The 1,153,433-nt window shown below is 41.2% G+C and overlaps 3 protein-coding genes, 1 non-coding gene and 1 pseudogene across 9 annotated transcripts; 3 read left to right on the top strand and 2 right to left on the bottom strand.

Annotated features, from left to right (window-relative positions):
- The first annotated feature begins 168,809 nt into the window (after positions 1-168,809).
- ELMO1 (engulfment and cell motility 1) lies at positions 168,810-747,382 on the top strand. 5 transcript variants are annotated; one of them, XM_007981596.3, is made up of 22 exons: positions 168,810-169,274; positions 275,492-275,642; positions 301,462-301,502; positions 302,504-302,576; positions 341,042-341,092; positions 352,833-353,002; positions 365,298-365,333; positions 376,473-376,572; positions 384,661-384,812; positions 386,975-387,053; positions 393,002-393,052; positions 396,243-396,365; positions 398,180-398,311; positions 471,491-471,595; positions 501,270-501,378; positions 586,852-586,988; positions 707,058-707,221; positions 714,382-714,494; positions 723,873-723,980; positions 731,609-731,691; positions 740,304-740,381; positions 745,983-747,382. In XM_007981596.3, the coding sequence occupies exons 2-22, from the start codon at positions 275,565-275,567 to the stop codon at positions 746,181-746,183; spliced, it is 2,184 nt and encodes a 727-aa protein (XP_007979787.1). In that variant the 5' UTR covers positions 168,810-169,274; positions 275,492-275,564; the 3' UTR covers positions 746,184-747,382. The 5 variants fall into 5 exon arrangements, with proteins under 5 accessions (XP_007979787.1, XP_007979786.1, XP_072865063.1 ...); XM_007981595.3 differs by having other exon boundaries at positions 169,270-169,459; XM_073008961.1 differs by lacking the exon at positions 168,810-169,274 and adding an exon at positions 275,005-275,205.
- LOC140709641 (small ribosomal subunit protein eS10-like) lies at positions 233,627-256,013 on the bottom strand (annotated as a pseudogene).
- LOC119620664 (small nucleolar RNA U13) lies at positions 441,151-441,252 on the top strand. The gene has a single exon (XR_005237208.1). It is a non-coding gene; the product is annotated as a small nucleolar RNA U13 (small nucleolar RNA).
- Positions 471,675-482,570, bottom strand: LOC140709642 (small ribosomal subunit protein eS17-like). Its single transcript, XM_073008963.1, has one exon. It carries the CDS (start codon positions 481,879-481,881, stop codon positions 481,450-481,452), a length of 432 nt encoding a protein of 143 aa, XP_072865064.1. The 5' UTR covers positions 481,882-482,570; the 3' UTR covers positions 471,675-481,449.
- A 133,358-nt stretch (positions 747,383-880,740) lies between the features above and the next one.
- Positions 880,741-1,108,877, top strand: AOAH (acyloxyacyl hydrolase). Of its 2 annotated transcripts, XM_073008965.1 has the most exons (22): positions 880,741-881,372; positions 915,277-915,372; positions 927,902-927,968; positions 942,463-942,562; positions 970,460-970,519; positions 975,841-975,911; positions 984,647-984,707; positions 986,121-986,191; positions 987,063-987,111; positions 989,545-989,593; positions 991,405-991,499; positions 1,013,460-1,013,551; positions 1,039,348-1,039,430; positions 1,066,876-1,066,912; positions 1,067,659-1,067,733; positions 1,075,861-1,076,033; positions 1,090,321-1,090,379; positions 1,090,458-1,090,517; positions 1,092,141-1,092,237; positions 1,100,403-1,100,479; positions 1,107,266-1,107,384; positions 1,108,497-1,108,877. In XM_073008965.1, exons 1-22 carry the CDS (start codon positions 881,246-881,248, stop codon positions 1,108,843-1,108,845), a joined length of 2,067 nt encoding a protein of 688 aa, XP_072865066.1. In that variant the 5' UTR covers positions 880,741-881,245; the 3' UTR covers positions 1,108,846-1,108,877. The 2 variants fall into 2 exon arrangements, with proteins under 2 accessions (XP_072865066.1, XP_072865065.1); XM_073008964.1 differs by lacking the exon at positions 1,107,266-1,107,384.
- The last annotated feature ends 44,556 nt before the right edge of the window (positions 1,108,878-1,153,433 follow it).

The following is a 1,153,433-nucleotide window of genomic DNA, read 5'->3' on the forward strand; positions in this document are numbered from 1 at the left end:
AAACACAATAAAATGAAACTAGGAACCAATAATGATAAGATAACAGGAGAATCTACAGACACTTGAAAAATAACAATTCATGTCCAAATAATTCATGGGTCAAAGAGAAAATCTCAAGGGAAATTTTTTATAATTTAAAAGAAAATAAAAATGCAACATATTAAAATGTGTTAGACAAAGCTAAGGCAGTTTTTAAATTAGTTTTCTCTTTGCTTATTACTTTGCTTTTGCAATCAGTATTAAGTTGTCATCAGTTTAAAATATTAGGTTATAAGATGTTATTTGCAAGCCTCATGGTAACTTCAAATTTAAAAACCTACATCATATACACAAAAAATAAAAAGCAAGAAACATACCACCAAAGAAAATAACCTTCACAAAAATGAAGGAAGGAAAGATGGAAGGAAGAAAAAAACCCACAAAGCAACCAGAAAACAAATAACAACAACAAAAAAGAAAACAAATAACAAAATGGTAGAGGTAAGTCCTTACTTATTAACAACATTGAATGTAAATGTACTAAGCTCTCCAATCAAAAGACATAGAGTGTCTGAAAGAATAAAATAATAAGATCCAACAATCTGTTGCCTACAACAAACTTCACCTATAAATACACACATAGACTGAAAATAAAGGGATGTAAAAAGGTATTCCATGCAAATGGAAACAAAAAAAAAAACAGTAGGAGTTTCAAAAGAACTATAAAAAAAGACAAAGAAAGTCATTATATAATGATAAAGGGTCAATGCAGCAAAAGGATATAACAATTATAAATATATAAGCACCCAACATTGGAGAACCCAAATATATAAAGCAAATATTATTAGAGCTAGAGAGAGATAGACCCCAATAAAATAATAGCTGGAGACTTAGGATGCCACTCTCAGCATTAGAGATATCTTCCAGGCAAAAATATCAGTACTATACACCAAAGAGATCTTTACAGAACATCTCTTGCAACAGCTACAGGATACACATTCTTCTTAGCGTATGGATCATACTCAAGGACAGACCATATGTTAGGATGCAAAACAAGTCTTAAAACATTTTAAAAAAAATGAAATCACATCCAGTATCATCTCTCACCACAATAGAATAAAACTAGAAATCAATAACCAGAGGGACTTTGGAAATTATACAATATGATCCTGAATGACCAGTGGGTCAATGAAGAAATTAAGAAAAAAACTGAAAAATTTCCTGAAGCAAATGAAAATAGAACCAAAACATACCAAAACCTATGGGATACAGCAAAAGCAGTACTAAGAGGAAAGTTTTCAGTGCCTACATCAAGAAGGTAGGAACATACCTTAACACAATAAAAACCAAATATACAACACACCCATAGCTATTATTACACTGAATAGGGAGAAACTGAAAGCCTTTCCTCTAAGATCGACCAAAAAACTGGAGAACTGATAAACAAATTCAGTAAAGTGGCAGGATACAAAATAAACATATAAAAACCAGTAGCATTTCTATACACCAACAGTGAACTATCTGAAAAATAAATTAAGAATGTAATCCCATTTACAACTGCTAGAAATAAAATACAATGCCTAGGAGTAAATTTAACCAAAGAAGTGATAGATCTCTACAATAAAAATTATAAAATATTGATGCAAGAAATTAGAGAAGACACAATAAAATGGAAAAATATTCCACATTTATGGATTGCAAGACTCAATATTGTTAAAATGTTCATGCTACCCTAAGAAATCTATAGAGTCAATGCAATCTCTATCAAAATGCCAATGGCATTCTTCACAGAAGTAGAAAAAAAATTCTAAAATTTATATGGAACCACAGAAGACCCAGAATAGCCACAGCAATACTAAGCAAAAAGAACAAAACTGGAGGAATTATATTACCTGACTTCAAATTATACTACAGAGTTATAGTAACCAAAACAGCAAGGTACTGGCATGAAAACCGACACATAGACCAATAGAACAGAATAGAAAACACAGAAAGAAACCCTTACATCTACAGTGAACTCATTTTTGACAAAGGTGCCAAGAACATGCATTAGGAAAAAAAGTCTCTTCAATAAATGGTGCTGGGAAGACTGGATATCCATATGCAGAAGAATGAAATAAGACCCCTGTCTCTCACCATGTTACAAAAAATCAAATCAAAATGTATTAAAGACTAATTCTAAGACCTCAAACTATGAAACCACTACAAGAAAACATCAGGGAAACTCTCCAGGACATTAGGCTAGGCAAAAAATTCTTGAGTATTACTCCACAAGCACAAGCAACTAAAGCAAAAATGGACAAATGAGATCACATCAAGATAAAAAAACTTCTGCACAGCAAAGGAAACAATCAACAGAGTGAAGAGACAACCCAAAGAATGGGAGAAAATATTTGCAAACTACCCATCTGAGAAGGGATTAGTAACCAGAATATATAGGGAGCTCAAACAACTCTACAGGGGAAAAAATCTAATCATCTGACTTAAAAATGGACAAAAGATCTGAATAGACATTTCTCAAAAGAAGACATACAAAAATGACAATCAGGCATACGAAAAAGTGCTCAATATCACTGATCACTAGAGAAATGCAAATCAAAACTACAATGAGATATCATCTCACCCCAGTTAAAATGGCTTATATCCAAAAGACAGGCAATAACAAATGCTGGCAAGGATGTGGAGGAAAGGGAACCCTCGTACATTGTTGGTGGGAATGTAATTTCACATAACCACTATGGAGATCAGCTTGGAGGTTCCCCAAAAACCTAAAAATAGAGCTATCATAAAATATCACAATCTTACTGATGGATATATACCCAAAAGAAAGAAAATTGGTGTATCAAAGAGATACCTGCACTCCCGTGTTTGCTGCAGCACAATTCACAATAACAAAAATTTGGAAGTAGCCTAAATGTCCATGAACAAATGAATGGATAAAGAAAATGTGATACACAAACACAATGGAGTACTATTCAGTCATAAAAGAAGAATGAGAGTCTGTTGTTTGTAACAACATCGATCGAACCGGAGGTCATGGTGCTAAGTGAAATAAGCAGGCACAGAAATACAAACATTGCATGTTCTCATTTATTTGTGGGATCTAAAAGTCAAAATAATTGAACTCTTAAAGACAAAGAATAGGATGGTCACCAGAAGCTGGGAAGGGGTTGGAAGGTAGGGGAGAGGTGAGGATAGTTAATGGGTACAAAAAAATTAGAAAGAATGAATAAGACCTAGTAATTGATAGCACAACAGGGTGACTATAGTCAATAATAATTGTACATTTTAAAATAACTAAAAGTGTACTATTGGATTGCTTGTAACATAAAGGATAAATGTTTGAGGACATGAATATCCCATGTTATATGATGTGATTATTGCTTACTGCATGCCCATATCAAAACAACTCATGTAATACTCCATAAATATATACACCTACTGTGTATACACCAATATTAAAAACTTTAAAAAATGGCAAACAGGTATATGAAAAGGTGCTCCACATCATTGATCACTATAGAAATGCAAATCAAAACTACAATGAGATATCATCTCACCCCAGTTAAAATGGCTTTTATCCAAAAGACAAGCAATAACAAATGCTGGCAAGGATATAGAGAAAAGAGAATCCTATTATGCTGCTGGTGGCAATGTATATTAGTACAGTCACTATGAGAACAGTTTGGTAGTTCCTAAAAAACTAAAAATAGAATTACCACATGATCCAGCAATCTCACTGCTAGATACATACCTCAAAGAAAGGAAATCAGTGTATCAAAGGGATATCTGCACTCCCATGTTTATTGCAGCACAATTCACAATAGCCAAGATTTGGAATCAACCTAAATGTCCATCAACAGATGGAGAAGGAGAGAAGTGAGAATGTTTAGTGGCTATAAAAGTATAGTTAGAACCAATAAGATCTAGCATTTGATAACACAACATAGTGACTACAGTCAACAATAATTTATTGTACATTATTAAATAACTAAAACAGCACAATTGGAATGTCTGTAAGAGAAATGATTAAGTGCTTGAGGTGAAGACTATCCCATTTATCCTGATGTGATTATCACACATTGTATGCCTGTATCAAAATAGCTCATGTACCCCATAAATATATACCCCTATTATGTACCAATGAAAAATTTTAAAATTTTTAAATTAAATACAATTTCTAATTGTTCAAATTAAAATAAAATATCTACTTGTATATCTAACAAAATATGTACAGATCTTATATGCTGGAAACTGTAAATACTAATGAAGGAAATCAAAGAATACTGAAATAATGGAGAGACCTTATGTGTTCATAGATCAGAAGATCCTACATAGCAAAGCTGTCAGTTCTTCCTAAATTAACATACAGGTGAAATTTGTGGACAAATGTTTACAGCATCTTTATGCATAATAACCCAAAATGAGAAACAACTCAATATCCTTCAACAAATGTGCAGTTAAGCAAATTGTGGTACTTTGTACAATGGAATATTACTCAACAATAAAAAGGAACAAACTATTGATCCACACAATGATATGAATAAATCTCCAGATAATTGTGCTGAGTGAAAAAATGCCAATGCCAAAAGATTATATACTGTATGAATTCATTTATATAATATCCTTGAAATCACAAAGTGTAGAAATGGAGAACAGATTCATTGTCGTCAGTGGCTAAGGAGGGAGTGAGGGTAGGAAGGAATTGGATATCACTATCAAACAAATCCCAGTTGTATTCACTTTCCCCGTAATGAGGGCATGTTTCTCTTTCATTCTAGTAAACTTATACAGAGTCATTTTCATACAAAGTATACACATTTTTTCAAAGTGCACTTATGCACAGCTAAACTGTGGAAAACAAACGGCACAGAAGTCTTTTATTGACAGACTTTCTTTCCAAGGCCCCACAGAATCACAGAATCATTTTTCTGATGATTTCAGTGCATTTAATATGATAAAGCACATTTTGCAATGAGATAACATGTTGCTAACGGGCTGAAAATTTTATAAGTGACATAAAAATTTAAGGAGCAATTATGATTATCCTTGCAGTCATCACTATTTTGACACTGTAGACACTTATGCACTATTTTGACATCGTACTTACTGAAGAAACATAACTATTATCTCTTCTCAAGACTCAGGAACAACTTAAGATCTTACCGTATTGTTATGTGCAAAGTGATTCAGGAAATTTTATTCCCATGTTGTTTTATTTTTCTTAATAGATATTTAATGTTTAGCCATTATTTTGAGACACCATTATTTTGACGAAACAAGCCATATTATATTATTAAAATATCGTGTTCTTAAGCTCTATTTAATTAGAATAAACCCATTCATTTTCTGACTAATTCAAGATAAAAAACGTGATGAAATTTGTTTCTAGAGCATTATCATTATGCTAAGAATTGTATTATAATACTGTTAAGAATAGTGATATAATGCCATCTACTTGTTACTTTGGAAAATAACTTACTGAAAAAAGTAACTGCTAAAAAAATTGCAACCCACAAAATTTTTCAAATATATTTTAAATTATTATATGTCAGAGATAAAATAACAACCACCAGGTATTTTTCTGCAATTTCTCAAATATTTTAAACGTCAAATCTTCAAAAGTCACAATTGCATTCATTTGTGTATTTAGAACACATGTTATTTTTTCAGTTGAAATTGTATTAGCACTGTCCCCAAATGCCCTAGCTGCTGTCACATACTTAAAAAGTACACTCCATGAATGTTTATACTTTAAGAAAGTATTAGTAGTTTTGATAGTGTAAATTATTTTAATGATGTACATTTTTGTGGTTTGTATAAGAAATGTAGTTAGGCTTAAACCCTAGAACTTTATAATAAACACAAAAGTATTTCTTTGCTTTTCTTTTAATAAGTAACCATGAAACTTTTCATTTAATCCTTCATTAAGCTACATTACCTAAGAGCATTTTACTTGGGCTACATGTTAGATTTGTAAAAACAAATGAGACACAATCTTTCCCTAATGAAGTTCCAAATTTAAAGTTTATTTCTAAATTTATAGCATAAAATGAATATATCATTTATAAGTACCATGTGCTAATCTATTGTGCAACTGGAGATACTAAATATACCATTTAAATTAAATGCATGGCATTTCTATATGTATTTTACTTCAGTTAGTCTAATAATATTTTAATAATAAGTAATAGTAAGCTAACTTACATAGTAAATGTGCCAAGCATTTGCATATAATTCATTTTGAAGTTTTTTTAACATTTTCTTTTTCAATATAGAATGATGAAATTCAAATATTACCTAAAGTTGCATTATAAAATATCAGAAAGAATAAAAAATTTTAAATACATTTACAATGTATTTAATTATGTGATAACTTATACCAACAAAATACGGTATATATTTGAAATTGATGGGTTATTTTAACAAAATTAATTCAAGATTAAGAAGAAAACATAAATAACATTAATACACCGGTAATCATAAAAAAATGTAGAAGTTAGGCAAGATACACTCTCAAAATGACAAAACACCCAGATATGTTTACAGCATGTTTTATTAAACCTAAAGAAAGACATATTTGTTGTTACCTAACCCGTTTCAAAACCAGAAGGAAAACATAGAAAGTTAACACCTTACTTACAGGAGGAGAGAAAAGCTATTGTATCTAATTCTGATGCCAAAATCAGCCAAGAAGAGCACAGTTATCACACCATCCCTATTCAGCACACACACACCTAGAAAGCAAGCTGATTAAAGAGTTTTAATGTCATATTTTTAGGTTAAATATCATAGTTTATTAAGAGAACAATACATTATGACCAGTAATGTTTTATTAAGGAATATAAGGATGGTTCAACATTTAGAATTCTATTTCTGTAGTCACTACATTCATAAATTACTAGATTAAGAAAAATATTATTGTTCTGATAGAGTCTTAAAAATTTTGACATATTCCTAATTTAAAACTCTCAGTAAACGAGGAATAAAAGGAAACTTCCTCAACTTAGAGGCACAAAGATGAAATGTTGGAGGCATTCACACCAAAGACGGGAAATACAAGGAAGCCAGTTATTATTGTTATTGTCACTAGCCAATGAAATGGGAAAATAGATCTTAGAAAAAGAAATATGATATATAAAAATTAAAAAGAAACTTTTAAAAGTTATTATTTTCACATGATATAAATGTGTTTCAAGAAAATTACCCGGAAAACTATTAGAATCAATAATTCTAATAAGGGAGTTACCCCCAAATGATACCTTTTTAATGTACATGCAACTGTCCAATTTTAAAGTAGAATCAAAACTGTGCCCATTCAAAATGGAGATAAAACTAAGACATCAAAAAAAATACCCAGAAATATTAAGACTTGAAAAGAATTGTACAAATATGCTGAAAAGTGATTTTCAGGTAAGAGAAAACCTGACATATCAGGATCCTGTATGTAAAGACATCAATTCTCATCAAATAATTTAATAAATTCAAAGCAATTCAAATTGAGCCCTCAATACTTTTCCCTTGGGACTTGACAAGCAGCTAAGGAATCCCATTTGAAAGAAAAGTGCAAAAATAGTCAAGACAACTTTTTTTAAACATATAGGAGCTTGCCCTACCAGGTATCAAACATTCTATAGAGTCACGTGAACCACTGTAGGTGGTATTGGTGCGTAAACAAAGAGATCATTGACTTCAAATAGACTGAAATCATGTACCCAAATATATATGCCAATTTAGTGTGTACTATAGGTAACCCTCTAGTCATATCTACCTACACGTTCTCCTTGGTTTTCACCTAGACACCAATGATTCCCATATTTGTATCTTCAACACTGTTTTCTTCAGTTGTTTTATATGTTTAATAGCAACTCAAATTTAAAATATCAAATGGAACTTTCAATTACCAGCCCCAGCAAATTAGTTCCTGACTCCACCTTCCTCACCTTAAGAAATGGCAATACTTTCTACCCAACTGCTTAAGACGGACATATAGGTATCATCTATGATTATCACTTTCCTGTCAACCTCTTTAAGCAAGGCTGGTTGACTCTACCTCCCAAATAAACCCTAAATCCAACTATCTTCATTGCTAGCAGCCTAACCTGAGCCACTGTTCCTCTGACCTGGACTCCTGTTAATAATTTTTCTCCTGCTTCCACTACAGCCCTCTACAATCTATTCTCCCATATCCAAGTGGTCTTCTCTGAGGAAAAAACAGAATCCATTCATTCGATATCACTATCCATTGTGCTTCTACTATGGGTCAGGCACTCTTCTAGGCAAAGATTTTTCTATTTTATTCTTTGCTGTAGTCTTTCTGTCTAAAAGAGTGCCTGGCCCCACCAACCAAAGTCTAGTGGTTGGTGCACCTAAAAAAATAAAAAATAAAATAAAAAATGAAATATATAATATGTTAGTGATAAATGTTATAAAGAAAATAAATAAAGCAGGGAATGGAAATAAGGTCTTTGGTTGGGTGAAAATTTAAACAAAGTAACCAGAGAAGTCCTTTCTAAGAAGACTTTTGAGGAGGAGAAGAAAAAGGGAGGAGGATGAAAAAGAGAATGTGTGAGCCATATTGATTCCTTGGGGGCAGGGAGGAGACAGTCCAAGCAACAGAAATAGGAAGTCCAAAGGCCCTGATATAGAACCATGCCTATTATATTCAAGGACAGTGAGGATACCAGAGAAGCTTAAACAGAATGAGGAAGATAAAACATGTATAGATTATGTCAGAGAGATAAGAGGGAAGGTGTGGTGTTGGGCAGTGCTATGGACTAAATGATTGCATCCCCCAAAATTTACCTGTTGAAGCTCTAAACACCAATGTAATGATATTTGAAGGTGGGACCCCATGATGGAACTAGTGTCCTTATAAGAGAGAAAATGAGACCAGAACTCTCTCTCCTCCATGTGAGGACTCAGCAAGAAGCTAGGAAGGAAGCCCTCACCAAGAATCAAATCTGTTGGCAATTTGATCTTGTTCTTGGACTTCCCAACCTCCAGAACTATGAGAAATAAATGCTGTTGTTTAAGCTACCCAGTCTATGGTATTCTGTTATAGTAACCTGAGAAGACTTAGACCAGCAGAGAGCAGATCATGTAGGGAGTATGTCATAATAAGAACTTTTCTTTTATTTTGAGTAAGATGGGAAGCATGGAGGGTTTTGAGCAGAAAAATTACATGATCTGACCATGGAAACTGTGATGATAGGATCACTGTGGCTGCTTTGCTGACTGAAGACAGGCAGAGTGGGAAATAGTAAGGAGATAATGGAAACAATACTGGTAGGAAATGATGATTGCTAAGCCCAGGTGGTGGCAGTGGAGATAAATAAGAAGTAATAGGTTCAGGAGAGAGATTTAAATATGAAGCAGAATTATGTGCTATCGGATCAGATGTAGAATGTGAGAGAAAGGGAAACATTAAGGACAGAGCCATGGTTTTTGGGTTAAATGATTAGAAGGACAGAAATTATTTTATTTATTTATTTATTTATTTATTTATTTATTTATTTATTAGACGGAATCTCACTCTGTCACCAGGCTGGACCTCAGTGGTTCAATCTTGGCTCATTGCAACCTCCGCCTCCTGGGTTCAAGCAATTCTCCTACCTCACCCCCCCAAGTAGCTGGGACTACAGGCTCATGCCACCACACTGGCTATTTTTTATGTATTTTTAGTAGAGGCGGGTTTTTGCCACGTTGGCCAGGATGGCCTAGATCTCTTGACCTGACCTCATGATTTACCCGCCTCAGCCTTCCAAACTGCTGGGATTACAGGCGTGAGCCACCACATCCAGCCCAGAAATGGTTTTAACTGAGATGAGAAAGACTGCAGGACAATCAGGTTTGAGGAAGAATCTTAGGAAATTTATTTCAAACATGTTTAAATATCCAGGTGGAGATGTTGGTTAGACAAATGGATATGTAAGTTTTGAGTTCAGGCTAGAGATAGAAATTTGGGAGCCACAAGTACAGAGATGATATTTAAAGTCATGACACTAGATGAGAGGAAGTTAATGAAGAAAAATAATATATCTAAGAACTGAGCTCCATGGAACTACAATATATAAACGTCAGGAAATGATATGGATGATTCAGAAAATAGATTGAGAAGGTACAGCCAGAAAGATAGAGAAAAACAAAATAAAATGTTGTATCCTGAAAGCCAGGTGAAGGAAATGTTTCAAGACAGCTTGATCAAATAGGCCAACTTCTGCTAATTGCTCTAATATTATGAGGATTAGTAAATGAATATTAGAGTTAACAATGGAAAGTTGTCATTGACTTTGATGAGAGCAGTTTTGGGTAAAATAATAAAGATAAAATCCTTCCTTGAGTGGAATCAGGAGAAAATGAGGATCAAAATGAAGCAACTAAATCTCACCCTCCACCCCCAGCACACACACACATACGGAGAGAGAAAACAACCACCACCACCACCAGAGCAAAAAAGACAAAATATATGAAACAATGACATTCAAGACACTTAGCATTAGACAACGAAGGATACTAATCTCTGAGAGATAGGAAATAAATGAGGTCAACTCTATGATTGCCCCAAAGTCCTGCCTTGGGAGAGTTTCTAAGCTATAGCCAAAGCAGTGGGAACCCAGGAGGAGCCCAGCAGATCCCTTGATTTGAGAGGAAGATAAGAATCCAATGAGAACAAGGTGGCTACAACACAGAGAACTGAGTACTGCAGAAGAGAGGGCTGAAGACGGACCTTGTTGAATTTTCATCTGAGTAGCAATCAGTCCATGAATGTGAGGAAACTATCAGAGGAAAATTACCAGAAAAGATTAGAGGAAACCCAGTAGTAACACACAGGGCCATAATAGTGACTGTACCTACCAGCCAAAGACTGGAAATCCACAGACTGGAAAAAGGACAATGCATAGAGTACTCAGAAGGATCTTGCCTCAGTAGTGGTGGAAAAATAAATTCATGAAATACCATTAAATACTTACAATAGAAAAGAAGAAAGGTTTCAAATCAATGACCTTAGTGTCTATCTTAAGAAACCAGGGAAAGAAGAGCAAATTAAATCTAAAGCAAGCAGATGAAAGAAAATAGTAAATATCAAAGTGGAAATCAACAAAATAGAAAACAAAACAACAACAACAACAACAAAAACTGAGAATATTAAGGAAACCAAAAGCTAATTCTTTGAAAAGATAAAATTGAAAAACGTATAGCCAGACTGACCAGGAAAAAAAGAGAGAAGGTAGAAATTTACCAACATCACAAACAAGAAGCGACATCACTACAGATTTTATATATATTTAAAGGATGATAAAAACTTTGTAGCAATAAATTTGGAAACTTAGATGACATGGACGAACTCTTTGAAAGATATGAACTGCCAAATTCATTCAAAATGAAATAGATGGGCTGAGTAGCCATATATTTATTGAGGAAATTTAATTTCTAGTTTTAAAATTTTAACTTGTCGTTTTGATAAGTTAAATTTATTTTATAATGTGAAAGTTGAATTTCTTCCCGTAAACTACAGTTTCTTAACTAATGAGTTCTACCAAATATTAAGGAGGAAATAATAACAATTCTACACAAACTATTCCAGAAAACCAAAGACGAGGCAATACTTCCTTCTCATTCTCTGAGGATTAAGACATTTAAGCAGGTGCTGCACTGATTTAAAATATTAAAAAATTGAAAAAGACAAAGGTATTAAAAGAAAAAAACTACACAGACACAGATAAAGGTAGATATATATCTTATGACCATAGATGCAAAAACTCTTAAAATTAGAAAATATAACAAGAATAATATATCACAGATCATAATAGTAATATGTGAAATATATTACATAGTATGATTATGTATTTTGGCACAATATATTGTTACATATAAAGTGAGAGACGTGTGACTCTTCCTTTCACTTAAACCTTTAGAGGCCTTTGTAGGGTTTCCTAACTGTCCTCATTTCAACGTTACTGTATCTCAGAAAATAGGAAGGCCTGAGGAGAGAGAGAGACATGAGGGAACCACTGGCTGGTGGAGCAGTCAGAACACACACATCATTTATCAACTCCAGCCTGGGGTATGGGAGTGAAATCCTGTCTCAAAAAACAACAAAATCTATTCTTTTTAAAGACATGTTGATAGGTAAAGATACCAAAGACTTATTATTGAAGATCAAAAGAGAAATTATTGAAGAGCAAAATCACAATGATATTTACATAGGACTTGGATCGTATTTATGTAAAATGTTAAAACCTCTGTGTATATACATGTTTGTGTACAAACTGTATGCTGATCTGCAGATAATTGTTTGCAGTCATATACAGTTCAATATTGGAGGTTGCAGGAGAAGAAATGGAGATCTGGGAGCTCAAAAGAGACTTTTCAGGTTTTCTCATGTACTTTTTTGCCTTACCTTCTTTTCAGTATTGTATCAGCAAAAGTAAATCAGTAAACAGTTGACCCAGACAATGTAGGCATTCTAGGCACTGACTCCCTGCACCATGGAAAATCCACATGTAACTTTGACTCCCTCAACATTTTACTAATAGCTTACTATTGACCAGAAGCCTAATCAGTACATGAACAGCCAATTAACACATATTTTGTAAGTTATATGCATTATATAATATATTCTTGTAATAAAGTAACCTAAGGAAAAGAAAATCTTATTAAGAACATCATTAGGAAGAGAAAATACATTTACAGTAGTGCATTATGTGTATCGGTCCTGTAAGTTTCCATCTTCTGCTTACAACATGAATCATCTGTTTGAAATAGCAAAATACCTGCAGCTGCAGACCTCAATCTCTGGTGCACACCAAGCGGTTGAAGTCATGACTTTTCTCTGCTTCTTGGGAGCACTTCCAGCATCACTAGTGGTACTTAGTATGGATGCCATGGTGTCATTCAAGGTTTACAGGATTGCACTAAACATGATGAAAACAAAATATGCAAGAACCTCAAGAGATCACGTTTTGCTGTGATACACAATTTACTTGAGAGATAAACCACTCATTTGGAGATGATTATCATCACACAGAGTGGATACTCACAACCCTGGAGCTCACCACAACAGCAACAGGAAGCAGCTAAAAAATTACTATAGAAGTACAAGATGCCGTACAGTTAATTTTATGCAGTTATAATTTAATACTGCATCTTTACATTTCTCTCAACTTCTATGCGCCATGCATCGTCTGTATTTGTATGTGTTTGTTTTGATAAATTTAAACTTCTTGTAACAGATTTCTGTATATTTTATGGTAGTAAATGATAAAATAGACTAGTGTCTACATATATTTTATACATTCGTGACATACCTACCATTTTCTTAATTTTTGGATATTTCTAGACTACAATGTTTATATGAAAGTCTTTTTCAAATTGTTGCAAATCTCCAAAAAGTTTTCCAATATATTGATTGAAAAAAAATCTGCATATAAGTGGACCTGTACAGTTCAAACCCGTTTTGTTAAAGGGCCAGTCATATATACTATATAAGTAGAGTTTAAAGAAAAAACAATAATAGCCTGTACCCACCCACCAACCAACTTAATCATTATAACCTGACTTCTCTGCGGGCTCTTTGTACTCTACTAAATCCATGTGTGGAAATTACCCTAGAGGCAAAGGGATACATGCACACTGCCAGGCAAGTGTGATGGCTGTTTTATATCACATTATATTATTTTCATTATCATTACCTTTTTTTCAAGGATGGGTTTGAACTATATGGAAAGTATGTGTATATGGTTTAATGTGAGTGCTCTATGATTCAACTTATTATTGAAATAAACAGCAGCAACAATATTATTCCTTTATATTCACATAGCCTCATTCACAATGTTATGGTCTCAGTTGTCTATTATGTGAATATGGGGAAAGCTACAATGAAAAAGCAGCACCAGGACCGGCCACCACTACAAGAAGGTTTAAAAAAAAGTGCTAATGTCATAAAAATGTGTGTTACTGCTATTTACATTTTGCTAAATGTAATATCTAGATATAAAAATATTACATTGCAAACTAAGTGGTGATATAGAAAACCAGAAAAGAAAAAAAATAGGGTAGCACTGCAGATTTCTCTAGACTTTAAAGAAAATACTCGCAGACTTACAGACTCAAAATTGGAAATGAGAATATGATATTAGTCAGGATATAGTAAGCCATATTAATGAAAAAGTGTTAGCACAGATTGAGAGGTCAGCATATCAAGCCTTCTCCAAGATGTGGTCGGCCTCATACAACATTGGATGTGCGGCGCCTGTGGGGTTGAAGAGCTTTGGCCACCTCTTCACCACCTCCAAACCCTGAAGCCCCGTAACAGGGTTGGGAGAGCCTGTGGTTGCAAGTAAATTCCAGAGCTATGATGCAGCCTGGCATCCCTTGGACTCACTCCACATAATCCCAACACATGGTCCCTCAGAATCCTCAGAAAATAGAAAAGGAGGTTCTGAAGTTACTAAGAGAAGAAAAGGGTGATTAAAGTGACAACAGATACTAGGAAGGTGGGCCTTGAAAGAATATCAAATTATGGTAGACATTTCCAAAATTTTGAATATTACAATCAATAACGAGTTTTTAAATAAACTTGTCCAAGATACCATCATTTCTAGAAGCCATGGAAGTGATTAACTGGAACTTGCAGAGATTCATGTATGAGTTTCATAGGAAATATTTCAGAAAGTTATGTAATTAAGGTTTTAAACAATCCTCCTCTTCTACAGACCAAGGACTGGCGAGCTAAATGGTTTGGAATTTCTAACTAATTTTGCTAATGTGGTACAGAATAATACAGAGTTTATTTGTGCTGAGTTGTTTATATTAACAGTAACAACAGTAAGAACTTTGCAGGGAGTGAGGGCAGAAAGTTTCATCTGTAGAACCAGTGCCATGTTGACAATTGGAATTACCTGGGATTCAGTAGTTCACTTTATCGGGATCACTAATATCCAGTATTGATTATCTGGAATTCAGTGGTTTCACAGCAGCCCTTTTCAAGGGTAGACTGCAGTCAAAGTTAATGTCCCAAACAGAAAGGCTTCAAAACACATTGAGATTTTTCATTTAGAAAATTATCCACCTGAGTGCAGTCTGTGTGTAAGGGTTACCTAGCCTTTACTATTATCATATTCTATAACAGGCACAGGCGAGAGCAACCATGTTGTGACCTGCAGTCCCCAGCTTATAGTGATGCAGTTTTTGTGCTAGACACAAGGATGATTTTATGCCGGTGCATGTAGGATCTTCAGGTGATAACTCCATCTGCGATCAGTGTCACAGTGCTCTTGGACACAAGCCCAAGGATTGTGATAAATCAGTGCTGTGGAGAAGGGCGGAGAACCCATATGGATACCCCCAGTCTGAGGCCATCTGCTGCTCAAAACTTTGCTTAAAATGGCAGAAAGTGAAGGCTGCTGGTGGGGAAATGAGACATAAAGAAAATATATTGTTTGGAGGGTGCTTCAGGGATTTCTCTCCCCAGGAAAATTAAAGTGAAGCCTTTTATTATGGTGTCCCTAAAAAGTCTGCTTTAAAATTGATAAACATCTATTCATCTATTTTCTGGGGCTATGGGTTTGGAAACTCTAAATTCTCCAAGGATTAGAGTGTATGTGATTTCGACTGTAAGTAAGAAACTGAGATAAATACCCAAATTCTATGTATACTACACACCTGTTTAAGAGAAAGTGAGAATGGGAATTTTAGATTATATGTTATGCTTAGTTGTTTATAAAGAAATCTATGACTGCTGATTTTCTGGGGCATATATATTTATCACTTATTATTTAGTGACAGGTGCTGGGTAATTTGATTAAATGCTCCTAAATCTTATGACACAGATGAGAAGTTATGTTCAGAGATATCAAAAAATTAAATACCGCTCTTTATATTTCATACAACTATTTGTATTTCTACCTTTGAAGCTAAGTAAACTTTCACAAGACGTGAAATTTCTAGGAAGTAAGGACACTTTCCCCATTTTGTAAACAAGGTTCAGTCAAAATTATGTGACTCCTATGTTGATTCTAACATAACTCTCAACATATTATGCCATGAAGAGAGAAGGGCTTCTGAAGTGCTACCAAAAATAAGCAGTGGAAAGAGTAGTAGCATTTACTCTATAGTGGATGATGAGATTGGAAGAAGGCCTTGAAGAGATGACCCTAATGGCCTTATGCAAAGCTTCAAACATGCACATCGGGGCATTGCTGCTTAAATTAAAATGTTTAATCAGTAACAAAGGACACATGGACATTCTCAGTATGTGAGGCCAGCATCCATTCTACACAGCTATGTACAGGCAGATCGCCAGATGCCTTGGTGCTTTTCATTTCTGAAAGTTACCATCAGCACCAAAGGCAATATTGACCCACAGCATCTATATGAAGCACTGGGATATCCACATGCCCTGCTTCCAGGTGGGCACAGTCCATCAGGTCATATTTTGATAACGATTATGGTGTTCTTTAAGTTTTATGGATATAATGTTAAAGGTTGTCATCCTACCCACTTCAAAAACACTATTCTCAGAGCTTCCAGTTCTATGTGGAAAGACTTATTTTGACTTTGAGAGTTCACTTTTGGAGTCTCTTTAGGGGTCACACAAACAATATCTATCTATACCATGTTTTAAAATGTGCACACTTGTGACATTATGATGATGTCACAAACCTGTATCTTTTTGTAGATTTAAGTCCAAGAAATGTTTGCAAGGCACACACAAACAAATCCTGATAATTTCAAAAATCTTCAGAAATCCCACTCCGGGCTGCTGAAGGTGAAATTTCACCCAGGCTATAATTTTCCCATACTGCACTCCAGGGCCAGTGGAGAGCCTTCTACTTTACCAAACCTGTTCTGAAATTCCCCAGCATATCAAGGGCAACCTCATGAATAAAGAGCACTGCTCAGCGAGAACCTGACGCACAGTGGAAGTGAATGTGGTACTGAGATTTATGAAGTTTGGCATTTAAAAGAAACTTCCATGGACCTCTTTAGTGATCTTCATGACCACACCTAAGCCATAAGCAAGAGGCTTCCAGCTTTCCCAGATGTATGAGACTCTACGCCAGAAAACACAAATGCCCTGAGGATTATCACCCTGCAGGGGATTTGCTTGAATCCGCAGCAGATGTAATAGAAGCCCACAGGAGACAGATTGCCAAGCCATTTTTTATTTCACGGGGTTATAAGGTTGCCCAACAGTTAAATCTTTCCAACATCGCCTTAGTGAAGATACATGTAGAGCCTGACCACTTCCTGTTGTCTCTTTCTTATGCTATGTCCTGGTGCCAATTCATAAATGACTATACCTCTATGATTTGTTGGAAGGGTGATTTTTTTGGAATCACTTGCCTAATAGAGAAGAGGGCTAAAACTGTCATTGCCTACTTTAATTCAACATTCATTCACAATGAAGTATAATTTACTTGATTGCTTGAATTAATATGTTTAATCAGTAACAAGGAATTCCTTTATTTTAGTAACACAGAACAGAGACTGGAACCATCCTGGAGCTGATAAGCTGGCTGAATTGAGTAGGGGATTTGTTCCTCAGGTATATATTGCAGAGACTACCTCTAGGGACCTCGATCCATCAGGGCTAATGTTCTTCCCTGTCTCAGAAGCATTACACAGAAAGCTAGAACAGTACCAAAATCAATGTCGATGTCTTAAGGAACTCATGCTTGTTTACTTCCTCAAAAAGGCAGGTAAATATAAAGACATTTTTAAAAGAGCAGTCTGTTGTTTGAACAATTGAGACAGACCATGTGAAAAAACATCAGTGAGCTGTCTACAACAAACATAGTTTGATGGCTTTAAGACACTTTCTTACTGCTGAGATTACAGTAGTCTCTGACAACACCCCTTTTCGAAAAACTGAATAAGCCCTCTAAGCTGGGAAGGATGGAGCTGCCTGTGTGAGTGTGTGCAGTGTACTTGTGAATGTTCAGAGCAACAGAGCCCATGATAACAACAAATTAAAAATAAAATCCTGTGAAGTATGACATCTCTGAGTCTCAGCCTCCTTAATATGGTTCAAAATGTATTTTGCAGGCTAAGGGAAATTGTGCCATCATAAGAAAAAGTCATGGTTCTTTTTCAAAATGCTTGGGACTAATTACAGGTAACACTGGCCCCACAGATGTCCACGAACCAAGCACTTTTTTTTTCTGTAACCTTGTGTGATGCTGCCATAGTCTACAAGGGTACCTGTGCTGATTGTATTCATTTGATGGGGCTGCCATAGTAAATTACCATGAAGTGGATGGCTCAAAAGAGCAGAAATTGATTCTCTTGCATTTCTGGAGGCCCTGAGTCTGAAATCAAGGTGCCAAGAGGAATTCCATAGCCCCTAAGAGAGAACCCTTCCTTGACTCTTCCGACTTTTGGTTGCTCCAGGCATTCCTTGGTTCCTTGGTTCCTAATCTTAATCTTCATAACAATAGAATAATCCATAATTCTAATCTTCATTTTTTTAAAGACCTTCTCTATGTATCTTCTCCTTCTGTCTCTCATAAGGACACCATCACTGAATTGAAGAGCCAACCCAAACTAGGATGATCTCATCTCAAGATCTTTACCTTAATTACATCTGCAAAAGACTCATTTCAAATAAGATCACATTCTGAGATTCTGTGTGAGCGTATCTTTTGGTGGCCACAATTCAACCCACTGCAGTAGAGCTAAACACAGCTGCATGAACACAAGCTGCACAACTGCTTATGCCTCCCTGGAGGCTCATGACTGTTGTTCCTTTGAGACGATGTTATAAGTACATTCTCACAGGGAACTGCTACTGTATATTCCTGAATCCATGTGGCAGAGTCACGTCTTGCTATGTGGTGGGAAGCCCAAAACTTTTGGAATTACTTCTGCAAATATCCTGACAGGGAAAAAGCATGTTTTCGGGTATATTTGATGATCTAGTTTTTGCAGTCCTTGAGATTGCCCTCAATGTTCTAAAGGGAAACATCCCCCAGATAGTACACTGATTTCAGATTTTGAAAATAATGCAGGAATGACCAAAGATTTGAGTAGTACTACAGCCCCCTTAAAACCACAAAATGTCCATGGGGCAAGAGGAAGGTTTTTTGCATCCCAAAGCTTAGCCCACCTTTGCTTTCAACCCTTGACCGTCAGTGATGAAGGGTCCAGAGAAGTTGTGTTTAGCGAAAAACTAAAGAATATACCTGCTGATGAAAATATGGTCACCACCATTACCCATATCATACGGATAGGAGCATTTAAAAAGCCTTAAATACTCTGAGTGTCTGAAAAAAACTTTTAAGAAAAGATACGAGTCTGTACTTCAACAAAGCTCTATGTTTCACACCACAGTGAACAAGAAAAGGAGACTACACCTTTTTTTGAACTGAGAGATCCATCAACCAACTTTTACCTAACCCAGCATAAATCAACCATATAAAAAAATGCTGCTTCTGAACAAGATGAAGAAAAAGAGAGCTGCTTCTGAACAAGATGAAGCAGGTATAGAGGTTAATGTATGGCCAGAAGGGCCATTAGAATGCAATAGAAAGCACAAAGCTGCTACCCCTGACAACAGGGACTTGGTCTGTTTGCCAAACAGTTGAGCACAGCTAAGCAACACCCTTAAGGGTGGGAGATATTTATGAGACTCTTATCAGAACTAAACTTTCTATTTGATATCTTGAGGAAACATGCTCAGAGATATCAGCTGGAGCAGATGAAAGAAATCACCAGGCAACAGTCTTCTCAGCAAAAATGCCCAGTACATGGGCTCCAAGAAAGTGAAAGATTATCCTGATATAGGTATATCAGAACTAAATATTTCGAAGAAAAAAAAAACATGACTTGCTTTGTAAAAAAAAAAAAAAAATAGAGTTTTCTTAAAAATAAGGGTTTTATAAGCATTCTGCTTGCCCTCCTTAAAAGGGAAAAATAAGAGGTGACAAAGGGCAGGGGAGAGAAAAAGGAGAATCTAAGCCTCAGGGCAGGGTGGTAAAGTGGGTGATATTGGGCTGATCACAGCAAGTGCTCTGGGGCTGGGCTCATGATGGACATAACAGCAGAGGTCATAAACTTTTTCTGTTGAAAACAAGATAGTAAATAGTTCAGGTTTTGCAAGGCCAGATAGTCTCTGTTGCACTACTCAATTTTGACATTGCAGAATGAAAGCAGTCATCAATCACACATAAACACAGAGCTGTGGCAGTGTCCCAGTAAAACTTTATTTACAAAAACCAGATATGGCCCATCCATATTCACATAGAGAATGGATAATAAATATCATTCATGGAGTAAAAAAAAAAATCAGAAACAGATTCTATATTATCAATTACAGCAATTTTTACTGTGCATATTCACAGATGGCCAAACACTTCACGGTCCATCTGTTGGTAAGCAGTGAATGGAGACAACATTTAAAATGTTGCCCCATATCTGGATGTTTCAGTTATATGGCAGTAAAATGTAACTCTCCATGTTTATATGCAGTGGAATAATGTATTCCATCTCTGAGTGACATCTATGACAGCATCCAAAATACTACAGGTGACCATGTTAACACTGTCGGCAAAGCTCTGGCGAACCAGTATCTGCCCGCAGTTCCTCATACTAGACAGAGAGCAGTGTTCTGGGAAGAGGAGACTGGACTACTCAGCGGCTGGTCTAATGGCAAAATGTGTGATCTTGGCTTTACTCTTCGTGGTTCTCAGAGAGCACTTGTTCCTCTCTGTGTTATTCCCTAGCCTACAAGGGAGTCACCTCCTGATTAAGTTCCTGGGTTCCCCACCCACATCCAGAGGCCCTAAGTCAATACCATAATCTTTAAAGTCAGGAGAATTTTTATAATAATCCCCACCAATGGTGCCATTATCCATGGATAACAGAACCCAGCACGAGTTATGTTAGCAACTGCCTTTGGAATGGATTTTCCTGTTACATCCTTGCCTTCCCTGAGACACGCTGAACACTTTCCTACCTTCCCAGTCCACCAGGTACACAGCATTGGCTGGGAACAGAACTCCAGCAAGACCGCAACGTACTGCAAGCACCACCAGGGTCTCTCAGCAAACAGGGAAGCTGAAACGATGTACAGTTCATAGAGTTTATGGGTAACATCTATACTACTTAGCAGTACTACGTAGTCAGTGTGAAGGTTCAAAAAGTGGAAATATCTACCTCTAGCAGTGAAATATGAATGTTTCTTAATGTCCTCATTTCCTCCTTGCTTTGCTATGTATTTCTGGTTACCAGCAGTATCTTTGTAAAATTTACCTTCTTGTCTATCAGTAGGCTTTTACTGCATAACAAGCTTCCTAAAACTTAATGGCTTTTAAACAACATTGATTATTGTCATGATTGGGTTAGTCCTTTGAATGGTTCAACTGGCTTGGGCTAGCTTGGCTCATTATTGCAGTCAGCCAGTGGCTCAGTGAGGACTGGATGGTCAAGGATGATCTCATACGCTGATGGCTGGCAGGCTGGTTGCTCCAGGGGACCTCATTGGAACAACGGCTGGGACCACTGGAGTCTTTCTCCACATGGCCTTTCATCCACTAGAGGCCCAGGCATGGCTGTTCACACAGTGGTCAGAGATGGCAAATCTAATGTGCCAGCATTTTCTTCAAAGCTTACTTGATTTCCAGTGCTAATGTCCTATTGGCCAAAACAAGTCCCATGTCAAAGGCCAGAGTCAGTGAGTGTGAGGATGCAGGAGACATTACAAAATTGGGAACCACTTCTGCAACAATTTACTCCCCCTGGAAGATATGCGAGGGTGAATGCTCACTGCAGTTGATTTGAGTGCAAGTTTCATGAAGACCCTCATGATTTGGCTGGTCTTACTGATGGTAGTGACATGATACTGATGGTAGTGACATGAGTGTAGGTCAGGGTTATACAACTTCCTTGTACATGTCAGCTTGTCACCCTTTTCTGTGAACGGAAAACAAGAGCAGTTTTTAGCCTCAGGTCATCATGATTTTGGAGAACATAAAATTCAAATGTTTTCCAATCATAACTATATGAGTTGTATCTTTTAAAGTTCCAAATCCAACTTGGTATTTTTGAACTTCAATGTACAAATGTCATTTGCACAAATCTTATTAAAATTTACTTTTTTAAAAAAATTAAATAAAACCTGTTGCTATGGACGGAATTGTGCCATCCTAAAATTCCTAAGTTGAATCCCTAATCTGCAATGTGATGGTGTTTGGAGAAAAGTAGATGGTAATTGGAGTCTTTGGGATCTAATTAGGTTTAGGTGAGGTCATGAGGGTGGGGCTCTTATCATGGGATTAGTGGCCTTATAACAAGAGACACCAGAGAGACTCCATCTATGCTATTTTGTTATGACAGCCTGAGCTGAGTGGAATAATTTGCTCATCTTGAGGTCTCCTCTCTTCCTCTTTTGGTGTCCACTATGAAGTCTGAAAAAGTTAACTTGTTCACTTTTGGATTTTTTCTCTTCTGAGGCATAAATATCCTAAGTTTCATCAGGATTCTTGAAACCCACCCCTTTATTTTCTATTTCTTTCTTTTCTATATTTTTAATGTGTGTGACTTTTTAAGTATGCACCAACACATCTTCCCAGAATTATTTTTAATGCTTTTAGTGACCTCAAAACCTTTTCTTTAAAAAGGCATTACCTTCTACAGGCAAGAATAATTTACTGTACATTGCAAAAAAACTAAAATCGTATAATTGGATTGTCTATAACACAAGGTAAATGCTTGAGGTGATGGATACTCTGTTTTTTACCCTGATGTGATTATTATGTGTTGCATGTCTGTGTCAAAGTACCTCATGCACCCCATAAATATATACAAAATATATACACCTACCATGTACCCACAAAAATTTAAAATTTAAAAAAATAAACCAAATAAGTAAAAAATAAAAAGAAATGACCTTAAGGTAACCAATTTGTCTCGGTTTGCCTAGAACTTTTCTAATATTAGCACAGAAATCCCTACATGTGAGGACACCCCTAGGTAGCCAGCAAGCAGGGAAGGCTGGTCACCCTGCACGCCCTTCAAAGCAAGCCTCCAAATGAGTCCCACACATATTTACTGTTCCATGAATATCTGTGAATCCAAAATTCTATTTAGAAAGTGACATTTTTTTTCTTTCTATTAAATAGTTCATCTTTCTCAAAATGCAACTCTCAATAATACATGTTGGTCCTGCTCAGCCTTTATTGTGATGCTGCTGCTGCTGAAAGGATGGTTGCTTACCAGCTATGGTGAGAAGTGTGAAAAGTGAGGCTCTCGCCATGTCATAGCTCCTGGCTCGTGTGTTGTTGGTGACGAGATGTGCCTCAGCCAGGACATACCTCATCGGTGGCATGGCATGATTTCCAGCCATCCGATGCTGCATTGTAAATATGTGGATATGCAGAGGATTAAATCTCATACGGCTAGGACACTGGTAGACTCCACATCTGTAAGTACACTCTGTAACAGGACCAAAGTGTCCTTGATGATTACATAACAGTGACCCCAGCAGGCTTTAGAGGCACCACAGGGTGGGGTCAGAACAAAGTTTAGTATGAGTTCAGTTTATAGTTTAGCTTAATTTTATCTACACCAATGCACTCATTCACATTTTGTACCAAATTTTTGTTCCCCATTCTTGTGCCCTTGTTTGAACTAACATGTTCAGGGAGTATGTATCATGTTCTGGGATGCTGTAGGCAGGAGTCAGCACACTTTTTCTATAAATAACAAAATAGTGAGTATTTTAGGCTTTCTGGGCCATATGAGCTCTGTTACAACTATTGAACTCTGCCATTGTAAAGCCAAAGCAGACACAGGCAATACATAATGAATGGGTATGATTGTGTTCCAATAAAACTTTATTTATAAAAACAGGCAGTAGCCAAAATTGTGCCTGTGGGCTGTAGCTTGCCAACTTGTAGTCTAGTGAAGCAATTGTAGTCAGATGCAGAGTTCTGAAACAAACAAATGTTAAAGTATTTTTGGGGATTGTAATAGAGAATCCAGTTTTATCCACTAGACTGCTAAAGGTTTCAAATCATTGTGATCTTGATCTAATTGTTCAACTTTGGGGGCCACTCCAGAAATTTCACTAACACATTACCACACTTCTTGACCAGGGGCTTTTGGGAGCGTTGAGTGCAGATCTTCTGAAGCTCATCTGGGTTAAAAAACAAAAGCCTCTCTGTACTCTTCGAGTATATAAACTGAGCAGAGCCCACATTAAAATCTTTTGCCAGGCTGGTGCAGTGGCTCATGCCTGTAATCCCAGTGCTTTGGAAGACCATGATAGAAGGATCACTTGACGCCAGGAATTCAAAACTCCATCTCTACAAAAAATTTTTTTAGTTAGCTAGGTGTGTTAGTCCATTTCATGTTACTATAAGGGAATAACTGAGGCTAGGTAATTTATAAAGAAAAGAGGTGTCTCTGATTCTGCTGGCTGGACAAGAAGCACGATGCTGGCATCGGTTCAGCTTCTGGTGAGGACTTGGAGAGCTTTTACTCATGGCAAAAGGCAAGGGAAGCTGGTGTGTCACATGGTGGCAGAGGGAGCAGAGAGAGGAGAAGGTTGTGGGCTCTTTTAAACAACCAGCTCTCATGTGAACTAACAGAACGAGAACTCACTTATTACCATGAGGACAGCACAATGCCACTGGTAAGGGATCTGCTCCCATGACCCAAACACTGCCCACTAGGCCCACCTCCAACACTGGGGATCACATTTCAACGTAAGATTTGAAGGGGACAAGCATTCAAACTGTATCACCGGGAGTAGTGGTGTGAGCCTATAGTCCTAGCTACTTGGGAGGCTGAGGTAGGAGGATTCCTTGAGCCCTGGAATTTGAGGTTGAAGTGAGTCATGATCACACCACCACGCATTCCAGCCTAGGCAACAGAGTGAGACCTTGTCTCTTAAAAATGTATATATTTAGCCAGAATAAACATCTCATCTGAATGTTGCTCTAACACTTTTCAAATTTTGCCTTTAACTTAAAGCTTCTCATTTCTTCAACTGGTACATAGTGGGCCTTGCCAGTTGTTCTCATGTCTGGTGTCATGCATAAAAATGTCCCAAGCCTCTTAGGAATTTGCCTCAATAACATCTAGGGACCTGGGAGGGTTGACTAGCAGGCTGAGTGTTTGTAGTCAATCATAAAATCTTGAAGGCCACTTGATATGGTTTGACCATGTCCCCACCCAAATCTCATCTTAAATTGTAGCTCCCAAAATTCCCACATGTTGTAGGAGGAACCCAGCAGAAAATAATTGAATCATGGGGGTGCTTTTCCCCATACTGTTCTCATGGTAGTGAACAAGTCTCATAAGATCTGTTGATTTTACAAGAGGTTTCCCCTTTTGATTGGCTCTGATTCTCTCTTGCCCGCCGCCATGTAAGACATGCCTTTTGCTTTGCTTTCCACCATGATTGTAAGGCTTCCCTGACCACTTGGAACTGTGAGTCCATTAAATCTCTTTTTCTTTATAAATTACCCAGTCTCAGGTATGTCTTTATCACCAGCATGAAAACGGACTAATATACCACTTAAACTCACCCATTTTAAGTGTCAAGGTCTTGGCAAATCATTCAACAATCTCTACCTTAACTGAATCATTGTGAACAAAATGGACTCATTATATAAAGGCTTTTTACAACTCACACTTTTAGAAATGTTGAAATCTAGTCTCTGCTCAATTTCTCATCCCTTTCCTCAAAATGTTACAGAATAAAAGAAACCTCCATTTTGGCTGCCAGTGGCTCCCGCAAAATAATAAATTTCTTTTAATAGTCACTTCCTTTTAACATGTGCCACAGTTGTGTTAGGAAACTTTATAATAAAAATAAGCATCTTTAGTCACATAAGTTAACTCTAGGGGAAAAGCACCTATTTATCACATGAAGGAAGGTTTTTTTCAGAGAAGACCCATCTTGGGGACATGTCCAGACAAGCTCCAGTGCAGTTGCTTTCGGCAGGTTGCTCCCTGGGGAAGTATACTCTACCACAGCTCTGCCGTAATGATCTTGCAGAATGCTCCCATAACATCTGCCAAAACATCAAACTGAGCTGTGAAATTGTTGCAAACTCCTGTACGAGTTTGTCTATAAACAGTCCAGATTTGCTATCATTAAATTAACAGCTTCCCTAGTAAAACACAACATCTGTATCAGCCCCAGCAGAGCAGGTATTTTGAGTTTGTCTTCTCCTCCTCACTAGGTGCCAGGTAAAGCAGTTCTGAGCCCCAGATTATATGGCCATCCACCAGAAGGTAGAAATGACCTGCTCAACCATGGTGAGCAGGGGATGGTGGAGGCTGATGGTCCATTCACACTGTCAAACATACGTAGTTTCTTACTTTCTTTGTCAGCCATAAAACCTTAGCATAGAAAAGGAAATGACATGAAATAAAATGAATTCCTACAAAAAGTTAAGCCAATCCTATTAATACATAAAACCCACCTCAACTGGAGTTTCCTGCACATCAGCTTTACTGATGACAACAAAGTCCCAGATAATAATTTGTTGCACAGTCAGGAGCCAACCTCTTGAAACCATATCAGCCTACTTTTCCTTCTGCAGTGAATTCTGGGAGACTTTTCCTTTCTATCTCTTAGACCGGTAACTCATCTTTACCCAAGCCAACTTCCCTATCTAATCTACCTGTTGTTTGCTTTTAATTGACCAGAATTCTGTCTCATTCTTGATGAGTTATGAGCCCTCTTTTGTTAATATTTTCTGTTGCATCCCCCATTAACTCCGCTTCCTCACATAGTTCTTGTGTTTTCATAATATTGGTGACTGTTTACATTAGTAGTTTTCTGAAAATTTTTGGAGATTTTGGACTGTATGCTGCTATTTTAAGTTGACAGTTTAGTTGACCACAAGTGTACTTTCATTATCCAAAGAGAATTCCTATTCACCTGTGTGTAACAAGAAATCCTGACTATGGACTGTGGTGTTTGCTGAGAGGAGGGGCCAGGCAGAGATGAGGCTGGGTGAAGTACAGGTGGCCACATGAAGAGGGAAGGGTTCTTTCTCCAATCTTCCTGTCCACCAAATATTTTTCTAGGAGTCTCTATCAGAACTTTCTCTGCAGGAATTTATGCCCTGGCTTTAAGCTAGAGGCAAAAGTGCCACTTCCTCCAACTTAAAGCAGAAGTTTCAAGAGGTTATTTAATCTTGTTATTGTAAAAGGAAATTAAATCTTGGGACCCCAAACGCATTAAGCCAAAGGGAAAAGTCAGGCTGGGAACTGGGTCAAGCAAACCTGCCTCCCCCTTTTTTGTTCCTAAACAAAATGGCTACAAGATGAAAAGCTACACATCTCCCCCCTATTTTGCCCACAAGGAAATTCTTGGTGAGCTGCAAGATCTTTTAAGATGTTTCTGTGAATATTTCACCATGGCAATGCAAATTGATAGCTTATCTTTATAGGCAAAGTAACCCAAGCCCATCACACACAAATGCTTATCTGATTGCTCCCCTGCCCAATTTTGTCTGTTATCTTATGTAAAATGCAGATTTCCTACAATTTTCCTCTGCCACATTTGTCTATGCCATTTTATGTAAAAGAAAAAATGCAGATTCACTGAGCCAGATAAAGGCATGAATAACGCTCTCTTACATGAAAATTGTGTACTTCTTAATATCCCTCCCTTACCCCCTTGAATTTGGAGCCGTCAAAATCATCTTTGGAGAAAGGCATAGACCTGTCTCCTGGGTGTGTCCTTAATTTTGGCAAATAAACCTCCTAAAATGATTTGAGACTTGGCTCATTTTTCTTTACTGACATTATCAAAAGACAACTCTTGGTAAAGACATATGGGTTTCATTTATCATTCTTTCTCTCTCTCCTCTGTGTCTCTTCCTCAGTCTCTCTTTACCTCTCTCTCTCTACACATTTATAACACATATATATACATTTTGATATTTATTCAATCCTTAAAATATTTTAAAGTATTATGATCAATTTTATAGATGAAGAGCATTAATTGAAGGTTAAGAACTTAACTCGATCTAATATGAAATAAGTAGGAAACTTTGTACTACACCTTATCTACTGTCATAGAAATAGACTTTAAAATGTATTTGTATCTATCTTTAAATGATTTGCCCCAACTAGACTTTGAATTCTATTGGTCAGGATAATGGTTTATTCATTTCTGTCACTGGTGCCCAACAGGTGCCTACCAGGCTTCCAGAAGGTAGGTAAAGTTTAACACAGAGTGCGTGCCATGAGCATTGTCCTCATTTCTGCTCAGAACCAATTAATCATCATGGCTGTAGCCCTGTAGATTAGTGCCTTGATGATAGGGCCAGAGAACAAGACACCCATGGAGACCTTGATGTCCAGCAAGAGAGGGTAGAAGCCCAGTGGATAATTGTGCAGGAGAGCAGTAGTACCTGGCCCAGACTGATAATGATTGTGAAAACAAATGGGATACCTCGGGGAGCTCCCTCAGGATTATTGTAGGGTGCTGCAGAAAGTGAACTTCACATAAGACAATCAGCTCCCTAAAACTTGAGAATTTACTTATTTCTAACTTTTAAGTTCAGGGGTACATGTGCAGGATGTGCAGGTTTGTGACACAGGTAGATGAGTGCCATGGTGGCTTGCTGCACTGATCATCCCATCCATTAGCTATTCTTCCTGATGCTCTCCTTCCTCCCAACCCCCACCCTCCTACAGGCCCCAGTGTGTGTTGTTCCCCATCATGTACCCCTGTGTTCTCATCATTCAGCTCCCATAAGTAAGAACATGTAGTATTTTATTTTCTATGCCTGTATTAGTTTGCTGAGGATACTGGCTTCCAGCTCCATCCATGTCCCGGAAAAGGACATGATCTTATTCCTTCTCAGGGCTGCATAGCATTCCATCATGTAAATGTACCACATTTTCTTTATCCAGTCTATCATGGATGAGCATTTAGGTTGATTCCATGTCTTTGCTATTGTGAAGTGCTATGATAAACATATATGTGCATGTTATCTTTATAACAGAATGATATATATTCCTTTGGGTGTATACCCAGTAAGGAGATTGCTGGGTCAAATGGTATTTCTGCCTCTAGGTCTTTAAGGAATTGCCACACTGTCTTCCACAATGGTTGAACTAATTTACACTCCCACATACAAAAAAGCATTCCTTCTTTCCCACAACCTGACTAGCATCTGTTGTTTTTTGACTTTTTAATAACTGCCATTCTGACTGGTGTGAGATGGTATCTCACTGTAGTTTTGATTTACATTTGTCTAATGATTAGTGATGTTGAGCTTTTTTCATATGTTTGTTGGCCATATATATGTCTTCTTTTAAGAAGTGTTTGTTCATGTCTTTTGCCCACTTATTTTTTATTATGCTTTATGTTCTAGGGTACACGTGCACAACGTGCAAGTTTGTTACATATATATACATGTGCCATATAGGTGTGCTGCACCCGTTAACTCGTCATTTACATTAGGTATATCTCCTAATGCTATTCCTCCCCCCCGTCACCCCACAACAGGCCCCGGTGTGTGATGTTCCCCTTCCTGTGTCCAAGTGATCTCATTGTTCAATTCCCACCTATGAGTGAGAACATGCGGTGTTTGGTTTTCTGTTCTTGAGATAGTTTGCTGAGAATGATGGTTTCCAGCTGCATCCATGTCCATACAAAGAACATGAACTCATCCTTTTTTATGGCTGCATAGTATTCCATGGTGTATATGTGCCACATTTTCTTAATCCAGTCTGTCATTGATGGACATTTGGGTTGGTTCCAAGTCTTTGCTATTGTGAATAGTGCTGCAATAAACACACGTGTGCATGTGTCTTTATAGCAGCATGATTTATAATCCTTTGGGTATATACCCAGTAATGGGATGGCTGTGTCAAATGGCATTTCTAGTTCTAGATCCTTGAGGAATCACCACACTGACTTCCACAATGGTTAAACTAGTTTACAGTCCCACCAACAGTGTAAAAGTTTTCCTATTTCTCCACATCCTCTCCAGCACCTGCTGTTTCCTGATTTTTTAATGATCCACATTCTAACTGGTGTGAGATGGTATCTCATTGTGGTTTTGATTTGCATTTCTCTGATGGCTAGTGATGATGAGCATTTTTTCATGTGTCTGTTGGCTGCATGAATGTCTTCTTTTGAGAAGTGTCTGTTCATATCCTTTGCCCACTTTTTGATGGGGTTATTTTTTTTTCTTGTAAATTTGTTTGAGTTCTTCGTAGGTCTTGGATATTAGCCCTTTGTCAGATGAGTAGATTGCAAAAATTTTCTCCCATTCTGTAGGTTGCCTGTTCACTCTGATGGTAGTTTATTTTGCTGTGCAGAAGCTCTTTAGTTTAATTAGATCTCACTTGTCAAGTTTGGCTTTTGTTGCCATTGCTTTTGGTGTTTTAGATATGAAGTCCTTGCCCATGCCTGTGTCCTGAATAATATTGCCTAGGTTTTCTACTAGGGTTTTTATGGTTTTAGGTCTAACATTTAAGTCTCTAATCCATCTTGAATTAATTTTTGTATAAGGTGTAAGGAAAGGATCCAGTTGCAGCTTTCTATTTATGGCTAGCCAGTTTTCCCAGCACCATTTATTAAATAGGGAATCCATTCCCCATTTCTAGTTTTTGTCAGGTTTGTCAAAGATCAGATGGTAGATGTGTGGTATTATTTCTGAGGTCTCTGTTCTGTTCCATTGGTCTATATCTCTGTTTTGGTATCAGTATCATGCTGTTTTGGTTACTATAGCCTTGTAGTATAGTTTCAAGTCAGGTAGCATGATGCCTCCAGCTTTGTTCTTTTGGCTTAGGATTGTCTTGGCAATGCGGGCTCTTTTTTGGTTCCATATGAACTTTAAAGTAGTTTTTTCCAATTCTGTGAAGAAAGTCATTGGTAGCTTGATGGGGATGGCATTGAATCTATAAATTACCTTGGGCAGTATGGCCATTTTCACGATATTGGTTCTTCCTATCCATGAGCATGGAATGTTCTTCCGTTTATTTGTGTTCTCTTTTATTTCATTGAGCATGATTTGGCTCTCTGTTTGTCTGTTATTGGTGTATAAGAATGCTTGTGGTTTTTGCACATTGATTTTGTATCCTGAGACTTTGCTGAAGTTGCTTAGCAGCTTAAGGAGATTTTGGGCTGAGGTGATGGGGTTATCTAGATATACAATCATGTCACCTGCAAACAAGGACAATTTCACTTCCTCTTTTCCTAACTGAATACCCTTTATTTCTTTCTCTTGCCTGATTGCCCTGGCCAGAACTTCCAACACTATGTTGAATAGGAGTGGTGAGAGAGTTTTGCCCACTTTTTAATGGGTTGTTTTTCTCTTGTAAATTTAAGTTCCTTATAGTTGTTGGATACTAGACCTTTGTCAGATGAATAGATTGCTAAATTTTTCTCCAATTTGGTAGGTTCCCTGTTCACTCTGATGATGGTTTCTTTTGCTGTGCAGAAGCTCTTTTGTTTAATTAGATCCCACTTTGTCAACTTTTGCTTTTGTTGCTATTGCTTTTGTCCCTTTTTTGCCATGAAATCTTTGCCTATGTCTATGTCCTAAATGATACTATCTAGATTTTCTTCTAGGTTTTCTATAGTTTTGGGATTTACATTTAAGTCTTTAATCCCTCTTGAGTTAATTTTTGTATAAGATGTAAGGAAGCGGTCTAGTTTCAACTTTCTTCATATGGCTAATTCTCCCAGCACCATTTATTAAATAGGGAAACCTTTCCCCATTGCTTGGTGATGTCAGGTTTGTTGAAGATGAGATGGTTGCGGGTGTGTGGTCTTATTTCTAGGTTCTCTGTTCTTTTCCATTGATCTGTGTGTGTCTGTTCACATATTGGTCTATATGTCCATGGTACTGTGCCAGTACCATGTTGTTTAGGTTACTGCTGCCTTGTAGTATAGTTTGAAGTTGGGTAGTGTGATGCCTCCAGCTTTGTTCTTTTTGTTTAGGATTGTCTTGGCTATTTGGGCTCTATTTTGGTTCCGTATCAATTTTACATAGGTTTTTTAAAATTCTGTGAAGAACTTCAGTGATAGTTTAATGGGAGTAGCACTGAATCTATAATTTGCTTTCAGTAGTATGGCCATTTTCATGATACTGATTCTTCCTGTTAGCGTGGAATGTTTTTCCATTTGATTATGTCATCTCTGACTTCTTTGAGCAGCGGTTTGTAGTTCTCCTTGAAAAGGGCCTTTACTTCCCTCGTTAGCTGTATTCCTAGGCATTTTATTCCCTTTTATGGCCTTTTATGGCAATTGTGAATGGGAGTTCATTCATGATTTGCCTCTCAGCTTGCCAGATGAGAGTACCTAGAAATAAAACCACACACCTACAACTACCTGATCTTCGACAAACCTGACAAAAATATAGAGAACCAGGGAAAAAGGTAGCCAAGAAGAGTTCTCCTTGCATAAAGCAAGGTGTAAAGACTACTCTTGCAAAGGAATCCAACTTTAATTGGATAAGACTGGAGCAATGTATGGCCCAAGGTGTTGTCAAAAACAATATAGTAATCAGCCAGCAATAGCCTACCAGTTAGGTGTGATATCAGCCTGTAGCTTAATTGGGTGTTCAGGGAAAGAGATAGTCCAAGAGAACTGGACCATGTATAGTCATCTCTGGGAAGAGAGGTCAGAGAAACTGTGTACATGCCCAAGGCTGTGCCCTCTGAGAAGTGACATCTCATGACCCTTGTGTGCCTCTTTGTGAAGCCCTATTTAGCAATTCCAGGGAAGTAAAAAACCTTGCAACTTCCTTCTCCACTAACCCAGGACTAAAAATGGACAGGTTGACCTCAGTATTTACAAATTCATAATTTTGATAGCAGTAGATATGGAGAAAGACCTATTTCCTGGGTCTCTGCTGTATAGCCTTCTTCAGGCTTATCGTACTCAGTGAACATTCAGTGCTGTGTGCAGCTCCATCACCCTTTTGTGTGTTTACATGTCTCTTTCTATGAAAAAAAGGGTTGCGTTGGTGGCACATCCACTATTCTTTTCAGTTTGTTGAATTTGAATTGTGAAACATCTTTGACCAATGGGTGTCTCTGTGATGAAGGAGGTTCAAGAGGCTGTGCTTTCCAAATGATATTCTATAGTAGTGTTTAATTTCTTGCAGCTCCATCTAGTTACTGCATTTGAAGCATGGCATTAATTGGTATTTGCCCTGTTATTTGACCTAAAGTTGAAGGGTATAGAGTTTTTAACCTGATCTGTAGAGCAGAGAGATTGAAAGCACAACTCTTGTTCAGTACCCATACTGGCTTGCTGTCTGGGTATCTGGCCCCTTTCCATAAACATTTCTTTTGAGTTCATGTAGTTCTTTAATAGAAAGCTGCTATTGTTTATATTGTCATTTGTGAAGGAAGTTGGAGAGTCACAGCTTTGCCGTGACAGGTTTTGCCCGAGGCTTTGATACCTGTCACCCAGGGTATCTTAAAAGCAAGTTGTTCTCCCATCACTCTCTTTTCCCTCTTCCCTGCCATTCCTTTTACAATGCTATGAAAAAAGTTCTGCTTCTTAGATGAATGGGTACTTTCTATTTTGTTTCTAAATGAGCAATTTTGAGGATTAAATGGGAAGATACACTTGCTTCCCTTTTGCGCCTATCTGGAATGTACATTCTGGCAGAAGGGAGTCCTTATGTTTAGTTTCAAAATATATTACTTTTCTGGATTTCTTTCTTAACCTTTTCTGACTTTGGGTCCATTTTCTTTTCATTGCCTCATTTTCCAGGAAGCTCTATTCTTGAAGAGCCATGGCAAGACATATTAAAATTCCAATAGAAAACACTAAAAGGAAAGTCTGTAGAATCATTAGTGACTAAATACTGGCAACCTATTTTCTCAATCTTCCTCCATGTTGTGTTCTTTGTATTCTCAAGATGATAATATATTATGTATCTGAATTCCTGAAAAATTGGAAATCTTTAAGACATATGTATATAAAACATATACTATGTTGGTGCAATAATGGCAATTAAAAATATGAAGAAAAAATTCCATTTATAATAGCATCAAAAAGAATAAAATACTTAACAATAACTTCAACAAAAGAAATGCAAACCTTGCACTGCAAGTTTTTGCAGTATAAAACATCACTGCAAATTACAAAATTAGAAAACTATAAAACATCATTGAAATAAAGTAGAAAACCCTAAATAAATGGAAAAACATTTAATTTGCTCGTGGATCAGAGACTTAATATTTTTAAGATGCCAATACTCCCAAACTGATCCACCAATTCAATAAAACCTTTATCAAAATTCCAACTGGCTTTATTATGGAAATTGAAAAGCTCATTCTAAAATTTATATGGAAATTCAAGTGACCTAGAATAGTCAAAACTACCTTGAAAAGGAGAAAGCTGTAGGACTCAATTTTTCTAATTTCAAAACTCACTATAAAGCTAGACAATATGGTACTGGTATAAGGATAGATATATAGACCAATGAATTCAGAATTGAGAATCTAGAATTAAACTCTTACACTTACTGTCAATTGATTTTTGAAAAGTGTGTGAAGACCATGCAGTGGGAATACAACAGTCTTTGCAAAACATGTTAACAAGACAATTAGATATACACATGCAACAGAAGGAATGTGGACCCCTACCTCACACCATATGCAAAAACATCAACTCAGAATGAAACAAAGATCAAAATGTAGGAGCTAAAACTATTAAACTTGTGGAAGGAAGCGTAAGTACACATATTTGTGCCCTTGGATTAGGCAACAGTTTCTTAAATATGACACCAAAACACACAAACAAAAAGATAAATTGGACTTTATCAAAGTCAAAAACGTGTGTGTGTCAAAAGCCACTATCAAGAAAGTGAAAAGACAACCCACGGAATTGGATCTGATAAGGGCTTGCTATCCAAAATATATAAAGAGTTGTATGCCTCAATAATAAATAGACAACTCAATTAAAAATAGGCAGAGTTTGAATATAATTTCTCCAAAGAAAATGGCCAGTAACACATGAAAAGATGTTCAATATCATTAATTAAAGAAATATACATCAAAACCACAATAGTTATCTCACACCCACTAAATTGGCCATAATCAAAAAAGGAAAGAAGATGAAAAGAAGGAAGGATATAAGTACTAGCAAGGATGTGGAGAAATTGGAACCTTCATACATTGCTGATGGGAATGTAAAATGTTGCAGCCGCTATGGAAACCTCTTTAGCAGCTCCTCAAAATTTAAACATCAAGTGTCCATACAATCCAGAAATGCCTCTCCTAGGTATATACCCAAGAGAACTAAAAACCATATTTTCACACAAGCAGGTGTCCCCATGAATGTATATAGCAGCATTATTCCTAATAGCAAAAACTGGATATAACCCACATATCCATCAACTGATAAATGGATTAAACAAAATGTGAACTATCCATACAATAGCCATAAAAAGGAGTGAAGTACTGATAACAGTCTACAACATGGATGAGACTTCTAAACACTGTGGTAAATGAAAAGAACTAGACACAAAAGGTCACATATATGATTCCATTTATATGAAATGTCCAGTATAAGTAAAACCCTGGTGGATTAGTGATTGCCAGTGGTTGAAAGAAGAGGTAATTAGGACTGACTGTGAATCGATATGAGGCTTCTTTTTGGAGTGATGGAAATATTCTGGAATTAGATAAGGATAATAGAGGCACAATATTGTGAATATGCTAAAATCCACTTGTAAAATCTAAAATAATGAGTATCACATTTTGTGAAAAAAAAATTTTTTTAATTCTTCAGAAGCTTGGGTTAGGGAAAACCTTTTTAGATATAACACCAAAGGCACGACAGACTAAGAAAATAGATACATTTGAGTTCATCAAAAATTTCTTTTGGTGTATAATAAAAATGTTTTAAAATTAGCTTGTGGTGATGGCTGCATTCCTCTGTAAATATACTAAAAACTACTGAATTTTATGGTATATGAATTGTATCTCAGTAAAGCTATTAAAACCAAAAGCACTATGGGAACTGTGCTGCAGAGAACGGATGCAGGCAGCCAGAGTGGAGGTGCTGAGCCCAGTTTCCAGGCAATCCCACTCATGTGAGTGAAAGATGCTAAGTGGCTGGACTGGGCTTGCATTGGAGGTGGACAGATGTGACTAGATTCAAGAGATAGGTGGTGGGAGAAATCTGCAAAAATGTGAAAAGAAACATGAGGATAAATAAGAGTCAGAAATTAACATGGTATTGGAATAATGTACTCTAATGAGCTCTTCAGAGAATAACTGCCAAATAAATCTAAATAAATAATGAGAATCTGCGCCTTGACAAAGATGTAAAATTATTCTTCAGTGAGTGTTCTGCATGAAAGGCAACATCTTTCTTGATTGCACTTGGCGACTTCCCAGAAATTCTCATTTAATTGTTTTATTGTAAAGCTGGAAGTCTTGCTCTATCTACTAACACCTCCTTCCCTGAATTAAAGTTTTTGGCATGACTTAGTGGGGAAGAACAGCACAAGTACTCAGGATTCTTAATAAAAAATCAGAAAGCCATTTATTTCAGAATAGATATTTAAGCCTATTATGTTGTTAACTTAAAGGATTCAATAAATGGAGATCTAAATTTTTAAGCAATTTTTTTACCTCACATCTTCAGGGTCTACAACAGTTAACAAGAAAGAAACAGATTGGATAAGTCTTCATTGTCTGTAAATATGAGTTATTTCTCAAGATGCTAAAGCAAAGGGACTAAATCTGCTGATGCTCATCCAATCATTTAAATAAATAAATAAGTAATGATATATTTGACTTTTAGCCTTACATCTTATACTTCAGGTGTGAGCTTTAGTTCTATCGCAAAATTCATCATTTTAAATTTATTACCTTCCTTTTAATTATTTATTTCTTTACACAACGTATTAACTTCATTTCTGATCCTGAAATTATCTAATTTGAAACTCATTTTATCAAATACCATTTTAACATCTGATTTAGTGTGTGTGTGCAGAATTAGACAGCCCAGAGGGAAAATGCTGTGCTGAGCCGACAACCAAAACATTATTTAAAAAAACATGCTATACTTTCAGATGCAGTTGATACGAATTATTAAAAAACTTAGTTGACTGTGGTTGTCCCTGGGTTTCATATTCACTGGAGTCAAAGCCCGTGTTCTAATTGTCTTGCTATTGTTGGGCAGTGCTTTGTTTTGTTTTCTCTTCACAGCTCTGCTAAATAGGAGATGAATTCCATCTGAATATCAAAATTAATGTATTATTACATTTATCACTCATGCCACAGCATTAGGATGTAAGAATTTTTTCACGTGATAAGCTCTGCAAAGTGTTTATGGAAATTTCAGGATGCAAAAATCAGATATCTTTAGGAAAGATAGCTTTTTTGTTCCAACTAGAATTTAATATAGCTTACAAAATATAAAATAACATAGCAAATTAAATTCTAGTTAAGGAAAATCAGGGAAAGGAGTTGATTAATGAAGTTAAGGAAAGAAAATGAGTAGGTCCATACAGAAAGCCTGCTATGGAAATGTTTTTAAATCAAGCACATGATGCAGTACAGCAATATGTATCCATTTAAGTAGACTTCAAATATAACCAAGCAACTGTGACAGGCTGTTACACTGACTGGAGTAAGACTCCTCCTATATTCCGATAATAACCCATAGGCTTAAATCACACTACATATCTTTCCTTAACAACCAAATTATGTTAGAGGGGAAAGAGAACAGTAACAGTTATTTTGTGCTTATGACAGGGCTTGGTCCTAGCTTTATAAATTGATTTCAGGCAGTTAGGACACCAAAAACTCCCAAGTGTTTTTTCTCAATGGTAGTATCAGTAATAGTAATAGCAACGCAATTAACTCCAAAGATGCCAAGCCAAATTATTACAAGTAAAAAATAAGACAGTTATATAGCAAAGAGCTAAGATAGTAGTGCAAACAGGCAAAGATGAAAATGTTAATAATTACCCACAAATATTACAAACAGCAGGCACTCTACCAAAGTTACTTTGGAAAAAGGTAATAGCAAAATTTCTTTGGAAAAGAAACATTGGATGAAGCTCCATGAACTCAGTGGGTCAATATTTTCAGTTATTTGGTCTTAGAGCAGCAAGTATTACAAAACATGTAAGCTACAATGTAAGCTATAAACACAGGACCCATAGGTGAATGGGTATTTATTTAGGTAGACAGAAGCCACTATTTCTTGAGTACTTACTATGCATCAGCCATTGTATCTGGTGCTATGCCTAATTTACTCATTACAATAGAACTATTTTCCTTATTTTTAAAATGTTTAAATAGTGAGGTTTATTATTGTTCCAAGGTCAAATATGGGCAGCATTTCAACCCAGGCTTGTCTGTCTCTAAATCATGTGTTGTTAACAAATTATTACATCATGCTCTGTCTTATTAACGGTTATAAAGGAAATGTTTACTGAGTGCCAATGTGTTTACTCTTTGATTACATGTTATGTATTTCAAATACATGATCTCATTTGAGCTAGGTATTATTTTATATGTAAGATTCAGAAAGGACAAATACTGAATAGTTTTATGACCACCAAATCCTTGGGATCTTTCATTGATCTTCCAAATGCAATCATTTGAAAAATAATGTCTTCATTCGTAGAAGTATAATAATGCATAGGAAAAACGAGAAATATCTTTTTCTGTTTTAAAACTTTTAGATGAGACAACTCAATTACAAATAATTCAATGGCCTGCAAGGTCTGTAGACAGGGGTAAAGCCAAAATTATAGCTCCTGGGTCTGAGTCATGCTGTTTCTCTGGAATGCTCTTTACCTGAGAAGGCTATAGCCTTTGTTATTCCACTGCCCACCAAGCTTTTGTGACTTAACCCTGGCTTTTCTCCTCTGCTGGTCTTTAGGGAGACCAGGAAGCCGATGCTTGGTGGAAATAGCGCCTCTGTTGTAATATATCAAGAGACCATGATGGGTCTGTTGGCAGTTCGTTTTTTCTCTAGGGGTGTGTGTGTGGGGTGTGGGGGGGTGGGTGGTGTTTTCATAAAAGACACTTTGGTGGAGATAATGGGCAGTTTAACTTCAGTTTTAAAATAAGCTTGTTTTTCAGCTTCTAACGTCAAAGATTCTCCAAAGATGTGGAAATCTAATAAAAATCCATGATAAAAGACTTACATAAGCAGAATTTGTGCTACACATCCATGTGAGACCCCAAGGAGAAAAGAGAAGTGCTTTGCAAAGCAGAATCTAGAGAAAATTCAGCTTCCTTCTGAACCTATATATGCTGTGAGAACACAAAGACCTGCTCCCTGACTGGCCTTGGCAGAGGAGAACCATGATTCATTCTTATTACCATGACAGTGGGTAACATGGGTTGTCACGGGGGACAAAGCAAGGCTGGTCTCCTATACTGAACTCTAATGGCCAATATGAATGAGGAGGACAAAACAGCTGAGGACGTTTACATCATCCCTGTTCCTATGTGCTTTAGTAAAAATAGCACAGACTTCACTAGGTGATCTGAGCTCCTTACCTTTCTTGATCAATATGATGATTTAAAAAATTAATAACGGCCGGGGGCGGTGGCTCAAGCCTGTAATCCCAGCACTTTGGGAGGCCGAGACGGGTGGATCACGAGGTCAAGAGATCGAGACCATCCTGGCTAACACGGTGAAACCCCGTCTCTACTAAAAAAATACAAAAAACTAGCCGGGCGAGGTGGTGGGCACCTGTAGTCCCAGCTACTCGGGAGGCTGAGGCAGGAGAATGGCGTAAACCCGGGAGGTGGAGCTTGCAGTGAGCTGAGATCCGGCCACTGCACTCCAGCCTGGGCAACACAGCGAGACTCTGCCTCAAAAAAAAAAAAAAAAAAAATTAATAGCAATGATAATGACCTCACAGGACTGTTGGAAAGATTTCTTTTTAAACCTTGTGTCTGTATTATATGTAAATATAATATATATACTACAGCATATATACTGTACATATAGATGTAATATATATACATATATAAAGCACTTAGCACAGTATTCATGCATTCAGGCATGCATTCATTTAAGCGCACAATATAAATACTGGTTTCCTAGAGATTTTTTTGTTCTGCCCTCCTTATCTCAACCTGATTTAAATATGTTTGATATGTTTCAATTCATTACAGTTATTGGTGGTTCAGTTATCCCATTTTTTGAGACAAATGGGAGCCAATTTAAGTTGGTTCTTGAGTCCTTTTGATATGACTTCAATGTGATTTTCAATTCTTTCCTAACTTTCAGGATTGAGGTTTCAGGCTTCTTTTGTACATTTGCTGCCACAGACCTGGAATCAGCCATTTCTCCAAAGATCCCTGCTTTCATTAAAGTTGGGATTTAGAGACTACAGTCCAGACACTTGGGATGGTCATCTGTTCTGAGTCAGTAGTTTTTCTAGAACTTTTCAGTGGAAAAACTTAGAAAATATGTAAGGTTTTGTTTTGTTTTTGTTACTGTTCTATGAGACAGAGTTTTGCTCTTGTTGCCCAGGCTGGAGTGCAACGGCACGATCTCGGCTCACTGCAACCTTCCCCCTTAGGTTCACGCGATTCTCCCACCTCGGCCTCCCAAGTAGCTGGGATTACAGGCATGCACCACTACGCCCAGCTAATTTTGTATTTTTAGTAGAGATGGGGTTTCTCCATGTTGGTCAGGCCGGTCTTGAACTCCCAACCTCAGCTGATCCACCAGCCTTGGCCTCCCAAAGTGCTGGGATTACAGGCATGGGTCACTGCACCCAGCCAAAAAGATTTAAGTTTTTAAAGAGAAAATGCATTTGATATTTATAAAATTTACACTATTTATCATTCAAATTTAAGACAGGTTTTGATGTAAAGTCTTTGATTTTATGTTTGTATCTCTTCCATCTTACACTGAAAATATTGAACTCTAACAGCATTAATATAATTAACATCATTAATTATATTAATGATGGTTTTCTATGTTCTAATACGTGTAGGTAGGCATACACACACCTACGTATCCATGTTGGTTTAGAACAATTTTAATAATATTATAAACACTATGATTACTAAAAACTGTTTAAGATTACTTTGTTCTTTTTGTCTTTAGGATATATTCTAGAAGGAGTATACTATCAAATAATTGTGTTTTAAAATCACTTGAAATAACTATTCTCTTTGTTAAAACAACCAACTCAATACAGAGGCAGGTTCTTTCATGTCATTTTGACTTTTATTATTTAGATTTAATTTTGTTTATAATTATGTAAAGAATGTACATTTTTCCAGTGCCAAATCTACTATATAAGATGTATGCTAAGAAGTCTACCTTTTGCATTCATGATTTCCACTCTGTGTTCTCCTTCTCCCTAAAGATAATCATTCATGTTAGCTTTATCATTTTCATGTTGTTTTTGTTTCTTATTTTGAGACAGGGTCTCACGCTGTCACCCAGACTGGAGTGCAGTGGCACAATCACAGCTCACTGCAGCCTTAACCCCTCGGGCTCAGGTGATCCTCCCACCTCAGCCTCCCTGGTAGCTGGGAATACAGGCATTCGCCGCCATACCTGGCTAATTTTTGTATTTTTTGTAGAGACAGGGCTTCTCCATGTTGCCCAGGCTGGTCTCTAACTCCTGGACTCAACTGAACCACCCGCTGCGGCCTCCCAGAGTGCTGGAATTAAAGGTGTGAGCCACCACACCTGGTCTTTTCCATTGGTTTTTGAATATAAACAAATGTGGATGGATGTATTTTGCACCTTCCCCTGTCTCAGATAGAAGGCAGCATAGTTTACACACTTCTCTCTGGTATGCCTTTTCCATCTATGAAACTACCCTAGCCACGTTTTCTAGTGCCGATGGTGATCTTTGGTATCTTCTTCATGCCGCACAGTCCTCCGTCGTGCAGATCTTCTACGCCTTATTCTATTATTACACATTTGGCTAGTTTAATCTTTTGCTATTACAAATAGTATTGCAATAAATAATCTAAGGCGTACATATTTTCATATTTTTGCTAGTTTTTTAAAATAATTACCAAAAGTGGGACAGCTGAGTTAAAAGTAAATGCATGTGTAATTTTGCTATCTACAACCAATAGGGAATGAGAATGTTGGTTTCTCTCAGTCTGGCCAACAATATTACTTTCAAATTTTGCATTTTTGCCAATCTAATATGTGAAAAATATCTTGGTGAAATTTTAACTTGTATGTCTCTTACTCTAAGTGAAGTTATCTTTTCTCACACTTATGGGCTATTTGCAGTTTTTCCTTTTTCTTCTAAAAGTTTATTGAAAATTTTTATTTATATTTGTAGAAGCTCTTTATATATGAAGTGATATAAGTGGCACTATTTTTTCCCATTGGTCATTTTTCTTTTTAGTTTACTTGCCATGTAAAAGTTGCTTTTGGATTTTGAGTAATAAGCAGGAAACTATTCCACGCTCCTGGTGTATAAAGAAATTCATTCACATTTTTGTCTAGTATTTATATATTTTATTTTTCCAATTTAAATTACTAATTTATTTGGAACTTAATGCTAGTACACAGTTGGCAGAGATACCAATTTTTTTCTCTTTCTAAACAGCTATCTAGTTATCCTTACATCATTTTTTTAAAAGTCCATCTCCCACAAAAATTAAAAAATAAAAACGTATTTGCTTAAAAACAGTAAGAAAAAACAGAATAAAATTTCAGTAATACTAAAAGATTCTTCTTTTTTTTTTTTTTTTTTTTTTTTTTTGAGATGGGGGTCTCACTTTCTTGCCCAGGCTAGAGTACAGTGGTGTGATCTCAGCTCACTGCAACCTCCACCTGCTGGGTTCCAGGGATCCTCCCACCTCAGCCTCCCAGTAGCTGGGAACACAGGTGCAAGCCACCACACCTGGCTAATTTTTTGTATTTTTGGTAGAGACACCATTTTGTCATGTCGCCCAGGCTGGTCTCAAACTCCTGAGTTCAAGCGATCTGCTTGCCTCAGCCTCCTAAATTGCTGGGATTACAGGTGTGAGCCACCATGCCCAGGCCTAAAAAAATTAAAAGTCCATCTTGCTCATCCTTTTCATCATCTTCCACATACTTTCCCTTCCATTTTCAAAACAATTACCTCTAAAACACATTCAGTGGAGTGTCCTCAGAGTCCAGGTAGGATCTAGCATTCGTGTGTGTGTTGACTGAAGACTACCCAGTGTTAGGAGTCAGAACCTAACACAGGGAGGTAGACATTCACATGTTTGCAAACCCAGGCATGAAATGTAAGAGCCAAAGCAGAGTGAGAGGCATTTATGCAGAAGGTAGGCCTGGAGTGCAGAGTCAAAGCCCAAGCAAGGAAAAGAGGATATCCATCTGGGGGAAAACCCTAGCATGCCTGTCACAGCCCAAATAGCATAATGAAGCTATCTATGTGGGGGAGCAGGCATGGCAAGAGTGCTGTGAGATTGGTTATATTCAGAGGAATTGATCAAATAGGTAAATATATGAAGGATTTTTTGGAGAAGGAAGTACAATACAGAACAAAGGAACAAAAAAATGGACCCTCTACGCTAAAAACAATAAAATGTTGCAGACATAAATTAAAGAAGACAAATTATTTCAAAAATAGACAATGTTAATATATTGAAAAACTCAATATTGTTAAGATGTGAATCCTTCCCAAAGTGATTAATGGAACCAATGTTATCCTGTTCAAAATTCCAGCATTTTGGTAGAAATTAACAAATTGATTTTAATATTTAAAGGAAATATAAAAAGCTGGAAGAGCCAAAACAATCTTAAAAAAAGAAGAAGAAAGTTAGAGGACTTCAGTTATCTGATTTTAAATTTTATTGTAAAATTATAAAATTATTAATAGACTGTGCTATGGCATAAGGATAGAAAGACTCATGGATCAGGTCTTCTTTAGTTTCTCTCCGTAGTATTTTGTTTTCAGTGTGGAGGTTTTACATGTTATTTGTAAGTATATTAAATTGTTTATTGTATTATAAATGGTACTGGTTTTTACATTTGATTTTCCAACTGTTGGTTGCTAGTACACAGAAATAAATTAATTCTGTAGATTGACTTTTTATCCTGTGAGCTTCCAGAGTTCTTGTAGATTCATTTAGAATTGCCAACATAGACAATCATGCCATCTAAGAATAAAACTAGTTTAACTATTTCTTTCTTCTATATGACTTTTGTTTTATTTGTATGCCTTACTATACTAGCTAGGACTTCCAGTACCATATTAAATAGAAGTAGTGAGAGTGGATAACTTTGCCTTGTTTCTGAATTTAGGGAAAAAACATTCAATCCTGAACCATTAATTATGTTACCTGTAGTTTTTGTAGATTCCAATAATCAGACTGAAAAAGCTTCCTTCTAGGTCTAATTAGTTGAGAGGTATTGTCATAAACAGACAAATATTTAATGCTTTCTCTTTATGTATTGACATGGTCATATGGTTTCTCTCCTTTATTCTGTTAAGATGATGAATCATATTGATTGATTTTCAAATGTTAAACCAACTTCACATTCCTGGGATAAAAATCACTTGGTTATAATGAACTATCCTTTTTCTATATTTCTGCATTTGATTTTGTAATATTTTTGTTAGGAATTTTTCCATCTATGTTCATGACAGTTACTAGTCTGTAATTTTCCTGTCTTTTACTTTTTTTTTTTTTTTTTTTTTTTTTTTTTTTTTGAGACGGAGTCTCACTCTGTTGCCTGACCTGGAGTGCAGTGGCATGATTTTGACTTACTGCAACCTCTGCCTCCCGGGTTCAAGTGATTCTCCTGCCTCAGCCTCCCAAGTAGCTGGGATTACAGGCATATGCCACCACATCCAGCTAATTTTTTTAATGTTTAGTAGAGATGGGGTTTCACCATGTTGGCCAGGCTGGTCTTAAACTTCTGGCCTCATGTGATCAGCCCACCTCGGCCTTCCAAATTGCTGGGATTTCATTATGTTTTCTTATCACTTTTTTGATCCCTGTGGATTCTGTGTTAATGTTCCTCTTTCCTTCCCAATGTCAGTAAACTGTGCCTTCTCTATTGTCTTTATCAGTCTTGCCAAAAATTTATAATTAGTAGTTTTCAAAAACTACCTTTTGGGATTATGACATTTTTTTTTTTTAAGACAGGGTCTCACTCTGTTGTCCAGGCTGGAGTGCAGAGGTGCTATCTCATCTCACTGCAGCCTCAACCCCCCTGGGCTTATGCAGTCCTCCCACGTCAGCCTTTCTAGTAGATGGTCAGTTCCTGCTTTTATCTTTATTTTGGTCATCGCTGGGTATTTCCAAATTTAGCAGACACATTTCAGTGCCCCCAAGTGTTAGAGTGACCTAGTCATGCATGGAGGTGAATCACTTAGGAAATGAACTAAGATTTGTTGAGAGTGACTGCTTTGCAATAGAAACTATTTAGCTAACCATTAGAGATCTTTCACTTTAGCAAAGAAAGCAAAAGAAACCTTTTAATCAATACAGACAGTAACCCTAATATTATTTGATACAACTTACGTTATACTGGTAAGCCTAAATGTACTAAATTTTTGAGTTCAACAACCTGGATTGTAAAAAACCTATTATCTTTATGGTTTACTACATAATTACTTGCTATGGCCAAAATCTTTTCAAAGAAACTTTGGGCTATTAATGAAAATTTAAAAATCATAGACTTAAACCTTAATTGAGAAACAAAAGTGGTTTATAACTATACATTTATGTCACTGTTAATTAGTTCATCAGTTATTCAGCTAATGTAATAGAATTTTTCCCTAGGAAGCTGAAATAAAGCTGGTGATGCATTTCACAATTGATGATATCTCTGAATTCAAAAAGTGGTAAGTATTTTTCAGAGAAATGGTACTCTGTGTTTGTGTTCATGAGTACAGTGGTTTTTAAATATTTCCTGATTTGTTTTTCCTGGCTGTGAATCATTTTGATTCCTCATATCTTGGCCAATACAAAAGGCTTGGTTTGAGAAGGGAGGGGGCCTGATGTAAGCAAATCTCAGTAAAATGAAAAAAAAAAAAAAAGTATGTACTCTGGTCTCTGGAATAGAAGGAAAAAGAAAGTGAAAGAAAGAAAGGAAAGCAGATCCTGACCTCCTCTCTCTGGTCTAAAGTCCTAGAGTGGGTTAGTACAGTGGAAAACCTCACTTCCTGTTGGGTGCTCTGGAGAAGTCCACCTGACAGGATGCCCTGCCCTGAACGGTGGTGGCTTCATCCTAGTAAGGGGGCAGCCCTGCCAGTTTGCAGGAGGGAGGGATGACTGTTTCCAGTACCCCTGTCCCTCTAGTAGTTTATCAGAACTGTTTCCAGTACCCCTGTCCCTCCAGTAGTTTATTCTGTTAGTAGGTGCCAAAGCCAAGACACCAGTCTGGGCAGTCTAAATCTAGAAGCTGAACACGGAGCTACCAAACTGTGTACAGGTGGAATCCAGGTTGGAGAGAATGCCTGCTCTTTCCAAAGTGTAACAAGCGTTCTTCCAACCACTAATGCTATTGTCTCCCCATATGAGTGTAAAGTGCCTCCAAGCAGAGACAGACTTTTGGAGAGGCTTTCGTTTTGCCATCCAGCAATGTGCAGGTAAGCCTGTATCAAGAGAAAGATGCATAGCCTTAGATGAATTCATTATGTTACAGTAGGTAAGCTGACATGAGCAGGGCAGAAGACTGCCCTCCTCCCCGCCCCGCACCAGGAACGTCAGGAGACCATCAGGTGATGGTCAGGCAATTATTAAGCTGTCTCTCTAAAACAATAGTTGCAGCCGGCACAGGGAACAGCGCCATCCCAACAGACAGAAAAAACCTGAAACTGGTGATCAGCAACTTCCTAATAAGATCTCAGAAGTTGGGTGAGTGGGCTCAAGCATGCGCACTAAGAGACAAAAGCTGGCATTTTTTTAAAAAAACGCCTCAAGGGAGCATGCGTACAACTCCAGCAAACACACTGCACATGCAGCCCCTCTCCAGCACTGGCAGGCCACTGCGCATGCGGACAGCCCATCCCAAGGGAAGAACCAGGAAAGAAGCAACATAAGACCCCAGAAGTATGCCAACATATAAAACCCTAAGTCAAAGCTCAAACTGTGCCCTTGATCTTTCACGTTGCCCACTGGGCCCTCTTCTAAGTGTACTTTACTTTCGTTCCTGCTCTAGGAACTTTTTAATAAACTTTCAGTCCTTCTCTAAAACTTGCCTTGGTCTCTCACTCTGCCTTATGCCTCTCAGTGGAATTCTTTCTTCTGAGGAGGCAAGAATTGAATGAGGTTGGTGCAGACCCATACAGATTCACCACCACTCACATACTTTGGTGCTGCCTGACTCAGATACATTCCCTAAGCGCTAACAACTATGTGAGAGGGAAATAAAATCACAGGACCCCAAACTCACTATGCTAAAGGGAAAGTTAAGCTTGGGAGGTGAGTCACGCAAAAAATGCCTGCCTTTTGTTCCCAGACAGCAGTACCTTCACGTGCTTTCTTTATCTCATATAAAATGTAGATCTACTGAGCAGGATATGAATGCAGAATTGGCTATTTCCCCGTTCCTTTCTTTTCACATATAAAATGTAGATTCACTGAGTACTAATCCGAGCCTCAAAAGAATATGACCACTTGCCTCCTTGCCTACTCGCCCCCATTTTTTTTCTTTCTTCTTTCCTTTTCTTCTTTTTCTTTTTCTTTCTTCTTTCTTTTTCAGAAAAAGAAAAGAAATATTGCTATTTAAATATTGAAGTTCTCAAAACCCTCTTTGGAAGAAGCACAGGACACAGATTCTACCGTGACTTATGTTTCTTTTTCCTGGGTGTGTCCTCAACCTTGGCAAAATAAACCTCTTATCAATTGAGACCTGCCTTGGTCACTTTTGGTGTACAGTTACAAAGTAAGGATGAAAATATACAGCTTAAAATTCTAAGGAAGAAGTTTGAAAATCAAGAAAACAAACAAGAAAAGCAGGAGAGAACTAATAAAGATAAAAGTAGAACATTTTAATTAATTAGAAAAGAAAAAAATTGCAAGCAATGAATACATTTCAGTTCTTTCAAAATGTCAGTCATCAAAGCAAATCTCTGAAATTCAGATCAACATCAAAATAAAGAAAACATGAATAGGAAACATCTGGAATGAGAAAGATAATATAACTACAAATGCCACAGGGTTTTTTGTTTGTTTGTTTTAAGCTCTGGGGAATGTTATGTATAATTTATAAGTCAAAGTTCTGAAAATTTCATTGATAGTGATGACCTTTTAGGAAAAATGAGTAACCAAATTAAAACAAGAAGAGCAAAAAAAGTCTGAATTGAGCAATGATCATGGAAGAAAAAGATAAAAGCTATCAAGCACAAGAGCTGCTGGCCCCAAGTAAGCCATTCCCCAAGTCTGTTTGTTCAGATATTAAAGAAAAGACAATAAAATCACCTTTGCAAAAATTTTAACAGTGGGAAAATTATGGTAGTAAAAGAGATTTGATCTAAGGCCACCTCCATTTGCCTTTAGCCGTCAAACTTACCTGACGTATTCGCAGGCTTGGGCCAAGCTAACTTTGGGAGACATTTAGTTGATAGTTTAAATCATAGTAGCCCTTCCTCAAAGCTCAATCACCTTTTTAAATCTAAGCAAAGGCCACCAGGCTAGAAGGATGAGAGGAGCCCAAATTCTGCTAAGGTGTAGACATAAACAATTACAAGCCATTATTCTGAAAGTCACAAGATAGGCAACTTTCCCAATTACTCCTGCAGATAACATCACTATTACAGAACCTAAGATTGGCCTTTTGAGGGATCTTTTCAGATGTTTTCTATGTCTGATGACCAGTGGCTCCACCTGGACCCACCCATGGTTCCTGTGGCACCACCCAGCATTGACCCAGCACACAGGAGGGCCATTTCCCATACCCCTGTGATTATACAACCAACCAATCAGCAGCAAGCACCCATTGCCTGTCCAGCTCCTCTCTTTCCCCAAACTATCCTTGAAAATCCTAGCTTCCAAATTTTCAAGGAAGCTGATTTGAACAATAATAAAACTCTGGTCTCTCATTTAGCTGGCTCTTGGTGTGGGCAACTTTATTACAATTCCCCTGGCTTGATAAATCGGCTCTACCTGTACAGTGGGCAAGAAAAACCCATTGGATGGTTACAATTATTGCTTAGCTATTTAGATTCTTTTTGAGCTTATAAACAAATATAAAGCTTCCTTATTTATATTAGAAAGGTAGCATAATCCCCATACCAATTCTAACAGAATAACACACAGATGACAAAAAAATTGCAGGTTGATTTATAAACAGTAATACACAAATCCTAATTAAAATAGAAAATCTAATTCAAAATCATAAATTTCAGAAATTCAATTATTGTTAGAATTTCTAGTAATATTATTAGATGAACATTTCTCAAATATCCAATGGAATCTACAGTTATAGAATAAGTAAAAGGGAAAGAGCTGAGTTGAACAAAGTCAAGGAAATGTCTTGACTCTAAGCCTCCTCAGTACCTATAATTTGTCCAATGTTCCTTTTGCTAAAACATTTTGGAAGGCCAGAGACAAGCTAACTAAGAGCCAATATAAAATTTCACAATGATGGACCAGACATTCTTGCTAAAGTCAAAAAAAGAGAAAAATAAGTCAGCATACTTATTTAAGAATGGTCATAAATTCTCAGTGGGGTACTGACATGAGAAAAGAAATAACACACTACTATGGGAAGGAAAAAAGACAATATAAGTTTATAATGACAAGTTATCAGGAAAATAACTCAGAAAAAGTCAATCGGTAAATGTTAAAATAATAAGAAAGTTCAATAAGCTAATCAGCAAAGAATCAAAAGTATAGCAACAAAAAATCAACTAATAGAAAGACGGGCATGGTGGCACATAACTACAGTCCCAGGTACTTGGGAGGCTGAGGCAGGAGGATCACTTGAGGCCAGGAGTTTGAGGATACAGTGAGCTATGATCATGCCACTGCATTCCAGCCTGGGTAACATTAGTGAGATCTAGTCATAAATAAATAAATAAATAAATGTTAGGAAATATTTGGAAGAAATTATCCCTATTTAATAAGCACAAAATATAGGCATTGCATAGGAAAAAGGTAAAAGAAGTATCCTGGACCTATGTGAACAAAGTGATACAACTTCATTGAAGGACATAAGTGAAAATTTGGACAACTGAGCAACAATACAAATCTGACAAAATGAATACCAAGTTATCTAAAGACAGGTAATTAAAAAAAAGCAAGTAACTTTTTGGAAAAAAAAACAATCAGGGGACATGGCATGGCGGAGACTTGGTATGTAAGCTACTTGAGATTAAAAGCTAGAGTGTGGTATCTGAATAATGCAGGACACAGAGATTAACGACACATATTGGAAGGCTCTGTAACATCCTCTGGCATCCAAGAAAATTCATTCATTATAAAAGTGATTTATCTGATGCAAATTAAAACTACAATGAGATATCATCTCACTCCAGTTAAAATGGCTTAGATTTTAAAAAAAAAAAAAAGAGCCAGACAATAACAAACGTTGGTAAGCATATGGAGAAAAGGAAATACTTGAACACTATTGGTGAGAATGTAAATTAGTACAATCACTATGTAGAACAGTTTTGGAGGTTCCTCGAAACACTAAAAATAGAGCTACCACATGATCCAGCAATCCCACAGCTGGGTACACCCAAAAGAAAAGAAATCAGTGTATCAAAGGCCTATCTATACTTCCATGTTTATTGCAGCCCTGTTTACAACAGCCAAAATTTGGAATCAACGTAAGTGTCCATCAACAGATGAAGAGATAAAGAAAATATGGTACATATACACAACAGAATACTATTTAGCCATAAAAAAATGAATGAGATCCTGTCATTTGCAACAACATGCATAGAACTGGAGCTCATGAGGTTAAGCGAAGTAAGCCAGATACAGAAAGACAAACATCACATGTTCTCACTTATTTGTGGGATCTAAAAATCATGGAGATAGAGAGAACAATGGTTACCAAAGGTTGGAAAGGGCAGTGAAAGGGTATGGGGAGGTGTGGATCATTAATAGGTATACAAAAAAAATAGTTCCAAAGAATGAATGAGACCTAGTATTCGACAGCACAATAGGGTGACTGTAGTCAATAATAATTTAACTGTACATTTTTAAACAACTAAAAGAGTATAATTGGATTGTAACACAAAGGATAAGTGCTTGAGGGGATGGATATGCCATTTTACATGATGGATTTTTATGCATTGCATGCCTGTATCAAAATATCTCATGTACCCCATAAATATATACACCTACTGTATACCCACAAAAATTAAAATAAAAAAATTTTGAGAGAGAGAAAAGAGTGATTTATCTCTTAAAATAAATTTGGCAGCATGAAACAGAAAATCCAGTGATAAGAAATGTACCAAATAGGAGTTTATGTTTCTCACAAATAAGGGTCGGTACCTGCAGTGGCTACTCCAGAAAGCCACGTAAGGTCGGACCTCTCTAGCCTCCTGCCCCGCCATTTTTATCAGGTGGGTTTGCCCTTATGGTGGAAAGATGGTTACCTAACCTACAAGATTCACCTCATATTCCAGGAACAAAGACGAAAAAAGAGACAGTAATACTTAACAGTGCATCCACCAGCTCAGGAAATATTAGCTTTGACAGTTCTGCTTTCTGGGTCATGCAGCCAGCTGCAAAGACATATGGGCTCATTGCTCCCAACAATCGGGTTCCATGAGTAAAAAGGAATGGGAAATGGTTATTGGATAATATTACAGAACCAGCCATGAATGTATGTCAAATAAAAGATGAAAGGCTGCATTCTTTAACATGAAGGATTGGGACACTTGGCTAGCCATTTGGGGGAGAGGAGACTATTAGAACTCTATTTCATGTATTACATGAACTAAATTTCATGTGGATCAAAAAATGTAACAACTGAAAACAGAAATGGTACAATTACCAGGATCAATCACAGGTTAGTATCCACATGATCACACAGCGGGTGATGCCTTTCTATGACAAACGCTATCAGCAGAATTCATGAAGGGAAGGTTCAATAGATCCCATTATGAAAATGTTGAAAACTTTTTAGCAATAACTTTTATAATTTAATTTTATTTACAATAAAATGCCATTAATGAATACAATCCAACAACGAACTATTTACTAACAAAAATACATTCATTATATATGAAAAGGAAAATATCCTCAATGTAAGATTTGGTAAGAAAATAATTCATAAAAAATGGCAAAGATCATCAATACAGTTTGCAAGAGAAAAGAAAATTAACCAACAGATACATGAAAATGTGTTTAATTTCATTATTTAGTAAAGGAATGCAAATTGGCAACAATGAACTACCATGTTGTACCTATAAAACCCTGATGATACTCAGTGGTTAAGGTGGTCAGGACACGGACCAGAAGAAATGGTGAAACTGCCTGTCGGTGGGCAATATAACAGCAGACGTATCAAAATCTTTAAATATTTTAAATGCCACTGCTAATGTTTTATTCTATGAAAATCTTTAGAGACTGTGAAAAGTTTAGCTATGAAACTTTTATGACCATATTGTATTTGGAATGAAAATTTGGAGAAGCATAAATGTTCACCATAGGAGGTTGGGTAAATAAATTTTGTTACACAGTATAACTTTATTTGGTCATTATTAATTAGACTATGCTGAAATTTTATTGTCAGAGAAATACTCTCCTGGTATATTTAATGGAACATATAGGTTTAAAAAAAACATTAAAAAGCGATTGACAAACAGAGATTGAGAATTAGACAGACAGAGACACACAGAGAAGACTGAGAAGGATATAGATTCAGAAGGATATATAAGCATTTATAAATGTGGCTATGTTATGGACACAGGGAGGGAAACAGCACATACTTGGGCCTGTTGGGTGGTGGGGGACAAGGGGAGGGAGAGCATTAAGACAAATAGCTAATGCATGCGGGGCTTAAAACCTAGATGACAGGTTGATAGGGTGCAGCAAACCACCATGGCACACATATATCTATGTAACAAATCTGCACGTTCCGCACTCATATCCTGGAACTTAAAGTAAAACAAACAAACAAAAAAATGTAGCCATGTAAAGAAAATTTTGGTGTGTTTCATTTTGTGTCTTAAATTATCTGTATTTTCTTTACCTTTATACAATGAATATACAATGTTTGTAATAACAAAAGGGAACAAAATGTATGATCCTAATCATGAATTACACCAAAATAACAATATTTACCCCTGGGTAAAAGCACTATGGGGTTCTCTTTTTTTTTTTTTTTTTTTTTTTTTTTAGGCTATTCTGTGTTTGCCTTCATGAACAGGTAAAACTTTTGTAATCGGAATTTTAAAATATTATTTTTTTAAATAAAAACAACACCAAGATGCTCTCTGTGGCCCTCATAATAGGGCCTAAAGTTTATTCAAATGTATGTAAGTTCATTCATTATCTGGCCTTTGCTCACCACACCTTCTCTACTACAGTCCAAGACTAGAATGAACTACTCTCAGGTCTCCAAACACACCAAAGCCTACTCTCCCCCGGGTACCAGCTCCTGACGACATGCCCTTCATTGATTTCTCACAACCCCTTCTGCTGGAAAACCCCCTCATCCTGCACCACAGAGCTAGGTGGGCCAGGTGCCCCAGGAATACCTACATCTTTGTGTGAATCCCAGCCTATTCTATTTTCTGCTTGCTTGCCTTTCTCATTCCCTCAACTCTAAGCTTCTTCAGGGCAGCACCTACTGGGTGGTCAACAGGTTCTGTCAATGGAGGTAATAAATGAGAAATAGCAAGAATGGGACCAGTCTCCCCTGTGCCTTGGATCTCATTTACTTTATCTCATTGAATCCCAACCAAGATCTCATGAAGTAGGTATTACTACCCCTCTTTCCCAGATAAGGAGACCAAAATCCAAAGAGTTAAGAATCTGGATCACCCTCAAACAGCCCCTAACGCATAGTCAGTGCTAATAATTATACAACTAACGACCATGTGTAGCCTGTGGCCATTTCTCTAAAGGCAAAATTAAATGAAGAACCAAGCTAATTACCTATAAGATTAAAACAAAAAGCACCTAGCTAGGAAAATGAGATGGGAAGTGGAAATAGGAACAGGATGTTTATTTTACTTTTTCTTTTTTTGTCCTGATTCTTTTTGGATAGTTACACAGAGTGACTGAATTCATCTGCATTAAAACCCCTTGAGAATTTTTATAGGTTGAACCAAGGCAGAATAATGAAGTGAACCCTTCTAGGCAGGAAGGCAAAAGCAGACTTAAAAGATGATTCCTCTGTGTTACTTGGCCTTTATAGAATAAGCCGTGATGAGCTCCTCGAAAATGCATTATTGATGTGATGTAATAAGGCAGCCTTTCTTTTTCCTTTTCAAATAATGACTTATTTTATATTAACCATGCCATGAAACATTGCCACTAAAGGTTGTTTTTCAGCACAAGTGAATTGTATTTGATTTCATGCCTTGCCTTTTCCATCTATTGCAATAGCTCTCATGTTTTGTCAGTGAGGTTTTATTCATATCATTATTCGATTTCTCATTCAGCATGGATTCAATAGATTCAAGATATTTTTCTTTCCTCAATTACGCCTTTGTTCCCCTATTTTCAGTTTTCTTTGATTTCCAAGTGATTTCTGGTTAATTCATGCTTACCTTCATATTCCATTTATTTTATCTTCTTCTATAAGAAAATTCCTTAATTGTGCTACATTGAAAAAAATAGATATGTTTGCAAATAATTAGATATTTAGTTTTTTTAAAGGGCTGCCTGTTCCTAATGTCTTGAAAAATATTAAAATCCACAGCCCTGTTCTCTCATTATACATGCAAATTCCAATTGCATGCAAGGTTGTTATTGGAGTACCAGGACAAACAAACTCAAAATCCAAATAAAGGGACTTTATTTAGAATACCAACTAGATGGGGAATGTTAATTAGGATTTGATACAAAAATTATGAATCCAAATTACACATAATTAATGTTCTTCCCCAGCTACATTTGGTAATGATTTATTTCTATTTAGTATTCAGTTGGCATAACTTGTAAATGCATACTCATAAATGCATGTCCATTTTCTGTCTTTCTACAATGGAAAGTCTTCTGCGTGCCAGGCATCGTGCTAGATGCAGTCTCAATTTACATGGAGCTTGTGGCTTGTGGTCTAGGAGACAGACAATGAAATCGCACTAATGAATATATAAGTTCTTTAGGGTACTCAGATGAGTGCCCTAAATAAATGGAGCACAGTCCCAGAAGCTTCTCCAGGCTGGGCCAGCCAGTTGAGACCTCAGGATGAAACAGAGGTAACAAAGGCTTGCCCTCTGCACCTCTACCCGGAGGTTCACTCCCTGCAATTAGGCACATGCTCCTTTAAACCTTTAAACTGCAGTATCTGAAAATTCTGTTGGATTCCTGCCTTATCATACAGAGACATTTTCCCTACTAAATGCTTGAGCTGAAAAACTTGCTGGACCTGACCTGGCCTGAATTTTGAAATTCAGTGGCTTGTCCAGTTAGCAAGTCTTCTGCTTCTACTGTTGGCCGTAGCTGCCCACCTACTAAGTTTCATTTAAAATGTGTAGTTCAAAGTTTTCGGCTACCCACAGCCAGGTGAGACTGTGGGATAATGGCTGGGCAATGTGGAGTGTGGGCTCCTGCGGAGCCAGGGGCTTCAGCAGCAAGGAACAGGCGCTCCCTGGACAACCCTGTCCTGTTTCATCATTGTTCACAAATAAATTCCCTTTGGACCCACAACACATACATACACATACACACACACAGAGAGAGAGAGAGAGATTGAGACTTCACATAAGATGTGTATCCTTGGTTAGAAACATTAGGAAACAAGGGACAAAGCAAGGTCTTTGAGTCCACCTAGAAAACCTTAAAGCCAGAAAAGGAACTGAATGGGTAAAGGGAAGAATCGGCCTTTTGGCAAATGCACATGGTGAAGGCAAACCTTACACTTGGGAATGGTTGACTGGACCCAAGGTTCGGTGAGTTTGTATTTGCTGCTTGATGACTTCACATGGTTCACATGGGGTAAATATCATCTTACGGAATTACAGAAAAACACAATTCAGAACTTGTCCAAGGTCACCTGGCTTCTAAGTGGTAAAGCCTAAATTCAAACTCACTCACTCAGAGTTCATTTCATATCCTTATTTGGGAAGAAAGTGCTGAAATTAAAAAAATAAAAAATCCAGAGTTCATCTTGGGATGGCTAGAAAGCTCATGGAGAAGACCCTGGGTGGAGAAGGAAAGGTTCTATGTTCTGCTCATAGCAGAAACACCAAGATCAATCAGGACAAGTTATCCTCCTTTGGAGAGAACCAATTATTTCCAGGGTAAAAAAAAAAAAAAAGGCCTATATAATATTTTAATTTATTCAGTTCTTCAGTTGATAATCTTCTAGAATCCAGATGGAAGGGTGACACTTTTATGGTTTTTTTCCTTAGTCTGCTCCTTTGTTCTCCCATCCCTTGTCTAGTTTTTACCCTAATTTCTATAATAATATGAACTGTGTATTTAACAAATATTAGCTTATTATCTTGATTCTTGTTTCCTAGATGTTTATTGCGATCAATAAAAGTATAACATCAACTCTGTATTTGTGAAGCAAAATTCACGGGAATGTGTGGGAAAGAAACATGTAAATAGTCACTAGTTTCCAAGATACTTGCATAAGAAAAAAAAAAAAAAAGCATTCATTCTTACCACAATACTGCAAGTCTATATTATTCACACCATTTTACACAGAGATGAACAGAGACTTAAAATCAAGGTCATAAGCTCATGTGACCCACAGGGTACTTGCCATGAAGTTACCGCACTGTAATATCTAAGTCTACTACAATGGGGGAAAGGTGGTATTTAATGACGTTCCTCAGCAGTGTCACAAAATGACACAATTAGGGAAAAAATTCTAGATTTGAAGTTAATCTTCTCACTGCTATCACCAGAGGGTGCAGAACACTGATCCTGCAGGCAAACGCAGCCACCTGAACCACCACAAATGGCAGACAGTGGGAGGTGGTGCCGGGGACTGTGGCATGACAAGCCATTCTTGAGGTTACCCAGCAGCAGCTAAGGACTGTGAGAAGGATGAAAAGGCAGGATGGAGACATTGCTTCATAGTGTAAGGGACAAGAACAGAGAGCTGCAGAAAGATGTTGAGTCAGACCCCACTAGGATTAGATCTTTGACACCAGTCACAGAGTGAGGAGAGTCGGGACATTAATAGTAAAAGCCTCTTGCATATTATTTAGAACTCATCAAGTATGACCAGTTATTTCATCAAGGGTGTACATGGTTCTTCTTCTACTGACCACAGAAGAGTAAGGGCTGACTATATGGGTTAGTGCAAAAGTAATTGCAGTTTTTGCCATTAAAGTGGTGGCAAAAACCGCAATTACTTTTGTACCAACTTAATACAAACCTATCATCTTCCTAAGGTCCTAAAGCACCCATGCAGGTGTTGTTTTGTACCTCTTGCTGGGTGCTGAAGTAACAAAGATGCCAACAGATGACCACCAAGACAGGTACACCAACTGGGTACACAGACTGCAGCTAGTTGCTGGGGCAAGATTGGAGTGCTCTGCCTAATAGAAGAGGAATTTATTTTAATGCAAAGTGAAACGAGGAGAAAGGAGCCAGTGGATTCTGTGGGGAAAGAAAAACAAAACTCATGTCTGGGGACCACACTGCCAGAAAGTGACTTTAAAGAATGGAAATGCCCAATTGAAGATTTTAAAGTTATTTTCTGTGGAATGTCTGATGAAAACACCCCGCTCTGCCCTCAAAGGACTCTTCAGTAAAGTCTGCATTGTTTCCCAGTGTTTTCCATTAATGGATTCTTAGCAGAGAATCAACCAAGTGCTGAGCTGGGCACCTGGGTTGGTGCTGGGCAAAGATGGCTGCAGGAGCCTGGCGAGATGGGACAGCTGGCACAGGCGAGGCCTCCCAGTTGGGCGCACCATTCACTGTGCTTAGAGCAGAGATTCTGACAGAAGTGGTGGGAAGAGAAGAAAAAGAAACAAAAAGAGAGGATGAAGGCGGAAAAAAGAGAAGGAGGAGGGGAGGAAGAAGCAAGCAGCACAAGGTTGTTTTTGGATGTGCAGAATTCTCTTTGGATGTGCAGAGCTCCATAATTGAAACCAAGTGTCAAAGCCCTGCATTTTCTGCTAAAGTGTAAGCGTACAACAAAATCCCCATTTCTAAAAGTGAGCCCACTGTATGAACTCAGTCCATGCTGAATTCAGAAAGCAGAGGAAGCTTGAATGGTTCCCATGACACAGTGAAAACAGCCAAACTGTCAGAAGGGCTTTCCAAGCCTTCCACCAAACAGCTCCAGGCTATTGGTCTAGCCTTAGGTCCCACTTCCAGGAGCAGCTCTAGTCTGCAGCATTTCATGCTGCAGGCTGTCTCCCTCTGGACATCCCTGTTGTCTCCCTTCTTCACCTACCTAAGTCTTTTGCATTCCTCAAGTTCCTGCTTGCATTATATGCCATCCCTCCCCACCTATCAGGAGAGGTTCTCAATTTCCTTCCCAATCTCCTCACTCCGTATGTCTGTTGTCTAGGTCATCTTAAGCCACCTATGCATCCATTTACAGACTCAGCACAGTGAGGGGACCTAATTGGTTTCCAATAAATATAGATTGCCTTGAAGTTAAAGATGTTGTGTGTCTAACAGCATTTGCAGTGAAGCTAAATAATTTGGCTTAACAAAGTGTTCCCTCTAGAGGTTTCTCCAGGAAGATAGGGAAAATCAGATGGTAGTGATCTAACTCGGAATTCGGATGCAGCAAACCCAGCATGGCTGTCTTACAGGTTGCTCCTGTGACAGCAGGTGTCTGATTTAGAAGTTGCCTGCCCAAGCAGGTATGTGTTTCTGTTAGATCCAATTAGGAGGATGAAATGGTACCCAACAGACAAAAAGTCCCACTGACCACGTTCCATTCACCTACACTCGTATCTGTGCCTATGTGCCAGCCAGATCTAGTGTAACAGTAACCAGAGCAGCGAATTCTTGAGGCGAATCATGGGCTTGGGTGGGCACATTACAGGGGGCTTATTGGCTGCTCTGGGAGATGTGCATGCCAAGATGCCATTGGGGTTTCTAATTTCTTGGCCCAAGTCCTCATTGCATCAGCAGGAACCACAACTCCAGCGGACACCAGGGGACTGTCTGTGAGGCCCTTGTGTCAAGGCAGCAGATCTGATCTTCTGAACTCCAGGAGTGCAGTGCCTGTCTCTTCTTTAATGCTCTAATTAATTTAATGCCCTAATTATTAAATTAGGAGATTTAATGATTTAATAAATTAGGAGAGATTCTATCCTCTCGAGAAGGCCACATGGAGACAGAAAAGCAATGTGGTGAACAAAGTGTCCTGAAATTGGAATGTTGCCCATTTATTCCATGAGAACTTACATCCAAATGGAAATAAACATAACATTACAAAACGGTTTATGTCCTTTTTCTGATTTGCCTTTGCCAACATTATCCTTCAGAGACACATACTGCCCTTTTTAAAAGGCCCCTCTCAGATGGTGTCTGGACACAAACATCACTAACAGAAGAGCAGACGCTGCTGAGCAGCAGATCCTGCCCCTGCTTCAGCTGGCTTCTTCAAGTTGGCACCATTTGAATGTGAAGGAGGAAAAAATGGCACAGAGAGGAGCTGTATTAGACAGACAGGGAGAGGTAAAGGGAGACAGTGAGCCAGAAAGAAAGAAAAGGAAAGATAGAGGCAGGAAGGGAAGGAAATAAAGTCTGAGGCATAAGCAGAGACAGAATTATGTCCAGACATACAGAGCCTGGCAGAGCAGGCTGATGGACAGACAAACCGACCACCAGAGGTGGTCCAAGACAGCCTTCACCCCTTCACCCAAGCCATTTCCAGGGCTACTCTGGGCTAAACGGCATCCAAAACCATTTTCCCCAAAATACCACTCCCTCTGCTCCCCTGACACACTTCCTCCACTCTGTCCTCCCCTAAAACACATCAGTCCTCTACGACTCCAGCTACTCAGAAAGACCCAGTCTGGGATGACAGCAACAAGGAGATACTTCACAGACAGACAAGAGTAGGAAACAGACTCAAGAAAAGAGACAAGGGGAAAATGTCCTGGGGAGAAGAAAAGAGAGTGAGAAAGAGAAGACAAGATGATGCTGTGACAAGGTGGGCTGATATAATATGGCTCTGTGTCTCCACCCAAATCTCATGTTGAATTGTAATTCTCAGTGTTGGGGGAGGGACCTGGTGGGAGGTGATTGGATCTTGGGGGTGGATTTCCCCCATGCTGTTCTCATGATAGTGAGTTCTCACAAGATCTGATGGTTTAAAACTGTGTGACATGTCCCCCTCCCTTGCTTGCTCGCTCTCTCCTGCTGTCATGTGAAGAAGATCCTTGCTTCCCCTTTGCCTTCTGCCATGATTGAAAGTTTCCTGAGGCCTTCCAGTCATGCTACCTGTTAAGCCTATGGGACTGTGAGTCAATTAAACCTTCTTCTTCATAAATTACCCAGTCTCAGATAATTCTTTATAGCAATGTGAGGATGAACCAATACAGAAAACTGGTACCAGAATTGGTACCCAGAGTACCAAGAGGGCACTGCTATAAAGACAACTGAAAATGTGGAAGCAACTTTGGAACTGGGTAATGGGCAAAAGTTGCAACAGTTTGAAGGGTTCAGAAAAAGATAGGAAGAAATGGGAAAATTTGGAACTTTCTACAGACTTATTGAATGGTTTTGACCAAAGCCAACCTGAGGGAGTGGGGATGCGTACAGGGCTTCACTTGTACGGGGGTCCAGACTTCCCAGGAGGAGGAGTGGGAGCCTTTCTCTGTGCACCTTTGTAACTCTGGTGCCAGTTATCTGGAGATCTTTGAGTCCCCCAGCCTTTAGAGCTGACCCTTACTAATATTTAAATGATGGTGGCTTATATATATATACTTAAGTCTACAGTACGTGAGTGTCATGATATCCCACAACTCATGATATTCTGCCTCAATAAATAAGTAAATATACAAATAAAAAGTTAAAACACATATAAAGAAAAATAAAGTAAATATGGCAAATGTTAATTCTTGACTCTCTGTTGCGGGTATACAGGATGTCAGAAGGCTCTTCTTTTAACATTTCAGGATGTTCAAACTTTTCATTTATTAGAGAGGCTGGAATTGTTTTAAAAATAAAGTACGACAAAAAGGTGTCTCCAGCTTTGTTATGGTTTGGCTCTGTGTCCCCAGCTAAATCTCATCCTGCAGCTTCCATAATTCCCACGTGTTGTGGAAGGGACCCAGTGGGAGATGACTGAATCACGGGGACGGGTCTTTCCCATGCTGTTCTCCTGATAGTGAATGGGTCTCACGAGATCTCATGGTTTTAAAAACGGGAGTTTCTCTGCACAAGTTTGTGCAAACACAAGTTTGCACAAGTTTGCTCTTTGACGGCTGCCATCCACATAAGATGTGACCTGCTCCTCCTTGCCTTCTGCCATGATTGTGAGGCTTCCCCATCCACGTGGAACTGTAAGTCCCATTAAGCCTCTTTCTTTTGTAAATTGCCCAGTCTCGGGCATGTTTATCAGCAGAAAACAGACTAACACAAGCTTCTTTCCCAGACATGATGGAAAATATAGGGCCCACTCTTATTTCTCCCAGGCACTGCTTATGTAGAATCCACTGTATCACTTTCATCCTCCTGCTGAGTCTGCCACATTTTTCTCCTCATACTTGCTGGTGTTCCCTTCTCTCCAATCCACATTGACCCAAAGATGGAATATGGTCCCTTCTTCCTTGATTCTCACAAACCCCACCTTTACTATGGATTTGGAGGCAAGGACTGGGGGCAGGGCTTCTATTACAGAACATCAACAGACAGACAAAATGGAATATATTGAAATCAAAATTTAACTCAGTTTGCCTTTACAGTTTAAAATGATAGATATACTTTACTATCTTATACTTGTAGTATTATTTCTAATGAAGTGAGAAAACTGAAGGGCAGCCTTACCCGTTTTAGAGGTCCCCTGACCAGCCCTACCACCAGGAGGGGCAGATTCAGATATTTTTATGGGTCATCTCTTCTTAGGACCCAGCTCTGTCATGTTGCTCATCTGGTCCCCTTTCGTCCTTCACCCCCTCACTCCTCTGACCACAAACACTCTGAATTCAGCTTGATTTCTTATGCAGAGCCATTCGGTTTTCTCTATATTTTGCCCTCTGCTTCCAAATGATGTGGCTGCTTGTACAGTAGGAGGGGAGCTGCCCCCAACAGAGCCACGTATCTATTAATTCATTTGGTTAAGCAGAAAACAATTTGGCCCTAAGAGCAATTATGCTAGCAGAGGGAAGAAGCATTGATGAAGTGTTTGTTTTAAACAGCGATTTTTAAAATTCTTGCTGCTCTGAAACTGTGGCTTCACCAAAGAACCCTATTTAAAATGTGGCAACACTCAGTGGAAATTTGCATGGGAACTTTGGCTGCAAAGCCTGCCTCAGGAAAGCAGCCCTATTTAAAAAGAGCTATATGAATGCTACTGTCTTTGTGTTTTCCGGGGTCACTAGCCTAGGAGACCACAATTGAGAAAATGTAAAGAAGTCTACCCCCAGCTCATTTTCCCAACCTGGTTATCTACCCAACTATCATTTGTATTCTTGACTCAGCCCTCCCGCTGACAGCTCTATTCAGCCTCCTTGGCTTCTATTCAGTGTCTTTGGACCCAGATCTCAAATCCCCTTTGGGGCCTTTCTTTGCTCATTCCCACTTCAGGGTCCAGGACCTGTTCTGGATCTACTCTGTTCCTGGAATCTCTGCTTTCCATGCATTGTCTCCAGTGTTTGGCCTCCTGTGAACAGGACTCAATGACCTCTGTCCCTCATACCACTTTGCCACCCCAAATTCACACAGCCAGTGTGAAAACCTTCAGGAAAAGAAGCTTTCCCTGTCACTTCCTCCACAGTCCCAACTCTCCCAGAAGTTTCTTATCAGAGAGGCGAGTTCCAATTCTTCACTTTGGGGGAAGCCAGTGCTCTCTCTGCCTTGTTTCTGTAAGGTCCTCTGAACAGGTTACACCACGGTCGAGCCATTGTGACCCTTGTGACCCACAGGTACAGGCTTCCTGGAGTCACAAAGTCTGGAGCAACAAGAGAACCACTAAAGAAGAAGAAACAGCTAAGTCCTGCCTTAACTGATTAACTGACCTTGCAACATTCCACCATTGTGATATGTTCCTGCCCTACCCTAACTCATCAATTGACCTTGTGACCTCCCCCTACCTTGTGACTATGCACCTTGTGACATTCTTCCCCTGCCCAAAAAACTGCCCCTAACCGTAACTTTCCACTACCTACCCCAAACCTGTAAAACCAGTTTCACTCCCACCACCCTTCACTGACTCCTTTCTCGAACTCAGCCCACTTGCACCCAAGTGAATAAACAGCCTTGTTGCTCACACTTACCTTGTTCAGGCTGTCTCTTCAATTAGACACGTGCAGAACAATTTCTAGAACTTTGGATCATCAGAAAGAACCGTGGAAACATCACTGGTCTAAGACCAACCAGAGCCCTGCTGGTTCTGAGCAAGACAATCTTGGAGTCTTTTGTTTGCAATAAAATGGAAACTTCAGAACTATAATAAGAAATAGAGACTTATTCAAGGTTCTTTCTCCTATGCTCTATTAAAGGAAGTACCAAGAAATAGTTAAATAGCACCTGCAATCCTGGATTGAGGCTTCTTCAGCTACAGAGCCATCCAACTCCAGAGCTGCTAGAGCACTGATCAGAGCCACCAAAACTCCGTGAGTCACCAGAACAACTCACTCATACCAGGGCTGGGCACCCGTCTCTGCACTCTTATTATTTCATTCAGACCAAAAGTTATAGTCATAATCTTGTCTTATCAGATTTGGGACACTCTGGAACAAATGCCATCCTAATTTTGGTAGCAACATAAAAGCAAGTGAGCATGATTTATAAACAAAGGGCTTTTAGCCTAGGATTTGCAAAAGTTCTCCTTTGCTTTTATAATTTAGTCTATCAGAAGAGGGACATTTAGACCTTATTGTAACTTTCCAAAAATTCTGCAACTAAGAGTCACAGCCTGTTAATCCTACCTGCTTCCTTGGAGTCAGGGGGTCTCCTGTAACCACTACATGCCAGCAGGTGCTGTTCTAAGAAAAGCTGCCTTCTTTGAGGAGCTTCTTCCCCCACACCGTGCTCTCACATGTACATCCCTGTGGTCTCTCTCAGTGACTGGTGACCTCTTCCTCCTGGGCCAGAGTCCTTCCCCCAGAGTGGTATAATAAGCTCAGAAGAGGCAGCCCTTCCCTCTCCTAAGATTTGAAAACTTCAGAGTTCAGAACCACCAGCTTCCCCTGCGTCACAGGGCAAACCCCAAAATTAGGGTCAGCCCAGGAAGCCAAGTGGGTCCTTAGCTAAGTGCAGGAAAGAATTCAAGAGCAAGCCAACAGAGTAAAGTGAACACACATGTATTAAGAAAGTAATGCCATAAAAACGTGGCTACTCCATAGGCAGGGCGGCCTTGAGGGCTGCTAGTTGGCTATTTTTGTGATTTATTTCTTGATCATATGCTAAACAAAGTGCGCATTATTCACGAGTTTTCCAGGTAATTTCTTAGGGGTGGGGAGTGGGCCGCCAGGTTGCCATGGCATTTGTAAACCCTCCTGGCACTGGTGGGAGTGTCTTTTTGCATGCTAGTGTGTTATCATTAGCACATTATGAGCAGCAAGGGTAACCAGAGGCCACTTCTGTTGCCTTTTTGGTTTTGGTAGGTTTTGCTCAGCTTCTCTACTGCATCCTGTTTTATTGGAGGAGTCTTGTATCCTGTGTCTTAGGAAACCAGTGTCGCCAAACTCCTATCTCTCACCTGTGCCCACTGCATATCCGCAGCTTACCAGCAGGAGGAGATAATGAACATAACACAAACAACAGCAGGGGAGGTGAGTGACCGTGCAGGTGCCCAGGGTTTCAGCATGAGAAGTTCTCAGAAGAGCCCTGGGCACAGCCTTCCCCAGGTTCTGCTTTTAGGTTTTGTTTTTCTGTTCTGATGGTGGTGTTGACTTTCTAAACCACCCCGATCTTTCCAATAAATCTTTTCATGTTTAGATGGACCCAAGTTGGTTTTCTATTGCCTGGAACTCAAAGAATCCTAACAAACAAATGGCCCATAATTTATCATCATCATTCGAATAATTACTATGTGCCAGGTATCACATGAGACCTTGAGGAAATGTGTATAAATAGGATGGCCTCTGCCCTTAAGGCATTCAGAATCCAAAGGAAAGAGGCACAGGGTAGCACTCCTTTCCCTGAGTTCCCAGTTCCTGGACTTCCTACCTTGCATGCCAATGAGTTGTACACGGGACACTCCACCCCACTCTGTACCCTGGGGGCAGCGGCTGCCCTTTTTGCCCCTTAAATTCCCATTACCTATGGCAATCATAAAGACCCTATGAAGCCTTGTTATGGGAATAAGTGAAACGCAGTAATAACAGTAATGCTGCTTTATGGTTTTCAAAGCCCTTTCAGATAAATCATCTCAAATGTCAAGAATATGCAGTTTCAGGGATGTTTATAGCAGAAAGCTGAGGTTTTCTGGGCCTCAGAGCCAAATAAAAACAATGTTCAACTTCCTTCCTTTTCTTATCTAATCTTAATTTAGCTTTCTAAATAGGCTTTCTGCCTATGAAAAGAATGGGCTGACGGTGGGGAGCTGGGGAGCAGGAAGGGTGATAAAAGTACCTGGGTAACTTGGTCACGTTTTCTGAAAATCAAATGAATTGATTTCTGCTGAAGAGAAATGTCAGGGCCTCAGGTACCCAAAGGCCTGATCCTCTGTGAAAGAAAATACCATCCGGTGATCCCAGACTCACTACACCAAAGGGAAAGTTAAGCTTGGACAATAGAAGGCCACATATCTCCCCGATGGCCTCCTGCAGAAATTGCTCACAAGGAGATTCCCTGTGAGTCCCTAAATCTTTTAGGACAGCAGTCCCCAACCTTTTTGGCACCAGGGACCGGTTTCCTGGAAGACAATTTTTCCACGGATTGGGGCAAGGGAGAGGCATGGTTTTGGGATGAAACTGTTGCGCCTCAGATCATTAATCATTAGTTAGATTCTCATAAGGAGTGCATAATCTAGATCCCTCACATGTGCAGTTCACAACAGGGTCCGTGCTCCTGTGAGAATCTAATGCCGCCACTGATCTGCCAGGAGGTGAAGCTGAGGCGGTAATGCTCCCTGGCCCACCGCGCACCTCCCGCTGTGTGGCCCAGTTCCTAACAGGCCACTGAATGGTACCCATCCACGGACTCGAGGTTGGGCGCCCCTGCTTTAGTATATATATCGCCCCATAAACTAACCCTAAGACCAAATTCTGTTGAATTACTTTCTGATAATGTCAATTGCCGGTTTAATTCCACAGGACAAGGACAAGACCAGAAATCATACCTCTGTCTACCCTGAGATGAATGTATAACTGGTGTTTCCCTCTATTCCCTCTTTTCACATGCTTGCTTTAGTTTTTGTTTTTGTTTTTGGTTTTTTTGAGACAGTGTCTCGCTCTGTCACCCAGGCTGGAGTGCAGTGGTACAATCATAGTTTACCGCAGCCTTGATCTCCTGAGCTCAAGGGATCCTCCTGCCTCAGCCTAGTCAGCTGAGACTACAGCCTATACCACTGTGCCTAATTTTTTTTTTATTTTTTGATACTCAGGGTCTTGCCTTGTTGCCCAGACTGCTCTCAAACTCCTGGGCTTCAGTGATTCTCCCACCCGGGCCTCAAGGGCCTCAAGTGCTGGGATCACAGGTGTGAGCCACTGCACTGGACATTGACTTTATGTTGTGTGAAGTGTACGATTTACTGAGTGGAAGACGATGTATAATTGACTTTTACTCCAGCCCCTCTTTTCACATGTAAACTGTAGATATTGCTGAGCCTAATCAGAGCCTCCCAAAAATATAACCACCTGCCTCCTCTTCCTTTTTTCCTTTCCTGCTTATTCTTTCCCCTTTACTGATGTTCCCAAAACCCCCTTTGGAAAAAGCACAGGTCACAGATGCTCCTGTGACGTGTATTTTTTTCCAGGCACATCCTTAACCTTGGCTAAATAAACCTCTATCTATTGAGATCTGCATTAGTCACTTTTTGGTTAATACTTTCAAGAGTGAGCTGGCAACCAAAGTTCAGGAACTGCAAAGCCAAAGCCTCGTTCACTCAACTCATTCAATCCACAAGCTCTATTGCATGCCAATTTATACCAAGCACTATGGTAATGCTCATGACTGTACCCACTCTCATCAGGATTTTACCAGTGAGTACAGTGGTTCTTGAATGGACCTGGGCCCTGGAATCACCTAGACAGCTTTTAAAAATACTGATCCCTGGATCCCACACCCAGAGACTGATTTATTTAGTCTGAGATGTGACCTGGATAGCAGGAGTTTTTAAATGTACCCAGGCGACTCTAACGTGTGGCCCAGTGGTCTAGGAGAGGAAGATGAAAAAGCAGAGAATCACCAGAAAGGGTCTAAGCACCTGAGGCAATGAAATCATGTGGGGCTCTCAGAGCCCAGGATCTGGGTCCTCTGAAAGGCTCAGGAGCCCAGAGAAGGAACACCTCAGATGAGACCTGCCAGGTCCTGCCAAATGGCCAGGTGAAGATGTTGGGAAGATGGGAGAAGAAGAGTGTTCTGGGCAAATAGAATAGCCAGAAAATGCCAGAAGAAAGTGCCCTGAAGGGAGAGAGAGGCTGGTGTGTTAGCAAACAGAAAATGTCCCTACAGCAAAGGAGAGGCAGGAAGTGATCAACTGAGCTTGGAGAGGTGAAGAAAGATCAAAACACAAAAATTGAAGTTTTGAGATGCAATTCTGAAGACAGTGAGAAGGCATTAGAAGGTCTGCAGCAGGAGAATGAAAATGACCAGATGTGGGTAAACAGAGCACTCGCTGTCTTTCTCTCACACTCTTAGAGAATGACTAAGAATGACTCTTAGGCTCAAGCCTATAAGTAGAAAACAGCATGGAAACAGCATGGTTAATGCAGATAGGTGATTGTGTTAATGACGTATCATTTTACTTTTTAAAATCTCGTCTGTATCTAGTCATTGGGTTTGATATATTTATAACCCTCTTTTTCTCCCCAGGAGATCAAAGCAGCTGCATCATCTCATTAACCTTCACTCAGCATTCCTGGAGGAGATTGCCAGGTAAACAGTATTAGGGAAAATGTAAAACACTTAAGGTTTGAAAAACATTTGCCAAAAACTCAGTGTGATAAGCTGAGAAAAAGCCAAGTTCTGGGGCTGCTTTTTTCCCTGATTCTTAGGGTCCGATTTATCTGCAAGATGACAGTGTTAAGAAGAAGAGGTCAGTTTGGAGCATGTCTGCAGAGCAGGGCAGTGCCGAGTTTCAGGCTAAGCTGCACTTAGAAAAAAAATCAGAGAGAAACGAAATTGCTTTTTGCTCAAGGAAACTAACAATTTCAGTTCCAGGGAAAATAGTCAGTTCATGAACTGTGAGAGAAATGACTGCATTGGCTCCCAGAGGAAACAGGATCTTGCCAACTCTCCCACTGCTAATAAAAATTTTAGACTATTTTACATTTGCTCTCATGAGGGAGAGACTAGATATTGCTTATCTAAAGCTAAAACACTTTGAATTTGATTTGACCTGGTAGATTTTTGCTAACTCAGCAACTACACATTGAGACTGGCCCATTTATTCTGTTTTGAATCAGTCAACTGTGTTTCCCAATATACTGCCAACTCTTGTATGCCCAGAACTGATTTTCTGCTGCTCTTTCCTTAAGTTACCTCTTACCTGCTCACTTGAAAAAGGACGTTTAAGTTTACCTTTCATGTCCAGTGCTGAGCTCAGCCCACTGCCAGAGCTCAGACAAAAAGGTCAGAGCATGGATTACACCAGTGCTTCTCAAACTGTAATGTACTCCCAAATTACCTGGGGATCCTGTTAAAATGCACACTGGTAGGCCTGGGGATGGCCCCAGATTCTGTATTTCTACGGAACCCCCAGGTAATGCCAATGCTGCTGGTTCCAGGGCCATATGGTGTCTACCGGTTCTGAAGCCCTGAGACAATCCCTCCTCTTAAAACTCTCTCCCCCTCACCCCACTTCAATTTTCATTATCACGGAATCATCTGAGTCTTAAAAGACCTTTTGCCCTTCCAGTGTCTCCTTTGAAAAACACACTCCCTGGAGGATTAATATTTGATGCTCTCTCTCAGCTAACAGTATCAGAGATTAAGTTTCAGCTAGCTGAAATCCAGACCAAAACGGAGCAAGTCATGACTGTGGATGCTGAAGAGCAAAAGGAAGCAAAGAACACAGAAAAGACCTGGTGGTGACTTTATCCTCCCCAGTGAAAGAGAAACAAAAAATGAAGCCACTCAGAGGAGTTTCAAACCACAGCACATCACCTAGAAATGTCCTGTGCAGAGCTACAGCCTTGGCAATAAATCCCACTTCGGCCCCAGGACTGGAGGCAAATTAGGTCACATTTTGCATGTTTCCTAATCTGTAAAATGGAGATGACAATACACACCCCATTGCACCCCAAGTTATGGTGAGAATTAAAAATGAGACATTTAATCTTAGATATTGCCAAGCACTTGGTATGGTAGTTCTAATCATTACTCAAAATATAGTCAAAATGTAATTAACAATGCCTGTACGACTTACAAAATCAGATTAGCTGGAGTGTGGGGGTAAAGGGAATAGTTTATCACACAGTTCTCCAACCTCTTCTCTGTTATTTGCCTTTTTGTATCTTGTGCCCCATGATAGTTTTCCTCTGCTCCTTTCCTCCACATTTGATCCTAATTTACTTGTAGCATTTTCCCCTAGGGAAATGTCCTATTCAAGAATAAGGAAAGCATCAGGAGCTACCATGAATTCCTACTGGGATACCTTACTTAATTAAAAGACACGACTGTAAATCCATTACTTCACTTGCCCTTTACTAGCTGACCTTGGACAAATAATTTTCTCACACTTTTTTTTTTTCCTCTGTAAAATGGAAACAGCAGCAGCTATCTCACAGGGTCATTGTAGATGCTTTGACAGAGTATTGTATATGGCCCTTTGAATATTGTAAATTGGAGTCCTCTTCTGCCTCAGAATCCCCCCATCAATGTCCCTTTGCTCAACTGCATCAGATAGGCATTATCCTTAGGAGTAAACAGACCAAGCTAACAATGAATTCTAGCCTTATTTCTTCTTTTTCTTTTTCAAACTTGAAATGCTCACTCCTATTTTCTCAACTTTTCTCCAAACTGTAGCGGCCCAAAGAACTGTTATTGGAAAAGCTGTATCGAATATAATGTTTTTGAGCTGTTCTTTTTTAACAAGAGGTCTAAATGGGACAATTTCAAATTTCTAAGGAAGTCAGCATTTTAGCCACTCAGAGTTGGATGGGAACTGCTCTCAAGAAATTGAGGTATATAAAAAAGAATGAGATCCTGTCATTTACAACAGCTTAGATGGAATTGGAGAACATGATCTTAAGTGAAATAAGCTAAGCACAGAAAGACAAATGTCACATGTCCTCACTCATGGGCAGGAGCTAAGAGAAAAACATAAGTTGAATTCATAAAGAGTTGAATGATGGTTACCAGAGGCTGAAAAAGATAGCAGAGAGAAGATAAGGTGGGGGATGTTAATGGGTACAAAAATATAGTTAGACAGAATGAATAAGGTATAGTATTCAGTAGCACAACAGAGCAACTACAGTTAACAATAACTTATATATTGTAGAATAACTAAAAAAGTGGATAATATGGTTTGGCTGTGTCCCCAAGCAAATCTCATCTTGAATTACAGTTCTCATAATCCCTATGTCTCATGGGAGGGACCAGCGGGATATACCTGAATCACGAGGGCAGGTTTTTCCTGTAGTCTTCTCATGATAGTGAATAATTCTCACAAGTTCTGATGGTTTTATAAAAGGACAGTTCCCCTGCACACATTCTCTTGCCTGCCGCCATGTAAGACATGACTTTGTTCTTCCTTCACCTTCCGCCACGACTGTTGAGGCCTTGCCAGCCGTGTGGAACTGTAAATTAATTAAACCTCTTTCCTTTATAAATTACCCAGTATTGGATACATCTTTGTTAGCAGCATGAGAACAGACTAATAGAGTGAAACACAAAGAAATGGTAAAGACTTGAAGTGATAGACATTTCAATTACCCTGATTTGATCATTACCCACTGTATGCCTGTATCAGAACACCACATGTACCCCATAAATATATACAACTATTATTGCCCATAATTTAAAAATGTAAATGATTAAAAGAATTTATTAAAATATATATATTACTTTTATATTGTATAAAAGTAGTAATTACAATAGTTGTTAAAAAATAAATGGAGGTGTTAGGAACAATACTCTGACAGGATCACAGTAAGGTCTGGAGAGGAGTTCCTTCTTCCCCCTTTGGAACTCAAATCACTCAATCCAATAATCAAAAGCAAAATTGTCAACATATGTTTTGTTTTCCATCATATGATGTTCAATTTGGGCCATGAGGATATTTCTAAAATCCCATTTAATATAAACTTTGTTTCATATGAGCTAACAGATGGATCCTGAAAGCTATGAAACAGAATGGCTGTACAGCATGTCATAAGTCACACTGGTAGGTTGACAGGCTCCAGGTGTTTATGTGGCTTGGGAAGCTATTAAAAAATATGAAGAAAATCAGTTCAATATTAGGTGTTTTTAAAGTCAAAAAAATAATAATTTGAAAATCTATGGGCTGTTCATCTGATTTTTTTTTTTTTTTGACATGGGAAATGCAATGATAAAATACCACTTGAATAGGCAACCACCTTTCAATTATCTCATCTTCCCTGGGCCCCCAGTTTCCTTATCTATGAAATGAGGCTCGTTTTTGGTCAGAAGTGGCAGAGATTTCATTTTGGGTGCTATCTCTAACCCATGACAGTGGCTGCTGAGGCCTGGCCTGAGAGGTCTGAAGCTCTGTATCAGTCAGGGTTCTCCAGTGAAACAGAACCAATAGAACGTGTGTGTGTGTGTGATTTCTTATAAGGTATTGATTACAGTCTGAGAAGTTCCAGGATCTGCCATTTGCACTCTGGAGATCCAGGAAGTGCAGCACTGTGTTTTGAAGGCCTGAGAGCTGGAGAGCCAATAGTGTAGATTTCAGCCTGAGTCCAAAGGCCTGAGAACTAGGAGAAGGCAGTAGACTGATGTACAGCTCAAGCAGTCAGACAAAGAGAGGGTGAATCCAACCTTCCTTCACCCTCTTGTTCTATCCAAGCCCTCAATGAACTGGATGAGGCCCACCCACACTGGGAAGTCTGCTTTCCCCAGCATACCAATTCCAATGCTCATCAGACATCCGGGCATCCTGTGGCCCCATCAAGTTGACATAAAATTAACCATCATAGATAGGTTCTGTCTGAACTGGTGTCACAGTAGATAATTAATATCTGTTATGAGTCTAGGGCAGAGTCGGTTAGGGTTGTGCCAATCATTTGTAACACATGTGAATGAGACGGTCACTGATGTTCTTTGCTTTCTCCGTAGGTATTGAGTCTGATTTGCCTACCACAAGATGAAGGGCACACGTGGCGGAGGAGAAGCAGAAGATCGGATTCGGAAGCCCAAGAGTCATCTGGAGGTGCCCTAAGAGTGCAGCTTTGGATAACAGACATCCTGAAAGCTGGCTTGCCTGCCACTGAACACCACATGCAAATTCAAGCCCAGTGAATATGTGTGGTCTCAACTGAAACAAAAAAAAAAATGTTTTTTTAAGAAACAATACAGATTTAGGCCCTCACAATTCTCTCAGCAACTGTAATGGGTTGAATGGTGGTCCCCAACATTACATCCATTTCCTAACCCCTGGAACCTGTGACTGTGACCTTCTTTCAAAAAAGGGTCTTTGCAGAAGTAATGAAGAGATCAGATCATTCTGGGTTACCCAGGTAGGCACTGAATTTAATGACGAGTACCCTTGTGAGAGACAGAAGAGAAGACACATGAGGAAGAGGGACTGTGGCCACTGAGGCACGCTGGAGCCATGCAGGCCAGGGAGGTCAAGGCACACTGACATTCACCAGAAGCTGTCAGAGGCAAGAGGGTTCTCCCCTAGAGCATTAGGAGGGAGTGCGACCCTGCCAATAATCTTATCTTTCAACTCTGGCCTTAAGAACTGTTTTAAGCCACCAAGATGGAGGTAACTTTTATGGCTGCTGGAGAAAACTAACAAAGCAGCCTACAAAGGCAGTAGAGCAGCTCAAGCTTGGCCACAGGAGGAGTCAGGCCTCGTGCACAGGACATGGGTTCACATCCCCACCACCCTTCCCAGCTCCCCTGCTCTGCAGATCCCCTCCTTACACAGGATCCCCCAAGTAATCAGCCCCTGCCTGCCTTCCTTTGGGCTTTGCCCCTCATCTGTGCCATCTCCCCCCTCAGACAACCTCACCCAAGCTGCTCCTTGAGCCTACCTTGACCTCGGCCAAGTTCTCTAGTCCAATTCAGCTGCCACGCTAGTCAGTCACTAATCATAATCCTATTTGCACAGGATGCACATGGCCATGTTGGAGAGTCTGCCAAGCTATGCTCCCTCTCCTTTATTACCCAAGTGACAACTTGCAACTGCACACACAACCCTGCCAGCACTTGGCAGCTGAGGAACGGAGCAGGAGAGGCAGGGAGCATGCCAGCAAGTGAGTGCCCTGGAATAACGTCTGACAAAGAACCTTTCCTCTTCACACCACAGGGTGAATTTGGAATTGGTTAACAATCATTTATTGTGTGTGGTCCAATGCTAGAAGAAAGAATTTTGAATGTTCCCAACACAAAGAAACGATCGGTGTTTGAGCTGATGGATATGCTAATTATCAATTTGATCACTGCACATCACATGCATGTATGGAAATACTCTGTACCCCATAAGGATGTATAATTATTAGGTGTCAACTAAATACATAAAAAAGAAACTTTCCTCTCCCAACCGGCAACAAATAATGCACACAAAAGGGGTCATTTCTGAAATGTTATCTTTATAGCCTCAGAATTTCAACCCACAGGAAGAGCATTCACAGGAACAAGTGGTGCAAACCACTCACATCTTCAGATGCTGCTGCCCCGCTCTATCTTGTTCTAATAATGGATATTGCTTGCACACACCAAGGACATCTAAAATTCATCATATGGCAAACCATACCCCCCACCTTGAAACTGGTACATTTCCACCTTCACTGCTCATTTCATCCACAGCCATTTCTTTTACATTGAGACCTCACCTGGAAAAACAGAACAAGCTGTCTTGTAAGTTGGGTCTTCCCTACTGTCACAGAACACGGCAAGGGACTAAGGTGTCATCTGGCTCCTGTGTTATGATGAGAAATGTGAGGAAAAAAAAACTAGGCCAAAAATTCTGCTTGCTAGGTATTATGATATAATACTGTACATCACTAGAGTCTACTCTTAGCCATGTGTGTCAAGAGTAATAATGTAGACCAATACTAAACATCTGGGAGACACCAGTTTTTTGTTATAAGAAAGGATTAATTAGAGCTTCCTTGCATAATTAGAGTGGGAATCAACATATCAAGTCTAGGGCTTGCACATAGCAAGTCCTCAGTGAGTATCAGCCACTGGCAATCCTGTTGCTGTTATCGGGATTGCTGTTAAAACCACCCTCCCCAAAGATACGTAACGGTTTGTTTCCCTACATCTCCTACCCGCCTTCCACCATTCCCACTTGCCTCCATGTTTGCTTATCTAATGACGAAGGGAGGGATCAAGATGATAGAAGAAATGAAAGCAAAAACTTGGTTCCTGCCGGATCAGAGAAAGGGCCTTAGCTGTTCAAAAGACTAAAAGGTGCATTTGTCTATCAACCACTTCGCTTAACTCTGTTCCGTATTCTGCACACAAAGTCATTATAAGACACTTCTGCATCAGAAAGCACAGCAGCCTAACTGGCACTTATTTTGTCTCCAAAACCACCAGCCTACGTGTAAAATATGCATCACCCCAAGAAACCATCTTGTTTTGTGAATAATTGAACACATGACTACAGAATGACCCTGTCCAGACAGCCCATGCTGCCCTGATCCCTCCCCTGTAACTGGGAAGGTGCTGCCTGTTTTCTTCGGCCAAGCACAGAGGAGCCTTTCCGTTTCTGTTTCCTCCAGCCTTGATGTTTGCCCACCGAAAGCCAAGCCCTGTCCCACCTAGGGTCCTGGCTCCATGCAGTGCATTAAGCAAACCATGGTGCCTCCCACTGTTTCCCCTCAACCCTCAGCTCTGTCCCTTTATCTCAGCACCTGGATCCTCCCTTCAGCTCCCTGACTCCTTTCCTGACCTCTCCATGCAGCCATACCCTTCTGTTACCTGCACAGACCTAGCCCATAGCAAAAAACAAAAACAAAAAAAAAAAAACAGGTTGCAAACCTTGTGACCTTGTGTATGACATCCTTAGACAAACTTCAACCCTCTTGACTGGTCCATCAATTTCCCTTCATGCTATTGTAGTGGTAACCAGATCCTGGGTTGTATGTCTGCCTGGTCAGCTGGGCAATGCTTCCACTTTCCCTGCAATTTCATCACTCCAAAGTCGTCACTCATCCCCTTGACATAAGCCAATCTCTTAGAAATGCATCTGATGAACTAATCACACATGCACATAAATGGCTGAGAAAGCAAGGCTTTCCCCTGGACTGGTAGCAACTGGGGTGGGCATTCCCTCCTTCTAAGGGACATTCCTTGGGTTCTGCTGTTGGCCAAAACATTGGGACCACAACCTTTGTACCCTCCTAAAAATACATTATTTTAACTCAGGTCAGCCACTTAGTGTATTAGTTGGCTAGGGCTCCCATAACGAAGTATAACAAACTGGGTAGCTCAAACAGGAATGTATTTTCTCCCAGGGCCTGGAAGCTAGAAGTCTGCAATCAAGGTCTCAACAGAGTGGATTCATTCTGAGGGCTCTAAGGGACAATCTGTTCCATGCCCCCTCCCGGAGATTCTGGTAGCCTCAAGCATTCCTTGACTTGTAGATGATGCTCTCCCTGTCTTCACATTGTCTCCCTCTGTGCATGTCTGTTTCTGTGTCCAAATTTTCCTTTTAAGTAAGGACATCAGTTATATTGGATGAGGGTCAATGTAATGGCCTCATTCGAATTTAATCATCAGCAAAGGCCTTATTTCCAAAAAGGTCCCATTCACAGGTCCCAGGGGTGAGGACTCCAACATCGTTTGGGGAGCCACAATTCACCGGTAACACTTGGGTATACCATATTCTTATTTGGGTCAAGGATGCATTCCTCAAGACCCCCATAGAACTTAAAATTTTCATAATACAAAATTAATTTTTCTAAAGGTAAAACAATTGTGGAGGCACTACAATCTCAAAATGTATTTAATCAATTAGTTTATTCATTTATTTATTATTTTTGAGACGGAGTCTCGCTCTGTCGCCTAAGCAGGAGTGCAATGGCATGATCTTGGCTCACTGCAACCTCTGCCTCCCAGGTTCAAATGATTCTCCTGCCTCAGCCTCTCGAGAAGCTGGGATTATAGGCACCCACCACCACACCCAGCTAATTTTTGTATTTTTAGTAGACATGGGGTTTCATCATGTTGCCCAGGCTGGTCTGGAACTCCTGACCTCAAGTGATCGGCCCACCTCAGCCTCCCAAAGTGCTGAGATTACAGGCATAAGCCACCACGCCCGGCCTCAAAATGTATTTAATCCACAAACATGTAACATGTTCGCTTTTTAATATTTCTTTTTTTCTTTTCTCCATGTTTTCTCTAAGTTTCCCTTTGGGCACTCAAATTTATATAACCTCCACCACAAAGTGACTGATTTTTCAGCACAAGCCCAGGCAATATGGCTTAATGACAACTTAGAGGATACGTGATTCAAAAGTTTTAATTTTTAAGTAGCAATGAATATTAAAATGACAGTACAAAAATAACCAAAATCCCTTGCAGAAATTCTGGTTCATGTCAACATGAGAGTGATCCACAGCCACCAACAATGGAAGCCGCACGTTTCCATTCACCAGCTGAAGCGGCACTGTCATCTGGCAACTGCATGAACACAGCAGACAATTCCAGTGGGGGCCCTACTTTGAAACTGTAAATTATTTACACTTTTTTTAATTTGCAGAATTATTGAGTTTGTTTCACATTTACAGTGTGAACACAGCAGACAATTCTGATGGGTCCCCTGCTCTGAAATTGTGTAAATTATTTACACTTTTTTTAATGTGGAGAGTTACTGAGTTTTTTCCAAATGTGCATAGCCTAGTGAGACTTTGCTAATATTTTTAGGTCCCACTCTTTCAAATTCACATCGTTCAAAATTGCATTCAGTGCCACTGCGCTGTGTAACTTGCACTTTTCCTTCAGGAGGAAGAATCGCAGGGCAGAACTACCCAGAGGAAGCAAGGCAGCGCAGATGGCGGCTACATGTGTAGTCACAGAGGCCAGTCTTGTGTAGATGAGGATAAAAATGGGTTTTAGATATTTCTCTTATCCTTGGTCTTTATGTTGTTTATTATCTGGCCCTCTCTACCTAGCTCTGAAGGCTGATACAAGAAATAATACTTTCGTTGCATGTTCTTTTGTCCTCCCCTTCCCCCGGCTACCAAAATAGGCCTGTCATCTCTTGGTATAAAAACTCAGCTCCTAAAGCAAAATGACCTCAAGGCAACAGGAGGCAGGCAGTAAATACTCAGCAATGTGGTGTCGTGGTCACCCGGGAACCAAAAGCCCTGAGACTTGGCTTTCAGTCTTGGCTCTGCCACCAACCGGCTATACTTCCTGGAATAATTTGTTTAACTTCTCTGGGTTCCTACTCCTCCATAGTAAATGGCTTGTACATTTTTGCTAAATTGATGGAATGCCAAAGGCAACACACCATTGAGAACTGCTCGGCAATTCTCTCACAGAGAGAAGCATGGGTGATGTGATGAGGATCTCTGTCACAAGGCTTCTCATCTCCTCCCCACTAAACCCATGGTTTTCCTGAGTTTCCCAAGTAGTGCTGAGGCCTCCCATGCCCAGGAGAGCAAATAGGGCTGTTCCCACCAGTTTTGCCAGCTGTCTCATCCTCAAAGGCCTCAACACACCTCAGCTACCCCCGGTTTTACAGTGTATGTTCACTCCAACCCCAGCAGGGAAGCAAAGGCTACCTTGGATGCATTGCACTGATCCCTGACCTTGACAGTACAGCAGGTGTTGGACAGTCCCATCCTTGGGCTTCTGGATAGAAGGGCCCTACGTAGATACAGTATCTTCTGAACTAAAACAGGTGATTTGCTTCACAAGAGACCGGTGAGTTTTGAAAGTAAAATAATCTAAAAAATATAAAAATCAAATCACATTTAGCGAAGCCTCTAATTAATTGCTCTCATCAAAAAAGAACAAAATTGCATTCATCTACCTAAGAAAAGATTCATCTACCTAAGAAAATCCATAATGCGGCATATGGTTACACATTTCCCCCTTATTAGTGAGCAACAGGAATGCTCTCCTCCCTGACCTAAACCATCTCTACTGCTATTTCCACAGATGAGCCCCATTTCTTTTTTCCAAACTCCTTCCCTCTCTCTATAAAGGAAGACATCCCTCTTCAGCCTCATGAAAAAATAAACAAAAGAGAGGACACAGCTTGTCCTAAGTCTTTGGAATGTCAATGTAAAAACACGTTCCACTCTTGGAGCAAAGGCTTGTTATTTTCAACCTATCTTCAGCAAGGGTGCTCCACAAAAGAGTCTAGAGTTTTACCTTTTGGTTCCATGCTCAACATCTGAATGGGTTTGTTTATATGTTTGATTGCTGTTTGGGTTTTTTTTTTGTTTGTTTTTGTTTGTTTGTTTTATCTTATGAGTGTGATAGTAGAGTGAGAAAGGTATTAAATAGTTAACTCTTGCCTGCTCCCAACAATACTGACAGCAACTGGTGTCAATAGAAGACAGTGAAAAATGAGCTGGGATTTTAACATCTGTGAACCAGGTCTCCCTTAAATCTGACGTGAAAGTTGATGACAGGAAGTTGAAGTTAGTAAAACAGGGCCTTGCCTTTGCAAAGTATAGTGAGAACAAATAATTTGGAGAAATAAAAAGGTCTCCTAGGCATGAGCACCATTCTTCCCGTTTTCTTATGGAAATATTGCCCAGGAGAGAATTGATGAAGAGGTCAGAATACATAGTTATTTTAGAGCCATTTGGCAATTTTGTCTGTACTCAACCAAAAGGTCATTAGAATTGCAAACAGCTAATGTTGCATGCCAACTTGTTTGCAGGAGAAACCAATTATCACAAATGAAAGCCTCTTGTCTCAGATTGGTTTACTCCGACTGCTTTTAGAAAAAACAAAAAAGCAGATGATCCTCCTGCTCTGATTTTAACCGGCCTCCGCCCGACCCTTCTGGCAACAGAGACCTTAGGATCTTAAGCCAAATGGGCACCTACAAAGCAAAGCGCTGCCACCTCCCTGGGATCTGGCCTCCCACACTCCCAGCCTCTTGAACCCAATCAGTGCTTATGCGGAACCAAGTCTCTTCTAAATTGTTTTCTTTACTTAAAACAAATGACAGTGTTTGAAAATAACCAAGAGCTGCAGCACTAACTCTCAAGGTGAACTTGGCTGACTGAAGTGCATTTGTAGACTCTGACCTGCTTGCTAGAGTGACTGTTTACAGTCATTAGGAGACTCTGGAGAATTGAAGGTCTTTCTGTGGATTTCTTGATATTTTTGAATACTTAAAAATAGAGTGGTTTTTTTTTAACAGTATCATTTATAAACCATTTGGCTACCTTATGCTTCTTAATTTGCATATTTAAACTTCCATATAGTCGATCAGTATAGTAGAGGGATTAATGATTAATAATTTTAAGGAACCATAAAGTTTAGAATGTGCACTCGTTTAGAGAGGCAGCACAGCACAGTGGTTAACGCACAGACGCTGGAGCCACAATGCATTTGAACACTGGCTGTGTGACCTTGAACAAGTGACTTAACCTCTCTGAGCCTGTTTCCTCATCTGTAACATGGGCATGGTAATCATTCATAAATGATGTCCTTTAAATGATTTATAGATAATGCCCTTTAAAAAAACCTTTGTATTTCCTCACATGAGCTATGAAGACTATAACAGTGCTATATAGCTAATAGCTCATAGTATTTATAATTTTTCCAAGGCATAAATTTGAATCATGTGTTCTGTGAGAATGGCATGAAATAGCCTATCACCTGATTTGAGAAACTGGCTGTTGCAGGTTAGGAAGGAAAGGATGAATAAATTAATAATGCTGCTGGAATAGTTGGTGGTGCTTACGAGAAAAGAAAAAAAAACAGATTTCTATCTCAAGACATACAAAAAAATCTATTGTAGATAGAAATACTTAAATGCAAAAAACAAAACTTTAAATCTTTTGGAAGAAAACAAAAGAACACCATTATGGCCTCAGGATAGGAAAGAACGTATTTAAAAAGACAAAATAAGGCTGGGCATGGTGGCTCACACCTGTAATCCCAACACTTTGGGAGGCCACGTCTGGCAGATGGCCTAATCCCAGGAATTTCACACCAGCTTGGACAACATGGCGAAATCCTGTCTCTACAAAAAATTTGCCAGGTGTGGTGACATGCACCTGTAGTCCTTGCTACCCAGGAGGCTAAGGCAGGAGAATCCCCCAAGCCCAGGAAGTCAAGACTGCAGTGAGCCATAATTGTACCACTGCACTGCAGCCTGGGTGACGGAGTGAGACCCTGACTTCAAAAAAAAAAAAAGAGACAAAAAAAAAAAAAATGTGGTGGAGGGGAACTATTTTTAAAAGCTATAATATATTTAAAAACATTAAAATTAAGACCTGCTCACCAAGACATCATAAAAAGTTGAAAAGATAGGCACAACCTGGGAGAATATATTTGTAGAACATTTAACTGACAGAAGATTAATATCCAGAATAAAAGAATGTCAATGAATTGATAAGAAAAAAGCAAACAACCTAATAAAAAAAAAAATGAGCAAAACACCTGAATAGGTATTTCACAGGAGAGGAGACAGGAAAGCCATCAAATATATGAAAATATCCTGAATGTCATTACTAGACAAGGCAATGCAAGTTAAAATCACAACGAGATACCATCTCATAACCACCAACGTGATGAAATACCAAGCACAGCAGAAGGATAGAAAGCAATGATGAGGAACTAATGTGCTACAGGTACATAGGTGCAACCACTTTGTAGAACAATTGGGTATTGCAGAGAATTCAAAATGCTCTAACTTACAATCCAAAAAGTCCACTTCTAAGAGTGGATCTCAAACTTTGCTGTATATCACAGTTACCTGACATGTTTTTTAGAAATCCTGATCCTCAGGCTGTACCCAATTAAAAAAGAATCTCATAAGACCCATACATCGTAAGACCCATACATCAGTATTGTTTAAAACATCCAGACGATTCCAAGGTGAGCCAAGCTTTCTAGCCAGCAGCACCCTCTGGGCTGTGGCTTTTGACTGCTCTTCAGTACTGGCTGAAGTGGAGGAGACCCAGAATCAGCAGGACACCCAGTAGGCTGGGAGCCCACTGAACAAAATCCCATTCATGTTTCCCATCCACAACAGCCTAGGTGTAAGAAAGAGATCCTCTCCAACTCGGATATTTACCTCTTGTGCCACACAAACAAGGAAGTCCTCCAGCAGTCCTTTGGTCCAAGACACGGCCAGGTTTTCCTCCCCAAATACCAGTGGGGTACCTCCTCTCAAAGTGTACAAACTGAGAAGTCTCATTTTTGGGTTCTAGGGCTGGGGGCTGGGAGGTCAGACAGGACTACTGGAAGATGTACCATTAGTCAGAGGTCTAAACTGAATGGTTCCAGCCATTTGTAGCAGAAGGTCTCTTTTGCGACATCCATTTAGTAGCAGGGTAACTATTCTAGCCATGCAAGCCTACTCAGCAAATCAGAGCTTCCTCACTATTTTGTAACAGTTGACATAAAAATTTTTGATTAAATTTAAAATTGAGTTGCGTTAGCAAGGTATTTTCAATGTAACACTTGTCAGTGGAAAAAAGGAGCAATTTGATTCATTATCATTTTTGAATTCTTATTAGATGATTTTAAAATTTTTATTCCTTACCTTAAGAGCAATGGTTTTCATCAGTGGTGACTATCAAGAATTTAAAGAGATCATCATTTTAAATCTTGACCAGAAATTGCATGTAACCATTTCATGCATAAAGCCTGACTTTAAAAATCTATATATGTTCAAGGAGGAAAGCTTAAGTTTCTCTTTTTAAAAATGTTGGAAGATTCCATGTGGAAATTTCATACGAACTCATTTTTAATACAATTACGTAATATAAAAAAATTATTTTTGCACCAAGACCCATGGAGATGCCTCCAAACACCCTCCAGTTTACCCCTGTGTGTTGAACAAATGCTGTCATTTTCTATGTCTCTCATGATGGGTCAGGAAGTATGGCCGTAAAAAGAAACTTGTCATAAAACACGTGCAAAAACATTTATGGAAGCCTTGTTTGTAACAGCAAAATACACTAGAAACCACCCCCAAATTCATCACAATGGAATGAATAAATGGTGGTGTGCTTATTCAATGGAGTAGAATGCAGCAGGGGAAACAGTGAACTACAGGGACAGGTTAAACATGGAGGAATCTCAAAAGGTCATATTAGGCAAAGGAAAAAAGCAAGTCACTGAAGAAAACTATGAAAAGTTCAAAAAATAGGCAAATCAAATGACACATTTTTAAAAGAGGGGATTGATGATATTTTTAGGAGAAAATAAAGTCCCTAAATGTAGCCACTCCAGCAATGCCCCTCACACAATCCCATGTCCACTGTACCTCACCCACATTGGCCCATGGATCCGCTACCTCTTCAGGCTACATCCAGAAAAAAAGATGCTCTGAAGTGTCTCCAACTCACCTGGAGTTCCCTTCCCCAGGTCTAGGGCTCAGCTGAGGGATAAAGAAGATCCCTTCACTGCTCAGGTATCCACAGGGGTCTAAGGTTTTGCGTCCTTGAATATCCTTCTACCAACAAATCAGATTTGATTTCGTGTACTAGAGGCAAATCAAGCTCTCTCATCATCTTGAATTTTTCCTTACTCTTTAAAAACTCAAAAAAACCTCTTTTTCTGTCAAAAATCTTGGCTCTGGCTCTATTACCAGAAGTGTTCACAACAGTGGCGTCTATTCAGATACTCGACTAATTCTGAGCCCACCATCTCCCACAGCAATGAGCAACTCAATGAGAGGAAGGCCAAGGCAATAATATGTTAGGAAACATCTGCTGTTTCCTTGAAATTTTATCTCACCACAGAATTCATGGCACCACAGGAGCTTAGAGAATGGCTTTACAAATTTAGATAATGCTTTATTTACCTAATCCTTTGGGAAATCTGCAGAGGTATTTTTTATTCTCTGTAACAGATGTTCACTACCTGCAACTCCCACGCTGTTTAATTTAACAATGCTTGATGGAAATATTTTTACCACATATTATATACTTTCCTAATTTATTCAATATATCATCCAGAAGACAATGACTGTATTTGCAGAAGAAGATCACCTCGTTAAGAATATTAATTATTGGCTGGGCGCGGTGGCTCAAGCTGTAATCCCAGCACTTTGGGAGGCCGAGATGGGCGGATCACGAGGTCAGGAGATCGAGACCATCCTGGCTAACACGGTGAAACCCCGTCTCTACTAAAAACACACACAAAAAAAAGCTAGCCGGGCGAAGTGGCGGGCGCCTGTAGTCCCCGCTACTCGGGAGGCTGAGGCAGGAGAATGGCGGGAACCCGGGAGGCGGAGCTTGCAGTGAGCTGAGATCCGGCCACTGCACTCCAGCCCGGGCGACAGAGCAAGACTCCGTCTCAAAAAAATAAATAAATAAATAAATAAAGAAAGAATATTAATTATTGGCCAGGCAGGGTGGTTCACACCTGTAACGCCAGCACTTTGGGAGGCCGAGGTGGGTGGATCACGAGGTCAAGAGTTCGAGACCATACTGACCAACATGGTGAAACCCTGTGTCTACTAAAAATACAAAAAATTAGCTGATTAGCTGGATGTGCTGGCGCATGCCTGTAGTCCCAGCTACTCAGGAGGCTGAGGCTGGAGAATTGCTTGAACCCGGAAGGTGGAGGTTGCAGTGAGTTGAGATCACACCACTGCACCCCAGCCTGTCAACAGAGTGAGATTGCGTCTCAAAAAAAAAAAAGAAAAGAAAAGAAAAAAAAAGAATATCAATTATTATCTTATGCTTCCCAATAGCTCTGCAAACTATCATGGGTTAGGGAAATGGGCAGGACACCTTAGCTTTCACTCACCCTGGCTGGTCTGTTCTTCTGTGTCCTTCCTTACATCAGCTATAGCTCATGGCTGCTAGCTTGTGGTCAGCAGTAGATCTTCTGTTTACAACAAGGTGTTCATGCTTCTCCAGGCATGATCCTTGGGCCAGCAGCATCAGCATCGCCTAGGAACTTTTAGAAATATAGACTCTTTGACCATCCCCAGACCCACTGCAGGTGGATTAACATTCTTGGGCACAGAATAATTCCTAATGTAAGGTGAGCTAGGACACTTGTCCCTTGACGTAACTCTGAACTGATGTTGAGGCAAGAACTCAGTGAGGAAAAAAGAAAGTGGTCGGACAAAAAACAGTCTGAGACACAGGGGTTTTTTTTCTTTTTTTATAGATGGGGTCTCACTGTGCTACCCAGGTTAGTGTACAATGGTGAGATCATACCTCACTACAGCCTCCAACTCCTGGGCTCAACTGATCCTCCCACCTCAGCCTTTCAAGTAGCTACAACTACAGGTGTACACCATCGCATCCAGCTAATTTTTAATTTTTTGTAGAGTTGGAGGTCTCACTATGTTGCCAAGGCTAGTCCCGAACTTCTGGCCTCAAGTAATCTGCCTGCCCCGGCCTCCCAGATTGCTGGGATTACAGGCGTGAACCACCATGCCTGGCCCTGAGACACTTTTATATCTATAAATCTCATCAGCCCTGTTGCTACAGGAAGTCACTACAATCACAATTACAATAATGCACACACACTTTGTCCAGCACAACCCCCAGATTATAGTTTTGTTACTTACTTTTATCCTCTAACCATCCCCTGGTATTTATTCTGAATTAATTTCACTTGAATTACAACTTTCCCTGTGTTAGTAAAATGAGCATTGACTAGAGTGAGAAGGGCAAACAATGAAATCTGCTTTGGGCTCCCCTGACCCCTGCACAGAATGTATCACATGTTATGAAGCTAGACTGCCTGGGTTCAAGTCCTGGCTCTGCCTGTGTCACTGAATGACACTGTACAAGTTATTTCAACTCTCTGTTCCTCAGTTTCCTCATTTGTAATATATAATTGCACCTGCATCTCAAGGTGAGCTTAAGAATTATATAAATTTATGTATATGTGTACATATATACACACACACACACACACACATATATGTAGTGCCTAGAACCAAGGCTGGTAGCATTGCTATGGCAAATGCTCAACAGATCATCACTATATCATTATTATTATATTTTATTAGAAATCATTATTATACTTTTGTTATTATGCTGATTATCTAAACCCAGATAGGAGGCCTTGAACCACTCATATTTCTTTCTTAACTCATTTGTTTTTAGCAGTGAGACCTTGAGTAAATGTATTCACCATCTCTGAGCCTCAGTTTCCTAATCAGTAAAAAGAGGATAAGAATAGTACTTACCTCATAGTTGGCTAAAAGTACAATGAGAAAAGTTTTTGTAAAAGTACCTAGACCTGGTACATATGGGCCCTAAGCAAATGTTAGCTGCCTTCTCTCCTTTACCATGAAAGCAAACAGTCATTTCAACTAAGTAAGATGTGTTATTTTACATGTAATTCGCATTCAAGATGCCAGTCACATGTATCTTCTATTCACCCTGCAGGGCCCAGCTGAAATGCCCCCGGAAGTGATGTCTCCCCATTCTCCCTGGGGGCCTCACAACTCTATCCTGACTTCTCCTAAAGTACTTGGCTTACTGGGTCATAATGTGTCTTGCATGTGCATCTCCCAACTATGCTGTGCACCCCCTGGGGGCAGGTATCAGATTTTATTTCTATCTATGTCTTTATACCCCAGGCAGGGCCTGACAAAGAGCCAATAGTAAATACTTGTTGAATGGGTGGGTGGATGAATTGGTAGGTGTCAGGAACAAGGATGGATGAATGAACACCTAGGGAAGCTCCCTGGCCCTTTTTGCCATGGAAAGATTGAGAGACCTGGGACAGCTATTTTCTAAAACACAGTTGTGTTGGATGACTTGAACTACATCTTACTGGGTAAACAGTGCATTACTCCATTACACTGTGAATAACAAACCCTTTCCTCCTAGGTATACATACAGTCAGAAAACACAAACAAGTTCTGAGAATTTAGATAGCCTCAACTCCGTATCTGAGGAGTGTGTATATATTAGGGTTGTTTGAAGTTTATGCAAACCCTTTAGGATGGCATCCAAAGACCTCTCTGATCTGGCACCAGCCTTTCTCCCCTGTCTTGCTTCTCCTGTTCCTTCACTACCTCCTGAGAACAGAGCAGTCCATGAACACTTTCCAGATGCCCCCTCATAGTCAATTACCCCTTCTCTGCATTTCCTCAGAACATTGCACTATTTTTGTCTTTGCAGTATTATTTATCCATTTTATAGCTAAGGAAACTGAGGATTAGAGAGATTGATTTGCCCAAACTTACACAGCTAGCAAGTAGAAGAACCAGGATTTGAACCTAGACTAACTCCAGAGCAAATGCACTTGAACATTGTGCAAATAAAAGGGATGCTAACTAACTTTTGCAGTTATCTCAATATTACTCTGAAAATAAGTACTGATATGCTAGCGTAGTAAAAAGCATTAAGAAAAGTGATGAGTAATTGCCACAAATCATAACTCATGGTTATTCCATGATTATTCCAATCTCTTTTTGAGGTTACTCTCATAGGAGCATGATATATACAAATACATATATGCACAGATATATAGATATATAGATATGGATAGATATAGATGATATACATATCTACAGATATACATATGGAGATACAGAGAGTGTCAGTTTCAAATTTATATATAATCTATGTTACACCAGGCAGAGAGTAAAGGGTAAAGTTCAAACCAGGGTCAAATGAACAGAAATAATTATGCTTGCATTGGCTCTTTTTCCCACTTACTATTGCAGGACTTACAATTCCCTGCCAAGCCTCCCCAAGTCTGTTAATTTTATGGAATCCCTTGAGATGTCATGGGTATAAGACTGTGCTGGCAACAAACATGTGGCATTGAGCTTCTCTTCACCTGTGTTGTGGGCACCTTGGATAAGGCTTGCTAAGGCCACCTCAGCTGTCACTGGTGTGGCAGTGCTATATTTTCCCCAATTTATCATCTGATAGTCCAACTATAAAGCAAGAGAATGCTTGTCTTCTTTTATAGTTCCCTTAGGATGCTAAACTCCAAAGTCATTTTAGATTGCCCCCGTGTCCTGAAGGGGTAGCAAAACCAGTTCCTTTTGTTTCTACCTAGAGATCCAACAACTGGGCAGCTGACCAGTGCCCAGTATGGACCTTGAACCCCATCCTCCAGGGCCCCACCTTCTCCAGCACACACTGTCCTTCCAGTGCTTCAAGAAACAGACTCAAGGTTTGAATTTGACTTTGAAGCCTCCTGGATTTTGGTGTGCCCTGTAAATTGCTTAAGGTAATAACACCACCTTGCACTTCTATAGTTCTCTTCCAAATAAATAGCGCTTCCTTGTGCTTTATCTTATTATTATTAGTCACCAGCTATGGAGATAGGCAAGGCTGATATCATTAACTGCCCCCAGTTTGTAGATGAAGAAACACGGACAGGCATTAGGAAATACAGGGGAAAAAAAAGAAAAAAAAAACAAACATGATACCTAAAGAAAGGCCAGATTCTGTCTTTGTTTAGTATAGGCAGAGAAACCTAAGTAGCCACTCAAATCATGGTTCTCAATTTCAGTTACACAAAAGTCTCTTACCCAGTAGCTTGATTTAGACCAGATGTTCCTTTTCTAAGTTTAGGACAAAATGTGAAGAAATGCTTTCAAACACTATACTCCTGAGGCCTTTAGAGTGGATACGTGGAAGAAGGCTATGATGACACAACAGAATGAGATTACTGAGGGAAGTTTCAGGCAATGTTTAAAATGAGGATAGATTTTAACCTCTCCGGAATTGCTTAAGGACTTCCATAGACGGAAATAAATGATATGACTACAGGTGCTCCCCCAGAATCTTGTGATTTGGGGTTTTTGTGTGTCATCTACAATTCTCAGTGTGACCAAAAGGAATCTGGAGAAACATTTTCCCAAGAAGGTTCTGTTCTTAAATGAGGAGTAGATAGTTTATTTGATGACTTAACTTTAGGAAATTATCAGTTAAGCAAAATTAAACAGGTTTTGTTTTTTTTGTGTGTTTTGTTTCTGCAATATTCCTTAAGTTTTTGCCTTCAAGCAATTTGAACTTCTATGAAAAAGAAATAGCATTCTCTATTTCCTTAACTATTTTCCACAACGTTATTTTTCCAAGAGCATTTTGTAGGATGGAATTTCACAAAATACATTTGAAAAACTTTGGCCTCAACTCAATGTATAGGTTTTATTGTAGGGGAAAAAATAGTATTTGCTTTCAAAAGCAGCAGAAATAGAATACTTGAACAAGAGTTGAGAATAATTCTATCAGGTATTTGAGGTGTTTCAACAATTTTCTTGAAAATTTTATTGTGTAACAAAATGCAAAATCTCTTCTTCACTCCATAAGGAAAGGAAAGAAAGAGATGAGTATAAGTGAGCCAATGGGTTCCCAGAAGGCCACCTGAAGTTCATGAAAAAGATTAGAGACCCAGAACAGAAAGCAAAGGATGTGAAGAGAGCTGCACTGAACTGTAAAGGTGATGGGTTTCATCCAGGGTGGCCTCCGTTTCCAAAATCCCTAATTTCTCTAGTCTGGCCTTTTTACCCATAATCTTCCAAGACACACCTCTGTCCTCAGTCATGCTTCCTTTTGGCTCTGTCAAGGACTAAAGCATATCCTCTCCTAGACAAAACCTTGTGAAGAAGTGGCAGAGAATCTGCCCTTGGGTTTGCTGCAGCAGACCACGCAGGAGTTCAATTAGTCCCGATGTTCAAGCTCAAATTCCAACTCTTAGCCTTCATGGCTGCCTGTTAGGACAGCCTGAATTGACTAAAGCCATAAAGATCCAAGCAAGTTCACTAAACAATTAGAAGAAAACTTAAAGCAGTAAAACTCCCCATAAGCTTCCTTACAGAAATATATTTCTGGGACACCTTTTGTCCCATCAGTTGTTCCTCACTCCACTGGCTTCTACTTTTCCAGAAGCTTCTCTTCCAGCTGCCTTTCAGCATCCTGTAGAATGATGACTATCAACAGGAGAGACACTGCCTAATATCAACCATAGAAAGGCTCCCCAAGAGGCTAAGGAATACAGGCAGAGAACTGTATTTTCTTGATGTCTCTGTTCCTATGCAAAGAGAGGCTGTTGGAGAGAGGATTCACCCCTCCTAACAAAATTGCCATAACATCATTGTAAATGACTTCCCAGTGGCTACTGCTCAATGCACAGCACCCGCCGCCACCTGACACAGCCCAAATCCTAACACTTGGCAGCAGTCGTTTGTCTTACATGCATTATCTTATTTTCACAAGAAACTGGAGCTGCCAAAAGGCCCTGTGAAGAAACACAGCCTGGCAGATGCCACGACAGTCCCAGAGTACAAGGCCCTGGAAAGGGGACTGGCAAGCTGACACGCCTCCCCACATCCCAGCAGGCAGAAAGAAGGCGACAGACACAAACTGAGCTGCATGTTAATGTCTCCAAAGTTCAGAGAACAGAACATAGGAGACACAGAAGGAGAAATTAATATGAAAGAGTTTCAAAGTGAAGCAAAACATCTGTCATTACTTCAGCCACTGAGTAGATTTTCAGATTATTTAAAAGCAAAGGCAGCCTTATAAACAAAGTACAATTAAATAAAATACATTTTTAACTGAAAAAAAACAATCCTGGGGTATTTTAAATGCTTTATGTAATGGAAATATTTATTTTTAAATAGGAGGAAGGAAAATGGTTCGTTGGAGTCTTTTGAATGAAGGACCAGGAAAACATATTTTCACAGTAAATGGTAGCATCTTGCCCATGGACCCACCAGTCTCCACGGGTCCTTCAGGGAGCAGGTGAAATCACCCCAGGCCCAGTGCCCCTCTTTGGTTATGTCCTCTAAGCTGCCACCTTGCCAAAAGGAGCTGTTCAAAATGCAGGACTCTTCAAGTCCTCTCCTTACTTAAATGTAACAGTGGTTCCTTTCTTGCCCTCGAAGTACAATCTAAAATCATCAGCATGGCCTACCAGTCCCTCTATGACTGCCTGCTGCCTGTCCCTCTGTCCTCAGGCATCACCCACATGCTCCTATTCCACTACTCACTCTCAGACTTTCTTCATCCCCCAACCTTACACATGCTGGTTTTACTTCTCCTCTACTGAGTCAATTATGAGCCATTCTTCAAGATCCCGGCCACATTTATTCTTCTCAGTGCTTCCCTCATATCTCTAGGCAGCATTCCTTTCTCCCTTGCCTACACCCCAGAAGAGTCTGCATCCCTCTGTCACGAGGTTGTTATTTGGTATTTTGATGAGCTGTTAGAATGTTGGGGTCATGTTGAGATGGTAGGCTCAGGAGGCAGGTACTTTTCTTATTTCTCTTTGAATCTCTTTGATACCCTCTAAGCCAACATACCATCTGTTGGTCTAGAAAGATCTTTCTCTATTAAAATATGGAGAAACAAACAAATTAAAAACATGAGGTGATTCATAAAATATCTTGATGCTTATGGAAAAGGTAATGCTTTCTGAAAACTTAGATCATATTTCTAAAAATGGCTTTCAACAACAAAAGAAGGAAGGAAGGAAGGAGAAGGAAGAGAAGTAAGGAGGAAGAATGGAAGGAGAGGGAAGGAAAGAGGAGGCAAGATAAGGAAGGAGGGAAGGTGAATGAAAAGCAGGAGAAGGAGGAAGAAAGGAAGAGAAAAAGGAAGAAAAAATTTAGCATATATTGACTTGATGTCTTCAAAATGACATGGAGGGTATGACCTTAAAAAAACATGACCAGAGAACCATAAAGAGAGAAGAGGTGAAGATGAAAGAAGAGATGTAATAGGAACTTCTGGAACTGAAAAAAAAGGTAAAGAATTACAAAAGCGAAGAGCAAAATCACGACTGAGTTAGGGCAACAAAAAGTGATTTCTCATCATTCAGCCATACTTTCCATCCAGCACATCAGGTCCTGGCTGCTTCTTCCTACCCTATCTCTGCTACAGGAGTCCCACCAGGTCTCCTTAGTGCTCCCGAGTACGACACCTATGATTTCCAATCCCTACAGTCTAGAAGAATCTCAGCTGAGGGACTGGGCAACAAGAAGGGCACATAATCATCTTTCTTCGGCAGGTAACCTGTTGGATCTTGGTGACTGAATGCCAAAAAGCTGAAGAAAGTAAGCCATCAAAGAGAAAAGAAAACTAGAAAATAACAAAAACAGTAAAAATAAAAGCAAGAATTTATTTTCCTCATAAAATATACATTTTTCTTGTTTAAAGATTAAAAAAATACATGCTATGACAAACATTAGAAAATTTGAAAAATATTCTATAACCAATATGAAAACGATGTAGAAAAGTATCCCCAACTTATCACTGCTGAAATTATCATCTATATATTTGAAATAACTTTCCATGCTAATACATTAAAAATTACGTATCTACCATACACTCATACACATACCCTACATCAATTTAAGTCCCTGTTGCACGCATTCTATGAGAAATAAATCTAGATTCTCTAAGAGAGCACCCTAAAATGATAAAGGTGTATTACTTTCTCAGACCACAGACCATTGTTATCACCAGTGAGAGTCTGCCTGTCACTCCAGGGCCCCTTCCAGGTTGTGATACTAGACATTTGAAGGCAGTATCTTCAACATGTCTTCCAAGTTACCATGGAAAACGGAAGAACAGAGATCAACATGTGCTTCTATAAGCCAGGCCTCCAAGAGACTGCATCACTTTTGCTCATATTCCATTGACTCTATGTCAGTCACAGGGTCCTACATAATTGAAAACGAGTTAGGATATAAAACTTAGTTTTGTACCCAAAATAACAGGAAACATACAGGTATTAGTAAGCACTAACAATCTTTGAGATGTGTGGTAGTTTTAAAATATGTCCACAAAATCTCTGGTGGAATCTAATTCCCCTTCCCCTGAGTGTGGGCTCGAGGTTCTAACATGACTCAGTATGAATGAAGAGAGTATGCTGAAAGTGACACTGTGTGACTTCTGAGAATTGGTCAGGAAAGGTATTGCAGTTTCCTCTTTGCTCACTCTCCTTCTTTCTTGAAACACTAAAGGAATGCCAGCAGCTGCGCCATGAAGATACTCAAACAGCCCTATAGAGAAGTTGAGTGTGATGCGGAATTTAAGACCTCTATAGGCCGGGCATGGTGGGGTTCACACCTGTAATCCCAGCACTTTGGGAGGCTGAGGTGGGTGGATCACAAAGTCTCCTGACCACATGGCAAAACTCCATCTCCACTAAAAAAAAAAAAAAAAAAAATACAAATATTAGCTGTGTGTGGTGGCACACACCTATAATCCCAGCTACTTGGGAGGCTGAGGCAGGGAATTTGCTTGAACTCAGAAGGCAGAGGTTGCAGTGAGCGGAGATAGTGCCACTGCACTCCAGCCTGCGTGACAGAGTGAAACTCCATCTCAAAAAAAAAAAAAAAAAAACCCTGCCAATAGTCAATAACAGTGAGACAAACTGCCAACAGCCATGTAGGAGGGCTAGCTTGAAAATGTATCTTCCAGCCCCAGTTGAACCTTCAGATGACCACAGCCCCTTCAGATGACCATGGCCCCAGTCAACCATCATGACTGCAACCTTATGAGTGATCCAAGCCAGAAACATCCAGCCAAGCTGCTCTTGGATTCTGACGTACGAAACTGTGTAAAATAATATATATGTACTGTTTTGAGCCGTTAGGTTTTGGGATAATTTGTTATGCAGTAACAGATAATTAATGCAACAGAACACAAACAGCATAAGACTAGGTAAATATCACCTTATTGCTAACTGGGGCTTTGGGACCAGATCCCAATGTGGAAACCATAATGGAGTCTCTGTAACTGTCTTGCTTAAACTCAGTAGCCATGGGATTTAGAGACAAAGTCAGTAGAGGCACTTACTTACACATTTCCTTTACACCCAGACCCATATCCTAGCCTTCTATTACTGGCTTTCAAATGGCCAGGCAAGACCAGGCTAAAGAAAAACAGACCAAGGAAAAGCAAGGAAGAAAAGGGGAATCTGACTCTGACCAACAAGCCGCTGGAGGTAGCAGGAGGGCAAAAAGAAAAGCTTGCAGGGGAGGCAGCTTCTCACTCCTTTTAAGAAAGAAGTTCTAGGAGAAAGGAAAGAAAATTTGCAGACAGAGAAAAGCAAAAAGAAAAACTTTCCATTCTGACCTAGAATCCAAGCCTCCTCTCCTTGTTTCTCAAAATTCTCCACCTGCAAGTGACTGGACTCATTAAATATCTGTGTACTCAGATCCATTCACATTAGACTTCCTCTGACCTGGATGGGGTAGGTTAATGCAAAGCAGCATTATTCTCCCTGTGCTTCTTCCCTGGAGGCTAAATGGTGTTATTTCCTGGTGTCCTATGGCTATCTTTCTCTACTTTCTGATAAAAACGGCTCTAGCAGCCTGCTTTAATTCTCATTTCTAATAATAGCCTATATTCTCAAGTTCATTTTCACTTAATATCATACTCCACTCAAGTATGATACAGAATTACTCAAACAACCAACAGTGTTTCCAAATTGAGACCCTGCTAAGCTGGCTTTAATGGACAGGATATTTAGTACATTAATTGTTTATACACAGAGACTAACATTAATTGTGTGAGTTCATCAAAGTCTGAAGTTCTTAAATGATTTGTTTTCTTAATAAATTAAAACTCTCTTTTTATTGAATTCTTACTAATTATTTTCATCTCAACAGATAGCTCATATTATGCTCTGGGTGAATTATCAACAAATCCTGAATTCATGTAGCTGAAATTAAAGAAATATTTCACCAGTAATAGCTATTTGGCTATTGTCCAGTAGTCATTTACATTTATTCCTTGATTAAAAGACTAACTTGCCTGGTGGGCCATTCCTACATGGATGAATAGATAGATAGATAGATAGATAGATAGATAGATAGATAGATAGACAGATAGATGGACAGACAGATTAAGTTAGGGAGGGGGAGAGAGAGATAGAGAGGAGAGCAATTTGGGTGTGTAGAAACAAAAAGACCTGAAACACATAAGACAAAAAGTCATTACTGCTTGGCAGAAAACACATTAGGATTTGAGACCTGGTTCTATGCCCTGCTGACATTTATAACTTTTTTGCCCCAAGGAAGTAGCTGGAATCATTTTCCATGTCTGTTTCCAAGTCTGTAGTAGGGAACACCACCACCCCTGCTCTGCCAGTAGTGTTGAAATACTTAAATGTAAATGTCTTAGTCATTTCAGGTAGCTAAAATAGAATATTATAGACTGGGTGATTTCAATGACAAACATTCATTTCTCACAGTTCTGAAGACTGGGAAATCTAAGCTCAAGGTACCAGCAAATCCAGTGCCTGGTGAGGGTCTTCTTCCTGGTTTGCAGATGACTACCTTCTTACTGTATCTTCATATGGCAAAGACAGAGAGAGAGAGATAGAGAGGAGAGAAAGGAAGCAAGCTTTCTCATGCCTTTTCTTATGAGGGCATTAATTCCATCACAAGAGGTCCACCTTTATAACCCAATTGCCTCTCAAAGCATCCTATTTCCAAATACTGTCACACTGGGGATTAGAGTTTCAACATACGAATTGTGAGGAGAGGACACAATAGCATTAAATCTGTATTAGTCAAGGAACAAATAGGAGGGGAGAGAGAGAGAGAGAGAGAGAAGAAAGAATTGGCTCACACAATTGTGGAGACTGAAAATGCCCACCATCTGCAAGCTGGAGACCCAAGAAAGCCAGTAATGTAGTTGAGTATGAGTGTAAAGGCTGAGAACCAAGAGAGCTGATGGTGTAAGTCTAAGTCTCAGAGGAGTAGGAGACTGATGTCCCAGCTCAAGTGGTCAGGCAGCAGGGGCAAAATCTCTCTTCCTTGGCCCTTAGTTTTATTCAGGCCCTCAACAGATTGGATGATGCCCACCACATGCGCCATCTGCTTTACTTAGTCCAGCAATTCAAATGCTGATCTCAGCCAGAAACACACTCACAGACACACCCAGAAATCACATTTAGCCAAACATCTGGTCACCCCAACGATCCGTTCAAGTTGACCCCCTGGATCCAGTCAAGTTGACACAATAAAATTAACCACCATGGTAGGTGACAGAGTTCTGAGAGAACAATGAAGAGTGTAAGAAATCATGAAGATGGAAAGAAAATGCTTCACATGGCTATCACCTTCCATTCCTACCCCTTCACTTCCAAAATTACCTATGTTGCTCTGATGACAGTAGAGAAGGCTTCTCATGGCAATTCCAGGGTGTTTCATTCCCTTGAAGCCTCTCTGTCAGACACTGTGGGGAAACTGCATGGAAGATGAGCCAGGGGAATATTTGCATCAACTATTTTTTTATATCTATTATATGCCAAACATTTCGTCCTTGCCTACTTCAAACCTGTACTTCCAGAATGAACCCAAGCTCCCACTGAAATAAAGATAAACTATAAAAGTGACTTTCTTATCTCTGAGGACACAACAGCCAAGACCCAAACTGTGATTGGATATCCTACCACGCTTGGCCCCAGACTAAAACCACCGGTGGAATAAAACCATTCACTCCTCTTTCCTCCTCCCTCCTAGGATGTTGGCCTGATCTTTGCCCTCACTTTACAACTAAGAATTTTAATCATGGCACCCCAAGGCCTTACTCAAAGCCACTGAATTCTCATCATTTTACAAAGCCCACCCTGAACTGCTGAGACTAACACACAGTTATATTTTCACCTAGGATGCCCCTACTCCTACCTCGCCTAACACATGACCATCAAACAGAGCATGTTTCCTGCCCATATTTCCCATCACATATTCTGCTCACCTATGACATGGCATTTTGGTCAAAGCATCATTGAATGAATCAGAAGCTATGAGAGAGTTTCCACTTCACAAATAGTTTTCAGTGTGGGTGGCATTTTACCTTAGTGGATCTGTCAACTGCTTTTTCAGGCTCAGGAATCATGGCAACCTGTGCAGCACAGAACTCAAGAAAAAGTAGCCAAGAAACCCATTAATGTGACCAAAAAAAAAAAAAAACAAAAAACAAAAAAAACTTCAAATGTGTTTGGGCAGACAGAGGGTAAGGCAGATAGATATCTAACACTAATAAAGTGATTTATAGGCACCTGGGCATCCTTAGAGGCTAAGGCCCCAGAAATACTTGTATTGTCATTGCAACTGTTTGTATTGACAAAATTAGTTTTTCATTTGCCAACAAAAAATGTTCAAAGATGAGCTATAACTTAAATTAATTCGGTCTGGATTTATGAGGAGCTGGGGAAGAATTTCAGGAACATGTGGGTTTCTGTAACCTCTACACAGCTGATGAGCATGCTAGTCACTTTAAGATCCTTTCCCACAGCGCCAGAAAGACCTATGCTCTCCAGCTTAGGTCTTCAGTCTCATCAGGAAAACCTTCTAGCCAGTTATGGCCACTGTATACTGTATGTCTTCACTCAATGCCTTCCCTAGCAGTCACCAGAGATATGTTTATTAGAAGCTTCCCCAAAACTAGGCAGCTTGTAATAGATTCAGGGAGCCTGGCTTCTGCCAATGTCTGTCATGAGTTTATAAATCTTTATTGCCATTATCACTACTGTCACCATCGACGATAGATTAGGAAAAAACAGATCTGTTATCACACCAAATGGTGGACCCAAATAGTTTTGAGAGCCCTAGGAGGGTGAGTATGTCATATTTTAAGGTCAGAAGGAGAGTGAGGCTTTGGTCATTTTCTCATCCTAAGTAAGAACAAGTGCTGGGCTGTGACCCAGATTAATAACACTTACCTATAGTTAAAGACATGGCTTTGTGTCCTTGCAACTTTCTCCACCTCTATCCCTCTCTTCAAAACTGTGTGATGCGAATGTTGTTGATGTCTGTAGCAGACATCATGATGTACAAGGGGTCTTCAAAAGTTCGTTGGAAAAATATATTATGAAAAAATTATGCATGGATTTCAAAATTTTTTGCACCAAAATAAATTCATACTAACTTGTTATAAGATGTCTAAACAGGATATAGTTTGAGGCACTAAGAGCAAGACATCAGTTTGAAAAGAGTCCCATTGGAACGCCATGCATTCTGCTAAAATTGAAGTAAGAAAAAACATCAAGTTGATGATGAACATTGGGTGGAAGAATAGTGAAATCACTGACAACTTCTGAAAAGTTTATGAAGGCAATGTCCCAGGGAAATCATAAGTTTACAAATGAGTAACTTATTTTAAGAAGGGACAAGACAATGTCAAAGGTGAAGCTTACAAAAGCAGACCATCCACATCAATTTCAAGGAAAAAAATAATCTTGTTCGTGCCATGATTGAAGAGATCCAGTGATTAATAGAAGAAACAATAGCCAACACCATAAACATCTCTGTTGGTTCAGCTTACACAATTCTGACTGGAATATTAAAGCTTAGCAAACTTTCCATTCAATGTGCCCAGATCAGCTGCAGATGAGAATAGAACTTTTAATAGAAATTTTAGGCAAGTGAGATCAAGATCCTGAAGCATTTCTTCAAAGAATTGTAACAGGTGATGAAACATGGCATTACCAGTATAATTCTAAAGACAAAGCACAATCAAAGCAATGGCTACCAAGAAGGGGAAGTGGACCAGTCAAAGCAGAAGCCGACTGGTCAAGAGCAGAGGTTATGGCAATAAATTTTTTAAGATACTCAAGGCATTTTGCTTGTTGACTTTCTGGAAGGCCAAAGAATGACAACATCTGCTTATCATGAGAGTGTTTTGAGAAAGTTGGCCAAAGCTGTAGCAGAAAAACACCTGGGAAAGCTCCACCAGGGAGTCCTTCTCTACCACATCAATGCTCCTGGTTCATTCCTTTCGTCATCTAAGGAAAATTTTGCCAAGGTTTTGATGGAAAATCATTAAGCATCCACCTTACACTCCTGATTTTGCTCCTTCTGACTTCTTTGTCTCCTAATCTTAAGTAATCTTTACAGGGCACCCACTTTTCTTCAGTTAATGATGTAAAAAAGCCTACACTGACATGGCTAAACTCCCAGAACCCTCAGTTCTTTAGGGGTGGCTTCTGCCCATTGCTGCCATGACTGGTATCATCACTTACAAAAGTGTATTGAGCTGGATAAAGCTTATGTTGAGAAATAAAGTTTATATTTTGATTTTTTTCTTCTAATTTTATTTTTTTACACGCATTTTGAAGTCCCCTTCTACTCCCCAGATCTCCGTTCAGGAATGAAGGACTCACTTACCTGATTGTCCAGTGGGCTACTGATCAATGGCCCTCAGCTCTCAGTCCTCTTAGTGAATTACCTTGGCTGAAGTTGTTGTCTCGCCTAGGGCAACCTTTATCCAGTGACTGGCTCACATGGAGAAATAAGGACCCTTTTCCTCCATTTCAACTGAGGACCCCTCTGAAGAGTCATATCTGCTTCAAATATCCCTGTGGGGTAAGCTAGGGCCCTCCTTGAGACTGCATTGCTGCCAAATAAACTTCTCCCTCTGCCCACTCCTGCCTCCTTCCCTTCCCCCAACAGGCGTTGGTCCCAAAAACACTCCTAAAATACTTCCTGCCTACAAATCTCCTTCCTAGAGTCTGCTTCCATCCTGCAGCAATGTCCCACCCCACAGCCCCTCAGCCCTGCTCTGAGTTCCCTCACAGCTGCAATGGACAGTCTGTAGCATGCTAACGACTTCCAATCTCAAGTACCTGCTGCTCAAGTCTTCTCTCCCTGGGATTTTCTCAGTAGTTCAGGTTGTGGGTAGGTATGACCCAGGGAGGATGGGAGTTTGTGGATAAGCGCCCTAGCCTCTCTGTGCTTGGGTGGGGCAGTTCTGAGGCATATTCCACACAGCTTCCCAGGGAGCTCCTAGAGGGACAGTTCACAGTACCCTCACAACCATGCCCCTTTTGTTGGCTTCTCTCCTCTGTCTCATTTCTCCACTCCCTGCTTGTGCTGCCTGAATCACCTCCCACTAAGCCACCAGCACCCAAGTTCGTGCCTCAGGTTCTGCCTCTGGGTGACCTGAAAGAAACTAAGACATCCTTATTTATCTTTGTCTTTCTAATTGTGCTGGAAACTCACCTTCCTGGGGTGGGATCCCAGAGCGCATTTGCTGGAAGGAAGCCATGAATCAGGTGAGTAACAGCGTCCAAGAGATCAACCTTGTAAGAACGCCAAGGAAACATGCAGGGTCAGCCCCAGTGACGCTTGGCCAACTACTATGTATGTTATGATAAAACATTAAAAGTGGATAGACCTAAAATGCCTCTCCGGCTCCATTTTCGTGCACCCAGGAAATCCCCAAGGGCCATGAGGTGTGGGCATTCCGGGGGCTGAATGACAACAATGACTGCCTCCTACTGAACAGCACCTTGGCCACATGTTGGGAGAAACAAGGGGCTGATCTCACTCCTCCTTCCAGGCCAGTGAAACCATCTCCATTCTCACAAGATTGGAAACTGAGGCTCCAAAGGGTAAGATGCTTTCCTAGTCTCGCAGCCAACCAGCCCAAAGCCAGAATTCAAATCCAGACCGGATCACTTCCAAACCCCAAACCCTTGACCAGGCGGCAGGAGGCCTCGGAAGCACGTACATGCCCACAGATGGCTAACTCTGGGTGGTGTGGGGTCTGTGGTGTGAGGATGAACAACAAAGTGGGCTTTGTGCACTGCAAGGGACAGGAATGAGGCGCGATGTGAGGGAAAGGTTAGCAGATTCCCAAAGGCTCTAACAGCAGAAAATAGGTTGAGAAGGATAGAGAATGAGAGAAGAGATAAAAGAACCACATCATCATCAAGGTTAGCAGCAGCCCTTGAGGAATGTGCTTGGTGCTGCTGTACACAGGCTGGACCTGAGCTGTCCTGAGGAGGGGTGTGGGTTCAGTACTGTGCCATCTGCCTGTCACTGCTCAGTATTTATTGAGTGATCTTGCGCTAGAGACAAGGAAGTAAACACAAAAGGCAAAGGCCCTGCCCCCAGAAAGCACATGTACAAGTAGGGGGAAACTGGCAATAAATGCACTTATGTAGTATAAATGTCTGAGAGTAATGACAGCTATAAAAATATGACAACAGGGCTGCATTGGTAGAGAGCAGTGTGAGGGCCACCTTAGGTTCGGCAGTGGGGAAGGCTTCTCAGGAAGGTCACATTCCAAGAGCGAAAGGAGTGAGAGGCAAAGCATTTCAGCAGAGGGAATAGCCAGGACAAAGGTTTCTTGTGCAAGGCTCTCGGGAGCAGCAAACAGGCTGGCATCTAGGCACAGGGTAAGTTGGGGGAAAGCTGTGACAAATGATGTCCATCTCTGTCCCTTGAATGAAGACTTTTTTTTTTTAACCCCAAAGCATCCAAGTCTGGAAAAACTTAAAGCTCTCCCCAAGTTTTGCAAATTCTTGTGGATCTAGCATTCCCTGTGTCCTGTGGCTTTCAGCCTCTTTGTCCTCCTTTGCTGCACTGGTATCACCTGATGACAACCAAGAATCCACTTACCATAGCTTTCTACAAGGAACTAACCACAACTAGCAGTGTACAGTTATAATATTATCGTATTTATCACGACTGGGAGGTATGTGTGGAAAGAGGAATGGTGTCCAGCCCACAGCATTCTGCCTTCTCCCTCACGCTTTCTCCTCCTCTCTCCTTCTCTTCCTCTCTTCCTCATCCTCTTTCCCACACCCCTACCATGACAGTTCTCCTTCCATTACATATTCCTATGTCCTTCCTTTCTCTGACCCTGGAAACTACTTTTGACTTAAGTAGAAGTCTTCAAAGGCAGATCTCCCTAAGAAGGATTCTAGAACAACTACTTAGTTAATAAAATGTTCTCTATCTCATGACTCCTGCCTGGGCAGGTACATGGGTAACAGCCCTGAGGCCACAGGACTTGGACAGGAAGAACATCAACTCCCAACCTTCAGGATCAGCTTGCACACAAACCCGCACAAATATGTGCACATGTCTTCTAAAGAAAAAATTACATGGCCAAGTGCAGTAGCTCATACCTGTAATCCCAGCACTTTGGGAGGCCAAGGCGGGCAGATCACCTGAGGTCAGGAGTTTGAGACCAACCTAGCCAACATGGCAAAAATCATCTCCACCAAAAATACAAAAATTAGCCAGGCGTGCTGGTGGGGGCCTGTAATCCCAGCTACTCGGGAGGCTGAGGTGGGAGAATCACTTGAACTGGGGAGGCAAAGATTGCAGTGAGCCAAGATGATGCCACTGCACTCTAGCCTTGGCAACAGAGTGAGACTGTTGAACGAACGAACGAACGAACGAACGAAAGAAAGAAAGAAAGAAAGAGAGAGAGAGAGAGAGAGAGAGGGAGGGAGGGAGGGAGGGAGGGAGGAAGGAAAAGAAAAAATTACGTCAGCCACAAATGGAGAGGACCCAAGCACTGTGAAGCCTGTAGATTTCTGTCGGGTTTCCTAGGGAATGGTCTATGTTGCAGAGGTGTGGTGGTGTCCTTGGAACACCGACAGGCATTTAACAGAGCAGGCTCAGCCTGTCTGACCAATAAATACACACATTACTTTAATGCTGGACCTGCGGAGGGTATGTGTTTGGTGGGATGTTTCATTTTTATTTTATTTCTATTGTGTAACCTAGATTTAGTTGTAAGATAGGCCCCAGATAATTGTAAACATTCAAGAGCCTATGATATTTTTGCAACAACGTTTGTTTTCCTTTTCTCTATCCCGTCACCCTTTTACTTTGGAGGTGCAGTCATAATTATAATAACTACAATCTGTTGCATCCCTGATATACGCCAAGACATTTTCCCTAATCTTTATAAGAACAAAACAGTTAATACTATCATCAATTTACAGATGAGGAAACCGAGACTGAGAGAAGTTGCTTAAGGCCATGTAACTAAAACAGGAACACACCTGAATCCTTCTGAATTGAATTATTCCCATGGCCTGTCAAAGAGGAAGTCTTTGTCCTTTCTTGAGTCCCAGACTCTCTGCAGCTTTTGCAAAAACAACCATAGGACAGTTCTTCCATTGAACTTGTTCCTTGGTAAAACCAGGGTGATTAGGTCACCAGTGTGTGCTGAGTGCCTGCCGTGTGAGCCTCAATCCCAGGGTGAGCAGGTCACTAGTATGTGCTGAGGGTCTGTCATGTGAGTTTCAGTCCCTAGAAGGAACGTGCTGCAGCAGAACGGTGGGGGCCAAGAACTAAGAGATTGGGTTCCACTCCTCCAAAGCTTCATGTCTAATGAGCTTTTAATGATGACTCCTTGTGACTTTTTTAAGCTGGGAGAAGAATCCAGGAGCAGGAAAGACAATTTGCACCCCTCACACTTCTTACACCTTCCTCACCCCATCCTCTGGAGCTTACACAGAGGGCTAGTTGAATATTACTCTGTCCCAAATCTTCCTCACTGGAAGATATTCCTCCTAAATTTCTCCATCCCCCCATCTCTCACCACAAGTCAATCCAATATTGGAACTTTGTATTAAGAAAAGACATCAACAACAACAGTAGCATTCAATTACTGAGCCTTTGTGAGATTCCAATAAGATAAAGTGTGTGAAAGAGCTTTGTAAACTCTAAATCACTAGAAAAGCACCATGAGCAATTGTTGTGTGAAGCCCCAGTCAAGGACATCTGTGTTGCTGTTTCAGAATCCTCGCTGGATGTGGGCCTCACTTATAACTATTATCATTCCCAGCAGCAGCAGCAGCAGCATGAAATATTTGCTGAACTCTTTATGTAGAGCCAATCTCTATGCCTAGCACTCTCAAATCTAATGCTACCTCATTTAAGCAACCCCATGGAGCAGATATTATCATCTCCATTTTACAGAAGAGGATGTTAGGGATTTTGTCTTTAAATAAGTGGCTTTAGACGAAGGTCAGGTATATTGCTTGCTAGAGTTGGGTATTTGGAATGCTGTGTCAAGTAACTCTTTCTTGGTTTAACGATGCCCTTCAATGAGTTAGAAGAATAAGTAAGGAGAGGTGTCCTTTGGGAAACCACCAAATGTTTAATAGGGGCCCTTTGACTAAGTTCCCAAACCCTGGAGTCATTGATACAATCCCTAAATTCCCCTCATCATCAGGGGCAAGAGAAGTTCCTAAACAGGTTACTCTGAAAGGTCACTGACAGCCAATTCAGGTTCTGGAGGGAAAGAGAACCAGGCTGTGATTTCTGAGGGTATCAGGCCCAGGCTGGGGGCTCTAAGGCAAAAGCATCTTAAGTCACCCCTGGTGCATCAGGCTCTGTTTGCTCCCTCCCCAGGGCCTAACACACTTCTACTCTCTCCTTGTTCTCTGCCCTCACTCCTTTCTCCATCCCCCGTGTCTCTAACCACAAGTCAATCCAATATTGGAACTCTGTATTAAGAAAAGACATTAACAATAACAGTAGCATTCAATTACTGAGCCAGGTGATTTTCATGGATTTGGTTGTCAAATCCCCACACGTACCCGTGAAGCACTGTTATTATATCCACCTTCCAGATGAGAAAACTACAACATTTGGAGGAGACTTTGATAAGCAGATGGTGAAAGACAAGAGCTGGGGTGGGAACCCAACCAGTGGAATACTGCTGCTTTAGAGACGATTTCAGTGATTTTTAAAAAGATCATTGTATTCTGGAAAAGCCTAAGCATCTAGGAAGTTCACAGCTGAAAATGTGGCCATCGACGTGGCCAGAAAGTCAAGTCATTGTTCAGCCTAGATTGGATTATGAAGGGAACCAGTGGCAAGTCCTCACCCAAATAAAAATAAAAGTAAAAAAAAAAAAAAATAAGTAAAAACAAGAATTAGGGATGGAACTGAAAGCCAGAGCCCCAACATGTAAGTCCAGACCCGCTTTGACACTGTAACGAGAGCCACTGTGTGTGATGTGAGCATCTACTGCAGGAAACTGAGCTAGGTCTTTAGACCATCTCCTCCATGGAGGCTTCCAACACCTCTGAGAGGGAGGAGCTTGCTAGAGGCCAGTGAGAGGGCAAACTGGGTTCTAAGAGTTTTTCTGCAGGAGGCCAGATCTTGAGTTCTGAGCCACTTGCTGTGTGATTAAGAAGTCTGAGATAGAAAGTAGTTTGCAGCTGTTTAGGGGCCATGCTGATGGAGCTAAGGTTGGGAGCTCAGAATGAGGCTAAGCGAGCAAAGGATATAGGCTCCAGTCCAGAGGTGGGCCACTCACTAGCAGAGCATAAATAAGTGGGCATCACTTTGCCAGCTTTATAAGAACCCATGCAAACAGACCTCCATCCTCAGGAAGACCACTCCAGGTGGACATCTGACCAAAACCAACTAAAGACACCTCTTGACTTATATAACAAGGTAGTTCACACTATAATTATATAAATTACCTAGTCTTAGTAAACCAGAGTGGAAATATAAGAGTTATGCTTATAAATCTAATTTTAAATAAAAATGTTCTCTATAACTTGACTTTGATTCCTGTGAGCCAGTTTATTGTCATCTAAATGGATAAGAGTTGACTGCATTCTGAGAAATAACACCTTGAATATTTTAACACAAGTTTTTTGCTCTAATGGTTTATTCAGCCACTAAGCATTTATTAAGTCACTACAACTCAATCGTAAATGTCATAATAAGAAAGCATAATATTAAGTGGGTATAAAACTGTTAAATAAACAGCAAAATAAAGTCTTGTAGAAGCAGCAGATGGACTCTCTTAAGCCTAGCTGTTGTGTGGGAGGGGTATCTTGACAGTCTAGTGTGGTAAGCAACCCCAGTCAGGGTCCTTCAGAGACCAAGGCAGGGAAGTGACTCTTTCAAACAAGAACTTTTTCTCTTCCCACCAAAGTCTGTTAAAACTACCAAACTCCCCCAGTACTGCCAGAACCGACAGTGAGAAGGTCACTATGTTTGCTGTTTATTTAAACAGCTGGTAGATTTACAGAATGAGAAGGTCTCTCCAGCAATTGCACAGACTTGCCAAGAGCAAACAGGAACATCGGCAGCTAGAGCGTTAGAAATGCAGCACATGATGACTCTGTGACTTTAAGTGTGCACTCATAGTCCCCTCAGGGAAGGCAACTAAAGTAATTAGTCCAGATGCCAGGAGACCCCCATGGAGGGTTCTGTTGTGAGTGGGACCTAGAGATGAACCATGTGGCAGCGGGAGGTTCCACGAGCATTTCCCAGTACTCCACTAGGCTGGCAAGGAGGTAGCTGCTCAACAGTCCTGGCAGTACACCAGCATTAACTGGCTTTCTTTTTGTTGCTTGGTTGTTGGCTATACCTGTGCTTAGTAGAAGGAATACAGTGTGGTTTCCGTTTGTCTCAACTAATCCTTTTGCTGATTCTACCAATCACAGTTTAGAAGACGCTCAGGCACCTTTCAAGAAGCTTTACCTAAATGGAGTAGACCTGAGGGACAATTATTGTCCTAATCCCAGGGTCGCAAGGGGTAAACAGCTACCTTTATGTTGTAAGGTTTCAGGCAGGGGTGGGATAATGGCAGATACCTGGGGCTCAAGATCTTGGGGGTCAGGCATACTAAAGTTAACTGATAGGTGACCACTGCATGCATGAGATGAACGGTGAGCAAGGGCCATATTCTTAATCCCTGGAAAATTTCTTAAAGTTTTAAAAGATGAGAAACTGCACTGGAAGAAATTGGTTTGTAAGGACATAGATCCAATGAACCTCTGGAGCCCAAAAGGATAGAGTCAAACCAGGCTCCACCACATGCTAGTTGCAGGTCCTTGTGCAATTTACTTCTTCTGTGCTTATTCTGAGTCACAGCAAGTTTGTTTTTGGTTTGTTTTTGTTTGTTTTTGTTTTTTTGATAGTCACGCTCTGCCTCCCAGGCTGGAGTGCAATGGCTAAATCTTAGGGCTTACTGCAATCTCCGCCTCCTGGGTTCAAGCAACTCTCCTGCTTCAGCCTCCCGAGTAGCTGGGATTACAGGCATGCACCACCACGCTTGGCTAATTTTTTGTATTTTTTGTAGAGATGGGTTTTCACCATGTTGACCAAGCTGTTCTCGAACTCCTGGCCTCAAGTGATCCACCCACCTCGGCCTCCCATAGTGCTGGGATTACAGGCGTGAGCCACCGCATCCGGCCAAGTCACAGCATTTTAACAGGGAAGCACATTGCCGGGATTTGCTACAATGCTGCTCTCTCAATTTGTCACTTTGTTCTTGCTAACTCCTTCTCTCCTCCTTCATATGCTTGTCCCAAAACTCTTCCATACTCCTTCGTTCATCTTCTCTCATTGCTGCCTATATATTCTTATAGTATTTAATTATGAGTTTTAAAAATAAACATTTGATCACAAAATGATAAATACTGTATGATTCCTCTTACGTGAAGTACTTGGAGCATTCAAATACATACAGACAGAAAGCAAACCGGCTAGAAGGGTGGGAAGGGGGAGTTCGTGTTCAATGGATAGAGTTTCACTTTTGCAAGATGAAAAAACATTCTGAAGATGGTTGGTGGCGATGGTTTCCCAATAAGGTGAGTATACTTAATGTCACTGAATTGTATAGTTCAAAATGGCTAAAATGACGACTTTTAAGTCTATTTTGTCCCAATTTTAAAAAATAGAAAATTTACAAAGCATCACTTGACTCACCTGCATATTTACCTACAAGATTCACCAGAATAGAAGTATGTGTCACACCCGGATCACCCCAACACTGTCCTGTAGAAAAGAATTGAGGTGGACTAAAAGGACCACAATACCCAGCAGAGGGCAGAAGGGAGTCAAGGTGGCATTTTCCCCTAAATATTGTATTTGTGATCATTCTTTCTTCCTCTCATTTGCTGTCTTAGTTTAATGTTCTCTTTCAAAGTGTACGTCTTTCCAAGACAGCCATGTTAGAGAACAGAGGATAAATGATTCCCTCGCAGAGCAAGTTGGTTAAATCATTGCATAATTTAAATCACCACATAAAAATAATTGCTCCGTGGAGCTGGGTTTGTTGGTGGTAATAGAGTTTCAAACTAGGCTTTTTCGCTTTATTCTGGCTGTATATTATAGACCCAGATCATTTTGCAAAGTACTCCACAAATAATTGTATTGATGTTCCCGCAAAAGGATATTAAAAACCCTGCTAAGTCTCAGTGGAAACCCTATGGAAATACTATTGTAAAATTAATGGGATTCAGGTTTTAGGTGTTCTTCCTTCCAGCTGAACCATGTTGCCATGACCAAATGCTATGAAAGTGCTGCCGTTCGCATCGGCCTTAACTGATGAAATATCTATTTTTCCTTTAATTTTCTCTTTGTCTTGATTTCCTAGAGCATATTTGCAAGTTATCCTTGATGCACTATAATTATTTTGAGGAGACTGCTTTTTGGCTTAAAAGGATATTGCCGTTTTATTATTTTAGAACACCAAGGGAGTCATACTCAAGGAAGAGACGAGCATTTTAATGCTGGGCTTCCCTCTCGAAGGAAACCAAACTCTTCACCGATTGTTTTTTAACTTCTGGTTCAAATAGCCTAGGAGGTACAAGGGTAGCATGTGGATTCGCGTGGAAGGTTTTCTATAAGGCAATGAGCATTAGCTCTCTGTCTGTCTTCTCCCAGGGCTGCCACTCAGAATCGAGTTAAAACGGTGACAGCAGCAGCAGCAACAGTAATATCTGCCCAGGCAGTTCTGGTTCTTCCATTTACTCAAATAATTTGGATGCAGATGGCCTTTCTCCTTCATGCACTGAATATGATTTCAAGCCCCAACCATCCATTATTACTTCACCTGCCTTGAAACGGGAATTGTAAGCACTCTGATAAATGATTTGAAAGACTGTCTAATTTCCTCAAATATCCCTGTCTGCTGTTAACTTGCAATTTTATAACATATAAAATGTTCTGAAATTCCTGTGTGCTGCATAGTCCCGAGTTGACAGCACGTGCCCCCTTCATCAATGCTACAAAAATAAGGGGGAAGGGGACACTATTTTTCTCTTTCCTGGGCAGTGGAAGAATACTGCTCTCTGAGCCCTGCATGTGTGAACAATGAGTCTTTCCTATACGAATGATGGCGGAGCTCCTAGGAATACTCGTTAGGATAGGCTTGATTCATTTAATTTCTGTCTCCAAAAACACAGCCTCTTCCTTCCTAAGAATCCAGGTGAGGACAGTGGGGGTAGAGATAGAAAGATAGGAGGTCAAAAAAGAACAACTAAACAACGCAACAGCCTTGTGTTGTTTCAGTGTCTGAAAAGCCTGAGTTGCTGAACCCTGTGTTGTGCCTTACGTGACGTGACTATCTGTTGCAAGATAGGTGGACGCCCGCTCTAAGCTCCATTACCCTCTGTGCATGGTGATCCATTGATAATAAGCTTCAAGAAAGCCAGTTTTCATGTGGAGCTCACCACATTTAGGAGCTCTGTAAGAGTTACTTTCACAACCCTACAACCAGAATTTCCATGAGGAGAATCTAAACAAACTGTACAGACTAAATAAACATCATTTGGAGGAAGGGAAGTCTTCAATATGGAAATCACAGTGACACATACGTTGGCAGGGCTTGCATGCTGCAGTGGATTAAGACATAAACAACCTTCCTTGATAGAAAATTCCATACAGAAAATCGAATCCGGCTGTTGATTTTAGATCTCATAACAACAATGTGTCTCTGGACTGAGCAATAGAGCTGAGTAAGGCAGAGCAGGGATGCTGTGTTTATTCCATCTACATGGAGGAGAGGAAGAAAGAACTTGCCCGTGTGAAGCTCCATTGAGAAAGGCGGGGGCAGCTCCCCAGAGGCAAATTCCACTTGGCTCAGGCTCTCCGCAGGATTTGTTTCCGTGGGTCCTGCCTAAATTCATCTTAATGGAGACTATGCTCTTCAGCTTCTGAGGAGGGCTGTGGAAAAGAATCTATATCTGTGTGGAGTGTTCCCTATGTGCCTTGCACTATCTCTGTTAATTAAAAACAAAAACAAAGTATGGAAAATCAGGTAACAAGCACTGTCTCCAGATCCACACGTCAACGTATTTGTATGCTTGCTTCAGGTCTCTGAATTTGAATAAAAGACGCTAACTATCTCAGTTAAAAGTAAACCTCCTTTTGCTACCTGTCTCTGTCCCATTCTCCTTCCTTCCTCCTGCAGAGAAGCTACCATCCTGAATTTGGTGTGTATCATCTGTTGTGGATACTTTACCATGTCATCTCATTTAGTCCTTCTGACAACTACTTTGAAATGGATATTATGCCCATGTTATAGATTAGGAAATTGAGATGCAGGTAGATCAGTATTTGCCCAAGATCACATAGAGAGTAGGTAAAAGAGTCGAGGTCCACAGTCAGCTTTCTCTTATTCAAAACCTGGGACCTTTTCACTGCATCTTACATACAGAAGAGCTGGTCCTCTTCCTCATGGCACTGAAGACTTCAAATACTTTTCCCAGCCAAATCATTTCATCTCATTGTATCTTGACTTACAAGCTTTACTTTCTGATTATTTAATGGCAGCTCTCTTCTGAACCATTTTCAATTTTTTGCCCAGACATGGAAAGCTCAGCACGATCCTGACTGGAGAGGGATAAAATGGGAGAACTGCATGCCTTGCTGCATGCATTTGGGCATCCTATCTGTCTTTAAATATGCAAAGGTGCATGGTTGCCTCCCTGAGTACCAACAGTGCATACCATGCTCCGCTGCTCCTATGCCATTAGGGAGCTATCTGTAAAGTGGTTTCTTAAACTTCCCCATAAATATTTACATCTTGTTTTATAGCCATAACTCTCTGAAAAGGCTTTAGGAGAAAGGCAGAATGTAAGCAAAGTATAACTTAGATTCAACGGTGGCTGCAGTACAAATTGAAAAGCCACTTTTGCAAAGCAATTTAGAAATATATATCAAGGACAGTAAAACTATCCATAACAATTGACTTTAAGAACTACATTCTGAGAATCTATCCTAAGGAAGTAACCTAAATAGTGGGAAACACTGCCTTCAAAACCCTTCTCAGTTCTGATATTTATTATAGCAAAAACCTGGAATTAAACTAATGGTCTAACAAGTGTGTTAGCTATACTTTAGAAGGGCCCCTTGATTGAATCCTATATTGTCATTACGCTGGTAATTTGGATAAAAAGCAAGCTCACATCCTCTCTTTGCTAATTCACTATTAAATTTGGCAAGCTAGCTAATCGTTCTGAATTTCACGTTTTTCATTTGCAAAATGCAAAATGCTGATGTCTACTTTAAAGAGTCGAGAAAATTGAGTGAAGAAAATACGAGCGTAGAAAATTGAGTGAGAAAATATGAAACAGCTTATCCCAGTTACTAAAACCAGATAGTGATCTATAAATTACAGCAAATAGAATAAATATCTATGAAAAAGATACAGACATATTACAGTTACCAGGGAATATGTCAACAAAAGAGTCTAGATTCAGACATACAAAAATGAAAAGAATCTAATTTACGTTATGTATTTCTACCCACAATAAAAAAAAGTAAGAATCTGATTGGGGTAATAGCACTAAAACATTTTTCCCTATATAGTAAACAATCTTGCTGTAATTTTGTTAGGCAGATTTTATAATGTTTTTAAATAAAGCAATTTTTCTAAGCTGTTACTGTGTAAACTAGGACAAAGGAAAGACTTTTTCAATCCAAGAGAAAAACATTCTAGCATTGTCTAGATTCAGAGACTGTTGTAATGGTGGAAACAGCCCTGGACTCATAGCCCCAAGACCTCTGGTCAAGTCACAGGAGCAGCTTTCGGCTGCTGTGTTCTGCCACCCAAGGGACTGGGACCTAGTGGTCCTCAGTTTTCTCACCTGTAAAATGAGGATGGTAATAATGCCTAGCTCACAGATTTCTTACAAAGAACCGGATAAGATCCATGTAGGTTGAAAATTCATTTGGTTTATAAAGGCTCATTTATGTTAGATTAAGTCATTTTAAAAGTGTGATCTTATGGTGACTTTGTATTCACTTAAATCAATGGAAAGCATTGGTGATTAAACTTGAAAACTTGAAAAATATGTATATGGACTCATCTCCAGGGCCAAGCTGACATTCACCCTTGGTCACTCTAGTAGCTACAGCTTACGTCAATGCTGTTGTTTTAGAGACAAACCTGTTTTTAAAAACTGGAGTCAAGTAGGAGCCAGAGACCTTTCTGAAATAAAACAATAGCTACTTAAGGATGTCCTTGAGCATGGTGACCTTGCAAAATGCAATTATTATTATAGAACATTATGCTCTCAATACTTTGGCCTTCCTATTTTCACAGTTGAAACCAGAAATGTCAATTTATCCTAGAGTTTTTGGCATATTTGTGGACAGAAATTAGCTGACGGTTCATTTTTGGTCAGGTACTCTTCAGTTAGACATGACATTTATCTGCTAACTTAGAACAACATTTCCTCAGAAAGTTCCCTTCCCCCCTTGTTGCACAAGCACACACACAAAAAACTATCTTTTATAAAGAGTTTTCCCCAAACTTACAGCCTTACCGGGGGAAAAAGGTAAGCAATCAATCAATGCAGCTAGTAACTTCAAAACTGTTGTAATAAGGTCCAAGTGAATATAAACAGCAGAATAAAGTATTCTGTGCACAGAGCTTCTTTCATAATGTGCTTCTAAAAATTAAGCTTTTCATGTAGAAATTGTCAAATAACTAGCTGTGCTCATTTCTGAAGAGATAAATAGCGACAGGATTTCATTATGTTACAAATTTTCAAATGAATTGGTTAAAAATCCCATCTGGCTAGCAGCCCCTGACACATCCTCCTATTTCCCACTAAAATACACATACAGTTTTTTTTTTTTTTAAAACGAGTCATAATACAATTTGTTTTATTTAAAAAAAAAAAAAAAAAAAAAAAAGAATGCTTGCCAGAATCTGGGAGAAATTTTTCTATAACACTAACTCCAAAGTCAACCCATTGACAAAAACAATAGATGACTAATTGGTGCTTTCCTCCGAAAATAATAGAGGTTTCCATTCTAAAATACGAACAGATGTGCTTCCTCCTTTCCCAGCTTCAACCTCCTGATTCAGACTCTTCCATTCAGCCATTTTTCTAATGCTTGGATAGAGGTTTTTAAGACAAGCCGTGTACTGTTAGTCTTTTCCCAGGGTGCCTCTCCTTTCTCCATCTAGTCAGAAACTGCAACATCCAGAACAATGGCAGTTTATTGCATTCTGGGAGCCACCATCCACCAAAGAGCTAAAGACAAGAACAGAGGACCCACATAGGTAACAGGACAGCCTAGGGATTGCAGGTTTTTAATTTTCTCCATTCGCTCAGAGTATCAGGAATCTCAAGCCAGCAGAAATGCCCTGGATGAAAGTCCACTGAAGCTGAAGAAGTCTACCGTAAAACTGCATGAAATGTGAGGAAGAACTCATATAGCTACAAAATAGGGCCATGGGCATTGCACATACAGTGTTAACAGCCACCCCACCACACCACTTGTTTTTGTTTTGTTTTGTTTTGTTTTATTTTTGGAGACAGGGTAATCTTACTGTCACCTGGGAGGTTGGAGTGCAGTGGTACGATCTCAGCTCACTGCCTTCCTGGGCTCAAGCAATCCTCCCATCTCATCCTCCCAAGTAGCTGGGACTACTGGCGCTTGCCACTGCAAGCAACTAATATTTTTATTTTTTGTACAGACGAGGCCTTACTACATTGCCCAGGCTGGTCTCCAACTCCTGGGCTCAGGCAATCCTCCCACATTGACCTCCCAAAGTGCTGGGATTACGGGTATAAGCCACCAAGCCCAGACCACTTTTTATTTGAAGATTAAGTAGAACAAAAGGGTTGGGGTAGCTTATGAAAAAAATAATCCACATAAGGGAAAGGAAATATCTTGAATACTTGAAGAAGTAAAAGATTTCTGAAATGATTTACTGCAGAAATTAATAAACATCATTTCGACTACTCTGCCGTCATCACTAGAATGCTAGAATACTTCGGTTCAAATCTTGGTTGCTAGATGACCTTAGGCAAATTACTTAATCATACAGATCTTCCTTCTTCTACAAGTGAAAAATGCAGATAAAAATATATTCTCTTAGAAGATCGTATTAAGAATTATATGGTATCAGACAGGCGCGGTGGCTCACGCCTGTAATCCCAGCACTTTGGGAGACCGAAGTGGGTGGATCACCTAAGGTCAGGAGTTTGAGACCAGCCTGACCAACATAGAGAAACCTCGTCTCTACTAAAAATGCAAAATTAGCCGGTCGTGGTGGTGCACTCCTATAATCCCAGCTACTCAGGAGGCTGAGGCAGAAGAATTACTTGAACCCGGGAGGCGGAGGTTGCAGTGAACCAAGATTGTGCCATTGCACTCCAGCCTGGGCAACAAGAGTGAAACTCCATCTCAAAAAGGAAAAAAAAAGGTGGGGAAGAGGGTAGTAATGGTAGTAACAGGAGTGGTGGGGTGGTGATGGTGGCAATGTTTGCAGTGGCATGGGTGGATAACTAGACACCCAGTTTTATATGCATTCGTATGGTTAAAGAATATACCTGGGTTAACAGATAATGAATGGATTACTAAAATGCTCTCCAGTTTAGTGACAAAAATTGAAACAGTAATTTCAATTTCTATTGCCACCAAAAATGAGTGAGCCTGCATTTCAACAACCCAACATCCTCACAAATGGAGTAATTATGTTACTTAATGTAATGTACTTAAACAATGGGATTCTACTTTTATCTATAAAACTTAAATACAGATAAAACTTAAAAACTTTAATGTGTTTAAGTTTGAAGACAAAAGTAGAAGCCCATTGTTGTTTTAATCTACATCATCTCTTTAATCAGTACATGCTTACTGACTGTACTTTCTCCTCCATGAAACATCTTTTCATATCCTTAACCCATGTTTTCATTGGGTTTTTGTTCTTTTTCATTAATAACCATTCTAACATATTAAATCCAGCATCACTTTTTAATAGAGACTGAAAATATTTTCCTGAGTTTATCATTTGTCTTTTACTTTTTTGTTTATAGTTCTTTAAAAGCACAGAAGTTTTAACATTTTTTGACATCTAATGTCCTTTACCTTTTATATTTCATCTGGAATTTGTTTTTAAATAAGTACATGCCAAATTGTGACAAATATCCATCAAATTTTCAACTCTAGCCAATGCATTCTCTTCATCTCCATCCCAATTTGAAAGGCTTAATGTATCATATATATGTATAAGCACACACACATCACATAAATATACATACACACTCACATACAAATATACATACATGTGTTTGTTTTCACTCTTCTACTTATTCATTTTTCTGTGGTTTAAAAGTAAAAAAAGGTACTTATTGTGAGTGGATTACATAAATTACATTATTTCTAAACTAGCAAATCTTAGGAAACTCTACAACGTGGCAAATATGCATGAAAAAAATGTGTATTCAGGGAAGTGTGTGCCATAGACAGCAATGGGTAACAACCTCTTCATCCATCAAGCTGGAATTCAACACGTATGATAGTTTAGCCACACAATGGAGTTTTACACAACCATTAAGACTCATAAAGGTCCAGGGGCAGGAATTCAATGTAAAAAATAAATAAATAATAAAAATATTTAGTTGAAAATAGCAAAAAATAATTATGAAACTGTGTTTGACATTAATAAACGTCCATGAGATAGTTAACCTTAGAAGCAATTAAACATACTGTACTGCATTTTTCTTTAATGTGGTTTCAAGTTTAAGAACACAAAGACAACGTATATGAAATTATATGCACCAAATATATTCATAGTACATAGAATATATGTTAGTGGAATATTTAGTAGAATGAGCTATAAGTGGAAGAATAACTCCCCTCAAAATACTCTACAAGAGGACACAACAGCTTGACCGGAGGGAGTTCCAGGGTCAGAATGGGAGACAGTATTACTGTGGGAGAGGAATGGATGTGGCTGGGGGAGACCAAACCTTGTCACCAAGATAGAATCTCCTTAAGGGACAGTGCAAAGTCACAGAACAAAGGCTCAGAGAAGGTATTCTCAGGCAAGAGCAGAGCCCTGTGGATGTGGAAGTCAGGAACTCAGGGTTCCTATAAGAGGGCTACAAGAGTGTTCATGTCATGGACTCGGGAAATTCACACGAAAGGCTGTTTTCAATTCTTTCCCTCATATGTTGCAATTCCCTTTAATCCTTCTGACCCTTTAACCAACTTTGTGTCAGGTCACCACCTCCAATTCCCAACATAACCCATCAGTCTGCCATCAGGGACCTGTGAAGTGAGGGTCACAGCACCAGTGGATTCCAGGCCAGAATGGGAATGCAATGAAATGTCACCCACCGTGGCATAGAATAGATGCCACAGAGGAGCAGGGCTCAAGTGGAGGACTCAGGGGTGCATGGAAGACCATCTCCACCCCTCCCCAAATATGAACAGGAAAGGACGTCTCATGTCATGAGAGAAGGTGACACTTGATATTAGCGATGCTGAGACAAGCTGCGTATGGTTTGTATTTCTGGCTCTGCCACTTACGAGCTATGTGATATTAGTCAAGTTACCTAACCTTTCTGGGCCTCTGTTGTATCATCTATAAGTCAGGGATGAGAACAACACATTCCATAGAGCTGTTAAGAGGATAAAACATATTAATATTCATAGAACCTTAGCAGTGTCTAGAATTTGTAAACAATGAATGAGGCTGGATATGGTGGCTCACACCTGTAATCTCAACATTTTGGGAGGCCAAAGCAGGTGGATTGCTTAAGCCCAAGAGTTTTGAAACCAGCCTGAGCAACATAGTAAGACTCCGTCTCTACAAAAAAGTAGCTGAGTGTCATGGCATATGTTTGTAGTCCCAGCTACTTGGGAGCCTGGGAGTTAGAGACTGCACTCAGCCGAGACTGTGCCACTGCTCTCCAGCCTGGGCAACACAGTGAGACCCTGTCTCAAAATAAAAATAAGAAATAAATTTAAAACAATGAACGTGTTAGCTATTGTATTTATATAATTATAACTAAAAATTTTTGTATTATCTGAATCTTTTTAAAGAGCACATACCTGTACTAAAAACCAATTTATAAAAATATATATTTATCTTTATTAAGCACCTACTATGTTCTAGCTTTTGATTATACAATATTATGAACATACTAAATGCCACTGGATTCTTTACTTAAAAATAGCGATATTGGTAAAATACACACACATTACATAAAATTCACCACTTAAATCATTTTAAAATACAGAACTCGGTGACATTTAACACATTCACACTGTTGTGCAGTCTTCACCACTGTCTAGCTCCAGAACATTTTCATTGCCCCAAAAGGTAACCCTGTTTTAAGCATCGTTTCTCATTACTGTTTCCCTCAACTTCTGGTAACTGCTAGTCTGTTTTTTGTCCCTGTTTCCCTATTTTGGACATTGCATGTAAATTGAATTATACAATATGTGGCCTTTCATGTCTGACTTTCAAAATTTACTATCATTTTCTTCAGATTCATCCCGTCCATGTTGTAGCGTGTGTCCGTATTTTATTCTTTCTTATAACTGAATAATATTTCATCATACGGACATACATATTTTGTTAATCCCTTCATCTGTCCATGGATGTCTGTGTTGTTTCTACCTCCTGGCTGTTGTGAATAGAGCTTCTATGACCATGCATGTGCGTGTTATTTGTTTGAATAACTGTTTTCAATTCTTTGGGGTATACACATAGGAATGGAATTGCTGGGTCACATGGAAATTCTATGTTTAACCTATTAAGGATGCAAAGTATATTTTTAAGAAAATAATTGCATAATGATATGAGAGGCAATAGAGAGTAATGGAGCCACATAGCAAGGGTTCGAATCCTGGATTCATCACTTACTAGTTGCATCACCTTGGAAAACTTAAGTCCTCATTTTCCCATCTGTCAATTGGCAGTAATACTAACCCCTATCCCACCAAGTTGTTACAAAACTTAAGGGAATTAATAAATGTGGTACAACTGGAACAATGCACATGATGTTACTTATTTTGATTTAGTTCTGTTTGCATGCCTGAGTATAGACTATATACATAATTGTTTAAATCAAACAATTAAGACTGGTTGCCTTTGGGAATTAGATTTGAAAGATAAAAGACATAGCCCTGTCAGCCAGGCGTGGTGGCTCACGCCTGTAATCCCAGTACTTTGGGAGGCTGAGGCAGGCGGATCACTTGAGGACAGGAGTTCAAGACCAGCCTGGCCAACATGGTGAAACCTCCCCCCGTCTCTACTAAAAATACCAAACAATTAGCTGGGCATGGTGGCGGGCACCTGTAATCCCAGCTACTCAGGAGGCTGAGGCAGGAAAATCACTCAAACCCAGGAGGCGGAGGTTGCAGTGAGCCGAGATCACGCCATTGTAATCCAGCCTGGGCAACAAGAGTGGAACTCTGTCTCGAAAAAAAGAAAAAAAAAAAGACAGGGCCCCGACCTCTTTTTATTTTGTTTGTGCATTTCTCTCTGTAATGAGCACGTATTAGTCTTCACGGTATTTTGAATGAATGAGGTTTTCTTTTCAAGATGCAAAGTGACTCATTCAATGACTCAAAACCCTTCCGTGATCCTATAGCAGTGGTTCCCAAAGGCCTTCATGCTGGCTGGACATATAAAATCACTTAAAGAGCTTATGCAAAATACAGATCACCCTACTCATCATTTGGCCTTATTGAATGACAAGGTTTGGTTGATTCTAATGTGTCATGATGTTTGAGAACCAGAGTGTCTGCACTCTTTCCATGACCAGGTCTCTTCTCAGTGTCTTGCAGTTTCATCTTCCCCGCTTCCTTCCTAATAAAGCTTCCTGGCCAGGCGCGGTGGCTCACGCATGTAATCCCAGCACTCTGGGAGGCCGAGGCACGCAGATCACTTGAGGTCGGGAGTTTGAGACCAGCCTGACCAACATGCAAAAACCCCGTTTCTACTAAAAATACAAAAATTAGCCAGGCATGGTGGCACATGCCTATAATCCCAGCTACTTGAGAGGCTGAGGCAGGAGAATCGCTCGAACCCGGGAGGCAGAGGTTGCAGTGAGCCAAGATCACACCATTGTACTCCAGCCTGGGTAACAAGAGTGAAACTCTGTCTCAAAAAAAAAAAAAAGAAAGAAAGAAAAACTTCCCACCTATTACTTGACATGCTCTTCTATGCCTCAGGATGTGTCTTGCCTGGAATGCAAGCCCCGTTTAACTTCATTCTTTGAATTACTAATCCCTATTTATTCTTCAGTACTCAGTTCAAGCATTGTCTTCTCCGAGATCCACTATTACCAAATGAAGTATGTCCAACATATGAAATACTTAGTCTGTCCGAAAATGAAGTAAACTTCCTCTCTCTTGGTCTCCCAGAACATTCTTTAGCAGTAGCTTGAAAGCATCTTCTCCACATACACTGAAACTGTTTTATCCCATGTCTGTTTTTGCTCCCACCCGACCGAGGTCTTGAAGGCAGAGACCATGTGCTGTTTAGTGATTCTTAACTAAAGATTTCACCATGAAATGAATAGTTCAATTTTATAATAAATACCTAAGTGTATATATATGGGTATTTATACATATATAATTAGAAATGTATAATTCACAGTAAACTATGTAGTAAATTACAGGGCACAGAGAACACTGGCCCAGTTTTTCCAAATTCACATTTAATATATGCATGCAGATATTTGTGCGTGTGCATGGGAATACTTTTGAGATAATATAACCTCTTAAGTCAATGTTTCCTAAAGCCGGTTTCTAGAAACACTAGCGTCAGGAGCTCCTCAGGGAGAAGAAAGGATTTCACTGATAATGAAATTAAACACTCTACGATAGCCTACACTAAGAGCATTTCTGGTCGTGTTATTTGACCACAACACTATTTCAAATACATCTATGAGCATTCAGAGAAAGTAACGTTCCATGGACCCACAGTTTTAGAAATGCTGCATAATGTACTTAACCACTTCTTTTTCTGAAGTGACAGAGTGGTCACACTTATTTGTGGCATGGTGAGGAACGATTTCCATTGGAGTAGGCCACGCTCTTACTATGCTCTTACCACCACCAGAAACAAAAGACACTTTCCAAGTGGCAGTCTATTTCGGGACAATCTATTTTATCTTTTCCACCACTGAGAATTCCACTCTGCTTTCACAGGCAGTTCTTTCAACTGAATGAATCGTGTTTTCTCCTTTGGGGGCGTGTGTAAATGAATTGCTAACCGTTTTGAATAGCACCCATCTGTGACAACAGTCATGCTTATGGGTGGCAGTTAATTAAGACAACTTGGAATATGATGTCTTACAAATAAGAAAGGAAGAAAAGAGGACGGTCTTTTTTACAGGGTCATATTTATAATATATTTATTGTATGTATTTATAGTATATTTATTGCTTCTATTCTATTTTCTTAAGGTATAGTTTTGGGAGTGTGTATCAAAATGCACTCCTGATTTATAATGTTGCATGGGACAAGGACAGAACTTGGCTTCTCCTATTTTATTCCTGAAATCTTAGAACAGGAAACCCTACACTACCCATTTATGTTTGTGGCTTTGCATTCAGCATAAAATTAAATTTTCTCTGGCATCGTTTGTCAAGAATGCTTTTGAAGCAGTGATTTCCCTGAGTTCCTTATGTAAGCAGCCCATCTTTATTTTATTTTTTTGAGACGGAGTTTCACTCCATCGCCAGGCTGGAGTGCAGTGGCACGATCTCGGCTCACTGCAGCCTCTGCCTCCCGGGTTCCTGCGATTCTCCTGCCTCAACCTCCCTGGTAGCTAGGATTACAGCCATGCACCACCATGCCCAGCTAATTTTTGTATTTGTAGCAGAGATGGGGTTTCACCATGTTGGCCAGGCTGGTCTCGAACTCCTGAGCTTAGGAGATTCGCCCACCTTGGTCTCGCAAAGTGCTAGGATTACAGGCGTGAGTCACCACGCCCAGCCTGGTAGCCCACCTTTGAAACCACCAACATCACCCAACAAGTGTGACATCACCCAGCAAGTTATATCTAAGGATAAGGAAAAACGTGAAAGTTGAGAGTTTGAAAGCTGACCAATTTCAGAACCAACCATCTCTCTAACAAACATCTTATTACAAAAGCAGAGACTCAACTGTAAACTCTGGTAATAATTTAGAAGATTTAACACTCTGCCCTAAATCCCACAAAATAGGCATAACTAAATTATACACAAACCTATAGATGTGGCTGGGCAAGGTGACTCACACTTGTGATCCCACCACTTTGAGAGGCTGAGGCAGACAGATCACTTGAGTCCAGGAGTTCAAGACAAGCCTGGGCTGGTGAAACCCATCTCTACAAAAAAATACAAAAAAAAATTAGCCGTGAGTGGTGGTGTGTGCCTGTAGTCCCAGCTACTTGGGAGGCTGAAGCGGGAGGATCATTTGAGGCCATGAGGTCCAGGCTGCAGGGATCTATGATCGCACCACTGCACTCCAGCCTGAGCAACAGAGCAACACCCTGTCTCAAAACAAACAGGCTGGGCGCGGTCGTTCACCCCTGTAATGCCGGTGCTTTGGGAGGCTGAGGCGGGTGGATCACTTGAGGTCAGGAGTTCAAGACCGGCCTGAACAACATGGTGAAACCCCATCTCTACTAAAATACAAAAAAAAAAAAAAAAAAAAAATTAGCTGGGAATGGTGGCAGGTGCCTGTAATCTCAACCACTCGAGAGGCTGAGGTAGGAGAATCGCTTGAACCCAGGTGGTGGAGGTTGCAGTTACCGAAGATCGTGCCACTATAGTCCAGTCTGGGTAACAGAACAAGACTCCCTCTCAAACAGTAACAGTAATGGAAGAAACAAACTTAACATAGTAACTATACAAAGGTGCCCAATGTACTATAAAATATACGTGTATCATATCAAAAATGAAATGCCAGTCTAAATCTTTCTGAAAGTTTACCCTAAACAAAATACTTATTCCAGCAATAATTTTAAGTATGTTATTAAATATATTTTTGCTAAGGGCTTAAGATTTAATGATACCTTGGGGAAATTATAGCTCATTCACATCTCCTGGAAATGTTGGAAAAAAATCTGATTGCCAAATCTCCCTAGAGTCATGGAAACATTCAAAACATTCTTTGTTTTCAAAAGAACCTGCAATTACCCCTCTTCCCACTAGGTGGTATACTCAAGGCCAAGAAAGCTATCAAAGGGATGAATATGTTCTTTTTCAACAAGGTCAAAAGAAAGAAAAAAAGGATAATTTTTTAATGTAGTTTTTTTAAATTTATTTTTCCATTTCAATAGGTTTTAGGGGAACATGTGTTGTTTGGTTACGTAAGTTCTTTAGTGGTGATTTCTGAGATTTTGCTGCACCCATTGCCCAAGCAGTGTTCACCATACCTAATGTGTAGTTTTTTATTCCTCACCTCCTCTCCCACCCTTTCCCCCGAGTCCCCAAAGTCCATTGTGTCATTCTTACACCTTTGTGTCCTCGTAGTTTAGCTCCCACTTATGAGTGACAGTATACGATGTTTGGTTTTTCATTCCTGAGTTATTTCACTTAGAATAATAATCTCCAATCAAGAGGACAAATTTTAAGTTTGAAGAGGTGACTATCTTATATCTGAATTCCAAAGTGTTTGATAAAAAAACAGAGACATTAAGAGAGAGAAGGAAAGGACTGCTCAAACAGCCAGGGCCCTTCAAAGAGTGAGTCACCTACCACCAGAAATGACAATTAAAATTAGGCAAGGCCACCAGCCTCCAGCATTACTGTATCAGAGTGGTGGGGACAAAGTGGGGACCTCAATTTGCTTTTACAGCATGCACTTGGCTTGACTGTTATGCAAAATTCTGAGAACTAAATTTAGATTGCTCTCAATCTTTCTAGTAGTCAGAAACCACAATTGGTTCATAAGTTTGTGATGTTCTGAAACGTTTTTCTGCTTCTTATATAGCCTGTATCTTGAAGGTCAGGGATTATAGGTTTCACTGTAAAATCTCCAGATGAGATTTTGCTAGGTTACTATCTCTCCAAGAAAATTCAGAGTGGCAGATTCAACTCTATGTAACAGGATATTTGGAAAGTACGTTCAGCTTTGCAGAAGGGGAAAAATGCATTTTATAGAATATAATGAAAATGAATCTCTTCTGGAAAGAATGGATGATATTTACAATAGATATTCAAATGGTGAATCACATTGATCTTTTAATTACATTGATCTCTGGAGTTGAAAGAAACGTATTGCTTACTCCCTGTGGATATTTTCAAACTTTTTTTTTTTTAACCAAAGCAATTTATTTTGTTTTCCATAGTTTGAGACACAAACCATCTTCCTGAAGTTCAGCTAATTATTGCATAAGAATGTGTGTACGAATGTGCTTGTGTGTATACTGTAGGTACGTGTGTGTGCGTATGTGTGTGGTGTTCGCGCACACGCTCTCTAGGACCCTCTGAAATGAATTTTTGTTGTTTTAAACCAGTTTTTTGTAGAATCACAACTTTGCTTCTTTAAACTCACTTGTTTTAAAATATTTCAAGTGGACAATATTCTAAAATATATTTCCCACTACTCTTAATTTCAACTGAGAAAATGTAACCGTTTCATTACAACTTAGCACAATAAGTGTGAAAATGGATTCGTGGGTAGTGTTTGAAAGTGGCCGTGCCTTCAGGGTCTGCCGAGGTCCTAAAGACCTGTTTGTACCTAGAGTACATGAACCCAGGCAACTCTGCTCTGGGAATTGTTGCCTCTCCATAGTACGGTTTTCTCACTTTTCCCCCTTGCTTTCAATTGTTATTTTGTGTTGCTACCAACACACCAAGGCAGCAGGGAGGGCCCCTTCTATTTCTAACCTGCAGAGGCCTTGGAAGGATGAGAGTCGTGTTTTGTTAAGAACGTGCATAGCGCAAGTGGGAGAGCGGGGCCCGTTACGCAAGGGACTGCTCCATGACGACGGTGGTGCATACCGTGCCGTGTCTAGTCTGGCTGTTTTATTTTCTTGCTCTTCATTTTTCTCACAAAAGGTGAAACTGCATGTGTTTGAATCGTGGGTAGTTGAGCTGTTGTTTCAAATAAATCTTTCTAATCTATTTTTACTTGTGGCTAGAATCATAACATTTATAAAAAAGCTTTGTGTGGGCCCCTCAAGTTATATAAATCTTATGTATTTTATTTTTCATGTGCTAATAGCATAGTGTATTTTAATAAAAATGTCTAAATGTGCTTCAGGGCTTTCATTTATCAAAAAGCATACCTGCATTATTGCTTGTGTGTATATACAGATACATATAAACACATACATATATATATACACATACATGTTGAGTATGTGCTTATTATGAGGCACGATGACCAAGGGGAGCTCATTATTTTCCTTTGGGAAAAGACTTTATTTCAATCTGTTTTCCTTGAGTTATTTTTAACAATTATCTTTATCAAGGTCATTAAATGGAAAAAATGCTAACAAGAAGGCTAGTGATACTTTACAAAGGAACAGTACAGGAGAGCTGTAACTGCTCGTCTGTTCTCTCTTTGGTAAAGTTGTGGGAGTTGGTGAACAAAAGCAACAGTTTCCAAAAACAATGGCATTCTCTGTGACCTGCAGCACAGCTGGCAACCCTGGGTTCTCAAACATCTACGACCTACACTAAGTATTTCCTCCAGCCACGTCTAACCATGCCAACATCTCACACACATCGAAAGCATTGCTTTTTCCTTTTGGTTTTAAAAAACATTCCCTCCAATGAACAAAAACAGCCCTTAATATTTTTCATTGAAAAGTAGCTACAGTAGATTACAAGTGTTAAACCCGGGAAGGCCTGAGCTCATTTCTTGAGACTTCCATCTGGAATTACAAAATACTCACCAGCTGTAAACTCTACGCAGGTCTTCCAAGCATGGCGTAGTCCCTGGTACATGGTAGGCCCGCAGTAAACATTCCCAATGGACAGATGAACCAGTTACAAACTCACTTGTGGGTAAAGACTGAGTTTACCACACACAAGGACAAGTCAGATTGTGTCTAGAATTCGTGGGTTCTTGGTCTCACTGACTTTTAAGAATGATGCTACAGACCCTCGAAGTGAGTTTTACAGTTCTTAAAGATGGTTGTCCTCGGAATTTTTTCCTTCTGGTCGGTTCGTGGTCTCTGTGACCTCAGGAGTGAGGCTGCCAACCTTCGCAGTGAGTGGTACAGTTAATTAAGAGCGCCTTCAACATTGTTCATGCCTCTCAGGGAGGGTTCCTAGTCTCGCTGGCTTCAGGAGCGGACCTACAGACCTTCGCTGTGAGTGTTACAACTCATAAAGGCATCGCAGACTCACAGTCGACAGCAAAAAGATTTATTGCAAAGAACAAAACAACAACACTTACACACCTTGCAAAGAAGACCGAATCTGATTACCACCTCTGGCTCGCATGACCTGCTTTTATTCCCTTATTTGGCCCCACCCACATCCAGTTGATTGGTCTGCTTTACAGAGAGCTGATTGGTCAGCTTTACAGAGAGCTGATTGGCCCGTTTTGACAGAGTGCTGATTGGCACGTTTACATATCTTTAGCTAGATACAGAGTGCTGATTGCTGCGTTTACAATCCTGTAGCTAGACTCAAAAGTTCTCCAAGTCACCATCCTTCCCAGAAGCCCAGCCGGCTTCACCTATCGTTGGTACTGACACGGGATTTTGCGGGACCTAGCCCGGGCACTCCGTGAGCCCAGAGGGGGTTCTTCCCGGACATTCAAGGGGAAAAGAGGAGAAGTGAGAAAGAGATGGAGACCTGCTATCGTGGCCAACGATCCCGCAAAGAGGGAACGGCAGTCCACGCACTGGATTCAGACTCCCATCAAACCCAGCAGGCGCCCCCCGAGCCCTCACCCACCCAGAATCCGCGCTGTCCCGCGAGCGCCGCGCACAGCCCCTGCTCCCGCCGGCACCTCTCCCTCCGCACCTCCCGGCCAGCAGCGGGAGCCGACTCCGGCCTCGCCAGCCCCAGAGAGAGGTCCCCCACAGCTCAGTGGCCGGCTGAAGGGCTCCTCCAGTGGGGCCAGAGTGGACGCAGAGGCAGAGGAGGCACCGAGAGCTAGCGAGGGCTGCTAGAAAGTTGTCACCTCTCAAGATCATGATATAAAGGTGTTTTTATTTGTGTCCCCTACAGATTTCTTTAGTCTTGTTTTTTCTCCTACTTCTTGGAAAACACGTCACATTGTATGCGGAACACTATGCCTTCTCAAATCTTTTCTGAATTCATATTTTATCTTAATTGTAGAAAAAGTAAGGTAGGTTCTTTGTAGAAAAAAAAAAGGCACATGGAAGTATATTTTTTTAAATCCTCATAATCTCACTCCCCAGAAATAACAACTACTAAAATGTTGTGGTTTCTTTCCATTTTTTTCTATATTTTTGGCTTTAAATTATACCTGTGTTCACATATATAAATGCTATACATATAATTTCATATTTTGCTTTTTAAATTTGTTTCTTAAACGTACATGTCAATTAAAACTTCTTTTAAAAAAACATAATTTTAGGCCGAGCATGGTGGATCACGCCTGTAATCCCAGCACTTTGGGAGGTCGAGACAGGCAGATCACCTTAGGTCAGGAGTTCAAGACCAGCTTGGCCAACATGGGGAAACACCATCTCTACTACTGGGCTGGGCATGGTGGCGTGTACCTGTAATCCCAGCTACTTGGGAGGTTGAGGCTGACGCAGGAGAACTGCATGAACCTGGGAAGCAGAGGTTGCAGCATGCCAAGATAGCGCCATTGCACTACAGCTTGGGCGACAGGAGTGAAACGCTGTCTCAAAAACAAACATAATTTTAATAGCCATGCTGTGTTCCACTATCGATATGCCCAATAATCAATTACCTACTGTTGAACATTTACATCACTTGAAATGTATCTTTATGGCCATCTTTATATATAATATTTAAGCATATAATTGTTAGTGACTTTCTTGGAACAGTTTCCTAGAAATAGACTTGAATATTTTTAAGGCTTTTGATTAAGTATTGTCATGTCACCTTCTAGTGTTGCTACAGTTTGTGGATTAAGGTCTACCAGCATTGTTTGATAACTATAATAGCAGACAGCAGCTTTCTTTTTTCTTTTCTTTTCTTTTTTTTTTTTTTTTTTTTTTTTTTTTGATGTCTTATGGCCAGGCACCATGCTAAATGTTTTATTTGTGTTATCTCATTTAACTTTATTCATAACAATATGAAATAGGCATTCTTTATATTCGTTTTACAGATGATAAACTGAGGCAAGGACAGGTTATGTAATTTTCTCCCAAGGTTGTACAATCAAGTTGTAGATACATGATTTAACTCCAGAGCCCTGGTCCCCGCTGTACTGAAAGAATCTTTGTCTGCATTGAAAGGTTCAGTATATATCCAGTATTTTAAATTTTTGCTAATTTGATAGAAAAAAAGACTCTCATTTTTGTTTTTAAGTTTATTATTTTAATATTAACTCCTTTATGTGCTTTCCTGATATAATTATCAGCCAGTTGTGTTTCTTCTAATGTGAATCATCTGTTTCCATCATTTGCCGTTTAATAACTCTTATTATATAAACTTGTCAAACATTAAAAAATTTTACCCTTTGGGCCTATTGGTAGCTAAATATCATTCTTGTTTGGCATTTAATTGTATTTATGTTCTGAACACATGAAATCTCTTCATTTCTATGCAAATATATTGACATTTCTGTTTGAGTGTTTTCATGCTCTGAAAGTCATCCCATATCTAGAGATCAAATCAATATTAAATTTTCTGCTAAACACTGTCTTTCCCTGTGTTGATCAATCCACTTTACCCAGAAAGTCTTGCTGACAGCCATGGATTCCTTCAATTTGTCTTAGATGGCAGTGTTATCAAAGTGGAAACAAATATTTTCTAATATTTCTGGTACTCTAAAAACACAATTCATAGAAATTTCAAAGCAGCAACTTTGTCCTTCCCACAGCTAATAACAAAAAGGGAAAACAAAGGAAGCATAGTTATGCATTGCTAATGACAATTGGAACCACAGGACTGGATTTTGGTCCTGGGCATCTGATTTGGTGTCAGGAATACAAGTCCTTTCTTTCCAACACTGTCATTCACTGGGTTGCTTCTCAGAATAAGAATCCGAAAGAGTTACTCATGAAGTGTTACCTTTGAAATTTCAACTCTAAAAGGAAATGTTGCCAATCAGAGATATCTGCCTTCTGTGCTAGATTACAGCAGAATAGTCTATTTACAAAGCTCCACATTATCTTATTATCTGGCAACAAAACTTCCAACTGCCACAATTAGGGCTCTTTTCATTTTATCAAGGCTATTTGCTGATAATTCTCCATATAAAAGCTTTGCAATAAACCATGTGTTAAAAATTCTAATTTGCACCATCATAATTGGAGATGTAATATTCTGCTTTAAAAGAAGAAACATGTTTTAGGAAAACCTTCTCCATCCACTCTAAAATCTAAGTGTAAAATTATTTACATGCAATTTTCAGTGATTTATTCATTATTAACTAAAGTAGGACTGATGTTGGATTTTTTTTTTTTTTTTTGCTACTCATTACTAAACTACTCTTCAACTGCTAAAAAAAGAAAACCTACAATTATAAACAAGACATAAGCAACCCTGGTAACAGATCCACCTTTTATAACAAAAATTTTTCAAAAGCAATTAATGTTCCTTCACATGTAGTGTATGTTTGACTGATTGTTACAAGCAATTCCATTGGCCTCTGTTTATATTTTTGAGGAAATTAATGTCCAGGTAACTGTGGACCTAGGTGCATTAACTTTAGTCATATGAGCCTAGATTGTATGCATTTTAGACCTTAAAATCTTGTACTTGTTTTTGATCCAATTTTAGACTGTTTTATGATACAAGTAACTTATCAGCAGTTAATAATCTGCAAGTTATACAATTTATAATATAGGATATTGAGCAATTGTTATTTAAAAAATAACTGTAATAACAATAAAAATGGTTCTCAAAATATAATGAGTAGTCACTACCTACTTTTCATACCACAAGGATAGAAGATGTTTTTTGAGTCATCTGCACCAGCATTGAAAATACAACCAAGAAACTGAATGGAGTAACAATTACTTGACAGAATACTCTGATCAGAGATGATTATGCATAACAACAGCGAAAATTTACAAATGCTTACTATATGCATTAAAGTTCCTAATCAATTAACATTTATTTCTGTAGAAAGTAGAAAAGTTCCTCTTCAAAGTTCTGCTTGGTTTAAAATAAAATAACAGACACTGGGAATAATAGCTCCTTACTCTAAAGCCTCCTATCAATTATTAGTTCTTACATTTTAGCCCAATTAGTTGCTTTGGCTTACTCAGGCATGCCTGGACAGGCCCAGGCAAGTCTTAGCTCATAGCTTATGCCTCTTCCTTATTTGGAAATGTTATTGCTTCCTTAAACCTTTTGTAAGCAACTTCTTCTTCTTCTTTGTTCTCCCTTGCACTTAGCTATTTAGGAAAGTTTTAGGTTATTAGCAAATCACATATCAGTTTAAAACTGTGAGGTCCAGCTCCAGCCAATGGATACAGGACACAGCAGTAAGGATGACCAAAATGCATAAGGGATAAATATGTCTGCTTTTCCTTTGTTCAGGTGTGCTCTCACCATTGTTCCATCTGTGAGGGACACCTTTTCTGCAGAAAGTAAAGATTGCCTTGCTGAGAGATCATTTGTCTCCATGCTGATATTTCTTTGTGGCACCCATTATCTGTTTCTAACAATTTCTCATGTGCTATAGTTGTCCTTATATTATGGATAAGAAAATTGAGACTTAGAGCAGGAAAGTAACTTGTGGTCAACATTCTGGTCAGGGACAAGGCTGGAGATTAAACCAGACCTGTCTGAATTCAGGATCCAAGCTCTTAACTCTTACATTATAATAAATGTTGACCACACTTTTTTTTTTAATAAACCTAGGTACACAACTTTTAATAAAGCTGGCTCTTCCTTCATCCTAAGGTTCATTCAGACAACATAGTATTCAAAATATCTAGAGAACTGTATCTTACAAGAAGATACCAAGAGTGACCAGATGAACCAAGAACACCTATTAATTTTTTTTTTTTTTTTTTTTTTGAGACAGAATCTCACTCTGTTGCCAGGCTGGAGTGCAGTGGTGTGATTTTGGCTCACTGCAACCTCCGCCTCCCGGGTTCAACCGATTCTCCTGCCTCAGCCTCCTGAGTAGCTGGGACTACAGGCACGCGCCACCACGCCCAGGTAATTTTTTTTTTTTTTTTTTTTTTTTGTATTTTTAGTAGAGATATGGTTTCACCATGTTGGCCAGAATGGTCTCCATCTCTTGATCTCATGATGTGCCTGCCTCAGTCTCCCAAAGTGCTGGGATTACAGGCGTGCTACTGTGCCCGGCCAGAACACCTATTTTATGTTGCTAAGATTCTTTGTAGGTCCCTTATTTTTGCAAGCTCCCCTGTCTGAATAACTCACCACATTTTGCATAGTAGGAATGGAATCCAGCATGGTCTGGAATGACTTTAACTGGCACTGTGTATGTGTGTGTGTGTGTGTGTGTGTGTGTGTGTATGTGTAGCCCAAAGAGTCCATGTATGACTCATTTAAAACCATTCTTTAATCAACTAGTGGACCAGAACTCTGACTATTAGGTGTGCATCTGGCTTTCTGGTACTTATTCTTTCTGGTCATAAAAATGTTGCCAATGCCCTGATTGTGTTGATGTACTGTATTATATAAAATGTTACCATTGGGGAACACTGAGTGATGGAAACATGGAACCTCTCTGTACTATTTTTGAAATTTTTCATGAGACTATAATCATTTCAAAATAAAAGTTTTAAACTACCATCAAATTTCATTTTGCCCAGGAAATGAACTTCTGACTTTTGCAGTTAGTAATTTACAACCAATCAAGGTTCTTCTTGGGGAATTTGCTGTCAATTTGAAAAAGCACACCTGGGCTGTACGTGGTGGGTGGCACATGCCTGTAATCCCAACACTTTGGGAAGCTGAGTCAAGAGGATCATTTGAGCCAGGAGTTTAAGACCAGACTGGGCAACGTGATGAAATCCCATTTCTACAAAAAATAAAAAATAAAAATTTTAAATAAGCTGGGCATATTGGCACACAGCTGTTGTTCCAGCTACTTGGAAGGATGAGATGGGAGGATTACTTAAGCCTGAGAGGTTGAGGCTGCAGTGAGCCTGCAGTGAGCCATGTTGGCACCACTGCACTCCAACCTCACCAGCAGAGTGATACCTTGCCTCAAAAAAAAAAAAAAAAAAAGAATAGTGATTCCTCAAAGACCTAAAGACAGAAATACCATTCAACCAAGTAAACCCATTACTGGCCATGTATCCAAAGGAATAAAAATCATTCTGTTATAAAGACGCATGCATATGTATGATCATTGCAACACTATTCATAATAGCAAAAGACATGGAATCAACACAAATGCCCATCAGTGAAAGACTGGATAAAGAAAATGTGGTACATATACACCATGAAATACTATGCAGCTATAAAAAGAACAAGATCATCTCCTTTGCAGGGATGGAGCTGGAAGCCATTATCCTCAGCAAACTAATGAACTAATGCAGGAACAGAAAACCAAATACTGCATGTTCTCACAAGTGGGAGCCAAATGATGAGGCCACATGGACACACAGAGGGGAATCCCACATGATGGAACCTATTGGAGGGTGGGGCATGGGAGGAAGGAGAGGATCAGGAGAAATAACTAATGGGTACTAGGCTTAATACATGGGTGATGAAATGGTCTGTACAACAAACCCCTATGACACAAGTTTACCTGTGTAACAAACCTACACAGGCACCCCTGAACTTAAAAAAAAAGAAGCACTCATGTATGAGATAGGCACTATCCTGTGTAACAAACCCACACATGTACCCCTGAATTTAAAATAAAGATTTAAAAAAAAATTCATGTGTGAGATGGGCACTATTTGTTATTGTACAAGAAACACAGAACAACATCCATACATTTGTGACTTGCATCAGAGGGCCAACCACTTGCCTTCTTCCAGGTGTCTTATCTAAAGTCCAGGGTGACTCAGAAATCCTCATTAGAAACCAAAGTTAGACTGTTGAAGAAGAATCCCACATGCGTCTGGAGGCACGACTCCCCCTGAACAAGAGGAATTCACCAGGTAACAGGATGAGACCTTCAGCAAGCGGGAAGGACTTAGTTGTGCTCCCCATCACCCCACTGGCTCTACATAGTTAGTGATACCGTATGTATCACTGCCAAATTTGGACAGGGACAGATGATAGCAATGCTGCGTTCCAGGAAGGGAGCAGCAATAGACAGAAAAGCAAAGCAACCTTGTGCAGATGAGCAAGGCCCACCCAGAGCACGGCCCCTAGAGCACACAGGTGCCTTGTCTTCAGGCACAATGCTCCAGGAAGTCTTCACCTTGAGCAACTGGAAAAAGTCCCCGAAATAAGAGACTGATTGAAAACACTGGGGAAGGTAAAAAGGAAAAACAGTAATGATTTGTTCAGAAGGCACCTATATAAAATGCAATCTTTACTTTTTGTTTCCCCTCCAAGGGGATTGGAGGGGAACTCAAAGGACTCCATAGCTTTGCCTAGTTAATGAAGCTGATTGTGGAAGTTCATGGATCTCACTCCAGTTCATACAGACCAGAAATGCTGTGCCAATGTTTGTTCACAGTTAGTACTCAGAGGAACCTGTTAAAGTTCATATTAGGAGAAAGGCTGAAACTTTGAAAAGATAGAGCCATGCGCATAGCATGAATTTCAAGGTGGAAGAAGATCTGCTAACAGAATTTAGGAAGGAAAAAGGACAGGGCAGGGAATGCAAGGAACTCTCACACAAGCCATTTCATAGACTGCCCCAGAAGTGCCCATTCGTCGTCTGACATCAACCAACCCAAAACCCTGTTGGTCACTCTGGAAATAGATAGCTAAATAAGTCTACATTTTTTTCGTTTGTCATATGGTGAGTCAAAAAGGCAGAAGATTTATCTCATGCCTCTAAAGATCGTTTATAATGTGGCTAAGTGGCCCAGGATAAAACCACCACAATCAAGGTGATTCATGCAGGAAACCCATTCTGTTGAGATATAAATGAAAATCCACATTAAATTACAGTCTATTCTATGCATGGGAGAATTGCAGTGAGCCAGCTCAGTGGATTCCCAGGCCCATTGAAGGCTGAATACAATTGTTCTTCTAAAATGTTGAAATCAGACTCCTTCGAAGTGACAGTGCAGCCTCTAGTTCTGAGAGCAGGGGTGAGCAGCCAGTGGCCCTGCCAAGCAGGCATCTGGAACTATATTCCCAGATGGCAGCCAGCCTGGGGATCTATTCAATTACTGCAAGTTCCTTGCCAGGAGGTTTTCACCAGTTCCACTATTTATCAAGACAATTGGACCCAGTACAAAAACCACCTTTGCAAATTGCCATTAAAGGGCTATCTATGTGACTAAACTAGGGATGCTCCCTGCCTGTTGGCATTTTAACTCAGTGGTACAGTTACCATATTTTCTTCTGGCTTTTAATACCTGAAAAAGGTGTAATCTCCTCTCCTCACCTTCCCTTTTTGCCTCAAAGGTCTCAAGTATTAGGGAATGATGTAAGTACAGGAGCAGGTTCATTGAGCAGTGGCCCATGCTCTATTATTTTGCTCATGACCTGTTTTTTTGTGTGTGACATTAAAGTCCTTTCAGCTTCTCTCCCTTCCTCCAGCTGTCACCACATTTCTTGACTTTTTCTTCTGATATCTGTCAGTCTCCACTCTAGAAAACAAAGGTTGGGCTCCAGGCATTGGCAATGGCCAAGTGAAATGCTTTGTGAGCTCAAATCCTCACATCTTAGTGCTTTTCAGTGAGAAGTTGACTGATGTTGTATCCAAAGACCTCCAATTTTATTGTAAATTAACCAAAACTGTAGAAACCTCTGATTTGTATTTTCTTTTTCTCCAGTGGTTCCTTTCTTTGCATCAGTCTTCATTCATATATTGATGTTGCAACTTAAAATACAGAACAAACATAAAGAACAATATCTAATGCCACATGGAGCAAGCTGGTTGACAACCAGGAAATCTGAAAGGGAGGCAATCCATTAACTACATATACATCAGTTTGGCACTTGCCATAAATCATTGGCCCTCATCTGTTGTCTTTATGATAGCTGACAATGGGCATTGTGAGCCATTCTAAAGGGTGGTCTAAGCAGCATGTCCAGAACTGCAATAAAGGTAGGAATTCCATCCACAGTGGGTTTTGCAAAGGCACAACCTCATCAGAGTAAACCCCTTCCTTGAAAATAAGTAAAATCTGTTAACACATTACACTTTTATCAGAAGTGTTTGTGTCCTTGGAGGCAATGGTAAAAATTATCTTGTCTATTGACAAAACACCTGAAAACTGCATTTCTGTAAGAATCTTTGCCTTTCTTCAAAAATACCCCATGGCGTATGTTTATGCATAAAAGAGATGCACTGCAAACAGCAATGAAGAAGGCTTATTTTATGGCAAATGCAATCTGGTAGATTATAGAAAGAAGACCAATGTTGTCCAGTAGTACAAATCTTTGGTAAGCATGAACTCTGAATGCATCCTACTGTATTTTTCCTACAAAACTACTTCTTTTCTTAATAGAGTCCGTATTTTATTGTGTTGCCTTTTTAAAGACTAAGAGAAAAGATATGCTCCTGGTAACTGACTGCTTCTCATCAAACTGTATGGGGAGAATTAATTTAATGGAGAGTTTCTTTTTAGAAAGAAACTGTAAGAGAAGAGGACAACAATTGGGAGTTTCCACCAGGCAGACTGGTGTTTTATGTGCTAGAGAAGCAGCTGGAAATCTGAATGACAGTTTTGAAAGATGGATGATAAAGGAAAGGCCAGCAAAATTGAAATGGTGGGTGGGAGTGTGGAACAGGCCAGGGTAACATAGCAAAACTGAATCATCTCATCTGTATCAAAGCTTTTAAGAAATTTTTTCTTTTTGCATCAAACAGCTTGCTATTCTCTCTGGTGACTAACTGTCCCATGAACGCATAGATGATTTGCTTTTTTTTTTCCTTCCATCCCAATCAATTCTAATGACAATTTCAAACTTTTGGTTTCTACAGTAAAGGATGTTCCCATAAGACTTGAATTAAATTCTGAATGTGTGTCTTCTGCATATTATGGTTTTTGTTTTTGTTTTTAGTAAATGTTTGTTCATCACCTTAAAAACAATGTATTTATGAAACTAACAAAAACACTGTAGCTTGGAAAATTCCTTTGGCACAGACAGACAGGAGTGTTCAGTCACAAATGCTCCTGACTTAAAAGCTGAACCAAATAAAATTTGACAGCAAGGCGAAATATGTTATAGGCAAAGTGACATTTTATAATAATGGAATAATAAATGCAGAAGGGAAAAATGAACCAAGCCTGAAATATCATCTCAAATCCCATGGATACGAAAGGGAGGGGAATCTCAGCTAGACTTTTCCTGTTTTTATTACACTAATAATTATGTCTATGACTGAAGCACTCTTAAACTCAGAGAACTCCAGTATTTCTAATTACATCGTCACCTATCTCCAATCACTTATCTATATGAGATCCAGACGATGCCTTGGTAGCATGCTAAAGTGGATAGATGCAGAAAGAAAGTAGTGGAAAAATCACAGGACCACTTTATCAAGCACTTCAATTTGGAACCAAATCAAGCAATGTGTTAAATCATTCTGATGAACACAACCCAACCCCAAACAACCTACAACTTGACATTAAATCAGATTCCCAATGGAATTAATAAAGACCAAATCAGTTTACTTGCCTACCTTCATCTTCCAACCCCCTCCACTCAGCAACCAAAGTTAATTTAGGCCAGTTTCAGATAATAATCAGCAAGGGCCTGTCAATCACCCTTCTATTCCAGAGGACAACAATTGTAGAGAGGGTAAGAAGCACTGGATGTTTAGCTCTGGAAAAAGAGAACAAGCTAAGGCTTGTCTTAACACAATGGTTTGGATTAGAAAGAAATGACAGCCAGGTTTGCAAGGACAGAAGACTTGGTATGTGCATTCTCCTCAGTGCCAGAAGATATGCATTTGCCTCCTGCAAGTCCTGATAAAATGCTCTTTGGTTCATAGTGGACTCCTGACTGGGAAAAGCTCATCAGTCCTTATTTTTATCACCCGGAAACAGACATTTGCACAGAAGGATGGTCGTGGTATAATACAGAAGGAATAAACCAAGGCAACGAGGAACTCAAATCAGTAGATTAAAAAATGATTTAGATAGTACATTAATTGTTCATTTGCCAGATATTTATTGATACCTACTTTATTCAAGATAGTAAGTGAGGTTCTGGAGAACAATCAGAAATCTCATTTCTGGACATGCAGTTTCATTTGGTTTGAAGTGGGATGTAGAAACAGGCCTTTTTTTTTTTTTTTTTTTTTTTTTTTAACTCTTGAGATGAGCCTAAGGATCAACATGTTTGGAGCCCACTGATCTGAAACAGTGAACCTGAATTTCTGTGTTGCCTGGTAGATTCAGAGAGGGAGCAGTAGAGTGGAATTAGAGTTAATGCGTAGAGAATTGATAATAACTCCAGTCTCTGTGCCTGCAGGATGGCATCAACAAGGCATATTGCCAGGGCAAAGAACTTTTGAACCAAATACTATGTCACTGCTTAGAAGCTGAATGACCATCAGAAAGTCACTACACTCCACCAAAGGACAATTAACGCACCTTTCAGAATTGTTTAAATACTCAAAGGGGATCATAACAAGGCCTCTGCCCAAGGCTAGGTCCATTGTAACTGCTATGTTAGGCTCACCCTCCATCCTTCCTTCCTTTCACTTGGTGTGCTCTCCTTTTTTTCCCCTTTTACATTTAAAAATTGTTTTCATTCTCCACAGCCCACATTCTCCATGAAGGCTTCCCAACGCCCTCCACTCCCACCAGCAAGGCTCACTAACCTCCCTTCTCTGTCCCCCTTCGGCCCTCACATTCAGGATCACACAACCTGACACTTAATTGTTCTTCCATGACCACATGAGAATGGCTTTGCTTTTCCTGTCTGGATTCTTCCTGAGCACTCGGAGAATGTTTTCTTCCATAGAGGTGCAAAAGAATTAATGTTGGTTAGTCAGATTTCCTGTTGGGCTGCTGCCATAAAAGATGCCTAAAGAGGAGGGGAGCCTCCCTTTTCTGTGGGCATAATACAGAAGAGACCAGCCAACCCAACACTGCCACCGCCTATGGCAGGCATTAGTATTCTGAAAAAATCATCAGAATGCCAGTCTCCTTCCACCCCCACTCACTTATTTTGCTGGAAAAATGCAAAACCTGCAGTTTTCCATGAACCAGATCTCACTCTATGCACGGAGTGAATGCAGTGCCTGTGTTTAGCATCCCAATGTGATAATTATGCATTATGCTTACTCTGTAGCTAAATCTTACATTTTTATCCTAAAATACAAAGAAATGACTAAATACTCCAGGGTGTTATGTTGCCCTTCCTCTCTGTTACGATTTTTTCTTATTTTCCAGATTAATCCCTGCTGAAATGAGCCTGTGAAAATAACTTGAAAGGTGAATGATGAGAAGAGGTGAATTGCAGAGACATCCGTGCCAGCCAACACATGAGCATATGGGGAGAGGCCGCACTGTGTGTGTATGTGTGTGTGAATGCTGTGTGCCCGTGGAGAGAGCAGATTTTTTTTAATGGGGAACAAAAGCTGGGTTATGTAAGCAACACTGTTTGAAGCGGCATTTATAGCAAGAATGGAAACAAGATATGAATATTCATAACTAACATGGAAGAAGTGTTCATTGCAAGGAGGAAGTGGAGATAGGATTCTGAATATTGTTTAACCACAATATTATACAGGAGGCATTAGATACGTAGACCACATAATATATCACACAAACACAAAATTAACTAGCTTTACTGCCTACATTTTCCCTTCTTCAACACACCAATAGCCAGTTTATTAATATTTTCACATGTTATTTGGTCAATTTGTTTTAAACAAATGTGACTCTTTCAGTCTCTCAAGACCTAAAAATGAAAGAAGAAATGACAAAAATAAAAACAATATACAAAAATTAACTTCAAATGAATCAAAGACCTAAATGTAAAAGACAAGACTATGAATCTCTTACAAGAAAGCATAAAGGTAAATTTTTGTGACCTTGGATTTCGCAATGGATTCATAATCAATGACACCAAAAGCATAAGGAACATTAGAAAAATATAGATAAGTTGGACTTAATCAAAATTCTTTTGTGCTTCAAAGGACACTACCAAGAAAATGAAAACCCAGAGAATGGGAGAAAATATTTGAAAATAATTTATCTGATAAGGGCCTTGTATCTAGAATATATAAAGAACCCTTAAAACTCAGTAATAAAAAGAGATAAATAATCCAATTTAAAAATTCACAAAGGACCTATATAGGCATTTCCAAGAAAAGATATACAAATGGTCAGTGAGCACGTGAAAAGATGTTCAATATTATTAGTCATCACAAAAATGCAAATCAAAACTACAATGAGATACCACTTCACACCCACAAAAACAACCATAATAAAAAAGTCCGATAATAACAAGTGTTGGTGAGGATGTAGAGAGATTGAAATCTTCGTGCACTACTGGTGGGAATGTAAAATGGTACAGCCACTTTGGAAAACAGTCCAACAGTTCCTCAAATCGTTAAAATAGAATTAACATTTTACTCAGTCATTCCACTTCTAGGTATATACTCAAGAGAAGTGAAAACATATGACCACAGCAAAACTTATACACAAGTGTTCATAGCAGCATTATTTATAATAGCTAAAAGGTAGAAACCAAATATTCACCAACTGATGAATGGATAAACAAAACACATTCTATCCATACAATGGAATATTATAATACATTAAAAAATGAATGAAATACTGACACATGCTAAAACATGGATAAATCCTAAAAACGTTACGCCAAGTGAAAGAAGCCAGTCACCAAAGGTCACACATCATATGATTCCTTTCATGTAAAGGGTCCAGAATAGGCAAATCTGTAGAGATAGAAAGTAGATTAGTGGTTGCTTATGGCTGTGGAGGTTACAAGACTGTCATAGCTAAAGCATACGAGATTTTCCTTTGAGGTGATGAAAAATGTTCTAAAATTGACTGTGATGGTTGCATAACTCTGAACATACCAAGTTATTGAATTTTATACTTTAAAAGGGCAAATTGTGTTATGTGTACTATATCTCAATGAGCCTGTTGAAAATGAAAAAGGAAACTAGGAGAGAGGAAAAAAAAAAAAAAAGGAAGAAAGCAAACTCCAGGCTCTTGGACTCTGTTAGAAAACACAGACTATTGGCCGGGCGCGGTGGCTCAAGCCTGTAATCCCAGCACTTTGGGAGGCCGAGACGGGCGGATCACGAGGTCAGGAGATCGAGACCATCCTGGCTAACAAGGTGAAACCCCATCTCTACTAAAAAATACAAAAAACTAGCCGGGCGAGGTGGCGGGCGTCTGTAGTCCCAGCCACTCAGGAGGCGAAGGCAGGAGAATGGCGTGAACCCGGGAGGCGGAGCTTGCTGTGAGCCGAGATCCGGCCACTGCACTCCAGCCTGGGTGACAGAGCGAGACTCCGTCTCAAAAAAAAGAATTAAAAAAAAAAAAAAAAAAAACACAAATAATTTATCAATTGAAGTTCTATCAATGAAATCATCAATGAAATGAATGCTATGAAAGAATAAATCGAAAATGATCAAGTGAAACTCCTAGCTCAACCTCAAATCCAAACTTATTCAATCCATAGCCTGTTGGTCACACACATTTGTAAACTTTCTTAAAACATTAGATTTTTTTGCAATTTTTTTTAGCTTATCAGCTGTCATTAGTATTAGTATCTCTTATGTGTGGCCCAAGACAATTCTTCCAATGTGGCTCAGGGAAGCCAAAAGATTGAACATCCCTGCTTCCATTCCACAAGTCTCATTCACCATGATGTGACATATTAATGGTGAGTTTTACGTAAGTGAGATTTTCTTTTTCAGACTTTTTTTTATTGATACACAAAAAGCTGTATATATTTAATATGTACACCTTAATAAGTCTGAAGATAGATATAAGCCTAAGAAGCCATTGCCACAATTAACGCCATAATCATATCCCTCACCTCCAAAAGTTTCCTCCTACTCATTTATTTATTTTCTGATTGGTTGATTGTGATAAGAACACAACATAAGATCTACCTTCTTAGCCAATTTTTAAATACCACAATATTGTTAACTATAAGTGATGTGTTGCACAGTAGCTCTCTGAAACTTACTTATCTCAGATAGAAATTTGATCCTCTGTACATTTGCTTTGAAAACCAGAAGCCTGCCCAGTAAAGTTGATGGCAAATGGCAAACTAAGGAGTAGCATTTGTCACAGTAATCAATCTCTTCAGAGCTTAAATTGACAGTATTTTCTCTTCTGCACGAAGCCAAGAACACAGGTAGAATGATCTTCCAAAATTTAATTAGGCAATCAGCAGATCTTGAGAATGAGATCAAATGACCACATTTTAACGTTGGAATCAGGCATAGCAAGGACAAAGACTAGATCTATTTTAACATATTCACAGTATTTAGAAAATTAGCCCAGAATGAGTCCTAAACCAGTTGTTTTCACCCACTGTCCTGCAGGCTCCTGTGGGGAGCTCCAGTGTAAACACATAACAGATTTTCTGGCTCTTGGGGGGAAAAAATCTATTGCCTTAGGTCAGAGATAAACTTAGATTTTTTTTCATCATGTAGCATTAGATTATAGATTTCGACGTGTTGCAGTTCCTCCTCTCTGTTGCAACCAGTGAAGCTCCACTTCTACTTGATGTAAATGCAAAGTTTCTGCTTACAGAAGGAATTCTGTAGCTAAAAAAAACGTTGAAACCTGTACAACTAGACCACTTTAATTCACAGAGCATCCTAAGTTGTTCCAGTCTCACAAGAATTTCTGCAAAAAAAAAAAAAAAAAAAAAAAAAAAAAGAATTTAAAAATGAGTTGCAATAAAGGCCAAATTTTATCCACAGAGGAAACATCACCAATTCACAGGAGACCTGCTTCCTATAAAGAACTCCCCACCCCAATATTTCTGGAAGTTTCCTGGAAGTGTTTTGCATAAGCGCAAGGATAAATCACCATTTATTCATTCAAAAACATAGACTCTAAGTGGCACAACACAAGTGTCAGCTGGGCTTTGGGTAAGGATGTCCGGCTGTGTCCTCACCCTTGACCTTCACTGTTTTGTCAGCGAGATCTCCACCTCCAAGCATGAGGGAGAGGGCATCTTTCTAGTCACTTGTGACCAGTGATTGTTTAGAAAATGCCTTTACCCCTTTGCTAGAGGAAACATGATTCTCCCTAATTTTTCCAATGTTAACACAACAGATTTTCTGCCTCTTGGGGAAAAAATACTCTGTATTGCCTTAGGTCAGAGATAAAGTTAGATTTTTTTCATCATGTAGCATTAGATTATGGATTTCAAATTAATGACATTTCACCTGTTTGCAGAAGAAACAGGCTTTAAAAATCTGGCTTTCAAAATGAGCCATTGCTGGTTTCATATGGCATCTAAGTAGCAGTTTAGATGCTAGTGAAAACTGGTCTCTCCCAACTTTCCCCTGAAACACCCATGGAGACTCAGAGAACAATGAACCCTCAGACAGACTGCCCATCTAATGCCAGAGCATGTACAGCAGTTGCATTAACTCATGAGAGAAGTTCAAAATTTGTGAATCTGAAACCAAATTTGGTGGTACCAAGGCAACATTTTGTGATAGAAAAAGCTGCAACCCTCCTACCCTGCTTCATGGACCTAAGCCTCTTCCAGCCATAACTTGAACAGGTATTCCTCTGCCTTGCCCATTCTGGGCAACAAAGTGTTAGAGTAAACCAGCCTTTTCAGAAGGGACCTAGGTAGAAAAAACTGAATATTTAGATTTTTAATCCCTATATTTGTATGTTTGGCCATATGGCTTCTACATGTTTTTGGCCAATATTATCGTGAAAATTATCCTAAGTTTAAATTATAGCAGAAGGAACTCCATTTTGCTCACTGATGTGTGCCCAGTACCTAGAATAGTGTCTGACACATAGTAGACAATTAATATTCATTGTTTGGATGTTGTATATAATTAGTTTTTAAACATCAGTAGGGTTACATTTGACTTCTGGTCACATGTGCACCTTAATTTTTGAAGGAAACTTAGGCACAGAATTCTTTAATAATTGTCATATAAATAATTTCATTAAAAATTTTGTTACGAAATTCATAAAAAACTTAGAATAATAAAAGCAAGAATTTGTTGGGAGAGGGAATAGTGCATTTAATAAGAAAGAAATAAAAACAGTTTTTGTTGGTTGGTAACCTTCAGGATTCATCCCCTAGTCCTCTCCCGCCTCACCCAAACAAGTGCTAACAAGCTGGCTCATTTGCCAGGGCAGAGCTGCACACTGTCAATGCTGCTGACACTTTGAGGAAGAAGAAATAGTTACTTTTTAGAGCTATGCATTAATTTAAGCATTTGGGAAATTTCAATTTGTAAAAAAATAAAGAACTAAATGGGAACCCTCCAGTGATGGTTAATACTGAGTGTCAACTTGCTTGGATTGAAGGATGCAAAGTATTGATCCTGGGTGTGTCTGTGAGAGTGTTGCCAAAGGAAATTAACGTTTGAGTCAGTGGGCTGGGAAAGGCAGGCCTACCCTCTATCTGGGTGGGCACCATCTAATCAGCTGCTAGTGTGGCTAGAGTATAAAGCAGGCAGAAAAACGTGAAAAGACTAGACTGGCCTAGCCTCCCAGCCTACATCTTTCTCCTGTGCTGGATGCTTCCTGCCCTCGAACATCAGACTCCAAGTTCTTCAGTTTTGGGACTCAGACTGGCTCTCCTTGTTCGTCAGCTTGCAGACACCCTATTGTGGGACCTTGTGATCATGTGAGTTAATACTTTAAATAAACTCCCCTTTATATGTATCCTATTAGTTCTATCCCTCTAGAGAACTCTGACTAATACACCCCCCAAAATAATGTTTAATATCAGGATAGAAAGTATAGAGATTAAGATTTGGTAAACAGAACAGTGTGTGGAAAGATGGTGAGTTAAAACCTGGAAAAAAAACCAACTGTACAGTGCTGTGTGGCCAGCATACACTGGGTTCTCTACCTGGGAAAGGGGCTATTGCACTTCACACACCTATTACCACGTGTTTTCCTCTATCCAGAAAAGGTGGAGAATGCTCACTAACCTTCTGGTGCTGATTCTAAAGGAAATAACTTACTTATTTTAGGAAGGTGGTTGGAGGCTTAAACGTACATGGAGGCCTGGCATCATGCTTCATGCCTGTAATCCCAGAGCTTTAGGAGGCCAAGGAGGGAGAGGAGCTTGAGGCCAGGAGTTAGAGACCAGCCTGGGCAACAAAGCAAGACCCTGACTCTACAAAAAAAAGTAAAAATTAGCCAAGCGTGGTGGCGCACAACCTGTAGTCCCAGCTACTCGGGAGGCTGAGATAGGAGGATCACTTGAGCCCAGGAGGTTGAGGCCTCTGTGAGCTATGATTGTGCCACTGCACTCTAGCCTGGGTGACAGAGCAAGAGCCTGTCTCTAGAAAAAATAAAAATAAAAATAAGTGCACATGGAGTTAGAGGTAGCTCTGGGGACTTATCTTTCTCTTTTCTCCCTGCACCAACTCCCATTATTCTTATGTCTAAATTGCTTTATTCCTTCACTCTTGCAGCTCTGAAAGACAACCACAAAGAAGTAACCTAAAACAGGTTTAATTCCTCTACTTAAAAGCACTTGCCTAGGTCCAGCTTGCCAAATTAGTAAACCAATCATTTCATGCAGTGACTTCCATCCCAGCACAGACCTCCAGTTACCAGAAGACCAGGCTACCTACAAATTCCAAATCCAGAAAAAGGGTCTCATGTGAATGTGAGGAAACAGCTGCTATGGCCTGGGAACCATCTGCATCCTGGTCTTGGGGGTTTGCCCTCTCTGAGTGCTAAGAAAATTACTGGTGGAGAAGGAAGCATTCAGCTTTATTGTTGAGCATTAACTCATCACATGACAGAAAAGGGTGGCCTCAGACTGCTGATGGCAGCAGGGAAGTTATCTATCCTATGGTGAAAATCCAACCCTACCAAATCCACAATCCTACCGTGTCTTGATAGATGCTCTTATACCTCAATACAAGTTCAGAGCTTTGGAAAAATGAATTTTCTGAACATCATTTCATGGAGGAGAAAAAAATGACAGCAGGTTATTGTCCCCCAAAGTGGCTTTTCCTGATTTCCAAAAATAAAATACAAATAAAGATGTGAGAAGAAAGGGGAATATTCAACCACATCAAAAACTAAGTTTTTCTACCACCCTATTACTGGATTTTGGAAAGAATGTTCTCTAATTCTACAGTCGATGGGTTTGGATTGGAAAATGCAATCTGTGCCTTATCTAGGGGTGCTGGTTTGCCACGAAATGAGAAGAGCTTGCCTTCTTCTTGATCTGTTTACGCCTGATTGCCGAAACTCCAAATTTGGGGCTATATAGCTTTATCTTCCCCTGGGATGAATAGGCAAACAAAACAAAAACAGAAACAAAATATGTCCATGAAAAAAACTACTACCAGAGAGTAAAGAATGCCAAACATGATGCTGAAAACAGGAAAAACAAGCCTCCAAAATGGATTTCCTTCAGAAAGCAAAGAAAATTATTACAAACTGTCAACCTCAACAGGAGAGAAGAAACAGGAAAAATAGAGAATGAAAGATTCTAAGATGAGAGAGAGATGAATGAGATGAGAAAGGCATTTAAGAAAACCGAACATCTAACAGCAGAACTCAAAATAACAGCAATTAGGAGAAAAAATGAAAACTTCACAAAATCAAATCCATGATCAGAAAGACAACATTAAAAAAACTCTCAGGAACACACAGAGAAAGAGAATGAAGGAATGAAAATATGATAAGAAGTAAGATGATGAATGTTTAGGACAGAGATTCGAGAGTTCACTGAGTAATTATTTGGTGTTCCTAAGGAAGAAAATGGAAGAACCGATGAAGAATAAGAATGAGACATGAAGGTGGAATACTTTTCTAGACCAAAAAAATACTGAGGAATCCAACTCAATAAGTTACATCACATTCCTAGAAAAATTAAATTACATTCTGACAAATGCTTAATTTATAAGAACTGCAAAGAAAGAGAAAACCCAAGCCTATAAGTAGAAAAGTGGGTTACGTGCAAAGAAGAAAAAGTCAGGCAGATCTCAGTCATTTCTCTGTGACACTAAATAGTAAAAACAAAACATTGGCAGAGTTTTGGGGGAAAATTGTAACATAAGAATTTTATCACGTGTGAGAAGCTCTTCTTGCAGTGTGAAGTCAACATAAGCATAGTTCCAGATTTGTATTGATTCTGAAAATATATTAATCCTTTACATCTGTTTTAAAAGGTACCTTTGCCATCTAAATGAGAGAAAAGGTTAAATGAAAAACTCAACAGTATAAGTTTTATGGTGTCAAAAAGTCAGGCAGTAACAACTGATAACTATTAGTTTAAATAACTGTTTAAAATTTACTTAATGATATGAAAAGCAAATCTCAATTTTATATATAAAAAAGATACAGACTCTAAATGTGATTTAATGAAAATCTTAGTGGAAAACTTAAAATTATATTATGAAACCCAGGAATGAAATTGGTTATGATAGAGAAAAGGTTTTTAAATTTCACAGTTCTTTTTTTGTTTTGTTTTGTTTTGTTCTGAGACAGTTTCACTCTTGTAGCCCAGGCTGGAGTGCAATGGCGCAATCTTGGCTCACTGCAACCTCCAACTCCCGGGTTCAAGCGATTCTCTTGCCTCAGATTCCCAAGTAGCTGGGACTACAGGCCCACACCACCACACCCAGCTAATTTTTGTATTTTTAGTAGAGACAGGTTTTCACCATGTTGGCCAGGCTGGTCTGGAACTCCTGACCTCAGGTGATTCACCCACCTCGGCCTCCCAAAGTGCTGGGATTACAGGTGTGAGCCACTGCGCCCAGCCCCACAGTTCTTATAATAAGGTGGACTCAAAAAATTGCTCTCATTCTTGATTTTGATGTAAGACAATAACAATTTTTATTAAAAAATTTAAAGATAACAAAATAAAATACACTATATATGACTTTCAAATCAGTGAAGATGAATGCAAACACATCATCATATGATCTTACTTTTAGTTTTTAAAATGCCTATTAAAATTCTGTATGTAACATGTGAAACGTATTTTTTAAAATTTTCAATGTTTTCTAAAATAAGAGTATATTGATTTTAAGTACAAAAAAATTTTAAGAGATGTCGCTCAGGCATAAAGGGAAAAATATTGCATTGACATTTTCCAATCAATTGCCAGTGACTGACATTTGTTTTGCTGTCTGAAACTCACCATCAGAACTGTCCTGTGCAGGCTCAAATAACCCATGAGGAAATGGCTTTGTGTAAACTTGCAGTTGCAGTCTTTGAAAAATGTAATTGGTGTGGTCTTAAACAACTGTTTACACATTTACTGAGGTTACATAGAGGGTTCTTTTTTTGAATTCTAGAATGGCAATTGCTCCTGTGCCCATGTTTTTATTAGGTACGGGTTCTTAGAGGCTCGAGATTATTACTTTTTAATTTCCACTACCTAGTCCAGAGCCTAGGTATATGTTTGCTGAATTTAAGTGAAATGAATTGCTGTAAATAAGATTATTTTGCCAGAGGGTTGTTGCCATCAGCATGTTCATTCCCATTATTGGTCAAAAAGCATTAACATCACAGCCTCGTTTTAGTTGCCTCTTGAGCCATTTTAAACAATTCTTCCCTCTATATTTTTTTGACTTTATTCACACCTGCAAAGCCCAGGTGGTGCTTGTTACTATATATGCTGTTAATTACCCATAGCTTAAATAAGCCATACTTGTGAAGCTGCATTTTCTGCTCAAATTTAAAACTCTTTCTCCATCACCTGAGTTTATTTAGGTTCTGACTTTTCCGCTCAAGTTCTATGGATCTGCATTACTTTTAATTTCTTTGGAAAATTTGCTTAAGCAAACAGTTTAAACATGGCATGCTTTTCCCACACTTTCAGGCCTTTGCTCCCGCTGTTCACTTGGCCCAAGCATCCATTCCCCAGCATGTGTGTACTCATCTGAATGCAGCTGCTGCCTCCTCAGTGCAGCTTCTCCTTCATCTATGGCTTTCCATTGCGCATTGCACAGTCATTATGACAATGCTTATCAAGTAGGGCAGGACCTGTGTCTCCTTCATCTCCAGTCCCCTTGCTTAGAACACTACGACCCACATGCATTCAGTAAACCAGTATTTACCGAGAGCTGACTGTGGCCCTCTGCCAGACCTCCAGGATATAGAAATGAACAGGCAAACACAGTACTATCCTCATGGAGTTCCCAAGCTTACCTAATAAATAAGATAACAGTTTGGGTTTTAAAATATAAACTTTGTTATCTCACATGGTATTTAAAAAAAAAAATTTTGAGATGGGTCTCGTTCTGTCATCTAGGTTGGAGTGCAGTTGGCACAATCACAGATCACTGCAGCCTTGAACTCCTAGGCTCAAGCAATCCTCCCAACTCAGCTTTCAGAGTAGCTAGGGCTACTGCAGGCATGCACCACCATGCCAGGTGAACTTTTTTTACTTTTTGTGGAGACAGGATCTCGCCTTGCTGCCCAGACTGGTCACAAACTCCTTGTTTCAAGCAATCCTCCTGCCTTGGCCTCCAAGAATGCTAGGATTACAGACATGACCTCTGCACCCAGCATTAAGGTAACAGTTTCGACAGAGCAGTGGCCAAAATAAATGGAGTGGTATCTATGAGTTGTGGGAGGGTCTGCTTCAGATAGGGTGGTCAAGGTAGGGCTACTTCAGGAGAAGTTAGGCCAAGGTCTGAAGTACAAGAAGGAACCAGCCACGTGGAAAGCTAGGTAACTTTGCATCCCAGACAGAAAGAAGAGTGTGTGCGAAGGTCCTGAGGATGGCATGGGCTTTCTGTGTTCAAAGACAATAAACATAGTCAGTGTGGCTGGACCAGAGGGTGAGAGTCCTCAACAAGAGAGAAGAGTAGCATGAGCTAGTCAGTTATGCAGGGGACCCAGATAATGCGGCCCAGCAGTCAGTGGGGAGTTTTGTAGTAGGCAGGGAAGCCATTAGCCATAGGTTCCAATTTAAGGTTTTTAAATACGAACGTGACATGGCCTCATTTCTCTTTTTAAAAGATCACTGTGGAAGTGGATTGACATGAGATGTATTTTCCTTAGACAGTGGTGCCATTTACTAAAATGGGGAAGAAGGAGGAGCATGGGTGTATTCGTCTGTTTTCACAATGCTAATAAGGACATACCTAAGACTGGGTAATTTACAAAAGATAAGAAGTTTAATGGACTCTCAGTTCCACATGGCTTGGGAGACCTCACAATCATGGCAGAAGGTGAAGGAGAAGCAAAGGCACGTGTTACATGGCAGCAGGCAAGAAAACGTGTGGAGGGGAGCTGTCCTTTATAAACTGTCAGATCTCATGAGACTTACTATCAGAAGAATAGCATGGGAAAAACCTGCTCCTATGATTCAATTACCTCTTACCAGGTCCCTCCCATGACACATGGAGATTATGGGAGCTACAATTCAAGATCAGATTTGGGTGGGGACATAGCCAAACCATATCAATGGGCTTTGGAGATAGCTGAGTTCTGGACACCATATGTTTGAACATGGAAATCTCAAGTAGGCAGGTGGGTAAGCAAGCTTAAGTTTCATGGGAAATGTCTAGCTCAGAGATTTAATTTGGGTGATATTTGCATATATATGTATTTAAGATTATGAGAGAAGAACAGATCATTTAGAAAAGAATGGAATAGGACCCAGGCCACTTCCTGGGGCACTCAAACATTTGTAGGTGTGATAGAGGAAGGAAAACTGGCAAACGAGCCCAAGAAGGAGGGCCCAGTAAGGTGCGGAACTGTGACTTGGAAGAAAACAAAAGTAGAGTATTTTGGAAGGAGTAAACAACTCACTGAGTGGAATTCTGCTGGGAAGGTGAGCAAATCAGGGTGAAAGAGTTCTTCTGAGCTGGTCAATGGGAGGTTGTTGGTGGCCTTGTCAAAGCAGTTTCAATGCCATGGTGGAAGCAAAAGTAAGAGTGAATGGATTGCAGAGGGGGCTGGAGGTGAGGAAGGAAAGAAGAGGGAGTTGGCCCTGGAGAGAAATTTTGCTGCCTAGGAGGGTGGAGAAATAATTTCCTCCCCATATCCACAAGCTTTGCAAAATAGGTTTGTTTTTGCTTTGTTTTGTTTTGTTTTTTAGATGGAGTCTTTCTCTGTCGCCCAGGTTGGAGTTCAGTGGTGCGATCTTGGCTCACTGCAACCTCCACCTCCCAGATTCAAGTGATTCTCATGCCTCAGCCTCCCAAGTAGCTGGGACGACAGGCATGCGCCACCATGCGTGGCTAATTTTTGTTTTTTAGTAGAGATGGCGTTTCACCATGTAGGCCAGACTGGTCTTGAACTCCAGACCTCAGGTGATTCACCTGCTTTGACCTCCCAAAGTGCTGGTATTACAGGCATGAGCCACCATACCCAGCCAAAACACAGGTTTTGAACACACTGTAGAATTTCTTTTTCAAGTGCACTTAAAATTTACGAGGAATCAACTGACCAAATAGCAATACCTGTAATAAATGGTTTGAGTGTGGGAGAACCCTTCTGTTAATTACACTATTTTTTGTTAGTTTTTGTACTCTCCTACATAGCAAAATTAATAATGGCCAACATCCTGTGAGTAATTAAAATTTGCCAATCAAAATATACTATTTTAATACCATACTCAAAACTGCCTGTGATGCACGTACTCTGACTATTCGACTTTATATACAAGGATCCAAGTGTCAGAGAGTTAAGAGACAGTACAAGATAACAGAATAAGTACCACTTGTTACAGGCAGCATTGAGTCCCAAGTTCTGACTTCAGAGTCTGACATTCCTAACCTCTGAGAAGTAAGAGTTGGAGAAAAGAAAGGAAGTATGAATGACATAAGATAAACACTAGAATGTTTGCCATCCCCATCAAAGAAAAGTGGTCTTTCCCAATTCATTAATAATTTTAGTAACAAGATGAAACTCCTTGTTGAATAACCTTCAGCAGTAATTTAAATAATTCTGCTGGTAGTTGAGAAGAAATGAATGGAGGCAGTAGGTGTGATCTTTTTTTTTCTTTATGTGAGTGGGAAAGGAACTTAGGAAATGCCATCCACCTCCCACTAAATCTGGAATATTTAAGATGAAATGTTCTAAATATGAGTGTCTAAATATGCCTAAGACATTCATAAGGGAACTGTCTCAGTGGAAGTAGTCTATTAAGGTTTACTGAATTTATGACTATGTGCTTATGTCAATAGTTTCTAGGCAAATTTTTTTAAAAAGTAGATTTTCTAAACACTAGACTAACCAGAGCCCTGCACTTCATCAGCGTTGAAGGCAAGGTTCTAGGAGAAAAACTGAGTCTCGTCCTTTGCCTAAGAGATCACTAAATGTGTACACATCAGGAAAAGACAAAGAAACATGGAACACGAGTCCTCACAGAACAGAGGGACCACAAGACAGAACACTCTTGGTTTTCTGTACCAATAGCTGCTCTGCCCATTCTGAGAGCAAAGAGATACAACTCAGCTCTCTGGAGTGTTTCCGGCAGCCAGCCATTCGCTCATCTATGCATTTAGTCATCTTGAAAGTGATTTCAAGTTTTTGCAAAGTGCACAGCATTGCAAAAGAAGCAGTCCTAGCTCTTGGGTTTAAAAACTTCAAAAGGAAATGGTTTCCTTTGCTGATTTGCCAAGTCCCATAGGAGTGATAGACACTAAAACAGTAGGGTGAGAGAACTCAAAAGACAGAAGGGACATAATACGCAAGACTTCATATCAACAGCATAGCATAAATGGTTTCTAGTCTTTGAAATTTTAAGGCAGGTATGTGCCCACTGTTTAAATTACAAAGAAAATAAATAAATAATTCACTCAGAGAGCACTGGTATTCCTGGGTATACATATATACAGTTGAGACATAATACACAGACAAATTTCTCTTTTTTCATTCAGTATCTTGTGTTTTGTACCACATTATATAATTTCTCACGTTATTAAAAATTCTTCTTATATATAGACCATTTTTTTTCCCTAAATAGTAACTTTTAAAAACAAAAAATCAGCTCATTACAATGACTTTTTCTTTTCTTTTCTTTTTCCAGGAATAACTTTCTTCCATCTTTACCCTCCCTTTTGGCTACAGTCTTAACAAGAAGTGGCAGATGAACATCCGAGATGCAGAGAGACCCTAGGTTCCCAACATGTCCAGCCTCTGAGTCACAGAGGTCATATAAAAAAGTAAGAGAGAGAGAACTGTGAGAGATAGGCTGCCCTAAGAGTGGAAGGCTTTGAATGCTACACAGAGTTTGGAGTCATTTGCAGACAATGGGTAATAACCTTTAGCTTTAGTCATGAATAAATAGCTTATTGGGAATATTAGCCTGGTAATGTGCAGTAAGGATTAAAAAGAGAAAGGGAACAGAAACAGAAGGCATTTATGAGTTTATTGCTTTGGCGCATTTCCAGAGGACAATTCAGTGATATATACCAACATGTGCCACAGATTCATCGTTTGACTCAACTTCTTCACTCTTAGGAATTGTGTTTAAAGATGTATGTGCAAGGGTGTTCATTTTAAACAACAATATTTAAAATATTTATTTAAAATAGAGAAAACACTTTTAAATCAAATATCCAACAATAATTAATTCACTTATGTGACTGCAAAGGCATTTCCCCCAAATCCAATTAGTCATCTGATAGTTTTGAATTTTATTTTATTTTATTTTATTTTATTTTATTTTATTTTATTTTATTTTATTTTTGAGACACAGTCTCTCTCGCTTTCACCCAGGCGGGAGTGCAGTGGCGAGATCTCGGCTCACTGCAAACTCTGCCTCCCGGGTTCAGGTCATTCTCCTGCCTCAGCCTCCTGAGTAGCTGGGACTACAGGCGCCTACCGCCACGCACGGCTAATTTTTTGTATTTTCAGGAGAGATGGGGTTTTACCGTGTTAGGCAGAATGGTCTCGATCTCCTGACCTTGTGATCCACCTGCCTTGGCCACCCAAAGTGCTGGGATTACAGGTGTGAGCCACCGTGCCTGGCCAGTCTTTGAATTTAAGTTCTCAATAGTCCCCATAAAATCAAGTGCAGAGTTGTGGTATGGATTTTTGTCATAGCAGAACAATTGTGAGCTCTGGAGTGAAAAATCTGCTTTCAGTCCTAATCTGCCATTTGATAGGTGTCTGAATTTGGCAAGTCATTTGATATGGTTTGGCTGTGCCACCACACAAATCTCATCTTGAATTTCCATGTGTCATGGGAGGGACCTGGTGGGAGGCAATTGAATCATGGGGGCAGGTCTTTCCCGTGCTGTTCTAGTGATAGTGATAGTGATAGTGATAAAGTCTCATGAGATCTAATGGTTTTAAAAACGGGAGTCTCCCTGCACAAACTTCCTCTCTTCTCTCGTCCACCACTATGAGACACGCCTTTCACCCTCTGCCATGATTGTGAGGCCTCCCCAGCCATGTGGAACTGTAAGTCCAGTAAATCTCTTTCTTTTATAAATTGCCCAGTCTTGGGTATGTCTTTGTCAGCAGCATGACAACAGACTAATACACCACTTAACCTCTTTAATTTTGTTTCATCTGTAAAATAGGAATAATATGATATTTTTTGTTTGGTTATTGTGAAATTGAACAAAAATAAAAGGCCTTTCTTCACTTAATTTTTGCCTCACCAGATTAGGAATTTCAGATAAGGAATATCAGTACTTCAAATAGATTATTTACCTTAATGAAATAGGAACATACTCACAATCTACTGCCTAAGCTAAGATGCTAAAATGTTTTTTTTTTTTATAATTAGTCTCTTTGGAATAAACCATAGAACCGTTTTTCCCAATATTATAAAGCTTTCCAATTTTCATAAGTGCATATGCAAATTAAAGAGGATCTCACTTCAATTATGAGTACTTAAGATAACGTAATTATGTTATTCATGTGACCTACCTTGATCCATGGTGTATTTTCAAATTCATGGTGTATTTTCCAAAAAAGAAGGCCTAACTTCTTTAGTTTCATCTAAAACATTTTGCTATTTAACATTTTTGCCTTCAGGCAAAGAAATAGGGAATCTTATTTGCCCTTTACTGTCCTCATTCATGCCCTAAATATTAGACTCATTAGGGAAACAAATTCACATGCTTGGAAGCAAGTAACTACTGTGCTTGGTCATAAATGCTATTTTATTATCATGAGATTTAATGTTATTCCTCCAAATTTTATCCAAATATGTAGCAAAATTTTTTCTTTTTCTTTTTTTTCTATAAGATTTAAGGACCATTACAAGCCTAAAGACTCTAAATTGGCAATAGTAAAATTACTACACACTCCATCTTTTCCTTTCACATTTAATTCTCTCTCTCACTTATTTTCCTGTGAAGATAAAAAAACAGGTAAGGTCATGTTTGGGGACAAACAACATAAGGTGTTGACAATAAATTGCAAAAGTTGGGACATGGATCTTAAGATAAAGTTGGTGTTATGGTGGATCTTTGAGAGTTGAAAATACCCTTTCATCAATCTGAGACCTACATCTAAAAAATAGTGTACATAGAATTATAGATGAGCTCAATTTTTCTAGGTGTATATGTCTTCAGAGGGGTCAAGCTGGTGGATAAACTCAGTTGTGCTGACTCCTTGAGTGTGTATGGTGACCCAGGAGGGGCCCTTGGAAAATGTGGCTGTGATTCTTGGAGAGGTAATGAATAAGGGAAAAGCTGGAAGAGCTAAATGGCTCACAGTGTCTGATGATTGTGCCACATGCCTGGAAGAAAAGGTAACAGTGTTTCAAAAAAATTCCGAGTGGTCTCTGGAGGGTGCAACTGAGTGAGTGTTCTTCAGACTGAAAAAAGGCATTAAAAAAAAAAAGTTTAAGGTGGCATAATTTACGTACAATACAATACACCTTTTGAAAAATTAAACTTTTTTTGAGATAATTGTATATTCACATGCAGTTGTAAGAAATAAAACAGAAAGATTCTATGTACCATTTACTCAATTTCTCCCAACGGTAAAATAGTACAATATTGCAATATCACAACCATGATATCGACATTGACACAGTCAAGATAAAGAGCAGCTCTATAACAAGGTTCCCTCATGTAGCCTCTACATAGACACACACCCCCTTCCTCTCCCCACTTCCTCACTCTCACTCTCTCTGATGCCTGCCAACCACTAATCTGTTCTCCATTTCCATAATTTTTTTCATTTCAGGAATGCTATTTAAATGGAATCATATAGCATGTGATATTTTAGGGTAGAGCTTTTCATCCAGCATAATTCCTTGAAAATTAAGCAGTTGTAGCAACAGTTCATTCTTTTGTATTGCTGAGTAGTTTTTCATGGTAGGAATGCATCACAGTTTGCTTAAGCAGTCACCCACTGGTAGACAAAATATATGAATTTTAAGGTTACATTTTTGATGAGTTTTGACAAATTGATACACCCATGGAATCATCACCACAATCAATGAAAAGGACATTTACCCTAGGTAAATGAAAATGTATGTCCATGTACAAATGACGCAGGTGCTTGTAGCGGTTTAATTCATAATACCTAAAAATTTGAAACAATCCAAATGTCCAACCACAGGTAAATAAATATATAAACAAATTAATTATGATATGTCTACACGATACAATACTACCAGCAGTAAAAAGCAATGACCTTCTGATACACGCAACGTGGATTCATCTCAACAACATCACAGTGAAAAAAAGCAAGACATAAAAGAGCAATATGCTCTGTGCTTCCATTCATGTGGATTTCTGGAAAAGGTCAGACCTATTGTGTCAGAAAACACGTCAGTGATTGCTTAGGGCTGGGTGAGAGGAGGGGTGGAGGTATTGGCTGCAAAGGGGCACAATATTTTTTTGTAGCTTAAGAAAACGTTTTTGGGCTGGGTGCAGTGGTGTAATCCCAACCCTTTTTGGTAGGCCAAAATCAGGAGTTCGAGACCAGCCTGGCCAACATGGTGAAACCTCGTCTGTACTAACATTTCAAAAATTAGCCAGGCGTTGTGATAGGTCCTATAATCCCATCTACTTGGGAGGCTGAGGCACGAGAATCACTTGAACCTGGGAGGCAGAGGTTGCAGTAAGCCAAGATCATGCCATTGCACTCCAGCCTGGGTGACAGAGTGAGACCTTGTATTAAAAAAAGAAAGAAGGAAGGAAGGAAGGAAGGAAGGAAGGAAGGAAGGAAGGAAGGAAGAAAGGAAGGAAGGAAGGAAGGAAGGAACAAAGGAAGGAAGGAAGGAAGGAAGGAAGGAAGGAAGGAAGGAAGGAAGGAAGGAAGGAAGGAAGGAAGGAAGGAAGGAAAACATTTTTGAACTCTAAATTTGGGGAGATTCTGTTGCTTAGAATATAAGGGCCTTACTTTCTCAGAAAACAAGGAACTGGTGGGGAAAAAAAAATTGTTTATGGAGGATAGAAAACCTCTATAGAGGTTTAAGGAACCAAGGGATGGAAGACTAATGAAGCCCAAAAGTGAAAATAGAGGAAACTTAGAAGAAACCAATCAAAGCTTCAAACAGTAGAAAGCTGATTGGAGCAATATAACACCAGGGTCATGACCTATTTGATGTCAAGTATGTAATATGTGAATCCCTCCTTCCTGGTTTGTGATCTTTACACAGCTATGTGCACCATTACTCTTTGAGCTTGAGGGAGAACTTAGCCCAGGAAACACAGAAAGAAAGAGCACTGAGATGGCAGGAGAGGTCTTTGACAGGAAAATTCTCAACTATCTGATTCCACAAATTGGCAAGACACAAAATTACTTCTACTAGCAGAAAACAAAAAAGGAACAATTACCTTGTTTTTCTTTGGACACTTCTATGACAAAATACATTGTGACATTTTCCACTGTGTTTTCCACTGCTTGCAGCCCTCTCTATATCTCCAGAAAGTATTAGTGTTGATACAGTAAATGGCATGCTCTGGTAGAAAGAAGCTCTTTTAGCACAGTATGTATGCCCACATCCCTGCCATGCCTAAGGAGACAGTACTAACCTGAGTTATATAGAGAGAGACACTGGAGCAAAAACAGTGAAAGACGGTAGGACTGGAAACATTAGTTGAGTCTGAAAGAGAACAAAAGAAGATAAGTTCAAGCCAGCTGACAGTAAGACTGAACACCAATTCCAGGGGACCTGAAGGTAGGTGTGAAGTGAGATATGGCTACTGGAAGTCAGAAGTGGGGGAATATACTAAAGAAACTGGGAAGAAAGCGGGAAGAAAATTGCAGTTGGGGAGAGTTATCAGTAGATGCGAAAATTACTGGGTCAAATGTGGTTCTAGGATAGGATATTGGCACAATGTAAAGTATCCCTCTATAGATTGCTTATTATTTGTAAGTGAAAAATGTACCTTTTCACTGGAAAGCCTCGTTAGTGATGACAACGTTACTAAGTGTTTAAAGTTAGCACCATCATAGTGGACAGATTGACAAGGATGTGATTCATCTGATATTGATGTGATGCAATGTGAAGTCTCCATATCACCCATGAAGTGTTCTTGCCAAAAATGTTCAGCCTAAATCTCATGAAACCTACTTTTTATGGAAATGCAAAGGATAGCAGAATAATACAATAACACCATAGGAAAAACCAGACAAATCTAAAGTGTAAGATACTCTATAAGAGGCTACGCCTGGACCTCACAAATAATTAGTAATAGTGATTGTAATTCATTGATAGATAGAAAGAAAGGTAGTATTTTACCTCTTAATACTGTAAGGCATAGAAAGAGTTAATGAACAAGTTAGAACCTGGATGACTAAAGAAGAAACTCCAGACAGACTCTTACCCAATTGCTTAATGAGAAAAAAATCAGAGATTAAGACCAGTGCCTCAGCCAGGCAGTGGGGTTCATACCTGTAATCCCAGCACTTTGGGAGGCCAAGGTGGGAGGATTGCTTGAACCCAGGAGTTTGAGACTAGCCTGGATTTAGAGACCAACCCTGTCTCTCTCTATATAAAAAGAAATACAGAAATTGGTTGGACATGGTGGCATGCGCCTCTAGTCCTAGCAACTCAGGAGGCTGAGATGGGAGGATTGCTAGAGCCTGGGATGTTGAGGCTGCAATGAGCTGTGATCGTGCCACTGCACTCCAGCCTGAGTGACAGAGTGAGACTTTTTCTCAAAAACCAAAACAAAACAAAACAAAAAAACAAAAAAACAAAAAAAACAGAGACACAGTATGTAGCATTTATGAAATAGAAGTAAGCATAAGTTAACTAAACAAAGACTAAGTTTTTATTAAGCATAAGAATTCATTCATTTTCAACTCATCTTTTTGTGATCCTTAAAAAGTCTCACATAAGACAATCCTTCAGATATTCTTGTAGCTTACCCCTCCCCTCAAAACACGTGGTAGATCTCAACTTATTCCAGTGAACAAGATTCTGAGGCTCAGAGAGAGCACCTTACAGAAAAATCTGTTAATTCAATTTAATTGGCCCATGTATTCTGCCACTGTGGGCAAACCTCGAGTACCAGGTGTCTTTTGATGAAATAGCTCAGGACTGCTCCCTCGAATAAGCACAGTTTTGACTTCAATGTTTTATTAACAAAATTTTAAAATGTACAGAAAAGTTAAAAGAATACTTCAGAGAACGCCTGTGTACCCTCCTCTTAGGTTCAAGAATTGTTAACATTTTGCCAAATTTGATTTATATAGTTGTATTGGAAAATTCCCTTCCATAAGCATACTATAATTTTTATATCTAAGAAAGTAAGACTAATTCTATAATATCATATAATCTCCAATGAATATTTAAGTTTCTCCAACTGACATAACTAATGTATTTATAGGTTTCCCCCCGGAGTCAGGTTCTTATCAAGACTTATTCAATGCATTCTTTATGTGTGAATTGATGTCTTTCATCCCTTTACTCTGGATTTGTCTTTTCACTTCTGCTTATTGTCTTTTCTTTTAGAAATCTTCATGAAGTTGACATATTGAAAAATCCAGGTAAGCTGCACTGCCCGTAAGGAGAAGTCTTGGCTGCATGGAGGCACCAAGGCTTTGGTACCCACAGCAAGTGAGGCCCCCATAGCCACCTGTGGCTGAGAGTGAGCAGTGTCTACCCCCAACATGGAGGGTCTATCATGATGAGGCCCAGAACAAAGAGATTTATTTTGTTGTCACCTATAAACAGCCCAGTTCACTCCTATAATCACAGAGAGGGTGATAACCCCATAAAATTGACAGAGATTGGATCTCCAGTCAACTCAGCCAACTCAGAACCTCAGTGGATGCCAAGTTAGGTTCAAGTGATTTAGAAAATTAAGGGAGGTTTGCATTGAGGATGGTGGCCTGAGCATCTGTGTTTTCTCACTTACTTCCAGAAATCCCACTGAAGTAACAAAACAGACAGACAGAGGGGATCAATAGGAAACACAGGGAAAACAGAAAGGGAGGACCACAGTCCAGAGCTCTGAGGAATTTGTGTAGTTTAGAGAGCAAATGGGATCTTAGTGAGTGTCAACCCGAGTGGAGGGAGCTGTTACTTGGAAGAGACACAGAAGGTTGCTATAAAGGTGTAGGAGCAAATCTGTCCAGGAGACCCCATGCTGGCTTCAAGTTCAGAGCCTGCATGCATTGGGAACAAGAATGGACTGTGGAGCAATCATCAAGGACTGTGGTGACAGGAACAGGGTATGGAAAAGCTGGGCCAGTGGATTCCATCTATGTTTAGAAAGTGACCGGAAGCTGTTCTGTTTACCACTGATTAACAAATGGAGAGCTGCTATCTGCAGAGGTGGAAGATTTGCCTAGAAAAGGCTGGGGCTGCAAGTTTGTAATTGACATCCCCAAGACTGGGAGCAGTGAGCTGAGGGGATGAGAGCATGCCTGCCAGTTCTGTGTACGGACACCCTAAAGACAGAACTGCTGGTATCCCCTATCCACAGGGCTTACAGGTGGTCCTCACAGTCTGGGGAGAAGTCTGCTGGGGAAATCAAATTTCATAACAGCTGAAAGCAGCCACACATACGCCATCTGTGTTCACAGACATAAATATTAGGAATATAAACTAATGATTACTAAACTATCAGAAAAAAACATCAGTGCCTGAGTTAAGAATCAAGGCCAAGACAATCGTTAAAAAATCAGGAAACAACAGGTGCTGGAGAGGATGTGGAGAAATAAGAACACTTTTACACTGTTGGTGGGACTGTAAACTAGTTCAACCATTGTGGAAAACAGTGTGGCGATTCCTCAAGGATCTAGAACTAGAAATACCATTTGACCCAGCCATCCCATTACTGGGTATATACCCAAAGGATTATAAATCATGCTGCTATAAAGACACATGCACATGTATGTTTATTGCGGCACTATTCACAATAGCAAAGACTTGGAATCAACCCACGTGTCCATCAGTGACAGACTGGATTAAGAAAATGTGGCACATATACACCATGGAATACTATGCAGCCATAAAAAAGGATGAGTTTGTGTCCTTTGTAAGGACATGGATGCAGCTGGAAATCATCATTCTCAGCAAACTATCGCAAGAACAGAAAACCAAACACCGCATGTTCTCATTCATAGGTGGGAACTGAACAATGAGATCACTTGGACACAGGAAGGGGAACATCACACACCACGGCATATTGTGGTGAGGGGACAGTGGGGAGGGATAGCATTAAGAGATATACCTAATGTAAATGACGAGTTAATGGGTACAGCACACCAACATGGCACATGTATACATATGTAACAAACCTGCACGTTGTGCACATGTACCCTAGAACTTAAAGTATTAAAAAAAAAAAAAGAATCAAGGCCAAGAAACAGAAAAAAATGGACCCCAGCTTAACAGACAACTCAGGAAACAAAGAGAATTTTAAAAAGAAAACCCAATAACTTTTAATCAAAATGTCATCAGAGATGTGAGAAAATATGATGTCTTTAAAAGAGAAATGGGCTGCCATTAAAAAAAAGGAATAATTAGAAATACTAAGACACATGATGGCTGATGCTAAAAGAATTCAATATAAGGGTCAGAGGATAAAGTCAAAGACAACTTCCAGAACAACACTGAGCAAACAAAGGAAGAAAGGTAGGAGACAGCTGGGCACAGTGGCTCATTCCTATGATCCCAGCACTTTGGGAGGCCGAAGGGGGTGGATCACGAGGTCAGGAGATCTGAGACCATCCTTGCTAACACGGTGAAATCCCGTCACTACTAAAAATACAAAAAATTAGCTGGGCGTGGTGGCATGCGCCTGTAGTCCCAGTTACTCCGGAGGCTGAGGCAGGAGAATTGCTTGAACCTGGGAGGCAGAGGTTGCAGTGAACTGAGATCGAGCCACTGCACTCCAGCCTGGGCGACAGAGCAAGACTTCATCTCAAAAAAAAAAAAAGAAAGATAGGAGACAAAACGAGTTGATGCAGAAGGTCCAACACTGACTTACATAGAACTTCTAGGAAGGTGATTACAGAAAATAGGGTGAAAATTTTTTTAAAATGGGGAAAAATTCCTTAGGCTGAAGAGAGACAAGTCTTTAGATTGAAACTGCCTAAGTAGTGCCAATTGGGAAAAATGATAAAATATTCACACCCATCTCCATCCTGATAACAGTTCAGAATGGCAAGAATAAAGAGAAGATTCTAAATGCTTCTAGAAATGAGAACATATAGGCACATACACACACACACGAGGCATACCACAAAAGAAGATCACCTGGGTCTCAGATTTCTTATCAGCTTGAAGATAGGAACAATGTTTTTAATAATTCTGATGAAAAACATTTTGATATTTATGATCTGATAACTAAATAAACAATCAATCAAATGTAACTGCAAAACAAAGATGTTTACTGACATGCAGCTTCTCAGAAAAGTTTACTTTCCATTTACACTTTCTGGAAAAAATTACAAGATGCTTATGTACTTCAGAGGAGAAAGAAGTCTTTGAAAGCAGCTGACAATGTATTCAAGAAACAGTGGAAATGACCAGAGAATAATGAGAAGAAACCCTTGGCAAACAGCAGGAAAGTGGGCCAAACTGGGACAAAATCTGTTTTCCAAAACTTCTGGTGTCTTTTTTCCTTCCTCCCTTTCTTCCTTTTTCCTCTTCCTTTTTTCTTTCTTCCTTTTCCTAGTGTGGCTATGGAGTCTTCTTTTTATATCTTTTCTTTTGTGGGACTTGGTGCTAGAAGGGTAGATATGCATCGTGAGGACACTAGATTTCCACACTTAATATTACTTTTACATTGTGGATGTTTACTACATTTACATTCTGCTACCTTCTATCTGGACACTATAATTAAAGCTTATCTATAGATTTATTCTAAAAATTGAAAAACAGAATTTACAGCATTGTAATTATGCAACATTATTCATAGCAGAGCCAAAGAGCAAGACTGGACCTGAAGAAAAGGGGTATAATCCTTAGACATGGAGGATCATTTCAAGAGGAAAGTGGATTCCATTTTTTTCTCTCTCTTTTTTTTTTTTGAGATGGAGTTTTGCTCTTGTTGCCCAGGCTGGAGGGCATGATCTCGGCTCACTGCAACCTCTGCCTCCCCGATTCAAGCGATTCTCCTGCATCAGCCTCCTCAGTAGCTGGGATTACAGGCGCGTGCCACCATGCCCAGCTAATTTTTTTTTTGTATTTTTAGTAGAGACAGGGTTTCATCATGTTGGCCAGGCTGGTCTCAGACTCCTGACCTCAGGTGATCCACCCTCCTCGGCCTCCCAAAGTGCTGGGATTACAGGTGTGAGTCACCACGCCTGGCGGAAAGTGGATTTCATTTTTTACAACATAGAAGACTTCCATGTGTTTCACCAATTTAAAACTCCAATGAGAGCAAAACACAAAGAAAGGCATGGTATCTCCATAAAGTATATTGAATTATATCAAAATTTGGGGCAATCGAGAGAATGTCAAAAGAGAAAATCTATTTGATCTTGACCATTGATACATTCTTCCTCAAAGGTGACAGGTTTAATGATGTAGTACTAGATCAGAGACTGAGGAGATTAAAATGGAAGGAAACCATAGCCCCAAATCTTTTTCTTTTCTTTTCTTTTTCTTTTTTTTTTTTTTGAGATGGATTCTTGCTCTATCACCCAGGCTGGAGTACAGTGGTACCATCTTGGCTCACTGCAACTTCCATCTCCCAGGTTCAAGCGATTCTCCTGCCTCAGTCTCCCGAGTAGCTGGGATTAGAGGTGCGCGCCACCACACCTGGCTAATTTTTGTGTTTTTGGTAGAGACGGGGTTTCACCATGTTGGCCAGGCTGGTCTCGAACTCTTAACCTTAGGTGATCCACCTGCCTCGGCCTCCCAAAGTGCTGGGATTACAGGTGTGAGCCACCATGCCCAGCACCATAGCCCCAAATCTAAGCTGAAAATTACTACTACAACAGTAAAAGTCATTTGGTTCAAGTATGCTCTGAGTCTGGCATAAACACACCACAGACAGGAGAGTGTCCAAGGGCATTGATTAATTGTGGGACTGCTCTCTCTCTTCTCTGCCCCAACTATCACTTTTTGCGGAGGAGCTCACAGCCTTACCCTTCCTTCCCCATAGGGCAGTGAATGTGAGCAACTGGGTTGAAACGGAGGGGCTCCATGTATCCTCTCATCTCCTGGAGGGGGAGTGCTACCACACACTGGAAATAAACTACCAGCATCTCCACCTGGCAATCCATTTCTTCTTCTCCAGGATCACCAGTTGTAAGCTGCAGAAAATAGAAACAGCTGGCAGGCGAACGCAGAATCATATTAGTAAAGTTCAGCATGCAAACAAGGAGACATCCAACTTAAACTGAGTAACTATAACCTAGGAAAGTAGAGATAATAGAGTAAATTGAAAAAAAAAAAAAGAATTTGAAAGAAATACTAATATCCTCACAGCAATAAGAGAGGCTATTATATCCATAAAACAAGAGCAGGTAATGTCTTAGGTCAGGTTGTCCAGGACAAATACTCTGAGACTGAGGTTTGCTTACTGGAGGGTGACTTTGGAGAACCCTTGAGATCCACGCTCGAGAAAAACTGAGGTAAGCAGAACTGAGCAGAGGAAGAAGTTGAGATGCAATGTAGTCACAACAGAGGACCCAGCCAACTTCATGGGGAGCTCTGGAGTTGTATTCATGCATCAACCATCAGCTGTGTGATTGGATGATGGAGCACCTTAGTCCTGAACTGGGGCATGAGGGGGTGTGCCCACAGCGCCCACTAGAGGTAATTATTTAAAAGTGCCAATGAGAAAATTAAGACATTTAAATTATGATCATTAAAAATTTAAAAACCACTGAACTATGTAAATAGAAAGAATAGACAAAGCTAAAGACTGACTTAATGAATTGGAAGACAGAGCCAGAGGACTGTCCCAGAGGGCAGTACTAAGACTCATAAGGGATAGAAACAATAAGAGAAAAGTTAAGTGACATGAATGACAATATCAGAAGGCCCATGAGATAGAAAATTTATCAATAAAAAAACAGAATACTCTTATACAATCAAAGAAATAATAGAGAATTAGGAAAGAGAGGTAAGTAAACAAAAGTTATAAAAACTTTTCAGAGGAGGGAGTTAATAAATGCTGTCTGAAGTTGGTCAAACAAAATAGTACAAACAGTTAGAAGCATGGCATGAATTACCAAAAAATTCAAAAAAGAAAAAACTCAGTGTGTTGACCTCTAGGGACTAACTAGGACTGTGAATGTATATATTCATTATATTATCTATAAATTAATAAATATTTACTTACTAATAATATTTATTAATAATAGTAAATGGACATATATTTATTTAAAACATTTTGAAGACAAAGTAAAGAATATTGATACTTTCACCTGACTGTCATGCAATCTATTAATAACCATTACAAGTATATAGTGGTTAGCATTCATGTTGGCTCCATTTATTGAGTGTTCAGTATGTGCTAGGCACTGTCTGAAAGAAGTATCATTATCCCAACATCCATGTTTTATAGGCTTAGAGAAAAATAAGTGGCTACTAAGAAGTAGAGCTAGGATTTTCACATCTGTAGGCTTCAAAGCATGGACATTTAAATACTCTGTAAATTTTGCTCTCATGAGACTGTTGAGTCAATTCTCTTGTCAATATTTATTGTAATATTGGATGGATTCCTTGAGTTACTGATAAATACTCTTTCTTTGGCTATTGTTTATTGGACACTGGGTGGTAGACAATGGATATAGATCTAAGAAGTCTTGATAAATCTACCCAGAAAAACTCAAAACAGGAGAAGACATGTGGTTAATAGGTGACTTAGAAGTCCATGGAGATATTTTTTGTTTAAAAGTAAGGTGGAATTGCTGGAGCAGAGGGGTACTGGTGCAGACAATAAATTTTGCATTTTTGGGTGGATGTTCTTCACCAATGGACAGTAATATAGTGATTAAGAAATGGGAACACACTGGAGATGAACGCAAGGTAATGGTGTCACAGAAAGTCAAACAAGAGGGGAGTCATCCCTTTTCTATCTTGAGTCTGACCTTGACCTGGGAATAAATGTTGTAGGTGATATTGTTTTGGATACTAGGCTACAAGAAAGCTAAGCAAGTTTAGGTTTGGTTGAGCCAATGAAGGAAGATAAAAGCAAATTGCTAGTTTGAGAGCTTCCCCAACCAGGGTGAACATCAGTTCTATGTGCCCTCTACCGCCAACATAACTAACACTTGAATTTCTCTAGTTCTCCTCAGTTTCTCCATTAATGCATGACTTAGGCTCCCATCTCTGACCTCAATGCAATAATTCCCTATCTGTTGGTTATGAATTGAATGCTTGTTCTCCCCCAAAATTCTTATGTTGAAGTCCTACCACTAATGTGATGGTATGTGGAGATGGGGCTTTGAGAACTAATTAGGTTGAGATGAGGCCTTGAGTGTGGTGACCTCCTGCTGGGATTAGTGCCCTTATAAGAAGAGATACCTGAGAGCTTTCTCTTGCTCTTTCTGCCATGTAAGGATATAGTAAGAAGGCAGCAGTCTGCGGGCCAGGAAGTGAGCCCTCATCAGAAGCCGACCATGTCAGCACTCTGATCTCAGACTTCCAGCTTTCAGGAGTGTGAGAAAATAAATTTCTGTTGTTTAAGCCACCCAGTCCATGGAATTTTGTTATGGCAGAATGAGCAGACTAAGACACTATTCTTCCCACATGCATTTTTGTCTCCCCACTAATTCATTCACTATTTAGTAGGATGACCTTTAAAACAACAACTGACCACAACAATCAGTTGCTTAAAACATTTCAGTGGAAAACAAACCAAATCAAAACTTATTAGGCCTTTCCATCATCCTTAATACATCCAAATTCTGTAATATGACTCTCAAGGGCTTCCAAATTTTGGCTTTTGCCCATTGCTTTTAGATTTACTTTTGATACTTTCAGACTTGGGCCAAATAGACTTTTTAAGGTTCCTCCCACACTATGATTTCTCCAGGGGTGTCCAATTGTTTGGCTTCCCTCGGACACATTGGAAGAAGAAGAAGAATTGTCTTAGGCCACACATAAAATACACAAGCACAAATGGTGAGCTAAAAAAAATCACAAAACTCATCATGTTTTAAGAAAGTTCACAGTTTTGTGTTGGACTGCATTCAAAGTTGTCCTGGGCTGCATGCGGCCTGTGGGCCATGGGTGGGACAAGCTTGCTGTGAACCTTCATACAAAGTTAACTGTTTTTGCTTAGAAACCTTCCTCATTACCAACCCACTTCCTTTTGTCTTTTTGTCCTGGATAACACCTCCTCACTCACCCTTCAGGTTTCAAATCAACAGAACTTCCCCAGGAGGCTTTTCCTGACTTACAGATGATGTTAGCATCCCTGTCTCCATACAGTCCTGCAACGTTCTGTCCTTCTCCTAATATTATACTCCTCACTTGTTTTTAATGGCCATTTAAAATCTGCCTTCTGAGCTAGAATGGAAGTGCCAAAAGGGGGCAAGCCATGTTTCTCTCGTTCATGATTGTACTCTCCCTTTCTCCCTTTTAAACTTACACTTAAGGCATTCACTGCACGTTGAATTAATGAATGATCAAGTAAAGGAATGCCCTCTCACAGCAGCCCTCCGTGTCATTCTGCTTGTTCCAGGGCTGACCCTGTTGGCTGTAAATTGCAGGTGTCTGCCTGCTGCCCAGATCTCATTATCCCTGGTGTAGCGGCTTCCTGGAGCTGAGGCAACTCTCTCTGCCCCCAGAGCTGTTTGAAGACTGGAGGCAAACCAGCATGAGCCTGATTCTAACACAAGAAAAGGGAATAGATTTGTCAAACTGTAGATCAAGGAATTTGGTGCTGATTTGGAGCAGAAATTTGAAGCAAATTACTGAATGTATTATTAAATGCACAGGATCCATTTAGAATCCAATAAGTTTAAAAAATAAATTAGAAATTAATATTTATGAGCACTTAGGAAGGAGTTGATCAACGTGAGTCATCATTGATTAAAAATACAACAGGCCATTATTTCAGTTTGGGGTTTCACGGTGACACTTTGCATGTGACATTTTGATAGGGTCTCAATCCTCCTAGTTTGGAATTTTGTACACACAAGGAAAGATAAAGATATAGGAAACACAAGATCTAAGTATTTAAATCTGAGAAACTGCCCCAAATACCTCTCTGTCCATTAACAATGCAAAGCTTTCTTATAAAAACACGGTGGGGGAATGAAGCTTAGACTTGAGGCTTAAGTGATTTTGATTTTCCAGCCATCTGTCCCTACCCTGCCCTCTTTTCCTCTACTTATCCTGAAACTAAGATGGATGGTTCTACAGAGGAGATCCTGAATCCGTCTCCCTAACCACGTGAGATGTGGATGAGGCTGGCCTGTCTGCACAAAGGTATAGGCTCTGCCCAAGTGGGCTTACCAGAAGTGCAAGTGAGGGGATGCACTTGGATTCTGTTCCTTGCTATAAAATGGCCCTCCTCTCTGCTAAAACATGACCTAATGATTGAATGGTCCGAGCTGTGACCAGGAACTGAGAAGGGAAAGTGGTAACAGCTCTTTCTCACCATTATGGGTGGAGACTGACATGTGAAAAGAGGGAATGGATGTTGTTCTTTTATTTTTTGAGCCTGTTATTATGAATTGTCCATTGAAGAGCTGTTGTAGATAATAATAGCTAACATTCAGTGGGTGTTTCTATGTGTCAGGTCCTGTTCTAAGAATTTTTCACGAATTAACTCATTTAATCTTCACTCAACCCTATCTGGTAGGCACGGTTTCAATCTCATGAGTTAAGAGTAATGCAGCCAGTAAATGGTAATGGTGGGATTTATACACAACAACCAGGTCCAAAGATGGAGCCCACATACATGACACCACCACATATTCCACTCTATTGTATCCACTGCTGACCACCAGCAGAGCCCAGGGAGAAGGCGGGTTCCTCTAAGACACTTGACAACACTTCTAAGATGTCTTTATGAATAGAATAGAAAATTGAAGTTTGGCAATTGCACTGTTAAGCAGTTTATTAATAACCAGTGAACCGAAGAATGCTATCCTCCCAGCTTAGCGGAGGGAGCTCCTTAGTGGGATGTCATGTGGCATCTTAATATTTTTATGTAATCCGTGAATATGGGGAGACACTGGATGCCTGAATCCAATCCTAAGGGACTTAGAGAAAATGGATCAGGAACTTTGGTTCCAAAGATCAACTCCATGTTCACGTGCATGGCCTAAGCATAACACCGTAAAGAATTTCCAGTCTTCTCCATGTACTCCTATCAACATTGAGATGTATTTGAGGAAAAAAAAAAAGAGAGAGAGAGAAAAGATCTCAGGCTGTATTGTGTTTGCTAATGGTTAATTAGGTAATTAATCTATAAGACAACTACTTTTTTATTCTTTTTTTTTTTAAGGGTAGAGGCACATACCCTTCCAGGAGAAGATGGCTCAGATGAGAGAGACTTGAAGCCACATCACATGAAGAAGAGTCAGAGTAATTGAGGATGATTAATCCTCAAAAGAGAGTGTTTAGGTAAAATTTGAGGGCTATCTTCAAAGATCTGAAAGACCTCTTCATGGAGGAAAGATGTGAAGACCAAAGGTTACAGGGGAGTGGATTTGCATAATTGCTGTGCAAGGAGGGAATAATTATGACAGCTAATGTTTACTGAGTGCTCACCACGCATGCACTAAAGTTAAGGTCTTTATATGCCTTAGCTACAAGGTTGTAGATCGAATTCATGCTCATCACTACAAGTATCTCAGAGCATTGCTAGTAAAGGCTCCATTTATTGACTACTTATTAAATTACCTCATTTAATAGTTGTGCTATTGACTTTTGTTATTGTATCATCACTGTTTTATAGATGAGGAAATACAGAAGTTAAGTTGCTTTCCTGCAGTCCCCCTAGTTACTGGCTTTATAACCATCTGGACCCAGGCACTCTTGATACTAATACTGCCTCCCAGAGTCATGCGTGTAATAAGGAGTTAGATCAGAGCTGTTCATTAAAAATATAAGGTGAGTCACTAATGAGAGCCTATGTGTAGCCTTACATTTTCTAGTGGCCACATCAGAAAATGTAAAAAGAAACTGGTGAAATTAATTTTATGTATGCTTATATGTTAACCCAATACTTGATGAACCCAATGGACTTATTACATCAAACTATTCTCATGTATTGCAATAATGTAATCAACATAAAAATACTTAACAAGTTAGTTTACATTCATTTTAAAAATACTAAATTGTATGTCTGTTTCACAGTTACAGAACATCTCAGGGCTAGCCACATTTCAAGTGCTCAACAGCTGCCTGTGGCTCTTGAGGGCGAGGATCTTAAGAGGGAGCTTAGTTTTCCACCTTGATTCTGATGCCTCCCAGCCCCCAACTTATTTCCTCTGCCAATTAGAAGAAAATGCCTAACTGCCTTTGACTTTTCCGGTAGAGCCAATGTAGGTATTGCTGAATTGGGGGAGGACAGGTGTTTCGCCTGCAACCCTCTTCCCTCCTGCCAGCTAGGCTGGGAGTTAACGTTTTTGATTTCTGCTTTGAAAATGATTAAAGTAGGTTGCATGAATTAAGTAATTTATTCTAAATACCAAATTAGGGGTAGAACGTCTTGCCTTATGCAAAGTTATGCAAAATTAGGAAGTCCCTGGCTTAATTGGTTAGAAATACATGTTGTAGCTTCAATTGCAGGGTTAGTAAATACATAGATGTCCACTGAGAGGGAGGAAATGTTTTGTTATTTTTGCCACTCTGTCCAAGGGTAGAGGCACAGCGTCAAAACAAACACGTCTTAAAGTAGCGTTCAAACAGCCCACCGAAGTTTCTCCTTAATATCCGGAACCGGTTGCCAAAAATGAAAAAAAGATGTGAAAAGATTCTACTCGCTTTTGGCCTCCCGGAGGTGGCGCTATGAGGGTGACGGAGTTAATTAGTGCCTCCCAACGCCGTGTGTGAGCTCATCGAAGTCATGCTCTGCACACATATTATTTATAGCAGATTTGAGGCATGCATGGTGTTTGACATTTCTGTCTTTATAAGTAGGGGGACTTCAAAAAGTCGTGGGCATTCCCCTAGGCAAAGTGCAGTGGGCAGGGACCAGGGTGCGGGCGCGAGGCGAACGCGCAGACCACGAGTGTCCTGGCGCAGGTGCCAGGGGCGGCGGCTGCAACTCCGCAGCGTCCGCTCGGGAGGAGAGTTCGCGGCTGATCTCCGGATGCCTTGCAGATGCAAAATGTGTCTCTGGCCAGCAGGAGGAAGGAAGAGGAAGTGAGAGCAGCGGCAGCCGGCGGTGCAGCAGCCGGCCGACCCAGAGTGTAAGTGCGTGTGCTGGGGCGAGCGGGAGCGGGCGAGGATGGGCACAGGATAGAGGTAGAGCCACCCACTCTGCCGCGGCCCCACGCTGGGCGACAGAGCCTCCAGTTTCCCTTCAATGGTGGCAGGTCGCCGCAGCTCTGATCGCCGGGAACCCTTGCTGCTGCTGTCCTGCGACCCCAAGCAGGTTCGTAAAGTTTCCTGGGCTGGCGCCGCGCCCCGACTTCCTGACCTCGGCGCGGCAGGGGAGGGGGCCGGGACTGGGGCCGGGAGGAGGCGTCCTGCTCCGGGGGACTCCGGGAGCCGCGGAGACACTTTTGTTTCCTCCCTGGGGGCGCCGCGGCTCGGGCGGGGGTGGCCGCCGCGCTCGGCAGGGTGAAGGCTGTGGGTGCGTCGGGGCGCTCTGCAATTGGGGAAGTCTGAGCTCGGGGGATGGCGGGAGTGGGAGTGGGAGCGGAGGGAGGGGGCGCTGGAGGTGCGGCGCCCGGGGATGAAGCGCAGGGCCCGGGGCCCGGGGCCCGGGAGCCCGCCGAGACGTTTCGACCAGGGTCTGCGGGAGGGGGGCGCCGGAGGGTTGCGACGCTGGCGCGGGGTTGTTGGGGAAGGGGGATGTGGGGCTGGGACTTTGGAGTCAATATTCCTATAGAGCCAGAGAAGCGGCTGGCGGCTCGGACTCTGCGTCTTCTCCTGCACTCAGGGATGGGAGGGAATCCCCCGGCGAGTGCGCTCGTGGGAGGAGGCGGTGATGGGCCAGAGGGATGGGGGCCAGGAGGCCGGAGAGGGCGGTCTGGGCAGCCGGGAGCCCCGGAGGCTCTGGTTGTAAATACTCTCCTCCCAGGGACACACCAGGGTCTCCGCCGAGACCGGGAGAGGCGGCGAGGGGCTTTGTGGAGCTTCGTGGAAATCTCAGCTTCGGAGAGGGGATGCACCGGGCGCGCCTTCAGAGAAGGGGGCGGCGGCATGCCGGGGGCCCGGGAATCGGAGCGGAGAGTGGCGACCGCGATCGCATGAGTCTCTTTGAGGAAGAGGAAATACAAAACTCAGCTGTCCCGGGGGTGCGCGCGTGTGTTTGGGATTGGGAAGTCGGTGCTGTGCCGCGAGCGCGCGCGAGGTGGCGTGTGTGTGTGTGTGTGTGTGTGTGTGTGTGTGTGTGCGCGCGCGCGCGCGCGCGCGTATGTATGTGTGTGCGGTGTGTCATCGGTGTGTGTAAGTGTGTGTGTGGGGTGGGTGTTGTCGGTGTGGGGGGGTGTTGTCGGTGTCTGTGTGTAAGTGTTACCGCACAGCCAGGTACTACCCGCCCAGTGACCCTCTCCAGCCTAGGGGGCGATTTGAAGTTGGAGGCGGGACGGGACCTGTCTTGACCTAAAGGACCAGGCTCAGGCTTGGTCCCAGGTAGTGACCCAGCTCTGAGAGCCCCTGGACGGCCCCCGAGACCCAGTGAACGTATTTGGGATGCCCCTCGCGCTGGATCATGGGCTTCCCAACTGCGTTGGCCGTGAATGATTCGGGCCTAATTCGTTATGGTTAAGATTTCAGATAACCTAAGGCAGGGGTTGGGGCCTCCAGAGGCGGAGGCTCCCTGTTGGGCGCGGCCGGTGACTTGAGGATGAGGCTATGGAAGAATATCTGAGTGTTTCTTTTTTGCTTCTATAAAGGTAATTAATGACCTGTATTTACATACCACAACCCTGCGACCAACTTTGGGACACAGAGGGATATAATCCTTCTCAGAATCACTTTGAGATTGCAAAGACTGGTAGCAGCTGTTATTGTTGTCTCCTCTGGCCCCATATTATCTCTGGGTTCTCAGGTTCTCCTCTGGGTTCTCACATTATCTCACCTCCATGCCTACTTTCCAAGGTTGTTTCAAGGATTATTGTCCCCCGATTTATAGATCTGGGGGAAAATAATGGCAAGTTAGAAGGCCAGATCCCCTGCAGACACATCGCATACTTTTAATTTTTCTTATAGCTGACCTTTTGAAGCTTTACTCTTTACTGTTGTACATTTCCTATCTCTGGAAGGCTGTGGTTAAATGTGGATGCTGCCTTTTTTCTACTCTGTTTTGTTTGTTTGTTTTTATTAGGTTGGTAAATTGTGAGGAAATGACCTGGACTGCTGTGACTCTTGGGGAGGGGTTGTGTCAGGAGGGTACTGAACTGGAGAACAAGAAGTATGGTAGGTATCAGGGAGGGGCAGGCTGGGAGGCAGACCCGGCTGGGAGGCAGACCCGGATGGGAGTCTGGGGAAACTCAGGGCCTGGAGCAGTCATTGGGCAAGAAGATGGGCAGTTCTAGTGATGGCCATGCTTACTGTCCTTGGTAACTGCAGGCACCCTCACCGTCTCACATTCTTCTTTTTCACTGAGTTCTCTCCCTAGGACCTTTGCCCATGAAATTACAGGAGGAGCTTTTCTCCCACATGTCCAGATGACTGACTTCCCCTGCTTCCTTCAGGTGTTTGCCCAGCTGTCAGCTTATAGGGGGCCTTCCCTGGCTACACCATATAAAATAGCAGCCAGACACTCCCTGGGCCTCTTATGTTACTCAGTTTTTTGTCTTAGTACCTTTTACTCCCTGGCATTATACAGTCATTTGTGTATTTGAGTATTGTCTCTCTCCCTGTTAGAGCAGAAGTTCAATGAGGGTAGTGATTACCTTGTCTTGTTTACAGCTCCAGAACTTAGATGGATTCTTAGCATGACTTCAGTGCTCAATAAGTTTTTGTAGACTGACTAAAGGAGAGGTGGCTATATTGGGAGAGATCCAACAGGGAAATATACCAGGAAAATGTTGCAGCATTAGTGCAAGTGAGAAGCCCAGGTAATAGGCTTTTGTTTTTTTCCCCGTCCTTTCCCCCATGCCAAGCCACTCTTCTTTTAGACCCTGTTCTGCCTCGAGTAGACTCCTCCCTTTTTCAGCCTGAAAAAGGGAACAGAGGGGTGATTCCTTGAGAGATTAGACAACCAGTGCACTTAATAACACATAACCAGCTGGGTGTGGTGGCTCACGCCTGTAATCCCAGCACTTTGGGAGGCCGAGGCGGGTGGATGGAGATTGAGACCATCCTGGCTAACACAGTGAAACCCCGTCTCTACTAAACAAAATACAAAAAATTAGGCGGGCCTGGTGCTGGGTGCCTGTAGTCCCAGCTACTCGGGAGGCTGAGGCAGGAGAATGGTGTGAACCCTGGAGGTAGAGCTTGCGGTGAGCCCAGATCTTGCCACTGCACTCCAGCCTGGGCGACAGAGTGAGACTCTATCTCAAAAAAAAAAAAAAAACAAAAAAACAAAAATAAAAACCCCAAATAATCATTCCAGATCTGGTGTTCCATCACTTTTCTTGGAGAAGGTCTTTTAAAGAAGTCTGTGTTGCTTTAGCCTAGGAGGAAGGGCATTATTGTAAGGGGATTGAAGTCAGAGGCATCTACTGTATCCCATTCTGCTCTCCTAGGATATGGAGGTGAAGACAGGAGGCTGTAAGGGAGACTGTGTGGCAGATGCAGGGGAGATGAGAAATGCCTAGGAGAAGAAAAATGAAAGTGAGAAAACATGAAGGTCTTCTGCAGGTGCAGCTAAGTCTTGAACATTGACTAAATTACTGTATTGAAAAGAAGGTAATACTTGAGTGTTTCAAAGTAATTTATCCCCTTTGGGTGTTTGGTGTGAGTGGGTGGGGAGGGTGGGGAAAGGGCTTTGAAGTCTTTGCCAGAGGATGTGGCTGGGGGTGAGGCAAGGAGCTCACCTGATCACACACTTTGCTTACTTCATCATCTTGCCTAATGCTCAAGGGTTAAAGGTGATTGTTCCTATGGAGGTAACATTTCCCTTCTAGATCTAAGACAGTGGATACCATTAAGGTTTGTAGCTCAAACTGGTAAACACTTTTTGGTGCCTGAAACCGTCCAAGTAGATAATTTGGTTTATAAGACATTCTGTTGAATTTGGAAAATGTGGTGGATTAATAAACCTTCTCTGCATCACAAAGCCTGGAGTGTTTGCTACTAATTGTGCAACTCCAGTTCTGGTTCCTTCTAATCAACCAGAGAAATATTTTTTAAGCTTAGGGTTGTAACCCATGAGTGGATCATGGTATCACTTTAGTAGGCCAAGACCAGCAGTTTAAAACATGAAAGAGAAAAGTGGTGTGGAAAACAGAATTTCATAAAACAGACACCCAGTCTTCATGTCAAAGTATTGCTCAATGTGGGTAACGATTTTTAAAGTCTGTTTCAATAATTTTGGGGAAAACTACGTCTTTAACTAACTTGCCAGGGATTCTGATGAAGATGTTCTACAGGGCTATCCTTTTAAGAAATACTTAGCGATCTCCTATTAACAAAATACTGTTGGTTTAATCCCCCTGCAAGAGATGCTATTTCCAAATGTTGAACCAGATGCAGTTCTGTCAGCTGTTGACTTAACTTTTAAAAATGCTGCTATTTGTAGAACTTGCCAGTGTGCTAGGCCCTGATGCTGCCATCTTGGAGGAACTAGAAACTCAAGTGACATGCTTTTCACTTTAGTGATGCAGAGAGGCAGTAGCTCCCTTTGCAATAACTCTTTAACCTTGCTTAGAATAAAATCGACAGGATATCCCCTTTTCTCACCGAGTTTTAGTTTAGAACTTTTGAGGTCTTTGGAAATTTACTCTGCTCAACTTCTTTCACATTTTACATCTAGTGTTCCCCATATGAATGATTCTAATTACGAAGACAGTTGTAATCTCTTCTGGTGGCAGCCACACTGCTGGAATGCATGATTAGATGAAGCATTTTAGCTGACCTGGGCTTGGATTGGCTGTCGAAAGAAGAAAGTCAAAGACTGACAACTCAGCCTGGGCAACATAGCAACACCACATCTCTCAGAAAGTTAAAAAATTAACTGGGTACGATGGCATGCACCTGTAGTCCCAGCTACTTGATAGGCTGAGGCAAGAGAGTGGCTTGAGTCCAGGAGTCTGAGGCTGCAGTGAGCTGTGATCACACCACAGTGCTCCAGGTTGGGTGACAAAGAGTTAAGAGGTGGGTAACCCCATCTCTTAAAAATAAAAATAGTCTGAGAACTTCTTCACTGCCCACAATGAAAGGATCATGAAGGACAGTCATTCCACAGGGTGTGGCTCTCAGGACCATGTGTGTGGCCACGAAAGCCTTCCAGTATGCCAGCACAGCGTTTTTAGGTTCGGCAAAGCCAGCCTGCATGTACAATGCACACACTGGTTGCAATGCTCAGTTCCCTGGATAATTTGGGTTGTCTGAGTGTTAACAATTGGAACTTATCCATATTAGCCAGAACTAAAGCCTGCAAAGCCATATCGGGATTCCCGATGACATTAACTACTTGTGTGTTAGTGCTATGTTTTCTAACCTGTTGCAATATAAGTGCAGGTATGGTATGAGCAGGATTTGGTCACTGGCCTGAGGTGGGATGAACAGTTAAGTATCAGATAGGACTATGTGTGGGAGAAGAAATGCTAGCTCATCAAACAGAATTAACTACAGTAACAAACTGGCATAGTGCTGAGTCGAGAAATTAGTCACATGTATAAATAGAAGGAGATGATTCTCAGTGTTCCGGGCCCCCACAAACACCGATTTCCAGAATCTGAACAGATTTATTATTGGAACTTCAATTTTAGGAATTGAGGCTACAGTTTTGACTGCTTTAGTTATAACAGTTAAGGTAGGAAACAAAACTTTCATCAGTGGAAAACACTGGAAAGGCACAACTTGCTAGACTATAGGACTGCAATGTGTTCAGTGGGTTGTACTCTGCATAAGGAACGGTGGTTTAAGGGAATGATAATCAAGTAAGCCCTATAAAGCATTCTCTTGGTGGAGTTGGAGTCACAGGATCAATGCGACATGTTTCTCTGTGCCCTGACATAACCTTCCTCTGGGGATGCTGTTTTGGAAATGATGGGAAACAATCAGAATAGTATTGTTATCCTATTTTACAGATGTGGCTTGGAAGAATGAAATGTCACAAGGATACTTAGAGAGTGCATCTGAGCCTTAAACCCATTTTTTCTGACTCATTTTACTGTGTTGTTTCTTTCTGCTGCACCGTGATGTCTGCGCTGGTTAGTTCCTTCTTTTGTTGGTTCCCTGGATTTGCCAGCCTCTGAGGCCAGGATCCCATGTGGAGCTATGCTTCAGTGGCATCCCGAGAGGCTCTTCACTCCTGTATATCCTGCACACGGATGTGCCCTGGGTTGCCATGGTATCCAGGGATGTCTCTGCTGCCACTGAGTCCTAGTTCTTCAGAGTCAATCCCTCTCTTTAGGTATCTCATTCTAAAGTTGACCTTAATTTTGAGAGTCAATGGATTCTTCTCTCAGGGACAGTATGCCCATCAACCGACTTCATGATATTGAAGCATATGAGCCAGAATGCAATTTATTAATAAAAAATGAGAACAGTATTTGCCAAGAAGAATGGGCATCTATTCTTCAGCCAACATTATTCCTCTCTGGATGAGTCATGGTGAAGGCAAAAGCATGGAACCACCTGGGAAGGAACCAATTGGAAGAGAAATATACTTGACAGTGTTTTCTAGCTTATCATAACTTTTGCTAATTCTCTTGTTGATGGATTCATACTAACTAAGGAAACCAGAGACTGGAGTCCTTTGACTGGGATGGTTTCTCCTTTGGGCGAGGCTGAGGCTACTTGTACAGTTCTTTTTCTACTTGTAGGCTGTTGGCCATTTTACTAACCCATTATTTCAGGCAGTGTCAGCCTCAGTGCTGACATTGCGGGCTGGATGATCCCTTGTTGTAAGGGCTGTCATGTGTACTGTCAAATGTTTACTGTCTTCCCTGGTCGCTGTTCATTAATGCTAGTAGCATTACTCATTTGTGACAACCCCAGATGTCTCTAGGTATTGCAGATTGTCCTATCAACTCTCCTGTCCCCAAGCTGAGAACCGCTGCTTTGTCTTCCTGAGTTAGTGAGACCAGTTGTGTGTTATCAGATAGTCCAGACTTTCAACAGCAGTTAGAAGTGCCCTGCTTTTCTACTTACTGGTTATTCCTTAGAGTCTAAGGTGGTGTATCAACAAATGAGAGGGCTCACTCTTTATGTTCATTTCTTTCCTCCAGCTCTCCAAGTTTCCTTTCTAGCTCTCTTCCCTCCTATATTGCAATTGTTTCTCTAATCCAAATGTTTTTCAAGTTTCGTTTGCATGTATGTTTCTTCCTAGTACCTGTGACTGAAAAACACTGTAACTAGTGAGTTTTTGTCTCAGTTTCTTTTTTTTTTTTTTTTTTTTTTTGAGACGGAGTCTTGCTCTGTCGCCCAGGCTGGAGTGCAGTGGCCGGATCTCTGCTCACTGCAAGCTCCGCCTCCCGGGTTCACGCCATTCTCCTGCCTTCGCCTCCCGAGTAGCTGGGACTGCAGGCGCCCGCCACCGCGCCCGGCTAGTTTTTTGTATTTTTTTTAGTAGAGACGGGGTTTCACCGGGTTAGCCAGGATGGTCTCGATCTCCTGACCTCGTGATCCGCCCGTCTCGGCCTCCCAAAGTGCTGGGATTACAGGCTTGAGCCACCGCGCCCGGCCTGTCTCAGTTTCTTAACAAGGTTTTGAATTGTGACCACTGGTTACTGCCTTGACTTTACATAATGGCAATAAGATAAATGAAATAAGGAAGGTGGGTAGCAAAGCTCAGCTTGGCTTGTTCAGAGGCCTTTGTCACAAGACAAAGGAAATGTCTGTGTGGGAATGAGTTAAGTGAGCTCAGTGCCTCCTCCTTTGCTTGTCAAATCCACCTTGACTAGTTGGATAGTAACAGATATTGATATTCCATTCGTGTGACCAGGACATTGCAGCAGGTCAGGGAGAAGCCTTCAAGGTACTGCTTTATGTGAAGTCCTTTCCCACTTTGTCCATTAGATTTCTGTCCTAATCTTGCCACGTTAATTTTCTTATGTAATTATCTGTCAGCCTTTTATTTACCTTCTCTGCTTGGCTGCTATCGTAGTCCAGAATACCATCGAGTGGCTTAAGTGCCATAGAAATATTGCTGGGTTATAGACTAGCTATGACTCCCCAAGGCAGCTGCCGTCTTACAAGTCACCAGCCCTATAGCAACCCTCCACCCTTCCTTCCGCCTTTTGTGCCTTTTTTTTTCAGTTCAGAATTGCACTTAGAGCACCAGAGTTTTGTGCTGTGGGGTTCAGTGTCAGAGCTAGATGAGCTGTATTTTCCAGGCTGCTACACACAATTACCCTTAATTTTGAAGAGCAATCCATTTCAAAATAATTTTTTTTTCTGTTTTTGGCCTCTTTAGCCCAAATGCATAACCACAGCTGACTTTACCGTTGGCCCTCAGAAAGCATGTGGCTTGGGAGGTAGAGCTAGTGGAGGAGTTTGGTCAGATTGCTCATTTTTGGTCAAGTGAGGAGTGAATTCCAATAACACTCAGTCAGGCTGGTTTTTACTTGACTCCTGTCCACCCCCCAACTCGCCCCACCCCACAGATTCCTAGATTTTTTTTTGAGATAGAGTCTCGCTCTGTCGCCTAGGCTGGAGTGCAGTGGCACGATCTTGGCTTTCTGCAACCCCTGCCTCCTGCGTTCAAGCGATTCTCCTGCCTCAGCCTCCTGAGTAGCTGGGATTGCAGGTGCCCACCACCATGCCTGGCTAATTTTTGTATTTTTAATAGAGACAGGGTTTCACCATGTTGGTCAGGGTGGTCTCGAGCTCCTGACCTCGTGATCCGCCCACCTCTCCCTCCCAAAGTGCTGGGATTACAGGCGTGAGCTGCTGCACCCAGCCTCTTGTTTATTTATTTATTTTTGAGATAGAGTCTCCCTCTGTTGTCCAGGCTGGAGTGCAGTGGCATGGTCTCGGCTCACTGTAACCTCCACCTCCTGGGTTCAAGTGATTCTCCTGCCTCAGCCTCCTGAGTAGCTAGGACTACAGGTGCCCACTACCACGCCCGGCTAATTTCTGTATTTTTAGTAGAGATGGCGTTTCACTATATTGGCCAGGCTGGTCTCAAACTCCTGACCTTGTGATTGGCCTGCCTTGGCCTCCCAAAGTGTTGTGATTACAGACGTGAGCCACTGTGCCTGCCCCCTAGATTTCTTTATAGTGGACCTGTGCCTCACTTATTCCAATTGTGGACCACTCTGGGAAGTGACCACTACTCAAAAATTTTGGTTTGGGGAAATGGGACTGATTATTTGATATATTAAATAATAAATGTTCTGTACATATGTGTGTGTGAGAGAGAAAGACACACACATACACACGCCACACACACACCCATGCAGCTCTCCTAATAATAAAAGGCCTTTAGAAGCAAAGAAACAATTATATCAGCTGCTAAATCCTGTTTTCTCCAGTGCTGTCACTTTTATAGTAAGTCAGCACAAATCACATGAAATTAAACATTTTGTCAAGGAATGAATATGTTTCCATCATCTCTAGGCTTACTGCACTGCCAGGAAGCGACTTTGACTCATTAGAACTACTTTCTCAATTACTGTCCATTCTCCAGCTGAAGGTTTTTGAGAAACATTTGCTTGGGTTTATATGAGAGAAGCACAGTAAAGCTTTATTTTTTAATTGTAATATATTTTAAAAACAGATGTTGGGCTTATCCTTGAAACGTATATAAATATTTTCAAGCCAAACTATTGCTGGGCTTATAGCCCTGATCATAATGCTTCATTCAGTCATTCAGTCAGTCTACAGCCATTTTGCTTGCAATTTGTATGCTGTAGCCTGTGCACTCCATATGTGGAGAAGGGGTAGGGAGGGCTGTAACAGAGGCAGATCTGTTAAGAGACGGTCATAACAGTATGCTAAAGGTATGTTTACTGTGATTGCAGATCACAGAGGTAGGTGTTCACAAATGAAGTGACTTTTGAGAAAGATCTGGAAAGCTGAGTATTAAAAGAAAGAATATGATATGTCCAGGGAATATAGCAATCAGGGTGGTGGAGGACAGTCTGGAAGGGGCTTTACATCAGCAATCCCAGGAGCTGGGCATTTGGATTGAGCAGAAATGAAAGCCGAAGGGTTTTAGGCAAGGAAAAGATGCAGTGGGATTCCAGTGAGAGCAACCTGGAGGATAGATTAGATGATACAGCTGGAGGGAGGGGCAGAGGAAAGATGGGAGCTCCTGCTAGGCCTGCCTAAGTAAATACATGGTCTTGGTCAGATGAATAAATAAACAAAGCAGTGTGCTTGCTGTGCCAATGAAACTTGGAGACAGGTTGCCCAGCCCCCACCTTCCAGCCTGAGCCCCTCAGCGGGTGCCAGCCAGAGTCTGAGCAGAGGGAAAGGAGGGCAGGCCTGCACACACCGTGTTTGCCTATAGATATTGATGACAAAATTAAATAATTTGCTAACTGATTGGATTTGGGAAAAAGGAAAAGGAGTCTTTGTGGTTTAAAGTGACATAAGCACATACTTGTTAATGGAGGGTTCAGATCTCCTGTTGAGTACACAGCTGGGTGACTTCAGGTAAGTTAGTGACCTTCCTTGGCCTCGTTTTCACATCTTTCAAATATAGGTAATGTAAGTCCCTACCTCTTCGAGTAGCTGAGATGATTAAATGCAATCATGATTGTAAAGTAGCATACCCTAAAAGCATTGGGTTGGGTTTGCTATTATTATTAAGGTTATTATCACTGATTCAGTAGTTTCTATTCAGGTTCTTTATTAAACTATCTTGCTAAAATCATATAAAAACACGCATTTTGTGTTTAATTTTCTTCAAGTGACCTAGGTAACTCCTCCTAAAGTCTTGACTAGAATTAGTTTGCTTAATATGTCTTTTCTTCAAGAAAACAAGAAGAAAATTGGAGTTGGCAGGGAAAGAAGAGATGTTGGTCAAAGCCAGATAGAAAGTTTCAGTTAGACAGGAGGAATAAGTTCTGGTGATTTTATTACACAACATGGTGGCAATAGTTAATAATTATATATTGTATATTTCCAAACAGCTAAAAGAGGGGATTTTAAATGTTCCCACCACAAAGGAATGCTAAATATTTGAAGTGATAGATATGTTAATTTGCCTGATTTGATCATTCCTCAGGTATGCATGTATCAATACATCCAATCGTACCTCATGCATATGAATGATTACTATTTGTTAAATAAAAATGAAACTTAAACCAGTACAGGAGAAGTACCAACTGTTCAAATACAGACTTGGATGAGTTATGGTTGACTGTGAATTAAAATAACTGATGTAATGACTCAAGTTAGCAATTTAGGGTCCTCAAGTGAAAGCTCTACTAAATAGATATATGTTCAGTTCAATTTGAACTGACCTGAGATTTTACTGTTTTATTGTATCATTAATTTTTTTTTACTTTGGGGGGAGAGAATGGAGATGGCTCCACTGGAGCTCTTTCTCTTTTCTTGATTCCAGCTTTTGGGGCTGTTTGCATTTGTCCAAATGTGCACAGGGGCCCTGGGAGAAACCCCATGTCACTGGAGTAATAGTGAAGGAGCAATTGGCAGGACTTTCATTCAGTTGATCTGGGTTTCATATGATTATGTTACATGTGAAAGAGGGTCAATGGGTCCAATAGTGTTTTGGAAATGTCCCTTTTTGAATCATTAGGAACCTTCCACCAAGTAGGGGACTGCCGAAATGTTCATTGGCAGATGGGTGATTGTAAAGTGTTACGTTTTCTTCTTTAATCTGAGCCAGATGATCAAGCTGCCAACCAGATTAGAAATTATCCTGGGGATAATAGTGGAAAAATAAAAGAAGAATGTCTGTAGTCCCAAGTGTATAGACCCATTGTGGCCCCATTGTCCTAGCATATTCAATTACACCAGCTTTCACTTTCAAAGTACCCTGGATCGGACAATTCATTTTATGGCCACCTAAGTTGAAGCCACCTGCTTCCATTTCCAGTCATTCTCTCTGGCTATGGTCGGTTTGTTTGGGTGCTTTTTCCACTTATTGCTTCTTCAGGAAGGCAGCAACTAGCTTACAGGCACACCAGCTCATAAAGCAGTAGCTCATGTACCCATTAAACAGTCACTTAGTAACAGCTTTTAAGGAGTGGGTTGAAAAGAGAGAAACCTTAATCTAGACACTAAAATGCCCTGGATAGAAGTAGGGGTGTCAGACAGCCATGTGCCAAACAGAAACTGCTTCTCTAAATTAGTGCTTTGAAAATGATATCTTTTGGTCTTCACCTTGACTTCCATTATTATAGTCATGAAAATCACTTGTCTAATGACTGTATGCAAATCTTTATTGGACCTGACAAATACACAGTCTTCAGTGTGAAAAAATTCTGGTCACTTTCTTTTACCTAGGAGAGTGGTAAACATGGGTTATTCAGCAACTAGAGTGTCCACTGTGTAGCAACGCCTCTTTTCTATATATCAGGATTGTTGTGTACCTTGAAATAGAATCCAGTGGTAAATATATGTTTAAAGACCCATAAGAAGACTTAGGTAATGAAATACGATCTACAGTAACTCACTGGAGAGTTATGTTCATACCAAAATATCTAGCAGCTTAAAAGTGATTTCAAACATATACTCATTTTACAGATGAGGGAATTCAGGTGTCTGGGAAGCTGGCTGCCCAACTTCACATAGACTCAAAACCATACCCTCTTTTCTGCAGCATACCATATGGTACATACCCCTGCTGCCAAGTTTTCGTCACTTTTGCCTCGGTTGAACCTGTTACGCTGGATCATTATGTTGAGTTGAGCTACTTGGTGAAGGATGGTGAACAATTTGCTGCCTCAGGAGCACGTAAAAGAGTGCGATCGGGGCAGCAAACCATTACCCCAGCTGTGGCTGACTGCCTGAGGATGGTAGAGAGAAGAGCGCGTAATAGAGATTCCTTTATATACCCAGTGAGACAACCTCCCACAGTCACAAGCATTGTCATCTAATTATTGTCAACTGGTTTAGGGCCATGTTGAATCTTTTCAAATGTGTTGCTAACAATTCTAGCATGTGCAAGTGCGTAATGAAACAGTCTGAGACTCGGCGTCTGGACCTGGGAATGATAAGACGGGCAGATGAGGGTGTCTGAAAATACAAGAAGTTGTGAAAATTCTCGGATTTGTTTTTATCTCAACATATATCTTTAAGACAATTTTTCATGACTAGATCAAAGCAAGGCCCAGAGAAATGGCATAACAGTAGTTTTAATGTTGAGTTTCACCTTTTTGAAAGCCAGAAGTTGTATTAGGAATAGTTTGGTCCATTCATTAGAAGTGATAAGTGCTTTGAAGAGTATTGCATCATATGCAGGGGGAGGGAAACCACCATAGGACTTGGCTGGGGAGAGACTGCTGCCTTTACCTTTCAGGAAAGGGATCAGAGTATTTTAAATTCTTAATTGCTACTGTGTGCCTGAATTTGTTCCAGCATTTGATTCGGAAATACTCTTTATTTTTCTCCTTTTTCTTTTTCAAGGCTAGTCAAGTGAAGCAGTGGTAGTGGAGAAGGAACAAAGAAATCCGTAACTGGTTATGATCAATTAGTTGTAAACACCTCGGCACTTGGACCAAACGGAAATATTCATTTGTTAATTCACAGGTATTTATTGAGCACCTGCTGTGTACCGTGTGGTGTGCTAGGTGATACGTAAACAATGGTGAGCCTCCTTCCGAGAGAAAAATAGGCCTGTTGTTGATTTCAACAACAGCTGAGCTGCTTACACACTAGAGGAGGAAGTATGCATTGATCAAAGGATCACACGAATAAGTGTGATGTTTGAACTCTGCTAAGGGCTGTTGAAGGGGGAAGTTACTGATGCCGGGGGAGCCTACAACAGGGAGATTAATGTAGTCAGGGAGGTCAGGGAGGAGGGTGAAAGAATGTTACTGGGTACAGACAACTAGCACGTGAAGGCTGTGTAAAAGGCTGACCTTGATGTTGCAGGAACTGGGGAGCAGAGTGCCTGAGGCAGGGAGCACTCCAGCCGTGGATTAGACTGGAGAGGAGGGCTGATCGGGATCTTGGGGCTGAGCTTTTATCAAAAGGGCAAAGGGAAGTCCCTGAAGACTTTTACCCAAGGGAGTGACGCGATCAGATTTATGCTTTGAAAAGATCCTTCTGGCTTCAATGTGTAAATTTTACATCATTTAAAATTGGTCACAATGTGACTGTACAATCACTCCTGTTAGAATCTAACCATTTCTAAAAGAATCCATTTAGCCACTAGTATCTTCTTTAAATTTTAAACAGCAATTTAAAAGAGTGATTTAGCATGGGTAATGCAACCACTTAGGAATGATGAAGTACCTAGTTCTGTGGTTCTCAGACTTCAGAATGCTTAAGAATCACTGGGGACCCAGGAAACCACATTTTTAGCAGCCTCTCAGGTGATGCAAATGCACGTGGTCCCAGACTTCATTTTTCTCTTCTTTCAAGCGCATCATCCTAGAAAGTGGTGAGTAAAAAGAAATTATAAACCTCAAGGTACCACCTAATCAGGCAGCTAGAAGAGGATGGAACCTCCTTAGAACCTCCTATTGCCCAGGTTTGAACCTGGATCTGTTCTCCCAATCCTGGGGGAATTTTCTTCCAGTGCACCTGAAATGGATTCTAAATCCTTTGAGTTACTTTTTTCATTTATTTTCTAATCCTTTCATATGCAGCTGTTTTCTCAGATCTGTGGCTCACTCTCTGTGTGTCTCTGATATTTTACTTTTCATCTTTGTCGCTATTTAATAAAAATCTTGTTCCATAAGTCCCAGATGAGATTTGGGGGCAGGCAGGGGTTCTGAGGGGGTGGGTTAGCCTGGCCTGATGAGGAGGGGAGATGAGAAGCCCCTCTGTAGGTGTTACTTATTTTGCCCCCTGCAGCAGGAGACAGGGCATGTATAGGGGAGAGACTCGTTCATGACTGCCAAAATAGGGAATTGTTTTCGGAGACATAAAGACTCAGGGACACCAGGAGAATTCCCTTTTGGGGGGCTTTCCTTGAGGCACCCTGCTCTCTGGGTCTTCAAATACTACCCGTCTTCAAATACTGCTCAGAAGCGAGGGATAAGGTGGGCTCATGATTCTTCCCTTGCAAGTGAGCATAAGACCCCAGAATTCCTAATCAGGTGAAATCAGGTTGAAATGAATATTAAGGGGAAACACCAAGCAAAAGAGAAGTCATGCCAGAGGTGTCCGGCAGTTTGGTGGGCTGGGAGAGAGAGGCCCCTGGCTTCCTTTGTGAGTGAAGTGCCTGGATCACATGATATGAATGGATGGTCACCTCCTCTGGGAACCTTCCGTGACTTCTGGCATTTGCTCCTTGGACACATGAAGTGCTTCCCTGTGCTGGCATTGATCGTGCTGTTTCACACTCTATTTCATGTCCTTCTCCCTGAGTAGCCTGGAGGGCTCATGGCAGGTGTTCCTAGGCTGAGCCCGTAAGAAGTACTCAGTAAATGTATGTAGACAGAAGCACTATTTTTCATGCGTGTGAGCACTGCGTCCTTTTCACAGTCCTTTAAAATGGTTTCTTCATCTTTGAGTAAGGGCCCTGGGGATACTCTATTTAGGGATGTCTGGCATGTAACTCTCGCTGTCCCCAATTTTGCTGAAGACCCAAGGCCACTGATTGAGGAGCCTCTGGGTGTTGGAGAGGCACACGGCCGTGCAATACCCTAACCCTAGGAGGCAACAGTTACTGCCTTAGTGTCATTCCACTGTGCCCAAATCCACTCTAGATAAAATGAACATTACAGAAGAAGAAACCAACATTTTGTCATTGCATTACTCTCTGCAGAAGTATTCTTACTTGCTTGTCTACTTATAATTCTCTCCTAGTCACCCAAGAGCCTACAGGGCATAGACATTTGAAGACCATAACTGGAAAGAACATAGCAAAGATTTCTTGGCTTTTCATCCTTTCATCCACGGTTCAGCCAGTGTTGAATTTGAAGCGTCTGTTTCTTCCTTCCTCCCTCCCCAGTGCTTGTGGGTGACTAGGCATCTGTGATACACATTGGGGGCTGGGATTTTTACCACATGTGTGGTTACCCACATTTCATTTATTACATTCTGAGAGCACCGTGGCCTTGATAATTTACGTTTCTAGGCTATAATTGCATATTATTTTTCTAGCAGCTATCAGGGGTTTCAGCTAGCAATTGAAACTTGATAGTGTCTTGGCTCTTCATTGCTGGAACAATTTATCCTGATGTTCAAGTGCAGAGCTGAGCCCATTTCTTATAAGCCAAGTAGCACACACATGGTAAACCCCCAACTTAAGTGTTCTCAGTTCACTCTGGAAATGGAACATATTCAGGCCTTTGGAGCCGCATTCTCAGACCTTTTACATCCCCTTTCTCCTTCAGTACAATAACCAAACAACTCCTGGCTTCCCCAGTGTGGAGAACCTGGCAGTTGCTAAGCATGCCTATTCCAATTATGCATTCCAGAACTTAAGAAATGACCATAGGATGAGGTGTGGGACCCACTGGGTCCACTGTGAGGTGGACCTGAACTAAAACTTCATAGATCAGGCCAGATGCGGTGGCTTACACCTGTAATCCCAACACTTTGGGAGGCCAAGGTGGGCAAATCACCTGAGGTCATGAGTTCGAGACCAGCCTGACCAACATGGAGAAATCCCATCTCTACGAAAAATACAAAACTATCCAGGTGTGGTGGCGTATGCCTGTAATCCCAGATACTCGGAAGGCTGAGGCAGGAGAATTGCTTGAACCTGAGAGGCAGAGGCTGTGGTGAGCTGAGATTGCACCATTGCACCCCAGCCTGGGCAACAAGAGTGAAACTCCGTGTCAAAAACACCAAAAAACAAAAAACAAACAAAAAAACAAACAAAGAAACTTCATAGATCACCTGGCCTCCATAAGTCCCTACTAACTGAGGCCACAGTGATGTTTTGAGTATTCTGGAATCAGTGTTCATTCAGAGCCATTGTCCATTAGTTCCCAAAACGTCTGATTTTTCCTTTTTCCCCAATGTGCAGTTACCCTGGTAAAAGGTTGTACGTAGGTCTTGTTGGGGAAGGCTGGGAGAAAGATTAACGAATACACTTTTGGCAGTGTACCAGGGTCCTATTTCAAAGGGACCCAGTCTTCCTTTCATTCTAGTTGAGCCCGTGTAAACTCACTGTAAACTGACTCTCAAGTCTGAGGATTGGTTGAGGGACCATGACTGTTTTCATGATTCGGATTAGACTTTTGTTCACTTGACCTAGAACTTTTCCACTTATACACATCAAGTAGAAATTTAGTAGGTTTCTCATCTATTCCCACTTTTTGAAACACTATGATCATCCAGCCAACAGTCTAGCCCTGTGCAAGTTAGACTATTCTTTTTTTAATTATTATTATTATTATTTTTTAGAGACATGGTCTTGCTCTGTCACCCAGGCTGGAGTACAGTGGCATAGTCATAACTCACTGCAGCCTTGAACTCCTGGGCTCAGGCCATCCTCTCACCTCAGCCTCCTGAGTAACTAGGATGATAGACACGCACCACCATGCCCGGCTAATCTTTTTATTTTCTGTGGAGATGGGGTCTTGCTGTGTTGCCCATGCTGGTCTTAAACTCCTGGACTCAAGTTAGCCTCCTGCTTTGGCCCTCCCAAAGCACTGGAATTACTGGAATGAGCCACTGCACCTGGCCAAGGTACACTATTCTGATGGCTGTGTTGACCTTGCTGTCCATTAAGGTAACTATGCCACACTAGGAAGTGCTCAGTTAGGCTCTGCGCCTGTTCCGAGGCTTGCTCCCATTTGTTCCCTTAGACACTTCCCTGGGCTGCCTTGTGGGATCCAGACCCACACAGATCCAGGTTGAAATTAATCGCCACTCACTTGCTCTGTGACTTGGGGGAAATTTCTTAATTTCTCGTAGCTTCTGTTTCCTCTTGTATAGATGGAAATGATGCCAGTGTGTGGTTGTCAAGATAAAATGAAAAAATATAATCAACGAACAGCAGAGTTCTTTGGCCTCGGCCGGCACACAGTAGATGTGAGAGGAGGTATGAGTTTTGAACCTCTGCTCCAAAATTCTGTGGCCAGAGGCCGTCGCTGGTTGAAAGGGATGGAATTAGGAGTCACCGGTGAGCTCACAGAGCACACTGTTCCTGTCTGGCTTCTTGTACCCTTCAAGTTTGCTGACAATCTGAAACAGATGCTTGATTTCAGCTTTTGTAGAAAAAAGAATGTCATTTCATTTAAACAGGTTGTGTCTGCAAAAAAATGTCACAGCCTTTTCTGTCCTTTGCATTAAGACTTAAATTTCAAGTTTGCTGTGTTTTTCAGTACCGCAGTTTGATTTCTGGATTTTGGTTTTTTTGTCTGTTCAGAGAAAATGAGGTCTGGGAGAGGCGGCCTTTTTTATACTTCCCATAGCCTCTGAGGAGTGCCTCTTGTGAGCCCTATTTGTGGACTTCATTCATTAACTCATTCTTTGAGCACTTGAGGCCAGGAAATGATGATACATGTGGAGTGCCTTTGCCCTCTGCAGGGGAAGATGAGGTTGCAATGGGCACAGCTGTAATGCGTGGCTGATACTCTCATGCAGGCAGAAACCAGGTGGGGATGGCAGACGAGGCCTGTGTCCTGTTGGCCAAAGACGTGCTTCATGGAAAATGATGTTCCTGGTGGAGCACTTCGGGGACTGGTGGTCCAGACATTGAATTTGGAATCAAGAGGCCAGGGCCCTATTCTTGGGACTGACCCTGACTATCATCTGTGCTCTCCTTCAATGCCAAATTTTTCTCAGCTATTTATAAATGTAGAGGGAGGGTGCTAAATGTGATTGATGGATCCCAAACACAAATCTGTAGGTCAGTCAGCTGCATTCAGAATCATCTCAGCAGCTTGCAAAAACTAGAATCTGGGATCTCATCACCAGAAATTCTGATTCTGGAGTAATTTCCTAAAATCTCTATTTATACAAAGACTCTCTGCACCAGGTAATTGTAGTCTGAAGCCCCCTTAGGGATGCCCTGAATGTCTTCTATGTGCCTCTTCCCTCTAGTTCATTCCTCATCCTTCACATCCTAATGCCATCTTAAATGTCTCTCTCAGAAAACCTTCTTGGCCTCTAACTGAGCAGCCCTCCCTAGGGGATTATTAGTTTATGCCTCTGTGCAAGAAAGAAAAACAAAAACAAAATGCATCAGTTCATTCACTTCTCCCATCTCCCCTGCTGGCCTGAGAGCACCTGAACATAGTGATGGTACCGTAGCCAGTCATCGGTGCATCCTCTGTGCTCTGCCCACTGCCTGGCATGTAGAATATGCCCAGGAGGGGATTTTCAGAGCTGACCAGATGGGAGAGTGGTAAAACTGAAGATCAGCCCTTTTTCCCTGCCTGTTAGCACCTCTAGGAAAGATTTAAGAGATGTTTCAAACAAATCACTCCAACGTATTTGGGATTGCTCATTGTGATGCCTGATCTGTGCCAGCCTCTTCCTACCACATCTATGACTGTTACAGAGGTAACTATTCCATCTCTTAATTTGCAGCACCCAGAATGGATGTGGAATCACTGAAGGAGGTAAGCAGGGAAGAAGACAAGTTGGATCCTGACAGTTTAAACCCAGGTGTTTTGCAAATCCTTCCAAAATATCACTTGGCTTTTCCTCTCTATACCTCCTCCGTTGCCCAGTTGGAAAAAAACAAACAAACAAAAAAAAACCAAAAAAAACAAAAACAGCCCGCAGTACGTGTGCCCACATCCTCCTCTGGATGAAATAGAGTTGCACAGAGAAAAGGAAAGTTGATTTCCTAGTTATTCTCCCACACACAGAGTTCTGGGTGGCACCATCCCACACTATTTGCATCACTGAGCTACACACTCTGCCAAGACTGCATCTTAAATTTAAACACATTTTGATGAAAATAGAGAAAGGCTGAGGAAGAAAGGTTAACACTTCCCCATAAGAGGTGCGTAAGCACTATACATCGTATGTTTTTCTTCTGGCTCTTGGATTAAGGACAGAATGTTAATTAAAAAGTAAAAAGCTGATCTTCTGAGCAGCAATTAATTTCAGGATTGCTCTTTCATCTGTTGGGACTTTGCGTTTCTGAAGGTGTGGTGGAAAATATTTCCTAGGGGTCTTTCTAATACACATTTTCGTTTGATTGTTCTGATCTTTAGGCTACATGTTGACTTAAAAAAAAAAAGCCAATATTACAAAAAGAAATGTCATCACAAGGTTCTGGATTCTGATTGTCGCCTTGGTGACACAGATGAGATTGGCTCCAGGCATGTACACATTGGTTAGCTGGTTCTGCCCAATCCCTGTCAGGAGTCAAATGTTCCATTTCGTCAAGACTGCTAAGCAGCAACATAAACTGGATTCATTAGCTCGAGTTCTGAAAGCTCCTCTTAAAAGCTATTTTTGTATTCGTACTACTTTAATATTTAGGGACAGGCTGCACCATTTTCTAGGTGCCAAAAGTGATCACTCAGTTTTTTTTTATTAGGTACTATTTTAGATTTAAAAATATTTTATTTTTTTATGGACTGTCTTGTGCCTTTGACCTAGCTCTCTTTTCCCTGGGATGTGTGTCCTGAGAGGATAAGGTTTATGATATTAATAATACCTGCATTATTAATTCCTTTCAAATGAAACCAACTGTCTCTGTTCCCCTCCAACATGTGTGCGTGCACACACACACACACCCCCACACACAGACACACACACTGCCCCCACCAAGCATACATCCTTCATGTAATAAAAAGATAAAATGCCTTTGGGGGATCTATGGGGATAACTTATTTTTCTCCCCTATTGATCAGAATGCATGGAGGCCTGGGAAACTCTGCTGGAGTACCCAAAGCCTCCAAGCTGGGAGACTTGAGCACTATTGTCTTTATTGCTTCTTTTAGCAGGATTTTCCTGGGGATGGTGAATGTGCCATAAAGTGGGGCCCACAGGCCTCGCAGAAATGGAGGAGCATGCCATTCACAGAAGAAATGAGCTGTCAGCTCCCTTCTCCTCTTACTATAATTTGCTACAGCCTGGAAATGAATAAGTGACAGCTATTAAAAGGGCTTAGGAATAATTGCAGTTAAAAGCAAAAATAACGATATTATCCATTGCCACTTATGCTCACTTTTACTTTTGAAAAGGCTTAATGTTTGGGAGTCCATAAAATGTTTGCAGAATATCATCCTGAGTCATTTTGTTTATGACTAATCTAAAATATTTTTATAGGTTTTCAGCCATCCAATAGTGGTGTTGGTTTTGGTGGCCTCTGAAGCACAGTGATATTCCTATTGGAGTGATCTGTGACACGTTTCAGTGTTGGTCACTGCTGACCCAGACTGAGGTGACAGGAGTCTTCCGTGCAGAGCTGCAAGAGTTCTACAGCAGGTGTTTTTCCTGGAGGGAGAGCAATGACTTTTTGTGAATTTTAGTTTTAGAATTTGAAAAAGTCTTCGCCTGAAACGTATCTTTAAAAACATCTTCTCATATCTCAGCTAATGTAGCACATCACAGAGATGTCACTGTATTCTGGAAGTTGATGTCATTCTTTCTTTGGAAAGCCATCGAGTCATCTCCACACCTTCTGTGATCTCTGATGTTCAGATGTTTAGTTTAGCAACTAAATTTGAATCTAGTTTCTGAAGAAGACCCCTTTGTGGTCTGAACTACTGGATTGCCTTAGGAGGCTCAGGTTAGTGTTTGCGAAGGTTAGTTTGTGATTTTTTTTTTTTTTTCAGGAAAAAAAGATGTCGAATCTTTTTAGCAGAAGGATCTTGGATAAAAATCCTGAGTAAATGTTTCTCGGTGTATGGCAATGAAAATGAGTTAGGTATAATGCTGGCTTTTAAGAAGTATTTAAATAGTTTTTTATTCATTTTCATATGTCTTGGAAAAAGAATAACAAGTACATCAAACCTGTGATTTCCTAGATTTCCTTGTTTAGGATAAGACTAACATGCAATAATTGTAAGAGAAATACTGAGTAAAATAGGGCTGGGAAATGGTCTTTGAAGAACTAGAGTTTGGGAAACACTGTTGTAAACCAAAACCTGGATTTTGTCTGTGCCACTTCTGAGGCAAGACAAGGACTGACTTGCCAAAGTTTACCTGTTAGTGACCTTGAAACTGGAATCCAGATGAAATGCTGGTATGTTTGTGAATAGTAACAAGGAGAGTTGACCTTTCAGAGCGTCTCCTGTGAATGGTACTCAGTGATTTATATATGCTATCTCATTGAGTTCTCACTACAGGCCTTTTTTGAATTAATTACTACTAGTATTTTATTTTATAGCAAATACAAGATGGATGTGGTGGCTCACGCCTGTAACCCAGCACTTTGAGAGGCCAAGGAGGGCGGATCGCCTGAGGTCAGGAGACCAGCCTGGCCAACATGGTGAAACCCTGTCTCGTCTAAAAATAAAAAAATTAGCTGGGCTTGGTGGTGGGCACCAGTAATCCCAGCTACTTCAGAGGCTGAGGCAGGAGAATCGCTTGAGCCTGGGAAGCGGAGGTTGCAGTGACCCAAGATTGTGCCACTGTACTCCAACCTGGGTGACAGAATGAGACTCCATCTCAGCCAAAAAAAAAAAAAAAAAAGAGAGAGAGAGAGAAGACAACTCTAAGTTTAGAGAGGTTGAGTAACTTGCCCAGGGCCATAGAGCCAGAAAGAGCTGAGGTGAAGGAGGGACCACACCTCTGTCCATCTCAGCTCCCTGAGAATAGTTCACATCAAAGAAAATGTTGAAGAATGGATCCTTTTGTTGGTGCTAAACTGCTAGGCATGAGGGTCCAGAGCCTTGTTCTGGAGACTTGCAAATCATGATTTTTATAGCCTCATTGGAGAGAGGGACTCTGCCTAGGACATCCCCTGAGAAGTTCTCAGTATGTCAGCATATTACAGATGGAGAAGACTCAGTTATAAATCAGCTTTCTTCTGTAATATTGATGATTTTCTACAATGATGATTTTTAGCTACAGGTTCCCTTTTTCTCCAATAAAACCTGTAACATTTTGCAGAACCAGTACTCTGTGGAGCACCTATTTGGGGAAGCTAACATTTTAAACTCATTTTACACATGGGAAATCTGAGGTTTGGGATTACTTGGCTAAAGCCAAAACTAGCTGTTGGCAGAGCTTATGTCATTAATTAATTTTTTCATTCAACAGATAGACATGCAGTGCCTCCCATGTGCCAAGCATGCTGGGAATTGGTGGTATAGCATTGAACCAGTAGACAAGACACAGATAATAGGAGCCACATGTAAATAATTTTGGATAGCAATCATGATGGACTGAATGTTTGTGCCCACACCCCGACCCCTCCAAATTCTGATGTTGAAATCCTCATACCCAACATGATGGTATTAGAAAGTAGGGTCTTTGGAAGGGCCTTAGGTTCTGAAGGTGGAGCCCTCTGGCATTAGTGCCCTTATAAAAAGGACCCAAGAGAGCTCTCTGCTACTCTTTCTGCCGTGTGAGACATAATGGGAAGTTGGCAGTTCACAGCCCAGAAGAGTGCCCTCACCAGAACCCAACCCTGCCAGCACCCTGATCTCACATTTTCAGCCTCTAGAACTATGAGAAATAAATTTCTGTTGTTGATAAGCCACCTAGTCTATGGTACTTTGTTAGAGCATCCTGAATTGACTAAGAAAACCATAAATCTATGAAGACTGGAAACCCCAGCATTTCCTGGGTCTTCTCAAGGCAGAAGGCTTGCCTTTTTCATCTTTCATCTTTGGTTTCCCAGTTTCTAGTATGAGGCAGCAATAACACAGGCTCAATAAATATTCGTTGAATAAGCTGTTGATGGATTGGAATCTTTCCCATTCTATAACAAAATGGTTTATTATTCTTATTATTAAAAATAATAATAGGATAATTATTAGTTCTGGTGTGTATTATTCTTTGGGAAGTTTAAAACAAAATGTTCCGAGAGGTCCCCAGATTGAAATAGGTCTCTTCGTCAGCCTTGCTAAGAATCCCGGTTCTGAACAGCATTGACCTCGAATGCTCATTACAGGACAGATTATTTGTGACATGAGTCATGTTTGAAAATCATCTCTGTAGGTTTTTCAGCATTCCTAAATTGTGTCACTGGCTGGAATTTTCAGATCACAGCCATATTTTGATTACCAGGCTTTTGACCATTTTGCTAATGTGCCAGAATCTCTAAGGCCTAGCCCAATTGCTAATATTGATGAATTCTTGAGGCATATATAGTTTGTTCAGATGCAAAACGGATGGGACTCAGAATCTTATCAGCTCATACCCGTGGGTATGGGGCAATCCATCCATCTAGCAATTTTCTAAACTATGTAGCCTACTGTGAGATACTGAATCCCTGCCCATGAGCACTGAGAAGGACTCACGGAAGGATGATAGCTTTCTTGGCATTATTTGATTCTAGCATAAGAAAACTGGCTAATATTAGTACCGTAGGAGAAGTTTTTAGTCCACTGGACTGGAGGTTTGGAGCTGCCCAGGTGGTCAGTGCTGGCAGGAAAGGTAAAGAAGATCAAAGCATATGGCTTTTCTACTTGCCTATCTTTTTCTTGAAAGAATTTGTGGCTGACGAAGACTATTTTGCTCTGGCGGAAATGATGATCTGTTGGTGGCATGTCCTGGCCTCTTAGTTCTCTTTGTTGTCCTGGGAAGAGGGCAAGTGCCCCACTGGACCTTGATCTCTATTCCACAGGGGACTCCCTGCTTTAGAAAGACCCCTACCCATGAGGCCCAAGGATGCCCACCCAGCATAGCCCCCAGCAAGTACTGACACACACTTCATCCAGAGAGATCATTTAGTTTAAGGGAAGGGCATCATCACTTTCAGAGATGGGCATTTTAGTGATTAGAAATGTGGCTTCTCTGATAGAGGGCATTCATTTTTTTTAAAAAGAGAAAGGATAATGAATCGGACACTATCTGTCAAATTCTTTTTTAGGGTTCTTGTGGAAACTTAAGTTTTCCCAAGACAGTATGTCCCTGAGAAGACATTGATTTTGGTATGATCCATAAAGCCATGCAGAGTGAAATAAACTACTGGCACAAAAGGGACAAACACATATATAAAAAAAAATAGGAATCAGTGTTTCAAAAATGAAATACAGTAGAACACTGTGAGGGTTTTGTTTGTGTGTTTGTTTGTTTGTTTCTTTGAGACGGGGTCTGGCTCTGTCACCCAGGCTGGAGTGCAGTGGCACGATCTCAGCTCACTGCAACCTCTGCCTCCCAGGTTCAAGCAATTCTCCTGCCTCAGCCTCCCGGGTAGCTGGTATTACAGGCGCCCGCCACTGCACCTGGCTAATTTTTGTATTTTTAGTAGAGACGGGCTTTCGCTATGTTGACCAGGCTGGTCTCAAACTCCTGACCTCAGGTGATCCTCCCAGCTTGGCCTCCCAAAGTGCTGGGGTTACAGGTGTGAGCCACCGCGCCTGGCCAGCTGTGAATTTTATTTAGCCTCAGAAGTATCTTTAGACATTAGGTAAAGAGACACAGGCTTAATCATATCTGTAGTTTACTATAGGTTATAAGAGGAATATTTGATGAAATTATGACGTATGTTACTGAAGGGAAATGGTGCCATGTTTTTCCCTATATATTTTAGGGTGATAACCTGTAACATGGAAGACATGGGTGCCTCACTAAGAGCATGGCACCAGGAGCCTGAAGGAATGGGACCTGAATCCCATTTTCTTCGTTTACCAGATACGAAAATTTAAACAAATTAGTAATGCTTTTGAATCTCAATTCCCATCTGTAAAATGGGGGTAACAATACAGATCTCTAGAGTTTGCTGTGCAGACTTAACAGGCTTGACTCATGGGATGTGGCCAATAAATGGTAGCTTTTGTTATGAACTATAGGTAGAAAAGTATCTAAATGGTTTCCCCCAAGCCCAGAGAGTCTGAAATGGCCTTTGGAGGTATCTTCAGACATCATGACTTCATTTGGTGTGGCATCATGCTTGTCTGATTTTTAGATTTCCAAAGAAGTCTTGCAGTGCGTCACTACTGGAAAACGTTTTAGAGTTTACACAATCAGTAAATGAATTGTAAAACCATTTTTTTTTCTAAATAGGAAGGTAAGTGTTGCCCGCTTCATCTATCTACTTGTAGACCTGTTTAAGTGTTTTAAAATCCATCACAACATTTAAAATTATGAAAGCCATTTGCTTCATGACTAAACAAAATTCCCTGAAAGTCTTGTATATTCCTGCGACCAGCTGAATCCTCTAAGAGAAGCAGAAAAGCCACACGAGCTTCTCTATTAATGTTGCTGATGTGTTGTGACTTGTACCAGGTCCCTTAGGCCAAAGTGAAGCACAGATTTTTTGGGGGAAAAGAAAAGCTGATGAATTAAGCCAATAACTCCAACCTCTTGGCCAGAGAAATGTAAATTCTTTTTCTAAACTCACAGAAATAAGACTCTTCCAGGGCTAGAAAAGACTTTGATGAATAATGCAGGCTCATTTCCCCCATTGAATTTATTCCTCGATGCTATGCATATAATGGATAATCAATAAATATTGTTTGCATGCTTTGTGTAGCTGTTTCAAATTGGGATGAGGATGAGTCTGTGGTGTTGAAATAGAGGAAAGCTAATTTTCTTATCCTGGGATAGGCTTTAATCTTGTTAGCCAGATGTTCTAAGCATGAGAGCTAACCAGTCAGACGAGACCACAAATATCTCAGTTGCACAATGCAATTGGCTTGGAAACTGCATTCTTTAAAGGTCATCCTTTGTATGGGGACAGAGGCACCCCTTGTCTACATTTTGGGAAGATAGGTTGGCTTCCTGGTCCCATTCAGGTCAGAAACACCCCTGCCCGTCACTTTTGGCCCCAGCTCCTTGTGGTTAAGTCCCACTGCATTGTAAACTCCAAGCAGAGGGGCCAGTTTTGACCAATGAGAATGGTTAATGCTTCTGGCCAGCCCTCTTCTGCTGAAGTCCATAATGCATGGTTGTTTTTATCCCTGTCTGTTGGAAGAATATTCAGAAATCCATTGCAATCTCGTTTTGATAAAACCTTTAATTTTCCACCCCTTCCTTTTGCAACTTCATCCATTTGCTGCATATTCAGCCCCTAAGAATCCAGGAATGAATTGATGTGCTGGCTTCAAAACAGCCTGGCGTTTAGAAGTTTTGATTATATTCGAGAATCTCCAGGCTTGACTGTTCTTAGCTTTGATATCATGAGGGCTATCCTCACAGGGAAAGATTTATAGCATCTGGGGTGAGAACATTAATTGTGGCCCAAAGGAACATGTGATATTTTGATAAGGTGCTTGAGGAAGTTGTTGGATATAGAGCAGAATGTATTTCAGAAGGGTGCAAGCAATTTTGAGGCCTTCTGGCTGATCATTGCAAAACGGGTGAGCACTGGGAGATCACAAAATATGTGGTGGGCAAGGTAAAAAGAACGTCAAACTGGATGAAATAAGAAAACAGGGGGAAAAGCTATTTGAGAGGAAACTTGGCATATACTTAGTATTTGTGTCTGTTTTTCTCTTGAAATGGGCTGATGTGCTGGCAGAGGCTTCTGGCTGTTGTCAGAGATATGAACATCTGTGCTCCTTTGCAGAAAACTCAGGATTCTAAAGTGTTTGGTGGAAACTGTTTAACTCTGCCACTTGCTCCATCTCCTCATTAGGAAGAGCTTAGTCTGTACCGCTCAGAGTGTACTTTAAGAGGAAGATGTGGCTTAGGGTTCTGGGCTTCACTTTTACATACTGCGTGGCAGAAGCAGGTTTCCAGCAATGAAATCTGAGGCCATCAGATACAAGTGTGCACACTTGGTGTAGATCAGTATGCTTGCTTGAGTTGGAAGTAAGAATGAAAGATGCCAAATTAGTAAGGCAGTTGTGATACAGACATCCAAAGAGAGCCAGCAGGATGGACAGGTCTTTTGTGGCTAAGTTTTGGAAGGCTTTGCTTTAGTCACTGTAGTTAATTCTAAAAGCTGTTATAAATGACCCCAAAATATCAGTGACAATACAATGAGTGTAGTTTTTGATCACTTTAAAGTACATTTTCCTATTCCCCTAATTAACTCTGCTGTTCACCAAGTACTCTAACAAAGTGGAGTTACACAGGGCATCAATGTCTAGCCAGCATGCCACCTTCCTTTAGCCAGAACCTAATCCCAGCTGTGGCACATACAGGAAAGGCCAGGCAATGTAATTTAGCTCTGTGCTTGTGGAAAGTGTCACTGGTTTATTGAACACAGCCTCGAACGTTCTTCCTAGACAGTGATGGATCCATCCACGTTTTGTGGAGCCCACTTTATGAAAATAACACAAAATTGGGTACTAAAGTGAATGATTTATTTAGAATGAGAATGGGCAGGGCTCAGTCAAGTGAAAGGCTCTGAATATTACGGTTTCTTAGCTTCATGGTGATATATCTCTGCTCCTAATGGCCAAATATAAAATGTGTTTTTCCCCTTCTTACAACCTAATAAAACCACCTTTGCTAGGTGCCCCCATGGAGCACTTTGTGCCGTTGAAGTGTGCCAGGGCAGCTATTCTCACATTGCCCTTGGAGTGAACAGTGCTGCAACCTTGCTGGGAGGCAGTTTGGCTATCGGTACTGAGAGCACAAGACTCGTCCTGTGCTTTGACTCAGGGGCCTTACCTCTCAGCCTCTGAAAGCCCCCAGTGATTTATATTCGGTATGTGTAAATCATGAAAACATCCTCATTCTCCAAAGACAGGTAAATGGTTGAATTATATCACCATGCAATGGAATATTGCAGCAATTACAAATGATGATAAGATGTTTTGTGCAAGGGAAAATGCATATAAGTGAAAACAGCATGATGTGAAATAGTGTGAACTCAATCGTGTAAAAATAAGTAAACTAAAAAATACTGAAATAAATGATATGAAATGTTACCACTGGTCATCTCTGGATGATCCACATATGACCAAACTTTATTCATCTTTATAGTACTTACAGACGAGGCACACACAGGACCTGGCCTGAGGTACAATTATTTAAATAATGATAGTTCTGACCCTTCCACATAAATGGCAATATTGCAGGCTTAATTTGCCCTAACATTTTACTGTTTCCAAAGTGTTATCACATATTATCATATTAAATTTTACAACAGCCCTGAGAGGACAACAAAGAAAAAAAAACCCATACATTTCTAATAGAAAACAGATTAAACAAAACAAACCTATCCAACCACAAACAACCCATGAATATATTGACATTTCCCAATAGCATCTCCGCCTTCTTCCTCCTGTTCCCCTAATTTATTCTACTGTTCACCAAGGACTCTAACAAAGGTAAAAAATACTACTCTCTTCTCAATTAGCATAGTTTTCTATTTAGATTTTTAATTACAAATATTTTAAGAGTATTATTTTGGGTTTTCTCTGAGCTTGGAAACCTACCCTTATTCTACCAGAAAATGCTTTCTGCATTTCAGCTAAGGCATTTAGAAGTCCACATTGGGTCAGAGCCTGCCTGCATCCTGAGGGGCTGTTTCTGTTCTCCCTGCTACATCCTCCTCTGCGGGCTCAGCCCTGGGGGATAGGGGTGGGGTTGTTGGGTGAGTCTCTAGGATGCTGGGACCCAACCCTGGAGAGATCCCAGTCATGCTGGGTGCTCTTCTTCCCTCGACTTATGTTCCGTAGCTGCTTAGTCTTGTTACAAGTGCCTGAATCCTAGCCTCTGCAGCACCCTGAGAGCTGGGCACACGACTCTTACCATCCTCATCTTGCCTCACTGCCCCCTTCACTGCAGAAGCTGCAGTTTGCTCCCACGCTTAACCTAGTGACTGACACCTCCTTATAATACCTGCAAGATGACTTCTCTGATTCTGCCTGCCTGCACCTGTGTGTTTCTGGATTTTCCATCTCCACGCTTGGCCCTGCCTGAGACTTCTGCAGGTCAGCATCTGACTGGCAGATGCTAGCCAGGTTATCCGAGCTGACTCTGATGCATCCATGGTGTTGCTGTTCACCAGATACAGAGTTCCACTGGCACAGCACACTCTCTTCCCGCTCCTGAAGCTCTCTCTCCTTGCCAGAGGTCTTGCTTACCCCTGGGGCCTGGGCAGATCCAGTTCCAGATTCTGGAATCTCCCTACGGGCCTTACCTTATTGCAATGTACTGGGCCAGGCCACCAGGTACTGCCTTAGAAAATTTGTTTTGAAGTTGCTAACTGCTTGGAGTACTGTGGTGCTGCAGGCAGCTGTCAGGGGTAGAGGTATGGGGAGCAGAGATGCCTGAGCTGATCTAGAAAATACTTAGGGGTAGAATGCTCTAATGTGAAAATTAATTTTAAAAAACACACTGCTAAAGACAGTTCAAAATGTGCTGCACTTTCTATCTGTAGCAATCTTGAATCCAAAAAAAGAATGTGGAGGCCGGTCGCGGTGGCTCAAGCCTGTAATCCCAGCACATTGGGAGGCCGAGACGGGCGGATCACGAGGTCAGGAGATCGAGACCATCCTGGTTAACACGGTGAAACCCCGTCTCTACTAAAAAATGCAAAAAAGCTAGCTGGGCGAGGTGGCGGGCGCCTGTAGTCCCAGCTACTCGGGAGGCTGAGGCAGAATGGCGTAAACCCGGGAGGCGGAGCTTGTAGTGAGCTGAGATCCGGCCGCTGCACTCCAGCCTGGGCGACAGAGCGAGACTCCGTCTCAAAAACAAACAAACAAAAAAAAAGATTGTGGAATGAAAGTTTTGGTTTCTGTCTCTTGGCAGATAGGTCAGGTCAAGTGGACAGAAAATGGAGGCAGGAAAGAGTAGCTGGGGAGAGCCTGCAATGCCGATTTTGTTTGCTGGGGCTCCCTTAACATCTTTTGATGAACTGCATGGCTTAAAACCATACAGATTTGTTCTCTCACAGCTCTAGAAACTAGCAGTCCAAAATTAAGGAGTTGGCCTGAAGGTTCCAGGGGAGGCTCTTTCCTTGCCCCTTCCAGCTTCTGGTGGCCCCAGGTGGTCCTTGACTTGTGCAATATCACTACAGGCTGTGCCTCCGTCTTCATATGGCAGCCTCCTTGTGTGTCTGTCTTTGCATGACATTTTCCTCTTTTTCTTGAGACAGAGTCTTGCTTTGTTATCCAGACGGGAGTGCAATGGCGCCGTCTCCATTCACTGCAACCTCTGCCTCACAGGTTCAAGCAATTCTCCTGCCTCAGCCTCCCGAGTAACTGGGACTATGGGTGTGTGCCACCACACCCGGCTAATTTTTGCATTTTTTTTGGTAGACATCTTCCTCTTTTTATAAAGATACCGGTCCTAGTGGGTTAGCACCTGCCCAGATGACCTCATTTTAATTTGATTATATCTGCAGAGACCTATTTCCAAATAAGGTCACATTCACAGATAGCAGGAAAAGACTTCAACGTGTCTTTCTCAGGGGACACCTTTCCATGCATAACAGCTGCCTCTGGTCCAATCTTTCTATCCCCTCTTCAGCGGTGTGTCCACCAGCAAAACTTCTGTGCCTCAGTTTCCTTGACTGTAAAACGGTGCCCTCTTCTAGGATAGTTGAGAGAATTAAATGAAATCATGCTTGGCAGAGTATCCCGCTCACAGAAAGTGCTCAGTAGGGGTTTAGCGTTTATGGCTAGGCTTGCAGTCATTTGATTTCATAAGCTAGGTTTGTGGAGAAATTGAGGAAGTGAATGAGCCAAACACAAAAGTAAACACTGTTGATAGGACAGGTGGTTAACTCTTTCAGTGCCACAAAACACATTCTGACTCACCTGCACACAAATTTTGCTTACAAGGTTGTTGTCAGCACTCATTTTGCTCCAAGTATTTGCTTGATTAAAATCTCGTAGGCTACTCTTTGCAGCTGACCTATAACAGAAATACATGAACTAACTAGAGATACTTTCTTCGTTGGGCTTCCATCTAGAGCTAAGCTTTACTTAGGCTTTCAAATTGTAAGCAAATGCAAAGTAACTGTCTTGGGAAAATTCCAGAGAATCTAGGCCTTGAACTGTTCTAAGCAAATGTGCCCCTCCTTTTAGGGTGGAAATCTAAGAAATGGAGATTATGCATTGCCCAGTTCCAGGGGCACCATTCATACCGTGGTCTGTGCGTGTGCGTGGACAAACCTGCTCTTCTGGGTGAGGTGGCCATGGGTCCTTTATGGGGTTCAGTAAGTCCTGACAGTGGCATTGTCACTGTGTGACGCTTCTTATTCTCCTAGTTTAGTTATTCAATGAGAATGGGATTCCTGAGATTCTAAACCATAGTCCATAACTTTGGAAAATATATGTGTATATAAAATTTTTCATAAAATGAAAAACTGAGAGTGGACTGCAAGTCAAATTGCTGTTTTCTTCCCTGCTTCATCTTTGTGAACTTCGTTTTGTCAGTTTTCCTGACAGTTGACAAAAGTGGACAGTTTTGGTGGCATATCTGATTTAGGAAGTAAGTGCCACAATTTGAAAGCCTAAGTAAAGCTTAGCTTTAGATGGAAGCCCAGTAAAGGAATTATCTCTAGTTAGTTCATTTATTTCTGTTATAGGTCAGCTGCAAATCTGTACAGTTTTGAATTTGTGTGCTCATTTAATGATACCGATCATCTGAAATCCTGGTTTTTAAGATTGTAGATTTCATTATGGAATAAGTTTTTAACTTAATTTGTATATGGGTCAATCAATGTTTTGGGAATTCTGTTCTAAGACATGTTGAAGCTGTGCTGTAGTTATTGGGTTTATGAGTTGTTGGGGTATTATTTATTTTTAATGTACTCTGTTCTTTCCTCTTCCCAAAGCAAATAATCAAGAATTAATGTTTAACTTTAAGTTGGATCCACTCACTTTATATTGAGAGTTATTATTACTTTAATTCACATTTCTTTTCCCTGAAGCCCTGATATATCTTTGGGAAGATACATTTTTTCATGCATTAATTATTTTCCTTTTCAGTATCAATTGCAGGTATTACAATCACAGCAAGAAATATCTGTTGTACATTTATTATGTGTCAGGCACTGTATTGCCTGCTTTAGATGAATTATTATTACAATCATTTGATTTTTATATCCACGCTAGACTTTATATACTGTCTATCATAACTCACATTTTATAATAAGGACCTGAGACTGGGGAAATAAACTTGCCAAGTCGACACATGTAAAAGTGGAGGAGCCAAGAGTTGAACTCACATAGTCTCTGACTCTGGAACTATGCTCTTAAACCCTACACTCTTGATATTGAAGATATAGGGACATCTTTGCATTTGAGGACAGAAATGCACATATAGCCCAGAACTTTTCAGTGATTCCAAAGACCTCTGTATTTTTGTGTAACATAACTTTGGGGGCCACAGATTCACTTTGCTCAATCTATTTTGTTCAGGAGTACATGCATGCTAATTTGCTCAGGCAGCAGCTGAAAGCAGTGGGAGATATTCCAACAAGGCTCCAGATTGCAAGAGAAATTAGTGTGGATTTAAAAATTAACAGGCTTTGTATGCATGTAACTAAGAATCAACTTAATTGCCATGAAGATGAATACTATGGCCCCAAAGTATGTATGTCAGAAGGTAGAATATTACTTGGTTTTGTGTAATTAGTAATACCAAGGTCAAATCAACTTAGATAACCGGTTTAAACCGTTAAATAGCTTTTCTGGCTTTAGATATTTCCCAAGATTTTTAATGCATGCTATGTGCATTGCAGTCTACAGGAAAAAAAAAAAAAAAAAAAGGATTATTAGTGTTTTTGCAATGTTCCTGCCCAGTGTTTACTTGTTTATTTGATCTTGTCTTATTCCCACAGGGAAAGGTTCATTGTAATGCACCCAGGGATGTGCGGTACATTTTTCCAATGCAGCAGGTAGGATGACTTTGATGGTAAGGAACAGAAAATCGAATGCTCACTGGCTTAAACAATAAAAGCTTATATAATTGAAGAGATTAGAGGTATGGTGAGCTACAGAATTAGACTGATTCAGCCACTCTCTGGGTCATTTAGGGTTTCTTTTTTTTTTTCTGTCTCTGTCAAACAGGATTGGACTTTGGAGCTGGCCACAGGGCAGATTCACCCAACACACCCGCAGGGTGGAGATCAGAGAATGCCAGAACAAACATTAGGTAATTTTTAAGAAGAGTGACTTGGGGTATGTGTGCCCCAACAAGTATCCACCATAGCCAGTGACCTGGATATGCTTAATTTAGATTAATGAACTTATCCATCCTCTCTCTTCTCCACCTTGTAGGTGTTAATATTCTACATGTAATGGATAGGGGTTTTCCCCCTCAGATAGTTTTGGTGAATATTTCTGTAGTTGTCCCTCAGCATAGAAAGATTTCCCAGCAGGATACTAAGAGGTACTGTTTAGCATATTTCAGTTTCCCATTACCAATCCCATAGACCTGATAAGATGTGGATGTTGGCTGCTAACATCAAAGAATGTTTTCTAATTTTCTTAGTGGAAAATGAATGGAATGAATCATTCACTTAATATTATTTTGATATTAAATTAATTATATTAAAATATCATTATTTTGATATTAAAGTGGAGGTAAATGGACTGTCATATACCTTTTCACTTTGCTACTTCACAGTTTCCCTGTGTTCTTGGTGTGCTGAAGTGGCCTGGTACAGTGGCTCACATCTCTAATCCCAACACTCTGGGAGGCCGAGGCGGGCAGATCACTAGAGACCAGGAGTTCCAGACCAGACTAGGCAACATGACAAAACCCGGTCTCTACTAAAAATACACAAATTAACCAGACATGGCAGTGCACGCCTGTAATCCCTGTTATTCGTGAGGTGGAGGCACAAGAATCGCTTGGACCCAGGAGGCAGAGGTTGCAATAAGCTGAGATCACGCCACTGCACTCTAGCTTTGGCTACAGAGTGAGACTCTTTCTCCCACCCACCGCCCCCAGAAAAGGAAAGTGCTAAAGGGTGTATTCTTGAGTGACAGGCTGGAACTTTAGACGGCAAGAAAAAGAGAGCTAAGGGCATACTTTGTGTGTTACATGGACGCTCATTTTTGACCAAGGGGATTTCTTCTGAGAAGTGACAAGACAGTTTGGTTAATTTGGTGATTGTCCTGCTTGTCAGGTTGCACCAACTGATATTCTCTTCTTTTGTTCAGTAAATCAACCAAAGGCCGCTATGTGTAAGGTATTTTCTGTGGATTCAAAGTTGAACAAGACTTCCTTAGCCTTCCTGCTCTTTCAGTCTGATCAGGGAGATGAGACAGGCACACAAATAACCACAATACAAAGGACCAAGAGGAAAGCTAGGCTTGGAAAAAGGGCTGTTGGGTTTGGAGGAGGGAAGGAAAGATTCCTGGAGAGATGAAGAAAGTCCTTGTGTGCAAGGGGAAGGGAGAAGAGGGGGGATTTCAGACAGAGCAAGTATTAAGAATTTCGAGCCTAAATGTTGTGAAGCAGTTAAAATATAAAAAAATAAAAAAATAAATAAACAAATTGGTCCAGTTATGTCTCATATTAGTGACTTATTATTGTTTAACAAATCACCACAAAACTTAGTGGCTTGACTCAACAAGAATCATTTATTCTCTTTCATAATTTTCGTGGTTGAGGAACCCAGCAGCAGCTCAGCCAGGTGGTTCTGGCTAAGGGTCCCTTGTGAAGTGGCAGTCAGATGTCAGCTGGGGCTGCAGTCATCTGAAGGCTGGACTGGGGCTGGAGGACTTGTTCCAAGATGGTGTGCTCCTGTGACTGACAAGAGCTGCTGCTGGCTGTGGATGTCTCTTAGGGCTGCTTGAGTGTCCTTATGACATGGCGTCTGGCCTCCCCCAGAATGAAAGTTTCAGGCAGAGACAATCATGTGGCATCTTTTTTCTCTGACCTAGCCTTTGAAATCACATAGCATAGCTTCCCACATACTCTGCATGTTAGAGAAGAGTCACTAAGGTGGGTCTAGGGGCAGAGGATTCACCTTTTAAAGGGAGGAGCATCCAAGGATATGCACCCATGTTTTAAAACCAATACCGTTCTTGAAAAAAAAAATGACAAGCAAAAATGATAGTTGCATTAGTTTTTCTTTAGTTGTTGTGTCTGCACAGTGTTTAACTATATTAGTTGGCACATTGTAGTTTTTTGTTTGGTAAACTATGGTATATATAATGTCCTCATCTGTTAAACTAGTCATTTAAAGTAGAAACTGGCAATTTATTCAAGAGACATCTTACCACAGAAGCCTCTTATAGAAGACAGATAAAGTAGAAGTCAGGGGCTCAGGCTGAGGTGGTGGTGAAGGGGGTTGGCACAGCCTTTCCTCAGTGTCCAGGAGGACACCACTAACACCCTGGGTCCTCAGAATAGAACTCTCTAGAAACCATTTCATGGACCCATCCACTCCTTCCTGTGATTTTTTCTTTTGGGGTTCAGTTGTTCCTTTGAAGAAAGAACAAAAGGATTTCATGTTGTTTTGCAAAATATAGTTATAAGAATTATTTTCTGTATTATAAACACATAGTTTGAAAGATGATGTGTAGCACTGAATGATGGTTAGTACCATTTCTTCCAAAAACATTGTGTGTGTGTGTGTGTGTGTGTGCGCGTGTGCGCGCGTGCTTGTGGGCAGAGATAGGAAGCAGTTTAGAGTGAGGAAGGGACTTTAATTTGAACAGAATTTTCTCCTCTGTGGATCGTATTAGTTAAATATGTACTTGGACTGAACCATAACACTGTGTTTAAAGCAGTGAAAGACATGAGCCACCATTCTCAGCAATATCAAAGCTGAAGCCCTCCGTGACCATGTGATCTCACACCATCATGCCGTTCCTGCTGGAGTGGGAGGCAGAGTTCTGAGAAGTGGAGAATGTGAGTGCTTTTAAATTAAGTGTCTTTGATAATTACCAGAATAATGGAAAAAGTTTATGAACCAGATCAGGAAAAATATGCTCATTAGTCATATGAATATTAGTTTTCTCAACATAACAATACACTTCTGAGGTTCCCCCTTCTTCCTTCGCCCCGCACACACACAAAAAATGCCATTTGTGTAGACTGTATGGCCATTTCTGTAGAGTGTATGAAAAGAGACCCTCTAATACAATAGAGAAGTTGGAAAAGCTGAATACATTTTCTCTCTCTGACTTAGCACACATAAAGGGCAAGAGTCAGAAAATTAAATTTTATTTAAAGAATTTTGAGGATGAAAAGCACAACGATATTAATTTTTCTCCACTGTCACTTTCCACTTTCATCACTGCTACAATTTATTGTACCCACTTGTTCCTGGAAAAGAAAGAGCATAATAGCTTGTTACAGTGATTTCTTTTTAAAATAAAGTGTTGTAGGATGTTGAAAAGCTAGAAGAAACCAATGGCTAGTGGTAAATGAAAGAGAGGGAACTTTGTTTGCAAAGATGTGGACAGGGAATAATATTGCTCCTTGAATTTATCCACTAACAATCCAGTATTAATATCTGTGGGACTTCCCATTTAGAATATTGGTAAGGTAGAATTAGTTGCTACATCTCCATAATTATTTCTTAAAATGGTTTTCTGAGAACCAGGAAAATGTCACACTACTTCTTGTTCCTACTTCCTATTCTAGCTGTTTCAGGTTTTATTATGAAAATGTGTAAGTGGGAGTAAAAGCCAAGCTCTTACTTAACAGAGTGCCTGGTGTGCAGTAAACATTAATTCTCTTCCTCCTTCTCTATCCTTATGCCTTCTGCACTGACCCCAGGATCCAGCGAGGAAGGTGACAAAAAGTGTCACAGCAGATAGCTCATGAATTGCATCCTTTTCATTAGTTAGCTAAAAACTTTCCACTCCTGTCTTCTTCCCTTTGCAGTTTGTTTTGTTTTGTTTTGTTTTGTTTTTTTTCTCCAACAGGAAACCCACTGTTTTTTTGTTTCTCTACCAAAATGTGTCAGGTTGCCTTCCTTTAGGGCTAGGACAGCAGACTCTATGATGGGATCTAGTTTTTCTCATTGTATTAGTTTTCCCTTGTTTGAATGAAGAAAGCGATTATAAACCTGGATTACTGTTCATTTCATTTTCATCCATGTATGTCATTTATTCATTCATTTGTTCATTATAACATTTGTAGAAGACCCACTGTGTAGGGCTGTGTATATGTTAAGGGGTGGGAGGGACTAGAGCAGAAGGTTATTGGAACTGAGGCATCTGACCCTCTGTCCCTGCTTTTTAGTGGCTCACAGTCTGGGGTTGTGGGGAGGGTTGGAGAGAAAGACAGGAAGACAAGTAGATACATTTCAAATAAGTATTTACTGAACCCTTGCTGTGATCAAGGAACTGAGTCAAATTTTATGTGGATACCAGGTTTTACTAAACTTGTTTTTTTCTTTCAAGGAGATTATACTTTAGTAGAGGAGAGAAGACACATCTAATGTAGCAGAACTTCAGGGAGCTTTCTATGTGTCAGTCACCAAACTGCAATAGTACTGGGGAGTTCATTTATTTTCACGTCAATTACATAAAATAATCCTTCCTATGCAAAGAAGGTAGAGACTCTCTGAGCTAGAATAATTATAGCAGGAATTGTAGAGGAAGTTGGGAGCAAAATAGTCATAGTAGTTAAGGTTTCTGACTTGGGAGTCAGATATATCTGGTTTTGGATCCTGGCTTCGTTACTTAATAGCTGTGTGACTTTGGGGGAAGGAGGGAGATAATTACCTTTTCAAGATTCAGTTTTCCTGCTTGTAAATTGGGGATTATATTGATAATATTTACTGTGGTAGATTGTGTTTTCCAAAATGGTCATATCAGTATCTTTTATCATACATAATCTTACCATATCCCTGTGAAATTCCTGCCATCTAGCAATAGGATTTATGTTCCTCCATTTGATCTTGAGTGGAATGCTGTGACAGCTTTGACCAACAGAGCATAACAGAAGTGATACTATATGGCTTGCAAGGCTACATCATAAAAATGTTATTCACCTCCATCTTGCTCTGCAGTGTATCTCTTGGAACCCAGCCACCATGCTGGGAGGAAGCCCAAGCAGCCCATGGAGAGTCTCAAGTGGGAGGAATTGAGGCCTCTGGCCCACGGGCCTGGCTGAGTTCCCATCCAACAGTTAGCCTCAACTTTCCAGCCATATGAGTGACCATCTTACAAGTGAATCCCCGAGCAAGCCCCAGTTGAGTTGCCCTGGCTGACTGTGCATGGAGCATAGATAAACCATACCTACCCAACCCTGCCCAAATTGTAGTTTCATGGGAAAAATAAAGTGATTGTTGTTGTGTGAAGCCAATAAGTCTGGAGATGGTTTGTTATACAGCAGTATACAACCAGGACACTTGCCACATAAAGTTGCTAAGAGGAGTCAATGAAATGATACATGTAAATCAGCATAAAACTAGTGACCCATTAATGATAGCTCTCTTCATTATTATCACTAGTTAAGAGAAGTTATTTAATAGATGTCAGCATTCGTTCAAAGCAAGGTCACAACCTAAAAAGCTACCTATGAACTTTTGGCATCCAGTAGGTTTTAGGAAACTAATTGTGTTCACTTTTTTTTTGTTGTTCACTTGCAAAACCCTGCTGTGTGTCAGCTTCTGGATCACCTTTCTGCTGCTATTGTGCTGAGTTTGTTCTGAACTCTGTGTTCTCTGTTGTTTCAGAGTTTTACTTAGGCTTTCTGTGCCATGGCCCGATGTGTAAACAATGTTTAAACTTCCAGATTATTCTGTGAAAGTCATGCTCAAGGCTGTTATTTTATTTAAAAAACTTTTGTGTGTGTGTGGTAAAAAGCAACACAAAATTTACAACTTTACCATTTTAAGCATACAGTACAATAGCATTAACTATATACATATTCTTACACAACAGATCTCTAGAGCTTTTTCATTGTGAGTGACTGGAACTCTATACCCACTGATAAACAACCTCCCCTTTCCCTTCTCCCCAGCCCCTGGCAACTACCATTGTACTTTATGTTTCTAAGAGGTTGACTACTTTAAATAATCCCTATCAGTGTAATCATGCAGTATGGGTCTTTTTGTGGCTGACTTATCTCACTTAGTATCATGTCCTCAAAGTTCATCTGAGTTGTAGCACATGACAAGATCTCCTTCTGCTTTAGGCTGAATAATATTCCATTGTATGTATATTCCTACGGTTTCTTTATCCCTTCATCTATTAATTAACATTCAGGCTGCTTCTCCTTCCTGGCTATTGTGACTAATGCTGCAGTGTACACGGTAGTGCAAATGTCGCTCTGCTGTTCTTTTTTCCACTTCCTACCAATAGCAGAATCTCATTGAAATACATTGGAAAGACAGATAGTAGAGGCTTATCTGAGTTCTTTGCCATCTTTTTTCCAAGGTATCTTAGAGAGTGATACATAATCAGGTAGCCAGACTGCCCAGATTCTTCCTGGGGGTTTCGGCTTCATTATGTATATCTATTGTGTAACCGGATGTGATTAGAATTAAACCTCTGCCGGGCTTTCTATTACTTTCAGAGCAGTTTCACAAGCATTATTTTATTGAACCCTTGTTGCATGATAGCTATTTGTTTAGTGTGGGGAACACAAGGGTACAAATATGGTGTGGATATAAACTCCAATGTATATATTTGTTGTGGTATTCAATGTTCTTTACCAATGTAAAATTCACTTATAGACTTGACACAATTTTTTGAAATTACTATTTTTAAAATTAATGAATATTTTTAAAATTAATCAATTTTTTTCTAAGATAAATTTTAGGTTTATAGAAAAATTGGGCACAAAGTACAGAGTTTCCATATCCTCTCTTTCCCCAGCAGGGCTTCCCTTTTATTAACATTTGTTACAAGCAATGAGCCAATATCGATACATTATTATTCATTGAAGTTCATTGTTTACCTTAGGGTTTACTTTTTGTTTTTTACAGTTCTATGAGATTGAACGAACGCATAATGCCATTTATCCACCATTATCCTATCATACAGAAGAATTTTACTATCCTAAAAATCCCCTGCAGTCCACGAATGTATCCCACTCTCACTGCATGTTGCTGGCAACTACCGATGTTTTTATTGTCTCAATAGTTTTGCCTTTTCCAGAATGGCATATAGTTGGAATCAAACAATCTGTGGCCTTTTTAGACTGGCTTCCTTCACTTAGAAATAGCATTTAAGATTCATCAATGTTCTTTTTTTTTTTTTTTTTTGAGATGGAGTTTCCCTCTTTTGCCCAGGCTAGAGTGCAGTGGCCTAGTCTCAGCTCACTGCAACCTCCACCTTCTGGTTTCAAGTGATTCTCCTGCCTCAGCCTCCTGTGTAGCTGGGATTACAGGCATCCACCATCACGCCTGGCTAATTTTTGTGTTTTTAGTAGAGACAGGGTTTCAGCATGTTGGCCAGGCTGGTCTCGAACTCCTGACCTCGTGATCTCCCCACCTCAGCCTCCCAAAGTGCTGGTATTACAGGCATGAACCACCACGCCCACCCCTCATCCATGTTCTTTCATGGCATGATAATTCATTTCTTTTTATCTCTCAATACTGTATCATTGTGTGGATATACCATCGTTTATTCACTGATCTATTGAAGGACATCTTAGTTGCTTCTGAGTTTTGTCAAGTATAAGTTAGGCTACTGTAAACATGCATGTGCAGAATTTGTATAGACATAAGTTTTTTTAAACTCTATTATAAATTACCAAAGTGTTCTCCACACAGGCTATATTAATTTACACTCCCATTCAGCAGTGTATGTGATTCTGTTTACTACAAATTCTTACTGACAGTTAATACTTATGAATTCTTTCATCTTTACCCAATTGAAGAGTGAATGTGGGTATCTATCTTACTGTTATTTTAATTTATATTTCCTGATTATTAGTGAATCATCCCATTTTAATCTTGGAAGGAACTTTGAGATCTTCTAGTTAATGCTATATTTTAAAGATGCAAGAAACAAGACTAAGAGTATTTTCTTGGCTGCACATGGTGGCTCACGCCTGTAGTTCCAGCACTTTGGGAGGCCGAGGCAGGCAGATCACAAGGTCAGGAGTTCGAGACCATCCTGCCTAACATGGTGAAACTCTATCTCTGCTAAAAAAAAAATACAAAAAATTAGCCGGGCGTGATGGCGGAGGCGCCTGTAGTCTCAGCTGCTCGGGAGGCTGAGGCAGGTGAATGGTGTGAACCAGGAGGCGGGGCTTGCTGTGAGCTGAGATTGCGCCACTGCACTCCAGCCTGGGCAACACAGGGAGACTCCCTCTCAAAAAAAAAAAAAAAAAAAAAAAAAAAAAAAATTCTTACTTCTTCACTTTCATTTTTCTTTCCTAAGAATATGTTTGTAGTCTCACTGCTTTATGCCCCTCATTGTTATGGCTACTGAATTCAGTATCTCATCCAATGGAAATCTTTCACATTTGCCATGAGGGTGGAATATATACAAAGAGAGGGAAAAAAATGAAAGAGTAATACCGCGTATTTCTCCCTTGCACCAACTGCAGATTTCTCCCTTGCACCATCTTTATTTTCACTAACAAGAAGATTCTGTTTCCCAAACTAATTATATTTGACACAGGACCTGAACCAGTGTGGGTCCTCAAGCGTTCCCATGAATGACAGAATGAATCCTAAGATGCAAGGAGTGGGAGATGAGGTCCGCTTAACGGCTTGAAAATACCCCTAGATCCCAGTGGTATCTCAGCTCTGCAGCTTGAGCTTGACTTCCGATTCTGCCTGTAGCTGCGGTGGACTGGGAATTACTGATAAGGGAAGCAAGTGTTGACATTTTCCATAGTAGGATGGGTTCTCCAGGGAATTCTGACCCAGGCTTTCGTGGTCAGCTCTCTTGAGGCCAGGCTAGCTTTCGGGACCAGCAGAGTTGACCTCTGCGGCACGGCAGCCTATGCACTGTCCTCTGAGGCTAGCAAGTTCAAGACACTCTGGTTTCCCCTGGAAAGCCTTTGGAGTATTGCAGGAGGATTGGCTGGGCTGTGATCCAGCCAGTCTGTGTTTTAACTGCCGGGGAATGAATAAGCCTATCTTCCTGACTCCCTGTTTCCCATTAAGAAGCCCGACACTTGAGTCCCAGGAAGCATGCCACACATGACTTTAGTGCCCTGTGCACACACAAGTTTAATTGCTTTGTGATTGCCTAAAATGTGAAATGAAGGAACACATTGCCTGTAAGGATAGCATTTGCGATTCTGTGCATTTCATTTCATCACACATATTTGTGTCAGTTAAAGCAACATGGAAGTGTGTTTGCTCCTATCTTGATATTGTGTTTCTCTGTGATTCGGAAGAATAACTGCAGATAAGCAAGCTCTGGGTGTGACAGACATGGGGGCAGAGGTGAGACAAGGTGGAGGCTGGGGCGTGGGGAGGGAGTCGGAAACATTGGGCATTCCAGAAGGAGGGAACAATATATGCAAGGGCTGGGACCTGCAATAAAGCCTGACATTTCTGGAGGAATTCTTAGTTTTTTTTTTTTTCCCCATTGTTGTTGTTTTGGTCTTGAAGTATAAAAAGCACCCATGACTTATTCTTGGGAAAGATTCATTCAGATAAAATCCCATTGTCACTCAAAGTTATGCTTTCTCACACAACCATTTCAGTCCCCCAGTGCTGGTGGCCCACATTACCACTGCTTCATTGGTCTGGCCACAGTGAATTCTCTCCTGGAAGTGTTTGCTCAGCAAATGCCTTATTCCAGCCAATTTCAGAGCCCATAGTTCCGATGAACACTCCTGATCATGTGCTGTTTGCATTTTATTCAGAAAAAAATAAAAAATGGGGGGTAAAAAGAGGGGAAGGGATGTGAGCCAAGCAATAGCTGAATGTTTTTTAAGAACTAGATATTTTGTTTTTCATCAAGTAACAATTACCCAGTTGCAACCACAATCTATTTAGAACTAAAAATTTAAGCCAGCCTTCCAAGCCCCAAAGAAAACTATGGAAAAAAAAGATCCAGGAAACTTTTGGTACTGGGATGTAGTATCTCCTTTTCATGCTAAGTTTGCAAACCTTGCTGCATTGCCACAAGGAGGAGGAACATTTCAACACTGATTAGCATCTGGGCCTCACAGATGGGGTGTGTTTGTTTGAACAGTGTCTTGGTTATAGGAGAACCTTTATTGGAACAACCCGAAGGGCTCAGGGAATTTATTATATACTAGGTTGTTACTTCCATTAATATGGAGAAGCATCTAAAGGATACATTGTTTGTCAAATATATCAACATCAAAGGTTAAAAATAGTGTGGGACCTAGGGATGCACCAGAAAGCTGTGCCAATGGCGGGCATTGGCTGTGATAGGACCAGATGAGAAAGAGCATAAGATACCCATGGAAATCATGGTGCACAGTCACCTGCATGGGGCAGCATGCAGTGTGCATGGGATAGACCTGCTACATGGAGTGAAGGTGGAAAGGGGAGCCACCTAGACATTCAGAGATGGGTCTTGGTGGGATGGGAGAGGGCGTGGACCAGTGAGGATGGAAAGTGCTGGCCCAAACCTTCCCATGCATGTCTTAAAATGAATTTCTTTCTGGACTGATTGGAGAGAAAAAATGATTACAATGTTAGAGATTCTCTTTCCCACCCCTCATTTTCTCTTGCTTTTTTTCCCCATTAATATATTTTATTTTTTAGAAGTTATAGATTTACTGAAAAATTGACTAGGTAGCACAATGAGTTCCAATATACAGCTACTATCCACAGTTTTCCCTATTATCAACATCTTGCATTAGTGTGGTACATTTGTTATAATTAAGCTAGTATCCATTATTATGAATGAACAACAACAGTTCATTAAGGTTCACTCTGTGTGTTGGATGTTCTATGGGTTTTGATAGTTGCGTAATGGGCTGGGCATGGTGGCTCGTGCCTGTAATCTGAGCACTTTGGGAGGCTGAGGTAAGAGGATCACTTGAGGCCAGGAGTTCGTGACCAGCCTGGGAAACACAGTGAGACCCCCATCCCTACAAAAAATAAAAGAATAGCTGGGTGTGGTGATGTGTGACTGTAGTCCGAGCTATTCTGGAGGTTGAGGTGTAAGGATTGCTTGAGGCCAGGAGGTCAAGGCTACAGTGAGCTGTGATCGTGTCACTGCACTCCAGTCTGGGTGACAGAGTGAGACCTTGTCTAAAAAAAAATAAAAAATAAAAAACACAGTTGCACAATGTCATGTGTCTACTGTTACAACGTCATACGGAATAATTTCACTGCCTTAAAAATCCACGATGCTTCACCTATGCACCCCCCTACCATCCTCCTGGCCTCCAAACCCCCGGCAACCAGTGAGGTTTTTTTCAGAGATTGGGGGGGTTTCACTATGTTGCCCAGGCTGGTCTCAAACCCTTGGCTTCAAGTGATCCTCCTACCTCACCCTCCCAAAATGTTGGGATTACAGGTGTGAGCCACTGTGCCAGGCAAACCACTGAACTTTTGACTGTCCCTATAGTTTTGCCTTTTCTAGAATGTTATGTAATTGGAATCATATAGGTATGTAGCCTTTTCAGACTGGCTTCCTTCACTTAGAAATATACATTTAAAACGTGTCCATGTCTTTTTGTGGCCTAATAGCTCATTTAAAAAATTGCTGAGTAATATTCTATTGTGTATCTATACTACAGTTTATTCATTCATCTACGGAAGGACATCAGGGTTGCTTGCAAGTTTTGGCAAATAGGAAGAACAGTGCTGTAAACATTTGAGTGCAGGTTTTTGTGTGGACATACATTTTCAACTTGTTTGGGTAAATACCTAGAAGCATTATTGCCGGATTGTATGACAAGATTATGTTTAACTCTGTAAGAAGGTACCAAACTATCTTCGAAGGTGGTTACACCATTCCCCCTTGCTTTTTGATTTTCCATTGACTTTAGTTTGGGGACAGAAATTAAAGATAATATGTGGAAAAATGCAGGTACTACTTTTAAGGTGTAATACCCTAATTCCGAAATATCCAGAGAAGCGTGTTGTGCTAGGTGAGATAAAGACTAACAGTATTCTTCAGTATAAGGATATTAATTGTTTACTTAACCAGAAGTTAGGGATCAGATGGCTTCAGATTCATTAAATAGCTCAAGACTGTCCTCAAGGATCCACACTCTCTCCCTCTACTCTTCCATAAGTATGTTGGCTTTCTGTCTTCTGCTCATACTTCATGGTCTTAAGATGGTGGCTGTAGCACCAGGCAGCATGTCCCCAAACACTTAGGAAGAAAGAGGAAGGAGAAAGAGGAAGAGGAAGCTGTCCTTCCATTTTGTCCCTTTATCAGAAAAGTGAACACCCCCACCCCAATGAAAAACCCAGCAGATTTTCTCTGATGTTTTACTAACCCCAAATGGGTTCTGTAGTCACTCTAGCTGCATGGAGGCCAGGAAACACTAATTTGGAGTCTCTCTAATTTCTGCTATTGGTTTCTTCCTGTAATGATATTCTCACTCACAGCCTGGCCTCATCCATTTATCAAGCAGAATATTGCTGGAGCCACTTGTAACTTTTTGTCACTGTATGGGAGGGGAAATAGCTTCTTCCCACGCATCATCAGGTTCATGACTGAGGCCCCCATAACAAAAAACAGATTGACAATAGAAAAGGATTTGAGGTAAGTTTTATGTGCCACAGGAGCCTTCATAGGAAAGAAAGACCTGAAGAAGCAGGTAAACCTGTGTATTTTTATGCTTAGGTTTGGTGAAGAGTAGACAGTCTTAGAGATGTATGATTGGACAAAGGGGCTATCTATGATCTAATTGTAATGAACTGTGGGAAATTTAGCAAACCTGTTTGATCAGATTCTTCTTGTCATTTCTATGTCTTCAGCTCCTTTCCTTTGGGTATAGGGAAGGAGTCTCTCTCATATGGTTTGGCTGTATCCTCACCCAAATCTCATCTTGAATTGTAGTTCCTATAATCCCCACAGGTCGTGCGAGGGACCTGGTGGGAGGTAATTGAATCATGTGGGTGGTTACCCTCATGCTGTTCTCATGATAGTGAGTGTATTCTCACAAAATCTGATGGTTTTATAAGGGATTTTCCCCTGCTTTTACCTGAATTCTTCTCCTTCATGCCGCCTTGTGAAGAAGGACATGTTTGCTTCCCCTTCTGCCATGATGATAAGTTTCCTGAGGCCTCCCTAGCCATGCTGAACTGTAAGTCAATTAAACTTCTTTCCTTTATAAATTACCCAGTCTTGGGTATGTCGTTATAGCAGTGTGGGAACAGACTAATACACTCTCTCATGAGGCTCTTATGAAGTGCTTTAAAGAAAAGTCAGAAAATCCTTCCTCGGTTTTATGACCTGCTTTAGGAGAAAAGGGGTGACAGGAAGGTAAGAGTGACCTTCTTGCTTCTGTTGTTTTCTCAAATGCCAAGGTGCCATGTTTTGGGGTAGCAGGTCCTGAACCCATCACTTCAATGTTCTTATTTTGTCTGAATTATTCCATCACTTTCAAACTGTGTTTTATGGAGCCCCATATTTCTGACATGAGTGTAGGGGTCTCTGCAGGGAGAGTGAACGGAATTTGAGAGGGCAGGGCTCCAGCTTCCCTCTTCTTCCTAGACAGCATACCTTCATTTACTTAAGCTTCCCTCTTCTTCCTAGACAAGCATACCTTCATTTACTTAAGCTTCCTCCCAGGGTAGAGTTCCTAGGGGTTTCCTTTGAATTAAACTTCTGCAGCTAAAATTAAGGGTAAAAGCATTCAGTTAGGTGGATATCTCTTTCAATTCTAAGAGTCAGACTTTTGGACCAAGATGAGACAAGGCTATTAGTCTTGTCCTAAGTCCTTTGCAAAATCCCTAGGATTTTTTGCCTTGAAAACTTTACCAAATACCCATATTGTGCACAGGTTGGAAGAAAACTGTTTTGTCTTCTGTCCTAAAGAAAAAGGAATTTCTTTGCCATTTAAAAAGTGGCTTAAATCTTAGCTCTTCCTTGTCAAGTGGATGGTCTGGAGGGGGAAGATAAGAAGATGGCCATCAGTCTAAGTGTTATTCCTAAAAAGTAGAAGTTTTGATCTTTCCTGGTATCTCCAAATGGAATTTATCAAAGATTCTGCAGTAACTGAAAGGGGTGATCTGTATTCTCTTCCACTGTTTCCTAAATCTCTCACACGTTTATGTGAAATTTGTGGACTTTTCAGGTGGGCATTTAATATATGATATAGTATTAATCTGGGTTGGAAAATGTTCTAGGCTTTTAAAGTATATCTTAGTTAAAATGCTTTGTAATTTGCATATATGCCCTGAAGTAATTTTATAGAATAGAAAAATACATGAGAACAAAAACAGAAACTAGGTCTATGCTGAATTTGCTGTTGGGTGAAACTGACTTTTTTTTTTTTTTTTTTTTTTTAAATAACTCCAGTGGTTTCATGGTCCACACAGCACATTGTGATCTATGGACAGTGTACTGATGCAGATTCTGTCTGCCTGATCCTGGAAGGTACACTGGCTTTCCAGGCTTGTTGGTGCAGTATTTAAATAAATGAGCCCTGCTGTGTGTGAGAAAAAGGGCCTCTGTACTAACTGAGCATATGCTATCTGATGTTCTATATTTACATGTGTCATCTCATTTACAATGTATAACTCCCTCCAAAATAAGTGTTCTCCCATTTTGCTGTGGAAGACAGTGACACATCAAAGTTGTACCATATTAAATAGCTAGGAAGTGTCAAAGTTGGAGCTAAAGTCTCCCAGAAGCCTGTATATTTGTCACTAAATCAGTAACTCTGCTTCACTAAAATTAATTGGCATTCTTCACATAAATGCAGGGGGAAGGGAACTAGTAAATTTTGGAATGCATTTTTGTGCCAGATAATTTGCACATTTCAAATTGTTTAATCCTCACAACAACCCTGGGGGAAGGGGGTTTATGCCGTGTGTGAAGCGAGAACTATAGCATTACTCCCACTTCAGGTCACAGGAAATTGAGGATTGAAATTATAGAGGAAATGAGCCCTTGAAGAGCACGTAATCTCCCCTAAAGATGTAGCAGTAATGATACTGCAGATTACTTTAGGTGGTGGAACTTCTGGCCTCTTTATGAATTTGTAAAATTCCCACCAAAACAGAGTCACTCAGTGTATTCTGAATACTGGAGGCTGATGTCATGCATTATCCAAAAGCATGATGAATGTTTATTTACCCAAAGAATAAGATGAAAGGTTCTGATTTTCCTCCTTCTCCACATACTTGACAGCAGCTAGTGGGCAAATACTTGGCTTCCCTACCCTGTGTGTGCTGGGCTCTTGTTGGGCTGAGGTCGAGGAATAGCCTGTGCCTGGTGCAAAGCGGCTATGCCCAGGGCTTCCTGAGAGTGGGTTTATGCCCTGGCCCTGGTAGAATGCAAAATTGGTGATCCCTTCAGTGAGAACTCACTGGCAGAAAATCCTCACACAAAACCTAAAACTTAGATTGATCTGCAATAAAATTGTCCAGGAACCCACTGCCTCCACTCCAGTCCTGGGAGAGATTTGCTCCCATCTCTGTCTCCATTCTGCAAGAGTTTGTTGGATGTGGTCCCAGTCCTCATGGGCATTTCCTGGCAGAGGCTGGGCAGGCTATGACATCACGGCAGGGGGCAGATCAAGGAGGAGCCAGAACCTGGAACCCCTGTGCCTCTGGATCCAGGTGGCTCCTGGATAGGAAGGCAGAAACTCAGCAGGAGAGTGAGGATCGCCATTCGCCCAAGAGGCAGGATGTGGACTCTGACCAGAGGGCTCAGTGACAGGTACCAGGCAGGCATTGGCTTTTTGGGCTGGTACAGGTACATAAGCATACATATGGGATACTGCTGCATGCCCTACTAAGCTGTAATGTTCATGGAGCTGGGTTTGGCCTGCAGGAACAGGGTGCCTTGAAAGAAGCCTTCCTGTGCTTCTTGGGGGCGAAGGAGGGCCTCACATTGTAGACGCAGACCTGGCTCAGGAGTCTAGCAGGGGGCCGACTGAGTCTAGCAGAAGGGTCGAAGTGCTGCCCCAGCTGAAGTTATCCTTCTCTCCATTTTCCGAGAGGAATTAATCAGTGTCAGTGCAGCAGAAAACTTAGGATAAGATGATAGCAGCAGTACACACGAGCAGGGGGTGTCCTCCCATCCCACATTCTTCCTTGTCATTTCCTTAGGGAAGGAAACTTCAGCCCTTTAGTTTCCTTGCATAGAAAGGTTGACTTTTGTTTCAAGTGTCCAGGAATCTAACATCAGGAGGTAAATACAATCCTGGAAACAAAGCAGAAAGATAAACAAGGTTAGTGAATCCATCCCTTTCTGGTTCCTCCCTGAGTTGCCTTGTCTTTTTTTCTTGAATGGAGCAGTGAAGAGGGCTTCAGAAGAAAGACAATAATGATTAATTGACTGTTTACATTTCCATGAATATATGGATTGGGTTTTTGTCTGAAGGAAACTGATGTTTTTGAACATAGGAAGGGAAAATAAAAACCAAAAATAGTAACCTCCTTTCTTTCTAGGTGATGAGAATAGAGTACAAAAGCCCTTTACTGCTTTTTCATGTATTTATACAATAAAAAAAAAATAACCCCGGGGGCAGAAAAAGGTAGTACATCTTTACTAGCATCTATTATGTGTCAGGAAGGCCCTGTGCTAGAGCTCTGTGAGCTCATTTAATTCTCACAGCAGTCCTAATGAAATGTGTATTATTGGCCATCTTTTATTAAATTTAAATTTTAATTTTAAGTTCTGGGATACCTGTGCAGGATGTGCAGATTTGTTATATAGGTAAATATGTGTCATGGTGGTTTGCTGCACCTATCAACCCACCACCTAGATATTGAGCCCAGCTTGCATTAGCTATTTTTCCTAATGCTCTCATTAGCTGTTTTTGCTAATGCTCTCCCTCCCTGTATCCCACCTGCTGACAGGTATGTTGTTGTGTGTGTTGTTCTCCTCCCTGTGTCCATGTGTTCTCATTGTTCAGCTCCTGCTTATAAGTGAGAATATGCAGTATTTGGTTTTCTGTTCCTGTGTTAGTTTGCTGAATATATGGAGCTTCCAGCTCCATCCATGTTCCTGCAAAGGACATCATCTCATTCCTTCTTATGGCTGCATAGTATGGTGTATATGTACTACATTTTCTTTATCCAGTCTATCGTTGATGGGCATTTGGGTTGGTTCCATGCCTTTGCTATTGTGAATAGTGCTGGAGTGAACATATGCATGCATGTATTTTTGTAATAGAATGATTCATATTCCTTTGGGTATATACCCAGTAATGGGGTTGCTGGGTCAAATGGTATTTCTGGTTCTAGATCTTTGAGGAATCGTATTATCCATCTTGATGAGGAAAGTGAGGTGCATAGAGGTGATACTGCCCAAAAGGAAATCATGGGCAAACAGATCTGAGGGGTCCAGCTGCATCTTCACAGGCTTGCTGTCCATGACGCCTTTTGTGCATGGATGCTGCCCAATGGGGCTGTCTTACAGATGCCTTTTATGACTCATACGTTTACCCCATGTATTCCTCATAGAGTTGATCCAAAGATGGGCTTGAGCCTACTATCAATTTTCTGTCAAACCTTTGAGAACTAAATATTTCGCTTTTGAACATGAGATATTTTAAGTGTTGTTATTCAAAAGAGAAGAAAGGGAAATGACAAATAAATTAACAAAGTCTAATTTGAGAGATCATGAAAAAAGTGTTAATTTTTTTGTGGATCTTACGTTGTTTCTTGCCTTGATATATAAGTAAATTAAGTAAGGTTCAGTTAACTATATATTTTGCAGACATTCTAACCTGTTCATTACAGTTTACTACTGTGGTTGTCTGTATTCCAGTCAGTTTCTTTCTTTCTGAGAAAAGTTCCTTTCTTCAGTCTACCTCAGTCTCTCTTTGGGTTCAGCTACCAGGTAAACAGGTAGTCTTTTATAACATAATATAGTCATGTTTAATGTTCTTCTTTTTCTTACTCAGTGGAAGCACTTGATGCCACCAATTGTCCTCTTATTACTCCTTTGCCAATGTCCTATGGAATTTCATGTGTAGTAATTTCAGAATCACTAATTTCTGGCTAACACTTATTGAACTCCTGTGATATTGTTGTGTAAAGGAAAAATATATACATCTAACACTTGGAAATAGTCACATAGGCAAAAGTATAACTGCATGTCTCTTCAATGTCATACTGAATTATTGCCCCCACTCAAGATTATCCAATTCTTTAGGAGTAGGTGACTTTCTCTGCTATTGTTTAATTTACTATTTGCTATTGGTTAGGATATTGTACAATCCGTAAGGGTAAATGAATACCTATAGAAAATGGACAGTGATGCAAAGTGTTTCTGTGTGATAACAGTGTGAATGATTCTTGCCCATTAGAAAAGATAGCCCCAAAGTACCATTTTAACGTCCTGTAAAGCATTACTTAAGTTTTTAAAATCTACTTCAGCAATCTTATTTTATCATTTTTTTTTCTTTAAGGGACTATATTAGTGGCTCTGACATGCATTATACATTTTACTTTTTTCCTTTTTTGTTTTGTTTTGTAGAGACAGAGTCTCGCTATGTTGCCCAGGGGTCTTGAACTCCTGGACTCAAACAATCCTCCCATCTTGACCTCCCAGAGTAGTGGGATTACAGGCATGAGCTACTGTGCCAGGCTGCTTTATGCAATTTAATCTTCATGTAAATCCTCTTAGGTGAGCTTATCATTGTGTCTACTGTGCTTAGAAAGAAAGGAGGCTCAAAGGTGTTCAAGTGCCTGATACAGGATGGATGGCTTAGTAATTTGGAGCCACCAAGGGAGCAAAGGTTCATCTGAATAAGGTCCACTGTTGAATACACTTTGTGATGTCACCATGAAAACCCACATGATTCTCACCAAGGACTGCAATGATGAAGTGCAGCTGAGGATGACTCAATAAGGTGCACAAAAGAATGTAGATTAATAAAAGGAAGAAATAAGTAAAGGCAAAAAGGCTGAGACTGCCGACAAAAAACTATGATGCTATTGCATTTTTTTCTCACCATTAATCAGAAATAAAGTGTGCAAAATGTCTGTGCACTTGTTTTTATTCATTGTGGCACTACACAGATTTTACTTGGAAAGTCCCTGTCTCCTACCTCAACCCTGAATATTTGCTTACGGTGTGTATATAGAGAAGTGGTTTAAAATAAGAAGTAGCAGAGGTGCTTGCTTTAGATTAACGAAGCAAAACATACAAGATGTTGAGAGAAGAAGAGCCATAATTGCTTCTAGACTCTAGCCAAACCCTGGGTTTTCATCTTTCAACATGTAAATGTACAGTTTCTAAATTCAGCTTTTTATCACTCTGGGGTGTTTTCACTTTTTCTTAAGGATCTCATCAAGTTCTGAAAACAAAATTGGTTATAACTTACTTTCCTTAAAAGGAAATAAATGAAGTGTGTGCTATGAAATTAAGTCAACAATGGGCTGCCCTAATTCTAGAATTACTGGAAATGATTAGGGAAGCATACATGGCAGGTGGCAGTGAGAGAGGCAGGATGAGCAACTCTTTTTTTTTTTTTTTTTTTTTTGAGATGGATTTTCACTCTTGTTGCCCAGGCTGGAGTGCAATGGTATGATCTTGGCTCACCGCAACCTCCGCCTCCCAGGTTCAAGCGGTTCTCCTGCCTCAGCCTCCTGAGTAGCTGGGATTACAGGCATGCGCCACTACACCCGGCTAATTTTGTATTATTTTAGTAGAGACGGGGTTTCTCCATGTTGGTCAGGCTGGTCTCAAATTCCTGACCTCAAGTGAGCTGCCCGCCTCGGCCTCCCAAAGTGCTGGGATTACAGGCGTGAGCCACCACGCCTGGCCTGGGATGAGCAACTCTTAAAACACAGCTGTCTCTCTTTCTAGTACTGTAAAACTACGCCCAGCTATACTCATGATAATTACTGCAGGAGGTAACACTGGGAACTAAAATGTAATTAAAATACTCAGCCTGCCATGATATTCATCCATGACTGCAAACTTTGGCCTTGAAACATTCCAGTAATCAGACTCAGTGAAAATTTGCTGGGGTCTCAAGTTTAAGATATTGGGAAATGGGTTTTGTGTCTAGAAGTGCTGAGTTGCCAACACCTGCTCTTCTCATCTGCATCCTGATCAAAGGCACCCCCACTGCCATGCACTTAATCCAGAAGCCCCCCAGGCCCTCCTGATAACTCTCAGCCCTTCACTTCTCACATTCCTGCAAAATTCTGCAGATCTGGTGGTTCTATGGAATCTGGTCTCTGTTTCCTCCACACTGTTCCTGCCCTAGATGAACCCTCATCATCCTCTCTGCTCTGGAAGACACCTCCATTGTCTCCTCTTGTATATGTATATTCTTATGCACCTCGCTTCTCTTCTGTTCCCCAATTATTCTCCTTCTGCAGATGGGTTCCTTAGGTTGTTGTAAGAATGTGCATGATCTTGGCACTTGGCTTCCAAACCTTCAGAGATTCATGTTTCTTATCAGCCCAGGTGTAGGCTCTTGCTGAGTGTCTGAGGCCTGTCTGATCCAGCTCCTGTCTCCTTGTTCTCTAGTCTCCCTCCACCTGTCACTCAACTTAGCTCGCAGTCTGACTGAGGCCCTATTTACATCTTGTTTCAGGTTTTTGAACATGCCAGACCATGTTGAGCTGCTCCTTGGTGCTGGACTGCTTCCCCCTCCACGTGGTCAAGCATCTCCTTCTCACTGATGTCCTGTAGCTTTCTAGTAATAGTATTCTGTAAGAGACCATTCTCTCCTTTGGGGCAGGGCATTGTCCAACAAATAGTAGTGTCCCTGGGCCTAACAGGGAGAGGCTCCCCGTAAATATAAGTGGCATGAATGAATGAATGAGTTAAAAGAGGTATTTCTTGCGTCAAAAAGTTAAGGCAGCTTACCTCTACTTAGCCATGGAAAAATTGTGTGAGTAGGACTTAAGGTATTCTTCTATTTTCCACAAAGCATATCATCTCTCCTTTCCACCACTTTATCCTATCTAGGGGGCAGAGCAGGGAGCACTTATACCATAGAAGGCAGAAAAGTTACAGATCAAGATATGCCCAAGGCCCTTCTAATTCAGCCTCTCCTTGGAGTAGGTAGGCCAATCTTTATGGACTTGAGCATAAAAAAGGGGATCTCAGCATAAAAAAGCAAGCTGAGGAACAAATGAACGGTGATTTTGGTTTTTGGATAAACCAAAACCAGGCACCACTTGACAGCAGGCAAGGGAAGGGCTGCAGCTTCACCTTTCTGTGATATTCCCACCAAAAATGCATAACCTGAATCTAATCAGTAGCAGCACCAGGCAAATCCAAATTGAGGAACAAAATAACCAGTCCATAGTCTTCAAAAGGGTCAAGGTCAGAAAAATCAAGGGAAAACTGAGAGCACTTTAGAATGAAGAGACTGAAGAGACACAACAGCTTAAAGCAGTGTGGGATTCTGAACTGGATTTTCTTTTTTAAGTAATGTACTATAAAGTACTATTATTGGGACATTTGGTGAAATAATGTACTATAAAGTACATTATTGGGACATTTGGTGAACGAGGTCACAGGAGCAAATATTATTAAATGTTAATTTTCTGATTTGAAAGGTTGTGTGGTGGTAATATAGGAGAATGTCATTGTTTGTTGGAAATCTACACTAAGGTATTAGTGGGTGGTGAGCCATTGGGTTGGCAAGTTACTTTCAAGTGGTTCAGGAAGAAAGAAAAGTATTTATATTATAGCTTCAATTTTTTGTGAGTTGGAGATTGCTTCAAAATAAAAATTTTTTAAAAAGAAAAAAAATTAATGAACAAGCTTAGACTTTTCCCCGTGGACAAGTTGCCCAGGAAAGATGTTTCGTTTTATGTCCTGATGGAAATGTGCGCAGAAGTGACCTTGGTAGACCTTGGAAGACCTTGGAATGAGTTGGGGGTGGGGAGGTGGTGAAGCCAAGGGGCACAGCCAAGAGAACACCTGCATCCTTTCTCAGCAACCTTCAGGAGGTGGCCTTAAGTGCAGACAGGCTCAGAAGACAGCAGACTCCAGGGGAGCACAGTTACCTCCCAGGGCAGGTGCAACTAGCAGGTTTTTAGTGACTGGGAAGCAAGAGGCCAATTTGATGATTTACTGTAGGAAATGTCATCAAGACCACTGGTACTCAGACTAGCAGATTTCCTCCCTGTAGGCAGATGTCAAGGGAAGGAGTTGTAATCAGGAGAGTGTTTGGTAAATGTAGAATCACAGTGAGAAGAGCTAGCCAGTGTGATCAGAAAGTCCAGAGGCCTCCAGAGTCAGGACAGCTCCATCCCCCTGTTCTGTAGGGAGGCCTCACACCTGGCAGCAGATGTGGAACAGAGAGGCTAGAGTGGGGCCACCCTCCCTTGTATAGAGCTGGGGTAGCCTGGCAGTGCCAATTTGCTCAGATTTCATGGTTGGCCACCTCTGCTTCTGACTGATGTGCTCTTGCTTTAGATATGCGAATGGCCTCAGCTAGGTTGTTACCAAGTTCTGCCAACTGCAAAGCCCCATGGACTCTTGAATGACTTTGCAGATCTGAGATCTTGTGTTAATTCTTTCTGGATTGGTTTTATACGTTAACTGTCAGAGGCATATGCCACTTTATTCAGGTTCCTTAGAGCTTCTCCTTGCCACCCTGTACTTCCTCAGAGACCACTGGCCATGTGGGAACTTGAGTTACAGAGATGCTGACCTCTAGAGTAGCAGCTTCCCTCTTTCTGTTTTGTTTTGCTTTGTTTTGAAGTCTGGAGCCACATCAGAGGAAAGAAAGATTATTTAAAAAAAAATGTTTACCATCCTGGAATATTTTATTATCTCTAGAGTTCTTTAACTTCCCTGGGTTCAGACTTCCTTTTGAAATTTAGCCAGAATATCTATATTTCTCATTTGAGAACAGTGTGTCTCCCTGCTAGAAATTCAAGCTCTTCAATTTCTGGGTGCAAAGTCCATGCAGGGCCATCGCATGTGTGTGGAGATTACAATTCTCTTTCCACAACTGAATGCTGTCTTAGGGTGGGACACACACTTCCCCCACAGGCTTTGCTGCTCTTTCTTGCACAGGTGGCCACTTCTCCTCCTGCTGGCCTTCTGGGTACTTAGCCCTGGAACCTGTGGTCCCAAATGGTTCCTTGTATAAAAGCCATCTCTTCCCTGGTGAGCGTTACACGGGGGTTTGCCCAAATCTTGATGCTCTTGAGTAGCAGAGGCTGTTTCTGAAGAGATTCCTGAAATCAGAAACGTGGTATGCAAGTCGGCCCCCAGCTGGGGGTTCTGGATGGCTCGGTGGTTAGAGGCCCACCATGAAGGTGTGGGTCCTTCTATGAGTAACGAAGGCCCTGTGCATTTCCTGGAATAAACTCTGTTTTCTTCAAAGAATTTTTAGAGAGGAAGTACACATACAGACTGGTTCACACTGGTCCAACCTAAGAGTCCTCAACTTACTGTAATTTTATATTTTGTTTTATCTTTTATCATAATATTATAAGGCCTTGCACACAAACGCCTTTATAAATAACTACTTCTGGGCTGGGTGTGGTGGCTCGTGCCTGTAATCCCAGCACTTTGGGGTCCCGGGCTGGCAGATCACTTGAGGTCAAGAGTTCAAGACCGGCCTGGGCAACATGGTGAAACCCTGTCTCTACTAAAAATACAAAAATTAGCCAGGCATGTTGGCAGGCACCTGTAATTCCAGCTACTCAGGAGGCTGAGGCAGGAGAATCACTTGAATCCAGGAGGCGGAGGTTGCAGTGAGCTGAGATCAAGCCACTATGCTCCAGCCTGGACAACAGAGCAAGACTCCATCTCAAAAATAAAAAAGAAAGAAGTAAAGAAAGAGCTGTGGGGGAGGAAGGGAGGGAGTGAGGAAGGAATGAAGGAAGGAAGGAAGGAAGGAAGGAAAGAACGAAGGAAGGAAGGAAAGAAGGAAGGAAGGGACTACTTTCTCAGAATATGCCTGATTTGGGCTTGATTTGAACATTGAACCACTTCCCTCTATCACATATTCAGTTGGGGTTGGGAAACAGTGTCTACAGGGTCACCAGGTCAATTTGGTGTCCTGCCCTGGCCACCTGTGTGCCCTGGCAGTTGTCTATAACCAGATTGTCCTCTCATCTAAAAGTGCAAACTCCTGATAAGCTCATGGCCCTCAACACCTGGTAGGTAGAAGCAGTAGCATGAGAGCCAGGAGGTGGTGGTGGTGGTAGGTCCTAAGCTCCTATAAGTCTCAAAGAGCAGAGACTTGGTTTCCATTTGCAAAAAACCAAAACAAACCAATAAGTCCCATATGAACTCTGCCATTAGTCTTTGACATCTGTTTGATTTTTTTTACTGGATCAGGGATGGTGATGAGTCCTAAACTATGGGGACCATGAAAAGGATTAGGAATAGAATCACTGGAAACACATGCTATTCAAAACAGGTGGGGCCTGAGGTCTGCTTAGGAACCTGTAGCTTTTGCTTTTTATCTGTCCCTGGGCTTCTGGGAATCAGAAAAAAAAAAACAAAAAACAAAAAAGCAGAGTGTAATAAGAAATTTGCTCCTTGGGGCACCCTACTGACCTGTCTTTGTCAGTCAGATTCCCTGTTTGATGGGGGGAGTTCTGCCACCCTGCACTCTGCGAGACCTTCCCTTGCACAGTGAGTGCGGGCTTCATGTGAAACCGTTCATACTCCATGCAAGTGGCGCAAACCTGACAGCTGTGAAGGAATGCTTCTTGGGTTCCTGCTCAGTAAAGGGGCTGACTTTATGTTCACAGTGACAGCTGCAAAATACAGATTTAGGGTGGGGGCACTAGCTCTAAATTCCTGTTACCATTTGTGTTTTTAAAAAAGTCTGCATTTTTATGTCTACGGTGCAGCTTTTTTTTTTTTTTTTTTTTAATTTATTTATTATTATTAAACTTCAAGTTGTAGGGTACATGTGCACAACGTGCAGGTTTGCTACATATGTATACTTGTGCCATGTTGGTGTGCTGCACCCATCAACTCGTCATTTACATCAGGTATAACTCCCAATGCAATCCCTCCCCCCTCCCCCCTCCCCATGATAGGCCCCGGTGTGTGATGTTCCCCTTCCCGAGTCCAAGTGATCTCATTGTTCAGTTCCCACCTACGAGTGAGAACATGCGGTGTTTGGTTTTCTGTTCTTGTGATAGTTTGCTAGGAATGATGGTTTCCAGCTGCATCCATGTCCCTACAAAGGACACAAACTCATCCTTTTTTATGGCTGCATAGTATTCCATGGTGTATATGTGCCACATTTTCTTAATCCAATCTGTCACTGATGGACATTTGGGTTGATTCCAAGTCTTTGCTATTGTGAATAGTGCTGCAATAAACATACGTGTGCATGTGTCCTTATAGCAGCATAATTTAAAACCATGGCACGAGAACTACGGTGCAGCTTTACAACTTGCTGCTGTGATAGCCTATACACAGCCATTTCTTGTTCTTTTGATTTTTTAACCAAGTGATTTCTGGAACCAGAAGGTGACTTCTTGGGTGATGAAAGCACTAGGGAATCTGAATTTCAAGAGGTGGGATAGGGAAGGCTATGAGATTTTGGAAGTTGGGCAACATGGGAGAGACTGTGGGAAGCATGCCTTTCTGCTTATGGTGATTAATTTTTGTTTCAAAGAGCAGCTTTCCGTAATGAGGGTTGCATGTGCTGGAGAATTAGTAAGAATCTTGGGGGATGCCTGCGCTTCATTCTTTACGCATACCCCTAGGTGGAGGTGGAAGTATTTGGTTCCCCTATACTCTTGACAGACTCTTTCCTATGGTTAAAGGACAACTGAATTTCCCAGCAAAAGCTGGATATCAGGGTCTGGAGACTCCTATGTGTCCGTACTACCTGTGTCCAGGCTATTATTCCTGCCTCTTCATGCTCCACAAGGTGGCAGGATGCAAGGTTTGTCTTCCACCTGGACGGTTCCTGACTCTTGGAGACTCTCACATGCCTGAGATGTTTTAGCAGTGGACTGAAGTGTGTAGATTTCAGGTGACAACTTCATTGCTTCTGCTAGAGGAAATAGACATGTTGGTCTACATGCGCATCAGCATGATGGAGGGAAAAATGCTCAACGTTTTAAAATAGACTTTTAAAAACATTACTGAGACTGTTTAGTGCCTTAAAAAAATTCTTTTGAACGTTGACAGTCCTTTCCTCCATATATAAAGGAAAGGTTTTATGTGGCTGTTTTGCTTAATGTGGGCTGGTTTTATTTTGGACTCTTTGAAACCCAGCGTGAAGGCTAAAATTCTGCTCTGTGGAAAAGTAAAAATGAAAGGAACTGCCTGGTTTGGGTTGTGCCAAATTAAAGTGACAAGGTACAGATAACAGGGCACAGCCATGCCTGCAAATTAGTCCTCTCTAATTTGCTGCTGTGGAAAGTAATGCTTTGGTGTTGCATTGCTATTTCTTTCCTTGAATTACAGTTTAAAAAAGAAAGCCTAGTTTGCTCAAAAAAGAAAACTGGAAAAATGTAAGCCCTTCAATATTGAAACAGCCCATGGTTCCCTGTGTTCAGGGAATTGTTTGAGGAAGTTCTGCTTCAAAAACATGTAAATTATGTGGTTTTATTTTTAGAAGCCACACTTCTAAAATGTGTATTGGATTATTTTGTGTGCTACTTAAAGGTAACCCTTCCAAAGCTCTTGTTGACATGCAGAACATCTTTTGTGTGGGTCAGGTGATGGTGGTATTTGTATTTTAAAAACTTTTTTAGAGACATGGTCTCTCTCTATTGCCCAGGCTGGAGGGAAATGGCACAATTATAGCTCACTGTAACCTCTATCTCCTGGGCTCAAGAGATCCTCCTGCTCAGCCTCCCAAAGCACTGGGACTATAGGCATGAGCCATGCCCAGCTGGTGGCAGTCTTTTGTGTGTTTTTTTTTTTTTTGCACGTGATGTGCCTTGGCATCATGGAGTGAGTGCAGCATCTTTCTCCATGATGTTATTGGGATCCAGGAGGACATGTGGTTTTCCCAGTCAGTGTGCCCTGCTCCAAATTATAATACTCCTCTTCCCTGATTACAACTTCTCAGAAAGCTGAAATGTCATTCTTTGAAATGTGGTGGCACGTGATTATAATATTACCAAAAAAAAAAAAAATCAGATACATATGTTGTGTAATAAAAGTCAGGATTACTTATTACAACACCGTACCAATAAAAATGCAGTATTTCGGTCCTGGTAAGTCTTGTTTCGTTCTTAGTATCTGTGTATGTTAAGGGGAGACCTGTTGTCTCTGTATCAAGTTGTCTGCTCCTCTAGTGGTGAGCACTTTCACACTCATAGGAGACTTTCATTTATCTGTCTGGATAATAATGGCTCATTTTACACTCTGACTTTTAAGGCAGTGTTTCTCAAAGTGTGTTCCACAGATTGTTACTAGATGGTGATGTTTAAAGGGTTCCTTGCACTTTGGAAGGCCAAGGCTGGAGGATTGCTTGGGGAGACCAGTTTGGGCAACATAGGGAGATCCCATTTCTACAACAAAATGTAAAAAATTAGCCAGGCGTGGTGGCCATGTACCTGTAGTCCCAGCTACTCGGGAGGCTGAGGCGGGAGGAACTCTTGAGCCCAGGAGGTCAAGGCTGCAGTGAGCTGTGATTGTACCACTGCACTTCAGCCTGGGTGACAGAGTAAGGGCCTGTCTCAAGAAAAAATAAAGGGTCCCATGGTTGAATAAATTTTAGAGACACTAGGATAAATCAAGCCAAACATATTGATTTCCTGAAGGAGTTTTCCGAGCCTTTTCTATACAAAAGTACGCCATGACTTTTCAGGACAGCAAGTGGAATAGACATCTGGTTTCCCACAGGAGTAAGTTCCTAAGCGCCTGCTTGGGAAACACTGCCTCAAAGTTTGGCTCTATATGCCTGTCTGGTGTGAATCGTGTCTCCTACAAAAACGGTATATTCAAGTCCTAACCCCCCAGGCCCTTAGAATGTTTTGTTGTTTGGAAATAGGGTGGTTTTAGATGCAATTAGCTAAGATGAGATCATACTGGAGTAGGGTGGGCCCCTAATCCAATATGACTGGTCCTTATAAAAAGGGGACATTTAGAGATAGAAGCATATACAAGAAGAACACGGTGTGAAGATTGGAGTGTTGCTGCCATAAGCCAAGGAACTACCGGGAGCTAGGAGGGAGGCCTGGAACAGATGCTTCCCTAGTGCTTTCAGAGGGAGCAGGGCCCTGTTGACATCTTGGCCTTGTAACTTCTGGCCTCCATGACTGTGAGACAGTTTGTGATGCTTTGTTAAGGCAGCACTTGGAACTAATCCATTGGCACTCTTGGGTCGAGTTTAGTACCTCAGACTTCTTTTCAGGAGGGGCCAGAGCCATATCCCTTGTGCTAGAAGCTGCATACTCAAGTGCCTCTCTGGTTCTTTCTTTTCTATGGGTTTATTCTTTATGCTATTTGTGATGTTTTCACTGGGGCCCACCCTTACTTCCCATTGACCTGGAACAGAGGTTTCTTACTCTTGCTATATATTAAAGTCATTTGGGGAACAGGAACAAAACAAAACAAAACAAAAAAAAACTGTCTAAGCCTCGCCCCAGGGCAATTAATTGAACTCTCTGGGAGTGAAGATCAAGTATTTTATTAAAAACTCTCAGTCAATTACAATGTGCATGCGAGGCTAATAACCACTGAAGGAAGCAGACACTAGGCCGTGTGCAGGGACGGGCTGGGGGAGGAGGCTCCAACCAAAATTTGGCAGGGAATGGGAGGCTCTTTGTTGAAACCAAGAACACTCGGGCTGCGTGCCTGACTGACCTGAGTGTGGACTCTGGATCTCTACTTACCTGACCTGAGTGTGGACCATGCATCTCTACTAACCCGACCTGAGTGTGGACCCTGCATCTCTACTAACCCGACCTGAGTGTGGACCCTGCATCTCTACTTACCTGCTGGGACCAGGTACAAGTAGTTTAGCTGCTCTCTCCTGTGGCGTCCTGTTTTAACACTTAGGGATAATGACTCCCTAGGAAGGCTGTGGTGAGGGTCTCTGGGAGGCTGTGTATAAGGGCAGTGAGTCCAGGGCTGTAAGTACTATGGGGAGACAAACTGGGCTACCCCTCTCCAGCCCCTGCCCCCTTTTCTCAGTGGTCTCCCTCAGTAGGAACCGTCTACCTCTGTCACCTTCTGCCCATTTTCCAAACCTAGTCCTTGATTCCTGCCTCCAGCCCTCCCTCCCCAGCTACCTGCTCAGAACAATTGCAACATCCGATAGGCTTCCAAATCCAAGGCGACTTAAGTCTGCACACCGTTTCTTCACAAAGAAAACACATTTGTTGAGGAAGTATGCTGATTCCTCAAGGAACCAGCCCCAGGGCCAGGCATGAAATCACTGTGGCTTGCACCACTGTGGGTTGCAGGCACTTCCTTAAAGGTGAAGTCATTCTGGGTAAAAGGCAGGCAACTGATACACAGCATCTGAAAGACTGCCCTGGAGCTCTCCAGTTGAGGAGGGGCCTAGATCTTGGTGAAGTTTCTGGCTCCTGCCTGGATTACAGTCAGCTGTGGAGCACATAACACTAGGGACTTCCTGGGGAATTGGGCATCTCCGGAAGCTGGGCCTGGCACTGGTAGTTTCCAAAGTTCTCCAGGTGGTTCCTCAAAAGCTCTAGGGGCGGTTCTGCTTCTGTGAAGGCAGATTGGCCACCCCTTTGTATTTTGTGCATGTGCATGCATTTTGCCGTGTGGGAAGCTAGGTGCTCGCTCAGCTGTTCACTCAACAAATGCTTATTAGGTGACAATATCTACCAGACCCTCTTCTAGACATGGGATACAGTGGAAAACCAAACACTTGTGCTTGCATGAAGCTTCTTTTCTATTCAGGGATCCAGAAAATAAACAAGTAAACAAATGTCTGAGGTGATTTCAGACCCTGAGAAGTGCCATCAAGAAAATAAAACAAGGGAGTGGAGTGGGAAGGACAGGGAGCACCATTTTAGTTAGAAGCCAAGTCATTCTTCTCTAAGGACACTTGAATGGAAACTGGAGTGAAGAAAGGGAATGAGCCACAGGGCAGTTTGGGAAATGTTGTGGGCAGCTGAATAGCCCTGTGCTTGGCCTGCTGGGGAACAGCAGGGCCAATGTGGCTGGAGGGGAAGGGAAGATGGAATGAGGAACAGAAAAGGGGCCAGAGGCCAGACCACAGAGGCAGATGGGCCATAGCTAGGGCTTTGAATGTTTTTCTAAATGTGATAGGGAGCCTCCGAAGGTTTTGAGTAGGGCAGCCACATGACCTGACTTAGGTCTCAAATGGATCATTCTAGAACATCAACTACTGTGGGCAAGAGTAGAGTCGGAGAGATCAGCTAGAGGTGGACTTTTTAGCACTGTCCAGGGAGCAGCTAGGAGAGGTTTATGCATATGCGGCAGGTAAAATATTACAGCAAGGCTTCAAAGTAATTGCTAGGCAGTGTTTACTATTCTTAGAACTTCAGAGCAAAGTATGGAATATATACTTTTTGCATATTGTCAGATAATTCTGCATATTTTCAAATGTGATACAGTGTTATCTGAACATGGTCACAGGCTCAAATGAATTTGTGTGCATTTTTATTCATGTCTTTTGTTTGTGCAACCATTGCTAGTTTTATTACAGATTAGAATGAAAGAAGTAATTTTTTGAGGTCAGATTTCTGAGGCAGCCTCTCAAGTAGATCTAGAACTTACTGTTTTCTCGACAAATAAGCAAACTGGAAACTTCTAATTTTTCTTCTATCTAATTATTTTGCTCACTCTTGTTTATAAATGTTGTGCCTTTTCTAATGACTTGCACTTTTTATTGATTTCTATAACACCTCATTAATCTTGTTTGGGTCCAGGTAATTACATGTGCATATTATCATCTTAATTGTGTCATTTGTTTTCAGTCTGTGTTACTAAAAGAGGTAATAATCTGTATTATCAATGTAGATATGACTAAAATAGAATTCAACAGACTGTCTAAGCAACATATTTTGTACCATAAGTAAAATATAGAAGCCATCAAAACCTATATGTTTCGGCCTGTAATCCCAGCACTCTGGGAGGCTGAGGTGGCCAGATCACGAGGTCAGGAGATCAAGACCATCCTGGCTAACACGGTGAAACCTCATCTCTACTAAAAATACAAAAAATTAGCCAGGCGTGGTAGTGGACTCCTGTAGTCCCAGCTACTTGGGAGGCTGAGGCAGGAGAATGGTGTGAACCCAGGAGGCGGAGCTTGCAGTGAACCAAGATCGCGCCACTGCACTCCAGCCTGAGCAACAGAGTGAGACTCCGTCTCAAAAAACAGCAATAACAACAAAAAACCTGTATGTTTCGAAATTTACCTAAAACATGCATCCTTTTAAATGTTGCCTAAAATAATCTATGATTAGATTCTTTTCCCATAACACAGTTACAACATTAAAAGGAAATGTGCTAGAAATATTATACCCAATAATAAAAGGAATAATTAAATGGGCAGAAATTAAAGATGAATCCCCAAATAAAATTTCCAAAAATGTAACAAAATATGTAAGCAGTAGATACTTATATAAGCGTGCTCATTTATGAAATGTTTTAAAATTTTTTTGTCTCAAATGCCATGTAACATAAACGACAAATAAAATTTCATTACCTCACCAGGAAGATAACAATTTTAACCAAGTGGTCAAAATTACCGTCTCTATTAATGGGACAAACCAACTACATATGCCCTCTGATAAAACATCACTCTTGTGATAGGTCTGCCAAAAATGCATAACCTGACTCCCATTGTGAGGAGAGATGTTAGATAAACTTTTGTAGATTTTTTCTATACTCTTAAAAAATGTCAGAGTCATGAAAGTCAAAGAGTGAAGAACTATCCCAGACTAAAGGAGATTAAAGACAGAAAAACTCAATGCCCTAAGCAATCTTGGATTGGCTTTTAGACCAGGGAAGCAAATTCATTTTTCTTTTATAATAAAGAACATTACTGGGATAATTAATGAAATTTAAAGAGGGCCTGTAGATTATATAACAGTGTGTGTCAGGCCTCTGAGCCAAAGCTAAGCCATAGTATCCCCTGTGACCTGCACGTACACATCCAGATGGCCAGTTCCTGCCTTAACTGATGACATTACCTTGTGAAATTCCTTTTCCTGGCTCATCCTGGCTCAAAAGCTCCCCCATTGAGCACCTTGTGAGCACCCCACCCCTGCCCGCTGGAGAACAACCCCGTTTGACTGTAATTTTCCTTTAACTTCCCGAATCCTATAAAACGGCCCCACCCCTATCTCCCTTCTCTGACTCTCTTTTCAGACTCAGTCCACCTGCACCCAGGTGATTAAAAAGCTTTATTGCTCATACAAAGCCTGTTTGGTGGTCTCTTCACAGGGACATGCATGATAGTGTGTATCAATGTTAATTTCCTGATTTTGATCATTGTGCTGTGGTTATCTAAAAGGATGTTCTTGTTCTTTAGAAATATACATTGAAGTATGGAGGGGAAAAGTGGTATCACATCTGTTACTCATAATACAATTGAAGGGGAAGGAGAACTGTTGTCTTTACCCTCCTAGATTCTGGGTCTGGGGCCCTGCAAATTAGACTGACAAAAGACAGATTAACAAGAGATAGCAAACAGAAGTTTATTAGTACATGCAGCATGCATACACCTGGGAGAAACTCAGTGATGAGTATCTCTACAGAGTGGTTAGAACTTGGGCTTATCTAGTATCTTAACAAATAACAATAAATTTGCAGAGAAGTGATAAGACAAAGGGAAAGGGTTTTAGGCTTCCCAGGGTGGCAGACTATGGGAAGGTAAATACATGGGGAATACTAATGGCAGATAAGGGTTAATTTAGTAAGGTTTGTTTGTGCAGGTCCATCCTGATGCAATCTCATCTCAGGTGATAAGGTTGTTATCCCCTTCCTGGTATGGGATGGTGGGGACACCTTTACAAGAATTTATCTTCTGCTTTCAGGCAGATAGTGAGAGGGCCAAGAGCATGTCCTGTTTCTGCTTTTAAAAAAAATTACCTTCAGCTCAAAATAATTCTTATGCCAAAGTGGTGTATTTTTGAATGGTACACTCTGAACTCCTTCACGATTCAGAAAAAAATAATAATACAAGAAAAAGTGAGATAAAGTTACCGTGATAAAATGTTATTATTTGGGAAATATGGGTGAAGGGTATACTTTACTTTCATCTTGGAACTTTTATGTATGTCTGAAATTATTTTGAATGATCAGCTCTAAATTGGGCTTAGGAGAGAACATTTTATTTTCTCCAAAACTGCAGAACACCCTTTATCCTAGTGGTTTCCAAGTAGTAGGAAGGAAACTTTTCTTTTTTAAAGGTAAGGCAAGTATTTCTGAGATTGCCTTAAATGTATATAAAATAGCTAAAATATTTCAAAATTATCTTTTATCCAGAGAGTCTTGACATACCAGAAGAGCCAGTTAGAATGAAATGGACCAATAGGAAGTATTTTTCTAATGTATAGATTGCTGAATTCTTAAAGAAAGCTAATGTATAATTTTTTTTCTTTTTCTTTTTGGCTCCTTAAGAGTCAACTTGAAAACATATAATTCAAAATATTTTATTCCCACTGTTCATAAACTTGCAGAAGGATCCCAACCCTTGTTATTGAATGTGTTTTAGAAGAGGAAATGAACTTTTACTAAGAAATGAGAAATTCACTATAGAAGGGATTTTTGGAATGATGAGAGTGATCAATCCTGGAACCCTGTTGAAGACTCTCCATCCCTATGGACTGGGAAGAGGTGTGGACACTGGATTTCTCATGTTCTAGAGATAAATTTCCCTCAACATTGGTTTGTGGATGGTTCAAGCTTGAACTCTGAAAAATTTTATTTTTCCATAAGTTTACATTTACGTAACTTATCTTATGGTCTACATTCCATCATGAAACCACCCATTGTTATTGTCAGTACTCTGGGATTGCCTTGTGAATTGTCACTTACAAGGTAGTAGCCAGTTCCCAGTGGTTTTACTCTTCATTAATGCAGGGTTGTAGATTACTGACTACTTTGGTACAGAATTAAGTTCACTTCATGAAGTTCTGCTTCTCGAAGTTCTGCTTCTCGAACTCTGCCTTCGGTACTGGAACTTTGGTAAACCAGTAATCTAGGGGGTTTAAATAATTATGGTCACCCAGATTAGAGAAATGGTACTCTGAGAAAGGTTGGTTCTTTTTTTAGTAATAGTTGTCCTATGAATGACACGGACCATGAAGTTGGACATTATCTGGGATCTGTTCTCACTCTACAGCAGCTGGGTAATCTTAGACAAGCTATCTGTGCTATTGGCGGATTCTGTATTTGAGAATCCAGTTACTTGCTAGTATCTATTTGTAACCCCCAAATCAGTGCTTATGGCACTTTTGTGGTCATTTGTGGATGAGCAGAGCAATGAAAACTTTGAGTCGCCTGATGGGCATGTTTCTAGGCCTGTCTTCTTGTTTCATTTCTCATACTGTAAGCAAGTACTCTTTTTGTGGTCTATTTAATGCCACATTTTTCACATTTTTGTGCTTTCTGTTGGTGATTTAGCTGTTTAAAATGGCCCTAGGGTTGGTACTGGTGTGCTGTCTAACGTTCCTAAGCACAAGAAGGCCGTATGTGCCTTATGGAGGAAATACGAGTGTTAGATGAGCTTCATTCAGGCATGAGTCACTGTGCTGTTGTCCATGGGTTCGAAGTTAATAAATCAATAATATGTATCAAAGAAAGTGTCTTTAAATAGAAACACACATAAAATAAAGTTGCACATTGATTTGTTGACAACGATGCTGTGACATTACTCTCAGAGGGACCTAACTCCATATTTTCCTTCAGGAGCAATCATTTAATGTTGGCAAATTCAGTGTTTGTGGTGACTTCATAGAACACAACTACTTCTAATAGTGAGAATGGATTGTATTCAGTCTTTCTGACTCTCAGCTTCGAAAAGTAACATTGAGACATTATCAGTCATTATGCCAGGGCAACACATTTAAACAAGGGCTATGTCAAGCAAACTGGGTCATACGGTCATCCTATCCTGGGTAAAATGGATATGAAAATACCTCCTTTCAGTAGCATTCAGCAAATAATTGTCCATCCCCTATGGAGCCAGGTACTACATTGGAAAATGGGTATCAGTGGTAAACAAAACCAACATGTCCTCTTTCTACATGGTGTTTATAGTGTATTGGAATAGGAAGACACAAAATGAATAAGCATACAAATCATCATATTGACTGTCATTCAGAAAGTCACCAGGATAGCTAAATAGTAGAATGGAGAGCTTTATTAGTAATATGGGTTTGCAAGCCAGGAAGAGGAAGTCTGTACATAGACTGAAGGTGCTCTATCTTGGAAGAGGGGAAGGACAACTTGGATTTTATGCCTTACAGGATTCATATTACACAAGAGTCATGCATATTCAGTAGGTTTGGGGGAAAAGCTGTACTTATTTATGAGACGATCCAAGTACATGCACAATGGGTAAACATATATGCAACATACATCCCACGTTCACTTTGGGGCATAGTTTTAAAATTAAAATGAGTTGGAAAAGGCTCTTTACATCCAAAGGTGAACTATAGGACACAAAGGCAGTTTGTATGCATCCTCTATAAGCTGCTGAAACTGGCCTAAGGTCTGCAGTACCTTATCCAAAAAGAATGTTTGTGAGGCCCATCCTCTGTCCAATCAGAGTTGCAGTGGCCTGGGTTGTAAATTAGATTTAAGAGAAGTCTGATATCTCCATTTGTTACGAAGTTTAGAGCCATAGGAATTTGGAAATTTGCTATGCCAACTGGGTCCTGACACCTCAACACATAAAAAACTTTCTTTTCTTAACCTTAGAGTCCATCTTAGTTGATAAAGGGGTATCTATTTTGATCTCTCAGATCACAAGTTATAGATTATGACCAGTTCTATGAAGGATAACAATAAGCTGTTATTGACAAGAATAAGTATCGAATTGGGAAGTTGGAATGGTGAGGCATGGAAGGCCTCTTTGAAAAGATGAAATTTAAAGCAAGATGGGTAGATGAGCTTCATTTTACCAGAAGAAGAGCTTCCCAGGTGGAGAATGAGGCAGTCTAGAGCCCGACCCCTTCAAGGAAGACCTTAGTAGCTGAAAAGTAATGAACAAAAAGAATGTGATGCAAGATAAAGTCCTGTTAAGAATTCTAGGAGCAATGGGGATCCACTGAAGGATTCCGAGCAGGGAAGTAATAAGATATTTTACAGTTCTCTGGAGTGTATGGAATTGGAAGTGGAAGGAAGAGCAAGTGAATGCAAAGGACCAGTTAGGTGGCTAATGCAGGGGTCCAAGCAAAAGTGACGGTGGCAGTAGAGGTGAAAGGAGAAGATAGGTTTGGAAGAGATACTCACAAGGTCAGATCTGTTGGTTTTGAGTATGAATGTTTAAGATTTAAAAAAAAAAAAGATCAGGAATGATTTTCAGGTTGTTTGAACAGAGGTACCATTTTCTGAAAGGGGAAATGTTGAAGGAGAAGTAGATCATGGGGCACGGAGTCAAGAATATAGCAAATTAAAGTGCATTTACATAGAAGACCATCTGTAAATATTAGTTGTTTTTTTTTTTTTTTCATTTATACCCTGGCAGTAGGAATTTTTAAAAAGACATTTGTTCCTTTCATCTCCCTCTTTTTCTGGAGGGAGATTTGTAGATTTGTGTTTATCAGAGTCCAAATTTGGTAACCCCGGTTTCTATTTTCGTATCAGTTTTCTGGACATTCTTTTGCATGCATTAGGTGGAAAGTTGGTTAATACTCATCCCCTCAGTTCTGCCGCTCTCCACAAACTTCTGTGGTTTCCCTGGTGCAGGTTTCAGATCTGCTTCAGGATGCCAGGAAGAGAGAGAACGGGGAGCTTTATCTGCTCTAGATTATTGTACAGGCCACACAGTGCCCCAGCATTGGCCTTCTGAGGCTATAGCTTTTCAGTTCACTCCCAAGCTCAGCTGCTGTCCCAGGGCAGAGTTTCCATCCCAGCATGCTGGGACTGTAGAAACTTCAGTGGCAGCCATGCCATCAGCTGGACCAACCTATCCATAGGGACTTCCGGATTTTGTTTCTAAACTTGGGTTGGACTTCTGACTCCTCCGCCCATCTTTGGGAATTGCCTTGGGAAGAAAACTTTTCCTCTTAGGGTTGCACAGTCTGAGGGATGGGGGCTGTGCATTAACTGTCAGTAGACAGACTAAAAGGAGAAAAGACAAGGTTGATTTCCATATACTGAAGTACTCTTTGATGAGTGCTGCACAGACAGGTAAATTTATATACCAATTTAACAAATAAGAGTAGTGCAGAGCTTCACTGGGGAAGTATAGCAGGCCCTGTTGTGCTTTTTGATGCTTATGGCAACTGATTTTGTACTTCCTGGTGCCAAGGGGCTGGCTTCTCCCACATAGCAAACACCCTTGGAGGGGGTTCAATGGTGGCCGTAGGTTCTGCTTAAATTCAGAATGCTACTTTGGTGGGCTGTTCATCCCTTCAGACCCTAAATTTCCTTTCCTCTCAGAAGAATCCTGGCCCATCAGAGAGTCTAAATTGAATGCTGGGAGAAAAGGGCTCCTGGAAGTGTCTCCCATCCACATGCAAGTATATCTACCTTCTCCCCAGTGACCTGCTCTGTCTACCAAAGAGCATTGAGAGGGGTGACCCTCCTCTGGTCACAAAAAGGTGGTATTCCCCATTCTACCATCGTTGGTGGTACTGGCGCATTCCATTTACATAACTGTGTGAGGCCACCGTGTTGACTCATCCCTGAACCTGGAAGATCTGCCTCAAGTGACTTTTCACTTTGGCTACCCCGAGACACATGGCCTGGCAGCTTCACTTTCCTGAAACTAGGTAAGATATGCCACATCCTATGGATATAGAGATTTTTAACTACAGATGGTCCCTGACTTCAACTTAAGATTTTTGGGGGTTCAGTGGTACAAAAGCAATAAGCATTCAGTAGAAACCGTACTTCAAATTTTGAATTTTGATATTTTTCTAAGCTAGCAATATGAGGTATAATACTCTCCAAAACTTGCAATCAGCCATGAGATCACACAATTTTACCCCACTGTAGGCTAATGTAAGTGTTCTGAGCTCCTTTAAAGTAGACTAGGCTAAGCTATAATGAATGTCCTGGAGGTTAGGTATATTAAATGCATTTTTCACTTACGATCTTTTCAACTTCACAGGATATAACTCCACTGAAAGTCAAGGAGCATTGGTAATGGATAATTAAGGGATGCCGTGAGTTACCAGTTCACAGATTTCTTGCAATTTTTTAATCTCTGATAAATGAAAATGTTACACCCCAGTGGGTTCTTCTTGCCTGCTACACAGATAAAGCCAATACCTGAGATGGCAGTGTTGACATAGAGAATGAGTTTAGTTATCACAAGGCAGCCGAGCAGAAGGACAGGAGACATTTCTCAAATCTGCCTCTCTGAGAGCTTGGAGGAGAGCGTTTTTAAAGGACAGTTCGGTGGTCAAGAGGCTAGGGAATGAGTGCTGCTGATTGGTTGTAGATGAACTCATAGGAGTGTGGAAAACTGTCTTCATGCGCTGAGTCAGGTTCTGGGTGGGGGTTACAGTACTAATTGAATCAGCTCCTTGAGATGAGTCAGGTCCCTGAGGTGGCAGTCAGTTCACCAGAATGTAAAAAATCTGAAACATATGTCAAGACCAATCTTAGGTTTTACAATCGTGATGTTATGTATAAAAACAATTAGAGAAGTTACAAATCTTTTCACTTCTGGCAATATGACTCCTGAGCAGTAAGCAAGCTAGGGAACAATAACTGGTTATCACTTACCTATGCAGGTCTTAGCAGAATTCAGGCCCCTCCCATAGTTAGCCTTGTCTATGCCTAGGAATGAGGAAGGGCTGTTCAAAGCTAGATGGAGTCAGGTATGTCAGATTTCTTTCACTGTCATAGTGTTTTGCAAAGGTGGTTTAGAAAAATGTTTAAAAACAGTGGGCACTAGGTCAGGTCTGTGATCAAAGGTATAATTCTAAACCTTGCTAACTGAATTGGTTCATCGCTTCCTTCAAGGTCTGTAAGAATCAGTGTTTTTGTTTGTTTGTTTGTTTGTTCATTTTTTTAAAGTTTTTTTGACTGTAAGTTTATGCAATGCAAAATAACCCTCTCCAGTTTTACTGAGGTGGCTGACCATGTTCACAACCAAATCCTCCTCTAAACTGGAATTCAGTTGCTGATCCAGCCCAAGCCTCCGCTTTCTTTTTGGCACCAGGAGGCACAGCACTATGTCTGCAGGTATCTCTGTTGGCTCCCCCTCTTGTGAGTCTTGCAGGTTGCTCAGTCTCCAGACCTTTAGGCCGAGGCCTGCCAGTCTCTGGACGGCTGCGGCATAGAGTGGCAGGCACAGTCTCCAGGGGCAGACGAAGGTAATCACGGAGATACTGGATACCCTCATTGGTAAGGTACCAGTAGAAATGCCTCCAGGCAAAACTGTTCCTTCACGCAGCCTCGGGACTTGAGAGACTGCACGGCCTTCATGACCTGAAGATTGGGCACATTCTTGTCTGCCAGCTCCCGGTGCTTAGGCATGTGGACATCCTTCTTGGCCACCATGACTCCCTCCTTAAAAAGGAGTTCATAAATGGCAATCTGGTTCTTCTTAGGTATCAACATCTTGGTGGCTGTAGGGTCCGGGACCGGGGCTCGAATCATACGTGACTCCATCTTGCTTCGAACCTCATGAGCTAACAACTTTCCTTGCTATTCCTGGGCATAGACAAGGCTAACTATGGGAGGGGCCCGAATTCTGCTAAGACCTGCATAGGTGAGTGATGACCAGCTATTGTTCCGTAGCTTGTTTACTGCTCAGGAGTCATGTTGCCAGAATCAGGTTTTTAGTTAGGAACCATTTAATATTTGTTTACTAGATTATAAAAACAGAAATATTTTCTTTTTCTTTTTTCAGTTACCAAGTGTTTAGCAAGGGAAATGTAACCTGCTACAATATGATTATGCCTTCTCTTGAGCGCTGCATTGCTTCTAGGGAGAAGAAATATTAGAATAATCAGGAAGATCGAACAAAGAGCAAAAAAATTACTTTGTAAAGTTAAGAGATTTCTTTCTTTCTTTCTTTCTTTTTTTCTTTTTTTTTTTTTTTTTGACAGAGTCTTGCTCTGTCACCCAGGCTGGAGTGGAGTGGTATGATCTAAGCTCACTGTAACCTCCACCTCCCGGGTTCAAGCAATTCTCCGCCTCAGCTTCCCAAGTAGCTGGGATTACAGTCATGCACCAGCACATCTGGCTAATTTTTGTATTTTTAGTAGAGATGAGGTTTCACCACCTTGGCTACACCGGTCTTGAATTCCTGACCTCATGATCCACCCACCTCAGCCTCCCAAAGTACTGAGATTACAGGCGTGAGCCACTGCACCCAGCCAAGATTTTTATTTATTTATTTATTTATTTATTTATTTATTTATTTATTTATTTATTTTGAGACGGAGTCTTGCTCTGTCACCCAGGCTGGAGTGCAGTGGTGCAATCTTGGCTCACTGCAATCTCCGCCTCCCGGGTTCAAGCGATTCTCCTGCCTCAGCTTCCCGAGTAGCTGGGACTACAGGTGCGTGCCGCCACACCTGGCTAATTTTTTGTATTTTTAGTTCAGATGGAATTTCGCCGTATTAGCCAGGATGGTCTAGATCTCCTGACCTCGTGATCCACCCACCTCGGCCTCCCAAAGTGCTGGGATTACAGGCATGAGCCACCGCACCCGGTGCCAAGGAATTTTTTTAAACAACTAACTAATGTTCTTTTTTATCTGGCAAGCAGTAATGATGCATTGGATATAGCACATATAGGTTTTAGCAAGATTTCAAAAAAATTATTAGTTCTCGGACAACATGGAGAAATGAGAGCTGGATGCTAATATAGTTAGACATGATGGTTGCATAACAACAGCAAAGCCTCAGCCTCCCCTCTCCTTCTTTCCCTGTGAGTACTGAGGTGACCCTGAGCTAAGACTCATTGGCATACTGGTGTTAGGACCGCATTCATTCCGATGGATCATTGTGCATCCTGTATTGTTGTTAAATATTTTAACTATGCTCTCAGGGTGTAATAAACTAGAGCTCTTGGGAAAAGCAGACGGAAGCTGGGTCATGGCCACGTTAGCTCTTTGGGAACTTCATGCATCGTGCCTACACCCTACCTCTAGTTAAAATGAGAAACAACAATAAAACAAGTAAGAAAATCCAACACTGTCCTTTTCCCCCATAATGATGAATTCAGTACATCTTTAGAAATATGAAGTAACAAATTATGTTTTATTTTCTCATTGATTGGGTGCTCCTGCTTTGCTGGTGCCTTCAACATGAGCCTTTGTTGAGCTCAGAGTAGGCCTCCCTGAGGCAGCAGGGGAAGGAGAGAACTGAGAATTAAGGATTGGGTCTGTTTAGATTTTGAGCTTCCATTGGTAGTTGTGTTGGCTTAAAGTGAGTGCAAATTGTTTGCACAGCCATTAAGCGTTTATAATAATGTATTGAGTTGTTTAAAATAAAAACACTGCTAAAATTAAAAAATTAAAATAGCACCATAAACAAATAAGTCTTGGATTATTATTATTATTTTTTTTGAGATGGAGTCTCACTCTATCATCCAGGCTGGAGTGCAGTGGGATGATCTTGTCTCACCGCAACTCCCACCTCCTGGGTTCAAGCTATTCTCCTGCCTCAGCCTTCTAAGTAGCTGGGATTACAGGCATGTGCCACCACACCCAGCTAATTTTTTTTTATTATTTTTAGTAGAGACGGGGTTTCAACATGTTGGCCAGGCTGCTCTCAAACTCCCGACCTCAGGTAATCCGCCCCCCTCAAGCTCCCAAAGTGCTGGGATTACAGGCGTGAGCCACGCGCCCGGCCACCTTGTAATTCTTTTAATGGAAAAATAAAGCAAAATACTTAAGAGAGAGGGATTTACTACAAAAGTGTAAATTGATTAAACTACCACTTTTGCATGTTGGATTGGTGAAATGATTTGCTTTTCACTTTAGGGTAAGTGTGCCTTTCCCAGAACCGACCTCTGCTAGCGCCATCTTCAGTGTTACACCTGATTCCATCTCCTGCTGCATCATGAAATGCTGACTCTCAAGGCAGACAATGGACAGGATTTCAGACAGAACCATTTACCTGCCTGTGTGATGTTTCCCTGTAGGTGACACAGCATGGGTGCCACTTCTGTACTAGCTGTGGAAGTCTGGCTCTTCCCTTTAGTAGCCTTAGGATACAGGGCTGGTTCTGGCTTCATTTACCATCATTAAGAGCCTGTTTGACTGGAAGAGATGTTATCTCATGATAATTGTTCCCTTCTGCTCCTTGCCAGGTTGGAAAAATAGATAATGATGAAAAAGTGTGCTGAGAAGCACCAATTGCCAGATCCCCTAATGTGTGAGGGATTAATCTAGAAATATAGTGGAAAATTTCCTTTAAATATGTAAACTAGACTGAAGGGACTGGCAGAAAGTAGGGTGACAGTTGTTTATGAAATTATTGCATTTTTATTAGTTTGAAATACACTTGCATATGTTTCTGTTAGCCCTGGGGAAGAGAGAAAATTTTATTAATGTAATTCAAAGTTATAAACATCACTCATTGTTAAATTGCTGTAACTTTAAAAATGAGATGTGTAAGTTAGGAGGGATAACAATATAAATTCCTGGAAAATTTTGTTTTGACCTGCTTGACTTTGTGAACTTAGAAAATGATAATGATCATTTATTGAACATATATTATGTACCAGGGACTCATTGCAATCATTTAATCATCACAACAACCCTGTGAGTTATAGCATTATCATTCCCATTTTACAAATGGGGAAACTGAGGCCTGTCAAGCTTAACCGACTTACCCAGAATCACCCCCCGGCTGGTTAGTGATAGATCCAGGGTTCCATCCCAGGCCCTCTGACCTCAGAGGTTATGGTCTTCATTCTTCATATTTTAAATGCCTCAGTCACTTTACTTTTTTGGGTTAGTTTCCTTATTTTTAAAATGTGGGGGCAAGACTAGATTCTTTATAACATATTAGAATTTTGGAACTGTGCTATCTTTTTTTTTTAACTGAAACTGAGCAGAGGCGATGTTCATCACATACTCACTGCAAAAGGTCAAGAGAATGACTAAAGGGTAATTACCAGCAGTATTTGTAGCAATTTAAGTCATTTCAGGATTTTATCTTTGACAGTTATTAGTTATTAGTTTTAGTAACAGGGCACTGAGAGAAGGTATTTCTTAGTCTACATCTCAGTTGCTTCCTGATTTCTCTCTGAACCAACCTCCTCCAACCCCATCATCTCCCAGGAGCTGCTAAATAATCACACTGCAAGCAAAGGCAATCGGCTGCTCTTCGCAACTCATCAAGAGAGTGACTACTAAATGCAGGGGATGAGTGAGAAGAGGGAATTCAGGCAACGAATAAGAAACAGTTCACTAATTAGGAGAACCAGGAGAGACTGCTGTTATCCTGTGCTATTCAATCTAGAAGTTACTAAACTCTACCTTAATAGAAAACGTGCGCCTGACTTCTCTAGGAAAGAAAAGAAGCATTCATTAGCAGATCGTAGATTCCTCTACATTGCTTGGAGTTTCCAAAGACATAGCCAATTGAAATATCTGTCTGTACTTTCATATTTATTACTGAAGGAACCCCCCGTTTTGTTACCGTGCTTAAGTTTGGTGTTTCACATAAGTAAGTTTTCTATATAAATGAAAGCTAAAACTAAATGTTTCATAATAGATTATAATGAAATGTTAAACCTTTATTAAGTATACGATATAAGCAAATGATGCATTAGAGCATCTATGTATTGTTTAGTGAAGAATTGTAAGATGAATATCCATGTACTCATCATGCAGCCTAAGAAATATAATGCTAGCAGTACTTTTCAAGCCTGGATCCCATTCTCTTCCCTAACTCAAGTAAAGATTGCCCTGAATATTTTATTAGTAATTTCTTTGTTTTATTTTGGGGTTACATACATATTAATAATTTTTTTTGCAACTTTATAAAAGTGGAATGATTCTCTCTGAGTGTTTCAGTGGCTTGTTCAATATTAACGTTATGTTTCTGAGATTCAACTATGAGAATGTAGTTCACCCATGTAGATGTAGTTCATTTTTATTCTTCAGAGTGTATTCCATTTTATGAATATGGGACAGTTAATTTTTCTCAGGAGAGATAGACATTTATTTGAGTTGTTTCCATTTTCTTGCTATTAGGAGGATATTGTGAATATTTTTGTCCATCTCTCTTAGTGTAGATGAGCAAGAGTTTTTCCAGGATGTAGACCCAGGAGAGGAGATGCTGTGTTGAAGGCTACACACACCTAAAATTTTACTGGGCAATGCCAACTTGTTTCCGAAGTAGTTGTGCCAACTTTAATTCTCACCAGGAGTGCATGAAAGTTCCTGTTGCTCCACATACGTGCCAAAACTGGGGGGCTGTCAGATTATATACATTTTCTAGCCTTTTGGGTGTAAAATGGTGTCAGCATGGGGGTCTCCGCATTCCTCTGATTACTAATGAGGTTGACCATCTTTTTATAGGTTTATTGACCTTGTTTTTTCATGAAATGCCTGAATATGCGTTTTGGGTTGCTTGTCCTTTTCATATTGATTCATTGGAGTTCTTTATATATTTTGTGTACTAAATCTTTTTTCATTATAGATGTTACTGTAGAGGCAGGAAGGAGGTGATCCCTTTTCTCCCCATCACAAGAGTCACAGCCCACACCTTTATAACAAAATATAGATCAACATGAGAAAAACATAACAAACTCATTAATGTACTTAAACACTGGAGCCATACAAAACATATGAAAACTCAAGAAAGGACCAGATGGTTGATGCTTAAATATTCTTTTCACTGGGGAGAAGGAGGTGGAGAGCTGTAAATGAATGGGCCCAAAAAACTACACCAGTGGTTTGTAAATGATTCTCTCTGGACTCTGAATGGGACCTAAGGACAAATAGTAGCTGCAGACAAGTTACAGGAAGGTAAGGGCAGACCTGCATTGTGAACAAAGGTCTTATTATGCAGATAACAGTCTTCCAGGTCTTCCCTTGGAATTGCCCTCAGGAGAGCAGAGGCGGAGGCTGACTGGGCATGGTGTCCTGAGCGTAGAGACTTCTAGTCTCTTCTCTGGTGGTTAACGTTTCCTGGTTATTTAATGAGATTCCTAGGGAAGGGGTTTTGAGGCAATTGCATTTCTTTTAGAAGTTTTCTCAATCAGATAAGGGAAGTTACAGAGAGAACCAGTCCTGGTGCTCTGAATAGTAAGGAGGATCAGAGGGAGTAGGGGGAGGTCAGATGGAGACCTTGAGGCTGCTTCATTAGTTCAGCATGTCAAGGCACCATATTTCAGGGCATTTTCTGAGCCCCAATATTGAAGATATCTTCTTTCAATATGTGGTTTCTATTTTTTATTTTTAATTTTTTTTGATATGTTTTTTCTTATCAAACATTTTAATAAGCAGCAATTCTTAATTATATTGTAGATGAATTGGTCAGTCTCTTTTTTTTATGTCTTGGGCTATATATAGCTTGCTTAAGAAATCCTTCTTACCCGTTGGTTATTAGGTTATTCTTGTATCCTAAGATTTTCTGAGATGTCTGTTTTTCTTTTTCATTCAAATAGTTAATCTCTGGAATTGTTTTGTTTATGTACATTGTAAAGTAGAGGCTGATTTCATTTTGCCCCCTACATTGTCCCAATGCCACTTATTAAATACAGGTTGAGTATCCCTAATCTGAAAATCCAAAATCTGAAATGCTTCAAGATGCCAAGCTTTTTGAGTGCTGACATGACACTCAAAGGAAATATTCATGGAAGCATTTTAAATTTCAGATTTTTGGATTAGGGATGTTCAGCCAGCAGGTATAATGCAAATACTACAAAACCTGAAAGAATCTGAAATCTGAAACACTCCTGGTCCCAAGTGTTTCAGATAAGGGATTTTCATCCCTCCTGTCTCCCCCAGTCACTGGTCTGCGCTGTGACTTTTGGCACATATCAAGCTTCCACATGGGTGAAAGTCCTTCTCCAGACTATAAATGTTACATAACCTTGTTGAAATTTTTATAATATTGGGCTTTCTTAGTCTTAAACTTTGTATGTTTATCCATTTATTTTGGTGTTCTTTAATATTTTTCAATAACTTTTATTGCTTTATACAGAAATATCTTGTAAAATTTTGTTTCATATATTCCTAAGTGTTGCTGCAGCGGCCAAGAGGGAAAGCTTCTCCCCCTCATCTCCTGAAGGTTTGCTGAAAATATACTGACAAAAGGCCAACGAAAAGGACAGAAAGGCATACAATGTATTTAATGTGCACAATGCAAGAAATCACATAAGAATGATTTACCAATAGCCCAGTGTAGTCCAGATGCTTATATACTCTTCCATTTATGGGAGAGAGGAGATAGAGAATGGGTAAGTAAGTAATAAGTTCCCCTAAGCTCTGAGGGAGGTGTCAGGAAGGTGAGGGATGGAACTTCACTGTGAGCAAAGGTCATCTTATGCAGATAAAGCCTCCCAGGTAATCTATGAGAGCTGCCCTTAAGAGAATAGATGAAAAGCCTGTCCGGATGTGGTGATGACTTACAGTCTCTTCTCTTCTTTTCCTGGGTGGTTGATCTTTTTGGGCTATTTGATGAGATTCCTAAGGAGTGGGGTCTTAAGAAATTCCAAAAAGAGTCCCTCCCGGTGCTTTGGGAAAGAAGATCAGAGACAGGGAGGTGGAAGCAGGTCAGAGAGAAACCTTGGTTCTGAGGCTTATTTCTGAGGCTTTTCACTTTTCAAAGCACTTAGCATGCCAATGATCTGTGTTGTGAAGCATCATTTTCTGCACTCCAACACTATCTTCTTGTTTTATTATTATCATGAAATGTATATTTAAGAAATAGTTCTTTCTGATGCTTTGTTCCTGGTGTATAGAAATGCTAGTCACTTTAATATATTGATTTATACTCAGAAACCTTGATAAAGCCTTATTAATCCTAATAGTTTCTGAAGGCAATAATATTATCTGAATAATGAAAAATTTGCCACTCCCATTCTTAAAATGTTTAGAATGAGATCTCCAGTACAATATCGAGTAGAGGTAGTGATATTTGACTTCCTCGCCTTGTTTTTGATTTTAAAGGAAAAGCTTGATGGCTCACAGTTGAGCATGATGATTGCTATAGAGTTTCTGTAGACATCCTTTAGGAAGGAAGCTTTCTGCCATTCCTAATTTGCCTACTTTCCTAAGATGCTTTAAAAAATTATGATTGACTTGTGTATTGGTCCTGTTTGGCGGTAGCAGAAAGGAGTTACATTTATTGTCCATGATTGTTTTTGATGTCTGCAGTGGAAATTAGTGGGGAGGGAAAGGTAGGAGGAGGTAATATATGCTTGCTATATACTTATTTTCTGATTGCTTTATATGCTATAAAATAATTTCATACAAATTACTTCATTTGGGTTATTGTTTTCAGTGTCTTTTGTTTGTTTGTTTCTGGTAGGGACTTAGAGCATTCTGATTCCATAACTGTGGCTGGTCTTAGGCCCACCAGTTTTTCCTGCTATACATTGGTGATATTCAATTTGCACTATGCTTAACTAACCTATTCTTTCTTCCTTAATCTTCTCTAGTCTTCCATGTCACACATGTAGCGAGTTGTACCTGTAGCCTGTTATTTTTCACTGTACTCCTGAAGAATTTTCTTAAAGTGTCTAAGAAATCAGTGGTGTCCTTCCCATCTGATCCTTTTCTTCCTTCATTCACTTATTCACTCGCCAGATATTCATTGATAGCATACTATGTGACCACAGGTAAAATGGTGAAGAAAACATCCCTGCCCTCATAGAGTTGACTCTCCAGAGTGGAATCAGGACAATAAACACATAGGCCAGTGTGTAGCATTGCAAGGTAGTGATGCGGTGAGTGAAGGAGTGAGTGGGAGAGAGAAAGAGAGGGAGGGATGACTGGGAATGTGTGTGTGCCCATTTTACTGGCATTAGGTTACCTAGGAAAGGCTTCCCTGAGGAGATGACCTTTGGTCTGAGCCCCAGATACAGTGAGCAAGTCAGTTGCGGGAAGTTCAGGAACAGCAGATGAATGACAGTGTGGTGTGTCTAGGGAACTTGATGGAGTCAGGTATGGTCACAAGAGAGCAAGCCAGGAGAAACTGGTAGGGGACAGAGAAAGAGACAGAGGCCAGGAAATGCTGGACTTGCAAGATCCTGATTAGAGAGATTTTCCTTTTATTGATGTGCTGAAACTGTGTAAGTATATTTTAGAGGCACATAATATTTTTGTTTACTTTCTCAAAGAATTCATCAGTCTGTTATCTGATTTCTGGGAATAACAGTGCATCCTGGTCTTCACTCTTGTCTCAGAATCTCCAAACTCAGTGATTGATGGGAAGAAGCTTCTTGTTAATAGTCTTGAAATGAATACAGAATCTCTCTTTCTCCCTTAGAGGAGTTTGGAGAATGCTATTGCTGAAGTTGGCCTGGCTCACTGCACCACGTTGGGAAGTGATGCTACCAGGGGGAGATTACAGAGGAATAAGCCAGCACTGAGTTTCCTCTGTGGTAGAGGCTCATTGTGTGAGGACGGGAGATTCTCAGTCTGACTTCCTTCTCCAGGTAGAAACATCTAACTTAACCAAGTGTAAATGATTCATGTGTGACTGCAGAACTTTGTTTTGCTTGTGCTCCTCTTCTAAACTCTAGGTGTTGGGAGATTGGAATGGATCTCATTTTGAACTGGATCTTAACTTCTTTGCTTCAATCCCCCGTTGATAAAATGAGATTATAGAGCAGTATTTGCTGACCTTCCTCACAAAGACCCTATGTGTGATGAATTTTAATTTTAATTTTAATTTTTATTGTATGTAATGTAATTTAACTCTGAAGAAAAAAAATGCTGGATATTCTTTTGAGACCACCGAAAGGATATGGCGATAGTTTCTTCCTTTGTCTTGTAGAAGAATACATGCTATAGAAATCAAGGAGTAAAAATCAGGGCATTCTTTCTGAATTTTCTTTCTCATCTTTTAGCCCCTTTGAATATGATGTGATTTTAGAAACAACTTAGAATTTAGAAACAACTTCTAGGTCATTTTAATAAACTTGGGAACCTCGTTGGTGGAGAGGTCCCTGTAAGTGGTGAATGGAAGTGAAATCTTATCTTGGGCATTCATCTATCAGATATTTTCTTATCAATGTAGTGGCTGTACTCTCTAGTAGGTTCTACAGTTCATATTAGCCATTTTACATTTTCATACCTGTGAAGCTTAAAAACACTGCACACATTTGATACTACGACAATACAGGAGGGAGAATGGTGCTTATGATAATACTTTACTATGTCTTTGCCTTGAAAAAGTAAGTAGTGAGTTGGAAAAATTGTTTAAGTGACTGAGAGAAAGGAACCTACTATTCAGGAAAGAAGAATTTTAAGATTGTCTGCATTGATTAATGCATTGGTTAGTTCTTCAACTCCCCACTTTACCTCAGAAGCCACATTTTTTCCTGTGTTGTTTTCACCCTGGATTTGAGCTTCTATGACGGCTGAAATCAAAGTTTTGGTCATAAGAAAGAATGACTGAGATGAGTAGTTGGTGTTTGAGAGCTGGTGCTTCGCCCATGCTGGGTAGAAGAAGACTTCTTTTCTGCTTTCTCCAGCAGGAGAGCTTCCTCAGGTCCACTGTTGAGCAGGTGTTCTGCTGCCCATTCTGTCCTGCAGTGACTTTGGTGTTGGTCCACACCAACCAGAGGGAGCTTGGGTACAGGGTTGACTCTGTGGAGCTCGGAAGCTCCTGGGTCCACTCTTATCTTGGCCATCCTTCAGTAGGATCCCCTGCAGCCGGCTGGGGAATTGATCAGTGCTCAGCAAAACAACCTCTTTTATTTTCCGGTGTCCTTTTGAAAGACCCTTCACTCTGAAGTTTCACAGCCTTTGATTACTGCAAGAATTTAGGATCACATCATAGAATTTAAAACACAAAGTGGAAAGGTGGCCTGGTGTTAGAAGTTATTTCCGTAAGAGGGGACGGCTGTGTTTTCCATTTGGTGGGAACGGACAGGAAAACTACCGTCGTGTTCCCATTCTCGGCAGGCTCGGATGGAAACGTGTCGGGATGAGGAACTTTCCGTTTGATAAAAGCTAAAAAGCCCACTCACATTTCTAACCTTTCAAGTTATGACAGTCATTCACGACTGTCAAATATAATGGCATTTTGGACATCATCCAGGAATCGTTAACAGCTTCCAAGTGCCTTGACACAAAGAGTTTATGAAAACATTCTGAGCTTTGTTAAGAAGATGCTTCTGGCCCACCTTCAATAGGATTCGCTTTTTGTGTTATCTATCAATGGTGATAGAAAAGCCAATATCCTTAGCTGTCTGGCGCCTGAAAAACAGGATGTGTCCACAAAAGCACTCGAGTTTGCTCTCCTTCTTAAGCAAAATTTGCCGAATTTTAAGACGGTGAAATGAGAAGAAGAAGAAATTTGGTTTTGAGTTGAATTTTCCCTATCTTAATTACAGAAGGTAAATATTCTGGAAAAAAAAAAAATTAAGCCAGAATTAAAGCATTAAAGCATGCCTTCTAGAACCTACAACTCATTTTCCTATGTGTTAAAGGTTTTGAAAACAAGTGAAGAAGTCTCTTTCTCCCATTGGATGAACATTTAGGTATTTAGGTGAAAGCAAAAATGATCAAGTGTGAATCTCTCTTCAGGAGATCTCTAGTTTAAGAATAAATATGTTTCAATATTGTTGCTTGTTGTCTGAAACTGGGAACAATTTTAGTCATAGATTTCACATCATATTTGGCAGAATACATATTTGGCAGAATACACTCAACCATGAGAGGGTCCCCTGTGTCTCTCTGGAGTCTCATTTTATATTAATAAAGGCATAGATGAAAACTGCTTGTAGTCTTTGGTTCTGAGAGAAACCCTGATTGAGGATTGAAGTTTGGCCTGCTGAGAGCATGCCTTTGCCCCTATATTGACCCAGGGATGGGGTATGGTGGGGGGGTATTGTCTAACTTCTGTGGGGAGAGGACTCCTTTATATCAGAGAGGCCTAAGGACCTGGTAGAGTGTTAGTCAGAATTGAATGGAGAGAGGGATTCCGGAGGGATTTGCATTAGTCAAATGAAGAAGCATGGGTGAGAGTGGGTGGTGGTGGCTGTCGGGGGTTAGAGTCCTTCTAGGCCTAGAGCGTGATTTTCTACTGAACGCTTCCCTGACTTCTTCGATTTTTCTGGTTACTTGGTTTAATTTCTGTCCCCTGATTCTGAAGCCCTGGAGGTGTCTTCCTTCTCTTTCAACTCCTACCAATGTTTAGATCTTATGGTCACGTGATTTCTGAGAATTTAACTTCATAGCTCATCCTCTTGTCTTCTGACTCAAAGACAAGCACATTCAAGATTTATTTTCCCCCTTCTAGCAAAAAATGAAAGGAGAGAAGTGAAAGAAGGTAGGTGTGCTTTAGAGTGATTTCAAGTAGCTAGGGGTAGAAAGGAAAAATGGAGAGGAAGAGAGACTACCTTTCATGGTAGGAGCTTGGCGTGTTTGGGCAACTGAGAGAGGGCTGGAGCCACTGACGTGGGATGGGGATAGGAGAGAGGAATGGGGTGAGGGAGAGAGAGATGGATGGATGCCCAGGATGAGGTCAGGACAGATGGGCCCTGGTTAGATCACACAGGCCTTTGTGGGCCATGTTAAAGACTTTGGATTTGAGCTTGAGAGCAGTGGGGAGCCATTGAAGGGATTTAAACAGAGGAGGTGTTTGAAAGTCTTTGTGATTTCGACTTTGGAGGCTATGTGGAGAATAGATCTAAGGGCTCTTGCAAGAGCCCAGGTGGGAAATGTTAGTTTGGCCTAGGGAATGTTTGTGAGGGTTGAGTTGGTGGTAGACTGGACATGGAGGGGAGGGAGAAGGAGTGTAAAGAAGGACTCCTTGGTCTGGCACAAGCACCTAAAGTTGTCAGAGGGCCCTGAAGTCCTCAGAGGAGGCTAGTTCATGCTGTGGCAACAGCGGCTTCAACATTTCAGGCCACGGCAACAGAGTTTGCAGTCTTGCAAAATCTGCTATAAGTCCAAGTGACCCTCCAGAGCAGCTGTCCTCAAACTCAGTGATCTAGTCTGCCTTCCATATCAGTTCGGGTTCTACCAAATTCACTGTGACAAGGGAAGAGAGAACCTGGCTCTCCAGTGCCTCTGTCACTTCCACTCACATGTCTTTAGCCACAAGAGTCATGTATATGGCTGTGACCTTATCCTGCAAGAGGGCTAGAAGTGCAATTCCCTAGAGTGCCCAGAAGAGGGGAAGCAGGAAATCTGGTGTAAAGGTGTGCCACAGAGCCATTTTCTAATGTGAGGAATCTGAAGGAAAAATAGCTTCTGGAGGAAAGAGTTCAGTTTTTGATATGTTAAATTTGAGATGCTTGTGAGATACCCAAGTAGCTATGTCAAGTAGGCAGTTGGCTATTTGAGGGAGGGAGAGAGGGAGGAAGGAAGGAAGGAAGGAAGGAAGGAAGGAAGGAAGGAAGGAAGGAAGGACGGAAGGAAGGAAGGAAGGTAGGTTGGTTGGCTTGGGTTCAGGATATACGTTTAAAATGTATCTATGGTATTGGATGAGACTACCTAGAGACAACGTCTGAAGAAAGACAAGGACTCAAAAATGAGCCCTGTATTAGTCAGTCTAGGCTAAACTCTGCCGTGGATCCAAGCAATCTTAAAAGTCCTAGTGGCTTATCACAGGCTTTACCCATGCCAGATGTCCACTGGGGGACAGTGGGAGGCCCCATCATATTATAACTGTACCATCTGAGCAGAAACTTTGTGTTTTGTGTTCAATGTCTTATGCCCAATACCTGGAAGCATACCTGGCAGGAGGTAGTACCTGGCAATACCTGGCACAAGGATGTAATGGAGAAATTATATATATATATAATTTCTCCATTACATATATATATATATATATATATATATCATATACATTTTTATTGAGGTACAATAAAATCAATTTTCATTTAGTGATTTTGACCAATGTATGTAGTCATGTAACCATCACAACACAGTCAAAAAACAGACCATTTTAAAGCTTTATTTTATTTTTTATTTTCTTCATGCTACCTCGTATAAGAGAAATAGACCAGTTTCATCACCCTAAAAAGTTCCCTTGTGCCCCCTTGCAGACTCTGCTCCCACCTCACCCCTGGCAACCACTGATAGGCTTTCTTTTTGTGTGACTGGATCTCTGTCTCCCAGGCTGGAGTGTGGTGGTGCAACCTCTGCTCACTGCAACCTCCACCTCCTGGGCTCAAGAGGTCCTCCCACCTCAGCCTCCCAAGTAGGTGGGACTTACAGGTGTGTGCTACCACGCCTGGCTAATTTTTTTGTATTTTTTATAGAGACAGGGTTTCTCCATGTTGCCCAGGCTGGTTTCGAACTCCTGAGTTCAAGCCATCCGCCGGCCTTGGCCCCCCAAAGTGCTGGAATTACAGGCGTGAACCACTGTGCCCAGATGATATGCTTTCTATCAATATAATTTTGCCTTTTCTAGAATTTTCTAGAAATGGAATCATATAGTATGTGGTCTTTTATAACTGACTTCTTTTATTTAGCATAGAGATTGGTAAACATTTTCTATAAAGATTCAGATAGTAAATATTTTAGGCTTACAGGTGGTATGGTCTTTGTAGGATCTACCTACTCAGCTCTGCTGTTGGTAGTATGAAATATGTACTGAATGGGTGTAGCTTTGTTCCAATAAAACTTTGAGAGGGCTGGATTTGGCCCATAAACTAGAGTGTGCCAGTATCTGACTCAGCATAATTCACTCCGGATTTACTTCTATTGTTATGTGTATCAGGAGTTTATTCTTTTTTCTTGCTGAGTAGTCTTCCATTATATGGATGACGTTTTGTTTTTTCATCGATTGATGGACATTTGAGTTGTTTTGAGCTTTTGGCTTTTATGAATAAAGTTGTTATGAACATTCATACACCTGTCTTTGTTTTCATTTCTCTTAGGTAAATCCCTAAGAGTAGAATTGCTGTGTCATATGATAAATGTGTATTTAATATTATTAAAAATGGACTAAACCGTTTTTCAAAGTCTTACTATTTATCAGCAATGTATGAGAATTCTAGTTGTTCTAAGTTTTTATCATCATCATGAGTGTGTCCTGAAGTAAATACTTATTACTATTCAAATGTCAATGGATGTAAATGAGTCATTGAAAATATGTTGTGAATATTGTCCAGTGTCACTTGTATTTTAATGTGATTTTTAAAAAATGACTCTTATTCTATCTCATAGTTTTGCCATAAATTATTAAACTATTTTCTATTCTTTAATCTTAAGGTTTTTATAACATTTTCCTGAGAACAATGTAGACGCTACCTTTGTGGATGGCAGTTAATTCAGTGTTAGACTTACTGATAAGGGGGCAGAGCACAATTTCTCTTTACACGTTGCAGTTACTGAAAACCACACAGACCTTACTACTCAGTTGGGCTGAGTACTGGGTTGAAATCTTTGAAATGTGAGGAGCCTAATTTAATCCCACCTCTGAATAGGCAGCCACTTCATCTCCTCCTAGGGGTACCAAGGCCAACCCACAGGCAGATTCTAGATTTTTCTCCAAAAAGTTATGTATCTGTTGGAACCCTAGAGTTTTGTCTTTTAAGTGTGTGGCTGAACTAATTTTTACCTAGAAAAACTTTATGTAGATGTTTGAAATGTCAACCTTTTTTTTTTTTTAATCTCAGTTAAGTTTCATAAACTTTCACTTTAAGCCGTGTAACTTCCCAGTGAACTCTCTTGTACCTGAGTGAATTGATTTGCTATGTAGGTTCTTTGCCACAATAAGCTCATTAAATGCTGGGGTCTGTTACCAAAAAGTGATTCTTTCAGTTTTGAGTACTTGTTCTGAGGCTGTACTCTGACAGAGCAAGATGTCCATTAAGATTATTCCTTGTTAGTGGAAATAAAATCACGTTATCTGCTTATAAAAGAATCTCTCTGTTCTTTCTCTAAGGGGAGGGGGAGTGTATTCAACTCACACAAAATTTATCCATTCATGAAGTGAAAAGGTAAAAGCTTGTAGGTCACGAAGAGATCCCCGTTTTACCAGACCGGAAATTATGATCCGAGCCAGGGGGTATTTTTCCTGCAGAGCTGACTCTCAGAGGTAGTGTCAAATTGCAGCTTCTATCACAGCATCAAGAATGGAGTCTTTGTGGAGCCTGAAAATCTCAGGCCATAACTGATTCCTGTCCACAGAGTCAAAGTCAGAAGCAAGTTCACTGTGTCACAGTCAGTATTACACAAGTACAAGGTGGAAAGGTGTGACCATGATCACTAATGGAAAAGTGCATAAAGCCTTTGTCTTCCTTGTGAACCAGCTGGGATGTGACTTTCAGAGTCAGGGATAATGTTGGCTGGCTCTTACTCGGTGCCAGGCGCTGCTCTAAGCATTGTGCCTGTTAAGGTCCAAGGACGTTTAGGGTAACAGTTCAGAACACTGCGGATGGGCTAGATTGCTGACTAGCCAAATGAGTGACCGGTTTCCTCAGTGACTCCATCTACCCATGTTTAGGGTGGGGATTATGAGAGTGCCTTTGTCACAGGGCTGTTGTGAGGACTGAATGTGTTAATTTATATTAACTGTTTAATAGGGTACCTGGCATGGGGTAAGTTATATAGGTGTGTTGGCTATTACAGTTATTTTAGTACTCATCCTAAGAAACTGTTGACATAGGTGCTGTGGTTTTCTCCATTTTACAGTTGAGTAAACTGAGGCACAGAGAAGAATTTTCCCAAAGCCACAAGGCTAGGAGGTAGTGAAACTAGGATTAGAATACAGACAGTCAGAGTCCAGTCAGTGGCTGTTAACTGCTGTACTCTGCTGCCTTCCTGCTTATTAGGAGAAAATGACTGTGCATTTTTATATGTGATCTGCAGTAAAGCAGATAGTCCTGCAAGGAAGAAGTGAGTAGGAAGGTTGTATTTGGCACTGACGGCTTGGACTTTACCACTGGTTCCTCCAGATGAGTCTCTACACCCATTGCCTTGTTACTGGTCAACAAATTGGCCAAGAGTCCATCTTCTCTTTGGAGTAGTCCTATCTCAGAAATGACATCACCACCTATTCTGTTACAGAAGTCATAATCCTGGGTCATCAGTGACTCCAGCTTCTCCCTGTTTGTGTATTATCAGTTGTTTTGATTTTTAAATAGCTTATAAATCCATCACCTTTTCTGTCTCCACGACCACCCCAGCCCAAGTCACTGCCATCAGTTACTTTCTTACCAACTTACCCCTGTCATCCTTGCCCCATGCCAGTCTGTTCTTCATGCAGGCAAAGGTAAAATGCAGATCCGCTCAGCTTGTGGCCGGGCTTAACACATTACCTGCTTTTACATTCCAATACAGGTCTGTCTGCCTCCATAGCCTGTTCTCTTTTTTTTCCCATCTTTCCTCTATAAAGTTTGTAGGAGTTGACCTTGATTTGAAAGGTCGAGAAAAGTAAGATTCTTAGGTGTCCAGTGGAATCTGGTTTTCTTTAACCTTACTCATCAAATTCACACCTCAGATAATTGGGCCCCAGAATCTATACCCATTACCAGACTTGTCAGCAGAACTCAAGTGTTCCACATGGGTTTATAATATCTGGTATTTTTCTGGGCAAGGCAAAGTATATTGTAATAGTAAAATGATAAGATGCAAGATGGCCTTCTCTAATTTTTTTCACAATTGCCTTCGTCACTCTAGCTAGGGGTTTGTGTGTCGGTGTTTGTGTACTTGTTTATATTGTCATTAGTTTGGTTATGGCACAATAGAGTCCTTGTCAAAGCGGATATTAGCAAGTTGAGTTCCAAGTTTGCTAGAACTGAATGCAGATACAAAGCATTTGAAATTATCAGCATCCTGTTAATGGAGGCTAGAGGAGAAATCAAAGTAAATTTTCAAACTGAAATTAGCAAGCTGCCAACACAGGGTTGGAAGTTTCTCTATTTTCCTCTTATCAGCTTTTAATCTGATCATTTCCCAGGGAGTGCAGACAGGCTGTGGGGAAGCTCTCTGCCCAGGCTAACTTGAGGGGAAAATGAGCATGAAAAAAACAAGTTCTTCAGAATGTTATCCTTGGGATACCAGTGAGCAGATCAGCAACACTAGGATGTAATCAATAATACTGGCTTTCAGAATAGAACCACATACCACTTTCTCCCCAAATATGCACCATGGACTGCCATTTAACACCTCAGATCGTACTTATGTATGCATTTGAGCAGGAACAAGTCTTCTTGTTCTTAAGCATGGCCCACTGGCTCCACTGTCATCTTGATGTTTGTGTGAAAAGCTCTCACAGTGTGGCCGTATGGCCATGCTGATAGCATGTGCCCTGACTGTTTTATCTTAAATCAAACCACAACAAACTTGTGAGGGAGCTCAGATAAAAACTAGAAGGAAGAGATTTGTATCATAAAATCCAGGGAGTTTTCGCAGAGCCTCCTAAGGTGAAAGAGATGAGAAGGAAAAAAATCTATAGGTTCGTCTGTCTTACTAGTGAGGGTAGGGTTGTGGCTAATAACTAGAGAGGTAAAATATCTACCACCCTGAAAATGGGGGAAATTTGTTTTTTAACTGCATCTTTCCTGAGAAACATTTGAGGTTCTGCTATTTAGAGCCATGATAAGACAACCCTAGGAATGAAGCTGAGTAATCACTGTGTCTTAGTCTCCACTAAAACCACAAAGCTTCTGGGGGGCAGATGAGCTGAGGTCTCGCCAGCAAAGCTCATTAGGCCCCAGGTGGATCATGCCTACTATCAGTGTGTGATAGTGTGATGCCTGTGTTCAACCATCATATGGGCCACTGTTGACACTCCTGAAACCAAAGACAGGTTAGCAAGTGAAAAGCATAACACATTTATCTAATCAAAGTTTTATATGACATGAGAGCCTTCAGAAACAAAGACCAAAAGCCCCAGAAGTGAAGACCCAAAGCCCCAGAAACAAAGACCCAAAGCCTCATAACTATTCTTATGCTTAGGCTTGATATAGAATGGACAGCCATGTAGAACGATGATTGGACAAAGGGTGTGACGTAATGGCAGTATGACCGAGGAGGAACGTCAGCAAGGGCTGTTGGTTCAGATTCTTATTGGCCTTTCTGTGTAGCATTTCTTCCTCCTGGATATAGGGCAGGATCCCTCTGGAAAAAGGGTCTTGGGGGAGAAGGAAGAGAGTGACCTTCACAGGTTTCATGGTTTACTTTGGGGGAGAGAGGTTCTAGTTTCTATGACCTACCTTGTGGAAGAGGAATTTTTTCTTTGTATTTATTATTCTTTTATTAAGATAAGTTAATGCTTAAAGGAATTTTGTGAATTTGTCTTCCTATCCCTTGATCATTTTTCTTTGCTTTTCTTTTTTTTTTTTTAATTGTACTTTAAGTTCTGGAATACATGTGCAGAATGTGCAGGTTTGTTACATAGGTATACACATGCCATGGTGGTATGCTGCTCCCATCAACCCCTCATCTATGTTAGGTATTTATCCTAATGCCATCGCTCCCCTATCACACAGACCCTGGTGTGTGATGTTCCCCTCCCTGTGTCCATGTGTTCTCATTGTTCAACTCCGACTTATGAGTGAGAACATGCGGTGTTTGGTTTTCTGTTCCTGTGTTAGTTTGCTGAGAATAATGGTTTCCAGCTTCATCCATGTCCCTGCAAACAACATGAACTCATCCTTTGGAGAAATAGGAACACTTTTACACTGTTGGTGGGAGTGTAAATTAGTTCAACCACTGTGGAAGACAGTGTGGTGATTCATCAAGGATCTGGAGCCAGAAATACCATTTGACCCAGCGATCCCATTACTGGGTATATACCCAAAGGATTATAAATCAATCTACTATAAAGACACATGCACGTGTATGTTTATTGCAGCACTGTTCACAGTAAAAAAGACTTGGAACCAACCCAAATGCCCATCAATGATAGACTGGATTAAGAAAATGTGGCACATAGACACCACGGAATTTTGTTTTTTATGAGTTGCTTCAGGGGTGAAAGAGAGATGGGAGAAAGGAGAGCAGTAGAGGTCAGAGAGACCTTGGTTCTGGCACCTTCCAGTCTTCTTTAGTTCAGAGTACTCAGCATGTCAAAGCTCCATACTTTGGGGTACTGATTGTTTTCTAAGCCCCAACACTACCCTCTGAATATTTGCTGGGAGGATCAGACAGAAAAGGATAGATGTCATTCTGCAAGGCTAGAAGAACATACAGTTGGGGAAGTTGTGCAGTAATAGTGGAGCAGATCCCCCTCTGTGCAGAAGCTCCCCTGTAGGCCCTCTTAAAGCACTCAGCTGCCTCATAACTCAAGATGACATCCGGTTCTCCTTGGGGAGAAAGGATTTAGGACAAGTTGAGTCTCGGTCACCTTCATGTACTCAGAGAACTTTCCTAGAGGACTAGACCTGTGGTCAGGAGAGAAAATAGTTCTCTTATTTTCCATCAGGGCATCTGCTCAGGCAATTCTCTGTGACTTCCTGCCTTTGCAATGTAGGTCAATCCTTCCAGAATCTTACCCTAACTTTCCCCTCTCCGATTTCTGTCAACACAATCATTCACCTGGAATCTGTTGTACGCCCTCAAAACTTCAAATCTAAAAAACTCCCTGAACTTAAGGCGAAGTTATTATTTCCTTTCTAGTACCACAACTGTTTGTCCAATTCGGTTATGATGTTTACAGCAAAAGGAATTCTCATGCAGTGTGGCTTGTGTGTGTTTCACGAGACTGGACTACAGATGTGTTTCCTCAGTTTTATGTATCCAGCTACCCCATGTCTGGCAAATAATAATACCAGATCAGGCACTACTCTAATTGCTTTATAGATAATTTATTTTCATAATAATCCCATGAGAAAGGTACCACTGTCATTCCAGTTTCACAGATGAGGATACTGAGAGGCTCAGCATGTTGTATAACTTGTCCAGAGTCACAGCGTTTTCTATTTTGTTTTTTTTTTTGAGACGGAGTTTAGCTCTTGTTGCCCAGGCTGGAGTGCAATGGCACAATCTCAGCTTACCACAAGCTCTGCCTCCCAGGTTCAAGCGATTCTCCTGCCTCATCTTCCCGAGTAGCTGAGATTACAGGCATGTGCCACTATGCCTGGCTAATTTTGTATTTTTAGTAGAAACGGGGTTTCTCCATGTTGGTCAGGCTGGTCTCAAACTCCCGACCTCAGGTCATCTGCCCACCTCAGCCTCCCAAAGTGCTGGGATTATAGGTGTGAGCCACCGTGCCTGGCCTGAGTCACAGCGTTTTCAGTGTGAGTGAACCAGGATTAACACCCAGGCTAACAACTGACCCCAGAGACCTCATACAAGTCTGTGCTCTTCTGGGAATAAGGACCCCAGGCCAGGAGAAAAAGGCCAAGCCTAATGGTATTCCGTGTGAGGCAGCCATTTGGCATTGCATTATGCATCAGAATGACTAATTCTGTGTATGAGGGTTGTCAGGTGAAACCCAGTGGAGGCACAGCCCAGAGTTCTGCAGGGGCCCTCACTGATAATGTGATGCAATCAAATTTCTTAGGGGTAGCAGTTAGAGCTCTGCTGTTGCTGGAGAGAGGGCGGGAGAAAGAAGTTTCACATATTGTTTTTTGATCAGCAGGTTTGGAAACTTTGAATGTTTGGCTCACAGGATGGTGGAAATGCTCCAGCACTTCCTGTGGCCTCTAGTCTGGGTTCTGCGATAGGGAACTGAGCTCGAGCCTTGCCTCCTCCACTGGGGACTGTCTGCACACATCACCGAGTGACAGGGCTTGCTGGGAGGAAGGGAGCAGCCACTGGCATTACAACAGCTGAAAAGGAATTTGAAAAGCAAATATCCAGAAAACCAGAACAAGGGAGGAAGTGTGTGCATTAGTTTGCAAAATGATGAACTTTCCAGTTGAAATGCTGATTCCCAAAGTGCAAGAGAGCTTGGAGTGAAGGGAAGAGAGCTAGTGGCTCAGCTCAGGTCTCATCCTGTTTTTGAAAGATTTTTTCCAGGAGGAAAAGGAATCTGGAATAGACCCTGCTCTCACCTCTCAGCAGCTCCCTTTCTATTTCTGTCCAGTGGGAACAAATGAATAGCTGCTGCTTGAAGAAATGCCGGAAGGTTTTCTGTGCAAGGAATTCTGGATTTTAAAAATGCATCACTGGCTTGAGTAATCCTTCACATTTGTAATTTTAATCTCTGAATTTGGTTTTAAGGAAAGAGTGGTTCATTTGTTAATTCACTTGTCTGAAAAATATCGAGCTGCTCTTTACCATGCTGTCTGATCAGGTCTGGAGCAACAAAGATGAATAAGATATGAGGCCCACCCTCAGGGAACTCATATAAACAAATAAGATAAGGTGTGGAAAAGTGCTCTGGTAGGTCATTGTAAGCACCTAAGAAGACAGATTCAGGGCAGTTACTTCTAGCACGGGAGGCTGTGAGGTAAGGGAAATCTTTAATAGGAGCTGGCACGTGAGATAGGCATTGAAATCTAGGTGGGAATTTTTAAAGCAGACCCAAGGGAAGGAAAGGACATTGGAGGTAGAGAGAACATTATGAACAAACAGGGTGAAAGCGAGAGGTGAAGCTGGCTGGGCTTCTGGGTTGAGTGGGGACTTGGAGAACTTTTGTGTCTAGCTAAAGGATTGTAAATGCACCAATCAGCACTGTCAAAACGGACCAATCAGCTCTCTGTAAAACAGACCAATCAGGTCTCTGTAAAATGGACCAATCAGCAGGATGTGGGTGGGGCCAGATAAGGGAATAAAAGCAGGCCACGCTGCATTAGCAGCTGCAACTGGGGTGCCGGTTGCCTGTGTGGAGGTGTGGGTCTTTTGCTCATTACAGTAAATCTTGCCGCTGCTCCCTGTTTGGGTTCTCACTGCTTTTATAGGCTGTGATACTCACAGCGAAGGTCTGCAGCTTCACTCCTGAAGCCACCGAGACCACGGGAGGAAAGAAGGACTCCAGACGTGCCACCTTTAAGAGCTATAACAGTCACAGCAAAGGTCTGCAGCTTCACTCCCGAAGCCAGCGAGACCGCGAACCCACCAGTAGGAAGAAACTCCAGACACATCTGAACAGCTGAAGGAACAAACTCTGGAAATACCATCTTTAAGAACTATAACACTGACCGCGAGGGTGTGCGGCTTCATTTTTGAAGTCAGCGAGACCAAGAACCCACCAATTCTGGACACAGAGGACCTTGGCAGGCTCAGGAAATGGCAAGCCATTTATGAATTGGGAAGAGATACTGCAAACATTTGTCTCAAGTTCTCTAGTCCTTCACCCAGACCATAGTTAGCTGGAGGATTATCCTGATTTAGGCTGGGAGTTCCTTCTTCACGCAGTGCCACCAGCAGCCGCCGCAAATTGATCATTGACAGTCTTAAGGTAGAACCAGTTTTCCATGTCTGACTTACAAAGCCATTGCAAGTGCGTGGGGTTTGGGGAGCAGGGACTCGTTGGGTGGGGGAAGATGCACCGGTGGTACCTGGATGCAGGCTGTGAAAGGTTTATATCCTAGAGGTCCCAAGTCACCATCTACAGATTTAAAGCAGGAAATGAGATGTTCAAATGATTACAAATGCAAGTATTCTGTTTCTTTTACTATTTATCATTCTGTTGCTTTGCACGGTAGAAGCTGCAGTTAATAGAATTTTTACTGTTCTCTGTGAGTTGGAAAGAGTTACTCAAAAGAATTGGGCTACTTTCCTGGAGACAAGCCCGTAGATGCAGGTGATGATAATTCAATACTGGACTAATGGAAAGTTTTCTCTGCCACTTTCCATTACATTCCTGGCTAAGTCTATTCAGCGATTCTCTTTTTTTCTGAGCAGCCGAGGAGGCAAATGGTCTCCAAGTATGGCCTATGAGAAACCTGTGCCACAAGATATTTTATTAAAAAAAAAGTTTCCTGGACAGATACATTTGGGAAATATTGTAGATTACATATGGACATTTCACAGAACACGTGTTACATTAAAGTCCCTGAGAAGTCCTGCAGTAAAGGAAACTATTTCAAAAGAATGGCATAGAGCCCAGCTTATGCCTGCAATCCCAGTACTTTGGGAGACTGCAGCAAGAAGAATCGCTTAAGTTCAGGAGTTCAAGACCCGGTAACATAGTGAGACTTCATCTGTATTAAAAGAAAATGGCATAGTTGTTACAAACATGAGCTTATGAAATCAGACATGTAGATTACATTCTGGCTGGGTTCCATATGTGGATGTGCGACTTTGGGCAAGATACCTAATGTCTTTACATCTTGGTTTGCTTGTCTGTGAAACAGGCTGGTAATGGTACCTAATTCATAAAATTGTCTTGAAAAGTATATAGTACATGAACTAGTTATTAGATATTATTCCATGCAGTGTTTTCCAAGAATCTTCTTTTTGCATTGCATTTATAAATAACTCAGAGAAGCGGTGCTCTGTGGGAAATGCCAGAGTAAAACTAGTGCAGTCCATGTGTGACTTCTGGTAGCAGTCCCCCAGAGGAAAGGCAGAGCCTAGGTGCTGAGCGCTAGGTCACAGATGTGGACTTACAGCTATATGAAGCTCTAGAATTGGGGAGCAAAAGATCATTTCCTCTTGATTGCAAGTTTAGAGTGTGTAACTTCAGTCTGTTTTGCCTTCCAGTCATTTAATGACAAGTTTGGCACTCAGGGCAGTAAACAGATATGGTTAGGTTGATGTATTAGGAGTTTTTCCATTGTAAGTGACAGAAACTGAACTCAAGCTTACTTAGCATAATGAGGAATTCATTAGTTTGTCTATCTAGGAAGGATATTAGGGTAGTTCAGAGAACTGAAGGAAAAGTGAAGGAAAACTCGACAGAAACTGAACATAGCTAGGCGTCCTGTCCTTGTTCCCTTTTGAATATTTTCCTCTTGACTTGTCTTAGCTTCTCCTTGCCTCATTCTTTCCTGTTGCGGATGACTTTCCCCATAGAGCATGGCTGCAGCTTCAGCTTCATCCCCAGCAGAGCAAGAACTCCTGGCCTCCAGTGATCCCCCCGCCTCGTCCCCACAAGTGCTAGGATTACAGGCGCGAGCGACTGTGCCCAGCTAACAAATAAATTTATGAGATCCTTATTAAGGGTATTTATACTAGGTTGGATGACGTTTATTGTAAATTTGTTTTCAGATTGTTATTTGTGTTTAAATTTTTAAAATACATACTTCAACATATAAAAATTACACAGGGGTCACACTAATCCTCTCTGTTGTTCCACTTTTAGTATATATGCTGCTGAAGCGAGCACTGTCTCAATTTTTATGAAGGTTTTTGGAATTCAGAAGTTTTTAAGCTTCTTTGTATCAAATCATCAGGCTCTTCTTTGACGCATTCTGACTTTGGTGGTTTTATTAGATTGCTAGGGCTGCCATTAAAAAAGTACCACAGTCGTGGGGGCTTACCTTAACTTTCTCACTGTTGTGGAAGCTGAAAGTCAGAGATCAAGGTGTTACCAGTGTTGGTTCTTTTTGAGGGCTTTCTCCTTGGCTTACAGATGGCTGTCTTCTCCCTGTGTCCTCAGATGGTCTTCCCTCTGTACCTTCTGTGTTCAAATTTCTTCCTCTTATAAGGATAACAGACAGACACACTGTGTTAGGGCCTGGCCTGAAGACCTAATTTTACCTTACTACTTTCAGGGTCCTGTCTCCAAATACAGCCACATTCTGAGGTACTGGGGGTTGGGATTTGAACATACAAATTTTGAGGGGGGACACAATTCACCTTTAACAGTTCTCATACTAAAGAGGCGTCTATCGCCCTGAGAGGGTTTAAGGATTTGAAGGAAGTCATTTAAACTAACTAATATTTAGTATCTTCATTAATTTACTGCAAATAACACCTGTCAGTCAGGGCTGTGAAGAAGAGTGAGTAAAGTGTGTGTCTACGGTGCCCAGCCGCATGCCTGCTCTGGGCTCCTGCCCGCCACTCCTTCTGGCAGCTGTCCCCTAGCCTTCATGATGTCAATGCCAGACACTGGGAAAGCAAAGATTTTTCTCTGCAAGTTTCCATTATATTGCAAGCCAACCGTAGCTAATAGCACATTTCCCCACCTGTCAAGTGAATGGGCTGAATTGTTGCTAAGATTAGCATACATGGCTTTGGTCAACAGCGTATACAGAAAATGAAATATTGAGCCTCCACACGCGATTCCATTTTCTGTTTATTCTCTTTCTGCTGAGTGCTTGTATGTTCTGTTCTGAACACACCGTGTTCCCTCATTTCTGAAGCTGCAAACTTCCTCTTTGGCCCCGGGCTGTTTTCAGAATGGCCATCAAGTCCCTGATACAGGAACCTGAAATGACACCTGCACCATGTACCCATCCATCCAGACCCTCCAGTGTAGGGCAGGTTGGGGGACACGTGCCCACCACTGCTGCTCCCATGGGAAACAAAGACTGGCTTCAGCAAACCTGGACACTTGTAACATCCTGAATGTCAGCTGACAGCACCACTGGCTTCATGTATTCTTTGACCTAGACACCAAAGGTATTGAGAATTTCAGTCTGTTTGGCATAAGAAGGATGGTAGCACAAAGAAGAGAAGAGCAAAACTTTTACCCAAAGCCTGTTTCAGTGGCCCCTGCTGAGGTTCAGTGTACCATACAGGGCAATGTTGTCAAAAGTGAAGACTAGGCCGGGTGCGGTGGCTCACGCCTGTGATCCCAGTACTTTGGAAGGCCGAGGCAGGCGGATCACCTGAGGTCAGGAGTTCGAGACCAGCCTGGCCAACATGGTGAAACCCCGTCTCTACTAAAAATACAAAAATTAGCCAGGCAGGGTGGTGCCTGCTTGTAATCTCAACTACTCGGGAGGCTGAGGCCGGAGAATTGCTTGAACCCGGGGGGCAGAGGTTGCAGTGAGCTGAGATTGTGCCACTGCACTCCAGCCTGGGCGATAGAGTGAGACTTTGTCTTAAAAAAAAAAAAAAAAAAAAAAAAGTGAAGACTAGAGGGCTCTAGGAAGACAGCAGGGCCGAGAGGGAAGGCTGCTTTCAGTGGATGCGCCTCCTGAAGCCCTTTCCCTTTCTGCCTAACCTAATGCAAGAGGAAAATGTGGTTTATGTCTTTTTCTATCAGAGACAACTCAACATTAAAAATATGAACAGCTCCCTTCCCACTATCCCCATCATCATTATAAACCCATTATCCATCATCAGTGGATAATGACTGTTAGCGGGGCAGAGGACAGCTTTCCTGGGGAGGAAGGAAGGGGCTGAGGAGTGGAAGCAGATCGTTTCTCCAGCTGTTTGGTGTTTATCACCCATTGATCTGCCCTGGCCTCCACTGGCCCATCTGTTGGGCTTGTGAGTGCAGTGGGGGAGGGGACACACGGTTCACCAGGGCAAGTGTGTTCGTTTCCCCAACACACAGCTTCTGCAGGAATGGCCTTACAGGCTTAATTTTTTTCTCAGTAGGGTTCACTGTGCAACAGAAAGACTAGAAAGAGCATTAAAGGGTTCAAAGCCATTGCAGGCACCCAAAACTAAAACCAAATGGGAAACTCAGAAAAAACAAAAGTGATCAGATATTTGGTAGCTTTGTGGAACCCAAAGAATTAATTATGCTGTATGGAAAAACCTGTAGACATGTAACATCTTTAAGAGACTACAGCAAGAGGTGCGTTGAACTTCGGGCATAGAACAATGTGTAGAGAGATGAGCTTCTAGGCGGGAATCAAAGCGATTTCTCTCTGTTGTCTTCAAAATGCCACCCAAAGCTAGGGAGACATTTAGTAGAAGAGTGGGCTTGTTCATGGGTGATAGAGTCAGATGTTAACTGCTATGCAGACTTCAGTACCTAACTCTAGAAGAAGAAGTGATTCCTCTTTCTCATTTAATTCACTCAACTATAAACATGCCATTTAACGTGCATATCGAGGTGATAGAATCTTAGTATTAAACATGAAACAATTCCCATATTTTTGGAATGGAATAAAGTCAAGCCAGCAGGCCAGCAGGAACAGTTTAGCATTCTCCGCCCATTCTTTACCCACCTCCTGGGATTTGATAGTGACTTTGGAAGGCATAATGATTAGAATGTCTAGCCACCTGCCTAGACTTCCCTTTTGTTTCTCCCTTTAATGGTTCTTAAATTTTAGTTTGTATAAGCATTATTATACCTGGCTGTCTACACAACTTCTTGTAACTTGTATTTTACTGGGCAATTTAAGTAATACTAGGTTATCTACTTTGGTAATTTTGACAACACTAGGCTCAGTTGTACTGCTGGTAGCTCTAATGAGATGTTCATTGAGGAGGGGATGCATTCATACAACACCCATGTATTAAAATGCCTGCCTACTGCAGCCCTGAATCTGTAACTGTGAATGTGATGTGGACCTTGCCCTTAGAGTACTCCAGATGTAGTGGGGAGAAGTTGACAAAGGGTGTCTGGTAATCCCAGAGTTGTGCTGGGGGAAACATAGGACACTAGGATGCTCACTTTGTTGGCTGAAGATTTTAGAATGTATTTCCTTCTCAGTTATGTGTCACGAAGAGTTGGGCTTGTGTGTTGATCTTTCCTGGAGAGCCCGATGAGACCGTGTGCCTTGTGTCCATTTCAAGGATGGGGTGTGTTGCCTTGATCGTCGGTAATCCGCCTAGAGGATTTGCTAGCTTGCCACCTGTATTAGTCTGTTTGCATGCTGCTAATAAAGACATACCAGAGACTGGGTAATTTATAAAGAAAGGGGTTTAATGGACTCACAGTTTCATGTGGATGAAGGGGCGTCACAATCATGGCAGAAGGCTCTTACATGGTAGCAGACAAGAGAGAATGAGAACCAAGCGAGAGGGTGTTCGCCTTGTAAAACCATTAGATCTCGTGAGACTTATTCACTACCATAAGAACAGTATGGGGGAAACTTCCCCTGTAATTTAGTTACCTCCCACCCGGTCCCTTCTACAACACGTGAACATTTGTTGAGAGTGAGGGGAAGGGCCTGTTGACCTCTAGAGGGCAGAGGCCAGGGATGCTGCCAGCCATCTTGCAATGCTCAGGGCAGCTCCTACAGCAAGGAAGTATGGCCCCAGCTACTAATTGTGCCAGGAATGAGAAAGCCCAGGCTAGAACCTTTCTTCCCTAAATTTCATCAGAAGTAACACTGATTATATATAGAAGCCTTAGGTGCTGTTTCCTAGTGAAGATACAAATTTAAGAGGATAAGGTCTGCACTTCTGATGATAAAATGTGAACTAGATCATCCATTTTGCAATTGTGCACCTGGCTGTACCCTAGAGTAGCCTTGCTGTGTCCCCCTCCCTTTCCCTTGTGGTTTGTTAATGTTGGGGAAAACTGGTGAGGTCTAATTGGGCTTGGTTAAGTGAATTCCCAAGGGGAAGCCTCCTTGCTCCTTTGCTTTCTCAATGGCTGCTTTGTGTACAGCTCCCCTCTGACTCTCCACTGGAGCCAACGTTATTGTATTCTCACCTGTTCAACAGGTTTTTCCTGAACGGCCTTTGAGAAATAAATACTAGTTAAAGGATAGAAAAACAAGCGTGGTCTTTGATTCCTAAAAGGTTAGATGACCTCTTTTGCTGTAATTCTAGATGATTTTATGTACAGGTGGGGGCAAGGTGCTTAAAATGCATTCTTATTTTTATTATTTACTGTCTTAACCCCCAAGATGGTGTATGCTTTCTTTTGAATAGTGTTACCTAAAATTCACAGAGTGTCTCTGCACATTAGAGCCTGCTTTCTTAATTCTTATTCTAGGGTATGTAATTGAACTTGGATCTCGAATTGAAGTAATGTAGCACAGATATAATGCATTGTTCTTAGAGCTCTCAAGTATTCAAAGAGCATACAGACTATGGAGAGGAAGTTGGGAGTACAGATTGTTTGCTTGTATTTGCACATAGCAGACACTATAATTACTTAACAAGTCCCTATTGTTGAATATTGAATTGTTTTCAAGTTTCGAGAATTACAAACAAAACAGAAATTGGCATTGCTGTGGTTAATAATTATTTCTTGAGGATAACATTCTAGAAAATTGAAATTACTCAAAAAGGATGCAAAATTTTAAGGCTTTTCGTATAGTTTGCCAAAGGCCCTCTAGAAAGCTGTGCTGATTTATACTCTGAATAGGCGTGCAGGGACACACAGCTTCCTTCTTTAGTAGTCACAAACCAAGAGGTGTGGTGGAAGTTGTCCAGGGAGTCAGGAGTACGGTAAACTGAACCTACCAAGGATAACCCCACTGTTCTCTGAACACATTCTCTTCCTATTCTTGCCCTTCACTTCAGCAAGTACCCTGTTTCAGGAACATAACAGGGCATGCTCCTCCCTTGGGGCCTTTGCTCTTGCTGTTGTTTTGGCCTAGAAACTGATTTCTCCAGATGTCCGCAGGTCTCCCACCCTCACCTCTCAGATGTCTTTTTTTTTTTTTTTTTTTTTTTTTGAGACAGAGTCTCTGTCTGTTGCCCAAGCTCGTGTGCAGTGGTGCGATCTTGCCCCCCTGCAACCTCTGCCTTCCGGGTTCAAATGATTCTCTTGCCACAGTCTCCCGAGTAGCTGGGATTACAAGCACCACCACACCTGGCTAATTTTTGTATTTTTTAGTAGAGATGAGATTCCACCATGTTGGCCAGGCTGGTCTTGAACTCCTGACCACAAGTGATCCACCCGCCTCAGTCTCTCAAAGTGCTGAGATTACAGGCGTGAATCACCACATCTGGCCTCAGATGTCTTTACTCAGATGCTGCCTTCTCGGTGAAACTTTCCCTGATTTTCCTGTTTAAAATTGTATTCCTGCCCCTCCCACACTGGTAGAGGCACAGGCTTCAGTTTCCTTCCCTGCTTGATTTTTCTTCATATCCTTTGTTGCTAACTCCCAGATTTGCTGCTCTATATCCCCAGCACGGGGAATAGACCTGGCACTGAGCAGAGGCTCAATAATTATTTGTTGAATGAGTGACTAAACCAGTGCTTTGTAGATTTGCTCTTGCTGGTTACCACTGATTAGCTTCTCAGCAGGCTTCCCTAATCGTCTTTGGTCAAAGGAGTAGCAGTTTTGTTTTGGTTCATTTCCTTTACTTGTCAGCTGCACTGAAGTTAGTTATTTATGTAACTGCTGGTGGTGGTGAGGATTCCATTAACTCTGCTATCTCTGTTGTCTCAGTAATGTCCAGCTACTGCTGAGATCTGGGATAGTAACTGACAAGGCTTACTCTGGTCTGATAAAGGACCAAATGCACATGTTTAAGATCTTCATTACAGATACCAATTTCTCAAAAAAGACAAGAGAACCCGATAGAAAAGGGGCAGAGGTTTGGACTGTTCACAAAAAGGGAGCGTGTGTCTTTTCCTCTTTATGTTCAACCTCACAATAAGAGAAATAGAATTTAAAAATAGATTAAGATTTTATTTTTCAACCTGTCAGGTTTGCAAAAATTCATTCTGTTAGTGAAGCTGGGTATAAATAGGCCACATCATACAAGTCCAATGGAGAGAAATTTGGAAATGGCTATCAATATTAACTGCATCTGTGCTTTGACCCAGCAGTTTTACTTCTGTGAATCTATTGTAAGGATGTACCTGCATATGTGCAAAATTAGTTAGACATAAGTTTATGGATCATAGTTTGGTTTATGATAAGTAAACTTAAGAAATCACCCAATGGTCCACAGCAGGGGACTGTTTCATCAAATAGGACACATCCGCACAGTGAACTACTATGTAACTGTAAAAACAATCAGGATGCTCTCTTTGTACTAACATAGAAGGATTTAGAAAATATACTCAAAGAAACAAAAAGAATGCTCCCTTTTGGCCAGGCACGATGGCTCATGCCTGCAATCCCAGCACTTTGAGAGGCTTAGGAGGGCGGATCACCTGAGGTCAGTAGTTTGAGATCAGCCTGGCCAACATGGTGAAATGCTGTCTCTACTAAAAATACAAAAATCAGCCATGTGTGGTGGTGTGCACCTGTAATCCCAGCTACTTGGGAGACTGAGATGGGAGAATCGCTTGAATCTGGGAGCTGGAAGTTGTCTTGAGTCAAGATCATGCCCCTGTACTCCAGCCTGGGCAACAGAGGGAGACTGTCTCAAAAAAAAAAAAAAAAAAAAAAAAAAAAAATGCTGCCTTTTATATAAAGAAAGTAGAAATACAGTAATGTATTTTTACTTGAAGAAATTCTGGAGGGATACCTAATGACTTTGGATAACTGGAAGGATAAGGAGTGAAAGCAGATATTGGGCCGGCGGGTGACATTGGGAGAAGAGACTCTACACTACATCTTTGTACGCACAAACACACAAGTTTGTATCACACGATTGTTAAAAAAAACTAATTTTAAAAAGAAATGGGGCCAGGCCAGGTGGCTCACACCTGTAATCCCAGCACTTTGGGAGGCCGAGGTGGGCAGATCACCCAGAGTTCAAGACCAGCCTGGCCAACATGACAAAACTCTGTCTCTACTAAACATACAAAAATTAGCCAGGCATGGTGGTGGGCCCCTGTTATCCTAGCTACTCGGGAGGCTGAGGCAGGAGAATTGCTTGAATTTTGCAGTGGGCCAAAATTGTGCCACTGGGCAACAGAACCAGACTCTGTCTCAAAAAAAAAAAAAAAAAAAAAAAAAAAAAAAAAAAAAAAAGAAATGGGCTAGCCTGGGAAGAGGCCGCAGAGGATAATGGTTGCCTCTTTTGTGTAAGAAGCACAATTCATTCAAGTGAGAATTCAAAGTCTGTTCTGAATGCCATCCAATCCACATCTGTACATTTTCTGCCCCGCCCCCCCGCCCCACCGAAGGTGCATTGTGGGAACTGACCTTGGGGAGGGAGTATGAGTGTGCATGTGTGTGAGCTCTCAGGGTGTTTCTCCTTCATGATATCCTGGTTGCTATAGTGCGGAGATCTATTTGTGACACGCAGAAAACACTTTAAAGAAACACTGCTTCCTGACCATGACTTCCTGGGCAATCTGTCCTTCCGGAGACTGTTGAGCGCCAGACGTTTACATGCATGTCTGGACAGAGTGTGAGCCTGGCTCATTCAGACCCTGGGCACCATTCAGAGCAGAACTCAGTGGTAAGGAACAGCTTTCTTTCCACTGAAGATTCGCGCAAGCCGTGCCCTACAGGGCAGCGTCTCCTGGCGGCTTTGACTCAAGGGCGTTGGCACGGGCACCCCCATTTTTCTTCTTTCCTCAGGAGCCCATCGTACCGTTGGCTGTGCCCCTCACCTCCAGCACCCAGGCACCAAGGGGAGCCGTTTTTCATACCAAACCACCATGAAAACAGGAAGTGATGAAGCAGAATTCACCCTGCATCGGCACTGAGTGACTTCTCTTTCTTTTTCTGTCATTCCTCATTAGGTATAGACACGTGTGGCCGTTTACACTGTAGGATCCCCAGTCCCACTGGCTTTGAACATTTTGGGGGCTTACAATGCCGCCACCCGCGGACATCGTCAAGGTGGCCATAGAATGGCCGGGCGCCTACCCCAAACTCATGGAAATTGATCAGGTTAGTAACGTGACAGCCTTGGGTGTTTATTTTCAGTTTCCTTTCTATATGGGAATTTTCATAGACTTTGGATAGTTCGCTCTTCTCCCTTTCTTCCTCTAGCTGTGTTGAAAAATCTGTGCAGTAATAGTTGCAATGTAGCTTAATCTCTGTAGCACATATAATAGTGATGGATGGGGTTTTTATACTCTTCCAGCATCCACTTGGATTGTGTCAATGCAGGATGTGTGTCTGAAGCTGGGAAGGAGGTGGGAGGGACAAGTGGATCCGGCCCTGGGCAGTTGACACAGTGGAGGCTGCCCCATCCCTGCCTTGCCATGACACATGAATATGTGCAGATTGTTGGAACACAGGCAAGACAAAACTTAATTTTTAAAATCACTTTTTTCTTCATTTTTTGCAGAAGCAGCGAAATGCACTGATACTTTGTTACATTAATAGTTTTATAATGAAATTAGTATAGAGGGGTTCAGTCTTGGATTTCAGCCAATTGTAATTTTTATTTTTAGTGTAAAATTCACTATGTGTCTAGCATATTGTCTGCCATGAAGTAAATACTCAACAAATGTTTATTGAATTAAAAAATATCAAGAAGACTTATAAAAGTGGTTTGACCCATAAAGACATCCTTTAACTTGAGTCTTGAGAATTGTATGGTGTGATTCTCATGCACTATTTGATTATAGGTTATCTCAGAATGGTTCATTTTGTCCTCACTTTACTGTAGTCATTCAAGAGCAAATGATTTAAGAAATAAAAGGTTGAGACCTAATATATACTTATGGGTTTTATAATGTATATAATATAGGGTTCTAAATGGCTTTCTACATTTTCAAAATTATAATACCATGGCAACTCCAATCTTTATGTTCTCTATGCTATTTTACGATTATGATTTACAATATTTTTCCTGATCAGATTTTATTATCTGGCAGCAGATCAATGCAAGAGTTATATGGAATTGTGTGAATCCAAAGGAATCATTAAAATGAATTATACGGATCAGATGAGAATTAATTGAACTTAAACTTAAATGTAAGAAAGGGTAAATTTTTGGGATTTTTGTCAAAAAAGCTGTCATCAGACCATGCATCATTGTCATTTTAACTGCTGTCTGAGGTAGTTTTCTAGTGACTCAAGAAGCAACCTATACAAATAGAGAAGAGTAGAGATGCCTAATAGTTTCGGATACTTTTGAGTCAGGCAACAGATGCTTATCTGCTTTCATGTGTGGTTTGAGATGCTAGTTAAAATTTACCTTAAGAAAATGTTTGGAGATACTTGGTGCAGACTAAATGTAGTTTGGATTAGGTTTGGCCACAGCCTGAGAGACCGATGACTTCAATGAGATAGAAGTTGGTCTAACACATGTGTAGAGATCCTGAATGCCCTGCAGTGGCATGCACTCGGGCCCTCTGTCTTGTTGCATTGCCCTTCTCAGTCTGTGGGGCTTTGGATCACATGCTTGGGCATCACCTGAAAGCACATTAGAAATGCAGAATCTCTGGTCTTATTCCAGACCTCCTGACCGAGTCTGCATTTTAACAAGATCCCCAGGGTATCCCTGTGCATAGTTCAATCTGAGACTTGCTGAGCTAGATACCTGGTGCCCAAGCCCGGGTACTCATCAGAACTACCCAGGCGCTTACTCGAAATAACTGTTTTCAGTGGTCCCATCCCAAGAGACTCTAATTTAGTGGTTCTGGTAAACTATTTAATTTTGATTCTGCCATGGTCAGTGCAGTTTGAAAACCTCTGCTTTAAGAGAGCAGCTCTTAATAGACAGTCCTCCTTACCTGTGAGGTTAGTGTAGTGTTCTCTGCCTTTGGAGGTGTCCTTTGCTATGTGTGTGTTTTAATGTTTATATTTTAAATTATCTGTTTATTTTGGAATAATTTTAGATTGACAGAAAGCTACAAAGATTGTGTATGCTTACATTTATACCCTTTTTCCAGTTTCCCCTCAGGTTAACATCTTAATCTTGTTACGTTAGTCAAAACTAAGAAATTGACGTTGGTACATTATATTAACATAACTACCAACTTTATTTGGATTTCACCAGATTTTCCACTAACGTCCTTATTCTGTTTGAGGATCCATTCCAGGGATACCAATTGTCATGTTTCCTCAGTCTCCTTCCATTTTGGACAATTTCTCAGTCTTTGCTTGTTTTTCATGGCCTGATAACCTTGACAAGTACTTTTATGTTGATACAATTTTAAACACACAAAAATTGCAAGGATAGTACAAAGAACTCTGTACCTACTTTTCCAGAACCATTTGATGGAGCCTTGGAAGCACCATCCCCCTTCACCCCTGAACACTCAGTGTGTATGTCCTAATATTGTAACCATTCTCTTACATAATAATCACAGTACATTTCTAAAACCAGAAATAAATTGAATAGTGGTATAATGCTATCGTCAAATTCACAGTTTGTAATCCATATTCAAATTCCATCAGTTGTCCCAATAAGGTCCTCTATAGGGCCTTATTTTCTCTATGGTGTAATATCCCATCCAGGATCATGTAGTATGTTTATTGTCAGATCTCTTTGATCTCCATTGATCTCTAGAAATTTCTCAGTCTTTACCTTTTGTGACCTTGACGTTTTTGTAGAGTACAGGACAGCTGTTTTAGAAAAAGTCTTCAGTTTGGGGTTCTCTTACATATCCTACTGATCAGATTCGAGTTTTGTATTTTTGGCAGAAATGTAGAGAAATGATGTGTCCTTTTTGGCTCATCATATCAAGAGGTACATGATGTTGCATTATCTGATTCTTGGTGATTATTCTGATTTTACAGATGACAAGTGTAAACAATTGCTTAAATTGTAGGCCTCCTGTTAATCACATATGGAAACCTAGACAGACAGTTAGGAACCCAGACTCTTGCCCTGCAGTTGCCGGAATTACAGTGAGACTTATGGAAATGTTGCTGTCAGATGTTTCTTGATTGAGTCAGAAGTTGGCATGAGAATTAGAAGTCTGTTTTCACATGCAATGAAGAGTAGAAGAAATGACCATTACTTGGATTCTCTCCTTACCTGCTACCTTGTTCAGTAAAGATCACATAACCTGCTTCTCTCTCTCTCTCATAGCATGTTAGCTTCATTTAGAAAGCTCTTTGCTTCTTTTTAGCCTGGATAGCTGCTATTTCACTAAAAACCATTTCCAAAAGTTGGGTTAAGCACTGCTGCTCTATTGTCTCCCAAAAGTTTGGGTGCCCCTCCACTTACCACATTGTGTTGTGCTTGTCTATCAACTGAACCCAGTGGTCCTCAACCTTGAGTGTGTACAAGAAGCATCCAGTGAACTTATATAATATGCATATACCACCTTGTGCAAAATGCAGCCCCAGCCACAGAGATCGTGATTCTCTTGGCCAGGGACAGGGCCTTTCTTCTGCATCTGTGATAAGCACCAGATGAATCTAATCCAAGAGCTTCCACAGTTTGAGAAGCAGTCATTAGACTGGGAACTGCCTGTCTTTGAGTGTGGTTTCTCCTTTCCTGGTGAACAGTCCTTAAAATGAAAAGATACTTCATGAATGAATCACTGGGAGGAGGCGCTTCCTGAGTAGTGATTATCTTATCAGGTACTCAGTTCTGCTCAGCCACCCTCCATCAGTGCCTGGAGTTTTCAGAGGGACATCTGCCCATGATGGACTTGTTTCTCTTCTTTCTAAATATTTAGGAGAAAATTCTGTGTTTCCACTCAGCAGGAAAACCCCCCAGGAGCTTCTTACACATGGACTTTGCTGTATCACGGGAAGGTCTCAAAAGAATTACCAGCTCACTGGTTCCTGACTCCTGCTCTTGCCTTCACAATATATTGTTGAATTTCAAGCTTGGGGGGCCACTTGAGGCTGAGGATGTTTGTTGTCTGGATACATCAAGGCTCCTGCATCCACTGTTCTTGTTAACTTATGATGTCCTGAATAATGTATGTGTTTCTCGGTCAAGAGTCTGGAATCCCAAACACTTCGATAAGCAGCATCTAGTAAGAGGCAGTGTGGCAAAAGGGGCAAGTATAGGCTCCAAGGACATTTAAACCTGGATGCGAGCACTTGTTTTGGTTCCTTCAGCTGTTATAACAAAGTACCTTAAACTGGGCAATGTACGAACAACAGAAATTTATTGCTCGCAGTTCTGGAGGCTGGGAAGTCAAGATCAAGGCACAGTGGATGTGGTGTGTGATGAGGGCTTGTTCCTCATAGATGGTGCCTTGTATGTTTCCCCATAGGCAGAAGGGGCGAACAGGCTCTGTCAAGCATGGTTTTATACCACTACCATAGGGGCCAGGTTTCAAACAGGTGAATTTTGGGGAGACACAAACATTCAGACCATAGCAGTCCTGGAGCCCTGCTTTCTGTGAAAGTCTCAGCCTTGTTGAGCCTTAGTCTTTTTGGGATATTAATTTGCTACTTTGATGGTCCTTGTGAAGATTAAAGAAAACATGTGAAAAGAATGTAGCATGTTGCATAGTTTAGAGTGATTCCTTAATAAAGGCAGCCATTATTGCTGTTAGTTTAAGCAAATTCTCATTAGATTAGAAAATTAGGTACTCTGGTTTTCCTTTTCACCTGCAGTTCCATGTGAACAGTTGCCCTCTTTTCTCATTTTTTCTCTGACTAATTTTTTACATGTTTAGGAAGGAGATAAAATTAAAAGATAAGTGGGAGGCATCCTCTGGTAATAAAGAGGTGTCCTGACTGGACACATAGCCAGTTTGTGCTGTGGAATATTCACTGGCTCCCTAGTACTCTGTGATTTTTTTTCCATCTTGGCTACTCACCATTTCTGAGCAGCAGCTTTTCTGTTCCCTGCATAAAGTCTTCAAGCCTCCAGTATTTCCTGTCCCTGCCCTGCCCCCTCAGGCCTTGCTTTTCAAGGAAGACACAGACCAGAAAGCTACCACTTCTGTCTTTGCCTTAGAACTTCTCTGTCTGCATATTTGCATGGCACCACAGACTACCTGTTGCCTTTGTCTCATGCCTTCCTGTTTTGTTTTGCTGCTTCTACTACCAGCAGAGGAGGGAAGAGGTGGTCCCAGTTTGTTTCCAGTGCTTTCAGCTTATCCCAATCCCCAATGCTCCACATAGATTTTAGCCCATCCTTTCCACCTTACCTGGGCTTTGTCCCATCCATGTTCTCTTCTCTTGTTCTTTTCTTCTTCTCTGTCTTCAACAGTGAACTCTTCTGTTCTTACCTTGGAAAATCCTCCCCTTGACCTAGTAATTCTCTTTTGGTAGTATTTTATTCTATGTTTTTCCATTCGAAGCTTATTTGAATGTTTCCAGTATATGCCATCGATGTTGTTCCGTGCTTATTTTAATCTTTGCATGAACAACAGTTTACTTCTTTACAGGGCTCCCTTTTTTGGTGGCACCTCTGCCTTGGTTGTCCTCACCCTCTCGGTTACACTCGGCAAAGCTGCTCATTCTCATCTTCTTGAAACTCTCCCTCCCATCCTCTGGCTTCAGTGCCTGAGATTCTTCCTCCTTGTTTCATCCATCTGGGATTGTTTCCTTCCTGGTTCCTCTTCTTTCTAGATCAGTTCCAGCCTCAGTGCGAAGCCCTCTGGTCTGTGTGTTCACTGTCGAGACTTTTTGTCTTAGAGTCCATGTTCACTCATGATGTTAAAGTTTCACCTCATAACAGCAGTTTCACCGCATAACAGCAGTTCCCATCACCAGCGTGGCCTGCCAGCTAATCACTAGTTTCATTTCTTTGTTGGGTGGATATATGATTCCCCTCTCTAACTTCAGTTGTCTACAGAAGAGACAAATGGTTAGTGAAACTGCCCATATGTTAACCTGAAGAAAGGGGTCTCACAGGTGTTATCAACTTTTGGAGGTTATATCATGTAGAGGAGGGACTGTTAGATATGTTCTTTTTTTTTTTTTTTTCCTTGACGCAGGGTCTCACTGTGTCAACCAGGCTGGAGTACAATGGTTCAATCAGAACTCACTGCAACCTCTAATTCTGGGCTCAAGAGATCCTCCTGCCTCAGCCTCTTGAGTAGCTGGGATTACAGGTGTGCACCACCATGACTGGCTAATCTTTGTATTTTTAGTAGTAATGGGGTTTTGCCATGTTGCCCAGGCTGGCTTCGAACTCCTGGACTTAAACGATCCTCCCACCTCAGCCTCCCAAAGTGCTGGGATTACAGTCCATTAGCCACCAAACCCTGCCTAGATGTGTTCTTCATGGCCCAAGTGTAGGAACTCCGTCCTGTTTGTACTAGGAGAGAGATTCCACTTTTGCTCAAGAAAAGCCAACACGGGCCATCTCAGCAGGTGAGGGGATCCATCATCTCTACTAAGTGTGCATCAGAAAAATGCTTGGAGAAGAGGTTGTGAGCATATTCAGGCCCAAAAAGGGCGATGGGAAGAGATACATAGTTTTCAACCTTAGTTCTGCTTCTCAAATGGCTTGGGGCAGAGGGGTGGCTGCCGAGGGCTTCTGGGCACTCCTCACTCACTCCTGCTGCAGTACCTTGGTATTGTCCCATTTTCATTTGTGGATGATTTGGGGAAAGATTTTGTTTGAAAAAAGTTTATCAGTTTTAAAAAATAGACATGGATGATTCTTGAGCTTTCTGGTGTTCTGAGACTTTAGTCAGATTCTTTAGGGTGACTTTGTATCCTTCCATATATTTCATAAGCATTACCCCTGGGCCAAGGTAGTGTCTGCAGGCACTGTATGTGATTCCCAGGTACCCTTCCATTTTGTAGAAGCTGCTCCTTTAGACGCTTGTTCCCGCACATCCACAGTCTTTTTTCATCTCTTGCCGTTTCCTTCTAAAAGTATGCCACCTTTAATGCCCCCTGCCTTCTCCCAGCTCTCCACTGTTTTAAATCCTGGTTTTGCTAAGCACTGCAGAGAGCCTTCTTTGTACTCAAACGTTTTCTGATCACATTATAATGCAGTCTTTTCTCCAGCTTTCTAATTTCTTATACCATTTTCTTTGCCTGTAGCTTTTATTTGCAGTTAATACATTTCACACATAACGTAATTCACATTTTTCTTTTTTCGTGCTCACTTCTCTTTAAATAGATTATAAGCTCTTGGAGGTCATCCTGTGGCTTACATACATTTGTATCCTTTGGTTCATCACATTGATCTCCATTACTGTGTGTCTACAATAGGTTTTAATTCTGAACAGTGAAGATAAGAATAAAACACTGGTGGTCCTCAGTCTCCAAACAGAAAAATTGTAACATCTCCCCTACCCCAGTATATTGGGAGGGGTTAGTTCCCTAAAAGAAACACAGATGCATGTATTTTAGGTAAGTGCGATTGTCTGTAGTTTTTCAACTACCATATTTCTATTGCATATTTAAGATATAATTCCATATGCATAAATCTGATTTACACAAGACTTTGAAAATCTCACTGAGTAAAACCCTTTTGAGTTTTTGTACTTTACATGGAGTTTTGCTCATTAGTAGTAGTAATAATAATAGCGCCACACACTATGTGGCAGGCAGCAGAAGGCCTTGCATGTGGTATTTCATCACCTTACTACAGCCTTCAAGATCGACCTAGGCTCCCTACTTCATAATTATTCAAAGGTTCATTAACTTGCCCAAGATTACTCAGTTAGGAAGGTACTGATTTGAATCTAGCACTGTATGACACTAAAACCCAGGCAGTTTTTTGGTTTTATTCTTGTTGTTAAGGCAGAGTTTTGCTCTTACTGCCCCGGCTGGAGTTCTATGGTGCAATTCTGGCTCACTGCAACCTCCGTCTCCTGGGTTCAAGCAATTCTCCTGCCTCAGCCTCCTAAGTAGCTGGGATTACAGGTGCCCACCACCATGCCTAGCTAATTTTTGTATTTTTAGTAGAGTCACAGTTTCATCATGTTGGCCAGGCTTAGACATTGCCAAATGTCTCTTGGGCGGTGGACTGAGTCTCCTCCTGTTAAGAATGGACTAGGTCAGGGCCTCCTGAGCTTGCTTCTGTATCAGAATCACTTATGAAACATGTTGAAAATACACAGAAGATCATTGTGTAGTGATCCAAGGTTCAGGGATCCTTGTTTTTGTGAAGCTCCCCTGGTGATGTTCATCCTGTTGAAACTACATTTGAAAACATTGCTGTGAAGCCCTTGAAATTTCTCTCTCTCCCTACAGAAGCTACCTTTGGCTCCCGCAGTAACTTTTAGTGAGTCATTTAAAGGTAGTGCCTCAATTTCTCCATGAGGGAAATGGTGCTAAAAATTTTTAGTCTCTCCTTACTTTACAGAGAGTACAAACATAGCTGTAAGAGCTCATTTTGCTCCAGTTAAGAAAGGTGTAGGAAAGACTGTGTGGTACTGCACCGCTGCTTTCATACTGTCATAATAGGTGAAGAGATATTGGTAGAGGAATAGTCATCCTTTGTCTGATTTTTGCAACTTTTGGATTTGGTAATGTAACAGTTATTTCTTAAACTTCCTTTAAAATAAGGTGACTGGGGTACTTCCTTTTCTGGTTTTAGTGAGAGAGTCTATATAATAACCTCATAAAATCTTAAAAATTTGCCATGTTTTTGAAGAAAAACACAGCAAACATACCTCTCCCTTTAACTGAGCTGAGTTTAATTGAGCAAGAATGAACTCTTCCTTTCTCCTTTTCCTTCTGCAGATGAAATGCAGATTTTTAGTTTGCTCTGTAGGTGGTTGCTGGTAGGGTTCTCTTCTGTCCTACTTCCTTCCACAACACTGTCACTCAGAAGTTTGGGCAACTCAGAACACACCTATTAACTATGTTTTCTTAAGACTTCGTGACTAAGACCGCTGACATTTCTAGAACCTTTTGTGAATGTTACACTTTGTGCTTATTTTCCTGTTAGGTCAGCAGGTTAATTGTGGCAGAGTATCTAAATATGTGAATTTCAGTGTTGAGAAGGAACTCTGGGTACCCAGGAACATAAGAGCTTGTACTTCAGGAGTACGTAGACCAATATGCAGTGTGTCAAGAACTCCAAGGAAACAAGAGCAGCCTCCGGCAAATAAAATATGTGCTTTTCTAGTTTCTTGTTCCTAGCTTTCCATCAAATGCATTCATGGGTCAGTGACATCACCATCATGCTTGACTCCCACCCCCACATACTCCACAGCCCCTCAAATAGCAAGTCCTGTAGAATCAGCCTCCTAGGTGGGCTTGAGTCCATCCATCCTTTTTCCATCCTAGCTGCCACTGCTGTAGCTTATTTCCCCTAGGTGGCTTCAGTAGCATCACAGCTGGCTGCCAGGCCATGCTTCTTCCTTCCCCTTCAGTCCGTTCCCCTAGGCCTAACATTCTGTACTGGCTTCCATTGCACCTAGAATAGAATCCAGACGTCCTTGCTGTGGTTGGCAGGGCCCTGGGCTGCCTCCAGCTCTTGCCAGTGCACTGCCTTGCTTAGTGCCACTGTGGAGTTCCCCAACACCACCATCTGAGTTCTCATCATATGCAAACATTTTCTCCTTTCACAAACACAAATTTATTACCACTTCAAGTCTTTAAAAATGTGATTTTTCTCTTAACTAGAAATTACCCTCCTCAGTTCTCTGCGTGTCTAACACCTGTTTATTCTTCCATCCCAGATGAGGTGTAAGTTCCTTAGACCTTTCTCTAAGGCCTTTTCTGACTCTTCAGACTGGATGAGGGCGCTTGCTGTGTAGAACTTGCAACATCCCACAGGGCTCCACTTGTCAGCATTGTAATCACTGTGTGATGCTCTGCATGGGCCAAGTGTGTCCCCAGTGCCAGCAGAGGGCCTGCACGTGGTAAACTCATAAAGGAGTGTTTGTTGAGTAAAGGAAATAAGTGATATTGATACTTTTTCTGTCTATTGATACAGACAATAATATGTGAACAGGAATGGCTGTGGTGAAGACATTCCTTGCCTCGTTTGCACCACGTGTTCTAAATACATTATTACATTTTATAAATACTGACTTTAGGAAAATCTTTCTGTGTCTTTCCATCAAAGCCATCTGTAGTTAAAAGACAATCAGTGACTTTGAGACAAACCGTCTCAAAATGATGATGGATGAATCCTTACTCTGGGACAAGTTGGTGGTGATCTGTTTGGATTGATCAGCCTCATCATCTTGAGATGCTCATAATTTCCGGCTGTCATTTCTTCCTTGACCACCCTGACCTATATAAACAACCATCCATCTGCCTGTCTGCCTTGCTCATCTGCATGGCTCTTGTATCTCAAACTCAGCATATTCAAAACAGTCCTTGTTCCTCCCACCTCAAACCCATACAGTTTTGCTTTTCTTCATGTTTTCCTTTTCTTGGTGACAGATGTGAACTACACCCAGTTTGCTCAAGCTGACACCATGTGTCTTTTAGACTCTTTTTTTCTCCCTCATCTTTGTTATCCAATCAGTCATCACAGAAAACTTGTCTGCATTTTCTGGTCTTGGTCACATCTGCTGCTGCCACCCTCTCTGGACCTCTTCCTTCTGGTCAGTGTGGAGGAGTACAGAGAGCAGGAGAGAGCTTAACATCAGTGTGTGTTGAGTATCCTCAAAGACATCTCTTCAAAAGAGAGAGCATAATATTTACACAAACAGGAGATTACGAGGACAAAGCAAATGGGTATAAATTGTGAACAGGTGTACATGAGAAAGAGCCAACTAGATACCTTATAAGTGAAAAATGCAGTAGTCGCTGGTGGCACGGTGGCTCATGCCTATAATCCCAGCACTTTGGGAGGCTGAGGCGGGCAGATCACGAGGTCAGGAGATTGAGACCATCCTGGTTAACACGGTGAAACCAATCTCTACTAAAAATACAAAAAAAAAAAAAAAAAAAAAAAATTAGCCGGGCATGGTGGTGGGTGCCTGTAGTCCCAGCTACTCGGGAGGCTGAGGCAGGAGAATGGCATGAACCCAGGAGGCAGAGCTTGCAGTGAGCCGAGATCATGCCCCTGCACTCCAGCCTGGGCAACAGAGCGAGACTCTGTCTCAAAAAAAAAAAAAAAAAAAAAACCAGAAAAATGCAGTAGTCTTTCCCTTATCTGTGGGTTTGCTTTCCCCAACCAACTACAGTCTGAAATGTTAAATGGAAAATTCCAGAAGTAAACAACTCATAAGTTTTAAATTGTGCACTGTTCACAGTACTGTGATAAAATTTTGCACTATCCTGCTTTGTCCCTCCAGGACTTGCAGCACCCCTTTGTCCAGCGTATGCATGCTGTAGACACTTCCCATTTGTTAGTCACTTAGTAGCCATTTCAGTTATCAGATCAACTGTCATGGTATGGCAGCACTTGTGTCCAGGTGGCCCTTATTTTACTTAATAATGGCTTCAAAATGTAAGACTAGTGATTCTGGCATTTCAGATATACCCAAGAGAAGCTTCCTTTAAGTGAAAAGGTGAAAGGTCTAGATTTACTAGGGAAAGGAAAAAAAAAATCAGTTGCTAAGACATATGGTAAGAATGAATCTTCTATCTGTGAAATTGTGAGAAAGAAAAAGAATTCATGCTAGTTTTGCTTCAGACCTCAAACTGCAAAAGTTATGGCCACAGTGTATGATGAATGCTTAGTTAAGATCAAGAGGCATAAAATTTGGGGGTGGAAGGTATGAAGAGAAACATGTTCTGATTGATGGCAGTCAGGTTCAGTACTATCTGAGGTTTCAGGCATACACTGGAAGTCTTGGAACATATGCCCCTCAAATAAAAGAGGGACTACTGTATATGTTAATAAAATGTAAAAAGAAAAAAAAAACCCAACAGCAGAAAGATAAAACAATAAAACACAGAGTAAGTCTAGAGTGGATTCGGCTAAAGAGAGAATTGGTAAATTGAAGGTTGGAAATGAGGAATTCATTCAGAACATGGCTCAAAAGAGAAAGGAATGAAAAATATTAATACAAATGCTAAGCTGTATTGAAAAGAATAAATTAAGAAGCTATAATCTATGTCTAATTGGCAGTTCCACTAATAAGGAAATGAATGTTGGAGACAAAATATTTAAAGAGCTTCTGGCTAATATCATGCTTCTCTGGAATTAAAGGGAAATCTGACAGTGAGAAAGAACAGGGGCTCTGCATTTGGCCACTTGGGTCTGTGAGGCTCTCCCATCAGAAGCCATGTGGACTTAATACCCTGTCCAAGGGAGTAGAAAATGGAAGTTGTATAAGCAGGGGAGTGACATAGTTAGTTGTACTTTTAGAAGGTGCCAATTGGAGAATTGGTTTTTGGGGGCAAAATGGAAAATGAGAGGCTAGTTAGATTGCTCTTGCAGTAGCCCAATCAAGAAGCAACTATGCCATGAACTGGGATGGAGATAGGGAGATAGAAAGAAGTTAGGTATGTGTCCCATTGTGACATATGGAAAGATTAATTTGACAGAAAATTGATGATTGATTATGGGTGTGGGGTAAGGCAAAGTAAAGTGCTAAGGGCAGTTCTGAGATTTCTGGTATGAATAACTGGAAGGATCTTGGTGACATCTGCCAAGATAGAAAACATCTGTAGAGGACTGAGGACTGTGTAGGTGGATTAATGTTCCTCATGGACAACTTACAAAGGGGTACAGGAAATTGTTCAGGTGTCAGCATATCTCCTTTCGTATTTCCTTTGGGTTTGATACACTGGCCAGTTTTCCTGTTTAACTTCTCTCAACCCCAGTGCAATCCCTTATCATTTGAGAATGCACACCTGATTATGCTACTTCGCTGTCTAAAAACCCACATGGGTCCAAACCTTTAAGAGTTGTCATATTTCGGAATCAGTAAAAGAATTGTAAATATTCTCACCACAAAGAAAAGATAAATATTTGAGATGATGGGTATGCTAATTACTCTGATTTGATCATTCCACAATGTACACATGTATCACAATATTACTTTATACCCCATAAATATGCAGTGATTATTTGTCAATTATAACTAAAAACTAAAAGAGTTGTCTACGGGAATTAGGCATTTTTTCCCTCTATCTTGCCTTTTGAGCCACTGTCTCATCTTTCATTTGTGTGACATTGTCAGCTCCTCCGTATGCGAAGAGGTCATCCATTTCGCTCTGCCATTGCATTTGCCCAAATGCAAATTCAACCCAAAATGCCTTAGGCAGTCCAGATAGCACTGACTTGTACTTACTTCCCTGTACCCACAGGCAGAATAAAGAGGACAGCTTTGAGAGTCACCCCGGATTGCATTGGCAGGAAAGAAAACAAACAACAATATGAAGGAGAGAGGGTAGATGTAGTGTTGATTCCGAGTTTATATTCTGACAAACTAGAAGAAGATGAATAAAAGTTGAAAACTGGGAAAGACAGTTTTGGGGTAAGATTTGAGTTTGTGGTTTTGAAAGGATGTGCATTCAAGTTGAAATGGTCTGAGACAGAAAGGACTACAAAGAAGTAGGGGTTGGAGATGGTGATTTGGGCATCCAGAGTGAGCTTGAGCAGAGAGGCTCTTCTGGTTGGTATCAAATGTTCCAGTATTAATTTAGGATTTTATAATTTATGCATGAGGAAGGATCATCTACTATTCATATGGTGATGCTAAAACATTGCACTTCAAATAACATTTGTCCTGAACTTCCTATATGTCAGGAACCAAGGCACCCAGCTCCAGCACCCACTCCACAGGTGTTAGCTCTGAGCAGTTGGGCTTGTTTTTCATGGTTTTGAGGACTTGGTAGATTTGGGATGGAGTTAAAGGGTAAGGATTCTGGAATTGTACAGGTCTGGGTTCAAATTCTGACTCTGTCCCATGTGTTATGAGGCTTTCAGGAAGTTACATAACATCTCTTTTTTTTTTTTTTTTTTTTTTTTTGGAGGCAGAGCCTTCCTCTGTTGCCCAGAGCTGGAGTGCAGTGGCATAATCCTGGCTCACTGCAGCCTTGACCTTCTGGGTGCAAATGATCCTCCCACTTCAGCCTGCCAAGTAGCTGGGACAGTGGGCATGCATCACTATGCTTGGCTAATTTTTGTACTTTTTATAGAGATGGGGTTTCGCCATGTGGCCCAGGCTGGTCTCGAACTCTTGAGCTCAAGTGATCTGTGCACCTAGGCCTCCCGAAGTGTTGGGATTACAGACATGAACCACTGTGCCTGGCCAAATTACTTAACATTTTAAGATCCCTTATATGGTTTGCTCATTAGTGAAATACACTTAGTAATATTATCTGGTAGGGAGTGTATAGTAGTCACTCAAAAAACAGTAGCTGTTGCTACACTGTATCATAATTAGAAGGGGTGGCCAAGTGATCATAGTAAAAGAAGATAGTAAAGTCTGGGTTGATGTTATATTGAAGGTAGGGGTGGCGAAAGAGTGTGAAATTGTCATAATTGTTTGCATAGTTTAGACCCTTCCTGAAAAGCCTGTGTTACTATTCTTCAGTGCTGTGGGTTCTGCCTCAGATTGCCACCATTAACTTAATGGAACATTTTTTGAGACTCAGAAGCCACATACCGCCACTACCTGCTGGCGGATGTCTCATGTCCATTGCCACTCAAGAAAGGAGGATGAATTGCCATTAGTGCATCCACTCACAAACACACAGACCAACTAGTAGCATAGAGAGACAAAAAATACAAGAGAAAAAAAAAAACTAAATGAGAAACATGAACTAATTTCATACTTTTGTGGTCACTTGTTCCTTTCAGTGTTCTTTTGACCGCTGTCTTACTTTCAATCTCAGGTTCTTTGCCATTGATAAACCTTCATAATCCTGTGTGGAGATGGAGCCTGAACCCTACTTTGCCTTCAGGGCTTATTGGCTTTCTCATATCTACTCTCCTAGCCTGATAACATCCTATCCATTAGCGCTGACAGTCATTTCTGCTTATCCTACTGAATCTCTGTGAATTTTTATTTTTAAGCTATGCACATAAATATAGTTAACTTTCCAAAGGTGAACCTGACACACATAAATAAATTATTTCACATGGGTGAAGGTAAGCAGACCATAAGGCCTGATTTGATTCTCCGTGTGAATCATTCATTTCCACATGAAAGGGAACACTTGATTGCAAATGCATGGTGGAGTGCAGTGGCCTTCTATGGGTCTAGAGTCATCTAGAAGTACTTGGAAAAGACTGATATTAAGGAAATTTGAAGACAATATAGGGATTAGGACAGTGGTTGTTGTTGCTGTCAGAGATAAGGAAATTTGGGAAAAACATTGTTCTTGATATCTATGGCAATACTGATATGTAACAATATTCACTAAATTAATCAGGAACTAGGAGGAGAATCACAAAAGATTATGATTGATCTAAGTAGTCCTTTATGTTTGCATTGTTCATCTCTATAGTTCTGTCATTTTCTAAAGTTGCAGTTTCCCTTCTAATTGAAGGGAAATACAGTGTCTGCTGAGCAGAAGCATGTTAGGATATCTAAAGGAGAATGTAGGTCTGCTTGTCTTTAACCCATTAATACATTCGACATAATTGTTTCTGTCTTCATTTATCTTCATAGTTTAGTGATTTTTATGACACAAAGACTGTACTTTATCTTGGTAAAATCGAATACCTAATTTGTTTCATGAAGCTTGAAACAAGTCACTTTTGGTAAACCATTTAACCATTTTTTTGAAATAAATCATCATTTGTCAAGAAAAAGTTGGCAGAGCCTATCATCTTTCAATTTTTTTGTTTTTGTTTTTGTTTTGAGATGGAGTCTTGCTCCAGGCTGGAGTGCAGTGGCGTGATCTCGGCTCACTGCAGCCTCTGCCTCCCAGGTTCCAGTGATTTTCCTGCCTCAGCTCTCTGGGTAGCTGGGATTGCAGGCACACACCACCACGCCCAGCTAATTTTTGTATTTTTGGTAAAGATGTAGTTTCACCATGTTGGCCAGGCTGGTCTCGAACTCCTCACCTCAGGTAATCCACCTGCCTCGGCCTTCCAAAGTGCTAGGATTATAGGTGTGAGCCACTGTGCCCGGCCCATCTTTCAGTTTTTAAAATTAATGTGATCCATGGTTTTACGACTGTGAAGAGGTTGCTGTAAGCCCCCTGTGTCATTTTTGATAATTGCTTGAATCTTGTGTCTGTTATTCACACTGCAACTGTTGTCAGAATACTTGCTTTCCAAGAGCCAGGTGAATTTGCCTCAGAAAAGTGTGGCTTTGTCATTATTTTTCAGATTCATCAGGCTGTTATTAGGAAGATAGGGTATGGACACAACCTTTTCAGAACACATCCGATTCCTCCATGAAAAAGTAGATGGCTCAGAAGCATGGAGAGTGGTCATAGGATCATTGGAAGAAGAGTAAAACTGTTGTAAAGTGATTGGTGTCATTGACACAATGTCACGAGGTGCCTCTGGGAGCTGGATGGCTTATTGTACATTAAAGTTCCTTCAAGTCACATTGTATGCTTCATAGTCAACATGCTATCCTCTCTCAGTGGCGTCCTGACATTTGGAAGCTGGATTTCTTTTCTTCCTGGGCCAACATTACTAATAACTGCTGAGCAGAATGTGTTCAATGAATTTCTACCTATAAAAGCAAAGTAAAATCCCAAGTGCTGTGCTATACCACCTCAATCTGTTAGAATAAAGCATCTGTCAGGTTTTTTTTTTTCTTTTTTTTTTTGTGCACTGGAGAAATGCTTTTGAATAGTCTAGGACCAAAAACTTTAAGTGTTTGTGGAAAAGCATTTTGCAGTTAGAGGGCCATGAGGCTATCGCTGAACGGAAGGGTGGAGGAGCGGTGGGGACTGGGGACCGCTTCTGTCTTCCGCTTGCTATGATCCATCTTTAGCTGCTCCCCTGAGCCTCCATGGCACAAAAAAAGAGAAAGAAGCTAAAAGTCTGGAAACAGAAGATGGGTTTTTAATCAATGTTCATTAACTGCATGCCTTTCCAGGCCCAGCAGCCACGCACCTGGAAGGGGACAGTGTCCCGGAGGCAGTCTCTGCCGCCAAAGTAAGTGCCATGCAGGTGGCAAAACACAGGAAGATGAATTTAAGAATAACCAGCAGGATGCGGCAAGTGCCAAAGGCAGCATCGGGCTGGAGTCACCTTAAGGAAGAAGGAGGAATTGGATTTTCAGTTGTTTATTCACTCAATTTCTTTAACCAGCTTTTTTTTATGTATGTGTGAAGCATCCAAACGAGGGATGTAAGTAAATAAAAGAAACTATCTATAGATAACATTATGTAATGCCCTACTATGTACCAGGTACTGTTTCAAGGATTTTACACCATTATCTCAGTTTATCTTCATAACAGGAAGAGAAAACAGAAGTGTTGAGAGAAGTAACAAGCCCAAGTTCCAAAGCAGAAGCCGGGATTCAATTTCAATCCCAGGAAGTCCTCTAAAGTCTTTGATGGCCAGGTGTGGTGCTCACGCCTGTAATCCCAGCACTTTGGAAGGCCAAGGTTGCAGAATTGCTTGAGGCTAGGAGTTCAAGAACAGCCTGGGTAATATAGCGAGACCTTGTCTCTACAAAAAGTAAACCAGCCAGGTGTGGTGGTGCACACCTCTAGTCCCAGCTACTCAGGAGGCTAAGACAGGAGAATCCCTTAAGCCCAGGAGGTTGAGGCTACAGTGAGCCAAGATCATACCACTGCACTCCAGCCTTGGTGACAGAGTAAGACCCTGTCTCAAATAAATAAATAATAAAGTCATCCAAGAGCTCATAGTTGGGGGGAAGAGAGAGAAAAACACGTAGTCAATAAAAATTCGTCATTCTGAAAGCTTTTTTGGTGTCTATTCACTTGAAACTACCTCATGAACATTTTCCCCATATCATTAGAGACATTAGAAATGATAAACTTGATGGAAGCAGCCTTTTTTTTTTTTTTTTTTAAATTCTGGGTGATGCCCATTTTGAGGCAGGCAGAGGCCTGAGAAGTGGATGTCAGAGCTGAGAATGGCAGCCCACACTCCATAGTGGCTAAAACAGGTGTGTGGGCACATTGGCTGGGGGTGCTGCCAGCCTCAGCAGGCCGGTGTCAAGGCAGAAATGTGGGCAGTAACAGACTTTTGAGCTCTCCAAGGTGAGCTTTTGGGCTTAGTAAAGTCCCTAAGCCAGGTGCCTTGGCCAACAGACAGGAACAGGTGGCTGCACAGCCAGGGCCTGCCAGTGCTCATCAGAGGCGGGGCAGGGAGGGGCTCTGATGAGGGCTGACAGCTGGGGGGGTCTCCCAGGAAAGTGCCTCCAGGAAGGCTGGACTGGCCACCTCCTAAATAAACAGCCAGGGACTCCCCAGGTGGCTGGGTCTCCAGTGCCTTAAAGGAACATGTACTCTGAGTGAGAGAGTGATCATATTTTTTTACGAGATCAAAAAGAGGCAAAAGGAGAATTGTTTAGTAAGAAAGAAAGAAGTGTTAAATTTAAAAGGGTGGCAGGGCATCCTTGTGATCCATGGGTCCGCATAACGGGTTATGCAGGACTAAACCTAGAAGATGGCTCAGAGGGGAGACATGGATTTAGGAATTAGTGGTACTAGCATTATGTTACAGGCAAAGGAAAACGAATATAGAAAGGAAAGCAAAAGCCCAATACTCACTTTAAGGAATAGAGAGAGATATAGATTGAAAATCAGCTGGTAGAGAATTTGGCCAATTTCAATAATCTAGCTTTTTTTTTTTTCCTCCGCCTCCTGGGTCCAAGCAATTCTACCTCAGCCTCCCTAGTAGCTGGGATTACAGGTGCCTGCCACACCCAGCTAATTTTTGTAATTTAGTAGAGACAGTTTCACCGTGTTGCTCAGCCTGGTCTCAAAAGTCTTGATCTCAAGTGATCCACCCGGCTCCGCCTCCCAAAGTGCTAGGATTACAGGCATGAGCCATCGCGTCCAGCCTTAAATCTAACTTATTTTACAAAAATTGGCAATAAATCTTCCTGTGTAGGAAATTTGCTTTGTGGACTTACTCTCTTTAGTAAATTAAGTTAACGAAAGAACTCTTTTAGAGAAAGAATTAAGATAAAAAGAGAGGAATACACCCTTAATAAGAAAAACTACTCCTTGAGTGTAGCTGTTGACACATGGTACTTTACCAGTCAAATTCATATGGAAATGCATACTTCATCTAACAAATAACAATATTTTTGCAAACTTTAAAATTTCGCCAGAATATACTATAAAGTGAAGAAAGACTTTCATATGCTGCAAGATGACCTCACTGTTGGGAAGGGGAATGGGGAAAAGAATGTGGGGTCAGGGCCTCTGTGCTTATGGGCCTTAATCCCCGCACATAGAAATGTGGTAACTGCCTAATATTCCAGGTTATTCTGAAAAAATTCCTGCTCTTGTTTTTCAGCTCTCTGTTGAGTCTGAGAAGGCAGTTTTGATCATCCAAACAAAAAGCTTAAGAAATTTAGTGATGATTTGTATAAATTAGGGAAACATACTGAAGCAGTTAAAATAATTTGGCCTCAATATTCTAAAACCAATTTTTTTTCGAGACAGAGTCTGGCTGTGTCACCCAGGCTGGAGTGCAGTGGTACTATCTCGGCTCACTGCAACCTCTGCCTCCTGGGCTCAAGCAGTCCTCCCACCTCAGCCTCCCAAGTAGCTGTTACTATAGGCACATGTCACCATGCCTGGCTAATTTTTGTATTTTTGTAGTTTTGTACTTTTTTTTATTTTGGACAGAGTGTGTTACTCTTATCACCCAGGCTGGAGTGCATTGGTGCTGTCTTAGCTCACTGCAACCTCTGCCTCCCAGATTCAAGCGATTCTCCTGCCTCAGCTTCCTGAATAGATGGGATTACAGGCTCCTGCCACCATGCCCGGCTAATTTTTGTATTTTTAGTAGAGATGGGGTTTCACCATGTTGGCCAGGCTGGTCTCGAACTCCTGACCTCAGGTGATTCATCTGCCTCAGCCTCCCAAAGTGTTGGTATTACAGGCATGAGCCCCTGCATCCAGCCTTTAGTTTTTATATTTTTTGTAGAGATGAGGTTTTGCCATGTTGCCTAGGCTGGTCTCAAACTTCTGAGCTCAAGCTATCCACCTGCCTTGGCCTCCCAAAGTGCTGGGATAACAGGCATGAGCCACCATGCCCAGCCCAAATATTTTCCAATAGGGTACAGAAGTTAATTTTTAGGGCCAGGTGTCATGGCTCATGCCCGTAATCCCAGCACTTTGGAAGGCCAAGGCTGGCGGATCGTGAGGTCAGGAGTTCGAGACCAACCTGGCCAACATAGTAAAACCCCGTCTCTACTAAAAATACAAAAATTAGCCAGGCATGGTGGTATGCTCCTGTAGTCCCAGCTACTGGGGAGGCTGAGGCAGGAGAATAGCTTGAACTTGGGAGGTGAGGAGGTTACAGCGAGCCGAGATCATGCCACTACACACCAACCCGGGTGAGAATGTGAGACTCCATCTACCAAAAAAAAAAAGGAGTTACTTTTTAGTTCCTTTAGGGTATAGGGAGTTATAGGGAGAAGAATCAAGCAGGTTCATCATTTTGAACTGAATTAATTTTTCTCCTGGGGCTTTTCTTTCAATGAAATGAAAAGCAGATTATTCAGTGGGTCTACAGAAAGCTATTAATGTATTATTCATATCACTTTACTCCCAGGTCTTGGAGAATTGGACAGATAGACAGACATACCTTATGTAACTTTTTGGGCAAAAGTTAACTAAAAAGTCCATGAGGCAGGGCTGGCATTTGGCTTGCAATTTACTGGTCAGGCAATGAGTTCACATCAAACAGGGCTTTCTATAGGAAATGAGAAAAGCAGTGATACCAGGCTAGTGTTTTCAAGATACTTGGGGTGTCTTGGTCAGTCTTGTCTGCTTATGAGAGTATAAGGCTCGCCTCTTCGGTCATGCTTACGGAGGGTGACACTTGCTTGATTGGTATCTGATTTATCTGTTGAATTGCATTCTTTGTCAGCTGGTGCTCAGTGCTCTTCCAAGCCATGAATTGCCTAATTCCTACATGAATGACTCTGCACAGGGAGTAGTGACAGCTTTCGGTGTCTTAACAGCTTATGGCCAGCAGCTGCTCAGTCACCCAGCAGTGGTAGGAAATGGGAAATATGCTGGTTAATCCAGGCTATCATTAAAAATAGTTGGCTTGTTGTTGTTGTTTTTTAAAGGAAAGTTCGTGAATGTATAGATTTTTTTCATTTAGCAGAGGTGTATTGAGTCTCCTATTAGATCCTATTAATACCTACATACTGTGGTAACTAGTACTGAGGGGTGGGGAAGGCTACAGAGATGAATTAAGGGGCCTTGTTCTCAAGGGATGGGGAGATAAGATAGATATACAGTCCTCAGAAGTGAATCATTTAATCTGCTAAGTCCACAGAGGGAGTAATTACATCTCTTTAGGAAGATAAGGGGGCATCTGGTTAGAGGGGGTGGCTTTGACATAGACGTTAAATGGTAGGTAAGAGTTCCTTGTTAGAGTTGGAACAGAAAGAAGGAGAGGGCCATTTCAACAAAGCAAATGGCATGAGCGAAAGTGTGGAGATGGGATTTTTGTTTGTTTGTTTGTTTTTGGTGATTCACCATCAAGATCCAGAAGCATGGGGAACGTGTACAGAATAGTAGACTTACGGAGACCAGATTGTGGATGGCTTTGGGTGACAAGCTAAGGGACTGACTTTCTTTTTTTTTTGAGACAGAGTCTTGCTCTGTCGCCAGGCTGGAGTGCAGTGGCATGATCTCGGCTCACTGCAACCTCCACCTCCTGGATTCAAGTAATTCTCCTGCCTCAGGCTCCTGAGTAGCTGGTACTACAGGCATGTGCCACCACGTCCAGCTAATTTTATTTATTTATTTTTTTGTATTTTGGTAGAGACAGTTTCAGCATTTTTGGCCAGAATGGTCTCAATCTCTTGCCCTCATGATCTGCCCACCTCCGCCTCCCAAAGTGCTGGGATTACAGGCGTGAGCCACCGCTTCTAGCTGGGACTGACACTTTTATTGGAGCAAACGAGTGATATAAGCAAAGTTTGTAGGGCAAGTCTAATTTTGTGTATTTATAGTTGACATGGGGATTGGAGAAAAAGAAATTGGAGATGTGGAGACTTATCTGCAGGGACCTGGTGATGGGATCTTTAGAACAAAGGTGGTAGGAAAGGTCTGGAAAGATTAAAGGGAGAGAGGTTGTGGAAGTAATGATGAGACTTAGTGTCTTGCAAATGTGTATGTCACAGAATGTATTAAGGAAGAAAAAGAAGACAAGGACAAGTTGGCTAGAAATGTGCCTCAAAGAACTGCTGAAAGTAGGCAAGTTGAGTGTAGGAACTGATGGAAGATACGATTTGGGGTTGATTTTCTAGGGAAGCAGTTGATTGGAAATTCATGGCAAATAGTTATTAATGATGGGCTGGTACTCAGGAAAGGTGCTGGGTCAGAAGAAGCAGAATTAAGGGTGATGAGATTGGGGCATACACTCAAAGATCTATTTGATGGCAGGAGTTGGAATGAGGAGAGTCAGGAGTTCAGAAGAAGAGTTAGGCCGTGAGAAGCAATGCTGTGGACAACACAGAGGAAACATGTACATAACCTGTTAGCATCTTATATCTGAAGAGTGAAGACATAAAGGTTAACGAGACTCCTGGGCAGTAGTGGTGCCATAATGAGGGCAGAGAAGTCATGGCAGCATCGGGTGTGGGATCTGAGGGGTGTGTGCTACCATTGGGTAGATTGAGGGGTAGGGAATGTGAAAATGGTGATTTTTGTTTTCACTTTTAATAAGATCCCTGCAGGACAGTTAAAATGTTCCGTCTAAGAGACTGTCAAAGATTTGCAAGAAAGTGTTTGGGGCTACAACTGTAGACTTAGGACAGTTGAATAGAATGAGATCCATGAGGAACTGACTGACTAAATAAAAGCAGAAAAGATGAGAAAAAAAATCTGGAGTTAGAGAGCTACAGGTAAAAGAGCAACTCTGAAGGATTTCTTGGACTTCATTGAAGGATTAGTTGTATGTGTAGGAGAATGAAGAAAATATGGTGCTATATCATAGCTCTGGAAAGGGGGTTTCAAAAAGAAGAAAGTAGTAACAGTGTCAAATAAGGCAGACAGGAAAAGGAAGGCAAGAACGGTGAAAAGGTTATTGGAATTAATTTTTGGGTGGTGAGGCCTAACGTTTGATTGAGGTAGATGGAAGAATGGAGGGGCCCACCATTATGTAACACTCATTTTAATTGGCTAGGCTACCCTATGGGTGTTCACTCGACTATAATTCCTTTTCCTCTGTGGTTTACAGTTTTTCTTTCATCTTTCTCTATTAAGTCTCTAAGCTTTGTGCATCTGTGGTCTTTATTCCTTTCATATATCCAACTTCATTATGTTCTAGGTATAATAGTACCCTAGAGACCTCTGTCTTTTAAAACTCGATTCTCTATGAATCAGACCTGAATTGAAATCCAAGTAATTCCTCTAAGAGACTTCAGTCTCTAAGTCTAAATCCGGAAACAGTTGCTTTTGATGCCTTCCGCTACCTCAACAAAACCTTCTTGACCTGACTTTTTGTTTCAGTGTTATGTAAGACTAAAACCTGGCTCTGTCATTTGTGTTTCAGTTTTGAGGGTGCATGAAGTGAGATTTGGGGAGATTCTCTGATAAGTCATCACAAATTGATAGTGTAGAGGAATCTCTGGCAGCTGGAAGGGCAAAATTCTTGTCTAATGGAAAAAAGTTTTGTTTCTGGAGTTCCTTAGTCATTTGGTTGACAAAACACATTTGTTCATCAGCTCACAGCAAGAGCCATCAACAGTGGACAGCTTCTTGCAAAGGCCTAGGACTTGCATAACATGTAACTACAGTAGAACCCAATTGCCATTGTTATCTTATTCTAGAGGACAGATGCAGGATATAAGGAATACCCCCAACATCTTTCTACTCCTCAGTAATTCTAGGTTTCCCTTTCTCTCCAACTGTGTTTATTCATTTTTTAACTTTTGTGGATACATAGTAGGTATATGTATTTGTGGGGTACATGAAATGTTTTGACACAGGCATGCAATATATAATAATTATATTGTGGAAAATGGGGTATCTATCCCATCAAGCATTTATCCTTTGTGTTACAAACAATCCAGTTATACTCTTTTATTTTAAAATGTACAATTATATTATTGGCTATAGTCACCCTGTTGTGCTATCAAATACTAGGTCTTGTCATTCTTTATTTTTTTTGGAACTCATTAACCATCCCCACCTCTCCCACAAACCCTACCACTACCCTCCCCAGCTTCTGGTAACCATTCTTCTACTCTCTCTCTCCATGAATTCAATTGTTTTGATTTTTAGATCCCACAAATAAATGGAAACATGTGATGTTTGTCTTTCTGTGCCTGGCTTATTTCACTTAATATAATGGCTTCCAGTTCCATCCATGTTATTGCAAATGACAGGATCGCATTCTTTTTATGGCTGAATACTTCACTGTGTAAATGTACCACATTTTCTTTATCCATTCATCTGTTGATAGACTCTTAGATTGCTTTCAAATCTTGGCTATTGTGAATAGTGCTGCAACGAACACCTCCAACTGTGTTTATAGTTGTAGGCAAAGACACATTCTTTAGCACACATGGTAGTGAATGTGCTTATAGAGGATGGAGCTCCAGTGGGAGAGAGTTCATTGGAGGGACACTGCACACTGAACTGGGCCTTTAGCAGGGGTTAGGGAGGCCCTTGGAGAGGACTACGCAAATGGTGTTCAGAATTCACCAATAGGGCAGGCATAGTATCACGTCCAAGGGTGAGGATGCAAGGAGGAAATGGAGCCCTTTCAGGAGTCCTAATCCTTTTTTGAAGTCTTTTGCCCTTTGTATTAATTTAAAAATATAATTAATATAATTTAATTTTTGTAACAGCTTGAGGGGTTGGTAGAATCTATTTCCATTTTACAGATAAACTAACTGGGGTTCAGCAAATGAAGAAAATTGCAGGTTACTTAAACAGCAAACAGGGTGATAGAGCCTGGATTTGAACTGATCTCTTGGATTCAGAATCTCTTTGCAGATACCACATTTCCCTTCATATAGACAGGAGTAAAACTTGCTTATATGTAGACAGATTTTTTATGGTTGTATCTGAAAACCCAGACCATGTAGTGTACTTCTCTGATTTCTCATCCTCTCTTCCTCTCTTCCCCATTCATTTCTTGTCTGTGATTGTTTCTTTGGGTTGACATGATACTTGCCATCCTAGAGACAGGGTCTTGTTTGCATCCAAAACAGGAAGAGTTTCCACATCTCTAGGAGAGCTGGTGTGTCTCTCTGCTGCATTCCTTCTATCTGGGAGGCAGGCAGAGCACAAGTGTGGCTGTTAGGCGCAAGAGCACAGCTGTAGTCACCCGCCAGTTGACACCAGGGCACATGGTGTCATGGTCGCATTACTGGAGTGTATCTGGCTCAAGCTGCTGCATGATTGGCATTTATCGGGGCCATTGTCAGGGGAAGAATTCTATGTACTTTGTAAGAACCATTTCGTAACACTTCATAGTCCATTTGCCACATGTTCTCATAAAAATATCATCAATCCACGATTTTTGCATAAAGCCAAACTGCAGCTTGCCTGATTCATGTACTATTCCTGAGGGATTCTGGTTTTGACTTGGCCTCATGGGTTTCCGTTGTCTGTGAGATCTTTGAACAAAGCTATATTTTCACCCTAATTTCAATGTGGCTGGATTAAATATGATGCATGTTTTGTTCAACTAATAATGCTAAGTATAGAAACAAGGACCACAGCGGTAATAAATCATTAATACATTTGGTGGTAACAGCTGGTAGATTGTTACCTTGAGAAAAATAAGAGGCTTATTGACAACTAAGAATAGCGAATGTAAATTCTCTTTGCTTAGGTATCCTTTTATGAAGCTGCTTCTTTTTTTAAATTTAAAATGATGAAATGAAACTAACAAAGTATTTCCTTTTTTGTTATTTTGCAGAAAAAACCACTGTCTGCAATAATAAAGGAAGTCTGTGATGGGTAAGTGTTACTCAGGATTTATCTAAGGCATTCTAGTTGATAAATTGACAAGCAAATAATATATTTCCAGTAGGATAGTAAAATGTTATTCATAAGTCACCCACTGACTTGCTCAAAGTCACTAAGAATTACTCTGTAGGAGTATCACACCCTTTTCCACCAGAATTTACCATTAGTCCTCATAGAGCAGAAAGTGTGAAATGACTGTTATGTGCACAGTGGGGTTGGCTTTATTTATTTTAGGAAGTTGTGTTCCTTTTGTCCTACCCAGCAGGGAGTACTCTCAGGACTTTTGAGGGCACAGTACACACTTGATCTGGTATAAACTGAGAGGACCACTCAGGTCCTCATAGAGGATGAAAGAACTGAACAGACAAGGCAGTGGGTAATTGTACTGCCCCATGGGATCTCACAATGATATGACTTTCCTACTTTTTTGTGGCTGCTCTAAACAATGCAAAGGAAATGTATATATGGTGGGTGCATGAGTTTTTTTTTTTTTTTTTTTTTTTCTTTTAAACCAGAACTGTGAAAATAGTTGTGTTAACTGAAATTTGTGTAAGGCCTAGAGTACTTAATTGGAGTGTTTCAGTCTGTAACAACTATACTGATAGGGGATTGTAGAATACAGAGACAATTAAAATGTGCCGAATATCCAAAACTTAGATTGCATTTATTTTCTTTCTTTGCTTCAATCCCTTAAAATCAGTAGAATTGTAAAGATTTGTATTTAAATCTGCCACAGCAAGCCTTGAAGATGAAATGCTTAAAGGTGAGCAGCAGGCCTAGCATAAGGTCTAGGCAGTCCACACATGAAATGTTTGGTCTCAGGGTATGGAAGGTAGGCTAAAGTCATTTTGCTTTAGGAACTGCATTGTGGTATATGTTGGGATTGGTCCAGTTCCAATCACAGGGTGCTTAGTTCATCCAACACTAAAAAATTACACAAATGAAAATGGCCACTTTCATTTTTCTAATCAATATATGCTTGTATTTTTAAGGTGGTCTCTTCCCAACCATGAATATTATGCACTGCAGCATGCCGATAGTTCAAACTTCTATATCACAGAAAAGGTAGGTCAACCACATTATTTAATATGGGACACATGTTGAAGGAAAGTAAATCATGATGATGTTTCCTCTGTTCAGGACTAGACATGCTGGTCTAAATTTTACGTCTCTACTATCCATGAAAATAGGGTCTGTAAAGCAAATAACTGCTACTTTAGCATCCACAAGATGATATTTAGCAGCTCAAGAGTAAAGACCAAATATGTTTCGTGTCTTGTTCAGCAACTGCAGTTGCCTTCGAAGAGTGAATATGTTATCTCTTTCTTACTGCTTGGTTAAAGGATTTATTTGATACTTAATGACTTAGTTGGGTTTTTCTTTCTCAGATTTTGTTTTTCCAAAATACCCTCTAACCCTTGCTTAACATACATGAAATAATGATAAGAAACCTTTTCAAATGTGGCATTATGTATGTAGGCACTAAGAGTGTTCTATGAATCTTGGGAACCCAGCTCTCTTCTTGGGTGATTTGAACTCTTTTTAGCAAGATTAAAGGAGAAGGAGGGATTTGTGAAGACAGCAATGGCCCTGGGAGCAAGTAAAATTAATATGTACAAGATCCCTGATAGAGGAAGTGCACACTGGAATTTACTGAGTGCATACTGTGTGCCAGGAACTGAGCCACGCACATTACATCTGTTCACAGATTTCTTCCTTAAGACTAACCTGGGCTATAAAAATACTGGCTTTGGGTAACAGGTACGAAACTGAATCATTGAGGACAAATGGTTAGACTAATGCTTCATACTTGATTCTACAAGAAGCAAGTTTAGATTTTTGTGCTTCTTTGATTTTTGTCTTTTGGAATTTCCACAATAGTTTTGCATTCAACACTTTAGGCCGAGCTCACTGAAATGCATATGAAACAGTTTTGTCTTCATGAAACTGATCTTGTGGGGTCAGCAGGGAGGGAAGGAACACCCCTGTGAACAGCTGTCATTATAACAAGGTGGCCAGTGCTGAAACAGAAGTGAGTACAAAGCGCTCTTGAAGGAGGGAGAATCGGGTGGCCTCAGGCTTCAGTATATTGCAGGCTTTGTTTGTCCCAGTTAGTAGTCCCTAGAGTGACTGTAATTTTACCCATGAATCAGGTGGTGGTAGAAGGTGGAGGCAGTAACAAGGGTCCTACTTCCACTGATGAGTCCCTTGCTCTACCCCAAAGATGGAGGGAGGGATTCAGTTCAGCAGCAGAGAGGCCGCAAAGGCCTGAATGCGTCTCAGAAATTGTGTCGTTCTTCCCAGATGGACACTGGGAATTTTGTAACTGATGCTGTTTTCTTCTTCACGTTGATTGCTAGAAAGCTGAGAAAGGGGCCAGGTACGGTGGCTCACGTCTGTAATCCCAGAACTGTGGGAGGCCAAGGAGGGTAGATCACTTGAGGTCAGGAGTTCCAGATCAGCCTGGCCAACATGGTGAAACCCCGTCTCTACTAAAAATACAAAAATGAGCTGGGTATGGTGGTGGGTGCCTGTAATCCCAGCTATTCGGGAAGCTGAGGTGGGAGGATCGCTTGGACCTGGGAGGCGGAGGTTGCAGTGAGCTGAGATCATGCCACTGCACTCCAGCCTGAGCGACAGAGCGAGACTCCATCTTGAGAGAAAAAGAAAAAACAAAGCTGGGAGTTAACAAGTAAACTCAGTTTCCTGCCATGCCTTGTATTTATTAAGTTTACCTTTGATTCCTTTGACTTCTTCTGTATAAACATTTAGTTTCCTATCTTTATTTTCCCTTTGCTTCAGTTTCTTAATATTTTTCCTTTATTTTATACTGCATGTATATACTTTGCATGCTATTCTTTGTGAGATTAAAGAAGTTATGTAGAAATCCAAGTTAAATGACAGCAGTTAAAGGTATCACCATGGTTTCATTCATAGCAGTTACTGGGTAGTGAAATCAATTCAGTTAGTTACCAGAGCATTAAACACTGGAACGTAGTAGAGTAGATTAGGTCAGAGTATATCTCCTGTGTTGCTTGTAAAATACTTGTTTCTCCTACCCACATACATAATACATGCAGATTACACCGGTGATTTACCCTCGGTTGTGGTAAAAAAGCTGTTGAGTCATGAATAGTTCTGGCTCTGAGTAATCTGTGCTGGCAGATCGTCCCCAGTGACATCCTGTCTTCTGTCACCATTGTCTGGAGACCTCAGTGTAGTGAAGATCACTAAAGATGGGGTTCTTAGACTTCAGAGAGAATATAAGCATGGCACAGAGAACCTTAAAAAAAAAAAGTGGGGCTTTAGATCCCAACCCCAGAGACTCAGAGTGAGTGGGACTTGGATATGGCCTGGGAGTTTTCATTTTTAAAGCACCCTCTGGGCGGTCTGATGCTGAATACCTGGAACCACTGGGAGAAACAGCCCTGGGGCCTATTTTCTAGAGAACTGGAACCCATGTGTACAGGATATTACGCCTTCTGTCCAGAAGTTGAGCACAAAGTTCAATTTAGGAATGTAGGCTAGGCGCGTGGTTCACACCTGTAATCCCAGCACTTTGGGAGGCCAATGCGGGTGGGTCGCCTGAGGTCAGGAGTTCGAGACCAGCCTGACCAACATGTCAAAACCGCATCTCTACTAAAAATATAAAAGTTGACGAGTGTGGTGGCTCACGCCTATAATCCCAGCACTTCAGGAGGCCAAGGTGGGTAGATCATGAGGTCAAGAGATAGAGACTATCCTGGCTAACACTGTGAAACCCTGCCTCTACTAAAAATACAAAAAAATTACCTGGGTGTGATGGCACGTGCCTGTTGTCTCAGCTAATCAGGAGGCGAGGCAGGAGAATTGCTTGAACCCAGGAGGCAGAGGTTGCAGTCAGCTGAGATCGTACCACTGCACTCCATCCTCAGTGACAGCACGAGACTCCATCACCAAAAAAAAAAAAAAAAAAAGGCTGGGTGTGGTGGCACATGCCTGTAGTCCCACTCAGGAGGCTGAGGCAGGAGAATCACTTGAACCTGGGAGGTGGAGGTTGCGGTGAGCCAAGATTGCACCACTGCACTACAGCCTAGGTGACAGAGCAAGACTCCATCTTGAAAACAAAAACAACAACAACAAAAAAACAAAGTATGTAGGAATGTGTGTGTGTGCTGCCATTTCTTGGCATAATTTGAAAATTATTAACATCATATGATGGTTATACTTTTTTCCTAATTAAAATTCATGTATATGCAGAACATTCAAACTGTAGAGAAAGGGGGAAATTATTATTTTATGGTGTATCTTAGTTATTTTCTGGGAATCTTGTTTTGCCTGAGGACATTCTTGAAACTGAGTTTATAAAGGACTGGCCACCAAGTCTGTCATGTGGAGTTTTTCATCTTCAGTGGGCTGTAGCAGAGATTATTCTTTTATGAGGAGTTTAGGGAGTGAGAAGACTCATCTTCCCTATCATAGTTCTTTGTTTGTAAATACAATGTCATCGCTCTTCCTCATGCAGCTGTCACTGGGCACAGCTGTGGGTGTGCGTGTGTCACGGAGCTCCGCATGGACAGAGCAGGAGATGATGGTGACTCCTGGCTCCACAGGGTTGATCCTGGGCTGCCTTCAGTCTGCTGCTTAGGTCCATCTAGTTCCTTGCAAGTATTCCTAAAAATACAGACATTTTTTCCCATTTTAAAAATAATATACGTAGCATCATCTTGGTTACTTACAGCCCAGTGAGTTGTTAGGTAATATTTGCATCACCATGGTAACCGGTGACTCATTATTGAAACTCGTGCATGCTGTTAGTTACTGATTTTCCCTTATATATGAGATGGTCTCTGTCTTTTCGCTGAAGATGAAAATCACCTGTAGTTTCAGAAAAAAAGGTTCTCTAGCTGGCCAATCAATCCAATAGAAATAGAGGTTGATGGATGCTTGTGATTCTCTTCTAAGATCCTCCAGAAGGCACTTTCCCCGCTTTTCTCATGTTCTCCAAGCCCATTTTTGAAATAGTCTTCCCTTGCTTATTAGGCCATTAACTGAGGTTTTTTTGGTGCAGTGGGGGAAAATGTCATGTTAAGCAGCATTCAGCAGAAGCATCACTTGGAAATGCCTCAGAGAAAGTTAAGATTCAGTGATTCACAAGTTAAATTTCTGCTCCAGAAACTTGACTATTTCATGGTGATGTCCAGGAAAGAGAGAGAGAGAGAATAAAAAATGTTAAGTGAAGGGTATGTTTAAGTGGAATTTGTCTTTTGAATAAGAATTCTATTGAGACAGCACTAAGCATTGTTTGTTTATGACTGTCATCACAGTGCAATGATGCGGGTATTGGTATCTTCATTTTACAAGAAAAGTGAGACTGAGAGAGGTTACTCAACAACTTGTGTGGGTCGTACAGATCAGAAGTGGCCAAGCCGAGGCTTGGCCTCCGGTGGGCCTGATCCCAGAGCTCTCTATGTCTTCTCTGAGAAACCCTCTGTACCATTGCCTTAGCCCCAATTTGTTTATGATGCCCTTTCTTTGGGCATCACTGTCATCAAGCCAGTGATCCTAATGGTAACTGTCCCCAAAACAATAAATACAGGAAGTTACAGACTATGAACATTGGTTACCAGCTTCAGTCTGTGACTTCCTTATTCCCTCTGAGGGTAACTTGGAGGAAGTTGTAACAGGTAGTCTTCCACTTACTAGAGCTTCACAAAGTGCATTTATATTTGCCTTTGGTATGGATCGTATAACTGCCTAAGGCAGTGCGATTGCATGAATACCATTCTTTTTAGACAAACAGGAAAATTGTCTTGTCATCCCTAATCGTAAGCATGTATGGAGGTGAGTCCCCAGAAAGCATAGGGCACAGTGGAGGAAGCCATGAGGAGGTTGCGTTGTGTGCTTGTGGATAATTGAGGTTTTATTTTGATTACGGGATGATACTTACTTCCTGCCTATTGAGACCTACTCTAGCATGTATGAAGTATAGTGATGTATCACTTAATGTCTTATTTGGATAAATTCCTTATCTTGTAATCACAGAAATAAGCTAAGCCTCATTCAGGCCCTCTCTGCAAAGCTGGTCCCAGGCACCTTTGGTGAGGAAGTAGGGTTGTTTGGGGGGCACCCCCTTTTTTGTCTTTCCCACTTCCTAAGTGCCCTGGGTTCTCAGACAGCTCCCGAGCCTCCCAGAATCCCTGGCAGTCAGAATTGTGCACTCCTTTGGATTTGTGCATTTCATTCTGGTCAGGAGACGACTCTACTATTTTGCAGAATTCAGTTCAACTATCATGCTTCGGTAGATCCAACTGTAAGTAAGCAGAGTAATCCCAGTCTCCAGAAATGATTGAGACTTAGAGGTAAGCAAGGATGAAGGCCTGGGAGGGAATCAAAGGAGATGGACAGGGAGAAGACTGCAGTCCTGATTTCCAGCTCTGGTTTCTGTGCTTCCTGTCTTTGTATCCTTGTGAGAGACCTGCTGTGGCTTTTCGGTTCCCGCCCCTTTGCTTAAATCACTGTATGCTTGTCTTTGTTACTCTCAATCAAAGAACTTTCTCTAGGGCAGGCATTTTAATTTGAGCATACTCATGCCCAGAAAAGCTGTAAATTTCCTAAACCAGCCAAATACCCTATGCAACATTCCCTTTCTTGCTGCCTTTGGTGAAGGATTCTGTTTCATCAACAGAAGTCACTGTGGCTGCCTCAGCAAGACACACCAGCAACCCTGGGCTAGCTCCTCTTGGACCAGTCCATAGGCAGTAATGGGTGGAGAAAAACGTTTCTGCCTGATATGGTTTGGCTGTGTCCCCACCCAAATCTCATCTTGAATTGTAGCTCTCATAATCCCACGTATTGTGGGTGGGACCTGGTGGGAGATAATTGAATCATGGGGGAGATTTTCTCCATACTGTTCTTGTGATAGTGAGTAAGTCTCTCAAGAGCTGATGGCTCTAAAAGGGGAAACCCCTTTCTCTTGATTTTTCATTCTCTCTCTTGCCTGCTGCCATGTAAAACGTGCCTTTCACCTTCCACCATGATTGTGAGGCCTCCCCAGCCACATGGAACTGTGAGTCCATTAAACCTCTTTTCCTTTATAAATTACCCAGTCTCAGGTATGTCTTCATTAGCAGCATGAGAACGGACTATTACACTGCTTTTCCCTTTGGCCTGTCCCTTTATCTCTTCAGGGTTTCCTGACTCCAAGCAATTCTCCTGTGCTGTCTCTTCTTCCTGTTCTGAGACCCTGCTGCCTACTATCTCCTCTGTTAAACCCATGTGTTGCTACCCAGTTCTTTCCTTTTTGCCTGATGACCAAACGATTTCTGCTATGGATGCTGTGCGGATGCCCAAAGGCTGCTTGTATTCTTGTCCCCAGCCTTTGGCAACACTGGACTCTCCTAGACAGGCTACTTATCTGGACTCTCACTCATCATTTGGGCAGCCAGAGAGAAATGGCCATGGTGGGAGGAAAAATGCCACATGTGAACACACCCAATAGAGAAAACTAGAAGTGACTCCCCAGTGTGTACCAGGTACTGTGCTAAACCCTGGGGGTATCTCTAACCTTCCAGATTCTCACAGACAGCATAAATCTTTACCTGAAATTAATGAGTTACAGTGACAATGAGTGCCACAAAGGAGAAATGTGAGTGTCTGGGCCTAATTAAGCCTCGAGGAAGTGACATTTAGGCAGAGATCTAGGAAGAAAGGAGGGAGGATAAAGGGAACCTCTTAAAGTGGGCCAGATTCATGGTGTGCAGAGAAATAGTGATAAAGCCAGTGTAGGACCATCCAGATGTGTCTGGAAAGTTTTGCATATGCCCTGATTCTCAAGACTTTTTAAGGTCATCTTAAAGATCTTGAACTTCATCCTAAGATCATTGGGAAGCCTTGAGATGGTTTTCAGCTGGACTTGATGACAAATGATTGAATTGCAGACTCCCTTGTGATTACACTGAGTACACTCTGTTGGAAGAATCATCAACCTATGGCAGAAACAGTGAGAAAACTGTTGACTTGGAGAGGAAAAGAATGCATGGGTGTTTTTTTTTATTATTTATTTATTTATTTATTTATTTATATGAGACAGAGTCTTGCTCTGTCTGGCAGGCTGGAGTGCAGTGGTGCAATCTTGGCTCACTGTAACCTCCATTTCCCGGGCTCAAGCAATTATCCTGCCTCATCTTCCTGAGTAGCTGGGATTACAGGCACGTGCCACCATGCCTGGCTAATTTTTGTATTTTCAGTAGAGACAGGGTTTCACCATGTTGGCCAGGCTGGTCTTGAACTCCTGACCTCAGGTAATCCACCCGCCTCGGCCTCCCAAAGTGCTGGGATTACAGGTGTGAGCCACCACGCCTGGCTGCATGGGTGTTTTAAAATACGCATAGAGATTGACAACAAATGTTGAGTAGCACTTTGATTCCAAGGAAAACATAGAGCAAGACGATAGTCTTAAATGTCTGCCTTCAAAGAGTTTACTGTCTATTATCTTCTTGACAGCTTGGCTGAGGGTAGTAATGATATACTGCAGTTGAATAAAACTGCTCATTTTATTTATTTCCAAAGTGATATATTCTTGATAAATTTGTCTATTTACACAGCCTGATAAAATGTTAATATTCAGTTACCTGATGTATTCGTTCATGTCCTTTCTCATGCTGCTATAAGGACATACCTGAGACAGGGTAATTTATAAAGGAAAGAGGTTTAATTGACTCACAGTTCCACAGGGCTGGGTAGGCCTCAGGAAATTGACAATCACGGTGGAAGGGGAAGCTAACATGTCCTTCTTCACATGGCAGCAGCAAGGAGAAGTGCAAAGTGAAGCGGGGAAAGCCCCTTATAAAGCCATCAGATCTGTGAGAACAGAATGGAGGTAACCACCCCCATGATTCAGTTACCTCCCATTGGTATGTGGGGATTATGGGAACTATAGTTCAAGATGAGACCTGGGTGGAGATACAGCCAAAACATGTCACCTGACTAATTTATATCAAATTTTAACTTCTCCTTTGGACACCTAATTTAGGATTCAGACACTCCTAGCATAGGACTATAAGAAGGAGAAATGAATTTGCCTGGATTTGACAGTTAATGTGCTGCGATGAGAAAGATAATTAAGGTACAGTCCTTGTCTCCACAGAGTTTTCAATCTAGAGGAAGATTGGGCTGATAACAATTCCAGTCATTGGGGTTATTAAAAGGGGTCCTGCTTGAAAAGATTATTAGGAATGTGATTTTCAAGTCACTTAGGTTTATAATTTGACCATATGATTCTGTGTACCTTAAAAAATATTTTGACTAGGATATGAACTCCTCTACTATGTTTTTACATCATAATTGAGGTAAGATTTATACACCCTGGAATTTGCCCATGTAAAGTGTACAATACAATGGTTTTTAGTATATTCATAGACTTCTGCAGTGCTTTATTTTTTCGATAGCAAAGCTGTGATATTTCCACCTCCAGTATTTTCATCTTCCAAAGCAGTAACTCTCAGCCTTAAATGTAGATTTTGGCTCCAAATTTAGAGATTTGGATTCCGAAGCTCAAGGCTAAGGTTCAGGCATCTTTAACAAGTACAGCTGGTCCTAGTGCTAAGCTCACTTTCCAGTGGAAGTGTGAGCAGCCTCTGGATCTTTCTGCTATTCCTGCATGGGATGAAAAACCGTATTTTGAATTCATATTGGCTTGTAGGCACGGTCCCCATGCACTCCCTGAGCTGGGGGTGTCATTCTGATTGGTTTCCACTGTTGCCAACAGAGAATGAAGTCCAACCTCCTTTCTTAAGCCAGAGGTCAGGTGCATCACAAGTCAACATTTTCACTTTTATTCTTTCTCTTATTCCCTCAATTTTAGCCAAACTGCTGTAGTGTTCTCTAAATATATCTTGATTTGTCTCCTTTGTGTAGCTTTACTAACCTGGAATTCAGTTCTGTTTATCTCTCTCCCATTATTTCAGGTACTAGATTAGGTGCTGAGGATAAAGAGATGAAATGACATACTGCTTGCTTCGAGAGCTGAATCTTAGAAACACACACACACCTAGGGGCAATGTCATTTAAACGACTGCCATTTCAGGACAACAGTTCATCCTCTTCCTACCAATCCTAAATTGTTTGAGCTGGAAGAAACCTTGGCCTCTATAGCCCCATTTTTGGAGATTCGTCTCTTAATTCAGTCCTCTTATAAATCTCTACCCTTCCTCTCTGCTGCTAGAGGTATTGTTGTCTACTAGTTCTTTTTCTCTCAGGTGTCTGTATTAGCTGATCAGGACCTACATTGCTTTATTGTTGCCTTGAGCTGTTGTTTAACTATTTCTGTGCTGATTTATGTTTTCCTCTCAGCAAGATTCCAAGTACTTTACATAAAAAACTGTATGTTCCAGCTGTGTGTCTCACATGGTTCTGTGAATATAATATGTAGGTGTTGGAAGGTTATGGGTTTTATGTTACATAGTTTTCTTTGTAAGATAAAAGTACAATTAGTGCTTAATAAATTATGTATGATGTTGGTTAATTCAATTACCAGAAGATGCACATACACGTTAAGATTATTCACAGTGGAGAAATTGTAGGTGAATAAATGAATCTTAATGTTCCTCTTAGAGTCTTAAAATGGTGTTGAAAGTTTGGTTTGGCTTTCAGTCTGCAACAAATGATTAATTACCTTTTTCAAAGAAATACGTACATTCAGACACACACACAAACACACACACAAACAAAATCTGTACCGTGCTGGATATTGACCACAAATTCTTAAAAGATTCATGAGATTTCACAAAATGATATTCAGCAGGACATAAATTTACAAAACTCTCTTGTTCCCTCTCTACCAGGAATGACAAGGTAGAGAACCCATAGATAAATTGACTTGTATTCCCCCCCTCCAAAAAAAAACCAATTTGAAAAACCCATGGATTTAGAATATATGAGCTATTTATTTAGAATCCCCAATTTAGAATGAATGATCTATTTCAGAGAACTTGGTCAGCTCTCGGAATTTATCTCCAGTTTACAGCAATAGTGAGAGGGAGGGAAATAAGGAACAGAGACTCTCTGGTACCTTATAATATACAAATAAACTATCACTATGCAGATCAGCAAACAGTAATATAATTTCAAAGTATTACCAGTTTTGTTCTCATTATAGCAAATAACATCCTCTAAGAACCAAATGGTGTTTGTGAGAGATAATGTACTCAAAATCACGTTATTGTTCAATTTTGAGAAAGTGAATTTTACTTGATTTCACCCCAGGCTAGCATCCATTAATATTCAGGTGGCTCACCCATCTTCAGTTCTTCAGTTCAGGCAGTTAACTCTGTGGGAGCAGTGTCACAGAAGATAGAGAGAATTGTTGGCTTACATACATACAAAACTTTAGAGTTTCTGTGAAGGAAAACATGGGCACTGACTTAGAAACCTTGCTGATACTCTCTCCCCTACCCCCCACACACTTTTTCATTAAATAAAGGAAAAGTTTTGCACAGTCACACTCTACTGTGGTGACACATTTTTCATAACCAAGGAACAATTGAATGCAACTGTTTGCAGTCAGAATTCTCTATACATATGTGAAAACAAGCTGCTTAAAACAAAAGTTGGAGCAACAATTTTGGCAAACAGGAAAAACACTGAAATATGCCATCTTCTAGTTTGCTTTTTTTTTTTTTTTTTTTTTTTTTTTTTTGAGATGGAATCTCGCTCTGTCGCCCAGGCTGGAGTACAGTGGCTCGATCTCGGCTCACTGCAACCTCCACCTCCTGGGTTCGAGCGATTCTCCTGCCTTAGCCTCCTGAGTAGCTGGCATTACAGGTGCATGCCACCACGCCCAGCTAATGTTTTTATTTTTAGTAGAGACAGTGTTTCACCATGTTGGTCAGGCTGGTCTTGAACTCCTGACCTCAGGTGATCCACCCTCCTCGGCCTCCCAAGGTGCTGGAATTACAGGCGTGAGCCACCGCGCCTGGCCCGAGTGTTTTACTTTCTTCCTGTCCCCACCCCACTACATTTTAGGTTTCTCCAAGTCAGGAGGCCAGAAGATTATTAATAGTATTAACATCTACTTTAAGAACAAATTGGATATTTTCCAATTCAGTAGATACAGCAAGGTTGAGCCAAGGGCAGGGTGATGGCCATGGGTCATGCCTGGGCATTTGGTTTCTGGGATGTTGATTAGGAGAGAGAGGGAATGGTAGGTACTACTCTTAGACTCCCTCTGCCCTTTCATTTCAGTTTGTTTTGAGATGGAGTCTCACTCTGTTGCCCAGGCTGGAGTGCAGGGGTGTGATCTCAGCTCACTGCAACCTCCACCTCCCAGGTTCAAGAGATTGTCCTGCCTCAGCCTCCTGAGTAGCTGGGATTACAGGCAAGCAGTACCATGCTCGCAGTACCATGCAGTACCATGCAGTGCTATGCAGTACCATGCTTGTCTTATATATATATATTTATTTACTTATTTTTAGTAGAGACGGGATTTCACCATATTGGCTAGGCTGGTCTTGAACTCCTGACCTCTAGTGATCCACCCCCTCAGCCTCCCAAAGTGCTGAGATTACAGGCGTGAGCCACCGAGCCTGGCCTCCTCCACCCTTTCTCAATCCATTAATCACAACTTGTGAAAATCGAAGTGCATGTTTACACACACACACACACACACCCTCCTCAGATTGTCCTGACTTCCCCTAGGAGCTATCCAGCGCTGGCATTGGGCTTCAGCCAGCCATTCCTCTTTCCATCAACGTCACCCCTCTTTTGCCCTGGTGTCTTTGCTTATAGTGACTCAAACTACATTGGCAGTAGACTTTCTGAAGTTGTCTCTAAAAACATTTTTGGGTGGTTTTAGACTTTTCTAATTAGAGTTTGGGAACTGGATGGGAGCTATCATTTTAAATCATTTGGTATGTTTCCTCTAGAGAGGACTTGGAAGCATATATACTTATTTCAGGATGAAGAAAAAAGAAACCAGCCTAAGTTGAGTCACCTAAATGAGAGGGAGCTTGGAAGAGCAGGGCAGCGACCGCCACCAGCATTACTCAGATGTCGGTGGGTTTTATGACATGTTATTTAATGTTTACCACTGACTGTTGGATAGAGGCTATAACAAGATGATTACACAGGCAGCTAACTTTGTAGCTTAGGCTCCCTAGCTTATGCTTGGTAAGATGTGACTGCCTCTAGAATTGCAGGCAAAGACAAATGCCAGAGGTCATGATAATTCCATGTTCTCCAGTTCAGCTATTAAACTAATGAATAGATTGACTCAAGTACTGAAACATTTAACTGTGTAATGCTCAGCTGGAGAATGAGTGACACATGGGTTTCCTCCAGACAGACACTTCTTTACCAAAAGTGATCCTAAAAACACCAGAGCACTTTTTCTAAACAAAACTAACTATAGTGAAAAGCAAAAACCATTATTAGTAGAGAACGTTAGCTCCAAGAATGGCTCTGTGATTCTTATAATTTGTTTCCAGGCCAGAAACTTAATCGCAAATCTTCTAAGCACACTCCTGTTCATATTTTTTATACTTCTAAAATGTGATTTATTTTTGAACAGCAATCAGATTCTTTTTCTCAAAGTTTGGAAATACACATTGTATATATTTTTTTTGTGTTTGTGTGTCATGGGTAAATAAAATATCCATGAAAAAGTGGTGACCTTACTACTTGGAATACCTTTTTGTTGTTGTTTTTAGTCTGTTTTCTGTTTTTAAAATATTTGTTAGAACTCCTTCAGGATGATTTTATGACTACTGATGGTTGTGCTCCACAGATGGAAAAACATTTCATTACACTCTTTGCTCTACGAGGTCAGACACAAAGCTAGATTTCCTCCCTTTGGTTATCCCAGTGTCTAGCGCAGTACTCTATAAATATTTGTTTAATGGAATAATGAACACCTACTATGAAAATGAACTGGTGATCCAAGGGCAGGCATAGGGGTCAGGCATGAAAAAGACCAAAAAGAAAAGCAGAAATAGAAGAAAGGTAGAAAGTTAGACAGAAAGTCTGGGGAGAGATAAGAGGAAGGTGAACTTATCTCCACCCAGGAAAGGTAGTGTGCCTGCACCTCTTTTCTGGAGATGACACTCAGTGACATTAGGGTCCTGGGTTGCCCATTCTTTCCACTGTGATTAGAATTAAGTTACAATAATTTATTGTCTGATTGTTTCTTTCTGATCCCCATGGTTCTGGTTATCTATTGATGCATTAAAAAACAACCCAAATTTAGTAACAAAGCAAAAATTCATTCTCAGTAGAAATGATTAGTTACACTCACTGATTCTCCAGGCCAGGATTTGGACATGACATCTTTCCATCCTTATGATGGCTTGTCTCTTCTTGATGCCTGGAATCACAACTGGGAAGACATGAATAGCTGGGGACTAGAAGCATTTGGAAGTCTCTTCTTCACTCATGTCTGGCTTCTGGGCTTGGATGCCTCAAAGACTGGGCTCATTTGGGATAATAAACTGGAGTGCCCTACATATGTCCTTTCCATGCGGCTTGGGCTTCCCCACAGCATGGTGGCAGTGTTCTGAAAAGGAGTTCCAATAAGAGGGCACTTCCAGAGAGCAAGTGTTTTAAGAGAGCCAAGCAGAAGCTGCATGGCTCATGATGACCTAGCCTTAGAGGTTTGCAGGATCACTTCTGCTGTACTCTATTGCTCCAGGTAGTCACAAGCCTGCCCTGATCAGAGGGGATGAGACATAGCCCTGGTGCATGGCGCACACCTGTTGTCCCAGCTATGGAGACTGAGGTGTCTGCCGGCTGTGGTGAACTATGATTGTACCTGTGAATAGCCACTGCACTTCAGCCTGGGCAATATAGCTAGACTTTGTCTTTAAAAAAAAAAAGGGGGAGTGGAGGTGGGACGTAGACCCCCCCTTTCCATGAAAGGAGTGGCAAAGAACCTGGGGGCTTTTTAATTAAACCATCCATCATGTCTTTACATTTCTTTTTCAGGGAAAGTTGTCAGATAGGTATACTATTTTCCAGAAGTTACCCAAAGATGAAACTGTGTCTTTTGCTTTTGCAATTATTTAACTTTTTAAACCAAGAGGAAGAAACTAAAAGATAAAGTAAGAAAAACAGAAGAAAGTGTGCATCATACAAACACAGAGCAGCAAGAATGCGGCAATTTTCTCTGTTGATAAACGGTACAGATCTATTGCTTCTTTTAAGCGTGGGGAGGGGGAACAATAATCATGTAAACCAAGACATTTAGAGGAAATTGATTTGGCACTTTGATATTTACACCTTCTTTTGAGCACAATTTTGGGAGAAATTGGATTCACTGCCTTTACCATATCTGAAGATTAAAGTCAAAAAATAAAAGTGCTTTGTTGCCATCAACTGCACTTGTAAAGCAGTAACGAGTCTTTATTTTTCCAAGGCAGTCTTATACGTGGTGCTTTGACTGAGAGAAAGGGCTGGAGAGGGGTGGGTGGGTGGGTGAATTACGGCTCTTACGTGTCTCTGGGAATGGCGTAAGTTAAGGCAACCTTGGTCATCAAGCACAATTCATTTGCTTTGAACTCCTATGGGGCAGAAATACTACAAAACACAAACTTTAAAAGTGATTCATTGTGATCTTATCTGAGATTTTTCATTTCATTAGGAGATAAATAGGAGAGGATAACTTCCTCTTCCAATCGTGTTTTTTTCCCGATATATTTGTTCTCATTTATCATTTTTTTCTCTACTCCTTAATGCTTATTTTTCTTTCTCCTCTGGACCTTTTCCTTGTGATTATTTTTCCTTCCTTTCCTTCTCTCCATGCTTCATTCTTATTTTGCTCCCTCTCTTTCTCACTACCGTCTCCTTTATTGGGTTATTAGCCATCTTTTTAAAAACTTCCTAGTCTCTCTCCACCTACTTTTATTCCACCTTTTTGATGTTCAAATCCCCCCTCTTGCAGCTTTAGACTTGTCAACACTATAGTTAGGTTTAGATTTTTAGATGTTAAAAAATGAGCTGCCACTTTACTGATTTAATACAACTAGTGTAAAGCATTCTTTTTTCAGTGCCTGCTGCTCTGAAGCAAGCAGATACAAAATCTCAAGTATCTTTAAAAAACATTTATACAGATTAGGCATATTGAGACATATTAGAAGAAAAAAAGGTAAATTTTGAAAAAAGATCAGAATCCTATTAGAGAAAACCAGTGGCATTCTACTATATCTGCTTCAAACGTATTTAAGTCTAGAAGTATATTACAAGTGTGAAAAATATATATACATTGTTTCACAGCTCTAGACTTAATATATAGCAGCCATCATAACACAGTAGTTAATATACTCTGCCTACTTTATTATATAATGAGGATTAAACAAGGTAATGCCAGCAAGACAGTTTGCAAGGCGCTTAGCCCATAGTCATTCCTCAGTGAGTCATATTTCCTATTTATTTGTCAAACTTTCCTAATGGCTGAAAAGAATTGAACTCAATTCTTGAAGTCAGTTCTTTGTTTTTGGACTTTTAAATTGTTTATCTTCCTCTCTCTCTCTGTCTTTTTTTTTTTTTCCAAACAGTGCTAAAGGGGTCGCTCTTTAAAGTAAGTCTATATGTAATTCCTTAACTATTTCCTTATAAAAGATTGATAAAAGTTGAATGATGAGTCAAATAAATTGTGTCATCTAGGTATATGTGGCCATCATTTATGAAGGACCCCCTAGGTGCCAGGCACTTTCATGGGTTATTTCATTCAAACTTTTAGGATTCACAGTAGTCTTAGACATTTGAGAGTTTTAGGTCACATAGCTTCTGAATGCCAGAATTGGAACTGAAATAAGATCTTTTATATTATTGTGAAGAAAGTTCCATTTCAGCGGCGCTTCAGGAATTGCAGAAGGAGTTGACTTATACAACCTTTAAACATATTGTTTTGTGTGATTTAAACATGAAAAAAACAATCAACATAAACTCTGGTAATGGATAGGAGCACAGTGAAAGCAAGCTTCATTATTATTATAGCTGAAGCTGCCAGGCTAAGTTGATTTTGAGAGGGCCTCAATATAAAGCATTTCATTTCCTCCTTTCCCTGTGCATACATTTACACTTCTTACAAAGTGTGTCATTGACTGGGAAGATTGCTTTTATCTTAAATCAGGCATGAATCCACCCACTCAAGAAAAATCATCTCAGCAAGTTCTCTGCTGCTGCACCTGTGCCCTCGGCTCATGGAAGGTCAGGGATAGTTCAGGCCTATTGGCTTGGGAGCATGTCAGGTGTCTAATAAAAGTGAAAACCTAATTTTCCTCTTTTCTGTAAGTTTTGAGTACTTTTCCCCTGATTTCCAGTATTTATTCTAAGAACCAAAAGTTGAGATTAGATGTTATTTATACAAATTTACGTGATAAAATAAATATCCAAGTATCTGGAAAGATTCCTGAGATTTCAAGGTAAGCTCTTAAAAGCAGTTTCCAGCTAATGCTCTATGTTGACAGATAATGCCTTGTGTATGGTAAGTGGAATTCTGAGATGGCCCCAAAATTCCCACACCCTTAGTGGTACACACCCATCTAATCCCTGCCTCTTGAGTGTGATCTGGGCCTGTGAATAAGGGGGGCTATCACTTCTGTGATTGTGTCACAGTGTATGGCAACAAGGATTTTGTAGGTGTCATTAAGGTCTTTAAACCGGTGATTTGGGAGTAATCAAAAGGGAGAATATCTTGGTGGGCCTAACCTAATCAGATAGACTTTTAAAAGATGAAAGAAGATGAAGCATTAACGAGATGTCTTCCTGTTGGCCCCGAGAAATAGCAAACTGCCTTGTTGTGGAGAGGGGTACAGAGAAAGGCCCTAAGACCAACCTCTCAGAGCTGAGAGTGGTCCCTGGCCAACAGCTAGTGGGAAATAGAGGGAAGAGGGATCTTGGTTGTGTAATCACAACAAATGAGTTCTGCAACAACCTGAGTGAATGTGGAGGAGGGCTCTGAATTTCAGGTGAGGACCCAGCTGGCTGACACCTTGATTTCACCCCTCACAGACACCCGGCTAAAAGCTGCTAGACTCCTCATCCATAGAAATTGTGGAGATAAATTTATCTGTGCTGTTTTAAACTCCTAGGTTTATGATAATTTGTTATACAGCAATGGAAAACTGGCAAATACACGGTGGGAATATATTCACATTTCCTCCACATTAAGTAAGACAACAACACACAAAAGCACACTGAATGTGGAAACTTGCTATATTATTATAATGATCACTTATAAATCAGAGATTGAGTTTTTATGTTAATAAAAAAGCCTCATTATTCCTGCCTATTACTTTAATAAAATATACATTGACAAACCTAAGCTCAAAAAACATATTAATGTTGGTACAATATCTTTTTCTCTATTTGGGCTCTGAGGCATTATCTGAACTTTTTTTCCTCCTTCTAGAACAAAAGGGTTCCATTATTTGAAAACCACTGTCTTGACTAATAGGCGCTTTTTAAAAAGATTGCATTTTGGTTGTTGTAAGAATGTAACTGTTGGCAGGGAAAGGAAAAGCAAGATTGTGCAAGGCTAATTTATATTCAGTACATTGTTTCAAAGTGTATGTTTTTCTTTAATTGTTCTCTCATTATAAAGTAATGCATAGATGTAAGAAATCCAGCCATCCTTTCCGACAGACGAGTTTTGTGCCAGTGATACTGTTTTTTAAAATCAGAATTCATTTAAGTAGTAATTTTAAAACTTTTAAATCATACAATATTTCAAACATATCAAAAAACTACAAAAAATGATATAACTGACACTTGTACAGCCCACCGTCTGGATGTTGATAGATGTTAACATTTTGTCTACCGTTTTGCATCACCTTTAAAAACACTTCCAAGCATAGCTAAAACCTTACCCTATCATTTTTTCTGCCTCTCCTTCTATTCCTTTCTCCCCAGAGGTAAGTACTAGCCTGAAACTGATGTGTATCATTCTCATGAATGTTTTATAGGTTTTCTACATATGTATGTGTTTATGAATAATATCAAGAATTGTTTTATGTTTTAAAATTTAAAGCATTGATATCCTACTGTAGGTAACTTTTGCATTTAATTTTTTCACTCAGAGTAGTATTTTTTGAGACGAATTATGTATGTAATGTATTTGGGATGAATTTGTGATATCCCATGACATAAAACACAGTTGATTTATCCATTTTTTTAACCAATAATCAGTTGTTTCCTCAATTTTGGTATCACAAAGAATACTGTACTATGCATGTATTTATGTGGGACTGTTTAAAAGTTTCTGTAGAATAGAATGTAGAAAGCTTTTGGATTAGAGGAAACATCATTCCCACCTTTACTGCTTTTCAAAGTGGTTCTACTAGCTTGCAGTCCCACCCACAAGTTACCAGCTTTTCTATTCCCCTCACTCCTACCAGTGCTTGTTTGCATAGCCTGGCTAATGTTAGCCAACTGACAGGGGCACCATGGGACTTCTCCTGTATTTTTTTTTTTTTAAACAGAGTCTTGCTCTGTCACCCAGGCTGGAGTGCAGTGGCAGGATCTTGGCTCACTGAAACTTCCGCCTCCTGGGTTCAAGGGATTCTCCTGTCTGAGCCTCCTGAGTAGCTGGGATTATAGGTGCAAAGAAAGAGAAAACCCAAGGCTATGAATAGAAAAGTGAGTTATGTGGAAAGTAAACATCAGGCAGACCTCAAGATCTTGCAGTGTGAAGTCAACATAAACATACTTCCAGATTTGTATTGATTGTGAAAATATATTAATCTTTTACCTCTATTTTAAAAAGTATATGCCATCTGAATGAGAGAAAACATCAGATATCAAATTCAAGAGTGTAAGTTGTATGGTGTCAAAAAGTCAGGCAGTAGTAACTGATAACTCTTAGTTCAAAGAACTGTATAAAATTTACTTAATGACACCAAAAGCAAATCTCATCTTTATATATAAAGAAGATATAGACTACAGAAGTTATTTAATTAAAATCTTAGTGGAAAACTTAAAATTATACTGTGAAACCCAGGAATAAAATTTGTTATGCTAGAAAAAATGGTTTTTAAATTTAACAACTTTTTTTTATTTTTTGATACCGAGTTTCACTCTCGTAGCCCGGGCTGGAGTGCAGTGGCACGATCTCGGCTCACTGCACCCTCCGCCTCCGAGATTAAAGCTATTCTTCTGGCTCAGCCTCCCGAGTAGCTGAGACTACAGGCGCCTACCACCACGCCCTGCTTATTTTTGTATTTTTGGTAGAGATGGGGTTTCACCATGTTGGACAGGCTGGTCTCAAACTCCTGACCTCAGGTGACCCCCTCGGCCTTCCAAAGTGATGGGATTACAGGCATGAGCCACCACACCCGGCCTACATATCTTTAATTTGCATTTCTCAGCTGCTGAGGCTGAGCTTATTTTTCTGTGTTTACTATCTAGTCAGTTTTCCCTTCTATAAACTGCCTATACATTCTTTGTCCAATAGTGGGTTTGGAGTGTTTCACTGTCATGGATTTACAGGAGTTATTTATATGTTTTGGAAACAAATTCTTTTTCCTAAATTTCCACCCAGTCCATAGGTGTTTTAACTTTTCTGTTGTGTCTTTTGTCAAACAGAGGTTTGTAAGACCATTTTAATCTATCAGATTTGTCCTTTTTTTCCCCTTTGTTACCTGGGGTTTTTGCATTTTATTTAAAAGCACTTTCTCTGTATATTTTAAAGAGATACTCTTGTGTTTTCTTTCAAAAGTTAGAAAGTTTTGATTTTCATATAGGTCATCAATCTATTTTGAAAGTGTGTATAGGGTGGTATTATATGGAGATCTAATTTTATCTTTTTATGGAGACAGCCAGTTGTCTTACCACTGTGTATTGCATTATTTATTGTCTGTCTCCCACTTTCATGATTTGCATTGTCACTTCTGTCATTTGTCAAGGTTTTGTGAATACAGGGGTCTCTGTGGCTCTCTATTTTGTTCCATTACCATACAGCTTTGATAGCTTCCAACTGAGTAACAAGACTAGATTTCTAGTAGAATGAATCTCTGTGCTGTTTTCTTCCTCTTTCTCTTCTTCAGTGTCGTCATCTTCTTCTTGTTCTTCTTTTTCTCTTCCTCTTCTCCATCATCATCATCAAAATCACCCTGCTTCTTTTACTCCTCCATATGAATTTTAGTATATGCTTGTCAAATCCCATTAAAATTTGGATTAAAATTGAATTGAATTTATGGACTAATTTTGGGGGAAATTTGCTTTCTTTAAGATATTGACTATCCCATCTATGAAAACAACATATCGTTTTATTTATTAGAATATTCTTTAACATTTTCAATAAAGCTTAACCCTTTTTCCCCTTAAAATTTTTGTATGTATATTTAGTAAGATATATGCCTAGGTACCTCAGAATTTTGTACCCATCATAAATTGTACCTGTTTTAAGCACTTCCATTGTTTATAGCTATTTATGTACCTCTTGTTGAATAGTTTCTGTGCATAGTAAATTCTGTTGAACTTAATTAATTTCTGCAAATACACTGAGATGTATTTATCATGTTTTAAAGATTAACAAAATTAAGTATCGGAGATTACATAGTTTTAATATGATTGTATATGACTAGTGTACAGCCTGGATTTGAACTGAGTTTTATCTAAATCTTTACCTTTTTCTAAGAGCCTTTCCTTTTAAATGAGCTGATGTTTCTCTGACGTATGTTACCTTGTTTAGCAGGATTTTTTAAATCCTAAAAACCCAAAATCTCATTACAGAGCCTGCATGTGAAAGAGGCACTTAATTCACCCAGTGTGTCTCTTAATATCAATTAATTAATTCATCTGGATAGCCACATTCATGGCAGAGAGTAAGTCTATAAAATAAATGCTTTTTCTGGTCATTATCTTTGGATCAGCTCTTAAAGAAAACACCCATCCTAATTGAATTAGCGTGGCTTTCCTAATTGCTTACTGCCCTACTTGTGCTTAGGCCTGTGTTGTATTACTCCCTCCCAACAGCTCGGAGGCAAGGCCTAGAGCATAGTGTGGGTGGTCCAGGGCCAAAGGAGAAAAGCTAATGTGCTAAGGTAAGATGAAGACAAGTTTTTAATGCTTTTAGTATTTGAAGTGTTTAACTCTCTCCTCTGACACCTAGTATCCCTACTAACTCCTCCAAAAAAGCCTTAGATTTTAACTTCATCCCTGCCAAAAAAAAAAAAAAAAAAGAGAGAGAAAATAGGATAGAGGGAAAAAATCTCGAATACAATGCAAGGGCAGTTTCTCAGGTGTGTGCTGCTGGCTTGTTTGCTTCCAGCTCTCAGTCTAGATCCCATTTGTCTGGGGTTTCTTTCTGGCATCCTCTCTCCATCTCTTGCTAGGCCCTTCCTCTTAGGGCTGGAGCAGGTACATTTCTGGGAATGGTCCTGGACAGCTTTTTGAGCCTCAGAGCACAGTAGTTATAGATGCCTGGGCTGTTTATAACTTTGCTTCGGTGTTGAGGCTGCCTAGTGCTGTGGCGTCAGTGAACAGCTGATGGCAGATGGTTCATTTCTGTGCAGGATGTGTTGCAGACATGTGGATTGGTAGTGGAACCTGAGCAAATATATCTCAACTCTCTCTTTTAAAAAATGCTTAATAATAAGTGTGCTCATAGTAGGTATGAAATAAGGATTCACTGGTTGACTGAAGGCTATAGAATAGGGAAGGAAAGGAAGGATGGTTTGAAATTTATTTGCATTGTGAGAGAGGAGAAGGGATTGTTACCAGTGAGCTTTAGTTTATAGATATTTTCACTATTGTTCCAGACTGTTATAATTATAATATTCATTCCATTCAGTCAAAAAGCATTTGTTGTGCACATTTGATATACCAGGCACCATTCTAGGCATTGGTGATGAACAAAACATGGAGATGCCCATTCTTCTTGGGCATTTGTTCTTTAGGTTGTGGAAACTGACAGGAAAGGTTTAGAAAAAGAACAAGGCAGTTAATTTTAGATTGAGGTAAGTGTTATGAGGAAAATAGAGTAGGAGAGCCCCCAAAACAGACATGGGGGCAGAGTGTGATAGGTATTGCTCCTTTGGTTTAGTCTGCTGGCTTGGCCATAGAATATAGGTTCAAGAATGACCCAGAAATGTGACTTGCCTGAGTTCATGTTTATAAACAACCAGATTTCAAAAAAATAAGACTACATGTGGGTGGACATGGTTTCCAGAATTGAGGGCCTAAGGCACTTCATCCTCCAACCATATGAGTGTCAAGAAACAAACTTATACACTAAGGCAGTCATTTTGCCATGAAGATTTGTGCTAACCAAGGTTAATGTCTGGGTTCTCCCATCTTCTCATTGTGGTTGTGCCAGCTTGGGGCAATCTGCCTCACTCTGCAAGGCCCTGGTTGTCCATCTTTAGGCCTTGGCCAAGATTGCTTTAAGGCATCAAGAAAGGTCTCTTTAAAGAGGTGGCACAAGGCGGGGTGTGGTGACTCATGCCGGTAATCCCAGCACTTTGGGAGGATGAGGTGGGCAGATCACCTGAGGTGGAGAGTTCGAGACCAGCCTGACCAACATGGAGAAACCCCATCTCTATTAATAATACAAAAATTAGCTGGGCGTGGTGGTGCATACCTGTAATTCCAGCTACTTGGGAGGCTGAGGCAGGAGAATCGCTTGAACTCAGGAGGCGGAGGTTGCAGTGAGCTGAGATCATGCCATTGCACTCCAGCCTGGGGAACAAGAACGCAACTCCGTCTCAAAAAAAAAAAAAAAAAGAGGTGACACACTTTGGGAAGCCAAGGCTGGCAGATCACCTGAGGTCAGGAGTTTGAGACCCACCTGGCCAAAATGGTGAAACACTGTCTCTACTAAAAATACAAAAATTAGCCGTGTGTGGTGGTGTGCACCTGTAATCCGAGCTACTCAGGAGGCTGAAGCAGAAGAATTGCTTGACCCCAGGAGGCAGAGATTTCTGTGAGCTGAGATCGCACCACTGCATTCCAGCCTGGGCAACAGAGCGAGACTCTGTCTCAAACAAACAAACAGATGACATTTGAGCCAAGACTGGAGGATAACAGGGAGCCAGACCCCAGCATTCCAGGAAAAGGAACAGCTAGCACAGAAGTCCTGCAGCATGAAAGAGCTTGGTGTGTTAGAGAACAGAAGAACAGGATAGTGAGCTGGGAGTGAGAGGAGGTACCAGATAAATTGTAGATGTTGACTAGGGCTGCATCACAGTGTCTTCTAAACTATAGTAGGAATTTGGATCTCCTTCCAAGTACAATGAAAAGCTACTATTTTATCCTGGGGTTCATGAACTTGTGTAGGAGAAACATTACAATCGTATAAAAATGTAAACTTTTCATAGCTTGAACCACAAATGTCAGCAACAAGCCATGATAGGATAAGCAGTATCTGCACCTTTATTACCAACAGAAATTAAAGATACATCCATTTATTACTGTTATCACAGTTATCTCTCAATATCATTTATCATCTTATGCCTAATTAGAAATTATGGTAGTTATTAGACCTTACAATAGATCTTGTTATTTAATGCTTTAATACAGGGGTCAGCAACTATAGCCTGTGGACCACGTCCAAGCTGCCACCTGTTTTTGTACATAAAACTTACTGGAACACAGCCATACCCATTTATTTACATTTAACAGTTGCAACAGAGATGTTCTAGCCTGCAATGCTTAAAATGCTTACTGTCTGACTGGAAAAAGGTTGCTGATACGTGCATTGATAAAGCAGTATATATATTACTATGATACAATTTTTTTTTTTTTTTTGAGAAGGAGTCTCACTCTGTCGCTCACACTGGAGTGCAGTGGCGTGATCTTGGCTTACTGCAACCTCCGCCTCCCGAGTTCAAGCAATCCTTCTGTCTCAGCCTCTTGAATAGCTGGGACTATAGGCACATGCCACCACGCCTGGCTAATTTTTGTATTTTTAGCACAGACGGGATTTCACCATATTGGCCAGGCTGCTGTCAAACTCCTGACCTCGTGATCCACTCGCCTCCACCTCCCAAAGTGCTGGGATTACAGGCATGAACCACCGCGCCCGGCCTATGATACAATTTTAAAAATATTTGGATAACTGTTTGGTTTCTTTGCAAGCCTGTTTATTTTATTTTATGCATTTAAAAACATTATTCTGAAAAGAAGATCCATAGGCTTCACCAGAGTTCTCTAAGACATCCATGACTAGGAAAAAAAGAGAAAGAAAAAGAATTCCTGTATTTCACTGTCTTAGGCTGGGGATCCAAATGGGTGGACTTGTATTTATTTCCTCTGCCTGAGATTCTCTCCCTTCTCTCCCTCCTCCTTTGGCAGATTTTCCATTTCTTTTGGAGTGTGGTACTGAAGCTGTCTCCTTTTTATGAATAACATATTGGATCCTACACATTTACTGAATGAGCCAAGCAGAGGCTTTATTAGCACTGTTCAAAGTAATGCCCATAATAACACTGTGTAGTATGGATCTGACCGTCTTCATGTAGCACTGCGGAAAGGGAGGCCCCAAGACATTGTCTTGTCCATCATTCATTTACCCTGTATTCACTGAGCACCTATTGTGTGCCAGTGGCTGTGCCAAATTCCCAGGTGACAGAGCTGTTACTGGTGAAGCCAAGTTTTGGATCAGGCCCATCTGACACTAGTGTCTGGGTGGCTCATGCCACAGCAGGTTATGTTCAGGATGTCACGTGACACCCTGATGCCTCAAGCTTGGCCACTCCTCTATCCCTAGTGTTTCTAACCACATTGTTCCTTGGCTGTGAGCTGTAAAGGGTTTTATCTCATTCTCTCTCCACAGACCACTATTTGTATTGTTTTGCCTAGAACAGGCCGTGGAGTCAGTATTTTCCCAGCTGTAGTAGCATCTTCGGTGATCCCTGCTCATGCCACTGGAATGGCCCTTTAAAAATGTATTATTTATTTATTTACTTATTTTTTTGCAAGCACGAGTTTCTTTCCTATAAGTGCAGCTCTTTTTTCTTGTCTCTGTAGCACTCTGTGGCTTTCTGAGACCACAGGCTCTAACTTGCCCATTGCAACCCCTATTTAAGCATTTGCACATGGCATTTGATTGAGGGGTAAGTTAAAACTGCTGGCAGTGGGAGGGGCTGGCAGTCGGGTCTCTTATCTCAAGTGGATGGAAAAATAAGACTGTTCAACGTGGTTCGCTCAACTCATACAGGTCCCTTCTGTCCAAAACCAGGGAGATTGCTTCTCCCTTGGAAACATGGGCACTCCTCATTGGCTGGGTCGGGCTAATACCCACACTATTAGGCATTTTCCCTGCTTTTTTCCCCTTCTTTTCCATGTTGCAAGTGATGTTAATGTACATGGGATTATCCACCTGGTCACCAGTATTTTCTCAGTGCATGAACACACATTATAGTCTATATGTTTGATGCAGTTTTGCTATTTTGCATCCTGCTTTTGTCACCACAATAGAGTGTCCCAGGGTCCCATATTACTGAACATTCTTTCATAGCAGCACTTCGATGGCTACATGGTATATCTTTGGCCTGCCTTACCATAATTTACTTCAGGTTTTCTTTGTGTTAGGGGACATTTGCAAGACTTAGTATTTCAGCCAGCATCTAGTCAGGATACAGAAACCATACTGTTATTTAAACAGGGGATATTCCAATGTAAATCATTGACAGCTAGTAGAAGCTGGTTAGTTGTGAGTAAAAGAGAATTTCTATGGGTCCAGAAGAAGCAGTTGCAGAAAAGAAGCTATGGTCTCCAGTTTGAGGAAGAGTGGGTAATTGAGGAACTAAAGACCAAGAGCGGGCATTGCTCCTCCCCCAGGGTTCTTCAAAGAGGGCATGGTCACCACAGGGACGTCACGACCCACGGGTGGTACAGAGACTTGTCAGAGGAAAGCAACTGGCCAGCTGGCTGTGCGGCACTATAGATGCGTCTCTGTTGTCAGTAGCTTGGGTAGGCAGAGCTGCTTTGAAGCAGTCCCTGGAAGGGAGAGCAGAGCCCAGGTGCAGGAGGCTTGAGGACTTGCCCATGGAATAGTAATGGTGGATCCCAAAGGGAATGTGCTTTCCCCAGGCAGAATCACTCCAGTGCCCTCTATTGGTGAAGCGTCACATTGCCGCAGCTGGCAACCTGTCAGAAAGCACGGCCAAGAATGGTTTTGAGTTGAGAGACAATAAATGAATAACTGGAATATTTGGGCTTGCTTTTAGCCTTTTTTTCTGTAAACAGTGTTGTAGCAAACATCTTTCATAAAATGTTTATTGCATCTCTGATGTGTTGGTGGGGTAAATTCATAGAGTTTGAACATTTCAAAGGCCTTAGTCATATGTTACAAAATCCTGTTGACTCTACTGGGTGCTGTGTATGGGAGGAAAGGCATATAGCCTTGTTTTAGAACTTGTTCCTCCTTTACCTTTTGAATCTTGGCTTTGTCTGCTGGGTTGTTAACTCTTAGGCTGAGAGATGCTCAGAGCTGGCGATGCCAAGGTTGGAGCCTGCAGTCTGATGTAATAAGGGCCAAGCTCTGCCGTGGAGGGAGGGAGTAGTGTGTTACTGAAGTCCTCCCTCACCTTGCTCAGTCTACTGAACGCATTCCCCTCCCATTTCATTAGCTGCTTCAACAAATTCATTTCCCTAAAACATCCCCTTCATCCTATCAGTAGTCTCTCTCAAAAGCTGTAAATGTTTCCTCTTTGTTTATGGCAGTGCAAATGAAAGAGAAGAGGAGAGAACTGACCAGTGGCCCTGGGTCCCTTGCCTCCATTCTGTTGATGAGGGACTGAAGCAAAATGACATGCCCAAGGTCACATGGGAAGTGAGCTGGTCAGGCCCAACCAGGGCTTCCTTCCTCCCAGTCCTCTGCTTCTCGCAGTTGCCAGACCACTGTTGCTCCATCACTGGAGTTAGACCACCCTAACTCCTCATTGTTCTCCCAGCACAGCACCTGTCCTGCGAGAGGTTTTATTAATGCATATCACACTCCTTTAGTGCTCATACTATGCCCTTGCTGGGGCTGCCCCACTGTCTGAAATGCCAAGATGGCCCCCCTCAGCTGCTGTGCTCAAGGGGACTGCCTACACCTAACTTCAAGGCCAAGTCCAAGATTCACACCTACATAATTATATTCCATTACTGTTTAACAGATTAGAGTCAGTAATTCTCATCCTACAGTATTAGAGATGTGGACATGAACTGGATTCTACCCTGAGCTTTTAGTCCCAGCCTGGACACCAGGCAAAAGTAGGTATGTACTGGCTTCTATCATGTGAAAGTGACTAAGGAAGCAAGCAACTTCATGTCTTTGAACAGGGGTCTGCTTTTTTGTGTTTTTTTTTTGTAATCGTGGACATCTGGTAGTGCATGTTCCTTTAAAGCGAGTTTGTCATCTCCAGAAAAGCAGGTTGTTCTTTCTTTCTGTCTTCCACAAGTCCTTGGTTAAAACACTGAAGGGGACAGGCAGTCTCCTTCTGTCCTTTCCCTCAGGCTTGCCATGTCCTGACAGATTCCCTTGGCTCCTGGGAGCTGTCTACCCACCTCTGTCTGCTCCTTCTGACCCAGATCTTATTACAGATATAGAGAGAGCAAACCATTTATTGCAGAACAGGCCCTTCACCTTCATGTTCTGTGTTTACAGACCACAAATAGGTAGTTAATAGATACCTCTTAATACTTGTCTTGTTCTTTCTTTTTTCGGCTTTGGGAATTGGGTACAGTATATCTGGGTCCTGTGGAAAGCGAAATGATTGGAGAAAAAGACAACAGCTGAAAATGGAATTCTCACTTAGGAGCATGAAAAAAGAGTAGAAAAGAAGTCAAACCACAAATTCTTCAAATTAATGGGTGGGAACGAAGTGCTACCACTCTAATGGGGTGGCGGGGTTGCCGTTTCTGATGGTGAGCAGCCCCTGGAAGGCTGGAGCCTCAGTTATGGGGAATGGGCATTTACAGCAGCTGATGACTTTTTCTTCCTTATCCTTCTTCCTCATCCCCAACTCTTTGCCTTTTTTCCCGTGGTTTTTTTTTTTTTGTTGTTTTTTGTTTTTTGTTTTTTTTGGCGGGGGGTGGGTGGTGTCTGGATTTTATTTTAGGGTATTTCTAACATGCCTCCTTAACGTTCTAACATGCCTCCTTAACGGTCAGATCCGTAGTCCTGTCTGGAGACATTGCTCTGTAACTTAGCAACCAGCATATCATATATTGCCCTCAGTTGTTTCATTAGCCTGAAGATGTGAACATCAAAAAAATGGACACACAGTGGACAAAAGCGATCAGGCTTGCATGCAAAAACAGTCTCTGTGATGATTAAGAAATAGACCTGAACAACTGCATTATTTTAAAGTAACATATCCAAAGTAAGGGCCTCCTCACATCTGGAGAAAGAGACAGACACAGACAAGGATGGAGAGGGAGTGAGAAGAGATGGAGCCAGGGAAGATGCTGGAGCTTCCTGCCCTCCACAGGGCCTGAATGCAGGGGATCGGAAGCCTTCCTCCCTGTGGACCTCCTGTTGTCCTTGCTAAAAGACAGGAAGGAGAATAGAATTGGGATTTTTGAGTAGGCAAAATTCTTAATTTATCTGACTCAGTAGAAAGTTGGCATACTGAGAAAAACAGATTTCAGAGGGAAACATATGACAACAATGACATTTTTCTGTGCCATCTTATTACCCAATCTGCATGGAGGCTGAGTCGATGAACTAGTAAAGACACAAAGACATCCTATCGAGATGTCTGTGAATGGCAGGGGCTGGTACAGTCTGGAACTGCTGGGTATTGGTAAATATGACAGCAGGGCTTTGGCTGGCTTTCACTGGGCCACTTGTCATTCTCCTCATACATTGTGTTCAGTCAGGACATTTCCCTGCAGAAATGTTCTTTCTGCTGGTTTTCTCATTTTTGAGAAGCTGGCATGAGTTTTGTTTGCTTCAAACTTTATTATTTATTACCTCAAAATTCAGAATATTTATTCCAAATGTCATGTGTAGTCTTAACAAAAGTTTAGACTGTGGTGATTCTAAACTTCATTTTGCATCAGAGTTATTTGGGATCGTAGTGAAAATGCAGCTAACCAGGACCCTGATTCATGGGCTGTGGAAGAGAATCCCCAGAAATCTACATCCTAACACTCACCCATGGTGATTCTAAAACAGATGGTCTGAAGATCATAGGAGAAATGAAAGATTAAAGACTCATTTTCCAGGGAGGGCATGTGGCAATTTCTTGGCACTGTGAGTTGATAGATACATTCTTTGCTTTCATGGAATCCCTTTCCCTGTTTGTGGGGGGTATTGCCTCATTGTTTTTTTATTCTTTACACACTTTATTTATTTCCCATAAGTTATTGGGGTACAGGTGGTATTTGGTTACATGAGTAAGTTCTTTAGTGGTGATTTGTGAGATTTCAGTACATCTATCACCCGAGCAGTATACACTGCACCATATTTATAATCTTTTATCCCTCGCCCCCCTCCCGCTCTTCCCCCCAAGTCCCCACAGTCCATTGTATCATTCTTACGCCTTTGTGTCCTCATAGCTTTGCTCCCATATATCAGTAAGGACATACGACGTTTGGTTTTACATTCCTAATTTACTTCACTTAGAATAATAGTCTCCAGTCTCATCTAGGTTGCTGAAAATGCTGTTAACTCACTCCTTTTTATGGCTGTGTAGTATTCCATCTCATATATAGATGTGTATGTGTATGTGTGTGTGTATATATGTGTGTGTGTGTATATGTATGTGTGTGTGTATATATGTGTGTGTATGCATGTATATACACCACAGTTTCTTTATCTACTCGTTGATTGATGGGCATTTGGGTTGGTTCCACGATTTTGCTATTGTGAATTGTGCTGCTATAAATGTGCGTGTGCAAGTATCTGTTTTTGAATAATGACTTGTTTTCCTCAGGGTAGATACCCAGTAGTGGGATTGCTGGATCAAATGGTAGTTCTACTTCCATTTCTTTAAGGAATCTCCACACTGTTTTCCACAGTGATTATACTAGTTTACATTCCCACCAGAAGTGTAGAAGTGTTCCCTGTTTACCACATCCATGCCAATGTCTACTGTTTTTTTTTTTTTTTTTTTTTTGATTATGGCCATTCTTACAGGAGTAAGGTGGTATATAGCATTGTGGTTTTGATTTGCATTTCCCTGATCATTAGGGATGTTGAACATTTTTTTACATGTTTCTTGGCCATTTGTATATCCTTTTTTGAGAATTGTCTGTTATGTCCTTAGCTCACTTTTTGATGGGATTTTTTTCTTTTTCTTACTGATCTGTTTGAGTTCATTGTAGATTTTGGATATCAGTCCTTTTTCAAATGTATAGATTGTGAAGATTTTCTCCCACTCTGTGGGTTGTCTATTTACTCTGCTGACTGTTCCTTTTGCCATGCAAAAAGCTCTTTAGTTTATGTCCCAGGTATTTATCTTTGTTTTCATTGCATTTGCTTTTGGCTTCTTGGTCATGAAATCCTTGTCTAAGCCAATGTCTAAAAGGGTTCTTCCAATGTTGTCTTCTAGAATTTTTATAGTTTCAGGTCTTATGTTTAAGTCCTTAATTCATCTTGAGTTGATTTTTGTAAAAGGTGAGAGATGAGGATCCAGTTTCATTCTCCTACATATGGCTTGCCAATTATCCCATCATCATTTGTTGAAAAGGGTGTCCTCTCCCCACTTTATGTTTTTGTTTGCTTTGTTGAAGATCAGTTGGTTATAAGCATTTTGGTATAAGCCAAATGTCTATGTTCTCTATTCTGTTCCATTGGTCTATGTGCCTATTTTTATACCACTACCATGCTGTTTTGGTGACTATGGCCTTATAGTGTAGTTTGAAATCAGGTAGTGTGATGTCTCCAGGATTATGGCTGCCTCTGTTGAGCCATGCAGGTTGTCAGGGAAGTGGGGGAAGGCCAGCAGTGACAGACTTCACCCAGCTCCCACGCTAACTGAAGGGCCAGTCTCACTCCCACCGTACAAAGTTTGGCTACAGATTTCCTTCTCTCTGTGGAGTTATACCCGCTTCTCCACTGGCCACCCTCCCGTTGGATCCCTGTGGTGCCAGGCCGTAATGGCCTGCTAGGCGAGGCAGCGAGCTCCCAGGACCTTTCTGCTGCTTCCTCTACCTTGTATTTCCCTCCGCTCTCTAAACTGGCTCAGCTCCAGGTAAGGTCGGAAACTTCTCCGGCAAACAGACCTTCAGCTTCTTTAGTGGGGGTGTTTTCGGAGAGGAGGGTCTCCCTTTCCTACTTCACAGTTGGGGCACTCACAGTATTTGGGGTGTCTCCCGGGTATTACGGGAGCCAGTCTGCTTCCTTCAGAGGGCCTGTGGGTCCTCTCGGGATTACTGGTTTGTCCTCGCAGTCTATCTGGAGCTAAAATCCACAATGCGAACTTCGGCACGGCTGCACTATCTGGAGCTGCAATCTAGTCCTGCCTCCCGTCCGCCATGATGATCCCCTTCCCATTTGCCACTTTAAAGACTTAGAGCCAAGTCTCCCTATTCGGTTGCAATGCCCCAGTGAGGTACTTTTTTTTTTCTTGAGACAGTTTCACTCTTGCTGCCCAGGCTGGAGTGCAGTGGCGCGATCTCGACTCACTGCAACCTCCAGCTTCCAGTTTCAAGCGATTCTCCTGCCTCAGCCTCCTGAGTAGCTGGGATTACAGGCGCCCGTCACCACGCCCGGCTAATTTTTTTGTATTTTTATTAGAGACCGGGTTTCACCATGTTGCACAGGCTGCTTTTGAACTCCTGACCTCATGACCCACCCGCCTCGGCCTCCCAAAGTGCTGGGATTGCAGGCTTGAGCCACCGCGCCTGGCCCTTCACACACTTTCATATACCATTTGATGCGGTTTCTTTGGCCTGAGAAAAGTGACCTTGCCTCAGTTGAATGTTGCTTGGATTGACCCTGTCAAAAGATGGCTCCCAAGTGTCACCCATACCACTTGCTGATAAGACAGAGATGACCTTGTTGCTCACCTTGTTGAGGGAGAACATCAGCATGCAACACTTTGTCAGTGTCTCAGGCAGAGGTGAATTCGTCAGGACTGCACTAGAGATGCAGCACCAGTAGGAGATGTATTGGAACTGATTGCAAGGAATTACCTCGTGGGATTATGGGAGCTGGTTAGGAAAACGCGAAATCCACAGGGCAGGCTAGAATTCTGAGACACAGACTAAATCTGCTATCTACTGTCCACAGATAGAATTTGTTCCTTCAGGGAACCCTCAGCTCTGTTTTATTGTTAGTGTTTTGTTTTTTGTTTTGTTTTGTCTTGTTTTGAAGAGACAGGGTCTTGCTCTGTTGCCTACGTTGGAGTGCAGTAGTGGGATCATAGATCACTGCAGCCTTGACCTTCTGGGCTCAAGCAATCATCCCACCTCAGCCTCCCAATTAGCTGGGACCACAGGCATGAGCCACTATGCCAGGCTAAACAACTCTGTTTTTAAGGCCTTTCAATTTATTGAAGCAGGCCCATTGAGATTATCTAGGATAATCTCTCTTACTTGAAGTCAAGTGATTATAGACTTTCATCACATCTACAAAATACCTTACAGCAACATGTAGATTAGTATTCACATAACTGGGAACTGTATTCTAGTCAAGTTGACACATCAAAAAGGCCACCCAGTACCACACCACCCCAAGCCGTACCAAAAAAAGAAAAAAAAAGAAAAGGAAAAAAAAAGGGCTATCACAGAAAGTAAAGTCAGAATTTATTGAGAATTGGAAGTTTGGTTTAGTTGGGTCTTTCAAAGCATGTATGGGTCATGATACAACAGTTCAGATTGGTGGAAACTGCAGGTTTCGAGGCAAGGGATTCAAAGAATCTTAGAGGACAAACAGTTGATGTTTTTCATTTGAGTTTCTGGGTCTTTCAGAAAGTTCCTGTAATGAGCAGTCATGCCATCTGCCTAAGCAGGAGACTTCTGGAAGAATAAAGTTATGCCAGTGAAGACAGAGGAAGCATACAAAGTGCTGTTACTGCAGACATTGGAAGGTGTATATTCTCAGTGACCAGCTGAGTGTGGGGGTGAGGTAGACAGTTTCTGTTCTCAGCCCAGAGGCTCTGGATTCCTTTCTCATGAAGCAGCCACATGACCCTTGTTCCCAAAGCCTGAGCTTTGCAATTCTTCTCAGGAGAATATTTGTGGACAGATATGACTGCCATATTGCCCAGCTGGCTCCTCGAGAGAGATGACACGTTTGCTAACAGCAAATCAGAGCTGGAGCGCCACTCCTTACTCTTGCTCCTCCCTCTTTTTAAATGGTGGAAGATCAGTCTACCTTTCAAGTGTCCCGTCTTCCTTTTCTTCCTGCATCTCTGGCTCTAAGCAACCACACAGGACTTTTCTCTGTTCCATGAGGAGGTCTTGTCCTTTCGTGCCTCAGAGCTTTGAGATGTGCTGTTTCCACCTCTCTCCTGGGAAATCCTGCCTATGTGCAGAGGGCCATCTTGAATGTCATCTCCTCTAAAAACCTTTGCTGCACACCCTGTTCTTCCCCTCTCCTCGCATCACACCTATGTGCTGATGCAGCGCTGGTCACCCCCGGGTCTCTGCCATGGTACAGATACAGTTATTACATGTCAGTTTCTCTCACTGACCAATTCCCAGCAGACGGGAATTAGTCCTATTTAACTTTGTATCTGCCTTGATGCCTCATCTGTGCCTGGCATAGAGTAGTTTAGCCATTTATTCAACAGATAGTTTTTGAGTGCCGGCATGTGCCGGGTCATAGGTGTCCACTGTTCTGGATGGGAGTGATATACACATACTAAACTATCTGCTCTCTTGGAGGTGACATCTTAGGGGTGAGGGAGACAGCCAATGAACAAAAAAGATGAATAAGTAAAAGCACATAGACAGCACTTATTGATGCTTAGAGGGCTGCTCCCTCTGAAACAGACTGAGGGTTGAAAGGATAAAAAAAGTGGGTGAGAGATTCCCTGCCTCCAATACGAAGCATGCTTGTGAGACAGAATTCCTCCTTAGACATGCTGGTCAACTTACAGAAGAGGTATGCATTTGCTAATATTTGTTATCCTGCTGGGTAGATGTTTCTGTCCTTGGTGTAACGTAGATTGTATTATTATTATTATTTATTATTTACGTATAGGGTCTAGCTAAAAACAAATAATATAGCAGTGTGCTTTTTATGTATTATTTTTGTGCTTAATAATAAACAGTGAACTCTCTCCCTTTCTCTCTCTGTCTCTCTCATTTCTTTTTAGCATTTGCAATGTGCCAGGCACCGTTTTAAGGACTTTAAATGGGTTATCTCACTTGGTCCTCAGAATAACCTTAGGAAATAGGCAATATCCTCGTTTTCCATATGAGAAAGCCGGGGACATGAGAAAGCTGGGAGCATAAGGACAACCATGCCACCTGCACCAGGTTTTCCCGCTTGGAAGTGAAATGTGTGTCCAGTCTGGGTGGCCCCGTCACTTTTAAGCTGTGCACTATGCCTCCTGTGTGGGATTTATGGAGTCGGAACAATGACAAGCCTCTTCCTTTGTTAATGAAGTTTACATCTTAAGTTAGGCCTTTCGTACAAAGCCAAAGGTGTCATCAGCACATGGTGAAAAAGCTGTAATCCAGTTGACTTTCTGGATAGAATATGCAGTGGTCTATCATTGCCTTTGTTTCTGAGTTTGCTCTGCCTTTCTGCCAGGACCTTAAATTTTTAATGCATATTTTATTAGTTCTTCTACATATCTCCTTTTCATTTGAAGTACAAGACACTGATTTAAAAGCATGGGGGAAGGAAAGGAGAGAAGATAAATGTAATTGTTGACTGAGAAGGCACAGGCAGAAGGTGCTGCTGTCTCTGGGACAGCAGGAATTGCTCCCATTCTTGAGCCAGTTCGAGTCTAGATGCAGTGCCTGTGTCGGTTTCCTCTTGTTCTTATTCACCTCTAACAGTGCATTGTTCTTCCCACTTTTGGGAAGAGAACTTAGGTCTGAGGAATTAAGTCGCTTGTACTGAGTCCACTCAGCTGGTGGGAAGCAGAGCAGGAATTGAGCCCAGCTTTATCAGAGGATTTAATCATGCTTTGCTTTGAAACAAACAATCATCAAGACCCTTTCTGGAAAGCAGTCTTGCTTGGGTTCCAAAAAGGAAGCAGTGAACCTTGAAGGAGTGCCTGAGGGAGCCTAGAGGCCAATGAAGAACTTCTCCCAGCCCTCCTCCCACCCAGCACCCAGTATGTCGCCTTGGGTGTGGTGGGGAAGCCCTGGGACTCTGGGGAGCATTCCTTGGCACTTAGGAATCCAGTCTTGATTATTTGCTGTCGTGTATGTTGAGCGACTGATGAACTCTCCCCTCTGAGGGTAAATGCAAGGTCTGGGTCTTGCCTTTGTCAGGCACACAGAGCACAGCCTTTGTTGTCAGATTACCTGGGTTTGAGTCCTCTCATCCCCTCCATGATGTTGGGCAAATAGCTTATCCTCTCAGCAGCTTTGCTTTCTTATCTTTAACGTGGGCATAGAGGTGTAATGTTGGTTACATAAGCATGAGAAACAAAAACTCCCAGCCCAGTTCCTTTCAATAAATGTTAGTTTATTGCTTATGTTAGGAATGCCTCATCACAACTCCAAACTTCCATGATTATTAGAAAGATTATTTCTGGGCCAGGTGTAGTGGCTTACATCTATAATCCCAACACTTTGGGAGGCCGAGGTGGGCGGATCACAAGGTCAGGAGTTCGAGACCAGCTTGCCCAATATGGTGAAACCTCGTCTCTACTAAAAATACAAAAATTAGCCGAGCATGGTGGTGGGCACCTATAGTCACAGCTACTCGAGAGGCTGAGGCAGGAGAATCGCTTGAACATGGGAGGCGGAGGTTACAGTGAGCCGAGATTGTGCCACTACACTCCAGCCTAGATGACAGAGCAAGAGTCCTTCTGGGGAGAAAAAAAAAAAAAAAAAAGATTGTTTCTAAACCCTCCTGACATTTTTATACCCCTAGAGCCTTCTTCCCTTCCTGTTTGGAAAATTTGCTAAGAATAAATTAGACCTCTTTCCTCTTAGGAAGGGAACTGCCTTAAGCCTTATATGAACAGGTGTGCCTGACCCAAGGGTTCAATCAGCATGTCTGCTGGCTCACTCTGAGACTTGTTCTTCATAGTCACTAATACAAAGGAATTTTCATTCTCCATCTTATTTTCTCATGTTGTTTAGAGCTTGAGCAAAGAAAGGGTATGTTATGTATTCGGCTTCCTTAGAACTCTGTTGTTAGTATTTGCCATCTTCCTTTTCATTTCTCACAGAGTCAGAATTTTAGAGTTGAAAAGAGATTTTAAAAATGACTCGAATTCATTTCCCCATCTCCTATCTCAGCCTGCCTGCCAAGAGACATTCAGTACCATGCTTACATGCTTCCGGTAATGACGAGCTGGCTCTCTCCAGAGGTGACCCAGTGCATCAGGGGATGCTCTACACTGGGCTAAATTGCACACGTAGGGCCCGGATCTGGTGGTGTTGGGTTTTCGGGTCTGCCTGCACTTGGTGTGAAATGTTCAGATCTGCTTTTCTTTGGGAGGGAATTCTGGCCTGAAGGCTGCCCCCTTCTGGGTGGTTCTTTTAGAAAATTCATTGTCCAAAAAGTCATCAGAATTGGCTGAGGAAGCAAGCAATTTTATGTGTCTTTGGCATCTCATCAAGAAATTTCCTACCACTTCAGTGTGTCTACTGAGTCCTGAGCAGACTCCAGCTTGTGGCTTGATCTTATATTATGCAAGGTAGTGATCCTGAAGGCAGATTTATTAACCCCCAACTTCAGCATACCAGGTAGGGCATGCAACCATGGTGAGTCCTGGAAGGCCTCCTCCTGGAAATTGGGTGTGGTGTATACTCTACTGGAAGAAAATAAAACCACCAATGAAATTCTATCTTCAATGTCAAAGATGCTGTATTAATCTGTTCTTACGCTGCTATAAACAACTACCTGAGACTAGGTAATTTATAAAGAAAAGAGGGTTTAATTGACTCACAGTTCTGCATGGCTGGGGAGGCCTCAAAAAACTTACAAATATGGTAGAAAGGTAAGCAGGCACGTCTTACATGGCAGCGAGTGAGAGAGTGTGTGAAAGAAGCAAAGGGGAAAGAGCCCCTTATAAAACCATCAGATCTCGTGAGAACTCACTTACTCTCATGAGAACGGCATGAGGGAAACTGGCCCTGTGATCCGATCGCCTTCCCCCAGGTCCCTCTCTCAACACATGGGGATTATGATTGAAGAAGAGACTTTGGTGGGGACACAAAGCCAAACCACATCAGGTGCTAAGTGATAGCTTCATAACACTCACTTCAAATATACTTGCCACATGGAGGCAGGCTGATTGGAGAGCTGCTTATTTATGCTATTTATTCTTAACTTCAAGGCAACATGCAAAAGGAACCAGCAAATGTTAAGAAATGAAGCTCTTTAATAACCCTTTTAAAGAAACAGCTTTACTGAGACAGATGTCACAATGATCCACCTTTTAAAGGGGGTGTTTAGTGCATTCACAGTGTTGTGCAGCCATCACCAATCTAGTTCCAAAACATTTGCATCACCCCAGAAGAAAACACTGAACCCACCGAGCAGTCATTCCCATTGCTTCCCTCCCCTAGCCTTAGGCAACCATTTATCTTAATGCCTGATTCTATTGATTTGCCCATCCTGGACATTTCATGCAAACGCAGTTATGTAACATGAAGCCTTTGTGTCTGGCATCTTTCACTTAGTGTAATGTTTTCAAGGTTCATCCATGTTGTAGCATGTATTGGTACTTTATTCCTTTTATTAATTTTAAGACAAAGTTTCACTCTTGTTTTCTATGCTGGAGTGTAGTGGTGCAATCTCAGCTCACTGCAACCTCTGTCTCCTGGGTTCAAGCAATTCTCCTGTCTCAGCCTCCTGAGTAGCTGGGATTACAGGCACCCGCCACCATGCGTGGCTAATTTTTTTTTGTTTGTTTGTATTTTTAGTAGAGATGGGGTTTCATCGTGTTGGTCAAGCTGGTCTTGAACTCCTGACCTCAGGTGATCCACCTGCCTTGGCCTTCCAAAGTGCTGGGATTACAGGTGTGAGCCACCATGCCTTTTATTCCTTTTTTATGACTTATTAATTTTCTGTGGAATGGAAAGAACACATTTTGCTTATCCATTTATCGAGTAGTGGACTTATGTATTGTTTCTACTTTTTGGCTATTACAGATAATGTTTCTGTAAACATTAGTGCACAAATTCTTGTGTGGACACATGCTTTCAGTTCTATTGGGTAAATATGTAAGAGTATAATTGTAGGAGTCAGGAATTGTAGAAATGTAGGAGTCAGGTCATATGCCCTTAATAACCTTTAAAATTACTTTTTTTTGTTTGCTATACTTGGGACCCATATTCCTTTTCTTTGGGTTTATATTCACTTCCTTTGTACTGAATATTGTCAGATAGAAAGTTAACAGCCTTTCTAGAAATAATTAAAAATTATTCAAGTGAGAATAAACTGAATGCCTGTTTTATCTGCTAGATTATATTTGCCTTTGTTCTCTTCTTTACCAAGCTTTTACTTGAAGATTTACAAAGTTTTTTTATTTCTTTTCCAGAACCGCAATGAGATAAAAAATGGCACTATCCTTCGATTAACCAAATCTCCAGTAAGTCGATCTCAGCTTCTAACTTCCCAGTAAATTCTTTGCTCTGCGTTTCTGCTATATGTGAGATATTAATTTTTGAGGATGACTTTAGTGCAAAGCAAAAGGCTTCCAGAATGTCCTGACATGCAGATTCTGGATTAGCAGGAATGCTCCTCCATAGATTTCCCACTGCAGAGGAGGAAGACCTTACTCCAAGCGAAGGGCAAGCTTGTCTGACCTGTGGCCCAGGATAGCTTTGAATTCACAAATTCATAAACTGTCTTAAAACATCATGAGTTTTTTTGTATTTTATTTAGTTATTCAGCTATCGTTAGTGTATTTTATGTGTGGCCCAAGACATTCTTCTTCTTCTTGTGGCCCAAGGAAGTTAAAAGATTGGACACCTCTGCTTTAAGGTTTGAGTTTGGAGGTCATCTTAACAACTTCTGTGTTACAACTGGGATCACTCACCTGTACCAACTGGTTTTACCCACCTGCTCACACATGCACCTAATGCCATCTGAGCAAATTCAGACAACAAACAAACAAAACCAAAGTCGGTTATTTCCCTTTAAAGTCAGTGTGTGTGTGTGTGTTTGTGTGAAAGAGAGAGTTTAAGTACTTTGTAGCTTTAATGGGTTATTACAACAATTCATAAAAATAATTTACAAATGTTGGCCACTTCACTGTTCCATTGACAGCTGATTCTACATAAAGAACTTTAGAGTCTTCTGAATTAAAGCTGCTAAACAAGATGCTACAGTATATTTAGACTATTGTAGTCGATGATGTCTCTTTTCTTGATCTTTCCTACTTGCTTGGCGATACTTTAGGTAGTAACATTAGCATATTTAACTATGTTATTTTACAGTGCATTTCATTACTTTCTTAAAAAAATAATCTGCCCCAAATACACCACGTGTTACTATTTTCACTCTGCATATGTGATGAAAACTGTGTCTAACTATCATTTTCAGTTTCCACTGAAGCCATGTGGTAGGCTAAAAATAAATTTAAAAATTGGGAAAAGCATCTGGCTAAAATTAAGCTGTGGGTACTATAACTACCATAAATTCTTATTGTTGAAAATTACATTAGAGCGGCTTAGAAACTCCTAAACATTTTACCCAATAACATCCTGAACCTAAAAACAGTGATGAGCTCAGTGGAGTGAGTTGCTACAGTTGGCAGAACTGTCTTTGATGCCTGCTTTGCTACTTAATGGAAATTATAATCTTTACTCATTTTTCAGTGGCTACATGATGAGCTGAGGCATTTTTGTCTGACTTTGCATTGGTCTTCTTACTCAAGTCAGCATGAATGAATGTTAATTTGACCTTTAGACCATTGTTTTGTTTGGTTTTTGTAGTTTCTATTTATCCTGCTAAATGTAATCATCTGCTTGCTGGACAGAAAAAGTAGACCTTGCCTTTTATTTCCTTTTAGAGTCTAAAAGACAGGTTTTTAATCAAAGCCTTCTCTAAGGCAAAGGAGGAGTTAGTTTCATTTTTTTATTGCTGTGGATTCATGAACAAAATTTCCACAATCTAAGTCACTCCTTGAAAGAAGGCTGGATATGAGACAGGGTGAAGTTTTTCAGCATCCCAAAGGAAACTTAGGATGACTTGTCATCAGGGAGAATGGAATTTGTGTTCTTCAGAGAATGATCCTCACATTCCCAGCTCAGTGAATGGAAAGATGTGAAAGCCCATGTAAGAGGCACTATTAAAGATGGGAGCCCACCTGCAAGAGACTGGCTTACGGTTTCCAAAAAGCAGTGGTCCCCAAACCTGGATCAGCTGTGAAACTTTGAAAATGCTGATATCTGGTGCCTTAATAGAGAGGGTGGATTACAGTATTTGGGAATTGGCCCCAGGAATCTGCATTTTTAAGCAACCACGTTGTGTTGTGGCTGTGGCCACAGGGTCTAGAATTGGGAAGTTACTCTATAAGCAAGACATTTTCGATCTGTGAACTTTAAATAGGTTGTTTTTTATAATTTTGCATTTAGCTGAAAAATACAGGTTGCATATACGCGTTCATTTTTATATACACAATAAAAATATGTTTAAAAAAAAAAAAAAGAAACACCTATTAAGCTACCATAAAGAAGCCAGCAGATGGTGTTATGCTAGCTTTTGAAGTTCCTTCTGCCTCAGCTGAACTCTCCCTGAAGCCAGATAAGGACATCTCAACACCCACACGGATATACATACGCGCGCGCACACACAACACACACACTCCTGTTTTTGTGTAATGTGTAGCTATGCTGAGTTTTACCTCCACTCTGTCAAAGGTGGTCGTTTTGTTGATTGATGAATTTGTTTTCTGTCTCCATTTATCACAGAACAGTCCCTCTAGATTGTTCCTAGAGAATTAGGTCATTGATACTAGAGGATCTAAACAAACAACCTGCACTGTTTAATTTGTAATAGGCCTTGTACATGGCTGCTGCTTCTCCACTGCGTGGTACATCTTTAGATAGTCTCTCTAGTGGCCATGTTAAACAAGGGTATCTTTCTAGTGTGGTATGTTTATCCATCTCCTGTTACCATAAAAATATAGGCCGGGTGCGGTGGCACACACCTGTAATCCCAGTACTTTAGGCGGCCAAGGCGAGTGAATCACGAGGTCAAGAGTTCAAGACCAGCCTGGCCAAGATGGCGAAACCCCGTCACTACTAAAAATACAAAAATTAGCCGGGCATGGTGGTGGGTGCCTGTAATCCCAGCTACTCAGATGGCTGAGGCAGAGAATTGCTTGAACCCGGGAGGCAAGGGTTACAGTGAGCTGAGATCACGCCACTGCACTCCAGCCTGGGCGACAGAATAATATATATATATAGAGGGGGTGGGGAGAGAGAGAGAGAGAGGGAGAGAGCGAGAGAGAGCGAGAGAGAGAGAGACAGCGAGTGCGTGTGTGCGCCAGGAACACACCCAGAGAATGTGTGCAAATGTGTGTGACCTTTGGAGCAGTCAGGGTTTGGGGAACTTGTGAGTGCAGAGCTGAATAGTGTGTCCTACCTGCCATGATCATAATAGCTGTGGGCATGGAGTCTGAGGTCCTCTGTTGCATGCAGCATATTTTAAAATCAGCTTTGGCTATTGTTCGTAGCAGAAGAAGCTTGGCTTGCCAGACCATTGTTGTTACTTTTCTGAAATTTTTGTTTTAAGAGGTGCTTACGGTGACTATATTTGTAGTCTTGAAGTGGAGAGAAACTTCTAAATAGAATACAAAACACAGAAGCCATAAAGAAAAAGATCAGTAAATTTGACTACCAAAAAATTAAAACAACCCCACAAAAACTTTGTGTTTGGAAAGAATTCCAGAAGCATGTATGTATGTGTCTGTCTATCTATCTATCTATCTATCTGTCTATCTATCTATCTATGAAGAACTGCAGCCTCTCTTACAGATGAAAATCTACAGTCCTAGATAATCAAAGTGTGAGGGAAAGATGGTGTGGGGTCAGGATTTTGAAAATTTGAAGTAGAGTCTATTTGTGTGCCCTCTTTGGAGGGCAATTTAGTGGTATTCACCCAAGTTTAAAATACATATACCCTTGTCTTAACAGTACTGCTGCTGGGAATTTATATAATAAATAGACTCACAAAAGCACTGCAGGATGAACACACACACACACACACACACACACGCCCAAGCATGGCTATATGCATCATTGTTTTTAGTGATCAAAAACTGGGAACCTGTTATATGTCTATCAGTTGGACTAGGTAAGTGCTGTAGATAATTTTTATGTTGTGGAATACTGTGCAGTTATTAGTAAGAATGTGATACGTGCTGCCGAGGAGGTATCTCTAAAGCATGTTATAAACACAAAAGCAGGTTGCAGAACATCCTGTATAGAAGGATGCCTGTTATGTATGTGGAAAGGAAGTGTGTGTATATTCAGATAAAGGGATACAACGTTTCTCAAGGGATACCTACAAGAAACTTAACTTTGGGCTAACTTTATTTTTTTATTTGATAACTTCCAGTAGCACTCTGTGTGTGTGTGTGTGTGTGTGTGTATTATTATTTTTTTGAGATGGAGTCTTGCTCTGTGGCCCAGGCTGGAGTATAGTGGCACGATTGTGGCTCACTGAAACCTCCATCTCCTGGGTTCAAGTAATTCTCCTGCCTCAGCCTCCCAAGTAGCTGGGACTACAGGTGTGCGCCACCATGCCTGACTAATTTTTGTATTTTTAGTAGAGACAGGGTTTCCCCATGTTGGCAAGGCTGGTCTCGAACTCCTGACCTTAAGTTATCCGCCTGCCTCAGCCTCCCAAAGTGCTGGGATTACAGGCGTGAGCCACCGCGCCCGGCTGTACTCATATTATTTCTACCTCTCTTATTTGCTGGTATTATTTTTAATTAAAGAAAACACAAATATATATTTAAGGCCGTTATAGTACAAAAGAGGCGAATCATAATGTCCCATGCTAAAAACATGTCAGGATTGCAAACTATGAGATTTTTTGTGAACCCTATTATATGCGAACTGAATTATTGCCCATTATGCCTTCTTTTGGCCTGTGTGGACGTATTACAGAAAGCAGAACTGCTCATCAAGTCCCTAGTGTTGCTTTGTCAGCTGTAAGCATAATCTTCGCTTTCTGCTCTTTCTGGTTTAGGGAGCTGGTATCAGCGTTATCTAGGTCAGAGGGCCTGTCATAATGATTTTTGGGTTTTGTTCCTTCTGGCAATAAGAAAAATGGTATTATCTCAGTCATTGTGTAGATTCAGGTTATCAGAGATTCTTAATAAGCCCATTAATGCCTTTTTTTTGAAATTCCATTTTTCAATTCAGGTTTTCCATTTTTCTCTCCTGGTTTGAGAAACTAATAAAGGGTTGTAAAATGCCTTAAATTCTATTTCTTGCCATCGCTTTCGGCAGCCTGGCTCATGGGAGAAGAAGCCATTGGAGGCTGACGGGCAGAGGAGTCACAGGATGCCCAGGCTGCTGCCCAAGGACAGATTGCAACGGCGGCCAGGCACAGGGTCAGAGTTTCTTGCAGGTTCAGGAGATGCAGGGGGCTTGGGCTACATGCCTTGTAGGGAATTGGAGAGTTGGAAGGAGTGTTATGGAGGGCAAGCCCCAGAGCTTCAGGATGTGGTGCTCTTTGAGCTAGGATGTCCTGTTCCTCCCGGTGCTCTGGCAAAATTAACTGTGTGCTGTTTACTGGAATAGAAAGGTGGAGAGGATGAAAAGTTTGAGATGCTCATTATGTGTCCATGAGGATATGTCATCAACTAGGAAGCCTGGAGAGATGCAGATGTGCCAGCCACCCCCGTAGAAATGTCGTTTAAAGCTGTGGGCTGGAAGAAGTCACCATGGGGAAAGTAGAGGAGAGGGCTCAGCACAGACCCCTGGGGACACTCTAAGGTTTAGAGGAGGAGCCGAACAAGAAGCCAGGTGAGCCAAGTGTTTCAAGGAGGAGGGAGTATTTACGTGTGTTGGAGGCTGCCCAGGTAATAAGGAAGATGAGATGAGGGTGGTTCCTGGGCTGCCACCTAGAGGTATTAATAGCATCGTAGAGACACTCTCCATGCAGGGCTGGACAGGGGCGCCTCATAAGAGCGGGGAGAATAGGAGGTAGAATGGAGGCAACACTTTAGAGCTACTCCCTCTTCCAAAACTTTTGCTGAAAATGCAAGCAGAGAAATGAGGAAGTAGCTATAGGGAAATTGGGTCAATGGCTGTTTTTACCTTTCTGTTTATTTTTTTTAAAGATGGGAGATTTTGGAGACTTTTGCAGTTGGAAATGATCCACTGCAGAGAGAGAACTGATGATACAGAAGAAAGGGAGATAAATTTGAAGTAGAATAGTTGAGAAGGCCAGGGGAGAGGAGATCCAGAGCTGAGGGGAAGAGCTGACTTTTGGTAGGAAACAGGGTCCCTGCCACACAGCAGCTATTAGGAGGAAGCAGAGCTTGAGGGTAGAGATGCCAGCAGCTGGTGCTGTTAGAAGTAGGAAGATGAAGGAACTCCTGGCTGATTGCTTTGATTTCCTCAATGAAATGATCACCAATGGAGGGGAGGCAGCAGAAAGGCATAGAGGGGGTTTAAGGAGAGAAGAAAAGATGTGGAGGAGTTATTCTGAAAGGACGTAGCAAACATTCCAGGAAAATATTGGATTGCTGGGCAACATTGACCGTACATTTGAAGATATCTATTAAACTGTTGAACCTAAGGATGTTTTTAGACTACTCTTTAATTGGCATCGTGGATCCAGAGTTATGCTAGCAGTTTCTTGGGGATGATTTTAACTTGTATCTTCGGGAGAGAGATGTTAAATGCTTGACACGCACACACTACCAGTACCCTTTCCTGTGCCCACGGCTAATCCTTTATGAGCTGTTTCCTCCCTTGGAGTCTGGAGTCTGAGTTCCAGAACCCTTTCCTATCTGGGACATGAGGTAGCCACATCTAGCTGTTTCAATGGCCCAAAGTAAAACTTTTTTTCTATCCTTAGAACAATACCAGAAAATAAAACTTGCTGTCTGATACAGAGATCTATGTGACTATTAGATTCTTTTCATGTGTGCTGGTTGCTTGAAAAATCAGAACTAAGGCTCTCTTATTTTTTTAATAATGTTGACTCTTTCCTCCCAAATATAAAAATGGTGCAGATTCGTTATGGAAAATGCAAAAACTAAAGCTTCCTGCAAAGAAAACTGTTTAGAATATTACAATTCATAAATAAGCACAGGTCACATCTACTTGCTTTCTTTGATCATTTGTATGCAAATGCGTGAATACATATGTGTGCATACATGAATGTATATTCATTTATAGGTTCATATATAGATGCATTTAGACATTCATATATATATGTATTCATTTGTACATTCATTTAGTGAAATGTGTTTTGAACTCGTGGTAAATGCCACACTTCTATATGTTGGGTGACATTATATTCTAGCAGATACACACACTCCATAGCACATATTCCCACCTCCCGCAAACAATAAAATATGTTTGCATCCTGGCTATTTCTCTTAATATTGCCTCGTGAGGATGTTCTCACTATTTTACATTCTCTAAAAGTTCCACATGTAGTTCCATATAATATTTCATCCTATGACCATATCATGACTATTTCACCATTGTCCTATTGGTAAACACAATGGCTGCTCAATGTTTGGCTATGAATGCTGTTTTAAGGGCTCCAACTGTACTACACATTCATCTCAGATACTTACATGCATCCATTCAGGGAAGCACATCACCACCAGGGATTCCTTCAGCTCTGCATGCTCATGAACATCCTAGGCTACCTTGCCTGCCGCTTCCACACCCTCACTTCCCTCCACACCCCCTGGCCTGCAGACCCCAGACACATCAGTCCTCTCCTTTCTCTCCCTCCAGACAGACCAGGCTTGTTCCACCTGAATCAGGGTTTTGACACTAACCATTGATGCTGCCCAGAATATTCCACTCCCCAATGTGGTGGGGTCTTTCTTGTCAGTCAGATCTTTCCTTGGATGTCACTACCTTAGGTTGCTTGTCCCTGAAAACCACTCCATCTAAAGAAGCCATCAGTCACTCTCTAACGCAAACCCTCCACTTTAGGTTTTGCTATAAAACATCAATATTTGATTTTTTATTGTTAATTTTAAAAGTTACCCACCTGCCACATCAAGCTTGGGTGAGCCCCGGGAGGGTGAGAACCTTGGCTGTCTTATTTGTTGCTGTATCCCAAATGTGCAGAACAATGTCAAGCTTTTCAGAAGTATATGTTGAACCAGTGAATGAGGATCCTGAGGATTTTGAAGGGACATTCCTTTCCACTGGATAACTGGAAAGACTTGTCTGAGAAGAGGCTAAGCAAAATTATATACAGAGTGATCTGCAATAACTAATATCCAAAAACAAAATTTCCTTACAAAACTCTAATCTTTTAAGAACAAAACCTTTGATTCCCACTTTTTTTGTATAATAAAAGCTGTATTTCCAGATTATTTAGAAATTAGAGAAGATAAAAAGAAGGTATATCCGTGCCTGTTCTGGATTCAGTTGGAAAAACATTGCATTAAAAGGGTCCCACCAGTTTGACATAACATTTTGATTGGCGGTCACTTGTGGGACTCACCTCTGTGGGTCACCTTTTCCTGGCAGACTCTGTGATGAGGGTTACCGCCCAGCTGAGATGCAATTTGTCACACTGTGGGTGGAAGGGAACCTTAAACATGATCTCATCACAGTTCCTCGGTGTACCTACCAATGGGGAAAATGAGGCCAAGAGAAGTGAAGAGAGAAGTTCACTGTGGCTGCAGAGATAGCCAGTGAAAGAGATGTAAGTGGCCCTGCCTCTGACTCCTGGCTCATGGAACTTTCCATCATGGTCCCCTCACCTCCTGGCTTGCCACACTCCTCCCCTCCTCTTTAGTGACCGTATCTCCTCCAGTTGTTCACCTATGTCCTAAGATGAAGAGGGAAATTTACCCCAAAGCAAACACTGTGGGAACTGCACTTTTTGAAGAACGGCTGTCTCCTTAGATATGGGTACCAAGGGAAGGAGCAAGGCCTGCAGGGAGTTAAGAACAGCCCCATGCCAATAGAACACATCATTCTCAGGCGCTGGGCTGAGTGCAGGAGACGGGTGAATAGTTCTATAGGAACTTTCCAGGTCATTGAGTCTATGAGCTTTGTTGTAGTGTGGCAGTTTGGAGAAGGCTTTACTGCTATTATGGGAGTGACTCCTTGGCTAAGATCCCAGTAAGTTAGGATATTGCTTTGCTGTTCTTACATGTGACCATCTTGGTAAAATATTTTCAATTTCTGTAGCAGCAACCCATGAGCGGCTGTGGGATTTGGGAGGACTCCGCAGTCTTGACTCCTCTGCCTGGGACACTTGTCCTTTTCAGGTTTCCGTTCTCTCCTCACTTCTTTTATTTTAAAATTTATTTATTTATTTACTTTTAAGTAGGTAAGTATGAAGGCATGTAAATGAAGTAGGAAGAATAGGTATAATAAATTATATATTAATAAGAGTAGGTATAATAAATTCCATCTACTTAGCTTCCACATTACTGACTTTTTCTTTGTTTTCTTAGCAAAGGTTCTTCCTTAAAAGTGCACAGCTTTTAGAAGGGCAAGCACCTTTTCTTTAGGTACCGTAAACCAGGAGGGCCTCCTTGTGTTGCAGCTGGGGAAGATCAGGTGGTAGTTGAAAAACACAATCAGCTGGGCGGGGTGGCTCACACCTGTAATCCCAGCACTTTGGGAGGCCGAGGCAGGTGGATCACCTGAGGTCAGGAGTTCAAGACCAGCCTGGCCAACATGGTGAAACCCTGTGTCTACTAAAAATACAAAAATTAGCCAGGCATGGTGCAGGAACTTGTAATCCCAGCTACTCAGGAGGCTGAGACAGGAGAACCGCTTGAACCGGGAGGCAAAGGTTGCAGTGAGCCGAGATTGTGCCAGTGCACTGCAGCCTGGGTGACAGCAAGACTCCATCTCAAAAAAAAAGAAAAGAAAAGAAAAAAGAAAGAAAGAAAAACACCACAGAGCTGCTTATTCTATAATCACAGAGAGATGCAGCATCCTGAGTGACGTAGAGCAGTGGTCCTCAGTGTGTGATTCCCAGGCCAGCAGCAGCACCACCTAGGATCTGGTTAAACACACAATTTTTGGGACCCCACTCCAGGCCTTTAGAACCAGAAACTCTAGGGGTGGCCCATGGTCTGTGTTTTAAGAAGTCATCCAGGTGATTCTTACACAGGCAACAATTTGAGATCCACTGTTTACAGTGTGTTTTCTGGAGTCCAGCTGCCCAGGTTCTATTTTAACTTCAGCCTTGATAAGCTGTGTGACCTTGGGCAAGTAACCTAACTTCCCTGAACTTCAATTTCCTTTGTCAAAGACTATGATAGGACCTACCCGGTGGGACTATTGCGCAGATTAAATGAAGGTATTTAGAATAGTGGCTCATAAAAAGTGCTAGGTAACTGTTGGCCGTTTTTCATATTGGTATGAACTGCATCAAACACTATTAGTTAGCATTAATAATGACAATGAAATAATTTTTGGGTACTCATTATTGTCATAACCTAGATAGTAAATGCAAACATCCTTCTTGGAGAAAAAATACACTTTTCAAGGAATTTGAAATGATTTGCTTGGGTTAACTATTATATGTTCATGTGAATGCTGTATATATATTTGAAAATTTTGGAAAATACTATATCCCTGAACAATTTTAAGAAATAAATAATTCTCACCCAGCTCTCCACTCTCCCTTTTAGTATTTGAGTGATGTGTGGGTTATCTGTAGATCAGTGAATAGATAAGTAGGGAGGGCTCTTGTTTTCCTCCCTGCTCTTTTCCCTCTTTTATAATTTCTGATGCAAAGCATCTGTTTTTGGTTTTAATTAAATGGGAGACCTGAGCACATCTGTGACCAAGTGATGGGGGCATGGGTTCTATCCCTGTCTCGGGTCCTAAAGAATTGGATCAGTTCCCCTGTTGAATCCTTTTCTCTTCTTGAGGGCTGCTTCCAGGTGACAGTGGAGGGGGAGCTGGGCAAGGAGGGAGGGCTCTGTGGCTGTGGACCTTCTGGGGTGGAGTCCTTCTGCTCTTAGGACCTGTGTGGATTCCCTCCCCCATTCCAGGCAGGGTCTGTGGCCAGCACTGGTTTTGCCTTCAATACCTATGTGGTTCTCCTGCCTCCACTCTGCAACCTTAACCTGTGATAGTTCACAGGGGGTTCCTGAGAGAGTTGTAACCAGTGTCTGTTGAGGAGAGATACCTCATTAATGTGGTCAACACCCTATCTTCTCCCTCTCTAAAATATAACACGGTTTCAAAAGAGAAAGCAAGTACCTGAGAAAGAGAATATGATGATGGCATAGTGCTTCAACCACAGTGATTCTGAGTTAAATAAAACCACGACAGATACTCAGTTATCTGTATTAAGCAAAAACACAGGCAGAACATTTTATTCCTTTGTGTTTCTTACTGCCTGCCTCAACTGAAAGGTAGATATGAAAACCTCGACTGGATGAATAAGACATCTGGACTATAAATTATTACCCAGAAGTTCAGCTTCTCTAATATATTTCGATTCCTCTATGTTCTGCATGTAGAAGCCAAGTGTAAATGCCTCAAAAGTAATTCTAGGCATAGCTGTTAATTTGGTTTCCTAATTATTTAGTTTTAAATTCACACAAGTAGCCAATGCATGTGAAACACATGTTGTTGAAAATTGAAATTTACAAGCATGGTTGTGGAGTGCTGGAAGATTTGCAGTAACCTAGAAAGATCATTTGGGTGGCTAATGAAGCTTCCGAACACGTGTAGGCAGTTATTACTCACAGTATTGACTGAACAGGTGAGCATGCTGTATAAATTTGTGTAATTGCTTAACTGAGCAAATAGCTTTCAGTTGCTTTTACATAATTTTACTTAAAGGGTAAATACTTCCCCTTTCCTCCCTCCTTTCTGCCACATCCTGTTCAGTTTCTAGGGCTTTAATATTCTTGTACTCTTGCTCTTGGTCTTTTCCTCGAAATGAAAATCCCAACTCCTTTGAGAAGAACCCAAGTGTTTCCTGTCGTGAGATGAGCGGACCTCGCTCTGAAGGTGGAGTGTTTGGGTTGGAAGCCTTGAAGCCTGTCCTTGAGATGCCCACTCTGTAATATGCAGATAGTGTTGTGCTTTTGGCCTTTGTAGCTCTGTTTCTCATTGAAACATAAATCTGTTTTGCTGTTGTGGTTTCCTTTGTCAACACTCTTCCCTTTGCTTTTGCCCCGGAAGGCTCAGAACGCCCAGCAGCTCCATGAACGAATCCAGTCCTCGAGTATGGATGCCAAACTGGAAGCTCTGAAGGACTTGGCCAGCCTCTCCCGGGATGTCACATTTGCCCAGGAGTTTATAAACCTGGATGGCATCTCTCTCCTCACGCAGATGGTGGAGAGCGGCACTGAGTAAGCGTCTTTTTTCCTAACTTCCACGGCTGTCCTATGTGTCTCAGCGTTTTGAATATTATTACATTCCTTACACTTGCAAACTGTTCTAAAGATCAGAGCCTTGGTTAGACTCAGGAACAAAATAGTTTTTAAGATAGTGGCAAGGCAGTGGGTTTGTAATTTCAGTAGTTCTCCATCCTTTGCCCACCAACATCTAGTATCTGAGACAAAATAGAAATCCATCAAGTGCTAGAAATTTCAGATTTATGTGGAAAAGTATAATGTCATTATCTCAGAGGGCCTTGCCAACAATGAAATTATAACTCGACAAAACATTAATCCCTCATATTCCTTGCCTATCCCTAAGAAAAATTTTCCCTCTCTTAATCCATTAAAATATTAGATTACCTAATTATGTTTCTTTATTGACAGCTCAAGCTAGTTCAAGTTATGTTTCAAAGTATAAAACCAGGTCGAGATATCATCCCTGAAGTAATTTTAAAACTTAATACTTGAATGATTAAGTACTTGTCATTAATTACTTGAAATTAAATGCAGTCATCATGTATTAATGACCTACTGTGTGCATACAAAAGAGTTGAACATGGGAAAATTTTTTCATATGAGCCTTGCCTTCCAGAAATTGATGGTCTATTATATGGGCAGAATTCTATTGTGTATAATTCCTCCTGAGAGCCAGGAGTCTAGATGGCAGACCCATTATCTCTCTCTCTCTCTCTCTCTCTCTTTTTTTTATTTGAGATGGAGTCTTTGTCGCCCAGGCCGGAGTGCTGTGGTGCAATCTCTGTTCACTGCAACCTCCACCTCCTGGGTTCAAGTGATCCTCCCGCCTCAGCCTCCTTAGTAGCTGGGATTTCAGGCATGTGCCACCACACCCAGCTAAGGTTTTTTTTTTTGGGGGGGGGGGCGGCGGGGGGAGACGGAGTCTCACTCTGTAACCAAGCTGGAATGTAGTGGCACGATCTCGGTTCATTGCAAGCTCTGCCTCCTGGGTTCAAGCCATTCTCCTTCCTCAGACTCCCGAGTAGCTAGGACTACAGGTGTGTGCCACCACACCCAGCTGATTTTTGTATTTTTAGTAGAGATGGGATTTCACCATGTCCACCAGTATGGTCTCGATCTCTCGACCTGGTGGTCCACCCGCCTCAGCCTCCCAAGGTGTTGGGATTACAGGCGTGAGCCACCGCACCCGGCCTAATTTTTGTATTTTTAGTAGAGATGGAGTTTCATTCACCACGTTGGCCAGGCTGGTCTCGAACTCCTGACCTCAAATGATCCGTCTGCGTCTGCCTCCCAAAGTTCTGAGACTACAGGCATGTGACACCACACCCAGCTAGTTTTTGTGTTTTTAGTAGAGACAGGGTTTCACCGTGTCAGCCAGGATGGTCTCGATCTCTTGACCTCACGATCTGCCCGCCTCGGCCTCCCAAAGTATTGGGATTACAGGTGGGAGCCCCCATGCCCGGCCTAATTTTTGTATTTTTAGTAGAGACGGGGTTTCACCACGTTGGCCAGGCTGGTCTCAAACTCCTGACCTCAAATGATCTGCCTGCCTCTGCCTCCCAAAGTGCTGGGATTCCAGGCGTGAGCCACCGTGCCTGGCTGGAACCCATTATATCTCAAAGAGCCCCACAGAGGAGATGAGTGTGAACTGTCCTTGAGGGAGCTGGAGTTCCACCAGGAGGGAGGAAGGAATGTGCCTTCCTACTGGGGAGCTCCCCTTCTCAGCGAAGGCTTGGGTTCTCTGGTGTGAGTGTGGAGCATCAGGAACCAGGCAGAACTGATGCTGTGTGTGTGCCTTGTCAACATTCTTTTTCTCAGTGCTGTGGCCTTACTTTATGACACATCTTCACCTGCAGAACAGCCCAAAAGATTCACCATTCCTCAGACCTAGGATGGGGGACAGCAGTTCTGAATTCTCTCTCCATGCTGCACATGTATTATACAATGTGAGAGAATGTCAGTATTGAATGTATTTTATGTGAACTAAAGCCACAGAATGCCTTTCTTAAAAAAAGGAGTATCATGCTCATTAATATCTTAACTACAGTCGCGCACTGCATAAGAACATTTCGATCAGTGGTAGACCACAAATATAATGGTGGTCTCATGAGATTATAATGGAGCTGCGCTATACAGCTGTACCATTTTTTTATCTTTTATGCCATGGTTTTACTATACCTTTTCTCTGTTTGGATACACGAATATTTGCTGTTGTGTTACCATTGCCTGCACTACTCAGCATAGTAACATGCTGTACAGGTTTGCAGCCTAGAAGCAATAAGCTGTGCCACAAAGCCTAGGTGTGTCGTAGGCTATACCATGTGTGTTTATGTAAGTACACTCTATGATGTTCACACAACAAAATCACCTAATGATGCATTTCTTAGCATGTATCCCATTGTTAAGCAACACATGACTGTATTTATAATAATCAGTAAGCTGTCCCGGCTTGATACCTACAGCCCGGTTTCGAACAGATAAACAGAGCTTAAGGCCAGATGTTAGGTGAATTCTCTTTTGCATTTGTCTCTTACACTTTCCCATCACACTATGTTTGTGGGAAGGAGCGATCTCTCTCTGAGTCACCTTTGTGACCCCCTTCCTGTTTTAGCGTAAGTTCAAAGTTACGCTACTTTTGGGGATGGAGGAAGGAGGGACTGGAGTTGCAAGGCCTACTGCCATCCTTCTGCTGGTCCTGCATCTCACGCTCAGAGGTGGCTTATTTAATCCACAGCACATTTTTCACATCTTTTGCTAAGATTAAAAAGAAAAGAGTCATTTTTCTTATAAGAAATCCTGGCTTCTCTGTTAAACTTAGAGCAAGACTTCAATCAATTAACAGGAAATCTTTGGGATAGAAACCACACAAATTAAATAGGTCCTGCAATTTGGAAGGCATTTAGTCATGACTCCTGGGCAAGGTTCCAGCTGGAGAAGGTGGTGGTTTCCTAAGCAGGACCCATGGAAATTTTTGTAAACATTGAAGAAATGTTGCTAGAATTTTTCGCCTTACTTTTAGGAATAATGAGATTCAGAGATGACTTGCCTCCTCCTCATTATCCAAGGCTGGGCTTTTTTTTTTTTTTTTTTTTTTTTGTACACTTGATAAGTTCTTGGATACATGTGCAGAATGTGCAGGTTTGCTACATAGGTATCCACATGCCATGGTGGTTTGCTGTACCCATCAACCCGTCATCTGCATTAGGTCTTTCTCCTAATGTTATCCCTCCCCTAGCCTCTAACCGCTGACAGGCCCCAGTGTGTGATGTTCCCCTCCCTGTGTCTATGTGTTCTCATTGTTCAACTTCCACTTATGAGTGAGAACATATGGTGTTTGGTTTTCTGCTCTTGTGTTAGTTTGCTGATACTGATGTTTGCCAGCTTCATCCATGTCCCTGCAAAGTACATGATCTCATCCTTTTTTATGGCCGTATAGTATTCCGTGGTGTATATGTGCCACATTTTCTTTATCCAGTCTATCATTGATGGACATTTGGGTTGATTCCAAGTCTTTGCTGATATGAACAGTGCTGCAGTAAACATACGTGTGCATGTGTCTTTATAGTAGAATGATTTATAATCCTTTGTGTATATACCCAGTAATGGGATTGCTGGATCAAATGTTATTTCTGGTTCTAGATCTTTGAGGAATTGCCAGAGTGTCTTCCACAATGGTTGAACTAATTTACACTCCCACCAACAGTGTAAAAGCATTCCTATTTCTCCACATCCTCTCCAGCATCCGTTGTTTCCTGACTTTTTAATGATCACCATTCTAACTGGCATGAGATGGCATCTCATTGCGGTTTTGATTTGCATTTCTCTAATGACCAGTGGTGATGAACTTTTTTTCATATGTTTTTTGGCCACATAAATGTCTTCTTTTGAGAATTGTCTGTTCATATCCTTGACCCACTTTTTGGTAGGGTTGTTTGTTTTTTTCTTGTAAATTTGTTTAAGTTCCTTGTAGATTCTGGATATTAGCGCTTTGTCAGATGGATATATTGCAAAATTTTTCTCCCATTCTGTAAGTTGCCTTTTTACTGTGGTGATAATTTCCTTTGCTGTCCAGAAGCTCTTTAGTTTAATTAGATCCCATTTGTCTATTTTGGCTTTTGTTGCCACTGCTTTTGGTGTTTTAGTCATGAAGTCTTTGTGCATGCCTATGTCCTGAATGGTATTCCTAGGTTTTCTTCTAGGGTTTTTATGGTTTTAGGTCTTACGTTTAAGTCTTTACTCCATCTTGAGTTAATTTGTGTATAAGGTGTAAGGAAGGGGCCCAGTTTTAGTTTTCTGCATATGGCTAGCCAGTTTTCCCAGGGCCATTTATTAAATAGGGAATCCTTTCCCCATTGCTTGTTTTTGTCAGGTTTGTCAAAGATCAGATGGTTGTAGATGTGTGTGGCATTATTTCTGAGGCCTCTGTTCTGTTCCATTGGTCTGTATATCTGTTTTGGTACCAGTACTATGGTGTTCTGGTCACTGTAGCCTTGTGGTATAGTGTGAAGTCAGGTAGCGTAACGCTTAAGAATGTTCTTTGTGCTTAGGAATGTCTTGATTATATGGGCTCTTTCTTTGGTTCCGTGTAAAATTCGAAGTATTTTTTTCTAATTCTATGAAGAAAGTCAATGGTAGCTTGATGGGGATAGAATAGAATCTATAAATTACTTTGGGCAGTATGGCCATTTTCATTTGTTTGTGTCCTCTTTCCTTGAGCAGTGGTTTGTAGTTCTCCTTGAAGAGGTCCTTCACATCCCTTGTAAGTTGTATTCCTAGGTATTTTATTCTCTTTGAAGCAATTGTGAATGGGAGTTCACTCATGATTTGGCTCTCTGTTTGTCTGTTATTGGTGTATAGGAATGCTTGAGATTTTTGCACATTGATTTTGTATCCTGAGACTTTGCTGAAGTTCCTTATCAGCTTAAGGAGATTTTGCGCTGAGATGTTGGGGTTTTCTAATTTTGCAATCATATCATCTGCAAACAGACAATTTGACTTCTCTTCCTATTTGAATACCCTTTATTTCTTTCTCTTGCCTGATTGCCCTAGCCAGAACTTCCAATACTATGTTGAAATAGGAGTGGTGAGAGAGGGCATCCTTGTCTTGTGCCGGTTTTCAAAGGGAATGCTTCCGGATTTTGCTCATTCAGTATGATATTGGCTGTGGGTTTGTCAGAAATAGCCCTTATTATTTTGAGATGTTCATAAGTGAAGGAGAAATAAAATCCTTTGCAGGCAAGCAAATGGTGAGAGATTTTGCCACTACAGGGCTGGGCTTTTAAAAGGTCTCTCTCCAGCTGGTACTGGGTGGGGCCATGGAGCAAAGTCAGTAACAGAGGAACAATGAGGAAGTGTCATTTTGACAGAGCACGAGCACAGTGTTTAAAACCTGAGTTTAATTGTTCTATCCGTCATAGGGTTTTGAAATTTCATTCCTAATTTCTGCTTGAAACATAGATGTGAATGCGAATACAGCTGTGGGGAAACATGTTGTCCCAGCCTGAGCAACATAAGGGATATTGAGGAATGGACAGTGTTTCCAGAGACAAATATCAAAAAGATGGATATCAAAGCATTTCTCAGAAATTTTTATTTTATTTTATTTGAAAGAAGAAAAGTTGTATCCACAACTCTAAGTCCAATGTCATAAAAAATACTGCTCTTCTTTGGGTTTTAATAAAACACCACAGTCTTTGTCCATGCCTCTGTGCACACAGACAATGAGACAGCCTACTTCTGTGTCCTTCCACTGTTAGTCAGTCATCACTAGGGGCAGAAAAACAGGGGAAACATTTCCAAGAATGAAAGGGCAGGGTACTTACAGTTTCCTTCCCACTTGGCAATGTGATGGGAAAATTACGCTGCTGGAATATGAGTAAGCTGTAACACCACCCTGGGCAGGACAGTCAACTGCGAGCAAAAGTTAAATTCATGTATTTATGATGAACTTGGAAAGTTTCTTTTTTTTTTTTTTTGAGACGGAGTCTCGCTTTGTCGCTCAGGCTGGAGTGCAGTGGCGCGATCTCGGCTCACTGCAAGCTCCACCTCCTGGGTTCACGCCATTCTCCTGCCTCAGCCTCCCCAGTAACTGGGACTACAGGAGCCTGCCACCACACTCGGCTAATTTTGTGTATTTTTAGTAGAGATGGGGTTTACCGTGTTAACCAGGATGGTCTCTATCTCCTTACCTTGTGATCTGCCCACCTTGACCTCTCAAAGTGCTGGGATGGAAAGTTTTTTTAAATTAACTTTCTTTCCTTATGAAAAATTATTATCTGTCATTTGAAAAGTGTATAAATAAACAGAAGGAAAAAATAAGAATCATTTGTAGTGTGCCCTTCTACAGACAACAATTTTTAATATCTTGATGAATATCCTTTTTTATATATTTTAGATACACATGCACAGGCTTTATAAAAGTAGAATTATAATACTCATGTTTTTATAACCTGCTTTTTGTAGCTAACAATATTTCCATGTGACAAATATTATTCTCCCGTCATTTTTGTTGCCTGCATACTGTTTCATTTTTGCAGCTTTATAGCTTATTGTGTATAATTAATATACAATAATTTGAGGAATGTGCATAGTACGGTGAACTGTTTCCATATTGTAGGACATTTATATTGTCTTCAGGGTTTTTCTCTGAAATTTTATTTTATTTTATCTTACTTTTTTTTGAGTCAGAGTCTTGCTCTGTTGCCCAGGCTGGAGTGCAGTGGCAGAGTCATAGCTCACTGCAGCCTTGACCTCCAGGGCTTAAGCAGTCCTCCTGCCTCAGCCTCCTGAGTAGGTAGGGACTACAGGTGCCACCACACCTGGCTAATTTTTAAATATTTTTTATAGAGACAAGGTCTCTCTGTGTTGCCCAGGCTGGTGTTGAATTCCTGGTCTCAAGTAATTCTCCTGCCTTGGCCTCCCAAAGTGCTGGGATTATAGGTGTGAGCTACCGGGCCTGGCTTTCTGAATATTTTAAAATCAGCTTTTCTTTTAGCAAAATCTTTGTGGATATTTAATTTATTTTGTTGGAATAAAATTCCTGACTCAGAGAATATATACATTTTAAAGCTGTTTTAAAATAAGAATAGCCCAATAGCTTGCAGAAATGTTCTAATTTATACTTTACCATTCTTGTGGGAGTATGTCTATTTCCAATACTTTGGTCAATACTGGGCTGGCTTTCTGGTTTTCCTCAGAAAGATAGCAGTGGTGTTTGTGGAGTTCTAACTAATCTGGGGAATTTATAAGTGCTGTTTTATTTGTTTCGTTGAGGTCATTTCTCCAAAATCTGGCTGTAGTATTAGAAACATTGGAAGGAGTCCCATAGTTATTTTAGTGATATGTAAAGTTCTTACGTAATTGTCTTAAAAAGAAACATTAATTGTATAAATTATTAGTCCCCTCCGTACTGTGTCATACATATGACACAGATGGAAAAGTCTATTGCTGTGTGTATGGATGACATGTATATGAAAATTGTCATTGTTGCATTAATACAAGAACAGTCTTAAAACAGGTTCCCTCTGTCTCATATTAACCTTTCGCTGTTCAAATTCTTTTCATCTTGCCTGAACCAGAGCTGTTTTCATTTTCTGGGTGTTGTGAAAACTGAGGTATGACTTGAATTATACACTTTGCTTTGATGTTCCCTAGCACCCACACTTGAGATGGATTTGTATGTTTTATTCCTTTAGCAAAATGCATATTACTGAATGCTGTACCATACTCCTGACACTGGGTTAGGCATGTGAGGGGTAAGAGGAGGTGCATAGAGGATAACACAAAGATGTGTATGACAGTTTTCCATTATGTGTGACCTTTTCTGGAATTTTGCCTTCACACAAAAGATAAATGTCTTTTTTGAAACTTTGTTAACCTCCAAGGACACAGATGATCAGCTCTAACTTATGCCATTGACTCTGAGAACTTGGTGTCTCTTAGAAGCCTTGGCTGTTCTGGAAGTTCCAGTGCAGGCCAAAGTGATTCATCTACTCACTGCCTTGCAGCCAAGGCCAGCTGACACCATGCACGTTTTGCACTTTACCTCCTCGGAGACGACAGACCCAGCCAGAAAGAAGCTGCTCCTGTGGTCTCTGCAGTCAACCCCAGCTGTAAAGGCTGCCACATCTTCCCAGCGCTGTCTGCTGTTTTCCTGGAGCCTGCAGTGCACTCTGCATTGCTCAGGGAGCTCCAACTGAACAGCTCCTGAGGGCTCTGCCAGAAATTTGCATCACAAAGGCCAAAGAGGCCAACCTTCTTGGGCTTTGTCAGAGATTGTGTGGCAGAAAATTCCCTAAACAGGATCTGCCCCCTCCTCACTCCTTTTGCTTTCTCTGTGCCTCTTTGTCCTTCACTCTGGTAATGGAAATGAGAAGGGGTCACACAGTCCATTTGAAGAAGAGATTATCTTCTGCTGGCGGAAAAAAAAAAAGAAAAGATGCTATTCCTTGGGCTGAGTTGAGAGGTTTCTGGCCACTGTGAAACAGCAACCTTTCCAGAGTAATTTCTCTTCTAGTCACGTTTCTCTAAAAAAAATGGGTATACTAAGAGAAAGTGAGAGAGAGAGACAGACAGACAGACACACAAAATCCCACTTAAGGCAGTAGACAGACGTTGCAACAACAGTTTCTCTTCTCCTTATGCGTAATCAGAAGCCAAAGTGAGGGTGCAAATTTGAGGAGTAAGAAGCACTGTGACTCAGCACTGAGTTATGTCTGTGCTCTGGTCAGGGAGAGCTCTCCAAGGTCATGGATACTGGAGGAGGCGGAACTCGTATAAAAACCATAAGCATGCTCAGGCCCCAGGCCAGAAAGTTATTTTAAAACTTTACAGCGACCACTTTATATATTACACACACACACACACACACACACACAATTTTATTTCAAAACCTTTTTAAACTTAAAACTTGTGAGAACAAAGCAGAAAATCCCCACTTGCTCTTTTCCTGGAGACCCCATTTAAGTTTTACCCATTGTCCCAGCTCCGTCCTTTAATGGAAAGAATCTAGCTCCAGGTGGCACCTTGCACACAGGTGGCCCGTCTCCTCCTAGTCCCCTCTGATCTGGAATTGTTCTTCACTCACTCCTTTTCTTTCATGACTTTGGTGTTTTCAAATTATAGGTTAGCCATTTTATAGAATACCCTCTAATTTGGGTTTGTTAAAGGGTAATTTGTTAAAAGTAATTTTCATGGGAAAGTAAAATCATAACTCTCATACACATGTGAACATTGATTGTACAAATTGGGTAATTCTTGTCACACCCAACTAAGTCACAGTTGAGGAATGGAGGCAAAAAGCACATGGGCACACAGTGCACCTACTCCAAGAATTGAATTATCTGCAAGCCCAGCTGCTAAGGTGGCCTGATGTAACCCTAAGACCAGTTTAATCTAGTAGCTGCTAAAATGACCTGCTGTGACTCTAGGACTGGTTTTACCTACCACTGTCACTCACCAATCAGAGCTTAGCAGCTCTCAAAAATTCTTGTGCCTATAAACTTTCTTTCAAAACCATAGGTAACATTCCTATTTCTAATAAAAATCCCAACGTTTTCTTTGTTCCTCAGACATACCAAAGTCTACCGGTCTATGTGTATGCTTCAAATTGCAATTCTGTGATTCCCCAGTAAAATGTTTAATTTAGAGGTTTCCCTCTATATTACATTTTGATTTCAGATATACAAATAAATGTGTGTTAAAATAATTTATTTTACTCATATGGTATGGTGAAACCAGGCAGATATTGTAACTTTAAAGGAAAGGTCAAAAGAGCACAAATTTATATGAAGGAAAGGAATGTTGAGATGAATTGCAAATGGAGACAAAACTGGTTTTCCACCAGTGGAAAGGAAGTCAATTAAATCACTGCAAGACAGGATATATATATGTATATATACACACATCAGTTACCTATACATTACAAAGAGTTGTAAAATAACTCAAAGCCAACAGGCCTAGAATCTCATAGCCCAAAGAATATGTTGTAGGCACTGCTTAGTTTTTTACTGAAACACAGAATTTTGTTTTCTACACATTTTTCCAGTGTTCTCTCATCACAACAAACATTACAACAAAAATTTCCCTTCTCCTTATGGAGACCCATATTGTATGTCTTTGGCTGGAATACAACAGATGGTTGTGATTTTTTTTTTTCCCATTTTGTCTTGTTGATGGCACATGGTATCTCTTTGTTTTATTACTGGTGGTAACTTTGACTGCTTCATTAAGATAGCATCTTCCAGATGTCTCCACTGTAATACTTTCTCCCTCCCTTAGCAGCTAATTCATGAAAAGTTTGTAGGGAGACACAGTGAAACTATGTAAAGCCTCATTGCTCACCCCAATTTCACCCATCAGTTTTGGCATTGACATTTCTTATCTGAATTAATTATTGCTCTGATGATTTCCAAAGGGGAATTTTCGAATATTATTATTTCTTCTACATGTATTAGTTGGTTTTCTTTGGTAGTAAGAGCTCTGTTTTTTCCCTATGTATTTATTCACCTACATGTTTATCTCCCGTGGGGAGCTCATACTAGTTCCTGAGAGCCACTTTTGTACAATTCTGTTCCGCTCTGCGTTCGTTGATCTCATGTTGGTTCTTTAAGTTGGCCATAGTGAGAGTTGTTACACCGTGGAAATTGGAAAATAATATCAAGCAGATTTGTGTGTTTTTCCCCAGAGATCTGGTGTTTCAACATCAGCACATCACTCTGTAACAATGTGGACTCATTCATTCCTGTTTTATTCAGTGGGCTTAATCTATCACTATTATTATTGATTTTGATGCTCAACGTGTCCCTGATTTGGCCTGTGGGAGCTTTTCCAAGGTGACTTCTGTGTCCTTTTGACCTGTATTTCATTATGTTTTGAGCATTTCTTTACTTTCTGGCTCAACAAGATGTTCCAGAATTATCTAGATCTCCTTGCCCCACCCCCTAACATGAGCCACTTCCCCAAGGAGCACCAGTTCCTTTTAGTGGAGAGTAACCTCTGGCCCTAGCGTGCTGCCGACTTCTGCTCAGGCCTGCTTCCCCTTCTCCCCCTTTCACCCTTTCACCCTGCCCAGTTCCTTTTTGATGAAGGAAGGATGGGAAATAGTAAATACTTTTTAAAAGAAAGACAGGTAGAGGAGGGGGAGCAGAAGAGGAAGAAAAAGATCTCTTTATATACATTTTTAATCCTCCTCCCGCAAATTTTACCAGAGACTAAATTTAGTCTTCACCTGGTGACTTGAGTTTCTGAAGTGGGTACATTTTATGTGGTTGAGAATGTGAACATTTCTGAAGAGTAAAATCATTTGTCAGCCATGTCAGTCCCTACTCTGGATGTACCTCACATTACACTATTGCCACAGTGCAGAGCCCCAGCCCTCAAGCAGCTAGAAGGATAGTGAGATGTCCTGAGGCTTATAGCTGATGTGTCTTCAGGGCCTGTGGCCTGTAGATGCAGGCACTACCTATGCTGTTTGAGGAAGAGAAATCAGAAGTCAGAGAGACTTCCCAGAGGAGCCTAGAATGAGATGAGTTTGAGGGTGGGACTTAGTAAGTTAGGCAAAGAGGGGATGGATGTTTCATATGGAGGGAAGATCATACTTAAAGTCAGAGAGATTTGGCAGACTTGAGGAATGGGAGATGGTTTGGCCAGTTTAGAAACACTTATTTCTTCATATTCTTGAGCCTAGTTTAAAAACAACAACAACAACAACAATAATTACCCTTTCTTGTAGCCAGATTTGCCTATTCTAAGCCACCAGCCCAGAGTTCCAGTTTTGGAGTTCAATACTAGTGCAATGTCTTATTGCAAAGAGATTGATTGCAACGTCTTCCCGCAGAAGAAGCCACCTGAGGGAGAACAGAGCAAGTAAAATTAGTGGACATTCTACCAAGGAAAGATAATAAATTATTTCTTTATAGTCTAGTGCTTTTTGGCTCAATGTTTTTTCATTGAAAATTTATCAATTCCTATCCCTGTGTGTACCCCCCGCTCCATTGAACACAGACCCATTCTGATCTAAATGGACGATTCTGGATGCCTTTACTCATAAGCAAATGCAACTGGCTGATGACAGTAGTTTAATGCTGATCTTTTGATTGACTGTTTCTGATCATTAAAGAACACCAGTTGATTACTTTGAATGATGTCTTGAAATGGATAAAGTTCTTTTACTTCATGGTAGTTAAATCTGTCCTAAATCTAATCCTGAGTTTTCTTCAAGATATGTTTTTTATGTAAAAATCATTGTTTTTAAGTATGCTCCTCACATGGTTGTTTTTAAATTTTGCAGGCGATACCAGAAATTGCAGAAGATCATGAAGCCTTGGTAAGAATATATGATCCATGGATATTGATGATTTAACCCTTCCTGCTTTCCTGCATAATTGAACCCTGTCCTGTGACTGATTGTAGAACTATGCATCTAGTATTTTGAATAAGTGATTTCTTATTGTTTTTGTTTTCTGTTTGATGTTCTTTTATGAACAGCTTCTTCAAAAATGTGTTTTCCCCCTTTTTTTGCTTTGGAGTAGAAGGAGTATTTTATGTATATAACCACTAAGTGATGCTATAACCACAGAAAGATTGCTACCCTCCTTCTGGAGCAATGCTAAGCATAATTTTATGTATTACTTTAAACAAAACTTTCTTTTTTGTGGCCTGTGTGATGTTCAAAGTCAAAAGTCTTTGATTTTCTTCAATGGCTCAGAAAGAAAAAGGATTCACATTTTAAAAAGTATCCAGGATTGAAGGATGCAATGAAAATTATTTACTTTGAGTCTGAGACAGTGCTCAATCACCTACCTATGAAGTGAATTGGATAATTGTGTCTGAAGATAGGAAACTTCTTTCTTAGAGTTTTCCATTCTAAGTTTCTCTCTTAACCATTAAACAGGGTGAGTCCAAATATGGTCTAACAAACTCTTTGAAGTAAGCTGGACAGATTTTCATGGTGCCAAGCCATTAAGCAGATAATGTCAGTTTGAGAAGGAACACTGACCAGCATCTCAAAGGTGAACCTTATTTTGTAAGCTCTCAGAGAAAATCCTCATCACCTTCAATGTACTATAGTATTATGCTGGTCTCAAATCTTTCATCTTCTTCTACCCCTCACACACAGAAAAGTATGAGTTGCAGGAACTCTTCTGTTTATTAAATTCTAATAAAATAGAAAGCAATATTGAGCTTCTAGGGGAAAGCTTCTTAAATTTCATTTTGATATATTTAATACAGTAGAAGCACTTAATGGTAATGGCAGCAGAAGCCACTTTTTATGAGACTTTATCCTGGGCATTGTCTCAGTGTTTACACTCATTACTCCAAATCCACACTTATATTTAACATACAAGCTTGGTATTTCCTTGGTGCAGAAGTTAAAATCAGGTGGAGGAGCTGGGATTCAAACTTACTTTCTCCCCGTCTACTTAATAGAATTTGCAAATATGGAGGAATTTGGGGCCCTGAAGCCAAAATAATTTCTTTGAAATTTATTAGCCAGTAGTTTTAATCTTTTGGTGTGTAGATATGCTGGACAGTTTGTAGTTCATGATTTTTATTGATTAATCATAGACAGAAATCAATAGTCAAGGCTCTGGTTCTGATAATGGCAGAGTGGCACAATCAGACTAACACAGATAGCAGTTATGAAATCCAGACAAAATATGATAAACAAAACATCTAACACCAGCTGTATGAAGGCACTGGATAGCAACCCAAAACAGGCAGAAGGTAGAGGGAAGTTAACCCTTGAGAGACCAGATGGGGCTTTGATGGGATTTGTGTGTTTGAAGCTTTTTCCCTGAGAACACCTACTTATCCAGGCAGCATGGGGTGGCAGAGAGCCTCCGTCTTAGTAAGTTACTAAGAAGATATACTTTAGGACTGCAGAGCAGCTAATTAGAGGGAATCTATGAAAGAAGAGAAGCTCAGAGAGTGGGAGACTCCATATACACATATAAACCCTGTCCCAGTTCACTGCTGATCATTGAAGCGTGAATGCACACTTTAATGGTAAAAACAGCAACTGGAAACTAAAAGATTTGAGCAGAGACGTCAGCTGTCACTCACTGCAGAGTTTAGACTTTTACTTCCTGCTAGAACAAAAATCATCACTCTTCAGAGGAAAAAGACTGAATTCTGAATATTGACAGTGTTTTGTTCACAATGTCCAGTATATGATAAAAATTTACTAGGTATGTAAGGAAATAGGAAAAGATGACCTACAGTTAAGAAAAAATGTAGGTAGTAAAAACTGACACTGAGATGACCCAGACGTTGGAATTAGCAGATGAAGGTTTTTACAAAACTTTCATAAATATGAAAACTTTCATAAAAACTAAAGAAAAGTGTGAGTGTAATGAAGGCACAGATGGAGAGTCTTAATAGAGAAATTGAAACCATAAAAATAACCAGATGTCAGTTATAAAATTGAAAAGCACAGTAAAGTGAAAATTTTACTGTATGAGGTTGAAGATACCAGAAGAAGAGACAGTAGCCTTGGAGATATATCAGTGTAAGTTACCCAATCTGAAAAGTAGGTAAAATGAATAATGAGTTCTTGACCTGTGAGATAATAAGTGATCTGAAATACATTTAATTGGAGTCCCAAAAGGAGAGGAAAAAGAATGGGGAAGACAGATATTTGAGGAAATAATTACAGAAGAAAATAACGATGGAGATATATGAAGCAAGTTCTTCAGAGTGGTGAGACATGATACTAGATAGGTATTCAGATCTGTAGGAAAATATGAAGAACAACAGAAACAGTAAATATGTGGGTAATATAAAAAGACAAAATATAATTTTACTTTCCTTTAAATTTCTTTAAAAGGCTATAACTATATAAAGCAAAAATTATAATACTGTTTGGTAGGGTTTATGACATGTGTAGATGCAATATGTGTGACAATGAGAGCACAAAGGATGGAGGTATAAGAGAAACTACACTACAGCAAGCTTCCTAATGTGTAATCTTCCCTTTAAGTAGACATTAGTATATTAATGGTGCACATTGTAATCCACAGAGTCACAACTAAAAACAGTGTAAGGAAGCATAGGGCAAAATACAAAGGAGGAATTAAATCAGACTCCAAAAAAATTTTTTTATTAATTCAAAAGAAGGTAAGAAAAGAGAAGTAGAATAAAATATAGTTGAGACAAACAGAAAACGAATAAGTTGGTTGATTTCAATCTAATCATATCAATACATTACATGTAAATAGACTAAGCAGCCCAATGAAAAGGTTTAGATTGTCATATGAAATTTTTTAAAAAGCATGGCCCAGCTCTATGCTGTTTATAAGAGATCTACTATAAAGACAAGGGCACATGTACGTTGAAAATAAAAGGATGGAAAAACATATACCATGCAAATGCTAATAATAACAAAACAATGGTTTTATATCAGGAAAGATAAGACTTGGAAGCAATATATTATCAGAGTTAAAGAAAGGTAACTAGTAATAAAAATGGTCACCTCATTAAGATTTAATCCTCCTTTGTGTTTTAAATGTGTGTGCTCATTTAAAATTATTATACATGTATATAATAAGGTTTTAAAATACATGAAGTAAAAAAGGACTACTAAAGAGAAAAAGAGGCAAACCCATTAGCATAGCTGAAGGTTTTAAAACCAGTCTTTCCTAACTGGTATGAAAACTAGGCAAAATAATAAGGATATAGATGATTTGATCAACACTATCAAGGGTCTTGCCTTAATTGTCATTTATAAAGCATCAGACTCAACAACAGCAGAATAAGCATTATTTTCAAATGCACATGGAATGTTCACAAGATAGTCCATAGTAAGGCTGAAGAATGTTCAAATGATTAAAATTACGCAGATTATGTTCTTTGATCACAAGGAGATTAAATTAGAAGTCAGTAACAATAAAATAGCCGAAAAGCCTCAGATGTTTGGAAATTAGAAAACACTCTTTCATACTATCCAAGAGTCAAGGAATAACCCAGTTGAAATTATGAAATATTCAGTAATGAATTTCATTACTATTCAGTAATGAAAATACAATATACCCAAATTTGTGAATGCAGCTCAAGCTGTGTTTAGAGGGAAATTTTTAGCTTTATATCTATGTTGAAAAGGAAGGATGGTTTTTAAAAAAAATCAGTGGTCTAAGTTGCTACTTAAGAAGCTTTAAAAATGTGAAGTAAGTAGAAAAAAAAGAATAATAATACCAATCAATGAAATAGAAAAGAGACAAATAATAGAGAAAATTAAAGCCAAATATTTATTAGGAAAAAAAAAAAGAGAAATCCAGTGTCAACACCAGGGATAAAAGAGGGAATATCACTACAAATCATACTGACATTAAAAATAAAATAAAGGAATATTGCAAATAATTTTACGTTAATACATTTAACATTTTAGCACTTGGGGAGGCCAAGGCAGGTGGATCACTTGAGCCCAGCAGTTCAAGACCAGCCTGGGTAACGTGGCAAAAACCTATCTCTACAACAAAATTCAAAAATCAGCTGGGTGTGATGGCTTGTCCCTGTAGTCCCAGCTAATCGGTAGGCTGAGGGGGGATTGCTTGAGCTAGGGAGACGGAGGTTGCAGTGAGCCAAGATGATGCCACTGCATTTCAGCCTGGGCAACAGAGCGAGATTCTATCTTTAAAAAAAAAAAAAAAAAAGAAAGAAAATTTAGGATGAAATAGACAAATGCCATGGAAAACAGATTTACAAATGTGTTAGCCATGGAAATGCATGGCTTTGATTTCCTTTCAGGAAAGAACTTGCCAAGAAGGGTGCAATTAGCTGATAGTTTTCAGTTATCACACATTCCAGATTCATGGCATTCCAGATTCATGGCAGCTTTCAGTACTCTCCCAAGGCAGTCTTTAGTTATTGAACATGGTGGGGATACCAGAGCCTGGTCATTTCTACCCATTATGGGATTTCTCTAAGAGGCAGTGTTTGTTCTACAGCATCCCACTGAGTTGGCTAAGACATTTTCAGATCTGCATTTGCTTCCTCTTCCCCTTCCTTTCCCAGGCGTCAGATCTGTTTCATGGTCCCAAGGCTTTCTATACCCAATCCTGCTCTCTGCCTGCTTTGTCTTTCATGGGCATTGCCCAAACTCCCACTCAATCTCTGTTCTCATAGCTCAATCTCAGCATCTGCTTCCCAGAGGACTAAAACTGACACATCAAAACTGACTCGTGATGAAATAGAAAATTTGGACACCCATAGTTATTAAAAAATTGAAATTGGCCAGGCGCAGTGGCTCATGCCTGTAATTCCAGCACTTTGGGAGGCCAAGGCAGGTGGGTCACGAGGTCAGGGGTTCAAGACCAGCCTGGCCAAGATGGTGAAACCCTGTCTCTACTAAAAATACAAACAAATTACCCATGCGTGGTGGCAGGCATCTGTAATGCCAGCTACTTGAGAGGCTGAGGCAGAGAATTGCTTGAACCCGGGAGACAGAGGTTGCAGTGAGCCAATATCGTGCCACTGCACTCCAGCCTGGGCGACAGAGCGAGACTATCTCGGAAAAAAAATTGAAATCATTTCTCGAAAACTTTCATACAACAATAACTGGTTACACTGGTGAATTCTATATTATATGGTGTAGAAGAAATATCAAATCTAAACACATACTTTCAGAAAATAGAGGAGAGGGACCAGTTCTCATTATTTTATGATACCAGTATTACTCTGATACCAAAACCTGGCAAAGACAATACAGGAAATAAAAATTATAGACCAGATGCAAAAATCCCCAGAGGCATATTAATAAATATAATCAAGCAATATATTAAAGGGATAATACCTTGTGACCAATAAGGGCTTATCTCAGAAATAGTTTAACATTTGAAAATCAATCAAGCAGCTCAGCGTTTTATGAAATAAAGGAGAAAACCTAAAGAGAAAAATCATCTTAATGGAGAGAGAGCATTTCATAAAATCTAATGTCTATTAATAATAATTCTCAGCAAGTTAGGAATAGAGGGAACTTCCTCATCTTGATAAAGTCATCTACAAGAACCCCATCATACTTAATGTTGAAAGACTGAATGTTTTCTGCCCTACATAAGGCAAATATGTTTGTTTTCTGCAGTTCTGTTCAACCTTGTGTAGGAGTTCTTAGCTATTGCAATAAGTCAATAAACAAACTTAAAAGCGTAATATAAGAAAGGAAGATGTAAAACCATCTCTATTCATAGAAAACATGATTATTTAGAAAATTCTTAGGAATCTACAAAGAAACTGCTAGATATAATTGAATTTAGCAAGGTTTCAGGATACAATGTCAATATATAAAACTGAATGTATTTTTATATGTTAACAGCAACCATTGCAAATTAACATTTTAAATTTTTCACTTATAAAGTGTCAAAATCATAATTTATTTGTGGAAATAGATCTTAAGTTATTTTTAGGGATAAATTTATCGATAGTCATGCAATATCTATTTATTTGCTAAAAATAAATGAGAGAAAATAAAGAAGATCTAAACAAGTGGAGGGATAGATTTCATGGGTTGGAAGATACAATATTATTAGATGGCAGTTCTTTTCTGACATCCTTTGGCAGGGACACAGAGCCAAAGCATATCATCTTCAAACTATAGCTTCAGTGCTATATCAGTTATTTTTAAAAAGAATTGCAAGTCAATCCTAAAAACCAATGGTAATGCGTGGGACCTAGAATAGCCAAAATGATCAACAATAAAGTTGAAGAGTTTCGTTGACTGATTTCAATACTTACTATAAGGTTAGCTGTCAAGATGGTCTGATACTGGTATAAGGGGGTAAACAGATCAATGTAGTAGAATAGAGTCCAGAATCAACCTGCACTGAAATTTTTAACAAAGGAGCTAGAAGAATGTTTGCTGACATAAGTCATGCTTTCTGAAGGTAAGTCATGCTTTCTAAAGGATGACTTATAAATCCATACCTTTAAATGTGTATACATTTTACTTCCTCAAGGAGGAAAACAGATGGAAAACCTCAGAGGGCAGGGCAGAACTATGGCCATTAACCTCGACAATTAATGATCTGATGAATACAATTTGTTATAGCTTTAAAAGTGACCTTTATTTTCATCTTTTTTCAAATTCTGTATTGGGGCCGGGCATGGTGGCCCACGCCTGTAATCCCAGCACTTTGGGAGGCTGAGGCGGGCAGATTACCTGAGGTTAGGAGTTTGAGACTAGCCTGGACAACATGGCGAAACTCCATCTCTACTAAAAAAACAAAAATTAGCTGGGTGTGGTGGTGTGCACCTGTAATCTCAGCTACTTGGGAGGCTGAGGCAGGAGAATCGCTTCAATCTGGGAGGTGGAGGTTGCAAAGAGCTGAGATAGCACTATTGCACTCCAGCCTGGGCAAAAGAGTAAGACTGTGTCTCAAAAAAACTAAATAAATAAAAATAAAAAAAAAATTCTATTGGGCTTACCACTCTATGGAAACATTTGGAAGCACTATTCTTTTATAAAATTAGTAGCAGAAATTTACATGCTTGTTCTGAGATTGGCTGAATTTTGTTGGAATGAAGATGGTGTCTACTAAGTTGATGAGAAACATTTATTTGAATCATTCCAGCACACATGGTGTGTTGGCTGTGACAGTGGCTTTCCACCAGCATGTAAAATTTGCAGTTGACTTAATTTGTGGCTGTCAGTACTGCACAATCTTTAGCCTAACACTTACAAAATACAAATAATCCAAACAAATAAAAATGTTCCCGGATATGCCATGTGATTGCTTTTTATCCGTAATTCTTTTAGCCTTGACTCTCTGTACCCAGCACTGATTTCAGAGGCAGGACTTGCCCTCTGCTTTCCCTGTTTGGAGCCTGAATTACTCCTCTAGGAGTGGAAATAAACACCTATGTCAAGGTTCAGTAAGAGCTTTTATAGCCACCTCACTTGAAAGAGGTGATTGAATCCCTTGATTTGGAATGTAATAAAATTTTAGCATGGCCATCGTTTCTTTGCGACTGAGAGTTTGAAGTTGAATTTGGAAAAAGTTATTTCGTATGGGAACTTACTATGTCACCCAGCAACCAGTCCTAATGAATTATATATGTTATATACAGAATATGTATGTAATACAGAATATTATGTAATATGTATATATTATATACCTATGTGTATTTTACATAAATATTAGATACTAGTAATATGTAAAATAGATCCTATTATATATTCCTATCTGTCTCTCCCTATCTGTCATGTCATTAGAGAGACCAGGAGAACTATCCTTCCTCTGAGTACCTTGACTGGTGTATGCTGTGAAAAAGCTTTACTCTCACTTACCAATCATTCCCACTAATGGATACTTGAGAAGCACAGATAGCTCTATTTGCAGTCTCAGAAATGGTGCTCCACCTTCTTAACAGCCATAGAAATTGAAATCTTGACTCCCAAACAAGCGTGGGGATGTGGAAACCAAATGATACCCTTTTTCCTTCTCTTCAGCCTTTTTCCCCCAAAGTCCTTGCAGTCTGTTCTGTCTGAGGAGTCTGTAGACAGAGCTCTGGAGTGTATTTTTGGAACGATTGACTGTACCAGATGTTACTAAGATCATTTGGATTAGGGTTCTGTTGAGCAGGTAGCTAGGGAGCAGAGTCATGTTGCTTTCATGTATTAGAGGACATAAATATACTTTATCTTTTGCTTTTAAAGGAGCTACTAAAGACTAATGTCATCTAGTTTCCTTATCTTATCTGAGTGCTATCTAGCTAATGGGGGTGCAGAGAAGAGGTTTTTTGTTGTTGTTGTTAGTTTTCTTTTTTCTTCGAGACAGAGTCACTCTGTCGCCCAGGCTGGAGTGCAATGGCATGATCTTGGCTCACTGCAGCCTCCGCCTCCTGGGTTCAGCCTTCCAAGAAGAGTAGCTGGGACTACAGGTGCCTGCCACCATGACCGGCTAATTTTTGTATTTTTAGCGGAGACAGGGTTTCACCATGTTGGCCAGGCTGCTCTCGAACTCCTGACCTCAGGTGATCCGCCCGCCTCAGCCTCCCAGAGTGCTGGGATTACAGGCATGAGCCACGGCACCAGGCCAAGAGTTTGGTTCCATAGTGTGTGTGTTTCTCTGCCACTGCCTGTTCCATTGCCTGTGCTGCTGTTGATGTCACTGAGGCAGGTTTTTTGCCTTGTAGAGATGCTGTGAATGCTGTCCTCCCGTGGCGTGTATAGGGGATTTTTTTTTTTTTTAACATTTGAGGTCTTTTAGTATGCTGGGTATGACCAGATGTCCACTATTAGTTATCATTTGGTTCTTGTTTTTCCTCTTTTTAAGTAAATAAAATAAATGAGCTAATATTGCTTACTGCTAATGCTATATGTTACTATGTAATAAGGTTTTCACAGTAATACTAATGCCTACCCAGTCTGTTAATAAATCTTACTAATTGCTTTTATTTCCTAGCTCTTATTTTCCTGAGGCAATCTTTTTACTTTCTTTTCTGATTTTTTTTTGTTTTCCTTTTGCAGTCGGATATTTGGATTTTCATGTGACCCATTGTCTGTAGAAAGAGTCATTCTGGAATTTTTATTTAACCTTTCTCACTACTCTCTTCAGCTCAGTATCCCACCTGTCTTTGTAATGTTCTGTTCTGTTCTTCAAATAAGTTTGTGTTGTCTGGTTTGGAATTTCTTTTTGAGGCATGATCCTTTGATGCCACCTAGGGGGCACCTGTAAGATCAAGGTTGCCCTGTGCAGCTCTGAAAATCCAGAGGTATTAGCTGCTTTTCCATCTGGTCTGAATGGTTTGGCTTTCCTTGCATTGCTGTTTTTGCTTTCATTTTCTAGTTCTAAGAACAGAGAATGTTTAACACAAGGTGAAATATTTGAAAATCTTGTGCTTCATTTACCTTTTAAAAATTTCACTTTTGCATAGTGAGAATGTAGTAACACTCACACGCTACTTACTATTCACTGCACAGCATTTGGAGGCCTTTAAGCATGTTTGCTTGTTCTCATTTCTCCAGAAATCTGTGAGCTAGGTGTGACTACCACTGCCATCATCATCCCCATTTTTAATAAATGAGGAAACAGAAGCATGGGATGGTGCATAACTTGCCTACTTAGGTCTGGAGGGAGAACCCCTGTTGTCTGACTCCAGAAACTACCTGCTTAGCCGTTTTCGTTTAGCTGGTTGCATCCCCTCTGTTTTCCCTGGTCTCCGGCAGCTTTGGATCTTTGTCTTTCCCTGAGAACCACTTCCCCTTTTATAGGTTCCGTTTAGCATTACGTCTTCTGTGGTGGTGCAGAATTTCAAAGGTTGTTTTTGAGGCTGGGCCAAATAGAACAGTAGGAAGAAGGGAAATTGAGAAGCTGTTTCGAAAGAAATGTTACCTGTTTTCTATTCTACTAGTTGGAAATAAGTGGGAAGGTTCACTCTAAATATGTTAGGAGACTTTGTAGGGTATCAATAATGGTATGCATGAGCCTACAAATGAAAAATCTATATAACCAACTTTATTTTTTTAAAAATTGAGCCTAGGAATCAGTGCTGTTGTGTAATACATTGTGCAGATCTTGATTGGCATAATTCATTGTACTCAAAGAAAGAGTATTTATCATAAAGGTGTTAATATTTATGAAGATGATAATTTACAATAAAGGTGAATATCTGTAAAAGATTCTGTGCATCTAAGTCTCTACTAAAGTGTTGTTTTGAAAGCTCTAGAAACCAGGATATTGTCTAATAAGGGTCCTAGGTGGAACTCCATTTGCCTGAGGCTAATCTCTGGATTTTCAAACCACATATTAGACCCACCTTATGGCCTGCTGAATCTCAGCAAGTCTTTGTCAGCAAACCCATTATGTGGAGTGATTATCTCCATTGATATGCCAGAAAAGTTATTAACTAAAGACGAAATGCTGGCCAACATCAAAATGAGTATGTTTACTTGCATATATGTTTGTGTCTGTGTGTCCACACAGGGATGTATAGACCACTTAAAAAAAAAAGTACTAATTCTCTTAATAGAAGTATTTTTAATTTTCTCTTTTGATGTGTATGGGTAATAAAGGAAGCACATTGCCCTCCCTAAGCGACTCCAAATTTCATTAGCCAAGAAGCTTTTCTTTAAGTCATCATTTACTAAGTATCTATATGCTACATGCTTTATTAAGTAAGTAGCACTGTGGCTAAATAGATATCACCACTCAGTTTTTCAGCTGAAGAAATAGAGGCTCAGACAGGGTCAGTGAATTGCCCAGAACAACATAGCTCACCAGAGCAAGAGTTGGTGTGAGCCCAGGTCTGTTGGATGCTGAAGCCCTGGTTGACCTCAGCAAGGCCATCTGAGCCACTCATGTTAGTGTCATTTCTTATCACTCATGTTAGTGAGAAAGTCACCTGTGGTCCTGCTGTTTATCTCTTGATCTTTTAAAATTCTGCTTGTATTCACTTTCCCAGAACTTTCTTGCTTCTGTGTCTTTGCTCACCTTTCGGGTTCTTGACTCTTGTGCCTCCCTGTCTTTTTCAGCTTTGGAGACATGCTGTCCTTCACCCTGACGGCCTTCGTTGAGCTGATGGACCATGGCATAGTGTCGTGGGATACATTTTCGGTGGCATTCATTAAGAAGGTAAGGCGGACTCTGCCTCTTTAGGCTTTCCTTGCTGTCTTCTTTCATAGCTATCTTTCTCTGCTGTGAGGATATTTCATAATTGTCTTTCATTTAGTTCTTTTATATATGAAAATGGTTATGATTTTTTATAATATTATGTATGAGGGTATCAGGAAACCCAAATTCTATATAAAAATGATTGTAAGAGATTATAAGGGATTGCATGTACACAGCCATAGCTCAGGCCAAATCAGTGTGTCACACTGTTAATAACTGCACAAGTGTCTGTTGATTCCCCGTGTGTGACTCTGTTGGTTTCAAGTCCTAAACAGAGTTCCTACTATTGTCCTTCTTGAGCCTTTTATCCCCAGCCTGCTGTCCAGGGAAAAGGAAAGGGGCAAAGTATACCAATGATCTGCACACCTAGGTTTGAAGCAAGGATGTATGAAAAGGAGGGCTACCTGAATCCATGTGTCTTAAGCAGAATGAGTCTGTTTACTTGTAATCATGGTGCAATGAATATCTCAGACATCACCCAGTTCTACCAATTCTTCCTTTTGGAGGAAGCAAATGAAGATGGACCTGGTGCAGGGAGAGGGTGCAGAAAAGCCCCACCATTCCTTGCAATTGAAGTATAGCACATTTGCAACTCTGTTTCCATTCTTCTGACTAAAAATAAACAGTCTTGATCTTGTTACTCTCAAATGTAGATTAAATCATGGACAATTATCATTTATTGATTTATTTTTTCCTTTCTTTGTATTTGCGAAATGGTTTATAAATTCATTGGCATATCTCCTCCCTACCGTTGTATTAGTAATAAAGAGATGTTTGGAATTCATAACTTTATTTCATAAGTATCAGTTACTAGAAAGAGAATTTCAGTGAATCTGTGCAAGCCAGAAAATCAGAGCAAAATCCGGTAAGAGTCACTTGAAGTTTTTAAGCCTTTTATTTTAAACTAATGGTAGACTTAAAGAAAAGTTGCAATAAATTGGACTTTGGGAGGCCAACACAGGTGGATCATTTGAGGTCAGGAGTTCAAGACCAGCCTGGCCAACATGGTGAAACCTCGTTTCTATGAAAACTACAAAAATTAGCCAGGCATGGTGGCACTGTAATCTCAGCTACTGGGGAGGCTGAGGTAGGAGAATCACTTGAGCCTGGGAGGCAGAGGTTGCAGTGAGCCAACATTGTACCACCGCACTCCAGTCTGGTGACAGAGTGAGACCCTGTCTCAAAAAGAAAAAAAAAAGTTAGTACAGAATGTTCCTATAAGCCCTTCATCCAGCCTCCCCTAAAGTTAACATTTTGCATAATGACAGTACGGTTGTCAAAATTAAAAAATAAGCTGTGGTGCAATGCTGGCATTTGATTTCACCTGTTTTTCTATGAATGCCTTTCTCTGGTTAAGGATCTGATCCAAGATCCCACATTGAATTGGGTTGTCATGCCTCCTTAGTTTCCCCGAGTCTGTGACGGTCCCTCAGCTTTTTTGTTTGTCATTTGTGGCTTTGACATTTTTGAAAGGTACCAGTCAGTTATTTCGTAGAAAGTTCCTCAATTTGGATTTGTCTGATATTTCCCTCATGGTTCAATTAAAGAGGGTTATGCATTTTTGGCAAGAATGCTACAGAAGTTATGGTACATCCTTCTCAGTGCGTCCTTTCATGGGCACATGATGTCACTGTCCTCTGACTGGTGATGTTACCCTGGATTACATGGTTAGGTGACATCTGTTGGATCTCCCCACTGTAAATGTGCTGCTTTTTTTTTTTGGAAATTAATCATTATCTTAGGGGAGATGCTGCCTTGAATCAAAGGGCATGGGATGGCCCTAATCTGTTGAATGAGGGGGGTAGGATCAGAGGGCCCACAGATGTCATGCCTACACTTTGTTTTATGTTCATTTAAGACCAAAGCTGATGGAAACCCGGGGCCTTGTTGACACATCTCGGAATCAACTCTCTTTCGTTATGTAAATCCATAAAGCCAAAGGGGATGAGCAAAAGGAACCCTGTAGAAAATGCACAGAAAAGGAAGAGGCCCCTTTTTGCCTGTATTTGTCAGTGGTATGAATTGCTATAAAGGAAAGGAACTGTTAGAATTGCCCTTAAGAGTAATGCAAAAGCCGCAATTACCTTTGCACTAACCTAATAGCTAAAGAAGCCAAAGAAATCCCGATGTGTTATGAAGTACCTTCCTGCCACCTTTGGTGGTGGCAGGGAACGTAAGCATTAGATTATGAGAGGAGAAAATAAATTGCACTAGTTTGCCTCTCTAAGATCAGTTCTAGAGAAGCAGTTCCAAATCTGAAGATGTGGAAGTATCACTGATTTTTTAATACTTAACAAACATTTTAACATTTTGAATTTACAGCAGGCTTTCTTTTCTACCTCCAGAGTGCCTGGCTTGTCTGTTATGAGAGCCTCTTTTGCTATAGAATGTAACAACAATGTTGTACTGAATGTGAATTCCTTGAAATTATGTTCTGCTTTCACCAACATTAGCTCTTTTGATTACACACAGCAATCCTTTCCAGAACAGAACAGATAGTCTTGTTATTTCTGGTTAGGAGGCAGGGATGCAGTGGCTTGCCGAGGTTGAATGAGGTCACATAGTGAGTGGGCGTCCTTGGTCACATGGTCAGAGCGCTTCTCCTCATCATCATGCACCTGTGCTTTCCAAGTGGTAGAAGGCATAGTTCCCGGAGCCTCACTTAACCAGCCTGTCTTTTACATATTCCTCCATGACCTTACTGCTAGAGTTAAGTGATTTCTTCTGCTCTCTATTCCCCTGGGATCTCCTGAATGCCCCTGTTCCAGCACTTGTCACATTTCGGTGCATTTTTTGTTCGTTTGACAGTCTTTCCCAATAGAGTATTACCTCGGGAAGGCAGAAACACGGCTTTCTTCATGACTTTATCCTTGGGGCCTGGCACAGAGTAAGGTCTTAATACATTTCTGTGACATGAATGAATAAAATTTGCTTGGAAGCATTAAAAATACCCACAGAATTTGAAGAAGAGAAAGGAAAAAAGTGGTACCATATTTAAATATATTTTAAGTAAAATTTCAGTTTTGAGTGGAAAGGAATTAGAAAACTGTGTTTCTTGTGAGCAGTGGCCAGAGAGAATGGCAGTCATTTAGTTTTCTCACAACTTAAGAAAATATTTTTCATTCATTGAAATTAATTCAAAAATCATATTAAATGTAAGAAAGTAAAGACTGACAGTCTCGGTGGTTTAAATAAAAAAGTAAGTATTTTTAAAAAGCAACACATTTAATCTATTTCGTGTCCTCATTCCCAGTCATATTTTCTTTGCATTGCTCCTTAGAGATGTGTTACATGAATCTGAAAAATAGTCATCAAAAAATTACTTACTTTTCTGTAAGGTTAACTTTTTTATTCATTAGCTGGACCAAATTCAGCACTTTGACAACCCAGGAATTGTATGTAGGCAACTGTCTTTTAAATGGAGCTTTATCTCAACAAAAATCGACTAGGAAATGGGCTGACAAAAGATGCCTATCTCTGTGGTCTAGAGTTGGCTTCCTATTAATGCCAAATTCATACCACTTTGGAGAAATATTTTTTTTCCCTGCCAGCTTCTGTCTCCTTCTCTATTACTTTATCTGTTTTGTTATGTGTGAATCTAGATTCTGGTTTACAAATTTTGGCTGCAATAAATAGCATCATTTCATAAACAACTCTGAAACTTGGAATTCCTTGATACCAATATATAATGTTGTTGCTTTTTAAAGACTCGGCTACTTAGGGACAAAGTAAGAAAACATGGAGTAGAAAGAAAAGAAAAAAAAACTTTATATGTTATGAGTTGGTTTTTCCCTAGCCAATTATAATATCAGTGCCTTCTTTTCGAAGGAAGGTTTCGTATAAATGCTCCAGAAAACGTTAGCTGTGCAGGAGAACCTGGCTCACCCCACAAATGTTTTCAGCACCTGGACAAACATCCCACCATATTGATTTAGAGACCTGGTAATTTTTGCTTCTTAAAAATTTGTGAGATTTACAGGCTTCTACCTAGATAATTTTAAATACAGGAGTGGAGCTTCATGTTCGCCATGTTTTTTTTTTGTTTTGTTTTGCTTTTGAGACAGAGTCTCACTCTGTCACCCAGGCTGGAGTGCAGTGACGTGATCTCGGCTCACTGCAACCTCTACCTCCTGGGTTCACGCCATTCTCCTGCCTCAGCCTCCCGAGTAGCTGGGACTACAGGCGCCTGCCACCACGCTTGGCTATTTTTTTGTATTTTTAGTAGAAACGGGGTTTCACCATGTTAGCCAGGATGGTCTCAATCCCCTGACCTCGTGATCTACCCGCCTCAGCCTCCCAAAGTGCTGGGATTACAGGCGTGAGCCACTGTGCCGGCCTTCCATGGTTCTTTTAGTTTTTGATAACAGGAGAATTTTAAGATCTCATTCTAAGTGATTCTAAGAAGTATTTATTGGATTGTTGATTGATGCACTGTAATACCCCTTAGCTTCTTAAAAATTACATAAATATTTCTCTTTTATTTAGCTAAGATTTTCAAATGAATGAGCAGTACAAGGAGCTAGTGTATATAAAATTACTGCTGACTCCTCTTACTTACTACTTCCTTATGATACGGGCCTACTTTTGAGAAGCTGGACTGTGGCTGGCTTGGGTTGGCTCACTTGTGTCACCCAGAAGTGCAGTGATGGAGTTGGGATAAATTGAAAGGCAGAGGGAATCATTATTACTCTTCTGTGGGATAAAGGAAATGAAAATTTAAATAGACATGAATAACCTCTAGCTATACGAAGATCTGTAGTTTTCAAACTGGACATACAGACATTTGTCCATTAACTGATTTATACATTCAGTTATAAGGAGTTGGTCTCAAGTTCCCTGGAGGACGATAGTTATTACTTTCACTTGGATCAGCTCTGATGCCTTGGTTATTGATACTCATTCAGTGAAAGTATTAGGTCATTTGAATACCTGGCTAAAACCAGTGACAAATAAGACAAAAGAAAGAAGTTAAGTTTCAGAAAACTGTTAGCATGTACTTCAGACTTGTACATAGGACTCTAATGCATTGAGTGCCCCAGGTGTGTGACACAAAATGCTCATTACGGAACATGCTTTAGGATTGCTGAAATGGTTAGGTTCTTTATGTCAAGGAAGAAATGAATTACTAGAAAAATGAATTTTAAAGAATACTTTCATGAAAGTAAGGGATTCATTTCTTAGGAGAAAAATATGTGGAAATAACTAATGGAAATGGAATATGTATGTGGGATATAAATATGCCTAAATTAAAGCAAAGACAGCAGATTATTTTTACCACCATTGAGCAAGCCCACTGGGAGCAGGGAGGAGTTAATGATTCATAGAGAACTTTAAAACCCATTATGAGAAGGTGTACTTCCTATCAGAAAACACTTGAGAGTAGGCTGGGTGCCGTGGCTCACACCTGTAATCCCAGCACGTTGGGAGGCCGAGGCAGGTGGATCACTTAAGGTCAGGAGTTCGAGATCAGCCTGGTCAATCTGGTGAAACGCCGTCTCTACTAAAAATACAAAAAATAACTTGGTGTGGTGGTGCACACCTGTAATCCCAGCTACTCAAGAGGCTGAGGCGGGAGAATTGCTTGAACTGGAGAGGTGGAGGTTGCAGTGAACTGAGATCACACCACTGCACTCCAGCCTGGGCAACAGAGCAAGATTCCATCTCAAAAAGAAAGAAAGAAAGAAATAAAAAGAAGAAAACACTGAGAGTTCTGATTGAATATTTCAAGAAAGGAAATACTGTAAAAAGGATATTTATGGAAGTAGGGGAATAATTCAGGGGGTAAATTTCCATTTGATGGAAAACTTGAACATAAAAGAACGTGCAGAAGACTGTGTTTTAGTAACCCAGCAATGAGTTAGACCACTGGGCCAGTGTCATGTATATACTATGTATCAAAACGGAGACATGTCAGATGTATCCCAGAGATGTAAAATAGGGAGCTGGAAATATGAATCACTAATGATTATGGATTCTTAGAAAAGAGTGATAATTGGGAAGAGAGGAGTACGAAGACAATGAGATTGATATTCCCTCCATTTAATTTTTTGCTTTTTTGAAATATCCAAATGGTGGCATCCTTTTGGATGCCAAGAATAGGCCCTCAGTGTACTTCATGGTAAATGCCTTTTTATCTGTCCATAGTAGACTGTAAGGTCCTTGAAATTTGTTTGTTCTTTTCATCTTTGTATTTCCAGCTCTGTGGGACAGGGCAAGCCTATTGTATAGCACACAAGCAATGCATGTTACTGAAATGGATCAATTATTGATGAGTAAATATTGGCTGAATGAAAAGAGTGCATGAAGATGGAGGTGGAGGGTGCTTGACAATATCAGCAACAGCTTCTCAGGCAGAAGCCTCCATGCAGCCTTAAGGCACATCCAAATTTAATAAATAGAGACAAGCAGGGGAGCCGGGAATGAGGAGAAAATTAGTTGCAAGAAAATCTGAAGTATTGTCAATGAATTTCTTTATAAGTTCTTCAGTTTCCTAATACCAGTGCCAAGAATTATGCCGAGAGCATGAAAAATGGTTTGGTGGGGTAAGGGAGGAGTCAGAGAATTTATTCTCTGTTTAGAAGATATCTAAATTAAGCATTAAACCCTAAACACAGTGTAATAGTAATTGGATTTTTGTCAGAGAAAGATGGCCCTAGGGAAAGAAGGGTGGCCTTACTATGGTAGATTTGGTGGATTGGAGCAAACTGTGAGGAGTAAGTCAAGGGCTTGCCAAGGATAGTAAACATGTTGGAGAAGTTTATTAGCCATGAAAAGAGCTGAAGCAGTCTTTTGAGAACCTTAAAATTTCCATACTCTTCCTGAAGTTTGTATTTTAAAATAATAGCTTTTCAGAATGTAAAATCATAATGTCACCGCACTTCTTCACATTATTCATTTCCCACCTCTGAGATCCAGATGTAGCTGGGGTAGGCAGAGTGTTGCGATCTGCATATCCCACCCCTCCTTTCACCTGGACATCAGCGGACTAGGGACAATTCCGATGGTACCTGGGAATTGCCATGGTGCACTGTGCATTTATCATGTGCAAGGATGGAGAGGAGATGAGGCGAGTGGTCTCTGGGGCAGCAAAAAGGGAGAAATTAGTGTTGACGGGGAAACAGCAAGTGTTTACTTCTTGTGGAACCAAGTTATTTAGCTTTTAAGAAAGCAGTCATTATACTGATATAATAATGGCTTTTTATTGTGAGTTGTCAACAGACAGTAATAACTTTTAATGAGGCCTCTAAAATAAGACCTTTATGGTACCCATGTGTTTGGATTACTGTGATCCATTATTCTAACCTCTATTTTTTATTTTCCTCTTACAATGTGATTTATTATGTTTGGGGATTTAGTGATTAATTCCTTAGAGAATCTAATTTGGAGCTTAAACTAGTATTTTAACTTTTAGTACTGCTCATTTAAATGATTTCCTGTTTGCTAAATTTAGGAGAGATGAAAAGAACTTATTTTAACCATCAGAAATTGGAAGAAAGGGGTAACGAGTTTTTCATTTAAGAGAGTGGCCAGTGACTGAGAAGTTGCCAGTTGAATTGTGTTGACAAGTGAGATTTGTGAGAGTCCCCTAAGAATGCAACAAGAACATAATAAGCATATAAAAGCCATGGATTGTGTGGATGAGGGAGTAGCCTGGGAATGCAAGAGGAATGGCAATTAACATATGTTGAAATTACCGTCCCAGAGAAACACAGGCATCCTTACAATATATGTGTTGAAATTGTCTGCCCCTAAAAGATGAAACTCAGGAGAATAGTCCTGGGAAATACAGAAAGAATAATCTTTGGAAGTATGTCTTTTTGAAAAAATTTGCTTATCAGTGAATTATAGAGATGTGATAAATCATGCTTTGTGATGATATCATGAATAATCCCTGGATCGATGGGTTTCTTGCTATTTGCTGTAATTCCAGGTCATCCTCAGTGTCTGGTGTTTCTTAAATGAGTTCCCGATTTGCTTCATTTGTTCCCTTCTCCACGTCTCTGCTCTACTTACCACGAGCAGTCAATTGTGTCCCACTTGGATTTTCAGATAGCAAGTTTTGTGAACAAGTCAGCCATAGACATCTCGATCCTGCAGCGGTCCTTGGCCATTTTGGAGTCGATGGTGCTCAATAGCCATGACCTCTACCAGAAAGTGGCGCAGGAGATCACCATCGGCCAGCTCATTCCACACCTGCAAGGGTAAGCATGCTGAGATGCTCTGGGGAGGAGAAATGCTTCAGGAAGATGGCCACGGTGATGCACTGGGAAACATTTTGTGTTTTTATAGTTTGGTTAAATGTATAGAAAAAAATCTCAATTTGGCATATAACCAAACCATGTGTCACACTGGAATGGCATGGTTACTTTCCCTTGGCCCCTGTCCCGCACTGAACTCCAGACTGGTTCTTGGCACTGCCTGTCCCCACATCTGGCCCTTGGTAAGCTCTCAATTTTAATGCATATTGGTAGATATTGGCAGAGTTTTACTTTTAAGAAGGTAAAACAGGATGATTTGTTCTCTTAAGTTCTCTTTCCTAAACCATCTAAGTTAATGTTTTCTGTGATATAATGAGTATTTTCATAGTTAATTAGAAATGTAATGTTATGCCTTTTTGCTAGGAATTTTTAAAGGCAGGCTTCTTTCTTAGTTATGCTCAAGGTGATTCTAGTGAGTTGCTTCTTTTGTATTTTATAATAAAATAAAGGTTTTTTTTTTTTTTTTCTAGTAGCTTGAGCTATAAAATGGAAGTAAGATAGCTGCCTCTGCAGCCTGCAGTCTTTGAGGCATTTTTTCCCTTCTTTCCTCCCTTAGGTAACTAGGAAGGTTGTCTCTGATGATACCAACCTGAGGAGGACTCTATTGTACAGTGCTACTTTAGAAATTAAAGTATTTTGGGTTGCAGTGATAATAAACATTGTGAGCTCGCTCACACAGGAAAGGAGGTTATTGGAACAATACTGGGGTACCTTGTAGAATCCAGAAATGACATAAGTAGCTAAGCCTTGAGGAGGAGAGAAACCATAGCTTCCCTGGAGTCCTCAGCAGATGGCCTTTTCTCTAGAATTGTGGTTGGCACTACAATGACCCAACTCCCACTAACTCTTGCCCCTGGTCCAGTAGGTCGCAATTCTCAAGAGGAAACCCGATTGGCCCATTTGGGTTGGTGGTGCAGGGTGGGAATGGTTCTCTGAAATGTTAACTGTTGTGTTTATGATATAAACTACCAAAGTAGATTATATTAGATATATTTTTTCATTTGGAGGTGGGAGGATGATCAGCTTTAAAATTTAAGTCACAGAAGCTGAGGATTGTGGTGGCCTCAGTGATTGTGACCTCAGAATCATAATTCTTCAAAATGATGAGAATGTAGGTAGCTTCTCTAGAAATAAGACCAGTTTCACATTTCCTTTGAGTGTGAACTGTATTAATTTATGTACTGTGTCTTTTCTGTTAATCTCAAAGGCACATTACCAAAGTGAAGAGTTTATTATTCTCCAAGTACTGTGCTAAGGATTTTATATGCATAATCTCATTTTATCTTCACAGCAATCCCATGAAATAAGTGTGTCTAACCCCACGTTGTAGATGAGGTAACTGTGCCTTGGGGGATACCCATGAACTTGTCCAAGGTCTCAGCCAGCCTGTGATGAACTAGGCTTTGCACCCTATCCTGGCCTGGTTCTAAGCTCCACTTCTGTCTCGCTGGCCTGATAAGTTATTCCTAAATGTAGCTCATAAGTCACTCTTTGTTTATGCCTTGAGTCCTCCTTATTTACTGTTTACCACATGCCTTACATTAGAGCTTTGTTTCATTTATTATTTCTGGTGGCTTTCCAGTGAAAATGAGATTTATAAACAAACACCCATTCTTTTTGTTATTTAAATGTTTATATTTGGAAATAGAACTTTAGAATATGTAATAGAGCCACCCAATTAGCCCAAGAATGTAGAGACATCTGAAACTACTCCCTGATATATTTCTTGTATCAGAGAAAATTACACATATGTACACACACATATACATACATACATACATACAAACAACTATTACTAGTAGTACATCAATTACAACATCCCCTAGGTTTATGCTTTCAATCTGAATAAGAGAGAAAGCTTCCTGTATTTCTGGGCATTCTGCACTGACCAGTATACTGTGAGCTGGTAATACTAGTTGTATATTTACCGCCTTGTGATATTTGAAATGCATTCTCAGTGCTAAATGCATTTGCTAGACCCTACCTTTGTCTCTCACTTGTTTGTGGGAGAGGAGGCTGATTTTGAGGCTTTTCAGGGTTTGACCCAGGGCTAGTCTCTTCTAACTTTGTGTTCTGATTTTCTGAATTGTTCTGTATCTTTACAGGTCAGATCAAGAAATCCAAACCTATACTATTGCAGTGATTAATGCACTTTTCCTGAAGGCTCCTGATGACAGGAGGCAGGTAAGTTGCATTTCTTTAGTCTAACGGCTATATCAGGGCTAGGAACTTTGTGTGCGGAGAACACCCTCTCCTTCCATCCGGGGACTCACTGGGCCACTCTGCTGTCCTGGCCGCATGTGGACTCTCCACGGCAGCTATGTTCTGCTGCACAGCTGCCCGCTGGGGTCCTTTCCAAATCCAGGGGCAAGTGGGTAGAGACGGTAAGCCTTTGACTGATGAGGGATGCTAGGAGTGTTCCAGCAATAGAGCCTTTTCATGAAATAAAATGCAACCTGGAAGCCCAGATGTACAAAGGTGAAAACGTTGCTGCTGGGTGGAAGCGGAGTTAGGAGTCCCCGCGACCTCCTGTCGTTTCATGGGATGCTCACTAGGGTGAGGGAAGTGCAGTCCTCGTTTTCTGGATCAGGAAAGGGAGACCCTGAGAGGTGCCACGTTTTTCCCAGGGAGGGAGGCGATGGAAGGTGAGAGGACAGGAGGGATAATATGCAGATGGCTGCTCCTGGTGGAGATAACCGCATTCACATGTCAGAGGGGCTCCTTGCTTGGTGAGATTACTTATTTCTGTGTGTGGATGTGGCAGGGAAAATGGAGCCATCTCTTTCCTCTGTATATAAAAAAAAACCAGGCGCAGTGGCTCACACCTGTAGTCCCAGCCCTTTGGAAAGCCAAGGTAGGCAGATCATTTGAGGCCAGGAAGCTGAGACTAGCTTTGCAAAGAGATGCAAACATCTCTTTAGTAGAGATGGCAAAACCCCATCTCTACTAAATATACAAAAGTTAGCCGGCCTGTTTTACAGCCGTGATAGTACACACTGGTAATCCCAGCTACTCGGTAGGCTGAGGCAGGAGAATCACTTGAACCCGGGAGGCAGAGGTTGCAGTGAGCTGACATCGCACTACTGCACTCCAGCTTGGGCGACAGAGCGAGACTATCTTTAAAAAAAAAAAAAAAGAGGAAGGAACCCCTTAATGTACATAGATGGAACCTCTCATTTGATGGTGTCCTTTGTCTGTAGATCCTTTATTTCTTCACGAAGGAAAGGAGCATTACAGAGGGGACGTGAAAAAGTGGAATTTTGCCTTTTCTTAGAATGTAGCTCACACCTCAAAATCCATTCATGTTTTTTCAATCAATGTGTCCTGTAATATGTTACCCTGGTCACAGTTTCCTTCCTTAAAAAAAATGGGTGGAAATATGAGCTCTTGTCACCCACTTAGAAACTATGCTGAGGGTCTTGATGGCAGTTGCCAGTGAGTTCATTTAGAAGAAATTAGAAAGCGAACCTGCTACTGAATGCCATGACAAGAGTTTTTGGATTTTATTTTACTTTTTCATTGCCAAGGATTTTAAACCTCAGTGACTAAACATGACGGCTTCTGGTTTGTTTTCCATTTAGAATTTCTTACTCATCCCCAGGGGGGCTGTGTTTGCACAAGGAGTGGTGTCACTTAATAGTTTCCCGGACGTTTGAGTTGGTGTTCGCTGGAACTAGGTGGAGGTGCCTGCCCTCCACAAGCCTGTGGTGGGGGCGCTCTTACCCTGGCTGGATTTTTAGGAGGGGCTTTGCAGATCTGAGGTGAAATCATGGATAGGGCTGCTTCTGTGATATTTTAGTCTAAATACCAAACTCATGGTAACTCCCAAGCAGCCCGGAAGTTGTCTGGAAGCTCTCACTGTGTATATCCACAAGCTTGACGTGGGCATTGGAGGAACTGGGTCCTTCTGCTGGCCAGACCAGGGACTTCTGGCCCAGCCACATGGTAGCTGAGTGTAGTGTGTGGGGTCAGGAAGGCTGCATTCTGATCTCAACTCTTGGAAGTTTCCTTTCCTTTCTCCATCGGTGAAAGAAGAAGATGGATTAGAAGAGGTGAAAGTTCATGCCTACTCAAAAGGCCATTTCACTTGCATCTCTGAATCTAGACATGAATAAAATGCATACTGCATCTTATTTTATACCAAGCACTACTGTGCATTTGTTAAATTGGACTCTCATGACCATGGACAAATAGGGAATTTCAGGACATTGCTGATAATGGTAATATAATGGAACGTCAACATAAGAGTAGGTTTGGATTTTGTGAACCAAGTCTTTCTTTGAAAACTATGCAACATAAGACTGACAGGAAACAGTTTAGCTATATATTATTCTAATAAACTACCGCAAAGAGTAATAAACCACCTCAAAGTGTAGTCTAATAACCTTAAACCATTTAAGAAAAGATTCCAACTAAGAAAGACTGTATGTAATTCAGCAGAAATTTATGAAGTATTATATGACTCAATCAAGCTCTAAAAATAGCTACAAGGTATTTAATTGACTTGCCCATGGAAAAGTGATGTGGACTTCATAAACTATAAACTCTTGAAATTAAGAGTGTTATTAATCAAAGTAAAGGGAGTATCATGATTTTTAAATTAAAAAAAAATTCAGTAAGTAGCGAGATAGCTCTAAAAAGGGATTTCAGGTTCATAATGAAGAAAAGTTTGTTGGATATTATTTTCTGAAGGTCAGTAGAGGCCTGTAAAGCAGAAGACTGAGCTAACTGGTAATATCACGTAGGTTGCTGTGGATTTATATTAACAGCTGAGCGTGTACACCTTAGTCTGGGCTCTATGCTCTAAGTTTCAGCTGGTCTGAATTTGACGTTGGCATTGCTGGCATATGTTCTGAAAAATTAAAAGTTCTGAATTTTTGGCAAATAGAAAAATTGACCAAAGTCAGTCATCAATGATAGTATTATTGAGAGTCTGGCATGTGCCAGCCAGTGCTCAGTATTTTATATTACATTATTTCATTTTATTCTCATATTCAGAGAAAGCCACATTATTTCTGTTTTATAAGTAAGGAAATTGAGACTCAAAGGGAGTAAAGAACTTGACCAGGTTACTGAGCGGGTAAGAATCAGAGTTTGAGTCCCAACCTTATCCCTGCTTTTACCTGCAAAGCATCCCATCCAACGCCTGTCAAAGAGATGTCACTCACAGAATTCCCCTGTGTTTGCCAAGTAAACAGCTCTCCGAAGCCTGGATAACACCAAGCCCATTTTCTCACTCCAATTAGATTGAAATGTAATCTAAACATGTATTTACTGGATTTGCAGGAGCACTATTTGTTGTTTGTTTTTGTTGGTTTTGTTTTGTTTTACCTGTTTAAAGCCTTAGAACCATTGCTTTTTTTGGGGTGCCTGATTCTACTTCAGTCAAATACTTTTTTAAAATTTCATCTTCTTTTTTTGACTTGGGCCAGACACATTCATAGGACTCCATTATCTGGCTTTTCTTGGAATTTGGAATGCTTTTAAACACTTATACCCTATTTCTGCTGTTACTGAAAAAAATGCCCCCATGGTCAGAAGGACCTGTCCTATTTTTTCCTTTGCATCCGTGAAATAGGCCTTACTGAGAGACGCCTGTGCTGAGACCTAGGGCAAAGCTTCTTCCTCTGGAGAAGGGTTCCAGAGGGTCTAGGGTTTCCCCAGGGGTGGAGGCCTTGCTTTCCCATGCCTCCGGGATGTAGGAGATTCTCTGTTTCCTGGCACAAATGGAGGGAAGGGCTGTGCTAGTTTTGTCGGGGAGGGGGTTGCTGTTAGGTGGGCAAATGCATCTTTTTGTTTACAACTTGCACCATTATTCAGTTCACTATTTCAATGGCAAATACGTTGCTGAGATCCCTTCCAAATTTCTCTACAAATATTTATATACTTTGGATAAGCACTATTTAAAAAACTTGTTAGTTAAAAGATTTGGTAGAAAAATCAGAAAATACTAACTCAAAAGGAAGAAGTTTGAAAGATTCCTGTAATTATATTGCCAGAGGCAAAACCACTGCAATTATTTACAACGCTTGTGACTTTCATGGTGTTACTTCCCTGTTTGTTCTGTGCAAAAATTCTCCTAATACATCATTTTTTTCCCACCAAATGTGAGCATACTACATGCAGTGTAGTTTTTCTAAACTGCTTTTGAAACTAAACAATATTTTGTGGACATCTTTCCATGTCAGTATATCTGGATTCATATTTGTATCTATCTATATACTTTTACATAATTTTAATGCTATAAAATATTCCCCATGGATTCTCACATTTACTCCAACAATTCCTTACTATTAGACCAAGAAGTGGAGGCATGGATATTTCTATTTTCTCTTTGACCGAGCTGCTGTTCCTTAGGAGGATAGTGTGAAATATTTATTTGTTATTTTATCAAGCATTTATTGTCTTCTAGGTGTTAGACATTGTTCTTTGGGCTTGGAAAACAAAAAAGAAAAAGACAGTTTCTGCTCATGAGGGACCCACAGCTTATGCAGACGATAAACATTGTAAACAGATAATTATAATGGTTTCTTTAGTAGAAATTGGACATACATTGTCCCTTCTAACTTTAAATTTTATAAACTGATAGGCAAACATAGGAATAGAAATTTTTGTTTCTGTTTTTATTTATGAGCAATAATTTCATGTTTTAAAGGAAAGAAATTAAAACAGCTATAGGATCCTTTGAGGCTTTTATTTGACATCTGGCCTAGAAGAAACAAACAAACCACCACCAGTGGGCCTTTCAATGAAGACTGGGAAGAAAGCACTGCTTTCTATGCCTAGTGGAAGGGAAGGTTCCTTCTGGGTTACCATTTGACTTGTTTCTCAATGCGTCATTGCTCCTGCTTTCTTGTTTTCAAGAGCATGGAAGAAGACCTAGTATTGGATTTTGACTTGAGGGCCATCTAGCTTTTTTGTCACCTTACAGTATTTAAGCACTTTTCAATGCAGTGGGTCAGCAGGGGCATTCAAATAAAGTGGTCAACCTCTAACAGAGTCCTCTGAATTTCCATCCCTTCTTCTCTCCTGCTTGCTTTCCTTTCTGTGGTGGCGATGACGCCGTTAGGTTGATGTAGAGAGCAATGTTGACATCCTTGATTGTCCTCTGACTGTAAGTCACCCACGTTCCCTTTGTCAGCGTAAAGTGGGCCCTGCTCTCCCGTGCTGCTCCTGTCTACCCCTGCTTGTATGCCCCCCTCAGAAATCTCCCCCACCCCCATGTTCTTGGTTCTCTTTGCTTTCTGCAAATTTGTTTTCACCTTGGTAGAAATCATGGTTCTGTTTTTAAACCATAGCTTAGTTTCTTCTCTACTCAGTAAGAGTAGCAACACCAAAAACACCCCCTACCACAAAACAACAATCAAGTGTCTTCCTGAATATGAGCAGTATTTTTACTTTAAAATGTGTGCTCCAAGACTGTGCTTAATATGTTATTTTCCCTTAGTCTCTAATTGTCAATATTTATAAAAGGAGTCTGTGCATCATTTCCTTTAATAAAATCACCCTTGAATCCTCCATGCCACTCAGGAGATGCCAAGGCATGAAACACAACCTGTAGAAATCAGGCCTTGCAGAGCTCAGTGAGTATAGACTCTAGAGCTTTGCATCACTCAGATATTTGCCCTTCACTTAAACTCCACTCAGATCACTTATGTAGCCTGGTATATGTATTACTCACTCTTGGGTTTTGCACAGATTAAGATGAAATGACTTTTAGAAGATATACTGGAATCTCTTTGCTACAGGCATGTGTTGCCTAATAAAAGCTTTCTGCACATACGTAGTCTAATAAAAGATGATGAGGCTTTCTAATAGAGAACGCTTGCTTTGTTTGGAGTGCCTGATTTTTATTTAGCACCCACCTTTTTCTGGAAGGAAGGAATTCCTAAAGAAGAGAATTTTGCAGGTGCCAGATATATTTCCTTTGCTTTTGGACATGGCTTTTACATTCTAAATGGAACAGTCAAAAAAATAATTTGAAAACTGCTGCCTGTTTGAGTTCATTATTTCATACGAAATACTGCTGATATACAGTTACGAAGCACACCCCAGGATAAAGTCATTTTTGGCCATGTCGAAATGTAGCTTTCTAACCTAAGCCTTTGTGTGGGCGTGTTTTTCTTCCACAGGAGATGGCGAATATTTTGGCTCAGAAGCAATTGCGTTCCATCATTTTAACAGTGAGTACCTATGTGCTGTGACCTTTTTGTTGGGGGAGGAGTGGCCTGGTGCATGTATTAATCTCTTGGCTTCAATCTGTGGTTTGTTCTGTGACTTGCTTCTGTGGTGAAGCAGTAGGAACTCCAAAGAAGAAAAAAGTGAGCTTTTGGAGTTGGAATAAATAAAGTCTTTCCCACAGGAATTGCCTCATTGGATCGGAGGGAGGGATTTCTGGAACTGCCCTGGAGAGAGAGGAAGGCGGAAGGCATTCTGGCAGGAAGGATTGGATAGCTCTCTCAGTGGGGCAGGTTAGGGAAATCAGGGCTTAAAAGATTCACCCTGATGAGGTTTTGTTCTTTTAATGAGAAAGCTAGCTGTAAACATATCGGTACCAAGAGAAGTCCTGAGATGTTGAACATCAGTTTTGGGGCCCCGTGGCAAGAGAGAGGAAGGAAAGAAAGATAAAGATGGGAACCACTCATTCGCTGCAATGCAAAATGACCTTAAACATTGGTGGAAAAAAAAAGCCCTAACGTGTCGCCTTGTAAATGTTTAGAAATAAACCAAGTAACAAGATGTCCTGAGGCCTTACCCCCTATTTGACTTACCAGCTACTTGAAAGAAGCAGGTTGGTTGATTGCCCTGCTTACAAAAAAAAAAAAAAGGAAAAGAAAAGAAAGAAAAAGAAGAATTTCTTTTTGTGTGATTCCAAAGAGCAGTTCAGCAAGCTTACAGTTAAAAACACTTGGTCTTCAAATGCAGGTTTTAGCAGTATTCGGGTATGGTGAGGCCAACAGATCAGGAGGTGGCTGGCATTGAAAATAAAAGTTTGTTAATTATAGTTCCCCAAAGGAGGGGGCATGCCGTGCCACTGGGGGATTGTGGGGGCAGGGGAAGCTCCTGAGTCAGGAGGGAGGCAGGGAAAGCCGAGGGAGGCAGGGAAAGCCGAAGGAGATCTGAGCGAGAGCACTTACTGTGGTTTTTGAGGGAAGGGACAAGTGAGGCCAGGTAAGCTGGCTGAGCAGGTTTGGGATTGGCTAGTTTGAATAATTTCAGTGGGCTGTGGAGTTTATGGGCTGTCTCTAGTTGTCTAGTACCTGGCCCTGGGTGGTTAGGGCAGGAGAATAGTGGTCCTAAGAGTAGGAGCCAGAGCTTGTAGAGGAGTGGGGTGTGGTTGCCAAGGCTCTGGACTGGTTCATTTGCATATGAAAGGAGTCATTTATTAGCTCTAGGAATTGGCTAGATGTGGGAGGGGCAGTCTCTCCAGGGTCAGCAAGGTCCCAGATATCAAAATACCAAAAACAAGTGGCTTATACAGGCACACACACACACTATCCCCCCTCCCTCCCTGACCAATGCAAGTAAGCCATCAAAAATTAATGTTGAAAATAAATGTTCTAGATCCCAAAGCCAGTAGTAATGACTGCAATTTGTGACCAAGTTAGTTCGATTTTAAACTTCCTGGCTGTCAAGGATGACACGAAACATATGAGTGTAATTTTCATTGTTTGATAAAAAGAGGTCCCCCAGTTCTTTGGGAAAGATAAAACTTTTCCCTCTGGAACTGAAATCTGAAATGAATCTTCGGAGAGCATCTTAATACATCTAGGTCCAATTGTGGTTTTGGAAGTGCACAAGTATTCGTAATTGCTGTCCTTCTTTATATTGGCTCTCAATAAATGTAGAAGCTACAGCATCAATGTGTAGCTCAGTGTCTTCATATTACCTTGATATGGCACGCAGGGTTAGAATGCCCTGAGAAATGAGTGGCATTAATGACTGTGGCCACCCTGTCTCAAAAATCAACATCTCTTCTTTTATATGAGATGTTGATGGCTGAAGTTCGAGGTTGGTACTCTCCTGCAAGAACTTGGAGTGCAGTACTTTCGAGTTGCTAAGAAAAGAGATACCCACACACTTTGGATACTAAGTGTGTGCTATGAGTTAACATGCTATTCTGAAGATTGGAGGATAAGGGGTTTGACTTGCTCCTAACCATCCTGTTGTCTAACTTCCCTGCTTCCCATAATTTTGGTTCGGTGACTTGGTATTCTCTGATTTCTCCCTGTCCTCTTTCTTCTATTCCTCAATCTTCTTTCACCCCTCCTTTAATTGGCTATATCAGCATGGCACTAACAGCTAGGGTGTGGATTGCAGGTGGATGCCAGGTTGAGAGGCACCCAGGCAGCACTTTAAGGACCTAGACTTCCTCTAGTCCTGGAGGAAGATCATTTTTTTCTACAATGGGGAACTTTGTCATTTACTGAATAGCCACTTAGAAGTTGGTTTGCAGCAGTCTACCCAGGAGCAAGTACAGATTGCCAAGAGAATTGGTCTTCCAGATAGCAAGGCATGACTGGGGCTAACATTTGAAATAACTGATGTGATGGGTTGTTTCACCACATTGATCCATTGTTTGGCATTTTTAATGTACGGCCAGAATCTGTGTTGAAAAGGCTGTGTGTTAGTCCCAAATGCTGAATGTTCAGTTGGTGGCAGCTGTCCCATTTCTGGGCGGGGGTGAGGGGGTTGGGGGTGGGCCTATCCAGTCATCCTGTCCTGCCACTCCTTGTATGTTCTGTTTTCAGTTCTGGTTCTATGGGGAAGAGTCATTTTATCTTTCATTTAATTGTTAACAGTGAGTAAAGTAATTCACGAGCTTTTGCTGTCTGCTTTTGATGGTAGACATCCTTATGTAGCTTCCACAGTGGATTAAGACTTGATGGGTATTTTGCTTTTGTGTGTTCCTTATGAAACTTTTCCCCGTTTTGAAGTGGGCTCACCTGTCAGACAGTCCTAGGGTAAGATAATGGCAAGATTGCTTCCTATGGGTATGCACCATGGGTCTTTCTGCTGTATGTGACAGATGCTTCCATTGTAGAAATCCACAGTTGTCTTAGAGACACCCCCATTTCAAGCACATCTTCTCTTGACTTATATGGCTGCTGTCACCAGTCCTTTTCCAGCGCTTTTCCCCTTCCAGTCACGCCTGCCCACAGTAGGTTTTTTCCTGGACTCTGACCTGAAGATCAGGAACCTTCCTGGGCTCTGAAATGTAAAGGAAAGCTCTGAAATTCCCTGTGCCCTCGCCTACCTTCTCCATTCCTTGTACCTCCCAATGAAGACTGTGAGAGCCTACTTGAGGGTTAATTCTTGTTGTTTCCTTTTCTTTCTTTTTTAAAAAATTCCATTTGTGAACCATCTCCCTAGCATGTCATCCGAGCCCAGCGGGCCATCAACAATGAGATGGCGCACCAGCTGTATGTTCTGCAAGTGCTCACCTTTAACCTCCTGGAAGACAGGATGATGACCAAAATGGACCCCCAGGACCAGGTGAGTGCTCACTGGACAGCAGTTAAAGCATAGGATGGACAGAAAGTGTCATTAAAACTCTTTTTTTGAGGTACCCTGCAACTAGGGAGTTTCACAGTTTGAGATGATTGATGTCTTTTTTTATCCTCTCAGAACACAGGGGCATGGCTTCAAAATTAGGTGAATCCAGGATCAGAAAATATACCCAATGCATTCTTCCATTAGGCTCCAAACATGCATGTTCTACCTTTATTGAATAAGAAAGTTTGATGTCACGTGACCACAGACCTTAGCCCCTGGGCCCAAGTACGTTTAATGGTAGTAGCTTTCGAGTCGAGTTCCCAGACAACTAGGGCCTCTTGGTGACTCTATGTGGCATTGATTCTACGGGGTTGAGGCAGCAATTTTCATCCTCTAGAGATCAGTGCCAAGAGCAGGGTCCCAGATTAAACCTGATTTCTGGGCCAGCATTTCTGTTGGTTGGCTGTTGGCTGTAGCTCTCTGCTAGGTCTCTTGTTGTACATGAAAGGTTATATCTCCATTCAGAAGCCTTTGGAGACTTTTGCTGTGTGAGGGTAGAGTGAGAGGAAACAGCTGTGAGCCCTGCTGTAGCACATTTTCAGCTTAAACAGTGCTGCAGCTTTGGAAAGGAAAACACTCATTATTGGCACGTGAGGGCCTGATCTGTTGCAGATGTGAACTGCGTATGTGAAGTGTGTAGCCACCGCGGCACTTCATTCATGGAGCAAGGCCATGCAGTTAAGAATGATGGAGAGGCTTTGAGAGGCAGTGAATGTGCCCCACGTTTTTGGCAAGGTGTGGTCATCCCAGGGAGCGGAGACTGTCATCTTACCACTTCTAGTGACAGAGAGCAATGCATCTTAATACTGAATGACCCTCTTTGCTTGGAAACCCTTTTAAAAACGTATTTATATGTTTATTTTATAGTGGTGGGATATGTATAAGATAAAGTTTACTATTTTAACCATTCTTAAGTGTACAGTTTAGTGGCATTAAGTACATTCACATTGTTATGAAACTATCACCACCATCCACCTCCAGACCTCTTTTCATCTTGCAGAACTGAAGCTCTGTACCCATTAAACACTATCTCCCCATTCCCCTGTCCTCGTAGCCCCTGGTAACCACCATTCTACCTTCTGTCTATGAATTTGACTACTCCAGAGACCTCATATAATTGGAATCGGACAATATGCGTATTTCTGTGTCTGGTTTATTTCACTTAGCGTAGTATCTTCAAAGCTCATCCATATTGTAGCATCTGTTGGGAATGCCATCTTTCAAAGGCTGGATAGTATCCCATTGGATGTCCACGCCACATTTTGTTCATCCATTTACCCTTGGATGGACACTTGGGTTGTTTGCACCTTTGACCCTTTCTTTCTTTTTTGTCCTGTGTTTATTTCCATGAAGTAACTTAGTGGGGTGAGGCATTTTGGGTACCTCTTACTTTGTTCCCAACTGTACAGTATCCCCAGTTTCTCTAGCTTAGCTTTCTTCAATCACGACCCTTCCATCATATCTGGGCCTTTCAGTTAAGACTGCACTGGACCATCAATATTCATGCTCCAGATGACTACTTGGCTAAGAGGACCACTGTGGAATACAGCTAGGCCTGACCAGCAGGGAGACTGACAGGGGAAGACCGGTCTGCAAAGCTGTAACTTAGAACATTGGTTCTCTTTTATCTGTTTTTCTTTTGCCTGAATGCAGTGATTCATTTAGACCCCAGGGAAAGAGGGAGTATATGTAATGTCACACAATGAAAGCAGCTTTTTCCCCTCCCTTTTCTTTCTACTCCCTGATTCCTTCAGGCTCAGAGGGACATCATATTTGAACTTCGAAGAATTGCTTTTGATGCCGAGTCTGAACCTAATAACAGCAGTGGCAGCATGGAGAAACGCAAGTCCATGTACACGCGAGATTATAAGAAACTTGGCTTCATTGTAAGTAAGCTATCTCCAGTATGCGCTCTCCCTCCAGCCTCCCCGGGCCTGACCTCAGCCACATAACTGATGTCTCTTCCGAGCGTGTGGTCCTCTTGCGCTTTACAGAATAGTTTCCACATTTCCAGATGTTTAGCTGGTTTAAGCAGGATCACATGAAAATCTCTTCTGGCTTCAGAGAAATGGAATAACTTGCACAAGTGTGACTAATACTGAGTTTGTTTATTCAGTTCTGATTAAGTGTAACCAAGAGTAGTTCGGCCGGGATGCATCTCGACTTCATTAAATCTACTTCACAAGACGCTTAAGATTTGTGTTTGACTTAAATGAATGATGGCAGCTGTGGGATGGATCTTATTATTGGGTTAGTGAGTGGATTACTTACATACATCAATTTTATATCAAAGTCAAATTGAAAGTCTCCTGAAATTTAATCATGATGACATTAACACAATTTATGTTTGCTTAAAAGGCCTCTCTTGCTATGAATTTTAATAGGTTGTCTCCTAGATTTTTTTTTCAGTTTGCAAATCAGAACACAGCTTGTCCCAAATATAATCCATTGTTTTTATTTCTATTTGCATTATGTTCTTGATTTTATCCCCATGAAGTCTCTGAGTGACCTTAAGCTAATATCAAATTCTGCAGGTGTAAAATTGGATTTCCATTTTAATCCCCATCATAAATGGCATTACTGAGATTTTGGCTTCGGTGATTAGAAATCACCAGGCCTTATTTTATAGTTTCAAATACTCTTTCCTTGGAAAAAAAATATATGTGCTATATATATGTGTGTGTGTGTGTGTGTGTGTATAGTGTATATGTTTTATATATATGTATTTGTGCATATACGTATCCACAGACACACCCAAATATACGTATATACACACAATGTATATATCTGTATATATACACACTATTAATATTTATATGTAATTTGACAAATGGTATCGTGCTTTATGTGTTATTTGAGAAGCCTTGTCTTTCATGGGAATATTCTTTGAAAATGTTTTCATATGACTTAACATGTACTGTGTTTCATTATTGATTTGTTTTTCATTATTTAGATGTAATGCATTGTATTTAACCAAGGCCTTTTACTAAATGATTCAATGCTTTGAAATTACCATAAGTCTATAATTAATATCTTACAGCCCAGAATGTATGCACACCCATGCTCACATTACTAGGATAAATTTGTGGAACTGTACTTTGTATAAGATGTTTTCAAGGCTCTTGATACTGTCAAATTGCTTTCCAAACACAGAAAGTCATGCCCATTTTAACCAGCAGTGGGTCAGACTGATCATTTTTTTAACTCTCCAGTAGTGTCTCTTAAACTAAAAATGCCTAAAAACCTAAAAAACTAACACTCTTAACAAGTTATTGTTTTTATAGTGTTAGTTTTAATATGACATTTTAAATAAGAATACTTACTGAATATTCAGCTTTGCAGCTTGCCTTACAGAGGTATTCTGAAATTATTTTTATATCATCATATTTTATATTTCGACCTTGGCATTCCACTTTATATTTTAGTTGAATAAGTTTTTTAAATTTTTAGCAAAAAGTGTCATGACTGGTGGAGCGGGTGAGTTTCCTGTACTTGTGTGTGTATGACCAAAAGCTCCAGGGTGGCAGTGACCTTGCTGGCAGAGCCACTCTGCCAAAGCGATGGTCCAGGGAAGGTGGATGGGACTCACTTTCTGCCTCGCCCTCAATTCCTTCCAAGTTTTACTTTTATGTGGTAAGCAAGACGTATCGAGGTCACTTGGGAAGCTTTGCGAAATCGCGCAATCTCTCTTACCCTCAAGTCATATCAAAATTACCAAGGAAGAATCAGGGCATGTACATTTGGAAAATACTCTTAATTGATCCCTCTCCTGAAGGAGAGCCTGGCTCTAAGGTGCTCCTGTGACTGCAATTTTATCATCTTCCTCCTGCCAGTGCCTGGATTTCTTCTGAGCTATGTTGAAAGTCCAAAACCTGAATTCTTTCCACGTGCTGTCCCGGGGATGCACGTGTTTCCGTCCCAGTAGTGGTTTTCCTCGGGGGTAGTTGGATCCCAGAATGCACAGTATGGAGGGACTGAGGAGAGAGGGAGGCTGTGGGATGACCACATGGAGAAAATAGGATTACTGTAGAATCTGGGTCCCTGTGAGGGGTATCTGGAATGGGAGTGTGTGCTATGAAGCATCTCGTTTTTATTTTCAGGCCCTGTTCTTACGTGAGGTGACCAGGGTATTCCATGAGCCAAAATCGGAGTAAATTTTCTCAATGTAGCTCCATCTGTCTAAACATTCTTGTTAATTCCTTGTACAGTTTAGTCTTGGTGTATCTCTGTCTTAGTTTTCCCTGTCTGGGGAGTGTTCTGCTTCATGAGTACAGAATAATAGTTTTTTTATTTTTTTTATTTTTTATTTTAACAATGTTAATTGGAGGTGGTTTTAAGACCTTTAGCACTTATGAGGACTTGAAAAGTCATCCTAGAAAAAGCAAAGACCCTGCACAGAGAATAATCATAAGAGAGTGTTGGCTTTCTTTATTTTTCCATGGTTCTTTTTCAGTTTTGGATTTTAGTTCTTCCCCTGCAGCTTCTCCCAGGCCACAGTCTTGCATCAGAGCGTTGAGAAGTTGGAACGACTATTTAGTAATGATTTTGAATGCTGGAAATGATCCAACAACTTTTGACAAGCAGATATTTTCACTTTGAGTACCCAGTCAGCCAGAAATAGACAGGCCTCAGTAAACAGAACCGCATGGTCATTGCGCCACCTAGAGACGGTCTTGCGAAAACGCTGAAAGCTAGCTGATGATACCAGGGTCTGGCTCCAAAATCTCTAGATGCTGTAAGCAGTCCCATGCAGCATTCTCTCTGTACTTCCCAGAGAGGAATCATCTTGCCTGTTAAACTCCTTACTGAACTTTAAGGATTAATTTGAGGTTGGGATCATCTTTTGGATCACTTTGAAGAAAAGTTCAGTTCATAAGATGAAGACTGCTATTTCTCATTTTTCTGCTCTCAAGTAGGCAATGCCCAGGAAGCATCACATGACAAGGTTTTGGAGTTCACTGGGCCTAGATTTAATTTTAGCTTTCCTGCTTTTGAGCCATGGGCCAGTGGTTCAGTCATTTAACCTGTTTGGGCATGGATTTTCTCAGCTGTGAAACTGGGCAGCATCTTTTCCATTTTGAGGTTATGGGAGGGCCCCACAGGACCGTCTGCCCACGACTAGCACAGCAGCTGGAACCAAGATGCATACTCAGCCAGTGCTACTTCCCTTTCTTCCTTTTGGAGAGAACACATCATAGAAATCATCTGCAGTCTTTTAAGTTTTCCAAGTTAAAAGGGGCCATTGCTCCAACAAGGCAAGAAGAACAGTTTATTAAGGGATAATAAACCACAACACCTTTGAGGAGGTAGATGAGTGTCACATTCCTTCTCAGCACAACATCCCGGTGGAGCAGATTTTTCTGATAAAATAATTCTAAAGTCACAATCTAGGTGGCTGAGTGGCTTGTAAGGTTAGTCATAACACAGAAAAGGTGCTTCGTCATCTTTCTGAGAGCTCGTTTTGCTTTTTGTTTTTTAGGTACAGTTTTACTCTTGTCAGGCCCCCACCACCACGCCCAGCTAATTTTTTTAATTTTTAGTAGAGACAGGTTTCACCATGTTGGTCAGGCTGGTCTCAGACTCCTCACCTCAGGTGATCTGCCCATCTTGGCCTCTCAAAGTGCTAGGATACAAGCATGAGGCACTACCCCAGCCATCTTCTAAGATCTCTGTTACTGATTTCTCTGGTTTCAAAATGGACAAGCCTTTGTAGGTCCCTTGGTGGGAAGAGACAGAGTTGTCTGCGATAATGCTGTTCTTTTTTTCTGAGACAGAGACTCGCTCTGTCACCCAGGCTGGAGTGCAGTGGCAGTCTCTGCTTTCTGTAACCTCCACCTCCCAGGTTCAAGTGATTCTCCTGCCTCAGCATCCTGAATACCTGGGACTACAGGAGTGTGCCACCATGCCCAGCTAATTTTTGTATTTTTAGTAGAGACGAGGTTTCGCCATGTTGGCCAGGCTGCGTTCGAACTTCTGATCTCAGGTGAACCACCCACTTTGGACTCCCAAGGTGCTGAGATTACAGGTGTGAGCCACTGTGCCCCGCTGAGATAATGCTATTCTTAGTGGAACTTCTAAGAAAGGGCACATGGATTCCTGAGAGTAATGGAAGGCAGACGCTCACCTCTAGGATGACTTTATTTTGAGAACAGGGGAAATGCCATCTACAAACTTGTCTCTCTTGATTGTAGCCACCAAGACCTGTGCACTATGGCTTTCACACTCTGCAAAGTGTTGTGTTCATGGCTAGAGCCCTTTCAGAGTTTGTCTCTGGTTTGATTTCCAATTTGTAGCCTATTTGTGAATTTTTCCTTGTTCAGTCTAGTGGATGAGCGTGAAAAAGGAGATGTCTGTAGTTCATCTTTCTGATCCCTTCTGAATCAAAGCAGATATTAAAATCAGACAAGGCTTTTTTTCTTTCCCTAGCTGCTTTGTTTTCCTTTCCTTTATATTGACTGGGGAGAAAATAAGCTTTTTTTTTTTTTTTTTTTTTTTTAAATTGTTTCTAAACGATATAATGTGTTTTAACATGAAACATTTTACAAAAATTTTTCATAATATTTCAGGATCATCCTGGAGGGAAAAATGACTAAAATGTGAAGGTGGAAGACGTTATAGGTAACGGTAAAAACATTATTTCAGAATTAAGGTTCATGTTCAAATTTTTAAGAGGATTTTCTACCTTCTTGGGTGATAGAAAGTAATTACCTGTAGTTACACAAGTATAATTATACAAAATTACATATGCAGGGGTTGGTGTCGTCTTAATACAGTTTTTCACCAAATAGAGATGGCAGGGAATTAAATGAACTGCATATTTATATTTTTCTTTCTCTATCTCTGTCTCCATCCTAATACTAAGGAAGGAAGCATCTTTGTCTCAATGCTACTAGGTGTCAATAGTCATTGTGAGAGTAACATTGTGATTAAGCTTGGGCTATAGATTTGGGTTGCTGACATCGATTTCTGACTCTTCCACTCACAGGCCGAGTGACTTGGGCAAGGTACTTGATGTTTTCATGTCTCTTTTTTATTCTTTAAAATGAGGGGTAATAATTTTCTCTATCACTATGTGTGTTGTGTAGATTAAATTAGTAGATACTTGTAAGTTGTTCAGAGCAGTTCCTGCTACATAGTCTGTGAATCTAGATGCTATTATTATGATGTTATGATTGCTATTAATATTGGAACGGCACCCAGTGCTCTGACACCATGATGGATTGTGATGGCAGAATGTGAGAGTTGTAGGTTGTCCCAGGAGGGTAATGTGAATGCGTGGTGAAAGTAACAGTTAAAGGCGAAAGAACACTGGGTGCTTGGGAAACTGCAGGTCATTTATCATGGCCAGCGTTTATGTTGCAAACAGAGACAGAAGTAGAGTTGGCTTTAGGAGTGAGGGAAGAGTTATAGAAGAATTTTACATTCAAAGGGCTTTGCTATATACAATCAGTCCACATTATTCATGGATTCCATATTTGCAAATTTGCCCATTTGCTAAAATTTATTTGTAACACCCAAATCAATATTCAAAGTGCTTTTTTAGATCATTCTTGGACAAATGCATTGTGGCAAAAAAATTTGAGTTGCCCAACTCAGATGTTCCAGCTGAAGTCAAACAAGACAACAAGCCACCGCCCTGCCTTCCTGTTTCAGCTCTCATGCTTCAAACAGGTGTCCCTTTCCCAGTCTGTCTAGGCCACGTTTTTCTCACTTTTGTGCTTCCTGCTTTCTGATGGTAATTTCAGTTTCACATGGCCCTTAAATGTAGTGCTGAAGTGCTGTTTTAGTGTTTCGAAGTGTAAGAAGGCTGTGATGTGCCACGCAGAAAAAATACAAAAATATACGGGTTTGTTAAGCTTTGTTGAGGCAGTCTAGAACTGTTGGCTGAGCATTCAATGTTAATGAATCAACAACGTATACTAAATAGGGTGTCTTTAAACAGAAACACACATAAAACAAGTTTATATATTCACTGGTTGGCAAAAACGTTATGGTCAAAGGCTCGCAGAAACAATTCTATATTGTTCCTAGGAGCAATGGTTCAGTCGTTAACTTACTTGCAGCAATATTCTAGGACACAAATACTGCAAATAAGAAGAGTCTACTATACTGGGAAGTCCCCAGGGAGCTTTTGGGCAGAAGTAAACTATGGAGAGGAGAATCCCAGAGGCCCCCCATCTGTGATAAGTGGGGAGGAGAAAGTCTGCTCTTAAATGGTAATGAGAGGTGAAGCCAGCTGGGCTTCTGGGTCGAGTGAGAACTCTGTGTCTAGCTAAAGGATTGTAAACGCACCAATAAGCACTCTGTGTCTAGCTAAAGGTTTGTAAATGCACCAATCAGCACTCTGTGTCTAGCTAATTGGGTAGGGGACTTGGAGAACTTTTCTGTCTAGCTAAAGGATTGTAAGTGCAGCAGTCAGCACTCTGTGTCTAGCTAAAGGTTTGTAAATGCATCAATCAGCACTCTGTAAAACGGACCATCAGCATTCTGTAAAATGGACCAATCTGCTCTCTGTAAAGTGGATCAATTGGCATGATGTGGGTGGGGCCAAATAAAGGAATAAAAGCAGGCCACCTGAGCCAGAAGTGGCAGCCAGCTCGGGTCCCCTTCCATGCTGTGGAAGCTTTGTTCTTTCGCTCTTTGCAATAAATCTTACTGCTGCTCACTCTTTGGGTCCGCACCGCCTTTATGAGCTGTAACTCTCACTGCAAAGGTCTGCAGCTTCACTCCTGAAGTCAGCAAGACCATGAACCCACTGAGAGAAACGAACAACTCCGGACGTGCTGTCTTTATGAACTGTAACACTCACCGCCAAGGTCTGCAGCTTCACTCCTGAAATAAGCGAGACCACGAACCCACCAGAAGGAAGAAATTCTGGACACATCCAAACATTAGAAGGAATAAACTCCGGACACGCCATCTTTAAGAACTGTAACACTCACCGTGAGGGTCTGTGACTTCATTCTTGAAGTCAGTAAGACCAAGAACCCACCAATTCTGGACACATTTTGGTGACCACGGAGGAACCATCATCTATTGCCAAGCAGTGGCTTCATTCTTGAAGTCAGTGAGACCAAGATCCCAGCAATTCTGAACACATTTTGGTGACCCAGATGGGACCATCACCTATCGCCAAGTGGTGAGACTATTGCGTATCGCCAAGCGGTGAGTACCATCAGACCCCTTTCGCTTGCTATTCTGTCCTATTTTTCCTTAGAATTCGGGGGCTAAATATCGGGCACCTGTTGTCCAGTTAAAAGCAACTAACATGGCCACTGGACTAAAGACACAGCTGTCAGGCTTTCTGGGAAGGGGTTCTCTAGCAACCCCATGACTCTTTGGAGTTGGGAGTGTTGGTTTGCATGGAACCAGCTCCTGCTTCTCCTGTACTTCTGGGCTGAGCCAAGGGTGGACAGAGAGGAAAGCCATGCAGCTTCGGGATCCGAAAGCAAGTTGGTTGATCCTGCGGCCCTGAGCAGAACTCTCAAAGGCATGTCGCCCAAGCGAGACTCACCCATCTATCCTATCTATCCTGACCGTTGCCCCCTGGGTCCTAACACCTGCCAGACAAACTTCCTGTCACCTCTCTTCTCCGAGGCTAGTCCCGCATCTGAAAAACCACTGTCTCTGGTGCTTTTCTACTTTCTTGTATAAGAATGATTTCTAGTATAAACTCCAGGACTCAGTTACCTTCTTTAGGCACCCGGGCTCACCAGTCAGAAGGACATAATTTTTGCACAAATACCCGTTGTAGAGGGGGCTGTCTGGAATTTTAGGATCCCTCCTCAGACAAGCAGGCCTAACAGAAGCTATTCCTGAAGCTACGATATGGGGAGCCTCAGAAATTGTATCCTTCCTATTCATATAAGTGAGGACAAAAGGCATCACTCTTCTGACTCTGGAGAGCCCTTGCCTCCCTCAGGGTATGGCTGTCCACTTCATTTTGGGGGCATAACATCTTTATAGGACATGGGTAAGGTCCCAGTACTAACAGAGGAATGCTTAGGACTTTAACAGGTTTTCGAGAATGCGTTGGTAAGGGCCACTAAATGTGATTTTTCTCAGTCCTCTCTGTGGTCTAGGAGGACAGGCAAGGGTGCAGGTTTTTGAGAATGTGTTGGTAAGGGCCACTAAATCCGACTTTTGTTGGTCCTCCTTGTGGTCTGGGAGGAAAATTAGTGTTTCTGCTGCTGCGTTGGTGAGCGCAACTGTTCCAGTCAGCAGGGTCCAGGGACCATTGCGGGTTCTTGGGCAGGGGTTGTTTCTGCGGCTGCATCGGTGAGTGCAACTATTCCCATCAGCAGGGTCCAGGGACTGTTGAGGGTTCTTGGGCAGGGGGAGAAACAAAGCAAACCAAAACGCTGGCGATTTTGTCTTTCAGATGGGAAACACTCAGGCATCAACAGGCTTACCCTTGAAATGCATCCTAAGCCATTGGGACCAATTTGACCCACAAACCCTGAAAAAGAGGCGACTCATTTTTTTTCTGCACTATGGCCTGGCCCCAATATTCTCTCCCTGATGGGGAAAAATGGCCACCTGAGGGAAGTATAAATTACAGTAAGAAGGAAAAGTTAAATAATTTCTGCAAATCATTCAGTACTACTCAGTACCATGTTGGAATTCACAGGGAAAGTAACTTACTATGATTCAATTCATTTATTTTAAAGCCAGAAACTGCCTTAAAATGCCTGCTATACCAAAATACTGCATCCCTGAAACCTGATGAATTCTCAGAAAAATCATTCTAGATGAAGAGAACCCAGTCTACAGTGGACTTGCGTTGTATTTCAGCACTGATCCCAATGTGATTTTACCATAGGCTTTCATCACTAAGAATGTGGTGCAGTCTCTTGGAGTACAAGGACAGTATTAGTAAAAATCTAGAATACATTTGTGGGAATAGAAGAAATTAAATTTTGACATTCTCTTAATTTTTGTGGTATTCTCTTTTTGCAACAGGGCATCTCTGGAAAGCACAAGATAATGCAGGTTTTTGTCAATCGAATCACTTTTCCCTATATCCCATATTAATAACCGGGATAGTATTCTGAAACAAGCACTTTGCTTTCAAATACATTTTAGATATAACCCATAAACCTCAAAGTAAAAGGACAGTATATTTAAAAACACACATTTCCTGAAATCCTGTATGGTTATAGCTATATAGAATGCAGGAGGTCCCAGGGTGCTCTGCAGCGAAGCTCTGCGAGTCCTAGCCAGTCCACCAGCCCCAGTCAGCCCCTTTCCCCTGAGGGATGCTTGGGGGACATGGGTAAAGGGATTACCCGGGATAGTTCGGGCTGCATGAACTCACGCAGATGTGCCTGTTCCTCAGGGACCATATCTTATACTCTCTGCCTCCTTGACACTTGGATCAGATCAGAGACTCTCTTTTTCCTGTCTGAAATGCTGCAGACCCCAGTCGTAATAACTTCTGAGGCATCCCTGACCTCAACAAGCCAGGAAATTCCTTAGTGAACCAGAGCAGAAATAGCCACCAGGTGGCGCAAATACACAGCCAGCCCGCTGAACTCTGGCTGACCAACTGCTGGGACATTTCTGTTACATTGCAACCCTGCTTATAAGCCTGAAGGGTTTGAAGTTGCTTAAAGTTTAAAGGCCAAGACAGGGGTTCTCAGGTTCTCGGAGTCTCCTTAGAGGGCTCTAAAGCTTTCATCAGGGCCCAGCAGGAGCTAGAAGCATTCTTGGATGTGCAACTGGCCTCCCTATTAAATGGGATTTGCCTGATGCTCATGGCAGATGGGCTTTTTCCCAGTACCCAAGTCTCCCAACTCTCATTCCCAGTTATTTTTCCTTATTCTACCATGAAAGTATTTTAAGTAGGGTAGGCGACCTGTACAAGTAATTTTTGCTTTCTGCTTTAACATGGAAGTACAGGAAAGAATGCACTGGAAATGGAAAATCTCCATGAATATTGGCTGTAAAAACAATAATAATGTATTTGGGGGTTGAAAGTACTGTCACATAATTAAAGTATGTGACAGTAATAACATGAAGAGGGCAGGATAGTAAAGGGAGTTAAAGTGAACCAGCATTGGTGGGGAGTTATGCAAAGCTGTCTGGGGAAGTTTGATCTGACTCTTGACATGTGGTTCTCAGGTAAATAGAATCTTTTAGAATCATTTTTCAATTTTTTAAACAGTAGCTACCTCTGGAGCTGTATGTTTAGAGGTGCTGTTGAGATTTCTGTTTTAATGGTGGGGAGCGTTCGAGCCGCTTGAGCATTCTTTTCATCTCTAACTTTTCCTTCCTCACTCCTACAAATATTAAGGGGAATTTATTTTTATTTGCATTTTTTTTTAAATTGAGACAGGGTCTCACTTTGTCACCCAGGCTGGAGTGCAGTGGTGTAATCTTGGCTCACTTCCACCTCTGCCTCCTTGGCTCCAGCTGTCCTCCCACCTCAGCCTCCTGAGTAGCTGGGACCACAGGCGCTTACCACCAGGCCCAGCTATTTTTTTGTATTTTTGGTAGAGACAGCATTTCACCATGTTGCCCAGGCTGGTCTCAAACTCTTGAGCTCAAGCGACCCACCTGCCTTGGCCTCCCAAGGTGCTGGGATTACAGGTGTGAGCCATGGTGCCTGGCCATAAAGGAGAATTTTAAAAGGGAAGAGAAGCCAAAGTGGGCGGCCAATGGGTCAGGCAAAAACTGTCAGAGAGTTTCGTTGCACACTTCATTGATTGGCAGGTGGGCATCCTTTTCAGTGGCTCATTCGTTACAGGTGAAGAGAGGATTGCCAGCACCCTGCCCGTACATGTTCAGGGTTGCCTCTGTGCTGTGTTTCTTGGATGCTTTTGGTCAAATGACAGAGAGAATGGCATGCACTGTCTTCATGTTATATTTTATATGCAGAGACCATAGTTGTCTTAAAGTTGTAGCTGCTAGTTGGGTGCAGTGACTCACTCCTGTAATTCCAGCAGTTTGGGAGGCAGAGGAGGGAGGATCACTTGAGGCCAGGAGTTCAAGACCAGCCTGGGCAATTAAGTGAGACTCTGTCTCTACAAAACAAAAAAGTTTTTTTAATTAGCTTGGCATGGTGGCACGTGTCTATAGTCCCAGCTGCTTGGGAGGCTGAGGCAGGAGGATCCGTTGAGCCCAGAAGGTCAAGGCTGCAGCACGCTATGATTGCATCACTGAATTCCAGCCTGGGCAACAGAGCCCTGTCTGTCTGTAGGGGGATGAAAAACAAGTTGTAGCTGCACATGTAGTAAAGAAAAAGTTAGCTTTGGAAAACTCTCTTGAAAAACCGAAGAAGATGAGATTTATTTCCTGTCATTGAACCAAGCGAACCAAGCACATTAAGTCACGGGGCAGGGCCTCTGCACAATGGGCTCTTCTCAGATAACTCAAGGTCTCATGGGGCCATTTCCACTTCAGTGTAGCATCATCATACCTCCTAGGGGTGCAGAGAGATGGAGAAGTCTCTCTTAGAATACTTGCAGATCTTTCTTCTGTGACCCACCTTTGCCGTCAGCTGCATTGAGAAAGGACATCTGAACTGGTGCAGTGGGGCCCCTGGGGGCAGTCGTAACACAAGCTCTCTGTCACTGTCTCGGGTGAAGAGTCGGCCCATGTTTTGCCCTTGCTGCAGGGCATGTGCTGTTGCCACTATTTTCATCTGTTGACTTTCGTATGTGGTATGTTACTCCCTTCTTCCTACCCCGGCATGGGGAGGGAGCAGGGAGGAGTACTGATTGCTGGGAATAGTCTAATTTCAGAAGCACCTGTGACCTGTGGACTCCATCTGAAAAGGGGATGCATGAATAATTGGACTTTTAAAACTTTGGTTTGGTTTGGTTTGGTTTGGAGACAGGGTCTTGTTCTTTTGCCCAGGCTGGAGTGCAGTGGTGTCATCATGGCTCACTGCAACCTCCACCTTCCAAGGCTCAAGTGATCATCCCACCTCAGCCTCCCAAAATGCTGGGATTACAGGTGTGAGCCACCATGTTCAGCCTGTTTTCATATTTTTAAAGGAACTGTTTTAAGGGAAAACTTAGATGACCTATGATTCATTGGCATAATAATACTTGACCTTCGTTCTTCTTACTTTTTACGGTAATTAACTTTAACTCCAGACACAATTTCTCAGGGATGGTTATTGAACACCAGGTGAAGAGACAGGTTTCTTCCACTCCTGTTTTGCAACCTCCTTTCCTATTTAGCACGCATTGCTATGCCTTAGGAAGGACATTTGTGGGCGGTTAGGGTTGAATCTGTTCTCTGGCCACTAGGGGGTGCGCCTATCAAAGGCATGTGTGTGAGAAACTCCGCAGGCTGATGGTGCTTCGATAAAGAGCAGGTCTGATGTGTTCATGAGGTGGAGGACTTAGTGGGGGCTAAGTTCAGCAGGTTCAGAAGAATGCTTTTCCAGCCAGAATCTTCCTCCTTCCCCCTTGTAGCTCAAAATCTCCAATAACTCTGGCCCCTGGCTGTGGCAGAAGGAGACGCAACATATTAAACAGTGTCAATCCTTCGTCTCTGAGTGTATCGTGCAAACTTCCTTAGCATCCTTTCTTTGCACATGGGGCTTTAGAGCAAAAGAGCACCATCCAGCAGGTGCAAGGGTGACACGCAGGGGACCAAGGGCGAGGAAACATCAGGGTCTCGTGATATATAAGCAAGTCAATTCTGTGTGAGGCTAATAAAACATAGCTTTTATGAGTGCAGCCTTTGGTGCCAGACTGCCTGGTTTTGCATCCCAGCTTCATTGCTCATTAGCTGTGTGACACTGGACAATTTACCTAACTTTCCTTGCCTCATTAGTAAGTTGGATCTAGTAGTATCTCCCACCCAGGCTTGTTATGGACATTAATGAGTTAATTGATGTTAAGTTCTGAGAAGCCTTGGCATGGAGCCAATTTTAGTAAGTTTTTTGCAGTTGATGATTGTCATTTGGATCTGATGGTGGAAATGAGTCTGCAGAATGCATCTACACCCCAGATGACTGGGGACATTCTTCAACGTGGCTTCAAAAACAGTTAATCCTGAGGAGGGGCATATCCCAAAGTCCACGAATTCTAGAGAATTTTCATGAGAGTGCTTAGCAGTGCAGGAGTTTTATACCCCTCAAAGAGCCTCTTTAGTGAAGGAAGAGGTGGATTTTTTTGCTCCGCATTTTTGCTACTCAGGAATTAGCATGTAGACGCATAGCCAAGGATGTCTTTATGGTGCCTGCTCTTGTGCAGATTTTCAAAAGCAGGTAAGGCTCAAAACCACAATATACTTTGAATCAATGTTACTGTCCACGACAGGAAACACTTTTCTATCCATGATACCCTTTGGAGAGTGCCTTGGACCTAGGCTAGGCACTGCTAGGACAGAGGACCACCAGAATCTGGCGGGGCTGAGTGGTGATGGGGTCCTGGTACCTGGGATGGGTAGTTATAGGCATCCAGCACCTCTTCCTCCAATGATTTTCTGTAGGTGCCTGTACTCGTGACTTTGCCTCTAGTAGGATCATATCAAAGCACCCCTGAGAATCACGCTGGTTATTCTGGGGTACGGGCAAGAGAGGGAAGGAATGACCAGTTAAGAGTCCCATGATCCAGTTACCTGCCTCCCATTGACCCTGCTTTTGATGGCCATCGAACAGCTCCACGTGAAGCTAGCATGCCTTCTATGTTTATCCTTTCTCCTGAGACAGTGTGCTGTTGTGATACTTTTTATTTTGTTTTCTGTTTTTCCAAGTGGTGACTTTGTCACAGTGTCCTTCCTACCTCTGAATTCAGTGCGATGTGACCTCGGGAGAGGAGATGTGAGCACGATGTCCAGACTCGGACATGTCTGTTTCACGTCTGCCAGGAAGTAATTTTATGCTGGGAGCCGGCTTCATGGCGTGGGATTCTAATTCTGGGGATGGCATTTTGTATGTGTAGGAAGACTGTCAAAACCTTTCCAATGGGAAGGGACAAGAACCAATTTGAGAATCACATGGTTACATAAGAACTGGCCCTGTGCGGGCATCTCTGCACACTTCCTGTACTTGTTCATTCTGAAGACGAGAGAAAGAGGAGCAGGAAGAATCTTCCATGAACTCTGCAAACCTACAAACTTTCCAATGAGAAGTGGTGCACACTCCCCCGATGGTGCTTGGGACAACATGGTTCAAAGGGTAAGGGGTATTTATTAACCCTTTGCTTTCTTGTTATTCCTGTCCCTCCTTTTTAAATGTTTACATTACCAAACTGGCTAGACTGCTGAGAATCTATCATTTTTAGGTGGCCTGCTAGGGTTTCCACTGGTCTTATCCCAGTAAATAACTGCAGAAAATAGCTGCAGCAGCCACACCCAGCAGCAGTAGCATCTAGGGGACTCTTTGGGACCTGAGCCAGAAAGTTCCCATATGCGGTATCTCATTCTGTCTCCACAAGACACAAGACACAAGGATTATTATGTCTATTTTAGAGATGAAGAAAAAGAGGCTTACAGCTTCAGAAGATTTGAAACCTGCCCACAATAGCTACAGTGTTTGAGCAGCACAAGGAGACATATGCAGACTTAATTTTTGTTTTCCAAGTTGTTTAGTCACAGGTGCAGACACTCACGGGAGCAAGGCAGTGACACAGACGAAAGTAGCAGATCTCAGTGAAGCTTTATTTCTAGCCTCCCGTGCCAGGGACACCCTCCACTCCCTTGAAGTCCTTGAGAAAGCCACCAAATGCTTGTCTCACTGTGGCCTTTCCAGACTCAGCATGGTATTCTCACTAATGAAGATCACACACCGGCCATCCACTTGCTGCTTCTTAAGGGAACCTGCACGGAGCATTGTCCTTCCTGGATCTCAAGCGAAACCCAGCAGGAGCAAGGCCATGCTTCTATCTGGGGGTTGAAAGCAAAATCATGCTTCCAGTTTTCCAGGGATGCTGTAAATCCTTCCCAAATTCTCACAGCAAGCAAGTGGCAGGGCCAGCATTTGGCCCCATTCACCCTGATGCCAGTCCTCCCCCACCTCAGCCTCGAGGCTGTGCTGTCTTGCTATTTAAGGAAAAGGGAACGTGTTGGCTACAAGGTTTCAGTCTCTCTTTACATTCAATTCAGGTAAATCCAGGAGGCCTTGTCTCCATTCTTGGCTTATTGAGCCTTTGCCTGCTTTCTTCTTGTTCATTTGTTGATGACCTTGCTGCATAGCCAGCGCAAAGCAGTGAGGGAAAGCAAGTGTTTTCATGACTGAGGTCCTGAGTGCTCATCTTCCTGTTTCATGATAGCGCAGAAATCGGCCTACATTTTTTGCCTTCTGTTGTTCATGGATGGAGCCTGAAGTTAGCAGTTTTGAATTTGGTTCTCTCCGTCCCCCCAGCCCTTTTATATATTTATCCGCGATGTCATATACTAAAGCTTTTGCTTATGTTTCTCGAAGGGTTCTCCCGCATTTCCACTGCAGCCTTCCGTGTCACTTATGAGCATTAGGGCAAAGGGAGAGGGCTGGAAAATGGGGACCAGGAAGAGGGAGGCCTCTGCCGTATAGCTTTTACAGTTCAGGGGCATCTGCTGGAGATGGTCCGTCTGGGACCAGGTCTGTTAGGAGATGAGCCATGCCAGCTTTTGCAGATAGGAAAGCTGTGGGAGGAGGCCCAGTTCTTCCTCACTTTGGGGAAGCATCACAGATTCCTGCAACTGCTGCTCACTGCAGGGAGCCCCGCCTCCAGCCAGCTGGGCGAGGCTGGGCATCCAAACAGGCATCCAAGGCGTGGGACAGGGGCCTGTGGATTTCCTCCATCTATCTGAGTGGCTCACTAAAGGATGGCATCCCATCGGTCACATGTAGGGCACCTTGATAGTAATGGATCATGCCATGGAACAGGGTCATGTTGGAGTTTAGACTAAAAATAAGAGACTAATGTGTTGATTCATTTGTTGGTACAACCAACATTTATGAGCATTTATGATATTTAAGGCAATGTGCGGACTCTAGTCACAAAGATGAATCAGGGAGAAGCCAAGACCTTCATGGAACTGATTGTTGAGTGAACTCCCTGTCACTCTGGACCTCGTGTGCTGTTCTCTCTCCTGGCACTCTCATCCCCTCTCCTCTACAATTCTCAGTTAAGAACTGAGTATGTTGCATTCTTAGACTAGACAGGGGGAGCCTGCTGGGAGCTCTCCCAGTCCAGGTCCTACCCCTGTTTCAGCACGTAGTTTGTACTTCCTTACTAACCTGATGTCCCACCAGAGGGATAGGACCTTGTCTACTTAGCACACCTTTGCATCTCTTGCACCCAGCACAGTTCCTGCCACTGGATAAGCATATGGTAAGTGTGTGTTGAATGAATGAATGGATGGTCAGTTAAGGATTCTACCATTCAAGAAGGGAGACACACGTTTACTTATAAGTAGAAGTTGATATATACTATGAGAATCATACAAATAGACTATAAAGTGTTTCTGAAATTCCAAAAAAGGATAAGGAGAATTTGTTTGAGGACTCCATGAGATTTTACAGTGGAGAGGACAGTGAAGATAAATCTTAAAAGAATAGGGAGCATTTGGACATGAGTGAGCTGTGGAGGAGGAGGAGCGTGGGTGACCATCAAGGAGTGGAAAGTGGAAGAATGTGAAATTTCCTTCAATTTCTGCTCCTTTGGGGCTGGGCCATAAAATATTATGTACTGTGGTGTTTGGATGATATTTGATAATTTGTAAGTTAGGAAATAATGCAGTTAAAGCTGAGGATTTCACTTTGGTGGTAGTAAAAAGATGGCAGGAAGGTGGAAGAGGCTGGAGGTGATATTGGCCGAAACTAGAAATAGAAAGGGAATAGAAAGGGAAAAAACAAATGTGAAAGAAAAGGTGTGGAGTACAGGGCTTGATAACAGATTGGATGTGGGGAGTGTTGCACAGCTTGTGTGGCCAGGAAGCTGGGGTGCTCTTTCTGCCTATAGGAGACACAGCTTTGGGAAGGGGCTGGCTTGTTCCATTTAGGATAAAGGACATTTGAATTACTGTCAGGACTTTGAGCTGGAGATATCTAGAAGACCAATGGAAATAAAAATAGCTAGCACAAGTTAACATTTGCTGGAGATTTACAGAAACCTGGCAAGTGTTTTGTTAGCCTAATTTAATGAAAGGGGATCTGGGAAACTATAGAACAGAGAATAAAGTGGCCAGGACATACCTCGAGTGTGTGACGCCTAGGACTCCCGCCTTCATGCATCAAGTACCGTGCTTGTTCTGGAGAATTTCTCCAGGAGAACCAGGGCTTTCCAGAGCATTCTGGATGAGAAGTGCCAATGAGATGTATTTAGAGGGACAAGTTGCTGAGGCAGCACCAGGTGAGATCATTTGCTGAAGCCTACAGTGGGTTCTTCTAAGTGTGTACTAGAGTCACGTGTTTATGTGTATGTACATGTATGTACGTGTGTGTGCACAAGTGTGTGTGCATGTGTGTGCTCATCTGCCAGCAGGAGAGAAAATGGTGATAAGAGAAAACTGGAAAGAGGATGGCCCATCACGCAGGGATTCTGATTTGTTTGTAAGAGCTGGAAAACACAATTGATACTCCTCCCGTAGCAGGCCATTGGTGCAGTCGTATTTTCGCCGTTTCCTAGTGACTAACACTGTATAGATAGTGCTGCCTTATTTTTAGTGCAGAGTATGAGTGTGCTGCGGAAGGCTGCCGGTTACCAAGGAGGCTGCGCCTCTAAGCTCCTTCAGGGAGCCCCCTGAGTAGTGACTCCAACCTCCGTGTCACTCTCTGATAACCCCTGGCAGAGAACATCATTAACCCGAGGGGTGACCGCTCTGTGCTGCCTTCCCTCCATCGCTACTTATATAATGGCTTTTTCTTCTTACTCAGTTTACATGTTAGAAAAAATTACCTCCGTCTTAAAGGAGAGTTCTGTGAAAACATTAGGCAGATCATAGAGAGCCAGGGGGCCTCGGTTGGATACAGTCGCTGTGCGGGTTGGGCAGTGTAGCCCGACCCGGTACAGGGGTTTTGAGTCAGCTTGGCCTCTTTGAACCTCCCCTCTCACCAAGAATCCAGAGGGGAAGTGGTCAAAGCACTCACAAAGTTCTCAGCATTTTTTGCTTTACAAAGTAATACAAACCCAGCGAAGGGGTAATTAATCAGGTTGAATTCTTCAAATCCCTCACAAAAATTTCATTTTTGGGTCTGGGTACACATCTGCAATGTTTTGTTTTGTATTTTGATTTCATGAACTTTTTCTTTCCACTCTTTAAAAAATGAATCTCCTATATATATAAAATATATATGTATCTATATATATGTGTGTGGTTTTTTTTTTGAGACTGAGTCTCGTTCTGTCACCTAGGCTGGAGAGCGGTAGTGCAATCTCGGCTCACTGCAACCTCTGCCTCCCAGGCTCAAGCTATCCTCCCACCTTAGCCTCCTGAGTGGCTGGGATTACAGGAGTACACCACCATGCCTGGCTAATTTTTATAGTTTTTGTAGAGATGGGGCTTCACCATGTTGCCCAGGCTGGTCTCGAACTCCTGACGTTAAGTGAGCTGTCCTCCTTGGCTTCCCAAATTGCGGGATTATGGGTGTGAACCACCGCATCCGGCCCAGTTTTTTTTTTTAGATGGAGTCTTGCTCTGTCGCCAGGCTGGGTTCAGTGGCACGATCTCGGCACTGCAGCCTCCTCCTCCTGGATTCAAGCGGTTCTCCTGCCTCAGTCTCCCGAATAGCTGGGACTACAGGTGCCCGCCACCACATCCAGCTAATTTTTGTATTTTTAGTAGAGATGGGATTTCACCATGTTGGCGAGGGTGGTCTCAATCCCTTGACTTCGTAATCCACCTGCATCGGCCTCCCAAAGTACTGGGATTACAGGCATGAGCCGCTGCACCTGGCCTGGGCCCACTTTTTACCAGTATTTCTTTCTGCTAATCCATGAGACACATCCCTATGGGGAAAACTTGGGAGAGGAGATTGTGAAAAACACACACAAGAAAACATTCATAGTCTCACCTTCCACAGGCAAACACTGCTACTGTTGGCATCTTTCTTCTTCTTCTGTGGACTCTGTCCTTTACACAGTGGAGACTGACCTCTATGTTTGATTTCCTAATATTTCCATGTGTCCTCAGTATACCTTGATAAACATCACGTGCAGAGGCCAGGTAAGTTTCTTTTTCTTTCTTTCTTTTTTTTGAGATGGAGTCTCCCTCTTTCGCCCAGGCTGTAGTGCACTGGTGTGATCTTGGCTCACTGCGACCTCCAACTCCCTGGTTCAAGCGATTCTCCTGCCTCAGCCTCTCAAGTAGCTGGGATTACAGGCTCGCGCTACCTTGCCCAGCTAATTTTTGTATTTTTAGTAGAGATGGGATGTCACCATGTTGGCCGGTATGGTCTTGATCTCCTGACCTTGTGATCCACCTGCCCTGGCCTCTCAAAGTGCTGGGATTACAGGTGTGAGCCACCGTGCCCAGCCAAGACCAGATAACATTTTATTAAGTGGTTGAACCAAAATTTATCTAAACATTCTCCTATATATTTACGATTTTTTTTTACGTTACAAAAAGGGGTTCCATGAACATATGCGAATAACTGTTCTTCCGCATTGAGGATTATTTCCTTAGAATGGATTGTTGGATTCTTGGGTCAAAATGTAAGAACATTTTTGGCACAATTATTTTTGATATTTATTTGTACCTTCTATCTTTAAGTACTTCTTCTTTCCATGAGGTGGATTTTTGTTTATATGTTTTTTAACTTCTTTGATTTAGTTGGTTTTTAAAAAACTATTCTAATTCTGAAAGCAGGATGGGCTTACCACAGAAATTCAGAAATGTAGGTAATCAAAATCATTGAGATAAAAATCAGCCGTATTTCTACATATGTAAATAAAACATTGTTATAGTTTTAATATTTATCTTTCCAGATATTTTCTGTGCTTGTATAAGAAAGTATGGTTTCATGAAAATATGATCATATAGGTTTTTGAAATATGTTTTCAAAATGAATTTTTAAAATAAAATTTCTGGCTGGGTGCGGTGGCTCATGCTTGTAATCCCAGCACTTTGGGAGGCCAACGTGGGCAGATCACCTGAGGTCAGGAGTTTGAGACCAGCCTGGCCAACATGGTGAAACCTCATCTCTATTAAAAATACAAAAGTTAGATGGGCATGATTGGCGGGGCACTTGTAATCGCAGCTACTCGAGAAGCTAAGGCAGGAGAATCACTTGAACCCTGGAGGGAAGGAGGTTGCAGTGAGCCAAAATCATGCTACTGCACTCCAGCGTGGGCGACAGAGTGAGACTCTGTCTCTAAATAAATAAATAAATAAATAAAATAACATTTGTATGTGAAAACCTAGAATAGGATAGTTTATGATGCCATCTTTGTATATGCTTAGCTTCATCTGATAGACCATAATGAAAGATTTTCTTCATGTTTTAGGTACAAAACTTTGATTAAAAAACATATCCCTGTAGAAAGCATGTTGAGACTTCTCTCCACATTAGTCTGGGATTATTGAATGATAATTATTACTATTAATATCCATGGAGATTAATATACATGCAACCTTCAGAACAAGTGAAACTTGTTGCCCTAAAGTAAAGCAATTTTTAGTAATTAGTAGTCTATCAGCATAATGTTCATTTTATGTCTTCCTAAACTTTTTATCACTTGCATTGTGGCTTATAAATATTGACCTTTTGATAAAGAGCCTTTGCTGCTGCTCTTTCATTCAGTATAAGAATTTCTGCTAAATACCATTTCTTCTTCTTCTTTTTTTTTTTTTTTTTGCTAGGGATAGAACAATAAAGTGTCTCTAGAAATCTGATGATTTGGCATGGTTTGTAGAGAGATTTGTAGTCCAGGATTGTTTAGCCACAGATTCTTCAGGATTTTCTAGAGGTTTACATTCTGGTGCATCCATAAAAACCAACTGATAATGTCATTTTTTAGATAAAAATGTAGGATGATAATATTTTATTCAGTGTTGTGACTTGGGACTGACATGGCTTTATAAATTATTGAATGATGTGGTGAATATGTACTTCATTTGTTCCACAAAAATCTGCTGCCATTTATTTTACTTTTTTTGTTTTTCAAGTTTTAGCAACAGTTTATTATGCAAAATTCCCTGAATTCTTCCCTGGAAATGTGTCTCTCATTCTTTTGGGAGATCATTGCTTAAGCTAGGTAACAATCGGATTTCACGGAGAGAGTTAGAGCTTATGTCTTTGAATAATCACAGTTACATTCCCATATGGCCCCAAGAGATTGGCCTTCTCTCCTTCCCAGAGGTCTCAGTGCTCATTATCTCTTTCCTTGGGTTCCCATGAACTCTCCTGTGTCTTTCTTCAGTTACATAGCATATGTTATATACACTCATTTTTCATTAGCTTCAGAGTTCAAGCAAATGTCATCTTTGCATAAGTCACTTGGATCTCCTTTGGAATGCCTTGCAGAAACCAGTGTTTCTCAAAAGGATTCTTTTCTTCCCTGTTCATGTTCACATTAGAATCTGCATCTGTTGATGGAGGCTGAAAGTCTGATGCTTCTAAGAATGTATGTTATGCTTGCACTGTGTGTCCATCATATATAGTTTTTTAATTCCTTTTGTCCCATGGCAGTGCAGTTTGAATCTCTTTCATGTACATAAACATTCAAACATCATGATTAGAAGTATGGTGTTCCATACACAACTACCAAATTCTTTTAAACAATTTCTTAATTTTGAATGTATATGTTGTTACCAGTTTAAAAATTATTATATACAGTGCCACAGCAAATAGACCTACAACTTAATCTCTAGTAGTGCAGGTCCTTGGTTAAGGATTGGGCATATTTTATAACGTAAATATAATTCAGCAGGAAAAGGACTAAAATAGTTATTGTCAGAAAATTCAATGAAAATCTCAGAAACACATGAGCTAAAGCTGCAGCAATGATTAAACTTGTCTCTTCTGCATATTCTCATAGAAGCTTCTCATGGAAGGCTCAGTCATGGGGTTGACTGTGGGGGACACATCCAAGCATTTCATACCCTAATCCCCAGCAAGATTTAGTGGTCCTTGGGTTGTATTTTTGAAGATTTCCATGCATATTACAAAATATTCCAGAACTGGTGACAATTTATACCCTTACCATTAGTCTTAGAAAGTGGCTGTTTCTAAGCCTTCCTAGGCTATTTCATAAATCTGAAGATTTTCTTTTTTCTTTACTAATTTTATGGTTTCAAAAAAAAAACTCTTAAGATGCCTTTTCTCTAAATCCCCGCAGCCACATTTCCTATCTTCCTATTATAGTCTTCTCTTGCTCTTAGTTATTGTTGTTGTTGTTGTTATTATTATTCTTTCAACCTTCCTCCAGTGGCCTGTGACTGTGTGTGTGTGTGTGCGCGTTTTAACATGAAGCACAGTCTGTATGCTAAGCACTAGCCCCTGCCTTTGAATAAATGACTGTAAGGTACAACTTCATTTAACCAAGGATAATGGAGTAATCCAGTTCTACAAAAATGTCTCATCAGTGTCATTTGGAACCTAAGGATTGGGGCTCTGTTTTCTGCAGCTCTTCCTGTTTAGTTTTGGGCAAATCATTATTTTTTTAACCTCAGCTAATTGATTTGCAAAGTGGTGATGGTGCTTTTAAACACCTCTCTTTAAAAAGTTATTAGAGATCAAGAAGACCTGGTGTGTGAAGTCTGTGATTTCTGAACCGCGGTAAAAGTGATTATGATTGCCATTGAAGACAAGATTTTGATGCCCCCCCCTTTTTTATAAAAACTCTGTGAATGGAGATTCTTGTCACAAGGTAATAGAAATGATTAGACAAAGAAGACCTACTGGCATTGACTAATTGGAGTCCTTCAGATTCCCTAGTTTGGGCTGGGATAGAAATTTCTAGAAATGGAATATTCAGGGAGTTCCCTTGAAGAATGACCTTGTGTTGTTATTTTCTTTTCACTGTGCTGTGTCAGTCACTGTGAATTCAAGTATTTAACAGTTTTTAGTCTACACAAAAATTAGCTAAGGCATTGTTTAATTGAAATAGTCAAATTATCACATTTCAGTGCACCTGTGGCCCCGTATTTACAGTAATACAGTTTACTACAGTCTACCTGCACAGTCCTTTTTCTTTACTATCAGAATTCATTTGGAGTAAATGACTGATAATAAAAAACTGGTTATAATAATGTCTATAGTAAACAAAGTTATTAAATGCAGTACACTAAATGCATAATATGTTATTAGAAGAATGGGGTGAATTGCAAAGTTTTATTTAAACACTTTTACAAAACTTGTAAAACTGAGAACATAACTCATATTTTAACAGTTTTATTGATGTGTAATTTATAGACCATGTGATTCACTCATTTAAAATGTACAGTTCAGTGCTTTTAGTATATTTACAGGGTTGTACAGCCATCACCAAAGTCTATTTTAGAGCTTTTTCATTATCCCAACAAGACCTATTAGCTGTCACCACAATCTGCTCATCCTCCCCAGCCCCAGGCAACCATTAGTCTATGCTCTCAATAGATTTGTCTATTCTGGATGCTTCATATAAGTGAAATAATACAATATGTAGTCTTTTGTTACTGGCTTCTTTCACTTAGCATGATGTTTTCAAGGTTCATCTATGTTGTCTCATGTATCCGTTCTTTGTTTCTTTTTATTGTCTGATTTTATTCTCTCATACACACACATCCCACATTTTATTTATCTGTTTATCAGTTGATGAGCATTTGGATTGTTTCTAGTTTTAGTTATGATGTCTAAAGCTGCTATGAACACTTGTGTACAAGTTTTTGTGTAGGTGTATGTTTGCATTTCTCTTTGTTCTATACTTAAAAGCACAATGATTGTATCACATACTGACTCTATATTTAACCATTTGAGGAAATGCCAGACTTTTCCAAAGTGCTTGCACCAATGTGTATGCTCACCAGTAGCTTATGAAGATTTCAATTTTTTCAGGTCCTCATCAACTCTTGTTATTATCTGACTTTTTGTTGATAGCCATCCTAATGAGAGGGAAGTGGTCTCTCATTGTGGTTTTGATTTGCATTTACCAGATGGCTAATAATATTTGAGCATCTTTTCTTGTGCTTATTGGTCATTTTTATAACTTCTTTGGAGAAATGTCTGTTCAAATCCTTTGCTTGTTTGTTAATTGGGCTGTTTATCTTTTAATCACTGAGTTGTAATAGTTCTGTATGTTCTAGATACAAGTCCTTTATCAGATATGACTTGCAAAAACTTTCTCACATTCTGTGGATTGCCTTGTCACTTTCTTGAGAGTGTCTTTTGAAGCATAAAAGTTTTTAAATTTGATTTTTATTTTGATACATACCTAGTTTGTTTTTTATTTTTATTGCTTATGCCTTTGGTTTCATAACTAAGAAATCATTGTTCCATTCAAGGCCATGAAGATGTATACCTACATTTTCTTCTAATAGTTTTATAATTTTCACCCTTATAGTTAGTTCTTTGATCCATTTTGAGTTAATTGTATATGGCGTAAGGAAGGGGTCTAACCTCATTTTTACATGTGGATATCTAGTTTTCCTAGCATCATTTGCTGAAAACTGTTCTCTCTTCATTGAATTTTCTTGGCACCCTCGTCAAAAATCAATTACCTATAAATGTGAAGGCTTATTTCTGGATTCTTAATCCTGTTCCATTGCTATATGTTTATTCTTATGTCAAGTCCACGCTGTCTTGATTATGGAAACTTTGTAGTAAGTTTTGAAATCAGAAAGTGTGTGTTCTCCAAATTTGTTCTTTTTCAAGATTATTTTGGCTAGTGAAGGTCTCTTGAATTTCCACATGAATTTTAGGATTGTCTTGTTAATTTCTACACAGAAGTCAGCTGAGTTATGATGGGGATTGTATTGAATCTGTAGATCAATTTGGGAGGAGCATTGCCATCCCAGCTTAACAATATAAAGCCTTCTAATTCATGAACATGGGGTGCCCATTGATTTTTTCAGGTCATCTTTAATTTCTTTCTACAGTGTTGTGTAGTAGTTTTCAGAGTATAAATTTTGTACTCTATCTTCTAAATTTATTTGTATTTCATTCTTTTGTATGCTATTATCAATACACCTATAGAAATGATCCCTAAGAAGTATACTTCAGATTGTCTGGATCAAAAATCTTGTCTGACTTGAGCCACGTAACCACCTTGGCACAATCAGTTGCATCCAGGGTTATGTGGTCCTTCCACATTATATATATGGTTTGTATATATATACAGTACTGTTTTTCCAAGAAAAGCTTGAATCTAGGGTGATATGAGTGGGTTTACCATGCCCACTATGACCCCCTGCCCAGAAAGTGGACCTTTACTTGGAACTCAGATATCACATAAATACTTATTTATTATTTTTCAGCTCTATTCGTTTACTTTAAGAAAACTGAAGTACAGTGTTATTTTAACAACTAGTAAATGGAAAGAATGAGTAATATTAAAGCTTTCATCTCTATAAATGATACTATTTAGACCTCCCTATTAAATATTCTGGGCTCAGTATCAAATTCTATTGTAATATCAGCGTAGAAGTGGTTTCTAATTTAAAACTCTAGCTAGCTGCTGCTCTGCTAAGAATAAAGATTGGCCACAAATTCAACATAATCTGTAGATTCTTTACCTTGAGGCTATCATATTTGATTCACAATAACTCTGCTCTTTAAGACAGTTTTTAATGACATGATGGGAGAGGAAATGCAAAATGTTTTACATTAGCCGATACTCTATTTGTCCATCTAGTTATAATAGACAGAATTGTTATAAATTATGAGTTCCTATTTAATAGATATGAAGATTAGTCAAATATGTAGAACAAGAGAAAAAAGGATAGCAATGAAGTAATTTGTGATGGACTGTGTTTTTTCTTTTGAGACAGGGTCTCACTTTTTTGTCCCGGCTGGCATGCTGTGGCATGATCATGGCTTACTGTAGACTCACCCTCCTGGGGTCAAGTGATCCTCCCAACTCAGCCTTCTGAGTAACATGCCACCACACCAGGGCTAATTTTTGTCTTTTCTCGGGGGTAGAGATAGGGTTTTGCTGTATTACCCAGGCCAATCTCAAACTCCCAGGCTCAAGCGATCTGCCCACCTCTGCCTTCCAAAGTGCTGGGATTATAGGTGTGAGCCACCATGCCGTGATGGACTTCATAAACATAGTAAAAGGTTTCAGCCAAAGCAGTTTGATTTAAATGGATATTTTAACCCTTGGCTTGCAATAATTTTGTCCTCTGGAAAGTATGGTTTTCCAGGCAACATATTCATTTTTGGCCTTGACCGTGTAGAGCAATTATAGGAGCCCATATCAACAAGTGTCTTCAGTTGTTGCATTAGTGCCTGGAACCAGACCACAAAGGTGGCCAGAGAGGGTACCCCTAAGCTGTATCTCCCAACATCTCTGACTCTGAACCACACATGCATAGAGCCTACTCAAAGCACCCTAGCTATGGACGGAAGATCTCACTAAGACCAGAGTTGTAGCCCTCGAAACAGTTTGCAGTTTGTGCACAGACAAAAGAACTATCTGCCAAAACAAAGGAAGCAACACTCATTGGAAAAAAAACAGAATCCAGAATTTTCACCACCTAACATTTATAGTATCTGGAAAAGAATCAAAAATTCCCAGATCATGGAGAATGAGGACAAAAGAAAATCAGCTCCAGCTCCCAGATGAACCAGATGTTGAAACTAACAGACAAAAGGTTAAAAATGACTGTAATAACTATCCCCAGTGAGAAAAACAAACCATGTTTTCAGTGAATGAGAATCTTAGCAGAGAACAGGTGTTGGTAGAGAAATGGAAATGGTAGGAAGCAACCAAATGGAAATTCTAGAAACAAAAAATAAAATATCTGAAGTTGTATGTAATAATATATAATAGATCTTTTATAAATGTTAGCTATTATTATATAAGGGTAAAGATAAGGTATTTTGCCTTTATTTTATTATACTTTTACCAGTGAAATAGAAGCAGATAGGACAATTCTGTCCACCTTTTCATCTTCTAAACCTTATTCTCTTTGGCCTTGAGAAAAAAAAAATAAGTCTGGAATGAAGTACTTAGTGAAGTCAGAAAGTTGAGGGAGTTGGGGGTCATAGACTATGACCCTTCCCTCTTTCCCGCTGCTTCTGTCCTGCTGTGAGCACATCTGTGCTGTTGTGCTTTATAGAGAAAATTCCAATTTACCTCCTTTTCGCTCCTTTGCTGGGTCCTGAGTAACAGGTCAGCTTCTAGGCCTTTCTTACCTCTTTCCCTGATAAAACTTGGATTGATGTGTAGTGTATGAACATATAAAGCTCTGGGGCCCTGGGTCCGTCCTCTTCTCCCCCTACCTCTTCCTCCTCATTGTCACATCCTTATTGTAAATGCTTTAGGGGCGGTTTATAAAAAATGACATTAATTACTGAAACAATATTATTTACCCAGTACACTGGCAGAATGTTTACTATTTACAGCTGGGTTTTATTTTTGTTTGATGTATTTAGTTGCTGTGAAAATGAACATGTTGCTCACTCTCGTTGAACCTGTTCTTCCTCCTCCTTCCTCCTTCTCCTTCTTCTTCTGTGCCAGATCGTCCTCCTCTTCAGCAGCTTCCCTTCCTTCATTAGGCCTTCTGGGCAGTTTTTAGGATGTCTGCTCCTAAACTTATATTTCTGTTTAAAATTGTTCCATAATAGTGTGTCAACACACCAATCACTTTGACTCCATGCAGGTTGGTCTCTGCATTTCAAACCTGTTTTCCGTGTGTTAGTCCTTTTTGACATTTTTATAGGGTTTCTCCAGAAAAAAAAAAAAAAAAGAGCATAGCAAAGTTATGAGCCGTCCTTATGGAGTGCCTGCCTAGAGGGAAAGAGGAACTAAACATTGTTTACCACATATGAGGGCCCCTCCACTGTGTTTGACACACTCTTCTCACAGCTAACTGGTGAAAGTGGTTTTATATCTAAAAATACTATACTGAGGTTGAGTAACCTGCCCGGAGTCTCACACAGGGTAAGAAGGGACACCAAAATTCAGTGATAATTGTATCATTCCTAAGCCTCTGGGCTTTTAAAATTTATTTACTCTAACCCATACTGCACCGCTCTAAGTAAAAGGTTAAGAGAACTCAGGAATGCAAATGCAAAAATGCCTGTCAAGGGAGAGAGAGAGAGAGGAGGAGGAGGAGCAGGAAGAAAGAGAGGGAGAGAGAGGAGGGGCAGGAAGAAAGAGAGAGAGAGGAGGGGGGAGGAAGAGAGAGAGAGAAGGGAGGAGAGAAAGGGGAGAGAGAGAGCGGGAGAGAAGGGAGGGAAGAAAGGAGAGAGAGCAAGAGCACTCGTGATCTATTTACCTTCCTATGTTATCATTTTTAGCCTTTTCCCACCTTTTATGTGCTGAGAGCTGTTCCGCTGCCATTTTCTCTCCCTGCCTCAAGAGTACATTTAAGTGCAAGTGAATGGGGTGGGATTGTGATTGTTACAGTGATTGCTTAGAATCTGCCCTACCATATCTGCCAGTGTATGAAACTCTGAAACTCTGCCAATGTTACCAAACTCTGAGAGGGTGTGAAGCGCTAGTCTTCACTGTACTGAGCTGATTACCTCATGTCGTCACCAGGGGGCAGCACCTTCCCATGCCTTTGGACTTAGGAGCCTGGGAGGGTGGGAAACTCACACCAAACCCCATCCGTTAGCTAGTCACCTCTTACCTTCCAAGCCTGATCATCCAAGTTTGGGCAAAATGGATGTAAACGTGTTTTTAATTTTTTTTTCTTATTTGAGAGGGAGGCAATTGGAGAGGGGAAATACAGCTTATATGTTGGCATACACATTTGAAATATCTGGTACTTTATAAGCAGGTATTTTATGTGTATTCTGTGTTTTCTCTGCAGAGAAAATAACTCTTTCCTTTACTAGGGATGCAGTGCTCAGCAGTGCCTGTTGCAACCGTAAGTTACACCATATTTTCTCAAAGAAACATGGTAGTAATCGGAGGTCACTGTTCAAAGTACTGACTTTAATTTGCTGACCTTCAATCAAACCTCAGTTTAGGCACTTACTAGCTGTGACCCTGGGCAAAATACTTAACCTCTCTGAGCATCACATACTCATCTGTGATGTGAGGGCTGCAATACATTCCTGCTTTCTTTTTTCGGCAAATATTTATTGAGAATTTCTTTACTTGTGGAATGTGGTATTATGTCCTGTGTATAATGGTCTTTATATGTATCTCCCAGTTCCATTTCATATAAGTTGGCCTCTTGTTTCTGTAACTAGGATTGCATTTCTGTCAAAAGTCTTGGCTTATACAGGGACACTCAAAGGCCATCCAGTCTAAAAATGCAAGACAGAGCTGCCTCAGGAAGTGCCCGATAATTTAATTAAAATGTGAAGAGTAGCCCACAGAGGGGCAGGTGTGGTGAACAGCCACCCTGCAGGGGTGAGGCGGGCATCCTCCTTCTCGGTGACTTAGCCTGGACCTGGGATGAGTAGAGGCTTGGAGTAGGTTCAGAGACGGTTCTCAGGACAAAAAGTTGGCCCCTGTTTCAGGGAGGCTGACTTGTGGCCACTGGGCATGCTAGGGTTTGCCATCTAACACTTTATGCCTGTCACTTGTCCCCATTTTGAGTCCAGGCAACTGTGGCCGCTGGAATTATGGAGAGTCTCTTGGGACTCTTCGTTATTATTTTTATATACTGAGGTGAAATTCACATAACCTAAAATTAAACATGTTAGACAGTTCATTTAGTACATTTATAATACTGCACAATCACCCTCTAGTTCCAAAAATCATTATTTTTTTAAGTTTCTATTTCGATGAGATTTTAAACTAGGAAAAAAATTACAAGAATGGTACAAGGAACTCTGCATAACCTTCAGCCAGATACATTCACTGTTTACGTTTTGCCTCATTTTCTCCCTGGGGTTCGCTTTCTATGTGTGTGTGTGTGTGCGCGCGCGCGTGTGTGTGTGTGCGTGTGCATATGTCTGTGTATACATACATTTTCCCCCCAAAAAACACTTTAGAGCCTGATGGAGACATTGTGCCGCTTTAGCATTAAATACTTTAGTAGGTATGTATTTCCTAATATGGCCCTATAGTGCAATTATAAAAACCTGAACATGTAACATTCATACAGTTCTATTATCTAATCCACAGTCATGACTCAAAATTCATCAAATTTTCTGTACACTTTTTCTTTCCTAGACCAGGATGCAGTCCCCATCCTGTGTGGATTTAGCTGTCTTCCTTTGTGCTCTCCTTTGATCTGGAATAGCGCTTTGCCTTTCTGTGTGTTCTTTGACCTTGACATTTCTGGGAGAGTACAGACCATGGTTTTGTGCATCATCTCTCTCAATTTGGATTTGGCTAATGCTTTTCATGATTAGATTCAAGTTCTTATATATCATCTCCCTCCTAAGGGAAAACAGGTCCTGATTTCTACATGCTAAACTTAGGAACATTGATTATCCTATTACCCCTACAAAAACCAGTGATGGCAGTTTTTAGCCTTACATTGTAAAGCTGTCCCAATTCTGTGGGCTATAGTGATATGAGGGCCAGTTTCCTGAAGACCGTGGAAAATCTGACGCTATTCTTTTAGTTTCGGGCATCATCGAATGGGAGGTTTATGGCTTCAAGACTGGAAGATGGTGATGCAGAAGCACATTGTGCAGCCGTTTGGGTTCAAATCATTCTTTCATATCGTTGACCAAATGGAATTTGCTATATGTGCATTCACTGTCAGATGCTGAGTGAGAAAATGACAATTTACAATGTACATTCTTAAGATAATTAAGTCAGTCTTCTATGGCATGGTGAAAAATTCCCCAGGCCGCCTGCTGGGCTCCTGCACACTTTGCCTGGAAGGATGAATCCTTTTCTTTACCTCGCTGTGTAACTTCCTCTGCCAAGCAAAAGCACCTTGCTACCTGGAGAATAAATTGACAATCTCAATTTTGATATGTTGCTGATTTCTTTTGTGTACATTATTACGAATTTACAGCTAATCTTAGCAGTAGATCCAAGGAAGTGATTATCTATCTTTCCACTGTTTTCTTTTATCCGTGTAGCCAGCCTTACCCAAGTCTTTGTTCCTCTTTCCCCATTCACATGTATTTGATAATTCAGCTTTTCCTAAAATATTTTGCCTTTTGTTTTTAAAGTTGAAAGAGCTATATGCAAGGCCGGGCGCGGTGGCTCACGTCTGTAATTCCAGCACTTTAGGAGGCCGAAGCAGGTGGATCACAAGGTCAGGAGGTCGAGACCAGCCTGGCCAATGTAGTGAAACCCCATTTGTACTAAAAATACAAAAAATTAGCCGGTCATGGTGGTGGACGCCTGTAATCCCAGATACTCAGGAGGCTGAGGCAGGAGAATCACTTGAACCCTTGAGGCGGAGGTTGCAGTGAGCCAAGATTGTGCCACTGCACTCCAGCCTGGGAGACAGTGGAAAAAAAAAAAAAAAGCTGTCTGCAAACATTCAGATTAAATTTGGATTACTTTTAAGCCACGTGAACAAAATTCCTCTTGCCAGTCTGTTCCTTGTAAGAAAAAAATATCTATTGCATTTTTTTCTTAAGCTATCTATTTGGAAATAATTTGGGGTTGACTGAACTGTTGGAACCATAGTACAGAGTGTTACCCCGTTCCCTTTACCTAGCTTCCAGCAATGCTAATATCATACACATTATGTCTTACATAAAGTACATTTATCAAAACCAAATATTAACAGTGTATAATCCTGTTAACCAAATAGCAGAGTGTTTCAGGATTTCACCAGGTTTTTGCCTGATGTCCTTTTTCTTTCCTCAGATTCCAGATAGCATTTAGTTGTCATAGCTTCGTTCAACCTGCGACAGCTTCTCAGTCTTTCCTTGTTTTTAATGGCCTTGATATTTCTTAGGAAGTCTGGTCATGTGTTTTATAGACTATTCTTCAATTTGGGTTTGTCTGATATTTCTCATGGTTAGAATGGGGTTATAGGTTTTTGGAGAGAAGCTTACAGAGGCAAAGTGCCTTTGCCACATCGTATGAGGAGGTACATCTCTCCTGACTTTTACAATTTTTATTCTCTTGTATTGTGTAGTTTCAAATATCTTTCTGTGGTGCTAATACTGTTTTTTTTTTTTAATTAAAAAAAATTTTTGAGACAGTGTCTGGCTCTGTTGCCCAGGCTGGAGTGCAGTGGTGTGATCTCAGCTTACTGCAAGCTCTGCCTCCTGGGCTCAAGTGATCCTCCCACCTCAGCCTCCTGAGTAGCTGGGACTACAGGCACCACCGTGCCTGGCTAATTTTTTCTTTATTTTTTCTTTTTTTGAAGAGATGGAGTTTTGGATTTTTTGTTTGTTTTTTGTTTTTGTTTTGAGACAGAGTGTTTCATTCTTGTTGCCCAGGCTGAAGTGCAATGGCGTGATCTCAGGTCACTGCAACCTCCGCCTCCTGGGTTTAAGTGATTCTCCTGCCTCTGCCTCCCGAGTAGCTGGGATTACAGGCATACACCACCACGCCCGGCTAATTTTTTGTATTTTTAGTAGAGACAGGGTTTCACCATAGCCAGGCTGGTCTTGAACTCCTCACCTCAGGTGATCCGCCCACCTCGGCCTCCCAGAGTGCTGAGATCACAGGTGTGAGCCACCGCACCCAGCCAGAGATGGGGGTTTTTCCGTGTTTTTCCCAGGCTGTTCTCGAACTTCTAGGCTCAAGCAATTATCCTACCTCCCAACGTGCTGGGATTATAGATGTGAGCACCACACCTGGCCTGTACTGCTTTTTAAAGTGGAATGATGTGGATCGGTTACTTGTTTTTTCATGCAAAATCCTTAGAACCTGCTTAAGTTATCTGTATAGTATGGGATATCCCCATCAAAGAATATCAACTCAGAACATTGCTTTCTCTACCCTAAGTACTTTCTTCAACTCCACTTGAAAAGCATGGGTATATCACTTTGTAAAATGTTATACACTGGAAGAAATAATGCAAGAGGAAAAGTGAGTGAGTGAGTGTATTCGTCAAGGTTCTTCAGAGAAACAGAACCAGTAAGATATATACACACACACACACAGAGAGAGGAAAGCCAGTGGAGAGCTGGAGATCAGAGAGCTGCTGGTACGGATTCCAGGCTGGTCTGAAGGCCTGAGAACCAGGAGGACCAGAGGCAGAAGATTGGTGTTCCAGCTCAGGCAGTCAGGTAGAGAGTGAATTCCATCTTCCTACACCTTATTTGAGCCCTCAGTGGACAGGATGGTGCCTTTCCACACTGGGGAACCATCTGCATGATTCAGTTCACCAATTCAAATGCTAATTGATACAGTTTGGCTGTGTCCTCACCCAAATCTCCTCGCGAATTGTAGCTCCCATAATCCCCATGTGTTATGGGAACAACCCAATGAAAGATAATTGAATCATGGGGGCAGTTTCCCCCATGCTGTTCTCGTGATAGTGAATAAGTCGTACGAGATCTGATGGTTTTGTAAGATGTTTCCCCTTTTGCTTGGTTCTCATTCTCTCCTTGCCTATTGCCATGTAAGATGTGCCTTTCACCTTCCGCCATGATTGTGAGGCCTCCCCAGCCATGTGGAACTGAGAGTCCATTAAACCTCTTTTTCTTTGTAAGTTACCCAGTCTCGGGTATGTCTTTATCAGCAGCATGAAAATGGACTAATATACTACTAATCTCTCACAGAAATAGTCACAGACACACCGAGATAATGCTTCACCAGCTATCTGGGTGTTCCTTGGCCCAGGCAAGTTGACATGTAAAATTAACCATCACAGGAAGTTCCCCAGTGCCTAACTCCCTCCTGAATCATGCATTGGCTGTCTTGAGTTTTGGGGGAGGGCATTTATTCGATTTGATGGATCTGTGGATATTTTAGAAAGCTGATTTCAATCTATAATGTAAGCCTCCCCTTCAAATACAAAGAAAAATATAGATACAGATTTTATCCAATTTCCTTTCACTTATGATCTCTCTAGGTCCCAGTATATACCACATAGTAAACAGTGAGTCAAGGAAAAGAAGGGCCAGAGTAATCCACAAACCTTAATCAATCCATGACCACCCAGCAGCTGCAGCAATCATTCTCTAGCTTTCTCTCATTAGGTACACACTAAATTAGAAATCTTTAAGTAGTGTTCTCTTGAACACAGAGTGATAGGAATGAAATGTGACACATAACAGAGTAAAACAAATACAAATAGTTTTAAAAACAAAGTCAGTCTTTAGAAGGAAGGTCACTTTTGCTTATTTCCTAAGATTTAATTCAAATTCTCAAAATACATTTTAAATTATCGTGCTGTAACTTGAATATCCCTAATTACTATGCTTCCAATTGGGGAAAACAAATAAATTTAATTAGCTCTGAAGTTTGAGAACTATTGAAAGAAGCACTATTCCCATGCCACTTCTTTGTACTTTCTTGTGCTCATGATGTTTTTAATTGCATTTTTTGTTTTGGGTGTGAATGTGTTTGGCAGCCATTGCCACAGAGTATTGTGTCTGGAATTGGTGGGTTCTTGGTCTCGGTGACTTAAGAATGAAACTGCAGACCCTCATGGTGAGTGTTACAGTTCTTAAAGATGGTGTGTCCGGAGTTTGTTCCTTCAGATGTTCAGATGTGTCTGGAGTTTCTTCCTTCTGGTGGGTTTGTGGTCTCGCTGACTTCAGGAGTGAAGCTGCAGACGTTTGCAGTGTTACAGCTCATAAAGGTGGCACAGACCCAAAGAGTGAGCAGCAGTGACCCCAAGCGGGTTGCTGCTACTAGCTCAGGTAGTCTGCTTTTATTCCCTAATCTGGCCCCACCCACATCCTGCTGATTAGTCCATTTTACAGATAGCTGATTGGTTTGTTTTGACAGGGTGCTGATTGGCGCATTTACAATCCTCTAGCTAGACATAAAAGTTCTCCAAGTCCCCACCAGACTCAGGAGCCCAGTTGGCTTTGCCAAGTGGCTCTCACGCTGGGGCCGCAGACAGAGGTGCCCACCAGTCCTGCACCCTGCGGCCGCACTTCTCAGCCCTTGGGCAGTCGACGGGACCAGGCACCACGGAGCAGGGGGCCGCACCTGTCTGGGAGGCTCGGGCCATGTGGGAGCCCATGTGGGGAGTGGGGGTGGGGTGGCTTGGGCATTGGGGGCTGCAGGTCCTGAGCCCTGCCCTGCAGGGAGGTGGCTGAGGCCCGACTAGAATTCGAGCACAGCCCCGCGGGCCAGCACTGCTGAGGGACCCGGCGTACCCTCCACAGCGGCTGGCCCAGGTGCTAAGCCTCTCAGGTCCGGGGCCAGTGGCGCTGGCCAGCCACTTGGAGTGCAGGCCCAGCGAGGCTGTGCCCACTCAGAACTCCCGCTGACCCTGGAGCACTGTGCAGCAGCCCCAGTTCTCCCCCACGCGTCTCCCTCCACACCTCCCTGCAAGCAAAGGGAGCCGACTCCGGCCTCAGCCAGCCCAGAGAGGGGCTCCTATAATGCAGGGTCAGGCTGAAGGGCTCCTCAAGTGTGGCCAGAGTGGACGACGAGGCTTGAGAAGGCACTGAGAGTGAGGGCTGCTAGCACTTTGTCACCTGTCAGTATCATGAGTTTTATAAGCCACTATGTTCAGAAACTTTTCTTGATAGGGCAGAGAAAGTAAAATCTCAGATTTGCTTTATCTGACAATCTTCTGCTAGAACATACTATGTTTAGCGTTCTCACTCTGAGTATCTATTTGGAAAAGTGGTCTTCTTTAATTCCTTGAAGCTCTTAATTTCATTTCCACTGGAAACTCTTCCTCCCACCTTTTACCTAGTTTGTAACAATGTCCATTTCTGCATGGGTCACTTTTCCCACTGGAAGATACATCTACAGACCTTCCTAAGCATTTTTAATGGCTACACCATATCCGTATTTTCTCATTGAGCTGTGTCTTCCATATTGGTCTATGCTAGTATTGTGTGACATTGATTGTATAGTCTTCTAAAAGCTGTAACTGTGTTTTCCTTTTCCCTTCTTTACTTGATCTTCTAACTTTCATTTACTGCAACCAATATCAGAATAAAAGTAATACAGAAATAAAAGAAAATTAGTTCCATGTTTCCATAACAGTGCATCTGTTATTTTTGTTTTCTGTTTCCTTCCAGTTTTTGGTCATTTTGTAAATGGTAAAATAATTGTAATAGGAGGGAAGAGAGTATTCTATGTTTTATTTGAAGTGTTATCTCACAAGCACTATTTCATATTGTTATACCACAATTACTTTTATGGCTGTTCATTCCATTGAGTTGATGCATTGTATATATTTTGATATTTTTAATTACTGGACATTCAGTGTTCTAGTATTTTTGCAAGGAATATTGTGCATTTTTATTCTTACAGCTTTCTCTTTCTTTTTCAGTTATCTCACTGCAATAGATCAAAGTATTTGGAGACTTTCATGGTGGTTAGGCTATATGTTCCTTTTTTTTGTTTTATTTGTGACTGTTTTTAGCACATTGTCATTTATAAGAAAGTGCTTTGTCAATGCATAGGGAGGAGGGGACAATAAGGAAGATGTCCTTTTCATGAAAGTATTGTTAGGATTCTGAGGAAGCTTTTCTAGGAAATGACTGAATAGTGAAAGTGTAACAGTCGATGAGTCTTTAGGGAGCTTGGGAAATTGTTGGGATGTTAAAGGCCATTCTGAAATTAATTTGTCTAGCCCATTGTAGGCTTTTCTGAAATTATCTCTAGTAAATGACAATATATTCTCAGTTATATCCAAAGACTATTGTAGAACCAGCCACGATCTCCTGTATATCATTCTAAACATCACTTGAAAGTTCTTTCTTACATCTAATCTGAATCCTATGCTGCTGTGAAAATCATTTTCAATTATTGCAGTTCAACTTGGTACTAAAAGTAACTATGTTCTTCTACACTGAGAACAGAGACACTGTCCATTCTAAAGTGATCATGAGTCGTTTTTGTTTTTTTTTTTGAGACAGAATCTCACTCTGTCACCCAGGCTGGAGTGCAGTGGTACAATCTCGGCTCACTGCAACCTCTGCCTCCTGGGTTCAAGTGATTCTGGTGCCTCGGCCTCCCGAGTAGCTGGGATAACAGGTGCGCACCATCACACCCAGCTAATTTTTGGTATGTTTAGTAGAGACGAGGTTTCACCATGTTTCCCAGGCTGGTCTTGAACTCCTGAGCTCAGGCAGTGTGCCTGCCTTGGCCCCCCGAAGTGCTGGGATTACAGGCGTGAGCCACAGTGCCCGGCCTGTTGAGTTTTGTGTTGGGCATGGGGAAGAGTGAAAGCCAGGTGTCCCCAGAGGGTTAAGAAACCTGTTGGAAGGTGACCCTCGGTATAACCCCATGGTGGGCCTCCCGTATCAACTGCTGTTTGGTTTTAGCTGTCCTAAAGGGAGGACTGACTCTGTGACCTGACAGTGCCTTCTGTGATGCGTTACTGTTGTCATGCCATTCCAACTGGACATTGAAAATTTGCAGACAAATGTAAAGAGATTTGGTAGTGACTAATTTGCATTGCACAAGGTGTTGATAGTAGTGAACAGCTTGCTCTGAAGCCTGTATTCAAAATTTGGAAGGAACAAACACTATGGATATGCTCATCTCACCACTACCCAACCTATTTTTCTTTCACTTCTTCGCTTTGTCACCTTATTATTCTGCTGATCTTTGTCTCTGCAGTGTTTTAAATGCTGTTTCTCTTTACTTTTCCCACCTTCCTTTTTTCCCCTCCCACTCCTTTTTTCTATATCACCTTTCTCTCTGCTCCCTCCAGTTCATCTTAGATTCCACTTCCCCTTTGATTTTTTACCATTTTTGACCCCTTTCCTCTTTTATTTGGGAAAATAGGCTTTAAATTTGGAGTGTGCTAAGAAAATGTCGCTTTATGCTAAAAAACTGCAGGATTCAGGGACTGTATTTGTGGTGTGGCTTATTGATAGAAGAGAGGCTATGGAAGCTAGTGCTTACAAGTTATTTAAGGGTGATGGCTCAGTGTCTCAGGTGGACATGATTATGTTGTGGGACAGCTGGGTTCCATTTTAGCCTGATATTGACTTCTCCTTGCCATGTAATTAACAGTGTACCAGCCACAGATCATAAAGTGAGTGCCGTTCAATGAATTACATCACATACTGGTGCCTGGAGTTTGTTGTACCCATGGGACCTAGTGGGCACAGGGCATGCCTGGATATCTAGCCAGGAGTGACATTTAAGCTCAATTGCTGGGTGCTGGATTACAAGAGCTCTGACAAGCATCCTCAGATAGCCGTTCGATACAGATGGCTGATGAGTTCTGAAGCTTCACACTGACATGTCCAGGAGCCCAGGGCTTTTTTTTAGGCGCAGTGTCCAGGACTCCTTTTTAGGCGCAGTGCCTGTGTCGACTGTTTAGAAATCATCAGAAAACATTTGAATATATCAGGTGAATCTTAGGGGGCTCAATTTTTGGTGATTAAACTAGACTCCTAAATAGAGTTCTCTAAACCCCAAACACAATGAACAGAGATTCATAGTGAAGTAGGTTTGCCTCCCGGAATGAGAGTTGCAGTGAATCCAGTCCTTTTCTTGGCTTTGGTGTTATGTAGTGATTAACAAAAATGTGAGATGACTGCTGGGCACCTTTATAGGAAAAAGGAAGGGGGAGGGTATTAAGCATAGAATGGATGCTCTCATTTGCTTGAGATGTGTAAAATAAGTTGGGGTAGAATAGGGAGGGGCACAAGACTAAAGATTTGAACCCCCCAATCATGGTTTCGTTTACTACGCTAAGGAATTTGATGAGGTAATTGGACAGAGTCAGGACAAAGAGAGAGCAAGGCTGAGTATCAATGATCTTCAGATAATCACTAAGGTATTATTCAGGACACAAGCCAGATGACGTTAGCTTCACCAGAAGATGGACTGATGTGGCCATGGATTCAGTTAGTAATTCTTGGAATTGCTGAGGCTTGGGGCAGCCACCACCATGTGGTTTATCTTTGTCTAACCTCACTAAAGCCGACTGATCAGGCACTATCTGTTTTGGGCTTTCAGGTTTGGGGTGGTGGTTCTCAGTGGAGCCTGAAGGGGAAAGAGAGGCCTTTTAAAAATAAAATATTTCTTTTCTCTTCTCTACATAAGTTTTGAGCTTAACAGGCTTTGATCAAGAAGGATTTCACGTTGGGTTTGTGTTTTGAATTACATCTGCTCAAGACGCTGCCGTGGGGCTGGAGGAGAAGGTCAGAGAGAGGGAAAACTTGGACTGTGCTGAAACCGCTTCAGGCTCACTTATTTAATTATTCACTCAGAAACAGCAGCGTGGACTAAGAGCTATCTGTGCTTTTGCAATGTAGCTTCACTACTTAATTTGAAATAAATTCCCTTATAATAGGTCCAATGTATAATCCAAGGCAGATTTGAAATAACATTCAAAGAGTTTTTGGCCATCCACTCTGTTGTTTCCTTCCATCAGTGGGGATCTCTGTGACATGGCTTGTGCTCCCTCAGTGGTCCTTTTTCTTGAAACCTCATAAGGTAACTTGGGGCCAGAAGATGGTGTAGCATGAACAAGAAGAGGTGGCCTGCAGTCCTAGGTGCTGGTCCATGCTGGCCAGGACAGAGAATACTGGATATCACACAGTCTCTAAATGTAATTTCAAAGAGTGCATCTCTAGAGTTAAATGAGTTTGCCTTAAATTCTGTATGGTTGCAGATGATGTAATCCTTTTATAAACATTTTATTAGGCAGGTTAAATTAAGATACAGGAAATGCCATTTCACATTGTGTTGAAGAGGAAAGTCAAGTCTTGTGAACGTTGTTTACTATAACGGAAGGTTCTTACATATCCATCTCAACTTAATTTTCTCATTGTTTCAGCATCCGAGTTCCCTGCTGCCTTCTACTCTTTGCACAGTAGAAAGTCAGTCTGTGAGCAGCTTGCTGAGATGAGTAAGAGCTGTCTGCTAGTGAAGGGAAATTTGGACTCAATGAAAATAGTCAATGGAAACCTCTGTTTGCTGTATCAAGCATGCAGTACTTATATGCGTGCATGGAACAAATTTTTTTTTCAGCTTCGGTGTTGTAACGAAGATGGCAATTTTCCTTCTCAGTGTAACACATAAATGCACTACTTGGTAACTGAGTAGTTGTCTTAATTCTATTTCTGGTATTGTTGGCAGTGTACTTGCCTAAGACAAGCCCTTTGACAACTAGCTATAGACTCTTAATATCCTAATCAAGGCTATTAGTACTTTCTGATAGCAGCTTAGCTCCTCCATTTACATCAAATCTTACCTTTTCTGCATTCAGCTGATGAAGTCTGTGAAAGAATAGGAATAATATAATAAGCTAGCTTTGGTGTTTTGGCCTTTTGGGTAAGAATGCAGGGAGGAAATGAAATGAGGGATGCCTTGAAATGTCTCACTTAGACTTTCTTATGTTCAGAGAAATATAGAGAGAACATTTCCTAGATACTGAGAGTAAATTTCTTTTCTTGAACCTATCTTAAATGCCTCAGAAGAGGACTTCAGTTTGAGATGACTTTTTTTTTTTTTTTTTTTTTTTTTTTAATGTAAGCACGGACAATTCTCTTTCCACCCTCAACCCTTTACAGAATTTCTGAGAACAGTGAATTTCAACGAAGGGGAGGAACAGAAATGAAGCTGACAAGAGAAGCCATCTAAAATTAAAACTCTCCATATGGAATTGCTTTTTCTTTTCCCCTAGAGCGTGTACTCACTCTAAGTCGTGGAAACTGAGCTCTGTCTTTGAAAATTTTCTTACAGTATAGTCATTGGAGGCTCTAATAAGGCCTAGATTCTATTATTGTCCAGCTTGTATCTTCTAAATGTCAAAACTATGTTCTTCCAAATGACAAGTTTTTATTTTAAAAATATTTTTACTAACTTTACTTATATATTGAGCAGATAATAGTACAAAATTCAAAAACAAAAGACCCAGCATGGTGAATATTGTTGGTTTTAGTCTTTGGATCGGATCTGATTGTGTTTAGAAGTTGATGGGGGGATAAGTAGCTCTCTAAGCTAGATTCTTTATTGCTTCCCATCAGTCTAAAATGTATTAGAAAAGAAAGTAAGGCCTGGTTGCAAAAGTAAACTAATGGATTATTTTTACTTAATGGCAAGTTTACCTAGAAACCAGATATTTAAATATTGCTACTGTTATCTATATTTGTATGTCCATATGTTATTACCCACGATGCCACTGATTGGTGGATACACATTTTATGTACAACTGAGAAAAAGAAACCTAGCCAGTTAAACTATTTCCCAGCACCTCCCATTATTTAAATGATCTTTTAGGAAGGAATTGAGTGTGTCTAATATATTTTAAAAATATATTTATTGAAAGAACTCCTCTGGACTTAATGATATGTAGGTATTTATCACTGAACACTCTTATAAACATATAAAAAATACAAGAAAAATACATCAGGTAACTTTTACTCGTGACACTTGTACACAAGAAAATATAAGTCTCCTGAATCACTTTCAACTCAACTCTTCAGTGTCTAAACTTTGCTACACGATTTGCCCTTTGTGCTATAAAGAATATTGGGGAAATAGTTTTAAAAGAATTTTTATTCTGGTTTATTTTGAATTAACACTTTCTACAAAGTTTCTGGAAAAAAGAAATTTTTAAAATGAAAGTTCAGCCAGGCATGGTGGCTCATACCTGTAATCCCACCACTTTGGGAAACCAAGGTGGGTAGAACACTTGCGGCCATGAGTTTGAGACTAGCCTATCCAACATGGTGAAACCGCATCTCTACTAAAAATACAAAAATTAACCCAGCGAGGTGGCACATGCCTGTAATACCAGCTACTTGGGAGGCTGAGGCACAAGAATCGCTTGAACCCAAGAGGCAGAGACGGCAGTGAACTGAGACAGCGCCACTGTACTCCTGCCTGGGTGACAGAATGAGACTGTGTCCAAAAAAAAAAAAAAAGGAAGGCAGAAAGAGAAAGAAGAAAGAAAAGAAAGAGAAAGGAAGGAAGGAAGAAAGGGTAAGTTAGTTCACTGATGCTGAGTTCTTAAGCTGTTTACCACCACAGTTTTGTCATGTTAACACAATTCTGACTGTTGTTGGGCTGGGAATGTAAAGGAACAGATCCTAGCACTTCCAACAACCATTTGGTGCCTAGGGTTAGTAACTGCTTTGGTATATCTCAGGGTTTTCATTACAGTTGCTGAGACCCATTCTGCTAATTCAATTCAATGCTGAATTTTTAAATATTCACACATGAAAGTTGCTTTGCAACTTCTGTCCATCTGACTGCAATTGAAAGATGCCATTCATTGTGAAATTGTACCCAAATTTAGAGTTGGTAATAGATGAAAAGAAATGTGGATCTGGGCTGGGCCAGACACGGTGGCTCATGCCTGTAATCCCAGCACTTTGGGAGGCCAAGGTGAGTGGATCACCTGACGTCAGGAGTTCAAGACCAGCCTGGCCAACATGGTGAAACCCTGTCTTTACTAAAAATACAAAAAAATTCGCCGGGCGTGATGGCATGCGCTTGTAATCCCAGCTACTCGGGAAGCTGAGGCAGGAGAATTGCTTGAACCCGGGAGGTAGAGGTTGTAGTGAGCCCAGATCGTGCCATTGCACTCCAGCCTGAGTGACAAGAGTGAGACTCTGTCTCAAAAAAAAAAAAGGAAAAAAACGTGCATTTTAGAGTTAATGAAAGATAATGATTAAATATAATTACTAGAATTTGTAATGTTTCAGATGAGACTTGTGGACTTTTACTGAGCTCATAAACCAAAATGCTAAAAGTAAAAGCTGTTCCTATTGGTTCCTAAGCGTGATGATTGGGTTTTCACATTCGTGTGTGACATGTGCCTCCCTCAAATCTTGTGATGATGTCATCACATGACCCATCTGGCGTGGGAAGAAAAGTGAAAAAGTAAAAAAAAAAAAAGAAAGCAAAAACTTGAGATTTTGAAATGTCTTAATTTCTTAGCGTGATTCTCCCCTTCCTTAGAATGCTCACAAATATTAACAATACATTTTTTTCCAAGACATCTAAAGTGACTCAATTTGAACATTTAAGTGGCAGGTTAAAAAAACTTTTTCCCCTAATAATTCAAATATTTGTTTTACTGTGAGAAATTCAGAAATCTGATTTAAGGATGACCTTCTTATTGAAAAGAGAAAAAGCAATGGAAAGATATCTGTATTTGTAACTGAAACTGGCTGAAATCGTAGCTGTATTCTCCTTTCTTTGAAATGTGTAGAATTATAGCCAATGGGTTAAGAAAAACTATTTAAAACTTGGAAATAAGGCAAAAAAGTAGAGGAGCATATCCTTTCAATGTCATATTGGAACATTTTTTAAATAAATAAACCTGACCAAGGATTATTTAACTATTCAGGAGAACTTCCTTATGTTTAACTTTTGTTTTTCACTCTTAATTGGAGTCTATAGACACTGGGAAGTTGTGTGTTACTGTATAGATTTTTGGCAATAGCTGTCTAGTGAAGGAAAGAACCCTGTTTTATGCATTTTAGGACATTAACCAGCTTTGCAGGTAACCTAGCAATTTTCTACTAACATTTTCAAAGGCTAGAAACACATTCTCCATCAGCCCTCTTTGGATCAGCCTTATTATCTTGATGGTTTCTTCATATATCTTGACATATATTTATTCTATATTTTTATGAGTCCTGTTTTAAACTTTTTTAAAAAAAATTCATTTTGTCGAGATTTAAACCTCTCAAGTGAAATAGTTACTATTCATCATTATGTTATGTATTTATAGGTTGACAGGTGCTCTTGGTAGTAGTTCATAGTGACCTGCAGAGATGAAAATGCCTGTTTATGAGGTTTAAAACTAGATTGCTGAACCTGTGCATGAGTTAGATTTCATTTAGGGACTCCCCTGTGATTAGCACATGATTCTCCTTGTGTGGATGGAAGTTTCAGGGGCCAAAGCTGGGCTTGTGCAAGGAATCTAGCCAGAGCATTTCAGAAGAGCCTGCGGATGCAGGGGTGCCCCATGAGGCAGCTGTTCATTTTGCTCCTCCAGCACCTGGTGTGGGGTTTTCTAAGCTCTCAACAATGTGTGTGGTGGTTTCCTGGAGTTACTATCCTTGTCTTTCAGGGGATTTGAGGAGATTCTTCTGTTTTCAGAGGCTTCAGAAACACATGGTTGGGTCTTCAGAATGATCTCTTCGGAATCAATTGAGTGTATCAGACATTAAATTTACTTGGTTCCAGTTTACCCCCACCCTGCACTTTTTCTTACCTCCCTCCCTCTTGCATTAATCCCATTTTTCTCCCTACTTTCCTTCCCTCCTCCCCTTTTATTCTGTTGACCTGTCTATTTACAAACTCTCCCTCACTTGAGATGGTGTGGAAGATGACATCACGCTTAACTGAGATATGTATTTATTTGATTACCTGAAGGCTTTCTATAATGTCTTAGTGGAAGCCTTTATGGTAAATGCCAATCAATGAAACACACACACATCAGGGAGTAGAAATTTCCTGTGTATTTGAATGTTGCACTGATCACCTTATCTAGTGTACCTAGCCATTTTCTTAAGGTAGTAATTAAAGTGTTTCAAACTTGAAGTAGTTTAGGGTCATGAATTTTGAATTGACAGAATACTCACAGTACAGTGCTGTATTTTCTTATGTAGTCAGTCAGCACTCAAAAGTCACGTAAGATGTTGCGAAAGTATAAATGAGTGGAAAACAAGAAAGGCTATTAAATTCTTTGCCAGAGAAATCTTCATAAATAGAACAAGTGACAATACAGGTAGGAGACTGAAAATGTCCATTCCTTAATTCACTGAGATAGAGAAGGTAGAATATCCCCACAATATTTTGGGGGACTTTTGCTACTTTAATTAGTTGTCTGATTATGTTGATAAAACCCTGGGGATGGAGGTATGTACAGTTCAACAGTCTCAGGAAGGAGGCTCCTTTAGTACAATGTTTACGGGATTCAAGATAAGTGTGGGCCCAGAATAGTGTCGGGAATCAGAATCCTGGAGCCAGTGAGAAAGCCAAACTTCACATGAATGACATCTGAAGTCTAGTAAGAGCTCAAGGTCAGTTGATGTCTTGAAGGGAACCAGGCGTGGCGTAAGAACCAGGATTTCTTCAAGAGGGAGCTTTAGAAGAATGTAGTGGAGAATGCTAATGCCACTCCTGACTGGAAGCTCATAGTTGACAGCTGCCACCTCGCCAGGGCCCACCTGGTTCTGGGTTCTGTTCAGAGCATTTTCTGGGCATCATGTCGTTTAACCCTCACACCAGGCCAGTGAGAGAGTAGTACCTCTGCAGTGTTATAGGGGAAGAAGTGGCTTTAGAGAGGTGAACTTTCTAAGAGTATCAACTGATACTGAAGATTGCATTGGAACCCAGGTTGGTCTCTCTCCACCTCTGTGCTGCCAATCATGACGTTGTGCTGCCCCCATATCTGCTCCTCCCACCTGTTGCAAGTAGCCAGCCTCTTACCTGGTGAAGACCATCAGGTCCGAAGGACCAGGCTCTTTTGCTCCTGCAGAAAGCCAGTTTGGGGTGGGACATCTGGACAGGCAGAAGTCACGTGACTGGTGGACACAGGATTCCCAGGCACCTGTTCTCTCAAGGGTGGGCTCTTCTGGGGACATTTGGGGGCTACTCATGATTCCTTTGAACTGTCGTTTGACTTAGTCCTTCCAACCTCCAACATACAGGGCCACTGAGAGAAGCTGTACCTATGGCAGCTTTAAACCGCCCTGCTCCTCTGCTGTTCTGACAGCGTGTGAAGCCAGCAAAAGCTTCTTCGCATCAGGTGTCAGTGGGGAAATAGGAGGAAAAAGGGGGAATAGGAAGGAAAATCATGCTATTTTGTAGACAGGGGAGGATTTCATAAAAATATGTTCAGAATGGTTTTACAAAGACTGTGCATATATGCTCCAGGTCTGTTCAGGAAAGATTCATTTGTGGAGGATTGAAATGTTCCATTAACATTTCTTATCTAAGAGAAGCAGAGGCATCTACTGAATTTCACAAAATTTAATATGAAAACTGATCTCCAAGGGTCACCTTTAATATTTTACTTCCTTCTTCATTGTTGAAAATATATTTCAGCTCTCTTTTACATACCAGCATACAGCAGAGGGAGAAGATAGCATAATCACTGCAAAAGTATTATCAAATGCAAGCACGCATTTGCATTTTTGGCAAACAACCACTTTTGATTTTACATTGTATTATTCCATAATATTTAAAGCACAAAGTCCTGAAACTATCAAACCTACTTGAGTTTGTGATAGTCAGATACTAGTTTCATTGTGCTTTTAATTAATAAAATGTAGATTTTCTAAATTAAAATTTTCATTATGAAATATTTTGACCATAAGGGAAAAACAGAATTAAATGGTATTCATATATGTACCTACCACTCAGATTATACAGATACTAACTTTTTGCTGTATTTTCTTCAAACGTGACTTTATGTTGTGACTATTAATAAAATGGCACATGACAGATGTAGTTGTTGTACAGTCCCCTTCACATCCTCTCTTCCTCTTTCTCCTTTCATGAGGCTGATGTATATTATTCCCCTGAATTTTTCTTTTTTTTTTTCCCAAGACAGAGTCTTGCTCTGTCACCCTGGCTGGAGTTCAGTGCCATGATCTTGGCTCACAGCAACCTCTGCCTCCCGGTTCAAGTGATTCTCTTGCCTCAGCCTCCCGAGTAGCTGGGACTATAGGTGCATGCCATCACGCCTGGCTAATTTTTGCATTTTAGTAGAGATGGAGTTTTGCCATGTTGGTCAGGCTGGTCTTGAACTCCTGACCTCAGGTGATCCACCCACCTCAGCCTCCCAAAGTGCTGTGATTACAGGCGTAAGCCACTGTGCCAGCCCCCTGTACATTTTTATGCTTTGACAACATGGTTGTGAAAATACTAAGTGAAAGTTTCTTCAGAGCTGTATTTTGAAGTAATATTCTCAATTTAGAGCCATAAGTCTATTATTTTATTATTATTATTATACTTTAAGTTGTAGGGTACATGTGCACAACATGCAGGATTGCTACATAAGTATACATGTACCATGTTGGTTTGCTGCACCCATCAACTCATCATTTACATTAGGCATTTCTCCTAATGCTATCCCTCCCCCAGCACCCCACCCCATGACAGCCCCAGTGTGTGATGTTCCCCTCCCTGTGTCCATGTGTTCTCATTGCTCAACTCCCACTTACGAGTGAGAACATGCGGTGTTTGGTTTTCTCTCCTTATGATATTTTGCTGAGAATGATGGTTTCCAGCTTCGTCCATGTCCCTGCAAAGGACATGAACTCATCCTTTTTTATGACTGCATAGTATTCCATGGTGTATATGTGCCACATTTTCTTTATCCAGTCTATTACTGATGGACATTTGGGTTGGTTCCAAGTCTTTGCTATTGTGAATAGTGCTGTGGTAAACATGTGTGTTCATGTGTTTTTAGAGTAGCATGACTTACAATCCTTTGGGTATATACCCAGTAATGGGATCACTGGGTCAAATGGTATTTCTATTTCTGGATCCCTGAGGAATGGCCACACTGTCTTCCACAATGGTTGAACTAATTTACATTCCCACCAACAGTGTAAAAGCATTCCTATTTCTCCACATCCTCTCCAGCATCTGTTGTTTCCTGACTTTTTAATGATGGCCATTCTAACAGGCATGAGATGGCATCTCATTGGGGTTTTGATTTGCATTTCTGTGATGACCAGTGATGACGAGCATTTTTTCGTATGTCTGTTGGCTGTATAAATGGCTTCTTTTGAGAAGTGTCTGTTTATATCCTTTGCCCACTTTTTGACGGGTTTGTTTTTTTCTCATAAATTTGTTTAAGGTCTTTGCTGATTCTGGATATTAGCCCTTTGTCAGAAGGATAGATGGCAAAATTTTTCTCCCATTCTGTAGATTGCCTGTTCACTCTGATGATAGTTACTTTTGCTGTGCAGAAGCTCTTTACTTTAATTAGGTTCCATTTGTCTATTTTGGCTTTTGTTGCCATTGCTTTTGGTGTTTCAGTCATGAAGTCTTTGCCCATGCCTATGTCCTGAGTGGTATTGCCTAGGTTTTCTTCTAGGGTTTGTATGGTGCTATGTCTTACATTTAAGTCGTTAATCCATCTTGAGTTAATTTTTGTATAAGATGTAAGGAAGGGATCCAGTTTCAGCTTTCTACATATGGCTAGCCAGTTTTCCCAGCACCATTTATTAAATAGGGAATCCTTTCCCTATTTCTTGTTTTTTTCAGGACTGTCAAAGATCAGATGGTTGTAGATGTGTGGTGTTATTTCTGAGGCCTCTGTTCTATTCCATTGGTCTGTATATCTGTTTTGGTAATAGTACCATGCTGTTTTGGTTACTGTAGCCTTGTAGTATAGTTTGAAATCAGGTAGCGTGATGCCTCCAGCTTTGTTCTGTTGCTTAGGATTGTCTTGGCTATGCAGGCTCTTTTTTGGTTCTGTATCAAATTTAAAGTAGTTTTTTCCAATTCTGTGAAGAAAGTCAGTGGTAGCTTGATGGGGATAGTACTGAATCTATAAAAATCTTTGGGCAGTATGGCCATTTTCACAATATTGATTCTTCCTATCCATGAGCATGGAATGTTTTTCCATTTGTTTGTGTCCTCTTTTATTTGGTTGAGCAGTAGTTTGTAGTTCTCCTTGAAGAGGTCCTTCACATCCCTTTAAGTTGGATTCCTAGGTATTTCATTCTCCTTGTAGTAATTATGAATGGGAGTTCATGATTTGGTTCTCTGTCTGTCCTTGGTACATAGCAATGCTTGTGATTTTTGCATATCGATTTTGTATCCTGAGACTTTGCTGAAGTTGCTCATCAGCTTAAGAAGATTTTGGGCTGAGATGATGGGGTTTTCTAAATACACAATCATGTCATCTGCAAACAGAGACAATTTGACTTCATCTTTTCTTAACTGAATAGACTTTCTTTCTTTCTCTTGCCTGATTGCCATGGCCAGAACTTTCAATACTGTGTTGAATAGGAGTGGTGAGAGAGTGCATCCTTGTCTTGTGCTGGTTTTCAAAGGGAATGCTTCCCATTTTTGCCCATTCAGTATGATATTGGCTGTGGGTTTGTCATAAATGGTTATTATTTTGAGATACATTCTGTCAATACCTAGTTTATTGAGAGTTTTTAGCATGAAAAGTTGTTGAATTTTGTCAAAGGCCTTTTCTGCATCTATTGAGATAATCGTGGTTTTTGTTGTTGGTTCTGTTTATGCGATGGATTGTGTTTATTGATTTGTGTATGTTGAACCAGCCTTGCATCCCAGGGATGAAGCAGACTTGCTCGTGGTGGATAAGCTTTTTGATGTGCTGCTGGATTCGTTTTGCCAGTATGTTATTGAGGATTTTCACATCGATGTTCATCAGGGATATTGGCCTAAAATTCTCTTTTTTTGTTGTGTCTCTGTGAGGCTTTGGTATCAGGATGATGCTGGCCTCATAAAATGAGTTAGGGAGGATTCCCTCTTTTTCTGTTGATTGGAATAGTTTCAGAAGAAATGGTACCAGCTTCCGTTTGTACCTCTGGTAGAATTTGGCTGTTAATCTTTCTGGTCCTGGACTTTTTTTGGTTGGTAGGCTGTTACTGCCTAAATTTCAGAACCTGTTATTGGTCTATTCAGAGATTCAACTTCTTCCTGGTTTAGTCTTGGGAGGGTGTATGTGTCCAGGAATTTATCCATTTCTTCTAGATATTCTAGTTTATTTGCATAGAAGTTTTTATAATGTTCTCTGATGGTAGTTTGTATTTCTGTGAGATCAGTGGTGATATCCCCTTTATCATTTTTTATTGCATCCACTTGATTTTTCTCTCTTTTCTTCTTTATTATTCTTGTTAGTGGTCTATTTTGTTGATCTTTTTAAAAAACCAGCTCTTGGATTAATTGAATTTTTTGAAGGAATTTTTGTGTCTCTATCTCCTTCAGTTCTGCTCTGATCTTAGTTATTTCTTGTCTTCTGCTAGCTTTTGAATTTGTTTGCTCTTGCTTCTCTAGTTCTTTTAATTGTGATGTTAGGATGTTGATTTTAGATCGTTCCTGCTTTGTCTTGTGGACATTTAGTGCTATACATTTTCCTCTACACACTGCTTTAAATGTGTCCCAGAGATTCTGGTACATTGTGTCTTTGTTATCATTGGTTTCAAAGAACATCTTTATTTCTACTTTGATTTCGTTATTTTTTATTTATTCATTTATTTTTGAGACGGAGTCTTGCTCTGTCACCCAGGCTGGAGTGCAGTGGCATGATCTTGGCTCACTGCAAGTTCCTCCTCCTGGGTTCATGCCATTCTCCTGCCTCAGCCTCCCAAGTAGCTGGGACTACAGGTGCCCACCACCACGCCAGGTTAATTTTTTGTATTTCTTTTTGTAGTAGAGACGGAGTTTCACTGTGTTAACCAGGATGGTCTTGATCTCCTTACCTTGTGATCCACTTGCCTCGGCCTCCCAAAGTGCTGGGATTACTTGGCGTGAGCCACTGCACTCGGCCTCAATTTATTATGTACCTAGTAGTCATTCAGGAGCAGGTTCAGTTTCCATATAGTTGTGCAGTTTTGAGTGAGTTTCTTAATCCTGAGTTCTAATTTGATTGCACTGTGGTGTGAGAGACAGTTTGTTTTGATTTCTGTTCTTTTACATTTGCTGAGGAGTGTTTTACTTCCAATTATGTGGTCAATTTTAGAATAAGTGTGATGTGGTGCCAAGAAGAATGTATATTCTGTTAATTTGGGGCAGAGAGTTCTGTAGATGTCTATTAGGTTCACTTGGTCCAGAGCTGAGTTCAAGTCCTGGATATCCTTGTTAATTTTCTGTCTCATTAAGCTGTCTAATATTGACAGTGGGGTGTTAAAGTCTCCTATTATTATTGTGTGGGAGTCTAAGTCTCTTTGTAGGTATCTAAGAACTTGCTTTATGAATCTGGGTGCTCCCGTATTGGGTGCATATATATTTAGGATAGTTAGCTCTTCTTGTTGAATTGATCCCTTTACCATTATGTAATGGCCTTCTTTGTCTCTTTTGATCTTTTTTGGTTTAAAGTCTGTTTTTATCAGAGATAAGGATTGCAACCCCTGCTTTCTTTTTGCTTTCCATTTGCTTGGTAGATCTTCCTCCATCCCTTTATTTTGAGTCTATATGCACATGAGATGGGTCTCCTGAATACAGCACACCAATGGGTCTTGAGTTTGTATCCAATTTGCCAGTCTGTGTCTTTTAATTGGGGCATTTAGCCCATTTACATTTAAGGTTAATATTGTTATGTGTGAATTTGATCCTGTGATTATGATGCTAGCTGGTTATTTCACCCATTAATTGATGCAGTTTCTTCCTAGCATCAATGGTCTTTATAATTTGACATGTTTTTGCAGTGGCTCATACCGGTTGTTCCTATCCATGTTTAGTGCTTCCTTCAGGAGCTCTTGTAAGGCAGGCCTGGTAGTGACACAATCTCTCAGCATTTGCTTGTCTATAAAGGATTTTATTTCTCCTTCACTTATGAAGCTTAATTTGGCTGGATATGACATTCTGGGTTGAAAATTCTTTTCTTTAAGAATGGTGAATATTGACCCCTACTCTCTTCTGGCTTGTAAGGTTTCTGCAGAAAGATCCACTGTTAGTCTGATGGGCTTCCCTTTGTGGGTAACCCAACCTTTCTCTCTGGCTGCCCTTAACATTTTTTCCTTTATTTCAACCTTGGTAAATCTGACAATTATGTGTCTTGGGGTTGCTCTTCTCAAGGACTATCTTTGTGGTGTTCTCTGTATTTCCTGAATTTGAATATTGGCCTGCATTGCTAGGTTGGGGAAGCCCTCCTGGATAATATCCTGAAGAGTGTTTTCTAACTTGTTTCCATTCTCCCCATCACTTTCAGGTACACCAATCAAACGTAGATGTGGTCTTTTCACATAGTCCCATATTTCTTGGAGGCTTTGTTTGTTCCTTTTCACTCTTTTTTCTCTGATCTTGTCTTCTTGCTTTTTTTCATTAATTTGATCTTCAATCACTGATATCCCTTCTTGCGCTTGATTGAATCAGCTATAGAAGCTTGTGTATGCTTCATGCAGTTCTCGTACTGTGGTTTTCAGCTCCATTAGGTCATGTAAGCTCTTCTCTACACTGATTGTTCTAGTTAGCTATTCACCTAACCTTTTTTCAGGGTTTTTGGCTTCCTTGTGATGGGTTAGAACATGCTCCTTTAGCTCGGAGAAGTTTGTTATTACCGACCTTCTGAAGCCTACTTCTGTCAGCTCATGAAACTCATTCTCCATCCAGTTTTGTTCCCCTGCTGTTGAGGAGCTGCAGTCCTTCGGAGGAGAAGATGTGCTCTGGTTTTTGAATTTTTAGCCTTTCTCTTCTGGTTTCTCCCCATCTTTCTGGTTTTATCTAACTTTGGTCTTTGATGTTGGTGACCTACAGATGGGGTTTTGGTGTGGATGTCCTTTTCGTTGATGTTGATGCTGTTCCTTTCTGTTTGTTAGTTTTCCTTCTAACAGACGGTTCCCTCAGCTGCAGGTCTGTTGCAGTTTGCTGGAGGTCCACTCCGTACCCTGTTTGCCTGGGTAACACCCGGAGGCTGCAGAACAGCAAATATTGCTGCCTGATCCTTCCTCTGGAAGCTTAGTCCCAGAGGGGCACCCGCCTGTATGAGTTGTCTGTCTGTCCCTACTGGGAGGTGTCTCCCAGTCAGGCTACTTGGGGGTCAGGGACCCACTTGAGGAGGCAGTCTGTTCGTTATTGGATCTTGAACGCTGTGCTAGGAGAACCACTGCTCTCTTCAGAGCTGTCTGGCAGAGACGTTTAAGTCTGCAGAAGCTGTCTGCTGCCTTTTGTTCAGATATACCCTGCCCCTAGAGGTGGAATCTAGAGAGGCAGTAGGCCTTGCTGAACTGCGGTGGGCTCTGCCCAGTTTGAGCTTCCCTGCTGCTTTGTTTACACTATGAGCATAGAACCACCTACTCAAGCCTCAGCAGTGGCAGATGCCCATCCCCCTGCCAACCTCCAGCAACCCAGGTTGATCTCAGACTGCTGCGCTAGCAGCCCAAGGCTCTGTGGGCGTGGGACCCACCGAGCCAGGCACGGGAGGGAATCTCCTGGTCTGCTGATTACGAAGACCATGGGAAAAGCCCAGTATTTTGGCAGGAGTGTACCATTCCTCTAGGTAGAGTCACTCACAGCTTCCCTTGGCTAGGAAAGGGAAATCCCTGGACCCCTTGTGCTTCCTGGATGAGGTGATGCCCCACCCTGCTTTGGCTTGCCCTCCATAGGTTACACCCACTATCCAATCAGTCCCAATGAGATGAACCAGGTACCTCAGTTGGAAATGTAGAAATCACCTGTATTCTGCGTGAGTATCACTGAGAGCTGTAGACCGGAGCTGTTCCTATTTGGCCATCTTGGAAGTGACCCATACGTCTATTCTTAAAGTCATTTTTCTGTGAAGTATAATTCCTGAAGTGTCCACTTGTTGGAGGAGGTTGAGGTTAGTATAATTACTATCAAAAAATAGACTTTCAGAAATTGGTTCCAGCTTTTCCTGCCCCTCATTACTTCTCTGAGGAGCCTGGTAGATCCTTCCCCACATGTGTCCCTTATAGGTGTCCACTCCGGCAGATACTGCTTGGAGACATATGCAGAGGACTACCATTCGTTTGGGTTTTGCCCCAACACAACCAGCTTATACACATTATACAAAAACTTGCTTTTTTATTTCTCAATTCATCATGGACATGCTCACATCTAAGTAGATGAACAATCTGGTGCTTTCTAATATATTTACATAGAAGTTTGTATCATAAATTCTGTTCCTTTCATTTTTTTCTTTTTTGAACTATAGCCTTTTCTCATTAACTTCACTAAATGAAGCTCCCTGTCTTGTTTGCAGCCTCCCTTCTTTCCAGTACTGTGTGTTAACCATCTCAGTGTATGCTTCCCACCATTTATAAATGCTTTTATGATCATGTGTATACATGTGCACACGCACGCACACACTCCTCCACACACATGCACACATAGGTATATTTGATCATTTCTGTACAAAAACGGGATCACACTTGGTACATTCTATGTACTAAGTGGCTGTTACTGTTGAGATTTGAAAAACATCAAAGAAAAAAAAAAAAAAAAAAAAAAAGCCCAAACAGCAAAATGTTTTTACAAAGAGAGAGCCTTGCTCAAGGTGCCAGAACATACCTGGGAGATCCAAACCTCTCACCCAGGTCTTCTCAGACAAAGTCACTTTCTCCGCACCCAACTTCAAATGAAGACCACTCCCACACAGCCCTGGCAGCTCAGGGCAGCGTTCGTGTGCCAGGCCTTCCCTACCTCTTCTGCGGGTTTGCAGGAGGATGGCCACCTGCTGCCATCCAGATTTCAGGCACAGCTTCCTCTGATATCCAAGGTCACATTAGTCTGTACCTGGAACCATGACTGTATGAGGTTCACAAGGACACCAAAGCTTTATTTTTTATTTTTTAACATAGTAGTTTTGACTCCATCTAATCTGTTTGCTAAGGTTAGGGGCAATGTGGCATTCACATGCTATTTACCTAACATTTCCAATACTCTCCTCCTCCCTCAAGGTTATTACTTCTCTTTTGGCGATGGACTCAAATCCTCATTCTCAAAAGCTTGTTCTCAGGGCTGGGAAAGGCACAGTTGCTCTGTTGGCAGGTGGGCAGATTTCCATGGGCTAAAACAAAACTAAAGCAGAAGTCACCGTATATCTGCTGCTCCTGACCCTTGATAGAGAAAGAGAGTGGAAAATTTCTCCTCAGTATTTGCTGGCTTTATCGTGGGGTGTCACACAATGCATTTGAAAAAAGTTAATTAAAAAATTTAATTTCAACACTGATTTTTAAACCAGAACTATGTCCATCTCTCTTGTCTTTTTATCCTCAGCTCCGGTTGATTCCTGCTGGAATTGTTTCCAATATGTTCTCCAGAAAACCATCTCCTTTCAGAAACTTTCAGGATCATGGGAGCCAATTACGTCTGTTTAGCTATTAGGTTGACTCATATGATTAACATTACATTTTTGTAGTTCAAAAATGGCCAGATATTGTCACTTCAGTGGTTCAACCCAATATGTTTACCCTGAATATTTACAGGTGGGAAGGCTTGGGAGCTAGAAGGCCCCATGGGGATTCTATTACCCAGTTCTCAAGGTTTACAGGGGACCACCTGGGGCCAGCCTAATTGCCCAGTTGATGATCAATTGATTCACCTGTGCTGAAGCCGTCTCATAGAATGCCCCTGAAATATGAAGTGTGGTGTGAACGGTCAGGCTCCAGGAGGTGCAGGCTTCAAGGATCACAATAAAGGCTGGGGATCCTTTAAAGCCCAGAGGGCTATTCCCTGGCAGGAAAGGAAAATTAGGCAAACACCCTGGAGAGGCTCAAGCCTGAGAGACCTCAGGACCTGAGATTGCCCCTGACTCTGAGGATTCAAATCAGACAGATCGTCTTCCTGGCCTCTTCTATCCACACCCGAGTTTCCCCACACTGTTTGAAATGCTGTGGGCAGAATGCAGGCCACTGGCCCTGACTGCAGAGGACTGACTTGGGCAGGTGGGCATGAGCCTTTCTGCCCAGCGTGAGTTCCTCTGGCACAGCTGGATGCTGACCTGCAGGGAGGTGCCTCAGTGAGTACTTGAGCAGGTTCCAGGATGAGAAGCCAAACTGCTTCTCATGTTCTCCTGCAGAATGAATTTATTTCCTTGTTAGAGAAGAGTGGACACACCCCTAGTCAAATGTAAGTGAAAATCAATACATCTTTATTAGAAAAAGTTAGAAAAATATGGACGGATAAAAAAAAAATTACCCATCTTCCCACCACTACAAATCATTATTACTGCTACTCTGGCAAATTTCCTTCCAGATTTTAATGCATTCAGAAAATACGTAATTATGCTAAGTCTTTGTCTTGATACTGCTGATCCATGTATACTTTATATAATAAGAATATATAGAAAATATTCTATATAAAATATACATTGACCAGGACTATATGCTACTATAGAGATTGTATACAAAATACAACTGGCTGCATTTTATATCCCTACCCTTTTCATTCATCCTAAGTAAATACTCTATGCACATAAATGTTGCATAGTGTTCCCTAGAGTCGATTTTCCATCATGTAGTTAACAAATTTTCCTTTTAGTGTAGTAAAGTACATGGACTCTGGACGGTTTGGTTCAAATCCCAACACACTGATTGTGTGAATGTGCGCAAGATGCTTAATCTCTCTTTGTCTCTGTCTGTTAAACTTTAAAATTGGTGTAAGAGTTGTATGTAGCCTGTTAAAGGAAAAAAAAAGAATTATGCATAACCTGTTGCAGAAAAGAAACCAAAGTCTTCAGACGTTGCCATTTATAAGAAGTACATTGAAGGGAGGTAAGCTATGTTACCAGCCATGGCTCAGATCCCTAGCATGTCAAAATTAGACGTCGTGTTTTATGTCTGAATATATATCAAAGGCCCTATTTGAGGTTTGTCTTTAAACAAAAGAGGAGAAGGGGCCCTAAGACACAAAGGTTGGGCATTGAGTCACTGTGATACTAGCTGTTAGGGGAATGGGGACCTTCTAGCCATGAGCTAAGGTTCCTGAAAACATTCCTTTCAACATAACATTTGCAGGACAGAGAATTTGTTGAGTGAAACATTTGGGAGTCTATAAAATCATTACAGTATTTATCCAGGGGAGCAAAACATTAAACATTTACAAAGGGGCCACTGTGTCATTCAGGGAGCAAAATATTAGCATTTCTTTGTTAAGATATTGAACTTTTGATTAAGGAGTTTTTCACTCTGTACAAGGACTGATTTTCTGATTAATTCATGGGTCGCTGGGAGGATCAAACACTTAGAACAAGAGTCTGCAAATGTTTCCTATAAAGGGCCAGGTAGTAAATATTTTAAGTTTTGTGAGCCATATGCAAGGCTCTGTCACAGCTTCTGGATGTCTCAGCTCCCTGGTGTGAAAGCAGCCACAGACAATATGCAAATCAATAAGTATGACTGAGTTCCAATATGACTTTTGTTGTGGACGCTGAAATTAGAATTTCATGTCATTTTCATATCAGAGATTTTTTTGTCTTTTGATTTAAAAAAAGCTATTTAAAAACATAAAAGAAAAAATATTTCAGACTCTCAACTGTACAAAAACCATTTGGCCCCTGGGCTGTAGTTGGCTAACCCCTGGCTTAGAGCAGTACTTGGCACTAGTGACTGCTATGTATGTGTTAGCCCCTACCCCCACGGTTACAGCTGTTGTTATCACCATCGTCACCATCTACATCCTTCTGCTATTGTAAATAAAGTACTGAAGAACATCTTCAGGGAGAAAGATTTTTATCCCTCCCCTGCTTTTGCAGTTACTAACTGTTTTGCAGCCCTATGCTAGGGCCAGACAGTGCTAGGCTCTGGAGAAATCTCTGCATCTCTTTGTCTTCCTGGGAGTCCATCTGTAGCAGCTGCAGCTTGATCAGCTCCTTGCTTCACCTTGGCAGAGAGGTTTCCCCTCCCATGCTGATGGTGGTTCCTCACCAGAGGCTGCCTGGAGAGCTGTGCTGGGCTCAAGGAGAATGGGCTTCGTGACGGATTATCAGGGCCCAGGAGTACTGTTTGCACATGTGCTGTGTTCTTTGTTGGACATCATAGCCTGTGCTCTCCCTGGGGATGAATGAAAAGGAGAGACAGAGATGCCCACTGTACATGACATGTATTTATCCCTTGTTTTAAGTGACAAGAGGTGGGAGAAAGGGGTTCACAAAAGGAGTGATACAAGGAGGAGCTGGGAGGTAAGGAAAGAAAGAATAGGGCACTGTTGCTAGAATGAGCCATGATATCTGGATTGTTCCAAATCCCCCATGTGCTCAACTGAGTAGAAAAGTTGCAGATATCTTTATAAACCTTGACAGCACTATTTCATTATTCATAAAGACTTTTTAAAAAATCGTAACCAGCTTCATTTTTAAAGGAAATTTGTCCCCAAAGCATTTTTTAATTGAGTTTTTATGGTAATTCTTTGTATTGACTGTTGAATCAACATACCAAATAAAATATGCTCCAGTGTTTTCTTTCATTCAGGAAGTCTCAGTTCTGCTTCTTCAAAATAATGAAGTGAGAGTCAATTCAGATTTTCATGAATTTACTTACCTGGCAGTACATGGCCTTTTCTAAGAGTAAATGTAAAAGAGTATTATTTTTTAACTAGGAAAGTTTGCCTTAAATCCAGAATCTTTGGTGTATGATCTTTCATTGTTTGTGCCTGCATAATTTATGAGGGTGTGTGTCTTGCTATATTATTAAGGCTTTTAATAACTCACTTCTGAAATAGAAGTTCCTCGAAGACAGGTACTATTTTTGTTTTAAACTCATCTTTGGATGAAATGTGTAATTTCTGTCTTGCACAGTGCCTTGCATAGTAGTGGATGTCCAAAATTGTGTGATGAGAAGAAGGAGCTCAGGGTTGCAAGCCATCTAGTGGTTATTTGCCTTTCCCTTCCCTAGACAGTGTCCCTGCTGTACATCCCGCCCTGACCACAGTATTGCTCAAGACAAAATCTTTTCTGCTATTCCTGTTTCTGTAGTGGCACAGAATACTATCAATACCCTTTCAGATGCCTGAAGACAGTGTTAGTCCAACCTACAGCTTCCATCTCAGTTAATCACCACACCTCACACACCTTTCTAATTTTCCCTGGGCTAACTAAGTAGTTTTTTTTTTTCCAACTTTTCTGACATGCCTGTCTGTTCTGACATTTCTGCTTTCTGGCCACTCTTGTGTGCACAATTTCTTATGTGTCAGGAACTGGGTTACATTGTGACCCCCAGATTGTGCATCATGTCCAGATATGACCTGGGCAGGGCCCAGTCCAGTGGAACCTCTTCTGTTCTTGTTGTGCCCCTATTAATAAAACCCAACATGGCAGAGCCTTCTGGTTGCCACATGAACTTGACTCCTCTTGGACTTGTTGCCAACTTCAATTCTTAGTTGATAATTTGAACAGTCATGGACTCTGCTTGGTTTCAGAACATTTTCAGGGAGGAGATTCCCTTAGTGACACTTGGAGGTGGTCTTAGAGCTTCTTTGAACCTGGGGTATCACACCAGGGGTACAGTTGTGGAGTTGCCCAGCCCAGAGAAACAGAGCCAAGGTTGGGGCCAGGAGGTAGCAGGTGGGTGAATGGAATGAGAGAGATGAGCGGAAGTGTTAAGGAGGTCAGGCAAAGAGAAGACGATATACATCAGAGAGGGAGGTACACTGGGGAATCCAGGGGGCTTAGAATCTATTGGCCTAGATCCCTAGCATCTTCCTGGGTGTTTCTTTCAGGAGACACCTTTGTGCCTCACCTTACAGAAATGATGAGGAGCTGGGATCTCATGAATTATTCATGAGCCAGATTTCCCTTAATCTGTACACATGTGCTTGAATTTCTAAAAATCTTTTTAAGGGACCTTATATTTCTCTGATTAAATTTCTTGTTGCTAATGGACCCCATATGCCTAGTCACCAAAGATCTTTTGAACCTAAAGGGGAAAAAAGCTACAGAATTGAAGTGGTGACTCTGCCACTTATTAGCCATTGTCTTTCCCAAGTTGCAAGTTCTGACCTCATCCATAGGATGAGAACCATAACAGGTACCTCGTCACTTGTTTTGATGGGTGGTCGGGAAGATAATTGGAATTTTGCATTTGGAGTGCCGGGTGTGAAGCCCATCAGTATCAGTGCCAACACCTTGTCGCAGTTATTTTTCTGCTCTCAGGGTATTCACCATGTCTCCCTCTTAGGTCAGTTTTGATAGACTGTCTTCCCTGTTTTCATCCAATCTATTGATTCTTATTAATAGATTCCTATTATATATGGGGAGGGATCAACAGCAGAATCTGAAGATTCCTAGAGGCTACTTGTAAGGATCTTTGGGACACTGGTCCATGTTGGGGGTTACAAAGTCAGAGGCCTTCAACAACCTCATTATACAAATGTGTAAGCAACCAGGTGAGGAGAGAGTGGTGGGGCCCATGTCAACTCAGAGAATGTATGTCCCATCTAAAACAGTCATTCGCTAAGAGTCACTGCCCAATCCAACACCTGGTACAGGGGGAGTCAAGGGCACCAGCTCCATGGGCTGCTATGAATAGCCCCCTAACCTGTGCTTGCATTTGGTTAATGTGGCTTTGGAGCAGTGGTTCTTATAGTATGGTCCAGAAGCCATCGGCAGCACCTAGGAACTTGTACGAATGCAAATTCTTGGGTCCACTCCAGACCTACTGAGTCAGCTCTGGAGGTAAGGCCCAGCAACCTGGGATTTCACAGGCCCTCTAGGAGATTCTGATGTTCTTGAGAATGATTTGGAAAGTGGTTCTCAACCTTGGAAGGATACTGGAATCAATGTTCTGGGGAGCTTTAAAAATCCAACCACCTGGCTCCCAACCACAGAGCTTCTCAATGAGCTGATTTGGACTAGAACCTGGACACCAGGAATTTTTTTTAAAGCTTCCCAGGGGATTTTCAGGTGCATCTAAGACAGAGAACTGCTGTTCTCAGGAGCTTATTGAAACACCCACATACTCATTTCTCCTGGGTGAAGAGGTGAGGAGAGGGAGGCATATATCGTTTGATGACCTCTCTTCCCCTTAGAGAATGTGACCTTGAACCACCAGCTCAAGAAATAGCCTCGAATAGGGCTTTTCATAGATTAAATGAATATTCACTCAATGTGACTTGTTTTAAAGGTTGCTTTTAATGCTATATTTGTTCAGCAAATGTAGGCACTCATATAACACAAATATTAACTCCTAAATCCTCAAAGGCTTTCCCCATGATATGCCATCTGGCAAGCATTATTATCATCATCTCTTTATTATCCATGCTAATAAAGGACTAGTGTGGCACTGGTAATTGAAAAACACGTATCATTTAAAAATCATTCAGGCTAGTACCAGTACTGTTTTCCAAGCCAGGAAGTATTCAAGAGTAGAAATATTGACTGATTACAGTTTGCTACTTCCCTGTGGAGGTGCTAATACATATTTTAGTGAGAAATTTGAGCCATTGGAGTGAGAAGCTTCTAATTTATAATTCCTGTTTCTGAATAAGGAGGTTTGTTTTATTGACGAGAGTCCTGAGCCCAGAGACAAGGAACAGCAAGTATATTTAAAATGCATGTGCCCGTGGGAACCAGTGGATTAAAGCATGGTATAATATAGAAGCTGCATGGGGATTTGAGGAATGGTGGATCTGGATTCTAGATCTCCTGATATTACCTGTGTCATTTGAGATGAACCATCCTCTCTACCAGTGGGTCTCAAAGAGTCCTCAACTAGCAACAGCTGTATCACCTGGCGATTTATTAAAGATGCAATTCTTGGGTCTTACCCCAGGCCTACTGGATCAGACTCGGGGTGGGGCCAGCAATCAGGGCTTTAACAAGCCCTCCAAGAAATTTGGATGCCTGCTCAAGTTTAAGCACTGCTACTCTCCACCAGGGGCTCAGATTTTTTGTCTATAAAATAAGAGTACCAGCCTAGATTATATTTAAGGTTTACTCTAGCTCTCCAATGGCCATGGTGTGTGGGCACAGGATAGGTTTAGAGATTTCCTGTCTTAGAGCTTATACCTTCCCTTGGATGTGTGATTGAAATCATTCGGCCGAAAAACTGACAGGCAGGCAACAGAAAAGAAACTGATTTCCAGGAACTGGATACTTAGACTAGATACCCAAATGGCACCTTGGGTGCTCACTACAAAATAACTCATCATATCTTCAGCTGGTTGGTACGACTTTCCCAACGTAAAAAACTCTGGTGTTTTGGAAAGGGAAGCAGCCATCTCCCTTTTCTCCAGGGGCTGAGAGCTGTCTGCTGTGATTCACAGAGCAGCATTTCAACGGGAACTAACAAATGGCATTTCAGAAGAATGTACCAGAGGTACACAGGCTTTGCAGTAAAACAAGGGAAAATTTCAAGCCATTTATCAAAGCTCCTGCAGCTTCCATTTCAAGACAGGTGGAAAAAAATAACATGGAACAAGAAAAGAAAATAAATCTGTATCCAGAGCATCTCATAAATAAGAAAGGAGTGGGGGAGTTGCTGGCCTTGCTGAGCTCTCAGAGTATTTTTGTCACAGTACAGAAAGCTTTTAAATGTTTTGGCGTGAAATTCTTTTCCTTTTCCTGTTATTAAAATTTGTGGTTGTAAAATTATTTCACTGGCTATTGAAACCAAAAAAAAAGAAAGCTGAGAAAATGATACCTGGAGTGAGAGAGAGAGAATGAGAACATAGTTCACTCTCTACCCCAAAATATTTTTTATTTTTATCTAAAATGTAGTGATGCTCCATAATTTAGGGTAAGTCATTGAAAATCAAAGGCAATTCTCTAATTGGCTTTTGTTCAGTAAGAGCCTATTTGCTATAGACAATTAGGGATGTGGTTTATTGAATATGAGAGAGACATGGGTCTGTTATAATGTCTGAGGGGGTGGAGAAATTATAACTTTTATTAAAAAGATAGACGAGTAGTGGTGGCTCACACCTGTAATTCCAGCACTTTGGGAGGCTGAGGCGGGTGGATTACCTGAGGTCAGGAGTTTGAGACCAGCCTGGCCAACACGAGGAAACCCTGTCTCTACAGAAGATACAAAACTTAACCAGGCATGGTGACGCATGCCTGTAATCCCAGCTGCTTGGGAGGCTGAGGCAGGACAATTGCTAGAACCCAGGGGGCAGAGGCTGCAGTGAGCCAAGATCATGCCATTGCACTCCAGCCTGGATGACAGAATGAGACTCCATCTCAAAAAAAAAAAAAAAAAAATCGACCAACTGCAGTGGCTCACTCCTGTAATCCTAGCACTTTGGGAGGCCAAGGCTGGCAGATCAGTTGAGGTCAGGAGTTCGAAATCAGCCTGGCCAGCATGGTGAAACCTCATCTCTACCAAAAATCCAAAAATTAGCCGGGCGTGGTGGCGGGCGCCTGTAATCCCAGCTACTCAGGAGGCTGAGGCAAGAGAATTGCTTGAACCTGGGAGGCAAAAGTTGCAGTGAGCCAAGATTCCACCACTGCACTCTGGCTTGGGCAACAGAGCAAGATTTGGTTGCAAAAAAAATAAAAATAAAAATAAATAAAAAGATGGATCTCAGGCCCACTCTGCCAGATGGAATAATGTTGATTGAAGAGAACCTGCATTGGACATCTTTGTGAAATTCCCAGCAATGTTAGGTTGTTGAGCAACCTGGTTAAAAGCCTGTGCTCTGAGTTAACAGTCTGGCTTTGCCACAACTGGCTCTGAAACTTTGGGCAAGCTACCCAGTTGTCAGTGCTTTGGCTTCCTTCTGGGGATAATGACAGTATCTACCTGGTGGGAGTTTTGTGAGGATTAAGAACACCGTGTGCAAGACACTTTGCGCATGCCTGGTGCATAGCAGGCATTCTTTTATTGAGACTATTTGCTAATTAGTCATATAGTTCTTTAAAGGAACCCTAAAACTCAATTACATTGTTTTTTAACTGTAAGGATTTTTTGAAAATAGCAAATGAATGCCTGCGGAGGGATGTGATTGATGAAAGAAGATTTGAAGGGCATATTGGGTGCAAAATTCAAAGAAGATTGATAACTCTTGAGCCATGGGATCTTCTCCTCCATCAGCTTCATTAACATAGCTTAGGGAATTGTTAGAATTAGATTCAGAGATACTAATTTTTTTCCACTAGATTTCCTTTTTTATGTATTTATTTTTGAAACTCATATAGCAACACTAGAAATAGGTCTGAACTAAATATCATGTGTTTCTCTTTTACATTTGGCTCCCCTCCTGTGTTGGCTGGCCTATGCTGCACAGTGACTAATATTGATTAGCCTACATTTTTCTTAAATACACTTTTCTCAGTCTATGTAAAGTCTAAATGCTAGCAGTACCAAAATAAATGCATTCAACTCTAAACTGGTGGTCAGAAAAAAAGTAGGAACGAAAGATGGTTGAGACATATTGTCCAGTGAAATCTTTCCCTGTGGTGCCACGGCCAGGTGTGAGGTCTGGGGCAAGCTTCCGAAATCATCTGAGTGGCAGTTTCCTCATCAGTAGAATTGGGATAAGAATAGCACCTACCAGGTGTGAGATTTAATACATGTAAAGTGCAAAATAGTGCTAACACCCAGAGTGTACTTAGCAAATGTTAACTTCTTAAATGCTACTTGTGTTCATGAGAATTCGAAGTATCAAAGTTAAAATAATCAATTTGTGTGTAATGGGTAGGAAGTTTTACTATTCTTTACTAAATAACTAAAAACATGACAAAATCTTTAATGGCAAGTTACTTTTTAGACTTAATCTCTGGTCATTTATTTCCAATTAAAACTGGACCCCACTGTATATGACATGCAGAATGGTTTTAATTTTTGTTGCAATCGTATTTATTTTGAGATGTATCATTCTTATCATTAGTAACAGTTCTCTGATATTTTAAAAACTTTCCAACATTGGAATAAATGAATCAGGATAAAACGCTGAAATAAAATACTCAAATCATTGCATTTATACAACCTCTAGTTGTAGACAGCGATGCTCTTTAAATTGTGGAACTGTGGCCAGTAGGCAGCACTACTCTCTCATAGTTTCAGATATTGCTTATTAACTTATAAACAAAATTTCAGATCAGCATGGGTAAGAGAGTTTAGATGTACTCTTGAATAATGTAGCAAAGTGTGGGTTGTTTGATCCTTGAACAAGTGAACAGAAAGGCCTTCCAGCACCAAAGTTAGAAAAAAAAATGCCTTTAACCAAAATTGCCCTGGAAAAACAGAGATTCATGCTGTTTATCCAAAATGAAAGTATGTAATTTCATACAAATTATCTCGATCATGAGGCAAAAGCAGTTTTCTTTCACACCTCTTTAACTTTTCGTTTTCATCTGTTTAACCTGGAAAAAAACAATCTTGTCTTAAATTATTTACCATTTAGATCTGAATTTTTAAACTTTCTTATTTTCAGTTTTTTTTTGTTTTTTGTTTTTTTTTTAATTTCAGTAAGTTTTCGGAGAACAGGTGATGTTTGGTTACATGAATAAGTTCTTTAGTGGTGATTTCTGAGATTTTGGTGCACCTGTCACCCAAGCAGTGTACACTGTACCCAATGTATAGTCTTTTATCTTTCACCAACCCCCATTCTTTCCCCCAGGTCCCCAAAGTCCAGTGTGTCATTCTTATGCCTTAGCTCCCACATGAGTGAGAACATACAATGTTTGGTTTTCCATTCCTGAGTTATTTCATTTAGATTAACAGTCTCCAATTCCATCCAGGTTGCTGTGAATGCCACTATTTCATTTTATTTTAAGGCTGAGTAATATTCCATGGTGTATATAAATATGCTACATTTTCTTTATCCACTCATTGATTAATGGGCATTTGAGCTGGTTCCATATTTTTGCAACTGCAAATTGTACTGCTGTATACATGCGTGTGCAAGTATCTTTTTCATATAATGACTTCTTTTCCTCTGGGTAGATACCTATTATTGGGATTGCTGGATCAAACAGTGGACCTACTTTTAGTTCTTTGAGGAACCTCTACACTGTTTTCTATAGTGGTTGTACTAGTTTACCTTCCACCAACAGTGTAAGAGTGTTCCCTTTTCACTGCATCTATGCCAACATCTATTATTTTTTGATTTCTTGATTATAGCCATTCTTATAGGAGTCAGGTCGTATTGCATTGTGGTTTTGATTTGCATTTCCCTGATCATTAGTGATGTTGAGCATTTTTTCCGTATGTTTGTTGTCCATTTGTATATCTTCTGTTGAGAATTGTCTATTCATGTCCTTAGCCCACTTTTTGGTGGGATTGTTTGTTCTTTTCTTGCTGATTTGTTTGAGTGCTTTGTAGATTCTGGATGTTAGTCCTTTGTCAGATGTATAGATTGTGAAGGTTTTCTCCCATTTGGTGGGTTGTCTGTTAACTCTGCTTTCTTTTTCTGTGCAGAAGCATTTTAGTTTAATTAAGTCCCATCTGTTTATCTTTGTTTTTGTGGCATTTGCTTTTGGATTCTTGGTCATTAAGTCTTTGCCTAAGCCAATGTCTAGAGGGGTTTTCCAGTGTCATCTTCTGTAATCTTTATGGTTTCAGGTCTTAGATTTAAGTATTTGATCCATCTTGAGTTGATTTTTGTGTAAATTGAGAGATGAGGATCCAGTTTCATTCTTCTACATGTGGCTTGCCAATTATCCCAGCACCATTTGTTGAATACAGTGTCCTTTTCCCACTTTTTTTTTGTTTGTTTGCTTTGTCAAACATCAGTTGGCTGTAAGTATTTGGCTTTATTTCTGTGTTCTCTATTCTGTTCCATTGATCTATGTGCCTATTTTTATACCAGTTCCATGCTGTTTTGGTGACTATCACCTTATAGTATAGGTGAAAGTCAGGTAATGTGATGCCTCCAGATTTGTTCTTTTTGCTTAGTCTTGCATTGGCTATGTGGGCTCTTTTTTGGTTCCATGTGAATTTTAAGATTGCTTTTTTCTAGTTCTGTGAAGAGCAGTGGTGCTATTTGGATAGGAATTGCACTGAATTTGTAGACTGCTTTTGACAGTATGGTCATTTTCACGATGTTGATTTTACCCATCCATGAGCATGGGATGCATTTCCATTTGTTAGTGTTGTCTATAATTTCTTTCAGCAGTGTTTCATAGTTTTCCTTGTAGAGGTCTTTCACCTCCCTGGTTAGGTATATTTTTAAGTATTTTAATTTTTCGCAGCTATTGTGAAAGAGGTTGAGTGATTTGATTTTCAGCTTGGTCGCTGTTGGTATATAGCAGAGCTACTGATTTGTGTACATTAATTTTGTATCCTGAAACTTTACTGAATTTATTTGCCAGTTCTAGGAGCTTATTGGATGAGTCTTTAGGGTTTTCTAGGTATACAATTGTATTATCAGCAAAAAGTGACAATTTGACTGCCCTTTATGTATTTCTCTTGTCTGGCTGCTCTGTCTAGGACTTCCAGTACTATGTTGAATAGTGGTGAAAATGGGCATTGTTGTCTTGTCCTAGTTCTGAGGGGGAATGCTTTCACCTTTTCCCCATTCAGTATAATGTTGATTGTGAGTTTGTCGTAAATGCCTTTTATTACCTTAAGGTATATCCCTTCTATACAGATTTTGCTGAGGGTTTTAATCATAAAGTGGTGTTGAATTCTGTCAAATGCTTTTCTGCATCTATTGAGATGATCATCTATTGAGATGATCATATGATTTCGTTTTTGATTCTATTTATGTGGTGTGTCACATTTATTGACTTACATATGTTAAACCATCCCAGCATCCCTGGTATGAAACCCACTTGATCATGGTGTATTATCTTTTTGATATGCTATTGGATTTGGTTCACTAGTATTTTATTGAGGATTTTCGCATCTCTGTTCATTAGGGATATTGGTCTATAGTTTTCTTTTTTTATGATGTCCTTCCCTGGCTTTTGGTATTAAGGTGATACTGGCTTCATAGAACGATTAAGGGAGGAATCCTTCTTTCTCTATCTGTTGGAATAGTGTCAATAGATTGGTATCAATCTTACTTGAATATCTGATAGAATTCAGCTGTGAATCCATCTGGTCCTGGACTTTTTTGTGTTAGAAATTTTCTTTGTTACCATTTCAATCTCACTGCCTGTTATTGGTCTGCTTGGAGATTTTATATCTTCCTGGTTTAATCTAGAAAAGTTGCATATTTCCAGGAATTTATCCATCTCTTCTAGGTTTTCTGGTTTATATGCATCAAGGTGTTCATAGAAGCCTTGAATAATCTTTTATATTTCTCTAGAATCAGTTGTAATATCTCCCGTTTTGTTTCCAATTTAGCTTATTTGAATCTTCTCTCTTCTTTTTTGGTTAATCTCACTAATAGTCTTTTTTTTTTATCTTTTTCCAGCATTTTGTTTCAGTTATGTTTTGTATTTTGTTGTTGTTGTTTGTTTGTTTCAATTTCATTTATTTCTGCTCTGATCTTCATTATTTCTTTTCTTCTGCTGAGTTTGGGTTTGGATTGTTCTTGTTTCTCCAGGTCCATGAGGTGTGACCTTAGATTGTCTGTGTGTGTTCTTTCAGACTTTTGATGTAGGCATTTAATACTATGAGCTTTCCTCTTAGCACCACCATTGCTGTATCCCAGAGGTTTTGATGGTTGTGTCACTATTATCATTCAGTTCAAATAATTTTTTAATTTCCATCTTGATTTCCCTGTTGACCCAGTGATCATTCAGGAGCAGGTTATTTAATTTCCATGTGTATGCATGGTTTTGTGGATTCCTGTTGGGGTTGATTTCCAATTTTATTCCACTGTGGTCTGAGAGAGTACTTGATATAATTTCAGTTTTCTTAAATTTACTGAGACTTGGGCCAGGCACAGTGGCTCATGCCTGTAATCCCAGCACTTTTGGAGGCCGAGGTGGGCGGATCACCTGAGGTCAGAAGTTCAGAACAGCCTGGTCAACATGGCAAAACCTCGTCTCTACTAAAAATACAAAAAGTAGCCGGGCGTGGTGGCATGCGACTGTAATCCCAGCTACTCGGGAGGCTGAGGCAGGAGAATTGCTTGAAACTGGGAGGTGGAGGTTGCAGTGAGTGAGATTGCGCCACTGCACTCCAGCCTGGTGACAGAGTGAGACTCTGTCTCAAAAAAAAAAAAAAAAAAAAAAAAAAAAAAGAAAAAAAATTTACTGAGACTTGTTTTGTGGCCTATCATATGATCTGTCTTGGAGAGCGTTCCATGTGCTGATGAATAGAATGTGTGTTCTGCAGTTATTGGGTAGAAGGTTCTATAAATATCCATTAAGTCTATTTGTTATAGGGTATAGTTTAAGTCCATTGTTTCTTTGTTGACGTTCTGTCTTGATGACCTTTCTAGTGCTGTCAGTGAGTATTAAAGTCCCCCACTATTATTGTGTTGCCGTCTATATCATTTCTTAGGTCTAGCAGTAATGGTTTTATAAATTTGGGAGATCCAGTGTTAGATGCATATATATTTAGTATTGTGATATTTCCCTGTTGGACTAGTCCTTTTAACATTATATAATATCCTTCTTTGTCTTTTTTAACTGCTGTTGCTTTAAAGTTTGTTTTGTCTGATGTAAGAATAGCTACTCCTGCTTGCTTTTGTTGTCCATTTTCATGGAATATCTTTTTCTACCCCTTTAACTTAAATTTATGTGAGTTCTTATGTGTTAGGTGAGTCTCTTTAAAGCAGCAGAAACTTGGTTCGTGAATTCTTATCCCTTCTGCCATTCTGTATCTTTTCAGTGAAGCATTGAGGCCATTTACATTCAGTGTTAGTATTGAGATGTGAGGTACTATTCTATTCATTGTGCTATTAGTTGCCTGAATACTTTGTGTTTTTCTTCATTGTGTTATCGTTATATACACAATATATATGTATTGTGAGATTTATGCTTTAAGGTCTTCTGAGATAGATGCTTTAAGGAGGTTCTATTTTGTTTGTTTTTTCGAGGATTTGTTTCAAGATTTAGAGCTCCTTTTAGCAGTTCTTATAGTGCTGATTTGGTAGTGGCGAATTCTCTCAGCATTTGTTTGTTTGGAAAAGACTGTATCTTTCCTTCACTTATGAAGCTTAGTTTCACTGGATACAAAATTCTTGGCTGATAATTGTTTTGTTGAAGGAGGCTAAAAATAGGACCTCAATCCCTTGTAGCTTGTAAGTTTTCTGCTGAGAAATCTGCTGTTAATTTGATAGGTTTTCCGTTATAGGTTACCTGATGCTTTTGCCTCATAGCTCTTCAGATTTTCTTTTGTCTTAACTTTAGATAACCTGTTAACTATGTGCCTAGGTGATAATATTTTTGTGATGAGTTTCCCAGGTGTTCTTTGAGCTCCTTGTATTTGGATGTCTAGATTTCTAGCAAGGCCAGGGAAGTTTTCCTCAATTACTGCCACAAATATGTTTTCCAAACTTTTAGATTTCTCTTTTTCCTTAGGAACACCAATTATTCTTAGGTTTGGATGTTTAACATAGTCCCATACTTCTTGGAGGCTTTGTTCATTTTTTAAATTATTTTTTCTTTGTCTTTGTCGGATTAGGTTAATTCAAAAGCCTTGTCTTTGAGCTTTGATGTTCTTTATTCTGCTCGTTCAATTCTATTGCTGTTACTTTGCAGTGAATTTTGCTTTTCTCTAACTGTGTCCTTGATTCCCAGAAGTTCTGATTGTTTTTTATTTATGCTATCTATTTCACTGAAGAATTTTTCTTTCCTGTATCCTGTATCCTGTTTTGTATTTCTTTAACTTGGACTCCACCTTTCTCTGCTCCCTCCTTGAGTAACTTAATAATCCACTTTCTGAATTCTTACTCTGGCAATTCGGATATTTTTGTCTTGGTTTGGATCCATTGCTGGTGAGCTGGTATAATCTTTTGTGGTATTAAAGAAGCTTGTTTTGTCATATTACCAGAATTGTTTTTCTGGTTCCCTCTCATTTGCGTAGACTAAGTCCCAGGGAAGATCTGGGACTCAAGGATTACTGTTCAAATTCTTTTGTCTTACAGAGTGCTCCCTTGATGTGGTGTTCTCCCCCTTCTCATAAGAATGTGGCTTCCTAAGAGCCAAACTGTAGTGATTGTTTTTGCTCTTCTAGGTCTAGCCACCCAACAGAGCTACCCAGCTCCATGCTGGTACTGGCACATGTCTGCAAAGAGTCCTGTGATATGATCGGTCTTCAGGTCTTGCAGCCATGGATAACTGCACCTGCTTCAGTGGAGTTAGTAGGGGAGTGAAGTGGTGTGGGTCCTTGGTTGTGTTTTTGTTTAGTGTGCTGGTTGCCTCCCAGGGAGCCTGCAGTGGTGATCCGTTCCTTCAAAGCGTCTGTGAATTATCTCAGCTTTCCTGGTATGTTCTTGCATTAGTTCTTGGAACAAAAGTTCATGATGTAAGTCTCCACATGCTGCTCTATCCTTCCGAGTGGAAGCTGCAACTAGTCTTGCCTCCTATCCACCCTCTTGGAAAAAATGGCAGATCTGCATTTTCAGAATAGTTCTTGGTCGTTGTTTTCAGTAATTAATGGTGAAGAGTAAATTGCTAATCTTAGTAAGAGTCTTGTGGTGTTTTTGCTGGGTGATCTCAAGTATATGGAGAGTTCAGATCAGCCAGGCCTTCTCCTCTTAGGCATATTTGTAACTATTTTTTATTTGGGTAAAATAATGGGGTACAAGTGTACTTTTGTTACATAGATATACTGCATAGTGGGGAGGTCAGGGCTTTTAGTGTACCCATCACCTACATAGTACATTGTACTCAGTAAGCAATTTCTTGTCATCCCACCAATTCCCAGCCGTCTGAGTTTGTGTTGTCTATCATTCCACACTCTATGCCCACATATGCACATCATTTAGCTCCCACTTCTATGTGAGAATATGTGACATTTGACTTCCTGTTTCTGAGTTATTTCACTTAAAATAATGGCTTCCAGTTCCATTCATGTTGCTACAAAAGATACGATTTCATTCTTTTTTAATGACTGAATAGTACCCCATTATATATATGTACCACATTTTCTTGATCCAGTCATCCATTGGTGGACACATAGGTGCATTCTATATCTTTGCTATTGTGAATAGTACTGCAATAAACATAAGAGTGCAGGTGATTTTTGGTATAATTCTTTCTTTCTTTCTTTCTTTCTTTCTTTCTTTCTTTCTTTCTTTCTTTCTTTCTTTCGTTCTTTCTCTCTCTCTCTCTCTCTCTTTCTCTCTTTCTCTCTTCTTTCTCTCTTTCTCTCTTTCTTTCTTAGATGGAGTCTTGCCCTGTTGCCCAGGCTGGAGTGCAATGGTGCAATCTGGACTCACTGCGACCTCCGCCTCCCAGGTTCAAGCAATTCTCCTGACTCTACCTCTTGAGTAGCTGGGATTACAGGCCCGTGCCACCATGCCTACCTAATTTGTTGAATCTTTAGGGGTTTCACCATGTTGACCAGGCTGGTCTCAAACTCCTGACCTCATGATCCACCCGCCTCAGCCTCCCAAAGTGGACTACAGGAGTGAGCCACCGTGACCAGCCAATGATTTCTTTTCCTTTGTGTAGATACCCAGTAGTGGAATTGCTGGATTGAATGGTAGTTCTATTTTTAGTTCTTGAGAAATCTCCATAGTGTTTTCCATAGTGGTTGCACTAATTTACATTCCCATCAACAGTATATAAGCATTTTCTTTTTTCCCTTTTCTTGCCATCTGTTATTCTTTGTCTTTTTACTAATAACCATTCTGACTGGTGTGAGATGGTATCTCATTGTTGTTTTCATTTGCATTTCTCCGATGATTACTGATGTTGAGCATTATATGCTTGTTGGCCATTTGTGTGTCTTCTTTTGAAAAATGTCTAATCATGTCTTTTGCCCACTTTTAAATTGGATTGTTTTTCATTTGCTGAGGTGTTTGAGTTCTGCATATCTGCAACTATTATTTCATCTTTGGGGTTCTGTGTGCTGTGTGTGGTGACCCTAAAGACCAGAGAGGAAGGTTCTCAGACTTCCTGAGAGCAGACAGATGGCAGGATGCTGTGGATATCTGAACTTTATCTGGTGCCTGTGCTCAGAGGCCTGTGGACTGTGTAAACCTGGACAGTTCACGAAGTCCATCAATGCATGCGGCTGTATTTAACCTCCCACATAAGGATGTGGAGTCAAGGTGTGAATAGGCCATAGTTTCCTTGGAGTCAGCTTCCGAATTAAATACCAGAGGTGTGGCTTTATCCCAGCTTTTTCTACCCAAATGCTGTTGGTTTCATTTTAGTGCAGCTACCAGAAATAATTTTTGCATCATTTTCTTTTTCTCACAATGTCACATGTCTAAGAATAATCCCATATTTGAATCTTTAGCTCGGTTTCCTAATCCCAGGTATAAATCTGGTTTTGCTATCCTGAGGAGCAGTAGAAAGAAGTCGCTGCATCCACCTCAGTAGGTTTACATGGAGATAGAAAATGTCATCATGTTTCATTATTTGGAGCTTGCCTTGTAGCACTTCACTCTTGAGGAGGGAAATTGGATCTCTGGTGGTTGGTGAAATCTGCTGAAGGATTCACCTTATCATGCATTTTGTTTTACTCACAGAATCATGTCAACCCTGCCATGGACTTCACGCAGACTCCACCTGGGATGTTGGCTCTGGACAACATGCTGTACTTTGCCAAGCACCACCAAGATGCTTACATCCGGGTAAGTATGAAGGCCCTTTTCAGATATTGTGTTTCCTACTCAATGTTAATTTCAAACGCACAAATACAGAGGGATTAGCTTTAGATGAGTGATCCCATGTTTTCTGGCTTTCTTAGTAAACTAAAAAAAAAAAAGTCACAATTGAGATCAATCAGGACTGAAATGGGGATTTTAACTTTTAATTATTTTCTTTTGATGGCGTTAAAAAATACAGTAGATACTGGAAAACCATTTCATATAGTCCAATATTGAATTATGACAAACACTCTTAAATAAGGAACAAAAATGAACTACCTACCAAAAACCTGCATGACTCCAAATTCAGTGGCTATTTAGTCTGATGCTGGAGGAACAATAAGATAAACAAAAACAAAGAAAAATGGGAGAGATGGGGAAGGCAGAGAAATGCCTTCTTACATTTCACATCAGACTAGTCAAATTTCAGTCACAAAGGTAGATTAATTTGTGGGTGTAGCAGAAAGAAGTGGGGGACTCTATTTTCTCTGTGAAATGGAAGATGCCACCTGCTGACTGGGCAGTGCTGGCATGGAGGAAACCAAGTATGAATGAATGGGAGCCTAAGGTGACAGTGGCAGAGAACACTCATCTATCAGGGCTACTCAGTTGGAGCCCTGGATTTGTGCTGACACCTCTCCCCTGTCCTCAAGGAGAAGAACCCAGACTCAGTCAAGATGAGGTAGATCCAAGATTGAGATCAGGGAAGGATATGAATAAATGGGGCAGGGGAATTGGTGAGTGGTTAAAATGATGACTAGATGTAAGCTTAGAAAGTATTTGATGAACAAGTCGCCTAAAGCAGGAAGAGTAAGGCTGAACTTAAAATGTAGTAAGAGCATGTCTATTAATCTCACATTCTCTGTTGGATTCTCTGTGGCACTGGCTCCCTGGAGACCTGGGTTGGAGGCCTGGCACTATCATCATCCAGTGATGTCAGTGTGGGCAGTTCCTTTGGTCTGGGCTCAAGTTTCCTCTGTAAACCAGAGACATGACGGTTCTTAGCTGGGACAGTAATTATTCCCCTAGAGAGCATTTGGCAATGTGTGGGCATGTTTCTTCAGTTGTCACCGTGCCTAGTGGTGTGCTACTGGCCAAAATCTGTAATCTCTGGGACCGTCTGTACAGTGAAAAACTGTACCACCCAGCAGTGACCTCCTTGAATAAGGCCATGCCAGATCACTAAGTTCGCTGTAGGCAATATATTTTAAATCTGTGTATTGTTCTATATATATGCATTTTGGGAAACTTTGACCTATTCTGGAATATTATTTGCAATCTGATTATACAGATAATTTTATTGTCATTTCTCTGAAAGGTTTGGGATCAGGTGTTTGGTCAGAAATACAGTCCCACGTAAGAAAATTGTTTTTCCATAAAACTTTGATTTGACTTACATGCAAATATATTTGTTGCACAGATGGTTTCTAAGAATGTAATCTGCTTTTGTAGTAAGTAAATTAATATTTTTGAAATACCATGTAGTATAGCCTTGGAGAGTTGAGCATGAAAAGTAGAAGCTGAGTAGAAATTGAATTTACCATTAACTGATTAATGTTCATGGATGAGTGTTTCTAAAATTGGAGCTTATTGATGCTGAATGTATTGTTAATTGCATAAGAAGCATATGTCTCATGAAAAGTAATTTAATGTTTTAAGTCTGTTTTCCTCAATGTGTTCTTTAAACATTGTAAGTGAAATGAATACCATGGCAGCCTGACAAAACTTTATATTTGATAAGGACTTAAAAGAAAAAACCTATTTGTAAAGAAAAGTGTGGCTTTTGGTCCACAGGCACTTTTCTTTATTGGTTAGACTTTCCTGTATCTCAGATGACTTTATTGGTTTCTCAGAAGTGTCCTTTCCCTAATTTTTTTCTGTGTCCCATTTGACTTTGGGGCATTTACTAGATAGAAAGCTAAGGCTATTTATGTGAATGCATGGGGTTAGTAGAGCATATATAAAGTCTGAAGATCTCTGCAAGGAAATTTTCAGGTGACTTTGAAAATAGATATCTCCATGATATCTATTATATATCATATAATATCTATTATATATCATATATAATATTATATATATTATATATATTATATATACCTATAGCAGTAGTGCTATAGGTAGTGGAAATAGTGATCTGGACAGCTAATTAAATTTTGATTTATGAGCTCAGTGGTCTTTTCTGAAACATTAAGATGGGCTCAATCTTTTCAGTTTACATTTTGATAAAAATCTGTTTTGAGGATGTATATCTTCTCTATGAATGTAGTTTTTCATTTGTTATTTATATCTTTCATTTGATAAATGCTTATTCTGTACCTGAATATTGCCTCACTATTCACTCTCTTTGCCAGTCAGTTTTATGGTTGAGATTTTAAATAACTGTAACTCACACACACAAACACACATGTATATATGCACAAATATTCCCTCGTTGCCCTTGTCACTCCCAGGTATCGTGGTCCCTCACCCACTTTCTAGCCGTGTGTTCCCAAGTTGTTTTTTGCCCTGTGTTAATCTTGCCTGCCACTCACTTTTCAGCCTCCTGCTACAAGACATTTCTCCATTGCTTTCTGGAAGCTGTCTTGCCAAATGCAGAGCGCTTTCCTCATCCTTTGTCTCACCGACCTTGCCCTTGACACCTGACACTCTCTAGTGACCAGGCCTCTGTTGCCCAGCGGCCAGTGATCTGTCTTGGCTCTGTTGCTGACAGTTGCTCTTAATCTCTCTGGTGGGTTTCTTCTCTGCCTGCCCATCAAATGCACAGGACCCATGACTCTGTCTCTGGACCTTTGCTTGTCTCAGTCCCTCAGGCTGCACATTCCCTGAGTAACCATCAAACACCCAGCTGTGAGCCAAAGGATGGGGATTCCTCTAGAAGACAAGTTGCTCATGGGTCCTGACATTGAGGAGTTCACTGTCTAGAGATCAAAAGTAGAGGTGATGGTGGGGTGTGGGGTGAAGAGACAAATACCAGGCAGTTTCCAAGTCACTTGGCGTGTGTCTTGATTGAGTATGCTGGGAACACAGAGGAAAGTCACCAACACAGATGTGGGGGTCAGGTCAGGAAAGCTTCCTGGAGGAAGTGACATCTAGGCTCAGAGCTGTTGAATAGTACTAGTTAACCTGGTGAAGGGAAGAGATGGAGAGTACTACCTCATGTGGAGGGAACCACGAGAGCAAAGGTATAACGGTGCATGCTTTGTTCAGGGAGCCACACTAGTATAGGATGGCCAAGGCAAGGACTGGCAAACGGAACATGGCTTGTGAGGCGAATGTGCTAGTTCAGTGGGGATGTCTTAAGCCATCCGAAGAGGTCTGTTGGACCTAAAGGCAGTGAAGAATTTCTGAAGTATTTTAAATCAAGATGAGAATGAAGTTTAGACAAATCACTATCCCACTAGAAAACCAATGTGAGAAATCAAGACCGGAAGCAAAAATAAAATGTGGGCAAAAATAAAAGAGAAATGGAGATAACTTGAACTAGGGGAGTGGGAGTGGCAATGAAATGAACAGTTTGAATGAGTTACTTTGGAACTAAAATCAACTTGACCTTCTCCAAGGAAGAGGGAGGTTTCTGCCTTGAGTGGGAGTAGACAGTGGCGTCATTAAGGAAATAGATAGTGCAGGTCTGTTGTGCAGGGGCAGGCATCTGGACCATCCATACTCTTACACGCATGTAGGACATCTGTCTAGGAGGACATATGCAGTAGGCAGTGAGATCTGGGTGGCTGAGCTCAGACCCATGTAGACATCACACTCTATATTCTAACTCCTTAAGCATTCTTATTCCCTCCAATTCATTCATCTATAGTGTCACAATATTATCTTAGTGGCTTCCTTGCTAATGTCTGGAACCTTCAAACCCATATTCTGTGCCAGTTGCTAGGATGATCTTCCTAACCAGAGTTCTGAGTGCTTCAGGGACCATACCTGGCCTGCAGCCTATCTCCGTGACTTTATCTCTTGCTACCGACTCTCCTTTCCCTCTTTCCATCCCCCATCCCCCCACTATAGTAGCCTTTGCCTATATAAATGATGGTAGGCCTCACTAGCCAGGCAAATCTCTACCACTGTGTCTTTGCTCCCATTCTTGCTTCTGCCTGAGTGCCTGTCCCACACCATGTGTCTGTTGGACAGTCCTCATGGCAAAGGCCATCTTCTGTCTGAAGAAGGCTTCCTGACCCTCTACCCAGATGACTCCATCCCCTCTCTTTGCACCGTGGACACACAATTTAAATCCTAGAACATTGTACAACCTTAAATGTATTTACTTTCGGTTTCCCTAATTGATTGTAAACGTCTTGTGAGCAGGCACCAAGGTTCATTTATATTCTAGCCCCTGACAGAGCCTAGCACATAGTGGCTTTTAATCATTTCTTATAATTCACATGAGTAAAGAGTTTCTTTAGTTCTGGTTTAAATGGTCTCTTGACCATGATAAATTCTTTTTTACCATTGGAGAATCATGGCCTTTGTTCCTCCTAACAGTAATAAAGGTATATTTTTGCTATGTGAATTTTGTGATGGGCAACCCGGTTTCTCATGTTGTATTTGAATAAAGTTTTGTAACTGTGTACTGACAAAAGCAGTGAATGTAACTGAATTACCCCACACTTGGACAGGCTCAGAACATGAGGAGGAATTGCAAATCTGAGTATCTTACTGTGCACCAAGTAAAATCTGGGGCATAGCATGATTTCAGACTCCCAAGTCTTATTTACGCTGGGTGTAATTGCTTTTACTTTTTCTAGAAATGCTTCACTCCCCAGCTCTCCCCACCAAGGGAATGGTACGAGGCTATCTCAGTAAGGAGACAAGTGGAGGGGAGGGTTCTTGGCTCATGCCTATGATCCTGCTGTCACTATTTTCAGAGACAAGATAATGGTACAGAGTTGAGTGTGTTGTAGATGTTTTGTTTTGCTTTTTTCTTACTCCCTGGAATGACAATTCTCAGTGTTTTGGAAGAAGGAAGCTTAGTGACTCCCTTGGAAACAAAATCTTTAGACTTAGAATGTATGGTTTTTTTGTTTGTTTGTTTGTTTGTTTTAAAGACACAGTCTTATTCTTTTGCCCAGGCTGTAGTGCAGTGGTGCATTTTCAGCTCACCATAGTCTCTGTGTCCTGGGTTCAAGTGATTCTCATGCTTCAGCCTCCCAAGTAGCTGGGGCTGCAGGCACGCACCACCACACCCAGCTAATTTTTGTAGTTTTAGTAGAGATGGGGTTTCGTCATGTTGGCCAGGCCTTGAACTCCTGACCTCAGATGATCTGCCCACCTTGGCCTCCCAAGTTGTTGGGATTACAAGTGTGAGTCACCGAGCCCAGCCCATGTTCTCGATGCATTTAATTATTCACTGGGAACTACTGAGAAACCCAGATTACCTGGTTTTAGTTTGACTGAAGACCTATGCTGGCCAATGTGGGAGCCAAGATTCAACCACAAAGCAGGAAGCAATGGCAAGGAAAACTAGGGCTCTCTCAAAGGTGGAACTGGAATAATAAGAAAAACTTAAGAAAAAGGCTGTGACTAGCAGATGGGGTGGTTTCAGGATGACGTAATTTTTCATGGTAATATTCACCTTCCCATTTGGCCAGAGCAAATGAATACCTAGTGTGGTTTTGGTAACATGCAAGACAGGCTGCATAGATGAGCTCAGTCTTCAAGTAATCCCTAGGAACAAGCATTGTTATCACCATTTTATAAATTCAGGAGCTGGGACTTAAAGAGGTGCAGAGAGTTCTGGTCTGTCAAATAGCCAGTCGACAAGTGGAATTTGAACTTACATATTCGGACTGCAAATCTCAGGCTCCTTACAGTTGTGTAGCCTTCTGTCTCTGGGCTTGGAGTATGATGAGGGCAATAGTGTTGTCCTTGGAATGGAGGGAAAGGGGACAGATTCAAAGAGAGAATGATTAGAAAACGTAGAAGGTCCACAGGACTATCAAACAATTCATCATATTCAGTTAAAGATCTTCTGAAATCTAGCATGGTCAGGAAGCCATTTCTAAAGATATTTGATTGACACCCAAAAGTTGCTATTTTAAGGAATAAGTGAGCCCAGAGAAGGTGTAAAGCTTTTCACATTTCAGAGATAGTCTTTAGTTTCAGAGTGATGATAGGAGAAGTAACATGCAGAAGTATTCGGATGCTCAGAAACTATTGTCAGTCATCTGAACCCTCTTGGCATCACAGTCAGACAGAAGCAAACTGCGCATTAATCCCAGGCTCTAAAAAAGTTAGATAAACATTTAACGTGCAACAATAAAATCCAAGTGCACGCAAATGAGATGTTTCTATTATTGCTTACATCTTTTTCAGAGGAAAAACTATACATAGAAAACAAACAGTCCATCTTCTTAGATGCTAAAAGTATCCAACTAAAAGAAGAAAAATCCTTTTAACATTCATTTTCATTCATTCATTCATTCATTGACTTTTTCATGAAATATTACCAAACATCCACCATACACCTGCATGGAGCCATGCGCAGTAGCTGTGGTGGTGAAGAAAGGCAGGATCTGATTGTGAAATACCTGAAATAGAAAACCAAGCAAGTGAAGGGAGTAGTTGTTTGTTTGTTTTTTTACTTGAGAGATTCCTTGTTTCCTTTGGGATTTTTAGATGTGACTTATACTGGGCACAACTCTCAAGTTATAAAAACATTGCTAGATACTTCTTTGCAGTTTTTTGCAATGTATTGAGGAGGTAAATATTTCATTATTTTGTAAGTTATTACACTGCTTATGTCAGAATCACTTAGGGCTTGCCCCCTTTCCCAGAGACCTAATTTTAAACAATGGCACTGCTTCTTAGAGAAGTATTCTGGTGGGCAGTCAGTGTGGAATAGAACACGCCTGACCCCTTTTCTCTGTTTGATTGGGCATGGTGCTATGTCATAAATAAAATATTTTCTTAATTAAACTGATACCCAACCAGTTGATAAAATCCTACCCAACAAAGCTGTTACCCAACTGAATTTGTATAATCTTGAGGTTTCCAGGAACAAATTTAAAAGTAAATCCTGGAAACTGTGCGTTCCTTGCATATCCGCAATTCTTTTTTCTTTTCTAGTTTTATCGAGATATAATTGCTATACCAAAAAAAAAAATCACATAATTAATATATACAATCCGGTGACAGTACCTTACAGTTCTTGCTTCAGCATCCCTCATAATTTATGATTAACATTTCATCTAGTTGGAAAATCTTTGCATACTGGCTGACTGTTATAGAAGATGATGAATTTCTTGAGAGGGGGGAAAATAGAAATGCCTTTAAAAATAAGATTAATCACAATGGTTTCACACAATTGCGAGAGCATATATATGTTTCTAATATTATACCAAATCAGAAGAGAAATATTTATAATGTATCAAGTAAGAAAGACTGTGAGTAAAGATGGCTGTTTCTACTGAGGAATTGTTTTCTCAAGATTGTTTCATTATAGCCACTTTTTTAAACAGATGAAGAATTTAAAGTATGTTTAGTTTACACTATTTTAAAACCTTTAAGGGGTTTTTCCTCCTCATGATGCGTACATAGTAAATCATACTTATAAAAAATGTTGGGAGAAGTAATGATTTAGATCCTAACTAATGGTTGACACAGGGAGGCCTGGATTTTTTGAGGCTGAAACCTCAAGAAAATGCTCTGAAATTATCTAGCGTGAGAAAAGCTACTATCTTTTGAGCCTTTACTATGTTCTGAGTACTTCACATACATTATTTGAAATTTCCCTTCAATGTTCCCAGACGTGGGAAGATAACGAAACCTTGTGCCCTTTCCTTCCAGTCTATAGATCTCTCTGTTCTTCTCTTCAAGGCCCACCTCAAGTTCAGAGTCATTTTGGGGAATCTCTTTTCAGCTTTTCCGGTCAGGGAGCATAAACATCAGTGATAACAGCAATCACATGTTTGGAGCTCACTAGAACAACTAAGCTGAGCATTTTCATTTATTTCTTGCAGCACCCCTCTGAGGTTGCCACTGTTACTGTTTCCATTTTACAGATGAGGAAACTGACACACAGAGAGGTTAAGTGGCTTGCCCAAAGTCACACGGCTAAGGTAGTACCAGAGCTGAAATTTAAATCCAGATAATATGTGTCCATTGCCCATACTGTGTGCTTTTGAGAGGCTTATAGATTCATATGGAGGTGGTAGCCACAGTTCAAATGAGTCCTATGGATGTGTTTTGCTTCACTGACCCAGTGTTTTTAAAAAGAAGAGAATTTGATTGCCTTTTGTCAGGGCTTACACTCCCTCCCCAATTAACTGAGAGCCCCAGACACCTTCTTGTATTATGGCTGAATGCTTCTTGCTTTCTAGTTATCTGCCTGGTACTTGAAGGCACTCGAGTTAGTGCCCGTTGATGCTGATAGTCTGTAAATGACATTTGTGAAGTTCTGAGCACACCGCCAGCACATAGAAGGTGCTTCAACCATTCGAGTTGATTGTTCCCATTCCTACTCCTTAAAGTAGTACTTGACTGATGTACAGTCTTCTGGGAGTTTCATATGTATTTGCTCGGTATTTATCTTTTCATCCTTGTAAACTCCCAGAAAGCAGGCATTTCATCTTTGGTTGGGTGTTTGTTCCCTGGCTGAGAATAAAGTACTTTAATCCCAACCTCCTGAGACTGAAGAAGAGGAAGAGGCATGTTTCCCAGTTTCTCCCGTTGTGAATTCTGAAGAAAAAAAGTCACAAGATTATATTACAAACAGACTGCACTGGACCAGGGCTCTGGGAGCTCTGCGTGTCATCAGCCCTCTGTACCAGGAGTCAGACCACAGAGTGGATCCCTCGCAGGACACACCAGTCTGCATTGAAGGGAACAGGAACCAAGTAGTCCCTGTGCATTAAGGCAGGGTGCTGGTGGAGGCGATGCCCAGACTTTAAAATAAACTGAGGGACTTTTAACATTTCAAGGGGTAAATTGGCAGTTCCCCAAGCGACATAATTACAGGGCAGTGTGTAATGTGCAATTAAACTTAACTATGAAGCAAATGATTGGAATAACACTTAGTGCACATCATTTTTTTGTTCCCATTGTGCTGACAGAGCCTCCCCTTCTCTCATCCCTGAAATGGCTTCAACAGCAATTGCTCTTCATTATTTTTTTTTAATAAAATTATATGTTGCCAATTAAACACACAATCCCATGTAAAGGAACATTTTTCATTTGAGTGACATTTTTCTTCTAGGTGATGTGGAGAAAGGATTCAGTTTAGAATAACAAGGACCCCAAAGGCACAGCCTTGCTGGGATGTTTGAAATGATTCTTTGTCTCATAATTCATTTAAGTACTTTTTTCCTGCCTTTAATTTTTGTTCTTTCTTTGACCAAGGTCCACAGCTTGGAGGCTTGTTTGTATATACAGGATTTTTAAATGTTTTAAAAATAGTGGCATTAATTTCGTTGATTGTGAATAACCAAGCTGTTACTGCCAAACAGTCGGGACCCCTTGAGAGTGTGAATATGTGATTAGATTTACTAATTGAGCTGGAAGGAAGAATTTCTGACTTCCAAAGCCAGTGATTTGAATGGAATACTTCAAGCATGAGGATGAGATCATTGTTAAATGTGGACTTGGTTTTATCTCAGAAGATCCCTTGTCCCAAGGAGGGAGGGCAGTGCCCACAAACCTCTGTTAGCTGACTGTAGCAGTGCCTATGTGGTGTGCTCACACCACCTGGGGTGCTCACCTGTGTTCTTGGGGTGCTGGATGAGGTGTCTGAAATCTGAAGCAGAGCTGAAAGGTGGTAGTTACCTCCTTGTCTCTCTTGGTACCAAGCTGAGCATTAAGTTCAGAATGCTTGCTTGTTTGTTTGCTGTTGTTCCAGGTTAACTGAAAATGCTACAGCATTGCAGAAAGATCCAAACAGCTCCACGTGGTGTTTTGAAATTTATCCCAACTGTAGGCTGAGAGACCCACAGGTTGGACAGTCTGTGAAAGCCCCAAAGTCTCAGCGTTTCCTTAGTGTCAGGACCTACTTTAGTGAACTCCGGGTCCAAGGCTGAGACCTCAGGAACATCATTATCTCTCCTTTTTTGTCTCTCTTCCTCCTGCAACTTGATGGAGATGCCCCTCCAGATCTGCTCCATCAGATGCGGGATGTAGCCTGCCCTCCTGTCGCGGAGCTTCTTGTCGGAGATAATGGTGATTTCTTTGCCCACATACTTGTTCCTGTGGAAGTCATTGCCCAGGCACGTGTAGTACTTTTCTAGGATGACCCAGGCTGCCTTTTCATGGTTTCTGATGCAAAAGCGACCCATCTTGGAGAGTCCTTAGTGAAATGGGTTTCAGACTTTTTTGCTTAGCTTTCTCCAAAGGGTTTTTGCTGTTATTGTTGTGTTGGTTTTTCTCTTAAAAAATTTTAAAACACAGTGGGACTTTAAAACAGTGATGGATTTGTTGAGAAAAAAATGAAACTAAGTTACGTACTGAACTGTATGCAGTTGACATACTGTAAACCCAAGTCCAGTGTGAATTGAAAGGTTAAAAACTTCAGAAGGCTCACATGTGCCTGACTCCCTCACTGAGGTCCCAGCCAAGACCTAGCTCACAGTAACTATTGTGGTTTCTCTATCTTAGATCCAGTTAGTATCTTTCCATTATTTCTCCAACCCAGTTCTCTAAATTCAGCCCACACTGTTCATTTTTATGTTTTGTTTAGCTAGTTAAATATTTATTGAGTACAGTACCTGCTCTGTGACAAGCCCTCTTTCTTTCTGCTGTAATTGACCAAGCTTCCACCTTTAAATGTGCATTTTCTACCTTAACTGTGCGAACCTCAGCAGCTGCTCTGCTGGGGGTTTGCTATTTCTTCTCCCTTTTCTGCTTTAATTGTTGTAATGCAAGAGTTCAAAGAACTGCAGCTCACTTCTTATTTCTTTGAAGGGGAAAGGTTCCTGGGAATCCTCTCTCTTCTGTTTTTCTCAAGTTAAGAGAATGCAGACCTCTCTGCTTTTTTAATTTTTTTTTTTTTGAGACGGAGTCTCGCTCTGTCGCCCAGGCTGGAGTGCAGTGGCCGGATCTCAGCTCACTGCAAGCTCCGCCTCCCGGGTTTACACCATTCTCCTGCCTCAGCCTCCCCAGTAGCTGGGACTACAGGCGCCCGCCACCTCGCCCGGCTAGTTTTTTGTATTTTTTAGTAGAGGCGGGGTTTCACCGGGTTAGCCAGGATGGTCTCGATCTCCTGACCTCGTGATCCGCCCGTCTCGGCCTCCCAAAGTGCTGGGATTACAGGCTTGAGCCACCGCGCCCGGCCGCTTTTTTAATTTTTTAATTAATAGACATTGTGTTTTAGAACAGTTTTAGGTTTATAGAAAAGTTGAGCAAAGGTAAGCGTTCTCTGTTACTAACATCTTGCATTAGAATGGCTCATTTGTTACAATTGATAAGCCAATATCTTGCAGTCTTGCTATAATTGTTTATTAGTTCCAATATTTTATGTATTAATTATTTGGAATTTTCTACATAGACAGTCATGTCCCCTGTGAACAAAGACAGTTTTGTTTCCTCCTTCCCAATCTGTATACCCTTTTATTTTTTTCTTGTCTTATTGCACTAGCTGGGACTGACAGTAAAATGTTACATAGAGGTGATAGGAGTGACCATCTTAGCCTTGATCCTGATCCTAGGGCAGAGTCAAGTTTCTCACCATTAAGTATGATGTCAGCCGTAAGTTTTATGTGGATGTTATTTATGTAGCTGAGGAACTGCTCTATTCTTAGTTTGCTGAGAGTTTTTATCATCAGTGAATGTTAGATTTTGTCAAATGCTTTTTCTGTGTCTATTGATACCATTATACAACTTTTCTTCTTTAGCCTGTTGATACAATGCTTTACATCAACTGATTTTTGAATGTTAAATGAGCTTTGCATACCTGGAACAAATCCTACTTGGTTGTGGTACATAATTCTCTTTATAGATTGTTGGATTCTATTTGATAATTTTGTGAAGGATATTTGCATTTATGTTAATGAGAGCTATATAGGTCTGTATTTTTTTTTTCTTTATGCCATTGGTTTTGGTATTAGGGTAATAATGGTTTTATAGAATTAGTTAAGAACTACTCCTTCTGCTTCTACCTTCTGGAACAGATTGTAGAGAATTGGTATCATTTTCTTGTTTAAATATTTTATAGAATTCACCAGTGAAACCTTCCAGGCCTGATACTTTCCATTTTGGAAGGTAATTAATTATTTATTCAATTCCTTTAATAGATATAGGTCTATTCAGATTGTCTATTTCTTCTTGTGTGGGTTCTTGTAGATTGTGCCTTTCAAGGAATTGGTCCATTTCATCTACGTTATCAGACTTTTGAGCATAGAGTTGTTCATAATATTCCTTTATTATATCCATGGGATCCATAAAGTTGACTCTTCTTTCATTTTTGATGCTAATAATTTGTCATTTTTCTTTTTGTCTTGTTGAGCCTGGCTAGAGATTTGTTGTTTTTATTGATCTTTTCAAAAAACTAGCTTTTGATTTTATTGATTTTTCTATATTGCTTTCCAGTTCTCGGTATCACTGATTTCTACTCCATTATTTTTTTTTAACTTTTCTTCAGCTTACTTTGATTTTTAATTTGTTCTTTTTTTTCTAGCTTTCTAAAATGGAAGCTTGGATGCTTGATTTTGTATGTTTTTCTTCATTGCTTGAATTCCCCATTCAATTGATATTTTGCTACAAATATCCTTCTAGCAATGGCTCTGCCTTCCACAGGGGTTCAGTGTGGCTAAACCTACTCAGGACTTTGCTATTTAAATGTTTCATGGCACTGAATATGGGTTGCCTTGGTAGGCCAACCCAGTGACTAAAGTCTCTGGCTCAGTGAGTTACTCTTTTATTCCATTAAGACCCAGTTACCAACAAACTAATGCCAGCAAATTCTGTTTACTTTCAATCCTATTGACTGTACTCTCAAAATCCTATTGACTCTGCTTTCCAGAAACCTACCTCCTTTCCCCACTTTTACCACCATTACAGTAATCTAGTACATCAGACCTCTCTCCTGTAATAGTGTAACAGCCTCTGATGGGTATTGCCTGCTCCCACCCTTGCTTATCTTTTCTGTCTTCAACACAGTAGCCAGAACGTTAAGATGCCATAGTGTTTCTTCCAGTATTGGTCAGATCACGTCACTCATTTGCCTACAACCTCCAGTGACTCCCATCTAACTCAGAGTAAACATTCAGCACCTTTGCCATAGCTCTCAAGGCTCTGCAGTGTTCTGGCTCTCCATCCTTATGTCCTTCTATCCTACTCCTTCCTCCCTCAACTCCACCCACAGAGACCCCCTTTGGATAAGTCAGCTAGGGCTGCCATAACAAAATATCACAGACTGGTTGGCTTAAACTACAGAACTTTGTCTTCTCACAGCTGTGAAGGCTGGAAGTCTAAGATCTAGCTGCTGGCAGGATTGGTGTCTCTGAGGCCTCCCTTCTTGGCTTGTAAATGGCTGCCTTCTTGCTACCTCTACACATGGCCATCCTTCTGTGCACTCACACCCTGTTGTCACTGCTTCTTATAAGAATACCTGTCACACCAGATTCTGACCCTACCCTGATGGCCTCATTTGATTTTAATTGCCTCTTTAAAGGCCCTACCTTCAGATATAGTCACATGCTCTACAGGGGGTTAGGGCTTCAACATGTGAATTTTGGAAGGGCACAATTCCATCCATAGCACCCTTGTTGGCCTTGAACATACCAGGTACCTCTGGCCTCTGGGCCTTTTACTTTTTGCTTTCTCTCCTAGGAATCTGTTTCTGGGTAGCCACGTGGCTCATTGCCTCACTTCCTTTAGTCTCTGAGCAGCTTTCTGTCACCTTCAGATATAAAGTACTGATTTCCTGCTCTTGCTCCCTGTCTACCTTACCTCCTTTATTTCTCTCAAAATTTAACATTTCTCACATGCTCTGTATTCACTGTTTTCTTTATTTCCTGTTCACCCTTACTAGCCAGCAAACCTCATAAAAGCACAGAGTATCCATGATGTTACTGAGCTACCCCAGTGCCCGGGGCAGTGCCAGGCACACAGAAGACACTCAGCACACATTTGTTAAATGAGTGCCTGGATCGAGTGAGTGGCAGGACTCCGCCCAGAGAGTTCTGGTGTTCCACCTTTTGGCAGGATTCACCCCATGGATGGAAACCACAGAAGTAGATCTCCATCTGGAACACGCTCTAACCTCTCTGGATGCAGCTGCCCTTCTGGCCTTTGTCCGTCCTGGAATGAAAACCAAATTAGAAACTATATCGGTATGCCCCAAAATGGCCTTGCCCCAGATATGCTGATGCTTGGGCTTGGGTGAGTCACTGCTGACTTCCCTTTTTGAACAGGATTCATGTGACCAGAGCCCAGCCAGTATTAGCAACCTGCCTACCAAATCAGAAGGGCAGTTTGGATTGGTATAATAAAATTTAGGTGGTAATGTTCCCAAATGTCCCTTTGTATTAGTTAAAAATAGCTTCCCCCTTAGGAACTATGCTGTACACCTGGTGCACCCAGTAGTGGTTGACATTGTCGGGTAATTTTATTTTTACATTGACCTTAATTTTATCAACTTTCTGCCTGCACTGGTAAAACCCAAGGTTCCAAAATTTGGCATATATCATAAATAATAGACAATATTTTTCTTCTATTTTATAAAGCAACTGAAACAATTTTAACAACACATATAACAACCCTAACAACTAACTTCTCTTTGGTTGGTTTATCAAATGCTGCTCTGTAACAGTGGTCCTGATATCTGGAGACTTTTCGAATCTAAGACCCTGGTTAATGTCATTCACACCTGTGTACAAACTTGCATTTGCCAAGATCAGGAAGGTCACCCTAACCAATCTTTCAGTACTTGACTGGTGATGCTCCTATGCCACAGGGCCCTTGCACATGCTTTTTCTGCTGACTGAGCTCCTGCTTTCTCCATGCCTTCCCCTCTTGCCCACTTATCCCCAGATTAATCCTGCAGGACCTTACCCTTCAGGCTCCTCTTTCATTAGTTTTGTTTCCATGTTACTCCCTTTATAATGCCTAGTTTGCAATTATATAATCATATGTTTTATTATTTGATTATTATCTCTCTCAAACATGAAATTTTTGAGCAGGAACCATCTCTTTTTGCCCTATGTCCTTACTTTCTGTCACCGGACCATCTAAATTAAATGAATGATGAAAGATAGGATGTGTTGAACCTCTGAACAGGGTTGTGTTCCTCTTTTTTCCCCCTCTAAAGTCCTTTATGGCCTTAAGTGATATGTGTCAGAAGATCAAAACTGAAGCATAACTTGGAAGGAAACTCTTTTTCCATGACCTGGTGGAACCATCAAATTGGGCAAACTTTGAGCCACATGGGATAAAGCCTTACAACAAGTTTCAGTTATGAAAGCCATGAAGATATGCATATGTTACATGAGCAGACATGAGTTCTCTATAAGCAAATGACTAAGAAGACCAACATTTAGTTAGTTTTCAACAGAAGGGTCAGTTCTGCTGATAGCTTGGCAGCTTAGGGCTCTACTCTGCATATGGTAGGAACAAAAAGAAAGCTAAACTGTATTGAGTAATGAATGTTTCCAGGCTATGGTTATGAACATTTTATATGCATTACCTTATTGAATTCTCACTATCATTGTGTGCATTTTGCAGATGAGAACACTGAGGCTCAGAGAGGTGAAGTAACTTGCCCATTGTTACAATAGATAGTAAATTGCAAATGGGGCCTTTGGACCCAGACAGCTCTGGTGGTGACTTTTTAATACTTTACATTGGATTTGGTAGTATGCTAATACATAAGTTTTTCTTAAAAAAAAAATTCTGATTAGTATTTTGCAGCATTTGCTGCTTTCTGTGGTATCAATACTCCTGCTGTGGCTGATTTCAAGCTCCCAGCAGTCTATGGCGTGCAAGCCTTTTGAAAGTGATGCAGCAGTTGGTTTGCCTGCTCTGGCACCAGCCGCTGGATGTTGATGGTGCCTTTGCCTTCTCAGGCATTATCCCATTTGCTCTTCTTAGCAATATGAGGGACTGTGGAATGGGTGAGGTTAACTTATATGTCTTGATCTTTTCAATGGGTGAGTCATGTGTCCAGTCCATAGTACCAAGTCATGGCCTGAGGTGAGAAGCACTCTCTTACTGACTCTTAGGGCAGGAGCCTGCAGAGAACACAGAGCTGAACCAAAAGCCCCAAGGAACCTACTGTCAGAATGGCTGAAGGACAAACAAAAGAGGATCTGGACAGGAAGAGAGAGGCCCACATGGTCCTGGGGCAGCTGATGCTGGTGGAATGTGGTGGCAAAGGGAGTAGAAGTAACTGACAGTCTTTTCTGAATTCAGAATTTTCTTAATTTTCTGAATTCATAAATATATATTTGATGTAGGAATTCTTCCCCAAAGAGCTTACCAAAAAATCCCCTACGCTTACCACCATACATACCCAGCCATGCAAGGGTGCAGCTGCTTGGAGGAGAGGAAATCCTGGGTTCTTTCATGATTAGGGAGTGGCTGTCCTGGTCCATAGCTGGGGAGAGCCACAGCACTGAGCTGATTGGGAGAGTCTGGGACCTCATAGCCCCTTTCTTCTTCCATCAGAGGAGACTATGGATTTTTCTTTCACATGGTAAGTCTAGATGAGCCGGTGAAATGATTTTAAAGGGAACTCCTCCATTGCTTTGGGAAGTATGAAATGACATCATTTTTAGATTATGGTTTATCAATACTTATATATATGTATTTTTTAAATTATAATTTAAGTTCTGGGATACATGTGTAGAACATGCAGGTTTGTTACATAGGTATACTTTAAGTGGCAAAAATGCTGAGACCTTTTGACTTAATGTTTGTTTTTAGAAATGTACTTAAATCATTTTGCAAATCAACATAAAAGTTGCTGTGTAAGGATGTTTGTCATTAGCTCCAGTCAGGTGCAGACATGAGGACCTCTGGGCAGAGGTAGGGGACCTGGAGACGAGGCTGAGAGTGAGGCTGGAGTTCCCCTGGGCACCTGTGCAGATATAAATACAGTCAGGCAGCTGGGCCTCTTCGCCTTGGCAGGCTTAAGCACATTGGATTTGTGTCCTTTTATTTCTTAAAAAAGGAAAGAATTCTGAAATGAAAAAAAAAGTAGCCTTTTGGCATGTAACATCTGCGAGATAATTGATCTCCCTGATATTTCAACACTGAGACTGTTCATCACGGAGGCTGCTTGGGAACCAAGAGCAGTCAACCTCTCTGTAATAGCCACTACATACCTCGTGTGGCAGGGGAGGACCTGGTTCATCCCAGAGGGCAATCTGGAGGCGGTCAAGGTTGCTTCCTGGCAAAACCACAAGCGTTCATTGCTGTGGCCTGCAACACTGTCTTCCCTTCTGAGTTCATATCATCAGAGGTCTTTGCCCATTGTTGAGGAATTAAGAGAAATGTCCCATGCATCTTGTTCTAAAGAAATATATTTGAGTCTCTTGCTTTCCACTTTTTACTTTTCACCTGAAAGCGTCCAAGAGTTAACTGAGAGGCAAACTAGTCTTCAGGTGTGGGGAAGACCGGGTGGGTGTTGAGGCCATGTTTCCAGCTGGAATGAGGGACTTGGAATCAGAACTGTTAACCAATATGCATGAAGGGAAAGGAAATCCTATTAGGGGGCATCATCACCTAGGAAACACGAGTCAGTTTCCTTTTCTGCACTCCAACATGGAATGCCGAGCCTCGAGGCCCCTTCGCAGATTGCCCCTTCTCTGTCCCCCACCCTCACATTCCCGGATCCCTGGGGCCTCGTTTGTGCAGGGGTGGGGTGGAGGGTGCAGAGTGGAGGCAGTGCGTGGGGTGTGTGGAAGGGAAGGGGACATTCTTTTGCTGTGGGAGTTGGCTCCCTCTTGTCTCATACATTTTCCTGCTGGTTCTCACTCACAACATTTACAGGAAGCATTTATAGCAAATACTTGCCAAGTGTTTTCCATAAACACACAACTAAGGACATTTTTCACACATTCCAATGTTCTGTAAATGTTTATTTTCACAATACACAAAGAAGGTTGAGTGTACGGTTTTCCTAAACAAGCCTTTGAAGTGTGGGCTTTGGCCCAGGGAGATTTGCTTCCGAGTTTTTTATCCACATGACCACATCATCCCTGGGGGCACACCAGGCACATGCTTCAATGCAGAGAGTCTCCAAGTGAGTTTTCTCCCCAGCTTGGATTCTCTGTGGGAATATGTGCCCTGACTGCTGAGTAGCCTCTGGGTTCTGAGCCTCCTCCTGATGAAGAGGAAAGTTAGAGGTTCTCAGTACGTCATGTAAGCCCTTGCTTCTGATTGGGAATATGGAGGACAGGGATGACTCACTTAAGATGCATTTGAACATATAGATGTAATAAGTTATGGAATCACTCATGCTAAAGCCAGGCAAGTTGGTATTCATGTAAGGGATGGAGAAGCTGACTGAACCCTCTGTGGGCACTGCCAGCCTCACCAGAGGCCAGAGTCGTGTCTCGTACTGTCCATGCACTTGTTGAGTAACTGCTTCATTACTGAGCACCTACTGTATGTGCAACTCTGCTGCAATGTCAGAGATTCACAAATGAGGAAGTGGTTCCCAACCTCAAGGGGTTGACTCTGTCGGGGAAGGTAAGACACCTACACTTTACCATAATTTGGGGGCATAAAATGGGAATTATTGTAAGAAAAATACAGATAAAAGGTTATCTCACTCGGGAGAAAACTCACTTGGAAACTCCCTGCAGTGAAGCATGTGCCTGGTGTGCCCCCAGGGACGATGTGGCCATGCGAATGAGAAAACTCAGAAGCAAATCTCCCTGGGACAAAGCCCACACTTCAAAGGCTTGTTTAGGAAAACTGTACATAAGGTTTTATTGCCTAAGGTTTTATGGAGAAAGTGACATCTGGATTGGGTCTGAAGGAGAGGGAAAATTGAGACAGGTGTGGGAGGGGCAGTGTCAGGGAGGGGTGTCGGGGAGGTAGTTTCACTAGGAGGGAGCCGCGTCCTGGCCTAGCGCGGTAGGAGAGCTGTACCAGAGGGAGATCTTCCTCCAGCAGGAATAGGCAATATTTATGATTCATATACAGAATGAGATGCAATGAGATGAACTCCATTTAAAAAGCTAATGTAATAGGAAGGAAAGATTTCCTTTTCACATGCTTTTTTAACCTCAAGTAAAACAACTTATGGCCCAATTTCTTAACCAGATTTCAGTCAATAATTTTTTTCATTGTAGCTAACTTGTCATGTGCATAATCAGAAAATTAACATTTTCTGTTTGATAATATGTTCCCAAAATGGCCAATTTATTATTTGTCCAGAAGGGGATAATAAGAAATAGTTCTTTCTCCTCACCTTTCTATCTTCTCAAGTCTATTCTCCCAAACCAGAGTGAATTTCTAAATCAATGTACTAAGTGAGAAAGTGCGGTGGGAGCTGACTTAGAGAAATTCATTTTACCACTAGCTTTCCTGGAATGTGTTTGTTTTGTAAAGCGAATTATATTCAAATATGTTTCAGACAATATATGTGGAGGGTAACTGTGCTTTAAGACAGCAGTAATTGTTCAGACAGTGGTGACAATTTCTCAGTAAGAAGTCAGGGTTGAGAAATGTCAAGCTTAATTTTTCATCCAACAGTGACTGACAGACAAAAGCCAAACATCTTGGTATCTTTGCACTCCGGTGAAGGAGATGCGAGGCATTTGTATTCAGTAATGTAATGTTGAGAGAGTCAAAACTCTGCCCTGTGATCTTGATTTATTGCTCATACTGCCCAAGATGCATAGGGGTTTCTCTGCCTTTATTCAGCATCCATTTTCCCGTTGTAATTAGTCTTTCTTGCATTCCACAGCTCACTTCTGGTGTGGAATGTTAAAAAGATGCCTTAGGAGAGAGTTTGACATCAGTTTCTTCTTCAAGGTTGAACTCAAGGCTCACCCTCTCCATGAAGCCCCCTGTCTGCCCATTGCATCTCATATGCACCTTCACTGCACAAAGTGATACTTCTTTGTGAAAAATGCAAACAATATAGAGGCACATAAAAGGAAGTGAAAATTGGCTTATCCTACCAATCCCATGTCCTTGTATCTTCCAAGTAGATTGCAGGACCCTCAAAATGGACTTTTGTTCATACATGTATTTTTAGTATCTAGCAAGTTGCTCAGCAATAATCAATGCTTAAAAATATTCATGGAATGAAGGAATTGGTCAAAGGGTAATACATTGTGAGGATGTTGGGAAAGACTAGGGCTAGAATTGAGTTGGTAGTTTGGGGAAGCAGTGCCTTGATTTTCAAATTATGGACTTTGAACTTGCAGCATCAGCATCATCTGGGAGCTTAGAAATGTGGGACCTCAGGTCCCAACCCACACCTCCTGAGTCAGAATCCACATTTTAACAAGATCTCCAGGTGATCTGTGAGTACTTTAAAGTTTGAGAAGTACTGGGATTGTATATGTCTGCAAAATAATTTAAAATGTGAACTTCAAAAAAAATTACAGTGAAGTGTGTGTGGTTTGCATTAAAGAGTATGCAGTAGAGGAGTTCTACCTCAAGGACACCACAGGACTTTGTATGAATGCCACACTTCGCTCCCCTCTGTATGACAGGGCACACCCAATGTCCTGCCCTTGGATGTCCTGTAGGACTGTCGTCCTGGGCCATTTCTGAGCCAACACCTATAGTGTCTTAGTCTTTTTTTGCTGTTATAACAAAATACCATAGACTGGGTAAGTTATAAACAATAGAAATTTATTTCTTATGGGTCTGGGAACTGGGAAGTTCAAGATTAAGGGATCAGCAGGCTTGTTGTCTGGTAAGGGCTGTGCTCTGTACTTCCAAGATGGTGCCTTGGTGCCACATCCTCTGGAGGAGAGGAGCATGATGTCTTTTCGTGGTAAAAGGGAGAGAGGGCAAGTGAGAGCCTCCTTTCAATCACAAGCCCTTTTATAAGGGTGCTAATTCCAGTCATGAGAGATAAGCCCTCATGACTTAATCACCTCCCAAAGGCCACACCCTTATTACTGTTGCACTGGGGATTTTCAACATGAACTTTGGAAGGGGCACCATCATTCAAACCATAGCAGTGTTCCTCCTAAACAGCACGCAACTTACTTAAGCTCTAACACATGGCTTCTTCATCTGTAAAATGCAGTCCCACTTCAATGGCTTGTGAGGACCAAATGAGCTAAACACTTGAGAGTTTGCACATGGTAATCATCTAATATGTCTTAACTCTTTTTTGTTAATTGAGATAAAATGCACATGCCATAACATTAACCATTTTAAAGTAAACTATTCAATGGCATTTAGTACATTCACAGTGTTGTGCAGTCACTACCTCTGTGTAGATCCAAAGACATCATCATCCCAGATCAATGGCTTGTGAGGACCAAATGAGCTAAACACTTGAGAGTTTGCACATGGTAATCATCTAATATATATTAACTCTTTTTTGTTTATTGAGATGAAATGCATATGCCATAACATTAACCATTTTAAAGTAAACTATTCAATGGCATTTAGTACATTCACAGTGTTGTGCAGTCACTACCTCTATGTAGATCCAAAGACATCATCATCCCAAAAATCAACCCCATACCTGCTAAGCAGTGGCTCCCCATTCTCACTTCTCAGCCCCTGGCAACCACTGTTCTGCCTTCTCTCTCTATGGATTTTTATTCTTATTAATGATTTTTTTATTAGTCACAGGAAAAACAAAACAAACCAGAACCAATCAGATTTATTTCTTTTTCTACTTTCATTGCTTTACATGTCTTTAAAAACAAAAGGTTTGCTAATGATGGAAATTGGGAGTGTAGATGTGACAGACCTTTAAGTCAGTGGTTCCCACAGTGTGGTCCCAAAATAGCAGATCTGTGTTACCTGGGAACTTGTTAGAAAGGCAGATTCATGAGTTCACCCCAGAATGTCTGATCAGAATTCTGGGGGTGGAGTCCAGCAATCTGCATTTTAATAAACTTTTAGAGGATTCTAATAGAAGTTCAAGTTAGAGAACCATTGCTTTAAATAAACCTGGAGTGAAGCCTACAGGTGCCCACTACACCTGTACCCATCCTTGGGCCCAGGAACACATGTACTGGCATAAAAGGGGAGATCTTCTTAGCCTAGCTTCTTTGGTGGGGGAGTCAGCTGGAGGATTGCCCCTGATATCTCCTGGCCTTTGAATAGTCAACAGAGCTCGGCTTCCCTCAGTAATGTTGTGCAGGCACAAACACAAGTCATTCTGCTATTGTTTAATCCTTTGGCCTCTTTGTGCTACCCAATGTGATGCTCAAAGGGAGGACCTTTCAGCAAAACGTGGCTGTGATTGCTCTGTGTGTTTCACACATCCTGCTTTTGTTGTACAGGGAGCATTTCTTTTTTGGTTGATTAATGTTCAATTTGAGGTCTATTATGAACCTCCAGGCTTTAATTACTATACCATTACCCAGTCAATTCCTTGCCATTTTATATTTATGGCCTTTATTATGCCTCTGTATGTGCAATTGCCTAATTTTATTCTGGAAGCATTTCACCTCATTAGCTCGGGTTTTATACCATTCCTCTCATTTGTCCAGATTATTATTTATCTTGATTCCCTGTGTGCCTTTCTTTTTTCTTTTCTTTTTTTTTTTTAACAGTCTGACCCATTATAATAATACATGCTTTTTCTCCTTTTCCTGGGATGCATTGTTATTTGGCTCTTAGAAATATTGCTTTAAGTTTTTTGTCCTTTTCCCTGGTGGTCAGTTATACTCACATTCTTAACTTGGTCATTTCCAATCTTCTGACAGCCCGTCTCAGCTGCCTGGCAGCACTGTCCAAAGGCCTGAGGCCTCTGCGACCTGGACAAACCATGGATGGCTGCCTCTCTCTAGATGACCAGTTAAGGCTCAGGAAAGGTGAGGGGATGGAGTTTTTAGTTAAGAGCATGCTGCTGAAAATAACTTTTAAATAGTCTCTTAAATCCTTTTCTAATTCTCTCTCCCTCAGTCCCCTCATTGTCTCAGAAAACTTTAGGACTTCGTTTACTGACTTACTTATTTTTGTGGGTTCCACCTCAGACCTTCTCAATCAAACCCTAGGGGAGCCTCCCAGCAGCCTGCATTCAATAAATTCTCCAGGTGATTCTGACACACATTAAAGACACACTTTTCTAAAGAGATGCTAAAAGAACTTGAGGAAACCCATCTAAGAAAGAAATATTATTTATTTCACCCAAGTCCTTACTTTATCACAAAAAGCAAGATTAATGACGGCTACAGCAACCATGTTTTGTTTTCTGTTGTGTTTTTTTCAACAGCTTTTCCCAAGAGCTATATGAATATTTCAGAAATGCAAAGAGTAATACCTTGGAACAAGAGCTTATGTAATTATTATTGTGATAGTAGTATCAGTTGTCTCCATCAAGTGTTCGAGGTGTTTCAGGCACTAAGGAAATCTTTATTTCCATTTTGTTTTCCCATTTAATCTTTACAACCCTTTATGGATACATATTCCTGTGCTCATTTTTATGGAGAAAACTGAAGTTAAGGGATATGTACAAAGTCACCAAGAAGTTGATTTTGTCTGTTAGAAACAGATCCAGGAAGTTTGCTTCTGTCCAGAGCCACAGTGCTGATCACTCCTTTGTGACTATGTGAAGGTCTTTCCTGCTCAAAGCTTTATTAGTGTAATATTTCACCCTTTCTGTATTCAATAGGAATTGGTAACCAAGAATATATGCTTTGGGGTTAGGCCACCTAAGCTTCCGTGCTGGATGTGTTTATTTCTGTGCTGTGTGACCTTGGACCAATGACACATCTCTTTGTCTCTGTTTCCTCATCTGTAAGGTGAGATGGCTTAGTATTTTGTCATTTGCTGGTACATGTGTGTAGAATGAGACAATCTGTACAAAGCCCTTCGAAGAAGGCCTGGGAGAGAAATGCTTTCTATAAATGTTAGCTGTTAGCTGTTTGTTGCCTTTTGCTGCCATCTTGACAGCATCCCTAAAGCCTTTTTTCTTTTGGGTTTATTTACTTCCAGGCCTCACTACCTTTCTAGGCAGATCTGGTGAACTAGCAGCCTGGGGTTCTGCTCTGTTCCATTTTGTTTGTCTGCTTGGCACACTTTCTATAATTTTAGTGTTCTTTCTCTGCTCGTTTAAAACCATCCTATTGGAGCTTGGACATGTTTGTTTAATTCTCTGGACTTGATTGAAATTCATTATCACAAGTAACCTCTTGTGCAGCCCCCTTGAGGCAACTCAGGGTTCTTTCTCATGCTGGTCTTCAGTTTTCTTGGCACCAATCATCATTAGCATTAGAACCAAGGGAGAATGTAGGAGAAGTGACTCCCCTGTGGCGCCCAAGTCTCCATAAGAGGAATCAAAACTGGGCTTACTCTTTGACCCTGGAATAGATCTGGGTCTTGGGATATGATCTAAGGACTAACACTATTCTGGGGAGTTGCCTAATACTATTCCTAAGGGGACACTGACCCTGTGTTGGAGTGTGGGGAGATCTCATTGATACTGATAAGGCTTCTTATTTATTTGTTGATTTAGCATAGGAGAAGATCTGCAGTGAGTCAGGAAACAGATTTGTGACATTGACAAGGATTCTCAGGACAATTGCCCTATGGTGGCTGGAACAGTTTAGTTTGAGGACTTTATTGCCAGAAACACCAGGTCATGCATTGACTTGTTTTGTGGGGTCCTTGTTCATTCTTCACACTATTACCCTGCATTCCTGTGGGAGAGCCCTGCCTAAACACCAGCACATGGGACTTTTTATCTTGCATTCTTCTTGTAAGCAGGTGAGGACCTACTTTTATCTCTCTCTCTGCCTCTCATGCTAAAACAACCAGAAGGCCTCTGGCTTACTTTCATGAGTCCCTAGAAGCCTGTCATCAGAGAGCCAGTGTCACTGCAGTCATGATTTTGGTTTAGCTGCTGGTAAAAGTGTTGCGTGAAGTATTGGCCATGGGCCATGCAGAAACAGGAAGAGGGAGCGCAATAAAGAGATAAGAACACGAACTCTCTGAAGACAGTTTTAGGGACTTTGCCTTTGTTGCGTGACTTGATAGCACAACAGTCCGATGAAGTGGGTTTTATATAAGGTGTTCGTATCTCACAAAGAGATGCAGCGCCTCGTGCAAGTTCATCCTAGTTGGCGGCACCTTTGTCCAAGGTCTCTACATTATTGGTGCTTCTCATAGCTGCTTTGTGTCCCCTGTCTTTGCAGACAGTACCACCTCACACACACTGTCCTTGGTGTGGCCTATGGGGAGGCCACTGTGCCTCACCTGACCCTAGGTTAGCATCAAAGTGACATGGAAAAGGTTCACAGTGGAAGAGAAGCCTCCACAGGTGACAGGGTGTGAAAGAAGCCCTCAAGCCCTCCAGGGCTGGCTGCAGGAGACACAGAATGAATTGGGCTCTCCCAATTCAAAAAGAGAGAACTTCAATAGAAAGTGGAAGAGAGATTGTGTCAGAGACGAGCAGGTGAATATAAATCAGCCATGTATGCTGAGGCAAGGAGGGCAAGAGAGCCAGAGAAGGGATTCATACTTGGGTGAGGCTGGCCTTGGACTCAACACTTCATGGTCGTGCCCAAGCCAAAGAGGTTCCTGATCTACACAATTGGAGAAGAGTGCCAAGAAACACAGAGCATTCAGAGGAAAGCCTGGAATTTATGGAAATAAAGTCTGTGGGGACACTGCAGCAGCTTTGGTCACTCACCATGAGGAATTGTCATCTTCAGGGGATAAATGAGATGACACAGAACCTTACAGCTTTGTCTAGAAGGAGCAGGGCTTTATAGACCACTTCAAGTAGATAGAAAAAATTGATCAAATTCCCCTTAGCCTCTTTAGACATGAAATCTACTAAGTTTCTTGGTATATATGTTAAGCCAATTTGTAAACTATAAGGAGACAGGAAGAGATTTGGTCATTGGAAACCTTAAAAATTGAACTCCAAGGCTGGGCACAGTGGCTCATGCCTGTAATCCCAGCGCTTCGGGAGGCCAAAGAGGGTGGATCACCTGAGGTCTGGAGTTCGAGACCAGGACGGCCAACATGGTGAAACCCTGTCTCTACTAAAAATACAAAAATTAATTGGGCGTGATGGCAGGCGCCTGTAATTCCAGCTACTTGGGAGGCTGAGGCAGGAGAATCGCTTGAAACTGGGAGGGGGAGTGGGGGGGGACGGAGGTGGCAGCGAGCCAAGATTGTGCACTCCAGCCTGGGCATCAAGAGTGACACTACATCTTCAAAAAAAAAAAAAAAAAAAAGGACTCCAGGGTTAAAAAGTCACCTCTACCTACCTTATCAATGGATGTACTTGTTGGAAGTCAATTGATAGAGACTATATAAACATACTCTGTAAACTATGAAGCATTTTATCAAATATAACTTCATATTGCACAGATATCCAGCTTTTTAAAATAAAACATGCAGAAAGAACTTATTTTGGTGTGTGATGAGTGGTAACAGCAGCTCTTAGTACTTCACTGTGATTTCTGTTCTAGCATATTTGCTCTTAAAACTGAAGAGTAAGGGGGAAAATAAAGATGAAAAATAAGCTTTGATATTTCCAAATAGAGCTTTTCAAAATGTCTCTGATGGACATGGTTAATATCAGAGTGTCGAAATTGAATGTAGATGTATCAATGTGTTAAATAAAAGCCATTGTCCAGCTTAAGAATTATCTCTCACTATAGTAGTGTCTAACTAGTAGCATTCATAATTACAATCTTTTTTACAGTATTTTTGTAAGAAAGTTGATCTCAAGAGTTACACACGTAGCTTTAAGTATTTGTGTCTGCCTTGACAACAGAAATCAGTCAAGAAAGTGGCAGGTTTATTTTTCTATACGTGGGTAAATGTGATAAGATGGATGGTGCATTAAAAAATAAAGAGCAGGGCTTCTCCAAGCTGATTTACATATTGATTACTTAAATTACTACTTAATTTAGCGCCTGGTAATAAACTGTGCCTTGGAAATGTTTCCCAAGCATTTATTGGCTGCAGTAATTCTACCTACAGTGTATGCAGATCACAGCCTCATTAAATATTAATGTGCTCATGAAATGTTAATAGAATGTTAATGTGAAATACAAGGGAATGTGCTCTCTGGGAGCCGATGAAAACTACCTGTCTTCTGTCTTTTCTTTATGTTCTGTCTTCTGGCTCTGTTTCTTTTTTTCAGTTCATTTCTCCCATCATCAGGAGCTTCGGATTAGCTCTCTAATCTGGCTGACTCAGAAAACATTTAGAAGGGAAATAAAATTCACTGATTAATGGAACTTAGTTGTTCTCCCCTCGTGCTTTCCAGAATGGGAATTTCTGGTTAGAACCAGAATGGGTTCCCTGAAAAGGAAAAGGGTGATTCAGGCTGAGTGAAGTGAAATTCTCTGTGCTTGGGCAGACTGAGTGCATATGTTTTGGGGAGGCCAGCCCACTGCCAGACTCACCTCAATGGGCTCTGACCTTCATCTCTATCTGGAATGTTCCTTCTCACATAGCTTGACATAGCAAGATCTTTCTCATTGCTTGATTCTCAATAGTCCGAGAACCTTCCTTGATCACCTGGTTTTCTAAACTCCCCTCCCCAAGTATTCCCTGTTACTCTCTGTCACTCAACAAGTTATTATTTTATTTTCATAGCACTTGCGATAAACTGTGTAACTACATCTTTTGTTTTTGTGTCCTTCAATTAGAATGAATGCTCAATGAGGTCAGGCCCTTGTCTATTTTATGGGGCTCAGCCATCTTCCTGGTAAATAATAGGTGCTCAATTAATACTGTTGACTACCTGAATAAAACACCTGTCCCTGCCACTGAAGAGTTCATAGTCTGTGGAGGTGACAGAATGAGTCACTGCACAGCATAATTGTAGATGCTACTGAGAGATGGTCATTCAAAGTGCTGTAGCTATTAAGGAAGTCCCAGAAAACTCTTACTGGGGATGAGTTTTGGAGAGTCAGCTTTAGACATGGATAACGTTTTGTAACTTGAGAGTTTTGTTATTTTGTTTTGCTTTCGTTCCATCTATGTGTAGAGTAATTTCCTTAGTTGAGAGTGATAGGAACATCTCAAATTAGCTTAAGAAAAGAGGATAATTTATTAGATGGACAAAAGGATTTTCAGAGGAGGGATTGAGCAACCAAAGGAGAAAGACAGGGAAGTAGCTGTGCTATAGGAACAGGGGACCAGTAGGAACAGGTGGAACCAGTCTCAAACACTTCTAGGTCTCTCGCTGCCTCTCCTCTCTGTTTTACTTTGCATTTTAGTTTTATTTTCCTTTTTTTCTAAGGGCCAACATCCGGGTAACTCCTAAACTCCTAAGTTCACACCCCAGGGGCACCGTCAGCATAGTTGAGCCAGTTTTCTTTCCTTTCCTTTCCTTTCCTTTCCTTTCCTTTCCTTTCCTTTCCTTTCCTTTCCTTTTCTTTTCTTTTCCTTTTCTTTTCTTTATTTTCTTTCTTTTCTCTTCTTTTCCTTCCTTCCCTTCCCTCCTTCCTTCCTTCCTTCCTTCCTTCCTTCCTTCCTTCCTTCCTTTCTTTCTTTCTTTCTTTCTTTCTTTCTTTCTTTCTTTCTTTCTTTCTTTCTTTCTTTCTTTCTTTCTTTCCTTCTTTCTTTTCTTTCTTTCTTTCTTTCTTTCTTTCCTTCCTTCCTTCCTTCCTTCCTTCCTTCCTTCCTTCCTTCCTTCCTTCCTTCCTTCCTTTCTTCCTTCCTTCCTTTCTTTTCTTTCTTTCTTTTCTTTCTTTCTTTTTCTTCCTTTCTTCCTTTCTTTTCTTCCCTTCTTCCCTTCTTCCCTTCCCTTCTTTTTTTTTTTTTTTTTTGTTGTTGTTGTTGTTTTTTGTTTCGAAGTGGAGTCTCACTCCATCATTCAGGCTGGAGTGCAGTGGCACTACCTCGGCTCACTGCAACCTCCACTTCCTGGGTTCAGGTGATTCTCCTGCCTCAGCCTGCCCTCTACCTGCAATTAAAGGCACCTGCTACCGCACCCAGATACTTTTGTTATTTTTAGTAGAGACGGAGTTTCGCCATGTTGGTCAGGCTCGTCTCCAACTCCTGACCTCCAATGATCCACCCGCCTCGGCCTCCCACAGGGCTGGGATTACAGGCATGAATCACCATACCTGGCCTCAGTTTTTCTTAGTATGAAGTCTCAGGAAAGGACTCTGATTGGTCCATCATGTCACATTTTCCAGGCATGATTTATTCAGCTGATGCCAGAGGGTGAAGATCTTGTAAGAATATGGACTTCCTTGGAAAATACCCTATTGAGGTTTGAGATTGAAGTCACAGAAGGAGTTACTATTCCCAAGAAAAGAGGATAGAAATGGGAGGACGAGAGAGTTGTTTGGTCACTGAAATAAAAAAGTCTTTATTGTACTATTCCAAAACGTTCTCCACAGGCTCCTCTGTGTAAATGGGAACCAACAAGCAAAATATCCTCTTACAGGGTTGAAGAGGGTTGTCAAAGATTTAGTGGGGGAAAATGAGACTTTTAGGTCCTATATACTTGGAGTACTATTTTGTCCTGGCCCCGAGAGTCTTCATTTGGGGATCTGAAGTGGATCTGTGTATTCACCTATTGGAATGAAGTTGATATTCTTAATGTTTTCTGCAATTGAATTGCCTTTCTAATCTGTTCCCTTTCCCATTACAGATTGTGCTTGAGAACAGTAGCCGAGAAGATAAGCATGAATGTCCCTTTGGCCGCAGTAGTATAGAGCTGACCAAGATGCTGTGTGAGATCTTGAAAGTGGGCGAGTTGCGTAAGTATACTTATTTCCCACATGGGTGTGAAGCCTGGCAGAGTCCCAGCTTCCAGGGTTGTGCCCCTACCTGTATGAAGAAATCCCAAGACGCTGACAGCTTCTTATGGTCATCACTGTGCATAGGTTGATTATTATTTGGCTCAGGTTTACAGTACATACTTTTGCATGTCTGCTCTGGAAGTAAATGTGATTAAAACCTATGGGAATGGAGAAATTTACAGATATTGTAGCTGAGTTTCAAATATCATGTAAATGAGTACATATTAAAACAGGCTTGCTTCTGTTGAGAAAAAAAAAAAACTATGGATTTCTTTTTTAAAATTCCAGTTTATAACCTACCAGTAGATCCTTTTCTTTCTTTCAAAGCAATTTTTCTCTATAAAGAAAAATTGAATACCTTAATGAAATTCTCTTGCTCCCAGTGTTTCTGTTGTTTGGAATACGTTCTCTAAGAAAGAAGAAATTATTAAAGAAAATAGGTAGCTGAAAATGAAAAATGTGGTCAGCAATATTTTTATTGCTCTTTTTCTTATATCACAAAATTTATGAGAGTATATACAGAAAAAGAAAGGATGAGAATTTTCTTGCCTTTCATTCATTGGCATAATTTGGCTTTAACCTATGAAGGTGGATATTATTTAACCTGTCCTCGTTATCATTGTTGACATTGAGTCTTCTTAAAGTGGTTTACTTCCATTCCATCCAACATTTAGAAGCCAACACACATATAAATCTTTCCTCACAGGCTTAATCACATGAGCACCAGAAAAGACTGTTTACAACAGAAAAATGTTGGGGGTGTTTGGTATTACTGTGAAAATATAAATATTCAGTTGCTTGCTTGAGAGCTTAAAATAATGGCCTGAAATGATTAATGGGAGGAATCTGATGATTACATTGGACAAAGAATTATGTTTATTTACAGTGTAGAACTGACTACAGGTGCTGCTGAAGTAAACTAGAAAATTTAATACTTAGTAAGGAAAAATACTAAGAAATTGAGCCTGCTTGGCCAAGTGGGAACCTTTATCATCTTCCAGTGAGGGCTCATGGGAGGAAGCAGCCGATGTTGACATGGAACATGAGCATTTTTGCATTGGAACAGTAGCAATGTAACCTGAGAGATCTCTGCATTCATCTACTCTGGTTTATAGCTCACCCAATGTGAACATTTCTGTTTACGTGGATCCTTGACTTGAGTTATCCTTCTCCCTAATTATACTTAACTCGCTGAGATTTCAGTCTGCAGTATCACTTACTGTTTACTCAGCTTAAGGATGTAAGTCCTAAATCAAACAAATACTGCTGAATTTCTCCATCTGATAACTGTGACTGTTTCATGTTTATCTCAATTTCATGGGAGAAACTGGTGAAAGCTGCTGGCTGGAAAGCATGTCTGGACCATCTAGTTAATTTTCAGGAACTGGAGTGAGTAGTGGTGTTCTACCAGATGGGTATTTCTGTGTCCAAGGTACTGCTCTGCACTACCCTTCATTGTCCCCTCCTTTCTGATGACACCCTTTAGCTGTTTATGCTCATCTTGATGGAAGCAGAAGGCATACTGTCTATGTGCCTTCACTCATGTTCTATGATGTGCCATGCCCAGGTATCTGCTCTTCTCCTTTGCCCAAGCGACATATGTCTGTCCTACTAAAAGTAAACAAAGAAGAGTGATCTGGTGTAGGAGGTGGAGACTGCTGGTAATAGAGGGGAACTGAGTTCAACTCTGCTACTTTAGGGCCTTGTGTCCCTGAGTGAATTACTCAGAAACCGCACTATGCTCCTACACCTCCAGGTTCTCTCCAGAGCAGGATGTCTAGAAATGGATTGGTAGTATTTGGGATGATGATTTGAGTAGTTGTGTTCATCTTCTGCCTGAAATTGCAGTGATCTCAGTGAGAGAAGCTCTTTGGGAACAGCTTGTATTCAGCATGGGGGAAATAGCTTGGAAGAGATGGCTGAATTCCAGAGCAGGTGCAGGCAGGGTAAACATGACCCTGACGTGGGCTGGCCTCTGGGTCACTGGGTCCCCATCCAGTGGGCAGAGGGGACCTCAACTGGCAAGAGTCTGGGCAGGTAGTCCTTCTAAGGTGAGTGTTCATTTTGTACTTGGGGATGGGGTGAGGACAGAATAGGGGATAGGGCTTGACCTCTGGCAGGTGCAGAGGGGCACCCTGGCCTTTTGAGTATCTGGTGGTCAATCCAGGAATCAGGACAGAACTCTGTGGGCTGAAATAACAGAGTGGAGATGAAGGCAAATACCTCGCGGGTCCCTGGAAGTGCCACAGATGCTCTTCCTGCACTGAAGACTGTTCCATCTCCCACCTTCTGGTGGAGAGAAGACTCCTGACATTCTGCCACGGCTCACTCAGGCCTGGTTTCTGCATCGAGACTGGGCTTGGACACCTGAGGCCTGGCATTGTCAAAGCAGTCTCTCTTCACCTAAGATGACAAACACATTTATTAATTTGTTCAATGAAATCTATCCAGTACTTAAAACATGCCACAGACTATGAGGGACACTGCAGGTACAAAGGAACCAGATGTGGTCCTTGTCCCTGAGGGAGTTCAGAAAACTTCGTACACACTTCAGAAAGTGGGAGAATGAGCTGGGACTGATATTTTTTCCTGTGAGTTTTGTCATTATGTTTTTTAACACGTGCCCATCATCTGTCCTGAAACATAATTTCCCCAATGTTGTAACAGTTGTAAGTTTAAGTTTTTAGTTTGACTTGTCGCTTGCCATCATCTGCAAAGCCCATTCTGGAAATTTGTCAAGGCTTACAAAAAACTCTCATGTTTCTGAAGCCTACATGCCAAAATGAGTTGTTTTCTGCTCATAAAATATTAAAAGACTGTTACATTCTGATTGAATGCTAGACATCAAATGATAAAACACCCTGTGGTAAGAGCAAAATTGCTTTTTAATTGATTGCTTTTTGCCCATTGCCATATTAAATAAGTTACTAATATGCAGAGCTAATCTGAATACACCCTTATGTTGAAAGAAATGCCTATTTTTCTTCTGAGGAAAAATTAGATTTACACACAAATCTATCTTCACTTGGCTTATATATGTCTGTTTTTCTCCATTCCTAAGTTCATGGTTCTGAGCACTTCTCAGGTTTGTGTTAATAATTAATCTTGAAGACTATGGTCACTTCTGTTCTATATAGAAGTGCTAAGACCAAAGAAATACTCAATTAAAACTCTAACTGTTGGAGAGAACGGATGTTTACAAAAGTAGAAAGATCCAATTTTCTAGAAAGGGTTTCTCTTTTGATTTTAATTTTTGGTCTCTTGAGGAAACCCACTTCTGAAATAACAATTATATTTTGGTGTCTAAAGCAAACATATTAATGTTCAATTAATTACTAATACCAAATATTTATGTACCATTTTCTAAGGTTGCTTTAAAAAAAAAAACAGCACTATTTCCTGCTTCCTAATTATTGACATTGCAAGAAGCAAATGTTACCTCTAATAGCATGGTCCAAAATAATGTCTATTCACATTCTCAGAGCACTTCAAGGTTATTCAGTTGAAGTCTGTAACACTCTCAGGAGTTAATCAAGAGCAATGGCATCTATGTTTATTAGTGAAGGGAAGACCTACTTACTTGCATAATGTCTGAGTTTACTGAGCTCAAACTGGAATTTAGGAAGCCAAAAAAAAAAAAAAAAAAAAAAAAACCAGAGAGAGAGAGACAGTGTAGAAAGAGGCAAGAAAGTAGAGTGATTGCCTTTGGGCATCTGAATGACCCATCTTGGTCACTGGCTTTATGCCTAGGGCATGTTTCTTCTCTGTTCTGAGCCTCTGGTTCCTTATTTATGAGATAAAGATAGTACATGCTGCGCACAGTTGGTTGGAGTCTTAAATGAGATAATGGATGTTGTCCTAGTTAGAAGATGGGTAATTTTGGGGCCAGATGTGGTGGCTCACACCTGTAATCCCAGCACTTTGGGAGGCCGAGGTGGGCGGATCATGAGGTCAGGAGATCGAGACTGTCCTGGCTAACATGGTGAAACCTGTCGCTACTGAAAATACAAAATTAGCCAGGTGTGGTGGCGAGTGACTGTAGTCCCAGCTACTTGGGAGGCTGAGGCAGGAGAATGGCATGAACCCAGGAGGCGGAGCTTGCAGTGAGCTGAGATTGTGCCACCGCACTCCAGCCTGGGCGACAGAGTGAGACTCCATCTCCAAAAAAAAAAAAAAAAAAGAAAAGAAAAAGAAAAAAAAAAAGAAGAAGAGAGCAAACTGAAAGTTTGGTGAGGTGAGGAGGGTGCTCTGGCGTAAGCGACAGCTGGATCTAGGGCCTGGAACAGTGTCCCTTGTTTCTTTATCTTCTATATATTGGTTAAATTTTTCTTTTTAACCTGCTTTTTTCGTGAGGCTCTTTTGTGAGCAAGACATATTTTCTCTTAGTTTCAATTTCAGAAATTACAAAGAGGAATACTTAGGGACCTGGACGTGGTCACATATCCCCATAGCCTGGCTGGGATAATTGGCAGCCCCGGTCAGAAGAACATGATTGAAGATTGTGAGATGATGTGGTTTGGCTGTGTCCCCACCCAAATCTCATCTTGAATTGCAGCTCCCATAATTCCCACATGTTATGGGAGGGACCCAGTGGGAGATAATTGAATCGTAGGGATGGTTTCCCCTGTACTGTTCTCATGGTAGTGAATAAGTCTCACGAGAGCTGATGGTTTTATAAGGGGAAACCCCTTTTGCTCCATTCTCATTCTCTCTTGCCTGCTGCCATGTAAGACTTGACTTTTGCCTTCCACCATGATTGTGATGCCTCCCCAGCCACGGGGCATTGTGAGTCCATTAAACCTCTTTTTCTTTATAAATTACCCAGTCTTGGGTATGTCTTTAGCAGCAGCATGAAAACAGACTATTTCAAGAAAGGAGCAAGTCTTCAAAAGAAGAGGTATATTTGTGTGTGCAGGGTCAGTGAGAGTGGAGGGGGCAGGGAGTGGTGCCCTTACAGAAGACAGGAGGCACGGCACAGATAAATACACATGCGCTTATTATCAATGTGAAGTCATTAAGAAGATGCCCAGCTTCTAGCTGTGGAAAAAGAAATGGTAGCTATTTTTTGTTGTTGTTATTAAAGCACTTGTCCTGAAAGAAATAATTGTTGGTTGGGCGTGGTGGCTCGTGCCTGTAATCCCAGCACTTTCAGAGGCTGGGGTGGGTGGATCACCTGAGGTCAGGAGTTCAAGACCAGCCTGGCCAACACGGTGAAACCCCGTCTCTACTAAAAATACAAAATTAGCCAGGCACGGTGGCACATGCCTGTATTCCCAGCTGCTCAGGAAGCTGAGGCAGGAGAATCACTGGAACCCGGGAGGCAGAGGGTGCAGTGAGCCGAGATTGCCCCATTTTACTCCAGCCTGCGTGAAAAGAATGAAACTCTGCCTCAAAAAAGTAAAAATATAAATAAATGAATAAATTGTTGATGAGTGGCTGGAATACTTGATTTCTGGTACAAATGGGTCAGTTATTCTCTTTTGAATAGGTAGAACCTTACCCAATTATATTCTGATGTCAGATAGAGCTAAGATATTTTTATTTCCTCACTCATTCGTTTATTCACTTAATAACTAGGGTTCCTCTATGAGTCAGGATCAGGTTCACTGCGGACATGGATTTAGAACCCATTCTCCATCCTCAGGCAGCTTACGCTAACTGGGGGGTCCTTTACATAAATAAATGATTATAAAACATTTTTCCATTTGTAACATTACATTTGAGTCACGTTCATGTCTCTGGGAGGCAATATTTGGTTCCTTCGGTTTGTGAAGAACTGGGTAGGGCTGGGGAAAGGAGAGTCTTGGAAGATGTGATAGAGAAGAAGCGATACCAGCGTGTGGGGTTAACAAAGACAAAGAGGTATCAGGCAGGCATGACTGTGTGGATGGTGGAGGCGGCTGTTGAAAATTCCAGGTAGCGAGAATTGGTGAGCTAGAAGATCTGGAGCTTCGAGGAATTCTAGTTCTGTGTAGTTAATGCAGAGGGTTTGAGGGAGGAAGCAAAGGGCAGAGGTGCTAGCAGAAGAAGCAGCTGTCAGATCACAAGTTATTTGCGATGCAGAGAGTTTTGACTTTACCTTACAGGTAGTGGAAACCAATAGAAGGATTTTAATAATGAAAAGAAATGTCCCAGTTTATGGACATAACACACTAGAATTAGATTATATTTTCTGGGTGTGACAGAACTTGTGAGCATGATGGTGTGCAGGCTCACCCCAGCCCTGGTCTAATAATGCAGCAGTTAGGACAATTTCAGCTACAAATAGTAGAAATTCCAACTCAAAATGTCCTGCCAGGAACATGTATTGCGTAAGTCCAGAGTTGTATAGATCCTAGAGCTGGTTAGCATACCTGTTTGGCGATGTCATTAGGGACCCAACTTATTTTCATGTTTCTCTTCTGTGTCTGGTAGCAAGATGATGGCTACCTTCACATATTCAGAAGAAGAAGAGGCCATCTCTTCCGGTGGATCTCTTCTAGGTGTGTAGAAGTGTTTTTGAAAGACTTTCAGCACACTTTCTCTCGTATTTTCTTGGCTGACACTGTGGCCTCTGACTGTGCCTCGCCCAGCCATGGACAGGGAATGAGACTGTCCAGAGGTTGGATTAGTCATTACCCATTACCCATTAGTATAAGATACTTCTCCTGAGAATGTTATGTGACCACAGGATGTTAGATATCTAAAGAAAACTGGAATTCTGTTAAGAGGGGAGAAATAATTACCTGAAACCCTTAATTCTGTCTCTTTACAGTCTTTTCTGCAGTGTCCTTACTGGTGCAGAAAACTGTAACAAATTGAAACCAGATTATAGCCCTCTGTCATTTTGTCTTTACTGAGAACTGGGGAAATGCACTAGTGTCTTTTGTAATGTAGCAATATCAAAGGTTGCAGAAAAATGGAAATTGAGGTTTGATTATAATACCTTTCTTCTTTCATCACTAAGATGCTAGGGCTCCACTACATTACTGTCGTTTTAGCAAATGGGTATTTCCACTTCCTCAGTTACACTTTTGTATAGGGGTTATTCTCAGGTGTATTTTGAAGGGCAGAATGGACATACATTTGTGATTGAAGGCTTGAAACAGTTTCGCCAAATTCACCTGTTTGACCATTTATAATTAGATTACAATTTAATAACTACTTCTCTGTTTTTTTTTTTTAAAAAAAAATCAAAACAAAACAGAAAGAAACCTACATCACACACTATGAAAACATTCACCATTTCCTTACTTTGTCTTTCCATGGCAATATTTATTATAACACACCAGTGGTGCCGAGCAGAGCACCTTGTATAATTCATCACCCAGACACCTCTGCTTTAGCAAGTAAAAATAACACAGATGAGCAACCTGAAGGACTGTTTGGAGTGCAGCAGCAATTAGAATAGACACTTGACTCTGGGACATTGGTGTTTTCGTACCTTGAGAAGTACCATCCATCACTTTCATTCTTGGGCAAAACATTCTATCTAAAGAAAACTCAAGAAAATTAGCTTTTAACAATTAAATCTCTTAAGGACCTTTTTTTTCCTTCCAAATATGAGCTTGTACTCTTGCTCTATGCAAAGTGGAATGCTCTCAGATCTTGATTCTGCGCTGAATTTTCACATTGTACTGTTATATTCTATTTCAACCTTAAGTTGAAAGTAAAACAAAACAATTGTTCTAAAGCCTAACTCTGACGTTAGGAAGTTGCAGATACTTTTGGTCCAAATTAAAATAATCATAGGAGAGAGCATAAAAGTCATTTGAAGGTGATTGTTTTAAATAATTATAAAACTAATAGTGGGATTTATAATAGCATTCTCGAAGGCAGGAGAACCTCATGTTAGATTGTGGCATTCAGAATCAGAAACCCGTGTGATAGGGATAGTTGATATGAGAGCTTTTGCCATGATGGTTAATCTTCATCTTGCCCCTTAGTATCCCCACCTGTAACTTGGGGATATCATCGTCATCAGTCATCATCAATCATCATCGTCATCATCATCATTCTCTTCTGAGAATCAGGTGAGGCAATGTAAGTTACAGTGCTTTGTTAACTGCAAAATGCCCTATTTGTGGAAGAAATAAATTATCTTGAATATGCACAAGCTTAGAGATACCAAGATGCATCTTGCAGCAAAGCCAACTGTTTCTGTGCATTTTGTGGGCATCCTAAGAATCTGAAGTTCTGTAGTGCTTTGTTTTTGTTTCAGAAGGCAGTACTTGGAGATACTTTTGAAATTGCAGTAAAATGTTCATCCCCATAGGAAGTGGTTGCAGAGAGCAACTAAACTTGGCAGTTTAAAAGGAGACTATACCAAGCACATCTCAATTATAAATGGATGAAAACAATATTTATCCTAGGCTTTTTAAGGACTTACTCCTTTTTACATTATTTCTGAAAAGATACATAGCTGGCCCCAGTCAGCATCCATTCCTGTTGTCTCTTAGAGGTCATGCCTAAGAGGTGAGCTTGGTAGATTTGCCCAAGCTGGTAATGAGAGATGCAGATCTGTTGAAAGGCACAGGCTTCCATTGTCTTCTTACGCCTTATAGAAACACTTCTGGTTCATCTCAAGTGTCAGGTTTGGGTGACCATTCTGATTCCTCACTTCACCCTCACTGTGGGAGGGCATTACAGCATCCTCAGAACTCCTGTAGCACTTTCTCTGTGTCTCTGTTATGCTTTCTACTGTTTATTAATACATACTCTTTTCTTTTTCTTTCATTCCTGGCCTCACTTCCCCTAAAAATTGGGGCGGTTTATAGGAAACTTTGAAGATAATAAAAAATAATGATACGTGGTAAAAACCAGGGCAAATAAAAAGTAAAATGGAAAAATGGATGATGAATGTTAGCAAAGTATGTGTTACAAAAGCCTTTGCATTTGCTGGCAGTGGACACTGAATTTGGCTCAAATATTCATTTGTCTCAGGGAAGCAAGAGGAGCTTGAAAATATGAAACAGGTCAGTGCTCCATATCACATGAATAAGCTCAATGTGAAAACCCAGATGCTAATTTCAATTTAAACCCAATAATGTTAAAATAGTATTTCATAATATTTAATACATTCATTAAAGATGATGGACTGGGACACATTCTTATCATTAAAGAAAAATCTGCCAGAAAGTGACAAGCTAGCATCATTCTTAAAATGAAGATCCCAAAACAGCTTTCCCATAAAAAACTGAGACTAAACTGGGATGCTATATGATGCTCATATTATTCACCATTACTATTTCTCCTTGATCTGGAAAACTTACAAACACATTAGAGGTAGAGTTCATCGATAGAAACAAATATTTTAAACTATAGGTAGTAAGATTTTCTATCCCTGAAGAAGCAAAGGATAAGCTAATGTGGTTTAGCTAGATAGTGAATAAACAAAACTTAGTAGATGTTCCATATGTCAGCAATAATTAATTACAAAATGGAAAAAAAAGATTATTTAACAGTAGCAATGAAAATGTAAACTACTCTGGAATAATCCCAATGGAAAACATCTTAGAAACTTAGGTGAAGAAAACTATATAAGACTTTACCAAAATATACAATAGACATTTCAAATAAATAGAGAAGAAAAGTATTTTCTTCCTGGTAAGAAAACAATGTGAAAAAGATGCAAGTTCCTCTACATTAGTGGACAGGCTCATATCGCATTCTACAGTACCACTGGGAATTAGGGTGAAAACTTCACAGAATGACTCTAGACTTCATTTGAAAGAACACGGACATGAGAATTGGTAAGGGAGAATTGATAAAGAATAGCAATAGAAAAATAATGTAAATAAAAATATATTTTTTAAACTCTTTTTTTTTTTGCAAGAAAGTTCAAAGAATTCCTTTTTTTTTTTTTTTTTTTCTTTTTTTTTTTTTTGAGACAGGGTCTCACTCTGTTGCCCAGGCTGGAGTGCAGTGGTGTGATCTTGGCTCACTGCAACCTCCACCTCCTGGGTTGAAGTGATTCTCTTGCCTCAGCCTCCCGAGTACCTGGGATTACAGGAATGCACCACCACACTGGGCTAATTTTTGAATTTTGGGTAGAGATGGGTTTTCGCCATGCTGGTGAGGCTGGTCTCGAACTCCTGACCTCAAGTGAGCCGCCTGCCTCAGCTTCCCAAAGTGCTGGGATTACAGGCATGAGCCGCTGCACCTGGCCCAAATAACTCATTCTTTTTTCACCCAGGTTCATCTATGGTTATGTTAATATTTTGCCACATACGTTTTATCATTCATCCTCTTTCTCTCTCCCTCTCGTCACACACACACACACACACACACACACACAGTCATGAATTGTTACAAAAATGTTTCTTTTAGCCAAAAAAAAAATTGTTTTAAAAAATATAACCTGAAGAAAATTTCAAAATAGAACTATTTTAAATCAGTTCTAACTCCGGCCTCTTGTCTCTGAAAGAGCAAAAGGTGCTGGAGCCCTGCCTGGCAGGAGGCTTGCCCGGGAAGGCTGTGGAGGAGGAACGGACTCCGCTGCCACAGAGCGAGGCTCCATCTGGAAGTGGTGTCCGGAGTCTGGCTGAGCACCTCTGCTTGCCGTTAGAGATCTGAGAGAGACTCACTGCTGCCGAGTTCTCCCCAAAGCAGGTCAACGGTGTTGCCGTCAGGGACCTTTCTTGAATGAAACTTACATCCATCTTCCCTTCTAGTCTTTTCCAATGCTGGTAGATGTCGTTTTCCTAAAATGCCAGTGCTTATATACATGAGGAAGTTTAAATTCAGGATGCAAGCATCTTATAGCAGGAGAAACATCATAAAACAAAATCACAAATGTAACAGGATTCCAATCAATGACGGAGGCAGTTTGCAGGATGACACCATCAAGTCTCATCAGTAAAATGAGTATCACAGTAACTAGTCTCATTCCAAAGGTGTAAAGTGCAAAAACCATCTTTCCCTCATTCCAGAGATGCCAATCTCTTCTAAATTTCAAGCTTGGACCCATGGGTTATGTTTTTTTCCAGAGTAGTAATCACTGTCATCAGCATTTCTTTTTTTTTTTTTTTTTTTTAATTTATTTATTATTATTAAACTTCAAGTTGTAGGGTACATGTGCACAACGTGCAGGTTTGCTACATATGTATACTTGTGCCATGTTGGTGTGCTGCACCCATCAACTCGTCATTTACATCAGGTATAACTCCCAATGCAATCCCTCCCCCCTCCCCCCTCCCCATGATAGGCCCCGGTGTGTGATGTTCCCCTTCCCGAGTCCAAGTGATCTCATTGTTCAGTTCCCGCCTATGAGTGAGAACATGTGGTGTTTGGTTTTCTGTTCTTGTGATAGTTTGCTGAGAATGATGGTTTCCAGCTGCATCCATGTCCCTACAAAGGACACAAACTCATCCTTTTTTATGGCTGCATAGTATTCCATGGTGTATATGTGCCACATTTTCTTAATCCAATCTGTCACTGATGGACATTTGGGTTGATTCCAAGTCTTTGCTATTGTGAATAGTGCTGCAATAAACATACGTGTGCATGTGTCTTTATAGCAGCGTAATTTATAATCCTTTGGGTATATACCTAGTAATGGGATGGCTGGGTCATATGGTACATCTAGTTCTAGATCCTTGAGGAATCGCCATACTGTTTTCCATAATGGTTGAACTAGTTTACAATCCCACCAACAGTGTAAAAGTGTTCCTATTTCTCCACATCCTCTCCAGCACCTGTTGTTTCCTGACTTTTTAATGATTGCCATTCTAACTGGTGTGAGATGGTATCTCATTGTGGTTTTGATTTGCATTTCTCTGATGGCCAGTGATGATGAGCATTTTTTCATGTGTCTGTTGGCTGTATGAATGTCTTCTTTTGCGAAATGTCTGTTCATATCCTTTGCCCACTTTTGGATGGGGTTGTTTGTTTTTTTCTTGTAAATTTGTTTGAGTTCTTTGTAGGTTCTGAATATTAGCCCTTTGTCAGATGAGTAGATTGCAAAAATTTTCTCCCATTCTGTAGGTTGCCTGTTCACTCTGATGGTAGTTTCTTTTGCTGTGCAGAAGCTCTTTAGTTTAATGAGATACCATTTGTCAATCTTGGCTTTTGCTGCCGTTGCTTTTGGTGTTTTAGACATGAAGTCTTTGCCCATGCCTATGTCCTGAATGGTACTACCTAGGTTTTCCTCTAGGATTTTTATGGTATTAGGTCTAACATTTAAGTCTCTAATCCATCTTGAATTAATTTTCGTATAAGGAGTAAGGAAAGGATCCAGTTTCAGCTTTCTACTTATGGCTAGCCAATTTTCCCAGCACCATTTGTTAAATAGGGAATCCTTTCCCCATTTCTTGTTTCTCTCAGGTTTGTCAAAGATCAGATGGCTGTAGATGTGTGGTATTATTTCTGAGGACTCTGTTCTGTTCCATTGGTCTATATTTCTGTTTTGGTACCAGTACCATGCTGTTTTGGTTACTGTAGCCTTGTAGTATAGTTTGAAGTCAGGTAGCGTGATGCCTCCAGCTTTGTTCTTTTGACTTAGGATTGTCTTGGAGATGCGGGCTCTTTTTTGGTTCCATATGAACTTTAAAGCAGTTTTTTCCAATTCTGTGAAGAAGCTCATTGGTAGCTTGATGGGGATGGCATTGAATCTATAAATTACCTTGGGCAGTATGGCCATTTTCACGATATTGATTCTTCCTATCCATGAGCATGGTATGTTCTTCCATTTGTTTGTGTCCTCTTTTATTTCACTGAGCAGTGGTTTGTAGTTCTCCTTGAAGAGGTCCTTTACATCCCTTGGAAGTTGGATTCCTAGGTATTTTATTCTCTTTGAAGCAATTGTGAATGGAAGTTCATTCCTGATTTGGCTCTCTGTTTGACTGTTACTGGTGTATAAGAATGCTTGTGATTTTTGCACATTAATTTTGTATCCTGAGAGTTTGCTGAAGTTGCTTATCAGCTTAAGGAGATTTTGGGCTGAGACAATGGGGTTTTCTAAATATACAATCATGTCGTCTGCAAACAGGGACAATTTGACTTCTTCTTTTCCTAACTGAATCCCCTTGATTTCTTTCTCTTGCCTGATTGCCCTAGCCAGAACTTCCAACACTATGTTGAATAGGAGTGGTGAGAGAGGGCATCCCTGTCTTGTGCCAGTTTTCAAAGGGAATTTTTCCAGTTTTTGCCCATTCAGTATGATATTGGCTGTGGGTTTGTCATAAATAGCTCTTATTATTTTGAGGTACGTTCCATCAATACCGAATTTATTGAGCGTTTTTAGCATGAAGGGCTGTTGAATTTTGTCAAAAGCCTTTTCTGCATCTATTGAGATAATGATGTGGTTCTTGTCTTTGGTTCTGTTTATATGCTGGATTATGTTTATTGATTTGCGAATGTTGAACCAGCCTTGCATCCCAGGGATGAAGCCCACTTGATCATGGTGGATAAGCTTTTTGATGTGCTGCTGAATCCGGTTTGCCAGTATTTTATTGAGGATTTTTGCATCGATGTTCATCAGGGATATTGGTCTAAAATTCTCTTTTTTTGTTGTGTCTCTGCCAGGCTTTGGTATCAGGATGATGTTGGCCTCATAAAATGAGTTAGGGAGGATTCCCTCTTTTTCTATTGATTGGAATAGTTTCAGAAGGAATGGTACCAGCTCCTCCTTGTACCTCTGGTAGAATTCAGCTGTGAATCCATCTGGTCCTGGACTTTTTTTGGTTGGTAGGCTATTAATTATTGCCTCAATTTCAGAGCCTACTATTGGTCTATTCAGGGATTCCACTTCTTCCTGGTTTAGTCTTGGAAGAGTGTAAGTGTCCAGGAAATTATCCATTTCTTCTAGATTTTCCAGTTTATTTGCGTAGAGGTGTTTATAGTATTCTCTGATGGTAGTTTGTATTTCTGTGGGGTCGGTGGTGATATCCCCTTTATCATTTTTAATTGCGTCGATTTGATTCTTCTCTCTTTTCTTCTTTATTAGTCTTGCTAGTGGTCTGTCAATTTTGTTGATCTTTTCAAAAAACCAACTCCTGGATTCATTGATTTTTTGGAGGGTTTTTGTGTCTCTATCTCCTTCAGTTCTGCTCTGATCTTAGTTATTTCTTGCCTTCTGCTAGCTTTCGAATGTGTTTGCTCTTGCTTCTCTAGTTCTTTTAATTGCGATGTTAGAGTGTCAATTTTAGATCTTTCCTGCTTTCTCTTGTGGGCATTTAGTGCTATAAATTTCCCTCTACACACTGCTTTAAATGTGTCCCAGAGATTCTGGTATGTTGTATCTTTGTTCTCATTGGTTTCAAAGAACATCTTTATTTCTGCCTTCATTTCGTTATGTACCCAGTAGTCATTCAGGAGCAGGTTGTTCAGTTTCCATGTAGTTGAGCGGTTTTGATTGAGTTTCTTAGTCCTGAGTTCTAATTTGATTGCACTGTGGTCTGAGAGACAGTTTGTTATAATTTCTGTTCTTGTACATTTGCTGAGGAGTGCTTTACTTCCAATTACGTGGTCAATTTTGGAGTAAGTACGATGTGGTGCTGAGAAGAATGTATATTCTGTTGATTTGGGGTGGAGAGTTCTATAGATGTCTATTAGGTCTGCTTGCTGCAGAGATGAGTTCAATTCCTGGATATCCTTGTTAACTTTCTGTCTCGTTGATCTGTCTAATGTTGACAGTGGAGTGTTGAAGTCTCCCATTATTATTGTATGGGAGTCTAAGTCTCTTTGTAAGTCTCTAAGGACTTGCTTTATGAATCTGGGTGCTCCTGTATTAGGTGCATATATATTTAGGATAGTTAGCTCTTCCTGTTGAATTGATCCCTTTACCATTATGTAATGGCCTTCTTTGTCTCTTTTGATCTTTGATGGTTTAAAGTCTGTTTTATCAGAGACTAGTATTGCAACCCCCGCTTTTTTTTGTTCTCCATTTGCTTGGTAAATCTTCCTCCATCCCTTTATTTTGAGCCTATGTATGTCTCTGCGTGTGAGATGGGTCTCCTGAATACAGCAGACTGATGGGTCTTGACTCTTTATCCAGTTTGCCAGTCTGTGTCTTTTAATTGGAGCATTTAGTCCATTTACATTTAAGGTTAATATTGTTATGTGTGAACTTGATCCTGCCATTATGATATTAACTGGTTATTTTGCTCATTAGTTGATGCAGTTTCTTCCTAGCCTTGATGGTCTTTACATTTTGGCATGTTTTTGCAATGGCTGGTACCGGTTGTTCCTTTCCATGTTTAGTGCTTCCTTCAGGGTCTCTTGTAAGGCAGGCCTAGTGGTGACAAAATCTCTAAGCATTTGCTTATCTGTAAAGGATTTTATTTCTCCTTCACTTATGAAACTTAGTTTGGCTGGATATAAAATTCTGGGTTTAAAATTCTTTTCTTTAAGAAGGTTGAATATTGGCCCCCACTCTCTTCTGGCTTGAAGAGTTTCTGCCGAGAGATCTGCTGTTAGTCTGATGGGCTTCCCTTTGTGGGTAACCCAACCTTTCTCTCTGGCTGCCCTTAAGATTTTTTCCTTCATTTCAACTTTGGTGAATCTGGCAATTATGTGTCTTGGAGTTGCTCTTCTCGAGGAGTATCTTTGTGGCGTTCTCTGTATTTCCTGGATTTGAATGTTGGCCTGCCCTACTAGGTTGGGGAAGTTCTCCTGGATGATATCCTGAAGAGTGTTTTCCAACTTGGTTCCATTTTCCCCCTCACTTTCAGGCACCCCAATCAGACGTAGATTTGGTCTTTTTACATAATCCCATACTTCTTGCAGGCTTTGTTCATTTCTTTTTCTTCTTTTTTCTTTTGGTTTCTCTTCTCGCTTCATTTCATTCATTTGATCCTCAATCGCTGACATTCTTTCTTCCAGTTGATCGAGTCGGTTACTGAAGCTTGTGCATTTGTCACGTATTTCTTGTGCCATGGTTTTCGTCTCTTTCATTTCGTTTGTGAGCTTCTCTGCATTAATTACTCTAACCATCAATTCTTCCACTTTTTTTTCCAAGATTTTTAGTTTCTTTGCACTGGGTACGTAATTCCTCCTTTAGCTCTGAGAAATTTGATGGACTGAAGCCGCCTTCTCTCATCTCGTCGAAGTCATTCTCCGTCCAGCTTTGATCCGTTGCTGGCGATGAGCTGCGCTCCTTTGCCGGGGGAGATGTGCTCTTATTTTTTGAATTTCCAGCTTTTCTGCCCTGCTTTTTCCCCATCTTTGTGGTTTTATCTGCCTCTGGTCTTTGATGATGGTGATGTACTGATGGGGTTTTGGTGTAGGTGTCCTTCCCGTTTGATAGTTTTCCTTCTAACAGTCAGGATCCTCAGCTGTAGGTTGTAGCTGTAGGAGATTGCTTGAGGTCCACTCCAGACCCTGTTTGCCTGGGTATCAGCAGCAGAGGCTGCAGAAGATAGTATATTTCTGAACAGCGAGTGTACCTGTCTGATTCTTGCTTTGGAAGCTTCCTCTCAGGGGTGTACTCCACCCTGTGAGGTGTGGGGTGTCAGACTGCCCCTAGTGGGGGATGTCTCCCGGTTAGGCTACTCAGGGGTCAGGGACCCACTTGAGCAGGGAGTCTGTCCCTTCTCAGATCTCAACCTCCGTATTGGGAGATCCACTGCTCTCTTCAAAGCTGTCAGACAGAGTCATTTGCGTCTGCAGAGCTGCTGCGTTTGTTATTGTTTACTGTGCCCTGTCCCCAGAGGTGGAGTCTACAGAGACAGGCAGGTTTCCTTGAGCTGCTGTGAGCTCCACCCAGTTCGAGCTTCCCAGCAGCTTTGTTTACCTACTTAAGCCTCAGCAATGGCGGGCGCCCCTCCCCCAGCCTCGCTGCTGCCTTGCCGGTAGATCACAGACTGCTGTGCTAGCAATGAGGGAGGCTCTGTGGGTGTGGGACCCTCCCGGCCAGGTGTGGGATATGATCTCCTGGTGTACCTGTTTGCTTAAAGCGCAGTATTGGGGTGGGAGTTACCTGATTTTCCAGGTGTTGTGTGTCTCAGTTCCCCTGGCTAGGAAAAGGGATTCCCTTCCCCCTTGCGCTTCCCAGGTGAGGCAATGCCTCGCCCTGCTTCAGCTCTCGCTGGTCGGGCTGCAGCAGCTGACCAGCACCGATCGTCTGGCACTCCCCAGTGAGATGAACCCAGTACCTCAGTTGAAAATGCAGAAATCACCGGTCTTCTGTGTCGCTCGCGCTGGGAGTTGGAGACTGGAGCTGTTCCTACTCGGCCATCTTGCTCCGCCCCCATTTTTTGTAGGATCGTGATGTACCAGTCCATACCCTCCAAAGTCCTCATAAGTTGTAAAAGTAGAATATTAGTATGGATGGCAGCATGAAATTGGAGGGAAAGTATAAGCAGAATGCTAGAAGTTTCTAATAGATAGTAAAATAAACTAACATCACTAAAAGAAAGTAAAACCACAGAAATTAGGATGTCAAACTGCACTGAAAAGGTAACGAAATGCTAACTGTAAAGTTTTCAAAACCAAAATATACATGAGTGAAACAAATGGAGGAAAAAAAAAAAAAAAAACAGAAGCATACCCAGAGCTAAAGTCTTTAACACACTTTTCGCAGACACTGTGGCTTCCCACAGTGTCAGTTTTTCCCTCAGGGAGTCTGCAGTGGTTAGGGGAGCAGCTGAGGACAGAAAGTTCTAGAATGCTTTTATTTCTCATGCTTCACCTGGGGCCTTTGGTTGTAAAGATTTACCTGGTGGTTGGAGTAGATTAGAAGGTCAGGGCTAATCAGGTCTCCCAACCTTGGGCACTTGAACTTCAATCAAAAACCACTTGCTGATTTTGGCTGGGCACGATGGCTCGCGCCTGTAATCCAACCACTTTGGGAGGCTGAGGTGGGCAGATCACATGAGGTCAGGAGTTTGAAACCAGCCTGGCCAACATACTGAAACCCCCGTCTCTACTAAAATACAAAAATTAACCAGTTATGCTTTTGGGAGCTTGTAACCCCAGCTACTTGGGAGGCTGAGGCTGGAGAATCGCCTGAACTTGTGAGGCAGAGGTTGGAGTGAGTCAACATCGTGCCACTGCACCCCAGCCGGGGCAACAGAGTGAGATTCCATCTCAAAAACAGAGAAAACATTTGCTTTTTAAAAAAGAGGGCGACCACTGCCTTTTATTGGATGCTTTCTATGTAACAGAGAATTCCCAGAGTCAATAATAAGCACATGTTACCTCTGTTAACCCCCTCAGCATCTCCATTTACAAATAAGGAACCTGAGATGAAGGGAGAGGTTAAGTAGACTGAGGTGATGCAGATATTAGATGGAGTGAATTATTGTGAGATTCTCCTGTGCTGTTTGCCCTTAACTATGGTGCAATACTATCACCCACTGCTTTCACTTTTTTTTGTAAATATTGTGTCTTCCTTACAGACTGTAAGCCCTTTGAGGACTAGACTCATAGTGAATTCATCTTCCATCTTAAATTCTAGCCCAGTGTTTTACATGTAGTCTGCATTTAATAAGTGTTTGTTGCATGAATAGAGTAGCTTTCTATTTGCTTCAGGGTCAGTTCCAAAAATATTCTTCAGACATTGCTAAATGTTTAATAAACTTTGCATTTTACCCTGAAACCTCTCAAACAGCATTCTTGTTTTCTTCTAAAATAAGTGAGAGTGAGTTATACTAAAGGGCTTCTCTTCATTCCTCTCCCTCCCCCTCCTCCACAGGGTAATTTGGTTGAGAAGGCCCACTGAGTCCAAATTTGAATTAGAAAATATCAACACTACAGTATGTTCCCCCAAGAGGAGAAAAAATGATCTATTTTCAATCTTGTGTTTCAGAACACACAGCTGTGTGACTTCCTAATTTATTATATCCCCAACTGCCTCCAGACAGCTCTCAGCTTGCTGCTTTTTTTCTACCCACTCCCGCTTATGGGAAATGAGTTCGACTTTAACCAGCACAGAGTTCAATCTCTGTTCTAGGCAGGACTCCAGCAAGGACTCCGAGAGGCCAGTAAACAGCACTTCTGCAGAGCTGCCTCCTCCTCAGCAGGTGCACCTATCCACCAGGACTTGATGGGAGCCAGGTCCTCTTGGATGGTGGCTGTCAGAAGCCAGATTATCAGGGGCAGCTCCAGCTGGCAGGTCTTTTGGCTGCCTGTCTCTCTGGAGTGAGCTCGCTCTCTTCCTCCCAGAGAGGCCTTTCTGACCTGTCTGCAGGGAGCAGGACACAGTTCTAGATCCCAGCAAACAAGCCCAATGTGGCTTCCCTTAATTTTGCTTCCCAAGGGTTTTGGCCACAAGAACAGATTGCAGCTGTGGCCTGAGCATCTTTAGAAGTGTGAATCACAGTTTTTTTTTCCCTGAAGAAGCTATTTTGAGCTTTATAATTGCATATTTCCATTTTTTTTTTTTTTTTATAGAGTGAGTAAGGAGAATGACTTGCATTTTTTTACATGGAAATCTGCTGGTTTCTTTGCTCTTCTGTCTTGTATAACTTAGTCCGGTGATTCCTGAACTTGGCTGTGTATCAGATTCACTTCGGGGAGCTTCTGTGAAATGCAAATTCCTGCAGGGGAATCCAGAAATCAGCAAGCTTAATAGACTCTGCAGTTGATTCCTAGGCAGCCCGACTGCCCCCTCCCAACTTTGGACTTATCCTTTCCTGGGAATTCAGATCATGGCTAAGTGGATATTACCGTGGGGTGGCAAGAGCCGGTCACAGTGCCTAAGAGAGATTAAGCATTAGAAGACCTAGATTCTAGTTCTGGCTTCACTACCAAGCAGCTCTAGACAAGCATCTCCTGTATGGCCCTCATGTTCCTAGGCGGGGAAGTGCTGGGATTGTCCAGGTGGCCACCAACTCAAAAGCTACTGTGGTACTCCTTGTTATGTAACCAATATGCTGACTGTAATCACCACATTAGTTTTACTTGAACTTTGTTGTCACCTGTTCTTGAGTGACATGTGTATAACCTGAATTGGCTATTCCATTCTGTACAAGAGAATTATGGAAATGCCCACAGGCCTTGTTATAAAGGGCTCCTGGGGAATAGGCAACCTCAAAGCATGGACCAAAGGATTTACCTCTCCCCTGCAGGTATGATGACTCTCAGCTTTTGGACAGACATTTAAGCAAAATGGGCTTTTCCATTTGTTTGTTTGTTTGTTTGAGACAGGGTCACCCAGGCTGGAGTGCAGTAACGCAGTCACAGCTCACTGCAACCTCTGCTTCCCAGGTTCAAGTGATCTTCCCATCTCAGCTTCCCAAGTAGCTGGAACCACAGACACATGCCACCACACCCAGCTAATTTTTGTATTTTTTTTTTTTGGTAGAGGCAAGGTTTCACCATGTTACCCAGGCTGGTCTCGAACTCCTGGACTCAAGCCCATTGCTTCGACCTCCCAAAGTGCTGGGATCACAGATGTGAACCACCGTGCCCGGCTGTGATATATGCCTTTCTCATTCTGCATGTTTTTCTACTTCGAAATATCAACCATCAGAATCTTTTTAGAGGAATTAAACATTAATTTTGCCAGAACAGATATAGGAAGTGGTAAAAAAAAAAAAAAAAAAAATCCCTCTGTTTTCATTATTTTCTGCCCAACTGATTTCTCCCCCTCTATTTTCCCACGTAAGCATCCTCTGGGCTAGGTTTGGTGGCCACTCTATAATGCCAGTGCAGCTTTTGTGGGCTGTGGCAGGTGCCTGGCCCATCTTTACATGGAAACAGCAGTGTTTAAATAAACCTGACACTTGGAGGAACAAATGAACCTAAATGCAAATGCTGTTAACATTTCTGCAAGTCATACCTATCCCCAAGAAGCATAGCTCTCATGTTTCTTTGTCTTTTATTGGCTATTTAATTGTTTGAGAAATTGCTTTTTGCCAGAGTCCCTAAGAATCCTACAAAAATGCACTAACTTATTTTCCCATCGACTTGCCTGGGTGAGAACTCATCCTGCTGCTTTTCTGTGTCATTGCCATCAGAAGAAACCTCAAATGTAAGGTCTCGCAGGATTCATTGTTTTCATCATTTTTTTTTTGTTTTGTTTTAGATCAAGAGTTTGCCTTAATGCATATTGTATTAGTCCATTTTCATGCTGCTGATAAAGACATACCTGAGACTGGTAATTTTTAAAGAAAAAGAGGTTTAATGGACTTACAGTTCCGCATGTCTGGGGAGACCTCACAATCATGGCAGAAGGCAAAAGGCACGTCTTACATGGCAGCAGGCAAAGAGGGAATGAGAGCCAAGTGAAAGGGGTTTATCTCATGAGACTTATTCACTACCATGAGAACAGTATGGGGGAAATCACTCCCATGATTCAGTTATCTCCCACTGGGTCCCTCCCACAACACATGGGAATTATGGAAGCTAAAATTCTATATGAGATTTGTGTGGGGATGCAGTCAAACCATATCACATATACTATACCAAATTCTCCTATGTGATTTTACTGTAAAAATGGACTAATATGCATATTAGTTTATATCCTGACTCTTTTAATGTATTAGAGACATCTTTCCTTTCAGAAAATATGTTCATTTGTAGTTCATTCAAACTTTTAATAATTGCATAGTATTCAATTTTATAGATAGGGTCATTTTGTGGATATGGATATAAATAGTCTTTCATTTTATGTAAGTATGTTTCCTATTGACAGGTATTTACATTGTTTGCAAATTTTTATTCTTATAAAGAGCACTGGGATGAACATTTGCTCAGTAAATACACTTAACATGTTAGCACTGGGGCTATAGCAGTGAAATAATCTGACTACTATGCGTTCCCTTAAAGAGATTATATTTTAGTTGGAGAAAGATAATAAACAGATAAAGAAGTATGTCATATGGTAAAAAATACAATGGAGAAAAATCGAGCAGAAAAGGGAGGACTCATGAGATTGCCTCATTGAGAAGGTGACATTGATCAAAATTATGAATGAAGTGAGGAAGTGGGCCAAGATGGTATCTGGACAAGAGTTTTCCAGAAAGAGGGAACAGCCAATATGAAGACCCTGAGGCATGAGTGTTCGCCATGAGAAAGTAAGAACACAGAGGCCAGTGGGGCTGAAGCAGAGAGAACCAGGGGAAGATAGTGTAAGAGTGGGGTAGTGGGTGGCCAGGCACAGTGGCTCACACCTGCAACTCCAGCACTTTGAGAGGCTGAGGGAGGTGGATCATGAGATCAGGAGTTCAAGACCAGCCTGGCCAATATAGTGAAACTCCATCTCTACTAAAAATACAAAAAAAATTTAGCCAGTCGTGGTGGCAGGTGCCTGTAGTCCCAGCTACGTAGGACACTGAGGCAGGAGAATGGCTTGAACTCGGGAGGCAGAGATTGCAGTGAGCCGAGATCATGCCCCTGCACTCCAGCCTGGGTGACACAGCGAGACTCTGTCTCAAAAAACAAAACAAAACAAAAAAAGGGATAGTGGGTGAGAGATTCTTCAGGCACCTGTAGGCCCTTATAACCAATTTGGCTTTTACTCTACGTAGAAAGAGAAGCCACTGGGCAGATTGAGCATACATGTAACATTATATGATTTATAATTTCAAAGAACTGTGTGGCTCATCTATTGAGATTAGACTGTGGGAGGTCAAATTAATACACTCCACTACAATAAGCAAGTTGAGAGATGATGGTGTCCTGAACCAGAGTGTTAGCAGTGGCAGTACTGTAAAAAGGTTGGATTCAGGATTTATGTTAAAGGTAGAGCCAACAGGATTTTCCTGGATGACTGGATGTGGAGTGGGGAATAAGAGGAGTGAAGGATGGATGACTAGAAGCAGGGAGTCATCACTGAAATTGATGGAGGGGCATAGAAGATTAGGGGTTCTGTTTTATTTGTGTTCGTTTTGAGATGTTGTTTAGACATCTAATTGGAGATGCTGATTTCAAAGTTGGATATATGTGTCTGGAGTTTAGGGGATAGTTTTGAATTGGAGATTTAACTTTGGGCATCACCAGTATATAGATAATAGTTAAAGCTATGAGACTGAATGAAAGCATCAAAGATGCCCTAGAATTGATCCCTAGAGCACCCAAAGATTTAGAGGCTGGGAAGAAGAGGAGGCTGGGGAAGGAATTGAGTGTGGGGCTCCAGGGGCATAGGAAGAAACTCAAGAGAAAGTTCAATTTAAGGTGAAGGAGAGATTGCAGTGTCATATGCTGCAGGTGGTGGGGTTAAATGAGGACTGATAACTGACCATTGATTTTAGTAAGGTGGAGGTCAGGGTGGCCTGAACAAGAATGATTTCATTGGAGCGGAGGAGAGAGCCCAACTAGATGAGTTAAGAGAAAGTAGGGGCAGAGGCATTGGGACGGTTAGTAGAAATGCATGCTGCTCCGTGTGGGCCGATGATGGCTGTGAGGAGATAGTGAAGAGGAGGCTTTTAGAAACTTTTACACAGTTTGACATCACCATAGCCTTCAATGAAGCCCATGATCGTTTTTCTGGTGATTAAATTTCATTATACTTTTTTTCAAGAGTGTCTGTTTCTAAACAACAAGTTAGAAATTGAAAACAAACTGGTTTTCACTGCAGATAGTTTGACAGGTGCTGATATAGATGACCATTTAAAGGGGCTTTGCTTCACAGTGATACAGAAAATAAGGTGGAAGCTGGAAGGGAAGTTATAGTCAAGTGTGATTTCTTTATCGGTGGGGGAAATAACAGCATGTTTATATGCTCCTGGGGAAGATTTGGTAGAGAGGGAAAATTTGATGAAGGAGACCTGTATCTCTGTCTTTACACACATCTTAATAATTTCCTTAGCCAAGTACCTACCAACAGATTCTGAATTAGTGCATACTTTTAGTATTTTTAAATTCACAGGTAATATGTGCTCAATGCTAAAAAATTTAAACATGCAGAGAAGCAGAACCAATAATTATATATTATCCTGCCACCAAGAGGGATTCATATATACCTTTCCACATTTTGGGGCATTCAAACAGGATTAGAGTATGTATTTTTTTAATATTCTATTATTTAATATATTGTAACTATCCACTATAACAAAAATGTAATTGTATCATTATTTAATGTCTGCTTAGTGTTTCATTGTATCTACTGTAATTAATTTGACTAGACTCTTATTGCAGGATATTTAAGGACATTTCTCTTTTTCATGAGAAATAGCAGTGTGATGAACATCCTTGTAATTCCATGTGATTATTTCCTGTAAATTAATTCTTAGAAGAAGTTCTGTGTCAAATGGTCTGAAATATTAAAGTTTTTTATTTATTTACCAAATTAACCCCTAGAAAAGCTGAAGCATTTGCACTTCACTGAGCAGTCATGTAGATGCAGATAAAAGGCAGTTTTTGAACTAATTAAAAAATTGGGGGTGGAGGAAGAAACCTAACTGAGATGGTGGGATTTGAGGTGATCCATATGTAGGAAGATATTAAGATAGATGGTAATAGATATAGACACGATAGAGACTTTTGGATTAGGCATGGTAGATTTATGCATATTTATGATAGAGATTTATAGGTAGAGATTTATCAGTAGGGATTTATGGATGCTCTTTCTTCATCTCCACTATAGCCATATTATTACTTTCGTGTGCCCTAGGTACTTTTGCCTTTATGGGTCCCTTCCTTCATAAAACAATATTAAAACTTACATTTTATGACTGCATTATTATAAAGATGGATATAATCCTGGTTGGATTCATTATTATTCTATTTATGTTTTCTTTCTGATTTAAATGAAATTAAAATATTTTCAGGGGCGTCTGAAAGCATCGCGGGCCTGCAGCACTGTGCCTGCCAGGCCTCCTGAGTAGGTCAGTCCCGATTCTGTTTCTCTGTACTTTTTATATTTTTGATAATGAATAGACATTACTTATAAAAAATAAAAGAGGAATATATCAAAGTAAATGTATAAATATTCATGCTTCCTAGGTAGGTTTCTTTCCCTCTACTCATGAAGGCAGGAGGCACATTCCCCTTTGCTCGTATGCTCCGGCTTATTTCTCCCTAACAGTGGGCTAGACTGGAAGACCTGGCTCCAACAATCAAGAAAAAGTGAAAATGCACTAGCTCCTCTCTCCACCTGTGGCTCCTCCTGACCCCTGGGTTACCATTCACCCCCTTGTTGGTGCCTGAAACTTGCTGCCATCTTCAGTCACTGCCTCACATCCACAGCCAGCCAGTGGCCACATCCTGTTAATTCAGTACCCATATTTCTTAAATCTCCTGATTTTTCTGCATATGCACTCCCATCACTCTAATTCAGATCACCATTGTATGGCCTGCATCCTTGCCTCCTCTAGTCCACCCCTGCTTCATCCGGCAACTGTGTGTTTTTTCCTACAGCATTGTCAGACCTGTCCAAAACCCCTCATTGGGCCACGATTCCTCTTAGGCTGAAGCCAAGACTTCTTTGCAACACCTCCATGCCACAGAAATCTCAGTGTGATGTGCCTCCTCTTCACCTTGGGCCATGACCCACACTGGGTCCTCATTCCAGAATGTCCTTTCCATCCCTGTGCTTGTGCAATTCAGACCCACTTCTCAGCCCCTCTCCCTGAGGGCACAGCTCCCTGAGATCTGGGCTTGATCCTGTCCTTCCCCCTGTTGAGGCACATCTCACACTGTATTGAATTGCATATTTTCATATATTTATTTGCAGCTTTTCTCCCTCCAGCTCCATCTGCCCCATAAATAGTATCAGTTCCATCCCAATTCTAGTATAAGATTGTCCTTTAATCCAACATGTATGTAAAGCTTGGAGAGGCTGCACGGTTTGGAGTGGGGCAGCTAGTGGCTACCATGCTGAACTGAACAGAAGACAGTTTTGTTAGAAAGTTAAATTCTTTGTTTCTAGGGGCACAATTGGGTCAGTAAATAATCCGTAAAACCTCCCAGTCAGCACAGGCAGTCACATGGGATGGTAGAAGACAATGGGAAGGGTCTTAGCCGCAGTGCCAGACACACAGCCTGTGCTCAGCAGATATTGCCTGTCACCATCATCCCGATGGAGGCAGCATTGGGAACCCGGCCGGCCAGGAGTTTGCCCTCCCGGGGCTGTCTGTGGTGGTGGATGGTGCACCCTGAGGATGATACCATCACTGGCAGGCAGTGGGAAGGAGGTGAGAAACCAGCAGATGGGTCCTGCTGCTACTAGATTCTCACCAATGGAACTCAAGATCTTTGTTCTCTTTATGTGGGATGGAGCCCCAGTTTCTTTGCTGCTCCTAGCCTTGAGGAGAAGTTAAAATCATAGCCAATAACACTTACTGAACTATTTTGACTGGCTAGAGGTTTGGGTTCTCAGGTGGTAAGGAAACAAATTTAAACAGCCAAACAAGATCAGTCTAACCTTCTGTCTGTTGACTGTGTTGTTTTTCTCTTAAAACACTGGTCATTGTGGCTGGTGAGATGGGCAGAAGAGACCGTTTCCTGAACCTTTATTCTTATTTCATCGGATCCCATGCCACGTGGTTGTCTGTATTTATGCTTAAGATAATAACATAATTTCTTTCATTTTTGACTATTTCTCTTTAGTCATGACCTTGAGTCCTTTGATTTCTAGCTTTGAGTAGTTCATGAGATGTGGTTGTGGAGGCTTTTTATCTCAAGAAATAGGAAAAAAAATAACTGGAAGGAGGCAGTCAAATGGATTACTCTCTTGAAGTAATTGCAAATAGTGACTCATCCGGGGTAACGAAATCACTTTACTGAATTTCGGATAGTGGTTTCAAAATGGAGTAAAATAATTTTTAGAGTGCTTCACAAGTAGCAAAGGGAAGTGTTTCATTAAATCAGTTTTACATTCATCTGCCTGTGTACCGGGATGCAGTACAAAATATGTTTCATACTGTAGGTCACAGCTGAAATAGTTTAAAAAGTTCTCCTCACCCCTGCCCCATTATAAGGCAGTTCACCTTGAAATTACTTACTCAATAGAGCATTGTCTGTTTTCACATTAATGTGTGCATTACACTTTTTTATTCAAATTCATTATTTTCTGTCAGGGTTTATCTTAAGGGACGAGTTGCCTGGCACGCGGTGATGCAAGGAAGGCTGATCATCATCTGTCGCCATCCGATTCCTGCCCACGGCCTTTCTGTTGGTGCCCCTTCTGGCTCTTTGTGATGTCCCCATAGCCCTAGGCTTCTCCCCCTCTTCGAAGGGCTTCTTGATAGATTAAAAAGTAAGAACGTGTGACATTTCCTACATGCACATAAGAAGAAGCCACAAGACATATCTTTTTTTTAAAAAAAAGGACAATGTCCATCCTTTTAGCTGCCAAATAGAACCTTGGTCTCATCCTCCTGGAGTTAGGCCTTAAAACAGCTTCTGTGTTTCTCATTTGTCTCAGTGTATTGCCAGTGTTTTATTGGAAAGATAATATTCCATTTAAAATATTTCCAAATGAAAACCATCAACTACTATCTATGTAAAAGCCCTGTATCTAAAACCCAGGCAGAAATGGCTGGCTAAATGTTACACACCTTTCATAGCTCCTGGACATCCTCACACATAATCCATGGAATGGGAATAAGTGCGGCATGAGAAAGCAATTTCAGGGTCCCAAATAAGAAGAAAATGATTGAATAGTCATTTATTCCCATTCAAGCCAAGGTCTGTGGAAAAACCCTTACTGCTTTGGGCCTTGAAAGTCTCTGTAATCTGGCTTCTGCCTGCTTTTTTGCCCTAACTTTCTAATGCAACTCAAAGGGAAACTAAACTCACGACCAAAATCAGCTTGCATTTTGCCCATTTGCAACTCCCTAAACAAGCTAAATCACCTCACTTCTGACTCCTCCTTGGTATGTTCTCTCCCTAGCTGCTTCTGGTCTAATATTAACCCCACATTCATAGCCGGGTTATTGCCACCACCACACAAAACTCTGGGGGCCCTGGATCCAGGCTAAGTATAATTCAGTGCACTTCTATGGGGCACCTACCGTGTTGCAAGCATGGTGCCCAGATAGGACAGCAAAGACAACAGGATTCTTGTCTTCATCCCCTCACCCTCCTGAGAACCCAGGCCACAGAGTTATTAGGCAAATACTTACTGTACGTCAGCTATGTCCGAGATCTCATTCCAGGCACTGGGAGTTTATTGATCTGATGAAGATAACTGAAAAGTGAATCGTGAATTATTTCTTATTTGTTTGTATTCTAACATCATTTTAAGCTACTGAGCAAAGAGTAGTTCTATAGAAACAAAACGGAGTATTAATAAAACTGTTTTACCCACAGTAATCCTTTGATTTCTACCACTATTTAGACAAGTGACATAGCATAGATTTTATTTCCAAATATTTTCTATTATATTTAAATTATGCTATATATTTATACCCTATATATGAATTTATGCATATATAAAACATATGAAAGTATATGAATAAGTGTATTTATGTATAAATATGCATAAATATATGGTATATTGATATATAAATATATTTATATAGTATACATATAAATATATTTATATAATTATGTATATTTGCATACTATATATTTATACTGTATATTTAATTATACTGTATTATAACTTTTGAGAGGATCAGTATTTTCATTTTTTAAAACAGTCACATAATTGTTCTTGAATTTTTTTCTGCCATTTCCCTACTCCTAAAATAATCACACAAAATCTACACTGTATAAGATATATAGAAATATATTTTAATATTATAAAATCAATACATTAGGTGCAGAGTGGCTCTTTCCTGTAATCTCAATACTTTGGGAGGCCAAAGCAGGAGGATCTCTTGAGGCCAGAAGACAAGTCTGGGCAACACAGCAAAACCCTGTCTCTACAAAAATTAAAATAAAATTACCTGGACATGCTGGTATGTGCCTGTAGTCCTAGCACAGACCCAGGAGTTCAAGGGTCACAGTGAACTATGGTATGTTTGTGAAGGATACAGTGCCACCATACTCTAGTCTGGGTGACACAGCAAGACCCTGTCTCTAAGGAAAAAAACAACAACAAGCACACACATGCACACACAAACAACAATAAAAACCAGATGCCTGTCTACTGTTGAAAATGTAGAAGTTTTAGAAAATGGGAATGATATTTAAATGAGAAAATTAAAGCCCCTTACTATTCTGCCACCCTGAGATAACAGCATAGGCATAGTGATGTGTTCCCTTTTAGCCTCTACTGTATCTATATTTGTATCCTCACCTTATCTGCATAAATACATATGTTTGCATATACATGTATATATAAGAAATATGGGGTCATACTGCCTCTGAAGTTCAGAATCCTGGTTTCTCTTTTCCTTCCCTCAAAATGATCATCAATAACTTTTTTCCATATCTTAAAATATCTTTCAAGGGCATATTGTTTAGTGACTAAATAGCATCCCATTGTGTGTATATATATATCATAAATTATGTACAAAAGATGTCTATTTCTATATATTTAGGTTGTTTCCAAATTTTTACTGTAAAAAACACCTCTGGCTAATACCAGAATTAATCCAAAGGATTCATTTTTAATCCTTTCCTTAGAACAAATTCCTAGAAGTGAAATTGCTAGTCAGTGGGCATGTGTGGTTACTAGAAAGATATTGCTAAACTGCCCTCTGAAAAGTTTCCTTTGATGTTTCTGGCCCCTTAGCCAGGGGTATGATAAAAAGAATAGCAACAATAAAACAAAACCAAGAAACCTCTTTGTCACCTTGAGAGTTCAGGATATTGTCTTATTCTTAGCTGTTTTATGAGAAAGGTTAAACATTTTTTGACATATGCATTGTCCATGTATATTTTGTGTGTCGAAATGGTTGATTCTGTTGTAATTGCATGTGAGTGGTACCCGCCTTATGTTTTATGAAGAAGAGAAACCAGTGGCACCCCCTCACTGCGGGCTCCTCCTTGTTAATGGTGACACATGTTATTAACAAAGGAACTATGAAGGTTGACTCTTTAAGTAATAGGTGGAATAGATGATTCCTCGTTTGGGATGCGTATGGAGTGGTGGTTTTACTTATGTAGTTTACTGCTTCAAAAATATTTAAAATAGAGGTGCTATATTGATTTGCATTCCGAGTTCATAAGAAGTTAAGTATTGAGGGGCCTGTGTCAGTGTGTTTTCACTCTGCTGATAAAGACATCCCGGAGACTGGGCAATTTACAAAAGAAAGAGGTTTAATGAACTTACAGTTCCACGTGGCAGTCACATCGTACGTGGATGGCAGCAGGCAAAGAGAGCTTGTGCAGGGAACTCCCATTTTTAAAACCAGATCTCATGAGACTTATTTACTATAATGAGAACAGCACAGGAAAGACCCACCCCCATGATTCAATTGCTTCCCACCAGGCTCCTCCCACGACACGTGGGAATTGTGGGGGTTACAAATCCAAAATGAGATGTTGGTGGGAATACACCCAAACCATATCAGGGCCCAAGCCCTATTTTCAGAGGAGACCCTTTTTTGGTGCGTCATGCACTTTTAACACTCTGGTTTTTGAATTGCCAAAAGTCTATAGAATACTTGGGTTAGTGTCTAATTTTTGTTATGTTTTAGATTCTTTTTGAGTTAATACTTTTAGATTTAAAAGAAAGAATGCTCGTCCTCATTCTCAAGAAGGACTTGTTTACTCTTGAACCTCAGCTCCCAGCTTAAGGGCTCTCCTGAACCTTTTTGAGTATACTAATATTATATATGTTGTGTGTGTGCGTGCGCGTGTGTGTGTGTGTGTGTATTTAAAGGCTGGATAATATTCCAGAGTAATGTCTGATCTAAGATCATGTTTGAAATGGGGGCATTAACAAAGTTAGTTTTGCCTGCAGGGAATTTTTCTTATTTTCATCTACTAGCAAGATACTGGGGGATGATCTTTTTAGCTAATGTTAGTTGAGAAAATATGGTAGCATGAGTTTTGTTTTTTTCAAGTTACACCAAATACAGGAAGATGTTACTAAATTGTATTGTCTTCCTTACTTGTTGAATGTACTGAAATCGTTTAGCTTAATTAAATATGAGGAGCGGGGAAGGTAGAGAGACTGCATGTGTACCACCACTGAGCTCTCTCTGGAGTTGAGCTCTCCTTAGGAGATTTGAATCAAAACATCCAAAATTGATTCTCTTCTTGAACAATAGTCCCACTCAAGACTCTGAAACACAGTTATGAAATCTCTTGCTAGTTTCTTTCTGAGAGCATGAGGCCAGTTTTGGGAAAAATACAATTATTTTTCCCCTAAGATTGTGGGCATGGTGAAGAGTATGAGGTTTGTATGTGTAGGGGTGGAGGTGGAAGGGATGAATGATTGATTTTCTTTCTTTTCTACCTACTATTCATGTAAATGGAATCCTACAATATGTAGCTTTTTGTGTCTCTCTTCTTCCACTCAATATATGGTTTTTGAGTCATTCAGGCTATTACATACTGGTTTAATGCCAGGTGAGATTCAGTTTTCTTTGTTCTCCTTTTAAGTCAGAGTTATTGAGGGATAATTTATACAGTAAAATTTACCCTTTTTTTAATGTACAGTTCTTTAGTTTTGGTAAATGTATACAGTCATGTAACCACCATCAAAATCAGGATACAGGCTATTTTCAGTTCTCCTAAAAGTTTTCTCTGGACAATGAGTTTTGCCTCTTTGACTAGTAGTTCTCAATTGGTGGAGGATAATCGGTGGGGGAATGTGGTGAAAGTAAATCTAGGCTCATTGACATAAATCTGCACTAATCTCATTGAGTTAACTATTAGGATGATGCACTGATTCCTCGATGAGAGTATGCCTCGCCTTTGTGAATTGTGTATAAAGGAATGTCCCAGAAGAGAAAATACATCACAGATGCTCCCCTTAATGGGATTACCCTCGTTTATTAATCCAGGTGTGGTTAGTTCCAAAGGGTGAGCCAGGACCCCTCCCTGACAACAGAGTAAAGCTGGTACCCATCATTCTGAAATCCATCACGGCATGTTTCACTAGAAGCCAGGGATGGCCAGACCAAACAAGAAAGCCTTGCTCAAGAACATGCGGGACCACAGATGAGAACAGGAGGCTGGAAACCCGTGTGTTTTCTGATCATCGTTTCCAATTTACAGCTATTATCCCAGGCTGATACTTAAATATGTGTTCTAAGTATAACACACACACACTCGGTTCACAAATTCCAATGGAAATCAAGAAAGGGTACGATATTTTTAGTGAACTAAATTGATAAAGAAGTACTTTTTATGGTCTTAGCCCTCTACTATAGATGAAAAGGAAATAAAGAATATAAGAGGATTGCATTTTCATATGAATTTTTCCCAACCTCTCATGTGTATTCTCATATCCTCTTCACGTCTGTTTAATCACACTCCCCAAGATGTGGAAGGCTTGCGAAGAGCCACAAAATGAAGAGACTTAAGCAGCATGGGCTTCTCTGCCATCCAGTGGTGCCAGGAACGTAGGGTGATGAGGTTATAAGAGGATGCAGTGGCAGTTTTCCCTCTTTTGCCTTCTTGGATTGCTATCTCCTTACCCCCTAGAGGAATATTTTCTATGTCTGATTGGATGAGGTGAAGAAAAGAAAATTGCATTTAAAGTTTTAGCCAGATGGGAGCCAGCTTAAGTTTCATTTGAATATAATTTTATTTTCTCCCCCTGTCACCCTCCTATGTTGAGTTGCCTCTGACAACTGATAAAATTCACATTTTCAAGCAAATCTAGGATTTAGATAAAAATATGCAGAGAGAGCACACAAATTAACTCATGTTCTCAAAGTTAAAAAGGGTGAAATTGGAGTAACTTCACATAAGAAAAATTTCAACTTATGCTGGTAAGATGGATCAAAATAGAATATAACAATATTTTAGTTATAAAATTCTTCCAATTCTTAATTTTTAAGTCAGTAGGAACATTTTAGCAAAGTTGATTACTAATTCTGAGACCCATTTTCTCATTAACTTTTAGGATAAAATCGGAGATCAGTTCCATTTGAAACGTTTCTTCCAAAGATTGAGCTAAAAGTGCTTGTTATGAAATAAATTATAAATTTGGGGCATGTTATGAGATGTGAGACTTTAGAAATTTTAGCACCTATTAGTCATTCACTTTCCTTTGCTACAGTGAGGCACAATTTGAGAATTTCTCTTCTAGGGAATTTCTTAATTTTCATGTTTGTAGCTGCTAGAACTTTTCTGCTTTTAGTAACTCTGGTTCTAGATTTCTTCCCCTGCCTCATAGATGAAGGGGTTGGGAAGTGATGGAGTGGAATTTGTTTTGACTTTATCAGACCAAGAATTAATTTACTAATTTGAGTGGTTTTCATCAAGAAACAGATTCTTTTCCTTCTAAATAGATCGCTTAGATCTATTTAGAGAGGTCTTAGGACCAGACTTGCAAGGTGTAGATAAAGCACATTTTTTAAATGTCTCTAGTTAGACTTACTGGGGAAGTGGGGAGGGGCTTACTGGCCAACCCTGGGAGTAAATGGTAACCGTTTATTGCAGCTCTTAGTGATTCAGAATGGGAGTGGAGCTGTTCCCACCACTGGCGGGCTCCCAGAGAGCAGCAGCTGCAATCTTAGAGGAATGAAGGAGTGTCCTACTGTCAGGATAGAACCCTGACTCTTACATGGAGAGATGAGGCATTTGGAGACATGTGACCAATCATTTCAAAATGAGGTCACTAACACTTTTATATTTTACTTGTAGAATTGTTACTTAAATTCAAACTGCTATTTTATAATTAGTTGGTATTAGCCACCTTTATATTTAAGATTTATAGCCTTCAATAATTTGGGGGAGCATCTCATGACCTAGGAGTCGGGCTCATTACTATGTAATGTTTGTTTGTGGGGCCCAGACCTCCTAAAGGGGATTTCTGTAGGAATCCCTCAAGCTATCTGTGCTTTAGTGAGCACCACTATCTCCGCTTTTGTAAACCAGCGTGAATACTCCTTAGTTTCATTATATCATTATATCGGGTAATGAACCAATCATAGTTCTCTCTACTCTCTCAGTTATTTAAGTCTGAGACATTGAATGTTAATTTCTGAGCTACCTGTATCTTAAATGTTTTGTTCTTTTATGAAATTGATTTTCTTATTTGTGTTTTACTGAGGCATATGCTAAAAGTCATCTGCCTTAACAGAGTGGGCCTCACAGGTATACTAGCAACTGCAATAAGAAGAGATGGGAGTATGTCCTGGGAATTAATGTTGACAATAAGTGTCATATACATTGGCCACTCTCAACTGTAACACTGTCACATCTTAGTGGTCACAAATATTCTATTACTAAGAATAGGTAAAGTGCCAAAGGTTACAGGTGATTTCCTAGAGTAAGTTCAAGAATGCCTCTTTAACGTCACTCTCACTTGCTAACATACTGTACTTTCCTGAGATAGGGAGACTGGGATAGAGTTTTGCCCAGACAGCTGGGAACTGCTTTACTGCACAACCCATCTTGTGTCACCACAGCTTTCATTTAGGGCCTGCCTGGGAAAGGGATGAGGCATGTGAAATTTCCCATGTGTCAAAGTGGAGCAGGTGACCCACAGTCAGTTCCACTGGAGAGCAGTAGACCTGTGCCCAGGCCATCTGTGCCTGCTATTACCTGTTGGTCTTCTCCATTCTCTTAGCCCAGTATTTGGTCTCTAATGTTCAGATGCAAATGTTCTGAGCACCTCCGTAATACTGAATTTTGGATTCTCATAACCCCAAGCAGAGTTCGAACTGTTTTATTTATGAGTGAGAATAGCCTGCCTAGAGTTTATATTTCAACTCATCTTTCTGAGATTTCTGAGTGACTCCAGTCCAAGAAGAGCCTTCAAGAACACATTTATTAGCCACATGACTTCATTTCCAAGAAGCTTTTTTTTTAACCTTTATGGTGTTAATAACACAAAAATTCTGTCTTTTCAGAAAAAAAATTATGAGTTTCAAGCTGTTCCAGACGAACAATTTCTATTTCTAGTTTGTTAATTTTGTAGTTCTAAAGTTAATAGAGATAACTTAGAAACAAAGTTGCTGTAATGTTTTAAACATCTGAAGCCATTTCTGAAATTGTCTCTCTCGACATCTTTTCCTTAAACAAGGCTCCGCTTCTTTTCCTGATGATGAAGCAGATAACTTAATAGAATCATTAGAAAAGGAAGTATAGGAAGAAAATAAATATTTGTACATAATACAATAATTAGAATATGAAGTATAGGAAGAAAATACTTTGCATTTCTGTCGCTTTTTGTTGCACATATGTTTAGATATTTTGTTCATTGCTGTACCCTACTGACCAACAGACCTGAAAAGTAGTGAGATTCTCAGCAGGTATGTGTGGACTGGATACTTTTTTTCATGTTGATTTCTCACTTTTCTTTTCAGTTGAGATGGTGCCATAGCACCATGTGATCAGAATGTTTACTCTCAAAGCATCACGTCTGTAGATGAATGCTTGGGTTGCCTGCCACCCTCAGTAATCAGTGGCATCTATAAATTTAAGACCTTTACCTAAAAATGAATGGATGAGTTTCTGGAGAATACATGGATCCTGAGTTTTATGAGATCTTCTTTAAATTCTGACAAAGTTTGTCTCATAAATTCAGTGTGGAAAAAAATATGTCCTGCCCCAGAAGCTGCCCAGATAATTTACTCCTAAGTCCTTTTGATGGGTATCACTGTCTAATCAGTCAAAACTCTTCTTGTGGGTTATCGTGACCCACTAGTTTTTCTTAGCTGGGTAATGCAAGTGGATTTCCAAGTATCAGAGCAGATCAAAACATAGTGCCCTCAGTTTCTGGATTTTTGAAATTAATTTTGCTTTACCCTAAAACTGATGCGAGCACTTGAGTTCAATGTTCTCTGTATCAATAGCTCTTTTATTTTATTTTTTAATTGGCAAATAATAATTGTACATATTCATGGGGAACACAGTGATGTTTTGATATATACTAGGTATAGTGGTCGAATCAGGATAATTAGCATATCCATCATCACAGTCATTTATCATTTCTTTGTATTGGAAACATTCGGTATCCTCCTTCCAACTATTTGAAACTATATATTAATACCACTGTCATCCTACAGTGGTATAGAACACTAGAACTCTTTGGGGCTCTTTGAGGCACAGAGGCCTACTGGCCTGTAGCTACAGTGCCTTCTTTGGAGAATGATCCCAGAAGGCCTGGGTACTGGGTACCAAGGGACGACCCAGTGGCCACAGCCAGGAAGGGGCCTGCATCTGTGCTTGGAGAACCACTTCATGCTGAGGAAGATTCAGTTTCGCCTCATTCTTGCCATTGCCCTCAAATGACTAAATACTAGATTCCGAGAAGTAAGGCTATACAACCAGGCGTAAGTGCTTGCATTAATGGACATGCCACACTCAGTGCCCTACAGTTTTGATTCTGCCTCTTCTTCACGTGGTTGTGACTTACCACCTGGCTGGCAAGTGTATTAGTCTGTTCTCATGCTGCTAATAAAGACATACCCGAGAGTGGGTCATTTATAAAGGAAAGAGGTTTAATTGACTCACAGTTCCACGTGACTGGGGAGGCCTCACAATCATGGCTGAAGGTGAATGAGGAACAAAGTCACGTCTTTCATGGCAGCAGGCAAGAGAGCTTGTGCAGGGGAACTCCCATTTATAAAACCATCAGATATTGTGAGACTTATTCACCACCATGAGAACAGTGTGAGGGAAGCTGCCCCATGATTCAGCTATCTCCACCTGGCCCTGCCCTTGACATGTGGGGATTATTACAGTTCAGAGTGAGATTTGGGTGGGGACACAGCCCAACCATATCAGTGAGTCGCAGATACAACTTTTCAAATTGTTTCTTTTTCCCAGATTGCCTGAATGTTGTTAAGGCAGGCAATGTCTCTATGGTGGTTTTGTTCCTCCAGTCTGCTAGCATGAGTGTTTTCATTTTCAAAATAGATACGTTCAGACAGAGAACCCAAAAAGAAAACCTATGCAGAGAAAATAAATTGGCACTTTTTTCCATGTGTGTTGGTGGTAAAGTTATGAGATGAGTTAAGATTGTCTCAAGAGAATTTGGAGTGGGAAGAACAGAGGTCCAGCATGCAAACCTATGCAAACCTAAACGTTCGTTTAAGGGCTCCTAGAGGAAGAGGAGGATGACCACATGAAGGAGTGACTTGAGGGGGAAGGGCAGAACCAGAAGACGTGGAGGCACCAGTGAATGCTGCGAAGAGTCAAGTTAGAAAGGGGCTGAATTCTTTCCTGGAGGACATTGGAGTCCTTAGCTAGCACAGTTCTCATGGAGGGATGGAAGGAGATGGAAGGCAGAGTAGATGTCAGGCCTGGGGTGATGGAGACACCTCTTTTCAAGATAGTAGCCACAGGTGGGTGCATGCCTATAATCCCAGCTACTTAGAAGGCTGATGTGGGAGCATCCCTTGAGCCCAGTTCAAGACCAGCCTGGGCAACATAGAAAGACCCCACCTCAGGGGAAAAAAGAAAAGGTAGCCATGAAGGGTAATGAAGAGATAGGGCAAAAGCTGTTTGGGGTGGGAGGTAGAGGTGTGTGTTAGAATCCTGGCTGGGTTTTCGTTTTGTTTTTGCTCATGGTGGTGGTTGGGAGTTTGTTTAAAGATGAAAGACACTCCAACATATATCACCGATGGACTAGAGCCAATTATTTTCAGCAAATTTGGTAGCCAGTCGTTAAACAGTGGGCAGCTTAGATTCGGCTATGGTGGGAATATTTACACCACAGAAACTGGCAAACACAACTAAGACCCCACCATCCCCACCAAAAGCTAGCTGTTAAACAGGTACCGCATACTGCTGAGCATATCTGAATACAGATAGATGGAATCCACTGTAGGAGAGACGTGCAGAAGAGAGAGGAGACACTGCTGGAGCCTAGTCTCTGCAGATGGGGAAGGAGATAGCATCTGAGTACTTATGGGGAGATTGGCTTTTAAAAGCAGGAAGGATTTTAATAGGAGGGAAAGTAAGAAGGATGAGAGAGGAGAGAGCCAAGATTCATAATAACAGTGATAATTGTCAAGACAAACATTTCTGAGTGCGTATTGTGTGCCAAACACTGTAATGCAGGCTTTGCCTATATTACTTCCTGTAACAGCTACACCACTGAGGCAGGTAGCATCCTTGTGTCTTCGTAGATGAGGAATCCAAGGCACAGAGGGGTGTAGTAGTTAGCCCAAGGCCCACTGACTGTCAAACCATGTAGCCAGGATTGGAACCTGATGATCTGATGCTCCAGCCCTCATACATAGTCCCCTGCAGTTTCTACTGCATCGCAGAGGATATGCAGATCCCAGGGCAGGAGCTCCCTGGGACATGAGCTCCCCACCAATTGTTCCATTTTCTCTATGAAGGATGCAACATCACCCTCCTAGCATGAGGGCAGTCAGTGAGCAAGGTTTAAAGATAGTAGAAAATGTACGAAATGATGCTGTGGAACATGTGAGAGCAGGCCGACTAGAGGAACACGAGAAAATGCCCAGGCAGTGTCAAGGGCCCCAGCTGATGGTTCAGATCCTGACTGCAGTGAGGCCATCTGGTGGCATTGTGTTCTTGCAGACACTTCCGCTGCTCCATGTAGGCCCAGAGGAAGAAGCCCATGGGGCTCCTCTATGGTTAGGAATATGCCAAGTGGATGCGGCAGAAGATCCAAGAATGAAAGAATTTAGGAATTTAGGGAATTTGGTAGAAACAGCATGATTATAATAATGGACCATGGAATCTGCATGGGAGAAAGAGGTTGTGGTGGCAGGAGGGGGCTGGTTGAACTTGCAGTTTTGACTAGGTTGAAGAACTACAGCAGTGTATTTACTACTTCAGGAGGTAGGAGAGGAGGCTGTCTTCAAAAACTTGAGTGTTGGAATGTGCTGATTCTGGTGATTATGCGTTTTCTCAATACTCTCAGCTCAAGGGTGACTGCAGAGGGAGATAGCGGAGGTGAATCGGAGGAAGGGTCATTGGAGATGAGGCCAAGGGTCATACAAGTGGATTTAAAAGCAGCCCGGGATGATGGTAGAAGCTGTGATGAAGAGAAAGACTGTGATCATGGCTTGAAAACACTTACTATTAAATAATATGCCATTTGACTTCTGTGTCTATTGCTGATACTATAGAGAATGTTTGCAGTTTAGTTCCAAAACTAATTTGTTGTATTCATTAGGGAAGGAAAGTGTATGCCTGTTTACAATTTTTTAAACTTTGTTTAGTACTGACTGTAGGACCTTTTGTTCATTTTTATTTTGAATATTTAGATGCCTTACTGAACCTGAAAATAAGTACCAGCATAGTAAAGAAATCTTAATTGGGTGAATTTTCACCAAGATTTAGCTAGTCACCAAAAGCTGCTTATTTATTTAAAATATAACCTACAGCCCTCCTCAGGTAATACAATCAGAGTTGGTCCAGGTGTAAGCACCATTTGAATGACAATCACATAAGACTTGAAGCTTTACCTTTCACTTCAGTTTCAGATTTCGGTCCCCTTTTCTCTGTTGGTCTTTCATTGAATCATAAGAGAACTGGCATTTACAAGTAGTAGTAAGGTACACCATGTGTATGGTGGCTTCTTTTCTTACCGGGAGGATTAAATAAGTTCACATCCTGGGCCTCCATGTGTAGGGAAGCTGTGTCTGTTATTCTCTCTCTGATGCCTCTGGAATGTCTAGGCTCCCACTCACTGGGCTGTCAGCTGGTCAGGTCATACCAGTTGAAGGAAATCTCTCTTTTCCTGAAGAGCAGCCTGCAGTGAGCTGCTCACGCAAGTGTCTTTTCCTCCGGACCTCATCTTGAGGAGAGCTTGCTACTCAGTTAGTACAAAGTTCGACCTAACTATGGTTTCCCTTGCTTAGGGGCAGTGTTTCCTCATGTTCTAAGTGGGATTAATTTTCATAACTTAATTTACCAGGTCCAGGAGGCAAGCTGCAGTTGCTATGGGAACGGTAACTGAATTTCCTGGCTTTTGTACGTTTAACACATCAACAGTGATGCTAAAGTGACATAAGTATTTATCCCTTTCCCCACTTTCATTTCCTTTTCCCTTTGTAGATGGATTATTGTTGGGGAAAGGAGAAAGAGGATTTAATTTCACAGCCCAGTTTATCTGATTAATGTGTCTTAATATACACTTGGCGAGTTATTTTCATGGTAGTTACATGTCTAAAGGATGCTCGTGTCTGAACTACTTCCCACCTTTGGTGCTGGTTTTGACAGGCTTTCTGACATCCCAGAGATCCATGTAAGAAATTTAGAGAGAAAAATGTTCATCCTCATAGTGTTTATTGAACTTAACATGGCTTTATGTACTTTGGTAAGCGAATTGCAAATTTAGAATGCGGGGCTCATTCTCATTTCTTCTTAATCACCATGAGTCATTCCTTCACTAACATTGAAGGGCCTATCAGGTTAGGTATCTATATACACATAGAGCGTGATTGTCAGAGAAATACTTGCATTGCATTTCCAGGCCACATAATCTTTAGCCTAACGTTTGCATATTAATGGATAATTGTAAAACATTATGTAAATTATACATGGTGGTGAATATATTATCAAATCAAATGGCCTTTAGGGGTAATTACAGGATGCTGCTGTGTCAACTAGGATGCTGCAGGTTGAATGCTGAACACTTCTCATAGAATGAAATATAACCCGGCCAGGGTTTATTTCTGTCCAAAGTCACGAGTTGCCTTTCAGTGTGACCCTCCATTTTTGTTAGATGAAGCACACTTGGGGCCACAGAATATTAGGAATGAAAAGGATAAAATCCTGAACGAACAATATTAAAATGTGGAAACCTTTTAGGTTGGCGATTAATCTAAATGTCTGAGTCATAGAGAAAACCCCATGAGTACTGATGCCATTCAGTGTATTTAATATAATTTGCTTATTGTTCTTTTTTTGTTTTTAAATAATCCATGCTCATTATAAAAGGCAGCAGGCAGCACAGTCTCCTTAAGGTACCCCATTGCTAAATGACTTGATTCTTTTATCGGCTGCTTACGTGTCCCCTCCTTGAAGACCACTGGCTGATTTATCACTCTTCTCCACTAGTCCACCTCAATGTCTGGTTTGTATATGGTGGCCACAAAAGCACTGTGGAAGGAAAAAAGGACAGGTGGGAGTGAGGGAGGAAAGAGGTTGGGTCAATAAGTGCTACCATAATGAGACTGAATTCTGGGCAACCCTAGTCACTTTGTTCCACTGTTCATTAGGCCTGCTGTATTCTTTGTTTCAATAAAGCTTCTCTCTAGAACATGTCTTTTTACATTAAGGAGATCTCTACTTTGTGGCTGTATTCAGTGCTTTGAAGGAAGGCTACCTCTGTGTAGAAACCGTTGGTTTTATACAGTAGGTCTGTACCTTTCAAATCCCTTGTACTTTCAAAATGAAAGAAAACTACCTATTCTATTCGGCTACAATTCCATGTAAAATGACCACCCCAGCCCCATCCCCATTAATCTGTTTCTGGTTCTCTGAGCACTCTGTTCTGTCAGTGACAAATGAAGGTAAAACAGTTTATGCCAAAGCAAACCTAAGGTTGTGACAGGTATCATCTTTGCAAAAGCGAAATATAAATGATAACCAAATTTGGCAAATTGAGAGTAGTCATTGACAGAAATAGTTATTCAGATGTGTACTTGGAAATCGGAATCTTCGTTTGGGAGCCTCTGTGGACAGAAACCTTCTGTGTCTCCCTCCTTCTCTCTCCCCTCTGTGCCTCCCTCCTCTCCAGCCCATCACCAAATTGGGCCAGAATCAGGTGTCTTGGGACATTACCCCAAAATTTTGACATATTAATTAATTTACTTAGTTTATAGTGTAAATCAAACTTTTAAAAAGCCAAAGATGTAATATTTCATGGGCAGTAAAACTCAAAGGAATTATTGACTAAAATTTTTATGTTTTCGTCACTTGGGTTTTTTGTTGTTTTTTTATTTTATCTATTTTTTGACTTTTAGGTTCAGAGGGTATATGTGCAGATTTGTTACATGGGTAAATAGCATTTCACTGGGACTTGGGGTACCAGTGTCACCCAGGTAATGGGCATAGTACCCGACAGTTAGATTTCAACCCTTGCCACCCTCTCTTCCCTCCTAGTAGTGTCTGTTATTCTCTTCTTTGTGTCCTTGTGTATCCAGTGTTTAGCTCCCACTTATAAGTGAGAACATGCAGTATTTAGTTTTCTGTTCCTGGGTTAATTCACTGAGGATGCTGGCCTCCAGCTGCATCCATGTTGCTGCAAAGGACATGATTTCATTCTTTTATATGACTGTGTAGTATTCCATGGGTGTATATGTTCAGCCAATTGTTTAAAATTCCGTACACCCATTTCCAACCGAAAAGAACTATGCCTCATTAAAAGACAATTCTTCACTTTCTCAGTGCCAACACTGGAATTACATGATTAAACTTTCACTTTGCCTTTTGCTGGTTCTGTGACACCTGACAAGTTACTTAATTTAAGTTCTCTTTATGAAAGCGTGGGTAATAATTCTTACCTCATGGGACTGTTATGAAGGTCAGTGTGATCACAGCTATGAAAGTCCCTAACAAAGGGCCTAATCCATAGTAGGTTCTCAATCCATGTATTTCCTTGCAGGTATCTTGTTTCCATCCTCTTCCTGTGGTGGTATCACAGAAACCTCTAAAAGTGATATTGTCAGAACTAAATGCCAACAGGTGGCCCATGTGTAGTTCTGCGCCTGCCCTTGGGCAAGTCATTTATTTATCATTCCTTTCCCTTTTCGCATTTCCAGCTCGGAGTGGTAATTTGGAGCCATTGGGATCTAATGAGAAAATGAAAGGCATTGTTACCATTATTGTTCTGGTGCCATGAGGTCTCTGGTGGGAACATTTGAGAGAGGAAGACAATAATAAAGAAAAAAGAAACCTCCCTAGAATTCAGCTGTGCTGTCTGGGGCCTCCTGCACATGACTTCAAAGCCACGTTTCCTTAAGTAGGCATTAAAGTCTGAATCTCCTTCCCAGCTAAAAATAATTTCAAATGATTAACATAGTAGTGAATCATTTTTGGCTCTGTGAGATATTATTGATGGCAGTTCATACTGAAAAGCAGTGAAACACAGAAATGGCTTCTGTCACACAATGAAAGAGGAAAAATATAACAATAGTCCATAAAATTGTTTCTACTACACTATACTAGAAGATTGACGCACGTAATATTAGTTTTCAGCAAGGATAAGTTATCTGATTTTTATGATGTTCCCATAAAAAGCTGATACATTGGCCCTAAACTTGCATTCCTGCCTTGAAATAATTTTAATCTTCCATTTTTGACAAGCACTGCAAAGGGTTGTGACTTGCTGGAACCCTGTTCCACAGAGCATCTGTCTGTAAAAGCCCCCACTGGAGTGATATTTTCCCTGGTGGATCAGAATTAGCTCCCCTGGGTTTATTTAAAATATTCATCAATATGGGGAATATATCGGAGTGAATATAAAAGAGCCATCTCAGGGTAGTTCACTGAGCACTGGAAAATATTCCAGCTTGAAACTCTCATCTGAGACTCTAACTACAGGGAGACCTTTCCTTGCCTCAGGTGGCCCGAGTGGGACATCGTGAGCCAATGGGATGCCTCATGTATGATGATATTGTGCCTAATGGGTATGCACCCTTCCCCAACATCCCCATTGATCATTTCTTGGGTGTCCCTATGAAAGGAAGAAACCCATGATGGGTTCCAGAAATCTCTGAGAAATCCTGTTTGGGGTATGGATGAAATCAGACTGCTAACTGTAGATTTTTGAAACATTTCACAATCTTTGAGGAATCCTTTAACCAAGTACTCTCAGATGAGGATATGGCCCATGTGGAATCAGGGACGGTTGGTTTCCTAGAAGTGTCTTCTAGGCTTCCCTGGTCCTGGGGTATCCCCAGGGCTTCCTGCATTGAGATTCTCTGGAGGAAAGGTCACATCACACTCTCACAGAAGGAATGGAGCCCTGATGGAACCTTCAGAAGGTATGCATTTACTCTCATGCAGACACAAAATCATTTCGCATCAGTACCTCCAGTCAGTCTGATAAAAGCCTGGACAGATTCCCTTCTTTTCCTCACTCTCTTCTCTGCCCACTTCTGGTTGGCGTGTCCCCCACCCCAGTGCAGCAGGAAGTGAAGGGACAGGGTAGGTGTGCCCTTGAGAGCAGGAGAGAGGTTGGTGCATGACCCCTTGCCTTTTAGGTTTTTTAAGTAAATTTTAAAATTTACATTGAAAATATAAGCTAGCTAAAAAACCTCTCCTACGAGAGTGGGATTTTTAAAATTGTGCACCTCTGTTGCTGTGACTTGAGTGAAACATACTAGAGAAGATGACTTAACATTTATATGAAACCAGCCCACAGAATCAGAAACACTGAGAAGGAGAAGGGACCTTAGCATTGATAAGAGTCCAAGGAACTCTAGACTGAAGACCTTGCTAGCCTGGAGTGGAGTTTTCACTGTTCAGTAGCCATATAATGTACACTGTGTGTGAGTGTACATGCATGCACTTACCTCTGTGAACACATGTGTATGCCTGTGTAGAGTTGCCCCTTGTCTTTTCTTTGTGGCACTGAAGGAATAACCTTTGTCTGTAACCAGGTCCTGCCATCTTCTTTAGGGTTGATAACCCCTTGCTCTTTATTAAATGGTAGTAATGGTATAAGAATTTTCAAATGGTGTTAGTTGACACAATAGGAAGTTGGTAATATTATGGCAATGCACAAATATAACAGAAAATGTTTTCTGGTCTGAAAGTAGAGATCATTAACTAACTGAACTACCAGTACTCACTCCCTTCTAAACTCAATTTTCAGAGGAAGCTTGGAAATGTGAAGGGAAGTGTTCTCACTAATCAACCCAAAGGTCGATTCATGGTGGGCATGTGCTTGTGTGTGTATGTGTACACATGCACACATCTGCGTTGAAAAGGACAGACTAATTTCTCCTCTACCAATGATGCTCTGAATTTGTTGGGCTAAGGTGGTGTTCCTGAGTTGGATAAAGCTTCTGTATCTTGGGGACATCTGAATGAAGGAGTAATGAAGGCCTTGTAAAGAACAAAGCTCATGAAAGAAGCTATTGTGTAGATTATTTCATGAGAACCTGATAGCTTAAGGAAAACTTGATGTCACTTCGAAATCATTTTCCCATTTTCTACCTAGAGTGACAGGTGGCAGGACACGTGTACCCCACAAAGGGCAGGCTGTGCCTTCTGGAGATCACTAAGGGAGTCAGCCTTCTAATACTTGATTCTCCTTAATCCTATAAAGTTAGACATACTCCTAAATGGTTCTTAACTTTTTTTTCAATACACATGACAACTGTGTACCACGATATCATTGATTTTAGCATGTTATATCAGAGTCAGGGTGTAAAGTCCAGCCCAAATGTATTAAAGGAAAAAATAAGGTAAAACCTGCCATTGGTAATATAATTTCCCACAAAATGATTAGAATTTACGTCTGTCTGGTTATATGTTTGTTTTCATTTATTTAACAATGTGTTAAGCACCCTTTTCCTCATCTTTTCTATATTATACCTAACCTACTAAAAATATAATACATATATTTTTGAGTACATATGTGTAGAACATTTCTTATAAGACTTTTTACAGTAATTATTTAATACTGAAGCCATCCTATGAAAAAGATACTGTCTTCATTTCCATTTGACAGATGAGAGAACCTATTCAGAGGTATAGTAACTGGCACAAGATGCCCCAGCTGAAAGGGAACCAAATAAGAGCCGGAACTCAGGACTCTGACTCCCAAGTCCCCCACTGGACTCCACTGTTCTTGCCCTGAGTATATCATTGTATTTCTCCTCCTGCCCTCTCCACCATCACATGCACACTCACACAAGGATGAAATAGGCTGTTTGGATGATAGACGTTGCCATCTGTTGGTGCCAGGGCACCTTTCCTCTTGGTGTTCAAAGGAACCCTGCCCTTGGTGCCTTTCAACCTGCTTTTCAAGTCGAATCTGTTTGCTTGGAAAGAACCAGAGGAAGAGTATGCTTCTTTAATTTTCCATGTCATCCTTTTCCTCTTCCAAAATTGATGGATGAAATAAACTCAGTTTGTGGTAGGGATATCCTGTCCAGTTTTCTGACAGTCACTGACACTGCATTCTAATGGAGCATGATCTGGTTTAAGCTTGTTCCTAGGAGCTCTGCTTGGTCTGAGCCAGGAGGTTACAGTAGGAATTCTAAAGGACGGTGCTCCAAGAATTATTTATCTCATTGTGAACTGACATGTGAAAAGCTGACCCTGCCTGGTGCCCCTGTCAAGAAAGTCACTTAAAAGAAACTGCAACTGTTGTTGCTTTTTAATCACTGCATTTCTTCACTCTTGGGTACACAACCTTGTAAAGAACTGGCTAGGGATCTATAGTCAATAAAATAGCTTGTGTTTATAAATCGCCTTTCCCCCAAAGTGTGAGAACGACTCAACAAATTTTACTAGAACTGAAATCTTCCTGAAATATTATTGAGGAAAGCCAGACCATTGTAAATTGTAAATTCTTTCTGGGTAGGATTCTGCCTTTACATTTCTTTTGTTCTTCCTAAAGCATCAAATGTTTCTGAATGTTTTGTGATTAATTGGTTCCTAATTAAGGTTAAGTTGAATGCTAAATCTTAATGAATTATATGGAGTAAAACATGAAAATTTAGGGCTGCCCTTTCAGCCGAGACTACAGGTAGGACATCTCCCTTAGAAAGATTGTGACTGCCCACTGTACCTGGATGGCGCAACTCCAGGGTGCATGGCTGACATGGACAGTGAGGATGATGGTGCCCCCTAGAATCAGTACCACTCAACTGGATGCAGTGGTCCGGTTGTGGGTACTGCAGGACCCAAGACTTAGCACAGATGTGGTGAGCATGTGTTGCCTAGAAGGTCTTTACCCTCAGAATTCAGGGAGGCAAAACCAATGAGAAATTTCCGCCCACAGGAGGCTAGAGCTAACATCCTCTTGAACATTGACTCACAAGCTGATTGGGGCAGGTCCTGCAAAAAGTGACCACATTTCATTGGTTCTTGGGAGGATATTTGGGCAGTTGAGTGTGGAAGGGGTTAGGTATCTTGACTACTACAACTTTGATTCTAGAATTACACACATACTTGAAAGTCTGAAGTTTGCATAATTATGGACCCAGGAGTCTTTGTTTATCTCCTGCTATAGTCTCATTTGCCAAAAGATGAAGAAATTGAGGTTCACAAAGGGAAATCAGCCTGCCCAAATACACAGGACTCCTAGGTTGTAGAGATAGCATTCACCCAAATCTTTAAAGCCTATGTTCTTCACAGTATATTCTGCTGCTTCTAGTTTGGACAGTATCTTTACTATAAATGTCTCAGCTCTTTGTTTCTTGTTATTTCTGTATCTGCATCCACTGGTCACAGAAGCCATGTGCACACATTCATTTTAATGTCCAGTGTTTATGTTGCAGGATGAGTCACAACTGCTTTTTGACATGGCTGACAGGGAAATGTGGATGTAGTGGGAAAGCTAAATGATAAGCTTCTTAGAAATCTGTTCCCTGGGTGATGGAATATGCTCAGTGCTGTTGTTTTTGAGCAGTAGCATTCCTGCTAGGACAAGAAATGCAATACATATGCTAATATGTGCATGAATGGTTGGAAAGATGTTTGAATCAAAGAAGCTTGTCTGTTTCACATTTACAGCCAATGGAAAATGAAATTTTTGTAGCAGGTTTTCAATGAAGTTGGGAGAGGTGCCAGAAACTGGAGATTGCTACATAGTAGTGCCATCCTCTGAATTACTGTAGGCATGCATGCTATCTACAAGGGGTTGGATAAAATGTCTGCCAACTTTGAAACCCAAAGATTCTCTAAAATACTACATGAATTAGATCTCTCATATACGTTGAGTGTAGTATGAATAAACACAAGTTCTTAAATTTACCTTGCATTGTGATTATACAAAATGCTGAAAAACTTCACATTTTTCTCAAGACTTCCTTAAAATATTTAATAAAACATTAGTACATTTCACCTGTTATTACTCACCCCAAAGCAAAATGGCCCCTTGAAACTTTGTGTACTTCTTTATGATAGCATATATCACCTTCTTCTTGCAGTGCCATTCTTATGCTCATAACCAATTTTCCATTCTTCCAAGATCTTTGAAAATACAGGCCATGTCTTACGCATCTTCTCATCTTCCTGGTAGGCCGTTGGGGCTGAGGGTGAATCTCATCATCACAGTCTTTAAAAGTAGATTCTGAAACTGTTGCCACTGACATTTTTTAATGGATTTTGGAAAAGACTAGGTTTTGATGATTAAAAGAGAAAGTAAAAAATACTTGGAGCCATTTTAGGTTTACTAAATTTAATTTCTACCAGAAATAACTTTTTATGTTATAAATATTAAATTACACAGGTATCCTAAATATAGTATCTAGGTTTTAGCTTAAGGACTTGTTTATAGGTTTCTGAGAATCATTTCCATGGAGGGAGCATGAGTCTATCCTTAGCTTTGTATTTTTTGAAGATTTGAATCCATAATCTGAATAAAGGAATGCAAATTATACTATCAGACTTTTCAGGATACCCCAAACCAAGAGGAGTACTTATTTCGTAATTAAAGATTTTTTGATGTTCTAGTAGACTGAAACCATGGGACAAATATCAAGATTTGTTTAACTTGATATAATTCTATACTTAAAGAATCAGTTGCACATTGCATACATGTAGAACTGAAGAGACTTTGATCAATAACCCGAGGTGAAAGGACTTGAGCATTTTTGTTGACAACCCTGTCAATCTAAGCCATTAAATGACTGCTAAGTAAAACCAGTGCAGTATCCATCTATACTCACAAGAATATAGTTTCCAGATCCAAGGAGGGAGTTAATAGTCCTATGATAAATATGCTTGCCTCAGATCATACCTGGAATATTAGGAATCATTCTGTGGCACAAGAGCACATCCGGAAGAAGGTAATGATGTCTGGAAGCAACAGTCGATGAAATGGGGTATGATTGGCCTTGAGTAGGGAAGTTTAAGAGGAAACATGTGAACTCTCTTCAAGTATTTCAATAATCATCGAGTGAAAAGATATTTGACTTACTGCATATAACTCTAGAAGATAAATCAGGAGCAATGTTTGGAACTGTTAGGAAACCAGACAGTAGTCTTTTGTTGTTGTTGTTGTTGTTGTTGGTGGTGGTGGTGGTGGTGGTGGTGGTGTGTGTGTGTGTGTGTGTGTGCGCTTGTGTTTTAACAAAATGAAAATGTTCTGCAAAGTTGTGGGGCACTTCTCTTGGTGTAACCAAAATTACATGGCAATCTTTCATGGGCGTTGCTATGATTGAAGTTAGAGTTTCCTTTTTGTCTTTTGATTTTTTGGCCATGTGCATATGTACTAACTTCTCACAAAATAAATTACCTAAAGAAAGACTTTTTTTTTAAATGTGTTTTGTCCATGTCTGGAAATGAATGCAGATTCTTAGAGGAATATTCTGACAAAAGTACTTTCAAGGATATAAAATCAGAGAACTGGATTCTTTCTGCCTGACACCCACCCAACCCCAGGACATCTGCTCAACATTCTGTAAATCACAGACGCTGCTATCAGGCTTTCTTTATGGAAGAGACAGATTGCATCATTAGGGAGCCTCAGACAAACAGGACCTGGGGGTTTGGTGCTCTCCTTGGTGCTGAACTGAGGCTGGGCCTTCAGGCTTCCTCCCAGGCTAAGTTGTCCCTAACCTTATCCCTACCCTGCAGCAATTCAGGTTGCACCTCTTGCCTGTTGATCTGATAATTCTGCTGCCTTTGCTAAATCCAACTGGTACTGTGACTACTTTGATTCCTCATTCACTGACCTCTCTCTCAAGAAAGATGGGTTATGCAAGAGGTTTAAGATTTGGATAAGGAACTGTGTAGCAGGTGAAACATCACATTCATAGATCTATATTAACTTATTAAACAATTGCATCTTCTGTAACTTCCAGAGTCATCCCATGGTATAGATTCATTGAATCTTAGTAGACTTAGATATGAAGGCAAATATTGGATATGGTGGGTTGCAGCCTGAAAAAGAGGGCCTTAAGGGTTCAATGAGAGCTCTGATAGAATAGATATAAAAGTTGGAATTTTTTATGTTTTTTATTTCTCTCATACATACAAAGCACTGTTCTTGATGACTGGAGATAGCAGTTCTTTAAACTAACATGACTTTGCATGAAATGAAATAGCAGTGAGTAAATGTTACCTAATGACAACAGGAAGAACTACTTTGATGGAATAACTTGACAACAAAAGCAGAGATTGGATGAACTTGGCCTGTCTAGAGTAGGCAGTCATATTCTCCTGATGAGAGGAGAACACTGCTGGGCTAGCAGGGAAAGGTGCTTCTGCTCTTCTGTGGGATCTCAACAGACAGAAATTCACTGGTGTGAGCCTTGCTCCCCAAGAACCCAGGCAACTGGGATTGAGCGAAGTGAAAGGATCTTGGAGATCTCAGAATTAAAAGGAAGAAAAAGAGATGCTAAAGGAAAAGAAAAACATGGATCATAAGGGAATGAAAGGTCTGAGAACCTCTGCTGTTTAATGACAGTTAGTTTTTATTAAAAACTTGCACAGAAGACAAACCATTTAAGGTTCATAAATTATATAGCCAGATTTTAATGGCAAAATTCCTTGAAGAAAGGATTCATTTAAAGTAGCTCACTAGTTGTAATTTATAGAACAGTGTTACACCCATTTATGTAGTTAGTAAATGCGTTCCAAGGTTCATGTGAATTTTGCAGAATGAGAAAAAAAAAACTTTAAGTATAAGGGTAAATAAAAACAAGGTTTCAGGAAATATAGCAAGTGAAACATTTAATCCTCAGAATTCATCAAGTGAGATTCTGTGATTAATATTTCATAGAAAGAACTTGGAAAGTGAAATAATTCATACTGTCTCATAATTTAAGCCAGTCTTTTAACATCTGGTCAAACTCAAGTTCAGATTTATTAGTCTTACAAAAATTATCCAAATTAGAAAGAGTCACTAAAGAAGCAGCCCATTTATTGAATAGTTTAAAACCTTTATTTCCTAAGTAAAATATTCTTCAGAGCTAAAGTGACCCAGTGTACATTTGCACAGCTCTTATTATCGTATCTCACCCAGCATGCATAAGAGGCCAAGTAGACACAGTTCAGTTTTTATCACTTCTCATTTCTTTTAGCACTGCAGTTCTTTCCAAAGTTTTGATGCTACTTATATCTATTCTGAAAGAAAACAATATCCAGTCATTTGTTTCACAGAATGGCTCAGAACAATTACTACGCATTTACCCAAAGAAGAAGGAAGCTGAACATGTCAAAGAAAGAATTTTTATGGGAAATACCACCATTTATGGCAGGGCATCCTGCCTGAAACCCTTAGAGTAAACCATGATGCCTTCCATATGTATTACCTTCTGTGGTTAAATTGTCTCCTTGGATGGTCATTAACCTTGGTTGGAGCAGACTAAATATTAGCAACAAATGTTTGACATGTCTTTCACTGAAGTGCAGATAAGGTTGTGATTTAAAAAAAAAAAAAAAAAAAAAAAAAACCTTTGAACTTGGCTTCTACATCTATGAAGTAGGGTTTTTTTTGTTTGTTTGTTTGTTTGTTTTTTGTAATTGTATGTATTTAAGGTGCACCACATGATGGTTTGAAATACATGTACATAGTGAAATGATTTCTACAGTCAAGCCAGTTTGGCTTATTTCACATAGTTGCCGTGTGTGTGTGTGTGTGTGTGTGTGTGTGTGTGTGTGTGTGTGTTAAGAGCACCTAAAATCTACCCTCTTAGCAAATTTCCAGCATACAGTACAATATTATTGACAATAGTCCCCATGCTGTTTTTTAGGTCCCCAGACTTGTGTGCACTGCCTTGCAGAGTTGTTGTAAGGCTTGTGCACCATAGCAGAGGAACAGTTAATTCTTGGTTTTCTTTCAAGGCTATGATTTGCACTATTAAGAAATAGAACTGGGGGCCAGGCATGGTGGCTCACGCCTGTAATCCCAGCACTTTGGGAGGCCAAGGAATCCCAACACTTTGGGAGGTCAGGGTGGGCAGATTACCTGAGCTCAGGAGTTCAAGGGCAGCCTGGAAAACATGGCAAAACCCCATCTCTACTAGAAATACAAAAAATTAGCTGGGTGTGGTGATGTGTTGTCTCAGCTACTTGGGAGACTGGGGCACCAGAATTGCTTGAGCCTGGGAGGCAGAGTTTGCAGTGAGCCAAGATTGCACCACTGCACTCTAACCTGGGCAACAGGGCAAGACTCTGTCTCAAAAAACAAACAAAAAAAGAGGCTGGGCGCGGTGGCTCACACCTGTAATCCAAGCACTTTCAGAGGCTGAGGCAGGCAGATCTCCTGAGGTCGGAAGTTCGAGACCAGCCTGACCAACAAGGAGAAACTCTGTCTCTATTAAAAATCCAAAAAAAAAAAAAAAAAAAAAAAAAAAAAAAAAAAAAAAAAAAAAAATTAGCCAGGCATGATAGCGCATGCCTGTAATCCCAGCTACTCGGAAGGTTGAGGCAGAATAATTGCTTGAACCTGGGAGTCGGAGGTTGTGGTGAGCTGAGATCGTGCCATTGCACTCCAGCCTGGGCAACAAGAGCAATGAGTTTTACAGCTCTCAAACACTGGGATATCATTTGCCTCTGGAAGTCTTCCACCTTCATAGGAAATCTGTGACGGACTCCTCTCCTCCTGAAGAAAACCTACAGAGAGCAGCTTTCTTTGAATCCCATGAACGAATATGACACAAAAAAGGCTTCTGACCTGAGCCTCTGGTTTATCTAGTTGTCCTAGAGAGATGGATACAGCAGGCTCCCAAGAAGCAGCCACATTTGGGACAGAGCAGCTCTGCACCTTTCACGTTTTTGCCCATGGTTTCCTTTGGAAGGGAAAAGCTGAAATACGAAAGGAGAAGAGAGCTGGGCGCATCACATAGTTTTAATTGGTTTCAAAGGGTCACCAAGCAGAATCCTTTCTGCAGCAGAATAGCCTTTCCTTGGGAGCTGATGTGGTCAGAGAAGAATCCCGGCCCAAGAGCTGAACCGGGGGCCCTTTGGGGGAAAGGGCCTGGGGAGTCCCAAAGCGGCACTGTCCCTGCTTAGGCTGCAGGCAGTGACCCTCTCCCCGCACGTGACTCAGAGCCAGCTGTGTCCTGAGTCCAAGGTGGTACATTAGGTGCTTAATGTTTATCCGTTAACAAGACAAACGTTGACAGGGTGGTCTCTCTTAAAACACGGTCTTCCCATTCCAGTGGGAAGACAGAAAAAACAACTTAAAAAGAAATTAAATAATTACAAATTCTACCAAATTATGAATCGAAAAGAAAGCAAGGGCTTGCTTTCCCAGTGGGTCTCCCTCACCACGTTACTTCCCCTAAACTCATTGGGAATAGCCATTTCCATTCCGTTTTCATGTCTGTGAAAGAGATAAAAAGCTGCCCATATCAAGAAATGTAATTCAAGCCCTTTCAGCAAATACAGGATATTCTGAGTCAACTGAACTTTAACTATCCAAACAGGTTACTGCAGGCACCTAGGCCCTGTTTTTAAGTCTTTCAAAGGACATTGGCTATGTGATTTTGAACTGAGGTAATACATAGGAAAACATCTTGAAAATGTTAAAGGAATCACTCTGACGATTGTCTCATGAAACGTGTTTAAATAAGTGTTCAGGCTAAGTCTTTCCATGAGAACGCTCAAATATACATTGTTTACTTGTTTGGTTTACTTGCCATGAATAAAATAAATGATGAATTTCTCATCCATGTTTTCGCTTTAGAGTTGCCTGTGGGTTGGATGGGGAACAGATCTCAAAACAGAGGCTTCCATACTCTAGTATCAAGGAGTCAGAGTCTTGTTCAGCATTTCAAGTCACAGAATAGTCATAATGATTATGCAAATGCACAGGAATCTTCTTTCATTTGCTGTCTTATGAAAGAATTGGAATCAGTTCTATAATGCAACTGGTTCCTTTATTTTTTATAATTTAAGGAAATTTATTTTGTAAGTATGTAATTGATAAAATAGATTTTTATGATAGATTTTAGTGTGATAGATTTTAGTGTTGGTTTTGTGCCCCAGGGCACATTTGGCAGTGTCTGGAGACATTTTTGGTTGTCACAACTTTGGGGGTGCTACTGGCATTCAGTGGGGAGAGGCCAGGGATGCTGCTAAATACCCTTCAATGCACAGGACAGCCTCCCTCTCAACAAAGAAATAACCAGCCCCAGACACTAATAGTACTGGTGTTGAGAAACCCTAGCTTAAATCAATACTGTTTTGTTATAAATTTCAAGATGTGAAGATTTAGTTCTACAAGGCAAACCAATGATTTATGATAAGAGTGGAATGATTTTTCAGATAAACCATGATTGTAAATATTTAAGGTACTGACATATTCTAATCAAAGAAAGCAGGGTTTTTTAAATTTTAAAATACCTTTTTTCAAAAAAAACTATCACAATTTTTTTTACTAGGAAGATTGAGAAAGAGAAAACTAGTCTGTACTGTATGAATTCTTTCCTGGAGATACTTACCTGATGGGCCCAACTGAATGCACAAATATCTCTTGCTGACAAAAAGATAACTTCATTTATGTACTAAAAATTATATACTTTATTTAGAGAAAAGCCTTTCCAATACATATACAGCCTGTTTAGCCACAATTCAGACACATTTGTAGTGACAAGCCATGGTTACGCTTTATGATATTTAACTAGAATAAGCCCAACAATCGAGTCAGGAAAAGAGGTGGTAACTGTGTTGCAGCCACATTTTCCTGATTCAAAAAGATCTGGAATGTTAATGTATTGATTCTATGGGGAGCAGGTGACACTGGAGTAGCGTCATTAGTCCACCCTTACATATCTCATGTGCTTGTAAGTCGAAATGAGCCCAGCCTTAACTGGGGCCAGGGTGTCATGTCTGTCCAGTTCTGAACCTGAACTCACTTTTGTGGTCAGCCCAACTGTCTTGCTTAGGTGTTTTAAAGCAAACACCAGCTATAGAGAGAGAAGGAAAGGCTGAGACAGGAAGGAACACCGATTAATGAACTATTTCTGATTTAATAAGCTATTCGTTAAATTAGCCTATAAAATGAAATGCCAGGTCATTTGCATTCAACAAACATGTATTATAGACAAAGTGCTATAGGGTGGGGACAGAAAGATAAGCCAGCCATAGATAGCCCTGTGCCTCTACACATTCATTTTGGTTCAGCTCTTTCTCTTTCTCCTTTGTAAGTTAAATAAGCAACAACAGCGACTACCTAAGACCAACTATGACATCTTTCTAAAAAGTATAATATTTGGAAAATTATCCTAAATCATAATTTTCTTATTGGTGAATCTGGCTTGTAAACATAGAAGGAAAATTTCTATTTCATTAGCAAGCACATAGTGAGTTGTTCCAGTGTCTCCCAGTGCCTTCCACAAGCTTGAAAAGGATTTGAAAACTCCTTTGTTCTTTGTACTGAAATCACTTAGCATTCCCAGGTTCCCTTAAAAAAAAATCAGAAGGTGAATTTGTGTTAGCTGTTATTTTGCTCCAGAAACTCCCTTGATCTTTCAAAGATGCCCCTTCTTGACCTAAGAAAATCTGATGCAAGATAGACATTGTGGCCTTCCCCTTGATCCCTCCATGAGTTTCAGAGAATTAAGGTTAACAGCAGACATTTGCTTCATTCTTTGATTTGTGTCATACTTTGATTTCTTTTTGTTTTGTTTTGTTTTCATCATCCTCATTCCCCTGTTTGATTCACCAATGATTGCAAAATATCAACATATAAAATGTAAACTGCTGGTCTAAAGGAAGAAATCATACTGGGGTCCTTTCTTTGGCCAACTCAAAGCCTGAAAAGTAGCCCCACGTGGGTCAGTTCCACACTGTTCTTTTACACGAAGGCCACTGGGCAGAGGCCTGGGCTTTTTTCCTCATTACTGAGGACTAATATCTTGGGATTCCTTATGAGAAAAGTGATACTTGATGTTTCTGGCAGCGTCATCTGAGATGTTCTGACTTGCTTATATGTGTAGAAAAGCAGTTTCTCTCTTTCAGAGGCCGACCCTGAGTTAGTCTATTGAAATTGTATATAATAATTACTGGATAGTTATACATATTCTATATAATTTTAAAAGGAGTCAAGAAAAATATTTGTTATAGGCAACAGTGAAAGATCAACTGACTCTTTCTTGGCTTATTTATATTCAGGAAGCAGGAAGATTGTGTGTAGGTAAAGGTGGACATGGTGATTATAAACTTAGGATTGATTTAGATTTTGGCAAGTTGTTTCTGTGGGCTTAATCCATTCAAGCCTGCCTCCCATGAGACAGCGTGGGCTCCAGGACCAGCTGGGTAGAGGAGCGGTCACGGGATTTGCAGGAAGCAGACAGCTCTGCGTACCTAGGAAGTCTATCCTTCGCCTCTCAGAGCCTATGAGATAGGGTTGATTCTAAACCTCACAGTGGTTGTTATCTAGATATGTGTGGTAAGCTGTGGGGAAATGCTTTGTTAACGCTGAAGTATTGCATGAAAGATACTTTCCATCATAGAAATATAGACTGTTTCATAATCCTAGACTATTTTAGGGAATCTAGGAAAAGGAAGATGTATTTAACTATTTTCCTTTTCTCTTAATTCCTTTGTGGAATGAGGCACTGCATAAATACATATTTTTTTAAAAGAAAACCTCTTCTTCCTCCCAAGTTCAAATAAGTGGTATTTTTACTTCCTCTCTACTAAAATTTAGTAGAGAAAAGAGGAAAGAGAAGTTGCTGCTGAGCAAAACAAGTGAGCAAAGGGAAAAAGGCATTTTTAGAAAGTTTTTGAACTATTGTGATTTGGGAGAAAAAGAGAAGTTTTTTTAAATAATAGTAACGTGCCATATAAGTTCCAGGCAGCAAGCAGATAATGCAAGTCCTCAGATTCTTATACCACTAAAAGACTTTTAGTGAAAGTTTGTTTTTTAGTCCAGTTCAAGAAAAACACAAGGAGAGCACACTGAGTTCGTATGTCCCCTGCACCATTTCTCCTGTGATTAACATCTTACAGTGGTGTATCATATTCATTACTATTAGTAATAGTAATGGTCACTAAAGTCCATACATTATTCGGATATTCTCAGTTTTTATCTAATGTCCTTTTCGTATTCCAGGATTCTACCCGCAATATCACATTGCATTTAGTCATTGATTGCTACTCCAGGTGGTCTGGATTCAGAATTTACTGGTAGTGTGTATCTGTGTATAAAACTAGTTACTCTTTCTAAGAGTCTCTATTGACCATGCTAGTAAAGCATTCATAGCTTCATACCAGCGTAGTAATATTACCTCCACCCCGGAGCTTAGCTGTATAGCCACTTTAAGCAAAACATGGGCAAAACCTAGCGTGGCAATTTAAAAAAAAAAAAAAAAATAGCCCACAGCAGCCACAGCAAATGACAGCACATGGCTGCTAACATTACTTCTCTAATTCTTACTTTATTAAAGAAGGGAAGAGTAGGGAAGGGGAGGACTTGAGGATGGAAGCAAAACAAACACCCGGGCTTGGATGTTACATTTGAGGTGCCTGTGAGACATGGGAATGCAGATAGTTGGAACCACGCATCTCGCTGCAGAAAGAGGGAGGAGCCAGGAGACTGGGTAAGAGTTCATCACCCAGAGAGTGAGAACAGGTGTTGGAGCAAAGACCAGCAGACTGAGCTCCAGGTTTGGACATTAAGAACAGGAGGGGGAAACAGTGAAGCAGGCACCCATCATAGGGAGAGCTGAGAGACAGTGCCGTCTACATGGGGAGGGGGTGATCACCACCTCAGACACCATGATGGGTGAGTGAGATGGTGATTTACCAGGCACCCCGGATATGGTAATGTGGAGATGGTGGGAAAGCCACAACTGCCTCGTTTTTAACTGAAGGCAATAATAGTGCAGACCTAGAATGTTGTGAGGATTTGTATATAACACATGTGAAGTGCTTAGTGCAGGAAGTGTGCAGTCACACTATTTTAATGGGATACGGTTTACAGATGACTTTCATGTAGGTTGGCTGCTGTGAGTCTTCCAGGTGATCTGAAAGAAAGGGGTGGCCATTACAATCGTTGTGCCCGCTAACTAGTAAGGACCCTCTCACCCTCTGGTTGGGACAGAGTTGTCAATTCATGCCTCATTGAGCATTTTCACACCTGGCCTGAGCATAGCCTTTTTGCTCTATTTTGTTTTGTACAAAAATAAAAACAAACCTGTTCATTGTAATTGTTTTTTAAAATGAGTGGGATGTAGAGCTTTTCCCTTATAAATAAACATCTCATGCTTCACCCTCATTGAGTCTGTCTGACGTGTATAAAAAAGATGACTTCATTATTTCAAGTCTTGGGGAATGGAGATGGCATCACCATTATAAAGAGAGAGGGGAACTCGGCTCATGAACCCGAGGACCCCAGAGTTCTTGATCTAAAGCAGGCAGCAAAGGATCCCTGAGTTCTTGATCTAAAGCAGGCAGCAAAGCCGGCCTTTGGCCCCAGTTCCTTGTGTGCTGGGCTCCCTGCTCTGTGTGACTGTCCTGCTGCCACAAGGTCCAAACTCTCGCTGGTCTCCATCCTGCCTGCACATTAGATTCACCAGGGACCTTTCAGATAATGTTCATGTTATGGCTCACACTCTGATTTTCTGATTTAATTCATCTGGGGTAGGCCCAGACATTAGTATATCATTGTAATGAAGTTTATTGAGATACAATTTACACGTAGTAGAATTTCCCCTTTTGAGTACAGTTCTCTGTGTTTTGACATGAGCACAGGCATCCAGTCATATGGCCAACTCCACAGTCAAGATCTGAACATTTGCATCACTCCAAAACCTCCTGTGTGCCCGCTTTGTCATCCTTTCCCCCAACGCCTGGCCCTGGCAGCCACTCCTCTGCTTTCTGGGGCACCACTAATTCTTAAATGCAGGTGATTTTAATATGCAACTGAATACAGCTGCCTGGCAGCCTTTAATAAGATGCTTGGGGCACAGGGATGAGAACTGCTGGGCTCAGTTAACACAGTACAGGATCATCCATCAGATGACCTTTGACTTAGGCTTTCTTACGGATTTTAGCTGAGAGAAGGCAGTTCTGTTGCCCACTCTTGCTGCTGTTGTTTCTTTGTTTAGTGGTAATTGGAAGGGAGAAGGGACTGGAGTGAGAGGAGGCTCCTGGCATTGTCTGGGGAGAGCAGGCCTCCTGAACCTGCCACAGGGAGCACTGTGAGGGCATCAGATATGTATGCAGCCATTTTTAGGTGACTAACACTGTTCCCAGCCATGTGGACACGATAATGAACTACATATACAGCTCAAATGGGGCTTGCTTCAAGTGCATGGAGATAGGCAAGGAACAAATACACCCATATGCAAAGAAGAAAATATGTATCAGAAAATGTGATGCACAGAACTGAATCCAAGTGATACTCTAGAGTGTGGGGGCTACTGTAGATTGAGTGGCCCAGGAGAGCTTCTCTGAAAAGGTTACATTTAAGCTGAGACTTGAATGTTTTGAAGAAAGCAGCCATGAGGAGTGAATGAATATTCCAGGCCAAAGGAACAGCCATTGCAAAGGCTTTACAGCTGAAAATAAGACTCATGGGCATTAGAACATAAAGAAAGATGTTCTCAGGATGTTGAGGATGTCTCAGATTTTGGAAGTGAATGTCTGGTCACTAGTGACACATTTATACTGTCTTCTGATACAGCCTGCATCTTTTGCATACATATATTCCCAGTCCCTACCTGGAATTCCAGCTGACCAGGCCCAAAGACATTCAGCTGTAACTGTGATGTCACTCACAGGGCAGTTGAGCAGCTCTGCTTTGGGCTGATGGGCTCCTGCCAATTAGCACAGGGAAGGAAGAAATCAGAATTCAACTAAGAGAAATCAGTGCCTACCAGCAGCAATAGAGTTAATATGGAAATATTTAATTCATTACTACATTGTGCCCCATATGAACTGGGTTTTAAAGCATGGCTCTGAATATTCCTTTACAGCGAAATGTAAAAATATGAAGCTCAAATTCCCAGTGCATATGTAACACTCTTTCTCTCTCTCTCTCTCTTTTTTTTTTTTTTTTTTTTAAGACAGCGTCTCACTCGAACAGCCAAGGCTGGATGGAGTGCAGTGGTGGGATGGTGTTTGTATTTTTTTGTAGAGACGGGGTTTCTCCATGTGCCCAGGCTGGTCTCAAATTATTGAGCTCAAGCAATTCACCTGCCTCAGACTCCCAAAGTGCTGGGATTACAGGTGTGAGCCACCATGCCCAACCTTGTAACTCTCTTTAACAAAATAGGGCTGTCAAGAATACACTAAAACAATTACATATATTGTGAAACATAAGTGATGAATCTCTTTACTTTTGCAAATATAATTAGTGACAAGTGTTTCATCAACATAGAAAATAAAATAAAATAAAGAAAACCTGTGTCTGCTTTGGTGCAACTCAGTGAACGAGAAATGGTGCCGTTGCAGGGCTCACAGCCGGTGTTCCTTGGGAGGTTGCTTTTCTGCCACGTTAACTCATGTGTTCTTGTTGGCAAGGTCACCACTGAGCACAGCTTGATCCTCTTATCTTCATTCTCCTTTCTTCTGCCAGTATTTCAGGGGCTGTGACTTCAATTTAAATTTATGCATTTATTTTACACGTATGTGATAAACTCATCCTTTTTGTCTCTGGTGATACTTTTCAAACAGTGTTTCCCCGCTTCCTTGCTCCCCACTTCCTCACTGTGGCTGAGAATTTCTGGGAGATGTTGGACTAGTGAAAAAAAAAATACAAAAACACTCACGACTGATTAACGTGTGTCTTTCCTTTGGCACATACAGACCACTGCTGCAATCCCAACTCAGGCCACAGTAGATCAGTGAGGTGGGCCAAGACCTTCCCATTTGAAATAGACCTTGTATATTTCAGAGTCCTCTAGTCTGTTCATGATGAATAAGGCTTTATGTTGTTCAGGTTATGGCTATAAAATGAGAAATGATCACAGTAATCTTTGTGTTATTCCTTTCCCCTAAGGACATTGTAGGGACAGCCAAGGTCAGTGCAACAGTGTAACCTGAGAGTCCTTTTTCCCTCTTTCCTTTCCTGTACGAAGTGTTGACATTACCTATCACATATGCCCCTCTTTTCTCTGATCTCAACTTCCTACTCCCACATAGCTTTTATTTATTTTATTTTTTTATTATACTTTTTTGAGACGGAGTCTCTGTTGCCCAGGCTGGAGTGCAGCAGCATGATCTTGGCTCACCGCAACCTCTGCCTCCTGGGTTCAAGCAATCCTTCTGCCTCTGCCTCCTGAGTAACTGGAGTTACAGGAATGTGCCACCATGCCCAGCTAATTTTTTTTGTATTTTTAGTAGGGACGGGGTTTTGCCATGTTGGATAGCCTGGTCTAAACTCCTGACCTCAGGTGATCTGCCCACCTTGGCCTCCCAAAGTGCTGGGATTACAGGAGTGAGCCACCACGCCCAGCCCCATATAACTTTTAGAATGCTAGAACGCTAATGATACAAGAATAAGGGAGGCACATCTGCTGCTTATACCCACCAGGATATAGCTGATGAGGCAGCTACATAATGCCCTGTTCCTCCTTCACCGATGGAGAAATACACTAACAGGCAGTAACATTGTGTGTGAAACATACACTACTTTAGGTTTGTGACTAGCTGTTTTTGTTCCACTATAAACAAAGCCGTATGCTGGGGAGGAATGGGGATTTGGCATCCACAGATTTCTGTGTGTCACATCACGCACATGCTGATAGCAGCTGGGTGCTATTATGTTTACATTTTTGCTGTTCCTGTATCAGTTAATGTTTTTGTCATAATGATGCTAAGTCCTTTACATGGGAGTTCAATTCTGTTGGTCTTGCATTGGAAGACCTGTTTTGCAAGAACTGTTTGTACAGTATTACAGCTACTTTTGTCCTTAACAAAGTCACCATGTAACCATTACCCCTGGGGGTAATAAGGAAAATGATCCCAAACTATTTGTTTGGCTTTATTTAGTTTTGTGCTTTGGGGATGGTTTTTGTCTGGTGGTAGGTGTCTAAGTTGAACATCTGTCTCTCTAAAACTACTGTCCAGTATATTAACCACTAGCCACAGGTAGCTATTTAAATTTGAATCAAGTAGAAATAAGTAAAATTTTAAAATTCAATTTAATTCCTTAGTCACACTAGCCCCATTTCAAGTGCTCAGTACACACACATGCACACACACACACACACACACATACACAAACATAAACATTTACATTATTACAGGAAAGCCTACTGAACAACATTGTAATATACTGTAATATAATGTAATGTTACATTACAGTACTGTCCAGTAGAACTTTCTGTGATAACATTTTAAAAATCTGAGTAAAATGTGAGAAGTTTACGTCTTTTGCACTTTTTAATTATTCTGGATCAGCACCTGTAATTTATCTTCAATCAACATGATGTTGCTCACGTAGAGAGAGATTAATTCATGTCAACAAATAAATAAAACCAACAATTTTATTTATATAAATAACCCGTGTGAATTGTAAGTATTGATTGTTGATAGGAAGAGGAATTAGACACAGGCTGAAATAGAGTCAACTAGCCTCAGACTAAAAAGGAAAATTTTCCCGTAAGGAGACGGTGCAGACTGCAACAGCTTCTGCTTTTCTGTTTCCATGAGGACAATGTTGATGGGTTTTTGTGCTCATACAGTACTTCCTTCTGATGGTGTAACTGTGAAAAGTCCAAACTGCCCTCAGCATTTCAGTTCCCCTCATTGTTGAGTCAGTATTAAGACAAACTGGAATGATAGATCTGTTCTCCAGTTTTGTGGGGAAAGAAACAAAGACACAGTTTGCTATGTGCCCTGCCCACCAGCAGGAGCCTACTACAAAAGAACCTGCCCTTGTATCTCCCCCTCCCCATGGCCTACAGTCAGTGACCAGGAGGCTTCTAGGAGTCAAAGCAGCTCCTATTATTATGGAAGGAATGTCAGCATTTTGAAACAAACAAAACCAGTTGACCTCAAACCATGGCATGTCATAATCTGTACATTCTGCCCATTGATAAGTATGTAATATAAAGAGCCATTCATTTTGTGAGCCTGTTTGCACCCATGTGGTTGTCCTTGCAAACTAAATCATTTTTTAAAAAAATGCAGCAGTGACTCATTTTCTAAACTTGATAAAACTTTTTCTAATTCTTTTAAGAAAAAGCCTCAATCTCAGAGTTCCCAAGTGCTACTGACTTAAGTGTGTCCTCCCTCCAAATGTGTATGTTGAAGTTCTAACTACCAATGTGAAGGTATTTGGAGATGGGGCCATTAGGAGGAAATTAGGTTTAGATGAGTTCACAAGGGTGGGGCCCTCATAATGGGATTAATGCCCTTATCAGAAGAGACATCAGGGAGCTTGCCATCTCTCTCTTTCTACCATGTGAGGAAATAGCAAGAACGCTTTCATCTGCAAGCAAAAGGAAGATGAAAGATCAAAAGCTGGAGAATTTAATGCCAGCAAAGGATGGTTTGATAATTTTAAAAGAAGTTTATCTTTAAAAGTGTCTAGCTAATAGGAGAAATAGCTTCTATCAACAAGAGGAAGCAGATGAGTTACAAACTGCCATTAAGAAAATCATTAAGGGGAAAGGATATCTGCCTGAACAGATTTTTAATGAAGACGAAAGTGCCCTATCTTGGGGAAATGGAAAATGCCACCAAGGACATTTATTGGTAAGGAAGAGAAGCAAGCACCAGGATTTAAGGATGCAAGGACTAGGTTAACTCTACTGGTTCTGGACAAATGCAGTTGGGTTTATGATCAGGGCTGCCTTTATCTATAAAGCTGCTCACTTCCAACCCTGAAGGAAGGAGATAAACACCAGCTTCCAGTCTTCTGGTTGTACAAGAAGGAGCTCTGGACAAAAAGAACCCTTTTTCTGGATTGGTTCCATGGATATTTGTCCCTGAAGTCAGGAAGTACCTTGCCAGTAAGGGACTGCTTTTTAAAGTTCTTTCCATATTGGACAATGCCCCTGTCACCCAGAACCCTGTAAGTTCAAAATCAAAGAAACTGAAATGATCTACTTGCCCCCAAACAACATCCCTAATTCAGCTTCTAGATCAGGGGGTCATAAGGACCATTAAGGCTTTTATCTGACTGACTTTATTATGAGAGTACAATATATAATACATATAACATGTAAAATATGTATTAATCAACTGTTTTTGCTATCTGCTAGGCATCTAGCCAACAGTGGGATATTAGTAAAGTTTTGGGGGAGTCAAAAGTTACACATAGATTTTTGACTATACAAAGGGTTGGTTCCCCTAACCTCCGTGTTGTTCAAAGGTCAACTGTACCACAGACAGAGTGGTTTAAACAACATAATTTTTTTAAAAATCATGATTATGGAGGCCAGAAGTCTGAGATCAAGGTGTTGGTTTCTTCCTGGGGCCTGTCTCCTTGGCTTGTAGATGACCATATTATCATGTGTCTTCAAATGGGCCTCCCTCTGTTCATGTCTGTATCCTAATATCCTCCTCTTATAAGGGCACCAGTCCTATTGGATTAGAGCCCACCCTGTTGTCATTTCAGCTTCACTCTTTAGAGACAGTTTCTCCAAATATAGTCGCATTCTTACTGGGGTTAGGACTTCAACATAGGAATTTGGGGGTGGGAGGGCACAATTTAACTCATGTTATATTACATGTTTTTTCCCTCTGATCTCTCAATTGTGTGAGGTTGTGAGGAATTAGAAATAATTCATCTCCTAAATGTATATCTAATTTGTACATGGGAATACAATTTACAGTACAATGCTCTATTTTTTTTTTTTTTTTTTTTTTGCACAGCACTGTCTCTCTTATCTTAAACCTAATTCAGAGAGTTACTAGCTAACTGTTCACGTCTTCCCTTTATCTTCTGCTGTCTTTATTCCGCACCCCTGAAGATTCTGAACCACCCACTCCTTTCTGCCTTGGGCAATGAATAGTCTTTCTCTTAGTGTCCTCTACATGTCCTCTTCACAGTTCTTTAGGGATCAGTTCTGATGATCTTGGTCTCTAGTATTCATGTCCCTCATCTCACATCATGGGACAGATTTGCCTTGCAATTTCTTTTCCAAATTCTGTATTCTTATCAGAAACATCTGTCATCAAAATATTGCATTTGCCTCATTTCATCAGATATTCAGTGTACCGGGACCCTTGTAGCCCTACTCCCTGGGAAGGGACATTCAGGCCTTGACATTGGAATGCCAGCTTGCTGGAACGTTATAATCTGGTGTCTATTTGGTTTTTGTTCTGTTTTGTTTTTTGTTTTTTTACACTAAACACATGGCCTAGACATTGGTTTTGCTTCATTTTCTCTCAACATTTATGATGATAAAGCTTTGTTTTCATAGAGCACTTATCTCCTGAAAAATTCACACTGCTGTGAACACGATCCAGCCTTGCAGTGTGCCTTGGAGGTAAGTAGGTGGCAAGTATTTTTATCTGCTTTTATTAAAGCAGAGGCAGAGCTCACTGCACAAGGATCCCCTGGAAGGGGGAGCAATTTGGACTTAGCCCGTCTGCGCTGCTCCTGCTCCGTTCATTTGGGCACCATAAACCCACCCCTGACAGAACTGCACACAGAAGTGTCTCCTTTGCAGGCAGACGTATATGCATGCATTTCAATGGCTTCCAGGAGACAGTGATTATGGAGTGTAGAGTCTGAATGTAAATGGAATTTGAAATGAGCCTGACTAGTAAATTATTCTGAAAGAAAAACACATTCAGAAATATGATTTTATCGCTTCTTGGCGTTTTGGCTAAGATGAAGTGTAGAAGTATGATTTAGATTCCACCCATCCTTAGGTGCAATTCAAATGCCAGTTTCTCTAAAAAATAAAGCCAACTCTTCCCCTGGACTCTCCAGACACTTGACCCGTCCTTATTTTGTGGTGTATAACTCACCGCACTTTATCTTGTTGCTCTCCTGGTCAGAGTCTATGCCAGATGGATCCATCTCTGTGGATAAGCACTCAGAAATGTTTTCTGAAGTGGAGTGAAAGGAACTAACCTCTGTTCTTTGTGACTGGCACAGAGCCCAACAGTTTCTTCATGAGCGTCTTGAGGCAACCAGAAGATTGTCATGGTTGGATTGTCCTCTCACTTTGCTTCACGCTCACTGCTTGACCACTGATTATTTTGGAGAATCTCTCTCTCCTTGGCCAAAGCTTTGGGTATTATAACCAAGACAGCATGATCTAACCAGCCATTTTATCAGCAGCGGCTCTGAGAGCCCAGTGTTGGGTGCCACCCCTGCAGAGGGACATTGTGAAGTATCTTTATGTCCTTCGAGCATCGCTTCTTCCCATCAACTGACTCGGTGGAGCAATAGCATCCAGTTACTGACCTTCCAGGAATAATGTGAGCATTGGATGTATTAGGCCTCTGAAGTATATCTGTGCTGCTCTGATAAAAGGTACTTTAAGTAGGGTTGCTTGTTAAAAATAAGTAATGCCAATACTCAGGCTGCCCCCTGTGTTTTCCTTTCCCTTGCTCCCTTAGATGTTTTTCAAAGGTGCCAATAAAGCCTGCAAAACATGGGTAATGAAAAGGAAGAGAGAGCAAGTTCTTTTTGTCATAAGCGTGAACTGTGAGTCATCTCTTCTGAGTCACCGTGAACATACAAAGGAAGCCAATCAGTAGGGGTGCACTCTAATAGGATGTTTCTCCAATGACTCACACAGGCCTGGAATGAGGAGCAGCCTGAATCAAGACAAACAAGTATATTTTTAAATCTGGAAGGGCGCGCTTCCTGGTGCAATATGATGATTAGTCCTACACACTTACATGCTTATTTTAGCCCAGGCACTGAAATGTGTGGGCATGGTCTCCACGGAGCCTTCTCCTGTGGTCATGTTTTGTTTTGCCAGTGGGGAAGGATGTTTAATGATTAACTGTCACTATCAAGAATATAATATTTCAGTGCAATATTTCAAATGTGAGGAGAAGAAGAGTTTTTGAGTGTTGTGACTTCAAGAATTTGGCTGCATTGGATAAGGCCTACTTCGCGTGTAAGCATGCATTCCACAAACATTTTTTGAGGCCCTTAGTACTGAATATATAAAGAGAGAGAAGGCATACTCCTAAGCCTCAAGGGTCTTCGAATTTCCACAGGGAGACATAAAAGCAAATAGAGCATTGGAAAATTGGCAGAGGGTGAGATGGAGACACTTAGAAGGTTCGACCTATAGAGAATGGGCGTAAAAGGATCCCTCGGAAGTGGGAACAACTGCTCTGAATTCTGAAAGACCTGCAGGAGTTACCACTGAGGAGTGGACTGAGATGAGGAAGGGTGATTAAGGCAGAGGGAAAAGCATGTATTAAATCTAGAAGTCTTCCAAACAGTTTATTTTATGTTTTTGGTTATTCTCTTATTTTCTCAAAATTTTGCAGTTGTTTTCTTCTTTTCCCCTGGCAAATGCATTCTGGAAACATTTTTTCAAGCTGTCCCAGAAACCATCTCATTCAGGGCGAGTCAGTTGTGAAGAGGTGTTACTTTATCTAAAGGATTTTAAGCAGAGGCTATAAATGTGGCTATAGTTAGGCTTTCACGAGCTCCTCATGGAAGACAGTGAGGGAAATGGTTCTGTCCCGAGGCTGGAAGACCATTGCAGCCTTTTGTCTTAATCCAGAAGAGCAGTGATGAGCACCTGAACCAAGGTCAGTGGCAGTGGGAAAGAAAAGGAGTAAATGTAATATATTTGTGAGATGGTGATTGAGAGAGGAGTCAAGGCTACCCTGGCCAACTGAGCGAAAATAGCTGAGATGGAGAACCTAGTAAGTTTGGATAAGCCATAAAGATTAGGAGTTAACGTTTTGTTAATTTTGACTTTGAGGTGGCTAAGAGACAGCTAAGATGGGCGTGTTCATTAAGGAGTTGTCTGGAGCTCAGGAAACTATCTTGGTTCAAAGTAGAGATTTGGCATCTATGAACGTAGAAGCTTCAGGACTAGCTTAGTCCTCCTTCGGCAAGAGTGAAGAGTGAGAAGAAAAGAATGGTGAGAAAAGAACTTTGGGCATAAGGAAAACAAACAAAAACATAAAACAAATCTGTGAAGGAGACAAGAAAGAGCAATGAGATTGGGAAGAACAACAATTATCTAAATATCTCTTCTCCAGTATTAGTGAGCTGATGCTTTTTTCCCCTGTGAGGTCCTAATGACTATCAAATAATTTTGAAGCCATTCATAAAGAACCCGCATGAATATATACACACTCGATAGATGTCTTTCTTACTAAGAACCATGTTGTCATATTGGGTATTTTATTGTACATTTTATTAACCATATAAGATGTCCTGGGTCACTTCTGTGTGTTGGAGAATAGAATAGTAAAAATGCTCTCTGGTTTTAGAGAATTGGCAGGTGTTTATAAAATGTAAGTTTCAGAATGCATTTGTCAGGGGAGAGAAAAAAACAGTTTCAAATATTAGTAACAAAATTGAATGACTAAGAAATAAAATATCTGCAAGGAATGGGAACAAAAATGCCTGAGAGTATCAACTCTTATTTCACATAGGAGGAAGTTCTGAACAATTTCATCAGTATTTTTCTTCCTTTAAAAGCATCTTATGTTTCGTCTCATCCTTAGGTTTTCATTAAGTTGTGTTCTTATCTAAAATAGTCTCTACTTAGTGAAGATTTTTAAAAAGAAGAGAGAGAAAGATGGCGGCCAAGAAGTTGGAGAGGAAAGTAGCCCTCACTGAATTTGGTTTAGGGCAAATTCTCCTGGAGGCAATGTCTGTGATTGGATTACAGTCACCTGAAAAGATTTGCAGGGATCTTATAGAACCTTCGGGGGTTGATTATCATTATAAGTCAGTAAGATTGTAGAAAAAAAGTAGCAGACATCCAGTATTACAAACAACTTAGGAGGAAACTAAGGTTTTAAAAAAGATCTTCACCCATTAATTTAAGACTCTAATTCTTCACAAACACAGATTTCTGAGGCAGAATCTATACGTGCCTCCATCCCAGTGGCCCAGGAATAAAAAAATAATGTTTTATTCATAGGAATACCAATTAGCTTACAATGATGTGGAGAATGAAAAAGTAGACTCCTTATACCAATAACAAGAGTTTAAACCTAATTTTATTAGGGCATTTTTATGGTGCAAATAATTTTATTAACTGCAAAACCAGATTCCCTTCCAGGATGTCTGTACATTCAAGACAGTGCAGTACATTCTGAGAGCACACCCTAGTGAGTATGCTGTGTTATACTCAAACTTATTTCCCAAAATACCACCAAAACACTAACATCTGTTGTGTTTGGTTGTTTTGGTTTGGTTTTGAGGCGCTTTCTGTGAAATAAAGAAATCCAGCTTATGTAATCTTTGTGGTTGTTTTTTCTTTTTTTAAAGAAATCAGTGTGTATGGAATTGTTTGTAATGAATCAAACTGATATAATTTGGCTGCTTACTGATGAGAGATTCTAAAATCTGAGACACCTGGGGTTATCTTTGATATGTATGTGATCAGTCAGGATCAAAGAGGCCTGTGGTCTTTTTATGTGAACTGTGGGTAAATTCACATCTCCTACTGCATAATGGCAGCAATTATGTATTTATTTAGCTTCTGGGCCAAGGAGACCTCTGAGTGCATTGGTTATACACAGATCTGGTTGAGATCACAACCTGTGAAAGCCGCTTGCCTCCTGCACGTACATCTGGCTCTGCCTCTCTCTGGCTGTGTGACTCGGGCAAGTCACTTAGCCTCTCTGTGCCTCATTTTTCTCACCTATGAAATGGGAATAAGACCCAAACCTGTCTTATAGGGGGTCATAGGAGAACTAAATAACTTGATAATTGTAAAATACTGAGAACAGTGGCTGTTATATATTAAGCACTATATAAATGCATGGCAAGAAATAAATTGGTCTGATTAGCTTGAATTTCTTAATCTTTCAGGATATTAGCCTTGTATTAAAGGAGATGCATTTGGTATCTTGTGTACTGAAATCAGAATTTACAGCCTGGGCAACACAGCAAGACTTTTTCTCTACAAAAAATAAAGAACTGGCTAGGTACAGTGGCACATGCTTACAGTCCTAGGTACTTGGGAGGCTGAAGCGGGAGGGTCACTTGAGCCCAGGAGTTCAAAGATGCAGTGAGCTGTGATCATGCCACTGCTCTCCATCCTAGCAAGACCACGAGACTTTCTCTCAAAAAAAGATTTTTTTTTTTAAAGAGCAAGATTTATAAAACCAATAAACAAATAAGTAGTCCTTGAAATGAAAAGTCTGTGAATTGTCTACTTTTCCTCCCAGTAATATTAAAACAGTAGCATTTCTATGGGAATACACGTTTGCCATGGATAAATTGGAAAATTCTGTGCTGTTTTATCAACTGTAAGGATTGCATGTCCAAAAATTAGATAGTTGACAAGATCAAGTCTCCATAAAAATGGAAGATCAGAGAAAAAAAGAAGTGGAATCAACTGTTTTTGAAAATCACGGCAAGTAAGCTTTCTAGAAAGTATTAACTTTCTGCTTTTTCCATGAAAGGAAATTCTTTTCCAGTGAGCAGCAAAGTACCAGGAATTCTGTACTAAAACTGTTGTTAAACCCTGGCTCTCCCTCTTGTTAGTTCTGTGAGTCTGGGCAAGCTCCTTCACTCCTCTGCCTCTGTTTTCTCATCTGTACAATGGAGATGATAATAGCTGCACTAACTTTGTGATATTGTTATGAAGATTAAATGAGAAAATACTTGTTTAAAACAAAAAACAAAACAAAACAAAAAAACAGTTCCCAGTGTATGGTCATTGCAATATTCTAAGATAAACAACTCACCTTTCTAGGCGGCTCTCCTAATTTGCTGAAGCAGATCCCCCAAGTGTCATGTTATTCAGATTATGTCCTTTTCAGGTTTTCCAGCCAGCCGTTACTGGTTTGATATTTAATGCTTTATCCTTTAGCATTCCCTTTTTTTGTAAATCTCAGTTAAGTGGCTGTGTGAAACTTGACCTTTTCCTAAATAGTTACCACAGTGCTTGAGGATATGCTTCTTGGGGTCTGGGGTTGCGTTCATGTGCTAAGAGCGCCTCTCTGTGTTCCACTCATGACCTTTCCCACACGAGTTTGGGGAGCAAAGAGCTATGGTCCTTGCCACACTCACTTGTTTAAGACACTGAACCAAACAGTATATAGGCAAAAATATTAAAAGATTTAACTCTATTTTTGTTTACTAGTATGCGTCTCTATCCTTTCAAATCTCACATTGACCAAAGCATGATTGTCAATGGATCATTCACTTAATATCCCCTGCATCTCCCTTAATGCCTTTGTCCAGGATTAATACATAGTTGACAATGTTATGCAGTCCTTGAGGCGATATGTTCATCCTGACAGAGGCTGAGATGAGCACTAAGCCCAGTACTCCCGCTCAAAGTAGGTCCCTGTAAATGGGGCAGGTGGTGCATGGTAAAGAGAATCCCCTTTCTGGGGACTACGTGTTGGCAATTGTACAGAGGAGGGCTATGTCTCTGTATTTTAAAAACATAATCAGATTTGCTTTTGTTTTCTGCTGAATTTGTGCAATGAGTTGGCTTCTTTGTGATGTTATTCATTGTTCTCTTTTAAGAGAACATCTACACTCAGATGTTCAGAAAGTTGGAGGAGAGAGGGAGGAAGAATGGGTCATTTTGAAGGATGGACTATTTTAAGGCACTGGGTAAAGCTTGTGGGGAGCCTTCCAGAGCGCTGTGTGTCTGTGCTGGCCCCACTGCAGGAGGGCTGTGATGTATGTTAGGGGATACTCCACGATCTGTGCATGAAGTGGAACATAATGAAAGCCACGTAGAAGAAAAGCATGTAGCTGGAGGCATGGGGAGGCAGGAAACCAAGGAAGGGAGTACAGTCACGTGTTTCTGGAAGGGTGACCATGTGAGAGCCATGAAGGGTGCAGACATGATGAAGTCAACCTCCCCACTTTCCCTAGGCTTCTAATCAGGAGTGGGAATCCAAATGGAAGGAGGAAACAAAAGACCTATGGAAGCATCAAGAAGTGGAACAGAGCTTTAGAAGTGAAGTACCATTAGCAGAGGTCTGGGCTTTGGAGGCCGACTCAGTGTGCTCCAAATAGAGGGAAAACCATGAGCTAAGCTTGTGGACATGCAATCAGGGGTGGTTTGTTTGATACAGAGGTACAAATTATGGTTGAATTTAGGGTGCATTCATAGATCAGAGAAAAGCAAGAAGTAGTGGAGTTGGCTCAAGTTTAGATGAGTGTTGAATGCCTTGCTAAAGCATTTGCATTTTTTCCCTAACACTACAGGTGATCACTACAAGGTAATGACTTTTGAAGGGGAGTCAGTTACTGAGCACCAAAGACAAGAAAGAACCTGTGCAATGAGCAATCCTTGGCATTTATCCTTAAATTCACATTTATCCAGTACAGAATTTCTTATTTTTAGCCCATTTGCCAGCTCCTTAGACCTGGCTAATGCTCTGAGCCCCAGATTAAGGTGTAATCTAAAGTCACACCATGGCTCTGCAAGACAGACACAGTTCTTAATGGGTCTTCAGTGAGGGACATCCCAACTGCTCATTAATCTGCCTGTATCCCAACACAATCCTCAGGTGCCCATCTCACATGGTTGGGCAGGCAATGACTTACATCCACAGTAAATTTGCCGTATGACAGTCTCTTAATGTGCCACTTCTCTGAATAATTTTCCTCATAAAGTTTTAACAAGAGTATGCAGAAATCACTTGAGTATATTTTCCTTTGCCCTGCCTTGAACTGTTTACCACACAACTAGAATTTTCCTCTTCATCTTCTGCTCTCCCTTCTTGTATTAGGGTTCTCCAGAGAAACAGAACAATAAAAAAAATAGATAGCTCATATTTTTTTATATATATATTATATATATATATTTGGAGAGACAGCAAAAGAGAGAATTCCTTATAAATCTCATGTATATATAGAATATATGTATTATATATGTATGTAAGTGTATATATATGAGATTTATTATGAGGAATAATCTCATATAATTATGGAGGCTGAGAAGTCCTACAATCTGCCATCTGAAAGCTGCAGACCCAGAAGAGCTGGTGGTGTAATTCAGTCCAAGTCCAACGGCTTGAGAACCAGGGGAACTGATCATGTAACTCCCAGTCCACAGACAGGGGAAAATGAGATGAGATGTCCCAGCTCAAGCAGAGAGGCAAGAAAAAGGGCTAAGTTCCTCTTTCCTCCACCTTTTTGTTCTATTCAGACTCTCAAGGGATTGGGTGTTACCCACCCACCTTGGGGAGAGTGATCTACTTCATTGAGTCCACTTATTCAGATGTTAATCTCTACTGGAAATACCCTCACAAACACACTCAGAAATAATGTTTAATCTGGGCACCCTTTGGCCCAGTCAGATTGATGCATAGAGTTACCCACATCTCTCTATGCTCCATCAACACCACTCCCAGAAAGTAAGTAAAATGTATTTAGCAAGATAAGTGTGTTTCATACTCAGTTTTGTGTTGCTAATTCACACCACAAACTTGATACTCCTCTCCAAAAATTTTTTTCGTTTTTTGCTGTTATTTTTTTCTCTTTGGGCCAAGAAAGAGCATTTCTTAGACCTAAAAGCAGCTCCAGAAATGATTATTTTGCCAACAGATGAAGGGTAAATGATCCAGGTTTTGTTTCTGTGCACGTCTTGATTGTTTTCAACTGGAGGACAAAGGAAAAGAGCAAACACAGAGACTATCAGCAAGACCATTTTTCAATTATAAGCAAATTCCCAGGGGCTACTTAGTATGCACTTACCAGAAATCTTAATTTGCTGGAATTTCTGCGTATTTCGCCTTTCAGTTCAACATCTCAGAAGATGACCTTGGGAATGCTGCTCTATAACTTTCTAGGAGATTAGGGTACTTTTCTAATGCGAAGCTAAGTAAATAAGATTTCACCACAAGTTAAACCTTAAAGCAAGGACTTTTTTGAAAAAAAAATCATATTTTTATTCTGCATAACATTTTATGACTAATATTTATGAAGTGCTTACCAAATGTCAGGTGCTGGACGAAGCATTTTATGGGAATCTTTCTACTATATCTTCAGTCAGTTCTACAAGGTATGAGTATTTGTTATTCTCATCATAGTAAAAGAGGCTGAGGGACATGAACAGACTTGGTTGGGATCACACAGTTAAGTGGCAGAGGGAGAATTCTAGCTGCAGTCCTACCTCCAGAATGACACTCCTAACCACTTTGTGCTAAGGTATTTACCTGGTTCATCACTCATCCTTAATATGCTGAAATATCAGTTCACTGGATTCTGGAATAACAAGAATCCTCAAATCACCTGAATTTTAATTTCATTAAACAGAGACCAATATAAGAGTAAAAAAAAGAGGTGGAAAGTTGTCACTTTTTCACACTCCTGTTTAAACCCCTTTAGTCGCTTCCCATTGCAGGTGGAATAAGTTCACCTCCCTAATGTGGTCTACAAAGCGTTGTGCGAACCAATGTCTGCTGGTTTCTTCAGCCTTGGCTTTTACCCATCTCTCCTTGCTCATGAGCTCAAGGTCACACAGATAATAAGTGGCAGAGCCAGGATCCAAACTCAGACAGACTGGCTCCAGGGCAATGCTCGTAACCACCTTGCTAGTTAGATGGATGGATGGACCGACTGATGGACTAATGTGCACATGAATTAATGGACAGAAGGAAGGGAAAAGGAGGGAGGGAGGGAGAAAGGAAGCACCCATAAATGGATGAAGGAAGGGAGGGAAGGAAAAAGAGAGGGAAATGATTTGAAAGAACCCTGCAACACTTCTTTAGAGTTCGTACACAACTAGTCAAGTTTATTATAGTTTTTGCATTGACATCTGCAGTACCCTTCAGTAAGACTGGGATCCCCATTCACGAAAGAAAATGCATGCATAAACCAGTGGCTCGTGCCTGTAATCCCAGAACTTTGAGAGGCTGAGGCAGGCAGATCACTTGAGGTCAGGAGTTCAAGACCAGCCTGGCCAACATGGTGAAACCCTGTCTCTATTAAAAAAAAAAAAAAAAATAGGCTTGGTGGCATGCACTTGAACCCAGGATGCAGAGGTTGCAGTGAGCCAGATAGTGCCACTGCACTCCAGCCTGGGTGACAGAGCAAGGCTCCATCTCCAAAACAAGAAAATGCATGCATATACTCATTTAGCCATCCAACAGATGAAATTAAACTAAAGTCCAGGTATGGAGAGGTACCCCCTGCCCAGCTTCAGAAGCTGATAGCAGTTAGGTGATTGGTCCAGGATGCCTGCATAAGCCAGTTATGTACTTTTTTACCCAGCCAGTAAACCTAGTTACATAAAATGTCAATCCCTATTTCTAGAGGTGATGGGCAGGATATACACAACACTCATTCTGAAAAGCCCACTGAAATCGTATGTATGAAATGTTACAGTTTTATCCTGTCTGCTGGATAGACAGGATATCTGCTCCTAGAGAGCTCATATTCCACCTTTTTAAGTTAACTTTTCATAAAAAGTGTAACTTACATAGAGGTGTTCAAATCCAAAGAGCAGACACAGCTCAATGAATTTTCAAACCACCAACTGCCCATGTAACTACTATCTAGATTAAGAAAAGGTATTAAACAACTCTCAGAGGCCCTCTTGGGCCATCCTGTCAGTCTCAGTTTCTTCTCACTTCCAAAAGAACAATACCCTGTTTCCATTATCATCAATGAATTTCGCCTGTTTTGACCTTTAAATAAATAGGATCATATCTTATGGTCTCTTTAGTGTGGGGCTCTTCTTGCTCCACATTATGTTTGTTTCAGTTCATTCATGTTATTGTGAAAGTTATTTGAATACATTCATATTGTGTGTAGCATTTTTAAAAATAATTTCTTTGTAGTAAGTATGCTGCTGTATGAATAAATCATAATTTATTTATCCAATCTGCTGGATGGACATTTAGATTGTTTCAAGTTTTTGGCTCTAACAAATAGTGCCTCTGTGAACATTCATATACATTTCTCTTGGAATGCATATGTATGCATTTCTGTCGGGTTTATATATTTGGCTAGTCTTGCTGTATTATAAAGTAAGAATATTTTAGCTTTAGTAAATACTGCTAAACTGTTTTACAAAGTGGTTGAACAATTTTACACTCCTATCAACAGTGGATTCCATTTGTTCCATATTCTTATCAACACTTACTGTTTTCCATCTTTTATTTTAGCCCTTATGGTGGACGTATGAAAGTAGCTCATTGTTGTTTAAAGCTGCATTTTTTTTTCTGTGACTTAAAAAGCTTAGCCCCTTTTCATGTATTCATTGGCCACATAGACATCCTATTTTGTGAAGTGCCCATTTACATTTTGCCCATTCTTCTACTGGGTTGTCTGTCTTTTTCTTAGTGACTTATAGCTTATAGGAGTGGTTATGTGTCATAGATACCAGTTCTTTAATAGATAATGTTAAAGTTTTTTCTGTATTCTAAATTTGCCATTTTTATTGTATATTTTGACAAGTTCTTGAGTTTAATATAATAGAATCAAACTGTTTTCTTATGATTAATGATATTTGTTTTGTTTAAGAAAATTTTGCCCACCTTAAAACCATGAATATATTCCTATGTTATATGAAAACAACTTTATTGTTTTTCCTTTCGCATTGAGATCTATAATTCATGCAGAATTGATCTTTGCAGATAGGGAGTCATAATTCATTTCTTCCAGTTGCATATACAACTGGCCCAGTTCAACAAATTGAAATTCCTTTCCACTGCAGTGTCATTTCTGTCATAAATCCAGTGACTGTATATATGGGTCTCTGGACTCCCTATTCTGTTCCATTGTTGTTTTTCCATCCATACACCAGTATTGCACTGTCTTCATTGCTGTCATTTTACAAGTCTTTATATTTGGTCCCAAAAATTTTTCAAATTTGGCATTTTAACTAGGTACGATAATAATTACTTTGTTATTAAAACTACTAACAATTGACATGTATCGAGTGCTAATTTTATCTCAGTTGATATATGAATCACTCTACATTTAATCTTAACAGCAACCTAAGATAGATGCCATTGGTTTTTCCTTTTTTTTTAAAATGGGGATATAGAGGCCTGGAGGAATTTTAAGGTGATCAAGGTCACATTGCTATTAAGTAGTGACATCAACATTTGCATGCAGGCCAACCTGGCTGCAGAAGCTCTGCTCTTTTATTAACACACACCGTGTGCCTGGGATGTGGCCTCTGATTACTTTTGCTGAATTGGCTGTCTTTTGGTGCTATGAGTCTGATTTTCAGCCTTAACACTAGTTGGTATTTTTTTTTCCTCTCTCCATGTCCTCAAAAAAAGGCCCAAGGGAAGGTGAACAATGAAGCATTGGATAAATTTCATACTATTTTTTAGTATAAATTTTATACTATTTTTAGGATGGCTGAGGATACAAAAGACTATCCAGAGTTCTATTAAACCAGACTTCAGGAGCTGAGAAGAGCTGTGAAAGTTTAAAGCCTCTGATCCCCTGTCCTGAAATAGCAGGGGTGGTAGCTTCTGTCTAGGCTGAACTCATAGGCAGTGAAGGAACTTCAAGTTCTTGACCCCACTCTCCTCTTTTCACCTCTCCCACCTACAAAAGGTTCTGAACTTTTAGCATCTCCCCACGCAGTACCACCTTCCAAAATCAAACCGTTAAGGAATACCAGGTTTAAAAATAGAAAACTCAAAGTTTTCTAAGTAGGGTAAGATTATTTTTATACAAAGGTATAAATATACATCTGCATCAGAGAATTCATAAATATATTATCCAGACTGACCATAGAACCACAAATAGTTCTACTGTAAGTTTCTGTGCTGTGGATCACCAGGCAGATTTTAATGACTGCTTTAGCAGTTTTTTTATGTTAAATGCCTTTGTGTGTGTATGATGTATTCCCTTTTTCCTGTAATTCATAATTTTACAACAAAATGTCCCTTGTGTTAGACCAGTGCGTGTGTCTTTTTCGAAGTGCACCATTTCCAAAGTCTGTTGCAATAGCTCATGAAGTCATGGTAAAAAATATTCATACTTGCCCAGTGCTTCCCAAATCTCTGTTATTTGTGAATGGGTTCAGAGTCTCTCTTAGCATCACTAAGGTCATAGAAAGGATAAACAGAGCTTTTCAGCATCTGAAAATGTGTATTTGTCTTTAGAAAATTTCTGTGAGAGCAAAAATGGTATGCATTTTCCTGTGATATTGTCATTCTATCATTAGTCAAGTAATTTCCTTATGAAATGGTCTGCATTAGGTACGATTAACAAGTTGAGAAAGTGTAAAAACAATTGACAATTTTCTTATGAAAGAAAGAATATATCCTTGCGCATCAAACATTTGCTAAACCTATCAAATACCACTCTAATGTCTTTACACTCTAAATTAAATGTATAGTCGTCCTGTCAATAAAGGAAATAGTAGTTTAGGAACTAAAGTTCAGTGCAGGCAGACTCTCTAAATTCTATAATTTTGGATGGGCTTTGGGGAGTTGAAGATACATTATCTAGTGTATATGTGTATGGAGACTGCTGTAATTTTGGACTTGGCAAGAGCCTTACAAATCAATTAGCCCAACTCATTTACAGGTAGGAAATCTGGAGCCCAGGGAGCTGCAGTGACCTTTGCAAGGTTGTGGTCAGCTCTAGAACCATTCCCTACACTCATTTTTCATTGCTTGTTTGCTACACTGCAGTAATCCTTGTACTCTGAGAGCCAGTGACAATACCTGCCTCACTACACGTTACCCAGTGCAAAATAGGAATACATCTACTTTTACAGGCAAAGTGGTACATAAGTGTACAGCATTCTTATTTTTATTTTTAAAAACATGTATGTTCAGGTTATAGCTGCTTTCAAAACTGGCTTGCTTATAAGTGAATGAGATGTCAGCAAATTAATAGAATCTGTTGTACCCTCAGTCCTGAAAATATCTTAATATTCCAGACTTAAAAAACCATTGTGTTGGATTTTTTAAATAAAGTAAAATCTCATTGTGTTAAAAATAGTGTCATTAAAACAATTTCGTTTTTAAACATCTTACTATTTTTGTCTCATTGAAAGTGTCTCACTAAATTTCATTTATAAAATATTGTCTGCTAATTTTTTTTCTCAGTAAGTGTTGTTTTCCTTTAAAAACAATAATAAACTTCACCCTTCCTGTTTTTATTTGTTTATTTAAACCTAAGAACTCTATTCTTAGACTTAGGCTGTCTCTGCAAGGTGACAAGCTCACGTGTATAAATGTGTAGCCTGGGAGAGGCTCCACTTGCTAAATGGTGAACATGGCCACCCCGTTGGCCCACAGTTGCACTGAGCTTGCTGTCTTAGTCACTGTTCCCATTTGATCCTCACAGCGAACTGATGAAGTTTGTATCCACATACACAAAAACCTTTTCACTGTTTCTTTTGTTACCAGTCAAGGACCAAGTTGTTCTTACTTTGTTGTTTGCCTGTATCTCCCTGCAAAGGAGGAGTCTTCAAGAATCTTAGAATGATGGCAGGCCAACCCCTTCATGTGGAGGTCAGAAACAGCAGTGCTGGAGATAGAATGCTGGATTTGATTTCTGGCACTGTCGTTGCTAGTTACTCATCTTCACAGCTTCTCAGTTTTCTCATCTGTGAAACAGGGATGATAATAATAGTACCTTTGTCATTATTATACATTCAGAGAGTTCAGACAGGAAAAGTCCTTAAAAGATTACCCCGCACATAGTTACCTCTTCATGTGAAATTTCAGCTTTGGAGTCTGAATACTTCAGTAGGTTTTTGACATAATCATCAAGAATGATTGGTTGACTCTACCCCCCCTTACCTACGGGACCCTAAAGGCCGTTCACCAGATTCCTCTTTCCTTCCTCATCTCCTAGAATTGTTGGAGTCTTTAAGAAGCTATATAATGTGCTGGAGATGATGATTAAAAATAGTAACTAATAGCCTCGATTTACTAAGCATATGCCATGTACTTGATTAAAAATAGTAACTAGCTGTGCATGGTGGCTCATGCCTGTAATCTCAGCACTTTGCAAGGTCAAGGCAGGCAGATCACCTGAGGTCAGGAGTTTGAGACCAGCCTGGCCAACATAGCGACACCCTGTCTCCACTAAAAACACAAAAATTAGCCGGGCATGGGGTCCTGCACCTGTAGTCCCAGCTGTTCGGGAGGAGACAAGAGAATCACTTGAACCCTGGAGGAAGAGGTTGCAGTGAGCCACGATTGCACCTTTGCACCCCAGCCTGGGCGACAGAGCAAGACTTCATCTCAAAAAGAAAAAAGTAACTAATAACCACCATTTACTAAACCTATGCCAGGTGCTTGATTAAAAATAGTAACTAGGCCAGGCACAGTGGTTCACACCTGTAATCCCAGCACTTTGGGAGGCCAAGGCGGGCAGATCACCTGAGGTCAGGAGTTCAAGACCCGCCTGACCAACAAGGAGAAACCCCGTCTCTACTAAAAATACAAAATTAGCCAGGTGTGGTGGGACATGCCTGTAATCCCAGCTACTCGGGAGGCTGAGGCAGGATAGTCGCTTGAACCTGGGAGGCAGAGGTCGCAGTGAGCCGAGATCACACCATTGCACTCCAGCCCGGGCAACAGGAGCAAAAGTCTGTCTCAAAAAAAAAAAAAAAAAAGTAACTAATAGCCACCGTTTACTAATCCTATGCCATGTGCTAGGCACTTTACTGCACACTTTATGTAAGTAATCTAACTTGGTGCTTACAAACTTTCTGTGGTTATGTATTTCACAGATGAGGAAACAGGTTCAGGGAGTGTTTATTTGTCTAAGGTTTTATGGCACGCTAGGGGGTATCACATTTAATTATTTGAATGCAAGTTTGTCTCGCTCTCACCGCTGTAGTATCCTGCCTCCTCATTCCTGTGTTTTCTCTGACCTCCAGTGATCTTGAGCATATGTTTTCTTATGCTATTGTCAATGTACTTGCTTGTGTTTTTTTTTTAATATTAGTAATTTCACATGGCTTAAACAAATTACATACCAACAAATTGTGTACAAAGAATTATGTACAAAAGAATTCCAATTCCAGTTTGCTGTGGTGATTCCACAGTGTCATCAGGAGCTCCTGCTAACTGTCTAGGGTATAGCCCTCATTTTTATGCTGACAAAATGGCTGCAGGAGCTCCAGTCATCACTCCTGTGTTCCAGACATGAAGAAGTTGAAGTGGGGAGGCAGAGACAAAAGGCCACAAGTCAACCAAGTCTTTCCCCTTTTAAAGGTCTTTCCTGGGAACTGTGCCCAACAGTTTTCACTTACCTGTTATTTGGGATTGGGTCATATGATGACTCTTAATCACAAGGGAGGCTGCAAATTGTACTTTTTTAGCTGGGCACATTGTTGTCATGAACAAAACTCAAGTTCTATTAACATGAAACCCAACTTGTGAGTTTCTTGAAATAAATCAAATGCATTCATCCAGTGTGACCTTTCCCCAGTGACTGAGTACCTGAGGAAACCTTGATATGTTACGGAAGCTGAGAAAGATAAAAATACCTTGAGGAAGAAAAAAGGGTTGGTTCAGCAGAAGCTAGGAACCATGTAGATGATTTCTTGGCTGCTCAACACAGTTGTCGAGAGTGCACCTTTGCCCAGACCCAGGAAAGGAGACGTAAGGTCCAGAAGGGGAGCGGAACCCTGGTGATTCCAACCTAACTCCACGTAAGCCACGAGTAGTAGGAGGAAAGCAGAGGAATCTCACACAGTAAATATACATAAGCATTCATAGATGAAGCTGCGCCTCTTGTAAGATTTTACTTCATAAATATTTTCTGTGGATAGAAAAACACTTGTTTCAGATTTGTGTTGGCGGAAGTGCATTGGAGGCAGGGTTAATTGAGACACAGAATGAGGAAAGCGAGTGAAGCAGAACAATGATGGGCTTTGGAGCCAACTCTACCTTGAATCCTAGCACCACTGCTTGCAAACTATGTGACCTTGGACAAGTCTCCAAGCCTTTCTAAATCTCCTATTTATAATCTTTTTTTTTTTTTTTAATACTTTAAGTTCTAGGGTACATGTGCATAACGTGCAGGTTTGTTACATATGTATACTTGTGCCATGTTGGTGTGCTGCACCCATCAACTCGTCAGCACCCATCAACTTGTCATTTACATCAGGTATAACTCCCAGTGCAATCCCTCCCCCCTACCCCTCCCCATGATAAAAGGAAGTTAGTAATATCTTCCTTTTGTGCCTGACATAATAAGTGACTATGAAGTCCGTCATCCAGTGCCTGGTGCGTGGCTGCTGGCCTTGGTACTGCTATCTCATGGCCGAGTGTTCTCAGTCAGCAGGTACTGGCTACGCACTTGCTGTGATCCACATTGGACTGCACGTCATGATCTGGGTTTATGTTGAAGGAGGAGTACGGGAGACCTAAGAGAGTGGGTGGAGGAATTAATTTTCAAAGCAGCAACCACAAAGAAATGCAGTGAGCTCTTGATGTCAAGTAAGGTAGGAAGTCTGCTGCTGGAGCAGCTGACTGTGGGTTTCAGATGCTCATTTGGGGCCGACTAAAAAAAGCTCATGATGGAAGGTGTTATTTATCCAAGTTTTACCTTTCTCATATATAAAATGAGGATGTCCATAAGGCCTACCTTCGAGGGTTGTTGCAAGAATAGTGCTTGTAGAACCGTTGGCATGTCATGTGTACCCAACAAATTGTTTAGTTAATTACTAATGATGTCACTTCCCTCCCTCTTTACCCAAGCAAGAGCAGGGCTTGCAAGTCTCAGTTTTGTCTGGCTATCTTAGCTCCACTCATCACATAAAAACTTTTACTAGGGCATAAAGTACACATATAATCACACTAGATCCAAAAATGAACTGTGATAATATGGATTAATAACAAGTTCTTAGATGGCAACAGTGTTTTAAGGTACAGCTGAAGATTTGTAAATTTCATTAGCTTTGGTGCTTATGAAAGTGAGACCGCTCATTGCCCAGGGCAGCAAACTGCACAGGCTGCCAGTGTTGATCTTCTGAGTTTCTTAAATAGCTTTGTGTCGCAGATCAGAACTTCACATTTACCATCTCTCTGCTAGACTCAGGCTGGGGTGGGATGACTTATATGTTCTTTCTTCTAACTGCTGAAATGTGAACAGGTTGGACTAGGAATTAGTGGGAAAAAAAATCACAGAAAAACTCACGTTCCTGGAAACAGTAGGCAGGTGCAATATTTATTGTCATCACCACCACTTCCCTCCATATTGATGTTAACTTTTATCCTGTCCAAAGTACTTTCCTTTCCCATCAGTTGACTTATTTGATCTGCTTTGAAGCCTAGGGAGAAGGCAGAGGCGATTTCATTTCCTCTGTTTTTTTTTTTTTTTTTTTTTTTTTTTTTTTTTTTTTTTGAGGTGGAGTTTTGCTTTTGTCGCCCAGGCTGGAATGCAGTGGTGTGATCTCGGTTCACTGCAACCTTCAGCTCCTGGATTCAAGCGATTCTCCTGTCTCAGCCTCCAGAGTAGCTGGGACTACAGGCGCATGTCACCATGCCCGGCTAATTTTTGTATTTTTAGTAGAGACAGGATTTCAGCATGTTGGCCACGCTGGTCTCTCAAACTCCTGACCTCAGATAATCCACCCCCCAGGCCTCCCAAAGTGCTGGGATTACAAGTGTGAGCCACTGTGCCCAGCCCTCCATTTTTTCATTAAGAAAATTGAGGCTTAGAAAGGTGAAGTGACTTGCTCCTGATTGGCCTGGGCTGCACTTGAACCCAAATCTTCTGTCCCCCAACCCCTGGACTCTTCCTGCAGGACTGTGCATTGCTCCTGGCCCATGCCCTTACTTTATTCGGAAGAAAACAGCATTACCATATCTTCAAATCAGGTTGTGCCCTTTGGAAGTGGTGAGCTGTGCAAATATGCACCATTTTGCTGTTGTTTTAAACTGTTGAGAAGTCTGAAATTCACTGTGTTCATGAAGGTTGAAGAGAGAAGAGGTTGGTGTGTAATAACTTGGTGGCCGGGTACCCTTGAGTGTGTTTCCATGAGGCTTGATCAGGGTTTGTTCACTGGGGGCCTGCTCTGTAGGATTCTAAGCAGATCCACTGCTCATCCACATGGCAGGCACCAGGGCTCTCCCCGAGAACAGAAGGTCTCTGCTGTAAGTCTGCTCCCACCCCTCCCTCCATCCTGTCCTGGACTTCCAGGGCCTGAAACCCCACCATTCTGAGCCTTGAGGATGAATTGACCTTAGAAGATATTCCAACAGCAAATGAAACACCTTATGTTCTCACTCGTAAGTGGGAGTTAAACAATGAGAACACATGGACACAGGGAGGGGAACAACGCACACCGGGGCTAGTTGGGGGTTGGGGGGCTAAGGGAGAGAGAGCATTAGGACAAATAGTGCATGCAGGGCTTAAAACCTACATGATGGGTTGATGCGCTGCTGTGTGAAAGCCTGAAAGTCATCCAGTCCTCATGCAAACCACCATGTTACATGTATACCTGTGTAACAAACCTGCACATTCTGTCCTTCTATTCTAGAACTTAAAGTAAAATTAAAAAAACAAAAGATTCCAAATAAAATAGAAAGACTTTCACTGTATGTAACAGCATATATATTTATTTTTTAAAAACCCTAGGGTATTGGTTTTGGGGGTCACAAACCCTAATTCCATGGGCTTCACAATATCCTCATCCATAGACATGAGTGGTAAGAAGAACTGTAAAGATCAAATGAGGTGTAATGTACAGAAGGGCTATAAAAATGTAAGCTTGACTGATGGGATGATGGGAGGGGCTGGGGCGCTGGTCTGAGGAGGAGGAGGAGGAGGAGAGTAGGGACCAGACCTAAAGTTCAGTGTTCAGAGCACTAGGTCTGACCCAAGGAAGCTCTCCAGTGGGGGCTTGAAGGCAATTTTGGCTGACTTTACAGTTTTGCCCAGGACTGGACCAGTTGCTGCCTTCAAAGCCATTTGGGTTGCTTTGACCTCCAGCCATCTGTGCCTGGAAATGTAAAACAAATGGTTAATGGCATCAGATGGTTAATGATCTCAAATGTCCCCTGCTTACTGCCATAAGAGAGAAAAGAGCCCCCTGGAGAAATAAACATGGATGCTATTTTCAAAGTTGCAATTAATCGTGTATTCAGGAAAACCCATCTTCTGTCAGTTATTCTGATAAGAAAGAGGAAATTGAGGGTGATGGAAGAGCTGTGCCTGAGAGGGCAGTTTGAATAATCTGTATCAGGTCAAGAAGGCAGATATAGGGCTCATAATCAACACAGCGGTTTTGGAGCAAAGCCAAGGGGGTCATGTCCTGGCATGGGTTAGGGACTGACTGTTGTAAGTCAAAATACGTGCCTAAGGCTAGGTCTGGCCATCTGACCTTAAGCTTCCAAGTTGTATGGGGACCATCCTTTGGTTGCTTTTTCAGAAATGCTTTTTCACCATTATTGCCTGAACCAAAGATACCTCCGCTTGTCTCCCTCTGGGGCACCTACCTGTGGTTATGTCCTCGCGTTTCACTGTTCTAAAACTTCTTCCCTTATTTTCCATGTTTCCTCCAGCTAGTGAGACCTGCAACGACTTCCACCCGATGTTCTTCACCCACGACAGATCCTTTGAGGAGTTTTTCTGCATCTGTATCCAACTCCTGAACAAGACATGGAAGGAAATGAGGGCAACTTCTGAAGACTTCAACAAGGTAATGTGGATCTCAGGTAGAGGCAGGGGATTTCCGTGACGCCAAAGGGGCCTGCTGCATGGTCCCTTGTCTATGTGCAGAAGGCATTTGGCAAGGTGGGGAAATGAGGAAGATTGCAATGACAGTTGCTTCAAGAGTGGAGAAAGACAAACGTCCCTGTGTAGACATGAATCTGTGTGCTGGGGATGGCCTCCTCCCTCTGGGGGTAAGCTTGGAGCAGCTTTGTTCCTTTTGTCTAAGTCGTAGCCACCAGCAGAGAGTTGTTCTTGAGATATATTATCAAGGAGAACATTTCCTTTCGAGCATTAGTTTGGGATGCCTTGTCAATATTGCAAGATCTGCCGGGGAAGAGGCCTTCCCTCCACCTGTCTAGGAGACTGGTACACAGCAAATGAGATCAGGAAGACTGCTCCACCTAGTCCAGTGGTTTCTTTGTGGATTATGGATGTGTTGTGATCATCGGCCCCGTGCTGTGTCAAAAGAATTTTTATTAAAATGAAAGATCTCTTTCAAAGAACTGAGTCATTAAGGTTATATGCAACATTTCTTGGTTTACAGTAAGCATTTGATCCTTTGAACTGAGATGTCCTTTGGTTTTCTATATCATAACGTCTCACTAGAGTGTGACTTTCACATTTCCATTTGTGTGTGAATAACGAGCAGAGGGAAGGGCATTGGCCAACTTAAAGAAAGCAGAAGCAGTATCCATGCTTTCATACAGAAGCAAAATCTTTGTCCTTAGATAAAGGCCTGATTAGCAATAATAACTAATGGCATATTGCAGCCTTTAGTACTTTTAATTTGCTGCTGTAGATGGCTCTGAATGCGGTTGGGTTTGTCACCCATGCCCACTCACCCAGCACTAAGGGCTGTGACTAAGAGTCGAAGGGTCTAGGCCTCAGTCATACTGTGGGGCTTTCATGGGCATGTGCTTGTTGCATAACGTGATATCTGAATTTCACCTGCACTTAATATACTTGTTGGTTATTGCTTCCCTGTCACCTTCTCCCTGGATATACATCTCATCCTTGTTTCCCACTATATTTCTGGTTTGTGGCATCTTGAACCAACACCAATTGAAAAGAAAGAAAATCAGGAAAAGGACCCCAAGCTTCAGTCAGGTCCTAATCTGACTTTCTTCCTCAGCACAGTGTTCTCACCTGCCACATCATCTCTGTCATCCCAACGATCTGTCCTTTGCATCTTGGTCATCGATTGAATTCGTTGAAATAGACCCCAGTAATGCCCTTCTGTGGAGAGCATTGGTCTAGAAGCTGCAATCCAGAGCCGTTGTGTGTCTGAGCAGCTATGCCGGAAGACAGGCACGTTTCAAGAAGGAAAGTGGAGAAAAGAAGCCCATTAATTTCCTTATGATTATAACCGCGGCCTCCTAAGTGTACTTCACTTGATTATGAGAGACTTTGCAATTCAGGTGCAAATCATCCCTGGGAAAGAGGGAAGGGGGAGCAGGGAGGCGTTTGTTCAATCAAACCAAAAAAAGAGAGTTAAATCAGTAGTCTTTGAAACTGGCTAAGGGACTAAGGCCACTTTGCCCTGGATCATTTCAGCTCTTTCATGTGCTGCTGTGTGAAAGCCATCCAGTCCTCAGCTTTGCGAGCTGGGGACACCTGTTCCTCCAGGAGAAGGAGACCTCACCAGCTGTTACGGATTTGGGCATCAGATGTCTGCTTTCTGAGAGATCTCATTTATCCTGCTTTTCCTGAATTATAGATTCTGCATTTTTGCAGAATAATATCTGCAAATAATAATGTTTCAGATATTATTGTTGTTGATCTAGGCACAGATAAGCTGTGTAGAAAATATTATGCAAGTTCTGCAGAGGACTGACTCTGGGGATGAGCATTCAGACTCTTAAATCCTGTAGAAGTTACAGTTTGTAACATGAAGCACCAAGAGTTCCTTGTTAGCAAAGGAAGCCAGAGGCCCTAGGCTGGAGGAGGTGGGCACAGCTGGTAGAGGGAGGTGACCATAGCTCTAGGGTCCCTGTGGCTTATGGCCATGTGGTCAGATTGGTGGCAGACATCCTGCCTGTTCAGGGCCCTGGCAGGAGACAGCAAACCCCCCAGAGTGTCACTCTGAAACTTTTATCATAATTAGCCTATATAGCTGTGAAATCTCTTCAGTAAGACCTAAGAGCCAGGTTTGGGGTGCAGTTTCTTACTGCAGCTCTAATGCCATCTTTTTGTGTTGTTTACAGATCATAGATTAATGCTGGGGGTCATACCTCTACTGCCAAGTAGGGATGACAGTTTATGGCTGAGGACAAACAGCTCCAGGCCTGAGAGCCAGAGGGTCCTGCCTCACATCCAGATAGCCATCAGGCAAGAGCAGATATCAGAGGAAAATCAGGGATGGGAAGGACAAGGAATTTTAATTTGCTACATTAAATACTTTTGTTGTGTTTGCTTTTTTTTTTTTTTTTTCCTTTTTCTCAGTACTATGCATGCCTTACTTATGTAACCAGAAAAATGTATCAGGTATTTACATTTTTATCATGTGTATATCACTTTTCTGTTGCTGATATAACAAATTACCACAAATTTAGTAGCTTAGACAATGCAAATTTATCTTACAGTTCATAGTTCAGAAGTCAACAATGGATTTCACTGGGCTAAAATCAAGGCAGCAGCAGAGCTGTTTCTTTCCAGAGGCTCTAGGAGAAAATTTGTTTCCTTGCTTTTTTCACTTTCTGGTGGTTACCTGCATTCCTTGGCTTATGTCCTTGTTGTCCATCTTCAAAGCCAGCAAGGACAGCTTGAGTCCTTCTCACATGCCATCCCATCACCCTGATCCCTCTTCTGCCTTGGTCTTCCAAACCTTTAAGGACCTTGTTAAAGGTTGGTCCTTTAAGGACCAACCAATTACATTGGTTGACCTGGATAATCCGGCATCATCTTCGCATCTTAAAGTTGGCTGATAATAACCTTAATTCTATCTGCAGCCCCAATCCCCTGTACGCAGAAGGTAACGTACTTGCAGGTTCTGAGGATCAGAACACAGGCACCAATGGGAAGCTGTTATTCTGCCTACTCCAGTGTGTATTTGATTTGCAGCTATATTAGATTTTTAGATGTGTAGATCAGTTTAAATTAATGAAACATGGACAGACGAGCCTTTCGTTTGTTTTTCTTCTTGCTGGTAGACATAATACCTGTCACAGAGTTCTGCTAGTGGCAACTCAGATACAGATATAATTATATCCCTTTTCTTTTATGGCCCTGTTCTGCCTCCACTAGCCTTTTTAAAAAGGAAGCCCCTGTGTGACAGCCTCTAGTTCATTTTGAAGACTGCCTTTCTGATTTTTTCCTGCTGCCCATCTATCAGCCACTGTTCTGCTTTACCTGATAATAAATTGGAGAAGAGAGAAGAGCTGAAAGTTAAATCAGTTCACTTTTCTTCTTGTTATTAACTTGGTAGCAGAGGAGATTGAATTTAGGAACAAATGTGGGTTGTGAATTACTGGTAGATTTAATGTTTTTTTTCTTATTCCCTGACTGTCCACATTCAAATTCAGAAATAGCTTTAAAAAGCCCATCATGAAACATAATTTCTTTTCAACTTTCTTGGACACCATCTCAGGCTCTTGCCACTGTAAACAGAGCGTGGAAGGTGGATTTATTTGTCAACCCTGCTCTGTGAGCAGGGCTTAGCTATCTGCCTTCTTTAGCTCCTCACTGGAGAAGCAGTGCCCCTCAATTTAAAATTTTGATTTGCCCAACAAACTACACTGGATTCTATCAGAGGCAGGAATAGCTGCTGCAGCCCGCCTTGCTTGGGACACCAGTTTATAGATATCGAGTGCTTGGTAGTTAATGCCACTGCTGGAAGAGGGTGTTTGGAAAAGCAGCTGTCGTCTGCTCTTCCGGGCTTGGGAAGCAGCAGATGGAATGTTTTTTATTTATATAAGAGAAGTAGAATTGGAGAGTGATTAAAATATTTATGCTTTGAAAAGTACTTTCTTTCAGTTTCTCAATATAGCACTCTGCAGAATAATCCATTGATTCAGGCCATTGAGTTTGTGTTCTATGTTTTTGTCTTTTATTACCAATATTTTAGAGCATGCATTATTCATTTTTATGGGCATTAGAGAAGAGCTAAACTGCAGCTGGATACCTCAGCACACAAGTAGCCCCATAATCATTTCATTGAAATCCTCATTTTTGAGCGGGGTAAGAAAGGGGACACAAGTAACTTGGATATTTTAGGTATGGGAATCTCATTTAAAGCATGTGTGGCTAACTACTCCACTGTAAAAAAAAAAAAAAAAAATCTAATGAGAGTGTACACTTTAAAATATATGTCTGTGTGTAGCACTGTTTCTCACCATTAACTGTACGTTAGAATCACCTGGGGGCTTTTGAAAACCCTGTTATCCCACTGGCCAACCGCACCACAGATTAATTAAATCATCGGAGGAGGAAAGCTATGAATGAGTATTTTCATTAAGGTAGATTTGACCATTAAAGGTGATTTATGTTAATAGACCCCCCATCATTGACATATGTGACACTTATCACAAGCTACTATAAATTTCGTGCATTGATGGAGTAGGATGCTTGTTGACCTGTGTGACCCAGATTTTCATCCTAAGTCTGCTATTCCAGAGCTCTGTCTGAGAATCTAAAAATAATAATAGTTTTTTTTTTGTTTGTTTGTTTTTTTTGAGACGGAGTCTCGCTCTGTCGCCCAGGCTGGAGTGCAGTGGCCGGATCTCTGCTCACTGCAAGCTCCGCCCCCCGGGTTCACGCCATTCTCCTGCCTCAGCCTCCCGAGTAGCTGGGACTACAGGCGCCCGCCACCTCGCCCGGCTAGTTTTTTGTATTTTTTTAGTAGAGACGGGGTTTCACCGGGTTAGCCAGGATGGTCTCGATCTCCTGACCTCGTGATCCGCCCGTCTCGGCCTCCCAAAGTGCTGGGATTACAGGCTTGAGCCACCGCGCCCGGCCATAATAATAGTTTTTAAAAGGATCTATCACCCTCTCTTTTGGTGGGGTGATAATAAATTGAAGTAATTAGTGTAAAAATGCTTTGAGGTTGCAGTGAGCCAAGATCGTGCCACTGTACTCCAGCCTGGGTGACAGAGAGAGACTCTGTCTGAAAAAAAAAAAAAAAAAAAGCCTCGAGGAACTAAAAATGGCATATGTAGTTGTGGAGTGTACTGAAAAAGGTAAAGCCTTTCTATGAAAAAAATGAGTAAATTGCTCTTTTCACAAACAGACATTTTTTGGCTATGTTAAAAAAAAAAAAAAAGTGAAACTATGAATTTCACACTAAATTCTGAACTGAATTAATAACCCATGTAACTGACAAAAGTAGGCTTTAAGCTGAAATTTTCATGGATTTTGGAAGTGTCTTCCTCCAGACAACTTTATTAAGTACCTTAGTTTCCTTGTGAAACACACGGTAGCAGTCTAAAAATCAGAAGGTCGCATGATTTTCATATATTTAATGGCTGATGAGAATTAAGTCCTCCCCAACAATTACTAGTTGCCCAGATCTCTTTGCTAATGATTGAGCCCTTTTAGAAACCATCAAAATATTTGTTCCTAGCATTGGTGTTACTTTAGACGCTATCAAAATTGACATTATAAGCCAAGATCAGATGATTGTGCCACACTTTCAGATTACCAAAATGGAAGAAACTAATTTGAAAAATGAAGTCACTCTAGAGTAAAAGCACTATTTTGAAACTTTATCCAGCAGCATAATAAACTAAGCGCACACAATAGAGCTTAGAATCTGAGGCTTGCAGATGAAAAACCACCCCTTAAAATAGCAGAGACTGTGCATAGGGAGAACCCAGGCCCGTTAAACAAAGCTGCAGCTGCCCCTGGCCAGGCTGTGAGCTTCATCTGAGTCAATGGGAGAAAATCTCAATTAGGAAGAATGGGAGAGCAGTACAGAAGGAAACATCCTGAGAAATCCCCTATGAAGATTATTCATAGGAAATAACCACCAGCTAGTCACATCTAGTGGATTATAGCATGGAATAGAAAAGGGATTGTGTTTAAAACCTTAAAGGCAGCTAACACATGAATAAAAAAGGGAAATGTGTTTGCTTCTCAAACTGTTTGCAGCTTACTGACTTTCTGTGCCTGCTTTTCAGGGGACAATTATATATTCAGGAGTCCCCTTACTAGGACAGTTCAACTTCATAGTGGTGCAGACGGCGCTCTGTTGGTTAGCTGAGCTGGCCTAGGGAATGAAAGGTGGTCTGTAACTCTCATCATGAATAAACATGAGTCTCCTCATTTGCATGAGGCAGGTGACTGTAAAATATCTTGGAGCAAGCTGTGAAAGGAAGCTTTGTGCATCCATGCCCAGGGGAAGCTGGGAGGACTCAGCGTTGTTTATCTTCATTAGAATTCCATCTAGTGCTGCTGTTATTGATCTGAACTGGGCCTGATGTGGCTAATAAAGTAGGTGTATGTTTTAATTGAAACATGAATATTTGAGTAGAGGAGAAGTCTTAAAGAGCCCTAATGTCGTACAATGAGGTTTTCCATTTTTCAACTGTCTAGGCCATTAACAAGCATTTTTTTTTCAAAAGGCTTCTGATGTTTCACAAAGGTCTTAGGCTTGCCACACAGGCAGTGGAACCTCCTCTAGAAGCAAATGCATTATATGAATACATTTAATTGTTATTTCTTTGACATTCCCTGTCGGATAGGTAGCAAAGAGTTTCATTTGTGTGTCTGCTTTTAAGCTATTCGCGTAAGATAGTGTTACCTGTTTCCATGCAGTTTGCCACTTTCTGTTGGACAGCGATCAAGACATGTCCTCTCCAGTCCTCATCAGTGTCAGTTATACTATCCAGAGACAGCAGAAAGACTGGGAAAGTGACTTTGGTGGCTTATGTTTTTCAATAAGTGTATGTTCAAATAGACCCCATTGTCATACATAAACAGATACGGATTAATGACAGGTAACATGACTCTGGCCAAGTCAGGGAAGCACTGTGGTATAGAGCAATATTTCTCATTCTCTTTTGCATTATCACCCCGCTAGAGAGTTTTTATAGGTATTTTTCCCCAATCACCCTCCCCCGAAATTGTAATGACAGATATATTGTATATCTCTTTGTGTATGTATGTATAACTGTGCCTTTTATATAAAAAGAGTAAGATTTACTCCTCCAAGAACCATTTTTGTGCCCTCCCTAAGAATGATGTCCCCACACCCTCATCAAGAATGCATGGTGCAAAGGCAAGAACCGAGGCTGAATTAGCTGGAGGATCTGGTGGCAGCCCCAGCTGACCCCTCACCAGCAATGTGACCTTGATCTTGTCCTTTAACCACCAAATCCCTTCTCACCTGTAAACTGGTAGTGGCAGTAGTAATAAATAATACTTCCCAGAGTCACTGGGGATTAAGCTGTCATTAGGTTTGCTTTGCAAATTGCCCTATACAAATAGGAGGTGCTCATCTCAACAGGCAAAACCTAAAGTGACAGTAATTTGCAGTTGGTCATGCAGTGTAATTGAGCTGCCTTGATTTCCCCAGATAGTTTGTTCAGATGTCCATAAATACAGATTGTTTTATACTTCTGTATGGGGGTGCATTGAACTTTAGTTTGGCCATAGAGGGGATTTTGACCACTGTGGTCACTCCTCCCCAGCCCACCCACAAACAAATATACTGCAGGTGAGGCAGGGGACTGGGGACAGTACATAAAAATGCCAAGGTCCTCCCTTCCAGCTGGATAACCTTGTGCAAGGGACTCGGTTCTGTCGGCTTCAGATTCCTCATGTGTGAGATAGGAATAGGAAATTACCCACAGCTAGGATGGCTGTGCACCCTGATGGCATCAGGCAGATAAACTGGCAAGCTCAGCACTGGCCTGGAGCCAACACCAGTCCACAGTAATGGAGAGCTGGGAGAAGACCGGGTGACACGGGATTCCAAATGCATCTGAAAAGGAAAAGGATGCTCATGGCAACACTGACCGCAAACATCTTCAGGAAAGGTGGACAAACTGCTCCCTCAAGTTTAGTGATTAACTTAGTAGTGACTCTTTTTTTGTTTTGGCTTTTTTTGGAGACAGAGTCTTGCTCTTGTCACCCAGGCTGGAGTGCCATGGCACAATCTCGGCTCACTGCATCCTCTGCATCCCAAATTCAAGTGATTCTCCTGCCTCAGCCTCCCGAGTAGCTGAGATTATAGGCTCCTGCCATGAGACCTGGTTAATTTTTGCAATTTTAGTACAGATGGGGTTTCACCATGTTGGCCAGGCTGGTCTTGAACTCCTGACCTCAGGTGATTCGCCTGCCTTGGCCTCCTGAAGTGCTGGGATTACAGGCGTGAGCCACTGTGCCCAGCCAGTAGTGACTTAACTTCCAACTGTGCTGCCGTGGTGGTCTCAGCTGCATGGGGTTCATGGCAGCTTTTATGAAGAACATAGAGAAGACCTCAGAGGGTGACCCATTTTCAGGGACTGTCCTGGGGTTGTGCACTGTACCCTGCATCTCCCAACCCTCTACCCCCTGAATTTACAGCCCTGGCAGCATCTCTTTATAAGGAAGGAGAATGCAAGGAATCTTGAGTCATCCAGGAAGAATTGGATTTTGTTGACTCTGTTCATATAATTTTCTTTTTGTCTTTTCTTTCTTTCTTTCCGTCCTCCCTCCCTCCCTCCCTTCCTTCCTTCTTTCTTTCTTTCTTTTTTGAGACAGAGCCTTCCTCTGTCACCAGGCTGGAGTGCAGTGACGCAATCTCGGCTCACCACAACCTCCAACTCCCTGGTTCAAGCGATTTTCTGCCTCAGCCTCCCAAGTAGCTGGGATTACAGGCACGCACCACCACGCCCAGCTAATTTTTATATTTTTAGTAGAGACAGGGTTTCACCTTGTTGGCCAGAATGGTCTCGGTATCCTGATCTCACGATCTGCCTGCCTCAGCCTCCCAAGGTGCTGGGATTACAGGCATGAGCCACTGCTCCCAGCCCATGTAATTTTCATAAAAATGGTTAAACTATTTAAAACCTGCTTAAATAAAGGTTGACTGCTGTCTTTAGCTGAAGACATTTTTAATATGTTTTGCTTTCTGGACATTTTCTATAACAGGAGCATTTATAAAAATGGTTTTGACCAAGAGTAAATCTCACAGTTTTGAATAAGCCTGACAGTAGTAAATATACTTCGTGGGTGTTCCTTTGTGTTCAAGATTTTGCATAAAGTGCTTTTCATTTCTGAAGTCTTTCTAGAGCCAGTGTATCTTTCTTTGCATGTGCTAACTTGAGATTTGCCAATTAGGAGGAGAAAATAATTGATTGGTTCTTCTGCTGGACAGTAGTGAGATTTATCAGTTCCTTGGTTCAATTTCTGACCATCCCTGTGCATGAGAATAATGATGACTTTAAGTTAACTGCTTTCCATAACTCTGTTCAGTGACTTCTGAAACTTCTTTCCTTTTTATTAATATACATTGGGGCTGTGTAGGAGTTGTTAACTGGTTTCTATGACCTGAATTCCAGATTCCATTGTGGCTTATATGAAAGGTTTGATAATGGCACAGAAACCATTTTATTAGTATATGTCCAATTAAAAGGAAATTACCTACATTTTAAGTAAGGCATGATGAGATTTAGGCATTTTAAATTAAAGGGCAGATAGGAAGCAGAGTTGGATAGCTAAGAAGGGTACCATTAGGTGGGAATCTCTCATGAAATACAGGTCCTCATTGATTTAAAAGAAAATATTTATCTCATAATTGCAATGTAAGTGATGTTACATGGGAGGTTGAGAGCACATTTCTAAAAAGAGATGAGTCTCCTAAGGCAGAACAGAAGAGCACGTAGGTGCTGTCATATAGGTGCCCCCCTGTTGCCAACTGAGGGTACCAGATGTTGTGATTAATGAAGTATTGAGGGCAACAAGGGGCCCTAGACAAGATAAACCAAGCAGTCGGAATGAGAGAGTGGGATTGGAAGCTATTTGCGAAGACTCCAAAACAAGAGCTAAAAAAGTTAGGAGATCCTAAGTGAGATTTCCAAATGTTTTCTGCAGAATACCAGATCTAGGTGCTTGGTAGTTAAAATATATATTTAATGACTAAATCATTAAACATGCATATTCAACTTCATATGCCTATTCAGCCTCTAATTTACATTGCTTATATTCTGTGCAAATTTTTCAGAACTGTGCTCTTTTATCTGAGCAACAGTGACTTATGGGTCAAGATTATCTGCCTTCATTTTTCAAAGTAGGAGCTAAACACTCATCTGCCTTGTTCAACCCACACACTGACCCTCCTGCTCTGTCACCAGTCATAGAGCCAAGTCATTGAGTCAAACAAGGCCGAAGTAAGGACAGAGGTTGAGAGTCCAGAAGAGGGTATCAAAGTAAGTCTACATTTGGCAGTGGTTCCCTCCCCTCCCCTTCCTTCCCTACCCTTCCCTTCCCTTCCTTCTTTCTTTCTTGTTTTTGAGACATTGTCTCATTATGTTGCCCATGCTCATCTCAAACTCCTCACCTCACACAATCCTCCAACCCCAGCCTCCCGAGTACCTGGGATTAAAGGTGTGAGCTACCACTCCCAGCATTCCAGCACCTTTTTGGCAATCATCATAGGGAGAAAAATTTATATTAAAACTTGAATTTGAGAGATGATAGTTCCAAACCGAATTTCTTCTTCTCCCCGCCTCCTTCTTCCCTTTATTTTCTGATTTCTATGTGTTTTTTTCCTATTCTGGTAAAGTTAAAAATAATGGATGCGCAGGCCAACTGTGTAGGAGGAGGTCGTTTAGGCAGGTAATCAGCTCAGATATCAGTCAGACCACTGTCTTCCTTAGGAAAGTGCTCAAGCCTGCAGCTATCACTTTTGGCAACAACTCACTCAGATGCCCCTGAGATGTCCCTCTTGCTGTGTCCCTAGGAATACCCATACCCTAGAACTCATCTCAGTGAACTGCAGTTGTCTGTCGGGCTTCCTAAGAGCAGAGTCTTGCTCTTTGTCTATTTTGAGTATCTAGCACCATGCCTGGGATCTAGAAGGTACTCAAAGTTGCTGTCTTACCACCATCATATATACAGCACAGCCACATCAGCATTCCACATCTTGGTTAATGGGGTCACTATCCAACTTACTCTTCAAACGCTATTCATTCTTGCAACAGATATTTATTTGTGTCTACAACACAGTGTTTGTGGTAGACACTGGGAATACAGATGTGAGCAAGACAGGATGGTTCCTGCTGTCGTAGAGCTGGCAATCTAGTAAGTTTCTACTTAGAAATTTATGGGCTAGTCCCTCTTTGTGAAACTGATTAGTGGCCAAAGTCAGTACAATCACCACATGGTCCTTTACGTTTTCATCATTGCCTCAGTTTCTGTCTTCCTCTTCTCTCACCCCAATGTGATAGATTGAATGGCTGGTCACAGTTCTTCACTGCTTCATGGTAGTAGAATACTTCCACATGCTTGCCATGACCTCATGATGGGTGAAGTGTATTTCCTCCACCCTTTGACCTTTGTCTTGGCCAAGTGAACTTGCTTGGGCCAGTGAGATGTGCATGGATGTGAAATGAGCAGGAGCTTGACTGTTGCTCAAGTGATTGAGCTGGGCTTTTGCACTTCTGCCATCATCATGAGAACTACATACCCCTGGTAGCTACTGCTCCTTTATTGTAGGTCCCAGAATGAGAAATATGGAGCACAGTTTTTCCAGTCAGCCCACAGAATTAGAGCTTGAAACAACCACCTCAGCTGATCTGTAGATCTGTGAATGTGAGAATAACTTCTTACCTGTTGGGGTTGTTTGTTACACAGCATTATTGGTGACAATAGCTGACTAAGACAGCAACTGTTACACCAACTTATCTCCCAGCTTGGAAACCTTTCCATCTTCCAAATCTCCTCCAACACAGATCTGACCGTACCATTCTTGGTTTTAAAACTTCAGTGGCTGTTCATTGCCTGACTCATTAAATTTTATGGCCTTAGCAAGATGTTCAGATTTATCTTTAATTCACCTAAAATACTTTTTCTGCTTTATCTCCATATCTTCCCCTGCACCTACCCTAGGCTCTACCTGAACTGCCCACCATTTCTTGTATGTGCAATTACATTTTCATATCTCATTCCCTCTACCAGAAACATCTTCCCCCATCTGCCTGTTGAAATTTTACTTATCCTTTAGGATTTTGCACAAGTGCCACCTTAGTGAGATAATTACCATCTCCCTTTTATTCAGAATGAATTTTTTTATGTCTGCTCCCACAGCATGGAGTTCAAATTTTTTTGGAGAATGTCTTCTAGCTCTGCAGTAGTTGTTTATTTTTAAATCTGTCTTCCCAAATAAAGTCAATATATCATTGGAAGCAAGAGCTAGATTTTATGTCTTAATATCCTCCAGGTACTTTTAAGTAGTATCTGCTCAAATACTTGGTATTCAGTGTTGAATTAATTAATGGCCAGAAGGCCGGGCGCGGTGGCTCACGCCTGTAATCCCAGCACTTTGGGAGGCCGAGGCGGGCGGATCACGAGGTCAGGAGATCGAGACCATCCTGGCTAACCCGGTGAAACCCCGTCTCTACTAAAAAAATACAAAAAACTAGCCGGGCGAGGTGGCGGGCGCCTGTAGTCCCAGCTACTCGGGAGGCTGAGGCAGGAGAATGGCGTGAACCCGGGAGGCGGAGCTTGCAGTGAGCAGAGATCCGGCCACTGCACTCCAGCCTGGGCGACAGAGCGAGACTCCGTCTCAAAAAAAAAAAAAAAAAAAAAAATTAATGGCCAGAAATGTTTAATTCAATGATCATTAAAAATGGTCCACCTGACCAATAAGCTAAATTCATATACACCATCTTAATATGGGGTGGCCACTGTTGTTCAACTCCTGAAGGCCATGGGTATTTTGGAATTCCACACAATAAAGAATTTTCTTGCCCCAAATGCCAACAGGCCTGATTGAGAAACACTTCTACACCCCTCCATCAGAATCTCTTCAGATGCTAATACTCTGAGGAAGTTATGAAATGATTTTGCCATCTGTTTCTTAATAAAAATGGCAGTTGTCATTTTTCTACGTATGTAGCTTTATACAAGGTGAATAGAAAGTTTCAAAGACATTGAACTTTTGCAAAAGAAACTGAATTGTTGTTTTTCCAAAAAGATTGCTTGGAACTCCTTGTTAAAAAACGTGTGTGTGTGTGTGTGTGTGTATGTATACACATATACATATATACACACATACATACATATATATATATCCCTCTGTTTCATTTTCATCTTCACTCATTTATTATATTGCTCTTAGACCTGCTTAACCCATGTACTCTGGCCATTCCAAGAGCACTGTTTTTCCCACTAGCCTTGTTTCCAGGCCAGTGGGAAAAATAACATCAGTAATGGTGCTTATTCTTTCCCAGAATGGCTGCCAAGAGATCTTCCAGTGCAAAGGACAAATGTGACTGTCAACCTTCAACCTTCCATCCCATGTAGGGGACGGGGGCTTACCCAAGCACGCCCAGGAAATGTGTGCTTGTGCAGCAGGAATGTTGAATCACATGTGTGAACACATCATGTCGTTCACAAAAATTATCTTTTGTATTTTACCTTTACCTCCTAAAGTTCTCTTAAATTGGGGGAAAAAATGCATCTCTCTTAGAATGTCATAAGAGTGGGAAGACCCAGTTCTTGCCTTAGTGAGTGTTTTAAGTGCTGGAGGCAATCAACTTCCCAGAACTTTTCTGGTCCTATTCTCCTTATTTCTCTTTCACATATTTGTTTGCATGGCTTGGCTGGATCCGAGGTGTATGGCATATGGCTTTTTGCCGCTTGAGCTGCCATAGAAGTAAATGTCATTGGCACATAATGCCAGATTTCCATTTTGTGAATCACAGAGCACGGGATTCTGTCCGAAAGCTCCCTGGCCACTATGTGTTCTTAAAGCACAAGTAGAAAAGGGTAAGACCCACGCGTCACACAGAGATGCTTTTCCTATTAAAATGCATTTATTGCCACAAAAAGTGTATATAAAATGGACGTATTTTTGCCCCAACGTGTGTTTGAAAAAGGTTATTGGCTTGCTTTATTGTGGTTTTGGCACTGGGCAAGCCTGGACATTTGCTTCCAAGCCTCAACTGAGCAGATGCTGGTTGGTCAGGGATTCAGATGGATAAAAATTTGCTTGTGCGTGTACCAGGAAAAAAAGGCTGTGAGTAAAAGATATCAATGTTTTTTGGATGCAGTTTACCAGAATATTTTATTCGTTATATTTTCAAGTTATAAAAGCTTTTAGGCTGATAATGGAGACCTGAAGCTGCCACAGATGCAGCCTCAGCCTTTGCTCCCCTGCATGACTGAGGAATCAAGAGAGGGATTTGCAGATTCACACACACACAAAGGTGACATGGAGCCATATGCAACTGCCAGTATTGGACTGTTTTTGTCCGACAAATACAGCAATTTCAAATGGCTCAACCAAAAATTGTTGTGCATTACATGGAATCAGCGGTACTTACCCATAAGTATTTACTGTTGATTCCTGACAGTCTTCTTCTGTGTTATTCATAGTACCTATTTCTCTTTCATGTTCTCTTATTCTGTGATCATTTAGCTCACCACAATAAGTTGTAGTAAAGTCTAACAGTCAGGAGCATTGGCCCTGGACCCAAAGAGTGGGGTTCACACCCTAGCTCCTTTGTTTACTTGCTGGGTGAGCTTGAGCAAGTTAATTGCCCTGCCCTGTATCCGAGTCTCTCTGTCTAGAGACGGATCATCATAGAGTTGTTCTGAGGGTTAAATGAACCAAGATTAGGTGGAACCTCATGAAATGGCCAATATTGGACCATTTCTGAATTACAAAATGTGTAGTTCTGTTCCACTCTTCTTAATAAATGAAAAGCATTTGGGGCCATCCCTGTGAGGGAAATGACACGAAGATCACACAGCACACACGGCGCTCCAGATGAGGCATTGGAGAGGCATGGATTCTAGTCCAGCTCTGCCTGTGACCTCCTGCGTGACCCGGGGCTTTTCTCCTATCCTGCACTCACCACCCTCCCTTCTAGACAAGGCTGTGGCCCCAGGGATGGCCTCCTTCTGTGCTTTGAATTCCATCCCCTCTCACCTCCTCTGGGGCTCTCTGTCCGTTATCACTTCTAATCTTTGCATCATTAGTCTCTTCCTCTCACACAGGGTCTTCTCACCAGAATATAAACAAACACAAATCTCTCACATTTTTAATAATAAATAAATGATTTTCTCAACCCCCTATTCACCTGTGCCCCTCCAGCTTGGTTTCTGAAGTCATTGCCTCAGTTTCCCAGCTCGCTTTTTCATGTATAATCCACTGTAGCCTGCCTTCTGCCCACACCGAGAATGTAACTGAGCAAAAGAAGAGAAATAGGACTCTAAAAAGCACTGAAATATAGTATCAGTCCTTGAAAACCTCTTTAGCCACAGAAGTCACTGATTTTGACAAAGAATGACCTCCGATGGACAGTTTTAAATCTCAATCTTGTTTGCCACCTCTGCAGCCCTTGACCCTGTGGACCACTCTCTCCTTAAAAAAATTTTTTTCCTGTGACTTTGGAAATGAACATACATGCAAGATAGATATAGATATACAGAGACAGATACAGATACAGACATATATATATATGTATATGCATACAATGCACCTAAGATATATATACAAATGGCACATTGAATATATATGGAAGAAATAAAATAACTGTTGTTGTTCCAGTTACTAGCAGTATTTTTAGAAAAAAAATTAAAGGGTAACTAAAAATATAACTGAGCTCAAGAGAAGAAATATGACTCCAAAGTGCATTAATATATATTTTGAATACTTGAAAACTTCTGTAGCCACAAAATACATGATTTGTAAGAGGCAAGTGGGAATTGAGAGGAGTCATTGAGTTTGTTCTAAATTTAAGACTGGAAAGAAGTCACATTGTTATGAATCCCCACTCTGATGAAGAAGATAGACATCAAAAAATTTATAAAAATACATCTTTTATCCCTTACACCTTCATGCTATTCGTATCCTCCCCCACCCCCATCTCTTGTCTTCAACCTAAAAATATACCCAAATCATTCCTGTCCTTAAACAGTATTTTCCAACCCTGTTCCTCTTTCAAGTTCTTACCCAATCTCTGTCCGTCTGTGCACTGCCAAATTTTCCAGGAGAGAATGGCATCTCCACTTTCCCACCTCCTCGCCTCGAGGTGGTCTGATGTTCACCGACCCCCACCTGCTGCAATTGCTTCATTTAGCTCAAGGACACCTTCTGATTGTTCTTGTTCATCCTCATCCCTGGCTCTGACACACTGGCTTGTGTTTCCTCCTGTGCTTCCTGGGATCCTCTCCATTCCTCATTCCCATGGCACTGACCCCTTTAGCACAGGCATTTCCTGAGGCCCTCCTCTTTTCCTCTCCTACCACCACCTCCTCCCCACCTTCAACCAGCATCAGAGGCAGACAGAATTCCACCCTTACCGTCTTCTGAGCTCCACCCCTGTGGATGGTCTGCAGACTCCTCAAACTCAGGATGTCCAAAACTAAACTCTCCATTCTCATGGCTTCCTTCCTGCTGCTGCGTCTGTGGGCTCTAACTCCAGGAGTGACATCACAGTCCACCCCGTATCTCGGACTTGAAATCCAGGAGTGATCTCTGGCTTCCCTACGTTTTCTCCCTAATAGGTCCCCAAGTCCTACTGATCCGCCACCGTATGAGAAGGGCCACCTGCCTTTTAATGCTGTAACTCTGCTTTTCTGCACCATTATCTCAGCCCTGGTCTCTGTGCAGGAACACATGCCAGCATGAAAAATCAATCGGCTTTTGTCAGGCCGTAAATACCACCAAAAGAAAATCTAAAGGTGTTGTTAAGAGAGAAAAAAACAAAATCATTTTCCTTCTCTCCTGGAAATAGCTTAATTTTTTTTTCTGGTCTTAAATCTTATTGCTCTCAAGAATCACTTTCTCCTGTCAGAGCTTAGCCACCCTGTGCCTTTCACTTATGGACTCAATTTGTTCTGTATCCTGCCTTCCTGCCACCATCGTCTCTTGTGTAGACGATGTGTTTGTCTTTTCATTGGTCTTCCTAAATCTGGACTTGACCCAAGCCTAAGTTCTCTTTCCCCTAGCTGCCAGAAACACCTTTCTAGGACATAGCTCTTCTCATAAGACGTCTGTCTTCGGAAACCTTTGGCTCTCTCTTCTTCCAGCAGGATAGCAAAACTCCACATTCTGTCCTAAACCATTCTTCCAAACAACATGCCTATTATGTCTAGCAGCACACCTCCTACTAACCCATCATTACTCATGCTGAGTGCCCAGCATGCCTTGCACTTCCCAGTATCTGTCCCTGACTGTGTTCCCTTAGCAAGGAGGAACATTCACTCTTTCTGGTGAAAATCTGTCTGTCCTTCAAGGTCCAACTCATGGGTCCTGCCGAGCCCCTCCATGGGGACAGGAGTAATTTTCCCTCTTAGGTTCACTTTTCTTCCCCTCTCCTGTAACACTTAACTTAGCCATACACTAAGTTTGGAAACTTATTTTAGCCAATTATCTTTGATTTAACTGGGTTCCCATTCATTCTCTGTCCCACCTCATGGCTATCTTGAGGCAATGCTGCAGAATTCCAAAGGCTTGAAAATCATGATCTTAGATTATGGGTATTATCTACACTCTCTCCTTCTTGTCTCTACCCCTAAGAATTAGGACTGATTCTTACTCACCTTTCTACCCCAGAGTGCCTATGAAGAAGAAAGAAAGAAATATATATGGGCTTAACAAATGTTACTTGAATTGAAGTTTTATCCTATTGTTGAAAAAAAAAAGCTAATAATGTCTATTTTTAAATCAGCTGATAAGGTCTTAAAAGGAAAAAGCACACCCTAGAACAAACTTTGCAACCTACAGAACAAACTGGGGGTCTTACGGACTCATTTTGGCATTGAATGGTGTTGTGTGGCTATGTCAGGAAAAAGAGTGATTCTTCGAGTGGCAATTTCTTTTAAGACCAAGACGAAAAAAATTAAGCTATTTCCAAAAGAGAAGGAAAAGGAATACTTTTTACTGTCTTAAAAACATCTTTGGATTTTCTTTTGGTGATATTTATTGTCTGACAAAAGCCAATTGATTTTTCATGCTGGCATGTGCTCCCGCACAGAGACAGGGCTGAGATGATGGCAAAGACTTCCCTTCCCAGACCACGCTGGGTTGAGGCTGGAGTCCTGGCTTCCAGCTGTTTGTGAGGTCAATTACACCCCTCTGCATGGGGAGAAGACCTGCACTTCCTTCTGCAAAACAGAAAGGAGGAATTGGCATTCATGACGATGCGAAAGGATGCCCTGCTACCACTTTGCTGGCAGAAATCTTGACATTTCCATAGAATTTTAAGAAACTGGTTGAGACAGGGTTCCTTTGGCTCATGATCCTTTGACTCAATGTTGGAAATTCACCAACATTGATTATCTCATTTGTAGAGCCATCCTGTATAGTACAGCTATTTAGAATTATAGTCATTCAAGGGGGGAAAAGCAAAGATGCGCATATAGATGTTCATTTCATTGTTACTTATGAGTGAGAAATTGAAAATAGCCCAACTATTCAACAGTGGGGATATGATAAATTAATTTATGGATACATTTATTTCTCTGTTAGAATTTTTTTACTCATTCAGAATGATATTCATGAATAGTATCTAAATATCAGAAATATGTTTTGTACTATATTAAATGGGAGTAGAGCAGCATGCAAAATTATATCTCAACTAATAAAACTGCAAACTAAAAAGGGTTGAATGATTTGTTTTTTTGTTTGTTTGTTCGTTTGTTTTTTTTTTTTTTGTTTTGTTTTGTTTTGTTTTGTTTTTGTTTTTTTTGATGGTGGTTGTTTTTTTGAGATGGAGTCTCACTCTCTCGCCCAGACTGGAGTGCAGTGGCGCAATCTCGGCTCACTGCAACCTCCGCCTCCAGGGTTCAAGCGCTTCTCCTGCCTCAGCCTCCTGAGTAACTGGGACTACAGGTGCATGCCAGCATGCCCAGCTAATTTTTGTACTTTTAGTAGAGACGGGGTTTCACAGTGTTGGCCAGGATGGTCTTGATCTCTTGACCTCGTGATCTGCCCACTTTGGTCTCCCAGAGTGCTGGGATTGCAGGCGTGAGCCACAGCACCCAGTCGGGTTAAATGATTTTAATGATGGCTTCTATGATGTTGGGTTATGGGTTTGAAAGAACCCTTTTTTTTTGCATAGTGTGATTAATTATATTTTTCTTTTACTATGTTTTTAATGTTCCTCATCTTCGCTACCTATCATGTATTACGATCTTTTTTTTAAAGAAACACTTTAAATTATGTGGGTGTAGAACTGGTACTAAGCTTCAGGTGTGGTCTGATCAGTGGTGTCAGTCTACGGGGAATTTCTTTATCTTGACATTCCATGTTATAAATTCAGACTAAGTTTGTTTATTCTTCCTTGAAATGGAGCATGGGTTTGGGCCAGCTTTGCCAGTCCAGCTAGTGCCCAGCATCTTAGCTTGAAGTTGATTGGTACTGAGATCAAAAGCCCTCTCAGGTTTGATTCAAGAAAGATTCATTAACTGGAAGGAAGTTCGAAGCAGATGTGACACACTTGAAAAAGTAAGCCACATTGCAGACAGAGCTGGACCCAGTATCTGGATTGCTTGTGAAATGAATTTCTGAAAGGGGTAGTGTTCAGCAGTGCTTCTCAGAGCACCCTAGTCCCTCTCAGACTGGGATTGCAGGAGTGGGAGGAGGAAGGAATGGGAGACAACAGGGGATGAGTCATTTTGATGTTTTCAGATATCCTCATCCCATGGCTGTACCTACAATGGTGGGTAGAATGACAGAAGTACTCAGAAGAAGGCTTGTATAACCTGTCTACATGTAAGGTTTGCAGTAGGATTTTGTCTTGTTGTCTAAGTTATCAGATATATCTAGAGATGGTGTTCCTGGTGTTGTATTAGTAAATCCAGCCTTAAAGGTTCCCAGTATTGGGGAGAGCTGTGAAAAGAGATTACTGTGCAATAGCCATAGCACATATATTGTATGGAAAGAATGCAAAGGAAAAATTACATAGAGGAAGAACTTTATTTAAGAGAGCATCGTAAGAATAGAAGCTCTCCAGGTGAGCAGAATAGAGTCTGCTTGCAAAAGATATTAAATATAATGAAATTCATGAACACAAAATGTAATAAATGGAACTTTATTATTTTCAAAATATTAAGGCTATATTCTTGGGTTCCCAAGACTTGAAGGAAACACAAGGCAACATGTTAAAGTGCACTATCTCAGGCACTTCCTAAATATTACTTGAATAAATGCACAGACTCCTCACTTCCCAACTGGGATTTTTTGAGTGTGAAATATGTTTTCTCAATGTGTGTTCGAACAGCTGAGAGGTCCAACACAATAGACTCTCACAAAACATAAGCAAGAGCACTTATTCAAGGTTCAATGTATGTGATTATTTGAAAGATTTGCTTCGTCATTCTCATGCTTTTCATTGTGTGGAGAGAATTGTAGGTAATGCATTTTGGAAACCATGTTCTATGTTTAGCTCAAGATGACTTGGTGGGGGCAGGGATACATTTTTGCATTGTATATACATGGATTGGTTATTATACTTCAGGGCCAATTTTTATTTTTATTATCAAATTAACTCCTTTCCACAATTAGTAGCTAAAAGTTGCAGGCAAGTACTGTACAATAAAATGGAATTGTATTTTTTTCTAAATTTATTTTCTCCACAAATTAGTTTATAGAGCTTATTCTTGGTGAAAATGGAGAATAGCCTGTCAAATATCATTTGCTTAGGGGTCATGGTTCACATTTCAAAGCTTCCTTTGATTGGAAGTATTCATAGAAAGAGAACAGTTTGAAGCGATCTGGCTCGTACATGCTGTTGCTATCGAAAGATGGATTTAAGAACAGCAATCCTGTTTTTGTGATGGCAGTGCTGGTTCGCTAAGACCAAGTACACCCTTAGTTAGTTTATTTAGAGAGGTTATGGGTTGTTGCTGATATTCATTGTGTGACTGGCTTCTGATAAAACCAACTTACTACCAAGAACCAAAGTTAAAACAACTGGGTTTAAACAGGACTCACCCTAGAATTTCATATGGTAACTTATTGGGCCTCGGGGTACCCTCCCTTTGTGGTTCCATATCTAGCCCTGTACAGACCTCTTGGATCCCCCTTTCAGCCTCTCTGCTTTGTCCACCCCCTTCAGAACATGATCTCCCTGGAACTGACTGCCTTTATCTCTAGTTTCATCTCCAATTTCTGCTACTACTTCCTTGCTTGCCTGGGTAAGCTGAGTTTGCTTGTGTTCTTGACCTTGTTGGTTTCTGTCTTATTCATCAGACCCTATATTCTTCCCTGCATCCCTGGTGCACCCTTTTCTGTTGTGGCATAATCCCTGTTGTCACAGGAGACCAGAATGCATAGGTTATCTGTGAACCTTTTCATTTGATAAAATACCTTTGCATCTGTGAGAAGAAAGAGCAGAAAAAGTAAGGACATCAAATGTTTAACCATTTGAGAAAACATGGTGAGCCATGGGTTTAATCTCTACACATTGTAATTAAATTAGTCCTGTAATGAGAATATCAGAAACTAGTTTTTTTCTTGAAAGGTAGAATTATTTGCATGTGAAATGGGTATGTTTTGGAATTAGAAGAAGTTTACTTATTCATTAGCTCTGAAAACCAAGGAGGATGTGATGAAGCTTTCCTTTTCCTATGGCAAAGAAGCTGTTTCTCATTTTGCACCATCTAAAGGATATCCTACCATTGGCCCAGTTGCTTTTTGTCACCATATTGCCAGTGGATGTGCTTGGCAAGACTGAGCTGACAATTTTGGCATTTTCATTTTTCCTTCTGGCTTGATTTTTCATCAGCCTGCAATTCTGGAATTCATTTCCATGGTATATTTGGAAAATTCAAATCGGCAAGTGATAAACTCAGAATTTCACCAACTATCCCTTTGAAGGCTTTCAGAATGATCAGAGATGCATCATTTTGGCCCTTGTTCTTCAGGCCCATGTTCTTCTGGGTCAGCCCATTCACTTATTAGGTCTGTGATGCCCCAGGAACTTCCAGACCTTGACTCTCCAATCCTGTGAATCCAAATCATGGTCACCTCTCTGAGCCTGGTGCTCTGGAAGAGGCAGGAAGAAATGCATGGGTTGGGGATCTGTTTATAGATGGGTATGCATTTTGTGGATCCTGGTGTTATTTCTTACTGTTTGTAGGTACCACTTACATGTTAGGCATTTTGTGGGTAATAAAAAGTAGCAAAGCCCAGGGAAATAAAATTCATATTAACGACTCATATTTTATAACTCAGCCTTAGGATGCTTGGGAACAATCCCACCTGCTCCAGCTGCTTGCCTGGGGAGCTGTGAGGCCACAATGGGGTGTGCTGCTCAAGGTGCTCCACAGATAGACACTTGAGTTTGAATCCTGAGTGCCCCACTTACTAGATGGCAACTGGAGACGTGTTATCTGAATGTCTTGGGCCTTCGTTTCTCCATTTGTAAATGGGGACTTTTATAGCAGAGGCCCATGGTAAGCACTGCATCTGCATTTTCTGTTACTCTCCTAAGCTTCCACAGATGTCCAGGCTTATCACAGAGAGCTCAGCATCCTGGGACCAAAAGATAAAGTGACAGTGTGGCAGGGTTTGCACATTCTGCTCAGGATCATCTCTCCATGAAAGTGAGGAAAAGAGATGCAGGTGCCTATGTATGGGAATGTTTCTATGGAATATTATTGATATCTCCCTTTGAGGATAAAAAGAGTTGTAAAAGGTCTCCTATGTTCAGTTGCAGTTTTGCATATGTTTTGGTTTTAAAAATGCACCATGTAAAATGATCAGAGATAACTCTACTGGTCAGCCCAACATCTAGAGAAATATCTCTCCAAAGTCTCTTGAATGAAATAAAGGTGTCTCACTGAGCCAGTAGTGGCTGTACCTCTGACCCATTGAGGAAGAGTCCCCACTTCTTACCTCACACCCTTGGGAGATACGGTCTGATGCAGTCTGCACTGAGCCTGTTGCTGTTATGGAAGCGATGTCAGTGTGTTTTGTGTGTGTGGGCTCATGCATGTGCACGTGTGTGTATGAGGGCGTTCCATAAGAGGGCTGAGATGTAGGTGGAAAAGCGCCTAGTGCATATACACCCTACCTGTTTGGAATTTTCATGAGGCTGTGTTTGACCCTGATGACCTCCCTCATAAGAATGAATTAATCAAACAAAAATGGGTTGCAGCATAGCCATGTCATAAACTGTAGAGACCATTACCATGACCTTCACTGCCAGCAAGGAACATGCATCCTGATGAAATGGATACTCAGTGGAAGCATCCAGTTTGGGAACAGGAGTTGGAAAATGAAAGGAATGGCTATAAGTGCCACCTCTCATAGGGCCCAGTAAATGGAATCCCTTTGTCTGCCTTTTAAAGACTCAATATAAAAGGTGCTCATTTCAGTTAGGACCTATAAGTGAACTAAGGAGAATTTGGACAGCCAGTTTAGAAATTATTCTATAACAGTCACTATATTTTTTTATTCAAAAATACAGGCATACCACCTAACATTCTTTTTTGATTTGTGGATTTATTTGAAAACTATTAAAAATGTATAAGAATTACATCAGATTTAGTAATAATACATTCAATAAATCATGTTTATGGAAAGGAATAAAATTTCATGAGGTTGAATCTGCCCCAAGACAATATGGGATAAATGGTACTGACAGTGCCTGCTCCAAGCAGAACAAAGGGTACAGGTTGTAACGTGTAAGCAAAATAAAAAGGGATTTCTTCTGACTTTTATTCAGATGCCCAGGGGTGATTCCCACCCCACCCTCTGAATTTTCTAAGTATCTGGTACTGTGATTCCCTTCTCCTTTCTGTGGATAGCACATAGTCAATCTGAATGTGTTCAGAAGCTGGATAATAGGCTACCTGTCATCCATGTGGAGCCCGTGGAGTACAAGTCCATTAGGTATATGCAGAATAGCTTCATGCCAGTTCTTAGGAGCTTGACAAACAGTCATCCAAATATCATGCTAACAAAATCTGGGTTTCCCTCTTTTTGAGGCTCACCAGCAGCTCTGTAAGCTTGTATATACTCTTTTCATCACAATCTAGAGTGGGAAAAAATCGCCAGAAAGGCCAGGTTAACTAAATAGAGCACCCAGCCTGTGATCTCCTTAACAAAACCACTGGACAAGATCCCATGGAAAAATTCTTTGGAAGTTTCCTCAAAGATGCTGCTATAGCTATTTTTTTGTGAAGCAGCCCCTCTAAAAATATTGATGAAGCTGCTTATTTTCTAGAACTAAAACCATGACTAGCTAGGTGAACGAAAGAGCTTTTACTTGCTAACTTTTGAATAGATGAGGGGGAGAAGGATTGAAGGCTAAAATCAAATTATCTGTTTACCTTGCAATTTTGTATTAAAAATGAGTTTTTCAGGATAAAAATTACCTTAAAAATCTTTATGACATTTCACGTAGTGTCAACAATAATAATACATAGTCTTCCTACCTTATTGCTGATGGATCTAATAGCATCTGTATTACCTCATGAACGTGGTCTTTACAAACTTGCACGCTCTCTCTTCATAAACCTCCTTACTAGGATAACTACCAAGCACCAGACTGTGCTGTCTACCCACCCTCCACTTTAACTTTGGATTATATGATACAACCAGAATTTGCAGTCATTCAAAAGAAGGATGATCTTACTCTCATGTAGATGGTCTTTTGTAATGGTTTGAAATAGTGAGACCCTCTGTCCCATTCTCCAAAAAAAATGCCTTTTTCCATTTTGTACGTGGAAGATTACTTTTGGGGTAGTCTTCTCCTCCTTTACGAAAACATCTCTTAGCAGTGATTCCTAAACTGTGGTGTGCGTAAGAAGCCCTGGAGTGCTTGGGAAAATATTCGTGACTCTACCCCCTGAAATTCTGGTTGGGGAGAGATGCACTTCCCCCCAGGAATCTGCATGTAATGAGAATTTCTAATGTAGGTGATCCTTGTGCATCACACTTAAAGAATCCAGAGCTCAAATCCTTTGATTCAAATCCTGGCTCTGCTACTTTTTTTGTTGTTGTCATTTCAGTCGAGTTGCTTAACCTCCCTTATGTCTCAATTTCCTCATTTGTATAAATAGTTGAATGACATCTCACAGGTCTTTTGGGAGGATTAAATTGGTTAATCTAGATAAAGTGCTTAGAATGCATGGGATTATTAACTGCTAGGTTAATTCCTGGATTATTAATTGCTGAATTATTAATTGCTGGATTAATTCCTGGATTATTAATTGCTCAGTAAATGTTAGCTAGATCAACCCAACAAATCAGGGATGTCTTGAAATAGATTGTTTCAATCAGGTTGGTATTCTGTTAATCTGTCATTCAGCTCAACTGAGGAATATCTTGGGTTATGTTGGTGCGTTAGGAGGGGCTAGGAGTCATTTAATGGAGCGCTGCAATGGGTTGTCATTGCTTGTAGAACAAGAACCAGACTCCTTAACTTGGTCTCCAAGCATCTGCTGGTCTGATCTTACACTGTCCTCCCGGTCATTCTCACTGTGATCCATTCACATTTGGCTTCTTTCAGGTTTCCAAAGATGCCATGTTGCCTCCTAGCTCACATGTGTTATTCCTTCTGTTTGGGTCACTCTTCCCCTCACTCTCAATTTATTAACTTTTACTCTTCCTTTAGATTGTGGCTTGATGTCACTTTCTCTGAAATGCTTTTCCTGATCTCACTAAGTGATTATTTGTGCTAAGAGAACACAGAGTTAGTAGCTCTGTTTTTATACCCCATATCACAATTATGCTTAATAAATTTTTGCCTCCTCTACTAGAGTCTGCAGGTTGTAAGGTAGAAACCTTGTCAGTTTGTCGTATCACTAGCACAAGTGCCTGGCATATAGATACTTGCTAAATATTTGTTGAGAAGATAATTAAATTTTGATTGAGGAAGACTTGGATGGAATGATGGTTTTGTCATAAACAGTGAGGATTTGGACACCCTTCAAGAGGATGGGATGGCAAAGGCTGGGTGTCCCCATGGCAGAGGAGACTAGGCAGGATGGGTTAGAGGAGATGTTCCAGAAAGCTGGTAGAGAAAACCTGAGCCATCCACCACCCTGAGGGTGAAAGTTGTCTGGGCAGAGCGGAGAAAGATTGACAGTGTTGGCAGTGGGTGCTGCACCTGGGTGAGACTTTCTTCCTACACTTAGTGGCATAAATCGACAAAATGGAAAAACCAGCATTCAGATTCTTGAAGGTGCAAATCCAACATCAAGACCAATGGGCGGCTGGGCATCGTGGCTCTTGCCTGTAATCCCAGCGCTTTGTGAGGCCAAGGTGGATGGATCACCTGAGGTCAGCAGTTTGAGACCAGCCTGGCCAACATGGTGAAACCCCATCTCTACTGAAAATACAAAAATTAGCCAGGCATGATGGCACATGCCTGTAATCCCAGCTACTCAGGAGACTGAGGTAGGAGAATCGCTTGAACCCGGGAGGAAGAGGTTGCAGTGAGCCGAGATCGCACCATTGCACTCCAGCAAGACTGTCAAACAACAGCAACAACAATAACACCAGTGGGGTATAGCTGAGCATTTGGAGTTGGATGGATATGGGGTTTATACTGAGCTTCATTTAGGAAGAAAGGAGGCTGAGGGCTACTGTTGCTGTTTGGACAGTGGATGTGTGGTAGATGGACAGTTCAGCTTGGCTTCAAGAATCAGAAACACACGAAGAGCAGGTCCCAGCCTCCTCAGAAGCCTCATCTGGGTCATTATGGGCTGAGGGTCCCAGGCTTGCAGAGACCTTTAAGGAAGTGAAGGTTCTCCTTGAGGTTGTTATGATGCCAAGGCAGATGACGATAGGGCAAAGTAATTCCTTTCTCTCTAACATAAGCCCAGATCAGTGCCTTCTGTGACACTTACCATTTTCCGTCAATCTCTGTGGAACTGAGGGCTTCCGCAGACCCCTGAGTGAGATTGCCACCTTATGATCCCCCTCCTGAGTCTGACCAGGATGTGTAGCCATTCACTGCTCAGTGGCGGCCCCTGCTGTTAAGGAGAGAGATGGCAGCACATTCAGAGTTGGTAACATTAATTCTAGTCATGCAACCCGGGGAATTTGGAGCAAGCAGGGGAGGAGTCTGAGGGGATGAAAATGGGCTGAGAAAATCCAGGGAGATCCCCAGTGTTCAGGGCGCCTTGGTGAGGTGCTAATGCAGAAAAGAGCTGGGTCTGAACATTCCGTACTTACAAAATCTTCCACAAGCCGCCAGTGTAATCACTTCATTCCAGAGGTTTGCTAGGAACCACCGCAGTGCCCTCTGAGGAATACCATTGAAAACTTTAACTTTTATTTGCGGAGCTCTCAGGGCTGTTAGGCAACAAATATTTTTAAAGATGTCCCTCTAATTCTCTAGGTTAAAAGTTGCAGTAATTTTAATTAGGGATGGAGGCTGTTTATGTTTGTTTACATCCTGGGTAGGAATTAGAGTATGGATCCTCCCAGTAGGACCCCTGCTGGGATGCACGCTGGAATGCTTGCATTCCTGGTTATGTGAGCACCCCTGGTGTGCATGCGTTGTGTGTACATGGCAAGGTATCGCGAGGTGGTTCTATGACATTTCTGGATAAAAACTGTATGTGAAGAGAAGGTAGGAGAAAGCAAACTCACAATCAAATAAAAGTAGAGAGGGGGAAGAGATGAGATTGCAGTTGATTATGGGTCTGGCAGCAGATGTTCTACACGAATCCAACTCGCTGCAGCCAGTCTGTTTCTATGGCAACAGAATCAGTAATTATTGAGCCCAGGCACTCCCCCCTTTCTCCCAACAAGGTGGAGGCTGATGAATATGAACTATCTCCAGCCCATCACCAGCTTTTTCTTTTTCTTCTTGTCCTTATTTGTTTTTTAGTTCTTTGCAAGAAAAAATGGGGGATATTGAGAAGTACCAAGAAGGGGAGCTATGTGTTTATTGACAAAAGAGCATAGGACACTAAAATAGAAACGAAGTTATTATTTTTCTCTTGTGATACTCTAAGAGAAAAGCTCTTCCTAGAAAAGCCGATGATCTCTGAAGATGCTAAATAAATGAGCAGGAGTTTCCCTGAAATGGAGGCGCCCTTTGATTGGCTGATCTTTCCTCGACTCCTGCCAATCGGAGCATCCCTGGGCTCCAGCTCCATAAACATAAGCAAAGCTACATGCTTATTCCTCTGGACTTGGAGTGTATACCATTCAAAGGTGTGCGGCGGGTCTCTGTTCACATGGCTCAACTGGAAACCTGTTTCATGAACAAGCTTACTCAGGAACCATCTGGTGGTATTCCAGCACATTGTTCTTCAGGGGGACGACTCTAAGTCGCTTTGTGGTGGCAGCAGCTTAGAATCAGTATTTGTGGTTGGGAAAGATGGACTTACGGGAGCTTGGTGAGTAAACCTCCGTCTGACACATCTGTCCACTGGTATTAGCAGCCTGAGCTAAATGTAGCTTTGTCCTATTGTCTGCCGAGAAAACTGAATTGGAACAAGCACATGGAAGAGCGGGCATTCAAGGGTTCCCATGATGTAGGAGACTCTGAATTCAAAAGACTGCATGCTTTGCTTTGGTCTGATCCGATTTGTAGTTGACTGTACATTATACTTGGACATTGGTTGTCTTATTAGGATTCGTGTAAGGAGCAGAGTTCTGCTTTATTTCCCTGGGTGTCGATGCATTTCAAAAGAAAATGCTTTTAAAGCTACATTAATAATAAGAGTCAACCCTGTGTATTGCTAGGAAGAGAGAAAAAGGTGCAGGCACGGAGCCCGGAGCTCCTTGAATGTATTGCTGGTGTTTGCATTGTGAAGAGAGATGTTATTACAATGGTCTGTCAAACACTTCTTCAGATCCCCAGCCACGGAACGAAGCAGCTCTTCTCTGTGTGCCACTGTTCTCTGCTTGGGAAATGTGTAACTGAGCTAGGTCATGTCCTTTCCTTCTTTTATGAAACCTGTCTCCAAACTGAAATGTGTTTTTTAATTAATTGCAAAGATAAATTGAAGTGCAGTTGGAAAGATTTTAGCAGTCAAAAAGCATGCTTCAAAATGACTCTATTTTGCATCCTTTCAAACCTCTGAAAAACCAGAGAGGGTTTGCAAAGTTATATTCAAGGATTGGCTCTCTGCCAGGAAAGGGATGCTCTGAGCTATTGCTCTGCTCCCTGGGGTTTAATTTTCTGACACTGGTGATGAAATTTTCAATTTTGTTGGGTAGAAACAGGAAGAACTATAAACAGGCAATGCAGGGGCAGCGTGGGGAATGAGAAACTCTTCGCCTGTAGGGACCCTTCTAGCTGCAAACTTAAAAATGTATGTGGCAAGATGTAATCCAAGCACAGAGCAGGATTCCAGACCAGCTATAATCATTCCGAACGGGGAGAGGAAAGGTATTGCCATTGGCTTGGGTGCAGAGAGTGGGGGATGAAGTTGGGGCTTCTATCTCTGCCTAAGATCTTTTCCCCTGTTTGTCTCCTGATTTTGAGGATTCATCACAGTTGCTTTTTTTAAAAAATGTGATTTCCTGTCTTATGTGCCTGAAAGTGTCATAGCACACTTGATGTCTTCTATTTACAGTCCACTTGACTTCAAATAATGGAGAGAGGAAAAGAGAATGAAGCATTATCATCTGGTTTATGAAGAAATGCACATGAAATAGTCAAACAAGAGAAATCTTATTGGTTTGTCCTTTTTAAAAAATGTCCTTTTGCAGAGGAGAATGTTGTGGGTCTTCACGTGGCTCTAGGATAGAATTTACTTTATCCTAAATGGGACCTGTGAGGAATGGTTAAAGAAACAAAAGAGTTAGGAAGCTTGCGCCTGTAGAAGACTCAAGGCAGGGTGAGGGCGACTGGGTGTCTGGGAGAGACCTTCTACTCTGTCTGTTAAAGAAGTAGGGCTGACGTTGCAGGAGAGGGAGAATTTCCTAACTGCAGGTGACAGTGCATCAGGGACACCTGGTCACTTGACAAGGTCAGTGACCTGTTTGTTAGCTGAAGGCCTTTCTAGAGATGTAGGCTGCTCTCTGATCCCACGAGGCTCCAGATGGCTGCATACATTGAGAATTCTGCCTGACTGGAAGAGCTTGTGTGCGTGTTAACTCTGCCTGCTGCACCACACTCCTCAGTACACCTCGATGCTCGGTTTTGAGGAAGTCTGGTTTCTAGAGGATGTGCATTAAGTGACAGTCAGCTCCTTAGAGTCAGTGTCCATTTTGCCTTGGCCCCTTCTCTCCCCCAATAGTGTCACTTTACATGAGTGAAGTGCTGGCACCTGTTGGTAAGAATGAGAGAAGAAACCAGCCTTTTATGGAAGCAGTAAAAAATGTTTATAAAAAAAATTCTAAACCAGTAGTTCTTAAGCTATTATTGGATCATGGAACTCTTTAAGAATGTGAAAGCTATGAACCTCCTCTCTGCCCACCCCCCCCCCCCAATGCATTCATGCATAAACACATAACACTTTGATTATCAGGCATTTTAGGGTAAAGCAAGATCCCTGTCCTGGGGTAGCCAAGAATGTATCATACCCTGAAGTTCATCATCTCCTTCTTTTCATATGGGTCCGCTAAATGCTGCAGCCCCATCTCAATCTGTCCTGACCATTTAATGTGTGCCAGGCACTGCTCAGTACATTTTATATGTAGATATAATAATACATTGAATCTTCCAGCAGCCCTAATAGGACTAATGTTTTTTGCCTGTTTTAGATGAGGAAATTTAGTTGCCAAAATATTAAGGACCTTGCCTGTGTTTATCCAGCTAGGAACTGACAAGTGCTTGGTGTTTCATGCATATCGATGTACTTGTTGCTACGTTCATATATGGAAGGAGAGTGAGTAGATAGGGGAAGATGGTTTCATCAACCTATCAGTCTGTCAAGTGGAGTCAGACCACAGGTAGTTGAATTAAACAGTCATCACAATAATTAAAGTCAAATTGAAAAGGCATTTTGGGGTGGTTGGGTGAATTATTAATAATACTATTTGAGAAGTTTGAGCTAAGAAAAAGCTCATCACAAAATGCCCCATTGGTTGCCCCTTTATGTTACGTGCGATGCCCCATCTCATTCCTGTAGCATTTTTACCTGGTATGATTTGGGTCAATTAACCTAGGAGATCAGTTCCTCCTGGGCCATCTGGGAGAGGTGACAGGTCACCAGTGTCCCATGGCTGCCCTTTGCTTGCATTTGCCAGGAATGATTTGCAGTGGTCAAAGCAATGGCGAGGGTGACGAACAACCAGGAACCACCAGGCAGCCAGTTTGGGGGTGCCTATGAACTGCAATGGCTGTAGGAATCACCAGGGCTACCATGCTTTCTCAAGACCTGTGAGCAGGGGAGGTGGGCCCAGCTCAGAAATAGAAACTGTGTTCCTCAGAGTTTGAGGGAGAATTGATGACTGCTAGGGCAATGTGGAGCTGGATGGGTGTGTGAATCCTCCACTCCCGATTCAGCCACTGCATCTCCCCTTGTATCTGTTTTATAAATGGATTCACAATGAAGATGTAACAATAAAAAATGAGAAGGAAGGGGTTAGGCTGCTAGAAGGAAGAAGAAAAGCTATTCATCTTATCAGGATGTCTTATCTGATATAAAAAAATAAGCAAGATTGCAATGCTAAGTGGAAAGGAATCTGTAGGGGTCATGGTAACAGGTTTTTACAACGTGGGTTCTTGGCTATGCTTGCTAGTATTATGCACTTTCTAGTATTATACTAGGTATGTAAATGTGTAGAAGACATTTTAACAAGTGTACAAAAAATGTACTACAGGGACAATATAGCAGATCTCATTTTACATCGATGCTGTCCAATGGAAATATGATGCAAGTTATGTATGTAATTTTAGTTTTTCTAGTAGTTCACCTGAAAAAAAGTTAAAAGAAACAGGCCAGTTAATTTTAATGATATGTATTATTTTACCCACTATGTCCAAATCATTATTTCAACTTTTCTACAAAACTACACATTTTCTACAAAACTATTTTTCTACAAAACTACAAAATTTCTACAAAACTATTAACAAAATATTTACATTGAATTTTTCATGTTAAGTCCTTGAAATATGACATGTGTTTTACATTTACAACACAACTCAATTTGGATACTGGATTTTCACAGGAAATCTGTATTTAGATCTCATAAAATTCATAGTTAAAAAAGTAGATTCATGTGCACAAGTTGTTCCAAACATACATCAAAGTTTTCCAATAAATGAATTGAGTATTGGTTTTTAAATTTAAATGAGCTAAAATTAAATAAAATTTACAATTCAGCGGCACAGTCACACTCACCACACTTACTCACCAAGGCTTCCCTAGCCACGTGTTTAGTGGCTACTCTACTGGATAGTGTGGCAGTAGGATCTCAGAACATTCCTCGCACACTAGGCCAGTAAATTCTCTCACTCCATCATCATGCCACGGCACCTCTATCTCTTTTACCTCCACAGGGTACCTGGACCACCTGCTCTGGTAACAGAGAAACAGAATGTTAGTATTCACAAACATATTAACTTTTGCTTTCACCATTGCTCATAGTGAACTCAAGATGGACAGCTGAATCTTAGTTTCTCCATTACACTGTTTGGCAAGGGGGGATTAAAATAGTATGCTGTTTCCTCTTGCAGAAAGTCAGTACTCATCCATCTGTGGCATTTCTTTCTTAATCCTTACTTATCTTGGCCCTGCTATTTACTGTGCTCTGTGGCCCCCTCTGTCAACTCAGTATGGAACGTGGGTTTAATTTGAATTATAAACAAACCATAACTGAGAAGGTAACTCTGTTACAAGCAGATAATTCTTCATGAAGACAAGTATAAATTCAGGCTAAGGAGTGATTTCATTGCTATCATCTCATTCAATTCTGCAAATTTTGTTGAGCGAGAAAATATGGACTAAATAATTCTTTCAGTTAATTTGGTCTTCAAATCCGTGCCTTCAATACCAGATATTATCCTATATCTTCACTCCCCAAAAGATTTATTTTAATGTAAAACTCACCATGAAAGAGTAATCAATCTCTTCAATAACTACATCAAAACCATCCTGCAAAGCCTTCCTAGAGGCAACTAGTCTTAGTCTTCTAATGATGTCCCCAATTGATGATTTCACCCAAATCAAATGGGTGAAATGAGTGAACTTTGGAAAAGTTTAAGAGGACTGAGCTTAGAGTGAGCTTTGGCCTTCATTTGGCCTCCATTTGCCAAAACTCACTCTAAGCTCAGTCCTCTTAAACTTTCCTTTAATAAAGAGCTCTATTAAGAATTCCACAAAACATTAAGAAAAAAAAAATCCATGTGGTTGAATACTATCTTTCCTATCAGGAATGCCTTCTGACCCAATGGTCCCCATTTCCTGCATTTTGGACAGAATTCCAAAGAATGCCTTGTGAATGTTGGTTGGAGTAAATTGTGTGGGTCCTTTACAACTTCTTTCTTTTGATAATATTACTTAACTTTTTGTAGTGAAGCAACACTGGTGGAACAAATAGATTAAACCATAGGCAGGGTTGAATATCAGGGCAAGATGAATTGCTTTGCATGTCTGCTGATTTTCAGCCAAGCCAAGGCTTAATACTCTCAGTCATGAGTGGAAATTAGTGATTTGGGATTTCAGTGAGTGCAGAGATGCTGGGAAGTAGCTGAACATCACATACGTAGAATTATCATTACAATAAGTATCTTTGGATTACCACAGGATTTGGAAGTCTGCTAATTTGCTAGCTCATTTCAAGCAATCTGTGATATTCTAGAAATAACGACTAGAAAAGTATTCATATGACAACGAGCAGTAATCTAGAATCCAAGGCTTTAGAGTGTGGTTTCTAGTTTAGCAACTAAGTTTTGCAAGTTATTTAACCTTTGTGATTCTCAGCAACTTTACATGGGTAAACTGAAGTTTAGACTTGGTGACTTCCTATGGCATATATGTATCAAACTTCTGAACTATCTATCCGTCTGTCTTCTGGCGCCCATGTTCCATTGAAAATAACAGTCTTTCCCGGTGTATCCAGATTGAGCTTCAGAATCCTTCTTAACACAGCACTTAGTCAACCACTAGTGAGATGCCAGAATTGTCTTACAGCTGAAACTGATTTTTCATCCCTCTCCTATGTCCTTGCTTCAGCTCAGGGCCTTGTGCAAGACTTTGAAAAGAAGCATACAGGGAATTATCATCAGTATGCAGGGTTTTGGTGATAAGGCAGACAGCTCTTTACTCATCCTCTTGCTCAGCTGTTCCGTGGAGGTGTTGCCATCTGACAAGGAGGGCTGCAGCCTTGCACTTTGGGAGCTCACTTCTCTTTTCCTTTGAGCTGTAAGTGATGAGAGACCTGTCAAGGAGAGCTGTTCACTGGCATCATTCCCAGACCTGGAAGTATAATGAAATAAAGTTTCTTTCCAACTTGGATGGAATTCTTGCAGCTGAACATTTAAGATAGCATCTGGGGAAGTTCTGACATCCACTTGCCTGGTTGGAAGGAAGCACCCATCAGCTAATGGAACTCAGGCCTTCACACTGGTAGCCCAAGTCAGGCTGCTCTGGGCAACTCAGTTCTAACTAGAATCTTCCAGGTCACAGGTCCCAGCAGGTGAGATGGAGCCCCCTCCTTGCCTAATGAGCCAGCAATTTGAAGTCTGCATTTCAGAAACTTTGTCATATACAAAGAGGGATATCAAAGCAGGAGCTGGTTTGAAAACCACCAACATTGGTACTGTCCCTAAACCTAGACTACTTCATGCTAAAGGTTCCAGGGCACTCTTTCTAGTACCATGAGGGTAGTAGCAGGGCCACACCTTTTAGCTCCAGAGAATGATGGCGGGATAAAAGCCACATCCTAGATTCCCTGAGCCAGGGTCAAATATCTGGGCAAAGCAGGCATAAGAAGCTTTGCAAAGACCACCTTATGAGCCATCCTTCTGTCGCCTCTAAAATTTTCTGAGAACTGGGTAGAGGGACTCCTTAATCTCTCTGAACCTTAGCTTCCTCATCTGTAGAAAGAGAAGTAGGTACGTTTCCCATGAGGCTGTTAACAAATGAAAATATGAATGATGTCTGTGTGAGTGATTACTAAATTAGAATATGTATGTGAGGAGAAAATAGTCTGATTCCATCCCTTGGGTAGAAGCCATTTATTTTTCACGTCTCACAGAATGTCTAGTTCTGCTCTTTTGCCATGGAAGGGTCTCTCTACTTTCAGATTATTCTCCTAGATAATCCTGAGACACCACTCCAACCCTGCTGGCATTGGAGGCCACCCAGAGGGAAAGGCACTACACTTAAAACCCAGGGCCTGAGTCAAGTTTCAGCATAGCCACCAAGTAAGATTTAGGTTTCACCATGTTGCCTCTCCAATCTTTAGTATTTTTTCTCCTGGATAAAATATAGATCTTATCAACTCTATCTGGTACATAGAAATGTTTAGAGAGCACATTTATTAATATATCCCATGTACTCTGTGGATTGTAAAATAAGATCTTACTATTATGCTTCAAATCTAGTATCTCCTAACTCAGCCTTGTTTATTAAGGAGGAATAATTGGAAACCTATTTCTAAGGTAGCAGAAGCTCCAGAATGTGGAGCTACAGCGATGTGTAGTTTCCTGGTTTTGGAAGCCAGTCAATATCAAATGATATTGTGCTTCTAGGGAGATGCCTGGCGGCATTCAAGAAGGCTGTGACCTGCCATAAATAATCGGTGGCTTTTACATTTGTAAGTCAAGATGTTTTTGGTCTCGGCGGATGGCCCATAAATCTTTCTAGGATAGCTGAGCTTTCGCCATCCTAGCCCAGCTCTTTCTTCTTCTTGAAGGCATAATGTTTGAGAAACGTGTACATTTTTGGTTCTTTCACATGCAGATTCCCAGTCACTTCTTGATGACTTTCTTCTCCACCCCTCCTCCACTCCCGCCAGCCATGCACTTCATACCTATGATGTATTCTGTCAAGAGAGGAGAAGGGGTGATTTCTTTCTCTGTCACATCTGGACATCTATTTGATATAAACCTATAGCATCCTAGATCTTGAAGTAACCTGAGTCATAGGATGTCAAATAGATTTCATCTGGTGACAACTTAGGCCCTCTGGTGTGGCTTGTTGGGGCTGTACATCTGGGCTCCATGAGCCAACAGGGAGTGAGGGGAGGAGGGTAGTAGCATGCAGTTACCTTATTACAGGTAAAGAAAGTGAGGTTCAGAGACTGTCATTGACTTGCTAATATCCACTGTTAACAAGAGACAGAGTTCACATTTTCTTGCTCAATTTATTCAACAACCAATGTTGGCTGAATGCCAGTCCTTTATCAGGTACTGTTCTAGGCCTTGGGATTCCCAGTTGTGAGTATATATGGATTAACCTGCATGGAGATTTATTTTTCAGGCAATCATTAGCCTCAACGTTGGAATTCCCCGGAATATGGAAGCTACAATAAGAAAAATTTTCAAGAAACCACATTTATTTATGTATTCACTAAGTCATCTGTGCATCCACCTATGCATTCATTTCCATGCCTGTTTACGTAAAGAAAAATTATCCACTTTCAAAAACTGGGCCTTTGTAAGAGTTGTTTGAAAACTACTTGAAAGTAATAGGTGAAAACAAATTGTCCAACAGCTATCTTTGCCTTCCGCCCTCCTTCCCCTCTAAACACCCAAGAGAAACTGAACTGTAAAAACAAATTCAAGAGTTATACACTATGCTAGTCTTACAAAGCAACCTACAAGTAGAAACCTGGGTGGACCAAATTTTTTCTACTTTATCAAAAGTTTCTGAACTGTTAGAACTGTTAAAAGAGAATTTGCACCTATGGTGATCTAGAACTGTTGCAGTTCCATGTGACTTGGGTAGAAGTATAAATGGCAATGGAGATGAAAGTCTCTTATCCCCAAATTTGAATACTCTAGGTAAATAGACAATAATCCTACCCACTGTGTGTGGTCATCTGTCTCTGTCTACCACTCTGACTCCCCATTACTTGCTTCAAGGCCAGACCAATCTCAGAAACACTTGCACTGATGGTTTTAAGAGCTGCACTCTCTGTGTGCCAGGCATTTTGCATATTCCTTTAGTGGGATTTCTTAAACCTTTTTTAAAATTTTCAGTGTAGTGATTATTTTAAAATTACCACATAGCATGCTCTGTCAAGCAACAAGTTTTATTGAAGAGTACATCCTCCTATGCTCAAAGGACAGAGGGCCAGACTCAGGGAGACTCCAATTCTCAGTCTCTGTCCTTTTCCTAACAGTTTCAGTAGCGTGTTAAAAGCGGCGTTAAAAGGCATTGTGTCCCCTTTTATAGATAAGGAAACAGACACAGAGAGAGTTAGCTTATTATCCGGTTAGTAAGTGGCAGAGTGAAGTTCAAATTCAAGTGTGTCTGATTCCCAAGCCCACGTTTTTACTGAGGTCAGGTGCCTCCATTTCAACACCAACTGTACATAGATCTATAGCTAATACACTGGAAAAGTAATCTTCAACCTGGGTGCTCATTCTTCTGAAGGGTGTGAAGACCTTTCAAGGGAAAGGAAGGCATGGATAATTAGCCTCACAATAATCCATTTTCAGATTCTCAGCTTCCATACATACATTAAAACTGATCATTTTGCAACCGCACCTGTGGCTTTCACACCAACTTTTCCCAACCGCTCTTCTCTCTCTCAATAAAAGAAAGCCCCCCGCTCACCTCCATCAGATCTTACTATGGTGTGTTGCCCAAAGTATATAAACCTTCTCTGAGAGCCAAACAAAAGGACTTGTGACCTATCTTTTAAATAAGGAACCATAAGTGGGTCCCTGTCACGTTAAGAGATGCATTCCCAATGGGATACTTCTCTTGGGTTTGGAAATTCTGTATCAAAATTGGTAATAAAGTCATGTTTAAATTAGTTTATATTAATAATAATTATGTTGTTAAGCTCAATCAAGAAGAAAAGTTTTATTAGAGCCTTCTGTTCATCGGAAGTATTTTTTAAGTTAGATTTTAGTGTGTATGTGTTTTTGTTTCAGAGAAGTATGATAGGATGATTAATAAAAGACTTTTAAGCATAAAATTCCATTATGATAAAATTCTGTATGAGTAGGATTGAGGTAGAGTGGGGAAAATGGGGAAATAAAATGGGAGTTTGGGTTCTAGGTCAGGCATTGGAGGATGATGGCCTGTGGCCTGCTGCCTGGACTTGTAAATACATTTTATTGGGACACATCTGTGCCCATTTTTCTGGTGTACTGTCTGTGGCTGCCTTCATACTGTAGTGGCACATTAAGTAGCTGTGACAGAGACTGCCTAGAAAGCCTAAAATATTTAGTATTGGGGCTTTTACATAAATCCTATTGACCACTATTCAAGGAGGAAAATAATGATTACGATTTCCAACTATTCGAGTAGAGATTATTCATGTATTTTTAAGTGAGTCATATGGATCTCAAATTACTATTGTATGTATATTCAACTATATATTTAAAAGATGGCATACAGTTTTATCTTTTTATTTTTGAGACAAGTGTCACTCTATTGCCCAGGCTGGAGTGCAGTGGCACGATCTCGTCTCACTGCAACCTCCGCCTCCCTGGTTCAAGCGATTTTCCTGCCTTAGCCTCCCAAGTAGCGGGGATTACAGGCATGCACCACCACGCCCGGCTGATTTTTCTATTTTTAGCAGAAACATGGTTTCACCATGTTGGTCAGGCTGGGCTGGAACTCCTGACCTCAGGTGATCCACCCGCCTCAGCCTCCCAAAGTGCTGGGAGCACTCCCAAGTGCTCACGTCTATAGACGTGAGCCACAGCACCCAGCCAGTTTTATCTTTTAAATGTCAATATTGTCGTACACTGAAAATGATATTCTTTGAAACTATTTCAACTTTGATGAAAATTTTCTGTTGTTTTGTTTTGTTTTTGAGACTCGCTCTCACCCAGGCTGGAGTACAGTGGTGTGATCTCAGCTCACTGCAACCGCTGCCTCCTGGGTTCAAGCAGTTCTCCTGCCTCAGCCACCCAAGTAGCTGGGATTACAGGCATGTGCCACCATGTGCTAAAATTAGCATGTGCTAATTTTTTTTTTTTTTTTTATTAGAGACGGAGTTTCACCATGTTGCTCAGGCTGGCCTCGAACTCCTGACGTCAAGTGATCTGCCTACCTTGGCCTCCCAAAGTGCTGAGATTACAGGTGTGAGCCACCACGCCTGGCCTGATGAAAAACTTCAACTGTTGACTTAAAAATGTCTGAGCGATACATACAGTTTTTAAAATAGGGAGTGGGGAAGTCACTGCCTTAGAAGACAGGATCACCAGTGTGGCTTCCATAGTTCAAGACCAAGACCATCCTAATGATGGGCCGGAGCTTGTTTCCTTCTCATGGGGCAAATTGAGGCCTATGTGGGCATCTCAGCCCTCACTCAGGCTATTGTTCTGCAACTTAGAGGGTAGCTGATAGAGACATAGGGCCCTAATGGGACAGTGTCAAAGCACAGTCCTCCTAAATGTCAGGCCTCAGTTATGCAGATCAGAAAAATTTTCCCTATACTAGCACTTCTAATTAGCCAGCTAGGGTAGAAAAAGAACAGTAGTCTCCCTCCAGGAAGCGGAGGGCTGGCTTTTTATCAGGATGTACCTGTAGGATGGATGGGAGCCTGCACCATGCTCTGGCTTCACCAATTAGGTTGTACCACTCAAGTGGACATTTAAGTCTGCTTAGAAACCTTGATGCGTGTTATAGATTGAAATATTTCCTCCTTAAAAATATATACTGGAGTCCTGGCCGGCCGTGGGTGGCTTACACCTGTAATCCCAGCACTTTGAGAGGCCGAGGTGGGTAGATCACCTGAGGTCAGGAGTTTGAGACCAGCCTGGTCAACATGTCAAAACCCCGTCTCTACTAAAAATACAAAAATTAGCCAGGCATGGTGGTGGGCACCTGTAATCCCAGCTGCTCAGGAGGCTGAGGCAGGAGAATCGCTTGAACCCAGGAGGTAGAGGTTGCAGTGAGCCGAGATCGCACCATTGTACTCCATCCAGCCTAGGCAAATATATTTATATATAGACATAGATATATAGATAAAGATTGAAGTCCTAACCTCAGAAAGTTCCCTTATTTTGAGATAGGGTCTTTACAGTGGTAATCAAGTTAAGATGAGGACATCTGATGGACCCTAATCCAGCATGACTAGTGTCCTTATAAAAAGGGAATATTGGATGCAGAGACAGACATGCATAGAAGGAAGATAATGTAAAGAGACACAGGGAGAAGATGGTCATCTACAAGCCAAGGAGAAAGGCCTGGAACAGAGCCCCTTACAGCCTTCAAGAGGAACCAACCCGGCTAAGGCAGACTTCCAGCCTCCAGAACTGTGAGACAATGAATTTCTGTTGTTTAAACCACCCAGTGTGCCATACTTCATCATGGCAGCCCTGGCAAACTGATAGAGTGCACTCAAAAGCACAGTTTCTTTTCATGGACTTTCCAAAGCCCAGGGACTTCTGTTTCTTTTAGCTGTGTTTTGCCACATGGAATGGGCCATCAGGATAGGAATTGTTATCTCCTTCCCCTAAGAGCAATTAAGGTCAAAGACTGGAGCCAGAGCTCTTGGGTTTAAATCCCATTAGCTGTGTGACCTCTGGCCCAAATGGTGTCTCTTATAAAATAGAATAATAATACCTACTTCTTAGATTACTTGGAGGACCAAGTGAATTAATAACATGTGAAACTCTTGGTGCTCGGCACATAATAAGTGCTCGACAATGAAACGTTCATTGCCATTGTTGGGGGGCCAGAAAGCAACCAGTGCCTAAGAGCACCCCAGATTCATGAATCACACAGCAAGAAAGCCCGCATGCTCCCCTGGAATTCTAGAAGTTTTATTTGTGAGATTACCTTACAAATGTTGGAGAGGTTTTAAAAAAATCTCTGCTTGTCTTTTCTCTTGTTTTATCCTGTCTTATTCTTGGAAAAGTTAATATTTGAGAATAGCTAGCATGCCCTATTAATCCTTTTTTTAAAAAAAGGATCCGCTCCGACACCAGTTGGCAGTTAGGTTTCATCAGTCACTCGAGATTATGGATTAACTCTCTGATCTTTTTACCCTTCGAGCTAATTAGCCTCTGGACAAATACCGCTAGTCACAGAGGCCAAGCACAGCTGACCAAACACATTTCAAAGAGTAAATTTAGTGAGTAAATAGCACCACGCTTAGATCTCTTGGTAATACTGCTTTTCTGAATCACTGGAATCTGGATGTTTCCTTCCCAGGGAGAGGTGGAAGTGTAATGTTTACAACCCTTCAAAGCAACAGAAAAAAATGTAACAAATTAAGTCAGCTACTTCTTCCCTTAACTCCTCCTGTTCCCCCATTTAAAATGATTTCTTTTCTTATGTCTTCAAATAACAAGCTCAGTTTGACTTTAAATGGCTTAAGTGTATCCTTTGGGACAGTTGTTTAATAGACCTCTCTCAAAGGGAGGCTTCCCTGGATGCCCAGCTGAAATGTAATTTTTCTCAGTTTAATTTAATTATCACCACCTGCCAAAACTTTCTCTCACCTCCACAAAGCACCTTGAACAGTTCATGCCTCACCTTGGTGGTAAGGCCTGTTAAGTACTTGTAGATAATTATCCTCTTAATGTTTGGTGAAACTCAGTATTTCTAGAACTTTCGTTTTTTGCTGAAGAAGACTTCTCCAGGTAGTGCTTTCCAATCTCCCTTCAAGTTGAAATGAGTCGTACACACAACTTCACCAGTGAGGCCTCCATACCTAGGTTTCCACAGTTGCAGGGAGAACATGTCCCAGGGGTGGCCCATCTCGTTGGCAATGGCAGTGAAGATGGTGTGTCCATCCTGATGTCCAGCTCTGTCGGGCACCAGGTAGCTGGAATGGCAAGGCTCCTGGCCTCTCCCCTGATATCTCCCTCATGTGAGCAGCCTTACACTCTGCATCCATGTTCTGAATGCCATGTTTCTTCCTAATCCCACAGTTCAGAGTTCTAGAGAAGCAGGAGTTTCAGATTGAGTGGCCAGCTCTGACGTTGCACAACCACATACCTAAGTAACTCAGGTTTTGGTTTTTGTTCTTGCATTCAGGAAAAGAGAAGACAGGAAACTATTGTGCTTTTATTTCAGAAGAGTGGTAAAAATGTGGTCGTTTTGTCACTTGTTACCAGTATTCAGTGATTCAACAAAACCTTTATCAAGTGAATACTAGGTGCCTAGTAATATGCCAGAGACATGGAAGGAATTCAAAAAGAATACAATCCAGCTTTTGCTCTCAGGGATCTTAGAAAACAGTGAAAAGCTTATAAGGTTGTAAGCAACATTAGCTAGTTAACCACAGAGGGGGAAGCCTCCAGTGGACTAAGTTACAGGCCACTGTTTTGTGGCTACCACATTTGGAAACAGCACACTCCACACTGGCATGGTTTTCCCAACCAGGTTATCATATCTGCTGCCCAGCCGCATCTGGATAAATTGTGTAATATGATTTTATTGTATAGAATGCAGTGCATCTGTGTGTGTTTGACGAAGGAAGATTACCAAGAAATAGTTCATGGAACAAAGAAGGTATTAGGACAGCATACAGCATATGATCCCTGGGGTGTATGTGTGTGTGTGTGTGTGTGTGTGTATGTGTATTAAGTGTATGAATGTATTTGTGTGTGTGTGTGCGCGCATGTGTATGTGTTTGCATGTATAAGGAAAGCCTGAAAAATGAATACAATGCTATCAAGAGTGGATAATGCTGGAGAATGAGACTGGAGAATCCAGACGAAGAGGTTTATTTTTAGTATAGTATTCTTCGGTACATATTTTTACTATTGGTATGTTTTGACTTTTATAATAATTTTATTTAACCATCAAAGTGGATTTTTGAACAACATAAATCTTGTTAAAATATTAATAAAATTTAAACCCCTTACAATAATATGAACAGGAAAGCGACTCAAGGGGTTCATAAAGGGAACATTTTACTCTTGACTTTAATTATTAAAGAAATATAACTTATTTAGAGTTTGTTTTGGAAATATTTAGAGCAGTGATTTTCATCCTTTGCTGGATATACTCAACGGTTGAGTCTTTTAAAAATTGAGACCCAGTCCCGGGATGATCCCAGACTTTCTAAGCCAGAATTTCAAGTGAGGCTTCAGCAAGTGTGTTTTTAAACAGCACACACACACACACACACACACACAACCCACACACTACACACATATACCACTAGCAGCTTCCTCAGTCAATCCTGATGTGCACCAACTTAAGGCGTAAAACTAGGGAAGTGATGAAAGTGAGGGGAAACAGTTGTGGCTGTAAACATACTGAGTTAAACTGCTTGTGAAATGACACAGATCTTAAATTGGGTTGAAAAACAATATACAATATCATGAATATTGAATTTACCACATATCATTATCACCCAAATATGAGAAAAAACTAGAAATGCAAGAAGAAATGAACAAAAATATAGCTGGACTGACGTTCATTACACTATTACTCTATTATGTTAAAATATAATATATAGAATACTTCAGTAATATAATTAACATATCAACTAATAGGTACGTATTGAATTGATACCTTTAAATATAGCTGTGATGGCATATCTTTACATTGTAACTGTATTATATTAAAATATAATATATAGAATACTTTAATAATATAATTAATGTGTCAACTAATAGGTAGGTACACACTGAATTGACACCCTCCACTGAGAGTAGGCCTTATTTTTCAGTATCCATGCAACTTTTTCAAAAATGCATCACTTACGTGGCTAAAGATCCTCAGTAAATTCTCAAAGGCTTTTAAATAACCACTGAACCAAAGAGGAAATCTAAACTACTACTAAAGATTAGAAAAATGATGACAGTGAGAACATCGCATGCCAAAACTTATGGGATATAGCCAAAGCTGCCCTCAAATAGTATATTTGTAGCCCCAAAATTACTATTTTAAAATTATGTATATAGAAAGAATAAAAACAAATGAACTCAAGATGTAACTCATGTTCAAAAATAACAACAAAAGCACCCAAAGAATACAAAAGGAAAGACAATAAAAGGCAATAAACTAGAAAATAAAAGAAATAATAGAATCAATAAGTGAATCTAAGAACTATTTCTATTAAGGCAATTACTTAATAGAAATAATTGACAGTTGACATTGACAGTCTATCAAACAAAATGACAAAACATAAGAATTAACAAAATTTAATTGAAAATGACGGAGACATGGAGCTGATTAAAATTTAATTAATGAATTTAATCGGTGGCAATATTCGTGTGCTTTACAAAACTCAATTAGTACACACAGACACGCATGCCTGCACAAACAAAATAACCATAGGCTACCTGTGAATAATATATTTGAGATAAAATATATACATTGCTAATAAAGCAAAGTGTCATACTTTGCCAGTTGAAGTATAGATTAGTACAGTCTTTCTGAAAGTGGCAATGTTTATTAAGAACTCAAAATTTTCTGTGATATTTATCCTTCTATTCCAAGACAAAGAGTTCATCCTAAGAAAATCAGAAGTGCAGAATAAATATTCTTTGATATTTTAAGAGACCTTAGGAAGACTCGTCATGGGAGTGAGCTGATGATATGAATGGTTGTGGGGAGAAGTAAAACCAATATTTCATCTAGAAAAAATAGCATGGAATTATAAACTTAAAAATAATTCTGGAAGACTCTACACCACAGTGCTAACACTCCTTATTGGAGTGTAAGGATTACAAGTGATTTTTAACTTCTTCCTTTCATTTTTATATTTCTTCCTAATATTATTCAATTAGAAGGTAGTATTTCTGTAATTCAATAATAAAATTACTGAAACAAAAATTTAATATAAAAATAATGGAAGGGTTATAGTAACAGGCAAAGCACATACAAAAATCATGCCTGCATAATATATCAAGACTGAGGATGCCACCAAATCCTAATGTTACCCGGTTAGTTTGTTCACTTTCCATTTCCCTGAAAGGGACATGAATGAGAGGTAGAGGGAGAAGATATTAGCTAGGATGTGTTCTCTTTCCAAAACCTGAATTCTTTTTTATTTCGTGTTTCCATCATTGGGTCTTTTATCATTAATCTCTAAGATGTCAGCTGTTCATCGCCAGGTGCCTGAATCCCTACCAGAAACTCCTTTCGGTGTTACCTATCCAGGGACATGAATTTCTCTTGCTCTTTCCTTTCTCTGTCCTTTCTGTCCCTGAATCTGAGCTTCTTTCTGGAAGTGGTCAGCAGCACCCTCCCTTTGCCAGAAGTGCAAAGTTTGGCCAACACTCCCCCTAGTGGCAATTTAAGAAACTCCTGAACTGACCAACCCAAAAGCCAAGGCCCAGCACTGATGCCACGCTGGGTTAACTGGGGCACTTGTTAATTAAAGACGTATCACTGGACCCTACCTCAGGAGTATGGCCCAGAAATACGTATCCTTTTTTTTTTTTTTTTTTTTTTTTTTTTTTTTTTTTTTTTTGAGACGGAGTCTCGCTCTGTCGCCCAGGCTGGAGCGCAGTGGCCGTATCTCAGCTCACTGCAAGCTCCACCTCTCGGGTTTACGCCATTCTCCTGCCTCAGCCTCCCGAGTAACTGGGACTACAGGCGCCCGCCACCTCGCCCGGCTAGTTTTTTGTATTTTTTAGTAGAGGCGGGGTTTCACCGTGTTAGCCAGGGTGGTCTCGATCTCTTGACCTCGTGATCCGCCCGTCTCGGCCTCCCAAAGTGCTGGGATTACAGGATTGAGCCACCGCACCCAGCCACATATTCTTTTTTAACAAGCATCTCAAGCATGGGTTGTTGTCCCATTTGTACCCTTCCTTTGTCATTTTTGTGGAATACATAGTGATTGGGATTCAGTGTTTTATAGAAAACGATTCCAATTTTTAGTACTGAATGTGAGAAAAAACATTCAAACTTCAAATTGATTGGCCTAGAGCATATAGTTCTATATATTTTAGAGAAGAGAGGCAATATAAGAGTGAATCTCTTGTAAACTTAGTATACATTACTAAAGAGAATAGAAACCAGAGACGTTTGTGATTAATGTCCTCCAGTGAACACTTGTGAAAAGACTAGCTGCTACTTTATTCTACCTGCAGCCATATCAGTGTATAAATTACAACCAAGCACGTTGTATCTTGGCACTGTTGCTTTCTTATTCTCCATTTCTATTTCTAAACATCCCCCATACCTGAAATGTGTTCTCCAGTGGCCAGCCAGCCTCTTTGGAGCAGCCTGCTGATTTAATCAACATGCTGCTTATCATGTTTTCCAGATGGTTAATGCATCTCTTAAATAAAACTGGCCCTAATTTGAACTGGTGTTTCTATTCTGGTCCTCTCTGAAGAATAATTTGTCTTATGGTCAAAGTTTCTTTTTCATTATTTCTCTCTGGGCTCTGGTGATGTCTTTTTACCACTTCTTTGTTCAAAACTGTCAAGTGGCACATTAATTCAATTCATTGATGCTAATCATCCATGGAGGAAAAAGAAGACAGTTCATATGAATATCAACACATTCCTCAAATCATTTATCACTCACATGTAAAGTTGTAGAGAACAGATTCGTCAGAATTATTGATTGAGAAAGGAAAGAGCCCTTTGTTGTGGATGGGTGTTTTCTCTTCATTGCTGCTTCTGCTTCGAGAAGGGGTGTCCTTGTCATGTGAAACAGCATTATTTGGGGAGCAGTAGATACAGGCCAAGTTTTTAGGAGTCTCACTTAAAAACCCACGGTCTTAATATTCATTGTTACACAAAGGATTCCAAATATAAATAACCTTCAAGCTGACCCATAGATTCAGGTCTGATTCCCATTTCACAAATGGTTTCCAAGGCATACAGTTAGGTCGTATAAAAGTGACATTAAACTCATGTTGGCAGAATGCCATTGTGGCGTGACTTCTGCAATAATGAATGGCTGAAAATAGGCAAGATAATGTAAGATTTGAATGGGGTTGCATCCTGAAAGGAAGGCAGCCAGAGGTCCTGAGAATTAAATGGAGGAGCTGCAGTAAAAATATGGCTCTATTACACCAAGCATTTTCCTCTTTTCCTTTCCATTACCTGTCTGAGATGATTTGGCAGAGTTTAAAAATAAATGAAGTGTATTCATTTTTCCTTCAGAGTTTTGCTTTGAAGGCATTTGGTAAGGGGAAAAAATGAAATATGAACACAGGCAGCATGGGGGATCAAGACATCAAAATGTAAGCATTATATCCAACATATATATCCTTGTGTGGGGAAGTATGCTTGCTTCCAATTAAGGTCACATCATACGGGCAGATGTGATGCTTCCAAGCAGTGTTAATGATCTGCTAGGTAATGCAGAGGAAATGATGTGTTTGGAATGGGTTTTTTTTTCCCATTTGTACCTTTCCACTGTCATCTTTATGGACTGCAACATGTAATGATTGGGATTAGGTTTTTTATAGAAACTTGATTTCAATTTTCAGTACTGACTAGAGACAGGATTCTTTTGCAGGCACATCAGTTACGTTGATCATTGTTTTTCACATTTTATTGTAGCTGCCAATCCTTATTATAAACAGAGTAGAAGCCTACATATAAAACCCACGAAAGGGCAACTCTGAGGGAAACCAGGTTGAGCATCTCGGCAATTCCCCTTACTAAGCCATTTTCTCCAGTGCCTCCCTCTCTTCTCCCATAGCCGAGTCCGAAAACAATCTTCTGGGAGAAAGAACAAGGTTTCTTCTGTATAACCTAGGGGAAAAGTGCCTTTAATTATTCATTCATCCTCTGCTGGAACAAATATTTATTCAGTGCCTATGATAAGCCAGGCCCTCCTTCTTCTAGACAATGGGTTGCAGCAGTGAGGAGGAAAGACCAGGAGACTGTCCTCAGGGAGGCAGCCGGGGAGGCAGCCAGGCCACCCCAGCCGTGATGCCATGAATACATTAAGAATGGGGAGAAACGGATCTTAGGGAGGGAACTCATGGGGAAAGGATGGATGGGTAAGGCCTGTGGAAGAAACCGAGATGCTGAGGAAGAGTGGCCACATCAAGAGCTTGGGAAAAAGTGTTTCAGACCAGGAAAGTTCCTGGAAGCCCAGAAACAGAGGTATTCAAGGAATGGGAAGATGGCCAGAGCCCATCCTGGATGTGGGATGCTGGGGTGATCGTGGTCAAGAGGTCAGAGGGAAGCAAGGCTGGTTGGAGAACATGTACTAGGCTGTGATGGAAACTCAGAATTTTTCATTTTAAGTTTGCTTTTAACTTTGGTTTGTTTATTATTAAACTTTTTATGACTAAGCTGTTTATATTTGTATTCCTTCGACTTCCAAAATGGCTTTGTGGTAACTCACGTATGCGTTGTGTATGCACAGGTTCATTTGGTTCATAAAAGCTCAAGACCATGTGGAGGAAGAAGGAAGGAAGTTAACTGTAGGGTACTGTAGATAGTGGGATTGAGAATTTAAAATGTAGTTCTGTGTTCCCCAAAGCCAGAGTAGAAAAAACAAAAAAAGAAAAGAATGGCTTACATAATTCTCATTAGTTAAAAAAGGAAGGCCCTTCATTCTTAAGGAAAGAAACATCTACTACTAAATTCTAAACCTAATGTACAGACTTAAGTTTCCAAATTACGATGGTTCCACTTAAGATTTTTAACTTTATGCTGGTGTGAGAGCAACACACATTCAGTGGAAACCATACTTTTAGTACCCATATAACCATTCTGGTTTCACTTTCACTATAGTATTTAATAAATTATGTGAAATATTTAACCCTTCATTATAAAATATACTGTATGTTAGAGGATTTTGCGTACCTGTAGGCTAATGTGGGTGTTCTGAGCATGTTTAAGGTAGGCTACACTAAGCTATGATGTTCAGCATTACGTGAATTTTCAACTTAAAATATTTTCCCCTTATGATGAGTTTATTGGGACATAATCTCATTATAAGTCAAGGAATATTTGTATTTCACTGAGTCTTATACAGTAATTCATCAATAATTCTCTTTATGAATATTAAATGCCAAATATACAAAAACTATTGGCACTCTAGGGAATGCAAGCTTTAATCAGACATAAATTCTGCTTTCCTGGGGCTTGTAATTTAATAGGATATGTAAAGAACCTACACAAATAACTATACTACAAGACAGCAGATACAAATACTGGTTTTCATAGGATCTAAAAGTAAGTTCTCTAATTGCTTTCTGTCAATTTCAGATGTCGCATTAAAGCACGACTCTGGGACAGTTCAGGGTGAGGGGAAAGAGTTAAAGTAACCAGTCAGGTTTATAGCTTTTCTGTAATCAAGGACTTAACACACAGTACCCAGGGGCAGGGCAAAAGGGCAGGGTTTTTTGTTTGTTTGTTTTTGTTTGTTTGTTTGTTTGTTTTGAGACGGGGAGTCTCGCTCTGTCGCCCAGGCTGGAGTGCAGTGGCACGATCTCGGCTCACTGCAAACTCCGCCTCCCGGGTTCACTAGCTGAGACTACAGGTGCCCGCCACCACACCCAGCTAATTTTTTTGTATTTTTAGTAGAGACAGGGAAAGGGCAGGTTTTATAAGATGTCCTTCAAAGTTGACTCTCTCGGGAGGCTGGGACACAGGTGTTCTGTGTAACTAATTGAAGACACATTGGATATAGACATATAGGTGACAAATCAACAGTTACGAAATTTCAGTGGTGCTTTTTGTTCCTATTAAGACATTTGTTTTATATAGAACTAATTCAAGCTTACAGGTGAAAATTAGAGAAAGTAGGCATCCTAAAAGGAAAAATGCCTCTTATCTATCCACCCAAAGAAAAACTGCAAGCATTTTGGTATTTATCTCTTAGACATTTTTCTGCGTATATGTGTATCACACTATCCCAACTGTTCTGTGGTCCCCTTTCTTTACCTCTTTTCACATCAAGACATGCAGTTCAAAGATGCCTTTATTTATTTATTTATTTAAGACAGAGTCGCTCACTGTCACCAGGCTGGAGTGCAGTGGTGCGATCTCAGCTCACTGCAACCTCTGCCTCCTCCAACCTCTGAATTCAAAAGATTCTCCTGCCTCAGCCTCCCGAATAGCTAGGAGTACAGGTGCACACCACCACGCCCAGCTAATTTTTGTATTTTTAGTGGAGACAGGGTTTCACTGTGTTGGCCAGGATGGTCTCGATGACCTCATGATCTGCCCACCTCAGCCTCCCAAAGTGCTGGGATTACAGGCGTGAGCCACCACACCTGGCTCAAAGATGCCATTATTAATTACTACATGACACTCAAGTGTGTAACTCTATCAGGATTTATTTAACCAGTCTTCTAGAGTTGACACATAGGTTGTTCTCAGTTGTACACTATTAGCAACAATACTGCGTGAACATTCTTTAAATATATCTTTTCTCACTTTTCCAATTTTCCGTAATACTTTTCTAGTAGTGGAGAGAACAGTGATTTGTGATTCTGCGTCTTACTGAGTCACACACATACCCAAAGCTTTTATGTAAGATCTTTGTTTATTGATGCTAACTGCAGACAATGCTAAGCTATCCTTTTTGCAGAAGGAGGACTTCAAAGCTCCTAAGGAGCTCATGAATTTTAGATTCTTCTTTGTTGTGCTTTTCTTCTGACCCCCACCCCACCCCCATTAATTCCCTTAGATGCTTAACTCAAGCCAGAGCATGGAAAGAGCTTTTAGCTCCTTCTGTTTACTCAACACCTACCACATCCAATTAGTCACCAAACTCTACATTCTGCCTCCTGAAAAATGCCCTGAATCTCATGCTTACCTTCTTCCCACATCATTCAGCTTTCCCTGATGTTTTTCTGTAGTGACCCAGGGTCACTACAGAACTTCTTCAGTGCTCTCCACTTCTTGGGTTTGGCTCCCACGCTAATCCTTCTTTCATACTTCATTTTCATGTCCATCTCATGATGCACTCCCTTGCCTCAAAGTTTTTAATGGCCCCAAATTGTTTTCTAGATACACTTCAAACTCCTCAGCTGGACATACCGGCCTTCATTTCCTGATCAAGTCACCGAGGCTGAGGCCTGAGAATCGGTATTCTTTAAACTTCCACTGTGATTTCAGTTCAAACAGCTTGGCTCTTTAGATATCCCCAAAATGGGCACTGTGGAAACTGGTCTGCTTGGAGCCGACACTAGGTCATGAGGCCAGTTATAGCTGGAAACTTCCCTAAGCTACAGCCAAAAATTTTCTAGCACAGTGTAGTTATTTTAGGAATAATTTAAAAAGCATTTCACCAAAGAGCAGCATGTTTGCAAGTATAGATTAAAAGATCATTTCCATTTAGGAAGTCTAATTTAATTAAGTAACACCATTTTTGAGGTATGAAGTCTTTTCTTGCTGAGTCAGGATTTTTTGCTTCTCTGTTAATGCAAAGCAGGTAGTTGAAATTGAACATTTGCTCTGGGATAATACTATTTACATGCCTGGCCACATTAAAGATCAGGGTAGAAAGTACTGTTCTGTGGGACAGAGGGGCAAGAGGGGTATTTTGTTTCAATCTTACTAGAGCACTATGTTAAACTGTTTTTTTTTCAAGTAGAATGTTTAAATTTTAGGTTCTTTATGAAAAAATACTTAAAAGCTGTTTAATGATTTGTGTTTCTTGTAGGCAACGCATTCATAAATATCAAACTATTAACAAAAAAAAAAAGATTTTTGAGCAGTTATATGTTTCCATTGAATTAACAGTAAAGTTTTCAGAAAAAGTACTTTGTGAAACTGAAAAGGATATTGCAATAATAGCATTTTATTTTTTATTTTATCTTTCACTAATCTTATAGTAGTTTAATGGATTAAAACTCTGTAATTTTCATACCATGTAATGTCAACTCCTAGTTTGGCTACTAATATTGTTAATATCACTTCTGAAAAATAGAGAGATTAGCTTTTAAAACAGCTTTGGTTGCTTTTCTTTCTCTTTTTTCCTCTAGTATGTAATTTCCACAAAGACTGTCTCTGTCTTATTCATACTGTGTCCCCATGCCTGGGTGATGGCAGGCCCAGGGTAAATACCTTCTGAGCTAAAGCCTGCATGATGAAGAATGGAATTTTGTGTAACAGGCCTCTCTGAGAAGGTACATGGGAAGGAGAAATGTGATCCTTGACCTAGAGGAAGCTTATAATAGTGGAAAATACTTTTTCCTAGCTTGTCTGAGTTTTCAAAGCATTGTGCTATTGATACGGCATCAATGACTGGAGGAACACCAGGGTCCTTGGTCTTGCGCCAGTTTAGATAAAACTACAAAGACACACGTGGGGTGGTTTTAAGGAGCAGAGAGTTTGTTAGGCAAGAAAGAGGAAAGGAAGAAGAAAACACTCCCCCGTACAGAGACAGAGGAAGGGGGATTTGAACAAAGGGAAGCCCCATGTGTGGCAGAAAAGTGGTTGCTTATATTGGGACGCTGGAGGAGGCGGTGTCTGGTTTGCATAGGGCCCAGTGGATTGGTTTGATTTGACCAGGTCTGTCATTTACGTAGCCTGTCATTTACGGAACACTGATCTTCATCGAAGTCTTATCTAGTTCAAGGGATCTCCAAGCTGCCTTTTTACAGTACTCTTTTCAGTTTGTTGAATGGTTATTTCTTAAAATAGAAGATGTAAGTATTCACAGTATAGATAGATGGGTGGATAATACTGTCCGTTCATAACAGTGTCATAGAAAAAGAATAAAGAAGGTTTAAGGGGTGAGAGAGTGGGGGGATGGGGGCTGCTTTTTCAGTCATGCTTGCTGAAGGTTGTTTCTCCAAGGAGGTAACCCTTGAGCTATGAAGAGAGAGCTACAGAACTACAGCCGGGGGAAGAGCATTTCAGAAAGAGAGAACAGGCTTTAAAGGGCTTGAGGTGGACAGCAAACTTGGTGTGTTTATTTAGAAAGCAAGGCAAAAAATAAAATAAAATAAAATAAAATAAAATAAAATAAAATAAAATAAAATAAAATAAAATAAAATAAAATTTTAAGAAGCCAGTCAGTCATTGTGCCTGGAGGGCAGTGAACAAGGAGAGGCCTGTGAGTGGACTCAGTCAGAGAGCTAGTGTTAGAGCAAAGGGAATTTCCTCTCCGCCCTCTGAAGTTTCCATAATTGAGTCTGCTGACATCAACTGACAGTAGACCAATTAACTGGAGAAAAGGCAAATAAAGTTATTACCTGTGTGGGGGCATCACAGGAAAGTGAGTACCCAATAGCTCAATGAAATTTAGAAATGCATGTCCCCTTCTCATTTGAAAGAGGGAACTGGGGGCTGTAGGCACATTTAGAGGAAAAGTAAATGGTTTTTAGGGGAGATGAATGGACAGGAGGAACAGACAATAGACTAAGACAAACTTCCTGTAGGCCGGTTGTGGATGTCAACTCTGGTCTTTCCTGGGAGTTAATCCTCCTTGTTTGATGAGATTATACGCTTTGGGAGGCCAAGGTGTACAGATCATTTGCAGTCAGGAGTTCAAGACCAGCCTGGCCAAAATGGTGAAACCCTATCTCTACTAAAAATACAAAACTTAGCCAGGCGTGGTCATACATGCCTGTAATCCCAGCTACTCGGGAGACTTAGGCAGGAGAATCGCTTGAACCCGGGAGGCAGAGGTTGCGGTGAGCCGAGATCACGCCACTGCACTCCAGCCTGGGCGACAGATTGAGTGAGACTCCATCTCAAAATATAAAAAATTAGAGAAAATTTTTTAAAAGAGATTACAGAGAGGGAGCTCAAGACAACTGCATTACTTCTAGAGGAAATTCCCTCAGTCAGACAAGGGAACTTCAGAGAAAGCCCCTCCCTTCACTTAGGAAGAGGCAGAGGGGTAAGAAATGGAGACAGGAGAGGGCCAAAGAGACCTGGTTTCTGAGGCTGCTTCTTTAGTTCAAAGTACGCAGATGTCAAAGAGCCATACTTTGGGGTATTATTTTATGAGCCTCACCATTAGCCAGGGGCCAGATTTTTCAGGGTCTTGAAAACCATGGTCAGGACTTTGGCTTTTATTTTGAGTGAGGCAGGGAACCACTGGAGAGTTTTGAGCACTGGAGTGACATGATCTGCCAGATTTTAAAAGACCACTGAGACTGCAGGGGAATGAGGGGACATGAGGCAGATGAGGAGGCCCCTGCTGCAGATCAGGCAAAGGCATATGTGGCATAGACTAAGGTGGAGGGGTTGGAGGTGATAAAGAGTGGGCATGCTCTGAATTTATTTGAAAGCTAGAGCTGACAGGATGCTCTGACTGAATGTGACAGATGGGCAGTGTGGTGGGAGAGACTGGATAAAGACAAGTAAGACTTTAGGTTTTGATGGCACCACTAATAGAGATGGGGAACAGATTCGGGCAAGCAAGTGCAAGAAAGAGTTGAGCTTGGACCTGTTGGCTCTGAGATGCTTGGATAGACACCCAAGTGCAGATATAGAGAAAGCAGTGGAATAGATGCATCTGAGTTCAAGGCAGAAATTGGGACTACAGATATAATTTGTAGTTGTTCACACATAGATGATACTAGTTCAGATCACCTAGGGAGTGAGTGAAGACAGGGAAGGGGTCCAAGGGCCAAACTCAGGTCATTCCAATAGAGTCAGGAAGATGAGAAAAACCTAGCAAGGGAGACTGAGGAAGTGATACTAGGAAGCAAGAAGTATGCAAACAACAAGTGTGGTGTTTTATAGTGCCAAGAGAAGAAAGGCTCTTTAGGAAGAGGCCATTATCAGCTGTTTCAAACTCTGTTGTAAAATGAAGATGGCAGGTGATCAGATTTGACCTCATGGAGGTCACTGGTGCCCCCAGTGAGAGCAGATTCAGCTCTGATTCACTGCCTGATTACAGGAGTTCTCTTATGATTGCTTTTAGTTTCTTAGTCAAATGAGGATCTAAGTTATCTGATGAAAAAGGAGGGAGGGAAGGACTCTGGAGGTTTGTGAATAGAGGAGAAGCTGTACATGGTTGTCTGAAGAGTGAATCAGCTAGAAAAATACAGTCAGATTTCAAACAGAACTAAGAACTCTCTTGTTAGTTCAGGTCATAAATTTAAAATGAGATCAGACAGCACCATTGTATGCTTTTCTGCAGCCTGTTCAGCTGTTCAGGTGGGTGGAGGAGGCAGATAATAGGATTTAAGCAAGGTTGGTTTTGCTAAGCAAATATGATAGAGAGAAGAGGTGCTGGGGATGTATTCATGAATATAAAAGGAGAGATTATAATTATAATGGAATAGAAGTTAGGTAATGAGGAAAGTGAAGCCATGAATGGGGTGATGGAAAAGGTGGCAATGTTAAAAGTCACAGTAGGATCAAAGAACTTTTGGAATGTGTTGCAAGTTGCAACTGATTGGAGCCAGCATTGTGGGTGGTAAGATAATTTACAAAGACAGTAGTGAGTTAAAGCAATGGGCAGCACAGCAGAGAAGGAGCTGTCTGCAAAGAGACAGGATCTGGAGGGAAGTTTTATAGGGTGGTGTTGGAGGGGCTACCTACAGATAAGTTTGTGTTGCTGGGGCTACATTCAAAGCAAGGTATTTGGGAACAGGATGTTGTGTCAGCAGGTTGTTGGTGGTTAGCCTTCTCTCAGAACAATTGTTCTCTCCACACCTGGGGCATCTTCCTTGCTGTTTACTTATCTAATCAGGACTCCACAGAATGGGCATACTAGAAAGAGTGAATTGGAAAGACAAGAGATGGTGCTTGTAAACTTAAGACTTCAGCAATGATTCTGTATTGTCAATGACAGCACTTAGGCTACAATCGCAGCAAAGGCTGCTTTAGGAGATTATAAAGGACAAGATCTTTGGGTTAAGGAGATTGTGGAACTGAGAAGCTAGATACTGGATAGATCATCTGTGAGGATATTGAAGTTACTAAGAATGATGATAAAGAGAAGGGTAAGAAAATTGTCCAGGAATTGTGGCATGACCAGGTGGAGAGTAAGTACCATAAACAGGGATAGTGGGTAGTATAATGTCAGGCACTTCAAGGGAACTGGGCAGGGGGTTAAGGAGTAAAAAGGATGGTGGTCTGGAAGCAGAAAGGAAGAGCAAGAGGCACACCTATCTGGCCGTCAAGACCAGCAATACCAAGGGTGTGGGACAAAAAACTTAGGAGGCTGCAAGAGAATAGCAGTTGCCTAGAGAGTCAGCTAGGTTTCTATCAGGGCAAGAAAGAGAAGCAGATACCTGAGAATTTACTGATGACAGACCCTGAGGTCTAAAAGGCACCTTGGAGAGGTTTGGTGATGGTAGAGAAGTAGGGAGATAGGAGCTTAAATTAGGGAGTAAGCAGAGCCTTTGACACAGTGGATCTGTGAAAACCTGTGTGTTATGGGATAAGCTGGATGGAGTCTTGGGCTCCTGCTCCTGACTGAGGTGCCCAGGAATAAGAGGTGTGACAGGGCTGCTTCCAGACAGGAGAATGGGATACTCAGCACTAAATGTAGCTAGTTGTTAGGACTAGTATTTATGGTGGGCAAGATTGGAGAAGGGAGAGTGAAAATTGCACCAGAAGCTCAGGGCACCATAAGGACTTTGTGGATAGATCATCTGTGAGGATATTGAAGTTACTAAGAATGATGATAAAGAGAAGGAAGAGTAAGAAAATCGTCAATGAATTATGGCATGACCAGGTGGACAGTAAGTTCCATAAAGAGGGATGGTGGGTAGTATAATGTCAGGCACCTCAGAGGAACTGGGCAGAGGGTTAGGGAGTAAAAAGGATGGTGGTCTGGAAGCAGAAAGGAGGAGCAGTGGTCCAGTAGGGGCTGCAGAGCTGCAAGGGCTTTGCCTCAATCCTGTTAAAGGCAACCTCAAGGTTTCCAGGAGCCATACCCCTTCATTTGCTCATTACTTTCTAGATTAGGAAATCACCACTTAGCAACTGGGGTCTTTGCCTGAATGCATTTCGGAATTACTAAGTTGGTTGAATGCTTCCACAAATACTGTTTTCATGGAGAGCACTTCATATTTACATTGGAAAAGAGCTGGTGCCATCCTCTCCACAGAAACAAGGCTGACAGCCCTTAAATAGCTTTGGCTATCTCTTGGGGAGATCACAGTTTGTGGGAAATCGACAACATTACCATGGAACATAACTTGGAAATGATATTTTTCTTTGCTCGCCACTGAGCATTTTGGACTTGGGAAACAGGCTACCAGAAGAGTAGTTATTGGGAAACGACAATCAACGCGCGCTTACCTTGGCTCATGATTTCTTGCCATTTTTTCCGGCATTGTAATCAAACCTGTAGGCTACTGATTATTTACTCATTAAGTTCCACTTTCTCACTCTTCCCATTTCAAAGTTGTCATTTAAAAAATTGCCCAATTGATGATTTTTATATAGGAACAACATATTTTTGATGAAAGTCTTTTTCACAACTGCTAAAAAGCTTTGTCACTATAAGCTGTCACAAGATGGCATCACTTGGTAGTCTTAAAGTCCAATTAGTTTTCTTGTACGCCTGGGTGCATTTTTGAGCTATAAAATAAAACTTGTTGAATAAAGTGACCTTTTTGTCATATGCGGTCTAGCCTATTTCAGAATTGTCCTTTACAAACATGTAACATGATGATTGATCGGATGGCATTTGGGTCTGAAATTACTTCTTGGATGTAGAAGAGAACAAGGCCTTGTTTTGAAAGTTTCTGACTTAATTATTTTATTTCAAAAAAGGAAAGAAGGCAAATGCAGAATTTGAAGGGAATTATAGATTCTGCCCTGACTAAGAGAAGGATAAGAAAATCATCAATGGATTGTGGCATGACCAAAAGGAGAATAAGTAACATAAGGAAGGCTGTAGTCCCATGGCAGGCACCTCAAAGGAACTGGGCAGGAGATTAGCAAGTGGAAAGGATAGTAGTCTGGAAGAAGAAAGCAGAAGCAAGAAGTATACCTATTCAGCCTCCAAGAAATATGTGTAGCCTTCGGGGCACCCTAGACAAGAAAAGGCTTTCAGAAAGGGAACAGATACTGCGATAAATAAATTTGAGATGTATACCTATTTTGCATCACACTGTGCTAAGAGATAGAGATCTAAACTAAAAGCATCGAATGGTCTAGCAGAGGAGAGAGACGTGGAATCCAGTAGCCCTGTTGAGTTAGCATTAGACTGAAACAGAGGAGTAAGAACAGTTTATCTTCTTGGGTGAGTAGGGAGCTGGGATCCTACAAAGAACAAGAATGGAGATATCTGAACTAGACTTTGAAGGATATCAAGAATTTACCACCCATTTTGGATAGGAATGGGCTAGAGGGTGTCAGGGAAGGAATTCAAAGATGAGGCAACAGCCTGAGTAAAGGATTAAGGGCACGAATAGGGTAGACTTTGGGACCCTGGGGAAGTAGCAACAGACAGAAAGAAGTGATTTGGATCCTTACATATGGAAAAGACTCTGTGAGTTTCCTGGCACCCAACCTTTGACAGATTTAGGATGAATAAAAAGATGTATGTGTCTTTCCAAGATGGTGCAGAGAACACATATTTACTTGATACTTATATACTCCAGGATATTCAGAAATCAGATTATTGTACTGAAATAATACAGAATTGGACCATTTTTCTATGACAAGTCTAAATAATTTATCTGGTGGGTGTTTTCATAAAGGAAGGTTTTACACCTGTTCAGTGTGTGGTTTTTCCAAGTACCTTTACTTCGGAATTTCTGCTTGAAAATAGATTCTGTATCTTTTGGCGAATGGGAGCCAAGGGGTATAGTGGTGAGTTTGAAGGGAGAGGAGATAGTGTAGAGAAACTGTAGTGTAGAAACAGATAGTACAGGAAAAGAAGATTTGAGCTGAGAGGAGGGTTTATTTACTAGTGTGACCAGTTAGGAGCTACTCGACCTTAGACTAAAGTCCCTTGACCTCCTGGAGTTTCATGGCTTCCACCATGTAGAGGGAGGTGATGAGCTATTCTGAGGCTCCTAAGATACTACGTGTGAGGCATTAGAGAACCCCTTTGTGTGCCATAAAACACTGTAGAAATGGGAGCTGGTAGTCCTCCTGATCTCTTGGTATACTTTGAGAATTTAGCTTTGTTACAACTTCAGGTTAAGGGATGAATGGCTCATTGAATGCTTCTCAAGCTTCTGGGATGCAGAAACATGTCTCACCAGGTATGCTTGTAAAAACATCAAATATTGGGAACCATCTCCAGAATTCCTAATTTAATGAGATTGGGACAGGGTTTAAGAATCTGCATTTTAAGCAGACATCTCATGAGTTGCGAGGAAGGAGGACCGAGGAGACCATTTTCTTGTAGAAACTGTCCTAAAAGATCTTAAAAGTTATGTGCATCCAGTAAAATCAGGCCAGAAGTTGCCCAGCCTATTAATAAAACCTTGGACTCACCTTCTGAGAGAAAATGCAAGCACCCCTTGCTAGGCTTCTGAAGGTCTTCTTTGACAGGCACCCCAGCTGAGATTGGCCTTGTTCTCCTGCACCAAATAAAGGAGGTGCTAGCATTTTTGAACTCCTGTGGTACACTTGGGGTGGAGGATTCAAGAACAGATTACCCTGCTTGCTGCTAGCAGGAACTCAAACCCACTGCATTCTCCCATCACATTGACCGTTCATTTGTCAGCAGTGCCCCTGGGTGGGAATCAGGCTAACAGCCTTCCAAAACCTCCCATTCTGTCCTTGCTTCCCCCACACCCCTGCCTCAAGGAACATCTGTGATGCATTGGAAGGTGACCCAAACATTTGGCCAGAACCCTAATTCTGATACTTCTGCTTCTGTGACCCCCATTAATTCCCTTACTTTGCAAGCCTCCAATTTCTCACCTGTGAATGAGCAAGGTGCACCTGGGTTGCAGCATTGCTGTGAAGATGAAGTGAGTGCTCCAAGCTCTGTGAGATCCTGCTGTGTGGGGTCTGCTGTCCAGATCATGAAGAACTCTTGCCCCTCAGGAACTTGTATGTAGATGCTCTTCTGAGCAACAAGTGAATTAGGAAATCCTGCCTAGGGATCAGAGCAAGGGTCCAAGTTGGAGGCATGGAGTTGAAAGTAAAAAAACAGCTTTTTAATTTTTACTAAAAGATAATTAGCTTCTGAATAAAGATAGTAATTTTGTATTGAAACATTTAATTCCCCTTCTTCCAAATTTCCTACTGAAATGACTAATACACACATGCACATGCACACGCACACGTGCACACACACACACTCAAAACATACCCCATATACTGTACCAGAGCTGGAGCAGGGAAGAGTGAAATCTACTCATTCATTCAGCAACATGCAAAACACACACACCTTTAAGTTGCCAGAATCTCAGTGGGTTCATTTTATGTGGCTAAGATTGTTACATGTTCAACAATAGAGGAACAGTTAAATAAATAAAAAACTGTGTTGTCCTTAAAGATGATGGTGTATAAGCATCATTTACATATAAAAATATTGTTACCTTAAAAAGATTAAAAAACAATATATACAATATTTATTGCAACCATGCTTAGAAAAACTTTTAAAAGGATATGCAGCAACATTTTTGACATTTTCTGTAAATGATAGGATTAGATCACCTTTTAAAATATTGCTTATCTATTCTGTCTAGTTTAATTACTTTGAATCTAACATACTTGTATGATAAACATATGTCCGACAGATAGTAATAATTGGGGCTTTTAGACTTCAGCTACAGACCTAAAAATATTTGCATAGCTAATTAGGGGCTCTTGTGTGATGTCCATCTAAATGTCAAGAGAGTAGTACCTTCAAGAGTAGTATGTCAAGAGAGGTGCGGGTAGATCACGAGGTCAGGACATTGAGACAATCCTGGCTAACTGTGAAACCCCGTCTCTACTGAAAATACAAAAAATTAGCCAGGCATGGTGGCGGGCACCTGTAGTCCCAGCTACTCGGGAGGCTGAGGCAGGAGAATGGCGTGAACCTGGGAGCTTGCCGTGAACCGAGATTGCGCCACTGCACTTTAGCCTGGGCGACAAGGCGAGACTATCAAAAAAAAAAGAGAGAGAGAGAGTAGTACCTTCCATTATTTGGCATGCTGACCTTATTATATTGAAATGTCTTGAGAGTCGTTCACTCTCCAGTGAGTCACCTAAGAAATGCTTTGGGAGTAACAAAGAGGTCTGTCTCCTCCAAGAGATGATACTGCTCTCTTCCTCCTCTGCTCTCTGCGTATTTTTTTTCCTTCCCAGGTATTCACACACCAGTAGAATTTCTCTTATGTAAGTGGACCTCTCTTGAGACTGTGATGGAAAAGAATGTATTCAGTTTTTTTCCCCTTTTTTGAAAAAGCATCATTACAATTCCCGCTCCCCATCCATTCATTTTCATAACCGAGTCTAGAGTGATTTCTTTTTTCTTTGAACTGTACTTGAATGTGTCCTGTCCCTTTCACAAGAGCCACTTTTACCTAGGAGCCTCAGAAGGTTAGAGTGATGATATGGAGGTGCTGCCTTATTAATCAAATGTTTGCTCTGTGCTGGGCATTAATCACTTAAACCTGCACAGCTGGATAAGATTCATTAGTGTCATCTTTCACTGTGCTCATCTCCCCGCCCCACTTGCTCTTGGAGGCATTCATTAAAATGCCACCAGTGCTTCCATCACCGGCTCCATCTCTCTCCCACCTCCTGTGGCCATAAGCTGTGTTTGGCCCCTGGGTACAAAGAAAGATCACTAAGAGGTTACCAAGCAGAACATTAAATTACAGGACCTCTGATGGCTTCTTTGACTGATTTCCTTTCAAATCTGCCTGGATCCTCTGGAAGCTTCTTCTCAGGATGCATGTTCCACACTGAGCCCAGTGGCTGCCCTTGGGAGTGGATGAAGGCCTCAGAGACACTGAGCATCTCTCTGGCGTGGGCTTGTGTGGGATGCACCTGTTCAGCAGTCATGCCCCTCCATCTGGGGACATCCTGCTGGTGCCAAGACCTTCCTCCCTGCTTCCTGCTTCCTCGCCAGATCCTTCTCTAGTCCACTTCCTAACTTCCACATAGAGGTCTTTGACTTCAGAGTCCCTTGCTTTGGCCTTTAAACCCCCTTTCATTTAATCATTCTTCAATAAACATCTGTTGAGTGCCTACTGTATGCCAGGCTCTGCAGCAGTCACTGGGGACATAATTCTGAGCCAGAAAAACATGGTTCTGACCTCATGGAAGTTTCTAGCAAAGAAGACACGTAAAAGAAAAACAGAAGAGTAAACAAAGCAACGTGGTCTCAAGTGTAAGAAGTGCTATGAAGTCAACAAAAAGAGACAGAGACAGAATCTACTAGGAGTGGGCACCATATTTTGAATAGCATGGCCAGAGAAGACTGTAGTCCTTGGACCAACACCATCAGCATTGCCTGAGAACCTGCTAGAAATGCAGATTCTCAGACCATATTTCAGACCCACTTCAGTCTGATTCATCAGAGACTCCCCCAGCGGTCTGTATTTAATGGGCCCTCCAGGTGGTTCTAGTGACCACCCTAGATTGAGAACCACTGATTTAGGCTATGCCTGCGTGATGGGAAGGAGGTAGGTATGTGAAGTGTGGAGGAAAGCACCTTCCAGGCTGAGGGTCCAGATGAGCAAAGACAGGAGAGAGCTTGGCTTTTTTGAGGAACTGAAACCAAGACCATTTTGGCCAAAGCCAAGTGTTGGTGATGTGGGCTGGGATTAAATCAGATAGGCTCTTGCAGACCAAAGTGAAGGGACAGGATTTTAATCTAGTTCAGAAGCCCTTGAAGCATCTTAAGCAATGCCTTGCACTGATCTGGACTCCCTTTCAAGATGATCTCTATTGTTGAGTCCAGAATAGATTGGAGTGGCTTAAGAATGGAAGTGGGAGACCAGAAAGGAGGCGGATGCACAGGTCCAGGAAGTAGATGGAGGTGGCCTGGAGCAAGGTGGCAACAGTAGGAATAAGGTAAGAAGGTACTTGTGAGATATGTTTTAGAAATAAGCTCAAAAAGACTTGTTGACTGATTAGGGGTGTGGGAAGGGGTAGTGGTGGAGAGGGGGAATCATGACTGACTTCCTGGTGTCTGGCTTCAGTAACTGAGTAGATGGATGGGTCGTTTACTGCTCCAGAGAGGCAAGAAGTGGACATGCCCTCTCAGCCTTCCTCTCAGACACTCTGTAACATGCTGGGTCTGAAATTCCACTGTAAACAGCTTCATGGAGTCCATCTTCAGCTTGTCTTCGTGGGCCAGTCCTCAGTTCAGGCCAGACCCCTGAGCCCTCATGGAGATCAAGGAGCCATTGCTTTGATCTCCATAAGGGCTCTGTCCCTCTAGCACAATGTCTTGTGTGCAGTGAACATTTGAGAAATACCTAAGTGACTCGGTCTGCAGGAAGAGCAGCATTCCTATCAGAAAAAATATTGAGTCAGTCCCCAGCCTTGATTAAAGATGTATAATTGTTACCTTCACCTTAGGAAGGAGAAAAAAGATAAATTGCCTGGTGCCATGAAACACAGACAGCCCAAGGGGTTGAACCAAAGACAGAAGCAGAAGATAGGAGTGGCCAGGGGCCCAGGAGAAAATAGGAGAAACCTGTGACTTGGTGGTGAGTGACCCTTTGCCCAGTCACCCACTGTGAAGAGTGAACTGCAGGAGGGAATAGGAAGGAAAACAGATCTTTTAACTCTGCTCATCTCCTGCAGAGAAGGTGGGCTGGTTACATAAAAAGCTACTGTGGGTTGCTCAGTTCCTGAGTCTTGCTCACAGGGCTGAAGGAAGCATCACCTCTGTCTCTCACAGATACTAATAATGAGCATGCCAGTCAGTCCAGCCAGTCAGGAGTTGTTTTCTCCAGCTGTCCCTCGCACCTTGTTGATGGTGGGTCTTGAATAGTACATTGTTTCTTGTTTTCTGTGTCTGTTTAGGATATACAGGGAGCTGTATCTTCTAGATTTAAATGCTGAAAAAAATGGTGAGTTAGATGGGGAGAATGGAAATGAGATGTATAGGAGCATGGGGCGAACATAGAACGAGGGAACTCCAACCTAAAGAGCCGTAACCTAAATCTGAGAAGCTAATTTTGCAGAACCAGCTTAGCCATGGGACTTTGGGGATTTGCTTTGAAAGATGTTTGCATTGTCTATGTGATTGGCATGAGGCCACACAGTAGTACTCAAATAGGAGGAGGGATTTTACAATGTCTGGAGATAGTTTTGTTTGTCACATCTGGGTGGGGTGGGAGGGGGGGCGCTGATATCTAGTGAGTACAGGCCAGAGATGCTCCTAAACATTCTACAATGAACAGGAGGGATTTGCCATGGGGATGAGAGGATTTGGCAACATCTGGAGATAGTTTTGTCACATCTGGGTTGGGGGTGGGGGGCCATTGAGACCTAGTGAATAGAGGCCAGAGATGCTGCTAAACATTCTACAATGCACAGGACTCCCACAACATAGAATTATCTGACCCAAATGTCAATAGTGCCAAGGTTGAAGAACCCTGGCCTAGACCGAGTGAAGAGGACAGAGCAAGAGAACCTGGTCTGATGTCTGCCACGGAGAGAGAGTGTGACCATGCACACTGAGAAGGGGGCTCTTCAGCTGGTCTGTCATCAGAGGAACCAGATGAGAACATTCCGTGAAGTTCCACCTGTCTTTTCAGCTCTTGTGTGAGTCTCCCTGAAAATCAACAGTTACTTATATCCTCCATTTGTGGGCAAGGCACAGGGCAAGGGGATGTGAGGGAAACAGTGGAATAAGAAGTGGTGTCCACCCTGCCGAGTTTCCAGTTCAGTGATAGGGTCTCCTATCACGCAAGGCAGATTGAAGTAAGTACCTCTACCATAGGGTGAAAAAGTGTTATGAGAGCTTTGAAGAGTGAGTGAGCAGGTCAGGCATGGTGGCTAATGCTTGTAATGCCAACACTTTGGGAGTCCAAGGCGGGTGGATCACCTGAGGTCAGGAGTTTGAGACCAGCCCGACCAACATGGTGAAACCCCTTCTCTACTAAAAATACAAAAATTAGCTGGGCGTAGTGGAGGGTGCCTATAATCCTAGCTACTTGGGAAGCTGAGGCAGTACAATTGCTTGAACCTGGGAGACAGAGGTTGCAGCGAGCCAAGATTGTACCATTGCACTCCAGCCTGAGTGACAGAGTGAGACTCCATTTCAAAAACAAAAAAAAAAATGGAGTGAGTGAGCAGTACCTTCTATACAGAGCATATCCTAGAGGCTCTGCTATATAGTGGGAACATGTTCGAAGCCCTTTTGCGTCTTGATATATATAGCATGGTGGTTAAGAGCATGGATTTAGGAACAGTGAGAACTGGGTTTGTATCCTAGCCCTCAGTTTCCTTCTTCGTAGGAAGGAGATAATTGTAGGGTTATAGTGTAAGAAAAAAATGAGATAATCTAAAATGGTTCAAATAGCACCTGGCACACAGTCAAGAGTTCAGTAAATGGTAGAGACTGTTGTGGTATGGAGGAAGTTACTGCTCTGTGGAGGGGTAAGAGCTGTGTGATTTTATACAGTTGGTTTAATTTTTCTGAACTTCAGTTTCCTCATCTGTAGAAGAGAGATGAAATGATGTGCTCTGTAGAACCTTTGTAAGGATAAAAGGACAATGTATGCCAAGTGCCTGGTGCATAGATGACATTCTAACTCAATGTGAAATCTTCTCCGTACTCCGGACTTTGGTTGAAGGAGTCTGGCGTCTTCTGCACACGATGATGTCAACTTGGGTCCCGCATGTTGCCTTAGTGTCCTTCACCCAACCCACCAGTGCAGGACACAGTGACCGTCCCCACCCACCCCCACCCCACCCACTGTCTACCCCTCTAAATGATTCGAAGAACCAAGTGTTTGTCCTCTCAAGTATTTATAAGCTTATCTAAGATAAATATTTTATATAAAATCAAGCACCTCTTGATCCTAGTTATGTTTTTCACCACTTACCTATTCAAACTACATTTATTGAGCATCGCCTGCATGCGAGGAACCGAGATAGGAGTTGGGGATAGTAAGTCAAAGAATACACAATAACTCACTTGACTGTGTCTACGATAGACAAGTGTTTGCCTAGCTTATGTCACTGGAACTCGACCTTCATTAATTTTGCCATATTATTCAATTAAATAAACCTGGGCTACATCCTGAAGGAGGACAGAGAGTCAGCTAGGAAAAGAATCCCCAGGGCCTACGTGGTTGTGGGGAGATGATGAGACATTCCAGGCAGAGGGAGTGGCCTCTTGGGTGGAGGCCAGAAGAGAGAAGGATGCTTCTAGGTCACTGGTCAGAGTGTGAGGAGGAAAGGTGCAAGAAATGCAGTGGGTGAGGTGAGGTCAGCTTAGGAAGGGCCTCGTATAAATTGCTGTGTAGTTCAGACTTTGACCCAAGATTATTGAAGACTACAGAAATATTTTAGGCTAAGGAAAGACATGATCAGATCTGTGCTTTGGAAAGAAAACTCTTTGGATTGAAAAGATTAGGAGACCAACGTCTGATCCAAGCTAGGAGATAAACACCTAATCAACATTGTGGCCCAGATTGGGAATGTGGTCAATAGATGTTTCAGATGTGGGATCAACAGGTTTGGGTGGTTGATACGATGTGATGGAGACTGAGCTGGAGAATGAGAAACCGGGGATGATTTATTGGATGATTTATTGGGGATGACCAATTGAGATAGAGAATGTGAGAATAAGAGCACACCAGGATTAGGGGAGAGAATAGCTCAGTGGATGAACTAGCTGTGAAGTGCTTTGGGCACATCCAGATGGAGATACTGTGCTGTTCAAAGCTAGAAAGTGAATTAATACAGAATCAAAATCAAATACCGCATGTTCACACTTATAAGTAGGAGCTAAACGTTGGGTACACAGGGACATAAGAGTGGAAACGGTAGACACTGGGGACTCCCAAAGCAGGGAGGGAACGGGGCAAGGTTTGAAAAACTACCTATTGGGTACTGTGCTCACTATTTGGGTGACAGGTTCTATAGAAGTCCCAACCTCAGCATTGTGCAGTATTTCCATGTAGCAAACCTGCATGTGTACCCCCAAATCTAAAATAATTTTTAAAAAATAAGATAAAATAAATTAACTATTAAAAAATAAATTAATGCATTGTGATTGTTTTTAAATTTTGCTGAAGAGCCTAAAGAGACAAGATGAGTGAGATGGGCTGGAGAAATTGGAGTGACAAGAATTAGATAAAATTGTTAAGTCATTTGAATAGATGATCTCACCGAGGAAGAAGGTGGGGAGTGAAAAGAGAAGAAGGGACTAGGACTGTGCATCTGCATTTAAGGGACAGGCAGGAGAAGATGAACTCCCAAAAGACTGAAGAGGATATTCAGAGAAGTAGAAGAGATTACTCTTTTCAGTGAAAAATGGAGGATCTTGATGATTTTAGAAGAAAGTGGGTTTTTAGGGAGAGCCCCCAACCCCTCATACTTCCCATAGATAACTATAGTCCTTTGGAAGGCATGGAGCAACACAAACACAGAGATGGTTGCAGAAAATGCCATTCCCATTTTAACCAGGGGTGGCTTTGAAGATTAAATTACAAAGAAGCAGTTGGGAGAATTCCAGTTTTGGGTCCTGACAACTCTTTGTCTTCATAGCATAGCAGGAGGGTCCAGTGGCCACTTGGACGACAGATGCACTTACCCTGTAACCATGAATACCACTCATTCTCTCACTTACTGGGAGGGGACTGTAGTCCTCATAGCTGCCCCCCAGTCTCCCTTCCTAGTGATGGAACTTTCTATTATTGACAGGGAAACAGCAGGCTAATGGCACAGATGAAATGTAAATTTTGACAGCCCCGACAGGTAAATATTGGCTTTGCACAAACAAGTTTCTATAAATAACCTGTCTGCTGTAGAAACTCCACAGATGGCAGCAGGGCTGCCCAAGTGTTGATTTTTCCCAGGGTGCTTGGTGCAGAAAAGCACAGCTGTCAGCTTTGCTGTTCCTATTCCCAGCTCAGGCTACCTCTGCTGTGCCTGCCGACTGTCCATATCCCATCTTCCTTTGGCAGGGAGAGGCAGGGACAGGTGGAGATCAGTCATTTCAATAATCTACCTCTGATGCCTTTCATTCCAGGATTCTGAAGGGGTTTCTTAAAAATGTCACTTCCTCGGGTTCTATAGTCCAAAGTGGGAATTTGTCTGATCTGGGGATGTGTTCGCCCCTTTTAATTAAAGTTGGTCCCGTTGAAAAGAAAATTGGATGGAGTGAGATACAGTCACTGTAGACTGTGTGCCATATGGCCCTGTTGCTAAAAATAGTACCTTCAAGGACTCTGGGCAGCATGTCAGGCTATTATGTTAGCAGGCGTGGACTCTGACTTAAGGGAAATGTGAGGGGTATGGAGCCACAGCGAGTCATCTCACTGGGGAAATTTGCCCGATTTAACCCCATCCTGGGAGCTAAGGGAAACACAGTGAGCCACCATTGGAAAAAACAGAGGCATTCTTATTTTTCAACTATGTGACTAAGAGCCCATAACTGTAATAAAGCCGATTGAGGTGATGGCATTCTAAATTATCATTCTAGGGATGCCCAGAAAGCTTCGTGCTAAGTTAAATGCCCGTCACTGAGGCTGGTCTCTGGTTTGGGGTATGCCTGTACCTCCCTCCTTCCCTCCCTGGTGTTTATATTCTGCTCCAGTTTCTTTCTTTGGGCTCATTGACTTAATGCATTTGTATTGTAAGCCCTTTCAAGACCCTTTGGGAAGAAGAAAAGAAAGAAACCATATAAAAGTGAGTCAGAGGATTCTGGAAGGTACCTAAGATAGCAGTAGTAACTTAAAAAATTTTGTATCCTACAAAGGCTTTGAGAAAATGTATGATAATAATGGACCTTGTGCAATTAAACAATCATAATTGAAAATTAGGAAGAAAACAATGTTGAGAACTGGAATAGGAAATCACCTGTGAATAATGAAGTAATGACGGTACCACACCCAAAGCAGAGTTATTGTGGTATTTTCTTTACCCTTATCCCCAGAGAGTAGAGCAAAGCTGCCGTGAGTCAGCAGGCATTGGAAAGGACAGCAAATACACTTGCCATTGCTCTGGGTTCACAGAGTGAATTCAGGACCCTTTATTCCCACTTCAAGGCAACCAGTCACTGCTAGCATAGGCTCCTTTGCTTTTCTGGTGGGGCAGCCCCTTCTAGCTCTAATTCTACATTAAGAAAGTGTACTAGTGTTTTAGGGCTTTGGGCCTTTTCTCCCAAATCTTGTCTCCATGTATGAGAGCCTATGTTTTCAGTAAGGGCTGGGAGCACTTCCCAGGCTGGGCTACATCCAGTCCATTGTGCTTCCCAAGTAGTTTCTATACCACCTGGCATCCAGCAGACAACAAATCAATGTTTGTGAAGCCCCATTGACTTCAAGGAGCCCTGGTCATCAGAGAATCTGATCTCCACATTGGGGAAGAGACCAGAGACATGCTTCATGAGTAAAATTACAGCTTGATATTCACCAGTAGAGCTTAGCAAGATGCTCAGCAGAGAAAATAATGAATCATCTTTGGCTCAGCCTGTGAGGATAGAAAATATTATATGGGAGGTCCCAGGAGTAGCGTGAAAATCATGTGGGCTTTGAAATCAAGCAGACTTCAGTTTGAATCGTGCACTTCTTCGAGTGAGCTGGTGGACTTCAGTCAAGTTTGAGTCTCTTTGAATCTCAACTTCCCCATTTTAAAAATACACACGATAATAATTGGATTCTCAGGATTGTCGTGTCCAAGAAGCAGTCTAATGTTAGGTGGCAAGCAGGGATTCTGGAGCCAGATTGCCGAGTTCAGATTCCTGCTCTGACATTTACTAGCTGAGTCATCTGCAGCAAATTACTTAGTCTTTCTATGTTCATGTCCTTATGTTTAAAATAGGGAAAGTTGCCATGAGGAATAGTTAATCTATGTAACATTCTAAGATCACTGTGAAGCACATAAGAACTGCATGTGTGCTTGTGACAATACCAGGTGGCACTGAGCAGAGATGCCCCACCTGTGGTACTCCCCACCTTCATCTTGCTCTCTTACTTTCCCTGTTCTTTTCTTGATCATTTTTATGTTTCCTGATCATTTTTTGAATGTGAAACCAGCCCCCATTGTTGTGATTTTCCTAAAGGATTGTGCAGACCCTGTCTAGTGTATATCCCCCCTCATAGCAGATGTTGGCACGATTTTCATGGAAAGCCAGGAAGGGAGCTCTCGAGGAAAAAGATGAATGTTGTTACTCAGAACTGGGGTTAAGGTTTCATTTCTTTTTTGTTATGAAAATATATTCTGCAATTGAAAACAAAAGTACAAAGTGTTCTGAAAACTAAAAGTAATATACATGTTTCTTGAGTAAGGAGTGAATGAACTATTCAGAGGCATATAATACACTTCACTTATTTGAGGCATTAAATATTCCAGTTATTCATTCATTCAAACTTTCTTACATAGCAGTTCAGTTGTACATGGTTCTATGCCAGGTTCTGGGGATAGAAATAGGAACAGGACAGTCCTTATCCCCCAAAACTCCAATCAAATTGTCTATGAATGAAATTGGTGATACAAGCAGTTGAACAAAGAACCGCTCATGACTGAGGATCTAAAATGCCGACAGAGAGCACAGAGACAAAGGGAGGCCGGTGGCCCTTGTGTTAGGATGAGTGTAGCAGCTTAGCTGAGGCAGAGCTTGCAGAAGATGGGGGAAAGGGAAGACTGGATTTATATAAACACCATGTTACTCTGAATTTTTTAAGCATAAAAGAAAAGGTATTGTTAACAGTCACAGAACTGCGTAACCATAGTAGATAAGTGATACCGAATGTATGCAGTAGAAGGACTTTAATGAATCTGTCACCTGCTCATTTGCATGTTCACCCACCTCGACCCGCTGCAGTGGCCAGTGTTGTCCCCAGTGTACAGATGCGGGAACTGGAGCTCAAAGGGAATGAGGCAGTAGCCCTCACCATGAGCACGTCTGAGGTAGGACCCTGGTTCCGCAGGTAGTCTGTGTCACACTGCACTGTCCCCCATACCAGCCTGCTGCGACCGTGATCTGAAGGTGGCTGGTCATGGTGATTTTTGCTGCATGAGAATTCTGGAAGCTCTCAGTGGTGTGCTGTCCGGACTGCCTTTTTCCTTCCAGATCCTTGGACATCTTTTCTTGTCTTTCATGGGAGCATCTTATCAGTTACTGGGAAAGGCCTTTCTGTACTATGTATTCATTTTCTTGGGAAGTGTTCATTATAAGTGTAGATTTTTTACAGAGCCTAAAAAATTTCCTGGCTGGGGTACTAAATCTAATTAGCATGCAAAGCCGTATATGATCTCGTGTTATCATTCCTTCAAGCCAAAACACAGTGAACCCACCATCAAAGCAAGTGCTTTCTTAAAAAAAGGTAAACCCTGCCATTTGTCCAGATTTATTCCCTCTCCATACACATCTATATTTTTTACGTGACTAAAGATAATCTGTTGTCTACACCAAAGAAAACGTCCTCTTCATTTCCCTCCTGAAATCCCCATCCATGTCATAAGCCTCCTCAGAGGGCGGCAGCACCCACCTGTCTCCTGAGACACAGAAAACGTTGCTTTTAAGCCTCACTACAATTTGAAGGTTGTCACTTGTAATTACTTTATATTTCTATTTTAAGCATTGTTGACATGCTCTGGTAAATCATTTTGTTTTTCTAGAATAGCTGAGGGGTCTTAGAAGTAAGTAATGTGCAGCTGCACTTCCTGATAGAAGAGGAAAGACGTTCTAGATATGGCAGAGAGGGGGATGCCTCCTTAGTAAGTCAGGATTGGATGCCTCCCAATTGCCTTTACTATTTTTTTGACCCATGTCCACCAGGTTGTGAACCAGCTACCTGGAGGTCTGGACTGACAGGGGAGTGCTTTGGACTATTGTACCTTAAAAAAAATTTGTCTGTGTATAGCCATTGGTGAAATGATGATTGTATAGTCCATTGGTTTTATGTAAATTACAAATTAATGTTAACCTCTACCTCTAAAACTCTTGCTCCCTGGAAATCATTCAGCACGAAGCTAAGGTGATGCTAGCTTACTAACACGATTTCAAAGCCAAGGCACCTGGGGCGGAGTGAGCAGAAAGACTTAGGAAACAGAATTCAAGTCCTGCCACTTCCCAGGTGTTTGATCTGAGGCAAGTTGATTTACATCTCTGAGCATAAGTTTGCTCATCTGTGAAACTACAGAAATGAGGCCCCCCTCTCAGGATGTTTTGTAGAGTGAATGCAGTGTCTTCCAAATGGAGAAGATGAGTTCAATCCTTTGAAAGTACATGTTTGGCCATTTACCCAGTACTGGTCACAAGACCGAAGCCATGGAACTTCTTCCTAGAGATCTAAATTATTAGGTTTGACATTCTATTCTAATGGCCCTTTAGCAATGCCATGCCAATTGCTCAAAGTGACAATTTCTAAAGGGAACTGAGAAATTAATAGGTGTCATGCTAGGAGATAAAAGGCCTCACATGACCAAATGTTTGTGATATGCTAGGTTTAAGAAATTGAACAGATTTAACATGTAGATGTTAATATGTTTGTAGATAAAAGATGGAGTTTCTCAAGATGTTACATCATAGAATCCTTTCCTTTATCTCATATTCCCTTTGTTTCTTCTGCCCCACCCGACGTATCATGGAACCTGTGTAACCCAGAGCTTACTCTGAAAAGCGTTGATCTAAGGAATTCCACAGTTAGTGTTCTCAGCTCTTGACACCTGTGCTACCAGAAAGACACATTGTCATAGACAATGCCAATACCAAACACTATATAAAAAGCAAATATGTGACTTCTGAATATACCTTATAGTAAGTGAAGGTGATTGGTTGAAGCACTAGGCTTTTATTCTACATGTTTTTTATTTAGCTGAAATTTCAGAAATCAATTTATTCTTTTAGAGCCAATCTGGATAAGAAGTGATGGAATATATCCAAAGAATATACTACATAATTGGAAACAAACTTGGAATTTTGTTTACATTGTTTAGGCATGTTTCATAAAATGCAGAGCTCAGAGCCAATGCTACCTCCTTCATGAACCTTCTCTAGATTTCCCAGCCTAGAAGTTGTCTTTTCCTTCTCCAAATCACTTATCACACTATCTGTGCCTCTCTTGTGCATTTATAACTTTCCTAACTATATAAATCTTCCTTTATAACTGTCTCTGTTAATGCTGGAGCTAATTGTGTGTGTGGCTTGTCTCTCCTGCTGATGAAGAAACTCTTGTTGTAGAGTCCCCCAGTGCCTAGCAGAGAGCCTGCACATGCTAGACACTCAAATGTTTGACTTGATGAGACTTTCTTGTATTTCCCTAAGATTGTTAATTTGTCATTATTATTGTTGCTAATCATTAGTTGTCAATTAACTAATATTTCATGAACATCTATGTGCTAGGCAATTTGCATTGATTACTGTACTCAATATTGTCAACAAAACTCTGAAGTAGATACATGCCCTCTCCAAAAAGAAACCGAGGCTTTAAGAATTCATAAAATATCTTGCCCAGTATCAGAACTAATATTCTAAACTACAATTGTATCTTGCCCAAGCCTGTGCTTTAAATCACTAAATTACCCTCTTAAGGGGTAAAGAATATACAAATACCTACAACCCAAAAGGGCAGCCTCAGAGGAGCCTTGGTAGTTCCCCATTCTCCTTAAGTCCCACTGTAGAAATAATCACCCCTAGGGAGGAAAGACTTGAATGCTACTACCCAATTGCTTTCTCACATTGTGAGTGTAGAAGGCTCTCCTTGGCCTATTCTAAGGTTGCTTTCACCAGATTTGCCCCAGTGTGACTGTAAGCCCTTGTTAAGCTTGGGTTAATTGCCAATTTAGGCAAGGTTCTCATTTAGAAAGTCCCTTCAGGGAAAGCAGCCTCAGAACTAGGAGATGGTTGTCTATTTACTCTTCACTCACCCAGCTGCTAATGGGGTTAAGGGGATGGCAACAACATATGCCACTCCAGATTCTTCCTGTTCACAAAGTCTTGATCATTTCCACACTCAAAATCCTGTCGATTGCCACCTGTGGGGTCAGGCAATAAAACCAACCAGTATTTATTGAGCACACGCCACATGTAAGGATAGGGTGAGTGTTATGAATTCATTCATACTGGTTTGCTTTTGCTAGGAGCATACAGTGTGGTGAAGAATGAAACAGGAGATTTGTTTTCTCACTGTGGGTCAGTTGCCACTCCATGCCTGCCTCAGACCAGCCACTTGGCCCCTCTGCTTCCCAGATCCCTCAGCAGTAAAAGCAGGAGAGTGGGCTTTCGCAATTCCTACTCTCTCCTTCTCGGCCTGGCTGAGAGTGGGGCATCCACCCCCCACAATCCCAGGGAAAGGGTTGATCTGCACTTCAAACATGGGGACCCTTGTCTACGTGTGGCATGGTCCAGAGCCACAGCAATGCTTCTCATGTGTTGTTCACCACTTCGTCTCTGAGAATATTTAAAAAATGCAGTTCTTGGTTAAGTGAGCTGGATCAAAACAGATATCCAAGTTGGAATAGGATCTACTCTGTGTAGACTTATTCTTGCAGGAGGTGAAACACACAGAGCCTGCAGGAAGAGTTCTATGAGTACTTGAGCCCCCAGCCTGTCTAGGTTAAGTCTACTATGAGTACTTGAGTCCCCAGCCTGACTAGGTTAAGTCTTCTATGAGTACTTAAGTTCCCAACCTGACTAGGTTAAGTCTTCCATGAGTACTTGAGCCCCCAGCCTGACTAGGTTAAGTCTTCTATGAGTACTTAAGTTCCCAACCTGACTAGGTTAAGTCTTCTATGAGTACTTGAGCCCCCAGCCTGACTAAGTTAAGTCTTCTATGAGTACTTGAGCCCCCAGCCTGACTAGGTTAAGTCTTCTATGAGTACTTAAGTTCCCAACCTGACTAGGTTAAGTCTTCTATGAGTACTTGAGCCCCCAGCCTGACTAAGTTAAGTCTTCTATGAGTACTTGAGCCCCCAGCCTGACTAGGTTAAGTCTTCTATGAGTACTTAAGTTCCCAACCTGACTAAGTTAAGTCTTCTATGAGTACTTGAGCCCCCAGCCTGACTAAGTCTTCTATGAGTACTTAAGCTCCCAACCTGACTAGGTTAAGTCTTCTATGAGTACTTGAGCCCCCAGCCTGACTGGGTTAAGTCTTCTATGAGTACTTGAGTCCCCAGCCTGACTAGGTTAAGTCTTCTGTGAGTACTTGAGCCCCCAGCCTGACTAGGTTAAGTCTTCTATGAATACTTGAGCCCCCAACCTGACTAGATGTCTTGGAGCAGTTCTTAGACTCTGTCTTCAGTAAGTGGCCAAGTCTTTGGCCTTTGTATGCTGTGGCTAGGAGATAAAAAACTCATGTCTTAGATGTGTCAGAATACAGTTATGTCCATAGTGCTTTAGGGGTTAGTCTCTATTTTTATTAGCTTAAACAATTATGCAGGTAAATACATGTTCATGTTTTTTTTAAATCAGCAATGTCTATAGCTTTGTTTTTAAGAGAGAGGGTGTTGCTATCACACAGGCTGGAGTGCAGTTGTACGATTATAGCTCACTGCAGCCTGGAACTCCCTGGCTCAAACAATCCTCCCACCTCAGCCTCCCAAGTACTGAGGACTGCAGGCATGCACCACCATGCCCAGCTAATCTTTGATGTTTAAATCAATTGAATTTTTAAAAAATTGACGTCACTGAACAAAATAGACAAAAAAATCTCTCTCATGGACCTTACATTGTAGGTAGCCATTGATGACAACTAAAATAGAGAAATAGGATTTTCCCATCCAAGAACACAGTATCCAAAATGAAGAAACTGTAGTAAAGGCCCTCTTAGCTCATGTAGCAGGAGTTAGCAGCTAATTAGTTAACTAAAAAATTGATGACAATGGTTATGGTTAATCATAATATGACATATGCATACCTTAAATATTTTATTTTAACATAAAACATACAAATGCATGTTAAATCACCCACTTTTTAATGTGAGACCCAAGCTTTTTCTTAAATTTGCAGATTGGAGTTTCTAATTACCATTCTTAGATAAACCATGCCAAAAAGACATAATCTGTGATTTCCAGTTTCAGTTTTCTTAAAGTGGAACGAGCTCTGAAGACACTTTTGAAGTAATCTAAGTACAATCTCTTCTAGTTTTTTGTGGTTGACCTGCCCACATGTGGTTCGACAGCAGGTTTGGCTTGGTTTCAGCAACTCGTTTTCATCCAGTCTTTCAAAGCATTCAACTTGAAGCTTTTTCTACTCATATTTCATCAGTGTATATAATATGCAATCAAATTACATAATTACAAGGACAAGTATAACTGGAAGAAAAGCATTTAGGAGACAAAGACCCCTAAATCTCACATCTCAGCTGGTAGGAGCAGAAACCCAGGGGCATTCCAGCATCTTGACTATGAGCTTGGAGTGTCAGCCTGGGCAACAGCCAGTATATTTTACAAAAAGGATGGAGGGTGTTTCTTAAACTGGCAAGTCTGTTATGGTGTTCATCTTTTAAGAGAACTCCTACTGTACTCCTGGATGTGACCATAAGCGGACATTATTTGCAGCTCCTAGAACAGTGTTTCTCAGCCTGAGTTCTGTGGCACCTGGCAGTTCCATGGGTGGCCTCAGGGGCCACCAGAGAGTGTTGCCAGCAAGTCTGAAACCCCCCAGCTTCCTGCAGCTGTGGGAGCTCCACTTTTGTTTTATACCTCTCACTGCTGCATTTAATTTTATTCAAATAGGAAGACAGAGCAAACCATTATTGTCTTTAAACAATAGATATTGTGGTGCTTTTAGAGAGGAAATCTTAGACCTTTAGCAGTAGCATACACTATTATCAATAGAGGACATCTGATAACAGTCTGAAATCTTTTCAAGAGACAAGTGATTTTAAATGTCTGGTTTACAGTTGATTTTCTTCCATTACGTGTTTCTGAATAGGCACTGTGTTCATTGCCTAGAGCTGCTGTAACAAAGTACCACCAATGAGGAGCCTTCAGACAACAGGAAGTTATGGTCTCGTAGTTTTGGAGGCTACGAGAAAGTTATGGTCTCCTACTTTTGGAGCATGGCTTACAGGGCCTTGCTCTGTCTGAAACCTGCAGGGGAATCTTTCCTCGCCTCTCACGGGTTTCTGTTGAATTGCTGGCCATCCTTGGCATTCCCTCACTTGCAGCTGCATCACTTCAGTCTCTGCCTTTGTTGTCACGTGGCCGCCTCCCTGTGTGACTGTCTTCATATTGCCATCTTCTTATAAGGACATCAGTTATACTGGACTGGGGCCAACTCTGCTCCAATATGACTGCATCGTAACTAATTACATCTGCAGTGGCACTGTTTCCAAATAGTGTCACATTCTGAGGTACTGGTTATGAGGACTTCAGCATATCTTTTGGGGGGAGCAAAATTAAACCCGTAACCGGTGCTAAAGATTTGTTTAATATAGTTCTTTTCCCTGCCCCTAGAAACTGCCAGAAATAAAACAAAATCTCCCAACATTTAAAATGCCAGTGATGTCCCTGTGCCTAAATAAAACTGAAGTAGATCCCTGGGAGAACCCCCTAACTGAGGTGAGGCAGTGGGGCCCAAAAAAGAAACTACAATAAAAGGAAATACCATATTTTCAGTGCTTACTCTATACTTAATCCTGTGTGAAGCACATTCTTTTTTGAATGTATCTTCCCTCAAATCCTAACAGATATCTTTAGCATTTCATATGCTTTCATTTGTAAGCAACAGAAAACCAAACATTAATGGTCTCTAAAAAGAAAATGGGCCAGGTTCAGTGGCTCACACCTGTAATCCCAACACTTTCGGAAGCCAAGAAGGGAAAATGGCTTCAGGCCAGGAGTTTGAGACCATCCCAGGTAACATAGACCCCATCTCTAAAAAAAAAATACAAAAATTAGGCATGATGGTGCACACCTGTAGTCCCAGCTACTTGGAAGACTGAGGCAGGAGGATCACTTCAGACTGGGAAGTGGAGGCTGCAGTGAGTCATGATTGCACCATGGCACTCCAGTCTGGGCAACAGAGTGAGACCCCCATCTCTAAAAAATAAAAATAAAAAATTGAGAGAAGAAAATGTATTGGCTCTTTAACTGGAAGCCAGACTAAGGTAGAATTCAGGGCCAGCATAATCCAGGGGCAGTAGCCCATTACCCCATGATTCCCTGGGCTCTTCCCTCCTCTGTGCGGCAGCTTTATTGCTCAGTGGCTAGTAAGGGGTGGCAGTTATGAGGGACATCTGCACACCACATCATCCCATGGAAGAGACAGGGCTATCTTCAGAACGTGATCCCAGAAGGATCGAAAATACTTACAGAAACACCGAGTCCACCCTCTGCTTGGGCCTTGGGGCTTGAATTTGTGCCCACTCCCTATTTCTGAACCAATTACTGTCCCAGTAAAAGGGGTTGCACTCAGACCAATCAGAGCTACCTCTGCAGGTGGGTGCAGAGGTCAGCATTCACTCAGGTGCTAGGGCTGCCTGGAGGGTGAGTGGATGCCTGAAAAAAACAGGGTTCTCTCAGGAAGGAGGAGGGGGCAATCTTAGGTAAGCAACCAACAGTATCCACTGCAGGAGGGCCAGGGTACAGATGAAATCACTTAGATTTAGGGAATCGCTCACTTCTTTCCAAAATCACACAGCTTGTGTTAGATGAACATTCAAGAACAAATGGCTTTGACTTTGTATAGCGCATACCACCACCTATTCTCTTACTGGAGGGGCCAGCCATTTTCCTGGGCTTTTTGGAATAGTAGTGTAGTCATAGCTTATTAGAAATGGCCTTCAAAACCCTCAGCTGTGCACCTTGTAGTAAGATCATCAATAGCCTCAAAATGCGTGTGCCCCTTTGAATGAAAATGCTGTTGTGGTGTCATTGAGTGTTTAGAGAGAATTCTGGGGGTGCCTGTGCTGGGAAAATGCCCTACCTGAATAGACAGCCTCAGTAGAACCGCTCATTAAATTGTTTGCCTCCTTTTGTGCCTTAAGGCACTTTGATCAAGATATCAGATAGGTTGCATCATCAGATAAGGATGTCAACAAAAAACAGAGCTGCTCTCCTCAACTTTGCAGTTAGGCCAGTAGAGTACTAGTACTTTTTTTTTTTAGAAGGGATAAGGCTGTATTAGTCCTTTACGTGTGGCTGATAATGATATATGCAAGACTGGGCAATTTACAAAAGAAAGAGGTTTAATGGACTCACAGTTCCACGTGGCTGGGGAGGCCTCACCATTATGGCAGAAGGTGAAAGGCACGTCTCACATGGCAGCAGATAAGAAGAGTAAGAGCCAAGCAAAAGGGGTTTCCCATTATAAAACCATCAGATCTCGTGAGACTTACTCACTGGCACGAGAACAGTATGAGGGGAACCACCCTCATTCAATTATCTCCCACTGGGTCCTTCCCACAGCACGAAGGAATTATGGGAGCTACAGTTCAAGATGGGGTTTGGGTGAGGACACAGCCAAACCATATCAAAGGCAATACCCAAACAGCCTCTCAGGAAAAACTTGCAGTGGTGGAGACCACGGTGGTCCTGATAATATTCTTCACAGTAATAGCAAATCTCCCAGATGGAAGAAAAATTTTCCTGTGTCCCTGGCATCTCACTCAAGTGACGAGAAATGAAGAACAAGCTTCCTCGGCTTAGACCTTGGGGACAACGTGGGTCCTTGGCTCTAACCTGGAATTGAACTCCTTCTGTGCATTTTTCTTTAGAATTTCTCTGGCCCTTGGCTATTTAAAGCTTTCTCTAGTGTCACCAGAGGAGGATTACAAAATCCAAGAGTTTTTCAAGGACATTTTCTTTAGTGAGCATCTGACTTCTTGTCAAGGAGAAAAAAACTATTTTGCCCATTATTAACCTTCATGCTAATTGTTTCTTTTTTCATCTCCTAATCATCAAAAGCACATGTTTTCATTTCCATTTCAATCATTTCAATTATTTGCATCCAAAGCAGAAACAATCCCAATGTTATTAACTTTTATAATGCCCAAAAGTACACAGCTGTGAGCCCTACCTAGCCATGCCTGAGGTTTCCTGTTTCCCTGGGAAGGCACCCTCAGCAGGTTTGGTCTCTGAGCTGTGTGCAGGGAGAAGGGATTAGAGTGTGGATGGTGCGAAACCCAGCGCTCCTCCCTCCGTGCAGAGCTGCCAAAGCAAAGGCACATATTGTCAGCCCTTGCCTCACTTTCCAGAGCCACTACCCAGGCCACTCTCTTCCTGAGCCTTTTAGGAAAGCGTTGCAGCAGCCTATCTGATTTTCTTGGTTGGGGGAAGGGCTGAGTTAAATTGGCCAGGCATGTGACTTGTCATCCACATTGCCCTAGTTCGCCAAAGTCCGCTTCTTACCCTCATGGCCCAATCTCTGCAAAAACTTACTCTCCCTTGCAAATTCCCTCCAAAACTGTGACTTACCCTCAACCCAGCCCTCTTTGCTTCATTCCCAGAGGGGTCTCTCCAACCCCACAAGCCACCCAAAGCTGCCAGGATCCTGCTGGGAGAGCCTACATTTCAGACCTTCCCATACCAAACCCTTTCTTCAAAACAAAACAAAACAAAAAAGGCTTAGAGGAAACTCAGTAAATAATTGCTGTACAGCAGAGCTGTTGTCATTCAGATGGGAGGGGCAACTTGAAGTCCTGCCCCTTGGCACTCCGGGGTGAGCGCTGCCTCTTTTGAACACTGAAGATCACAGACCTGAAGTCACAAGCCTGCAGCCATGAAGCCTCAGGCCTGCTGCCTGTCTGGCAGGTGCCTCAGTGCTACCTGCCTCTGCATTCTCCTCTCCAACTTCTGCCTGCTCCGCCAGATTCCCCAGAACTCCCTGAGTTGTCATGTGTCTGGAAGAATCCCACAGTGTTTCCCTTCATCCCACAGAGATGGAACCTCTTAGCAGGAGAGCGTTGCACACATCCTATTGCCCTGGTCCTAGACTTCTGTCTTCCCAGCGCCCCACACCTCTCACTCTAGGGCATCCAAGCACAGAGAGTATTTCACACAGAGCATTTAAAGTGTTTCTCATGCAATTGTGATTTCACAGCTCACTTCTCACCTTAGAGGCTTAGCAGGAACTACTATTCGTCTTCCCATACCAAGTTCCAAGGTAAGAGTGGAGATGTAAGCCCTTGTGGATCTTCAACTACAAAATGACCTGGACTTTTTAGAGAAAGCGACTAGTTCTTCCTATCTGGGGCACCTTGGACCAAATGGATTAATATCCTTTAAAATGCCATTGTACACTCTGTTCCTGTATCATTTTAGCTATAGAAAGTTGGTGACATTGTGAAGAGTCCTATCTAAGTAAACTTGGGGTACAGTGATTCCTCACCTGCAGCCTGGAGTCTCATAGTCTTCTCAAAGCACGGGTGAGTGGCATAAAGGTACTGTCTAGCCCCATGTGCTCTGAGCTGCTTTGAGCAGAAGTTAACTGGGCCAAAAGGACACCTCGTTGTCCCTCTGTCATGGCAGTGCGGGATTGTGATTAAGAATGGGACAGAAGTGATAGCTTCACATCTTTTCAAAGTCAGTCTCTACGCTGAGACTCTCTGAGCCCTGGCTGGAGCACCAGCCCTGGGAAGGCTTCCACCCACTGTCTCTGCAGCACCCCAGAGGATCTCAGACATGGACAGCAAGCATTTCCCACTCATCTGTTGCCTGAACAAACATCTAGGGAGCTCTTGCTGTCCCGGGCACTGAGCTTGGACACTCAGTGATGAATGGAGCACACAGAGGGTATTGCCAGCCTGACAGAGCAGGCTGAAGAGGTACAAGGAGCCCACATCTTGGAAACATCCAAGAGTCTAATGGATATTAGAGACACAGAAGAGTTAAATCAGATCTCATCTTTGCTCTGTGTCTGTCTCCTCTCTGATCCTCTCAGCCTGCTTTTTCTTCAGTTACAGAAGCATAAGACTCCATAGAACCTTCCAGCTTTGTTTCACTTAGTTCACTTAGTTTGTTTCGCTTCCTTTGCACTGTATTCTCCCTGCTGCCCTTGCCCCCACAAGAGTAAGCTACAGTCAATCCTTTTCTGAAGTACAAAGACTTCATTTAGCAGGGTTTGAATTCGGGACATTTTTTCATCCATACATTTCAAGATTCTTAATTAGAAGTAGATAGACTCCTAAATCTAACACGCTTTTTTTCTCCATTCATGAAACAGGAAGTGACAGAAGGGTATTTAGCACATTGCTTTCTCTTATCACTTATCACCCAATCCTGAATTGATTTTCATTTGTCTCCTAATCAGGGAACTCCTTGAGAGAGAGAAAAGAGAAAATGAATACTTTTTATGAAGGAGCCTGAGCCAGGTACTGTGTGGGAACCCTTCCCTGTGTGTGGACAGGAGCCTTCAATGGTGTCTAGTAGTTGCCTCTTCCCACAGCTATACTCAGTGTTCTGTGAATGAATGAATGAGGTTAACCCTCCAAAGAGCAGATCATCTTACACCTCAGCATGTGTTTTAGTATCTTCAATCTTTAAAGTCTTGTGTATAGTTTCTGGTTACCTGAAACAATATATTATGCTGAGCTTTCTGATTTTCTTACATATCCTTAAAGAGAGAAAGATATACACAAAAGATCCAGCACATAAAATTTGCTCAATTAGTTTAATACACACAGATGGTTATTAAGGGAAGTCTGTAGCTAGGGAATACCATTCTCCCTTTCGTGGAGGTAACTCCACGTGTGCCCAAGATTACACAGCTCAAGCATTGGATTTGTGTTCAGGTTGGATGTATTCAGGACCCACCATGTGCTGGGTGTGCCACTGGGAACTGGCCACGTGCTTATAATTTAATACTACAACAACTGCAGAGTATATATTAGTGTGGTGATTAGGGGGATGATGAAACTGAGGTCTGTTTTTTTGAGACAGAGTCTCACTGTGTCGCCAAACTGGAATGCAGTGATGCAATCTCGGCTCACTGCAACCTCTGCTCCCGGGTTCAAGAGATTCTCCTGCCTCAGCCTACCCGGTAGCTGAGATTAAAGGTGCCTGCCACCATGCCCAGCTGATTTTTGTATTTTTAGTAGAGACAGGGTTTCACCACATTTACCAGGCTGGTCTTGAACTCCTGACCTCAGGTGATCCATCCACCTCGGCTTCCCAAAGTGCTGGGATTACAGGCGTGAGCCACCATGCCTGGCCTGAAACTGAGGTCTTAAGAAGAGTTTTATTTAGGGCCACAAGTTTTTACACCACAGGACCCTATTCCAGTAGCATCCATTACAGCTTAAGCAGCCAGTACTGGTCCTGGGAGACTGACTCTCTGGGATACATCCCGAAAAGCTGCCTTAAGTGTTCTAAAGGAAGCACATTTTATTCCAAATTTGTATCCATCCTTTTCACTCTAGCATGGTGCCCAATAAGCATGATAGTGACCAAAGCTTTCATTTTATTAAATTCTGCATTATTTTAGAATACATTTCTTAACTATCAAATTGACAAAAATAGATCAAGTGCAATAGGAAAGGAAGAAACTGTTATCCATTCTGACCCCTTTCAAGGACTGATGGAGAAAGAGATAGGAGACTGAAGGTGCTCATGTTCTCACCTCAAAGGTGAGTCTGAAAAGATTCACTGAATTTTTCTGCATGCCCCCTTTGTGCAGAAAGAGGAAGCATGTCTTCCTTACCCTTGAAAACGTGCTTTGACCGTTTCTGCACTTGTCTTATTGGAAAACAGTTGCAATTGTGAGCGTGACATGTTTGGAATGATAGACTTTCTCACTAAGTGAAGGAAGCAGAGTCAAGTTTATTTTAAAAAATCAGTGAGATGGTTCTAAAAACACAGCATTAAAAAATGAGGTGCCTGAGCATGCTCTGTAGAAGATGATTTTATCCTATCTTAGCGGGTATTTCGATTATGACTACTCTTGTGAGGAGCAATGCCCCTGGAATACAGGAGTGAGTAACAGAGCACAGCCTATGACTTGGGAGGCTTCCCACTAAATGCAACTCAGAAAATTAAAACCATAAGTAATTTTTTTTTTTTTTTTGAGACAGAGTCTCGCTCTGTCGCCCAGGCTGGAGCGCAGTGGCCGGATCTCAGCTCACTGCAAGCTCCGCCTCCCGGGTTGACGCCATTCTCCTGCCTCAGCCTCCCAAGTAGCTGGGACTACAGGCGCCCACCACCTCGCCCGGCTAGTTTTTTGTATTTTTTAGTAGAGACGGGGTTTCACCAGGTTAGCCAGGGTGGTCTCGATCTCCTGACCTCGTGATCCGCCTGTCTCGGCCTCCCAAAGTGCTGGGATTACAAGCTTGAGCCACTGCGCCCGGCCAAGCATAAGTAATTTTAATGACAGCCTAAGAGAAATGAACCTTCAAAGGTTAGGAAATTGTAGTTTTCATTTGGGGGAATTGCATGGAGTTAGACTTCATACTCTTTTTATCTTAAAAAGGCACATCAAAAAATATTACAGTATATGAACATGGAATAAAATTCACTGAATCCGCCATTTGGAAGCAAGATACAGCTTTTGAATTAGCCTAACATTGGCTTGCTATTGATTTTATTAACATAACTACATTGGGCCCAAAAAGCCACCTAACCATTTCTAGACATGTCCAGAGGGCGTAAACATTCCCTGGCAAATAGTAGCTTGCCCATGGGCTGGAGAGACCCGCACATCAGGGTAGTCAGTTCGGTTGCATTTTATACAGGCAACGAGCTCATGGCTCTTCAGTCACTGGATGTGTTTCCCAGCTCTTTTTGATTTGGGTCGACCAGTGCTCCTCACAGTAGGGATGCTACCTAATGAGCAACGTAATCTCCAAACATAATTTAGGGCCTTGTGGAGATGCATTATTTCATTAGGCCACTTGGATCTCATGGAGCAGCAGACTATTCATTTTCTCAATTGCTCCCAAAGGGGTATGCAAAGCTGATGAACTTCTTTACTTATACTTTGGGAGTAACTCATTGACTGGACAAGCTCTGACTTGTTTCCAGGGGCCTCACTTGGGAGTGATGGTTTTCAAGTGCATTTGAAAGCCAATACAATAGATTTGACCATCATAGACTTGAATATATAATATTTTAGTATACATCGCCAGCTACTTTCACATTGTTCTGTTATAGTGACTCTAAGACATACTCTATAAAAGTCATCAGCTGCTTGACCCATTCATTGTTTATTTTTTCAACAAGTATTTTATGAGTGCTGACCATTCTGAACTGGGCCACAGTAAACACTGAGCTGGAGGACCATAAAGCGTGCTTAATAAAGGTTTGGAGAGTGGCATATTGCCCCATTAAGAAATATTTATATGATCATTTTAATCTCAACTTAAATAGAAAAATTTTCAATCTGCTGCCTTAATGTGTATTTACCGTGCCTTGATGTGCATTCCATCACATCTAATGCCTTGATGTGTATTTACCAATGCTTTGATGTGCACTCTGTCAGAAAACTCAGATTTGGGAGGCAGGAGACGGAACAGGGGAGTGACCCTAGGGAACTAAGAGGAGGTGGCAGCACTTGCACTTTCATGTGGAGCTTGACCCCACTTCTATGTGGATGAAAGAGTCAGTGCAGTGCTGATGGTGCAACCAGCCTCTGGACATCAGGAAGTAAGCCCGGCAGGAGTCCATACCCCAATCTGTAGCTGCCTAGACCAAGGTAACCCCGTTAGAGGCAGTACTGGAGAGTATGGGCTTTGGTTCTAGCAGAGTCTGCTACTTGCTAACCAGGTGCCCCGAGTAAAACTCTTAACCTCTCTCAACTGCCCTTTCTTAGTAACCCCCACTATTAGGGCAGATGCAGCCCGTAGCTCAGTGGCTGGCCAGATAAAACTTCCATAGGTGAAGGTTGCCCATGGCTAGTGAGGTCATGCTGCTACCAGTCCCTCCTGTCTTTCTGGTTCCCCATTGTGGGTGCACGTGCTGTGCAGCTCTTTGTCTGTCACATGCCACACTTTAGTACATTCTCACTATTCAGAAAAGCTCCCTTTCACACTTAATCTAGTGGAAGAAGATCCCTAGCTCCTCAGCAGGACCGTGTGGTTCCCTGAGGCCTCTCCCACAGCCCTGGTGGCTGGGATGACTGACTGCACTTTAGACCATAGGTAATAGTCACTGTCTGGCCTGGGAATGGGGCTGAGGGTTTACTCGGCCTGCTCCTTCAAGATGAGCATTATTAACCAGGCAGTGGGAACCAAACAGGGATGAAATAGGGGTCAGTGTTATCTCTCTATTGCAGGGTGTCACTGCCCCGATGCATTTCTTGTCAGTGCTTCTTGGAATAGAAGGAAAAAAAAATGATGGTGTAATATACTGTTCTTATCAGAGACTTCACTTTTCAAATACAAAATGCCATTTGTGTGTCACTGAGGCTGTTGTAATTGCCCTCTGCACCTGATTTATAGATGGTTCTTTTTGACTGGTTACGCTAAATGATTTGCTTAAAGTCTTATTGATTGGATGGGGAAGGGTAAGCGTTGCTGTTAAGGCCCTGTTGAGTCAGTGGGAAAGGAGGCAGAAGGAGATTTAGAATGTCTTAAAATAATCCTATTCTTGGATAGAAGTGCAGGTGGCAAGAGACAGCCAGCTTTCTGTTTTCTCATGCAGAGGGAAGATGCACTTATGAATCCTGACGTTAATCCTGAAGCCTCACTTGAATCAAAGGAGTTTATCTTCTTGGTTAACAAGTGACAGATAAATAAATAAATAAAACTTTTGAATCTTCTTTTTCTCTCCTTTGCCTTTTAGGATTTTCAGAGATTTACTATCACCCAAAGACAGTGCTAAACCACAAAGTGATAAATTTTGGATTTCTGAACAATCAGAGATTGACTGGCATGAATTATTAAGATTATCCCAAGGCTGGCTTCCAGAACTGTTGCAAGATCAATCACCTATTTACTGATATTTGAACTCCCAAATCTCTTCTCCTTGAGCCCATTACTGTAGTTAAAATGACAGTCCTTGGAAGTAACCAATTTATTTAAATATGTAAATAGCCCTTGGGCCCCTGTCGGTCATTCATACTCCAGTATGAACTAGTTCCTTCAAATTTAATACCTAGAGTGATGCTAAATGTATAGGGAGGGGTATGTGTTTTACCATAAACAAAATAGTGTGGGACTGTCTCCCAAAAGTAAGGCTGAGTATGGAACCACTGTGTGGTCCCCAGTTCTGGGCTGCCTTGTATACTGTAAGCTTTCAATTCTGCTACTCTGACTCTTCACAAGGGAAGATTATAGCTTACTCCTTGGTGTTAGTGTGAGAATCAGCCTAGGTAAACTCTAGAACTCTACTAGCACTAATTTAAACAAGGATTTCTATATGTGGGCTTGCTGTTGAGCAGCAGATTGTATATTCCATGGAATAAGTGTTCAAGATACTGTTAACAGGCATACACGTAAAAGTGTTCTGTCGCCCAACAAGTTCGAGAAGCATTAGGTTAAAGAAACAATCTTGATTTCGCTAGTTGTTTCTAAATCTCCAGTACTATATATCTTTTTTTTTTTTTTTTTTTTGAGACGGAGTCTCGCTCTGTCGCCCAGGCTGGAGTGCAGTGGCACAATCTCGGCTCACTGCAAGCTCCGCCTCCCGGGTTCACGCCATTCTCCTACCTCAGCCTCCCCTTGCATTCTTCCTTGTTCATTAAACTCATTTGTTAAGGAATGTCTCTTGAGGCAGGGATAGCATAGTGATTAAGGAATCTGGAGCCAGACAATCTAGGTTCTTGGTGTGGCCCCAGGCAAGTTGCCTCGGTTTTCTCGTCTGTAAAATGGGAATAATAGTATCTACTCCTAGGGTTGTTGAGACAATTCAATGAATGCAACCTTATAAAGCATTTTAAAATGTCCCTAATGCATGCTAAGTTCTCTAGAAGTGTTAGTCTTGTTATATTTTTTGAAACCAAAAGGCTGGGTATCTTTTTAAATGGTACTAATCACCAAGAGACAATTCCCATAGGAACTAATCTTATCAGGCTAATTATTGTTTGCTTTAAAAATAAGTTATGGGGATTTTAATTTTTCTCTAACATGTATGGAATTAGGAAAAAAAATTAATACAAAAAGCAGAACACATACTAAATTATGGGATTCTGTTGCATTAGAAATATAGAAAAATGTAACTCATGAATATCAAATAGGAATTGAAAGAGGCCTCTGAGCTTCAGCAATGAGTTACTAAATGGAAACACTGGAGTACCAGATCTTATGTTATTTGCAACTCTATATATTAAGAGCACACCTGAATGAATTGTCTCTTAGGGTTAGTGTAAGACACTAAGTAGCTGGATTTTCTTTCTGTCCTCTTCCTCCTCACACTAAGGGAAAAAGGAGGAGAGGGGAAGGTTTAGTCATATGGGTTTAAGTACAATTCTGAGTGGATCCCAAAGCTGGAAAAGTTAAAACCTGAGACTCCAACCTCAGTTGGAGGGGTCACCCCTCCCATGGGACTCTAGTGGGGGTCACACAAAGAACTGATTTGCCCTAACGCTGCTATACTGAAGAATGAAGAAAAAAAATGCCCCCCTAGGCTTAAAAATTCAAAGCCAAATTCTTCAGGAGGATGGAAGTTTAGTGAGGTCTGAGTCCTAACCTTGTCACTAACTATATGTGTGATCTTGAGTGAGTCACTCCAGGCCCAAGCCTTGTTCTTCACGTGTAAAACAAAGGGACTATCTGCAATTGTCCTGAGACTTATGAAGCAGAGTAGAGATGAGGGTGGACTCTCAGTCTGGAATTTAGAGTTCTTCCCTTCCTCCACCCCTTTGCCTTGGGCAGCTGGGATCTTCCTTATGTAACACGTTCAGGAAAAGGAGGGCAGGAAGGTAAAAATATTACCCCGCAGTTACAGCCAAGCTGGGACCGCACTGGGTTCTGGGGATGGAAGAATGAAGATGAAAGGGACTTGGAGGGAAATGGGAAGGAACAGAGCCCATGTAAAATCGAGATTGATTCTTCTGGACCTGGGCAGTCATCTGTAGTCAGTCCTCGGTGTCGCTGCTGGGTCTGTGGCTGAAAAAGAGGCTGAGGGGGTGGTGCTGGGGGATAGAAACATCCATCACCATTGCTCAGAGTATTTAAACTTCCAGAGATTGTCATTAAACAAATTTCTGCTGCAGCCTGGCAGCCCTCACAGACATTTGTTGGAAGAAAATTACAAGTAGGTGATTTGTCGGAGGTAATAGCCAGGCTGAACTCTGGATCCTTAATGGCATTTGGACCTTTTGCCTTTTTAAAAATTGCTTGTTAAAAAATTCATTTTCCAGCCTGTCTTTGCAATTAGAATTGGAGGGATCAGGGCAAAGTGAAAAGAAAAGGACGAGTTGCTGGGCTTTCAGGCCCTGCATTGGAGCCCAGGAAAATTGAAATGGGTTGGGGGCAATATAGGGACCCAAGGAATAATGGGACAGGAGAGACTCTGCTCATAAGGAAGAGAGGCTTTCCTGGAAGTACCTGGTCATTACCTGCCAGGAATAGCATCCTTTCATAAATTAAGGTCTTATCTTTTGTGCAGCAGCCAGCCCAGATAGGCCAAGGCCAGACACGGCACAGGGAAGATCTGAGGGGCTGGGAGCTATGTATAGATTGCAGGGCTGCTCTTCCCAGACTCTGGAAGCATTCAAGCACTCAGAGAGTCACGAAAAAAATGATCGCTCTGTTTGTTCCTTGAAGTATAAAAATGGTTTTATTTTTAGATTATAGTGTTTTTTAAAATCTACTGGCAGTTGTCTTCAGATGCAGCCTTGGGAAGTGGAATGGTGCAGGCAAGGGTGGGTGCAGGCAGAAACTTTACAAGGAGTCAAAGGCTTCTCAGCCGCAGCACAGCGGGCATCCTGGGCTGCATAATTCCCGGCTGGGGGCTGTCCTGTGCATTGTATGATGTATAGCAGCATCCCTGGCCTCTGCGCACTAGATGCCCGTGGCACCCCCGCCACCACTGGAGATAATCGGACATTGCCCTATGTTCCCACAGGGGGTAAAACTGTTCCAAGTTGAAATCACTTCTCTATCCTCAAAGTCATCAGCTTTTTTCCTCCATAGAATGCAAAGCGAGGGCAGAAAACACAACCTTTCCTACAGCTAGTGCATTGTTTTTCTTCAGTTTTCAGTTATTCCCCCAGACCACCGAGCTCTCTTGTGCCCACCTGCCTTCCAGTTGGCCAGTGCCACCCCCCCATGGGGGTGCTGTTCCCCTGCGTTCTCTGATGGCCTCCATCAGATGAAATGATTCTACATTCCTCCTCCCCCCCATAACATAATAAGTTTAGTGCACACTGTTCTTGTCATGAAATATTTGCATTATATTTACCAAATATATTTCCTTTAAGTAAAAGTTTGCCAATGTGCTGCTTCAGCAGGAGAAAACACATTTTTACTCAGTGTTTCCATTTGGCTTTGTTTATGTGTGTTTTTTAAAGGCAGCGCCAAGAGGACGTACTCGTCCTGAGGTCTCTGGGGTTCTATTTTTTTGTACAGCATTGGTTTTCTTTTACACTGTTCAGTATTTGGGGTTCCAGAATGAGAACAAGGAGATATGCTCTGCCAGCAGGAGGGCCCTCGCTGGGAAGCACCTACATATCATGTAGGCTGGTGGTGATGCATACTGAGTGGGCACAGCCTCCCTCCCATGGACTTGCAAACCTCCCGCACCCAGTTTCAGCACACCCCCGAAGAAGAATGAGAGGAGTTTCTCCTAGGAAAGGCAAGCTAAACCGTAAAGTCAAGGCCAAAGCTGTTGGGCAACAGTCGAAGATCTAAATGTTTTATAAGATCTAAATTTAGGCTTTGGAAGTGGAGTGTGGTTGAAATGAGTGGTATTTAGAAGAGCAGTTGTTCTAATACACAGTTCTCATGACCTCAGCACTCCTTGTTCACAACCCTTAGTGGCTCCTGCAGAATGAGTTCAGCCTCCTTGGCCTGGAGTGCAAGGCTCCTATAATTGCCCATAATTGCCTCATCACCGTCTTTCCTCCAGCGAAGCTTCCTCAATGTTTGTGTTCCACACATACAGAACCACTTTCAGTTTTCTCGATGTGCCAGGCTATTCCACAGCTTTGCCTGGAATGTCCCTCTCTTCTTCCCTTCTGCCTGGAAATTCCTACTCATCATTCATGACCTACCTCAAACATCTCTTTGGTGCTACTTTTCTGCCTAATATCTATAGTATATTATGGTTCTCATAATAGATTGGAATTATTTATGTTCCTTTCTGAATTTCCAATACGTGATACAAAGTAGAAATTCCCTGAATGTAATTGAATGGATTAAGGCATGATCCTTATCCCACAGAGGTAATTTAGGATGTGCCATTCTTGAGAAGATTTTTTTAAAATCAGTTACTGAAGTTCTAAATTCCAGAAAGTGCCTAGAAAATTCTACAGTCTTCACCCAGCCTCTTCCTCTGGGGAAGGCCTAGATAATCTTAAGCCCACACACCAGGCCCTCTGATCCTGTGGATCCAACCAATACAAGGGTTTTTATCATTATTTTCTTCCTTGTAGGTTTTCAATGGTCATAGCTTCCTTGGAACTGTTTTCTTAAACTGAAATTGAATTTCCTCTTGACCTTTACTCTCCTACCTGAAGATATAACGTTGACACAGACTGTTTGACTGCAAGATGTGAGTCCAGTTTCAGAAGAAATTTCACTCATTGTTGTGCTAACAAACCCATTAGTTCTATAAGATTGTGTTCTGTCCTATGAATTTGGTCTTTTTCCTCCTTTTCTTTAATTAATTAATTGGCATCTGAGGGATGCTAGAAAAGAAAAAATACCAAGGACCTCACAGTTCAGTGAGGTAGCTAACCCATCTAATAGTTCCCCTGCCCACAGAAGGGGCTTCCATGGATACAGGTACTAGAATTTGAGAGAGCCGATTGGAGGGAGTGGGAGCTTGTGGGAAAGTCTGGACCCAGCTTCCCAGATAAGGGACTGGGCTGTGACAGTGAGATCCCTAGAGACCAGTGGTGTGCCCATCCTCCATGACCACTTTGCTGGTGGTCGTTTCTACTCATCGTCACCTTTAAGACAGGAGGTGCATTGAGAGACTCTGAGCACTTTCCATAGGAAACATGCCATTAGAATGAACTTTTAGGCTAACACTCAGTCATTATTTAAAAAGCTGTCATGAAAGACGAATATGAAAGGGAGGTTCTTAGGCCTTGATCAGTGCTGGCATCTGAGTGTAGCATCCACATGGAAACACTTAGGATTGCCTGGAACTCAGCCACCATGCCCCTTTGATGCCCTCCCGGCAGCAGCAAGTTAATTGTTAAGTCATATTCATTTATAAGACGGAGCTTGTCATTTTTTTCTTTGTCTTACTTGTTTTCCTTCCTTTCCCTTCTCTGTCAAGTCATCTTTGGGAAGGTTTCTTAATTTGCAGAAAGAAAAGATCCCGCAATCCAAGAATAAAACTAATTATAATGACAAATTGGCCAAAATAAAAAAAATGACAAATAATCTGTGGGCTGAAATTTTCCCAAAAGCCAAGAATAAATAAAATGTCTTTTAAAGTGCCTGGTGGAGGAGGCTGATAAAAGAACTCAATTATCTGTTGGTTTTTTTTTTTTTTTTTTTTTTTTTGCAAGTCTGTGATATCTGACTTTAAAAGAGAAAAAAGTGATAAAATGTTTAAGAGTATAAAATAAAATAGAAGTTCATGAGCTTTTGTGAATTTTGAGGTTGAGAGAAAATATAGTCTTAGTAAAAGAGCTAATGAATCTGTGGGTTTGCTTTCAAAAATAGCATCATTCAGTCCGCTTCCTCTCCTCTTTGTTAACTTACTTCAGTTGCACAACTAGACACCTGACCACCTATTGATTTTATTAGAACTTTAAACTGGTTTACTGCAGACAGGTACCATACTTTGTTTCCCCCAGATTTGCTTCATTTCCTTAAGGGATTAGAAAAAAAACAAAATTAGCAAGGAGCAAATATTTAGAATTTCAAGAGTTTGATGGGGAATAGGGAAAGCTTCACAAGAAAAGAGATCTGACGGTGCCACACAGGCATACACAGAGGGATCTTACCACTCTTAGGTATTATTTGACTTTACCTGGGCACTGTCCAATCTTTAAAGCCCAGCAAATGCCCCAGATGAGATCCTTCCTTAGAGAACTTTCACAGGAGACATACAGCCTTGAAAGATAAAAGACTACCATAATTGAGGGGTTTGTGCAAGGAATCCTATCCTACCACTTTCTTCACTGAAGAGCATTTTGGGAGCTTTTCTGTGTGGAAAATGAGGAATTCTAGAGAATACATTATAGTTAGTAAATGCCTACAAGTATAACCACAATTTTACTTGACTCTTGAACCAGGTGCAAGAAAGAGAACCTCTTCTACCTGTCAAGGAGATCACAAACTAGGTGAGAAAGGAGTAGTAGTCATAACAATAACAATAATAATAACATCAACAATAATAAGAGTTGTCGTTTTGCTTGCTGCTGTGTTTCTGATGCCAGGACATAAATGTCTGCTCATGGGTTTCACAATTTTCACAAGATTTTGGATACTGTTTTTGTCCTCATCTTACAGTTGAAGCAACTAAGACCAAGAGAGGTTTAATAACTTGCCTATATCAGCTAGCTAGTAAGTGGCAGAGCCAGGTTCCAAAGGCAGAAGATTTGGTCCAGTGGGCCTGCCTGGTCTTGACCACAAGGCCACACTGCTTCTCAAGGACATTGTGTTGGTCCATTCAGACTACTGTCACAGCGTACCTTAGACTGGGTAATTTATAAACAACAAAAATTTGTTGCTCACAGTTCTGGAGGCTGGGAAGTCCAAAATCAAGGCACCAGCAAATGTGGTGCCTGGCAAAGCCTTACTTCCTGCTCCATAGATGATGCCTTCTTGCATCCTCCCATGGTGGAAGGGACTAATAAGCTCCCTTGGACGTCTTTTATAACTTCAATAATCCTGTTCATTACAGCAGAACCCTCATGACCTAATCCTCTCCCTTCAAAGCCTCCACCTCTTAATATTTTACTGCACTGGGGATTATATTTAAGCATATGAATTTGGCGGGGGGAGACACAAACATTCAGACCATAGATGAAGACCTTGACACTGCTCATAGAGACCTATAAAAAGAATTTGGGGTGCATAGAGAAGAGAGTGACTTGTGGGAGAGTTAAGAAGGACTATTCAAGCAAGATGGCATTTCAGGAGACACAAGGTGGTCAGTCTAACAGTAGAAGATGAAATCAGCAGTAGAAAACAACATGGAAAATTCTGTTCTTAAATTACCATGTTGGAGAGGGATTTAATATGCTATGTTTTATGCCAGATTTTTTTAAAAGCCTTTCATGCATAAAACTATAGTGATCTATTTAGATTCATTAAAATATGTGCACATATATATGCATGAATCTCATTATGTGGATATGTAAATTAATGTATTGGGTGAGAGATTATATTTTAGAATATAAACCAAAAACCATGTTGTGATTAACTTTAAAGAACCATCTAGTTTTGGACATTGTGGCAGTTGTTTTTAATATCCACAAATCAGCTGAATTAGGAAACAAACTATATGTTTGGACTTCATATTTAGAGCTATATGAGGTCAGTCTCTTCCTCCAGAGGCACTGCCAGATGATGGTTGCTTGCATGGGGCAACAGTCCAACAAAACAATTAATCCAAATCTCATTCAGAGATGAGAAGCAACTCATTTCATTCACTCATTCATTCAGTTTCACAAACTCATTGACTCTTTTATTCAACAAATATTTTTCAGGTAGTTCCTAAGCCCTATAGTTGGCTGTGGGGCCTGGCCAAGGGGCATGATAGCCAGAGTAGAAGAGGCAAGAGCTAGGTCTTGGTGGCCAGGCTGAAGGGATAAAGTGTGAGGTTGGCCCTTGCAGAAGAAAGTGATTGGACATCAGTCCAGACTAGAATACCCAGAGGAAAGAACCAAAGCATCCCTGATCCAGGCCACTGTTGATGTCAAAAGGGGTGGGGCTTTTGGCATCTCATAGGGAGTTCCCAGTCATGACACGTTATAGTTCTGAATGGTCCACATAATTAAGGCATTGATTAATTCCTTAAATGAATCAGGGGGAGGGAGATGGAAATGATTAGACAGGTTGTTTCAGTTGCAGTCACATTAGCAATGGGGTTCAGGAAGGGCTCCCATTCTGATGGGAGCTTTGGATTGCAGAAACTCTTCCCTCTGAGCCCAGCATCCATCACAGAGCTTGGAAATACCAACTGGAGTTTCATGAGCAATGGGGAATCAGAGCTTCTTTTAGGATACTTGATACTGGGTGTGCAGCAACACACTTGGATTGCCAGCAGCCTCCCTTCCACAGTTGCCAGGCCTACTCTGTTCTAGGCACTAAATGTACATTATTTAATTATCATAGCAACCCAACAAGGTTGATGCCATTATCCCATTTTATAGATGAAGAGACTTAGACCATAAGCGAGAGAACCAGGTTTCAAACCCAGAGTTCTCTGACCCCAAAGCCCACATTCTTCCTAGTTTACTGTGCTACTTCTCCTGTGCCAGTCTGAGCCTCAATCACTTGCCAGAGAGATTGGTTCAGGAATTTGTCAGGGATAGCCTGAAGTCTCAAAGTCTTCAGCCAGCATCTGAGCAGTGTTGGAAAAGGCTGAGACTCACACGATACTAAATGCTGTGGGAAATGTAATAGATATGAACGATTGTCCTAGTCACTATTAACCAAATGCTGGTTAACATGGAGCACATAGTGACATTCAACAGAGTTACATTCTCTGCCTTCTAGGATCTTGCAACCCAAGGTGCATATTTACTTGCTTGAGTATTGAGCTGTGAGAAGAAAAGTTGCTGTGTTTGTGCAAGTTATATTTATTATGGATGCTAAATTCCTGTAAGTTAGCTGAACCATCCCTAGAATAAAGTACTTTATTTTAGCCCAGGTGCCTACTGACTCACTGAATGAATGAATGAATGAATGAATGAATGAATGAATGAATTAAGGCATGCTTGCTTGCTCTTATAGATTAACTCGCTTGCTATGCTATGGGTAAACCAAAAGAAAAAAAAATATTTTTCCTTACCCCTTAAAGTGAGTCTACTTTGTTTTGTGGGAGGTAGCAATTTATAGACCTGTCTACACATTATTTTCTAAAACTCAAGTATTTTGGAAGAGCAGATGGGGTACCATACTGTATACACTAATCATATATTTTGAAATGTATTTCTTTTTGAGCAATTTGGTGACGCTTTATTTAGCAAAAGCCCTTGAAAGTTTCAAAAGCAACAATCCAAAGAACATGAGTGGATGAGAGCACAGTGGACAGACAGACCCTCCGACCCAAGGCTAACGCTTTTCAAAATGTACTGTGGACCCTGGCCCTGGCCCCTCTGCCTCCTGCCCCTAGAGATGATGATACACGTTGTCACTGGGGGAGGGAATGAGTGGATTGAGCCTGATTATCTGAATTCTTTGTAAATCCCCTGGGTGACTGTGATATGCACCCAGGGTGGAGAGCCAGCCTTCTACACTCATATCTGAGTGCTACTCTTCATACCTCATTCTCTTGAGACTCACATTTTCACTTATAAAATTATTAGAGAAACAAAGAAAGGGAAACTCCATCCCCTTTTACATTTTCTGAGAGCCACAGGGGGAGCAAATAGGTGTTGAGCACCTCCTACATTGCCAGAAGTTTGACTTATAGATCTGATTTAATCTGTACAAGAACTCAACAATGTTTAAAGAATTTATTGGCCCTCAGATATGGAGTTGAGTTATGCATACTACTCAGTGCGTAGCTTATTGTCACCCTAAGGCCATGCAAGACCCTCCTCTTATTTGGTTATTGTTCCTCTTCACCCCCATTCCCTACGCCCATTTCCTTCCTTCCACAGAGAACCACCTAATATGCTAGAACTAAAATGAACGTGTGTCTTTACAAAATATATATTATTTTGTGTGTGTGTTTGTTTTAATTTACATAAATGATAAATCTCCATAATATAAATAGACTGTATAGAAAGTAAGAATGCTTCTTTTTTCACTCAACATTATGTTTTCAGATATATCTATGTTGTTGTATAAACTTCCCACATTTGCATAGTATTTCATTGTCTGCATTTATTCCATTTTGTTTATATCTTCACTAGTTGATAGACACTCAGCTCCCTGCTGCCACAAAGAATTCTGCAGCTAACATCCTTATTTGTGACCCTTGGGGACCTGTGTGAGACTAATATCTGGCATATGTGTCCAGGAGTTGGATCCTGGGGTCCAGATATGATGTATGCCTCTTTAATTTCAGATTGTTTTACTTAATAGAAATGAATGAGAGTTCCCATCTCCTTACATCACCATTTGGTATGAACCACCTTTTGAATTTTCATCATTCTGATGTCTGAGAGTGACATTTAATTGTTTTAATTCTTATCCCTTGGATTACTAGTCAGTTTGAGCATCTTTTCACATACTTTTTACCCATTTGGATTTTTCCTTCTGCAAATTGCATCTTTATAGCCTTTATCCAATTCTCTATTTTTCTAATATTCTAGGTGTGTTAAGCCCTTGTCAGTTTCAGAGGTTAAACTAATTCACTCCGTTTATAATTTGATAATTTATCAATAATTTCTTTTTTGAACAAAAATCCTTACAATTTAATGTAGATAAATCCAACAATTTTCATCTGTGGTTAGTGATTTAAGTATCTTTTTTATGAAATAATTTTCCATTCAAGAGGATATCATTCCTGTTTTTGTGAATAAGGTAGTTATTTCTTATTCAGTATTATTGCTCAAGGTCACACTACTATCTAGCAGCAGGATTTGAAACTATTAATAATTACCTGTTAATAAATTAAATCATGTTATTCACATTTTAAAAGCAACCAAGTATTATTTGCGCTAAAAACATTTTCTGAGTTTTAATCAGAGATCTCAAAAAAATTGCATCCTGCAGCTTCTATCAGTCAGATTTCGCTGAATTTTCCTTTCTGCCCCTAAATTCTTGCAAAGTACCTCAAATTGCATTACAGCCAGGCTGGTTGAAATTACAGCTTTGGCCTTCATTAAGCTAATTACCACTTGTACCCAAATTGAGCCATTTCACTCCAATAACACTGTAAACCAGTCCTTCCTCTGTGATGTCTCTGCCTTGCCTAGGAAAATATGAAGCTGATGTCAGAATTTTCTGTCTCCTCAGAGCAGGAGGTTTCCAGCTATTTCTCTAAGGAGCTCTGGGATACAGCTTAACTGTTTGATAGGCAGTGTAAGAGGAACGAGGGTGGAAACTGGGGAACCAGAGGGAAGACTGGGCACAGGTCCCCTCCTGAGTTTACCCCACACAAGTGTTGCCTTACTGGTTTTGTACTTTAGGCACTATGTAAGTAAAATCCATTGGAAAAGGGATTGTACTGCTAAAAGGAATAGGGGAGCGTGGAAGCACTGTCTTAAAAAACTAGACTACTTAATATAAACTGATATATTTTCATCTCTCTGCTCATGTTACATTTATATATAGTGCTTTACATTTTGAAAAACACTGTTACATTATTTGAGTTTATAAAACCTGATAAGGTAGGCATATCTCAACCACTATGGCACACTTTCTCACAATTTAAGCTCCATATCACAGAGTCTGTCCCAGCAGGTAGCTGAAGGGCTGCATCTCAGGAGTGTAGCAGGGATTATCATCAACTTGGGTAGAAGCTGGACCTAGATGATCCCTAATCTCCCTGCTCGTGCAAAGATGTCAGGACTGGAAATGACGAGAGAGGAAAGTTAACACCAAAAGAATTACCTAAACTAAATCTCCTGCCTGTTGGAGGTAGGGACGATGAAATTCCCATGTTTATGGAACACCTGTTTTGATCTAGTCATCCAGGTGCCGCCTTCCACTGAATCCTTACAGCAACCCTGGGAGAGAGGTATTGCTGTATCCATTTTAAAGGTGACAAAACTGAACTTCATAAAAGTAAAGGGAAAAGCTTAGATTTGCTCCCTGAGCTCGCCAGCTCCCAAACCACTGTTTGTTCTTTCCACTCACTAGGATGACCCCGAATAAACACCACATCAGTTAGCCGCCCAGAACCTTATTTAGGCAGTGGCTGGGGAAGTTCTTTATAAGTCCTTCTGTCTCACATTGGGCATCACGTTGATACTTGCATCTTTTCCAGTGCTCACCTCCTGCCTGGGGGTCAAGCCGCATCATCTCTGATTTCTGGCTACATTCATCCTCCTTATTGATCAGGTCACTCGCTGTGACTCAGCTGTTAGCATCTCTCCTGCTTTGATATCTTGGATTGCCAACACAAACCCATGCTATTTTTACTTTGCCTCAGAAAGGGAGATTGGAAGATAGCAGTCCAGCCTTCTGGTTTACCAAGTTGTTGATTCTTCTTGGCTTTCTCCATTCATTCATGAATTCTTTCTGTACTTCAAGCCGAAAAGATGTGTATGGCTGGAAAGCCCTTCGTGGTGGATCCATCTCTGAAGCCTGAATGGGGGCTGAATGTGATGGCAGCTTTGGAGATCTTTGCTTTCTCTCTTCTGACTAGAATCCTTTACAGTATGAAATCACTCTTTCCCCTTCCTTAGATGAAAGAATAAACATATTGAAAAATGTGGCTGAGAAATTTTGTTTCAAATATGCATATATTATGAGCAGTGTTCTGAGCAAGATAGAAAAATTACCAAAAATAAATGCATGTGAGCTTAGCCTTTTATTAATAGGGCTGGTTGTTTAAGAAACCAGTTTGTTAGCACCAGGCACAGTGGCTTGAGCCTTGTAATCCCAGCTACTCAGGGGGTTGGGCAGAAAGATTGGCTCACTTGAAGCCACAAGTTCAAGACCAGCCTGGGCAACAGAACAAGACCCCATGTCTTAATTTTTTTATTTTTTTATTTTTTTATTTTTATTTTTTTATTTTATTTTATTTTATTTTAGTTAGCAGGATGTGGTGGTGCATGCCTGGATTGCGTCAACCCAGGAGTTCAAGCCTGCAGTTAGCTGATTATACCTCTGCACTCCAGTCTGGGCAACTCCATCTCTTAAAACAAACAATCAAACAAACAAAAAACTGCTTTGCTAAATGAAAGCTGTATGGGTTTCACAATTTGAATTTCTGAATTTCTGGAATCTTGCATTTTATACCAGAAGGCAGTTTACTCATGTGTGTCTGATCATTCTAATCCAATGGAGAGTTAAGAATGTACATTCATTTCGGCCGGGCGCAGCGGCTCACGCCTGTAATCCCAGCACTTTGGGAGGCTGAGGCGGGCAGATTACGAGGTCAGGAGTTCGAGACCATCCTGGCCAATATGGTGAAACCCCATCTCTACTAAAAATGCAAAAATTAGCTGGGTATGGTGGCCCACACCTGTAGTCTCAGCTGCTCGGGAGGCTGAGGCAGGAGAATCACTTGAACACAGGAGGCGAAGGTTGCAGTGAGCCGAGATCGGACTACTGCAGTCCAGCCTAGCAACAGAGTGAGACTCCATCTCAGAAAAAAAAAAAAAAAGTACATTCATTTCATATAGTACCTTACATTTTACAAAGTGCTTTCGTATGAATGATCTGTTTTACCTAATTACTCTATAGGGTAAATTTTATCATCTCTATTTCATATAAGCAAATTAAGTTGCAAAAAGCATTAAACTTTCTAATATAGTACTACTTTAAAAAGCAAAGGACATTTTGTTTGCAGTCACCTATGCCTAACACATACAAGTAATTTATTTCTTTAGCCACAGACAATACTAAGTTGATGAAGAAATAATACTATACTTTGGGAGAGCTGATTCGTATGAATCGTCATTCAGCTGACACTCAGGTCAATATCAAAGAGGCAGGATTCATGGAATTAAACAGGGCTTCATATCATCCGTGTGAAGCCAGGGCTCTTATTTGTGAGCTGCTTTCCTTACCCTCTCCTCTCAAGATAGCTTCCTGTACCTAGCTGCCACTAGCCAGTTTCAGTCAAAGCCCCAGAAACTTTCCGGAGGTAGAAAAATACACATGCATGTTCACAAAATACGGCACAATTTCAGTTTTGTTTGTAGGACTTTCAAGGAATAATCCTTGCTTTAAATGGGACATGGAGTTTTAAAACTCCAAACAAATCTCTGAGCTGCCAAGTCCTATATTGAGAGACTGTCAAAGATCCTACCCCACTGCTGTATGATTGGAGGACTCTAGGTAGGATCACAGGCTTTGTTATCAGCACAAGTCAGTAGATTAGCAAACAATTGCAGTACCCAGAAACTATAGCATAGGGACTCATTTTAACTCTTGTATACATCACTCAGAACCTTTTCCTCATGACCTTCTGCTTGGCCTGTTTCACAAACTTCTCTCCAAACTATCCTCCCAGGTGGGGCTAGCAGAACACATGTTCAGGCTTTGTTATTTATTGACTCGTGTGTGGCCTTTCTTGTCCCAATTCATTACATAAGGCAAAGATTCTACCGCAAGGACAGTAAGAATGTTGAACACACACTTGATCTTCCACTGTATCCTCAGCTTCAGTTGGTCAAACTCTGTGTTCAGAACTCAACTCACTTTTGCTCTCACAGAAATACAAACATTCTGCAATGTTCACCTCCAAATTTTGCCTCTTTCTACAAGCTGTATGTAATTTCCCGTGAAACAAACTTATTAAATACATTCTATTCCCCCATCTAACATTGCTGACATTCCTCTCCTCTAATACAATAGCCTTTCAGATCAACAGGGTCCCCAAACAGATACACAGATATATTAAAGTTTTCTGTCATTTAGTATTTATTGAGTACTTGCTACATACTAGGTTTCTCTCGAGGAACCCAGTGTAATGAATGTGGCCAATGTGAATTTATAAATTACATGCAGTGTAAGTAACATAGCAACAGACCCAAAATTTCATGTTGTGCGTGCTCCACCGTTCCTTATCTGATGGGGTGAGTCATTCACTTCTCGGCAATATCCCTCCGGAGCAGTGTGCTAAGTGCTTTGGAGATGGATCCTCAGATAAATCTTGACTTTGAGATACTTTCAGAGCTTCACAAAGATACACAAAATAAACTTTATAGTGGAGGTAGAAGTGATACATGCCATACATATACAGAAAAACAGAGGAAACTAATATTTATTGAGCACATATTGTGCACCAAAAATTCTTTTCAACACTTTCACTTACGTTATCTAATCTAATATTCCTAACTATGCTTGAGGCAGGTATTGTGTTCAGTTTACAGAGCAGGAAATTAAAGCTCAGAGCTGATAAATAACCTGCTGAAGAAATCATTGTTCCTAATACTCATGCTGTTTCCACTCTGTATCGCTGAAATGCCTTACGAAAGATATCAAAATAATAAAGTGAGGAAGAATATGACCCATTTAGTTTCAGTTTTCTCTCGACTTCATTGATCTTTTTCCTCCTTTCTACTACAGGTAAGTAGATACCTGAAACATCCTAAGGGGTTGGCCCTTAGCAACTTTAATGATTATGCATATTCTGGTAATTTCAAAAATAAATTCATTTGGATTTGGCCAAGCAACTCCCTCCTGTCTTTCTCCTATGATTTAGTACTCGTGTTGGAGATAATTAACCGTGCTGCCTTTCTAGGCTGACTTTCCATAGGTATGCTATCCTAAGCATGGGCATTCCTTAAGGAAACTTGGGCGTGGCAGCACCTTTTCTTGTAATCAGGGCCTCTCATACCCTTTTTAACATAACCACTGACAAACCCTCTATAGTATCCTTTCTTGGGTGGGAATTATTACAGCTCCAGTACATCTATTCAGTATATCAGAAGTTGCTGGATATACTCACTAAATGACCCAGATTTCATCTTTCTCACAATTTAACACTTTAAATAAATGCCAGCAAGCTTCACCGCGTTAGAAAATTACTATATGTCTGAAACAACTTGGATATCAATATTTGTCATGTAGCCTTCCTCGGTGTAACATCTAAAGCAATACTTATTTAGCTGACGTACGTTCTCTGCATAGTGTTTACCCAACAGTCATCACTTATGTTTGCTCATGAGGTGTTGGGGTGACGAGCCGAGCTGCTGTATTCTCAGCTGGGCCTGGAGCCTGCTTAGTTTGGCACTGATTAATGATGTGTGGAGAGCAGACAGTTTGCAGAGCCACCTTAAAAACCCAGTTAGCTAAAGATAAATAGCTGAAAGTTGGCTGATAGGAGTGAGGGAGGTGGGCTCTTGAGACAGGAGAGTCATTTTGAGAGATACCAGCATGACTTTTGGTGATCCTAACTAGGAGAAGGGACAGATTCTGCAATAGACAATATTTTGGTGTCTGGCTTCTTGGTAGACACCCTGGGATCAGGTCTAAGGCATGTTACAGATGTATTCACAAAACAGTATCGTTTCTGTGCTTTGAGTTTCACCATTTAGAAACCTGCTTAAAGAGCTTATCTTCTTCCCAATTATACCTTGAGACAAAATGCACTTTATTTATTTATTTATTTATTTATTTATTTATTTTTATTTTTTTTTTTTTTTGAGACAGAGTCTCCCTCTGTCGCCCAGGCTGGAGTGCAGTGGCCGGATCTCAGCTCACTGCAAGCTCCTCCTCCCGAGTTTACACCATTCTCCTGCCTCAGCCTCCCGAGTAGCTGGGACTACAGGCGCCCGCCACCACGCCCGGCTAGTTTTTTTGTGTATTTTTTTTTTTTAGTAGAGAGGGGGTTTCACCACGTTAGCCAGGATGGTCTCGATCTCCTGACCTCATGATCCGCCCGTCTCGGCCTCCCAAAGTGCTGGGATTACAGGCTTGAGCCACCGCGCCCGGCTGACAAAATGCACATTATACCAGTAAAGAATCATCAAATGTTCGTTTGGAAGCCCTTATGCCAAAAGAACAAGCATTTACAGCCTTGCTTTTTATTTCCCAAGTGTATTTTACACTGGAAAAGGTTTCAATATGGCCCCATATAGTATTTATTTTGCCTTATGTCCTTCCTATGTCTCGTTTTTCTTTCTCATTTCATTCACCTACTGTGTCATTGTGGTTTGGCATCCACTTCTTTTCTAAAATTGTATCTTTTGTATTTTTTATTCTTTAGGTGGGGCAGTGAGGAAAGGATGCATTGATCTTGAAGTTGTAGAGATAATGTCTCAGCCCTGCTTGGGGTGCCGTCCTTTTAGTGGCATGGCAAAACCAAACACAAAATATTTTTTATTGTCCTTTCCAGAATAGATCCCTTTCTCCATAGCACCCTGTGGGTGGTTGTTCCTGGCAGAGAACTCCTTTCTCTCTCATACTGTAAGTTCCTTTGGCAACTCCTGACCAGAGACAGTAGCAACATCGATTTCCTAAAGATAAATAACCCCTTGTTTAGAAGGCATTTTCTCACAAGCTTATTCAGAATACTCAAGTGAGAAGTTGTAAGGATGTCCAAGCCCATTTTGGGGGAAAAATACAGATAGGTGAAAGGATGTGCTGAAGGTTACACAGGAACAGTAGGACAAGAAAGATACAAAGCCAGGGAGGTGCCGGGTGTCCTCCTTACCTGATAATCTTTGACTGTACCACTTCATTCATCTGCTCTAAGATCTTGCATTTCCAGCCATCGTTTATATCTTGTCCTATCAAAGCTCATTGACCAACATTCTCTCTTTTAATCCTTGCCCTACAGTGCAGGGTCTGCACTGTACACTCCATTTGTTGGGAATCTGAGACCTAGAGAGGTTTAGGAATTTGCCCAAGGACACACAGATGGCAAGTGAGCAAGCCAAGGATTTGGAATCAGTTCTGCCTGATGCCAGTGCCTGTTGTTTTCCTTCCATATTTCACTAGAGCCAAACTGATCTTGAGCAGTTGCCTTTTCATTGACCTGCAAAGTTCTAACCACTCCCCTTACTCCACTTTTTAGATTGAGATTATACCCATCCTGCAGGACCCATCAGAGCCTGCTTTGTTCACTTAGTGTTTCCCAACCACCCTGAAATGGAAGTGGCCTTTCCTCCTGTGAATCACATGGCACTACAGCCTGTTCATTTGGCACCAGTGCCTGTAAAGCAGACAGCCTAGAGCAGGTAGGAATAGGCAGCTTTAGGTTCAAATCCCTGCTCTGGCACTATCTGGGGAATGATTTTGAGTAAGCCAATTAATTCTGTCTTGACAGATGCATCAACCTGACCTCTAAAGTCCAGCTTAGCCAACAACTCCAGGATTCTAAAGTTGTTATTATATTATTGCAAAGAATATTGAGTGTGAGTTGAGTCCTGTACTAATCTGTGCCTCCCTCACCCACACTTTCCTGCTGTCTATGCCCACCTCACCCCTAGTTTCCTGCTGTCTATGCAATGCGTTATGCAGAAGAAGGGGCAGTGGAGTATTGATGAGAGACACTTTTTGGTCTTCAGTTGTAACTCACTCCCATTTATTTGTTTGTTTATTCATTTGGTCATTCGTTCATTTATTTATTGCTGGCATTGAATTTTTCTGTTACTTCCCAAGATTTTTTCTGACATTTTCTGGAGGCCTCACCAGTACTTTGGGACAATATAGTCATAGGTTTGGAATTAAATCCTTGAAGAAAAGGACTTTCCATTTTTTAAAAAATAACCGAAGCAAGTAAGGAAAAGTCACTCTTACAATGTGAGATCTCAGAAGACAAAACTTAGGCAAATAACCCATAAATACTTTGTAACATTTTCAGCATTACAGTTTTTTCAGCATTTAATCAATCTTTGTATACCTGTACCTACAAGCCCATAGTTACCAACCCACACACACGAAAAAAGAATCAATTAATTTAAATAATCAGGTTCATGTCATGTTCAATGGTGCGTGTCCCCTTTTGCACCTAAAATCTTTGATCGCTTTTTAGCTTCTACAGTTCCTCGGGCATTCATTGTAGGAGATGGCAGTTCTGCCTACCCCATCAGCAGACACCATTTTGCAAAGCAGAAACCATCTTTGTCCCTTCTACCCCCAGCAAATTCCCTGACTCCCAGTTTTCACCTGTCAGATGTCCATGCTGATTCCAAGACTCCTTTATCACAATAATAACAGAAGTAAAATTCTCATGGTGGATGGATTTCATTTATAAGAAATACTTTTCTTGTTTACTTACTACTTGAGTGCTCACTTACTACTCACTAGGAGCTATGCATTACTCACTAATCTTTTCATCAACTTAGTGCAATAGCATTCATTAATCATAGGTTAAAGTTAAAAATGTCTTTGATTCAATTCTCACATTCTGAAGTCAACTTCAGCTCCATGTTTCCATTATAATAGTTTAAAGCATATGCTTTCTAATTACAGAACTTGGATTCAAGTCTCTCTTCTGTCATTTACCAGTATAAATGCCCTGAGACTTGGTTTCTGCAACTGAAAAAAAAAGGATAGTCCCTATTTGGTAGGATTCTTTTGACGATATAATGAGTTTAAAGACTCCAAGCTTAGAGCACTGTGCCCGTGCTTAGTAAACACCCAGGAAATGCTAATAGTCAGCATTCTGTTGCCTCTAGCAGATAGGAGGTGCTTTATATGCACCTGACTCACTTGATACTGTGCCTAATTAGGTGGGAGAAAGGGGGGTATTGAATTCATTTTCAATTTTTAAACATATGTTTTCTAATTCAAGGATGAGATGCATGGTGAGGCCCAACATAAGATGTATGCTCTTCTTAAATAAGAAGTTGAGAACTGCCATTACACTATGTAGTTTAAAAGTTATTTATTTTTGAAGCTGACTTTGATTGTGACTTTACAAGATGTATGCTGTTTTGTCCCTTCTTTCACATTATCTTTTAAAAAAAATAACAAAACATGGTATTGGCTTTGCTATATAACAAATTCTAATACAAATTATATCCTTTTGGAAATCATTTTGTTTTTAATAAACAAGTAGCAAGAACATTTTTGATTTATAAATAAACATTACTTCTAAAAAATCCCCAGTAATTTCACCCAAATTACAATTCTGAGAAAGTTCCTTACACATTGATTATAGTCAGAAATTTTTTTCTAGTTACAAAATCATTGAAATTTGAAAAGAAGGAAAAAGGTGGTTGTGCTCAACATCAGTAGGTCTGGAATTTGTTCACTATTTCAGTTATTCAACAAATATTCAACAGGCTCCTTCTGAGCTGAGTGCTTGGCACTGCTCTAGGACCCATAAGCATGTCCTCACGACAACCAGCACATCATTGTCAGAGGTGTTAGTATTGACTTCAGCAGCCAAGATGGGAAGGGATATAGAAATTCTGTTTAGCTATTGGATCAAATAACTTTCACAAGGACATAAAACTGAACACAAGTTCAGGCCCCGAAAAACACTTGGTTCAGTCCTCAAGGAAGTCTAGTTAGTAATTATTGGGACTTATAAGAAAATCTGATCGAAAGTTATTGACCCATTCTATGTGTTAGGTAAGATTAACTAGTGCCCACCAATATAGGAGATGGAGGATGGTGCCACTGTGAATGCCAAATTTAGTGGACTGGTGGTGGCTACTTGCAGACAGAGTCCAGGTTCAGCAGAAAAAAGAAGTGCCATGATAGATTAGTGATGTCTGCCATTGGCATGGGAGAGAGGAGTGGTGAGATATGTGCCACATAATTGTCTATTCTGTGTCCTCCAAAGGACTCATCAGTAAGGAAAGGGACTGCATTTGGGTGAGAGCATGGCAGACCCAGCAGATTTCTGGAAACCATTACAATAGCTGGCTTCACAGCTGTGAGAGGTAGAACAGAGGAGCAGAAAGGAAGAGGGATGGAGTGAAGAAACACAAGAACCTTTTCAGATCTAGCTTGGGCTCATTGACTTCACACGACTGAGGAACTGTCCAGGTTTTGCAGAGTCAGGGCACTCTGGGTTGTTTTAATTGTCTGAGTTTTGTAGCTGTGGTGGGTGACAAGTTCCCCTTTAAAGATAATAAATGGCTTGCAATTACTTTACTTTGGAAAGTGCTCTTCTGCCCCAGAACACTGTAATAACCAGTCATGGAAGAGAAAAGGTCTGGGGATTTATGAGGGTGTCCCAATTTTCAACCATTTGGGAGAAATACAGCAGGACATTGGTACAGCAGTGTATTAGTAAGAGTTAATCTATCATTGCTGCTCTCTCAACCCTCTTTTTCCCTCTGCTTAAAACGATCACAGGGATTCATCCCTGGCCTTCATGAAGACTTGCCAGAATTTTTTTTTTTTTTTTTGCACATAAGTCTAGAAATACAATCTAGTTGACCTTCAGTTTCTGTACCAAAAGGGACATTTTCCAAATATGAGGGATTTTAAAATTCAGTAGTCATAAAAATACAAATGAAGCATGGTCTCTTCCTTTAAAGGGCTCAAGGTCCTGCTGGGGAGATGAGTAGTGAATAAATAATTTCACTGCACTCTGAGATATATGGTTGTTAAAGCAATAGGGTAAGAATGGACATAGATTTCTAAGAGCAAAAAAAACAGTGGTGTGCATAATAGTCACTTTGTTTTCCTGCCCCTAAATTGTATTGATAATAGCACTTACTGAGATCTACTCTTATAGTTTGTTTACACACCAACTTTCTCCTAAGCGCCTTTTTTTTTTTTGAGGTCTTGCACTGTCACCCAGGCTGGAGTGCAGTGGTACCATCATAGTTCACTGCAGCCTCCAACTCTTGGGCTCAAACGATCCTCCCACCCCAGCCTCCTGAGTAGCAAGGATTACAGGCATGAGTCACTGTGCCCGGCCTTACCTAAGTGCTTTTGAGTTTCTCAGGGGTGGATACTGGTCTGGTTATTCTCTCTGCTCCCAGCACCTCCTCACCCAGCCATTAGCACATATTAATCTTGGTAAATGTTAGCTGAGCGAATACAGGCCTGAGTATACTTCTAATGCTTCTAACATAATACCAGGTATCAACAACTTATTAGAAAAAATGTAGACAATCAGAACATATTTATTCTTATAATATTTCATTAATAACTCAGCTGAATTTATTTGAAAACTAAAATGGTGTTTTCAATTTCTCAACAAAGAATGGGCCACTTAGAATGTGACACTGTTAGTTTGATCTGTGCTAAAAGGGTGAAAACATAACATTTTCTTGTATATATCACAGAATCTTGACGAGTAGGCTCTGAAGTTCAGCTTTGTGGCCACTTCCACTGCCTGGTCTGTCTGTTGAGGCAAGTTCATGAACAGTTTCATTTTGGTTGATTATACTCTCCTCGCAGGGTGACTTGCTGGAGTCGTCTTTGATTTCCTCTGAGTTCACCAGCCCTGCCTGATGGCAGATCAGAGCTGGTTTATGGGAACCAGACCTTGCTTTTCCTACCTCATTTCCCCTGTGGTCTTGCCTGAGCAGTCTGCTTAAGAAAAGCTTAACAAATCTCCTTTCCAGAGGGGCAGGTTGTCCCATTTCATTTGTCACTATTTAACAGCTTATGCAAAACATGCTGGTAGAGCTAAGTGTGTGGGGCTTATTCACAGGCATTGATGAGAGATCATCACAGTGACCACTGACCCCTTTTCAGGCCTTACCAATGAGTTGAGTGAAGAAGGGGCAGTGATTGAGTATCAGATTTGTTGGTAAACACCCTGAATGTTGAAAGGAATGCCTGTGGATATCATTTATTCATTAACAAAGACAGAAAGGATTTGCTAACCCTTCCTAGAATCTTGTGTTTTGGCATCATGATGGTGTAACTTGGAAAAGAAAAATCCATCTAGTCTCAGTTACTTCTTCAATGGAATTCCTCCCCTGATTTTGGGGAGCTCCCAGGGAAGTGAATCCACCATCCCCTCCCCACCAAGTACAGGCAAAACTTAGCTGCAAGAGAGCAGCACCCCAGGAGTTACTCCATGTAGTTTAGGAGACCTTCCATATGGGAGAGTCATTCCTTGTAACTTCAGAATGATTTGTAGAAGGCTTTGTTTTCACCCTATGTTTGGTGAAGTATGGACAAATTTGAACAGGCATTAGAAAAACCAACAGTAGCATGATTATTAAAAATTTCTAGCCATTTTCTCCCAATCCTGTTGGTGAAAGAGTTTTCCAGCCTTCTTTACAAGAAACCAACTCTATTTCTTTCTGCTTTTCCCCCACCCTGTCTCCTCGAGGTCACATGTTTTGAACTGACTTGCTTGACATGTTGTTTATTTAAAGCTGCGGATTAAATGCCACCCACTAATGTGATTTGCTTGGGCTTTGCCTGAGGCAGGCTCCATTAGACACTGGTGAAAATAGCTTCCTGTTGTCCAACCAGGTCCTTCGATTAGCTAACCAGCAAATTTAGCCCAAGTGCTGTATTTCAATTTGATTCTCTATTTAAATGGGGAATCAAATTGAATGAAATACAGCACTTGGGCTAAATTTAAATGGGGAAAAGCAGCTTTGTCACATGGCTGTTTGCCTCTTGATCTCTTGTCTCAAGAGCAGGCTGCAAAGAGAAAGTGGTGACCCCAAACTTCACCTTTTCTGTCTCCTCTTTTGCATCAGTTCCTTGCAGATGCTAAAGAAAGTGAGAAGGATGTTGCATACATAAACATTGTTCTTCAACTGAGCACTAATTGAGTTTAAGATGAATTTCTGGTTAATGTGTTTACCTATTTATTTTTACCAGTTATAAAGATGCCTTGAGCCTTAAATTAAAGTGCTTTCTCATGAGGTACATGGCAGTTATTCATGGCCTGTGTCTGAGTCTTAGGAGTGGGGCAACACCCAGTGAGCACCTGTGCCGAACTGCAGGGTAAGGCATTGCATAACAGGTTATTTAGGGGTCTAACACCAGGGCCCTTAACACTCCCATTTTGGATTATGACCAGATTCTCAGGATGCTTGAAGCTGCCTGAGCATCGCTATCCCTTGCCATCCATTCTTGTTTCATTAGAAGCTGCAAATCCAAGCAAGGCAGTAGCAGCACTGGGAGCAGCTCTCTTCCCAACTGCTTCAGTGCCATCTGTTTGGCTCTCGAGGCATATTTGAAAAGTCACCTTTTATACTTTCATCACAGCCTGTCCTCAGGTTCCCCGGGCACTGCCTGGACGCTGCCAGCTGCAAGCCTGCCTGCTCAGGGTGGGCACTCATTGCTGCCCAGCTCTGATGGAGATTCTGGGAACACTGACCGTCACTGCTGCCCAAGGAGGTATGAGCTACTTTGAAAGACATTGGCTGCCCTCGCTAAAGCAGGTCCCTACACAGTGCCTGATCCAGGTAGCCTGAGGCCCTCCACATGCCTCTCACTGAGGTAGCCCAGGGGGAGTGGTCTGGCCTCAGGTAGCAGGTGGTGTCTGAGGGACCCACCCAAGCAGGCTGAGAGCAGGCACAGTCCCCTGTCCACCAATCTGACCGTCCCCAATGAGAGTACCAATCCTATCCATGCTGTCAGGAGGAGTTGAAGACCAAGTTTTAGGAGAACTGTGGGCAGTAACACGCAGAGGACTCGGCTCTCTGGTTGGCATCTGTAAGTCACATTGGGCAGCACAGATGAAAGGGTACAGGCCCTTTCTCTCTTTTCCCTGGAAGTGCAGTCATTCCTCCTTCCTACCTTCTTATGCTTCTTGATTCAGACCAGTGTTCCTCCACCCCAGCTGCGTATGCACCTCCCCTGGAAAGCTTTGCAGAACATGACCCGTGTCCAGAACCCATTCCAGGGTCAGAATCTTGATGGATGAGGCCAGGCATAGACATCTCGTGAATTTTGTTACACAGTGAATGTTGAGAACCACTGGTTTTAGAGGTTGTTTCTTTCTGGTAGTCATTTAGTGAGCCCATTATTCATAAATTAAACAGATATTTTCTCAATCATTACTCTGTGACTGGACTGTGCAGGCTCTGGAGATGAGATAGTAATAAAGGAGGGCACAGGTCATTACATTATGGTACAGTCAGTGCTATGATGGGGCTGTGATGGGAGAATGGGGACAGGAACCCTGACTTTGGGGGAAGTGTGGCAGGTCAGGAAGAATGATCAAGGATGGTAACATCTAGGCCTAGGATTGACAAATGAGCAGGGGCTAGAAGGAAGATAGTAGTCATGGGTAGGAGGAAGGGCAGGAATGAAGGCACAGGAGTGAAGTTCAAGCACTGAAAGGATCCTAGTGAGACAAGATCGTGGGGTGCAAGGGCTCGGCCAGGTAAGGACGTCTCTACGAGATGGGAAAGTAGACGGCAATGCATTGGAGAGGCTGGCCTTCACCCAAGAGGAAATGCTGGGCCCCTGCAGGGTTTAAACAGGTGAATGACATGATCAGCTTTGCATTTTGGAAATCAGCTGGCTGGAGTGAGGAGGAGCTGGAAGGGGCAGAGTTGAAGTAAGAAGGTTGTTGGGTAAACCAGGAAGGGCAAGGGTCCAGGGAGAGGTCAGTGAGAATGACATGAAGTAGAAGAAACAGATATTCAAGAGGCAAAGTCAACATCCCACCACTCCTGAAAACTCTGATCCTCAGAGCAAAATTCCTGACTTTCATCAACATGCAGGTTCCCAAGCTCAAGAAGTTTCATTATTTTGATCACTGATACATCACTTGCCATCGCTTACCAAAGACACCCTCAGAGTTACATATGGTCACAAATCCAGGTATATGGCACCCAGAGAACAAGACTTGGGTTGTCAGTGGTTTGCATTCAAGAATAACTCAGGAAGAATAAAACTAATGGAGAAAGTTTCAGTCTGTTGTTGACCATTATTTTTCTCATAGCACTTAACTTCGTTTTTGATGTGATGCACCATAAGCTTCGTGTTGGTTGGGTTGTGAAATGCCATCCTAGAGAGGAAGACTTACAAGGACCTCACTGCCCACGTTAAGCACAGCACTGGCTTTGGCTCTAAATTAGGTCTCATCACCCCTTCAGACAGATGCTCACAGGACCTTAGAGCTCAGAGGGCCGTTAGAGACACACTGAAGAAACAGAGGCAGGAGAAGTTAATGACTTGCTGAGTTCTCTTATTACTGGATGCCAAGATTAGACCACACATCCTTTGTGAAATTCAGAGAAGCTTTTTTGCATTTATTAATGAACAAAGTGTTTCGAATTCATCTGGTATAATTGAGGACACATGATGAAATTGAGAGGAGCCAGAGGTTGCACACTTGCTGAGCTGTGATTTCAAAGCAGTTTCTCTTCATTTACATTAAGGCTGACCCCACAGGACCCTAGACGAGGAGGCCCTTCACCAGGGGACTGCAGTGGTGGAACCACAGTGAGAGGTGAGGCAGAAAAGAGCAAGGACAGGCCAGAGCATCTTCCGAGCCCTGAAACCATTCAGGCAAGAGTTGAGAATACTGTTTGATGAAAACACCTCTCTTTAATCTGTCGGAACCAATTCTGTTCAATTTGTCCTGAATATAATCTTGAACCACCCTGCATGTATTATAAAACACCCAGAGTCATCTTGTGAAGATTCGTAAGTTGTTTGCAAGCTGCAAGGAGATGATTTTTTTTGGATAAGATGTCTAGGACTGTGATTCAGAGGAAACGTCGTAACATATTGGGCACAATGCTCTACATCTCTTAATCCTAATTAAAGATTATTACCCCTACTTTATAGATAAGAAAACCAAGGTTCAGAGAAGTTGAGTGATTTGCCCAGCTTGTAAGTGACAGAACCAGACTTTGAAATGACTTATGCCTAACTATAAAGCCAGGTGTTGTTTTTATTTTACAGTAGGCATTGGCAAGCTACTGTTGCAGGCCAAATCCAGCCCACCACCTGTGTTTTGTAAAGTTTTATTAGAACACAGCCATGCCCATTCATTGACATATTGTCTGTCATTATATAAGTTGCCATGGTAGAGTTGAGTAATTGCAGCAGACACTATATGGCTCACAAAGACTAAGATACTACTATCTGCCCTTAACAGAAGTTTGCTAACCCCTGTCTAAGCCTGTCTTACCCCTGTCTAAGCTACTCTTTGAACACAGACAGCACCTTTATTTTCTCTCTCCTTCGTTTTAATATGCATGACACCACTCAGCAAAGTGTCCTGCATGCATGGCCTGGCCTAGGTACTCCACTCCCTGATCTGGCAAAACTATAAAGTAAAACTATTGTGAGTTTCCAGAAGCTGACCCAATTTTAAAGACCTCTATATGGAGGTAGGCCAAGGAGGGATCAATAATTGTCCCTACCAGGTAAGCCATCAGTTTGTACCCTCACTTCTCACACTTTTTCTGGGCAAGGCCATTTCTCCACATTGTACCCTTAGAGTGTACCCCCAAAGCGATCCCTGGCCTCTGGGAAATTATCCTTCCCACCCATAAGCACTTAGGGTCTTCTTCCCCCAGACCCCTCTGCAGGCAGAATCTTTCCAATTCTTTGGTTGTTGTGAGCCTTCAGTCCTTTTGTTGTGTGTAAGGAACATTCCTGGGAAGAAAAATGGTCCAGCAATAAAGTCTCCCCCACATGAGTCATTTTTAGCTAGACTGGGTTGGCATCTGTTTTTCCTAAGACAGCCTTTTCTCCACCGTGAAGATAAATCAATTTAATGGACACCACTGATTGGGGGTAAACTGTACTTTTTTTGTAAGTATTGACCACCCGTTAGTGGCAGTGCCCAGTAGCATAGACCATTGTACCTTCTCCAGAAACCCTTCACTTGGCTGTAGATCTATCGCCTTCCAGCTCTTTCCCTGGAAAGAAGCCCAAAATGACCTCTGGAGCCCTAAGACACCATCCCACGGCCACAGGCTTTGTTCTTTGGCTTTGTGAAAGTGTGCTTTATAAACCTTGTTGGCAGACTCATCAATCTGCTAAGGACTTATTTGTTGTGTCAATCTACAGATGAAAGGTGGGAGCCTAAAAGCCTCTGGCATTGCTCATACCAACCATATTACACTCTGGAATATATTGTATTAAGTAGTATGGGCCATCATACAAGTAAGAAATAGTTCCTGCCCTCCAGGGACTTACAATCTAGACAGCATGAAATGTACACCAATAACTAGCTTCACTGCTTGCTGGTGATATGACAAGACTCGCTGGAAGATGTAGATGCCATATGGAAGACTCAGAAGGGGTGCTGGATGTTTGCCAAAATCAGTGGTTCTCATACTTGAGCATGCATTAAAATCACCTAGAGAACTGTTAACATAGATTGCTGGGTGCCACTCTTAGCATTTCTGATTCAGTAAATCTGGGGTGGGCCCAGGAAGTTGCATTCCTACCAAGTTGTCAGCTGATGCATGTGTGGCCCAGGAATACCCTGTCCAAAATATTTTTACAGGAGAAGCTTCTTACATACGTAAATTCCTTCTGGGATTGTAAGGGAGCTGACATTGGTTGAGTGTCTAATATGTTCTCTTCAGTATATTAGGTACTTTGGCTATAATATTTTCTTTAGATTTCACAACGCTGTGAATTTCATATTATTACTAGCACTCTACAATGAGCAAACTAAGGCTTAGGAAGAGGAACTTACATTTGCTAGATATCCAGTATGTACCGTAAAGGATGTGGGGCATTATCCAGTTTACAACTGTTTGAATTCTAAATGATTAGTACTCCTAGTTTAGGAGTGGTAAAAAAAAAAAAAAATGAATAAAGATAGTAAAAATGAGTCTGAGAGAGATTGAGTGTCTTGAGGAAGGTCAAAGCCCCAGGAAACATGCATGCTGGATTCAAAATCACGTGTTGGGTTCTAAAGGCTGAGAAGCCATACTGCAGCTAGTACCTGTCTGTTTGCCAAAAGCTACTAATGTAGACTCCAAAAGCATGTTTTCTTCCATGCTTGAAGCATGTACGTCCTACCTCCTTGCCTTTGCTCATGCTGGTCCTTCTGCTTAGAATTCCCTTCTCCCTCTTCTTCACCTGAATAACTCCCATTCATCCTCCAAGCAAAATATTGTCTCAGCCATGGAGACTTCTGTAACATCCCCTCCTTACCCCAACTAGAGCAGAAATAATGACTTCTTTGTAAGCGTTCCAACATACTTTATATTATCAAATTCCTTCACAGACCCCCAAAGTCCTCTGGTGACATATCCTTAGTTACAGAAACAAAAAAAAAAAAAATCCAAATTTTTCATTTTAGCCATCAAAGCCATCCCCCATCTGACCCAGCTTGCTTTTCAACCACAGCTTGCAGCTCCACCTGATTTTTCCAACTAAACAAAACTGCCGAACACTCTTCCCAACCCACGGCTATGTTCTCCTTCCCCCTCCAAGACTTCACTCAGGCTGCTGCTGTCACCAAGAATGGCCCCTCCCCTGCACCTCAGCCTGTTTGCATGTGACCTTTCCACCAGCCCCAGCTAAAGTCCTGGTGCTATGCCCTCAGCCCTTTGGGAGGGCCTCCATAAGTGTTCGTGGAGTGAACACCTGACCCCTTGCTCCCCTGTGACATCACGTCTTCCCTTGGGTGAGGCAAGTATATGTCTTCCCACTGTCCCAGGCTGAGAGCTCATCCGGCGCAAGGCCTGCAGTGTCTCATCATTCCTTGCACTGAGTAGGTGCTCACAAAACATTTGTTGAAAAAAATGGATAAATGATGCTGGATGAAGCTTGTGGATTAAAGGCAGGATGGGAGAACTGATTGGATGAGGAGCACATGTAGACTCAGTAGGTCTTGTGATAAAACACAGGAGCACATTTACATGCCCAACAATGAGAGCAGGGACATAGGTGGACTTTGCCAGAATGCTTGATTCCATTTAGGAACCTCCTATGCGCGTACCTTTAACCCGGTCTTCCAAGGAGCCAAAAGGATTTCTCAATTTGAAGTACAAATGTCTTGTGGGACTCTCACTTTTTTTGTAATTTGTAACATTATTACAGAGAATATGGGCTAAGAAGACTCCAGAAACACACCACTGACAGGGTCCAGACATCGATTGAATGAGGGGGCAATACCAACAGCAAATGCAGATTCTAAGAGCGTACTTTCTTTGATGTCTGTGGCAAAGCACGTACTATAACTAAAAGCTTAATTCCATTGATTTTCTGATGCCTCCACAACACCGTCTGTGGGTTTTTCAAACAAATAGTAAAAGGTGTGATGTTTTCTAAGGAAGATAGAGTTAAGGATGGTGGTTGTGAATGTCTTGATTTGTGAATGTCTTGCACATGTGAAACATTAACAGAGACATAAAGCTATCAGTTGTAAACCTTGTAGCTAAATTGCAAAGGCGCAGAGGAAAGTTTGACTTATGTAACTCTTTTGTCTTCTTAAAAAAATTAATGATACCTTTCACTGAGATTATTTTCCTTGACATGCAGAGTGACCATAGAACTTCTCAGGGCTGGTGCCAACAAAACTGTGAAGTGAAGTAGGTGAAGCTAGTCTTTCACTCCACCAACCTCTGTCCTGTGCTTTATACCCACTGCTTACATCCCTTCCTCTGGGACCAGGTGCCTGCTTTTTCCTTCTCCCTATCAACCTAGTCTTAGGAAAAGTTCTATACTTTCTTCAAACTGAAGTATAAGTGATTTGGGGAAAATTCAAAGGATTATTCTATTTATGTATTCTTGCATCTAGCAAGGATCAAAGTCTTAAGCTAGAGGAATGGGGCTCTAGGAGTGGATTTTAAGCATAATCTATAAGTAGGAGTTAAAGAGTTCCCCACATTCCGTAAGGGATCATCATGATTTCCATGCGGAGGTGCACCCATGAGCCTGTAAATGCAGGCGATTTTTAAAAGTCACTTGTTGAATTAACTTGGCTATTTCTACTCAGCTTCCCTCTCCTACTCCTCCCTTTCCCTGGACAATCTCAGCCCCACAGCTGGTCCTCCTCTTGGACATCACTGTATGTATTTGTTGGGATTCTTTGGTTGCAAGTGACAGGAACAGTCAAGCCATCATCCAAGCCCTCTTCCAAAAAAAAAAAAAAAAAGCTCTTGTAACCAAACAACCAAATGCAGGACTTGAATTACCTTTACAGTTGAACAAGGCTTAACTATTAACACTCTCTCTCTCTCTCACACACACACACACACACACATATCTATTGTCTTCTGTGTGCTTCTACTGGCATTAGTCTCATTATCTTCCCCTTTCCTAAATATGAAGGGACATAGTCTTACAGTTCTCAATTTGGGGGAAAGAGAGCATGCTTCGGGTCTACCTCAAGACAGAAAAGTCTGAGGCAGAAAAGTCTGGGGAAGGATGCTGATTGGTCAGCTCAGGTCACGTGACCACTTTGGCTCATTGCTGTGTCTAGGCAGATGTGTAATCACCATTATCTCTGTGACATCCCCTTAAGAAACACATGACATGAGGGAATCACCTTCTTCATCTGTAAAAGGAGGGGAGTGGAGATCGCTCTAAAACTCTTAGCTTTAACCTGATTCTGTTTGAAAATCATATCTTCATTTTTGGTATTCTTATCACTATATCTTTGTCTCTCATCATGTCCAACCTCCCACAAGAAAGCCAGATATCATTGGCAAACAGTAATGATCTCCTTGGCTCAATTCTGAGTCTCTCTAAGTGGGCAAAGCAGCACCCCCTATGGTGCCCCTCACATGATACAGCAAAGCATTATAGCTCAACTTTGACCAAATTTAATCATTTTTGCCACATGATGTTAGACGGTCACAATTTCCAAATTTGTCAAGCACTCCAAATTTGGCATTTTGCCTAAGTTAAAAAAAAAAAAAAACAGATCTGGTGACAGATCAACTGGAAATTTGCCTGTATGACATTATGCTGGGGGCATGAAACAATGCTTATGCAACTAATTCCAATTCAGATGCAACCCAGGTTCAAAGCAGCTGATACACAGTGGTGTTCCAGATTATTCATTTATTTCCCTTCCCATGAAATGTCTTCAATGAAAAGCCTATCCACCTGCCAACAAAGTCCATCAGCCTGTCATCTCTATCGTTTCTGCACTTCTACTGTAATGATCCTTGGCCATGTCCACCTTTCTGAGACCATTAGTTCATAGAAGGCAAGAAATACATCATATGCGTATTTGTTCAACATCTAGTCTATGCCAAATCCATCCTCTTGGGTTGCTTGGGATCCTAGGATTCAACTACATATGTGTGATTTGGGGCAAGTCATCAATCCTTTCTCAGTCAGTTTCCTTTTCTTTTACATAGTGGTAATGGCACCTCCACTGTATTGGAGGGAGGATTAAATAAGGTGATAAAGAGCAAACTGCCTAGCACAGAATTCAACATATAGCAGGGGTGCATCTGTCGTTTGCCTTATTTTTAAGTTCCCAAATGACACGAAGAATGGTGGCATGGGTGGCAGCATAGTCGGGTGTTTACAATCCTGATATCCAATCCCAGCTCAGCCACTTAATGACCAATGGTATGATTTTGAAGTTTCTTAAGGTTTCAAAGCCTCAGTTTCTTCATATGTAAAGTGGAATTGATGGTAATATCTACCTCATAGATTTGAGTGGCTAAAGAAAGAAAACATAGATAAAGCACCTACCATAGCATCTGGCACATAGATTCCTATAAATGGTATCACTTGTTGCTATCATCTGTAATGGAGGGTGAAAAAAGCAGCAGCAAGATTCCACTCTGAGATGCTTCTGTGTTTTTTCTGGTCTTTTCCTGCTGTATGCATCCTGATAAAGATGAACCCACATTAATAGAGGCAGTGGTTAATTGCCTCCTTGTGGGCTAGCCCTGTCCTGAGGCAGAAAATTACCATATTCTTCTTTTTTCTTGAAGCTTCCAGTGGGATATGTCTGTTCTAATTTAATAAACCTCTTTTTTTAGCGCCTGGCTCAAAGAGGCAATACCACATGTACATTTCCAAATGCATAATTAGTATGAACACTCAGGCCCTAACTACATGGGGAAAGCAGTCTGGGAGAGCGGGGTGTGAGTATCTGTTCACATTCATTTGAAGCAGCGCCAACCAAACTTCCACAGTTAATTGTATCTCAGTGATTTTCTCCTGGAAGAAAATAATTACTATGCAGGGCTCTAGCTGCTGCTTGGCCTTCGTTCATTCCTGACTCTTGAGTTGGCATTGTTTACAATGTTGAGTCAGCAGCAGTCACATAATATGTCAAGCAAGTGGAGTCCACCTCCCACCCCGAGCTTCCCCACCCCACCAGTTCCCTGTTATCAGTCCATTTCCTTTCTTGTGTTCCGGCAATACAAGAGAAAATGAAAGATGGGCATGATGGAAGTTTACTCTTTTGGAAAAGCACACTCAAGGTTCATATTGAGCATGCATGCAGAGGGCACCAGGGAAGCAGGGAGCCCTTAACTCGGAAAGGCTTTCCTGAACGGGAAAGTTCAGCCCCCAGGAAAATGATGGTTTTCCTTTCATCTGCAGGTAATGCAGGTGGTGAAGGAGCAGGTTATGAGAGCACTTACAACCAAGCCTAGCTCCCTGGACCAGTTCAAGAGCAAACTGCAGAACCTGAGCTACACTGAGATCCTGAAAATCCGCCAGTCCGAGAGGATGAACCAGGAAGATTTCCAGTCCCGCCCGATTTTGTAAGTTACCCCGTATTGACCTCTGTCTCCCAAAAGACTCTAACCCACTATTTCTCGAATGATCGCCTATCACGAAGCTGGGCTGTGTCGTGAGCTCCTCAGGGAAGGTCAGCAGAAGACATTCCGAGGGATCTCTTATTTAATTAGGGGAGTCTCAGCAGCTCCTTGAGGAAGGGCTGGGCTGAGTGGAGTGGGCCAGGTGCTGGAAGAATGGATCTAAACCAGGAACTGGCCCCGTTAGTGACAAGTCTTCCAGGGATTTGTAGCTTAAAAGTTTGGACCTTTTCCAACACTTGGAACAATTTTTTTTCCCTTTGTCCAGTAAAACTATATTTCATGCGGGTGCCCTTTGAATAGCAAGACCTTCCGAGCCAGCCAGAGTGAGGCCCATCCATAGGTAAAGCAATATGAAAATGAAAGTAGCATGAGTCCAAATGAGTGGGAGTGAGAGCTTGAGAGGAAGAGAGTGAACTACCTCCTCTTTGCCCTGTTGGCACTGGTTGGCATCGCAGCATGCTATATGGCCTTCATGACTATGAACCTACAGTCCTACAGTGGGGAGGCAGCATGCCCCCCTTCACAGGACTTTGCAAGAAACGCCACTTGCAAGCATTGCAAAATTTCATGTATTCCAATCTTTAAAATGTTCTGAACTCACACATGAAGGGTATTTTGCTTGCTTCATCTTTTCTTAGAACTGCTCTGTTTCCCTTCCTTTGTCCTGTTCTAAGAGCTGGGTCAATTTTAAAGAGGAAAAAAATAGGGAAAGGCATATGTGTTTGATATTTATTCTCATTTTGTCCTCAGAAGACTGGACACAGCTTCTTCTGAGCTTTTGCATGAAGCCAACTTGTCACATAGTTTTAATTCTGAAGGCTGTACTCCCCTACCATGCACACATGCTCTCTTTCTGTTTCTGATTCTTTCCCTTTTTGTTTGTTGACCTCCAGTATTTGACACTTCTAATGCTTGGCAATTTGTAAAGCACCCTTCATGCTATTTCATTTCTTCACATCCCTGTGAGATGGGCAGGCCTTACTCCCATGCAAAGGCTAGGATAGGCAGGTCTTATTCCTATGCAAATGCTAGTCTGGAGGGGTGAGCACCATGCTAACAAGTGGAGGAGCCAGGACTGAGCCTCAAGTCTACTGGCCCCTCAGCTAATATTTTGTTTGCCCTGCCCAAGCTTCTTTGCAATGTGAGAGACTGAAATGAGGTTTAAAAAGTGCACATGTCTAAAAGGACAATAGCTAAGCAGTAACATCTGTGCATTTGTTTTCCAATCTTAAGAAGCACTGTTAGAAACTGTGGAGTAGAACCCTGCAGACTAGTTGGCATGAAGTCAGTCAGCTGGGGAGGGAAAATGCTTCCAAGGTGCTTTGGTTTCATCATTGCAAAACCTAAGTCATACCTGCATAAGCATCAGCTAGCCTTGACAAGAGGTACTGCTGGGGTTTTGCATTGGTCCTCAGCCAGAAGACGGTAACAGCTAGAAACACCAAGCAGGATGCACTTTGGATGAGTGACTGGCTCCTCAGAGATGCAGTTTCTCACCTGCAAAGAGGGACAATGGCTCCTTGCCCTATCCCAGGGCCTACAGTGTACTGGATTTCATAACATGTTTCAGCAGATGTATAAACATAGGACACTTTATTATGCTTTTGATAATAAATCTTAAAACCTGAAGGGAGACTTGCGGAATCACTTCCGTTAAAGGCAAGTGACTCTGAATTACATTTGATGAATTATGTTTGACCTTGACTTTTTTCAAGTTAAGAATGTTAACCTCATGGCAAGTGCAAACATTTTACTCCTACTTTGGCTTTATAGCTTCACTTCCTAAGACTTTGCCTGTGACATTCTGAAGTTTCTTTCCCCTTGTATTATAAGATGCTCTTATCTTTGAAACAATCCAAATATGAAGGGGATCTTCTGCATGGATGTAGCTTTTGCATCATCCCTCGGCCATGGACCGAGAAGTACCATGGCCCACTGGAGGCCTTGATATGTATAGCTGCAGCAAAGTCACAGAGAGTGGTTAGGAGCCACAGCATTTAAGCAGGAGGGCCAGGGACCAGTTTGATATTTACCCCAACCTCTGAAACCGGCAGAGGGTAGCTGCGGTATGTTTTGCCTATTAGAGTGATCTAGTAGACAGGAATTCATTATGGGGTTACATGAAGTCTAACTTCTGCCAAAATGGCTCACACAATAAACCCAAGTCACCTAAGAGAAAGGAATAGAGGAGTAGACCATGTATGCTTGTTTTCATTCATTTGTTCATTTCACAAACATATATTAAACAACTCCTACATGCCAGGCCCTGCCCAAGGTGCTGGAGGCAGGCAGAGACCCAGGGACACTTGGTCTCCTTCTGTCACCGGCTAGGATTAGGGGTGGCGGATTTACTATAGACTGGGCTCAGTGCTGAGTTACACGAAGAGCACAGAGGAGATGGATCTAACCCAAGCTTGAGGGTTAGGATATTGGGATTTTTGAGCTGAAAATCACCCTTAAGGCCATCCAGTTCAAGCTTTTCATTTTGCAGACAGGGACAGCAACTTGGCTGGGGCCTGACCACCAGTGGGGAATCCCACTGGCCATCAGGCTGCCTGCTGCCTCTGTGTATGCCACACACAGCATGGTGGCAAACCTCAGCTCCATGCAGACCACTTGAGCTGTTAATACACCCTGTTGTTATAAAATGGTTATGTTTCCTGAGAAGAAAAATGTAAACTCCATGTGAATAAATATTTTGGGGAATATATATTCAGTGGGTTGACGAAGCTCTGTTTTATTTCTTAGCTCTTGACTAATTGTTCCAAAGAGGAGGTATTTGTTATGTCTTATTTAGTGCAACTTTCCAAGGAAGATAAGTCCATCCACACAATTAATCGGAGTTAATGGTTATAAAGTTTGAATAGTCCAAAAATGGATCATTTAACACTATGTTGGAGAGGAAGGGGAGATGCAAGGACAAACATCAGTGAAAGCAGTGAAGCAAAATGTGTAAAACTTCAACCCAGTTTGCTATCAGACTGACCTGGGGTCATTTACAAATGTGGCTCTGTAAGCAAGTTATGTAATCCATTCTAAGCCTGCTTTCCTCATCTCAAAAAATGAAGATATCAGAAGTGTCAAAGTGTCTACATCATTGGATTGTCATAAGGATTTGACAAAGTAATGCATGAAAAGCACTTATCATATGCCCGGGCCTTAATATTCACTTGAAGAAATGTTCTGTCTTACTAGCCTGTAATCAGAATTTAACAAGTTGTGATACTGTTGATATGTAAATGATAAAACTGACACTGTGCGTGTATTTGTATTAATATATGCCTCTCCCTTGTCTTAGAAAGTACAACAGAAATCAGTGGGAAAGAAAAGCAAAAACAAACAAAGCCAGGAATAAAGCTGATGCCTACCCTGCAAACCTGCATCCTCGCTAAAGATGTACCACATGCTTCACTCAGAGCTTTCTCATAACCAATGCAAGGGAGACAGTCTGGTCAGTTATACAATGTTCAGCGTTCGGACAGCTGACAAATATCTAATGAGCACCTGCCACGTGCCAGACGCTATTCTATGTGTTGGCAATTCAGCAGTGAAGAGAACAGACCTATTTCTTGCCCCCACAGTGATTATATTTTAGTAGGGAGAAAAAAGGCAATACACACGGTGAATAAGATGATAGCGTGTTAAGAGGAGATACATGCAGTGGAGGCACAAAGCAAGATAAGGGAAATAGAGTGCAGTTTTAAATATGTTGGTTAGAGTAGCTCTCTCTAATTAGGATGGTGCCAATTGAGTACAGACTTGCAAGGGACTAAGGGAGCAGGCCATGTGGGTGTTTGGGAGAAGGGCATTCCAGGCAGAGAGAACCACCAGGGCAAAGGCCCTGAGGTTGGAGAAGTCTGGGTGTTTAGTGAATAAAGAGGAGGCCAGTGTGGCTGGAGCAAAATAACTGAGGCGGAGAGAGCAATGGAAGGTGAGGCCAGAAAGGTGCAGGGAGCTCCATTACACAAGGCCTTGTTGGGGAGCCATTGGAGGGTTTTGAGCAAAGGAATGATGTGATGTGACTTAGGTGTTTAAATAATCTCTCTAATACTGTATTGGAAATAGACTCTAAGAAAGCAAGTTTTTGGAAGCAGGGAAATCAATGAGAAAGTTATTTTAATAACCCAATCAAGAGGTGATGAGAAATGATTATAGGGTACTGAAAATGAGATCCATTTTGAAGAGAAGGGACAAAGATATTTCCTGATTGATTAGGAAATATCTAGGGATGTAAGAGAAAGAGAGAAGTCAAGGATGAACTCCTGGTTTTGGGCCTTAACAACTAAAGGACAGACCAAGTGGAGCAGGGGATCAGAAGTTCGGCTTTGGATATATGAAGCTACGAGATGTCCAATTAGACAGTCAGACAGCTGAGCTTGGGGTTCAGCAGAGAGATGGACAGTGGGTAGTTGCTCAGTAGGGCAGACCCCAAGTCAAAGAAGGAATCTCACCAGTCTAATGGTGCTGTCTGCCTTCTGTGTATGGCAGTGGCCTTACTGGACCTGAACTTGAAATTGTTTTCCAGAAACAGTGCTAGACTTTGAATTGCTCTTCACACACTCTTTAAATCCTCTCTCCTTTAATCTTCTTCCTTTTATTTATTGGCAAGGCCTTTGGATAGAATGAGAAAGATATTTATCAAAGCAAAGCTAGTAAACCCATAGCTCTGGCCTGATTGACCCCAAGCTCAGAATTTCAAAACCCAGTTGTAGCCCATGAGGTTATTACCTGGCTTACCCTAGAGGGCAGATATCAGCCACAGAAACATACTGTAGGGCTTACTTATGTTTTCTTAACGTGTGTGAATTCTACGGCTACTGAGTCCATTTGCCAGGAAAGAAGAAATTGCTTCGATAAAGAAAGAGCTGGTGGGCACCTCCTATGAGCCAGGTAGTGCAATAGAAGGAAAGAGCTATCTCGTTTCCTTCATTGCCTGGTCACATTTTGGAGTCCTTGTGGGCTTATAACAAAAAAAAAGTAATTCTTGTAGCAGCAGATTCTCTTATTCTGATAGTGCATCCTCACAATATGGTTCCATGATGAAATGTGTTGTGGCAGGCACCTCTGGGTCTTACACGAAAAAGTCATAAAGCATCAATTAAGATTACTCAGAATTCCTTCAATTGTTTCCTTGTCTTGGTCTTCATCACTGCATCCTCCGCTCCATTTTAATAACTCAACCCTGGCCTAGTGAAACTATTATTTAAATGTATATATCTATAACCTAAGAATTGGTGAAATTCCAAAACTTTTTCTCCCAGATTTTCTCCATCCTCTGGTACCATGTCTTTGTCTGCACCCGGTCACCTGGACTTGGAAGTTGGGAGCAGTGATTTATTGCTGTGTGCAATTCCCTGGCAGATACCAAATTTCTTTTCCACTCAGTGCAGGGTTCATCAAAGCTGCGATTTACTGAGTCCATTTTAGAAGAGCTAAGCGCTGATAATAAATAGTTTAGTGATCTGAAAGTCTGAAATGAGACCCTAAGAGACCTACACAGGGAAGACTTTACAAATGTCCCAAACTATTATTAGGACTGAATTTCCATATTATGCTTTATAGATGTTCAGTTGCAACAGTATCAAATGAGAGAATGTTTGAGGGCACTTAAGCCTCAAAAAAATGTGTTAATGGAGTACTAGAATGCCCTGTTAGATGGCCTTATCCTTTTATGTAACTTTTTTTCTTTTTTCTGATGAGTAAATCAAAGCAGTTTGCACAAGGAAAACCTAAGTCTGTGCCCATATTCTACACGTAACCTCCGTGAGTTGCTTCCCCTTCTGTAAGATGGGAATGATGAAATTAATACCTTCCCCAAAAGCTGTTATTTTCAGGAAGGAGGGAAGGAAGATTAAATGAGCTAAAACTGCATATTGCACTACCCGGCTCATAGTATGTGCCCAACAAGCATGAGTCCCTTTCTCACCTTGGAATGGAGCACCATGTGAGAACAGGTTGCTGGCAGTTCAGCGTCAGGGCTGGTCCAGAGTTAAGGTGGAAGCTGATGAATGTGTGAGCCTTGGCTACAGGGTAATATAGGCCTATGAACTGTTTGGCTTGAGGAAAGGAGAGAATGTCACCAAAGCAAATTCAGTTGTGCCTTACATTCCTGCTCAGTGCTTAATAAAGACTTGTACTCTGTCTCATTTGGGAGTCACAGCAGGAAAGATTCTTATTCCCATTTTATAGATGAAGAAACTGAGACTTAGATGAGCTACGTGAAATGCTAGTCATGGGGGCAGAGCCTAGACTGACGCTCTAGTCTTCTGACTTGTAGATCTATGTTCTGGCCAATGCTTCTTAGAACACTGCTATGAAGAATGGGCTCTGGGTCTCTCTGTCCAGCTTCAACTAGAATAGTTTTGACTTTACTAGACTCAAATGCTAAGGTGCTATGTAAAATTTCCTGTGATAAAAATTTCTGCTCTAAAAAAAAACTGAAAACCATTTCACTCTATCATGATATCTTTGCAGCATAATGGATCTCAAACTAAATTATATTGCATTAGCCTGAGACAAGATGCAAATAATCTTTCATTTATCCCATGATTATCTCAGTCTCTGTGGGCTAGAATCTGGGACAGTGTTGTCCCCATTTGTGAATGATGGAATTGGAAGCAAAAGTGGTGCTATGGTTTGCTCACTATACAGTGTTTGCTGTGGAATAGTAATCGTGTGGTTGCCTAATATGCCTGTTTAATCAGATCACAAATACAGTCTCAGAGTTTACCTGGTACAGGGGAAAAAAAGTTGACCAAGGATTGATTGTCTTAGCAGTGCTGAATGGATTTTTGTGTAAGTTTATATCTGTGCCTTTGTAAAATAAAAGAAGAAATTTCTCAGGACACTTAGCTCCGGAAAAACATCACTAAAGGGACTGGTGCTTTGTGGAATTCTGTAAATGTCCCAGAATCTATTGTGGTGTTGTACTTATGCCCCTGGCCACTGACTCTTAATAAACACTTCTCTAAAGCGCCAAGTTGGAGGTCTTAGATGGTCATGAAAAGATGCACTTGTTCTCCCCTGCCCATCTGCCCATGATGCCCACCAAGCCACACTCTGTTTCTCAAGGCATGCTGTGGAATGTGTTTTTCCTCTAACAGGGAACTAAAGGAGAAGATTCAGCCAGAAATCTTAGAGCTGATCAAACAGCAACGCCTGAACCGCCTCGTGGAAGGGACCTGCTTTAGGAAACTCAACGCCCGGCGGAGGCAAGGTATTGTTTCTGGGGACACTCCAAACTTGGACAGGGTAAACAGTGGCCTGCTCCCTGGAGCATCACAGGGGTGTGGTGTTAGTTTAAGGGTAGGCCATGCAGCATTGTACTCAGGACAGGAATAGCAGTCCAGGTCATTTCTGCTTCCCATGCACACCCGAAGAGCCACAGAAATGAAGAGCCATTCTTTGCCATTTAGTGCCACAAAACTGCTAGTGGTGGTGTCAACAATAGCTGGCATGTATATGAGCCTACCATGTGCCAGGTGCTTCTGAAACTCTAGTCTTCTGACTTCCAGATCTATGTTCTGGCCGATACCTATTATAATGCATTACTTTATCATGCATTTTATCCTCACCATAACCCTAGGAAGTAACTACTAGGATTATGCCCAGTTTACAGATTAGAAAATGGAGGCACTAAAGGGCTAAGAAACTGGCCCAAAGTCACAGAAGAGCAAGGATTCAAACTCCACAGCTCCAGGACCCTTCCTTTTAATGACTCCCCTTGGTGCAGGAGAGCTGGCACCCACTGTTGGGTTTGATCTTGAAGCTTTCAGCATGGATGGCCCTTATTGTCAAATCCCCCACACTGCTTCTCTTCTAGGACAGAATTATTTTATATGGGGATATAAGTAACAGTGAATTAAGATAGGGTAGCATCACTTACATAATTTCTCAAGGCAGATTTCTGAATTGTCTCTATAGACTCAACAGGTGGGAAACATGTCTAGCTGTTTCTTTCCTGGACAAGTAAAGCACCCTTGACTGTTTTCTTGCTCTCTTGACATGCTGCTGATCGCACAGCTAGAGTCTTCATACCACACACTCCTAGAAGCAAACAGCCAGAACATAAAACTGTAAAGTAAGATTTGGGAAGAGGCAAAGAGATTGAAGAAGAGGCAGGAGCAAGCACAGGCATTAGCAACTATACTAAGAACATCAGTTATGGCCCAGGAGAAACTTTGGCAGATATTTTGAAACCTGCTGGATGCCCTGCTCAGCCACAGAGCTCACCCACTAATGACAAAAATCATTTTGTGTTTGTCGGCTGAACTCATCCCCCAGCCATTTACTTTAACTGTCCTGTGCTGCATATTCAGTAAATTGGAAGTGTTTCTCATGTTACCATTAAACATCACATTGAGGAACTTCCGAAGGCAGAACTTCCTGGAGGAAGGAAAATGCAGTTTCTTCTCAGAGGATGAGAAGCTCTTAGAGTGAATTTCAGGCTGAGCCTCGGGAGAGGACAATGGGCAGAATAATAAGGGCTGAGTTACAGAGAAAGCCTCCTATTAGTGAGAGCAGTGGAAGAGGGAAGTCCTCCCTCCCATTCAGCCACTGAAGGATGAGTTCATGCCCTCTTCTCATCGCATTCCTTGCATCAGGTATCATGTCGGAGTAAATGGTGTTCCAAGAAGACCGCAGGGCTCAGTGGCAAGGACATAGCCCCAGAACCGGGCAATGTGGGTGCGGTCTTGCCTCTATACCTGTCCAGCTGTGTGACCTTGGGCAGTTTTCCCATCCAAAATGGGGATAGCAATGCCTGTCTTCTAGGGCTATCGTGAGGAAGAGAGGTGATTATGAATGTAGCAACAATAAACAACAAAAAAAGGGAGCTACTGTTGTTCTTTAAGATTGTGTAGGAAAAAAGCAGTGAGCCAGAGTGAGTGGACTTGGTGCTAGGCTTCTCAGTTCTTTAATGAACCATCTTTAGATGTCTTCTGATGTCTTTAGAAGGACACATGACCTCTCAAGGCCCCAAGTTGTCATCTGTAAAGTGGGAGGACAGGATTAGGGGATCCAGGAGCTCATTTAGTCAGAGAGCCGATTGTATGCCCTGATGTCTTTATTGCCTTTGGAAAAAAATCAATGTTTGGGATATACTGCCCCCATAAAGATGATTTATAAGATTTTTACTTACTTGACATTGGGCAAAGGACACAGAAGTTTGGGGATGGGAAATGGCAAATAGACACCCAATGCTTCTACTGCTGCCCAGCTAGAATCCCTCACAACCTAGCTCCTAGCACCAATTTAACCTTCTAGTCTACTGCGTCATGAGAATTCCCTGACTAGGTTCAAGTGGATGGGTTCTATCAGAGTAATCCTGTTTCTAGATGTATTAATTAACAGCGTTTTTGTTGTTGTTGTTGTTGTTTAAAAAATGTTAGTCCCGTATCTGTAAATTTTTCCAATTTTCTAATAATGAACTACCTCCTGAACAAAAAAAAATATTAGCATCTAGATTATAAATTTATGAGTTGAACTCCCTAGGGAGCATGACCATCTGTGTTTAATACAAAATCATCCTTCCGAGTGCAGAAAGGAAGGCTTTTTGGTATTTGGTAAATGGATTTGAAATCTGGTGACTGGTTCTGTGCTTAAAAATAGGGATTCAAAGCAGACTGTGCTGAAATTGGTTTCCTATCACCCCATCAAAACATTCCATTTAGATTTACACAGATTAATGAGAACATGACATTTTTAATCCCTTCAGAAAAGATGCACTTCTACATGAGACCTCAGACTGGGATGGACAACTGCCTGCCAGATGTCATCACAGGTTCAAGAGCAGACACTCCCAGTGCAGGAGCCAGCACCATACTCCCTTTAAACTTGTCTGACAATGAATAGGATACAGATGAGTGAATTTAAGTAGTTAACTTTATAAGGGAAAATATGAAAGAACTTACAGTTCCACAGAACTGGAAAGTGATGGAACAAATAGAGAGTACTCGACTATACCACATTTGGCTAGAAGATCCCTGAGTTGATACTTGGCGATCCTTCTGCCTGTCTCATGTGCAACTCTGCTACTGGAATAGTCAGATGCAGACATTTACAGATTGGGGTTTCTGGGAATTCTAACCACATTAGAACTGAGAGGTAATATTTCTCAAAAGACACAATCAGCTGGGCTGAAGTCCCTGCTCCCTACTCACTAGCTGGGTAGCCTCGGGCAATCTGCTCAATGTCTTTGTGCTTCTCTTTCTTCTTCTTTCAAATGGGGATGATGTTAGTTCCTCTATCAAATAGCCGTAAGGGGTAAGTAAAATTATACATATAGCACTTTGATGCTGGGCAGATTATCAAACATTCATTGATGATTTTAGCTCGTAGCGCCTCAGAATACAGAATTATTATTATTATTATTATTATTATTATTATTATTATTATTTGAGACAGAGTCTTGCTCTGTCACCCAGGCTGGAGTGCAATGGCATGATCTCGGCTCACTGCAACATCTGCCTCCTGGGTTCAAGCAATTCTACTGCCTCAGCCTCCCAAGTAGCTGGGATTACAGGCACCCACCACCATGCCTGAGTAATTTTTTGTATTTTTAGTAGAGATGGGGTTTCACCATGTTGGCCAGGCTGGTCTTGAACTCCTGACCTCAGATGATCCACTTGCCTCGCCTCCCAAAGTGCTGGGATTACAGGTGTGAGCCACTGCACCTGGCCAGAATATAGATTTCTAAACACAGGAGGTGGAGTGGCATTGGAGGCCACTAACCTGCATCACTCCACTCTCTCCCCAAGCTTATACTTACTGACCATGAAGTATAAGCCCTGGTCGCAGAATCCTTGGCATGGAAATTGCCTGACTTCTGTGTTCCCTGGACTCCTGCAGGAGAGATTTCAGATGAAACCCCAGAAGTTGTCTGTGTTAGGGACACTGTATTAGTCCATTCTCGCATTGCTATAAAGAAATGCCTAAGACTGGCTAATTTATAAAGAAAAGAGGTTTAATTGGTTCACAGTTCTGCAAGCTGTACAGGAAGCATCACAGCTTCTGCTTCTGGGGAGGCCTCAGGAAACTTCCAATCATAGTAGAAGGCAAGGGGTGAGCAAGGAACTTCACATGGCCACAGCAGGAGGAAGACAGGGAGAGGGGAGGTGCCACACACTTAAATAACCGGATCTCAAGAGGACTTGATCACTATACAGTACCAAGGGGAGGATGGTGCTAAAACATCCATGAGCACTCCGCCCCCATGATCCAGTCACCTCCCACCAGGACCCACCTCCAACACTGGGGATTACAATTCCACATGAGATTTGGTGAGGACACAGATCCAAATGATATCAGCCACTATTTGCTTCATGAGAATCTGTAGGCTCAAGAACTGCCCCCTACTTCTCTTGTATTTCAGAGATGAAGGTCTTTCAGAATCACTTGCATTGAATGGCCTTGGTAAGAGTCCAGGGCTAACACTGGAAATCATTTCAAGAAGTGATAACATGAAACCTCCTGCAGAGAACAGTGTCTGTTTCATTGACTGGCATTCCCTAAGTGCTGACATGACAGGCTTATCTTGGAACTCGGTGTTGGGCAAAATGCATGCCTACCACTCCTGCCAACAAGGCTGGTATATCTTACATTGCTCTGGAGGCCCCGTCAGAAGACCTAGAGCCAAGTGGTGCGTTCAGGCACGGTAACCACATTGCCCTGTTGTGGGGAGCAGGTCATTCCTTTCTTCATCCTTGGTTGAAATTTTATTTTAATATTTTGTTACAAAAAGGCAGGTATACATAAATACATATTTTCAAATTATGAAAAGCCAGTTCATTTTCAGGAAAAAAAGGCATTTCCCAATAGGTCAGAATAATGCATAATCATTGTTCCCAAAAGATGGAGGGGCAGTAGTGTGGACGAGAGGGACTACTATTGACTGGAAGAGCAGGAAAGTACAAATATGTTTTGAGAACCAATTCTGGAAGATGTAGGATCCATACTTTTTGTGTGTTTTACTCATATGACTATTATACTTATGAAGAACAGGGATTTCTGAGGTTTTTATAATTAGGCCAAGGCCCCGAAGCTAATAAGAATCAGAACCAGGTGTGTCACCCAGGTATGTGTGACTTCAAGGCATCTGTTAGACCAAATCATCTTGGAAAGTACCTGGGAACTCAGGTGTCATTTGCTGTGAGCAGCTGTGTCCAGGGAGGCAGAATTCAGAATCAAAACACAAATCTGTCCTTTTAAAGAAAGCTCAGTGAAGTGAGGAAGATTTGATGCCCTTCATCGGTATCGATAGTTGTTTCCCTTTTTTGCACCAACAAAAAAAATCTTAGATCTCATCACCCAAAAGATGACATTTCCCTTTAAACACGTTGCTGGGTCCCTCTTGTTTTGTGACTTGGAAAGGTTGGACCTTAGGCAGAAAGCTGACCTTGTTCTGAACACACAGAAGACTTGGCACATTTTAGGTTATCCTTGGGAAAATTCAGAATCCTCATGGAAGTGTTCTAAAGACATCTTTTACAAAAACCTGTTCTCCTCCCTAATATAGGACTCTTAGGGCCCCCGGGGTCAGCCCCCAGCTGCTGACAGCGGGCTCTGCACTCAAGACAAAGATGTGTCCTGATTCCACGGCAGTCTTGGGGCTTGGTTCTTGCTGTGCCCTGTGTCTCACTGAACTGGCTGGCATTTCACACCTAGCAGTGGTTGCTACTCTTCACCTTGCTGGGCTTTCCCAGAGACCTGGGGACCAGCCCCAAGCTTGTCTTCAGCCTGGATGATGAAAACAGACAGTGGGCTACACTATCTGATAGAACTACCTATGGCTGTTTAAGTTACTTAAAATGAAAGAAAATTTATAATTTGTTTTCTTAGTATTGGATAAAACAGATAATAGAGAATTTCCATCATTGCAGGAAATTCTGTTGGACGGCACTGCAAAAAATTACAGTTGACAGTGGTTATTAGCTCCATAGCAATCTATGTGACATTGGGAATAGCTTTAATCAGCCCTTCCCAGGCTCGTGAGCTGTGAAAGCAGCTTTTCCCTCTTATCCTTCACGCGCGCACACACACACACACACAAACACACACACACACACACACATACGATTGAACCACGAAATTCTCCCCATATTTTGTTTTGGGTTTGGAGACCAAGCCTGGCTATTAACATACTCTCATTACTCATTGACTGGAAGACCTCCATATTAACTCTTATTTTCACCTAAATGCTAGTAAACAATCTTTGATAATGTTCTCACTGCTTCCTGCTAATTGCTTTTAGTGATGCAACTCACTCTTTCATCGCCCAGAGGGATAAAGGAACGAGTAACATCATGCTGGGGTTTGAAAGGAAAATACACATTTTTCTTGCCATAAAAGAAACTGCAAATCAAGCTGCTGCTGGTGGCTGACACTGAAACTGTCTCACCCAACATGTCGACGCACTGTGCTGATGCTATCCTTGTAGCGGCTTTCCCTTCAGGACAGAAATACACAATGTCTAAGCCTTCCAAACCTTAGGACTCCAGTTTTACTGTGAGGAAGATACTGGCTGAGTAGCCTCCCATTTGATTATGAGTCAAGACAAGTTTCTCAGCCTTTTCAGCCCCTTTTTCCAATATTTTTCCATCCATCCAAGACTTTCTAATTGGTGGGGAGGAGTGGAACACATCACTTATATCTGTGATGTACCGATCTTTTTGCTTTTTATCATTTTAGTAGTAGACAGAAGAAAAGAAACTTGTATAGGATAAGAGAACAGAGGCAGGAGGAAAACCAGGACACGATGGTGTCATACAAGTCAAGGGAATTTAAGCTCTGGAAAGGAGGAAGGTCTGTCTGCTGTAGACCCTTTGGGTTTTCTTTAAACAAACATCAACTGCAACTTTGCAAGGAAGACGGCTGTTTTGCTTCTTGAAACTCTGATAAATAGCCACTGTTCTATAATCATTTCCGAATGTAAGAATGTGTTGCACAAGAGATTTCTGCATTCCTGTTTTTCTCCATAGGATAGCCAGAGTTACTGATTTGTCCCAGTTCCTACTTCCCAGACCTGGGAAACAACATCTTTCTCTCTTAGCTGCCATGAAGAACTGAGGGAGCTCCTTTTCCCTGAGCTCCTTGGCCTTGTCTTTCATGTCTGCCTTCCATTCTAAAGATGTTTCACTACACCGAGTAGAGTGCTGTGTGCATTGTAGACAGCCACGCAGCAAGTATTCATTGGATAAACAAATTTATCCTGAAAGTAGAGCAGCAAAATTTTTGAAATCTTACAAATCAATATATCTTACATGTGAATATTAAGCTGTGCAATTTACTCTACAATAATATATGTTTGTATTATACTGTGCACCAGATAAATTTCTTAATTCCTCTCCTCAAAGTCAATTGAGTGTCATAGATCTTGTTTGATTGTGACACATTGGCTTGGCTTCAAGTCCCACTGCTGACCCCTAGAGTTTACTTACCCCAGCTCAAGAAGTAAGGGATTCCTATAAAGCACAGGCTAAGATCTAACTGACAATAAGCCCAGCATGTCCAAGTACCACTTCTCACTGTCTTCCTTCCCAGCCTCTATCACCCTTTAGTTCCTCAGTTAGCCACACATATCACCTAGATGCAGCAAGGAAAGGAAAACTTTATGGCAGATTTCTCCAGCTGGCTTTCTGGTCATCACAGCCACGTAGGGCAGGGGAAAGAACCTGTGCGGAGAGGCAGCTGCCACAGGCCCCCAACAGCACTGTTGACGTTCGGAAAGCCATTGCCTCCTGCTCTGGAATTCACAATTCCTGTTGTGAGTTACAAGTCAAATTCCCAAAGTTGCTGTCCTCATAGAAAACCCATAAGTACACATTTGCCTAATTTAAATGTCTGTGAATTACTCAGAGTTTTCTCCCTTTCAAATGCTCTCCCAGCAAAATGACCCATGTTTGGTATATATATAGCATAATTTTGAAACTTAGCAATTTCAAATGTTTTCCTAGCTGTTAAATGACCTTTTTCCTGCTCAATTTTTTTCCACCAGAGTTCAGATTCCTTTAAATCTATGGATTGCTGTATTCTGACTATGCTTCGGAATTCTCAAACCCTATTTAAAGACAAGGAAGATAAGAATCACAGAGACGCTCTCCTTTTGTGGATCAAATTTGGGCATTTTCTTTGTTCATTGTGTGGCTTTTACTTCCATTCTTAAAACTTCTATTTCTATTAAAAGAATCATAATTAAACCATGGGTTTGCAGTGACAGCAATTTTAGAGAGAAAACCACTTTTCTTAAAATATAATGAAGAGCTTTTTAGTCAGAGTGGCTTCAAAACAAATTATATTTCAGGCACAATAATGAGGTAACTTGGCCAAGGCCTCAAAGGGTACCAACCGCACAGTGGTGCAAAGGGGCTTGTAGGTGACAGACACTTCTTGCCTTAGGCATTTTGATCAGGTCCCCTTGGGTCTTCATTTATCAGCTTAGCCTACACCAACTGTGCAACTTTTATGTGTCAGACACTGTGCCAAGAGATTGGGACATTGCAATTATGAAGACAGTGACTGTCAACAGAGAGACTGAGAGTCTTCCACACTGTCAGGGCTGGAGTCCTCTTCTCCTATCAGTATTGTTCACAATACACCCTCAAGGGCAAGTTGCTTACCTAGTGTCTGTAGCAGATAATGGGAAATACTAAGGTGTTAACATTAGGCTCCAATATTGCCAGTCCAAGCCAAACTGGTGGTGCAAAGGAGACTCTAGAACATCTCAGAGGATGGGGAGAGGCCCTTCAGCTGCAGGGATCAAAGGGGGCTTCCTGGAGGAGACAGCTGCACAAGCATTGCTGTCACAGTTCAAGTTCCTAATCTATAAAAAATGCTCTTTGCCTCTTTCTTCCTGCCTCATAGGCTTACTCAAAATTTCTTCTCACTTTTGAGAGACTGAGGCAGTAAAGTTGAGGAAGTTGTTTATAAGAATGACCGTAATCCCCTGGTCATGCCTATCCAGATAAGCAAATTCTGGGAATTGGAGAAGAGAATGATTGTGCAGGTCCCCATTCTGTAGCTAAATCCCTGAATTATTTAGATGAATTCCTCATGAATCCCACCACCGTGTGTATCACCAGTTTCCTAACAATTCGTTCATGATTAATGTGTGTGTGGTAGCCTCGGGTAGGGGTTTGTTGTATCAGCTAAAATATGGCCTTGGACACAACTGTCTCAACAGTCTGAAATTCTCAGAGAGGAAAGTGGAAGCAGAAACATTCTGAGAAATCTGTTTTTTTCTATATCCCCCTCCCTCTTTTGTCTGTAAATGAATACGGAGCAGTTCCCATGGTGGTTATCATTAGTGATAAAATACCCTCTGGAAACCACCACCTCCTAAAATCTATTGCTATTGAGCTTGAAGGGGTCGATGACTTTACTAATGGTTACCAAATGTATAGCAAGCAGGACAGGTGTTAAGTAAATATCAAACTCCAAAGGGAAGTTACTGTGCAGGGCCCTAGAATTCATCCTTCCTCAGGACTTAAAATCAGATGAACTGCTTGTTTCCTCCAGGCAAGAGTATTAAGAAATAACCAGGCTAGTATTTCTATAAACCAGAATCACTTACCTTGTAAACTTGTGTTTTTTCTCTCAGACAAGTTTTGGTATTGTCGGCTTTCGCCAAATCACAAAGTCCTGCATTACGGAGACTTAGAAGAGAGTCCTCAGGGAGAAGTGCCTCACGATTCCTTGCAGGACAAACGTAAGTAGCTCTCCTTGGCAGAGGCCTGAGTGTTGGTCCGTTGGTTGTTTCCTAATCACAATATATCATGCAGCGAAACTATCAGCCTAAGTAAGCCCTTTGAACACATCTCATCTAGTTGTAAGTCTTGGCCTGAGCCATCTCATCAAATACAAGACCTGGATGGACTTGGGGTTTGGAACTGAACAGGGGAGAATGTAAAATGGATGCAAAGGTATCTTCACTGAAAGACGTAAACCTGGGGTTCAAATGTCCATTTTTTACATTGTTTATCCAGGTGCTGTGTCAAGGAGCAAAACCAATACAAACCTGACTCTGTCAGTTGTCTTTTTCTAAAAACCCATAATAATTTCTTATTTTCATAATGTATATGCCTGACCCCTACAACATTTATTCTTTACAATTTTGTGTATCCCATAGTTATGACACAGAGTTAATGGCAGCTCCAAATATAGCTAGTTTCCCTCAAAGACACTGAAAATGATGATCAGTTACCTCTACTGTTTGCTAAATATTTCTCTTGTATATTTTTTGACTTTTTCTGTATGTTGTCTGTTTTAACATGCATGCTTTTGAAGAGACAGTCATGTGCAGGATTCTTTTAGCCCCACACGGAACCAGGTGCCAGGTTATTTTGACAGTGTTAGCCACACAAATTAAACAAGTATTATAGAAACACTGAAATACACAAGGGTGATAAATTAATTTGAGGAGAAATGAGATAAAATGAACGTAGCCTCAGAGGATATCCCAGGTAGAAAAATCCGAGAGGGAGAAAACATTCAGAGCACTTTTAAATAACCTTTAAAAGTCACCTTGGCCTTGCAGGATTCAGATAAGCGTGTCCCAGATAGAGTCCTTACCCAGAGTCTCACACCTTCTGTCCTGTCACGCCCAGACAGAGTCCTTACCCAGAGTCTCACACCTTCTGGCCTGTCACCCTGGGGCCCATGGAAGTCAAATCTGGATTGCCTTCCTTACAACTTACGGCCATTGAAGGCGAAAATAACCCAGGAGTGGGAAATTTCCTGACACATTCAGACTCTGCGCTGACATCTCAGGCAGACAGCCTGGAACATTCACTCTTCCTCCAGCTTAAAAATGGGACAGTCTGGTCTTTGTAGTGTCATTTAGTTCAGAAAACAATCTTGTTTTCTTTCATAGGAGAACTTTCTTCCCAGCCCACATTATTGGCTCCCTAAGTCAGGGTTTACAGAAGGAAATCTGAAATCCACTGCTGCAGAGAGCCTGGGACACTGTCTATGCCTCCCTGCTTTGGGGCAGGAGTTAGGGGTGTCCTGGGCCTCTACCTGTAAATGAGGATCCTCCCTTAGTTCAAGCCTTCCCCACCCCACCTTGGCCAAGCTATAGAGCAGTGATTCTCTAAACGTGGTCCCTGGAACATCAACAGCAGTATCACCTAGGAACTTCTTAGCAATGTACATTCTCAGACCCCATTCCCCAGCCTAGCTGAATCAGAAACTCAGTGGGTGGGGACCGGCCATCTCTGTTTTTACAGATGTTCCAGGTGGTTCCGACATGCACATTTTGAGAGCTATGATTCCCCAAACGTGGCTTTCACTAATAATTAAAAAAAGAAAAAAAAAGTTTAAGTAAATTAATAGTATATTGCTAACTTTTAACTTGGGCCAAAAAAAAAGGATATTAAAGAAATAAAATCTAAAGTTTAATATCACAACCCTTTCATGAAAGAAAGGACCCTCAATTACAAGAAAATAAAAAGTAAGAAGGACCTAATCTTAGATAAAAGACAGTCCCTTCTGCTAAACTAAATTAGCTCTCTGAAAAACTCACACCGGTGTCCTCATTTTTCTGCATTTGCTATTAACTGGTGAAAATCTCACTGGTGTGAACTCCCCTGTGAACTAGGAACTGACCAGAGCCCAGCGATGTGGAATCACTGCTCTGCAGTTGGAATCACCGCTCTGCAGTGGTTAAACAGAAAGAGTTAGAGGTTATTGTTGGTTGAAACAAACAGCAGCTCCCTAGGAGGTCCGGGCCCCACAGCCCCATTCTTAACCTGTCACAAGGGGAAAAGTGGTCAGGACAGAACAAACACAACCTGACTCCCCATATGGTCCAGTGAATCTGCTCTCCCACTAACAGGACATAGTGTTAAACAACAGGGATGTAATCACTTCTCAACCCAAAGATAGGCACTTGACTGACAGGTTTACCAGGTGTTAGCACAGCACCCCCATGCTAAATGGCCAGCTACCTAGGAAATTGGCAGCCACAGCAACAAAGCCTTGTGTAGGGGCAGTTCCTGGTCTTGCCCACAAGCTGATGTCCCCCAGTTCTGCTAAGACCCTCACTCCCAAGACTCCAGGGTGAAAATAACTAACCTGGAACCAGAGGTGCTGATGCCAGGGAGAGCCGGCTTGCCAGGGTGAGTGCAGGAGAGCAAGGCCACAGCTGCAAATCTCCACACAGCTTTTCACAGTGGCCACTGAGCAAGGCTGGTTCTTGAAGGGGTTGTGATAGCCCCTCCTGACCATGCCTCCAAAACTCTTAGCAATCGTTTTCCTCTGAAATGAAGTTCCAAAGAGCTGCTCCAAAAACAGTTTATCCATTGCATGATGAACTAAGATTGCATACTTGTACGCATCTATTTATCTGCACAAGTATTTATCCACACCTTGTGGCAGAGTGTGTGTGTGAGAGAGAAAGACAGAGTGTATGTGTGTACTAGTAAGATTGTATCCTTCTGCACGTATGTGCTAGAGAAATGGGGATACTCATGTAATGAGTTGAAATGAAGCAATACTGTGCCTGAGACCAAAAAAAAAAAAAAAAAAAAAAAAACGGCCTAGGAAGCTGAAGTTTCCTGCTGCAGGCCTGCCACCTTGGTTTGCATTTAATTCCAATTCTACATTCTGCCTAGAGCAAAATAGCCACCTTTTGGAACCCTTAAAAGTCAGAAACCCCATTCCACTGGAAAAATGAGTCGTGCCTTTAATTAATGTTCAGTGTCACTGCCCTTGCCATGTACCATTGCCCTCTCTTGAGACCAAGGCAGAGATCGTCTTGTGCCCCTTGAGTTAATCAGTGCTGAATACTGAGCTATTGATAAATCAAATAGTAAAATGGAGTTTTCTTAATACAGACAGTACACATGATTGAGGGTGCCTCTTCGGCTGTCTTCTCCAAAGCTTTAGGAAATCTTTCACTTTGTGTTGCTTTTCTTTGTCAGGAAACTTGGCCTTTGAAAATCGACATCTTCTTACATCCCCACCTTCCCCATATCCCTCCCAAGCTGACTTACAGGTTGCCATAGCCCCCAACAAACACAGGACCCCATTGCTTTGCAGCCATGCCCTGGGTTCCTCACTGCCTCCCTTTGAAAGAATCTAGGCCAGCATTCCTCGCTCCCACATCAGAGGGGGCAGGGAGGAAAGTGCTGGCTCACCCGCCCATGCGGAGATTAAGCCTGCTCCAGTGGATGCGGAGAGCGGCAACACAGGGAGGCACCGTAGGCAATTTGGGTCACCAAAGCACACAGAATAATTCAGGTCCCTCCATCTACAGAATTAACATTATCTGATTATTGATAATGGGAATAATTGCAAATGGCATTTATTGAGTGCTTACTATATACCAGGCCCTATGCTAAGGGCTTTACGTAAATTATTCTCAACAACCTAAAGAGGTAGATAATATTGTCCATATTTTACAGAAAGGAAACTGAGATACAGAAAGATTAAGTAACTTATTCAAAGTCATAAGATTAGTAAATAGTAACGCAAAGATCTGAATGTAACTGTCTAACTCCATGGCCCAGATTTTCACCCACTACTGTGTACTGCCTAGATTAAAAACCAACAGTGATCTCAGCTCCAGCATCAGGATTTAACTCTCAGAGCAACCATATGGGATAGATAATGTTAGAGTTACACATTGCAGACAAGGAAACTGAGGTTCTGAAAACTTAAGCCCAAAGTAGTAGAGGAGGTTAGTGGATGTAGAATTCAAACCCTGGCACTCTGATTCCAAAGGCACATCTCTCCCCACCATTCCATGTCATGTGGCTGATCTGCTAGGCCAAAGAGACCAGATTCTTCATGCAGCTATCCTGGGATCAGCCTGTACCTCCTCATATTTCTACCCACAGGAGCTTCTACTACGGAGCTGTGCACACAGCAAGAGCTCAAGCCTTCCTAGCTACTTCCTCTGAATGGTTTCTGCCTGAACTTGGATCTCAGTGATGAAAGCTGAAACTGTTTTCATCGTGGGTGGCCACATTTGCTTTTTCAGTAGTAGTTTTGTTTTAAATCACAATTAAACTTCCTTCCACGGGTATTAGCAATCAAAGAGTTTCCTGAACATCTGAAGTGATAACTACATTTAGGGCTGTGCTCAGCATGATTTAGGGGGCTGGCCCCTTACAAAGGGAGAAATCATGGCCTAACAAGGGAACATGGAGTGGAAGAAGAATCACTAAACCCAGCTCTTTTCCCCTGCTAGCCTAGCTCTGTGTCATTGCATAATTGATTTCCTCCCTTTAGGGTCAGTCTTCCCATCTGTAAAATAGGAGTGTCGAATTAAGATGGTCTCAACCCAGCTCAAACTATAAAAAGCATAGAAAGAAATGAGGCCATGCCCCAGGGGGTAAATGTGGTGGGAGGGTTCGTTCTTCACTGGTGACCCTGATTCTCACAGATCTGGACCCCCCTTCTTTATCTTGCTTCCACAAAAAAGGCCTCATCAAAATGCTAGCCTGGCTTTGAAGTCATCAAGAGCTCCCTGCGGTCTCCTTAGAGTGTAGATTCCGGAGATATGGGTCTGACTCTGTTTCTGCTCATGAGAATAGAGAGGCCAGCATTTGAGCCTTTCCAATGCCTAATCTTCTGGTGCATCTAGAGACAAACTATGCAAAAAGCAACCTTTAAAAGCTACACTGTATTTTTAGAACTTTTTGTTTTCCTTTTAGTCATAATCCTATGAATGATGTAGCAGCTGGTCTCTAGGACGAGGGACAATGCATGTTAAAAAATATACATGTACTTCCACAAAACCTAGTGAAAAAGTGACTCTTCTCCTTGGAAGCCTTTCTGTTAGAGATTCTGAAGACCACCCCCAGGACAGACTATGGTGTTACTCTTATCACATTCCATACGATGAGTTTTCAAAGCTAAGGGCTAACTTACCAATTGTAGACTGTGCACACTCTCTCTAGTTCATGGACCATGCTGTATATTATAACAAAAAAAACTTTCTACAAGGCACTTGTGACTCAAACTCTATTTGAATCTTGAGAACGTTTTTTAGAATGAGTTTGTTGACTATATCACATTCCCTTCAATGGTGGTTTTTCCATTGGAAAGTTAGCCAACTTCCCAGAGTATCCAAATATCCCTTCCTAGGGTAGGGATTAGGCAGCCAGATCAGCTACTGAGGGAAAGGAGGCCAGTTCTTGGTTATGAAAATGGATTTGAGGAGAACTGAAGTCAGTGTTCATGGTCAAAGGTGGGTTCAGGAATCACAGAGACCATCCACAGGAAGATGCCAACCCCAAGGGGGTCAGGCAAAGAGGCAGAAAAGGGATCTGAGATCAGTCAGGTGGGGCTATATTGCTACCATGTGCTGCAGGGATAAACAACCCCAAAATCTCCATGGCTTGCACAACAAAAAGTTACTTCTCACTCACGTTATACAACATACACAGGTTGGCAAAGGGCTGCTCCATATAGTCACTCAGGAACACAGACCAGTGTGCACCATGTCTTCCATCTTCTCACTTCCTGTTTATTTCCAGCCCTAAGAATTGCCCTCTGACTATCGTCACCTTGTCTTCCCTGCGCCTCCTCTGCTCATCCATCCATTCCCTGAGCCTCTCCTGTGCCATCTGGATGCAACAGGTCACTCCTTCAGTTTCTGCGGCAGGGGAAGACAGAATGGAGGGCCTCCACCTAGAAAAGTAGCATTTCCTTTCACATTTCATTGGCTAAAATTAATCACATGACCTGACTGCAAAGGTTGCTGGGAAGTGTAGCTTTCTATGTGTCCAGAAGGAAAGGAGAGACAGCTATTCATAACTACAAGTAATGTTTACCAGAAGGGTCCAGAATCAGGTTGCAAGATGTGGTGAGATATGGCAGGGGAACCTACAGAGATTCCTGGAGGATTCATCACAACCCCACTCTTCTTAGGGTTACAGAGAGGCCTAGGAGTGTCAACAGATATGGACAAAGTTCTTAGTAATTTTAGGGCACCTGGAAAATGTTAGCATTTGAGGCCTTCTTGTCTATTGTTTTATTATTCTAGGAGTGTCAACAGATATGGACCAAATTCTTAGCAATTTTAGGGTACCTGGAAAATGTTAGCTTTTGAGGCCTTCCTGTCTATTGTTTTAATATTCTAGGTATTCTATAATTTTATCCTTATCTCTTACCTTCACAACCCAGTTGCCCAATAAAAAGATGTGAGCTTTAACTATGAAATCTCTCATCATCTTCATCATTAAGAGAGTGTAAGGAATTGATTACTTGGCATTCCCACATATCCCAAATTCTACACACTAGCCAGTGTGCATACCTTGATTCATAAACCCATGTGGGGCTGGAGGGTAAGGGATTGGAGAGGGGCAGATGACTTTGCATTACTTTAAATTAAGGTTCCAAACCATCCTATTGCCTTCTTTCTTTCAGTTGATCTTTTTGTTTTTAATTTTTTATTTTCATTTCATTTTTTGTAGAGACAGGGTCTCCCTGTGTTGCCGAGGCTGGTCTCAATGTCCTGGCCTTAAGCAGTCCTCCTGCCTTAGCCCTTCAAAGTGCTAGAATTACAGGCATGATCCACTTACTGTTCCCAGCCTCTTTCACCTGATCTTAACAAAAGTTTTAAGTGCACAAACCCTTCCATATCTTTTCTTATCTTCCTCCAACTCCAGAGTAAGACATAAGATAACATCATTTTGTCTAACTGCATTATTTCCAGATTCCTGTATCAGAAAGGAATTCTCCCTTTGTTTAATTGAGTTTAGTTTTGTTGTCTGTAAAACAGGGATAATAAAACCTGCTTTACAGAATTAATGAGATGGCAGAGAAAGAGATTTTGGAGAGTGAGAGTTCAGAACTATTTAGAGTTGGATAAATTTTTTGAGGGAGGGCTGCTTTCTCTCATTATCCAAAAACTCAGAAACTAAATAGATGCAAATGCTATAGCAAGAGATACATATAAAGAGATATATGTAAAGCACTTGGCATTGCTCTTGTCACACAGGAGCCCTCCGTAATATCAGTATGAGTGTCACTGTTGTTACTACGGTCACTGTTATTTCTACTGCTGCTTCTAATGCCATCACTTCAAACAGTACTATGATGGGTGTTTTTTTATAGGTCTTTGTTTCACTGAACCAAATTCTGCTTACAAGCAAGTTCTTTCTCCCCAGGGATGCTTTTTACGAGAATATAAGATATATTTTAGTTTCTAGTCCTGGGACAGTACCTGGCTTCTCTTCCTCTTTTCCACAATCTTCTTTTCTCTTTTTGCAGTAGTTTCTGGGAATGACAACCACAGTAGCGGACCCAGTGCTTAGTGCTGCTTCTTTATTGACATCGAAGCTTTCACATGGTGTAGTTACTTGCATTTTCTTTTATGAATTGCAGTGCCGGTGGCAGATATCAAAGCCGTGGTGACGGGAAAGGACTGCCCTCATATGAAAGAGAAAGGTGCCCTTAAACAAAACAAGGTATGATTTCCAGATTATTGCAAATAACTCTGTTTGCCCAATGCAGTCAGCAACTGCAGCCAGCCCAGCCCTCCTTTATAGCAGTGTTTGTGTGTGTGCATGTGTTCCAACACACCTCTCTTACTCAGCTCTCCTGTTTCCTGTCCCGATTCCTTTTACATCTCTTACCCTCATTCTTTCTCTTCCTGATGACTTTTCTGATGCTCACCATCTCTTCCATTCTCTCACTTCCTGTCTACTTCCAACCCTGAGAATTGCCCTTACTATTGTCACTTTGTCCTCTCTTGAGCCCCCTCTGCTCATCCATCCATTCCCTGGGCCTCTCCTAACCTCCCCCATTTATGTTTATTTCTCCCTTCTCCAACTTCCACCCCAACATCTTTCATTTTCTCCTGCTGTAATCATGCTCTTAATATCCTCCCCGGGCTCTCAGCGAAGCCTAGGACAGGCAGAGAGCAGCTGACTCAAAGCATCTTAGAAAATTTTAAAGGCCTGATACCCTTCAGCATTGTGGAAAGTAGGCTGTGAAATATCTCCAACTCAGACTGAAGGAGAAAATTTTCCCAGAGGTGTGTATTAAGCCCTGCAATACCTTTCATACTGCAATACCTTTCACCATCCCCTCCTAGTTTACCAACCATTCCATTATCATTCCATTACAGAAGGCACAGGAGGGAACATTATTTGAAAAGATAGAAGAATTTCTTTTGCCCGCTGGAGAGGCCATCGGGAGCCAGTTCTTTGTTTATGCCTCTTAGAATCTTGTGATCTATACCATTAATGAACAAAAGTATCCAGATTATCTAGAGTACCCAGATAATCTGGTACCAAAAATGTCACATAGCGCAATAGATTGCATCTTTATTTCCAGTGTCAGTGTCTAAGAGGGACACTAAAATGATACACAATCTATTTACCAATCAGAGTTAAAATAAATAGTTTCCACTCTGTAATTTCTATTGTTATAAGACAAAGAGAATCCAGTTCTTTGCAGGATGGCCTTATCTATAGTTAAGGAAAACCAAAAGTGCTGTGAAAATACTGTTCAGGAAGGCAGAGGGCAGGGGATGCAGCTGAAGAGGCTGATTGTAAGATCTTTCCTTCTTCAGTTCTATAAGTATAACTCACCTCAACTCCATGGGAACTCCTACTTTGTTGAGCCCAGCACAGCACTGTCATGTAACGCATTTGATTGGCAAGCGTACTGATGGCAGGGTATGCCCAAGAGGCCAGGATCTGTGGCCTCTCTGTTACACAGCACCAACGGGGGTTTCCGTTTCTCTCTTCTCCATGCTGTGGGGAGACAGAGATTCTCTAGCTGAGCAGATTAGAGAAGCATCCTTAGCTTTAGCAGCAAATCTCCAGTTTTCATGGTTCGCCTCTTGTGGGGCAGACTTTCTTCAACACCAGCCAGGATTACTATATGCTGCCCATGTCAGGTATTCTCTCCACAATCTCGGAGAGCACTGGTTCTGCTTCAGCCGAGAAGGTCCCCACGTTTACATAACACTTGGGGCTGAGCTGGAAACAGTGTGGAGAAATTGGCAATAATAGAGGTCTGGGAGTCTGCAACCCAGAGAAGACCAGGAAGGGTGTACCTGGAAAAATAGCAACCTGCCAGAATTCAAATATGCTAAATAAAGACAGAGGGAATTATGTAAAATAGGTGTGGAGTGACTACCTGTTTCAGCCCCAACATGTAAAGAACTTGAGAGTTGTGCTCCCATCCTCACAAAAAGGAGAAGTGGGCCAGGCGCGGTGGCTTACTCCTGTAATCCCAGCACTTTGGGAGGCCGAGGTGGGCGGATCACGAGGTCAGGAGTTCGAGACCAACAGCCTGGCCAACATAGTGAAACCTCGTCTCTACTAAAAATACAAAAAAGTAGCCAGGCGTGGTGGCAGGCACCTGTAGTCCCAGCTACTTGGGAGGCTGAGGCAGAAGAATCGCTTGAACCCAGGAGGTGGAGGTTGCGGTGAGCCGAGATCACGTCACTGCACTCCAGCCTGGGCAACAAGAGTGAAACTCCGTCTCAAAACAAACAAACAAACAAACAAAAAAAAAGCAGCAGAACAAAGTGAAAATCAGCAAGTTTTCTTGGACCTATCCTAGAACTGAGGTTGAAGGCAAACCATCACCATGGAATGTGGAAAGTCAGATGTAATAATCCTTAACATGTCTGAACTTAACATGAAGATATCAAAATACGTGAGTTATGAAACTGATAGAGCAGAAAGGAGAAATAGAAAAATTCATTACTATTAATATATCGGAGACTTCAACAGCCCTCGGTCAGTAATCAATACACCAGGCAGGCAGAAAATCAAGAATATTGAAACCTGAGCAGCACCATAAATCAGCTTGATCTAATTGATATTAATAGAATAATCCACTCAGCAATGGCAGAATACACATCCTTCACAAGCTCAAAGGAAACATTCACCAAGATAGACCACATTTTGGATTGTAAAACATGTCTTAAAAAATTTAAAGAATAGTAGTTATACAAAGTATGTTCTCAGATCACAGTGGAATTAAACTAGAAATCAGTAGCAGAAAGACAGCTGGAAAATCCCCCAAATATTTAGAAATTTAGCAACACACTTCTAAATAACCCACAGTTCCAGGAAGAATTCCCAAGAGAAATTGCACAATGTTTCAAACTAAATAAAATGAAAATCCAGCTTACCAAAATGTGTGGGATGCAGCGAAGGCAGTGCTTAGAGGGAAATTTATAGCATTGAATGACTACATTAGAAAAGAAAAAATAACTAAAATCAATAAAGCTTCCACCTTAGGACACTAAGAAAGGAGAGCAATTTAAGCTTAAAGCAAGCAGAAAAAAAAAGAAATAATAAAATTTAGAGTAGAAATCAATGAAACTGAAATCAGTAGAGAAAATCAAAACCAAAAACTGGTACTTTGAAAAGATGAATAAAATTGATAAACTTTTAGCCTGGCCAACCAAGAAAAAAATGAGAGTCACCAATATAACAGATGTGGAAATGATTTCATTTGAACATGTGAGGTAGTATATTTGGCCTTCTTGTATCAGACTCCTCTCTACTTAAAGGAGACTAAAAAAGTAAAACCGAGTAAATGATGTTTTGCAACCTTTATTTTTCACGTATTGTCATGACACTCATAAAACATAGGATGGATGATGATGGATAGATGGATGATGGATGGACAGCTGGAGGATGATGGATGGATGGAGTATGCTACTGTAAACAGATAAGACTGCAAATAGAGGCTACTTCCTGGGACTCACTGGCCCATATTTCTAGCTACCCTGGGCCCTTCCAGTCTGACATGAGGGATGATACTAGCAGAATTTCAAGCAGCCTGGCCCTTTAATTGGCAAATATATGGAATTTACTTGTCTTGCGATGTTAATAGCATTCATATATACCATGTCATCAAGCAAAAATATCAAAAGGTAGAAGGAAAGCCACAATTTTACCTGCTAGACCCCCCAACCCACACCTCTTTCCCTGTACTCCAGAGGTGCCCCCCTGTCTACCTCTGAGATTTCTGGGTAGGAAAGGGGGACCTGCAGCCTAAAAGGAGAATCGACCAAAATGTGTTCATAAGAGGTCTGTCAGTGCACAGTGGATGGACGATAACCAAGGCAAATTGCTGGCTCTTTGGACAGTGTTTCCAGCTGTGGAACAGCTTTTGACATTTTGTACCATGAGACCCATGGTTAACTTAATGACCGAGCAAGGCAAACTGAGACATTGGCATCAGTAAAGGAGATAGTTCGTTAATGGCAGAGTGTTGGTAACTGATCATCCTCTCACCCACTCAGTCTCTGCTGATGTTCCCAGCAGGGCCCTGAGAACAGAAAGAAGAAAATTGGTCCTTTCCCTTGGGGTGTCTGCTGCAGAGGCATTTGTTCATGTAGTCAGTCATCCAGTCAGCCAGCATGGGAGTGCCTGAAATAGCATAGGATGTAAATGGGGTAGCCGAGGTCCTGTCTTTCTGGAGCTGAGAGTCTACTATGTTTAACAGAGGTCAGTGCAGCAGGCACATTTTTATGGAGACAAGAAATGCTGGGTTCTTCACACAAGGATCAGAAAATTTCTCATTGAGACTTGAAAAGAATTGCTATGAGTAGATGGAAATTCAGTTGGAAAGTTTAGATTTATAAGGATTAAGGATTCTAAAGTCAAACTCTATAAAAATAAGTTGGTTTGTGGCTGTGTGCTTTAAGGTGGGCATTCTTGGTACTTGTTTGACTGGATTGGGGGCTTTTAGTTCAACAGTCAACATGAAACCACCCGAGTGAAGATTCATTGATTCAGATAGGAGTATATTTGGTGTATGAGAGGCTTCCATCTTCCTATTTGCCAGAATTAAGCATTTGTTTTTCTAGTGTGGTGCTTAAACCTGAAATAAGAAGCATATTCTACTGAAGCTGATGTCCTTACATCAGTTTGAAAATGCTGATCTTAACCAGAAAGCCCTTTATTCACATTTACTTCATTCATCATCTGCTCATTCATTCAGTCAGCAATGTATTGAGCATCTCCTTTGTCCTAGGTGCCAGGAATCCAAAGATAAATATGACCTGGACTCTGGCCCTAGGTGTCCAGTAGATAAGATTTATATTTAAATATGCAATTACAATTCAATATGTTTATGCCAAAAAAAATTAAACACAGAGGGAACCTGGAAGAATTGAGAAAGGCCGATGCTGGAAATGGCATCTGATCTAGCTTTTGAAAAGGAATTGGCCAGGGAGAGAAGTGAGGAGAAGACTTTCCAAGAGGAGGAAACAGTCTGAAAAGGCACAAGGGCCTTTACTCATGTGAACAGCATCCTCTAATTGGGAAACACTGAATTCAGAGTATAGGATGGATGGGGATGAGGAGAACAATATGAGTTGGAGAACTCTTGGCCAGTTATGCTGCTAAGATAGATGGGGGCTGGAGAGTTATAACTACCTGAAGAAGGTAATCTCTGTTGTGTACTACATGAATGAGTGGTTTTTGCCTTCTAAAATAGAAACTCAAATTCATAGATATCTGGGCAGTAATACACTATAGCTCTGAAATCTACTGTTATTTCTGTGACCATAATTTAACACCCACACACATGCCAAGTTATATCCTGTGTCTTTTATCAAAAGGTTTTGCCTTCATGATGACCTAGATAAATAGAGAACCAGCGTAGTTAAGTGAATGCTAGCAAAATGGCCAAATGTGGTGAGTTGCCCTCAAACAACATAAGGATTGACAGCCAACACTGCACACTGAAAATGTGTTGCATAGAACTCTACTCTTGTCATCAATCAGTTCCTCATTTGACCCATGGAAGATGGCAGTCCCCAAACCCAGGAACCATTTTGCTGAGCATCCGCTGACACAGTGTGCCTTGTCATCTGTCCCAGGGCCAGAGTGTTGAGTACAAAGGTCAGGGGCCTCAGGGCATGGAAGGATGTTCGGTTTCCTCTGCCTCCACTTTCCCTAGAACTCAGGCTTCCTCCACATGACAAGGTGGCAAGCAGGCATCAGTGCAGCGGAGAATGGAGAGAAGCTGCTTCTAGATGTAATTTTTCACTGCATTAAAACCAGAGGAATAAAAGAGTTTCAGTCATGAGCAACAAAGCCCCTGAGCATTCAATGTCTAAGTGAGTGTTGTGGTGTGTGGAGGCAAGTAGGCCCTGAGGGGGACACAGATCAGTGACAGTCTACTCCTCCACCACCTGGCACCTTCTCCCTCATGGACGGTGTGGACAGGTGGCAGCTTCTGGAGTGTTAGCCTGAGAGGTGCCATTGCTCCTGGCTCTGCAGCCTCCCTGCTCCAAGTGCTGAAGAGCTGACCTTCACCAATGACTCAACAACAGCAAGCCAGAGACATCAATAAAACCCATTATAAGCGATAGCACCCTTTAACACAGACATGCAGCTCAGAGAATTAATTCCTCCCACCCCATCCCAGGCAGCTTTGGTGAAATTAAAGTGGGAATTGACATTCTCACGAATTTCCCATTTCCTGCCTGTGTTTATCAGGAATCTAGGTCATGACAGTTCCGATCATTCACGTCGTGAGTGGTATATGTCATAGAAGGGCAAAGCCCAAAGTTCGCATGCTCCCTCCTTTTCCTTCCTTCTCCATCCCCCTGCAGAAGAGAAAGCATCACAGCAGTAACCATGCTGACACTCCGGTCTCGAGTGACTTCAGCATCCTGTCGGGAGCACGTCTGGGCTGCGGTGCTGTTCACACCGGCTCTTGTCAGCCAGGGGTGATTGGCCATGTGATCTCCCTGAGCAGTCAGGCACTTGTCACCCAGGGTCAGCCCAAAGGGACCTGGATGAACTTTACCTTTTCCTGTTTACCTCCGAGGGCCCCCTCACGCCAGTGTAATATCCTGACTGGTTGTTCAGAAGCAAAGTTCACTCCCTCCTTTTTCTCCAGTCTCTCAAGTATGAGTCAGAGAGTTTGCCTAATAAATGACTCCAAGATTAGTGAAGAAATTGTCATTTTAATGAACATGCCAAATCTGAGAACAATTTTTATGAATTTTTGAAATTATAGCATAGCATTTTGTTGGAAAAACAGTTGTAAGAAGAGATAATGACCTATGACCTATCACTTTACCATAATTATTTTCATTTCCCATATTTCTTTCCAGTGTCTGTCCTTAGGTAGGAATTATTCATAATTGTGATCAGTGTGTACACGGTGTTCATGTCTCATGCTTTTCTCCACTTAACTTCGGCTCCCCATAATTATCTTACTGAATGATTGGCCAAATATATTTCCCTTGGTGGCTAATTTATAATATCTTTATTACCCAAAAGAGGGAGAGGTTAGTTTCTCATAATGTTCTTTCAGATAATAATATTTGGCTTTTGCTTTCTTTTGAATTTTTCTTTTGAAATTATCTCAGGCATAGCATCTCTGGTTCTTGATATGTATTTTCATACTGATTTTTTAAAGGATGATATGAATTTATAGTACTAATAGTCAGTCTGTGACTCTTTTAATTTATAAATTAAAAGTCCCAAGAGAGATGATTATGGAAACAGATGCTGTACTTAATGGCAAATTGTTTTTGTTTGCTTGTTTCAGCAAACTTCCTTTTTACATTATTGTCTTTACTGGGTAGGCCTGAGTCAGGGCCTAAAGAAGAAGAATAGAAAATGAGGAGAGCATTTTTGCAGAATAGCTCCCATTCCACGACTCAGCATTCTTTCCTTCCCTTGTTTCTATTTCTGTCAAGGTGAGGAGACCTTTTGAATGTGAGATGCTGGTAGGTCTATCCTCAGAACAAGTCCTGCCACCTCTCATTGAGGGACAGCTGGAGGTGAACCAGACACTGAGAACTCCACGAGAGCCAGAAATAGTTAGATGATGGACTGTGTCGGGAGAGGGATGCAGCCACTTTGGAATAATTCTTTAATCTGTCTGAAATTCTGAAATCTGTAGGCACTGACCTCATCTTTTTGCCTTTTATCTTTCTGGGGCATTTTTGCTGTGAGTCACAGGTGAAAGACAAACTCTCTAACAGATATCAAGGTAGAGAATGATGTGAAGAGATCTGGCTCCCTAAGAAAGAATGCTTTGTGCGCAATTACTGAGCAATATGGCTCGCAGATCACAGGAGGGTCGAGGGATGGTCATCCCTGGTGCCTAATAGAAGCACAGAGAAGGAAGGCATACTAGAGCCTCCATGCTGGAACAGTGTAGAGCATTGGTTTGGATACACTTGGCCCTTCCCCTGCAGACTAGGAGTCCTCAGGATGCTGAGATGAGCTGATGATTCTCATCTTCTGCTGACCACTCAGACCACTAGAATGATCGTGCTACCCAGTATTGGTACAGCATGTACAGTCTGAGAAGTGTGGTTTAATGTACATATTAGACATGACACTGAGTGCCTTGGCCATTGGTCATTCATCTGCAATGAAATGAAAATGTCACTTGGTCCCTGGACCTTTGGGGCCTGGCTAATTGTGTGTACTCCATAAGTGATCACCAGTGAGTGAGACCATGCTTCTTGATCATACCTTGGAGTCTCTGCTGGGTAAAACCTAAGCTTTGTGTAGCCTTTACTGTACAGTAGCTCAGAGGTCAAAGGACAGATGTAAAGATAATGGGTTCACCTAGAAGCCTCCTTACAGCTGGCATAGCGTCCACATTTTAGGGAATTCGTACCTCGGTGGGCCTCTCTGTCTGTCTTAGGATGATAGAAGGAAGGACAGTCCTTAATGCTGTTGATTGGGAGTTTACTGTTTTTTTGTGGCCTCTCTGGAAGGGAGATGCAAAGAAAGGAGAATAACACAGTTTTGGTGGCGGAGGCGGGGGCCGTCACCTTGGACACTCATTGAACCTCTCTAAGCCCCGCCTCATAAAGGGGATGAAAACACTTGCTACATGGGCTGCATGTGAATTAAATGAGATGGTACACAGACCGCCCTGAATGGAGAGAAGGAATCATGCTGTGAACCTTGAAGAACATGGTTCCTCCTTCCATCAGCCTCATTGCAGCTCTGCTTGTCTAGACAAGCTGGCCCTATTCCATGGTCAATGTGCAGCCATTTGCAACAGCAAAATGAAATGTGCCGATTTTCCTTAAGGTGCTGTTTTCTCTCATCTCTTGTAGGAGGTGCTTGAACTCGCTTTCTCCATCTTGTATGACTCAAACTGCCAACTGAACTTCATCGCTCCTGACAAGCATGAGGTAAGGGTCTCAGGGGGGATAATTTATGAGAGAATGTAATCTTTTCTTGAGAAAATATTAAAAAGAAAGAAATTTCGCTTAAGAAAAATAGACCTGCCTAAAAAAATGACGCACCAAGGGGCATCTTGCTGACTTGGAGTAGAATAGAAACCTCTTGATGAACTGCCCCTTGCAACAGATTCAACTTCTTAGTAGCCTGGTAAAGAAAAAGGGTGTAAAAGGCCTCAAATGCAGCAAAGGCATAGTTGTTAATCCAGAGAAAGAAGCGGCCCTGGTTACAGCTTTGGTTTTCATTGAATTTTTCGTTTTTGGTCTGGATTTTCCCAAGATAAACTGGTCTCTCTTCTTTAAAACATCTGAGGAAGTAGGTTTTCTACCAAATTTCTTTAAGCTATTTTAAGAGGTTTAGGGCTGTCTCTGCTGTTGGGATTTTATTTTCGAGATGCTTTTATTCCTTTCTGACATCTTGTTATATGTATAATTTGTTTCTCTTCTTGCAGCACGCTGTCAGCTATATTTAAAATATTTAGCATAAATCTAGGAAAATGCATTTGTAAGATAAAGTGGCAGTTATGGCTGATTTAACTTTCTTTTATAAACTGGAACCCAACATCATGCCTGAAACTTTTATTTTTAGATGATACCATTCAAATTTTTGTTTTGCATGTGGTTGCATAAACAGCTTTTAGAAAGGAAGAGAACATTTTAATAGAATCTGATTTTTGTTCCCCATTTCCCCTAGGACATTTAGCTCATTTAGAAGTTATTCAGTATCTGGTTTTCACTGGTTTGAAGCTTTTGAATAACATTGTATATCCCAAAGAGAGAGGAAAGATTAGACACAAATCCTGCATTTAGAATGGTGCTTAAATATAATTCTGTGTCACTTGACATTTAGTTTGCTGAAGGGTAAGACTTTGTCTTCATCTTTCTGAAAATAGATACTGTGTCCTACTGTTTCTGTTTTTAAATAAAATTGTGGTTCTACACAGGCCACCATATTCAAGATGTATAGAGCTGTATACAAAACTACTTAAAATAGTAGAACTTTGGATGTTATTTAAATCTATGCAAGGCTGTTTTCCCCAGTGTACATTAATTCCAGATCAAGATAAATGCTCTGGGACTGCCAGATTTTTATTCATATCTGCCACTTCTTATAGATACAATGAAGAGAAAAATGCCATATGCTTGTGAACACTTTTAATTACTTCAGACCACTTTCCTCTCTATTACCTCATTTTATTTCCATAATTGCAACATACAATAGAAAGTTCTATTACAGACATTCTCATTTATCAAATGAGCAGGGAGAGACCTCCCAGAACTGAATACCTTCAACAATAGAAAGGTTAATACAGTTGCCCTTGAACAGCATGGGGGTTATGGGCACTGACCCCCCACACAGTTGAAAATCTGCCCATAACTTTTTACTCCCCAAAAACTTAACTGTTGATAGCCCACTGTTGACCAGAAAGAAGACTTCCCCATAGCATAAGCAGTTGATTCACACACATTTTGTATGTTATGTGTATTATATACTGTATTCTTACCATAAGGTAAGCTAGGGAAAAGAAAATGTTAAGAAAATCATAAGGAAGAGAAAATATGTTTACTATTCATTAAGTGGAAGAGAATCATCATAAAGGTCTTCATCCTTGTTGTCTTCACATTGAGTAGGATGAGGAGAAGGAAGAGGACAGGTTGGTCTTGAGGTCTCAGGGGTGGCAGAGGCTAGAGAGGTGGAAGAGGTGGAAGGGGAAGCAGGAGAGACAGGCACACTTGGTGTAAGTTTTATTGAAAAAAAAAAAAAATCCATGTATAAGTGACCCACACAGTTAAAACCCATGTTGTTCAAGGGTCAACTATAAGTATAACGACCCTGGCTTACTCTCTGCCAGGCACCATTAATGCTTTATATGTATATTTCACCCCAGTTAACCCTCATATAACTCTGAAAGAATCCCCATTTACTAAAAGAGGGAAATGAGGCAAGAGAGCTTCAGAAACGTGTTCAGGGTCACACAAGTAGTAAGAGACGGAGCTGGGATTTAAACACCGGCAGCCTTGCTCCAGAAGCCCCTCACTTAACCCCTACACTGTGGAGCTAGGAAGAGAAGGAGCAGGCACTGAGCTCGCACATTCCTGGCAGGCCCATCACTCAGCTTCTGCAGTCACCAACTCATGGCCAATCTGGTTCATCTGTGCTCCCATCTACTCTTCCACCATCACCCATGATTATTTTGAAGCAAATCTGGATATCACTTTATGTATAAATATTCCTGTATGCATCTCCCAATAATAAAGACTCAATTTAAAATCTGTAACTGCAATACCCTGATCACAAATAAATTAATAATGTGGTATTTATTTATTAAACCATGTGCCGTCAGTTTTCAGATTTCGCTAATTGTCTCATTTGTGTGTTTTTTTCTTTCATACTTTGATCAAGTCAGAATGCAAATAAGATCCATGCGTAGCAGTTGGTTGACATGTTTCTTAGGTTTCTCTGAATCTACAGATTTCTCTTTCTCTGTCTCTCACAATCATGAGCATGTGCCTTTTTTCCTTGAAATTTATTTATTGGGGAAAAACAGGTCATTAAACCTGTAATGTTAATAGTCTAGACTGTGCTGATTATAAGTTTATGTATTAGCTTACTGTTGCTATTGTAACAAACTGCCACAAATTTAATGTTAAAGAACACAAATTTATTATCTTCCAATTCTGGACTTCAAAAGCCAAATGTGAGTATCCTGGGCTGAAATCAAGGTGTCAGCAGGGCTGTGTTCCTTTCTGGAGGCTCTAGGGAAGAATTTTCCCTTGTCTTTTTCACTCAAGAGTCCACCTGCACTCTTTGGCCTCCATCCATTGCAATGGCCGGTTGAACCTTTTTCATCACATCACTTCAGCCTCCTCTTCCATAGTCAGATCTGCCTCTTCCTCTCACTTCTCTGACTCTGACTCTTCTTCTGTTTCCTTCTCTCACTTTTAAGGACCTCTGGGATTACATTGGGCCTGCTTGGATAATCCAAGATCATCTCTCTATTTTAAGGTCAGCGGATAGCAACCTTAAGTCCCTTTTCCACAGAACCTGACATATTCTCAGGATCCAGGGAGTAGGATGTGGGTATCTTTGGAAGGCGGGTATTATTGTTCTCACCACAACCTGCAATATAATTCATATATTCATCTGTCCCCTGTATGTCCTATGAATTGTAGTTAAAGGATTAATCAAATTCAGGCTCCCTTTCTAAGCAGTAGCGGTGGTGTTTGTACTTTCATGGTGACTTCTTGCTCCCCTTTCTTGGATGTTAGCAGGTGCTGATGATTGTTGTCTGGATCCTTGGAACAATTAGAGGTTGCAAAAGGTTGATATCCTAATTTTATAATTCCTTCTTTATTTATTAAAGGGATAGAGAGAAACCGGCCTCATCAACTATTTGGTTATCCTAAAGTTATACAGTTTACATATGGTAGGCAGGATAAATACTTGATTCTCTTTACCAGTTTTCAAAATAATGTCTTTCAAAGAAGAACAGTGAGGCATTTGGGGTCAGGGGTTGAGTAGGAAATCATGCATTTAAACAGAATTATGTCTCAATATGTTGCAGTTACTGTCATTATTAGTTTCTAAGTTATCTGGTCTGGAATAAATAGGAACACCATTGGGTTGGCATCTGAGTCCTATTGGGAGGACCCCTTATGTCTTTGACAACTTTCTGGCATTCTGGTATGATGGCGTGCTCCAGGTTTATCTTTGTTTCCTGCCTTTTCTCTGTGGAGCCTTTATTACTTGTAGTGGGAAATGATATTTAGTGACCAGAATCTAAGCATGAGGTGTGTTTATGGTCATTGCACACCATGGTGCAATGGTTCTTGGTTGGTCATTATTTTATTTTTTAGCCCTTTTTGGGGACAGAGCTAGGAGGGTTTTTTTTTTAAGATAAACTACATAATGAATTGATACTGATAGTTCCAACTCAAATTCAGTATCAATACTACAGGGTTTTTATTTATTGGTCTATGTACTTTCAAATAAAATTTTCTGTGCCTGTTGTTTCTAAAAAGAAACGCACTGCAGAAATGGATGGTTAGACATGTTCAGAATCAGATCATGAGGACACTAATTCTTCCAGAAATCCCTTAACACGAAATTGATGTTTCGATGGGTTAAATGCTTTGGCTGAGATCACCTAACCACGGTAGAACGAAAGCCCTCCAAATCAACGCTGCCCTCCTCAAACACGGATCTCAGAATACACCCATTGTGCACCTCCTCAGCTTAAAAAGTAGGACCACCGATGTGCATCACGGAAGATTTCTATCACATCTGGAGATTTATATAGTGTTTTTCTGTATACTTTGGGTACCTTTATGTTGAGATCTGCTACCATGGAATACAGTCCAGATAACCACAGTGCCAAAGTAGGTTAAGGAGGGTCTGGAATTGCCACTTGACCTAGTGAGGCAGAAAAGTTGGGAATCTGAAGTGCATGGTAGAAGGAAGATCACTTGAACAAAATAGGAGAACAATTGCTGTTATAGAATCCTATACAGGACTGTTAGAAACCTAACTCGAGTGTGTGAGTGGAGCCCAGCATCCAGAATGCCAAGCAGCTTTCTGAGATGCAGCAGGGGTGCCTCTTTCACCAGGTGTCATGGTTCTCTGTCCAGGTCAGTACAGAACTCCAGCCTCTGGGAGGGAAGCTAACGAGAAAAGCAGGTCCTCAGACAAGGCACCGTTCCTCCTTCTCCCTCAGAGAGATCATAGTCTCCTGGAGAGACAAAAGGTTATGAGAGGAGAAGAATCAGACTCTTAGTTGGGGACTCCGAAGGTCTTTCCAAAACAGATAATGTCCCCAGGGATCAGGCCCCAGAGACCTGGTGAAAAGAAACCTTAGGAACTGAAGACAAAGGCTAAAGAGGTCCCCAGACAGGCAGCCAACCCTCCTCCCATTAAGATTGCCCAATAATTTTAACCATTTTGGCTGCCAGACACTGGGCAGCAGAAGGCTATTTCCTAGCCCTTTAGCTGAGAAACACCAAGGTGGGACTACTGTTGGCCATTGGCTCCAGGGTGGGACAGGGCTGTCACTGTGAATGCTAGGAGTCAGACAAGACAGGCCGAGATGAGCTACTAGACTAGGAGCCATGACTGGAGTCAGAAAGAAGCCAGCTTCACCTGACGTTGAGTCCAGGACTGGTAGATTCCACCAATACCTAAAAGTCATAGACTACCACATAGGTGTTACATTGCAAGTCATGGAGAAGTCCAGTCCTCAGCTGTTACGGACAGCCATTCTTTGCAGAGAAGAGCACAGGCACTGGAGTCAGATTGCTTGGGTTCAAATCCCACCCAGCCTATGTAATACTGAGTCACTTAACTTCTCCATACCTCAGTTCCTTCACCTATAAAACAGAGATGATAACAGAAGTATTGACTTTATATTGAGATGTTGTGAATATGAAATGACGAAGTAGGCAGAACACTTAGCGCAGAGCCTACTGAGTGATGAGTATTCACTGTTAGCTATTTTTACTATTAATACTTCTGCAATTGCCACGAGTAATGATCGCTGTTGCCTCCCTTCCTGCCAGTACTGTATCTGGACGGATGGACTGAATGCGCTACTCGGGAAGGACATGATGAGCGACCTGACGCGGAATGACCTGGACACCCTGCTTAGCATGGAAATCAAGCTCCGCCTACTGGACCTGGAAAACATCCAGATCCCTGATGCACCTCCGCCGATTCCCAAGGAGCCCAGCAACTATGACTTCGTCTATGACTGTAACTGAAGTGGCCGGGCCCAGACACGCCCCTTCCAAAACTGGAACACCTAGCTAACAGGAGAGAGGAATGAAAACACGCCCACGCCTTGGAACCCTCCTTTGGTAAAGGGAAGCTGTGGGTCCACACTCCCTTCAACATCACCTCTAACCCCGGCAACTTTCAGCCCCTAGCTGGCATCTTGCTCACCACCCTGATTCTGTTCCTCGGCTCCAGTGCTTCAGGTCACTTCCCATGGCTGCAGTCCACCGGTGGGACAAGAGCAAAGCCTACTGCTAGTAAGAAGGCCAAAGGACCCTTCCATCCTAGCCCCCCGCAGGCATGCCCTTCCTTCCCCGTGGCAGGAAAGCCAGCAGCCCCAGACTGCCCCAAAACTTGCCCACCAGACCAAGGGGGGTGCCCCACGGCCCCTGTCTGGAGGAAATGGCCCAGCTATTTGGTAAGAAGACCAAACCCCACATCCTCCTTTCCCCTCTCTCTAGAATCATCTCGTACCACCAGTTCCACTTGAATTGAGATCTGCGCTCAAATCTCCTCCCACCTCCCTCCCTGCTTTTGCCTTGCTCTGTTCCTCTTTGGTCCCAAGAGCAGCAGCCGCAGCCTCCTCGTGATCCTCCCTAGCATCAGTTTCCCGAACAGTCCACGGGTCCCACGCCCACTTTGCGTCTGCACTGTGATCGTGACAAATCTTCCCTCCTCACCAGCTAGTCTGGGGTTTCCTCTCCCTGCCCCAGGCCAGAACTGCCTTCTTCATTTCCACCCACACTCCCAGCCTTTTAGCTGAAAGCACAAATGGTGAAATCAGTAGTCTCGCTCCATCTCTAATAGACTAAACCTAAATGCCTCTAGGACAGGCTGTTGCTATCCAAGGGTTTGGTGTTACCTTCTCCTGGGAGGTCCTGCTGCAACATGAGTTCCACAGGATGGTCAAACTGTCAGACATCCAAGTTTACATCATTGTAATTATTACTGGTATTTACAATTTGCAAGAGTTTTGGGTTAGTGTTTTTTTTTTTTTTTTTTTTTGGCTTTGTTTTTGTACAAAAGAGTCTAACATTTTTTGCCAAACAGATATATATTTAATGAAAAGAAGAGATACATAAATGTGTGAATTTCCAGTTTTTTTTTAATTATTTTAATCCCAAACATCTTCCTGAAAATAACATTCCCTTAAACATGCTGTGGAATAAAATGGATTGTGATGATTTGGGGAGCTGGTGTTTTGATTTAGTAACTTAGGTTCTTGCTACTAAGTCATCAGCATCACCTAGGAGCTTGTTGGAGATGCCAGCTCTTCAGCTCTGCCCCAGACCTGCTGAATTGGGTGATGTGTATGTACATTGGTTTGAAAAACACTGCTGTGGGAAACCCTCCACCTTTACTAGGTCACCATAGGCTCAGAGCATCAGTGGAGAATGTTACTTCTAAGAAGACCATCTCTACTCACTGAGAAAATCAGACCCACTGTATGAAAATATCTATCCCTTTTACATTGTTGTCTCTTGACCATGACTTTCTCTTCTTTTTCTTTCTTACCATGATGTAATTTATAGAGTGGGTCAAATTAAACACATCGCAACTTTGAGGAAGTACATTTAGCAGTGAAAAGAATGCAAACCCACAGACCTGAAATAAATTAAGCCAGAACTAAATAAATCTACCTGTGGATTAATTATGGGTCAGAGCCCAGCAAAGGATGTTTCTTAGGTCATTTCCACTGGAGGCATTATCAGGATTGTAAACTTCCAGCCCTGGGAGGGATGTCAGAAGGGTCCAAGGTGCAGTATTAAGCGTGGTGCAGCACAAGCCACTCTGGCCTCACAGCACAAGCTGTGGAAGCATCCAGGTCATTGCTCTTTACCGTCATCAGGATGTGCAATTACAGATTGACCTGGGTTGAGATGATACGGTCCAGAGCACTGCATGCATTGCAGGAAAAAGTCCTTTGCAATCCAAAGCCATTCACAGGGGTTCCTTCTTCCCATCAGAGCACTCACACCTGAGTGTTGAGCTGTTAATTCGTTGATCATTAAGCTTCGATGTTATTAACATGTACTTGCTGTCAAGAGCATTTATTAATCTACCCATCATCATGATAAAACAGTAACTATTAGGTCAAAGAAAGCAAACAAAGTCATATTATTTTTTACTTACGGGTTACAAGATCCAATCCATGAAAAAGGGAATTTTCTGGACCAGGATCTCTGAGGTCCTGAGACTCTGGATTTAAGAAATGTATCTGTCCTGTGACCTTGGCTGGGAAGATCCAGCCCCTCTCTCTTCTGGCACTCCGGCTTTGGTGCATTTAATAGAAAGAAACCTTTTCAGGACTATAAAAGGCAGCGTTCTCCAGCTCCTCCCTAGACCATCCTTTGGACCTGTGAGATCTGAAGAGTATGCCATCTGTTTCCCTTCATTTTGTGACCATGTGGGGAAGGATTGTTGCCCATATTTGGCCACCTCACCTTCTCTCTCCAGGCTGCCCAAGGCTTTTTTCCCATGCAATAAGCCTACCGCCTCCAACTCATCTCCTGTTGCCTGCAGTTTCCTAAGCCTGGGCAATTCAGCCAAATCCAAGGCAGAAGTAAAGTAGGAAGACTGATGTCATGAAGTCCAAGTTGCGTTCTCCCATTCGCCTTGCTCAAAATAAAACTGATAATTTGAATCTGCTGATTTTTAAATTCCTATCTTATTCTTGTTCAGAACACATAGGAGGAAGGAGAATGAATTGGCCTCTCAAACCTCTGTGACAACATTTAAGGGCAGGGAAAGCTAATAGTAATTGCAAAAGAAAAAGTGCAAGGCTGAATATTTCCTGAGTCTAATTGCAAGTCCATTCTAAGCCATCCTTCAGTTATCAACTACAGCATGTCCTGTCCACCTGCTTTTACAGTGAACAAAGCAGTGGGTGTCCCCAGTGACATGCATACCTTTCATCCATTTTGTTTTAGTTATGAAAATACAATTAACACCTTTCATTTTAAGGGGAATGAAATATCCATTCAATAATCAAAAGTGTGCTTAGAGATAGGCCCTAGGAACTCAACAAGAACAAAATTTGTAAAATTAACATTTGTAAAAATGAGAACAAAATTTATCAAGTCAGGGAAATGACAAGCAACTTAGTCAAATATAAAACCAAAAAGTTGCAGCACAGTGTGGTAAATAGCATTATATAAATAGGTACAAGGTAGAATAGTAGAAAGGAAGTTGTGACCAACACTTTCCAAAATGGTATAAGGGAAAGCAAGAGAGGAGTAGAAACTTGAGTAAGATCTTGAAAAAGGGATGTTCACCATGTAAGAGAGAAACCTAAGTAGAACAAAGTGCGAACAAAGCATGGAGGCAGGCTGATCACGAACAACTCAATAATCTGTAGGTCATTCGATGTGGTTGCTGTGCAGGATGCTTATGAGAGAGCAAAGGGTGATAACACTGCAGAGGAAGAAAAGCACAAATCCTGAAAATCCTGACAGAGTTGGCAAGGATGTTTACTTGAGGGCAAAAGAGAGTGCATTAAGAGGTGTGATGTCAGATTTGCCATTCAGAAATATCGCAGATACAAAACAGCCTTGTTGGGGCAAACTTGAAGTGGGAGAAAACTGGAAGCAGAAATATTAGCAAGGAGATTTTTGAAATAATCCCAAGCCAGCATTATTTGAGCCTAGAATTTGGTAGTAGCAATAGAAATGGGGAGGAGGGTAAAGTTATTAAAGAGAAGCGAAGACCTCATTAGCATGGGGGTGAGAGAGAGAGAAGACTGCAGAGGACTCCTGAGTTCCTAGAATAGGTAAGAGGGCTGTGAGCAAAAATCAGGAAGAGAGGAGGAACAGTAATGAGATGAAATAATGAGATAGTGTGCATTTGGTGAACTTCTCCAAACAGATAATTTGAGGCAAATCATTTACTGTGTGCCTGTTACTCATTTATAATGGAAATGTTATTACTTGTGAGGATTATACGTGAGGTGGCTGAAAACTGTCACTGCTCAAAAGGAAGTCCCCTACCCTCCCCGTCCCTTCCCTTTCCTTCCTTTCCTCTGTTATCCACGGTGGTTTGAGGGAGGGATCTTTAGCATAGCTTAACTAGATGATATGCGATCAATCCCTCAAGATCCATGGGGGATTGGTTTCAGGAGCCTATGGATACCGAAACCCAGGATGCTCAAGTCCCTTATATAAAATGGCATCATATTTGCATATAACTTATGCATATCCTCCTATATATTTTATATCATCTCTAGATTGTTTATAATACCTAATACAATGTCAGTGTGACACAAATAGCTTATACTCTATCATTTTCAAAATTTAGAGTTTGTATTACGTTTTTTATTGTTTGTTTCCCCAAATATTTTCAGTCTCAGTTGGTTAAATCTAAGGATGCAGAACCTGTAGATATGCCGGACTGTTTTTCAACCAATTCAGTCTGTTTTATGGTAAAGAAAAATGAGAAAGAGAAAGGAAGGGTGGAAAATTTAAGAATTTTGATATACTTCTTGAATTAAGGATTGGAGGTAATGCAATAAAACCACAATTTAAAATAAATTCCAGTGGGGAGGTAAGAGTGTATGCTGTAAACGCATATAAAAAAATACCCTAACCACTTGAGGCATTAGAAAGAGGAAACTTTCATGGCTGGAGAACAGAGAGGAATATGGGAGAGAGAAGATAAGATAAGATGGGAAAAAAATGTAAAGAATCTTGACTGTCTTGCCAAGAAGTTGGAAATATATTCTTTATGTGATCAAGAACCACTGGCACATTTTACCTGGGTAAACGGCATGACCATATTTGCATTTTAAGATCACGACTGTCACACAGGCAGCAGCACAAAAGAGGAGTCGGGGAAGGGTGGGACTGGAGGCTGAATATGTGTCAAAAATGCTTCACTTTCAAAGAAGGCTGGGTGTATCAATCATTCAATCAATCAAATTACTGGAAGCAAATGGAATCCAACAGAGATTATATACAGGGTGCTGTAGAAGAGATGAAACTTGATCATTATTGCAAAAGATAGCAAAATAAAAGGCTATACAGTTAGCCCTTGAACAACATGGGGGTTAGGGGTATCAACCGCCGGCACAGTCAAATAATCCAAGTGGAACTTTTGACTTTCCAAAACGGTAACTACTAATAGCCTACCTTTGATCAGAAGATTTACCAATAATATAAACAATCAATACATATTTTGTACATTATATGTATCATATACTGTATTCTTAAAACTAGAGAAAAGAAAATGCTATTAAAATCATAAGATAAAATATATTTGCTATTTGTTAATATTAAGTTGAAGTGGATCATTAATAAGGTCTACATCCTCATCGTCTTCACATTGAGTAGGCTGAAGAGGAGGGGTTGGTCTTGCTGTCTCAGGGGTGATAGAGGCGAAAGGAAATCCACGTAAAAATGGACTTGCACAGTTCAAACCTGTGTTGATCAAGGGTCAACTGTATTTTCAAAGTTCGATATATAAATACAAAAATAGAAATAAGACCAAATCTTTCTCGGAATGGCTGAAAAGGCAAAATCTGGACAAATGCTGATTATAAGATATGTGCCTAAGACAAAATGACACACAATAATTGCAAATGCAGAGTTGACCAAGAAATACCAGCAAATGCAAAGTCCCAGTGCAATGAGTCGGGAGAGGAGGTGGTGGGGAAAGAGCAAATAAACATCAGGCAAAGTAAAATTGAAAATACAAAGACACGAAGAAGAAAGTTATTTTATAATACAGATGGTCCTCAACTCGCAACAGAGTTACATCCCAATAAACCTTTTGTAAGTAGAAAATATCTCAAGTCGAAAATGCATTTAATATACCTACCTACTGAACATCTGAGCTTAGCCTAGCCTACCTTAAATGTGCTGAAAACACATTAGCCTACTGGGCAAAATCAGCTAACACAAAGCCTATTTTTTAAGAAAGTGTTGCGTATCTCATATACTGCATATTGCAAGCCCAGGAGAAGATCAAAATTCAAAATTTGAAGTACATCCAAATTGCAACAGTTTCACACTATCACAAAGTTGAAAAATCTAGGTGAACCATTGTAAGTTGCAGACCCTCTGTACTCTTTTACGTTGATACTTTTTTTTTCATGTCTCTGTGTGCTAAATAAAATAGAATATTTTATTCATCAAGAATATCTACATGCTAAATAAAATCACCTTGAAATATATAAACCAATACTATTATATATAGAAGAGAAGTGATGAGCACCATTCCTTAGGTAGAGACTTCAAATAATGGCATATATATGATTAACTGAATTTGAAAGATGTTTTGGATCACTTCTCTACAAAAAGCTTAAAAAGCCAGACATGGTGGTGCATGCCTGTAGTCTTAGCTACTTAGCTGAGGCAGGAGGATTGCTTGAGCCCAGGAGTTCAAGCCTGCAGTGAACCATGATCGAGCGACTGCACTCCAGCCTGGGCAACAGAGTGAAACCCTGTGACCAAAAAAAAAGAAAAAGAGAAAAGAAATAAAAAATAAAGATGTTTGGATATACGTAGTCTACAAAAAATATACATAATATATCTTTGGAAAATGTTCCTCATATAGATGGCCACAAAGAAAATCTTTACACCATGAGACAGAATGTAAGTATAAAGGTTTCATAGCAATACCCAAAACATCCTCCCCCAAAAACAATTATTTCAAATGTGACTAAAATTTGAAAACAATAAAGATCATTTTAGATGATTTCTCTGATCTTCTATTACAAAAAGGGAAATCCACAGGTTTCAGTGATAAGGGAAGAACTGAAATCCAAAGCACTAAACTTGTGGCTGAGGCTGTGGCCTCCCCAGGGTGGTAGTTGTCTTGAGAGAGGTGTAAGTTCTAGTGTCCAGGTGGGGATTTAGAGAACAGGCCTCATTTGCATATTAATGAGGAAGAGAACTGATGTCTTCCCACAAAAGCCAGGATCTTAAGAGGGCTACACCCTCATTTGCGAGTTAGATGGTGGGGGAACCCTAACCATTGGCATAGGAAGCTAACATGAAATCTTCTCTGACTAGGCTGTGGGAGAAAAAAGACTCACAATCTATAATTAGTAAGAGTAAGATTAGACACCCTAAAACTTGACATAATAGAATAAAAACATGAAAAAGTGCCCACCTAGGCCTCCCAAAGTGCTGGGATTACAGGTGTGAGCCACCATGTCTGGCCTAAGATAAACGTATTTTAAATAGAATTGAAATCCCCAGAACAATAAAGAGATGACAAAAGCAATAAAACATGAAAAATATAGTCATTGGAAAAATGAACTCAGTGTTATGTTAAATATAAGTTAGACACAACTGAAGAGAGAATTAATGAGCTGAAAAACAGATCTGAGAAAATTACCCAAAAGGCAGTGCAAAGAATTGAGAAAAAAAATTGACTGTTAGGCAGCTTGAAGGTGAGAACTCTGACAGAAGTTCCAAAAGGAAAGAGCAGTTGGTGAAAATGCAGTATTTCAAGGAATAATGGCTGAAGATTTGCCAGTAAAACAAATCCTTAGATTTGGAAATATAAAAACTCCCAAGCAAGATAAATAAATATGCATTGATAAAAATCACAATGACACTGAAAAACACTGAAGACAGAGAAAATGTGAAATACCTAGAGGGAAAGACGATCACCTTCACAGGAAGTGTTAGACTAACAGGTATTACTCCTTCAGTAGCAACAATGGAAGAAGAGGGCTCTGAGTAATTTTTTTTTTTTTAAATATACTTTAAGTTCTGGGATACATGTGCAGGATGTGCAGGTTTGTGACGTAGGTATACACATGCCATGGTGGTTTGCTGCACCCATCAACCCATCATATACATTAGGTATTTCTCCTAATGCTATGCCTCCCCTAGCTCCCCACCCCCCCGATAGGCCCTAATGTGTAACGTTCCCCTCCCTGTGTCCATGTGTTCTCATAGTTCAACTTCCACTTATTATTGAGAACATGTGGTGTTTGATTTTCTGTTCCTGTGTTGGTTTGCTGAGAATTATGCTTTCCAGCTTCAACCACGTCCCTGCAAAGGACACAAACACATTCTTTCTTATGGCTGCATAGTATTCCATGGTGTATATGTGCCACATTTTCTTTATCCAGTCTATCATTTATGCGCATTTGGGTTGGTTCCAAGTCTTTGCTATTGTGAACAGTGCTGCAATAAACATACATGTGCATCTGTCTTTATAGTAGAATGATTTATAATCCTTTGGGTATATACCCAGTAATGGGATTGCTGGGTCAAATGCTTTTTCTGGTTCTAGATCCTTGAGGAATTGCTACACTGTCTTCCACAATGGTTGAACTAATTTACACTCCCACCAACTATGTAAAAGCGTTCCCATTTCTCCACATGCTCTCCAGCATCTGTTGTTTCCTGACTTTTTAATGATCGCCATTCTCACTGGCATGAGATGGTATTTGGCATGGTGGTTTTGATTTGCGTTTCTCTAATGACCAGTGATGATGAGCTTTTTTTCATGTTTGTTGGCCACATAAATGAAGTGTCTGTTCATAATCTTCTCCCACTTTTTGATGGAGTTGTTTGTTTCTTCTTGTAAATTTGTTTAAGTTCTTTGTAGATTCTGGATATTAGCCCTTTGTCTGATGGATAGACTGCAAAAATTTTCTCCCATTATGTAGGCTGCTTGTTCGCTCTGATGATAGTTTCTTTTGCTGTGCAGAAGCTCTTTAGTTTAATTAGATCCCATTTGTCAATTTTGGTTTTTGTTGCAATTGCTTTTGGTGTTTTAGTCATGAAGTCTTTGCCCATGCCTATGTCATGAATTGTATTGCCTAGGTTTTCTTCTAGGGTTTTTATGGTTTTAGGTCTTACACTTAAGTATTTAATCCATCTTGAGTTAATTTTTGTATAAGGTGTAAGGAAGGGGTCCAGTTTCAGTTTTCTGCATATGGCTAACCAGTTTTCCCAACATTATTTATTTATTAAACATTATTTATTTTCTCCATTGCTTGTTTTTGTTATGTTTGTCAAAGATCAGATGGTTGTAGATATGTGGCATTATTTCCGAGGCCTCTGTTCTATTGTTCCATTGGTCTATATATCTGTTTTGGTACTAGTACCATGCTCTTTTGGTTACTGTAGCCTTGTAGCATAGTTTGAAGTCAGGTGGTGTGATGCCTCCAGCTTTGTTCTTTTTGCTTAGGATTGTCTTGGCTATACGGGCTCTTTTTTGGTTTCATATGAAATTTAAAGTAGTTTTTTCTAATTCTGTGAAGAAAGTCAATGGTAGCTTGATGGGGATAGCATTGAATCTATAAATTACTTTGGGCAGTATGGCCATTTTCATGATATTGATTCTTCCTATCCACAAGCATGGAATGTTCTTCCATTTGTTTGTTTCCTCTTGTATTTCCTTGAGCAGTGGTTTGTAGTGCTCCTTGAAGAGGTCCTTCACATCCCTTGTACGTTGTATTCCTAGGTATTTTATTCTCTTTGTAGCAATTGTGAATGGGAGTTCACTCATGATTTGGCTCTATGTTTGCCTGAGTATTTTTATGTCACAGAGTGCATTGAAAGTTATGATGCCTGCACAACACACGAGGGTAAGCACATAAGGCTGCTCACCAGGAAGGGCCACAGTCCAAGCCCTGCCCTGACACCCTGACAACAAGACCATCAATTCTTCTGCATACCAGCGCCCAGTCAGCAGTGCATTGCAGTGAGGAGAGAGGTATACGCTGCAGCACCCGTGGAGAAGCTCTGGAATGGAGGGCTGATGATACGTTTTCATAGCATTGAGAGAAGATAATTTTAAGTAGAATTGTATTCCCAGTTAAACTGTCACTCAAGAATGGAAACAAAATAAAGACATTTCCAATAAGGTTAAAGGGAATTTGTCACTCACAGATGATCTCTAAGAGTAAGAGAAAGAAGGATAATTTTGAAAGCAAATCTAAACCAGAAATAGCTGTGTAAAAGACATAATGATGATAACTAATTTAAGGTGTATTAAGTTTTAACACACCTTTTAACTAATAATAACTAATTTAAGGTGTCTTAAAACTATGTGGGATTAAAATACAGAAAAATGTAACGTACAATGAAAGTCTATAACGTAACCTAAACTACTTTATCCTCCTTTCCGTTTTCAGAAGCTTAGAGATACTGATAATCTTTAGACTTTAAATCAACTCTACATGTTAAAATTGGGGAATAACTATTGAAAATATTAGAAACAAAATGTGTGACTTCTCTATCAACAGAAGAGGAAAAAGATAAAGAAAATTAAATTAATTCAATAATAAATAAGAAAAAATGAATGATTCGATGAAAAATGTGAAAAGGAAATAAACAGGCAATTAACAAAATATCAGTATAACTGACCAGGGGAGTAATTGAAAAAAATACCATCAAAAAAACTTGAAGGAATACACATTAAAATGATACATGTTTTTGGCCTATCAACTTGGCAAATTTTTGCATGATTAAAGATGATTTCTCTTAATGTATAAGTGGTATTAAAAAATCAACAAAAAACCACCAAAATAAATGTGGACTTAAAATAGTAAATAAATTATCTATGAATAAGCAAAGAAATCAATAAACAAAGAAAATGTTTAAGGTCACAAATAATATTAAAAGGCACATTAACATCGCAAGAGAAAATTTGAGAACATTTTTTAAATATTCAGTGATGGTGAAAGGGTAATAAAACAGTCTCTCACAAGCTCTCTGGAAAAAATTTGGTAATATATAGCCAAAGTTTTCAAAATATGACTGACTCTTGACTTTGCAATTTTACTCATCAAATGGAGCTGCTCTGTTTGTTTTGTTTATCTGTTTATTTGCTACACACCTATGTATGATTTTGTTTCATGAAAGGATTCCAGTGTTTAAAATAAAATTGTAAAACCTCAGACTAAAATAAACTATGAGACATCCATTTATACCGTGACATACATGACTAACATTCACAATCATGTGAAGTGGTCCATTGAAAGGAAAGATGTTAATAAGATGTTAACTGAAAAAAATAGCTCATAAAACTCTATGAAAATGCATATGGATTTTATTTTAGAATGTCAGTGTGTGTGTTGTATATATGCCTAGAAAAGCATTCAGAAGGATATACACAAATGTGGTTTTTTTTGTTTGTTTTTGTTTTGAAATAGAGTCTCACTCTGTCACCCTGGCTGGAGTGCAGTGGGGTGATCTCAGCCCACGGCAACCTCTGCCTCCAGGATTCAAGTGATTCTCCTGCCTCAGCCTCCCGAGTAGCTGGGATTACAGGCACCCACCACCACACCCAGCTAATTTTTGTATTTTTAGTAGAGATAGGGTTTCACCATGTTGGCCAGGCTGGTCTCGAACTCCTAACCTCAGGTGATCCTCCTGTCTCGGCCTCTCAAAGTACCGGGATTACAGGCATGAGCCATCATGCTCAGCCCTAATAATGTGTTTTTAGTAGTTTTCTCTGATTGACTAGAACTCTGGGAATTTATATTTTCTTGTTTGTGTAATAAAAGTCTATATTTCAGATTTTTGTAATGGGAGCATGTCTTGCATTTGAAATAAGAAAAGTTTATTTTGAATTTTTAAATTCAGTGTCAGCAGATTAAGGACCTGGACTAACTTTATCCACTCGATCCCCTACATTACCTTCTTGCCCACTGCACTCTAACTTCCTGCTTCATTCCAACCTCTACCAATACACCATGCTTCTATTTATCTACCACCTATTGTTGACACTCAATTTGCTTCCCTTGACCTCTGATCTCAGCTCTCCCATTTCTTCTCTCATCTCACTCCTTCTCTCACCAGGCCTTCCTGTAGTCTCATGGGCAGTGGTACCCCTACCCTCACTCCTACTCTGTCTGTCTCAGATTTTTGCAAAAGTTTCCAACAGCAATGAGGATACCTGCCTATTTGGATGATGCAATTTAATGGGTAAAATCACAGACTCTTAGGAGTCAGTAATCTGACCCACTGTCCAAGTATAGGAAGTCCATCCTCAAGCCAGCCTCTGCTGGAAAACTATAGAGCCAAAAACCCAACTACCCACCAAAATGTCCCCCTTTGAACACAGAATAATCTGAATATACACAAGAATATAAGAACATTCATTACATTTAGTGACTTCCATCTATGCACTCCTTAAGGCCATATGGATACATTCAATTTGACTTCTTCACAACAGCCTTTCAATATTTGAAAACAACTATTATGTCCCTTTTAGTTTTCCGTTTTTCTATTTCTTTTCAACCCTTCCTATGTGACATGGTTTGCAGCTTAGCTTCAATAGATAAATTTTAGTTCAGTGATGTTCCAGTTAAAATAGACCACTTGAAACCCATTAGTTTTCTAAATGTGTTTTGACAGTCCAGCAAACAAAAGGCTTTACTTAACTTGCAGAGTAGTTTTGCACATTTAAAGCTGAAGAACACAACCGTTTTAATTTTATTATGCCATTTCATTTTGTTTTTGGAATCAGGTAACAATGTTGCCCTAAAACTCTAAGAGATTGAGCAAGATCTGTTGATACCAAACATAGTTTTTAAGATGAGAGGCATAAAAAGTGAGACACTAAAAATTAATAATCTATGAGTGCTTTTCTAGCTAACTCTTCTGAGTGTTTGAGAGGAAGGAAGAAACAAAATGTGTGTGTGTGTGTGTGTGTGTGTGTGTGTGTGTGTGTGTGTGTGTGATAATTACTAATTGTTGAGGAAAGGCCTAATTTGGGGCCAATGTTAGAGTTCTTTAGTTGTTCAAATATATATATTGACTTTGAAGGCCTGTGTCAATTCCATATTCAACACTTGCTTGCTGTTTTGACTTCAGGTAAGTTATTTCCTGGTTGGTAAAACTTTGTACAATCTTTACTAACAATGGTTGAAGGATTATATTAAATCGTGTTTATACATTTCAACGAATAGTGTCTAGTATGTAGTGAATACTCAATAATTAGTGCCTAGTAAATACTTATTGCTAGACCTTTCTAGTGCCCAAAATCAAGCTCATGCCACTTGGAGGCCTCCCTTTGAGTTCTGGAATCAGATTACACTCATCCCTCCTCCCAAATGTGTTGTTGACCATGTGGATTTTACAATTAACTAAAATCCTCATACTTCCTTCTCATGAATTAACAGTGTCTCATTTTCCAAATCCCACTATCCAAATCTCACCCCCACCTTCCTATGTGGTGGTGCTAGGTGTTATGCAAATAGGCCCAATTCCAGATAGATATTACCTAGAAAACCAACATCTGTGGTTCAATCTGCAGGAGTAGAGCTAAAAATGGAAACTGAGTCAACATGCAGGAGTCAGGCAGAAGCAGCAAAAAATGGCACCAGGGTCAGGAGCTAAGGGGTATTCTATATGGCACCAGAAATAATGGCAAAGTCCCTGTGACGTGCCTTTATTGGACATCAGGCATGTGGTGCTCGTGTGGTTTTGGCTGCCACTGATACGAGTTAGCTGCTGTTGCCTGACAACCTGGTGCAAGGCATTGTGCTAAATACTCTCCTTGCATTTTATCATTTCTCTCTCTGAATACTCCCAGGAGGTTGGTATTACTACTTTACCTATAAAAAGTCAAAAGCTCAGAGCATTTAGGTTACTCCCCAAGGTCACACAGTAAGAAAGGGGTTAAGTCAGGGGCTGTTAGGCTTTTTCTGATTCCATGGGCTCTGCTGTCCTCAAAAGGACAGTTTGTGTTAGACTTTCACACGTTGATAATTGTGTTATTCACTTTTTTGATCCCAAGTTTGGGGCTTTCCATTTCTCTTTTGGATGGAGGAAACAGGCCACTACATTTTGCTAGTGGATGTTCTGGTCATAAGTTGTAAGAGAACTTCCTCTCTGTTCTCAGTATAACCCCCAAACTTGGATTTATCCTGGGTTCTCCCAACTTTCCTCTACCTGGTCCTTCTCTCTTCTATATTTGCTCTTAGTTAACTTCTCCTTGAGATCACGGTGGTCCTTGAAAGCTGCAAGGTAGTTCTTTGAGAGGGTTACATTCCAAAATATATGCTAGAAGTTATTCCGAAACATATGCCTTTCAGCACCATAGGGTCACTCCTTTGCGACAAGAAACATCCACAGTTCTTCCAATAAACAGCTTTCCAGCTTTCTCACATTACAGACCAGTAGCTCTTTGAAAAGTGAGAACATTCCTTCTCAAGACTGGATTTTGCATTTTTCTGTTTTCATTTGGAAAAGAGTGATATGCCATCATCACAAAATGCAAAGCAGAAGGGAGAGTAGGAGCCTGGGCGGGGTGGGGCTTGGCCTCAGCGGAGCCTGCTGTGGGCAATATTGCTGTGCTGGTACAGTTGCCAGCTGCATGCAGCTCTCTAGGAGCAGGTGCTCAAGGGTGACATCGCCTCTATGAAGAGGAAAGCAATGTCACATCCTCCTTCCCTGGCTTGAGGCCCTCTGTCTCTGGCACCTACTGCGAGTAGAGTGAGGAGAAATGAACAGTCATACATGCAATTTCGTTTGGCTCAAGTCATCTCAGCATCTGTAAAGCAAGAATACATCCATCACCAAATAAAGTCATTATCGAAGCAGCTGTTACCCAGACATGACTCTCAGCTGGGGAGGTGGGAGAGCAATTTATCTCTTAGCAGCAGCTTGCCAACATCTAACCTGTGATTTACAGAGGAGAAGAAATCCTCAGAATATAAAGTTCAGGCAGACATATATATCAAATGACTCTTCAATTCTTCTTTAAAAAATATCCATTGTTTTTTTAATATGTAAAATACTCAGAGAAAATTTAGAAAGTTCAAAAACAGCTACCCAGGGGAAAAAGTTATATCTATCAAGAAAATAACTATCATTAGTATTTAGTATATATTCCTTCCAGGCAAATAAAACCGAGAATATTCTGTATATTTATATATACTTGTATCACCAGTTGAATTGAATCAGCTGGGGAGAATGAATCTGTCATACACCTGCCCTCGAAGTAGCCAGGTTTCCTTGGGGTCTCCTCCAGTGATCCCATTCATCTTCTTCTGAAGCTTAGTATCTTGTTTCCTGTGACCATTCCTCCTGACCTCTGGAAAAGCCTCCTGGCAGGTCTAGCTGCTCTTGACTTCACACACAAGATATCTCTGTATGTTTCTCAATATTCAGCATTCATGGGTGAGAAGGACAGCAAAATTAAGTAAATCCTATATATCACATGGAGGAAAGCTGCAGGAAATACTTCGAGTCAGGCGCAAATGAGAAGATGCAGGATGCTAGCAGGCCGTTCACAGACCTCCACTTGAAGAACAAAGAACATAGAAATACTGGCCAAGTCAGGCTGGATTTAGATCTGCTTCCCTTATGCGAGTAATTGGAACTCACTGCAATTCCATTGGAGTACTTTTGCTCAGCCCTCTTTAAAAGCTCTTCAAACAAAAGGGAGATATACAAGGCATACTCCTTAGGGGAACCCATGAATGCTAATATATGTCATCCTCTAGGGCCGGGCATTATTGACATTTAGGGCCAGATAAGTCTGTTGTGGGGCTGTCCTGCATGTTGTGAGATGTTTAGCAGCATCCCTGGCCCCTCCCCACTAGATACCAGTAGAATCTGCCCCTCTCCTCCTATTTGTGACAACCAAAAATGGCTCTAGACATTGCCAAATGTCCCTTGGGGGCAAAATCACCCCAAGTTGAGAACCATTGAGCTACATACGCAATAATCCTACTTGCAAATCACAAGAAAATATTTAGTAACAGCATCCCTAGGGTCACTAGGGCTGAGAGCATCACAGCTTTCTGGGATTGGAGGGAGAAACAACATAAAAATGGATCCACATAGCTCATTTGTTTAAATCCTCTCAACAACATTCCAAAGCAGGCATTATCTCCTTCGTTTAACAGGTGAGAAAACTGAGTCTCAGAGAAGGTAAGTAACTTGCCCAAGATCACGTAGCAGGTAAACAGCAGAGCTCCTTCCTCTGCAATAGTGTATCTGGCCAGACAAGATACACGAAGATAAGATAGTGTTCCTGGATCTCAGGCAAGAAAATCTTAGAAATTCTAAATGTATAAATTCTAAATCAAAAGACCTAGAGCATGAGGAGATGGGCTTGAATGGAGGCCAACTTTAGTGACACCAAAACTGAGTAATTCCACAAAGATTTTACCCATTTCTAAATCCTCTGGTCTGTTTAGAATTACTTTGTCAGCAAAACCGTTGCTAGAGTATTTTGTGTACTGATTAGACCCTGCAATTAAGCCTCCTTTGATAAAGGCACGTTAAGACTAATTTTAAATCCTATTACCGTCAGCATGACATCCACTTGAGGCTGTTTTTCAAACAAGTGGCAGTGATTTGCCCAGGGATGTCAGTGTCAGAGTTCATTGCCAGAAGTCTCTGCAGTGGCATCTTCCTCTCCCACTCCTGTCATCCCCTCCAGACACTGTCTGTTCACAGCATGTTCAGCTCAAAGTGCCTTCATACAGGGAAAACCCCGGTGCATCTCTCAAGAGCCCAGACATGCCATGTGTCTAAGTGTTGGCCTGAATCACATAGCAACAGAAGATTGAGTGTCTAATCAGATTAGTGAGAGGAAAGGCTCTTGGGCCATGGCCTGCAGTCCCTTGACTTGAATTCTCCTGTATTAATAGAAGTCATAGGTGAATTGTGCAGTCCCTGCTTCATTGTGGAGGGATAAAAGAGAGAGATTGACAGAGATTATTAAAAAGCCTCTGGGCCCCAAAGCCTTCCATGGTCGCTCAGATCTCTTCTAGTCTTCCTTTGAATAAAACATATGCTCCAGGCACGGTAGCTCATGCCTGTAATCCCAGCACTTTGGGAGGCTGAGACGGGCAGATCATTTGAGGCCAGGAGTTCAAGACCAGCCTGGCCAATGTGGTGAAGCCCCATTTCTACTAAAAATACAAAAAATTAGCCAGGCTTGGTGGTGCGTGCCTGTAGTCCCAGCTACTTGAGAGGCTGAATCACTTGAACCTGGGAGGTGGAGGTTACAGTGAGCTGAGATCATGCCACTGCATTCCAATCTGGGTGACAGAGTGAGACTCCATCTCAAAATAAATAAATAAATAAATAAAATATATACTAAGCAAGATGGGAACTGTTAAAGCTGATCTCTCCAGACTTACTTCAACCAATGGAGGAGCCAGCCAGTCCATTTCCATTGCTTAAAATGACACCATGCCCAGAAAAGTCTGCTGAGTCATGCCAAGTGAGGCAGCACGGGGCAGGACCAGTGGTATGGAATTAATTCTAGAATTACTTCTGGACATCGACCTGGACCCAGTACTAACCATCCTTTTTCTGACTCAACAGTCCCAAGTGACTCTGAGGTTGCCTGCTTGATTGATTAAATTGATGGTGGAGACATTACAGGGCTAAATGAGCACAGGGTGGGCAGGGTCGGGGTGGAAGGAACAGATCCGGAGGGAGATGTTTGCGTTTATTTAGGACATAGGAGTACGAGCACCTGTGGGACATTCCAGGAAATATACCATGGGAGGAGGTGAGCTTTCTCTGCCACAACCCCACACTGACATGCCATTCTCCCCATTCACTTGAACCCACCAGGTCCCTGCTCCCTTATCTAGTCAGACTTCTAATTGAAAGGGGGACCTATAGGGAAATGGCAAGGCAGAGTCTTACAATAAGATTTTTTGGGGGGGTGGGAAATGAAGGGAGAAGAAGGAAGCTCCTGGTTTCTTTGCATTTGAGACCAACCCTTCAAATTCTGGAAGAGCAACTGGGCTGCAGCTTTGACCTCCAAGCTCAGTTACAAGGACCTCAGTTCTTGCCCCCGAAGGACCCCTGGGTATGGAAGTGTCCATTGCTCCACAAACAGCAACTTACTTATTTTCGTGTGCTTTTCTTTATTGATATTATTATTTTTAATAACTGTGATGGTTTGAGTGTTTGTGTCACTCCAAAATTCATGTTGAAACTTAATCTCCAGTGTAATACTATTAAGAGGTGGGGTCTTTAGGAGGTGATGAGGCCATAAAGACTCCTCCTTCATGAGTGGGATGAAGGCCTTTATAAAAGAGCCTTCACGGAACATTTGGCCACCTGAGAATGCAGCAAGAGGCGCTTATAAGACGCCTAATGCTGGTGCCTTGATCTTGCCTTGGATTTACCGGTCTTCAAAACTGTAAGCAATAAATTTCTGGTGTTTATAAATTACTCAGTCTAAGGTATTTTGTTATAACATCACAAACAGACTAAGACAATATCTCGACTTTAACATGCTTTTTTGTTGGGTCATTTTAGTGTTCCTTATCCTTTTGATTTTTGTTTCTTGCAATATTTTTTTGCCTTTTTAAAGTGTCTAGAAACTTTAGAGAGTATTTAACTGCTTGCCCGTTCAATCATTAACCTTCTGGGTTTTAGAGCCAGAGCTTCCTTTTTTATTATTTTTTTCATGCCTTCATCTTTGACATTCTAGCTTACATCATAGTATATAAATTTAGGTTTGTTTTGGTTTTCATTTTAGCTTTTGAGGTTCAGGTTTTGTTTTTAATTGTTTAAATTTTTATTTAAATCTTTCCTTTTATCTATTTGAATTTTTATTTTAATCATTTTATTGATTCATTCAAAAGAACTTTTTTTTTTTTTAACTTTAAATTCTGGGATACATATGCAGAATGTGCAGGTTTGTTACATAGGTATACATATGCCATGGTGGTTTGCTGCACTCACCAACCCTCATCTAGGTTTTAAGCCCCACATGCATTAGATATTTGTCCTAATGCTGTCCCTCCTCTTGCCCCTCATCCTCTGACAGGCCCTGGTGTGTGATGTTTCCCTCCCTGTGTCCATGTGTTCTCATTGTTCATCTCCCACTTATTATTGAGAACATGCGGTGTTTTGTTTTCTGTTCCTGTGTTTGATGAGAGTGATGACTTCCAGCTTCATCCATGTCCCTGCAAAGGACACGAATACATTCTTTTTTATGGCTGCAAAGTATTCCATGGTGTATATGTGCCACATTTTCTTTATCCAGTCTATCATTGATGGGCGTTTGGGTTGGTTCCAAGTCTTTGCTATTGTAAATAGTGCTGCAATAAACATACTTGTGCATGTGTTTTTATAGTAGAATGATTTATAATCCTTTGGTATATACCCAGTAATGGAATTGCTGGTATTTCTGGTTCTAGATCCTTGAGGAATTGCTACACTGTCTTTCACAATGGTTGAACTAATTTACACTCCCACAAATAGTGTAAAAGCGTTCCCATTTCTCCACATGCTCTCCAGCATCGGTTGTTTCCTGACTTTTTAATGATCACCATTCTCACTGGCATGAGATGGTATTTGGCATGGTGGTTTTGATTTGCATTTCTCTAATGACCAGTGATGATGAGCTTTTTTTCATATGTTTATTGGCCACATAAATGTCTTCTTTTGAGAAGTGTCTGTTCATATCCTTCTCCCACTTTTTGATGGCTTTTTTTTGTGTGTATGTAAATTTGTTTACATTCCTTTTAGATTCTGGATATTAGACCTTTGTCAGATGGGTAGATTGAAAAAATTTTCTCCCATTATGTAGGTTGCCTGTTCACTCTGATGATAGTTTCTTTTGCTGTGCAGAAGCTCTTTAGTTTGATTAGATCTCATTTGTCAATTTTGTTGCAATTGCTTTTGGTGTTTTAGTCATGAAGTCTTTGCCCATGCCTATGTCCCAAATGGTATTGCCTAAGGTTTCTTCTAGGGTTAAAAGAACTTTTTATTCTACGTTTTAAAAATTTCTATCCTTAAAATTTTATCCTGTCTCTCCCAATCAATGTCTTAATAACATTTTCTTTTTAATTTCTCTTTAATAAATTAATTCTTATTTTAAGTCTGTTATTTTTTCCCATTTATTTGTTGTTGCTGTTGTTCATGTTATATAAAAAGCTAGGCTTTTTCATGAAGGTTCTAGATATATTTCCCCAAATTCTCGCACTAACCAGAGATTAGATTTCTTTTCTCTTCTAGCTGTACACTTTCTCTCTGGATAGACCCAATAGATTTTTTCATATAGATTTTTAGAAATGAATTACAAAACAAAGTATATACACATACACACATTCACTCCTCTTACCTCATGAAACAAAATTTCTTCCTAGTCAATAATTCTTCCTCTGCAGATGGCATATTTGAAGGGCTGGAATAATGATGTGTCACTGCTTGACATTATAAAGAGGAAAGATGGGCTTATCTCTGCCTCCAAATAAGTCAAAGAACAATAGACAAGAGGGATTCCAATGGGCTATAGTCTTGTCCAGGGAGAATAGATGTCATGGGAGCAATGGAACAGGACATTAGACCAATTAATAGAGGTAATCTGAATGCTGAGTTAGGGTTGAGAGGAAAGAGCAGTTTGAGAGAGAGTTCTTGATCTCTACCATGTGCTGAAGGCACCATCCTAAATATAGACATTGCTTCCTTTCATCCTTATAATGACAACTCTGTGTGGAAGGTATTACCCCCATTTTACAGATTAGAAAACTGAGGCTTAGAGAGGTAAAAAATTTGTTCATGACCACATAGGTACTAACTGTTAGAACCAGGGGATGAACTAATGCTCTCTGGTTCTAAATTCTGTGCTCTAGATACTATCCTCCCCTTCCTCCCTGGGGCAAGATGAAAGAGGAAAAGATTGGAAAGCAAACAGCAGAACATGGAAAATGTTCTCCAAATACATAACCAGGGAATTTAAGAACTCTGAGGTAAAGAGGAGCTCTACTATATGTGTTTGCTGCATGGGAAATCTGGAGATGAATGTGAGGAAGAAGACCAGGACATTCACCATTGACCAGAGATAAGGCACACAAGGGAGAGAAGGGGATCACAGTAGGACTAGAAGTAGTAACAAACCTTGTCTGCTGGACTCATACCATTCAAGTGGGAAGTAGTCCCCGGCTGGTGGAGAGGTGTGCAGTTTCCTAGGGCTGTCATAACAAACTGCCACAAGCTGTATGGCTCAACTCAATATTCTCTCACAGTTGTGGACCTGAGAAGTCCAAAATCAAGGTGTCAGCAGGGCCATGATCTGCTTCCCAGCCCTTGGTCATGACAGGCATTCCTTGGTGTTCCGCGGCTTGTAGCTGCATGACTCCATCTCTGCCTCCATCATCACATGGCCACCCGCCCGCTGTGTGTGTCTTCACATGGTGTTCACCTCTCTGCTGTGTCTCTCTGTGTCTCTTCTCCTCTTCTTATAAGGACACCAGTCAGATTAATGGCATACCCTACTCCATTATTATCTTCTCTTAAATTCATGAATTACATTGACAACAGCCTTATTTCCAAATAAAGTCACATTCTGAGTTTCAGGAAGAACATGAATTTTGGGGAGCACTAGCCAACCCAGTGCATGGTAAAAAGCAAAGTAGCAAAACCTGGAAGAGCCTGAAAGACTCTATCACCAGAATCTCAACCTGGAATTCTCAAACTCGGCTGCACTATGGAATCGCCTAGACTGCTTTAACCAATCTTGCTGCCTGGTCCCACCTCTGGAGATTCTAATTTAATTGGTGGCAGTACAGCCAGGGCTTTGGAGTTTTCTAAAACTTCTTAGGTGATTCAAATGTGTAGCCAGGATTGAGAAGCACTGCATGGAAGCTGGTGTAGTTGAGAAGTCAGCCAGGCTCCAGTTCATAATGAGTCAGACAGTTGGGGTGGTTTTATCTCATAGCCCCTTAAATTCAGGAAGCTATTAGATTAGAGTGTGAGGAGCTCTGGACTTGGTCTTACACACAGGTTGAGGTTCAGCTCCCTTTTCATTAGTCATTTACCCTTTCTGAACCTCAGATTCTTCTCTAAAATGAAACAGTTGGACTAGATGTGATCTGAGTATCATTGGTGCTATTAAAAAACACTCTATATCACTTTATCACATTCATTATTTGGAAGTATTGGGCATCTGCTTAAATGGCTTCTTAACCTCAGTGACTTCTGCCAAAAAATAAGAATAAATCTTGGGTAAGCAGCCTACCAATTTATACACTGGGTAGAGGTAGAACCCATGTTCATTTTTTTAAACCACTATCTTCTTAGAACATGGCATAGTGTCTGGCACATAAGGAGCACTCACAATTAGCTGTTCACTGTCTGATTGGTGTCTGTATAAGGAACATTCCAAAGCAGGATAACCTACCCCAACTCCCACTCAGGTCTGTGGCCACGGTAGCAAATCCAATGCCAATAACTAACACTTGGTCTGACATTTTGAAAATAATAAGCTCTGGCTCCTCCTTTTGCCAGCTGAAAAGTGTGTAGAAGTTTAATCCTTCTTCCTGAACCTCAATCCTCCCATCTGTAAGATGGGAGTGATAATTCTTACCTAGTGAAGGAACAGTAAAGATTGTAGATTAGTAAATTTTGTAGCATGATGGTTGGCAATAAATACTGAATTATTTATGTATATGTACTGGCCCTATTATTGATATTTTAAAAAAAGAAAAGAAAAACCTCTTAGGGGTTATGAGGAGATTTACATCTAATTTCAGCCAGAGGACTACAGTATTGTTAAATAAAAAACAGGAAAGGGTCCCTTCTTAAGGTGTTACTGTTTAGTACTGTTAACATTTGGAATTGAAGTAAGTTACATCTATAGAAATGTTAGCCTTTGATAATGTTAGGCATTAACTTGTCACCAAACCTCACCTGTGACATAAAATATATGATGTAAAATATGTAACTATTTTTAAAGGTAGCTAATGGGATCAATAATATACTTTACAGCATTGTTCCTCATTAGTTGTCTATTTTTCTGCCATAAATTTCCATAAAATTAGTGGCTTAAAATAATAAACATTTATCATTTCACACAGTGTCTATGAGCCAGGAAATCAGGAGAGGCTGAGCTAGATAGTTCAGTCTGTGGATCCCTCATGAGATCTTGTTCAAGGTGTCAGCTGGGGCTGCAGTCATCTGAAGGCTGGACTGTGGATGGAGGACCTGCTCCCATGTGGCTCATCACATGGCTGGCATGCTGACACTGGTTCTTTGTGGGAGGCCCCAGTTCCTTGCCATGATGACCTCTCTGTAGGGCTCCTTGGGTGTCCTCAGGACACAGCAGCTGGCTTCCTCCAGAGGGGGTGACCCAAGAGAATCCAAGGTGAAAGTTTCAATGACATTGATGATCTAGTCACAGAAGTGGTACTTAATTGTGTCTGCAATATTCTGTTGGTTACTAAAGTCAACCATGTTTGATACAGGAAGAGAAGCACAGGGAATGAATCCTAGGAGATGGTGATTATTGGGGCTTATCTTGGTGCAGACCCCCTTCATCATTATCTTTCTTAAAAACATAAATTCCTGGGCCCCATCTGCATTTTTAGCAAGGCTCTTGAATAACTGCATGATCTACACTAAAGTTTGAGAAAAATTGCTTTATTGTACTTAGATATATCTACATATATACTTTTATATACATACAAAAACACTGAAGTTATAACTATTTGTTTTGGAGAGTGAGTTAGGGTGTCAGACTAAATGTCACTTTTAAAATAATAAGTATGTGCTACTTTTATAACAAGAGTTTTAATTAAGTGATTTTAAAAATGTTATTACACAATCCCTTTGGATTATTGGGATGACCGAGTCTCTTTGACTTTAAGATAGAAAGTAGAACAAGTTATAAGAACATAGCCTCTAAACACTGAGACTATCTCCTGCTACATTAAGACAGAAGTTAGAATTCCATGGAGTACCACTAAAGGAAACTCACCTGTTCTGGCCCTGCCCTATTCCTCTTCAACAAATTGGAAGCTAATCAAGGAGAGCCAAGGTGGCCCAGTTTCTCTGCCTTTCCCTGCCTCTCACTTAGCTTCTATACACATCTACAGGATAGAGATCAAACATTTTGGCAGAGAGAAACATTTTGGCAAAGAGTTCATTGGTGCGAGTGAATGAGGATGTCCTTGTTTTAACACTCCAACTGTTTTCATTGTCCTACTTTTAACATTTGTTACTCATGCCCCTTCTAGAGATGTTTCCAGATCAAAGCTCCCCAGCTGATTTTAATTGGTCAAGACTAAAAGCTAATCAGTCTTCTCTCCAGGGATTTTAGCCAAGGTCAGGCCCTGAGCAATTGGGGTAAGTATAGAAAGAAGAATGGACAGGAGAGGAGGAAAGGAATGAGACAGGAAATTCGCAATTCACATATCTGGTGGGGCACTTGGATTAGAGCCTTGGGTCTACCTGGCTTGGTATTCTAATATCCATTATGGACACTTCTCAGTTCTTCAGAAAGTGTGGGGGCAGGGCCTCCGTGCCCAGAATCTCTTGTGTGCTGCGAGTCTCTGCCTCCATCCCTCTTTGTGTTTATCATTTGGGCACTTTTGCTTCACTAGGACAACCCTGTGGTTAATGCTTTTTTTAAATTAATCCAGATGGCATTGCTAATTATCTCTTTAGGACAGAATCCTAGAAGTTGAATTACTAAATCAAAGAGTATGAATAATTTTGAGACCCCTGATTCATGCCCATTCATGAGGCAAGTGTTAGTTTTTCCTAATCAAATTATAAACAAGTGTTCTGTAACTGATATGTATTTATTGGCATATGAATAACAAATCATTGGAAATAGCAGGACTTTAAGCCCATTAATGTACATGAAGTTTTACTTCCTCCAATCCACTGGTATTGGTTGAAATGTTTGAAACTGTTTGCTTACTGGTAGTCCCCACGGCTTTCAAGGAGAATGTCAGACTCTATGTAAAATTTGAGGATTCCTGATCCAGGGTACCCAAACCAATGTGGAATGTATAGTTCAGATGATCCGGCCTCTGTCAGCTGACAAATCAATGAAAAAGGCCATGCATCTTGATGGTTGTGGAAATGTAGGCCTTTGCATACAATATATTAACACTAAGGAAGGTTTTTTATTTAATTGAACTTTAATTCCCACACCACAAGATTCATCCTTTGAAAGTGCATTCCAGTGGTTTTTAGCATATTCACAGAGTTGTGCAACCAACACCACTGTCTAATTCTAGAATATTTTCATCACTTCAAAAAGAAACCCTATATTCATAGTGGTCACTTTCCATTTCTCCCTCCCTCCAGTCCCTGGCAACCATGTCTGCTTTCTGAATTATTTTGCCTATTCTGGACATTTCATATAAATGGAACCACACAATATGTGGCCTTTTGTGACTGGCTTTTTTAACTTAGCACAGTGCTTTTAAGGTTCATCCACATAGTAGTAGATATCAGTACTTCACTCCTTTTTAACACTGGGTAACATTTAACTGTATAGATATGCCACATTTTGGTCATTCATTCGTCAGTGGAGAGCTTTCCATGTAAACTTTTAGGTATAAAATTCATTGAGAAAAGAATCTAATCATAATCGTACATTTGACAAATCCTCACCAAGTGAGTAACCAGTACACAGATCCAGAAACAAAGCATTACCAGCACCCCAAGAGCCCCTGGGGTCCTTTTCCAGTCCCTAATCACCCTCCAAGCATAACCTTTTAACTCTATAAATTAGCCTTGCCTGTTCTAACTAACTCCTTAGGTTAGTTTTGTCCGTTTTTGAAATTTTTACAAATGAAATCACACAGTATGGATTCTTTTCTCTTTGGTTTCTTTCACTCAACTTTATATTTTTCAGATTGATTCCTTTTGCTGCATATAGTTGTAGCTTTCTCAGTGCTGGATGGGTTTCCCTTGTGTGAACACATACCACAATTTAATCATCCATCCTACTATTTGGGTTTTTATTTTGGTTATTGCTACTTCTGCTGCTCTTAATTCTTGCACACATTCTTGGTGAATATAGGTACATGTTTCTGTTGACTATATATCTAGGAGTGCAAATGCTGGCTCCTAGTGTGTGCCAATATTCAGTGTTAACAGGTACTGCAGAATAGTTTCCCAAAATAATTATGTCAGGTTACATTCTCACCAGCAATGTGAGTTCCAATTGACTCATGTCCTTGCCAACACAGAGTATTGTCTGTCTTTGTCATTTTCGCCATCCTGGTGAATGTATACTAGTATCACCATTGTGGTTTGAAATTATTTCTCTGTTGACTATTGAATTTCAGAACCTTTTCATATAGCTAGTGACCATTTGGAAGACCAGGTTTTTGAGTGTCCATTCAATGGTTCCCCCATATTTCTATTGGATTATTTATCTGTTCCTAATTAAATTGTATAAATTCTTTATATTCTGAATTTGAATATTTTATTTGATATAGGTCTTATAAATATGTTCTATGCTGTGACCTACCTTTTCCACTCTTAATGGTGTCTTATGAAATAGTTATTAATTTTAATGTAGTCCAGTTTTCCTTTATGGCTAGTGAATTTTTTAAGAGATGGGCTCTTGCTATGTTTCCCAGGCTGGATTTAAAGGCCTGGGCTCGTTGAACCTCCAGCCTCAGCCTCTGGAAGTGCTGGGATTACACGTACATGCCACCAAGCTTGGCTAATTTAAAAAATATATTGTGTCTAAGAAACCTTTTTCTTCCCCAGGTCTTGAGATTGTGTTTTGACATTGAAATGCTTATTACTTCTCAAATTCATACTAAATAGTAAATGTATTTCTCTTATGGCCTCATCAAAAGGGATACTCAATGTATTAGAGATGTTCTGAATGGAAATAAGAACAAAGGAACAAATCATAGCATACAATTTATCAACACCTGGCAGAAAACTGCAGTCCTCTGTTAGCCTTTAAAGGAATCCAATCCAGGGTTATCTCAACTAGTGTTCCTTCCTGTATCTCTAATTCTTTCCAACTTGTATATCATACTCATTTGTGGCAGCAATTAGTTTGACTCATTAATCTGTGTCTTTTCATCTGTGTATAAACCATACTTCATGACCTATTAAGTCAGTTTGTAACTGGTCCAGACAGGAGTAAGGAACTTTCTGGTAAGAGCTGCTCAGCAATGTTCTGATACATTTATCTCCCCATCTGAACCCTTCTTGAAGATGCCAAGTGTTCTTTCAATTACCAATCTGGTGACACTTTGAGCATCATTATAATTTATGTTGGAGAGAGTCTAGGGGGCAGGGAAAAGAAATTAGCCAGATTTTCAGTGACATTGCACTGTCACATGAAACAGAAGGACTGTACACAGGCCAGCTTCTCTCCAAGGGTCACAATGCCTTCTCCAGATCACCCGATATGCACAGTATTGGTATCAAGCTAACAGTGATGACTGATTCTGACAATGTCACACTGCAAAATGCAAAACATTATCTTCCTCCAAATTAATTGATGCTAAACATAAGCAGAGTCACACAATCGGATTGTGTAAGAAGGAATGATTCACTGGGTGCTCAGAACAGCTGGCCAGTGCATCAGAGGGTGTCTCGTGCCCTTCAGAGCTCAGCACCTGCATTTCGTAGGAATGGGAGGCTCTGTTTAAGCAAGCTTCCTTAGGAAGCATAACAAGACTCACAAAATGGGGCTGACGGGAGAATTAGGACAGCAAGGGAATGAGAGACACAGACAAAATGGCATGTATCCACCCTGGTGAACTCCTTAATTCATTCACACAGCAGATGTGGGATATTGACTAGGACTGAAAATCATGGGATTGCTTCCTCAGAGGCTGGGTAAGAGTGTGGATTGAGGAAACACGACAAAATACATTTGATCTTGTCTCCAAAATATCCAATTCTCTCAAAGTTTGAGAGAAACCTGTAAAGAGAAAGCTAAGAGTATAAGAGTTGCTTGTTAAAAACTGCCAGGCGTGAAATTCAAGGATTCCCAAATATTATTCAGTAATAATCGTATTTATTTTCTAGCTTATACAACAATATTTCAATAAAATAATCTATGAGAATGTTTCCTATCGCTCTTCAGAAAGGGCCAGGGGTGTCTGGGGGGAGAGGAAACTAGAATTAGCCACCTGCTGAAGGGAAGGGCACTTACCTGGGCACCAACATCTTGGGAGCCTCTTAGGTGGGAGCCACGGGGTTCGGATGTGCTTTTTAAGGGAGGAGGTCCTCTCTGGTCCCCTTTGCCAGCTTAGGGGCTTGTTCTGGACTTTTTCTGCCTGGGCTTCCCTTCCTTGCCCCTTCCCACGGCCTGCTGTTTTCACCCTTCAATCTCAGCAAATGCCACTCTGCAGAGAGACCTTCCCTCCCACCCTATCAAGAGAAGTCGCCTCCCACTCCAGCCCTATAGCTAGTTACCCTCATTCAGGTCACCTGTTTATTTTTTCTGTGCATGTTGTCATAAAATGCAATTGCCGTTTAAAGTATTCATTTACTTTGCATGAAGCTTGTATGAGGTAGGGACTTTGCCACTGTTGCTCACTGCTATATTCCTAAAGCCTAAACCAGGAGCTGGTACTGCAGATGATCAAATGTTTGCGGAATAAAAGACTGACAATGACAAAAATGGGTTGAGAACTACCGACCAACATCCCAGAATTTAAGTGACATACTTTAATTGACTAAAGCATCAATAAATTACAAGTTCTGAAGATAGAGAGTCATTTCTGATAATAAATGTACAGACTTTCTCACGGTGAAGTTGGCGTGGTATATTAGTTATCTGTTGCTTTGTGGTAAATGCCAGTGAAACTCAGCAGGTAAAAATGATAATCATTTATTATCTTACAGTTTCCGAGGGTTCAGGGATCCAGGACTGGCCAAGCAAGGTGACTCCTGCTTAGGGTCTCAGATGACATTGCAGTCAAGCTGTCACTTGGAACTGCAGGATTCACTGAACGTGCAGGATCCACTTCTAAGCTCACTCTCATGGTTTCTGATAAAAGACATCAGTTCCTCCCCAAGCTGCCTGCCCATAGGGTGGTTTACAGAATGGCTTCCCCTGAGCCAGGTGATCCGAGACAGAGAGAACACAGACAAATGAGAGAGTGCCCCCAGACACAGGCTGCACCCTTCTTCAACCTAATCTCAGAAGTGACGTGTCATTACTTAGGCCATCTGCTATGGGTCACACAAAGCAACCAGGCACAACATTGAAGGGGGCTATACCAGGGTGCAGATACAGGGGGCAAGATCATTGGGTATCATCTGAGAGGCTGGCCACCCCATGTGGCCAAGAGAGGGCTCTCCATTCTGGTCTAGTCTGGTTCCCTCATCTCTCTGGCTACTCTAAGATCTGCTGATCATTAGGGTACATCCTATTCTATTCTTGCTCCAGGTTCATCTGTCTTGAGATGTCTGTTTTGAAGCAGGGTCCCTCATTCTCAGCTTGTGAGTGAACTCACTATTCACTTTAATTATACACATTTTCAGTGATACAGTGATTTTACTTCCCTCAAATATAACCTGCAAAACATTGGCCACTGATTACTTTTATCCTCAAGTGGCTTTTATTTATTAATTTGTTAAGTAATTAATTGGTTTATTTTTGGTAGCATGTTGCCTCTGTGCTCTAATTGAAGCCTCTTTATTCTGTAACATCAGTGTTGGTCCTGGGTTCAGCCTGCCCTGTGGAGTGGGGAGTGGAGTTCCTTCTATTCTCTTTGGTCTGGGCTGAAAGTGGCAGACCTTTCAGGAGAAACACGTGGTACTGTGAAATACCATATGTGGCCAGTTAAGCATTTGCCTTTCTGCAGCAGTCAGAGATATAATCATTTAACTAATGATTTCACGGATGGACACCACATTGTATGCAGAACAATAAATTCCAAAGTTGGTTCATTTGAAGAACTCCCTGGGCAGCTTCTGAAAAAAGCCCATTTCCTAGATATGATTCCAAAATATTTGGGTTCATTTTGTCAATCTTCACTTTCAAGCTCCTTTGGTGATTTTGATGATCAGAGAAGTTTGGAAACACTTGGGGTAGGCTAACAAACATAGGAAGTAGTAGAGAGGCATTAAAATGAAGACATATCAACGTTTCATATGTGCTAACACTTGTCCTGAAAGCAAATGAGATGCTGTCTATTTCTGTAACTTGCTTGGGCAAAGTCCTGAGAATGAATTCCCCGACCATATTGGCTTTCCCCCACTTTTTTAGCCCCCAAACTCCTAACGTACATGTTTTCTCTTTCTCAGTGGGTAGGGAGATGGGAAAATCTGACCCTTCCAAATCTCACAGAATGGATTCTTCAACTATAAAGGGAGTTTTTTACCAGAAGAAATGGGAAGAGAGAACAGGATAAACAAATACAGATGGACACCTGAGCATGCTGCCATGGAGAAATTGCCAACGGCTGGCATTATATATTCATCCATCCGTTCAGTTTGTGGCTTTTAGTAGTGCAGTCCAGCTTAGAAAGAGGAAAAGACAACAGGCTAAACTACCTCTTCAAGTCTCTTCTGAGAGGTAGATGATGCCAGACTTGAAAATATTGAACAGTGTCACACCCAATTTCTGCTCCTGGAGGAATGTCTAATGGTGCTGCAGAGAAAACATCTTGGTGCCTGTGTTTAAATACAATGAGGGATGATTTCAGCTCTAGCTTTAAGTCAGAAATGATTTTTCCCTCCAAAAAGAATTTTAAACTTGCGTACAGTACGCTAAGCACGCAGTCATCAGAGCTGAGAGTACAGGGCAGAACAGCCAGAACAGAGACTCATGGAACCTACACCCACAGCCAGTGCTGGCCAAGTACATTGGTGGCAAACAATGCCTATTCTAGAAATCAGTGGTAAACACTCAGAATAAACACGGTATTTGTAGAAAACACAACCAAGTACTAAGACTTTTTAACCAAGTTCTAACAAGGGTGAACAATTGGTCATCTCCTTTATAAGTCAAGAGAAATGTGTAACACCCAGGAAAAGAATACGCCAAGGATGGGTATAATACAGGAGTCCCCAGTCTCTGGGCTGCAGACTGGTACTGGCCCATGGCCTGTTAGGACCCTGGCCACACAGCAGGAGGTGAGTGGTGGGAGTGAGCATTAAAGCCTGAGCTCCGCCTCCTGTCAGACCAGCAAAGACATTAGATAAATTCTCTTAAGAGCGCGAACCCTATTGTGAACTGTGCATGCAAAGGATTTAGGTTGCGTGCTCTTTATGAGAATCTGACTAATGCCTGATGATCTGAGGTGGAACAGTTTCATGCCCCCACTCCACGTCCGTGGAAAAAAATTGTCTTCATGCCAAAAAGGTCGGAGACTGCTGCTGTAACACAATCTCAGAGAGAATAAGCCAGGGATTAACACCAGAGTTTATATCTAATTTTTTTTTCTTATTTATTGTATAAACGTATACGTATATGTTTTCTTTTCTTTCTTTTCTTTTTTTTTTCTGGAGACAGAGTTTTGCTCTTGTTGCCCAGGCTGGAGTGCAGTGGTACGATCTTGGCTCACTGCAACCTCCACCTCCCGAGTTCAAGCGATTCTCCTGCCTCAGCCTCCCGAGTAGTTGGGATTACAGGCATGTGCCACCACGCCTGGCTAATTTTGTATTTTTAGTAGAGAATGGGTTTCTCCATGTTGATCAGGCTGGTCTCGAACTCCCGACCTCAGGTGATCTGCCCACCTCGGCCTCCCAAAGTGCTGGGATTACAGGCGTGAGCCACCGCGTATGTTTTCATTAATCATTCAGGTCTAGATTTTCTCAGTGAGTCCTTTGGTTATCTCTATCCAGTCTAAGCCAAACTATTCCTCTGAGAATTGTGCCAGGTGGTTCTTAGTAGGCAAGGAGAGCTGAGATTCTAGGGTTAAAATCAGCTGTATACTTTCCCTTCCAGAATTCTATCTCAACAAAGCTCATTTATTTCTAGGAGGACACAACTGTCTCCAATGCTATGCTACCACACAAATCCTTCTAAAACAGTTGCTAATTTTTAATCAACCAAATTTATATGTTTTGAATACAAATTTTCTTTTTAAAAATATCAGATGGCATTTAAATATTTATTTCCTTCAGTGTTTCTTTCATTGATTTGTTCCAGAAACTGACAAGAACTTGTTGTTAATTATGTTTATAAGTTCTATAATGAATAATACATTGTTTTTGACAATGATAATTATATTTCTCTATTTATAGAAAATGAGTGCAAAGCAAAAAGAAAAAAAGTAGTCATTTCCATATCCTCAATTATTTCACCTAGCAATGCCTTCACATTCTAAAGAAGAGCTGTTTAGCTAGATTTTTAAAAACTTAATGTCTGCTTATGGTTTCCTTAATGAATTCCATTACTTTCAGTTGTCTCTTACCTTTTCTTGTAAGCATCACATTATTTACTCTCTTGCTGCTTACAAGCCAGTCTATATCCGAATATGTATGAATATGTATGAATATATCTCTCTTCATTTTGGCACACGTAAGAATAGGCATATCTTATTATGCCCATGAACACACATGCACATGTGTGCAGACATATGTACTCAGACACACATGACATCCTTATGTGATCCCATGCAGAAAGAATTTGTCTCCCCTAATCAAACTTGGAGTCCATACAGTACAATACATTAGCAGGGAAAAGTAGGTTATTGTTAGTTGATCTTCTCCAACTCCATATACCATACATTTTTAAAATTTGATTTTATTTTAATCGAACTTATACATGCATACTTATACAGTCAAATTGTTTTACCAGAATTATTACCAAAATCAAGCTGAACCAAAACAATGTCCTGCTCCCCACCTACAACCTCAAGTTTCCATTCCTAAAACGCTACCTTTGCAGCTTTTTAAACTATTGCTCTTGTTTTTCACCTGCATATCAATAAATAATATATGATTTTTAGCACTATTGTGATTTTCAGCATTAGGCAGCATAAAATGACTTCCCTCTATGGAAGATAAGGATTTAGCTCTTTTATACTCTTTGCCCCACCATTATCATCTCTCCTCTGTCTCTCTCACACACACACACATACAACATTTCTCTTCCCCTCAAACTCGTTATACTTATGTCAAATTTTTGATTAATTCAATATTTAATATTGATATTATTACTATACAAATATAAATGCTATTCTCAGTTGAGTCACATAAGATATGCACATCTATTTGTTTTCTGAGAAATTAATAACTGGACTATTTTTTAAACTGACTTAGTTTGATGGTTGATTTTATGTGTCATGTTGACAAGGCCATGGGTGCCCAGTTATGTGGTTAAACATTATTCTAGCCATTTCTGTGAGGGGTTTTCTGAATGAGATTAATATTTGAACCTGTAGTCTGAGTAAAGCAGAGTGCCCTTGCTGATGGGTTGGGCCTCATCCAATCCACTGAGGAAGTGAATAAAACAAAGGCTGAGAAAGGGAAAATTTTCTTTCTCTGTCTATCCTGGAGCTGGAACACTGGTCTTCTCTTGCCTTCAGACTTGAACTTGGACTGGAACTTACACCATCAGCTCTCCTGCTTCTCAGGCCTTTGGACTCAGTCTGGAACTCTACCATCAGCTCTCCTGGGTCTCTTGCTGAATACAGATCTTGGGACTTCTTAGCCTTTGTAACTGTGTGAGTCAATTCCTTATAATAAATCTCTTTATCTTTTCATCTTTCTCCTTTTCTCCCTTTCTTTTCCCTTTCCTTCCTCCCTCCTTCCTTCTTTCCTTCTCTCTCATCTATCATCTATCTATCTATCCATCTATCTGTTATCTGTCTATCTATCGATCGATCAATCATCTGTTTGACTATCTTTCTATCCATCATCTCTCTTATTGGTTCTGTTTTTCTGGAAAACCCAAATGAATACACTTAATTTCCTTTATATTTGCTCAGATTCTTCCCCAGTCTTCAAAATCTCCTCTCAATATTTTTGAACACATCAGGAGCAATATCGCTTTCATCTTCTCACAGATATTCTCCCAGAAGCCACTGAACTGGTTGCTCTCTATCTTCCATGCACAGTGGGCATCTAGGAACTTCCTTCACTATTATCCTAACTCTTTTCAATGTATCTCCTGTTTCTTGGATCCCATGGCTTCTGCTTTCTTGGTTTTTACCCTCATTTTGGATTTTTAAAATTGAGATAAAGATCACAAAACATAAAACTCACCACTTTAACAATTTTAAAGTGTACAAGGGGCTTTTAGTATATTCACAATGTTGTGCAAGCAACACCACCACCATCTAATTCCAGAATGTTTCATCATCCCCCCAAAAGAAACTCCTTACCAATTAAGCAATCACTCCACATTCCACTATTTCCCTAGCCTTGGGCAATCACTATCTAATTTCTGTTACTATGGATTTGCCTATTTAGGACATTTCATACAAATAGAATCATATAATACATGTCCTTTATGACTAGCTTTTTTAACATAATATTTCAAGCTTCATGCATGTTGTAGCATTTATCATTACTTCATTCTGTTTATGACTGACTCATATTCCATTGTATGAATGCACTAACTTTTTTTTTATCCATTCATCAGTTGATGGGGATTGGGTTGTTTCTACTTTGGGCTATGAGGAGTAATGCTACTCTAAAGGTAGCATTAGTGTACCTCTGTTTTTAGTTCTCTTGATAGATACCTAGGAGTGGAATTGAATTGCTAGGTCATATGGTAACTCCACATTTACCCTTTTGAGGAACTGCCAGACTTCCACAGCAGCTGCAGCATTTTGCATTCCTACCAGCAATACACAAAGGTTCAAATGTGTACATCCTCACAAAAATTTTTCCTTTTCTTCTCTTTATTATAGCCATCCTAGTGGAAGTGAAGTGGTAACTCATTGTAATTTTGATTTTCATTTCCCTAATGATTAATGATGCTGGGCACCTTTTCATGTGCTCCTTTGCCATTGTGTATCTTCTTTGAAGAAACATCTGTTCAAGTTCTTTGCCCACTTTTAATTGGGTTGCCGTCTTTTGTTTTTGAATTGCAAAATTGATTTAAATAGTCTATTATTAGACCCTTTGTCAAATAGAGGACTTGCAAATATTTTTTTCTAATTTGTGAATTGTCTTTTAACTTTATTGATAGTATTCTTTGGTGATGCAATTTTTTAAATTTTGATGAAGTCCAATTTACCTTTTTTTTTTTGTGCTTTTGACATTATGTTTTAAAAAGTTACCTATCCAAGATCACAAAGAATTACATCTACCTTTCCTTCTAAGAGTTTTGTAGTTTTAGCTCTTACATTAAGTCTTTTGTCAATTTCAAGTTAATGTTTTTTCATTCAAATATTTATTGAGCAGCTAAGGAGATACAAAGGTGATTTAAAACATGGTCAGAGGTGAGGCAAATGCATGAGTAATAGAAAGGAAAAGGCAAGGTTCATTGAATCACAGCAGTCAGAAGAAATTACTGATCTTTGTTTCAGCAATGTTTTGCAGTTTTAGTGTACAAGTCTTGCACTTCTTTGGTTAAATTTATTCCTAGGCATTCTTTCTGATGCTATTGTACGTGGAATTGTTTTCTTAATGTCATCTTTATATTGTTCATTGCTACTGTATAATAGAAGTATAATTGATTTTTGTATATTGATCTTGTATCCTATAAACTGTTTGTTTATTATTTATTTATTTATTTATTTATTTATTTATTTAGAGATGGAGTCTCACTCTTGTTGCCCAGGCTGGAGTGCGATGGCACGATCTCAGCTCACTCCAGCCTCCGCCTCCCAGGTTCGAGTGATTCTCCTGCCTCAGCCTCCTGAGTAGCTGGGATTATAGGCACCCACCACCATGCCCAACTAATTTTTGTATTTTTAGTAGAGATGGGGTTTCACTATGTTGGACAGGCTGGTCTTGAACTCCTGACCTCAGGTGATCTGCCCACCTCAGTCTCCCAAAGTGCTGGGATTACAGGCGTGAGCCACTGAGGCTTGCCATATCCTGTAGCCTTCATGAACTCTTTATGAGCACCAATATTTTGGGATTTTTTAATGGATTCTTTGGGTTTTTTTTTTTTTAATATAAGACCATGTCATCTGTGAACAGAAATAATTTTACTTCTTTCTTTCCAGTCTAGATGCCTTTTATTTCTTTTACTTGCTAATTGCCCTGGCTAGAACTTCTAACATAATGTTGAATAAAGGTGGCAAAAGTGGACATGCTTGTCTTGTTTCTGATCTTAGAAGAAAGTTTTCACTCTTGCATCATGCTGAATAATGTTATCTGTGGGTTCTTCACAGACAACTTTTGTCAGGTTGAGTAGTTTACTATTTTTTGGTTTGTTAGGTGTTTTTATTATGCAAGAATTTTGGATTTTGTCAAATGCTTTTTCTGCATGTATTGGAATGATCATGGCGGTTTTTCCCCCTTCATTCTATTAATACAGTGTACTACATTAATTGATTTTCCTGTGCTCAACCACCCTTGCATTTCTGGGACAATTCTTACTTAGTCATAGTTTATCATCTTTTTTATACAATTACAGATTTTGTCTCTAGTATTTTGTTAGGGATTCTGCACTTATATTCATAAAGAATATTGGTCTCTAATTTTACTTTTTCTTGTAATGGCTTTGTCTTTTGGTATCAGTGTAATACTGGCCCCATAGAATGAGCAAGGAAATGTTCCTCTCTCTTCTATATTTTGGTGTTAATTATTCTTTAAACATTTGGTAGAATTCACCAATGAGGCCATCTAATCTTGAACTTTTTTGTTGAAAGTATTTTTTTCTAATTGCTGATTCAATTGCTTTGCTTGTCTTAAGTCTGTTCAGATTTTATATTTCTTCTTGAGTCAGCTTTGGTGCTTCTAAGAATTTGTCCATTTCATCTACATTATCTAATTTGTTGGCATACAATTGTTCATAGCAGTCTCTTGAAATCTTTTTTAGTACTGTAAGGTTGGTAGTACTACTATCTAGAAAATACCTACTTTCTCTCCTGATTTTAGTAATTTCAGTCTTGTCTCTTTTTTCTTGGTAAATCTAGATAAAAGTTTGTCAATTTTGTTGCTCTTTCCAAAGAATCAATTTTTTTTGTTTCATTGATTTTTATCTATTGTTTTTCTATTTCTGATTTCATTAATTTGCACTCAAATCTTTATTATTTTCTTCCTTCTGCTTGCTTTTCTTTTTCTCTTCTTTAAGGAGTGATAAAGTTATGTTATTGATTTAAGATCTTTCTTAAGAAAGTTGTTCATAGAATTTCCATCTGAGCACTGTTTTTGCTGCATCTCATAAGTTATGATTTGTTTTATTTTTGCTTTTTATCTCAGAGTATTTTCTAAGTTCTACTGTGAGTTCTTTTTTGACCTATTATTTATTCAACTGTGTGCTTTTACATTTTCTACATCTTTGTGAGTTTTCCAAATTTTCTTTTGTTACTGATTTTTAATTTCACTCCATTGTGGTCAGAGAACATACTTCAATCTTTAAAAATTTATTGAATCTTGCTTTGTGGCCTAACATATGGACTATCCTGGAAAAATATTCCATACGCACTTGAGAAGAACGTGTATTTTGCTGTTGTTACGTAAAATTTTCTATAATGTGTGCTAGGCCTAGCTGGTTTATAGTGTTGTTTAGGTTTTCTGTTTTCTTGCTGATCTTCTATCTGGTTGTTCTATACACTATTGAAAGTGGGGTATACAGTTTTCCAACTATTATTTCTGAACTATTTCTTCCTTCAGTTCTGTTAGTTTTGTTTCATGTATTTTGAAGCTCTGTTGTTAGTATTGTTATATTTTCTTGATGGTTGGTCTTTCATTATCCTATAATGTCCTTATTTGTCTTTCATAACAATTTGTCCTAATGTGTGTTGAGTCTGATAGTAGATTAGCCACTTCAGTTCATTTTGGGATACTGTTTGCATGAAATATCTTTTTTCATCTTTTTGTTTGCAACCTATTTGTATCTTTGAATTGAAACTGAGTCTCTTATAGGCCTAATATAGTTGGGCCATGTTGTTTTTTTTTTAAAAATCAATTCTCCTAATTTCTGTGTTTTGATTGAAAAGTTGAACTCATTTCCATTTAATGTAGCTACTGATAAGAAAGGACTTACCTCTGCCATTTTGCTATTTGTTTTCTACATATCTTATGTCTTTCCATTCCTTAATTCCTCCATTACTGCTTCCATTACATCCATTGTGTATTGAATAGATATTTTAGTGTACTGTTTTAATTCTCTTGTTATTTATTTTACTATATATGTTTTAGTTATTTTCTTAATGGTTGCCCTAGTGATTATAATTAACATCTTAAGCTCTAACAATCTATTTTGTTAATTTTGGTAAGTTTACTTCTGTATACCTCCTCTCCCTTTGTGTTTTTGTTGTCACAAATTATATCCTCATCTCTTGAGTGCCCATAAATATGGTGTCTCTGTCAACTCAGGCTGCTGTAATAGAATGGCATGGACTAAATGCCTGAAGCAACAAAAATTCATTTCTTACTATTCTGGAGTTTGGGAGGCCCAGATTAAATTGCCAGCAGATTTGGTTCTTGGTGAGGGCCTCTTCCTGGTTTGAAGACAGCTGCCTTCTCCCTGTATCCTCACATGTTAGAAAGAAAGAGATCTTCTTATGAGAACACTAATGCCATGCTGAGGGCCAACACACCTGACATCATCAAAACCCAATTACCTCCCAAAGGCCCCACTTTTAATCATCATCATATTGGAAATCAGAACTTTAACACAGAAATTTTGGAGGAAGAAAAACATGTACTCTAGTAAATGTAGATTCATATTATTGTGTTTTAAATGAGATAGGAGAAAAAGAAGAGCTAAGAAATATAAAATTCATTAATACTTACTTATATATTTACATATGCAGCTATCTTACCAGTGTTTATTATTTCTTCATGTGATTCAAGTTATTGTCTACTGTTACTATCTAGAGTTCTTTCATTTCAACCTGAAGGACTACATTCAGCATTTCTTGTAAAGAAGGTCTACTGGCAACAAACTCTCTCAATTTTTGTTTATCTAGAAATGTCTGAGTTTTTCCTATTTCTAAAGGATAATTTTGCTGAATATAAAGTATGGCCTGCCATCAAAATTCACCTGAGCCTTGATGTCAAATGTTTTTAGTTAGAAGTCAGTCACATATGCAAGCAGTACCCATGTAGCTGACCCTAACTTACTTCTCAGTCTCCAGCCCTTCCAGAGATCAAACTGATACAACATGGCCCAAGGCCCTAGATATACAAAGACACTCTTCTCAGGCAGCGTATTCCAAGGGCTGAGAAATTTTCTCCCAACAGCTGGTCAAACACCAGTCCTGAAGACTTTTGGAATGTGTAGGATGTAAACAACCTAAGTCAACTAAGTCAGTGCTTAACTACATATATATTAACACATTTAATTTTTATAACAATCTTGTGAGATCTTCAATTGGTGCCCCAAGAAATGTTAAAAGATATTCCACAAAAAGAAATATTTAATGGTTATATAAGTACTGGAAATACTGTACACTATTATCAAATTTAATATTCATAATGTACATTAACATATTAAAGGCTCTGAGAAATCCTGCAGAAAAGAAACCTGTTTAATTTTGTTTAATCCAACTTTTCGTAAATATAGGTGTCTATGGACTCTATTTTCCAAGGAATGCCTATCAAAGTACGGTTTTCATTGAACATAGTTTGGTAACTGCCAAGATAGAGACAACCAGTTTTACATGGAACAATTGAGGTTTAGCAACTGACATCATAACATGCAACTAGTAAATGATAGTGCTGGACCTCAAATCCAGGTTTGATTCAAAGTCTTATTCTTTCCATCATTCCATACTGGTTCCCAAGGATACATTTTCTAAGCTTTTTGAGATAAGAAGATGCATTTTAAAAACTGAACTAAATTCATACATTGCCTTTCAGATTTTTTAATTACCCACCCTCTATATGTACATGAACATCGTGATCTCTCCTTACCTAGTGTCTCATATCTATTGCTTTATATGTTATGTTAGAATAGAGATGTTATCACTTGAGAGGAATCCTGTAGGCAAAGTACTTACCCCTTCATTCATTCATTCAATTTACTAAACATTCTTTGAGTATCCACTATGTCCCAGGCATTGTTCTAGGTACTGGGAATACGTAACTGAACAAATAGAACAAGATTCCACCTTTTTGGTTTCTAGTTAATGGAACAGAGATATAATGAACTAAAAACATAATAAATAAATATTTATTCTGTACATTACAAGGTGATATGAGCTGTAGAAAACAATAGAGCAACATAGGAGCAATCAAGAGTATAGAGTGGAAGAGGTGCAATTTAGAATAATGGGGTCATGGGAGACCTCTTTGAGAAGGTGACCTTTAAGCAAAAACTTGAAGGAGGTAAAACAGTTAGCCATGCAGATCTGTGGAGGAAGAGTATTCCAGGTTGAGGAAATGAGCATAGCAAAATCCCCTTGATAGTTGTCCCTGGCATGTTCAGGGTCAAGCAAGGAAATCACCATGTTTGGAGCAGGGTGAGAGGAGGGTAGTAGGAAACGACTCCTAAGAGGTAATGGGAGTAGGCATTGTGGGCAGGTTATACAGGACCATTGTGAGAACTTTGGCTTTTACTCTGAGTGGGATGGAGATACATTGGGGTCTTGACTAGAGGGATGACACCATTTGGCTATTGCTTTTAAGTGATATTTTTGCAATGTTACAAATAGAATAGTAAGAGTAGATGGCAAGGTAAGAAATAAGAGAAGAATTAGGAGGCTTTGGGAATAATCTAGGTGAGAGATAATGGCTTAGATCAAGGTGGTACCAGTAGAATCTGGATATATTTTGCAGGTACAGCCAAGAAAATTTCTGATGCATTGAATGAGAAATATGAGAGAAGATAGTAGTCAAAGATGGCTCCAAAATTTGTGGGCCACACAAGCAGAAGAAGAGAGCTGTCATCAGTTGAGATTATTAAAAATGGGAAAGGAATAGATTGGAGCAAGTAAGATAATGAGCTTAGTTGTGAATATGCTAGGTTTGAGAGGTCCATTAGACATCTAAGTAGAAATAACAAATAATTAGACAGAAATATAAGCCTATTGTTTAGAGAAAGGCTGAGGTTGGAGATACAAATGTGGAAGTGTCAGCATATAGATTTAAAGCCATGAGACTATGAGCTCCTACTAGATGGAGAAGAGAACACAACCAAAGACTTAGCCATGGAGTAATCAGTGTTAAGTTGTTGGAAAAAAGAGGAGAAACCAGCAGAAAGGCCAAGGAGGTTTAACAATTGAAATAAAATCCAAATAAAGAAACCAGGTTAAGGACAAGAAAGAGAAATTACCTGTCAAATGCTGCTATGTCAAGTCAGATTATGACTCATAGCTAACCAATAGTTTTAGCAGTATGGTGGTCACTGGCTGTCTCGACAAGAAGAGTTGCATTGGAATGGTGGTGAACACCTATACAGAACTCAATTCATTTATTCACATGACAAGTATTTAGTGTTACCAGTACCTAAAACCTATAGTTTGATGCCTTCTTAGATGCCACTCTTAGATTTAAGCTATGAAATCAACACCTAATTGATCCATGGGAGATATACAGAGGTAAGGTTAAAAAAAAAAAAAAAAAAAAAAAATGACTCCCTGGTCAACAAGGCTTGAAAATAACTTGTCAGAAAGTATCAAGAGATCCAAGGTAAGACTAAGCCTACTAGGATGAGAATGAGTTGACAAGGAAGTATAGAAAGGACTTCTCCAGTTAATGTCGGTTCTATCTGGGGAGTAGAGAGTCTTAGTAAGCATCAAGTATTCCTATACTTTTAACATTGATTCTCATTTAAGTCCATAAATTGATGTTTTTGGATCAATGCATTAGCCTTATGAATATGGTTAATGTGACTCAACTTCTGAGAAATGAAGCCACACTCATTGTCTGTGTTGATTAGATCAAGTTTCTGGGTCCTTAATGCTGAGAGCTGGGAAAAGAAACCCCTACTCCCTGATATTCCCCCTGTGGGGAGACAGCCTTCCAGACTGCCTCCAGGAGTAGCCCTCTTCATTGCCATCTGAATTGCTATCCCAAGAACTTTTTATGTGCAGACACTTTGTCATGAATTTAGGGTTTATAGGGAAGTAAAAGAACATTCCTGGGCTCAAGTGTTCACAGGTTCACCAGGGGCAATAATACGTGAAAAGTTAGTAGCTAGAGATAATTACAGAGCAGAAATGGCACATGGTAACATATCCAAGGGCCAAATGAAGGTGTATAGACAAAACTTTCTGCCAGCCCCTCTCCTTTGCACAGACTTCTCCTTGGGACAGAGCTGCTATTGCCAGTAGTTCAGTTCCTTTGGCTTTGAACAGAGTGAATATCACTTTCCAGACATTCCTGTTTCATGTGATGTAGAAAGAAGATGCAGTTAGTTTGGAAGCAAGACCTGTCTCCTAATTCTGTCTCTTGCATTTAATTGTGGCATGACATTTGGAAAGTCAATTAACCCCTCTTGGTTGCAGTTCTTGCTCTTGTAAAACCAGAATGAAAACCACTTTTCTTGTAGGGTTTGGTGAGGATTAGAGAAAAGGGATAGAAGAGCCTGGGAACATAGATGATAAAACATGAAAGATTGCTTTTATCAATCCTGATGCTTGGGCTAGTCTGTCAGATCATTTCCCTCTAAGCTAGTGTGTCACAGTCCATGGGCTTGCGGAATTAGCTGTGAGTTGAAGTTGAAACTTAATGCGATTCACTCAACCTTTACAAACCTCTGTTGGTTCTTCTGCAATGCATAGATTTTAAAACTCATTGGGCTCACTTAAAACTGAGCCACTGAAACAGTGTCAGAAAGTGGTCTAAAGTCAGGAATATAGTCAGGCGCAAATTCAAGGTCCCCTCATCTTATCCTACTCCCTGTCTCCACTGGGATCTGACCTGTCCAGATCACTGATGGAGATGATGAGGTTTGGTGAAAGCAGCTGAACATCAAACCCGATATCATTTTTCTTTTCATTTCTTATAAAAACAGTCATTTGATAGTAACTTTAGCTAAATCCATGCCTTTGCCTGTGTTCTGTAGTGGTGAATTACAATCGTAGAATCTTCATACCGTTTGCTAAGATGGTTGTTGGGAAAATAGCATGCCATTCTTGGGATGGGTGGAGCTTATCAAGGTGCTTCATATTCCATTTAAACCTCATAGCAACCTGGAAGGTGGGTACTGGTTTCCATGAGTTGTGACCCACCCACAGGTCACACAGCAGGTGCGTGCAGAGCCAGAACTAGGTCTCTGTTCAAATAACTCCCTAGGACACATCCAACCTTCACTCTCCTATGCTTTCTATCCCTATGAGCTCAATGCTACTCCCTTGTAAATCTCAATCAAGGTTACCCGCATTTCAACTCTCCCACTGGCCTGTGATTCTGCTATATTTTGTTTGGGTCCCTCACTCCCCAAAGTAGCACAGGCAGCCCCTTTAGTAACCAGGAATATGGTCAGGCAAAATATCAGCCTCTGATTGGGCCTGAAATAAGCTGACTGTAAGGGCCAAATGCTTTAATTTTGGAACATGAGCTAAATAAAAAAAAAAAAGATTCACCATTTGGGGAGGGTAGGAAGAGAGTCCATCCTGCTATGGTGATTTCTAATTAATCAGAGCAGTGTGGAGTCTGTGGGTTTGGCTCTGTAAATAGAAAGCAGATGCCACCATGGAGGCTGCCCAAATAAGAAAAATAGCAGAAATGACTTCAATCTGTGACAAGTTTAATGAAAAGGATTGGAAGAAATGATGTGTAAGTTTTTAAACATCTTATTATAATTAGTAGGAGGCATGTGTAGCCATAACACCTTATTCTTTTCAGAGAAAAGCGGCCTAAAATATGTTTCCAATAAAATTTCCCAGTCCCCTTATCAAAAGCAAGCAAACAAAAAAGATTTGGGGATGTAAATCATTATCGACTGGACTTTCAAAAGGAACCTATATTTACAAAGTGCAATCCTGTTCTCTCAAAAGCAAGATCACACATTCAGCGGGTCTAGCCTATGCCAGACACTTTACAACTGTAATCTTGTTGAATTCTCATAAAAACCCAGTGAGGGAATTGGTTTTTTTGTTTGTTTGTTTGTTTGTTGTTTTTCTAATTGCCTTCTTCTTGATGAAGAAACAGAGACATAGAGAGTGAAGCCCGTTGCTCTAGGTGCCACACCCGACCAGGGGAGGCACTGGGTGTGGACCAGATCAAACAGGAGAAGCTATGGTGTTGTTGCCTGGCGGTTTGTAGCATGACTTACCTGGGTCTAAATGCCAGCTCCGCCCTTACTAGCTACAATGCCTTGGGTGAGTTACTTAAACTCTTTGTGCCTCAGTTTCCTAGCTATAATTTAGGGGTATTATACAAACGGACAATGGCCAGACCATATATGACAATGGAGCTCCGATCCTCAATCTCTACAGCAGTTGGCCCAGAACAGTCAGGATGTGGGCAATGACTGCCAGCTTCCTTACTTTTTTGCCCTTCCTTCCAACCCAGAACCAACCAGAAAAAGCCAAAGCCACATATGCTCCCTTAACAAATCCCATAAGATGCCCCACTTCTAGCTAGCAACCTCTGCTTTGCCATGCCAACAGAGCATATCTGAAGCCTCCCTTTCTAAAGCTTTCCCACTTCCCTGCCTGCCTTTGAGTCACTGCCAAACACAAGAGGTGGGGGCTGACTCTCTCCTGTAAGTAAGCCCCGAAAAGCCTCTGTTTGTTCTCCTTTGAACTGTCTTAGTTTATTTCCACAGGGATAATAACAGTACCAACCTTGTAGGGTTGTCACGATGTAGTTAGTAATGCAGGTGAAGTGCTTAAAACAGAATTTGACATATTAAATGCTCCCAAACATAGTTATAATATTTAAAAATCAATTTCACAGTAGAAAGGCAGCTTCCGACACATGATTTGCACATGAGAAAGTTTAAGAACTACCATAGTGTGGGAATTGGAGCAGATATATAGTTGAGGCCTCCTATGGCCTATCCTAGGCAATATTGTTCAGTATTTAACTCCTTTCCCTCTCTAATTACCAAGACAAAGATATAAAACAATTAAGAAACCAGAAGGTAGACAGGACAAGCCCAGCTATATGCCCCCTTCCCTAGCTCCCTGCACCCACTATTTTAGCTGAGAGGAGCCAAAAGTGAGAGCAGTCACTGGGGCCCAGAGAAAGAGGCAACTCTCAGCCTATGAACACTTGGAAGTACAAAGAATGCAGTTCGTTCACCTCCTAATTATAGCTCTCATCCCTCTGAGTTGGAGAGGGAACCCTTCTTAGGGGCCTGTGGGCACTGCCAAATATGGAAATAAAGGAAAATCTTGAGTTCCTTCAAGGAAAATTCTAGGCACCTACCTAACTCTGAGATATAAATGAGCAACTTGATAAACAAGAAGGTAGTAATAGTTTTAAACAATAGCCATAGGGCTATTGTTTAATACTAGTTTTAAACAATACTAGTTTTAAACAATAGCATGGTGACTCACACCTGTAATCCCAGCATTTTGGGAGACCGAGGTGGGTGGATCCCTTGAGGTCAGGAGTTTGAGAGTAGCCTGGCCAACATGGTGAAACCCTGCTTCTACTAAAAATATAAAAATTAGCCAGGCATGGTGGCTCACACCTGTAATCCCAGCTACTTGGGAGGCTGAGGCAGGAGAATCGCCTGAACCTGGGTTCAGTGTTGCAGTGAGCTGAGATTGTACCACTGCACACCAGCCTGGGCGATGGTGGGACTCTGTCTCAAACAAACAAACAAACAAATAATAGCCAAGGAAGTTAGAGTGAGGAGATGTTTTGCTCCCTATAAAAAAACTAAGAATAGGATCTTAACATATGTCCCTGAGTTGTTTTCAGAAACCCAGACCCCCACCAAATGAATCTGCTGGCACACAGACTTCTGATAAGGGGGAACTGGGACTGAACTCTGACTGCTGTTCGCCTGTCAAAATTTCTTCCTGAGGGGCCTGGAGGAGATCAAACCCATGAGCCAAAGCTAGCATTCTTTTCTGCTGATCCCAAATTTTCAGACAAAGCTTCACCTCCTAAATCAAATCAGAAACTCTTTGAATCCACCTATGACCTGTACCCCTACCCACCTCAAGATGTCCTGCTTTTTCAGTCCAAACCAATACATAGCCTTTGTGTATTGATTTATGGCTTTGCCTGTAACCTCTGTCTCCCTACCTTTAAAAACCCTTCCTTGTCAGCCATTGAAGAGGTTGGGTCTTGGGCATGAGTTGCCCTGTAATTAATGCTTCACTTTCTCAAACTGCAATCCTGATGACAGTGTTTGGCTTTGCTGTGCCAGGCAAGCAGACCCCAGTTCAGTTCGGTAACAACTGCTGTCTTTGGAATGCATGTCCCCTATATTGGACTGAAATCACCATCGCTATTCATACTTGAGAAAGAAAGACTTCTGTCTCTAAGAGGAAGCAAACGAAGGAAAATCACCAGACACTTGACAAGATTCAGTACTTCAAAAGACAGAACTTTACACAAGGAATCAAAGAAAACATCTCCCTACACAACAGACTAACAACAACCAAATACAAACATTTCTGAAAAATATGTTTTCTGCATAACAGAATTTGAGAGAACATCATACCTTTGAAAGGCAATCAAAATGATGAGAGAAAAGATGACTTGAATATGAAAAACGTGGTTCGTGGATTATTAAATGCATGAGCTGATTCAGACAATGATGGTCAAAGACATCCCAGTGCTTTGTAAAGGGAGAGCTCAGACTGAAGTGATTACTATTGTTAGTGGTGATTGTCTTAATATCAGGGAAGAGGCTTTAAGGCAGTTCATCCAGACATTACCTGCCTCCAGATGTGATGCAGCAGGAAGCCCATGGTTCCGCCTCTGATTGAGCCTCACTAAAAAAGGTGAAACATAATCCAGTCAAATCTTTCAAGGTAACCATTTATAGAAAACCTGGGTGAAGAGAGAAGGAAGGACCAGTTAATTGACACCACCAGGATGCAAATACTGAGTACAGGACATTTTATAAGACAACTGACTGGTATAAAACAAAAAGGAAGGAGGGAAGAGGGCTGCCCTAGATTAGAAGGGACTTACGAGAAAAAATTACCAAATGGGAAGGGAAGAACTTGTTTGAATCTTAATTCAAACAAACCAAGGGAAAAAGACATTTTTAGAAATGTTCAGAGAATCTTGATTACACGATTGAATACTGTGTGATACCAAGGAATTTTTGTCAATTTTATTAGGTGTGATAGTGTATTCAAGAAAATGTCCATCTAATCTTAGACATGCATACGTCAAAGTCCAGGGATAAAGATGACATAATGTGGGCTGGGTGTGGTGGCTCATGCCTGTAATATCAGCATTTTGGGAGGCCAAGGTGGGAGGATCACTTGATTCCAGGAGCTCGAGACCAGCCTGGGACATGTAGTGAAACCCCATCTCTACAAAAATAAGAAAGTTAGTCAGGCGTGGTGGCACATGCCTATAGTCCCAGCTACTTGGGACGCCAAGGTGAGAGGATCACTTGAGCCCAGTAGGCAGAGGTTGCAATGAGCTGAGATTGCACCATTATACTTCAGTCTGGGTGACAGAGTGAGACTGTATCTCAAAACACACCTCACATACACACACACATAAATCACAAATGACATGATGGCTGGCATTGTTTTAAAATATCTCAACAAAAGGAAAAAAAGGAATAGACAAAGAAAATGTTGCAAATTCTTGATTATTACTGAATCTGGCTGCTGGTGATATGGAGGTGTTGTAGTTTTCTTTGTTTGATCTTGAGGTCTCCCTTTTTAGATGTGCTGTAAGCGCTAGCCCTGCCCTGACAGTCGTGAGTGCTTAGAGTATGTCTCTGGCAGGATACCTGTGGATGGCCTAATGCCTCAGTGTCCAACCCGTGACTCATGGGAAACTTGTTTATACCGGCAGATGCTTTTGTGGCTCTTGTCTGACCTCTGTCTGGCTGATTCCTTCCAAGAAAGTCATTCTCTAAGAGAGCCCTGATGGGGAATGAAGTTAGGTTCAGGTGTGTCAGTCAGTGGAGACACGAGATACAGGGAGGGCCACTCAACAAACCACAGGAAGTAACAGAAGCAGTGCATTACTTACAGATCCCAGAGAAAAGGGCAGCCGTCCTCACAGGGCCAATGGAGAGCTGGTAACATGCATTACCCAGGTGGGTTTCCTGTGGGAAGTCCAATTGATGGGGTTATAACTAGCTGGCCCCAGCTCTGTGGAGGCACACTGTAACTGAGAGGTGTCACTGTGGCACGTCTGTGCAGTCCCTGTGAGGTGTGGCAATCAGTGGGGTGAGTCAAGCAGGCATCTATATGTCCCATGGGGAAGTGGTCACCAGGAGGCAGTTGTATAAGGCAGATATCTAGATCAACCAGATTGAATAACTGGGAAGAGGTGCAGAACTGGACACTATGTTGAGGTTGACTAAGCCCTGCTTCTGGTATGATAAAGTCCAACTTATTTTCAAACATGGATGCTGAGGCAACATAAAATTATGGGAATTCACTTCAGGCGGTTTGTTGTGCTCTTCTATCTTTTGATTTTTTTTAAATGTTCATTTTTAACAATTACATAAGTTACAGTCAAATGGACGCCATGTTTATCTGATTCGTTACTCATAACAGGCAGCTATTGGAACAGAATTTTCTTTTTCTGAATCTTCCACTCAGTCTAAAAATCATCACACCTGGACTTTGCACCTTTAGATCTACACTGGAGCACGTGGTGGGTGCCGGGATGCTCTGTCTATATCCCCTCTTCAGGGTGGAGAAACTGTTTCCCCAGCATCCCAGTGGGTTGCCTACTGATGTCTAAAAGCTCAATCCCTTCCCAGGAACCGACCTTGGCCAAGGGGAGCTGCCCCTCCCCAGGGGCAGTTCACATCCATTTTCAAAGCTATATAGGATAAATAAAGGCCCCCTTGCCTCAACATGGAACAGCGCTGAAGGGCTCCAAAACCTCCCATAAGATGGCTGAGGTCTTTGTTGTGATTGCTTTGCCACTGAACTTGTCCTTCTGATCAAGCCTGCTGCCATTACTCCCCCAGGGGCGTTACTCTTTACAGCAGTGACCGATAAACGTCCTACACACAAATCTCTATCTCAGCTTCTGTTTCCCAGGAAACCCTAACCTAAGCTAGTGTGGAAATGCCTCCACTACCTAATGTTGAAGGAAAAAAGCAGGTTGTAAAACAGTATGAATAAAACGTTTCCACATAAATAATGGAAACAACAACAACAACAACAAAAGCATACATTTCTAGATGGGTATAAATACACAGAAAAAAAGATGGAGATATGTATCTTTTTACTTTGAGAAACGGAAATGAGTTGGGAAGATGTTAAGGGCAGTTTTCACTGTATTTTAATTGCTTCAACTTTTATCTAAAAGATGAATTAATCTGTTATTTATATTTTTCAAAATAAGTCAATTTTTTTTCCTTTTAGACATGCAATGAAAGCAACATTCTGCAAATGGAATACTACAGACACTTATGTGAGTCAATAAGAAGATGATATTATGTCTACTAAAATTCAGACAAAAAGGCTAAAGAAAGAAGTACATGTGAATACATTTAAAAAGATGAAAAGTAATGGCTGGGCGCAGAGGCTCACGCCTGTAATCCCAGCACTTTGAGAGGCCGAAGCTGATGGATTGCTTGAGTCCAGGAGCTTAAGACCAGACTGGGCAACATGGCAAAAGTCCCTCTCCATAGAAAAAAAAGAAAATAGCTGGGTGTGGTGGCACATGCCTGTAGTCGTGGCTACTTGGGAGGCTGAGGTGGGAGGATCACTTGAGCCTGGGGGGTGGTGGTTACAGTGAGCCAAGAATATGCCACTGCACTACAGCCTGGATGACAGAGTGAGACCTGTCTCAAAAAAAAAAGATGGAAAAGTAGATCCAGAGAATTATATATATGTATGTTTCATATGAAAGAGAAATTTCAGAAGCAGGGGAGAGCAAAGGAGAAGCAGCAATGATTAAACAAACCATAGAAGAAAAATTGCTTTGTTTCAAGCAATCTTCTGAACAAAAGGTTTCCAGGTACCAGGCAAAATATCCAGAAAGAAATGCAAACCTATGTGGTGGAATAAACTCAAGAGACATGGAAAAAATTTTACAGGCATTCAGGGATTAAAAATAAGTCTTCCAAATATAGAAACAATTTAGTAGGCACCAGACTTCTTGAAAAATACCAGATATCAAAAGTCAACAGAGAAGAACCGTGGCACTTGATGGGGAAATATCATGGCCTGGGGCTTCCATATCCAATAAAGTCATATTTAACATGCACAAGAACATCAGAAGGATGTCTCGTACATGCTAGGACAAAAAGTAGCGTGTTGGGACACTTATTCTTAGTAGAAATTACTTGTGGAAGTATTGATGGACAGTTGCTCCAAACCAAGAAGTTGAGTCTGGAGATTGGATAGGAAATTGATGGTGATGAACAATAAAACAAAAATTCAAAGGTTGGAATTACTCTAAATAATTGATATTAGTGTGAGTGAAACAATGCAAATGTCAAAAATAGTCCTTTAAAGTTAATGTTCATGACATTAAATTAACCAGATAGCCATTACTATTATTAATCTGGATGGAAAGTCCAGTGTCTATTGGTAAAACCCAAGGGGAGATGGTAGGCAGGAAGAGAAGAAGAAAGGAGAAAGCATGAGTCTGCTAACTCTCCTATAGTTTATGGAGGTATTCAAAAGAAATATATTGTCAGCCAAAGATTATCATTGGTAGACCAAAATTTAATTTCTAAAGAAACAGAAAAAAATAGGAAAATCTGGTCAATGTAATAAAATGTAAGAAAAAGGTGAAAAAAAGTTTAAAAGTACAAAATAAGATGATGAAAACAGGGTGAAAAAAGTTATTAAAGTGAATACGAATGTATTAAATAGAAGAATTAGAAATAAGAAATATTCAGCTTTAGTTGAATAAAAAAATTAATTAAATGTGCTTTTCCAGAGACTTGACTAAAATTAAGTAAGAAGGTTTAAAATGATGAGGTGAATACAGGCACACTGGGCAATAAAAGAATGTAGGGATGGCAATAGTAATATCAAATAAAGTTGAAATAAAGAGAGTTACTAAATGGCACAGAGGGCTGTTTTAAATTTTGAACAACATCTACAGTAAAGATACAACCGCCATGAACAATGACTGAGTCTATTCACCTAATCACATAGCATCAAAATATTGAAAAATATATTCAAAATAGGAGGAGACATTGACAAAAAAAAATGTATCCTACAGTCAACTTTATTATACTTGTCCCAAAAGAATAGCAGAGAAATTCACTAAGAATATAAAAATTAGTATAATTAGTGAGCTTGTATCTCTAGCTAGGTAGCTAGCTGTTGTTGATTACATTTATTACAACCATCCACTGTATATTTACAAAAAAATCAGTATCTTAAATTAAAAAGCGAATCTCAATAATTCCAAAAGAGACATTATATCAACCAGATTTTTCACCAAAATGCAATGCAACTGCAAACTAATTGCCAATTCTTTAAAAAAAAAAATCTACTGGCCGGGCGCGATGGCTCACACCTGTAATCCCAGCATTTTGGGAGGCCAAGGCAGGTGGATCACAAGGTCAGGAAATTGAGACCATCCTGGTTAACACAGTGAAACCCCGTCTCTACTAAAAAATTAGCCGGGTGTGGTGGCGGGCGCCTGTAGTCCCAGCTACTTGGGAGACTGAGGCAGGAGAATGTCGTCAACCTGGCAGGCGGAGCTTGCAGTGAGCCGAGATCGCGCCACTGCACTCCAGCCTGGGCCAACAGAGTGAGACTCCGTCTCAAAAAAAAAAAAAAAAAAAAATCTACTTAGAAACTGAAAAACACACAGCTAAGTAACACTGGAATCAAAGAAGAAATTAAAACTGCAATTAAGGATGATTCAGAAAGTGATCATAATGACTAGAATGAATCCACATTTTAATGGGCTATGGCCAAAACTGTATGAAAAACATTTCAAAAAGAATAAAAACACATGACCCATACTTTTACCAATATTGATGGACCCATTAATCATGAAAATGAATAATAAATGTATACGGCAAACTGAAATTCATAAATTAAAAACAGAACAGTTAACAACCAAAATAAGGTGATTCAATTTTGACAACGCTAACTAATAAAACAAAGGCGATAGAACACAAATATACAACATTAAGAGTAGAAAAGCACGTATTACTGCAGAAAAAGAAAAATATTACATTATTGGGGGGACATGAATGAGATAAAAATGAATATAAGTAGGCTACATTCTTGTAAGAAAAAAATCCTCAAATAAAAGAAGAGTTTCTTAAACAAGAGACACATCTAATAGCAAACAATCAGAAAGTTTTAAATGAAAGAGAAAGGGAGAGGTCTACCAAGTGAACATAAATACACAAAAAGTTTAGGGTGGCAAAATTGTCTGACAAGGTAGAATTTAGGGCAAGAGCATTAAAAAGAACAAAGAGGCTTATTTTTAGTGGATAGGAATATAATTCACAGTGAAAATATAGCAGTCACCCACCTTTACATGTCAAATAACATAGCCCTGGGCTCAAGTGATCTTCCAGCCTTAGCCCAGAAATAAACAAAAACAGAAAGGCAAGAAAAGCAAAGACCACAGTTGTGATATGCAGTAGAAAAACCCCTGGAAAACCTGTTTTAATGGGCTGGGGCTCTTTAGTATTGCCATGTGAAACACCATCATTCTCATTGGAAACAAATGGAATTAATATAATAAACCGGCAGTTTTTCCAAGCTCCACATTCCTTCCCAGGGAGACCATATAATGTTTGCAAGATTCCTCTGAGCACTCTCTCTGTGTTTGGAAATGATGCTTGCTTGCTGTTTAATGTTTCTATTAGGGAAAAAGAAAAACAAACAAAGATGGTCCCTTAGCATTTCAAATCTAATAGCATTGTGACTTGATGTAATCCTTGGGCACCCTAATTACACTCCAGCAGAAGTAATAAGAGAGGAGGTACCACCACCCACTGGGGACCAGCCACCTAGTAAAGCCCATCAACTTTGACTCCTTGTGACAAGGCAAACTTCTTGTGCTTCCCTTTTATTCGAGGAAACTAGACTGACATGGGAGTTTGAGATTGGACAGTAACAGAAAAAAAAAAAAATGTTATTGTTCTTCCTTAGCAGAGGAATGAAAGCAATCTGAGTAACATCTAAAGGTTGTTTATTCTTGTTTTGTGTTGGTTGGGCTATGTCTTTCAGGCCATCAAGTCTCCATCTCATGGCTTTTAGAAGATTCAAAGTCTAGCTCAGAGAAATAATCATCCCTACTTTTGGCAATGTTTAAAACCTGATGGAAGGTTTTATGCAGTTTTCTTATGAACCAGGAATTCAAACAAAAATAGTAAAAATTTAGAGGCTCTGAAACATATATTTGTTTTAATAAATAGATATAGAGCTGTTTACCCCACCAAAAAATACGTTTTTAAAAATTACCCCAAGATATTTATAAAACTTTGTCAAAATTGACTAAAAAGACATAAATTCAAGGATAGAAATTCTATAGGTCTCATTCTCTGGTTAATTCATTCATTCATTCATTCATTCAATATTTAATGAGAGCCTATTATTTGCCAAGCAATATGCTAGGTGCTGGTGATAGAGTCAGAATATATGAAAATTTTTAAAAATTACAGTAAACAGAAAAAAGCCCTCATGTTTTTGAGTCTGGAAAGAACTCAAAAACTATTTCTCCCTAAATAACTCTGGAATCAAAGAATAAATCAAAAGTGCAATTATAAGTTACTTAGACAATATTAATGATAATTATGCCACATTCTAGTGAAAATTGTACTTGGGGGAAATTCATAGCATTTAATACTTACATTATTAAAGAAGCAAGATTTAGAATAAAAAAATGTAGTGCTTCTGTTAAGTTTCTTTAGCTGCCAAAAAAAAAAAAAAAAAAAAAAACAACTAAAAAGCTGATTCTGGAATGTATTCAAAGGATTCTCCAGCCCTCCATGAGCTATCCATTGGGAGACTCCAATTTTTCCATTGGAATATGTCACAGAATCAAAGAGGAAAGAAAGGGAAGTCAGAACTAAACATTAGGAACTCATGGACCTTTCCTTCAAGATGCTGAAATTAGGATGCCGCAGTTACAACTGCCATCCATCCCTGAATGTCTCCACACCAGATTCAGCTTCCCAGGAGAGAATGTCTGACTGAATTATCTCAGGTGATCTATCCAAGGTGAGCCAGAATCCCATTGTTGGGGGCCCAGTGGAATCACAGGTGGCAGAGGAAAGAATAGTTTCCTAAAGAAGAGGATGCTGGACAGAAAAAAAAATGAGAAATGTCCATGGCACTAATCATTCAATTCCAGATGCTAGAAAAACATGACAAATTAAACCATAGGACAGTAAACACAAAGAATTAACAAACTAAAGTAGCTAATGTCCAGTAGAAACTCTTCCTACCACAATCAGGAGCAGTTAACTGAAAAATTCAAAGAAAGCCAGGAGTCATACAAATTAACATATGCTTTATTTGAACCGAAAACATAAACATGCAGTCATTCCTCAACCTTTTGTGGCAGTCTTTTCTTTACATGGGGCCCACTGATTGGAATGCACCATCATCTTTTTCACATAAACCATTCCTATAATGCATCTTCTATAACTGTTATTTTCCATTTCTTTAAAGTGAGAAGAGAAATAACCCCTTGAGAAGTAATATGAAAACTAAATCCCAGTGTCTTGAAGCTTTTCCCCATATGTTAGTCATTCATTCACTTATTTATTTTGAGATGGGGTCTCACTATATTGCCCAGTCTGGTCTCAAGCTCCTGAGTTCAAGTGATCTTCCATCCTTATCATCCTGGGTAGCTGGGATTACAGGTATGCACCTGGCTTCTTCCCTGATTCTGACAGTTGCCTCTTCCACATCTAACTAAACAGCCATATTTAAGCAATTTTTTAAAAAGTGAAGACTTTCCAAAATATTCAACCTAGGTTTCTAGGAAACAACTTTTTCTAAATTCATATTCATTGGTTAATATAATATGTAAGTAGATTATATAGTTGCAATAACATTCACAACTGGCATTAAACAGTTTTCAGATAATCCCACTGAGCTTGGGGAGAGAGGGAGAGGTACCTATGAAAAACTTAAGTCATGATTGTGAACATTTTAGATACATCAGGTCAGGTGGTACATTTTACAGTAAGTGAAAAAAATTGATAAATGCAGTGAGTCAGTGGATATTGGATTAAGAGAGCTTCTACTGTATTGATAAAACCACTACTCATTTCTCTTAATCCCTCCCACTCCCACACCCTGATTCTAAAGGGGACAAATCTGGAAATTTTACCTCCTATCTCCATTCCCTCAAAAAAGAAATAAATACATTAGGAATGAGAAAGAAACCATTAACTGCAGACATGGCATGTGATTAAAAACATGGCGAAAGAATTTAGATAAAGTGATATGCCAGTGAATTTCAAAATATGAATTAAATTGTTTTCTAGAAAAAATATAGATTCTAAGAAAAGGTAGAAAACTTGCATAGAACAGTAACCAGTAGAGAAACTGAAAAAACAAACAACAAGGTAATTGAACTACATCTATCCCAAAGTCCAGATAATTTTATAGGAAATTTCTTTTTTTTCTTTTTCTTTTCTTTTCTTTTTTTTTTTTTTTTTTGAGACAGAGTCTTGCTCTTGTCACCCACCCTGGAGTGCAGTGGTATGATCTCTGCTCACTGCAACCGCCACCTCCTGGGTTCAAGCAATTTTCCTGCCTCAGCCTCTCAAGCAGCTAGAATTACAGGCATGAGCCACCACGCCCAGCTAATTTTTTAATATTTTTAGTAGAAATGGGGTTTTACCATGTTGGCCAGACTGGTTTTGAATTCCTGACCTCAGGTGATCTGTCCACCTCAGCCTCCCAAACTGTTGGCATTACAGGTGTGAGCCACCGTGCCCGGCAATTTTGTAGGAAATTTCTATCAAATCTTCAAAATAAAGATAGTCTAGTTTTATTTAAATCATTTCAAAAAATAGAAAGAATTAAACTCTCTAAATTCTTTTTATAAGGAAAATATAATCTCTATACCAAAACCTGAGAAAAAATAATACCAAAAAAAAAAAGATCAATCTTAGGATTATAGGTATAAATATTGTTAATACAATATTAGCAAACTGAACCCAGCAGGGTCATAATAGAATAATATGCCATGAGCAAGCAAAATTAGCTGTGAAATGCAAGGATGGTTTAACAATAGAAAATCTCTCTGTAACCCACACATCAATTAGGGATTCCCTGTTTCTCAGGAATCTGGACTCCAGTCCTGAGTTATGGAGCAACATAAAGCAGTTCAACATAAATCCCAGGCCTTATTTCTTTGGGCTTCTGCCTCCTCACTGTCTCTCGCCAGCCATCTAGGGCCGGTCACATAACGAACTGTAAGCCTTTTCTTCTTTTCTTCTCCTTTTTCCACTTTTTCCACACACACAAAAAATCAATTTCCTTATTTATTTTTTGAATGTTCTAAAATTTATTTTACATGGTTACTTTACTAAAAATATAAACATATCACAAATGAGGAATCCTGTTGAGGGGTTTCTGATCCCACGGTGATGTTCTTCCTCCAACTTCATCACCTTCTAAGTCCGGTACTCTCCAGAGATGACCCTTCCTTCATCTGGAAAATGTAGTCCTGATTCCAGCTCCCACTTCCCCTCTGATTCCTTCTCACCTACTCATCCCCCATACCACTCTGGAATTTATCTGAAAAATATATTCTCATCAGAAATCATTAATGTAATTATCACATTAACAGAACGAAGGAGGGGGCAAAAACAAAATCACCCTATTAGATACCCAGAGGCATTTGATAAAATTCAGCTTTCATTCTTGAGTTTTAAAATAAAACAATCTTGTCAAAGATCATGAAGATTTATTTCTTAATATGATAAACAAATACCTAGATCAAATACTTGGCATTATGCTTAATAGTAAAACAGTAGAGCAAGTAATCAGGAATGAAACACAGGTGCCCATCATCACCTGCATCTATCAGGCAATCTTGTTCTGAGAGTGCTAAGATATGCAATTGAACGGAAAATTAAATAAGAACTATAACTATTAGAGGCACTTTACCACTATTTTCAGGAAATATAATTTCCTCTTTGGGAAATATATGAGAATTGCCTGAAAAAAATATTAGAACTCATAGGAGACTTCAGTAAGATAGTTACAAATAATAAAAAAGTTATATAGCCTCCCTACAAATCAACTACACCATCATTATATAACAAAAAAGCTACACAATAACCACACAAACAGAATTCTGAAGATTAATTTTAATCAGAAATGTGTTAGACTTTTCTGAAGAAACTAATTTTTTCCTAAGAGGCGTAAAAGAAGAAAAATAAATGGCAAGGCTGCCCATGTCGTGTTCTTAAAGAGGGAAACTTGTAAAGATTGCATAATTGTATTTCTACAACAAAGTAATATTTAAGTTAAAAATATGCAGTATGTACTTTTGTGCCATGCTTGTAAGAGCAGATGCACACGCATGCACACACACACACATGCACACACACACATGCATGCACACACACACACGCACACACACACACACCTGAAATTATATTCCTCCAAATCTCTAGTGTGATTACCCTAAATTGTGGCATTGTTGGCAATGTATCTATTTATTTAAAAATTCTTCACTATATTTTTATTTTTAGGTTTCAGGACAGGACTATAGTTTACTAATGAAAAAAAGATACATACATCATGGAGGGAAAAACTGAGTATTATTGAGTTATTCTAGATTTTCTCTTTTCATTAAAAATTAACTCAATGTAGCCTAGAGTTCCAGGTAAAGAGCTGGCATTGACTTCCTTTCTATATTTTTAATCTTTCTTTGGGCTATGTATTGCATAATTGTCCATCCGTTCATGATTTCTGAATTCAGTTATATTGCCTAACTTTGCCTCAATCTGCACTGGTTACTTGTGAGATAATGAAGGTAATAAAACATACAAACATGTGCTAAGCAATAGGGTAGCCTCTCTGGTAGTATCTTCCCATCTGCTGAGCCTGCCCCACCTTCATCTTGCAGCACTTGGTAGCAGCTGGGAAGCCTCAAAAACCTGGGAGTCAAGACTCATTTCAACTTGTGCTGAGATGTCACGTGCTCTTACAGCGGTAGAAATACCACTTAGTACAGATGTGTGCTTGGTGAAGGGGGCAGGCAAGCAGAAGGAGGGGATTCCACTGCCCTCAGTTTCCATTCTCACCTACAATAAGACAGGCTCTTGGAAATGCACACAGGCACACTCAGCTGAGTAAAGCCTTGCAGCTCAGAAGGAGCACCTGTGGCCTAATTCCCCACACCACAAAAAAGGTGCCCATGACTGTCCTGTGCAAAGTCCTGGCTGGGAAGCACAGATGTTCAGATCACAGTCACTGTGGACCAATGTGCAAAGTGCTTTGAGCATCAGACAGGCCGGGGGTCAAAGCTTGGCTCCATTGCCGGCTCTATTGCCCTCAGCAAGTCATTCAACCTCCCCTGATGGGCTAGGTCCTCACTTAATGTCATCAATAGGTTCTTGGAAACTGTGATTTTAAGTGAAACAGCATATAACAAAATCAATTTTAGCACAGCCTGAGTTAAACAGAAGTGAAGTTCCTATGGCATATTTCTGGTCACAAAAATATCCCCAAACTTCTTAAGGACTCAAAACACTTCTAATATTAAACATTGAAATGAATGTGAGTGAAACGGACATCTAAGAAAGGTTCATAAAAACAAGTAAGATAATTATTTAACCACATATTCCAGTTCAGAGTCTCAGGTGGCCGGAGCCTCTCCTGGCAGCTCAGGGCACCAAACAGGAACCAGCCACGGACAGGGTGCCATCCCATTGTGGGTGCGCTCACACACATCCACACTTAGACTGGGACAACAGAGACACGTCAAAGTACCTGACATGCACATCTTTGGGATGCAGGAGGAAACCTGAGGCCCTGGAGAAAATCCACGTAGGCACGGGGAGAATGTGTCAACTTCATATAGACATAGGCCCCGGCCAAGAATCAAATTTTGTTCTCATCAGTGTTATAACAAAATAATATTAAACAAAACCATTTTATTTGAGGCCTCTTGTACACTGATAAGCAAAACCAGATTTGCTCCTGGAGCTTAGGGTTCAGCACGATCCCGCTTGTGAGAATGGGGCTACCTCGTAGTGCTATTATGAGATTTCAGATGGGGTTAACATCTGCAAAGCATGAATGTGAACTACAGCAGGGGCTTCTCAATTGTTCTTTCTCTTCAACCCCCACCTCCACCTCCCTCATTGCCTCCCTTCCTTGCTCTTTTCATTCACTCTATTGTTTAGTAGCTCCTCCAAATGAACCAAGACAGAAGATGGGAAAAGACAGCAAGCCCAAATTAGTAAAGCTTTCTATGGCTAAGACTAAAGTACTGTGACACTGGGAGCTGAACAGTCTACTAAAAACTCAGCTAAGGAGTATCTGCAGAGTCTACCTGGACATAAACACCGCTGCCCATCTGTAGTCACGTCCAAAGGTTGACACATTATGTGTTTTTGTCTGGTTAAAAGTTAGCTTATCTGTAAAGTCACAAGCTAAAAAATAACCAAGTCATCTAAATGTTTGGGCAAACTCTAATGAGAATGGAGCCTTCCAGAGAGCTGTGTTTGTCTTTGTTTTCTCCTGGTGTTTGACTTTGACACTGACTTCTAATCTCAGATGTCATATTAAGAAGAATACACACTAGGTTTATTTCAAATGCATGATAGGTGAGCTGACTAATGAAACTTGGCTTATTTCCCTGTACAGATAGTTCTTTTCCTGCTGAGCAATAATAACAATATGTAATGCGGTTTATTGTTATTCAACGTACTCAGCACCTCTCACTCAAATAAAGGCAGGCTTCAAGGGCATTCATCTTTATGACAACCATGAAACATATCATATGTAAGATCCTGAGCTGTCTCAAAAGACCAAGCTGAACAATTTCTCCAGTAAAATGATCACTGGAGAAAAATCATTGAGAAGTGAAGAGAGACTTTTCACCTGTTGAGCTATAGGCTCTATGATGAGTTGTGCAGCTGATGACACTCTGCAAAATCACAGCCATAGTCATTCTAGAATTTGGAGTAAGAAGCGGGGTGGTGATACAATTCATGTTTTGCCATTGCAGACAGGGTTCCAGGGCATCTCCAGGGCTGCAGGCTTGGCCCCTCGGGGAGTCAGGAGTCTCTTGCTGGATGGGCCCATCCTCCTGTCCCACACCCAGAGATAATGAGCTTATAGGTCTGAAACTTGAAGACCTGAGTATCAAGCTTTTTAAACTCTCTGGGTGATCAGATGTACAGTCAGGGCTGAGAATCAGGGCTCCAGATCTCACTTTCTAAATGGGAAACCTACCTTGGCAGGACCCAGGCCTGGAGCTGTGGGATGCGGGAGGCCAGGCATTGGTAACCTGCCAGCTCTCCCACATGGTGGGGAAGGAGGATTGGCCTGAACCATTGTTACTACCACAGCAGGTGGGTCTTCACACAGCTGTCCAAATTCTATGGAGGATTTTCCACCAGATGGCGGGACCTCCAGGCAGAAGCCAGTCGAAAAGAAAGTATTTTCTCCTGATTATAGACCTTCTGTTCTCTGACAGGAGGCAGTGCTAATCGACCCCCCAAAAGATTCTTCCTGACTCTCCCATTATATAACCTATGTTCACTGTGTGCTTGGGCCAAATATCATTGAACTTTAAGCTGGAAATGATGATCTCTCTGGTGATTTTCAAAGTTTCCCCCCGCCCCCAACAACTCCCCCAATGCCCAAACCAAAGCCTGTGTGAAATTCTAATCTCCATGAAAGGTAAACACAGAGGTGCCGGGATGACACTGGCAAGCAGGAGCCCGAGGACTCTCTTTGGGCTTGGTCCCACAATGACAGCCCCTGAGGAATCCACTGAGAAACACAGATTGAAAACCATAGATCTGGTCCCATCATCTTCCAGGGTCTGAGAAGCTGCCTTGTCCAGGGGCATCTGCTAGTAAATAGAGTCACCTGGTCTAAACCCAGGTTCCCAACCTCAATAGCAGTTCTTGCTTAGCCAAAGGTCTCAGCTACATGGGTAAAAATGGGCTTCTCTGGAGTCTCCAGGAGACATCCAGAATGGAAGATAAAGAGCCTAGAGGCCTTGTCCTCAGGACTCCCAGAATGCTGACCTGTCCCCTCTCTGTCCCTAGCCACTTGTCCCAGCCAACATTATAAAACAGTACAGGGTACAGGAGGCTGGGCTTGGTGGCTGATGTCTGTAATCTCAGCACTTTGGGAGACCGAGGCTGGTATATCACCTGAGGTCGGGAGTTCAAAACCAACCTGGCCAACATGGTGAAACCCTGTTTCTACTAAAAATACAAAAATTAGCTGGGCATGGTCATGGACGCCTGTAATCCCAGTCACTTGGGAGGCTGAGGCAGGAGAATCACTTGAATCCGGGAAGTAGAGGTTGCAGTGAGCCGAGATCACGCTACTGTATTCCAGTCAGCGCGACAGAGCAAGATTCCATCTCAAATAAAAATAAAAATTAAAAATAAAGCAAAACAAACAAACAAAAAAACGGTACAGGATTGACCAGGAAGTTTTAAAGGGGAGGGAAGGGATGGGACCAACTCCCTAACTCACCTGAGCTCGTGCAGCTTCTCTATGACAGAGCGGGGTGTCTTCAACGGTTGACACCCACCTCCTTTTCCTGAATCCCCCTCCTCAGTATGGTCACCTTCATGCCTTCCCTGGGATCCACTGCCCTCTCCTGCAAGACTCAATCAGATTGCTTCTTCTCGGGTATTTCTTTGAACTCCCAACTGACCTCCCCGACTACCTTAAATGGCAATATTATTATTACTCCTAGAACTACTACTACTGCAGCTGCTGCTTTGACCACTGCCTTTACCCTGTGCAAAGCACTGTGCCAAGGCACCACATGCTTAACTTTCATGGTTCTCACCACCACCCTGGGTAACTGGGACCATTATTGGCTTCCTTGCCAAAGAAGGGACAGGTTTAGTGCTGGTATACATTTCCTATCACGGTTATAACAAATTACCTCTGATGTAATGTCTTAAGACACAAATTCATTAGTTTATAATTCTGGAGGTCAAAAGTCTGCAATGGAACTCACCAGACTAGAATCGAGCTATTGACAGGGCTGCATCCCTTTCTGGAGGCTCTATGGGGAGACTCTGTGTCTGTATCATTTCCAGCTTTCTAGAGGCGGCCCACATTGCTTGGCTTGTGACCCTTTCCATCTTGAAACCAGAAATGGTGGGTTGAGTCCTCACATCACATCACTCTAGTCCTCAATTCTATCTCCATCTCTCTCTTACAAGGAAATTTGGGATAACTTTGGGCCCACCTGGATAACCCGGGATACTCCCCCTACCTTAAGGTCAGCTGATTAGCAACCTTAATTTGATCTGCAATCAAAATTTCTCTCTGATATGTATGCAACATATTCACAGGTTCCAAGAATTAGAACATGGACATCTTTGATGGGGCAGGGCATTATTCTGCCTTGCTGTAGAGATATTATGTAATTTGGAGCTAATAAATGGAGTTTGCTGGATTTGAATCTTGGTCTTTTTGATTCCAAAGCCTCTTCGATGAACTCCAGTGCATACTGCTACCAGTAAAATTCTACCAACAACATCTCTTCCTAAGACCCTCTTCTGTGGCAGGCACCATCTTGGACACTGGTGGTTCATATATGAATAAGAATTAACCACGGCCCCAGACAATCTCACAAGCTTGTGGGGGGGAGAAGCTTGCAAATGTCAATAAATAACTATAATGGTAAGTGAGAAAGAAGTGTATGCAAACGCTGTGGGTGCACAGAGGAGTGAGTGATTAATTCCACAGGATTGGGAGGCAATGTGGGATGGGGTTGGAGAGGATATTTGAAGTAGATCTGAAGGATAATTAATTCACTAGGCAAGGGAGGCGGTGAAGGATGCTCCATGCACAGAGAATGCTGGAAGAAGCTAAGCCATGTAATTGGTTGGATGTTTGTGGGAAAATGAATTCATTTTGTTGTGGCCAGACAGAATGTCTGAGGTGAAAAGATGGGAACTGAGGTTGGAATGGGTTCTGATATTGAAGGGTCTTAGAGGCCATGCTCATGTTCATTGTGGAGAAAACTGTCCTCCATCAAAGGATTTTAAGAGAGAGAGGACCATGATCAAACCTCATTCTGGTAACATCTCAGAAGATAAATTTGTTGGCAGGTTGGAAGTGAGGGGGAAGAGGCTGAGGTCAACATCCAGGTGAAAGATCACAGGGGTCTGAGGAGGGCCATGACCATGGGAATGAAGAGCAAAAGGCAGATTGAGACTGTTCTGAGGTGAACTCAGTTGATATTTGTGGCTGTGTCATGGAAAAGGGTCATGGGGTGAGGGGCAGCAAGGGAAGTAGAATCAGGAATTCCCCACCGGCTCTCTAACTCAGGGCTACATGGTAGCCCCCTAAACTGAGGTAGAATTTCATCCAAGCCCACCCCATCATTCATTGCCAAGGATACTTGTAAACTCAGCATCACAGATTTCTGGAGGCAAAAGCTTATCTCTGGAGTTTGAACCTATTTACAAAATCATGCAGAAGAAATTGCTCACTGTTACCGATGTGATTCCAAATGCTGAAGTAAGATTGTGCGTGTGTGTGTATACGTGCCTGTGTGTGTCTTGGGAGAGGTGTCCTTTCTCTAAAGCAGCTCCTCACATCCCTGCCTGCAGAATGGGTTTCCCCTTTGCCCCACCACACAGGACCGCTGTGAGCAGAGATTCATCCTCCTGCCTCCTTTCCAAGCCACACCATTCCCTTCATCACTCCCTCCCACCCTGGCATCTCCCCAGTTCTCCAGGGGAAAGCTAGAACTACTATTCTAATGGCCAGTTTGGTCTTGTCAGGATCTGTTAAAAGAAACTAGGTCTTGGGTGTGTATGTGTTTGTGTGTATAGTTGGATGTATGCGCTTGTGTGTTTCTGCGTGGGTCTGTGCATGTGAATCTAAATGTGTGTCTGTGTTACAGTTGCCAGTTTGGCAAATAAAAATACAGGGTACACAATTTAATGTGAATTTCAGGTAAATTATTTCAGCAAATCATTCTTTTAGTATAAGTACGTCTATGTGTATTTATCCATGCCTATTTAGGGCTTATGTATACGAAAAAATTGCTCATTTTTTAACTGAAATTCACATGTATAACCCATGTGATTATGTGTGTGTGTTTTGTGTAAAAGCCTGTGTGGTTTTGTTTTTGCTCGTGTGCTTGGGTGTTTGTGTGTATCTAAGTGCATGTCTGTGTATATAGGTATGTGGTTTTCTGTGTTTATGTGGGTCTGGGTTATAGGAATCCTAACAAGAGATTTGCCCAAGTCATCTAGGCCTGGAGGAAAACGTTATTCTCAGTTTACCAAAGAAAAGGCAGATTTTTTTCTGCAATTAATTAATTGTGACTTTGAACAAATGACTGCAAAGTGAGAAGGCTGAACTAGACTCATTCATTTAGATATTTATTGATCATTCTAGGAGGAGAAAGTGCAAAGGCAAGTAATTCACAGAGGACTCATGGTCTATAGAAAGGACGTCAATACTACTGAGGAGGTTATGATGTAGTAAATGCCACCATAAACGTGTATGGCGACATCCCCACAACTGTGGCGATACCTTCCATTTCTTTGTGTCTGTGAAGCCAGCCCTGCAGTGAAGGCAGGCAGATATTTCAGTACGATGCTTTTATCACTTTGAATCTTTAAATTACGATTATTGGTAGAAGCATGCGTGCAGCTCTGATAAACACAGATCGCCCAGGCATCAGCTGCGGGAAGCACTGCTCCATCCATCAAATGTGTTTGTTTTCAATAGTAGCAGTGCTCATGGAAGCCAGGAAATGTCACTGGCTTCAGATGTCACTTAAACATCTGAAGCATTTCTCATCACCCTTCCTGTCACCGGTAGCAGCGTACCTTGCAGCGTTAGAGGGCTGCCTGCTTCCCCTGGGGGAATCTCAGCTCCCTTCAGAGTCCATGCCTGACGTTTATGCTTCTCCCTAACTTTGACACTGGTTTTGCTCATCCAATATTTTCAGGCTCTGTCTTTCAAAATAAAATTAGCTGGCTAAGTGAGATATTGGCCATTCTGGCTTGAAATCTGTCTCAAGCAAGCTTTCACACCCCGACAGAAAGCTGCCTTAATATAATAATTGAGAAATTATGTAGGAGTTTTTGAATCCGATGATATATGGTTAGAATACAGGCCAAGCTGTTATCACAAAGAGACCTCAGGGGTTCCAACAAGATAAGTTTGTTTTTCACTTACCTGGTAGTCTGAGCTCAAGCTGTCCTGGCTGCTGTGGCAATCCCAGAGGGACAAGGAGCCCAATTCCTTCTGGCTTGATGCTTAGCTGCCCTGCTCTCATCAGTACGGCCCATCCCAGCAAGCAGAAAGAGGGAGAGGGGAGGCAGCACAAATTCATTTCCTTTCAAAGGCAAGCCTGGGCATTGCATGCATCACCTCTGGGTACAGACACAGGTGAGGATGTGGCTGCACCAAGCTTCAAAAGAGGCTAGAATGTGGTCTTCCTCTGAACTGCCATGGGGCCTATTGCTATGGAGAAAAGAAGAGTGGGATGGGGGCAACTGGCAATCTCTGCTCAAAGAGCATTGGTATCAAAATATTCAAAAGTTCTCTGGACAAATAGCCCTCAGAATACACTTGTCTGTAGCTGGAGGTGCAAGAACAACCTTAACTGAGTGCTCACTGTGTTACAGACGATGTGAGAATCAGTCAGTGTCTTATATTATTTGATCCTAATAGGCAAAGTGCCTGAGGAGTGAAGTGACTTGCCCAATGGGCGCGTAGGTGCCACAGGAGGCACTTGGACCCAAGGTCTTTCCCACACACCACTCTGCCTCCTCTAATCTGCTGGTGATGGAATGACTCTCTTGGACATGTGCTGCGTTTTCAGGTGCCAACTCAGCATTACCACCAGCCCTGTCTAGGTCTCCTCTGCACTTCAGAAGCAAAGCAGAAACTACAATTCCCAGAATGCCATTCCCAGGAGGACCCATGTGCCAGCCCCACTGAGGCACCTAGCAGAGGCCTTTATCCTGCATTGGTGGCTTTATCCAGCCCCCAGCGCAGAGGGAGTTTCACAGCAGCTTTCCACAGGCTTCTGAGATCCCCTGGCTGTAGTGTTTCAGGCTGAGATCTTGGTAGGTGGCTTCTCGGCCCTTTGCACCCTGGGCTCTTCCTATAATACATAGGATCCCCCTACCTGGACCACTCAGACTGAACATCACAGACCCAGAAGGTAAGATCACGAGATAGTGCAGAGGTCTTTCTGTCTGGCAGAAAGAACACTCAAATTGAAACTGGGTGAACTGACATTCTTACCCACCAAGCTGGCCCTTGACCACATCACTTAAGTGGTATGAGCATCAACATTTTTCACTCATCAAATGTGAATAACAATATCTACAAAATTATGAGGGCCGGGCACAGTGGCTCACTCCTGTAAATTCCAGCACTTTGGAACATCAAGGCAGGCAGATCGCTCAAGCCCAGGAGCTTGAGATCGGCCTGGGCAACCTGGTGAAATCCCATCTCTACAAAAAAGAATACAAAAAATTAGCCGGGCATGAAGACATGCACTTGTAGTCCCACCTATTTGGGAGGCTGAAGTGGGAAGATCGCCTGAGCCCAGGAGGTCAAGGCTGCTGTGAGTTGTGATCAAGCCACTGCACTCCAGCCCCGGGAACAGAGTGAGACCTTGTCTCAAAAAAACAAAAACAAAAAATTCATTGGGAAGGTCACATGAGATACCATATTTAACAACAACTAGGACAACAAGAAAGTAGGGTGCTGCTGTTATTATTTTTGCTAATAATAATAGCCAAGCATTTTATAGGCATCATTGCATTCAATCCTAAAACAACTCTGGTTATACCATTTCTATGTTACAAATAGGAAAACTGAGAAACAGAGAACTGAATTAACTTGCAAATGATCACACAGCTAGTTCTTGACAGAGCCAGAAACTGAACCCGTTCTCTGTAGTTTCAGTGCTCACACTCTTAACCACTATGGATGTGTTTCCTGTTGGTAGACACGTTTCAACTAGCTTGTTTATTTTCACCTTCCTCCTCAGCAGCTTACCACAATTGCCAAGTATAAAGACTAGCAAGGAGAAGAAATGATGAGCAGCAAGATGTATGAAATAACCTCCTAATAATTTCAAGAACCCAACATAAAAGTGGTCTATCTGGCAGGGTGCCTCATCCCTGAGTAATTTCAAGAAAAAGCTCAAGGACAACTTACTCTCAACTTGGGGCACCTATGCCCTGCAGGAGACATTTGGAAATGTCTGCAAACATTGTCACAACTGGTGGGGTGGGCAGAGGGGTGCAAGGTGCTACTGATATCTAGTAGGTAAAGGTTCGAATGCCCCTACATAGCCTACAATGCACAGGACTATACCCCCCGCTCAACAAAGAATTATCTGGCCTAAAATGTCAATAGCATCACTGTTGAGAAAGCCTGCTTTAGAAGGTGTTATGGGATTTCCTGTGCCTAATATGGATCATGTGGGACATCTTCTGTGTTGTCCGATGTGATAGTCACTTGCCACCTGTGACTATTTAATTTTAAATAAATTAACATTAAATAAAACTAGAAATGTAATTCTTCAGTTGCACTAGCCACATTTTAAGTGCCCAATGGCCAACTGTGGCTAATGGCCACCATATTGGACAGCAGAGAGTCATGGAACATTTCCATCATCTCAGAAAGGTCTTTTGGCCAATACTACTGCAAGATCTTCTCCTGGTCTGAAACTGTATTAACTATCTCAAGCTGTATGTAGTTCCTTGCATGTTATAAAAAACCAGATATTAAACCGTGATTTTTTAAAACAGATAAAATAGGGCATATTTATTAAATCGTAAAAAATGGTCTTCTAAATTAGAATGCTTCGAATATAGTTGATGACATCTCCTCGTTAAGACACTGCTTTATTTGTTTATAGATCATTAAAACTGGGAAGAGGATGGGAACTTAAACCTAGAGTTGGCAAAGGCACTATCAATTGATGTTCAAGAAAAGGACTTGAGGGAGGCAGTTCTAAAATTGTAATCTAAACCAAAAGTTGTAGAATTTTTTAGTTTAAAATAGGATTTGCCTAATCTATTTTGGTTTTGAGTTGTATAATTCTTTTTAGGGGCCACAAATGTCTTGGAGAATCTGGTGAAATGTGCTGATCCACATCAACATGCAGATACACAGAGAGACCATTTTCTTTTCTTTTCTTTTCTTTTCTTTTCTTTTTTTGTTGTTGAGAGGAGATGGAATTTCACTCTATCTCCCAGGCTGGAGTAAAGTGGCACAATCTCGGCTCACTGCAACCCCCGCCTCCTGGGTTCAAGCGATTCTCCTACCTCAGCCTCCCGAGTAGCTGGGATTATAGGCACCTGCCACCATGCTCGGCTAATTTTTGTATTTGTAGTAGAGATGCGATTTCACCATGTTGGCCAGCCTGGTCTCGAATTCCTGACATCAGGTGATCCACCCGCTTCAACCTCCCAAAGTGCTAGGATTGCAGGCTTGAGCCACTGTGCCCGGACTACACAGACTATTTTCTATACAAGTTAATGTGATTCTTGGCTTCCTAAAGCCCCCTCTGTGTTCCAGTTGATCCCTAGACACTACCCTCACTTCACAGATAAGGTAATCGAGTGACTGAATGAATCAAGAGAAACGAGGAGTTAAGTGACTTGTCCACAGTTTCCACAGCAGCAGGACCTCAAGCAGAGGCAGATGCTCCAATTCTCAAGCCTTATCCATTCATTAAGAAATATTAGTTTATAAAGTAGTAAAGGAACTAATCTAGCATGTGCTATAAGATACACTTGTACTGTTTGAAATTCTTCTGCTTGCCTTCTATGACGGGAGAGGATGGGGCAGTACTTAAAAAGAAAAGGAAAGGCCTTCAAAGTTGCCAGAGGGTAGAATAGGGAACTACACACTCATTGTCCACTCCACAGACTGAGTTATGAAGCTCTGAACTAAGAACCGTGTTCTATGATTTCTGATCTAGAATTTTTTTTTTTTTTTTTTTTTTTTTTTTTTTTTTTTTTTTAGCAGAATGCCGCTTCTTTGATGATACTCCATTGCCTTTCTCCAGACACCACATTCTCGGTAATAATATGAACTCCTCACCTGATTCTATAGCCTCCATCTTTCTTATTAAGACTTCAAGAAGCGCAGTTTGTGAATTTGCCTTTGAATAGCTCATTAAGTTATTTGCTTTTGTTCCTGACTCCTGTCTCCTCTCCTGTATTCTGCCTCCTTATTTGTGCTTTTTCTTTAAAGCCAACAAAAAGCCTAGAAAACTCCCTTATGCAAAATTCCAAATTAAACTGTGCTTTTACCCGTACACTTAATTATAAGAAGTCGTGCCTGCTCTATACTTACGGCTTTTCACAATGTGCCATTATGTAGAACAGCAAGCAGAAGCAAAAAGTAGTGAACTTCATTGGCAGTCTAATCTGCACAGAGCTATTCCTATTGAAATGCTGTAAATAGAAATAATATTCAAGAAGAAAGAATCTGCCTCTAAGGCTGTGCCCAACAGATCTACTTACAAATCCCAAACAAAGCCTGTCGAGTCAAGTATACTTAGCCCAGTGTCTGGAACACAGCAATCCTTTCTAAAATATTTGTTGAGTGAATAAACTGATTATTTTCATTTTTCCTCTCACCATTCATTCTCTGCTCTCCACCTTCCTCTGCCCACTTCTGTCCCGACCCTTGGGGCTCCTTATTCAGCTCTCCTGCTGGGTGGCTTTGCACTGACTACAGGCCATTGGAGGTTGGAAGGTGGAAGGAGAGACACATGAGATTTCTCTTCCCATTTCCTCTCCTCCATGTTGCTCTGACATGGCTGTGCCCTCCACAGCTACAGCTTCCATGGGTGGCCCTGCATCCATGGCCCCACCTCTCATTGAGTTCCAGGAATATTATTTCCTCCTCTTTTCCCTTTAGGTTGAAGGAGTTCAGGAAACATTACCCTGAAATATGCTGCTTGGTGTGCTGGTTAGTTCCCACTGGGGGCACTTGGGGAACAGCAAGTATAGGGAAGGGCTTTCTCTGAACTTCCTTCAGAAGGAGTTCAGTTGTCATGACCTCCCTCCCTGGGGACCACAGGAGAGACTTGAGGTTGACACCGTGCTCAGACAGACTGTCATCGCTTCCTCTGAGGGCTGCTCAGAGACGACTCTTATTACCCGAGAGAGGTTTCGTCTGCAGAACAAGACACCCTCTACGCACCACACATTTCCTTCCTCACCCTCCCCTGCCCTGTGTGCTGCCAAGCCCCAGAAGCCCCACATCCCTATTCCTTCTGTAGCTCAGGAGGCTACACAGACTTCAATCATCTGACCCATCTTTCAGTCTCATATTTTGTGAAACTCCAGGCATATGTACATAATTAAAATGGTTTTTTTCTCCTGTTGATTGGCCTTATATCAATGTAATTCATAGCCCAGCCAAAGAACCTAGGACGGTAGAGGAAAGCCATTTATGGCTCCCCTACGGGGTCTAAGCCTGTTAACAGCTTCCTACGTTGCTAGGTCCTAGATGTCTTCACATCCTTTTGGTTCGTTCAACCCCACCTGCATCTCAATAAATCATCCATTCATTAAACTCTTTCATTGAACTAGATTAGTTAAATTTTGATTTTTGCCAGTATTCTGACTGATACCGTGAATAACTGAAATAGATATATAAATGAAAAGACTTGAAAACCGACTTTAAAGTAATTTTGAATATATTGTTTTTAACATTAAGGAACAAAGCCATAAACATAAAAATTATTTCTCAAAATAATAAAATCTCAATTATTAGTTTTACCTAAATATAAGTTGTAATATGTGAACGTATACATTTATTTTTATATTATATATGCCAGGGGCCAGGGGCAGGTAATATAATTGGGAAAATTGTTCCAAGTGTCAAGAAAAAAGCCACTACTAAGTGTCAAGAAAAAAAACACTACTAGGCACACTAATAAATGATGTCTGTCAATTAGCTCATATATATGCATTCTAGAGTAGAAGTTTGCTACATGCATATGTGTATATGTTTTGCAAAACAGTCTTCATCAGTCATAAAAGTGATAGATGTTTCCTGGTATATCATCTGGGGTCCAACTTCTCACAAAAGCAAAAACCTTTTTACACCATAACTATATAGTTTTAGGTAGGTGGGCCCCAAGGTGAGGAGTCAACATAGGTATGTTCTGCTTTCAAATTACAGGTAGAAGCCATTTAAAGATACCTCATAATCAAAAGAACTAGTCCTCAATCCAGAACCAAGACTTGAATTACTGGAGTTTAGAAGTGCTGAAAACTAGAGTTTGAGCCGGGCACGGTGGCTCACGCTTGTAATCCCAGCACTTTGGGAGGCCAAGGCGGGTGGATCACGAGGTCAGGAGTTTGAGACCAGCCTGGCCAACATAGTGAAACCCCGTCTCTACTAAAAATACAAAAAGTTAGCCAGGCATGGTGGTAGGCACCTGTAATCCCAGCTACTGAAGAGGCTGAGGCAGAAGAATCACTTGAATCCAGGAGTCAGAGGTTGCGGTAAGCCACGATCGTGCTATTGTGCTCCAGTCCAGGCGACAGTGCAAGACTCCATCAAAAAAAACAAAACAAAACAAAACAAAACAAAACAAAAACCAAAAAAAAAAAACAGAAAGGGAAAGAAAAAAAGCTGGAGTTCTCACCAGAGTTTGGGTGACAGAGGCTTGAGCCATTAGCCCAGTGCTGAATGAATGCTCTCTTTGCCATCTCACAGACACACTCTCCCTAGCATGCCAGCACATGCTAGTTTTTACCCTCGCTTTCTCTCATGATAATACATAACATCTTTCTTATTTTAAAAGTAAGAGATGTCCCGTCATAAATCATGCTGCTATAAAGACACATGCACACGTATGTTTATTGCGGCACTATTCACAATAGCAAAGACTTGGAATCAACCCAAATGTCCATCAGTGACAGACTGGATTAAGAAAATGTGGCACATATACACCATGGAATACTATGCAGCCATAAAAAAGGATGAGTTTATGTCCTTTGTAGGGACATGGATGCAGCTGGAAACCATCATTCTTAGCAAACTATCACAAGAACAGAAAACCAAACACCGCATGTTCTCACTCATAGGTGGGAACTGAACAATGAGATCACTTGGACTTGGGAAGGGGAGCATCACACACTGGGGCCTATCATGGGGAGGGGGGAGGGGGGAGGGATTGTGTTGGGAGTTATACCTGATGTAAATGACGAGTTGATGGGTGCTGACGAGTTGATGGGTGCAGCACACCAACATGGCACAAGTATACATATGTAACAAACCTGCAGGTTATGCACATGTACCCTAGAACTTAAAGTATAATAATAAAAAATAAATAAATAAATAAATAAATATAAATAAACAAAAGTAAGAGATGTCCAACATAGACAAATACTACAGAGTTAAAAATAAGTGAAAGAAAAATAAAACCTAAAACCACCCATCATCTTTCTATATTGAGATAACCAGTTCTAGCAGTTTGGTATCTCTCCTTGAATAGGCAAACGATTAATGGCAGACTAAGGGAAGAGATGATAAGTGGATATATCCCAGCAAGAACTTAATCAAGTGTACATATTTTATAACTTACTGTTTCACTTAACAATATGCTTTAATCCCTCTCCAGGTTATTGCCTGCCCTTCTACAGCATCATTTTTATAACCGAAAAATATTTTATTGTATGATTTTGTTATTTATTTACCCAATTCCCTATTGTTGTATTGTTGGAAATTTAGATTCTGTCCAATATTCTGCAATTTAAATGTTGCAGTAAAAGATATCTTTATAGTTGCTTGCTTTTCCAAAGGCAGGGTTATTGTAATTACCTAGATTTTTTTTAGTGCAATGGCAAAGAGCTTTGCTCATTCTGCTTACATCTAAGGGTATGGCTGTGATTATAGAAAAATACAATGGTCATAGTATCTACTGATCCTAAGGGATAAGGACCTGCATATTGAATCCAGAGCCTCTGCTGGAGCCCCAGTTCTCCTTCTACCCAAACCCTTTCCCCACATACTGCAATATCAGACTGATAATCTTGGATAATTAGTTAACATTTTATTCAATATTGCTTCTTCTTAAGGAATACTAAACAACAAAATGAGGGGAGGCATACATTCATTTCTAATTCTTTCACATACTCACACCTACACACTACATAAATGGCTTTTTAAGACACGTAATGCATTTCATAAAAATATATAAAAATGCATATGCATATGGATGTGTATCTGTACTGGATAGCTCATGCCATCTTCAATGTTCCTGTCCAAAAAATTCATAGGTCACTATGTGTTTGTTGGTTCAGATCCAGAGCTCAAATCCATCTTTGATCAGCAAAGACAGATTACTTCTGCTGCTCGTAAGGACAGAGTAAGATCCTACCAGACTGAGCCTCCTGGACATACAAATTGTAAGCTTTGGACATAATACAAGCAGCATCTTGAAGACATTTGAGAGTGAGAAGAGCAGGCAGACCCAGGAGTGGGGTGGTCCATGCTCAGAGGAGGGAAGTTATAGGGACAGCTTTTCACTTACACCCAAGTGTAGTCAGAGTGGCCTGCAGGGTGGCAGGGCATTGGTAGAAAAATATGAAAAATATCACAATCTCTCTGGCCTGCGGAAGGGAAAGCTGAATCCAGGGCCACCATGGCTGCTGGGAAGAGAAAGGGAATGTAGGAAGGGAAAGAGTCTGAGGGAGGATTTCCAACTTCTGTCTGCTCTCAGCTCTGGCTGACCCCTAAGCCACACAGGCAGAGTGTAGACTAAAAGCTCAAATGATCACAAAATATTTTAGTCAAGTCAAAAGCAACCACCCAAAATAAACAGTTTGCAGTTAAATTTTTTTTCCTAATTGAGGCTAAATAATGGAACATAGAATCTCCATTACTTTATATTCATAATGTCCAGGATACAATGGAAAATTATCCAAGTTACAAGTGAATAAAAAGATGGAACACATTTTCATGAGAGAAGAAATATCAACTGAGACCAACCCTGAAATTATTTATATATTGTAATCAGCAGACAAATGTTATGAAGCAGTTATTTATAATTATGCTCAGTGGTGAAAAAAATATGTTAGCAATGAACGACAAGATAGAAAGTCTAGGCACAGAAATAGAAAAGGTCAAAAGAATCAAATAAAAATTCTAGAACTGAAAAATATGATGTCTGAAATAAAAACTTCACTGGATGAGTTAACAGCAAAATGGAGAGTACAAAAGTTAGAGCAAATGTGCAGAAAAGAACATAGCCCATGTTGTGAAATCTGTCAGCCTCAGTTCCCTCTCAAGACAAAGCAACTTTTGTAAAAGTGATTTACCAAAATCTAAGTGTAGTTATTACTAAGATCTTGGCAAATATTGTAGTGCAAACTTGTTTCTATTCATTCTTCCTCAAGGGTATATTGCTTTTCCGTGTCTCTCTTCTTCCACAAATGAAGTTCCATTATCTCTAAAGTCCCCTTCTTTTTCTTGTATACATATTTAATTATGCCTGTCTTACTTGATAGTGAGGTCTGTGAGGGAGTGTGAAGGAAGAGAGAAAATCAGCATTTGAGTACCTGTGATGAAGCAAGCACTGCACTAGGAAATTCTCATCCTGTACGTCATTTGGGTGTGCAGGAAACAAGTCCAATTTGTGCAGGAACCAAGGCAGATTCAATGCTTGGTATATTGCCTGGTTTTGTAGCTTTTAGGCAAACACAACCTGCTTCTTTCTTCTTTCAAACTGATGCATTTTGTTGCAGGTATGCATATTTACATTTTCAAAATCATATGTTAACCAACTTGATACCAAAAGACAAAGTCTGAAATGAACAGGCTATTGATGTAATACAAAAGACACAGTGAAGTTGCTAAAGTGAAATTAGAATGTAGATGCCTACAAGCTCTCCAGGGAAATGCTGTAAACAACTCTATGGAATTCTGTGAGTTGAAAAATCAGATAAGAGGACCACCAGCAGAGGAACAAACGCAAGTCAGAGAGGGCTCATCATTAACATGATTTAGTGCAGAATCCACTTTGGGAGAAAACACTTGGGGGATAAAAGGAGGAATGAAAGGAAACCAATTGACATCATTCCAATGTATCTTTTTATGGCTATTAAGATAATTCTGGTTGTATCTGAAGGGAATTTATTACATTAATTAATACTCCAGCTCAACTCATATTGTAATCTTCGCTTGCGCTTAAATTTGCTAATCCCAGGAAATGTACTAACCCTTTAGGTTTGGTTTATGTTCTGCATCTAGTCCTGACTTCTCCAACCAAAGTAAACCCTTAGATCATCGATGGGCGTCACTGCCCTTGGTTTACTGTCTTTCACCTTTATGCTGGTGTTTGACCCCTTCTTGGTATTTTCTCTAAGTCTCTCAACTGAAGGCAGAAGTGCTGCTCTGTTTATGGCTCTGAGTCTGTGTCCTGTTGTTGAATTGATTTCCTCCCTTGGGCTTAGACTTTCATTCTCTCCCTCTTCCAAAGTACTTTTCTTCAGTAATTACTCCCTGCTCTCATTTTTCTCCAACCCTTCCCTCCACACTTCTCCCATTCTAATCTTCAATTCTCCCCATTCTGCCCAACACTCCTCACGCCAAGCTGACCAATGAGCTCCTATTGCCAAATGATGGATGGGTTTTCCGTTCTTATTTTGCTTGACTTATTTGACATTTAACAATTGAGCACATCCTCATTTTTAAAACCCTCTCTTACATTTGCTTCCACAAATTGCTGTCTCCTGGTTTTCCCCCTCTTGCTCCAAAGCACATTCTTAGTTTTTGGCATGGAGTACTTCTCCCCCATATCGCTGCCTTCCATATGTCTGTTCCACAGAGTTCCATCTCTGGGCCTTTGATCACTTGGTCCTCTCTCTTTAGGAAATCTCATTCGCTCTTAGCTTTCCAATGACAACTCACATGCCGGGCACTGTCACATCTGTATCCTCAGGGCAGACGATTCTCTTGAGCTCCAAAGAGTAAATCTAATTGCCTCCTTTTATTTCTCCTCTGCCCAAACTTATTTCTCCACTTATATTTGATATCTTGGTGAATGCCACCTCCATTCACTCTTTTGCTCAGAAATTTTAGAATCACCCATATTTCTTCTGTCTACCTTAATCCCCACACTAAGTCAATTATCAAGTCCTGTAGATTCCCGAAATAGTTCTCAATCTTATCTACTCCTTTCTGTCATTTCTTTTCCAGAGGCTGAATGACTGCAAAGTATTTCTTAGGTGGATTTCCTGCTTCTTAGTCTTGCCGTTTGTCCCACATACAGTCCCTGCTTGTTTGCTAGAATATGCATGTTTGAAATTAAGTTTGTCACCACTTAATGATGCTGTCCCATTAAGAGACAGATTCAGGAAAAAGTTAGATTCTGTTACATGGACATTGATTGTCCTCCTAATCCAGCCCTGCCTTCCTCTCATGCTGGGGCAGACTCTTTGTTGGCCCCATATCTAGTCCACTCTTGATTCTCTCTTGGCATTGTCCAGCTAACAACTGCATTTCCTATAAGGTAAAGTGTGGCCTTACATGATGAAGTTTGCACCTTACTTGCTTGGAAGAAAATTGCTTGCCCCAGACTTCTGCACTTTCTATGCCCTTAAGCTGGAACACAAATGGCCATGGCCCATCCCTACCTGCAAAGGTAGAGGAACAACATGGCTCCCGAACACCATCGTACAGCAAAGCTACCTGCCAACTTAGGCCTGCTGAATGGTTGCATGAGAGGGAAATAAAAAGCTATCTTATTTGGGTCACTGTATTTTGGGGTCTTTTAATACTCTGCTCCAGCCTTTGCCCTAAATAGTAAACCTGCTTTTTCATTATGCCTTTGTTGTTCTCTTCTCCAGTTGGACTTTATGTCCCATCCATACCAGACAAGTTGCATTCTCCAAATGCTGTGTACCTTCTTGCCCTTCGTGTTTATGCATGTGCTATTCCCTCTGCCTAGAGCGTGTTCCCATTTTTCTCTGCCTGAATAAATCCTATTCATGCCTTAAGACTCGCTGAGGCATCAACTTCCATTTGAATCATTTTCTAACATACCCCTCCACCAACAGCACACACATACACTCCTTTCTGCTCCCACAGCATCCTCACAAAGTCCTGTGATCACTGGTTTACCTATGTGTCTTCCCTTTGTGAGCATCTTGATGGCAAGAGCTATCTTTTATCTCTGACATACAGTTGGGGTTCAACAAATGTGTAACAAGTGAAGACTCAGAGAAGCTCTTGATGTTCCAAGTTTCCCTACAGGAAGTCTGTGTGTATCTGTGAATATGTGTATGAGTGTCTGGGGTGTAGCCATCTTAACTGAAGCACAAGCACCAGGAGCCTAAAGAGCCAGAGCTGCATGTGTAGCCAGCATCTTTAGAGAGTACTAAGTGGCCAAGCTGGGGTTAGGGGTTCAAATGCCAAGTCCAAGGATCAGGAACTAGACAGAAACTAGAAAGGGAAGGAGTAGGGTAACCAGGACAATTTTGTGGTAGGCAGAATAATGGCCCAGTACAGATGTCCATGTCCTAATCCTGGGAACCTTTGGACAAGTTAGGCTATGGGGCAAAGAACATTAATGGTGCAGATGGAATTAAGGTTACTAATCAGCTGACCTTAAAATAAAAAGATTATGCTGGGTTATCCCAGTAGCCCCAGTGCAATCACAAGGATTGCACTGTGACACAAGTGGAAGGTGGAGAAATAAACTTGGGCAGAAGATGAAGACAGAAGACGGAGAAGCAGAGAGAAGGCAGTGTGAAAAGGACTCAGCATGACATTGCTGGCTTTAATGATGGAAGGAGTGGAAGGAGGCCACAAGCCAACGAATGGGGCATCTTCTTGAAGCTAGAAAAGGTAAGGAAATGGATTCTTCCCAGCACCTCCAGAAATGGACATAGCTAACCTCTTAATGTTAGCCCAGTGAAATCCATTTTGGACTTCCGGCATCTGAACATAAGATAATAAATGTGTGTTTTCTAAGCCATGAGATTCACGATCATGTGGTGCAGCAGCAATAGGAAGCCACTGGCAGTATTATCAACTGAACACACTTGGAAAAGTTAGTGAATGTCCCTAAACCTCAGCCTACCCCTATAATATACAAATAAAAGTCACTCCCTGGTGGTGAGGATTAAAGTAGATCATTGATATAAAAAGGTTGGCAAAGTGTTTGACAAGTAATGAGTGTTCCATAAAGGGTTGTTATCCTTAGTAACAATATCGTCATCAGAATCATCATTACTGTTATTGTTTACTAATTTGCCTGGTACATCTGGGGTAGAGAGGAAGAAAGAGACAGACAAAGAGATAGAAAGTAAAATAATAAAAGCCTGCTTTGGAAACCTGCAGGCATATTTGGTTTTAGCGCTTTTGTAATGTGTCTTCTCAACTCACAGAGTGTCTTTCATTTCCTTTTGCTTTCTCTCTCTTGGTTTAGGTAGAAAGATCTATTTTAAATTTAGTCATTTCAAAGTCTCCTTGGCATCGCATAAATGTCGCACCATTAAATATATATTCAATGAGTGCTCAAGCAGGCTGACTTCCTCGCCAAGAAATGGAGCACTGGAGGTGGGCAGGTGAGGCACGACAGACACCACACCTGCCCGTAGACTCTGCTGTCCTTACCTACGAGGATTACATTTTCTGAGCTCCAAATGAGGATGTGTGGTCTGACAAGCATTTTTTCTCCTGCATTTTAATTTGTTTGTCTGAAAAGGCTGTCACAGACATTAAATTAAATCTCATGAAATTCAGTGAATAAGCTTTACTGTGAAGAGTAAAACTCATGCAAAAATTCAGGAAAAAAAAATATCAGTTTTTATAATATTTAAATTTGAATTGCTTGCCACCGTCTAGAGTGCAAGGTTTGGTTGACACAATGGTGGGCTTTTGCTTTGCTTTGCTTTGCATTTCTCTGGTCAGGTGGTCCCTTCTTCAACTCTTTTCCTCTGAGGCAAGCTTTCTCCATTCAAATCAGAACCCCACCTTCCCACTGAAGAAACAGGTATGTGATGCTGAGCTCGGCCAGTGATTAGTCCCACGAATGGCACACAATCCAAATGGCACAAATTTCCTACAGACAGATGAAAAACATGACTTTCTCTCCTCTTGAATAGCAAGTAGTGGAGATGCACGTAGAACCTGTTGCCTGCCACGCTTGCTACCACAAAAAGGAAATGCATCTGCAGGAAGTGAAGGAGGCCAGAAACCAGAAGGAAGCAGGGCTGAGAAATGGAGAGGAGAAAAAAAATCCTAATGACACTTTTGAGTCTTCAACCCCAGCTTCACCTGGCATCACTCACTGCCTCATCCTGCTCGGCACATGAGCTGATAAATCTTTTTTGAATGGGATTTCTATCACTTGAAATGGAAAAATGGAAAGAGCCCTGGCTAATACACAGAGTCATTGCAAAAATATTGTCAAAAGGAGACCTTGGAAGAAACAAGCCCAGAGGTGAGGAAAACAGGCACAGGAAGAGGGAAGAGTAGACAGAGCAGGCAGCACCCCAGGGTTAATGTTCCAGCTCTGCCCTTACCAACAGCAGGGCCATTAGTGATGCTGCAGCATTTTAGTCTGATGGTCTTCAGAGGGGAAGACTGTGCTCCTGCCGCCATACAGAACACGGGGAGCTGTGGGAGGCTCACCTGGGATAGTAAATGTGAGCACTCTTTGTATTAAAAATGTTAAGTGCTTACAGATGGCATTTATTACATGGAAAGCAGCACATTTTAAAAAGACTATGATGGAAACACAGACTAGAAATGAAAAGGTAGGATTTAAGTAGCTGAAATCTTAAGAGAGGACTATGGAAATCAGTTAATGATTAGATCTCCTTTAAAGAATCTAAAGGGCAGACTTTCTGCTGAATGTCAGTGGCTTGAGTAAAAATACATGCAAAATAAAACATGGAAAAACTAGAAAACAATTATGAGACTGTGTATCTGATAGGAATGGGAAGAGAGAAAAGAGAGGGAAACCAACATTTTGCAAGGTGTCTGCTATGTCTGAGACCCTGGGTATCATATGTACTATCTCACTTCATCCATGATGCAACACTACAAGAGTCAGGTATTACTGGCCTTATCGTATGTTTGAGGAAAGTAAGTCTCAGAGCTTACATTCAAGCTCCGGTCTTATGATTCTATAAGCAAATCACGAGACTACACCAATGCCCAGATAATACATTTGAAACTAGAGTTTGGGGGTTAGATGGAGATATGCTTAGTTTGCTTTCCAGATTATAAGAACCAATCAGTCAATAGTTTAAAGAAGGCTAGAGTTTACTTAAATAAAAAAATTTAGTTGTGAATGGTTTTCTGCTGGATTGAAAGTCTAGTGCTTTTAATAGCCCCTAAAAATGTGTTTATCTTTACCTCAGTGTCAAGAATTATGAAGGGTCTGGGAATTTACCCTACTTAGAAGCTAATAAGCTAGCCTGTTACTATTTTATCAATGTTAGTAGAAGACATAAGACTCCTGAGCCAGAGACAAAGGACTTATTACTCATAGCAAGAAGTAACCACAATTTCATGTTGGTTTGTATCTGTTGGTTCCCCATACCCACTCCCCAAAGTCCCATGAGAGTGACAGAGAGAGCCCGTGGGGTGCCTGAATATGCCATGGGTTGCATTACAGTAGGGGAGCACTGAAATTAGAGGATTCATTGCTTTTATTGTGAGTGGAAGCAAGCCTGTTCTTAGTCTGGGGTAAGATGTTGTCTTAGTCCATTTGTGTTCCTATAAAGAAATACCTGAGGCTGGGTAATTTATTTTTTTAAAAAATAGGTTTATCTGGCTCACAGTTCTTCAGCCTGTACAAGAAGGCTGGCACCAGCGTCTGCTTCTGGGGTGGGCCTCAGGAAGCTTCCATTCATGGTGGGAGGTAAAGGGGAGCCAGCATGTACAGAGATCATATGGTCAGAGAGGAAGCAAGTGGGGAGGCGGGTGCCATGCTCTTTGTAACAACCAGCTCACTCTTTTTAACAACCAGCTCATGGGGGAAGTTCCACAGGAACAAGAGCAAGAACTCACTCATTACCATGAGAATGCCCCCAAGTCATTTATGAGAGATCTGCCCTACGACCCCAAATACCTCCCACTAGGACCCACCTCCAGTATTGGGGATCAAATTTCAACATGAAGTTTGAAGGGGTAAACATCAAAACTACAGCAGATGCTCTCATTTCTCAAAATTTCCTGCTGTAAACACAGCTCTGAGAAATGGCCTAAGTAAGGAGTGGTCAGACCCTTGCATTGTTGACATGCCCAGTAGGAGTGCATAGGCAGGCTTGGGGCCATGGTGGACTGCCTCTCCCAGCACCGAGTCCTTCCTTTGGCAACACTGAGCTCTTGAGGCCTTCTTGTCCCCTTCAACTACAATTTCATTCCTTTGCTCTCTACTGGAACCATCCTTGCACAGATTTCTTATAGCTGTTTCTCTTTATATTTGCAGATATCTCTCACTTTATTCCCAAAGTTCTTAGAAACGCTTTCTTCATGCCTCCCCCACAGCACCAGCATGATACCTTTGTGATGTATTAACTTGGCTGGGCTGGACTATACCCCCAGAATTCCCTTTCTAGTATGTTTGCAGTCAAGGCAGGCTACAAAGCATATTCTTTCATGGACGAGGAGGACAGAAGGGAGGAAGCAGTTGTTTTTCTATGTTGTCCCAGTTCTGCAATCAAACACTGATCTAGATACTACTGTAAAGGGATTTTACAGATAGAAAATACCCAATCAGTTGACTTTAAGTTCATCAGAAGGGAGATTATTCAAAGCAGACCTGTATCAATCAATTGGAAGCCCTTTAAAAGAGGGCTTAGGTCTTTCCTGGGCTAGAGGCTGCACCCAGCTGCTGGCTCTGCAGGTGCCCTCCATTCCCCTTGGATCTTCCATCTTGACTGACTGCCTGGGGATAGCACTTCCACCTTGTGCATATGGGATTCCAGCCTGCTGGTGGTTCATCCTTCCTGTCTACCTGCCCTATGGACTCTGGGCTTGCCAAACCCATTCCCACAACGTGCAAGCCAATTTAATGTTTATAATGAACATGCATAATCAAAATACATACCCTATTGGATTTGCTTCTCTGATCGAATCCTGACCAATTCATGCTGAGACTTAAAGGAAACTGTTCATTTGATGAGACTGAGACCTTCCTGTCAATCCAACAATATTCTCAGTCTTCATTCTGCATGACCCCTCAATTAACATCTTCTCTTTAAATCACTTTTCCCTTGGAATTAGAAGTACCCTTCAGACTATCTTCCTAGCGACTCCTCCTTCCCTCTCTGTCTCTCTCTCCTTTTATGCTTCCTTTTCTATTTCTTTAATTTTTTTTTTAGACAGAGTCTCACTCTGTTGCCCAGGCTGGAGTGCAGTGGCATGATCTTGGCTCACTGCAGCCTCCATCTCTGCGTTCAAGCGATTCTCCTGCCTCAGCCTCCTGAGTAGCTGGGGCTACAGGTGTGTGCCACCATGCCTTGCTATTTTTTGTATTTTTAGTAGAGAAGCAGTTTCACCATGTTGGCCAGTATGGTCTCGATCTCCTGAACTCATGAGCTGCCCACCTCGGACTCCCAAAGTGCTGAGATTACAGGCATGAGTCACCGCGTCCAGTCTATTTCTTTAATTTTGGTTATGTCCCCAAGAGTATTATTGCCATGTATTATATCTCTTTCTCTTCTCATACAAATGCTTCGCCATCCTCCTAGTGTATACTTTTCATTTTTACCATCTTAGAGTCTCTTAGTGTAGCTCTTTCCCAGCCCAGTGAATTAAAAGTGCCTCAAAATGGATACAAGGCCCAAGGCTGTTTGAATCTTATGTTCCTCGTACCCTGGCGAAACTGCCTTCATCATCATCATCATCATCATCACTATTAGTTGAGCCTTGATAGGCACTACATACTATTTAAGGTGCTTTATGAACATTGTCTCGTTTAATCCTTACAACATCCTTATGAAGTAGACAGTATGATTCCCATTTTTCTCATGAGAAAACTGAGAATTGTGGAGACTATCTAACTTGCCTTAGGCCCCACAGCTAGTAGATGCCAAAGTTAGGATGTCTATACTTCACCTAAGCTCCAACCAACTGGCTATATTGCTTTTTTCAGAAGACATGAGCAGTAAGAACACAATCAGTGAAGGTCATTTAAATTCACAGGATCTAACCAAGCAAGGCAGAGCTGAACAGGTAGCTGCAGCTTAAAAGTTAACAGTAACCCTCAGGTGACTATTGAAACCACTGCAGCCATAGGTCTATCCTAGCCGGTATGATCACAAGTTTCTCTTGCCCTTGATTCCTGATGCAGCTTTGCAGAGTTTCTGGATACCTTTCTGTACCCTTAGACAAAGGACAGCCAAGTCTTTGCCTTGCTAAGCTGTTTGCCTCCAACAATGAACAACAGCCCTACTACCAAATCATACTGTTGCTTTGCTGATACTGTTTCACCACTGCTGACCCCATGACTTTGACACTATTGAAGCTCAATCACACTATGTCTGACAGGCACCGTATCTGACACATCCAATAGGCCAGGAGATTTGATGATTGTTTCTGCTAATGTCAAGTCAGTGCAGTGCTATTGCAGAATCATGGTGCTTAAAACATCCTGCAATAAGAGCAGTAAAAAATTGTTACAAATAGAGGGAAAAAATTGCCTTCTTCTCAAACAAGAATTTTTGGCAACTGTTTTTTCTTGGCTAAAGCCTGTAGGTTCTTGGCGTGGTGTTTATTTTATGGGCCAATCATCAAACCCTGATGTGGCTGTGAATAAAAATTATATAGAAATAAAGAACAAATTACAGATATGGCTATAAAAGCCTTGATTCCAAAAGAAATTTGCCACGATGGGAGAACATCTTGTCTGACTCTTCTCTTGGAAGAGTAGGAATAGGGTAATTACCTAGTAACTATTGAAACTTTTATCCTCTGCTTCTCTGAAGAAATTCTTGTTGATAAATTTACAGTTAATCATCTCCTTTATGTTACATTGATGGCTTCAGTTTGTTTAAACATTTATTTAGTTGGTTATGAACTTATTATAAAGTTGGTTTGACAAGTTCACTGCATCAATTACCCCAGCCAGTAGAGTAACCACCACTCCTTTCTTTGTCAGTTTGATGCCAAGAAGAATCCCAAAGTGGCAGAGAAGTAGGCTCAGCTCCCAGTTTAATTGAACACTGACTTTGTCTACTGGTAGAACATTCCTTCCTATGGCAGAAATCTTGAGATTCTTGGAATAACACCAAACATTACTGAAGCCACTCTCATGACACATGCTTGTGAAGGATTGTCATCAGGCCATTCCATTGATCTATCAAGCCATCTGCTTCTGGGTGACTGGAGAGAGTAGCGAATGTCAAAGGCAAGAGTCCATTACCACATCTTTGCCAGCAAATAAGAACCTTAGAAAGGTGGTAACATTTTGTGAGATACAATATCAAAGGACAAAGTATTTGTAGGTCTACAAATGAGAATGCTGGCAGAAGAATTCTGAGAAAGAAAGGCAAATGTGTATCTAGGATATGTATCTATTCCTGTGAGGATGAATCACTGCCCATTTCATGGAATGGGGCTTTGTTAGGGACTCAAAGTTGGCCTCTGCTGTTGGAACTCTGGGCAGTCAGTAGTGGCTGTAGCCAGATCAGTCCACTGATTTGTCCCTGTGGTCACTCTGTATGTCGGCTTATTGAACAAGCACCAATGTGGTCAAGAAAAGAGGCTGGCTGACAGCCACCTTTCCCACCTGTTTATTGAGAACTTTTGCCAATCAATAGCTGAGAACCAGGTGCCAAGAATGGATATTAATTTGCTGCCATAAAGATACCACATCCCAAACCTCAGCTGTGATTGCCATACCCACCTGATTAAGTCTGGGACAATCCATAATTATTCTCTAAGACCCATCTGGCTTGTGTACTGGCCAAAGAAAGACTAGTTAAATGGAGGTGTGATAGGAATAATCGGCATCTCCCAAGACTCCGATGGTGGTCTTTATATTTGCAGTTCCTTTAGAGATGCCATTTTGCTTTGGTTTTATTATTTTGGGGTTTCCACTTGGTTCCTCTTATGGACATATTCCTCATTCTGCATGGTAGGGAGCTAATGTGAGTCTGCCAGCCACTTGAGCATATTGGTTCTCACTATAGTTTTGGGGAGGAAAAAAAGGAATAAGAACTAGGTAAAAAGATATGCTTTTGCATGCAATGGATTACCAGTGTCTTATCCCTTTCACTCTCCTCCCAAGGTTATCTGTGCATTCCTCAAATATGGGCAACCCAATCACAGAATCTCATTTTGAGAGGCTGTACCCTGGGGCCACTACTCTCCATATTAATTACTATGTAAGTCAAGATTCTAGCAGAAAACAGAGAGTACATCCAAATGAGGTAATTGGAGAGTACAATAAAGGGACTTTTTACAAACGTATGGGAAGACTTAATGGAAACCAAGAAGAGGTAGGGAAGCACATGGTATTAGCAATGGTGGGGAGCATTAATTTGAACCCAAGGAGAGGGAACAGCTATTGGAACCTAGAAAGAGCTGTAACCTTCAGTGAGAATTATAACCACTGCTAATCTGTGGCCTAACAAGAAAGGAGCTTGATGGCAGAAGCTCTCTTTTGCTAGAATTAATACTCTGACCTCAATGTGCTACTAAAGTTCTACCAGTGTAATCCATTGGCTCAACCCAATGGGAAGCCAGAGGCCCAGAACAGGAGGGCTCATGGTGCAGCCTGTATAGACCATCATTCCAGGAGAATGGACCTGGAGGGGCTAGTGGAGGTGCTCCAGTACATCATTCCCACCAAGAGGTCCACCCATCCTGAGCATTCTAATATAATCAACATATTGCCAGGCCCCAGCACTCCCCATCCCCCTTATCCTGTTCTACTTTTCCACCATGGCACTCATCACCAGCAATATGCAATTTACCTATATTTATGTTATGATATGTTCTCCATCTCTCTGCTAGAGAGTAAATCCTCCTGGCATAGGCATCGTCACCTGTTTTACTCTCAGACATATCCAAATTACCTAGAACAGTGCCTGGTACAAATGAGCTGTTCAATAAAAATACACATTTATAGATGAAAATAATGAATTGTGGATAATATGAGAGACATAAGAGAATAATAAAAACCTAATTGCTGATTGCTAGTGATGAGTCTCTAATTTTCTAGATGCCTTAAGAGTTAGAAAAAGCCCAGGTATAGAAAGAGGAGAGGAAGAGGGAGGCATCAGGAGAGATTTAATTTATGTCAGCAAAGGAGAGAGAGACAGTGAAGACTTTGTTTGGTTTTTATGTCTAGTGAATCTCAAAAAAGTATCGTTGTATTACTTAACCTGAGGATTTTCTAAGGAAATCTGACCAACACTTGAAGTGGCTCACAGTCTAGTCAAGTTATCCTGAATACTCTCACCCCCACATTCTTGCCCTACCCACTTTGCTTAGTATCTCCTTCCCCTTCATTTAGCTCATAGTATTGCAGCGGAAGCATGGGGAAATGAATGGATCTGAAGTTAACTGGAAAGAACCTTCACTCCTTTAGCTTCCTATATCTCCTCCCCCTTCCCTAATGCATTTATGCCATTAAAAAAATAACATCAGTTAAAAAATAGCATCAGTTCAAAAAACAAAAAAAAATAGCCCAGGTGGGGCAAGCACCTTGGAGCAAGGTTGAGGGCACCTGCTGCTCTTGCTTGCCTGGCAGGCCTTTCTCCTTCATTTGGTGACAACACTACATTTTACCTGGGAGGTGTTTTGCACTGAATTGTACCTACAATGTATATATTGAAGCCCTAATCCTCAATGGGGCTATATTTGGAGATAGAGCCTTTAAAGAAGTAATTAGGGTAAAATGAGGTCATAAGGCTGGACTCCTAATCCAACATGATGAGTGTTCATGTAGGAAAAGGAAGAGCCCTAAGGATGTGCACACAGCAAGGAAAGACCATGTGAGGCCAGCAAGAAGGTGGCTGTCTGCAAATCAAAAGAGAGACCTCAAGAGAAAATCAACCTCCCAACACTTTGATCTTGGGCTTTCAGCCTCTAGAACTGTGAGAAAGTAAATGTCTGTTGAGAAAACACATGCCTTTTGAGAAAATAAATACCCATTAATAAAACAAATGTCTGTTGTTTAGGCCACTTAGACTATGTGCTATCAGTGTGTTTTGTGATACCAGTCCTAGCAGACTAAAACAGGGACATTAAACTTTCCCCATTAATCATAGCATGAGAAAATCAAATATGCCACTCTCCAGCTGAGACATCTCCAAGCCAAGCCCACCACTCTACCCACCTAGACCAATTCTCTTTCTCTGTCTGTCCACGGAATTTTAATTCCAGGAGAGATGGTGTAGCAGGTATTGCAATGGCACTGTCAAAAGTGACCATCCTCAAGTTCTTCCTCTTAAATCCACAGGAGATGTTCTTTTCCTGCACTTTAAAATTCTTTAAAAATTCTGGTTGGTAGCTTTTCCTCCAACTCAGTGAGCTCCCTGACTCCTGTGGTAATGTTTTCTTTCTTCCTTTTTTCTTTCTTTCTTTCTTCCTTTTTTCTTTCTCCTTTCAGAGTCCTTTAGAATACCAATAATAATTTACACGTGATTTTCAAGCAGGCTAAAACTGGAAAAGCATTCCTGCCAGAATCTAACTTCTCTCCAGGAATTAATTCCATTTTATGCTTTCATTCAAACTCAGTTTCCATAGATAGAGCATGGTTTGAGTGACGGATCTTGGAAGATGAGCCAGTATGTAAAAAGGAATACAGGAGGGAAACACATTGATCTGAATTAACCTTTTGGTTAAGCTGCCAGTAACTGCTGTGGAACAAGATAGGAGTAGGGCTTTAGAGACCAAAATACAGTTTGGGACAGACCAAACCATATTCCAGGTAATACAGACTAAGGCTTTCACCAGTTCTTTGATAGAATTAGTATCAACACTCTGTGGATGGTCTTTAGGGAATGTTGAATACATTGGCATCTAAGTTAACAGTATCATAACTGGTTATGATTTTCATTACTGGTTATGATCCAATAATTCAAAATCCACCCAGATAATGTAAGATCTCTATGTGTCCTATCTGACTACTGTTGTCAAAATTCTGGTGGAGAAAATCAGGCCGGCAGGATTGGCTATCCAAATGTAGTTTATTTCTGTCTCAGAGTGGTCCACCACTGGGGCTGGCTTCACAGGCAAGTGACCCCGGGCCAGCCTCAGAAGGGCCCCACACCTTGTCCAGTGCTGTGCCATAGCCATCCTGAAATTTCTATTTTTTCTTTGAGTTTGCGTTTTGTAAATGAAGTCCAGTGGGGCAATAGAGCATGGGCAATGAGCAGAACAGACCTTTATCTTGTGCATGGTCCTGGTCCTCACCACCCCATTTACTTTTTTTTTTTTTTTTGAGACAGAGTCTGGCTCTGTCGCCCAGGCTGGAGTGCAGTGGCCAGATCTCAGCTCACTGCAAGCTCCGCCTCCCGGGTTGCCATTCTTCTGTCTCAGCCTCCCGAGTAGCTGGGACTACAGGCGCCGGCCACCTCGCCCGGCTAGTTTTTTGTATTTTTTGGTAGAGACGGGGTTTCACCGCGTTAGCCAGGATGGTCTCGATCTCCTGGCCTCGTGATCCACCCGTCTCGGCCTCCCAAAGTGCTAGGATTACAGGCTTGAGCCACCGCGCCCAGCCCCCATTTACCTTTGAGAAGCACCATGAATATGGAATCCTGGTTGGCCCACATGCATTGGAGTTCAGCAGGAGTCAAAGGGAGTTCAAGGTCAGTGTGTTATGTCTACAATTGAGTGAGTGGGGAGCCTGGGCAGTCCTGAAGGCTGTGCTTTCTCTTCCAGCCAAAGCTTTCTTCACATGCAGAAAGGAGGTAGTGGTATCCTGAAAAACATGAATGACCAAGTAATCCTGCCATAGCCTTTCTTATTTTTGTTAGCTCCCTGTAGTTGCCAACCACGTACTGAAAATGATGGCATAGAAGGAAAGGGAAAGGTAGGCCATTTGATATCTTTCCTTTAAGTCCTTCCTTCCTCATCAGTAAGCCAAAGGCAGAGTGTATTGATAGAAGGTGTGCACATAAAGAAGTGAAATAAAGAGTGAGGGTTTTGTTTTTGTTCAGTATTTTCACTCTTTTGGAGAGAATAAACATTTATGAATGTATGAAATATGAAATAGGAATTGTGTGACTTTGGTGATTCCATATAAGAGTTAAGTGCTCTTATATTTGCATTTAAACCTTATAATTGCATTTTAAATTATATTGCACAATACTAATGTGAATGAGAAAATTCAAGCTAATAATTTAAGAGTTTAATTTTTCTTTCCTTAGAATAATATTAAACAAACAGATAACAAACATCACGACAAGGCCAGAGAGAAACCGCAGAAGAAAGAGAAATGAGATCTGTATTTTAGTTAGTACCCTGGATAGGATTTTTTCCTGTTATTTGAACTAGGGCTCCCACATTTTCATCTGACACTGAGCCCTGCGAATTATGAAGCCAGCCCTTCCCACAAGTGCATGAAGCATCAGTTCATGTGGCTTTGGGGCATTTTGGTTGCAGTATGATGGGGGCAGAAGTGGACATTGAGAAGGACTTGTATGAACATCATGAAGTGAGACACAGGGCATTAAAAAACAGTCTGGAAGGAAGGTGGTGGCTGTAGCTAGTTTTCTTTAGCGGCTCACTGTGTGCAGCCTGCAAGGAACAACAGAGACAGCATCCTTAAACAAGGGATGCTTTGTGTAAAGAGGCAGGTTCCTCCCTTTAAACTGCTCAGATAAGAACAATTTCAAGCTGAGAGTTGATGTTATAGAAAGGCTCTTTTCTCTTATAATCACTGATAACCTTCTGTCTATTACTTGAGTTCAATACTGGGATATATTTGTGCAGAAAAGCTGAGAGCTTGCTCTCAGAAAACCCAGGGAACAGTGTAATAGATCAATTGATTTGTCAAGCACAGGCAGACAGAAACAATTTCCTTGGCTAGACTTACTTAATGCAGATGGCTGGTTCCTTTACCTTATAATACACCTCACACTGGCCATGGATCATGTTCTCAGGAGGATGTCACTATTTCCCTGGAAGGCTCTAGACTCTTTTTCTAGGTATTTTGAAAGAAGAAATAAAACAGCACAGCAAGAGCCTGAGGAAGCCATTAGTGGGAGGTGGGTGTGCCTGGGAGAACAGTTAGGTTAGTAACATGCCTGCTGGTAGTCATGTTAAAACCAGTCCTGCCTCCATTTTCTGTGTCCAGTCACCAATAGTGTGCATGAAGCTCCTGGGGGGAAGGAAGACAAATAACTTGCCAACCGAATGCTAATTTTTGATACCTGGAATATCAGCTCCAAGTTTCTGTCTGATCGACAGCAATGGCAAGCTGTTCGGAAGCACAAGATGATGCTAAGCACTGTAGCTTAAGAACTTAACCAGGCTACAGCCTGATGACCCTACTCCACACTTCTTCTCCCCTGCACCCACTCTATGCCTTATCTTAATACTTTGAAGGCAGGGAAGAGAAAAGGAAAGACAGTTGCCCCCCACCACTCCCCTGGCCAGTATACAAATATTCATTGCACTCTTCACATTAAAATGCTCCAACCATGGCTAGACCTATACAAGAGAGATGGCTCGAGTGCTAGACTAAAGGCATTTAATTGGTAACTTCTCTGTTTTTGGAACACTCTGACAACCCTAAAGTGGCTTTTAATTCCCTGCTGACACCATAGCATTCTTCCCTTCATGCCTTTATTGATGCTGTTCCTTCTGTTGGGATGCCTTCCCTACTTCTTCACTGGCTGGTATTCATTGATCCCATTTCCTCTTCTTCTGGGCTACACAGGAAAGACTACATTTCCCAACCTCCTTTGCTATTGGTGTAGCCATGTGACTGAGTTCTAGCCTATAGGATGTGAGCAGAAGTGACGCAGGCCACTTCTAGGTTTGACCTATAAGAACCTCCTACACAAGATCTTCTTTACCTTCTACAGACTATAGCAGAGGACCACACCAACTCAGAGAGTCATGGAATAAGAGTGGTGGGGCCATAGGAAGGCAGTGGTCCAGGTTCTTTAATCACCACTTGGGAGAGCAACACCTGCTGATGATTAGGACCACCTATTTGGGACTCTACCCCAGTGAAAAATAAACTTTTATTATGTGTAGGAGTTATCTGTTTCAGCAGCCAGTGTTCCTATAACTAGCAGAACTGACTTTTAATAATATTGCCCCTCTTTCTAGGGATCATGACACAACTGTAACCCAGGTGTTTACTACTCAGAGTCCCCTCGCCAGCTGGAGGCTCCCTGTTCCTTAATATTTAATTTTAAAGGCTGGAATTCCCTTATACTCAGGGGACCTTTCAGAGCTCTCCCTCTCCCACCTCCATCCCCACTAATATCCCCTGGGGGGCTTCTGAAAGACATTTATCCTAGTCTTATCTTGCTCTGATATCACACGAGTTAGAAAGGGTATGATAGGGTTCTTGGTTGTTAGAGCAACATTGCCTTTTTTCTGTGTTGGAAGCAAGTCTTAGTTTGAATGGAAAGTGTGGTTTGTTGGGGCCGTCAGTGACTTGCTTATTCACTGGTAGACCCAATGCATTCTCTTTGTACTTGTTACCAGGGCAGCTCTGAAGAAATAACTGGGAAAGTTTTTTGGTTTTTTTGTGTTTTTTTCTTTTTTCTTACTGTTTTTCCTTAGTCCCTTAAGTTACAAGTACAGCTGCTTAAAGAAACTGTATGGCCTGAGATGGCGCCAGAGCTTCTTGACCCCTGATCAGACACCAGAGGGAACTAACACCCCCAAACTGGCACAAACAGGAATAGATGACCCCTAGTTGCCTTTGGGTCATGAACATATCATAATAATGTTAAAATTCCCTCCCCTAAAAGAAAATCTCTACCATTTTGTGTACATATGATGTATGAAGACATTTTTATACATTGAGTTTGTGTGTCTGGAGTCCCACCCTCCACATGCTAACATGTCTCTCCCTCCCTGTCCCCAGTCCTTCACAACCCCATGCCTCCTGTTGTTTAGGGAGAAGGTGCATTTATAGCAAGAGCTCACATTCTTCATTCTCTGGCCAGTGAATGAAACCTGACTGCCGTTTCCAGTTGGATATTCTTTCTTTGAGACCGACATCAACTTGGGAAAGAACTCAGTTTGTCGGTGGCATACTCACTTTGAGTCTTGCTGAACCTCCACACACCATGGAACCACTGTGTCCAGAATCGGTGGGTTCTTGGTCTCGCTAATTTCAAGAATGAAGCCGCGGACCCTCGTGGTGAGTGTTACAGTTCTTAAAGATGGTGTGTCCGGAGTTTATTCCTTCTGATGTTTGGACGTGTCCAGAGTTTTTTCCTTTTGGTGAGTTCATGGCCTCCCTGACTTTAGGAATGAAGCTGCAGACCTTTGCGGTGAGTGTAACAGTTCATAAAGGCGGCGCATCTGGAGTTGTTCATTCCTCCCGGTGGGTTCGTGGTCTTTATGGGCTTCAGGAGTGAAGCTGCAGACCTTCGTGGTGAGTGTTACAGTTCATAAAGGTGGCGCGTCTGGAGTTTTTCATTCCTCCCGGTGGGTTCGTGGTCTTACTGACTTCAGGAGTGAAGCTGCAGACCTTCACGGTGAGTGTTACAGCTCTTAAAGGCAGCACATCCAGAGTTGTTCGTTCTTCCTGGTGGGTTTGTGGTCTCTATGGCTTCAGGAGTGAAGCTGCAGACCTTCACGGTGAGTGTTACAGCTCATAAAGGCAGTGCAGACCAAAAGAGTGAGGAGCAGCAAGATTTATTGCAAAGAGCAAAAGAACAAAGTTTCCACAGGGTGGAAGGGGACCTGAGTGGGTTGCCTCTGCTGGATCGGGTAGCCTGCTTTTTTCCCTTATCTGACCCCACTCACATCCTGCGGATTGGTCCGTTTTACAGAGAGCTGATTGGTCCATTTTACAGAGTGCTGATTGGTCCATTTACAAACCTTTAGCTAGACACAGAGTGCTGATTGGTGCATTTACAATCCTTTAGCTAGACAGAAAAGTTCACCAAGTCCCCACCCAACCCAGAAGCCCAGCTGACTTCACCTCTCAATCCCCCCTCTAAACAGGACACCCCAACTGCTGTTGGGAATTTGGCCAATGACCACTCTAGCTACTTCCTGCCAGATAGAGGGGAGGAAGGGGTTCTGCAGTTGTAGTGTCCTCCAGAGGGGGACTCTTTAGGCCAGTGGAAGGGCCAGCAGGTCAGTCCAGGGGTCCTCGGTAGAAGTTGTTAGTTGAACTCATTTGGGGTTCCATTTGTAAGACCATCTGTAGCTTCATGCCTCGATTTTAGAGGAAACAAACTTGACAAGCAGGTTAAAAATATAGGGTCCAAAGACAAGTAACAGCAAGATGGCTGCCATGGGACCTAGAAAGGGGAGAAGCCATATTGCCCAACTCCAGAGGTTGGTATAAGAGTTTGAAAGGCATTGTCTGATTTCAGAAGCATTTTTCTGTAAATACTGGGTGGCTTCTCTTACTATCCCTGACTGTTTAGGACTCTGCACCTAAGAAGGTGCAGAGTCCTCCTTTTTCAGCAGTGAGGAGGTCTAGGTCTCGGTGGTTTTGGAGAGTCACTGCTGCCAAAGAGTCTATTTGGGATTGTACAGTAAGGATAGATTTCATTATTTCTTGTAAATTGTCTGAGAAATCCTTTGAGAGTGTGTGGTAGTAGGATAATGAAGTAGATAAACTGGCTATTCCAGTTCCTGTAGCAGTAGCCATTCCTAACCCTATAAGTAGGGGTATTACTTATATGGCTCTGCACTAAGGGACTTGAGCTTTGAGGGGTACTGATAAGTTCCAATTTCCTGGGGCAATGTTAATGCTGGGACTTGGAAAGACTAAGGTGCAGGTGCCTGTCCAGTTAGTGGGGAGGCAGATCTAGGTCAATGTTCTACATAAGAATATACCTTGGCTGGGTAGACAGAACTGGTTGTGTATGTTAAAAAGGTGTGTGAATTTGTTGTTTTCATTTTTCTATACTCTTAGAGCACTTGCTAAGGTAGCTCCAGTGAGCAGCTGGAAAGGGGTGTTGCAGGGACTGCTGCATTTCTTTACTAAGCCTTGAGCTTTTAAATGTTTAACAATATCCTGTAAACCTTTATGAGCTTCAGGCCTTAAGGGATATTGCCTTTGATAAGGAAAAGTGGTGGGGTATTTTAGCCTGATTTGGACTGGGCGGGCATTTTTTGCCCTGCCAAATTGTCCTTCCAATGCCTAGACTTTAGGGTTGATTTCCTCCTCAAGTAGGGGACAACAGATGGGTAACTTGTTCCCCCTATTCATGTAGATAATAGCTCCAGCTTTGGCTAATACATCCCTCCCTAATAAGGGTGTGGGACTTTCAGGCATAACAAGAAAGGCATGTGAAAAGAGCAAAGTCTCCCAATTACAACCGAGGAGGTGGGAGAAATACCTGGTTACAGGCTGTCCCAGGATTCCTCAGATGGTAACGGACCTTGATGACAGTCATCCAGGATAGGAGATTAATACTGAGAAGGCCGTGCCAGTGTCCAGAAGGAAGTCAATTTCCTGTCCCTCAATGGTTAAACGTACCCGGGGTCAGTGAGGGTGATGACATGAGCTGGCGCTTGCCCCAGGTACCATCAATCCTGTTGTTGGATCATCTGACTGGGGGCTTCCGACCCAGAGAACCTTTGTTCTCCGGGGCAGAGCACCTTCCAATGATTGCCTCAGCATAGCGGACATAGACGAGGGGATGGCTTGTTTCCATTGGACAATCTTTTTTAAAGTGTCCTTGTAAACCACACTGGTAACAAGCCCTATCGGGTGATTGGCCTGCTCCATTTTCTGTCCTTTCTGAACCACCAAGGTTTGTTTGTCTGAGGACCATGACTAAGGCTGTGGCCTTTCTCTGATCTCACTTTTCCTTTTGGACCTGTTCCTCTTGGTCCCTATTATAGAACACTGAGATTGCCAGGTTTAATAATGCCTCTAGATTTTGTTCAGGGCCCAGGGCTTGCTTTTGGAGCTTTCTCCTGATATCTGTGGCTGATTGGGTAATAAACTTATCTTTTAGAATCAATTGACCCTCAAGTGATTCAGGTGACAGGGGAGTATACTTTCTTAAGGCCTCCCATAGCCACTTGAGGAAGACAGAAGGATTTTCTTCCTTTCCTTGCGTTATGGTGGACATCATTGAATAATTCATGGGCTTTTTCCTAATTCTCCTTAGTCCTTTTAGAAAACAGGTCAACAGATGTTTGCGACTCCAGTCCCCATGATCTGAGTCAAGGTCTGAGTAGGGATCCCTACTGGGGATGGCTTGCTGACCGATAGGGAATTTGTCCCTTTCTTTGGCTGTCATTCTATCCTTTACTTGACTAAGATACCAAGTATCTCCAAACTCTCGGGCTGCAGCTAAAGCTGTGTTCTTCTAATTAAAGGCTAGGGTTTGATTTAACAATAGCATGATATCTCTCCAAGTGAGATCAAAGGTTTGCCCTAGACCCTGTAGGGACATCTATGTACCTATCAGAATCATCTGAATATTTCCCCAGGTCTGCCTTGATCTGCTTTAAATCACAGAGGGAGAAGGAGACATGTACCCGAATTGGGCCAAATTCCCCTCCCCCTACAACTTGAAGGGGACATAACTGATAACCCAGGGGGTTTGTGGTCCTTTGGAGATTTCCTTGCTTATTTCCTTCTGGGCAGGGGAGATTAGAAGAGGCTTATCATTAATCGGAAGGGGAGCTATAGGGAGGCTAGGCTATGGGGGTAAGCTGAAAGGTCCTCCTGTGGGATGGAAATTGCAAGCTTTGCATAGTTGTGTATTCTCCTTCAATGAAAAGAAAGCTTGGACATAAGGTATTTCACTCCATTTGCTTTTCCTCTTACAGAAAAGGTCAAGCTGCAGGATAGCATTGTAATTTACACTTTCATCAGGTGGCCATATTTCCCCATCAGAGAGAATACTGGGGCCAGGCCATAGTGCAGAAAAAAAAAGAGCCACCTCTTTTTCAGGGTTTGCGGGTCAAATTGGTCCCAATGGCTTAGGACGCATTTCAAGGGTGAGCCTGTTGATGCCTGAGTATTTCCCATCTGAAAGACAAAACCACCCACAGTTTTGGTTTGTTTTGTTTCTCCCCCTGCCCAATAACCCACAATGGTCCCTGGACCCTGCTGATCGGAATAGTTGTGCTCACCCATGCAGCAGCAGTAACACTAGTTTTCCTCCCAGACTGCAAGGAGAACTGAGGAAGATCAGATTTAGTGGCCCTTACAGACGCATTCTCGAAAACCTGCACCCTTGCCTGTCCTCCTAGACCACAAAGAGAACTGAGAAAAATCAGATTTAGTGGCCTTTGCCAACGCATTCTCAAGAAACTGTTAGAGTCCTAAGTATTCTCCTGTTAGTATTGGGACTTTACCTGTGTCCTATAAAGATGTGAAGCCCCAAAAATGAAGTGGAGGGCCATACCCTGAGGGAGGGAAGGGATCTCCAGGGTTAGAAGAGTGACACCTTTTGTCCTCACTTATATGAATAGGAAGGATACAATTTCTGAGGCTCCCCATATCCTAGCTTCAGGAATAGCTTTTGTTAGGCCTGCTTGTCTGAGGAGGGATCCTAAAGTTCCAGATAGTTCCCCCTACAATGGGGCTTTGGGCAAAAATTATGTCTTTCTGATTGGTGAGCCCAGGTGCCTAAAGAAGGGAATAGAGTCCTGGAGTATATACTAGAAATCATTCTTATAGGAGAAACTAGAAAAGTACCAGAGACAGGGAGTGGTTTTTAGAAGCGGGCCTAGCCTCAGAGAAGAGAGGCGGGAGAAAGTTTGTCTGACAGGCATTAGGACCCAGGAGGCAAGGGTCAGGGTAGATAGAATAGATGGGGGAGTCTTGCTTGGGCGACATGACTGTCAGAGTTCTGCTCATGGCGACATGGTCAATGAACTTCTTATTGGGATCCCAGAACTGAATGGCTTTCCAATCTGTCGACCCTTGACTCAGCCCAGAAGTACAGGAAAAGCAGAAGCTGGTTCCAGGCAAACCAACACTCCCAACTCCGAAGAGTTGGGGTTGTTAAAGAGCCCTTTCCCAGAAAGCCTGACACCCATGTCTTTAGTCTAGCAGCCATGCTAGTCACTTTTAACTGGCTGACAGGTGCCCGGTATTTAGCCCCCGGATTCTAAGGAAAAATAGGGCGGAATAGCAAGCGAAAGGGGTCCGATGGTACTCACTGCTTGGCAATAGGCAATAGTCTCACTTCTTGGCGATAGGCGATGGTCCCATCTCGGATCGCCAAAATGTGTCTGGAACTGGTGGTTTCTTGGTCTCGCTGACTTTAAGAATGAAGCCACAGACCCTCGTGGTGAGTGTTACAGTTCTTAAAGATGGTGTGTCCGGAGTTTGTTCCTTCTGATGTTCAGACGTGTCCAGAGTATTTTCCTTTAGGTGCGTTCGTGGTCTTGCTGACTTCAGGAGTGAAGCTGCAGACCTTCACGATGAGTGTTACAGCTCATAAAGGTGGTATGGACCCAAGAGTGAGCAGCAGCAAGATTTACTGAGAAAAGCAAAAGAACAAAGCTTCCACAGCATGGAAGGGGACCCAAGCGGGTTGCTGCTGCTGGCTTGGATGGTCTGCTTTCATTCCCTTATCTGGCCCCACCTACATCCTGCTGATTGGTCCATTTTACAGACAACTGATTGGTCTGTTTTACAGAGTGCTGATTGGTCCATTTACAAACCTTTAGCTAGACACAGAGTGCTGATTGGTGCATTTACAATCCTTTAGCTAGACAGAAAAGTTCTCCAAGTCCCCACCTGACCCAGAAGGCCAGCCGACTTCACCTCTCACCACCAGCATCCATCCTCTGCTGCTGGGGCATTGCAAATGCTCTATGGGAACGGGCAGCAAGGAGCAACCGACATGCATATTACGCCGCCTCCATGCTCCTGCGCATGCGCTGCTGCCCCATGGACTTCACTTACAGAACAGAGCTCAGTAATAATTCTAAGAGTGCATGAGCACAGCACTAAATCTTAAGTGGGGCTCTTTCAGCTTGGGGCCCTATGGAACCTCACAGGCTATGGGCCCGTGAAGCTGGCCTTGAAGAAGGACACTTCCCCTCCCACTTATCTCTCCAGCAGGCAGAACCTCTGAGTGGGGTCTGGGATAAAAGGACAGACCAGGAAGGAATTGATGAGGACTGTGTAAGATGTAAAATCTTCTTCTGACTCTTCTACTGAAATTGCCAGTCATGCTTGTGAGGTGGATTTTCCTCTGGGAATGTAATTAAGTGCTGAGTCATGCTTCAGGCCTGGTGGGAACAAAAATATAGCTAGAAGTTGGGGCACTGGTGTACAGGATACAGACTGCCTCTTGCCCTCTTCAGATTCTCTGTCTTCCCTAGCTCTTCTCACCTCTTCTTGTATTAAGCCTGTTCCCACCTCCCTTTGTCCTTCCTTCTTGCATTGCCTTTGGAAATGCAAAACATATCTTACTCTATTTGCAAAACAATTTGCTTTCTCCTTGAATTCCTCTGGTTGATCCTGCCTAGATAGGCCAAATTGTCCCATCAAGGTGATCTGCTTAACAAAACAAAAACAAAACAAATACACAAACAAAAATCTGGGTTTATTTCCTTAAGGAATTTGACTACCAGCATTTACGTGTTCTTTTCTCCTGGATTCTCTGCTAACAAACCTCCATGACATGGCTTAGGACCCTCAGAAAGCCTTTCCTGGCCCCCAGGTGGGTTTGGGAGTTCTTCCTTGGGTCTCCTTTAAAATCACGTGCGTATCTCACATACAAATGCATAGACATATACACATTGTCAAAGACAGACCCAGCCAGATGTTAGTTAAAGCAGTGAAAACAGATTTCATTAAGTAATTACTGACGGGAGGAGAAAGAGTTGAACCCATTGCGATTTGCATAGAGGTGACTGGGATTGCAAAAGGAGTGAGGGAGTAGGGAGGGGGTAAGCAGGGGCTCAGCAGAGTCAGAGAGGCAAAAAACTGTGAAGGGTTGGCCAGTGTCAATGCTTTTGGGCCAGCTGTGTTTGTGAGCTGACAAGTTAGGATTCTACCCACCTACTGAGACAGGGGACAGGGGCCCTAGCTTTCCTGATGATGACTTTTCACAGGAATGGCTTTCGGGTCCTTGCAAAGGACACTTCAGAGTCCCAGGAGATGCATATTCACAAATGTAAGCTCTTTGTTTTTATTTTTAAATAAATGCTATTGTGTATATTTAAGGTACACAACATGATGTTATGAGATACTATATGGTAACATGGTTACTACAGTGAAACAAAATAACGTTTGATCATCTCACACAGTTACTCATCAGTCCCCACCCCAGAGCAGTTATAATCTACTCATTCAGCAAAAAGTCTGAATACAATACACAGTTATTAACTATAGTTTTCATGTTGCACATGTAGAATGAGCAAGCCTAAGCCCTTCCTTGTAAATGCTCTAAGGAAAGAGGGTCAGGAACCAAACATTAGGTGTTGGCTTGAACAAATAGTAAATTATCCTGGCAGGTTTTCGCTTCCTCAGGCAGGCATTTAAGTAGGGGCTGGGGTCATCCTATGGACAGGGACGCTAGAAGCCAGGCTAGAGTTGGGTCATCTCTTAGTGCAGACATTTGTACTGAGTCATTATGTGCCAAGAGTTCTGCAGTTCTCAATACATACATAATCTTTTTCAATCAACTTCAAGAGATTCTCGTACCACAGCATAAGGCAGACCTGCCTAGAGAAAGCTCACTTTTCTAGACCATGTTCTAAGCCCCAAAGGGCGGTAGCAAAAAGAGAAAAAAAAAAACGGATCCAGTGCAAAATATTGTGCCCCCTAAAGACCTGATCTGGACTTCCTAATCCCACAGTCAGGAACCATGGAATTCATAAAATTTCTCCTTCCTCACCAGGCTGCCAGGAAGCTCAGGTTTAAGTGACTTAGTTAATCATTAACAACTAGGCTAGCTCTGGGGGTTAACAAATAGGTGTTCCATTTTTTTTCTACTGTTTTGGTCTTCTATTTTTATTTCTGTAACCTTGTTGTTTATATTTCCATGGGGATGAGGATGGAGAAGTGGGAAAAGAAACAAACTGAAAAACAGATACTTCGCTCATGCTGAAGTTCTGCCTCCAACGTTTTCATGAGCTGTGCGTGATATGGTGTGGAGTGTTATAAGCTTCATTAGTTCATTAAGAATTCCTGGGATGAGTATTTAGTGAGCATGCCCTTCACACAGAGCACAGCTGTCAGGGCACAGTCCACTGGGGGAAGGGAGGGCCTTAGTTTTCTACTACAGCATAACAAATTACCAGAAATGTAGCAGCTTACAACATACCTGTATTGTCTCACAGTTTCCACAAGTCTGGAATGCAAGCACCTCTTAGTGGGATTTCCTGCCTCGGGCCCTAAAAGGCTGGGATGGAGGTGTCAGCTGTGCTACATTTCTTCCTGGAGGCTCTGGGGGTGAGCCCCTTCTAAGTTCACTCAGGTTATCCACAGAGTTCATTGCCAAGGAGATGTGGGACTGAGTTCTGGGCTTTGCACTGTCAGTCAGAGGCTGCCCCTAGCAACTAGGGGCCACCCACAGTCTTTGCCACATGGACCCCCCGTTGTGGCTGCTTACTTCATTGAGCCGGCCAGGAGCACCTCTAGGATGGGTTTAACAGTGTGAGGGTGTCTTAAACTTAGAAGTGACATCTGCCACCTTTGCCATATTCTGTGGAATAGAAGGAAGTCCCAGGTCCTGTCCATACTTGAGGAGAAGTGATTACACCAAGGAGTATACAACAGGAGTCAAATATCACGGAGAATACTGGGCAACATGGCAAAACTCCATCTCTACAAAAAAAAAAAAAAAAAATTAGCTGGGTGTGGTGGCATGCACCTGTAGTCCCAGCTACTCAGGAGGCAGAGGTGGGAGAATCACCTAAGCCCAGGAGGCTGAGGCTGCTGCCACTACACTCCAGCAGCCTGGGCTACAGAGTGAGAACTTGTCCAAAAAAAAAAAAAAAGGAAAGAAAGAAAAGAAACGTCATTATCCCATGGGCAACAAAGATCACATCAGCTTAAAAGATCATGGAGGCTTTCAGGAGTGTGGTCCACCTGGCCTAGTATCTGTAGGCAGAAGAAAAATTGTTGAAAGAGAGTCTGGAAAGATGGGCTGGGACTGGATTTGCTGGGCGTTAAGTGCCAGGATTTTCAAATTTATCCCATAGGCCTGTGCTTCCAGAAATAGGCTAAGTGGCATTGTGCCAGTGGTTGATATTTGAACCAAGTGAGCACAGCTCTTCATGGAGCATTGATTTTACTAGAATCCTTTTCTGAGGAAAACATATTAATTTTTTATATTAGAGTAAGTATCATAGAGTAGAATGCAGAATTAAAATTTATTTCTCTTAAGATAAAATTCGAGACTTCAAATGATTTTCTCTCTGGCTCTGGTGGACATTTTTGAACAGAAAGACCCCTGAGTAGCTCCTGGCCAGAACAGCTGTCAGATATGGGGTGCAGGGCAAGGGCAGCCAGAGACATAAGACGGAAGGGGGGCACATGAGCTCTCAGCCAGCTGTGGGGTCAAGGAAGGCTTCCAAAGGGTTTCTAGGCTAAGCCAAGAGGTCCCTTACCAGTATGAGAAGGAGTGGCAAGTTTAAAATGAACAGCAGAAATCTTAGGGCACAAAGAAGGCCTGTGTGAAGTTTTCCCCCCCAGGATCAGGGCTATTTCCAAAGTGTCTTGTAGCTGTGGAGGGAAAGGGGACATTCTACCTGTCTTGCACTCTCCTTTGCATTTCAAAGAGGCAAGTATCTCAATATTTAGACCAGCAGTTGGCAAACTATGGCCCACGGGCCAAATCCAGCCCACTGCCTGTTTTTGTACAGCCTAGGAGCTAAGAATGGTTTTTACATTTTTATATGGTTGAAAAAAAATCAAAAGAAGAATAAGATTTTTCGACACAGGAAAATCATATGAAATTCAAATTCCAGTGTCCCTACATAAACTCGAATTGGAACACAGCCTGCTCACTCCTTTATGTATTGTCTGTGGCTGCTTACACACTACAATGGCAGAGTTGAGTAGTTGCAACAGAAAAGCCTAAAATATTTACTATCTGGCCCCTTGTGGAAAAAAGTTGGCCTGGTTAAGCCCTGCACAGCGGGGAGGTCCCCAGGGACACTAACCCTCTGCCAGTAAGCCCCACCCTCAGCCCATCTGCAATGGTGCCATCTACACCTGCATTTCCTAACCTGTGCTCCAAGACATGGGATTAGAAAAAAGAATAGAAAAGTCTCTATTGTCAAATAAATTAAGTCCTGTTTTTCTTAAAGGATAAAATGATTTTATTACTGCAAATGTTTTCAGCTCTTTATGCACTGTGACCATCCACATTGGAGATATGTATTTTGGCATCTGCCAAACTTATTTTACCACTCAACAAATTTTTAAAGAAATATTTATTATTATCTCAAAATCTGCCATGCAACACGATTTTATTTATTTTTTTTTTTTGATGGAGTTTTGCTCTTTTTGCCCAGGCTAGAGTGGAATGGCATGATCTCAGCTCACTGAAACCTCCACCGCCTGATTCCAAGTAATTCTCCTGCCTCAGCCTCCCAAGTAGCTGGGATTACAGGTGCGTGCCACCACGCTCAGCTAACTTTGTTTTTGTTTGTTTGTTTGTTTTGTTTTTTGTTTTAGTAGAGACAGGGTTTCACCAAGTTGGCTAGGCTGCTCTCAAACTCCTGATCTTGTGATCTGCCCACCTCGGCCTCCCAAAGTGCTGGGATTACAGGTGTGAGCCACGGCACCCAGCCACAACACAGTTTTATCAGTGCTACTCTAGAGCTTTACCAGATATCAGGAAATTGTCTCCTAATGTGGGGAAAAATAAATACTCCTTCTTAGTGAAGCACCCTTGGCTCACTCCATTGCCCAAGTTGGAGTGCATTGGCACCATCATGTCTTCCTGCAGCCTCAAAAGCCTGGAGTTGAGGAATCCTCCTACTTCAGCTTCCCGAGTAACTGGGACTACAGGTGTGTGCCACCATACCCAGCTATTCTTTTTTTGGTAGAGGCAGCGTCTCACTGTGGCCCAGGCTGGGTCCTGTTCATTTAGTGCCTCTTTGGTGATGGGAATTTGATGTCGCAATGGCTCATGCGGCCCCTTCCCTCACTGCAGGCCCACTCACTCTTTCACTCCCCTATCTGTCCCATTTCCCCCAACATTTCCCCGTCCCAGACATGGGAAGGCAGGAATTTTCAAGCCACCAGTTATAACCCAACAGTGGGTCACAGAATCAATTTAGAGGGTCAGAAACCAGCAATTTAAAAAAATTAAAATGTAATAGCCTATAAAATACCAGAGTGTATCTCAATAGTACTCGCTAAAATTTTTGTATGGGTTCTGGATCATGGCATGAAAATGTATTTCTTACTTTTGGTTATGGTCAAAAACATTTGAAAGCCAACGTGCTAAGATGCCAACAAAATACAAAAGCTTAGCAAAGCTTTGTAGGTAAGAGTTGTTCAGCAAAAGTGTTATGTCTGTCTCGCTGTTCATTCTTTTGTGTTTCATCCCAGTGTATGCATCTTAAATTGCAAACACAGGGACTCAAGGACCATGCCTTTTGATTGACCTCTGTATCTTCCACTCGTCACTGGCTGTGGGACTCCCTTCCCTCCAGAGGCTGCATAAATATTTGATGCTGATAATGAAGTGGAATTTACAGTTAATAGCATCAGTTCTCCAGCCTAAGTTTTCTATCCCACATCCCACTTCTGCGTGGTGTCCCAGAGTTTTCTCTACATACAACCTATTATGACCCTAGAAGCAGTGCTTTTCTTTTCTTCCACAGAAAATATACACACATGGCAACAACCTCTTCCTACACTGTAGCTTTCCAGCCTCAACTCCATCCTCTCTTGCCAGACAACCTCTGCTGCAGCCACTGTCTTCAGAAATCTTCCATGCCTCTGTATGCACGGTGGGTCCCTCTGCTTTATAGCTTCTCCCTCCAGCCTTTTCTCCTGCTGAAATCCCTTGTACTGGTAGAACCTGAGTCACAAAGACCTTCTCTCTACAAAGCCTTTTCCTATGGCCCAATACATAGAGTTAGTTGCATCCTTTGTCATGACCGTGCAGGACTTGGTGCCTGCATCTGTACAGCAACGATGACACTAAATTGTAAGCTGAGGGCAAGGACTGTGTTTTATTCATCTCGGAATCATCCATGCCTGGCATGGCAGGACACGAAGTATTCCCCATAGCATTTTAAGTGTGAATGAAAGAGAAGAGACAGTATAAAATATTAGAGAGTGCAAAGGTTTACTTATGAAAGAGACCATAGTACTGCCTCGCCCTACCTCCAACTCCTCCCGAGCACCCAGGACAAAGCTTGTTCAGCGTGTTGCCAAATCCTTCGACCTGTTCATGGGATGGATGAGTGGAGGTCAGCATGACTTCTAGGTATCTCAAGTGGAGAACTGGGCTGACCCTCCTGAGATTTATAGTTAGGACATTTCACAAACAAGGAAGGACTTTTAATTGCTTGTGGAGCTCTAATGTGATCCACAAGTCCAATATAGCGAGCAGTGGATGATTAATAACTTGTGGAATTAGCCCAAATGTGAGCTTTATAACAGCTGTGAATATTGGGAACTACAGAATTAAGAGGTTTTTTTTTTCCCTGAATTTCTGGCAAGCTTTTCTTTTTAGATCTCTCTCTTTCATACTCCCCTCTGTATCCATCCACCACCCCAACCTGAGAACCTCTTTGCCTTTGTTCACCCCCAGAGCTAGAACACCAGCACCAAACAGGATGGCCTGCAGCTCCCCAACCCTGCCTGGGTGTCAGCAGTGGTTTATTCCCCTGTTCATCAGAGCAGTGCTTTTCCCAGAGGTTGCCCAGTGCACCCGAGGCTGAATGAGAGTCCACAGTGAGCTTCTTTACCCCAGCCACAAAGAAGATGCTGAAGATTGAAAAGCGGTAAAAGCAACTTGTTGGATGCTAACAGGAAATCCATGAGAACTGTAGAAACACTTAGGGGGGTCGTATAAACCTCAGAGTAGAGGAGAAGAAATATGAACCCCAGAACTGTCCTGGCCCTCTGCCGGATATAAAAGGTACATCATTTGTAACCTTTACTGTCTTTGGGTTCCTAGGAGGCAGAAGTGAGATTATTAAAATTAATTGTGGGCTGGGTGCAGTGGCTCATGTCTGTAATACTGGCACTTTGGGAGGCCAAGGCGGGTGGATCACCTGAGGTCAGGAGTTCAAGACCAGCCTGGCCAATGTGGCGAAACGCTGTCTCTACTAAAAATACAAAAATTAGCCAGGCATGATGGCGGGTGCCTGTTGTCCCAGCTACTCAAGGAGGCTGAGGCAGGAGAATCGCTTGAATCTGGGAGACGGAGGTTGCAGTGAGCCGAGATCACGCCACTGTACTCTGACCTGGGTGACAGAGTGAGACTCCATCTCAAAAAAATTAATTAATTAAATTAAATTAATTGTGAGGCTGCCAGTACTAGGCACAGAGATCAAAAAGGTACCAAAGAGAAGATCATCATCTTCCTTGATGGAAGCCAACAATGAATTCATTTCAATTTTACTAAGCAATCCACTGTGCCAGGAACTGTACTAAGCTGTGAGGCTCTGACAGCTAAATACTGGTTGTTACAGGCACTTCAAAGACAGTAACTCTAATGCTTATCATTTTCCTTCCGAAACATGCTTCTACCTGATGACCATTTATTAATAATTCAAGACACTACTGCACCTTGCAGTCAAAGCCAGAGTTGGTGTTGCCTGCATCACCTTCTTGGATCCCACATCCCTTATCCAGTCAGCAAAACCTGAAGACTTCACCCCCTAGATATTTTAAAGTCCTACCCTCATCAGTAGCACCTCCTTGCTCCTTTGCATGAGCAGCCAGCCCTTAGGTGACCTAGCCTGTGCCTAACTCTCCAGCCTTGGCTCTCTCATGTCCTCCTACTCTGCACCCCATGCTTGGGGTTCTGCACTGGATCAGCAAACATAACCAGGAGGCCAATAACAAGCTGGGGACAGTATCTGTAGCATACATGAAATTCCAACAGTTAGCATATAACAAGCTACTACAGATCAATAAGAAAAACATAAGCAATTCAAAAAGGATGAAAGCTATAAATAGGCATTTAAAAAAGAAAAATATAAGAGATGGGAGGGAAATAAATATAAGAAAAAAGGCTCAACCTCGATAGTAACAAAAGAAATACAAATCAAAACAAGGGCATGACATTTTCTGCTTGTGTTAGTAAAATAAGGGAGGAATTAAGATCTCTCCTATGAGCTATGAAGTACAAATTGGCAAATAATTTCTCATGAGAAACATCGCTGTATGAAAAAAAAAAAGTCTTTAGAAAATCTGCATAACATTGACTAAGCAGTTCCACTGATATAAACTTATCCTAAGAAAATAAGTGGTGAATTGGGAAAATTTTTCAACTTGGAGATGTATAACAAAAATTAGCCGGGCGTGGTGGTGGATGCCTGTTGTCCCAGCTACTCAGGAAGGCTGTGGCAGGAGAATCACTTGAATCTGGGAGGATTTTAATGGTAAATTAATGGAAATAATCCAAAGTTCCAACATAAAGTGTTTGTTAAGTAAATTCTATACGATAAACTCTGCAGCTATTTAAAAGGGAAGTGTGGAAACATAATTGTTGACATGAGACAAGTGGTTATTGGTAAGTTTTAAGAGAAAACAGTTTATACAAATTTATGTACAGTATTTTATTTAAGCAATTTTTATATGCATAAAATGTCAGGAAGAGTACCTATCAAACTGTAAATAATGGTTATATCTAGAATAAACTTCCTGGTGAGGAAATTTTGGTGAATTCTATCTATATTTTTCTATCTTTGAACAATAAAATGATTTATGTTTATTACAAAAATTGGTTTAAAAAATGACTCAAACAAGATTGCCAAACTTAGAGCTATTATTCAATGCAAAGCCTTGAGCAATTTAATTTTTAAAATAAAGTCAACAGTTTAATCCAGAAGATATTCATTCATTTTCTAAGAATCAGGCATGGTTGTGTGCTGAAGTGAGCTGTTCTTAAATGGTAATTCACACAGTTGCTTAAGTAAATCTTGTCAAATTTCAATTTATGAAAATGTGCCTTGATCTATGAATTTTGATGATTATGCCAAAGCTATTTTGGTGTAGGTTGTTAGGCAATATAAATAAAATATAATTAAAAATAAAATGACACATTTACAGGAGTATACACATCTATCAAAACTCATCTAACTGCACATTTAAGATCTGTGCATTTTGCTGTATGTAATCATATCTCAAAAATGTGAAGGAAGATAAAAACATTTAAAAATCTTACTTTTTAATCTTAAATTTTTAATGAATCTCTAAGGCTACTGTATTGAATCAATTAAAAACCAAAACAGGCAGACCTCCACTTCTGACCATGATGGAGTTGTTGGTTTCAGACAGACCTTCCACTGAAAATAACTATAAAAGCTGGGTATAAAAACAAAACAAGAATAAGTACATCCATTTGAAGCCATCAGCAAGATACCAAGGAAGCTAAGTTTCCCCAAGAATCTGGAGTTTCAAAAGACAAAGTGAAGATCCTGTAGAAAAGAAAAACATATCAAGGTGAGCCAGACGTTCTGTGTTCAAATGTCTCTCAATGCATTTTCTGCCCCTAAGTTGTGCTGGCATCAGATTACATAAGAAGAGAGAAAGAAGAAAGCAGCTGCTGAGAAGATAGAATCTAAGTAGAAATTTTGATTTGGTGAAGTGCTACAGAGAAAAATAAATGAGTCGAGGATATGCAAAGGAGAAGCATAGCATTATTACCCTGCTTCATAGAATCCCTCATTGTTACGGTTTGAATGTTCCCTCCAAAACTCAAGTTGAAATTTCATTGCCATTTTGACAGAAGTAAGAGGTGGGACCTTTAAGAGGTGATTAGGGGCCAGGTGTGGTGGCTCACGCCTGTAATCCCAGCACTTTGGGAGACCAAGGCGGGCAGATCAACTGAGGTCAGGAGTTAGAGACTAGCCTGGCCAATATGATGAAACCCCGTGTCTACTAAAAATATAAAAATTAGCCAGGTGTGGTGGTGCCTGTGTGTAATCCCAGCTACTCAGGAGGCTGAAGCAGGAGAATCGGTTGAATCTGGGAGGTGGAGGATGCAGGGAGCTGTCATCTCACCACTGCACTCCAGCCTGGGTGACAGCAAGACTGTCTCAAAAAAAAAAAAAAAAAAAAAAAAAAAAAAAAAAAAAAAGGTGATTAGGTTATGAGGCTCCTCCCTTGTGAATGGATTAATGCCTAATGTCATTATTGTAGAAGTGGGTGAGTTTTCAGGAGTTCGGCCCCTTTTTCTTCTCTGTATCATGTGCTTGCTTGCCCTTTCACCCTTCCACCATGGGATAACGCACAGAGATCCTCGCTGGTTGCCGGCACTGTGCTTTTGGACTTCCTAGCCTCCAGAACAGTGAGACAAATAGATGTCTTCTCTTTATACGTTATCCAGTCTGAGGTATTCTGCTATAGCAACGGAAAACAGACTACGACACCCATGTTGTTTCAAAGTTATCTGTCTTTACTCTCACTGTATGTGAGCAGAGCTAAAATTAAATGCAAGTTTTCATCTAAGCTACAAAATCTTAGTGATATAAAGGATTCTGTTAATCTTTTAGTTCAGTTATTCCCAAACTCCACTGATTCATGGACCCTGCACGAGTCATCACCAAGTCCATGAGAGAGGCCTGGTGTAGCAAATGTTTAACAAGTGCTGCCTGATGATTCTTATTTTCAGGGAAGTTTGGAGTACAGTGATCTAGGGCAATGATTCTCAGAGAACTGGAGCTTGCATAGCAACATGAATATAAGTTGAGGTGCTTGTTAAAAAATAGAGATTCTTGAGCTTCACTCTGAGTGTCTCAGTTTGTAAATTACCAGAGGTGATTGTTGTGTGCAGGTAGGTGTTGACTCCAGGTTCAGCTCACCTCTCCCAGTCTCCATCCAGTGATTGTCCAGCCCACTCGTGACTATTTTCAGAGAGGGGACTTCCAGGCCCCTTTCCCTGCCCGTGGAGGTCACTACTTGAATATTATTGTAAACCTCTGTCAAATATTGTCTCCATAAATTTAGGAACGTGTATGCCTCTCACACCCAGTATTAAGACACAAGAATCAGACTTTTAAACTCAATTTGGTATGATATCATTCTAACAGAAGATTGTTCCCACTCATTTTGTCAGGAAAAAAATGCATTTTTGACTAATCTCTTGTGACAGCTATGTTTACAGGTCCTTTCAGGGGTGAATGGAATTTGTAGATCCGTCTGAAGACCACCATTTTGCTTCTCAAATACTCCAAGTGATAAGTGGTTGCTCTATTAGGAAAAAATCTTTTTTCCCTTCCAGAGAGGAGAATTAAAAGACATCCAGAGTCAACCTGACAGTGCAGAGCATGAGATCTAGCATTCATAAACACCTCCACAGTCTCACAGAGAAGAGGAGGGAAAGGCAGCTGTCAATAAGAACATGGACACATTTATTTGGCTCCCAAGGCACGTGTGCAATGTAAGATTTTAACTTTTCCCATGGATAGCTGGTGTTGATGAAGAGAAGAAACCTAACTCGAGTCAATAAAGTTCAGATCATAAACATCCACGAGTGTAAGGGAAAGCATGTACAATCATGATGCAATTCCCTTACACTCTGCTTCCACTGTTTGCTAATGAGCAATTTTTATTTCTCTGAGCCTCACTTTCCTCATCTGTAAGATGGGACTAGTCACACCTTCCTTACTGTCCAGAGTAAATGGGAGAGTAAATGAAAACTGCCTAGCCCATGCATGGCATTCAATCTACAGTAGATATATTTTAGTTGTTAATAATGTCCTTACCAGGTCATTTTCAGATGCTCCTGAGTTAGAGTCAATCAGGAATTTCTTTAATTGCTCCAAAAGGACACAGCATTGTCAGCTTCTTGGCTAATCCATATTAATGTGATAAATTGGTTCTGGCAAGTGGGCTTCTAGCTTGTCTTCCCTTGTGTCCCAGTCCTTGGTTTGCTTCCCATCTCTCCATGTTTTTGTAGGTACTCCAGAAGTGAGGTCCTATTGGTTCCTGCCCTCCCCCTGTCATCCCTATCCTTCTAGATGCTTAATTCCAGACCACAAGGCTGGACTCTGACTACCTGTTGTTGATGGTTCACTCTGCCCACCAGGGGACCTCAAGGGTTTCTGCATACCTTGTGTCACCCCTGAGAAGACAACAAACCAGTGACCAACACGTTCAGAGGGTGGAACTTCCCATGGAAGACAAAGTGTTGACTATTTTGCTTTCACAGAATATTTTTTGGGGAATCTCCTCTTTTGGTCCCCGGTCTTTTGAGATATCTCTTAGGTCATTCTCTCTTTATTGGGTTACTTCTCTTTATCCTCTCCCAAGCATGAGTGCAGAAAGTGGGCCCAGCATTTCCCCAAACTGGAGACATTCCCTTAAACCCAGAAAGGCTTCAAAGAACCAAGAAAAGGTACAGGAGAGAAAAGATACAGCGCATGAAACACACCAGCACCTAAAGTCAGGCTTCTTTAAAACTCCACTCCCTCAGGCTCTTCTTTGGACCCATAATCTGTGGCTCCTTGCTGCAGATCTAATAGCTCTCCTGGGAACACCCCTGACTCTGACTGCCTGCCTAGATTTATAACTGTTACTTGCTATAGGGGCTCCCTACCTTAACCACACACCTTCTGATGTCTATATACCACAGCTGGTCCTTCTAGCTTTGAAAGCTCCCAACACTAGCATTAGAGAGACAAATGTTGGTTTTGCCATATGTCCCAGCTATTACGAATAGCTTCTCACTAACATGAGAAGTTATGTGCTCACTTGCATCTGGCTCTGCTTATGATGGGGAAGAATTCAATGGGCTTAGAGGATGGAGTCTATAATTCTATTCCCCAAACCACTTTACTGGAGAATTCTAGGCTATTTAAAATGTCCACTGAATATTCTTGAAGACAGGGAGAAAAAGAAGAAGGAAAACCTTTATCTGCTCTGATTTTGCATCTTTGAGTCTGACTCACCCCTGCAATATACTAAAGTCAAGCAACAAAGGGAATCCTTTAACTAATCCCTTGAATCATCTGTTCTAACACCAACCAGCTCCTGACCTCAGTGGTGGACCCCATTCCCTGACCCTTATCTAGTGTATGAATGTGACTTCCTTAGTCACAGTGTCTAGCCTCCTCCAAGGACTTGGGTTTGGGCTACCTGTGGGTTCTTTCCCTGCTAGACCTTTCTATTTTTTAGCTTTAAAAACATTTTTCTAATTATGATGAAATATACATAACAGAAAATGTAACATTTTAGCCATTTTAAGTGTAGAGTTTAGTGGCATTAAGTACACTCACATTGTTGTGTAACCATAACCAACCTATCTCTAAAACATTTTCATCTTCCCCAAACTCCATATAACCATTAAGCAATAACTCTCTGTTCCCCCTTCCCCCCAAGCCCCTGGAAACCACCATTCTACTTTGTGTCTTTATGAATTTGAATGCTCTAAGTACTTCATGTTAGTGGAATCGTACACGATGCAGCCTTTTATGTCTGGCTGCTTTCACTTGGCATAATGTCATCAAGGTCCAGCCATGTTATAACAGATGTCAGCATTTTGTTCCTTCTTATAGCTGAATTATATTCCATTGTATGGATATGCCACATTTTGCTTTTTCATTCATGCATCAATGAACACTTGATTTGTTTGTACCTTTTGGTTAAGGTAAATAATGCTGCTATGAACATCGGTATATAAATATCTCTTCAAGATCTTGCTTTCAATTCTTTCAGTTCTGGTATATCCCAGAGTGGAATTACTAGATCACATGGTGATTCTGTTTTAATTTTTAGAAGTTCCACCATATTGTTTTCTGTAATAGCTGCACCATTTTACATTCCCACCAACAGTGCTCAAGGGTTCCAATCTCTCCACATGCTTGCCCACATCTGTTATTTTCTGTGTGTGTGTTCCTTTTCAATAGTGGCCATCCTAGTAAGTATGAGGTGGCATTTTACCGTCATTCTGCTGCGCTTCTTGACTAGCTCACCCACTGTCAGCCCTTCTTGACTACCCAGCCCCAGGAGGCAGCCTGCCATGCTAAAGTCTTGTCTGGACCTATAGCAGGAGGACGATAGTTCTTAGAACTCCTAATAGCTCCCTGGTACTGTCATTTGTTGAGCCAAATTGTTTCTTAAATCTAAGATATATAATATTTGACACACACAGTTAAGGCACAGACCTGTGAGGATGGAGTGATCAAACAAGATGACTTACTAAGTGTTAGATTTCTGTGAATGAGCACCATCTCCAATTCTCCGTTGCAAACTAAAGAAGTCGTCTCTCGGGAGGTTATGCAGCTGTAGGGCTCTTTATGTTACATGTAACATGTCAGTAGAATAACCATAACGATGGACTAGAACAATAGTGAGTAAATGAAAAAGGTAGACTGGCAGAGTGGGGTTCATGTTGGCGGAGGGATGACAGGGACTGAGAATTAAAACAGAAACCACAATTTTCAAAACACAAGCCTCACTTACAAAGCAGGCCAATTTCTCCCGACTACACCATAATGGGCATCACAGACAATCTAAGTTCAAACCTTGAAACACCAGCTCTTTCTGGCCCATTTGTTCCCAGATAAGACCATAGAGAAATTGAACTGTCAGTAACTCCACACAGACTTGTGAACCCCAAAGATAAGACCACTCACCTTTCTAGAAACTCTCCAGTTTACAGAATCTGATGAAATCTTGTCAACACCATCTTGTGACTAACTCCAGCCCCCAAAGCTTTATTGGGTGCCCTTTCCTTAATCCTCGTTTTGAGATGCCTCAAACTTCCCCACAGCGTGCAGTTTCCCATTAATCAGCCTAACTTTGTTGACTACAGGTGTGTTCCAGCTGGTTTTAGGCTACAGGACATTGAAGAACATTAAATTACATGCAATGCCTGAAGCTAGTTGTCTGCAACTTCATGACTCTGTAAACGATCAAAGCCTCTCTTTCTGGCCACCTCTCAATTTCCCCCCAGCTCTCACCTTCTCTGTCCTCTTCCTCCAAGCTCCTGAAATGCCACACTGGACACCCAGTACTCATACTTTTATTTATGCAGGCTTCTTACAAAAATGAATAATTAACATCATGAGAAAATTCTCAGGCTGGCCTGAGAATAAAGCAATCAAGACCACATTAAAATTATGTCTTTTTTTCCCAAGACTCATTAAGGAACTGTGAGAAAATCAGTACACCAACCTGTTGTGAAATCCCAGTGTAATGTTTAACTAATTTTCTGCCTTTGAGCAATATCCCCACCATTAGCTTTCTTTTTTCCTTACTGGCAGTTTTACTTAATTTCTTTAAGGTGACATAATGAAAGAGTGAAAAGAACATGTACCCTGGGTTCTACAGCCACCCCCTACAGCTCTACTTTCTGACTCATGGCCAGGAGAGTGCTGACTCTGTTTTTCCAAGTCCAAGGGGAGGTGGGTACCTCTTCTGTCCACCCCTATTGCTTTCCCAAATCATTCTCCCTTCCTTCTGGACTTTGCTTAATTTACTGGGAAGAGTGACTGATCCTTCCTGGCAGCCTAGGGTAGAGCCTAAACTCCTTATTCATACCTTCCCGCTTCTCTCCCATCCACATTGTTGTTTTGAAAGCAGTTTTGTTCCCTTGTCCTCCCTTGCTTCTGGTGGAATTGATGGGTGTACAGGAGGCAAACCAGTCCCTTCATGGCAAATTTCAACCGAGTCAGAGAGAAACTTGGCCCTGCAACGTGTAAGCTCAGGAGCTGTTGGTGGCCTTCCCAACCAAAAATGAGGCAAGACAGTCCAAAGCTAAAGGGAAGATGAAGTAGAGGCTCAGAGGCAAATAGAAAGGACACCCTTCCTGGGCTCTTTACTGTGTCCCCCGGTCCAGTCCTGTGCCTTCCCTAGGTCCTGCAGTCTCTGTTCTTGGAATCCATGAGCCTCTGCAGTGCCCCTCCACTGCATTTGCTCAAGTGGGCTCCCATGGCTTTCTGTAACTTACAAACAGAAGAGCCTGAGAAAGGCACCAGGCTTCTGTAGCTCAGTTTCATGACCCAGGAGAGCCTCACTCCCTATAAAAGGTGAGCGTCTTCCCTGGCCCCAGTAACTGCACCAACCCCCTTGGGAAGCCGTCCCTACTCCCTAAACTAAGCTAGCCTATCTTGGCTCTGTGCTTCCTGCCTCTCCTGTCAGGCTTCTGCCATGGCCCTTAGCCCTTCAGCCTGAGGCCACTCACGAGCCTAAGAGATCCCACTGGCAGGCAAGGACTGGGTCACAACCACTCCAGGCCCCTCCATCCTTATCATTGTTGCTACGTGTACTGGGGTACACACGCTGCCAGCTTGCTTGCTCAGGTTCATAAGAGGTTGCTTCTTTATTAGGAATTTTCCATTCTTCCTGTGCATAATGTGCAGGGCAGTTACACTTCAAACTCACCAGTTAGTAATATCTCTGTTTCTGTGGGTTGGAGTCTTCTTTTAGGGGTGTCCAGGCTGCTTGTGCATTAATGCTTGATCTTCCAGACCTCCCTACCCCTTCATTTTCAAGATGACCCCTGGGTGTGGGGAAATCGGGGAGTTCAGGGAAGTGAGGAGGAATGGACTCTAACTCTACTTATTTGATTCCTGTAGTCCTTTGGCATCCTGGAAAGGACTACACGTGGATGGCCCCTACACCATGCTGGCCTCTGGAGCTGAAATCTGTAGCTGGCACATTTGCAGTTGATCTCTGGGCTCCATCTCAGCGGCGTAGCCCTCCCCCCAGTTTTGGCCCCAATCAGGTCTTTGCTGCCACCCTGACCTGGGTACTCAGCCCTCCCCCCATAGGTATGGGATCTCTTTCCCTCTGGAATAGCAAACCTCATCAGCCACATCCTCAATAAATTCTGCTTCTTCTACAGACTGTGTATACGTCTTGGGAATGCTAACCCAGGCTCCCTGCCACATCTGCTGTACCACACTGTCTACTGTGCTGTAGACACCCCTCCCAGGGTCCCAAACTCCACAGTTTTTTTTTTTTTTTTTTGAGATGGAGTCTCGCTCTGTCGCCCAGGGCACCCCACCCTGGGTCCCAAACACCACACTTTTCACTGTGCTGCAGGCACCACTCTTAGGATCCCAAACGGGAAATCCCTCTGCTCCTGGCTACCCTCTCAATATTTCTAACACCTGGGAGCCTTGGTTTGGGGATGAAAGGTGGCGTCATATATCTCTGACTGTGTGTTCACCTGTCTCTGATCCTCTTCTCTCCCTCCACTTTGCTGCCTCAAAAGGGACATGCTTCCATCTCCCATTTTATTTGACCTGAAACCCTCTTAGGTCATTCCCTTCCCCTTACCTAGGCCAGTGCATCTTCAGACCTAGGAGCCCAAGGCAAAGCCTCTATGGAAGGAGTTATGTGCTGAATCCTCCAGTTTCAATCAACATGAAAGTTGCAGAACAATTAAGAGTAGGGACCGGCCAGGCACGGTGGCTCATGCCTGTAATCCCAGCACTTTGGGAGACCAAGGTGGGCAGATCACCTGAGGTCAGGAGTTAGAGACCAGCCTGACCAATATGATGAAACTCTGTCTCTACTAAAAATACAAAAATTAGCTGGGCGTGGTGGTGCGCATGTGTAATCCCAGCTACTCAGGAGGCTGAGGCAGGAGAATTGCTTGAACCCAGGAGACGGAGGTTGCAGTGAGCCGAGATCGTGCCATTGCACTCCAGCCTGGGCAACAAGAGTGAAACTCCATCTCAAAAAAAAAAAAAAAAGGTGTAGGGACCACCAAAAGTGAAAATATATTGATTTAACAGCCCCCAAATATACCTATTAAGCATATATTGAAAGCCTAGTATGTCTCTGGAGCTTTATGTATTTTATAGTTAATGAATATTATATTTTATATCATATTATATATTTTATATGTTATATTTTATGGCTGGCCAATCTAGCAGGTATCATTAGCATCATTTTGTAGATAAGGAAACTAAGACCAGACAAGTTAAACTGCAAGTGTGTGAAGGCAGGATTCAGATCTCAATATGTATAATTCCCAAGTTTTGCTCATCACAGCACACCATCTTCTGGGCGTCTGTTACCCTCATCCAGCCCTAGTTGCCATAGGGAACATGCTCTCCTAGTGTTAACTGAACAATCGAATGAGGAAAGAATGAGTGAGGGAATTTCCACCAAAAAACCCAAAGACTTCTTGGTATATCCAAAGGACAGTAGAGATAAATAAAAATTTCACTGTGATTTTTTTTTTTTTTTTTGTAAAAAGTGTTATTCTATTATGCTTTGCAGCTAACAATCAAAGCACTTTTGTGTAATATCTCATCTGGCCATTGTAAGGATCAAGTGAGGCAGAGGAAAGGGCAGATATTATAAAACCCAATTTACAATTGGAGAAACGGAGGTTCAGAATGCATCAAGATGCACACAGCAATACGACTGGTAAGTAATCTTCTAATTACCTCTCTCTTCACCTACGTATGACATGGCACTTTATCATTATTGAATTATTGATTGATGCAAAAAAACTTGTAAGATTTAGATCTATTAACACAGTGACAATCCCATTTATGTGGGGAATGCTTACCCAGAATGCCCAACAATGCTGAACACACACGAGAAAGGAAATGTATGTGAAATAAATAAAGCGTTTTGAGGGTCAAAATAGATGCCACAGTAAAACCCCGAGAGGTTCCTTAATAGGAGAGTCCCTTGAGCTTTCGTTCAAAACCTATTTTCTCTTTTTTTAAAAGTCAATTATAATTTCTTTGGTTTTTAGCCTTTAGCAGATTAAAGATAGCAAATGGGAGTAGGGAGGCATGCATGTTCTCCACAAGAAGACAGTGAGGGAGGAGACAGGAAGAATATAAAAAGCACGCACAAGAACTACAAAAGCATAACAATCTAGAGCCAGTCAGTGAAGAGAAACAACCACTTACACCTAAATGAACTCCAGCCTGTCCTCCCTTGCAGATATTGCAGAGGACAGAGCAAAAGTAGATTGGGAAATTTGATCTTGCTTCTACTTTAACCCTTTGTTCTTTTTGAATGGAATGGTTAAGAACTATATCAGTTTCCAATTACTGCTGTAACAAATTACAACAAACTTAGTATCTTCAAGAAACACAAACTTATTATCTTGTAGTTCTGGAGGTTAGAAACACAAAATGGGATCTGCAGGCTAAAATCAAAGCGTGGGCAGAGCTGTACTCCTTTTGGAGGCTCTGGGAGACAATCCGTCTCTTTGCCTTTCCAGCTTTCAGAGGCTGCCTTCATTCCCAGCACATACTCACTTCCTCTCATTGCTCCAACCCCTGTTTTCATGATCAGGTCTCCTACTCTTTCTCTGAGCTTTCTGCCTTATGATTATATAGATCCTTATGATTATATAGGGCCTATCCAGAGAGTCCAGGATAATCTCCCATTTCAATATCTGTACCATTCTAAACAGCTGCACAATCTCTTTGGTTATGTAAAGTACTATATTCACAGATTCCAGGATTAGGACATAAACATCTCTGGAGGGTGATTATACAGGCTACCACATTAACAAGTGAATTTCATAAACAAAGAATTTCATAACTAATGTCACCACTTTACTGTCTAGAATCACTGCTCCTCAGCAGGGGAAATGGAGGCAGCCCACACGGGTGAAAATCCACCTGTTCTTCTCTGAATGGCCAAGATGTGGTGGTCAGCAGATTTTGCAAAAGGCAAAAAGAGGAACACTTTTTATACAAAAAAGCTTATACAAAAAAGCTTATACAAAAGTGCATGTTCAAACATGTAAAGTGAATGTACAAGGGAACTTTGGTTTTCTTCTCACAAACTGGAAAGAAGAAATGAAAGCCAGTACATGGTATCTGGCTTGAAGAGAGGAAACCAGGCCTGGGCTGGGGTTTCCCACACATCATCTCATGCTAGCAGCCCAGCGCAGGGACTGATGTTCACTCCAATGACTTTGCTCAAGAGGAAGAGCTTGTATCATGATGCTAGTACAAAAACATCTGTCCCCAAGGTTTTCATGCAATATCTCAATCTAAGTGGCTAAAATTAAAGAGGAAAACGTCATTTCGCAGAATTTTCACATATGTGGAATTCAGAGTAAAAACTTGAGAAAAGTAAGAGCTTCCATACCAGGGGTCCTTGGGCCTGAGAACCATGAAAATAAACAAGTTAGTTTCAAGGGTCTATGATTTTTTTTAAATTCATGTGTAAATTTTAGTGTACTTGCATTAGCTGCTTTTTTTTTTTTTCTGGAAAGAGGATTCATAGCTTTCATCAGATTCTCAAAGGGGTCTGTGACACCATAAAATATAAGATTCTTTTTTGGATTATCTTGAGACAGGGTCTCACTGTCACCTAGGCTGGAGGGCAGTGGTGTGATTATGGCTCTCTGCAGCCTTGACCTCCCAGGCTCAAGCCATCCTTCCATCTCAGCCTTCTGAGTAGCTGGGACTTATGGGCACATGCCATCCCACACCTGGCTAATTTTTAAATTTTTTGTAGAGACAGGGTCTCCCTATGCTCCTTAGACTGGTTTCAAACTACTGGGCTCAAGCGATCCTCCCATCTCTGCCTCCCAAAGTGCTGGGATTACAGGCGTGAACCACTACACCCAGCCTGAGATTCTTTACATAAGGTGATCAATTAGGAACAGATAAAAAAGCCTCATGTCATTAATTTCCTGATACAAGAAGTTGTTTCCTTTTATCTATGGAATATGCTTAAAGTCAATATAGGGACCAGCACATATGCAAGCGCTAGAGCCCAGCCTCAGCTACTCCTCAAAGGGCACTGTAACACAAAGAAAAGCAACTTTCTACTTTACAGGAATAGTGGGTTTGTGAGTTTCCCAACAAAGGGCTTTGCATATGGATGCCAGCTCTGATCATGTGGGTGAATAATAACAGAAAGCAAAGCAATTTAACAACATTGAAATAAACTTATTTGCCTTATGGCATAAGTCAACAGTGAGGGCAGAAATCTTTATAAGTTTTCTTAATCTCCATGTCTACAACAGTGCCTGACTGTAGGTGATCAATAGTAGCTGATTAATAGACAAGCGTTGAATGAGTTCATTAATGAAGAGTTTTCTAGAACCCTGTGAAGACTGTGGATCCACTTAAAATAGGCTGACTTTATAATTTATTTTACCATTAATAAGAAATATGGCTGAGCACGGTGACCCATGCCTGTAATCCCAGCTACTAGGGAGGCTGAGGCAGGAGAATCATTTGAACCAGGAGGCGGAGGTTGCAGTGAGCCAATATCGTGCCACTGCACTCCAGCCTGGGTGACAGAGCAAGACTCCGTCTCAAAAAAAAAAAAAAAAAAAAAAAAAGCACTATTTCCTTATATTTACATTAAAAATTCATATATGAAAGAAAATGGAAAGGAAAGGCCACTACCTGATTATTTCCACTACCTGATTATTTCCATCCATAGTGTATAATTTAAGACCTATGACTCCATGGACATAGAAGACCTAAGTTTCAGAGCTGACAGTGACAGGATGAAAGTTTCTGTTTCTGTTGATTGAGAATGAACTATTTCCCTGCATGGTGAAATTCAAGCACATTATTCTTGGGTGCCATGCCCTTACTGTCTCGTTCTTGGCGTGGCCTGTATAAGCCTGCGTGAATCAGTTCTACATGCGCATCTTGAGGCAGCCCACCAAACAATAGGCTTTAAGTAGGTCAGTTTTAGAGTCTGAGCAATTTCTCAATCAAAGAGTGGAAGGAAAGCTTCTGAATCTGAAATTAAGATTTCTTATATCATGACTTGTAACCATGAGTTTTCTGACCACTCCAGGAGGGAACGCTCACAGGGTTTTTGAAGCAAGGTGCTTGCTGGTTGTTTTACCTGCTAGGTTTGCAGAGAGGCAACTTCATATGAGTCATGTTACAGGAAACACCTGGTTAGATGATCCCATTGTCTGTTGGCTTGAACTCTGGGAGAGCAGAGGCACTGGACAGGGCAGTGAGAAGGCGGTGGTTCTGGAGGAGCTAAACCACTTCTGAGTGTATTCCAGCAAAGCAGTGAATGCCAGGGTAATGGATGGTCTAGCAAATGGCCTACAAGAGTCTGGTTCCAGGAGAAGACCCAGGGATGAGGTCTGAAGGCAGTCACTCTGGGTCAGAGCAAACTGGGCAAGTGGAACAGGTGCTAGTGACTCTAGGTCATACCCAAGACACCAGCTAATTTTTTAGGCATTAATACAGGCATCACGAGCATTTACATTTTTTTCCAGGAGGCAGGAAGAGGCATTGAAATGATTCAAAATTCTGGTTCTATCCTCGAGTGACTTCAGGCTGGGGACATTCTAACTTAGATGTCCTCAGCTGCAAAGCCAACTGGACTCCAGCCGTGCAGACCAGTGAGGATGGAAATGATTGCAAAACCAAGATGGACGATGTTGAGATGGCCTCAACCCTGCTATTGAGATTGGCCCTTATGGAGGAGGATATTTGGTCCAGCATTCAGAGTCTAAAGGGTACAGAGAGTGAGAATTTATTGCAGGCAGATACCAATAACCCCGAAGGCCCAGTCCAGCAGGCAGGGCATACCTGAGATGCAGGCAACAGGTAACAGTGGGATGTGGTTTGACAGATTAGTGCCCCTCCCCAGTGAGATTTCCACAGCCATCTGTGGGATGGCGGACTGATGTCATTCTAGCTCCTTAGGAAGGGGCAAGAGCTCACTGGAGGTAGGGGCCTGGTGTGTAAGAGTACTGGGTGGGAATCAGATCAGTCAAGGACCAGGAGAGATTGGCAGGGGGCTAAAGGGTCAGGCCTAGAGACTGAGCCAGTAGGCAGCACAGAGGGCTCATGGCACCAGGGCTTACCCCAAGCACAAAGCCCTGAGATGGACTCGTCCCTAATTTCAGACCTCTCTAGCTGTGGATAGCTGACATATTTTCTTTCTCTGGGATAAATTAGATCAGGACCTGGGAGGATTACATTTTCTGGGAGAAGCCCTGGAATACAAGATTTGATATACTTAAAGGGAGCTCACATTCCCTTCAACCTGGAGCAACTCACCTGGGAATGTCTGAGTTGGCCTCAAAGTCTCAGGCAAATCCAGACCTGTCTAAGGAATGTGGAAGCTAAAACCAATTTCACCTGGACCTTTGCCCCATGGCAACATCCTTGCTCTATGAATTGCTGCCTACTTATATGGAAGTTGAAGAGAGAAGACATGTTTTAGCCAAACAAATAACACGAATGATTTTTATTATGGCATTAAATAATTATGTAGATATATTAGGGCAAAGTTATTTTATTGGATTGCATTTTGGCCTGTGCATCCTATTCAAAAACAATCTTTAAAAAAAAAATTTACATCCTCCTGCAAAACATTTATTCAATTAAGATGTGAATGACTAGTACCACAATGGTCCCTGGAAAGCAGGATATGGGAAACAAGGGCATTTGAGGGAATGTGGAAAGAAACAACAGAAAGGATTCTGGCTTTGAAATTAGTAACCAGGCTTTCATTCTGGGCTTTGACCCTGGCCAAGTCATCTCAAGCCCCTGGTCCTTGTTTTCTGTACTGTTCTGCCTGTGTTACCTGCTTGGAACCTGATTCAGGAGTCCTGGCCCCTTCCTTGACTTCTGGAGGTATGGGTGGAATCAAGATAGATGTCTCACTTGCCAGCTCTGGGGAGAGTCTATCAACCTCATGGTTGAGGGTAGATAATAGATTATCCCAAACCCTGCTCCAAGGTGTAAATGTTAACAAGATTCTACAATCTCAGTCCCCACTCCAGTTGTGATACGTTCGACAAGCCCCAGATAGATAACTTCACCTCCCTGCCCTCACTTTCCTTTCCCTGCCCCATCACGGTAACAACACACACCCCAAAACAAGTAATATTGGTATTAATAGGAGACCTGAAAAGTGCGAGCCAAAAAAATGTAACCTTTGCCCAATGTGAAGATCCTTGTTGTTGAAGGTTTCCTGTGTTTCTTTTCTGAGTCAGGGTTCATGTTCTTTTGGGACATGCAGCAATTACTCTGATCACTAGAAAAGCCCACTGCTTTTGGACTGATGTGACCCAAATTGAAGAACCCTAATGCTCCCCAAAGCATAAGCACCAAAGAAATAATGCAGGTCGGCCAAAGCCCTTGACAACCTGCATGAAGCCGACTGGCTGACCATACTCCAACCTCCAATCTCACACCCTGTTCTGATTATCAACTGTTACGTACAAATGACCCCAACATTTAGAGGCTTAGAACAATGACCATTTTATTGTCTTTTTTATTGATGGGCTCAGCTGAGCGATTCTTCTGCTTCAAGTAGTGTCAACTGTGAGACCTGGACTCAAAAAATACTTGAAACTTTATATAATAAAAGGGAACGCAAAATGGTAGAGTCACTTTTCTTTTCTTTTTTTAAGGGAACAGAGATTTATTATTATTATTATTATTTTTTGCTTCCGTTAAAGATATTGAGTTCGTTTCTTGTCTTGAATGTTACAAACAAGACAGAACTTTTGGTCCCATGAAATTCACAAATGTAATTACTTTTAAAAACTATACATTTTAGAAATATTGACTGGTGACCAACTTACACAGCTTTCATGGAAAACTGCCTTACTTCAATCCTTTCTCAGAGACTGCAGACAAATAATGAAAACAAGTTTGGGGCCAGGCATGGTGGCTCACACCTGTAATCCTGGCACTTTGGGAGGCCGAAGCGGGTGGATCACCTGAGGTCAGGAGTTCAAGACCAGCCTGGCCAATGTGGTGAAACCACATCTGTACTAAAAATACAAAAATTAGCTAGGCATGGTGGTGGGTGCCTGTAATCCCAGCTACTGGGGAGGCTGAGGCAGGAGAATCGCTTGAACCTGACAGGCAGAGGTTGCAGTGAGCCAAGATTGCACCATTGCACTCCAGCCTAGGCGACAAGAGCAAAACTCCATCTCAAAAGAAAAAAAAGAAAACAAGTTTGCATCTGCATAATTAGCAATTGACTTCATATTTACATTTCTATTTATTTGGACCAGTAACATCTCTTTAAAATAATGATATTTCCTAATTTCTTTTATTAAAATTTTATTTTAAGTTCTGGGATACATGTGCAGGATGTGCGGGTTTGTTACATGTATAAACGTGTGCCATGGTGGAGTCACTTTTAAAAGCACTCTTTGGGGCGTGAGTGGAAAAGAAAAATGAAGGCCAATTCAGACTGACCCTCTAGGCTTCAGTCCCTTAAGATACCAAGTACAAGTCCCAGTCCTACAGCCTCACTTCACTTTGCCAACTCTGCAATCTCCACTTATGGCAGTGTTCTCCTCCCACCTGAAATGAATTTCAAGGCTGGCAAGAAGTAATTCGTTCCAGCTAAGAGCAGTTTGGGCATCTCTGAGCTGTTGAACGAGGACCTGCTGCTGCAGGTGCAGAGACCAAGGACCCTCTGTGTCTTCTCTCTCTGGCAGGCGAACATCCGTCTGGCTGCCCCCTTCTCCGCTGCTCTTCAGAGCAGCTCTGACTTGAGGGCCTGAGCTCAGTTAGGTGACACCAGTGTTGCGCTTCTCCACTCCTCTGGCCTGGGTCAGGCCTGCAGTCTTTAGGGAAACGAACTTTGTCATCTTATTACAAAAAGCAGCACAAGAGGAGGAAATTGCAAGACTTCAGACTTTACAGCCTGACAACATAACACTCTCATTTCCTGTTTTCTCTCTGCCCAGTTTCGGGACTGCGTCTCAAATCCTAACCTGATGCTCTGCCCTCAGTACATTCTTTGCTGACCTGATTCCTCGGCATTTGCATGAGGGTTTAGTTCTGAGACCCAAATTTGCTGTCTTTAATGCACTTCCTTTACATAATGCTCCTGAGAACATTTTTAAAAATCCCCATCTATTTTACTGTACTGGCATAATATCTAACATTGCCTAATTTTTCTCTGTTTTGCTCACTTATCCCCCCATGAACATTTGAGTATCTGCCGTGAGTGAGCTACATAGTCTACAGTGATGGGGCTCAATAACCTGCTCTCCAGGAACCCACAGCCAATAGAGTAATCAGATGAGCACCCTAATGATGAAGTGCCTGGGGAGTGGGACAGACGGAGCAAACACAAGGGATAGGGAAGGCTTTTAAAAAGAGGAAGCCTTAAGGAAAAGGAGGCATTGTCCTGGAAGATAAGGAGAAGGAAGTCCCAGGCAGGTGAAAGCTCATGCGAAGGCACTGAGGCATGAACATCTGGGCGTGTCTGGGAGCATCCAGGTAACTCGGGGTGATCGTCCACAGGGCACGTGTGAATGATTAGAAACATGCCCAGAGAGAAGAGCAGGTTCCAGATGTTGAACAGCTCTGTGAATCCTTCTGAGTAATTTGCTCTGTATCTGGAGGGCAAGGGGGAGCTTTGACGGGTCATAAGCAATAGGATGATATGACTTACTGTGTTTTAGATTCAGATTAGTATTTTTCTTTAATTTTATTTTTTAATTGTGCTCCTGGGCCTTTCTTTTTCTCTAAAAGTCTGTATTATCTTAACGAAAAGTCATTTAAGCACATATTTATAGTGGCTATTTTCCCAAATCTATAAAAGGATATTCATCCCCTCTCCAACTTCCTCCCATCCCCCAACCCTTCCATTGAAAGCACTTGGCAGCTGTTTGGATGTAGATTTGGATTCAACATTTTGAGCTCTCGCTCTGGGCTGAGAACCAGGTCAAGCAATTTTATGATCTTCTCCCCTGTCCCCTTATTCTGTTTGTTCTCTAACTCCTGGTACAACGACATGGAATATCAGAAAGATAGACCTTTAGGCCTCATGCAGGAACTTCAAAGAAGCCAGTGATAAACTGGTCTGAGTTTACATTGTGCATCTGGGAGGCTGAGGGGTTGATTCCTCCTACCCATGCAGTAAAATAGTCACTGTCCGCTGCAGTACAGGTCAGTTCTCAGCATTGCCATTCGTTTAGCCACTTCATCTCTCATATCACTCAACCACGACCACCCTAGTTTGGCCATATCATTTAAGAGTCCCATACAGTGCAGTGTTCTGCATCCTACATCTGAACCATAAAGCTGTTTTTGGCACTTTGTTCATGTTTAACTTGAAGCTTACTGGATTTTACTTGGGCTTCATCCATGCACGTATCCCCAGAGGAGATTTAACTAACATTTTTTTTAATGTAGTGGCAAACCCCCAGTAAGGCAGGAGCCTGTCTGTTATTCACAATAGCCCTCCAACCACAGGTTAGCCTGACTCATCTGAGTCTCAGCTATTTTCTTGAGGATTTTTGTCAGTTCTTATTTTCATGAGCTCCCAAGGACAAAGATTGGAGGCAAAAGAGGGAACATCTATCTGCTCAGCATTCAAAGAAAACCCCACTGGGGAAAACAGGCAGAACTGTGTGCTGCTTCTCACCTTCCAAAAACTTATAATACATGGTGATCAAATATATTTAATTTAGACAAAACATTTATATATTTTATACATGGCATATATGGCGGACAATTAATTCCTAGTATCCCGTTTCCCTTTTTTATAACCCTGATTTTTTTGCTAAACACTTTGCCAACATCTTCCCTTGTAATGAGGAGTGGTCATATGGTGCTATTTCTCAGCATCCCTTGCAACTAAGCATGGCCAATAAAAGGTAAGCAAAGTGTCAGGGGAGACTTTTGGGGGAAGCTCCTATATGTGATGGTGTGAGTTCCTGGAACATAGACATGATGACTCAAGCTCTAGCAGTCATTTTAGACCTTTAGCTCATCTTAAGGATGCAAGTCAGCTCTAAGAGTGGGACAAGAAATTAGGAGTTTAGGTCCCTAAAGACATCATGGGACTGCCATACCAGTTCTGAACTGTCCACCTCTGGACTTTTTAAATCTAAAACTGAATGAATAAATACACTTCAAGCTTGTTTATGCTATATTTATTTTGTTTTATTCTGTTATGTGCATTCAAAATTAACTCTATACTTTGGAGGTCTAGGTAAAAGTAGTTTAATCCCACCCTGCCGCCAATTTATAGCATATGTGCATCTAAAGCCCTCCCCAAGACATTATACTTGCTAATCCCTGAGGTATATATTTGCATGGCCACTGCACCTATGCACTTGTTTCTACTTGTGTCTCCTTAGCCCTGTCATTCTCCAATCCAAACATCTCAGTTTCCTCATTGGTTTCCACAGAAATGCCATTCACAATCTGGGCAAAATATCATTTCTCCCATGCACAGCACAACAAACTTACAAATTTATGTAAGACCTTCCTATTAGCTCTGGTCTTGTTGCCACCCCACCTCCAAACACTTCTCTCAACGTTTCTTATTCTCTTTAGTCAAGAAGAATCTGGTGTCTCATCTGTCCCTGCTTCTCCCTTCTCTCTATCTGTTCTCCACTCTTATCCCCTTCCATGTGTCCAAATTCTTCCACCTTACATATAAAAAGTCATTCACTTGCCATGGCTCCTTTCCCCAAACCCCAAACTTTCTACCAGGTGCCCAGCAGACAAAAGAGCTTCTATTTAATGTACTTCATCATCTTTAGAAGAGAATTGTGATTATAAATGGCATATTTTTTCCAATGTATGTAATATTTCTGGAAATTGAATAAAAGTGTCACAAAACCTCCATTCTTTGTGGATATGAATATATCTCTAAAAATCTCCAGAATCTCAAGGCATATGAATGAGTGGGTGGGGAATGAATGGGGAGAGGGTAGGAAAGGAGTGTTGAAGAATAGATCCTGTTGTTGGCTGGGCCAGTTTGCAGTACTGGGACAACCACTGCTACATTATTAATGCCTCAAAGATCATTGGTGTATTTCCTGCAGCTCTTCCTGCTGGACGCTATCAACGTACCTCTTAGGAGATAGGTTCTCTCCCACTATATGATTACATCCCATGTTCCTCCCACCAGTGACAGTATCAATGGTTGGTCAATCCACTGGGCTTTTCTGAAGTCCTACTTTATATCTTTGTGCATGCATTGCTAAAACAAATTCATTTAAGTGTTCTGAGATAACATACAAAGGAAACCATATTAAAATTCCAATACCGATTTAGGTTGTGACATCAGGAGGATGACATAACAGAAGATCCCCCAGCATCACTCCCCCTACAAAAATATCACCAGAAATGATTTGAAGACAAGAACATCATTCTGAATATACAAGGATTCTGCAGGAAAAGCAGAGAAATCTTTTGGGCCAACAGAATCAAGAGTAGCTGAAACTGGTGAAATAAATTGTCATTTCAAACTGCAAACCCCTTCCCCAAACTGGCATAATGCACTCACAGGGGAGTTCCCTAGACTCACAGTTTCCAAGATGAGAGGAGGAAATTGAAGATGAATGTATGAGCTCCCCAGCAGTGTGGGAATCTTCACAGGAAGCACATTCTAGTCCTCTCCTATGGGAAACACTAGGAGTCCAGGAGGGCTGAGCCACCTGGCGTGAACTGGGGACAAAGAGCAAGGGGCTGATCACAGCGACAGGCACATGAATCATGGCAGCTAATCAGCACCCCAATCAGTGACACCATGTTGAAGAGACTGGCCAGCACCATGGCACCACAGGGGACATGATTCACAGGAAGGCCTGAATCCCTGGCAGGATTTTCCACAAAGCTCCAGTGCTTGCTGGAGCCTCTCCCTGGCTAGGAACAACTAAAAGGTCAGGATTAAGTTCTGGTGCTCACTTAAGTCTTCCCCAGACTAGGAAACAATGGCAAGACAGTAATATGGTTCCAGGGCAGCATTTAATATCCAGTGCTCACTAGAAGTTTTCACCTGACTTGGAAACAACAGGACAACAATTTAGTTCTGGAGCAGTGTTTAAGTTTTCGCATTTGTTATAAGTCTTCCCCAAACCAAAAATCAATGACGAAGCAATTAGTTAGTTCTAGTGTAGTGTTTTAGTTTCAGAGCTCATTATAAGTCCTCCCCAGAACAGGAAGCAACAACAGGCCAGTGTTTAAGTACCAATACTAAGAAGTGAAGGTCAACCCCGCCAAAGAATAACTGCAAAAACGGAAAGATATGACTGCATCCTCAAATGCACAGGCGTCAATGCAAAGATGCAAGGATTGTGAAAACTCAGGGGAATATGACACCAACAAAAGAAACCAATAAAGCTCCAGCAATGGACCGGGAAGCATTGAAGACCTATAAAAAGTCTGACGGATAGTTCAGAATAATGCTCTTAAAGAAGTTCAGAGAATCATAAAAATAAACAGGTAGAAACTAAAAATTTGGAAAACAATTCAGGGACAAAGTGAGACGTTTGACAAAGATATAGAAACAAGTTCAAAAAACTAAATAGAAATTCTAATAAAAAAAAACAACCAAAAAACCTCATTAGAACGCTTCAACAGTAGACTTGACCAAAGAGAGGAAAGAAATTAGAAGGCTTGAAGACAGAACCTATGAAATAACCCAATCAGAGTAGGAAAAAAGAAAGGAGTGAAGAAGCCTACGATAATTATGGGTCACCGTCATGTGAAGTAATCATGTGAAGTAATTTCTTTAAGTAGACTTAAGTAATTCCTGAGGCAGATGAGAGAGAGAAAGGCGTGGAATGCATATCTAAAGAAATAAGGCTGAAATTTTCCCAAATCCAGAGAAAAATAACAGCATCCAATTACAGGAAGCTCAGAGGTCATCACTTAAATTCAATCCAAAGAGGAATTCACAAAGGCACATTATAATCAAATTAACAAAAATCAAAGACAAAGAAAGAATACTCAAAGTAGCAAGAGAAAAGAAATATCTCATATTCAACAGAGTTCCAATATGGCTTTCAGCAGATTTCTCAGCAGAAACCACGCAGGCCAGGAGAAAATGGGATGCTATATTCAAAGTACTAAAAGAAGCCACCTGTCAACCAAGAACACTGTATCTTTTCTAACTACAATGGAATTTTTAGTTTTCTAAAAATCAATAGCCAAAGAGCATTGGAAAGTGTACAAATCCATGGAAAGTAAACAACATGTTCCTAAACAACAATTGGGTCAATGAATAAATTAAGATAGAAATTTTAAAATTCCTTGAGACAAATTAAAATAAAAACACAAAATACCAAAACCTATGGGACACAGCAAAATCAGTTCTAAGAGGGAAGTTTACAGCAATTCCTACATCAAAAAAGCATAAAGGTTTTGAATTAAAAACCTAACAATAAACCTCAAGGAACTAGAAAAGCAAGAACAAACCAAACCCCAAACTAGCAGAAAAAATAATAATAAAGTTAGAGCAGAAATAAACAAAATTGAAACCAAAAAATACAAAAGATCAATAAAACGAAAAGTTAGTTTTTTAAAAAAAAATAAGCAGAATTGACAAACCTTTAGCTAGACTCAGAAAACAAAGACCCAAATAAATAAAATTAAAGATGAAAAATGAGACACAACAACTGACATCACAGAAATACAAAGGGTTATTACAGACTATTTTGAACAACTCTGTGTGAATGAATTGGAAAACCTAGAAGAAATGGATACATTCTTGGGCACATACAGCCTACCAAAATTGAATCATGAAAAAAATAGAAAATCTGAACAGACCTATAATGGGTAACAAGATTAAAGCAGTAATGAAAAGTCTGCCATCAAAGAGTAGCCCAGAACCTGGCTTTAATGCTGAATTCTACCAAACATTTAAAAAAGAAATAATACCAACCCCACTCAAACTATTACAAAAGTTGAAGAGGAAGGCACACTTCCAAACTCATTCTATGAGACCAGCATGATACTAATTCTAAAACCAGTCAGGGACATAACCAAAAAAGAAAACTACAGGTCAATATCTCAGATGAGAATAAATGCAACAATCCTCAATAAAATACAAGCAAACCAAATTTAACAACACATTAAAAAGATCATTCACCATAATCAAGTGGGATTCATCATAAGGATGCAAGGATGGTTCAACACATGCAAAACAACAAATGTGATCTCTATCACATTAACAAAATCAAGAACAAAAATCATATGACCATTTCAACTGATGCTAAAAAAAAGAGCATGTGATAAAATTTCACATCTCTTCATGATTAAGAACTCTCAACAATCTGCTTTGAGGATATACCTCAAAATAATAAAAAGCATATATGACAGACCCACAGCTAATGTCACATTGAATGGACAAAGACTGAAAGGCTTTCCTCTAAAATTTGGAACAAGATAAAGTTGCCACTTTTACCACTTTTATTCAACACAGTACTGGAAGTCCTGAACAACAAATGAGTCAATGAAGAAATTAGAGCAATTAGGCAGGAGAAAGAAATAAACGGTATCTAGACTGGAAAGGAAAAAGTCAAATTAGATTTGTTCACAGATGACATAATCTCACATTTAGAAAAACCCGAAGACTCCATCAAAAAACTATTAGAACCAATAAATGAATTCAGTAAAAGTTGCAGGATACAAAATCAATATATAAAAATCAGTAGCACTTTTATACACCAAAACTGAACAATCTAGAAAAGAAATCAACAGAGCAATCCCATGTATAATAACTACAAAGAAATAAAATACCTAGAAATAAATTTAACCAAAGATTTAAAAAGATCTCTACAATAAAAACTATAAAACGCTGTTGCAAGAAATTGAAGAAGACACAACAAAAATGAAAAATATCTTGTGTTCATGGATTGGAAGAATTCATATTGTTAAGATGTTCATCACCCAATGTGATCTACAGATTCAATGCAATCTCTATCAAAGTACCAATGGCATTCTTCACAGAAATAGAAAGAACAACTCTAAAATTTGTGTGGAACCAAAAAAGAGTCTGAATAACCAAAGGAAAAGAAAATGTGGTACATATACACAATGGAATACCATCTGGCCATTAAAAAGAATGAAATCCTGTCATTTTCATCGACATGGATGAAACTGGAGGTTATTATATTAAGTGAAATAAGCCAGGCACAGGAAGACAAATACTGCATGTTCTCACTCATTTGTGGGAACTAAAGAAGGTGATCTCATGGAGGTAGAGAATAGAACGATAGATAACAGAGACTTGGAAGGGTGGGAAAGGGTGAATAAAGAGGTTGGTTAATGGCTACAAAAATACAGTTAGATGGAATAAGTCCTGGTGTTGAATAGCACAGTAGGGTGACTTTGGTTAACAACAATTCATTGTATATTTAAAAATAGCTAGAAAACAGAATTTTAAATGTTTCCAACACAAAGAAATGATACGTATTTGAGATGATGGATATCCTAATTACCCTAATTTGATCATTACACATTGTATGCACGTATTGGAATGTCACATGTACACCAGAAATATATAGTTATTATGTAGCCATTTTTTAAATCTTGATTTAAAGAACTTCCCCCCAAATTTCAATGCTACTTGAGAAGAATAATGTGAATTCATTGTCAGCTTCACATTCATCTAACATTTAATATTATGTTTTTAAATTCATGTTGTCTCTCTAATTCTCACAATTTTCCTAAATATTGACATTATATGCCCTATTTTATAGTAAAATAAACTGGCATTCTGAAAGGTAGAGCAGCTTACCCAGGGTACACAGCTACTAGGAGGGGAGCCCCTGATACAGGCCCCCTATCCTGAGTCCAGAGCTCTTTTAATGAGCTCCCATGCATCCTCAGCATGGGTTAATTTACTCTGTCCTTAGCAGAGAGCAGAACATAATAGAATGGGGCTAGTGTTAATAAGCTCTGACTGGGGAGGAGAGGAGCAGCAGAGGGCCTGGTTTTGGTAGATGGGAACTGAGGACTGCCATACACAGTCCTGGGTAGCCAGGAGTAACAGGGCAGCGTGGACCTGGGCCTTAGAGAGAGGAGAAAGCCTAAGACAAGATGCGTGTTGGTGACAGTGCCAGCTTTTACAGGATCTCCCATCACCTACCTCTTTTTTTTTTCCCCTGATTAAGGAACTTGCTGTGGATGAGGTGGTTGAGGCTAATGCGGTCAAAAAATATTCAGGAAACGTATTCATGCTGGACAAGCTAGACCAGACCACAGGTGCAACACTTGGGGATCACAAAGCCTTAGCCTCCTGCAGCACACGGGAAAGCAGTGGTTTGAATCAGAGTTGTTTGAGTGAAATCAGTAACAAAGTGCTTCAGGGAAGAAATCTCATTTTCAAGAGCAGATTTTGAGATGATTCAAAACTGGAACATCTGACAGTGGGAGGCTCCAGGAACATTCTCCAGGGCCTGACTAGTTGTTCTAAACCACAGGTAGGTCCAGGGCTTTTTGGCAAGCTATGAGAGATCCCAAGTCATTTGCACTCAGTACTCGATGAGCAAAGGCAGCCCTGTCGGGTGTAATGATACCGGCCAGTGTGAAGGATACCTGTGCAAATGGGAGGGTCCACTCCATCCTGGTGATGGAGAGGGATGTTTTGTTCAGTGGTCTGTGCGCATGTGCACTTTGTTCCAGCTTCTGTTGGAAAAATCACTTTCTGATTTCTGCGTTCTTCCTTTGATCTTGCCCAGTAAGAACTCACCCTCCAAGCATGAAAATTGCTTCCATTTATTGAAAACCTGTGTCAGGTATTACTATAGCATACTCCTACAAAGTAGATAGTCTCACCTCCCTTTTCCAGCTTAGGACTCTCACCTCTGGAAACAGGAAGGGGCTTGCTCAATACTGTACAGCTAAGTCAGTGATGTCCACTGTGACCAGCCCCGAAGCCTGAGCACACCAGAGAGTTTCAGAGCTGACCATCCCTGGGATGGTTGTGAATGGCACTGCCTGGTCCACATACATGCAATGAAGGGCATAAAACTTGTATTTCCTGCGTACCAAGAAATCCCTCTCACTCTGAGTTTCCAGACCTGCTCACAGCTATACATTGAGACCAGGAGAGCCTCAAGAGGCCCGAAGCCTGTGTCAAATGTTCTTCCAGAAGCCCTCAGGACAGTCCTCACCCATCTATGGATTAGACAAACTAGATCACGCACTCCTGGAGTGCTGCAGCACACCTGGAAGGTATTCAATAAATGCTCCCTTTTCCTGTCCTCGCCATTTCCCATGTGTGACATGTTGGCCTACAACTACCATGGGTGTCTTGGAATTCTCTTGAAGCTGGCCTGGGGTGCGGGTTTCATCACACTCCCGCTAGGGTCATAGCCAGATGCACTAAGCACTTACTTCTTGCCAGCCATGCTGCTTTGCAGTTTGGATACATCATCTATTTGAGTGCTTCCAGCAGTGCAATGGAGCAGGTATTACCATTATCCCAATAGAAATGAGCTCCTTGGGAGGCTGAGGTGGGAAGATCACTTGAACTGGGGAGGTCAACACTGTAGTGAGCTGTGATCACGACACTGCACTCCAGCCTGGATGAAAAAGCAAGACCCTGTCTCAAAAAACAAACAAACAAACAACAACAAAAAAAACAAGACACTGAAGGGGGGGAAGTTACATCACTGGTCTAATATATTACTCAGAATAAACAGTAGATATGAGATGTAAACATGAGTCTTTCCATCTTCACAATCTGAGTTCCTAATCAGTCCTTTATTTAGCCTCCCTTGGAAGTCTCTGGAATTTCTCTAGACCTCACCCCAGTGGTGGTCCTAGTGACCCCAGAGCTCCCCTTTGTCACAGAGTGAAGGACTGAAGAGCAGCACCTTCGACTCAGAGGAAGTCACAGGCCCATGGGTGACTCAAGACGCCCAGCGGTATCCTTGGTATCGGGCTGGGGGTGTAATTAGGGAAACACTCTGACTTGTGCTATCTCTGCTGCAGGTTTGGGAATCGTAGCCCCGTCGGTACTTGTAAGACTAATGACTGCACAAGAAATCTTCAAACCATAAAAATTGGTATTTCCTACATCCTGGAAAGGATGCTACTCCAAAACTTTACCTGCTACTCCAAATGCTATTTTTTTAATTGCTAACCATTTAGATAGCTTCTATAATATTTCAAAATTTGTAATAAGCTCCCTCAGAGCCTAAGCAGAGAGAAACAGAATCACAAGGCCTCCTACACTTATCTAGACTGTGGTACTTTGGCCCTGTCCTCTTATCTTGTCTGAAAATGGCATATGATTTTGTTGTATCTTATTTTAGAGCGAAGCATTTAGATTACATGTCTTTTAAATAGGATCTGGTTCCGATTTTTTTTTCCTCAGAAAGACAGTGTTCAGTTCTATTCGTCAGAGCAGAAAATCAGTCTCTTAACAAATCATCCACAGGTAGGAAATATAAACGCACTTCAAAATTCTGGAGAAAAAAAAGATGCATTGTGCACAGCCTAGCAACTATGAATTGATTAATTCTAACCCATGTCTTTTCTCATTAGATCTAAAATCCCACCATGCTAACTGCCCATTATTTTCCGCACTGCTTATTTTCTGCACACCAAATAAAAGGCCTTGACCCTTCAAGGAATAACCCAATTTCTCCAGAGGAAAGATATTATTTGACCAGAATATTCTTTAACAACAAAATAAGGATCACAACCTTACCATATAAAGCTCTTGAAAACAAGACTAAATAAATTCTGAATAAAACCAATTATAATTTCTACAATATGTGGGTGCTGCTGATCAAATTGTTAAAGGGTTGTGTGCTTGTGGCTTAGTTTTTTTTTCTTTTTTCTTCTCAGTTTTATCTTTAGCTTTGTTTGGTTTTGCAAGAATGAAAGGGGAAGGGCCTCCTAACCAACCCCACAGATCAGTTCCGGCCAGCCTTGAGGCTCACAGGGTTTATGGTCACTGACTTCATTGAGCCAGGGAGCACGGAAGTGCCGCCACTGTGCAACTTGGGTTTTCTTTATCCTGCAGTTTTTACCTCAGCAGAACTGCACACCAGAGACTCCCTCCAGCTCTTCGTGTGTGGCTCTCTCAAGAGCAAGCTGTGGGTCTGTGAGTGTTTATGTGTGCTTTTCTTCACTTCACACTTATTGAAAAGTGTGTATGTGAGAGGGTGGGGTGTGTGTGTCAAAGAGAGTGAAGAAGAGAAGGAGAGACAGATCAGTTGATTCTGCGGCCTCGGCTCCAGCATCCCTCAGTTGGGAGCTTCTGTAGCCAGGTGATCACTTGGAGTGCATAGCTCGGAGATGCAGTCCCCCTGGAAAATCCTTACGGTGGCACCTCTATTCTTGCTCCTGTCTCTTCAGTCCTCGGCCTCTCCAGCCTACGATGACCTGTCCAGGCCCAGCTACTCAAATGGGCACACCTGTGTAGGTATGTAAATAGATATTTTTGTATTTTTTATATAGACATAACAATGGGGTCCAATACTTTGCTTGCATAATAAATCACATATTTTATTACATCAAGAGTTGTAGGATTCCAAGTAAGGCAGCAATAACCTCACCGACATAGAGAAATGTAGACTCCAAGAGTAGACATTGACACTACATACATCTATGTGAATACAAAGCGTACTAGTTTAAATTGGGCATAAAACTCTTCCACCTCATTGGTGATTGGAATTTTTTCTTCTAGTATAGGTAAATATTATTTCAGGCTATTTTAACCTGAAATTTTCACTGCTTTTCATGGGCTTTGACTTCATACAGACACATCTGGGTTTGAATCACTGCCCGCCTCCTACTCTTCTCTCCCATTTCCTGCTGGCTGTGGAAACCTGCAGCAATGTACTTAACCCTCTCCCAGCTTCTGTGTCCTTATTGGTGAACTGAAGCTAATGAGACCCATCTCGTAGGGATACCATGAAAATTGTGACCATGCGTGTAAATCTGTGGCATGTGCACACGGTAAGGACTCAACCATCTTAGCTTCCTTCCGTCTCTCAGAGAATCCAGATATGGTGATCATCTGGAGACGATGAGCACTGATATGGTTTCTTGGCTTATCTGTTAATGAAGTGTTTTATTTCCAAGAGGTTTTTCTTGTTTGTTTTTTTGGATGAGAGTAGGAGGTAAGGTAAGATCTTTGCTATTCACATTGTAGCTCTCATAACATGGGAATCCTCATACCAGTGGTGGCATTTAGATGGTACAGTCCATGGAGCCACGTAGACTCAGAACTCTGAGTAGTAAGTAATTGTTCAACGAGCAGACCTCAAAATAGAATCCTAGCTTGAGAAGTCAGGAAAATAACTCTCAGATAAGTCTGGTGGCCACGTGCAGGAAACGGAAAATCTGGACACAGATTCTGACACTTAGGAATTGTCTCTGGAGACAATATGGAAATATATCTGAATTAGTCCTACTTCCTCAAAATCATGGCCTCAGGTCATTGTACATGTTAGGAGGTGCACCTCTACTTCCGAGGTTTTTTTTGTTTGTTTGTTTGTTTGAGATGGATTATTGCACTGTCACCTGGGCTGGAGTACAGTGGCACAGTCTCAGCTCACTGCAACCTCTGCCTCTCTGGTTCACGTGATTCTCCTGCATCAGCCTCCTGAGTAGCTGGGATTACAGGTGTGCATGACCATATCTGGCTAACTTTGGGTATTTTTAGTAGACATGGGGTTTCACTATGTTGGCCACACTGGTCTCGAACTCCTGACCTCGTGATCTGCCTGCCTCGGCCTCCCAAAGTGCTGGGATTACAGGCATAAGCCACTGTGCCCAGCCTCCAAAGTCTTGTTTTAGTTAAGACCCAGATTCCCCAAGACTTAATATTTTCCAGAGACTAAGAGGCAGAGGTGTGTGGTCCTTTGAACCATGCCTGGGAGATCATCCTCCCCCAGTTTTTGGTTTCCTTAAATAATTATTTACCACCTTTTCATTTTTCTCAAAACAAAACCCTACTGCCTATCAAATGGAAATACACTTGAGAAAAGCGCAGATGAAATCAGTTTTACTTCTGGGCTCATTGCAAACTAAATGTTTGAGTTTGGGCAAGTTGTCAGGGCTGAGATCCTTGGACCTTCACTTCAGTAAAATGGACAGGAGATACTCATTCCTTTATCTGCCCTGTTCCCAGTGAGGTCATAGAGGGTAAGAAGGAGGTGTTGGGGAGATTTCAGGATGGGGTTGCTCTGGTTTTCTATTGCTGCATCAAAAATTACAATAATAACCATTTTGTTGTATTATGATTTTATCGGTGAAAAATTTGTTCAAACACTGGCTGGTGATTCTTGTTCTCCATGCAGGAGTGACTGAGGTTAGGAGATGGTATTTGGATGGTGAATAGATGGATCTGGGACTGACAAAAACAGCTTCACTCACATATTTGGCACCTTGGGGGTGCTAGAGGCTAGAGGGTTGGCTCATCTGGAAGTGCCATCAGAGTGCCCATACATGGCTGTCCTGGGTAGTAGGCCTTCTTACTTGGCAGCTTAGGAATCCCAGAGAGAATTCCAAAAGATAGGAATTAGAAGCTGCCAATCTTTCAAGTTTGGGGTCTGGAAATGGGCACGGCATTACTTGCCGTCTTCCATTGCTCAAAGCATTCACAGGTTCCTCCACCCAGACTCCAACGGAGGGGGCGTAGACCCTTCATTTTGATGGAGAGAGTCAAGAAATGTGTGGTCATCTCTATTATCCACAGAGTTATACTTTGATTGCCCATACAAATTCTCGTGGCCCCAAGAGCTTTGAGACTCTGTTGCTGATTAGGTTTGAGGATGATTTAGCACCCATTTTCCCAGCAACTTACAACTTCTTCTGGCTAACTCTGCCTGGGTGACTTATTCACCTGTTGTCATAATAGCAAGAGGGGTGGGTGCAGGAGGAGTCCAGTCTTGTGATGAACATGTACTGAGCACTGCCTATGTGCTGAGACAGGGGCTGAAGCCAGACCAACTTGGTGCTTCACTGTTTGAAGTCGGCTTTTGAGGGAGATGGGATTAGAAATGTGTGTGCAGGGGAGTTTATTGAGAAGTGCTCTTGGCAAAAAGACCAGCAAGAGAGGAAGGCACTGGGGTTGGCAGGGAGAAGGCGGACTGTGCTGCAGCCATAAAAGAAGGCCTAGTGGATCCCACTGAGAGCTCTAGGACTAAAATAGCTCTTCACAGTTGTCCTGAAGTCGGTGCAGGTATTGGAATTTCCACATCAAACAGTCCCTGGATGTGACCTGACCCTAGGGGAGGGCTGTAATTTTGAGATATCTCCCATTGGTGGAGACAGTTCTGGCAAGGGATTCTAGTGCTGGCATAATCCTCCAGAACAAGGGCTCCAGAAGCTGGGGAGCAAGTGTCTCCTGAAAGGGGATCCTGGGGTGTACCTACTGAAAGGGTTGCATGTGGGAAGCATCTCAGGAAGCAGTGAGGTCCGCTGTCTTGCAGCTGGAGAGAAGAGGAAGAAGGGTGTGGAAGAGGGGAGAGAAAAGAAGGAACTGTTGATTGGAATTCTTCTAACTCTACATTTGTTGCCAACACCCTAACAACTTTCTGACAAAAAGCAGGATTATATGCCTTCAAACCTCCAACAGAAAGGCGGTCCCCCAAACATTTCCGTGCACTCACTCCTCACATGGCCACTGAATATGCAAGACCCTGCGCTCAGAGCCAGGGATACACAGACAAAGGAGAAGAAGGATTTTTAGAATGTCTGTCTTCAGGAAATTCACTGTCCAGTTTAGAGGAAAATGAGAACCTGGAGCCTTGTAGAGATTACAATACTTTAAAATGAATGTTGAACTTGGCCCTTAGTGCCCTTGATAATACCCTTTCTCTAGAACTCTTTCAACTGCAAATGCCAGAGCCAGCAGAGCACTATGAAATGCAGGGCAGAGGCTCACAGCTGGGAAGTGGGCTCTGCGGACTCTGCTCATAAAGCCACCTGGGGAAGGTGAAGTAATAGCCTCAGAAAGAGTGTTTAAAACTTTAAAATTTTAGGCCTTGTGTGGTGGCTTATGCCTGTAATCCCAGCACTTTGGGAGGCCGAGGTGGGCAGATCACGAGGTCAGGAGATTGAGACCAGCCTGGCCAATATGGTGAAAACCCATCTCTACCAAAAAAAAAAAAAAACCTATATATATATATATATATATATATATATATATATATATATAAATTAGCAGGACATGGTGGCGCATGCCTGTAGTCCCAGCTACTCAGGGGACTGAGGCAGAAGAATCGCTTGAACCTGAGAGGCAGAGGTTGCAGTGAGCTAAGATCGCACCACCACACTCCAGCCTGGCCAACAGAGAAAGACTCCGTCTCAAAAAAATAAAAAAGATCAAAAAAGAAACTTTAGAATTCTAGAAACACTTCTACCTGAATATTGCTAGTCAAAGAAGGAAGTTTTAGTTATCTCAAAGATTCCGTTGCATTCACCTGCTTGCTGAAAGACCCCAGGCCATAAAAACTTTTCTGAGCAAAAGGTGATTAGGCAGCTGGATTTCTGATCATCCCAACTGAGCAAGAATGATTCATCTTTTTTTTTTTTTTAAATAAGGACAAAGTCCTACTCTATCACCCAGGCTACAGTACAGTGGTACAATTATAGCACATTGCCGCCTCAACAGTCCAGGCTCTAGTGATTCCCTCACCTCAGCCTCCCCTGTAACTGGGACTACAGGTGCACACCACCATGCCTGCCTAATTGTTTTATTTTTATTTTTGTGGAGACAGAGTCTCATTATGTTGTCCAGGCTGGTCTCAAACTTCTGGGCCCAAGCAATCTGTCTTCCCCGGCCTCCCAAAATGCTGTGATTATAAGCATGAGCCACTCTGTCCAGCCCTCTTCATTTTTGTTAGTTGTCAGTTGTCTTTCAATTGCCATTCCAACATAAATTCTTACCTTGATCATAAAAGGATACCCTTGCCTTCATTTATAAGATCATGATAACATAAAATATTTATATCACCTTCTCAACACATGTAAGAAGTTCTTCCTTCCTATTTTTCATCAAGGTCAACTGAATTAGTTGGGTTTCATCCATTTTTATGAAGATTATTGTTGAGTAACCATATTTGTTTCTTACTCATAAAGTTTGTTTTGCTACTGGTTTCCCCAGTGCTTCTCCATGGGGCTAGTACCTTCCATCTTTTCTCTGACTTGAATGTGGACTAATTGGAATGATGCCTGGAGAAAGTCACTACAGGCAGGTGCTATTCAGTCACACAAATTACATTTGCAAGTTAATAATTACAATAATTGCCAACATTTACTGGACATTGTGTGACAAATTATCTTCCAAAAGGTTTACATTTATTAAGCCATTTAATCATGTAATGACCTTATGAAGTCTGTATTATCTTTATCCTCATTTGGTAAGTAAAAAAACAAAGACAGAAATAAGTAACTTGTTCAAGGTTACATAACTAGTTAAAATTTGGCTCATTCCTCACTTTAATTGTGATTATGTTATTGTAGACGTGATTAAATCAGGGTTATATATTTTTCCCATATTATTTCAAATAATAGCTTTATTGAGAAATATGATTCATGTATCATAAATTTACCCTTTTAAAGTGTAAAAGTGGCATTTAGTATATTCATGAGTTGTGCATTGATCACCAATATCTAATTCCAGAACACTTTATTGCTCCCCGCAAAAATCCAATTCTCTTAGCAGTCACTCCCCATTTCCTTTTCTCTATAGCCCCTGGAAATCACCTGTCTACTTCCTGTCTCTATGGGCATTTCACATAAATAGGATAATATAAAACATGGCCTTTTGCTACAGGTCTCTTTCACTTAGCATAATGTTTTCAACGTTCATTCATGTTGTAGCATGTATCAACCTTATTTCTTCTTATGGCTGAATAATATTCTATTGTATGGACCTACTTGGTTTTGTCACTTATTCATTGTTGATGGACATTTGAGTTGTTTTCACTTCCTGGTGATTATGTATAATTCTGCTATGAATATTCATGTACAAGATTTTGTGTGGACATGTGTTTTTATTTCTCTTGGATGTATACCTAGGAGTGGAATTTCTAGGGCATGTGGTAATTCCATCTTTAACATTTTGAGGAACTGCCAAACTGTTTTCCAAGAAGCTGCACCATTTTACATTTCTACCAGCGGTTTATGAAAGTTGTAATTTCTCCACCTTCTTCCCAACACTTAGTTATTTATCATTTTGCTATCGCCATCATAGTAGCTGTGGAGTGAGATCTCATTTTTTGTTTTAATTTGTATTTCCCAAATGATAGTGATGGAGCATCTTCTCATGTGCTTATTGGCCATTTGTATATCTTCTTTGAAAAGAATTTCTACTCAAATATTTTTCTCCTCTTTAAATTGGGTTTGTCTTTTTATTGTTGAATTGTAACAATTCTCCATATATTCTAGATACAAGTCTCTTTTGAAATATATGATTCACAAATATTTTCTCCCATTCTGTGTTTCCTTCCCCCACTTTCATAATGGTGTCCTTTCAAGAGCAAAATGTAGTAAGTTTGATGGAATTCAATGTATCTAATTTTTCTTTTGTCTCTTGTATTTTTGGTGTCATATCTAAGACCTGTATTTTAAAACTGTTGTTGCAGTTATTGACTTTCTCTTGTCATATGCTTGTTTCTATATCTTATTTCCCAGATACTGAGTTCCTCACCACCAATATAGCAACCAGGAGCGAAACTCCTGGGGTTGCAAGTAACAGGAATCAACTTAAATTAGGTTAAGCAAAAAAAAGGAAGAAAAAAAAAGAGGAAATTTGCTTGTGAGAATTCCAAGAGTGAATTTTAAAATCAAAAGGAGAAAACAGGCCTACAAATCAAGCTAGGAAACAAAAAATGTTGGCTGCCAGGATCCCAGAGAGTTCTCTCTCCTGGCGCGTTGCCGCTGCCTCCATCTCTATCCCTACAGACCAGCTGGTTTAATGCTCTCCACCCTTTGGCTGACTACTGGCTCCCACAAGCCCTGAGTTTGTATGTGGTAGTTCAGCCCACAGAGGTGGGTTCACCTTCTGGTTACCAATTCCAACTTCCCAGCAGACAGAATTTGAGCTAAGTCTTTAGTCCACTGAATAAGGGGCGGGTGGGAGTGGGGAGAGCTTGAAGTACGGAGATGGCTGCCAGGCTTATGGCAGGAGGTCTCACTGAAGCGGAGGTATTGTTGTGACTGGAGGGATACTCCAAAATGAGCCCTCACGGAAGTTACTGAGCTATTGAGCCTACATCCCCATCACAAACAACCCCAGTTCCCACAGTGGGGAACCAACGAGAAGATCTGAGGACGTGGCCATAAATGTATTCCCAAAGCAGATTGAAGCTGTGGAAAGCCCCAAGGTCCCCTTCCCCAGTGTATCATATTTGTTAGCACTGAACAGTATGTCCCATTTGAACACTAAGCAAATGCGGGGTCGACTATGCTTGAACAGGCTGTGCCTCTTTCTGCCACTTTTCAAATGTTGCAGAATCAATAATTAGACATGTTCATTTTTGCAAAACATTTCTTTACATGGCTGATTTAGGGGGAAAATAATCCTTGTGTTTCTAAGTCATTGACATTTAAATTAATTCACTGAATGTTGTTTTTTTTAAAGGCACTATTTGGTACTCAGGAAGCTTTTTAAAAGGTTAAGAAAAACCTGACTTTTTCCCTTACTCACATTTGGTTAAATATAAAGTGCCTTCAGTGTCAGGTTATAATCCCCTCTCCACACCCGCATACCACACACAGAGTGGTCCAAGATGACTTCATAGTTTGATTGATGAACAGACAGAGGTGGCCGCATAATTTCAAGCCAATGTGAGCAATAAAATAACAGTGTCACTGACAAGAATAGGAAGGATTTAGACAGAGCCAACAGAAGGCTGAAAATTTATTATCACAACATAGACACACAGAAATTTCACTCTATTTCTCTATAACTAAACGCTTGTTCATAAGACACTGTTTCTGTTGATAGCAGAAAACATTTCATCTTGCCATTTATGTTGTTAAATTTAGTCTTCTTTGGGTAACTTAGCTTTTCCTCTTCCTTCCCTCCTCTGTGAGGGTTGATCTAAGTTCTCCAGGAGGACTTACCCGTCACTCTGATGTTCACGGTTCTCAGCCTTTGGAGGTGGTCTCTGTCCTCAGCCCTAAGAGTGCCAGCAGTTGAAGCTTCAGGACTGGTGGGGTTCATGGTCTTGGCTCAGTCATGCAACCTGGACATTGGCCCTGCATCTGACCCACCACACGTTCCACCCTCACGGGCCAGGCAAATCCTTGAGGTCTAGCTGGACCATCCCTGTTCCCTGGACACAGCTACTGCCCTCTGCACGTGCCTCTTACCATGGTGGTTCCCATACACTCTCTCTTCTCCATAATCTCCTACCTTTATTTTAAAATTATCATTACATTTAACCCCAACTTTAGAATAAATGGTAGATTTCTGATCATCTGAATTTTTACCACCCGTCTGCCTCTCTGTTTCCCGGATTGCTGTGAGGTCGAAACCTGAAGAGAAAGACCACAAAGACACTCTGAGGAGGGCCTGTGACTTTAGGGAAAGGTGACACTGTGAGCAAAACCCAAAGAATATATGGTGACAGCACGCTGTGCTTCAGAAACAAAGGAAGTAATTTTTTTTTTGTAATGTATTAATACTGTGGGTAAAAATACAGAACATTTTAAAATTTGTTATGTTAAAGGGAAAAAAGAAGAAGTTGTAAAGCATTAAGCAGAGTAAAATCACCATTAAGTTATAATGTGCCCACTTCTCTACTGACGAGCTATTTTCCTAGATAGAATGAATGCCAAAATGTTCATAGTGATTATATGGCTATCTCTAAATGAAGACATTACTAGTGATTTACATTTTCTTCTCAGTGCTTTTCTGAATTTTCCACACTTTCTATAATGCGCTTGTGGAAGCAATAGTAAGGCATGGGGTTAAGAGCCGCAGAGCATGGGGCTCTCGGATTTGAATCCTGGTTCTGTCACTCCATACAAATGTGACGTTGGGGACATAGCTTCACCCTCAGCACCACCTCACTCCCCTCATCTGCAAAATGAGAATTACACAGGGTGATGCGAACAGCCTGTCACTTAGAACTGTGCTTGGTGCATAGCAAGGACACAAAAGGGTGTGATTATCTATTCTTTTGGAAATCAAGAAAGAAATGCATAGAAATTGTGCTCTAGAAGTCCTGAAATTAAACCTATTGTGAGGCAAAAAGTACTGAGTAACTGAATAATTTCATGCCAACCTGTATCTTAAGTAAATAGAACTTCTCAAATCTTGGGTGTTTCAAGGGCAGATTCATTTATAAAGCAAGATTTCACAGTGTATTAGCTTTCTATTGCTCTGTGATAAATTGCCACGCACTTATCAGCTTAAATCAACACAAATTTATTATCTCACAGTTTTTGCACATCAGAAGCCTAGACATAACATCACTGAGTTCCCTGCTCAGAGTTTTTTTTGACAAGGCTGAAGTCAAAATGTTGGCCAGGGCTTCAGTCTGATTTGACACTAAGGTCCTCTTGCAAGTTCACTGGTTGTTGGTAGAATACGGTTCCTTGCAGTTGCCGGACTGAAGTCCCATCTGCTTCTCAGCCATCGGCTAGGGATCACTCTCAATAACTAGAGTCTGCCTCTCTTCCTAGGGAGTGAGTAGCATAGCTATTTCTTTCTTTCAAAACCAGCTAGAGAAAACTCTACATTTAAAGGGCTCCCTGAATATGCCTGGCCCATCTAGGAAAATCTTGATTACCCCAAAATAAACTGATTGGAGTCCTTAATTACATATGAAGAATCCTTTTTGTCATTGCCATGTAACAGAATATAAGCGTGGAAGTGATAACCAGTCATTTTCACAGGTTCTGCCCTTATTCAGAGTAGGGAATTAAATGTGTTCACCAGGAGGCAGAAATATTATAATTCTACCTACCACACATAGAAATGCTTTTAAAAGATCAAAAAGAGCCTTCAAACTAAACACCCAGATAATATCACAAGGGAGAATTTATGTGACTTAGTTCCAAAGTGATTCACCAAATAGAAATGAATATATAATGGAAATCAATAGATGAAGATTAAGTTGCAGATTGAACAAGTTTTTTGGGATTTGGGGGGTTTTAGGAGTTTGGGTTTGTTTATGGCTTTTTGTTTTTTATATGCAAGTTTTTTCTCATGGATTTCACACTCTGGAAATCTGGAAAGAAAACATAATCACTCCAATGTCGTAACGTTTTGCTTATAAAACAGTTGTTCTTCAATGTTAGGAAAATGTTTGCCTGAATGTTGCTTTGGAAAAAAAAAAATTGTCTTTTAAAATGACCCCTGCAATTTAACAAAATGCAAATGTAATCAGAGAAGTCTACTTTGCCCTTTATTTTAGTTAACCTAAAACCCCTAGGCTCCTTCAGATAAAAATAAGTACAAAAGAGAATTCTGATGATGATCTCATGAAGGTGTTAGAAATTCCTCTGTGCAAAAGACTAAGTATGAAACTGGAAAAATTGTCACAAGCATTTCAGGGCACAGGAAATCATCAGTGGCATACAATGAATTGAGAAATATTTATTTTTGAAAAACTGCATGAACTTCAGTAAAAGCAATGATACTGTGGCCTCCTTGCCTGAGGCTGCTCTATCTACCCTGCCCTCAGCTTGGTTAGTGAGAACAGTAGTTTTATCATTGTGGAACTGGCTGCAAAAACCAGCAGGTTTACTGCTAATGGGACAGATGATTTCACTGAGATGTAAAGATCCATGGCTCTCCTGGCCAAAGGTGATGGAGGCCGTTGGGAATTAACAAGCAGAACCTACAGCTTTGCTAGCTCAAGGTTTGATCCCTGATGAAGCAACGGTGATCAGTCAGAAGTTTGCCTGGGAGATGCTGGAAACAATTTGGAGAAGAGCATCACGGAAGGGCTGAGATAAGCTCTCTACATATCCCTAGTTGATTGGGAAACCATGCATGTTTAGGGGGAGACCTAAAAGAGCCCAGCAGAAAGTGAAAGCCCAGGGGAACTTGAGAACTGGCTGCCACTTTGAATATATTCCCTAGCTCACATGTGGATTGATCAACAGATGGTGACTCTTTCTTTCACTTGAGCAGTTAGAGGCCTTTGTAGGGTTACTACACCTTACAAGCTTGAAGTGTTTCAGCACAAGTTGCTCGATGACTCTAAGCTATGTAGACACAGGTGTGATCCTTAGAAAACCAGACTAATAAATGAGCAGAGATGTCAGAAACTCCACACTCCAGGGCAAGCAGATCCACAGTTGAAGCCCGGAAAGTTACTAGAAAAGAAGAGACAACAACTCTCAGAAAAATGAGACAAAATCCAAAGTTGCTAAATGCATTATTTAAAACTTTCAGTTTCCAACAACAAAAAAAATTAGTAGACATGTAAAGAAACAGAAAATCGAGATCCATACTTAGGAAAAAAGCAGTCAATAGAAAGGGACTCTGAGTGAATTAGAAAGGGACTTCAAAGTGCTACTATGGGGATATCCACAGAATTAAAGACAACCATAGTGAAAGAATTAAAGGAAAATATTGTGACAGTGTTCAATGTTCAGCAAGTTGAAGACATTTCAATAGAGATATAAAATTATAATAAAGATCCAAATGGAAATTCTAGACTTAAAAATCAATAATTGAAATTTAAAATGTACTAGATGGGCTCAACAGAAGATTTGAGTTCAAAGAAGAATCAACGAACCTAAAAGCACATCAATACAAATTATCCCAACCAAAGAATAGAGAAAATAAAGCTTGAAGAAAAATGAGCAGAGCCTCAGAAACATGTAGTGTAATATCCAATATCTCAACATTTATAAAACGAGAGTTCCAAGAGAGGAAAGAGCAAAGGGAGGAGCAAAAAGTCTTTGAAAATGTAATGATTAACACCTTTTAAAAAATGAGGAAAAGGCCAGGTGCAGTGGCTCACACCTGCAATCCTAGCAATTTGAGAGGCCGAGGTGGAAGGATCACTTGAGTCCCAGAGTTCAAGACAAGCCTGGGCAACACAACAAGACTTCATCTTTACAAAAATAAAAATAAAAAATTAGCCCAGTGTGGTGATATGTAATCAGCTACATAGGCTGAGGTGGGAGGATCGCTTGAGCCTGGGAGACACAAACAGGCTCTCTCTGTTTAAAAAAAAGGAAGGAAAAGAAAAGAAAAACATTAGCCTACAGATCCAAGAATCTCAAGAAACTCCAAATACACAAAGAGAAGTAAATCTGGATACCTTATAGTCGAACTCAAACTTCTGAAAACCAAATACAACATAAAAATCTTGAAAGCACAGACAAAAAAATGACTTATCACTTACAGGAAAACAGAAATATGACCAACGGCTGAACTTTCATCAGAACTCTGTAGGCCAGACGGTAGTAAAATGATACGCAGCACTTCTTTTTATTGTGCTTCATTTTATTGCACTTTGCAGATACTGCATTTTTTACAAATTGGAGGTTTATGGCAACCCCTTGCCAAACAAGTCTATCAGCACCATTTTTCCAATAGCATGTGCTCACTTCATGTCTCTGTGTTACATTTTGGTAATTCTCAGAATATTTCAAACTTTTTCATTATTATTATATCTGTGCTGTGACTCTGTGTTCAGTGATCTTTGATGTTACTATTGTAATTGTTCTGAGGTGCCATGAACCACACCCATGTAAGACAGCAACTTTCATTGATAAACGTGTGTGTTCTGACTGTTCCACCAACCAGTTATTTCCCCATCTCTGCCCGTCTCCACTGCCCTCCCTATTCCCTGAGACACAACAATATTAACATTAGGCCAATTCGCAACCCTACAATGGCCTCTAACTGCCCAAGTAAAAGACAGAGTCACACATATCTCACTTTAAATCAAAAGCCAGAAATTATTATGCTTAGTGAGGAGGCATGTCAAAAGCCAAGATGGGCCTCATGTCAAACAATTAGCCAAGTATGCAAAAAAAAAAAAAAAAAAGATAAGAGAAAGTTATTGAAAAAAATTTAAAGCACTATTCCACTAAACACACCAATGATAAGAAAGTGAAACAGCCTTATCATTGATGTGGAGAAAACTTTTCATGGTCTAGATAGAATATCAAACCACCCATGATATTCCCCCAAGCCAAAGCCTAATCCAGAGCAAGACTCTAGCTCTCTTCAGTTCTATGAAGGCTAGGAGAGGTGAGGAAGCTGGAAACAAAAGTGTAAAACTAACAGAGGTTGGTTTATGAGGTTTAAGGAAAGGAGCTATCTCCATAACATAAAAGTGCAAGGTGAAGGAACACATGCTGATGTAGAAGCTACAGCAAGTTATCCAGAAAATTTAGCTAAGATCTTTGATGAAGGTGGCTATACTAAGCAAATGATTGTTAATGTAGACAAAATAGCCTTCTATTAGAAGACGTCATCTGTATGACTTTCATAGCTAGAGAGGAGACGTCAATACCCAGCTGCAAAGCTCCAAAGAACAAGCTGACTCTCTTGTCAGGGATTAATGCAGCTGGTGACTTTAAGTCGAAGCAAATGCTTGTTTACCGTAATGAAAATCCTAGGGCCCTTAGGAATTTTGCTAAATCTACTCTGCTTGTACTCTAGAAATGGAACAATAAAACTTGGATAATGGCAAATTTGTTTGTGCATGGTTTACTGTATATTTTGAGCTCACTATGGAGACCTACTGCTCAGAAAAAATATTTATTTCAAAATATTACTGCTCATTGACAATATACCTGGCCACCCAAGAGTGCTGATGAAGAGGTGCAAGGAGAAAAATGTTATTTCCATGTCTCTACCACAACATATATTCTGTAACTCATGAATCAAGAAGTCATTTTGAGTTTCAAGTCTTATTATTTAAGAAATACATTAGTTTAATTAGATCCTATGTGTTAGTTTTGGCTTTTGTTGCCATTGCTTTTGGTGTTTTCATCATGAAGCTTTTGCACATGCCTATGTCTTGAATAGTATTGCCTAGGTTTTCTTCTAGGGTTTTTATGGTTTTAGGTCTTATGTTTAAATCTTTAATCCATCTTGAATTAATTTTTGTATAAGGTGTAAGGAAGGCGTCCAGTTTCAGTTTTCTACATATGGCTAGCCAGTTTTCCCAACACTAGTTATTAAATAGGGAATCCTTTCCCCATTGCTTGTTTTTGTCAGGCTTGTCGAAAATCAGATAGTTATAGATGTGTGGTGTTATTTCTGAGGCCTCTGTTCTGTTCCATTGGTCTATATATCTGTTTTGGTACCAGTACCATGCTGTTTTGGTTACTGTAGCCTTTTGGTTACTGTAGCCCTATAGCCTTGTAGTATAGTTTGAAGTCAGGGAGCATGATGCCTCCAGCTTTGTTCTTTTTGCTTAGGATTGTCTTGGCTATACGGACTCTTTTTTGGTTCCATATGAAATTTAAAGTAGTTTTTTTCTAATTCTGTGAAGAAAGTCAATGGTAGCTTGAGGGGAATAGCATTGAATCTATAAATTATTTTGGGCAGTATGGCCATTTTCATGATACTGATTCTTCCTATCCATGAACATGGAATGTTTTTCCATTTGTTTGTGTCCTCTCTTATTTCCTTGAGCAATGGTTTGTATTTCTCCTTGAAGAGGTCCTTCACATCCCTTGTAAGTTGTATTCCTAGGTATTTTATTCTCTTTGTAGCAATTGTGAATGAGAGTTTGCTCATGATTTGGTTGTTATTGGTGTATCAGAATGCTTGTGATTTTTGCACATTGATTTTGTATCCTGAGTCTTTGCTGAAGTTGCTTATCAGTTTAAGGAGTTTTTGGGTTGAGACGTTGGGGTTTTCTAAATATACAATCATGTCATCTGCAAACAGAAATAATTTGACTTTCCCTCTTCCTGTTCGAGTACCTATTTCTCTTGCCTGATTGCAATGTCCAGAACTTCCAATACAATGTTGAAGAGGAGTGGTGAGACAGCGCATCCTTGTCTTGTGCCAGTTTTCAAAGGGAATGCTTCTAGCTTTTGCCCATTCAGTATGATATTAGTTGTGGGTTTGTCTTAAATAGATCTTATTATTTTGATATATGTTCCATCAATACCTAGTTTATTGACTGTTTTCAGCATGAAGGGGTGTTGAATTTTATTGAAGGCCTTTTCTGCATCTATTGAGATAATCATGTGGCTTTTGTCATTGGTTCTGTTTATGTGATGGATTATGATTAGTGATTTGCATATGTTGAACCAGCTGTGCATCCCAGGGATGAAGCTGACTTGATCATAGTGGATAAGCTTTTTAATGTGCTGCTGGATTCGGTTTGCCAGTATTTTATTGAGGATTTTCACATTGATGTTCATCAAGGGATATTGACCTGAAATTTTCTTTTTTTGTTGTGTCTCTGCCAGGTTTTGATATCAGGATGATGCTGGCCTCATAAAATGAGTTAGGGAGGAGTCACTCTTTTTCTATTGTTTGGAATAGTTTCAGAAGGAGTGGTACCAGCTCTTCCTCTTTGTACTTCTGGTAGAATTTGTTGTGAATCCATCTGGTCCTGGGCTTTTTTTTTGGTTGGTAGGCTTTAATTACTGCTTCAATTTCAGAACTTGTTATTGGTCTATTCAAGGATTTGACTTCTCCCTGGTTTAGTCTTGGGAGGGTACATGTGTTGAGGAATTTATCCATTTCTTCTAGATTTCCTAGTTTATTTGCATAGAGGTGTTTATAAACTAAAGAGCTTCTGCACAGCAAGAGAAACTGTCATCAGAGTGAAGAGGCAACCTACAGAATGGGAGAAAATTTTTGCAATCTATCCATCTAACAAAGGGCTAATATCCAGAATCTATGAGGAACTTAAACAAATGTACATAAAAGAAAACAAACAACCCCATCAAAAAGTGGCCAAAGGATATGAACAGACACTTTTCAAAAGAAGACATTAATGCGGCCAACAAACATGAAAAAAAAACCTCATCATCACTGCTCATTAGAGAAATGCAAATCAAAACCACAATGAGATACCATCTCACACCAGTTAGAATGGTGATAAAAACTCAGGAAACAATCGATGCTGGAGAACATCTGGAGAAATAGGAACACTTTTACACTGTTGGTGGGAGTGTAAATTAGTTCAGCCATTATGGAAGACAGTGTAGTGATTCCTCAAGGATCTAGAACTAGAAATACCATTTGACCCAGCAATCCCATTACTGGGTATATACCCAAAGGATTATAAATCATGCTACTATAAAGACACATGCACAAGTATGTTTATTGCAGCACTATTCACAATAGCAAAGACTTGGAACCAATGAGTTCATGTCCTTTACAGGGACATGGATGAAGCTGGAAACCCTCATTCTCAGCAAACTAACACAGGAACAGAAAACCAAACACCGCATGTTCTCACTCATAAGTGGGAGTTGAACGATGAGAACACATGGGCACAGGGAGAGGAACATCATACACCAGGGCCTGTAGGGGGGTGGGGGGCAAGGGGAAGGATAGAATTAGGAGAAATACCGAATGTAGATGACGAGTTGATGGGTGCAGAAAATCACCACGGCACACGTATACCTATGTAGCAAACCTGCACGTTCTGCATATGTATCCCAGAACTTAAAGTATAATTTTAAAAAAGAGAAAATAATACATTACATGAAGTTCATGAGGTTATAGCTGCCATAGGCACTTATTCCTCTGATGAATCTGGGAAAAGTAAATTGAAAACCTTCTGGAAAGGATTTACCATTTTAGATGCCATGAAGAACATTCATGGGAGGAGGTCAAAATATCAGCATTAAGAGGAGTTTGGCAAACGTTGATTCCAACCCTCAAGAATGATTTTGAGGGGTTTAAGACTTCAGTGACGAAACTGCAGATGTGATATAAATGGCAAGATAACTCGAATTAGAAGTGAAGTCTGAAGATGTGACTGAATTGCTGCAATCTCATGATAAAATCTGAATTGATGAGGAGTTGCTTCTTATGGCCGAACAAATAAAGAGGTTTCTTGAAGTGAAATCTACTCTGAAGAAGCTGTGAACATTGCTGAAATGATGACAAAGGATTTAGAATGTTTCATAAACTTAGTTGATAAAGCAGCAGCAGGGTTTTAGAGGACTGACTCCAATTTTGAAAAGTTCTATTGCAGTAAATGCTATCAAACAGCATTGCCTCCTACAGATAAATCTTCCATGAAAGGGAAAGTCAATCAATGTGGCAAACTTCATTGTCTTATTTTAAGAAATTGCCACAGCCAACCCAACCTTCGGCAACCACCACCCTGATCAGTCAACAACCATCAACATCAAGGCAAGACCCACCACCTGCAGAAAGATTATGACTTGCTGAAGGCTCAGATGATCTCTAACAATTGTTACTGGTAAAGTCTTTTTAAAATTAAGATATGTACATTGTTTTTAAGACACAATACTAGTGCACATTTAATAGACTACAGTATGGTAAAAACATAACTCTTATATGCACTAGGAAACCAAAATTTCATGTGACTATTGAGATATTTGCTTTATTGTGGTGGTCTGGAGCTGAATATCTCCAATATATACCCATACTTAAAATGCTGAGAGGAAGAAGAAGTTATCAACCAAGAGTTCTGAATCCAGTTAAAATGTTATTCAAAAATGAAGGTGAAATAAACACATTCCCAGATAAACCAAACTTAGAAGATTCATTGTTGGCAGACACGCCACGCAAGAAATGGTAAAAAAAAAAAAAATAAGCCCTTCAGACAGAAAGAAAATAACACCACATGGTAACTTGCATCCACAGGAAGGAATGAAAAGCACTAGGAATGTAAATATGTAGAGAAATATAAAATAATAGTATATATGTATATGCACATGCACACAAACACTTCTCTTCAAAATAAAAATTTGTTTAAAGTAATAATTATAAAACTATATTGCTGTATTTATAACTCTTATAGATATAAAATGTATGACAAAAATAGCCCAAATACAAGGTGAGTATGGAGCAATATTAGAGCAAAATTGTGAAATCTTACTACAATTAAATCAGTACTAACTTAAAATACATTATGGTAAGGTAAAGATGCATACTGTAATCTCATAACCACTGGAAATATGAACATCTAAATAAGAAATTACTTTAAAAAGTTACAAAAGGAAGTAAAATAGTGCAAAAAATACTTGCTTCCCACAAAAAAGATAGTAAACAAGGAAAGAAGAGCAAAAAAGCAACCCAAGATGTCCAGAAATAGCTGCCATATGAAAATGACATTATATGTGAATGAACTGCACACTTCAATCAAAGGACAAGATGAATAGACTAGATTTTAAAAGGTAACATCTAAGTATACTGTCTGCTAGAAACAACTTTTAGACTCAAACACACAATAGGTTGAAAATAAAAGGATGGAAAAACATATATCATAAAAACAGTAACTGTAAGAGAATAGGGATAAATATATTAGTACCAGAATAATGAACTTTAAGATGTAGAATAATCCTCAAAACAAAAAGGTATATTTCATAATGAAAAAGGGGCTATTATATCAAGAAAGAAATAATAATTATATTTATATGTAATTGTCAATATTAATTATGTATATGAACTTAATTTAAATGCCCCCAAATACTGAAAGATTTGAAAAGACAATGCAACCATAGAGTTGAAAATTTCAACACTCCTCTCTTCTTAATCTATAGAATTAAACAAAAAGAATGTAAAGATATAGAAGACCTGAATAACCCAAATAACTTGACCTATGTAACATCTACAGAACACTCCATTCAATGACAACAAAGCATTCATGGACCATTCTCCAGGACTGACCATGTGTTATGCAATAAAGTAATTATCAATTCTTTTTTTTTTTTTTTTTTTGGGACGGAGTCTCGCTCTGTCGCCCAGGTTGGAGTGCAGTGGGCGCCATCTTGGCTCACTGCAAGCTCCGCCTCCCCGGTTCACGCCATTCTCCTGCCTCAGCTTCCCCAGCAGCTGGGACTACAGGTGCACGCCGCCATACCTGGCTAATGTATTTTTAGTAGAGACAAGGTTTCATCGCATTAGACAGGATGGTCTCAATCTCCTGACCTTGTGATATGCCCACCTCGGCCTCCCAAAGTGTTGGGATTACAGGCGTGAGCCACTGTGCCCAGCCATCAATTCATTTTTAAAAATTGAAATCACATAAATATTTGTCAAATTAAATTAGAAATCAACAACAGAAAAAAGTTTGGAAATACCACAATAGGTGGAAGTAATACAATACCCCTTCTTAAAAAAATTTTTTTAAAGACTCTGACAATTCAACAAAATAGCCCTAAATAACTCCATTAAAAAGTGGACAAAGGACATGAATAGACATTTTTCAAAATAAGACATACAAATGGCCAACAAGCATATTTTAAAATGTTCAACATCACTAATCTTCAGAGAAATGCAAATTAAAACCACAATGAGATACCATCTTATGCCAGTTAGAATGGCTATTGTTAAAAAGTCAAAACAGAACAGATGTTGAAAGGATGTAGAAGAAAGGGAGGGCTTATACACTGTTGGTGGGAATGCAAATTAGTACAACCCCTGTGGAAAACACGGTGAAGACTTCTCGAAAAACTAAAAATAGAACTACCAGTCAATCCATCAATCCCACTACTGGGCATCTACCCAAAGGAAAAGAAATCATTGTATCGGAAGACACCTGCTCATATATCTATGTTTATTGCAGCACTATTTACAATAGCAAAGATATGGAATTAAGTGTTCATCAATGGATCATTGGATAAAGTATGGTGTGTATATATGTGTATAGTATACAATACAATGGATCATTGGATAAAGTATGGTGTGTATATATGTGTATAGTATACAATAAAATACTATTCAGCCATAAAAAAGAATGAAATCATGTCTTTTGCAACAACATGGATGGAACTGGAGGCCATTATCTTAAGTGAAACAACTCAGAAACAGAAAGTCAGATACTACACGTTCTCACATAAAAGCAGAAGCTAAATACTGTATACACATGAACATAGAGTGTGGAATAATTATGACTGGTGAAGTGAAGGAAGGGAAGGGAGTGAGGAAAGAGAAATTACTTAATGGGTACAATGTACACTATTTGGGTGATGGTTACACAAAAAGCCCAGACTTTACCACTACACAATATATCCATGTAATAAAACTGCACTTATCTTTTTTCTTTTTTCTTTTTTTTTTTTTTTTCTTTTTTTTTTTTTCTTTTTTTTTTTTTTTTTAATTTATTTATTATTATTAAACTTCAAGTTGTAGGGTACATGTGCACAACGTGCAGGTTTGCTACATATGTATACTTGTGCCATGTTGGTGTGCTGCACCCATCAACTCGTCATTTACATCAGGTATAACTCCCAATGCAATCCCTCCCCCCTCCCCCCTCCCCATGATAGGCCCCAGTGTGTGATGTTCCCCTTCCCGAGTCCAAGTGATCTCATTGTTCAGTTCCCACCTACGAGTGAGAACATGCGGTGTTTGGTTTTCTGTTCTTGTGATAGTTTGCTAAGAATGATGGAATGGATAGCGCATTGGACTTCTAAAACTGCACTTATACCCCTTACATGTAAACAAATCTTTTTTAAAAGAAAGATAAAAATGAGAAAAAGAAGAAATCAAAGGAAAATTAGAAAATAAATATAAATCCATGCATTTACAGCCAGTTCCATTTTTTGACAAAGACACCAGCAACATACAACTGGGAAAGAACAGTCTCTTCAATAAGTGGCATGGGAAAACTGAATATCCACGTACATAAGAATGAAACTAGACCCTTGTCTCGTATCATACACAAAAATCAAATCAAAATGGATTAAAACCTTAAATCTAAGACATGAAACTACAAAACTACTAGAAGAAAACATTGGGGGAGAACGCCAGGACATCGGTCTGAGCAAAGAATTTTTGTGTAAAGACTTCAAAAGCACAGGCAACAAAAAGAAAATTAGACAAATGAGATTATATCAAGCTAAAAGCTTTCTGCACAACAAAGAAACAATAAACAAAGTGAGGCCATAACCCACAGAATGGGAGAAAATATTTGCAAATTATCCATCTAACTGGAGATTAATAACAAGAATATATAAGGAGCTCAAATAGCTCAAGAGCAAACAAACAAACAAAAAACACCCAAATAATCCAATTTAAAAATGAGCAAATGGTTTGACTAGACATTTCTCAAAAAAGACATACACACATGGGCAACAAGTAGACGAAAAGCGTTCTCAACATCATTAATCATTAGAGAAATGTAAATCAAAACTACAATGAGATATGATGTTACCCCGGTTAAAAATACAGGGAATAATGCATGCTGGCAAGGATGTGGAGAAAGGGGAATCCTTGTTGGTGGGAATGTAAATTAATATAGCCACTGTGGAAAACACTAGGGAAGTTCCTCAAAAAACTGAAAATAGAACTACCATACAGTCCAGCAATTCCACCGCTGTATTTATATTGGAAAGAAAGAAAATCAATATATTGAAGCAGTATCTGCACTCCCATGTTTACTGCAGCACTATTTACAATAGCCAAAATATGAACTCAACCTCAGTGCCCATCAATGGATGAATAGATAAAGAAAATATGGTATGATACACAATGGAATATTATTCTGCCACAATAAAGAATGAAAGCCTGTCATTTGCAGCAACATGGATGCAACTGGAGGTTACTATATTAAGTAAAACAAGCCAAGCACAAAAAGACAAATATTGCATATTCTCACTCATGTATGTGGGATTAAAAAAATGGATCTCATAAAGACAGAGTAGCAGTGGTTAGCAGAGGCCAGGAAGAATAGGAGGAGGGGAGAGGTTTATTAATGGGTACAAATACATACCTAGATAGAAGAAATAATATCCCGTGTTCAATAGATTAGTACAGTGACCAGTGTTTACAATAACCTCTTGTGCATTTCAAAACAGTTAGAAGAGAATGATTCAAATGTCTCTAGCATAAAGAAATGACAAATTTTTAAGATGATAGATATCCCAATTACACTGATTTAATCTTTAAACATTATATGATTGTATTAATAATCACGGGTGCCATGAAAATATGTATATCTATTGAGTATCAATAAAAATAGTAAAATTATTTTAAAATCAGAAAATAGTTTGGCCTAAGTGAAAATGAGAACATAGTATATTAAAATCTATTGAATGCAGCTAAAGCAGTGCTTATGGAAAAATTTATAACTTTAAACACTGATATTAAAAAGAAAAATCTAAAATTAATAATACAAGTTTCCACCCCAAGAAGCCAGAAAACGAAGAATCGAAAGCCAAACTGAGTAGAAGGAAGGAAATAATAAAGATCAGAGCAGAAAATGATAAAATAAAAACAGGAATGCAATAGAGAGAATCGATGAAACCAAAATATAGTCCTTTTGAAATGATCAGTAAAACTGATAAACCTTTAGCTAGGTCATTTAAAAAGGAGAGATAAAGCTATGATCAAAATCAAGAATAAAACAAGAGGGGACATCATTGTAGACCCAAAGGAAATTAAAAGGATCATAAGGGAAGATCGTAAACAATTTTGTGCCAAGAAGGTAGAGGTAGAGTTTAGATAAAATACACGAATTCTGAAAGGAGACATGATTTAAGAAAAAATAGGAAATGCGTATAGACCTATACCAAGTAAAGAAATGGAATTCGTAATTAGAAATTGTATCTGTTTCCTAGGGATGCTATAAAAACGTTACCATAAATTAGGTGGCTGAAAATAACAAAAACTTATCCTCTTATACAATTCTGAAGGCTAGAAGTTTGCACTTAGGTGTCCACCTCTTTCTCCTAGCCTCTCATGGTTGCCAGCAATCCTTCACATTCCTTGGCTTACAGCTGCATAACTCCAGTTGTGCCCACATCATCCCCTGGCCATTTTCCCTCTGTGTGTCTGTCTTCATGTGGCATTCTCCTCTCTGCGTGTGGTTCTCTTTTCTTAGAAGAACACTGGTCATTTGGGATTAAGGACCACTCTATCCTAGTATTACTTCATCTTAACTAATACATCTGCAAGAACCCTATTTTATATAAAGCACATTCTGAAGTCCCAGGAAGGGCATGAATTTTAGGACACTATTCAACCAGGTACAGAAAATCCCAAGCCTAGATGGCTTCACTCGTAAACTCTATAAGGTACTTAAAATAGAAATAGTGCAATCCAACACAATTTCTTTCATAAAATAGAGGAGGAAGTAATACATTTCACTTCATTTTATGTTTTTCTGTCATGTAAATCCAGACAGAGACATCATAAGGAAAGAAAATAACAGAATTTTACAAACAGATGCAAAAACCCTTAACAAAATATTGACAAACTGAATCCAGCAACATGTAAAATAAATAATATACCATGACCAAGTAGAGTTTATCCTAAGAATGCATGCTTGTTTAACATCTGAAAAGCAATTAATGGAATGCACCAAATTAGTATAATAGAGGCCACAATTACATTGTCAGCCCAATGGAAGTAGGAAAATTATTTGAAAAAAATTTGTCACCCATTTATGTTAAAATCTCTCAACAAATTATGAAAGAAAAGGTGACTTCCTCAACCTGATAAAGGACATCTATGAAAACCGTACTTCTGACTTTTTGTATTAAATGATAGCAGACTGAATGCTTACCTCTTAAGATGAGGAGGAAGGTAGAAATGTCCATTCTCACCACTTCTAGTCAACACTGTATTGAAGATTCTATTCAGTTTAATAAAAAAAGAAAAATAATAAAGTCATACAGATTGGAAAGGAGTAAGTAAAACTGTATTTTCAGACAACATAATCCTAAATATGGAAATATCCTAAGGTATCCACAAAAAAAAACTACCAGAACTGATAAGCGAGTTTAACAGGATTCAAAATTGATATACAAAAATTCATATATATATATATTTTTATTTTATTTTATTTTATTTTATTTTATTTTATTTTATTTTATTTTTTTGGGAGATGTAGCCTCGCTCTGTAGTCCAGGCTGGAGTACAGTGGCATGATCTCGGCTCACTGCAACCTCCACCTCCTGGTCTTGGTTCAAGCAATTCTCCCGCCTCAGCCTCACGAATAGCTGGGATTACAGGCATGCACCACCATGCCCGGTTAATTTTTGTATTTTTAGTAGAGACAGGGTTTCACCATGTTGGCCAGGCTGCTCTTGAACTCCTGACCTCATGATCCACCCGCCTCGGCCTCCTAAAGTGCTGGGATTACAGGCGTGAGCCAACGCGCCCTGCTTGATTTTTTATTTATAATAGCACCAAACTTTTAAGAATTAAACTTAAGAAACAATCTTACTCACAATTAATAAAAATATTTAAGAATAAGTTTAACAGCAGAAATGCAATTACTCTACACTGAAAACTACAAAATATTGCTAAAAGAAATTAAGGCTTTATGGAAATGAAGAGATGTGTCATGTCAATAGATTGGAAGATTCAATAGTGTTAAGATGGCAGCACTCTCCAAATTGATCTATAGATTACACACAATTCTAATCAAAATCCTAATAGGATTTTTTGTAGAAATTGGAAAACTGATTCTCAAATTTATATAGAAATTAAAAGAAGCCAGAACAGCCACAATTTTGAAGAACGCTATTGGAGAATTTACACTACCTGATTTCAAAACTTACTGTAAGTATTATAGTAACTGATACAGTGTGGTACTGGTATGGGGACAGACATAGATAAATGATACAAAATAGGAAGCCCGGAAATAAACCGGTACATTTACAGGCAACTGATTTTCAACCAAGTTTCCCAGATAATTCAAAGGCAAGAGGGTAGTCTTTTAACAAATGGTTATGGAATAATGGGATATCTATATGCAAAAAAAGGATGAGGGAGAATTTAGATACTTATTTCAAATCACACACAACTGTGAACTCAAAATAGAATATAGACCTAAAGGTAAGAACTAAAACCATAAAACTTCTAAAAGAGGCCGGGCACGGTGGCTCATGCCTGTAATCCCAGCACTTTCGGAGGCCGAGGCGGGCGGATCACGAGGTCAGAAGATGAGACCATCCTGGCTAACATGGTGAAACCCCGTGTCTACTAAAAATACAAAAAATTAGCCAGGTGTGGTGGCGGGCACCTGTAGTCCCAGCTACTTGGGAGGCTGAGGCAGGAGAATGACATGAACCCACGAGGCAGGGCTTGCAGTGAGCCGAGATTGTGCCACTGCTCTCCAGCCTGGGTGACAGAGCGAGATTCCGTCTCAAAAACAAAAACAAAAAAAAAACAACTTCTAAAAAAAAAAAAAAAAAACCAACTTCTACAAGAAAATCTCCGTGACATTGGATGAAGCAAAGATTCTTAGCACGGTCCAAAAGGAGAAGTTGTTAAATTGTACTTTATCCAATTTAAACACTTTGCTCTCCGCAAAACATCATTAGAAAACCAAAAGATTAGCCACACACTTGGAAGCAATACTTGCAAATCCCATAGACGTTAGTATAGCAATGATTGTTTTAATTAATATGAGTGATAATTTTCAATTTGGAAGGATGCTGTTTTAATATATGTAGTGTGGCACTACATATATTTAATATGTGTAGTGTGGAAAACATAAATTTTAAAGTAAAATAGTTCTGAATTTGAATCACAGGTTAGCCCCTGCTGATCTGAAAGGATTCAAGTATATTGCTTAACCTTTCTGGGCCTCACATTTCTAAGGAAATCTGGAAAGAAGCAATCTCATGAGAATGTGGTAAAGATTAAATGAGATAGAATTTGTAAAAACGCCTAGTAGACAGCCTGAAACACAAAATGGTATTCTAGAAATTTTCATATTTCATGCTCCCAAAATGTATTAAGGTAGAAGGCAGCTATTAAAAAGCATATTTAATAGGTTATGTTTGATAAAATAGAATTTGCTTTTTTCTAATTATAAAAGAATGCTTGGTTTTCATATTTTGGATGAAGAAGAGTACTTTTAAAGAATAAAATCAATTGCAATTCCCAAATCCTGATGATCACTATTGATATTTTGATATATTTTCTTTCAAAATCGTACAGGTATACATTTGTGGGCTTTGGATCTTGTTCTCTTTTTTTGTTATATTTCTAAATTTGAACAGTTAGGCAGTCAACAAAACATTTGTGAAAATTTTGGCAGTAGTAAGCATTTGTTGTCAGCTGAAAACTTTCCACGTTAGCAAGTAGATTTGTGTATAAAGACAGAATAATATTGGGCAGAGTGTAAAATTATTTTTTTCTCTCTCTCTCTCTCCCCCTCTCTCCCTATCGATTTACCTACATATCCGTTCCATGCATCATCTGTCTATCCTCTTTGCAACCACTCATCCATCAATCTATCCATCCACTCATCCATTCGTTTTCCTATCATCTATCCATCCATTCTCTATATCTTTATATGTCTAACTATTGGTCTTAGAATGCAAATATTAAAGTGAGTTGAAAAATGAAGTTACGTTCTTCTGAAAGAAAAATTCGATTGATTAATTTCTTTAATAATAAAATATGGATTTGTCATTTCGGTTTATACAGAGTACATTTTTTATAAATTGAATGGAGGAAGTCTCAGCTCCAACATTTGACAAAAATGTATATAAAGCATACCTTAAAGTAAAGGAATTTTATTTAAAATGTAGTATAGACAAAAGTGTATTGAAAAGGACAATATTTTCATTATCCAATTATTTCTGAGTGTTTTTTGGTTTTTGGTTTTTGTTTGTTTGTTTGTTCATTTGTTTTGAGACGGAGTTTTGCTCTTGTCACCCAGGCTGGAGTGCAATCTCGGCTCACTGCAACCTCCACCTCCCGGGTTCAAGTGATTCTCCTGCCTTAGCCTCCCAAGTAGCTGGGATTACAGGTGCATGTCACTACCCCTGGCTAATTTTTTGTATTTTTAACAGGGACAGAGTTTTGCCATGTTGAGCAGGCTGGTCTCAAACTCCTGACATCAGGTGATCCACCTGCCTCAGCCTCCCAAAGTGCTGGGATTACAGGTGTAAGCCACCATGCTGGGCCCTGAGTGTATTAGGCTTTCATGGGATCTTGCTAAGTAAAACAGTAACTGCTATAAATTTTTTTTGCATATTCCCCCCGCAAAAAAAATGAGAAAGTAAAAGATGATTGATTTAGCATGTTTTTATAAGTCAGGTAGCGTCTAGTTCTTTGCTTTCAATAAAATGGAAGGGGAACTTAATGAAATTGTCAGTTTATAAATCATTTAAAATAATTTTCAACGATAGTTTACTCCAACATGTTTGGCATTTACCTCAGAAGAAGTTGAAAGAATTCTGTGACATTGCTATATCAAAAAGTCCTTCAATTCTGATCTATTTATTCAAGTAAACATGTTTCTCAGTACTTACATGTTTAACAATGAAAAAGAGGAACAAAAGTGATGCTGAACCTTGTCTTTTTACATGAATAAGTAGTATTTCTCAACAGACATAGGTACCAATTAAAAAGGCTCAATAATGTCATTAAGAGATGCAATTCCAATAACATTTTACCTTTATCATCTATAACAGTTTATCAAATTGGCAATCTATTGTTTAGAGAAGTTAATTTTACTAACAAAGAAAACTCAATCCAGACTCCAAACTTGAAGTATCACAGTAAATTAAAATTTTTATTTAAGTTTTATACATGTTTTTAGTATAGAGATCAATACTAATACTTTATTGATCAATAGTGTGATCAAAAAATAATTTCAACTATAAAAACACATTACATTTGGATAAAATTCTGTGGTTGAAGAAGAATTCAAGGAGGTGGGCTTTTCAATTCAAGAAGAGGAATTATCAATGCAAAATTAATCAGTGTGAAATAAGAGTTTGGTCATATATTTTTAAGTTGATAAGACTAGATAGGAATCACTATAGTATTTACATACCTTTGGATACACATAGAAGGTTACTCTAACAGTTCCACTGCAATGTTTACAATTGGTCCAAATTTATATCCTTTGTAACTAGATTGATATCCATTAATAATTTCTTGTTGTCCATTAAAATGTGTAAGTTCATAGTTTTTCAAGTTTATTTTAGAAGATACAGAGTTAAACACTGAAAACCATTCGTTCACAGTCTGCACACTAGACGCTACTTCTTGAAGCCTGTAGTCTGTAGTATGGCCTTCAAGGTGCTTCACAATCTAGCCCCTTCCTACCTCTCTCACTCTTCCTTTCTCACTGACTCTGAATTTTAGTCTTGGCCAACTCTTCTCTTTCTTACCTCCAATTCTTAAAAAACTCCAAACTTTTTCTCCTTTTTCTGATGAATGAGTTCCTCCTATCCCTTAAGACTCAGCTCCTCTGAGAGGCTATCAATGAGAGGTTACACCAGCGTGCCCCCAAAGTACTACCAGGTCCCTCTATCACAATACTTACGGGTTTCTCAGATTGTTTATTTATATATCAGTTTGCCCCACTGGCCTGTGACTTCTTTTATTCACACGTCTCTTCAAGCTTTTGGGCACATAGTAGGTGCTGAAAAGTACATGTTGAATGAATGACAGGACGAATGTGTCCTGACATCCTCACTCTCATTTTCTGATTATTCATTTTTAATAAATTTCTAAATCAGCTAACCCAGTTACCCTACATCTCTTAACACAGTCTGCTTATTTCTTCTCACTGCCTTGCTTGGGCTCTGCTCACTCATCGATGTCCTCAGCCTTTGTTTTCTCCACTAATTGCCCAAAACAGTGCCTCTCTGGTTGACAATGTTCTGGCAACGTTGGCAGCTTTGAACCCACTGAGCATTTTCTCATAAAAACAATGTTTCAAGTAGTAGTTAGGTTAGGCCATAGAGTGTAATCTACTCAAATGTAGTGAAAACACTAGTTGTCTGCAATAAAAGAAGATTCAACCCGATGAAAGTAAAAATGTTGTTGATAATGCAACATACTTTTCAAAGATGAGCTTCTGTGCCTTTGTTTTTTAAAGAGTTCGTGGAGAAGATGTGTCTTCCCTGTGGTGGCCTTAGTAGATGGGAGATGAACTAATTTTTGTTAAATGCCTGCTCCGTGCCAGGCACCATGTGCATTTTATGTGTGGTATCACGTAAGTCTCACGACACTTTTGCCAGATGTGCAGATAGCCTTTGCTGTATTACAAACCACCCCACACTTACACGACCATCATTTATGAGCCCAAGATTCTGTGAGGTGGGCACAGTTGGATAATTCTTCAGTTGGTCTCCTGGAGCTCACTCCTGAGCGGCGCTAAGCTGATAGATGATAAAATGGCGGGGGCAGGGTTATCTGGAATGATCTGGGTGATCTGTTGGCTGAAGCACCTCGGTTTTCCATCATGGGGCCTTTCCAGCAGGTTGACTCAGGCTCACAGCTGCAGTGTCAAAGAGGGCAAAAGTGGAAGTTGAAAAGCTTTTGGAGGACTCAGTTCCAATCTGACACACTGTCCCTTCCTTCACATACTGGTCAAAGAAAGTCACAAGGCCAGATTCAAAGGGCTGGGATATAGACACCATCACTTTATGGGAGGAAGTGCAAAAACTATGTGGCTGTTTCTAATATACCAAACAAGGAGCATTGTTATTCCATTCCGTGGGTGCCAAAATCCTTCCAAATGCACCAATTCATAAGTAATAGAAGCAGTATTTGAGCCCAGATCTCTCTAAATCCCCAGTTCTTCTACTCTGTACTATACCAGAGCACCTTAGGTAACCTTCCTTTTCCTCCTTTCCATTCTCTTTCTTTCTCCTCCTTTGCCTCTCTCTATCCATGTCCAAACTCTAAGAGGAGGAAGCAGAAGAAAGAAAGGGTGGGATGCAGTGAAATTCACACCAGAGTTATGTGCCACGCTCTCTGAGTAACTAGCATCTTAGGGAAACAAGGCCAGCAGTAAGACACATTTTAGGTGAATATTTTTACACCTTTCTTTCTTGTTTTCTTTTCACCAAATAGTGTGTTCAAGTCCCAATTTCTCCTGTTACTAGCTGTATACTTGGCAAGGTACTTACCCACTCAGCCTCCATGTGCTCATCTGTAAAATGAGAGTAATAATTCCTACATCTATGAGTTGTGAAGTTCGAATGAGATAATAATATATGCAAAAAACATTTTGAAAACTGTAGGGCACACACTAGCAATGCGATGAATTATTCATGCTTCTACTCGGGGTCAAAAAGGAAATATAGTCATGCTGACTGTGGTTCTGAAAACTGCCAGGTGCTTTCAAGGCTTTTCAGCGAAGTGTGGGTTTCAGACAAATGGGAAATCTAATAGACCGCTCTCTGCAGTTGGCTTCATTTCCAGCCAGCACAGATATGATTATAATTAGAGTTTCAAGAGTCTGTTTCACATCAAAAGGATTCCTTGGCCCAGTCTGCAGTCTACCTGAGGTATGTGGCCAGACGTGATCCCTGTGGCAGGTGTTTTTATTCAGGCCCATTTGCTTCTTTTCCTGTGCTACCAGGAGTGTCTGTTTCTATTATACTCATTATTTTCAGATACCAGGTGAGAAGAGACTTTCCATATGTGAGATTTCAGATGGTGACCACTGAGCAAAATGCATAGCTCTTGCCCCCTCTCCTCACTTCCTAAATGAAGAGCAACTCAGACAAATTCACTTTAACAGAGCCAGGCCTTTTATTAGAAGCCAGAGAATAGTCTGTAATGGTAGGAATTACTCTGCCCATGCATTTCTCCCAGGAAAAACATTCGTTAGCCTGTCAAGGAAGTGAAACCTCTTATTAGAAACTGTAAAAAAAGTCAGTTTCTCCATTTTTGCTGCTAAAGGATTCAGAACACATCTCACTGCACACCTGAAATTAACAATTCAACTGGAAGGAGAGGTGAGACCACTGGAGACAGGTGGAGATGGCTGAGTGAGCAGGACTCCAGATCAAAGCTCAGCCCAACCTGGGTGTTCATGATTTCAAACCCCATTATGGCCTTTTCTGCAGGGTGCTTTTGATCATCATAACTCTTCACTGGGCAAAGTGATGATAGCGGTAAGACTCACCCAGTGTTCAGAGACAGATTTTTTTTTTTTTTTTTTTTTTGCTTCTTTTTATCTAGCTAATGATTTTCCAATTTTAGCCAGCAGTTCTGAGAAGCCACAACTGTCATAAGAGTCCTTGATGGGATTTCTCTGAGTAAAATTCAGAAGAAAAGCCCACATGTGTAAGGACAAAGAAGCAGGTTGGTTTCAAGCTGCCCCATTCGCCTTGCATTTATCCTTCTAAGCCATGGATTAAAACAAATGCTAACGATGGAGTTGAATTTTCAGGGAGAGGAAACAGCATCCAAGGTTTATGATCACTGGGGTCATAGGAATGGAGACTCCTCAAGGACAGACTCCAAGGAAAGGACACCTTATGCCCTACGGTCACCCACTATTCCTGCTGCACCAAACTATTGTTGGTTTTCAATTCTTGCATCTCATCAAGTCTATTATGCCATTGATTGCAAGAATATTATTTTAGGTATTAATGAGAAAGAAAAGTTGCTGCTAATTGAAGTAAGAAACATATGGAGAAATATACCAGGATGTTTCAGGCCACCAAGTCTTGTTTCTCTCTTGGGACTGCCTCTTCTCTCACCTGCTCTTCTCCTACCTGTTATGGTCTCTCCAAAATCACATCTCCCGTAGCTTTTGACTGGTATTTACCATCCAGTTCATGTGATTTTTGGAAATTCATTGTGAGCTTCCTGTGAACAAAGATCATATTTTATTCATCTGGGGCCCATCAAAGCCATGGGAGGACACAGTGCTCCAGCATTTCTGCCCCTTCAACCACTTGAGGATGCAGCAGGAGGTGCCATCTATGAAGGAGAGAGCAAGCCCTCACCAGATACCAAATCAGCTGGTGCCTTGATTTTAAATTTCCCAGCCTCCAAAACTGTGAGAAATGAATTTCTATTATTAGAAATTACACAGTCTCAGGTATTTTGTTATAGCTGCGTGAACAGACTAACATACAACCCAGTCTCCATTGTATTCTTCCTTGATTGTGAGCAGCAGCACATCATGACCACATGCTACAGAAGCTGCTGTTTGGCTCTAGAGAGGGCACTGGCTGTTTCATGCCAGAATGAGGAGTGGAGCCACGTCCACAAGTGGAGACTGGAACAGAGAGGAAGTAACTTGGGTGAGATGACTGAGCTGGGAAGCAACTGAAGGTGCATCCATTAGCCCTTTGCTAGGGAGCCCCTAGCAACCAACCACTGTAATGCAACTCATGTGGCTCTTCGCTTGAGGCCAGGAGTTTGAGACCAGCCTGGCCAACACAGCAAGACCTCATCTCATATATATCTATATACACATACATATGTGTGTGTGTGTGTAAATATTATATTGTATTACATATGTAATATATATTATATTACATATATAAGATATATATGTAAAAAAAATTAAAAAATTAAAGTCTCTTGCCTTTATTCTCCGACCCAGGCACAGTGCCAAGAACTTAGAGTTAGAGATGATAAGACCCCATTCCTGCCCTCAAGGAACATATGGTCTAATTCTAAACTCTCAGAAATAAAGTTTCAGAAAGGTGGGTACCTTGTTCAAAGTCACACCATTTGTAAGTGGCTCAAGTTTATGTCAAAGCCTCTCTCTTTTCAGCTGCACCATACTGCATCCTCTTATCACATAGCAATATAATTACTTATCATTATTTTTTAGTTGTAGTTGTTAAAATTTATTTAGCTCCACCTTTCACCCATCTTAATAGGTGATTATCAGAGACATAAACCAGGGTGTAAAAGTACATTATTAATGCCAAAAATATTTACTTGTATTAAATGCATTGGATATATTCATAATAAAAGTGAAATTGGTTATCTCTGGGTGGGTTGAGTGATGTTTATTATCTTTTCTTATACTGTTCTGTATTTTGTAAAATTTAAAAAATAAGTTTGTATTGTGTTTATATTTTTTGAAAAGTTATTTTTAATAAAACAAATATATATGAAAGCGCAAGACCATAAAGTGCTGATAAGCATCAGCTACTAAATTAATTACAATGTAAGGAAATCCTCAAGTGCCATGCATTAGGTTAGAAACACAACCCATCAACCTTGATAGTTAATGGTGATCAATGCATCTCAAGTAGGTACTCTCAGAGCCCAGGAAGACCGTGGTAATCCAGATTTCACTGTTGCAGATGTGGTGAACCTTTCTCTCTGTCCAGAGACAGGGGACAGAACATGGAGACCAAAACACCATCAGACATTGCAGCATCTAGAAAGTAGAAGTCTCTCATTTCTTCATCAGCAATCTCTCATTTTATAGAAGATTTTACTTCTTTATGTATAGAAATGCCCAATTTTATTGTTCATATCCATTATCAGCCACCTTCCCTCAAGGAATCCTGCTGGGAATTTGGTTTAACTGATACCATGTGTGTAAATGTGGGTCTGTAGCTCCTTGTACAGATGGACAATCATGAGCCTACTGCTGGCCCAGGCTCCCTGGAACATCTTTTGTAGGACATAAACCTTCCTTTGCCTTCTTAGAAATGAACCTCTGCCAGCAAGTTTCCATTCTTCTTACTGCAATGGAATCTAACAATTTCTTCTCACGTACTGACTGATCTTTGACCAACCGCTTGTTTATAAGGGAACAAAAAGAGTCCCTTTTCTCTGGAAAAAAAGGTTTGGCTTTCCCCTGCTGCTCAGAAAATTAAGGCAAGTGATAGAATCTTCTAGGAATGTCAGCCTAGGAGCTCTAGGCATTCACACTTACCATATATCAAAGTAACAGAAGGAATATTTTCCTAACTTAATACAATTGTCCATCTAGACACTTATCATGTTCATGCATGCTTTCAAGTAGTATGCTTTGTAGCTGTGAGGTAAAATAATATTTTACAATGTGTTATGATTTCAAAGACACACTCAGTCTCACTTTTATCTCATTTAACCATCACAGCAGCCCTATGGGAAACATATTACCTGCTTTGCAAGGAGGAAACTGGGTTCAGAAAAGCCACATGGTGAGTTCAAGATTACTAAGTCAGGACTCAATCCCAGATCTTTCAACTTCAAATGCTAGGCAATTTCCATCGCTTTTCCAAAATTAAAAATTGTATCCTGGATTCCCCTCCTACCAAGTGAACGTGTAGGATGGGAATGATCCTATTCTGCAGCCATCTACTGCAGAAAGGAGAGAAAAGTGGGGGAAGAGAGAAGCTAATATCTGTTGAACTTCTGCTCCATGTGGGCTGTTTTCCTTGCACTAGCTCATGTAAACATCATCACTTTCTCTGTTTTGGAAAGGTTGGCCTTCTTAAGGACACACACACACACACACACACACACACACACCCTTTCCTTCTCCTGTCTCTCCAGTTCAGTTTTCTGTAGGACACTAATGACATGTTCTTGTCCTCCCTGGCAGGGTGTGTGCTGGTGGTGTCTGTGATTGAACAGCTCGCTCAAGTTCACAACTCGACGGTCCAGGCCTCGATGGAGAGACTTTGCAGCTACCTGCCTGGTAAATATGGGACGGGTCATGCTGCTGGGGGTCTGCTTGTCCTCTCACTCCTGAGTCATCATGACTGCCTTTACTTCCTGCCCATGCTGACAGAGAAGAATCTGATTATGCTACTTCTGTAGGTTGATATTCTTATGGGGCTCATAGAAATTAAAACAAACAAACAAAAATGATCTAGACAACTTCTCCCTGACATTCATTTTCCATCATGGCACAATGAAATTGCTGTGGACCCTTAGGGAATAAACTGTTGAATGGCCGCCACATTACTAATAATTTGCTTACCTACTGATCATTGCCTTAAGTACTAAGAAGTCAAAATAATGAATAAATAATTTTATGTTAACATGACCAACATTCACATTCCAAGATGTACACCTAGCCCTACCAACACAGAGCTTTGGGTTGGGAGAACAACTGATCTCAAAATTTCAAATGGGAAAATAATCTAGAACATTTCATTAATTTAAACTGGATCTCAATAAAGTACCTTATACACCCACCAAAGGAAGAAACTGATTGAGTTCAAGCAAGTTGCATATTTGTTTTTCAATATTAGTAGAAATAAAATATTAATCATATTTCCATTATAGAATACTGTTACTCGAACAGTCATAATGAATAAACTTTTTTGAGAGTCAAATTTTTATTCACTTAATGGGAACTAATTCATCTAGGGTGCCTACATTATTTTTTCTGTTAAGTCAGGTAGCTGGAATAATGGCAATTGTATCTTTGATTGACACAGTACGCTGTGCCAATAGCATCAAAGTCTTTTCAGAGAAGTTATTGCCTTTAGTCATAATATGCATTCACAGGCTAAAATGTTTAGAATTCAAAAACAAAGACTGGGAGAGGATAAGACACAAACACATGTATTTAGAATGTCCCAAATGGACCATTAATATTTTAACATATTCACATCATAATTACATCTTTCTTTTGTGAAGTTAAAACATGGCACCTATACTTGGAACACTTCAGCTTTCCCTTCCTCCAGTTCCATTCTCCCCTGCCCCACCTCCCTAGCAGGAACTCCTTCACGTGAACTTAATGGGTATCGTTCTTGTCAGATTTATATTTACACATTCACTTGTATGCATTCATGAATAATGTGTAATATTGTTCTGCCAGTAATTTTTTTGGTTTTTCTTTGTAAAAACAAGACAAAAGTAGAAAACCATGCGAAGCAAATGTGTAGCTTCATCGGTTACTGAACGATGAACGCCCTTGTAAACATAGTCTGGGTCAAGAAAGAACAAATCAATGGCGTCCTCTGAAGTCCCATTCACATGCCCCATCCCATCCTCCCCCTGCAAAAAGCTCAATGTGCTGATTTTTAAGGTAAAATTATTTTATTGCATTTCTTTATAGCTTTATCACTCAGTGGGCATCCCTAGATACCATAACCTTGCCCAATATTTAAAATTTTGATGCGTCTTTTGAGTTTATTTTAATCTGTAAGTTTCCTTTCCACCCCTTCCTTTTTCTTCTCACTTAGCTGTGGAATTTGACCTGTGGAGTTTCCCACAGTCTGGATGGTGTTGATTGCATTCCTGTAGTATAATTAAGTATGTTTCTCTATGCTCTGTATTTCCTGAAAATCGGCAGCTTGAACAGAGGTTTGATCCTATTCCAATCTGATTCCTTTGACAAGCCTACAAATGATATTGTTTTCTTTCATCAGGAAGCCGCCATAGGTGCTTTTATCTTTTATGTGTTTTCTTTTCTTTCTCCTTCTGTTTTTTTTTTTTTTTTTTTTTTTAGACAAAGTCTCAGTCTGTCGCCCAGGCTGGAGTGCTCACTGCAGCCTTGACCTCCTGCGTTCATGAGATCCTCCTGCTTCAGCTTCCCAAGGATCTGAGACTACAGGCATACACCATCACACCAGCTAATTTGAAATTTTTTTGGAGAGACAGGGTCTCTCTGTGTTGCCCAAGCTGGTCACTAACTCCTGGCCTCAAGTGATCTGTCCACCTTGGCCTCCCAAAGCGCTGAGATGACAGGTCCGTTGTGAGCCACTGTGCCAGGACTCTCTTTTGGTGATGGTCGCAATTGTCGATGTTCAATGATGAGATCTATTAATTCATTGGAATTTTAGAAACTGTGATATTCAAATCTATTATTTATTTCTTACTTATTAATTGACATATATTGGACACTTTCTCACATCATATTTTAGAGACATTTTTCCCACAGTACTTAGTGGAAAGGCATCTAGGAAAGGCAGGATAAATGTTTGATTCTTTTCTTGTATCAGTTTTCAAGGTAATGCATTGGTTTTCTGTTATCATCTCACAGCAAGCAATTAGTTTTTCCTTAAAATATCATGATAAACTTATGAACTTATGAACTTAAACATACTGATGGGTTTCAGTCAAGTGCAATTATTATCCTTATGAAGCTCAGATGATCCCATTGAGCTTTGACCAGTGGCACTTCCTTCAAGCTGACTCAAGTCTTTTGCACATGAGCCTCAGTCACCTTCAATAGTTTCCTCACTAACTGGTATGACAAAGTGTTCCAGCCGTATCTTGTACATATCAAGCCCGAGGCTTGAAATCAGTCATTTCTCTTAAAAGCCCTGGTTTCTTTTAGTGAGAAATAATGTTTCAAGACCGTAAACCAGATGCTTAGGAATGTTCATTATTGTTACTGAATTGGCCACTCTTTTTTTTTTTTTTTTTTTTTTTGAGACAGAGTCTTGCTCTGTTGCCCAGGCTGGAGTGCAGTGACTCGATCTTGGCTCACTGCAACCTCTGCCACCCTTGTTCAAGCGATTCTCCTGTCTCAGCCTCCCGGGTAGCTGGGATTACAGGCGCCTGCCACCACGCCTGGCTAATTTGAGCTGACCATTCTTTCTAGGCCTCTTCAGTGGACAGAAATAGGAAACCTATGTATATACATTTACGCATGTCAACTTTAAGATAAAATATCTGAATTCATACTGACACTTCAAATTCAAGTTCAGAACCACAAAATTTTTTTCTTAGAGTCTTCTGTATTGTATCTATATCTCCTTTCCACACAAAGTCCCAATTGTAAAGCACAAAGGGATTGATAGAATTTAAATCTCCAATCGTTACTCATTTACCTATCCTTCCTTGCACATAAAACAATCTCAGAATATCAATTCTAATGCTACCATCATTAATATATTTTCTAATTCTTATGAGCAGTTAAAATTTTTTTTTGCATCTGCCTTTCTCGTTTCTCTACCCTTTTTAATCATTGTCCTACATTATCTGAGCATATAACCACTGCATATAACGCCCGTTCCCTTTTCACCCTCATTTAGTCTTAGCTGCATCAGCACCTAATGATTAATGTTCACCACCAGCCCTTATATGACTTGTCTCTCTAGTTGAATTGTTGTCTAAAGTTCATTCCTCCAGAAGGGCTCATAGCAACAAGTATTACTTGCATTCTTGCATGTTGATAACAGGCTGTCTGTGCCCTTTATACATGAAAGTCAAGGCTTTTCTGTATATAAAACTCCTTGGCACATAATGTCTTTCCCGGAGCATCTTAAATACAGTATTCAAAAGCCTATTGATAATCTAATTTACCTTGTCCTTCCAAGTTATTTGCTGTTTATACTTTGAAGTTCAGAGGATTTTTTTCTATAAAATTTAGTCATCTAACTAGAAGATAACTTGGCCAGCTGCTGTGTATTGATGTTGTCAGCCATGCAGTGCGCTCTCTCGATGTGATTTCAAATACACATTTTCTGATTTTAGGAATGTTTTAGTGTTTGTTCGGTTTCCTTGATTTTGTTTCTTTCCTCTGGGATTTCTATCATCCACATTTTGAATCTTCTTTGCCTGTCTTTGCTATTTTGCCTATCTCTTGAATGTATTTTAATCCCTATTTTTTTATCTTAAAATTGTTTCTCCTCTCCACCTTCTATTTCACTCAAGACTTCGTCTACTGTTTTCACTTATTCTTGTATTCATTCTAGTTGAGATTTCACTTCTTTATTCTTTATTTCATGTTTTATTTTTTCCTGAGTTATTTTATTCCATATCTGAGTTTTTCTAATTCTTATTCTTGCTATTTTTTCATGTCTTATATCATTTTATTAATGCCTCTTGGCTCATTTTAAAATAATATGTTTAGAAATAATATGTTATGTTTTAATCCTTTTTTGGCATGACTTTCTGGCATGCTTTTACTATCTGCAGGGATGTTATTCTGTTCCTTAATCTTTTTCTTCTTATAATAACTTTGTATGGGAGTTGACCTAGATCCATTTCTGTTGCTCATTTTTATGTGAAATTAGTTTTCAAAAACCCTTAGAAAGAGACGTGGTTCAGGGTAGTTTTTCTAAATGCGCAGAGCTCCTTCTTCTGTTGTTTTGGGGTAGTGTTAAAAAAAAAATTGTGGCAGCTTGCTTTCTGAGATTTTCTGACTGTTTCCCTATTCACTTTCATCTGGACTTTCTCTATACCCAGCAATTTCTCCTCAGTGTGTGCCTTGCCCTGGAAGGGAACTCCAGTGGGTCCCTTGTGGGTGCCAGATGACTCTAGTCCCTAATTCTCTCTAGTCTTGAACTCCTTGCATTCACCAACTGTTGATTGCACAAAACCCCTCCCTGTCCAGCAGTTGTTCTCTAATTGGCCCACCATGCTTTCCACCCAATACCTGTCAGCTATCTGGGGATTCTCCTGTTCTCAGTTTTATCTGTCATCCATTGCTTCCCTCTACTTTCTCCCTTACAGAAGTTGATGGCCCATAGGTCTTGTGGTTGTAAAGTGGTTTATTCTCACCTAATTGCACATTGGGGTTCATGGATATACCCAGCCTTGTGGTAACTGCTTTCTGTGGGTTTTCGGTCTTGCTATTCAGGTACTCTTTTTTTTTTGGAGACAGAGTCTTGCTCTGTCACCTAGGCTGAGGTGCGGTGGCGCAATCTCGGCTCACTGCAACCTCTGCCTCCCGGGTTCAAGCGATTCTCCCGCCTCAGCCTCCTGAGTAGCTGGGATTATAGGCACCCATCACGACACCTGGCTAATTTTTGCATTTTTAGTAGACACGGGGCTTCGCCATGTTGGTCAGTCTGATCTTGAACTCCTGACCTCAGGTGATCTGCCCGCCTTGGCCTCCCAAAGTGCTGGGATTGCACTCCTTTTTTTTGTAGAGATTCAAAGAGATTTCAAAATTCTGCCGCCTCCACCACCATCTTTCCATACTCCTCCCATGCGAAGGCTTTAATTTGACGTCAATGGTCTACTGTATGCATTGCTCAGCAAGTTTTTGTTTTTCACACAACATGATTTTAAGATCTATACATGTTAAGGCATATAGGCCTAGGTCAAGCCTCTTAATTACTCTATACTTCGTTACCATATAAGTTCTGTATTTTATTTCTTTATTCCTGTTCAGCATTCACAATTTGTTATAAGCTTTACTTTGTATTTTCACATCTCTGAGTTACAGAGGAAGAAGAAAAATATTATTACCATTTTATGGAAGGAAAATGGTGAAGAGAAGTCACAGTTATCATTAAGCCTTGTTTTAACTGGTTGCCTTTCTGTGTGATAGACAACATTGGCAGGTATAACCTCGAGTTAGATGTTCTCTTTTTTGGCAAAGTTGCGTCATCCAAAGGTGAAAGACTGACTAAAAATCCTATTTCCTAGATTATTCCCTCTTCTTAATATACTAGCAAAATATAAAACAACCCAACACAGGATTGCTGGTGTTCAAGGTACCATCTTAGCTTCTTCTGACTTCGAACAGGAAATGTCAGAGCCTGATAAGATCAGGTGAGAGGCCGAAAGTCGGATTCTGGTGAAGTGGAAGCTGGTATTTCACCAAGGGAAACAAGGTCGATATTTTGGTTTTCAATGATGGGTTGCCTTTTCAATTGGAGCAATTTTAAAAGATTAGGAAGGTTGTTGGGGGTTATTTTCATTTTATCAATTCATGTTTTACCTCCAGCTGAAAATAGAACACTCAGTTCAGGTTAAAGGGCACCATGGGCAGTATTGCTTCCATTTTATGGATGAGAAAAACAGGACACAGAAACAGAATTGTTATGTGAGTTGTATGGGGTGGCAAAAATAGATGTTCTCCTAGCTGAGGATTTCTCCTGGAAGACGTACTAGGCCTGACCCACAGCGCCTACTGGGATCAAGTATTGCATTGCCTTCCGTCTGGTAGGCCAGGTGAATGGGGGATAGAAGGATATGAAATTAAGCACGTAAACACACAATTATTTTTAAATTATTTTTTAGTGAAGTATTACTTTCACCTCCAAAGCTTAAAAAAGTACAAAAATCAAAGCTTTAGCAGGGAAATCACGTAAGCACCATTCTTGAGAATAATCTCTTAGTAAATCATGTTGCCTTTCCCTGTGCCCTATAAGACAGTTTTTTTCTAATTGTGCAAAGCGTTTCCACCCTTCAGTTTCATCCACTGCTTTTGCCTTTGGCTCTCATTAGGAAGCACCTTGGAAGAATCTCAGAATTGTTAATGAAAAAATGATTAATGGAATCATTCTCACTAGTCAGGGGTCAACAGAATCATAAGCCCTGAGAGTCTTGCTATAACTTCACTTTCTTGGGTCACCTATGCAGAAATCCTATCTCCATAGAATGTAATTGTTAAAAGCTCATGTAGTCTTAAAGGAAGAAGGCACTTTGTGCCTACTTTGGAGATTCTGAAAGTCTGAATGCATCCTAGAATATGTACTTGTAAAATAGTGTGGTTGGCCAGGCGTGGTGGCTCATGCCTGCAATCCCAACACTTTAGGAGGCCAAGGCGGGCAGATCACAAGGTCAAGAGATTGCGACCATCCTGGCCAACATGGTGAAACCCTGTCTCTACTAAAAATACAAAAAGTAGCTGGGCATGGTGGCATACGCCTGTAGTCCTAGCTACTCAGGAGGCTGAGGCAGAAGAATAGCTTGAACCCTGGAGGTGGAGGTTGCAGTGAACTGAGATTGCACCACTGCACTCCAGCTTGGTGACAGATCAAGACTGGCTCAAAAAAAAAAAAAAAAAAAAATTGCGTGGTCACTTGGTCATACTGTGCTTCAAGTTTGTATATAATAATGTATACATATTATATGAAATAATGTGTACATATTATACATATAACAATGTATAACAATACCTGCTACACTTGAGATAGAATAAAATATCAAATAAAATATCCTAAGCACATTGAAATGTATACTACAAATAACAAGGCCTTTTGGAGTAAAATATTTTAATCTCAGTTGAACTACTTGCTATGTTTGTGATCTTAAGCTCTCTAAGTCTTAATGTTCTTGTCTACAGAATGAAGATAAAAATAATTACTCCTTCATAAGACTCTTATGAGAAAGAAAGTCATGGTAAACATGAAAGTAACTTACAAATTGGAATGTCCTACATTTTATTTACACATACATCTCTATACACCCAATGTATGATAACTACTTGATTGGTCTTATTTTAACCCTTTTTGCCCTTTGGAATAACCACATTTTCTTTTTTCCTATGCTGTTCCAAGTCTCTTTTAATCTGTAGAAATTAAATACTCTTGTATGTTCCTTGTCACAGGCAGAGTTTAACAGTATAATTTTTACTTTAGCTAGGTTACTGTCAATATGTAAATGCCAAATTTTTCTTCAGGTGTATCAGTAGCAATCAGGTTATCATGGCTGACTGGGGATAGCTGGCTCTTTCTGGAGATTTTGCATATTTCTGCTTCGTACCCTTCGGTGTTGATCTCAGAATTTAGCTCTCAGAGGGCATCTCATGTCCCACATCAGCCATTGCTCCAGGCGCCTCTCAAGCTAACAGTCACAGAAGACACTGTCAGAAACTGTTCAAATGGTCCTGCTCAGGGAGGGAGGAACCTACAGCCATTCGCTTTGACTTGAGCTAAACAGAATTCTAAGAGACACACACACACACACACACACACACACACACACACACACACACAGAGCTTATCTTACCAGAAAGAAGATGAATTTTCTCTGCCTTTCAGCCAGTATTAGAAGTTTATCAAAGAACACCCTAATGTCCGTTTTTAAATTGCTCTGCTCTAGGCTAAGCCAATTCTGCATTAGCACTACTTTTAACTTTTTTCCAAAGCTCCTTCACTTAATTTGGAATGTCTCTTACAGAAGTCCCCAAACTTAGCAGACACTATAGTGAAAGGGACCAAATCCTACACCCACATTTTTCAGATGAGGAAACGGAAGGAAGTCCAGAAAGGGGATGCAATTTCTCCCAGGCCAGAAGCCAGTGGGCTGGTACTGAATGAAATGCAGGTCTCTGAGAATGCTATGACATCAGAGCTTCTTGACCCTCTCCACAGTAGCACCCCTAAAAAGGAGCCCAAGGGAGAGGGAATCTGTTTTTAAACACTTTTGTTAAGCTACAATTCACATACTATACAGTTCACTCATTTAAAACGTACAATTTAGTGACTTTCAGTATAGTCATAGAGGTGCGTGTTAATCAATCACCACAATCAATTTTAGAACATTTTCGTTACACCAGAAAGAAACGACATGCCTTTTAGCATCCTCCAAACACCCACTCTTTCCAGCCTTAAGCAAACACTAATCTACTTTCTGTGTCTATGACTTTGCCTGTTTTGAGCATTTCATGTAAATGGAATCATACAATATCTGGTCTTGTGTGACTGATTTCTTTCCCTTAGCATAGTGTTTTAGAGATTCACTGTGTTGTGGCATGTATCATAACTTTATTACTTTTTATGGTTGAATAATATTCCATTGTATGGGTATACCACGTTTGTTTCTCTATTAGCTGATGGATATTTGAGCAGTTTGCATTTCTTGGCTGTTATGCAAAATACTGCTATAAATATTTGTGTACACGTTTCTGTGTGGACACATGTTTTTGGTTCTACCATATATATACACACACACATATATATATGGTGTATATACATACATATATATACACACATATATATACTGGATCACATAGTAACTCTATGTCAAACAGTCTGAGGAGCTGATAGGCTGGTTACAAACTGGCTGCACCAGTTTACATTCCCATCAGCATTGTACAAGCTTTCTGATTTCTCCACATCCTCACCAACACATATTATTCTCTCTTTTATTATAGCACATTATAGTGGATATGAAGTTGTATCTCATTTTGGCTTTGAATTGCATTTCCTTGGTAGCTAATGACATTGAGTATCTTTTCATGTGGCTTTTGGACATTGGTATATCTTCTTTGGAAAACCGTCTATTCAGATTCTTTGTACATATTTTAATTGGACTATTTGTCTTTTTACTATTGAGTTGTAATAGTCCTTTATATATTCTAGTACTGTGATAGGTCATTTGGTATATGATCGGCAAAATTTTCTCCCATTCTGTGGGTTGTCTTTTTACTTTCTTGTTGGTGTTCTATGAAGCACAAAACTTATTTTTATTTTAATGAAGTCAAGTTTGTCTGTTTATTTTTTTTTCTTCTTTTACTTGTGCTTTTGGTGTCACAGCTAAGAAAACATTGCCTAACCCAAAGTCACTAAGATTTATGCCAATGTTTTCTTGTAGGAATTTTACAGTTTTTGCTCTTACATTTAGGTCTTTGACCCATTTTGAGTTAATTTTTGTAGGTGGTATGAAGTAAGTGTCCAAATTCATTCTTTTGCCTGTGGCTATCCAGTTGTCCCAGCACCATTTGTTAAATTCCTCCAATGAAATGGTCTTTGCACTTTTGCTGAAAATCATTTGACTAAATGTTAGGGTTTGTTTCTGAACTATTGATTCTATTTCATTGATCCATATGTCTGTCTTTATGTTAATACCATGCTATCTTGATTACGGTAGCTGTCTAGCTTTGAAATTGGGAAATGTCAGTCCTCCAACTTTGTTCTTCTCTTTCAATATTGTTTTGGTGTTCTGAGTCACTTGACTTTTCGTATGAATGTTAGGATCTACTGCTCAGTTTCTGCAACGAAGTTAGCTAGGCTTTTCATAGAGATTGCATTGAATCTGTGGATCAGTTTGGGAAGAATTGCCTTCTTAGCAATATTAAGTTTGCTAATTCATGAATATGCAATGTCTTTCCATTTATTTAAGTCTCCCTTAACTTCTTTTAACATGTAGTTTTCAGAGTATATATTTTGCACTTTTTTTTGGTTAAGTTTGTTCCTAAGAATTTAGTTCTTTTTGATGCTACTGTAAATGGAATTGTTTTCCTTAATTTCAGTTTTTATTTGCTCACTTCTGCGATATAGAAATACAATTGGTTTTGCATATTGATCTTGTATCCTGCAACCTTATTGAACTTATTTGTTGGTTTTTATAGTTTTTAATAGATTCCTTAGGATTTTCTACATAGAAGATCATATCAGCTACAAGATAGTTTTACTTCTTTACTTTCCAATCTGAATGCTTTTTATTTCTTTTTCTTGCCTAATTCTCCTAGTTAGAACTTATAATGTTGAATAAAATTAGTGAATGCAGATATTCTTATATTTTCCTGATACTGAGGGGACAGTATTTAAACTTTCACCACTAAATATCATGTTAGTTGTCAGGTTTTTTGTAGATAACCTTTATTAAGTTGAGGACGTTCCCTTTTATTCCTAATAAAATCATGAAGCAGTGCTATATTTTGTCAAATATCTTCTGCCTATATTGGATAATCATATAGGTTTTTTTTTATGTTGTTGATATGGGAGTAATACATTAACTGATTTTCAGATGTTAAACCAATTTTGCATTCCTGGGATAAATCCCACCTGATCATGTTGTATAATTTCTGTATAGCTGGATCTTATTTGTTTGTATTTTGTTGAGGATCCTTGTGGTTATATTCATGAGAAGTTCGGGTCTACATTCTTTCGGAGGAAGGTTTCTGGTGTTAGTATCAGGGTAATATTAACTTCACAAATAAATTAAGAAATGGTCACTCTGCTTCCATTTTTTGGTAGAGTTCTTGATAAATTGTTATTAATTCTTTAACTTTTTGGTAGATTTGCCAGTGAATCCTATCTGGTGAAGCTGTCTGATCTTAGGCTTTCTTTTGTGGGAGGTTTTAAATTACTAATTCAATCTCTTTATTTGTTATATGTTTCTTAAAATTGTCTATTTATTCTTGAGTCCATTTGGGCATTATGTGTCTTTCTAAAAAATTTTTATTTTATCTAAGTTACCTAATTTATTGCCATGCACCTGTTCATAACATTCCCTTATAATCCTTTTTATTTCTGTAAGGTCACTCGTAATGTGAGGACACAGTTTTAATTGCCTACTTCAAGAGCATTATTTATTTATTTATTTATTTACTTATTTACTTATTTATTTGAGATGGGGTTTCACTCTTGTTGCCCAGGCTGGAGTGCAATGGTGCGATCTCGGCTCACTGCAACCTCCGCCTCCCGGGTTCAAGAGGTTCTCGTACCTCAGCCTCTCGAGTAGCTGAGATTACAAGCGCCAGCCACCATACCCAGCTAAATTTTTGTATTTTTAGGAGAGATAGGGTTTCACTATGTTGGCCAGGCTGGTCTCAAACTCCTGACCTCTGGCGATCCACCCCTCCCAAAGTGCTGGGATTACGGGCATGAGCCACTGCGCCCAGCCGAGCACAGTGTATTTAAAGTCTCATACTTTTTTATCTAAAAAGTCATATAATATATCTATATTAATACAAAAATAATATTTAACATTATTTAACATTAAGCAAAATTGAAGTACCAGGGAGCATTGCCATATTTATCTTGTTTCACCACTCCATCATCCAGCAAAGTCTGGGCCCCCTATGTGAGATGCATCATGACAAGATAGATTCTCCTCAATCAGGGTTTTCTATCTCTTTCTAGGACAACTGATCCATCCCTAACTCTGCTAAGATCCTCAGTTGAATTGCCAGGGCTCCACAATAGACTCACAAACTGGAGAAACAGGACCAACAGGTTTCATTGTGGGAAGGACGAACTCACAAAACATTCATGTGCTCTCATAGGAGGTGGGGGGAGATTATGTTGTTAGTAGGCGTATGTGTGTGGAGTATATCTGTGTCCTATGATGAAGGTGGCAGTGCAGGATCACCTGTAACTGTCATCTCCTTTTATCTCTGGGATAATAACAGCAAAAACTAAGGACCCCAAGTGAAGTATTTTCCTTCGAATAAACACCAGAAAAGACCATTTCTAACAGAGCTATGTTTCAGATTATTGACTTTAATGCAAGTCTCATTTCTTTCAACTTCAACAAATGAAGTCATAGCCGATATTCCCTGTAGAAAAAAAATAAAAAGAAAAAGAAAGAAAAGGAAAATCCAACATTTAACTGTGCTTTTAGAATAAATTGCTTATCTTTAACCTGGACGGTTAGGTGGCATTCACATAAATCTGAGATAGAAGTGATATTTAATGCATACAGTAGCTGTAAAGTTTCCTTCACATCCTTAAAATTTAATATACAAATTAATCATAAGTTAATCACTCAGCTTCAGTTCCTAGTAAAGATAATCATTATTAAGGTGTGTTAAATTCATTACAATAAAAATATATTCAATTTCCCTCTTTATTTTTTAGAAAAACTGTTCTTGAAAACCACCTGCTATTTAGTCATTGACAAGTTTGGATCAGACATCATAAAACTGTGAGTATGCCATGACACATAACTCTGATTCCATTGCTAGGACATGGGAAGAACAAGAAAACTGGGAGGTGGGAGGCCCTGTGTTCAGCTTGATGCGCTTACTGGACGGGGCTTGAGCTGTTATTCCAGCTCTTAGTAATAGTGGAAAACTGGAACCTGATTTGGATCCTTCGTCACTCTACGCAAGGCTCCCCTTGAATTACAGTGTGGCAACCTGTACTTGGGTGATTGAACCTTTCTCCTGAGCTCTCTCTGCCTCCCTGGGTTCCCAGGCCACATCTTCTCTTCCCACTTCGCTGGTTTCCTGGCTTCTCTCCACCTCCCTACTCCCAGCCTTCGCTCCTCGCATTATCACGGTCTGCTTTTTCTTTTACTGTTTTTCTTTTTTCCTTTTTTTTTTTTTTTTTTTTTCCTGAGACAGAGTCTTGCTCTGTAGCCCAGGCTGGAGTGCAGTAGTGTGATCTCGGCTCACCGCAACCTCCGCCTCCCAGGTTCAAGCAATTCTCCTGCCTCAGCCTCCTAAGAGGCTGGGATTACAGGCATGCGCCACCACACCCGTGTAATTTTTGTATTCTTAGTAGAGATGGGGTTTCACCATGTTGGCTAAGCTGGTCTCAAATTCTTGACCTCATGATCCAGCCACCTTGGCCGCTCAAAGTGCTGAGATTACAGGCATGAGCCACCACGCCCGGCTACTGTTTTTCTTTTTTTGAACTCAGGAAACTGAATCAAATAAACCCTATTTCTCAGTTCATGGCACTCTCTCACCAATGGTCCATACATAGCTGTCTTACACTTACTATATTCTTATTTAGTTACTTTGAATACTGAAATAAGCTCCCAAACCCACCACCCAAAACTAAGTCTAGGACCTTGACAATAACTTTCTTTGCCCCTGTGGTCCCTCCCCTTTATTCTCAGGCTTTTCCCACCCAAGTGAGCATCATCCTAAATTCCATGTTCATTCTTCTCCTGCTTTCTATAAAAAAAATTATGGAGGTTTTTCTATAGTTGTATTATATATAAAGTATACAAATATAAATCATTCATTATTATATAATACATATTATTATAAACATTTTATAATTTATTATACATAAATTATATGTTTAATTGCTTTCTGGTTTTAACTCTTGTGAACAGTGCTCTTAGGAACATTCTATTTTTTTTAACTTTAAGTTCTGGGATACATGTGATGAATGTGCAGGTTTGTTACATAGGTATACATGTGCCATGTGGTTTGCTGCACCTGTCAACCCGTCATCTGGGTTTTAAGCCCCACATTCATTAGGTATTTGTCCTAATGCTCTCCCTCCCATTTCCCGCACCCTCTAAAAGAGCCTGGTGTGTGATGTTCCCCTCCCTGTGTCCATGTGTTCGCGTTGTTCAACTCCCACTTATGAGTAAGAACATGCGGTGTTTGGTTTTCTGATCTTGTGATAGTTTGCTGAGAACGATGGTTTCCAGCTTCATCCATGTCCCTGCAAAGGACATGCACTCATCCTTTTTATGGCTGCATAGTATTCGATGGTGTATATGTGCCACATTTTCTTTATGCAGTCTATCATTGATGGGCATTTGGATTGGTTCCTAGGAACATTCTTACATGATTCCTCTTCAAGGGGCCATTAACCTTACAGCAGAGATGTTCAAAGGACAGCATTCCCCTCTACAACAGGTAGCCTAGAGTCACAAAATTTTAAAGACAGAAGGAACTTAAAATCATACAGGCAGGGAGGTCATCAGTGATCTGTCGTACTGTGCACCTGTCTCTCTTAATAGCGATCTCACTCTGCTATGGCAAACAATTTTTCATAACCTCTGGGCTGTATTTGGAAGGCAGGGACCCTTTATTCTTAGCTAGTGCCACTGTTATTGGCACTGCCTCCTAACTGGATTCCAGGCCTACAAACTTGCCCTTTGTCCTGCCGTTTCATAATCTACATTATAGCTAGACTAGTATGTTTTAATGCAAACCTAACTATGGTACTTCCTGAACGTAAAATTCTTCGAAGTCTTCACATCCTCTGCAGGACTCCTAGCCCCATACACAAGGCTCATCAGGAACTGGTTTCTGAGGGCATTTCCAGACTCACCCCTTGCCACTCCATAGCACACTACACTCCAAACCACTTGTAGTCTCTCCACACACCAGGAGGTTTCTGCCTCAGGATCTTTGCATGAGATGTTCACTCAGTTTGGCACATCCAAAAGCTCTACCCCCTACCTCTACCCCAAACAAATATTATGAACCCACTCCCACACACACAGGCAAACAGGCACACACACATACACAAACACACACACAAACACGTGCACACCCACAGACATGCACACATGCACACACACATACACACACAAGCACACTCATACAGACATGTACATTCATGAGCGTGCACACATTTTCCTAATACCCTGTGCAAACCCTTAACATGGTATTTACCACAGCTGTTTGTAATTGAATTATCCATTTACTTTTCTAAGTTGCTAACTAGATGGAAAACCTTTTGAGGGCTAGGACTACATTTTATTCATCTTTGCATCTATCTGCAGGTACTTAGCAAAATACTGACTATATGTTTATGAAAGTACAAAAGAAAGTAAGAAAAAGAGGTAGGAAGGGTTGGGGGGGGAAGGAGAGAGCTTTGTATCTCCAGGCGCAGGTGCAATACTTAAGCATAGAAAGTCTTCAATAAGTGTTTGTTGAAATAATAATTTTTTTAAAAAAAGTATGATTACAGATGAGCCATGACTAGACTGCTGTGAAGAAAGTTTTTTAAAAGTATGAAGACAGGAAAAAAAAAAAAAAAAAAAAAAAACAACCCTTTTTGTCTATTCGATGAATCTATTTATACACCTAGTAGGAGCCTAGATCAGGGAACCAGATTAGCAAACTGAAAAGTCCCAGAACTCAAAGAGGGCAGTACATGCAAGTGACCAAAAGGGAGTGCCAGAGAACAGCTCCCAAGAGCAGTGTGCTGGGAGTTACCGAGAAGTGGCCTGGGGCAATTCAGACACAACTAGATCTTCTGTACCTGGCTATAGAGTGGTGTGAGAACCAGTGAAGCACAAGGATCAGAGAAAGGACAGACACAGTACTCATCATTGCAGATGCAAACTGTACAGCATGTGAACTGTACAAGAGACAAGCGGGCATAGGTATGGAGAAAGAATGGGACTAGCGGGCCGGGCGCTGTGGCTCACGCCTGTAATCTCAGCACTTTGGGAGGCTGAGGAGAGCAGATCACGAGGTCAGGAGATCGAGACCACCCTGGCCAAAATGGTGAAACGCTGTCTCTACTAAAATACAAAATAAATAGCCGGGTGTGGTGGCGCGCGCCTGTAGTGCCAGCTACTCGGGAGCTTGAGGCAGAGGAATCGCTTGAACCCTGGAGACGCAGGTTGCAGTGAGCTGAGATGACTCCATTGCACTCCAGCCTGAATCACATTTTTCTTTCTAATAAAGAGACTAATTCTCGCTAGCATGAGGTGGGCCACTTTGGAAGAACCACAGATGTAATAAATGAATAAACGACAGATGTCTGATCCCCACTTCGTGGTTCTGTCCACCATGTGTTTTGTTTGTCCATAATTTCCCACTATGTGTATTAGTTGTGAGCTGATAGAAATTTTTCTTCATTGGGCATGTTCTTCATACAGCTTGTTTTAAGCCATCAGACACAGCTCGAGATTGACGTAGACCCTGAAAATGACAACCTCGTGATTTAGTTTTACTTGAATATCAGTCTTCCAATATTAAATGTAGTTTCTAACCCAAAGGGCATCCTTCCTCATTATTTCACACCACTCAGTTCTCAATAATTCATGGACTAATTATGCAGCAATTACATTTCCTTCCCACAGGCAGAGCCACAAGATGTTAAAAAAAAAAAAAAAAAGGTATACCTGAGAACTCAGGGTTTTCCCCAAGAACCTGAGTCATGCAGGGAGGAGCTGCTTCAGCGGGCAGCTCAATCCCAGCCAGTAACCACAGCTGGGTCCCCCTCTGTGTGGCCCAGACCGCCACTGCTCTCTCCATTCCTGCAGCAAGCCTGACTCTGGTCTCCGTCTGGCAGTGTTGCTTCCTGGTATCTATTTATGCTTCTCTCTAAATCACAAGTTCTGGTGTCCTAAGCCCAGGAGCTCTCTGAGATCAGGACAGGCATAAACTACTAACAGTTTTAAGAAAAAAATGCAACACAGAATTGATAACCATTATGGTATACCTTAAATGTAATTAATGGCTTTGGGAGAGGCATTAAAAATACAGGGCAGAGCCACTGCACTCTGTGACTCACGCCTGTAATCCCAGCACTTTGGGAGGCCGAGGCGGGTAGATCACTTGAGGTCAGGAGTTTGAGACCAGCCTAATCAACATGGTGAAACCCCATCTTTACTAAAACTGTAAAAATTAGCCAGGCATGGTGGCAGGTGCCTGTAATCTCAGCTACTCGGGAGGCTGAGGCAGAAGATTCACTTGAACCCAGGAGGTGGAGGCTGCAATGAGCCAAAATCATGCGGCTGCACTCCAGCCTGGACAACAGAGAGAGACTCCATTTAAAAAAAAGGGGGGGGGCAATATAATTCTGTTATTCACAAGATAATTACAAGATTTATAGAAATGATTAAATTCATAGTACACTATAAAGGATGTGACCTAGAAACAAGATAAAAGTATTAAGTTATATGAAGAAGATCTTTCAGTTCTTTTGGGGGATCTCTGTGACTACAATTTATATATAAAACCTCCTTTGAAAGTAATGTCACAGGTCTAAATATGAGCACTTTCATGTGAAAAAGGCTCTATTCCCCTAACCCCGCCGCAGGCTCTGTCATCCTTACTCCTCTTTAGATTTATGATGATAATGATGGTCATCATCATCGACTGTAATTCTACCATGATTCTAATTCAAGCAGTCAGTTAGCTGGCTATGCCAAAGTGTTAAAGCCCTCCCCTTCCTGCATGCTGCACTCCTACATACTTCTGTAGCTGTAAAGGTAGTAAAAGGAAGTAAATGAAAATGTGATAGGCTCAACATTATGAAGTTTGAAAGTCACTACTCTTCTAACAACAGGTTAAAAAGCTGAACAAACTGAAAAACCAACAATACTTCATAGATCTTTAAGAGAAGTAAGATCAGGGCTGGGGGTGGCGGCTCATGCCTGTAATCCCAACACTTTGGGGGCCAAGACGGGTGGATCACTTGAGGCCAGGAATTTAAGACCACTTTGGTCAACATAGTGAAACCCCATCTCTACTAAAAATACAAAAATTAGCTGGAGGTGGTGGTGCACCTCTCTAATCCCATCTACTCTAGAACCTGAGGCATGAGAATCGCTTGAACACAGGAGGCGAAGTTTACAGTGAGCGGAGATAACACCATTGCACTACAGCCTGGGTGACAGAGGGAGACTCTGTCTCCAAAAAAGGAAAGGAACAACAAAATAAGTAAGATTATTGGGCAAACTGCTGCCTCTAAAACTGGGGAGAAACAGGTGGATACAGAGAATCACAACTTTCCGGAGCAAAAGTTGCCACAGGAGCCAGTATTCAAGAAAGCTAATCTGTACTGTAATAGACAAATTGCTGGAGCTAGATGTAGACAAGTTTGTGTTAAAAATTCCAGGGGAATCAAGTCATAGGGGTGTGCCCACTCACTCTCTTGTGAGTTTTGCCTCCAGGAGTTCAACTAATTTCTCACAGTAGTTATTAGAAACACACACACACACACACACACACACTCTCATGTTTCTGATGGTAGGAGTGAGGGAGCAAGGGAGAAATGAAAAAGAGTAGAAAACAAAAATAAAAACAAAGAACAAGGGCAACAAATAAAAAACAGTAACAAATATGGTAGGTATTAACTGTATCAATAATCATTTTGACTGTTAATGGTTTAAATGTACCAACTAAGAAACAGAAATTTTCAGAGTGGATCAAAAAATTAGACTCAATTATTTGCTGTCTAACAAGAAACTCACTTTAAATATAAAGATAAATATAGAGTGAAAGGAGAGAAAGCTATACCATGCTAACATTAATCAAAAGAAAGAGTAGCCATATTAATTTGAAACAGAACATACTTCAGAGCAAGGAAAGTTATCAGGGATAAAGGGATAAAAGTTACATAATGATAAAGGGGTCAGTTCTCCAATAAGACAAAAATTCTTAATATGTATGCACCTAAAAAAAAGCATCAAAATATGTGAGGCAAAAACTGATGGAACTGCAAAGACAAATAGATGAATCCACTATTGTAGTTGGAGACTTCAACATCCCTCTCTCAGAAATGGACAGTTCCAGCCAACAGAAAATCAGTAAACACATGTAGTAATCTTCCCTTATCTGTGAGAAATATGTTCCAAGACCACCAGTGGATGCCTGAAACCGTGGATAAAAGTACTAAATCCTATGTATACTATGTTTTTTCCTATACAGCCATGTCTATGACAAAGTTTAATTTATAAATTAGGCACAGTACCCTTGTGCCTTGGGGCTGTTATCCAGTAAAATAAGGGTTACTTGAACATAAGCGCTGTGAGACAGTGACAATCAATCTGATAACTGAAAAGGCTACTGAGTGACTAACAAGTAGGTAGTGTATAGAGCGTGGGTATGCTGAACAAAGGGACAATTCACATACCAGGTGAGATGAAGTGGGATGGTGCAAGATTTCATCACCCTACTGAAAACAGCATGCAATTTAAAATGTATGAGTTGTTTCTTTCTGGAGTTTTTCGTTTAATACTTTTGGACTACAGCTGACCACAAATAACTGAAACCATGAAGATCAAAACTTCAGATAAGGGAAGACTACTGTAGTTGAACTCAACAACACTATCAATCAACCAGATGTGATTGACATCTAAGGACTGTTTAATCCAACAACAGCAGAATACACATTCTTCTCAAGTTCACATGAAACATTCACCCAGATACGTTACATTCTGAGACACAAAACACATTTTAATTTAAAAGAATGGAAATTATACAATGTCTGCTGTCAGACAACATTGGTATTAAACTAGAAATCAATAAAAGAAAGATAAGTAGAAATCACAAAATACATGGAGATTAAACACTTCTAAATAACATATGAACCTAAGAAGAAATCTCAAAAGAAATTTTAAGGTATTTTGAACTAAATAAAATTGAAAATGAAACTTATCAAAATTCGTGTGATGAAGTGAAAGCAGTGCTTAGAGAGAAATTTGTAGCATTGAATGACTATATTAGAAAAAAAGAAAAACCTAAAATGAGTCATCTAAGCTTCTACCTTAAGAAACTAGAAAAAGAAGAGCAAAGTAAATCCAAAATAAACAGAAGATAAATAAGAAAAATTTGAGCAGAAAACAAGGACATTGAACACAGGAAATCAATAGAGAAAATTAAAACAAAAGCTAGGTTTTTTGAAAATATCAATAACATTGATAAGCCTCTAGCCAGACCAACTAAGGAAAAGAGAGAAAACACAAACTACTGATATCAGAAATGAAAGAGAGGACATCACTACAAATTCCAAAGACATTAAAAAGATAATCAAGAAATATTATGAATAATTCTATGCCCACAAATTTGATAATCTAGGGGAAATGGGCCAATTACTTGAAAGACATAAACTGCCAAAACACACAAGAGGAAATAGACAATCTGAATAGGCCTATATCTATTAAAGAAATTGGATCAATATTTAATAATCTTCCAAAACAAAAAACATAGATTCACTGGTAGATTCTACCAAATATTTGGGGAAGAAAGTATACCAAATCTCTATAATCTATTTCAGAAGATAGAAGCTAAGAGAACACTTCCTAACTCATTCTATGAGGTCAGCATCATCCTAATACCAAAATTGGACAAAGACATTACAAGAAAAGAAAACTACAGACCAATATCTCTCATGAATATTGATTTAAAAATCCTCAGCAAAATGTTAGAAAATTAAATAAAAAATGTATAAAAAGAATTATACACTACAACTAGTGAGATTTATCTCAAATATACAAGACTGGTTCAACATTTAAAAATCAAATATTGTATCCATCATATCAACAGGCTCTAAAAGAAAAATCTCATGATTATATTAATAGACACAGAAAAAACATTTAACAAAATTCAATACTCATTTGTGATTTTAAAATAACTCTCAGTAAACTAGAAATAACTAGAGAGAAACTTTCTCAACTGGATAAAGAATATCTACAAAAAGACTACAATGAACATCATACTTCCTGCTGAGAACTAGAAGCTTTCCCACTAAGATGAGGAACAAGGCAAGGATGCTCCTCTTACCATTCTTTTCAACATTGTACTGAAAGTCCTAGCTAATCAATGAGAGGAAGAGGAAATAAAAAGTCTACTGATCAAGAAGAAAGAAATAAAACTAACTTTGTTCTCGGGTGACTTGACTGTCTATGTGGAGAATCCAAAAGAATCAGCAAAAAAAAAATTCTAGAACTAGTAAGCAATTATAGCAAGGTTGCAGGACACAAAGTTAATATACAAAGTGAATCACTTTCCTATATATCAACAATGAACAAGTGGAATTTGAAATTAAACACATGATACCATTTACATTATCACCTCTAGAAATAAAATCCTTATGTGTAAATCTAACAAAATATGTGCAAGATCTTTATGAGGAAAACTACAACACTTTATTGAAATAAATTAAATGACTAGATAAATGAAAAGATATTCCATGTTCATGAATAGAGGGAATCAGTATTGTCAAGATGTCAGTTCTTCCCAATTTGATCTGTAGTGATACTGTTTGGATGTTTGTCCCCTCCATATCTCATGTTGAAATGTGACTTCTCATGTTGGAGGTAGGGCCCAGTAGGAGGTATTAGATCATGGGGGCAGATTCCTCATGAAGGGTTTAGTGTCATCCCCTTGGTAACGAGATTTGGTTGTTTAAAAGAGTGTGGTACTTTCCCCTGCACTCTCTCACTCCTGCTCTCTTCATTCTTCATGTGATACTTCCCACTCGCCCTTTTCCTTCCACCATGATTGAAAGCTTCCTGAGGCCTCACTCGAAGGAGATGCTGGAGTCATGCTTGTACAGCCTGCAGAACAGTGAGCCAAGTAAACCTCTTTTCTTTATAAATTACCCAACCTCAAGTATTTGTTTATGGCAATGAAAAACAGCTTAACACATGTAGATTCAATGCAATCTCAATCTGAATCCCAGCAAATTATTTTATAGATATTGACACACTGATTCTAAAGTTTATATGGAGAGGCAAAAGATCAAGAATGGTCAACACAATATTGAAGGAGAGGAACAAAGTTGGAGGACTGATACTACTTGAACTCAGGCTTACTACAAAGCTATAGTAATCAAGACAGTGGGGTATTGGTGAAAGAATAGACCAATAATCAATGGAACAGAATAGAGAACCCAGAAATAGACCCACATAAATATAGGAAACTGACCTTTGACAAAGGAGCAAAGGCAATATGATTTTAAAAAAAGATAGTCATTTCAACAGATGGTGTTGGAACAAATGGACATCTACATGCAAAAAAATGAATACAGACACAGACCTTACATCCTTCACAAAAATGAACTCAAAATGGATCAGAGACATAAATTTAAAAAATAAAACTATAAAACTCCTAAAAGTGTAGGAGAAAATCTAGTTGACCTTGGGTTTTGTGATGACTTTTTACATCGTACAAATAAATAGACTCAGAGAAACTATTTGCAAAGTATATATTTAATAAACATCTGTTATCCAAAATACATATATAAAAAAACTCTTAAAACCCAACAATTACAAACAACTCAGTTTAAAAAAAATGAACCTAAAATTAAAGACCTTAAGTGACACCTCACTTAAAAAGATATACAGATAACAAATAAACTTATGAAAAGAAGCTCAACATTATATGCTGTTACAGGATTGCAAATTAAAACAATGAGATACCACTGTACACAGAATAGGTAAAAAAATTTTTAAAAACTGAAAAAATTGATAGTTTCTTATAAAACAAAATAGAGTCTCACCATACAAGCCAGGAAACATACCACTGGGTATTTACCCAATTGAGTGGAAAACTTATGTCCACACAAAAACTTGCACAAGAATATTTATAGTAGCATTATTCATAATCATCAAAGACTAAAAGCAGCCACAATGTCCAATCATATAAACAAATTGTGGTACAACCGTACAATGAAATATCATTCAGCAGCAAAAGGAAATGAGCTCTCACATCATACAAAGACATGGAGTAAACTTAAATGCATATTACTGAGTGAGAAGAACCAATCTGAAAAGGCTGCATACTGTATGATTCCAACTATGTGACATTCTGGAAAAGGCAAAACCATGGAGACTACAAAAATACCAGTGGTTATCAGGGGTTAGGATAGAGAGAGAGACAAATAGGCGTAAGACAGAGGATTTTTAGGGCAGTGGTAATCTAATCTGTATGATACTATAATGGTGAAGACCAGTCATTATGCATTTGTCCAAACCTGTAGAGTATACAACACCAAGAGTAAACCTTAAGGTGAACTAAACACTTTGGACGATAATAATGTGTCAGTGCAGGTTTATCAATTTTAAGAGATTACTGGTGGCAGATATTGATAATAGGGGAGCCTATGTATGTGTGGGGGTAGGAGGTCAATGGGACATCTCTGTACTTTCCTGTCAATCTCACTGTAAACCTAAAACTGCTCAAAAGAAAAAGTCTTTTTAAAAATGAAAAATGTGACTCTCTTGGCTTTATTTGCTGCTCTAGGAGAAAGAAAAGGTGGGAGTGGTTCCTATGAGTTTGCAGACTGCTTGAAGATTCAGCAAATGATGCTTAGTCTAGGCCTTCTGTCCCAAGGCTGAGCAAGAGTACACACACCATACTGCCACTTCTTATGCATCTTGCACATTCTAATGGTTTTAAATTTGTGTGAATTTATGGAGTTCAGCATTTTCTCTTTTCATCCAAAGGAGTACTTGTCACTTTATATCTTTTTGATGATGAATCTCTATCTTAGAGGACCTAGAGGGACACCACCTGTCCAGTTCCCCTCTTCTACTCCCCAGCTCAGAGATGGCCAGCCTCACTCTCTGAGTGGTCCACATCTCCACTCTCACATTCACGTTCGCTTGCTTGAAGTTGTGCCCTATTAGGGAGGGAAAAGAGAATAGGTCTTGTATATCACGTGATGAGTTGTCTGTGCTAGTCCTAGATTGCCACAGATGGGATACTGGCCTTAGGTTAAAAACAAAGATTAACCAGAGCCCTATTTATCACTCTCTTGAGTCCACTAACTACCAGATCCCCATAAAGACAGCAGTCATCAGTTAAATAAATAAACAATTAAGTTGAGAACAGATGTGTGAAAACAGCCATCCTTTCCTGATTTACTGACCCCTGGTAGACATTAGTTTGGTAATGGACTTTATCTGCAACAAGCAGCCTGCTTCACTGCTTAACAGGGATGGTGTCTTTGATAGTTTTAGTTGCAGTCTTACCCCCTGACTTCCCTTGAAGGGACCCTGGGGCTAAGCAGGTGACTTTCATGATGAACTCTGCATTTCCCTCTTAACTCAGGTGCTCACAAAAGGTTGACAAACCATTTTGCCAGCCACACTGTTTGCCACATTCAGCTGGAATGAAATTTGAGTGGCCATGGTTCCAGCCTGTTTTCATATGTTGGTTATCCTCAAAATATTTGGAGATTTCCAAGGTGGTCCCCCGCTTTCTGTGACGGGCTTCGATAAGGTACATTTTCATTAACACAGGGTAGTTCTTTCTACTGGAAGGTGCATGATAGAAATAAACGCTCAAGGCACCTCCCAGTGTTTGGAGGTGTAGTGGTCCCAAGATAAGATTTTTAGAGATTTTTAAGGATATTTTCATGTTTAGCAACCATTATAACTGCTGCTTACTCACAAAGTGAAAATCAAGAGTGTTTTTCTGTTCTGTTTTTTTTTTTTTTTTTTTTTTTTTTTTTTGCTTTTTATCATTCTAAATTCCATCTGTTATTCTGCATGCCCAGGTGTAAAATTCCTTTGGCAGAGCAGACAACCTAATTGAGTCTGGGAAATGGGCATCAGGGAAAGAAAGCAGAGAGGAGAGTGCAGGGAGCAAGCAGATTCAGTGACTCACATTCAGGCCAGGGATTAAAAGGGGCCATGCACTCCAGTGCTAACCCAGGGGTGCTCAAGGGCTGGCCCATGTGTGAGCTGCTGCTGCTTTCAATCACAAGATGAAAGGGAAAAAGGAGGAGGAGGCTCAGGGGGAGAAGAGAGGTGTTAGTCATTGCAGTGATTTTAGAGGTAGTTGCTATAATAGTTGGGTGGGGAGAGGTTGGAGTGGATTTATTATAAGAGCCTAGAGCACACAGATCATGGGACTGAAGGGCAGAAAAGTACCCAGGCCTCTGAAAGAGACTGAAAATAGAACCAGTAAATCAAAGGAACCCAGGGAGTGCGCTCTCCTCCAGCTGCCTTGCTGCACACCCTCTGGGTTCCACCCTCAGAACCCATCCTGTAGATTGGCTTTCCAGGTACTCAGTTCACATGGCAGGAAATTACGACAGCACCATCCCAGCTCACTCTAGCTTCTCTTATTCTGAGGGTAGCCCAGGGTGAAGCCAAACATTTTTAACACCGATTCCAAATGTTTGAAAGAATCAGATTGGTCCTGCTTGAAACAGTAGTTTAATGAGATCTAATCAGCTGGCTGGGAGCTATGACATATCAACACAGTTACCAGGAGCCCACCCCCAGGGGCAAAGGGAGACAGCGAAGTGGTCATGTGAGCTGGGAAGAAACCCAAAGAAAGAATCTTCTAGACTCCATCACTGTCCCTCCGCAGAATACAAAGATTGGTCTCTGGGTATTAACAACCTGTGTTGCTGGATTTTTTTGTTTTTGTTGTCTTGGTTTGACTTGTGGTTTGAATCAATAATTTGCTCGTAAAATGTAATAAGAGTTTATACTTGTTTGCATCATTCGAAAAATTATACTCATTTTTCTTGGTAAGAAGAGTTTTGGGAGTGGAAAAGAAAAAATGGACATGGAAAGTTTGTTTTAGCTCCATCTAATCTAGATGTAAACTAAATGTTTTAAGAGAATTATCCTTACACCATCCCCAGGGAGAGACACAAGTCAGTTACATTGTACTTTCTTCCATAAGAATAAGAAACATGCTGGGCCTGGTGCAGTGGCTCATGCCTATAATCCCAGCACTTTGGGAGGCCGAGGTGGGTGTATCACCTGAGGTCAAGAGTTCAAGACCAGCCTGACCAACACAGTGAAACCCTGTCTCTACTAAAAAATATAAAAAATAGCCAGGCATGGTGGTCACTTGAACCCAGGGGACAGAGGTTGCAGTGAGCCGAGATCACACCACTGCCCTCCAGCCTGGGTGACAGAGGGAGACTCCGTCTCAAAAAAACAAAAACAAACAAACAAAAAAACAAACAAAAAACTCTGTTCCTGAATAACTGGGGAGTCTGATTTGAGTAATAATAATGTCAAGGGTGTCCGTTGAAGAGACCACCAAACAGGCTTTGTGTGAGCAATAAAGCTGTTTATTCACCTGGGTGCCAATGGGCTGAGTCCGAAAAGAGAGTCAGCGAAGGGAGATGGGGAAGGGGTTGCTTTATAGGAGTTGTGTAAGTAATGGAAAATTACAGTAAAAGGTGGTTATCTATTGTTAGCAGAGGATGGGGTTGCAAGGTGCACGGTGGAGAGATCATAAGACTTATTGTCCAGAAGAAGAAAGTCACAAAGTCGATTGATCAATAAGATAGGGCAGGGACAAGTCACAATAATAAAATGTTGTAATTTTAATCAGTTAAGGCAAGAACTGGCTGTTGTACTTCTTTGTGGTTTTTCTTTGGCTGCTCCAGACTTCTTGGCTCCTGCAGGCCATCTGGACATATATGTGTAGGTCACAGGGGTTGTAATGGCTGAGCTTCGGCTCAGAGGTCTGACAAAACTCCGATCTCCCGCAAAAAAAAAAAAAAAAAAAAAAAAAAAGAAAACAAAAGAAATATGTTTATCAGGGAACAGAATAGATTATTTGGATTGTGCCTAAGAAAATAAGGTTAGGTGTTTAAGGCTATATCGTAAATGATTTTTCACTATAAGGTCACCATATCTTTCAAAGGCCCGAACTTCAAAATATTGTTTCCATCAAATTACATCCCCGTCCACTTTTTCTTTCCCAATTTTATGTGTGGCTTTGCCTGAAAAGAATCCCAGTGCTCGCGTGAGAGGCTGACTGGCAGCTCAGTGCTGTGCGTGCCCCCTCCTCGCCCTTAGGACCTCATTCTAAATGCAGGAGAGAGCAACGTGGCAGGAAATCATTACCATCCAGCAGCTCCCCGGGACTGGGCTCAAAGGCCACTCTGCAAGGAGTTGAGGGTATTAGAATCCATTCTGGGGATTTACCTTTCTTTGCAGTAGCTTCTATTTCTTAATGCCTGAGAGATCTGAATAGCCTTTGTTTTGCCCCATTTCCCTCCAGGCTTAGCGCAGATATGAATGCGGATGTGGTATGTCACACTCTGGAGTTTTGTAAACAGAACACTGGGCAACCATTGTGTCATCTCTACCCTCTTCCCAAGGTGAGTGTGTACTCACTCTGAACATCGGTTTCCAGTGACATACAAGGTCTTTGGAAATGTTAGAAAGGGAAGCTTAGCTTTTACTCACTCAGTGTTTTGGGGACAGGGAGGGAGAGACAAGATGACATTTTCAATTACCCCGCAAGAAATAATATTTCTGCGTTTCAGCCTAGATCCCTACTCCCATGCTACAAAGAATGTCTTTGCTGTTCAACCATTGTGGACTGTAATTTTGAACTGGGCTGCCAGTAGTTAGGAAATCTGAAAAAAGAGACGCAGAGGTTTAAATCCCTATCACTTAAAAATCAACCAAGTCACTCTCATAGAGAGACTAACTCATGCCAGGACTTTCCTACCATGAGCACTGAAAGCCCCACAACCTGAGAAATCCTGGGCAGTTGGTCACCCTACTCCGAGCTTTATCGCTCTTACTCATAAAATGGGTTATGATAAACTACCTCCCCCACTGGTTTATTTTGGGAAGTAGGTGAGCTAATGTGTAAAAAATGCTTAGCACAGTAACTGATACAGTTTTTAAAGTGTTAATAAAAATGATTGCTAACTAATCATTACTGATAACATTATTATTCAGTGATAGCTGTTCAGAGGACCCTGTGTGCATTATATCTTTTTGTGTAGCTTTTAGTTGGATTGCGGAGAGGAGGCTGCAAATGTTGACACTATTCCCTCCCCACACTCTGGATGAGAGGATAATATTGAATCCAGTTAGGCCACAGAATATGAATTTTCAGGAGCTCCCTGTAAAGAAAACTTCTATGCCTTCATTCTTGAATTGTAGTTTTTCTGGATATAACACAACAGGTTTCTATTTTAATTGTAATTTCCTTTTTATCCATGTTAAAATGAAGTCCATTTTAGTGTTTTGTAGCCTAACCAATGACTATGATTTTGCTGATGGACGGTATTAAATGTCATAAGCCTGTTTCATTGAGCAGGAAGAAAGAAATACAAATACCCAAGGAACGTGTGTATTTCATGCTTCCTCTGTTACCGACTAAGTGCCAATTACATTTCCCCCAATTCCACCTGAGGAGTTGCGGGCTCCACTGGTACCTAGAAGAGTTAGTTAACTTTAATTAAAAAAAAAAAACAAAAAACTTTTCATGTGTTCAAATAGCATGTGAATATTATATCATAATATAATATTTGCTGTTTGATATTGCAAGGAAGAAATGGGTCTCTGTGTAGAAATGCAAGTGATACAGTTTTTGTGATTTCCTTAAATAATAATGTCATATATACATTCCACCCACAGCTACACATAGTCGCAAAAAGTTCAACGTTAAACTGTCCCATTTAAAATGGCATTCTTTTTTTTTATACTCTCTAGAGTTTACATCTGAAATTTCACGTCCTTGTCTTCCCACCCTGACCCCCTTGTCAATTCCTAACTCTGTAACATTTCCACTACCTCTTTGGCTACAAGGGAATTGGAGGATTTCATGTGGGAACCTCTACCTTCTACCCCAGCTGGCATTCAGTGCTGCTGGGCAGCTTGCAACTGCTCCCTGGACAGCCCCCTTGACTTTCCTCTGACAGCTGTTCTAGGCCTTCACCCTCCGCCTTGGGTCCCTCTCTCCAGCCTACATCTCTGCAGATGACCCAGAAAAGAGGGATAATGAGTGTGTAAGTGGACAGCTTCCCTCTTCCGCCTCTGAGCTTCCCCTGAATGGCAGTCACTGACATTGACTGGGCATGCATTGTGGGCCCAGTGCTGGTGTAGGGGCTCACACTTGATCTTGTTTTGCTCCCAAGCAAGCCTAGGATGGAGGCGTCATTATGACTCCTTTTTACAGTGGAGGAAACTGAGGGTTAGAAAAGTTATGTGACTTCCTGTCAGTCACTTCCTGAGGAAAGAACAGAACTGGGTTCACACCCCCATTGTTCTACTCAGAGATTGGTTGAGCTCTAACTGTGGTGTCAATGTTTCAGAAACTCCCCTGGGGTGTCTTCTTACAACAGCCAGCTGAAATCCCACCACCAGAAACAACAGATGTCGAAATGTGTGCTTCCTTTTGATATTTCAAATAAATTATATTGTATTGATAATTTCTTTGAGAGTCATGATAGTGTATATACAATTTTATACCCTACTTTGTTCCCTTAACATTACATTTTGGGCACCCATTTTTCGGTAGTATATAGCAAAACTTTTTATCATTTTACAAATCACTCCTACATAACATGTATGAATGCTTAGGTGGAATTACCTACCTGTTAGGGACAAACCGCCCCCAAAAAAGCTTCTTGGTATTGCCAACACAACCCGTCCCCTGCCCCCCGCAAACCTCTTTGTGCCACCCCTCCCCTTCCCCCAAGGCTCTTTACATTTCTCAGCCCTTATCTAGGTGCCCTGGTAAAGCCAGCAGACTTCACCTATCAGGCCTTTCTGCAATAAAGCAAACCCCAATTACAAACCATCCAGACCACACAGGGGAAGGTCGCACAAAAAAAAGTAGTAAAAAACATAAACAAACTTTACCTACACCCTCTGGTACCATAAACGTCACAAGGTGATATGTGGCAGAGTTAACCAACAAACAACCCCAGGGTCTCTCCCCCATATAAGCCCCTCATTTTGTAAGCTCAGGACTGCCTCCTCTGTCTGTAGTAGAGCAGCCAGCAAGTTAAATAAAGGCTTGCCTAAGCTTGGGTCTCTCTCTCTCATCCTTTCTCTCAGCTGACCTTACATAACCTACTGAAGGCTGGTGAAGATACAGATGCAGACGTAGATAATGTTCAGCCCCCCAGAAGGAATTCTCTTGACTCTCCTAGTCAATAGTCCTCAGAGTAGCCACTATTCCGAAGTCAGTCGCCACCGGCTAGTTCATTTTTAGGAAACTATCCTTGAATATCGTATCAAAGGCCTCACGCGGCATGCGCTCCTTTGTGTCTGGCTTCTGCCTGTGAGCTTCATCCCATGTTGGGTGAACAGCATCATTTCATGTAGAATTCCCTCAACTGTCTTTGATGTAGCTTCTGCTCTAGCGTCCCAGTGAGTACAACCAAATGTGCTCTTTCCCTCTTTCTAATACATTTTCCACATTGATGCCACGAATGCCTTGCTGTAGGATAAATACGACTTTCCCACCGCAGCCCAACCATTTGCCTGGAAAGCAATTTCTCACTCTGTCCTTCCACTTGGTGGATTATCCCTCCCCATCGTTCATGGCTCAGCTTGTATGTCACTTCTTCAGGGAGGCGGGCCCTATTAGATAGCCCTCTTGTCATAGCTCCTGTATATTCCTTTCTTAAACTTGCTGCTTTACAAGGTATGTCCCTGTGTGACTTCCTGCCTGTCTCTCCCACTAGGCTCTGAATTCCAGGATGGTACATTCTGTCTTGTTCACCACTGTACACCCAGTGTCTAGGATGGTGCTTCACACATACCAAGGAAATGTGTATTGGCGCAATGAGTGGATGATGTGTCACTAGCTTCTCATTTGCATCCCTGATGGAAATTCTGACTTTCCTCATGTCAAGCCCTCCCTGATTTTTCCAGTGCATACATCTGATCCTGAACAGAGCTTGGGATCTCCACGTTATCTACACAACTAAGTACAAATTTTCACTTAGCTTTTCAGGGCCTTTGACTTGCCTTTCCCTCAGGTTGGTGAATCCTGTGCTGCAGCAAGTGACTGGCTCTCCCTTGAGCCATCCCCAACCCTCCCACCCTGCACCTTGGGTCTTCATCATTCCCTCTACCCAGACCACCTTTATCAACTCCATGTCATCTCTCAAGCTCATGTCAATGGTCACGTTCTCTGTAAAGTAATTCCTAACTGTTCCAACCAAATGTTAATTCTCCTTTGAACAATCATTGTAAAATAACTGTTCGAGCACTTACAATGTGCTAATATTGTTCTAAATGCTTATGTGTATTCATGCGTTTATTCTTATGGAGTAGGTATGGTTGTCCGCCCTTTATAGATGAGGAAGGTGTGGCAGAGACACATCAAGATACTAAAGCCTCACAGATTTCCTCACTAGGATGCGAGCACATGGGGGCGGGCAGGCCTATACCTTGCCTGTCTTTGTTCTCTCCACCATGCCAGGCACACACTTACTTGGTATATGGATGAAAATGAAAATAGCAGAAGCTGGTATTTATGGATGGCCTGCCAGCCGCTGCACTTGACTGACATGTGTGATCTCATTTAACAGTGCTCTTAGGTCTATATTTATTTTACAGTTAAGGAATTTTGAGAGTTGGAGAAATTAAGGAATTTCCCAGGCTATACAGCTAGTGAGGAACATGAGAGGATTCATCCCCAGATCTGTTTGTCTTAAAGCCCAAATTCTCATTCACTGTGCTCTCTGCCTCACTGAGACTCTGTGGGCATTGTCACTTTGAATGGAACCACTGCTCCTGGGCCAGCTAATTCCTCATAAGCAGGACTCTGCACCCTCCATGTCTGGCTTCGCACACATTTCAGACTGTAGTACAATACTAATAATGTGATGGAAGCCGTCTCCCCTATGATATGCATGCTGCAGGGATGGAGGGGATGGATGGGCCCCTCTGTATCAGGGAGCTCACAGCGCAGAAGCAAGCAGTGCAGGGCAACAGAGATTTGGCTTCAGTAGGGCCAAAAGTTAAAGGTGGAACCGCATTTGGAGCTCACGGTGAACCCCTATTCATCATCTACAGCCCACCTGAAATTCCAGGCCCACTTCTTGCCGGTCCCGTGGGCATGTCTCCCTACCACTATCTACTGTATGCTCAAAAAGGACAAACTTCATCCATAATTAATTAAAGTGAGAAAAATCTACAATGCCCCACTGGTACAAGAAGAAGAAGAAGAAAAAGGAGAGAGGAGAAAAAGAGGAAGAGAAGAGGGACGGGGAGGAAAGGAAAGGAAAAATAGCCGCAGGCCTCACTGCAAAGACCACTCAGGTGGTTTTGTGTTACCTATCTTGGGAGTTTATTTTTACCACTCCTCTCATTTGCACACAAAACAGTGCATTGATTGCTGCTGGGGTGTGTGTGTGTGTGTGTGTGTGTGCGCGCGCGCGCGCACTTGCATGCTCATGCACCTGGCTCTCCCTTGAGCCCTCCCCAACCCTCCCACAGTGTCCAAAACCATGATTCTGACACCACAGCTCACAAATTGAAAACTGAATACAGCTTATTCATGTGTACCCAGTGGCTCTTCAAAGCTCTCTTTTTTGGATCAGAGTGTTGCATTGCATGAGCCCTAGGTTGAGCCAGAAGCATCCTGGAGCCTCCTTAGCTTTAAGCCACTCCCGTTTGGGTCCCCAAACCTTGAGATCTCCAGGCAGACTTCATAGCTTTGAACTGACCCCTTTCCTAACCACAGCAGTGCTGGAGGAACATGCTGCATTTACCAACATCTCCAAGGCACACTCAAGACTTCAGCCACTTTGATCTACATTAAAAGAGAATCATATTCGGAATGTAAGCCTTGTGTGGAGAGAGGTTCTCCTTATTTCCCTGGGGCCTCCTGAACTGCTGGGTGGCGGGGAGACCTGCTGCCTTGGGAAAGCAACCCAGACTTTGAAACAGCTTTTCCCACAGTGAGTTGGGTTTCTACAAGAAGCAAAAGCTCTCTGATGCTGAGTGTGGGGGAGGGTGTGTATGCACAGGGAAACGTATTTCCCTGGAATCCAAACTACCAGGCAAGCAACATAAATGGGTTTGGCAATAAGTAAATTTGCACTCTTTATATGAGAAAGTGACACATGACAAATTCTGGTTCACCTAAGCAATAAACAAGCTGACCTCAGGAATTCCCTTTTATTTTTTAAACACTAGGTGTCAGATAAAACACCTGGCATCTCTTTTAGTAGGTGGTCTCAGGTGGTCATGTTTAGAAAAAGAATTAAAGATGGACAGGAAATTGGACACTTCCCGAGACTCTGTAATCACTAAATTTCATTCTGCACAATCCACAGAACCTGATGCTCATAATGCTGTCTTTAGCCCTAAGAGCTCACAACACACTGTCAGATGTGTTATTGTCTAGTCTCCCGCAAACTCCGTTATTTCTAATAAGAGTCTTTTGGTAATAATTTCAGATTTACAAAAAGTTGTAAGGATACTGCAAGAGAGTGTACTGTTCACCCAAGTTTAATTCCCCACAATGTGAACATCTTCCTATTACTTAGTCAAAAGTAAAGAAGTCAATATCACTACTGTGTATACCTTAGTAGCAACTCAAGCCCAGACTTTATTTGGATTGCACCCATTTCTCCTCTAATGTCCTCTTCTGTTCTAGGATCTAGTCCAGGACATGCATTGCATTTCTTTTTCATGTCTCCTTAGTGACCTCTGGTCTGTGACAGAGTCTTCATCTTTCCTTGTTTTTCATGACCCTGACAGTTTTCAGGGATACAGGTTAAGCACGTCGGTAAAATGTTCCTTGAATTGGGATTTGTTCATGTCTTCATCTTGGTTCAACAGTGTTATGGGTTTTTGGAAAGAACACCACAGAGGTGAAGCACCCTTCTCATCACGTCCTATCAGGGTTAAATGATGCCACATGGTATTGCTGGTGAGATCAACCTTCATCACTCGGTGAAAGGGTCATTTGCCAGACTTCCCAACTGCAAAGTCACTATTTTCCCCCTTTTCCTCTACTCTGTTCTTTAGAAGTGAGTCCCTAAGTCCAGCCTCCTACACTCAGTGAGGCCAGGGTGGACCAAGCCCCCGCTCCCAGAACATGGAATGTCTACATATATCTTTTGAAATTCTTCTATGTAAAAAACATGTCTCTCCTCCCTAATTTATTTAATTAGCCAATCATTTATTTATATTAGCACAGATTCATGTATATGTACTTTATACTTTGAGTTATAATTCAAATATACACTCTTTTATTGCACAAATGTATCCAGTTTTCCAGTTTTGCTACCATTGGAAGCTTAGGGTGGCTCCCGTGTCCTTTTGACACGCCTCTGTCCTATTTCTTTTTCTTCCATACTACTTTATGTTCTGGTACTACCAGATGATCCAGGCTCATCTTGTTTTCTTGTATTCTTCTGCCCCTGTCCTTGAGTCAGTATGTCCCTAAGGAGACCTGGTCCCTTTTGTTGGAGAATGATATTTGGAAACCAAGATCTGGGTGCTAGGTGTGCCCATTGCTACTGGGATGTCATTGCTTATTGGCCTTCTTAGGTCCTGGTCTTCTTTGTGGAGTGCTAAGTAAAGCATATGTGTGTACAACCCAAGTATACACAAATACTTACAATTGTTTCTGTGTCTGTATGTGTGTCTCTGTGTGTGTGTTTGTGGATATGAGCTCATACCGATATCTCTGATTTTAACCCAATATCACAGGGTCACACTCTATTTTATAGGTATAATTATCAAACATATTTTGCAGTTGAGGCTTAAAGCCTTTACTCAAGTCTCATAAGTAGTGAGTAGAATCTGAACTCACCCCAGGGCCCTGGACTTCAGACCTGTAGCTCTTCATATCAGCACTGCCTGTGTTTAGCATAGATTCTGGAGCACATTCAGAGTAGTCACTTCTCAGAGCCAGAGGGAAGTAAAGGCAGCTTTAGTTTTAGTTTTCATAAAATATCATAAACACCTTAATTTTCAAGAATCTTGCACAATATCCCAACTTTCTCAGTAACAATTAAACCACTGAGATGTTCGCTCACGTAGTCATGCCTCAAGAAACATTTCTTGAACCCTTACCATGTACCAATCCTACAGCCAGGTACCTAATAAGTTATCTCTTTTGACCATCCCAAGTCTGCAGGACAGATATGATTCTGTCATTTTATAAATAAGTCTACCGATACCTAGAAAACGGACAGACTTTCCTGAAGTTTCATACTTTCTACAGAATAATTGTTTTTCTTTTTATCAGCCAGGAAATATTTATGTAGAATGAATTACGTAGAACAGTATTCCAGCAAATGTGGCAGGCAATAGCAACGTAAATGGATATTCTAGCAGGAGAGGCAGGCTTACAGACAAACGGTGAGAAGAGACGAGTGCTCTCACACAGGGTGCCAGGAGGAATGGAAACCCCAGCAGATGAGGGCTAAGCTCGACCTGGGGGGAACAGGAGTGGAGGTGACTCCTTCAGGGTAGAGTAGAGTTTGGCCAGCACACTCTGCCTCGCCTGCATCAGCCCTTCGTGCTGGGCCCTTTACCTAGAACTCCCAGTTCCCTGCATGGCCAGCACCTTGTCCACTTACTGGTTTAAGTACCCCCTCTCCAGAAAGGCCCTCCCTGACCAACCTATCTGAAGAAGGTCCCCTTTCCCGCTCTCTCACAGCACTTTATTTATTTCTTTGATACCATCTGAACACAAGGACCACGTCTTTCTTGCTCATCATCTTATTCCTGGACTGGCATACTACCTGGCACATAGTAGGTGCTCTGTAAGATTTGTTGAGTAAAAAATAGGATGAGAAGGGCAGTCCTGAATGTGCCTTCCTTTCTCCCTCGTGAGGATGTATCTGCTCTCAGTGGACTATAGAGAGATCAAAGCATTCGGCTTCTTTGAGAATGTGAAGCAGTTTTCAGAAATAAACATGGGGCTCACCCCAGGGTGCCTGCTCTGGTATTCCTCCGTGGGGTTTTAGCATCTGCACTTGCATAACGCTTTTGACGAGCACTGAAGGGTGAGAACTGTTGTGCCGGAGGCTGGCGCAAGCCTGAAAGCTGTCATTGACAAGACTGAAAGCACTGTCCCTTCTCCTGCTTCTCACCTCCCACACATCCAAAACCATGGATCCCCACTTGCCCTCTAACTGCATCCTTTTCCCCAACCATTCCTTGATTTCTATCCCTTTTCTGATTGATTCATCAACTTAACCTCAGCTACTGGGTTTCCAGTCCCCAGTCCCCTAGGAATAAGGCCTCTTAGAAAGACAGAGGGAATTAAAGGTTTTAGACCCAAACTATTTGGAATTCATTCCTTTTCTATGGATTTTCTCAAAACAATGTGCTGACTAATTACAAAGGTGCACTGAAGTTATCTACACCCAAAGAAGAAAAGGAGAAGGCCTAGTAAGGCACTCAAGTCTCTCCCATTGTAAAAAAATAAATATAAAAACAAACCTCACAGAACACTCATTCCCCTCCAGCTTTCCAGAGAATTCAAATTTGTCTCCTACCTCTAACTGAGAGACGATTCAACATGATGTCGAAGAGCACAGATCCCAGTGCCAGCCCACCTGGACTTGAAGCTCAAAGCTTTACTAAGCTTCTATTGTACATGTACACATTAGGGGCTATAGAATAAAAGGCAATGACAATTGACATGAAATTGGACTAAGTACTTAGCATATATACACCATCTAAAATCCTCCCACACAATTATGAGGTTATTCCATTATCTTAACTTTACAGAGAAAAAAATCAAAATTCAAATTGTTGGTTGTAAAGTTGTATAATTGACAATGTTTTTAGAAGTTCCTCTTTAACCATCTGAGGAAATCATGAACAATGAAATAAGTGACAAGGGAACATAGCCTTCTAGACACAGAAAGTCAGCTTAAAATGGAGCAAAATATAGTGTCTAGAAATAAACCCCAATGCATTTGCGATTCTTGTTTTTGATGAAAATAGCATTTCTAATCAGTGCTAAAACACTGGATTCGTCAAAAAAATACAAAAAAGACTAGACATTTGAAAAAAATTTAAGCTAGATTCTTATCTATACCTTATAGCAAAATAAATCCCAAATGATTAAAGACTGAATCACTTTAAAAAAATGGAAGTATAAAACCCTGAGCAATTGTATTTGTAATTTGTGCTTGAAAAGTGACAAAGGGAAATATTAATACATCTAACTAGTAAAATCTTGCCCCCTTCACAAAGTCAGAAGACAAATGGCATACTGGGTAAATGTTTTGTAATATGCCACACAATGAATTATTTTCTCTTTGATTCAAAGAGCTCCTAAAAAAATCAAAAAGAAAAAAAAAAAGTAAGCAAAGGCCACAAACAAATGGTTTAGGGAAAAAGATCAAAGGACTGAAAATTTAGGAGAAAATGCTCACCCCTTCTTATAATTTAAAAAGTGAAAAATTAAAATGAGATTTTATCCCCTTCTTATGTATTTTGACTTCACAAAGCTCTTTGATGATTAGGCAATAAATTATCACAGAAGCAGAAAAGGCTTTCAATATCAGAGACCACAAAATTAAGTTGCTGTCTGCATATGTGAAGGCTTAAAACTCTAAGAAGGCCAGGCGCAGTGCCTCATGCCTGTAATCCCAGCACTTCAGGAGGTCGAGGCGGGAGGATTACCTGAGGTCAGGAGTTCAAGACCAGCCTGGCCAACGTGGTGAAACCACATCTCTACTAAAAATACAAAAATTAGCCAGGCGTGGTGGCGTGCACCTGTAGTACCAGCTACTTGGGAGGTTGAGACAGGATTGAACCCAGGAGGCGAAGGTTGCCGTGAACCAAGATCACACCACTGCACTCCAGCCTGGGTGACAGAACGAGACTCTGTCTCAAAAAAAAAAAAAGAGAGAGAGAGAGAACTCTAAGAGAACTGAGGATGACATTGGAACACTATATCTGGACTTGTGCTCTATTGTTCAATCTTTTCTCCAAGCATTTCACATGATCATGCCAGAGATTCACAGCTGTATTTTTGTTAACATCCATATTTGAAATCTTGTTAATTTGTCTACTTAAACTTGTATAAAGACTGATATGGGGGCTAGTAAACTCACAGAGGTGTTAAGACTCTTCAAAGAACAGCAAAAGTAATGCAAATGTTATGTTACTATTGACTTCTGATAAGTGGAAGAAATCAAATTGTTCCAAGGAAGGTATTTCTATGATATTTGAGATATGAACATTTTTCTTGCCTGCTTTTGAGAAATTCAGAAAATGACAACTCTCTCTCTCGAGAACATGCTTATTAATTCCCTCAGCTCAAGAAAAGCTAATGACACTAATGATTGGGAATGATTCTAAAAGATCCTTTGAGTTTTAAGGCTTTAATCACTGGTCTCCCAGCATCCACTCTTGGCCCTCATCTTCACTTAATTAATCACCCCTGTTAGAGCTCAGCTCGAAGGCATTCCCTCTAAGAAGTTTTCCCTGATGCCCAAAATTAAGCCAGTTCCTACATGACTCCTCTCCATTCTTCACACTCCAATTTTCCAGCACTTATTACAATTGTAATTCAATAATTGTAAAATTATTATTTAATGTCTACATCTTCTGTTAGGGTGTAAACTCCTTGAAAGCAGAGACAGTCTGGCTGTTTTATTCCTCAAACATAGTGCTAGTCCCTGAAATTTCCTCAGAGCCGAACAGAGTTCACTGCATGCATTGATTACTCAACAACTATTTGTTGAATGAGAAGTATGATAGAAAGAATAATCTCCCACCACCTCCCAAGTTCACATCCAAGCCCCCAGTAACTGTCTGTTACCTTAGACAGCAAAAGGAATTTTGGGGGTGTAATTTAGTTAAGGATTGTAGATGGGGAGATTGTCCTGGATTATCTGGGTGAGGCTGATGTGATCACAAGAATCCTTACAAGAGTCAAGCATTAGGATCAGAGCGAGAGAAAAAAATGTGACAACAGAGCCAGCCTTCAGAGCCATGAAGCCATCACTACTAAAGACTAGAAGAGGCAAGGAATGAGTTCTCCCTGGGAACCTACAAAAGGAACCAACTCTGTAGACACCTTGATTTTAGCCCTGAATTTCTGACCTCCAGAACTGTAAAAGAATATTCATGTTGTCTTCATCCACTAAGTTTAGGGTCATTAGTTACAGCAGTAGTAGGAAACTAATACAAATAATTAATGTGTTGTGTAACATAGAGTAAGACTGATCACACAACCTGAAGGCAAATAGAAAAAAAAGTAAAAGACTATGTAACAAAAGACCCTTACTACTGAACCATATCCACCATCTGATTAACCCAAAATTTGCCAGAAACCATCTGTGTAAAGAATAGGACAACATGCTATAAATAAAAATAGACCACAGAGCCCATACTGGAGAGCTTGTTTATGAGCCCAGATACTAGGGAAGAAACAGTCAAAATGGAACAATGGTATTAGTTGTGAAGCCTAGAACAATTCACTCAGCACTGGGTCTTGGATTTCTCATTTACAAAGTAGAGTTAAGAACTGTTATTTCCTATTTTGCAAAGTTAGTATAAAATTTAGAGATAAATGAAAAACCTTTAGAAACTTAGAGACCTATAGACTTTAAAAACTTAGAAACCTTTAGACTTTTAGACTTAGAAACTTAGAAGCTTAGAAAAGCCACACCAGGTGGCTATCTAAAAGCACCCACCCAATGACCAGGTGGCCATCTAAAGCACTCGCCCGATGTCCGTGTGGCTATCTAAAACACCCACCCAAATTCCTGGAATTCAAACAGAAGAACAAGTCCGGGAAATACCCCGCGCGGGTTCAAACCAGGTTCAAACCAACCAATTAAAGTAAGACATCTCGCTCAGGCCATAACCTGCTCCAATCATCTTGCGCCTCAAGCTTTGTAAAATTTTGTGGTTTTTTGCCTTTATAAACTGTCTGTAACAAGCATTCGGGGTCCTGTGGCCAACTTCGGACATAGGACCCTAGCGCGCTAGCAATAAATCTCTCCACTGTGACTTCCGTGTCGAGTGGTCTCTCGTGACGACCCCTGCCCAGGAAGGAATCTAAAAACTAGGTTCCTACATTTGGTGCGTTGGCCGGGAATGGGGGTCGCCCGAGGACCCTCGACCCCTCCGGTGGAGACACAATTGGCCCGGGCCACCGACTGCTGACGAACGGACTCTGTCAGGTACTTTCGTTTCACTCTGTGCTCTGTCTTGCCGGCTAGCTCTGAGGAGTACTCCGTCTGAATAATCAGGTGGGGAAGGGGGACAGACGTGTCCGGCACCTTCCCCCTTGCGCCCCAGGGGACGCCCTGGCGGTTGTCGGGAGGAAAGCTGACGACTCTGTTGGCCTCCTCAAATCGGTAGGCAGGTTGCCCCCTGCCGTCTGAATCTTTTGTAAACTTGTGGCGCCACTCTCGGGCCGCGAGGCTCCTCTGTGTTTGTTTGGTCACTGTGTTTATTGTTGTCATTTTGTCCTTGTGTGTGCGTGACTTTCTGGACGAAACTATAGGACAGACACTAACAACTCCTTTAGCCTTGACTTTGACCCACTTCCCTGACGTCCGGGCGCGAGCCCGCGATCTCTCCGTGGAAGTCCGTAAAGGACGATGGCAAACTTTCTGTTCGTCTGAATGGCCAACCCTCCAGGTTGGGTGGCCCCAGGACGGAACATTTGACCTCTCCATTATCTTACAGGTTAAAGCAAAAGTGATGAATCGTGGGCCGCAAGGACACCAGGACCAAGTGGCCTACATAATCACCTGGGAAGATTTGGTCCGAAACCCCCCTTCCTGGGTGAAACCCTTCTTTCATTCCCCCTCCCCGTCCCAATCTACCCTCCTTGCCGTGGAAGCCCCAAAGAATCAGACTTCAGATCCCCCTAAGCCAGTCCTCCCTGATGGAACTCAGCAAGACCTCCTCCTTTTCGATCCTCCGCCTCCTCCTCCTCCTCACAACCCCCTCCTGGGGCCTCCACCTTACGCTTCACCCTCGTCCCTTACCCTATCCCCAATCCCTCCCACTACTCCCTCAGCCCCTACTCTTTCTCCAGCCCCTTCATCGGTCCCTTCCTCGACCTCGCCTCCCTCTCCAACGCCGCCCAAATTAACCCCTAAAATGCCGCCACCGTCCCGTCCTCCCCGCTCGCTCCGTGCATCAGGGGGCCGGAAGCCCGCGCCGCGGCCAGCCCAGCCGCGCTCGCAGCCGCGTTCCCGGGGTTTGCGTGCCTCCGGCGGTAACCCGCGGGACGCCGTGGCGGCGTCCGCTGTCGCGCGGAAAGGCGAGGTCGAAAAGGTTGCGCGGGGGGTGGGGAAAAGAGGTCGCGCGCCCCTCCTCCCCGCCGCCGTTCCGCGCCGCCACCAACACCTCGTCTCCGCTTGCGGCAGACTGAAGACCCAGATGGCACTCCCACCTGGCAGTCTTCTCTTCTCCCCTTCGCACGGTCAACCGCGCAATCCAGTACTGGCCCTTTTCTGCCTCCGACCTCTACAATTGGAAAACTCACAACCCCCCCTTTACCCAAGACCCTCAGGCCTTAACCTCATTGATAGAATCCATTCTCCTCACCCACCAGCCTACCTGGGATGATTGTCAACAGCTTTTGCAGGTCCTTCTGACCACCGAAAAAAGGCAACAAGTCCTCCTGGAGGCCCGGAAAAATGTGCCGGGGCCAAGAGGCCTTCCAACCCAGCTCCCCAACGAAATAGACGAGGGATTTCCCCTCACCCGCCCGGACTAGGATTATGAGACAGCACCAGGTAGGGAGAGTCTCTAAATCTATCGCCAGGCTCTGTTGGCGGGTCTCAAGGGGGCAAGGAAACGCCCCACCAATTTGGCCAAGGTAAGGACCATAATTCAAGGAAAGGACGAAAACCCGGCAGCCTTTATGGAAAGACTTCTGGAAGGGTTCCGAATGTATACCCCATTTGATCCAGAGGCTCTAGAACATAAGGCTACCGTGGCCATGTCGTTCATAGACAAAGCAGCACCAGATATTAAAGGGAAACTCCAAAGATTAGATGGGATCCAGACCTATGGATTACAGAAATTAGTCAGAGAGGCAGAAAAAGTATATAATAAAAGAGAAACTCCCGAGGAAAGGGAAGCCAGACTAGCGAAAGAACAGGAGGAACGAGAGGATGGAAGAAATAAAAGAGAGATAAGTATTTAACAAAAATCCTGGCAGCAGTAGTAACAGAGAAAGGGCCAGGAAGAAAGGGAAAAAAAAACGGAGGCGGCCTAAGGTAAAAAAGACCAGTGTGCCTACCAGGCATCTACTTCAGGAGCTGAATGCCTTACAACTTGCTCAGCCCCTTAATTAAAAGATGCATTCTTTTGTTTACCCCTGGCCCCTTAAAGCCAGGAACTCTTTGCCTTTGAGTAGAAAGACCCTGAGAAAGGAATCTCAGGCCAATTGACCTGGACCCGACTTCCCCAAGGGTTCAAGAACTCTCCCACTCTCTTCGATGAGGCTCTCCACTAGGACCTAACCGACTTCCGGACCCAGCATCCAGAAGTGACCTTGCTCCAGTATGTAGATGACCTCCTCCTGGCGGCCCCCACAAAGGAAGCCTGCATGCAAGGTACTAGGCATCTACTCCAGGAACTGGGAGAAAAAAAATACCGGGCATCCGCCAAGAAGGCACAAATTTGTCAGACCAAGGTAACCTACCTGGGGTACATACTGAGTGAGGGGAAAAGGTGGCTCACCCCTGGGCACATAGAGACTGTGGCTCGCATTCCACTGCCCCGGAATCCCAGAGAGGTGCGTGAATTCCTGGGAACTGCTGGGTTCTGTCGCTTGTGGATACCCGGTTTCGCTGAACTGGCCGCCCCCCTTTATACCCTCACCAAGGGAAGCACCCCTTTTACCTGGCAGGAGGAACATCAATTGGCTTTTGAGACTCTAAAGAAAGCACTCCTCTCTGCCCCAGCCCTTAGGTTACCGGATACCTCAAAACCTTTCACCCTCTTCTTAGATGAGAGGCAAGGAATTGCAAAAGGAGTCTTAACCCAGAAATTAAGGCCCTGGAAGAGACCGGTAGCGTATCTGTCTAAAAAGCTAGATCCTGTAGCAGCCGGTTGGCCCCCGTGTCTCCGCATCATGGCAGCCACTGCCATGTTAGTCAAAGACACTGCTAAGTTAACCCTTAGGCAGCCATTGACTGTTATTACTCCACATGCTCTAGAGGCCATAGTGCGACAGCCCCCGGACCGGTGGATTACCAATGCACGCTTGACCCACTACCAGGCCCTCCTATTGGACACAAACCGCGTCCGGTTTGGCCCTCCGGTCACCCTGAACCCTGCAACGCTGCTGCCACCACCAGAAGACCAACTGAGCCCTCACGACTGTCGGCAGGTGTTGGCAGAAACCCACGGAACGCGGGAGAACCTCAAGGAGACAGAACTCCCAGACGCGGACCACACATGGTATACAGACGGCAGCAGCTATCTTGACTCAGGTACCCGGAGGGCGGGAGCGGCAGTGGTAGATAACCACACCACCATTTGGGCACAGTCACTGCCCCCTGGCACATCTGCACAAAAGGCTGAGCTAATAGCACTAACAAAGGCCCTAGAGCTGTCCAAGGGGAAAAAGACTAATATTTATACAGATAGCCGATATGCTTTTGCAACGGCTCATACCCATGGAAGTATTTATAAAAAAAGAGGTCTCCTAACATCAGAGAGGAAAGAAATCAAGAACAAAGCTGAAATAATTGCCTTATTAAAAGCCCTCTTCCTCCCACGAGAAGTAGCCATAATCCACTGTCCCGGACATCAGAAAGGACAGGATCCAGTTGCAGTGGGAAACAGACAGGCAGACCACGTGGCCAAGCAGGCAGCCATGGCAAAAGTACTAACCTTAGCCTCAGAACCCAACAAAACCGACCAGGATAAACACACCTACACCCCAGAAGACCAGGAAGAGGCAAGAGCCATAGGAGCTATAGAAAACAAGGACACCAAAAACTGGGAAAAAGAAGGGAAGACAGTCCTCCCACAAAGAGAAGCCGTGGCTATGATCCAGCAGATGCACGCCTGGACACACTTAGGTAGCCGAAAGTTAAAAATGTTGATTGAAAAAAACTGACTTTCTAATTCCTAAGGCAAGTACTCTGATAGAACAGGTGACTTCTGCCTGCAAGGTCTGTCAGCAGGTGAACGCTGGGGCTACTCGAGTGCCAGCAGGAATACGAACCCGTGGCAGCCGCCCGGGGGCTTATTGGGAGGTAGACTTCACTGAAGTAAAACCTCACTATGCTGGGTATAAGTACTTACTACTGTTTGTAGATACCTTTTCAGGATGGGTAGAAGCCTACCCCACCCGGCAAGAAACAGCACACATAGTAGCCAAGAAGATTCTGGAAAAAATCTTTCCTAGATTTGGACTTCCCAAGGTAATTAGGTCAGACTACGGGCCGGCCTTCATTTCCCAGGTAAGTCAGGGGCTAGCCAGGATACTGGGGATTAATTGGAAATTGCATTGTGCTTATAGACCCCAGAGCTTAGGACAGGTAAAAAGAATGAATAGAACAATAAAAGAGACCCTTACTAAATTGACCTTAGAGACTGGCTTAAAAGATTGGAGACGCCTCCTATCTCTAGCTCTTTTAAGAGCCCGGAATACGCCTAACCGCTTTGGGCTCACTCCATATGAAATCCTCTACGGAGGACCTCCCCCTTTGTCGACCCTACTTGACTCCTTTTCTCCCTCCAACTCTAAGACTGACCTGCAGGCCCGGCTAAAAGGACTACAAGCAGTACAGGCCCAAATCTGGGCCACCTTGGCAGAACTGTACCGGCCAGGACATTCGCAGACCAGCCACCCCTTCCAGGTGGGGGACTCCGTCTACGTTAGACGACACCGTTCTCAAGGACTGGAGCCTCGGTGGAAAGGACCCTACATTGTTCTCCTGACCACACCCACAGCCATAAAGGTTGACGGAATCGCCACTTGGATCCACGCATCCCACGCCAAGGCTGCTCCAGAGACGCCCGGACCACCTGAGACATGGAGACTCCGTCGCTCCGAGGACCCCCTCAAGATAAGACTCTCTCGTACCTAACCCTTTGCTTACTACTAGCCCTCCTTCCTCGCGTCGCTGACACCAAAAACCCCCACCAACCTTTTAACCTAACCTGGAGAGTAACTAATTTTAATACCCATGAAGTCCTATATGAGACTTCACAAATTGCCCCTGTGGGAACTTGGTTTCCTGACCTTTATCTCAACCTAGATAAAGTAGCAGGGGTAAATAACATGGAAGGGGGAGTATAGAGAAAACAGGCTAGAAAGGTGTCCATAAGCCGGAACGGGTTCTATGCCTGCCCCGGATTCCGGACAGGAAAAATGAAACAAACTTGCGGGGATATAACTTCCCTGTATTGTGCTAGCTGGACTTGTGTAACTACTAATGATGGAGAATGGAAATGGGCCACAACACCATGGTACATATCCATGTCCTTTGTTAAGCCCTGCACCAGAACCCGGTATTCGGCTGGTTGTAATCTGGTCTGCATCAAATTCAAAAAAGCAGCGAAATCTGATGGCCGCTGGATGTCAGGGTTAATATGGGGCCTATATTTACACCAAAAGCCACTGTTTGGGATCCCCATCCAAATTAGACTAGCAGTTAGCCCTGCCTCAGCTCCTGTCTCAATAGGGCTCTTACTTTGCCTTGAACCAGACCAGGCCAGAATCCACCTCCTCTTGTTGGCTGTGCCTAGCGACAGCCCCCCCTTATTATGAGGGCATTGCCTCCACTAATAATTTCACCAACTCCACTAATCCTACTGGATGTGCATGGGATCAGCATAAAAAGCTGACCCTGGCTGAAGTTTCTGGGTCAGGAATCTGTATAGGAAAGGTGCCCACTAGCCATCAGCATCTCTGTGACAAGACTCTGACAGTGCCTAGCTCCAATCACTATTTGGTCCCTTCTGGGACAGACTGGTGGGCTTGCAACACTGGACTCACTCCCTGTGTATCCACAGCAGCGTTTAACCGCAGCACAGACTACTGCGTGTTAGTACAGGTTGTTCCCCGAGTATACTATCACTCTGGAGACTCCTTTGACCTCCAGTATGAACAGAAAGCTTATAGTAGACCCAAAAGGGAACCTGTCTCACTCACCCTCGCTGTAATGCTAGGAGTGGGGGTAGCAGCTGGGGTTGGGACCGGAACAGCAGCTTTAGTACGTGGTAGCTACCATCTGCAACAACTTAGGGCAGCCATAGATGAGGACCTTAGAGCCATAGAACACTCTATTTCAAAACTTGAAGAATCTCTAACCTCTCTGTCTGAAGTTGTATTGCAAAACCGACAAGGACTAAAAATTGTCTTCTTAAAGGAAGGCGGGCTCTGTGCAGCCCTCAAAGAACAATGTTGCTTTTACGCAGACCATTCAGGAGTGGTTAAAGATTCTATGACAAAACTAAGAGAAAGATTAGACAAACGAAAAAAAAAAAAAAGAAAAAAAGTCTCAACAAAATTGGTTTAAAAGCTGGTACAGCCAGTCCCCTTAGTTCAGCACCTTAGTCTACACTATCTTAGGCCCCCTTATCCTACTCATGCTCATCCTGACTTTCGGGGCCGTGTATACTTAACCGCTTACTCGCCTTTATTAAAGATAAGTTAAACATTGTGCAGGCTATGGTCCTAACCCAACAGTACCAAGCCCTCAGGACAGAAGAGGAGGCTCAAGATTGAGCCTCTTGGTCACAAAAAGAGGAGGGAATGAAAAACCTTTAGAAACTTAGAGACCTATAGACTTTAAAAACTTAGAAACCTTTAGACTTTTAGACTTAGAAACTTAGAAGCTTAGAAAAGCCACACCAGGTGGCTATCTAAAAGCACCCACCCAATGACCAGGTGGCCATCTAAAGCACTCGCCCGATGTCCGTGTGGCTATCTAAAACACCCACCCAAATTCCTGGAATTCAAACAGAAGAACAAGTCCGGGAAATACCCCGCGCGGGTTCAAACCAGGTTCAAACCAACCAATTAAAGTAAGACATCTCGCTCAGGCCATAACCTGCTCCAATCATCTTGCGCCTCAAGCTTTGTAAAATTTTGTGGTTTTTTGCCTTTATAAACTGTCTGTAACAAGCATTCGGGGTCCTGTGGCCAACTTCGGACATAGGACCCTAGCGCGCTAGCAATAAATCTCTCCACTGTGACTTCCGTGTCGAGTGGTCTCTCGTGACGACCCCTGCCCAGGAAGGAATCTAAAAACTAGGTTCCTACATAAACTATGTACGATGTTTGGTATAGAACTTGAAGCATAGAAGAACCTCTGTGGTGTGAACACTAAGAACTCTACAGCAGAGTGGTATGTGATGGTAGAGGTAAAAACAATGAATAATAATGTCAGGAAAAGGAGTCGGTGGGAAAAATGCTGTTTAAAATAAGGCTTTTTAAAGAAAGGTATTGCCTGGAGAATAAGAAGCAATAGCAAGAGTGTGATTAAATACTTTGATGATACTAAAAGCTATACAATGCATAATTAGCCTAGAAGCAGGAAAGAAGAAAATTTAGCTAAGGGCAAAATATGTATGAAGAAGAGATATTCAATGATAAAAGGGGATGCATTTAAAAGTAATGGCTTTTTTCTTTTACTTTTACCCTTTTTTTTCACCCCTGGAAGAAGAAAATGACGTCAACAGACTTCATTTCTTGCATATAATTTAAAGTCATAAACGCCCATTGGAGCTGGAAAATGTCAGAACCTAAAAACCAAATTGGGCTTTGATAGAGCTAAATCTTGAGTGTTGGAAAATCGCCACTGTAGGATGCAGTAGAATGCAGATATAATAACAGACCTACAAATTCCACTCAAAGGCTAGACATGCCACTATTTGTTAAAAACCCATAAGCAGTGGAACTTCTTGCCTTTGTCTTCCTACTGAATAGAAATTGCCTTGAAGCCCTTTTCTGTACCTCTCTGTTGGTTCTTTCTGATCTACCTGTCTTAGTCAGGGCTGTTCTAACAAAGTACCCTAGACTGTGTGCCTTACAAACAACAGAAATGTATTTTCACAGTTCTGGAGGCTGGAAGTCCAAGATCACGGTGCCAACAGGGTCAGGTTCTGGCGAGGGACTTCTTCTTGGCTGCAGACCGCTTTGTTCTAACATGGAGGAAAGAGAGTTGGCTCTCTCTAGCCTGCTCTCATAAGGGCACTCCTCCCATCGTGAAGGCTCCAGCCTCATGACCTAATCACTACCCAAAGGCCCCACCTCTAAACACCATCATAGGGAGATTAAGGTTTCAACTCAAAAATTTGATTGGGGTGGAGGGCACAGACTCTGCCTCATGCTGTAATTATTTATGCACTTCCCTCCTCCAGTGGCCAGTAAAGTCCCTGGAGGATCTCATCTTTCAAATATTGCTCCATTTTAAAAATCAATTTCTACCAGTGAATTTGGGTGTGAGGAACAACCCATCCTAATAAACTTTTAGAAAAGATCTGGGGTAGATGAGCAGTCTCCCTCACCTCCCACCTCCCCCCTCATTCATGCATGCTCTTTGACAATAAAAAACGCCTGTTTCAAATCATAATTTTACTTCCCAGGGGCTTTCTCCTTTGTGAGAATCTGTCACTGCTGTCAAACGTGTGAAGTGAACAAAGGCACGTTTTGTACTTTTCAAATCTTCTGATGCTATAATTGATAACAGAGAACTTGATCACTCAAAATTGTTCACTGTAGAAACTCATGTCTAAAAACACTATTTTTCTTTCCTTTCTAAGTGTACCAGAATTCAATTCTTTAACATCACAGAACCTTAGAAAGCCCAGTTACTGAATGTGTCCTGTGCAATTCACTAATATGCTAAAAATGTCTCAGGACATTCTGTTGTGTCCCTGAGGATCCCCTGTTCGCTATCATCTTTGAATGTTTACCATTGTAGTTAATACAGCTGAATGGACTTTTGAATGTTTAGGAAATGCCCAATCTAAATGATATTTATTCCCACAAAGCGGCCCAAAACCTTGAATATAGGAATGCATGGTGTGTCTTTCTCAAGGTAGGAATTCATTCTCAGATTTCCCAAACTTTTATAAACTTAAAAAAAAAAAAAAGTTTCTTTTTTTAGCACACCTTTTAACATCTCCCAGAGTAGAGTGAAAAAGCATGGACTTTGTGCCAAGTGGGTCTGAAGTGGATCTGGACTGTGCCACTCATTGGCTCTGTGACTTTGGGGGAGTTATTTACCTACTGTAAGCCTCAGTTTACCACATCTATAAAAGAGGGAGAATAGCAACTACTTTCTAAACTGTTTTCTAATTACAGTGTTTACTGTCAATCTTCTCTCCTACATTGTAACAGCCTTGATGTCTCTTTCCCTACTATGTCCCCAGCATGTAATTCATGGCACAACATTGTATTAGTCCATTCTTGCACTGCTATAAAGAGATACTTGAAACTGGGTAATTTATAAAGAAAAGAGGTTTAATTGGCTCATAGTTCTGCAGGCTGGTACAAAAAGCATGGCTGGGGAGGCCTCAGGAAACTTACAATCATGGCAGAAGGCAAAGGGGAGGCAAGCACCTCTTACATGGCAAGAGCAGGAGGAAGAGAGAGCAAAGGGAGTGCTACACCCTTTTAAACAACCAGATCTCATGAGAACTCACCCACTATCATGAGAAGAGCAAGGGGGAAATCCACCCCCATGATTCAATCACCTCCTACCAGGCCGCTCCTCCAATATTGTGGGTTACAATTCGACATGAGATTTGGGCAGTGATACAAATCCAAACTATATCAAACATAAACACTAAGTAAATATTTGTAAAATAAATGAATAGAATGAACAACTGCACAACGTAATGACTGACTGGAAGAATACTTCTTTCTGCTTTCTTACCTGCCACCATGCTTGTACCTGGGTTGCACGAATTTCCACCCAGGTGCGTGGCTTTTTGACACCCAGAGCCAGTCCTCTCCCCCTCGGTATCTGACCTTTTGCATTAAACCGTCCTCACTCCATGGGAGCAACACTTGCCATTCCCCAAGCCCTGGTGAAACCTCATCGATCGTATTTTCTTGCTTATGTTAAAATTTCAGGCTTACTTCACTCTGGGAAAACAATGTTTCAGTGGTGGGAAAGGTGCTGGAGTCTAGAAACTAGAGTGCTAATCTCAGCTGTGCCTGCAGACTGGCCTGGTTAAATTGTGTCATTTCTTTGAGCCTCAGTTTTCTCATCTGTAAAACAGGAAGAGTAATACCTTCTTCTCAGGACAATTTTCAGGATTCTTGAAAAAAGCATATATTTCTGTAGGTTGATGTTGCAATTATTATACTCTTTCCAGTTGTGTATTGGTGACTACAAACCAAAATAAAAACACAAATTATTGTTAATACTAATGTCATACTTACTAATATGCAAGACACTATTTTAAGTACAATCTTGGTCAATCCTCACAATGCTATTATCTCCATTTTACAGATCAAGAAACTGAGGCTCAGAGTGCTTAAGAAACTTGCCCAAGGTCCTACAACTAGTAACTAATGAAGCCAGGGTTTGAACCCACAAACACTCTATGGTCCAAAATCATTTTAAATAGGAAATAGCAATAGAGACCAGTATTTAAAGTTTCTGCTTAAGACGGATGCTTTGCTCACATCCAAATGGTTAAATCAGACCACAGTACTTTCTTTCTTTTTCTTGGGCTCCCATGTGGCTTATGCCTGGCAGAGTACAAATCCTAACGGCACCACTTTGCCCAAAATACTGATGGTGATGAGCACTTGGCCCTTGCTCTTTCATCATCCAAATTGCTCTTAGCTCAAGGTCAAGAACAAAATCACCCTGGAGAGCAAGAGAAGTTGTATGAGTCTGTGGGGCTGTGACCACAAACTGGGTTGCTTAAACAACAGAAAGCAATTGTCTGACAGTTATGGAGGCTGAAGTTCAAGATCAAGAAATCAGTAGGGTTAGCTTCTGACATCTGTGAGAGAAAATCTGTTCTATGCCTTTTTCTCTTAGCTCTGCTGGTTTGCTGGAAATTTTTGATATTTCTTATAGAGAGCATTCTCCTGTATCTTCACATCATCTTCCCTCTATGTGTCTTTTTCTCTTCCTTTGCTTTTAACGGCAAAACCGCAGTTACTTTTGCATCAACTTAATAATTACACCTGCAATGACTCTTTTTCCAAATAAGGCCACATTCTCAGCTTCTGCAGGGTTATTATCTCAGATATGAATTTAGATGAGACAATTCAAAATCCAACCCATAATAGCAGTCAGTAGTCCCCAAGCCTCTCCTCTTGTCTGAAGACTTTGGGCTGGCTTTGGTTTGGGTAGACGCTTAAATCATTCTAGACAGAAGTGTTTTAGTGAGCCACCATGGCTGTATACTACTGTGTGTGTTGATGATCAAGGACTAAACAGAGACTGGGAAAGGGCTGTATTTTTCAAATTTTCTCATTCCTCTGTTCAGTCGATGTTACTTCTTCTAAGGTAGCATGGCAGGTGCAAAAGTAGGCAGTGCAGGGGGTCAGGGGGTTGCATAAAGGCAACTGTTACCATCCTCACCTACCTAGAGCTCGAGGTTTAGTGGGGGAATGTGAAATGTAAGCATGGGAGTGTATTATAATGTGGAATGTAAAGGAAACAGAAGAGGAAAGCGCAACCTGAGAACTAGGAAAGCTGATAAGGCTTCAGGAAGAAGCAACCCTTGTAATGAGCTTTCAAAGAAAATATCTGAAAAATACAGCCTTTTCTTAGTCTCTCTTTAGTCCTTTTCATTTTCATAATTTTGTGAATTTAAGTCAACAGGCACTTGTTGCCTACATGCCCTGGGCTCAATGTTATTGAAGATGTTAAGGGAAATCAAAAATTATAGCCCAGAGCCCCAAGCCCCTGCCCAGGAGCTCTCAGAGTCATTGGGGGAACAAGACATCAGTGCTGCAGCTGGAAAATTATCCAAAGAAGTAGGGGTGGCTTCTAGAATGGCAGTTTCCAGGTGAATTCCTGTGATGCCATTTTTGAAGGCCAGAAACTCCATTTTTGTTACCATCTGTCACACTGTAAATGAGAAAGCTGTGCATGAGTTTGGAAGACTGAAAGCTCTGGGCCTGATTCCCGGGCAGACCTCCCTCTAGTCTGCCCCTACCTGTGTGATCAGGTGAGGTACTTGACCTCTAGGTGGACTGTGCTGTAAAGTAGGGAGGGTGTATACTTTCTAGGGGTGAAGAGGGATTTGAGTAGGGGCTTAGCTCAAGCTGCAGGTCCCCTGAGAATCTTTCTCAACCCTTGAGGGTGATGTAAACCATCATCCTTTGCACCTGTGCCCCCTTGGCTCCTGTGCACAGCTATTCCGAGCCTGGAATCTCTGACTTACTCACCCTGCCCCACCGACTCAAGGCCATAATCTTCCTGCAGGCTCTTGTCTACCCCATGCAGCAGCTTCAAGTTGGCCAGGCTGGGGCCCTTCTCCAGCCTTGCGTGATGCCCAGAGCGGGAGCCAGTGGTGGCTTCTGGAGCTTCCCTCCAGTATTCGCTTTATTGTTGGGTAGAGTCAATTGCCATTTTCTGAATCTTAGGTAGAGTACATGCAAATGCAGTTGCAGGACAAGTTTGTCACCGTCACCACCAGGTTGCCATCCCTAAACATGTGGACAGCCTCTACCAAGGGGCAGTGGTGAGTGCCGCTGCGACAAAGGCTACAGACAACCCTGGGTCCGAGGGCACGCCTCCACGTCTTTGTTACACCTAAACTTGCACTCTACACACAGCCATTCTGTCTATGCTGGCTGAACCCCTGTTGCCCCAGCCTCAGGGGTGCTGGTAGGATTCTACCCTAGGGGCCCTTCCCTCACTCTCCATGTAGCCTTCACCTTTGAGTGTGATAAAAGCCTGACTGCTCCCTCTTTGCTTCAATTTGATGTTACCCAAACTGCATCTTACAGAAATGCTTCTAATTTTCTAGTTGTGGGTCCTACATTTCCCCAATTTCCAGCAGAAACCTAGATTTTCCTAGCAGTTATTGTGACTGGAATTTGGAAGTGGGTTCTGAGTAAACGGGTGAGTGTTGATGTCCATCTGGGATCAGGACTCTGTTCCCACTCTTGGGTGCTTTGACTCCCCTCCTTGACAAAAACCAGTGCATTTCCTTGCAGCCTCAGCCCTGGATCCCTGCTGCCACCCCTGTATGCACCAATATCGGGAACTCAGCTACATCCAGATGAACCTGCTCTAGACCTCCCGGGAGGACACACAAGCCACCCATCCCACCTGAGCACAGCCTCTGCTGCAGCACTTGCCACACCCTGTTTTCATAGCTTGTCATTACCTCCCAGTAAACACTGAGCCCCAGAGAACTGAGCTTGGTTAAAATCAGATTGGTTCTCTCAAAGGGATTCAGCCCTCTCTCTGCTTCATCTACTTCTGTTTACTGTACTTGCTCAAGGTCAGTCCCCTTGCCAGGGAGAAAGCTCTGGGAGGGAAGGGATGTCTATGTCATTCACTGTGGGGTTCACCGCGAGATCCCCAGGGCCTTCACTTGCATATCAGTGCACCAAGCACATCATTTTCTTCGACAAGAAACAAGACAACATGAATTGAGCTCTTTTTTGAAAGCATTTATTGCTGAAGTGGTATTCATTGTTTAAAAGTTAGAAAACCAGAAAAGGGCAAAAAGGAAAAAGTTATCACCCATCATTATTATAACATATTCCTTTGCAAGGTTTTTTCCTATGTGCATAAAATCTGGTAGCCTAGTTTCCTTGTTTAACGTAATATCACAACTATCTTCTTTTCCTTTTATTTCCATGTTTGCTGAGCACCTACTATGCATCAAGGACTGTGCGAGGCTCTGAAGATTTTAAAGTAGGCCTGAGAATGCAAAGGAATATTTCTGAGACAGAGAAGCAGGGGCACAGCTCTTTGCTGATAAAAGTAGCCACAAGGGGCAACATAAGAATAGTTTGCATGAAAATCTGTTGTCTGTTACACTGACTATGCCAGAGATTCTTAATTTATATAATAGGAGAATTTTAGGGTTTGCTAGAATTTTCAGAAAAGGCCAAAAGTGCATTTAATGAGGTCACTTTTTGAATGGGGCCATTCCCTAAGCAGCTTTTCTATTAAAGATGTCATGTTTCAAAAGTAAAGATTGGGATCAGCTCTTTTGGCCTGCTGCCAACTAATCCGAATGGATACTGGGTGCAGTTGGAGTACAGCCTGCAGATGCCCACTAGGTGGGACTATCACAGTGGCCCCATAACTGACGGATCACAAGGAGACCTGGGGGAGTCCAAGGAAGAGGCTGGGTGGTCAGAGCAAGAGTGGAGGACCCTCAGGGGCTTCGGGACACAGCTGTTCACCAACTGGCACACTAGCCTTTCAATATTTTAAGAAACATACACCGTAGCAGGGCATCCTGGCAACCAAACTCACCTAAAGAGCATGTTTTCCTCTTGAGTCATCAACACTCTCTTAGCAGCCAGCGGACAGAGCTTTCCAATTGTTGAGCAGATTACTTTAGGGCTGTACAGGTGGCAGGCCCAGGAGGGATTTGGCAGGGGCAGGATATGCACATTCAGTTGGTTTTGAAAGCTCTGGGAAGCAGTGCTGAGAGCAAACCCTCCTCCTCCCCACCCACCTCAGGGTTACTCTTCCCCAATCCCTCCACAAATAGGCCAACACAGTGTTCTTTGGAGTTTCACAACAATCATCACTGGTAGTAATGAGCTAACTCTTTATATCTGCAATGTGTGTACACTTGGAAGATGCACTTAGACACTCTCAAAATGGTTGAAAGAGGACAGGGAATCTCCAACCAGGGAAAGAGGAGGTAACAGAGATGAGGTGTTAGCTTGCACAGCAATGATCAGCCATTCTTCACTGCTAAAGCACAAGACATGCAAGTAGGCTATTGACAGTCTCCTGCTGGGGGCGTTTTAGACACCACGATAAGTTGCTTATGAAGATCAGCGTAGCAGAAGGGTCAGGAAGCAGAGGTTCAGATTGCCTCTCTGCCAGAACCTAGCTATGAGATCTATTAGCTTTTCCGCATCTCAGTTTCCTCATCTATGAAATGGTCGTATCTCGCAGGGCTGTTTGAAGAGTAAATAAGATAATGTTCCCAAAGTACTTAGTACTGCATCTGACACAAAGCAAAGTCCAAAATAAAAAGAGCTATTAACGTGAAATTGCCTTCTTGTGAATTATTTCATTACAAATTTATGGAGTGGTTCATTTATTGAAAACTTATGGACTTTAAATATCCTAATTTTAGGAAAGATGTAGGAAGAAACGATCAAACGTGAATTTTAATGTTGTCTAACTTTGCTTTTATAGGAGACATGGAAATTTACACTAGAGAAGGCAAGACGAATTGTCAAGAAGTCCCCAATTCTGGTAAGCACTGAGTGGGTAAAACGCCAGCCTTTTCCTTGGCATGCCATCTCTCACTGTCCCCGGCTTTCACATCCCAAAGGCAAGGACTACTCTGGATATAAGCCTGCGACATGCCATAGCTACGTGGGGATTGAAGTAGGAAAGTAAGCTGATTCCACTTGTGTTTCCTGCCTTCACACGACAGCATGGTTTTTCAGCCTCAGCACTGCTGACATCTGGGACAGGATAATCGTTTGTTGTGCAGGCTGTCCTGGGCTTTGTAGGGTGTTCAGCAGCAACCCTGGCCTCTACCTACTAGATGCCAGCAGCACCACCATCCACCCCTCCCCAGTCACAACAACCAAAAATGCCTCCCAGCATTGCTAAATGTCCCCTGGAAAGCAAAATCACCTGCATTTGAGAACTGCTGCTTTCCAGTAGACCATCTTGGAGGAGGCTGTATCCTCCTGCTCCTCCACTTTCTAAAAATGTGACCTTAAGCACGGTGCTCAACTTCACTGAGCCCCAGTTTTCTTGTCTGTAAGACAGGGATGATAATATTGTCCTCCAGTGTTGGCACTGATAGAGCTGAGAGTGCAGAGAGCATCTGGGATCTTGCCTAGGACTTACCAAGTCCTCAATAATTGTGAGTTAAAGTTATCACAATTTTTATTCATGCTTCCTTAATTTGTCCTCTGTGTAATAACACTCTGGTTCAACAGATAGAATGTTTATTTCAGATCAGTTCTCACAAGCTTACGTATTTGACTTAGGCTGTGGTTGCAAATCAGCCCCATTTGAAAAGGAAGCAGAAAAGTAGATCATTAAAGTACGACATTATCCTCAATGCCAAAGATACTGGCAGTAAGGAAGCATCCATCAGCAATGGGAGGGCATAGACCTCGTCCTTGGCTTCTCCCTGCTGGATAGCTCATCATTCACCTTGATACACTGCATTTGAGGTATTATTGATTTGGCAACATAAAAATAAAAGGGAGGAAAATCCCTCATGGTTAGGCTTGCCAGATTTCGCGAGTAAAAATATGGGATGCCCAGTGAAATTTGAATTTCAGATAAACAACGAATAGTGTTTTAGTATATCTAGTGTAATATTTTATCTGACAACCCTGCTCATGGAGGGCATATGGGTTTTGATGAACAAGGCCAATAAATACATGTTAAGTGACAGGCAATATGTAGGCATTTCTACATAATTGATTAATCAATCACAATGTCTGCATTGCCAATCATTATTTAATTCAGTGAATAATTAAGGGCCAACAGTAGCCCATTTAGCTAATTTGCTTAAGTTGTTGAATAAGATATTAAAAGACCACAGGAAACTCTTGACCACCCCCTTCAGAACTCTAAGCAGAAATGGAGACCAATACAATTGGTATTGTAGTCTTCTCAACACACCCCTAAAAACGTATTCTCCAGGCATTGTTTACTTCACTAGCAAAAACTGCCTTGGCATTAACTTCTAATTAGGATTTTACAATTTTTTACTTCTGTCACCAGAATTGCAAGCATAATTCACGGGGCAGGATTCCAATAATTACTTGTGAGAAGTGAAAAAAAAATTCTACTGAACAATTCAACAATAAAAATACTCTTCTGAAACCTCCATCAATTTATTTGCTCTCCAGATTACAGCTATCAAGGAAAAAATAAAAAGAAAATGAAAATAAGTGTCTCTGAAAAAACTGCTCAGAGAGTAATTCATTTCGCTGTGATGGCTGATGTAACTGCAGACCTGGCCGGGGCACAGAAAGCTGAACTCAGTAGGTTACATATCATTTCAGCACAGCCTATCAGTCGGTGAGAATTCAGACCTGAAAACAGTTATGCATTATTGAAGGAAATCGAACATTCCAGAGAAAGCCTGGATCTCAGTGAGGCCCTGAGAGGCTCCTAGAGGGAACTTTTCATGGATTTGGCAGAGCATTGAGCATCTAAGAGGACCTGAGTTATGGAATCACTTAATTCTCACTTCTACAAAGTAGATAGAGTATTTTTGTCATCGGTCCCATTTTACAGATGAGAATATTGAGTCTCAGGTAGGTTGAGTTATGTGCTCACCCCACATAGCTAGTAGGTGAGAAACCCCGCATTTAAATCCAGAGCTAGCTATCCCCACATTCAGTACCCTTTCTAGTAGTCCAGTAGCTTTCAACAAGGCCTCCTTAGTACTAAACTAAACTTTGTACTTAGTACTAAACTTTGGGGAGCACCATTCATATCACAGGCTATGTGGATGTTGGAATCCTACAGTGGACAACCTGTGCAACTATAAATGACAGCCCTGATCACAAACCCACCTGCTCAACAGAATCATCTGGGAAGCCTCTAAAAATCGCTGAGGTCCAAACCCCACCCCAGACCAATTAAATCCAGGTAATACAATACACGACAAGGGTTGAAAAGCACTTTGCGACACAGAAATTCAGTTTCAGCTTGGTTATGTACAGAAGAGTGATGACTCTCCCACTTTGAGCTTCCATTTACCCCATTCAGCCCATTTTTCTTTATTCAACCCCTGTTTGTTGTTCTGCATTCATTTGACATCCTTGTGCATGGAGAAGCTCAGGAAGCTGGTTAAACAGATTGCAAAGCAAAGATGCTGCATGACTCCTGTCCCCAGGGACAGCCCTGATTTGAGACTCTCATTTTAGATGGGATTAGACGCAGCCAGTTGCAATATTTTAAATATATTGCTGAGTTAATAACAGCCCACATTTTGTCTCTATCTAGCAAAGTTCAGAAAGGAGGAGTCTGCCAAATAGGCAAACAAGACTCATACAATGTTGCTCGGCGCCCATCTCAGTTCTCTTTGCAAGTAAATTGTAAAAGAAGAAGGGTGGTCTTTCCCATACTATGTAATGAAAAGACCAGATAATCAAAACCTCCGTCTAACCAGGAGGAGTTCTAGGGTCCCCTACATCATCTGCCACCCACTTCCTAACCCCAATTTCTACACAATGAATGGCAAAGACAGCTGTAGCCGTCAGGCTGAATTTTGTCAGCAGACAGCTGTGCAATTATATAGTTTTATTCTATTGCACCTTTTGTGTAGCAATTATAAAACTGTTCATATCAATTTGTAATATGTTGGTTATCATCAGTGTTAAAATCTAGATTGTTGTTAGGAGAATTAGATCAAGGCCTTCAGTCTAAACTGAATATTAAAAGAACCTCAAACATTCAAATGCAACCTGACTTTGGACTCTGGATCTCAGATAGGGTCTGTACTTCCAACGCGCCGTCAATGTTGTGGTAGAAACTTATGCTGATGCTTGTTTTGTAGTGTGTCCAGAATCCTGATCTCAGTCAGCTACTAAGTCTCTGGAGTCACCTTTCTAACCACCCCTTCTTCGCACCATCACCCTCCTCCACCCTGTTTCCCATCAGTGCTTCCCAATCAGTGGCAATATTGCCCCTTGCTCCCACCCTGGGGACATTTGGCAGTGTCTGGAGGCAGATTTGGCAACGTCTGGAGGCAGATTTGTGCAGCGGGTATCTGGGGGTCACAGGCCAGAGATGCTGCCCAGCATCTCATAGTGCACAGGGCAGCCCGCACAGCAAAGACCAAATTGTTATCGGCCCAACATGGCAATAGCGCCGAGGTTTGAAACCGTGAGATAGGGCCTTAGGGTCTCTTATCTCAAATGATCCTCTTCCAGGCCCTTCCCCCATGCCTAGAGACGTCTTTCCGAAACACAAATGTGATTCCTCTGCCTGACACCTCCGCGGCCTCCCCACAGTCCTCAGGGTATCATGTACTGCTGCATTCCAGGCCCCCATCCTGTCTCCTTCCTTCCACGGTTCCCCGCGTTCTGCCATTCCAACGCTCCTGCCAGGTGGGAATGTTTGGCGTTCCTCTAAGACACCAAGCTTTCTCATACCTCCACAGTGCTGCTCGGGCGCTCCCTCTGCCGCGAGCCAGGCTACTTCAGCTTTAGTGTGCATCCTGGGGACCTTGTTAAAATGCAGCTTCTGATTCTGTAGGTCTGCAGCCGGGTCCAAGACTCTGCATCTCTGAAAGCTCCCAGGTGGCATCAATGCTCCTCATCTGTGATCACACGTTGAGTGACAAGGACCTAGAGCAGTGGTTATCAAGCCTTAGTGGGCACCAGAATGACTTGGAGGGCTACAAAGACATAGGCTTCCAGGACCCACCCATGGTTTTTGATTCGGCAGGCCTGACATGGGGATGTGGAAGGCAAGGATGTGCATCTCTAGCAAGGCTGTGGCCCCGCACTGAGTCACAAAGCCTCAGGCCAGGCCGTCTCTCTTCCTCCCCACCTGCCTCTATCCTGCCTCACTGCAGAGTCATCTGCATCCTCTTCCAGGTTCCTAGAGACACCTGCTAGTGCCTTGGCCTCTGCAGACCCCACAGGGTGTGCCCAGGGCTGGGGCCTCCAGCCATGCCCTCCACTCGATGGTGAGCTGAGGACAAGGACAGCCTCTTTGTCTCCATGTCTTAGGTGGAGCTGGGCCACCAGTCAGGATTATTTCTCCTCCTAGAAAGCTGGGCAGGCATCTCAAAAATCCTTAAGTACCTCATTTATATTCTGAAATGGTTGCTGATTCTCTCTTGCCAGGGTCAAACACCGCCAATGCCCGTAACACTCCTCATAGCCATTCGAAGGACTCTGGGCTGGCAGGAATCCACTGTCTCTCTCCCTTCATTGATAAATGCTGGTGCCTAACTTTTCTACCCTGTTGTCTTCTCTTTCTTTAACTTGAGGAAAGCATTGTGGAAACTGCAATCTTTCTAAAAGCACTGTTTGGTAAAATGTCAGGGCTTTTAGTGTAGCCCACATCTGGAGCCTCATAGAAATCGCTGTCTAGAACCCCATGGCTCAAGAAGTGTAAGGAGCTTGGTCTGTGCACCTCTCTCCTCCGCGGGGGAAGGGACCTTCCTTCCTCCCAGACCCCAGATTGGTCTCTCCCTTTAGTTTTTATTTCCATAATGAGATGGAATTATTTTGTTGGAAAATGTTCTTTATTTTTAAAGCACCTGGGTAGAAGAATGCTGTTGCCGGACCCTCCTTGGACAAGGTGGAGAGTGAGGGTGGCTGGGAAGCTGGGAAGAGCTGGCTGGGAAAAGAGAAGGAGGGAAGGCTTCGGGCTGAGGAGACCGGTGGGCAAAGGCACAGGCAGTGGCATGGATATGGATTGTGGGGACACAAACAAGAGGTAAATTTAGAGAGGTGAAACGGGCTGGATTCTAGAGGAAGGAGGATCCAGAAACCTCAAGTTCAGAGGGGCCCTTAGAAGTTGGGGAACCACTCCTTAAACTAAACAACTCTCTTTTTATTGTCCTTTTGTCTCTCCAGAAATATTCTAGAAGTGGTTCTGACATTTGTTCACTCCCGGTTTTGGCCAAGATCTGCCAGAAAATTAAATTGTATGTATACAATTTCTACCTTCCTGAGCACTAGTGTGTAATAACATCTTTGCTTGTCCCCTTTTTCTAATGACTAAAATGATCTTCACACTTAAAAGGCATCCCTGAAGGTTAAAGTGTTTCTTTCTCAAAACATTGCACAGAAACCAGCAGACAAATGAGCTCTGAACAAAATCGTTTGGGAATTATACTGAATGCCAGCATCTTTGCATCTCAAAGCTGATCTGTCCTCCAGGCTAGAATGCAGCCCGCAGAGAGGCTCACTGCCGGCAAGTGCCTGCCAGCGAGGTGCCCACTGCACTATACCTGGAAACAGCCCCTCCCTGCCGTGTGAGCTACGGACGAGGGTGTGCAACTGGGCATGGAGAAGACTCTGAGCATCTTTAGTGCATGACATTCACAAGGCTAGACAGGGACTGTGTTTTCACAGAGCCCAAACTATTACGTTAAAAATCTGACTCCGATACATAGGAATATGACTGTGAGTGCAGAGACACTGTCCAGAATTCCCACACCCTCCTTCCATATTCCAGCTCCACTTTGAGTCTGGGGTTATGCTAGACATCATTGCTGTTCAAAACATTAAAGGGTGAAACAATGTCTTGAGAGGGCATTGGACTCAGAGGCAAAACAGCATGGGATCTACCTTTCACTAAGGCTACTTCTTCCTTTTTATTTTTATTTTTTATTTTTTTGAGATGGAGTGTCACTCTTGTTGCCCAGGCTGGAGTGCAATGGTGTGATCACGGCTCACTGCAACCTCCCCCTCCCTGGGTCAAGTGATTCTCCTGCTTCAGCCTCCCGAGTAGCTGGGATTACAGGTGCCCACCACCACACCCAGCTAATTTTTTGTATTTTTAATAGAGACGGGGTTTCACCACTTTGGCCAGGCTGGTCTTGAACTCCTGACCTTAAGTGATCCACCCACCTCAGCCTCCCAAAGTGCTGGGATTACAGGCATGAGCCACCAAGCCCATCCCACTAAGCTACTTCTCACATGACCACTGCTGCTTTGCTGCTGTCAGGTGCCAGGTGCTGAACTTCTGATATGTTTCCTCACTTAGTTCTCACAACAATAAAATTAGGTAAGGGTTATTATTATTCCCATTTCACAGAGAAAGCAACTGAGCCTTAAAGAAGTAACTTCTGCTGGGCCACTGAGGACCCAAGATACACCTCAAGGTGCACTTGATCTCCTGCGTTCTTTGTGAATATACATATTCTTGACTCCTTTGCAACTCTGCTTCTTGAGCTGACTTTGAGAACTTGGGCCACTTAATGTCTCTGAGCCTCAGCTTCCCCATATCTAAAATTACAGTGTAAACTAAATTCTGCCCATGTCTCAGAATCATCTTGAAATGTTTTAAAATCCAGATTCCTTTGCCCCAAACCTGGTGGGGGAGTGCTGTGTTTTCCTGGAAATTTTCCAGGGAATTCTTAGGCCATTAGACTCCACACTTAGACTCCTGGGTGTCCATGTCCACCCCAATGCTTGCCTTCTAGTACAGGTGCAAGACTGCCAATGCTACACATACAGGTGATGCTTTAATGACTCAGAATAATGTTCTTTAGCCGTGAGATATTTATTTACCTACAGCATCTGCCCCAGTCCCTGCTTCTTTTACTCTTCCTCTCCCGCAGGAGCTCCTATTAGTTTAGTCTGTGCTAGCCTAGCCTTGTGGATGACTGAGAACACACAGAGGTGAGAGTTAGGCTGCACACCTGGACTGAGAAGCTATAGCTTCCTATATCTGTGGTAACAAAACACCACAAACTGGGTAGCTTAGAACCACAGAAATTAATTCTCTCTCAGTTCTGGAGGTCAGAAGTCCAGAGTCAAAATGGCAGCAGGGCCATGCTCCTTCTAAGATTCTAGTTGGATCCTTTCTGTCTCTCCCTAGCTTCCGATGGTGGCTGTGAGGCCTTGGTATACCTTGCCTTGCAGCTGCATCACTCCAGTCTCTGCTTCATCTTCATATCTGGTCATCTTCCTTGGATGCCTGTCATTTCCTTTTGTAAGGACACCAGTCATGTTGGATGAGGGCCTGCCCTAATGCCCTCATCTTAAATTGATTACACTTGTAAAGACCCTGTTTCCAAATAACGTCACATTCGCAGATACCAGGGGTTAGGACTTCATCATGTTTTTTCATGAACACAACTCAACCCCTAACAAAGACACTTTTCCTCATTCTGCCATCCTTCATCTCATGAGCTTCATGAGTACTAAATCCACTGAACAGCTCTCATCTGTTGTCATAATATCCAGGGGCAGGAGGAGGCTGTGATTCAGACCCACATTTGGAGCCTCTTAGAGAGATCCAAGAGTTAAACAGTTAAAAACTCTTCCTGGTCAATCTGCTGGCTTAAGCCCCTGCAAGCCAGCTGTGCAAAGTGCCATTGCAGGTTCCAGAAATGCTAGCAACACCCCTTTTCATGACTGGGGATGAATGCAGAGAGCATCAGGACATGGGGAGTAGGGGGAAGATATCAGACATGAAAGAAGATGCTGGAAGGTTGAGATGCGGCCAGCTCCCCAGGCCCCCCATCATGTCATCATGCCTAGCTCCCATTAAATTGAGACCCCTACCCCCTCCTTGCTGAATGCATTATTGTATTTTCTGTGTTAGATGTGGGCCAGCAGGACCCAACAGGGTCAAAGTGACAACTCTTCCATTGAACCACCTTTGAAAAATTGAATTCAAGAGCATCAGTAGCCAGGGATTTTTCTTGGTCCAATTTGAAAGGGAAAATTATTCTTTTATGAAAAAGCAAAAACTGTGTTTTCCTTCTTTCTGAAAATCACTGTGTTTCAAGTGTCATATGCAGCCAGTCACAATTGGTTCAGTGCTTTATGACTTACAAAGCACGTACACGTATAAATGCAGTCTCATATATTCTTCAAAGTCATCTGTGGTTCAGTAATAATATTGATAACTAAAAGTTATCTGGTGCTGTCTAAGCACCAAAAACTTGTAAATCCAACTATTTAAGGTCAGTGCCATTATTTTCTCCTTTCTAAAGAGGTAAAATCATTTGTGCAAGGTCACAGATCCGGTAATGGACGAATCTGACCTTTGAATCCAACAGTTTGCTTTCCATTGACCCCCCCAACTCTTAGCCCTACGCTTTAGAGGAACGAGTAGGTTTTAAATGCCTGACCCACTAGCACGGAGTCCTCATGTGGTAGAGACAAGACCTGCATGTCTTCTGTGGCATAGTCCTTTGATAAAATTCCCCCAGGAGGAATGCCTTACCTGCCCAGTGCCTCTCCCTGCCCACCATCCCACTTGGTCTAATGCTTTCAAAATTCGTTTGAGGTGTCCCCACCCCAGGGACACGTTCCAGCACCCAGGCTACTTTCAGTCGCTTGCACAGCCCTCCTGGGTGCTCCTGGCTCCTCCTCGGTGCCACCAGCCCCCCAGTGCCTGCTCCGCCTCATCCCATTCTTCAATCCCTTCTTCCTTGCTGATCTCCTACACCACCCACAAGCTCCTGGGGAGCAGGGATCCCATTTCTTAGCAGGAGGAGCTCAGTGAAGAAATGAGGGAATACACGAAGGAAAAGCACCACTTTTCCAGGAAAACAAATGTGTAGCTATCAGGCTATGACCATGGCGTGATCAAGTTTTTCGTGTTCTGTTTTAATCAGGATACACAGTGCCTACACATTGTCTGTATTTTACTTCAACAGTGGTAAGTCAGGAGGATTCCCTTTTTTTAAAAATCTATTCTTTTTATTTAATGTCTATAAGCAGAAACCTCCCTATTATTTCACATAAATACATGCAAACCATCCTATCCCCTATTGACTGTGTTAATTCAACACTATTTTTTTTTCCTTTTTTAGCCTCCTCCTTCCCCATACCCTGCTCCTTCCACCCACTTCAGTCCCGCCCCCACCTCTAAGCCGAGCCACATCTATAGGCAGGTGTGCCCTTCTGTGGCTTCTCTGTTCTAATTTCATTGATAGAGACCTACATAATACATCCACCCACAGATGCAACCAACCTGCACCCAGCCCTCGAGAGCTACCTGAGACACATGTGAGGCAGGCACACATGGAGATTCATTCTCACCATTTTTCTTCTGTCGTAATGACCCAGGTTCATGAAATAGTTTTAGGGAGATTGAACTTGAATAGCTCAATACTGTGTCATTAATAACAATCAGCCGCAGTTATAATTGCTCCCTGGGTCAAGCCCACTCACCTAATATCTGGTGGCAGGCAGGTATAGAGCAGGGACAGTGAGCACCACCAGGCTGCATGGTCATTGAATAGAATGCCATGTGGCCAGAAATCTGAACATCCAAAGAGGGGCCATGGATTGGGATGGGGATGTCTCTAGATACCAAACCGTGATGACAGCAGACACCGGAGTCCTGCGGCCCCACCCGAGGAGCCATCCTTGCAATCAGGGTTCCTATTGCACGTAACAGTAAGAGCTCATGTGTTTTGTTTTGTTTTTTCGAGTGCTCTCCATATCTAGGAAATCGTTAATGATATTGATTCTATTTTACAAATAAGAAAACTGAGGCAAGAAGAGATTAAATGATTTGCATAAGGTCACCTGACAAGGAGACAGCAGAACTGGGATTCAAACCCAGAGAGTCTAATTTCAGAACCTGGAGCTATGTTGAAAGAATTCCCGTGGCTTTTCCTTCCCACTACACTGCCCTCAGTCCAATTGCTTGCCTTGAAAATGCTCTCACATCCTTTAGGTTTCACCGTAAGATCACTTCTTCCACTATATAGGGTTAGAAACGTTTTTTTCCTCTCTAGATGCACAACGCTCTTACAGCATTTTTCATCTAGGACTATAATTATCTTTTCATGCATTAATTTCCTCACCCATGTCAAGCTCCTAAAGTGCAGGAACTGTAGGACTGTGTCTTGTAGTCATCTCTGGTATCTAATATGATTCCCAGCACATAGCAGGGACTCCCAAAATGCCTGTGGAATGAAGGAATGAATGAATGAACATTTCAACATACAGCTAGATATTTCTAAGGATACACAAGGTATCAAGTTCAGATGCAATTTTACAGAAATAATTTGTAGTAAAAGTCAACAATGCCTTATCCAAAACCTTGGAGTTGTCAGGCACATTAGCTCATGCCTGTAATCTCAGCATTTTGGGAGACCGGAATGGGACGATCACTTAAGGTCAGGAGCTAAAGACCAGCCTGGGCAACAGAGCAAGACTCCATCTCTATAAAAACAAACACAAAAAAGAACAAACAAAAAGCCTTGGAGCAAGATATGATTTGAAATTCAGATTTTTTATATTCTAGTAAAGTAATAAATAGTACATATACCAGAACCCATCTGCTATCCCCGGCACCTCTTGATCAATCAGATTTATATTTCAGAGTGAAATATATGAATTTTCACACTAAGTATAACAAAGTTTACAAATTGCCCTGTATCAGTTCAGGTCAAGTTTTGCTACCAAATGAAGTTGTTGCTAAGTGGAAAATAATTTTGATTAGTGGGCTGTGAAGAAGGGATTGTGGAGATTATACAAGTTGCAATTTATGCTACTTTAAGTACCCAGTCTACCTACTCATGTCTGGAATGCATGGCTTTGGTCAGTCACTTGGAGCCTTTAAAGTAAGCAGACAAAGGTTAATAAATCAGCTTTCCATCCTAAAGACCACTCTTTGTTCATTCTTTCAAGGACAAACTCTCACCCCCAAGATAACAAAGGTGGGAGGGGATAGCTTTGGCGCATGCCCAAAAGAGACCTTTCCTCCTGCTCTTTTTTCTTTCTCAGGCTGAAAACATGGCTGTTTGGGTCTATGCCATTTCTGTCTCTCTCCCTCTCTCTCTGTCTCTGTCGATCTGTCTTTGTCTCTTGCTCTTGCTCTCTTTCTTTATCTTCCCTTTCTCAACTAGAAAAGTAAACGCTGTCCAAGAGGCCAAATACATACATGGGGAAAACTGCCTAGTCTCACAGAAAATGTGACCTTCAAAGCCTTTTCCAAAACTTTTCTTAGCAGTCACAACTGATGTTGGATGACTGCATGTCATTTGGTCCAAGCTTTATCCGGATTTCTTGATGGATAACTAAAGTGAGAGAAAACCATTCATAGCTCAGAGTAGACAAGGGATGGCGTGGATCTAGAAACCCTGGAGCATCAGAGCAGGAAGGATCCCAAGAATGATCTTGCCCTAGCTCCTCTCCTGCATGAGGGAAAGCAGCGTCACAGCCTCTGAGCCCACTCGGGAAGCTTCATTCCCCTCCGCTCCCACCATGGGAAAATCAAGGTGTGGGTGATCATGGGGGTGGAATTTGGCTACAGCCCACACCTGAATTGCTCCTGGATAAGCTTCCACCTTCCCCAGGGCTGGTTCTCACTCACTCTATAAGTGTGGATGTGTGGAGTCAGCAAGTAGAACCTTTCTAATTTCCTGCGGGTGGCTCTCTCTCTGGCCCTGTTCAACCCACCCCACCCCACCCCAAATGGAAGGGGAAGGTGAATTTCCTCTTTCGGACAGCAGGCGCTCATAATCACAGCTGCAAGCACTTTGTGAGAACCAATACCAGGGGCTTTTCATGTGGTTTCCCTTAATCCTCCCAATAAACCCTGGGAGGGAGCTGGCAGGAATCACATTTTACAGATTTTAAAATGAGGCTCAGGGAGGTTAAATAAACTTCTGAGAATTGCAGAGCTGCTGAGAAAGTGGTGGATGGAGCAGTGACTCCAACTGACACTGGAGTCTTTACTGAACCACCATGCTCAACTCAGTATCTGGCAAGAGCACATGAATTCAAAAGGATAATTCCTCTCGGGGACACTAAGAGGGAGCTTGCTGCCTTGTCCTTTCAGGGATCCAGCCTCCCCTGTCCCCCAGGGCAGGGATGTAGGAAGGACTAGTGATGTGACATCAGCTTGCAGCAACTCTTCATTGGGTCCACCAAGTGGCTATTGACTCCCCACACTCCCTACTTTTCCAGAGTACCCTAACCAGCACTCACTCATCCCAGGGCCCTCCTCTCAGTGGTCCAGTCAGGAAACAGAGCTGTGCAAGGAGGATTTAATATAAGCTACCAGTTTTAAAAAGACCTAAAAAGGCTGAAACAGTAAAAAGGGGAAGGCTGGGCCACCCAGCTATGAGGACTGCAGGAGGCAGCCAGTATCCCTAGGCGGACAGAAGAAGCAAAAGGGAGGAGCTGGTGTTCTCAGGCTTGGGAGGCCACTTGTTGTGGGGTTGCTGGGGGCAAAACAAGAGACCACATGGGCCAGTCCTGGAGCCATGGGTGCTGGGACCCTCGGGAGTGCCCACTGTGGCTAGAGCTGGAGTCACTGAAGGGAACATCCAGAGAGAGAAAGTCAGGGAAAACAACTTCTCTCCTCCTCCTGTTCTCTCTTCCCACCAGTGCCAGGTGCAGCTCCCAAGAGAACCTGGTAAATGTGTTTTGCAAAATTCCCAGCCCCAAAAGTATGGAGTAGAATACAGACTATAGAACCATAGAGGCTAATATAACCAGCACAGTGCCTTTCAGTGTTTGACCAAAGAGGCCTGCAAGCTGATCTTCTGTGCCATCCCAGAGTTCATAAGACAGGCTCCAGGCTGCCAGTTAGGCTCTGCATGGTCTCGGGTTGCATTTATTTGCCTTGAGGTTCTCAGAACTGTTGAGATGCTCTTTATTCAAAAGACCATTTAGTGATTCCTATAAAAGGTTGTGTTACTCACTGTAAATTCTCAGCTCCAAAGAAAGCCTCATCTTGCCATTAATGGTGGAGTGTGTCCAGGTTCTTGGCATCTTGAACAAAGAATTGGACGAAGCGCACGAAGCAAGGAAGGAATGAAGGGATTTATTGAAAATGAAAGTTCTCTCCACGGTGTACAAGTAGGCCTGAGAATAGGGGCTCAAAGACCCGGTTACAGAGTTTTTGTGAGTTTCAATATCCTCTATTTGGGGTACGCCCTATGTCAATGAAGAGGATGAAGTCAAGTTACAAAGTCATTTACGGCATTGCCCTATGGGGAGGCTATTTCCTATTATAGCTGAAGTGTGAATCGGACTTATGTTTCCTGCCTCCAGACCCTATTTTCCTGCCTCACTGCCATATGACTATATCATTCTGCTACTCTGTAAGTGATTTTCTAAACCCAAGGCAGTGTTTGGCATTTAGAAGCTGGGAAAAGCCTGGTAGTGAGGATTCCACAGGGGAAATCCTCCCTCATGGGATGTCCGTGACTTTGGCATCAATTTATTTAGTCATCACATCAGGGTCCTTGGTTTCCAAGACTCATGAATGGGAGTGAAAGTTGCCAGCTAATACCAGCTAAATGGTCAAGACTCTCAGGATAAGTGATTGAAAGGAGTAAAATTTTAAGAAAAGATTTCTATAACATAATGTGCAAAATGGCAAAAATTCAATTTGTAGTGCTGAGTTCATTCATTGACTGAACTCAAAGTGCAGTCTCGTATTTCCTGGGAATCTCAACATCAATACCCCTTGCCCTTTAAAATTTCATTTCAATTATTTCACTTCCTCGTATAGGCCAAGTTAATATCAGAGAGAAAACAGTTCTGTTGGGTAAAGAGCAGAGACTGGCAAAGTTTCGCTGGCTCTGTCTGATACCGCACAGACTCTGTTTAGAATGGCCCTCTGTGGCATAAACTCAACACAGCTGTATCAGAAAATGTCTCTCTATTTGTTTTCACCAACATTGTTACTTTTTTTCTTAGCTCACCGATTGTTTTGTTTTCTTTTTCCTAGAGCTATAGAACAGTCTGTGCCATTCAAAGACGTAGATTCAGACAAATACAGCGTTTTCCCGGTAAGTATTCTTAGGAATAACCAGATGTTCACTAACATCATATTGCTTCCTAAAAATTTATTTCCTTTAGTAAGACAGGACTGAATTTCATTTGAACGCATTATTAATTTGATGAACAACACATCATTTCACAATTTCTTTTCTTTTTTGAGACCAAGTCTCACTCTGTCCCCAGACTGGAGTGCAGTGGCGTGTTCTCTGCTCACTACAACCTCTGCCTCCTGGTTTCAAGTGCTTCTCGTGCCTCCAGAGTAGCTGGGATTACAGGCGCACACCACCACACCTCGGCAATTTTTGTATTTTTAGTAAAGTCAGAGTTTCATCATGTTGGCCAGGCTGGTCTCAAACTCCTGACTTCAAGCAATCCATCCACCTCAGCCTCCCAAAGTGCTGGGATTACAGGCATGAGCCACTGCACCCAACCCATTTCACATTTTTTAAGGATTTTGTATCGTTGTTATGATACACAAGGCATTGAAATAAATCTTAGGCCCAGACTGGTTTTGTTTCCATTTCCAGCTGGAATTCTCCATGAGGGCTATGGTTGCCTTGAAAGGTTTTGTGAATTATTTTGGAACTTCTTAAATCTACTTTAACTTACTTTTTAACGTGTGTGTGTGTGTGCGCGCGCATTTGATTCAGAACAGTTAAAATGTCAGGGTATTCTCTGTGAAACCAACAACAAAGTAACATGTCACAAAGTCCCAAAAGTTTGGGAAATCTCAGATATTCAACTTGAGAATGGAGGAAATAAAAATATTATCTGGCGTTATTATACCTCTTGATTCAAATCATTGAGGTCAAATATTTAAACCTGCATAATTATCCATTTGGGTAGAGACTTTTAAATTATCCAATGACATTAATCATTTGGCCAAATAAGCCAATTGTTTTACAGCCTGAGAGGACTGATAGTTAATAGAGGGTTTTTGGGAAGTTGGAAGGGTCTGCTGTTTCTAGAGGTGCTTGTAGACACGCATACGTGAGCAAACACATATACACAGAAACACAAGTGTGTACATGCACACACATCTACAATATGAATACACATAAACACACACATGCATGTACACGTGCCTCCATACATATACATTCACATTCACACAATGCACCTCCACACATGCACATACAAGCAAGCACTTAATGTCATACACACACACACACATACATTCACATATGCACACACATGCACACACCCTACCACCTGTTATTGGCCCTGGTATTATATTACCTGTCACTTCACACAGCATGTCTTATCATATTAATCTTAATTTTCTTAGTGCTCTTTAGTGATCCTAGGTTGAATTTGAATTAAAAACTGCGGATGTCAATGCCATTCAGCTCTGATTGACCTTCCTCATGGATAACATCAAAGCGGGCTGAACCCCTCCTGTGTGTGCTCTTCAATTTCAGACCCTGCGGGGCTATCACTGGCGGGGGAGAGACTGTAATGACAGCGATGAATCGGTGTACCCAGGTAGAAGGTAACTATTTCTGCTGGTTGCTGATTTTTTGAAATTATCTTCAGAAAATGAAACAGGAGGCACATTTCCTTCCCCCAGCCTAGGGGATTCCCACTTACAGAGAGAAGAGATTTTCGTGTTCTGATTGAAGTAAAGCTCAGTGAAAAAAGAACGACATTCATTCGTTCGTTTGTCCAAGAAATGCTTATCAGAGACCTACAATTTTCCAAGTACTTTGCATCATGCTGGGTGGTAAACAAAACAGAAATATGCCTCCTCTTCTGGAGCTTACAGTCAAATGGGAAAAACAATCATGTAAATGGATTATCTTATTGTAGACACTTATCCAGCCTTCTGTATCAGTTCTCCATGCAGAATTGGGCCCAGAAATAGTGACCTCTCCCTCTGGGAGTAAGGAGGAGCCTCTAATGAATGGAAAACATGTCATACATTAGCCCTGGGCTGAGGTTCAATTGCATCTCTGGTATCAAAAAATAGATATGCTAGCCCTCGCCTTTGTTGTGACTATAGTGTGAAAGCATTGAATAAACCAGTTATTTGGGCATTTAGGGGCACAATGGGATGCAGATCTGTTCATTATGTTCATCGGCACCGTTCCACAACAATGCGGTCCATGAATGTAGTCAATGATGAAAAAGACAGGATTTGGTCCAGAGCTTCTGACAAATACCCAAACCAAGGTTAAAGCAAGGAAGCTGAATGGAGGCTTCGATGTCACAACACACAATGGAATGTGACACTCTTCCATGAAGAATGCTGTTGCCTCGCCATGGCACTTAATGTAGCATTCATTCATTCATTCATTCATGAAACTGACATCCACTGAGAGACAAGCATATGTCAAAGACCAATGTTAATGTTTTTTTCTTAGGCCAGACAACTGGGATGTCCATCAGGATTCAAACTGTAATGGCATTTGGGTAAGCAACTAAATTCAGCTTGAACCCCATTCTCCTTTGTTCCTGCCTCCTGCAAGGTTCATCACATATTTGCTTTAGTTAGATCCAGGGAAGACTACGACAGCCTAAAGCAACTCTTTTCCTGCTGCTTAGAAGAGGGGTATAGAATCCTGATGATGCATGAAGAGTGTCAACGATGTCATGAGAGTTGAGTCTTTCTCAGTCATGGCCCCTTTAAGCCTTGCTTAAGGTCACCCACATCTAATCCCTTTATACTGTTTTGAACAGTGTGAAATTAAATGAAGAGTGATGTTAACAAAGTTTTACAGCAACCCACACAGCTGTTGGAGCAAACCACATGCTGTCCTTATTTTGTTGCAGCCATTTTTTTTTCTGTTTCATAAGCCTACCCAGGCAGAGCAGAAATTACTCAGTATTTACCCTACCACTCACACCTTGAGGCATTTAATGCTGGTGTCCTAGTTTCCTATGAATAATGGATTTGCAGCTCCCAGAAGAAAAGAGGAAAGCCAAACTAACACAGCAACAGCCTCAAGTTTGTGGGGTGTTAAGCTTACAAGATTTGAGGGTTCCTTATGAAAAAAAGAATATCTACTTAAAAATACAAAATCAAATAGGAAAATGAGTAATTTTTAAAACAATCATAGAAATCATAACAAATTCCTGGAGTCTCAGAAATTCAGTTCCCTTTCTTTTGAGATCTCGTTTCTGACTTACCGGAAGTGTTTACATGGAAACATGTCGTGATTGCAGCCTGGCCTCCACTCTCCACCTAGAATACGCTAATGCTCCCAGTTACTCCCAGCACTCACATGGGCAAGGGCTGTGATGGGTCCTGAAGCTTAAGATTCTCTAACTTCAAGATATTATGTTGGTGCAAAAGTAATTTCAGTTTTTGTAATTAATGGCAAAAATTGCAATTATTTTCACACCTACCTAAATAAATTGTCTAAATTGCCTGTAAATAGTTGCTTCATTTATCTGCTTCAGTGAAGAGGAAAAAGTTTCCGTAAATATTTTCCTCTCTCCGGGACACTCATAGTTCAGGTTTGCACTAACAGTCACCTACTGTGTGCTTTCCAGTCCCATTGCCTCCAAGATATGGAAAGCATGAGAGACGGCTGTGCCTCAGCCCACACCACCCACCCTATCCCCTAGTCACTCTGCCTCTTCATGGAGAAGAAGAAGTCATCTCCCCTAGAGCACAAGGTGACAAGATCTCCAAGTCAGCTCTTGCTCTGAAAAACCCAGGTTTAGTTGTCACGTTGGAGGACAAAGGGGACTAGTCAATGTGTGATGCCCTGTCTTCGTTCCATGGTCCCAGCCAGGTCTCAGATATGGTGTGCCACGCATATAAGGAGGAAGGCCAAGTGAGAGACTGTACTAGATCAATGGAAATCCACCATAAGCTCAGGGAGGCAAGATGCAGAGCTCATCACCAGTGATGGGAGAAGGACATATCACCTTCATACCTATCCCTTTCCACAGAGGAAACACCACTCACAGAATCACATCATAAACTCAGAGGGAGTCTTACAACCATGAAGTCCAACCTTGCCCAGACTGTGTCCTGGGGACCCCAGGGTTGAGTGTGATGTTAATAGGTTCTTTCATGTTTTAATGGGCGTGGGGAGCTCCCAAGACTGGAGAGTGAGCACGGTCTTATTAACACATTTCTGATCAGCAAGTGCTTTCATTTTGGAATACTATGAATAATCCTTCCAAGGACTAGCAGCTCCACAAACGGGTAGCTTTACCTTTAGGTTTTAGGATATGCCAACTGTGCCAATTCAGTCCCATTCACAGGCCCAGTGTTACTTCCAGGTTTCTTAATCTGGGCACTATTGATGTTTGGGTTGGATAATTCTTTGTTGTTGGAGCTGTCTTGCAAACTGTAGGATATTTAGCAGTATCCCTGACCTCTATCCACTAGATGCCAGTAGCACCCCCAGCGAAAAATGTCTCCAGACATTGCCAGTGTCCTCAGGGGGTAAAGGAATGTGCAAAATGGATCCCTTGAGAATTGCTTCTTTAGAAGCATCAATCTTAGGTACTGAAGATGTCAGGACACTTAGACCTCCAGCTCAGAGACTGTGGAATCCACCCAGACCCTGTGTCCCAGTCACTTAGTCGGCCCTCTATGCTCTGAGGGGTGAGACCCCTGGTCCAGGCATCTCTCCCAGAACCCTGCCTGACATCTCCTTGAATGAAATGGTACAGTGTCTGGCTCTCTCTTTAGTCCCACCCTCAGTTCCTCTCAAACGCGACTCACTCACACAGGGCGTTGCTATGTTGAAATAGGGGCTTAAGAGACTTTAAAGGGTTTTGTCTACTCATTTGCCTCTGTGCTTTTAAAGCCATTTAGGAGAGCTTAATATATGTATCTCATAAATTTAAAACCAAGCTGCTAATCGCATCATTTTTCTTTTAAAGGGTATTGATCCAAAAGATGGCATTCCATATGAGAAGAAATTCTGTGAAGGTAAGAATTGCGGATGTCAGTGTGGTTATAACAATAGAGTATTCTTTTCTAGTCTGAGTCAAACTGAAGTGAGCGGACCACCTAAGTCAGAACGTGCTCGATGCTAGGATTTACTCTATGCTGACCAACTTACATTTATTTTCATGACAGATCAGAAAAAATAAAGTATCTAAAAGGTTCAGAAAAGTAGGAAAGGGGTCAGAATCTTAAAAAAGCAAAACAATTTGTTTAATTGATGTTTTTACTTGAGGATTAGGTTGCAAAATGGATAAAAGAGCGATGGAAATCCAGCACTTTTCCAAATAAGATAATAAGCAGCAGTCATAACTGACATTTTTAATCTTTTGCATTTCCCTTTAATTACACTACAAGGTCAGACACCCAGACTTCTACTGATGGGATGAGTCTCTTTGTCCACTAGGCTAAAGATGTGTATTTGAATGTCTGAATGACTTGAGAGAGACTGCCAGGCTATAACCTATGAGGGCTTCCCAAAAATAGCTGGACAAAAGATCTGTGCTCTAAGTGCCCAGATGGCACAAACATCTGGGCCACCAGTTCCACTGGGGAAACCTCACCACCCCATACATGACTGAAAATATGCTCCTGGTGATGCCAACACTTGATGGTAACATCACTGTTTTATGTTTAGGCAATGCTTCTCTCCCCACTTTCACAATCACCTCATTCATTCATTCAACAGGTATTTTCTGAACAACGATTCCAATTCTAACCAACGGCTATACTTGGTTCTGAGTTTTCTTGGACAAAAAGTGTATAGTCTTTGCCTTCTATTAACTTAAAGCCTAATTGTCTTTAAGCCCTCAGAGGGCAGGAAGAGGAATAGAAAATGTAAAGGCTTATTACATATTTATGCAGTTTAGGAATATTTGTTGGATGAGTAAAGAATGAATGAACAACTAAACCAATGAATGAAATATATGCAGATCTAGGTGAAACCCTGGTGCAAAGCCTCTTAGATTCCCTACACCCTACTCTCCCTGTGCCCTCCACGATGTCCTGGGCCTCCTCAGTCCCCATTTGTGTGGTCAGATAGTGGTTTCCATGAAGCCCAGGCTGAGGAGTCACTGCAGTGAGGCTAGGCCATCCTCTTGCATGACTTGAGGAGTTTGGAAGTGGAAAAAGGAGGTGCCTCTCTCTGCCTCTGGGAGGCGTCAACTGAGTCAGGATTTTAAGGAATTTAGAAGAATGAGTTCACAGGTGAATGATTCATGTGGTTGGGCCTCAGAGTCAGATGAAGTGATTCTGAACCTCCAAACAAACAGGGCTGCATGCAGACCTTTCTATCTCCATCTCTCCATTAATCAGCCAGTATTGTCTATCCCGTGTTTTTGCCTGTATGGATTAAGGGCATAATATGCTTGAAAAATCACAATTTCTCCATAAGATCATTAACCCTTAAAGTGAATTGTAATGGACATCAATGTGTTTTCAAGAAAGCAGTTTCCAGAACCAAAATTTAGGGCATATTTTGGTTTCAGATAAAGCTTTGATACACTTATTCGTCCATCATTCACTCAAGATGTTGTACAGCAGTTTGTTTTATGCTAAGCTGGGAAACACACCTGCATCTCTACATCTTAGCTAGCAGCTCCAATGGCCTGGAAATCTCATTCGGCTCCAAAATGCTATGCCCCTCACTCTCAAACATGCAAAAAATAGTAATGCACTACTGTTAAAATGCTCGATGCCTGGAATATACACAAGGGTATCTGCTTTCGTAACTACCCAGTCTGGAGGCTCCAAACTACTCGAGTGCATAAATAATGTGAATAAATTGTGCTGCTTAGGTTCACAGCCCAGGGGAATCATTTTGCTGGGAGACTCAGCTGGGGCTCATTTTCACATCTCTCCTGAATGGATCACAGCGTCGCAGATGTCTTTGGTAAGTAATTTTGGTAGTAATCATTCCAGATGTGCTGGCCTTTGTTTTTGTTTCCCCTTGCTCTCTCTAAATGTGATGCCAACTCCACACAGGTGCAAATTTCCCTCTTTAGCAAAATCTGCCATGAAAGGCATATCCACAGTCATTTCAGTCCTAGACAAACGGCAAAAGGTTCCTTCTACTCACTTCCCCAGCCTCAGCCCAGCTGCTGCCAGGAACCCTGAAAGCAAGGTAGTGCGGAGTCAAGAAGGTGGAGAATGCACAGAAAGGACAAAGCCCACCGGGCCGGCTTCCCTGTGGAGGTCAGGATGAGGGATTCTGGGGCCTGTCCAGCTTGTTTTTCATCTGAGCAAGCAAGAAGCTCTGGGCAGAGCAGGCTGCTCGGCTCCTGATAGCCTCTACTGTGCTCCGTGGAAAGCGTCAGGGGACAGACAAGCTCGCCATCCATTCCCAAAGAGTGATGAGACTGTCTGGGAGGGTTTTTTAATTTAAAAAAAAAAAAAGAAGAAGAAGAAGAAGAGGGCCACAAGGCAAAATTGCAAACAATGACAGACTCAGAGAAGGCAAAGAAAAGGGAAGGAAACCAACATTTATTGACTCTATATCAGGCATCATGCACTATAAGAGAGATTTGCATGCATTACTCAGATGAACGACTCCTAAATATGGGGTAGACATATAATGGCAACTTTGTATATTACCAGTTCATCACCTGAGCACACACCTGCTGCATTATCAGGAGGGCCATTATCTTCCTCTCAAATTGTGCAAACACCTGGGGAGATTGTGTGGCAAAGGGTGGGAGCTGGAGGGTGCAGGGAAGGGCAGTCTGAATGCCACACACCCAAGCAGGGGGTACAGTGGTGTCAGATGAGTCACCTGCAGCTGGGGCTTCCTGTGGCCACAAGTTATCACAAGGAAATGTAACAAAACCTGTGCCTAGAGATAGCTACATACTTGGCAGGGCTCAGTGCAAAACAAAAGTACAGGTGCCCTCAGCAAAACTTGTTCAAAAGTTCCATTAAAGCTGCTAAAATATAAACACTTTTCTTTCTGTGGCAGTCTTCCTCAATATGTCATGGTATTTTCTTATTTACTATTTAATGTCATTCTAAAAAAATAATTAAATTTTTAAATTATTGGCATGAATGTTATGTTCATCGTCACATTATGCAATGCCAGTTTTACATGCCACTGTAACAGCACTGAACTCCTAGGCTGGTGGAATCACTAAAATTACACAATTCTTATGTAGTAGCTTGTCCCTGGAGGGTGCTTTGAGCTGCCCAGAAGACAGAAAAGGCAAGCCAGACTCGGGAAGGTTGGAAGGAGGAATAGAGGCTTCCCAGGAGCACAGGGTCACCAGACTGAACACTTCCTCAGGCCAGGAGATGCTTGGGGCAAGTACAGACCCTCCCAGGCACTGAGGCTTCCATCCTGAAACACTCAGGCCTAAGAGCTGCTGGGTTGCTCCTCCTGCCAGTGCTCCATAGGTCCCCAGGTAAGCCAGGAATCTCTCCTTCCCAGGGCCTGTCTCCCCAACCCACAGCAGTCAGGTGACTGACCCCTAAGAGTCTTCAAATCTCTGTGCAGGAACATGCTAATTTTTTGGATGGGTAATGAGTTTGCCTCCCCTGCCCACCAGATGCCAGCACTGCCGGCTGCGGCAGGTGACAGCTGCCACCATGCCCAACTCCAATCCTCCTCTTGCCTGTGCCCAGATTCCCAAAAGGACCAAAGGGCAACATTGGAACACAGGCCTCCCCCATTGACACCATATAGTTGCCACCTTGTTGGAGGGTGCAGCAGCTGCAGGGCAAGAAGGGGAAGACAGGCTGGGGTGTGAGTGGCCAGGAATCCATCTTGAGAGATGGCAGGAGGCAGGATCCAGAGTCGACCCCGTTTCCAATCCCCTCCCTCACACATACTCAGTTGGCCCATTGGACTTCACTCACATAACACAAATTCAAAAATAAGATTTTTAAGAAGTTCAAGATGGGGCAGCAGAGCATTAAACCCAGTGCAGGGCCCTTTCTAAGCAGAGGACCTCATGGGCCCCACTGTTGCACACACATAAAGCCCTGCCCGGGTCTGACACAGTGCACAGGGAACAGCAACTCGCAGCCTTTACTTCTGGATGGCCCTATCAAACAACACAATAAAAAATGTGAGGGCATTGCCACAACAGACTTGTCCTAAGAGCCACCCTGTCCGTTAGAGAAAGGGGTAGTGCCCCTGCCCTCGAGAAAGGGACATGGGCACAGTGGGGAAGCCCTGTCATATAGCGCTTCCCTCTTCCCTCTCCCAGAAAACTGAAACTGATCCAGAGAAATTAACCTGCAAAAACCGTCATTTTTTTTCTTTGACTTCCTCTTCCTAAAGAAATTGAATATGAACTCAAACACTCTCTGGTTGAACCTCTCCCAAGCCCCCACACTGGGCAAGCATAGACCTCCCTCTGTAAAGATGAGCAAGTGGGGAAACATCTGGATATATATAAAAACTGCTCAGGAACACAAATGAAGAGTGCTCTTTTGAAAAATGTTTATGGGAGGAAAGAGAGTGACATTTTGTAAAATGTTAAATTCAGGTTCTCAACAATAATTGAGAGGAAATTGCACACATGAAAAAGAAGAACTCGGAAATCAGGGAAGACTGCCTTGAGGTGAAACAACTATCTGATCTAAAAATGCAGCGGCAATACTGACTTGCAAGTTGGATGGTGCAGAAAACAGGAGAGCAAAGCGGTCAGGCAGCTGGGGAAATTCTGGGACTCAGGAGAAAGGCTAGATGTGAAAATCAAGAGGGAAAGAGGAGAGGTATGCAGGAACGGTCCTGGCAATTGAATAGAAACTGCAGAAAAAGAAAAGACATCAGGCAGAGAGGAAGCTGTGACTAAATAAGTAATGCAAGATAATTTTCTTGAGTTGGGGAAATCTGTCTTCAGCCCACAACCCCCACAGCGTGCCAGGCCAGGGTATAAAATAGACTCTGTGTTCCCTGCTTTTCCTTATTTATTCTGAGGATAAAGAAAACTCTTGGAATCATCCTGCCCAACAAACCAACAACCGGGGAGCATACTAGGAGGGAAAACCCATCTGGCACCAGACTTATCCCTCAACACTAAATTTCAGGAAACAGCGGAACAGCCTCTCTACAGAATTTTAAGAAGGAAAAATTGTATCGAAAGTGCTCTATACCAAGCTATTGTTCTCACATGAGGACTACAGAAGCTTATTCTCAGTCATTCAAAGACTTAGAAAACATACAAGACATATGCCTTCCCGGAAAAAAAATATTTTAAGAAATACTCCAGTCTCTCTAAGCATGATATTGCAAAAGGAAGCACACAAAAAAACTAGATATAATTACATACAATTTTCAAATGTGTACAAAGTCAAAAAGATTCACAAAATTAAAAGACAAATGTAAAGATAGAATACTTACAAAATATAAGGCAAGATTTAAATCCTCTAACAGAGTTTCTACATAGCAATAAGAAAAAAATCTAATTTTTAATGATCAAGAACATAACCAGTAAATATAAAAGTTTCATTTTAAGCAGTAAGAAACATAAATTAAGATAACAATGCAATTCATTTATCATTGTCAAACAAACAAAGGTAAAAGTGATAAAGACCCAGTTTTAGCAAAAATATGGTGAAACGGGCATGTTAATTCACCAAAAAGAGATGAAGTTACTAGAACTTCTCTGAAAGGCAATTTGGCAACATGTATAAGGCAACATTAAAATATTTGCGATTTTTAACTAAAAATTTCACATCTGCAAATTTCACATCTGTAATTTCACATCTGCAAATTTACTTTTAAAATGATCAATTATCTGCTCAAGAATATATGTACAGGAATATTCATCACAGAAGTATTTATTTATAAGAGCAAAACTGAGGAAAGAAACTAAAAATCAAAAAATAGGGGATGTAAAAATATACTACATTTGTACAATGAAATTTTGTGCAGCCAGTTAATAAACGTATTAATAGACATATTTATTGGCAAGAAATATGTTTATGATAATTGGTTAAGCAACAAAAGCAGGTTACAAAATAGTATGTATGAGCCAATTTTGTGAATATATGTGTGTCTGTGTGCAAACAAAAAAATAATTGGAAAGTTGTAGGTCTGCATGTTACCTACCACTGGCTATCTTTGGATGGTGGAATTATACGTAACTTCTTTTTTTTTCTCATTTTTCTTCATTGAATTTGTATGTACCAAATATTGTGAGTCAAGATTTTGGAGATTTGTTTGTTCTATTTGTTTTGGTTTTGTTTTAGGCAATAGCTAAGGAAACCAGTTAAGGAAAATCAATGCATTTTTTAAATTTAATCTTTGCAAAAGCCCTCTGAGGTAGGTGTTTCTACAACACAGCCTCACTTTACAGATTCTCAGAGAGGTTGAGTGGACTGCCCAAGGTCACACAACTAACAGGTGGTGGAATTACTGCCTGTCAGCATAATCCTGAACAAGCTGCTTAACCAGAGACTCTATAAATGATGATAGTAACAGTGTTAGGAAAGGCCATGTGCTTCAATGAGCTAAGGGCTATGAAAATGTTGCGGACCCGTATGTTGAATTCCAACCAGACAAAGTAGATTGACACCTGGCTCTGGCAGTGCAGTGGTGATCGTTAATGAGGCTGCCTGAAATCCTTGTACTTGTCCTCCCTGTTCCTGCACCTGGCCTCAGAGGCTGAGGAAAGGAGTGTCTCTCTTCATAACCTGGGGCCCACACTCTCCAGGAGGACAGTGGCTCACTCTGCAGTGTGCTGATTCTCCAGGAAAAAGAGGGGCCCACCCAGTAGACATTTTAAGAAAATCACTCCAGCAAGCCCAGCAGCTGGCCCTATCCTAGAGACTTAACAAGTAAAATTTAGATTGTAATAGTTTTCATCTGCTGTTTGCAGCAATGAACTGATTCAAGTGCTGTTGAGCAGCATTTGTTGGTATCGGTTTGGGTTACTCCCCACTCCCACGTTTTGGCAGTAAATTGTTTTGAGAAATGCTTATGAGAATAGGCTGATGAGAAACCCAAATCAGGCATAACCGATAATTGGAATTTACGAGTCTTATCAATATGGTAATAATGCTATGGGTAGGAGGAACACCACTACAGTTTTAGTGTCATGTTGTCACCTGTTTTAAGCCCCTGGTGTTCTGGGGTTATTAAAATCTCCCTAGATTAACATTCCTCTCCAAGCTAAAAAATTGGCCCAGCAACTCTCAGCTTGGTCACTTGGTAAGAATAGGAGACAGGACAAGAATAAGAGATCTATTTTGCTTAGGATGTTGATACTGAAAATGAAGCTTTATCCCCAAGTTATTGCCGAAATGATAACCACCAACCACTCCAAATCTCCAGTGACTTAAAACAATCATCATTTCTTCTCACCCGTGCATCCAGGGGTGGTCTGGGATCAGCAGTTTTCAACTGAGCTATGTTGGTCTTGGCGCAAAGCTTCAGGTTGGGCCCAGGTGTGTGCCACGTGTCTCTCATTTTTCTTGGCTGGGCAATCTATCCAGAGTGTCTGCTCGTCATGGTGATGTCAAAGTGCAAGAAGGCAATCTGTGCCCTGTCCACCATCAACCCAACAGCCAAAGCTGGTCACGTGACCACAATCAAGATAATGGGGAAGGAGGCATGACTGCCCAGAGTGGGAGAAGGAAGAGAGTAAATATGCTTTATTGTTTTTATCTAATTACATATGTTAAATATATGACTGAGAAAAATGTGAAAATACAGAAATTATTTGAAAATTGTTAAAATTCCTCCTTAATACTACCACCCAGAGAGAGTCACCTTAACATTTTAGAGTATCAGGCTTGTTTTGAAATATTCTTTTAATATCCTTTTTATTTTTTTTAAAAAAAGTTAAAATGCCAATAATAGAGCCAATTTTAAGAAGTAAAAAATAACCCCACCATCTTAAATTTTTCACAGTATTTTTGCATTCTTTCCAGCACTCCGCCCTCATGTGCATATATGTATATATGTGTATTATATATACACACATCATGCTGTACAAGAAGAGCAAGTTTGCAATTGGCAGTTCTCCTTTTATTCAATTCGTAGGTATCTTCCTCATTACGACTTTGTTTTTATACTCATTATATTTATTGCTGTTTCATAATGTCCTTTTCAGGGGCCATGCAATAATCTATTAAACCACTCACCTATAGCAGGATGTTAAACCGATTCTTTTTTAAATTTTATTTTATTTATTTATTTATTTTGCTATTATGGAACATTCTCCTTTAAAAAAAAAAAAAAACTTCCAATTTTTAAAACTATTATCTACAGAATCTCTTCATTTGTGCAAGGAGTCAGCCTAGGTAAGAATACCAGGCTTAGCCAATATCCATGAGGTGTGTTGAGCTCAGACACCTCGTGTTTCCATTGTCTGGTTTTTCAGGCTTGTGGCAAGTGTAAACAAAATATCAGTTCTAACTTGGGTAAAAATTCTAGAGTCACATCTCTCCAGGCCCAGCAGCACAGCACTGTTCATGTGTCCATTAATTCAATAAATGCTAGCCAGGTCTACTATGTGCCAAGCCCTGTGATGGGACTGATGACAACGGGGAAAAGGATGGAAATATCCCTGGTGCCCATAGAGCTTAAAACCCATGGGGCAATGCAGACGAGCAAGTGGCAGTTCTAGAGCCATCAGTGCTGTAGTGTGCACACGCTCCCCCGCAAACTGGAGGAAAGGCTGCCTGAAGGGAGAGACGCTGTATTTAAAGCAGAGGAACAGAGCTGGAGGTAGTTGGGTCCCAGCCAACGTAGGAAGGAGTGCCATAGCAGAGGAAAGAGCACAGGCAAAGGCTTGAAAGCAAGAGGGTCCAGCCTTCTGAGAAGGAGCTTGGTGCAGCTGAACTGAAGCTCATCCAGCACCAGGTGGGACAGTAAGACAAGAGCCTAGAGAAGTACATGGGAGGTGGATCTCAAAGGGCCTGGAGTTTATACTGAAGGCAAGCAGGAGCCTTTGAAGGGTTTTAAACTGAGAAAGGGGCAGATTTGAATTCTAGAACATTTACTCTGATTTCAGTGGGCAGTATGGAATTATTTGGTTGAAGGGGAGAGAGGGGAATCAGGCAGCAAGAGCAGCTAGGAAAATTCTAGTTGTAATTCTAGTGAAAGTGTGCTAAGCTAGAAAAGCACAGAGGGGAAGAAACAAGATGGACAAACTCAGAAGCTGTCTGGATTCAACGGTGGATGATGCACCCTTCCCATCCTGTATACTTCATGAGGGTTCCTCAACACATCACCCTACCCCAGCCAGATGGTTCACCGGGTTGGGGTTGACCTTGGGCTATCTCCTGGCATCCCTGCATTTGGGGGAGACTGCCTAGAGTTCATTGCCAATTGCAGGTCTTCCAACAGAGTCTCAGCCAGCCTTTGGAGACTACTAAAGAGCCATCCCTGCTAGGAAACTTCTGGTGCTTTTTGTCTCTTTGTACCAGACCCCCTACCGACCAGCTCCTAGTATTAATAGTTATGGTGAGAATATAATTTATTGTCCAAACTGGACACTTTGAGAGAAGAGGGATTACTACCATAATTATACCATGACAATAGGCATTAACCTGGACTGGCTCAGACAAGACTAGATGACTATGTCTGGCCACCCTACTGATGGCAGGAGAGCCACATGCCAAGCTGACTCCACAGTCATGACAGTGCCCAGTATAGAATCTCAAGCCCCTAACTTACATGTAGAATAATCTCAGACATTGACTCAAACAGACCAGGGTTCAAATCCTGGCTGAGCCACCTACATTCACTTCTTTACTCTGAGCTTTAGTTTCCTCATCTGTAAAGTGTAAATAATGATGGCTATCTTGTCAGAAATCATTTCTGTAACAGGATGTTAAAAATTGGACTATTTATTTCTACCAACATTTTAGCTAAGGCCTGAGACAATGTGGACAAATTATTCCCACCTTCCCACCATCATATTTCTTCCACGTGAAAGATGAGACCATGTCCACAGAACCGGCAAAGGAAGGGAGTAAAGCCAATTCCACAACCTGTCGCTTATCTCCAGAGTCAAAGGTCCAGAAGAGTTGAGGCTGGGAATGGCCAGTGTCAGAGGGACAGTGGGGCTCAGCTCTCCCTGTGGGGTAAGGTGGGTGTGCTTCCCCTGCACCGTAAAGATGCCGCTAAGAGAACTGGATGGGGTCTGCAGAGACTAAGCCCAAGAGGACTGGTGTTGGACACCCCCATGGGGAATGTAAGAGCAATGACCGAGACAACAGGACGGAAAGAGCATGGGCCCTGGACGAGGACATGAGCCCCAGGGAGAGCTAGCCTGGGTCACTAGACATCCTGCAGAGGATGGCCTGCAGGGACAAGGTGACTTCACAGGGCTTAACCTCCAGCAGAGCAGGGCTGAAGCAGCAAACTTAAGTGACTAGTGGGGTGCAGAGAATGCACTCACTCTACCATGGCAAGTTCAGTCACCCGTTCTCCACAGTGCCTCTCAAGAGCCCCACGACAGCCCTCATTGTAGAAAGTCAGCTTTGGATATCTGCCCGGCTAGAGGCAATCACATCTGACTGTACCTCTTCTCCCTCCACCGCAAGCCTCAGCCAGCAAGTGGAAGGAAAATCTAGCCAAGTCGACAAAGAAAGTGGACCACATTCCCAATGCTGAATACAGATGGCCAGTCTCAAGTCCAGGGTGGACAGGGAGCAAGAAGTTTTACTTAAAATTGTGAAGACTGAACATTTTTCTTTCCTGAAATGGAATTGAATATAACCAGAAGAGTATATGTTATCTGAGAATGAGCACATGCATAATTGGGCTGGTCTGGATTTTCTTCCAGGGCAAGGGATGAATTAGCACCACAGATGAGTGGGCAGTGGGAAAAAGGGAGGAGTTGTCTCATTGCACACTGTGGTCCTGCCTGTCTCATGTGCCAGCTAAAGACCTCAAACTCCAGCAGGAGTCTCCCTTGGGGTCTGATGATAGGAATGCATATTACAAATCAAGACCCTTCAGGGAGCCCAGACATGTTTCGTTCCATTCCTTTGCTGCACCGAGGACCTGATCATATTGTCTGGCAAGCGCAGTAAATGCTATAGAAAAACAAGTGGGCATTGTTTTATAATGGGCCCTTGTGCCTTCTATGAGGCTACTTGATACTTCTTTGCCTTTGTGTCTCCCTATAAGGCAGAAAGCACGTCTGTGTGTACATGACCCCATCCCAGCTGTATCCGCTGAAAAGGAATCCACTGTTGGCCATTCTCTGTGCAGCGGCCCTTCTCCTCTCCTGCTCTTGCCATCCTCTGCTTAAGTAGTGGGGCACCCGGGAGTCCTGTTTACAGCTAATTAGATTAGGAGTGTATTCATCTGGAAAGATATTTGTAGTTCAATAAAGACAGTATGAAGACTCTCTCTCATGGTTCCACAGACACAAAGGGTTCTGAGTCTCATTCCGACCTGTCTGCTCCCTTTCTCCTTAAACAACCTGAGCTTCTCTCTGAAATATCTAAACCTCAGTAGTCAGGTTCAAATCGACCTACTCAAACCACAAGAAAGACCTCAACTTAGAAAGATGTCAAAGGAAGACGAAGAGCAAATCCAAAAACACTTTCGTGCTGGTTTTATTTTTTTTCTTTTTTCCTTTCAAGGGAAAAAACAATCGCTGCTTGAGTTGTTTGTTGAAAAAGAAGAGGAGGTGGAAAGATCATTGAGGCCAGCAAGGGATGCTGCCCTCCTGCCTCTTCCCCCATCTGTTCAAAAATTATTTCCAAAATATTAAATGCTGCATTTCACTGAATCAGAATTGCATGATGGGCTGGGGGAGGGGGCGAGGAGAGAAAAGCGATTCTGGAATACAATTTCCCAAATGTTTATTTTGCTAGCTAAGGCTGTTGCCTATCCTATTATAAAATCTTCGCACGACCCCTGGCAGGCTGTTGTCTGTAGGGTAAGTAGACGCAGATTGAATTTCGTGCTGTGTCAAGGACAAAATGAATCCTTAATCTAGCTGCTGAAAATGCATATTCACTAGAGAGTAAAGTGGCTCCATCTCTCAAACTTATATGCACTTCATTTCTCCCGTTGAGATGATTTTGTATATCAGGTTTGGCTACTCTTTATTAACCCACAAACAGCACAGGCAGTATCGAAGTTCTCACCCTACTCTCACTCACTCGCCCTGCTTCCCGCTCTCTGGATTTATCACTGCACATAAAGCCTCCCTTAAGCACAGAGGAAGATTTTCATGATGCATACAAAATATGGAAATTCTATCTGAGTTACCTTCGTGTCGACTCCAGAAATATCTAAGCATTATAGTGCTTTCTTATTATATTTTAAGATGAAGAAAAGCTATTGTTTAGTAAAACTGGACAAAATTACATCTTCTGTTCCTCAGCCATCTTGCAGGCTAGCGGATTAAAGATGTTAGGTAATGAGGAGAGAAACCTCAATCCTAGTTACTTCTCATTGATTCTGTCAGAAAAAGAGAGTTGTGTTCACCATGGTGAATTCTGCTCTCCAGTAGCAATCAGGCCACAAGAGACAGAATGTTCTTCCGTTTCCTTTCCCTGTTCATGAACAGGCCAGACAGGCCGTTCCTGAATTCTGATCAACTCAACGCCCTTCTCTCCCTACTCAGGGTGAGAATTCGGGTGTCTCACCTGCCAGCCATGTAGCGTGCACTCCCAGGTTCATTGTTCTGAAAACATCCACCATCTTGGCCCTGCTGCCTTCTGAGAGAAGTAAAAAGCCAAAAACCAGTTGTTATGAAAACTACAAGAGGAAATTATTTTAAATTCCATATTTCTGAAAAGCATTTATAATTACTCAGCCCACATACCTGCTCTGCCAGTACATGAAATACTTCCATATCAGGAGGCAGTGTGAGTCCGTCAATGCCTGTGCTATCCAGCCTGCTGCTGCAACTAGAGGACAATCTCTTGCCCTCGGGTTAATTATGTCTGTCACCTGCTTCACTCTCCCCCACATTCCTTAGCCATTAAATGGAGCTCATGAAATTACTCATCACAGGGGAAACACCTAGAATCTCAAGTTCATTGGGATATGGAAAGAGAAAATTCCATCATTTAAAAATAATGTTGGGTGGTTGAAATTAATTGTCATACACTGTTCTTTCATTTTTTTTTTCAACTAATTCCTTCCATGCAATTCCTTAGGAGGAGTGAGAGTAGGCAGAGATTATCCAGCCCAGCTCTAATCAAACATCTAGGGGGTAAGACTAGATTCTACATGATTTCCTAGGGAAATCATACAGAATTTCCACTCAAGGAAATGGTTTGGAGTTTGGGCAGAGTGATGAGCTAAACCACAATTCCTGGAGGAATATAAGGAAGAGCATGCATGAAGTACAAAGTCCAAAGATTCCAGAGGCAGAAATTGAGGATAGCATCGCTAAGCCTGACTGCTAAAGAGCTCAAAGGAAAGCGGAGCAGAAAGCAGCAAAGAGGTCATGATCTCATGTTGGTAACATATATTTCAGAGCCAACAAGAATGAGTAGATGTATCAGCTCTTCTTAACAGGGCAGGATATGGGCTCAGCTGTGGTCACAGAGTCCCAGATTTGGTGACTTAAGAAGGAAGTGTTTCCTTTTATGTAGTAATCCAGAGGGAAGCGGTCCAGGGCTGGGGGAAAGTTAGATCATCCTCAACATGCAGCTTCCATCCTGGGGTCCGAGGTAGCTGCCCCTAATCCTGCCACCTGTCACCTGGAGGGAAGAAAAAAGACCAAGTGAAGGCGCATACATCCCTTGGGAGAAGTTGGCATGATGGTGGTAAATATCACTTCTTTCTCACACCCCATTGTCCAGAACTTAGTCATATGGCCACACCAGGCTGCAACAGAGACTAAGAATTGCAGTCCGTGGCTGGGCAGCCCTATGCCCAACTATCACTGTTCTATTATTAAAAACAGAGAAATAGATAAAGGTGGATAACTGGGGCTCTGGAGATGAAAAGCACCAGCTCAGCTTCAAAAAATGTAAAGTCTAGCTGGGAAGATAAATAAGCTCACAATAATTAACAATAATAATAATAATATAAAGCAAATATTACCATGTGCTTACCAAATACCAAGTATCCTATTTAGCATTATCTTATTTAATACTTGCAATGGTCTGAATGTTGGTGTCCCCCAAAATTCATATGTTGGAACTAATACCCACTGTTAGTATGACGAGGTGGGGCCAATGAGAAGGGATTAAGTCATCAGGTCTTCATCCTCATGGCTGGGATTGGTGCTCTTGTAAAAGAACTCTCTTGCCCCCATGTGAGAATGCAGCAACAAGGCACCATTTACGAAGCAGAGGCCTTCACCAGACCCAGATTTGCCAACACCTTGATCTTGAACTTCCCAGTCTCCAGAACTGTGAACAATAAATTTCTGTTGTTTATAAATTACACTATAAGGTATCTTGCTATAGCAGACTATGGACTGAGAAAATATAGCAGAATATGGACTATAGCAGGAAATGGACTAAGACAATACTGAAATGACTCTACTATTATATGTATTTTATAGATAAAGAAACTGAGACTTAGCAAGTTTAGCTAACTGACAAAAGGTTAAACATGGAGCCCAGATACAAACTGAGTCTGCTGGATCCTAGAGTAGAGGTCAGAAAACTATGGCTGTTGGGCCAGACGCTGCCCTCCCTGATTTTGTAAACTAAGTTTCACTGGAACACGGCGATGCCCATTCATTTACATATTGTCTATGACAACGGCAGAACTGAGCAATCACGACAGAGAGAAAGAGAAACCTCAGAGGTTGGACTCTTGGACCCGCAGAGGGTCAAAGAGGAAATGCTCTACTTTTTCCCTGAAAATGACTTATTTCACTGAAGTTGAATGTGCATCAAATAAGCATCGTACCAGACCAAACAGCCTGCAAACCTGAAATATTTACTGTCTAGTCCTTTATAGAAACAGTTTGCCAGCCCCTGCCCTAGTGCTAGAGGGTTAGGTGCAATCAGCTAGGCATGCACAAGCTACCATGAGACCTAGAAGAGGATGCCTAAGAGAGAAAGGCCAGGGCAGGCGAGGAAGACTCTGAGAGGAAGTCCAGATGTAGCCAACTCTTGGTTGTTGATTGGCAACTGAGCAGTCAAGACAGTGGAGCTAGAGGAAGAGCTTGTGGAGAGACCTGGAGGTCTGAGGGAGTAGGGGTAGGTTCAGGGGGACCCAGGTGTTGAAGGGGGTAGGAGAGGAGGGCTGTCAGGAGAGGTTGGGGACATGGAGATTCTTTGTGGTGGAGGATGACATTGAATAGCTACAGAAGCCTGCAGATTAGGGTTTCCCTATGTGGCCAGTCATTGCAGTCATGTAGGGCACTTATTCAAAATGAGATTCTAGGGCTCCACCACAAACCTACCCAATCAGGATCTATACTTCAAAGAAGCTCCCTATGAGACTCTGGGAAACACTACTGAAGATGTAGGAAGATAGTGAGGAAGCAGGGCCCCTGGCCAGAGGTTGCTGCAGTCACCCGGGGCCAGCAGATATGTATGCCCAGAGGGGTGGAATGGCAAAGTTTTATGACAGCCTGTTGGTATAAAGTGAAAGAGAGGAGAGAAAGAAAAAGAGATCATCATTTATGATCACAGTCATGGGGAACAAGAGCCCAGATCAGTCCTGGTGAGCAGGTGGCCCCAGTGAGGTCTTCTCCACTTTCCCCTCTGTAACTTGACCTTGGACTTCCGGTATCAAATTCCAGTTATTACCCCCAAAAAAGAAAAACTACCCACATCCCAGACAAATTGCAGTCTGGCTGTTTTAGAAATCACTAAACTTTTACAGAATCAAAGGTGTTAGAAGAGTCAGCTTCGAGGATGTGTACCTCTTCGTGCTCATTTCTGGCCCTTGGAGGAATTTTTTTTTTTTCTGTTTGTTTCAATGGCCTTAGAAAAGAATTGATTTGTGGTTATCTCTGTATATGAAGAGGATATTTTATACTCTTGTTTTCTTGCTTTTATGAATCTAAAAAAAGTTATTCAATCACCCTGGGGGGAAAAAAGAACAATGGAAGGAAGGGAATTCAGTAGAAAGAGTTTAACTGTACAATGCTTTCTCATTTGGTATGCGGCAGTGAGAGAAATGCATCCCTCGACTCATTCATTGAATAAATAAATCATAGGGTTAGAGCTTAAGTAATAAATAATAGAAAAGGAAAGGAAAGAAACTAAGAGGAGCTGACAAGGTAAAAATAAATAAATAAAAAGAGCTACATTCAAGCAAAATGATGAAACATGGAGTATTATTTGCCATTTTGTCCTCTTTGTATTTATGTGTCATATTTTGCTAGAATTTTTTATTTGATTGTTTATTCTCTGCCCCCATAAGCTTTTGGACTGGCAGAGGGTCGAAGAGGAAACACTCTACTTTTTCCCTGAAAATGACTTATTTCACTGAAGTTGAATGTACATCAAATAAGCATCATACCAGGTGCTGAGCAGTTATTGCTACTGGTTTGCTGGCGTGTAGTATATTTTAAGTCACTAAATTTGGGGGCTACCTGTTACATGAAAATGTATAACTGCAATGCTTGGTGTTTGTTGGTCTCCTTTGGACATGACATGATGAATTTAGCCCTGGGGTTTTGCATGCGGTGTTAGCAATGCTGGAACTATTTCCCCCTGGCCCCTCTGTGCTTGATTCTCTCTTCCTAGCCTTCCAGGACTCACACATTAGATAAGACTTCCTTCAAGATTCCTTTCTTGAAAGCCCCAGATGTGGGACAGATGTCCCTTCTATGTACTGATACAGTACTCTGGACTGCCCTTAATATGACTAACAACCAACTTTTATTGAGTTCTTACAAGTCTAAATGTCATGCATAGATTATCTTTTTAATTCTCTCAACCACCCAATGAGATAGGTACTATTATTAAGTTATTTTTATTGGTAATGAAACTGAAGCACAGAAGGGTTAAGGAAAGAGTTCTAGGTTACCCAGATGGGAAGTGTTTATTGTCTGTGCCTCTCTAGAACGATAAGTCCCATGAAGAAGGAGCCCACGGCTGCCTGGGATGATGTCCAACAGAGTGCCCAGCACAGTCTGGTGCCTGATGTTTCTCCCTCTCCCCTCCCCTTCCCCTTCCCCCTCTCTCCATCCCTCTTTTCCTCTGTGTGCCTCTGTGTGTGTAATGAATCATAGGGCCACAGGGACTTTCCCTCAATATGAGACTCATCTCACTGCAAGGGAGATTATATGGTTTACAAATCAAATGCACAGAGTTAAATTACTTTCTTGAAGTTGTCTATATTAAAGCCTTAGTTTATGAGAACTGTGCTACCTAATCTAGTTAAGCCTGAGATGACAGAGGCAGAAACCAGATGTATCCTCTCTCTATTCTCCCAGAACTTCATCTGCCAGGCCCCACTGGAAGACAGACCTCCAGAGCAGTGGTGTGTGCCATCTCCCTGGGGGCCTTTCCCCGGGATGTGTCAGGCCAGACAGGCCCCGGGTGCAGAAGAGTAGGGTGTGTGTGAGTTTCTGTGTAGGGTCACATATGGTTTCCGTATTTGTCCCCAAAATATTCATTCTGCACTCTTCATAAATTAGACACGGCCTCCATACAAGAGAAAGACAGAAGGAAAAGATGGCGGCAGCTCTCAAATCATCTGTGCACTTCAGAACTTTTTACCCAAAGCAGTATCTGGGAGACTACCCCCTAAACAGGCAACCAGGAAGCCTCATGTTCAAGGACTATCTAGCCCAGCTTGGCCCATTTTGTCATTTTATGGGATTTGGCAGCTTGGGGGCAAAGCAAGGAACAGATACAAGTGGGCTATGGGAAGCCTCTCCCTTTCTTGTTTCACCAGAACCTGAGCTCAAATCCCAGCCCTGCTATTTACCAGATCTATGACCTTGGCAAGTCATCCAGACCCACTCTGAGTTCAGACCAGAGCAGTCCTGGGCCCTGCGCTGCCCTGTATAAGGGATTCTTTTAACAACAGAAAACACAGAAGTCCTCCAGGGGCCTGAATCAACAAGGGAAGGTGCTCTTCATAAGAGGGGTCCTCCCAGAGACTCTCACTGGGTTAAGGGTTGGCCATTTAATTTGCTGCTGTTTGTCTGAGGTATGAGTACTTGTTCTTTATTACATGTTAGTATACATGTTAGTTGCTCTAAAGTGTTTGTAGAAGGGAGAGAGGGAGGAGAGGAGGGAGGAAGGCTGCCTCATAGAATTGTGTCATTGAATTGAACAATTTGTGCAAGTTTCCTGTCTCAGTGCCTGGCACATAAGGGGAACCCAGAATTAGTTCCCTTCCCCACTCTGGCTTAATGCAAGTTATCTAGGAAACAGCACATCCAAGCATCGTGAATAGGTAGACATTTATTTATAGAACAGATTCATGTAGCAGAGGCTACAGAAATGGGAGTCGGGCAGGAAAGTGTGTGTGAGGGCCAAGGAAGGCTCTGAAAGTTGCATAATGTGGTGTTCTCACAATAAAGGCACTAAGGTGATGGGAGGGGTGGGGACCTGAGCAGATGGGAGGCGGTGTGGTGGCACGGTGGGACTGAGAGGCAGAAAGCAGGAGGAACCCTGCTTACCTTCTGCAGGCGCCACTGCAGGATAGATAGAGGAGGAGCCGAGAAGCCAGCTAGCGGAACTGGGAGACCCATGGTCCCAACGCTAAGCAGGTAGCCCTTGTCTCTGATTCCCGGGCCTTGAAACTCTCCAGCATTATTAAAAATACCAACCCAAGAGCTATTTTCTTTTTTTGATAAAGTAACAATCCCCCATCTGCTTTGAGACTTTAATTCTGGGGAATGGATAAAACAATGCTTATTTAACTGGTGATGACATTTTTCATCTTTTTCCAACAGTGGTTACTTAGATTCCTCCACGTGACTTTGTACTGTTTGAAAATAATCAGTTCAGGTCTAATGCAGGCACATGTAATAGAAAAGGGAATATACTGTGCAGATTGTCCACAGCAGTGCAGGATGGAGAGAGCCCAAATGTAAACAGTGAAGGAAAGGCACTGAGGATACTGCCTGCTTTGCTGGAAGGCTGGCAGAATCAGATGAATGAGGGATTGGTGTCATTACTCTCTTTCTCCCACGCAACAAAGCTTTAAGAACATCAATTGCTTGCTGAAGTTAGGGCTTAAAATATTACCAAATTCAAATTATTGTGTTTACAAAATATCCATCAAAAATGGGAACCAGTGGGCTTTGTCAATGCATGGAAATACACACACACCTACCCACACACAGGGAAACGTTAAATGAAATATTACACAAAATAGTATACACGTGCCAACTATGCCATAAAAATAAATATCTATCATTGATAAAGGTCAGAGGAAATTTTGAAGCAATGCGGTAGTGATCTAACACTCGCTAGGTTGCTCATACTCTTTAAGTTTGGAAAAATTTTTCTTGGTAAATATTCAGTCTTTTTCACATATGTACATTTAAGGTACATTTAAAACGAGTTTCCTAAGAACATAAATGCTCAAGAGGAATAACCAGGAGTTGATGAGGAAAATCTTAATTTGCATTTTTCCTGCCTCAAATGCCTGAAATATCTTGGATATAATGTTGCATGAATAAAGCTTTTAGTGTTTAATGTGATAGGACTTAAACATTCTCTTTTTGCTAGGGTCTATAAAACATTTGCTATTAATAGTCACTGCTTTTCATTTTTATCTACCAAATTTACTAAGGAAAAAAAATATTCCAAGGCTTCTATTGGTCTGCTCAAACCTTTTATATTATCTGGCAAATAAATATCACTCCTCTTAAACCTGGGACAGTTCACTTGGAAAGGGACACTAGGTGGTCCGCCCTAAACATGATGCTTCACATAGTAGGGCTCTGACTTGTCAACCTGCTTCTGACTGTGTTTTGGTCTTCCCCACAGTCTTGCTGAAGTAAATAAGGTAATATTTCTATAGCCGTTGGAGATACTGAAACTGAAATACATCTTCCCCAAGTTTGCACACTAATGACAGTAAAACCTTGGCTTAACATCAGAAGTGAAGTCTAAAACATTCAACCAGGAAAGCACAGGCTTGCTATATTTTGAAGTTAATTGAATGACCAGGATAAACCTATGCAGCTGGTCTGCCTGGGCCTTCCAGGGCTCCCGCTGAGGAATGCAAACTTCCCCTGGCCACAGTTGTGATTCAGCACCAGCCACTGTCCACTCCAGCTGAAATCCTGATGGGGGTGATTCCAAGGCTGACTGCGGTTTCCGAGATATCAGCAAGGATTCCAGGAATCTCCCAGGTAGCTGAGCCCCATTTCTTCAGATTGATCCAGAGAGAACTGAGCTTGGAGAACGTTAGGAACATGGAGATCCCACTTCCCAAGACGGGATTGCCTGCCGTTTTCCCACCTACCCTACCCCTCCTCTCAACATCCCCTCTTCCACCACTGAAGACAAGAACTTCATCACCCACCCCTGACTGAGAATGAGGGCTACGGGGGTACAGAACCTATTTCCAGTGGTTTCAGAGCCAATCATGGAGTTTTCTTGATTTGTGTTTCTTCTTTGTATTTGTAGAGCTAGACATAGAAGACAGATCACCTGATTTCTAGAGCAAAGCCCTTTCTCTACTTTGCTGGCACACTTCAGAATTATTTACCCCTCCCTTAGTGTGCCAGGCTACAGAGGGTATCCCTATGCCTGCATAGTTCTTGTCTAACTCCTTCCTGTGAAAGGGAGAGCAGACCCACACAGAATCAGAAACCTAGTTCCTCATGCAGTTTCCCAAGTCTGGAGTTGCCATTGCACAGATGACAGACAAAAAGGTGAGGGAGTGGGGTGGAAAAGAACTGTATCATTCTTGTACATTTCAACGTGTTTTGCAGGTTACTGACTCAACACAGCTCATAAATTCTGCCTGCATCTCACAAGCCACTTGCTTACTCACTATCTCTGCTTAACGTATCTTGTGAGTTTCATCCATTCTATTTGTTTTTCTTGTCTTGTCTGGCGGAATTGAATACTCTCAAATCCTACAGTAAACACACATTGTAAGCAGAAAGATGTAGGGAAAAATAAGATAAAACACAGAGAAAATTTTTGCTTTATAGTGGCAGGAGAAATAGAAACCCAAACAGAGAATAACTGAGTCACAGTAACGGTGGAGTTTTGAGCAGAAAATGGTGGGTGCTGAATGCTAAGGGGTGACAAAGTACCGGTCACTGAGACTGCATGGTCCTCTGAGATTTACTGGGAGCTTTCTTTCCATGGGGTTGTTTCTGGTTCTTTAAAGAGGATAAATCATCATTAATACAAGTGCATCCCAGGACGCCATACTTCCTGACCATCTCCTCCCTCTTCCAGCCCCTACCGTGCTGGAAATCACACTTAGGATAAGAATAAGAATGGAGGTTTCATGGCATGTGTGGAAGGAGGAGGCAATTGAAGAAGGAGGAGCAGAGGAAGCTCAGAGACCCACAGAAAATATACAGGATATCACGGGATGACTGCTGCTTTTGAACACATTTGTTTGTTCTGGAATTATTTTGAAAGTAAACATAGTAAAGGGGTTCATGTCTTAGCCCTTTGAATAACAAAAGCAACAAGCATATTGTCCAATTCAAGCCACGTATTAGTTTCCTTGGCTGCCATATAAAAGTTCCACAAGCTGGGTGGCTGGAAGCACCATAAACGGATTGTCCCAGAATTGTGGAGGCTGGAAGTCTGAGATCAAGATGTCAGCAGGGTTAGTTCCTTCTTGGCAGTCTGTGAAAACATTTATTCCATGCCTCTCTTCCAGCTTCTGGTGACAGCTGGCAATCTTTGCCATTAACTGGATTGCAGAAGCATCATTCAAATCTTTGCCTCCACCGTTGCGTGGCCTTCCCCCCGTGTCTTCGTTTCTGTGTCTTCCTCCTGTTTTATAAGGACCAGTCGTAAGGGGCCCATCTTATTCCAGTATGACCTCTTCTTAACTAGTTACATCTGCAACAACTCCAGACAAAGTCGCATTCTGAGGTGGGAGGTGGGGTGAAGACTTCAACACATCTTTTTGAGAAACACAACTCAACCCGTAACAGTCCACAATTAAGAAATATAAATTTGCATTTTATTTATTTTGAGTTCTCATTCTCTATCTCTCTGAAAGTAGAAGGATTGAGTTTTTCCCAGTTTAAAGATTTGTGGTAGATTTCACATATAAACTGTTCTATGCACGACACAAACTGTTAACCCTGGTTATCTCACTAGAGTTATCTCTTAGGGGAAGGTGATGGGGGGCTTTCATTTCTGCATTATAAGTGATTATGTTTGCATTTCTAAAACAAACCCATGTACTACCTTGCAATAAGAAAGAACAATAAAGACATATTTTCAAGGGGTTAATGGCTTTTCTTTCCCTCACAGCCTCTAGCATCAGAGTCTCTTTAGGAGAGGGATCTTCATGGATGAGGAAAAAAGCAGGAGATCAGGGGCATGTGCCATTTGGAAAATTGTGCTAAAACTACAATTGCTTTGACGTGCTTGTCTTTAGATATACTTTAATTTATTTTAAATTTTGAAATAGCATTAAAGGAGGACTCAAGGTTTTCACGTTTACCCAAAGGGAACATGGATTTTCAATATTGAGAAATACAGAGGCTTCTTGCAGCCACTCACGGAGGCTTCCTGTCAGTGAAGGCAAAAAAGGAATATTGGGTTTTAAAGGTTTTATCCAAAGACAGATGCCCAGATAAAATACAAGATACTCGGTCAAATTTGAATTTAGGATAAACAACAAATTTTTCAAGTATAAGTATATTCCAACCATTGCATGAGACATACTAATCCAAAAAATTATTCCTTGTTTGCCTGAAATTCAAACTTAACTGGGCATCCTTTATTATTTATGTATGTATTTATCTATTTTTGAGACAGAGTCTTACTCTGTTGCCCAGGCTGGAGTACAGTGGTGTGATCATGGTTCACTGCAGCCTTGACATCCTGGGCTCAAGCAATCCTCCTGTCTCAACCCCCCATGAAGCTGGGACCACAGGCACATGCCATCATACCTAGCTAATTTGTTATTTTTTGTAGAAACCAATTTTACCTATGTTGCCCAGGCTGGTTTCAAACTCATGGGCTCAAGCAATCCTCCCAAAGTGCTGGGATTACTGGCACAAGCCACAGCACCTGTCTGGCACCCTTTATTTTTATTTGCTAAATCTGGCAGTCCTATTCCAAACATACCAATTTAGATACGCTTTTTCTAAAAATTAGACCACAGGAGAGATTAGTCCCAGAAGTCACTCATAAAAGGAACAATACGAGGTTGTAGCTCATCACATTTTTCTTTGCTGATTTTGCACAAGCCATAGAAATGTGGTTCAAATGAATCCTATTTTTGTCAACACTTTGTATCAGGAGTTCTTGACAAATTGTGCAGGAGTTGCAGGGGATCCGTGAGCCTCCTGAAATCACGGGCCAGGTTAAATACATGTGCATTTTTGTGGGGAAAGGAACCACAGTTAGATTCTCTAAAATGTCTGAGACCCCCAGGAAGGTCAGAGGGCACCACCTTAATGCCTTAAGGCTATAGCTTTGAACCCAGGGAAGGCATTTTTTCTGAGGGATTGGGCATTATTTTTCAGATTAATGACTTTTCAGATGATTGACTTTCTGATGGCCTACACTGCAAAATGGAGAAAATCTCAGAAAATGTAAGAGTGGGAAGTTCAGTCTGCTGAAGCATCCCTCCCAAGTGCTTGAGATGCCAAATGTCCTGCATGTTTCGCAAGAGCTGAGTAGAAGACAGGTCAAGGGTAGTGCTGATCATTGTGACTTCCCTGATGAAGCTGAAGGTTAGAGGCATCTGCCTTGAATACCAAAAGCCCTTAAAAAGAGAGATTGAGAGTGGGAGGCAGACAGACAGAGAGCGATGCTCAGGCCATGAATTTTCTTACTACCTTTAGGAAATAAATGACCATTTTGATAATTGCTCCTTTACTGTTTTCCTTAGAACTCTTTCATCAATCTACCAACAGCCCTTACCGATGAGCTCGACTGGCCCCAACTCTCTGGTGTTACAGGATTTCTGGACTCCACTGTTGGGTAAGGATCTTTGCATGCCCTCAGACATTTCAATACATCTGTGTAAAGAAAGAACAAGAGATGGGAGTTGCTCCCAAGATGTTGAAACGAGAATTATTAGGAACTGCTTCTAGAACATGAACTTGAATTCATCCACCATACAGTAGGATGTAATGCAAATTGCATTTTAGCAGTGCTGGCAAGAAAAGCATATTCCTGCTATGGGCAGAGTGGGGGTGGAGTTCCATAGTTTACTTCTGATGGAATATACTGAACACATCACTGAAATTTTCTGATTCAAGGAAAAACAAAGTTTACTTGATTATTTGTTCTCAGAAATTAGTATTTATAAAGATAATGGCTGAAGCTAATTGGCACTTTTCAAGGTCCTAGAATCATCCTGGCTTTAATGCCCCAGATTTGTAGAGACCAGGCCTGGTGAGTTTGAGTGACACACAAACCCAATTCACTACATATGCCTTGGTGTTAAGGCCTGAGGTCTGCTTCCCAGAGCCCACACTTGGCAGGGACACCTGTGATGCTGGTGAAACTTGGCAAGTGTCCCTAACATGGTAGAAAGTCACAGATATGAGTCTATGGCCATCCCACACTGAACACACCAGATCTTGTCTGATCTCTGGAAGGTAAGCAGGGCCTGGTTAGTATTTGAATGGTAGAATGTCACAGATATGAGAAGTAATTTCTCTCCAAACATCCCCTAAACATTTATGACAGTTAATAAGCACAAGGAAGATGGCAAATGAATGGCTTCCATGTGTAAAAAGAAGAAAGGGTAGAGCTTTGATTTTAGGTCTAAAGGCAGGACAGAACCAGCTAGAAAGCCCCTCTCTGACTCAGGCAACAACACCAGAAGGCTGGAAAGCACCATGAGATAAGCCATGAGAACTGTGAGGAGGGCAAGTGTACATGGGGCATGATTTACCCAAATCTGTAAGGAACAGGAACGCCCCCAAGGGACAGACATTAATTATTTTAACAAGCAATTATTCTGATGAACAAAGGACATCGCATGCCATGAATAATTTATTTGATGATTTTTACTCATCTGCTTTAAAAATATTTCTTAAACACTTACCACCTAACCAGGCACATATGTTATAGGTGTTCATTTAAAGGTAAATAAGGCTTGTCCCATCTTTGTAGTCAATTGCAATTAAGGCAGATGAGACAAGTGAACAAATAATGGTAATGCAAGGGAGATATAGCAATGACAGGTCTCCCACAGAGCCATGGGGCTCCGAGGAAAAAGAGTTCATGGAAGTGATCAACAGTCACTTCCTTTGGGGGGTAACGCACGGGAGACTGGGGTGATAAAAGGGGTATAGAAGAAATTAGGAAGATAACTGACCTTCAGGGAAACGTACCCATATTGACATAGAAATAACCTGTGAATACAGGGAAAGCCAAGGAGATGTGTTTTCCAGTGTAGTTACACCTTTTCAAACTTAATCATGTTTTTTTTAAAAGGCTAGTCTTTGTCATTAGTGTAAAAATACTAAAATACTTACTAATACAGATAGTAGGAAGTAACCTTTGAGAAGTAAGAAGTAACTATATGCCAAGCATTTACTGAGTGTTGTATAGATATTCTCTCATTTAACCTCCTTGTGAGGTAGGGGGTATTAGTTTCTGCATTTGTGGTTGAGAGATCCAAGAGCAAATAGACAGAACAAGAATCTTGACCAAGGTTGCTCAGCCAAGAGTGGTAGGGTCTGTTTTCACGGAACCTTATGTCATATCATAACAAAGACATGTTCTTGCCTCCCATAATTTGGGGAGCAAGAATGCTTCTAGCCCACAACTCCCAAACTTTGTGTTGTTTTTATTCTTTGCGTGGGAACATGGCTCACTCTAACCCTTGTCCTCTGTGTGAGAACATAGCTATGGGATGGAGAAATGACTAAGAACCAAAGAAGTCCTCCCCATGTGGAGGTGTGGCCTGCCCTGTTTCACTGACCCATCATATGCCTCCTTAGGGTCCCCATAAGCCCAGACATCTGGAACCTCCTGAGCCCCAGCCTCAGTCCCCTCTTCCCTCTGCTACAGCCTCTGTTGTCTTTACCTAGAACACATCCAGAGATAACCCAGCCAAAGCAGGTTTATGGAAGAGAGAACCTTGGTCATCCCTCGGATGTCAACATCAGAAAAGAAAAAAATAGATATGTTTAAGTGCCCTCCACCCAGTCTAGTCATCTCTCAATAAAAGTATCTGGAATTTTCTCTCAATCAAGGCTTTTATGACAATAACAAAAAGAATTAGTTATGTATGAACAATGAACAGTTTACTGTGCCTTTAATGAAAGCTTAAATTTTTACATATTGACTCTATAAACCTCAACTACCTTTTGGCCCCATGAAGTTGCCATAAAAGAAATACCAATCCAATATTTAAAATTAATTTCCAAGTAGTTTAAATCTTTACTGGAGTCACTCAAGGAATGAAAGAGGAATCCACTCACCATGCCCAGCAAACAGATAAAAATGTGTTTCCTCGTTTCTTTCCACTTACAGCTTGCACACACCAGTAGTTGCCCTGCATTTCCTAAATCTAAACTTCCCCGAAACTTGACCCACACTTAGCTCCTGCTCCCAGACTCTGTTCGGTTGTTCTTAGTTTCTGTTGGGAGATGAGAAGGAAAGCTCCCTCTTCCTTTCTGCATCTGTTCTGTCCTCCCACCAGGGATTTACTCCCTTATCAATGTAAAATCCCACTAGTTCTCCAATCTTGCAGAAGTTTCTACCCATCATCCTGATCAGTGCCCAGCAGGCAAACAGGATCTTCCATCAAGCATGTAATGGGGTAAGGGGAAGAGGAAAAGTTGAGAGTCTTCAGACATGAATGGTTTCTAACTCATAAGCATTATGCGGAGAAATTCTGACGCCATCTCACAAAGTAAGTGATCATCTAGGTATGGCTTATATGAAAATCATCTCTATCCTGATCTAGTCTTTATTGACCTAGTACCTTTTTGTATTCAGTTCTCTATTACTACTTACAAAAAATGCACAGTCTGCTGAAGCAACTTCCTTAGTGTTGACTCTAAGTCCTGCCCTTACCTGTTGTATTTCTGAGGCACACACTGTAGCTGGTTGTTCACCTCCCCTGCAGGAACTTTTCTTTCTTTGTGTTTGTGGGACCCCAAGCTCCCTGGCTGTTCCTCTCAGAATGCTCTTTTTGCCAGCTGTTTCTGTGTACTGTGCCTGTGTTCGCTGCCACTCAGCTGGAGTGAAGAAGAATATACCAACTCCTTTTGATGGAAAGGGAAATGCTCTGTTTGGAATCTGAGTTGCAATGGATTCCCCCATTAAGCAGAAACAGAGGCAGCATGACACTGCATGGGTAGGATCGCCATTCGCTATGTCCCTCCCAGCAGTAGTTACAGCTAAACTATCCATATACCATTGTATAAATTATGCCCGCAGATAATCTGTGCTAGGCCAATCTCCTTATTAAAGGAATAAAAAGTTATAAAGTATATAAAATGTCAAAGAGATTAGCATATGATGGAGGTCCTCGTCTTGTGGAATCAGGAAAATGAAAAGAATGTTGATCCAGAAGCAGCACTTCTGAGAGGTGTATACAGCTCCCGTGGGCATTTTGGGCACATGTCCCTTGAATCCAAATACTTATCCACAGAATTAGTGGATTTCTTTATTCAACTGGATCTCCAGAATGTGCTTGCTACCATCATGATCAGCCTCCTGCTATGGGTATCAACAGCGTTCTTGGAAAATGTACCTTGTGAAAGCATCAGGAGAGAAAATGGCTCCTTCCCTTTCATTCTTTGTTTATGCTCTTTGTCCTCTCAAAATTTATTATCCCCTTCATGAGACAACTTTAATTGAAATTATGTGCATGCATTAATGACAAACATAACCTCTTAGTTTTACAAACCTTTAGTTCTTTCAGTTGAGTTGATATTAACAAAACCTGTTTTCTTGACTCGGGCTTCAGAAAATTCAGTAAGTGATATCCCTTAAAAAAAAAAATTGGGATTTTTCTTCAGTGTGATTCAGGAAGGAATTGAGTAGGTCAAAAGCAGAAAAAAAAAACATCTGTGGGGGTTAAGAGCTTGGCAATAGAGCAGGATAACTGTAAATAGGAAGAAAAAAGTATTTTTAAAAGACTGAAAATAGCTACTGGGCATCTGAGGTGGGAAGATTACTGGAGGCCAGGAGTTTGAGATCAGCTTGAGCAACATAGCAAGACTTCATCTCTAAAAAAAAAGTTTGTTTAATTAGCCTGGCATGGTGGCATGTACTTATAGTCCTAGCTACTCAGGAGGCTGAGATGGGAAAATTGCTTGAGCCCGGGAGTTTGAGACTGCTGAGATTGCTGTGAGCTATGATCATGCCACTGTACTCCAACCCGGACAACAGAACCAGACCCTGTCTTTAAAAAAGTAAAAATAAAAAAGTAAAAAGAAATTAAAATTAAAAACAGTACTTCATGTTCAGATCACTTTCCAAAGCAATTCATATAACAGGAAAATCCTGCTTACATTAAAGAAACCAAAGATCTAATACCACATGTAGAAAGATGGGAAACAATACCAAAACGTTTACAAGAAGGAAGGACTTCTCATTTGAAAGCAGCATTTAAAATCCCAGAGTAGGCATGATAGAGTGAAAGGAAGTCTGTATTTTCAGTTATAAGGGTGCGCATTCTGTGTTATTCCAGGTGGAACATTTAGCATTCCTCAACCTCATTTATGTGCTCAAGTTGAGTTGGACTAGATGATCTCTGAAGTTCTCTCCCACGCTCACTGGGCATGGTTATTGGGCAACATGATGCTACTTCATGATGCTACTTGGTTTAGAAGTACTGAGGAAAATTGCTCAAGAGAGATGATCCTGCTTCTGCTACCCACTCCTTAACTAGTCTGTACCGTGAGACAAGACATGGCTAATTTTATGGGTCAGAGCCTGATGTTCTTGGAACAGTGTTTGGCCAAGGTATATAGCCTGTGGCATAGTGCAGTCTCATGCACAGTAAGCCCTGTGTTGTGTGATATTGAGTGCTTGACAGGCTGGTAAATAAACGTGGGACTCCATTATTGTCCTTTATGTTTACTATATCTCTCCAGAAAACCCAAAAGAGGAAAACAGGCATCTAAATCCTTAACAAAAATAGCCACCCTTACCCAACATATCTAAACTGAGCATTTCTGGTTGTTCATATCCCCTTGTTCTGAATGTGGGGCCAGGAGTCAGTCTAGTCAGTAGGGTTCTGCAGGCCAAGGATAAGGATGAAAAACAGGGCAACAATCAGAGCTTTTTCAAAAAAGTAAAAAGTTAAAATTCATCATAAACAGCAATGAAGGCCAAAATAACCAAAAGCAGCTACCAAAATTATCACACCAAGCTGGAGAAATAAGACTGAGATCTGTAGTTAGCAAAAATGAGTGCAAACCAGATGACATTTTCTAGATTAAATGTTGCTCCCTCTGCCTCCAGCTTAAATTTGGCATATTGAACCAAAGATGTAGCAAATGCTCAGACAAAGCCATTGTTATAAGTGGCACAATAATGCTCTTCAGGGGCATTTAAACACATCTTTAGTGAGAGATGTCCTGGAATCGAAACGTTAAAGGTTATCTACTCTCTCCTACCCAATAGATGTTATATGAGAGAATAATTTTGAAAAGCAGTGTGACAACACTGAACCAAGTCACTTGGGGCAGTAAAGCCAGATAATTGGAGAGTAGGGAATTGCAGCTAAAATTTGCTAACCTAATTTCATGTTTTGAAAAAGGACATGTAAGTACTAAACACTAATGGGCTTAACAACCTTATTAAATCCATTATTCGCAAATTACATGTGATATAATTGCAGATGATTAGCCCTGTTATAATTATACTTTGCAAAACAAATAATTAACCAGAGAGGTGGTCCTCTGAAGTTGGGTGAGGCTGACTGGAGTGGGATAGTGTCCATAGCAGCAGTTCTCCAAGTGTGGTCCATGGACCCCTGTGGGGTCGCTACGACCCTCTCAAGGGGTCCACAAGTAAAAAACTACTTTCACAGCAATACTAAAACAGTATTTGGCTTTTCACTATGTAGCCATTTGTACAGATGGTACAAAAGCAATGGTAGGTAGAACTGTTGACACATTAGCGTGAATCAAGTGCTGGCACCAAACTCTATTAGTAGTCACTGTGTTCTTCACCTCCACACACTCCCAGTTTAAAACGAGAGGGGGACATCCTCCCTTAAAAATGTCACATAGTACAAAGCAGAAAAAACATTATTAATTTTATTAAATTGATTTTTAAATAATTTAATCTGATGAAATATGAAATATGCATAAAACATTTGTATTGTATAATAAATTAACAAAGTATGATGGCTGTCTTGGGGAAAAGTACTTGTGTAGGCGAGATGAGAGCTGAGTTAACTTCTCATGGAACACCATTTTTGCTGAAAAATTACTTGATAACAAAGCATGGTTTTTCAGACTTGGATATATGGCAGATATTTTATCTAAAATGAATGAAATGAGCTTGTAGTTTCACGGAAAATAATTGACAGTATTGGTTGAAAATCATAAAATTTGAGCTTTCAAAGAAAATACTTGAATTTTGAAAAATTTCCATCTTCTAGTGTGAACTTGACAGTTTCCTAATAGTCTAAGACTCTTCTAATGTGATATGTAGCAATATTAACAAAAATGATTTTTTTTTGTATTATAGCATTAAATGTATCAACATTTGGAATATCTTGATAACTCAGGAACCAATATTTTCTAAATATTAGTGTATGATTTAGATAATACATTGATAAATTCATTAAAATTCATTAAAAGTGCAAGACAGACCAATGCATTTTAATGTAACAAGTGTAAAAGATCGTTGATATCATTTCAGATTCCACCTTGCAACTAATCAATCTTTAAGAAACTACTACTTGTCGAATTCTTGTGTAGAATCAAAGACAGCTATCCATAGTTACCTAAAAAGGATACTGAAGTGCTCCTCCCTTTTCCAACTACATGTGTACATAAAACCAGATTTTCTTTCCTTTTTTTTTTTTTTTTTTTTTTGAGACGGAGTCTCGCTCTATTGCCCAGGCTGGAGTGCAGTGGTGTGATTTCTGCTCTTTGCAACCTCTGCCTCCCAGGTTCAAGCGGTTCTCCTGTCTCAGCCTCCCGAGTAGCTGGGACTACAGACACACGCCGCCACACCCAGCTACGTTTTTGGATTTTAGTAGAGACAGGGTTTCACCATGTTGTCCAGGCTGGTCGCGAACTCCTGAGCTCAGGCAATCCACCCAGCTCGGCCTCCCAAAGTGCTGGGATTATAGGTGTGAGCCACTGAGCCCGGCCAAAACTAGATTTTCTTAATATACTCTCACCAAAACATCATAACAGACTGAATGCAGAAGCACATGACTCTAGCTGTCTTCTACTAAGCCAGACATTAAAGATATTTGCAAAAATGTAAAACAATGCCATCCTTGGAGAGTTTTGGAAAACATATTTGTTTTCAGAAAAAAAGTGACATGTTAACATGTTTATTATAATAATCTAAAATGAACTGATAATGAAATGTACACTTGAATTTCCCAATTTTAATACCTAATGTGATAAACATTGATAGCTTTAACTCACATAAGCAAAAGCTCTCTGAGGTCTTCAATAATTTTAAGAGTGTGAAGTGGTCCTGAGAGCAAAAGTTTGAGAGCTTTTGTTCTAAGGAGTAAGTATAAAAAGGAAACATAGCTGAAGACAGAGAGGCTAGGGGATGCTAGCATTTAGAGATCTGGGCAGAGAAGATTGAAAAGGAACAACCCTGAAAGTAGAAAGAAAACTGGAAGGGCTTAGAGTCCTGGAGGTCAAGGAAAGAAAGTGTGTCCAAATGAGAAGAGACCATCAGCCAAATGCTGGGGGAGGCAGAGGAAGATGAGAGCTGAGAGTGACCACTGGGTGTGCAAGACAGGGACCTGGAGAGACCTGGAACAGAAACATTTCAGTGGGGCGAAGCTGGAAGCCTGATTGGAGAGAATGGGTTCAGGAGGTGATGACGTCAGCATGGGTGAGCACGCACAACTTTTAATGGGTTTTGCTTCAGAGGAATGGGGCAATAGCAGCAAGGTAATAATAGATCCGGAAGACTTGTTAAAATGGAAAATCCTGCAGCATACTTGTATTGATAGGATGATCCAAAAGGCAGAGAAAGGGAATGAAGGAAAGAATGAGGTCTAGGGAAGGCAAGAAGGGATGGGACCCAGGCATAAGAAGGCACCATCCTTGGGCAAGAAGGACCATCTGTAGACATGGTGGATCCTGGTGGAGGGACTCTCCCTGCCATATGTTGACAAATCCCTTCACCTGCAATGACTTCCCCTTTTCCCTATTTATTTTTAAATTTTCATTATTAATTACTCAAAATATGAATATATTTTCATTTTACAAAAAATATTAATGTGTATAAAGTAAACGCCGAAGTCCCCACTTTTTGTCCCCAGTTTTACTCGCTTTATTAGAAGAAAGCCCTGTGATCAGTTTAGTGTGATTCCATCCAGGCCCTTTCTGTGTATTTTCATTTGTACGTGAAGAAATGAACACTTTGTTGGGATTTTTCCATAAAGGCTATCATATTGTACATAACATACTGTAAATCAGTGCTCCACTTTAACAATACTTCTTGGAGCTCTTTTCCTTCTTGTCCAATACTGCATAGTGTTTCATAGTATTGTTGTTTTTTTCTCCTACAGGTGGACATCCAACTTATATCCACAGTCTCATTATTCTTCAAAATGCTGCAATGAGCATTTTGTACTGACTCTTTGGAATATGTGTGAGGATTTCTTAAGAAAAAATTATTGGATCCAAATGTTTACATTTTTAATTTTAATAAGGCCTCCAAAAGGGCTATACCAATTTATATTCCCACAATTAGTATATGAGAATATTTGTTTTCCTACACCCTGGCCAGTAGTGGATATTGTTCATCTTCTTAATTTTTTCCACTGTAACATCATTGTATTGTTGTCCTCACTTGTAACCTCCTGATTACTAGTGAGTTTGAGCATCTTTTCAGGGGCATCACCCGTTGTCTCTGTCCTATCCTCTGTCTCTGTCCTAGACAGCATGTTGCCCTCTGCGCATGCTGCAGCACCTACCCCTCAGGGATCATCCCCCAGCCTCTCTGTCTTCAGCTATGTTTCTTTTTTATACCCCTCCAGACAGCCCCTTCATACTGACGCCCATCTAACTGGATGATTATTTTCTGAGATCCTATCATGTCCTACAATACCAATGTCACCTCACTTATAATACCCATTTACTAATTGTCTCATGCTCCACCTTCCCATGCCCAGACTCTGAGCATCCTGAGTGTGGGAATCAGGTGACTTCATTTTGTAGCCCTCTTACCTGGCACAGTACATGACACATGGCAGGCGCTCAATAAAAGAACTGCTAAACCAACTCATAGGGATATCAGTTTGCCCTTGTAGAGTGCTTTACACTCTGCAAACCTCCTTCACGTGCATTTTCTCAGATTGTCTAAATCAAGTAAGATTTGTTGGGATTAGCCTTTTGGGGGAAATAGTAAGGACAAAGGCAAAGGAGTATAACTGAATTAGGAACTGCATGATGTGATATGTAAAAATAAATCAGTGTAACTTAAACCCTTGGAATTCTAAGTGTGTCCTATAATAAATATTCTGTAAGAGATTAGCAAAATTAATTAAAATATTAAATCACACAATTAACATTAAAATATTAGCCATATGTAATCAACAAATAGGAGAAAATGAATTTAAAAGAAACATCAATTCAGTAGCCAAGTGGAACAAATGAAACAAAGAGGAGATTTGCTAAGAAGTGAATTTGGCTAATGATAAGTCAAACTTTGATGTGAATTTTTGCCCAGAATGATATAACTTTACAACCCAGATTAATCAAAGTAAATGAACACTCTACAAATTTCTCTAGTAGAATCATTGTAACAGACTGAACTTGAGACTTTTAGGCCACCTCAATGCTTAAATACAGATCACAGAGATAATTCATCAATATTCTTCATAAACTCTTCTATGAAATACGAGTTCCACAAGATGTTAAAGGGTACTAACACACATTTCTTAAAAGACGTGTTAAGTCAAACAAGTTTTGGAAATGTTGCTTTAAATAAAGCTAAACAAGTTTATTTGGTATAAGTCTTATTATAGCCTTCACTATGCCAAAAAGCATTGTATATTCTCAAAAAAGTATAAAACATTCAAAAATATATAAAACATTTCCTAAACTTATTTGACCACAGAACTATGTAGAATTCGTATGTGTGTTTTATGAGAAAAATTCAAAGAAACTGGTGATTCACAGAATATCCTTTGAGAAATGCTGTTTAGGTCATTAAAACCATCTGCTATGTCACAACTAACCTTTTCAGGTGTATAAGCATCCACAGCTTAAATGTCTCTATTTTATCACAGTTTGATATTTACCCTAATACAGTGGCTTAGAATCAGATCTGGGGGGGAGGGGCGGAGCAAGATGGCCGAATAGGAACAGCTCCAGTCTCCAATTCCCAGCACGAGCGACACAGAAGACCGGTGATTTCTGCATTTTCAACTGAGGTACTGGGTTCATCTCACTAGGGAGTGCCGGACAATCAGTGCTGGTCAGCTGCTGCAGCCCAACCAGCGAGAGGTGAAGCAGGGCGAGGCATCACCTCACCTGGGAAGCGCAAGGGGAAAGGGAATCCCTTTTCCTAGCCAGGAGAACTGAGACGCACAACACCTGGAAAATCGGGTAACTCCCACCCCAATACTGCGCTCTAAGCAAACAGGCACACCAGGAGATTTTATCCCACACCTGGCCGGGAGGGTCCCACGCCCACGGAGCCTCCCTCATTGCTAGCACAGCAGTCTGCGATCTAACTGCAAGGCAGCAGCGAGGCTGGGGAGGGGTGCCCGCCATTGCTGAGGCTTAAGTAGGTAAACAAAGCCGCTGGGAAGCTTGAATTGGGTGGAGCTCACAGCAGCTCAAGGAAACCTGCCTGTCTCTGTAGACTCCACCTCTGGGGACAGGGCACAGTAAACAACAACGAAAGCAGCAGAAACCTCTGCAGATGCAAACGACTCTGTCTGACAGCTTTGAAGAGAGCAGCGGATCTCCCAACACGGAGGTTGAGATCTGAGAAGGGACAGACTGCCTGCTCAAGTGGGTCCCTGAACCCTGAGTAGCCTAACTGGGAGACATCCCCCACTAGGGACAGTCTGACACCCCACACCTCACAGGGTGGAGTACACCCCTGAGAGGAAGCCTCCAAAGCAAGAATCAGACAAGTACACTTGCTGTTCAGCAATATTCTATCTTCTGCAGCCTCTGCTGCTGACACCCAGGCAAACAGGGTCTGGAGTGGACCTCAAGCAATCTCCAACAGACCTACAGCTGAGGGTCCTGACTGTTAGAAGGAAAACTATCAAACAGGAAGGACACCTACACCAAAACCCCATCAGTACGTCACCATCATCATCAAAGACCAGAGGCAGATAAAACCACAAACATGGGGAAAAAGCAGGGCAGAAAAGCTGGAAATTCAAAAAATAAGAGCACATCTCCCCCGGCAAAGGAGCGCAGCTCACCGCCAGCAATGGATCAAAGCTTGACGGAGAATGACTTTGACGAGATGACAGAAGAAGGCTTCAGTCCATCAAACTTCTCAGAGCTAAAGGAGGAATTACGTTCCCAGCACAAAGAAACTAAAAATCTTAAAAAAAAAAAAAAAAGTGGAAGAATTGATGGCTAGAGTAATTAATGCAGAGAAGGCCATAAACGAAATGAAAGAGATGAAAACCATGCACGAGAAATATGTGACAAATGCACAAGCTTCAGTAACCGACTCGATCAACTGGAAGAAAGAGTATCAGCGATTGAGGATCAAATGAATGAAATGAAGCGAGAAGAGAAACCAAAAGAAAAAAGAAGAAAAAGAAATGAACAAAGCCTGCAAGAAGTATGGGATCACGTAAAAAGACCAAATCTATGTCTGATTGGGGTGCCTGAAAGTGAGGGGGAAAATGGAACCAAGTTGGAAAACACTCTTCAAGATATCATCCAGGAGAACTTCCCCAACCTAGTAGGGCAGGCCAACATTCAAATCCAGGAAATACAGAGAATGCCACAAAGATACTCCTCGAGAAGAGCAACTCCAAGACACATAATTGCCAGATTCACCAAAGTTGAAATGAAGGAAAAAATTTTAAGGGCAGCCAGAGAGAAAGGTCGGGTTACCCACAAAGGGAAGCCCATCAGACTAACGGCAGATCTCTCGGCAGAAACTCTACAAGCCAGAAGAGAGTGGGGGCCGATATTCAACATTCTTAAAGAAAAGAATTTTAAACCCAGAATTTCATATCCAGCCAAACTAAGTTTCATAAGTGAAGGAGAAATAAAATCCTTTACAGATAAGCAAATGCTTAGAGATTTTGTCACCACTAGGCTTGCCTTACAAGAGACCCTGAAGGAAGCACTAAACATGGAAAGGAACAACCGGTACCAGCCATTGCAAAAACATACCAAAATGTAAAGACCATCGAGGCTAGGAAGAAACTGCATCAACTAATGAGCAAAATAACCAGTTAATATCATAATGGCAGGATCAAGTTCACACATAACAATATTAACCTTAAATGTAAATGGACTAAATGCTCCAATTAAAAGACACAGACTGGCAAACTGGATAAAGAGTCAAGACCCATCAGTCTGCTGTATTCAGGAGACTCATCTCACACGCAGAGACATACATAGGCTCAAAATAAAGGGATGGAGGAAGACTTACCAAGGAAATGGAGAACAAAAAAAAGCAGGGGTTGCGATACTAGTCTCTGATAAAACAGACTTTAAACCATCAAAGATCAAAAGAGACAAAGAAGGCCATTACATAATGGTAAAGGGATCAATTCAACAGGAAGAGATAACTATCCTAAATATATATGCACCCAATACAGGAGCACCCAGATTCATAAAGCAAGTCCTTAGAGACTTACAAAGAGACTTAGACTCCCATACAATAATAATGGGAGACTTTAACATTCCACTGTCAACATTAGACAGATCAACAAGACAGAAAGTTAACAAGGATATCCAGGAATTGAACTCATCTCTGCAGCAAGCAGACCTAATAGACATCTATAGAACTCTCCACCCCAAATCAACAGAATATACATTCTTCTCAGCACCACATTGCACTTATTCGAAAATTGACCACATAATTGGAAGTAAAGCACTCCTCAGCAAATGTACAAGAACAGAAATTATAACAAACTCTCTCTCAGACCACAGTGCAATCAAACTAGAACTCAGGACTAAGAAACTCAATCAAAACCGCTCAACTACATGGAAACTGAACAACCTGCTCCTGAATGACTACTGGGTACATAACGAAATGAAGGCAGAAATAAAGATGTTCTTTGAAACCAATGAAAACAAAGATACAACATACCAGAACCTCTGCGACACATTTAAAGCAGTGTGTAGAGGGAAATTTATAGCACTAAATGCCCACAAGAGAAAGCAGGAAAGATCTAAAATTGACACTCTAACATCACAATTAAAAGAACTAGAGAAGCAAGAGCAAACACATTCAAAAGCTAGCAGAAGGCAAGAAATAACCAAGATCAGAGCAGAACTGAAGGAGATAGAAACACAAAAAACCCTCCAAAAAATCAATGAATCCAGGAGTTGGTTTTTTGAAAAGATCAACAAAATTGACAGACCGCCAGGGGGACTAATAAAGAAGAAAAGAGAGAACAATCAAATAGACGCAATAAAAAATGATAAAGGGGATATCACCACCGACCCCACAGAAATACAAACTACCATCAGAGAATACTATAAACACCTCTACGCAAATAAACTAGAAAATCTAGAAGAAATGGATAATTTCCTAGACACTTACACTCTTCCAAGACTAAACCAGGAAGAAGTTGAATCCCTGAATAGACCAATAGCAGGCTCTGAAATTGAGGCAATAATTAATAGCCTACCAACCAAAAAAAGTCCAGGACCAGATGGATTCACAGCCGAATTCTACCAGAGGTACAAGGAGGAGCTGGTACCATTCCTTCTGAAACTATTCCAATCAATAGAAAAAGAGGGAATCCTCCCTAACTCATTTTATGAGGCCAACATCATCCTGATACCAAAGCCTGGCAGAGACACAACAAAAAAAGAGAATTTTAGACCAATATCCCTGATGAACATCGATGCAAAAATCCTCAATAAAATACTGGCAAACCAGATTCAGCAGCACATCAAAAAGCTTATCCACCATGATCAAGTGGGCTTCATCCCTGGGATGCAAGGCTGGTTCAACATTCGCAAATCAATAAACATAATCCAGCATATAAGCAGAACCAAAGACAAGAACCACATCATTATCTCAATAGATGCAGAAAAGGCTTTTGACAAAATTCAACAGCCCTTCATGCTAAAAACGCTCAATAAATTCGGTATTGATGGAACGTACCTCAAAATCATAAGAGCTATTTATGACAAACCCACAGCCAATATCATACTGAATGGGCAAAAACTGGAAAAATTCCCTTTGAAAACTGGCACAAGACAGGGATGCCCTCTCTCACCACTCCTATTCAACATAGTGTTGGAAGTTCTGGCTAGGGCAATCAGGCAAGAGAAAGAAATCAAGGGGATTCAGTTAGGAAAAGAAGAAGTGAAATTGTCCCTGTTTGCAGATGACGTGATTGTATATTTAGAAAACCCCATTGTCTCAGCCCAAAATCTCCTTAAGCTGATAAGCAACTTCAGCAAAGTCTCAAGGTACAAAATTAATGTGCAAAAATCACAAGCATTCTTATACACCAGTAACAGACAAACAGAGAGCCAAATCATGAATGAACTTCCATTCACAATTGCTTCAAAGAGAATAAAATACCTAGGAATCCAACTTACAAGGGATGTAAAGGACCTCTTCAAGGAGAACTACAAACCACTGCTCAGTGAAATCAAAGAGGACACAAACAAATGGAAGAACATACCATGCTCATGGATAGGAAGAATCAATATCATGAAAATGGCCATACTGCCCAAGGTTATTTATAGATTCAGTGCCATCCCCATCAAGCTACCAATGAGTTTCTTCACAGAATTGGAAAAAACTACTTTAAAGTTCATATGGAACCAAAAAAGAGCCCGCATCTCCAAGACAATCCTAAGTCAAAAGAACAAGGCTGGAGGCATCACGCTACCTGACTTCAAACTATACTACAAGGCTACAGTAACCAAAACAGCATGGTACTGGTACCAAAACAGAGATATAGACCAATGGAACAGAACAGAGTCCTCAGAAATAATACCACACATCTACAGCCATCTGATCTTTGACAAACCTGAGAGAAGCAAGAAATGGGGAAAGGATTCCCTATTTAATAAATGGTGCTGGGAAAATTGGCTAGCCATAAGTAGAAAGCTGAAACTGGATCCTTTCCTTACTCCTTATACGAAAATTAATTCAAGATGGATTAGAGACTTAAATGTTAGACCTAATACCATAAAAACCCTAGAGGAAAACCTAGGTAGTACCATTCAGGACATAGGCATGGGCAAAGACTTCATGTCTAAAACACCAAAAGCAATGGCAGCAAAAGCCAAAATTGACAAATGGGATCTAATTAAACTAAAAAGCTTCTGCACAGCAAAAGAAACTACCATCAGAGTGAACAGGCAACCTACAGAATGGGAGAAAATTTTTGCAATCTACTCATCTGACAAAGGGCTAATATCCAGAACCTACAAAGAACTCAAACAAATTTACAAGGAAAAAACAAACAACCCCATCAAAAAGTGGGCAAAGGATATGAACAGACATTTCTCAAAAGAAGACATTCATACAGCCAACAGACACATGAAAAAATGCTCATCATCACTTGCCATCAGAGAAATGCAAATCAAAACCACAATGAGATACCATCTCACACCAGTTAGAATGGTAATCATTAAAAAGTCAGGAAACAACAGGTGCTGGAGAGGATGTGGAGAAATAGGAACACTTTTGCACTGTTGGTGGGATTGTAAACTAGTTCAACCATTATGGAAAACAGTATGGCGATTCCTCAAGGATCTAGAACTAGATGTACCATATGACCCAGCCATCCCATTACTGAGTATATACCCAAAGGATTATAAATCATGCTGCTATAAAGACACATGCACACGTATGTTTATTGTGGCACTATTCACAATAGCAAAGACTTGGAATCAACCCAAATGTCCATCAGTGACAGACTGGATTAAGAAAATGTGGCACATATACACCATGGAATACTATGCAGCCATAAAAAAGGATGAGTTTGTGTCCTTTGTAGGGACATGGATGCAGCTGGAAACCATCATTCTTAGCAAACTATAGCAAGAACAGAAAACCAAACACTGCATGTTCTCACTCACAGGTGGGAACTGAACAATGAGATCACTTGGACTCGGGAAGGGGAACATCACACACTGGGGCCTATCATGGGGAGGGGGGAGGGGGGAGGGATTGCATTGGGAGTTATACCTGATGTAAATGACGAGTTGATGGATGCTGACGAGTTGATGGGTGCAGCACAGCAACATGGCACAAGTATACATATGTAACAAACCTGCACGTTATGCACATGTACCCTAGAACTTAAAGTATAATAATAATAAAAAATAAAAAAATAAAATTACAAATTCATTAAAAAAAAAAAAAAAAGGAAAAGGTGGAGGTTGCAGTGAGCCAAGATCTCACCACTGCACTCCAGCCTGGTGACAGAGAGAGACTTTGTCTCAAAAAACAAACAAACAAACAAACAAAATGTAAAACAGTTTAACTCATGAAGATAGATTAGGCCAGGCATGGTGGCTCATGCCTGTAATCCCAGAACTCTGGGAGGCCGAAGAGGGCAGTTCATGAGGTAAGAGATCAAGACCATCCTGGCCAACATGGTCAAACCCCGTCTCTACTAAAAATACAAAAATTAGCTGGGGGTGGTGGTGAGCACTTTTAATTCCAGCTACTCAGGGCGCAGAGACAGGAGAGTCACTTGAACCCGGGAGGCGGAGATTGCAGTGAGCCAAGATTGCACCACTGCACTCCAGCCTGGTGACAGAGTGAGACTCCATCTCAAAAAAAAAAAAAAGAAAAGAAAAAGTAAAACAATTTAACTCATGAAGATAGATTATAATTGATTGTAACAAGAGATAGGAAGAGGAGTTGGGGTGTGGGGAGAGGGAACAGTGAATAGGAATAAAAATACAGTTAGATATACTGAATAAGATCTATTGTTTTATAGCATACCTGAGTGACTACAGTAAATAATAATTTAATTTATTGTATGTCTAAAATAACTAAAATAGTACAATTGGATAGTTTGGAACACAAAGAAATGATAAATGCTTGAGATGATGAATAACTCATTTACCCTGATATTATTGTGCATTGTATACCTATATCAATATATCTCATGTACACCATAAATACGTGCAGCTACAATGTACCCACAAACATAAAAAATTAAAAAATTTTAAAAATATACTGAGGAGTGGGAAGATGGGAGGAATATCTACAAACACGTGGTAAAATGACCTGAAACTTTAGTAAGTTATTCTGGTCTAATTAATTATTCTATCTGTAACTTCTGACTTTCTGCTGGTTGTTTGTAGGTAACCATTATCTCATCACATTAAAATATATCCCATATATAGCTTTCCTCCAGCTTCACTGAACCTTTAGTTCAGAATATGTGACATTTTGAATTTTTTTTTCCTGAAAATATAGTGATATCTAATTTATCACTCTCAAAGTTATATTCATGGGCAGTATACACACACACACACACAACACGCACACACACTCATATTTAACTTTCTTCAATGGTACAAGCCAACTGGCCTTCACATATAATTGGAAACGGCAGTAAATTCATGTATAAAATCCCTGCATAGTGTTCGCAAGAATGATTTGGACAAGGAAATATTTCTTTCAAGGTAATTTTTAAATTTTGGCTCCAAAGCTATACATATATTTACAAAGATGGAATCGTACCTAATCTAACAAAGACCTGAATTCCAAGGTCCCAAGAAGAGGTAGAGAAATGTTCGTGAAGAGAATGGTAGAACTTTTTTCTGTCCCATATTTTGGTTCTTATTTTCTTTTCAGATAGCATTGAAAAACCAGGTCTAGTGTCAAAAGCAAATGTAGTATTTGGATGCAGTTTTTTTGTTTGTGTTGTTCATTTAGTAAAATACATATATGACTTGTTAGCATTTTCTGAATGATAATCTCTTCACTACATATAATATCATCTCTTATACTAGTAAAGGATTAGAATTGAAAATAAAAAGAGGCAGGAATTGAGGAAAATGGTTAAGAGTGGAGCTGGAGTTATTGGCTTTGTATTATGGAAGGAATACGGTGTGATTTAAATCCAGGAGATGGTTAAAATATAAGGATGAGGGTTTGAATATTTAATATGTTTGAATAAAGAGGTTATTATGAATGACGGTTTAGAAAAGAGGTGATCACCAAACAAGGTTATCACAGCTCTGTATCTAGTTTCCAGGAAAGTTGTTTGTACGTGAGAGTTGTTCAACAATTATTTATTGAATAAATAAAGAAATAATATTGTAAAAAAAAAAAAAAAAAGAATCAGATCTGGGGCTGGGAAAGGCCAGGATGGAGAAAGCTACAACTGCTTCAAGCTCAGAGAACAGGAAGGGAGGAAATCTCAGTGAGAGGTTAACCTAACAGGTAGGAAGCCTTGTCTGAGTCTAGTAGCTCATGAATTCTTGAACACAATGCCTATGAAGTCTATTTCCCTGTACTATTTTTCTGGTCCAAATTCAAAATTTATCATGCTGTCCTGCTAATCTTTTGTGAACTCCTAGGACCTCCTCTGTAGCCATCCTCACTTCTGCATAATTAGCCTATTGCCAGTTCTCTGAGTCCACGGTGAGTCATATTCTGTATGTTTATCACTCTCTGAGGCTGCATCTTAGTTGTTCTATGATGCAGTGAGTTAGGGGTTACACAGAACTCTGAGATGTGGCTAATATCAAAGGACTGAAAGGAATCTTAAAAGGTCTTCAATCTATCTCCCTGGCCCCATGCTGGCCTGACCTCCATCTGCATTAGAAAGAAAGTTATCCACCCTTTTCTTAAATTTTCCTAGCAGAAAAGGTCCCTGGATAAAGTCTTAAAGCCTGTCTAGTCTCTAAGTTACCTAATTTTATCCTAATTTACTCCCTGTCCTAACCCTTTACATCAAATGTTCCCAGGTATTTCTCATCAACCCTACTGCTGGAGCCTGTCTTTTGTGACTTATTCCCTAAGATTCAACTTAATGGAGCCTCATAATTTATACCCAAGCAAGTTGTGCCTCTGGACAGAGTCAGAAATTGCCTAACAGGAGGATCACCTGAGGTCAGGAGTTCGAAACCAGCCTGGCCAACATGGTGAAACCCTGTCTCTACTAAAAATACAAAAATTAGCCCGGCATGGTGGTGCACGCCTGTAATCCCAGATACTCAGGAGGCTGGGACAGGAGAATTGCTTGAACCCAGGAGGCGGAGGTTGCAGTGAATCGAGATTGCGCCACTGCACTCCAGCCTGGGTGACAGCGTGAGAATCTGTCTCAAAACAAACAAACAAACAAACAAACAAAAAACATTGACTAAGAAATTTCATCAGAATGTGCTTCATCAGTCTTGCTTGACTCGTATCACATCTGGTTTACCTCAGAGATCTCTGGCAGGCTACAAAGGCTTTGGAAGAACTCCATTTTTGCCTCTTTCCAAATAGGTTCTGCCTTGAATCAACATAGGAGGCAATCATTTATTCCATTTTAAATCAACCTCTTTAATTTGTCTACATTACTCTTGAGGCCCATTCTTGATATTACTGTTTTGTTCTCTGAAATGTGTTGGGAGAGGCATTAGGAAGCTCTCAGAGAAAGTGATTTTTTTTGTGTTCCCTGAGCCAATGTTGGGAAGAGTAACAGCCATTCTGTTTGAGTTTTACTCATTTTGAATTATGGTGCTGGAAATCAAAACCCAACCAGTGTGTTTTCACATGAAATGCCTGTACTGCCAGGCCCTCCAGTAGAAGGAGCTGGTGAAACTGGAAAGTTAACTTCCACACTTGTGCCCGGAGTTAAGGATTCAGTTCTGTAGGCATTGGACAAAGTGTGGAGAAAAGAAATTTTAAGTACCCCTCTTGTGCATCCCTCAACTTACAAGCCGAAAGCAGTCACCTCCTCCTAGCACATTGGACTAGATTTTGATATACGCAACAGAACAGAAAGAGAAAAATAAAAGATCACACTGAGACACTGGATTTTTGTGGAGAAAGGAGAGCAAGAGGAGGAGGATTTAAGACCAGAATGATCGTGATAGTTTAAACTCATTATGCATGGCGTCCTAGTAGCCTCAGCTTGTCCTATGACTACAAGCTCAAGACCCTGCATATATATAATTTTCTATAAAACTATCTTCTCAATTTGCAGACATATCAAAATATTATATTGATCTCACTATATACTCAGGATTTCTGAACACTCCTTGAGAAATGCAATTCCTAAAATGTGTAAGAGAGATTATAGATTTGGGATGGGGATGAAAGAAAGCAGTATCTTTTACTATGTGAAATACTTCCTAGTGCTTGGTACAAGACTTTCATCCCAAAATTCTAGATACTATTTCTAGTCAGAAATGTTAATAAAATGATCTCTTATTGGTAAAGATTTCTATATTCTTATAATGAAAGGTGCAACTAACTGTATCCATAATATTAATACCCACACTATTTACTCCTCATGAGCAGGACATGAGCAAAACAATATTTTGGTACACAAATTCCATTCTTAGAATGATCAAAAATACATTTGTGACTAAATAGGTAAGGATTACTTCCCCAAAGAAAAATGACTCCTCTTTATTGACCATAAAATTATTTTAGTATCAAACTCAGATCCAGTGCCCATTTCCCATCTGTTTTTCCAAAATATAATAAAATATTCAAGGCAGAGGGCATAAACGATGCAGTGTATAAGGTATCCATTTCAGGCTTTTGAGTAGGCTTTTGAGTAAGATAGCAGATTGAACACAAGCATTTACATCCCTCCCTTGAAAAGCCCTACTCTAACAACAGTAAATGAATTTGTCCATGAGGACAAAGAGAACAAGAAGAGCCAACAGCCACAAAACATTGGTAGCTAGAAATCAGACAGATGAGTGGTAACTGACTTAGTAGATTCAGGAGAGCTGCATCCTAAGCTGGTGGGAGGAAATGCCAAGAAGCAGCCCAGTTCACACTGCAGGAGCCCCAGAAGACTTGGGGATTCATTACATGTGGGAGTTCTAGTAATGCAGGTGAGGCTAAACCAGAAGTATTCGTTGGAAGATTGCTGAAGAGCAGTTAGCTCCTCAGACTCCTTCCAACTCCCCACAGGTGGTCAACTGCCCCTTCCTTACTCTGGAGTAAGACTAGAGCTTTGTTCTCTGGAAACACTAAAGCCAAGGGCCTCTGGACTGGAAGACACCAAACATAAATGAGGAGAGGAGTGTCCTACGAAAACGCATGAATGCTAAATGTTGAGGACCCTTCCCCACATGCCCTAGAGTGCTGCCAACCCAATCTGTACTCTCCTAGCTGCAGACTAGAAGACCCTTCCTTGTGGAATCTGAACATCCCAAGAGGAGAGTCCCACAGACGCTGACAGCAGGGTTCTCCAAAAAAGGCCCAGACAGCTCATCTTGCAGTGAGGGCTGCAGTCAACAAGCACAGCCAGGGGCCCAGTTTCCAATCAAAATCAATCAGCTTTTTGGCTGGCAACCAGTTTCAATATTTAAAAATAAGCCTATAACCCAGGATCATCACACATCTGAAAGAAACCTCAAACATGAAAGACAATACAAAAACAAAGGGGAAAAAAGCAACTTAGAGAAACAGAGACTATGTACTAAGGGAGATAAAACATTTTAGAAAGTTTAATAGCCTACATATTAAAATAACTGAAATTAATATATTCGAAAAGATAGAAGAATTCTATAGCAGAGAAGTGCTTCAAAAAAGGATAAAAGAAGATGTTACATTCATAAAACAATAACATTAAAATTAAAAAGATATCCAGAGAACCAATAAGGTCATTTGTAAAGTATTCTGGTAATAGCAGATGACATTCATAGAACGATTAAAAAATAAAGTTGAGGATATTATCCAAAAAATGGAGAAAAAGGACCATGACATGAAAATAGGACAGAGAAACAGGGAAAATTACAAGACCAGTTCAGATGACCCAATAGTTGTAGGAAAAAAGAAAAAGGAAGAAATCATCAATGAAATAATTTAAGGACATCTCTCAAAACTGAACATCATGAATTTCCAAGTTGAAAGGATTTATCAAAGGTCTAACACTGTGAGTAAAATCAGACACACACCATGCTTGCCATCATAACATTTCAGAACACTTGGAATGAAATACTACCATAGGCTTTCAAAAGATAAAGACACAGAATTGCTTCATACTTAACAACGCTGGGGAGGCTAAAAGCCAAAATCAGTCAATTCCTTCAGACTTGTGAGGGAAAAAAATCGTAACTGTGATGGTTAATACTGAGTGTCAACTTGATTGGATTGAAGTATACAAAGTATTGATCCTGGGTGTGTCTGTGAGGGTGTTGTCAAAGGAGATTAATATTTGAGTCAGTGGCCTGGGAAAGGGAGACCCAACCTTAATCTGGGTGGGAACAATCTAATCAGCGGCCAGCGTGGCTAGAATAGAAGCGGGCAGAAAAATGTGAAAAGAGAGACTGGCCAGGCCTCCCAGCCTACATCTTTCTCCCGTGCTGGATGCTTCCTGCCCTGGAACATCAGACTCCAGGTTCTTCAGTTTTGGAACTTGAACTGGTTCTCCTTGCTCCTCAGCCTACCTACAGCCTATTATGGGACTTGTGAGAGTGTGAGTTAATATATATATATTCCATTAGTTCTGTCCCTCTGGAGAACCCTGACTAATACCTAATACAGATTTATGTTATCGTTGTGTAACAAACTGCCCCAAACTTTTGTGGCTTAAAACAATAGTCATTTTATCATATCTCACAATTTCGGGGGTTCAGGAATTCAGGCAGAGCTTGGCTGGCCAATTATTCCTCTCTATATGACATTATGGTTACTTGATGACATCACCTAATGGCTGGGCTGGGCTGGAGGATCTAAGATGGCTTCACTCACATGATGTGCCTGGGAAGGGACAGCTGGGAAAGCTGAGTTCCGTTCAGCTATGTAGGGCCTTTTTTTTAAATAGGGTTTTTTTTTTGAAGCAGTTTTAGGCTTATGAAAAATTTGAGGTGATTGAAACATGGAGGCGGATTTCTCATGCATGGTTTAGCACCATCCCTGTTGGTACCGTCCTCAAGATAGTGAGTGAGTTCTCATGAAATCTTGTCATTTAAATGTGTGTAGCACATTTGCTTGCTCTCCTACTCCTCCTTTTTCCATGTGACATGCCTGTTCCCCTTTGACCTTCTGCCATGATTAGAAGCTTCCTGAGACCTCCCCAGAAACAGATGCTGCTAAGCTTCCTTTATACCCTGCAGAACCATAAGCCAACTAAACCTCTTTTCTTATAAATTACCCAGTCTCAAATATTCCTTTATAGCAATATTAGAATAGGCTAATACAATGATAAATACTTAGAAAATTAAGGAAAAAAAACAAAAGGCAGTTATTAACTCTACAGAAATAAAAAAGTTAGAAAGAAAATAGAAAGCAATTATTGATTAGTTGTCAATAGCTAAATCCTTTTCTAGAGTAGAAAGTGAACAGATAATGTTAAAGACTAACAATCAAGAAGTAGCCTTAAAACTATGTTACTTAGAGATGAGGAGAAAAATATCAAAAGACCCAGCCAATTAAGGCTGGAATTAGTTGTCTGTGGAAATGGAGAAATGGAGAGTGGAGGGAGGTGTGGGGTTGCTACTTATCATCACAAGTCTTATATACACACATAGGTAAGTTATTTGGTTCTATGAGACTCACCACCTCAAGTCTTTGTTGATTTTAGCTTCTCAATTAGGCTTCCTTTGGCCACTTTAATTTTCATTTCCTTTTTTCGTAGAATTTTAACTTTCTACATACTCTATCATTTGCTTTTTTATAATGTTTAGTTCTTTTATTTGTCTTTTCCTGTTGAAATATCAACAACACAGAAGCAGAGATCATGTATTTCAATTTTCCAGTATAACTCAGTGCCTAGAATAAAACTTGGAATGTAGCAGGTGCTCAATAAACATCTATTAAGTAAATTACTTTTTAAGCTCTGTGCATGGGTAGCTTTGATTTTAAAAAATAAGTACATTATTCACCTCAAAATTATACTACAAAGCAAAAATCTCACACTTAAAATATTGCTCAGGCATCATGGCCTTCTATTAAAAAACATTATCGTTGGTTTTCTCAGACTTCAAAAAAAGGACACTATTTTCTATGCATCCTGAAATACCCGAACACAATATATGCTTACCTTTCTGAAGCACTGAGACAGTTGCCAAGCACTGTAATACAATTAGTAAGATTTCATATAACACTTAATAATTGGTGATTGTATGTAAGGTTGTGAGATGTGAACTTATTATAATGAAAAGAAGATAAAATACATTTGAAGATTACTCAAATATTTTGAGCTAAGTTATTATTTTTTAGTTTACATCTGGTCTTGTTTTAAAGATTTTAGGAAGCCTATGAAAGTTTAGAGAACGTAACATTTAATTACTTTTAAACTAAATTTTGTTGCATTAATTAAACTACTTACATCTAAATTAAGCAAAAGAAAATGAAAAATCAAAGATGAGACAAAAGGGAGCCAAGAAAATGACTTAGAATATGTATAATTATAGCTTGATACTGGTGTCAAATTTGTCTGTAAGCTCTGTGTTTATTAGTATTAGATTCAAGGAACAGAGATTCAACATATATGAGTTTATTTCTCTCACACAGAAAGGTTTAGAAAATGTGCAGTCTGGAATTGATATGGGAGCTCAACTCCACCCAGTTCTCAGGAACTCCTTCCCGCTCACCCCTCTGCCTTCTCAATGTGGACCTTATTCCCATAGTTTAAGATGGCAGCATTCCTATTCTGGGCAAGAGACTGGAGAAAGGGTACAAAGAAGGAACGAGAATCACCATCCAATGGCTTCCTAAGAAGCATTACCAGAAATCACCACTGGATAGTTCTAATCCCATCTCATCTCACCCAGAACTTAGTGATGTGCCACTCCTAGCTGCAAGAGGAGCTGGAAAATGCAATCCTCATTCTGGACAGACATGGCTCTTGCTAAAAATTCTATTATAGTGCATGAAGGGAGAATAAAGCTGAAAGATAATAACAGTGTCAACCACAGCTTCATAGCAACCAAAAAAAAAAAAAAAAGAAAAGAAAGGAAACATGGTCAGGTTCAAAATAACAGAGTTGGTAAAGATGAGCAATTGCTCAAGAAATGTACAGCATCTCTTGGTAAAAAGTATTTGAAAGGGATGACTCTAGAGGTCTTTGTACAGAAGAAAAAGTTTTATGTCTTCAACAGTATTCTTACGACACCCATACAATTCAATTTCATAGAACTGCTTCTCATAACAACTGCCAATATTACATTCACAGTTCAGAGAAAACTTGTCAGCAGAGATTTGATTTTTTGAGTTCATTTTAACTGTATTTTTTAAAAAGCATGATGAAAACATGGTTTTTTTAAACTTCTTCATGTGACTATCCTGACCTTAAATATATACATATATATTTGTTTCAGGATTAAAGAAAAATCTATTTACCTTCGCTTATGGAAAAGAAACCACTGTAATCACAGGGACTACCAGAATATTTCAAGAAATGGTACGTAACTTTCCATTTAAGCCTTCATCAGTGTCCCTGTAGTGATTGATTTTATTTCATAAGTACCTCAAAAGCTGAGATTCGATAACAAGGATCACAGAATAAAATTAACAGTCTCCCTTCCAACACCATTGCCCTCTCTGAAAGAAGGGCCCTGTGCTTAGAGCCATTTACCCACAGCAAAGGAGAACAAAAACAACCTGCAGTCAAGGGATTGACCAAGAGAGCAGATCATTCGTCCAACAGCAAAGTGCTAGCAAGGCCAAGGCACAGGATGTCTGAGGCTCAGGAGGCAAGACCTAAATGCACAGTAGCAGAACAAGAGCTGAGCAAAACTAAGGTCATTGCAAAAGCTCTGCCCTCTCAGATGGTGCAAGGTCTCCCACGTTTCTGCTGGGGTTGGAGTTTTCAGTTTCACCTGTGTGGGTTTCAGCCTTCCACCTTGGACCTCGAGGTGGTCTATTGCCACAAGATTCTGATGAGACTTCTGATTAATAAGCCATGGCCTGGCTAACGCCTAATGAATTGCCAAGTAATGTTTTGTAACACCGTAATGCAGAGATGGCAAACAGTGTATGTGTTGCCGTTCTGTCTTCCTAAGCCTGGGAAAGATATTGCTAATCAGCCTTGGCACTCTTGTCTGCTACACTCTGATTCTGCCTCAGCAGTTCTTGAAACACAGCACGTCTGACAATCATCATCAACAAATTAGTCTTGGCACATGAAGTTAAACCTATTTGCCATCCCTGTGCTATCTCTAATTAACAAAAGATGTTGAGGAATTTTCCAAGCAGCAAGCGTTTAAACTAAATACGTGACCTACAAATAATGTATTTCTTATAACAAATATTCTATACAGAATAAATGCTCTCCTCTTCTAAGAACAATATAGATTTTTTTTAGTAATAAAATAAGTACTGCCATTAACTGAGCTCTTACCAAGTGCTAAGAACACTTTATGTTTATTTCTGTTAATCCTTTCAACAACAGACACTGTAAGGCAAGTATTATTACATTTCTTCAGTACTAAGATACTATTGATTGTAATAGCTCTAAGCAGTGTTGAGGGAGGGAAAAGGAAGGAAAAATTACAATGTACCCATTGATTGCAGCATTCAACTCAATACCAAATGTGTTAAGATATACTTCTCAGAATTGGGCATTAAAATAATATTCACACTGTCGCAGTTGGGGAAATGGAGGCATAGAGAAGCCAAGAACCTCTTCCCCAGCCACAAAGAGAGTAACTTATAGAGGAGACACTTCTACCCACATTGTCTCACTCCACTCAGATACCAACAAAGATAATACAGTCAATGGGCTATGATCCCAGATGATCTGCAGAAAGAGATCGGTCTCATCCCTCTACAAGTGAACACAACCAATAGTTAACGGACAGTTACAGTCAAATCTGGCCATGTGACTCATCACAGATACAAAGTGAACATTAGGCCTGTGGCTGCACTTTCTTTTTCCTTTAGTGAGATACTCAAACAGCCCCCAACACTGTCAAATACCCTCTGTCAATGAAGATTATAAAAAACAAAACACAAAAAACTCATCTGTGAGAAATGTTATGTAGTCCTAGAAAATGATGGCTAAAGGTCAAATATATTTTTATTTAGAAAGACAAAACACTGCCAAAAGAAAAATCAGGATATAAAATTGAATCATACAATTCAGTTTCTACCATATTTTTAAAAGGGAAAAAAGGTAGACTTAGGAAAGATTGGTAGAAAATATGGAAAATCGTTGTGTTTGATAAATTATGGGTGATTGCTTTCATTTTTTTCTGCTTTTCTGTTTCCTGATGATTTTATTTTTATATAGAAACAACCTTTAAAAAATTTTGACAGAAACTGAGTCTAAGGAGTAGCACATGGCTTGTCCAAGGTTCCATAGCCAAAGGTATGAGGTTAGAGCAGGACACTGAGCAATAGGATTCTGCCAGAAATGCAGGCTGCAAGCTGCTCTTTGTTATTTGTGACTCTAATCCAGCATTTCTCCTTCACAACACCCAGGTGTACAAAGTCAACATCACCTTTCTACCCACAATAAATGCAGCGATCTTTCATAAAATCATAAAGACCAGAGTAAGATAATCCAAAAAGTATACCTAGGACGATTGATGGTAAATGGCTGTCCTTCCGTGATCTGCTGTCTTGACAACATTCCTTTAAAATTCAGATCGCAAAGGCAAAACGGGGCACAGGAGACAGGAGGAGAACCTAATCATGTCAAAATGTGCTCAAAGGCTGTGACTTTTGTCAGACTTTTGTCTAATGAATAGATGCCGGGGAAGAGGGGATATTTTCTTCCTTTTCTTTGAATTTGCAGTCCTTAGAAATGCGTAAAATGTATACTTTGTCTAGTGTTCTTTGACTATCCTCGACTATTTTTCTAAGACTGTAATTCTAAAAAGATTTTTTGTAGTTTCTCAGTTACTCATTATTTAATGTTCTGGTTTTATTCTCCAGCCCCTCTTCCTATTTTCTCTTGTATTTCCTTGCTATGGACTTTCTTTTGATATCATGCAGCATGTAACCTGACTACCCACGCCATATTACTTCAATTATTCTCCAAGGTTTTTATTAGATATAGGAAAAGTCAGCTTTTCACATTCTGCATATTTATAGGGCTACACTGATTTTTCAGAACCAGCAAGAGAGAAAGGGGAAAAAGGGAAGAGTCGAATAGAATACTAAAGTGTTTCTAAAAAATTCAGTAGTAAGAATTAAAGAAACAGCTCCTATTTTCATCCTGATCCTTATGTAAGAGATCTCAAAAACATCTATACATAAGTCTATCATGAACCCCGGTCAGTGATTATAACACATTTTTTTATGTTTTTGAGACAGAGTCTCGCTCTGTCACCCAGGCTGGAGTGCAGTGGTGCAATCTCAGCTCACTGCAACCTCCACCTCTGGGGTTCAAGCTATCCCCCTACCTCAGCCTCCCAAGTAGCGGGGATTACAGGCACGCGCCATTATGCCCAGCTATTTTTTGTATTTTTTAGCAGAGACAGGGTTTCACCATGTTGGCCAGGCTGGTCTCAAACTCCTCACCTCAGGTAATCCACAAGCCTTGGCCTCCCAAAACGCTGGGATTACAGGCGTGAGCCACTGTGCCTGACCCTATAACGCATTTTAAAATGGAGAATGGGGAAGTCATCTTTAATCCAAGGAACGGTTCTCTGCTGCAGGGGTTAGGAATGGCAAGGGTCCTGCCAAGTCTTGTTCACAATCAACAGAGGAGGGGCTTGCAGTGGCTCTCAGAACTTCCTAGACACCAAAATGGCCCAAGGTGGGAGGCAGCCAGCACATAGAAGAGGGAAGGACACAAGAACTGCAGAGCTGGCTGGCTCCTCTGGTCCTTCTCTGAGATGGAAAATAGGGCCCCAAAAACAGAGAGCAGAGCCTTTCCTCTCCTGATTGCCTCATATAATTGTCTCTTTTCCTTGAAGTATAAAGTAGACTGGTTTTGAATTTGGGTCCGGGAATTGGTGTGTGGCTTGGGCTGATCACTGAATGTCTCTTGCCTGTTTCTGCGTCTGTAAAATGGGGATCACGGTTCAGTGAGCACAGTTGCCAAAGGTGACCCTGGATCTCATTCAGGGTTGCCCAAACAACAAACCAGCCTGAGTGGGCCATCTTCCCCATCCTCCTGGGGAGAGGCTGCACTCAAACTCAGTGGGATGAGGCAGTGCTGGAGATAGCTGCCTTCTCATCTTTTGCAAACCCAGCTTTTCCCCATTAAAGCCAGTTCTTTAAATTATGTCATGTGACATTGTGGAATTCATCACAAAACCCGGTGCCTGACTGACCAGATACGGCTTTCCTTGCACATAGGGATGGGAACGGTACATACCTGCACTTCAGGGGGCTGCTGAAGGCTAAATGAGAAACACAGGGCTTCATAAATGTCCAGCATTAGGGTACCACTGAAACAGTGTTGCTAATTGCACCTACCACCTGTATTATTATTTACTCAGTGGTTTTGAAAAAACATTTGCTTTTTCTTTCTTTTCTTTCCTTCTTTTCTTTCTTTCTTTTTTTTTTTTTTTTTTTTTTCTTTTTGAGACAGGGTGTCACTCTGTCACTCAGGCTAGAGCACAGTGGCATGGTCATAGCTCATCATAACCTCAAACACTTGGGTTCAAGTGATCCTCCCACCTTAGCCTCCCAAATCCTGGAAACATAGGCATTTACCACCACCCCTGATTATTTTTATGTTTTATTTATTTTTATTTATTTATTTATTTATTTTTTGGTAAGAAACAGGGACCTCACTATGTTGTCAAAGCTGGTCTTGAACTCGGGCTCAAGCAATCCTCTTGACTCAGCCTCCCTAAAAGCTGGGATTACAGGCATGAGCCACTATGCCTGGCCCAATCATTTTTTCAATGTCAAAAGATTTTTTGTCATTGTTAGTAATTTTATTTTTTTTTATTGCTGCATAATAGATGTACAGATCTTCAGGGTACCTGTGATCACTTGACACATTCATATAATCAAATCAGGGTAACTGGGATATCCCTCACCTAAATATTTATCTTTTCTGCATGCTAGGAACATTCTGATTATTCTCTTATAGCTATTTTGAAGTGTTCAATAGATTAATGTTAACTACAGTTGCCCTACTAGTCTATGGAACACCAGGTCCTATTTCTTCTATCTATCTGTATGTTTGCACCCATTAATCAACTTCAAAAAATTTTTAAGAGAAAGAAGTTGATTTGAAAAACATAAAAATAAATTCAAAAGCTACATGTTAATAATAAGAAAGCCTGTGGCTCCTGGAGTTAGAGGGCAGCAGAAGGGCTCTGGGATTGGATACCCAGATCCTAAGAGAGAGCAGCAGGTGGGAGGGTAGCTGGGGGCGGCTGGATTGGCCTTGAGTATCAGGCAGAAAGAAGGGGCTCCCTCTGCAAGGAAAAAGCTGGGCTAGGGACAGGAGTGCGAAGTGATGGAAACTAAGATTGACAGAAGTGAGCAGCAGCAGACGGACTCCTGAGAGGCAGGAGATGGTTGCAGCCTGGGGAGTGGGCTCAGGACTCCACTTGGGGAGGAACCAGGGTGTAAGGGCAGGAATTAACGGGGAGAGGAGACAGTGTGGAAGGCCAGGCAGCTAAAGAAGCCCTGAGGATGGTGGGCTAAGGATTGGAAGGGGCTGGGAAGCAGCCTTGGCTGATTGAGCTGGGAACTCTGGGACGTGCTGGGGGTGGAGGCTTAAGGTAGAGGAAAAGTAGATGAGGGGTTTCAGCCTCTCTCCAGCAAAAAATGCCCTCCCTTTGGGGGATACACCATCAGCAAATGACTCTGGCAGCACCCAGCTGAGGAGGCCATGGGTGCAAAAGTGGACCCTGAACTGCCTCCTACCCCTGTGCTGTATATTTCACTCTTCGAGACCTGGGCATTAATCCTGGGGGCCTCATTCTCAGCGAGGACTCAGTAAATACTAGACTTTATTCATCCCTCCCTGTCCTGTGTGATCTCGTGCCCCCATGCCCAGCAGAACGGGTCAGCCACTCCACCTGGCTCAGCAGGCCAGCCCTTTGTTCACGCCTCCGTTGTTGCACTTTCCTTGGTGTATGGTTCAGTAATTTGCTTTAAGACTGATGTCCAGTCGCATGGGGAACAGGAGCCACATGGGGCCAATATTAGCTCAGCCTCTATTTCGCATAGCAGGGACTTGTACATCTAACACACATTTTTTTTTAAACCTAAATAATTCGGGAGTCCCATTAAACCTTTGAGAAGAGCTAAAGCACAAATTGTAATTCAACTGAATCCAGCTTGCCAACTTAAAAACCTTAATAGTGGGCAAAGAACACAATTGACAAGATTATGTTTAATTTAAAATAAAATGTAAGGGGCGGAGCAAGATGGCCGAATAGGAACAGCTCCAGTCTCCAACTCCCAGCGCGAGCGACACAGAAGACCGGCGATTTCTGCATTTTCAACTGAGGTACTGGGTTCATCTCACTGGGGAGTGCCAGACGATCGGTGCTGGTCAGCTGCTGCAGCCCGACCAGCGAGAGCTGAAGCAGGGCGAGGCATTGCCTCACCTGGAAAGCGCAAGGGGGAAGGGAATCCCTTTTCCTAGCCAGGGGAACTGAGACACACAACACCTGGAAAATCGGGTAACTCCCACCCCAATACTGCGCTTTAAGCAGACAGGCACACCAGGAGATCATATCCCACACCTGGCCGGGAGTGTCCCACACCCACGGAGCCTCCCTCATTGCTAGCACAGCAGTCTGTGATCTACCGGCAAGGCAGCAGCGAGGCTGGGGGAGGGGCGCCCGCCATTGCTGAGACTTAAGTAGGTAAACAAAGCTCCTGGGAAGCTCGAACTGGGTGGAGCTCACAGCAGCTCAAGGAAACCTGCCTGTCTCTGTAGACTCCACCTCTGGGGACAGGGCACAGTAAATAATAACAAACGCAGCAGCTCTGCAGACGCAAACGACTCTGTCTGACAGCTTTGAAGAGAGCAGTGGATCTCCCAACACGGAGGTTGAGATCTGAGAAGGGACAGACTCCCTGCTCAAGTGGGTCCCTGACCCCTGAGTAGCCTAACTGGGAGACATCCCCCACTAGGGGCAGTCTGACACCCCACACCTCACAGGGTGGAGTACACCCCTGAGAGGAAGATTCCAAAGCAAGAATCAGACAGGTACACTCGCTGTTCAGAAATATTCTATCTTCTGCAGCCTCTGCTGCTGATACCCAGGCAAACAGGGTCTGGAGTGGACCTCAAGCAATCTCCTACAGCTACAACCTACAGCTGAGGATCCTGACTGTTAGAAGGAAAGCTATCAAACAGGAAGGACACCTACACCAAAACCCCATCAGTACATCACCATCATCAAAGACCAGAGGCAGATAAAACCACAAAGATGGGGAAAAAGCAGGGCAGAAAAGCTGGAAATTCAAAAAATAAGAGCGCATCTCCCCCTGCAAAGGAGCGCAGCTCATCGCCAGCAACGGATCAAAGCTGGACGGAGAATGACTTCGACGAGATGAGAGAAGAAGGCTTCAGTCCATCAAATTTCTCAGAGCTAAAGGAGGAATTACGTACCCAGCGCAAAGAAACTAAAAATCTTGAAAAAAAAGTGGAAGAATTGATGGCTAGAGTAATTAATGCAGAGAAGCTCACAAACGAAATGAAAGAGACGAAAACCATGACACGAGAAATACGTGACAAATGCACAAGCTTCAGTAACCGTCTCGACCAACTGGAAGAAAGAATGTCAGCGATGGAGGATCAAATGAATGAAATGAAGCGAGAAGAGAAACCAAAAGAAAAAAGAAGAAAAAGAAATGAACAAAGCCTGCAAGAAGTATGGGATTATGTAAAAAGACCAAATCTACGTCTGATTGGGGTGCCTGAAAGTGACGGGGAAAATGGAACCAAGTTGGAAAACACTCTTCAGGATATCATCCAGGAGAACTTCCCCAACCTAGTAGGGCAGGCCAACATTCAAATCCAGGAAATACAGAGAACGCCACAAAGATACTCCTCGAGAAGAGCAACTCCAAGACACATAATTGCCAGATTCACCAAAGTTGAAATGAAGGAAAAAATCTTAAGGGCAGCCAGAGAGAAAGGTCGGGTTACCCACAAAGGGAAGCCCATCAGACTAACAGCAGATCTCTCGGCAGAAACTCTTCAAGCCAGAAGAGAGTGGGGGCCAATATTCAACATTCTTAAAGAAAAGAATTTTAAACCCAGAATTTCATATCCAGCCAAACTAAGTTTCATAAGTGAAGGAGAAATAAAATCCTTTACAGATAAGCAAATGCTTAGAGATTTTGTCACCACTAGGCCTGCCTTACAAGAGACCCTGAAGGAAGCACTAAACATGGAAAGGAACAACCGGTACCAGCCATTGCAAAAACATGCCAAAATGTAAAGACCATCAAGGCTAGGAAGAAACTGCATCAACTAACGAGCAAAATAACCAGTTAATATCATCATGGCAGGATCAAGTTCACACATAACAATCTTAACCTTAAATGTAAATGGACTAAATGCTCCAATTAAAAGACACAGACTGGCAAACTGGATAAAGAGTCAAGACCCATCAGTCTGCTGTATTCAGGAGACCCATCTCACACGCAGAGACATACATAGGCTCAAAATAAAGGGATGGAGGAAGATTTACCAAGGAAATGGAGAACACAAAAAAGCGGGGGTTGCAATACTAGTCTCTGATAAAACAGACTTTAAACCATCAAAGATCAAAAGAGACAAAGAAGGCCATTACATAATGGTAAAGGGATCAATTCAACAGGAAGAGCTAACTATCCTAAATATATATGCACCCAATACAGGAGCACCCAGATTCATAAAGCAAGTCCTTAGAGACTTACAAAGAGACTTAGACTCCCATACAATAATAATGGGAGACTTCAACACTCCACTGTCAACATTAGACAGATCAACAAGACAGAAAGTTAACAAGGATATCCAGGAATTGAACTCATCTCTGCAGCAAGCAGACCTAATAGACATCTATAGAACTCTCCACCCCAAATCAACAGAATATACATTCTTCTCAGCACCACATCGTACTTACTCCAAAATTGACCACGTAATTGGAAGTAAAGCACTCCTCAGCAAATGTACAAGAACAGAAATTATAACAAACTGTCTTTCAGACCACAGTGCAATCAAATTAGAACTCAGGACTAAGAAAATCAATCAAAACCGCTCAACTACATGGAAACTGAACAACCTGCTCCTGAATGACTACTGGGTACATAACGAAATGAAGGCAGAAATAAAGATGTTCTTTGAAACCAATGAGAACAAAGATACAACATACCAGAATCTCTGGGACACATTTAAAGCAGTGTGTAGAGGGAAATTTATAGCACTAAATGCCCACAAGAGAAAGCAGGAAAGATCTAAAATTGACACTCTAACATCGCAATTAAAAGAACTAGAGAAGCAAGAGCAAACACATTCGAAAGCTAGCAGAAGGCAAGAAATAACTAAGATCAGAGCAGAACTGAAGGAGATAGAGACACAAAAAACCCTCCAAAAAATCAATGAATCCAGGAGTTGGTTTTTTGAAAAGATCAACAAAATTGACAGACCACTAGCAAGACTAATAAAGAAGAAAAGAGAGAAGAATCAAATCGACGCAATTAAAAATGTTAAAGGGGATATCACCACCGACCCCACAGAAATACAAACTACCATCAGAGAATACTATAAACACCTCTACGCAAATAAACTGGAAAATCTAGAAGAAATGGATAATTTCCTGGACACTTACACTCTTCCAAGACTAAACCAGGAAGAAGTTGAATCCCTGAATAGACCAATAGTAGGCTCTGAAATTGAGGCAATAATTAATAGCCTACCAACCAAAAAAAGTCCAGGACCAGATGGATTCACAGCTGAATTCTACCAGAGGTACAAGGAGGAGCTGGTACCATTCCTTCTGAAACTATTCCAATCAATAGAAAAAGAGGGAATCCTCCCTAACTCATTTTATGAGGCCAACATCATCCTGATACCAAAGCCTGGCAGAGACACAACAAAAAAAGAGAATTTTAGACCAATATCCCTGATGAACATCGATGCAAAAATCCTCAATAAAATACTGGCAAACCGGATTCAGCAGCACATCAAAAAGCTTATCCACCATGATCAAGTGGGCTTCATCCCTGGGATGCAAGGCTGGTTCAACATTCGCAAATCAATAAACATAATCCAGCATATAAACAGAACCAAAGACAAGAACCACATCATTATCTCAATAGATGCAGAAAAGGCTTTTGACAAAATTCAACAGCCCTTCATGCTAAAAACGCTCAATAAATTCGGTATTGATGGAACGTACCTCAAAATCATAAGAGCTATTTATGACAAACCCACAGCCAATATCATACTGAATGGGCAAAAACTGGAAAAATTCCCTTTGAAAACTGGCACAAGACAGGGATGCCCTCTCTCACCACTCCTATTCAACATAGTGTTGGAAGTTCTGGCTAGGGCAATCAGGCAAGAGAAAGAAATCAAGGGGATTCAGTTAGGAAAAGAAGAAGTCAAATTGTCCCTGTTTGCAGACGACATGATTGTATATTTAGAAAACCCCATTGTCTCAGCCCAAAATCTCCTTAAGCTGATCAGCAACTTCAGCAAAGTCTCAGGATACAAAATTAATGTGCAAAAATCACAAGCATTCTTATACACCAGTGACAGTCAAACAGAGAGCCAAATCAGGAATGAACTTCCATTCACAATTGCTTCAAAGAGAATAAAATACCTAGGAATCCAACTTACAAGGGATGTAAAGGACCTCTTCAAGGAGAACTACAAACCACTGCTCAGTGAAATCAAAGAGGACACAAACAAATGGAAGAACATACCATGCTCATGGATAGGAAGAATCAATATCGTGAAAATGGCCATACTGCCCAAGGTAATTTATAGATTCAATGCCATCCCCATCAAGCTACCAATGAGCTTCTTCACAGAATTGGAAAAAACTGCTTTAAAGTTCATATGGAACCAAAAAAGAGCCCGCATCTCCAAGACAATCCTAAGTCAAAAGAACAAAGCTGGAGGCATCACGCTACCTGACTTCAAACTATACTACAAGGCTACAGTAACCAAAACAGCATGGTACTGGTACCAAAACAGAGATATAGACCAATGGAACAGAACAGAGTCCTCAGAAATAATACCACACATCTACAGCCATCTGATCTTTGACAAACCTGAGAGAAACAAGAAATGGGGAAAGGATTCCCTATTTAATAAATGGTGCTGGGAAAACTGGCTAGCCATAAGTAGAAAGCTGAAACTGGATCCTTTCCTTACTCCTTATACGAAAATTAATTCAAGATGGATTAGAGACTTAAATGTTAGACCTAATACCATAAAAATCCTAGAGGAAAACCTAGGTAGTACCATTCAGGACATAGGCATGGGCAAAGACTTCATGTCTAAAACACCAAAAGCAACGGCAGCAAAAGCCAAAATTGACAAATGGGATCTCATCAAACTAAAGAGCTTCTGCACAGCAAAAGAAACTACCATCAGAGTGAGCAGGCAACCTACAGAATGGGAGAAAATTTTTGCAATCTACTCATCTGACAAAGGGCTAATATCCAGAACCTACAAAGAACTCAAACAAATTTACAAGAAAAAAACAAACAACCCCATCCAAAAGTGGGCAAAGGATATGAACAGACATTTCTCAAAAGAAGACATTCATACAGCCAACAGACACATGAAAAAATGCTCATCATCACTGGCCATCAGAGAAATGCAAATCAAAACCACAATGAGATACCATCTCACACCAGTTAGAATGGCGATCATTCAAAAGTCAGGAAACAACAGGTGCTGGAGAGGATGTGGAGAAATAGGAACACTTTTACACTGTTGGTGGGATTGTAAACTAGTTCAACCATTATGGAAAACAGTATGGCGATTCCTCAAGGATCTAGAACTAGATGTACCATATGACCCAGCCATCCCATTACTGGGTATATACCCAAAGGATTATAAATTATGCTGCTATAAGGACACATGCACACGTATGTTTATTGCAGCACTATTCACAATAGCAAAGACTTGGAATCAACCCAAATGTCCATCAGTGACAGATTGGATTAAGAAAATGTGGCACATATACACCATGGAATACTATGCAGCCATAAAAAAGGATGAGTTTGTGTCCTTTGTAGGGACATGGATGCAGCTGGAAACCATCATTCTTAGCAAACTATCACAAGAACAGAAAACCAAACACCGCATGTTCTCACTCGTAGGTGGGAACTGAACAATGAGATCACTTGGACTCGGGAAGGGGAACATCACACACCGGGGCCTATCATGGGGAGGGGGGAGGGGGGAGGGATTGCATTGGGAGTTATACCTGATGTAAATGACGAGTTGATGGGTGCAGCACACCAACATGGCACAAGTATACATATGTAGCAAACCTGCACGTTGTGCACATGTACCCTACAACTTGAAGTTTAATAATAATAAATTAATTAAAAGAAAAAAATAAAATAAAATAAAATAAAATAAAATAAAATAAAATAAAATAAAATAAAATGTAAGAACCACTACAAGATATTACCTCACACCAGTTAGAATGCTCACTATCAAAAAGGCAGAAGACAACAAACTTAGGATGTGGAGAAACTGGAACCCTTGTGCACTGTCGGTGGAAAGACAAAGTGGTATAGCTGCTATGGAAAACAGTATGGAGGTTCCTCCAAAATGACAAATTAAACTACCAGATGATCCAGCAGTCTCACGTCTGGGTATTTATCCAAAAGAATTGAGGATCTCAAAGAGATACGTGCACTCCTGTGTTCATGGAAGCATTCTTCGCGATAGCCAAGAGTTGGAAACAACCTAAATGTTCATCGACAGATGAACGGATCAAGAAAATGTGGTCTCTATATACACAGTGGAATACTATTCAGCCTTTAAAACAAAGGACACTCTGAACATGCAACAACACGGATGGATCTTAAGGACATTATGCTAAGTGAAATAAGCCAGTCACGGAAGGATGAATACTGGCCGATTCTGCTTACACGAGCCATCTAAGTCGTCAAACTCACAGAAGCAGAGAGTGGAATGGTGGTTGCCTGTGACTGGGGGAAAGGGAGGGAAATGGGGAGATGATGTTCAACTGGTTTAAAATGTCAATTATGCAAGATGAATAAATCCTAGGGATCTGCTGTGTAACGTTGTGCCTAGAGATGACAGTACTGTATTGTGCACTTAAAAATCCATTAAGAGAACAGTTCTCATGTTAAGTGTTCTTACCGCAATAAAACAAAAAAACAGATTAAAGACAAAAAATAAAATCAAGAGTAGAAGAAAAACAAATATTAAAGTGGTATAAAATATATTTTTAAGTAGGGGCTGGGCCCGGTGGCTCATGCCTGTAATCCCAGCACTTTGGGAGGCCGAGGTGGGTGGATCACTTGAGGTCAGGAGTTCGAGACCAGCCTGGCCAGCATGGTGAAACCTCATCTCTACTAAAAATACAAAAAAGTAGCCAGGCGTGGTGGCGGGAGCCTGTCATCCCAGCTACTCAGGAGGCTGAGGCAGGAGAATCACTTAAACCCAGGAGGTGGAGGTTGCAGTGAGCTGAGATCATGCCATTGCACTCCAGCCTGGGCAACAAGAGTAGAAACTCTATCTAAAAAATATATATATATATATATGTGTATGTCTGTGTGTGTGTGTAAATCTGGTAGTTTTATATATATACATATAAATCTGGTAGTTATATATATATATATATAAATCTGATAGATAGACATATACATATTTTTTTTTGTTTTTTAAGTAAATAAAAATCTGTAAGGCACATACTTCTAAAGTAAACAAGACTCATCTGCTTTTGAACACAAACCAATCCCAGGTCTGAATTTGCGTCGCGGCTGCCCATGGCCTGCAGAGAAGGCCCTGAGATGCACACAGGTACTCTTTACAGTTTCCAAACAAGACTTTCCTCGCTTGGAATATAATGTCTTTTTCACTGGCAGCCTTCCTCATTTTGTTTTAGCAAGTTTAGCAAAACCTTTGTATAAACACCTGTTTGGGTTTTTTTGTTTTCAGAAATTCAAAAGTGCGTAATGGCATGTTTTCCTGGGAGCAGTCTTCTATTCATACAGCGAGGGAACTCCTCTCTCTGTGCACCCACTTACAGGGAGGGCGGGGAGCAGAGGACTCACATGAAGTGTCTAGATATTTAAAAAAATAATAATTTGAGAATTTTAACACTTCATGGACGTGCCTGTGTTTACAGCCTCACCTGCCCCTCCTCCCACCCCCTTATGCAGACCACGTTTGGTCTGGAACCTAGTAGGCTGCCCCCCATTCCCAATCCACACTCTGAAAAAAACCTCATCTTGCTTGTTCCCTTCTTTGGGCTTTGGTTAAACCATCTGCAAAATGGGAGAGAATCTGGCAGACCTTGAGAAACTAGAAAAGGGGCACTATTCAGGCCAGTATATGCAATTCATATTCAGGTCAGGAAGGCTAAGGAGAGGGGAAAGAGAAGGGGAGAGGACAAGAGAAACATGGGCAGAGAAGGGGTGAAGAAAGAGTTTCTGAAGGGGATTGAGGAGGGAGGCCCTGGGGCAGAATCAGAGTGAAGGGAAACTCCAGAAGAGAGGGGAACTGGGTGTGCGTGGTGGATATGCTGTGAGCACACCTCGGTACTGCCTCTGGATGCCTGTTGGACTGTGTTTTCTCAACACAGCACTGCTCTGAGAATGAACCACAGGAGAAAGTAGGATGATGACTTAGGTGCCCAATGAGTCAGAAAGGCTTGCAAGAGTGAGGAACAGCTCCAGAGAGTTGTCCAGGCCCTGGCTGTTGAAAGACACCAAAATATTTCCCTGCAAAATGTGCCTCTTTGACATAAGGATTATTTTGAGCTAAAGGCCATTGAGAACCAGTAGATGCAAGGACAGTTATTTTATAAAGGAAATTTACATTTGCAAAAGTGTCTCCTGCTCCCTGTACCAAGAAGAGAAGGACTCTTAACACCTGTTATCAGTGGGGAAGGCACCTTACCCTTCAACTTAAATCTGCATAACAAACCTTACTAAACAACCCCTGTTTACCATATTTTTCCTCCTTACCTTCCCATAACTTGCCTCCCCAACTCAGAAGCCCGAATCCCCTTTCCTTTAGCCTAAGATGATATATATAAACCCAAGTTCTAACAGCCCCTTTGGGTTACACATCACTGGGTGCTCCCATGTATACACGTGCAATGCACATATTAATAAACTTCTATTTCTTTTCTCTTGGGAATCTGCCTTTGGCCACTCTAATGTACGGGACACCAGCTGCAAAGCCTAAGCTGGGTAAAGGAAAGGATATTTTTTTTCCTCCTCTACAGTGTCCAGCAGAAGGAGAGATGCTGCCTCTGGGAGATATCCTAACAAGAGTAGACATGAGGGAGCAGTCCATCCTCTGCTGACCTAAAGAAACCTGACAGAAAAAATTTGCTTCCTCAATAGGCAAGATAATTGTCAAAGGAACTTGCCCTGGGCTCAAAAACACCTTACTACAAGCCAGAAAGAACAGGTTGATGTCCTCACTGGCCCTAGACAGTTAATCATATGTTTTACCCACCAGTATTACCAGGAACCATTGTTCAGGGCCCAATTCTCCGGAGCCATCCATTAGCAGAATGTGTGAATTTAGCTGGAGAGTTGTTTGAGGTTGCTATTATTACTTTTACAGATTTTTGGTTAATACTAGGTATCTTCTCTAAGCTAGACACTCTGTTAAGTACTTTATATACTCCATCTTCATTTAATTCACAGAGCAACTCCATTTTACAGTTGAGGAAACTGAGGCTCACAAAGGTTAAGTAACTTGCCCAAGGTCCTTTAGCTTGTCAGGGGTATACCTTAAGCCTTGTCTGTCTCATACTAAAGGCCATGCTCTCAACTATGCTATACTGTCCACTATTTGGGTTCTGGCTTCTAAAATCGCTATTCTGCTGCCTCAGACAGTTAGCAGCAGGGAATCCATATGGGTCTGCAGCAACCTCAATTCTTGCCTCCTCAGAAGAAAGAATTTGATTGGGAGCATCGGGCAGACAGAGAGAACGAGGCACGTTTTAGAGCAGGAGTGAAAGTTTATTTAAAAGTTTTAGAGCAGTGGCCAGGCACGGTGGCTACGCCTGTAGTTCCAGCACTTTGAGAGGTCGAGGTGGGTGGATCACTTGAGATCAGGAGTTCAAGACCACACTGGCCAACAGGGTGAAGCCCCATCTGTACTAAAAAAATATAAAAAATTAGACAGGCATGGTGACGCTTGCCTGTAATCCCAGCTATTCGGGAGGCTTAGCAGGAGAATCGCTGGAACCTGGGAGGCAGAAGTTGCAGTGAGCCAAGATCGCTCCACTGCACTCCAGCCTGTGCAACAGAGCAAGACTCTGTCTGGGGGGAGAAAAAGAAAAAAAAAGTTCTGGAGCAGGAACAAAAGGAAGTAAAGTACACTTGGAAGAGGACCAAGCAGACGACATGAGACATTCAAGTGCGTAGTTTGACCTTTGACTTGGGATTTCATATGCTGGCATTCCGTGTGCAGAGTGGTCTGCCAGCACTTGAGAGGGGGCTCTGCACGGTGTGTTCACTGAAGTTACACGCATGCTCACATGAGGCACTTTTCCCTTACCAGTCAAGTGTTCCTGGAGGAAGGTCATATACCAGTTAAATGCCATCATTTTGCCTCTTAGTGCCCATGCTTGAGTCCACTCACCGGACTCCTGAGATCTTATGGGGAAGCTGCTGATCACCACTGTCAGGTGTTTTCTATCTACTGGGAGCTGGCTTTTCCCTGGTGCTGGCTGTGACCAATTATTCTTTTAGAGAAGTGGTCGCCTGACACTCCTGGGGGCAGGATGCCTCCCCAGCCCCACTCTTGTCTGACTAGCTACCTATTCTGACAAGACAGCAAACACCTGTCCTGGAGAACGATAAATGTCAGAATTAAATACCTGAACCCACAGAACCCAGCACTCTGCCAGTCCTCTTTATCAAAAGAGGCCTTCTTGAAAAGAGAGAGAGGCAAAAACAAATGAACAAACAAACAAACAAAAAGTTAAGGATGAAGAGACAAACTATACATAAGTGTTAATCCAGGCTTAGCTGAGTTCAGTTACACATATAAGGACTTATTTTTATAACACTGTCCCCACCCCGCCATGATCTCTACTATGGAACAAAGTAGGTTTTGTACCTTTAACTAGCTAACTGAGCTTCTGCTGTTGTATTCTTGCCAAAAATTGCATAACCTGAGTTTAATCATGAGGAAACATAATACAAACAAAAATTGAGGAACATTTTCCCAAAAAAAAGAGGCCAGTATTACTTAAAAGTGTCAAGGTCATGAAAGACAAAGAAAGACTAAGCAATCAGTTTAGATTAAAAGGACACTATGGAGATGTGATAGCTGAATATAGTATGTGATCCTAAATTAGATCCTAGCCCAGACACAGTCGTTAGTGGAACAGTTCGTGAAATTTAAATAAGGTCTATAGATTAGGCAATAGTATTATACCGGTGTGGATTTCTTGGTTGTCCTCATTGTTCTATAATTATTGAAGATGTTCACATTTGGCCAGGCACAGTGGCTCATGCCTGTAATCTCAACACTTTGGGAAGCCAAAGCAAGTAGGACTGCATGAGCTCAGGAGTTCAAGACAAGCGTGGGCATAGTGAGACCCCTCTCTACTAAAAATTAAAAAAAAAAAAAAAAATATTCAGCCAGGTGTGGTGGCACACACCTCTAGTCCCAGCTACTCAAGAGGCTAAGGTGGGAGGCTCACGTGAGCCCCAGAGGTAGAGGCTACAGTGAGCCGTGTTTGTGCCACTGCACCCCAACCTGAGCCACAAAGTGAGACCCTGTCTCAAAAAAAAAGATGTTTACATTTAGATAATCTGGGTGAAGGCATGTATAAATCCTTTGTTCCACTTTTGCAACTTTTTGAAATCATTTCAAAATGAAAATGTTGAAATAATTTTTTAAAAGCCACAGAAAAGAGTGTTGTAAAGAAGCAAAGAAGGCACCTTTGTCAAGCTCAAGCAGGCACTCAGTAAACATCTGGTGAGCCCAACTACTGGGTTGAGTATTTGGTTTCAACCCAAAACCTTGAGAGGATGATGACAAAAGTTATTTATAACAAAACAGTGAGGACATTTCTGTTTGCAGAGCCTTGACACAGTGTGGTGACAGCACCAGAGACAGATTCTGGTACCAATTTTTGAGACGCTTCGTCTAAAAAGGCAAATGCTTATAGATACACTCAATGCCTAGAGCATCAAAACCTGCTGTTTCTCCGAAGGACAAGATGCATCTCCAAGATAGAGTGTTTAATCACTAGAAACTTTTAAAAGAGAAAAAATTCAATGTGACATATCTCATATAGAGAGAAACAAATCACTCTTTGATGACTCACGTATTTATTATTTATTATTCCCATTTTTAATACTTTCAAGGTCTTGAAATTTAAAGTTTCATTAAACAATGGAGGCATTCTGATTCAAATGGGACTATTTCTTAGGACTTACTCATGCAGCTCTTCCTGGCTTATTGTTTCACGCAAACCATCTAGATAGGAGCAGGGCATGCATGACGGTGCCCGTAATGTGAAGAGTGTGTGCTTTTGATCCATCTGTTTTGTCAAGATTTTTATCCTGCACTGCTTGAAACAGCACAACTACAGAGGAAAAATTCAGAAGCAAATGCCTTACAAGTTTTTAATGTCATTGGCAATGGCTAGGACTCCTGAAGTCCTAGCGGGATGTCCTTTCAACAGATGTCTTTTGTTTAGGGCTTGAGATAAAGGACATCAGGGAAAGTTATCTGCTGCTTGTATTGATAGCTTGAGTGAGCTGTCATTTCTATCAGCTCCAAAGCAGCCCGGGATGAGCCTTTTACCTCTGGTATTCTCTTTCACTTTCCTTCTGCTCATTTTCCGCTTGACTTTGCCCCACCACTCCCCTCCTCTCTTTTCTCTCCAATATTGCAATAGGTGCTAGAAATAGAAAGATGAGAAAGACAAAGCCCCCGCCTTCAAGGAGATCATCACCAAATGGGAAACAAAGACCAAAAGGAAATCATTGTGCTTCTGGTGAAAGGGCAGTGAAATAAAGGCAAGTTGAGGCCTCTGGACGTAAGAAGCACTTAACTCTGTCTGTAGAAGTAGGGGAAGACTTTACATATAAGTTAAAATTTGAGCTGAGAGCCCTGAAGAAATAAATAGGAATTCAAAAAGGACAGGGAGATGGTGACTCAGAGCTGGGAGGCTCTGAGGGGTAAACATCTTTGAGGAAGAGGGAGAGAGAAGTTGGACATGGCTGAAAGATATTTGTGGGGCTATGTCAGGCTTTGAGGCTGGAGGCAGATCACAGCTACTGTGGAAAGGCTATTATTATACATCCTTTTAAAAATCTATGTTTTAGAGAATCGTTTAGCTGAAATTCAGAGCCACACTTGTGAATCTGAAGGCATTTACAGTAGTAGAAACACTATCAGAAACTGCCACGACAAACAATTGTTAAGTGCCTACTATTTTGAGCTCAAGGTCAATATAGTAGTCTCAATGTTTCTGCTTATTGCAAGCAAATATTTTGAGAGAAGAGAAAGAATTTAAATTTCTCATGATGGATTTTTTTAATGGATTGTACAAATCATTCTCCTGAAAATACCTCTAAATCATAAAAATAAAAGCAAAATCTACAATATTTAAAATTCTAATTCATGTTCAAAAATGTTAATAGATACATTTTAGGTCATAGTATGATACAGTATTTTTCAAGAACTTTTCATACTCTTTTTAACAGATTCTGGTTTCTGGTTTCAAGTACAATGGAGTAAACATATCCCACCCTGTCTCTCCTGCTGAAAATAGCTATAAAACCTGAACAGAGTGTATGGAATAGCTAGAGTACTCTGGAAAGTAAATAGCAGGACAAGTGAAGAAGAAAACCAGAATTAGGACCATCGCCAAATGAGCAATTAGATTAGCATTATGCTATCCTCTGGTGTCTTCCAACCTGGACTCAAGGCAGCCCAAAACCCAGAAGCAGCACAGAGAGGTCACTTCTAGAAGAAACCTAGTCCTCACTCTAGACATGGGAAAGTGGTCTCCTGGCAGTAACAGCAGAAATAGTGGGGACCTACAGTTGCCTAGAGTTCCAAGGGGGTTGGAGGGAGACTGCCTCTCCACTGGAATAGTTGTGGTCCCAGGAAGGTGGGGCAAACCCCCATTGCCTTTTTTTTGCGGGGGAGGGGGGCGGAGTTTCACTCTTGTTGCCCAGGCTGGAGTGCAGTGGCATGATCTCGGCTCATGCAACCTCTGCCTTCTGGTTTCAAGTGATTCTCCTGCCTCAGCTTCCTGAGTAGCTGGGATTACAGGCGCCTGCCACCACGCCCGGTTAATTTTTGTATTTTTAGTAGAGATGGAGTTTCACCATGTTGGCCAGGCTGGTCTCCAACTCCTGACTTCGTGATCCGCCTGCCTCGGCCTCCCAAAGTGCTGGGATTACAGGCGTGAGCTACTGCGTCTGACTTGGCTTTTTTCTTATTCTGTTCTCCCATCACTTGGGGTTACCATGAGTGAATTTTTAGGAAGAGCACAGCAGAGCAGAGCACTAAAGCCCCGACTTTCTGGCTACAGGACCAAATTGTGGAGTCCAGGGAACCAGAGAGTACTAGAGAGATCATGGGAAGGGAGGATCTTTGGAAAGCAACTCCGTAAAGGTGTTTCTGAATATGTATTTATGGAGGGATAACCAATGCTGGGATTATGTGAAACGTTTCTCTTCTTTCAATGCCCTGCACCCTATTTAAAAGAAACTCGATGAATCAGAGTTCAGACTTTGAAGGCCTGCATGGACCCTTTTCATCTCGTCACTGGAGACAGGTGGGCTCTCCATTTGGACCATCTTGACAAATACATAAAATGCTCCTATTCCAAAGTCAAACTTCTTTCATTTCATCAAACTATAATCGCAGGGATCAGAATATGGAATTCTTAAGGGTAAAGTGCCAGTTCTTGAAATGTTTGCCTTACTTTGCCACATCCCACAGGCTAGGAGTTATCTATCTTTTCTTGCTGCAGTCAGCATTTTCTCTAATGATAGCAGCATGGCAAGCAACTGGGGAGAAGTCTATGTACAGGGGAAGAGAAACAATAGAGACAGGGAAGGAGAGAGACACAAAATATTGATGAGTCTGGAAAAAGGATAACAGAAAAGAAAAAGGAAAGTAAGAAGAAAGTGTGACATGGGAATTACATAAACTAATTACATAATCTCAAAAAACAGGTTTCGAAAGGAAATAGAAATAGTGGAAGGCGCAAGAACTTCGGAACAAAGAGAATTCTAGGCTCCTAGTGTATAGAAAACAGACACTTGGGTAAAGAAGAACAGACAAGTCCTCACTCCTTAGGTGGCTGTTTGTGATTGCTTTGTAAAAATGTACCACGGCCAGTTGCCACTGGTCTCCCATCCTCGTCCTGAGTGACAAAGGGACCCAGGGATGTGGGCACAGGAGGGGATGCTCATGTGGTATGTCACAACAGGCTTTCGTTTTCATTTTTCCCAAGCTCTGTGGGTGCTCTGCACCTCAAATTCCCACCTGTACCCTAGATAATGAAGAAAATTATTGCTCTGACCTGGTCCTTTAATTACTTTTTTCCCCACTCATGGCTTGAACTTTCATTAGTTTTCATTTCTCATTAAGAGAAAAATAAAAGAATGAGAATTAAACATCTCCCGATCTATTATCTCACTGAAAATAAGAAGCTAAGAGTCACGGCACTGGAACTGAATGAAGGGCCCAGCCGATGCGTGTGCCAGCGCGAGATCCACACAGTGCATGGGGGCTGTGCTCCTTCTCTTCTGTCCTCTGGAGGACAACAGGGAGCACTCACTCCCAGAAAGACTGGAGCCCCTGTACTGAGGACTCAGTATTATGAGAGCTGGCACCTTCCCTGAGCAGAGATAATAGGCCTCAAATCACACTGGCTTTTCCTCTTTTTGAGCATTGGGGTTGGATTTTCACTAATCTCTTAAAATTGTTGTCTGGGCGTGGTGGCTCATGCCTGTAATCCTAGCACTTTGGGAGGCCAAGGCAGGTGAATAGCCTGAGGTTAGGAGCTCGGGACCAGCCTGGGAAACATGATGAAACCCCATCTCTACTAAAAATACAAAAATTAGCTTGGCATGGTGGTGGGTGCTGGTAATCCAAGCTACATGGGAGGCTGAGGCAGGAGAATACCTTGAACCTGGGAGGTGCAGGTTGCAGTGAGCCAAGACCACACCAATGCACTCTAGCCTGGGGAATAGAGTGAGACTCCATCTCAGAAAAAAAAAAAAAGAAAGAAAGAAAGGAAGAAAGGAAGAAAGGAAGAAAGGAAGGAAGAAAGAAAGAAAGAAAGAAAGAAAGAAAGAAAGAAAGAAAGAAAGAAAGAAAGAAAGAAAGAAAGAAAGAAAGAAAGAAATGTTCCCAGTGCCCAATTATGTGTCTACCCTCATAGATACTATTTGGAAGGTATTGAGGCTGTGTCCAGCTCATCTGTTAATCCCTGCTTTATGGCAGGCACATGCCAGTGCTCAAGAAATGGATGGAGTAGGTAAAGGAGCAAATGCACACTGAAATGGACTGATTACTCTGAATTTGTATGGCTATGTGCATTTTAATAATTCCTAGGCAGCATTCCTCTTGAGAAGTGAAACAAGAAAAGGATGCCCACTCTCACCACTCCTATTTAGCATAGTACTATAAGTCCTTGCCAGAGCAATCAGGCAAAAGAAAGATATAAAAAGCGTCCAAATAAGAAAAGGGGAAGTCAAACAATCTCTCTTCACTACAATGTGGTTCTATACCTAGAAAACCCTAAAGACTGTACTAAAAGGCTCCTGGAACTGATAAACAACTTTAGCAAAGTTTCAGGATACAAAATCAATGTACAAAAATCAGTGAAATGTCTATACTTCTATAACATTCAAGCTGAGAGCCAAATCAGGAAAATAATCCCATTTACAACATCCCAAGAAAATAAAATACCTGGGAATACATCTAACCAAGGAGGCCAAAGACCTTTACAAGGAGAACTAAAAAACGTTGCTGAAAGAAATCATGAATGACACAAGACAAATGGAGAAATATTCCATGCTCATGAATTGGAAGAATCAATATTGTTAAAATGGCCATACTGCCCAAAGCAATCTACAGATTCAATGCTATTCTTATCAAGCTACCAATATCATTTTTCACAAAATTAGAAAAAAACTATTCTAAAATTCATATGGAACCAGAAAAAAAGCCTGAATAGCCAAAGCAATACTAAGCAAAGAGAACAAAGCTAGAGGCTCACATTACCCAACTTCAAACTATACTATAAGGCTACAGTGACCAAAATGCATGGACTGGTACAAAAACAGACATGTAGACCAATGGAATAGAATAGAGAGCCCAGAAATAAGATGGCACACCTACAGCCATCTGATCATCAATGAAGTCAACAAAAATAGGCAATAGGGAAAGGACTCCCTGTTCAATAAATGATGCTGGGATAGCTGACAAGTCACAGGCAGAAGAATAAAATTGGACTCCTATCTTTCACCATATACAAAAATTACTCAAATGGATTAAAGAATTAAATGTAAGAGCTCAAGTATAAGAATCCTAAAAGAAAACCTAGAAAACACCATTCTAGACATTGGTCTTGGGAAAAAAATTATGACTAAGTCTTCAAAAGCAACTGCAACAAAAACAAAAATTGACAAGTGGGACCTAATTAAAGAGCTTCTGGACAGTAAAAGAAACCATCGACAGAGTAAACAGACAACCTACAAAATATTCACAAATGATGCATGCAACCAAAGTCTAATATCCAGAATCTATAAGGAATTTAAACAATTGAACAAGCAAAAACCAAATAACCCCATTTAAAAAAATGGGTTAAAGACATGGACAGATACTTCTCAAAAGAAGACATATAAGCAGCCAACAAGAATATGAAAAAGACTCAACATCACTAATCATCAGAGAAATGCAAATCAAAACCACAATGAAATACCATCTCACACCAGTCAGAATGGCTATGATTACAAAGTCAGAAAACAACAGATGCTGACAAGGCTGCAGAGAAAAGGGAATGTTTATACACTACTGTTGGGAATGTAAATTAGTTCACCTACTGTGGAAAGCAGTTGGAGATTTCCCAAAGAACTTTGAGAACTACCATTTGACCCAGCAATCCAATTACTGGGTGTATATCCAAAAGAAAATCAATTATTCTACCAAAAGGGCATATGTACCCATATGTTCATCACAACACTATTCACAATAGCAAAGACATGGAATCAACCTAGGTGCCCATAACAGTGGATTGAATAAGGAAAATGTGGTGTATATACACCATGGAATACTATGCAACCGTAAAAAGAACTAAATCATGTCATCGCCAGCAACATGGAGGCAGCTGGAGGCCATTATCCTAAGTGAATTAATGCAGAAACAGAAAACCAAATACCATATGTTCTCACTTACAAGTAGGAGATAAACAATGGATATTCATGGGCATAAAGATGGCAAGAACAGGCACAAAACTACTAGAGGTGGGGAGGGAAGGAGCGGGCAAAGGTTGAAAACGACAGTCAGAACGGCGATTATTAAAAAGTCAAGAAACAGATGCTGGCAAGCTTATGGAGAAATAGGAATGCTTATACCCTGTTGGTGGGAATGTAAATTAGTTCAACCATTGTGGAGGACAGTGTGGCGATTCCTCAAAGATTTAGAACCAGAAGTACCATTTGACCCATTATGGTTATATACCCAAGGGGATATAAATCATTCTGTTATAAAGATACATGCATGTGTGTGTTCATTGTAGCACTATTCATGGTAGCAAAGAGATGAAATCAACCCAAATACCCATTGATGATAGACTGGATAAAGAAAATGTGGTACACATACACCATGGAATACCACGCAACCATAAAAAGGAACGAGATCATGTTCTTTTCAGGGACATGGAGGGAGCTGGAAACCATCATCCTTAGCAAACTAACACGGGAACAGAAAACCAAACACCATATGTTCTCACTTGTAAGTGGCAGCTGAACAATGAGAACACATGGACACAGGAAGGGGAACAACACATGCTGCGGCCTGTCGGGGGAGTGCCAGGGTGGGGAGAGCATTAGGAGAAATAGCTAATGCATGCTGGGCTTAATACCTAGGTGATGGCTTGACAGGTGCGGCAAACCACCGTGGCACGTATTTACCTATGTAACAAACCTGCACATCCCGCACATGTATCCTGCAACTTAAAATAAAATAAAAAATAAAGAAAATTACCTATTGGGTCTGCTATGCTCAGTACCTGGGTGATGGGATCAATTGTCCCCCAAACCTCAGCATTACACAATATACCCAGGTAAGAAACCTGTACATGTACCCCTGAATCAAAAATAAAAGTTGAAATCAAAATAATAATAATGATTCCTTGCCTCACTACAAAAAAGAAAGAAGACGACATAGCCATTTCTGAAAAAAATTAAACGTAGTATTCCAATATAGCCCAGCACTTTCAGTTAGGTATACCATATGCCCAAAACACTTGAAAGCAGGGACTATCCATAGCAGCACTATTCACAGCAACCAAAAGGTGGAAATAACCCAAATGGCCATCAACGAATGAATGGATAAACAAAATGTGTTATGAATGAAGCTTGAGGACGTTATGCTGAGTAAAATAAACCAGACCCAAAAGGACAAGTATGACTTGAGCCATCTACATGAGGTGCCTAGAATAGTTAAATGCAAAAGGGCAGAAAGTAGAAGGGTGGTTATCAGGGGCTGGAGGGAGGAGTTAGTGGAAGTTATTCTTTATTGCATTTTGAGTTTTGGTTTGATGGAATGATGGAAAAGTTCTGGAGATGGGTGGTGATGATGGTTGCACAACAATGTAAATGAACTGAATGCCACTGAGTTGTACACTCAAGAGGGGTTAAAAGATGAAATGAGGCCAGATGCAGTGGCTCACGCCTGTAATCCCAGCACTTTGGGAGGCCAAGGCAGGCAGATCACTAGGTCAGGAGTTCGAGACCAGCCTGACCAACATGGTGAAACCTCATCTCTACTAAAAATACAAAAATTAGCCAAGCATGGTGGCACACACCTGTAATCCCAGCTACTCAAGAGGCTTAGGCAGGAGAATCGCTTGAACCCAGGAGGCGGAGGTTGCAGTGAGCCAAGATCACACCACTGCACTCCAGCCTGGGCAACAGAGCGAGATTCTGTCACAAAATAAATAAATAAATAAAATAAAGATGTATATTTTACCATAATAAAATGGACATAAAGCAATATTTATTTAATGTACTAACATTCCTGAATCAACCAAGAGAACATCAGTGCTGCCTGTACAGCTTGCCACTAGCTGTATGTGAAAAAGAGGCAATCATTGCATAGCTACACAGCTTCAGTGAGACACAGGCCAGCACACCCTTCATGGCTGCACACTGTCCTGTTTCCCACATGGAACTGGAAGAACATACCTGGGTCTGCGGTAAAATGCACTTATCCCCAAGCTTCCAAGGCTGGAAGTTATAGGAGAATCTTCCTACGGAAAGGGGCAACAGGATGGTGTTTCTCCAACTCATCCACTGAGTTGCACCACCCACCTGAGAAATACTTGCTTATTTCTAGCAGATCTGTCTCTTGGGAACAAAAAGACAGTACACTAGTTTGGGTTCACTCTTTCTCAACTACAGCCTAGAGGAGCACTGTCCACAGGAAGCCAGAGTTCAGCATGGCAGACGGAAGGGACTGGTTCGAACTGCAGTTCTTCAAATGAGTACCTGTGTGGCTTTGGGTAAGCCACTTAAGTGGGCCTCAGTTTCCTCATTTAAAAGTGGGAATACGACAGTACCTACCTCACACAATTGTACCACAACTTAAATGAGCTGTAAAAGTGTAACAGCACCTAGAGTAAAATAAGTATTCAACAAATATGATTTTCTGTTTTTTGAGGCAAGTCTCTCTCTGTCGCCCAGGCTGGAGTGCAGTGGCACGATCTCAGCTCACTGCAACCTCCACCAACCAGGTTCAAGCAGTTCTTCTGCCTCAGCCTCTAGAGTAGCTGGGATTACAGGGGCACGCCACCATGCCTGACTAATTTGTTTGTATTTGTAGTAGAGACGAGGTTTTGCCATGTTGGCCAGGCTGGTCTTGAACTGGTCTCGAACTCCTGACCTCAAGCGATCCACCTGCCTTGGCTTCCCAAAGTGCTGGGATTACAGGTGTGAGCCACCATGCCCGGTCTGGATTTTCATATAAGAGATATGTTACAGGTGGTAATGGGATGGGGCAGGATGGTCATGTATATCATTACAAGAGTTGAAATATATCAACTCTACAATCTGAACCTTGTGTTGGCCAGACAGCCTGCGGGAGCCTCGGGAGTGTGCAGGAATAATAGGAGGAGATTAAATGGGGCTCTCCAAGGAGGTGGGCAATTCTTGTAACATTCTTTGCATTTTCCTCTAATTCTTCAACTCATTCTTTAATATTTTTGGTAGTTTGTCTGTTTGGTAGTAGATATATACTTTTTTCTCACATCTACTAGAAGATTTACTCATGTATGCTTAGGAAATGTCTGAAGACCCATGAATCCAAAGAAATTTTGGTTTTGTAAATAAACAGAAAAGCCCTTAAGGAGAGTTCCAGGATTAAACACTACAGAAGCTGATTGGAAGCAAATTATTTCCATCAATGTGTTTGGTCAGAACAACCTTTGACCAAACAGTAATGCTGCTTTCATGAGTTCAGTCAATCAGACTCCCATACTGATAGTGTGAAATTGAACTCACTAACTTTAATTGTTTTCTTAATTTTAATTATTCAGGTGCATCTTCCCGAAACTTGAAAAAATTTATAGAAAGGTAAGTGGAAGATAAAAAGTTGTTTTTAATTTGGTTCCTCATTTTGAATAAGGAATGAAAACCCTGTTATTACCCCAAAATCATTTTTACTGAGCATAAATAGCTTGTTAGTCACTATCCAAACTCTAGGATATCACTCCTTGGGCCAGTGAGCATAGAAAGTGATTTGCATATGTCCTCAAAGAAGGGTGATAAAAATGCATACAAAGTTGGCAAAACTTAGGTCTGACAGACAAAAGGATGATGTCATATTCCTGCTTTATGAATGAGAAAACATTTTTTGTGCTTCTTTGGGGCTTGAAATTCAGAAACAAGGCTCGAGTTGTCCTGACTGGAAGCCTCAAGAAGGCTTTGCCTTTTCAAAGTTGACTATGGGTCCATGGCTGCCAGGATATCCTAAGAACATGGACATAAGTAACCCAATAACTCACCTGTGCTTATTGATGCAATTGCTGTGAAAGATGCCAAGAAGATAGTATTGTGTCTATTTACCCAGGACCTCAATCCATTCTTTTCAGTTTTATGCATTTATGTGGCCTTTCTCTAATAGGCAAGTGGGACAATGATTATAGAGAATAAATGGGAAGTGGGAATGGTGGTTGGCTGTACTAGAATGAAAGAAAAATTGCAAAAAGGTTGCCAAGAGGGTGGTCATACCAAGATTTTCAAAGGCCCAGCCTGTGTCACTGGCTACATAGCTAGGTTTCCAAGTATCTGACATTCAGATTCCATCTATGTCTTCTCAGCTTGTCTAGAAACAAGATGTTGGACTATCCCGCCATCGTTATATATGCCATGATTGGAAATGATGTCTGCAATGGGTGAGTTATTGAGAAAAAGTATTTTCAAGGTTCTTTGACTCTGGGCTCTTCCCCACCCTCTCCTCACCAACTCCACTCCATTATAGCAGCCTGCTGTTCACCTGAATTTCTCTATCTTAGAAGCATGGCTGGGCGCAGGGGCTCACACCTGTAATCCCAGCACTTTGGGAGGCCAAGGTGGGAAGATCACCTGAGGTCAGGAGTTTGAGACCAGCCTGGCCAACATGGTGAAACTGTCTCTACTAAAAATACAAAAATTAGCTGGGCGTGGTGGCGTGTGCCTATAATCCCAGCTACATGAGAGGCTGAGGCAGCAGAATCACTTGAACCCAGCAGACAGAGGTTGCCGTGAGCCGAGATCATGCCACTGTACTCCAGCCTGAGTGACGGAGCAAGACTCTATCTTAAAAAAAAAGCAAGTCCTAGACACATGTGAAATCAATGGTACCAATCTGTGATGCTGAAAGCTTCTTTTGAAAATATCTGCTCCATTAATTATCAACTCTGATGTAACAACAAATGGGTGCGTCCTGATCAGTTATATCACAAGAAATGTGCTACTACTGACTGAGAACCCAAGATTGGGAATTGTGATTTTTTAAATAAAATAAGGCAGAAGCACAGCTACCCCATAAGAACATCGATCTCACTCATATTCTGATCTACTTTACTTCCTCATGTGGAAGAGACAGCTTAGACACACAGACCTACAGCATTTGCAAAGGAACTGCGGATAACTCATGGCCAATCCTATTTATGCCCATGGCCCATAGCAAGAAGGTAATTTTGCTAAACTGCTGATATTGGTAGTGACTTCAAAATGGTGAATTCCTTAGTTCCTATATAACATTTGGGGTGGTTTCTCAAAATCTGCGTACACCCCTAAGAATATGATGCATGTATGAATGCCATCTGTCCTGTGATTATGGCCAAAAAAAAAAAAAATGATGAGACAGGATTTAGAGCAACTCCCCAGTAGCAATAGCCACCCACTCACTATTTTAGGAAACAGGAAAGTAAGGCCAAAAGAAGTTCATGATTTGCCTGAGGCAACAGGGTTGATTAATGGCAGAGCTGGACTCCACCCCAACTGTGCTAGAAGTGGGCCATCCTGCTCACTCCCCTGTTTGCTTTCCTGTATTTCACTTGCCACGCTTTCCAAGCCCGTGCTGAAAACAAAACTCAATAGTATTAAAGTGTGTTTGCCCACACAGATAAAATTCAGATGGCAAAGGAGATGCAGACATAATCAGTGAAGTGCGTTCAGGGGAGGAGATGCCATAATGATCCAGAGACTCTGATATGCCAGATGTCACCTTGGTGCCCTTAGGCTGGTTTGCTGCTGGCCCCAGAACCCCAAGTTGGCCAAGGCTACATGCTTGGCACCAAGGTCTGTGAAGAGCCACCTGGGACTTTCCAGTAAACAACAAACACCCTTTAAGGACTGCCATAAACCCAGAGGTACATCACTCTATATCATTCCATCCTCCCAGCAGCCCTAAGAGGCAAGGATGATTGTCCCATTTTACAGATGAGGAAACTGATTTGGCAAGGAAAGGAACTTGCCTGTTCTGGTATTGAGCGTCAAAACTGGGAGCCAAACCAGGTTATCTAACCAAATTCCATTCCCTGTCTATAGTTCACACTGTCTTATTTTCTCTTTGACTCACTCACTTTTTTAAGTATACGGTGAGCACCACGATGTGCCAAGCATTGTGCCAGGCTCTAGGATATGGATACAATGGCAGAGAAGCCACAGCCCCTGACATCAGGGAGCTAATGGAAGGAGAAACACCGTGCTTCAGGCTCTAGCTGCCATCATGAAACAGAACAAGGCTATGGTCAGATCAGTCATTGCTCCCCCAGCCCCCAGAGCATGTCCTTCCAGAGAGGAACAGAGAACAAACTGACTATACTGAATAAAGAACATGTGCAGAAAGAGACTCTGGCTCCAAAAGCCAAAATCCCTGAAACTGTACTTTTCCAGTAAAACCTGCTTACCCAGACCCCTCCAGCCCAGTCCTACTTTTCCTTTCCCAAAGAGCTAAAGGGCAGGCAGACATCAGCCAGAGACCTGTGTCAGCCTCTCCCCTGCTGGGGATCTGGGTAGAGAAGCAGCAAGCATTTGGGTGAAAGAACAGAGTTGGCAGTATGGGATGTCCCTGTGGTGCCCACTTTGTGATGTCCTGTGGAGGGGTTAAAAAAATAAAGACAGATGGCAACTATACCTCCCCATCTGCCAGAACGTCAAGGTGGAGTAGATTTCCCAAAATGAGCAAAGGGATTTTATAAAAAGCTCGAGCAGCAAGGAGTTACATAATAAGTCTGTCCTGGAACAAGTTTTAGGATATTTGCTTGACTTTTTTCTTTTCTTTTTCTATGACAATGCTAGCTCTTACTGAAGTAACACATTTATGTGCTTTTTTCTCGATTCTCTAAATTTATCTAGTTACTCAACAAATACTGGTTACATGAATGAGGGTCATGATTGAAAGATAGCTTTTAGCATCAGGAAGTCAAAAAGAAAGATCACTTAGAGAACCTGGCTTTCTCATTGTAACCAAGCTCAATTTGATTTAGGCTAACTCAGCTTCGTTTGCGCTTTTCCGATCACTGCCCTTGAGGGCTATGTAATGTGAATAATATGAAAGGAGAAACATTCCTGAAAACAAGGCAAATGTTGGGGAGCTACAGCAGCAGAACCTTGGGGTGACAGAGGCAGTAGTGGGAAACAGGAATGGCCTCAGAATGTCCAATCATAAAGGCCAGTGACAACCCTTCGCCAACATCCCAGTGCAGCATCCCTGAAATGAGCATGGTAATTGCTGGAAATTCCATAGAATTATACAAGCATCTAGCACTAGCCCCATAAATGGATATAGTTTCATTTGTTACAGTGGACAATCACAGGACAGATGGCATTCATACAAGCATCATATTCTTAGGAGTATACACAGAAAGCATAAATTATACACTTTCATCTTATGGAGAGAGCCAGGACCACCCACACAGGGTGTCTGTGCCTGTCTGCCCCCAGCTATTGTTTTTCTTCAATGCCAATGCTTCAGGTTATGCCCTGGGCAGTTGACCAGCACTGCATTAAGAGGAAGCCAGCCGAGGCACTGACAGGTCACAGGCCCCAAGGAGCCTAGACTAGTGAGAAACCATCCATGCTATTTATTCAGATGATAGAAAAGCCAGCAGGGAAGGGAATGGAAAGAGCTCCTGCTGCTCAGAGGAATGCTCTCTCCCAGACTCCTCAGTGAGAGACATGGGTAGCAAAGGGAATGATAAGGAGGTTCCAACCAGCCAGCATGTTCCAGGCCACGCCCACTTTTAAGGGACGTTTAATGTATCTCTATGCATGGGGTAATATGGGAGGCCTCATCCCATTCCCAGTCTGTATCAATGCCCCTTCTCCCCAGCTACTCAGGAGGCTAAAGTGGGAGGATAGCTTGAGCCCAGGAGTTCAACCCTGCAGTGAGCTATGATCATACCACCGCCCTCCAGCCTGGGTGATAGAGCAAGACGCTGTCTCTATTTAAAAAAAAAAAAAAAAAAAAGATATCTCTTCAAGGGGATTGGATGAGAGCCCAATAATGTGATTGCAACTGGCTGGCATGAAGAAAAGGGCTAACTCTCTTACCTGGGTGTTTCAAAAACACAAATGCTAGCTGTAAGTGAGGTGTGAGCTCTTGACCACTACAGTGATCTGGGCTTTAGCTGTGGCTCCAGGAAGCTGATTTTCTGCACATGCTGATCAGTTTCTTCCTTGAGAAGGGACACCTCTCTCTGGCACCAGCCAGGTGAAATCTGACTGGCTTACCTGCCAGGGTAATGAAATGATCAGGCTTATTTTGCCTGATCAGACACAATTCATTAGGGCAGGACAGGCTTCAGAGTCACCCTCAGGAGTGAGGCTGTTCATCTGTTCCAAGCCTGGCCATGTGTTCCTGACATGTGTGAGAGCATGTCAGTGAGCACAAATTTCTCTCTCATTATTTTCCCCAATGTGGCCACTGTGCCCCAGGCTGGTTTTCACATCTTCTTTGTTAGCTAAGCACTCTCGATCTCTCACCTATCCATCTGAGTGTCTGGGGTGAGCTCGCTGGTGTGTGAGAAGGGGCGCTGGGACCCTGGGGTGAGCAGACAAATCCGGGGTGGCAGGTGCCTGGGACATCTGGGTTGAAAAGGGTTAGACACCTTCAGCCCAGCCTATTCGTCCTTTGGCAGACACCAGAGAGACGAGACCTAGGAGATAGTTCTCAACCACTAGGGTTCTTTGGTCTCCAGGATACTAGCACAAAGTCTCCCCCAGACATCACCAGAGGAGAAAGAGTACACAGATCAAAATGGCATTGAAAACTTTTCAGGGAGCCGGGCGCGGTGGCTCATCCCTGTAATACCAGCACTTTGGATTACACCTGCTGAGGCAGGCAGATCACGAAGCCAAAAGATTGAAACCATCCTGGTCAACATGGTGAAACTCTGTATCTACTAAAAATAGAAAAATTAGCTGAGTGTAGTGGTGCGCACCTGTAGTCCCAGCTACTTGGGAGGCTGGGGCAGGAGAATCACTTGAACCTGGGAGGCAGAGGTTGCAGTGAGCCGAGATTGCGCCACTGCACTCCAGCCTGGGTGACAAAGTGAGACTCCATCTCAAAAAAAAAAAAAGAAAAGAAAAAAAAAAAGAAAAGAAAAGAAAAAAGAAAGGAAAACTTTTCAGGGACAGAAGTCAAAAGGCACCTTCTGTGACATCTGAAAGGGGTGATCGCCCCATGAGTCACATAGACTCCCTTGCCCTTACCTGAGCTAAGAGTTGGTTGATTTTGCTATGCAAATTAGAAGTAAATTCTATAGTTGTACAAGGTGGAACAAAGGTAACTGGAGAATGTTTCATTATGGAACCAAGGCTTCCATTTTTATTTCACTTAGCAACTAGCCATGTTGATTATGCTTGCTTAATTTGTGGGTGCCGTTTCATAAGTACAAATTAGCTCAGATTCTTCGTTTAGCATCAGGGTTGTGCTTCTAACCAAAAAAATAATTATTTAATGGGGATTTGGGAAGACTTTGTCCATCTTAACTCATCTTGCCCTTATGTAGTTGGAGAACATTAGCTCAGCATAATTGCTTTGTGCCAAAGCGTGGCTGTATCAGCAGAAAAAAAAAAAAAAAGTGTGGCAAGACAAAAGTGAATAGGCAGTGTGTGCCAGCTTTACCAATGACAGAAGAAAGGCTATAGATTCCCGACTTGCCTTTCATTTCACCCTTGCTGTCACACTTCAAACACACAGTGAATACAGAACCTGAGTACTTTGGGCAGGTTCTTCAGTGCTGCTTCTATGCATATAGGAATCAAGTCAAAGCCCCTCCCCATGCTTCTGCTCTAGTAGGTAGGCAACCTAGTCGCAAATTGCTGAAGCTGCTTTTTATCAGGCTCGGAAGATTTTTATTTTTAAAATAGTGTAATTTTTTCCTGACAATGGAAAACATGAATTTAGCATGCAGTTCTACACCCTGAGAGTTTGTAAAATTAGACACCTTTTTTTCTCCCCCCTTAGGAGACTCTAGCGATCCATTACATAGTTTAGAAGCACATACACCAACCACAACTGCCACCCTACTGGCTACCCCCACAGCACCAGAAGTATTGTTGTAGTCAGCAATACTTTTAGCCATCTTTCTATATTAATACATACAAATTACTTCTTTTTTTTTATTCAGGTGAAATTCATGTAATGTAAGACTAACCATTCTAAAGCAAAAATTCAGGGGCATTCCCAGTTCACAATGTTGTGCAACCAATGATATCTAGTTATTTGATTCTTCCTAACAGCTATATAGAGTTCTATTGCACAGGTATACCATAATTTATGTATTCAAGCTTCTGTCTTTTTCCAGTTACACACTACATCAAGCAGTATTGCAGTATTTGTATGCACATTTTTGTACATTTGTGGAAATGTTACTATAGGATAACTTCTTGAAAGTGAAATTCCAAGGTCAAAAGTTAAGCCAACTTCAAATTTGGATATATTTTGAAAAACTGACCTCCAAAAAGGCAGTGCCGATATTCATTTATGAACTCCTTTAAAAGTGAGAATTACGGATCCCTGGGGGCCCCTTTCTGTCCCCTCTTCCCATATCACTTATGCCCCGGGTCCAGCCTCTGAGTGATGGACTTATTTTATCTGGTTCACAATCTGTCTTAAGTTCCCTAGAGCTGCCATAACAAAGTACCAAAACTGGATGACTCAAAACGCAGACATGTATTTCATCACAGTTCTGGATGCTGAAAGTCCAAGATCAAGGTGTCCACGGGGCTATACTCCCTTTGAAAGCTCCAGGGAAAACTCCTTCCTTTTGTCTTTCCGCTTCTGGTGGCTCCCAGCGATCCTCAGCACTCTTTGACTCATGACAGCTGTAACCCCAGTGTCTGATTCTGTCTTCACAAGGCCTTCTTCCTGGTGTGTGTCTGTGTGTCCTCTCCTCTTCTTTTAAGGATTCAGTCATTGAATTTAAGGCCCACACTAATCCAACATGACCTCATCTTAACTAATGACAACCATAAAGACCCTATTTTCAAGTAATGTCACATTCTCAGGGACACTATTTTACCCACTATAGGATCACTGGGGAAACTGGAATTTTAAGTATGCAAAAGAGAAAGTAACACTGTAGCATTGTTCCATTTAGGGAAAAGACAGGCAGTTAGAGCCTAAAGAGTGGATGAAAACCCCAGAAAATTCTGTATTCTACTCCCGAGTTAATGCAGCTTAGGATACTAATCCAAATTTGATGTGTTCCTGAAGGTGTGTCCAAAAGTCAGTTGTACAAAGAAATGAACAGTAATAAACATATACTAATGCCAAAAATACTTTAGCACCATTTGCCTTTTTAACGTAGCTTTCTTAAATAATTTCAACATTTATTTTAGATTCGGGGGTACATGTGCCCATTCGTTGCACGGATATAGTGTATGATGCTGAGGTTTGGAGTACAAATGACCTCATCACCCAGGTGGTGAGCATAGCACCCAATTAAACATAACTTTAAATCAACCAATGGGTGCAATTTTAACATAACTTTAAATGATGTCTTTGCAGTATTTTGTACATTCCTTACTTCTTTTCCAAACCAAATGAAAATAAGTAAGTCAGCTTAAATTCAATAAATGTCTGATTGAGGGCAAAGATTCATCACTTTCAGCTCACTTAGGAGCTTCACCTCTGTCTGACATGCTTTGATTTTAGGACTGTGTCTCTCATAATTACTTTCAGCACTTTCTTTTTTTATTTTACTAACTTTTACGAAATAAGAAAATATAATTTAAAAAATCAAATACCCTCTAGAGAGCACAAGCACTACTATATAAAGACAACAATGCAGGCTGGAATTGATGGTTGGAAATGTTGTTGCAGGGTATAGCCTGGAATAGAAATCCATCAGGAAATGCATGCAAGTCCAAATCCAGTATAGAAACTGAAGAATAAAAAGCAAGCTATAGTGTGGACATATAACTTGGTCAATAAGATTCTGTTTCCTAGCTGTGATACATCTGAAAAGTTTTAAAGACCAAATTACAGACCTCAAAGTGTCAAATAAATCATAAGCAATACCAGACCCCTTTCATTTCAAACACTGTGTGAGTCAGGCCAGTGAGTTTATGCTACAGGAACAAAGGAACAAACGGCCCCTAAAATCTTAGTAGCATAAAGCAACAAATGTTTATGTCTCTCTCATACTACTTGTCCATCAGAGATCACCATGGGACTCTGTTCTGAGACTCAGATTGGTGAAGCAGCTATCTAGAACATTGCCTATACCCATGCAAAGAAAAAGAGCATTCTAGAAGGTGTCTCATCACCAAATATGACACGTTTGTCACATAGTCCATAGTCCGCTCAACCACAAGGAAGTCAGTAAGTACAGTCTATGTGCCAGAAAGGTGGAAATCCAGGAATATTTTGCAAATAGCTCCAATGACCACCACATTCTGTGTGTGTGTGTGTGTGTGTGTGTGTGTGTGTGTGTGTGTGTGTGATGCATCTTGTATTTGCGTGCAACTTGCATGCATCTATCCTTACAATCAACCAAGATATTTTCTATTTATTCCACCAACAGGAAGAGTGACCCAGTCCCAGCCATGACCACTCCTGAGAAACTCTACTCCAACGTCATGCAGACTCTGAAGCATCTAAATTCCCACCTGCCCGATGGCAGCCATGTTATTTTGTATGGCTTACCAGATGGAACTTTTCTCTGGGATAATTTGCACAACAGATATCATCCTCTCGGTATCAGTTTGAAGATTCTTTTACTCTTTAATAACGTCAATGTATATACAGTTCAATGTATATATGGTTCAAACCATATAGAAATGTGCCTAAAATGCCATCACGGAACATGGATCAGAGCTGATGAAGGCAAGAGCCCCCAGGTGCAGTATCTAAAGGTCATTATCCAGAGGTGAGCAGAATCAGATCCAAAGGCAGAAAGGGCAGAAGTAATTCACGAAGAATTAGGACACATTGAAAGGTAAGCGCTCAAACCAGGAAATTCCTCTAACAGAAGGTGAAATGTAAAATGAGCTGAGGAAGCCCAAACAGGAGACACACCCGTGAGTCAAAGACAGGGATTTCTCTGAACCTCAGTGGTAAGTGCCTCCTGGTGGCCTGTTAGAATTCTCTAGAGCATGGTCCTCCAGCCTGCTCGTTTCCTGCTTCTACACTCTCTTGGGGTCCTTAGCTCTGAAAGGCTTTAAAATGTTCCAGGAACTTTCTAATGGCAACTCAAATATTCTTGATACTGTACAAATAACATAAAAGTGCTAGTAATTCACATTAGGAAGGTGTGATCCTTAACCCTGTGAGATAGATGTTTTCATCAACCACAATCATTTCATTTTATAGATGAAAAAACCAATGCTCAGAAAGGTTAGGTAGCTTGCCAAATATCACAGAGTTCACTGAATATGTTGTAGCAGGGCTCTGCTTTCTGTATTTCAGAGGAGAACGTATTTAGTAAGTGCCAACTATGTGCCAGGCACTGTTCTAGGCACAGGGTAACCAGCAGAAAACACAATAGTCTTAAGTTCCTGCCCACAGAAAGCTTATATTACAGTGGGAGAATGACTCAAAAGTATGTCAGAAGGTGATAAGTGCCATAGGAAGAAAATTGAGCAAGGAAGAGGAGCAGGGAGCTGGCCTAAGTCTTCCCTGATGAGCATCTATAAGAAGAGGCCTGGGTACCCTCCTCTCAGCCCCATATTGACAGCACCTGCACCAATCTATCATGAAGAAGGGGCTATCCTTTCCCTGGTGTTACCCCACTCACCTCCTGAGCCCAACCCACTAAAAGGTGCTAGCAGTCCAAGCACCTTCTTAGGAGTCAGGTGAGAAATTCAAAGAAGACCTGAAACTCATTCCTTCACGCCCTCCTTAGAGGGGGCAGGTGGGGAGCAAGATTTCCCATTTCAGGCCATCAAGAGCCTTTTCTTGCATATACAACTTTGTATATCTTTCCAGTCTTCCCTTGTCCTCTTCCTGCAGTCCCTGTCTAAGACAGCCCCCCTACTTCTCCCTTAGGAAATTCTGCCTCTCCCCACCTGGGAAAAGAGTAAGGGTCCTTTAGCTAGCTCTCAAAGAGCTCTGGTCTCTTAATTGGAGGGACAACAGTGGTCACCCACATTCCAGATTCTCCACCAATAAGAATGAAACCATTTTCCTCTTGACTTACTCATGTATCACAAATATTATTATCCAAGCAAAATACTGTCCAGCCTCACCTAAGTAGAGCATATTCTTCCTGTTCATGCAACTTTGACCACGCCCCGTTAGAAATAACATAATCACACATGGAACTTCACTCCATTCTGGGCTGCTTTGCATGTATAAAGGACACCAACCTTGCATGCATAAAGGACACCAACCTGGGCTAAGAATGTCTCTTTGAAGCACGGGATATGAAAATTGTACATCTGCCCTCAACTGATTCTTTCAGATTTCCAAATGTCTCTCCGACACTAAGAAATGCTTTGGAAAGAGAAGCTGGGGGCAGGGAAGTTTGTTCCCAATTTACTCCATCTCAGTAATAGCAATTTGACTTCCATTTTTCTGATTTCAAATCCCGTTTTCTTTCCACGAACTCCGGTTACGCCACCTCCATAAATTCTTTCCGATATGCCATGCAATTCACTTGATTTATGAGACATATTTGATTTCATAAATATGAGATCAAATGTAAGAATGACTCCATGCAATTTGGAAAGGACTGGAGGAAGGAAAAATGTGTGTAAGAATATAAGAATGAGGCCAGGTACGGTGCCATGCCTGTAATCTTAGCAATTTGGGAGGCCAAGGCGGGTGGATCAACTGAGGTCAAGAGTTCAAGTCAAGCCTGGCCAACATAGTGAAACCTCGTCTCTTCTAAAAATACAAAAATTAGCAGGACATGGTGGCACACGCCTGTGATCCCAGTTACTCAGGAGACTGAAGCAGGAGAATCGCTTGAACCCAGGAGGTGGAGGTTGCAATGAGCCGAGATCGCACCATTGCACTCCATACTTGGTGACAAGAGTATAAAACCAACCAACCAACCAACCAACGAACAAAAACTCTGTCTTAAAAAAAAAGAATGGAGGACGGAGCAAGATGGCCGAATAGGAACAGCTCCAGTCTCCAACTCCCAGCGCGAGCGACACAGTAGACCGGCGATTTCTGCATTTTCAACTGAGGTACTGGGTTCATCTCACTGGGGAGTGCCAGACGATCGGTGCTGGTCAGCTGCTGCAGCCCGACCAGCGAGAGCTGAAGCAGGGCGAGGCATTGCCTCACCTGGAAAGCGCAAGGGGGAAGGGAATCGCTTTTCCTAGCCAGGGGAACTGAGACACACAACACCTGGAAAATCGGGTAACTCTCACCCCAATACTGCGCTTTAAGCAGACAGGCACACCAGGAGATCATATCCCACACCTGGCCGGGAGTGTCCCACACCCACGGAGCCTCCCTCATTGCTAGCACAGCAGTCTGTGATCTACCGGCAAGGCAGCAGCGAGGCTGGGGGAGGGGCGCCCGCCATTGCTGAGGCTTAAGTAGGTAAACAAAGCTGCTGGGAAGCTCGAACTGGGTGGAGCTCACAGCAGCTCAAGGAAACCTGCCTGTCTCTGTAGACTCCACCTCTGGGGACAGGGCACAGTAAATAATAACAAATGCAGCAGCTCTGCAGACGCAAATGACTCTGTCTGACAGCTTTGAAGAGAGCAGTGGATCTCCCAACACGGAGGTTGAGATCTGAGAAGGGACAGACTCCCTGCTCAAGTGGGTCCCTGACCCCTGAGTAGCCTAACTGGGAGACATCCCCCATTAGGGGCAGTCTGACACACCACACCTCACAGGGTGGAGTACACCCCTGAGAGGAAGATTCCAAAGCAAGAATCAGACAGGTACACTCGCTGTTCAGAAATATTCTATCTTCTGCAGCCTCTGCTGCTGATACCCAGGCAAACAGGGTCTGGAGTGGACCTCAAGCAATCTCCTACAGCTACAACCTACAGCTGAGGATCCTGACTGTTAGAAGGAAAGCTATCAAACAGGAAGGACACCTACACCAAAACCCCATCAGTACATCACCATCATCAAAGACCAGAGGCAGATAAAACCACAAAGATGGGGAAAAAGCAGGGCAGAAAAGCTGGAAATTCAAAAAATAAGAGCGCATCTCCCCCGGCAAAGGAGCGTAGCTCATCGCCAGCAACGGATCAAAGCTGGACGGAGAATGACTTCGACGAGATGAGAGAAGAAGGCTTCAGTCCATCAAATTTCTCAGAGCTAAAGGAGGAATTACGTACCCAGCGCAAAGAAACTAAAAATCTTGAAAAAAAAGTGGAAGAATTGATGGCTAGAGTAATTAATGCAGAGAAGCTCACAAATGAAATGAAAGAGACGAAAACCATGGCACGAGAAATATGTGACAAATGCACAAGCTTCAGTAACCGTCTCGATCAACTGGAAGAAAGAATGTCAGCGATGGAGGATCAAATGAATGAAATGAAGCGAGAAGAGAAACCAAAAGAAAAAAGAAGAAAAAGAAATGAACAAAGCCTGCAAGAAGTATGGGATTATGTAAAAAGACCAAATCTACGTCTGATTGGGGTGCCTGAAAGTGACGGGGAAAATGGAACCAAGTTGGAAAACACTCTTCAGGATATCATCCAGGAGAACTTCCCCAACCTAGTAGGGCAGGCCAACATTCAAATCCAGGAAATACAGAGAATGCCACAAAGATACTCCTCGAGAAGAGCAACTCCAAGACACATAATTGCCAGATTCACCAAAGTTGAAATGAAGGAAAAAATCTTAAGGGCAGCCAGAGAGAAAGGTCGGGTTACCCACAAAGGGAAGCCCATCAGACTAACAGCAGATCTCTCGGCAGAAACTCTTCAAGCCAGAAGAGAGTGGGGGCCAATATTCAACATTCTTAAAGAAAAGAATTTTAAACCCAGAATTTTATATCCAGCCAAACTAAGTTTCATAAGTGAAGGAGAAATAAAATCCTTTACAGATAAGCAAATGCTTAGAGATTTTGTCACCACTAGGCCTGCCTTACAAGAGACCCTGAAGGAAGCACTAAACATGGAAAGGAACAACCGGTACCAGCCATTGCAAAAACATGCCAAAATGTAAAGACCATCAAGGCTAGGAAGAAACTGCATCAACTAACGAGCAAAATAACCAGTTAATATCATCATGGCAGGATCAAGTTCACACATAACAATCTTAACCTTAAATGTAAATGGACTAAATGCTCCAATTAAAAGACACAGACTGGCAAACTGGATAAAGAGTCAAGACCCATCAGTCTGCTGTATTCAGGAGACCCATCTCACACGCAGAGACATACATAGGCTCAAAATAAAGGGATGGAGGAAGATTTACCAAGCAAATGGAGAACACAAAAAAGCGGGGGTTGCAATACTAGTCTCTGATAAAACAGACTTTAAACCATCAAAGATCAAAAGAGACAAAGAAGGCCATTACATAATGGTAAAGGGATCAATTCAACAGGAAGAGATAACTATCCTAAATATATATGTACCCAATACAGGAGCACCCAGATTCATAAAGCAAGTCCTTAGAGACTTACAAAGAGACTTAGACTCCCATACAATAATAATGGGAGACTTCAACACTCCACTGTCAACATTAGACAGATCAACGAGACAGAAAGTTAACAAGGATATCCAGGAATTGAACTCATCTCTGCAGCAAGCAGACCTAATAGACATCTATAGAACTCTCCACCCCAAATCAACAGAATATACATTCTTCTCAGCACCACATCGTACTTACTCCAAAATTGACCACGTAATCGGAAGTAAAGCACTCCTCAGCAAATGTACAAGAACAGAAATTATAACAAACTGTCTCTCAGACCACAGTGCAATCAAATTAGAACTCAGGACTAAGAAACTCAATCAAAACCACTCAACTACATGGAAACTGAACAACCTGCTCCTGAATGACTACTGGGTACATAACGAAATGAAGGCAGAAATAAAGATGTTCTTTGAAACCAATGAGAACAAAGATACAACATACCAGAATCTCTGGGACACATTTAAAGCAGTGTGTAGAGGGAAATTTATAGCACTAAATGCCCACAAGAGAAAGCAGGAAAGATCTAAAATTGACACTCTAACATCGCAATTAAAAGAACTAGAGAAGCAAGAGCAAACACATTCGAAAGCTAGCAGAAGGCAAGAAATAACTAAGATCAGAGCAGAACTGAAGGAGATAGAGACACAAAAAACCCTCCAAAAAATCAATGAATCCAGGAGTTGGTTTTTTGAAAAGATCAACAAAATTGACAGACCACTAGCAAGACTAATAAAGAAGAAAAGAGAGAAGAATCAAATCGACGCAATTAAAAATGATAAAGGGGATATCACCACCGACCCCACAGAAATACGAACTACCATCAGAGAATACTATAAACACCTCTACGCAAATAAACTGGAAAATCTAGAAGAAATGGATAATTTCCTGGACACTTACACTCTTCCAAGACTAAACCAGGAAGAAGTTGAATCCCTGAATAGACCAATAGTAGGCTCTGAAATTGAGGCAATAATTAATAGCCTACCAACCAAAAAAAGTCCAGGACCAGATGGATTCACAGCTGAATTCTACCAGAGGTACAAGGAGGAGCTGGTACCATTCCTTCTGAAACTATTCCAATCAATAGAAAAAGAGGGAATCCTCCCTAACTCATTTTATGAAGCCAACATCATCCTGATACCAAAGCCTGGCAGAGACACAACAAAAAAAGAGAATTTTAGACCAATATCCCTGATGAACATCGATGCAAAAATCCTCAATAAAATACTGGCAAACCGGATTCAGCAGCACATCAAAAAGCTTATCCACCATGATCAAGTGGGCTTCATCCCTGGGATGCAAGGCTGGTTCAACATTCGCAAATCAATAAACATAATCCAGCATATAAACAGAACCAAAGACAAGAACCACATCATTATCTCAATAGATGCAGAAAAGGCTTTTGACAAAATTCAACAGCCCTTCATGCTAAAAACGCTCAATAAATTTGGTATTGATGGAACGTACCTCAAAATAATAAGAGCTACTTATGACAAACCCACAGCCAATATCATACTGAATGGGCAAAAACTGGAAAAATTCCCTTTGAAAACTGGCACAAGACAGGGATGCCCTCTCTCACCACTCCTATTCAACATAGTGTTGGAAGTTCTGGCTAGGGCAATCAGGCAAGAGAAAGAAATCAAGGGGATTCAGTTAGGAAAAGCAGAAGTCAAATTGTCCCTGTTTGCAGACGACATGATTGTATATTTAGAAAACCCCATTGTCTCAGCCCAAAATCTCCTTAAGCTGATCAGCAACTTCAGCAAAGTCTCAGGATACAAAATTAATGTGCAAAAATCACAAGCATTCTTATACACCAGTGACAGTCAAACAGAGAGCCAAATCAGGAATGAACTTCCATTCACAATTGCTTCAAAGAGAATAAAATACCTAGGAATCCAACTTACAAGGGATGTAAAGGACCTCTTCAAGGAGAACTACAAACCACTGCTCAGTGAAATAAAAGAGGACACAAACAAATGGAAGAACATACCATGCTCATGGATAGGAAGAATCAATATCGTGAAAATGGCCATACTGCCCAAGGTAATTTATAGATTCAATGCCATCCCCATCAAGCTACCAATGAGCTTCTTCACAGAATTGGAAAAAACTGCTTTAAAGTTCATATGGAACCAAAAAAGAGCCCGCATCTCCAAGACAATCCTAAGTCAAAAGAACAAAGCTGGAGGCATCACGCTACCTGACTTCAAACTATACTACAAGGCTACAGTAACCAAAACAGCATGCTACTGGTACCAAAACAGAGATATAGACCAATGGAACAGAACAGAGTCCTCAGAAATAATACCACACATCTACAGCCATCTGATCTTTGACAAACCTGAGAGAAACAAGAAATGGGGAAAGGATTCCCTATTTAATAAATGGTGCTGGGAAAACTGGCTAGCCATAAGTAGAAAGCTGAAACTGGATCCTTTCCTTACTCCTTATACGAAAATTAATTCAAGATGGATTAGAGACTTAAATGTTAGACCTAATACCATAAAAATCCTAGAGGAAAACCTAGGTAGTACCATTCAGGACATAGGCATGGGCAAAGACTTCATGTCTAAAACACCAAAAGCAACAGCAGCAAAAGCCAAAATTGACAAATGGGATCTAATTAAACTAAAAAGCTTCTGCACAGCAAAAGAAACTACCATCAGAGTGAACAGGCAACCTACAGAATGGGAGAAAATTTTTGCAATCTACTCATCTGACAAAGGGCTAATATCCAGAACCTACAAAGAACTCAAACAAATTTACAAGAAAAAAACAAACAACCCCATCAAAAAGTGGGCAAAGGATATGAACAGACATTTCTCAAAAGAAGACATTCATACAGCCAACAGACACATGAAAAAATGCTCATCATCACTGGCCATCAGAGAAATGCAAATCAAAACCACAATGAGATACCATCTCACACCAGTTAGAATGGCGATCATTAAAAAGTCAGGAAACAACAGGTGCTGGAGAGGATGTGGAGAAATAGGAACACTTTTACACTGTTGGTGGGATTGTAAACTAGTTCAACCATTATGGAAAACAGTATGGCGATTCCTCAAGGATCTAGAACTAGATGTACCATATGACCCAGCCATCCCATTACTGGGTATATACCCAAAGGATTATAAATTATGCTGCTATAAGGACACATGCACACGTATGTTTATTGCAGCACTATTCACAATAGCAAAGACTTGGAATCAACCCAAATGTCCATCAGTGACAGACTGGATTAAGAAAATGTGGCACATATACACCATGGAATACTATGCAGCCATAAAAAAGGATGAGTTTGTGTCCTTTGTAGGGACATGGATGCAGCTGGAAACCATCATTCTTAGCAAACTATCACAAGAACAGAAAACCAAACACCGCATGTTCTCACTCGTAGGTGGGAACTGAACAATGAGATCACTTGGACTCGGGAAGGGGAACATCACACACCGGGGCCTATCATGGGGAGGGGGGAGGGGGGAGGGATTGCATTGGGAGTTATACCTGATGTAAATGACGAGTTGATGGGTGCAGCACACCAACATGGCACAAGTATACATATGTAGCAAACCTGCACGTTGTGCACATGTACCCTACAACTTGAAGTTTAATAATAATAAATAAAATAAATAAATAAATAAATAAATAAAAAAGTAAAAAAAAAAAAAAAAAAAAAAAGAATGTAAGAATGGTATGTAAGAATGACTCCATGCAATTTGAAAAGGACTGAGGGAAGAAAAAAGGATGATTGGGGGATTTGTCCACTTCTGTGGATTCTCTAGGCCAGTGGTTCTCAACTGGTGGCAACCCACTCACCCCCACTCTGCTTTTATCACATTTGGAGATAGAAGAGGGGTGCAACTAGGCTGGGTAAAGTGGCTCATGCCTGTAATCCCAGCACTTTGGGAGACCGAGGTGGGCGGATCACCTGAGGTCAGGAGTTCAAGGCCAGCCTGGCCAACATGGTGAAACCCTGTCTCTACTAAAAGTACAAAAAAATTAGCCGGGCATGGTGGCAGGCGCCTGTAATCTAAGCTATTTGGGAGACTGAGGCAAGAGAATCACTTGAACCCAGGAGGGGGAGGTTGTAGGGAGCTGAGATCACACCATTGTACTCTAGCCTGGGCAACAAGAGTGAAACTCAGTCTCAGAAGAAGAGGGGTGCAACTAGCATCTAGCAAATAGAGGCCAAGGGGTTTGCTAAACATCTACGATGCACGAGACAGCACCCCAAAATCAAGACAGTCATACAAGGTTGAGAGACTGCTCTAGACTTTGCCTTGTCCTTGTCAAGTGGACTCTTTCTGGCTGCTAATCACACCCTAGCTTGTCACAGCACAAAATGGGAAGAAGAAAAAGATAGAACAAGTTTGTTCTATAGAAACATCAGTAGTTTTGAAAAAAAAAATCCAATCAAGGAGAAAGCTGAAACCATCTAAAATTTGTTTGATGCTGATAAGTAATTATTCACATCCTAAATTATCTCTGCTGCCTGGTTGCCATGGGAAATAAATTATAAATTTCTCAACGAAGCATCAGAGTCCTTCCTAGAAAGGCTGGGGAAGTAGATGGCATTTGTCCAGCATCCCCAGGCCTCCTTTGACAGGACTCGTAACTCACACAAGATGATAGACTTCAAGAGGGGGCCACATTAGGAAGGTGTGATTCTGTTTTTTTCTTTCTTTATTTATTTATTTTTTTTGAGACGGAGTCTCGCTCTGTTGCCCAGGCTGGAATGCAGTGACCGGATCTCAGCTCACTGCAAGCTCTGCCTCCCGGGTTTACGCCATTCTCCTGCCTCAGCCTCCTGAGTAGCTGGGACTACAGGAGCCCGCCACCTCGCCCGGCTAGTTTTTTGTATTTTTTTTAGTAGAGGCGGGTTTTCACCGTGTTAGCCAGGATGGTCTCGATCTCCTGACTTCGTAATCCACCCGTCTCGGCCTCCCAAAGTGCTGGGATTACAGGCTTGAGCCACCGTGCCCGGCCTCTTTTTTTTTTTTTTTTTTTTTTTGAGACAAAGTCTCACTATGTCACCAAGGCTGGAGTGCAGTGGCGCAATCATAGCTCACTGCAACCTCCGCCTCCCAGCTTCAAGCAATTCTCCTGCCTCAGTCCCCGAGTAGCTGGGATTACAGGTGCCTGCCAACACACCGGGCTAATTTTTTGTACTTTTAGTAGAGATGGGATTTCACCATGTTGGCCAGGCTGGTCTCGATCTCCTGATCTCAGGTGATCCACCTGCCTCGGACTCCCAAAGTGCTAGGATTACAGGCATGAGCCACTGTGCCCAGCCGAGAAGGTGTGATTCTTAAAACGACCCTGTGAGATAGATGCTTTCATTAACCACAGTAATTTTATTTATTGCTCTTGTGCTGTCTCTCTTCTGCTCTCACCCCAAACCCCGTCTTTGGATGTTGAGTCAGCAGTGAAGCAGGGTTCATGCTGGGCCAGCCTCAGGGTTTGGTTGCTCTGCCTAGGCCACCATAGATCTCATCTTAGCCAGCAGCTGGACACTCAAGTCTGATTCCTGGGCACCACGTTAAGGGTTGTGCTAAAGGTGCTGCGCAAAGAAAAAAAGTAGGGGGGAAGGGGACGAGTTCCACTTATTTGGGCCTAGAAATGTGGTGACCATAGTGTTTAGACTTGACTTGGGCCACTTCTTAAAAATTAAGAAAGCGTTCAGGAAACAGAGGCCTGGTAGGAGACCCCCTGGTCAGTGACACAGTCTCTGCTGCCTCCTTTCCCCTCAGAAGGACAGGCAGGAACTCAGCCTGAGCCACCAGTGAAGGCAGGGTTAAATGCCACAGCACCACTCAGCAGGTCACAGGGGCCCAGAACAAGAGCAGGTGGCTGTCTTACTCCTGCCAGGGAGGAGGGGGTGACCAATCCCGCCTGGCATCCCTCCTTCTCAGCCGGGTTTGTGACTCACTACCCAGTCTGTCACTGGCTGCTGAGGGCTGGGGCATCCCACAGCCTCTCCTAGTCACTAAAATTCCTGGTGGGAGTTTATTGTCTTCGTGAGGAATTACCAGACAGCAAGCCTCACACCCTGGGATTCTACTGGCATGGGTCTTTCGAGAAAAGTCAAGCTTGGCCGGTCACAAGTCCTCTCAGCCATGGTCCGTAAGGAAGGCGATCATTCCAGAAATATCTCTGAGATTCCTATTCTGTGCTTTTGAGTAAAGATGACATAAGACGCAGTCTGTGTCCTCAAATGAGAGAGAAAAGACAGCTCCACTGAGGAACGCAGCACATGGACCCTGATAGCGAACGTGCCGAGTGCTCATGAGGACGGGCAAGTCACAGGCCTTCTGGGGCCATCCCAAAGGTTAGACGATAGGGAGGAAGCCAGGGACTCCTGGCTGCAAATTCATCTGCTAGTGGGCCTGCCTTGAAGAGCTTCTGCCACAAAACAGCAACTTCATCTTGCCCCAATTACTCTTAAACTTGAAACCAAATGCCTTTTTAAAATACCTTGGTGTTTCTATTTTATCATGCGCTTTTCCTCTGTCTGAATGAATGTGGTTTTAATACATTTACATGGCATTTCATGGAGATGTGACTGATCTTTGTTGGTTCTAGGTTTCTGTGGTACCTAAGATTTCAATTATGTTTCCAAAATTAAATAGTTACCAGAGACCCTGCCCTAAAGAAGTTACAGATTACGAAGACACAAGCCGACACTTAGCCAGCTGGAGAAGAACAGGCCTTTGATCTTCACACTGGGACAGCCCACTGGCTCCCCACAACACAGACACACACACCCACACAGAGACACACACACACGCAGATACACACATGCAGACACATACACACACACAGACACAGAAACACACAAAAACACAGAGAGACACAGACACAGAAACACACATACACAGACACACACGAAGACACACAGAGACACAGACACACAGACACACATGAAGACACACAGATACACATAGACAGAGCTCCTCGGCCCTTGGTGATTCGTGGCCACTGTGGGACAGTCCTCCTGGCCTGCCCCTGGGCTTTCTTGATCAGCTTTCCTATCCAGATGGACTTTCTAACCAGGGAGTCACAGACACAGCCTCTCTTCATGCACCCCATAGAGGTAGGATCAATAGGCCAAAATTACATTAAAGCAACAAAGATCAAAGCCAAAGCTTAAAAAGAAAGAGTGGGAGACCAACTGATGTTGCCAATAAAGCAAACAGTGTAAGAACCATTTCCCTCTTCCCTTCCTCGAAACCATAAGTCCATCGCAAGCACCCCTAGCCAATCTTCCACATGACCAGCCCCAGAGTCCCTACCCTCTAACAGGCAGAAACACCAGAGAGGAGGGACACTGACTCATTACAACTTTCCCAGGTTCTTCTAAATGCACCTAATGTGCCCTCATCCTGTTCAGCAGACCTAGCCACCCACACTGAGGATGTTCCCTTTCTCAATCACGTCCAGCTGGAGGTGGAGCCAGGAGACAGAGGGAAAGGGAGAGGGACTGAGGAGGTGCAGAAGGGGGGTACCCCTCAGGGTCTCATTGGGAACTGTGCTGGCCATCAGCAGAAGGACAGCAGGAGAGGGCGTCAGGCAGGATGGAGCAAAGCCAAGGCGGGCCTTCATCCCCAAGGAGGAGTCAACCATGAAGTTTCCAGTGTCACAGGAGCAGGACAAACTCCGGCCTCTCTGGATATCAGAGCAATCCAGGCCTGAAGGTGGGGAGGAGAGAGTGCACGGTCAGGCATGAGGTGCCACCTCCTATCAGGCTGCAGAGAGATGCTGCCCCTCAGGGGGAGGGGACACCCCAGGGCCCAGAAGGGTGGCAGGGCCCCAGCCAGGCTACATAAGTTTCACTATGAGGCCCCAGTTCCAACATAGAGACAAGATGGCACCAGGCACCAAGGCAAAAGCAGCCAGACACTGGGCCCTCACAGAAGGTGGGGAGACGGAAGGTCACAACTCAGTGGCAGCCCTCAAAGGGGAAGAACTAAGCCAGAAGAGCACGTGGAGAACCCAGGGTGGGGAGTGGAGAAGGAAAACGTCAGTCAGTGCAGCTGAGACACATTCAGGAAGGGAGCAAATGACAAAAAGTACACACACACAGACACACACACAATGGAACAAAGCCTCGGTGGGTAGAAGTAGGAACTTGGGGGAAAATGGGAGCTCAGTGTTGGACCCATAAAATGAAAGCAAGGACAAAAGCCGAGGGCTTGGGATTCATTTAAAATGTGAAGATACAGAAGCCTGTACGGAAGACAGACCTGGCGGGTCACTGTGACTTTAGTGGCCGTAATGAGCCTGTGGCTTTCCCGTCCTGGGACTCACTCAACCACACAGAGAGATAATAAATTTTTTCTCTATGACAAGAAAATTGAATCTATCTTCCAGTCTAACTAACCAGAGGTATAAGTGAAAAATAAGACTGTGTTCTATCACCTTCAATCTTTCTCTTCATTCTGAGATAGGTCCTATTATCTTCCTTTATGTGTTCAAGAGTGTGAGCAGTGTTAATGGATACAATGTCAGTCATTCACCCCCGAGCTTTGGGGAGCCCTGGATTTTGTGTGTCAGCCACAGCATGAAAGTCTAATTGCTTTGGGGGGAGTATATGCTGGAGATGGGGTGGAGCAGTGTTGGAAGAGAGAAGAAATCACCCCCACAGATTCTGGGACTATAGCTGATGTTCAGAAAAACTGGATGAACCCTCATCTGGTACTTTTCACTTTGTTATGTACCTCTGTAACCTGCACTAGAAAATAAGGGTGTCTACTAATTAGGGTCAAATAAGATATCCACTGGACAGCCCTTAATCCAGTGCCACAAAGGGAGACATGAGGTATTGCCTCCCCATCCCATGGGCCACCCGAGCATTTTGTACAGCTTTCAGCTCACCAACTGTAGGGAACTACGTGCTCAGAGCTTCAGATACTCAGAATGTCCTGCCAGGCCCTTGGCATGGCATAATTTGGTCAGACCTGTGCGTTCCATAAACCTCGAAAAGAGAATTAGGTCAACTGCCACTTCGAATGTTCCCTGTTTCCCATGCAGGGAGCGTTTCATACCACGGCCAGGAGAAAGTGCTGCTCTTAAAGGGCTTTATTCAAGGCATCCTGATTCATATCGAGCTGTAGGATACTTGGATTTCTTTTTCCTGAGTCCAGATGAGGCCAGTTCCCCCAGCCCCATCCTGGCCCATGTCCAGAGCTCTATATGGAAGTGAGCTCCTCAGGGCTCCTCCCCAACTCTGGGTCTGAATTTCTAGAGGCTCAGAAAGGAGGAAAGCACAGGCATTCTTCAAGAGCAATGCTGCATGAAAAATCAGGGGAATCCGCTGGAAATAGCGACCTTCTGCAAGGGAGGCAGGGAAGCCCCCGAGTGTCTCTAAATGCTGCTATTGCTGAGTGCCTGCAATCTACCAGACCGTTCTGTTTTCCAGGCCAGCTAAATAAAGACGTGACCTATGCGCACTTGTACTCCTTCCTGAACTGCCTCCAGGTGAGCACTCACTGGCTTGCTTCAAGGCCTGCTAACCCACCCTGTTCCTCTGTAATCAAAGTGTTTTCCTGCTCTCAGGTCAGCCCCTGCCACGGCTGGATGTCTTCCAACAAGACGTTGCGGACTCTCACTTCAGAGGTATGACTGTCACAGGCCTTTTGATACCATCTTTGATCATTCTTTCCATGTGTTTGCTGCAGAGTTTTCACTGGGGATGGGATCCTGGCAGGGGGATGGTCTCCAAGCTGGTGAATAACAAGATCAAACCTTCCAGGTGCTTGGGGAGCCAAGAGAACCTGGTACACCCTGTCTCCTTCTGTCTCACTCTGGGTCTGTCCTCTGCTGACTGTGTTTCTCAGCCACTGTCTCTCTCGTGTGTCCACATGTGTGCACAAACACCCCCCGTGTATGCGCGTGCGCGCACACACACAGACACACACCTTTTAAAGCTGGTCCTAGGCATAGTTGTGGATTTGGAGAGAGTTGGTTGAGTTTGGCCCCTATGCATGAAAGAAGTTCTCCCGAGGTAAATAAGAACCTTCCTCCCTTCTCTCAGGGAATCCATTGCTCAAAGAATATGGTTTGCACTTCTTTCATGGGTGGTGAATAATCTCTTTGTAAAACACTTATTGAGGCCGGACACAGTGGCTCACACCTGTAATCCCAGCAGTTTGGGAGGCTGAGGTGGGAGGATCACTTGAGGTCAGGAGTTTGAGACCAGCCTGATCAACATGATGAAATCCCATCTCTACTAAAAATACAAAAATTAGCCAGGTGTCATGGTGGGCACCTGTAGTCCCAGCTGCTCAGGAGGCTGAGGCATGAGAATCACTTGAACCCAGGAGGCGGAGGTTGCAGTGAGCCAAGATCGCGCCATTGCATTCCAGCCTGGGCGACAGAGCAAGACCCTGTCTCAAAAACAAAAATGAATGAACAAAAGACTTATTGAACATTTTTTACATAGAAAGCATATTTCAACTTTTTGAACTTGGAGAACACACACAAAAAAAGAAAAGTAACAAAGATCACCCAAAATTTCACCACCCAAAGTTAGTATATGTGTATGTCTTCCCATTACCACTTCCAGAGATCAATATATTTGGTTTTTTGCCTACATAGTATGAGAATATACATACTCTGTTATGCTTTCCAGTGTTCATAAATTGTTTCTCCACACCATAATATTGGAACCATTCTGAAGTTTATACATGTGAATATATTATGATTTATTTCATCCTTTGGTGTTGGACATTTAGATTGTTTCCAAATTTATACTATGATAAATAGCATTGTGATGAACAATCGTATATCTAAAGGTGTAAGTCTCTGTGTACATCTCTATTCCCTTGAGACAAATTCCTAGAAGAATTACTGGGTCAAAGGGTATGTCCGTGTTTAAGGATTTTATCCGTATTGCCAAATTGCTCTCTAGAAAAGTTAAGCTAATAACATTCTCATTCACCTACCCATGACAACATTCAATATCATGGTTATCTTACTTTTGCCAATCCCAAGGGTGGAAAAACTAGTATCACTAATTTACACTGATTCAATTCCTAAAGAATGTTAACATTTGTCTCACGTTCATTGGCCATTTGTATGTGACTAGAATTTAATGTGCAGAGCAGCTGTCTGCTGATGGCTTGGAGAAATGAAAGTAGAGTAGGATGGGGAAGATCGATTTCTTTGTTCTGCCTGAATTATGTCACTAAAGTCAAAATCTAGATTTCATGGAATTCTCCCTGTTTCCTCTCTCTTTAGAGAGCAGAGCAACTCTCCAACACACTGAAAAAAATTGCAGCCAGTGAGAAATTTACAAACTTCGATCTTTTCTACATGGATTTTGCCTTCCATGAAAGTAAGTAGCTTTGTTTGGGTGTTGACAGAAGATGAAAGCAGCAGCTAGTTTAGGGCCTGGGCAGCTGGTTTTATACTCCTTTTTATAAGCCAGCAGGCCACAGACTAGGCAGGGTTACTCCTGCCTATTCTGACACACTAATAGCTCTCAGTATTGAAAAAAGATAAAATGTGGGACTTTTTCTGAAAAGATTGGGCTCAGCATTACCTCTGTACTTCACCATCATTTTAGAATCCCTGATGCAATAGAGCCAGCGACTGGTTAGAAAGAGATTTGGGCTGGCAACCTACAGGTTAATGCACTCACTAACCTGTTCTTCCCAGGTTAAAAGCCCTGGTTACCTGATGGATGTGACAGAAATGAGGGATATGGTGGCACCTCTCACAGTGGGCCCTGAAATACCCAGGGACCCAAGAGCAGTGCAGATTCCCACACTCCATGTAGGATGAACTTAATCAGAACCTGTAAGGGAGGGACCAAAGAACTTGCCGGTGGCAAAGTGATCAACCCATGTCCCAACTTTCTGGAAAGACTGTTACTAAGTTTGTTTTTTAGCATTCTGTCCAAACACTGGAGTCACTGCTGAGGGGCCACACAAAAACAGGCATGATTACTATAGCTACTGATTTACCCTTTACATCTTGAGTCTGAAAAATTATTGCTTATTGACTGTAATCCTTCCTGATTCATTTTCATTGCTAAGCAATTTTTATACAAGAGCAAAGCCCCCTGTTGACTGCTAGATAAGATAATGGTAATGAAGGGTTTCACAGTGTAGGCGAAAGATGGAAGATTCCTCATCCAGAGTTTATCATCTCTGTCCCCCACCCGCAATGCCCCCATCCGTAGCATCTGGGTTGGAGCAGATGGCCATCATGAATTATCAACGATTACATTCGCTGACACATTTTGCATTGCAGACTCTAGTAGTTCAATTCCGAACATCCTTTCAACAAGACTGATCTCCCTTAACTAGATTTCCTGCCTAGGTGATACACATTTCTCTCATGGGGAGAGACATTTTGATAAATAACTCCTCATTAAAATGCAGAGTTGAAGACTCATTAATGAATTCCTGGTGTAAACAAATGCACCACCAAGTGATCTTTGATCATCATCAACCTTGAATATAGATAAAGTTATTAAAAATATAATAATGTCTAACACTCACATGGGACGTTTTTTACTTTCCAGAGTGATCTCTAGCTCTGTCATTTATTATCTCTGGGACTGTAGGCAATTCTCTGAATATTTTAAACTCCCTTTCCAGCCCTGGAAATGGGGATACCATATCTTCCTAACAAATCTCTGTGATGCTTGTATGAAGTAATGTGCCATCCTCCTAAATGTTATGCCTGTTACACAGAAAAGGTACCATTTCCTTACACCCTTGCTACTCAATGTATGCTTCTGGATAAGCAAAATCAACACCACCCAAGAGCTGGTTATAAATGCAGAATTCCAGGGCCCACTCCAGACCTACCTAATCAGAACCTGCATTCAAACACAATCCACAGGTCATTTCTATGCCCATTACAGTTTAGTAAATGGTTTGTGAGGCTGAGGTGGGAGGATCACTCAAGTCCAGGAGTTCAAGACCAGCCTGGGCAACACTGCGACACCCCATCTCTATGAAAAATTTTTTTTTAATTAGCCAGGCATGGTGGTGCATGCTTGTAGTCCCAGCTATTCTGGAGGCTGAGATGGGGGGATCACTTGAGCCTGGGTGGTTGAGGCTACAGTGAATTGTGATCACATCACTGAACTCCAGCCTGGTTGACAGAGACCTCATCTCTATAAAAATAAAAATAAAGTTTAATAAATGGAGCTCTATAATGCCTCAAGATTAAGAGCTGGGTCAGTCATCAGATTTGTAAGTCCTGTTATGTGCCCGGAGCTATGAAGGTGCTGGGAACATAATTGTCAACAAAACAGAAGAGTCCTTATCTCTGTGGAGGATATAGAGAGAAGAGCTTTATTCTTGTCTGTCCAGAATTCCACTGGTGAACTGACATGCTTGGAAGCAGAGCCTCATCAGTCCTTTCTTGTCCTCACAGCAATAATAAATGCAATGAAAAAGCAAAAAGCTGAATTAAGCTGAACTGAACATTCTATATCAACGTGGGAGAAGCCTCCTAGGCGTTTCTCCATGGGGGGCCTTCTTCATCTTCTCCTCAGGAAGTTAGTGGGTACTCCACTAGGGAAGGCATGTGAGAACAGTGGGACCACTGTGGGGCCCGCCCCCATGAACATCTGATACAGCACCTGCATTTGATGTCTAGGTGCCACTTTGTCCACCTCTGAAAGAGCTAGATTTTCTGTCTGGTTTTTGGGAATGGTGGTAGTGTCCTGACTTAAGCTCAGAGTCAGATACTGCAAAAGACATTTTTAACTTGAAATTTTAGCATTTTCCAAAGTAGCTGGAGGGATAATCCCCTCCAAGATCCATCTCCATGGGTGACCGCCCATGCCTGGGCAGCTCATCTTCCCAGAAACCCACCTCATGTGGGTACAATGTGTGGTTATAGAAAGAGCCCAGAATTTACAACTGTGTTCCTATTCCAGCTCATACACAGAATAGCTGGGTAGCCTCAAGTGAATTAAATAACCACCCAGCCTTTGTTTCCTTGTATGTAGGATAGAAATAACTAACCCATGTAAGGATTAAGTAAAACAAAACTTGTAAAGTTGTAAGGACTCAATAACTGCTAGTGGCCATCCCCCCGCCCCCACCATCGTCAGTGTGTATGAAGCAACTCCTTCACTCCTGATGTCCAACCCACCCCCCAGCTCCATTCATGCCTGTGAAGTACTTTGAGTTCCTTCGAGGAAGGTATGGTAGAAATGCATCTCATTACCAAGAAGAAAAGCAATCTTTTATCAGAAATTAAAATCCTACAGAGTTATTTATTACGTCTGCAGTCCTGATAGTCCCATGGAAATCTCTCCTCTCATTTTGGTACTGTATGTGATCTGACCATTGTGTTAAAAATATTCTCATTTTTCATGATACTGAAATTCACAATTTCACATCCTTGTGACAGAGCAAATTGCAGTTGAGGGTCCCTGTCTCTTGAAGATAGGCACAAGACCCGTTCATTTTCCACCCTGGCAGCCTCAGTCCAGCACTGAAAATTGATTGCTCATCTCCAAAGACTCTTTTTGTCTCTTGCTGACTCATTCTCCAACTGGTTATGAACTAAACAGAGGCAGCAACTTTTCCTCCCTTCAGGAAATGCCAACTTGAGCAGGTGATATTCTTTTTCTTTGTCTGCACCACACCTCCCCACAGAGGAAAGAAAATGCCACTTGGCTGACAAAGCCATTTTTACACTGACAGTTTAAATATATCTCCAGCTGCCCTCAGCTTCCCAGATAGCTCAATTGGAGTAAACCTGGCTCTTGCATCCCCTCACCATGAATACATTTGTGAAATCAGCCAATGACTTTATGGTGCTGACCAGAAAGCAGCCTTTTCTTTAAAATATCTGCTAGTGTTGCTGTTCATCAAACAGCTATCAAGTGTTTTATGAGTCTTCCTCCATTCTTTCTATTACATCTTTGGAAAGCTGGTCATTAGCAGTTTCTTTGATTTTACAAATAAACTATGTTAAAGAAGAAAAAAGCAAAACAAAATACATTATGCTCCAAATCTCCACAGATCATCCATGATCATTCAAGAAACTTAATCCAGGTCTTCTGAAGGACAAATAGGAATTCATTGGTCTATTTTAAGTTATGGTCCAAAGTAGAAAGGAAACTGACCAACTTACCATGTTATCTTTGATTGGACCTCCCACTCTAAAATCAATCAAGGAAAAAGTAAAGACCAGTGTCTGGTATTGCATTTCTCCCAAGAAAGCAGAATTCATCCTGAGATAAACAAAAAAAAGGATCTTTCCTTTGACATTGGCCATGATACAGATAAAATCCTAAATAAACACTTGCCTGTGAGTTACTGAAGCTCCCTTAAGTTTTACTGTCCTGATAGCTACATACATGTGATGACCCATAGCCCTCACAGGCATAATAATCATATGGGGAAAAAAATGATGCTTACCTCTATAAATAAACAGGGTGTAGTCTTAGTAAACTTGGAGCATTTTCTTTTAACACCTATTGTATTATTTTATATGGCAAGCAAGTTCTTCCAAAGGCTGGACTCCCTTGTAGTTGCCACCTAATGTAGAGAAGGGATGGGAGTTGACAGACAGGAATAATTTCCTAGCAGGGAGGAATGTGTTGTCATGGACATCATTTAGAATTGCTGGACTATGGTGATGATAAAAGGTGGACCTCTCCCACTGCTCCCAATCCTGTTCCTCCACAAAGCTTGGCAAGTAAATATCCCTTCTCTTTCTTTGTGCTTTTTTTCCTGAGTTTTCCTTTTATACTCCCCACAATCATGGGATTGCTCAAGTCTCCAAAGGAAGGAGAAGGGAATGGTCATCTTTTCTCATTTTGAAAACACAATATAGGTTGAATATCCTTATCCTGCATGCTTGGGACAAAAGGTGTTTCAGATTTTGGATTTTGGGGGATGTTTTAGGACTTTGGAATGTGTGCATTATATATACTTAGCAGTTGAGCATCCTACATACAAAATCCAAAGTTTTCCAATAGGCATTTCCTTTCAGCATCATGTTGATAGTCAAAAAGTTTTGAATTTTAGAGCATTTTGGATTTTGGCTTTTCGGATGTGAGATGCTCAATCTGCATCACTAATAATTGAATCATCTTGTTCCATGAAGACATCTATCAACACCTCTCTTTCTTTCTCTAAGGGCCATAGGTTTTAGTTTGGTAATTAGTAACTCACATAAAATGCAAATCAAAATGAAAATAGCCTAGAATTACTTTAAGCCTAGATGCCAAAATTGAATCACAGTCTAAGAAACTCCTGTGTAAGCAAATCTCACCTTTGTAATATCAGGCTCCTAGTAAACATTCTTCTCAAGGAACATGATCTTGTTTAAACTGTGTTTCCTTAACAGGTTCAAATTTGCTGTCTACTGTGGATTTTCCAGAGCTCCTGATCTCCATAATCCTTTTCTAGACTTTTTCTTAGCCATCTCAGGCATGGATTTTGATTCAATATGTCATTCAACTCTCTTTGCAAACATGGAGAGTCAAAAAGTATTTAAGAGGCTTCCTACCACCACTGCATCAGATGACACCAGGATAGTCCAGGTCAGGTCCTGGTTTGCTATGCATCTATTTATTACAAGAGGACTCTGCCTCCATGTCTTCTTCATCCAACTCTTCACAACTTTTTAGTAGATTCTGTCTGAATTCTTGATTGGGCTCAATTCCCATTGGCTTGCTCTTATTAGCACACCTGGGAATTTTTTAATAACTGTCTTGTCTCAGAATACTGTAATAAAATACCATGAATTGGGTGACTTATAAATAACAAAAAGTTATTTCTCACAGTTCTGGAGGCTAAAAGTTTAAAATCAGGATGCCAGCATGGTCAGGTTCTGGTGAGGGTCCCCTTCCATGTTGCTGACTGCCAACTTCTCATTGTATCCTCATATGGTTTAAAAAAAAAAAAAGAGTGAGAGAGCCCTCTGGGGTTCATTTTATTTTTATTTATTTTTGAGACGGAATCTCACACTGTCGCCCCGGCTGGAGTGCAGTGGCGCAATCTCGGCTCACTACAACCTCTTCCTCCCAGATTCGAGCAATTCTCCTGCCTCAGCCTCTCGAGTAGCTGGGATTACAGGCGCCCAACACCACACCCAGCTAATCTTTTGGTTTGTTTCTTTGTTTTTGGGTTTTCTTTTGTATTTTTAGCAGAGACGGGGTTTCACTATGTTGGCCAGGCTGGTCTTGAACGCCTGACCTCGTGATCAACCCGCCTCAGCCTCCCAAAGTGCTGGGATTACAGGCATGAGCCACCACACTTGGCTGGGTGTGAATTCATGGGCATGAACCCCATGATGGGGGCTCCATCTTCATGGAATAATTATCTATGCAATCATACTGTGGATTCGAGTTTCAACACAGGAATTTGAAAGGGACACAAATATTCAGTCCTTGCAACACACTGTTGGGATTTTCTTTCATTCTTTCTTTTCTTTCTTCTGTTAGCATCTGTATAGCATAAAGTGAAACCCAACTAAAAATAAAGGGAAAAGTGGGAGAAGGGACAAAATGTTCATTAAGAACTTTGGTGAAGCAAAAAGGAGCACAAGTAGAATGGAGATGATGTCATCTCTGAAGTCACGGAGGGGACGGGGAGGCTGACATTTCACCTGGCCTGGGTCTTTCTGCATCATTGCTGATTGTTGTTTGAGAGACTCCTGTGGGACTGCAAGGATAGACGAGACAAAGATCATAAAAGGACAAAGAGAACTGAGAGTGGTGATCCTGGCTCTGCGTTTGAAGAAATCTTTCCAGACGCCTGGTTCTCCATTAAGGGCAATCTGCTGGATGTTCAGATCAGGAATGGCAGGGAATGGGCTGGACAACATCCCTGAGCGGGCAGGGCCAGTATTGCAGCCAGCAGGGCAGTCTGGAACCCACAGGAGCTTCAGAGTGTCAAGTCCAGAGGGAAAGGTGGGGCAGCTAGAATTGAACCTCAAGAAGAAGGTTGGATTCCAAGGTCATGCACCCCCCCCACACCCAAAAAAAAGAAAAAACAGGCAAAACAGGCCAGGCAAGCTGAAGACTCAGCCAGGCAAGCTTCCCCAAAACTGTCCCTTTACAAGACACTATGGCCAAGGGCAAGAAAGATATTGTCGAAAGCTGCATGCTGGCTTGGCAGAACAAATAAACTTGCATGAGAGTGAGTGCTATTTAAGCATTGATGCAGCTCTGAGCTTCCTATTAGAAGAGCAGGTACCTTCCATTCCTTCAGAGAGAAGTGTTATTTACCAGCACGCCGCAACTTCTCCCTGGAGACTCTGTGTGGCGGACACCACATAACACAGTGGACGGTGTCCTCAATTTGAGTTTTCAAGAAATGCAAAGGCCACTTTTCAATAGCTGCTTCTTCTAACAGCCTCTAGTAAAACCCAGAAGCATAATACGAGGCTGTGGCTCAGGGGCAGTCTTTCTGCCAGAGAATAAGCTAACAGGGGCTAGCAATTCAGTGTATAGGACTCCAAACGATTAGTATGAATTTTTCCTGAGCTTTGAGAAGGGCAGCATTATCCTCAGCCCCTGGGGAATGGAGGTTGAGTAGTAAGTGGGGATACTATGCTGGGATATTAGGACTAACTGCAACAGTAGCCTTGTATTGACTCAGCCCTGGGAAGTCCAGCCCCTCTTGTCCAATCAAAGCCCCTGACAGAATTTCCATCCTTACTTTGGGATGAGAAGGGGAGAAACAGAGGGCACAGACCTATGTTCTTGAGTTTTCTGGGGAATGAAGAGTAAAGAACGGGAGGAATCTTAGTTGTGCCTGCCCCCATCACTGGATGCTGGGAAAGTGAGGGCGTAGCTTCGCCAGGAGCAGCTGGCTCAGATGCTGCTCTCTGGAGGCTTCCTAGGGATTTGAAGTTTCCTTGAGGAGTTCTTACTGACTGTATGATGGAATGATGTAGAGTTAATTGTGCTGCTGCCTTAGAGCAAAACTGACATTCTTGGTCTCTCACCCCTGTTGAAGGACAGTTTCATTGCTTTTCATCACTTTGGGGTTCATAATATTTTTTCTGCAGCCATACTCCCTCTAACTGTGGCGATGAGATAATTTTATGTAATTATATTCCTGACATACCGTATGATTTTTAAAGGCAAGTGCTTGACACATGCAGGCAGAGTCTGCAAATGGCAACCCATGGAAGGGGATGTTAACAAAATGTTTGATTTTCCCCTACTGTAATACCATCCTACCGCACCACCGAAAAGTGACATGTACTGAAATAGGTGTTGAATATTTAAGAGCTCACCTTTTCCTACTGCCTTCCCTGCTACACAAACCACATTCATCTAACATTCTCATGTATTCCCTTCCTGAGTTAGAAAAAGCACACACACACACAGTGGGAAGATTTTTTTATGTTCAGAAATCCCCCAGTGCAAGAGAGCAGCTCAGAGACAGCCGTGGCTGAGTCAACATGGGCCCGGGAGGGCATAGGCAGCTCTCACGTCCTTGTCCGTGGATGTTGGCCATTGCTTGTGCAAGTGTGTCTGTAACCCTCTCATTTTGTGTCCTGCAGTCATACAGGAGTGGCAGAAGAGAGGCGGACAGCCCTGGCAGCTCATCGAGCCCGTGGACGGATTCCACCCCAACGAGGTGAGTGCAGTCACATGGTGGCTGCAGAAGGTTATTGGATGGTTTGTTAGTTTTTATTTATGCTTACACATTCATGTGTTTATTTTTATCCTGTTTTGTTCCAGAAAGGATTTGAGGTAAGGTACATACACATATAAGATAGAAGATGTAATGAAAACAAAGTGAAATTTGGGACAATAGGAAAATAAAGTAGAAATTATACTTGGATTCCTGACTTAATTTCTATAATTCATAAAATATGTGCAGGGCAGTCCTGAGAAACTGCCAGAAGGGCAGCTCTGTGCAATGCTAAAAGGGGCATTAAGCCATGGCTTCCATAAGATAAGAAAAATAAATCGAGCACTCCAAAAAAAAAAAAAAAAAGAGGAAAATAACAAGGATTTTTTGGAAGTGAGACCCATGAGAAACGTATTCTATGGTCTTCCTAGAAAGGGTGCTGTATAGGAGGAGAACAATGTCCTTAGCGGTATCCTACAGTAAGAGCTGTTTCTATCGAGGATCCAAAGTACAGTTCTGTAAAGTAGCTCTCCTCTGGTCTCTTCACAAAGCAAGGGGAGCCAGAGGGTGGGACTCTGTCCCCTCCCGGCTCCACTCCCATCCCATTATTCTGGCTTCAACCAGAGAAGCTCTGCTTTTATCTGTTGTATGTCCTGGACTTGCTCACGACATTTCTTTATTAAGAAGAAGAAGAAAAAGAAGTGGGGGAGTTGTTCTGCCACTTGTAAAATGTAGAAAGCTGCTCCTCTATGGGGAGGGATGGGCCATTTACTCTCAGGCAATCCCTCATCACTAGAACCTTTCTGCTCCAGCAGTTAGGGAAGCATAGTGTGGCTACCAAAGGGTACAAACGTGAGGGGCATGCCTGAGGATGCTCCCTGGCTGGCCATCGAGACCCAGGCCACAAGAGGGCTGATTGTCCCCTCAGGAGCCTGAATGAAGGTAAACACAGCCTACCTTCCTCCAACTCTAGGCTCAACCAGTGCTCATGCCAGGGGTAAGAATCACCTCAAAAGGAACTAGAAGGGTGCCCACTCCCCAACAAATGAGTAAAAGTGGTGTCCCACAAATGCTGAGCAAATTTTGAAGTAAGTATTAAATGCCCACCTCACAGATTTAAATAGCCACAAAAAAAAAAAAAATCAGAATAATGCCCTCAGAATTTCTAACCTTCCTGTGTATCAATTGGATGAGTTGATCAAAGAAAATTATTGGTTAGATTCTGGTTAAATATCAGGGTCTATTCCCCAAAAAATGATGTCTTTGGTTTCAGAAGAGTTTGTGTATATCCCTTCCTTCTATTTTTTTTTTTTTTTTTTTTTTCGAGTCAGTGTTTCACTCTTGTTGCTTGGGCTGGAGTGCAATGGCGTGATCTCAGCTCACTGCAACCTCGGCTTCCTGGGTTCAAGCGATTCTCCTGCCTCAGCTTCCTGAGTAGCTGGGATTACAGGCGTGTGCCACCAAGCCTGGCTAATTTTGTATTTTTAGTAGAGACGGGACTTCTCCATGTTGGTCAGGCTGGTCTCGAACTACCAACCTCAGGTGAGCCACCCGCCTCAGTCTCTCAAGGTGCTGGGATTACAGGAGTGAGCCACTGCACCTAGCCCCCTTCTTTCTAGCAGTTATTAGGTAGCAATTCTTGTCATTCTCTGCACAGAGTAGCATCTTACCCTTCTGATTCTGTAGACAATGGGCATATGAAAAGATGGTCACATAGAGTATCAGGAACAAACTAAAAAGAAGAGGATCAAAGACAGCTTTGTTTTATCCCCCAGCATATATTTATCCCATCTATCAAATGACCATTCCGTCCCTGACTCTTAAAATGATTTTGAGGTTCAAGGTCTGTCAAATTGGGGCTCTATCTTGCACTCAAACAGTTTCACTATATCTGGTTATTGAAAACACAGTCAAAAGCTGAAAATCAATATGTGCCATAATCTTATGCTATTCCTGCAAGATTTGTTCACATACTGGTAGCCAGTGATAAAGTGGCCAAGAACAGATAGCCAGGCCTAAAGCCTGCCTATTTATCATGTATATTGAGCTGAAAAGTCCAGATTGGCAAAGTGCCATCCAAAACTATTTATTGAGTGACTACCCAGTGTCAAATGCAGTGAGAATTCAAAACTGAACAAGAAAACGCCCTGCCATTTAAAATTATAGTATAGAGTAGGAAAATGATGAGTAAACAGACAATTAAATATAGAGCAGTAAATGCCTCCAACTGTGCAAGTACAGAACACCACAGAGCATTATGGGGTAGGATGGGAGAGAGAGGTGTTCAAAAATGTTTTCAGGCCGGGTGGGGTGGCGCACGCCTGTAATCCCAGCACTTTGGGAACCCGAGGTGAGTGAATCACCTGAGGTCAGGAGTTCTAGACCAGCCTGACCAACATGGAGAAACCCCGTCTCTATTTAAAAATACAAAATTAGCCAGGCATGATGGCGCGCATGCCTGTAATCCCAGCTACTCAGGAGGCTGAGGCAGGAGAATTGCTTGAACCCAGGAAGCGGAGGTTGCAGTGAACCAAGATCGTGCCATTGCCCTCCAGCCTGGGCAACAAAAGCAAAACTCCATCTCAAAAAAAAAAAAAAAATGTTTTCAGAGGAGGTGATGTCAAAACTAAGACCATGAACTAGTAGAGTGAAGGGAAGCAAAGAGGGGTTGCAGGAAGTGTTTTGAGCAGAGGCAACTGCATGGACAAAGACCTGAATATGAAAGAAAGCATGGCATTTTGGAGGAAATAAAAGCGCTCGGTGCAGCTGGAGAGTATGACCGTGGAGTTGACAGAGGGAGAAATCTACTGCTTATTAAGGAACCAGATCATGGAAGATCTGTCTGGGGCTTGACCTTGGTCCTGAGGGAGATGGGGAGCCACTGGACGTTCTCAAGCAAGAAAGGAATAGCCCGACTTGTGATCTAAAAAGACGCCTGTAGTAGTGGCGTGGAGGGTGATTTGGTTAGGAACTAGTCCAGAGAGACGGAGACAAACGAAAGGAAAAGTTGTATTTTAAAAAGATTTTTTAAATGACCAAACACAGAGTCACAGGACAGCAAGGCAAGTTCTTATCAGAGATTTTACTCAAGGAATCAAAGTCAAGTGCATCCTGGAGTCAGTATAGATCCTGCCCACTCTCCTCCCACATTCTCCATAGCAGTCACAGGCCAATGTAAGGATGGCCCAGCATGATTCCAGATCATCAGGTGATTGAATAAAGCATCACGCTGTATTACAAGAAGCTAACTTGATGAACTGTGAAACCACTTCTGGCTTTACTGTCTTATGAATTGGATGTATTTATATACAACTTAACAAGAAAGTGGGCTCTGAAAGACATTCAACTACAAAGGAAAATACCTGGAAAAGAACCTCTGTTAACCAGAAGATCCTACTTAATCAGAGCACCCATTCCCTAGCATGCTTCTGGAATAGATATTATTCCACACACATGCTTAGTAGGGGAGCTGATGACCTCCTGGGCTGCCAAGGTTGTGTGAATTGGCAGAAGAAGGGTGTCTCCATCCTCCCATCCTGAGAACAAATGTTGGGGTGGAGGGTATATAATAAAAGTTTCCACTGGTAAAATGAATTAGCTTGCATCCATCTGATGGCATACCATGCACTGAATAACCCCATCTACTAAAAATACAAAAATTAGCCGGGCGTGGTGGTGCATGCCTATAGTCCCAGCTACTTAGGAGGCTGAGGCAGGAGAATTGCTTGAACTTGGGAGGCGGAGGTTGCAGTGAGCCAAGTTCACATCACTGCACTCCAACTTGGGCAACAGAGCGAGACTTCGTCTCAAAACAACAACAACAAACAAACAAAACAAAACAAAACAGATACACCTTTAGTGACACAGAAATATGTTTATAATGTAGAGCAAAGTAAATATGATAAGACTACAGATTATAGGAGCAATGACTCAACTATATGCATTTGTCAAATTCATGGCACTGTTTACCAAAGAGAGTTCATTTTACTGTGTCTAAATTCAACTTCAATAAGAGCAGATTACAAGATGATATTCAAGAGGAATCCTGTGTGTGTGTGTGTGTGTGTGTGTGTGTATGTGTGTGTGTATTCAGATATAAAATCAGGGCCAGGCGCATTGGATCACACCTGTAATCCAAGCACTTTGGGAGGCCGAGGCGGGCAGATCACTTGAGACTGGGAGTTCGAGACCAGCCTGGCCATCATGGTGAAACCTCGTCTCTACTATAAATACAAAAATTAGCCAGGCGTGGTGGCATGTGCCTGTAATCCCAGCTACCTGGGAGGCTGAGGCAGGAGAATCACTTGAACCTGGGTAGGCGGATGTTACAGTGAGCCGAGATCACACCACTACACTCCAGCATAGGCGACAGAGTGAGACTCCATCTCAAAAAAAAAAAAAAGATACAAAATCAGAAAGGCTCTACACCCCATGTTAACAGAGGCTGCCTCTATTTTAATTACAGATGAATTTTATTGTGTTTTATTCTTTTTGCTTAAGTGGGTTTTCAGCTTTTCTAGAATGAACAGGTTTTGCTTTAATATTTTAGACTATGAATAGAGAAGCATAAAAGAATATCTGTTGGGGAGGCTGAGGCAAGAGAATTGCTTGAACCTGGGAGGCGGAGCTTCCACTGAGCCGAGATCTGACCACTGCACTCCAGCCTGGGTGACAGAGCAAAATCTTGTCTCAAAACAAGAAAGAAAAAGAAAGAAAAAAAGAAAAGAAAAGAAAGAAGAAAGAAGGAAGAAGGAAGAAAGAGGAAAGAAAGAGGGAGGGAGGGAAGAAAGGAAGGAAGGGAGGAAGGAAGAAAGTAAGGAAGGAAGGAGAGAGAGAGAAAGAAGGAAGGAAAGAAAGAAAAGGAAAGGAAGGAAGGAAGGGAAGGAAAGGAAGGGAGAGAGAAAGAGAGAGAGAGAGAGAAAGAAACTAACTTGGATAAAGAGCGGAAAGGGTAGCTGTGCCCTGCTCTGTGCAGTGCCTCGTGGAAGTTATAACAGGAAATGGCGGTACGAGAAACCCACAGTAGGTGCTCAGTAAATATTTGTCAAAGGAATGAATGATTACAGTGGATCATTTTATCACAAGTCTCTAGTTTAGTGATAAGCATGCCAGTCTCATTTCAGCTCAATATTTTCTCAATGCCTGCTCATAAACATTTTATTCCTTATTAGGGTGACAACTAACGAATTGCGTTCAAACCAAACAGTTAGCAAATGCTCAGATCTGAGCTCTTTCATTTTCGTTTCCCTCTTCTTGCCCTCACCCTGTCTCCTGCCTTATTAACACAGAGAGGGAACTAAATGCCTTGATGCCACATGACTGTTAGAGAGACAGCTTAGGTGTATCAAGTTGAAAGCCAATAACATAAAAAAGAAGAACCAGTAATTTTCCACAGACCTGGCAGCAGCCTCCTTTGTTGAGAAATGGCAGGAAAACAGCCACAAGCCCAGGCCTCTGTCTTCAAAGGCCCTGATGCTTTGTGTGAGAGATGATCTGGCCCTCCCTGGGGCACTGGCCAGCTATGCAGGCAGCCTTTGCCATGCTCCTGCGTTTAAGTGCAAAGAAGTATATGTGGGGTGCATATGGTGTGCGGTTTTGCTGTGTGTGTGTGTGTAGTATCTGTGTGCTTTCTGTGGGGGTGTCTGGGGGTGAGGTATGTGTGGTGTTTGTGTGTGTGTGTGGTATGTAGGGTGCGTGTGTGATGTGGGTATAGGGGGTGTAGGGGGTGTGTGTGGTGTGTGTGGTGTGTGTGTGGTAAGGGTTGTGTATGTGATATGTGTATGTGGTGAGTGTGCATGTGGTGGTATCTGAGGTGTGTGGGGGGTGTGTGTAGGATGTGTGTGTGGATATGAGAGTATGTGTGGTGTGGAGTGTGTGGTGTGTGTGTGAGAGATGCGTGTGGTGTATCTGTGTGTGGTGTGCATGTGATGTATCTGTGTGGTGTGTGTATAGTGTGTATGTGGCATGTGGTGTATGGTGTGTGGGATGTGTGTGTGATGTATTTATGTGTGGTGTGGGGTTGTGAGGGGTGTGGTGTATGTATGTGTGGTGTGTAGTATGTGTAGTGTTTCTGTGTATGCTGTGTGGTGTGTGGGGTATGGGAGTGTGTGTGATGTATGTGTGTGTGGTGTGGGTTGTGAGGGGTGTGGTGTGCGTGGTGTGTGGGGTGTGTGTGTGGTGTTTCTGTATGTGGGGGGTGTATGATGTATGTGTGTGTGGTGTGGGATTGTGAGGAGTGTGGTGTGTGTGTGGTGTTTGTGGGGTGTGTGTGTGTGGTGTGGGGTTGTGAGGGGTGTGGTGTATGTGTGTATGGTGTCTGTGTGTTATGCTGTGGGGGAGACACTGCATGGACATGACCGAGATTATGCAGTGGGATGAGTGAAGTTTGTGTCCACCTTAGAAGGCTCAGAACACATTAAAATGCTGGAGACTTTATGCAGTGACTGAATCAGGCCTAGTTTTCTCTAACTACTAAAATCTCACACATAGTCAGACACAGAAAGGACTTTGGATCACTTTCTGTCACCCACTCAATGTCCAGATGAGAGGGCTGGGCCCAGAGAGGGAGTTGGCCCCGCTGCCTATTAGGAAGGGGACTGTGAGCTGCCCTGTGGGGAGAAGTCGGGGATATCCCTGAGCATCCTTCCCAAACAATGTATTCCCCTCTTGGAGGCCTTCAGCAATCATATTTCTCATTGCTCAGCATTGAAAACCACTGTTGAGATGGAGCCATCTGGAGTCCGCAGGCCTGGCCAGGTCCCATTTGCTAAATGAGGGCATTGTCTGCAGAGAAAGAGCGTCCTCCTCAAAGGCATGTTAATGACAAGCCAGACACTGGACAACCAAGAATGGACCCAGCTAACATCATGGGTAAAGGGAAACCTGACATGCGACAGCAGAACCAGAGAGCAAGTCTCAGGCTGGGAGAGCCAGGGTCGAGACTGCTGTGTATTAAGCTAAGGATTCCTCTCTGGAACTTCAGCCAGACTCCCTGTACTCACAGCCTGCCAGGATCCCCCCCAACCCATTCAGGGACCCAGCCAACCTCCACTCCCAAGCACCTGTAGTTCCCCAAACATGTCATTCTCTCCCACAGCTCTGAGCCTTTGCACATGCTGTGTCCTCTACCATTGCACTGTTTCCCCACATCATCTGTCTGCGGAACTCCTAGAAAATTCATCTCAGCCACCACCTTCTTCAGAGAGATCCCACCCCTTCCCCCACCAGACAGAAGTGACATGTCTTCCCTTTCCCATGTGTGCATCAGCCTCCCAGCCCTCCCTGTGGGCTTGGTGGTGTCATTTTGCATGTCTGGTTACCTTACTAGGCTGAGACTTTCTGGAAGGAAGAACATACCATGTTCACCTCTAAAACCCAAGCCTTAGGCCTGCAGTAAATGCTAGCTGTCCACAGATGAATAAAAAGTGAATTTCTGATAAAGTGAATTTTTAATCTATTACTGAAAAAACAAATTACATACACTTAGCAGCTTAACACAATACACACTTATGATCTCACAGTTTCTGTGGGTCACAGCTTAACTAGGTCCTCTGCTTAGGGTGTCACAAATGAAAATCAAAGCATGGTATCCAGGCCACGTTCTCATCTGGAGACTCATCTGGGGAAGAACTACTTTCAAACTCATTCGGGCTGTTGGCAGATTCATTCCCGTGAGTCTGCTGGACTGATGAGCCAGCTTCAGGCTGGATGGCAGCTGGATCACCCTCAGCTTCAGCCCAGAAAGGAGAGCCTCCGAAGTGAGTCACTAGCAAGGCCAAGCCTCACACAACATGACAGCATCGCTGAAGCAGCGTCTCCTCACCACGGCCACATTTCCTCCGTTAGAACCAAGTGATAGGCCCCACCACCAGCAAGGGATGGAGGTTATACAGAGACATGGGACTGGGAGTCACAGGGCCATCCTAGAGGCTGTCTCTGGCAGAAAGCACGTGGGAAATCTTGTTGGTAAGTGATCTGTCCTAATTTCCCTTTTCCTCCTCCTTTGGGTTCTCTCTCACAGGTGGCTTTGCTGTTGTTTGCGGATCGTTTCTGGGAGAAGGTGCAGCTCCAGTGGCCCCAAATCCTGGGAAAGAAGAATCCATTCAACCCCCAGATTAAACAGGTGTTTGGAGACCAAGGCGGGCACTGAGCCTCTCAGGAGCATGCACCCTTGGGGAGCACAGGGAGGCAGAGGCGTGGGTAAACTCATTCCACAAACCCTGTGGGGGCTGCTACGTCACAGGCCCAAAGGAGTCTCCTTCAGCAGCATCTTTGCAAAATGTCTTTCTCTCAGTGAAGAGCATATCTGGATGACCGTGCAATGCTGTGTGCTCCTGGGATCAGTAACCCTTCCATTGTTCCTGAAATAACCTTTAATAAAGTGCTTTGGGTGCCATTCCAAGCAAGAGAGTATCTGTGCCCTTTACAGCTAATTGTTCTAAACGGAGTTTCTAAAAACACTTAAGAAGTCCAGTGATGTTCAGCAATTTACCCAAGGTCTTGGCATGCCAGGGGACTGATCCTCCCTGTGTTGTTAACTTCTTAAAAATGGCCTGGCGAGCTGAGGCTCCGCCTATGCAGGCGGCTGGCCAGCTGCCAAGGACTCACACAAGGGGGCAGACCAGGCTTCATGAGGCCCCCTTGAAAAACATAACACAAGACTATAAATACAAAATTAGATATGAACTTAAATACACATTTAGAATGAGGAAAGAAATCACCACAAATTACAAATGTTTAAAAGTTGACAAGTACCATATAACCTCACAAAGTCCAGAAAAATGACAATACAATTTTTTTCCTTTAAAGTATTTTATTAGTTGATTAGCGGGTATAAATGTACAGTTAGATAAAAGAAATAAGGCCTAGTGTCTGATAGATCAGTAGGGTGACTATAGTTTACAAAATGCTATCGTACATTTCGTTTCAAATCGCTAGAAGGAAATAATTTGAAAGTTTCTAGTGTAAAGAAAAGACAAATATTTAAGGTGATAGATACCCAAAGTACACTTATTTAATCTGTACAGGAAGACTCCAGAGTAAAGGGAGGGTCCCCCGGCCTGACCACCTCCCTTCTCCCACCCTATATGGCTTTTCTGAACCTGTCACTTCCCACCCCTCTAAAAAAGACTGTTTAAATTATCTTAGACCTGACCACCCACAACCTTGGGGAATCACCAAACATCTAACCAGTTCCATCCTCTGAATGGGCTCAGGCAGGAAAACAAAGGTACCCAAATCCTGAGCTCTGACCTTACTCTGAGGCACAGCATCAAGGAATTGAGAGGTAGAAGAGGATGGTGACCTCATCTCACTTTTTCAGAAAACACAAATACTGCAAATAAATACTACATGGAAATTAATACTAAATACCACTATTGCCTCCAAAACTTGAGTCTGAGGTCAGGCCTTCTCCCCTGGATCAGGGGCCCGGGCAAGGCTCATTCACTTCTGCCTGCATTTTCTATGCTCCAGACACGTTCCTTCTTTGAGATTTGACCGAGTCTTTCTCTCTGGCTTGAGAATGCTCTGTCCCTGTGCTTTATGTACTTCTTATAATAGCTCTTACACTGGTGCCCCTTGAGCTACTGTCTTCAGCCTCAAGTTTTCCAGAATGATGGTGTCTGAGAATTGTCCACTGAGAGGCACCTGAAGGGCTTTCCTGGGTTGACATGCAGCCCTCCGCATCTCCCCATTCTTGGAGGGGTTGTGGAAAAAAGCACCAAAACCTGAACTGCAGGCTCCATAAGATCGGTACCTGGTTGGTCACGTGTACTCCTGTGTCCAGCCCCCAACACAATGCCTGACCACTGCAGATGCACAACAAATAGCACTGAATGAGTAAATGAATGAGAAGTTAGTGTTGCTCTCCAGGTCACACTGTTATTTCTTGCTATTTAAAAGCAAAATCAGCAGCCTCTTTTTTGACACATTTGAATTAGACCCATTGAATCACGCTCCTTGCTCATCACGGTGAGAAGAGTGAGAAAGAAAAGCCATCAGAGGTGCCTTCTTCCCTGGGCACACTTGGTGAGGGGACTTGGGGCTCCTGTGTCATCTTCATCTAAACACCCCAAAACTCTATTATAATTTCTCTCTCCCAGCCGAGCACTGTGACTCACACCTATAATTCCAGCACTTCGGCAGACGGAGGTGGGAGGGTCACTTGAGCTCAGGAGTTCAAGATCAGCCTGGGCAACATGGTGAAACCCTGTCTCTACAAAAAGTACAAAAATTAGCTGGGTGTGGTGGCACACGCCTGTGGTCCTAGCTGCTTGGGAAGATCACTTGAGCCCAGCAGGAAGTCGGGGCTGCAGTGAGCCCAGACCGCACCGCTGCACTCCAGCCTGGGGAATAGAATGAGACCTTGTCTCAAAAAAAAAAAGAAAAAGAAAAAGAAAAAAAAAGAAAGAGATACTCTCTCTTGTTATCAGAGGAGAGACCAGGCTTGCCCTTCGCTATTGAAATGGAGGTCACCATTTGCCGCATGAGTAATTACCAAAATGTCTATTTCCACCCACAGTTGGCATTTTTCATTTCGTGCTGAGCCTTTTGGGTTCAGGCCCTGGTGACAAAAATAAAGTCAGCTCCCCAGAAGAAGCAGATCAGCTAAAAAAATCTCTATATGGGACTTGTATTGATAAACAATGTGGCCGGACCTGAATCTCCCCAGAATCTGCACCAGCTTCCCTATCCCTCCCTGCTCTCTGTCACTGATTTAATCCCACTAGAGAAAATATTCTTAACTAGGGTCCTTACGGATCCCCAGAATTAATAGTGCCTGTAAACTTGAATGGGGAAAAAAATAAGTCTTCACTGTCTTCTAAATGCAAATGCTAAAATTTAGCATTTCCTTTCATAATGAATGTAGGTAACAAAACACAGCTGAATTAGTCTTTGTCACAAATACTTTCACATCACATTGCAGTTGTTGCAGATACTGTTGCTTCTTATTTTTCGTAACAGTTATGTTCTATAAAGTTGCCATGAACACTGAATTAGCACGTGCTGAAGCATTGTCCTTAGGGGAAGCACAAGGCTAGGTTCCTGTGAGCCTGCAGTCGGAACATTTTCACCAGTCAGTCAACACATAACTTGGTTTTCCATGTGGTTTTTGTTGAAAAGACACCATATTTAATATACAGTGGATTCATTAACATTGACCTCACAGGCAACAGCACTGTAACTCCTGCCTGCAAAGAGCTCATCTACCACTGGGGTGATTTTCTCTGTGCAGCGCGTTACAGCCTTCTGTGGCACATCACTTAGCAGCACTCAATAGAACTTCAGCACTGCCCTTCATGGCCAGCAACATCACCGGGAAAAAGCATAAAATGCCAAAAATGTGGCACTAAGTGTACTGCAAAGAAGACACAGGTTTGCAGTATGAGAGCTGAAACAAGAAGGCAAAACTTAACCAGGCACAGTGGCTCTTGCCTGTCATCCCAGCACTTTGAGAGGCCGAGGCAGGTGGATCACCTGGAGGTCAGGAGTTCGAGACCAGCCTGGCCAACATGGGGAAACACCGTCTCTACTAAAAATACAAAAAATTAGCTGAGCGTGGTGGTGTGCGCCTATAATCCCAGCTACCCTGGAGACTGAGGCAGGAGAATCACTTGAACCTGGGAGGCGGAGGTTGCAGTGCGCCGAGGTCATGCCATTGCATGCCAGCCTGGACGACAAGAGCAAAATTCTGTCTCAAAAAAAAAAAAAAAAAAAAGGCAAAACTTCACCTTGCCAACCAATCTCATCTGGGGAACATGCTAGTTGGGCAACCCAAATTTGCCATTGCTCTGTGCATGGGCACAGATGACTGCAAAGGTGCCACAAATACACATTAATGTTAAAAATAAATTTTAGAAAGAGGCGAATTCACAAATATGTGATCAGTGAACCATGAGGATCAAGTATATCTTACACTTTAAAACATCAATACTTTAAAACAACTGTACTTACTAGAACCAACTTTTTATCTTGTTATTTAACACATCCCAAAAAAAGCACATATATTTATATATGCTCATTTTTTAATATCTCAAAATATTCTTTGATATTTTATTTTAATAGAATTGGTATTCTTTGTAATCCTACGTGTTTTATTTTTTTGCACTTAAAAATGTTATTCTGGCTGGGCATAGTGGCTCACGCCTGTAATCCCAGCACTTTGGGAGGCTAAGGTGGAAAAGCTGCTTGAGCTCAGGAGTTCCAGACCAGCCTGAGTATCACAGTGAGACCCCCGTCTTTACCAAAAGTCAAAACGATTAGTTGGGTATAGTGGCACATGCCTGTGGTCTCAGCTACTTAGGAGGCTAAGGCAGGAGGATGGCTTAAGCCTAGAAGTTCAAGGCTGCAGTGAGCCGTGATCTTGCCACGGCACTGCAGCCTGTTGACAGAGCAAGACCTTGTCTAAAATAAAATAAAATGAAAATGTTATTCTGAGAAGGGATCCTCAGGCTTCCCCAACCTGCCATGGGGCTCCATGGCACAAAAAAGTTGTATGCTCTGAGGGGGTGGTGCTTTGAGAAGGAAGAACTCCAAAGTCTAAAAAGTTTGGATGCACAGCGTAATTTATTTGCTTCCTGGAAAGTCACAGGGTGGAAGTTCTACAGTAAAAACAGTCTGGGCCGGGCACAGTGGCTCACCCCTGTAATCCCAGCACTTTGGGAGGCTGAGGCAGGCAGATCACGAGGTCAGGAGATCGAGACCATCCTAGCCAACATGGTGAAACCCTGTCTCTACTAAAAATACAAAAATTAACTGGGTGTGGTGGTGCGCACCTGTAATCCCAGCTACTCCAGAGGCTGAGGGAGGAGAATCGCTTGAACCCGGGAAGTGGAGATAGCAGTGAGCCGAGATCGCATCACTGCACTCCAGCCTGGGCGACAGAGTGAGACTTCGTCTTAAAAAAAAAAAAAAAGTCTGCTCAACTCATCATTTACCCAACATTTTGACCTGAGCTTTTTGTTCTCATGATACTTATTAACACCCTGTGGCGTCTGGTTCTTCAGAAGCGCCTTGGAAGATGCTGTGTAGAGAAATCAGCCTCTGTCTCACACACTCCCTGGCAGTGTCAAGAAAGGGATTTCCCAGGCATTTTAAGACCAGAATTCCCAACCTCTCATCTTTGGTGTGAGGCAGAATGTCTTTGGAACCCCTTTCATTGCAACAACAGCTCTCCTAGTAGAACCAAAAGTGACAAAGACAGCAACTCTCCTGGGCCCCGAGATGCACGGTGCACATTCACTGTGCTGTATGGATTTCCTGATGGATGGATGCATCAATATGCTATCAACATGTCAGTTTCTGATTAAATCTGAGTACAGAACCTGTGTTTGCCTGGCGGGATGAACTCCCCTAATCTGATTTGGCAGAGGCTGTAGCATAAATATTCATACAAGATAAGTCTCTTTTAATCTGGGCCTTTGCTTAGGGTAAAGGGGAATGGGAGAGGTTGCTTTTAAAGCCTGTTTTCTGGGTCACTTCTTAAAACTGCAGTATCAAAATGAATGGTCTCATCATCATGAATCTGTCGTTAAGGAGGATTACACTTTGAAGCTCTTGGATGGACGGAAAGGCAGAGGAGAAATAAAGAGCACACGTTGAGGCTTGCTAAGGATTTCTTTGGGTATTGTGCTCCTGGCTGGCTGCTTTGTTTATAATTAATTACATGGAGCATTTATAGGAAGCCTTCCAGCCTCAGAGCACTAATGTAACTCACAGGTTCACAAAGCTCCAGCCAATAAACCTCAGCAGAAAGATGGCTGAGAGGATGCACCAAGGGCTTCCATGACCTGTCCAGGCTCAAGGCAGCTTCATACCCCAGAAACTTTCAGTATCACCTGAGGACTCTGCCCTCCAAGATGCGTACTTTGCACAGGCTCAGAAAAGCCCCCAGCTGTTAATATTATTACAGTGACTTTCTGCAAATATCAGCTGCAGCCAGGAGGTTGAGTGAGGCTGTAGGGAAGCAAAGGACTCTTCAGGGACAGGTAGAGACTCCAGGCTCACATAAGTCTCATGGAAAGAACACAATCCTGTTCAGCTGCCTCCTGGAGCTGGGGACACATGGAAACACAATCGGTGGGAATTCATGAAGCAACAGGCCTTGGAAGCCTTAAGCTCCTGGTGCCTCAGTTACCTCCTCCTTAAAATGGGAGCAATAGTACCGTTTTCCAGCACTGTTGTGAGCATTGACAAGAGCTAATGCTTACAGAGGGGTAAGTGGCAAGTACAGTGCATACATGATCCCACTTAACCCTTCCAGCAACCACATGTGGCAGGTCTGCTATGATTCCCTACTTTTACAGACAGGAGGCCAAGAACAATTACGTAACTTGCCTGAGACTGCACAGCTAATACATGGAGTCAGGTGCCCTGCATGGTGGCTCATGCCTGCAATCCCAGCACTTTGGGAGGGCAAGGCAGGAGGATCGCTTGAGCCCAAGAGTTTGAGACCAGCCTGGAAAACATGGTGAGGGCCCTGCACAAAAATAAAAAGTCAGTCAAGCATGGTGGTACGCACCTATATTCTCAGCTACTCAGGAGACTGAGGCTGAGGCAGGAGGATCGCTTGAGCCCAGTTCAACGACCGAACCACTGCAATCCAGCCTGAGCAACAGAGTGAGATCCTGTCTCAATAATAATAATGTGATGAGTTATGAAGTTGAAGGCAAGCCGTTTGGCTCCAGGGTCCTTGCCCCTAGCTGCTAGGCTATCCTGCATTTATTAAGAAGATGACATTTGTAAAACATGCTGAGTGGTGAATCAACAGTGGCTCTTAGCATCATTATAACCAGGATGTGATCTGACCACCACATGTGCTAGAGTCAGCTTTGCCTGCAGCCTAAACTCCAAACTGGTCACCTGCAGAGTCCATGTCTCTCCAGGCTCTCTCTCCCGCCCATTTCTTCTTTGATCCTGCATCCCAGTCACAGGAAGCTTGTCATTACAAAACACGGGCAGTAGGTAAGTCTCCAAAGCTGATTGCCAACAATGGCTGCCCTCCCGCATGTGCCTGCTTCTCCTCCAATGAGAGGCGGCATCTATTCCCAGCCCTTGAAGCTGGACTGGCCCAGAGAAGGAAATGCAAGTGAGACTGCCACACCCAAGCCTTGCCCTTAGGAGGTGAAGCTGCCCTCTGCACCCTTGTAGATCTCACAGCCACCATGTTGAAACGGCTACATTGTCTGGGGTATATACCCTGGCATTTGTTGTCTCTCCCTGAGAAGGAATTCAAGACATGAACACATGTGGGTGGGTTAAGGAGTGGAAAGTTTAATAGAAGAAAGGAGACAGGAGAGCAGCTCTCTAAGAGAGAGAGAGAGAGAAAGGAAGGCATCCGAAAAGCAGGGAGGCAGCAGACTGCAGCAGATTTTATAAGCAGGCTGGAGAAGGCTGTGTCTGATTTACTTAGGGCTCACAGATTGGTTCTATCAGGTATGATGTTTATATAGTGTGGAAGGCTGGTCACCCCACCTTCATTGTATTAGGCAAATGGACTTTTTAGTTGATCAGCGCCATCTTGTCTCCTCTTTACTGTACACGTGGCTGACAAAGAGAAGGGAAGATGGAGCCACCATCTTGAACAAGTCTAGTCCCCAGTTCCTGCCAGCATTCACCCATGCAAGCTCCCAGCTTGCTTGTCTATGTCTGCAGTTAGACTTTACAGGCTGCTCTTTGTTATAAAATGATTTGGCACTGCTTTTCATTAAAGAGAAAAGACTTACCAAGGACTCCCATACCCTAACTATCTGCCTAAGTGATTTTTTTCTTAACTCCTTTATCAATGTGGGGAAGTCCAGGCTACACTCCTGCAAGAGAAACCCTGGGGGATGACACACCACGTGAAGGAGAAAGGCTGCATGGAAAAAAACTGAGGTACCGCAGCCCACAGTGAGGCCTCAAAAGTGTGAATGAGCATTTTGGACCTTCCAGTTGAGCTCGAGCCCAGCCAACCCATAGAACCATGGGATATAATGCACTCTTCCTCTTTCAAGCCTCTACGTTTCCGAGGGGATTTTTATGCAGTGACAGTGAACTGAAGAAAAGGCTCACCCTCTCACAGCTCCATGCTTTTCCATAGGCTGTTTCCTCTGGGAAACTGGAACACTCCTCCTTCTTCAAAATCCAGCTCCTGCATGGTTGTTATAGAGGGAAACATACCGACACACTCCTAGTCTATTGGAGGGCCTAAGTGTCTTTAGGGTTAGGTTCAACTGCTTATGGGTACAATCCAGAGTAATAATGGGTTTTTCTTTAAAAAAAAAAAAAAAAAAAAAAAAAAAAAAGGTTATTTTTTTCACATAAAGGACTCCCATTGGTGGGTGGTGCAGGGCTCAGACAGGACTCCATGTTGCCACGGACTCCTTCTGAGAGGTGAAGCCAGCTGGGCTTCTGGGTTAGGTGGGGACTTGGAGAACTTTTCTGTCTAGCTAAAGGTTTGTAAACACACCAATCAGCACTCTGTGTCAAGCTAAAGCTTTGTAAATGCACCAGTCAGCATCCTGTAAAAATGCACCAATCAGCTCTCTGTGTCTGGCTAAAGGATTGTACACACACCAATCAGCACTCTGTAAAATGGACCAATCAGCACTCTGTAAAATGGACCAATCAGCAGGATGTGGGTGGGGCTAAATAAGGGAATAAAAGCTGGCCACCCAAGCCAGCAGCAGCAACACGGTGGGGTACCCTTCCATGCTGTGGAGAGGTTGTTCTTTTGTTCTTGAAAACAAATCTTGCTGCTGCTCACTTTTTGGGTCCACACTACCTTTATGAGCTGTAACACTCACTGTGGAGGTCTGAGGCTTCACTCCTGAAGTCAGTGAGACCAAGAATCCACTGGAAAGAACCAATTCCAGACACAACTTCTCTTTGCTGCTGCCACCTTCAGCATATAACTTCTATTTTGTGATTCAAGACAGCCTCCCGAGCAACACCACCAGGACTGCATTTGAGCAAGCAGGAAGAGGGAAGAAGAGAGGAAGGCCACTCTTTCTTCCTTGAGGATGCAACTTCCACTTGCAGCCCAGGAGGCCCAGCTCAGTCCCATGGCCATGCAGCTTTAAAGAAAGCTAAAAATGTTTGTCTAGCCAAGCAGGTAACTGAAAATAGGCAGTTTTATTACCAGAAGAGAAGGGAGGATAGATATAGGAGGACAAGTAGCAATCTCTACAGGTGTAAATTAGAACCTTCTGGATACCAATTTGGCAATAAGTGGAACCGACCTGTCAGCTACCTCTATCCCTTGCTACTCAAAATGTGGTCATCAGACCAGCCTCACCTGGAAGTTTGTTAAAAATGCAAAATAGCGAGACTGCCTACTACTGAATCATAATTTGCATTTAAACAATATCCTTCGGTGATTTGTTTGCATGTTAAAGTTGGAGAAGCACTGATCTAGACAGTGGTTTCCAATTGTGGCTGTACATTGCTATAACCTGGGAACTTTCAAAACTCTCCTGATGCCTGGGTCACACCCAAAGAGCATTTAATTTAATTGGCCTGGGTGAAATCCTAGGCATCTGTGGTTCCAAATTGCTCCCCGGGATGATTCTTTGTGCAGACAAAGTGTCAAACCACTGCTCTGGACTATTTGGGGGAAAGGAATTGTCTCACAATTACTCCTGAGTCAGACCCAAACTGCACTTTCTTGTGTTCCTTGCTAGAAATCCACTTTAGCTTTCTTCTACTTTATTTCTTTCAGGAGTGAAGTGGCACAATCACAGCACACTGCAGCCTCAACCCCTGTCCCACAACCCCTGGCTCAAGTAATCCTCCTGCTTCAGCCTCCCAAGTAACGGGGACTACAGGCATACACCACCACCTCCAGCTAACTTTTCTTTACAGCTGTGTAGAGACTGGTTCTCTTTATGTTGCCCAGGATGGTGTCTAACTCCTGGGCTCAATCGATCTTCCAGCCTCGGCCTCCCAAAATGCTGGGAATACAGGGTGAGCCACCACATTTGTCCTCTTCTGCTTTCTTGACCGTATCTTATCCCAATTTCTTCTTGTTGGCTGTGCCAGTGCATACTTAATGATGGTTTGGGAATAATGCAGAAAGTTGTCCTGCAGCACAGAGAAGCAGATGACCTAAAACTGGAAGTCAGACACACGTCCTTGCCTTTTAGTGCCCCACCCTGGGATTTTCCACTGGGCCCCTCCTCTGCAGCTAAACCCACCACACTGCTCATTGCTCCTCCTCTCCCTCCACTCCTCCCTTAAAGCCCTAAGGGAGGTACTCCTTGAAACTTACCTGTTCTTTATCATTGTGCAGAGTAAATTATTTCTTTTCTCATTATGTTGTTCCTCTGAGGGCTGTCTTTCCACATTAAATGATTCATTAGTAGGCGCAAGGAGGGGTTGCCGAAAACTCTGCTCTGGAGGGAAAGTATGCCACTCCCTTGGGAGACACAGCAATTATGGCAAATGGTGTTTTAAATAATAATAAAATAATTCCTCTTTAACATTATGCATTTCAAACTATTTTAGAATTCACACCTGACTCAGGACCCAGAAACCATTTTTTGTTTGTTGTTTGTTTATTTGTTTTTTGTTTATTTGTTTGTTTCAAGATGGGTTCCCACTCTATCGCCCAGGCTGTAGTGCAGTGGTGAGATCTTGGCTCACTCCAACTTCCACTTCCCAGGCTCAAGTGATTCTCCAGCCTCAGCCTCCTGAGTAGCTGAGACTACAGGTGCAAACCACCAATGCCCACCTAATTTTTGTATCTTTTGTAGAGATGGGGTTTCACCATGTTGCCCAGGCTTGTCTCAAACTCCTGAGCTAACAGCGGTCCACCCGCCTCAGCCTCCCAAAGTGCTGGGATTACAAGCCTGAGTCACTGCGCCCAGCCCAGAAACCATGTAAATATTGATAAATTGACTTCTTAAAAGTAAAAGTTTTTGTACGGTGAAAACATACCGTAAGCAGAGTCAAAAGACAAGTGGCAAAATGGGGGGACACACACCCCATTTCACAGATGAAGAGCTAATCTCCCCGGGACATGAAGAGTTCTTAAAAAGCAAGAAGGAAAAAGCTAACAATTCAGTTTTTAAATTGGCAGAAGGTATGAATGGCTAAAGTTAAGAGAAAGTAGAATCAAAGGCACCTTACACATAAAAAATATAAAAATCTGTTTAACTTCACTTATAATTAGATAAACGTAATTTAAAATTACACTGAGAGGTTTCTGTTTTCTGATCCAGCATGTAGTGAGTTTGAAAGTTGTCACTCCATCCTAACAAGAAAAAGGCTGGATGGGTTGAAAATCAACAACCCTTCTTAGATCTGCCAGAGATCTGAAGTCACAAGGCAAACCATTTCCCAAGCATTGGAGAGAGGCAGATGCGGAGAATTCCAACTCACTGAAGCAGAAACCCAGAAGCAGAAACATCCAATGGAAGTGGGGGGCAGGGGTGTTTCATTTTGTTTTGTTTTTGTAGAGACGGAGCCCCACTATGTTGCCCAGGCTGGTCTTGAACTCCTAGCCTCAAACGATCCTCCCTCCTCAGCTGGGATGTCAGGCATGCTGGGATGACAGGTGTGAGCCACCATGCCTGGCTTTCAACAAAAAAGTGCAAGGCGCACTAACAGGCAAAAACAGTTTGAAAAGACAGAGCAAGCATCAGTGCACACTCAGATATGACAGGGATGTTGGAGCTATTACCCTAGGCTTTTAAAATAACTATGACCAGTATGTTAAGGGCTCTAATGGACAACATGTAAGAACAGATGGATAAGTGGATATCCATATGCAGAAGACCTCAATCTACAAAACTACTAAAAGAAAACAGTGAAGAAACTCTCCAGGACATTGATCTGGGAAAGATTTCTTGAGGAATACTCCACAAGCACAGGCAACCAAAGCAAAAACAGACAAATGAGATCACATCTAGTTAAAAAGTTTCTGCATAGCAAAGGAAACAACAGACTAGGCACAGTGGCTCGCAACTGTAATCTCAGCACTTTGGGAGGCCAAAGTGGGCAGATCACCTGAGGTCAGGAGTTCAAGACCAGCCTGGCCAATATGGTGAAACCCTGTCTCTATTAAAAATACAAAAATTAGCCAGATGTGGCGGTATGCACCTGTAATTCCAGCTATTCAGGTGGCTGAGGCCTGAGAATCGCTTGAACCCAGGAGGCAGAGGTGGCAGTAAGTCAAGATTATGCCACTACCCTCCAGCCTGGGTAATGGAGTAAGACTCTTATCTCAAAAAAAATAATAATAATAAAATTTAAAAATGAGACAACCCACAGTATGGGAGAAAATATTTGCAAATTATCCATCTGACAAGTGATTAATAACCAGAATATATAAGGAGCTCAAACAACTCTACAGGAAAAAATTCTAATACTCCAACTTAAATATGGGCAAAAGATCTGAACAGACATTTTTCCAGAGAAGACATACAGATGGCAAACAGACATCTGAAAAAGTGCTCAACATCACAGATCAAAGAAATGCAAATCAAAACTACAGATATCATCTCACCTCAGTTAAAATGACTTATATCCAAAAGCAATAACAAATGTTGGTGAGGATGTGGAAAAAAGGGAATCCTCGTCCGCTGTTGGGGGGAATGTAAATTAGTACGACCACTGTGGAGAACAGTTTGGAGGTTCCTCATGAAGCTAAAAGTAGGGCTATCATGTGATCCAGCAAGTCACTGCTAAGTATATACCCCCAAAAAAGGAAATCAATATATCAAAGCAATATCTGCACTCCCACGTTTTTTGCAGCACTATTCATTCATAACAACCAAGATTTGGAAGCAACATAAGTGTCTATCAACAGATGAATGGATAAAGAAAATGTGGTACATATACACAATGGAGCACTATTCAGCCATAAAAGGAACAAGATGCCGCCACTTGTCACAACATAAATGGAACTGGAGGTCTTTATGTTAAGTGAAATAAGCCAGGCACAGAAAGACAAATGTCACATGTTCTCATTCATTTGCAGGAACTAAAAATTAAAACAATTGAATTCATGAAGATAGAGAGTAGAATGATGGTTACCAGAGCCTAGACCCAGTAGAGGGGAGGAAGTGGGGATGACTAATGGGTACAAAAAAAATAGTTAGATAGAAGAAATAAGATCTAGTATTTGGGGCGAGGCGCAGTGGCTTATGCCTATAATTCCAGCACTTTGAGAGGCCAAGGTGGGTGTTATCGCTTGAGGTTAGAAGTTCGAGACCAGCCTGGGCAACATGGCAAAACCCCATCTCTACTAAAAATACAAAAATTATCTGAGCATGCTAGTGCATGCCTGTAATCGCAGCTACTCAGGAGCCTGAGACAGGAGAATCACTTGAACGTGTGAGGCAAAAGTTGCAGTGAGCCAAGATCGCACCACCACACTCCAGCCTAGGTGACAGAGCAAGACTCTATCTCAAAAAAAAAAAAAAAATCTAGTATTTGGTAGCACAACAGAGAGTCTACAGTCAACAGCAATTTATTATATATTTTTAAATAACTAAAAGAGTATAATTGGAATGTTTATAATGCAAAGAAATAATAAATGCTTGAGGTGATGGATACCCATTTACCCTGATGTGATGATTACGCATTGTATGCCTGTATCGAAATTTCTCATGTACCCCATAAATATATATTCTTACTATATACCCATTAAAAAATAAAAATTAAAAAAAACAGATGGGCAATGTAATCAAGGAGATAGAAATTCTAAGAAAGAATCAGAAAGACATGCTAGAAATAAAAAACATGTAATAGAAAGGATATATATAAAAATAAATATACCTACTATATACCTGCTAAAAAATAAAGATTAAATAAAAGAGCAGATGGGCAATGTAATCAAGGAGATACAAAATTCTAAGAAAGAATCAAAGAGATGCTAGAAATAAAAACCATGTAACAGAAAGGAAGAATGCCTTTGATGGACTCATTAGTAGACTAGACACATCTGAGGAAAGAATGTCTGAGCTTGAGGATATGTCAATAGAAACTTCCCAAACTGAAAAGAGAAAGGGGGGAAAAACCTGGAACAGAATATCCAAGAACTGTAGATAAACTACAGTGGGAATACAAAGAGAAGAAAAAGAGTAAGGAACAGAAGAAATATTTGAAGCAAAAATGACTACAGGTATTCCCAAATTAATGTCAGACACCAAACCACAGATCCAAGAAGCTCAGAGAACACCAAGGAGGGATAAATGTGTCAAAAAATCTACACTTAGGCATATCATACTCAAACTGAAGAAAATGAAACATAAAGAAAATATCTAGGCTTTGGGCGATAATGATGTGTCAATGTAGGTTCATCGATTGTAGCAAATAATGTACCACTCCTCTGGGGAAGAAAGTTGATAGTGGAGGAGGCCATGGGGGGCGGGAGGCGGAAAAAAGGCTGCAATAGTACACTGCAGTAGAGGCGGGGGAAAAGGAAAAAAAAAAAAAAAAAAAAAAAGCCCAGCCATGGGAATTTAGGCTATGTGCAGGTGTCATCCAATTCTTGTTAACCTTCAGGGTAGAATTTTATTTGGAGGACTAAATTTTATCCATGGCTGCCTATACAATCCAGAATTTCTATGCTTCTAAAAAATAACTTATCTAATAAAAATAAGATTATATTCTGATAAAAGATGTAATTTTTATATACTGCAGCCCAGACAATTGGAAAGTGTATTTTCTTTAAAATTTCACTTAAAATGATATCATAAGGCACTAAATACTTTGGAGTAAACTGACAAAAGACGTGTAAGACCTCTGTATTGAAAACTGGCTGCGTGCTCTGGCTTACGCCTGTAATCCCAGCACTTTGGGTGGCCAAGGCAAGCGGATCACCTGAGTTCAGGAGTTTGAGACCAGCCTGGCCAACATAGTGAAACCCTATCTCTACTAAAAACACAAAAATTAACTGGGTCTGGTGGCAGGCGCTTGTAATCCCCGCTACTCAGGAGGGTGAGGCAGGAGAATTGCTTGAACCAGGGAGGCAGAGGTTGCAGTGAGCCAAGATTGTGCCACCGCACTCCAGCCTGAACGACAGAGGGAGACCCTGTCTCAAAAAAAAAAAAGAAAAGAAAAGAAAAGAAAAGAAAACAATATATTGCTGAAAGAAAGTTTAAGAGACCTAAATAAATGGATGTATCTATATTAATACCATATTCATAAATTTAAATGTTCAGTGTTGTCAATTCTACTAAAATTGATCTATAGATTAAATATAATCCTAAATATAATCCCAGAGGCTTTTTTTTAAATTGAAGCTGATTCTAAAATATACAGAGAACTACAAAGAACCTAAGCTAGCCAAAGCAATTTTGGGGGGAAAAAAGAAAGAAAATATAGAGATGTTTCACTACCTGACTTAAAATGTATAACATAATTCTAATAGTCAAGACTGTGTTACTGACATCAAGACACACAACTAACTCAATGGAAGCAGAATAGGGTGCCCAGAAACACACCTCATTTATATGTTTTTTTGATTTTTTTACAAAGGTGCCAAAGAAACCAAGGGAAAAGAAAAGTGTTTTCAATGAATGCTATTGGAACAACCAAATATTTTCAGTGAATATTTACCTCTGTAACATATCTTATGTAAAAATTAATCTAAGATAGATAATAGAATTAAATGTAAAAGCCAAAACTAAAAAGCTGCTAGAAGAAAACACATATTCCCAATTTAGGGCTAGGCAGGAGTTTCCTAGACAAGACAAAAAAACAATAACCAAAAATGAAAAAGAACTTGATAAATTCATTTTTAGAAAGAATTAATATTATTCTGTCAAATTAGACAAAATTTCAAACTTTTGCTCATTCAAAGGCACCACAGAGTGGGAGAAAATATTCACAAAACATAGGTCTGACAATGACTCCAGAATATTTAAGGAACTCCTACAACTCAATAATAAAGAGGCAATCTGTGTTTTTAATGAGTAAAGTTTTGAACATACACATCACAAAGGAAGATGTAAGAGTGGCCAAAAAACACATAAAACAGTGTTTAACAATCTTAATCATCAGGTAAATGCAATGTAAAATCACAGAGATCCCCTGAATACCCACCAGTATGGCCAAAAATAAAAAGATCGAGAGCAGCAAGTGTTGGCAAGGATGTAGAACAACTGAAACTCTCATACAGAAGCCCTTTTGAAAAGCTTCTTATAAAACTAATCATGCACTACCCTATGACCCAGCAAGCTCTCTCCTAAATATCAACTATTGCTTGTCTACAGAAAGACTTGTACAATAATGCCCATAACAGCTTCATTCATAAAAGCTAAAACTTAGAAACTGTCCAGTTGTCCATCAATATAGATAAACACATGAAATACTACTCAGCAATATAAAATCAACTACTGATATGCACAACATAAATGAGTCTCAAAATTATGCTGAATGTATATATGTTGAATATATAAATGCATATATATATGAGATTCTAGAACAGGTAAAACTAATCTACGATGCAAAAGATCAGAAAAGTGTTTTGGGGATAGGAGAGCTGGAGATTGACTGGGAAACAACATGAAATAATTTTCTGGAATAATCTATTTTGATAAAGGTTTGAGTTACATAAATACACGCACTTATCAAAACTCATGGAATGAAACACATATGGTCTGTGCATATCATTGGGTATAAATATTATGGACAGATGGAAGGCTGGGTGTGTGAACGCATGAGTATGTGTATCTACTATCTACCTTCATAAAAATTAGCCAAGGGGGACTTTTAAAAGCACCTTAAGAATGACTTATTGGTATATGTAGTTCTATAGATGAATAATTTTTCTAACAAATCTTGAAAGTCTATAAAATGTTTAGTCCATTAAAATGTTACAAAGTTTATCGTGTCCTGCAATATTTTTACAGGTATATAAAAGAGCTCTCATCCATGCTTTTGCTAAGTTACTGATTTCATTACAAGAAAGAAACAACAGGGAAGAAAAGATTGTATGCCCCTAAACTATAGACTATAAATAGGGTTATAATTTGGCACAGAGAAAGAAATAAGGGAAAGGAGAAAAAGGATAATTAGGATGCAAAAAGGAACATGGTTTATGAATTACCTTGAAAGCACAAATTTAAAATATAACTATTGTATACCCCTAAACTTTAGACTATAAATAGGGTTATAATTTGGCACAGGAAAAGAAATAAGGGAAAGGAGAAAAAGGATAATTAGGATGAAGAAAAGGAACATGGTTTATGAATTGCCTCGAAAGCACAATTTTAAAATATAATTCCTTCCCATCCTGAGACAATGCACAGAATAAAGCCAATAGTTCCTCCCTGGCCTACTGACAATTTGGTTAAGCCAAGTGACTTCTGATGTCCCCATTCAAAGGAGCAGAAGTTCAAGCTAGTGCACAATGTGCAAAAGGAAGTGAGAGACATTAATGAGTTGTTGGATCATTTTGCAGACAACATCAAGGTTGACTAGCTGTGTAGACCAAATGTACTGCAGGAGTCTCCAGCCACTGGAAAATCTGACGTTTGCAGAGTTGACTGTTTTGTTCTCCAGCACTGCAACCCTGCTCCCTCTCCAAGCCAGTCTGCTGCTCTGCAAAGGTGCAAGTGAGAGCCTTTCCCTCCATCCATCAGAGAGCAAATTGTTCACTATGCAACCATATTCTTTCTCATGGATGCCAAAGAAAATAAAAAATAGTGCAGACTATAGGCAAAAAGCCAAACATAGGCAAGGAACTTGAAGTTTTAGCATTTTACTAATTTAGTAAAGTGGAAACTGATACAACATTAAGCCTGTTTAGAGCTAGGCCATAGTTTGAGTGTTGGTTCTGCTATGGAACCTTAGGAAAGCTACTTCACCACTCTAACCCTCAGGCTCCTCACATCGTATATCCTTATATTTAACACAGGACTTCTATGAGGACTAGATGAAACAACACATAAAGCACCTAATACAAGTCCACATTACCTTATTCACATTCCCCAAATCCAAAAAGCTCTGACAACCAAAGATTTGTTTCACAGCTCAATTTGGAGGCACAACTTGACCTGCCATGACATGAGCCCATTTAGGTTTTATTTATCCCACTTAATATGAACATTTATGTTTCCTTGAAGAAAAATTAATGGGTTGATTATAGGGAGTTACCCTAGACCCTTCCAGAGCATTCTGTAATATATAGCATATGTATAATATTAGCTCTACATAGTCAAAACATTCTGAATGCCAAAGCACATCTGGTCCAAAGAATTTCAGATAAGGAACTGTGAACCAGAGGACATCCTCATTTGATTATTAATTTATAAACCCCCTATTCCCAGTTAATTGAGCACCAAGACCTTCTATGTATGCTTTCAATTTATGATAAAAGAGCTTATGTGAACGTTTATGGTTGTTTTGAGTAAATTCTATGATATCAGTGAGTTCAGGGTCATCTTCCAAAAGAGAAGCAGAGTTTCTGGGCAAAGCATTCTGCTACTTCTAGACAGAGCTTGAGTCTCAAGGCACAAAGCTTAAGGAGGAAAAGTTATAACCTCTCTTGTTCAGGAAACACCACTGAACAAATGAATGGAGTCAAGTGAAAGGAAACAAGGGATGGCCATACCACAGGAGCCTGCTCAACTCCATCAGGAGCCTGGAAAAGATACTGAGGAGCACTGAGCGATTTGCCCTCTGCCTTCCAGGGTATGTGCAAACTGCTGACTCCAGGAAGCACTCCAGGAGCTATTCTGTTGGTGCAAAAGTAATTGTGATTTAATAATTAGTGCAGTTAGGAGTGCAGCTTCAGAGCAAGTTTTCACACTACCTGGTTGGTCAGCAATGAAGCAGATGGCAAGCACATGGAAATTTGGAAAGATCTAAATTGTAGAAACTGGTTTTGGGCAAAGACTTCATGGCTAAAACACCAAAAGCAACGACAACAAAAGACAAAATTGACAAATGGGATCTAATTAAACTAAAGAGCTTCTGGACAGCAAAAGAAACTATCATCAGATTGAATAGGGAGAAAATTTTCACAATCTATCTATCTGACAAAGGGCTAATATCCAGAGTCTACAAAGAACTTAAACAAATTTACAAGAAAAAAAAAACAACCCCATCAAAAAGTGGGCAAAGGATATGAACAGACACTTCTCAAAAGAAGACATTTATGCAGCCAACAAACATATGAAAAGAAGTTCATCATCACTGGTCATTAGAGAAATGCAATTCAAAACCACAATGAGATACCATCTCATGCCAGTTAGAATGGCGATCATTAAAAAGTCAGGAGACAACAGATGCTGGAGAGGATATGGGGAAATAGGAAAGCTTTTACACTGTTGGTAGGAATGTAAATTAGTTCAACTGTTGTAGAAGACAGTGTGGTGATTCCTTAAGGATCTAGAACCAGAAATACCATTTGACCCAACAATCTTATTACTGGGTATATACCAAAGTATTATAAATCATTCTACTATAAAGACACATGCAACTATGTTTATTGCAGCACTATTCACAATAGCAAAGACTTGGAACCAATGATTTCATGTCCTTTGCAGGGACATGGATGAAGCTGGAAACCCTCATTCTCAGCAAACTAACACAGGAACAGAAAACCAAACACCACATGTTCTCACTCATAAGTGAGAGTTGAACAATGAGAACACATGGACACAGGGAGGGGAACATCACACACCGGAGCCTGTTAAGGGTTGGAGGGCTAGTGGAGGGATAGCATTAGGAGAAATACCTAATGAAGATGAGGGGTTGATGGGTGCAGCAAACCACCATGGCACGTGTATACCTATGTAACAAACCTGCCCATTCTGCACATGTATCCCAGAACTTAAAGTATAATTTAAAAAAAGAAGAAGAAGAAACTGGTCTTGGGGAATTGCATAAATTAAATATAAAGTAGGATATAGCTATGAAAAATAAATAGCTCTCCCTTCATTTTAGGCTGCTTAATTCTTTGGCATAAATTTATCTGAAGGGTGTCACACACTTGTACTCATTTTTAACTACATCTAAAGCTGAATTAATAATAAAAACCTTAACTTTATCAAAAGCATAAGTAATCAATCTTTCAGTGCTTCTCAAATGCCACATCGGAGGATACCAAAGCAACGTGGCAAAACTGCTAGTGAAGTATTGGCACCATCTGATGGGTGAGATTGGAAACTGCAAGTGTACATGTACCACTTAACGCTAAAGTTATAAACTCAATCTTTCAACTCAAAGAGGTTATACTGATTGACAAGCCAGTGTTATTTCCTCAAGTGCTGATCTCCTTCCAAAATTTTCATCATAAATCCTGCAAATTCACACTAACAGACGGATAGTCACACTAGTAGACTGAGATATTAATCAAGTTGTTAAAAGAAAACACAAATGTAATATTTTTAAAGAATTCTTTTGTAAGAATTAAAAGATATACACAAATATACATATCTTTTTTTCACAAGTGTGTTTAAATTTAGTTCTCTTTAAAGACCTGGACAGTGCACATTGGTTGTTTACATAAGGAAGAGGTTGTATATTTAGGTTGGTGCAAACGTAATTGTGGTTTTTACCATTACTTTTCATTGTGGTTTTTGCAATTAAAAGTAATGGCAAAAACCACAATTACGTTTGCACCAACCTAATATAATTCATTCTACAGACTCCTGCTCAAAGAAAAGCCCTGTCCTTATTTTACATGTGTTTGGGCACCCACTTTATGTGACTTTTTAAACTAACTGATTGCATTAGATATAAGGTACTTCTTCTGGGCAGGTCATGGTGGCTCATGCCTGTAATCCCAGCACTTTGGGAGGCTGAGGCGATCTGATCACTTGAGGTCAGTAGCTTGAGACCAGCCTGGCCAATATAGTGTAACCTTGTCTTTACTGAAAATACAAAAATTTGCCAGGCTCATGCCTGTAATCCCAGCTACTTGGGAAGCTGAGGTTGCAGTGAGACGAGATCACACCACTACACTCCAGCCTGGGCAACAGAGAGACACCCTGTCTCAAAAAGCAAAGGTAGGGGGCTTCTTCTACCCTAATAAATCAATATAATTGATTGCATTAGCTAAAAGGGCATATATATATATGTGTGTGTATATATATATGCCCTTTTAGCTAATGCAATCAATTATATATATATATTTCATGGTTCCCAACAGTCAATACTTTTAATTTTTTCACTCTTCCTCAGAAAACTTTACATAACATTTAAGTGTATTAAATAAATAATAAAGACACAAATATTTTGATTAATCATTCTTCACCTTCAGCTTAGACATGAAAATCAGGGAGACTGAAAAACTGTGGCAATTGTGGAAATAAACAAAGACTACCCAAAGGAGAACAGAGAAGGACTATTTATTCAGAGCTTGCTCTAGCAAGGGAGTCAGCTACTGTCACTTGAATTTGGCAGAGACCCAAAGGCAGGCAGAGGAAGGCTTTGTAGCAGGGGAAAAAAACGGGAAATATTCCCAGTGTGCCCTGATTAGAGGCTGTTGGCACGGGGAAGCTGGCGGTGGTTAGGTGGAAGCAGGGCATCCTGTGTGATTGGTTAGGGAAACATATTTGGCTTTCTCTGGTTGGTCCTAAGTTGGAAACGGACAAAAACTATGGAAGCTGTCAATTAGTAATTAAGTGACCTCTCAGGGTTAGGGATCTTGGTTATTCTTCCATACAAGGAAGAGGCCCACATAGGCCCACATATCCCCACAAGCAGACTCCAGCCATTTGGGTGGGGAATTCTGAGGACCTGATGCTGGTGCATGGTCCAGAAAGGGAAACACATGCCCTGGGTGGGCATGTCCCCTTGGCCTTGCAGAGGAGGTGCAAGGTTGGAGATGGGCCAGAGGAGAGGGGCAGGGAGGCAGTCTAAAGGTTGGAGCCCAAGGGAAGGGCTCTGTTGTCTGAGAAGCCACTGTCCTGAGTCTTTGTAAAAACACTAATCTCCCATGATGCTCTTTTCCACTTCCTAACAGCCTCTTATCTGCAGATCCTGGAGTGAGATTTTGAATTCTCCCTTGGCTAAGAGGGGTATCTCCTGTCTCCAAAGGCCTATTCAGGGAAAGAATAAAAATTATTACAGGCAACCCTCCAGGCAGTTTCCAAATTTATATTCTCAGTAATTTTAGCAATAGCCACAAACCTTTATTTACATAAATCTATAACAAAAGTAAAATTAATGTCCCAGTTTCAAATATTCTGTCTCACTGGTAAAATAGTTTTCTGGACTTCTAGTTCCAGGAATATGATCACTGTGTGTGTTTGTACTGGCCATCAGGAATAGGTCTGGGATCTCATTATGCCTTAATACAAATGGAGGTTATAAACTATTTATGTTAAAAGATAGAGGGAAGGAGGGAAGGAGAAAGGGATGGAATCCTATCTGAGAGTCCTTGGTTATTTACCTTTTATAAATTAATTCCCACTAGCCAATGTGTCAAGGTCAGCAATGACAGTATCCTCCAACCCTATTATGTTCTGCATTTGAAACACATCAAGAGTCGCCTGAGATGACTTACCTATTTTGTTGTCAAACCTATTTTTTAACTTTTCAGCTATTCTTGCCACTGCTCTGAGACAAACAGTGGAATTCAAGAGTTAGTTTTATGACAAGGCCTAAGAGTTTTTCTAAAACACTTCCAGCCAGTGAGCTCAAAACATTCCTTTTCTTAAAAACAGAATTTATTGTACACAATCTTACTGTGACAGGGGAAAGTGTTATAATTAAGATTCAGAAGAAGCCCTTTTATCTAACGCAATCAGTTAATTGAAAAAGTCACGTAAAGTGAGAAAGCATAATAAGAGATTGCACACACACAGCTCAAATATTCCTTTTTATTCATCACATGTATTGTAAGGACAGCCCTTTTCTTTGAGCAGGAGTCTGTAGAATGAATTACATAACCTCTTCCTTATATAAACAAACAATGTACACTGTCCAGGTCTCTCAAGAGAACTAAATTTAAAGAAACTTATGAAATAATCTCAGAGCATTGTTCTTCTAGATTTCTACTCTTTATTCCCTTTTGTACTTAATATGGCCGCAGTTTCTTTTTTTTTTTTTTTTTGAGACAGAGTCTCACCCTGTCACCCAGGCTAGAGTGCAGTGGCATGATCTCAGCTCACTGCAACCTCCGCCTCCCTGGTTCAAGCGATTCTCCTCCCTCAGCCTCCCGAGCAGCTGAGACTGCAAGTGCATGCCACCATGCCCAGCTAATTTTTGTATTTTTTATAGAGACGGGGTTTCACCATGTTGGGGTTTCGCCAGGATGGTCTCAATCTCTTGACACTGTGATCTGCCCGGCGCAGCCTCCCAAAGTGCTGGGATTACAGGCGTGAGCCACTGTGCTTGGCAATTTCTTTATAGAATCTCTGAGTTATCATTTAAGAATTTCCTTTTCACATTTTCAGTTTATGTAATGTTTAACTGTGACATTTACAGTATGTCATTTACAACTGGTACGATCACATTTGGGAGCAAACACTATTGACTCTTCTGATACTTGCTTGTAGAAACAGAAATGCACACACCTGTTAGGGAGCATTCCACTGGCCTCTGATGGTTACCAGTCAATGAATTTTACCAAGGGAATGAGCAAATTAATATAGTGATATGGTTAAGTGGGACTTACAGTCTATTTATGATGAATGCACATGTGCACGCATGCACACACACACACACATACACGCACTCCCTGACTTCTCAGGAATGTGCATCTTAAGGGAGATCCTTTAGTTTCTCTGAGAAGGATGTTAACAACTATGCAAATGAGCAAAGCCATGAGGGATAGAGTATTTTGCTGTATAACAAAGTAACCCAAACCAAGCAGCTTGAAACCGTACCCATTCAATATCTCACTGTTTCAGTGCATCAAAAATCCAGGCGTGGCTTAGCTGGGTCTTCTGCTCAGGGTCCCATAAGGCTGCAGTCCAGGTGTCAGCCAGGTTATGTTTCTTTCTGGAACTTAGGGTCTTTGTCCAATCTCGCATGAGTGTTGGCAGAATTCCATTTCTTTGAGCTGTAGGATTGGGGACCTTGGCTCCTGGAAGATTTGCTTGGTTTCCTGCCGCGGGGCCCGTTCCATAGACAGTTCACATGAGAGCAACTTGCTTCTCTGAGGCTAGTAGGAGAGTCAACCTCTCCATTATGCTGACATGAAGTCTTAGACATCTCAGACAGTCTTAGATAATCGCGGGACTGACTTCCCGCCATTTCTGTCATATGACGTAACCTAATTAAGGGAGGGATATCCCATCACCTTTGCCAAGTTTTATTGGGCAGAAGCACATCATACCCCTCCCACACTCACCTAGGGATAGGAAGGGTGTGAATTAGGGATTGCCTTAAGGAGTGTCTACCACAAGAGAGAAGAGCAGAGCTTTGGAACAAGTGGTGCCTGGGGGACAGTGAGTTGGGAAAGAGGCAGAGAAGTTAAGCAGCCAGCAAAGCATCTGGACACAGAAATTCACAGGACACATTTTGGCAGCTTGGTGTCTAATCCCATCCACTATGTCTCTGGGAATTTTCAGCAAAAATCTACATAGCTCTTCAAAGACTTAGGAATCAGGTGTGGGTGGCTGTTTTTCTTTGTTTCTGTTTGGTTGGTGAAAAGCTTAATCTCAAACTGAGGAAAGCTACCTCTCTTAGAAATAGAGAACATGAAGCAAACTTTTACTTAAGTGTTTAATGAGGAAACCAGCAGAAAGATAAAAAAAACTGACAAGAGCATTTGAAAATGAGGAATATAATAGTAGGAAAACAAATGCAGAAATGAGAATGACAACTGAGAGGTAAAGCTGATTAACTTTCTACATAAAATCATAATATTTGGGGTTATCTTCTATCAGGTCAAAACACACACACACACACACACACACATACACACACACACACACACACACACACCCCATATCAGCCTTCTCTAAGTTCACCTCTAACTTTATGGGAGCAGTTAAAAGAATGGGCCTTCATCAGCTGTGGCTAGTTGGTCAAAGCAAGTTACATCCCCCAAGAGAATCTTATCAGAAAATAGTATGACATGTTAAAATTTAAAATTTATACAATTATCACTTTGCATCATTTCCAAATTTGGATATTTATACTTGCACAGAATTTAGATTAATCAAGCGCTAAAACTGGTCTTAAGATGATTTTTTAAAGGGACAGTTATATTTTGGTTAAATATTTTGCTACATGTGGCACAGAGATTAAGTGAGACTTAATAATGCTTTTAAACTGAAGAATGCATGCATTTCGGCATTATTATCAGTTTGTAAATAAAAAAAACTAAGGTTCCAATAAGTTATCATAATTGGCAGCAGTCAGAGATTCCAAGTCCGGTCTGTCTTTTCCCTATAGCAGAGAAAACTAATTAGGCAAATATTACTTACCTAATAAAGGGAAATAGTCACTTTTTGTCCTTGGAATTTCAATTAATTAGAAATTCAGTGAATTACTACAAGAACATAAGACTTTGGGGGTAGCAATCACAGCGTGTTTCAAAGTCTTTTTTTTAAACCAAATGTAAAAGTTTTTCATAGTTTTATCTTTACATTAGAAAGCTGATGACAGATTTCCTGAAGGTTTTAAGCTACCATGTGTATTACTGATGATTTACTTGTCAACAATAGTAATGTATCACACATGGCCTAAGAAAGGAAACTATAAAGTGGTATCAGTACCTTTACCTTCTTCCTTCAAGAAAGAAAACATTAGCTTCCTCCTTATGTCTGTTAAATTCAACCAAAGGTCATGTCCAAAAAATTATCTGAAATGATTCGAAACTTAGAAATAGACATAAAAGGCAGGGTGCGGTGGCTCACGCCTGTAATCTCAGCACTTTGGGAGGCTGAGGCAGGCAGATCACCTGAGGTCAGGAGTTCAAGACCAGCCTGGCCAACATGGTGAAACCCCATCTGTACTAACAATACAAAAGTTAGCCAGGCACGGTGGCACATGCCTGTAATCCCAGGTACTTGGGAGGTTGAGGCAGGGGACTTGCTGGAACCTGGGAGGTGGAAGCTACAGTGAGCTGAGATCACAGCATTGCACTCCAGCGTGGGCAACAAGAGCAAAACAAGAAAGGAAAAAGGAAGGAAGGAAGGAAGGAAGGAAGGAAGGAAGGAAGGAAGGAAGGAAGGAAGGAAGGAAGGAGAGAGAGAGAGAGAGAGAGAGAGAGAAAGAAAGAAAGAAAGAAAGAAAGAAAGAAAGAAAGAAAGAAAGAAAGAGAGAGAGACAGAAAGGAAGGAAGGAAGGAAGAGAAAGAGGAAGGGAGGGAGGAAGGAAGGAAGGAAAGAAAGGAAGGAAGGAAGGAAGGAAGGAAGGAAGGAAGGAAGGAAGGAGAGAGAGAGAGGGAGAGAGGGAGGGAGGGAGGGAGGGAGGGAAGGAAGGAAGGAAGGGAGAAAGTTACATTTAACCAAAATATAACTGTCCCTTTAAAAAATCATCTTAAGACCAGTTTTAGCACTTGATTAATCTAAATTCTGTACAAGTATAAATATCCAAATATCTTGAATTTAATAGACATAAGGAGGAAGCTAATGTTTTCTTTCTTGAAGGAAGAAGGTAAAGGTACTGATACCACTTACTTTATAGTTTCCTTTCTTAGGAAAGGAAGGAAGGAAGGGAGAAAGAGAGAGAAAAGAAGAGGAAGGAAGGAAGGAAGGAAGGAAGGAAGGAAGGAAGGAAGGAAGGAAGGAAGGAAGGGAGGGAGGGAGGGAGGGAGGGAGGGAGGGAGGGAGGGAGGGAGGGAAAGAAGGAGGGAAGGAGGGAAGGAGAGAAAGGGAGAAAGGGAGAAAGGGAAGCAGGGAGAAGGGCATAAAAGATTAAAGGGTGTTCTCACAGTGTTGTGCTGGTCTTGACTTCCTGCTGACTGGGCTGCTTTGCAAATCTTCAGGGACAGAAATTAACTTACAGACTTTTGTCCAGTAGAGATGTAAGTAATTTTTGTTCAGTCAAAGAGATAAATCCAGAGTTATAGTTTATCATCCTGTTGGACTTTAACCAGTTTTGTATCTAACAAACCACCTTATCCAAATATTGCTTCTAAATACCTTAGTTCTCAAGTATCCTTTAAACTGAATTTAGCATCTTACTGGTTCCTTCTTTAATTAGTGAGATGCAGAAATCCTTTCACGTGTTCATTTTGTATGTATATGATAGTCATGCTTTTACCTTTTTGAAAATAGTACTTTATCAGTCACCATGTCTCTGGTAGAAAGTAGAAGAAACTTGACAAAATAAACCACCGATTTTGGAGTTAAAACATGGATTCTATCACTTACTAGCTAGCTGCATGATCTTCAGCAAACCACCCAAGCAACTAGAGACTCAGCTTCCTCATCTGTTCAGTGGGAATAATAATAATGCCTTCTTCTAGAGTTGTTGAGAAGATCAAGCTACAGCGTGGTACAGGTCAGTGAGTGAGTTTCCTTTTCCCCACATAAAATGTTACTGACAGCCCCTAAGGCTTTGTAACAAAAGCTGCTAGTTTGAGTGAAGGGGAGGTGGTAATAGCATTGCTCAGAAGGTTGAATTAATGAATGGAAGCTTAGAACTGGCCTCTTCCCTTGAGAAGTGAGTCCATCCAAAGGAAGCAGGATATACAATAGCTCTATAGACAGAGAGAGGCGCAACTTACAGGCTCTTCAACTTTCTGCCTAGGAGTTTTTTTGTCTTTTTTTTTAGCTTAAACAAGAGAACAGTAATTTGCATCTTTACTCAGGTAACTTCAACGGAAACCTAATCAAACCAGAGCGGAAGATGAATTCCACAGGATTCACCAGCATCTGCTTCCTGCATCCTCTCCAGTCTGCAGTAATTCTATATTTTAACTAAAGTTTTAATGAATTGTATCTTTTAAAATTGCACTTTACCATGTATTAAAATAACCTAATTTTTTCCCCTTTTCCATCCACATTGATTTGATACAAGAACTGCAGTTAGTCTCTCCTCTCTGCCAGGCACTGGGTTGGTGCCAGAAGCCCAGACCTCCACATAAGGAACTGTTATCTAGCAGTCGGATATTGCCCAGCATTTTAGATTTCAAAGGTCTGGTGGCTGCAAAGCATTTTCTGCCTCACAAGCACTACTCTTTCATAAAGAAGCTCCAAGTTACCAAGCTACCTAGCCCAGAATGCAACACCTGTAACATTATCACGTTCTTCAGGGACAGAGACACTGTCTCTAAGCCATGAGCAAAACCTGCCAGGAATCTGTCAACAGCTTTCTTTCACAAGTGGACTGTCAGGTTTGAAAAGCCTTCAGCTTATATTTCAAAAGGCACTGAGCCCAGAAAACATCCAGTGATTATGGCCACAACTTATCTTCCTCACTAACTTTTCTGTGTTAAGAAACCATTGTTGGAAACATGAAGAAAGTTAAATTCCCCCTCAATTAGACAAAGTGTGTTTAGATGTCAAGATGATTCCCTATATAAAGCCATTCTCATTTCTTCTTCTACGAGTCACACTGAAGAGGAATTTTAATTCTAAAGCACAGACATTTGTCTTTCACTACTCATGGCAAATATAGAGGATTCTGTGAACTTCTTGTAGGGCAAAGACCATGTCATAGTCAACTAGACATCGCCAGCCCTACCCCAGGGCCTGCACCCAACAGTTACTCAGTAAAGATGTGTCAAGTAAATATTGAAAATATGGTCAACTTTTTCTAGGAGGGAGGTTAAGTAAAATGACAAACCATCCTGGTTTGTCCGGGACAGAGGTGTTTCCCAGGATTTTCAATGTTAAAGCCGGGAAAGTCTTAGACAAACTAGAATGAGTCATCCTACTTAAAGGCTTTCAAGATGGAACTGGACCAAGAAGCAGCTCATGTGCACCACTCTCACAGAAAGGAAACAAAAGGGCTAGTGAACACGGACCCTGCAGGCCAGTCATCTGAAAAACTATACTGGGGTCGGGCACAGTGGCTCACGGCTGTAATCCCAGCACTTTGGGAGGCCGAGGTGGGCAGATTGCCTGAGGTCAGGAGATTGAGATCAACCTAGCTAACATAGTGAAACCTGTCTCTACTAAAAATACAAAAATTAGCTGGGCGTGGTGGCACATGCCTGTAGTCCCAGCTACTCGGGAGGCTAAGGCAGGAGAATTGCTTCAACCCAGGAGGCGGAGGTTGCAGTGAGCCAAGATGGTGCCACTGCACTCCAGCCTGCGCAACAAAACAAGACTCCATCTTAACAACAAACACACACACACACACACACACACACACATTGGGATCCATCAAGGTAGCCAAGAAACACAGAGAGCAGAGAGGAAGGAAGCTGGGCACCAGCCTGTCTGGGCTCAGTGCAGAGCCAAGAGCCAAGAGAACCTCTCCAATACCAGAAAGGATGAGTGAGTGAGAGCTCCCTGAGGGACTCACACTTTCCATGGGGACCTGTGCAAGACTGAGAATGGGAGAATCCTCCTAGCCCTCCCACACCTCCCACCGCACTTCTAGACTAAGGCAGAGAACCACCTGGACATTTGCAGGGGCAACTCGTGAGTCCAGGGGGACTTCTACAGGCCTGGGACCCCAGAGAAGACCAGCACCAGTGCCAGAGCCTCAATAGGGACCACAGTCATGGTGCCTGGGAGCAGTAAGAATGCTCTATCTGCCCCTCACCAACTTCTGGCCCAATAGTTCCACTTCTGTGTGAACTCAGCTGATAGCTGCAGCCCCCTGTTGTCCTGGGAATCACCTGGGTGACAGGGTAGGCAACCTCACCCACCCCTACCACTGATAGCCAGGTGGGCAATGCCTGCTAGAGCTTCCAGCCCAGCAGTCCGACTTCTGTCTGAATTCAGCCAGCAGTTGCAGCCTCTCACTGTCCTGGGAAATACCCAGGTGGCAGGACAGGTGACCCCATCCACCCCCTGGCTGCTGGTAGCCAGGTGGGCAACACCTGCTAGAATTTCCAGCCCAGTGGTCCCACTTCTGTCTGAACTTAGCTGGCAGATACAGCATCCTGTTGTCCTAGGAAAAACATCCAAATGGCAGAGTAGGTGACTCCACCCACCCCTGCCTCTCATAGCCAGGGCAGCCATGCCTGCTAGAGCTTCAAGCCTAGTAGTCCTGCTTCTACCTGAACTCTGTGGGCAGGCACAACCCTGTCTTCTCCCAGCCAGAAAGCACTCAGACAGCAAATTAAGGCCAACCCAGCAGGCATAGAGCCTGTTGGCCAACTGTGGCCCCTGCCTGAGGGAGCCCCGTGTACCAGAACACCCAAGAACAAAATGTGGGTATGGAGACAGTAATCAGAAAGGGCTTCTCCAAGATCCAAGAGAGGACTAGAATCGAAGCAAGCTGACTAAACCCACCTTATACCATAATCAAACCCCCAAGGGCATCAAAGGAGATAAAAGAAAAAAAATATATATAAAGACAGCAACTTCAAAGATTAAAGGAACATCACCCCACACAGATGAGAAATAACCAGCGCAAAAAGTCTGGCAACTCAAAAGGCCAGAGTACCTTCTTGTCTCTGAATAACCACACTAGTTCCCCAGCAATGGTTCTTAACCAGGTTGAAATGGCTGAAATGCCAGAAATAGAATTCAGAATATAGATAGAAACAAAAATCATCAACATTTCAGGAGAAAGTCAAAACCCAATCCAAGGACTGTGAGAAATACCATAAGACAATACAGGAGATAAAAGACAAAATGGCCATTTTAAGAAAGAACCAAACTGAACTGATAGAACTGAAAAACTCACTTAAAGGACTTCATAACAGAATCACAGGTATTAACAGCAGAATCAACCAAGCTGAGGAAAGAATCTCAGAGCTTGCCGGGCATGGTGGCTCACACTATAATTCCAGCACTTCGGGAGGCCAAGGCTGGTGGGTTGGTTGAATCCAGGAGTTTGAGACCAGACTGAGCAACATGGTGAAACTCCATCTCTACTAAACATACAAAAATTAGCTGGGCATGGTGGCATGCACTTATAATTCCAGCTACTCAGAAGGCTGAGACACAACCTTTGCTTGAACCCAGGAGGCAGAGGTTGCAGTGAGCTGAGATCGTGCCACTGCCCTCCAGCCTGGGCTACAGAGTGAGACTTGGTCTCAAAAAAAAAAAAAAAAAAAAAAAATCTCGAAATCTCAGAGCTCAAAGACTGGTTCTTTGAAATAACTCAGTCAGACAAAAATTTTTAAGAAACAATAAAGAAGAATGAACAAAACCTCCATGAAATATGAGATTATGTAAAGAGACAAATCTATGACTTACTGGCATCCATGAAAGAGAGGGAGAAAAAACCAGGCCATTTGGAAAACATATTTGAGAGTATCATCCATGAAAATTTCCTCAACCTCACTAAAGAGGCCAACATTCAAATACAGGAAATGCAGAGAAGCCCTGTGAGATTTTATACAAGACAACTATCCCTAAGACACATACTCATCAGATTCTCAAAAAAAAAAAAATGAAAAAAATGTTAAAGGCAGCTAGAGAAAAGGGGCAAGTCACCTATAAAGGAACCCCATCAGGCTAACAGCAGACCTTTCAGCAGAAACCCTACCAGCCAGAAGAGATTGGGGAGCCTATACTCAGCATTTCTTAAAGAAAATAAATCCCAATCAAGAATTTCATATCCAACCAGTCTAAGCTTATAAGCAAAACAGAATTAAGATCCTTTTCAGACAAGCAAATGCTTAGGGAATTTGTTATCACCAGACCAGCTTTACAAGAGGTACTTAAGGGAGTACTAAACATGGAAAGAAAAGACCGTTACCAGCTGCCACAAAAACACTTATATGGATCATTGACGCTATAAAGCAACCACACAATCAAGTCTGCATAATAACCAACTAACAACACAATGACAGGATGAAACCTGCACATATCAATATTAACCTTGAATGTAAATGGGCTAAATGCCCTAATTAAAAGGCACAGATTGGCAAGCTGGATAAAGACACAAGACCCAACTCTATGTTGTCTATAAGAGTTCCATCTCACATGAAATGACATCCATAAACTCAAAGTAAATGAATGGAGAAAAATGTACTGAGCATATGGAAAACAGAAAAAGCAGAGGTTGCTATTCTGATCTCAGACAAAACAGACTCCAAACCAATAACAATGAAAAAAGACAAAGAAGAACATTACATAACATTAAAGAGTTTAATTCAACAAGAAGACTTAACTATCCTAAATATATATACACCCAACACAGAAGCACCCAGATTCATAACGCAAGTTATTAGAGACCTATGAAAGGACTCAGATAACCATGCAATAATAGTGGAAAACCACATGTACCCTAGAACTTAAAGTATAATAAAAAATAAATAAATAATAGTGGAAAACATCAACACCTCATTGACAGTATTAGACAGAAAATCAAGGCAGAAAACTAACAAAGATATTCAGGACCTGAACTCAACATTTGACCAAATGGGCCTAACAGGCATCTACAGAACTCTCCACCCAAAATAACAGAATATACATTCTTCTCATCTGTGTATAGCACATACTCTAAAATTGACCACATAGTCGGCCATAAAGCAATCTTTATCAAATTTTAAAAAATTAAATTCATACCAACCACACTCTCAGACCACAGCACAGTAAAAATAGAAATTAAAACTAAGAAAATCACTTGAAACCATGCAATTACATGGAAATTAAACAATCTGCTCCCAAATGACTTTGGGGTAAACAAGGTAATTAAGGAAGAAATCAAGAAGTTCTTTTGAAACTAATGAGAACAAAGATACGACATACCAGAATCTCTGGGACATAGTTAAAGTAGTGTTAAAAGGGAAGTTTATAGCACTAAACACCCACATCAAAAAGTCAGCAAGATCTCAAATTAACAACATAACATCATACCTAAAGGAAGTAAAGAAACAAGAGCAAACCAACTGCAAAGCTAGTAGAAGATAAGAAATAATAAAAAAAACAGTGCTGAACTCAACAAAATTGAGACACAGAAGAACCATACAAAAATCAGTGAACCCAAGAGTTTGTTCTTTGAAAGAATAAATAAGGTTGATAGATTGCTAGCTATCCTAATAAAGAAAAAAAGAAAGAAGATCCAAATAAGCATAATCAGAAATGACAGAAGGGACATTACCACTGACCCCACAGAAATACAAAAAACCCTCAGAAAGGACTGTGAACTCCTCTATGTACACATACTAGAAAAACTAGAATAAATGGATAAATTCCTGGAAACACACAACCCCCCAAGATTGAACCAGGAATAAATTGAACCCCTGAACAGATCAATGATGCATGTTGAAATTGAATCAGTAATAAAAAGACTATGAACCAGAAAGAGTCCAGGATCAGATGGATTCACAGCTGAATTCTACCAGAGGTATAAAGAAGAGCTGGTACCATTCCTACTGAAACTATTCCAAAAAATTGAGGAGAGACGCCTCCCTGACTCATTCTATAAGGCCAGCATCATTCTGATGCCAAAACCTGGCAGAGATACAACCAAAAAAGAAAACTTCAAGCCAATATCCTTAATTAACAGATGTGCAAAACTCTTTAACAAAATGCTAGCAAACCAAATCCAGCAGCACATCAAAAAGCTAATCCACCATGATATGATCAAGTAGGCTTTATGGGATGCAAGGTTGGTTCAACACATGCAAATCAACAAATGTGATTCAACACAAAAGCAGAACTAAAACCAACAACCATATAATCATCTCAGTAGATACAGAAGAGGTTTTCAATAGAATTCAACATTTTTTAATGTTAAAAACTCTCAACAAACCAGGCATTGAAGAAACATATCTCAAAACAATAAGAGCCATCTAGGACATACCCACAGACAATATCATACTGAATGGGCAAAAGTTGGAAGCATTCCCCTTGAGAACAAGAACAAGACAAGGGTATCCATTCTCACCACTCCTATAGTCTCTTCCCAAAAGCTCCTAGATCTGATGAACAATTACGGCAATGTTTTAGAATACAAAATCAATGTACAAAAAAAATCAGTAGCTTTTTTTTTTTTGAGATGGAGTTTCACTCTTGTTGCCCAGGTTGGAGTGCAGTGGCATGATCTCAGCTCACTGCAACTTCCACCTCCCAGGTTCAAGCAATTCTCCTGCCTCAGCCTCCCAAGTAGCTGGGATTACAGGCATCTGCCACCATGCCCAGCTAATCTTTTGTATTTTCTTTTTTTTTTTTGAGACGGAGTCTTGCTCTGTCACCCGGGCTGGAGTGCAGTGGCCGGATCTCAGCTCACTGCAAGCTCCGCCTCCCAGGTTTACGCCATTCTCCTGGCTCAGCCTCCCGAGTAGCTGGGACTACAGGTGCCCGCCACCTCGCCCGGCTAGTTTTTTGTATTTTTTAGTAGAGACGGGGTTTCACCATGTTAGCCAGGATGGTCTCGATCTCCTGACCTCGTGATCCGCCCGTCTCGGCCTCCCAAAGTGCTGGGATTACAGGCTTGAGCCACCGTGCCCGGCCATCTTTTGTATTTTTAATAGAGACAGGGTTTCCCCATGTAGGCCAGGCTGGTCTCAAACTCCTGACCTCAGGTAATCCACCCGCTTTGGCCTCCCAAAGTGCTGGGATTACAGGCGTGAGCCACCATGCCTGGCCTAATCAGTAGCATTTCTATACACCAACAACATCCAAGCTGAGAGCCAAATCAAGAACGCAATGCCATTCACAATAGCCACAAAAAGGGTAAAATACCTAGCAATACAGCTAACCAGGGAGGTGAAATATCTCTACCACAAGAATTACAAAACACTACTCAAAGAAATCAGAGATGGCCAGGTGTTGTGGCTCACACCTATAATGCCAGCACTTTCGGAGGCCAAGATGAAAGGATCACTTGAGATCAGAAGTTCAAGACCAGCCTTGGCAACATAGCAAGATCTCATCTCAAAAAAAAAAGACAGGCATTGTGGTGCACACTTGTAGTCCCAGCTACCCAGGAAAGCTGAAGTGGAAGGATCATCTGAGCCCAGGAGTTCAAGGCTACAGCAACCCATGATCACACACACCATTGTACTCCAGCCTAGGTGACAGAGCAAGACCCTGTTTCAAAAAAAAAAAGAAGAGAAAAGAAGAGGAGAAGAGAAGAGAAGAGAAAGAAGGAAGGAGAAATAAATCAGAGATTACACAAGCAAATGGAAAAACATTTCATGCTTGTGAATAGGAAGAATCAATATCATTAAAATGGTCATACTGCCCAAAGCAATTTACAGATTCAATGCTATTACTATCAAACTACCAATGCCATTCTTCACAGAATTAGAAGAAACTATTTTAAAATTCATATGGAACCAAAAAACAGCTCAGATAGTCAAGACAATCCTAAGCAAAAAGAGCAAAGCTGGAAGCATCACATTACCTGACTTCAAACTATGCTACAGGGCTACAGTAACCAAAACAGCATGGTACTGGTACAAAAGCAGATACATAGACTAATGGAGCAGAATAGAGAGCCCAGAAATGGAGCTGAACACCTGCAACCATCTAATCTTTGACAAAGATGACAAAAACAAACAATGGGAGAAGAACTCCCTATTCAATAAATGTTGCTGGGATAACTGGCTAGCCATATGCCGAAGATTGAAGCTGGACCTCTCCCTTACACCATATACAAAAATCAACTCAAGGTGGGTTAAAGATGTATATGTAAAACCAAAAACTGTAAAATCCCTGGGAGATAATCTAGGAATTACCATTTTGGACATAGGCCCTGTCAAAAATTTCATGACAAAGACACCAAAAGCAATTTCAACAAAAACAAAAACTAACTAATAGAACTTAGTTAAATTAAAGGGCTTCCACACAGAGAAAAAGCTATCAACAGGGTAAACAGACTGCCTACAGAATGGGAAAGAATATTGCAAACTATGCATCTAACAAAGGTCTAATATTCAGAATTTATAAGGAACTTAAATTAACAAGCAACAAAAAAACCCATAAAAAAGTGAGCAAAGAACATGAACAGGCACTTTTTAAAAGAAGACATATACACAGCCAACAAGCGCATGAAAAAAATGCTCAATGTCACTAATCATTAGAGAAATGCAAATCACACCAGTCACAATGGCTATTATTAAAAAGTCAAAAATAACAGATGCTGACAAGGTTACAAAGAAAAGGGAATGCTTATACACTGCTGGTGGGAATGAAAATTAGTCCAGCCATTATGGAAAGCACTGTGGTGATTTCTCAAAGAATTTAAAACAGAAATTCCATTTGACCCAACAATCCTGTTACAGGGTATATACTCAAAGGAATATAAATCATTCTACCATAGAGATACATGCATGTGTAAGTTCATCATAGCACTATTCACAATAGCAAAGACATGGAATCTACCTAAATGCCCATCAACAGTACACTGGGTAAAGAAAATGTGGTATATATACACCATGAAACACTACACTGCCTTAAAAAAAAGAACAAGGCCATGTCCTCTGCAACAACATGGGTGGAGCCGGAGGTCATCATCCTAAGTGAACTGATGCAGAAACAGAAAACTAAATACTGCATGGTCTCATATGTAAGTGGGATCTAAACATTGAGTACACATGGACACAAAGAAGAGAATAGGAGCCATCAGGGCCTACATGAGGATGGAAGGTAGGAGGAGGGAGAAGATTGAAAAACCACCTATTGGGTACTATGTTTATTACCTGGGTGACAAAATATCTGTACACCAAACCCCTGTTACATGCAATTTAACTAGATAACAAACCTGCACATGTACCCCTGAACCTAAATTTTTTTTTAATTATTTTGAATTATAAATGAATAGATAAAGGCTTTCCAGAAATAACCACTAGTCAACATCATGGCTCAGATATTTTTAAACTGATTCGGTAGAATTTTGCTGAATTTATAGTATTTTAGGAACAAAGCAGATATTTCCTTACACTAACAAAAAAAAAGAGTACACGTTTCTTTTTTTAAAGTATCTTTGCTATACACTTTGTAACAGTCCCAAAACATCCTTCCTGATCTGGCCCATATTGAGGCTGAAGGGCTTCTAAGCCACACATACTGTTGGGTTGAAAACACTTAGGAATCTGCCTTTGGCACTCTCGTGACCATGTAGAACACAATTTGGAAATTCAGGATACGTTAAGAGTGAAAAAATGATATCTGCAACTCACTTTCAAATGGTTAGCCAAACAAAATGTCACTCTAGATACAGATTTAGCTTTAAATCTGTGTGGGTATATAGATAAAGTGAATATAACAAAATATTAACAACTATTGAAACTTGGTGGTGGGGATATGAATATAAATTGTAACAATCTTTCAACTTTTATGTATTTTTGAAAAATTTTTATATTAAAAAGTTGGGGGCCAAGTGAAGTATGAATCTGAACAATAGGCTGAATGTTCTCAGCTAACACCCAGGAATCCCACTAAAGATCATATTTTTTCACAATGACTTTGAAAAAGTGATTCAGAAACTTGTATGCAAAGACTGTATGCACATTTTCCACACAGGATGCACCACCATGGGTACAGAGAGGAGGTAAGGACTAGTACTTACATATTTCTAGTAGATGTCAATGTCTTAAGTACCTGGGATTTGGAGTCTGTGGCCATGGGGAGTGCTACAACTGTACCAAAACAATGTGCTTCACTTTTGCTTCAACAGCAATGGTGGCAGCAACTGCTTAGAAAAGCAATCCAAAACCGCAGGTTGTCATCATTGATAAGATACTCCTCTCTTTTTTTAAAGGTGGCAACAAGATAAAAGTAGGAAAATAGGAGATGTTGGTATATATGATTAGCTTAGGTTTTACCACATATGACAGAAATCCAAAGGTGACAATGGCTTAAACGCACAGAGGTTTATTCTCTCACATAAAATAAGTTTAGAGATAGTCTAAGAAGATTTGGTGGCATCATTAAGTCATGAGGAACCTGTGTTTATCTTTATGCTTTACTGTCCTCAGCAGCATGGCACCTATCCTCTTGCTCTGATATGGCTACTGCAGCTCCAACTATAATGCCTTTATTTCAAAGAGAAAGATGGAAAAAAAAACACTTCCTTAGTTGTTGGTCCCCTTCCAATGAGTCTTCTTTACATATTATTGGCTGGAACTAAGTCATATGGCCATACCTAGAAATGTAGTCTTAAATTTCACTGTCAGAGTGTCCTTCTCTTCCTCCCTGCTCCACTTCCCACCCCAGTTATATAGTGACTCTGATGTTAAAACAAAGGGGTGGGGAGAATGGATGTTGGAAGGCTCTAACAGTATATATCACTGTGGGTTTAGCTGTCCGGGAGATAAGCCAATGGTCTTTTAAACAGATTCTCCATGTGTTACCCTAGCATGGGCTCTCTATGCATACCCTGGCTTGGCATCACATGCTGCCCAGACCCCACTCCCAGGCCTGAAAAAGCCGAAGTAGGAGGTCAAGTGAAAGCAGGAAGGGTGCCCACCTGAGGGAGCTTGGCCAGAGAGAAGAGTCAGAATTACTGCCGGCAGAAGCCAAATCACTCAAGCACTCAACCCAAAGACAGACCAAGACAAAAACGGAAGAAAAAGCATCAAAAACAGGATTTGGAAGGTAGGCAGCAAGGCAGATTAAGGAGTTAGGAAGTGGTCAAAGAAGGTGATTCATAATGTTATATGACACATGCATGCTAGAGCTTTCCTTCGTGTGGTCTAAGATGTTTCCTGAGAAACCAGCCAGGGAAGGGACCCTTCTCGGGGGGACGTATGTACTGTCTGTGTGGCCTATTATGAGCTCCCCTGTGATTTTGGCACGGGTACAGGACCCAAAAGAACCATGGGGAGCTGAGAAGGTGTGGTTTCATAGTCCAGGGCAGAAGCCCTTGGCAGCTGCATTATTATCCAGAGATGAAAAGTTGGCCTGTATTTTGCCTGAGGGACATGATTTGCCCCTGTTAGTACCTGTGCCTGCTTTGTCATTCCAGCCGTAGTTTGGCGTGCTCCAACAGCATCATGGATCGGGCCCAAGCATACACTGAGGTGACCAATGTCTCCAACTGTTGGATCTGCCCCGCCCTCCCAGCGGCAGCTGTGGACGGCTTGCCTTGTCATGTGCATCCAGCTTCTGTGCAGAACTGAACATCACTAGAGACTTGGGATCCCATGGACAATGGGTGGGATTCAACACAGTGGGCTTTGGACGGGGGTGTTGCAAAACCCATGGCGACCCTGCCCCCTGGCTGACTCATAGTGTCCATGATGGATGGGGTTGGCTAATGGGAGACCACGTGGTGCCCCCATTGCAGGTGCCACAATGCATAGAGCAGCACTAGGGAAAAGTCACTGTGGGATGGCAGCCTACTGAGGTTTGTGCAAACACAGCACATGTCACCACACCAAGGGTGTGGTAGAACGAGCGGCCTTACCAAGGTTGGGCCCCCGCCATGGACTTTGTGCCCCCTGGGAGTTTATGGGTCTGTGGGAACACAGGATGGCCATATCTGCCAGCCGGTTGGACCAGATGTTGTACCTGGGGGTGGCCCTATGTGCTGCCATTGTGCTTCCCACATTGCCTAGTTGCCGGCATAATTGGGAGGCACTGCATTCCCGCTTTTTGTGAGTGCAGGGGGCCCCTTGGTGGTTCTATCCCTTAGCAATAACTATCCCTGGAGTAAATGTCATTACTGTAGAAAAGCAGGTTACAGCCTTTGCAGAGCACACAGCTGGGGCCCTGAATGACACCCGAGTTGCTCTCCTTTTGTTAACTAACAAAGTTGATCAGATCAGGAAGGTGGTGCTGCAAAACCAGATAGCTTTAGACCTAGTCACAGCTGCCCAAGGTGGCACCTGTGCCCTTGTAGGGACACAATATTGTACATTTATCCCTAACAACCACCGGAACATAACAGCAGCTTTACAAAGGGTGTCACAGGAGATTAAGGTGATTGAGTACCTTACGGATGACCCCACAGAGATGGTGGGCATCTCTGGGCTCTGGCCTATGTTGGGCTCTCATAATCATAGGTAGTATAGCAGGAATATTAGTGATAGGTTTTTGCTCTCTGTATTGTTGTTGTGGCCTGTGGGTCCAGGGCGCTGCTGTATGTGCACAGGTCCCCATCAAGAGGATCCCCTTGGCCTAGGGAGCGTAGTGTAAGGAACATGGTTGTGCTGCAGCCAAGCAGGCACAGGGCAGCAGGCATAGGCCCAGGTAAACAGCTTGGATGACTCAGCAGGTTTGTGGTGCAGGCACACAATCCCATGTCTTATATAATCATAAGCATGTAGACATAACATAGAGAAGCTCATCACCTGGCTCTCAGCCAGTATTGTTTGTGTGGTGCATAAATGTAACACTGACTCTGTGAAGGAGCTGCTGAATAAAGCCACCTCTCATCTACCTGCTCTCTCTCGAGTGTTCTTCCAGCTCCCTGCCCTACATCCACCCACTCCCCTCAGCCATCAGCTGGGGCTGGAACCTGACCCTGAGCATGACAGAAGTCTTTATGCTGTTATCAGACACTAGCACCTGAGTATGAATGAAGACACTGATAGCTGTGTCACGGGGTGCAGGAGAGAGAATATCAGGATACTGGGTACCAGGAAGGAAAGGTGGCCAATGCAGAGGCTGAGGGCATAACTAGATCAAGGGTCAAGCCTGTCTGGTAGCCAGCCCATAATGAGCACCAAGATATCCCTTGGAATAGGGGGAAATATTGTGCCAGTTAGCTCATTAGCTAGGATTTCTACATGTATTTTCTTACCTTACTGGGAAACAATAATTGGTCTTGTTCTGATTCCCTCAAAGTGGAAGTAAACATTTGAAAAGCAATCCTCCCACATGCTCATTGCATGGTGCCGCTTTTGGCCTCTCTATCAGTGATGAAATGTGAATAGGCTGGCAGTCCTACAATGAGGACAATGTCAGCAGAAGTCCTGGCCCCCAATGATGTTTGATGTGGTGCTGCTGACAAAGAATGAGGGTTCCACTTTATTGTTTAAACTGTAACCCTTTAGGCCAGGCACGGTGGCTAACGCCTGTAATCCCAGCACTTTGGGAGGCCAAGGTGGGTGGATCACTTGAGGTCAGAAGTTTGAGACTAACCCCGCCAATATGGTGAAACCACGTCTCTACTAAAAAAATACAAAAATTAGCCAGGCATGGTGGCGGGCACCTATTATCCCAGCTACACAGGAGGCTAAAGCACGAGAATCACTTGAACCTAGGAGGCAGGGGTTGCAGTGAGCCGAGATTGTACCACTGCACTCCAGCCTGGGCAATAGAGTGAGACTCTGTCTAAAAAAAAAAAAAAAAAAAAAAAAAAAAAGTTGTAACCCTCTAATAAACCTCCCAAAAGGATGCCCATCCAGAAAAAAATAAAACTGAAGGAATACAAGGTACGTCTACCAAAAAAACAAAAATCTTTTGCCACTATGATAGAAAAAAAAAGTAAACATATTTTAACATTTTACAGCTATATTTATTTGTTATCATTTATCATTAGTCAAATGAGTAATGCTATAGAAGTATGAGCAATGGAAAAATTATAAAATAAAAGATATGCCTAAAGAAGTTAAACATTAATCTAATAATTTAGTCTAATAATAAGTTTAATCTAATAATTAGATTTAAATTTGAAGAAAAGACATACACAATTTTTTTTAAACAGACGGTCTTGCTATTTTGTCCAAGTTGTACTTGAACTCCTGGGCTCATGTGATCCTCCCACCTCAGCCTCCCAAGTAGCTGAGACTACAGGCACATGCCACCACACCCAGCTCATGTAATGTTTAAAAGAGAAAAATACATCCCGTCCCTTTGATGGTTAGCTAAATAAATACTGAGCAAACATGGAAACTATGCTCACTGGGAGGAGTGCCAGATTCTTAGCCTGTGTCAAGTACCCTGTCCTAGCCCTGGCTTAGGACACCTACTTCTCTTTTTCTTTTTCTTTTTTTCTTTTTTTTTTTTTTAGACTCTGTCTCCCAGGCTGGAATGCAGTGGCACAATCTTGGTTCACTGCAATCTCCGCCTCCCTGGTTCAAACGACCCTCCTGCCTCAGCCCCGCAAGTAGCTGGGACTACAGGCATGCAGCATCACACCCAGCTAATTTTGTATGTTTGGTAGAGACATAGTTTCACTATGTTAGTCAGGCTGGCCTTGGACTCCTGACCTCAAGTGATCCACCCACCTCAGTCTCCCAAAGTACTGGGATTACAGGCATAAGCCACTGCACCTGGCTTGCCATTACTTTTTTTTTTTAGATGGAGTCTCACTCTGTTGCCTAGGCTAGAGTGCAGTGGCATGATCTTGGCTCTCTGCAACCTGCACCTCCAGAGTTCAAGCCAATTCTCCTGCCTCAGCCTCCCGAGTAGCTGGGATTACAGGTGTGTGCCACCACACCCAGCTGATTTTTGCATTTTTAGTAGAGACAGATTTCACCATGTTGGCCAGGCTGGTCTTGAACTCCTGACCTCAGGTGATCCACCCACCTAGGCCTCCCAAAGTGATGGAATTATAGGCATGAGCCACCACGCCTGGCTGCCATTACTTTTAAATGGCAAAGACTACAATTACTTTTGCACCAACCTAATACAATCACAAGGAACTGGATTCTGCCAACAACTTGAGTGAGCTTGGAAGATTCTTCCCAAGGCATTCAGGTAAGAGCTAAGCCAGTCAACACCTTGACTTCCATCTTGTGAGGCTCTAAGCAGAGGACCCAACTGAGCCACGTGAGGCCCAGACTTCTGACTCACGGACGCTGTGAGATAATAAAGGGGGACTCTTTTAAGCCTCCAGGTATGTGGTAATGTTTTCTGGCAGCAACAGAAATCAATACAAAGGATCTTGCAAGAAATAGAACTTACAAAGAGAGAATGAAAATCAGTATTAAGAAATGCCACGAGAAGACTAACCCAGAAGTCCCAAAACCAAATTAAAGTCATTTAAGAAACAGGAAGCCCAGAAAAACACAGGGGAGGGGATTATCCAAGAAACAATCAGAGAAAAATATCCTGCATTTGAAGGACCCAAGTTCTCAGATACAAAGGCCCAGCACAGTGGATGTCAAAAGACTCCACAAAGGTATGGCATTTTCCTGAAATTTCAGAACACTGAGAACAAAGAAAAGATCCAACAAAGCCTCCAGAGAAAAAAAAGTCACATCAAAGTATCAAGAATCAGAACTTGTTCTGTGAGTAAAAAATAATAATAAAAAGAAGGCCAGGTGCAGTGGCTCACACCTGTAATCCCAGCACTTTGGGAGGCTGAGGCTGGCAGATCACTTGAGGCCAGGAGTTCGAGACCAGCCTGGCCGACATGGCAAAACCCTGCCCCTACTAAAAATACAAAAATTAGCCAGGCGTGGTGGTGGGTACCTGTAATCCCAGCTACTTGGGAGGCTGAGGCAGGAGAATCACTTGAACCTGGGAGGTGGAGGTTGCAGTGAGCCAAGATCATGCAACTACACTCCAGACTGGGTGACAAAGTGATACTCCAGCTCAAAAAAAGAAAAAGAAAACAAAAGAATCAGAAGATCTTTGGACTTCACAACTGAAGTGCTAAACCTAGAAGCAATGGAGCAAAACCTTCAAAAGTCTAAATAAAAGCTATTGCTAGCCTCGAATTCTGTGACTCACCAAATTACCAGCTAAGTGTGATAGTCACCTAATAGCATTTTCTGACACATTAGCTCTCAATAAATATGCCTTCTAGCATCTGTCTCAGATGGTCCAGCAAAACAAGGTCTTAAGCTAAGGGAGAGGAAGACACCAGGTGCAGGAGGCATGGGAAGGAGGATGGTAGGGAGGCAGGAAGCTGCTGGTCTTACAATAAACTTGGTAGACATATCAGCTCCTGAAAATTTGATTAAGATAAAAATAGAAACATACACATAGTATAAAAATGTAACAATAAATGAATGAGAAAATGCAATGAAGAAAAACAACCTACAGTAAACTTAGTACTCTCAAATGTATTCTGTCTGGTCTTGAGTAATTCCAAAAGCTGGACCACAAATTTCGCTCTATTCTTCTGAGATACTGTGACAATAAAGAGACACAATCGGTTACAAGATTTATAGTGTCCACAGGACAAAAACACCACAGCTGTTCAACAGAATGCAGCTTTTCCTAATACCTGAGATAAATTTTTCCCATGGGCCCTCGTAAAGGGAACGCTGCATAATGTTGTAGTCTGTGTCCTTCAAACCATCCCAATGATATATACAACAGTACATTTTACATTGCTCTTTCTTATCGTGTCCATCAAAATCGGCAGATTGCAAAAAATAGAAGCACAATTTAATATAAATCCCAGAGCCAAAAGTGCACGTGCCAAGCATAACGTTTAGAAATGCACATCCTTCAGCAGTCCTCAATGAATATTGCTTCTCACAGTCCAGGCTGTCTACCCTAGTGTCTCCATATTTGTCCCAGGTTAAGCGGCCTCTCTAATACTGGGGTTCAGAAGCATGATGCATCTGCAGCAAAATAAAGGGTCCAAGATTATTCCCTGCTTTTAGGCTAACAAGTTGGTCTTCCAGTTTCATGGATGCATCACAAGACACAAGCCTCCTGGGTTAGAGACAAAGGACTATATTATACATAGCAATAAGAGTAGTCAGAGTATCAGCATTTGCACTGGTTCACCAACCCCAATTCCCATAGGGCAATGCAAAGAGGTCCAGATGATATCTGCACATCCTCTGGGTTGCATTACAGGAGAAAAAGTCTGTGCTTAAGGAACCAGGATCCTTCATAATGAGCAGTGTGGCTGCCTTTTACCTGTTAAAAAAAAAAAAAAAAAAAAAAAAAAAATTCTATCTTCCAAGGTTGTAAGCAAATCTGCTCTTTGTTCTAGAGGTAAATATTTTCTGTATCTTCCAAGGCTCTCTTAGTATATAAATATCCTTGAAAAGATAGCCCAGAACAAAAGTAGTCAGTGACTCTCCTTACAAGATATGTACAAGCCATGCAGAAATGCAAATAAACTATGGAAAACTCCCTCCCAACAGTGGGTGGATAGAGGGAATGACAAAACACAAATTTCAAGAGGAAATCTCAAGAGAGGACTGTGGAGTCTCAAAGAGAAAATGTATCACTTGGCC

The sequence above is a fragment of the Chlorocebus sabaeus genome, chromosome 21 (assembly GCF_047675955.1).
Source record: "Chlorocebus sabaeus isolate Y175 chromosome 21, mChlSab1.0.hap1, whole genome shotgun sequence".
In the NCBI taxonomy this organism is placed as follows: domain Eukaryota; kingdom Metazoa; phylum Chordata; class Mammalia; order Primates; family Cercopithecidae; genus Chlorocebus; species Chlorocebus sabaeus.

Coding starts and splice junctions, on each gene's coding strand:
- ELMO1 (XM_007981596.3), top strand. CDS start 275,565: ATGCCGCCACCCGCGGACATCGTCAAGGTGGCCATAGAATGGCCGGGC. Junction 301,503..302,503: donor ATAAAGGAAGTCTGTGATGG/GTAAGTGTTACT, acceptor TGTATTTTTAAG/GTGGTCTCTTCCCAACCATG. Junction 501,379..586,851: donor CTTGAAAGTGGGCGAGTTGC/GTAAGTATACTT, acceptor TGTTTCCTCCAG/CTAGTGAGACCTGCAACGAC.
- LOC140709642 (XM_073008963.1), bottom strand. CDS start 481,881: ATGGGTCGCTTTTGCATCAGAAACCATGAAAAGGCAGCCTGGGTCATC.
- AOAH (XM_073008965.1), top strand. CDS start 881,246: ATGCAGTCCCCCTGGAAAATCCTTACGGTGGCACCTCTATTCTTGCTC. Junction 991,500..1,013,459: donor CAGCGTCGCAGATGTCTTTG/GTAAGTAATTTT, acceptor TGTTTTCCTTAG/AACTCTTTCATCAATCTACC. Junction 1,013,552..1,039,347: donor TTTCTGGACTCCACTGTTGG/GTAAGGATCTTT, acceptor TATTTGTTTCAG/GATTAAAGAAAAATCTATTT.